The 1,153,433-nt window shown below is 38.7% G+C and overlaps 5 protein-coding genes, 1 long non-coding RNA gene and 4 pseudogenes across 24 annotated transcripts in view; 4 read left to right on the top strand and 6 right to left on the bottom strand.

Annotated features, from left to right (window-relative positions):
* BIRC6 (baculoviral IAP repeat containing 6) overlaps window positions 1-130,569 on the top strand; it is a 213,402-nt gene extending 82,833 nt beyond the window's left edge. The window contains 56 exon segments of the mRNA XM_079109988.1: window positions 4,114-4,248; window positions 6,193-6,380; window positions 7,107-7,430; window positions 7,660-7,759; window positions 9,610-9,824; window positions 10,178-10,386; window positions 10,717-11,063; window positions 11,814-12,033; window positions 13,062-13,195; window positions 13,916-14,026; window positions 15,619-15,746; window positions 19,663-19,794; window positions 20,859-21,074; window positions 22,046-22,229; window positions 22,857-23,012; window positions 23,929-24,062; window positions 24,666-24,819; window positions 27,060-27,176; window positions 29,343-29,497; window positions 29,959-30,085; window positions 32,749-32,859; window positions 33,627-33,760; window positions 36,393-36,520; window positions 39,926-40,488; window positions 41,341-41,516; window positions 42,501-42,597; window positions 42,746-42,940; window positions 43,827-44,027; window positions 45,839-46,118; window positions 47,080-47,336; window positions 47,604-47,712; window positions 48,724-48,945; window positions 50,154-50,934; window positions 53,460-53,603; window positions 54,009-54,138; window positions 58,380-58,511; window positions 59,218-59,385; window positions 60,433-60,606; window positions 64,632-64,828; window positions 71,840-72,140; window positions 74,216-74,433; window positions 78,738-78,902; window positions 79,839-80,007; window positions 91,873-92,083; window positions 108,602-108,747; window positions 109,588-109,698; window positions 114,006-114,223; window positions 116,020-116,031; window positions 116,033-116,092; window positions 116,094-116,127; window positions 116,130-116,168; window positions 116,171-116,181; window positions 119,271-119,348; window positions 121,225-121,413; window positions 125,100-125,234; window positions 129,380-130,569. Coding sequence (XP_078966114.1) covers window positions 4,114-4,248; window positions 6,193-6,380; window positions 7,107-7,430; window positions 7,660-7,759; window positions 9,610-9,824; window positions 10,178-10,386; window positions 10,717-11,063; window positions 11,814-12,033; window positions 13,062-13,195; window positions 13,916-14,026; window positions 15,619-15,746; window positions 19,663-19,794; window positions 20,859-21,074; window positions 22,046-22,229; window positions 22,857-23,012; window positions 23,929-24,062; window positions 24,666-24,819; window positions 27,060-27,176; window positions 29,343-29,497; window positions 29,959-30,085; window positions 32,749-32,859; window positions 33,627-33,760; window positions 36,393-36,520; window positions 39,926-40,488; window positions 41,341-41,516; window positions 42,501-42,597; window positions 42,746-42,940; window positions 43,827-44,027; window positions 45,839-46,118; window positions 47,080-47,336; window positions 47,604-47,712; window positions 48,724-48,945; window positions 50,154-50,934; window positions 53,460-53,603; window positions 54,009-54,138; window positions 58,380-58,511; window positions 59,218-59,385; window positions 60,433-60,606; window positions 64,632-64,828; window positions 71,840-72,140; window positions 74,216-74,433; window positions 78,738-78,902; window positions 79,839-80,007; window positions 91,873-92,083; window positions 108,602-108,747; window positions 109,588-109,698; window positions 114,006-114,223; window positions 116,020-116,031; window positions 116,033-116,092; window positions 116,094-116,127; window positions 116,130-116,168; window positions 116,171-116,181; window positions 119,271-119,348; window positions 121,225-121,413; window positions 125,100-125,234; window positions 129,380-129,559 — 9,962 coding nt within the window. The 3' untranslated portion in view covers window positions 129,560-130,569.
* An 18,227-nt stretch (window positions 130,570-148,796) lies between these two features.
* On the top strand, window positions 148,797-382,092 carry TTC27 (tetratricopeptide repeat domain 27). The gene is made up of 21 exons (XM_079109989.1): window positions 148,797-149,077; window positions 150,454-150,631; window positions 153,167-153,296; window positions 158,144-158,284; window positions 165,383-165,485; window positions 180,505-180,669; window positions 183,028-183,161; window positions 189,636-189,748; window positions 195,225-195,291; window positions 231,008-231,121; window positions 256,910-257,005; window positions 260,250-260,372; window positions 287,209-287,436; window positions 305,260-305,358; window positions 314,099-314,151; window positions 318,771-318,936; window positions 339,111-339,308; window positions 340,591-340,702; window positions 351,303-351,403; window positions 374,124-374,865; window positions 381,829-382,092. Exons 1-20 carry the CDS (start codon window positions 148,978-148,980, stop codon window positions 374,244-374,246), a joined length of 2,544 nt encoding a protein of 847 aa, XP_078966115.1. The 5' UTR covers window positions 148,797-148,977; the 3' UTR covers window positions 374,247-374,865; window positions 381,829-382,092.
* Window positions 263,467-267,544, bottom strand: LOC306643791 (melanoma inhibitory activity protein 2-like; annotated as a pseudogene). The gene has a single exon. The product of its transcript is annotated as a melanoma inhibitory activity protein 2-like (transcript).
* LOC306644551 (small ribosomal subunit protein RACK1-like) lies at window positions 275,738-276,785 on the bottom strand (annotated as a pseudogene). The gene has a single exon. The product of its transcript is annotated as a small ribosomal subunit protein RACK1-like (transcript).
* LOC306643832 (small ribosomal subunit protein eS6-like) lies at window positions 316,690-317,544 on the bottom strand (annotated as a pseudogene). Its single transcript has one exon. The product of its transcript is annotated as a small ribosomal subunit protein eS6-like (transcript).
* A 47,261-nt stretch (window positions 382,093-429,353) lies between the features above and the next one.
* On the top strand, window positions 429,354-922,277 carry LTBP1 (latent transforming growth factor beta binding protein 1). Of its 9 annotated transcripts, none has more exons than XM_079109942.1 (34): window positions 429,354-429,513; window positions 499,316-499,386; window positions 562,266-562,563; window positions 665,296-665,465; window positions 689,895-690,062; window positions 731,902-732,126; window positions 733,375-733,649; window positions 754,851-754,953; window positions 758,042-758,113; window positions 780,740-780,862; window positions 787,546-787,713; window positions 790,621-790,848; window positions 793,117-793,139; window positions 796,256-796,355; window positions 796,844-796,942; window positions 807,479-807,604; window positions 808,835-808,960; window positions 809,358-809,480; window positions 812,837-812,956; window positions 823,094-823,216; window positions 836,452-836,574; window positions 838,871-838,993; window positions 845,980-846,102; window positions 851,914-852,039; window positions 875,072-875,197; window positions 878,675-878,818; window positions 891,681-891,857; window positions 892,574-892,660; window positions 894,761-894,889; window positions 895,572-895,712; window positions 896,778-896,948; window positions 916,123-916,245; window positions 920,103-920,252; window positions 921,436-922,277. In XM_079109942.1, the coding sequence occupies exons 3-34, from the start codon at window positions 562,298-562,300 to the stop codon at window positions 921,615-921,617; spliced, it is 4,563 nt and encodes a 1,520-aa protein (XP_078966068.1). In that variant the 5' UTR covers window positions 429,354-429,513; window positions 499,316-499,386; window positions 562,266-562,297; the 3' UTR covers window positions 921,618-922,277. The 9 variants fall into 9 exon arrangements, with proteins under 9 accessions (XP_078966068.1, XP_078966066.1, XP_078966063.1 ...); XM_079109940.1 differs by lacking the exon at window positions 429,354-429,513 and adding an exon at window positions 497,187-498,350 and having other exon boundaries at window positions 790,780-790,848; XM_079109937.1 differs by lacking the exon at window positions 429,354-429,513 and adding an exon at window positions 497,187-498,350.
* On the bottom strand, window positions 466,569-467,902 carry LOC306643593 (proteasome subunit alpha type-7-like; annotated as a pseudogene). The gene is made up of 2 exons: window positions 467,645-467,902; window positions 466,569-467,534 (listed from the first exon to the last, which is right to left on the bottom strand). The product of its transcript is annotated as a proteasome subunit alpha type-7-like (transcript).
* Window positions 922,278-1,000,543: 78,266 nt separating the features above from the next.
* Window positions 1,000,544-1,110,916, top strand: RASGRP3 (RAS guanyl releasing protein 3). Of its 7 annotated transcripts, none has more exons than XM_079109958.1 (18): window positions 1,000,544-1,000,812; window positions 1,065,698-1,065,818; window positions 1,068,753-1,068,951; window positions 1,069,924-1,070,045; window positions 1,073,519-1,073,586; window positions 1,074,109-1,074,240; window positions 1,075,458-1,075,605; window positions 1,077,044-1,077,217; window positions 1,077,828-1,077,944; window positions 1,079,961-1,080,236; window positions 1,085,981-1,086,058; window positions 1,089,657-1,089,773; window positions 1,092,090-1,092,205; window positions 1,097,116-1,097,263; window positions 1,101,763-1,101,799; window positions 1,104,026-1,104,151; window positions 1,104,477-1,104,884; window positions 1,109,149-1,110,916. In XM_079109958.1, exons 3-18 carry the CDS (start codon window positions 1,068,882-1,068,884, stop codon window positions 1,109,166-1,109,168), a joined length of 2,157 nt encoding a protein of 718 aa, XP_078966084.1. In that variant the 5' UTR covers window positions 1,000,544-1,000,812; window positions 1,065,698-1,065,818; window positions 1,068,753-1,068,881; the 3' UTR covers window positions 1,109,169-1,110,916. The 7 variants fall into 7 exon arrangements, with proteins under 7 accessions (XP_078966084.1, XP_078966081.1, XP_078966080.1 ...); XM_079109954.1 differs by lacking the exon at window positions 1,073,519-1,073,586 and adding an exon at window positions 1,067,710-1,067,820 and having other exon boundaries at window positions 1,000,545-1,000,812; window positions 1,069,924-1,069,984; XM_079109955.1 differs by lacking the exon at window positions 1,073,519-1,073,586 and having other exon boundaries at window positions 1,069,924-1,069,984; window positions 1,089,660-1,089,773.
* Window positions 1,069,397-1,073,589, bottom strand: LOC306643724. The gene is made up of 2 exons (XR_013759033.1): window positions 1,073,516-1,073,589; window positions 1,069,397-1,070,018 (listed from the first exon to the last, which is right to left on the bottom strand). It is a non-coding gene; the product is annotated as an uncharacterized lncRNA (long non-coding RNA).
* Window positions 1,110,917-1,131,988: 21,072 nt separating the features above from the next.
* Window positions 1,131,989-1,145,642, bottom strand: FAM98A (family with sequence similarity 98 member A). The gene is made up of 8 exons (XM_079109969.1): window positions 1,145,485-1,145,642; window positions 1,142,372-1,142,520; window positions 1,139,863-1,139,997; window positions 1,136,205-1,136,389; window positions 1,135,013-1,135,093; window positions 1,134,348-1,134,464; window positions 1,133,893-1,134,060; window positions 1,131,989-1,133,806 (listed from the first exon to the last, which is right to left on the bottom strand). The coding sequence occupies exons 1-8, from the start codon at window positions 1,145,535-1,145,537 to the stop codon at window positions 1,133,141-1,133,143; spliced, it is 1,554 nt and encodes a 517-aa protein (XP_078966095.1). The 5' UTR covers window positions 1,145,538-1,145,642; the 3' UTR covers window positions 1,131,989-1,133,140.
* Between the last annotated feature and the right edge of the window lie 7,791 nt (window positions 1,145,643-1,153,433).

Raw genomic sequence — 1,153,433 nt, 5'->3', positions numbered from 1 at the left:
TATCTTCAACATTGAGACTGTTAGCAGGTCCTACCTATTTTTCGAGCAATGTGTATTTCGGTTCTCTTTACTGCCTTACCTATCATGATTGATAGGATTACAGTCCATAGTATATTCATCCTGAACCTGGACTGCAGTAATAGCTTTTGAACTGGTCTTCCTTCATGCATTTTGACTTACTTCAATACATTCTCTACATTGCAATGAGTGCAGTCTTTTCTGAATGCAAACCCAATTGCTTAATCTCTGTCCTTAAACTCTGAAGTTCATCTCTAATACAGCATATAAAAAAACTTATATAACTTGGCTTTCTTTCCCTTACATATAATTATTTGCCATTGGCCCCTTTAATCCTGAGAATATGTCCCATAGACCCCCTTAGGGTTCCTAACATCCTAAAAGGGGTTCTAGGGATTAGAATTATTTTCTGTAATAATAGTACAATGTTATTTGCCTTTTTACTATATAACATTTGTATTAATTGTGCAAATGCTTGTTTTCACTATACACTTGAAATAAAAATAAGCCACATTGATTTATGAATACACACAATAAATAAAATAACCTGTTAAGTTTTGAACTCATGATTATATTTTTTTAAAATATTTGCTGATGAAATGGGAAATATACACAAAGCACTTCTCTGTACCAAAGTACTAATTTGTGCAGTTGTTTGAGTTTTAAATTGAACCAATTGCTTATTTGCAAGCAAGGTTGATAGGCAAACCATGTTCATCCAGACTGGATTATTTGGTAGATATTTTATAAAAAATGATTGAAAGTAGCTTGTCACTTTGGGGAAAAATTATTTCTTGCCAATCTTATACATAGAACTTTTAAGGTAAAAATTAGGATTTTTGGAAAACATGTATCTTCCACAGTGAGCTAGATAGCAGTCAACACATAAAGTCTTTACTGATGGGATATAATGATGTTAGTATTACTTTCTAGTATTATAAAATAAATGTTAGCACTTCAAAGATTTGTATATAATCTTAAGTCATTATTTCCCAAATAATCCTTGCATGTGATATTTCATTATTGTATATAGGTAAAAGATTCCTTAAAGTATGCAGTATACCAGTTGAATTTTTTTTTTTTTTTTTTTTTGGGGGGGGGTAACAGGGTTTGAATCCAGGGGCTCCTAACCACTGAGCCATATCCTCAGCCCTTTATTATATTTTATTTTAGAGATAGGATCTTGCTTATGACTTTCACTAAGTTGCTGAGGCTGGCTTTGAACTTGTGATCCTCCTGCCTCATTTTCCTGAGCCCCTGGGATTATAGGCATGTACTACTGCACAGTTGATTTTAATGAAACAGTTTCAGAAGTTCATGGTTCAGGGGCTGGAGTTGGGACCCAGTTATAGAGCATTTGCCTAACGTGTGAGGTTCAGGGTTTGATTCTCAGCACCACATATAAATAAATAAAGATCCATTAACATTGAAAAAATATATGTATATTAAAAAACCAAGTAGTTCATGGTTAAGTGTTCAGATACCACATCATAACTAATTTTTAGGAAAACTGCTACCTCTCAGACATTTTCATATACAAGGCTATTAATATACTCCTTTTTCAGCTACAAATTTGTGTTGGACCAGATTTTTTCAGATTCTATCCAAATGACATACACCTTCACATTGAATAATGAAGCAGATGGGAGAATCCAACTAGTCTCCGATTAGCCAGATTATAAAGAGATTGACATTTAATTGTTTTAGAAAATGATCATTAAAAAAATGATTATTTTTAAAATCAAAACATTCTATTTCTTTTAAGAGTGTTGAATGGATTTATTATCAACTGAATTATAATTTCTTGATCTCAAAATTTCTAATGTAAATATTATATATTCAGCCAATATAAGTGAAAGTCATTTCGAGTTCTTAATAGTTTACAGATATGTAAAGAATCAGCATTGAGAATTGTTCCTCTGTATTTTTTTAGTTCCTCAGGGATTCCATGTTTCTTTGTATTGTAGGAATTTTCACTCATGATCCTTCTGCCTGGCCTCTTCTACTCTAAGGGAATAAATACATAGCGATCTATTATTTTTTTCCCCACAAATCTCATTAATTCATCAGGGAAACATTTTGTTACCTGTTAAATAAAATTGATCTCCCCTTGACTTAGTCATTTTAAGTTTTTTAAAAATTTTTCTTAAGGAAAACATTTAAACTTTTAAATGTATAGCTATTGGCTAAATACCTTGTAACCCCGAATATGGAATATAAGTTTCATGAAGAGCCATCTTATCCCTTTTTACTCATTGATCTGCTACATCTTATCTGAGGTTGTGTGCAGTAAACTTTTTTATTTATTTATTTATTTTTTTAATGGTATTGGGAATTAAACCCCAAGGCAATCTACCACTGAACTATATCCTTAGCCCTTTTTCTTGATAATAGCCATTCTAATTGGAGTTAGATGAAATCTTAGGGTGGTTTTAATTTGCATTTCTCTCATTAGTAGGCATGATGAGCACTTTTTCATATATTCGTTGATCACCTGTATATGTTCTGTGAAGTGTCTGCCCAGTTCCTTAGCCCCTTTACTTATTGGGTTCTTTGTATTTTTGGTGTGAAGTTTTTTAAGTTCTTTATAAACTTTGGAGATTAGTGCTCTGTTTGAAGTGTGTGTGGAAAAGATTTTCTCCCACTCTGTAGGCTCTCTTTTCACATTATTGGTTGTGCTGAGAAAAAACTTTCTAGTTTGAATCTATCCCATTTGTTGATTCTTGCTTTTATTTCTTGCACTATGGGGGTCTTGTTAAGGAAGTCTGGTTCTAAGCCAACATGATGGAGATTTGGGCCACTTTTTCTTGTTTGGTGAAGGGTCTTGGGCTTAATTCCTAGATCCTTGATCCATTTTGAGTTGAGTTTTGTACAGGGTGAGAGATAGGGGATTAATTTCATTTTACTGTATATGGATTTCCAGTTTTGCCAGCACCATTTGTTGAAGAGGCTATCTTTTCTCCATTGTAAGTTTTTGGCACTTTTGTCTAGTGTGAGACAAGTGTATTTATGTGGCTATATCTCCATGTCTTCTATCCTGTACCATTGGTCTACCTGTCTATTTTGGTGCCACCTAGCTCTTTGTAATTTTATTTTGAGACAGTCTCACAGAGTTGCTGAGGCTAGCCTCAGACTTCTGATCCTCCTGCCTCATCCTCTCCAGTTGCTGGGATTACAGGTGCACAATACCATGCTGAACTTGCAATAAATGTTTGTTTCTTGAATAATTCTGCTTTAAGGATTAGTAGTCTACAAAAATCATAAAGCAGTGAAAATAATACTTGCTCTCCTGAGCCATACATAGTCATTGTGAACTCTTTTGTATTCTTTCTCCTTTAGTCTTCTTGTTGTGGTTTCTTTGTTCATCTAGTTAGGACCACTATTTTTAATTTTAATTACGTATGTAAACTTTAAATATCTTTATGAATAGAAAGCAGTATACTTGGGCTGGGGATGTAGCTCAGTTGGTAGAGTTGCTTGCCTTACAAGCACAAGGCCCTGGGTTCAATCCCCAGCGCACCGCAAAAAAAAAAAAAAAAAAGCAGATGCCTCAAGATATGTGTTGTTCTTATTTTGAAATGTTTCTGTAATCTTTTTTTCACTTAGTTGACAACTTAGACTGTATTCTCATATGTTTAACATATTGTGTCATAACCAATTTCAGAAGCTGGTGTATTATTATTTTTCTGTAATTAACATGTAAATCACTTTTTGCTGAATATCCGTTTCAGTGCTGATAGAAAAATATCCCTAATGTTTCTTATTACTATGAATGGCTACTACATTGCTTTTATGCAACTCTGCTTTTGTGGCAAGCAATCTAGTATCTCCTTTTGTCAACTTTCTTAATACCACATTCATTGTGTGAGCTCTGTGTAAGGGTTTTTTTTTTTTTTTTTCCTTTTTTATTTATTTATTTATTTTTATTGTAAACAAATGGGATACATGTTGTTTCTCTGTTTGTACATGGTGTGTAAGGGTTTTATGTTTATATATGTTTTAATTTATATAAAGTTTGGAACTTTAATTACTCATTTGATTTGCCTTCTCAAGATTATCTTCGCATACTGTAAGACTTCTCTCTTTCTGTACTAGGAAATGGAAAGGTCAGTAGTTGCACAGCTGCTGAGGGTAGTTTCACATCTCTCACTGGACTTCTAGAAGTTGAACCCCTGCACTTTACTTGTGTGTCAACTAGTGATGGAACCAGAATAGAAAGGGATGATGCAAGTACGTTTACTGGTATATACCTTCTTTTTTTATATACTTTATGGAGTGATAAACAAAAAAATGATAGTAAGTATTTAAATATCTATGCGTAATACATGCAATTTTGCTATCATTGTAAGTAGAAACTTATGGAAGGGACATTTTAGGGAAAAATCGTAAGTAATTTCATAATCTTAGTTGATTTCTAGGTTTTTCCTCCCTACCAGTAGAGCACTGTCTTAAATCCTTTTGTTTTTATATGTGCATTTTTAGAAACTCTTTAATTTGGAAAATGTCACCCATAATGGAAATAAAATAGTAAAATAGCCATGTTTCCATTACCAAGCTTCGACAATCAATAAATGATGGCCAGTCTTGTTTTGTGTACACTGTGGCAGATAATGTTCTTTCTTTCATTTAAAGTTAATAATATATTTGGCGATGTCTTTGATGAACAAAAAGAGAGTACTGTTTTTCCAACTAGTTTAAAGTAACTCTGGATATTTGCAACACTATTTGAGTATGGGAAATACATGATGCTGTTGATGTTTTAAATAAATATCTTCACTTATAAATTAAAATTTTGACTATCAGTAGAAACTTCCTTCAGCCATAGTTTCATAACTTACAAAATGAGATTATAATAGTACCTAAACATATTATAATAGAAACTAATACTTTGTATAATTAATACCTATTTCTTAGCTGTTGCAGAGATTTAATTAGTTTATGTTAAGTTCTTTGCTCTTGACATTGGTTTTGGCTTCACATAGCCCTTGGTTCAGATCTCAGTTCTGCCACTTTCAGCTTTACAGGGTAACTTCCCCAATCCATTCTTCACTTAAACAGCTAAAAAATGAATCATGACATCTACCCCATTAGTTTGTTCATCTGTTGAATGTGGTAACTCATTGGAAGTGTGTCTTTTGGAAGTGTGTGTAATAAAATTTTCTTTTATTACAGTAGTTATCCTTACCCAATGTAACTTTCTAGTAAAGTCCTGTTATTGGGCTGGGGTTGGGACCTGGGGTTATGTCTAGGTGGCAGAGTGCTTCCCTAGCACATGTGAGGCACTGGGTTAAGTAAAGGTATTGTGTCCATCTAGAACTAAAAATCTTTTTATATAAGATCTGTTACAATGTAAGTATTACTAATATTATTAAACTTGACCTCTTCCTCTTGTTTTATGCTGACAAGTTGTGAAATTAAATTTTTATCTCAGCTTTTTTCAAACTATTCATAAATATTGAATGGAAAAAAGGTTCATTTGTAATGTGTTTTTGAATTCATATTGAGTATACATTTGAATACACATTGAAAAAGAAAGTCAAAGAAATTTCTTCACTTGTAAGATTTCCTAGAGTCTTTATTGATGATAAAGTTTACCGGTAAATAGTGTATACTAGGTTTGACAGTGTGTGGGACACTCTATTTGAGTGTTCTTGTGTAGCATATATTAGGAAACATTTATGTATTTTGTGCAAGCCTGTTCTCTTCTTAGACGGTGCTTTCAAATGAGGAAATTGTCATGTTTTTTTAAATAATGATCTTAAAATTGAAGGCTTTTGAGTTTTTTTTGGAAGTGGAAAGTTGTACATTGTTGTGAGAAAAGTTAATAAAGCAATTTTAAGTTTATCTCATGTTCAAGTTATATGACTTACTCTCATTTTTAATGGTCATTTTAATAAAATAAAGTTCTTCTATACCAAAGATATTTGTAAACTAAAACGTAATTTGTCTTCAGTTTTCTTTGCTTTGTGATCATTCCTGGGTCTACTTACTAGAATTTAAATACCAATATTATCAATACTGTACCTGTGCCATTAAGATTTTCTCATTTATGCTCCCTTTTTAAAAAATGAATACTTTTTAAAAAATTGACTATAGTTTAGTGTGACTGTTTCTCTGTGAAACTTTTCTTCATCCTGGTCTCTTTGTTTTTGTTTTCCCCTTGTCTTATGCCAGTGAGTTCCTTCGGGGTTACTCCTGCAGTAGGTGGACTATCATCTGGGACAGTTGGGGAAGCCTCGACAGCCCTGAGTTCGGCAGCCCAGGTAGCTTTGCAGTCTCTCTCTCATGCAATGGCTTCAGCCGAGCAACAGCTACAGGTGCTGCAAGAGAAACAGCAGCAGCTTTTGAAGCTTCAGCAACAGGTTGGAGACTATTTGGCTTTTGTTCATGCTGTCTCTAAACTTCAAAAGCCGAAAAGTACTTTAAAATTGACCATTATTTTCATAACGAAAAGTAGGTTGCCTGATCCTGATCTAATAATTTTCAACAAAAAAATTGAGGTAAATTTTTTGTAGCATTAAGTTTGTTAAAATTATATGAATGCCTTTTATTTAATACATATTTGAGGGAATATAATTGGTTTAAGTAAAATACGTTGTTTAAACACTCTCTATCAAACATTACAGTTATCAGTTACTCTGTAGAGAAGAGAACCTAAAACAACATTTTAAAGACCATTTAAATTAATATGACTTAAAATTTCAACAATAATGATGTTTGTGATCTAAATGCAGCCTGTGACAATTCCGTGTAACAAATTGTGTCAGATTCGTCCACATGAGAATCAGCCTCCTGTTAATGTTTTGAGCAGAACTTTCTTTCCTTAATTTACATTTAATTGTTCTGCTTGCTGTTCATGTTCACTTTGAGAAAGTTCTAGTTCTCAGATACACAGGAAATTTTATATTCAGTATTTTAAGAAATATACAAAGCAGTGTTCCATTTATGTAGACCAGTGTTGATTCATGTTTGTGTAACTAGGATCTACTTAATCATGTTTATGTTTATAAATTTATATCCATGTAGTAGTTCCGACAGTTTAGGTAGGCAGGATTAGTCTATATGTGTTGCTTTTACTTCTTTTACAGAAAGCAAAGCTGGAAGCCAAGTTACATCAGACAACAGCTGCAGCAGCTGCAGCAGCCTCAGCAGCCTCAGCAGTAGGTCCTGTTCACAACTCTGTGCCTTCCAACCCAGTGGCTGCCCCTGGATTCTTCATTCATCCATCTGATGTTATTCCACCCACTCCAAAAACAACACCTCTTTTTATGACTCCACCACTCACTCCACCCAATGAAGCAGTTTCCGTTGTGATTAATGCCGAACTTGCACAGCTTTTCCCAGGCTCAGTCATTGATCCCCCAACAGTCAATCTGGCTGCACATAACAAAAATTCCAACAAGTCCAGAATGGTAAATCATGTTTTAAATAGGTGTTGGCTTAGACATTTAAAAATATTTGGAAGTATACTTTTAACTTTAGAAGGCAAAACTTTATTATATGAACTCAATATATTAGATTATTTTCTTTAATAAAATATAACAATATACATCAGGAAATGAGACTTGTTAATATTATGGCTAATAGTTTTTATAGAGCTAGAGTAATGTCAATATAGAGTTATACTTTTTTCTCTTCTAGAATCCACTTGGTTCTGGTCTAGCCCTTGCAATTTCTCATGCTTCACATTTTCTTCAACCTCCACCTCACCAGTCCATTATTATAGAGCGAATGCATTCAGGTAATCTTTGACTTTCTTGAAGTATTTTTTCTGCCTACTCTGTTGGCCCTTTTGTTACTTACTGTTATCCATTTTGATTTTTCATTGCAAATAAATCACATTTGCTCTTGGTTAAGTACATTTGACCAATAATAACCACTATATAAAAGGTTCAAGCTGTGTGCTCACCAATGGAAGAGTGATGTTGAGTAGATCTGATAATTCTGTTTGCACAGTGAGTGTGATCTATACCAGACTCTTGCTTGTTGAAGTATGATTGACATAAATATCTGCCTCCATTGTAATTTTCAGTTACCATACTCTAGAAATTACGTTTCAAGGAATATTCCTAAAACTAGCATTCTTTAGCGAAACTGTCTTTTGAGAAGAGGTGACAGAACTGCTACTTACCATACTAAGTAAGGTTAATAAATACTTCATGGTCTCTGGATTGTTTAAATTTGATCTAAACTTGTCTTATGTTTGTATACTGGAGACTTATGGTAAGAACTGGATAGTTCTTTTAGATCATATTTCCGAATAAATAAGTAATTTTAACTTATAATCATACAATTTTTAGTTCTGCACTTCAGCAGAACTTAGCAAAATAGAGGGAAGACAGGGAGATAAGAGTGTTAACTGTAGCACTTTTCATTATATGAATAATTAAGCCATATTTGCTTTATTGCAACAGGTTTTTCCTCTTTGGATGCTGGAGTTTGAAGTCTCAAAATAAGTCTTATGGTGTTTTTTTCAAACTGATTGTTTTTGGTAGCATCATTAGTGTTGATAATGTTTAGAATGAAAGCTTTTTCTTCTTTAATCTTAGGAGATGTGAGGAGTTGCTTATACTTCAGTTTGGTTTTTTTATCCATTCAAGTGACCATAGCCCATAAGCCCCTTGAATAGGAGAACTGTATTCTTTGTTGTTTAATAATTTTTATGTTTGGGAAAGTATTGGTAATTGATCATTTTCTTTTAAAAGAGCTCCATTGAGAAAAACACCATTCCTAAATGTTTTAGTTCTTTCTTTTCCTTCATTGTAAAATGTAGCTGGTAAATCTATTTAGCTTTCCAAAAAAAAAATGAAAAAGAAAATGCATTATATTATTAAGGATCTGCCTTCCATTTCACTAATTAAACTTGTCCTTGTCTTATATGAGATGAGAAATGCAAATCTACTGTTTCTTCATCTACTTCAACTGGTATTGACTTGAAGGGACAGTGATGTCTGTATATTGGAGGAAAACATTGTTTGAAATGAACTGCCTGTTTTCCTTGGCAAGTCATCTTTTTAAGAGTTTGACTACATATAATTCCAGCTACACTTTCACTTTACATATTAAACTTAATAAAATATTCATCTCATAAGAAGTTGAACAAGGCTTAAGAAGACTAACGTTGCTTTGTACATCTTGGTATCTTTTTTTGTGAAATTAAAGGAAAAAAAACATCCATTGATTGAAAGGAAGGCAGAATGGAATGTTACAGTATTAACATATATAATACATTGCTGATTTAAATTTTTAAACTGTTTTATTGATTGATTAATTTACAGTAGTGGGGATAGAACCAAGGGTCTTGTGCTTGCTAGACTAGTTTCTACCGAAGAGCTGCAGCCTGAGGCCCAATTCCAGTGTTTTAAATCAAGGTTATATGTACAGTTGATTTCTTTCATAGTAAATCTTACTCTTATAATTTTGGGGGGGTTCAAAACTAAAATAGGGGCTTCAGAAAATTTTTTAATGAGACACAATGAAACTAATTTTACTTATTTTTGTTTGCTTTTGTTTGTTTATAGTTTTATTAAATTGATTTCATATGTTAAGATGAATGCTTCAGACTATTTGAGTGTTACTGTTCTTTCATAGGAGCCAGGAGATTTGTGACCTTGGATTTTGGAAGACCTATACTTTTGACAGATGTATTGATTCCTACTTGTGGAGACTTGGCCTCCTTATCAATTGACATTTGGACGTTAGGAGAAGAAGTGGATGGAAGGCGATTGGTAGTGGCAACTGATATAAGCACTCATTCACTAATTCTTCATGACCTAATACCACCTCCTGTGTGCAGATTCATGAAGGTAAAGATAGTAAATTTATGTTTTCCACTTTTCTAACAAATGCCAAGACATATAGTTAAAAAGTATAACTGTATCTTTTATTTATGTACATGTGTGTATGTTTATTTTTGTGATACGCTAGGCAATGACTTATCCACTGAGCTATGTCTCCAGCCATTTTTATTTTTATTTTTACTTTTGAGACAGGATTTTGCTAAGTTTCCCTGACTGGCCTTGAAACTGCAATCCTCCTACCTCTACCTGCTGAGTAGCTGGGATTATAGTCATTTGCCTGGTGTCTTTTAAAATATTTAGTCCCCCTCTCTTCAAACTGATTGATAAGTGCATGTATTTTTTATAATTTTTCATTTTAGATAACTGTCATTGGACGCTATGGAAGTACAAATGCCAGAGCCAAAATCCCTTTAGGATTTTACTATGGTCATACCTATATCTTGCCTTGGGAAAGTGAACTTAAGTTAATGCATGATCCTCTAAGGGGAGAGGGAGAATCTGCAAACCAGCCAGACATTGATCAACATTTAGCAATGATGGTTGCTTTACAAGAGGATATACAGTGCAGGTGAGGAGAACATAGCAAACATACTGTAATCTTATTCAAACTGCATATTTTATGTAATGTCTTGCTTGTATTTCTGCCAAAAAATGTCTTTTTATAGGTGTATAGAAAAGAACAAAAGGAAACAGGACATTAGCGTTTTGCAGAAATACTCAAATTAACCATGAAAATATTGTGATTAAATAATTGACTCCATTTCTTCATACTTACCAATGGAGTAGTTCTTAATAGTTGTGTTTTAACATATTTTTGAGGTTTAATTTTTACTGTGTACATGTATAAATCAAGAAAACATTCCAGGAATTATTTTGTTCATTTATTTTTTACTTATAGATATAACTTAGCTTGTCATCGTCTGGAAACTCTTTTGCAAAGTATCGATCTTCCTCCTCTCAACAGTGCTAACAATGCACAGTACTTTTTGCGAAAACCGGACAAGGCAGTCGAGGAAGATAGTAGAGTTTTTTCTGCTTATCAGGATTGTATTCAACTACAGCTTCAACTAAATTTGGCTCATAATGCAGTGCAGAGGCTCAAAGTAGCTATAGGTGCAAGTCGGAAGACATTGAATGAAACATCAAATCCAGAAGATTTAATTCAGATGTCTTCCACAGAACAGTTACGTACTATCATCAGATATTTATTGGACACTTTGCTCAGCCTTCTTCACTCTTCCAATGGTTTGTATTTGACTCATTTATTTTAAAGGCTGGGAATATTTTTGATGTAATTTTGTTGCATGTTTTAGGAAATATGTTTAATTTGAGTATTTATGAAATGTTTAGAATCACCCATTTGTTTTCTCCCTTTTAAAATTGCTTTTGCTTTGCAGTGCCGGGGATTGAACCTAAGGCCTTGCATATGCTGGGCAAGTGCTCTTCCACTGAGCTACATGCTCAACCCCACTTAATTTAATTTTTCTTATTTGAATTTTTGATGAGTTTTTTTGGTTTCTGTTGTTGTACATGCATTGAGTTACTGGCAAACTATTATTACTTAAAAATTCAATAGTGAAAAATTTTCATAAATTGCTAATCTAATATAGAACTGTTGTTTTCTAGCCAGGAACTATTTTTTTTTCTTTTTTGACATTATACACCACACACAAACACACACACACACACACACACACACACACACACTCACACTCTATCTCTCTCAACACCCCCCCCCCCCCCCGCCCCAGTGTAGCAGTCTGGTAAACCCAAATGCAAGCCTAGAAATATAATTGACTTAGGTGCTATTTGTTCTCCTCTCCAAATATTCAAGAATTAAAGTTCTACATATAAGGAGTAAATAAATAGCAAAGTAAATGGAATATAATTTTCTGCTGTTTGCTAGTAAAGAAGAAAGCATGTATAGGTATGCTGATTTTTATATTACACCATTTACTTAATTAGGGAATTGTGCTGTTTTCTCTCTTATAATAGGTCATTCTGTTCCTGCAGTTTTGCAGAGCACATTTCACGCCCAGGCCTGTGAAGAGCTCTTTAAACACTTGTGCATCAGTGGAACCCCAAAGATACGGTTACACACTGGTCTTCTGCTTGTTCAACTGTGTGGTGGTGAAAGATGGTGGGGTCAGTTTCTTTCCAATGTTCTTCAGGAATTGTACAATTCAGAACAACTTCTCATCTTTCCCCAGGATAGGTAGGTCAGAAAAGTTTGGTTTTATTTGTTCTTAGTGATTTGTAATTCTGACTTTCATTCGTCAGATTTTGAAAGCTTATTTATGTGGATACCAGGTGTATAGAGAAGGAAGCAGGTCTAGTCAGGATTTTGGGATTACCCAGTGAAAGATACTAGTAAGATAGTATAATGAAGATTATATGTGATATAACTAGACTACACTCTTGGTTTTTTTTTTTTTTTCCTCACTTGAACCTGTGGCATTTATAGATCTAAGTATTTCCTATCATCTTATGATACTTCGTAAAGTAGATAAAGTTAACTGGTTCTAAGTGTTTTATTTCTTATAAATAATGTTATAAAATATAACCAGTAACTAGGAAGAAAGCTCATTTTAACATATATATCCAGGTTTAAATTAGAAAGTTTTTGCTTGTTTTCTGCTTCATTGGAGATTGAACCAGAGGGCACTCTACCATTGAGCTATGTATTTTGTCCATTTTATTTTATTTATTTTTTTACCCTTTTTTTTTTTTTTTAATTTTGGGATAGAATCTCAGTAAGTTGTTGAGGCTGGCCTTGACCTTGGTGATTCTATTGCCTCAGCCTCTGAGGTCCTGAGATTACAGGCATGCACCATTGTGCCTGGCTGATGAAATAGGTTTTAAGAAACAAATGTTGTTAGTATTCTTTTAGATTTTACTGTAAATTATTTTTAAAATTGAACAATTAATTGCAAGTGCTGTCATTATTCTTTTTTTTTTGGTACCAGGAATTGAATGCAGGGTTGCATAGCCCTTGAACCACATCCCTAGCCATTTTTATATTTTATTTAGAGACGGGGTCTTCCTGAGTTGCTAAGTGCTTCCCTAATCTGCTGAGGCAGGCTCTTGATCCTCCTGCCTCAACCTTCCAAATTGCTGGGATTACAGGCATGGGCCACCATGCTGGCCTATCATTATTCCATTACATTGAAATGTGAATTATTTTTTAAATGGAACAATCATATTGGTTCTCACTGAGTATTCTCTTTGTTATCTCTTTTGTAGGGTTTTCATGCTACTTTCCTGTATTGGTCAAAGATCACTTAGTAATAGTGGAGTATTGGAAAGCTTACTTAATCTTTTGGATAATTTATTGTCACCTCTTCATCCAGAGTTACCCATGCATAGGAGGACAGAAGGTATTAAAATAAAGTATCTATCGTTATTAAAAATATAAGGTTCCTATAAATATGCTTTTTTAAAGGTATTTATTATGAAATATTTTAATATCCATTGCAGCACACTTTTAATATTTTTATAATGTAGACTTTCTGGAATGAGTCATCCTCTTGTGATTGACTACCAAATAATTATTACTTTAGAAATCTGTTACCTTTTCATTATTTGATCTTTGAACTTCAAAATGGTTAAAATGGTTGTAATTTTTTTTTTTTAATACTGTCATCACTAAAATCAAACTCTTATAAAAGTTTAAGCTTCACAAAGGTACAATTGTTCTTTTGGTTAATGATGAGTTTTTATAAATAAAAATTATTTTAGGGATAAAATTTTAGAACATAGTTTGGTATATTATATGAATTATAAATTGAGTCAAATGTTTTATTTCAGTTTCCTGTGTCCCTTATACTTTGTTATTCGACTTGATAAATTATTTGATTGGTGGATTCAGGTCAGACGTAACTTTCGTACCACGAAACACCTGTCCTTTATTAGATTTGATGTTCTATTTGATTTATGGCTACAGGTTTCTGACTTGGGGAACTATTATAAATATTAGTGTATTAGTAATGATATGATATGTTCTGCCTTTTAAAATGTTTTATTTCATTTATGTTATCTGACCTCATTAGGACTCTTATATTCACCTGAATTTTTACCCTCCCCCCATCTCTGTTTAGGAGTGCTAGATATTCCAATGATCAGTTGGGTTGTTATGCTGGTGTCCAGGTTGCTGGATTATGTGGCAACTGTTGAAGATGAAGCAGCAGCTGCAAAGAAACCTTTGAATGGTAAAGACAGGGAGAGGTTTCTGACAGGTATCAGAAGTTTATAATAATATGTTGGTGGGGATTTTGAGTGACTCTGCAGTTGTTCCAGAACTGGCTATTGAACTGGAAATACCAGATGTATGTAATTTATGTAACTCTATCAGGAACCTATTTAAAGACAGAATTTAAATTTGATGGAAAAGTTTCTTTGGGCATGACTTACTTTCTAATTATAACCATGTGTTTCACAAGGTTTTACCCCATGCTCCTTTAAACGTTTTATAATAACATACATAAAAGTGAGGCATGAAAGGAAAATTTGTCAAGAGATCTGACAGATTTTTTTAATAAATTTTATTTTAGTATAATATGTCATTTTGTTTACCATTATGGAGTTCTGTTAGTTAATTACAAATGACTTTTATGCTTAGATTCAGAAATTCCCATTATTTAAAAAAAGTATAATCTTTGTTTATAGGTTTGAGGTACAAAAATAATTTTAAAAATTCAAGAAAATCAAACTTTAAGAACAAATGTTTTCTTTCCTTTATTCTGGCTAAAAAAATTCTTATCAAGATTTTGAGATAATTAATATGTAAATTCAGACATTAAGGACCATAAATTTTGGACATCTCCATATTTTCAGTATATTAGAAAGTACCCTTAAGATTTTTTTTTGCAATGCTGGGGATTGAACCTGAGGCCTTGTGCTTGCTAGGCAAGCACTCTACCAACTGAGCTATAGCCCCAGCCCAAGATATTTTATATTTGAGTTAATTGTTTGTGATGCATATTATGTTTTTGCTTTATATTGATTTAAAAAAATAGTGTATTCTGTGGGCCAGTTTACTCATTGATGGACACAGAGATTAAAAGATACAATTTAAGTAAATATAACTACAATATAAAGTTGGAATATCATATAATATAGTATTGAAAGTCTTTGTGTTATTTATATTGTTAGAGGAAGTATATCTTAGGGTTAGAAGAATTTTAACTAATACTTGATTGGTGAATAGTAGAGAAGAATAAAACAGGTTTTTATGCTAAACAAACATAGTAAAGAATTAGAGATGGGTAAAGTGTGTTATTGGGACTGAATTGAGCCAATGAATGCCAGAGAATAGTCTGGACACATTGTAAAATGGAGGATGGATGTAGCAACACAGCCTGCTGGTTTGTTTTTTTTTTTTTTTTTTTTTAAACTGTCATTTTGGCAGTCATTAAGCAAATGTTGAGCACCCATTTTTAGTCTCTGTACAGAAGCGTATGTATTTTGAGTATTTATTGTTAGATCTTAGTGACATCATCAAAGCTGTGTTGTACAAATACCAACCTTAACCATTGTGGAGGAATGTGGCTGTTATTGTAAAGGAAAGCCCGAACCAGAACTTTGCTCTTGACATCGTTTCTGGTTTAGGTTAACATAGTGATAATCATTGAATCTTTTTTCAGATCATCTAAGGATGACTATAATGGTTTCCTTAATTTTTCTTAAAATTGCTTTGTCATCTTTATTCATTTGTAATTGTGTTTTGTGTTTTCTGGGTATGAAAGGTACTTTAAAACCACACTTAACAGAATTATTAATAGGCCTTTTCCTTCCCCTCTAGGTAACCAGTGGAGTTTTATTAACAATAATCTGCACACTCAGAGTTTAAGTAGGTCTTCCAAGGGCAGCAGTAGCCTTGATAGATTATATTCCAGAAAAATCAGAAAACAGCTTGTTCATCATAAACAGGTAACAGTCAATATGTTTTGTTATTTTAATGTTTGAGAGAATTATCATTTTGCAGGATGCATAAGGCAGATATGCCATCAAATTTTAGTTACGATATTTAACAAACTACATTACTTAGGGAGATTTAATATTCTGGAAACCTTATTTATAAAATGGCAACAGAGCATTGGTGATGTTCTTCAAACAGTTTACTTCTTTACTGTCTATTACTACCCTCTGAATGAGTTTACTGTTATGGTTTGTATATAAGGTGTCCCCTAAAAGCTCCTGTGTTAATGCAAGAATGTTCAGAGGTAAAGTGATTAAGTTGTGAGAGCTGTGACCTAATCACTCCATCTGGGTTTAAATGGCTGTGTGGTAACTTCAGGCCTGTGTGGTGTAGCATGCCCTGGAAGTGCATCTTCTATTCAGCACCTCTGCCCTTCTTTGCTGATGTGAGGGGAGCAGCTTCTCTCTGCCATACCCTTCCCCCATTATGTTCTGTCTAACTTCGGGCCACAGCAATGGAGTTAGCCATCTGTGGACTGAGACCTTTGATACTTACTGTGAACCCAAATAAACTTTTCCTCCCCTAAATTGTTCTTGTCTGGTATTTTGATCACACTGGTGCAAAACCTGACTGAAGTAGTTAGCATTATCTTTTTTGCCTAGTTAAAAGGTATCCTTCCATTTTTTTCCCCCCTTAGTCCTATCTATTTTCTGTGCTGCCAATAGAAAGTTATTTTCAGAAACAATCCTGAGCATATCATTCCTTCCTTAAATTCTTGGTGCAATGCATTTGACCTTTGGATGAAAGACAAGCTACTTCACATGGCTTTAGAGCAACTGCCTTCTGCTTCTCTCTTTCTTTTTTTAATGATGGTACTAGGGAATGAACCTAGGGTCCTCTACCATCGAGCTACATCCCCAAACCTCTTTTATTTTACAAATGTATCCATTTTCTTATTGATGAAATTTTAGTTTTTGGATTATTTTTTTCATGGGTTCTTTTTGAAATAAACACAAATAGGACATACATATTCTTTTTTCTGCTTCATGTATGCATGCACACATACACACTCTCTTGCTTTCATTCTCTTTCACAGAAAAATTGTTATTAGAATGAACTTTTATTTTAGGACACCCTGTGAATCATATATTTATATAAATGAGCTATGTTAATTACATAAACTTAGAAATAAAGTCTATTCATCATGAATTTCTATCATAGGACGTGGACTTGACAATTGATGTGTTTCCTTGGAGCCAATACAGTAGTATAAGTACTGTTATTTTTTTTGGGGGGGGGGGTGGTACTGAAAATTGAACCCAGGGTCTTATGCATGCTGAGCAAGACCTCTACACCTGCTATGTAGTCCTGATCTTTTATTTTGAAACAGGGTCTCTCTAAGTTGCCCAGGCTAACCTTGAACTTGCCATCCTTTTGCCTCAGCCTTCTGAGTAGCTGAGATTATAGTCATGCACCACCATGCGCAACTCATGTAATTACTTCTTTCCAAAAGACTTTTTTTTGGGAGGGATTCTGAGGTTGGAGTTCAGTGGTAGAGTATATCCTTACCATGTTCAAGAACCAGGGTTTGAGTCCTAGCAAAAAAAAAAATGGGAGGAAGGAGACTCTTAAAAATTTTGTCTAATTGAGTTGAGATTAGATGAGATTTTGAAATGAAAAGTCTTTGATCAGGCATGTTTGTAAAAGTTTTGGGCTCTTTTTAAAAAACTGAACTGGCACTAAGTAGTTCTCTTTTTTTCTTAAATGATTTTCATCTCTGAGCTACCTTGATCTTTTCCAAGAAATGAATCATTTTCCTCAACTCCTTTTTAAGACTCCTCCCCTTTTTTTCTTTCATTTTTGGGCAGTATTGGGGATTGAATTTAGGGCTTTGTGCAGGCTAGGCAAGTGCTCTCTCTCTGTACTGTGTCCCTGTTCCCTTTTCAAGACTGCTAACTAATTTGAAGTCCATCCAGAATCAACAAGTTTATTGGGCATTTTCTGTTGATGAATGCTTTGCTTAATTTAGGATATGAAATTGGAAAAACAAAACCTAGAATATAACCCAATTGGTCTACTTCTTGTGATTTTTTTTTCTTTTATTATGAAGTTTAATATTTGGTTGGCAAAATTAAACCAGGTCAATGAGAAGTAATTGTTGTTAGTGGAGTGTTATTTCTCTTGATTTTGATGGTTGTGTTGCAATTTGCCGAAGAATATTTTGTTTTTAGAAAGTAAACACTAAAAATTCAGGCAAGTTGGCGTCATTTGCCTACTTATTCTCAACTAGTTTTGAAAAAACAAGTGTTTATGTAATAATTAACAGCATGGTTGTTTAAAATAAATTTAAAATGATATTTTCTTGATTATAATTGTTGAATATGTTTGTAGAACTTTTGAAACTTCTGAATATACTAAATTGTAGTAATTCTTAGTTTAGTATTATTGAGTTGATTTTTAAAATTACATGTGCAAGCTAGTTTTAATTTAGGAATACTTTTCTTTATCTTGGGAGATAATAGCCAAGTGGATTTTTCCTTGTAATATAATATTAGTATCTTTTCCCTGACACCATAAAAACAGTGTCAATAGTAGAGATTTAGGAAGTGTTCTTGGAGGAAATAAAGTTATTAAGTTCTTGACTATGTTGTTAATTTATAATTGTGACTGTATCTTCCTACTGATCTTCTATTTAAAGTAATTGTGTATGTTATATGGGGAAGTCATTCAACAAATTGTAAGCTCTTAGTATCTAGAAAATTTTTTACTTGTCTTGTTTATTTCTTCATTGCTAAAGACTATTGAATTGCAGGGTTTAGTGATTGGGGAGATTGTGTAAAAGAGAGATGATAGTTTTGTTGTTGTTGTTGTTATAGATGAACACAGTACCTTTATTTTTACTTATTTACTTATACCTAGTGCTGAGGATCGAATCCAGTGCCTCACATGGCTAGGCAAGCACTCTACCACTGAACTACAACCTCAGTCAGAGATGGTAGAGTTCTAAAAGGACAATATTCCGAACCTGGTGTTTGGAACTATTCAGTATTGACTGCCATGATAGAAATAAGAATTGTACACACAGACACACAGAAATGAGCATAAGTGAAACTTAACAAAATATAAGTAAGATTGGTGAATTGTATCAATGTCAATACATGTTGTGATATTATGCTGTAGTGTTGTAGAATGTCTTCATTAAGGGAAATTGGTGAAATGTACTATTTCTTAAAGTGGGATATGAATCTACAATTATTTGAATTTTAAAAAGTTCTGAGCTCTCTTAGGCAATAAAATTATTTTCCCCATGTATTAAAAATATTTTTTCTGCCATTCAAAATATCTATCATTCAACTAAATTATATTAGTTGTCTTATATAAGAAAGTCTTCTAGTTGCTTCCCTTCTCCTAAGTGTAAGGATCTGATGATTTTAATTTTTACTTTTTTTTGTGGTACTGAGGATGGAACCCTGAGGTGCTCTACTATAGAGGAAAAACCATTTTTATTTTTTAGTTTGAGACTAAATTGCTGAAGTTAGCCTAAGATTGGCCATTCTCTTGCCCTCCTCAGTAGCTGGGATTATAAGCGTGTACTACCTATTTTCAGCATAACTAATGAGTTCTTAGTGAGAACTCTTGAAATCAGGATTTGGAAATGAACTTTTTTGTGGGGAGGGCTACATAGTAAAATTTTATTACTGCATCGTTCAAGGAATTACTTATTCCATTAGTTTGATGTATGAATTCTAAGAAGTACATAAATAATAACTGGCTTATTTTTAACTTTTTAATTGGCCCATTATAGTTGTACATAATGGTGCAATTTGTTGTTACATACTAGTACATACACACAATATAACAATAAAATTTGCCCAATATCCTTCCCCTAATGTTTTTAAGACTAAGTTGTGTACTTGTATTTTAAAGCAACTTAACCTACTGAAAGCAAAACAGAAAGCTTTGGTGGAACAGATGGAGAAAGAAAAAATACAAAGTAACAAGGGATCATCATATAAACTCCTTGTAGAACAAGCAAAATTAAAGCAGGCTACTTCAAAGGTATGAGCTGTATTTTTTGATTATCTTAGAAAAGCTGCTTTCTTTTTAGCATTTTAAATTATTAACTATCTTTGGGAATGATCACAAAATTTAAATATGTCATTCTGCTTATCAAAAAGTTGAGGCTACTCAACTTTTTTTTGTAAGGTAGCCTTTAGTCAAGGAAGTGTTTTGTAAATATTTCTAGTTATTACTTCATACTGGTTTGAAATTTAATAAACTAAAGAAATGAGTGGGATGTATAATTTTGCTCATGTGGCATTGATGTTGTTTTTTCCATACTGTAATACAAAAAATAATGGATGATTGCAAATACCATTTTGTTAACTTTAAAAATATCTAAAGGGAAAAATTTTGGCATCTCAGAAAGAGATTTTTGGTTATGTTATTGTAAGATTTTCATTTCTGGGTTTTGAATTGAAATTTCTTTTGGATCCAGTTGTGCATAAGGCTCAAATATAGCCTATATATGTCCTTTTTGTTATTGTTGTTGTTTTGGTGGTGGTAGTGGTAGTGGTGGTGATGCTGGGGAATTGAACCCAGGGCGTTGTGCACACGAAGCAAACACCCCACCAACTGAGCTACCAACCCCAGCCCTATATATGTCCTTTCAAAGTGAAAATGAAGTTTCAGTAATTTTTAAATAAATAAAACATACTCACCTGGAAGCATGTATACATGTGTGCGTATGTGTGTACATAACATGTAGCAGCTACATTTGTAGTTAATAAATATGAAATTATACTTATTCCACTTAATATTGAAATAACTTGAACCATCTAGCCTGTATACATCACACTTAGGATATTTTAGTGCTGTTAATTAAAGATGTTAGGTTTGGCATAATATATTTCTCTGGATTTTCTGTAGAATTTTTTCTGAAAGTCTCTTATATAGAGGTAAGGTATATTGATCAATATACTTTTGAATAATCTTTTTGAAGCTTATGGTTTATCTAAAATTTTATTTACTGCAAGTTGTGTGTTGAGTAAATATTTTCATAAATGTATACTGAATTTTTTTCATTAAATATTGACTTAACTACTGCAAATTTCTGTATACAGCACTTTAAGGATTTACTTCGTTTGCGTCGGACAGCAGAGTGGTCCCGTTCTAACCTAGACACAGAAGTTACTACAACAAAAGAAAGTCCAGAGATAGAACCACTTCCATTTACTCTTGCCCATGAACGTTGTATCTCAGTAGTCCAAAAACTTGTTTTGTTTCTCCTCTCCATGGATTTTACATGTCATGCAGATCTCTTATTATTTGTCTGTAAGGTAAGTAAACTGCTTCGCATAATTTATAAATCTAGACTTCAGAGGGTAAGAAAGAAAACTTCAGGGCTGGGGAGATAGTTCAGTCTGGTTCCATCACCAGCACCGCAAAAAAAAAACTTCAAAAGTATATAGTGAGGGGAAAAATAACAGAATGAATCAAACAGCATTACTGTATGTGGATTTATGATTACACAAATGGTATGCCTTTGCGCCATGTACAGAGAGGCAACATGTATCCCATTTGTTTACAATAAAAAAAAAAAAAAGTATATAGTGATTTTGATTAAGAAAAAATATTTCATCTTTTGGTTTTTAATTTTTGCAGTTATTTAGGTTTTTTAAAATTGTCTATTGAAGGATTTAAATTTGTTTTCATGTATTGCTTGAGAAACCTAATATAAATTTTAATCTATTTAAAAGTCAGACGTTTGAAATATGAATAATTTCAATGTCTTTCTTAAGTTAAATTAGAAAATATACAAATAAGTGTCATACGACATTAATGAAAGACTTTCAGTATCATGATTGTTTTCCTGTAGCATATTCACTGTTTATAGAAGTCATTCTTAACTGTTTCACCATATTTAAAACCAGATTTAATACTGCATTGATGAAATAACATTATGTTAGTTAGGTATTGTAGTGCATGCCTGTAATCCCAGCAACTTGGGAGGCTGAGGCAGGAGCCTCAGCAATTTAGAGAGACCCTGTCTCAAAATAAAATAAAAAATGGGACTGAAGATAACTCAGTGGTATAATGCTTGTGTAGCATGTGTTTGGGCCTGGGTTCATTCCCCAGCATTACAAAAAAGATTACATTCTTTTGCATTTCATCTCAAGTGATTACTTAGATACCAAAATCATACTTATTAGTGAAAATTATTAGTGTACTGCCAAAGTATTGGTAGATTTCTATTATTTTTGAAAAAAAAGTATAATTGTTATATATGATTTTATAAAATGTATTACAGGTTCTTGCACGCATTGCAAATGCCACAAGACCAACTATTCATTTGTGTGAGATTGTGAATGAACCGCAACTGGAAAGACTACTGTTACTTTTGGTTGGAACTGACTTCAATAGAGGAGATATATCTTGGGGTGGTGCTTGGGCTCAGTATTCCTTAACTTGTATGCTACAGGATATTTTGGCAGGTTTGTAAGGATTTACTTTTCCTTGGGTATGTCAAAATTGTTATTGCTTAACTAATTACTCTTTAAAGGAAACTATAACCTCTTAAAAGCATAAAATTCTCTTTAATGTTACAGTAGTAGCAACCACTTAAAATTACTTTTCTACTTAATTATGTTCACAGTTTTGATAAATATAAGTCTTTGGAGATTTCCTAAAGTGCATGAATATTAAAACTGGTCGACTTTGTTAATACCATTGATGTGCTTCTTACTAGTTACTTAAGTGACCTTGAGGAAATCACTATCTGAGTTTCTTCATTTGTAAAATAAGGATACTAAAAATACCTTCCTTACAATCTTGTTTTGATGACTAAGTTAATATATGTTGGTGATTATAATAACTACTTGTTCATATTGTGTATTGTGCGTTTTCCCCTACTACTTACTTGTTTTAGGCATTTGAAGGTAATGCAGTGAGTTTTGGTATTCTTCATGTAAGGTGAGAACTCATTTGCCTTATTTTCTTTTCTAGTCGGTAGACTATGTATGTTTTTCTGTAAACTGGAAGGAAAAAAGTAATGGTTCAATATTTTTTACAAGACCGTGCCTAAGTTATTAAAGTGGTTAGGTTTATCTCCTTAAATGCAGGAGAATTGTTGGCACCAGTAGCTGCAGAAGCCATGGAGGAAGGAGCAGTGGGTGATGATGTAGGTGCAACAGCTGGTGACTCTGATGACTCCCTTCAGCAGTCTTCAGTTCAGTTGTTGGAAACTATAGATGAACCTTTGACACACGATTTAACAGGTACATTTAAAAAAAATTAAATATGCCTTAATATTTTCTATTAATTGAGAATATGTTTCAAAGTAGAGTGCTATTGAAGCATAAAATGGATTTTTACATTTTCCTCTGAGTTTTTTTTAAAACATATTTATTTAGATGTAGTTGGGCATAATACCTTTATTTTTTTTATCTTTATGTGGTACTGAGGATCAAACCAGTGCCTCATGCATGCTATGCAAGTGGTCCACCCCTGAGCCACAACTCTCAGTCCTTCCTCTGAGGTTTTGACCTTATGAATAATGTCAAATATTTTTCCAGTAAATATATTTGCCTTGTTTCTGGGAGTGAGTGCTAATTACAACAAAATACTGTCATTTCATAATGTTCCAATTACTTTGATATAGTCTGATTTGTATATGTAGATGTTTATGAATACAATGTGGGGAACATTTAACAATTCTTTTTTGCAGGGGATGGTACTAAGGGTTGAACCCAGTGATGCTTAACCACTGAGCCACATCCTCAGCCCTTTTTATTTTTTTTATTTTGAGACAGGGTCTCTCTAAGTTGCTTAGAACCTCACTAATTTGTTGAGACTGATCTTGTTCTTGCAGTCCTCCTTCCTCAGCCTCCTGTGTTGCTGGGATTACAGGTGTTCTCCACCACACCTTGCTGTGACTATTTTTAATAGCCAAGTTGATGCAGCTAGAACTAATATTGTGGTATTTTCTGTAGGAAATCAAGTATCATAGTATTGCTGTTTTTATTTTGTTCTGCGAAATAATACCTTTGCATACTGATTAATTATTAAGTGTAAAGGTTTAGATTTTTAAACTTTTTAAATCTTTTGGCATGTATATGTGATATGTAAACAAAATATTTTTTTCTACAAGTGAAAGCAGTATGTTTGCTAAATTTCATGTTTGATTATTTGAAGGTACACCTCCTCTCTCTTCTTTGGAAAAAGATAAGGAAATTGACCTTGAGTTACTTCAAGATCTAATGGAAGTCGACATTGATCCTCTAGATATTGATTTAGAAAAGGATCCTCTTGCAGCCAAAGTTTTTAAGGTATGCTATGGTAGAATATTCCTTGTAATCAAAATACTTTCATACTTTTATTAGCTTAGCAATAAAATGTACGTAATTATTACCAAATGAATCCCTTTATTCAGCATGTTCAAAATTCGTTAAATTTCTCCAGTACTATAGGTGTTTTAAAAAAATACCCATAGAATAATATATAACCATTTTATTTATATAGCCATTAATAATTATAAATATCACTAATAAGCTTTCAGAAATTTAGTTAAGGATTACCAACCTTTCAGGCAGCCAAGAAACTTATTTAAATTCATCTGTGTTATCTTCTACTTTTTCTAAAGAAGATACACCTATAATCCTTTATAGTAGTACCTTTCTTCTGATGCAAAGATTGTGTTAAGAATTCTAGGTTACTTTCAGTTTCTAAGCAAATGAAGTATTTTTAGATTTTGGCAGAAAATGAAGATGTAATCTTTGAAACATTCTTGCAAATCATTAATATTCTAAATGGGCTGTGAAAATTTAAAGGGTGTGAAGAATGTTTATTGTGTAGTCCTGTTTGGGTTTAAATAATGTAAATATGTTTCCCTCAGTAGAAAAAAATAAACCACAACTTCTTTTTCTTTTAAGCCAATAAGCAGTACATGGTATGATTACTGGGGTGCTGATTATTGTACCTACAATTACAATCCTTACATTGGAGGTCTGGGAATTCCTGTAGCAAAGCCACCAGCAAACACAGAAAAGAATGGATCACAAACAGTCAGTGTTTCAGTATCTCAGGGTAAGTGTTTATGTGTGAATATTTCGAGGCATATACTATTTTTAAAGCAAGTACTAAATTTATATATATTTTGTCTCTTGAGAAAGTGAGCCTGAGTGTATGATAGGAATGTTTAGTATCACAGTTGTTCCATAGAGTATCATTCAGAGCTCCTTTTCTGTCATAAATTTTAGAGGAGCTTATATTCAGTGATGGTCCATCTGTTTGTTTCTCAAAATAGCACTAAGTAAAAGTTATTTGTGGGTTGTATAAGATTGACAGTGATTTTAATTGTGCTTTGTTTTGCTTTATTATTTTTAGTAATAAACTTTCATGTATTAAAAAAACCACATTGAATACTGCTTTTTCACTTTACTAGTCATGTAGAATGTAAAATTTAAATTTTTCAATAAAATATTTTAAAAAGGGCTGGGGATATAGCTCAGCTGGTAGAGTGCTTGCCTCTTAAGCACAAGGCCCTGAGTTTGATCCCCAGTATCGCAAGGGGGGAAAAAAAAAGATTTAAATTGAAACAAGCACAAATTTGAAAAAGTTTGAAACAAGTGAAATTCAGAGCATATTTATTTTCCTGAACCTTTTTTATGCTGCCAGTCCAATTCTTTGTTTTAAAAGCTAGGCATTCTTTAACATGAGTGCATCAAGAAGCATACTCCATCAGAACCAGGATATTATTATTACTAGTGCCTTACACTGAGAGGCCATTCAGATTTTAACAGTTGTCGGAATAATGCCCTTTATGTACAGTGACCCAGTGAAAATCATGCTTTGCATTTTAGTTATCAGGTCTTTTGTGTCTTGTTCAGTCTGCAAGGGTTTCTCAGTGTTGACCTTCATGACCTTGACCCTTTTGAAGATTACAGACTAGTTATTTATAGAATACCCTTCAATTTATGCTTGAATGCTATTTCCTCATAATTAGATTGAAGTCATGAGTCTTGGTAGGAATATCACAGCAATAATAGTCAATTTTGTTCTCTGTATCCTAGTATGTGACTCATGATTGTGATTTGTTTTACTTCTGATGGTGTTACATTTAATCACTTGATTAAGGAGGTGTCCACCAGGCTTCTTCATTATCAAGTTGCATTTTTCCCCTTTGTAAAATGTTAATTTTAGGTGGTTATAATTTCTTATAATAATTTGTTACTTTTTCGCTTTTATTGTGGCAAAATGTAAATAACAAAATTTATCATTTTTACCATTTTTAAAATATATTAGTTTAGGGGCTGGGGTTGTGGCTTAGTGGCAGAGCATTTGCCTTAGCATGTGTGAGGCACTGCGTTTGATCCTCAGCACCACATAAAAATAAATAAATAAAATATAATACATTCGTTTAAGGTTCATTAAGAATGTTCAGTGTTATCTTTATTTAATTTGATATGTGTTAAAAAAAAACCACAAGATATGGATGCTAGATGTACTTGTTATTTTTGTTGTCTGTTTCTGTGCTATCTTGGTGGACAGAGCTGAGGAATGTGTGTGTTTCTACACATGTTTTACGTGTGTATTGAATGTGGTGAGCTCACATTGGTATATCTGGTTGTAGGGTAGTTCTGTAGGATTCAGTTAAGTGTTCTCCCTTTCCATATATTTTTAAAAATTTTTTGGTTTTGTAGATGGACACAGTACCTTTATTTATTTATGTGACGCTGAAGGTTGAACCCAGGGCCTCATGCACACAAGGCAAGCGCTCTTTCACTGAGCTACAGCCCCAGCCCTCCCTTTCCATATTTGTGCCTCTTTTTTTTTTTCCCCCTGAATGAAAAACCTGACTCTGGTTATCCTTAACATACTTGCTTCTACTATTATTTATTTATTTAATTTGTCTCTTGGGTGTAGTTTTTGTTTTTGTTTTGTAGTATTTTGCATTGAACTTGGAGTGCTTGGCCACTCATCTCACCTCCATGCCCTTTTTTTTTTTTTTTTTTTTTTTTTTCTTTATTTTGAGATAGGATCTTGCTAAGTTGCCAAGTGTGGCCTCAAACTTGAGATCCTCTTTCCTCAGTTTCTTGAGTAGCTGGGATTCAGTCTTGTGCCACTATGCCCAGCACAGTCTCTTCTCTTTAACCATCTTTGTACAGGTAGTCTCCCTGCTTTGTTTTTGATACTACATGCCAGGCTGTTCTTGTTTAAGGGTATACACATCCTTTCACAAGTTGGATTTTGACATTTTATTGTAGGAGGTAGGACATGAATAATAATGGTGATCAATTAGGCTTCTTTTTAATTGCTTTTTGTAGCCCTGGATGCTCGCCTAGAAGTTGGACTTGAACAGCAAGCAGAACTTATGTTGAAAATGATGTCCACTCTGGAAGCAGATTCCATTTTACAAGCACTAACAAATACATCTCCTACATGTAAGTAAAATGACAATTCTTAGACAGTTATAAGACATGATTTGTCTTGATTATTTTCAGGCTCATTCTGCAAGAACAAATGTTAAAATTCCGTGTCTGTTGTGAATCTGAGAGACCCTGCCCCAAAGTTAAAAAACAAGAATGGATGGGCATGAAGTTCAGTGATAGACACCGCTGGGTTCAATCCCCAGTCCCACCAAAAAACAAATAAATAAAAAAGAGTATAGTTTTTAATAAAAACATCTTTATCATCTTCAAATACTAGGAAGAAATGTATAGATAGCATGACATCCAAATGGGCCTTATTACTGAACTTCATAATTCAGAATATTTAGTTATTAATTATTTGCAGAAAGAGAAGGCAAACTTTTTCATAAAGGACCAGTAGTAAATATTTTGGACTTTGCTTGCCGTGTGGTGTGTTGAAACTACTCAGCTCTGACGTGGTAGCAGGAAAGTAGCCATAGACAGTGAGCCTGGCTGCATAACAGAAACAGGCAGCCTGCCAGATTTGGCCAATACTGACTTTGATGTACAGTGGTAAGCTTGTGTAGATTTCTTCATGCCTGGAAAGTACAGTTGCAATAGCACCCTGTTTCTGAAAAACAAACGTTGAAGAGCAGTCCTGAGGAGAGGACAGTGGTTTTACTTGTCTTGGCTTCAAAATCATTTCACTTTCTCTGGAACTAGAGATAGTAGGTAGAACGCAGGAAAATGAACATCTGCTTGTCCTTTAAAGGAGTTTCCACAATCCATTTCAGTAGAGAACTTCAGATTTAGGTTCTTCCTTACATTAATTTGTATCCTTTCAGTTTGTACTCTCATTTGTTTCTTGCTTTCAGAGGTTCAAAATAAAGGAGAAAGACAGACAGGATGACTTAGCGTCCTACCATCTTCATATTGGTACCCTAATATTGTTGTATCTTATCTCCTATATAATGTGGGAATTCCCTTCATAGGGTCCAGCTTCTGCATGACCAGAGACAACTCAGTATTGTTCCAGACAAACCATTCTTATACATCGCTTGTTTGAAACAACTTACAAGATGTTTTTAAAATTGTTATCTGCTTCTCTTAAAATTGTTTTGATTATTATCCTGCATACAAGTGTGTATCTTTTTAATATATTAATATTCTAAATATATGAAAAAACTTCTCGGTGTCCCTGTATTTTTTTCTGATGCCCATGACTATATTCTCAATTTGTTTGACCTGCACATTTGAAATCCCAGCTGCGGGCTGGGGAGATAGCTCAGTCGGTAGAGTGCTTGCCTTGCAAGCACAAAGCCCTGGGTTCGATCCCCAGCACCGCAAAAAAAAAAAAAAAAAAAAGAGACATGAAATCCCAGCTGCTTGGGAGGCTGAGGTAGGAGGGTCACAAGTTTGAGACCAGCCTGAGCTACTTCACAAAAAGAAAAGGAAGGAAAGGTTATCAGTAATTCATTTGCATGTAGCTTGAGCATCAGAATTTTGAGTGTTGCCAGGTGATTGTAATAATCCTTTAGTGCCAAGAATCAAGCCCGGCACTGTGGTTCATGTCTATAATTTCATCTTCTGGGGAGCCTGAGGCAGGAGGATTATAAAATTGAGGCCAGCCTGGGTAATTTAGGCTAAATAAATCAAAATTAAAAAGAACAGGGGGTGTAGCTCTATGGTAGAGACACCCTAGGTTCAGTTCCTAGTACCACAATGGAAAGTAAAAACAAAAGAACCCACAGTGAACTGTTACCTAGATTATTTTAGAACTACTTTCTCAATGATCAGTCAAGATTCTTTCTTTTCCTTTCCCCCTTTATTCATTAGCAAAACTTTTTTTTTTTTTGGGTGCTGGGGATCAAACCCAGGGCCTTGTGCTTGCAAGGCAAGCACTCTACCAACTGAGCTATCTCCCCAGCCCCCATTAGCAAAACTTTTAAAGAATATGTTCTTACCCTTTGTTGCATGAGTCTGTGAATTTGGGAGCTTCTCTTGTTGGTGAATGTCTTTTTTACTTTCAAATGATGTTAAAAAATCAAGTTTTTCAAATACTAAAGTATAACTTCAAACTGTTCTACAGAAGCAATTTTTTTTTAAAAATAATTTTTACCTATGCATACATCTTAGTAAATCAGTTAATGTGTCTCCTGAAATTTTGTGTATAATATCATACTTTTATTTGATTTTCAGTATCACAGTCTCCCACTGGAACAGATGATTCTCTTCTAGGGGGTTTACAAGCAGCAAACCAAACCGGCCAGCTTATTATACAGTTATCATCTGTACCAATGTTAAATGTTTGTTTCAACAAACTTTTTTCCATGCTTCAAGTCCATCATGTTCAGGTATGACTTCAGGAGAAAAAGGTGTTTTGACATGTTATTGGGAGCCTCTGAAATGGTGAAACTAACTGGAAAGTTCATTCACAACCTGATGAATGTTATATCATTATTATACTTTGGAAAAATATTGGAAATACTTTAATTATCACAGTTCCTCAGCAGGGGACCATTTTTAATTTTCATGATTTTAAGCCTTAGTTTCTACCATGTATTGCATAATAACCAGCAATTTAATAACTTGAATCACCTCTTTTAACTTAGGAAAACATTTTTATGATGTAAATTGTAAATTTTAACCAAGTTAAATTTTGTTCAGGAATTTTAAGATATACTTCCTTGTGTAGTGAAGTAACTAGGGGGAAATATTAAATAGAGAAATTTCTTTATTCATGACAGTATTCTAAACAGTAGATTTTTGTTGAAATGTGTACATTTTTTTCCTGTCAATTTGCATTCTTTTTCAGTTGGAGTCACTTCTCCAATTGTGGCTCACATTGAGCCTGAATTCTAGCTCATCTGGAAATAAAGAGAATGGAGCAGACATTTTTTTATATAATGCTAATCGAATACCTATCATTTCATTGAATCAAGGTAAGATTTATTGGCAGAAAAAGCACTAATAGGACTAAATAAGCTAAATAGTAATAATTAGGTTAAAATGTACCTAATCTTTATTATTAGTTATAATGTTTTTTAATGCACTGACTTACTCATTAGCAGGAAAAAACAAAAATGTCTAACTTGTCTGTTATCTTATACTTGTGTATAAATAAAACATTCTCTTAATCTTTACATTGTATTTCCTTAAGTTTTGTCTTGTTCATAACCTGCTTTGTTTGTTTGTTAAATATGGGTTTGCTTCTGGGGGAATTGAAACTGGAGAAGGATGTCATTGTTCTATAGAAGTTGTGTCAATTTCTTTATTTTTCACATTCTTGTTTGGGTATGATCTGAGTGAAATAATACCATTCAACAGGAAAAGAATTAGCATTCAGCTCAGGTCACAGGATCCTACTTTAGTTATATTTTAAGAAAAGTAAAAATAATCATCTATTCCTGGTGCTTTCTCCTAAAGTGGCATATCCTGTATCTTGTTCAGCTGTTACCTTTTCTGTCTTCCAGCCTTAAAAAGTGACAGCCCCACTCATTGGCTATGGTTCCATTTTTATATATTCCTGCTTTAATTAATAGCTTTCTATATCTTCCACTGTGTTATTAATAAACATATAAATATTTATATTTTGTAATTTGCTTCCATCTCTTTTTGGTCATTATGGAAAATATTAAACATGTGAAAATAGTTATTCATTACCATCATATACCTGGTCAGTGCTGTAATTTACAATTGTTTCAAATGTTGTGAAACTTGTTTATTTGAAATAGAATCCATATCAGATCTACACATTTAAATTGTTTCTTATGTCCCTCTTAGTGTGTATGGGTTCTCAATTTTTTTTTTTAATCCCCTCTGCAAAGTCCCTGGCAGAGAAGTTTCTTGTCTTTCAGTGTTCTTAGGATCCAGATTTTTGTATGTGTGTTTATATTTCCACAGTGTCCTCTGTAAATTCATAGTTACACCTAGAGTTTAATCAGGTTTTTTGTTTCTTTCTCTCTCTCTCTCTCTCTCTCTCTCTCTCTCTCTCTCTCTCTCTCTCTCTCTCTCTCTTTTTGGTACAGGGGATTGAACTCAGGTGCACTTAACCACTGAGCCACATTCCCAGCCCTTTTTTGTATTGTATTTAGAGACAGGGTCTCCCTGAGTTAGCTGGTGCCTCTCTGAGTTGCTGAGGCTGGCTTTGTATGCAGATCCTCTTGGCTCAGCCTCCCAAGTTGCTGGGATTACAGGAGTGCAGCACTGTGCCTGGCTTCTTTGTTTTTCTTTTTTAAAGGCAGCTTCATGGGTTTTCTCTTTTTAATACGCGCCAAGGCATACTGCCTAAACCTATTAATTATTAGTTAGCGGTTTCAAAATAAAGATAGTCTAATTCTCATTCCTCTTTAATTTATTAGCTGAAATACTTCCATAATGAGAAACTTCATTCTGTATGCTGTAGTTACACTGTGGTATAGATTTTTTTCTGTGAGAGGCATGAGGAATGCTAGAACCTTTTTGTTTTTTAAAATTAGTTTTAAAATTGAGTTAGTTTACCAAAGGCCAAATGCTTTCTCTGATGAATGGATGCTGATACAAAATGGGGGTGGTAGGGTACAGGAAGAATGGAGGAACATTGGATTGGGCAGAGGCGAGAGAAGCGGGCAGTGGAATGGGAAAGATAGTGGAATGAGATGGACATCATTACCTTATGTACATGTATGATTGCACAAATGGTGTGACTCTACATGGTATACAACCAGAGAAATGAAAAGTGGTAGTCCATTTGTGTATAGTGACTTGCAATGCATTCTGCTGTCATGTAGAACTAAATAGAAGAAATTTAAAAATTAAAAAAAAAGAGAAAGTGAAAAACAAAAAAAGCAAGTTATTTTACAAGCATTCTAGAATCATGACCAATTAATTTCTATAATAAGATTTGTATAAGTTTTTGAATTTGGAAAAGGTTTCCTGTGGTTCTGTTGTAATTCTTAAACATGGTACTGAAATCGGACTTAATTACCAACAAGATGCTCCTTTTTCTGTAGTTTTTGTTCTTTAAAACGTTGAAATATGTTTTTGGGATGATAGTTTCCGGCTGTTGGTCTGGAATCAATCATTTCTAAAGGGTATTTAGCATAACCTGAGTACTTGATACTGTGCATGCTGTGCATTTTGAGTAACTTATTTGGCTTCTCCAGCTGCCAGTTTTTCCTACCTGGACCTTCCAAGTTACCCTGTTGCTTAAATTTGTGCTTTTGTTGTGAAGTCACATTGGTTTTGTTTGTTCTAATCTATCCCAGTTTTTCTAGTATGTCTTACTATTTTCACCTTTTGGTTTTGTAGAATGTGAGGAGTGTTAGTGACACACAGATTGTGTTGAGTAGAAATGCCTGTAGTTTAGAATGTACAACAAATTTGTAATGAGAACGTCATTTTTAAGGGTTTGGGACTGAGCTTTACCCTTGCCATGAAATGTTATTGATTCTCAAAGTTTTGGTTATATTTAATGGAGAAAAGTATTTGTGTTTTCTGTGGACAGTAGTTAATAAGCTAATTTTAAAAAGTAATCTTGTTTGTTAGTTCATTCTTTTGGTTTTTAGTTCTTAGTAAATATTCAGTGTTCTGAGTAAAATTTTTTCTTTTCCTGTTTTATATGTAGCCTCAATAACTAGCTTTCTCACAGTGCTAGCCTGGTATCCCAATACTTTGCTCCGGACATGGTGCCTTGTACTTCATAGCCTAACACTCATGACAAACATGCAACTTAATGGTAAGTTCAAAAACTTATTAACTTAATTTCTGACACACATTTTAATATGCTTATTATCAAATCCTTAACATACGTTTTTCCAAGAAATGATGTGGTTGTGTAAGTAATTAAAGTCGTTTCAATTACATTGTATTTAATCTGCAGGTTATAATAATAAGTGAATGGACTTCATCTCTATTTGTGAAAGACTTCATTAAGTTGAGAGTTTTGTCATATTGATAAAACTGTAATTTAAGTCATTATTTAACATCAAAGTGCTCTTCTGTTTTCTTGTTCAGCATATATTATCCAAAAATGGGATGAAAATATTACTATCTGATAAACAAAGGTGTTTTATTCTGCTCTAGAGAATCAGTGGGTTGCCTGTACATTAGTTAGTTATATATAAAATCTAAAGAGGAATAGTTTTTGCCTCAAGTGTATCTTAGAAAATTGAGTTAAAATTTATCTGAAAAGTAAATCTCTTTCTCTTTTCTGCTAAGGGGAAGTAGTTCCTAAAAATAAACCCACAAGGTAACATTAAGGCTTTAGTTGTTTTCCACTTGACTGTATTCACAGTCAGAAGAGATGAGGGAGGAGATGTGGTAGATAAAATTTAAAGAATGAAATCCAGGTCTATCCATAGTGTACAGTTAAACTATTTCAATAAACTTATAATTACTAGAAATAAGTAAGTTTTCTTGGAACTAAAAGATGTTTGTATATATTGCATCTTGTTGTTTTGTAGTCCATTTGATAAGGGCATATTTATCTATATTTTTTTATAGCTGGTTCCAGCAGTGCCATTGGAACTCAGGAGAGTACTGCTCATTTGTTGGTTTCAGATCCAAACCTCATTCATGTATTAGTGAAATTTCTTTCTGGCACCAGTCCACATGGAACAAATCAACACAGTCCACAGGTAATTGATGTGCACAGGCCATTCAATAAACAATATTTTTAAAGTAAAACTATAAAGTTTTCATTGTTAAAGCATTATATAATAGCCCTTATATGTCAGTGTAATAAATTGTTTTTTATTATTTATAAAGTAGCTATACTGAAACTGAACAATAGGTAGTAGGTTATCAAAGAATATTGAATGATTTTATTTTTATGTAGATTATATTTTTGGTGTTGATTTTGTATAATTTAAGATATGTTCTAATACTTATTGCAAAGTCAGGAAAACACTTAAAATTTTTGGAATGAAAATTTAAAAATTCATTTTTTGTGACTTTTTTTTTTTTTTTTTTTTTTTTTTTGGTGGTGCTGGGGATCGAACCCAGGGCCTTGTGCTTGCAAGGCATCTCCCCAGCCCTTTTTGTGACTTTTTAAAAGAATTTTTTTTTAGTTGTCAATGGACCTTTTTTTTTTTTTTTTATGTATAGTACTAAAAATCGAACCCAGTGCCTCACACATGCTAGGCAAGCACTTCACCACTGAGCTACAGCCCCAGCCCATGACTTCTAATATTAAAAGTGATAGCTCAGAGTTGGGCAGTGGTTCATGTCTGTAATCTCAGTAGCTCTGGAGGGTGTGACAGGAGGATTATGAGTTCAAAGCCAGCCTTTAGCGACTTAGGGAAGCCCTAGCTACTGAGCCAGACCCTGTCTCTAAATAAAATATTAAAAAGGACTGGGGTTGTGGTTCAGTGGTTAAGCACCTCTGGGTTCAATTCCTGTTAACCAGCTCCCCCTCCTGCTCCCATGTTCCCTCCCAAAAAGAGGATTGATAGCTCAATCATTTTTATTGAGCCTGGATAACAAAAAAAAAAAAAAAAAAAAATATATATATATATATATATATGTATATATATACATATATACATATAAATATAGAGAGAGAATTTAAGCATTTTCTGTTTAACTATAGATTTCCTTTATCAGCTCAATTTCTTCTTATATTATACTGTCTTTTTTTTTTTTTTTTTTTTTTTTGTGGTACTGGGGATTGAACCCAGGGCCTTGTGCATGTGAGGCAAGTACTTTACCATCTGAGCTATGTCACCCAGCTCTATTTTGCTTCTTTTTAATTAAATTTCTTGTATAAAATATATTTAGTATTCATAATTTTTTTTTTTTTTTTTTTTTTTTTTGTGGTGCTGGGGATTGAACCCAGGGCCTTGTGCTTGTGAGGCAGGCACTCTACCAACTGAGCTATATCCCCAGCCCCATAAATATTTTTAATGGAGGTTTTCTAAGTTTTCTTTTAGGTTTACCATTTTTAAAAAAATTTTTTTAGTTGTCATTAAACTTTAATTTATTTATTTGTAAATGGTGCTGAGAATTGAACCCCTTGCCTCACATATGCCAGGCAAACACTCTACCACTGGACCACAACCTTAGCCCCAAGTTTATCATTTTCGATTCTTTTAAAAATTCTTACTTGGTTTTGCCATTAAACAAGTTCTAATTTAATTGCATAGTCCATAATAGTCTCAGTCCTTCTGTTATTTCATTTTTTCAGTAAGTGTTCAGTAGGCTTCTCTGTACTAGGCCTAGGTACTGTTCTCTGTATCAGAGATGGAAGTATTTACCAAGACCGAGTCTCGCCTATGTTCATAGACTTTCAATTCTGGTGGATAGTTTTAGTGAATATTTTGATGTTGAATATAATTTAATTTTATAGATCATAATAAAGAGACAAATAAAAAGTAGGGAAGAAACTATTAATAGGTTGGGACAGAATTTTGGTGGGGCAGATAGATACATATTCCTGTGTGATAACTGTGTGTATAGATTAATTAATTTGAGATCTCTAATTCCAACTTCATTATATTTAATGTGAAAAAACATGCATCAGCTACACTGTCTCAAATTATACAGCTTGTTAGTAGTAGAGCTAGGTAGCAGGAACCAAGCTACTGTTGTCCCCCATCCCCCAATAAGGTAGAGTAAATTATTAAGGATAAACTTTCCTTTTGATATCTCAGTTTTATGTAGGAAGTTTGGTTAAGAGTATAATTTTTTAATTATACTCTTAATATAATTAAATATTATATTTTAATTAATATTTTAATAAATATTAATATTTTAATTAATATTTAAATAGTTGACTTGATTTAACTCTAAAGTAGTTTGGAGATTATATTGCATTGTGTTTTTCTAAAATTTCAGAGTTTTATGATTTGTTCACCAAACCTAATAAGTTGTTATGTATAACCATGATGAAAAAACTATTGTTAATCCCAACTGCTCAGCTGAGGGAGGAGGATTGCTAGTTCGAAGTCAGCCTCAGGAACTTAACACAGCTAAGCGACTCAGTGATACCCTGTCTCTAAATAAAACATGAAAAAAGTCCTGAGGATGTGGCTCAGTGGTAAAGAAAAGAAAATGCTGTTGTTAATCATTTCTATAATTTGCCATTTATAATAAATAAATGAAGACCTAAAAAGCCAGTCAGTTTCCTCTTACACTATTCATATTTTTGTTCTTCCTTAAATGTAAATTATAACAGTGTAACTCTTGACTTTACACCTGTTACTATTACAGTGAATGATTCTATAAATAATAATATTGAGCTGTTTTCAGTGGAAATATATTTCTCTTCAGGTTGGTCCAACAGCTACACAAGCTATGCAAGAATTTCTTACCCGGTTACAAGTGCATCTATCTTCAACATGTCCTCAGATATTCAGTGAATTTTTGCTCAAGCTGATTCATATACTTTCAACAGAAAGGTAAATTTAATTGTACTCTTGTGTCTCAATACAGAAGTCACATGTATTCCCCCAAATATACTTTATCTTAACATTTGTTAAGAATTCATCAGAGAATGAATTATCAGGACAGTAGGGATTTAGGGGTGGGAGGAGGGAGAGTTCAGTGATATGTTTCTAAATTGATTTCCATTTCATTTCATTAAGGCCCTATCATGTCCTTCAACTCTCTAATAAGGAAGGAGCACAGTGCCTCAGTTCATTGTCCACTTTTAATAGTTTCATAGATTAGTCATTATAAATCTTTGTTTTTTTATGTGGTGCTGAGGATTGAACCCAGTGCCTCACATGTGTTCACTTGTGCTAGGCAAGGGCCCTATTACTGAGCTACAGTCCCAACCCTCTCTGGTGAGTCTTAAACATGAAAATTGAGACCCCAGGGCTGTTTAACCACCTCCACAAATCCCAGCCACCTCCCCCCACCTTTTTTTTTTTTTTTTTTTTAATTTAGGGAGGATCTTGCTAAGTTACTTAGGGCCTCACTAAGTTACTGAAGCTGGCTTTGAACTCGACATTCTCCTTCCTCAGCTTCCTTAGCTGCTGGGATGATAGGTGTGTGCCACTGCGCTGGACTCTTTTGGCCTTTTCATGTAAAGTCTAGAATTAGCTTGTTGATTTCCAAAATAACCCCAAGAATCCTGCTGGATTTTGATTAATATTTATCTCTTTGGGAACAGTTTTAGCTTATTTGGTTTTTTTGTTGTTTTTTATACAACTATGCTGTCGGTGTCTTATCCCCCACCCCCTCTTTTCCTCCTAGGTATACTGTTGAATAGACATTGTAAAAGTTGCTTTTTCCTTTTTTCCTCAGTCTTTCAGAAGTAGATATGTTACCAGGTGTAGAATATTTTGTAGATGCCTGACAACAAGTTAAAGAGATTCTTACTTCTTTCCAATCTGCTAAGACTTGTTTTTTTAATTTTAATTTAATTTTATTTTTTTGGTTGTTGGTGGACACAGGACCTTTATTTTATATTTATGTGGTGCTGAGGATTGAACCCAGAGCCTCATGCATGTTGGGCAAGCGCTCTACCACTGAGTCACAACCCCAGCCACACACCCCTCCGCCTCTGCCTTTTAAATCATGAATGTCTCTTGGAATTTTGTCAGATACATTCTCTGCTTGTAGTAAAATGATCATATGTTATTTATACTTTCATCTGTTCACATAGTAGGACCTTTATTTGCTGTTTCTGAAATGGGGGTCTTAACAAATTGCTCAGGATGGGCTCAACAGATTTCACATCACCCTCTTGAGTAGGTGGGACTACAGGTGTACACCACTGCTCCTAGCTTGTGTTTTGTTTTGTTTATTTTTCAAATTAAAAAGATTTTTGTAAAGTGTCCATTAATTTGTGCATTCCCAGGAAAGACCCAGTTTTTGTGAAGTTTAATCCTTTTTATATGGGGCCGAATTTAAGTAGTTGATATTTTATTGAAGATTTTTGAATCTGTGTTTGGGCGGGGGTGGCATTTGTATTTTTTCCATGAAGTCTGGCTTTTGTATCAGTCATGCTGAACTCAAAATGAATGTTCCCTTTTTTAATTCTGTGGAAGAGGCTGTGTAAAATGTGTATTATTACTAAAATATTTGGTAGTAAAATCACTATTGAGGTATCCTGGACTTGGAGTTGGCTTTATATCAAAATTTATGTTATTTTATAGACACAGAATTATATTCAGAATGCCCCCCTTCTGGGAGTTGAAACCAGGATCTCACTCATGCCACTCATTGTTTTCCTTTTGAGTTAGCTATGGTAGTCTGTTTCTTGAAGAAAGTCATTTACTTCCTCCATTTACATTATTGAATTTATTATTTGTAATGTTTATTCTCCTAATGTTTATAGGGTCTTAAGTGAGATTTCTTTATTCCCTGTATTGGTCATTTTTATCTTTTGGATGTGGGGGTGTTATTCAGGCTAGAAGTTTATTAGTAGTAGTACTCCTATTTTCAAAGAACCAGATGATAGTTTTACTAGTATTCTGTTTTTTTTTTTTTTTCTTAAGTCAAGTTTTGTAGCTTTCTAATATATTATTTCCTTCTTTCTACTTCCTGTAAAACGTGTTTAAATTGACCTTCAAATTTAGCTTAGGTTATTGTTCTGAGATCTTTCTTTTCTAATGTAATATATTTAGACTACTTTTATTACATGTAATTATTATTTTATTATATTATAATTATTATTAAAATTAATCTTTTTGACAATTTTCTCCTTATTTCTTTTAAAATGTCTATTTCTTTTAAGATGTCTTTTTCTCCTGACTTTTGAAAAATTTTTTGATAGTTTCATTTCCACTATTTTTTATTAGTTATTACTAAAATTTAAAGTAGTGATTGTCCTCTTTATTTCATCAATCTTATTTTAAGCAATATTAATTTACTCTATCATGTCTGAACTTAAAACAGTATACTTCTTATTTCTTTCTGGTTTATTTTGAAAGATATAACTCAGAAGCAGGCAAATATAGATACACAGAGCATGGAGTACAGGGATGTGGGGTCAGGGAGGATGCCTGTGAGCAGGTGTGAACTCTGGTTCAATCACTCTAAGATACTTTCATCCTTTAGCATTTGGTTAAACTTTAGCTGAATTTCTTACCCATTTATACATCACCAGCATCTCTTTGCAAATTCTTCCATAGGCAAACCCAGTGCTTTTGTTCTGTCTCTTGTGCAGTGCCTTTATTTTCATGGATTTCAGCATTTTGGATTACTCTGTGACTTCAGCTCTCTGAGTTCAGAAAAACTTATGACTAGAGTTAATTTGACATTTTTTGTTGTTAGGTTAGGAGTAACACTTTTTCTTGCATTCTTCATTTATCTTGGGGATGAGCATAACTTGAGAGCATACTATTTTAGTACATAAAAATGATTTGATTGTGGGGCTGAGGTTGTGGCTCAGTGGTACAGCAGTTGCCTAGCATATGTGAGGCACTAGGTTCAATTCTCAGCGCCACATTAAAAACAATAAATAAAGGCGTTGTGTCCATCTACAACTAAAAATATTTTTTAAAATGATTTGATTGAATTTTAATTTTTGAGAATCAAAATCAGAATGTTCATAATAGGAACATTGAGGATATAATAGAGACCTCATTCCATTATAAAGACTGCCTTGTGATATTAAAATATTTTAGTCTGCAGCTTTAACATCACTTCTTTGATTACTTATCCTTCAGTTTTCTATTTGGATGGCAAGTCATTTTTGGTTTTATGTAAACTGGAGGCAAGAACAAGACAGATAGAAGTGTAACTATCAACAAAATGATAAATACCAAGAGTTTGTTTTTTTAACTTTGTTGTTTTGAAGTAGCCACTTCTTTCCAAACTGTTTAAAATGATTTTAACACTCTCTCTTTCTGCAGGGGTGCCTTTCAGACAGGACAAGGACCTCTCGATGCTCAAGTGAAGCTCTTAGAATTCACTCTGGAGCAGAATTTTGAAGTTGTTTCAGTTAGCATTATTTCTGCTGTGATAGAATCTGTCACCTTCTTGGTGCATCACTATATCACTTGCTCTGACAAAGTAATGTCAAGAAGTGGATCAGATAGCTCTGTGGGTGCTCGAGCATGCTTTGGGGGACTTTTTGCCAACCTCATCCGCCCAGGTGATGCAAAAGCAGTTTGTGGTGAAATGACAAGAGATCAACTCATGTTTGATTTGTTAAAACTTGTTAACATTTTAGTACAGCTGCCTCTTTCAGGCAATAGGGAATACAGCGCAAGAGTGTCTGTGACCAGCAATACAACCGATAGTGTTTCAGATGAAGAAAAAGTCTCAGGAGGCAAAGATGTCAATGGAAGCAGTACCAGTATGCCTGGATCTCCTGCATATGTTGCTGACTTAGTCTTAGCTAACCAACAGATCATGAGTCAGATTTTGTCAGCTCTAGGCTTGTGTAATAGCAGTGCCATGGCAATGATAATTGGTACGTATTAAGAATGTTAATTTTATACTTGTTTGTGGTACATCATTTTAACTTTATAATGTAAAACTACTTTATTGTAAGATTCTCTTCATGACTGATTTTTATTAATAAAGACATATAGAGTAACTTCACATAAATTAGGTACTGTAATGTACAGCTTTTCATAATGTTTTCAACCTAAAGAATATGAAACCAAATTGTGTATTAGAGACCAGTAAAATGTATTTATTCACATGTTCTTTGAAAGTGAAATACAAATTTTATTTAGAATGTAACAATTTCTGTGAAACACAAAGTTTATATCTTGTCTAATTTTTCTTCCTGCTGAAACTAACATTGCATCATTTTGTTAAAATAATTGAAATTCTATAAATTGTGACAAAATCCTTTCTTATCGTATTTTTGCCTGTGGTTATATATTGCTTTCTTTGTCACTGTGTCATCGTCTTTTTTTTGTTTGTTTGTTCATTTGGTGGTGCCGGGGCTTGAACCAGGGCCTTGTGCATGCGAGACCTACACTCTACCAATTGAGCTATATCCCCAGACCCTGTATCTTCTTTTTGATTACAAGTTATGATGCATAGTTGCATAGTAATATCACTTATTTTCTCTTTATTTTCTTTCTTCTTAAAGACTATCATTTATTTTTCTCTTTATTTTTTCAAGTAAGAGAATATCCCAAATCTTGCTTTTATAAATAGATACTGTAATCTCTAGGGGCGTGTGTGTATATGTGTGTGTAGTTTAACTGTACCTATCATCTTCAGTGGTTTTGGAAAAAATGACTTCTGATTTTTACTAGTTTTTAAGGATACACTTTTTAAAAAATATATAATCTTCTATTTAAACTAGGGGCAAGTGGATTACATCTCACCAAACATGAAAACTTTCATGGTGGGTTAGATGCCATATCAGTTGGGGATGGATTATTTACCATACTGACAACACTTAGTAAAAAAGCTTCTACAGTCCACATGATGCTGCAGCCAATTTTAACCTACATGGCCTGTGGGTATATGGGCAGACAAGTAAGTTCAATCCAGCAACAGCTACAGTAATTCAAATAAAATTTTTGATAATATGAGTAGAGAAATACATACATATATACATATATGTGTATGTTATAGAGATAGATCAAAATACTCATATCATATATTAGAAAATGAAAAGTATCTGTAGGTGAGGATTATAGACTTGTTAATAGAAGTTGGGGAGTAATTTCTCAAAGTGATATTTTCCAGTGACTACAGTGATACATAAATATAACATTTAGCATGTTTCTAAAATTCAGATTTCCTTTTATGAGCCAGGAAGTGGCCCTTTCCTTTTCCCTAAAAACAACATAGTTGAATACCAAGATGTTCTCTATAGATGATATATAAGAAAATTTAATTATATTTTTTCAAATTTGTGTTGTATATTTAGTTTATTTTCAGTTAAGAAAAATTAGGATAACTTCAAAAAGAAATATAGATTAGAATACTTGTGCTTTTCTGTATTGTTCTGTTAAAAATTATAGAAAACGGCTTGGTGGTTTTCTTTCTTTTCCTTTTTTACCATTTTGTCCATTTACCATTTTTCAGATGCAGATTTCGAAACATTTCTTACAAAGTTTTTGTATATATCAGTGTGTAATTATCATTTTTTTAAAACAGTTTTGAATGTATATTTATATTTCAGTTGAAAATGCAAAGAAATTTGAGAAGGTGCAGTCTTTTAAGGAAATTAGTGTCTAGTGGAAAACAATAAATGCACATTAAAGCAGAAAATGATAATTGTAGTTGAAGTTAGTTGTTTGCAAATTACTCTGAGTTCAGAGAGAAGTTGGTTATCTTCCTTTCTGATTTGGATAACCTTTCTAATGTACTTTGGCAGATAACTTATATTTAATGTAGTTAAGCCTGTCAAATTAAAAAATTAAACTATAAAGGAATATTGTATACACTTAGAAGTATAGTTGTCCTGGTTCATAGGAAATTATAAAATCCTAAGATACATATTTGTTTTTTTAGGGCTCTCTTGCTACTTGCCAATTATCTGAACCATTATTGTGGTTCATTTTGAGAGTATTGGATACTAGTGATGCCTTGAAAGCATTCCACGATATGGGTAAGATATGGTTTCAGAAGCTATCATTTAAATGTAATCCTTCTGATAGTACACTGTTTTTACTTTTGTAGTCTTCTATGAATGTTGACTCTTGATGTCAGATCATCTATTCTAAGATAATTTCATTTAGTATTCTTTGTCAATTTAGGTGGTGTTCAGCTCATTTGCAACAATATGGTTACAAGTACAAGGGCTATTGTGAACACTGCAAGAAGTATGGTATCAACTATTATGAAATTTCTTGATTGTGGTCCAAATAAAGCTGTTGACAGTACTTTGAAAACAAGAATACTAGCTTCTGAGCCTGACAATGCAGAAGGGATCCATAATTTTGCACCGCTGGGTAAGCAAAGTGTGATTACATATTATTATGAATTTATTTCATTTATTCACTGGTATGAAGGAAAATCAGTTATCAAAGCAAGTTGATGGAATTATAATATCACCATTTTAATTACAAAGAATTGACTTTAAAGGTAAATATCAAAACATTCTGAGTAGAAGCAAGGTTTAATAGTTTTTTAGCAACAAAATTTGCTTCTGTTTACAACTTAAAAGCACAATTAATGAAACTAAATAGAAATTGTTATGTCAGTATTCTTTTTAAACATTTGAAAATGTGTGTCCCTTCTTAAGTGGTGCTGCCTTTTAAACATTTTGAATTTAGATATTTATGCCTTCATCCAGTTCACATAGTTTCTTTTTATATTTTTATTTTAATATTTCTTATTCATGAACACTGATATCTTCAAAAAAATTTTTTTAGATGTTTACAGACCTTTATTTTACTCATTTATTTATATTTAGTGCTGAGAATTGAACCCAGTGCCTCAAACATGCTAAGCAAGCACTCTACCACTGAGCCACAACCCCAGCCCCACAATGACATCTTAAAGATGATTCTTTTCATGGTGAAGAGTTTAGTGAATATAGTTTTTTTATTTAAATCATTTGAAAATTATTGTGCTAGGTTTGTCATTGTTTATTTTTTCTTTGAGTAATGAACTTGTTATTTTGCCTGGTGACTTGATACCTTTTGTGAGTACTCTGACAATCAAGCATAGGGTGCTCAGTACAGTAACAGCATCAGATGTTCATGTTTTCAGCTAATTTTTATAGTTTAACTATTATTGTCATTTGAATAGTTCCTTTTTTATGTGAATTGTTCTTAATGTGTTACTGCACTTTTGTGGGGCAAGTTCTTATTTTATTTAAAATGTCTTATGTAGGTACGATCACATCTAGTAGTCCTACTGCCCAACCAGCTGAAGTGCTTTTGCAGGCAACACCACCCCATCGAAGAGCTCGCTCTGCTGCTTGGTCCTATATCTTCCTGCCTGAGGAGGCTTGGTGTGACCTTACCATTCACCTTCCTGCAGCAGTGCTGCTTAAAGAGATACACATTCAACCTCATCTTGCATCTCTTGCAAGTGAGTAATAGCTTATAAAGCATTATGAGAATGAATTTTAATTTAGAAACATTTGAAAATAAGAAAAATATTTAGCAAGCTTTGATGCACTTAGGCATGATTACCAGATTGTATTATTTTGGAGCAGTTTTTGGTAGACTATTCACCACTACCATCAAGTTATTTCCCACTTAATGAAATGGTAGAGTTGTTATCCTCAAACAAATAGAATTTAATGAAGTCCAGAGAAACATATTCCAGTTATATGTTATTCAGCCTTTCCTTTTCTACTAATTTATTAATATATAACATCAAAATGTGTTAGTTTACTCACATCTGTGTTGGTTAGCAGTCTTAGTTTGTCTAACCTGATCTTCATTACTAACCTGAAATGTAAAATGTAGATTTATTTGCATGTCTTCTCCTACCGCTGTTGGAAAATAATTACCTCTGCAAAGAGTTTTGTTATATTTCAAGAGTAGTATTTTGAATATTTGAGTGTGATTTCAAAATTTATAACATTTCATATTTATTATATAACTTTTTGTAATATTGTATTATTCATTTGATGATTGTTTCTTGAATGTATTTGATAGCTTTATAAGGTAAATAATTTTTAGAAAATAAGATATAGATTAAGCAGAGCAGAAACCAGAAGTACTCATAAACAGTGTAAAATACTATGTTGCTTTTTATGGGCCTCAAATTATTTTAGTATAATTTAATCTTCATTGGATTTTCCAATATTCATATATTGATTCTCATTACTATCAAATGTCACTACCAATAACTGAATGAAGACCTATGGGAAATTGGCAGGTTTCAGACATTTGAAAGAAAAAACATTTTCCTACTGATTTGAAAGTTTAGACTGTTATATCCAATTAGTAATGGAGTTCATATTACTGGATACAAACAGATACAGTGAATATAAAGTTAGAAGGAAAATAGATTAATGCAGAGAAGAAGTGTAATATGAACTCTGATACAAGAAAGCAAATGCTTTATGAGTTGGGTGCTTTCATTAAATTAAACAATTTGGTTTTACTGTTGAATTGAACATACGTGTGCTTCAGTAGAGATAATGTAGACTTCCAAATCAAACATGGACTTGAATATAAGCCGTGTCATTTGTTCTTCTGGGGATTTAAATTACCTAATTTCTTTCACTTTGTCTGCTCTATGAATACTTTCCTCAAAAGGTTTGAACTTTAGTTTTAGAAGTTGGCATGAGTTCTCTAATACTGTGTGTAAGCCTGGTATATTATTGACATGCAGTAAAATTTGTTCTTGATTTCACCATTGAAATTAAAATTAAAACCTAATTTCAAGATGGTTTTAGTTGGTAGATGCATTTAATTATATGGACTTCTGTGTCATGCTAGGGAGAAACAATTGTCCTGTGGTAGCTGCCATTTGTTAGCTTCATTGGGATTTTTGCATTTAAGCAAGCAACTCTACTATCATGCTACACCCCAGCCCTGTTCATGACAATTTTAAATTAAGTAGAAATGAAAAAATAAATGTCTATTTAGTTGTTTGGAAAGCACATCTTAAGTTACTGTGTTTGTTTTAGGCGAATGTTAAATGTTTGAATGTTATATTCCTCTTACGTTGAGGATCAAATATTTAATGTTGGGAAATAGCTTCAAAACTAATTGATGAATTTCATTGAGAAAGTGTGATTTGGTCTATTAATTTTTTATTTTATTTTATTTTTTTAGTTCATAGTGAATGTAACTGAAAGCTGCTCTTTTACCTGGGGTTTTTATTAGACTGTGAAATCTAGTTCACTTTTCTGTTTGTGGTTGTTCAATTTTCTCTTCCTATAGCCTGCCCATCCTCAGTGTCTGTTGAAGTAAGTGCAGATGGGGTAAATATGCTACCTTTGTCCACTCCTGTTGTTACCAGTGGTCTCACCTACATAAAAATTCAGCTTGTAAAAGCTGAGGTGGCTTCTGCTGTCTGCCTTAGACTACATCGTCCACGAGATGCCAGCACGTTGGGCCTTTCGCAAATTAAATTGTTGGGCCTCACCGCTTTTGGTACCACTTCTTCAGCAACAGTTAATAATCCCTTTCTTCCATCTGAAGATCAGGTATCTAAAACAAGGTATGTTTTTTTCCCCTTATTCTTTAAAAAGGTTTTTTTGTGCTTTTTCTGAAATTATTCATCCTTTAGTTGTTTTTTTTTCAGGTCTTAGGAAGTTCTTTGTTCCATGAATTATCTATATTATATCTTACTTTTTAATTAGGTGAAATACAATAATTTTGTGAAAACAGATTCCTAAGATTGATTGAAATTGAGATTTATGTGTATTTAATCTTTTTAGAGTTTGTGTGTGTGTGTATGTGTGGTTTTGTTTTTTTGTTTGTTTTTTTTTTTTTTTGGTGGGGGAGGATTGTGTTCTATTTAGGGATGCCCACATGCCAGTAAGTAGGTATATACCTGAATCATACAAGCTGACCATAGAAAGAGAGAACTAGTCATAAATGGTAATTCTGAAAAGTCAGTTATTAAAAGTATTATATCTGAATCAAACAAATTAGGACCTGAACATATACTGTAGTAAACATATTTTTTGGTTAAAACTTTTATAGAGGGGTTTTATTGAAAATTTTGCCTAATAGAAAATTCATATTTCTTTTTCTGTTTTCAAGTTTTACAACTCTGTGATCCTAATCAATTGCTATTTAGAAAAAGATAAAAAACTGAGTTAGTGGTTTTTTTTTTTTAAAGCAAACTTATAGTTCTTAATGGTATGAGCATTTAAGCACTTATAGGGCATACTTACTATTTATTTAATTCTTTATTGATTTTTCAGATTTCTACAACTTGTTCCTTTTTTTTGTTGTTGTTTTGGGGTTTTTTTTTTTTGGTAGTACCAGGAATTGAACCCAGGGCCTCAGGTATGCTAGGCAAGTGCTCTTATCACTGAGCTACATCTCCCAACCCTTAATTGGTCCTTTTTAAGAAACAAAATATACTGATATTTTAAGAGTTTTCTTTTATCTATTAAATAATTTGAGCTACTTATATTTATCATGTAAGTAATTTTGTGTTTATATTTCAGTATTGGATGGTTACGGCTATTACATCATTGCCTTACCCACATAAGTGACCTGGAAGGAATGATGGCAAGTGCCGCTGCACCTACTGCTAATCTTCTACAGACTTGTGCTGCCTTGTTGATGTCACCATACTGTGGAATGCATTCACCCAATATTGAGGTTGTGCTTGTAAAGATAGGACTGCAGTCTACTAGAATAGGCCTGAAGCTTATAGACATTCTCCTGAGAAATTGTGCCGCATCAGGCAGTGATCCTACAGGTGACAGTTAACTTCGATATTTTAATTTTTACATTATCTGAAAGCAATCACAATTGGCCTATTGCAATCTTTTTTATTATCCCTGTTTCTGAAATTAATTTGTCTTTAGCTTTGTTTTTTTTTTCAAGTTTGTTTTCTCTTGTTAGATTTTATATGATTTTATATATTTTGTATTTTATTATACATTTTTAATGACTAACTTAAAAATTAAGCACTTCTTCCTTTTCCAATTTATTTAGTAACTTTATTGTTCTTTTTTGTTGCAAGATTTGAATAGCCCTTTACTTTTTGGAAGACTGAATGGACTGTCTTCTGACTCCACCATAGATATTCTTTACCAGCTTGGTACAACTCAGGATCCTGGAACAAAAGACCGGTATATGATGATCCTATTTTTCATTGTACACAAATATGACTGTAGTGAATTTTACTTACCATACTTTGTCCTTACATGAGATCACATAAAAGTTAAGACAATATTGTTATTCTATGACTTTACATAATAAAACTTTTAGGGATTATCATGAATATTTAAACATAGGTTTTCATGTATTTGGACATAGAGTAAAGTCGAACTCAAATAGAGTTCATAGTCTCTCTTTTGGAGGCTGGAATGAAATAAAACATTTTTTAGTCAACCATTAAGCATTTCTTTTAAGCTAAAGCAATGAATTTTGAATTTTGTGGTCTACACTAAAAAACAAATATTAATCAGATACAAATGTAGTATTTTAAAAACTGGACCATAAATTATCACTTTTTAATATAAACTCTAAAGTATCGTTTGCTTTAAGTATTTTGTTCTTAGCCAGTGATTCATAGTTGGATATGTTTTAATGATCTGCAACCTTAGGGGAGTAGGAGTAGGTGACACTTGCCACAGTATATGTTTGAGGACATTCTGTTGTCAGAATGAGCAGAATGTGTGAGGGTGAGTGACTGCTACTAGTAATCCAGGTGTGCGAAACATGCTGGTTTTGATCAGATACTGCATCATAAAGAAGTGTCTCCAGATCACTGCTGTAGCTACTGTAAATTTGCTTTAAGGTGACAGAAAATTTATAGAAGTTTGTTGAAATGTATACTCCTAAATTCTAGACATTTAAACATGTTGTTATAGGTAAAGTAAGAAGTAATAAATACTTTATTTACTGAGCCATAGTGTGTTATCTCAAACCTGAGCAATTAAAATTGATAATGTTACTGGAAAACTGGAACAACTATATCCTTATTGCTTATACATGCCTTTTCCCTCCCATTTTAAATTAAAATGATTAAGAACAAGCAGTATATTTTTTATGCATACCTGCCTACATGCTAAAATGATATTTAATGAAAAGTTAGTTGTGGCATTATTAGTTACTGGAATTCATTTTTTTCTTTGAAGAATTCAGGCTTTGTTAAAATGGGTCAGTGATTCTGCAAGAGTGGCTGCTATGAAGAGAAGTGGCAGGATGAACTACTTATGTCCTAGCTCTTCAACAATAGAGTATGGTCTTCTTATGCCATCTCCTTCTCATTTGCACTGTGTAGCAGCAATTCTTTGGCATAGTTATGAACTGCTTGTAGAGTATGACTTACCAGCACTGCTGGACCGAGAGCTCTTTGAGTAAGTATGATGGTAAAAAGAAATCCCCCTTGCCAGTACTAGATCACTTGGGTTTTCAGTTATTAAACAAAGTGTTTTACATGTCTATTTGGATAAAAATACTTTGAAAGTAATAAACGTAACCAGTTTTAAATAAGATGTCACATAGGTTTAATTAGTGCGCACGTACATTGTGCATGTGTGTGTGCATTTTTTTTTTCACTGCTGGAGAATGGAATTGGGACCCTTGTGTATGCTTGACAAATATTCTACCACTGAGCTACACCCCCAGCTTTTCTTCTTGTTTTAAGAAAATATATTAGTAATGCTTCCTGCTTTTCTTGCCTGAAATCAGAATGCTTTGTGTAGGTCTTCCTAAAGTGTATTATGTTTGTTCTCCCTTGTATGTTTATCCATTAGGTTCTTTTACCTTTATTATTAATGTACCACTGTAGAGGAAAAGTATAGCTACAGATTTTTGAAAGACTACTTTCTTTATTTTTCTTTTGACAACTAGTTTTCATTTACCCACATTCCTTCATCATACTTTGGCTAAGGCTTTGCTGAACTTACTAATAGACAACTGTAAGTTGGTAGCAAAATATTGTATTTATTTCTGAATAGTTCCAGGACTTAGTGAAGGTAAGCCTTTGTTTTTTAATCTCTTATCTTCATATTCGACCCTGCCAATTGACATAATCCTTGCCTTATTAGTGAACTTCACTAAATTTTCTATTCATAAACATGAACTTATGCTATTTACATGTCATATGTAACCTAAACATCTTTTAAAATTTATTTTTAGTTGTAGATGGACACAGTACCTTTATTTATTTTTATGTGGTGCTGAGGATTGAACCCTGTACCCTGAACTTATGAGGCAAGGTACCGCTGAGCTATAACCCCAGTCCCCTAAACATTTCTTTAATATGATTTTTTGTTGTTTTTTTTTTCCATGAGTTTTTTCAAGGTTACATTGATGATATAACTGCTGAATATAAGTCGCTTCATTTTCTGAACTCATTTTACAAGGCTAACCTAAATCCAGTGTGTCTAAATTTAAAAATGTCTATATCATAAGCAGTCACACTGTAGTGTCATATTATTAAATGTCAGATAAGCTATATTTTTGTCAGTATATTTGATCTATTATAGAAATATTTAAAGAATGAATTCTTTCTTTATAAAGTAATTATATTATTAATGTATGTTATCTTTTATTTCCCTAGGTTACTTTTTAATTGGTCCATGTCTCTTCCCTGCAACATGGTTTTGAAGAAAGCTGTTGACAGTCTACTTTGCTCGATGTGTCACATACACCCAAATTATTTTTCCTTGCTTATGGGCTGGATGGGAATTACACCCCCTCCAGTACAGTGTCACCACAGTCTGTCTATGACAGATGATAGCAAAAAGCAGGACCTTAGTGCATCTTTAACAGATGACTCTAAAAATGCACAAGCACCTCTTGCACTAACTGAATCACATCTAGCAACCCTTGCTTCCTCTTCTCAGTCTCCAGAAGCTATCAAACAGTTACTAGACTCAGGTTTACCTTCTCTTCTTGTGAGGAGTCTGGCTAGTTTTTGCTTTAGCCACATTTCTTACTCAGAAAGCATTGCTCAGTCAATAGATATTTCCCAGGATAAACTCAGACGGCATCATGTTCCACAGCATTGTAACAAAATGCCTATCACAGCAGACCTGATTGCTCCTATTCTTAGGTTTTTGACAGAAGTTGGCAATAGCCATATTATGAAAGATTGGCTTGGTGGTTCTGAAGTCAATCCACTGTGGACAGCACTTCTTTTTTTATTGTGTCACTCTGGATCCACTTCTGGAGGACACAACTTAGGTGCACAACAGACCAATGCAAGATCAGCTTCTCTTTCCTCAGCTGCTACAACAGGATTGACAACTCAACAGCGTACTGCAATTGAGAATGCAACTGTTGCATTCTTTCTGCAGTGCATTTCATGTCATCCTAATAATCAAAAACTGATGGCACAGGTAAGAGAAGAACTTGAACTGTCTTAGGTTTTAGTTATGTGTTATTATGCTATCACATTGTACAAGTAGAATAAAATAGAGAGGGTTATGTATTAGGCCAGATGATGGTAATATTTGGGATAAGTGACATTTAAATATTTGAATTTAAACCATAATTAAAATGAAGTACCAATAACTCTTTTCCTTCCTCTCAAAATATGTGGTCTCAAAAATCATTTATTGGGCTGGGGATATAGCTCAGTTGATAGAGTGCTTGCCTTGCAAGCACAAGGCTTTGGGTTCAATCCCTAGCACCGCCCAAAAAAAAAAAAAAAAAAAAAAAAAAAATTATGATAAGGTGACTGAGAAATTATGGAGATTTTTTTTTTTTTTTTTTTTTATTTTTAGTTGTAGTTGGACACAGATACCTTTATTTTTTTATTTATGTGGTGCTGAGAATTAAACCCAGTGCCTCACGCATGCTGGGCAAGTGCTATACCACCAAGACACAACCCTAGCTGGAGATTCTAAAGAATCCCCTCCAAATCTCCCACTTGCAGAAACAAGGCCAAAAGTATAATATTTTAGCTGCTGGAATGAGATTAACATTTGACACAGTGATCATTGTTTATCACATCTGCATTCAGACATTATATTTTGGTGTAGCCAGATTGCTATAATTGTTAATTTGCTTCTAGTTACATAGACTTCAAAGTAGGTTTCATTTAAGAGACTCTGGATAAATCACATAAAAAAGATAGCCAGATATTGTAACTCAGGCCTATAATCCAATCAACTGTGCAGGCTGAGGCTGGAGGATTACAAGTTCAAGGCCAATTTCAGCAATTTAGGGGAGATCCTGTCTAGAATAAAAAATAAAAATGTGAGGGCTGGGGTTGTGGCTCAGTGGTGGAGCACTTGCCTAGCATGTGTGAGGCACTGGGTTCAATCTTCAGCACCACATTAAAAAAAAAAAAAAAAACAAAATACAGGTGGTTTGTTCATGTACAATTAAAAATTGTATTTAAAAAATAAATAAAAATAAAAATGTGAATGATGATTCATTGTATTAAGCGTATGGAACCTAAAATCTTGAAACCTAGAATTATTTCCAGTGGAATTCTAATTGGTGTTTGTCAAATTCTGCAGCTTTCTGACTTTTGTAACCTTGTACAAGTTGTTTAACATGCAAAATGGGGCTAGTAATACCTCTCTTAAGAATGTTTTGCCAGAATTAAATATTCTAAAACAAATATTTATACATACACACACACTAAATTTTTTAAAATATTTTTTTAGTTATCATCGGACCTTTATTTTATTTATTTACCTTTGGTGCTGAGGATTGAACCCAGGGCCTCACACATGCCAGGCAGGTGCTCTACCCACTGAGCCACAAACCCAGCTCCACACATTATGAATACCTGCCTTAAGGATGTTTTGCCAGGATTTACTATTCTAAAAAAAAATTAATACATACACACATATTATAAATACATACACATGTATGCATGTATATATATATATATATATATATAAAATAGAGTTTATACTAGAGCCTCTCTGACACAGAGAAAATACTAATAAAACTTTTTTCTCTCTAATACTGCTTATTCAGGTCAGATTTTGTTAGTAGATTAAGGGGTATCAGTGAAAATTTTTAAAAATTTGATTCAACTTAAAATTTTTTTAGTGTAGATGGACACAATATCTTTATTTATTTTTATATGATGCTGAGGATCAAACCCAGTGCCTGAAGCATGCTAGGCAAGTGCTCTACCTCTTGAGCCACATTACCAACCCGAATGATTCAACTTTATTAAGAGGAAGAGCAAGATACTTTATTGTCTATAATAATTTTAATGATTGGGGAAAATACCTTTCTGCTTACTGCAATTAAAGGGAAATTATTACATTACCAACTTTGACCAAGGACTTGGTTATAGATGTTTGAAAATTTGATACATCCCCTTGAGTACCCTGAACTGTTTCTGTTCCATTCATTTCTGGCCTAATGATCACCTCTGTTTCCTCTTAAGGCTTTATTTTATATTTTTAACATACTTTTAAAGTAATTTTTATTGTAACCACGTTGATATTGACACATTTATATTGATATTGACAAGGTCCTTGTGTGTGGGGTGAGATGGCATGTGGGTGCCAGGGATTGAATGCAGGGGCACTTAACCACTGAGCCTCATCTCCTGCCCTTTTTGTATTTTATTTAAAGATAGGACTTCACTAAGTTGCTGAGTTTGGCTTTGAGCTCACAATCCTCCTGCCTCAGCCTCTTGAGCCACTGGGATTATGGGCGTGCACCACTACACCCTGCTTTTAGTAGTAAATTCTCTTACCCACAGAAATGTTTCTTATGCTTTTTAACTTAACTATATTCGTGTATTTTAAGATAATTTTTTCTTTAGTTGCTGATTTGGGTGAATGTATTAGCTGTATACTTGTTAATCTACATTCTTAATTTCCTGTTTATTCTTCAAAATAAAAGCTATAAATAAATTTGCAATGAACTTGTTTGAATTTCTTCCCAGGTTCTCTGTGAACTATTTCAGACATCTCCCCAAAGAGGGAACCTTCCAACATCTGGGAATATTTCAGGGTTTATACGAAGACTGTTTTTACAGTTGATGCTGGAAGACGAGAAAGTGACAATGTTTCTTCAGTCTCCCTGTCCAGTGAGTATTTAACACTTAATTCTTAACAATTACCTGTGTGTAAATATATCTCATAGTCATCTATATACTCATCTAATTTCCAAAACAGCAAACCGAAACAAACTATACTTAATGACAAGACTTGAAATTCTCCTTAAGATAACCTACCACCATCTCAATAACATAATTTTGCTGTATTGTATAGTAAGTAGTTTGATTTGATTTTGGGGAAAAAGTGACAGAATATTAGGTACAGTGCTACTAATGCAAAAGTTAATAACAAATTATGGTAAACACATAATATTTAAAGAAATTTATCAGATAAACTTACGTTTTGTGTGCTTTATTGGCCTTGTATGTTTTTGTAATTGCCTCGTGATATATATTCTAAAAAGTGGACTTGTTGATTTATTTCTTTTTTTTCAGCTGTACAAAGGTAGAATTAATGCAACTAGCCATGTCATCCAGCATCCTATGTATGGAGCAGGCCACAAGTTTCGTACTCTTCATTTACCAGTCTCAACAACATTATCAGATGTTCTTGACAGAGTGTCAGGCACGTCAGATTTAAGTATTAATTTTTCTTTTACTTTTTTAAGATGCATGTGGAATTCTTTTAGTTTTATAACTTTATTTTACTGCTTCTGCTCACTTAGCAACCAAAGACCAGAAAAGGGTCAACATGTCTCTATAGTTTGAAGCATGACTAAAAAGCGTATTAGACAAAATGTATAATACATTCAGGCCTGAGTAGTCCTTTTGGTATTGTGTATGTTATGTGTAGTAATGGCAAAATGGGCAGTTAAAAATGCAGATCAGGCATTGGAAATTATTGATGGAATTTTCCTACAGTAAATTCTCTGGTCATTCTATAGTGGTGAATTTCAAGGCATTAGGTTAGATAACAGAAGTTTTATTAATAAATGTTTTCTAAATCTAGGGACAAAATAAGTGATAAAGAGATGAAAATGAAATAGGTAGAAATGTCTTGTCACCTTATCATGTATAGCTGTTAGTGAAGAAAGCAGAGAAAACATTTTCTGTAGGTATCATGCCTATAGTATACATGTGTTTTTAAACAACATAACAGGGTTGTTTTTTATTAAGGAGTTTTTAACAGCAGAATGCATATTATCAACATTAGAGAGTTCTAATTTCTCGCTTCTTAGAAATCCTAGTTAATGAAATCATTGCATATGTGCCATGTAAAGATACTTATTATGTAATACACTATAATTTATCCTGTGGATGTGAATGGAAGCAGGACACATTTTGTTCTCTGAACGTGTAATTATGAGTTTATGTGTGTTAGATTTAAAAATAAACTGGAAATGTCAGTGTGCGTATTATAGTATAAATGTTTCCAGCTGTGTACCTATGAGGGGGATGCTATCAACTGAAGGAAGTGTAGGAGTATCATAAAAAAGCTGGACATGTTCATTTACTAGATGAAAATACAAATCTAAAACTCATAATAAAAAAATTGGTTGAGTAGATTTGGGAGTTGTTACCATATACAGGTGCTAAGTAGGTGTGATCACTTTGAGCAAGGTAAAAATATTTTTTCCAAGTCAGACATTGTGGTGCAATGCCCATAAGTCCCACCTGGGGCAGGGGTTCAGTCCCAACCTGGACAACATAGTGAAAGTTCATCTCTGAAGAAGGAAAAAGAAGATAATTTTTTAGTTCACATTGTTTCTAACACAGGTGTATGCATAAATGTGAAATTCTTTCCTACTTTTTAAGAAGGTTTTTAGTGTAGTGTTAGAATACTACAAAACTTATTTTAAAAATCATGGTTTCTAACTGGAAAATGCTTCCCATGTCTATTACAGTAGAACTTTTCTGAAAATGTGATTTTAGAAACTTTTTTCTAACATAGCCTTGAAATTGTCCCTTCTGTGAGATAAATAAAATTGAAAAATAAAAATTAATTAATTAAATAGCTGAAGGGGAATAAAATACTCCTAAAGTTTTAATTATTGACATTTTGCACATTTAACTTGAAATGCAAAATTACATTCTACTGTAAAATAACTAAAATTTTAGCATCTTATTTATCTTTTTTTTAGAACACCATTGTAAAACATCATGTTCTATCATTTAGAATAGTGTACAAAATAATTCCCTTTAATTTTTAAACATAATTCCCTTTATTACATAAATATTAAATTAAGCTAATTGCTTTATAAATACCAGATCAAAACTTATGTGCTAGATTTAAACTATCTAGCAGTGCTTTCACCCTTTGAAGTGGGTTCATTACCTTTAGTCTTTTTCAGATATATGTTAAGTATATTTTTATTTCAATCTGTATAGAAATATAAATAATTCAGAAATATTTTATGAGTAATTTTATTCACTTCCTATAGCTTTTGACAACATTGTTTCAACTAAGAGAGTTTACATGTCACTATTTTTGCATTTATAAATCTCTATATCAAATATTTTGAAGTTTGATTTGGTTCTTTTTTTAAATGTCCTTATCCTTACTTGAAGTTTGCAAGCTTTCTTCTACTCTGTAACATATAGGGCAGTTTGTATTATTTTTCTTCCTCATATTGATAATACGTTCTTGTCTCTTTGTCTGAAATTTTTATTGGATACCAGAATGTTATGTGAATGCTGTTTTTTCAGGTTCTGAATTGTTTTTGTTTTCTAAGTTTTTTTTCCAGAAGCATCCTTATGTTACTTTAAATAGCTAATTGCTTTTAGGACCTGCTTTTAAGCTTTGTTAGGTAGGATATTAGGTTTTAATCTGAGGTGAAATTTACTGTGATGATAGAAATTTTTTATAAACCTATGTTGTCTAGTTTGGTAGACACTTACCAGCAAATGATATAATTTCATTCTCCTTTATGACTGTGTAAAATTTTTTTGTGTGTATATACCACATTTTCTTTATCTATTTGTCTATTGACAGGCACCTGGGCTGATTCCATAACTTAGCTATTGTGAATTGTACTGCTGTGAACATTGATATACATGTATCACTAAAGTATGCTGATTTTAGTTCTTTTGGATAAATACCAAGAAGTGGGATAACTGGTGGTTTCATATGGTAGTTTCAATCCTAGTCTTTTGAGGAAATCTCCATACTGTTTTCTAGGGTGTACTAATTTGCAGTCCCACCAACAGTGTATAAGTGTATCCTTTTCCCCATATCCTTTCCAGCATTTATTATTATTTGTATTGATGATTGCCATTCTAACTGGAGCGAGGTGAATTTTCAATGTAGTTTGATGTGCATTTCCTTTATTGTTAGGGATGTTGTATATTTTTTTTCATCCTTTTGTTGACCATTTGTATTAGTTCTTTTGCCCATTTATTGGTTTTTGTGTTTTGTTTTTTTGTTTGGTTTGGTTTGGTTTTTTTGGTGTTATGCCTTCTGAATTCTTTGTATGTTCTGGATATTACTCCCCTTTTGGAAGAGCAGGTACCAAAGATCCCATATTCTATAGGCGCTCTCTCTCTCTCTCTTTTGAACAATGTTTAATGAAGAACACTTCAGATTGGGATTTATAGATAGTCCAAAAATATTCTTTTGAGAATTGTGACTCCCTCTTTCATTTCAATAATCTTGAAGTCTTTGAAGTATAAAGTTCTTATTACATATAAATCTTCAATTTTTTTTTTTTTTTTTTTTTTGTAAACAAATGGGATACATGTTGTCTCTCTGTACATGGAGTCAAGGCATACCATTTGTGTAATCATAAATTTACATAGGGTAATGTTGTTTGATTCATTCTGTTATTTAAATCTTCAAATTCTTGATCAAATAAATAACAGATGATGTTCTCTAAGAAAAATAACCTTCAACTTTAGTTGTCCTCTGTATATTTAGAATAATTATCTTCCAAGATCCACATGTCTTTTCCCTTTATCTCCAAGAGTTAATTCCTTAATATGAATCTTTGTGGCTGGAATTTCATTTCCTTGATTTCCTCATCGTAGCAAAGTATCTTTCAGAAAAGGGTTCTTTGAATTAAGAGTTGGAGCGTGCTCATTTCAGACTCTTCAGGTTCCTCTGGAGTCACATTTTAACACCAACCATGCTAACAGCTCCTACATTCTCCAAATCAGAGACCTCACATTTGCCTCAATTTTGGCACTTCCTGTCTGCTTCACATTCTCAGAATTGGGCTCACAAAAGGTGCAATGGTGCTGGATTGATCCCAAGTAGGAAAACCTGGAGAAAAACAATCTGGTTACCTCTTCACAATGTTAATTGTTTCCTTTGCTATGCAGAAAGTTTTTATTTTAATGGCATCCCACTTACTCTTTCTTGGTTTATTTCTTGCACTTTAGGGCTCTTGTTTGAGCAAGTTAGTGCTGACATCAATATGTTGGAGTATTGAACCTTTGTTTTCTTCTAGCAATAGTAAAGTTTTTTTTATTTTTAATTTTTGTCCTATTTTTTTTGGTCCCTCTTTTAAGTTAATAGTCTTTTCTTGGTATTTATGCTTCAAAGACTGAATTGATGTAGGTATGGGTTATAATGAGCTCTGCTTAAACTAAAGCAAATTTTTGTTCTTAAGGTTTTTCACTTCCTCTAGAGGTAATATATTCCTCTATTATAGTAATAATACTTTCTAGAGATTGGAATTTAAATATCCTTCCTTACAAACAGTAACAGGTTCTGTCCATTTTTATAAGGAAGCTTTGAACATCACAGCATTTCTTCTAAATTCCCTTACTTTGCCTCAATCTAGGTATCCTGTATAGTCTTCCAAAATACTTATTGCTTCCCTTCATGTTTTGGAAAAACGGTGCATTTTAGACAATATTTTCTTACAGATACTCCAAGTATCACAGCTAAACTAATTAGTGAACAAAAAGATGACAAAGAAAAGAAAAACCACGAAGAGAAAGAAAAAGTTAAGGCAGAAAACGGATTTCAAGACAATTACAGTGTTGTTGTGGCCTCTGGTATGCTTTTTGTTTTTTAATAATCTTTATTTTATTTGGGTTTCTTTAAAATAAAGCTATTTATATTTACAGGAACTTCATGTAATAAATGTATTAGTGCAGAAGGCTGATTTACAGTCTTTTAATAGAACACAAAAATGTATTTATTAGTTTTCATTTATGATGTGTTCATCATACAAAATTAGAAAGTAAATGCAATTTAAAATTTGGTTGAGAAACAAGTTTTTATTATTGGGTTAAAGCATAACAAAAATCAGCAAGGATAACTCATAATTTTGGAAGGTTATGTTTTTAACATAAGTGAGATAGTTATAACAAATAAGCAGTCTCAACATAGATTACTCTTCAATTAGGAAACCTCTGTATTGGAATATCTACCCTATCTCAGAGAAAAATTAATGCAGAATTTCTTATACATATTTATACAAAATTGCATTCTACTGCATGGATGGTCATCTGTATCTCACAGATTATAACAGCAATTTTTTTACTTTCTTGGAAAACAGTTTTAGGTACAAAGAAAGCTAAGACTTCTTGATTATCATGAAGGACAAATAGAATTGGGAAATTTAAGGTTTTGTTTTAGAAGAAACATTTTTGTATTTTAGCTTAGCTAGGAGTGCATGTTTTATTAAAATATTTTAGAAACACATTTGTACTTGTAGTATGCTGTTTACATAGATTCTTACAGATTGTTTTCTTTTAGGGTTGAAGTCCCAATCTAAACGTGCTGTGTCCGCTACACCACCTCGCCCTCCATCCAGGAGGGGGAGGACAATACCTGATAAGATAGGAAGTGCTTCCTCAGGTGCAGAGGCTGCGAACAAAATAATTACTGTCCCAGTGTTTCATCTGTTCCACAAGCTCTTGGCAGGTAATACAAGCTCTTGGCAGGTAATATTCACATTACCTAAGCATCAATAAACATCAAAAGAAATTTTTTCTTTTGTTTTGTTTCTTTCCTTTTCTTTTTATTTTTTTTTTTTTTTCTTTTTTTTTTGGTACCAGGAATTGAACTTGGGCATTCAACCATTGAGCCACATCCCCAGCCCTGTTTTGTATTTTATTTAGAGACAGCGTCTCACTGAGTTGCTTAGTTCCTCGCTGTTGCTAAGGCTGTCTTTGAACTCTCCATCCTCTTGCTTCAGTCTCCTGTGACTGCAGATGAAAAAAAATGTTTAATGATCTTACAGCTATAAAAATCACATATGTAGTCATCAGAATTACTTCTGATTAGGTGTTTTTGATAAAATAAATAAATTAGTAATATCTTCTCCATACAGTTCCATTTAAGAGAAATAAGCAGAAAGGGAGTAATGTGTTTTAAGTCTTCTTTAACCCTGTCAGGTTATATCCTTGTACTGTAACTGGCTTCCTAACTTTTGCAGTTAGTATGCCATAAAAGAAGTTACATAGAAAGCAATGTGAGGCTAATTTTATAGAACTAGTTCTGGCAGTGGGCTCTCAGATATACCATTAATAGTGGACCACTAACTGCATTCTTCCCAATAAAAGTATTATTTGGCCAATAAACTTTCCATTGGTCAAGGTAATGCCCGTTTTATCATTTTTGTGCCATATCATTATAATCAAACTACCAACTAACTCTGGTTTTCTTTTTGTAGCTTTCCATTGTTGATTTGTAACAGAAGTCAACAATCTGTGGATGTCTGTTTTATTGTTTCTTTTTTGCCTTTGATGTTCTACTTTAATTAAAACAATTCACGTGGACATTATTGTTGACATGTCAGAAGTAAATTTTCGTAAACTTTATAATAGCTCACTTTAAATTGTTTTGAAATTGATGCCAGAATCAAACTCTTGCCTGTGATTTAGTAGAAATAATATATAATTGAGTAAATCAAGCCAAATAAATGTCTTCCTCTTGGATTCCAACTTACCTTAGTTATGTCATTTTTAGGCCAGCCGTTGCCAGCTGAAATGACACTTGCCCAGCTTTTAACTCTCCTTTATGACCGAAAACTTCCTCAAGGTTACCGTTCAATAGATCTGACTGTTAAGTTGGGATCAAGAGTTATCACAGACCCAAGTCTGTCAAAAACAGATTCTTTCAAAAGACTACACCCTGAAAAAGGTATGTGGATGATGCTACTTTAAAAATTATAGTCTTTAATACAGCAAAGATTTCTAGTTAATGGCTTAATTGTTTTCTTTCCTTTCCTTTTCTTTTTGGTACTGGGGATTTAACCCCAGGTGTGCTTTACCACTAAGCTACATCCCCAGCCATTTTTTTTTTTTTTTGGGCAGTGCTGGGAATTGAACTCAGGGCCTTGTGCTTGCAAGGCAAGCACTCTACCAACTGAGCTATATCCCCAGCCCCCTAGCCATTTTTATTTTTTGAGACAGGGTCTTGCTAACTTGCTTAGGATCTTCCTAAATTGCTGAGGCCGGTCTCGAACTTGAAATCCTCCTATCTCAACCTCCCCAGTCACTGGGATTACAGATGTGCACCACTGCACCCAACTGACTATTTTTATTGTATCTGCTTAACAATGTATTTTTCCTTTGACTTAGTTAATTTATAAACATTAAAAATTGCCATGATTTCATTTGAAAATTGTTATAATTCCTCATATCATCACTTATATATGTACATATGTGCTTTAATTTCTAACAGTACTGTGAGCACTATGTGAATTGTCATTTTATAGTCAATGCGAGAACTTTAGTGTATAGTTTACTGATACTTTAAATGTATTGAGTGGTTTTTCATGCATGTAAACATTTTTCCTCATAGAATTTGGATCATGCATTTTCTTTTTCTTACTCATGTAGTCCTTTGCAGATGTGCATTTTTATTGCCTATTTTATGGTATGAATATAACAAAATTTATGTGCTGTATTTATTTAAACATTTTGGTTGTTTCTGGGTTTTCACTACTATAAATACTTGTAAGTAGTGTTTCATAGTGTGAGTACCATCATATTTAAATGTTGAGTTTTCTCATGATTAAAGTTCAATTTTTAGTTACTGGCTATTTTCTTCATTAGGGCATATTTCCTTTCCCCAATTTTTTGGTGGTACTGTGTGTCCATTTTTAAATTTTTTAAATTATTTATTTAGTGTTTATAAGGCTTGAACATACTGACCTCTTGGTTTTCCAAGTAAGTATTTCAGAGTTAAACCAATATGGTAGAGTTTTTAGTTTTCAGTAAGAGAAATCTTTATCATTATTTTGCTTTTTCTAATTGATATTTTCTCCCTAGTACTTGAGATTGAACCCAGTGGTGCTTTACCACAGAGCCATATCCCTAGCTCTTTTTTCCCCCCCTTTTTATACTAGGTATTGTTGAGTTTCCTGGATTGACTTAAAACTTCCTGTACCCATGCCACAAACTCCCAAGTAGTTGGATTTCAAAGTGTGCACCACCATACCTGACCATAATTGGAACTTTAAATTGTAATGTTTGCATATTACTTGCTGAGAGTCTTTTTTGAGGACTTTTAAAAACATAGACTGTAACTTACAACTATGCCCAAGGGACAGTACTTCTCCGACTTTAGCATACTTAGAAATTACCTGCAGAACCATGTTAAAATGCAAATTTTTTTTTCAGTAGGTCTGGTATAGAACCTGAGATGGCACATTGCAAACAAGTTTTCAGTTGATGCCCATGGTGCTAGTCCATGGACTGTGCTTTGAATAACAAGACCATAGAAGGCAATATCAAAAGGATCTAAAGGTCATGTTGGCATTTAACCCTAATACAGCTACGCCTGAATAACTGATGGAATTTGTACTCTTGTTGAGTAGACAGGGCAACAATATATGCTTTTGTAAATGGGAGGATTATCATAAAAACAGATCTGCATCACATTTGAGTGACACATGTGCCATAGGAGAAAAGTGGAAGAAATGAAGCATTCTAGACCAGAATGATCCTACTTAGAAGAAACTTTCAGATATAACATGGTTACATGTGTGTAGTTTGTTGAACACTACTATGTACATAGTGGACAAACTTAAATCCTTATTTGAAACATCTAGTTTTTCTAGATGTTTAGAAGTATACAAAGTATGTTAAAAGTGGAGGCAGTAAAACATTTTGCAGTTATCTTTTTGTTAAAATTCATAATGAAATAACTGTGTTTTGGAAATGGAATGAGCAAAACACTTCTCTGAGCAGTACATACTATATTAATGCTGATTCAGGGAAGAAACAGAAAAAGAAAATGCGAAGAACTTTATACCAGTGTATTTTCTATGAAGCAAGATTGACCTTTGTAGCTGAGGTCTGTAAGTTTTGTTTTACTATGCTATGTAAATAGTGTATCTAAAGGACAAATGAACCCTAATTTACACCTTGTCTGGCTACATGTTAAAGAGATTGCCAGTGTATGACAAAAGTAGAGTTAGTAAACTAACACATTGAGTACACTGTGTGTTAAAATGCATAGGAAAGACTGTTCTTAAAATGATACAGGAAGTGAAATTGTTGGAGTCATCTCTAAGCATTATAGGTGCATATATCTGACCCCTGGGTTGATCAGAAATGAGAAGGGGAAGGCTTCTAAGCCAGACTCTTCCTGTTTGGAAGATAATTTCTATTTATTAAAAAAAAAATAAAAAAGTTTTTTTTCTTGTTTTGATTTCTTTTTTTTTTTTTTCTTTAAAGTCTAGTCTTTGTTAAATAAGTGTGTATTCAGTTTATTCAGTACTACAGTATGTATAGTTGGAAATGTAAATCCTTGTTGAAAACATCTTGTCTTTCTAGATGTTTAAAAGTGTACAACACATGGTAAAAGTAGAGGACTAAAGTAATGTCCTTTTAAGTATTTTTCATTACTACATAGAAATGATTGCCATTTAGGGGAATAGAACTGCTGAACTTGGAGAGTATGTTGAATGTTCACTGGATGGTGGGTGGGGGAAGTCGAAAGCATGTATAGAGAAGCAATCTGTGCCCCTACATAATTCAGATTGTTTAGCCATTATTATATGTGCATTTTAGTTGACATTGCAGGGTATTAAAGGATAAGTAAGTTCTAATGCCCAAAGTTTTAGAAGTAGCAAAAAAAAAAAAAAAAAAAAAAGCACTTAAGAAGAACTGTCTCCTGGGAATGACCTTTATTAATCCACCTCTCGGAGCTAGGGATAGTCCTGAATTTAGTCACTGGAATGGTGAAGAGAGAAAAGGGGAAGGGTGAGGGGAGTTGCTCTTTGCTAGTATCTCCATATCTGGAAGACAGTTTTAGATTATAACCATAGATCTACCTGTGCAGTTTTGGTAAAGTACTTGTGTTTATTTTGCACAAAGTTCATGCTTTATTCTACAACTTCTAAGCATCTAGATGTCATGAGGTGACAATGTACCATAAAAAGTAGAGCTAGTGAATTAGCCAACTTGTAAATATCTTTTTGTTATAATCAATAGAAAAGATGCCATCTTGGACATGGAATTGTTGACCTCTGGGCATTGTATATCAGGGCTTGTTCATTAGGCTGCAGGAGAGGGCAGAAAGAAGCACACAGGGAGAGATGGGAGCAAGTGTCCATTTGATGTGAGCCATTGATTCTTGTGCATCTTCTGACTATACTACGGAATACTTTAATTCACTAGGAACATTGCTTTCTTGATAATATTTTAGTAATGGAAATCTGAAAATGAACCCTCCCAGAAACATGCTTGGTGCATTTTGTTATTGTTTCATTTTAAATTGAGCATCAAGGGAATGCATTATTTTAGTTGTAATTCTGCCTATATATCTGTCTGGAGGCCTGTTGCCATTTCTGTCCCCAGTGAAATTTTTGTCCCCAAGAAAGGATTACAATTTTTTGTAACAGATTGAGTTGGTGTTGTGAATTCATGGTTTTCAAAAATACTCTTGTAGCTTTGGGATTTTGAATTGGTGAATATTCATGATGCGTGGAAAAGCACGATACACATTAAGCTCTCATTCACACAAAATGGGATGTTGTGTGTGTATATGCAAGACCTGGAGGGACATGTTCAACTAAGCTGCTTTTAACTGGATGACTTTGTTCTTTGCTTGTGTTTTTATTTTTCCTTCAATGTACATATTAACTTTTAAAAATAAAAGCTATTTTAAAAACCCAGATCTTCTCTTACCCATTCAGTTTTCTGTTTATTGTATAGATCATGGAGACTTACTTGGTAGCTGTCCAGAAGATGAGGCTCTCACTCCAAGTGATGAGTGCTTGGATGGGATATTGGATGAATCTTTACTTGAAACCTGTCCCATTCAGTCACCATTACAAGTTTTTGCAGGAATGGGTGGACTGGCTTTGATTGCAGAGCGACTGCCCATGCTATACCCAGAAGTAATTCAACAGGTAAGATGAGACCCTGCTGTGCGGTTTTTGTTTATTTTTTTGTTTTGTTTTGGTTTGGTTTGGTTTTTAACTTGCATTGACCTTTTGAAGTACTCTTTAATCTTTGATCATGATATAAATCTTTTAAAGGTTAGTTTGTACACAACTTTATGAAAATTAGTTGCTTCTAAAGAAGTGCTGTGGACAGACCACATTTGCCAAACTCTTCATGCTCTAGCATTTTTCTTGATTTTTATGACTGTCACATGAATGTTCTCATTTCTGTGCTTCTTTTATATCTGATATTAATTACGGTTCTTGGAAATGGAAAAATAAAATATTGTGTACTGCTATCCATATGTGTTAACTTATATTTCTGTTTTAAATGCCATTTCAAGTGTAGATATTACAAAAAGTATTAATTTAACCTTTTCACATGCTCTTTACCGTGCTGTCATTGATGTATATATTTCCCATGCTTTTTCTTTTATTAATAGTTGGGTGGGAGTGTAGGGCATGGAGAGTTGTAAATACAAAGCATGTTATGTTTGTTGAATGAGGTAGGGGAATTATTCACTCTCTCTCTCTCTCTGTACTTTGTGTGTATAAATTTCCCAGAACTATTAAAATAGCAATACAAACTGAGTGGCTTAAAAAAAATAGATATTCATCATTTATAGGAGGCTGTATGTCTGAAATGAAGGTGTCAGCAAGGCCATGCTCTCTCTGAAGGCTCTAGGGAAGAATCCTTTTTTGCCTCTTCATAGCTTCCGGTGATAGCTGTAAGGTTTTTACATCCATTGTCTTGTAGTTACTTTACTCCAATTTTCTGCCTATGTCTCATATGGCCACCTTCCCTGTGTCTCTAAATCTTCCTCTCCTTATAAGGACCCTAGTCATTGAATTGTTTTCTCATACCAGTTTTACCTCATTTTAACTTAGTTACATCTGCAGAGACTACTTCAAAATAAGGTTACCATCACAGATAGTAGGGTTAAGACTTGAACATATCTTTTTGGGAGATACAACTCAACAATGCACAACAATACCTATTCAGCAAATGGCTGTTGCTTATAGTAGATATTCTACTATCAAAAAGTTTAAGATATTTTGATTTTGAGGTCACATATCATAAGGTGATTGGCACAGAGGAATAAAAGTATTTCTTACTGGAAAAAAGGTCATTACATAATTAGTCAAAAATTTGAATCAGAAGACTCTGCAAAGTTTTCAAAATTATTATTACTCCATGGAAATGATTTTCCTAATTCAGTATTCAATGTGATTTACTGTATTGATTATTATTAGGAAGTGGAGTAGTGCTGTAACAATGTACTGCAAAAAGTGGAAATAACTTACGACCTGGGTATTTCACAAACTGAAAGAATTTTGAGTAGCGTAATTAACAGAAGTCCTAGATTCTTTTGAATTAATTATTGGTAGAAATGTGAATGGTAAAGCCTCTGCCACTAAAAGCTCAGAAGGATGTGAGGATTGTGATGAGGGAAAGCCTACCCTGCCCTTAAAGAATACCTATATTGTCATAAGCAAACTTGATTGAAATACTGCTGTTAAGAAATGCTGATTGTGACCAGGCTCAGTGGCCAGTAATCCCAGTGGCTCCAGTGGCTGAGGCTGAAGGATCAAGAGTTCAAAGCCAGCCTCAGCAAAAGTGAGGTGCTAAACAACTTAATGAGACACTGTCTCTAAATAAAATACAAAAAATAGGACTGGGCATGTGGGACAGTGCTCAAGTGCCCCTGAGTTCAGTTCCCCACCTCACCCCCCGTCCCCCCACCAAAAAAAGAAATGCTGATAGTGGGCTGGGGGAGTAGCTTAGTGGGAAGAACACCTGCCTAGCACACATAAGCACACACAAGAACCTGGGTTCATTCCCAGCACCTACGCTCCCCCAAAAGCTGGTAGGCTTAGAAGGAAATGAGAAACAGGTTACTAGAAATTAAAGGAAGGAAAAGAATTTTTGACAGATAATGTAGAAGCAGCACTTACTTGTAAGTGATAAGTAAGTGATGCAGTTGGTTATTTAACAGAGATTTCCAAGAAAAATTATAAAGTTACAGCCTGTTTTCTGCTTGTCATTTATAGTAAAATGTGAGAAGAAACAGATCAATTGAGAGAACTATAAGAATATAAGCAGCCAGTTTTAACAATATAGAAAATTCTCACCTATCCAGATGATAGAAGTTGCCAAAATCTGAGATTCACTGTTAGAAAAACTCAAGGGAGAAAACCAAGAGTGTAGCAGGATAGCCTTTTCCCAGTGTTTTAGAAAATTCTAAAGGTCCTAGTACCCATTCACATACAGAGCTCTTTGAAGAGATTATACCTGTTGTACATAGATCCCCTTAGTGGGTGGAATTCAAACATAGCTTCATTCTTATTGGCCAAAGTCTGATTCTTCCAGTCCAGCTGGAAGTTGAGGAAGGAATTTGAAAAGGAGGGAAGCACAGATAAAAAGCCCTGAATTCTGCATATAAATTTCTACACATCTTTAGTTAGCGCAGAATTTTGCATACATAGGATTTTTGAGGGCATTTCAAAACTTGAAGACTGAAAGGGCTATGCATATTTCAGCTGCTATCATAGAGAAGATAGAACTCGAGTTTTAGTCCTGTCAAGGACAATATATACAGAGTAAAGACAAACATCCTAGTAATAAAGGATTCACATTAGTAATAAGGGCAGAATCCTCCATAGTAAGGTCAGTCATCCACAAACTAATTACAAGAAGAAACTTAAGATGATTGCTACAATTTTTCACTTTAAGAAACTAGGGAAAAAAGGAGAAATTAACCCAAAATAAGAAGGAAGGAAGTATTGAAAGTAAAATCAGAATCAATTAAAAACAAAAAGGAAGAGACAGAAACAAGAAAACTAAACATTTTGTTAGTTCGAATTTTAATAAAATTCATAAATTCCTATCAAAACTTTAAGGAAAAAAAAACCCACAAACTGGCTGAATGATACAAATGAGAGCAAGCATATTATTATAGCTTATAATATTAAAGTAATATCATAATCAACTTTTTGCTACCAAGTGTTTGACAATTTTAGATGTAATGGATAAATTCCTTGAAAAATGCAGGTTACTGAAACCTACAAAAGAAGTGTATATTTATGCACACTCATAGAGAATTAAGTCAGATACACATATTTTGTAGTCCTTTAATCTTAGTTACCTTATCTCTGATTTTGAAATCACATTAATTCCATGTTTGTTGAATTCAAACTAAAGCCCGTTTGTCATTAAAATAGAAGATTTGACTACTTGAGAAAATGTCTTTTTAGTCATTAAAAAGTAGGAAGTTTGCTGTACAAATATATAAGTATCAGAATTTAAGAGGACATTATTAGATGGCTGGAATACCATAAGCCCTGCAGTTGTTTTCACATAAATCATCCTGTTCATTGAACTTAGAATAATTCATTTCTCTTTTCTGTTTCTAGACATTAATCGACATGAACTGGTTCTTAATAGTCTCTTTACGAAATTTATTTTTTATTTTTTTTAAATTACTTTTTTAGAGGTTGACAGACCTTTATTTTATTCATTTATTTATATGTGGTGCTGAGAATCCAACCCAGTGCCTCACACATGCTAGGCAAGTGCTCTACCACTGAGCCACAACCCAACCCCAGTTATTTTTAGTATACCAAACAAATAAAACATTGTTACTTAAGCAAAAGTATATATTTAAACAGTTTTCAATTTTGACTTTTTGAAGTGTATAATAACCAGTATTTATTTTTTATTTTATTTTATTTTAATTTTTTTTTTTGCGGTGCTGGGGATCGAACCCAGGGCCTTGTGCTTGCAAGGCAAGCACCCTACCGACTGAGCTATCTCCCCAGCCCATTAACCCGTATTTATAAGTAAATATATACTTTAAAAATAATCTGTCATAATACCTTAGAAATGTAGTGTGATAATACTTTTGCTATTTACATAAATACCATTTTATATTCTTCGAGTTTGCTTTTTTTCTGATCCTCTACTCTGAAATTAATGTTTGTTGATTCCTGAACCTGTAGTACTTTATTTGTATTGCCCTTATGTTGTATAGATATATATAGTAGTTACAGAATAGTAAGTATTCTTTAGTGCATTGATTATTTCCAATTATTTACCATAATGAAAAAAGTTGTTATGAAGAATTGAATACATATCTCTCTCTCTTTTTTTTTTTTTGGTACCAGGGATGCTTAATCACTGAGTCACATCCCCAACCCTTTTTTATATTTTATTAGAGACAGGGTCTCACTGAGTTGCCTTCACCTCTCTAAATTGCTGAAGATGGCTTTGAACTCTAGGTCCTTTGGCCTCAGCCTCCTGAGCCTCTGTGCCACTGTGTCTCTTGTCAGTGTGACAAGAGAATGGGAAGTGATTTATGATAGTGGTTTTATTTTTTTTATTATTATTATTATTTTGGGTACCAGGGATTCAACTCAGGGACACTTGACCATTGTGCCATATCCCCAGGCCTGTTTTGTATTTTATTTAGAAACAGGGTCTCACTGAGTTGCTTAGCACCTGGCTTTTGCTGAGGCTGGCTTTGAGATTCTCCTGCCTCAACCTCCTGAGCTGCTGGGATTACTGGCGTGCACCACTGTACCTGGCAGTTTTAATATTTAAAAAAAAAATTTTTGTTAATCGTAGATGGACACAGTGCCTTATTTTAAGGGGTTGCTGTGGATCAAACCCAGTGCCTCACACATGCTAGGCAAGTGCTTTACCACTGAGCTACAACCCCAGACCTTAATTTTGTTTTTGATTTTGCTAAGGTTGAAAATTCTTCACATTTCATCTTGTTAAAGAATATGAATGTAATAAACCAAGAGCATTTTGTTGTTGTTGTTTTCATCATTGAGAAATAATCCTAAAGGAAATTGAGTGATGACCAAGAGGTAAATCTTTGTAACAAAGTACCAATTCCTTATTATTGTAGAGGTACTTTAGTGGTAAACTATCTTTTAGTGCATATAAAAGCACTTAAAAAATTTAGCTGAAAAATGATGTTAGAGTAGATTGAACTCCTGAGTGAAAAAGCCTTGAACAGCTTCTTACAATTGGGGTACTTCACTTTCTGTCATCTTTGCCTAAACTTCCGTTGTCAGATCAAACTGCTGATATCAAAATTGCAACTGTTTTATAGGATGCAGGTACATTCAGTGTAGCTGTAAATTAGTTTAATAATTATATGCATATATACACACATTTCCTTCCTCTGTGGGACCATTTTAGATGAATGCTGTGAGAACTCTTAAGGTTTGCTTTTTATTCATTAATTTACATACTTAAGTGGGGAACTTCTAATTTGTATCCACTGAAATATTCATAGCCATACAAGAGAAATAGATGTTTAAACAAAATTAAAAGTTTCTATGGCAACTGTGGTTAGAATTTCCCTTAAAAATTAAAAAAAATATATATTAATGGGTTGGGGTTGTGGCTCAGTGGTAGAGCACTTGCCTGGCATGTGTGAGGCCCTGGGTTCAACTCTCAGTACCCACATATAAATAAATTAATTAGTTAATTAATTAAAGGTCCATTGACAACTAAAAAAAATTTTTTTAAGTTTTAAAAATCATTTTATAGACATGAAGCTTCTTTACTCCTAAGTGCAGAGACCTTCCTTAATATAATTACAGTGCAGTTTTTAAAATCAGGAAGTTTTTACTGATGTGTAGTACTTTATGCTGCAGATCTAATTCTGATTATGCTAGTTTTTCTAATAATGTTCTTTAGGACCAAAAGAAAATTCGTTTTTCTTTTGCATAGTTTGAGGGTAGTGAAGATCCAGGAGACAGTTCTGGATCATATATTACATTTTATTGTCTTGTTTCTATAATCTTCTTTAATCTGTAACATTCCCCTATCATTGTGTTTTAGCGGCCTTGATGTTTTTGAACAGTGCATACCAGAAATTTTGTCTGTATATGAACTCACACATGTACACATATATGTTTATAGATAGATTTCCTAGATCTGTTTTCTGATAGGTACTGGAAGCAGACTCCCCCTAACAGTGTCAGTTTTCACTAGAAGAAATCAGAATTCAGTGGGCGCAGTGGTACACACCTGTAATTGCAGCTGCTCAAAAGTCTGAGGCTGGAAAATTGAAGTGATTCAAGAGCTGCCTGGGCAACTTAGCAAGAGACCCTGTCTCAAATTTAAAATAGGACTATGGATATAGACCAGTGGTAGAATACTTGCCTATCATGTGGAAGGCTCTGGGTTCATTTCCAAGTACCACAGGAGAAAAGAAGCCAGGACTCCATGAACAAGTTTTAGTGAGCCTGGAGTTTCATGTTGTAGTAGAAAGCAAGGAAATGCTTGAAGAAGAATGGGAATGTGTTGAAAGGATATGGAAGCCTGCTTTAAGGGATTCTAGTGACAAATCTGATTCTACTTAGACATCAAAGTAACTAATAGTAATAGTAACCCGTGTAACCTATAGAGTTAGAATCCATGCTGATAAAAATACATACATACATGGAAAATAAATGAATGTTTTTCCTTATAGTTCAATAACTAATAAATATGGAAAGAATGATAGAATTAAGAAGTCACACTTTGTAGTTCCTGAGGTAGGTAGGGTTTCAGGAAAGAATTATAAAAATGCTAATATCAGCAAATCAGTTTGATGAGAAACAAGGTATTTATGTAATCTCAAAGATCATCTACAGATATTTAATTACAAAGCAGAAAATATAACTTTAATATAAAGATACTCGGGCTGGGGAGATAGCTCAGTTGGTAGAGTGCTTGTGTTGTAAGTACAAGTCCCTGAGTTCGATCCGCAGCACTGAAATAAATAAACAAACAAACAAACAAACAAACTAGTAGTGCCATACTCATGATTTCATGTACTTTCTGGTGTCTGGATGCTTGTCCCCTTTTTTATTCTTTCTAGTCCTATATTTTAAAGAGATCATTTGAAGTCTTTAATTTGAATCTGATGTTGAAAGATATAAACAGCCAAACACACTTTTTTTTTTTTTTTTTTAAAGGTGAGTGCTCCAGTAGTGACATCTACCACTCAGGAAAAACCAAAGGATAGCGATCAGTTTGAATGGGTGACCATTGAACAATCAGGGGAATTAGTTTATGAAGCTCCAGAAACCATTGCAGCTGAGCCCCCACCTATCAAGTCAGCAGTACAGACCATGTCTCCCATACCTGCCCATTCATTGGCTGCTTTTGGATTATTTCTTCGTCTTCCGGGCTATGCTGAAGTGCTTCTGAAAGAGAGAAAACATGCCCAGTGCCTTCTTCGATTGGTATTGGGAGTGACAGATGATGGAGAAGGAAGTAAGTGTTTAGTGTTATTAATTAAATTTATCAACATATACATAAGTAGATTGGGTAGAGTTATCAGATCATCACCTGTTATTCATCATTTATTTCTTTCATAGTTCAGCTATTAGATGATTTGTTGTTGATGGTAGCTCAGTTTGAAGATAAGATGTAATAAATTGTAAAGAACTTTCTGTTTTGTTCAAAAACATATTTACTGAGGGCTTGCAGAACTGCTAGACAGGGGCTGAGGATATAGCTCAGTTGGTAGAGTGCTTGTCTGGCATGCACAAGGCCCTGGGTTCAATCCCCAGCACCACCCAAAAAAAAAAAAACTGCTAGACATCTTTGGAGTGATTTAAACATTCAGTAGTGTTTAAGTAGTCTACCTTACCCTCAAGTAGCAAGTGTCTTCCAGCTATAGCAGTGACCAAGTACATGCAGATGAAACAAGTTATTAAAGGCCTTGAACATACTTAAGTGTAATATGGATACTCACAAGGGTGAGGTTATTTCTTTACTACCCAGCAATGGATGAATGAAACTGCATAGGAATTTTTTGCTGGGGCCTTAAAGGATAGGTGAGATTTCATTGGGAAGAGTTATTTCAGAAAGAAGGAATGGTTTGAGCAATACTTGGAGGCTTAGTGTATGAGAGAGGGGATAAGTTAGCTGATGAAATTTTGTACAAAAGACAGTACTGACAGCTTACTTTAAAAGCTGGTATTGGTAACATGAAAAGTCTTACTAAGAACCTGAAGTTTATTTTTTTAAATAAAAGTGAGGATTTATTAAAATATATTATGCAAATAACACTTAAAGTGAATGTGGTGGCAATATTTAGATTAAAGAGAACAGAATTTAAAAAATGGTTATATATAATATTATATAATAATAATGCAGAATAATCATAGAAAGTTCATGATTATTTCCACTGGCTTGGTGTTATTATTTAATAGAAAGGAAAAGAAGATTGGTTGACAGGGTGGTCTAGCAAAGTAGGTTTTTTTTCTGGAGGGAAGGGGTACTGGGGATTGAACTCAAGGGCACTTGACCACTGAGCCACATCCCCAGCTCTCCTTTGTATTTTATTTAGGCAGGGTCTCACTAAGTTGCTTAGCTCCTCGCATTTGCTGAGGCTGGCTTTGAACTCTCAATCTTCCTGCCTCACCCTCCTGAGCCGCTGGAATTACAGGCATGTGCTACAGCACCTGGCTAGGAAAGTAGATTTTTGCTTGGGTTCTTTCTTTATTCACTCAATGATCATTCTAGTAATATTAATAAAAATAAATATTTTCTTACATCATTTTTAAAACACATACTTTAGGTCGATTTCTTTCATATGTCATTTAGAAAGAATATTTTGTTAAACCCTACTCCACAACATACATTTAATCCAATAAAACTGTGAATTTATATACCTTAAAACTCTGAAGCTGTTATTCAAAGTACATTTTATTAGGTAGCTGAAGGGGTAAAGTCCATTGTATTTTAACATTACATTGCAAGACAGTAGACCTTAAAAAAGAGAACTTTTGTGCCATTTCACTAATTTTAGTGAATATATGATGACTATTTATTAAAAAGCATAATTATGGGGCTGGGGATGTAGCTCAGTGCTAGTAGGCTTGCCTGGCATGCCTGTGAATGAATAAATAAATAAATAAAAATTTTTAAAAGCATGATTATATCCTTTTCTATAATAGTCTCATTCACTATTCATGTAGCATTGCTTTCTTTGCATGTAACACTTCTGACTAAAATATAGTAGAAAACTGTATTGCTAAAAAGGAAGTGATTTCAGTCACTCACTATCTAATAATTTTGATACTATCTATAGCTATTGTATGCATATATTTCAACCGTTTTTGGAATTTATGTATACTGTGTCCTACAGAGCTTTTTTCCTGATATTGTTCGTGATTAAATGTGAAAATATTACTATTCTATCTATAGTATTTACAGTTTTATAATAAGTTAATTGATATAATTTTACATTGCATTGTCATTCAATTTTTGACCCTGTATGGTAGCTCCATATTGTGTTTTTAAATATTTTGAGTTTGAGTCCTCTTCTCTTTTCAATCTAGGTCATATTCTGCAATCTCCATCAGCCAACGTGCTTCCAACCCTTCCTTTCCATGTCCTTCGTAGCTTGTTTAGCACTACGCCTTTGACAACTGATGACGGTGTGCTTCTTAGGCGGATGGCATTGGAAATTGGTGCACTACATCTCATTCTTGTCTGTCTCTCTGCTCTGAGCCATCATGCCCCACGAGTTCCAAACTCTAGCCTCAATCAAACAGAGGTAGGTTTAATTATAATTGTTTATTAAAAACAAAATCGTGTACCCCATTTGTGTACAATGAATCAAAATGCAGTCGGTAAAAAATTAAAAGCTAAATTAAAAAAAAAATTTTTAAATAAAGCCTTTTCTGAAGTAGTATTTCAAAGGTTTGGGTATCCCTTTGTACACTTAAAATAAGGGTATTTAAAAGAGAAACTATAATTGTTTTGTATATTCGGCTTCTTCAGAAAATCACAAATTAACCCATCTACTTGAAAAACACAAAAAATTTCAGAATTTTAATAAACTTTCCCATTTGTCAAGATATTTTGAATTTATGCTGCGATCCATTTTCCTTTCCTTTAATGAACTTTAGGGAATCATACTATTGAATGGTAAGTTCTGTTCAATGTAGTAAGACAAGAAAGAACAAAAATAGATTGAGAGGGACCTCATTATTTCTAGATTTTTTGATTGTATTTTTAGGAAAACCTAAAAATAATCAATGGCTTAACTCGATTTTACTGAGGATGCAATTTATAGAGACAGTATATAAAAAGCAATTGTTTCATCAGTTGCAGTGGTGCATGCCTTAATACCTACAACTTGGGAGGTCAAGGGAGGAAGCTCACAAATTTGAGGCCCTAGGCAACGCAGAGAGACCCTGTCTCAAAATAAAAAATAAGAAGTATCGGGGATGTAGCCTAGTGGTAGAACACCCTTGAGTTTAGTCCCCAATACTGAAAAGAATGAATATATGGAAATAACTGATTATTTAACAATAACAGGCCAAAAAAAAAAAAAAAAAGTTTTCAAGAAATTTTTTAGAGTAGCATCTGAAATAGAAGATTCCTATGAATACATCTGAAAATTATGTACAAAATCTCTTCATAAAATACATGAATTTTTTCAGAAAAGCACTTGAAAGTAATGTTTTTGCCTATGTTTATCTCTAGAAACTACAACAGTACGATAATATTCTTTTCCAAGTTAATCTATAAGTTTGTTACAATCCAGATTTCCTTTTGGAGTAAGTTGACAAGTTGATTGTCCATGTAGTTTCAAAGAACAACATGTCTAGCCATCTCATACTGCCATAGATCAAAGTTTACTGTGAAACTGTAGTGCCATTACAAGGATAGATAGAAGCCTAGGAAAAAGTAGACTAAAGCCCATATATAAATGATTATCTGATATATGACATGTAACTGCAACTTAATGAATTAAGTATAGTCTTATCAATATATGGTAGTAGATGAGTTAATATCAGTATGGAACAAAAAAATCTTTAAGCTCTGCTGGATTCTGTAAGCAAAAAGTAATTTTAAGGGGTCAATAGATCTGAATGTTTACACTATATTAAAAATATATGCATCTGTAATCCCTGCAGCTTGGGAGACTGAGGCAGGAGGACCACAAGTTCAAAGCCTGCCTTGTCAACTTATCAAGACCCTAAGCAACTTAGCAAGACCCTGTCTCAAAATAAAAAATAAAAAGGGGTGGATGTGTGACTTGGTGGTTAAACACCTCTGGATTCAGTTCATGGTTCAAAAAAAAAAAAAAAGAGCGATACCTATTTTATTAATAAAACACAATTATGATGGATTAGACAAAATTTTTGTAGTAGGGTGCTAAAAAGGCATTAACTGCAAAGAAGGAAAAATGAAAAAAGACAATTATGTTAAAATTAGAAACTTAAAATTGATACATAGTCATATATTTTTGAATATAATATTTGGATGTATATATAGCTTATGTTATGATCAAATCATGGTAATTTGCATATCTACCACCTAAACCGGATCATTTCTTTTTGATAAAAACATTTAAAATTCTTACTTCTAGTTATTTTGAAATATGTTATTGTCAATTATAGTCACTCTACTATGCAGTAAGAACACTAGATCTCATTCCTCCTATCTAACTATAACATGACCAACCTGTCCCCATCCCCTACCTCACTTAAGGTTTGTTTTCTAACGTCATTAAAAACTGCTAAAATGAAAAGGTGAGCCACAGAATGATACATCGTGAGATAGGAAGGTGATTGATAGATCCGATAAAGAACATACATCCAGAATATGTAAAGATCTTCAAAAAGGCAAAGGGATACAACCCAGTTAAAAAAGGGTGAAAGTTTTAATGGCACTTCCCAAAAAACTATGTAAATATCCAAAAAATGTGAAAAGATGATTTTCTTTATTAGTTATCAAAAAAGTACAAATCAAAACTTAATAAGTGGCAAGTATATTTTAATAAAAATCAGGATTATGATTAACTTTGTGGAGAAAAGAGGGTGTGAGGGGAACATGGAATGAGGGGACTTTCTGGGGGACAGTGATCCAATTCTTGACCTGTAGTTAATAGCGTTTACACTGTAATAATCCATTAAGCTTTACGTGTTTGTTTTGTGTTCTGTTTTTTTGTTTTGTTTTGTTTTGTTTTGTACCAAAGTTTGAACTCAGGAGCATTCAACTACTGAGCCACATTCCCAGCCCTATTTTGTATTTTTAATTTAGAGACTGTCTCTAAACTCGTGATCCTCCTGCCTTAGACTCTTGAGCTGCCATGATTACAGGCACACACCACTGTGCCCAGCTCTTTCTGTGTGTATCTTAACTTCACTTGAGAGGTTTTCGTTTCAGTTTTGAGGTGTGATCTTGCTGTGTTCCCAGGCTGTTCTTGACCTCTTGAGCGCAAGTGATCTTCCTGCCTCACTCAGTCCCTTGAGTGTTGGGACAGGCACGTGTCACCTGCACAGCTTGATATGTTATTGTTTAGATTTTTTTATAAATAAATAGCTGAGTTGGGGTTGTAGCTCAGTGGTAGAGCATCTGCCTAGCATGTGTGAGGCACTGGGTTCATTTATCACACCACATCTAAATATATAAAATAATGGTCCATCAACAACTAAAAAAAATTTTTTTTAAATAAAAATAGCTGTTTTTAGTCAGTAGCATTGATTATTCTAGAAAATGTTTATCTGGTAATGGAATTTTATTCATTTAACAGTTTTTCTTATAAAGTAAAAGATGGAATTTCTCAGTCATATATTCACAGTACAAATATCAATTTGTAAAAATGGTATTTCTGTACTTGGTGCAGTGAGTTGTATCTGTAATCTTTGACTCAAAGAAAGCTGGGACAGGAGTATTAAGATTTCTAAACCATCCTTCACAACTTAGTGAGATTTTGTCTTAAAATAAAAAAAGGGCTGAGATATAGTTCACTCACTGGCAGAGCATGACTGGATTAAAGCCCCATTACCTTTGCACACCCCCCAAAAAAATTTTTCTGCATATGATTTTTTCCTTAGCCAGTATTTCCATGGAAACAAAAAAATATTGATACTACTTGTGAGTTTCTGTTGAAACTAACATTTAATTGCAAATGTTTTGAGGGTATGTGATATGTTGAATTTAATGGAAATTCTTTACAGAAAGATTCTTGTTCCAGAATTAATTATACAATTTCCATAAATAATAATAAAGAATTCACACATTTATGGCAGGAGGGGAGGGGTGAAGTTTATAATTCATCATTTTCTGTCTCCACACCATTCTTATTTTAAATATTTGAGATATTTCTATACTTGACATTCTGAACAAGAAAGAAATTAAGATTTAACTCCTATAAATAGTAATCTCAATTATTATGATTGGAAACATCATTGTGATAGTCTTTTTGCTGGATTCATTCTAAAAGAATCTGTCTTATCTCTATTTCCTTTTTCTGTTTTCTCTGTTTGTCTTGGAGTCATTGATTGATTCTTTGGACTCTCAAAGTGATTTGAGAAGATTTTTTTTTTTTAATTTATCATTTATTTTTTATATTTCCATTTTCCCCTTCTTTCCCTTTGAAAGTACAGTTTGCATTCTGTCACTGGGCATTTACGTATACTAGATATTTCATGTAAATGGAATTTTACAATATATTACATTTTCCATCTTCTTTCACTTAGCAAAGGTTTTTTTGAGGTTTATCCACATAGCGTGCATTAGTACTCCATTACTTTTTATGGCTAAATAATATTCCATTGTATTTACTTGTCTATTCATCCATTAGACATTTGGGTTCTTTCTGTTTTTTGACTATTATAAATAGTGCTGTTATGACCATGTGTATATATGTCTGTTTTAATACTGATTTTCTTTTCTTTGGGGTATATACATAGAAGTCATAATAATTCAATGTTTAATTTTTTTTTTTATAATTTTCTAACTATTTTTCCATAATGGCTGAACTGTTTTACATTGCCAGTAAGAAATATTTCTGAAAATAAATAAAACCCGTAGTAATAAATTTTTACTTCTTATTGCCATAAGCCACAGGTGTCAAGCTCTCATAACCCTACATCAACAGAAGAACAGCAGTTATATTGGGCCAAAGGAACTGGCTTTGGAACAGGTTCTACAGCTTCTGGGTGGGATGTGGAACAAGCCTTAACTAAACAAAGGCTGGAAGAGGAACATGTCACCTGTCTTCTACAGGTAAATTTGTGAAGACCATATTATAGTTACCATTATTTTTGTATTTGTACTAATGGACTCATCCAACTCATCTTCAGCTACTTTTATGCCCACTTGTTCTCTCTTCTCCCAGTACATTCTTAGATGTTATTGACAAAGATTGCTCTTCCCTGCTTATGATTCTAAATTTGTTCCTTCTCAGTTTCTTCACTGAAAGGAAGCCGACAAGGATGAAATTCTTCTATAACTGGAAAATGCACATATCACCCTCTTCTAGTCATCATCTCATTTTAACACGTTGTATCTAGACTCTTGTATTAAACGTTATCTGTTTATTTACTTTTTATTGTTAATAGACATTGAACTCTGGGCTTTGTGCATGCTTTACCAATGAGCTACATCCCTACCACCATTATACTTTTATTTTCAAATTGTCTGTGATGCTTCTAGGGTCAGGCAAGTTGAACTAGCATAAAAAGCCTTGATACCACAGAAGTGAGAGAGAGAGTTAAAGATTAGCGTTAGTTTCTGCATCAATTAATTGAAGTTTATAAAGTCTTTTTGAGTGTTGCTTTCTGCATTTCTAGAATGATACAGTCAGAGTAATATAGACGTCTTAAGATCCCAGCACTCTCAGACTGTTATCTGAACCTACTCAATAAAATACTGTGTATAATATGAGTTGCTACTAAGCTTTTAAGTTTGTGCCCTTAAATGAATCACTTCTCTGTGTGTAGTCAAATATGGTGCACCATGCTTTGTCAATAACACTCTCAGGCAAAATAGATATTTTCCTTTTGAAAATTTAAGCAGAAGGTATCTAATTTTCAAAACGTAAGATATTGAATAGAAAATATGCACTTTTGAATATTCAGATTGAATCTGTAACTTAATGTATACGCTTTTAAAGTATGCGAAGCTAAAATCCAATTTACTTTGAATAATTTAAATTTTCAGGTTCTTGCAAGTTACATAAATCCTGTTAGTGGTGCAGTAAATGGAGAAGCTCAGTCATCTCATGAGAGTAGAGGACAGAACAGTAATGCCCTGCCATCTGTACTTCTAGAGCTTCTCAGTCAGTCCTGCCTTATACCAGCCATGTCATCTTACCTACGAAATGATTCAGGTAAATCAGTTACAAAACTTTGTAATTGTTCCTTTGAAATATCTTTGTGGATGAATATTTTTGTTCGTTTATTTTATCATTATCAACTTAAATAATAATAAGGTTTAATTGGCATAGTCAGTGGATTTATTTCTTAATAATTTTTCTGAAAATAATTGATTCTAGTGCCCTTAATTCAATATTATGCCATCACCTGTTCTAGAACTTGGAATAAAAATTTTCATGATTCCTTTGTCTTCGCCTATGAGCATACGTTTCTTTCTTTTAATAACCAAAAATGATAGAACAAAGGCTAGAAACTTCATGACAGTATGTACTGGTTTCATGATCGAAATGTGCTTAATATGGTGGAACCTCTATGCATTTTATAGTTTTTTTAAAAATCCAACTATGAAATGATACACAGTAGGGTCTCCTCCTCAAGGGGATTGAACCCAGGAGCTCTTTTCCATTGAGCTACATCCCCAGACCTTTTTTATTTTGAGAGAGGGGCTTGCTAGATTGCTAAGGCTGGCCTCAAACCTGCGATCCTCTATCTGGACCTCTTGAGTTACTAGAATTACAGATACACACCACCGCACCATGTTAGACAATAGTAAGGTTTTGAAGAAAGATAAATCATTCAAGTGTATAAGTACTTAAAGGGATTCACTTTTAAATTCAATAAAAATATCATAGGTACTTATTTTGTCAGTATGCAGTTGATTGGTGTTAACTTATTATTTTTTTGTGGAATTATTGCTCAAGAATTGTGTTCTTTTCAGAACAGGCATAGAAAGTTATATGAGACTCAGAAACACAATATTGACAAGAAAAACAAGTAGTTCACTTCTTTGAATCAGGACCTTTACGTTTGATTTTTATTTTAACTGTTTTATTCTTACCCTTATCTCTTTTAGTTTATATTATTACTCATGACAGTAAACATTTATGCATTTTATTAGTTTGTTAGGAATATATAAGGAAAACAGTGGGACTGAATCTCAGAGTAGTCTGGTTTGTGGCAGCTAAGTTGCACAGTTGGGTGGAAGGAAAAGGTACTTGTATTTGAAAAAAAATTACTGCTTATATTCCCTACTATCATGGAAATTATTGTGCTTCAAAAGAACATCAGTGTGGCTTAAATTTCTTCATGAAGGTATTGAGGTGATTGTTATTAAGACTTTTTTTTTAGATTGACTTGTTTTATACATCAGATTTTTTTTTTAAGTAATGACACATGCAGAATGTTTTGTGATTAAATAAAATACTGAATATTATATAAAATTTAATACTGGATCACATAGAACAGTTGAATAGAATGAGAAAAGGTTTCTCTTCTCATTTTCTCTACCATTAAAATTTTATTTTATTAATCCCTTTAACTTTCAAGAAATATTGCCTACCAAAACAACTTAAATTTTTGTGTCTTAAAATTCACTCTTTGTATAACACTGAGCAAAATTTTATCTTTATGGTTTAGGATCAAAAAGGATATTATGCAAACTATATAATATTTAAAATAATCAGTTTATATAAAAGTGTGCTTTCTGATAAGATGTGTATCTTAATCCTGGTTGTGGTGGTACACATCTGTAATCCAGTCTAAGGGAAGAGGATCCTGAGTTGTAGGCCAACCTAGGCAAATGAGCCCAACCCTGTCTTAAAACAAAGAAAAAAGAAATGGTGTGGTAATAAGCAAGGTATAATATTTGGTAATCTTATGTGATAGATCAGAATTTGATTTTTCTTTTTCCAACTTAGTATTTTCCTACAATAGGAATTTCTTCATACTGAGTGTAGATGTGCGTAAATCTGGTATTTTGTCTAAGTAATGATATAATTTTAAGTCATACATTTGAACTTGAATGTGATACCAAAAATTTATTTTGAAATAATACTTTAAGCCCGCTTGGTAGTGCACATGTGTAATCTCAATGTCTCAGGAGGCTGAAGCAGGAGGATCACAAGTCCCAAAGTTAAAAGGGCTGGGGATGTGGTTTAGTGGTAGAGCACCCCTGGGTTCAATCCCTAGTACCCCCAAAATGATAATAATAATAATACTTTAAGATAAATTAGTATAAAATTGTTAACTTAGCTGTAGTAAATAGGTTAGATGGCATGCCTCTTAAATGATGTTTTCAGTAATTAGAGTATTATTCTTGAGTTTGGAATATTTTCTGTCTTTTAGTTTGTGAGAAGCAAGGTGGGTCAGGAAAATATGGCCTAATATTTTTTATGTGAAATAAGTAAGTGTAAGTTAATTATATAATTATCAAATTTAGCTAAAATATTAATAATTAACTTTTTTAAATGGCATTTTAAAATCTGAACAAGTTATCTCGCCAGAGTTTTCCTAAAACTTCATAAAATGCCTACTTTAGAAAATTAGTCTAAAAATCCATTTCTAAATTTTGTAATAATTCCATTTAATTTATTATTGGCAATGTTTTATAGGTTACAGTATTCAGCTCAGAATCTTTTGCTTTATTTAGTTATCATGACTCTATTGATTCAAAAAAATCTGAGTTTCCAACCTTTGTCTTTTTTTAAAATATTTTTTGTTGTCAGTGAATATTTTATTTATTTATATGTGGTACTGAGTAGTGAATCCAGGGCCTTACAGATGACAGGCAAGTGCTCTACCACTGAGCCACAACTCCAACCCAGCCTTTTTCTCTCTTGATATTAATATTTTTTATAGAATACAGGCCATTTATAGAAGATTCTCTAAGTTAGTTTTGGTTTTTGGTTTTTGGTTTGTGCAGTAAGGGGGTCAAATTCTGGGCTTTACACAGTGTTAGCTGAGCTATATCCACAACCCAACAGGTTGATTTTTAAGTGTGCAAACAATACTAATAATTTTGCTTGAGACCTTGGATTTAAGGGATGAGAATGTTTGCTTACAGTTGCTAGCATATTCAAAAACAGAAACCAAGGTAATATGTTCTTATAAGAGCTATAGGAAAATACTACATATTTCCATTCTGTTACATGTTTTAAATGATTGATGAGCAAGACAAGAAAATACAGAGGCCTGTAGTGTTGGTGCAGTCTTTTCAGATCAAAGACTAGTTTTCTGGTAACCTTTGATTACCTAATGTGGTTTCTTGCCTTTACCCTCTTCCCCTTTTGCCCTTTTCTCCTGGTGCTAAGTAGCTATTTTGCAGATATTTTAAACTTTTCTTCTTAATTACTGTTAAAGATCGATATGAGTACCAGTTTGTTCCTTATTTTAATAAAACCTTCCCAAGTTTTCAATGGAGAAAGCTCACAATGTAGCAGGTTACATAAGTCTATTCTATTTTGACAGAAATTTTAAAATTGGCCTAAATATTTTAAATAATAATACTATGCTGGCCAAAAGGATCAACAATAATTGCACATAAAGTTGATCTTCACTTGTAGCTCTGAACATCTTTGCATCAAAGTTGGAAAGAGAATATTGTCAGTTGCAAAATTATTACCAGAATAGAGGGAGTATACAAGTTCCTTGGGGAGAAGGACACCCTTTTTTTCAAAAATGACTTCTAACAATTCTGTAACTGAGACACTGATCCTATTCTCCAGAGGTAGGTAACTGATTATATTTAGCAATTTAGTCATTAAATGATTCTCTTAACAGTTATTTTATTTGTAGCATAATAATGACTATGCCATTGTTTTAACCAATTTGTTATTTTTAGACAGTTACTTTTATTTGTAAAATTTTAAAATTTGAGCATTTATGTATCCAGACCTTTAAACTGGTTTAGTATTGTTGGGATAAATTCTGAACATTTCATCTTTTGTGAATTCACTGTAGCAGGAATATTTAATAATGACATAATAGTAGTTTTCCTACTATAATCTTTTTTTTTTTTTTTTTTTTTTAATTTTCTGGGGACATTGGGGATTGAACCCAAGGGCATCTCTGTCACCAGCTACATCTCCAGTGCATCTGTGATTCTCCTTTCTCCTGCCTCAGCCTCCCAGGTGGTTGGGATTATAGGTGTACACCACCACGCCTAGCTGCTATAACCTTTTCATAAATTGGCTTCTTAGTATAGGCCTAAAAATGGGTGGAGAGGAATTCGAGACCTGTTATGTTTAAATGAATGGAAACCTTTTTTAAAGTGTTTGGTGCCATAGTAGTATGATTTTTCATATTTAGGCAAAATTACTCAGATTTAGCAAAGGTTTTGCAGCATGGTTTCAGTTATTTAAGATAGAAGAATGAATTTGACACTAGCCTAATAGTTCTTTTCATGATAGAAAGATGTTAGTATTCCTTCTTGGGGTTTGCACTTTTAATTAACAGCAAATCAATAACATAATTCTGTGTTGGCCATCTATATGTAACAAACTAGAAATTTAAAACATATAATAATTTGGACTTTTCTTCCAAGAGCCTAATTCAGTAAGATCAGTGAGACAGTTGGTCTGAAAAACAGTACAGAAAAAAATATAAATAAAACAATAGATTTGAAGCCACAGCTTCAAGGTCAAGGTAGGTGGTGAAACAAGTAAGTGTGTAAAAAATTTTAGGATAGTTTATCTCCAGTACCATTTTTCAAAGAATGGTAAATTCCAACAACATATAAGAGCTCCCTTTCTCCACACTCCCATCAACATGTTTTTACTTTTTGCCTTTTGATGGTAGTCATTGTAACTGGGATGACATTTTTGTGGTTTTGCTTTGTATTTCCCTGATTAATGATGTTTAATATTTCTTCACGTATTTGTTGGTCACTTTTATATCTTGTTTTGAGAAATGTCTATTCAAATCTTTGTCCATTTTTAAATTGAATAATTTTGTTGTTTTTCTTGCTGTTGAGTTCCTTTTATATTCTAGATATTAACCCCTTGTCAGATAGTCTGTAAAAATAGTCTCTGAAGGTTTTCTCTTGATTGTTTACTTTGCTGTGCAGCAGCTTCTTAGTTTCATACAATAGCATTTGTCTAATTAGTGCAACCACTAATTAGAGGTTCCTCAGCAAAATGAAAATATGATGCAGCAGTCCCTCTACTGTGCTTGTATGTGTATGCGCATGTGCACACTCATGTCCATAGCCAAAAGAAATGAAATCATTTTATCAGATTCTGTAAACCTATGTTTTCTGCAGCACTATTCATAGTAGTCAAGATATGGGGAAGGAATTGACCAAGATGTTCATTGACAAATAAATGGATTTTTAAAAGTGACATATTTGCCATTAAGAAGATGGAAATCCTGTCATTTATAGCAACATGGATGAAACTAGAGGATTTTACGTTAAGTGATATAAGCCAGGAACAAACCAAGTGTGGTGACACATGCTTAAAATCACAGCAATTCAAGAGGATGAGGCAGGAGGATTCCAAGTTGGAGGCCAGCCTCCTCTTTTCTTTTCTGGTTCCAGGAATTCAACGCAGGGATGCTTAACCACTGATTCACATCCCCAGCCCTATTTTGTATTTTATTTAGAGACAGGGTCTCACTGAGTTGCTTAGGGTCTCACTAAGTTGCTGAGGCTGGTTTTGAACTTGCCTCAGCCTCCCATGCCACTGAGCTTAGCCTCCTCAATTTAACAAGAACCTGAACAATTTAATAAGACCCTGTCTCAAACTAAAAAATAATAAGGATTGGGGAATATGACTCAGTAGTAAAGCTCCCCTGGATTCAATCCCCAGAAGGAAAAGAAAAAGAAAAAAATGATGGGAGAGAAGGACAAATACCACACATTCTCACTCATTTGAGAAAGTTTAAAAAAAAGTTGACAACATAGAAGTTGAGAATAGAGTCATTATCGAGAGAGAGGGGGGCTAGAGATTAGGTAGTGAGCCCCCAAACACAGTTGGATGGAGGGAAGTAGTCTTATTGTTATATGACCCAGTATGGCAACGATATATTTCAGAGTGACTGGAGACATTTGAAGGATTCCAACACAGAGAAATGATAATATTTGAGGAGATAGAAATGCTAATTACCTTGATTTGATCATTACATTGTAGTATGTGTATTGAATTATAATACTTTACCCAATAAATTTTGAAAAACATGTCAAACAACAAAAAGAAGAATGAGGGGGAGGAATGGGGGTTTGGGTTAGTGATTGCAATTGCTTAGCATGCATGAGGCCCTGGGTTCAATCCCAGCACATACACATACCACTCCCCCCTCCCCCCCCAAATAATAAAGAGTGATGAAAATGCCATAGAGAGAGAAAAGGCAGTTGTTTTCATGAGAGATTTCTTAGGTAGATGACAAAAATCTTCATATAAACCATGTGTTTTAATTTTTCTCTCAACTTTTGATTTCTACTTACTATAACCAGGTAATTCTGAAAACCGCATTTGTAGGTCATGATCCTTTTTCCTCTAGTCTCTATTGTAGCTAAATTTATACCATTTAGTAAGCCTGCAGTTGCCCCTCTGACCACTAGATGGAGATCCTGTTTCATTGTTAGAAATATTTGACCAAAGCAAGACAGAATATTACTTTAGAGAATCACTTTCACTTCATCTCACTCCAATTTTGAAAAATGATATTTTCCTTTGTTTTCAGAAAACAATACACTAGGTATTAGGGCACATTATATTATTTACTCTGTTTAAAAAACTATTTTTAGTTGTAGATGGACACACTATCTTTGTTTTGTTTACTTGGTTTTTTAAATGTGATACTGGGGATCTAATTCAGTGCCTCACATGTGCTAGGCAAGCTCTCTACCATTGAGCCATAATCCCAGCCCATATTTACTCTTAACCTAATGGGTTATGCTAACAAACCCTTAGTGTTAGGAAATCTTTACCTTTTTAGTGCCTCTTTCAAACTATGGAGATATCATTTCAGAGTTGAAAAGGAAATAAGCATTATCCTGAGAGATACTTGTGTTTCTGGTCAGAGGAATTAGGAAGGAAACCTCTCAGTTACAGAAACTGTGTGGGAGCGCTCATGAAGAAAGTTGGAGAGAGAATTTACAGAATTTCTGTAACTGAGGTCATGGATTTAGGGGAGAAAATGCTACAGAAATAAAAGTCCTATTCCCATCACATCACATGAGGATGCATATGATGAAATGTATTCATGATGATGTTCATTCATCCCGATCACTTGGTTAAGGTGCTATCTACCAGGTCTTTCTAATGTGAAAATTAGGAAACTCTTTTTTCCTTTCCAAACTCCATTCTTTATATGATTGTCACTAATTCCCACACACCAGTGGGAAGGGAATGAAGCACCATCTCTTGGAGAGGAATGTTTATTTAGATTTTGAAATGTCCATTTAGAATTTGGAATTCTTTTGAAAGAAAGGTTTGTCTCACCTCCATATTTGTGCAGTTATTATATCCCCATGGGTTTGTATTTTGTTTATATGTGTGTTTTGTTTCAGCATTAACATTTTCAACAGCCTTTGAGTATATAATTAGTACATTGTAAAGTTTATGTATTTAACATGTACAGTTCATTGTGTTTTAGTATTATTTGTGAAGATCTGTAACCATCACTGTAATCTTAATTTTAAAATACTTTCATCCACAAAGAAATCTTAAATTCATTAGTAGTCATTCCCCACTACCTGCACTATTTCCCCACCTGAGCTTATCACTTTACTGTTTTATTGTCCAAGTAGTTTTAGCTTTGGCCATTTTGGCTTTTTTTTTTTTTTTTTTTTTTTTTTTAAAGTTGACCAGTGTGGCTTAGTTGATTTTGATTTTTAGAGGACTTTTCTTACTTTCTGGTGCTACAAGATGATCTGTGCTGGTCTTGTATTTTCCCTGTCTAATCCTTAGACTCAGTAATTTATTTAAATAACCCTGACTCCTTATATAGAAGTAATTAGAAATTAAGAACTAGATGTTCATTGAGAATTTTACAACCCAATATTAAAAATGTCATGATATAATTCAAAATTATTATCCATGTAGAGAGTCAGGAAATGACCAACTTATAAGGCAACAGACATTCAAAAGGTTTCAGCCACAAAATGACCCAGACATTGGAATTATTTGATGAAGACCTAAGAGCACCTGTTATATAGTCCACAAGGTAATATGAGGTTTGGGTAACCACTTATAAAATTAGAAAAAGAAATGACTGGAAAGATGTTCTCGGGAAAGGAGAAAAGAAAGAAAGACACATGGAAAATGGAAATTTTACAATTGTAAAGTATTTGAAATTTCATATTCACCACTGGACTTTGTAGCACAATATAGAGGAAGTAGACATTAAACTTGATTAAACAGTCTGAAAAAGAAAAAAACTGAAGAGTCCTAGAGACCTGTGAATAACATCAAAGATCCAATACTCCTGTCATTGCAGTCCTGGAAGGAGTGAAGAAATAGATTAATGTAGGAGAAATGCTTCAAGAAATATTTGAAAACATGAAATTGCTGAAAGACATAAAGTTTGAGATTAAAGAAACTTTGTCAAATACCAGACAAGGTCAGAACACAGAAAACTGTACCTGGAAACATCACAATGAAACTAAAGATACCCAATCAATTTTAAGAGGATCCAGAGAAAATGATAGTATTATAAGAGAACAACTACTATTCAGGTGACTTCAGACTTCTCATAAGAAATCATAGAAGCCAAAGGACAGTGAAATGACATCTAACCTGCCTGAAAGAATTGTCAACATAGAATTCTATAACCAGAAATATATTCTTTTGGAAGGAACGTGAAATATATTCTCAGAAGAAACCAAACTAAGAATATTCATGACAAACTTTTAAGAGAAATGCTCAAGGAAATTCTTCAAACCAAATGGAAATTCCAAAGTGAAATGTGAACTTCAGAAATAAATAATAGTAGTTAATTTATGAATAAATGTAATAGACCGTTTTTCTCCTCCTCAATCTTGAAAATATGTAAGATTTTGACAGCAAAAACTCTTTAGGAGTTTGAGAACATGTTGATGTCACACATATAACAAATATAAGAATGGGGGCAGAAGGGAATACATGGTTGTAAGGCTTCTGTTTTACTTGAAGTGGTAAAATATTAAAAATCTAAGTAGATTAGAAAATTGAGGGAGTATGCTGCTATTTAACAGAGGCTATATGTGACTGGCTTCCAATAAAAACCATGTATTCCTGACTTTCTAAGTCAGCTTGTGGGCAGAAATGCTGCACACATATTGCAGTATTTTACTGCTGGAGGAGAATGCATTTTCTGTGTGAATCTTCCAGAAAAGGGAGAGAACATAGGGCGCCTACCTCTGGATTCTTCCAGATTCTACCTGATAATGTCTTTTCTTCTTGCCGATCACTGTAGTAAATGAACTATAGCCATGAATACAATTTCCTCTGAGCCCTCTAATCCTTTTAGCAATATGTTGAACAAATGGGTGGTCCTGGGACCTACCACATTTTAATTTTTATTTAAGACTTGTTTTAGTTACATTTAAAAACTGATAAAACTTGGAGAAGTATGGCTTTTTCAAGTACAGTATAATATTGTTTTTTAACTAAAAGCACCTTTGACCCACTTTGTACATGTGCACATGCATGCACTGAGGATTGAACCAGCAGGGCCTTGTGCATGCTAAGCACATGCTCTACCATTGAATTATGCTCCCAGCCTCATATATTTTTTAAAATTGTCACTTTTACTGTGTTGAACGTGTCTTATCTATGAACATATGTTGAAATTGTCACCAGCGTACTGAAGCATGGGGGTTTTTCATCATAAGGTTCTTGTATGTTTTTGGTTAGAGTTACTATTGTGTTAATATCTTTTTTATTTTTCCATTTGTTAATTTGTTATAAAAAATTAATAGCACTTGGGGCTGGGGTTGTGGCTCCGTGGTAGAGTACTAGCCTAGGATACGTGAGGCACCAAGTTTGATCCTCAGCACCACATAAAAATAAAATAAAGGTATTGTGTCCACCTACAACTAAAAATATATATATTTTATCACTCATACCTGTTAATTTTATGTTCACAAACTTTCCAAACTTTTGTATTAGTAGTAATTCTGGGATTCTCTGCTTCCCAAATAGAGGATCAATTTCTGAAAATAAATTTTCTTTTCCTCTTCCTCCCTTTCTTCCTCCTGTCAACCCCTATCCCACAAACTTTTCATGGCGTATTATATATACACACATATATATATAAATAGAATGTAAGGAATTTGACTCTTCAAGGTGGCAGTATCCAAGAAATCTTTTTTTTTAATTTTTATTTTTACAGACTGCATTTTGATTCATTGTACATAAATGGGGTACAACTTTTCCTTTCTATGATTGTACACAATGTAGATTGATACCATTTGTGTAATCACGCATGTTCATAGGGTAATGATGTCTAAGTTCACTGTTTTTCCTTCCCCCACCCCCTCTTGCCCCATTTTCCTCTACACAATCCAGAGTTCCTCCATTCTTCTCTTGCTCCCCCACCCCCAAGAGAACTTTTTGGTATGATGGAAGCATACTACTATGTTTATGTTTTCCAATACAGATTTGTGTGGTTATTGAGCATTTAGAATATAGCAAGTGCAGTTGGGGAACTGAAATGTTAGAGTTTTGTTTTTACTTTTAGTTGAGTTTAGATAGTCATATGTGACCAGTAGTTGCCATCCATACTGGACAATAAGGAAGAATCATGACATAGTGGAAAAAATTCTAAAGTTAGGTGTACCTAGATGTCAATGTTGGTCTTCCTGCTTTCATTGACAGTTTGTGCAGCTTGCTAAATCTTAGTTTCTGATGTTCACAATTGTGGCAGTACATCTGCTCAATAGAATAGTATACCCACAGAAATGTCATTGTACAGAAAGTGAATTAGATGTATATATGCTGTAGTGATGTACTTGATGAAGAGCAGGGAAAGAGAGAAATGATCAAAGGAGGCTATAGCCTCATCAGCAATGTTTTACTGTCAGGCTTATCCATTTGTATATACATATATAGTGAAACATACAATTAACTTTAGAAATTCACATTTTTCCTTAATGTAATTCTTATGTAGTTCCCTATAAAAATAAATAGTATTTGAGTTTTTGTAAATGTCATCTACATTTATATTTTTCAGTTTATGTCACTCAAATGTTGATGTGGAAGATAGATCTGTTTTATTCTTTTAAAATGTTACATGGAATAGAATCACTTGGATGTTATTGTTTGGGTATGATGTAAGATTCAGAGTACATACTACCTTCTGCAAAAAATGATATTTATTTGACCTTCACCTAGAATATAAGATGCATGAAAGTAGGAATTTTATTGTCTTCACTGCTGTGTTCGCATCCTGTCTAGCAACATGTTTTCAGGAAATGTTATGGGATGACTATTCAGTAACTGGTGTTGGAAAAAAGTTCTTAGTCTTTATCTCATATAAGAAATAAAAGTAAATTTCAGTGGAATACAGCCACAAAACCTAACATCTTATAAAAACCTTAGAAACAGTGTATATTAAAATAAGTAATTTGTTCTTAAATACATGTGATTTAAAAAAAATATCATTAGATCTGTTGCCAATAACTGAAAGCGAACATGACTTTTTTTTGCTAATAAGGTTGATTAGTTGAAGTAGATTTAATTTTTAAAAACCCACCAGACGTAAAAACCCATCATATAACATAGAATGTTGTTTCAATTTAATTTTAAATATATATTTCTACTTCATACTGTAATGCATTTATTGCCATACTGTATTTTCTACCCTGTATAATCATTTTTAGTGTAATATAACCAGATTAGTTACATATCTTGTTTTCCCTCCCAACTCTACACCTTTTTTTTTTTTTCCCACTTCCCCAAGTACCTCTTAGTATTCTTCGTACATTGGTGCCTAATAGCCATCTGTTGCATTTGTCTATTTACTAACTGACCAGTTAATCTGGTTAGAACTGCATTGCTGTGAACTTACTTGTATTACACGTTCTCATTTTGTGCTTTTCTGTGTCCTCCTCCTTTTAGTTTTGGATATGGCAAGACATGTGCCACTCTACCGGGCTCTGCTGGAATTGCTCCGGGCCATTGCCTCTTGTACTACCATGGTGCCGCTATTGTTACCTCTTTCTACAGAGAGTGGTGAAGAGGAAGAAGAACAATCAGAGTGTCAAACTTCTGTTGGTACATTATTGGCCAAAATGAAGACCTGTGTTGATACCTATACCAACCGTTTAAGGTACTATGTTTGTTCCTCTTGGCCTTGCCTCTTAACAGTATTTTTCACAAGTTCTGTAGGCGTTTTTGGTTTTTCTTTTTTCAGTGGTATTTACTGTTTAAACACACACACATACACACACACACACACACACACACACACACAAAATTCATAAATACCCAAAGAAGTATCTTCCAAATCCTATACTCAGAAACATCTATTCACTGTGGCTTATATTTCCTTTGTGATTTTATAGGTATAGATAATGGAGTTTTTCTCAAGTGCCATTATATTTTACCTATTACACAAATAGATACTAATTGCAACCAGTATTGCTGTCAAGACATCTTTTAGTCAATAAATACATATCACTGATATTATTATCAATACTTCTGTTTCTCCATTTTATATAAATGTTGTATTTTGCTTGACCATTTACTACTGGATATTTAGGTTATTTTCTGTTTATAGCAACTTTATGTATGTATTTCATGGGGCTTACAGAAATCTGTGCAGGGTATAATCTTAGAAGCAGAATTATTGGGTTTATGGATTGCTCCTATTTTAATTCATGTTGTAATTTATGGCATGACCCTCCTTAGAAGTCAGACGATTCAGTATTTGTCAGTTATAAAAATGTTGACTATTTATAGAAAAATTGAATTTTTAAGTTATTTTTTATTTAAGTTTATACCTTAGTTGATTGAGATGAGTTCTGTAATCCCAAACTTCTTGTTATTTTTGGCAGCTCTGGGGATTGAACCCAGGGCCTTGTGTATGCTAAGCAAGTGCTGTACCACATCCACATCCCTTTTTTGAGACAGGTTCTTGCTAAGTTTCCTAGTCTATTCTTGAGTCTATTCAAAATCCAGATCCTCCTGCCTTAGGTCTTCTGAGTAACTGGGATTACAGGCTAGTTCTGCCATGCCTAGTACACAGACTTTTCGAAATTACCTACAGTAATCTTTTCCTTTAGCAGAATTGGTTCAGTGGTTGTCAGTTTTCCTTAAAGATGGCCCAATTTTGTTTTTTTAAGCATTTATACTGCCAATAGTTTTTTTTTGTTTGTTTGTTTGTTTTTGATCAGTGGTCTTTTGAGTCAATTTATGTTCTTTCTCATCTTTACACTGTTTGCTTTGCCTACAACCCAAACAGTATAGATCTACCAAGGGCAGAGAATTGGTGACTAGATAAATAGTTGTTGTCACTTTACCTTTGAGGAAAACATCAGCTTATCAAATCATCCTCTTTATTGGCTACAGTGCTGTCACTATCACTTTAAAAACTAATGACTTGCTGCCAGGCAGTAAAAATTACAGGTTTGTCTGTGATGATTTGCACCTGTTATCTTAGCAACTTGGTAGGCTGTGGCAGAAGGATTGCTTGAGCCTAGGAGTACAAGGCCAACCTGGGCAACATGGTGAAACCACATCTCAAAAAATGGAAGTTGTAGGTTCATACTACTCTGATACTCAGAAAGGAATATATAAAGCTATACTTTCTTTCACAGTATATTTTTCCTGTTGTATATAAGAGAGTATTGTGATATTTGGTCCCATCTTCTGTTATGGCCTCCAAAACTCTTTCTGACTGGTAATCCAGGAAGCCAGTGTAGTTATATACAATAGTATGGTGCCATAATTGAACTCAGCATCCAGTTCTCTAGTTGAGCTAATGTCTCCTTGGAAAACATCTAATTGATCATCTTCTTCTCTACCCTAGCCATCAGTATCCCTTACTGTGGTACAATAAACATGTAGTTTTGACCAATTTGTGTGATTATATATCAAGCTTTGAAATTGCCCACATATCTTTAGGGGGAATCTTGCCTTATATTTCTGTCACTTATATTTCTGTGTTTTGAGACAACTCTTTTAGATTATAAGTAAACATTGAAAATTTGTTAAACCTTGAGTGTTTTTTACCCAAGGATTTTTTTATTTAGATGAAAAATTGCTTACTGACTCAGAATGTTGTTATAATTGTAGCCTTGGTCAAAAACAGTATTACCAGTTTTAGTGTTATATATGTGAAAATAAAACTGAACAAGAATTGTCTTTCTTTGAACTACGTATATTTTCACACTGTAATTTCGTGAATCCTAACAAAAATGAATGTATGTACTATACTGAATTTAAGATAATTATAGGATATACTTATTGGGGCTTCGTAGGTCAGTTTGCTTTTCTGAATGTATTTCCTGTTCACCTAACTTATGTTGTATGCTTTTTTTTTTTTTTTTAACTACTTGACTTCTGTACAGAACGTATTGAATTAATTCACTAGGAAAGTTTAATTTCAAATAGAGGATAATTGGCTTCATTTAAGCAGAGCTCTCTATTTTCTATTCAATGACCTGGGGGAAAACTACTCTTCAAAAATTATGTACAAATAAAGCATACATGTCAAGATCATAAAAACAACTTACAGTGCTTGTTTCATTAATATTATTGACTTGCTTGGGCTTCTTAGTTGAGATCCTTCACGGTCTCTGTTATTGTGTGCAATCTTTGTAAGAATAAGAAACCATAATTTCTACCTTACTTTCAAGGTTTGGCATGTTGAGAATTCAATTTCCACTTCACAGAGAGAGTTAAAATCTATTCTTTTCCAGACCATCAAAACTTTAGATATTGTCTGTCTTTTCCTACCAAGCAAACACAAATGGCATTATTTTTTCCCCTCTTCAAATAAAATTTTGTTGTATTTCACTTTTCAGTTGTTGTAGGTAAAGGAAAAGATAGATTCACTCTGAACTTTGCAGATTTCTACCTGATGATTATGGTTACACATAATGATTTTTATCGAAATTATTTGTGTATTTTATATTTAGAATTTTTATATTCCTTTTGGCAATGAGAAAAATTAAATTAAAAGAAAATATTTTGACTGGGTACAAAGAAGATGTTTACTATTACTGAGGGGAATAACCTAGTTGAGATTATCCTATTTTGATGCCAATCCCTGAACACTAATTTTGATCTGATAATTCAAAGGATGTAGGCAATTCTATAGGTTAGTGTCATTCCAAGCCTGAAACCTTTTATAAGAGATGGAAAAATTATTCAGAAGCTTGAAAGGCACATCTTTTACCTTACATTTGTCTAATTTGTACATTAGAAATTTGTGGTTACATTGAAATGGGTGAACTCTTCCCTTGTCACAGAGCATTACTGATTCACTCATTTAACAGATGTTTATTAAATGTTTGTGAGTGCTTAAGAAAATTTGGTCTTCTTTCTAAGGGACTGACATGTAATTTGGGAAAATAATAACCAGGCATTTTTAATAAAACACCATACGTGGCTGTTAGGAGAAGTATAAAAACAATACTAGAGAACCAGCCCAGGTTTGGACATCTAAAGAGCAAGTAGGAATTAGCTAAGTGAATAGTGGCAGGGTATTGTGTCTCTGGCTGTGGAAGAAATCATCACATTTTTAGAGGACCTAAGAAAGTTGGCTATGCCTTTGGGGCAGTATTGGTAGGAATTCAGGAACTAGAAGATGAAGAAAGATCACAGATTCACTTACCTTTAAAAGTGGTGATGAGCCACTGAACGATTTTTAGCAGAGATCTGTTCTGATTTGCATTATAGAAAGGTTTTGCATTATAATTGAATGGCTGAAATGACAGCTGGAACAAAATGGTACTGCCATGAAAGAGACTTTTACCTTTCCCATGTCTGGGGACTGAAAATTTGGTGTTCATTAGCAATTCTTTCTCTTATGTTCATTCCTTCATAGAAATATATTCTATGTTCCAGACATGAAACTTAAAAAGCAATCAGGTAACTCAGACTTTAAGTCAGTAGAGATCTCCTTCAATAGAGTACATGTGCCATAGCACAAATAGTCCTGGGAACACAAATTTCTTTGTTCATATATAAGAATCTAAAGTCTATAATCCCAGGGAGTTTTCCAAAACTAATCCTACTGTTTGGTTATTTGACTGACCTAGTAAGGGGGAAAGCTATCATCTCTTGGCTTGGTAGAGGCCCAGTATTTTTAGATACTCTTAAGATTTTAGTATTAAGGTTCTAGAATAACAAGGTGAGGCTGTGTACATGTTTGTGTTTTCTTCTGCTGTTCCCTTAAAGCTGTCATTCCAGCTGAAGTCATAGAAATAGAACACTTGTGGAATAGTCAGTGTTTTAAATATAAAAATTTTCTGGGTCCTTATACGTGTATTATTTATTTTGGAATATATCCAAATCTAAAAATGAGCCCATATAAGAGTGGGGTTTTTTTTTTTTTTTTTTTTTTTTTTTTCTGGTCTTCCCTCTATTTATTTATAGTCTTTTTAAACTGGTGCTTTATTGATGAAGAGTGGGGTTTTATTAAGATGATTAAGTAAAACAGATAATTTTTACAATTGAAAACTGAAGGTAAGTTTTCTTGGTAGAAATTCTTTGTCAGACTGCAGAGCATCAGCACTTGTGAGGAAAATCTGTTAGATCTTATGCGCTCTGCTGTAGATTACTGAAAAAATTTTTAGAAGCCTTGTGTGGTGGTACATGCCTGTAATCCCAGCAGCTTGGGAGGCTAAGGCAGGAAGATCATAAGTTTGAGTCCAGCATAAGCAATTTAGCAAAGCCTTGTCTCAAAATGAAAAAGGACTGGGGGTGTAGCTTGGTGGTAAAGCACACCTGAGTTCAATCTCCAGTATCCCTCTAATTTTTTTTTTCTTTAAATCAACTAACTTTAAAGATATAATTTTTTTTTAAAGAAGAAACTTCAAATTACTACCATTATCAGAAGAACCAGTACCATTTACCATAAATAGAAGATAAGTATTAAAAAAAAGAATGAACTACATACTATGAATAAAATAGTGTATACTTATTTGTCTTAGAAAATGTATTAATCCATGTGCTCAAAGGGGCATAATCAGTAATGATCATTCCCATTTTGTTTGTAAAATGAAAAATAAAATTAATTTCCATAAACCATAGAATATCACCATGTGTTATGTAGCAGGAAGGACATCTATATTTTTAGATGTAAATTTGTTGAATTTTAAAAAGGAAGTTGAAAAATTAGTATGGTATGATTTTTTAAAATAATTTCATTGGCTAAATTGCTAAGGCTGGCCTCAAACTTCAAATCCTCCTGCCTCAGCCTCTAAGACTCTGGAATTACAGGCATACCCTACTACACCTTGCCCAAAGGCTTACTAAGACCTTTCCTTTCAATGAGTTTTCTCCCTGTGTAATTCAGTTATTCAATATTATATTTCACTGCCACTTAACAGTCTGCCTATACTTTGGAGAACATTTATTAATAGGATATTTCTCTCCCATGAGAGCATTTTAAAAATACAAATATAATTTTATTCCTTTTCTCTATTTCCTCTCTGCTTAATTGAAAAAAATTAAAATTTTCAGACAGCCAAACTACCCTTGATTTAGTTTTTAAATGTGGCTATGATTTCAAATGGTGTTGTGCTTCTCATCATTACCAGGCCTGTTCTGCTATTCCAGAATTTTGCCTAGTCCTTCCTCAAGTGTGGAAATATGAATTGATACAACTTATATGGTGAAGGAAATGACCTCTTATCTTTCTAAGGGGCATTATTATTTTTTAAAATACTTTTTAGTTGTAGATGGACACAATACCTCTGTTTTATTTATATATTTTTATGTGATACTAAGGACCGAACTCAGTGCCTCACACATAGTAGGCAAGCACTCTACTGCTGAGCCAAAACTCCAACCCCTTATATTTTAATAAAAGATGAGCCAGTTAATTCTTGTCTGAAGGAGAGTATGGGAGGTAATTTAGTTATATTGTCTTCTATACCTTTCCCCATTTAGATGATGTGCCAAGGAGTAGAATAGGTGGAACTAATACTGTAGCTACATTTCTGAACATTCTACATAATGAATACAGAATAAATGCTCAGAGGAGGAACTTGAATTGGCACAGTGGCACAACACTATGGAGTTTCCTTTTATGCCCTGTAAATCTATAATCACAGTTTTCACTATTATATGTAATAATGCATAAGATAATTATATATGCATGTATATATTGATGAATGCAAACACATAAAAGTAGCCTCTGAATTTCCCTTTTTGAAATACACTTTTAAGGAGTGTTTTAGATTTCTCTCAATTATAATCACACTTTTTTTTAATTAAAAATCATAAATTTACATAGGGCAATATTGTTTGATTCATTCTGTTATTTTTCCCCTCCCCCCCACCCCTCCAACCCCTCTTTTCCCTCTATACAGTCCTTCCTTCCTCCATTCTTACCACCCTCCTTATCCCTAACCCTAAACCTAACCCTAACTCTAACGCTATCCCCTCCTACCCCCCCTTATATGTCCTCATCCGCTTATCAGCGAGATCATTCGTCCTTTAGTTTTTTGAGATTGGCTTATCTCACTTAGCATGATATCCTCCAATTTCATCCATTTGCCTGCAAATGCCATAATTTTATCATTCTTTATGGTGGAGCAATATTCCATTGTATATATATGCCACAGTTTCTTTATCCATTCATCAACTGAAGGGCATCTAGGTTGGTTCCACAATCTGGCTATAGTGAATTGAGCAGCAATGAACACTGATGTGGCTGTATCTCTGTAGTATGCTGATTTTAAGTCCTTTGGGTATAGGCCAAGGAGTGGGATAGCTGGGTCAAATGGTGGTTCCATTCCAAGCTTTCTGAGGATTCTCCATACTGCTTTCTAGAGTGGCTGCACTAATTTGCAACCCCACCAGCAATGTATGAGTGTACCTTTTTCCCCACATCCTCGCCAACACCTGTTGTTGCTTGTGTTCTTGATTATCGCCATTCTAATTGGGGTGAGATGAAATCTTAGTGTAGTTTTGATTTGCATTTCTCTTATTACTAGAGATGTTGAACATTTTTTTATGTATCTGTTGATTGCTTGTACATCTTCTGTGAAGTGTCTGTTCATTTCCTTAGCCCATTTGTTGATTGGATTATTTGTATTCTTGGTGTAGAGTTTTTGAGTTCTTTATAGATTCTGGAAATTAGCGGTCTGTCTGAAGTATGAGTGGCAAAGATATTCTCCCACTCTGTAGGCTCTCTCTTCACATTACTGATAGTTTCCTTTGCTGAGAGAAAGTTTTTAGTTTGAATCTATCCCAGTTATTGATTCTTACTTTTATTTCTTGTGCTATGGGAGTCCTGTTAAGGAAGTCTGATCCTAAGCCAACAAGTTGAAGATTTGTACCTACTTTTTCTTCTATAAGATGCAGGGTCTCTGGTCTGATTCCGAGGTTAATCACACCTTCTTTAATCACACCTTAGTAGTAAAATGATCATTTGATAGTTTGTGATTGCATTACTCTGATGTGGTTGGTGTTTGGTATGATCTAAAACCTTACTTGAATGATGTGTATTTTTAGTTCATTAATTTTATCTTTCCTGACTGCCAGGTGGCAGCTAAGAGTGATTTGTAGTGATTTTTAGTTTGTCTTTAAGAAATTTGATAGGGCTGGTGATATAGCTCAGTTGATAGAGCTTGCCTTGTAAGCATAAGGCCCTGGGTTCAATCCCCAGCACCTCAAAAAGAAAAAAAAAGAAAAGAAACTTGATAATTCCTTAGGCAGTTGTTGAATATTTACTATACAAATTGCATATGAGCTTCCTAAAGACAAAATAGCATTTTAATATCTTCTTATTATGTGTTTGTGCTGTAATACTCTCTCTCTCCTAACAAATCCTCTCAAAATTCACAATTTGTACTGACTGTTTAGTATTTAAGTGTAAAATTTTACATAGACAAACTGTTTAATTATTGAACTGTCAGCTATTATGAGTATCTAGATTAACACAGTTTAAGAATAGTATTTCTTCAGGAGGCACAAAACATTGGGCAAATATATACTTCTAAATAGAAAAATTACATTCAGTCCTTGCTGGTTTTCAGCTGAAAGAGAAGGGTAAAGGTAAGTAATTGTCAGGATTGTCTTCAGAAACTAAAATGCTTTTAGGAATATACATGACATTTTGTGTGTTAGCTTTATAGCATTTGGAAAATGTACTTTAGCTGTGCCTTTGTGGTTAAAGGTGATTTTCCACTTATGTTTTCTATCTTCACCTATCACTTAACCACCTAGGCAGTAAGAAGTGGAGCATTTCAGGATGCTATAGCAATTTAAACTAAAAATGGGAACATGCTTAATTAAACCATAAATATTGGTTCTGTTTAATTTCATTTGCCTGATTAATATCAAGTAGTTCTGCATTTAGGAGAAATTACCTTAGTAATCACTTCAATAAAAACATCAAAGGGACTTGCCATTAATAAAAAAATCATTGCTTTTATTGCTTACTCTCCTACTAGGCACTGATGTAGAACAAATAATTTTAAATTATAAGTGAAATTCACTCCCTTGTCTAGAGTTTGAAAACTTTCATTACCGTGTATTTTGGGTGCCCTTAGGGTGGCAACATTCAGTCTTTTGTGCTTGAAAACATTTTTCTTTTCTGCCTAATGCAGGAGGGGAAAGTACCAGTTTCTCATTTATTTTATTTAAAAAAAAAAAAAAAACCTAATTTGTATTTTACTTCTTTAGTTTCATAGTTTAATCATTTCTGCGTATGGTGCTTTGATGTTTAGGCCTAGTAGGCAATGAAAAAAAAATAGATCCCTAAGGAGGGAAGGAGGGAGAGAAAAAGATCAAAATAGTGACAGAGTGAGCAGTGTTATGCACATGCCAAAAAAACCTGTGATGAGATGTGAACCTAGTGCCACGTGTACTTAGTTTCATACCAATTATAAGGGATCAAAATCTGGTGAAAGTTGTCAGGCACGGTAGCACATTTCCTGTAATCCTAGTGGCTACTGCGGCTGAGACAGGAGGATCGCAAGTTCAAAGCCAGCCTCAGCAACAAGGAGGCATTAAGCAACTCAGTGAGACCCTGTCTCTAAATAAAATACAAAATAGGCCTGGGGATGTGGCTCAGATGAGTGCCCCTGAGTTCAATCCCTGGTACAAAAAAAAAGGTGAAAATGAAAATGAATTTCATAATTGTCCTTGGACATATAGGACACACTAGTCATACAGAGACTTAGACATATAGGAAACAAAAGTATTTCCTGCATTCCCTTTATTCTACTAATTTAATTCCACTAGAGTAATATTTCTGTTCCAGCCTCTGTGCTTTATTGATTGCCCCTCTAGTTTCTTGAGAATAAGCCAATCTGCCTTTCTGTGGGTGAGTTCTATAAATATGCAGTTGCAGGTAGTTATAAATATAAGAAGGTAATAATACACCTTGATTTTTTTGCATAGTATTTAATTTCAAATGCCTAGGTATATAGTCTTTTTTCTTGCTGCATGTAGTAAGCAAGAAAATGGTTTCTTGTTAACAGAGAAGGAAACTATTGCTTAGAATTTAAGATTTAAAACTTACTAATAAGCAGCAAAGCCAGAATTTAGCTCTTGATTCCTGTGATATACAGTATAGAAAGCAGTATTTATGAAGAAAGGTAAGTTTATTGACACATTTCAGATATTTTTGTTTTTATATGCTACTACTACCTCCTACCCAAATAGTTCATCGAACACTTTGGTTTCATAATTGTTTAATGGTAGACTTGAACTTTAGCTGGTTCCTGAAAAACACTTTGGTCCAATCTCAAAATATCTAGTTTATTCTGTTACTTAAGTGATTAAAAACTCCTAAAAAATTGACTTAGCGTTTCTACCTCAGTAGTATAACATTAATGTAAAATAATCATTTTACTCTATCAAATTGTTGTATGAGCACTCTCTCATTCATACATGTGTGTATACACACACATAAATATATATGTAGTAACATATATAATATAATAATGTAATATATATTCATCTATATATATTTCGATCTCACAATACAAGAGACTGAAGATTGAACCCAGGGACACTTGATGGCTGAGCTAAATCCCCAGCCATTTTTGTTTTTCATTTTGAGGCAGGGACTTGCTAAGTTGCTGATACTGGCCTCAAATTTGTGATCCTCCTGCCTCAGCCTCTGAATAACTAGGATTACAGAATGCCCCACCATATGCCTGTCTATGATCTTTTTATTACCTCAGACAAAATTTCAAACAGTTTTAATACTGAATTTGAAGTCCATTGCTAAGTAAAATTTAGTTTATAACACATACTTCTTGGCCTATCACAATTAGTAAATCGTCTGCATTATATATTTTTAGAGTTGTCAGGGACTCTTAAGTGTAAAGGTAGTTCGGATCTCTTTGAATAGATTATGATTCACTCTATATTTTCTAATGTTCCATGGCAGCTATGAGAATTCATATCTAATCCCATCAAAAATATCCAATAAATCTCCAAAGAACAATTAGGTACCTGATATTTGTGATTTTTTTTTTTTTTTGGGGGGGTGCTGGGGATCGAACCCACGGCCTTGTGCTTACAAGGCAAGCACTCTACTGATTGAGCTATTTCCCCAGCCCCTATAATTTTTTTTTTAATAGCAACAATGTGCGAAAGTATGTTTATGAAAAAAAATTGTTGATAAAATCTTTTAAAGTATGCATAATAATGTATTTCATATAATTTTTCTGATTTTTTTCTTTTACTCATATTTTCATACCCCTGAAGAATTTATTAGTTAGAATAATAGCAGCATATTCAAAAGCATCTTATTTCACTAGGTATTCTCTGAATTATAGTTATGCCTAATTAATAATTACTAGATTACCAAAGTAAACTATGCCTCATTCTGTTTTGTTGTCTGCTTAGTAACAGAGCGGCAACAACTATATTATTATCACTTAACTTAATCAATCAGAAAATAAAGTTAATTGACTAAGAATTAATTAAAACCATTTTTCTGAAAATATCTTAATTATTGATGTGTATTTTTTCTTCTACTGGCTTTTTTCCGGCTGATTTGGTTATCTATTTGCATGAATTAGGGCAGTGTTTTGTAAAATTGTTTCTCTGCTGTTCAAAATAACTCCCTCCAACACACACTTCTTCCATCTCCCAAATTGTATTGCTGTCTTTTTTGCCTTGTATTTCTAATGTCTTTAATCCCTTTATTGAGAAGACAATATTTAAAATGTTCAGAAAGCAATACTTGATATTTAAAGAAAAAAATAACTTCCTGTTTATTAAGAGTTGTTCAATATTTTGTTTTAGACTATTAAGAAAGGAGCTCTGTCCCATTAATAAAGGTATTTGTGGCATGAATAGCCTAATACCTTCCATTTACATGTTATTTTCACTCAATTTTTTTTTTTTTGCGCGGTACTGGGGATCGAACTCAGGGCCTTGTGCTTGTGAGGCAAGCAGTCTACCAGCCGAGCTATCTCCCCAGCCCCTTCACTCAAATTTAAATGATTGTCTAGTATGAAAATTCTTCCTGCTGCCCACAAAATAGTCACATTGTGAAGATTTGGACACTAATTTTGATGAACCTGCTGGGAACTGTAGCCTGTGTTGTTGCAGAATGAACTAAGCATGGCAACTTGAGTTTACTTTTGAGTAATTGGGACACCTCATAACTTCCTCAGAGGCAGAAATGAGGTGATTATTTTGTCTTCTATGCAAACATCCTGCTGTACTGCAGTAGCAAATATTCACATTTTAGAATATTGATTGTTTCACGGTTCTAACAAAAATTCTGGAGAAGGACTTGATGTTGATCAGAAACTCTCAGTTGCTCTCAGGCAAGAAACAAATGAGTGTTTGGTGTAAGGAGTTCTGGACATTACACTTCTCTTTCACAGCACTGAAACAAACATTCTTTGTTGCCATTTTTCTAACCTACCTCAAGGTTTCCTCTTAGAAGAAGTCTATTACATTTTAGAGTAACTGAATTGTTTTGTTTATATACCTAACTAGTAAAATATTATTAGACCCACTTCTTGAAACACATGTTTTCTCTCAGATTCTCTTATTTTAATCACCTTATGGTAGATCCTATAGGACTTGAGTCAAAGAATTGTAGTTTCTACTTCGATTTCTTCAAACTTTCCCTAATTTCTCCTCTTTTACCTCTGTCTCTCATACCCACAAAATTAAAAGGGCCTTATTTCTCAACCAAGAGGCATTTGACATGCCCACATGTTTCTTTAAAACTTCATTTCATCAGTGACTATAAATCGGTTCAGTTCTTCATCAACCTTTTACTTAATAGAGACAGTGATGCCAACATTTGTGTTAAGGTTCTCTTCCTTGGCTTAGTTTATTTGTCCCTAGGTAACTGGTAAAACATGTTGTTTGTGGCAACTCCATTCTTAAATATCAGATAGAACTTTCATTATGTCTGGTGATGTTTAATCTGGCCTAAAAGTTATTATAATCTAATATAGAAATCAAAGCACTGTATATGTGGTGCTGGGGACTGAACCCAGTGCTTTACACATTGCTAGGTAAGTGCTCCACAACTGAGCTGCATCCCTGTTCCTTTTTATTGATTAATTGAGTGAGGTGAGTGAGTGAGTGAGTGAGTGGAGTGAGTGAATGGGTGAGTGAGTCAAGGTCTTAGTAAATTGCCCAAACTGCCCTGTAACTAGCAATCCTCCTGCCTCAAGCTTCTTGGGTAGCTGGAATTACAGGTGTGAGCCACCGTGTCCAGCAAGACTTTTTAAAGCCTTCTTATACCTATAGTCTAAGTGTTTCCTTTTCTCATACTGCTCATTTAAAATGTTTCCCAAGACAAGGAAGTTGTTTTTTTTTTTTTTTTAATAGTTAAAAATTAACCAATAAACTTCCATTTAGAAAGCTTTTAAGAAAAAATAAGAAATTACAGAGTTAAAAACTAAGTTTTAAGCTAATCATGGAAAACATTTTACAGAGATCTTTACCTCATTTACTGGTGCATTTCACCAGTTATTTTTATGCTTTCTGAAGATATTAAAGCAAACAGTTCTCCATTTAATAATTTTTTTGAGTCTTTCATTTTACCTTTGATTGTAACTTGTTTTAAACTGTGATTCCTGGCAAAGAGCCTTAGAACTAAGACGTACAATGCAATGATTGTTTATAGGTAAATCATAGAAGTTTCATTCTCTTCAGTTTTTGAATAATCTTCTAAACTGCTAATTCTTAACTGTGAATCTGGACATTTTAGCATGTAGTTTCCAGATAACTTCTTTTAAGTGATTCTATTTTTCAAATGTTTATTTCAACTGTGTGATGCTTTTGACTTTAAAATTAGAAGTAGAGGGGTTCAAAGAGGTTTTTCCTAATGTTCAACCAGGAAAATAGCTTTATTAAGCTATTTAATTAATAATTTAATAAAATAGCTTTATTAAGCTATTTTCAGTTTATGGATTATAAAAGAACATACTTCTGATGTGGTGTATTTAGTCTTAATAATATCCAGCCTAACGTGGGTGGTAGTATTAGTAGAAACAGTTCAATATAACCAAATGTTGAGGCATGGGCCCCCCCCTTCTTTTGAGAAGAAAGATTCACCCATTTTGCTCACATCCTAGTTCAATATATTTCACAGAGCCAAAATTTGCTTAATTTATTAGCTATTTAGTTTAAATTCACAGCATAGTGAAAAATGTTTGCAGATAATTCTGTGCAATAGTAGAAACTTCAGTTGCTTCCTCGTATTTCTTCAGGGCAGTGATCACAACCAGATTCAACGTATGCACAAAGCAGCGGATACCATGGTAGCGGCCGTCGCTGATTGCTTTTACCATGTTGGATCCATTGTCAGTCTCAAAGACCTACTTCCAGCTAGGTGCCTTGAACTCAAATAGCTTTTCACACAGACTTCAGGATGTGAGCTAAGGTATGGCCTTTTTTCATGAGCTGGGCCTACATATGGGTTGACAGTAACCTGCAACTTTTAAAGAAAAGAGACAACTGGCTGTAGTTCAATGTCAGACAATGAATAGTTGCAATCACTGATAGGCAGGTAGTAGTATGTGTTCTTCATATATTTGAAATACTGTCACCTTTTGAAAAATTTCCCCCCATTTTTTTTTCCTGAATGCTTTTGTCAAAGACTGTCCAAGTAAAAATTCTCATTAAAACCTGTGTAAAGGTCTAAAATGTATCTGTTTTATGATTCAACCATTGTCTTCAATATGAGAGATACATGATTTTATTTTATGCATCTGATGTGCAAAACCTTTTCTATGCACTATTTTTAAACTTAATTTTGGTTAAAAACCACAAAATTTACCATCCTGCTTACACTATTTTATTTTTAAATTTATTTTTATTTTTATTTTTAGACAGGGTCTTGAAAAATTGCTTAGGGCCTTGCTAAATTACTGAGGCTGGTTTCAAACTTGCACTCCTCCTGCCTCAGACTCTTGAGTTGCTATGATTACAGACATTGCATCACTGTACCCAGCTGCTTACACTATTTTAATAACCTCTTACTAATCATTTTTTTAAAAACTGGAATTAGTATATTGGTATTCATGAATAGGGATTGACATTTAGAATCAGTGGTTTTCCCAGGTAACCTGTGTGTCAGGAATGTGAATATTGTAAAACCCTGAGTTGCATTGATACAGTTCATGCTCTATGCCAGAGGTTCTTGTTTCTTCAAGGAAAAAATACCCTTTCTGGAAAAAATGAGCTTTACTTTCATATCTTCCTTCTCTGCTTGGCAAGATATGTTTCTTTAAGTGCAGTCTTTATTGAGAAGACAGTAGGTCAGCTGGTTGATGATACACTTAGGAAGCCATTTATATTCGATGATAGCTGTAACATAACTTTTCTCAAACAAGTTACTGTTTTCTTCCAGTTGCCCTAGAAGCTTAGAATTTTTTAAGCTTGGTAATAGAAAAATACTTACAACTAGGGAGAGAAAAATCTTTGTAAATTCAAAGTGGGTACTATCAAGAGCTTTTGTACTTCTTTGATTCTCACTGTTTAATACTGGTTATTAATAGCTTTTGATAAATGCAGTTGAGAATTTGAGCTCTTCTGCCAGAATCATTTCTGTGTTAAGAAATGGTCTGGCTCATGACTTATAGACTTACTTTTATTTCATAGCTATAGAAGATACAATGTCTTGGTTGACTCTAGCAGTAAAAAATGAGATATTTCAGTTTTAAAACATTTACTCTACTCTGCTTACATGTACACACAAATACATCTATCTATTCATATACACATGCACACTGGTTGATGACTGAAATGTATAGTACAGCATATGCCGAGGGACTTCCTGTATGGCAAAGAAAAGTGGATGTGTTTTCACTGGGATTACTTATACCTCAGGGAAAATAAGGAGAGAACGTAGGAGAAAGGCATGATCCAGTGACAAGTTGTACCTCATCAGTTGTGTCATCCTGTCAGGTGAGACAGTATATACCTTAGTTAGAAATATCTGTGGATACTAGTGTTTTCACACACTGTAGGAACCAAATTTAAAACACATACATATATGTTATCCATTTTATCTTGTTAACCATGTGAGTGACTACTTAGTTTGCTTAGCTTATTATCTGCCTTTATTTAAGCATTGATTTTCTTCTGAGCAGATTTTTGTCTTTATGATGAAGGTTCATTTGTACATAGATAACATTATTTTGATAGGATTTCTTCAACATTTGGTTCTTTTTTTAGTTCTCTATGGCTCTATGCCACCTTGTGAAATACTGTTTTAATATAATGGCAAATTCCTTTTGTTGGTTTACAACTAAAAAATAAATCTGAATAGTTTAGCGCATACTTCAACATAAATATTTAAAACATCTTTATTTTCCTGTAATTTTAGTTTATTTAAAATTTTCTATTTAATTAATGAAGATATAGATTTTTAAAAGTCTAAGCAATAAAAATGTTATGTGAATAATATAGGCTGAGTTGGAAAAATAGAAAAGGAAATAATGTTTAATTATGACTTTTAGTGAATCTGATATTAAACTACTATATTCATCTAGAAAATTTAAAGAAATATTTTGATGTCCTATATACTGAAATCTTATAATATATCCTCTTACGATAAAAATTTCATATAAGGTTGGGTACACTTAGATCCTGCTAATAGAATATCTTTAAAATGATTATGTACTAAAGCTTAGTATTTGTTTAAAGGTCTAGCATATAGAAGCACATTGTGATGAGATACCCAGTTTTGAACATACATTTTATTCTAAAATGCTAAATTTCCTTTTTCTTTGAAATGAATGTACTCAGTGTAATACAAACAGTATTAAAATTAAGAAACTATATGTGTTTCTTTGACTTGGAAGTCTTAGAAGACAGAAAATAGCCATTCATCACTTTTAGTAATAGGAATGATTTCTATCTCTAGTTACGTTTAAGTATGCTTTTAAAGGATTGACTCTAAGGACATATGAAGTATCTGGATCTTTTATAGCCTGACACTTGTATAATATCTATCTTTTGTCCATTTTAATTAGAATAGAAAATCTATCCATAACTTTATTATCCTGTGGTTTTAAAAGCAGTAATAAATCTACTCAAACTACCCATGCCATGTATTATATATGACAAATTACGTTTATTTTTATTTTAACCACTATTATTGGCAATGTTTATTTTTAGTCCTAAAAACTTAATTTTTCTTGCATTTCTTTCTATATTTAAAAAAATTCAGATCTAAAAGGGAAAATGTTAAAACAGGAGTAAAACCAGATGCATCTGATCAAGAACCAGAAGGACTTACTCTTTTGGTACCAGACATCCAAAAAACTGCTGAGATAGTTTACACAGCTACTACCAGTTTGCGGCAAGCAAATCAAGGTATGATGCTACATCTCTTACGTTTCTTTTCATTTGATCCAGAGATGGTTTGTTTTACCTAGTTGATGCTACATTTACCTTTCTCTGCCCACTTTATGGTAATGATTTTCATGTAGCTTTGTTTTCTTAAAAGTTTGTTCTCTCTCAGGTTTCAATTATGAGTAGTTTCTAATTTTAAATATCTATATATAGTTGCTGTGACTAAATTTAGTAGGCTAAGAGCATCCCAAATTTTTCTTCTCACTGAAAGTCATGAAATTGAAAAAATGCCATTTTGTTAGGAACTAGTACATTAAGACTGTATGAGCTTAAATTGATATTCCATATATTGACCATAGAAAAATGATTTGTATCTGTTGTTTCACCTATGTGGGGTTTTTAAAGTTGATTACATTCCCCCTCTGGGGTGAGGGTATCTGTAATAATTTGAAATAGATATCCTTAAAAGAGTGAAATAGAGACTCTCAAAACAGTAAAATGGAGTAAAAAACAGTAAAATAGAGCTGTGTGTGGTAGCACATGCCTGTAATCCCAGTGGCTCAGGAGGCTGAGGCAGGAGGATCACAAATTCAAAGCCTACCTCAGCAATTTAGCAAGACCCTGTGTTAAATAAAAAGGGCTGGACATGTGGCTCAGTGGTTAGTGCCCTCTGGGTTAAATCCCTGGTACCAAAAAAAAAAAAAGTAAAATAGATAACTGAAGAGTTTGGCGCTTTTTTCCCTTTTTTTCTTTCTTCTCTTTGTTTTGTAAATACAACATTTAAACTGTAGAAGTGAATTGTTTTTAGTTTTAATCTTCAACAGCATACTCATGTTATCTATTTGAAATATTAAATAACAGAAAAAAAACTAGGGCGAATATTCAAAGAAGGTGGCTATGAACCCAAACCTTTGTCAGTATTAAAATCACTTGAAGAAAAATATGTGGCTGTTATGAAGAAACTACAGTTTGGTAAGTTGAAATTTTTCATTTGCTAAGATCTCATTTTCTTTACTTATGTATACATAGGAATTTTATCATCTAACTCTTGAATTTGTATCTGTGTGTATAGTTAGTTATACAATAATTGGAAATTGTGACATAGAAGACTGTAGGAGCCTATGAAAACAAAAACATAAATATCTACAAAGCAGACAAAGTATATTTTCGATTTTATTTTTAAGATTATTTTGAATTCATGCTTGCTAGAAGAGCACTCTACCACTGAACCCAGCCCCAGCCCCCAGACCCATTTCTATCTTTACCTCTCCTTTTGAGTTCATCTGGCCTGAAGGAAGCCAACCTGGAGCTCTGAATAAGTTGTTACTCTTCTTTTTCAGAGCTCCAGGTGATTGACCTTTCAAATATATAGTTAACATAGTTCAGTTCTAGCCTTCTGCATTCCACAACTCTTGACAAGAACTAATGATGAATAGCATAGCACCTCTAATAAGACTGGCTGTAACTAGAAACCAACACTTAAATTCCACATCTGCGTGACCATTATTGACTGTACTATTTGTGTGCTGCTTTTCCATCCTTAAGAACTACCCCAAGGACTTGGACTATATCAGAAAGAACATTGAGGTGTTGGGGATAGATCTCAGCCTTGCAAGCACAAGGCTCCTGAGTTCAATTCCAGCACCGCAAAACAGAAAAAGAAAAAGAAAGAAATGAAGCGGCTGGTGTTGGTGGCTTGGTGGTGGAGTGCTTGCCTAGTATCTGTGAAGCACAGGGTTTGATTTTGAGCACCTCATATAAGTAAGTGATAAATCAAGGTCATCAACATCTAAAAAATATTTTAGAAAGAATCTTTCTTTTTTTAAAAAAAAAAAAGAAGAAGAAGAAGAAGTAGTAAGCTGGGTGTGTGACATATGCCTGTAATCCCAGCAGCTTGGGAGGCTGAGGCAGGAGGATCTTGAGTTCAAAGCCAGCCTCAGCAAAAGCAAGGTGCTCAGCAACTCAGTGAGACCCTCTAAGTAAATACAAATAGGGCTGAGGTGGTCAAGTGCCCCTGATTTCAATCCCCAGTACCCCCCCCCAAAAAAAAAACATTGAAGTAGGCTTCAAAAAAATGGATTTTTGTCATACCGACTTCAGAACCTCAGCAGAAATTAGCTTTTGCTCTGTTTACCTCTCAGATTTTTCATAATGATCATAAGAAATAATTTAGAAGAAACTTATACTTTTTGTTTGGAGTTCATTTAACATGATGATACTACAGTTTTTTTGCCTACTCAGTCTAGTCTGTTTGTTTGTTTTTGTTTTGGTTTTGATTTTTTTTCCACTTAGATTGCTTTTTTTTTTTTAAAGTGGTCAACAGACCTTTATTTTTTTTTAATTTATGTATATGCAGTGCTGAGAATCGAACCCAGTGCCTCCACATGCTAGCAAGTGCTCTCCCACTGAGCCACAACCCCAGCTCCAGATTTACTTGTTTTTTAACACTACTTTCATTTATTTATTTTTATATTTTTAGTTGTAGGTGGACACAATACCTTTATTTTATTTAGGTTTATTTTTTAATGTGGTGCTGGGATTGAACCCAGTTCCTCACATGTGCTAGGCAAGGGCTCTCTACACTGAGCCCCAACCCCAGCCAACACTACTTTAAAAAATCTTTTGTTGAAAATTCTTTTTTGAAGTATGAAAACCAGATACTTGTTTAATGATTTGATTAAACATTGCCAAGGTCACTGATAGCTTATTTGGAATCATTAATTTCTATAACATTTTATCAAAGTTTATTATGTTATAAACAATTTATCTGCAAAACTTAGATACTTGCAAAAACTAATCTTCATTATTTTGCTGCTGTTTCCATGGATCAGAAATTCAGGAATGGTGATTGGCTCAGTGTTTGTCTCAGGATCTCATGAGGTTAGAGTCAAGAGTGTGGACTGGAACTTCAGTCATATTAAGAGTGTGCCTCTTGCCAGAAGGCCTCAGCTCCTTGCCATGTGGGCCTCTCCTTAGACTTTGTTGAGTGCCGGGCACATCAAAACTGGCAAATCCTCCCAGAGGAAAAAAATCGGAAGCCTAGTGCATTATGTGATCTAATCTTCAAGGTTTCACGCTGTCACTAGGTCTAGCCCACACTCAAGGAGAAGGAAATGAATTCTGTCTTTTAAAATAGAATGTTAAAGAAAGATTCCTAAAATGTATTTGGTGTGTATATGTGTTTATATTAAAAGCAAATCATTTTATTCACTTTAGATGTTGTTCCACTTACTGTATCATCAAAAGTATCTTACTACCGACCTTAAGAAACATATTTTAACATTCTTGTAGTTAGAAATATTTAGCCACATTTCCTCTCTATAATTTAAACTTGTGCTTTCAATCCAGAATGTTTTGTTTTGCCAGTAGGCTTGTGTTTTTGCATCCCTGAGTGTGAGGGATTCTGATTTACCTCTTAGAAATTTAGTCCTGTGTCCAGAATCCTTGAATAGTGTTAGCCAGACAGGACAGATCTCATAGTCCACATAAAATCACAGACTCTCCAGGTTGAATATAACTTTATCATAATCAAGTTTTGCATTCATTGAGCTTCAGAATAATTGAGAAAAATAAATACAATATTCTTTTGATTTTTAAGCTATCTTCTACCTTTTATCTCATTTTCCATTGACATGATTCTCCTATAACTTAATTTTTATTGTCTAATGGTCCATTATATGACAGACTCATTTGTTTGAACCCAAAATTGAACCTTTAGATTGTTTCCAGCTTTTCAGTAACAAGCAACATCTCAGAGACTGTCATTGCATCTAAATATTTGTGTGCATCTGAAATAACTGTTAGGATAAATTGACAGAAGAAAAATTGCTCAAGTCAAACTGGATATGCATTTTTAGCAGCCAGCCATTATCTTTGAATGAATATTTTAATAAAATTGTAAGATTAGTAGACCCTGTCTGTTCTCTTTATGAATGTATGATTCCAAAGTTTTCCTCTTGGTATGAGAATAGATCGATTTTTATATCTGATAGATTGCTATTTATGAAATTCAAAGGAAATTTATCACTGTAGTACATTATCAAGCAGGTAGTGTTGAGCAGATGAAATCAATTTATAGGTTTACCAATGGGATTAAGTCCAGTATAGTCTTGCTGAGACATAGTGTGTTTGGTTAGTAATGGTCAGATGTAGTGTGATAAAATAAGCTTGCGATAGTGCTTATTAAATACTGCTTGTATATAATGTGTAAATTTCTGCAAAAATTAACCAAAAAAAATTTTTTTTCTATTTGAAAGATTTGTCAAAGATTCTACCACTTCATTTTAAACTCTACTGCACATACCTAACAATGTTTATAGATCTTCCCATTATTCTACATTGTATACTCCTTGGAGGCTGATACAGTTTCTTCTGTATCATCTGACCCAAATCATCTAGCCCAGAATCTTACACTTAATAAACTCTTGGTAAAACTTACTGAAATTTTACTAATTGTATGGATTAATATTTTTTAATTAATATTAATATGGATTAATATTTTTCCATTTATTAAGAATTAAATTATCTTTAATAATACTGTTTGCCCTAACTCGTGGTTTTAATTCAGTATTTATAATTTATTCAGATACCTTTATTTAATACATTGGTGAAGGATGAAATTAATCTGAATTATAAAATTCAGGTATTTGTATACATATAAGTGAAGAGTAACTTTTAAGTTCTTTCAAGTCTGCCTAAATAAATGATTTAGAATTAGCTCATTGATTATATAATGTCATAGTACTTAGAGCATAGTTTTTTTCCTACTGAAGCCAGTTACCCAAATAATCTTTTCATTCTAGTAATGTAAGTTTTAGCCTGGCATTTCTATTCTAAAATTTCAGATCAATGCAAGTATTATAGATTCTGTTTTTATAAAAAATGAAATATAGTGAATGCGTTCTGTAATTTTGTATTTAAAATTATTTGGTAAAGTATTGCATACTAACCTTTTAGTAGATATTTACTACTTTACATTTCCATTTAACTACTTAGTATAATCTACAGTGTGTCCTGTACTGTAAAGTAAAATATAGTTTCTTTGCTTTTACTTCCATTGTACATCCATCCATCCATCAGTGTTATCTTGTATGTGGTAGATGCTATATAACATCTATGTGGTTTCTATTCCACATTACAGTTCTGTCCATTTGAGTGGAAGATGATAGTGATTTATTTGTGATGTCTTTATAACAACTATCTTCCATTCTGGTTCTCTTTGGTTGAGTGGGGTTTTTTTTGGTTTGTTTTTTGTTTTGTTTTGTTGTTTTCTGTTTTAGACACATTTGAGATGGTTTCTGAAGATGAAGATGGGAAGTTGGGTTTTAAAGTAAATTACCACTACATGTCTCAGGTGAAAAATGCAAACGATGCCAACAGTGCTGCGCGAGCCCGCCGCCTCGCCCAGGAAGCTGTGACTCTTTCAACCTCACTGCCTCTGTCATCATCCTCTAGTGTGTTTGTACGCTGCGATGAGGAGCGACTTGACATCATGAAGGTAGAAGAAACATTTTGTCCCTTATCTCCCTGGCTAATCTAATTACTCAAATATTCATACAGATCTATAGAAATAGATGAATTTTTGAAACATAATGAAAATTTTTGTGACCTCTTTGGACTGTAGTGAAAGGAGTCTGTTTCTAATGTTAGCTCAGGGTGTGCAGGTCAGACTGGTGATGAAAATCAAAACTTAGAGTAAGCTAAATTCAAAGTCACAGGTCCTATGTTTTGTCTCATATGCAGAAGCCAGAGAGGAAATAGGAGAGGAAAGGTGGGGTCTTGTGGAAATCAGAGGGAAATGAGTAGAAGAAAGGAACCAAGGGGAAAAGGAAAAGGGGAAGTACTAGGGAATGTATTGGCCAAATTACATTGTTACATTGTGTGCATGTACAGAGATGCCACAGTGAATTTCAACTGTCAAGTACAACTATGATATGCCAATGAAAAATATGGAAAGAAGAATAAAATAAAAATTTAGAGAAAAATATCAAAGAGCATCCTAACTTGTATATGACCTGGCATAATTTTTAAAAGACAGTATCTAAGGATTTAATGCTGATCAGTAGGAAAACAGTTACAGGATTTCTTCCTTGTTATCCAGGGAATGAATGTCATGTTTTATAGTATAACTTCGCTAGTTAGTAGTCTACTATTTTTTTTCTTTCCGGAAATTTATCTATTTACAAGTGTATATGCCATGAATAAAGAAGCAGCAGCACAGTAATTTATAATCTGTACCTTTTGTGTTTTAACACTCTGATGATCTAGCCTTAAATTATAAGACAGTGTTGCATTAAGAAAATCCTAAAATTTTAACACCTGGAAAAAAGTTCTTTGATTTAAATTCATGAGTTAAATATTCTATCTTCCTCAGATAGCTGAAAATGTTGACTCATTGAAGTTGGGGAGCTTTTGTTGCTTACTTTTTTTACTTTTTGGGGTAACTTTCTGTGGAAACCTCACAGACATTGCCTGTTGGGACACATCTTATTTCTTCTGACAGACAGTGGAACCCTTCATGTGATTGTTGCCTGGGAAATTAGTTTATCACTAAGTATTCCATATGAGCCACACTGGAAATTGGCTTCTGCTATACCTGAATGGTCCCAGCATAAAGCCTGTAGCATTTATCAGAGTTGTGCAGGAGAGCTAGTGCCACTTGCCCCCACGCACAGCTTAAAAGGTGTTGTCGCTCTCGTATAACATATTTTTGGATTGACTAGAAATTCATTAAATTATTATTGCACTCACAGTAGGGTCATGTGCTCTTTTTTTAAACTACCACCAACTCTTAGAGAAATACCTGCTGTTCTTTCCAACTTTTCTGTCATATAAGAATGTTTACTCCTATTATCTACTCGAAGAATATAAAAATGCTATTTACTAAAGTGAAAACTTACTTGAAGACTTAAAGCAGATATCTTCACACCTTGAGACATGGTAATGAATGTGTGTGGAATCTCAAATTGTGGGAAATACTGTTGAGAAACTCATGAAACAAAGCTCTCAAAGATAGAAAAAATGTAATTTACTGCTTTAAAAGATATTTGATATTAGGTAAACTTTCTTGTCTGCCAATAGGCATCTTTTTAATAACCCATTTCCACCAAAACCAAGGCACTTTAATTCTAATCCAAACCATTTTCTAGTCCTGTGTTTATTTTAACTTCCGATTCATTCTGGTAGAGATGTGCGGAGACTGTCAGGAGGCGTTTGTATTACGTATGTGGCTTTAATTTTCTAAATATCAGCAATTAGGAGTGACACAGGCCTCTCTGTTTTTGTCCATACCAGGTTCTGATAACTGGGGCCAGCAGACACCCCCTATGCAAATGGCTGCTTTGAGTTTGATGTGTATTTTCCTCAAAGATTATCCCAGTTCACCCCCTCTTGTGAATCTGGAGACACAGGTGGTCATAGTGTGCGATTCATCCAAAACCTTTACATGCTGGCAAGGTAATGTAATTGCAGTTTTTTGCTTCCAATGCCACTGTGATTGATCAAAAGGCTCTTTGTTATTGGAACAAAAATTTCGTTTTAGTTATATTTGTTCTGAGAAGACGTGGTTTCTTCATGCCTCACTTCGCTGTATGCACAGATTAGCCTGAAGGGTAAGAAAAGGCTCTGACAAAAGGGCAGAAACACTACAGTGTTGAAGAAGCACTTATGGGGGCTGTAGCTGTAGCTCAGTGGTAGAGCACTTGCCTAGCATGTGGGAGGCACTGGGTTCGATCCTCAGCACCACATAAAAATAAATAAATAAAATAAAGGCATTGTGTCCATTTATACTAAAAAATTTGTTAAATAAAAAAGGAAGCACTTATGGGTGTTAAGAAATTAACTGATGACTTAATTTACTCAACACCATTCTGCAGCCAACTGCTGAGAGCTGTCCCCACTCAGAATACAGCTGAGCCAGTGTCTGTCTTGATCTTTTAACTTCCTTATTTTCTATATCTCCATTCTAGACATCTTTTCACATATGCTTAAAAGTAGATAAATGACAAAGCATGAGACCATCAACTGTTTCTTTTTTGCAAATCGTGCCATTTTCCCCCCTGCCATCATAACTACCACATTTATTGGCTTTTTTTTTTTTTTTTTTTTTTTTTTTTTTTAAACTTTTAAATTTTTGTTGTTGCTGTGATGAACACAATTTATTTTGTTTATTTTTTTATGTGGTGCTGAGGATTAAACCCAGTGCTCACATGTGTGAGGCAAGCCCTCTGCCACTGAGCTATAACCCCACTCATTTTGGGCCTATTTTTAAAGTTTAATGTATGTGAAAATGTTTTCACATTTTCTGTACTAAAGAGGAAGATGCATTCCCAGTTTTTAAAAAACTGGCAGAAGGGTATAATAAGAATAATCTCATGACAGTAAATCTTTTAAAACTGGATTTTAAAAAAGCAGTCTTCATTTTTTCAAAATAATTTTGGGTAAATTCCATGCTAAATATTTAATGTTTAATGTTTAAAAATCAATACCAGGTGAGAAGAAATGTATAGATATCACAAGCAGATGCTTCTTTGATTAAGCAGTTCATATTCTCATCATCAATGTATTGTATCAAAGATGTTCCCAAGTTTCTACTGATTTCCCTTCTTAGATTGAAGGATCCCCATCCTCAGTTCTATGGTAGCCAAATTACCATTTCATCTTCATCATTAGATCAAATCATAAAACTGAAATTAGTTTTCTGGATGTGCTGCAGGAGATTTAACCAGGGGTATGCCTACTTTCTTTTCAAAAGCAAAGAGTAGGTTCTCTGAGAACAGACTAGGAAAATAGTAGTGTTGACTTGAGAGACAGTGGAACTGGAATAGAAGTTATGGGTAAAATAGTAAAATGTATTTAAGAAATTAATTAACTAAGTACAGTGACCTCATGCCTGTAATCCCAGTGACTTGGAAGGCTCAGGCAGAAGGATTTACCAGTTTGAGACCAATCTCAGAACTTAGCAAGACCCTGCTTCAAAAGGGGGAATTGGGGGGCTGGTGGTGTACCTTAGTTTTAGAGAACCCCTGGGTTCAGTCTGTAGAGCTGCACAAATGAAAGAAAAAAATAGAAAAGAAATTAATTCCATAGGGTTTAGTGGTAAGGGATAAGGGGTAAGGAGTTGAGAGTCCAGTGTGCCAAATTATATAGTCTTTTACCATCATTTCTGTGTGCTCCATGATCCACACAATTGTAAAGTTACTTTTATTTATTTACTGTTTTGGTGCTGGGGATCAAATCCAGGGCCTTGTGCATGCTAAGCACATGCTCTACCAGTAAGGTTCACTTCCAGCCTCTAAACTTAAGTTTACACACTAGTACTTTCCATGAGTCTGTGCCTGTTGCTCAGTGCTCAGTGGTAGAGTACTTGCCTGGCATGCTTGAAGCCCAGCATTCCATGCCCAACACTGCAAAACACACACACCACACACCCACACACACACACACACACTCACACACAACACCACACACAATATCACGGAAATTCTCTAATGATTCATAATGGGATGATATCCATGACAGTAATTTAGGTAATACACAAAGCTGTACATATACAATGTCAAATTATTAAGGAAGCTATATGATAAACACATCGCGGTGCATTACTACTTTCACACAATATCAAAAGAGAAGTATTTTCTCTGCTTTTTTAAGGACTATTTACTTTCTAAATTCATTATATATTATATGAAATTGCAAATTTATCATTAAAAAATCAAAATCTGAAGAATATTTTTAGGTTGATAGTCATATGCTAGGAAAAAAAAAATGTAGTATGCTGCTGGGTTTTTTTTTAAACCACAAGAGTAATTTGTAAATACAAATAAAATGTCTATTTTAAACCTCCTTTCAGCAGGTTGTTTGAGTTGAGTGTTGCCTGTCTAAGTGGACAGTATCTAATGTGTCTAAAGTGTGTTCTGAGAGCCCTGGAATCCTCAGGACCTTCATGGGGTCTGTAAGGTCCTTCCTTTTCCATCTTCATGTTTGTGGGAGGCCAGATTTGACCCACATACTTCAATCTAAACAATATATTCTAACAAATCGAATATAGGGGTTGATGTAAATCAAAATTCTCTTCTATTAAGCCATATCCCATTTTCAGAATTACCAAATCAGAAAGAGATTTGTAAAAATGCAAACTAGTACACTTTTTCTCACTAAAATTGTCTGGTTTTGGGGAAAGTGTTCATGAGAATATGTGTTATATGTGTGTAATAGTGATGGCTGGCTCTATTCTTCATTATGAAGAAACTAGTGCTACACAGATTGGAATCATATCTGAAAATATCAATTTGTTCTCACAGGCTGACCTTAGGAGTTTCTTTGGGGACATAAAACTAAGATAACTTGGGCTGGGGAGATAGCTCAGCTGTAGAGTGCTTGCCTTGCAAGCACAAGGCCCCGAGTTCAATCCCCAGTACCGCAAAAAAAAAAAAAAAAAAAAAACTAAGAATAACTTGACATGAGAGTCTTTTATTTTTACTTGTAGGTGTGAGTTTGCTTTTAAGTACTTTCAAGGTCTGTTTTCCATTTTTTCCCATCTTTAGGTTTGTTTAAGCATCTTAAATACATGGCATGGTAGACCAGAAGAGAAGTGGAATCCTCAGACCTCAAGCTTTTTGCAAGTAAACAAAACTTCTCTGACAGTTTCATTGACTAAATAAGTATATATGTTTGAAGTTTTATGGGTTGTTTTTTTTTCCACAACAAAGAGTAAACATAGTAAACCTAAACATGACAGAATGGTAGGAAATACTTATTAAATAGCTGATAGCGGAGCAGTTAGGATAGTGGAATCTCATCCAGAGCTTGAAGTCTCAAATTAGGGCGTAAGTAAAAGTTTAGTTTTGTCACATTGCTTTAAAAAAATCCCTGTGTTGCTCTTAATATACACTATGGTGCAGCAAGATGATACAGGTAGTTTCTCTCATCTCTCAGTTCATATTTTAGGGCTTCTTGTGAATCCAATGTAATACACTATGGTATTATGTATTTCTTCACATCTAATCTTGTTCTTAGTTAAAAATTTGATTCATCTAAGGCTCATCAGTGCTATCTTGAAATTCATAAAACTTGGGGTTTGTAGGTCTTATTTTGTAGAGCCTTTGACACGCAGATTTCACAGTCTTGAATTTTTTTAAATTTTCACAAGTCTCTTGAGCATGTATAATAGGTATTTTGCATAATATCCCATTTTGCTGCTCCTTTGTCCTAATTGTGCAGAATCCCAGTAAAGGGATAAATACATAAGCATATTGATATGAGTTAACTTTATTGCTTCTTCCTTTAGGAAGCAGAAACAGTCATTGTTGATAATATTTTAAATTCATAGTTACAGTTTAGCATTTCTTTTAAGAAAGTCAACTGAAATTATCCCCAGTTAAGCCTTCTTTCTAAAGTTGACCTACCCTGAAAGATTCCTACCTTCTTATTTTGCATTAGATGAAAGAAGTTATGAATAAAAATGCATTTATTTACTTATAAAAATGTTTAAAACATAAATAAAAGGCAGTGCCTTCTGTGTCACCTACTGGTACATCATAATTTTGTTTGAATTTATTTCCAGGAAATACTGATCTCTGTTAACCTTTCTTTGTTGTTATCAGATGCAATCTTTATAATTTATTGTGTTTCTTTTTCCCTTAGGAGACAGCAAATTATACCCCAATTAATTTCACAATGTAATTTTTTTTCCTGTTGCACAAAACATCCATTTTTTTATGTTTCCTTTAGTAAACTGCTGTTTTCATTCAAATAGACTATGAATCTGAAGTAAATTTTAACTTGTCTCAAAGGGCCATGAAGTTAAATAAATAGCACCCCCTTTTTTATATAGATTTGTGATACTTAATTAAAGATTTCTCTGCTTTTATAGAAAAATGAGTATTATATCCTATTTGTATGAATAGGAGAGGAAGATTATTTAAAAGGAACGGAGAGAGGGACTAATAACTATGTCCTGGAAGGCTATTTTAATAGAGTGAGATTTGATTTAGGAGAAAGTATATAAGTGAAAGAAAACCAGTTTGTTTCAGTGATATGTATAGTTACAGAAAATTTCAAAAATCTTATGATCTTTGTCTCACAATTGTACAGATTAAATTTTTTTCCCCTCTACTTGACCTTGGCCTAAATAAAACATCATGTCATGTTTAATCATATCTACTCCTAGGTCAGATATTTCAGGTTCAGATACTCATTTTTATCTGTTGATGTCTATGATGTTTTCATGACTTTTTTGGTTATCATGCCAGTTAAAATGCAATTGCTCATGATCCTTTTTCATTTATGAGCAGACAAGTGGTATCTGATGTTTCTCTGCCTTCAAAGATATTATTATTAACTAGGCATATAGCTATATTGCTAAAATATTATACTACTAGGAATTAGCTATGTGTCAGCAAGCTATCAGTTTACAGTTAGTGAAGATGTCCCATTATCTTCTTATTCTTCTATTAATATCATCGTCATCATCACTCCTCCTTATTCTTCATTCCTCAGGTACTGGTGTCTATCCAGTCCCTTATATTAGTAGCTGAGCCTTATTTTAATGAACCAGGATATGAACGATCTAGAGGCACTCCCAGTGGCACGCAGAGTTCTCGGGAATATGACGGAAACATTCGACAAGCAACAGTTAAATGGGCAATGCTAGAACAAATCAGAAACCCTTCGCCATGTTTTAAAGAGGTATGTTCAATAAAATAAATGAAATACTTTATCAAGGACCCTAGAGAATGTAGTTTGTTAGTATTACTTGCCCTTAAATGTGGAGTATCTGGTATACTCTTAGTTTTTAGTGTTAATCCTAAAATAACACTAATAAAGAATGGGCAGAGTTTAAAACCACATATGTCCTGCTGGGTGCAGTGATGCACGCTTGCACTTCCAGCTTCTCAGGAAACTAAAGCAGGAGACTCAACTTCATGGCTAGCTGCCCTGTCTCAAACAGGGCTGGGAGTGTAGCTCAGTGGTAAAGGACCCCTGGGTTCAATCCCTAGTATCTTAAAATAAAAATAAAACCACATGAAAGACATCAAGACTATATTTGGGGATAGTTTTCTTTTTTTCCTTTTTTTTGGGTGGCACTGAGGACGGAACCTACAACCTTGCACATGCTTGGCAAGTAGTCTACCATTGAGCAACATCCCCTTCCCTATTCTTAATTTTTTTTTAATAGTTTCTGTTCTGCTAGCAAACTTTCTACACGTCACTAAAATATTCCACACTAATGTGTATGTGTAAACATTAAGTAAAAGACATTTCTTTTAGAAAAATTAGATAGCACTGAGTTTCTAAAACCTGTGTTGATTCTCCCAAATGCTTTTATTTCACTATTTCCCAAGGCAGGAGTCTTTTCTTCTGACTAGTTGTCCCCATAGTCTGCCCTAATATGATTATGCTTTCAGAAACATCTCAGATCTTATTTTATGGTACTGGGGATTGAATCAGGAGTACTTTCCCACTGAGCTACATCCCCAGTTCCTTTTGTTTTCTTATTTTGAAACAGTCTTGCTAAGTTGCAAAGGCTCTCTCAATCTTTTTTTTTTTTTTTTTTTTTTTTTTTTTTTCCTTGCGGTATTGGGGATTGAACTCAGGGCCTTGTGCTTGCAAGGCAAGCACTTTACCAGCTGTGCTATCTCCCCAGCCTGGCTGTCTCAATCTTGAGAGTCTTCTGACTCAGTCTTCCAAGTCTGGGATTATAGGCATGTGCCACTGCACCTGGCACATCTTATTTTAATTGTGTCCCAAACAGTTTTCTTTCTTAAAATTGTTTCCCTTCATCATCAGTTTCTTCGACTGACTAGAAATTGAACAATATAGAGGGAAAATTGGCATATTTACCTGACAGAAAATCATTGTTAATGTGACTTAAGCTAAATTTGTATGAATTCTATGTAGCATCATAACTGAGGCCCTTCCTTTTGTCAGATAGGATTGATGAATATGCTCTAAGAATGTAAAAGACATTTCTTCTTTTTTTTTATCATGAAATGAATTTGCATGTCTGTGCCCTTTGAATAAGTTGGACATTTTATTTTTGCAGACTTGCCTTTTACCTTGAAAGACTGTGAGAAATTAGTTTTCCTAATATTGTAGGAAATAGAAAACATGGATTTTCTTTGTGCTCTTAGACATAATGTTATGTCCCTTCTTAAGCATAGGTTGCTTACATTAAGTAATTCATTTTGCAACCATAGCAAATTTTAGCTGTTATTAGTCTGTGCTAAGGTGCTAAAAAAATATTGAGACCTCTGGTAACTCCACTAATATGTATAATAGTCATCTCAACTGTATAATGTATAAGAACTATTTATTTATTTATTTATTTTGGGGGAGGCAGTGGTGGGGATCAAACCAAAAGCCTTGCATGTTGGGCAAGCACTCTACCACTGAGCCACCTCTCCATCCCAAACTTTACAGTGTATAAAACTGAATCTCGATTCTTCATTCCTTTCCTCTCTAAATGATTCCACTTATGTAAAGTTCAAGAATGAGCAAACTAACTTAGGCTTAAAGGTTAGTCAGGATAGGAGCTGGGGTATAACTGTGTGGTAGTGTACTAACAAGTATGAGACCCTGGATTTGGTCCTCCAGTCCTGCAGAAGAAATAAAAATAAAAAAGGTATGTCAGGACGGTGTATTGCTTTGGTTAAAGAATAGTGGTGAGAGGAAACCCATGGGTAGCTTCTGTCATGTGTAGTAATGTTCTGTTTATTATCTTTGGTTAGAGGTTACTTTGGTGTGTGCACTGCAATAAAATAAATTCAGCAGTACAGTGATTTCTGCGCTTTTTTTGTGTATTTTAAACTTCTATTTTTAAATATATTAAAAATGTTTAGTCAATTATATCTTAACTGGTTTTTACATAAAGTCTTTCTTCCCAAGAATAAACTTAGGAGACTCACTAGGAGAATGACTTATAAAAAAGCAAATAAGAGTTTGGGTTGTGGCTTAGTGGTAGAGCACTTGCCTAGCACGTGTGAGGCGCTGTGTTCAATCCTCAGCACCACATAAAAATAAATAAATAAAATAAAGGTCTATTTACAACTAAAAAATATTTTTTTTTTAAAAAGCAAATAAGTGTAATTTGAAACAATTACCCTTCTTATTCTCATTTTGAACCACTCTTTCATTAATGAACACTTTGCTGATTTTCCTAATAAAATGTAACTCACTTCTCTTTGCACTCCTTTGGGTTTTTTTTGTTGTTGTTGTTGTTGTTGTTGTTGTTTAATTGTTTTTGTTTGTGTCTTTTAAAGTATCCTTTTCTGGTGCCCTCCTCTCCTTTTTGGTTCCACGATTAGGGTTTCTCATATCAAGTTGTCTTAACTCAGTTTTGAGTCCCCATAACCATCAATATCAAAAACGGTTAAATATGATAAGATCTCCTTGGTGTTTTATGGCTGTACTAAGGTCTTCATAATGATTTTTCCTGTGTAGGTATTATCCCCTTTTCTTCAGGACAGAGAAACTCATTGGACAATGTAGGATCTCAACCAGAATAGGGAATAGTACTTCCAAATTGGTGTCTAGTTTTTAATTTGAATTTGTCAAGAATAGACCCTTACTACTTATAAAAAAATTTTTTTCAAAGTTGGGTTTGTTTGTTTTTAATTCCAAATGTAAGCCACAGTTACTATCAGAAAATTGAACTCAGAAAGTAAAATTGTGTCCATAAGCAACCAGAAGATAAAAGTCAAAAGATTTAAGAATTGTGCCATTTTAGGGCTTCATTCTGATTTCTGTATGAATTCCTTTGACATTTAGAATATCTTAAGTAGGTATTTTTTTTTTTCTTTCTTGGTACTTGAGATTGAATCCAGGGTCACTTTGTCACTGAGCTACATCCCTGGTTTTTTGTGTTTTGTTCTGTTTTGTTTTGTCTCACTAAATTGCCGAGGCTCACCTCAAACTTGTGATCCTTCTGCCTCAGCCTCCTGAGTTGCTGGAATTACAGGAGCATGTTACCACACCTGTTGTCTTTACTTAAATAGATGTTCTTTGAATTCTTCTTTAATGACACAAATTTTTCCATTGGCGTACTTTGGAAATCCTTTTCCCCTGCTTATTTACTTATATTCATCTTATGAGTATATTTCAAACATATATCTTGTGACTTCTGGATAGGATTGTTGGAGTGTCTGTGATATTGGACTTCTTTGGTAATATAGACCTGGGTATTTCAGCACATTTCATCTGATATTATGAGCCTGATTCTTCCCTGCTAATCATGCATAGTTCATGAAATTAAATTCTATGGACAAAAGAAAATTGCAATCTAAAGTGTCATTTTTTTATAATGTCTACATACTTCAACTTTTGAATTCTGATGGTAAATGCATTCTGTTCTGTTGCTTCCCTCCTCCACCAAGGTTATACACAAACATTTTTACTTGAAGAGAGTTGAGATCATGGCCCAGTGTGAAGAGTGGATTGCAGACATCCAGCAGTACAGCAGTGACAAGCGGGTGGGCAGGACCATGTCTCACCATGCAGCAGCTCTCAAGGTCAGTGCACTTGCCTAACATGAGCCGTGGCGATGGCTCAGAAAAAAGAGTTGTGTGTGCACTGACTGAGCAGTGCCCACCGGGAGGTAAAGGAAAGCGGGGCGCCAAAGACACAAAGTTTAGGTTGGGCTCTGTGGCATATGCCTATAATCCCAGAGGCTCAGGAGGCTGAGGCAGGAGGATTGCAAGTTCAAAGCCAGCCTCAGCAATTTAGCAAGACCCTAAGCAACTCAGTGAGACCCTCCTCTAAAATACAAAAAGGCTAGGGATGTGGCTCAGTGGTTAAGAACCCTTTGGTTCAATCCCTGGTACAAAAAGAAACAAAGTTTACTATTATTAAGTTCAGAACACTAGATTGCTACCAGAAGTCTATAGTAAAGATAATGTTCCTTTTCACAGTGGGTTGGCATTTCCTAAAATTAAAAATGGGTCCAGGGACTAAGGCAGGAGTTTAGTAGAGTTCTTACAAATGACGCCTACAAGTGGCTTTGTGTGAATGACTTCTTTTATTCCTGTAGCCTTTACCTCTGCATCTTACCTTCCAGAATTGTATTACTAGAATAATGAGGGAGAGGTGAGCTGCAGACCTCTAATGGCTCATTGGTGTCAGTGGCTATGATACAGACCTGTTTCAAGGAGGCAAACAGTTGTTTTCCCCTTGGGTGTTCACAGAATGGAATGTAAAATGGGTTTTGTAGCCTTTTTTTCCCCATGCATAGGAATCGTTCCTTTTAATAGCCACCTTGCCTGCTTCCAGATGTCCGTTTTTACTCACCTGAGCCTTTCATCCTCTGTCAGTTATCTCTTCTCTCTACCTTCAATTTTTTGACTTCTTCTAATTCTAAAGTATCTTCATTTAAAACAGTAAATGATAATAAGGATTTGTTAGTTTTTAGGTATAATTTTTAAAACTGATCCCTAACTTTTAAAACTTGCTTACAGAAATGTTTATGAATGACAACCACATTATGTCTGGGATTTGCTTCAAAATAAAATGAAAAGAAGGTGGTGGAATAAAGATGAAACAAGACTGGCCATGACCAGATAATCGAGGCCAGGTGGAGGGTGCATGGGAGTTTATTTTACTATTCTGTGCATTTTATATGTTTAAAATATTCCACTCTAATTAAGAGTTTTAGATTCTTACTGGCATCCCCCTAAGCTAGTTTTATTTTGCTCCTCTTATTGTAAGTTTATCTTCTTTCACTATCAAACAGGAGAATTCATGCTTCTTGCCATCAGTTTTTCCCTTAATTAGTGAGGTTACACCTCAGTAGTAGTCTTTTGCTATTTTTTCATTCTATCAAGATTACCTTCTTTCCAGTTCTCAAAGCTGTGATCCTACCAATGTGGGATTCTGTGTATGTATATGCAGGACCTGGAAGGACAGGTCCATCTAAGCTGTTGGTGAGACTGGGTGACTTTGTTCTTTGCTTGTGTTTTTCTGTTTCCTGTGATACACATATTAACTTTTTAAAAATAAAAACTATTTAAAAAAAAAAAAAAAAAAAAAAAAGCCAGTGACTCACTTCTCCTCCTTTGTCAGCTTGCCTGCTCTCTCTCCTCCAGGCTTTCCATTTCCCTCCACTTTCACTTGTTCTGCTGGCTCACGTCCATTCCCTTTTCAGCTTAAATTTCATGTTTTGGAACCAACCTTGATTAATAGACTATGAGATTATTTTCGTGTAATCGTTTATAATATGCTGTGCCTGCTTATTAATGTACTCATAACAATGGTCTAATGTTTGTCTTTTAAAAATTTTTTTGATGGTACTGGGAACTGAAGCCCAGGCCTAATGCATGCTAGGCAAGTGCGCTACCACTGAGCAACATCGCCAGCCCATGTTTGTCTTTTCTCCGGTGCTTTTCATCTGTAGACTTCTCTTTTGACCCTTAGAGCTCTTTTATTCTCTCTCCCCCTTTTTCTCTCATTATATCTAGACTCCCAACTTTGGCCATTGACTCTCTAAAAGCTGCTCTTCAAACTATTGTCTGCTCTTAGCGTCTGAAGTGCATTACTACTGACATTTTACTCAGATGCCCTCTAGTTACCTCAATCAGTATCTAAAAATTAGAATTTAATCTTTCTTCAGATCAGGTTTTTCTAGCCTTTCCATATTTACTCAGTTTTAAACCTTTTTGTCTTTTACAGTACTGAGATACTGATGACTCCTTCCTCCCACACACCTACTAATGCTAGTCCTGCTAGTGTTGCCCTCTTGAGGGGGCTGCTCCCATCCCCAGTCGCTCTCCAGCTCGCACCACCAGTCTGTCTAACCAGTTCTCTTGTACCAGGTTCTGCCTTCCAGTTCTGTGGTGCATAACCAGATTGATCTGACCCGAATATATGTTTAGATTTGTGTGTTTCTCTATACAAATCTTCAGTAGCTAAAGTTCTGCCTCTTTTAATTTAGTTATTTCAGTTAGTGTCTTGATGTATTTTTTTGTGTCACCCTGACCTAGAAATTTCCATCCCTGAATTAATGTAGATTATATCACTTTGACTATACCTTTGCTTCAGAGTTTAGTTGTTCAGCTTCAGCCTACAATAACGTCATAGTATTTTCCTATCTCAGTTGGACTTTCATAATTGGCAGATTTTTGTCTCCTTTCCTGTTTAATTTTTACCACAATGGAAGGGAAATTTGGGATAAGGAAAATTTTAATTACCAGTATATAAATACACTTTGAAACTTTAAGTGGCTGTAGGCATGTGGTTGTCTTATCCTGTTTACGTGTCTTGTACTTCCATTCAGAATTTAATCTCTCCAGGCTCAGAGATCATGTCTTATTGTGCTCATTCCCTGCCTGCCTGCCTTTCTCTTTCTCTCTCCTTCACCCTCTTTCTTCCTTTCTCTCTCTCTCTCTCTCTCTCTTAATTCATCCATCCATCAATCTGTGCTGGGGACTGAACCCAGGGACACTATACCACTGGGCTACCTTCCTAGTCCTTTTTATTTTTTAATAGGGTCTCACTAAGTTGCCCAGGCTGGCCTCAAATTTTTGATCCTCCCACCTCAGCCTCCTGGGTAGCTGGAATTACAGGTGTGCACCACTGTACCATTATATTGCCAGTGTTTAAAACACAGCATCTCATACATAAAAATTGTTCTTTATATATTGATTAATTTCAAAACCATTTATTGATACAACTAATTTTCAAAGTGCTTGGTATGATATATAAGGTCATTTCTCTCTCACTTTAGGTTTGTAGACAACTACCCACTCTCCTAATGTTTTATATCCTTCTGTAAATGACAGTATGGAGTAAATGGAGTAATGGTTATTTACTGTCTTAATGTTCTTTTTCATTTGTTCGACTTTTTTTAAAAGTCTAATGATAAAATTATTTCTTAGGTTTGTTCTGAGCATAGACAATTAATGTGAAACATTTTGCAAACATGTGCATGGAACTTAGTACTTCATGAATACTTATTTTCATTTTCTAAAATAGCAACAGGTTTATTTTATTTCATTTTTGCAATACTGGAGTTCAGATCCAGAGCTTCACACATGCTAGGCCAGTGCTCTACCACTGAGCTACATCCCCAGCCTTGGTGCATTTTAATTTATTGTTTTGTCTTTCTCTCAAAATACATTTAGGTAGAAACAGCATACGTGATAAGTCAAAGGTTTACCATCTTTAGCTTTTTTAAATGTATGTATCGAATTAATGATGTCCTATAAGTCATCAGTAATGTAGTAATGTGACAAGGTTTGGGGTATGGTAGTGCCTGTGGGTGTGTTACTGAGGCTTTTCAGCAACCATAGTTATTTGGAGTTCAGGGACTCTTACCAGTTTTGTTTATTGCCTGATGTATAAAGTGCCTGTTACAGTGGCTAGCACTAAGAGACGCTCAGCAAATAATTGTAAGCCAATGCTTTGAAGTTTTTTTAAACCCCGTTTCTCTGAATTCATCCATCCATCTATCGATCTGTGCTGGGGACTGAACCCAGGGACACTCTACCACTGGGCTACCTTCCTAGCCCTTTTTATTTTTTATTAGGGTCTCACTAAGTTGCCCAGGCTGGCCTCAAATTTTTGATCCTCCCACCTCAGCCTCCTGGGTAGCTGGAATTACAGATGTGCCCTTAGTGAATCCCAGAGTTTACTGTTCTAACATTAGCAATTTTCTCTCCTTTAGCGTCATACAGCTCAGCTTCGTGAAGAGCTGTTAAAACTTCCCTGCCCTGAAGGCTTAGACCCAGACATCGCCGATGCTTCTGAGGTGTGCAGGGCCACAGCAGGTGCCGAGGATGTGCTAACACATGACCAGGTCAAAGCCAGCAGCAGCAGAGACCTGTCCGGTGACTTCCAGTTATGAGCTGCATTGATGTGGATTTTATAGAAACAAAGGCTTCGAAGCACAAGCCAAATATGTCAATATTTGTATGTAAGAAACTAATTATGTAATAGGTAATGAAACTGAAACTATACTATGCCCTTAAGGAGATCCAGTTTAATTCAAGGTGATCTTTTATTTACCTGTACAAGAGTGTAAACTTTTTGTGCTTTTATTTTTCAATTGTGAGAACCACTGATTGGTATGTTCAACAAATTTGTGTATACAAAGAAATGGATAAATCACTGATATATAAGGGAAACTACCTTAGGAAAGAATGTTTACTGAATGTTTATTTTATTTTATTTTTTTTTTACTGTAGAGTGAGGGATTGTTAACAAAGAATATATATTGGTCATTCTTACAACTACTATTTAAAGTCAGCAACTTTTCACTGAATTTGATAGATTTTATGTTTGGCCATATCTTCATGCTCATATTTGATTTCTGAAGACCTACCTACCTACACTTCAATAAAAGTTAAATGGACATACTCCCTCTTTTTTGATTTACTGGTACATTTTTAAAATAATAAATCTGCCATAAAATGCATTATAGCTGGAGACTTGCACTTGTATGAATGAATTTATTACATTCAACATATTTAATTTTATGCCTTCTAATTCTAAGATGCAGAAAAAAAATAAATGAACATGATTTTATTCTATGCCAAGATTTGGGCCTCCGAATGTATCCATTATTTGAATTCAAGTATATGAAAAGAAATGGTCAATTTGAAAAGTCACTCTAATCTGATTTTTTTTTTTTTTTTTTTTTCCTAAAGGGCTCCTTTTTTTCCTGGACTATCTGGTTTTATTGCTAAAGTCACATGTATGTATTAACACCGAGGCTCTGTAGAGGAGAGAGGCTGTCCCTCTCTGGTGCTGTTACAGTACATTCTGTACCTGCCATATAGGCTCATTTTCATGCAAATTCTTCCTAGAGCCAAATAAATAAAGACTTAGGTGAATTAGTATGTCTTGTTTCTAAAATGGTTTGCCATGGTGTGGAATGCTATTTCTACAAAGAATTGGCCTTTTCAAGGCCTAAGCATTGGGGGGACGAAGGATGTTTTTCCAAGACCAGTTACCATAAAGGAAAGCTGATGTGACTCCTGACTGTGTGTATATAATATAAAGTGCTGTGTGGGAACCTGAATCTGCAGCCATCCAGAAGAAGGTATATTCAGAAGAGTGAACTGAAGAAAAAGGGGATTCAGGGGATTGAAACACTCTTGGGAACAGGATACAAAGGTCTTCATACACAGATAAAGGAGTCATAAACAAGGTGACCAGGAAATCAAAGGTTCTAAAACAAAATAGTGTTAAGGTCAGGTAGTAGTGTGGTACACCAAGAATGACAAACCGTGACAATTTATGACAAGGAAAATCTGTATGTAAACCACAGACATACTAGCTAAAATCTAAGCATAAAATTACCAGCAATAAGTGAAAGAACAGTCATCAGTCCAACATATTATCTTTCATTTTTTTGTGGTGCTGGGAATTAAAACCAGAACTTTGCACATGCTAAGCAAGCCCTCTACCTATTGAGCCACACTCCAGCCCCTCTCCATGTTTTGCTGTAGTTGTTTGGTTGGTTTTGTTCTGTCAGGGTCCCATTGGGCCTAAATGATAAAAGCTGACAAGTGTATCATTTGCCTCAAATTGTGGACCTTAAAACTTCATTCAAATTTGTGATTAGGTCAGTCTCTCTACCCATCATCATTAGACATTAGAAAGCTTTATAGAATGAAAGTAGCAATATCAATACTTTCAGATCTGATCCATGTTTTTTAAAAACCAATGCCAAAAAAAATCTAAATTTGAAATAATAACATTAAAATGGTTCCATCTGAGATTTAGACTTCATAATCAATGAACTTTTTTTTTTTCCTAATACTGGTGGTTGAACCCAATGGTGCTTAACCACTGAGCCACATCCCTAGTCCCTTTTTTAATATCTAATATCTTGTTTAGAGACAGGGTCTCACTAAGTTCCTTAGGACCTTGCTAAGTTGCTGAGGCTGGCCTCGAACTTGTGATCCTCCTGCCTCAGCCTCCCAAGCCACTGGGAATCAATAAACGTTTGAACACTCACTTTGTACCAAGTGTAGGTTCCTGCACTTGAATGATGAACAAACTGAAAACATATCTGTATAGTATGGCAAGTTCTCTTTCAGAGTTATTTGCAGGGTAACTTGGGAGCGTAGAGGAGGGCCATTTACCTTGGGAAAATTATTAATGGTCATCGAGGTGGTATGGTCAAGAAAAGCTTCCTAGAAGAAAATATCCTAAGTCTTGAAGGACGAGGATAAAGAAGTTATCCCAAACAGGATAACAAAAGGAGAGCTCAGGTTAGTGGCACCATGGATCAGGAGGGAATTGTCAAATGGGTTGGCAGGCTGTGATGTCAGGAAGATGGGAGACATTGGGCATCAAAGGCCTTGTCTGACATGTTATGGAGTTGTGGAAGGCTGTAGGAGTTGGAGAGCTCTTTGGGTAGTTTTAATGAGGGAAGCAGTCTGGTCAGACTATTCCAGAGAGATATGCCAACTGTTGGGAGGCAAGGAGATCCTTTAGCCCATTGTTGAGACCAGGTATAGGTCATAACTAGTGCAGTCAAAAGGATGAGTGGAGGGCTGGGGAGATAGCGCAGTCAGTAGAGTGCTCACAAGTACAAGCCCTGGGTTCAATCCCCAGCACCGCGAAAAAAAAAAAAAAAAAAAAAAAAAGATGAGTGGAAGAGACATTTGACAGTGTGGGGAAATTATATATTGGTTTGAGAGCAACTTCAGCATGTTCACAAGGTGAGAGGCTAGTGTGAGGTGAGCGTGAGCTCCCTGGAAGGAGCATAGCCTGGGTCCAAGAGCACATGCAGAGAACTTGATGAAATGTAGAAATCAGTAAAGCAAGTCCATCTGTTCACAAAACCTAACTGAAGTTCTCTGAAAGAGAGGATGTCGCCCCACGTCCCTCTGCAGTACTGAGGATTGAACCCAGGGTCTTGCCCTTGCTGGGTAAGTGCTGTACCACTGAGCTATATATACTCCCACCCCCCAAAGAGAAGTTTAAGTGCTGAAAAGGCTTTCCAGCATTAAGACCCAAAACACCAAAGCCAAACATACACAGAAAGTACTATGAACGTTTTTGTCTTTGATGTCTTCTAAGTTTGTTGATGGGAGGTAAGATGATGTGAGGTGAGATACTGTAGTTAGTATGCTTCATACTATCTGGTGAAGGGCTATAGTTTTTGGTTCATCTCCCCACTCCTGCTTCTATTAGAGACACACGCTTTATAAAACACAATAAAGCCATTGCTGCAATGTTACCTTACTCAGCAATCTGTAAACCATGATTTGAATAGCACAGTACTAACAGTTCAAATGTCAGGCATTACCAACTGGTCATTTATTATTTAAAGCTGATTATTGAGATAAATTTCTACCATTGCAGTGTTTCACCATACTATATACTTTGCCAAAATTGAAAGTTAGTACTCTGCTGCATACTTAAACATACAGGTGGTGTCAGAATACTATCAATGTGCTGAAACACAATCTTCAAACTTTAAGGTAATGAAATTGATTTATCCAAAAGACTCCAGGATGGAAAACAGACATGCCCACTGGATCAGCCTAGTCATGGAAACAGACCCAGTTGGGGGTGCTGAGTAGAGTTGGAGCTAGAAGACGAACAGTGCCCAGCCCAAACTACTGCATTGGTGCTTCAGTCATGGGGAGATGGTCAGAGCATGGCAGGGCCCTAGGTTCAGCTGGCTTCGATATTGAACTTTTCACTGTGGATAAGCTAATGTGTAACTCATGGAAATAGGGAGAATACTGAAAAATATAAAATGTGAAATTGTTCTCGGTATCTTCTAGTCTTTTTCTATACTTTTCTAAGTAATTGGTATATATATATTGTTGATTTTTAAAACTATATTATGCACATTTTTATCATAGAGAAATGAATGCATAATATGGATGTACTTAACCACTTATTGTTGGACATTTAGGTTGTTTGTTTTTCTAACTATAAATAATGCTATGATGAATGTTGTCTATATCTTTATTTTCTTTCAATAAATCCTATACATAGAACTGGTAGATAAAAAATTTTAATGTATAAGGACTAATTGCTTTGCAGGGAGTTCATAGTGATTTATGATTCCAATATCAATGTTATAGTACCTTGGCCAGCATTGGATATGATAATTTTTTACTTTTTTTTATTATCAAACATGTTATATAATATTTCAATATTGTTTGCTTTTTAGCCATTTGGATTTCTACTATCAATTATCACCTTATACCTTTTCCCTATTTTTTTAGAATTATTTTTTATTCTGAGAGAGGGTTTTGTTGAGTTGCTGAGGCTGCTTTTCTCACTAGTCTTAGGTTTTAATATATATGAGCTACTTGAATAGTAAAGTATTCGTTTTTGTCATGCTTGTATGTACTTTGCCTAGATGGCCTCAATTTTTGCTTAGTTCTCCTCATAGAAGTTTGAAACTAGCCGGGCTCAGTGGTGCATGCCTGTAATTCCAGTGACTCTGGAGGCTGAGGCAAGAGGATTATGAGTTCAAAGCCAGCCTCAGCAACTTAGTGAGGCCCTCAGCAGTTTAGCAAGATCCTGTCTCAAAATACAATAGAACAAAGGACTAGGGATGTAACTTAAGGTAGCTTAGTGGTTAAGCGCCCCGGGTTCAATATCCAGTATCAAAATGTTATGGGGCGCAACTTAAGAACAGACCGATCACCACTGAGAAGTACAAATTTGAGAGTCTTTATTAAGCCAGCCGGTTGACTGTCTCACACAATGCCCCAAAAAATGGCTACTGGGAGAACAGCCCTGACCACAGGGTTGTAGGGGTTCTTATACCAAAAATCACATCAATCATAAGTGTCTGTTGCTATGATTCAAAATTACAAACTAACATCATGAGATCATAAACAGAGGGAGAAGTGGGTCAAAATGACCTTTACCTAGGTACAAACTAAAGAATAGTTACTAATATCCACACAATCACTGTTCACATGGTACATTGTTTAGGAGCAATAGGAATCAAAAAGAAAGCAATTCTTACTACATAGGAGTTGCCATTGTATATTATTAAACATGTCCCACCAAGTAACTGATGATGGGCACAGAGGCGGGGTGTGCCCATGGGAGAAGCTTATTTCCTACATAACATGGAGTCTCAGAGCAAAGTGGAGTCTGTTTAGCCATTTCCGTTACAGTCTGGCCTATAACATTCTCATGGAGTCAGATCTGCCCATCACATTCCCCACTGGTTTTATGTACATGATCAAATCATTGATTCATTAGTAGTGTATAGGTGATTGTAGTGGTCCCACTACTGAGACCAGTTATATTGCTGAGGAGCCAGTTATATTTATTCCCACTAGGAGGGGAACTAAGACAGGGGCCGCTCATTTAGATATTAGCCCCATATGTTCCTTTTATTCCTCCCCATAATAATAGTATACAGAATTCACCCCATTTGGCAATCTCAAAAAGTTGAACAGTTAAGCATGGAGTTATTCCTGACATAGTCCAAGCAAGAGAAAAAAACATGATTAACATTTTTTCAGTCTTATCTTTAAATGGTGGTTGGGGTCTCTGAGGGCTGTCCATTTTTCTGTTGTCTTAACTCAGATGTGATGAGTCCATGTTGTGAGTAAGGTCCCTTCCATTTTAGCTGGGTGTTAGTCCTTTCTGGAACAATTTGATGTAGACAGTCTTCTGACTGAAATGAGTGTTGGAAATCAGTGGTCTCTTGGGACTGGTTCTCTCATAAGTTGAACCTGTTAGACTTAACAACAGGTTAGAACAGGAGCAGGTTCTTGGTAAGGGTGGAGGAAGGGCACTGGAAGCATTAATATTTTAATCTCTCAGAGGTCATTTGTTTCTAACTTTCTGGACTCAAACTGGCCCTTATTTTTGAGATATAACGCAATTTACCTGTCTATATTGACTGTCTTTTAATATTTTTATTTTATGAAAGAAACAAAAAACCATGAGTACAAAATAAATAGCATCTGGAACATGTCAATGAATATCATGAAGCTGATAGAAATTAATAATCTCTTACCAGGAGGTGGAGGAGCTGAGTCATTGTTATATAAAAAGGCCTAACAAAGTCTAACAAGGCTGGAGAGGATAAGGAGTTTTCAGGAATGTAATCTTAACACTGTCGGAGTTACTTAGGGCTAGGTAATCATACTCGCAAACATGATTAAGTCTACCTATATCAGAGGTTAGGATGATCTGCAGGCCTTAAACTGACTAAAAACTTATAACTCTGGCAGTTTCTCTTGATAGTTATCAGGCATTTTTGCCTAAGAATATTTTTTGCTACCTCTAGTTTTACTTAAAATGTCCAGGAAAGACTGTGTTTTAGTTTTAACTGTTTTTGCTAGGTGTTTAAGATCAAGCTTGTCAAATTGACCTTGTTCCTACCTGTTGTTAAGAGTCAGCTGAGTTCCACAGGGGTCACTCTTGGGGAACTTGAGAGCAGCTTCTTAGTTCCTTTAGTGACATTCACCTGGTAGGGTCTCCTTGATGAGGTGGCTTCCTTTGGAAGCATTAGGGATGTCTCCCTTTCCCAAGGACCCTCCTCTGCAGCAGGTACACTGATTGGCTTCTCATCCTCTTGTGGTCACATCAGTCTCCCTGATCGGAAGGTTGTGTGGCCCAGAGTTATAAAGCTCCTTAGAGAAGTTCTCTTGTTCCCTGGGTTTAGGCTGACTCTGAAGGCAAGAGCCAAATATCGATACTCTTGACCCCTTTATTTTAATCTTAATCTTTAGGTTTTGATCTTAAACATCCAGCAAGTCAGATTCACCAGTCATACAATAAGAGTTCTGGGTTTTAACTTTAATGTCTATGACTTTATTGTTATTTATTAACTTTTAATAAACTGGGGTCTACATTATCTGTCCTATAGGTGATGGCTTATTATCACAAATTAAATTAGGTTGTTCTTGAAGCTGTACCTCTGTAAAACATTAATCAGTCAAAAGTTACAGAGTTTACAAGGAAAATACAAAATGGAATTCAAAGAAAGCTGAGAAAGCTTTTAGCTTTTCTTTTGTAAAATGGCAAAATGTTTTCCTGTTTCATGATATTAACTTTTAAACAGATCAGACTCTCATTATCTTTTAGAAATACATTTACATTTTTATCCCAGTGCAGAAGGTAACATAATGTTCAGGTCTAGTTACAGAACACTAAATGATATAAATAAATCTCCAATAAAATTTCTTATTCTGATAAGTTTAAAATTACCATTACAACTTTAGGTTGGAGAACACCAGCTTGATAAATGTTCTTTTAAACCTTTAAAGACTTGTATACCTGTAAGATATGAACACATTTAATATATGAATAATAGAATCATAATTACATTGATGTTTTTATATTAACTATGTTTAACTTTTAAAGAAAATTTAGACTTTGTAATGTAGTACAACACTCTAACAGTTGCTGTTTAACCAGAGTTGTACAAACCCTGATTTTTAAGACTAGTTACTCTAGAGAATAAAACAACAGATACAATGTTAAGAGTAAATTAATGCTCTCAGAATTATTGGCCATTTTAGCATATAGACTGAAATTTGGTTTATATCAGTACATTAATATTTGACCTTAGGAAAAACCTTGAATAGTTTTAACTGTTGTGTTACTTACATATACAAGTAAACCTTTTAAAATTTACTCTTAATTAACATTTTTTAATCACTTAGACACTCTTGTTGCTTACTTAGATGTATTACAGCCTTATTTTATCATGTAAAGACTTTTTTATCTAGAAACATTTTTATTAAATATATTTTTATATCTAAAACCTTGTAATGTTTAATCTGTTGATCTCCTTTTTAAAGTTTATATTTTGAAACAACCCTTATGAATTTCTGAATTCAGATAAATTACTCCATTTTAACCCGAAGAAATACTTTGTAACTTATAGAACTCTATTTAAATACAGTTGAAATTTTTGGACCCTTTATATAGAATAAAACCTGTTAAGACTTTTAGTAATCATGTTTTTGGTGATAAAGTAAATTTAAACCCTTTTTTAATTTACCAATTTATGAAAACACCAAACATGTTTTAAGTATGTTACCCTGTGGAATTTAAGGAGTTAAGAGTGCTTGATATTATATTTAACAGTTAGCATTTTAACCTTTTAAACCAATCAGATGTCTCTGACAAACACATCCATGATCAACCCCATATATGTTAAATCTAATTTAGTTATTTTTTTAAAAAATCAAGATACCAGAGAATTGTATTGAGCTATATCCGTCATTTCTTTCCTGTTAAAGAAAAACCTAGAAAAGTGGATATTAGACATTTTATAAAATTAACATTTTATTTACTTTTTGATCACCTGGAAACAAAACTGTGTTAGTAACTTGAAAACCATATTTTTGTTTACCCAATTTAAAAACCTTTTAAATCATGTAAATCAAATGCATTTGGATCCATTTTTTTAAATTTTAATTTATGAGCTCATATGTCAATTTTGGAATCAAATATATGTAGACATGACAATACACCGGTGTACATATACATAAAATAAACAGAAGGACAAAGGCCTTATAGCTGATTTTTTAAACCCATTAGATTGAGAGTTAACTCTTGTAAACTGGCCTCTGAATGAAACAGAGCATTAAGAAAACTTTATATTTGGATAAAATATGTCTGATTAAAAATTAACCTAGATGCACCAGATCGAAATTATGAACTCAAAAACAATAGAATTTTAAAGTCTTTTTGGTCTCCATCCTGAAGGAATTTCCTGAAGAGACAGCAAGGGAGCTGCTCCACTGGTCTCCTTGGGAGAGCCCCCTCAGGTTGGGGTCTTGTTCTAAACCAGTTTTTCTGGTCTCTTGGATAGCAGCCATCAAAACGTTAGCCTGGCATTTTGGTGGACCAACTCCAATAGTTGGAAGTTCCTATTGGCAGCAGTTTACAGTTTAATGTAAGCTTCAGCGAACATGACTAAAAACACTTTTAACCATTTTTTTTTTTTTTTTTACCCAAATTTGACTATAAAACATTTGCCCACCCTTGATTCCAGAGATGGCTCCACCTCACCTCCTTCCTCCTGTGGGCTGCTGGGATTAATCACTACATCTTTTTCTTTATCTGTTCACAGATCTTTATCATTTGTGCTTCCTTTTACCTCCACTGAGGCAGCTCAAATTTTTTATTCAAACAATACTGTCCTCTGAAAGAATGGACATTTTTTTTAAGCTGTCTATTTTATCTCAACTCCCTAAGGTCTCCCTCCCAGTGACAGGAACAAAGCCCTTAAAGCTGTTCCAGGAAACAGCCCCAAACAGAGAGTAAAAGAGTAATTGGAGCAAGATAGTATTCAGGCAGTTAAGACACCAGAATCTACACCCTGTTGTAAAACATTGTGAAACATGTTGTATGTTATCAGCAAACCCAGACCCCCTTTGAAATTTCCCGGCAGCTTTTTTCCCCTTTTCCTTTTCATGTGCGACCCCTCCCGATGTGTGGTCTCTGCCTTTATAAACCTACAAGATTTTTTGCTCGGGACTCGACTCCTGAACTCCTGCGTGAGTCACGAGTTGGGTCCCAGCATGCTGGAATAAACACCTCTTGTGGTTTGCATCAAGTGACGCCTCCTGCGGTTGACTGGGGTTGCCGTCAATCCATGGGACAGAGTTGGGGTTTCCTTTTTGGGGGCCTTACACCTCCATTCTGCAAAAGGAGTTGGAGGTTGGTGAAGTAGGTAATGACCTAATACCAGGTCATGGAAAATAGGGAAGCCAGGAATGGCATGACACCAGGACCTACACAAATTTCCTTCTTTGCTAGCAATCCCAACAGTTCTGATACCCTTGTATAGTCACTGATGTTTAGAGATACATAGCTTAGGAGAAACCAGCGTATCTGTCTCTATTCCTCTACAGTTAAACAACATAGCAGCTTGGAACTTTTCCAAAAATGAATCTTAAACTACTGTGGTACTGTGGGCGCTGGGGGGAAGCACAAAATACTGAACCTTAAAGTCATCTAATCCAGTTCATCCCAAACCTGCTTGCACCAACTTGTTTTTTGAGAACATTCAGAAAACACAAAAACAACTCTTCTTAGCACAGCAGACAATCCTTAATAATTTACTTTTTTACATGGGTGCACGCGCTGATTATCTGATTATCCTTCTTTCCTCAAACAGAGCCTAGATTTGGCTGAAGTTTTAAGTTTGCATACTGAAATTTTATTTAGTCTTTTTCAAAGACCCCTCTAGAACTGGGCCTGGTGGCACATACCTGTAATCTTAGCAACTCAGGAGGCTGAGGCAGAAGTGTTCCAAGTTGGAGGCCAGCCTCAGTAACTTAGTGAGGCCCTAAGCAACTTAACGAGAACCTGTTTCAGAATGAAAAATAAAAAGGACTGGGGATGTGTCTCAGAAGGAAAGCACCCCTGGGTTCAATTCCTGGTATTGAAATAAAAGGAAAAACAAAAACAAACAAAAAACAACCCTCTGCCCAGCACTCATGAGTTCAATCTTACATAGGAAAATTATGTGAGCTATGCATTTCTCTGAACATTCATAGGCAAGGGAATCTGTCTTTTTCACTTGTTCTAAATTAACCTTCATAGCTGATTTCTACCAAATTGGGATAATAGATCACTTTCTATTTAATGGGAAGGTAGATAGAAAAAGTATCATAGAATAAAATTTCTAAAAACAGGAGTCTTTTTTTAATGACACTGACACCCTACTCATCTTCTGTGACAGTTTTGGTCAGATCCTGGTACAAACTGAACTGACATCATAATGACCTCATCCTTCATTTGCACACACACTAGGACATCAGCCACATTTGAAGAACTTGTGATGATGTTAATGGATTGCTTTGCACAAATGCCCAGAGGAATCAAAGACATGGAACTGCAGTGTCTTTTTTTGGCGGGGAGTTGGGGGGTGCCGGGGATTGAACTCAGGGGCACTAGACCACTGAGTCACATCCCCAACCCTATTCTGTATTTTATTTAGAGACAGGGTCTCACTTTTGCTGAGGCTGGCTTACGATCTCCTGTCTCAGACTCCCGAGCCACTGGGATTACAGGCATGCGCCACCATACCCAGCTTTCAGTGTCTTTGCCCAACTATTTAATAGGTCATGTGGAGGGGGACAAACCTGTCCAGGAGGAGATGTTTCTGCCAATTTTCTAAGCATATGGTAGACACATACTTCTCAAACTCCAGGTATGTGATGAACATTTAAGGAATTCATTAAAATGCAGATTTCTGGGCCCAGTGCACAAATAGTCTGATTTATAAGAACCAGAGAGGGCACCAGAATGTGCCTTTGGATGAGTGCCACAGGTAATGATTTTTTTGGGTTGGTGGTTATCTCTTTGTTGCCCAGTCTGGCTTAAAACTTCTTGGTTTAAGAAATTCTCCTTCAGTCTCCTGAATAGCTGACTACAGGCACTCACCACATGCATGGTTCATAATAATTCTGATTCTAGTGGTCTCTGGACTTAGAAGAACACTAAGCAGAACAAGGGTTTTGGTGTCTTACTGGCTTGTTTTATTTCTAGCTCTGTCATTTATTACCTTATTTACCAGAAGTCTTAATTTCTTGGCTTTCTAAATGAGATAATACTATGAGCAGCCTCAGAATTATAGTATTAAATAATGTGTCAGATGAAAAGACCTAACTCATTACTGATGTACTGTGACATTTTCAGGCCAAGTCAGCCACAGCTGGATCTTTTTTAAAAAAAGTTTTCTTTTTTTGTTGTTGGGTTTTTTTTTTTTTTTTTTAAGTTGAAGATGAACACAATACCTTTATTTTATTTATTTTTATGTGGTGTCGAGGATCAAACCCAGTGCCTCACACACACTAGGCCAGCGCTCTTCCACTGAGCCACAACCCCAGTCCCCAGCAGGATCTTATCACCTGGACTTTAGTTTTATCTTCTGTGTTGAAACCACTCAGCATCCTCTCGAACAATAGTCCCCTCTTCCGTTTGTGTCTGCTGTTAGAGTCTCTGGGAACAGAAGCATTCCTCTTCTTTGGGCTGCAAATTGGCCTGGAGCCTAGAATCTCACTCTCCTAAAACTCTTACATACCACAGTCCTTTTTGTGGGGCCTCATGAGTACATCAAACCCCGTGTCCACATAGTGCCAGTACAGAAGACTGACATGTCACAGAGTGCCTCATCACAGACGTCCAGCCTGATATGGTATGAGATATTATCCAAGAAAGATAGGACCCTATTCAATAGCTAAAAGAAAAAAAAAAAGATGAGTTTGTTGCTTACTGTAGGAAGGGAAAATTATGTAGGTCTGCATCAGTCTCTTCCTGTATAGGGAACACTAATCTTAGGAAAAGCTTTCAGAATTCAGGTACAGGTAGACTTACAGCATTTGGCATCACCTATAAAATGTGGTTATCCATGTGAGGCTGTTGTGGCTGAGCAAGTCTAGCCCTGATTTTCACAAAGACAGGGCCATGGTTGGTTGACTTGCAAAAATATGTTCACAACTGGCAAGTTTTTCAGTGATTGAACAGGTCTAAATCTAGTTCTAGTCACTGTTCATTACCATGGCTTCAGAACAATCTGTCTTTTCCCCAAGCTTATGGAAATTTTTCCGTATTAAGTCCCTGACATTGATCTTCAGTCACATCTGCAGGAAATACTGTCAAGGATTGCCCAGGCTTTAACTACTGCGGTGATGCTCTTACAATGAGCATTGACCGGTGAGAGCTGATTTTCAGTGTATGTGTTGACCAGCATGATTCGTCTTGGTTTTGTCTTGAGTCATTTGCTGAATCATCTGTCAGGACAGTTAACTGCAAAGAAGCAGTGGAGATTTGGACAGCAGCTATGGAACAAATGTGAACCAAATCCACTGGAGTTGTGAGGGACTAGAAGAACTGCCCATGATTTCCCAGGTTTAATCAAGGAAGTAAGATTAAGTGACTTGCTGCATCTACTTTAGATAAACGGTTTGCTTTTTCTTTTAGCTTAGATACAGTTTTAACTCACCTGTAGTATAAATTTAGGCACAGCTTGAAATGTTGACAATATCACAGTTGGCCAAAAGGAAATCTAAGGTAATTTATTGGTCATATGCTATCCGTTATGTCTGTTGTCCATAAATCCTTGTATCCCCAGGGCTTGGGCCGTTCTATTTACTACATCAGTCAAAGTGAAGACACAAAATTTTAATGACCATCTCGAATCATCTGTGTAGGGACATTATCCTCAGGGGTCTTTCCCCAGATATGGTTATACCTTTTGTAATCTTTTTAAGGAGACACAGCCCTCTGGGGGCTCATGCTGTTGAAATGACCTGAACAATAGCCTTGCAGAACGGTTAATTTTGGTTTGGAGCTTTATTTTTACCTAGGAGAAAAAATCTAGGAGTAGCCCAGGAGATGCGATTGGTCTCAATGGAGCTGTAGGTATATGGTCTCTGGTTCATTTTTTGGCAGACAGTTATATCCTGAGTATAGTTACATCCACTTTTCTGGCATAAGGGCTTTTTAAAACAAAAATATTGTTATGGTTTGGATCTAGAATGTTCCCCAAGGTCTCTTCTGTTCAGAGGTTGGGGTTGGGGGAAGTGATCATATCGTGAGGACTGATCTCATCAGTGAATGAATCCACTGAATGCTGAATGGACCACCAGGAGGTGGGACCTAGCTGAAGGACGCAGGTCGCTAAGTGCATGCCCGGGAGGGTTCGCCTTCTCTCAACCCCTTTCTCCTTCCTCTGCTTTGCATTTTTTCTTTCTTTCTCCTTCCTATATTCCAGGAACTGCCATGCCTTTCTCCAATTATGTTCTACCTTACCCCAGGCCCAAAGCAATGGAACCAAGCTGATCATGGCCAGAAACCTCTGTAACCATTCACCAAGATCAATTCTTCTTCCTGTAGGCTATTGTGCCAGGTATTCTGGTCATAACGATGAAAAGCTCCCACACACGGATTATTAATTATTTTGTGATGCAGGAAATGGAACTCAGGGCTTTCCCTTTGCTACACATGCCCGATGCCGCTGAGCGATGCTCCCTGGCCCCTATTAATTATTGTATGTAAAGATTATAATTTTTAAATTGTTTCTTCAAATTGTACTCTTCAGAAATTGAGAACTTAATTATAGAATTAGTATGATGATTGTCTCCAGGGAAGGCTGGATTTTGAGAAATTATGATTCTTTTCTAATGGGAACAGAATAGGATACATCAAAAGTCGTTAAGTTTGAATGAGTAGAAAAAAAATGTTTTATCAGCCAGGCATGGTGACGCCCACACATAATCCCAGCAAATCAGGAGGCTGAGGCAGGAGGCTCAGCCTGAGCAATTTATTGAGCCCCTCAGCAAATTAGGGAGACTGTATCAAAAAATTAAATAGATAAAAGGGATTGAGGCTAGGGATGTAGTTCAGTGGTAAAGTGGGCCTAAGTTCAATCCCCAGTTATCCCCCCCCCCAAAAAAAAGGAAAAGAAAAGAAAAAAAGTTTATCAAAATATAACGACATGTTAAATATAGAAGACTGTTTTCTTGATGGTGTAGTGAGAGTCACCTGTCCATCTGATCATCGACTTGTTTTGAAGCTTGTGGGTTAGCAGTCAACTTCTGTGAACCTGCTTCTGGAAACTCTTTGGAGATCTCCAATGGGCATAAGTTTCCAATCCTGTTAAAGTCCATTCCATTTTTCCAGAGGATTGGAGTAGTAAAGCCATAAAAGTTTTTGGATGAGGGATGAAACCTCACATAATTTAAATTCATGGACTGGGATGTGGTCCATGGTGAAGCATGTGTCCAGTATGTGCAAGATCCTGCAGGCATGAAAAACAGTAAATCATGAACAACTCCCAGTTAACCTCTCCTTTATTTCACGGGATTGTTAAATGGAATATCGTATGTAGGAAACAAAATCCAATGGTTGGAATTTTTTTTTTTCTGGCCATTGTGGGTGTTGTAGTTTTTCACTGAAGTCATATTTCAATCTATCAAAAAAATAAACATGTTCTAACTAGTACATATTCATAAACCATAGAAAGAAGGAGGTATAAAACCCATATGGAGGTGCTCAATGGATCCTTTAGGCACAGGTCCAGTCCATTCCCCATTCTTTATATTTGTTTTTGGTTTTTACAGGTTAGTAATGATGAGGCATATATTTGCCACATCTTCTATTAAGGTGGAAAAGATTCCAATGCATGTTAGTTATGATATTACTACCTAAGATGGTAGTAAATAAGTATTAGTATGATTGTCTAGTAAAGAAGTAGAGTTGATAAGACTGAGTGAAGTCTTGTGTTTGTCAAGAACAACTTAGAGGAGGATAAGTTTATTTGGGGCTTTATGGTTTCAGAGGTCCGTTTCATGGCTGGCCAAATCCATTACTTTAGGCCTGAGGTTAGGCAGAACATTATGGAGGAAGGGCGTGGTGAAGGAAAGCTGCTCAGCTCATGGAGTCAGGAAGCAAAGAGAGAGAGAGAGTGAGGATCCAGGGACCAACTATAATTCCCAAGGACATGCCCCTAGTGACCTACCTGCTCCACCCACACCCCACCTGCCTATAGTTACCACCCAGTAAAGTAGTTCTTTCCAATTATTGATCCAGCAAATGAACTAATCCACTGATTAGATCACTACTCTTATAATCTAGTGTAATCATTTTACCTCTCAACATCCCTGTATTGTCTACCATGAGTTTTTGGGGATACCTCTTATCCAAACCATAAGACCTCTATTGCCTATGGAGATTCTCTGAGTGGTCAGGTGGGGAGACTGGGAAGGAGAGTCCTCCTCTCTTGTTCCAGATGATGAATGGATCAAGTCACATGGAAGTTTGCCCACTACATTTGTAAGGCAAAAGGAAAAAGTACAGATGGACTTGCACATACATATGTCCAACTATTAGGCTATCAATTGAACTAACGAAGTATTAAGTAAAATATCATCCTACTAGACACTAGACAAACCCACATAAATACAGTTATCTCATACTAGCCAAAGGCACCATAAACACACATTGGAGAAAAGATAGTCTCTCAAAAATGGTGCTGGGAAAACTGGAAATCCATATGTAACAAAATGAAATTAGACCTCTATCTCTCACCCAGCACAAAATTCAACTCAAAGTAGATCAATGACATAGGCATGAGACCAGAGACCCTGAACCTACAGAAGAAAAAGTAGGCCCAAATCTCCATCACGTGGGCTTAGAAACCGAATTCTTCAACAGGATACCTAAAGTGTAAGAAGTAAAATCAGGATTCAGTAAATGGGATGGTATCAAACTAAAAGGCTTCTTCATAGCAAAGGAGACAACCAAGAACATGAAGAGAGAGCCTACAGAACGGGAGAAAATCTTTGCCACCTGCACCTCAGATAGAACACTAATCTCCAGGATATATAAAGAACTAAAAAAACTTAACACCCCAAAAAACAAATAACCCAATCAATAAATGGGCAAAGAACTGAACAGACACTTCACAGAAGAAGAAATACAAATGGTCAACAAATATATGAAAAAGTGTTCAATAACACTAGCAATTAGAGAAATGCAAATTAAAACTACACTGAGATTTCATCTCACTCAAGTCACAATGGCAATTATCAAGATACAAGCAACAATAAATGTTGACGAGGATGTGGGGGGGAGTTCACTCATACATTGCCGATGGGACTGCAAATTATTGCAAGCACTCTGGAAGGCAGTATGGAGATTCCTCAGAAAACTTGGAATAGAACCACAATTTGACCCAGTTATTCCATTCCAAAGGCCAAATGTTCTCTCTAACATGCAGATGCTAACTCACAATAGGCAGTGGGGTGGTGTGTGGAGGCAGAGAAGTAGAGGTTCACCAGACTGAACAGGGGGGATGGAAATGGGAAAGATAGTAGAATGAATCAGATATAATTTTCCTGTGTTCATATATGAATATATGACTGGTGTAACTCCACGTCATGTACAACCACAAAAATGGGAAGTTATATTCTGTGTATGTATGATATATCAAAGTACATTCTACTGTCAAGTATAATTAAAAAAGAACAAATAAAAAATTTAAAGGAAGAATACCATCCTACTTTCACAAATATATCTTTATAATAAAAATTAAAAAGTGTGTTAAACTGTCTTTTTCATATAGGAAATAGTAATAAAAATATTAGGTAATGTGGTAAGTTGGAGTATTCTGCTTATAGACCAGTGATGTTTTGATAAATAATAAAATTAAAAAATATGATTAATATTGCTATTATACATTTATTCCATAAAATTGCTGAGGCTGGTTTTGAACCTATGATCCTCTTGCCTCATCCTCCCAAACTGCTGGGATTTCAGGGTGTGTGCCACCATACCTGGCTCCAAAGTCATGCTTTTAGCAGAATATTTATAATGACTTTTGGTTTATAGTGAAAAATAAATACAATGATAATTCCTTTAGTTGGGAATATTGCATAACAGGCATAGAAATTTTGCATCACTCAAGAAGTCAGGAGGTTGACATAAATAATGGCCCTGAGGGAATCTCAGAGGGATGAAGGATGGGTGCCCAGATCTGTTTGGTAGCATTGACTAGAAGTGAGCCACTCTCTGAGGGAAAGTGGAGGTCATAGTCCATTGTTTTCAGTGTTTGGAAAAAGCAGAGGACCTCAAGAACCTGCAGTGGCATGAAAGAAAGAATTACTGTCAGGAGAAGGCTTTTGGAGAATCTTAGTCTAGGGGGACTCTAAGCCTCATACAACAATTTAAGACCAGCATTATCAAGGTATGATTGACACAGAATTAAGGGCACAATTTAAAAATTATATTTTTATATGTAGATGGACATGATATCTTTATTTTTTCATGTGGTGCTGAGACTCAAACCCAGTGCCCCACACGTGCTTGGCAAGTGCTCCACCACTGAGCCATGACCCAGCCCAAGGGCACATATTTTAACTGCACAGTTTGTTAAGTTTTGATATATGTACATACCCATGAAACCAGCGTCCCAATCAAGGTGATAAACATATCCATCTTTCCCTAGTGTCCTTGCTCCCCTTTGCAATGGATCCTCTGAACCTCCCCACACTCTCTACCACAAGCGAACACTGATTTGCTTTCCGTCTTTACAGAGTAGTTTGCGTTTTCTAGATTTACATAAATGGAGCATACAGTATGTACTGTTTTTTTCTGACATCGTTCACTCAGTATAATTATTTTAATATGCATAATATTATGTACAGCAATAGTTTAAGATAATTGAACAATATTCTATTGTATGGATATATCACAATTTATTCATTCATTCACCTGTGAATGGGCTGGATCGTTTCCAGTGTTTGGTTATTACAAACAGTGTTGGGGATATAGCTCAGTTGGCAGAGTGCTTGCCTCTCAAGCACAAGGACTTGGGTTCAATCCCCAGTACCGCGAAAAAACAACAACAAAAAACTGTCACAAACATTTGGAAACACTTTAACTGTTAATATTAAACATTAGCTCCCCCCTGCTTGATACTGGGGATTGAACTCAGGGCCTTGCACATGCTAAGCAAGCACTCTACCTTTGTATACATCCCAACCCTTCTTATTTTATTGAGCCAGGGTCTTATTAGTCAACCTTGACCTTGCCAGCATCAAGACCAGATACTTTTCTTACATTTTCATTTATTCATACTTATTGTATGTTGAGGGTGTTCTAGCTTGGGGCTCACTGACTGCACTTCGAAGGGTGTGTCCTTGAAAAGATGCCCACAAGTTGGGAATAGGGGCCTGAGTGCATTTGTCCCAAAAGACATGGTTTGCATCAGGTAGTCAAGAGGGTTCTCACGCAAAGGCTTTAAGAATCACAGCACCTGCCTCTCCTATGAAATCGCTGTTGGCCAAGACCTCTGTTGTGAGTTGGTTTTTATTTTTATTTTTGCCAGTAGTGGGGGATCGAACCCAACGCCTCAGGCATTGTAGGCAGGCGGAGAGCTGTTGTTTCAGATGAGTTCTTTCGGCAGGGAGAACACCCTCTTCGACTTCCTCCACTATGTTCACAGCTCCTCAAAAACCTCCCCGCTTAGGGGCGTGGCTGAACGCAACCCCGCCTCCAGCCCCGCCCCCGCCTCGGGGCGGGACGTCTCCACCGGGCATGCTCAGTACCCAGGCTCGGGTTGGTTTCCTAAGCGGAAGCTGTGTCAGCGAGCGTGTGTGTTTTTTTCCCAGGGTCCTCTGCGCTGCTGTCATGGCCGCCTCCTTGCGCCAACATCTACACATGGGGTTTCTAGCTCTGTGGGTATCATTACGGTAATTGTCACCACTTGACTTCAGAGACTTTGGATCCGCCTTCTTTCGTTATTTGTTCACTCCTGTGTGATCCTCGGAGAAACCCTTTTTGGCTGCAGCGATGTCCGGGCTGATATGGACCCCGGAGGTGGCAGTTCTTCGAGGCTTCCCCACCGAGGATGAGCGGCAGCAATGGAAACAGGAGGGAGTCTTCGGATCAGGTGAGAGGCTCACCTTCAGGGACTTAGGCCTCCATGGGACCTGTGAGGATGCGGAATGCTAGCGTTGGATTCTCATTCTTCCTTGTCCCCTCCAACCTCACACCAAAATCTAGGCTTATTGAGTCTTTGAGCCCTTGACGTGGTGAGCGGGTCCACAGGCTAGGTGCGTCTTAACCCCAAACCACTCGTCGCCCAGGCTCAGGAATAATAACGATGGCAACTTCCATTGCCTTTTTCTTTTACTGGGGCTTGAACCCAGGGGCGCTCTACTACTGAGTCCCATCCCTAGCCCTTTCATTATTTTTTATTTTGAGGCAGGGTCTCGCTAAGTTGCTGAGACTGGGCTCTTATTAACGTAGGATCCTCCTGCTTCAGCCTCCCAAGCCTCTGGGATATAGGTTTAAGCCATCTCGCACTGCTGTCTGCTGCTTTTCTAAGCCCTTAACATTTATTCACTTATTCCCTATTGTAGATATGAAAGGTAGATGCCATTTTAATACCATTTTGCAAGTGAAGACATCTGAATATAAATGGGTTATCCGTCCAAAGTCACACAACTAATAAGTAGAAAAACTGAAAGGGGTGGTGAAGATGTAATTCTTGTGAGCAATAAACAATTACCAGAGAGGTAAAGAGTTAAAAGGGACATTTACTAATGCGATATAGGCACATCTGGTTGTGGAATTTAGGCTAGATCCAGAAGAGAAAAATAACGAATGGTGTGTAAGTATTGTGTGTGTGTTTGTGTGTATATTGGAGGTGTCAGGAGGGAGGAAATCTAATGTTTGGTGGTCTGAAATATGGTGGCCTGGAAAAGTTTTATGGAATGTCAGACTTGAACTGATTTTTAGTTTATGACTGGAAAGTGTAGAAAAGTTCAGCACGGAAAACACAAATGCAAAAGTGTTGAGGCAGAAATCTGCCTGGGTATATTAGGAGAACAGTGAGTGAACCAGTATATTTGGAGTGCCTTCATGAGGGAGAAAAGAGGGTGAATAAATGAGCCAGAGTGTGAAAAATCCCAGGACCCTGGCTAACAAAACTTCTGTCCTCATTTGGAGTCTTTGTGAATTTCCAAGCAGGAGGTTAATAATACCCATTAATGAGGAATATTATTTCTTGGTATGACTGTTACCTTGCTGCTCACAATATAGGTGAGCTCTAAATTTAGGAGTGGTTATGTTTGCAGAATGACAGATATTTGCTCAGTGCTTTGTGATTCATGTACAGCAGGCATTTTTTTGTGTATATCTTTTTTATTTTATTTTTATTTTTTATTTTAAAATAGCATTTCCCTATTAGGGTCTCTTTACAAAAAAATCTCTTTATGAAAAAATTGTTCTTTTGGGTTACTGGACTAATTTTTTATATTGCAGAGAGTGGATCTTTCTTACAATTACTATTAGAAGGGAGCTATGAGGCCATGTTCTTACATTCAGTGACTGAAAATATTTTAAGTTCAACAATGATGGCTGAAGAAAAGATTGACAGCTACCTGGAGAAGCAGATAGTAACATTTCTGGATTGCTCCGCAGATTTGGACCAAACAGAAAGGTAGAATTTTATTTATAGAGAAACAGATTTTGAATATATGTTATAGCACCTTGACATTGTGGGGCAACTAATTTTAGCAGTTGTTGAGAAGCCAGGACTAAAGATGTACTGAGTTATCTTTGTAAGTGCTCCTGTCCAGAACACCATCCAGAATGAAAAGGTAAAGTGATGTAGTAAAGTTTTGAGACCAGCACATAATGGGGTGGTAATTGCTAACCCACTACCCACTGAACTTCCCTATGGTTAGGTTTGAACCATAAGAGAATCTTAGACCTTATCTCCTTTCAACAGGTAAACACTATTTTATTTCAAGATTACTGAGTGACACTTCTCACTACTTTTATTATGTTTTAGACTGTTATTTTGAAGACATCAGAAAACTTAATATTTTTATTATGAAATCTTTGGTTTACTTTCTTCCATTAAAGTTAATATAATTTTATAGTATAAAGTATAGTGCACAAGTTACATACTGTGAAACCCAACCTTTCAGTAGTTTCTATTTTACTGTTGGAGGTTTGTTAATATGCATTTTTCTTTTCTCAACTATCTGTGGCATCAACATCAAATTTTAATTATCTTGAAAATGTATGCTATTTTATTTTACCTGTTTATCTAGGGAATGGCTTTATTTATTCTTCAACAAATAAATCAACTACTGTGCTATGTTGTTGAGGCTGTAAATATATTACCCATATCTGAAAGTAGTTCACCAAAGAATGTTACTATAGGTTTTTTGTTTATTTTTAAAATTAGTATAATTCCTTTTCATTTTTTTCAGGTTTCTTGATGGTGTATGTTTCCTGCAATATCCAATCTTGATTCTTATTTTGCTTTCTTTCTTTCTTTCTTTTATTATTTACTTATTTATTTTTGTTTGTTCTAATTAGTTACACATGACAGTAGAATGCACTTTGACAATCATACATAAATGGAGTGTAACTTCTCCAATGGTTGTACCTGATGTAGAATCACACCAGTCATGTAGTCATATATGCACATAGGGTAATAATGTCTGATACATTCTACTATCCTTCCTACCCCCATACCTACTCCCCTCTGCCTAATCCAAAGTCACTCTATTCTTCCCTAGCCTCCCTCCCCACCATCATTGTGAATTAGCATCCCCATATCAGAGAAAACATTTGCTTTTGCTTTTTGGGATTGGCTTATTTTGCTTAACATGATATTCTCCAGCTCCATCCATTTTCTGGCAAATGCTGGTTCTTGTTTTGCTTTCTGATGTATGTGCACCATAGTAGCAGCTTGCTTTGTACCCATTAAAACACACACACACACTAATAGATTAGAATTCTAGCTTGATGAGAGAAACTTCATTTGACTTATTTTGGGGCATTGGAAAATTAAACTATTTTCAGTTCACCTTAAGGAGTTTTAGTTAGGACGGTTGTATTAAGGCTTTAACATCCTGCTATACGCCTGTTCTTTCTGTTTCCTCACTTCTACCTACAGACATGCTCTTTTGTAACCTATTTTCTTGAGTGCCACTTATTCTTTATTCTGTCGTCAGTTGCACAACCTCCAGAGCTTTATATTCTGGGCTCCTATAGGCTTGTAGGTTTGATTTTTTTTTTTTTTTTTTCTCCACTTAAAGAATTTTGCTTTTGAAAAAAGGCTTAGGGACTGTGGGAAGGAAAAGGTGACTGCTGTTCCTTTCTTTTCAGAATGAAACTCCAGTATTTCCAGGCTGTTATTTGTTGGAGTTGAATGTTTTAACCTAGGATTTGACAGATTATGTCAGCTGGGCCAAAAAACCAAATATGTATGATGTATAGGGTCTGAAATGTTTCATATCTCTCCTTTTGTAGAAAATGTCTATTCCTATCTTAAAGTAAAACAGCATTAAAAAATAGAGGTTTTAATCAGATTTCTAGAGGTCTTTTCATTCTAGCATTTGGTATGGGATTAGTAAAATGTTAGAAAAAACTTTTTTTTTTTTTTTGGGTGCTGGGGATTGAACCCAGGGCCTTGTGCTTACCAGGCAAGCACTCTACCGACTGAGCTATCTCCCCAGCCCCAGAAAAAAACTTTTTATGGTCAGTTTTCTTTTGTATAAAGTCAGTTTTTCTTACATCTTCTGGTAATGTCAGAGCTATTAAATAGAATGCAAGAAAAAGTTACAGGTGCCTGAGCAGGAATTAAATAAGCACTATTGGGAAGAATTTTCTGTGGTGCTAGGAATGTTTTCTATCTGCTCTGTCCAGTATGGTAGCCAGTAGTTATATTTGTTTGTTGAGCGCTTGAAAAATGAAAAGTGTGACTAAGACCCGTATTTTAAATATTATTTAATTTTAGTCAATTTAAATTTAAGAGAGCCATGTGTGGCTCATGGTTATAAAATTAGATAATATATATGTAAATTGTTTTGTTTCAGAATTGATTTTTAGTACTTTAGGATAGTCTTAATTGTTACTTGATATATTTTTCTTAATAAAACTGAAATGAAATAGTGTATTTGAGATTTTTATGGCGATAGTGGTTCATTTTGGTTTGTTTAATCATTCTTATATGCAGGCAGCAGCTGATATTCCTCCTTGGTGTGAGCAGTTTGCAGCTTTTTGTTCAGAGTAACTGGACGGGGCCGCCTATAGACTTGCACCCTCAGGATTTTTTACCATCTGTTTTGTTGCAGCAGTTCAGTGAGGTATGTTTCTTGAAAATGTCATATTTGTTATTGTTGTGTTATTTATTCATTACAGGCAGGTCTTTCTCAACTGGAGTTAATACTAGATAGGAAAGAAGTTTTGCGGTTTGCACAAAACTACTAAAAATTCTGTTCATTGATCAGATTTCAAATATTTTTGCAAATTCCAGTGACCGCCTCAAACTCTTCTTCAGATATCCTCATTTTATGGACCTCTGTTAGTTGCCCTTTTTATTAAAGCACACACAGCAACACCAGTCACTTGGTTATAATACCATAGTTGCAGAAAGATCTTTTCTGGAAAAGCAGCAAATCTGAAAGTCTGTTTAATTTGGTTGTAGGTAAATTTTGCTGCTGTGCCTAAAAATGGCTCCCAGGAGTGGTTTCCTTTCTATTACAAACATTTAAAGTTCCTGGCATAGAGGTGCTCTGTGGTAATAATTATCCATCTGTGACAAGAATATTGACCTTCACTGGTAGGTCATCAGTAGAGTCCTGAGGAGTTTTTGAGCAGTCATATCTAGGACTTGGTGAGTCCGAGATGATCAACAAAAGAAGTATGGTAACTTAGTTTATCCAGCCACCTTAATTATCTTGAACATACACAGCAGTTCTCAGACTGAAAATTGGGCCCTTTAGCATTTGAAGCTCATACAGCAAAAGGGACTTACCTGTTTACTGTTACTTGGTTTCTCAGAATTAGAAGTAGTGGAATGCAGTGATTAAAGATAGGTGTTAATGATTTGTTGGTAGAATGGAAAGAGAAGTACAAAAGCAGACAAGGTCTGAAAACCACAGTAGTGAGCTCTGTATACATCAGCTTAGTCACCATCTGTGTTGCAGTAGAATCATTGAAATTCATAATGCTGACTCTCAATCATTATTGAAAAGTTAAAGGGTGTTTTATAGCTATGTCTAAGAAGAGAATTTATAATTTTACACTTTATGAAGGTTTTCATCTAAAATGGGAGAAATAATAACCCTAAATATTTATGGTACTTAAAAAGGTATGTTTCAATTATCTAGAAATCTACTTACATGGAACATCTCATTCCTTCTCTTATTGTGTATGAAACAGTTTTGGTTTCTATGGCCTTATAATGTAGGTTTGAAATCTACCGAGTATTCATAATTAAAAATATTTGCTGAGTATTCATGTCTTTTTTTTTCCCCTACTGGTGTTGGGGATTGAGCCCAGAGCCTTTCGTGTGCTAGGCAAGCACTCTATCACTGAGCCACACCACAGCTCTGGCACTGTCCTTTACATGTATTTTGCCTTCACAAAGTTCAGGAAATGCAGCCTTAGGAGTCCCCTGTGTACGCTTCCTGATAACATCACCTGACCTGCTCTCATGAACCATTCTCATGAACTTTGTGTTCATTCGTTCCATGCTTTTTTTTCATGATTTTAGCACCTACATATGAATCCGTAGAAATCAGGTTTAGTATTGCCAGTTTTGATCTTTATGTAAATGAAAGTGTATAATTTTTTGACTTTTCTTGGTCAGTGGTGTACTTTGAAATTACACACTGTTATTCAGTTCTACTGTTGTATGGTATTCCAATTGTATGATTTATATATCTGCTATGATATCCTTTTTTTTTTTTTCGTGGTACTGGGGATTGAACGCAGGGCCTTGCACATGTGAGGCAAGAGTTTGAGCACTGAGCTGCATCCTCAGCCCTGTATATCTACTATGATTGTTATATAGGTGATTTCTATATTTTACTATTATAGTGCTATTAAGAGCACATCTTCAGGAAATCTTTTGCAAGACTTTCAAAGTACAGCATACTTTAAAAAATGATAGTGTTTGACATAGAGTGCTAAACAGTGGAGGAGGCTGTTTTTATTGTCCCCTAGACTATCCTTTGCCATCCTGAGGGCTGAGGGAATCAATATTTCAACACTGATGTATTTCAACATACTTACAAACTCTTTCTAGCACTGAGTTGGCAGTTCTGCTGTCATAGTCTGTTTGGGCTGCTATAGCACAATACCATAAACTGGTCAGTTCATCAACAATAGAAATTCATTTCTCACAGTTATGGAGGCTGGACAGTCCACAATCCCTCATGATATAATCACTTACCAAAGGCCCCACCTTGTATGGCCATCACCTTGTGGGTGAGTATTTCAACATGTATACTGGGGGACATAAACATTTCTGCTATAATGTCTGCCATGGTAAATGTATCTCTGAGTGGAGTTGCTCTGTCCTTAGGGTGTGCACATGTTGATCTTTTCTTGTTAGTGCTAGGTTTTTCAAAAAGTTTTTTACAGTTTATACTCTTCACCAGTGATCTGAAGATGTTTGTTTGGAAGGTAGAGGAAGTTGAAGTTTTAAAACTGGAGAGTAGTGTATCACTATTTTCTGTTATTTTCCTATACTGATTCATCTTCTTAGTTCTTGCAATATACAAATGTCTGTGAATATACTTTATGATCATGGAATATAATCACTAAAGCAAAATTCTTTTTCCCTGCTTCTAACTTATGACTGTTGGACTGTTTTCTGACTAGTGGTGCTAAATAGTCCTAGAGGAATAGTACAAAAAGTTCATGTGTGAGCAGTAGGTTAACTCTTACACATAAAGGTTGATCTCCTGGTGATGTTTTTCTCAGGCTTCCAGATGTTGAATTTTTTCTCACTGTAATGCTGATGAATATGTATTTTTATATGCCATCTGCCCTCTTGATTGAATAATTGTTCTTAAGAGAGTTGTTAACTTTTGCTTTGTCTGTTTTTATTGAAAATAAAAATAATCCTCTTTAAAATGGACCATCTCCCCAAATCTCAAAGCACATTTAGAACTCAGATGAAATGTCAGTGTTGTATCACAGGTGTAGGAGGATTTCCACAGAATTTAACCTTTCTATGATGATACAGGAGTAGCACTAGGAAGAAAACTTTGTTTATTCATTCATTCTCTCGTGTATTTATTATTTGTCTGACTTGTTCATACCATCTCTAGAGAGCTTTGGGTTGAACAGTAGGAGGTTTGGTAACCAGACTTTGGCTTTGAGTATCAGAGGTAATGATATCATGGACTGTCTAGTATAATTTGTATTTGTTGCCCTATTAAATTGCTTATTTGTTTTTTTTTATTTAGGGATTTTAGTTAGAAGACAGTGATCTAAAATTTGTGCTGGAATAGGTAGATATATTTAGATATATTTCTCATTGCAAAGTGAGATAAAGGTACTTTGTTTTTTCTTTCTTTTTTTTTTAAATTGTTTTTAGTTGTGAATAGGCACATTATCTTTTTATGTGTTTATTTTTTATGTGGTGCTGAGGATCGAACCCAGTACCTCATGAGTGTGAGGCAGGGTTCTACCACTGAGCTACAGCCCCAGCCCAGGATTCTTTTGCTGTGTGATACTGGGGATTAAACCTAGGGCTTTACACATGTAGGCAAGCCCAGCTAAATCCCCAATGCTTTTTATTTATTTTGAGATAGGGTCTCGCTAAGTTGCCCAGGCTGGTGTTGAACTTGGAATCTTTGTGCCTCAACCTCTTGAGTAGCTAGAATTACAGGCCTGCGCCACTATGTCTAACCCAGCTTAATTATCTTGGGTCTCTTTCCTCCCTTGTAAAATGAAGGTAGTTGTAATAATTTCAGAACAGTTTCTTAAAGTTTTTTTTCCCCCTTTTTAATTCCTTCTGTCTTTAGCAGAGACAACAGACAACATTTGCAGTCTGGTATGGTGATTCATGTTGTCTTTATTCTGCTCTTACAATTCTTAGTGGTGATGAAAGTAGGATGGAGGATTCACCTACAACTCTTTCTTTCTTACCTATTGACTCAACAATATTTAAAATATTCAATATTTACTATTCTAAATTTTGAATATTGAGTTAGGTACTGACCTTACTTAGACTAGTTTAATCTTTATAAGGATTTTATGAAATGTAGCTTCAGTTATTTTATCTTATAATTGATGAAACTGAGGCTTCAGTTAAAAATTTTACTTAAATACAAATAAGAAACAAAGGACACTGTCTTTTGTTTGTTTCATTAGAGCCCATTTCCTAATGGGTAAGCATTCTTGCTGTTTTGGTGCAGCTGTTAAAATTCTACCGTTCACCTTTTATGAACACGGGTGCTTTGTTCATCGTAAAAGATCTCTTTTCAACAGAGGAGTGGATTTTTCAAAGGCATCCTGTTTCTGGAGCCATCTATTCACTCTGGTCTGTGGTTGGGTGCCTACTCAGTATTTGATACGTAAGTCCTTGTTGATGGTTTGGTTCCATGAGCTTTGTGGAGTGGAGAAATATTGGTAATGAGGTTTACTAGCTAGTGAAGCATAAGCACAATGTAGTTGTTTAGTGTAAATCCATTTGAGATGGTGTTTGTTGTAAGTAAATCTATGAAGTCATCATACCTCTTTAGTACTAGGATTTTATTGAATTACTGGTTCCTCTTTTTAATTTAATTTAAAAAAGGTTTTTTGAAGTGAGGTCTTGCTATGTTGCCCTAGTTGGTCTTGAACTTGTGGGTTCACGTGATCCTTCTGCCTCAGCCTCCCGAGTAATTGGGTCTACTGGCATATGCCACTCCACAGGCTAATTCTTTTTTTTTTTTTTTTTTTTAACTTTTGGTTGAATTTCCTGTTCCCCGAAAGTTTGAGCACAAGGGCACTTATCTGTCAGGGCAGACTGGATTTATAGCTCTCTAAGAATATTTGTAGTATTATAATTCTGTCTGGTGCCCTTTGCTGTGTAATAGATTAATGTCCTTATTTCAAAGCAAAATTAACTGGAAAATGTACATGTCATTATAAGACATGTAAAGATGAATAAATTGTTAAATTATTTCACCTTAGCTTTTAAACTTTTTTTCAGGTTAAAGGACTGGATGCAGTTATTCTGAGCTTGCTCATTCTAGATGGTGAATCAATCTACAGCCTGACCTCCAAGCCTATACTGCTACTTATAGCACGCATTATCCTAGTGAATATTAGACATAAACTGATGGCAATTCAGGTAAGCCAAGGAAAGGATCTGTGAGCTTTGAACCCAGGTGTGACTTTTTTGTGCCTGTTAGCGTCAGACTGTAAGTGTGATGCTGACAATGTTTTGGTATATTTTGTTTTCTACATCTCAGAGGTATTGAATTTTGAAATAATAATGAAATAATGATAATAAGCAATAACTTTTCATCAGTTCATCTAGAATAAAATAAGATTATATTGAGCCTCTTTAGGAATGTGTGTGCTGTGTATGTGTATAAATGCTCATTCTCAGAATCTTAAGTCTAGGTTTAAAAATGTCATTAACAGGTTTTATAAATTCCATGTAAGAATCATGAGCAATAGCTAGAATGCAGCAGATCTTAATTATTAATTTTTGGCTCACATCCTACCTGGTTTCATTTTTTGGGTTTGATTTAGTAGAACATTTGTTAAATATCTATTATATGGTTTCTTTAGTTCATATGTAAACTAGAAGGAGAGAGCTGGGGATATAGCTCAGTTGGTAGAGTGCTTGCCTTGCATGCACAAGGCCCTGGGTTCAATCCCCAGCACCACAAAAACAAACAAATAAACAAACAAAAACTAGCAAGGAAAAACACTCATACTCACAAGGAAGCTGATGTGTAGTAGGAGAGACAAAAACCATAAGAGAGATGCAAAGTCTTTGGGGTTTATTGGAGGAGGTTAACAGTTGTGCAAGGTTCAGTCTTTGGCTACTACTCAGCTCTGCTGCATGGTAGTGTGAAAGCAGCAAGCAACAATATGTAAATGGGTGGGCAGAACTGTGTTCCAATCGAATTTTATTCATGGACATTCAAATTAAATTTCATATACTTAATTTGTTATGAAATATTATTCTTGAGTATTTTCTTTTTTTCCCTTTCTTTTCTTTCCTTTTATTTTTGGTATCAGGGATTGAACTCAGAAGTCATCTATCACTGAACCACATCCACAGCCCTTTTTATTTTATTTTGAATAAGGGTCTTGCTAAGTTGCCCAGGTTGGCCTCAAACTTGAGATTCCTTCTGTTTCAGCCTCTTGAGTTGCTGGGATTACAGGTGTGTACCACCATGCCTGGCTATTGTTAATTGTTTTCAATGATTTCAACATGTATAAACTATTTTCAGTTTCTTAGGTTGTACAAAAACAAGCAGGGAACCAAATTTGTCCCACAGGATATAACTTTGATGACCCTTGCTTTATTGATTGTTGCAACTTGGTTTGATGTAAACCCTGTATTGAATTTAATGTGAAATTTCCCAGTTTGTAAGTGTTGATTCAAAGTTTTTAAGAAACATGGTATTTTATTTAAAAAAATTTTAAAAAGTTTATGTATTTAAATATTCTTTAGTTATAATTGTAGATTTTTTTTAACATTATAATTTTATTTGTTTTACTGGTTGCAGTGGCATATGCCTATGTCCTGGCTACTTGGGAGACTGAGGCAGGAGAATTGCTTGAGTCAAGGAGTTCCAGAACTGCCTGAAAACAGAGTTGAGACCCTGTCTCAAAAAAAAAAAAGGCACCAGAACCACACTATTTCTATAGGCAAAAATGTAGATGTGGTCTGTACTATGTAGGGGCTTACTTTCTTAAGCAGTTAAGTTTAGATACTGACTTTGTTTTAAAGAAGAGTTAAGAACAGTAGAAAGAGGGCATCCCTGTCTTGTTCCAGTTTTTAGGGGGAATGCTTTCAGTTTTTCTCCATTTAGAATGTTGTTGTTGGTGGGCTTAGCATAGCTAGCCTTTACAATGTTAAGGAATGTTCCTACTATCCATAGTTTTTCTAGTGTTTTGAGCATGAAGGGGTGCTATATTTTATCAAATGCTTTCTCCACATCTATTGAAATGATCATATGGTTCTTAACTTTAAGTCTATTGATGTGATGAATTACATTTATTGATTTCTGGATGCTGAACCAACCTTGTATCTCTGGGTTGAACCCCACTTGATCATGGTGCACTACCTTTTTAATATGTTTTTGTATGCGATTTGCCAGAATTTTTTAAAGAATTTTTGCATCTGTGTTCATCAGGGATATTAGTCTGAAGTTTTCTTTCCTTGATGTGTCTTTGTCTGGTTTTGGTATCAGGGTGATACAAGCTTCATCAAATGAATTTGAAAGGGTTCCCTCCTTTTCTATTTCATGTAATTCTTTGAGGAGTATTGGAATTATTTCTTCTTTGAAGGTCTTGTAGTACTCAGCTGATAATCCATCTGGTCCCAGGCTTTTCTTTGGTGAGCTTTTGATAGCTTCTTCTATTTCATTGCTTGAAATTGATCTGTTTAATTTGTCCTCCTGATTCAGTTTGGGTGGATCATATGTCTCTAGAAATTTGTCGATGTCTTTGAGATTTCCTATTTTGTTGGAATATAGATTTTCTAAAATAACTTCTCATTTCTACCGACTGAGCTATCTCCCAAGCCCCCTAATTATGTTTTTTATTTCAGTAGTATCTGTCATGATATTCCTTTTTCATCACTAATTTTAGTAGTTTGAGTTTTCTTTCTCCTCTGTGTTAGTGTGGCTAAGGGTTTATCAATTTTGTTTAGTTTTTCAAAGAACCAACTTTTTGTTTTGTCATTTTTTTCAGTTGTTTCAGCTCTGATTTTAATTATTTCCTGTCTTCTACTATTTTTGGTGTTGATCTTTTCTTTTTCTAGGTCTTTGAGATGTAATGTTAGGTCATTTGTTGTTAACTTTTTATCCTTTTATCGAATGAGCTCCATGCAATGAATTTTTCTCTTAGTACTGCTTTAGTAGTGTCTCAGAGTTTTTGATACATTGTGTCAATGTTCTTGTTTACCTCTAAGAATATTTTTTATCTCTTCCCTGATGTCTTCTGCTATCCATGCATCATTCAGTAGTGTATTAGTTAGTCTTCAGGTGTTGGAGTAGTTTTTATTTCTTATTTTATCATTGATTTCTAATTTCATTCCATTAAGATCTGATAGAATGCAAGGTAGTATCTCTATCTTTTTGTATTTACTAAGAGTTGCTTTGTGGTATAACACATGGTCTGTTTTAGAGAAGGATCCGTGTGCTGCTGAGAAAAAAGTGTATTTGCTTGTTGATGGATGGAATACATATGTCTGTTAGGTCTAAATTATTGTTATATTATTGAGTTCTATGGTTTCTTTGTTCCATTTTTGTTTGGAAAATCTATCCAGTGGTGAGAGAGGTGTGTTAAAATTATCCAGTATTATTGTGTTGTGGTCTATTTGATTCCTGAAATTGACAAATGTTTGTCTGATGTACATAGATGCTCCATTGTTTGGGGCATAGATATTAATTATTGTTATGTCTTGTTGATTTATGGTTCCCTTAAGCAATATGAATTGTCCTTCCTTATCACTTCAGACTAACTTTGGCTTGAAGTCCACTTTATCTGATATGAGGATGGAAACCCCTGCTTTTTTATTGAGTCTGTGTGCGTGATGTTTTTTCCATTCTTCAACTTTCAGTCTGTGGATGTCTTTCCTATGAGATGAGTCTCTTAAAGGCAGCATATTGTTGGGTCTTTTTTAAAAATCCAGTCTGCTAGTCTGTGTCTTTTGATTAATGAGTTTAGGCCATTAACATTCAGGGTTATTATTGAGATATGATTTGTATTCCCAATCATTTTGGCTTATTTTTGGTTTTTAACTTGACTTGGTTTCTCCTTTGATTGGCTTTTTCTCTAGTGTAGTTCCTCCCTTTGCTGACTTTCATTGTTGTTTTTCGTTTCTTGCTCACAGAATATTTTTCTGAGAATGTTCTGTAGTGCTGGCTTTCTATTTGTAAATTCTTTTAACCTTTGTTCATCATGGAAGATTTTTATTTTGTTGTACTACATCTGTGTACGATCAATCAAAATACATTCTGCTGTCATGTATAACTGAATAGAACAAACAATAAAAAAAAAAAAAGAAGAGGTAACAGGAGAAACAATGCCTCTATCAGCAATTCTTGTGAAAATCAGAGTATTTGGAATCAGTTGTACTAGAAAGATGGATTTCAACATGTTTTATGAGGCCTATTTTTGATTTCTTATTGACAGTAACTTGAATAAACAATTTGCACCAAGTCGATCTAAATTAAATGGTTTTATAGACTATTACTTTGCTCCAAAAACTGCATCACCAAGGTATGAGGCTGCCAAATGGCATTATTTTCTTTCTAGTGAACATAATGGTCACTAATGAGTGAGTGAGACAGTTTTACATTTTGTTATTGGAAACTTTCATCATCAATATGTTAAGCATCATTTGAAAAATAATACACATATCATCAACAATTTAGACGAATTAGTAAATATGTGAACAACTGGGGGTGGATGTCATACTTTGTAGACTTGGAGAGGCAAGATACCATAATTTCTTGGCAGACGCTAAACAACTTTTAACTTTGGCTTCAAACCTTGCTTTATTGTCATACAACACTATGCAAATATCATTCTTTGCTGAAATCTTGCCTTTCAATTGAAACATTATTCTCTTATTGTTTTTTTCCTTTGGGTGTTTATATTCATTGTCTTTCTGTTTTGGTTGTTTTTTTTTTTTTTTTTTCTCCCCTGAGGTTCTAAGAATTGAACCTAGGGTGCTCTACTACTGAGCTACATTCCTGGCCCTTTTTATTTTTTATTGTGAGGCAGGTCTTGCAGAATTGTTTAGGCTGTCCTTCCACTTGTGATCCTCCTGCCTCAGCTTCCTGAGTAGTTGGAATTGCAGGTGTGTCTGACTTTATGTTAGTTAATTTCTGAATATCCATTTCCTTTTTTAGGAAACAGAATGAGTTTGCATACGTTTGTTGGGGTGCCTCTTGAATACACTACTGCCCCGGCCATCTGTGAGGTTCTTTACTAGTTTGACTTCTCAGTCAGGACTATGACTGACGAATTGTCTGAAGTAAGATTTCTAGTTTTATTTTTTATTAATGCCCCAATTTTTCTTTTCTTCTTTTTTTGTGATGCTGGGAATTGAACCCAGGTCCTTGTGCATGCGATGCAAACACTCTACCAACTGAGCTATATCCCTAGCTCCCCAGTTTTTCTATTAAGCTACTTTTGGCAAATAGAAAAGGGCAGTTATATTTTCTAGTAGAAAAATGGACGTGCTTTCTGTAGTTTGTCTCACATTCTCTTCCGCCTTATGAAGACTTTGGGTTAAGAGTTAATGTTTAAGAGTTCAGCATCTTAGGTCATATGTTTTCTTAAAAGGCCAGTCTTTTTGACTAGTTGCATCTAAATTCGCATAGCTAGAAAAGGAAAGACTTAGCTGCCAAAGATGACTCACTTGTTGCTAACAGCTGATAAGAGACAGATAATTGAAATGTAAACTGACTGCATTAGCCTTAGTGATAGGAAAAGAAGGAAAATGAGGCAACACCTTAGGGAACTTAATTAAAAATGATTTGAAACTATTTGTATTAGATAATTCCACCTTTCCTTAAATGGGCTGAATAAACAGCATAATTAGAATTTTATCATCTAGTCAAACTTCATTTGTGGTTACATGATTGTCATAGCAGTTGTGCTGTGTAAACCATTTAGGAGGGACCCCCCTTAATCAAGAAATTAAGTTCAAGTTAAAAAATAATTTTGGGTCCTGCATGGTGGCACATGCCTGTAATCCCAGCCACTCAGTTGGCTGGGGCGAGAGGATTGCAAGCTCGAGGCCAGCCTGGGCAACTTAGTGAGACCCTTTCTCAAAATAAAAAGGATTGGGGATCTAGTTCAGTGACAGAGTACCACTGGGTTCAATCAGTATTACCACAAAATAACACAACCTCCTTCCCCAAACCTATTGTAATTTTTCACATATATACACATACAGACACATAGAAGAAAGTCTAGAAGAATATAAACCTTCGTCATGGATTTTTCTAGGGAGAGTATGGCATTGGGCAGTGGAGGTGTATTTCTATATTGGCTTTGTTGGTTTTTGCTTTCTCTCTTTTTTTTTTTTTTCTAATAAGGATGTATTTCTTTTTCTTTCATTTTTTTTGGTGCTATAAATTGAACATAGGTCTTGTACATGCTAGGTAAGTGCTGTACCACTGAGCTACATTCCTAGTCCTTAATTAAGGATGAACTGACTTAGCAAGAACAAGCATGAAAGAATATAAGAAGAAACTGTGATGTGCTCATTCTGTGCATTAGTCAAGTCACTGTATACCATGCATTCGGTTCAGATACAAGTTATCTGCTTGAAAAACCAGTACTGTGCAATGTGGTGCCAACTTCTAGGACCAGCATAGAGGTTCAGAGAGGCAGGAAATCAGGAGAAGGAATGCTTCATGGAAGAGGTTTCACAAGGCTGTGGAAGAGATCTTCCCAGTTTTGGTGAATATCTGAATCCACAGCATTTCTTACTGTGCACAATACGTTACTTTAAGGAGAATGAGAAGGACTTGATTTGTCATCTTGTTGGATAGATGGTGAATGGTATTGAAACCTAAAGATGACTTACATAATGTAGTGGAATGTTTTTGCAAAGGGAAGGGCAAATAGTGTGCTGAAAGTTCCGGCTATGGAAAAATCACCCCTGCTGAGGGTTCTTGTGGGATGCATCCTGCAGTTAGTATGTCGGTTGTGGTGGTGGTAGAGTGCCACAGCAGAGCAGGATATTTACAACAGACATTTTTTCCTTAATTTTAATTTGTAATTTTTATTTTTTTGGTCCTGGGGATTGAACCCAGGGCCTCACACATGCTAAGCAAGTGCTCTACAACTGATCTATATTTTGAGACAGCATCTTGCTAAGTTGGTTAGACTGACCTTGATTTTGTGATCCTTCTGCTTCAGCCTCCTGCGTAGCTGGAATTACACCACACCTGGCTACAGCAGACATTTTAAAGCAGAAGAAGGTAATTATGAAATACCATCAGAAACCCAAGTAACTAGGAAAAAAATTACAACCTTTAAGAGAATGGAAATGAGGTGTTTTTCTTATGAAAGATTTTGGAAGTAGTTTTTGCTGTTATTGGAAACTTAGCAGTGAGTGGGTAAACTTACTGAAGAATAAATTTCATGCATGTAAAAAAAATTTAAAAAAAATTAGTCTTAATTAACGTGAAAGTTTTTTTCCTAAAGTGTCTTTTTATTTCGGCTTATCTGCTTTTTGTAGAGCTTGCCATGGTGGACTCTGAGATGTGTGAATATCCATCAGCAGTTGCTTGAGGAGCGTTCACCTCAACTTTTTGCTCTTGCTGAAAACTGTATTGATCAAGGTACGTAGCAGATTATTATTTGATATAGACAGGTAGCTCCATTCTAATTTCTTGGCAAGACATTCCTTCTTAGTTTTTTCTTTGACAGGTACGAATGAGTTTTTCTTTGAAGTTGTTTATTTTTCTTCATTTTTTCTGAATATGAAATATTGCAAATTATTAGGTGACATAATATAAAATTCCTTTGATCTTTTAAATTTTAAAAATAAGTCACTTTCATTTGTATTACCAATTTAGAAAGGTGATTTGCTCTATACAGGTCACTGTGATTACTTACAGGTAGTTTAATATTTTGTTTTTTAATTTAATAAACTTCATTGAAAGCAAATATAAACTTCCTTTACTTTTTTAAAAGCCTAACTAACTTGAGCTGGAGTAAACTGCTAAATTATCCAGTGTAGGAAATTATTTATCCTGTATCCTATTGAGAAGAAGAAGAAAGGCTTTATTTAAAAAAGTTTTTTGATAGAAAATACATTTTGTGAGAATAATAGTGGGCAGGAAGGCAGTTTTACATTTTTGTCTTACTATTTTTTTGGTAAAAATGATTTTAAATAGGAAAATGCCTAAAACACAAATGAAAAGTTTACCACATTACTGTAAACCAAACACATGTCAGTGTTGTAGATCTCTCTCATATTCCTTAGGGAAGCACTTTGAAAAAGAAGAGAATCTTGGGTTCCTTGACAACTGGGCTTTTATTTTATTTATTTATTTATTTATTTTTTATTGTAAACAAATGGGATACAGGTTGTTTCTGTTTGTACATGGAGTAACAGCATACCATTTGCATATTCATAAATTTACATAGAGTAATGATGTTTGATTCATTCCATTATTTTTTTCCTTCCCCCCCACCCCTCCCACCTCTCTTTTCCCTCTATACAGTCCCTCCTTCCTCCATTCTTGTCCCACTCCCACCCCCCATTAAGTGTCATCCGCTTATCAGTGAGATCATTCCTCTTTTGGATTTTTGAGATTGGGTTATCTCACTTAGCATGATATTCTCCAATTTCATCCATGCCTGCAAATGCCATAATTTTATTATTCTTTATAGCTGAGTAATATTCCATTGTATATATATACCACAGTTTCTTTATCCATTCATCAATTGAAGGGCATCTAGGTTGGTTCCATAGTCTGGCTATTGTGAATTGAGCCGCTATGAACATTGATGTGGCTGTATCTCTGTAGTATGCTGATTTTAAGTCCTTTGGGTATAGACCAAGGAGTGGGATAACTGGGTCAAATGGTAGGTCCATTCCAAGTTTTCTAAGGAATCTCCACACTGCTTTCCAGAGTGGCTGCACTAATTTGCAGTTCCACCAGCAATGTATGAGTGTACCTTTTTCCCCACATCCTCGCCAACACCTATTGTTGCTTGTGTTCTTGATAATCGCCATTCTAATTGGGATGAGATGGAATCTTAGTGTAGTTTTGATTTGCATTTCTCTTATTACTAGAGATGTTGAACATATTTTCATGTATCTGTTGATTGCTTGTACATCTTCTGTGAAGTGTCTGTTCATTTCCTTAGCCCATTGGTTGATTGGGTTATTTGTATTCTTGGTGTAGAGTTTTTGAGTTCTTTATATATTCTGGAAATTAGTGCTCTATCTGAAGTATGATTGGCAAAGATATTCTCCCACTCTGTAGGCTCTCTCTTCACATTGCTGATAGTTTCTTTCCTTGATGTGTGACAACTGGGCTTTTAGAGTGATATTTTTTGGCAAAAGTTGCCAAAAACAAGAACAAATTCTCCTATGTTGAAGCAGTATTTGAACATAAATTACCTTGGACTTGGTAATGAGTTACTGAGTACAGGGATGGGATTTGATTTTAGTTCTCTCTGATTCCAAACCCCATGCTCCTTTCCTATCCCAACAGGATAGAATGAATGGGTATTTGTGTGAGTTATGTCTGTATAAGCAGTGGGAAGTGGTGGTTAGTATCACTTCCACTACTTCTGTGGAGAAGTAGTGATTTTTACTTGATGGAGGTAGCATATTCATGAAGGCATATGTCACACATGCTTACATGTGTAATTGTGAGAAGCTCCTGGACCCTTCTGTGATCCATTTTCTTCAAGAGTAACCTGTATAGCAACAAAGTAGGCCAGATGCAGGGGAAGGACTATAGCTTGTACGGTAATATTGCTAAGCTATAGGTGATTGCTTTAAACTAGCTTCCCAAATTTTATTTTATTCTTGAACAAAAATAATTTAGCAGCAGGCGTAGCCTGTAATCCCAGTGGCTTGGGAGACTCAGGCAGAAGGATCCTGAGTTCAAAGCCAGCTTCAGCAAAAGCAAGGTGCTAAACAACTCAGTGAAACCCTGTCTCTAAATAAAATACAAAATAAGGCTGAGGATGTGGCTCAGTTGTCCGAGTGCCCCAGAGGTCAATCCCCGTTACCTGCCCCCCTGAATTAACATATGCTAATCTTAGATAAAATGAACATGTATACATAATTCAAAAAAGAGAAAGTAAGGATAATGTTGTTCAATCAGTATAATTGATTCATTGATATTGTTTATTGATATTCATTCTTAATGTTTATTGATATTGTTTCCCTGCCTCTTGATCCCCTTCCTCTTTTTTTTTTTCTTTGGTACTGGAGATTGAACCACAGGGGTGCTTTACTACTGAGCTACATCCTTAACTCTTTATATTTTAATTCGAGATAGGGTCTTGTTAAATTGCTCGGGCCTCTAACTTCTCATCCTTCTGCCTCAGCCTCCTGAGTAGCTGGGATTACAGGCATGCCACCATGCCCAGCTGTTATTGCTATTCTTGATTCATTCTAACTGGAATGAAATGAAATCTTAATGTAGTTTCGATTTGTATTGTCCTAATTGTTAAGGATGTTGAACATTTTTTGGTATATTTGTTGGCCATTTGTATCTTGAGAAAATATCTGTTTAGTTCATGTGTATATTTATTGATTGGATTATTTGTTTTTTTTTATTGTGTTCTTTTGAGTTCTTTATATATACTGGGTTAATGCCCTGTCAGAAGAATAGCAGGCAAAGATCCCTCATTCTGTAGGTTCTCTGTTAATACTCTTGTTTCCTTGGCTGTGCAGAAGCTTTTTGAATTTGATGCCATCCCACAAATTGATTTTTGGTTTTATTTCTTGGGCTTTAGAAGACTTAGGAAGAAAGTTGATGCCTGTGCTGTTACGATGGAGTGTTGACCCTGTATTTCTTCCAGTAGTTGTAAGTTTCTGATCTCATTTCTAGGAGTTTGATCTATTTTGAGTTGACTTTTGTGCAGGATGAGAGAGAGGGATCTAGTTTCATTCTCTTGCATATGAATTATCCAGTTTTCCCAGCATCATTTGTTAAAAAGGCTATCTTTCTCCAAGGCGTGTTTTGGCACCTTTGTAGAGTATCAAATGACTGTATCTGTGTGGGTTTGTCTCTGTGTTTGTATTTTGTTCTGTTGGTCTTCCTGTCTGTTTTTATGCCAGTATAATGCTGTTTTTGTTACTCTAGCTCTATAGTGTAATTTGAGATCAGGTATTATGGCGCCTCCAGCATTGCTCTTCTTGCTCATAATTGCTTTGATCATCAGGGTTTTTTATTCTTCCAAATGAATTTTAGAACTGGTTTTTCTACTTCTATGAAGAATGTCATTGGTTTTTTTTTTTTTTTTTTTTTTTTTTAAGGCAGTTCTTTTTAGTTATATATAAGGATTCATTATGACATAATTATAAAAGCATGGGATATAATGTGCTCTAATTCAGTTCCCAGTACTTTCTTTCCCCTTCTTCCTCCTCATGTTTCTTTCTTACTCTACTGAACTTTCTGCTTTTTGCTTATATAACTAATCATGGTTATTATTATTTTTGGGGGTACCGGGAATTGAACCACATGTCCTGCCCTATTTTGTATTTTAGAGACAGGGTGTTACTGAGTTGCTTAGTGCCTCTCTTTTGCTGAGGCTGGCTTTGAACTTGTGTCCTCCTGCCTCAGATTCCCAAGCTGCTGGTATTACAGGCGGGTGCAGTGGTGCGTGGCAGTCATTGTTATTTTGATGGGGACTGCATTGACTCTGTAGATCATTTTTGGTAAACATGGCCATTTTAATAATATTAATTCTGTCCATTCAAGAACATGGGAGGTCTTTCCATCTTCTAAAGTCTTCTTTGAAGACTTTATATTCTTTCAAGATTTTTAGGTATGACAAGGCCATGGAACAAACCTGGGAATGGTAGATCACTTAAACATTGTATTTAAAAATATTGTGTCTTAGGACTTACTGTTGTTTTATTATGTAAAAGGAGCTTAATATTTTTCAACGTGGTATTTCTTAAGTAACAACTGATCTTTTTCCTCCAGAAAGTCTTTGGCTTAACACTTTTGGATTATGAGTGATATTTATGAGCAACTTTAGCCTACTGAACTGCACATATATCTACTTAGGTTATAAGTCACTCTACGGTTGTGAGCTCTGTGAGGGCTGAAATTTTAAAAAAAATTTTCTTCTTAGCATGTTGCCTAGAAAAAAGTAAAGATTTACTACATATTTGTTGAATAATAACAGGTAATTATTGAGTCTGATGTGTAATTTTTAGGGAGAAGTTGGAGAATTTCCTCTAAAGACCAGTGTTGGTCCCTAGGAATATTTGTCCTCCATTTCAGTAGCAGTTTCTGTCTAACTTCTGAAGCTGGGATTTTCAAAAAATTAAATATTTTAGAAATTATGAGAAAATAGATCCTGTACAGATACTGTATGGAGCTGAATCTTGCTTAGGTGTGGCATTCTCTTCAAAATGAAAGATGAAGTGGTACTTGGAGAAAATTAGGATTGGATGTCCATTTTGCAGATGCATTGTTTTCCTCTTTTTAGCATAATGAAAACTGGGTGGACTGTTTTATTTCACATGTTTTTACATATAAACAAACTGAGTGCCAGGGGACAAACTTCTAGTTCAGGAAATTAGATGAAGTTTTTTGAAAGCCAAGGATGAATTTAATGTCAATAGTAGTAATGGGAAGCAAAGTAGATTTTTCAGAGGTTAAGAAAATCATTTGGAAGAATATGGCATCAGAGTTCAGTCCATTATTGATTTAATTAAATTAATTAATGTATTTATTTTATTAAAAATTTTTTTCCATACAGGTATATTGGTAATAATATCTGTCTCAATCTACTGTAGTTCCCATCCGCACCGCCCCACCCCTCTCTTCACTCCCCTCTGCACAATCCAAAGTTCCTTCATTCTTTCCTACCCACCCCCCACTATGGATCAGCATCCACTTATCAGAGAAAACATTCGGCTTTTGGCTTTTTGTGATTGGCACTCTAGTCAGAATGGCAGTTATCAAAAATACAAGCAATAATAAGTGTTGGTGAGGACGTGGGGAAAAAGGTACATTCATACGTTGTTGGTGGGACTGCAGATGGGTGCAGCCATTTTTTAAAGCAATATGGAGATTCCTAAGAAAACTTGGAATGGGACCACCATTTGACCCACTATCCCACTCCTTGGTTTATACCCAAAAGGACTTAAAATCAGCATACTACAGTGATGCAGCTACATCAGTGTTTATAGCAGCTCAGTTCACAATAGCAAAACTATGGAACCAACCTAGATGCCCTTCAACAGATGAATGGATAAAGAAAATATGATACATATACACAATGGAATATTACTTAGCCTTAAAGAAAAATGAAATTATGGCATTTGCAGGTAAATGAATGGAGTTAGAGAATATCATGGTAAGTGAAATAAGCCAATCCCAACAACCCAAAGGATGAATGTTTTCTCTGATAAGTGGATGCTGATCTATTATTTAATTTTATAAAGTGGTAGTTGTATTACACTGCATAAGATATTGTTTAATTATCTTTGCTTCATTGTACCTTTATGGAAAATTAGTTATTGAAGAAAAAGCAAGGTGTAACTGGGAGTTTTTTTTTTTTTAAAGCAAATTGAATATGGTGCAATTACAGTATATATAACATCACATTTCTTTCCACATTATGCCATGTTATATTTGCATGTATGACCATTACCCTTATTAAAAAGTAAAAGAAAAATTTTGTCTTTATGCATATTTCTTTTAATTTTTTTCTTTTTTTTTGCTACTGAGTTTTTTTGAACACAGGTGCTTTACCACTGAGTTACATTCCTAGCCCTTTTTATTTTTTATTTTGAGTAGTCTTGCTAAGTTGCTTGGGGCCTTGCTAAGTTGCTGAGGCTGGCCTCAAACTTGCTATCCTCCTGCCTCAGCCTCCCAAGTCTCAGGGATTACAGACTTGTGCCACCATACCTGGTATGTATTTTTTCTTTTTAAAAAAGGTAGAAACCAGATGCTATGTAATTTTATTTTGAGTTAAAATTAAGTTCTAAAACAGAAATAGTTAACCAAGATATCTGGAAAATATGACTCTATGTGACTCATTCCCCAAGTGGCCTCATTTCTTTTCTGCGGTGTATTTCAGCATATCATTTGCTTTGCCTTGTGACTAAGAATTTTTTTATGTTGCTGTTCTAGGCTAATCAGCAACATTTTTTATTTTATCTAGTCATAAATTGGTGACTAGACATAATTAGACATTTTGGCTATGTCTAACTAGGTCTGTAGATATTATTAAACTGTGATATTTCATAAACAATTTTCTTTTTAAAATGTTTTGTTCTGGGATTTGACCCAAATGTTGACCAAATAGTCATAACCGAAATATTGTTCAATGTCCATTATATTTGAAATGTTGCCCTTGAAGGATCATCAGAAAGTTGGCAGGATTGTTTTTCAGTGTATGAAACATATGCAAAACATTTTATAAACAACTGTAATCTTTATATTTTTGCCCAGAATTGTTATATCAGTGTAACAGTGAAATAGTGCCTATTAGATCGTCAGCATTTCTTTGCTGGTCTGGTCACAACTACGATAGAAGTAGGTTAGGGTCTTGAAAAATATTTTCCTCAGCACTGTCTAAGGCATTCTTTTGAATGTTACACTAAATGGAACCACAATTCTCTATAGACTACTTAAGGACCCATCACAATTTATTGTGGGATCTGATATTGAAAACGTGTTCCATATAGTACATGAAGGGAAATATTGCAACTTAGCTATTTGGAAATGAAGTCATGAAGTCACTAAGAGAAAACAGGTTAAAATGTTTTGTCATTGCATTCTGCTTTGACATCTCTAGGCAGCTGTGTGACTCTGGGGTTAGATTGTTTCCACATTCAGAGTTGTTCAAGAACTTAGTCTCTTGGTGACTGATGGATACATCAGCTTTTTTCATAAATTTGATACTTAGAAATGAATGTTATTAAATGTGCTACATATGATTATCTGTAATTATAATCATTCATAGGGATTTCATTTTAACATAGCATTAAATAATCTCATGAGAAGAGACTTTAATTCAGAAGGTCACAAATATTAGTTTCCATGGAGAATCTACAGATTTATTACAATAATAAATATATGTCTATTGGGTCAACATGCTCCTCTTTTTATTGAAACCTTGAGTCATCCAAAACTTAAAACTTTGTGTTCATAGTTGACTCATTGTTTTCCATCATTTCTGCATATCTAGCCAGTTCTTAAATCTTATTAGTTCTTCCCTAAGGGTTCCGTATCTATCCTTCTTTTTCATTCCTAAACTCTTATCCTGGTCTGAAATCTTTGCTTTGGAAAGGCCCTTTAGAGATCATCTTGTCTAGCTAACTCATCTGACAAAGAATCAAGACTAAGAGAAGTTGCCCAAGTGCCCGAATTATGTCCTAGAGTTTCTGACTCCAAGTCCTGATCACTCTTTCCATTACATTTCTAAGCTGATCAGCAGTGTAGTAACCAGTAATGATAATGCAGCTAACATTTTTAGGGCGTGTACAACTGTTCTAAATCTTTAACTAGTTTATTCCTCACAACAACTCTGTGAGGTAGAACTGAAGATGGTATAGTATGTGCATTTTATTTTATTTTATTTTTTTTGAGATGGGATCTCACTATTTTGCCCATACTGGCTTGGAATTCAAGATCTTCCTGCCTCAGCCTTCCAGGGAGCTGAGATTTCAGGTGTGCCCCACCTGGCCCAGCTTAGTATGCTGTATACATATACTTAGTTGTAGATGGACACAGTGCCTTTATTTTATTTATTTATTTTTATGTGGTGCTGAGGATTGAACCCAGCACCTCACAGGTGCCAGGCAAGTGCTCTGTCACTGAGCCCCAACCTCAACCCTTTAGGGTGCCTTTTTAAAACAGCATTTTTGAAATCTAATTAACTTGCAGTAAGACTCATATTTCAAGTGTACAGTTGATGACATTTTACATATGTGTGTGTGTGAGAGAAATCATCACAATCAAGATAATTAACAGGGCATCAAGTTTTAAAGTATGATTTTTAGTTCTATACTGTTACTATTCTCTGTGTGACCTCAAGCAACTCTTTGGATTTCCAAGCCAAGGTTTTCTTCCTTAAAATGATCTTTGAGTTCTTTCCAGGTGTAAAATAATGTTATTATTTTTGTAGTCCAACTTCTCATCCATCTTAATGCTGGAATCTATTGAAAGTTTGCGTTTTAAAAAGTTATCTCCTCTTTTCAAGGATACTTTCAGAGATTATTTTGAGTAGGAACTCATTATTGTTAGGATTCATAATTGCTGCAAAGTTTCTTTTATTAATTAAAAAATTCTTTTATTCTGTTTCTGCTTATTAAAGCTGTACTGTCCAGTATAGTAGCCACTAGCCAGGTACAGCTATTTAAATTTAAATGAAGTAAATGAAATGATATTAAAAATTCAGCTCCTCCCTGTAATCCTAGCCACTCAGGAGGCTGAAGGAGGAGGATTGTGAGTTCAAAGCCACCCTCAGCAAAAGTGAGGCACTAAGCAACTTACTGAGATCCTGTCTCTAAATAAAATACAAAAAAGGGTTGGGGATGTGGTTCAGTGGTCAAGTGCCCCTGAGTTCAATCCCTGGTGACCACTCTCTCCCCCACAATTTTTTTTCAATTCTTCAGTTTTACTCTTCATCGTTCAAATACTCACAAAGCCATATGGCCAATGGCTACCATTTAGACAGTACAGCTAAAGTATATTCAGTATCATCAGGGAAAGTTGTTTTGGACAGCACTGCTCTTGAACAGTAGAAAATGACAATAGGATGGGTGTCTCTTTCCTTGGCATGGCCAGCCCTTCAGTTACTTAAGGTCATTGTCATCATCACTTTGTGTCTGAAGGGTTGCACCTGACATGTAGTCTCTTTCTTGGCTTTTGTTCCTTCTATGCATAAGTCTGTTCTGGGTTGGTTTTACTGAATACCAATGTTATGATATTCCCCACCCACCTGGTACTGGGGTTTGAACCCAGGATCTCAAGCATGTAGGCAAAGATAAAGAAAATCTTTAATTGTTCTCAGTTTTATCTTTAACCTTCTATCTCCAGCCCGATTTGATATTTAATTAAAAAGGCATCTTTTTGAATGCTTTTGGTGTGTCAAACTCTGTGCTGGGTGCTGTGGATGTCAGTGAACTCAGTGAGATAAGGGCTAAATTATAGGTAGGAAAACAAGGGAGTAAAGAGTAGGAAATGTGATTAGACCAGAGAAGGCTTCTCAAAGTGGCTGATGTTTGAACTGAATCTTGATGAGGAGGAATTTATTAGGTAGGGAAGTTGGAAGGGGCATGTGTTATGAACAGCAAAGGGCACAGAGACTTGGAACTTCTTTATGTGTTTAGGAATTTCAGTAGTTTTGGAATAACTGGAGAAGAACATGAGGATGTATTTCCGGTGATGAGGTTGAACATGTAGGCAGGAGCTGGATTTCTAGGACGTTGGATTTCCATCCTGTTGATGATAGCTGTCAAGGGGTTTAAAAATATTTGTTCACTCCAAGGATGCTTTTTGAACACTAACAACACTTGTATGATAGGTGCTGGATGTACAGCAATGAATGAGACACACGGACCCCTCTTTGGTAACTTACAGTGTTGGGGTAAGGTTTTGCCAAATTCTGTACATCTTTCAAGGCACTACCCTTCTGACAAAGTTTGTCAACTATCCTAGCCCCATGGATTTCCCGTGTAGCACACAATTTGATTGCGTACTGAAGAATGATGATATATTTTCTCTTCTTAGCTTCCTTGTTCTTTCTTTACCCTGTTTTTAAGGGCCCAGAGGACTGAACCTTGCCACATGATCTAGCACAATTCTAAAAACATTTAATAATTTAATAGATGTAATTAAAGGTTATAGAGAAAGAGAGGGAGAGACAGGAAAGGTATAGAAAAATTAAAGGAATCAGCAGTAGATAATGAAGCTGGAGATGGATAGAGGTCAAAAGGAAAAGAATTTTAAAAAATATTTTTTAGTTGTAGATGGACACAATACCTTTATTTTATTTATTTACTTTTATGTGGTGCTGAGGATCAAACCCAGTACCTCACACATGCTAGGCAAGCGCTCTACCACTGAACCACAATCCCAGCCCAGGAAGAGGATTATTTTAGGGGATATAAAGTAGAGTTGGGTAATGCTTATTTGAAATAAGGGTTATTTCCATTTATTTTTGATTTTTAGGGAATACTTTTTTTGTTTTTATTTCCTTTAATTTTTGGATATGTAAAACAATCACACGATTCTAGAGTCAAAACTACATAATAAGGTGTATTTAGAGTCAAAAGTACATAATAAGGTGTATTTAGAGAAGTCTCCCTTCTATTTCTGTTTCCCTTCTAACCTGTTCTTTCTCTCCTTAGTTACCAGTCTTATTAGTTTCTGGTTTATTCAAGCTTTTTAAAAAAATTCTGAAATGGAGTCTTGCTATGTTGCCCAGGCTGTCCTTAAACTCCTGGGATCAAGTGATCCTGTTGCTTCAGTCTCCTGAGCAGCTGGGACTACTGGAATGAATTGCTGCATGTGGCTTATACAGTTCTTTACTTTTAATGGCTGTACAACATTCCAGTGTGTGAATGTTTTATAATTTATTCACCCAGTCCTCCATGGACCGACATGAGAGCTTTGGACTGCTTATAATCTTTTCCTGCCATGTTTAGTGAGGCAAACAGGGTCTGGTTCCCTTAAGTGGCAAAAGCTTTTATTCCTCATCTGATTTATACCCTTTCCTTTCCCTACAAAGCTTCATCTGTAGGGCTAATTCCACCCCAACATTCACATCTAGTTTTCCTGCTACTTGAGTACGGTAGATCCTAGTGACTTGGGAAGCTAAGGCAGAAGGATAGAAAGTTTGAAGCCAACTTAGCAAGATCCTCTCTCAGATTAAAAAATAAAAAGTTCTGGGGATGTAGCTGAATGGAAGAGCACCCCTGGGGTTAATCCTCAGTACCGAAAAAATAAAAAATAAAATAAAAAGTTTTCGTGGCTAAATGAAGTCAGGTGAGATTTAAAGAACTTTCAGTTTTCAGAACTTTTTGTATTGCATTATTGTTGATAGGGGTTTTGGACCTGTAGGAGAATCAGATAAGCATCATCTTGTATATGGATGACAGGATAGTTTTGATAGTGAGCTCACTTTGTACTTTTGATTCTAAAAAGAAGTGCCTGTGTGAACCATGAAGGCTCTGTGACCTGAGGGTGTCATTTGTCTGAAGGCCTAAGGGAAGGTCATTGTAGCTGGAGCAGAGAGAGAACTGTGGGAGATGGAAGTCCAGGACCGTAGGACAGGATGGGGCATGCTTGGGGATTTTGTCTTTTATCTTAATAGCAGTGAGAATTTAATGGTTTTTGCTAAGATGGACTTGATCAGTTTTATTGATGATTATGCCACAAACTTTGGTTGTTTCTGTTTTTATAGTAGTTGCTCAATAACCATGTATTGATTACAGAAATCATGTAATTCTTTACTTAAGATCACACTTTTGTTAGTTTATTTGTACTGGATCTTAAAGTGAGGTGTCTCTGTGACTCTAGTTGTAGTCTGATCAAGTTATCAGCTATCATGCCCCCTCACTTTGTGAGTTCGGATAAATTTTAGACTCTTTTTCATACCTACTGTTTTTTCTGACTCTTTTTTTTTTTTTTTTTTTTTGGGGTGCTGGGGATTGAACCCAGGGCCTTGTGCTTGCGAGGCAGGCACTCTACCAACTGAGCTATCTCCCCAGCCCTGACTCTGTCTTTATGGAGAGGAGAACATATCTGAAAACATTTCTTCGCTTTTGTTTATGCAGGTCTAGTTAATATCCATGAGGTCAGCTTCTTATGGGAATGTCAGTTGTATGACTATATTGCTTTTGGAGAAATAATGATTTTCTATCTTTTCATTGCTCTTTACTCTCCAGATTTTTGCATATCTTCATCAGTAGCTTAATTAACACTGGAAAATCTTTCTTCAGACTACTTGGGGGTTACTAAGGGTTGAACCCAGGAGTGGTTTACTACTGAGTCATGTTTCCATCCCTTTTTAATTTTTTACTTTGAAACAGGCTCTTTCTAAGTTGCTTAGGACCTTGCTAAGTTGTTGAGGCTTTCCTTGAACTTGCAATCTTCCTGCCTCAGCTTCCTGAGAGGCTGGGATTACAGGTGTTGCAACAGCATACCAGGCTTCAACTTCTATTCTAATCAGAAGCTTCAAAAATAGATAAATGCTTCAACACTTCCTTAAAACTTGTTTGTACAGTGACTCAGCTTTCTTACTTTATAAACTTGAAAGATGGACGGTTTTTTGAAGTTTGAAACTGCAATGTTAAGTTGCTATCTTTGGCTCTTTTTCCATCTGCCTGTGGGCATTGCTATTCTTTCCACTTAGGGGGAGGCAAAACTCAAAAGTTATGTTTTTGTGTACTAAAAGTCACGTAAAGCGATATAGCAGTTACTCCAATTGAACAAGTGCATCTTGGTGATAAACTGCGTTGTTTTGTTTGCTTGCTATTATTTCACCCTGCCTCTGGAATCATTGACTGAAAGTTCTAGGCAGCGCCTTAAACATATCATTTGTTTTCTCTTGGTTGCCTGAACCTGTATGCCTCCTGAGCACCTATGCAGAGGAAGCACAGGAGTACAGGTCCCAGCCAGTTACACTGATACATATGTATATGGCTGAGTTGGTAGGAATTTAGTTGGGTAGGTAGGAGGGAAGGTGGATACATAAGGTCAAGTTTATGCATTTATGTAACTTATTTTATGTGTTATTAGGACAGTTTGAATTTGATAGTCTTTCCTAGACCTGTGTGAGATAAATGCAGAAATGGCCTTTCTATGATATTTGGAAGAGAATTTTTAAAAACCTTGTCCAACCTTCACATCCCTTGAGTTTGTATACAGAACCTGTTGTGGGAGATTACTTTACTGTTATTGACAATGTAACAAAATTGTGTCACTTTCTAGTTGTGCTAAGGTCCTATAACATTATTTTATTTATGACAGTAATGTCTAGATACTCAGAAATAATGAGCAGAACGAGTCATGAAAATTAAAAGAAAAAGCAGCTCTTATAAGGAGCATTGAGTATTATTAGGTTCAGCTTTTTCTGAGTTTGACTTGCATGGATGAAATCTACAGAAGGGTTTTCACAGTGAGAAGTTCAAGTTTGAATGGTTATGTGCCTTTCCAGGTGAGACAAGTAGATCTCAACTTATTTTTTGAGTCCTGAGATTCTCTTTAAGGGACCAGGAGGAAATAGGAAAACACTGTTTTTGTTTTTCAGGCCCATTTTAATTTCAGTTCATGCAGGACAAAGGGGTATCTCATTCTTTGCTAAAAGTGTTTTGCTATAGCCAGATTGCTAGTTGATGAAGTAGACTAAGCTTTTGTAGCATCACCTCTTCACTTTATCCTCCTTCCAACTCCCTGAAGTGCATTTTCTATTCTTTCAACGCGCATTCACTCTTGTAGACTGCTTGGTGAAATGTCGACTATTTCAGTACTAAAAACACTGTGAAGGATAGCTTCTCAGGGATATTGTGGTAGGGAATTCTGGTTTGGGGATCAGTTGAATGAGTTGTTCTGTTAGACTTCTTTGTAACCATGGTGTGTGGTGTTGTACTACAGGAAGCCATCCATGAATGGTGTGAGAACCCAGCAGAAGTTTGAGGTATTAGACAGGGAAACCTGGTCTTAGGAACTCACGGTTGGATATCCACTGTTTGAGAATGCCTGATTCAAGTGGTACACTGTTCTAGCTCACTGCTCAAGGTTCAAGCATAAGCACCGAAAATGGGAGTGATCCCCTAGAGCCAAAGGGCCTGCTTTATCCCCACTGCTGTCCTGTTTTTCTTGAAGAAGCTTCTACTGATCCCTTTTGATCTGTACCATTATAAATAAAGCAAGTGCAGGCTCCCTCCTTTGTTAGAGCCAGACCTCTGGACAGCTCAACTGGTCACACCCCTGCTTTAAAAATATTGCCTTTTGTCTTCTTTTTCTAATATATAAGTTTCATAGCTTTTATTTTACAGCCAGCCCATCCCTCCAACAGGAACCCTTTCCCTCTCCCATGCAGGACCTGAGATTGTGCTATCTTTATTATTATATATAATTAATTTTGATAGTCCTTTTACTTCAGATACCTATGTTATTATTATCTCCCATTTTTTCATCGCAGGTATTTAGAGAAATAGATTAGAATTCTCTATTCGATGCTCATAATTATCTTAGATATATGTGGATGTATATATGATTCCTCTTTTCTTTTAAGGGAGATATAGTATATTCTCTAAGATACTAAGCTGATCTCCCCTTTGTGAGATTTTTGTGTTCCTTATAGATTTATTTGGTACTTTGTATTACCACTTTCTGTTGCCATATTTTTTGTAGTATGCTTAGGACAAGCACTCTTAGCTGAAGAGCAAGGTTATGATCTCCTAGGACTGTGTGGAATAAAGGAATAAAGGAAGCAGTGTGTATAATGTCCTTAGCTTCATGTTTGGAGCATGTAAGTTGCTCAGAGAATGCCAGCTATTACTGTATTTGTGTTGCTTACTTTGTACATATAAAATTCTTTAAGAGCAGAAACTATGTAGTATATTCTTTTTAATATTATAGACTCAACATTTTACTCATTATGCTTTTTAATATTTCATCTTTTGTCTTGCAGTGATGAAACTAGACAATCTATTTGTAGGTGATTCGGGTCGATATTTGGCTATTCAATTCCATCTGGAATGTGCATATATATTTTTATATTATTATGAGTATAAAAAAGCAAAAGATCAATTCGATATTGCTAAAGATATTGGCAAATTGCATATTGATTTGACAGGTAAGACTTTACCTTTTGTGAATAATTGATTTTGTTTTTATAAAAAAACCAATGTATACATTGTCAGTTTTATTGTATGCCATATTTGATTTTCTATAGCTTATTCTTTGCCTTACAAAAATAGATTTTAAGGATTTTATTTAAAAATTCATATTTTTAGGACAAATTTCTTTTTTTTTAAATTTATTAGTTGTCTATGGATCTTTTATTTTATTTATTTATTTATATGTGGTGCTGAGGATTGAACCCTGGGCCTCACACATGCTAGGTGATCACTCTACCACTGAGCCACAACTCCAGTCCCAAATTTATTTTCTTTATCCCCAGAGGTTCCCATTTATTGTTCTAATCTAGTTAGAACCTTTAGTAATAGATAGCAGCCAGGCAACTCACAAATGAACTTCAACCACTTGGTTCTGCGCATGGGCCTCCAAAGGCCTCTCCTGACTCCCAAGTTCAGTTTGGCCTGTCTGCATTGCTTTCTTATAAATGCCGTCCATTCTGCTTGTTTTTTCACTCCATTTTGTATTACTCTGTGTGTGTGTGTGTGTGTGTGTGTGTGTGGTGTGGATTGTACTGGGGATTGAACCACTCCTGGGCATTCTACCACTGAACTACATCCCCACCTTTTTTTTTTTTTAAAAAAACTCAGAGGTACCTTACCACTGAGTTCTATCCCCAATCCTTTTTATTTTTTATTTTGAGTTGGGGTCTTGCTGCTTGCTTAGGACTTTGCTAAGTAACTGAGGTTGGCCTTGAAATTGTGCTCCTCTTGCCTCATGCTTCCCAGTCACTGGGATTACTGGCATGTAATTTGATCTTGTATTCCTCATGAGCAGATGTGTTTTCAGTGCCTTAGAACACTGTATGGCATATACTAGGCATTCAATAAGTATGTGTTGAATAAATGAATTATAGAATTTCTCCTAAAACCTCTGGTTTCTTCTGAATGCCAAATAAGAAATAGCTTTCTTTTTTAATTGCTATATCCTTAATGTATGACAGTATGATTGGCATTCAGTGTTGAATAAATTAATGAAAGTCAGACACCATCAATCAGACACCATCAATCAGTCACTTCCTTTTTATTTGTTGAACCTTGGTTGAGCGTCCCAGGATGTGATTGCCTGTGTATGACTATTGAAATGATTGAACCTATTTGTCCTCCCGAGGCCAGGAACAAAGTCTAAGACTCAGTTTTAACCAGCAAATTTGGTGATTCTAATTGAGCTAGTGTATCCTTTAGACATGAGTTAAATATGTCTTTGTGGGCTGGTCTGGGATCTTAGCCACCTTTTATTACATTATTTGTGTGGGAAAAGTTATTTCATATCCAGCTTATAGCTTTTGGAACAATGCCATGTATAAGTTGGAATCTCATCTATATTTGAAAATTTAGTTACAAAGGCTATGAGGCTAGTTTTTAGAGATTGTTTTAAAATATTTTGGTCCTAAAGAGACTTTTTGGGGACTATATTAAGAGATTAATGACACTGTACTCTGTATATTCAGTGTTAACTATTGGAATATTTACTAGCTAGTTTTTCATATGTTCCTTTTCCAGGTTGGGATGCAGAACTTTAAAATACAAATGTGATGTTAACAAATACAAAATGAGAATCAGTCTATTATTTTTTTTTCCCCCACTTAGCTATAACCTATTATAAAACAGAAAAGTGTGTTAAAGCATTTTGGTGACTATCTTTGGCATAATATGTTTAAAAGGTTGATATATAACTTAGAGCCAGACTCTTCTCAGGATAAATTCCAGACTTCTTAGATTGGTCTTTGTAATCAAGGGTCTTTGTAATATGATATTTTCCAGAGAATGGATCTTGGAATTTTTGCTTCTCTTAAAGTAGTCTGAAACAGCTCTGCCTTACATCATTTCAGAGACATTAAAAAATTTTCTTTTGGTCTTATGCAAAGCCAGATAGAGTACTAGACTGAGATTTAGAAGTCAAAGATTCTAACTTTAAGCTCTAGTTCTGATATGGAGAGATCCTGTGATCTTAAACAAGTGAATATACCTCAAAATCTCCTTCTTTTCATCTGTTCTTAGAGATAATAATAGTTCATCTACCTGCAATACTTAATGAATTACCTTTTTTTGAGGAGGGAAGTAGTTTGATGTAGAAATGAGCGTGAGGAATCTAGTGGCAAAAATCCTGAGTCTGAGTCCTGGCACTGTAACTGACCTGCTGTTTAATCTTACATCAGTGAGCCTCAGGTTTCTCTTATGTGATATGGAGAAAGCGCCTTATAAACTCTGAAGCACCCTGAAAACATTATTCTTCATGATTGTATTATAGATCTCATTTACAAATCCATAGATATAATTTCATTTTGTGTTTTCAGGTGCTTTGGGAAAAAGGACACGATTCCAGGAAAATTATGTGGCACAATTGATTCTAGATGTAAGAAGGGAAGGGGATGCCCTTTCAGATTGTGAGTTCAGTCCATCACCTACTCCTCAGGGACATTTAACCAAGGTGAGCTGAATTATAAGTCATTAAATTCAGTTAACGTGAGTACCATGGAAACCCTGAATGGGTGTGAAGAGACTTCATTTTGTCCTTTTTTGAGCCTTTTCAAGGTAGTTGGGAGGACCCTATGTTGGAACTTTTATTTATTTATTTTGCCCTTAAGTAGAGATAAATGATATTTTTCTTTTAGAATTCAATAAACACGAGTTAATAATGCGGTCAGTTATGCGTCACTCCCTTGAAGAGGTACAAAAGGCAGACTAAGTAGAGACTTATTTTCTAACTGTTACCATATTTGTCTCTTTACTTTTGCCTTCTGTGGGTATTTTTTGAACATTCAGAGACTTGAAGTTTCGTTTGCTGCTTCTGCATATATAATCCGATTATTAGAATTCCTTTTCACCAGTTTTATGATCTACCTCTTGTTGCTCTGTCATTATTGGGTTGGTGCTGCCATAGTATATATTTTTTGACATGTATAGTGAATCTTTCTTTGTAGCTTGAATTTACAACTCTTGGTCAGTTGACCTACTTATAGACCTCTTCAACTGTTCCCTGGAAGCCATTTGTATTTATATTTTCTTATTCTACAGATACTGCACCTACATTTTTTTTTGCCCTTTAATTGATTTTTACTCTCTTTGAAGCCCATATTTTGCTTCTCTTTCTTACAGAGCCAGCAAGCAAATTTACCTTGAGTATAGTGGACGCTAAAATTCTACTCTGTGCTCAAAGTAATGCCAAAAGGAGAGGCTAGGGAGGAGTGAGAAAAGTGGCAGCAGTCGTTATTCCCAGGGATGGCCTTTGAGGAGCTCATGCTTGCTTTTGTGCTAACTTCAGTGAGGGATAGCTATTGATTCTAAGAAGAGAGTGAGTGAAGGAGGGGAGAACCGTGGGAACTCGGGAATCAGATTACACAGGTCATAGTGTTGTACCTGAAAGATGTAGAGCCATGACTGAGCAAGTATGTGTACTGCTGTTTGTTGATGTTGGTACAGAGAACGGTACTGATACCGGCTTCCACCCTTTATTTCTTCCTTAAATGTATAGAATTCTTGTCAAGCCCTCCCCAGAGCTTGGGTTAGATGTAGTAAGCCTGACTTTTAGGCCATAGAGAAGCATCTATGAAGGGAGATCTGATTCTTAAATCTAAGCATCTTATTCAGTAATGCCTTATTGTTTGTTGCTTTTTTCAGTGTGTTCTCCTATTGAAAATGGTCTACTGTGTTGATAAGTAGGATGTGATGACTATAATAAGGAATGTATAAACTACAGTGTGTAAGTTAATACAGAATTTATTTGATCTTTTCACACTTGAAATAAAATACATTCAGATAATCTTGTTATCTTGTTAATTACAAGTTAAAGGTAGAAAGTTGACTGATGTAGGGATGGATTAGATGGAAACATTTATTCTCATGAATGGAAGATAGAATTGTTCATTAAATTAGTTATGCATTTCCTTATGACACTATTCAGTTACAAAAACTGTGTATTTAATAACTATTATTCACAGGGAACAAAAAGAAGCACTACTATACCAAATATAGTGATTACAAAATTAGAAATTTAAAGTGTGAAAATATGTATCTGACAATTGGGAATATTAAGTAATTTTATTACCAGAAGGAACCCAATATTTTCTCTCTGGGTTTTCCTAGATTTGTAGTCTGTCATTAATGAAGAATTAACAAAAGACTAAAACTAGTGGTTATCAGGGTTCAATAAGCAAACAGTGTGAGCAACCCTGCTATGCAATCAAAGATGTAATCTCTGTTTTTTAGTGTTCACCTGTGGGATGGAGAATAAGGGAGAATAAAGTAAAAGTGTGTATTCACAAAAAATACATATATGCTCAGCTGCCACAGACAAGAAATACACATTAAATGCTGAATATGGTGTGTCCACATACTGGTGGTAGATTATGTGCTGATTTCTGACTCAATAGAATGTTTCAAGGATTGAATGGGACTAGAGCATAACAATAGTTAAATGCGGAGCCCTGTAGAACAGGTAAGTTGATACTACAGCAAACTCATTTTAATTTCAGAAAGAGCTAATTAGGAACATAGAGACTCTTGAATGAAGATTGAAACTATTTTGGTCATTTCTTTGTATCTGGCAAATACATCATCCTTGTTGCTAATACTGAGATGGCTCAGGTCTTCTGTGATAGAGGCAAGGAAATCTTTGGGAGGAAGAGACTGGGTTCCTCACAGGAAAGGCCTGGTGAGCCCCTGGGAAGGTTGCTATATTGTTTCATTTGTTTTTCCCATATTACACTTTTTAAAGGATTAGTTTAGATGTTTAAAGGTACTCTGTGAATGTGTTTTTGAAGCACTAGGTACAGAAAAGAGTTGATCCAACATTGTAAGGATATGAAAAGGTAAGAGTTGTGGGATACTCTAGCACTGCACTGTCCAGTATGCAGCCATCGGCCACCTGTGACAGTTTAATACTTGGGAGGTTGGCTGGTCCAAACTGAGATGTGCTGTAAAGTACATATCATTGCGACTGTGTGAAAAAAGAATCTATAGTATCTAATAATTTTATATTGGTATATTGGGTATATACCAATATAATATTTTTGATGTAATAGGTCATCTTTTTTTTAACATTTTATTATGATCAGAAGATTTCAAATTACATGTTACTACTCCATTTAAAAATTCTGAAAGGCCTCAGGTGAAATGAACAGCCACCAGCAGGGTGTGCTATGTACCTGCCAGCTTGCCTTTAAGGCTGCTCTTCAGGGAGGTCTGTTTGCATTGGGGACTGAGGAGTGGCCTCAAGTTTTGTGTTCCTCCAGGCCAGCAGCTGTTGGGGATTGCAGTGCTCTTAAAGCCTGGTAGATCAGAGTGACTCCTGCAGTTAGGGTGAGTCTGAGGGCAACAGGAAAATTGCTTGTTTGGCCTGTGATTCAGGTAGATGAAACACTTACCTTTTCCCCACTTCCAAAGCTTGTTTTCTTAGTCATAGATAATTTCTAGTCTTCTGAAACTGGATGTTTCTTCTTACCTCCATTTGGCTTCTAAAATCTTCCTTGTTTTAGCTTTACTTATGTTGAAATAGAAAAAAAATTAAATCAGCGTATTGAAATACTTAATATAAAATACACCTATTTTAAATATACAGTTTGAGTTTTGAAGAATACATAGAACCACGTAATCCTCCCCATAAAGAAAATGTAGAACCATTTTCATTACCCCCCAAACTCCCCTCACTCTGTTTTGCACCATTTTTTGACTTTCTCTCCCACTGATCTGGTTTTTGTCACAGATTTGCTTCTTCTAAATTTTGACGTCAGTATAATCATGTAGTATGTACTTTTTTGTATGTGGCTTCTTTCCTTTTTAAAAATTCTTTAATTCTTTTTTTTTTTTTTTTTTTTTGTGCTGGGGATTAAACCCAAGGGCATTTTCCCACTGAGCTATATCCCCATCCCTTTTTATTTTGCCTAGGGTCTCACGAAATTGCTGAGGCTGGCCTCACACTTGGATCCTCCAGCCTCAGCCTCTGAGTTCTGGGATTACAGGTGTGAACCACTATGCTTGGCTCTATCTGCCTTTTTTCATTTAGCTTGTTTTTGAGATTTATCCATGTTTAATAACAATGGTTAGCTCCACTTATTGCCGAGTGATTTTCATTGTATTGCTTAATGCCTTTATTTTTTCAGCTGTTGGTGAACATTGGAATTGTTTTTAGTAGCTCTTCTGAATAAAGCTGTTTGGAACATTTGTGTGTAGTCTTCGAACAAGTTTTTCGTTCTCTTGGGTAAATACTTAGGTATAGAAGGGCTGGGTTGTGTGTTAAGTGTATTTTTAACTTTGTGAATAGTCACCAAACTCTTTTTCGAAAGAAATTGTGCAGTTTTACATTCTGCCCGTCAAAGCTAGAGAGCACCAGTGGCTCTTTATGCTTGCTTATAGTTGGTGAGTCAGTCTATAGTTGGTGAGTTGGTGAGTCAGAACGTTTGCCATTCTAGTGAGTTAGTTTGTAGTGTTATCTCATTGTGGTTTTACTATTTTTTGGTGATTAATTTTTTAAAGAATCACTTTTATTAAGGTATATCTTATAGAAAAGTTGACCCATTTTAATTATGCACTTCAATATTTGGCAAATTAGTGTATATACCTCCATTACAGACAAGATATATTCCACTGCCTTTAAGCATTCTGCAGTATACCATTGCAGTCAGTCCCTCATTTCTCTGGCCCTGAGCAACCATTGTTTCGCTTTCTGTGACTACAGGTAGTTTACATTTTCTAGAATTTCATATGAATGTAATCAGACGGTCCGTACTCTTGTATCTGGCCTCTTTTTCAGCATTATGCTTTTGGGATTTATCTGTATGATTGCATGTGTCAGTAGTTCCTATTGCTGAATAAAGTTCTGTTGGTCGAATATTGCATAATTAAAAAATCTGTCTGTTGACAGACATTTGGGTTGTTTCCAATTTTGGACTATTACAAATAAAACTGCTCTGAACATTTATGTGTAGGTCTTTGTGTAGACATATGTTTTCATTTCTCTTGAGTAATTACTTAGTAAAATTGGTACCTCAAATGATAAAAGTATATGAACTGACAGAGTCTTTTCTTTTGTTCTATCATTTTGTATTTCTGTCAGCAATGTGTGAAAGTTCTAGTTGTTCCAGGTCCTTGTCTACATTTAGTATTGTCAACTTTTTAATTTTAGCCATTCTAATGTTTATGTACTACTAGTTTATACTGATTTAATTGGTATTTCTCTGTTGACTACTACAGTCAGGAATTTTGTGTGTGTGTGTGTGTGCTTATTGGTCATTTATATATTATCTTTTATGAACTGTCTATATAAATTTTATCCCATTTTTTTAACTGGGTGATTTTTCTTTCTCTTATTGAGTTCTAAGAGTTCTCCCTATCCTGATATGTGTCTCATTAGTACATTCTTTTAGCCTGTAACTTGGCTTTTCATTTTCTTAATATTGTTTTCAAAGATCAGAAGTTTTTAATTTGATGGTCTATTATAGAGTTTTTCTATAATTGCTTATATTTTTCTTAATTAAGGACTATCTACTTCATGACTTTCGTTTTTCTGTTGTGATTTCTTCTAGAAGTTTTTGTTTCCCCTTGTTTTAGCTTCTGTATTAAGGTCTGTGATCAACTTTGACTTAGTTTTTATGTGTGATATGGAGGGTCATTTTTTTTTCCCAAATGGATAACCAGTTGTTCCAAAATCATTTATTGAAAATATTTTACCTATCAATTACCTAGGTATCTGTATTGAAAATCAATTGACTATATATACCTGGGTCTAGAATTTCAGACTGCATTCTCTTCCATTCATTTATATGTCTAGCTTTGTGTCAGTACCACAGTGTCTTGGCTCTACAGTAACTCTTGAAATAAAGTACTCTTGTAGGTGGTGCTAGACAAGTGCTTTACCACTGAGCCACATCCAGCCCTCGCCTACTCTATTAAAGTCTTCAGATTTTTTTCCTTTTCAAATTGTTTTGGCTATTCTAGATTTTAGAGTCAGTTTGTCAGTTTAATATTTTTGTATTAACCCTATTATTTATAACATGGGTCATGGCTGCTCCTACTATTCTGTTGAGAAATGGAGTTAGGGAGTTGACGTTTTAGGTTAGATATTAGAGGCAAAGAGAAAGACCAGATTGTGAATTCTGATGCTGCCACATGCTTTGTGACCTTGGATCAGCTTCTTAAAGTTTCTCATCTATATATGGGAATAGAAATACATATTGCTTATTATTTTTGTAAAGATGAATAATCAAATGTTTGTAAAATGACCAGCAGAGAGACTTTTGAATAGTGGGCTTAGTCAAGGCTAGCTGCTATTCCCTATTGTTTTCTGTTTTGAGATGGGGGACTTACTGCATCACCCAGTCCAGTCTCCAGCATGTGGACTCAAGTGATCCTTTTGCCTCAGTCTCCCTAGTAACTGGCAGTGTAGGTGTGTACCCCTGTACCCTGCTATTCTCTATTGTATTGTCAGTACATTCTTTTCTTTAATCTTTATTTATTGATTTATTTTGATCAGTCGAGCTAGATAAAAATTTTTTTAAATTTTTATTTTTACAGACTGCATTTTGATACATTGTACACCAATGGGGTACAACTTTTCATTTCTATGGTTGTACACAGTGTAAATTCACACCATTTGTGTAATCGTACATGCACATAGGGTGATAATGTCTGACTCAGCCCACTCCATTTCCCCACCCCATTTCCCTCTGTGTCAGTGCATTCTTGAGGTGTAGGTGGTGCATCTTCCATTCTACAAGATAAGTTGTCCCCAAATATGTATTTTATAAGAAACATACATACAGTCTGTTGACTGTATGTAGGCATTATGTAGTCTTAAACAAAAAGGGAAGTTAACTTTATTCCTCCTAGCCTTCTGTGACATACCATTCTATTGATTGAATCAAATTTTACTTTCTTGGTCTAAATATTTTCTTTTGTATTTCACCAGAATCTTGAGCTCAATGATGACACTGTTCTGAATGAGATCAAGTTAGCAGACTGTGAGCAGTTTCAGATGCCTGACTTATGTGCCGAAGAGCTTGCTGTTATCCTTGGAGTCTGGTAAGTTGATGACTGGTTTGACTACCTCACATGTTTGTTCTCTTGGGTTTAGGGAAATTTTTATTCAAGAAGGTCCCAAGGTTTTGGATGAATAGGGAATCTGGTAAGTGCTCATGAAGATAGGGAATTCTTGGGCAGCCAATTAAAGAGTTAGAGATTAGGAATCTCCTGTGAGTTGTATCCTTATTCTGCTCTGTCCTTTATGAACAGAATTTTAATAGAATTACTTTTTAATATTATAGAACCTTGTATGCAATAGAGAGTTTTTCTTTTTTTGTATTTTGAAATAATTTTTAACTTAAAAAAATGTTGCAAGGGAAGGGCAGTGCAAAGAGCTTTCTAATATGATACTGTCATCCTTGACAAAATTTAGTATTTTTCCAACAAATATTAATATTTTGGTACATAGCCACAATACTGCTTTCAGAATCTCAAAAGTTAATCCAGGTGCTGTGGTGCACTCCTATGATCCTAGTGACTTGGGAAAATGAAGCAGGAGGATCACAAGTTCAAGCCCAGCCTTAGCAACTTAGTGAAACCCTGACTGAAAATAAAAAATTAAAAAAAAACTGGCCATATAACTCAGTGGTAAAGCACCCTGGATTCAATCCCTGGTAACAAAAAAAAATAAAATAAAATAAAACAAGAACAACTGAAAGTTTCTATTTATACTTTACAGTCTTTTAATTTTCAGACCCCATTCTGTTTTTGCCTTTTGTCTTCATAATCTTCTTTAGAACAGATGATGTAGTCTAGAACATACATGTTCCTTTAGTTTTTGTCAGTCTGTAATAGTTCCTCATATTTGCTTGACTTTTATGATTTTGACACTTGACATTTATAAGCCAGTTATTTTGAGTTTCCCTCAATTTGAGTTTGTCTGATTTTTAAAAATGATTACACCTTATACATTATTAGCAGGGATATCAGAGTTGTGAAATTTTGTGGTTCTTCTTGTATCCTAGGAACTGGAATACAACTTCCATTTGTCCCGCTGCTGGTAATATTCACTTTGATCACATGATTAAAGTGGTGCTTGCAGCAAGGCACAGTCCTCTACTCCCAGTGCCTCTGGAGGCTGAGGCAGGAGGATTTCAGGCTCAAAGCCAGTTTTAGCAATGTAGTGAGGCTGTAAGCAACTTAGTAAAACCTTGTCTCTAAATAAATAAAAAGGACTGGAGATTAATAAATAGGGTTGTGAGATGGTTCAGTGGTTAAGTACTCCCCCCAGTACCAAAAAAGAAAATAAGAGAAAAAAATAAAGTGCTTACTAGGCTTCTTCTACATGAAATTATTCCTTTTTTTTCCTACCAGAAATTGACCCCAGGGGTGCTTAACCACCAAGCCACCTCCCCAAATTTTTCTATATTTATTTTGGGATAGGGTCTCCCTAAGTATCTTAAGGCCTACTTAGTTGCTGAGGCTGGCTTTGAACTAGCGATCTTTCTGCCTTAGCCTCCCAAGCCACTGGGATTATGTATAGGCTTGTGCCACTGTGCCCAACTGAAGTTACTCTTGTTTTGAAGGGGAGGTGCTGGTGGTTGAACCCAGGGCTTCGTGCATGCTGGGCAAGCCTTCTGCCATTCAACTAGTTGGGCTGGGGAGCCCAACTTATTAATTTTTCCTTTGTAATCAATATTTTGTAAGAAGGTCCTTTTCACAGTATAAATATCACATTTGCCATTAAGAGATTTAGTAATGTTCAAAGTAGATATCACAAAAGTATAATACTGAGACCAGTTAAATTAGTAATAGAACATTCAGGAAAGGGAGCATTTGAAGAAAATTTGTTCTTTTAACTCAGTTGGATTCATCCTTTAGCATTTACCTCCTGGCCATTTTCTACCTATATACTAGCAGTAGGTCTGCATTTATGCAAAAGTTAAATTCATTTCTGCTGTCCCCTTTACTTGATTAAAAGGGACCACATATATAGAGAGTTGTTTCTAAGTCTGAGGCAACAGTCCAATTACATTATTTGATTCTGGTGACAATATATGTTTACTACAGAAAAGTTACTAAATTTATTATGATACTTAATATAACATGAGTAGCAGTGACTGATGAACAATACTGTGTGCTCGGCATTATAAACATGTACTTTCTCTTTATAACATTGTCTCTTACAAACATTCTAATAACCCTAGAGCTTGTTATTTTTTCCATTTTCCAGATGGGAAAAGAGGGTGTACATGCCTAAGTGACTTGCTCAAAATTACAAAGTGACAATTAGAATTTGAATCCAAGTCACCCCCTACCACCACTTTGGTATTGGTGATTGAACCCAGGGGAATTTTATTTTCACTGATCTACATCCCAAGCCCTTTTTAATTTTTACTTTGAGATAGTCTTGCTAAGTTGCTAAAATCGGTCTTGAAGTTGGGATCTTTTTGCCTCAGCCTCCTGATAGCTGGGTTTACAGGTGTGTACCACTGCTCTGACTGAATTCAAGTTTTAATGACCCAAAATTTGGAGTTTGTTTTTATGTTATTTAAAAAAAAAATTTTTTTTGGCAAATTTATAACTGTCAGCTCATTAGTATATTAAATCAAACCAAGTAAAGTTGCTCCCAAGCATTCTGTTAGTTGAACTTGAGCTATATTGAAAGAGTTGAAAGAGTTCTAAAAACCAGGAAAATGCTTTCCTCTAATACTATTTTTCTTCCTAAATAAGACATTGATGGAATCTCAATATATAAGACAGATAAAAATGCTGAGTGGATTTTATAGGCAGTTTAAATTTTCATTGTTTGATAGAAACTACTTGGTTATTTTCTGAATCTTAAAGCATTTGAGGCAGTTTATAAACTTTTGGGTTAGAACATCAATGAACTGATGATTTGCATGGATAGAGTTGCCGCAGGGATTTTATTTTTATTTTTTTCACGGTGCTGGGGATTGAACCCAGGTCCTTGTGCCTGCAAGGTAAGCACTCTACCAATTGAGCTATATCCCCAGCCCCTACCATGGGGATTTTAAACAGTGATTTTTGTTGCAGTGATCTGATTCCTGTGGCTACCAACCTTTATGGAGAGGTGACTTGGACATTGTGGTGGACTGGGTTGGTTTGGAAAAGAGACTTACAAGAAGGTGCATTTTTATACTGTAGATTAACTCGGCAGCAGGGATAGCTTCATGCTCCTTCCTTAGATTCTTGCCTTTCACTGGCCTCCTACCTGAAGACCAATTGCTGACACTTGTCCAATGTCTCTTATTCCTTGGGATACTTGAGTGCTTCTATGTAAAGTTTTTTTTTTTTACAATACAGCCATCCATGAATAATTCAGATGACTGAGGTAGGAAAGGGTAATTTGCTTTTAATCTAATAGTCTGATTTTCAGGTTTACGTTGTAATATAACATATTATGTTAAATAGTGATGACCTGACTTAGTGTCTTCCTTCTGTCCTTGGATGGAACCCAGGGCCTTGTGGGCTACCCTTTCCATCCCCCGTAATACTTATTTGTAATGAGCCTGTAACATTTCACTTTTATCTGTGTACTTTATGTAATGCATTATAGGATTGGAATATTTACATGAAAGATGAACATTGATCCGTTTTAGATAAGGTTCTTATCCTAGAATGACTTTTTGTTTATTCATTAGAATCATAGCGCCTTAGAATGGAAAGGACTTTAAAGGGTAATTGGATCATCTTGCTACCTGATGCTTTGTGCAGTCAAACTAGAAGTGTCTTAAGAGTATATTATGTGGGGCTGGGATTGTGGCTCAGTGAAAGAGCGCTCGCCTAGCACATGTGAGGCACTGGGTTCCATCCTCAACACTACATAAAAATAAATAAATAAAGGTATTGTGTCCATCTACAACTAAAAATGTTTTTTCAAAAGAGTGTATTATGTGTATATGTACATGTATGTTTGTTATTTGTTTTAAATTACTTCATAATTCATTCTTTCCCTATTTTTTTAACCAACAAAAGTGGATTCATTTAAAATTATTATACAAACATTTCATGCTCATTATGAAATCCTCAAACAATATTGGAAATTATAAGAAAGTGTTACTATTTTATAGGGTGATATTTTCTTTTCATTCTTAATATATATAATATTTACACAATATTCCCAGGCATTCCTAAAGTAGTTTACATAATATATAAATTTAAGTTATGTAGTATGATAATAAAGTGGATATTAGTAAGCCCAACACCCAGTTAATAAATAGAAGATTGCAGATACCACTGGTACAACCTGTGCATTTTCTGCATCCCATCCTTCTGCCTCTTCTCTAAAGAAAATGCTATTCTGGCTGGATGCAGTTTCACACATCTATAATCCCGGTGACTCTGGAGGCTGAAGCAGGAGGTTTGCAAGTTCAAGATCAGCTTCAGTAAATTTGTGAGCCTGTCTAAAAATAAAAATCTAAAAGGGCTCGGGGTTATAGCTCATTGGCAAAATGTCCCTGGGTTAGATTCCTGCTACCTCTTTAACAGCAAGAAAGAAAATGCTGTCCTGAATTTTGTTGTCATTTTTTTACCTTTAAAATATTTACACTTAGAGCTGGTTGCTGTGGCACATGCCTATAATCCTAGTGGCTCTGGAGGCTAAGACAGAAGGATTGGAAGTTCAAAGCTAGCCTCAGCAATTTAGCAAGGCCCTAAGCAATTTAGTGAGATCCTGTCTCAACATTAAAAACGTGGCGGGGCTGGGTGGCTGGGGATGTGGCTTGGTGTTTAAGCACTTTTAGGTCAATCCCTGGTACCCCCCCCCCAAAATATATAGGTGTGTGTGTGTGCGCGCGCGCGCGCGCATGTGTTTGTGTTTGTGTGTATGTGTTTGTGTATATATGTTTGTGTGTGTACATATGTATACATACATATACACATATTTAATCTCATGTTTTATATGCCTGTAAGTCAGTTGCTTCATTTTGCTAATTTTTCAGCTTTATAAATGGTGATATTTTGACAGGTAGTTCTGTGTGAAGTTCTTTCTTTTACTGTGTTTTTATGATTCATTTCATTATTTGTAGCTTCAGTTTAATTCGAAGTGTAGTGTTCCTTTGGATGGATACATCACAACTTGGCATTTTCTTTTTGGACATTTGGATTGATTCCATATTTTTCTTGTTACACAGTATTATGAAGGATATTTATGTATGTCATTTCCTGGACCACCCATTCATTATTTCTTTGGGTTTTCTATCCAGGACGGAATTACTGAGTTGAGGATATGTGAATGTTCACTTTATAAGATAGTGCCAAATTGTTTTCCAAAAATGATTCTACTAAGTATACTTTTATCAACAGGATTTTAGAATTCATATTGTTTTCCTTTTGTGACAACTTAATTTTTACTTATCTAGTAGTTATAATAATATTTTTTGTGCATAAATTGAGTAAATAGGAATGTGTTCAAATATATAAAACATAGCTGTTCATTTTGCTTTTAAAAATTGCATTTCGTTATCTGCAACATGCAATTTAGAATTCAAATGCATTTGTTTTTAATTCAAAGCACAAATTTTCAAAAGAATAACCCAGTACATAAGCTAACTGAAGAGGAGCTGCTGGCATTTACATCAGTGAGTAATGTCTTTTTCCTTCCATTTTGCTCATTTTCCTTGTAAGTTATTTTTCTCTGGTCTGCCATTACCTTAGATTGCTCATATTGAAACACTGCCACATAAGGAACTTAAGGAGAAGAAATCTGAGTCATTTTAGTTTCCAAGCCACATTTCTTGCTGCTGTCTTAAGCATAACCATTTTTCTTCGTAATTGCTTAGATTTGAAGGCCATGACCAAATATTGCTTGTTTGTGTTTTAATCTCAGGGCCTATTCCATTGTCTTGCATATAAAAGGTGCTCAATAAATATCTGTTGAATGAATTAATTAAGTAACGGGACCACAGCAACCCTTGCCTAAGACTGAGGGCCATGCCTGCATGGGTGTGGTGATAGAGCACAGCGCAGGGGGAGGGGAGCATGGTTGTAGAGACCAGAGAAGGAGGGAGTGTCAAGGCATGGGGTGCTCCTCAGCCTTCAGCAGCTGGAACAGTCAGGGAAGAAGTGCAGAGAGGCTGTGGGATTTGACAGGAGACCCTAGCTTACCACTACCATGGATAGTCATCTCATTAGAGAGAATTAGGGAGGAAATGAACTGTAAGAAAAGAAAGCTGCTAGATAAACATCGTAGTTGAAAATTGGCAGTGAACAGGGAGGATGGGGGAGTGGCTATTTGAGGATTCATGATCAAAGAAGTTTTCCAAAGAAAAGTGTGTCACAGAGAAAGGGGTTGGTCAGTGTCTTTTTTGACTTTATGGATTAAAAAAGGATACTTATTCTGTGTTTTTTCTTGTGTGTGGGGGGGTACTGGGGATTGAACACAGGGCCTCTTGCCAGAGAATACATATTCTTTAATGAAGGAAGATATGATGAATGAAGAATGATGTATTTTCTTTAGTGATACAAGTTGCTTAAGTTATATCACTTTTTCAAAGGTATTTTTTAAATTCATAAGTAATCAAGTTAGAATCCTGATTTTTTTGTTATTTTTCAGATAAGGCAAAAGAAAGAATTTTATCTAGAAGAAAGAAAAGCTAGCTTGTTTTGTATGTAATATAAATTTTGCAAATCACAGTTTTCTGTACACCTCTTAGAACTGGTTAGATGTTAGTTGTGTATGTCTTCTGGGTGCCCACTTTTTTTTTTTTTCCCACTTCAGTATTCTTGGTTATCTTATATAATGTGTTTTAGGTAACTACGTAGAAATGTCCCTATTTTATTCATTATGTATGCTATAAAGAATTTGTCAAGTAAAGTGATAAAATTGTTTTAAAAAAGCATATAAAAACTTATGTACCTTCCATTTATTTATTCAGCTAGTCTATTAAATAGTTAATATATACAAGCATCGTAATGGTCTTTGGGGTAGAGCATTTAACACAATCTTCCAGAGTTTACATCAGTTTACATTCTTGTGGGGAAAATACACAGTAGACAAAGAGAGAAGTAGATCTTTAATAGAAGGGCTAAGGAGGAATACAAAGCAAGGCAAAGACTAAGAGCAGGATTCATGTGGTTGTTCTAGACAAGGTCATCTTGGAAACATCTCAATGGGAAAGATGACATTGAACACAGATCTCTCTGAATTGGAGTATAGGGGAAGCATACAGAGGGTCTGTGATGGACATGGCCCGAGTCATCATAGACAAGTACAGAGCTGAAGGAAGACATGTCTAGATTACAAATGACCTGAGGCTTGTGTTTTCTTCTGATAGTAAATTTGGGTGTTGCATGTAACAGGAAACGTTCCTGCTGGTGTCCCCTAGGAGGGTGATTAGTAGTAACAGCCTCTTGAGATTGGTCACATAAACAGTTCTTTGTGGTGTGTGTGTTTTCCACCCCTGAAAAGACTCACTTTTTCAGCACTTTTTGCGAGTGAGGGTATTTCTCTTTTCTTTCTTTAAACCTTTTTCTTTTGCTAACCTGTTCTTGTTCCTCTGTATTGTGAGGTACTCCTGAAGTAATTAACTCTGATGACTTCCAATGGTAGGTAACTTATCACTCCTTGCTTGCAGTGAAGGTCATAAATTAAGTTTTCATTTCCCCTCAAGGGAGCTTTATGCTGCATAATTTTTCTGCTACGTCTTCTCCAGCCCTCTCCTCAGTCAGAACTGATCTGACCTCTTTTGGGGGAAAGTTTTTGGATTATAGAGACTCACAGTGCTAGGCCTAACTTTTCTAAAGAGATGAATTTGTTAATATCAAGTAAATCTTTGATTTCTGAGAAGCAGGGCCAGAAACTTAGATATGAAAAGTGCTTTTAGGTACCCCAGGGATACTCTGGGCTCTGCACTTGTTCCTTCCTTTTGTTTTTCTGTCCTAAAAGAAGCATACAAAATATTCAAGATAAACCCAAATCTGCCTTCATTAACTCTTCCTTTTATTTGTCGGTCCTTCCTTTCCTCTTCCCTGTTCTTTGTGCATGGTACTGAAATGGATAAGATAATAATTTAGAATTGGCTTCTGCTTTCAATGAAGAAAGAAACTTTATGTATACAGTTGACCCCCCTAGGTTCTGCATGCATGGATTCAACCTGTCATGGATTGAAAATATTTGAAAAAACAATTTTGTCTGTAGTGAACATATTCAGACTTTTTCCCCTTGTCACTACTCCCTAAATAATACACTATAACAACTATTTACATAGCACTTACATTATCTTAAATAATTACAGTGCATGGGGGTATATGTAGGTTATATGCAAAAAATGTGCCATTTTATTTAAGGGACTTGAGCAACTTTGGATTTTGGTATTTTCAGGGAGCCTTGGAACCAATCCCCCATCAGTCCCACCAGACAATTGTATCATATAGCTCAAGAGTGAGAAAAGAGGGATCACTTTTACATGCTTTCTCATTTCTATGCTCTTGAACTTTTTGTCTGTGCCTCTCTTTTGGCAAGGGTTGTATTTTGGCATGTTTTATAATAAATGGTGTATATGACTTTCCATTACCAGACTCCCAGCTTTGGTGACTGGACTCTTCTTTTCTGGATATTTTACATGGCCTGGTACAGTGCTTCAATGCTTTCCTCCTAGTTGATGCTCAAAAAATGTATGCAGAAAAAGAGAATGAATACAATATACTGTAACCTTTGAAAAGTGTTGATTTCTCTTCTGCAGCTGCGTTGCTCTGCTTAATTCCATCATTCAGGTAGCACTGCATGATGGTAAGGATGGCTACTTGTTTCACCTTTCTCTTCTATAAAATGAGGGAAGGGGTAATGTGCCCCTCCTCCAAAACTGAAAACTTGTTTTGAGGATCCAATTGTGCAGTGTAAACTAAAGTACTCTGGAGAAGGTCTTGCAGCATTTGGTGATGAGCCTGGCTGTCTGCATCCTGGTTTCTTGAACGCATTCCTATTTTCTAGCAGCCTGAGTGGGTAAAACCTGTTTGGAATTGGCTGTGGGTATGGAAGAGAAAAGAACAGGGAGAACAGGAACAGCATACTCTTTCTTGCTGTGCATCTCTTTGCCTGCTCTGACAGCAACATGGTGACTGGGACTGGGGTTGTGAACTACTGGAACCTTGAAATGCCTTCCTCTGTTGACAGAAAAGCAAGTACAACAGAAATTATACTATTCTTGTTGTTGCGGGGAGCGGTACCATGGGTATTTGGCATTTGGTAAATATTTATTGAATAAACAAATGATGGCTTATTGGTCCTGAATTTTGTTTAGTTTTAGTGAACTGTCCAAAAGTTTACTAAACTAATGGTGACTCTCCTTTTTGGAGATATTTTTGCCAGTGTTTTCATGTTGGTTGAACATGTTGAAAATATGTACGATATGTTGGGAAATGTTTTAATTCAATAAAGTCAGACGCTTGGCCTGAGAGGAGTGCTTTCCTTGTTTAAGGTTGTCATTATGTGGTGCTATTCCTGAGAAATTACTTCTACACATTTCAGGAAAACTGACTGAGTCATAGTAAAAATAACCCATATTGTTTTAGAGAACCATTCATGTTGTATCAGCTTGATAATTTAAAATGAACAGTGAGAGCTACGTTATTTCCTTTCAGATGAGCCAAGTCAGTGACATTCACTAATGTTTTTAATTTCCTTTCATTGTTGAAAATGGGAACAATTTAGTTAATTCATACAGGTGTTTTAGTTTTCATTGGCAAAATTTCTGTTTAAGTGTGAATTGATATTGGCAGCTTGCCTCTCACTGTCTGCCAGAAGCTCCAAGGTCGCTATAAATGAAAGAAGGAAAGAGTCCTTTGGAAGTTTCACATAATTTGATGTATTTTCTCTTTCTGCCATTGATCCCATCCCTTCCCTTTCTTTCCCTTCCCTTCCCCTTTTCTCTTTTCCCCCTTTTCCCCCTTTCCTGTCCGTTTCTTTATTTTTTGAGACAGAGTCTTGCATTGTTGCATAGGCAGGTGTTAAAACCTCTGTGCTCAAGCAGACCTCCCACCTTAGCCTCCCAAGTGCTGGGATACAGGCATGCACCACCCTTCCTAGCTCTGCTATTGATTTTAAATATATGAGTATATATTTAATATATACTCATCTATGAATGTAAAATAGTTGCTAACCATTTTTACAGATTAAAATGATCACCTTTTCCTCCTGGGAAATACTCAGTTTAAAATTTTAGTTTCTCTAAGATGGGCAGTATAAATTAGTGAGTTGGCAATGTTACTTATGATAGTTTGTGTGACTGGAGTCAGTTACTTTAGAGGAACCTCACAGCACCTACGAGCAAACACAGCAAGACCCGAGCAAGATAAAGAATCCATGGCTGTGCCCAGCAGAGTCAACCTAGAGAAAAGACAACGTGAAGAAAAATCCTCAATAACAAACAGAAAAATGCCAGTTTTAGTGAGGGAACAGCTTCATGCTGGGTGATCCTCTGCTCTGTCCTCACCTCTAGTTCTCTCCGATTCAGGACTGACCTGAGGACTGATCTTTTCTTCCCCTACAGTTAACTGAGTCTTAAAGTTAATGCTTTTTTACAAATTTCCTTTCCAGTCATGTTGGAATGACTGTTATTGGATTGAATTCCTATCGTGAATAAGAACAAACCTGGATAAAATATATGAAATAGCAGTGTATCACAAGACAAATGAGTCATGACTAAGTAGTGTTTATCTCAGGAATACAAAATTGGTTTAATGTAAAATAGTGCAATTCACTTTATTAGTATGCTGAAGGAGAAAAACCAAATGATATATCTAAAACCAAATGGTATATCTAAATTCAACTACATGAATGATGATACTAAGTGTTAATAGATAAACACTCCAAATAATGGGGAAAAATGCACGACACAGCTCTGTGCTCCCTAGGAAACATAAAGACTTAGGCTGAAAATAATTGGGTGGAAAATAACCCATAAAAACAGCAATATAAAAAGACTTGATTTCAACTTTAATATCAGATGAAATGGATTTTGTTTCAAAACATATTTCTAGAGACAAAGAGGACTATTTCATAACAACGGAAGATTTAACAGGAAAATAGAATGATCACAATGGGCTATGTGCCTAATAATAGCTGTACATACATGAAATAGGAATTAACAGAATTAGAGTGAGAAATAGATAATATCATAATGATAGTTGACACTTTTAACACTTCTTTGACCTCAATGGATGGATTAAATAACAAAAACAGTAAGTATATGTTGGGGGCTGTGCCATGTTGGCGGCGCCGGGATGGCGCCTGATCACATCGGCAGCGAGGAGGTTAATTGACATAAGCACACTCAGGTGATTTTCTAGTCCAGCACACAATGTATGCGCATGTGTTCTCCAGCACTAATTGCCTGCTCAGAGCGTCTCGCCTAATCTTTGCGTAAGAGGCGTGGCCCTGCTCTCCGCCTCCTGGAGGTGATATAAGCGTAGACGGAGCGAGGCAGACACAGCAGCCATTAGCAGAAAAGCAGTAGAAGAAGACACGCACGGAAGCAGCTAGGACACACGCGCGACAAGTATATAAGTAATTTGGACAACACTTATCAATCATCTTGACCTAACTGATGTTTATAAAACAGTACACTCAGAATACTTGCTCTTTTCAGGTGCACATGATGTGTTCAGCAAGACCATTATGCTGAGACATGAAACACATGTCTCAATGAGTGAGTAAATAAAAATGACACCATGTGGAGTATTATGTCTTTCCACAATGGAATTAAATGATATAAACAGCTAGTAGATATCCAAAAATCCTCAAATATTTGGTCCAGACAGTTAAACAACATACTTTTTCCATGACTCAAAAAGGAAATTTATGTGTAAAAGTCACTCATCAACCTAAATCATTGACCCCAATGTTAGAAAATTTTTCTCCTATATTTTTTCAAAGTAAAATTTATCCCAGTACGCTGGGGTAGTTTGCAGTTTTTAGCTAAGACACTAAGTATATGACCCATAAAAGGAAAAAAATGATAAGTTGGACTTCATTAGAGTTACAACCTTCTGTTCTTTGAAGGACAACATTAAGAAGATGGAAAGACAAACCACAGACTGGAAGAAAAAAATTCACAGTTCATGTACAAAGGTCTTACTTCCAGAATAAAGATCTCTTTCAACTTAGTAGTAAAGGATAAACCAACCAATTAAAATTGTATGAAGGATTTGAATAGACATTCCAACAAAGATACAGTTGTCTGTGTGTTCTGCATCCATGGATTCAACCAACCTAAAATAAAAAATAATTGGAAAAAATTTGCACATGTACTGAACATATATAGGCTTTTGTCTTATTATTTCCTAAACAACACAGCACAATTATTTACATTGTGTTAGGTGCTATACATAAGTTAGAGATAAAGTATACAGGATGATGTACATCGGTCTTATACTAGTACTACATCATTTTATATAAGGCACTTGAGCATCAGTAGATTTTGATATCCAAGGGTATCCTAGAACCAATTCCCGACAGGTACTGAGGGACAACTGTATATTAAAGGTCAATGAAAGCATCAGAGATGTGTGATATTATTAATCACTGGGGAAATACAAATTAAAGGCATAAGAACATACCACTGTATACCCTTAAAAAAGAACATGTAGAGATCTGGAACTCTCATACTTTGCTGGTGGCAATATAAAATGGTACAACCCACTTTGGGGAATTCAGTTTGGTATTTTCTCCTGAAGTTAATCATCAAGTACATCTCTGGATATTTGCCCACAAGAAATCAAAGTATATATTCCTACAAAGACTTAGACACAAATGTTCATGGCTGTTTTATCCATAATAGCTTAAAACTGGAAATAGCCCAAATGTCCATTAATAACTGGACATTATAATCAACTGAAGTATATCTATCTAATGAAATAATATTCAGCTATAGAAAAGAATGAAGTATTGATAAGTACAACATGATGGATCTCAGAAACAGTTTTTTATGGGGGTGGAGCAAGTACTGGAGATTGAACTCAGGGGTACTCACTGAGACACATCCCCAGCCCTATTTTGTATTTTATTTAGAGACAGGGTCTCACTGAGTTGCTTAGTACCTTGCTTTTTCTGAGGCTGACTTTGAACTCATGATCTTCCTGCCTCGGCCTCCTGAGCCACTGGGATTACAGGCATGTGCAACTGCACCCCGCTTAGAAACAGTATTTTGAATTAAAGAAACCAAACTGCCAGACTGTATAATGTAATTTTGGGATAGAGACTACCCAGTCATAATGACAGAAAATAGATTACAGATATGTTGCAAAGTGATGCCTGGGACTTTCTGTATTGATGGAAAATTTCTATAACTTGATTTGGTAGTGGTTATGTAGGTATGTACATTTGTCAAAAACAGATGGCAATCTACACTAAATGAGAGTTTATTTTATTCTATCAATCAAGTACTTCCCTAGAGGGAAGAATGTATGTGTGTTATTTAGAACTATAATATTTAAGATTAATCAGTTTATCAAAGTAGATTTTGTATTTCAGTATAGATTTTGTCTTTGTCATCAATTCCAGAAATACAATAAAAAATACTCAACCTACCTAATGCATTAGGTGAACAGAATGTAGAAAGAGAACAAATTCCCAATAGGAAATTGCTTGGTATTCTCATTTATGATAATGTTTATTATCTTACTAAGACAAAAATCTGGCTTGTTTTCCCCAAATATTTTGAGAAACTGCATTAGAAGAAAATCCCAAATTTAAGTGGAGGAATTTGCTGTTCAGAACTGCATTTGGGGATACATTTGACCCTTAGCATTTAACACAGATTGTTGATATTGAAAAAAATGTTAGTCAATTTGAATTTTCTCTCCCCTTGATTGATAATCAACAGAAACATGTGGAAAGATAGCTAGGATGAATGTAAGACCTTGGGAGTTATCAGGGAAGGAAGCTTTAATATAAAATAGCATAGGGAATTGACATCTACTAAAATAAAATGAGGTATTAACACATGATTTCAAGCAACTACTTGTTAATAAAGATTAAAAAGCTAATTAGTAGAATTATTTTCAATCTGTAAATGCCATCTGCAGTAGAATCTTTTTTTACCTAGAGATTAAATTATTGGTCGTTTGGCACAACATTAACATTTGTGGAATTTGGGTGAAAGATAAAAGAATTCCTAATACCATCTTGCAACTTTTCTGAAGGAGAAAATAAATCTGATAATATCTGAAATGAAAAAGTTTAAAGAAAAAACCCTGTTTTTAAAAACTACAGAAAATGAGCAAGGTCTGTCATTGTCTTATGGCTATGCAACCATTCTCGCTTTGGTTTGAAGATACAAGCAGGCTCTCTGGGATGTGCTTAGGTTGCCATTGAATTCTGTGATTCTTGTGCCTCTTCCTAAGTTTCAACCTTGTGTCTTGTGCCAGGACTTTGATACCTGCTGTGTCGTTTATTTCCAGGGACCTCTGCTTTGGGCTGGTACCTTTCTTTTGGGACTGTTTGCTATTGTCTTCAGTATTATAGGAAATAGGAAGGAGTTAAGAAAGAAACCTAAAGACAGATTAAGCAAAAGAAGGGGGACTAATAACCAGATTGGAGTCTCCCATTTCTGGTGATATGGCAGATGAGGGGCTCTGACAGCCCTACCTGCTGTAGTGCAAGCAGACCCTGGAAAGGACACACTCATCGAGATTGCTTGCACACAAGAGGTAGAAGAGGTGTCTAAAGATTCTTCTGACCTGACTTGAACACTCAAGTGTTCATGCACAGACACACAGAGTTAGGAGCTCAGGTCAGCCAGAGCGAGAGGCAGGGAACTGCAGCCTGGGTAGCCAGCAGCTGTGAGGGTTGGAGTGACCTGAGAGTAATAGAACTTTCTGAACTTGCCGCTGAGCCAAGGCCTTCGAACAAATCTAAGTTATCCTACATTCATGGTGCCACCTGGCTGCAGAAACCAGTCTCCTCTAGAGGAAAACAAGTCTAGTCCCCAATTAGTTGTGCAATAAGCTTACAATTAAAGATAGACAAACAGAAGGGAAGGGTGCTCTCATGATTGTCAACAGAAACAGCAAACAAGAGAGCTGGGGAGATAGCTCAGTCGGTAGAGTGCTTGCCTTGCAAGCACGAGGCCCTGGGTTCGATCCCCAGTACCGCAAAAAAAAAAAAAAAAAAAAAAAAAAAAAAAAAAAGCAAACAAGAAATACGGTTTTCATCACAAAAACAGCCAAACAATTTGTTAGTTGTTATACATTTATGATTTGTGTTAACTTGTAGAAGTAATTTGAAATTAAAAAGTATAATTTAAAAATTTTAATCCATGCTTATTTAGCTGCATCAGAGTGACAGTGTACTATCAAGAAGTCTTGCATCACAGTGTTCTAGAAATTCTACTCTTAGAAGTATATGTCCCTAAAAACTGGAACAAGGCAGGGATGCCCTCTTTCACCGCTTCTATTTAACATCATTCTTGAGACTCTAGCCAGAGCAATTAGACAAACCAAAGAAATTAAAGGGATACAAATTGGAAAAGAAGAACTCAAACTATCCCTGTTCGCTGATGACATGATTATATATTTAGAGGAACCTGGAAATTCCACCACAAAACTCTTAGAACTCATAAGTGAATTTAGTAAAGTAGCAGGTTACAAGATCAATGCTCATAAATCCAATGCATTTTTATACATAAGCGATGAATCTTCAGAAAGAGAAATTAGGAAAACTACCCCATTCACAATAGCCTTGAAAAAAATAAAATACTTGGGAATCAATCTCACAAAAGAGGTGAAAGACCTCTACAATGAGAACTATACAACACTAAAGAAAGAAATTAAAGAACACCTTAGAAGATGGAAAGATCTTCCACGTTCTTGGATAGGAAGAATTCATATTGTCAAAATGGCCATACTACCTAAAGTGCTGTACAAATTCAATGCAATTCCAATTAAAATCCCAATGACGTACCTTACAGAAATAGAGCAAGCAATTATGAAATTCATCTGGAAAAATAAGAAACCAAGAATAGCTAAAGCAATCCTTAGCAGGAAGAGTGAAACAGGGGATATTGCAATACCAGATCTTCAACTCTACTACAAAGCAATAGTAACAAAAACGGCATGGTATTGGTACCAAAATAGAAAGGTAGATCAATGGTACAGAATAGAGGACACGGACACAAACCCAAATAAATACAATTTTCTCATACTAGACAAAGGTGCCAAAAATATGCAATGGAGAAAAGATAGCCTCTTCAACAAATGGTGCTGGGAGAATTGGAAATCCATATGCAACAGAATGAAACTAAACCCATATCTCTCACCATGCACGAAACTAAACTCAAAATGGATTAAGGACCTCGGAATCAGACCAGAGACCCTGCAGATTATAGAAGAAAAAGTAGGTCCAAATCTTCACCTTGTTGGTCTAGGACCAGATTTCCTTAACAGGACTCCCATAGCACAAGAAATAAAAGCTAGAATCAACAACTGGGATAGATTCAAACTAAAAAGCTTTCTCTCAGCAAAGGAAACTATCAGCAATGTGAAGAAAGAGCCTACAGAGTGGGAGAATATCTTTGCCAATCATACTTCAGATAGAGCACTAATCTCCAGAATCTATAAAGAACTCAAAAAACTCTACTCCAAGAATTCAAATAGTCCAGTCAACAAATGGGCTAAGGAAATGAATAGACACTTCACAGAAGAAGATCTACAAGCAATCAACAAACATATGGAAAAATGTTCAACATCTCTAGTAATAAGAGAAATGCAAATCAAAACCACCCTAAGATTCCATCTCACCCCAATTAGAATGGCGATTATCAAGAATACGAGCAACAACAGGTATTGGTGAGGATGTGGGGAGAAAGGTACACTCATACACTGCTGGTGGGGCTGCAAATTAGTGCAGCCACTATGGAAAGCAGTGTGGAGATTCCTTAGAAAACTTGGAATGGAACCACCATTTGACCCAGCTATCCCACTCCTTGGCCTATACCCAAAGGACTTAAAATCTGCATACTACAGAGATACAGCCACATCAATGTTCATAGCTGCTCAATTCACAATAGCCAGACTGTGGAACCAACCTAGATGCCCTTCAATTGATGAGTGGATAAAGAAACTGTGATATATATATACAATGGAATATTACTCAGCCATAAAGAATGATAAAATTATGACATTTGCAGGCAAATGGATGAAATTGGAGAATATCATGCTAAGTGAGATAGGCCGATCTCAAAAAGCCAAAGGAGGAATGATATCGCTGATAAGTGGAGGATGACACATAATGCGGGGGAGGGAAGGGTTAGAGTTAGGGTTAGGGAGGGGGGCAAGTATGGAGGAAGGAACTACTGTATAGAGGGTAAAGAGGGGTGGGAGGGGTGGGGGGAAGGGAAAAAATAACAGAATGAATCAAACAACATTGCTCTATGTAAATTTATGATTACACAAATGGTATGCCTTTACGCCATGTACAGAGAAACAACATGTATCCCATTTGTTTACAATAAAAAAAAAATAAAATAAAAAATAAAATTTAAAAAAAAAAAAAATGGATTAAGGACCTCGGAATCAGACCAGACCAGAGACCCTGCAGATTATAGAAGAAAAAGTAGGTCCAGATCTTCAACATATCGGCTTAGGACCAGACTTCCTCAACAGGACTCCCATAGCACAAGAAATAAAAGCAAGAATCAACAACTGGGATAGATTCAAACTAAAAAGCTTTCTCTCAGCAAAGGAAACTATCAGCAATGTGAAGAAAGAGCCTACAGAGTGGGAGAATATCTTTGCCAATCATACTTCAGATAGAGCACTAATCTCCAGAATCTATAAAGAACTCAAAAAACTCTACTCCAAGAATTCAAATAGTCCAGTCAACAAATGGGCTAAGGAAATGAATAGACACTTCACAGAAGAAGATCTACAAGCAATCAACAAACATATGGAAAAATGTTCAACATCTCTAGTAATAAGAGAAATGCAAATCAAAACCACCCTAAGATTCCATCTCACCCCAATTAGAATGGCGATTATCAAGAATACGAGCAACAACAGGTATTGGTGAGGATGTGGGGAGAAAGGTACACTCATACACTGCTGGTGGGGCTGCAAATTAGTGCAGCCACTATGGAAAGCAGTGTGGAGATTCCTTAGAAAACTTGGAATGGAACCACCATTTGACCCAGCTATCCCACTCCTTGGCCTATACCCAAAGGACTTAAAATCTGCATACTACAGAGATACAGCCACATCAATGTTCATAGCTGCTCAATTCACAATAGCCAGACTGTGGAACCAACCTAGATGCCCTTCAATTGATGAGTGGATAAAGAAACTGTGATATATATATACAATGGAATATTACTCAGCCATAAAGAATGATAAAATTATGACATTTGCAGGCAAATGGATGAAATTGGAGAATATCATGCTAAGTGAGATAGGCCGATCTCAAAAAGCCAAAGGAGGAATGATATCGCTGATAAGTGGAGGATGACACATAATGCGGGGGAGGGAAGGGTTAGAGTTAGGGTTAGGGAGGGGGGCAAGTATGGAGGAAGGAACTACTGTATAGAGGGTAAAGAGGGGTGGGAGGGGTGGGGGGAAGGGAAAAAATAACAGAATGAATCAAACAACATTGCTCTATGTAAATTTATGATTACACAAATGGTATGCCTTTACGCCATGTACAGAGAAACAACATGTATCCCATTTGTTTACAATAAAAAAAAATAAAATAAAAAATAAAATTTAAAAAAAAAAAAAATGGATTAAGGACCTCGGAATCAGACCAGACCAGAGACCCTGCAGATTATAGAAGAAAAAGTAGGTCCAGATCTTCAACATATCGGCTTAGGACCAGACTTCCTCAACAGGACTCCCATAGCACAAGAAATAAAAGCAAGAATCAACAACTGGGATAGATTCAAACTAAAAAGCTTTCTCTCAGCAAAGGAAACTATCAGCAATGTGAAGAAAGAGCCTACAGAGTGGGAGAATATCTTTGCCAATCATACTTCAGATAGAGCACTAATCTCCAGAATCTATAAAGAACTCAAAAAACTCTACTCCAAGAATTCAAATAATCCAGTCGACAAATGGGCTAAGGAAATGAATAGACACTTCACAGAAGAAGATCTACAATAGCAATCAACAAACATATGGAAAAATGTTCAACATCTCTAGTAATAAGAGAAATGCAAATCAAAACTACCCTAAGATTCCATCTCACCCCAATTAGAATGGCGATTATCAAGAATACGAGCAACAATAGGTGTTGGTGAGGATGTGGGGAGAAAGGTACACTCATACATTGCTGGTGGGGCTGCAAATTAGTGCAGCCACTATGGAAAGCAGTGTGGAGATTCCTTCGAAAACTTGGAATGGACCCTCCATTTGACCCAGCTATCCCACTCCTTGGCCTATACCCAAAGGACTTAAAATCAGCATACTACAGAGATACAGCCACATCAATGTTCATAGCTGCTCAATTCACAATAGCCAGACTGTGGAACCAACCTTGATGCCCTTCAATTGATGAGTGGATAAAGAAACTGTGGTATATATATACACAATGGAATATTACTCAGCCATAAAGAATGATAAAATTATGGCATTTGCAGGCAAATGGATGAAATTGGAGAATATCATGCTAAGTGAGATAAGCCAATCTCAAAAAGCCAAAGGACGAATGATATCGCTAATAAGTGGATGATGACACATAATGGGGGGAGGGAAGGGTTAGTGTTAGGGTTAGAGTTATGGTTAGGGAGGGGGGCAAGTATGGAGGAAGGAAGTACTGTATAGAGGGAAAAGAGGGGTGGGAGGGGTGGGGGGAAGGGGAAAAAATAACAATGAATCAAACAACATTACCCTATGTAAATTTATGATTACACAAATGGTATGCCTTTACACCATGTACAAACAGAGAAACAACATGTATCCCATTTGTTTACAATTAAAAAAAAAAAAAAGAAGTATATGCCAGGGACTGGGACCGTAGCTCGGTGGTAGAGTGCTTGCCTTGCATGTGTGAGGCACTGGGTTTAATCCTCAGCACCACATAAAAAAATAAATGAAGATACTGTGTCCAACTACAACTAAAAAATATTTAAAAAAAAAGAAGTACATGTCAGTAAAATTCTTGGGTCTGCATTAGTAGATGTATATAAGAGTGTTTACCAATAGCACAATGTGTGATGGCAAAAAAAAATCTGGAAGCAACTTAAATATTTGTTGACAGGAGGATGGATAAATCAATTGTGACTTTATCACAATTATGAGACATTATACAACAGTAAAGTGAAAATATATCAGTTATAGCTAAAAGTAAAAATGTGGATGGATTTGTAAATGTAGCAAGTTAAAAAGCCAATCTTAGATTCACAGGTATTTATATTATACCTCATAACATATATTTAGTTATATTTTTACCTTCTGTATATATCAGGTAATAAAAAAAACTAAAAACCAATTTTGAGCAATACCAAGATCGTTTGAATGTTTTTCGATCTCTTAAACTGTTTTAAAGAATAGACAATGTTGACTTCATTGTGTACATTTCAATTTCAAAGTGGAAAAGTCCCTTAGTGGGGCTTGTGGTCCCCAGATATAGGACTTACAGCCCAAATGGCTAATGTATTTGATATTAAGGATTTTCCTTCAGGCTTGTGGCTTTGTGCTTCTGGTTTTGGCTTGCATTGAACCTAAAGCCCTTTTTCCTTTTTTATTTTTTATTGTTCTTATAACAATGTTATATATAACATTACGATTCATTTTGATATAATTAAAAAAGCATGAAATATAATTTGCTATAATCAGTTCCCAATACTTCCCCTTTCCTTTTCCTCCTCCCTCCTCCTGGTTCCCTTTCCACTACTGATCTTTCTGCTATTTGCTTGTAGTTTTTGTTGTTGTTGTTTTGTTTTAGTTAGCATCTTGTGGATAATGGTGAGATTCACTTTGACACTATGAATCAACACGGCGTTAAAGGATGAAGAATTCAGTCTGAAAAGAGCTCATAGGTTCTAAGAAGGCCTGCTTTTCATGGAAGTGTGAAAGGTGCATCTGGCAGTGGTGATAAATTAGCATCTCCAGAATGCAGGTCTTGTTTTTTGAGGCAGCCAAAAGACCCTGCAGATTGATCACTCTGTTGTCTTTGCTTTCTATGTGAAAATTGGTGTAGCAGAGAAAAGAACTTTAAAAGCATTGTCATATCAGAGAATCCAGCATCTAGGATATGTCAAGCCTGCATGGGTCTTGATAACGGGGAAGAAATAAAGATAGATGGGGTTTGGATCAGGGATGCAGCAGGAACAAAGGCAAGGGTTTGGGCAGAGTGTCAGCTCCACTAGGGTCTTTCAGCCAAGTTGGAAGGTGTGTGTGGGTCTAGTGAGACCGAGGGAAAAATAGGTTTGAGACAGATTTTAAATGGTCTACAGAGCAAGGCTAGGGAATTTGGACTGCTGTTCTGCTGGGAGTAATTAATGACTTTAACTTGGAATTTTAAACTTATTGTCATTTGGAACTGATTTAAAATGAGTGCTATTTTAAATAGATCACACAGAAAGGGGAATACGTTTACTTTTTATAGTATTTCTTTGTTCCTTGCTTTGCACGGTCAGCCTGACCTGGGTGGGCATCGTCCGTTTTGGTGTTGGTGTTGCCAGACAGTTATGCACCCACACGGAGGGCTCTGAGCTGCTTTGATTTTCATGTGGAAAAAGAACTTATCTGAAAGCTCCTTTGTGTTTAAAGGAGTAGACTGATTGTTGTATAAAGGCATCCTAGTGACCTCTGCAAGAAGATTATTTGAAACCTACCATGATAAGAATGAAGAGGAAATTTGTTTTTAGTAGAAACAACACTGCAGATCCTCTTTGATGGTATTACAGAATTTTCTTGCTACTTTTCTGGGCCTGAGGGGAATGTTGCAATTAGTAGAAAATGGTTAACTGAATAAAGTGTGTGCGCGCACGTGTGAGAGAGGATCATAATATGGAAATTTACTTTGTTATTGGCATGTTATATATAATAGTGTGGTTAATTTTTCCATATTCATGCATGTGTGTAATATAATTGCTCCATTTCAATTTCTAGTACTTCTCCTTACTTTCCTCTCTCCCCGCTCATCCCTTCCTCTGCTTTTCTTATCTTCCTTCTATTAATTTGCTGACTTTTTTTTTTTTTTTTGGTACTGGGGATTGAACTCAGGGGAATTTAACCACTGAGCTACATTCCCAGCCCTTTTTTGTATTTTATTTAGAGACAGGTCTCACTGAGTTGCTTAGGGCCTCACTAAGTTGCTGAGGCTGGTTTTGAACTTGCAGTCCTCCTACCTCAGCCTCCCACCATGCTCAGCTACTGTTTTTTACTGTTTTTGGTGCTTTGTAGATATACATAAAGGTAGAATTTACTGTAGGATGTTCATATGTGTATAAAGCATAATTTGGTCAGTTTCATTCCAGTTTGGTTTAATTCTTTCCCTTTCCTGTCTCCTCCCTCCCCTCGATCTCCTTCCTCTGTTTTCATGGGATTTCCACTCCCCCATATCCTTTTTAAATTCCTTCTTTCTCTCAAGCTTTAACATGTGAGAAAAAACATTTGACCTTTGACTTTCTTAGTCTGGCTTATTATACTTAGCATGATGTTCTTCAGTGCCATCCATTTACTGGCAGAAGACATAATTTCATTCTTCTTTATGACAGTAAAATTCCATTGTGCATATATAGCACATTTTCATTATCCAGTCATCTTTTGACAGGTATCAGGGCTGTTCCATAAGTTGGCTATCAATGTGGGTTAAAGTGGTGCTCATAGACTTTTTCATTTCAAGCAGTTGTTTGTTCATATGTTACTATTAGTTTGCATATCACCTCAGGTGGCATGTCTTAAAGGAATAAGTTCCCCCCCTAAGACATATAGAGAAGCATTCTGTCATCTTTAGTGAGTGACTATTCTGCTCTTTTAATACTCCTTATAACCAATTGCTGAAGTGGAGCTGGGGGTATGGTTCAGTGGTAGAGCACTTGGTTTGATGGGAACCCAGGGCTTGGTATGTGCTAGGAAAATGCTCTACTACTAAGCTACATGCTCAGATTGCTTCTTTAATGTATGAAAACTGTAATTATAAATAGGGATGGAGATGTAGCTCAGTAATAGAGCACTTACTTTATATGCTCTAAGGCCCAGAACTAAAAAAAACAAAACAAAAAACATTATATCTGTAAACAAAAGATACTATGAGAGTTTATGTCAGTATTCAAGATAATAAAAATATTAAGAGCATATGAAAGATTATATACTTGTTAAAGTTTCTGGTTCAGTGAATCTCTTTTATGATTTTGGTTAATGTGTTAGGAAGTGAGAAAACTGTAAAACAGCATGTCTATGTTACTCCCATATAAGTCTTTTCTGGGCTCTAGTCTATGAAAGTGGTGGAAATTCTGTCCCACATATAAGAACATGGCTGCAAATAGCATAGGGTTTTTAGTAGTTTCATCCTAATGCTGAAAGTAGGGTTGGTTGAACACAAAATTTCTTAACCTATTTTAACCCCTTTTGGATTTTAACCAATATTATAATTTAGTGAACTAATAATTTTATCAGGTCACTACAGTTAGTAGAGTCTAGGTTAAAAATAAATGGACTTTAAAAAGATAGCTCTTCCAACTGCATGAGTCCACTTACATGAGGTACCCCAATAGTCAAGTTCATGGAGACACAAAGTAGAATGGTGCTTTCCAGGGCCTGGGGTTGGTGGGAGGCAGGAAGGAAGTGGGAGCTGTTGTTTAATGATTATAGAGTTTCAGTTGCAAATGAAAAGAGTTCTGGAGATTGGTTACACAACAAAGGAATGTACTTAATATTACTGAATTGTAGGCTTAGAATTTGTTAAGATGGTGACTTTTATGTTCTGTGCATGTTTACACAATCTTAAAAATTTAAAAAAGCGTTTGTCTAGTGTCAGTAACCATCAAATTTCTAGGAATAAATCTATCAAAAGATTTAAAAGATTTTTATACTAAAATCTACAAAACATTATTAAAAGAAATTAATGAAGACCCAAATAAGTGGAAGGGGGAGGCATTGTTTATGGAGGCATTGTTTAATTTTATTTATTAATTTAATTTTGGTACCTGGGATTGAACCTAAGGCATTTAACCGCTGACCCACATCCCCAGCCCTGTTTTGTATTTTATTTAGAGATAGGCACCTCGCTTTTGCTCAGTCTGCCTTTGAACTTGCAGTCCTCCTGTCTCAGCCTCCTGAGCCTCTGGGATTACAGGCATGTGCCACTATGGCAGATAATTTTTCAATTTTGAGACAGGGTCCTGCTAAATTGCTTCAAGCCTTGCAAAGTTGCTCCGGCTGGTTTTGAACTTGTGATCCTCCTTACTCAGCCTCCCAAGCTGCTGGGATTACAGGCACGTGTCATCACTCTGGCTCACTATTTTAAAATTTCAGGTGTCTCCAGAGTAACCTACCTAATCAATGTTCTCTTTGAGAAAAATCCCAGAAGTTTGATTTTGTTGTTATTTCTGCTGTTGTTTTGTAGAGTAAAGTGACTTTAAAATTCATGTAGAAATGCAAAGGACCACGAACAGCTTAGGCAGTCTTGGGGAGGACAGAGCTGGAGGACATACATTGTCCGTTAGCAACATTTGTTATAACACTATACAACTGAGATAGTGTTTAACTCTTTGTGGTCCTGGATGGCAGAACCAACATCACCTGGGAACTTGTTAGAAATTGAACTTCTCTGGGTCTACCCCAAACCTACTGAATCACAACCTCCTGGGGATGAGGCAAAAGATTCTGGGTTTCAGTATACATGCTAGGTTATTATTATACAGTTTAAAGCTTGAGAAGCACTAAATTAAGATGTTTTGACATAAGGAAACCAACCATCGGAACACATAGTTCAGAAATAGATCCACAGTTCACTTGATTTAGGACAAAGATGGCATTGCACTGAGGGAGGATAGGAGGAATATAAACAATAGCTAAAAAGGACACTTAAGAAAGGACAAGGAAACTATAACTTTAATCAGAAAGACTTGTGCTGAAGAGAGTCACTTCTCTGTCTTAGGCCTGTCGCTCCCAAACTTTCTTAGAGTTATCACATATTCACTTATTTTTTTCAGGAATGCTTTTTTTTTTTTTTGGGTGCTGGGGATCGAACCCAGGGCCTTGTGCTTACAAGGCAAGCACTCTACCGACTGAGCTGTCTCCCCAGCCCCTCAGGAATGCTTTTTAAAAATATTAATTTACTTATAAAATTATCTTGTACACTGTTGATTAGCCTATGTATAAGTTGATTGAACAAAGAGAGATACAATATTTTAAGAAATCCATAATCTAGGGTGTCTACTAATGATGTCCACTGATCTGTCAGCTTAAAGATCCTGAGACTCGCCAGACCACTGTAAACTGTCTTGTGCACCAGATTGATGTCATCCCTACATAGTTTCCCATTCCCGCCCCTAAGTTTTCTTTAAAAAGAAGAAACAAAGAATCCCAAAAGTGTCACTTCCAAGATGGCCCATCTTCTCCCCTGAATGTATACTCTTTGCTTTTCTGACTAAATCTCTGCCTCTGACAGATGTTTAAATTCTTTTCTGCAACATTTGTCAAAAACCCCACTTGTCCTGAGTCGAATTCTCCTCTCCAGGAGCTCCTTGAACCTTCTCTGGTGGAGAGCACTATTGTGGGGAAAAGGAAGGCTTTTTAGTACATGGTACTAGATAAGATATTGTAATCCCTGTATATGCTACTGCAATTAAAAAAATCAGTTCCATATAGATCTAATATGTAAAAGTAAAACACAAAACCATAAAGCTTTTAGAGGAAAAATATAGTTGAATATCTTTGAAACCTCAGGCAAACAGGACAATGAAACTCTAAACATAAAATAAAAAATGATACACTGAACTGTATTAATACTAGACTTTTTTATTATAAGATAACATTAATATTTGTAAAGCACTTAGATTAGTGCCTGGCCAGCACATAATGTATGTCATGTAAGTGTGTGTTAAATAAGAATAAGAAAATGACATACCAGCCTCTGTATTGGTCCTTTTTTGGTATTCTCTGTAATGAAATACCAGAGACTTGTCACTTTGTGAAGAAAAGAGGTTAGTTTTGGCACATGTTTTGGTTCAGGTTCAAGGGGCTGCATCTGGTGGTGGCCTTCTTGCTGGCAGAGTCTCAAGGTGACAGAGGATTGCATGGTAAGACAATGCATGTGTGTGTGCATTTGTGTGTCTGTCTGGTCTGTCTTCCTCCTCTTAAAAAGCCATCGGGATTTAATCATGGGGATTCCACCTTTCATGCCCTTGTCTAATCCTAATCACTTCCCAGAGGCCCCATCTCTAAGCATCATCAGATTGAGTTTCCACTCTCTTAATACCCCACAATTGGGATTAAATGTCAACCCTGGAAACCTTGGGGGAACACAAACCATATCCAAACCATAGCACCTGCCTTAAAAACAAAAACAAAAAAACCAAGAACAGGAGTCTTGTTTCTAGAAAATATAAAGAATAACTACAGATTAATAAGTAAAAATCTGATCACTCAATTAAAAAAAGAAAAGGTTAAAGGACTTCAGTAAAGACTTAATATAGTAACATCAATGATCATTAAATACATTATTGTGATCATTATTAGGCCTGAGAGAAATGTAAATTAAAACCATAATGCTACTACACACTCATCAGAGTAGCTAAAAAGTATTAAAATAGACAATATCAAGTATTATAAGGGTGTGACACACCAAGAGCTCTTGATATTTCTGATAAGAGTATAGAGTGGAATAAGCATTTAGAAAACTGTCTGTGAAAGTTAAATGAATTCATAATCTATGTTTCAGCAACTTCATTCCTAAGTAAATACCCAATAAAATACTTGTACACATTTACCTAAAGAACATGCCCTAGATTGTTCATAGCAGTATGTTCTGAGAGCATATGCGGAATATTTATAGTTTTATTTGTAACAACCCTGCAGTCTGAACTACCTAACTACTCAATAGCAGAATAGTTAAATAAATTGTATATTTATGCAATGGAATATTATGCAGCAATAAAATAAACATTCTACAAATGTATACAACTGTTTGGGTGAAATTTCAAGCATAATATTGAGCAAAAGAAGCCCCAGTACACAAAAGAGTACTCTGTAATCATATTTGTATAAAATAGAAAAACATGCACACTGATTTATGGTGTTAGAAGACAGGAGAGTGATTACCCAGGGAAAAGGGAATGACCAAAACAGAGAAGAGAGGCTGCTGGGATTCTGGTAGTGTTCTCTTTATTGGTCTGAGTGTTGATTATAAAGGCTGTTGAGTTTTTGAAAATGCATCGTGCCGTTTTCTCTATAATGCCTTAATAAAGGGGAAAAAGGATTTCTTCACATCAAACCAAAAAGTACATGGAAAGAGTATTCACATTTCTTGTCAGATAAGTTGTAATGGTCAGTTCTTTCTGTGTTCTGAAAGAATAGTACTGTTAAGTAATGTTAATAAAGCTCTTTTTATTAGTACATTTTAATGAAACTAGAATTTCTGATATAAATTTAAATAGTCTCTGACTATTAACAAATTCATTCCAGTTTGTTTAAAGATTTATTAAGTTCATATATATAGTGTAGAAATCTATATACATGTATCAAACATATAGTTTGCGATACAGTCCACTATACTAGTAGAGCTAGGTTTGCAGATTTATCTAATGAGAAAAGTTCTTTCCTTCAAAAATTTTTGAGATCACATTTTATAATAAAATCGTCTGCCAAGTAGTGCACATTTTAACAATTAGTTTTATTTCCCCCCTGCCTCTCTGGTACTAGGGAGTGAACCCAGGGGTGCTCTGCCACTGAGCTACATCCCCTGACCTTTTTATATCTTTTTTTGAAATGGGGTCTCACTGACTTGTTGAGGCTGATCTTGCACTTGTGATCTTCCTGTTTCAGCCTCCTTAATAGCTGCGTTTACAGATGTGTACCACGGTGCCCTGCAAATAATGACTTGTCTTTTCTTTTTAATGCCTTCTACTTCATTATTCACATCTTTATAGTGCCATATACACCTATTTATTGCGGTAAATGCGTTCTTTTTGTAGGGTTAAGTTAATGAAGTCTAATGAAATAAGATTATACATTAATCTTGTAAACTGTATTTCAAGGAGATAAAAGTATTTCAATATTCAAAGTTAATTTAGAAGAATAAGATTATTTAATAAAATATTGTTTTAGTAATGTGAGTTTTATGAGGGCAGGGACCTTGTATTTATTGCTTGTTACTCTGGCCCTAAGCCCAATGCATGTTACCTTGTATACAGTAGGTGCTCAAGTGAATTCATGCATAAACTTTTGTAGGGCCCCATTCTTTTGATTTTCCTCTCTTATTTGCAGATTCTTTGCCTACTCTTCTGCTATCTCAAGATTCTTTCTTTTTTTTTTTTTTTTTTTCCCTTCCCCCCACCCCTCCCACCCCTCTTTACCCTCTATACAGTAGTTCCTTCCTCCATACTTGCCCCCCTCCCTAACCCTAACTCTAACCCTTCCCTCCCCCCCATTATGTGTCAACCTCCACTTATTAGCGATATCATTCGTCCTTTGGCTTTTTGAGATTGGCTTATCTCACTTAGGATGATATTCTCCAATTTCATCCATTTGCCTGCAAATGCCATAATTTTGTCATTCTTTATGGCTGAGTAATATTCCATTGTGTATATATACCACAGTTTCTTTATCCACTCGTCAATTGAAGGGCATCTAGGTTGGTTCCATAGTCTGGCTATTGTGAATTGAGCAGCTATGAACATTGATGTGGCTGTATCTCTGTAGTATGCTGATTTTAAGTCCTTTGGGTATAGGCCAAGGAGTGGGATAGCTGGGTCAAATGGAGGGTCCATTCCAAGTTTTCTAAGGAATCTCCACACTGCTTTCCAGAGTGGCTGCACTAATTTGCAGCCCCACCAGCAATGTATGAGTGTACCTTTCTCCCCACATCCTCGCCAACACCTGTTGCTTGTATTTTTGATAATCGCCATTCTAATTGGGGTGAGATGGAATCTTAGGGTGGTTTTGATTTGCATTTCTCTTATTACTAGAGATGTTGAACATTTTTTCATATGTTTATTGATTGCTTGTACATCTTCTTCTGTGAAGTGTCTGTTCATTTCCTTAGCCCATTTGTCAATTGGATTATTTGTATTCTTGATGTAGAGTTTTTTGAGTTCTTTATAGATTCTGGAGATTAGTGCTCTATCTGAAGTATGATTGGCAAAGATATTCTCCCACTCTGTAGGCTCTTTCTTCACATTGCTGATAGTTTCCTTTGCTGAGAGAAAGCTTTTTAGTTTGAATCTATCCCAGTTATTGATTCTTGCTTTTATTTCTTGTGCTATGGGAGTCCTGTTAAGGAAGTCTGGTCCTAGACCAACAAGGTGAAGATTTGGACCTACTTTTTCTTCTATAATCTGCAGGGTCTCTGGTCTGATTCCGAGGTCCTTAATCCATTTTGAGTTTAGTTTCGTGCATGGTGAGAGATATGGGTTTAGTTTCATTCTGTTGCATATGGATTTCCAATTCTCCCAGCACCATTTGTTGAAGAGGCTATCTTTTCTCCATTGCATATTTTTGGCCCCTTTGTCTAGTATGAGAAAATTGTATTTATTTGGGTTTGTGTCCGTGTCCTCTATTCTGTACCATTGATCTACCTTTCTATTTTGGTACCAATACCATGCCGTTTTTGTTACTATTGCTTTGTAGTAGAGTTGAAAATCTGGTATTGCAATACCCCCTGTTTCACTCTTCCTGCTAAGGATTGCTTTAGCTATTCTGGGTTTCTTATTCTTCCAGATGAATTTCATAATTGCCTGCTCTATTTCTGTAAGGTACGTCATTGGGATTTTAATTGGAATTGCATTGAATTTGTATAGCACTTTAGGTAGTATGGCCATTTTGACAATATTAATTCTTCCTATCCAAGAACATGGAAGATCTTTCCATCTTCTAAGGTGTTCTTTAATTTCTTTCTTTAGTGTTGTATAGTTCTCATTGTAGAGGTCTTTCACCTCTTTTGTGAGATTGATTCCCAAGTATTTTATTTTTTTCGAGGCTATTGTGAATGGGGTAGTTTTCCTAATTTCTCTTTCTGAAGATTCATCACTTATGTATAAAAATGCGTTGGATTTATGGGCATTGATCTTGTAACCTGCTACTTTACTGAAATCACTTATGAGTTCTAAGAGTTTTCTGGTGGAATTTCCAGGTTCCTCTAAATATATAATCATGTCATCAGCGAACAGGGATAGTTTGAGTTCTTCTTTTCCAATTCGTATCCCTTTAATTTCTTTGGTTTGTCTAATTGCTCTGGCCAGAGTCTCAAGAACGATGTTGAATAGAAGTGGTGAAAGAGGGCATCCCTGCCTTGTTCCAGTTTTTAGGGGGAATGCTTTCAGTTTTTCACCATTTAGAATGATATTAGCCATGGGCTTAGCATAAATGGCCTTTACAATATTAAGGAATGTTCCCACTATCCCTATTTTTTCTAGTGTTTTGAGCATGAAGGGGTGCTGTATTTTATCAAATGCTTTTTCTGCATCTATTGAAATAATCATATGATTCTTGACTTTAAGTCTATTAATATGGTGAATTACGTTTATTGATTTCCTGATGTTGAACCAACCTTGCATCCCTGGGATAAAACCCACTTGATCGTGGTGCACTATCTTTTTAATATGTTTTTGTATGCGATTTGCTAAAATTTTGTTGAGAATTTTTGCGTCGATGTTCATTAAGGATATTGGTCTGAAATTTTCTTTCCTTGATGAGTCTGTGTCTGGTTTAGGTATCAGTGTGATATTGGTTTCATAGAATGAGTTTGGGAGGGTACCCTCCTCTTCTATTTCATGGAATACTTTGAGAAGTATTGGAATGAGCTCTTCTTTAAAGATTTTGTAGAACTCAGCTGAGAACCCGTCTGGTCCTGGACTTTTCTTTGTTGGTAGGCTTTTGATGACCTCTTCTACTTCATTACTTGAAATTGATCTATTTAAATTTTGTATGTCCTCCTCGCTCAATTTAGGCAATTCATATGTCTCTAGAAACCTGTTGATGTCTTCGAAATTTTCTATTTGGTTAGAATATGGATTTTCAAAATAGCTTCTAATTATGTTTTGTATTTCAATCGTGTCTGTTGTGATATTTCCTTGTTCATTCCGAATTTTGGTGATTTGGGTTTTCTCTCGTCTTCTCTTTGTTAGAGTGGCTAAGGGTTTATCAATTTTGTTTATTTTTTCAAAGAACCAACTATTTATTTTGTCAATTTTTTGTATAGTTTCTTTTGTTTCAATTTCGTTGATTTCAGCTCTGAGTTTAACTATTTCCTGTCTTCTACTACTTTTGGTGTTGTTCTGTTCTTCTTTTTCTAGGGCTTTGAGCTGAAGTGTTAGGTTGTTTATTTGTTGATTTTTACTTCTTTTATTGAATGCGCTCCATGAAATAAATTTTCCTCTAAGTACTGCTTTCATAGTGTCCCAAAGATTTTGATATGATGTTTCTTTGTTCTCATTTACCTCTAGGAATTTTTTAATTTCCTTCCTAATATCTTCTGTTATCCATTCATCATGTAATAGCATATTGTTTAATCTCCAGGTGTTGGAGTAGCTTCTGTTTTTTACTCTTTCATTTATTTCTAACTTCAAACCATTATGATCTGATAGAATACAAGGTAGTGTCTCTATCTTCTTGTATTTGCGTACATTAGCTTTGTGGCATAATATATGGTCTATTTTAGAGAAGGATCCATGTGCTGCTGAGAAGAAAGTGTATTCGCTCTTGATTGGATGGTATATTCTATAAATGTCCGTTAAGTCTAAATTATTGATTGTGTTATTGAGATCTATGGTTTCTTTGTTCAATTTTTGTTTGGAAGATCTGTCCAGTGGTGAGAGAGGCGTGTTAAAATCACCTAGTATTATTGTGTTATGGTCTATTTGGTTTCTGAAATTGAGAAGGATTTGTTTGACATACCTGGATGAGCCACTGTTTGGGGCATAGATGTTTATGATTGTTATGTCTTGCTGATTTATGGTTCCCTTAAGCAGTATGTAATGTCCTTCTTTATCCCTTTTGACTAGTTTTGACTTGAAGTCCACCTTATCTGTAATGAGGATGGATACCCCAGCTTTTTTGCTGAGTCCATGTGCATGATATGTTTTCCCCCATCCTTTCACCTTTAGTCTATGTGTATCTCTTTCTACGAGGTGAGTCTCTTGCAGGCAACATATTGTTGGATCTTTCTTTTTGATCCAATCTGCCAGTCTATGTCTTTTGATTGATGAGTTCAGGCCATTAATATTCAGGGTTATTATTGAGATATGATTAGTATTCCCGGTCATTTGTTTCATTTTATTTATTTATTTATTTATTTATTTATTTATTTATTTATTTTGAGACGACTTGGTTCTTCCTTTATTTGACAATCCCTTTAGGATGGTTCCTCCCAATGCTGATTTGTTTCTTTGTTTTTCATCTCTTCCTCATGGAATATTTTGCTGAGAATGTTCTGTAATGCTGGCTTTCTTTTTGTAAATTCTTTTAGCTTTTGTTTATCATGGAAGGATTTTATTTCATCATCAAATTTGAAGGTAAGTTTTGCTGGGTATAAGATTCTTGGTTGGCATCCATTTTCTTTCAGGGCTTGAAAAATGTTGTTCCAGGCCCTTCTAGCTTTTAGGGTCTGGATTGAAAAATCTGCTGATATCCGTATTGGTTTCCCCCTGAATGTAATTTGATTCCTCTCTCTTGCGGCCTTTAAAATTCTGTCTTTATTTTGTATGTTGGGCATTTTCATTATAATGTGCCTTGGTGTGGGTCTGTTGTAATTTTGTATATTTGGAGTCCTATAAGCCTCTTGTACTTGATCTTCCATTTCATTCTTCAGATTTGGGAAATTTTCTGATAGTATTTCATTGAATAGATTGTTCATTCCTTTGGTCTGTTTCTCTAAGCCTTCCTCAATTCCAATAATTCTCAAATTTGGTCTCTTCATGATATCCCATAGTTCTTGGAGATTCTGTTCATGATTTCTTACCATCTTCTCTGTTTGTTCAACTTTGTTTTCAAGGTTAAATATTTTATCTTCAATGTCTGATGTTCTGTCTTCCAGGTGTTCTATTCTATTGGTTATGCTTTCTATGGAGTTCTTAATTTGGTTTATTGTTTCCTTCATTCAAGATTCTTTCTTGAGTCGTCTTGTATTACTCTACTTTCTAATTTTTCTGGGTAGTTATCTATTTTTGAAAGTTAATCATATCTTTTTTTTTTTTACCATTATTTTTTTTTATTGTAAACAAATGGGATACATGTTGTTTCTGTGTTTGTACATGGTGTAAAGGCATACCATTTGTGTAATCATAAATTTACATAGAACAATGTTGTTTGATTCATTCTGTTATTTTTTCCCTTCCCCCCACCCTTCCCACCCCTCTTTTCCCTCTATACAGTACTTCCTCCATACTTGCGCCCCTCCCTAATCCTAACTCTAACCCTAATACTCACCCTTCCCTCCCCCCCATTATGTGTCATCCTCCACTTATTAGCGATATCATTCGTCCTTTGGCTTTTTGAGATTGGCTTATCTCACTTAGCATGCTATTCTCCAATTTCATCCATTTGCCTGCAAATGCCATAATTTTATCATTCTTTATGGCTGAGTAATATTCCATTGTGTATATATACCACAGTTTCTTTATCCACTCATCAATTGAAGGGCATCTAGGTTGGTTCCACAGTCTGGCTATTGTGAATTGAGCAGCTATGAACATTGATGTGGCTGTATCTCTGTAGTATGCTGATTTTAAGTCCTTTGGGTATAGGCCAAGGAGTGGGATAGCTGGGTCAAATGGAGGGTCCATTCCAAGTTTTCTAAGGAATCTCCACACTGCTTTCCAGAGTGGCTGCACTAATTTGCAGCCCCATTAGCAATGTATGAGTGTACCTTTCTCCCCACATCCTCGCCAACACCTGTTGTTGCTCGTATTCTTGATAATTGCCATTCTAATTGGGGTGAGATGGAATCTTAGGGTGGTTTTGATTTGCATTTCTCTTATTACTAGAGATGTTGAACATTTTTCCATATGTTTGTTGATTGCTTGTAGATCTTCTTCTGTGAAGTGTCTATTCATTTCCTTAGCCCATTTGTCGACTGGATTATTTGAATTCTTGGAGTAGAGTTTTTTGAGTTCTTTATAGATTCTGGAGATTAGTGCTCTATCTGAAGTATGATTGGCAAAGATATTCTCCCACTCTGTAGGCTCTTTCTTCACATTGCTGATAGTTTCCTTTGCTGAGAGAAAGCTTTTTAGTTTGAATCTATCCCAGTTGTTGATTCTAGCTTTTATTTCTTGTGCTATGGGAGTCCTGTTAAGGAAGTCTGGTCCTAGGCCGACATGTTGAAGATCTGGACCTACTTTTTCTTCTATAATCTGCAGGGTCTCTGGTCTGATTCCGAGGTCCTTAATCCATTTTGAGTTTAGTTTCGTGCATGGTGAGAGATATGGGTTTAGTTTCATTCTGTTGCATATGGATTTCCAATTCTCCCAGCACCATTTGTTGAAGAGGCTATCTTTTCTCCATTGCATATTTTTGGCCCCTTTGTCTAGTATGAGAAAATTGTATTTATTTGGGTTTGTGTCCGTGTCCTCTATTCTGTACCATTGATCTACCTTTCTATTTTGGTACCAATACCATGCCGTTTTTGTTACTATTGCTTTGTAGTAGAGTTGAAGATCTGGTATTGCAATACCCCCTGTCTCACTCTTCCTGCTAAGGATTGCTTTAGCTATTCTTGGTTTCTTATTCTTCCAGATGAATTTCATAATTGCTTGCTCTATTTCTGTAAGGTACGTCATTGGGATTTTAATTGGAATTGCATTGAATTTGTACAGCACTTTAGGTAGTATGGCCATTTTGACAATATTAATTCTTCCTATCAAAGAATGTGGAAGATCTTTCCATCTTCTAAGGTGTTCTTTAATTTCTTTCTTTAGTGTTGTATAGTTCTCATTGTAGAGGTCTTTCACCTCTTTTGTGAGATTGATTCCCAAGTATTTTATTTTTTTCAAGGCTATTGTGAATGGGGTAGTTTTCCTAATTTCTCTTTCTGAAGGTTCATCACTTATGTATAAAAATGTGTTGGATTTATGGGCATTGATCTTGTAACCTGCTACTTTACTGAATTCACTTATGAGTTCTAAGAGTTTTCTGGTGGAATTTCCAGGTTCCTCTAAATATATAATCATGTCATCAGCGAACAGGGATAGTTTGAGTTCTTCTTTTCCTATTCGTATCCCTTTAATTTCTTTGGTTTGTCTAATTGCTCTGGCCAGAGTCTCACGAACGATGTTGAATAGAAGTGGTGAAAGAGGGCATCCCTACCTTGTTCCAGTTTTTAGGGAGAATGCTTTCAGTTTTTCACCATTTAGAATGATATTAGCCATGGGTTTAGCATAAATGGCCTTTACAATGTTAAGGAATGTTCCCACTATCCCTATTTTTTCTAGTGTTTTGAGCATGAAGGGGTGCTGTATTTTATCAAATGCTTTTTCTGCATCTATTGAAATAATCATGTGATTCTTGACTTTAAGTCTATTAATATGGTCAATTGCATTTATTGATTTCCGGATGTTGAACCAACCTTGCATCCCTGGGATGAAACCCACCTGATCATGGTGCACTATCTTTTTAATATGTTTTTGTATGCGATTTGCTAAAATTTTGTTGAGAATTTTTGCGTCGATGTTCATTAAGGATATTGGTCTGAAATTTTCTTTCCTTGATGAGTCTGTGTCTGGTTTAGGTATCAGTGTGATATTGGCTTCATAGAATGAGTTTGGGAGGGTTCCCTCCTCTTCTATTTTATGGAATACTTTGAGAAGTATTGGAATGAGCTCTTCTTTAAAGATTTTGTAGAACTCAGCTGAGAATCCATCTGGTCCCGGACTTTTCTTTGTTGGTAGGCTTTTGATGACTTCTTCTATTTCAGTACTTGAAATTGGTCTATTTAAATTGTTTATGTCCTCCTCGTTCAGTTTAGGCAATTCATGTCTCTAGAAACCTGTTGATGTCTTCGAAATTTTCTATTTTGTTGGAGTATAGATTTTCAAAATAGCTTCTAATTATGTTTTGTATTTCAATCCTGTCTGTTATGATATTTCCTTGTTCATTCCGAATTTTAGTGATCTGGGTTTTGTCTCGTCTTCTCTTTGTTAGTGTGGCTAAAGGTTTATCAATTTTGTTTATTTTTTCGAAGAACCAACTATTTATTTTGTCAATTTTTTGTATTGTTTCTTTTGTTTCAATTTCATTGATTTCAGCTCTGAGTTTAACTATTTCCTGTCTTCTACTACTTTTGATGCTGTTCTGTTCTTCTTTTTCTAGGGCTTTGAGCTGTAGTGTTAGGTCGTTTATTTGTTGAGTTTTACTTCTTTTATTAAATGCGCTCCATGAAATAAATTTTCCTCTAAGTTCTGCTTTCATAGTGTCCCAGAGATTTTGATATGATGTTTCTTTGTTCTCATTTACCTCTAAGAATTTTTTAATTTCTTTCCTAATATCTTCTGTTATCCATTCATCATATAATAGCATATTGTTTAATCTCCAGATGTTGGAATAGTTTCTGTGTTTTACTCTTTCATTTATTTCTAACTTCAATCCATTATGATCTGATAGAATACATGGTAGTGTCTCTATCTTCTTGTATTTGCTAACATTAGCTTTGTGGCATAATATATGGTCTATTTTAGAGAAGGATCCATGTGCTGCTGAGAAGAAAGTGTATTCGCTCTTGGTTGGATGGTATATTCTATAAATGTCCGTTAAGTCTAAATTATTGATTGTGTTATTGAGATCTATGGTTTCTTTGTTCAATTTTTGTCTGGAAGATCTGTCCAGTAGTGAGAGAGGCGTGTTAAAATCACCTAGTATTATTGTGTTATGGTCTATTTGGTTTCTGAAATTGAGAAAGATTTGTTTGACATACATGGAAGAGCCACTGTTTGCGGCATAGATGTTTATGATTGCTATATCTTGCTGATTTATGCTTCCCTTAAGCAGTATGAAATGATCTTCTTTATCCCTTCTGACTAACTTTGGCTTGATGTCCACATTATCGGAAATGAGGATGGATACTCCAGCTTTTTTGCTGAGTCCATGTGCATGGTATGTTTTTCCCCATCCTTTCACCTTTAGTCTATGGGTATCTTTTTCTATGAGGTGAGTCTCTTGCAGGCAACATATTGTTGGATCTTTCTTTTTAATCCAATCTGCCAATCTATGTCTTTTGATTGATGATTTCAGGCCATTAACATTCAGGGTTATTATAGAGATATGATTTGGTTTCCCGGTCATTTGGTTCATTTTTAAAATTTTGTTTATTTATTTGTTTGACACAACTTGTTTCCTCCTTTATTTGACAATTCCTTTAGGATAATTCCTCCCTTTGCTGATTTGCTTCTTTGTTTTTCATCTCTTCCTCATGGAATATTTTGCTGAGAATGTTCTGTAATGCTGGCTTTCTTTTTGTAAATTCTTTTAGCTTTTGTTTATCATGGAAGGATTTTATTTCATCGTCAAATTTGAAGGTAAGTTTTGCTGGGTATAAGATTCTTGGTTGGCATCCATTTTCTTTCAGGGCTTGAAAAATGTTGTTCCAGGCCCTTCTAGCTTTTAGGGTCTGGATTGAAAAATCTGCTGAAATCCGTATTGGTTTCCCCCTGAATGTAATTTGGTTCTTTTCCCTCGCGGCCTTTAAAATTCTGTCTTTATTTTGTATGTTAGGTATTTTCATTATAATGTGCCTTGGTGTGGATCTGTTGTAATTTTGTGTATTTGGAGTCCTATAAGCCTCTTGAACTTGATTTTCCATTTCATTCTTCAGATTTGGGAAATTTTCTGATATTATTTCATTGAATAAATTGTTCATTCCTTTGGCTTGTTTCTCTAGGCCTTCCTCAATCCCAATAATTCTTAAATTTGGCCTTTTCATGATATCCCATAGTTCTTGTAGATTCTGTTCATGATTTCTTACCATCTTCTCTGTTTGTTCAACTTTGTTTTCAAGGTTAAATATTTTGTCTTCAATGTCTGAGGTTCTGTCTTCCAGGTGTTCTATCCTACTGGATATGCTTTCTATGGAGTTCTTAATTTGGTTTATTGTTTCCTTCATGTCAAGGATTTCTGTTTGGTTTTTTTTCAATATCTCTAACTCCTTATTGAAATGATCTTTTGCTTCCTGTATTTGCTCTTTTAATTGTCGATTGGTGCGATCATTCAATGCCTGCATTTGCTCTTTTCATCTCATCATTCAGTGAGTGCATTTGCTCTTTCATCTCATCGTTTGCCTCTCTGATCATTTTAATTATGAGCATTCTGAACTCCTTTTCTGTCATTTCTTCTGCCATGCTGTCATTGGGTTTTATTGATGTAACATCTAGATTTGTTTGCAGCATTTTCTTTCCTTGTTTTCTCATATTGTTCAGGTATCAGTGGACCACTGAGATATTGCAGATTTCTTCTATTGACTTACAATGTCCCTGAAGATTTCTCCATATATCCTTCCTTAGCCTTCAGTAGGCTGAAGTCTTGGAGGAAGTTGATAATGCGGTGCTCCACAAGGAAGCTGCCTCTCTAGGAGTGGTGGCCTTCAGGTGGGGTATAATCCCTGCTAGTGGGCAGAGGTGCCTCTACTTGTTGACCAATGGTCATCCAAAGGGGACCTAGGCTGCGGGCTGAGGCAAGGCCTATTTGGGCCTGAGTCTCTGGTTTTACCGTCCTTGTGGGGAAACCTCACCCAGCAGGGAAGACTCACCCGGTGGGGAGGAGTCGCTGGTCAATTCCCTCCTAGAGGTTCCCCTCAATTTACAGCTACCGCCTGGGCTGGGCTGCCTTCCTCCGCAAAGTTCCCAGGGGCCCGGCCCTACCTCCTGGGCCTGGGAGCCTCACCCTTCGCAGATGAATCTCCTTAGGCTGCCCCTTCTCAGAGAATCTGCCCGCAGTCCTGGAACCTTCGCTCCGCCCCTAAGCCTGTCTCTGTGCAGCTGTTCCACCCAGAAGCCTCTTAGATCCTGGGACCCTGCTCTGGTTCTAATCGCCTGGCTATGGGGCCCCTCCTCTGAGCAGCCACCTGGGGTCCCGTACAATCGCTCTGAGACCCAGAGACCCGCCACATGCCAGACATGTATTCTGGTGCGGTCACTAGGAGTCCAAGAACCTCACTGCGTGCCTCCTCCTCCCACCAACCACCCGTAACCCTGGGCAATCAGTCACTCCGAGTCGAAGTGACCCTCCCCATTCCTCCTCCTTCTCCAGATAACCCCCCAGGTGTTCAGGAACGGTCTCTCTGAGTGGCTCTGAATCCACGTGACCTTCTGCACGCGTCCTCTGGGCAACCCCCCGGAGCTCTGGTGCGGCCACTCGAGACCAAGCGACCCACCACACTTCCCCTCCAGGCAGCCCCCCTGTGTTCAGGAGCTGTCACTTTAAGTCCAAACAACTCACCACTCGCCTTCTCCTCTGAGCAGCCGCCTGGAGCGCTAATGCAGTCACTGCGAGTCCAAACGACCCGCAGCGCTCCTCCTCCTCTGGGCAGGCCCCAGGGTTCAGAAGCGGTCGTTCAGAGTCCAAACAGCTCGCCGCGGAGCTTCTCCTCTGGCAACCGCCTGCAGCTCCGGTGCAGTCACTCCGAATCCAAGCGGCCACGCTCCTCCTCCTCCTCCTCCTGAGGGCAGGCCCCGGTGTCCTGAGTCCACAAAGCTCTCCTCGCCACTCCTCCCCTGGGCAGCTGCCGGAGCCCCAGTGGTTGCTCCGAGTCCCAGCGCTGTGCCGTAATCATATCTTAATTTGACCATTTAAGGTAGCAAAATTTCATTTGGAAAAAGTTATAAAATGATATAAAGATGTTCTGGGTCTCAGGAGACCAAGTGTTGGTACCAGTTTTCACTATTACTGAAGGTGTGATACTGAACAGATGCTATCATGTGTTGGTGCTTCATTTCCCTTTTAATTCAAGGGGATTGTTCTAGATTAGGGGTTAACAATTCAAATGGCTGGAGGGGACATGCAATTAGTACAAATAAGAGAACTGGGTAGGGTACAGGAAAGAGTTGTAGTGACTTTGATATAGTTTATGCTCCATTGAAGGACTTCTTGCTAGCCTTTAATGAAAATTTGCAATTATGAATGAATTTGACCAGAGACAAACACTTGTGTTGTTTTAGCCTAATAGTTCTTCAGGTTGGTTACATTTAAGAATTATCTGGGGAGCCAGGTGTGGTAGTGCTTGCCTGGATTCCCAGTCACTTGGAAGGCTGAAGTAGGAGGATGGAGAATTCGAGGCCAGCCTCAGCAACATATCTAGGCCCTGAGCAACTTAGGAGGGCCCTGCTTCTAAATAAAAATAAGGACTGGGGAGGTAGCTCAGTGGTAAACTGCCCTGGGTTCAGTCCCCAGTACACTCCCCTGTCCCCCACCCCAAAATGACCTAGGGAGAGTTTTTTCCCTCCCTCCTCAAAGCACTGGTGCTTAGATACTGCTTTCAGAGGTCTGATTTATTAAAAAAAAAAAAAAAAAAAAAAAAAAAAAAAAAAAAAAAAGCTAGAAGCTCCCCAGATGCTTCTTAATGGGCAGCTAGGTTTTGAATGATTAATTGGACTCTAAGTAGGTTGGTTTTCATATCTGGTTTTTGGAAACAAGCAAATGTTTGTTTAGAAACAGACAACAAGCAGTGACCAAGACGGTGTCAACATTCAGACAAATAAGTCTTTTTCTTTGCAGTGAACTTTAATCAAAGTTATTGTTGGGATTGTCTACCCAGGGACGATGTTGGATTCTAAATAACCATCAAAGAGAGCTTGAATTTTGGTCATTATGCCAGGTTTTCCTGTTTATCAGTTTGTTTCACCCAAACCATTCACTTTATTTCTCTCTACTTGTGGGCATATGTAATGGTTTCTGCCATTACAGCTTTTGTCTGGGGTTAAGTTTCATTATGTGCATATTCAAAGTTTTGTTATGGGCCAGTCTTGCTGAAGATGCCTCTTCTAGGAAAGCACTTTAATTAAAATTGGAGACTCCTGATTCTAACCAGGGCTAGAAAGCATTTCTGTATGTTTAAGCATGATTTTCTTTAATGCAAATTGAAAAAAAGGAGAACCTTTTGTCTGTGTTCGCTTAGATTGTCAAATCTGCATTTGGCTATATCCTGATATTTTTGGAAGAGTTATGTTTCTTTTATTCAGAGTATGATCTCTAGCTTACCCTTCTTTCTTCCTCTTCTATCAGTGTTTACTGTCACAACCAAAGTTCTGGGCCATTCAGACATCAGCCTTGATCCTGCGGACGAAACTTGAGCGAGGAAGTACACGTCGAGTGGAACGGGCCATGAGGCAGACGCAGGTAGGGATGAGTGTGTCAGGTTTGGATTCCTTCTCGCTCTTCTGCTGTGAGGCAGCATGCATGTATGTGATGAGTGGAAGAATGAGATGGCTTGTGAGTTACTCAAACACGTGGCTGTTTATTGGTTACAATGTGGGCTCTAAAGTTTGACTGCTTGGCCTCCACACTCAACTCTCAGTTTGTCGCTCTGTGGTCTTGGTAGTTAACCTCAGTAAGCCTCACTTTCTTCTTTATTCTTTCTTTTTTTTTTTTTAGACTTTTAAAAAATTATTTATTTTAGCTTTTCATTTTGAAATAATTATAGTTGCATAAGAAGTTACAAAGCTAGTACAAGAGTACTGTGAACCCTTCACTCCATTTGGGGTGCCATGGGAGACCAAGGTTACATTTTATATAATTATGATACAATATCAAAATAAGGAAATCTACAATGATCCAAAATGTATGCAGTTCTTGCCATTTTATCACATGTGGACTTATACAACCACAATCACAACCAAGACACAGAACCTTTTATCCATACAAAGAACTCCTTTGTGCTATCCCTTTATAATTATATTCATTCTCTCTCCCCTCTAGCAAACAATCTGATTTTCATCTATATCATTTTATTTCTAGAATGTTATATATATACAACCATGTACTATATGACCCATTGACCTTGACTTTTTTCACTCATCCTAATACCCATGAGATCTTTTTGTTGTATGTTTCAATAGTTCATTTTAGGCTGGATAGTATTCCATGGTGAGAATACTAAAAAATAGTTTTTATTATTTTATTAATTTTTTAGGAAACTTCCACTAAGTACTGACATTTGATTGAGAAAGTATGATTTGTCGGTGTTCTTTCAAGTAGACATGGTGTTCCATGAAAAAAAGTGGCTAGTTTAGCTCACATCTTTTTTTTTGTGTGTGTGTGTTGATCTTTTTTTTTTTTTTTTTACTATAAACAAATGGGATACATGATGTTTCTCTATTTGTACATGGAGTCAAGGCATACCATTTGTGTAATCATAAATTTACATAGGGTAATGTTTGATTCATTCTGTTATTTTTCCCCTCCCCCTCCCACCCCTCTTTTCCCTCTATACAGTCCTTCCTTCCTCCATTCTTACCACCCTCCTTAACCCTAATCCTAAACCTAACCCTAACGCTAACCCCTCCCACCCCCCATTATATGTCCTCATCCGCTTATCAGCGAGATCATTTGTCCTTTAGTTTCTTGAGATTGGCTTATCTCACTTAGCATGATATTCTCCAGTTTCATCCATTTGCCTGCAAATGCCATAATTTTATCATTCTTTATGGCTGAGTAATATTCCATTGTATATATATACCACAGTTTCTTTATCCATTCATCAATTGAAGGACATCTAGGTTGGTTCCACAATCTGGCTATTGTGAATTGAGCAGCAATGAACATTGATGTGGCTGTATCTCTGTAGTATGCTGATTTTAAGTCCTTTGGGTATAGGCCGAGGAGTGGGATAGTTGGGTCAAATGGTGGTTCCATTCCAAGCTTTCTGAAGTAAGCCTCATTTTCATTTTCTGTAAGAGGGTAATTATAATTGTACTGATAGGCTTATGGTGAACTTTAAGACAGATGATATAAGAGTCCCAAAAGTGTAGGTTGATTAAGGAAATAAATAAAATTTATACTAATACAAAAATCTGCACTGGAGGTAAATTAGACAAATGTAAAAATAATCCATATTCAGGCATCAATTCTCCATTTAATAACTGAAGTTTATTTCTGTACATTTCTTTCACACATTATCTGATAGACATGATACAAACTTATTACCAAAAAAATAAAAATAGAAAATCTCATAAAAGATGGAGGCTTTCATATAGTCAGTGCCTCAGTTCATTTGTCCTGTGATGCAAAAACCTGAGAATAGACAATATATAGAGAACAGAAATTTATTTTCTCCCAGTTCTGGAAGCTGAGAAGTTCAAGATCAAGGCACTGGCAGGCTCGTTGTCTGGTGAAGACCTGTTGTTCCTCATAGATGGTGATGTCTGTCTGTCCTCACATGGCAGAAGTGAAGACAGCAAGCCCATTCCCTCAAGTCCCATGTTTATATCCCTTTTTTAATGGTACAATATAATTATGCATAATAGTGGGTTTCATTGTGACATATTTGTGTATGCACAAACCTTCATGATTTAATCATCTCCTAAAGTCTCCACTGCTTAATACTTTGACACTGGCCATTAAGTTTCAACATACGAATTTTAGGGGACACATTCAGACCATAGCACACAATAAAAATGATATTATTTAAAATTTATTTTTATTTTGAAACAGTTTCAAACCTATGTGAATGTGGTAATAACAGTATAAAGACCTGTTCTGTAACCTTCACCATGAGACCCTTTCAAGTTTTATCAATGTCCTAATGATGTTCATCACAACAAAAGGATCCAGGCATAGCATTTAGCTGTATCCTTTCATTCTCCTTCAGTCAGGAAAGTTCCCTGTCCCTTTCTTGAAGATTACTGTCTAGTTACTTTGGAGACTCCCCTTCAGGTTGAGTTTGTCTGATGTGTCCTCATGATTTGATTCAGGTTTTATAGGCCGGACAGTGATCTTACAGAATGTGCTCTTCTTCCTCCTGTGGCATGTCATGTATCCTGTCATGGGTGCTGTTATTTGGTCACTTGAGTAAGCCGAGATTTGTGAGGTTTCTCCCAACGTTCAGTTATTCTTTTCCCATTGTAATTAATGCATATTTGGGGGGAGTACTGAAATACTATTCTATTTGTCATGCAACTTTTACCCACTAGTTGTAGCATTTATTGATGTTTCTTGCCCACAGAAGCTATTACCATGATGGTTGCCAAATGGTGATTTTCTAATTCCATAATTATTTAATGATGTCTTAGTTGGTATTCTACTGTTGAGAAGAATGTTCTTAATTATTCCTTCATATTCATATTTATTTGAGTGTGGATTCATGTACTCCTATTTTATTCAATAGTATATAATCTTATATACTACCATTATTTATTTATCTTATTTAAAATTTTTTTATCGTGACAGAATTTCAGCTCATTTGAATAAAATATGTTTACATATAGGCTGTATTTGTTGCTGTAATTAAAAGTAAGTCCTCAGGTAGAATGCTGTGGTAAAAACAAGGATTTGCTTTTGGAGAATGCCAATTTTAGTACCCTGTTAGACAGTCTCCCCTTTCTTTTAGTAATAGAACGTCCTAAATTTTATCCAGGCACATGATTGCCCATCCTCCTTTGCAGGTAGAAGAAGACATAATGGGATGAGGATGGAAGTGATGAGTACCACTTATGAGTCATGCCCTTAATAGGGAATGTGTGTGCTCACCTGACACTTTGTCTCCCCCTTTTTGCCTGGGAGATGAGAAGAACTGGGGCTGCCACCTATGGTCATAGATATTTTGAGGCAGAGCCTCTTTACCTTTTCTTTTCTCTTTTTTCTTTCTTCTTTCTTTCTCTCTCTCTCTCTCTCTCTCTCTCTCTCTCTCTCTTTCTCTCTTTCTCTTTCTCTCTTTCTCTTTCTCTCTTTCTTTTCTTTTCTTTCTTGGTGGGGATTGAACCCAGGGGCTCTTAACCACTGAGCCACATCTCCAGCCTATTTTTGTATTTTATTTAGAGGCAGGGTCTCACTTAGTTACTTAAGGACTCGCTAAGTTGCTGAGGCTGACTTTGAACTCACGATCCTCCTGCCTCAGCCTCCCTAGCCACTGGGATTACAAGCATACACCAGTGTGCCCGGCTTCTCTTTACCATTTCTGAAGCACTTACTATTTGATTTATAAATAAGAAACAAAATTCTTTCTTAGGCTTTTTTAAAAAATGAAAATAATTAGAAATCTTTTACTGATTTAAAAAATAGTAAATTTGTTTGCTTCTATCCTTCATTTGTTTAGTAAGAGAATATTTTTTTCTTTTTTCACATTTTTTTATTGATGTATTACAATTGTACATAATGATGGGATTTATTGTTATATATTATGCTTAGGCATTTTAAAACTTCTTCATTATAGTAACAGCCTATATCCGGATTAATATTCCCTTATTCCAAAGTTTAGAAAAAAATGAAGAGAATTTTATTTATTTTTAGGACTAAAAATAGTTTCTTACAGACACCTTACTAAGTTTAGAGCACTCTCCTCATGCTGTTGGAAACACAGAGATTGTTCCTTAGATTTTGTATGGGTCTAGAGGCTTTTGCATCTCAGTAGCATTGACAAGCATATCTAGTGTCAGGTCTTGGTACCTAAATATCATTCCTCAATAATTGGCACCAGAGCTCCATGGATAGTGCCCAAAAGTAAGGTAGTGCTGAGAGAGAGAGAGAGAGAAAGAGAGAGAGAGAGGGAGAGAGAGAAAGAGAGGGAGAGAGAGAAAGAGAGATAGAGAAAGAGAGAGAAAGGGAAGGAAAGCTAGCAAGCTTGTCCCAAGGTCACAGGAGCTAATCTGAAAGGAAACCTAATGGTCAAAGCTAGAACAATTTCAACAACAAAATAAATAACATAGTATTGGAGTTTAACTTGGAGTATAAAATAAATGTTCATGAGTTAATACTGCTATAAATTGATTAAATTAATGAGGGAGAAGCAAAGTTTCTATACAGAATTCCAAGTAATTCATGTAGACTGTCCCCTTTAGGAGGTGGAGCATAATACCCTCCCCCCCCTGTCCTTGAATGTGAGCTGGACTCAGGGGCTCGCTTCCAAAGTGGAGAGAGAGGAAAGAGGAAGGTGGTAATTTTGATAGTGGAAAAAACTGGCAAGTGCTTAGCCCAGTGGATCAGGGTTTAACATTGCTGGTGATGTCTGTGGGTACCATGTACCTCCTGATGGGGTACTATAAGAAGAGCGCTTCACCTCAGCAGTGTTCTTCCCCTAAATCCACGACCCCAGTCTAATTATGAGAAGACATTGGGGAGGGGAGCCCAATTGAGAGACATTCTACAAAAACAAAAAACAAAAAAACATGATAGGTACTCTTCAAAACGTGGAGGTCATTTGAAATGAGGACCGAGAAACTGTCACAGACCAGAGACACTAGGGAGATCTGATGATTAAAGGCAGCATAGTATCCTGCACTGGATCCCAAGGTAGGGGGGAAAAAAAAAAAAAAGACAAAAACTGATGAGATTCAGATAAATCCTGATTTAATTAAGAGTAACACCAATGTTGATTTCTTAGTTTTAAAAATATAACATGATTTAGATGCTAAGTTAACATTAGGAGAAACTGGGCAAAGAGCTATAGAAACTCTTTATCTTTTCTAAATTTCTGTAAATTGAATTATTCAGAAATTAAAAGTTGATCTTAAAAAAACTGAAAAGCAAACAAGTTTATACTTGGAGAGAAATGTTGCTCCTGCCCAGCATCTAAATAGAGAAGCCATGATCCAGTGCATCTTCTGGTCCCAGATGTTTGTTTTTCTTTTCTTTTTTTGCTGGGGGAAGTATTTGGGGATTGAACCCAAAGATGCCTTACCACTGAGCTACATTCCCAGCCCTTTTTATTTTTTATTTTGAGATAGGATCTTGCTAAATTGCGGAGGCTGGCCTCAAACTAGAAGTTCTTTGGCCTTAGCTTCCTGAGTCACTGGATTACAGGTGTGTGCCACAAAGCCTGACTCAGGTGTTTTGTTTTGTTTTGTTTTTCCCCCGAGATGTTTCTTATTTTGAGTCTTGAGTTAGATTTTTAATTCAGAACACTGGGAATAATAAGATCTAAAATAATACTGGGTGAAATATGTGCAGGTTTACCAAATAATCATGTTCAGCATAATGCGGCACTGTCAGTCCTGTCAGATGGTAGGAAAGAAGTGAGATGACTTAGCAAGGTAACATATAGTGAGTAGAGAGCCCTTCTGCTAGTTCATGTCCATTTGGTTCATGTTGACAAGCAGCTTGAGATAAGGTGGGAATGGCTGGTTCCTTCCTTTCTGAGGCCAACTTTATATAATGCAAAGGAATTTGGATTTTCTCTTCTCAGTTAAAAAAAACCTATGGGCAACATGATAAAAGTCATTATTTTGAAGATAGTCATGGGACATCATACAGTATGTACTGGTGACAGTGGAAGCAGAGACCTAGCTCAGGAGCCATTTTACTGGGAGAGGATGCACTGTAGATAAAAGACAAGACAAATTTAATGGATGTTTTAATTAGCTTATTGTTTTAATTTAGACAAATCACTTAATTTGAAGTTGAAATTAAAGTGAAAGGTAGTAAAGCTCAAAATCCTTTTTTTTATGACTGATTAAATTTAAGTGCTTTAAAAAAGCATTTCAAATAAGATTATTTTTCAGAGATGGATTGAAACCAGGAAACTAAACAACTTGAGCACTAAATAGTTGAAACATTTTGTTGGTCACAATTTTTGGCTGCCTATCAATGCCTATAGAATACATCCGCTTATTAATGAAGTATATATTGACCTAGAAATGATTTACTTTGAATTTACCTCTTCCATCAACTTTGGCATGTAAAATAACCAGGTCTTCATTCATTTTCTTTTGTAGTGGTGAATTAAACTAAAAAGTTTAAAAATAAATCTTTTATATGTTTAAAAATAAAATCTTTTATGTGTTTATAAGTATATAATATCTTTTCAGTTTGAAAGTTGCATCAGTATGAATTATGAAGTATATTTTTTGATATCAAATTATGAGAATGTGCTTTGAGTTGGAGCATGGATTTGAAAGGATCAAATCCCCACGTGCTCACATTTTGCCCTCCCCTTGGCCTCACTCCTTGTGGGATCTCCTCAACTTGCCAACTACCTGCTGCATAATGAAAAGAGTGGGATAGCTCTGTAGGACAGAATTAGGGAGTCATTATTTCTGCCTCTGCAAGGTGGAACCTCAGAAGAAATCTTTTCACTTCCCCAATCCATAAATTTTGGAAATTGGCCAAGTCATGTGACCGAATCAAAGCAAAATTGCATTTGTTTAATTTTCTGTCATTGTTGGGCCACTTAGCTCATAATCTTAACTTTTGCCATTTCCTCTGATTCAGAGTTTGATGTTTTTGAAGTTACAACATTGCTGAAGAATAAGCAAAATGATTTAAAATTATGCATATAAACATCACACATACATATATAAAAACAATTTTTTAAAACTTCCGTTTTAAGTTTCTGTGAAAATCTGTTACTTTCCAAGGCTATGTAAACTAGTAAAATGATGAACTATTATAACTAGAGGGAACAAAAAAGCTAGAAGGACCCTTAGGGAAAAGCTTAATCTTGTCCTGTTCATGTTGAAAAAAAATATAGGTTTGGTGAAATCAGGTGACTTGCCCAAATTTGTCTGGCCAGTTAATAACAGCCTGACCTATAATTTAGTTATAGGCAATTAGTTACATTGAAGGATCCAATATAAGGTCCTAAAATATGGCAGATTTGGAAAGAATTTCTAAGTGAGATATACCAAACTCATACACCTATAGGTAATTAAATGAAGAATATAAAATCCACAGAGGCTGGATGTAGTTGAGTATGCCTATAATCCTAGCTATTTGGGAGGAGGGGACAGAAGGATGCCAAATTTGAGGCCAACCTGGCCAATTTAGTGATACACTGTTTCACAATAAATGAAAAGACCGCTTGCATAGCATGCTTGAGACCCTGGGTTCAATCCTCAGTACCACACTCTGCCCCTCTAAAAATCCACACAGGAAGAAGGAACTCGAAGTTGAGGACCATCTATTAAAAAACACCCCATGGCATAAATTTTTTTTAGGCTTGAGTTCTTTAACACAATCATGTTCAAGGCTATGATTATGTTAGTGATAATGAAGAAAATAGTGTTTATGGAAACCCTGTTTATTATACTACTTATGATTTAGCAGCTGCACGGGTTAAAGCAAAGGCTGGGGACTGAACCAGAGCCTCGTACATGATAGGCAAGTGCTCTACTACTGAGCTGTGTCTGCAGCCTCTTTTTAATTTTTATTTGGAGGCAGGGTCTAGCTAAATTGCCAGACTATCCTTGATCTTGTGAGTCTCCTGCTTCAGCCTCTCAGATTGGTGGGATTATATATAATACCTTGCCTGGCAAAATTGTATTCTTCAGTAATCATTTATACCCTACTTCTTCTCCTCCCCTAGTGGAGTGTAAAGTAGTTTTCTCTGTTATCATTTAGCTTTCCCTTCCCCATCTGATCGTCTGTATGATCAACATTTTCTTTATCACAGAACCACCTTTTTCTTCTTTCTTTTACTATAGTGAAAATAGTATATTACACATGTAATGCAAATATGAAACAAATTAATTGAAACCACCTTAATTCAGAAAGACCATCTTATTCATGTCTAAACCAAAAAATTTGTGCAAACCAAATTTGTCATTGTTCTCTTTTTTTTCAATCTTATAAACTTTACTTAGAAACTGCTAAAGAAAAATAATACTGAAAAGAATGTACAAATTGCCACATGTTACTATATCAATAAAAGACCACTGAGAATTGGAGTTTTAATCCCAAAGCAGAAAAGTTTAATAAATTTAGCATCAGTTCTAGGTAAGGATGTAGTCTCTGGAGGGAGTAAGAACTAATGTGTACCCCAGGTCTGTCCTCTGTCCACAAAGTCTCAGTGGTTTGGGGCAGATCATCTAATTTCCTTTTTTTAATTATTTTTTATTTTTTATTTTTAATAGAGCCTGGACTTAGTAAGTGCTTTATTTTATTTTTTATTTTTACAGACTGCATTTTGATTCATTATACACAAACAGGGTACAACTTTTTGTTTCTATGGTTGTACATGATGTAGGTTCACACCATTAGCGTAATCGTACATGTACATAGGGTAATGATGTCTATCTCATTCCACCATCTTGTCATTGTTTTCTAACTTGCATATTAATTGCTTTAACCTAGTGTTAAGTAAAAACACAGTTCACTCTTTGAGGGTTAATGTTATGATTATTTTATGTTCATTATTAAAATAATCTGGCCAGCTGGGAGGGGTGGCATATGCCTGTACTCGCAGTGACTCCGGAGGCTAAGACAGGAGGATGCATGTTTGAGGCCTTGTCAATATCAAAATAGAAATAAAAAAGACTGAAATGTAGGTCAATGGTAAAGCACCCCTGGGTTCAGTCACCAGTACCACACAGACAGACAGACTGATCACACATGCAAACAGACAGACAGGCACCCTTGCCACATACATGTATAAAATAATGTGGCTAATGAACTTTAATTAGAGAGTGCTCTCTTAAACCTACTAATTTAAATTGTGAAGGTCTCCTTCTACCCAAATAATTGTGCCTCTAAAGATGATTGTGCAGCAGGAATGTTTTCTGCCTTGCTTGAATTTCTGGAAAGTTATTGCATTGAATTGAGAATTTGAGATTAGAGCAGTTTTCTGTCACTGGAAACTGTTCATGCTGCAATTTAACTGTCTTGAATGGGGTTTTTTTTTCCTTTCTTTTTACACACATGTGTATTGATACTGTAGTTGTACACACACATGGAGGAATAGTGGTTTTCTCCATGGTTGATTGTGGAGGGAGGACCTGGAACACCACAATTGTGGTATTCTTCACGGTAACTTTGTGGAGATTATTGCTTCTGTGTGGGATAAAACGTTTCTCTTAAAAGTTGGTAGTCCTTTTTTTGTATGACTGTTTAATTTCTAGTAATGATTAAGGGCACATCATTACAAAACCCTTGATTGGGGGAAAATTGGTTACAGTGATAGACTGTCAGGATTTGTACACTGAGCCTTGGACTTACATTTGAATAATCTGAGAAAGAGTTTTTTTCTGGTATTTTAAAAAGTATGGAGGGAATAACCACACTCCGCGGGCATTATATGAAACACCTAGATCAAAGCACCATGCATAGTAGAGGCAACATGTGCTTTGTTTTTTTAAACCATGTCACCATTCATAATTGTTTTCAATTATAGGAATAATACTTGTTCATTATAAAAAAATCAAAAACAGAAGTGTTTTGCTTGTTTGCCTTCCAGTCTTAACAATTTGTTGCCTTTTAGATTTCTTTCTATGCATAAACAAACATAAATATGCTTTAGCATAAATAGGCTCATACAATCTGTATTGCTTTATATCTTTTTTCCTCCGCATAACAGCTTGGTTAACTCTGCATGCCAATACCTTTGGACATAGCTCATTCCTTCTAATAGCCATATGTCTTTTGTTAAATAGAGGTTTTATAATTTATTTAACTAATCCCCTGTTTTTGAAGGTGCCCTTTAATTAATATATTTTGATTTTCAAACTGCATATTAAAACTTTTAGTACTGCACATAATAAAAAGATTTCACTCAGAAGGATTTTAAATGAAAGATATAAATTCTTTTTTAATTCCTAGTTCATTTTTAGCATTCTTCTTTTTTTTTTTTTTTTGGTTACCCTAGTGGTTTCCATTGTAACTTTACATATTTATACTTCCATTGGATGTCTTTAGATACTTTTTCCATTTCCTGATTTTTCAACTTTAGATAGAATCTGTTGCCCCCCCACTGTGATTGATGAAGAATCAGTGCACCTTTCAACCTCTCTTCCATGTTTATGTTATTTTTTTCAGTTGTCAGAGATTGTTACCCTGCTTTTTGTTGTGTAATTTTTGTCATCTGTTTTTGCTCTATATATTGATTTTTAAAACTTTAACCCAGCTTAGCAGCTTCATAATTATAACCATATTAGTTACAGAACTGAATGATGTGATTGAACCCGTAGAAAAAGAAATGCAGCAAGTGCTCCATCTCAACTTTAGCTACTTGAATGAAGTTCCTGGAGATTTTATGAAGAATATGGGCAGTAAAATTTGAGTCTCTGCAGTATGTATTTTTCTATCATAACTCAGTAGATTGGGCAGGGAATTCATGGCTGAAGGGTGTGGAAGAGGAAAGCAGTTCTGGACATGGCAACAGGAAGCAGAGAGTGATCTTTGCTCACCAGAGACAAAATATAAACCCAAAAGTCACACCGCCGGTGACCTACTTCTTCTAGCCGCACCCTACCTGCCTACAGTTACCACCCAGTTAATCCATATCAGTGGATTAATTCACTGTTTAGATTGCACATCTCATAATGTAATCATTTTACCTCTGAAAATTCTTGCATTGTCTTACACATGAGCTTTTAGTGAACATCTCATATCTAAACCATAGCACTCAGCAACTTAGCAAGAGCCTGTCTCAAAATAAAAAATAAAATGAGTATGTACCTCAGTGGTAAAGTGCCACTGGGTTCAATTCCCAGTACAAAAAAGAAGAACCCTTGGCAGAAGCATAGTAGTTTGAAGCAGAGGCCAGCTTATGAGAATCATTTCAACTTGAGAATAATTCTGTACCTGTGGTTCTCTTAAAAGGAGCAGATAAGACTGTAAATAAGAAGCTAATATATGCAAAACTCTTAAGATGTATTATTTAGTTATGCTAAGCTGGAGACAACACAATATGCTCTCAGGTGCAGGTCTGGACCCTCCAGTTCCCCAGAGCTTTCCAGGAAGATGTCCAGCTATGGAGGATTCCTTTCCATGGAGCAGTAGTGTCAGAGGGTTCTCTTGGCATTCTCACAGGGTCAAAGAATAATGTATGCCCTCCTGCCATCTCCTACCCCCCGGCCAGATTCTGATGCTGAGGGTCAGTTTCCCTTTAGCCCATCCACGTTTCTTCCTGTCTTGGTTCATTTGAAGCTATATGAGAGAGGGCTTCATGATGTTCAGTTTTTTGTTAGCCAGTGTGTGAATTATGTTGCTTTAGGTTTGTCATCATTTCTCAGGTCGAGACCTTTGCAATTCTGCTTACCCTTTCTTACCACTGACCAGTCTCTTCCCATTCAGATTGGCACCATACAAGTGTAGTTTATTTCTGGACTCTTGTTTTCATATCCATATTTCAGCCTTTACTAATTATATTACATTTTATTGGAAACCTTTCCTTCTTAGATCCTAAAAAATGAGTTTCTTGAAGCATCAGGTTTTATATTTTATGTAGTTTATATTCTCTGAGTATTTGTATTCACATTGGATATTTACTAAATGTTGAATTTGAAAAAAAATGAATATTGAATTTTATATGTTTTGGTAGGACTAAGAAAGAGGTACCTAAATTAAGAACTGTTTTTTTCTGGCACTTCAGTAATCTGAGAGCTTTAAGTACCAACCTTTCTGTGATTATTATAAGTCTGAATTTTCAGGACTTTTAACAGGCCCCAGTACCAAATCTAATGGGAACTGCATAGTCACCAAGCTCACAGTGAGGTTTTTGGAATTCCCAGAGGGTAGCAATTCAGTTCAACTGGAGATACACACACACACACACACAGATATATATACATATATACACATCCATATATAAAAATAAATAATATCTAAAACATATGAAATAAAAATGTATTTTTAAGTGAAAGGAAAAGAGATAAAGGCATGTCCATTTTTTCTTACTGAATTCATTTTTAAAAAATGATGAACTAATGTTTAGACACTACCCTTTAAGCTCCTGAAATGAATTAATAAGAAACTGCAGTTCATGGATTAACTCTTTAATTAACTGAATTTATGTTCATTCTATGTTTCTCAACATTCCAGAAAACAAAGCTTTCCTCTATATTACAAACTGATCATTAGTTCTGCCTTCAAGACTTTACAAAAAGTAGGTACCTCAGAATATTCATGACCTCTATTATATTTCCATATATCTTCACACAAGTACATCTGCTTACGTTTATACTTTTCTGATTTAGAATTGACCTTGATATGTAACTCTTTTTGATTGAAGAAAATACTGTTGCTAAGGAGCCACTGAAGGAGGGCAGGGAGGTAGAGCAGAGCACATGTTTTAGTAATTCAAATTGGCTTTGACTCTGTTTGACTTGCTTACTGAGTGAGTGTGGCTTCAAATTTTAAGAAATTTCATTTGATTTTCATACCTATTTTAAACATCCTTCTCCTAAATTAATGGTACTTATGATTTGGCAGATTAAAGTTTAGAGCTTTTCAAGACCTTTGGTATTTGTACATTAGTAAGAGTTAGGAAGGGGAATCTCATAGTTGTAAAGTAGAGAAACCCAATTAAAACTGGCTGTAAGAAAGGAAATGGATTATTATAACTGGGAAGCCTAGGGTATTCCAGTTTCCAAGATAGCTGAATTGAGGGGTTCAAACAAATAGATCTTTCTCATTGTTTTTCCTTACCTTCATTTTCATATCTGTTTTTCTCTGACTGCTTCAGCATCAGGTTTGTTGTCAGAATAGCACTAGAGTTTGTTATCCGTAGACTTTGTGCTCCAAAAGGAAGAGAAAGCATGTACCTGCTATGACTGAGGTGAAGCTCTAACCTCGCACGCTTCACTTATCTGTAGAGTGGGGATAGCAATATCAACATACCTATGCTGAGGGATAAAGTGTGTTCATATTGGCAAAATGCTTGGAGTAATACCAGGGGCATAGTAAATCCTCAGTAAATGTTGACTGCATGGACAAAAAGATCCTTACTTCACTGGAGGGGAAGTTAAGGTACAAGAAAAGTAAAACTGACCAATCCTTCATAACTGGTTAAAAGCAATGATTATGAACTGGGAAATCTGAAGACTAGTGAGATAATTATAGTGTTTCACGTATAGTATGCTTTTCAAAATATGAGACATGAAAATGTGTCTTCTAGCTTTGTATTTCACCTGCATTAATAACCATGTGTGTGTGCATTTGAAAGTTACTGAAAAGTGTATTAGGATTTGTTTGTATAATTGTAGCTGAGCTTTTAAATAAAAGAATAATTGGAATAATCATAGTCACCATTGTTTATGCAGACTGGCTATAGTTATTTCTGCTTATATAACTATATGTTGTTAATTTTATTTACTGAATAATCATGCTATGCTAAAACATCTTACTAAGTAGGCATTATCTATGTTTGTGTGGATGAAGAAACTGAAGCACAGAAAATGTGACTTAACTAAGGTTTTATAGCTAAACTAGGATTCTGACCAGCTCTCTTGATTTTCAAATATTGGGATAAGACTTTTCTGATGAGATATATGGTAATATTGCTGCATGTAGTTTTTTTGTATTGCATGAAATGTGATTTGGAGATTTACCTCATTTTCCAAATGACCAATGCATGATGTTACAAAATCAAGCATGGGTAAAAAGAGCCATTCAAAGTGCAAGTTAGAGCACTGAGTGCTTTTGGTTCAGTTTTTTGACTGATGGATTTTAATGTAGCAGAGTGTTTAATATAACAAAGAAAAGTTCATTGATAGGATTTCAAATTCCACATTGCAAGTAACCTTTAAGAAACCACCACGTATTGAATTTTATGTAGTATTAAAGAATCATGTCCACACAAAATCATGTCCACAATTAACCATAAAACCTACTAACATACTCCACTGTGTTCCAACTATATATCTGGGCAAAGCCAGATTTTCTTTGTAAACTTCAACCAAAATATATGCAAGAGATTGGCTATAGCAGCAGATCTGACACTCCAGTTGTCATCTGTTAAAGCTAGCAGTGAAGATATTTGCAAAATTATAAGGCACTGTCACTCTTTTCAAGACTTTTTTGTTTGTTTTGGGAAATTTAGTTCATTTTAATAAAGATGTTTATGGTAATGTAATTGATTTATTGTTTTATATTAAAATTTTTGTTTTAATTTTTTATATGATAAATAATGCTAGGTTAAAATACAGATAAAATTTCTTTTGAGCCTCTCAGTACTCTATAGGAATTTAAACGTTCCTGAAATTTAAAAAGTTTAAGAACCGCTGACCCCACATGTGCCGAGGGAAGGGAATGCTCTGCGAGGACCATCTGGGTTTCTTTGAGTTCTGCCTCTTTGTTCCACTTTTGGCTCTGGAATCTTGAAAAGCAGATTTGGTTCTCCCAGCTGGCAATAGTACACCCAGTTCCTACTATGACAGGAGCAATAGCTGAGCACGTTCGTGACAGGGCACATTCTGATTCCTGCATTATGGGATTTAGGTGGAGAAAAGATGGTTAAATGGAATTCTCAATATTTTTCTAGCATGAAGCCGTTTTTTATTTTCACAGATCTAATCATTGTGCATGTAATTACAAGGTCTTAACAAGAAACTGCTCAATCTTGTCCTGGAGTCAGCCAAGCTCACCAGTTCTATCAACTTTATGGCTTTGGACAAGTCCTGTTTTATATCTCAGGGCTGCCATTTCCTACTTGTGACGTACAAGTGGATTCACAATAGATTTAATAATGTTGATAGTAGGAGTGTCAATAGGTTTCTTGTTTCTTTTTATTTTGAGTCAGGGTGTTGCTAAGTTACCCAGGCTGGCCTTGACATTGTGACCCTCCTGCCTCAGCTTTCTCAGTTGCTGGGATTACAGATCTGTGTCACTGTGCCTGGGGGGTTTTAATTCTGATTCTCTTTGTTCCCATTGGAAATTTTCTTAGGCTTTGGGGTTTGAGGTGGCAATTAACTTCATCTCTCCATTTGTAAATTACAGCTGAATGACTCCAGGCTCTGTTAAAGAAAACTGTTGGACCCAACTATTAGATATATTTAATTAAGTACATATTTTTATAATAAATACCATTCTCCCACACACACACATGTACAAAGGTTGGACAACAAAGCAAGGATAAGGTGGTGTGGTATATGATCAGTCATACCTTTTAGATTATCAGCTAAATTCTATTTGGCCCTTCAGAAGTCCAATAAAATACTTGGATATCACACTGGTGAGAATGAATGACTCAGTGAAAGGATCAACCGTACTCTTTTTGAAGATATACGTGCTGTGCTTTTAGATATGAGCACATAAGTCAAGTCTAAATCATACCAGACTTTGTTGAGAATTGTCCTTATATAGTAAATCACTCTTCATATGCTAGTATTACAATGTAGTCTTTATCTTCTCTAGTTTTTCTGGGACATTCTTTCTGTACAGAAACAGCATCAAAAATAAGGGATGTATCATTGCTTTCTGGGCTTTTATTTTATCACTCATGCATAGAGATACTCCCTGACCTGTAATATTATGACTCCTGAGAATTTGAGAGTTGTTACTACATGGGGCTAGAAGCTCCATATGTTCAAATATTTATCCTCAAAAGACACTCAAAGTATAAATGCTTTTAGGTAGAGTTTGGGAGAAACTGACATTAAAAGAAAGTCTTGCTGGATGCAATGGCACATGCCTGTCTGAGTCCCAGAGACTCAGAAGTTAGAGACAGGAGGATTGTAAATTTGAGGCCAGCCTCAGCAACTTAGTGAGGCCCTAAGCAACTTAGTGAGATCCTGTCTCAGAATAAAAAAGAAAAAGGGTTAGAAATGTAGATCAGTGATAAAGTGTCCCTGTGTTCAATCCCTCATGCTCCTCCCACCAAAAAGAAAAAAAAAATGCTTTAAAACTTCAAAATAGTCTTATGTCACAGTAATCCTTGTACCATAAGTCTCTGATGTATCTAGCAGTTGTGGTTGACTCATGCTCCTCCCACCAAAAAGAAAAAAAAAATGCTTTAAAACTTCAAAATAGTCTTATGTCACAGTAATCCTTGTACCATAAGTCTCTGATGTATCTAGCAGTTGTGGTTGACTTTTCTGTGATTAGCTCCCCGACAGCTCTGATCTGTGCCCAGAGTGCTCTTCACTCTCTGCTCTTTATTTTTTCCACTTATCCACATCTCTCTCCTGGAGTAGACTGTCTTGCTTTCAATTCTTAAATTTGCTCAGGAACTTAAACCACTCTTTTTTTTTTTTTTTGGTATCAGGGATTGAACCCAGGGGCACTTAACCACAGAACCATATCCCCAGCCTTTTTCTGGTATTTTATTTAGAGATTTTGTATTTTATTTATCAACTCACTGGGTTACTTTAGGGCTTTCTAAGTTGCTGAGGCTGGCTTTGAACTACTTTGTGCTACTCTCAGAGCAAGCACATTGTTTATGTTCTTGTTATAAAACAAATATATATAATAGTAACTGAGCTCACTTTTGTTCAGGCCCCCTTTTTTATCACTTACGTTCTACCATTGTCTTCCAGGTTATTTGAGCACTTGGTACTTTTGTTTAACTAATGGGGCTGACAGTTAACCAAAAATCTCAAATGCTTGAAACAGAACAGAACAAAACACTCTTTTGATAAAGTCATACCCAGATTGTTTACAGTGCAAGGCTAATTTGCAAAATCATTTCAGAGACGTGTGCCACTGTGGTTAAATGGCTCACTCATTGGGGATAGACCTAAAACAGAATCTAAGAACTTCACTTGCCAGCACTGCTTTTCCCATTTATCACTTTTGTAAAGGACTCCAGTTCATTGGAATATAATGGAATTGTTTTAGAATAAGTTGCTTAAAATTATCCTGATCTGAAAAATCTGAAGACATATTGTAATAATGTCCTTGTATTTTTAGTAAATTAGCAACTAAAGAAGTATACTTTGAGTCCAGTGAAGGATATAAGAGTCCACTGTCCCCTCTGGCTATGAGGTGACAATGATGTATCCAGCAGTTGTGATAGACTTTTCTGTGAAAAACTATGTTTTTAGTTTTATGGGTAGGTGAATCTTATTTAGGTGGTAAGCATGCTTAAGGTAGAAAGAAGTACATTCTGTGTAAGAGTGAAATAGGTTTAGAGTTCTGTTTTTGATCTTTATTGTGCATATGATTGAACCAGATTCTTGGACAGGTTTATTCTTGGTATGAAGCTCCATGAGTGCTGATTTTCTCTCCTCTCTCCAGCAGTCTTTGCCATTTTGGAGAATATCTATGATATCTATGAGTATCATCTTTTTTTTTTAAATTTTTTATTTTGGGGGTGCTGGGGATCGAACCCACGGCCTTGTGCTTAAAAGGCAAGCACTCTACTGACTGAGCTATCTCCCCAGCCACTGATACTACCTTTAGATAACCTGAGATCATCCAAAAGTATCTGAGAGTATCTGATACATAATAATCTGTTTATTAATAATTTAGGAAGTATTTACTGAGTACTTAATATGTTATAACTAGTTAGTCATAGCAAACAGCATATTTTGTTGAAAAATAATTATTTTGCATATAATTAGGGCTTAGAAAAGAAAATCTTATGTTATTTTAAGTTTGTTATTAAATGAGCATTTTTTTTCTTTTAAAAAAAGTGGGTGAAAATTGTCCCCCCCCCCCTTTTTTTTCAGAATAACATTAGATGTAATTCAAAATTAACCCTGCAGAGGTTGACTAAGGTTTCTTTTCATTTAATTTGAGGTTTTAGTTGAGATTTAACATCTGATTTTTATTAGCTTAATAATCTGACGTATTTCTTTTTTTTTAACTTTATTTTTATTTTTTTACTGTAAACAAATGGGATACATGTTGTTTCTCTATTTGTACATGGAGTCAAGGCATACCACTTGTGTAATCATAAATTTACATAGGGTAACGTTGTTTGATTCATTCTGTTACTTTTTCCTTCCCCCCACCCCTCCCACCCCTCTTTTCCCTCTATACAGTCCTTCTTCCTCCATTCTTACCACCCTCCTTAACCCTAACCCTAAACCTAACCCTAACCCTAACGCTAACCCCTCCCACCCCCATTATATGTCCTCATCCGCTTATCAGCGAGATCATTTGTCCTTTAGTTTTTTGAGATTGGCTTATCTCACTTAGCATGATATTCTCCAATTTCATCCATTTGCCTGCAAATGCCATAATTTTATCATTCTTTATGGTGGAGTAATGTTCCATTGTATATATATGTCACAGTTTCTTTATTCATTCATCAATTGAAGGGCATCTAGGTTGGTTCCACAATCTAGCTATTGTGAATAGAGCAGCAATGAACATTGATGAGGCTGTACCTCTGTAGTATGCTGATTTTAAGTCCTTTGGGTATAGGCCGAGGAGTAGGATAGTTGGGTCAAATGGTGGGTCCGTTCCAAGCTTTCTGAGGAATCTCCATACTGCTTTCCAGAGTGGCTGCACTAATTTGCAACCCCACCAGCAATGTATGAGTGTACCTTTTTCCCCACATCCTCGCCAACGCCTATTGTTGCTTGTGTTCTTGATAATCGCCATTCTAATTGGGGTGAGATGGAATCTTAGGGTAGTTTTGATTTGCATTTCTCTTATTACTAGAGATGTTGAACATATTTTCATATATCTGTTGATTGCTTGTACATCTTCTTCTGTGAAGCATCTGTTCATTTCCTTAGCCCATTTGTTGATTGGATTATTTATATTCTTGGTAGAGTTTTTTGAGTTCTTTATAGATTCTGGAAATTAGTGCTCTATCTGAAGTATGAATGGCAAAGATATTCTCCCACTCTGTAGGCTCTCTCTTCACATTACTGATAGTTTCCTTTGCTGAGAGAAAGCTTTTTAGTTTGAATCTATCCCAGTTATTGATTCTTGCTTTTATTTTTTTGTGCTATGGGAGTCCTGTTAAGGAAGTCTGATCCTAAGCCAACAAGTTGAAGATTTGGACCTACTTTTTCTTCTATAAGATGCAGGGTCTCTGGTCTGATTCCGAGGTCCTTGATCCATTTTGAGTTGATTTTTGTGCAGGGTGAGAGACGGGTTTAAATTCTTTCTGTTGCATATGGACTTCCAGTTTTCCCAGCACCATTTGTTGAAGAGGCTATCTTTCCTGCATTGCATATTTTTGGCCCCTTTGTCTAGTATGAGAAAATTGTATTTATTTGGGTTTGTGTCCATGTCCTCTATTCTGTACCATTGATCTACCTTTCTATTTTGGTACCAATACCATGCCGTTTTTGTTACTATTGCTTTGTAATAGAGTTGAAGATCTGGTATTGCGATACCCCCGCTTCGCTCTTTCTACTGAGGATTGCTTTAGCTATTCTGGGTTTTTTATTCTTCCAGATGAATTTCATAATTGCTTGCTCTATTTCTGTTAGGTACATCATTGGGATTTTAATTGGAATTGCATTGAATCTGTATAGCACTTTAGGTAGTATGGCCATTTTGACAATATTAATTCTTCCTATCCAAGAACATGGGAGATCTTTCCATCTTCTAAGGTTTTCTTTAATTTCTTTCTTTAGTGTTCTGTAGTTCTCATTGTAGAGGTCTTTCACCTCTTTTGTGAGATTGATTCCCAAGTATTTTATTTTTTTCGATGCTATTGTGACTGGGGTAGTTTTCCTAATTTCTCTTTCTGAAGATTCATCACTTATGTATAAAAATGCATTGGATTTATGAGCATTGATCTTGTAACCTGCTACTTTACTGAATTCACTTATGAGTTCTAAAAGTTTTCTGGTGGAATTTCCAGGTTCCTCTAAATATATAATCATGTCATCAGCGAACAGAGATAGTTTGAGTTCTTCTTTTCCAATTCATATCCTTTTAATTTCTCTGGTTTGTCTAATTGCTCTGGCTAGAGTTTCAAGGACGATGTTGAATAGAAGTGGTGAAAGAGGGCATCCCTGCCTTGTTCCAGTTTTTAGGGGGAATGCTTTCAGTTTTTCACCATTTAGAATGATATTGGCCATGGGCTTAGCGTAGATGGCCTTTGCAATGTTAAGGAATATTCCCACTACCCCAATTTTTTCTAGTGTTTTGAGCATGAAGGGATGCTATATTTTATCGAATGCTTTTTCTGCATCTATTGAAATAATCATGTGATTCTTAACTTTTAGTCTGTTGATATGGTGAATGACATTTATTGATTTCCGGATGTTAAAACAACCTTGCATCCCTGGGATGAAACCCACTTGATCATGGTGCACTATCTTTTTAATATGTTTTTGTATGCGATTTGCTAAAATTTTGTTGAGAATTTTTGCGTCGATGTTCATTAAGGATATTGGTCTGAAATTTTCTTTCCTTGATGAGTCTCTGTCTGGTTTAGGTATCAGGGTGATATTGGCTTCATAGAATGAGTTTGGGAGGGTTCCCTCCTCTTCTATTTCATGGAATCCTTTAGGAGTCTTGGAATGAGCTCTTCTTTAAAGGTTTTGTAGAACTTGGCTGAGAACCCATCTGGTCCCGGACTTTTCTTTGTTGGTAGGCTTTTGATGACCTCCTCTATTTCATTGCTTGAAATTGATTTATTTAAATTGTGTATGTCCTCCTCGTTCAGTTTAGGTAATTCATATGTCTCTAGAAACTTGTTGATGTCTTCGAAATTTTCTATTTTGTTGGAGTATAGATTTTCAAAATAGCTTCTAATTATGTTTTGTATTTCACTCGTGTCTGTTGTGATATTTCCTTGTTCATTCCGAATTTTAGTAGTTTGAGTTTTCTCCCTCTTTCTCTTTGTTAGTGTGGCTAAGGGTTTATCAATTTTGTTTATTTTTTCAAAGAACCAACTCCTTATTTTGTTAATTTTTCGATTGTTTCTTTTGTTTCAATTTCGTTGATTTTGGCTCTGATTTTAACTATTTCCTTTCTTCTACTACTTTTGGTGTTGGTCTGCTCTTCTTTTTCTAGGGCTTTGAGCTGTAGTGTTAAGTTGTTTATTTGTTGATTTCTACTTCTTTTGTTGAATGCACCCCATGAAATAAATCTTCCTCTAAGTACTGCTTTCATGGTGTCCCAGAGATTTTGATATGATGTGTCTTTGTTCTCATTTACTTCTAAGAATTTTTTTATTTCCCTCCTGATGTCTTCTGTTACCCATTCATCATATAATAGCGTATTATTTAAGAAGTTTCTGTTTTTTATTCTGTCATTTATTTCTAATTTCAATCCATTATGATCTGATAGAATACAAGGTAGTATCTCTATCTTCTTGTATTTGCTAACAGTACCTTTGTGGCATAAAATATGGTTTATTTTAGAGAAGGATCCATGTGCTGCTGAGAAGAATATGTATTTGTTCTTTGTTGGATGGTATATTCTATATATGTCCGTTAAGTCTAAATTGTTGATTGTGTTATTGAGATCTATGGTTTCTTTATTCAATTTTTGTTTGGAGGATCTATCCAGCGGTGAGAGAGGCGTGTTAAAATTGCCTAGTATTATTGTGTTGTGGTCTATTTGATTTCTGAAATTAAGAAGGATTTGTTTGACGTACATGGATGCGCCAATGTTCGGGGCATAGATATTTATGATTGTTATGTCTTGCTGATTTATGCTTCCCTTAAACAGTATGTAATTTCCTTCTTTATCCCTTCTGACTAGTTTTGGCTTGAAGTCCACATTATCTGAAATGAGGATGGATACTCCAGCTTTTTTGCTGTGTCCGTGTGCATGGTATGTTTTTTCCCATCCTCACCTTTAGTCTCTGGGTATCTCTTTCTATGAGATGAGTCTCTTGCAGGCAGCATATTGTTGGGTTTTTCTTTTTAATCCAATCTGCCAGTCTGTGTCTTTTGATTGATGAGTTCAGGCCATTAACATTCAGGGTTAACATTGTGATATGATTTGTATTCCCAGTCATTTGACTCTTTTTGTTTTTTGACATGATTTGGTTTCTCTTTTATTTGGCTATTCCTTTAGGTTAGTTCCTCTCATTGCTGATTTGCATCGTTGTTTTTCATCTCTTCCTCATGGAATATTTCGCTGAGAATGTTCTGTAATGCTGGCTTTCTTTTTGTAAATTCCTTTAGCTTTTGTTTATCATGGAAGGATCTTATTTCATCGTCAAATCTGAAAGTAAGTTTTGCTGGGTATAAGATTCTTGGTTGGCATCCGTTTTCTTTCAGAGCTTGGTAAATGTTGTTCCAGGCCCTTCTAGCTTTTAGGGTCTGGATTGAAAAATCTGCTGATAATCTTATTGGTTTCCCCCCCTCAATGTAATTTGATTCTTTTCTCTCACGGCCTTTAAAATTCTGTCTTTATTTTGTGTGTTAGGTATTTTCCTAAGAATGTGCCTTGGTGTGGGTCTGTTGTGATTTTGTATATTTGGAGTTCTATAAGCCTCTTGTAATTGGTTTTCCATTTCATTCTTCCTATTTGGGAAATTTTCTGATATTATTTCATTGAATAGATTGTTCATTCCTTTGGTTTGTTTCTCTGTGCCTTCCTCACTCCCAATAATTCTTAAATTTATCCTTTTCATGATATCCCATAATTCTTGTAGATTCTGTTCATGATTTTTTACCATCTTCTCTGTTCAACTTTGTTTTCAAGATTAAATATTTTGTCTTCAATGTCTGAGGTTCTTCTTCCTGGTATTCTATCCTATTGGTTATGCTTTCTATGGAGTTTTTAACTTGGTTTATTGTTTCCTTCATTTCAAGGATTTCTGGTTTTTTTTTTTTTTTTTTTTTTTCAGTATCTCTAACTCTTTATTGAAATGATCTCTTGCTTCCCGTATTTGCTCTTTTAACTGTTGATTGGTGTGATCATTTAATGCCTGCATTTGCTCTTTCATCTCCTCGTTTGCTTCCCTGATTGTTTGAATTATGTACATTCTGAACTCCCTTTCTGACATTTCTTCTGCTGTGCTGTCATTGGGTTTTTTTGATATAGTATCTAGGTTTGTTTGGGACATTTTCTTCCCTTGGTTTTCATATTGGTCAGATGTCAGTGGGTCTCTGAGATATTGCAGATTTCCTCTATTGGCTTATAGTGTCCCTATAGATTTCCAGTATATCACCTCCCAGCCTTCAGTAGCCTGAAGTCTTGGAGGACCTTGATAATGCAGTGCTTCTGAAGAAAGCTGTCCCTTAGCCTGCTACTGGTTCCAGGGCTTGGAGCTGGCTTTGTGTGGAAAGGCTCTCACTGGGCGATCTGCTCCAAGAAGCTGGCTGTGAAAGGAGCCCACCGCCGAAGGGAGCAGGGCTGCTTGGGGAAGTCCCTGGCTGCCCTGTCCTGGTCCCTGAAGCTGCCTGTGGGCTGGAGCTGGCCACTGGCTCTGGGACTTGGAGCTGGTTCTGTGCAGAAAGGCTCTCACTGGGGGGCCTGCTCAGAGAAGCTGACCGAGAAGCTGGCCATGTGGGAGGAGCCCACCGCCGAAGGGAGCAGGGCTACCTGGGGAAGAGTCTAGCTGCCCTGCCCTGCTCTGAGGATCCGCCCCTATTTGGGTCTGCCGCCTGGGCCGAGCTTCACCTGGTGGGGGAGACTCACCCCGTGGCTCTATTTTAGTCTCTCAATGCCTCCCCTTCTTGAATCCTGGGTTCTGGAGTGACAGGAGATGCAGTCACCCTCTAGTCTGCCATCTTGGGTCACCCCATTGTTCCCCTTTTCATGAAGTAATTCTGTGATCTCTTTATGTGTTGTAAGCCCATGTATTCAGCCAGAAGTTACTCTTCTGTCTTCACTCCTACAGCTAGTCAGCATTGGGCAGAAGCAGGTAACTTTTAGCTATTAAGTTTCTATAAAGTAAGATCAGAAAACTTTGCCCAGCATGGTTAGGAGTCTGATTATGTCTCTCTTTTGATTTGATCGATTGGAATCTTGCATAGTCTGAGAAGTGATGATATGTATTGAGTGTTTTCTCACCCTTGAGCTCATTCTGCAAGGCGTTCTTAGAGTAGCAGTGTACCTCCCACACACTATAACACAGGGACCTCTGGTTTAGCAGCTGTCTTCCTGCTTAGAAACTGGTCTCCTTGTCTTGAACCATTATCAGGATATATTAGATCTTGTCTTTCCATCTGAGGAACTTTGTAGTTGCTATTTCTTAACTTTTTTTTTTCATTTTTAAAATTAATTTTGTGAAAATTTTGCAACAGTTTAAGAGAAGGTACAGTTATAGTACAACTGTCTTTTGTATCTTAACATACGGGAGAGTAAAATGCCACATGGTGCTTTATCATTTTCAAATGTAGCAAGGACATTCTCCTACCATAATCTGATATGTGTATTAAAATCAGAAAATTAATATTGACATGTTACTATCATCTAATCCTCAACAACAAGCCCCTGAAAACTGGCAGAAAAAGATAATTTGAGTAATGCATTATGGAAAAAATGTCATTATAATTCAGAATTAAGAAAATGTACAAATATAACATCAGAGAATTATGTGTACTCAGTATAAATGGAATAAGTGATAAAGAGGCAGGGGAGGGGGCTGGGGTTGTGGTTCAGTGGCAGAGCACTTGTCTAGCATGTGTGACGCACTGGGTTCAATTCTCAGTACCACATACAAATAAATAAATGAATAAAGGTTCATCAACAACTAATAAAATATTAAAAAAAAAAAAGAGGCAGGGGAGGATGATCATGATAATAAGGCTGCTGCCCACATGATACAGGAACTCCATGGTGTCTGTATCCACTTAGATACTGAGTTTGTGAAGTCTTTTGATGACTGATCACTTGCTGCTGGATAGTGCTAGCCTTTGACTTTTCAGTTGGCCCTGGACCCTTTTAGGAGTCAGCCTCCTTAGTTTTGTTGGTCTTCTTCTTAGTATAGGCTCCAGGAGTTCAGTTGTTCAGTACCAGGCTAGGAATTTCAGTACATTGCAATGTGTCTAGCTTGCAGCTTCCTACTGCACCGTACTGATGGTCTTGCAGGAATGAATGTCCAGCCTGATAGCTGCTGCTCAGGAGTGAAAGAACTCGCTCTCTAGGATCACACAGATATTCTTTTTATTTTTTTAAACTTTTTGGTTGTAGGTGGACACAATACCTTTATTTTATTTTAATGTGGTGCTGAGGTTTGAACCCAGGGCCCCATGCATGCTAGGCGAGCGCTGTACCGCTGAGCCACAACCCCAGCTCTACACAGATATACTTTATCCTTTCACTTCATTCCTGAGAAAACAATCCTAAATGAAGTTCTTTATATAATGTCTCCCTGATTGATATCAGAAAGTGATAATTGTCAGTGTCATTATGTTGTGAAACAGGTATGCTAAAGAATGGTTTTTCTTTAAAAAAGTAAAAATGACTTAACAATAATGGATTCTGCTTATTTTTTGTGTTCTTTAGGCTCTTGCAGACCAATTTGAAGATAAAACTACATCTGTACTGGAACGTCTAAAGGTTTTCTATTGCTGTCAAGTACCACCTTACTGGGCCATTCAGGTACTTTTGTTTGTCCTTGGGTATGGTAAATTCTTTGTATTAGAAAACGATAATTTTAACATGTTTGAATATTCAGACATTTGAGTGCAAATAATAGATGGGGATTGCTAACTACTTCAAGTTGTTTTGATTAAAGTGATATTAGATTTTTAAAACATTTTAAAAATAATTAAAAACTGTATTAGGTAAATGCTAGAAGTTAAATATAGAAGAACCATAAATGTTTTCATTTTCAAAGTAACTTTTTGTATTTAAAAACTCCTTTAAAGCTGGGTGAAGTGGTAATCTCAGTGACTCTGGAGGCTGAAGCAGGAAGACCAGAAGTTCAAGGCCAGCCTCAGCCATTTAGCAAGACCCTGTCTTAAAAAGGGGGAAAAGGGCTGAGGATGTTTCTCAGTGGTTTAGTACCCTGGGTTCAATCTTTAGTACCAAATACATACATACATACATACATACATAAAAATAAACACTCCTCTAAGGATTTTTTGCTGGAGAATGAACCTTAAGCCAGTGTGAAAATAGAAATGAAAGAAAGCATTTATATTTGGTACTTTATTTATTTATTTATTTGATACCAGGGATTGAACTCAGGGGTGTTCAATCACTGAGCCACATCCCCAGTCCATTTTTTATTTTTTATTTTGAGACAGGGTCTTGCTAAGTTGCTTAGGGCCTCCCCAACTTGCTGAGGCTGGCTTTGAACTTGTGATCCTCCTACCTCAGGCTTCTGAGCCATTGGGATTACAGGCATGTGCCACTGTGCCTGGCTGATATTTTCTACTGAGAATGACACCTAGCTGCTGTCTCTCTAAGGGTATGTGAATTCCTGGTGTAACTCTCAGAGCCCCATGTTGAGGTGGAGATTCTGGGTCCCTGTACTGTGGTTCTCTTATATTGTAGGTGTGTTTCCCTTATTTTGTGAAATTTTATCACTGAAGATTTTGTACCTAATTCAGTTTCTTAATTTAAGGAGAATATTGAGACCTGATGTGATTAACTCTCCAGGGTTGATCACTCAGCTGTACATGAACTTGATCTCTGATGTCCTGATGGTTAGTCTCATTTGCCTCCTTTTTAATTTCTTCTGATTATGCCTGCCAATAACAACCAACTTCTGCTGCATACTTGGAGTGGCGCATGCATTTTATTTTGCATTTTTTATATATTACCTTATTTCATTGCAACAATTTTATAATTATAAAATATTCCTGTTTTACCGATGGGGAAACTATAGCACAGAGAGATTGAGTCAGAAGGTGCCAGCCAGAGGTTTCTAGATGATTTGGCAACTATTGGCATTTTAATCAGCTTCCTGTGCGCTCTCTTGTGGATTATGTACACAGATAGTACTTTAGAATTGTAAATGCCACCTACTGTTTAATGATTCAGAATCCCCATTGTAAGATTTCTTAGAAAAGGTTATAGTCTTGAAGTAGACATGTATTACACTTTGGAATTCACTTTATGTATTGAAGGAGTCTCAGTTAAATACAGGTCATTGAAAAGTTTTTATGTATTTCTCAGAAGAAGTAGCTTCTTTTCATCAAGAAGGTGTTAACAGCTAGAATTTTTTGGAATGTTTTTGACTCTGATCTATACTGTGTTGTTGTGGTAGGTAAATATTTCCGACTCTGCATTGTTATGACTAAACATGTCTATTGAGGGTATAATTTTTTTTTATCGTTTCTAACAGAAACATTAGGAAACTTAAATACTGTTCAAGTAGATTAAATTTTTATCTCACCTGCGTGTAGATTTAAGAAGCTGTTGATTTTAGAATCCTTATGCAGTTAAAGATTTTTTTTCATTTAGAAGTTAAATCATTTTTTTTCTTGCATTAAAGGGAATAACCACATCTTTATGTATTGTTTTAAAGGTCAGGAGATACTAGCACAATTTATTATAAAAAGAGAATTGATTTTTCTTCTGCTACTAACTAACCATATCATCTTGGATGTCACCAACTTTCTTCATTTATTAAATGAACAAATTGAAGTACTTATGCATGAAGACCAAGATTTATTCTAACTCCCATATACTATGTACATACAGTTTTTGAAAAGGTTTCATGAAATGCTCCAAATTAGTCAAACTGTCCTCTATTTCATGGACTAAAAAAAATTTGAACCACCCCTTATTTTGAGAATATATTAGCTTATAGTTTTTTGGTGCATTTTATTCTACTTTTTTTTTTAATTGTTAGTTGTAGATGGACACAATGCCTTTATTTAATTAATTAATTAATTTTTTTATGTGGTGCTGAGGATTGAACCCAGTGCCTCACATGTGCTAGGCAAGTGCTGTACCACTGAGCTACAACCCTAGCTTCAGCTTCTTTACTCTTAATTGTGTGTCCAATTTCCTTTTTACCACTTTTTACATTTTTTTTTAATAGTTTGAGACAGGGTCTTACAAAATTTCTGAGGCTGGTCTCAAACTTATGATTCTCCTGCTTCAGCTTCCCAAGTCACTGGGATTACAGGTCTGCACCACAGTGCCAGCTCCAATTGTCAGAGTAGAAAAAGTGTATTTAAAAGAGAAAACAACTTAGCTCTCACTAATATGAAACTGTACCATATCTACTTTTTTTTCACCTTTCTAAATTTTTTTCCATTCCCACAGGATGGACTATTTAAAAACCATAATACATTTACTATTGAATACATCTCACCTTCATTGACCTTATCCTAATTTACTCCTTTTGATCTGCTGGGCATTGGGAAATTAGGTACTCAGATTATTAGAATTTACTTAAAATAAATCTAACAAAACCTGAGAGAAAAAGAACCAGAGATACCTTCATATAAAGAGTTTATGAGGACTGATGTATATAGATTTCATGTCATCTCCAGTACCTGCTCAGAGTTACAAAAATTTTTTTTAATCAGATTTTACTTTTATAAATCAGAGATTGTCATATATAGAATCTTTGGGTAGGAAGGAAAGACTGATTTTGATTTTGAAGTTCTTTTGAGTTCTTACAATAAAAATTGAGTATTTTGAACAGGTTTCTATATTGTATTTTAATTTTTCATCCCTTACAATGAAGTTTGCTGAAGTAAAGCTAAGTATTGGATCATTATAAATTCCTAATTAGAAGTTGAATTCCAGAAATCATTGCATTTATTACGATAAGCAGCCCTTAAAAAGTCAGGTTGGGTATACCTGCAAGTAAAACAGGAATCTCACTTTACATCAAGTATAATTATCAAGCAGTGTTAATTTTTCTAACTGGTTTTTCTAGCGCCAACTGGCAAGTTTGCTCTTTGAGTTGGGATGTACCAGTTCAGCTCTTCAGATCTTTGAGAAGCTTGAAATGTGGGAAGACGTGGTCATTTGCTATGAGAGGGCCGGGCAGCATGGGAAGGTACGTGGTGGTCAAGTCCTGTGTCCTGGTGAGATCTGTCTCCCTTTGAGCATCTTCTTCCTTGCTGTTTTTTAAACCCACTTTTGCCAAAATTCACTTATATTCCTCATTTCACTTTTTTTCAGAAAACTTAATGTTTTCTCTGATTTCTATTGGGGCAGATTATTTTAGGTGTCTACAAAAGAGAAAAGGAGCCTGATATTTATGTGATAGTTTATATTTAATTGAAAGCTTTGATGACACTGTGTATTTTGATCTCCATCCTTCATTGACTCTTCTCCTGTAGGACAACTTCAAAGTAAAAAACTAAGAATTATTTAAAATTTCACTGGGTTTCCTAATGTTGAGGCAGTGAACCTGAGGGGGTGACCCAGGCTGGTCAGTAGCTGGCTTGGTTTGTATAAGGAGATCCACAAGGTGCGGCAACCTCCTTTGGATCAGAAGTGTTGTCAAGTGTGGGATGCACATTTAATTCTACCCTCAAATTGGGTCAAGAGGGGAAATGTTGCAATATTTACATCTGTTAGTAATTTATTGTTTCCCCTCATACTTGAGTAGAATTTTAAAAAGACCAGAGGCTCTGCATTGTGAGTAGCCATATGTTAATTTTGAATTAAGCATTTAAATGAGTAAGACCCATAAATGGGCTTTCTTATATCTATGGACAACCTTTTGCCATCACCTTAAAGGTGGAAATTAGTGCTTCAAGCATATGTTTTTCTTAAATACCTTCCCAAGTATGTCTATTTTAGGTTTACATTTCTTTCAATAGTTTATGGCAGCGAAGGTCCTTAAACTGTTTTGGCTTAAGGAGAAACCAGCTTAGGGCTAAGGTTTTCCTGTAGAGGGTTATAAAATTATACCGTTGTGATGCTGGGAAAGGCCTCCATAATCATCCACTCCAGCTCCCTCCTTTTCTACGTGAGAGAAGTCACTTTTCTTAGGATTTGCCTCCGATCACGAAGCTGGTTACTGTTATTCACTGGAGAGGAAGTGTGGCAGAGTGGTTAAGAGTACAACCTCTGGTGCTAGGCTGCTTGGATTCAGATGCCAGCCTGGCCGTATGCTAATTTTGTGATGTTACCAATCCATCTTGCCTCGATTTCTTCATCTGGAAGCACATAATCTACTCACCTAGGTTTCTGTGACACAGTATGTGGACAGCATGTGGAATGGGGCTTACCTTATGCATGCTCTGGGAGTGTGTGCGGTCATACTGCTCTGATTCTAAGATGTGTATTTTTCCATACTTTTAGTATCTCATCAAAATCATTTCAGTTGAGTTGGCTTTAATTGCCTTTTAAAATATCTTCAAAAAGATTTAAATATGATTTAGCATTGAAATAAAAAGCTATTGAATACAGAGAAAATGACAGAACCTAAGAGAAATGTCAGTTTGTTATTAGTGAAACAAATGCCATTGGAGAAACACTAACTCCATCAACTTTTCCTTAAAATCAACAACCAAATGCTTTGTGAGAGCCAAGAAAGGAAGAAACCCAAAAGGAGATACTTTTTTTATACAGAGAGGTGTTAAAAAAAAAAAATAAAAGGTTGCCATTTAAAATGTCAAGTAATATATTGAAGGGAGGAAGAATCGCCAAACTTTCCTGAATAATTGGAAAAAAAATCAAAGCAATGAGAAACTGGTGTGATTCATTGAAAACATTAGATCATAATTAAAAGCATTTTTTTCCTTGTTAAGAGTTTGTCTTATGATTGATGGCATCTCAAATTTGATAAAATAGTGTTTTGTTTTTTCAGGTCCTTAATTTTTTTTTAGTGTCTGTTGTCCAGCACTAAAGTGGTACTCCAGTGTTAGTGTAATGAAGGAATGCACAGGTGAATGAATACACGGCTTCCAGTCTACTGTGGCTCCCTTTGCCTCACTCTCCACTTGTTAGGCAATTAATAAATAAATGACTGTGTGTGAGAATATGGTAGTTTTTGAAAAGGCAATTTTTGAGATAATTAAGCAGGTTGATGAATTGTGAATACTCAAAGCATGTTTTGAAATATCAATTTAATTATTTTTAGGAGATAGGTAAAGCTCAATTTGCAGGAAAAAGAACATAATGCATCCATTCCCTTCAGAGAAGGGGCTTGATTGTGTCTCCTTAAGCAGTTGTGATATTGTTTTCTAAGACTGGCACATAACCTGGTAAGAATTGTCCTATAGTTATGATAACTGCCTGTGTTTCTAAATTCTCTTGGAAATGTGCACATTTTAATTTTTAGGGATATATAATCATTTATTTTGTCTTAAGTCTTTTTGTGAATTCTGGCCAAGCAGCCCCCCAAAACCTTGATTTTAAAAGTCGATTTTACTATTTTGTTTGTCTCATGAAAGATCTCCCTTACCTGGTTTTTGTATGCTATATTTGTAGGTCAGTTTAGCCATATAATCTAAAAAGGGTTGCTTCAAGTTTGAAACAAATTTTTTATTTCTTAAACAGCTGAGAGTCTTTTAGTATTTGGACATGTGCCAGTAGTTTTCACCACATTGTGGTTTAACTAGAAGTTTATGAAATTTTAATCCTTGCATTTAATGCTTAGTGGCATAATTTATTTTTAAAAAAGGCAAATTCAGAGAATTGTCTAATTCTAATGATTGTGTTCTGGTGCTCTGAACATTCATGTTGCGTTGCTGTAGGGGCTCAGGCTTTCTAATTTAGAAATTACCTGCGGACATTCTTGTCATTTAATGGTCACTGGCAAAACATCTAAGATTCATTTTTCTTGACCTTGGGATCAAAACTGGTTGTCATCTGTTAGCATTTACAATTTTGGTTACCCGCTCCTGTAGCTGATGGTACATTCTTATTTTGTTGAGCAAATTGGCTTCCTAGTGAGCAACAAAGACAGCCCTGGCATAAGCTGCCTGAGGGGTGGCAGTGAGGGTGGCAGGTGAGGGGGGTGAGATACCTTTCTAGAAAGCAAGGCTTACCTGAGATTGTATAGCCATATATTTTATTGTGCTACATTTGCAGATTGTTGTAACTGTGGACTCTTAAAAAAAGTCTTCTTTTAAGGTGCAAGTAAATGTTTTATTTCTAAAACAGTTTCTTTTAAAGCAGTTGCTTTTGACTTTTTTGGGGGGCGGTTTGTTTTCTAAGATAGTTTCTTTGTATGATTTAAAAGATTTCCCATGCTAAAACCAAAGTAATCTTCCTAAAGACAAATCTGACCATGTCATTCCCACCCCCTCAGCAACTTCCTCTTTTCTCCAGGATTAAGTTGGAGCCCTTGAGAGCAAATGGTTCACAGACTTCGTATCTATCGCCAACTGTGTTTCACCGTACTCTTTTGTCTCTGCCTCATCCCCCTTCATACTCTCTCATCCAGGTTGTTCCTGAAGTTCCAGTGAGATAAACCATAATTTCCTGACTTTGCAGCACTGCCTCAGTCAGGGGCTTTGTACATGCTCCTTTTGTCTGTCTAGAGTGCTAGTCTTTCAGCTAACTTCTATTTATTCTTCAGGTTTCTCCTTGACTATTGCTATCTACAGAGAACCTTCTTGATACTTCCCAGATTTAGGGTTACTCTCCTGCTGTGGCTTCCTGTAGATCCAGGACTACTCTTGATATACACCCCCATCTGCTGACTTCTCTGACTTATTAATGTAAACTTTTAAGAACCAGACCTGTGTCTATATTATTTGTAGCTGTCTCCCAAGAATTTAGCATAGGCCTGGCACAGAGCAAATACTTGAAACTATTTGCTGAATAATTTACTGGTAAAGGTTTGCTGAATGATTACTGCATTAAAGCAAATCTTCATGTCCTTTACTCCTTATGGATAATTTACATGCGGCAGAAGATACCTCTCTAGTTGCTACCATACTGTTCTCTCTCTGAAGACAAATTGAGATTTTCCCCTTCCATTTGAACTTTTTTAGTAATAGAAATAGGAACCTTTAAGATTCTTTGATTCTTGTTCAATAATTGCTAAAGACACTGAGCATGTTGTCATGTAATTTTTTAGTCCCTTTCATGTACCACATTCTTTGTATAATTATTTTGTAACTACCATATACTGTTCATAACAACCTACAAAGTATGAATTATTCTTAGTAAGTGGCAGATTTTGGAGTCTGATTTCAGATTTCCTTTCCTCTAAAGCCTGTACTCTTTTCCCCACACCTGCCTGCCATCATGACTACTGTTAATCCCTTAAAAATTGGATATTAGATTTGTAGGTTAAAACTTGTGCTCACTTGAATGAGAAAAATAGGCAAAATAATTGAGAATACTCTGCAGCTTGGTAATGCAAATAGGAGATGATCAGCTAATTGGATAACTAGGGCCTGTTTTAAATTACTCTGTTTTATCTTGAACCTGGATATTTGTGTTGGCAAATACTCTGAAAAGTCAAGCCAGAGAGCAGAGTGTTGTCACGTATATAATATAAAAAGCAATTAGTGAATGGTTGACTCTGAGTGAGTGGATAGGAGTAAGCAGCTCCACAGACGTAGTCTAGGGTACTGTCTAGCTGAGATGGGGGAGTGCTGTGCACGTTTGACCTCCCAGTTGCTGCTCCCAGAACAAGGATATAGACAGGGAGGAAGAGGGTCCCTGCAAGAGGAGAAGGTGCTTTGGTGTTGTGTTGGCTCTGCCCCGTTCATCCTTCCTCCCTATGTCAAGAATGGTAGAGCACCTTCCCAGGGGTCAGTCTCCCTGTCTTTTTTTTTTTCCATATTGAAATCATCTTTATTTATACAATATTATCCTCGAAATTCTAATTTAATTAAGTTTCGGTTGGAGCAAAGATATAATAACTAAAAGCAGTTACTTAAACTGAAAATAAGAGATAAGTCATGTTTTGAAGAGAGATCAAAAATATTATCAGGATTCATGTTGTGGTTCTGGATGTTCAATAGCAGGCTCATTTGAAGGTGGAATCAACTCTGAAGTGATTCTACTTTCAGAATGTGGGGGTAGGGGGAAAAATTCAGCTCTTGGTGGAGGATAATGAGGAAAACGCCTCAGTGAATAGACATTTTGCATTGGATTGGAGGCGGTTCTCCTGGTTCTGATGGTCTACCATAATTAGAATAATATCCATGTTGCCTTTGTAGAAGAGAAGGTGGATCAGAATATGGTCGGCCTGGTGGAGGGATCATCCTCTTACCTTCTGGTTCCCATGGCGATGACAGTGACCCAGTGTCAGCAGGTGCTCTATGAGGATCAGTTACCGTATCATAGTTGATTCTCTTCTTTCATTGCTAATCTGATGGTCCAGAGGATCCTCTGGATGTAAAGGTGACAATCTGAGTGGACTTCCCCTGGATGTAAAGGTGACAATCTGAGTGGACCCTTCTTTTCCAAAGGAAAAGCTCTCATTTCACATGAAGGTCCACTCAGTGGTGAGGGACCATATGGGAACTGCCCTCTGGCAAATGCTGTATTCGAAACATCAAGTGCATAAGGATCTTCTTCTAAAAGCTTAAATTTTCCATTTCAGTTCATTTTCAGTTCATTTTTGTCTGTTGTAAGCATTTACTATCTTTAAATACTTGAGGTTTTTTTCAGTACTCCAAGCTGCCAAGGCATTATCACGTGCTTTTTTCTCATAGGAAAGACTCTGCCTCTGATAATAATGAACGGTTGCATCCAACTCTTCCTCAAGATCTTTGGCTCACTTTCTATAGGTCTCCAGCTCTTCAGCTACACTGCTGATCTTTTTATCAACTTCGGAAAATCTCTCCTCTTCCTCTAACCAGCACTTTTCCACTACTCTTAATTTGCTGTGGAGTTTCATTGCATTTTCTTGATATTGTTCCATCTTTACTTTAAATTTCTGTTGAAGCTTCTGATTCTCATTTTTAAACTGTGTATTTTCTGACTGCAAAGATTCTTGTTCAGTCTGGAGATTTTTAATATGTTTTATAAGATCTTCTTTTGTTTTATCTGCTTGAGATACTGAAGTACACATTTGACTTCTTTCTCCTTCTAAGGTTTCTAAAGAGGCATTTAACTCAGCAGCATAAACCAGTTCCTTCAAAGCTTCTTTTGGCTGATTATCTAAGTGAGCACCAATTTCTGATTCACTCTTCATCTCCAGCTCCAAGTTACCATCATCTGTTAGGTCTTCTCCAAGCACAGGAGCCTGATCTTTCATCTTAAGCAAGTGTTTGGTCAGAGACTTTATGTGATTTTCTTTATCATGCAGAACTTGTTCTGCCTGTACTTTAGAGTCGTCAAATGTTATTTTCTGTTTATTAAGGTCACTCACTTTTTCCTTCCATACTTCAGCTTCTTGTAAAAGGTGTTTTTGACTTTCCTGCAGTTGGGAATTTTCATTCATAGTCTCTTTTATTGCTACCTTAAGTCCTTCTTCATTCATTTGAAGAATTCTGAAGGTTGTTTTAGCTTCATATACTTGTGATTTGAGGGATTTTGATTCCTCTGCTAGGGACTTTACCCATTTTGCTATATCCGCCATTGATTCATCCTGTTCAGAACGTTTAGATTTCTCTTCTTTTAGCTCTTTTTCTAGAAAGAGTATTTTATCCTCAAGTTTAGATTTGGACCTATTCAGCATTTCATGTATTATCTCCAAATGTTGCACTTCTTTTGATGCCTTCTCACAATTGGCATCCTTTAAAGATAACTGTAAGCCTTCATTCTCTTTTCGAAGAAGGCTAACTTTATCAAGTAGTTTACGTTTTTCTTCAATTAGTTCAGAAAGTTTTAGAGCAAGCTTTTTTTCTCTTTTCACATAAAGCCTGCTTCTAACAGACTGAACACTTCTCCACAAAAACAAGAGAACAGTAAAAAATCCAATAGCTGCACATATTACCAGCTCCCAATGAAAGGTATCAGGATTAGGGCCTGGTCTTCCATCTTCAGGGCAATGCTGGCACAACCCTGAATATTTTTTCCAGACCCAGGTCCCAGTAAACTGAGGGGCGGCCCTTGGCCCCTCCATCGTGCCAAAACTACTTTGGCAACTACATCCTGTCCAGCCACGAAAACAGGCGGCGGACACCAGACTTTGGGTGGGAGCCCAAACCTGCACCGTGCAACCAAGCCGATCACTAGGAACAGAATGCCGGAGGCCGGTGGGGAGCCAGGGAAATCAGCCCCTTGCCCTCAGTTATGCCCCGCCCACCAGCTTTGTGACCTCACTGCCCTTGGCGACATTCCAGGCCCCTCCCCTTCTGCTATCCCCCCCCCCCCCCCCCCCCCCCGCCCACACCCCAAGCAGCACAGGTTCAAGCTGGTCTCACTGGAGCCTTCTTGTCACCGACCCCTCGGATTTCAACCAGGCCTACATAGTGCTTATTAAGCGCTCCTTATTCTGTGCCATCAAAATATCATCCAGTTGATATAAGTAAAATTCTAAAGCTTAGTAAACCTTTTTGTAAAAGCTTTAATGCCATATATATTTGTTGTTCCACATGCCCTCTGGTTTTAATGACTCAATCCTTTCTGTCCCCTCCCCTTTCTTTCCTTTTTTCTTTTCCCTTCCCTTCTTTTCCCTTCCATCTCTGTCCTTTTCTTGCAGTGTTGGGGGTTAAACTCCAAGGCCTTGTGCATGCTAGGCAAGCTCTCTTCCACTGAGCTTCATCCCCAGCCCTGTTGAAACTTTCTGTGGAAGTAATTTGAATTACTTCTATAGAAAAACTCTCCCGTTAGACTATTTGAAAAGTAACTTTAGAAGAGTTTCTAACATGGGCACAACTTAGTTATGACAAGTTATTTTTTTAAAGTACAACATATCTATATTTTTAAAAAGAAGGAGCTTAATGAGTTGTTTTTCACATCAGTTTTTCTGGACTACTATTTAAGAGACTTCAAGATCTTTTTTCAGATGTTCTTTTCTTTTGACTTCTCATAGGACTTAGAAACGTCTAAGTAACTTGGTGGTTATGAATATATAGCAAAGTTTAAGGTATGACACTTAAATGGTTTTAGCTCCTGAAGGTGAATTATGTTGTTCAGATAAGTAGTTCATTGCTTTATGTAAATAAAAGACATCCAAATAAATTTTTTATTCCTAGTTAATGCTGTAATTGTTGATGAGCCAGATCTAATATTTGAAGGAAAACATTCACTAGTAGTCATTGGTTTTCTAAATATCTCTAAATACATGACAAGTTCAAAAGCATTATGCCACCATGTATGATGACACCAATTATTATTTATACTTCTATGGTCAGAGATCAATCAGTGTAAACTGAAACACTTATCCTGTTCTGAATGGTATGAAACTTTAGGAACGTTTTAAGGAATGTAATTACATTCGTGAGGTAGTGGATATGTTAATTAGTTTCAGTGGCAGATATTTCACAATCTATATATGTGTATCAGAATCAAATTATCAGCTGGGCATAATATCACACACCTGTTATCCCAGTCACTGAGGAGACTGAGGCAGTAGGTTCACAAGTTCAAGGCCAACCTCAACAAACTTAGTGAGGCCCTGAGGAACTTAGTGAGACCCTGTCTCAAAATAAAAAATAAAAAAAGGGCTGGGAATGTAGCCTAGTGATTAAGTGTCCCTGGGTTCAATCCGTGCTATGAAAAAAAAAATATATATATATATATATATGTACATAAGTTATATATATGTATTAACCTTGTCCAACGCATGTACCTTCCATATAGAGATAAAATACAACTTTGGGTATTATAATTCAGTACCTGTTATCCTAAAGATGTTATTTTTACAGCTTATAGAAGTGTTTTCACATACATTATCTCGTTTATTCTTAAAACAATCCTGTGGTCTAGGGATGCACAAGAGGAGAGAGTTAATATTGTGAAAACAAAAGAAGAAAAAGAATAAGATGTCCAACAGCTACTTTTCTACTCTCTACAAATGTGACGGGCTGACAGATCTGGCTCCATTAGAATGTTCTAGGCCAGACTATGAGGGCAATGACTAAACAGACTCCACTTTGCTCTGAGACTCCATGTTATGTAGGAAATAAGCTTCTCCCTGCCTCTGTACCCATCATCAGTTAGTGTGACATGTTTAACGATACAGAATGATAATTCCTATGTAAAGAAATCTCTTTTGATTCCTATTGCTCCTAAACAGTGTACCATGTGAACAGTAATTGTGTGGATGTTAGTAACCATTCTTTAGTTTGTACCCAGATAAGGGTCATTTTGACCCACTTCCCTCTCTGTTAATGATCTCATGATGTTAGTTTGTAATTTCAAATCATAGCAACAGACACGATGATAGATGTGATTTTTGGTATAAGAACCCCTATTTTGCTATTCTCCCAATAACCATTTTTTGGGGCATTGTGTGAGATAGTCAGCTGGCTTAATAAAGACTCTCAAATTTGGACTTCTCAGTGGTGATCAGTCTGTTCTTAAGTTGCGCCCCATGATAGTTGGAGGCCCCAGCGAGATCCTCGCTGCCTGGTGGGTAACCTCCGCTCACCACTGACCTGGAAACTCCTGCGGAGGGGAGAGGCCACAGCATTGCTCCTAGGGGAAGGCCTCTGAGAGACGTTCCTCAGCCCCAGGCTGCATGGTCTGTGGAGCCCTACCCCAGGACTGAACTAAGTTCTCCGAGAGAGTCACCTGTTTCTGCACTCCTGGGGGACTGGTAAGTCTGTTTGTGAAGGATCCGTATCTGGGGACTCTGAGGAAGGCTGGATGCAGCATTACTTCCTGAGTCTGGGACTGGCAAGACGTTGCCCAGGCCCTCAGGTCAGGAATCAGGAGTGGCCACTTGTCATTGTCTTTGGTGTCTTGCCTGTTCTGTGTTTGTTCATCTTTTTCTGTTTTTTGTTGCCTTGAGTGTGGATGTGGGTCAGTCTCCCTCATGTTTGTCATATACACCCTTCAATGCATGTTAACTAATTTCCAGGAATTCCAGAAGAGAGCCAGTTACTACGGAACCCGCTATGATATCTTTTCTCTCTCTAAATTCTGTGAGAGAGAATGACCAACTTTCGAGGTCAGATGGCCTCCTTAGAGGACCACCAAATTGTCTTTGGGCAGCCTGAACAATCTGATCAAATGTTTTATAGTCACATTTGGGTTAAAAAAAAAAAAAAAAAGGTTAAAAAGTTTTTTGACCATGTTCACTAAAGCTATTAAAATGTAAACTGCTGCCAATAGAAACTTCCAACTATTGGAATTGGTCCACCAAAATGCCAGGCTAACATTTTGATGGCTGCTATCCAAGAGACCAGAAAAACTGATTTAGCCCCCCAACCTGAGGGGGCTCTCCCAAGGAGACCAATGGAAGCAGTTCCCTTGCTGTCTCTTCGGGAAATTCCTTCAGGGAGGAATTCTCTTAATTCATCTCTGATGAGAGGGACCACATCAGGATGGAGACCAAAAAGACTTTTAAAATTCTATCTTTTTGAGTTCATGATTTTGATCTGGTGCACCTAGGTTAATTTTTGATCAGACCTATTTTATTCAACTATGAGGTTTTCTTAATGCTGTTTCATTCAGAGGCCAATTTACAGGGGTTAGCTCTCTATCTAATGGTTTTAAAAAATAAGCTATAAGGCCTTTGTCCATCTATTTATTTTATGTATATGTACACTAGTGTATTATCATGTCTACATATATTTGGTACCAAAATTGACATGTGAGCTCATAAAATTAAAATTTAAAAAATGGATCTAAATGTCTTTGATTCACATGATTTAAAAGCTTTTAAATTGGGTAAAACATATGGCTTTCAAGTTACTAATACAGTTTTGTTTCTAGGTGGTCAAAAATAATAAAATGTCTAATATCCATTGTTTCTAGGTTTCTTCAACAGGAAAGAAATGACTGATATGGCCCAATATACTTCTCTGATTTCTTGGTTTTTAAAATATAACTAAATTAAATTTAACATATATGGAATTGATCATGGATGTGTTTGTTAGAGACATCTGATTGGTTTAGAAAGTTAAAATGCTAACTGTTAAATATAACATCAAGTACTCTTAACTCCTTAAATTCTACAGGGTAACATACTTAAAACATTTTTGGTGTTTTCATAAATTGGTAAATAAAAAGAGGATTTAAATTTACTTTATGTTATCACTGAACACATGGTTACTAAAGTCTTAACAGGTTTTATTCTATATAAAGTGTCCAAAAGTTTCAACTGTATTTATATAGAATTCTTTAAGTAACAAAGTATTTCATCGGATTAAAATGGAGTAATTTATCTAAATTCAGAAATTTATAAGGGTTGATTCAGAATATAAATTTTAAAAAGGGGATCAACAAATTAAATATTACAAGGTTTTAGATATGAAAATATATTTAGTAAAAAATATTTCTAGGTAAAAATGTCTTTATGTGATAAAATAAAGCTGTAATACAGCTAAGTAAACAAGAGGGTCTAATTAAGAGATTAAAAAATGTAAATTAAGGATAAATTTTAAGAGGTTTATATGTATGTATAAGTAACACAACACTTAAAACTATTCAAGGTTTTTTCTTAAGGTCAAATATTAATGTACTGATATAAACCAAAGTTCAGTCTATATGCTAAAATGACCAATAATTCTTAAAACATTAATTTACTCTTAACATTGTATCTGTTACATTTTATTCTCTAGAGCAACCAGTCTTAAAAATTAGGGGTTTGTACAATTCTGGTTAAACAGCAACTGTTATTTTAGAGTATTGTTCTACATTACAAAGTCTAAATTTTCTTTAAAAGTTAAACATGGTTAATTAAAAAACATCAATGCAATTATGATTCTGTTACTCTTCTTTATATATTAAATGTGTTCATATCTTCCAGGCATACAAATCTTTAGAAGGTTTAAAAGAACATTTTATCAAGCTGGTGTTCTCCAACCTAAAGTTGTAATGGTAATCTTAAACTTATCAGAATAAGAAATTTTATTGGGGATTTATTTATATCATTTAGTGTTCTGTAACTGGACCGGAACCTTATGTTACTTCTACACTGGGATAAAAATATAAATGTATTTCTAAAAGATAATTAAAGTCTGATCTATTTAAAGGTTAATATTATGAAACAGGAAAACATTTTGCCACTTTACTACACAAAAGGAAAGTTAAAAACTCAACTTTCTTTTATTCATGTTTTACATGTTTATTCATGTAATATCATATCATGTCAACTAACATTGATATAGACTTAAAAATAATATGTTAACTTTATTAAATGATATTTAATAAAGATAAAGATCAGCTTCAGAACTAGACCACTTTACCTAAGATTTATGAAGAGCCCTGCCTTACCTGAGATAAGGCTTTGCCTCCCACCTTACTACATGTTACAGTGACTCCAAAAGTAAGCCAGACTTCAGCTCACTTACATTTGAAAGATTGTTTTTTTGTTGTAAGATTACTGTGATCTCAAACAGGGGATATAATGTATAGCTCACCCAAAATATAAGACAGCTATTACACAACTAAATATGTTTTTACTGTTGTTAATTCCATTTTTTATTTTCCTTGTAAACTCTATAACTGTTGCCTAATTAGTGTTTTGCAGAGGTACTACTTCAAGAATGATCTAAATTAATTTGAGATAATAAGCCATCACATATAGGACAGATAATATAGACCCCTATTAAACAAGAGTAGGTAAATAACTGTACATTCACAGACATTAAAGTTAAAGCCCAGCACTCTTACTGTATGATTGGTGAAACTGACTTGCTGGATGTTTAAGATCAAAACCTAAAGATTAAGATTAAAATAAAGGGGCCAAGAGAATCAATATTTGACTCTTGCCCTCAGAGTCAGCCTGAACCCAGGGAACAGGAGAACTTCTCTAAGGAGTTTTACAACTCTTGTCCACATAACCTTCCAATCAGGGAGATTGATGAAACCACTAGAGGATTAAAAAAAAGTCAATCAGTGCACCTGCTGCAGAGGAGGGGAGGGTCCTTGGAAAAGGGAGATATCCCTAATGCTTCCGAAGGAAGCCACCTCATTAAGGAGACCCTACCTAGCGAATGGCACTAAAGGAGCTTAAACACTGCTCTCAAGTTCTCCATGAGTGACCCCTGTGTGAACTCAGCTGACTCTTAACAGCAGATAGGACCAAGGTCAATTTGACCAGCTTGGTCTTATATACCTAGCAAAAAAAACTAAAACACAGTCATTCCTGAACATTTTAAAAACTAAACAATAGTTATTTTAATGCAATTTGAGATGTACACTTGTGTTAACCCCCGCCCCCCAAAATAAGTAAAACCGAAGGTGACAAAAAAGATTCTTAGACAAAAATGCGTGATAATTATCAGAAGAAAGTGCCAGAGTTATAAGTTTTTAATCAGTTTAAGGCCTACAGATCTTTCTAACCTCTGATAAAGGTAGACTTAATCAATGTTTGCTAGTACAATTCTCTAGCCCTAAATAACAAAAATAAAGGGATCTCTACTAAACAAAGAGATCATGCCAATAAAAAGATATTTTACAAAAATTAGATATTAGGTAATTAAACTAAATGTTGTGTTTACATTCCTGATAACTCCAACAGTGCTAAAGATGTACAATTAAGGCCTTATCCTCTCCAACCTTGTTAGACTTTGCTAGGCCTTTTTATATCATCAACGTGTCAGCTCTTCCACCTCCTAGTAAGAGATTATTGATTTCTATCATCTTCATGATATTCATTGACATGTTCCAGATGCTGTTTATTTTGTACAGTCTCCCTATCTTTGAGAACCAGCCTCTGTAGTGAAAATCAGAGTCCACGTTTGCTCTCTGCTTCAGGGGAGAAGGGAATGTGACTGCTACACCCATGGCTGTGAGTTCTAGGTATACACACACATACTCGTGCTTCTTTTTTATTCCTAAAGCCATTGCCAGGAGACCAAATCTGACTAAGGGTGTGTTCTTAAATTCTTAGCCTGCCTTTTTCCATCTACTTGGAGCAAATCTCTAGTGTTTATGCCAAAGTCTGTCATATCTATAGTCCTCAAAGATACTCCTTATATTTGGTTCTATCTCTGAGTCTGGAGCTCATTTTTTCTCCTGCATTTTTTTGCCAGGAGGGCTTCCTGTGGTTGTTAGTTTGCCAGTTCCCTTCCCTATATATGTCCCAGACACAAAGATGAGGGGCACTCTTATTCCATGTTAGAATTTTAAGTCATCATGTTAATTTATAAAAATCAAGGCAAAAATCACAGCCACAAGGCCTTGTCCCTGGCAGAGTACTTTCTGGAATTTATTTTTTTCTTTTCATTTGTTGTGTGTGTGTGTGTGTGTGTGTGTGTGTGTGTTTTGCTAGGGATCAAATTCAGGACCTCACACATGCCAGGCAGTTACTACCATTGAGCCACTCATCAGTCCTGAAATCTTAATAGTTCTTAGGGTAATGTTTCCCTCCTTCAAATCTCAGGTTTCTCATATAACAGTTTACTGAAAAACAGACCGTGACAAATGCGAGTCCCAGGTGTGGCATGTTTTCCAGTACATTAATCCCTTTACTTGTATGTATCTCAAGTTCTCAGTTACCTTTTGACACTGGACCATTTTGATCAAAAGGTGCATCATCAATCCCATTATCATGTACAACCATATTGCACCAGTTAAAAGATGTGGGGGAAAAAAAGGTGCATCATCAGGGTGAGAAACCCCTTGGATACTTAGGATCTCCTTTCAGGTCACCTGTTTTGCTTTTCAGTGGTTTTAGTCCTAAGAAAAGTTGCTTCCTAGGTGTAGTCATTTGGTTAGGATAGCTTGTGACATTCAGATTCTGCTAGATGACTCTGTTCACTAGGATAAATATTTATGCATTATACTAATATACAATAGTGGGATTTGTTGTTACATATCATACATGTACACAATAAAACAATATAATTTTATTAATTTTGTTCCCCAGTCATATAGTGATATTTAAGCATTGATTTTAGCCAGAGCATGTCCCATAAAGAAATTGATCTCTATCCTAAATGGGAAGAACCTTTTATATTTTTCTTTGCAATCTGAAGACCTTTAGAAAACACTATAAGCTCTCTGTGGTTTTAGTACAAATGTCAGTTGAATTAACTCAACACTCAACTACTGCTGAGGCAGTAGTATTTCAAAGATAAGTAACAGAGTTTACATCCAAGCTGGTTGTGGTCTGATAGTACTGGTACATGTGAATAGAATATTTGAGTATGATGTGACAATTGCTAAGATAGACAAATATACAGATTTCAAAATCTTTTTGGCCCTTACGTTTTTTTCTCTCTTAACTATCCTTCTCTAAGCCTTAGTCTAGTCAGTTTGTATCTTTTTGTTTCTTTATTCATATTTGTTGTTGCTCTTTGTGGTGTTGAGGATTGAATCCAGGGGTGCTATTACTACCACTGAGCTATATTCCTGACCCATTTTATGTTTGTTTGTTTGTTTGCTTGTTTTTTTCTCCTTACATTTTTTTTTTAAATTTCTGAAGCCCTCATAAAATTTCTAGCAAATGCCAATGGTCAACTGCCATACTCACACCAGGTTGTCTGTGTAGCCAGCAAACAGAGTCTGGCCATCAGCAGACCAGGCCAGAGAGGTGCATTGGGGTGGTTCGGCCTTGCTGCTAGTACTGATAACTTCTTGTTTTGGTTCGTCTACGATGATCTTGCCCTCCAAGTCCCAGCTCTTGATACTGGGGCCTGTGGCAGCACAGAGCCAGTAGCGGTTGGGACTGAAGCACAGGGCACTAATGATGTCCCCACCATCTAGTGTATAAAGGTGCTTGCCTTCATTGAGATCCCATAGCATGGCCTGGCCATCCTTGCCTCCAGAAGCACAGAGGAATCCATCTGGAGAGACAGTCACGGTGTTCAGATAGCCAGTGTGGCCAATGTGGTTGGTCTTCAGCTTGCAGTTAGCCAAATTCCATCCCTTGACCAGCTTATCCCAGCCGCAGGAGACAATAATAGGGTAGCTGCTGTTGGGCGAGAAGCAAACACAAGACACCCACTCTGTGACTCTCATCCTGGACAGTGTATTTGCATACACCCAAAGTATTCCACAACTTTATGGTTTTGTCTCGGGATCCAGAGACAATCTGCCAGTTGTCAGAAGGAAAGGCCACACTCAGCACATCCTTAGTATGGCCTACAATTTGTCTTGTGGTCGGGCCCACTGTCAGATCCCAGAAGCACAGGGTTCCTTCCCAGGAACCTGAAAGGGCAAACTGGCCATCTGAGGAGATGACCACGTCACTGACAAAGTGGGAGTGACCCTGCAGAGCACGCCGTGGGATGCCATAGTCGGTCTCATCTCTGGTCAGCTTCCACAAACTGATGGTCTTATCTCAAGAGGTGGGCAGTATCATGTCTGGGAACTGTGGAGTGGTAGCCATCTGGGTTACCCAGCCATTGTGGCCCTTGAGGGTACCATGAAGGGTCATCTGTTCAGTCATGGCAGTAGCGGGTGCAGGTGTCGCTGCAGCGATGAGGATGGCACCAGATAGCTCAGAGAGATGAGCACCACGGCCACCACACTGCAGCCCTGCAGAGGAAGAAAGCTCCTCCTTACATTTTGAAGCAAGGTCTCACAGAGTTGCTGAGTCTGGCCTCAAACTTGCAATTCTCCTGCCTCAGCCTCCTGAGTGGCTAGGATTACAGGCATGCAGCACTGCACCCAGCCAGTTTGTATCTTGTACAGACTCCTTTCTCAGTTTTCTAGGACTTATCTTGTGGTCCTTCACACTCATACAAACCTGACGTTTGGTTGATATCAGGCTTAAGTGGGAAAATTTAGCTCTATTCATCTAGTTATTTTTCTCTCTGACCTCATTGTATTGGTTCCCGTTGGCTCAGTTAGTCACTGATGTGACTATTTGCAGAAAAATTTAATGTTCCTCAAAACTGTTTTAAGTTCTTTCTTCTTCCTAGTAGTGAAATCTTAAGCATCTTTCCAGTCTTTTCCAGTGGAGGGAAGGATGAACATTCATTTTTCCAGAAAGAAGATATGCATTCATTCAGGGCTTACCATATGCCTGCCAAAGGCTAGGTACATTTCACATCGAATTGTTTCAAACTGAGGTAAAGTACACATGGAGATCAGCCCCTCAACTGTTTTTCTGACTAAAAGCATCTACTTTCTCATGGATCTTCTTGTAGTTGAATGTCTGATGGATCATGCAACAGAGTTTTCTAGGGATATATTAGAACTCTTTTGGTTTTTAAAGAATCAGCACCCTCTAGCTTAGGGAAAAAGGGGAATTCATTTGTTCATGCAACTGAAAATTCTAGTAGACCTGGCTTGAGAGATATATCCAGGGGCTAAGGTGATGTCATCCTGACTTTGTTCAGACATGACGACCTCAGGAAACCCAAGTTTAGTAATTCACCTGGGAAACTATACTCAATTTCATATCTTTAACAGAAATGGTTTACAAAAAGCTGAAGGACCTGAATGATGTGCTTTCCCTCTGATAGGCTTCACCCGAACCCACATGAAATGGGTCTCTTCAGGGAAGAGGAATTTTGTTACCATAAGATCAGGGAAGAACTGGGCGTACTGGCTCACGCCTGTAATCCCAGCTACTCTGAGGCTGAGGCAGGAGGAGCACAAATTCAAGATCAGCCTTAGCAATTTATTGAGGTTCTAAGTAACTTAATGAGATCTAGTCTCAAAATAAAAAGGGCTGCAGTTGCAAACTGACAGCTTACATGTGTGTTCATTGCCACAAATGGTATTAAGGATAATTAGTTTGTGGAATTGAAAAATAAAATAGATCATTGGAACAACCTAATGTTTCATATATATATATACATATATATGTATGTATGTATGTGAGTGTGAGTGTGAGGGAATGACCTTTGGGGTTCTGACAAAATTCTTGCAAGCACTGCATGTTCATTGCAACTCTTTTGCCCCACCTAAATATCCTTTGCATTTGTGGGAATGTATTTAAATCTATGTTAAATAGACATTTAGGTGAAAAATTTCTAGTGTCCTATAAAAATGTACATCTGTTTTCCCATGGGGAGGTAGCAACCCATAGCTAGTAAATACCAAACTTTTGCATTCTGTGATGATTTCTGGCCACTCACATTTTAATTTTGCAAAAGCGATGTTACACAGACTGTGCACAGTGGCCTTGTGCATTATTTATATTCACTGGGCACAACTTTTGTAGTTCTTTATTTGGTAATAAATCATATCAATTTAGTGAATAAGAGGAGGAGAAAGAAAAACTAGAACATTTTAGAGAGAAGATGGCTGAAGAATGCATCGTGACTAGTTGAAGAAAGGAGATATATTGCCTTTAAGCACCACCCTTGGGAAGGATCATTCTTATAGCAGAAGGAAGAGGTATAAGATCTCAACAGGAAAGAATTAACTCATCTAACACAAAAATGTGGAATAGGAATTTGAGGAAAGTGGTTATTTCAGAGCAAGCAGGCTGACTGCTGTAGTATGTCCCCACCTTCTCTAGGAAGCTGCCCTTCCAGATCATTCTTCCAGTGTACAAAATGCCCAGAACTGATAGTGTTTCATAAGGAAGTTACATAACCCCCATTGTGTGCCTCATTCTTACAAGAGTTGCAGTAGGTAGGAGGAGGTAATTCCAAGGTGTATCTTTGACACCCTAGCATTTCCAAAGATTTCCCTGATTATCATTTAACCTTCCATTTTTATATTGCCATCTTTGCAAAGATTGAAAAACACTAGATCTTGGACTCTGGTGAATCTTTAGTTTATAATGCAGCAGAGTTAGAGGTAGAATAAATATTCATAGCAAGTGTTTTTGGTTAAACAGATGCTTTGAGAATATGATTTGACATTCTGAGCCTCAGAGCCTATCTTTAAAAAATTTTTTTAAATTGTAGATGGACACAATACCTTTATTTTATTTAATTATTTATTATGTGGTGCTGAGAATCAAACCCAGTGCCTCATGTGTGCTAGAAAAGTGCACTAGCACTGAGCCACAACCCCAGCTCTCAGATCCCATTTTGAATATAAGATACCTGTGGAGTGTGGTATTCCCTTATAATCATTTTTATTTCTGTAAGTTTGGTAACAGAATCTGTCCTTTCTTTTCTGATTTTAGTAATTTGAATCTTTAGGAACACTTTTTGATTTATTGATTTTCTTCGTTATTTTCCTCTTCTTTTATTTATGCTGTAGTCTGTATTATTTCCTTCTTTTTGCTCTTCTTGCTTCAGTTACTTATGGTAGAATCTTAGATTACAGATTAGAGATCTTTCTTCTTTTTAACATAGGCATCTATAGCTATAAATTTCTCTCTAAGCCTGACTTTTGCCATATCTCATACATTCTGGCATATTATGTTTCTGTTTTTATTTATCTCAATGTGTTTTTAGTTTTATTGTTCTTTTTTCTTTGACTCATTATTTATTTAGGAGTCTGCTGTTTAATTTTCACATATTTGCGATTCCTCAAATTTCCTGTTGTTTCTGGCTTCTAATTTAGTCCCATTGTGACTGAAAAACATACAGTATATGACTTCAGTCCTTTCAAATTTATTGAGACTTGTATTATGACCTAACGTACAGTACATCCTCGGGAACGTTTATATGCACTTGAAAAGAATGCATATTCAGTTGTTTTTGGATGGAACTAGGTCTAGTTGGTTTACAGCATTATTCAGGTCTTTTAGTTCTGTCTTCTGTATAGAGATATTCTATCCCTTATTGAAAGCTAAGTGTGAAATCTCCAGATATTACTAAATTGTCTATTTTTTCCTTCAGTCCTGTCAATTTCACTTATTATTTGGAGCTATCTCAGGTACATGTAACTCTTCTGTTTTCTTGATGGAGCGAACATTTATAAAAATATGTTTTCTGTCAACAATTTTTGTCTTAAGGCCTATTTAGTCCAACATTCGTATAACTACTCCAGCTCTCTTTGGTTACTTTTTACATAATGTTATCTTCTTTCCTCACATTTTTTCTTTTCTTTTTTTAACTTGCAACCTATTTATGTGTTTGAGTCAAAAGTATCTCTCTTACAGATAGCATTTAGTTGGATTCTGGTTTTTTTTTTTTTTTTTTATCTTGTTTTTTCTTTATCCTTTTTGCCAGTCTCTGACTTTGGAGTATTTAGTCCTTTCATAATTAATCACTGATAATGTAAGATTTATTCATGGTTAAATGGACACTTTCAAATGTGGCATTTCAATTCAGTTGTCTCTTATTTACCACCTCAGTTCTCTCTGATTGTTTTTGTCAAAGGCTTTTTACTGGGCAAGCTCAGAGTTAGGTCAAATAAAGACACCTTGTAAGTGGGCTCTTCCAGGGAATCACCAAACTGACTTTTAATGGGCATATATGTGGGCATGTAATGCTAATTTTCTGGAAATGAGGCTTTATAGGAGCTTCAAATCCATTCTAGTTTTTCACCTTGATTTTAGGGTATTGGTTTTCAAACCGACTATAGAGCTGGAGGAGAGGGGATAGAAATGGTACAAATGGAAATGCTACAAAGTTTGCCATTCTTACCAAGAGTTGGCCCTTCCTTTTGAATAACTGCTCCCTGTTTATTGTATGTCTTTGATAAATTTTCAGAGTTCCAGAAAAGTTGGTTTGGTTGGTTTTCTGGTTGCTTTTATGGTGGAGCATGTTCTTAACACCATTTTTGCTAGTGTCCACCTGTGGAATAGTGTTTTGCCTGGAATCAAGTTCTTGCTTTTCCACTTAGTGTCTTTTGGTTTGGGGCTGACCAGTTGACCAAGAAATCTTAAGTGCTTCTTTCTTTATCTCAAATGGGTACATTAATATATCTACTTCTTGGAATTATTGTAGGTGTTGACATAATGCATTTAACAATGATCTGGATAAAAGTTAACCTATAAATCAGCTGGGCACATTGTAATCCCAGCAGCTTGGGAGGATGAGACAGGAGGATCACAAGTTCAAAGCCAGCCACAGCAAAAAGTGAGGCCATAAGCTACTTAGTGAGACCCTGTCTCTAAATAAAATACAAAATAGAGCTGGGATGTGGCTCAGTGGTTGAGTGCCCCTGAGTTCAATACCTGGTACCAAAAAAAAAAAAAAAAAAAACATCAACAGCAACAACAAAAGTAACATATAAATCAAATGGAAGGATACACATGGAGTTTAAAAGGTAAAACTGAAAAATAAAGATTGTATCACTCAGGTTTGCTTTATTTAAGGAAGTACAGTCACTTCAGATATTTTTGGGAATATAGGGTTTACTGAAGGCATTAAATCTTATGCAAATATAGGAAGAACTGGGAAAATGAAGGTGTATAAGGAGTCAGAGGATCAGGGAAAGATCATTCACCAGTTCACTTGAAGTGTTGGGATAGGTGGATAAGTCAGAATTTACAGGGAAATGTGATAAGCCAAGCAGTTCCAGCTATTGAAGTCGGCCCGTGAAGGGGAAGCTTTGTGGTGAGGTCTGTGGAAAGCTTGGCATCTTAGTATGAAGCAGCACCCTGATCCCACATCAAAACTATGGAACCATAGGTGGCCTTCAAAAAAGATGAATGGATAAAGAAAATGTGACACACACACACACACACACACACACACACACACACACACACACAATGGAATATTACTCAGCCTTAAATGAAATTATGGCATTTGCAGGTAAATGTATAGAGCTGGAGAATATCATGTTAAGTGAAATAAGCCAATCCCAAAAAACCAAAGGCTGAATGTTTTCTCCGTGTAGATGCTAATTCACAATAAGGTGGTGGGGAGCTAGGGAATAGGTACTTTGGAGTAGACAGAGGGGAGCGAAGGGAGGGAGGGGATATGGGGGAAAGAAGGACAGTAGGATGAATCAGACATTAAGTGCATATGATTACATGACCAGTGTAAGTCTACATCATGTACAACCAGAAGAATGAGAAGTTATACTCCATTTATGTATGATGTGTCAAAATGCAGTCTACTGTCATATATAACTAAATAGAACAAATTTAAAAAAAAATTTTTTAACTGTAAAAAAAAAAAAAGAGAGAGTCTAACGGTGGCCTGGAGTTGCTCTTGATCAGCAGAGCCAGCAGATGGTAAGGCAAGGAAGACACAAAAAGCAAGGACAATCTGGAGACTGCGGACCCCTTGGCATCTTGTTTGACATCTGATTTAACCATGACAACTTTGCCATGTAAAGGTTGTTGCTTTACTTCTGCCCAAGTTTCCTTCTGGCCAACACTAATGTGAAGTTAGAGGGAAAAGGGATTTTAGATCCCCAAGTTCCCTTCTGGCCAACAGTAATGTGAATTTAGAGGGAAAAGGGATTTTTCAAAAGAGTTTTCACGTTAAGCTAGTTGACTTGGCATAATCCAGCCTGTGCAAGGTTTAGCTGTTTAACTCCAAAGTTTGCATATTTACAAAGTGGCAAACTATTAGCAGGCAGAGTGTTTTTGAAAATTGTGTTACATAGTTAATGTTTCTCAAAAGGGGTTTCTGCAGTGAGCTATCCTTACAACAATTAAGATTTAACTTTTCTTTTTTTTTTTAAACAATCCCCTGGTTTTACTTAATAGATGGGTTCCTTAGGGGTACTGTGTCAAATGAATTTTTATAAATTGAACATTTTCCTAATAATAACCATGGTGTCAAGCATATGATCTTTTCCATTTGGTTTTTGGCTGACATTGACACAATTGATTTTCTTGGTTTCTTGAATTTTATTACCATGGTGTCCTCAAAGTCGTTGGCGAATGAGGTCTGTCTAATGGGATAGTGAGATAATCAAAGCCCTTGCAAACTAAATTATAGCGTAAAGCCCGTGTAATTCTGATGCATGATGGGCCAAGGGTACTTTTCTTTGTGCTGGGGAAAGCCCACTGGATCAGGGGTTGTCTTGCTATGGGCAGACAAAGTATATTTACTGGATTGGTTCCTGCTTTCTAAGTATCCGCAGCGCCAGTAGAGAGAGATTTTGGATAGTAGCTATAATTAGAGGCACCTCTATATAAAGTTCATAATAATCCCTGGTGTTTCCCCAGAACCCATGTGTATTCTCAGTTTAGATGAGTAGTTCAAACTACTCAGACCTCCCCAACCCCTTCCTAGTCTCGAGTTTTTGATAGTGGCACAAATCTCTGTGGCTTATATAAATGTGCAGGACTGCTTTGGGTTTACTTTTTTTTTTTTAATGGGGAGGAAACACTTCAGGGACTTTCACTTGGCCCTGTCTGCTGCAGTAGCACTTATGAGGGCCTCTGCTGGCTGCTCACTTACTATGTCTAATTCACTGTGTACAGGGACTCAGGAAGTCACCTGAGTGGGCTTGGAGACGTACTGCAGTGGGATGATGCCTGCTGCACACCAGAGCGCTCTTCAGTCGTGTTCTGGGTCTCACAGATCAGCATCCGCTAACAGCTGACTCTAAAAGATGAGCTATTTCTTTCTCCCCAGGATACAGATACCTGATAAATAGTGAAATTTATTATTTTGGAGAAGACCAGCGAGAAGTCATCTGCATGCTTGTTACGCTGTTGCAGTACCCTTCTTAAGTAGTATTGCTTCTCCTTTACTTTTATTTAAGAGGCTCCAAGACTGTGAAGTGACCTAGGGATAGGAACTGGGTGGGAGACAGTGTCCTGGCATGGAGACTAGGTCATCTGCTCTCCAAACCTAGATTTTTTTTTTTTTTTTTAATGTTACATGAGCAGACCAAGTTTGAACTTAGTTGGCTGCCCATCTCTTTTGGCCCTAAAAAGTTTCATGATCTGCTACTACTTAAGATCCATGCTAATCCAACCATTCCGATCATTACTCTGGCCGTGCCTGTTGCTCTAGAGGTTCAGGGGTCATCTAACCCCTGTTGAAATCAACAGGAGACCCTCTGAACTTTTCCCCACTTCACACAGGACATTTACTTGGGTACTCTTCAAGTGTGCAGTGTTTCCCCAATGCAATGTATTTCTTCAAAGCCAAAGTGAAGGAAGTATTCCCTAGGCTCTGTAGGGGGACAGAGTCGGGCCGGGGAGCAGGTTGCAAATGATAAATTAACAACAGCCTTTGCCTTCTAAGTTGTTGGATTCTTTCCTCCACATTACACCAAGGAATTTCTGGTATCTCAACTTTGTTTAGTTTTGGCCACATTTGAGTCCATGTTTTAGTCAAGCAGTAGAGCAGATAATTTAGAACCATCCCCAGCTGCTTGAGTTTGTGTTGTGAATCAAAACTATTTGGTGAGTATCTAAATTCAGGCTGATTTAAATTATGACCCCATTTCTCTCTGGCTTAGCATTCTTAGAATCTCTTTCACCACTTGATCCCAAGGTTTTCCCTCTATAAATTAACAATATCTTGTAGTTCTTTTTGTAAGATTATTTGTGTCTGGAAGACAATGTGGAATGGAAACATGCAGTCATCGTAGTGTCTTAAGCAAGGTAGCTTTAATACTATCCGATAGGACAGGGATACCGCTGCTGGTATAGAATACTCAGTAGAATTTGCAGGGTTCTCTTAGCTAAATTATCCCAAATTTAAAGTCCCTATTTAAATTCTTGGATCTAGTTCCCTCATAATCAGTGTGCCACCTTTAGCTTCTGGTGATGATGAAGTACCTGGCACTAATATTCACTCTTGCATTAAACAACAGATGAAGTTCCTATTGCCATGTAACAAGCCTGCTGGAAATGTAGTGGCCTAAAACAGCAGTTATTGTTTCTCTCTCATGGTTTCTGTGATCAGGAATTCAGGAATGGCTTGATTGGACTATGGCTTGGGATCTCGTGCATTTGCAATCAGATGGTAGCTGGTGTGAGGACCACAGGGAATGGGACACCTGGGAACTGGCTGGGCAACTCTGTCTCCTCATCTGATCTCAAGGCCTTTCTCCAGGTGATTTCTCACGAAAAGTTTTTTAAAGTATGGCGACCTTGCATGAATCACCCAGCTAATTTAAAAGCCACACATTGTCACTTTAGTCATAGTCACAAGCCCACCCAGAACAATCACTCAATAATAATAAAATGGTGTATAGTTGAAAGCCAGTAGAAGAAATCAAACTGAAGTCTAAAACCATATTCAATTAACCCAATCAAATTTCTTTCACATAGAACTAATGAAACTGAATTCATCCTACATTATCCTTCAGCAATTCTGCAGGAGCAGTATCTACCTATGTTTGATTTTTGCTGTTGCCATCTTGTCAGCTACAAGGTAAAAATAAGTTCTTTGAGGTTATCATAGAAATTCCCTGCTTCTTTAACCTTGAGGAATTAAAACACTGAGGGACATTTTTTTTCTTTGAACTGTCCCGTGAACTTGAAAGCAGATGACCTGCCTCACAGTTGTATTCCCTCCTGGTGTCCCATCACTTGGTACAAAAAAATTTGTATTGGATGGGTGCCTTAAGATAATTCAAGGATTCTTTTGCGACTGGATACCAAGGATTTCTAGTGTTGTGCCCCTTCGTGTTCACTGCATACTTGCTGTGTTACAGCCCAGTTAGATCAGACACCACTCACAAATTTCCATTTTTCTCCAGGGGTACTTTGCCTACAGTCACTTCTATACCAAGTTACTATAATGTTCATTCTTTAATTGTAGACCGAAAGAAAAAAAAAATTTTTTGTAGACCATAGAAGCCACTATAACTGGCTAAAGTGGAAAGGAATGTGTTAAGTGAATTTGCCTTTAGAATTTTGGGGGTGGTGTGACTACCAAGTCTCAGTGCCGTGCCGTCCAGAGAAATGCCTTCAGCCACACTGTGAGACCATTTCTGTAGGAATTCTGTGGTTGCTACAATGTGTTGTATATAATTTTGGTTAAATACATCTGTTTATGGGTGACTGGAATTATGGATAGATATATTAACTATTGTATTATTTGTGGATAGAGGAATTCCATGTATCATATTCTAAAACCTCATGTTTGTTTTGTCTATTTGGGACTTAAAATTAGTTTCCCTTAGAACTATTTTGTAAGTTCTGACTCCACTTTCATACTGGGCATGGAAGCCTACATTATCCACATTGTGTCATAGATGCAGAAGAGCCAACATCCAAAGACATTTCAGAAGCACATCTCTCCTTTAAAAGATTTCTCAAAAATTAGGCAGCTCAAGAATTACGGCTCTGTCCAGCCTAGAGCAAATCTAATATGTTGGCTTTTAGATTATTTAGGGATGGTTTTCCTTGGTCTGCACCCCCTTGGCAGTCTTAGCATCTTTGGTGCTACCACTGCTGTTTGTGTGGTGGTATTATTTGTGTGTGACGATGTGTAGTCAGGTCACTCCCATGCTTCTTGCTGTCTGTTGAAATTTATCAGAAACAGCATGGCAGACATGGACAGGGGAAGTGGAGGATAGTGGTGACAAGCATAGAATGAGTGTGAGTGATGCGGTGGCTCTGCACTGGGGACAGATGGGAATGGTACTCCAGCCGCACAGTGTGCGGAGGGTGATTTCTAGTGTCTGAAGTGAGTGGCCTGTCTGACGTTAGAGAGCTCCTGTGCTGGCAAGTTTGTGAGGTGAGATGTGGTTTCAGAGGTCGGTTTTTAGCGATGCCCCTTTGTTGTATCCTCTGCCTTCTTTTATAAATGTCTCAGCCATCCCAGGCTTCCCAAGCATGACATTTTAAGAAAAGAAACACGCTTTTCAATGCTGTTGGATAGAGGTAAATTAAAGGCACTTTTCTAATAGATTGTTACAGTGGTGACAACTGTAGAAAGGGAAAGGGCTAATTAGGCTCACCTGATATCATGAAGCGAGCCACTCCTGGATGCCTTTCTGCGGGATTTCAGGTCAGGAAATCAGGACTCACCTCTTCCTTCTTGTTCCTCTTTTACCTGTACCATATTTATTTTCCACAGGGCCTCTCTTGTGCAGCCTGTGTCCTACCTAGATGCCTGGAATAAGCAAGTAATCTCAATTGTCAAAAATAAAATTTTGGATCATATGGAATAAAGGATGTATATATCCTAAAAATAGCAGTCACAATGAAGTATTTTCATTATTTCTGTTGTTTCTAGGCAGAAGAAATCCTCAGGCAAGAACTGGAGAAAAAAGAAACACCAGGTTTATATTGCTTGCTTGGAGATGTCCTTCGAGACCACGCCTGCTATGACAAGGCCTGGGAATTGTCCCGGCACCGCAGTGCTCGTGCCCAGCGCTCCAAAGCCCTCCTTCATCTTCGGAACAAGGAGTTTCAAGAATGTGTGGAGTGCTTTGAACGCTCAGTGAAGATTAACCCCCTGCAGGTGAGTACCTCCGCTGCAGCCAGGGACTGAGTACCCGTTTCCATCCTATGACTGGGGACCAAGAACTTAGGCTGTAATCTACTTTTTGCTTGTCACCGAGAGTGAACAGTGGGTTTTCTCTTCTTTCTGTTGCTTTAGCTTTTCTGTTGTTTTTTTCTTTCTCTTATCTGTCTTTAACTCTAATGCAGCTATTAAAATTACACCATTTTGAGTAATTCTGCAAGGAAGAAAATGAATGAGTCAAAACTGTCAGACTTCACAAGCTATTACTGAAGTCAGTAATGAAAGAAAGTATATAAATAGGCCTACATTTAGAATGAATTGTTGATAATTTAAGGGGAAAATGTGTGTATGTAGATAAATATGAATGCTTAAAATATTTTTAAGGCTTGAAAAACTAATACAAAAAGAGTCTGGATCTTTGAAGTAAGTGACATGATAAATTCATAGGAGAGGATCTGATTTTGAGGAGAATGAGATTAACCTTACTTTATACTTAATGATATTCGGTTAGTAAAAATGATTTTATTATCAGAAAGTCATTTTTTTTCTACCAAACTTTATTTGTAGCTGCTTTCTCACTTCACCAATTAAAGGTACATGAAACTGTCAATCATGGCTCCTGGCAAACATGCATACTAACTTGTTATAATTCTGGTTAAATTACAATTAGCTACTAAGTAGCTATGAAGTAGCTAATTCTGGTACAATTAGCTACTAACAACTACCGAGTACTTACTGTGAGCGATTACCTCTTTCAGCATTCTGCCTCTTTCAGCATTCTGCCGGTATTTAAAGCCAGATGATTTGACTTCAGCACTCACACTTTTCTTTGATTTTAGTAAAAATAGCATATAATTTACCATTTTAGTGACTTCTGGATTTACAATTCAGTGGTGTTAAGTACATTCATATTGTTGGACAACCAGTTTCCAGAACCTTTTTTTTAAAAAAATTGTTCTTTCTAGTTATACATGACAGTAGAATGTATTTTTAAAAATATATTATTTTTAGTTGATGGACCTTTATTTTCTTTTTTACTTTATATGCAGTGCTGAGAATCAAACCCAGTGCCTCACACATGGCAAGGCAAGCGCTCTACCACTAGAATGTATTTTGATATGTCATATGTACATGGAGTATAACTTCCCATTTTTGTGGTTGTACATGATGTGGAGTTATACTGGTCGTGTATCCATATATGGACATAGGAAAGTTATGCCCAATTCATTGTACTGTCTTTCTCCCCCTCACCAAATGTGGTGAACCTTCACACACACACCCCCATTGTAAGTCGGCATCTTCATGTCAGAGAAAACGTTCAGCCTTTGGTTTTTTGGGATTGACTTATTTCACTTAACATAGAAGTCTCCAGTTCAATCCATTTACCAGCAAATATCATAATTTCATTCTTCTTTATGTTTGAGTAATATTCCATTGTATATATATGCCACTTTTTTTTTTTTTTTTTTTTTTTTTTTTTTTGGTGCCGAGGATTGAACCCAGGGCCTTGTACTTGCAAGGCAAGGACTCTACCAACTGAGCTATATCCCCAGCCCATGCCACATTTTCTTTATCCATTCTTCTGTTGAAGGGCACCTGGGTTGAAGGGCAACTTATTGTGAATTGAACTGCTAAACTGCTAAAACATTGATGTGACTGTGTCACTATAGTTTGCTAATTTTAAGTACTTTGGGTATAGGCTGAGGAGTAGGATAACTGGGTCAAATGGTGGTTCCATTCCAAGTTTTCTGAGGAATCTCCATAGTGCTTTCCAGAGTGGTTGCACCAATTTGCAGTCCTACAAGTAATGTATAGTGTACCTTATTCCCCATGTCCTCTCCAACATATATTGTCGCTTGTGTTCTTGATAATTGCCATTCTCACTGGAGTGAAATGCAATCTCAGTGAAATGAAATGCATTTCTCTTAATTGCTAGTTATGTTGAATATTTTTTCATGTATTTGTTGATCAATTGTATTTCTTCTTCTGTGAAGCATCTATTCAGTTCCTTTGCCCATTTATTGGTTGGGTTGTTTTTTGAGTGTTAAGTTTTTTGAGTTCTTTATATCCCTCCAGAACCTTTTCATCTTTTAAAATTGAAACTCTATATCCTTTAAACAATAACTTCCCATTTTCTGTTCTCCAACCTGGGGAACCACCATTTACTTTGGTCCCATGAATTTAACTACTTTATATACCTCAGAAGAGCAGATTTGTCCCTCTGTGGCTGGTTTATTTAACTTAGCACAACGTCCTTGAGGCTTGTCCATGTTGTGGCATATGTCAGAGCCTCCTTCCTATTGTAATGCTTCAGACTCTTCCATTCTGTGTATGTACTGCATTTTGTTTATCCATTTACCTGGTGAACACGTGGCTTCTACTTTTTGATTCTTATAGTTCTGCTCTGAACATGGGTGTGCAGAAATGGTCACCTTTAAACAGGGTAGACTCAGGAAGTATCTTTTGCTTTGAAAAAAATCACAGGTCCTTTTTGTATGTGTGATGCTGGGGATTGAACCCAGGACCTTGTGCATGTGAGGCAAGCACTTTACCACTGAGCTATATCCCCAGCCCCAGCAGTGCATTTTTTATGGCAGATTGATGTAACTGCATACTTTCCTCACTTCAGGTAGCGAATATAATTAGAAACTTCCAAATCAGGCGGCTAGTAAAATAACAGAAGAGAGCATGATGGGTGTAAGTACCAGATAGCAGCAGCTGTTAGTGGTTGTTTTGGCAGCAGGGATGCTTAAAGCATACTTAGGAGCTAGTTTTTGTTGACAACTTGCTCTAACTCAGTGGTTCTCAATTGGGGATTATTTTGTTCTCCTCCCCTCCAAAGGCGTTTGACATTATCTGGGGACTCTTGGTATATGCTATTTACTGGCTTCTAGTAGGCAGAGACCAGGGATGCTGTTAAACATCCTGTGATGTACAGCACAGCCCCCCCACAGTAAAGAATTTTCTGGCCCATGTCAGTAGTGTCATGGTCGAGAAACTGCTCTAACTTGATTACCACACTGTGGTTGTTTTGTTTTGTTTTGGTTTGGTAGAGAATAGAACTAATAAATCAATATTAAAGTTTTATTTTTCCAGGGTTGGGGATGTGGCTTAGTGGTGGAGCGCTTTCCTAGCAGACCCAAGGCCTGGGTTTGATCCCCAGCACTGAAAATTTTTTTTTAAAACTTTTCCAGAAAACTCTCCTGCTTATCTTACTGGCCTCTGTCCAGCATTTCCCTAATCCCAGCTTCTGTGTGAGTAGGAAAATGAGAGCCCCCGCCCCCGCCCGGCCTGCCATAGTTTCACTTCCGTCAGTGGCAGGCACCTCACAGATGAATTGTTCTCTCGAGCTCTCATCTAGTCCCGTAGCTTTAAAGACCATCTGTAACTGACAACTCCCTGACAGCTCCCAGATTTTGTTTTCAGTCCCATCTTCTCCCCTGAACTCTAGAGTCCTATATCTGCTTCCTTAATCTCCCCACTCATTACTCTAACTTAGCATTTCCAGTATCTGAAATGTTTCCCACTTTCTAGAACCTGTTCCTCTCAAGCTTATTCCCATTGCTGTAAACAGCAGCCTCATTCGACCTTAAAGTAGTCCTTGATTCTTCTTTCCCTTGTGCCCCACATGCAATCCACCAGCAAATCCTAGCACATCTACCTTGAAAATATACCCAGACTACTTCTTAACACCCGCCCCTGCCCTGGTCCACATCGCCATGGCTCACCTGATTAATTACATAGCTGCCTTTGCTGGTCCTCCTGCCTCTTTCCTTGTCCTCATCTGTCTGTTTTTAGTGAGCTTCCAAGTTAATCCTTCAAACTCAGGTTGGTCGTGTCACCCCTGTGCTCTGTTGCCCTGGTGATAGAAGCCAAGTCCTTTAATCTCTCAAGGCTTTTCCCTGTAAAGCTCCTGTTCTTTTTCCTCCTCCTTTCCTCCTATTCCTTCCCTTCCTTTCCCCATAATTCCTCTTTATTCTTCTCTGAATAGACAGACATATTCCCACTCCGAGTCTTAGCACCTGCCCTCCCCCTGCCTAGGATGTTCTTCTTCCAGACATCCATACCTGGTTCCCTGACCTCCTGTAAGTCATTGCCCATGTCACTTTCTTAGGCCTTTGGTGCTCATTCTATTTAAAATCACACCCCTACCTTAGATTCCTGATTTTCCTTCCCCACTTTCATTTTCTCTGTGGCTTTCAATATCTTCCAATGTTATATATAGCTTACATTTTTTTAAATAAAAAAATATTGTTTTTCTTCAACTAGAATGTAAGTTCCACAAAGGGAAGGATTTTCACACGTGGTTCATTTCTGTTTTCCTGGTGCCTGTATCACTGCCTTGCACATATGTGTGTTAATAAACATTTGTTGAATGGGTGAGCAAATAACATCTTTAACTGCTTATTCAGTCAAATTTAAACTCATTGCTATGTGTATAGCACTGAACCAAAGAATGAAGAAGTAACAGCAGGTCACCATATAGTATAGTTTGTGCTCTCAGGTACAATCTAGTGAAATGAATAGAGACTGGACTAACACTATGACACATCAAAGAAATTACCCATTGGGTTAGTATAAAGCACTAATTCTTACATGAAGGCCCAAGAAAACATTTGTACCTTTCATAGACAGTGAAGTGAAAATGCTGAATTTGGCTTTGACAGACAAGTAGTACTCGAATGGGTAAAGGAAGGTCAGTGGTGAGGGCATGCAGACAGGGGAACCCTGCAATCAGAAGTGTGTGTGCACACATGCGTGTAAGGGAGCAGAGTTGTTAGTGAATGGGTGGGATTTTTAGAGTGAGGGAAATAGGTCAGTGACAGTGGGAATGCTAGACTGGATCCAGTTAACGGCAGGTCTTGAAGGTGAGGCTGAACTGTTTGCCCTTTCTTTGACAGGTAGGGAGCCACTGAAGGGTAGATTTGTTTGGGGCCTTGTTTTAAATGAAGGAATGGGGGATGCAAGGAGGTAATTCAGCATTGTCCCACAATGCTCACTGTGGGACGCAGTAGGTGTGGACAGAGTCGGGAGGCTATGTAATAGTCTAGTCTGGCTCTGACAGTTAACAGTGTGGCAGGGACATAAGAAAGGAAGGATGATGTGAGGGAAATTGCAAGGGAGGACTTGACAGGCCTTGATGGCTTCATTATGTAATTTAGGACTAATTACTTAGACAAAGAAATGACAATTACACAAAGCAGTCGCCGTACAAACAGATGTTACGTGAGGCTATTTTGCAGCCTGTCATATGGATCCAATTCAAGCAGACTGTAAGTCATGCCAAAATATGCAGGCATTTGATGCTGCAGTTGAAGAGAGCTACTAGAAGACACACACTCAGACACCGCAGACTGACTGTGCGATCCATTGGAACTGTCTCTGAAGAAGGAGCATTCCTCTATGCTACGTTGTCTCTGTTAAGCCCTACGATGAAGGGAGATAGAAAATGGAATTTAAGAAATTCCCTCTTCTTTTTTCAGACATATCCAAACAATTAGGTTTAATAACACAATTTAGGCAAACTGAGAGAGGTATTTGAATGCTTTGATATAAAAATGTTTAGTCTTAAAACAAGAACGGACTGCAGAGCTAAATGCATTGTCCGTGGTGCCTTTGTTAGAGGACTAGAAGACGCGTGCCATTCGCATCTGTACTTGGAGATTGCCAGATAGCACTGCATTACAACCACCTCTCTCATTTTCCCAAGCAACTTCTGAAACTTCTAAAATTCAACTTTAGACTTTGATTTTAGGGTGTTTGAAACTAAAAAAAAATGGGAGGGAATCCAATCAAATCTCTCAGGCAGGATTTCTTAGACACAGGACCATCATTAAAAAATAAATCCTACCCTTGAGTACTTATTATTCTGTTGCCCCTTACTCTTATGCAGATAGTAAAAATGGAGAAATTATGTAGTTATCAAACTAATACGTGTAGTATTGAAAAAGGAGAATGGTACTTCCTATGAATTTTTCCATCCCAACTCAATATACATGTTTTCCCTTTTCTTTTGTCAGTCCCTCTTTTCTTTTAAGACTTATTTTCTTTACTCCTCTATCCAATCAACTGGTCACTCATCTTTGTAAGGTCATATGATATTACTAGCAGTGTATTTGAGAGTTCACTAAACATCTGTCACTGTCCCAACATTTGTTTGTTACCCTGGTAGCCATTCATCTAGTTTAGTGTTTTTTTTTTTGTTTTTTTTGTTTTTTTTTTGTAGATGGACACAATACCTTTATTTTATTTATTTGATTTTTATGTGATGCTGAGGATTAAACACAGAGCCTCACACATGTGAGTCAGGTGGTTCACCACTGAGCTACAACCCCAGCCCCAGTTTAGGGTTTGTTCCAGATTTTCCTTTTTAAATGAAGTACTATTTTCAGTAGTTACATTGAAAGAAGATGGGATGGGTTTTCCTGGGCATCCATTTTCTTCTTCCATTTTCTGCCATAGTCTCATCTAACACTGTGCTTAATGAGTGTGCAGTGAGTGGAGCTCTCACTATAATGTGCTCAGATCTGAAGAATGAGAAATAATAGCCTGCTTTTCCCCTTTATTCTTTTCTGGATGCAACTTAACTAACATTTCCTTTCCAAGGACAGCATGCAGGATGCTTGCTGATAAAACCACCTCTATTTGCTTCAAGTGGTTCAGGATAGCCAGCTCCTTCAGGTCTTCAGTCATGGTGGGACAAATATTTGAGCCAATGACTCCATGAGCCCTTTAGTGTATACCAGGCTATAAATGTGATACTGCAGCCTGGGAGATACATGAAGTTGTCTGACTGCCATTTGGCAGGATTAGCAGGAAATTAGGAACTCAGGCTTGAAATAAGGGGACATGTTATGTTTTGGATCTGCAGTGTCCTCCAGAAGCTCATGCATTGAAGACTTGGTGCCCAGTGCAGCTGTGTCCAAAGATGGGGCTTTTGGGAAGTGATTGGATCACAATTGGATTTAGTAATTTGAATAGATACTAAGAGGAGGTGGAAACTGTAGGCAGGTAGGGCATGGCTGGGGGAAGCGGGTCACTGGAGGTGTGCTCCTGGGGACTGTAACTTGTCCCTGGCCCCTTCCTTTCTATCTCTGCTTCCCTGATGCCATGAGCTGAGCAGCTTTCTTCGCCACACCCTCTGCCTTGATGGTTCTGCTTAGGAGTCAGCTGATCACGGACTGAAATCATGAGTCAAAAATAAATCTTTTCTCCTCTAAATTGTTTCTGTCAGATATTTTGGTTACAATGATGAAAGTTGGCTAACACAGGAAGAGAGGTAGAGCAGTCTTGCTGTGGATAAAGCATATGAAGAATAGTCTGAATTCTGTTACTGAGTTTGGTTTCTTACTGTTATTTTATGTTGTGTTGTTTGGTAATTTCTTATAGTTTATAATAAATCCTTTTGATAGTAATCTCCAAAAACCAATCAAACAAAAAATGCACAATTTTAGAATAATTAAAAACTCAGGCATGGTGGCACACACCTGTAATCCCCCAACTACTCAGGAGACTAAAGCAGGAGGATCACAAGTTCAAGGCCAGCCTGGATAACTTAATGAGACCCTACCACAAAATAAAATAAAAAAGGCTGGGGATGTGACTCAGTAGTAGAGTACTTGACTAGCATGCATGAGGCCCTGGGTTCAATCCCCAGTACAAAGGGGGAAAGAACTCAATTTGTGTTTGTCAAAAGAGTTTAATGAGTGAGTGTAATTTCACACAGTATAGTTGACATTTACTCTCCACCTCAGGATTCGTGGTGACATGTGAAAATCAAAAGACCCATCCATCTGTGAAAGAAACAGTAACATTTTGTGTTAAATATTTGTATGATTTTTTTTGTTCATTTTTTAAGAAGGCCATGTCCAAAGTTGACAGTTTAACATGCAATAGTACAAGGTGAATTTTCATGTCATTCTTTAATGTTTGACCTTTTATGTAGTAAAAACAAAAATGAGAGAAATTAGTTTAGAAAATCAGTCAATACCAATTTTTTCTTGTGTGTACGAAATATGAGGTCATAACTGTTATTTGACTAGTTCTTTTAGCAAAAGTACTCTGTAAACAGTTGAATTTGCCAATTTTGTATAGGGACATCAGATGCTTCAAATAAAAAATCCATTTATTTCGTATAATGGTTTAATTTGTTTAACTCAGTGGATTCTAAATAACTTTGGGAAATTCAGTCTGTCATGGGGGAAACATCTGACATTACTCTGAATGCTATTATACATTCAGGTAAAAAATTAAACATTGAAGATAACATCATTTTAGTGATGATAAGGACACAAATTACAAAAAATAAGGTGAGGGCTGGGGATGTGGCTCAGTGGTGGAGTGCTTGCCGAACGGGTGAAGCACTGGGTTCCATTCTCAGCACCACATAAAAATGAATAAAATAGAGGTATTGTGTCCACCTACAACTAAAAAAATTAAAAGAAACTAAGGTGAAATTTTAATTTAATATATTTTTACTATTCAGCAGTGATTTTATTTTTGAAAATGACTTTTTATTAAACTGATCTTATAAGTGCTTTGATATTTTGCTAACCAACAATTGATTGGTCAATAAATAAGCTTTTAAAAAAAATCACTTAATTTAAATTGTGTTTTAGGGTTCAAATTCACTTTCAAAAATGTTGCAGTTTGAACAGTACATCATGTGGTTGCTGGAGAAAGCATTATCCAGTGCCTGTTTTGTTCCAGACATGAGTGTATGGCTGAAGGAGGCTGAATCAGCCTATCAGCAGACAGCAGAGAGTTTATGTTAGGAAATGATATGGATAAAACTAGTTTGCAGAGGGCCTTAAATACCCTGCTTCAGGGTTATCTAACTCTTTGGATGTGGGAGTCTATTGTAGTTTTGAACAAAAGAATGATGTGATTAAAGTGGTATTATAGGAAGTTTGGGGAATGAATGTCATAAAGGAGTATTGTAACTTTAGCAGGGGGTATGAAAAAGAGAACTGGTTGAAACCTTTTTATAAAAAAGAAATTTTTGGGTTTGACATTGGGCTGGCAGGATTGATGGAGATTTTGGAATCAGAAAGGATACCAGTTTTCTCAACTGCCTAATTAAAAAGGACAATGTCTTTTTTTGTGTTATGTGTGTGTGGTGCTGGGGATCAAATTTAAGGCTTGGGCATGCTAAAGCACATATTCTATCCCTGAGCTACATGCCCAGCAACAGAATATCTTTATGGATACCTATGAGAAATTTAGGAGGGAGGGAAATATGTTTTGAGGGAAGGCGATGTGACTTTGATTGGTAAATATGAGGAGGAGGTGTCATATGTAAGCAGAGATGGCTGGTAGCCCATTGGAAATAAAAGCTGCATGGAATGACACACCACGGTGAGGTTTGAGTGGAGCATGCAGTTGGGGCTTTCTGTGGAAGTGAGTTGAAACCATGAAAGTGACCAAGTTCCTCATAGAAAACTGTGTTGGAAGAAAACATCAGGCGGTATCCTGAACTTTGAACATCTCCATCTGTGGGAGGAAGGTTAAAAAAAAAAAAAATGTCATCAGTGAAATATGAATCAAACAGAATACAACAGAGTCTTGGTCAAGGAAGGGATTTGTGGAAACTAAAGGAAGAACACACATCAGTTAGTGATGTCACATGTAATGATAAAGTCTGGAGAAGGCCAAGAAAAGATCATTGGATTTGAGCTCACTGATGACCTTCAAAAACAGATTCTAGAGAGTAACAAGTGAGCAGTAGATTAGGAAACGGATGATAGACTGAAGCCTGTTGACTTAGGAGCACTGGGAGTGGGCCAAGAGATGGGAGCCAAAGGTAGAGTGTTGAACTCAGAGGGACCAAAGAATCAAGGAGAGCTTGTCCAGGTAGCAGAAACCTTTATTTGGTAGGAGAGAGAAATGGAAGACTTCAGTGGATAAAGAAGAGAATGAATCCATTGGAGACATTAAATGTTATAAAGAAAAAGGGTAAGAAAACTCTGGAGTATCTTTCTAGTAGAAAGTGGAAGGAGGAGAAGAGAAGGGATAAAGGTCTTAGCTCTAAAGCAAGAAATAATGTTTCAAATGAGACTTCCTCCAATTGAAGGAAGACGAGAGCCTTAATATTATAATAGGTATTTCTGTTTATTAAGCATCTAAATTCTAAGCTAGTATGTGTGAAGTTTTCGTAAGTCATTTTAAGATATTGAGGAACATAACAAAAGAACTATGTTAAGACATGAACTCTTACTGTCCTGTGGCTTATATGAATTAAATGGAGAAAGGAGATATGAACAGTGTGGGTAACCAAGGGTTAGAGTAAATAAACAACATGCTTAGGGCCTGGTCATGAAAGGAGAAAGTGAGAATTGATGTGGACCAGGAGGAATGGTTAGGATTGGGTAGGAGGGGATAAAAATGGGAACATGTGTTCCAGGAAAGGAGACAGGCAGATATAAATACCAACCATGTAGAGAGCAAAGTTTCTTGGTAACTAATGGATTTGACTGTTCATAATTTATTTAGTAATAACAATAATAGCTACTGATGTTGAGTATTTGCTGAGTTCCAGGTACTGTTCTGTAAGCATTTCGCATATATTTTTAATCCTCTGCACAACCATTGAGATACTTATGGTTTTTAACCTCATTTCACAGATGAGGAAATAGAGGGCTAAGAAATTTGTCCCAAATCCCACAGCATATGGGGGTGGGGCCTAGAGGTGGGATTTTAGCCTGGGTGTTCTAGTTCTTTTCTCTCAGCCTCTTTACTGCTTTACCTCTTGAAGATATCATGTTAGTAAGTAATGACATATTTTGTTGAGGCCAAGTTTGGAGAGCCCCAGAATACCAGTGTCAGGTTTGAACTTTTTTCTTTAATGAAGAGCCATCAGAAGCAAAGTGAAGATGTAAGATTGATGGTTTGGAACTATCTAGCACATGACAGTGAGTAAATCTTCTTGAGTCCAGGGAATTACAGATGAAACAAGGCCATCCTTCCTAGCCTGTTGATACACAGAAGACCAGATTTTTATGATACAGTCCTCCATGATTCTCATCATCCTGGAGAATGTGGGGGTAAACATTCTCTTTCATTTTAGTTTTGAAAGAAGACAATATTTTTATTTGAAATGGAGTTAGATAGTTTCTGTTGTGCATCTGTATTATTTGTGGTGGGAAGACTCAAGGATGTTGGGTTTCACATTCCAATGGGGAAGACAGGATGAACATATGTGAATAATATGTACAGAAAAAAGCATTTCCTTCCTTTTTGTTCCTCCTTTCTCATATTGGTAAGCAATGAAAAATGAAACTCCTGAGGACTAACTTGTATAACTGCCAAGAAATCTAAGCACTTTGATAACATCTGGGCTGTAGCTGTGACTAAAGTATGATGGGGAGGGAAAAGGTTTGCTGCCTTAGATCTGGTTCTGAATTCGAGGAACCCCAAGGAGAATAAGATAGGCAAATCTCTTCATCTTTCCGAGCTTTTGTAAAATGGGGATTACTAGGCCTATGTCAATTTACTATTGGAAAAAGAGAAACAATGTCTGTAAAGACTCTGTTATAGTTTAGATATGAGGTATTCCCCCCATGTGTGAGACAATACAAGAATGTTTGAGGTGAATTTATTGGGTTATAAGAGCCTTAACCCAATCAGTGCATTAATCCAGTTGAATGGATTAACTGGGTGGTAACGGTAGGCAGGTAGGGAGTGACTAGAGGAGGTAGGTCACTGGGGGTGTGCCTTTAGGGCTCTTATTTTGTCCCTGTTGAACCAAGCTCTCAGTTTGCTTCCTGATGACCATGCCCTGAGCTGCTTTCTTTAGCCACAATGTCTACCTCACCTCAGGTCCAGAGCAATGGAGTTGGCCGTCTGTGGACTGAGACCTCTGAAACTGTGAGCCCCAAGTAAGCCCTTCCTCCTTTAAAATTGTTCTTGTCAGGTATTTTGGTTGCAGTGACAGAAAAGCAGACTAAAACAAGCAAACGTTTGTTAGTCACCCTTTCGTTGCTTGTGACTGAAATACCTGGCAAGACAACTTAGAGGAGGAAAAGTTTATTTTGGCTTACAGTTACAGAGATTTAGTCTATGGTTGGCTGATGCCATTGCTCTGAATCTGAGGTGAGCAGATTATCATGGTGGAAGGACGAGACAGAGAGAAACTACTCTACTCTTACTGGCCAGGAAACAGAGAAGGGGGAAGAACAATTTCAGGGCACGCCCTAGGGGCCCACTCCTCCAGCAACGCCCTGCCTGCCTATAGTTACCCCAGCAGTCCATTCAAACTAGATGGGACTGATTAGGGTATAGCTGTCATAATCCAGTCATTTCACCTCCTAACATTTCTGCATTAACACAGGAGCTCATATTCAAACCATAACACCAGCCAATGTTAAGTTCTCAGTAATAGAGGTACTTTTCTTTTCTGGCTGTTGCACTGTAATAGTAATGGTGGTAGAAAATCATTGTTGCCCCATTATTTATAGCCTAATAGGAAGAGATATGTAACAGGAGAGTCATATATAGAGAGGACATGTGAACATGTTGTGAATGTTCTAGAAAGAATGGGCAAATATAAGAACCAATGGTAACCAAATCTAGACAAGAATAAGGGAAGGGCATTAAATAACTTACAGTTAAAGAAAAAATATTTATAAAATGTATTTTTACAAAACTAAATATAAATTAAATATAAATAAATAAGTAAAATAAATATAAAATATAAAAATATTTTTTATACATTTTATAAATATGGGATTGGGGCTGGGGCTGCTTGCCTCACACGTGTGAAGCACTGGGTTCAATCCTCAGCACTGCATAATAATAAATAAAATAAAGGTATTGTGTCCGTCTATAACTAAAAATATTTTTTAGTTTTAAGAAAAACACTAAATTATTTCTTTAGCAAGACAGAGAAACCGACAAGTTAAGATTTGTGCTTTTTCAGGGAGGACACTTTAGAATTTAGTAAAAGAAATTTGGTTCTGAGAGTTGGCAGTGCACATTTGTAAAAATATGAGAATCAAGTATCACTTTAGAAAAAGCTACTACCAAATAGCATTGACATCAGTCACTCTCGGATTTGACTTGTGTCATTCCTGTTTAGTGAAAACACATTCAACAGCTCATCCACATTTGCATCATGGGAGTGAGGCAGGAAAGAATCGAGAGCACAGTGTGGCTCTAGGATTCTGTTCTGTTAGTTGTTAGTATATGTGACAGAAAAAATTCAAAATGGTTGACTCTGTAAGGGAACTTAGTAAAAAGTGTGAACTGCTGATTATTCATTCTCCAGAAACCCAGAAGAGGAAGGAAATTTTAGTAGGCTTATCATTTAAGAAAGAAATTTGTGGTATGTATATCAGCAAGTGGTACCTATTACAGATATGCTTTAAATACTCTTATAAAATCAACTTTTTAATTGTAAAAGTAATCTGTGCTCATTATCTAGTGGTGGTTAGCCCTCAGAGTAACACACTATTTAATATCTATTTTAAATATTGAATTTTAATAAGTATTGTAGTCACTTTTCATCAAACATATTGCACACCAGGAACCAGGAACTCTTGTGTGGCTTCCAGCAAACTTATTTCCTCTGTAGGCCTTATTTTCCTCTTGGCTTCTTTTGAATGAATTCCTAAGACCTGTAATTGAATGGATTCCCTTCTAGCTCTTCAAACCTGCTGATTCTCACCCTAATCTATTTGTATTGTCAGTTGCCACTAGATGGCATGAGTGTACCTTTCAACCGTGTCACCTCTGGGTTTTCAGAATATGGGAAATCTGAAGAGCCTTGGAATTTTACCCTAGACCACCGCCCTCACTTAACACTTGGAGCACTGAGACTCCAGTTAAGTGATGTGGCCAAGGTTATACAGCTTCTCACAATCTCTTAATCTCTGTCGTCGTCTTTCCCCTCTTTTACTCTCTAGGTGGCTTTGAGGGAAAAATTCAGAGACCATTTTAACAGAATGTTACTTTATTTGTGATTTTAGAACTAATTTTAAATCATTTTAAAGTATAGATAATGTGGCTCCTTTTGTGTTTCTGTATTGGCTCCCTCAGAGATAAACAGGAGGCCGTTTCTACAAGTTGTTGCCACTTGTAGTGGGCTTGCCTTCTAGATTTGCCTTGAAAATAAGCTCTGCAGATATCTCAGCCACAGCCTTTCTGTCAAATGATTGTCTTGTTCCATTCTTGCCCAGTCCCTTTGATAAAAGATTTGCCTTTCATCTCTTCCCTCCAATTAACCATGTTTGTCCCTTCCTCTGCTATTTCTTTGTCCACCTTCGTCGCCAATGGAGAGAGCCTTTAGGGGAAGATGCTTCTGCTTCTTAAAGCATTGCTCTTTTGGGTGTGCCCAGCACATGTTAACTGCTCCTTTTCTTTCTATATCTGTGACAGGTGGTATTGCTGTGAGTCGTGGCTTCTATATGGTCAGAATGGTATAGTGAGATATGACCAAATGGAGGAGATGCTGGCTTTGGGTCATGCTAATGGGGTTGAAATCTCCTCCGTTCCTTTGATGTCACTTTAATGAGGGTAATATTAACTACCTTACAGAGTTTTTGTGAGGAACATATAAGGTAGTATATGGAAAGTTCATGGTGTCAGTGCTTGGCACACATGGTCTCATTAAGGGCTAATTATTTTGGTTGCTACTGTATACAAAGAAACTAGAGTAACTATAGTATATGAAAAGTAGGAGCTCCCAGGATGTATTCTAGGGGCTACAAGCCCATTTCAGAGAAGTAGCATAAACCTGTGCTGCCCCAATACAGCAGCCACCAGCAGTTTGAAATGCGTCTAGTCAAAACTGAGATATGGGGGCTGAGGAGATAGCTCAGTTGGTAGAGTGCTTGCCTTACAAGCACAAGGCCCTGGGTTCAATCCCCAGCACTGCAAAAAAAAAAAAAAGAATCCTTGGGAAAACTGAGATATGCTGTGTCAGATACTTGGTATGAAAAAGACAGATATAAAATATCTCAATAATTTTGTACATTAATAACACATTGAACTAATCTCATTTTGGATATACAGAGTTAGATATTATTCAAATAAATTTCACACTTCTTTTTACTTTTTAAAACTGTAACTAGTAGAAAATGTAATGTGGTGTAATGTGGCTAGCATTCTATTTCTATCTGTTAGCTCTGGGCTGGATAAGGGATTTTGGTACTCAATAACTCAGCTCCATTTTGAGGACTTGTATGAAGGTTTTGGAGGCTTCTTTTGATTTTTAAAAAAAATTTTAATTTTTTTTATATTGTTCTGTTCTTTTAAGAGTATGAACTTCCTCAGTCCAGAAGGCAGTCATTATTGATAATAATAGTTTAATAGTTTAAAATGAAAAAAAGAAAAAGACTAAAGAGGCACCGAGTATTCTCCTTTTCCCCAGGTTCTAAGGATCTCAGTTGAGAAGCAAGCCATAAGCGAGAAGATCCTAGAGTTTTAATAAGAAGGAAAAGGGTCTTGTACAATTTCAAAGAATAAGGCATATGTAGAGGTCCTCGCCCATCATAATTATATGCTGTCAGTAGATGAAATCTAGTAGTTGGTTGATTCTAGGATTTCCTTCAATGCAAATTATTTAAACAACTGCAAAAATAATCTAAAGTAAAAAGAGTACCCTTATGATACTTTATAAATCATATGTCTGTTTTTTAGTACATTTGTTTTGATTAAAAGATACTGGTTATAAAACATTACCTGATTTTTTAAAACCAAATCTTATTACCAGTACATTTTAGAGCTATGTAGTGATTGTTAATTTGGGATATTTGCAATCTTTGTAAATCTTTTCAGATGGATTGAAAAATAAAATTTTTTTATTTAGATCTTGATTTTACACTTGCTAGTTTAACAACTCATGGAAGAGAGGATTTGTCCTTTGGTGATGTAGAAAACAAGCAAGACACAGGCATTTAGAGAACCTTGAGGGTAGTTCTCACTCTTTTTAATCTAGTATCAGAAGGAGACAGCGCTCATTCCAAATAAACATAACTACCATGATTCATTGTTTCTAAGAGGCCATCAGTTATAAAGGGCACCCCATTAAGCACTGCTTCATATAGGGAAAAAAATTGCCAATAAAACTGATGAGATGCATCTCTTATTTCAGAGATGTTGAATTGTAAAAAAAAAAAAAAAAAAAAATTGTACCTTAGAATTGATGAAATATAGCCAATAGGTTTTTAAACTTTCAAACTCTGGCTTGTTTTTTATATTGTTTTTTAAGTTAATATCAGACTTTAGGTCCTATCAGAGTGTATCTTGTTCAGTGAGCATGGTTAGTGCAATGAAGCTGTTTTCATTTGGTTCTACAAATAACCAGATAAAAGCAAAGTTGTGAGCTCATTTTTAAGTTGCTGGAAGTCCCATAATTCATAAAAGTGAACTTGTAGTTCTAGTTTCAATCTAGTTTCTCTGTTTCTCCCTTCTCCCATCAGACACACCTCTGCCCTCTTTTCAGGCATCACCTACCCCTCTAACAAAATCTGTTCTCTATATCGTAATTATTTATAGCCTTTCGTGAATTCATTGCAAAATGTTAAATTGCCCAAGGATGTTTGCTTTCTAAACCTTAACTCTATTAGCTAAAAATCTTTATCTGCTTAAAGAACTTTCAAGCCTCAGCAGGCCATATGGAGCAAGTTTTGTGGGAATGACTAAGGGAGGAGGGAAGTGGAGGCAGCCTCCTCCTCTGCCTCTGAGGAAGGCTGGGGACAGATAATGGAGCACCTCATTTCCTTTCCCACTAAAGTGCCACTGCCTCTGTGCTGGCGCTCAGTAAGAAGGTAGACTTCCATCTGCTGCCGCCGTACAGTCTATATCTGAAAGGAAAACAAACTTAACTTGTAATGGCTGCTTTTCTGACGAATAGGATTGAATTTTTATCAGCTTTATCTCCCTCTTGATAGGGGCTATTGAATTTTAAGGAAACCCTGTGATGGAAAGAATTTTTTTGTAATTTGAAAATCTACTCCCTATTTTACCTGTTTTCCCAGCCTCGGTGTTTACAAATGTTATTGACTTGAGTCACTTTGCATTTGTTTGATAATCCAGATTCTGAGCCAGTGTGGTCCAGGTTATTTTCAGGGGCTGGCAATGCAGCCCAGTGGTAGAGTGCTTGCCTAGCATTTGTGAGGCCCTACTTTCTATCCATAGCACCACCCAAAACAGAAGAAGAAGAAAATCAGACATGCTTATGCTGATAGACATTAGGCTAGTTTGACTCTTGTTAAACTGCACAAGTTGTGAAGTAATTGAAGCTGAAAGCAGAAATCTGTCTTTATATGTTTGGGATTTATCTATCCGTTGCAAATTTGCCGTTTTAAAGAAAAAGTTGTATACCTTTTTTATATAGAAGATGCCCAGGAAAAATCTTTGATTAATCCCAAGTTTATAATATCAGGCTCTGATGTAAAGGCTTGTAAACAGTGCTTTCCATTGCATCTAAGGAATTTTGTTAGTGCATCTAAAGAATTTTATTAGCATCCAGTATGATCTTAACTCGGCAAAAGACGTGCAATGATGTTGCACATGCTTTCAGTTATATTAGCTTTGCAAATTATATAGAAAAATCCATCTCCATTCCTACTTGCATTTAAACTTAATGTAAAGTAGATGTTTATTATATAGCTCTGAATCCTTTTTTTTTTTGGGTGCTGGGGATCGAACCCAGGTCCTTGTGCTTACAAGGCAAGCACTCTACCGACTGAGCTATCTCCCCAGCCCCTAGCTCTGAATTCTTAATTGTAGTGTGTTGATGGTATCTTTAATAATTTTCAGATTATATCCTTTATATGTGTCTCTGTGCACTTGAATGACTGTGTCTTTTGGTCTTTGCAGCTAGGGGTGTGGTTTTCTCTAGGCTGTGCTTATTTGGCCCTGGAAGACTATGGAGGCTCAGCAAAGGCATTCCAGCGTTGTGTGACCCTAGAACCTGATGTAAGTTTGACTTTTTTAATTTCAGCCCCTTAATATTCTATTCTCTTAAGTTATCTGAATTGTACTGTATGATTCACAACAGCAATTCCCTTTGTGGTGGAAGAAAGTATACATTTCATGGAAGGTCATACCTCAAGGTATAGGATTTATAATTCTGGAAATAATATTTTTCTCATAAAAACTATGGTTTAATTTTGAAAATAATTTTTATAAAACAAATTTTAGTTAAAAATGTATGTTGCTGAATAATCCAGCTAAGTGTCATGTCTGTTTTGTCATTTGTTAACATATGTTGCCTATGTTAATTTCATTACTAGCAGTTTCTTTTATTGGGGAGTATTTTTCTATATAACATCTTTGTAGAGTTGATAATTCAAATACTGTTCACTTATTTAAAATGTGTAATGAATGGGTTTTCAGTAATTCAGAGTTGTGAATTTTACAACTTTTTTTTCTTTTTTCTTTCCCCCCCCTGCGGTGCTGGGGATTGAACCCAGGGCCTTGTGCTTGCGAGGCAAACATTCTACCAACTGAGCTATATCCCCAGCCCTACATTTTTATTGCCCTAAAAAGAAACCTTGGTACCCATCAGCAGTCACTCCCCATTTCTCTAAACCCTGACTGTCCCTCTCTAGCCCCAGGCAAATGCTAATGAACATTCTTTCTATAGATTTGCCTATTCCAGAGGTTTCATGTAAATGAAGTCATACACTATTTGGGTTTCTATGATCAACTTCGTTCACTTATATTAATGTTTTTAAGCTTCATTCATGTTACAGCATATGTCAGTACTTCATTCCTTTTTATTGACCAGTAATATTCTATGATGTGGGTGTATTCCATTTATCCACTTATCAGTTGATTAACATTTGAAGTTTCTACTGTTTGGATGTTATGAATAGTACTATGATTAATGTTGATTTACAAGTTTCTGGTGACACGTTTCCATTTCTTTGAGAATATACCTAATGGTAGAGTTGCTGGGTCATATGATAACTCTATATTCAAACTTCTGAGGAACTAGCAGACTGTTTCTGAAGTAGCATTTTATATTTCCACCCACAAAGAATGAGGTTTCCAATTTCTAAACATCTTGTCAGCACTTGTCTATTATCTACTTGTTTTGACTGTAGCCATTCCTGTGGGTGATGTATCTCATAGTTTTAATTTGCATTTCCTCAAGGAAATTAGCTCTCAGGGGTTAATTATGATGAACAACTTTCTATGTACTTATTGGCCATTTGTGTATTGTCTTTGGGGAAATGTCTATTCACATCATTTGCTCGTTAAAAAAATTCAGTTATTTGTCCTTTTATTGTATAATTTCAATTACAATAATGTTCTTTATATATCTTAGCTCTAAGTTCCTTATGACTTGGAAATATTTTTTCCCATTCTTCAAGTTGTATTTTGACTCTCTCATTAGTGTTCTTTGAAGCACAAAAGTTTTAAAATTTTGATAATATCTAACATTTTTTTTCCTCATACTTTTGTCCTCAAGTCTTAAGAATCCATTGCCAAATTCAAGGTCATAGAGATTTACTCCTACCTTTTCTTCTAAAAGTTTTATAGTATTAGCCCTTACATTTAGATATAGGGACCATTTTAAATTAATCTTGTGTTATGTTGTAAGAAAAGGAGTCCAATTTTATTCTTTTACATGTGGATATTCAGTTGTCCCAGAATCATTTGTTAAAAAGACTACTCTTTTCCCATTGAATGGTCTTATCACTCTGGTCAAAAAAAATCAATTGTAAGGATTTAATTATGGACCATCAATTATATTTGAAGCTTTGTAGTAAGTTCTGAAAATGTTAAGTATGGAGTATTCCAACTTTTTCTTCATATAGGATTTTGTCAATTTATACAAAAAATGCAGCTGGGATGTTGATAAGGATTGTATTGAACCTGTAGACTCAGATGGAGAGTATTGCCATCTTAATAATACTAAGTCTTCCATCCCATGAATATGGAATGTCTTTCCATTTATTTAGCTCTTCTTTAATTTCTTCCAATATTTTATAGTTTTCAGAGCATAACTTGTACACTTCTTTTGTTAAATTATTCCTTAATATTTTATTCTTTTTTGTGGTATTATAAATGGTATTATAAATGGAATTATTTTCACAACTTTAGTTTTAGATTCTTCATTTCTGTAGAAACACATTTTTTTATGTTAATCTCATATCCTGCAACCTCATGGGACTCGTTTTTTTTTTTAGTTCTAATTTTGTGTGTTTGGATTCCTTAAGATTTTCTGTATACCAGATCAGTGTTATCTGCAAATAGAAATAGGTTTACTTCTTTTTTTTTCCAATCCAGATGTCTTTTCTTCTTCTTGCCAATGCCCTGGTTAGCCCTTCCAGTATAGCGTTGCGTGTAAATTATGAAAGTAGGCATCTTTGTCTTGCTTCTGGTCTTTGCAGGAGGGCTTTCAGTTTTCACCATTAAGTAATCATACTTAATGTTAGCTGTGGATTTTTTCATAGGTGCCCTTTGTAGTCCTAGGAATAAATTTTCTATTCTTAGTTTGCTGAATGTTTTTTAGTTGTCGGTGACACAATACTTTTATTTTATTTAATGTGGTGCTGAGGATCGAACCCAGGACCTCAGGCTTCACAGGTGAGTGCTCTACCACTGAGCCATAACCCCAGCCCTGCTGAATGTTTTTTAATCATGAAAGGGTATTAGATTTTGTAAATGCTTTTGTTGTATCTGTTGAGAGAATTATGTGGTTTCCCTTCCTTATTCTAGTAGTATTATATATTACATTGATTGATTTTTGGATGTTGGGCCTGTCTTGCATTCTGGAGATAAATTTCAATTCATCATTGTATGTAATCCTTTTAAAATCTTTCTAGATATGGTTGGCTACCATTTTCATAAGATTCTGTATCAATATTTCATAAGAGGCATTGACCTGAAGTTTTTTTGTTTTTTATTTTTGTGTGTGCGCGCGCGCACGTGTGTGTGTGTGTGTGTGTGTGTGTGTGTGTGTGTGTGATGTCTTGGTCTAATTTTTGTATCTGAGTAATGCTGACTTTATAGATAATAGACGTTTTCCCTCCTACTTTTTGGAAGAGTTTGTTAAGGATTGGTGTTAATTATTCTTTGAACATTTTGTAAAATTCACCAACAAGACTGTCTGGTCCTGTGGTTTACTTTGTGAGAAGTTTTTTGATTCTTAATCTTTTTAATCTTTTTACTTATTGCAGATCTATTCAAAATATCTCTTTCTTAAAGAATCAGCTTTTGTAGTTTTTATCTTTCTAGGAATTTGTACATTTCATTTAGGTTATATAATTTAGTAGCATACAATTACTTGTATTCTTTTATAATCCTTTTTATTTCTGCTAGGTTGGTAGTAACATCCCCTTTTCATTCCCAATTTTAGTAATTAAAAATTTGTTTTCTACTCAGTCAAGTTAAAGATTTGTCAGTTTTGCTGATTATTTTAAAAAATCAACTTTTGGCTTCATTTTCTCTATTTAAAAATTCTCTATTTTGTCATTTTCTGTTCTAATCAGCCAACCAACCAACCAACCAACCAACCAACCAACCAACCAACCTTCCTTCCTTCTTCCTACCTTCCCTTTCCTTTCTCCTTACTCCTCCTTTTTCCCTTCCTCCCTCCCTTCATTCTTTTTTACTTTCTTTGAACTTAGACCATGTGCTCCGCAAGTATTTTAGTTAGCTTTTTTGTTGCTGTGACTAAGTGATCTGACCAGCACGATTATAGAGGAAGAGTGGTTTATTTGACGGCTCATGGTTTTAGAGGTCCTAGTCCATAGAAGGCCAGGCCCATTTCTCAAGGCTCGAGGTGAGGCTGAACATCATTGGAGGAGGAGTGTGGCTGACGGAAGCAACTCACATCATCAGGAATCAGAGAGAGAGACTCCACTCTTCAGTTACCAAATCTATACCCCATAGCCATACCTAATTCCCACCTCCTCCAGCCACACCCTAACACTTCAATTAATCCCATCAAGGATTAATTCACTGATTGGGTTAAGACTCTTAAAACCCAATCATTTCTCCCCTGATCCTTCCCTCTGCCACATTGTTTCACATGTGAGCTTTTGGGGGACACTTCACATCCAAGCCATAACAGCAAACATTCTGTGACTGACCTATACCTCCAGCTCTAGTCTTTATCATTTCATTTCTAAGTTTAGAGTGTTACTTTTTCACCAAAATTACTTCCATGGAAATTAGGAACAAAAAATAAAGGTTCTGATGGTAGGTCTTTGTTTAAGGTGTTAGAGAGCTTTCACTCTCCACTCCTTAACCATCACTTTTGGTCTTTTGGATGTGCATGTAAATTATTGCAGTTAGCCAGCCATTATAAATGTCTAGATTATAAAGTAGCTTATGTTTAAGGAAAAGGATGAAGACCACATTATTAATAGGCATTTACTTAACAGACTTGATTTTTGGAATCTAGCTTTTAGCTCAAACGCAGGTCAGATTGTCTGAATGTATGGAATGGAATCCCAATCACACCTACTTTTTTCCCATTTTTCACTCTTTAAGAGCAATATAGTTTTTTTGGTTGTTGTTTTGTTTTTTAAATATGAAGTCTCACCAGGTTGCCCAGGCTATTCTTGAACTCCTAGAGTCAAAAGGGATCCTCCTGCCTCAGTCTCCTGAGTGCTAGGACTAGAGGTGCATGCATGTCACTGTGTTTTGTGTAAGTGCAATATAATTTGAAGACTGCACACAAATCCTAAATGAACAGTTTGGTTGGTTCTGACAGATGCATACTGTTGTTATGTAATTTATGGCTCCTTTCTTTTTTTTTTTTTTTTTTAAAGGGTCTTATATTTTATGATGATCTCATTTCTCTGCAATGTCCAGAATAGGCAAAGGCATAAAGACAGAAAATGGACTGATTAGTAACTGCAAGGGACTAGGGGAGAGGAAAACAGGAAATGACTGAGTGCTAATGGGTACTGAATTTCCTTTTTTGAGAAAATGATAAAAATATTTTGGAACAAATAGTGATAGTTGTACAATATGGTGAATGCACTAAATGTCACTCATGGTAAATTTTGTTATGTGTATTTTGACACAATAAAGAGTTTTGAAATAGCCTATGGAGGCTAAATTCACATAACATAAAATTAATCATTTTAAAGTGAACAACTCAGTGGGCTAGACCCTCTCCAGTTACTCACTCCTCTCCAGTTACTTACGCTTCTGGGGAAAGGGGCGGGATGGTACGGCCTCCATTGTTCAGGATTAAGGGCGCCATAGGACATGACAGAGGCCAGGGTCGTGATGTGTGCTTTGGTTCCAGAGGAAGTCCAGGAGGAAGGTTCAGGCCCTTTGTGCCACATATCCCATTCGATTTCTATTTGGGCAAAATGGCCTTCCCTCGGGTCAAGCTAGCGCTTGTTAAAACTTCCTTTAGTGAAGCTTTGCTGAAGAGGAATCAGGACCTTGCTCCCAGTTCTGCTGAACAGGCCTCAAGCCTTTCTCACTTGCCTTCTCCTAGTCATTGCAAAAAGCTCCCTTGTGCCCTATTGCCCCTCACTCACTGTGCATTCTCTAACCCATGTCCCTTAGCAACCACTAATTTATTCTTAATTTTTCTCTGCATCTAAGATATAGGTAGATGCTGTTCTATATTTCCATATAAATAGAATGTTTTAGTCAGCTATTTTACTGCTGTGCCTGAAAGATCTGACCAGAATAACTGTAGAGGAGGAAAGGTTTATTTAGGGCTCACAGTTTCAGAGGTCTTAGTCCATACAATGTCCGCTCCATTCCTTGGGGCTCGAGGTAAGACTGAACATTGTGTTGGAAGAACATGGCAGAGGGAAGCAGCTCACGTGGTGGTCAGAAAGCAGAGAGAGATTCCACTTGCCAGATATAAATATATACCCAAAGCCACGCCCAATTCCCACCTCTCCAGCCACACCCAACCACTTCAATTACCACTCTCACAACCCAATCGTTTCTCCTCTGAACCTTCTTGAATTGTCTCACACGTGAGCTTTTGGGGGACACCTCACATTTAAACCATAACACAAACGTTATAGATAATGAACTTTTTTTCTGATCACTTTCACTTGACATATATTTCTGGTTTTTGTCTTACGTTGTTAGTTGTAATAGCAGTTCATTTTTACATTGCTGTATGGTATTGCATTATATGAGTATACACAATTTACTATGCCTCATTCTGTTGGATCCTGTTCCAGCCTGATGGATCATTGTGGGGGTTTTTGTTTGTTTGTTTTGTTTTGTTTTCCATTTGGCTTTTATGAACAAATCTGCTATGAACATTCTAGTGCAAATTTTTGTGTGGATATGGGTCTTCATATTTCTTAGATAAAAACCTGAAAATGAAATTGCTTAAACATGCTTTGATACTATTATAAATGTTACTTTTTAAAAATTTTTATTTTCTATTTGTATGCTTGTAGAACATAGAAAACCATTTGATTTTTTTATATTCAATTTGTATCCTTTGGTTACATTTTTTTCTTTCTGCTTTATATGATTTTATTCCGTCTGCTTTTAAATTGTCCCTTTTTAATCTTTGTTTTTTAGGAGTTTATGTATCTTGGTGTGGTTTTCTTTGTACTTTTCCCTCTTGGACAATAAGCACTTAAAGTTGACTTTAAGGGCTTAAAGTTTTATCAAATTTGGAAAAATTTGGCCGTTATTTCTCAGATGATTTTACTGCTTCATATTCCCTCCTTTTCTCTCTCTCTCTCTGAGATGCTGGGGATTGAACCCAGGTCTTGCACAAGCTAGGCAAGTGTTCTACCACTGAGCTACATCCCCAGCCTCTTCCTCCTTTCTTTCTGATTTTCCAATTTTAAGTATTTTATACTGTTTATATTGTCCAATAAGTCCCTGAAGCTCTGTTCATTTTCTTCCTTTCCTATGTTTTTTTAAAAAATAATTTTTGGTTGTCAATGGATTTTATTTATTTGTTTATTTGTTTGTTTGTTTGTTTATTTCTATGTGGTGCTGAGGATCAAACCGAGGGCCTCACACATGCCAGGCAAGTGCTCTACCACTGAGCCACAACCCCAGCACCCCCTCCTCCCTGCCCTTCCTATGGTTTGGATACATTCTATTGCTGTATCTTCAAGTTCAGAAATGTTCCTTCTACAACATTCAATATGCTTTAAACCTATCCATTAAACATATTTCAGATAATGACTTTTCATTCAGGATTTTCATTTGGTTCTTTGAACAGTTGTTGTGTCTCTAAGATTCCCTAGTTCTCTCACATATTCATGTTTTCTTTTAAATCTTTGAATGTGTTTATGACTACTATAAAATCATTGTATACTTATTCTAAAGTCTCTTTCATTTCTGGGTCTGTTTCTATTAACTGACTTTTCCCTTTGTTTATGGATAAAATCTTTATGCTTCTTTACATATTTATTTATTTCTCGTTTGTATCCTATGCATTCTGGATGCTATGTTGTTGATTTTCTGGATTTTTTTTTTTTTTGTCTTCTCTTAAGGAGACTTGAGTTTTATTTTAGCATTTGGTTAATTTGCTTGCAGATTAGCTTGATTTAAGTTTTGTTAGGATGGGTCTTGAATAGTCATTTTCTAGGGTGATAATAATCCCTCCCTTAAAATAAAAAAACTTTCTGGGATAGAATTAAATCATGGGTAATCAGTATGAATTTTCAATGTGGGTGGTTAGAACTTGAATGTTCAACTTCTGGCACTGTGTGATCTCCAAAATTCAGCACAGCTCTCTGGTAGCTGTTCTTTGTCAGGCCTCAAGAAGTTTTACCTTGCACATGTATAGCTTTCTCTTCAGCCAAGGACTCTGGGATGTCGATTGAGGTTTCTAGAGCATATTCTTGAAGCACAGATCTCTTTTCCATGGTCATTTTGTCGTGCAAATTCTAGCTACCTTTGAGCCCGGATCCCTTTTTCCTCATCTTGGTAAGACTTGCAGTGCTTTGTTTGGTTTCTGCCTCCTCATGCTGCATCGCCAGCACCAGCTCTGGACAGAAGGCTAGGCTGATTATCAAGACTCCTGAGCTTCCCCTTCTCTCCAGGCTCTCACTCCTCTGCTGCCTGTTGTCCAACTTCTCAGAAACACTTGTTTCCTACATTTTGTCCAATCTGTAGCTTTTTCTGGAAAGGGGGCTAGTCTGGTACTAACTTTACCATGTCTGCAAGGACGGTCCAGTGCCATTGATTTTTGAATCGCATACGTGGAACTTGAGAATTATATACTCTACACAAGGTGAAACAAAGAAAAATATGATTTATTATTCTTTTAGCAGCAGCATTTATATAAACTTTATTTTGTTGTTGTTTAGAGGAAGAGGTAGAGGAATGTTTGATGAAATACTTAACAGTAACACTGGCGAACACATTTTTACTCATTCTCCTATGTCATGAAGGACAATGGTAGATGGCAAAGCCTTTTAATAATGAAAAACAATATTCTGTATTGCCTTTTATATAAATTGTGTTATAAATTTTCTGACTCCTTTATAAATATAAATTTGAAGATAAAATCTTAAATTCTTTATCAGTGCCATAATTACATCATTGGTTTATTATTTTTGACTTTCAAAATAAATTATTAAAGTTTGTTTTAATTTTATATGTTTACCTTTAATTATATTTTATTGCAAATTGTGATTTTTAATAGCACATATCAGACTAGGAAAATGTACTATGTGTTTGGTTCCAGCAATTCTTTTACCTAAATTAAAATAGTCTTTATCATTCTCTATCGTTTTAGAATGCTGAGGCTTGGAACAATTTATCAACTTCCTATATCCGATTAAAACAAAAGTAAGTATATTAGACAAATCTGAAGAACTTTGCTTCCAAAATAAATGAGATTTTCTTCAATTGAATATTGAACCACTGTGTCCTATGCTTTCTTTTTTTTCTTCCCACCTTTATATGTGAGTTAGAATGACTTAATAGAAACCTTTGAATTCTAAATGTAGTTTGTTTATTAAAAATATTTAACATGGAATAATATAAGAAATAGTACCTGAAATCTTTCTTTAATGCTGAGATCTTGAATCCTAAATTTCATTATATAATAAAAGCAAGCATGCCTTTAGTTGGTCAACTTAATTAATAGTTTTTTTAATTAATTGCTTGCTGTATACTAGACATTTTTGAAATACATAAATACATCAGAATGAACCAGTGTCTTCAGGAAATATAAGTTTAAAAAATAAAATAGTCCATGTTATTTTAAAAAGAGATTAGCAGTATAAGCTGTATTCAGTAAATATCAGATGAGAATCCAAAGGGGACCATAATAATAATAGATGATATTTGTAGAGCACTTGTTTTGTGTCAGACACTCATTTAGTCTTGTGAGAATCTCAGAAGAGAGAAGGTATGTGATCCTGGGTCAGAAGTGCTTATATTAAACTCAAGCTAAATTTGAAAGATGGGTACAGGGCACAGAGGATAGCTTTTTAGGCAAGGGAAATAATGTGACCAAATGTAGATGACCGAAATGAATGAATTATTTTAGGAGATAGTTCAGCTGTAGAGTAATGCAAGACCTGCACTGACAGATAAGGTCAGAAAGGTAAGTTTGGGTCAAATTGCTGTGCATTCTAATTATCATATTCACGAGTTTGAGACTATCCTACAGGTAATAGGAAGTCAGAGATTTCAGTAGGGGCAATTTCATGAAGAAAGCATTTTAGGAAGATTTATCTGGGGGCAGTTTGTGACAGACTAGAGAGGAAACTGGAGGTTGGGAAGCCAGTTAGAAAACAGCTGTTGTAACAATCCAAGCATGAGATAACTAGAGTGAAAAAAGAAAGGGCAGATGCCAAACAGTTTATAAAGGGGACAGCCAACTGGGCTTATTGACTGACTATGAAAAGCAAAGGAAAGAGAAGGGATAAGAATTGCTATTGTGAGTTTTAATAAGTTAATTAAAGGTTGGATATATTTGCATTTTTATTTGGCCTTCTTTTCAAATGTAATTTAATTTTTCTTTGTGGAATCACAAGATAGTTGTGAAGATACTGTTAAGTCCATATTACATTGAGATTATGAAATGCTTCCTCTGCTCTTGGATGATAATCTACATAAAACATTTGTTTTGCCATTCTCTTCAGAAAATAATATTATGTTCTTGATTACAACTGATTGTATTAAACCCACTAGAGACCTCTTTTTGTTTAAAATAGCAGATGGGGGAAATCCCTGTCATAGTTGTAGCGTGATCTCATTGAGTTTTTTTAGTAACCCAGATAATTTGTATCTAGTGGGGGGTCTTGATATTTTACCTGTCTTCCAGCCCAATAATCTTAGGAATTATGTAGAGATAGATCTTTTAAATTGCTTCTCAACTTCTTTATAGTACTTTCTTGCCTTTCTGTGACTCTATTAATATGTTTTTTGTGTAAAAACAGGGGTGTAAGTTCAGAGGTAAATAATTTCTTTATTCTTGCTTCTTTACTCTTTCCTTTCTTAGCTACTTCTCCAGCCATAACTAGGTTTTGTTTTGTAAAGTTGTTACTTCAGAGATAAATTGTTATTTTTTTAATTTTAATTTTAAAAAATAGTTTTAGTTGTAGAAGTACACAATACTTTTATTTATTTTATATGGTGCTGAGAATCAAACCCAGTGCCTCACACAGGGTAGGCAAGTGTTCTACTACTGAGCCACAACCCCAGCCCCACAGGTAAATTATTACTGCTTCTGTCAAAGCAAACATTCTAAAGTAGCCTATTAAATTACATTTTTATTGCAGGATTCTTCACTAAAGTGTTCTTTGCACTTATTTTGTCTAATTTCCTATATCAGTCCCTTGGGAAAGTTCCCCATTTTTTTGTATAACTTTCATAATGCAATATCAATATTGTAATGGATTTTATAAGTGAATCCTGGAGTGAAGTTTCTTAAAAAGAAGGTATACTTACCAAAAAGAAAAAAAAAATTCATTGCAAAGATGTTGAGGCTGGTAGCTTATGATTAGAGTATGCAAAGACATGGAGGAAAAAGGATAATTCTGATGATGTGCATTGCACCTGGTTGAGTTCTTTCCACCCTCTGCAAATGAGAGAACTAAGGAGTCCCAATCCACAATAGTTGAAGGCAGTTACTATTACGTATTTGATGGTGGTGGAGTAGAGTAGGAAAAAAATGAAAGAAAAAAATCTCCTAGAAGAAATTTATATTTGATTTTGAAGAATTGCTTCTATTTTCCTTCCTTCCTTCCTTCCTTCCTTCCTTCCTTCCTTCCTTCCTTCCTTCCTTCCTTCCTTCCTTCCTTCCTTCCTTCCTTCCTTCCTTCCTTCCTTGTTTCTTTCTCTCTCTCTCTCTCTTTCTTTCGCCAGATCTTATTTATTACTCTTAAAAATTCTTATTTTTGACTGGACTCAGACTTAGAAGTAGAAGCTCTTAGAGAGGACAGCCTGCATCTCTTGGCAATCTGTTCCTGGCGTTTTTCTTTGGCTTCTTTCATTCTCTTGACCAAAAGTTTGGCATATTCTGCAACCTCTCCTTAGTTTTCTTTCTTCGTACACTGTTTCTTCAGAGCAATACGCTGGCACTTGTGTTGCAGGACACGTGGAGTAACAGGACGCTGAATCTTCGGTGCTTTGGTCCTAGGTTTTTTACCTTCCGTGTTTAAGGGTTTTCTGAGAACATATTGGTGGACAGCATCTTCCTTAGATAGATTGAAAAGTTTGTGGATTCTACTAGCTCTTTTGAGTCCCAGTCTACGAGGTACAGTAGTATCCGTAAGTCCAGGATTGTCCTTCTCTCCTTTTTTTTACAATAACCAAGTTAAGATCGCTCAGATTGGCATCCACAGTGCAACCTTGAACAGACTTGCGCTTTCTCTCTCCAGTTTGCCTTGGTCTGTAACAGGAGTGCCCTTACTCAGTAGGAGACGAACACGGCCATGGATCAAGACACCCTGCTTCAGGGGGAAACCTTGTTTGTCGTTCCCTCCACTGATTGGGACCACATAACCCTTCCATTCTTCACCCAGAGCGTCAGCAGCAACTTCTGTGGCCATACACTTCTCATAAAAAGTACGAAGTTTTGCGTTCATCGTCCACTTCAATGAATTTCTGGCAGCCAGGGGCTGGGAGAGATATTCAGCTTCATTTTGGAGCAGCTGATCTCCCACCTATTTTTTCTTTCTTAATTTCTTTTTGTTTTTACAGGAAAGGAACCTTTAATAGTTCTTTTAGTTAGGGTCACTAAGTAGTTCATCTTTATATGTCGAAAAATATTTGATTTTGCATTTGCTTGTGAGTGGCAAGTTGAGTTGGCTAAAAATTTTATGCTGATAATTATTTTTACTCAGCACTTTAAAAGAAATATTCTATTGTTTTGTTACTGTAGACATATCTGCTGACCTTCAATTGTTATTCCTTTGTTAGGAATATCTTTATGTTCTACAGTTTCACAAAATACATATGTGTTGATTTAGCTACTCTGTAGGTATGCTATATTTACCAAAGTGTCTGTAATGCTTAGTATGCAAAATATACTTTCAATCATGTAGTTTAGATCTTTGTTCAGTTCTGGAAAATTCTTAGCTATATTTCTGGATATATAGCTTCATACTATTTTCTGCCTTCACTTACTCTGGAATATCTTTCAGGTATATGTTGGAGCCTTACCTCTGTTCATTGTTCTTTCATCTTTTAATCTGAATTTATTATCTTGTAGTTGACCAGTTTCCTCTTTGGCAATATGCAGTCTAATTTTAGTTACCTGTTGAGTTTTGTTTGTTTGCTTTAATGTTTCTTTTAATTCTAAAGTTTCATTTTTTTTTTTTTGCCTTGTTTCATTTCTACCTGTTTTTGGTTCACAATCTCCTGTTCCCTTTAAATGTTTATCTCTTCCAGTATTCTAAACAAATTTGTTTAAAATTTTGATAGATTATTTCTTAAAATTAATTTTATCTTTAGCAAATTTGTGTCCTCTGGTTAATTTTGTTGATTGTCTTTCCTAGTGTAGATTGTTTTTTCCCCTCTGGTTGGGAAATTTTGGTTTCATTTAGAATATGAGGAGCTTTTTGGTTTTTTTTAGCCTCCTTACCTCCAGTGTCTTCCCTACTGCTTTGCTTCCTACTTTTTGTCTTGAAGGTTTGCTTGACCACTGTGAGGCCATGTCTGGAACTTGAGTGGGCCTTCTCCCGGAAGACAGTGAGATTAACATCTAGTTATAAAATAATGTCCTCGTTACTAATAAATAGATTAGGGAGGGAGTAACTCTGTAGGTATGCTATATTTACCAAAGTGTTTGTCATTGAACTTTATAGTGAAGTTTGAGGTGGTTTGGGCTCTACTTCTATTTATTAACATGAAACTTGAAGGACGTTCACATTAATGTTCTATACATTTAACTTATGATTGATTTTAATAAAAAGAGTTCATTATTATTCTCTTTAAAATTTGACTTTCAATAGAGTAAAAGCTTTTAGAACATTACAAGAAGCTCTCAAGTGTAACTATGAACATTGGCAAATCTGGGAAAACTACATCCTCACCAGCACTGATGTTGGGGAATTTTCAGAAGCCATTAAAGCTTATCACCGGCTTTTGGACTTACGAGACAAATATAAAGATGTTCAGGTAGGATATTCATATTGTGTTGTTTCAGTTGGTATATTACATTAATCCTTGATTATGTGATATAAATTATTCCACTGAATATTGCATGTGTTTTGTTGAACACATGTAATAAATAGAGGTTTTTTTTTTTCCTTCAGAATTCTTAGTTATGTACTGATTCTGGTATACCAATGTTAAATGTGTCTGTGCAATCATAAACTGAATATTACTGTAACTCACATGTGAAAATCTGACATGTTTATATATATAGTATATATATATACTGTATATATACATATACTGTGTATATATACAGTATATATACTGTGTATGTATACATATACATGTATATACTATGTGTGTATATATATGTATATATAGCATATATATATTACTGTTAGTTTGCAGAAACTCAATAGAATGCTGTTTATTTACTACTTACTTCTTTGAGCATCTCAATGTATACTGTGTTTCGTAGAGCTGGAGTAAATCCTATACTCAATTTAATCATTTAACAAGCATTTACTACATACTTTCAGTGGGTATGAACAGTATAGAACTGATAGGTAACCTTTTCTTTGCAATGTTCAGTGAGATAGTCCTCTTTTTGGTGAAATGAAGTTACTTTTTCAGAAAGGATAGGAGATTTGACCGCTGTGTTTATTATTAATAGAATTAAATAAACAAGACCTTTCAGGAAAAATGTGGTTGTAGCTAATGTACAAAGATAGGGTATGCAGAAGCTTATAGAATACGAAGTCAGAGCTAGGAAATGCAACAATTTATACCTTAACACTTGTAATAATCATTATATGCTATTTAGAATGATAAATTTCAGAACCAGGGATATAACTCAATGATAGAGTGCTTGCCTAGCATGTGTGAGGCCCTGGGTTCGATCTCCAGGTCACATGTACACAAAGATGAATGAAAAATCTTGAAAAAGCAGACATAACAAAAAATACATGATAATACCTCAGTAGTCTTAGGACATATTATCTGTACCCCAGTTGTTCTAAAATGTAACTTATCAGGTCCCTGTCCTAGAGCCCCAGCCCATGGCTTGTATACCTGGTCTTGGAAGCACAGCTATTTAATTGACCAAGTTTTCTTTAGGCTCCAGTTCGTGCAATTCACTTAAAATAAAACCACATATCTCCTTGGAGGAACTGTATTGACCCCTTCAATTACTTTTCTTTCTTCTATTTTTTTCCCTTGTACTTTCTAAATATTTTACATTGAGCATCCATCACAGAAAGAAGGGACTTTAATTTTACATGTAAAGGTGGCTTAGAACGTGAAGAGAAGCACAGCAGAGTTTAGCAAATGAGTTTGCACAGTCCCCAGCAGTCTAGCACTTGTCCTGTCTACTTGCTGAAGTTCTCCATGGAGACATTCATTCTCCTTCACACCTCACCCACGGCACAGGGCACTGATAAGGCCCAGAGCAAATCAGAGAACTGAGGATGCTACTAATCTTTTGTATACTTATGTGGTTTTCAAAAATATCTTTCTTTGGTAAGAATGGTTTCTGAATTCTGTTCCTAAGATAACACAGTGAACTTGAAATTAATTCTGTTTTCTCTCACATATAAAAAATATTTATAAAACACAACATTTCTCATTTAGAAGTTGCTGCTGGCCCAGTTCCAGCATTCTTTAAAACCACAAACTGTCAGAGCAAGAGAGGACCTTGGTGCTGCCCTCCAGGGCTGGGCTGAGCTAACCTGCACACACCAGGAGGACATGTGGCAAGTGTGCCGCTCGCAGTTCTTGATGCCATCAACTCACTCTTCTTTCCCATTGGTGTTGGTGCTGTTGCTTGGCTGTGTCAGCGCCTCCTTCACTGCCTGGTTGGTCCATCTTCTGTCGGGTGCCTCCAGTGTCTCTGCTTCTCTCTCTGATGCGAGTGGGATTTTCCCTCTAAGTCTGTACGTTAGCCCACAGTAATCCGTCAGATCTGCTAAGGATTAGTAACCATTGGCTCACCAGATTGGCGTTTAGGATCCCGGGAAAATCCTGATCATCCCTTCATGCTTGGCACAAATAGAAGTTAGTTTTATATAAAGAACCAAATGGCTAGGTCTGTGCCCTCACCCTGAGAAGAGATGGACTGTGTTTGTTCTGGTATGTAAGCATCACAGGAAAGGGCTTTTCTATTTTCTCTGCCACTTTTCTTCCCTGCTTCCTAAGGCACATAAAGCGTCAAAGTGGGACATGATAAAGTAATAATAACTAACATTTACTGAGAGCTCACTGCCTGTCAGACACTATTCTAAGCCCTTGTCTTGTATTAGCTCATTTAATTCTCACCACAGCTGCGTGGGATAGATTCGTACTGTCGTGAGCTGTATCTGACTCTGGAATGCACGTGCTCCCTGCCCCCATTAGTTTCCATATTTTAAGGGAACTAATGATACCAGGCAGAAAAACTGTTCAAAGATTTTTTTTTTTTGAGAGTTATATATTCACCAAGGTAATGCTTTGTAGTGGACTGGTGTATCAAGTATACTAAATTTTGCTAACTCATATCTGAGAGTCCTATATGTGTATTTCAAACAAAGGCACAAAAATATGAAACAATTGCTTTATTGAAGATGATTTAGAATCAAATAGATGCCTCCTGGATCATGCCAGTCCCTTGCAATTGTAAGAACTGAAAAGGTATTAGAGGATTTTATTTAAATTTCCTTTTTCCTACTCCCCACAGCTTAGGAGTCTCCATCTCTCTCGGGATGAAAAATTTTCTTATGAATACTTAGATAATACTTCTGCATTTGAGTATCTGTAAATGTACAGGAGAAGTAATGCTTAGAATAATCTTATTGGTAGTCATAATAGTAGATACCCATGGAGACAATGCTGGCAAAACAACCTGAGAATAGTTGATTCTGAAACTTTCAGTTGTTGATTTGGCTTGGTATATACCAAGTCCAGTTCATTGTAACCTGCTTAGAAATCTCTCAGAAACTCTACCTAAGGGAAAACAAACCGACCCAAAGTTCATGGAGATGTATTCAAGTATTTTTCAGAAAAGAAAAACAAAACAAAACAAAGCACCAAATTTTCCTCAGTATGAATTGAGATGGTTTGACTTTTGTCTGAACTGAATTTTTCGACATATATTGCTGATCATATTCATAGCTTCTCACACCTCTAATCATAGGGAACTTTTAACTCTAGCAAAATATGTCCTGATTCTCATTTAAATTTTTTCTAATCTTATACCTGTCTTCGTACAATAGTAATCTTATATCACTCTAAACCTAGGTGAAAATTTAGTTGTTTTGTAAATAAAATTATTAGGGTTTAGTTTAAATTCATGGCCAGGTAATATTTTAATTTCTTTTTTTCCTCTAATTCTTCCTTTGTTCCTCACTTTTAGAATATGAAACAAACTTTCTTTTGTGCAGTACTATTTAATCTGAGCATTAATATTTTGGTGAGCTTGAAGTTAGTTTCTATCAAAGTTAAGTACTTTTGGAAACAATCAAGGGCAGCCTTTGAATTCTTGAGACTTCCCTCCTGCAGCCCCGTGCCACGCACAGGGACCAGGAGCTGTTCCTGTTCTGGGAAATGTCGCACATAAACAAAGCATTTTGAGAAGCATAACATGCTGTAAAGTTTGTGTCAGATGTTATGGCTTTGAGCGTAATTTCACATTTGGATTTATTGGGGAAATGTTACTGAGAGCATAACCAGGCACTGACTCAGGTCAAACTCTCATCTTCAGCACTTCCAGGAAACTTTCAGGTATTCAGATGGGAGACGGCCATGCTTCCATTTGTCTGTTTATGTTGTGTGCTAGCCTGGCCTGTTGCTCCCTTTAGTATTTTTGTTTGTTTGGTAGTAGGGATTGAACCCAGGGATGTTTAACCACTGAGCCACATCCCCCAGCCCACTTCAAAAAATTTTTTAAATTTCGAGACAGGGTATTACAGAGATGCTTAGTGCCTCACTAAGTTGCTGAGGCTCGCCTCAAACTTGAGATCCTCCTGTCTTAGCCTCCCAAGTCACTGGAATTATAGACATGCACCCCTACACCTGGTTCAGTAGCTCCCTTTAAAAGCAGCATAGAATTCTGCTGTCACTGTGCTGTGTCTGGCAGGTGTGGGTGGAATCACTCTACAGTTGTTAGGTCATCATTGATAGAAAGTCAAAATGGTTAGTGATAGGCATATCCAGTTTTGTGGCATATTCTTTCAACTCCTCTTATACTCTGACAGCTAGTCTCATTGTTCAAGAGACAGTTGATAGATTGCCTGGAATATTTTTATCTCGGGTAAAAAATTGTCCTTAGTTTGACTCTATGTGTTTGGCAACAGTTGTCTTTCAAAAAATCTCTGATATTTTCATGTTTGACACTACCTGACCCCATTCTATTTTAATTTGGTTTAAAATTCTTTTTATCTATTCTTTTTCTACTTCTTTATTGATATGGATTATAGTGATGTTCATTCTTTTTTATTGTAAGTGTAGGAGAATATGTAAATTCATACCCATTTTAATACAGACACAGAGTAAATTAGCTACAGATCATTCTGGAATTTTTCCCCCTCCAGTGTTTGTAATAAAGGAATGAGTGGGTATGCTACCTGTGCCGTTTTTGTTTCCTCCGTTTCCTTCCTTCCTTCCTTCCTTCCTTCCTTCCTTCCTTCCTTCCTTCCTCCCTCCCTCCCTCCCTCCCTCCCTCCCTCTCTCTCTTTCTTTCTTTCTTATTTCTCTTAAAGAAAGAAAAGGGACTTAGAGAAGGAGGGGAATACCTTCAATACACTTCTGATTTTTTTTGAACTTTTTATTTCTTATAGGTTCTTTTCAGTGATATGTAACAATAGGATTCATTTTGACATAATTGAAATTGAAAAAGGCAGGGAATGTAATCTGCTCTGATTCAGTCCCGGTACTTCCCCGTTCCCTTCCCTCCGCCCTCCTGTGTCCCATCCCCTCTATTCTTCTGTGTCCTAAGTTTGACTAAGGAACAGATTGGTACAATCAGGAATGCTTTTCTATGATGACACTTTAAAAATATTCATTTCTAGATTATACATATGTTTAATTATCCTAAATCTGATTTTCATTTTCATGCATTAATCCTTGTTCAGTTTTCCAGGAATATCCTTGTAGACAAATCCTTGTGTATGTTCGTGCTTCCTTTCTCTAGATAAACTCAAATGTTTATTTATTTAGTTTTTTCCTTTTTTCTTTTCTTCTTGATAAGTTGGTAATCATTTTAGAAAATTTAAGTATTATATTCTTGACAACTAATTTGCTATTTATATATGGAAACTAACATGTATTGAGTACTTACTATTGTTCTTTCACTTAACATGGATTATCTTTTATACATCATAGTATTCGATGTGGATACAGAATATTTCTCAATTTGTAGTTGGTTAATGTGAGACCCAGAGAGCTTATATAACTGGATGAGTTACATAGGTAGTAGGAACTAAAGATAGAAATCACGTGTAGACATGCCTAATATTTGTCTTTGTGTCAAACTTCAAGTTTGTGGGATTATTTATGTTAAAATACATTTCTGCATATTAAAGTACATGTGAACTGTTTATAACAAAGGTTTTTTTAATTGAGGTGTAATTTATGTATAATAAAACACATATTTTAAATGTCAGCTTTATGTCATTTAACTATTATATATCCTTATATACCCATCATTTCCATTTTCACCACCACAGAAAAATTTTTTATGCTCCTTTCCACACAAATGAACCCTGACTCCTTTCCCCATTAGGCAGCTACTTTCTGATTTCTGTCACACAATTCATTTTTGCTTTTTCTTGGATATCATATAAATAGAATCATACATTATATTTCTTACATTTGTTAGTGTTCCTTTGTGTGGATTTTTTCTTCTTCTTTTTTTTTTTTTTTTTTGGTGCCCAGGGTAGGTACCAGGGATTCAGTTCAGGGGCACTCAACCACTGAGCCACATCCCCAGCCCTATTTTGCATTTTATTTAGAGACAGGGTCTCACTGAGTTACTTAGCACCTCACTTTTGCCGACACTGGCTTTGAACTCTCTATCCTCCTGCTTCAGTCCCCCAAGCCGTTAGGATTACAGGCATGCACCACCATGCCCAGCCTTTGTATGGATTTCTATTTGATATTTTCATGGGGACAAGACAAGGTGGTATTGACGTGCAGTGGCAGGTTGTCAGTCAAATTAAAGTGGAACCAATGATGACTATTACCTGAAAGAAGAGGGAAGGGAACAGATATATTTTTTACAAATTATAGCTTTGGGAAATAAGTATTATTTTCATTTTACTGCTGGGGTATCTGAGGCTCAGCAAGATGAACTAATAAGGTTCCTTTTGCTATCTTATGGCTAACAGACAGTAACACCAAACCAAGACTTGAAGTCTGGCCTGTTTAACCGAAAGCCATTTCCACTCTTCAGTTGTTTTTTTGTTTGTTTTGTTTTGTTTAGCTGAGATTTGGGCTAGCCAAGGGTTAGGGTTATCAGCCCAGGAAACAGAGCAACTTACTTAGCTCCAAGTGGAGCAGAGAATTAGCCAAGCAGGAGAGATGGGAAATTGCTTCATTCCTGGCCTGGAGCCCTTCTGGAAGTTTTTGTAACAGGACCTAATGCAATCTTATTCCTTCCTGCTATGAGGACCTCCAGGATTCAAAGGGCTAACACTTTGTGCATTAGGCCAACATTCTGATGAAACTTGGCTATGATTAGTGTTGGGGAAGGGGACAGTTAGACATTTCCCTCTGTGGAGATTTTCCAGCATTTGTATTGGAATTGCAACCCCCCGCCTTTGGTGGGGGGAGCAGTACTGGAGATCAAACTCTCTCTAGCCCTTTTTAGTTTTATTTTGAGATAGATTCTCACTGAGTTGCTGAGACTGGCCTTAAACTCTTGATCCTCCTCCCTCAGCCACCTCAATAACTGAGATCATAGGTGTATACAACTACACTTGGTCACTCTTCTGTATGAGAAACCTTCAGGTCTCTTCAGGGCTCAGTGTTGGTTCCTCACAGTCATTCTCTGCTTGCTATATTCCCTAAGCATTGTCTGTGATGGCTGTGAAAAATAGGTTTAGGCTAGAGAATGAAACAAAAGCTCTGTATCATCTAAATGAATTTGAAATGTGGGTGAGGGATTTATAAGCCATTAAATGGACTCATTGGCATAGTATTTGGGGGTAGGATATGAGGGAGTCCAGGACAGATTTTTCAACAGTAAACTTTGGAGACCAGAAAGCAGTGGGCCGGTATACTGCAAGTGTACACACACACACACACACACACACACACACACAACTTGTCAACCAAGAATTCTGTGTCTGGCAAAACTTTCCTTCAAAAGTGAGGGAGAAATTAGGACATTCCCAGATAAACAAAATCCTAGAGAGTTCATTGGCACTAAACCTGTTCTGCAAAAAAATGTTCAAGAGAGGCCTGTGCATTGGGTGAAATGAAAGAACACTAGACAGTAAAGAAATATGGATCAGAATAAAGGTAAATACATGAGCATTTATAAAAGCTGGTATTATTATAGCAATAGTTTATAACTCTACTCCTTGGCTTAAAGGCTAATGTATTTACAATACAGTTACGAATTTAAAAGTTAGTATCATTGTAACTTTTAATTTGTAACTCCACAGTTTGTTTTCTACATAATTTAAGAAACTAATGCTTAAAATATTTAGTTTATGTTTTAGGGCATGCAGTGTCTAAAGATGTAACTTTGTGATAACTAATAGGGATTAATATAGAGGTGTTAAGGGAGCAGAGGCTTGGTATGTTATTGAATTTTATAATAGACATATCTAGAACACTCTACCCAACACTAACATACATATTGTCTTTAAGTACATATGGGGCATTTTCTAGGACAGACTGTTAGTGTTTAGGCCTCAGATTGTGCCAACAGATTTAAAAGGTAGACATCATACAAATTATCTTCTGTGACCACCCCAGGATGACGTTGGAAATCAGTAGCAGAAGCAAAACTAGAAAATTAACAAAATTGTACAAATTAAGCAATGTGTTCCTAAATAATCAATGAATTAAAGAAGAAATCACAAAAACAAATAGAACATACTTAGAAATAAACAAAAAGGAATACAACATACCAAAATGTGGGACACAGCAAAAGCATTTCTAAGGGGAGAGTTTATACCTCTACATAATTATTAAAGCAAAGGAAAGATTTCAAGTCAACAACATAACTCTACAACTTAAACTAGAAAAAGAAGAACAAACTAAACCCAAAGCTAGCAGAAGGAAGGTAATAGTAAGATTAGATGAGAGATAAATGAAATAGAGAATAGAAAAGCAATAGAGAAAAATGTATGAAACTAAAGATGGTTCTTTGAAAAGATAACAAAATGGACAAACCTTTATGTAGATGAATTAAGTAAATGGAAGATTCAGATAACCGAAGTCAAATGAAAACAGAGACATTATCACTGTACAGAAACAAAAAGGATTACAAGAGCATTATGAGCAATTTTTTGCCAGCAAATGGGAAAACCTAGACGAAACGGACAAATTCCTAGAAACACAAAAACTACCAAGGCAAAAATCACAAATAAATAGGAAAAATTTGAATAGATGTATAGCCAGTGAAGATATTGAATCAGTAATCAAAAATATCCCAACAAAGAGAAGTCCTGGACTTGATGGCTTCATTGGTAAATTTTATCAAAACTTAAAGAACTTTTCCAAAAAACTGAAGAGAAAGGAGCACTGCCTAACTCTGCCTGATACCAGAGCCAGACAAAGACACTACAAGGAAAGAAAATCACAGACCAAAATCTCTTGAGAACATTAATATAAAAATCCTCACAAAATATTAGAAAATTGATATTAAAATAATAAAAGTATTATATGCCATGTCCAGGTGGAATTTATTCCCATAATGTGGGGATGGTTCAAATATGAGTCAACCAGTATAATAAAACACCATATTAACAGAATAAAGGGGAAAACCACATGTGATCATATCAATGCAGAAAAAGCCTTTGACACAATTCAGCTTCCTTTCCTACTACAAATATCCAATAAGCTAGAAATAGAAGGAAAATACCTCAACATAGTAAAAGCACCTGAGAGGAAACTATAGTGACCATCATATTCTGTGGTGAAAGACTAAAATCTTTTCCTCTAAGATCAAGGATGCTTGTTTTCACTAATTCAACACTATATTGGAGTTTTAGCCAGAGCAATTAAACAAGAAAAGCAAACAAAAGTCAGATTAGAAAAGAAGAAATAAAATGATCTCTGTTTATATATAATATGATCTTATATGCAGATAAAGATTCCACACAAAAAAATGTTAGAACTAATAAAATTACTTCAGCAAAGTAAAAAGTCAATAACGAAAATCAGTGGTATTTCTGTACACTAACAAAAACCACTCTAAAAAGGAAATTATAAAAACAATTCCATTTATAATAGCATCAGAAAGAATAAAATAAGTTAATCAAGGAAGGGAAAGACTTGTACAGTGAAAATGACAAGACATTGCTGAAAGAAATTAAAGTTGATACAAATAAATGGAAACATATCCCCTGTTGATGGACTGGAAAACATAATATTAAGATGTCAATATTACCCAATCGATCTGCAGATTTCAGTGCCATCTCTTTCAAAACCCCAATAAAGCTTTGGCAGAAAAAGAAAAACCTATCCAAAAATTTATGTGTAATCTCAAAGGATTCCAAATAGCTAAAACTATCTTGAAAAAGAACTAAGCTGGAGTACTTGTGTGTCTTGATTTCAAAGCTTTCCACAAAGCTATAGTTATTAAAACAGTGTGATACTGGCATAAAGACAGACATGTAGACCAATGGAATTGAGCAGAAAGCCCTGAAATAAGCCCTTGCGTCCATGAGGAAATGATTTTTGACAAGGATTCCAGGACCATTCATTGGGGATAGGGTATTCTTTTCAACAAATGATTCTGAGAAATTTGAATATCCACATGCAAAAAATGAAGTTGGACCCTTATGAACATCATATACTAAAATTAACTCAAACTGGATCAAAGACCTAAATGTAAGAGCTAAAACTAAAGCTTTTATAAGGAAACATAGGGCAAAAGTTTTTATGATGTTGAATTTGGCAATGATTTCTTAAATCTGACACCAGGGGGCCAGGCAACAGAAGAAACAGACAAATTGGACTTTATAAAAATTAAAAACCTTTGTGCATCAAAAGATACTGTCAACAGAGCAAAAGGGCAAATTACAGAATGGGGAAAAATACTTGTAGGTCATATATTTAATAAGGGATTAATATCCAGAGTATATAGAAGACGCCTAAAATTCAACACCAACAACTCAAACAACCCAGTTCACAGATGGGCAAAAGACTTGAATAGACATTTCTCCAAAGAAAATCAACAAGTCAACAATAAAATAAGCACATGAAAAGATTCTCATCACTAACCATTAGGAAAATGTAACTCAAAATACTGTGAGATACCATATCACACCTATGAGGATGACTGCTATTAAAGAAACAAACCAATAAAACCCCCAGAAAATAGCAGGTGTTGGCAAGAATGCAGAGAACCCTGTATGGTGTCAGTGGGAATGGAAAGAGGTACAGCCACTGTGGGAAACAGGATGGCGGTTCCTCAAATAAACTAAAAATAGAATTGCTCTGTGGGTTAGCAGTCCCACATACAGGTAGATATAAATGCAATAGAATTTAAACAGGGTCTCAAATAGATATTTGTACACCCTTGTTCATAGAAGCATTATTCAGCATTATTCACAGAAACTGAAACATGGAAACAACCCAAGTATCCATTGGCCCACTGGTGGATGAATAGAGAAGCAAAACATGGTATATACATATAATGGAATATTCAAGCCTTAAGTGTTGGAAGGAGATTCTGACATATGCTACAACATGGATGAACCTGAGTACATTGTGCTAAGTGAGATAAACTAGACACAAAAAGACAAGTACTATATGATTCTACTTATTTGAGGCACTAAATGAGTAAAAATCAGAGACCCAGAAAGTAAAATGATGGTTGGGAATGAGGAGAGAAGGAATAGGGAGTTTTTATTTAACAGGGCAGTGTTTCAATTTTACAAGATAAAAAGAGTTATGCAGGTGAATGATGGTGATGATTGGATGTAGTTAATACCACTGTCAACTTAAAAATGGTTAAAATGGTAAATTATATATTATATATATTTTGCTACAATAAAAAAAATTGGAAAAAGAAATCTGTAAGATCCAGGCCAAAAAAAAAATTATTTAGACTATTTTATGATACACCAAATGAACTCCAAATGGACTAAATATATGCCAAATTTTTTTTTAATCTCATAGAAAAATTAGGAATAGAAGTGGATACTTACCAAAGTTCTTGAACTCTGAAGCAGTAGAAGAAAACTGGAAGGAATTTTTATGACCACATTAAAAAAATATGTGACAAAATATTTGTAACAAATAAGAAAGGCAAAAAGCTAATAATATCCTTATTATATAGAGTTAACATCTGCTACAGGAATGAAATGGAATTGTATCTGGAATTCAGGAACAGATTCAAGTAGTACATGATAATGATGGCATTTTAAATCTGTGCATAAAAATAGAATATTCAATATGTTTTAGAGTAGTTGGCCTAACATTTGAGACAAAAAGCTAAAACTCTGCCTTACTCCTTAAACTTCAATAAATTCAGATTGATAAAATATTTAAATTGGAGTTCCTTGAGAAGCTGAATTGTTTTGTTGGTAAGAGCAGACTCTTGAGCCAGATAATCTAGCCTGGGCCTGCATCCCATTTTTGTCAGTCACTGTGTGACTTTGGGTGAGTTACTTAACCTCTTGGTGCCTCCGTTTCATGAAATGGGGATAATAGTGCCTACTTCACAGAATTGTTGAGAAGATCAGATGAGTTGGTACATGGGAGGACTTGGTAGAGTGCCTGCACTCACAAGTGCTATTTAAATGTCGCTGCTGTTATCATCATCATCACAGAAAAAGTGAAACCATAAAAACACTAAGGAAAGTATGCTAAATATTTTTGTCAGCTTTGGAATAAAGGAAATACGTTGAATCAGGACACAAAATCCATACTTCAATAATGGAGGGAATCAAGAAGTTTGATATTTAAAACTTGTACACATGGAGAGATAATGACTTATAATAATGACCATGAGTGAGGTACTGGGTTCACCAGCCATAGAAGAGATGGGCTGTGACAGTGACATTCATTTTATTGATTCCTGACCTGAAACCAAAAGATGATTACTAGAAACAAGATGAGTGTCTTGGGAAAACTTAGTTTCGATGTTTTAAGTGTTTTCTTGGTCCTTTTACTCAAAACTGCTGTTGTAGGTTTCAATTGTCACAAACTTGGTGTCTCAAAACAGCAAAAGTTTATTCTCTGCATTCAGTTCTGAAGGCCAGGAATGCAGATCACAGTGCGGACTTGCCACGTTCCTCTGAAGACTCTGGGGAAGAATCCCTTCTTGCCTTTTCCAGCTTCGAGTGATTCCTGGCATTGCCTGACTTGTGGCAGCCCAGCTCCCATCTCTGCCTCCATCTTTACCTCTTTGTGTGTCTCCGAGTTTTCTCTGCTCTTCTTATGAGAAAGAAATCACTGGAATGACCTACAGCCCTGATCATTGGATTTAAGGCCTGTCCTAGTTCATCTTAATGGACCTCATCTTAATTATATCTACAGAGACCCTATTTTCAAATAAAGTCACTTTCTGAGTAGACATGAATTTGGGGGGACACTCCTCACCCCACCACAACTTTCATGCTACCTTTCAGGGAGAAAAGATGGCTTAGAGGAGAGTGGGTTGATAAAGGTAGGAAAGTGGATCCAGCACCTCCCTAGGAGCTACCAGTGGCCGCAGAGGTGCCCCCAGGTACGGCCAGAGACCTCAAATAATCATGCTAAGGTCTTGCCTTTAGCAAAGGATGTCAGCAGTTGAGACATCTGAGGGTGACAAAAGAGATATTAAGAGCAGGGAAGGAGCTGATGGAAAGCTAATGAAGCTTTTCCCAGACATGTACTTATTCACATGTAGTATTCATTGAGAGATGAGGCTGGAATCCCAGACCGTGGTGGGCAAATTAGGATATGAAGGCCCTGTTGGTAGGTTTAGAAGATTATGAATTACTCGAAAGACCATGAAAAAAAATTGTATATGTAGATAGATAAAAAGGCAAGTGGGCTTTTCCATACGTTTACCATGGATTAAAATTTACTTCTATAACTTGCTACAGTACAATTGGGGAAAATATCACTGATTGAATTTATCTGTTGTACTAACCTTTGGAAGTTATCAGTGTTTTCAAACTGTGTATAAATAATTTAGCCACAAAACCCTCACTCCTCTGCCTGCCAGTGACCACCCTGTCTGCTTGCCATGCAATCTCCGTCTCCTCTCCTTGCATGCTCTTTGGAGGCTTTACTGCCACCAGTCTACTGCAAATGCAGTCCTCATGGCCTGCGTTGCCACACCCAGGGCACAGTTGTTGGTCCTCGGGTTACTCAGTCTGTCAACCTAATGCAGCACCCCTGGTCTCTCCTTCCTTCGTGAACACTGTCCCACTTGGCTTGCAGAATTTCTCACTTCCTGCCCCACCACCTGCTCTTCCTAACCTCCGTTTCAGCTCTTCTCGTCTGCTCTCATCTTGAGAGTGATGAGCTTAATCCTCAGACTCTTCCTCCCCCTGAATGAGGCAGCCCAGGGGATCTCACTATTCCTTTGGCTTCGGTTCATCCTTCCTGAGGATATGTGTTATGAAAACAAGTTATGAGTCTTCTGCACCTGACCCTTTCTTTCTGTTCCACATAGGCTATTTAATTTGTCTCTTTTGTGATGGTACCCCTTTTGGGCATTTTAATTTTTTCCCTCTTGGCTCATACTTCCCTTGGGATATTGGCAGTTTAACTGGTAATGTGTACTTGGTGGAAGGGGCTGAGGCCTAGGAGTTAACTCAGGCTCTTCCTGGTGAGTTCGGCCATAGGGGCTGTTCACCCCTTGAATACACTTCCCCACCACCATGAGATGGCCTGGATCCTCAGGAAGCCTCCCTAGCCTCTGCCAAACACTGCTCTTGCCTACACCCATCTTCCCAAGTAGGCTGCCTGAACCTTTGCTTCTTCCTCCCCACCCCAGCCAGGTCCTTACCTTGGTGACTCACATGGTCACTGACTTGCACGGGGCTGACGCTGCTCTGTCTCTCCATGCTAATGACACCCAGAGAGTAGCGAAACAGTAGAGCAGTTTGTGGGAGAACAGAGGGCACATCCCAGGCATTTCTCTCCCCACATCTGTGAACTTTGGCACCTAGCGCTTTCCGTCCTGGCTGCTTCTCCATCACACCAGGACCCTGGCAGCTTCTGTCTCTCCAGAGGTTCCCATGTGTTACTGTCACTATCTCAGATCCATCAACTTTCTTTTTTCGAGCAATGTGTGCAGTTAGGATTCAGACGAAGGAACTAGCAATGTGTGTTACTTTATAATGAAAAGTAAAACTTTTCATATTGGGGAAAAATAAGTGCAGTTCATGCTAAGAAATTTCTTGAAAAGGAAATATATTTAGTACACAAAAATGTTTAAGGAAATGGAAGATTTAACTTCAATAATAATAGAGCTATAATTCAGAATAATAGTTGCAAATATTTTTTTATTTTATTGTCATCAGTGCTTGAACCCAGGAGTGCTGAAACATCAAGCCACATCCCCAGCTCAGAAAAGTCTTGCTGAGTTGCTTAGGACCTCACTAAGTTGCTAAAGCTGGCTTTGAACTCATGATTCTCCTGCTTCAGCCTCCTGAGTTGCTGGGATGCATATACTTTTTGTAGAACAAAATTTCAAATATTAAACAAAAAAATACCTGTGGTGCTGGTAATATGCAATAAAATGGGGCATTTGCATACACCAATGATGGGCATCTAATTTGACTTAGGCCTTATAGAAAGTATCTAAGGTATTTCCAGGGTCTTACTAAAATGTTTATTCCTTGATTCCATATTTCTGTTTCTGAACTTCTAACCTAAGGCAGACTTCAGCATGAGAAAAATCTTCAGGCACAAAGATACGCACTGAAGTGTTCACACACTACTACTACCAGTGATGGCGCATGGAAACAGCCTCGCTGTAACTGCAGAGGAATAGTTCAGTAGGCTGGGCTCTGTGAACCCAGAGGATTTTTTGTATCTATTAAAGCGATGTATTTAAAGAGTATATGAAAATGCTGTGACATAATGTTAAGTGAAAAAGGTATAATAAAACAATTTACAGACAATGTGTTATGAAACTTATACATGGTAAAAAATTAGGAAGAAGTTCAGTCTAACGTCAGACTAGTATTTAGCTGATGGGCCAATAGAAATGTTATTTTCTTCTTTTGCTTTGTATTAGCTCTAAAGACTTGGGGAAATTTTCAATTAAAAAGCCCTACAAAACAAAAACCTATCTGGTTTTGATTGATTCAAGATTTCGCACAGATAATGAAATGATAAAAGTTATTAGCACACATATTTCATAAAATAGAAATATTTCTAATATAAAAGAACTTACTAGAAAGTAAGAAATAACAGGGAAGTAGGGGGCTATGCTTTGTAAATTAATATAGCAAATTTTTGAGAGAGCAGGGTCTAGGACTTGGACCTTGAGTTCAGATCCAAATCTTCTTTCCCTAGGTAAGTGCCCTTGTCTCAGCATGCCTATGCTCCAGTTCCTTCATCCTGCAGATGCACATCATAATAGCACTTTCCTTGTAGGATTGCTGGGTGGATTAAGTGTGCCCTCGAGTGCCTGGCACACAGGAGGGACTGTATACATAATAAGTACTGTCTGCAATCCTTATCTTCATCTCATCATCCTCTTTGAGGCCCAGGACTCATTTTAAAAAATTTAAATTTTTTTTTTATTTGTTCTATTTAGTTATAAATGAGAGTAGAATGTTCTTTGACATATCATAAATAAATAGAGCATAACTTCTCATTCTTCTGGTGTACATGAGTAGAGCTACATCCATCAGTAATCATATATGCACATAGGTTAAGGTCCGATTCAATTTATTATCCTCCTCCCCTCCCTTCACTTCCCTCTCTCTAATTCAAAGTAACTCTATTCTTCCCTAGCCGCCCCCCCCCCCACTTTATTGTGAATTAGCATCTCCATATCAGAAAAAACATTCAGCCTTTGGTTCTTTGGGTTTGGCTTATTTCGCTTAGCATGATCTTCTCCAGCTTCATCCATTTAGCTACAAATGCCATAATTTCATTCTTCTTTAAAGCTGAGTAATATTCCATTGTGTATATACCATAACTTCTTTATCCATTCATCTGTTGAAGAGCACCAAGGTTGGTTCCATAGTTTAGCTATTGTGAGTTGAGCTGCTAAATACATCGATGTGGCTGCAAAATCAGTATGCTGATTTTAAGTCTTTTGGGTATAAACTGAGCATTGAGATAGCTGGGTCAAATGATTAAGCACCCATGGGTTCATTTTCTGGTTACCACCCCCCCCATTACATATTTGTTTCTTTTGTTAATGTTTTTTAAAACTTTTTTTTTCAGTTCATGGAGTGTTCTTAGTTGCAGAGGATAATTTTAAATTAACTTTTTATTGAAATATAATGTACAAACAGAACTGTATATAGATCTTAAACATATAACTTTTCATGAAGAAGACGTACCTGTGTATCCAGCACCAGAGCATGACTTAAAACATCACCAGCACTCCCTAAATGCTCACCCAGTCCCCTTGTCACCACCTGCACACACCAAGGGTGGCCCCCACTAGGGGCATAATTTTTGGGTTAGTGTAAGAAGTGGATATCCACATATGCCATTATGTTTTGCTTCATCTTTGCCAATTCTTGAATGTGCTCATTTTCTGTATTTTTAAATTAAAATATTATTTTATTGAAGCAACATGGGCATTTAGTTTCACAAGTAAATAGTAATAAAAGGCTTATTACAAAATATATTACTCCTTACAGTCCTTCTCCCCAGAGAATATCCCCTTCTCCCCTTGAATATCATGTCTCATTTGCACATTTCTGTATTCCACATTAATAATGATACACGGCTTGTTTTTATTAACCAAAAAGTCAGTTTTTATTAAGCAAATCATTATCTGTCGACTTTCCATTACAGTAAATGAGAACTTAATTCTCTTATACCAGCACTTCCACTGTTTTTCTTTCTTCTCTTCTCTATATATTTACACTAAAATTTTTAGTTAAATGAGCATTCTCTGTTAGCATGATATGTTTGTACAAAGGATAGTCAAAGTGAGTATTATAGCCAGACACAGTAATCCCAGCGACTTGGGAGGCTGAGGCAGGAGGATGGCAAGTTCAAAGCCAGCCTCTGCAAAAAAGCGAGGTGCTAAGCAACCCGGTGAGACTCTGTCTCTAAATCAAATACAAAATAGGGCTGGGGAATGTGGCTCAGTGGTTGAGTGCCCCTGAGTTCAATCCCCAATTAAAAAAAAAAAAAATGAGTATTATAGGATAACTGTGATTATGGGGAGGTACCTGAGTGTGTTTTGTTTTATTTTGTCTTTTTTTTTTTTTTTTCTTATTCTTTCATTGTTTTTCATGGTCATTGTCTTGGTTTTCATTTCTTTGTAAGTCTCTTGTCTAAAATCATGATCTCACCTGCCCTCCTCTTTCTGGATATAGTTACTATCCCTTATTATTGCCAAGTCTCATGGAATCTTCTTGTGATCTTTTGTAGATAAACTTTCCTTGTGACTGTCTCCTTCCTAGTTTCCATGACATCTCCTTCTCCCACCTTTCTGGCCACCCCTTTATAGTCCCTTGGTGGGTTTTGTTTATTTGCCCTCCTCCTAGATGTTGTGTTCCTTAAAATTCCACCCTCAGCCTTATTCTTACCCAGCACAGTCTCTAGGTATAAACTCCATGGTCACGAGTGATCTCTTGTCCAGATATAGAACTGGCTCTTAAACATGCAGATGGACAGTGTGAAAACAAATTGGTCATCCCCTCCCTCCCCTCCCCTCCCCTCCAGCAGACTTTACCTCTCCACAGTTCCTTGTACACACTCACATTCCCAAACACCGCCACCACCACCACCAACAACAACAACAACTTTTTCCCTCTCAAATGCCAGCACTGCAGTTTTCCATTTTCACTGTCAGGAAAGCAAAAGCTCTCTCTCTACCATCGTCTCCTGAAGTAGGAGAAAGTAAGGGGATGGGTATTGGATCAACTGTGAGATCCCAGAAGTAGCGAAGTAGTTCACTAATTCAGTGCACTTCATTTGTACATATAGCTATTTTGATAGTTCATCCTTTTTAAAGCATCTTAGTCCATGAAATGCTTGTGAAAGAGGGCTGCGGATGTAGCTCAGTTGGAGAGTGCCTGCCTAGCAGGTGCAAGGCCCCTGTGTTCAAACCTCAGCACTGGAAAAAAAGAAAAAAAAGAATGATTACTTGAAACAAGTAGTACACATTCATATTGTTTCTTCTGCACAAATGGGCTTATCATGAATTTCATTACTTTTAGACTTAAAACTACACATGTGGAATTGCAATGTGAATTTACAGGTAGAGATGATGTACTTTGTTCAAACAAGAAAAAAAAGCACAACTGAATGTTCTTCTGTCCACTTTTATTGCTGTATGTAACAAGGACCATGAGTCTTAGCTTATATTCCTAAAAGCAATTACGTTTATACTAGAGGAGCCTCAATCCCTCGTCCACATGTCATGCATGGATCAGAATGTTCTCTGAGGAGACAGAGCAGGACGTCTGATTGCATTTCTCTTAGTGACACTTTCTGAAAGAGATGTATTCCTCAGCCTTTCAGGTGCAAGTATTTATTCAGTGTTTTGTGCCAGGCACTATGGTAGACATTGGTGATAAAAGATAAGGAAATATAGTCCTCTCCCTGAAGTTCAGGGTAAGAAGGAAGATGTAGGCAACTATCTCTTGGGACTTTGCTCCTCCAAGTGTGGTCTGCAGGCCGTCAGCATCAGCATCATCTGGGAACTTGTTAGAAGTATAGGATCTTGGTCCTGGATGGGTAGCATCTTCCCCTAGAATTCTGAATCTCTGACAAGCTCCCAGGTGATACCAGTGCTGGCAGTTCATGGAGGGCACCGAGCAGAGTACTCTCCTCACACTCACTCTTTAGATGGGTCCGGGTGTCTTCGCTGTCCCCCATCAGAGTGAAAGATTAAAGATGCACTTTCTATGCCCCATGGAGGCTGCCCTGAGATCCACAGCCTGATGTAAACATGACAGCTGTGCCTTCTCATAACACCATAATCTGCGTGAGGCTCAGCCCATCCGTCAGCATTCAGAACACTGGGATCAAAAGTGTAAAGACTAACCAAGAGCACGATAGCCAAGAGGCTGCTAAATGGTGAGTTGGCATGGGGTGGTTAACAGGAAAACAGATATTTTCTGAGCACCTAATGCAAACACAGTAGCAATTTATCATTCAATAATGAGGAAGAACCAGGATCCCTTTATTATTTTTAAAAATATTTTTATTTGTAGATGGACACAATGCCTTTATTTTATTTTTTATGTGGTACTGAGAACCAAACCCAATGCCTCACACATGCTAGGCAAGCACTCTACCACTGAGCCACAACGCCAGCCCCAGGACACCTTTAAATAGAGTTAGAATGTTGTCATAGTAGTCCAGGGGGAAATTAAAGAGACCTAAACTAAGGAGAGTTTAGGAGTCGTAGGGAATGTTGAATCAAATCAGTTAGATGTGGCAAAATGGAGAAAAGAGAATCTAAGTTGATGCTGCAGGTTCCTGACTCTGGAAACTATTGATACAAGCTTGAAGAGTCTAGAGGAGGGACAGGGCTGCGAGATGTCAACAGACCTGCCCAGTAGGCACTGAGGTGACAGCCATGGAGCTCTGGAGAGGAGCCTGGCTGAAGCTGCAGGGACACAGTCAGAGCAGAATCGATAACACAGGTATGAAAAGAGATAAGAACCCACCAAAGAGCCTGAGAAGGGACAGCCAGAGAGGAAGTCAGGATGGGATGCTGGAGAGTGGTTCAGGATGGCTTGACTTTATGTTTAAAAAATGTACCAGTGATATCCTAGGTGGCTTCATGTAGTTATTCACTGCCATTGTCTTTGATGATGGGTGATGGTAGCTCTTCATATTTTTGTTGCTGTTTTATGGTTTCTCGCTCACCAGTTTCTTCTGTGCATTTTTTTAAGGTCCTTAAAATTCTGGTCAGGGCAGTGGTTGATGGGATGACCGATCGCAGTGGAGGTGTCGCCACCAGCCTCAAAGGGAAGCTGCAGGAGTTGTTTGGCAGAGTAACTTCAAGAGTTACCAATGATGGAGAAATCTGGAGGCTGTATGCCCAAGTGTGCGGAAACGGGCAGAGTGACAGGCCTGACGAGAATGAAAAGGTGAGGCCTCCTTGGTCCTCCTGGCCCCAGCCTTCTGTTCAGCATGCATGCAGCAGACCTGCTTTTTTGAGGGGTGGAAGAAGAGTTTCATAATCTTAAAGATAAGATTAATATGCTCAGATTCAGTCTTTCACATAAGCACTTTGAATTGTGGGCAGGTTAGGACTTGGAACATTCATCTTTTGACTTTTCATGAAGTTTTCTGATATAATTGCTTTCTGTTTCCTGTTAAAAGGGTCTCTAACCTGCTGCCCCTGCTGGATCTGCAGAAAACAGCTGGCTCTTGTTCCTTGCTCTGCACTCGCTTTTACAGGCTCATTGCTAAAGACTAAGGCAGACTGGAAAGGAGGACAGAAAGACTTGAGATCTGAGGCAGGGACTACAAAGGGAAAAAGAAAAAGGCACTAGATAAGTAGATTGAAGAAGAACTTTTAAAGTCTGAACATACAATGCTTTGCAAAGGTTGTCCTGCCCCCTTCTCACAAGGGCAGTAGAATGCCAGTTATTCTGCCGTTGTGCTGTTAGTTTCTTATCTCTGAACCTAAAGGAGCTCCCAGTTTCCAAGGTTGGAATATTTGTTTTGTGTTTCTTTTCAAAACATCCACAACAAATCAAACATACTCCTTGCGTGGGTTTGGAATCAGCCATAGTACAGCTAATCTACGGGATTCTTAGCCATTCTCTCCTCCCTCAGTCCACACAGCTGGCGTATACCATCCCTTGTCAGCCCAGAGAAAACATCGCATGCTGCACGCACACACTCCTACTTCTGTCCTTCCATTTCTTCTTGAATTATGTACTCTCTTGGAAATATGGAAGTAAGGATATTCTGAATCCTCTGATCTATGACTTCTGCCTTGAGTTGGCAAGAAAATGAAAGAGAGTGTCTTAAGCTTATATGAGATCACATACCTACCAGCAGCTCCATAGTTTTCACCAAGTTCACTCCTCATTCTCTTAACGGGTCTCTTAAGCTGATAGCTGCAAATGATGAAGCAATCTGTATACTGCTTATAGATTTCCAGGTATGATCTTTATACTTTTTGGTTACAGGGAATCAAAAAACATAGACATCTAGACACAGCCATTGATTTCTTGTAATTGCTTATTGCTGTTGGGTGTGTATCGCTGCCCCTTCTTTGATGAGAATAAGAGAGGCTGTTCTATATAGTACAGACGCTGGCTTTTCAAGTTTGGAATTAGATCCATATGACTTCCAGGAAACAGTTTGAAGTGTGAATTCTACTTATTAGTCTAAATATTGTTCTTTCTTTTTCCTTAGGCATTCCAGTATCTCTCGAAGGCATACAAGTGTGACACACAGTCCAGTTGTTGGGAGAAAGATATTACATCATTTAAGGAAGTTGTTCAAAGAGCCTTAGGACTTGCACATGGTATTTGATTTCCACGGCCTATATTAATGTATTTTTTACTGATAAAAAAGGATGGTAGTTAAAAGCAAAGTCCCATTATAAATAATCTTAGATTACTTCATTATATTAATATTAGTTTTTAATTCAACAGACGGACCAACTACTATGAAGTATGTACTTTGGAGCAATTAGAAGAAACAGGATAGAGGCTTAAGCACAAAATACTGTTTGAATAAATGACAGGAATTAGAAACTTTTGTAGAGATGCAAAATATCTTTACAGCTATAAATAACCTTCACTCCACATAGTCTGTATTGATCATGTAGTACTAAGGAAATCTATTAACTTTTTCTTGACTCATATTCTTCCTTTAGAAATAAAAATATGTATTCATAAAAATATGTAGATCTCTGGAGTACTCAGCAATGTACAAAAAGCTATTGTGTAAAAAAAGAAATACAAAATACAATCCAGTTCCTATCTTTGGGAATTTAGAGAGTATAATATGAAGGTGGGTGGCCTCACTTATAAAAGTGTTTGCCTATTGAGTAAATATAGTCCAGTTAAAGACCACTTTTAATTATTTGCATTAATGGAAAAATACCAGGGGAATGTAGTAATTCACTTTTTTTTTTTCATTTTTATTGTAAACAAATGGGATACATGTTGTTTCTGTTGGTACATGGAGTAACAGCATACCATTTGTGTAATCATGCATTTACATAGAGTAATGAGGTTTGATTCATTCTGTTATTTTTTCCTTCCCCCCCTTCCCACCCCTCTTTTCCCTCTATACAGTCCCTCCTTCCTCCAGTCTTGCCCCCCTCCCATCCCCCATTATGTGTCATTATCTGCTTATCAGCAAGATCATTCATCCTTTGGTTTTTTGAGATTGGCTTATCTCACTTAGCATGATATTCTCCAATTTCATCCATTTGCCTGCAAATGCCATAATTTTATTATTCTTTATAGCTGAGTAATATTCCATCATATATATTTATATACCATGGTTTCTTTATCCATTCATCAATTGAAGGGCATCTAGGTTGGTTCCACAATCTGGCTATTGTGAATTGAGCAGCAATGAACATTGATGTGGCTGTATCTCTGTAGTATGCTGATTTTAAGTCCTTTGGGTATAGGCCGAGGAGTGGGATAGCTGGGTCAAATGGTAGATCCATTCCACGTTTTCTAAGGAATCTCCACACTGCTTTCCAGAGTGGCTGCACTAATTTGCAGCCCCACCAGCAATGAATAAGTGTACCTTTTTCCCCACATCCTCTCCAACACCTATTGTTGCTTGTATTTTTGATAATCGCCATTCTAATTGGGGTGAGATGGAATCTTAGTGTAGTTTTGATTTGCATTTCTCTTATTACTAAAGATGTTGAACATTTTTTCATAAATCTGTTGATTGCTTGTAGATCTTCTTCTGTGAAGTGTCTGTTCATATCCTTAGCTCATTTGTTGATTGGGTTATTTGTATTCTTGGTGTAGAGTTTTTTGAGTTCTTTATATATTCTGGAAATTAGTGCTCCATCTGAGGTATGAGTGGCAAAGATATTCTCCCACTCTGTAGGCTCTCTCTTCGCATTGCTGATAGTTTCCTTTGCTGAGAGAAAGCTATTTAGTTTGAATCTATCCCAGTTATTGATTCTTGCTTTTATTTCTTGTGCTATGGGAGTCCTATTGAGGAAGTCTGGTCCTAAGCTGGCATGTTGAAGATATGGACCTACTTTTTCTTCTATAAGATGCAGGGTCTCTGGTCTGATTTCAAGGTCCTTGATCCATTGTGAGTTGATTTTCGTGCAAGGTGAGAGATAGGGGTTTAAATTCCTTCTGTTGCATATGGATTTCCAGTTTTCCCAGCACCATTTGTTGAAGAGGTTGTCTTTTCTCCATTGCATATTTTTGGCACCTTTGTGTAGTATGAGAAAATTGTATTTATTTGGGTTTGTGTCCATGTCCTCTATTCTGTACCATTGATCTACCTGTCTATTTTGGTGCCAATACCATGCCATTTTTGTTACTATTGCTTTGTAGTATAGTTTAAGTTCTGGTATTGCGATACTCCCTGTTTCATTCTTCCTGCTAAGGACTGCTTTAGCTATTCTGGGTTTCTTATTCTTCCAGATGAATTTCATGATTGCTTGCTCTATTTCTGTAAGGTACATCATTGGAATTTTAATTGGAATTGCAGTGAATCTGTATAGCACTTTTGGTAGCATGGCCATTTTGACAATATTAATTCTGCCTATCCAGGAACATGGGAGATCTTTCCATCTTCTAAGGTCTCCCTCAGTTTCTTTCTTCAGTGTTTTGCAGTTTTCATTGTAGAGATCTTTTATCTCTTTGGTTAGATTGATTCCCAAGTTTTTTTTTTTTTTTTTTTTTTTTTGAGGCTATTGGAAATGGAGTCGTTTTCCTCACTTCCCTTTCAGATGTTTCATCACTTGCGTATAAAAATGCTTTAGATTTATGCATGTTGATTTTATAGCCTGCTATTTTGCTGAATTCGTTGATGAGGTCTAGAAGTTTTCTGGAGGAGTTTTTTGGATCCTCTAAATATAGAATCATGTTATCAGCAAATAGTGACAGCTTAAGTTCCTCTTTTCCTATTCGTATCCCTTTAATTTCTTTAGTCTGCTTAATTGCTCTGGCTAGAGTTTCGAGGACAGTGTTGAATAGAAGTAGTGAAAAAGGGCATCCCTGTCTTGTTCCCATTTTTAAAGGGAATGGTTTCAGTTTTTCTCCATTAAGAATGATGTTGGCCATGGGCTTAGGATAAATAGCCTTTACAATGTTCAGGTATGTTCCTACTATCCCTATTTTTTCTAGTGTTTTGAGCATGAAGGGGTGTTGTATTTTGTCGAACGCTTTTTCTGCATCAATTGAAATAACCATATGATTCTTATACTTAAGTCTATTGACATGATGGATTACGTTTATTGACTTACAGATGTTAAACCATCCTTGCATTCCAGGGATGAACCCCACTTGATTGTGATGCACGATTTTCTTAATATGTTTATGGATAAGGTTTGCCAATATTTTGTTAAGGATCTTCGCATCTATATTCATCAAGGATATTGGTCTAAAATTTTCTTTCCTTGATGTGTCTTTTCCTGGTTTAGTATGAGGGTGATATTAGCTTCATAGAATGAGTTTGGTAGGGTACCCTCCTTTTCTATTTCCTGGAATACTTTGAAGAAGTATTGGAATCAGTTCTTCTTTGAAGGTCTTGTAGAACTCAGCTGAGAATCCATCTGGTCCTGGGCTTTTCTTGGATGGTAGGTTTTTAATGGCTTCTTCTGTTTCATTGCTTGATATTGATCTGTTTAAATTGTGTATGTCCTCCTGGTTCAGTTTGGGAGGGGCATATGTCTCTAGAAATTTGTCAGTGTCTTTCGTAGTTTCTATTTTGTTGGAATACAGATTTTTGAAGTAGCGTCTCATTATGTTATGTATCTCAGTGGTGTCTGTCATGATATTTCCTTTATCATCACAAATTTAGTAATTTGAGTTTTCTCTCTCGTTCTCTTTGTTAGTGTGGCTAAGAGTTTGTCTATTTTGTTTACTTTCTCAAAGAACCAACTTTTTGTTTTGTCAATTTTTTGAATTATTTTGTTTCAATTTCATTGATTTCAGCTCTGATTTTAATTATTTCCTGTCTTCTACTATTTTTGCTGTTATTCTGTTCTTTTTCTAGGGCTTTGAGCTGTATGTTAGGTCATTGAGTTGTTGACTTTTCATTCTTTTCTGGAATGCACTCCATGCATTGAATTTTCCTCTTAGTACCGCTTTCATAGTGTCCCAGAGATCTTAATATGTTGTATTGTCATTCTCATTGACCTCTAAGAATTTTTTATCTCCTCCCTGATGTTTTCTGTTATCCATGTTTCATTCAATAGCATATTATTTAGTCTCCAGGTGTTGGAGTAATTTCTGTTTTTTATTTTGTCATTGATTTCTACTCTCAGTCCATTATGATCTAATAGAACACAAGGCAGTATCTCTATTTTTTTGCATTTACAAAGGGCTGCTTTGTGGCATAACACATGGTCTATTTTCGAGAAGGTTCCATGTGCTGCTGAGAAGAAAGTGTATCTGCTTGTTGATGGATGGAATATTCTATATAAGTCTATTAAGTCTAGGTTATTGATTGTGTTATTGAGTTCTATGGTTTCTTTGGTTGGTTTTTGTTTGGAAGATCTATCTAGTGGTGACAGCAATGCATTGAAGTCACCCAGAATTATTATGTTGTGGTCTATGTGATTCCTGAAATTGAGAAGGATTTGTTTGATGTACAGGGATGCACCATTGTTTGGGGCATAAATATTTACTATCGTTATGTCTTCCTGATTTATGGTTCCCTTAAGCAGTATGAAATGTCCTTCTTTATCCCTTCTGACTAACTTTGGCTTGAAGTCCACTTTATCTGATATAGGGATGGAAACCCCCCGCTTTTTTACTGAGTCCAGGTGCGTGGTAGGTTTTTTCCCATCCTTTCACCTTTAGTCTGTGGATGTCCTTATATATGAGATAAATCTCTTGCAGGCAGCATATTGTTGGGTCTTTCTTTTTAATCCATTCTGCCAGTCTATGTCTTTGATTGATGAGTGTAGGCCATTAATGTTCGGGGTTATTATTGAGATATGATTTGTATTCCCATCCTTTGGGCTTGTTTTTGGTTTTTAATTTGGCTTGGTTTCTCCTTTGAGTGGTTTTTCTCTAAGGTAGTTCCTCCCTTTGCTGATCTACATTGTTGTTTTTCATTTCCTCCTCATGGAATATTTTGTTGAGAACATTCTGTAGCGCAGGCTTTCTGTCTGTAAATTCTTTTAACTTTTGTTTATCTTGGAAGTATTTTATTTCATCTTCAAATCTGAAAGTTAGTTTTGCTGGGTATATGATTCTTGGTTGGCAACCATGTTCTTTCAGAGCTTGAAATATGTTGTTCCAGGCCCTTTTAGCTTTTAGAGTCTGGGTTGAGAAGTCTGCTGCTATCCATATTGGTTTCCCCCCATATATGTAATCTGATGCTTTTCCCTCGCGGCCTTCAAAATCCTATCTTTATTTGAATGTTAGGCATTTTCATTATAATGTGCCTTGGTGTGGATCTGTTGTGATTTTGTGCATTTGGTGTTCTGTAGGCCTCTTGTATTTGATTTTCCATTTCATTCTTCAGGTTGGAGAAATTTTCTGATATTATTCATTGAATAGGTTGTTCATTCCTTTGGTTTGTATCTCTGTGCCTTCCTCAATCCCAATAATTCCTAAATTTGGTCTTTTCATGATGTCCCATAGCTCTTGGAGATTCCGTTCATGATTTCTTACCATCTTCTGCTTGGGCAACTTTATTTTCAATTAAATATTAAAATATTAAATATTTTGTCTTCATTATCTGAGGTTCTGTCTTCCAAGTGGTCTAGTCTTTTGGTGATGCTTTCCATTGAGTTTTTTATTTGGTTTATTGTTTCCTTCATTTCAAGGATTTCCGTTTGATTTTTTTGAGAATCTCCATCTTTTTGTTGAAATGATCATTTGCTTCCTGCAGGTGCTCTTTCAGCTTATTGGTATTATCATTCATTGCCTGCATTTGCTCTCTTATCTCATCCTTTGCTTTGCGAATCATCTTAATCATGTATAATCTGAAGTCCTTTTCTGATATTTCTTCTACCATACTGTCATTGGATTCTATTAATATAGAATCTAGATTTGTTTGGATCATTTCCTTCCCTTGTTTTTTCATGTTGTTCATGTATCTTCCCCTCTAGCAGTGCAGATCTGGAGTATTGCAGATTTCCCCCTATAGGCTTATAGTAGCCCTGTAGGTTTCCAAAACCTTTTCTTTAAGGGGAGATCAATATTAGCAGTGCCCAATTCAGACACTATGCAATCCTAGACCAAATAGCCCCAGGACAATAACAATATTGTCATAATAAACAGAATGAGTTCAAATATTATCTTCAGTAAAACAAACAGATTTGCAATAAGGTCTGCAGTTTCTAATGGAGGACAAAGAGGATGCAGAGGGATGTAGAATGCAGCTGTTAATGGGATAAGAAAAGAATGTATAGAAGTTCTAGATAATTGAAAGGATGAGAGTGTAATCCAAAGAAATTGGATGTTAACATGCAAAAAAGGGAGAAAGAGACTCTGAGGGAACAGGTAAACAAAAGGAAAAGAGCAAGAAAAGTAAAGAAATAAAACTTAAACTTTTTCAATAAGGAGAAAAAAGAAAATCTACAGTGTAACAGTCATATAGTAATGAAACCTCCCAGTTTTCAGTAGCCTGATGCATGAGAGGTACCTGACAATGAGCTTCAAGTCTCCAGCAGGCGTCTCAGGATGGGATTTGCCCCACCTAAAAATGGGAGCTACAGCTTCCAGGATTATCCAAGATGGCCGCTCTGTCTTCCAAATGTGTTGGCAAATGGGGAGCTGCAGCTCAGGGTGTGGACGTGGTCAGCTGGAGGTCCTGGAGACGGGGTGCAGTTGGTCAGGCAGGGGTCTTGGAGATCGGGTGTGGTTTGGTGTGGTTGCGGGATCCTGGAGGCCTGGTACAATCAGTTGGTCTGGGGTCCCAGTGATAGGGCGCAGTCAGTCGGTCTGGGGTTCCTGGCGGCACGGAGCAGTCTGTCAATGTGAGGGCCCCAGAGGCAGGGAGTGATCTGCTGGGCTGAGGGATCCTGGAGATGGGCTCAGTCAGTCTGTCCAGGGGTCCTATGGGGCCTGGCTGTTGTTTCAAAATGGCGGCAGCCACGTGTAACCAAACCTGCAGGTACTGTAACAGTGAACTTCCAGGCAACCGCAAGCAGCTGGCGCTCCACTGGCGGTCAGCAATCAGTTTGCTGACTGTTGTCAGACGATCGGGAGGTGAACCTCGTGTGTTGGGTGATGGATAGGTGTAAGGTAGGCGATGGAGAGGCGAGAAGCAGGCAAATGGCAGATGATAGGCACCTGACAGTGAACAATCTGCACTCAAAAAAGGCGTTGATATGCTGGCAGACTGCAGGTGATCACAGCAGACAAATGGGGTAGACAGCAGGGGATTGATAAGCAGCGAAACCTGCCTCACCAAGAAACAGATATCCTCTGCTTGAAACTGGAGTTACGGAGCAACAAGGAATGCAGTCTCCCTCTAGTCCACCATCTTGGATCTCCCCAGTAATTCACTTTTTAAAATATTTTTTTTAGTTGTTGATGGACCTTTATTAAATTTTTATTTTATTTATATGTGGTGCTGAGGATTGAACCCAGTGCCTCACACATGCTAGGCAAGTGCTCTACTACTGCGCCACAACCCCAGCCCCATAATTCATTTTTATATTACATTTGAATATAGGTGTGTGATGCCCTGGTTCCAATGAAATAGCAAAGTACCATTGTTATGAACTGAATGAGGTACTGAGAACCTATTCTAAAGTCTTCCTACTTCTCTGCTTAACTTCTTCCTGTTGCTAATAATGACAGCAAATAGGGAGCCACAAAGGCACAGTGAAAAGGGCAGAGCTTCACAATCTGGTGACTAAAGCTCCAGGGCCACTCTGCTGTGTGCTTGCTAGTCATTGATTTCAGGTCAATGACTTAACTTTTCTAAACCTTAGTTTCGTTGTAGGTAAAGTCGGGGGTAATACCTCTCCGTGGTTGTTAGGAAGAATAAATACAATCATTTCCACACTTAGCATTATTTTACACATGGTTCAAATGTTAATCTCTCACCCTCCCACCCCACCCTGTTTCTTCTGAAGTGGAGGATGTGGTTACATGATAAGGGGCTCAAAACTAAAAAAAGAAAAATGAAGAACAAGGATAAGTTTAACTTGCCTATAAAAAGTCCCAGAACATCTCAAACAGTTTAGAAATGGGCTTGGTAGTTAATAATTCTACTATGGCCTCTGGTTATCTTGACCAAAAGGATATAAATTCCAATTTCCTGAACCACTAAGTATTGACAGATAAGGTAAAAGTCTTGAACTCTGTACAGCTGAAATTGTGTATAGAGAATTTGAAGCAATTGCCAGATCATTGGAAGGACACTTTAGGGGTTGCTGGCTTTATGGTGGCTGGGCTCAGAGTATTCATGCCTTTTGCCTTTGGCATTTGTGGATACAGTGTTCTATTTGGGGAAACCCACTCTAAAGTGTATTATGCACATAATTAGTAGGGTGGGATTTACTCGGAAGAATTTATCTTATCTACCTAAACTTGCCAAGTCTAAACATTTCTGTGAACTACTGGTTCTGTAAAGGTCAAAGCCAAGATTGTCTGTAATCACCAAGTGCTGGTATTAAACCTGTCAATTATAAATATGCAAGTGAAAGCAATATGCAGGGAAAATCTTCATTTTGCAGCTAATGTTGGTTTTGAACTTATGGCCACCATTTTTCCATCAGGACAGACTTGTGAGAAAAACAAGTGTCTATTCTCCGAAGTTCTCCTGGACTTAATGGATTTATGGGTGGTGCTCCTGCATTTTAAGCATATTGAGTGGAGCCCCCTTTTGTTCTAATATACTTTAGATTATAAAGATAAATCTTAACCTGTGTTTGTTGCATTTGTGCACCAGTGCTTAAAGAATGAGATGGATTTCTGTTCTCTTTTTTGTCTTTCTCCCCAATACTGTTCTCCACCCCCACCAATTTTGAAAAGGAAATACAGCATTTTTTAAATCTTTGCTCCCTGTGAGTTGCTGTTATTCAGTCACTGTGTGCGTAATACTGGCGGGTCCCACCGTGGCACTGGAGACCCATCTGTAACAGTGCTGTCATTGTGTGCCCGTTTGCATTGTCTGGGGATATTCATTTACAGTTTCTGGGATGTTTCTGGGAAAGGGTGGGCAAAAACTCCTTTGTTCTTTGTCATCATGGAACTTTAAAACATAAATAATAGTTATGCTATTTTTGGGGGGTGTGAGGGCTGTGTTTATGCTTTTAACTGCAGTCTTCAGGCATGAGGTACTTCTGTCTTGGATTTTCTGATGCTTTGAAACAGCAGGTTATTTTTTCCTTCTCCTTCTCCCTTACCCTAGCTCTTTCTCTATCTTTAATGCCTTTGGAAATAGGATTGAAGAGGGAACTAATGGAGTATGTGTTTGTCTTTTGCTCTTTCTTTCTCTTAATGAAATTAAGAATTAAAGAAATACAGTTGTGTCTGATATAAGCTACTGAGTATTAAACAGCCCAAAACCTCTACCATGGTAGTTACAACTTTCTCTATTAAAAGAAACAGATATAATTCCTAACTATCTCTGGGACAACCGATCCCTCAGAAGATGCTAATTGCCATGCATCCTTTCAACCATTAGCTGAGAAATGTCAAGGTCCAATCATTCTTCTGAAATAGGAACGTCAAACCTAGCTCTTACTGACTGACCCATGGAAGATACTATTGATTGGTGACAAAACATTTCGCAGGTACAGGCAGCTTCTACCCAATTGATTAGAGTTTGCAATGAAAAGGAAATCTATTTTTCAACCATGCTCTGTGATCTAGAGTTATAAGGAGACTTTAAATCCTTGCATATATGGTGTAGTTTTAAAATAGGATCTGGTTATTGGTCTATTTGAGTTTAGTCAAGGAACAAAAGCAAGAACATATCAGTGGAGAGATAAGAGGCATTATATTTGTACAGAGCTCTTCATTTGTACTTTTAAAGCATAGTTGGGCCTTCTGCCAGGGAGCGTATGCCCCCTTCATAAATCCAGCTTCTAGGAAAATGGGTTCCCCAGAATGCTGGAGGCAGAGTCATCTGGATGAGTAATTTCTCTTTCCTGCCGACTGCCAAGTATGGCTCAGGAACCCAAGAGCCTGGTAGTGGACAAATTTCCTAAATGCAAGACACATAAGGTTGTTGGTGTCAGTTCCTCCAGATGGGTGGTATTAACTTCTGAGTATGAAAGTGCAGTAAGCTTTGAGCTCTGCATCCCTGCATGTCACTTGAGGTAGTGTCATCCAGCACCTGTGAGTCCCCATTAGGGACTTGACACCATGGACAGCTACACTGAAATATGTTCCCATCTGTTTTAACCTCTGGGGATACCTTGTTTTTAATAAGATTTTGTCTTCTTGCCCAACTTCATTAGTCTGTACGCGCACACACACACACCACACACACACACACACACACGTATTTATGAACTTAGGATCTCTTCCTGGTGATCTGTAACTCAACAAAAAACCCACTTATTTTCTTCAAAGTTCTTAGCAATAAACTTCTTTCATAAAGGAGGGGGACAGGAGGTTATAGATCAGTGAGGCTAGGTCTAAATTTGTTCCCCAGCACTGCAAAAAAAGAAAGAGGAGTGGGGGAGGAAGAGTTAGGGAAGTGCACATCATTATTACTTTTGGGCTGGGGTTGTGGTTCCAGTGGTAGAGCACTTGCCTAACACGTGTTGAGGCACTGGGTTTGATCCTCAGCACTACATAAAAATTAATAAATAAAATAAAGTATTCTGTCCATCTACAACTAAAAAATGTTTTAAATAAAAATTTTCCAGGTAGAAATATTTCTAAAGACAGGTTTTAATAAATTCTAACTAAATAATTGGTTTTTTGTAGCTATAAATTATCATTGCGCCAATCTTAATGGGTACTTTTCCCATCTTTATCTTACAGTGGCTATAAAATGCAGTAAAAACAAATCCAGTCCCCAAGAAGCTGTCCAAGTTCTTTCTTCAGTCCGACTCAACTTACGGGGCTTATTATCTAAAGCAAAGGTGAGCGTGACGTGAATTAATTAGAACTGTCAAATGGTAAAAGGTCATTAATCTCAGCTAACTATTCTTAAGTCTTCCTTTACATCAGGGATAATTTTTAGCCCACATTATATTTTAGATAACAGTCTCCAGGTGTTTGGTTGTGTTGATGAGAATATTATTGGTCCCATGGCCAGATCACACCATATGTAATTTCTCTTTCGTGCCTCCCTGCCGAGGCCTAGTATGTCTCAGGAACCCAAGAGCCTGCTTGTGGACAAATTCTCTAAATGTAAGACACATAAGATTGTTGGTTGGAACTTAGGAGTCTTTGAAATTAATGTTTATAATTAAACATTGCTCTTCTATTTATTATCACTTTTCCCAAACATATGCCTCTGGTACCACTTGGGAAAACTTCTGATTTAAACATATATTTATTTCAGGGCATATTAGAAAAGCATTACTGGCACATCAAACCTACAATTCTATGAATATCATTATTCCTTTTTCATTATAATAGTGATAAAATGTTTCCTTTTAAACAGATTTTATGCATATAAAAATTGATTTAGATAATACTTTAAGTTTATAGTACATGGATTTGACAAAAACACACACACACATTGTTACGATAGATGGTGGGTTGACAACTGAAATATGCTATTAGCTTACAAATTCCACCTCGTGGGCCAGTGCTGGGGTGGAGATGCCTAGGAATCACCCAGGGGGCTCTTTGGAAGATGATTCTTAGACTTTGTGACAGCTACAGATTCAGGTCTGGGATGGAGCCTGGAAATCCTTTAGATTTCCTAGGTGATTCTACTGTGCAGTCAGCCTTCGATCATACCTCTGGAAGCAAAATTTAAAGAAATATAACTTCAAATAGAATTCAGTTACTCTCTTTTCTAATCTTAACTCGCTTTCACCCTTTAGTTTCAGGTTGCAAACTAATTTGATTTACTTGTGAGGAAAGGTCTGTGGCACATGGAAGCACTTCTGGACACCTTTTTAATTCTGTAAAACTTTTGCGGAGTTTCATCTTTGTTAATCGTTTGATCTTTCTATATTAAAGCCCGATTTTTTCCTCAGTAGTTAGTACTCACTTTACCATCACTATTTAGCTGAGCTATATTTCCTCCCAGCTTGGCAGCACAACTTCAAAATTTATATCTTAGAAATCTGCAAGAGCTCTTTAAAGGCAAGGAAGCAAGTTATTCTGGGTTATTCTGGTGACTTCCCAGATCAGAAGCTGAGTTTCCTGCTTTTGATTAGATCACTAACTCATCCATAACTTTCTCTCTGCAGGATGTTCCCTTATCTCTCTGCAAAGCCTTTTTTTTTTTTTTTTTTAAATCAGTTGTTATGTTTACATAAATTTGTACCTGCTTGACTTAAATAATATTATCTGTACAGGTACTATACAGCCTTCATATTGTTGTAAATTTCCAGCTACTGAAAATGAGACCTCAAAACATTATCTGTGACTAGCTTTGGTGGAACATGCTGGTAATCCAGGCAACTGGGAAGGCTTGAGACAGGAGGATTACAAGTTTGAGGCCAACCTCAGCAACTCCGTGAGGTCATAAGCAACTTAGTGAGACCCTGTCTCAAAAAAGAGGGTGGTGGGTACAGGACTGGGGTTGGTGGCTCAGTGGTAGAGCACTTGTCTCCATGTGAGGCACTGGGTTCGATTCTCAGCACCACATTAATAAATAATAAATAAATAAAGGTCTATCAACATCTTTTAAAAATAAAAAATAAAAATAGGGGGTGGAGGAGAGCTGGGGATATGGTAAGTTCCCTGGGGTCAATCCCCAGCACCCCCACCAACACCAAAATCATCAGTGTAGATTTTGTTATTATTAGAAAATTATTCCTGGGAGAAAAATTCCTCCTAAGCCTCCTTTGAAGCACTTTCTTGCATATAAAATAAATGGGAATTGATCATGTGCCTAATTGATCATAATGCTAAACTGAGTTGCATATAAAACACTTTAAAAGTGAAATTGCATTGAAAATAACTGTTAAATAGCCTTGCAGTCGGTTTAGTTTACACAAATCTCTGACCTTTTCTTGCCAGACCAGAGGCTTCATGGAAATGAACTCCTAGAACTTTTTTCCCCTGTTTAACACAAAGATCACTTATTAATACAAACAGACACAACCTGTTAAGCTCTAAGAAATTTAAATAGACTCATCTAACAAGTGATTCAGTTCACACTCCCCAGGACAGAGTGGACCCTCTACCCCTGTCATTGCCACAGGGTTGCTGCAAGAGTTGCATGAGGGCTGTCGGTTGGAGACCAGGGAGCCTGGGGATGGAAACCTGAGGGAAAGAGCAGATTTGGACCTCGTACAACGTGGCAGATATTTATTGTTTCTAAGCTTCAGTTTGTCTCCACTTCCTCCTTACTTCATAGAGAAGTGAGGCAGATTCATAGGATTGCAAGCTCTGTGATTCTTAGCTGAAAAACACACAAGATGAACTCAGGTTGTTTACTAACAGGTGTTTTCTCCAGTGGTCGTGCTGTGGCAGTTCTTATGTCATTCTGTTATGAAAAGCTGTACAGATCATCCAGTCAAGTCTGATAAAAAAAGATATATGGCAAGCTAAATAAATTATCCTTCCGATTAAAACACAGACACATGCAAACATGTATGTTCGCACACAACGGCCATAAAATCCTAAAGCTGATTTTTCTGGGTGCCTATATTGGCTCAGCAGGCAGTTCCTAGAGAAGCATTCCAAGAGGGTTTTTGGCTATAACAGTGTTATTGAAGTATGTTGCAATAAACCTCCCAAGGTGATTCCTTTTTCCAGTAGGGTCCACAGTTTTTTATTTTGTTGGACTTTTTTGCTTTTACTAAATTTTAATAATCTTTGTTATCTCTGATGCTACATGAAACTTAATTTTCAAATAAGTAGCATAAAGGTATGATTTATATGAATTTGAATATAAAATATTGTTTTACTTGCATGCACAGATTTTTGTTTGAATGAACGATGTTTGTTCATTGAAAAACCATTGAATTACTTTGAAACGAATGACCAGTATTTAAAGTAATTGAAGAGCAGAGCTCATTTGAGTTTTTAAGTTCAGGCCTGTTATTTGGACTCGTTTTTATTACCGCTTGTGTATTTCTAGGATGGTGAAACAAAATGCTGCCTTTGGTCTTTGGGTTTGGCTTATTTCGCTTAGCATGATCTTCTCCAGCTTCATCCATTTAGCTACAAATGCCATAATTTCATTCTTCTTTAAAGCTGAGTAATATTCCATTGTGTATATACCATAACTTCTTTATCCATTCATCTGTTGAAGAGCACCAAGGTTGGTTCCATAGTTTAGCTATTGTGAGTTGAGCTGCTAAATACATCGATGTGGCTGCAAAATCAGTATGCTGATTTTAAGTCTTTTGGGTATAAACTGAGCATTGAGATAGCTGGGTCAAATGATTAAGCACCCATGGGTTCATTTTCTGGTTACCACCCCCCCCATTACATATTTGTTTCTTTTGTTAATGTTTTTTAAAACTTTTTTTTCAGTTCATGGAGTGTTCTTAGTTGCAGAGGATAATTTTAAATTAACTTTTTATTGAAATATAATGTACAAACAGAACTGTATATAGATCTTAAACATATAACTTTTCATGAAGAAGACGTACCTGTGTATCCAGCACCAGAGCATGACTTAAACATCACCAGCACTCCCTAAATGCTCACCCAGTCCCCTTGTCACCACCTGCACACACCAAGGGTGGCCCCCACTAGGGGCATAATTTTTGGGTTAGTGTAAGAAGTGGATATCCACATATGCCATTATGTTTGCTTCATCTTTGCCAATCTTGAATGTGCTCATTTTCTGTTTTTAAATTAAAATATTATTTTATTGAAGCAACATGGGCATTTAGTTTCACAAGTAAATAGTAATAAAAGGCTTATTACAAAATATATTACTCCTTACAGTCCTTCTCCCCAGAGAATATCCCCTTCTCCCCTTGAATATCATGTCTCATTTGCACATTTCTGTATTCCACATTAATAATGATACACGGCTTGTTTTATTAACCAAAAAGTCAGTTTTTATTAAGCAAATCATTATCTGTCGACTTTACAGTAAATGAGAACTTAATTCTCTTATACCAGCACTTCCACTGTTTTTCTTTCTTCTCTTCTCTATATATTTACACTAAAATTTTTAGTTAAATGAGCATTCTCTGTTAGCATGATATGTTTGTACAAAGGATAGTCAAAGTGAGTATTATAGCCAGACACAGTAATCCCAGCGACTTGGGAGGCTGAGGCAGGAGGATGGCAAGTTCAAAGCCAGCCTCTGCAAAAAGCGAGGTGCTAAGCAACCCGGTGAGACTCTGTCTCTAAATCAAATACAAAATAGGGCTGGGGAATGTGGCTCAGTGGTTGAGTGCCCCTGAGTTCAATCCCCAATTAAAAAAAAAAAATGAGTATTATAGGATAACTGTGATTATGGGGAGGTACCTGAGTGTGTTTGTTTTATTTTGTCTTTTTTTTTTTTTTTTCTTATTCTTTCATTGTTTTTCATGGTCATTGTCTTGGTTTCATTTCTTTGTAAGTCTCTTGTCTAAAATCATGATCTCACCTGCCCTCCTCTTTCTGGATATAGTTACTATCCCTTATTATTGCCAAGTCTCATGGAATCTTCTTGTGATCTTTTGTAGATAAACTTTCCTTGTGACTGTCTCCTTCCTGGTTTCCATGACATCTCCTTCTCCCACCTTTCTGGCCACCCCTTTATAGTCCCTTGGTGGGTTTTGTTTATTTGCCCTCCTCCTAATGTTGTGTTCCTTAAATTCCACCCTCAGCCTTATTCTTACCCAGCACAGTCTCTAGGTATAAACTCCATGGTCACGAGTGATCTCTTGTCCAGATATAGAACTGGCTCTTAAACATGCAGATGGACAGTGTGAAAACAAATTGGTCATCCCTCCCTCCCCTCCCCTCCCCTCCAGCAGACTTTACCTCTCCACAGTTCCTTGTACACACTCACATTCCCAACACCGCCACCACCACCACCAACAACAACAACAACTTTTTCCCTCTCAAATGCCAGCACTGCAGTTTTCCATTTTCACTGTCAGGAAAGCAAAAGCTCTCTCTCTACCATCGTCTCCTGAAGTAGGAGAAAGTAAGGGGATGGGTATTGGATCAACTGTGAGATCCCAGAAGTAGCGAAGTAGTTCACTAATTCAGTGCACTTCATTTGTACATATAGCTATTTTGATAGTTCATCCTTTTTAAAGCATCTTAGTCCATGAAATGCTTGTGAAAGAGGGCTGCGGATGTAGCTCAGTTGGAGAGTGCCTGCCTAGCAGGTGCAAGGCCCCTGTGTTCAAACCTCAGCACTGGAAAAAAAGAAAAAAAAGAATGATTACTTGAAACAAGTAGTACACATTCATATTGTTTCTTCTGCACAAATGGGCTTATCATGAATTTCATTACTTTTAGACTTAAAACTACACATGTGGAATTGCAATTTGAATTTACAGGTAGAGATGATGTACTTTGTTCAAACAAGAAAAAAAAGCACAACTGAATGTTCTTCTGTCCACTTTTATTGCTGTATGTAACGAGGACCATGAGTCTTAGCTTATATTCCTAAAAGCAATTACGTTTATACTAGAGGAGCCTCAATCCCTCGTCCACATGTCATGCATGGATCAGAATGTTCTCTGAGGAGACAGAGCAGGACGTCTGATTGCATTTCTCTTAGTGACACTTTCTGAAAGAGATGTATTCCTCAGCCTTTCAGGTGCAAGTATTTATTCAGTGTTTTGTGCCAGGCACTATGGTAGACATTGGTGATAAAAGATAAGGAAATATAGTCCTCTCCCTGAAGTTCAGGGTAAGAAGGAAGATGTAGGCAACTATCTCTTGGGACTTTGCTCCTCCAAGTGTGGTCTGCAGGCCGTCAGCATCAGCATCATCTGGGAACTTGTTAGAAGTATAGGATCTTGGTCCTGGATGGGTAGCATCTTCCCCTAGAATTCTGAATCTCTGACAAGCTCCCAGGTGATACCAGTGCTGGCAGTTCATGGAGGGCACCGAGCAGAGTACTCTCCTCACACTCACTCTTTAGATGGGTCCGGGTGTCTTCGCTGTCCCCCATCAGAGTGAAAGATTAAAGATGCACTTTCTATGCCCCATGGAGGCTGCCCTGAGATCCACAGCCTGATGTAAACATGACAGCTGTGCCTTCTCATAACACCATAATCTGCGTGAGGCTCAGCCCATCCATCAGCATTCAGAACACTGGGATCAAAAGTGTAAAGACTAACCAAGAGCACGATAGCCAAGAGGCTGCTAAATGGTGAGTTGGCATGGGGTGGTTAACAGGAAAACAGATATTTTCTGAGCACCTAATGCAAACAGTAGCAATTTATCATTCAATAATGAGGAAGAACCAGGATCCCTTTATTATTTTTAAAATATTTTTATTTGTAGATGGACACAATGCCTTTATTTTATTTTTTATGTGGTACTGAGAACCAAACCCAATGCCTCACACATGCTAGGCAAGCACTCTACCACTGAGCCACAACGCCAGCCCCAGGACACTTTAAATAGAGTTAGAATGTTGTCATAGTAGTCCAGGGGGAAATTAAAGAGACCTAAACTAAGGAGAGTTTAGGAGTCGTAGGGAATGTTGAATCAAATCAGTTAGATGTGGCAAAATGGAGAAAAGAGAATCTAAGTTGATGCTGCAGGTTCCTGACTCTGAAAACTATTGATACAAGCTTGAAGATCTAGAGGAGGGACAGGGCTGCGAGATGTCAACAGACCTGCCCAGTAGGCACTGAGGTGACAGCCATGGAGCTCTGGAGAGGAGCCTGGCTGAAGCTGCAGGGACACAGTCAGAGCAGAATCGATAACACAGGTATGAAAAGAGATAAGAACCCACCAAAGAGCCTGAGAAGGGACAGCCAGAGAGGAAGTCAGGATGGGATGCTGGAGAGTGGTTCAGGATGGCTTGACTTTTATGTTTAAAAAATGTACCAGTGATATCCTAGGTGGCTTCATGTAGTTATTCACTGCCATTGTCTTTGATGATGGGTGATGGTAGCTCTTCATATTTTTGTTGCTGTTTTATGGTTTCTCGCTCACCAGTTTCTTCTGTGCATTTTTTTAAGGTCCTTAAAATTCTGGTCAGGGCAGTGGTTGATGGGATGACCGATCGCAGTGGAGGTGTCGCCACCAGCCTCAAAGGGAAGCTGCAGGAGTTGTTTGGCAGAGTAACTTCAAGAGTTACCAATGATGGAGAAATCTGGAGGCTGTATGCCCAAGTGTGCGGAAACGGGCAGAGTGACAGGCCTGACGAGAATGAAAAGGTGAGGCCTCCTTGGTCCTCCTGGCCCCAGCCTTCTGTTCAGCATGCATGCAGCAGACCTGCTTTTTTGAGGGGTGGAAGAAGAGTTTCATAATCTTAAAGATAAGATTAATATGCTCAGATTCAGTCTTTCACATAAGCACTTTGAATTGTGGGCAGGTTAGGACTTGGAACATTCATCTTTTGACTTTTCATGAAGTTTTCTGATATAATTGCTTTCTGTTTCCTGTTAAAAGGGTCTCTAACCTGCTGCCCCTGCTGGATCTGCAGAAAACAGCTGGCTCTTGTTCCTTGCTCTGCACCGCTTTTACAGGCTCATTGCTAAAGACTAAGGCAGACTGGAAGGAGGACAGAAAGACTTGAGATCTGAGGCAGGGACTACAAAGGGAAAAGAAAAGGCACTAGATAAGTAGATGAAGAGAACTTTTAAAGTCTGAACATACAATGCTTTGCAAGGTTGTCCTGCCCCCTTCTCACAAGGGCAGTAGAATGCCAGTTATTCTGCCGTTGTGCTGTTAGTTTCTTATCTCTGAACCTAAAGGAGCTCCCAGTTTCCAAGGTTGGAATATTGTTTTGTGTTTCTTTTCAAAACATCCACAACAAATCAAACATACTCCTTGCGCGGGTTTGGAATCAGCCATAGTACAGCTAATCTACGGGATTCTTAGCCATTCTCTCCTCCCTCAGTCCACACAGCTGGCGTATACCATCCCTTGTCAGGCCAGAGGAAAACATCGCATGCTGCACGCACACACTCCTACTCTGTCCTTCCATTTCTTCTTGAATTATGTACTCTCTTGGAAATATGGAGTAAGGATATTCTGAATCCTCTGATCTATGACTTCTGCCTTGAGTTGGCAAGAAAATGAAAGAGAGTGTCTTAAGCTTATATGAGATCACATACCTACCAGCAGCTCCATAGTTTTCACCAAGTTCACTCCTCATTCTCTTAACTGGGTCTCTTAAGCTGATAGCTGCAAATGATGAAGCAATCTGTATACTGCTTATAGATTTCCAGGTATGATCTTTATACTTTTTGGTTACAGGGAATCAAAAACATAGACATCTAGACACAGCCATTGATTTCTTGTAATTGCTTATTGCTGTTTGGGTGTGTATCGCTGCCCCTTCTTTGATGAGAATAAGAGAGGCTGTTCTATATAGTACAGGACGCTGGCTTTTCAAGTTTGGAATTAGATCCATATGACTTCCAGGAAACAGTTTGAAGTGTGAATTCTACTTATTAGTCTAAATATTGTTCTTTCTTTTTCCTTAGGCATTCCAGTATCTCTCGAAGGCCATACAAGTGTGACACACAGTCCAGTTGGTTGGGAGAAAGATATTACATCATTTAAGGAAGTTGTTCAAAGAGCCTTAGGACTTGCACATGGTATTTGATTTCCACGGCCTATATTAATGTATTTTTTAACTGGATAAAAAAGGATGGTAGTTAAAAGCAAAGTCCCATTATAAATAATCTTAGATTACTTCATTATATTAATATTAGTTTTTAATTCAACAGACGGACCAACTACTATGAAGTATGTACTTTGGAGCAATTAGAAGAAACAGGATAGAGGCTTAAGCACAAAATACTGTTTGAATAAATGACAGGAATTAGAAACTTTTGTAGAGATGCAAAATATCTTTACAGCTAGTAAATAACCTTCACTCCACATAGTCTGTATTGATCATGTAGTACTAAGGAAATCTATTAACTTTTTCTTGACTCATATTCTTCCTTTAGAAATAAAAATATGTATTCATAAAAATATGTAGATCTCTGGAGTACTCAGCAATGTACAAAAGCTATTGTGTAAAAAAAGAAATACAAAATACAATCCAGTTCCTATCTTTGGGAATTTAGAGAGTATAATATGAAGGTGGGTGGCCTCACTTATAAAAGTGTTTGCCTATTGAGTAAATATAGTCCAGTTAAAGACCACTTTTAATTATTTGCATTAATGGAAAAATACCAGGGGAATGTAGTAATTCACTTTTTTTTTTCATTTTTATTGTAAACAAATGGGATACATGTTGTTTCTGTTGGTACATGGAGTAACAGCATACCATTTGTGTAATCATGCATTTACATAGAGTAATGAGGTTTGATTCATTCTGTTATTTTTTCCTTCCCCCCCTTCCCCACCCCTCTTTTCCCTCTATACAGTCCCTCCTTCCTCCAGTCTTGCCCCCCTCCCATCCCCCATTATGTGTCATTATCTGCTTATCAGCAAGATCATTCATCCTTGGTTTTTTGAGATTGGCTTATCTCACTTAGCATGATATTCTCCAATTTCATCCATTTGCCTGCAAATGCCATAATTTTATTATTCTTTATAGCTGAGTAATATTCCATCATATATATTTATATACCATGGTTTCTTTATCCATTTCATCAATTGAAGGGCATCTAGGTTGGTTCCACAATCTGGCTATTGTGAATTGAGCAGCAATGAACATTGATGTGGCTGTATCTCTGTAGTATGCTGATTTTAAGTCCTTTGGGTATAGGCCGAGGAGTGGGATAGCTGGGTCAAATGGTAGATCCATTCCACGTTTTCTAAGGAATCTCCACACTGCTTTCCAGAGTGGCTGCACTAATTTGCAGCCCCACCAGCAATGAATAAGTGTACCTTTTTCCCCACATCCTCTCCAACACCTATTGTTGCTTGTATTTTTGATAATCGCCATTCTAATTGGGGTGAGATGGAATCTTAGTGTAGTTTTGATTTGCATTTCTCTTATTACTAAAGATGTTGAACATTTTTTCATAAATCTGTTGATTGCTTGTAGATCTTCTTCTGTGAAGTGTCTGTTCATATCCTTAGCTCATTTGTTGATTGGGTTATTTGTATTCTTGGTGTAGAGTTTTTTTGAGTTCTTATATATTCTGGAAATTAGTGCTCCATCTGAGGTATGAGTGGCAAAGATATTCTCCCACTCTGTAGGCTCTCTCTTCGCATTGCTGATAGTTTCCTTTGCTGAGAGAAAGCTATTTAGTTTGAATCTATCCCAGTTATTGATTCTTGCTTTTATTTCTTGTGCTATGGGAGTCCTATTGAGGAAGTCTGGTCCTAAGCTGGCATGTTGAAGATATGGACCTACTTTTTCTTCTATAAGATGCAGGGTCTCTGGTCTGATTTCAAGGTCCTGATCCATTGTGAGTTGATTTTCGTGCAAGGTGAGAGATAGGGGTTTAAATTCCTTCTGTTGCATATGGATTTCCAGTTTTCCCCAGCACCATTTGTTGAAGAGGTTGTCTTTTCTCCATTGCATATTTTTGGCACCTTTGTGTAGTATGAGAAAATTGTATTTATTTGGGTTTGTGTCCATGTCCTCTATTCTGTACCATTGATCTACCTGTCTATTTTGGTGCCAATACCATGCCATTTTTGTTACTATTGCTTTGTAGTATAGTTTAAGTTCTGGTATTGCGATACTCCCTGTTTCATTCTTCCTGCTAAGGACTGCTTTAGCTATTCTGGGTTTCTTATTCTTCCAGATGAATTTCATGATTGCTTGCTCTATTTCTGTAAGGTACATCATTGGAATTTAATTGGAATTGCAGTGAATCTGTATAGCACTTTTGGTAGCATGGCCATTTTGACAATATTAATTCTGCCTATCCAGGAACATGGGAGATCTTTCCATCTTCTAAGGTCTCCCTCAGTTTCTTTCTTCAGTGTTTTGCAGTTTTCATTGTAGAGATCTTTTATCTCTTTGGTTAGATTGATTCCCAAGTTTTTTTTTTTTTTTTTTTTTTTTTTGAGGCTATTGGAAATGGAGTCGTTTTCCTCACTTCCCTTTCAGATGTTTCATCACTTGCGTATAAAAATGCTTTAGATTTATGCATGTTGATTTTATAGCCTGCTATTTTGCTGAATTCGTTGATGAGGTCTAGAAGTTTTCTGGAGGAGTTTTTTGGATCCTCTAAATATAGAATCATGTTATCAGCAAATAGTGACAGCTTAAGTTCCTCTTTTCCTATTCGTATCCCTTTAATTTCTTTAGTCTGCTTAATTGCTCTGGCTAGAGTTTCGAGGACAGTGTTGAATAGAAGTAGTGAAAAAGGGCATCCCTGTCTTGTTCCCATTTTTAAAGGGAATGGTTTCAGTTTTTCTCCATTAAGAATGATGTTGGCCATGGGCTTATCATAAATAGCTTTTACAATGTTCAGGTATGTTCCTACTATCCCTATTTTTTCTAGTGTTTTGAGCATGAAAGTGTGTTGTATTTTGTCAAACGCTTTTTCTGCATCAATTTAAATAACCATATGATTCTTATACTTCAGTTTATTGACATGATGGATAACGTTTATTGACTTACAAATGTTGAACCATCCTTGCATTCCAAGGATGAACCCCACTTGATCATGGTGCACAATTTTCTAAATATGTTTATGGATAAGGTTTGCCAATATTTTGTTAAGGATCTTCGCATCTATATTCATCAAGGATATTGGTCTAAAATTTTCTTTCCCTTGATGTGTCTTTTCCTGGTTTAGTATGAGGGTGATATTAGCTTCATAGAATGAGTTTGGTAGGGTACCCTCCTTTTCTATTTCCTGGAATACTTTGAAGAAGTATTGGAATCAGTTCTTCTTTGAAGGTCTTGTAGAACTCAGCTGAGAATCCATCTGGTCCTGGGCTTTTCTTGGATGGTAGGTTTTTAATGGCTTCTTCTGTTTCATTGCTTGATATTGATCTGTTTAAATTGTGTATGTCCTCCTGGTTCAGTTTGGGAGGGGCATATGTCTCTAGAAATTTGTCAGTGTCTTTCGTAGTTTCTATTTTGTTGGAATACAGATTTTTGAAGTAGCGTCTCATTATGTTATGTATCTCAGTGGTGTCTGTCATGATATTTCCTTTATCATCACAAATTTTAGTAATTTGAGTTTTCTCTCTCGTTCTCTTTGTTAGTGTGGCTAAGAGTTTGTCTATTTTGTTTACTTTCTCAAAGAACCAACTTTTTGTTTTGTCAATTTTTTGAATTATTTTTGTTTCAATTTCATTGATTTCAGCTCTGATTTTAATTATTTCCTGTCTTCTACTATTTTTGCTGTTATTCTGTTCTTTTTCTAGGGCTTTGAGCTGTATGTTAGGTCATTGAGTTGTTGACTTTTCATTCTTTTCTGGAATGCACTCCATGCATTGAATTTTCCTCTTAGTACCGCTTTCATAGTGTCCCAGAGATCTTAATATGTTGTATTGTCATTCTCATTGACCTCTAAGAATTTTTTATCTCCTCCCTGATGTTTTCTGTTATCCATGTTTCATTCAATAGCATATTATTTAGTCTCCAGGTGTTGGAGTAATTTCTGTTTTTTATTTTGTCATTGATTTCTACTCTCAGTCCATTATGATCTAATAGAACACAAGGCAGTATCTCTATTTTTTTGCATTTACAAAGGGCTGCTTTGTGGCATAACACATGGTCTATTTTCGAGAAGGTTCCATGTGCTGCTGAGAAGAAAGTGTATCTGCTTGTTGATGGATGGAATATTCTATATAAGTCTATTAAGTCTAGGTTATTGATTGTGTTATTGAGTTCTATGGTTTCTTTGGTTGGTTTTTGTTTGGAAGATCTATCTAGTGGTGACAGCAATGCATTGAAGTCACCCAGAATTATTATGTTGTGGTCTATGTGATTCCTGAAATTGAGAAGGATTTGTTTGATGTACAGGGATGCACCATTGTTTGGGGCATAAATATTTACTATCGTTATGTCTTCCTGATTTATGGTTCCCTTAAGCAGTATGAAATGTCCTTCTTTATCCCTTCTGACTAACTTTGGCTTGAAGTCCACTTTATCTGATATAGGGATGGAAACCCCCCGCTTTTTTACTGAGTCCAGGTGCGTGGTAGGTTTTTTCCCATCCTTTCACCTTTAGTCTGTGGATGTCCTTATATATGAGATAAATCTCTTGCAGGCAGCATATTGTTGGGTCTTTCTTTTTAATCCATTCTGCCAGTCTATGTCTTTTGATTGATGAGTGTAGGCCATTAATGTTCGGGGTTATTATTGAGATATGATTTGTATTCCCCATCCTTTGGGCTTGTTTTTGGTTTTTAATTTGGCTTGGTTTCTCCTTTGAGTGGTTTTTCTCTAAGGTAGTTCCTCCCTTTGCTGATCTACATTGTTGTTTTTCATTTCCTCCTCATGGAATATTTTGTTGAGAACATTCTGTAGCGCAGGCTTTCTGTCTGTAAATTCTTTTAACTTTTGTTTATCATGGAAGGATTTTATTTCATCTTCAAATCTGAAGGTTAGTTTTGCTGGGTATATGATTCTTGGTTGGCAACCATGTTCTTTCAGAGCTTGAAATATGTTGTTCCAGGCCCTTTTAGCTTTTAGAGTCTGGGTTGAGAAGTCTGCTGCTATCCATATTGGTTTCCCCCCATATATGTAATCTGATGCTTTTCCCTCGCGGCCTTCAAAATCCTATCTTTATTTTGAATGTTAGGCATTTTCATTATAATGTGCCTTGGTGTGGATCTGTTGTGATTTTGTGCATTTGGTGTTCTGTAGGCCTCTTGTATTTGATTTTCCATTTCATTCTTCAGGTTGGAGAAATTTTCTGATATTATTTCATTGAATAGGTTGTTCATTCCTTTGGTTTGTATCTCTGTGCCTTCCTCAATCCCAATAATTCCTAAATTTGGTCTTTTCATGATGTCCCATAGCTCTTGGAGATTCCGTTCATGATTTCTTACCATCTTCTGCTTGGGCAACTTTATTTTCAATTAAATATTAAAATATTAAATATTTTGTCTTCATTATCTGAGGTTCTGTCTTCCAAGTGGTCTAGTCTTTTGGTGATGCTTTCCATTGAGTTTTTTATTTGGTTTATTGTTTCCTTCATTTCAAGGATTTCCGTTTGATTTTTTTTGAGAATCTCCATCTTTTTGTTGAAATGATCATTTGCTTCCTGCAGGTGCTCTTTCAGCTTATTGGTATTATCATTCATTGCCTGCATTTGCTCTCTTATCTCATCCTTTGCTTTGCGAATCATCTTAATCATGTATAATCTGAAGTCCTTTTCTGATATTTCTTCTACCATACTGTCATTGGATTCTATTAATATAGAATCTAGATTTGTTTGGATCATTTCCTTCCCTTGTTTTTTCATGTTGTTCATGTATCTTCCCCTCTAGCAGTGCAGATCTGGAGTATTGCAGATTTCCCCCTATAGGCTTATAGTAGCCCTGTAGGTTTCCAAAACCTTTTCTTTAAGGGGAGATCAATATTAGCAGTGCCCAATTCAGACACTATGCAATCCTAGACCAAATAGCCCCAGGACAATAACAATATTGTCATAATAAACAGAATGAGTTCAAATATTATCTTCAGTAAAACAAACAGATTTGCAATAAGGTCTGCAGTTTCTAATGGAGGACAAAGAGGATGCAGAGGGATGTAGAATGCAGCTGTTAATGGGATAAGAAAAGAATGTATAGAAGTTCTAGATAATTGAAAGGATGAGAGTGTAATCCAAGAAATTGGATGTTAACATGCAAAAAAGGGAGAAAGAGACTCTGAGGGAACAGGTAAACAAAAGGAAAAGAGCAAGAAAAGTAAAGAAATAAAAACTTAAACTTTTTCAATAAGGAGAAAAAAGAAAATCTACAGTGTAACAGTCATATAGTAATGAAACCTCCCAGTTTTCAGTAGCCTGATGCATGAGAGGTACCTGACAATGAGCTTCAAGTCTCCAGCAGGCGTCTCAGGATGGGATTTGCCCCACCTAAAAATGGGAGCTACAGCTTCCAGGATTATCCAAGATGGCCGCTCTGTCTTCCAAATGTGTTGGCAAATGGGGAGCTGCAGCTCAGGGTGTGGACGTGGTCAGCTGGAGGTCCTGGAGACGGGGTGCAGTTGGTCAGGCAGGGGTCTTGGAGATCGGGTGTGTTTGGTGTGGTTGCGGGATCCTGGAGGCCTGGTACAATCAGTTGGTCTGGGGTCCCAGTGATAGGGCGCAGTCAGTCGGTCTGGGGTTCCTGGCGGCACGGAGCAGTCTGTCAATGTGAGGGCCCCAGAGGCAGGGAGTGATCTGCTGGGCTGAGGGATCCTGGAGATGGGGCTCAGTCAGTCTGTCCAGGGGTCCTATGGGGCCTGGCTGTTGTTTCAAAATGGCGGCAGCCACGTGTAACCAAACCTGCAGGTACTGTAACAGTGAACTTCCAGGCAACCGCAAGCAGCTGGCGCTCCACTGGCGGTCAGCAATCAGTTTGCTGACTGTTGTCAGACGATCGGGAGGTGAACCTCGTGTGTTGGGTGATGGATAGGTGTAAGGTAGGCGATGGAGAGGCGAGAAGCAGGCAAATGGCAGATGATAGGCACCTGACAGTGAACAATCTGCACTCAAAAAAGGCGTTGATATGCTGGCAGACTGCAGGTGATCACAGCAGACAAATGGGGTAGACAGCAGGGGATTGATAAGCAGCGAAACCTGCCTCACCAAGAAACAGATATCCTCTGCTTGAAACTGGAGTTACGGAGCAACAAGGAATGCAGTCTCCCTCTAGTCCACCATCTTGGATCTCCCCAGTAATTCACTTTTTAAAATATTTTTTTTAGTTGTTGATGGACCTTTATTAAATTTTTATTTTATTTATATGTGGTGCTGAGGATTGAACCCAGTGCCTCACACATGCTAGGCAAGTGCTCTACTACTGCGCCACAACCCCAGCCCCATAATTCATTTTTATATTTACATTTGAATATAGGTGTGTGATGCCCTGGTTCCAATGAAATAGCAAAGTACCATTGTTATGAACTGAATGAGGTACTGAGAACCTATTCTAAAGTCTTCCTACTTCTCTGCTTAACTTCTTCCTGTTGCTAATAATGACAGCAAATAGGGAGCCACAAAGGCACAGTGAAAAGGGCAGAGCTTCACAATCTGGTGACTAAAGCTCCAGGGCCACTCTGCTGTGTGCTTGCTAGTCATTGATTTCAGGTCAATGACTTAACTTTTCTAAACCTTAGTTTCGTTGTAGGTAAAGTCGGGGGTAATACCTCTCCGTGGTTGTTAGGAAGAATAAATACAATCATTTCAACACTTAGCATTATTTTACACATGGTTCAAATGTTAATCTCTCACCCTCCCACCCCCACCCTGTTTCTTCTGAAGTGGAGGATGTGGTTTACATGATAAGGGGCTCAAAACTAAAAAAAGAAAAATGAAGAACAAGGATAAAGTTTAACTTGCCTATAAAAAAGTCCCAGAACATTCAAACAGTTTAGAAATGGGCTTGGTAGTTAATAATTCTACTATGGCCTCTGGTATCTTTGACCAAAAGGATATAAATTCCAATTTCCTGAACCACTAAGTATTGACAGATAAGGTAAAAGTCTTGAACTCTGTACAGCTGAAATTGTGTATAGAGAATTTGGAAGCAATTGCCAGATCATTGGAAGGACACTTTAGGGGTTGCTGGCTTTATGGTGGCTGGGCTCAGAGTATTCATGCCTTTTGCCTTTGGCATTTGTGGATACAGTGTTCTATTTGGGGAAACCCACTCTAAAGTGTATTATGCACATAATTAGTAGGGTGGGATTTACTCGGAAGAATTTATCTTATCTACCTAAACTTGCCAAGTCTAAACATTTCTGTGAACTACTGGTTCTGTAAAGGTCAAAGCCAAGATTGTCTGTAATCACCAAGTGCTGGTATTAAACCTGTCAACTTATAAATATGCAAGTGAAAGCAATACTGCAGGGAAAATCTTCATTTTGCAGCTTAATGTTGGTTTTGAACTTATGGCACCATTTTTCCATCAGGACAGACTTGGAGAAAAACAAGTGTCTATTCTCCGAAGTTCTCCTTGGACTTTAATGGATTTATGGGTTGGTGCTCCTGCATTTTAAGCATATTTGAGTGGAAGCCCACCTTTGTTTCTAATATACTTTAGATTATAAAGATAAATCTTAACCTGTGTTTGTTGCATTTGTGCACCAGTGCTTAAAGAATGAGCTGGATTTCTGTTCTCTTTTTTGTCTTTCTCCCCAATACTGTTCTCCACCCCACCCAATTTTGAAAAGGAAATACAGCATTTTTTAAATCTTTGCTCCCTGTGAGTTGCTGTTATTCAGTCACTGTGTGCGTCATACTGCGGTCCCACCGTGGCACTGGAGACCCATCTGTAACAGTGCTGTCATTGTGTGCCCGTTTGCATTGTCTGGGGATATTCATTTACAGTTTCTGGGATGTTTTCTGGGAAAGGGTGGGCAAAAACTCCTTTGTTCTTTGTCATCATGGAACTTTTAAAACAATAAATAATAGTTATGCTATTTTTGGGGGGTGTGAGGGCTGTGTTTATGCTTTTTAACTGCAGTCTTCAGGCATGAGGTACTTCTGTCTTGGATTTTCTGATGCTTTGAAACAGCAGGTTATTTTTTCCTTCTCCTTCTCCCTTACCCTAGCTCTTTCTCTATCTTTAATGCCTTTTGGAAATAGGATTGAAGAGGGAACTAATGGAGTATGTGTTTGTCTTTTGCTCTTTCTTTCTCTTAATGAAAATTAAGAATTAAAGAAATACAGTTGTGTCTGATATAAGCTACTGAGTATTAAACAGCCCAAAAACCTCTACCATGGTAGTTACAACTTTCTCTATTAAAAGAAACAGATATAATTCCTAACTATCTCTGGGACAACCGATCCCTCAGAAGATGCTAATTGCCATGCATCCTTTCAACCATTAGCTGAGAAATGTCAAGGTCCAATCATTCTTCTGAAATAGGAACGTCAAACCTAGCTCTTACTGACTGACCATGGAAGATACTATTGATTGGTGACAAAACATTTCGCCAGGTACAGGCAGCTTCTACCAATTGATTAGAGTTTGCAATGAAAAGGAAATCTATTTTTCAACCATGCTCTGTGATCTAGAGTTATAAGGAGACTTTAAATCCTTGCACTATATGGTGTAGTTTTAAAATAGGATCTGGTTATTGGTCTATTTGAGTTTAGTCAAGGAACAAAAGCAAGAACATATCAGTGGAGAGATAAGAGGCATTATATTTGTACAGAGCTCTTCATTTGTACTTTTAAAGCATAGTTGGGCCTTCTGCCAGGGAGCCGTATGCCCCCTTCATAAATCCAGCTTCTAGGAAAATGGGTTCCCCAGAATGCTGGAGGCAGAGTCATCTGGGATGAGTAATTTCTCTTTCCTGCCGATGCCAAGTATGGCTCAGGAACCCAAGAGCCTGGTAGTGGACAAATTTCCTAAATGCAAGACACATAAGGTTGTTGGTGTCAGTTCCTCCAGATGGGTGGTATTAACTTCTGAGTATGAAAGTGCAGTAAGCTTTGAGCTCTGCATCCCTGGCATGTCACTTGAGGTAGTGTCATCAGCACCTGTGAGTCCCCATTAGGGACTTGACACCATGGACAGCTACACTGAAATATGTTCCATCTGTTTTAACCTCTGGGGATACCTTGTTTTTAATAAGATTTTGTCTTCTTGCCCAACTTCATTAGTCTGTACGCGCACACACACACACACACACACACACACACACACGTATTTATGAACTTAGGATCTCTTCCTGGTGATCTGTAACTCAACAAAAAACCCACTTATTTTCTTCAAAGTTCTTAGCAATAAACTTCTTTCATAAAGGAGGGGGACAGGAGGTTATAGATCAGTGAGGCTAGGTCTAAATTTGTTCCCCAGCACTGCAAAAAAAGAAAGAGGAGTGGGGGAAGAGTTAGGGAAGTGCACATCATTATTACTTTTGGGCTGGGGTTGTGGTTCAGTGGTAGAGCACTTGCCTAACACGTGTGAGGCACTGGGTTTGATCCTCAGCACTACATAAAAATTAATAAATAAAATAAAGTTATTATGTCCATCTACAACTAAAAAATGTTTTAAATAAAAATTTTCCAGGTAGAAATATTTCTAAAGACAGTTTTAATAAATTCTAACTAAATAATTGGTTTTTGTAGCTATAAATTATCATTGCCAATTCTTAATGGGTACTTTTCCCATCTTTATCTTACAGTGGCTATAAAATGCAGTAAAAACAAATCCAGTCCCCAAGAAGCTGTCCAAGTTCTTTCTTCAGTCCGACTCAACTTACGGGGCTTATTATCTAAAGCAAAGGTGAGCGTGACGTGAATTAATTAGAACTGTCAAATGGTAAAAGGTCATTAATCTCAGCTAACTATTCTTAAGTCTTCCTTTACATCAGGGATAATTTTAGCCCACATTATATTTTAGATAACAGTCTCCAGGTGTTTGGTTGTGTTGATGAGAATATTATTGGTCCCATGGCCAGATCACACCATATGTAATTTCTCTTTCGTGCCTCCCTGCCGAGGCCTAGTATGTCTCAGGAACCCAAGAGCCTGCTTGTGGACAAATTCTCTAAATGTAAGACACATAAGATTGTTGGTTGGAACTTAGGAGTCTTTGAAATTAATGTTTATAATTAAACATTGCTCTTCTATTTATTATCACTTTTCCCAAACATATGCCTCTGGTACCACTTGGGCAAACTTCTGATTTAAACATATATTTATTTCAGGGCATATTAGAAAAAGCATTACTGGCACATCAAACCTACAATTCTATGAATATCATTATTCCTTTTTCATTTATAATAGTGATAAAATGTTTCCTTTTAAACAGGATTTTATGCATATAAAAATTGATTTAGATAATACTTTTAAGTTTATAGTACATGGATTTGACAAAAACACACACACACATTGTTACGATAGATGGTGGGTTTGACAACTGAAATATGCTATTAGCTTACAAATTCCACCTCGTGGGCCAGTGCTGGGGTGGAGATGCCTAGGAATCACCCAGGGGGCTCTTTGGAAGATGATTCTTAGACTTTGTGACAGCTACAGATTCAGGTCTGGGATGGAGCCTGGAAATCCTTTAGATTTCCTAGGTGATTCTACTGTGCAGTCAGCCTTCGATCATACCTCTGGAAGCAAAATTTAAAGAAATATAACTTCAAATAGAATTCAGTACTCTCTTTTCTAATCTTAACTCGCTTTCACCCTTTAGTTTCAGGTTGCAAACTAATTTGATTTACTTGTGAGGAAAGGTCTGTGGCACATGGAAGCCACTTCTGGACACTTTTTAATTCTGTAAAACTTTTGCGGAGTTCATCTTTGTTAATCGTTTGATCTTTTTATATTAAAGCCCGATTTTTTCCTCAGTAGTTAGTAACTCACTTTACCATCACTATTTAGCTGAGCTATATTTCCTCCCAGCTTGGCAGCACAACTTCAAAATTATATATCTTAGAAATCTGCAAGAGCTCTCTTAAAAGGCAAGGAAGCAAGGTTATTCTGGGTTATTCTGTGACTTCCCAGATCAGAAGCTGAGTTTCCTGCTTTTGATTAGATCACTAACTCATCCATAACTTTCTCTCTGCAGGATGTTCCCTTATCTCTCTGCAAAGCCTTTTTTTTTTTTTTTTTTAAATCAGTTGTTATGTTTACATAAATTTGTACCTGCTTGACTTAAATAATATTATCTGTACAGGTACTATACAGCCTTCATATTGTTGTAAATTTCCAGCTACTGAAAATGAGACCTCAAAACATTATCTGTGACTAGCTTTGGTGGAACATGCTGGTAATCCAGGCAACTGGGAAGGCTGAGACAGGAGGATTACAAGTTTGAGGCCAACCTCAGCAACTCCGTGAGGTCCTAAGCAACTTAGTGAGACCCTGTCTCAAAAAAAGAGGGTGGTGGGTACAGGACTGGGGTTGTGGCTCAGTGGTAGAGCACTTGTCTCCATGTGAGGCACTGGGTTCGATTCTCAGCACCACATATAAATAAATAAATAAAATAAAGGTCTATCAACATCTTTAAAAAATAAAAAATAAAAATAGGGGGTGGAGGAGAGCTGGGGATATGGTAAGTTCCCTGGGTTCAATCCCCAGCACCCCACCAACACCAAAATCATCCGTGTTAGATTTTGTTCTTATTAGAAAAATTATTCCTGGGAGAAAAATTTCCTCCTAAGCCTCCTTTGAAGCACTTTCTTGCATATAAAATAAATGGGAATCTGATCATGTGCCTAATTGATCATAATGCTAAACTGAGTTGCATTAAAAACACTTTAAAAAGTGAAATTGCATTGAAATAACTGTTAAATAGCTTGCAGTCGGTTTAGTTTACACAAATCTCTGACCTTTTCTTGCCAGACCAGAGGCTTCATGGAAATGAACTCCTAGAACTTTTTTCCCCTGTTAAACAAAGAATCACTTTATTAATACAAACAGACACAACCTGTTAAGCTCTAAGAAATTTAAATAGACTCATCTAACAAGTGATTCAGTTCACACTCCCCAGGACAGAGTGACTCCTCTACCCTGTCATTGCACAGGGTTGCTGCCAAGAGTTGCATGAGGGCTGTCGGTTGGAGACCAGGGAGCCTGGGGATGGAAACCCTGAGGGAAGAGCAGATTTGACCTCGTACACGTGGCAGATTATTTATTGTTTCTAAGCTTCAGTTTGTCTCCACTTCCTCCTTACTTCATAGAGAAGTGAGGCAGATTCATTAGGATTTGCAAGCTCTGTGATTCTTAGCTGAAAAACACACAAGATGAACTCAGGTTGTTTTCCTAACAGGTGTTTTCTCCAGTGGTCGTGCTGTGGCAGTTCTTATGTCATTCTGTTATGAAAAGCTGTACAGATCATCCAGTCAAGTCTGATAAAAAAAGATATATGGCAAGCTAAATAAATTATCCTTCCGATTAAAACACAGACACATGCAAACATGTATGTTCGCACACAACGGCCATAAAATCCTAAAGCTGATTTTTCTGGGTGCCTATATTGGCTCAGCAGGCAGTTCCTAGAGAAGCATTCCAGAGGGTTTTTGGCTATAACAGTGTTATTGAAGTATGTTGCAATAAACCTCCCAAGGTGATTCCTTTTCCAGTAGGGTCACACAGTTATTTTTATTTTGTTGGACTTTTTTGCTTTTACTAAATTTTAATAATCTTTGTTATCTCTGATGCATACATGAAACTTAATTTTCAAATAAGTAGCATAAAGGTATGATTTATATGAATTTGAATATAAAATATTTGTTTTACTTGCATGCACAGATTTTTGTTTGAATGAACGATGTTTGTTCATTGAAAAACCATTGAATTACTTTGAAACGAATGACCAGTATTTAAAGTAATTGAAGAGCAGAGCTCATTTGAGTTTTTAAGTTCAGGCCTGTTATTTGGACTCGTTTTTATTACCGCTTGTGTATTTCTAGGATGGTGAACAAATGCTATGTTATAGTATTATTATTCAAAGAATACTTTAATTCTATATTCTGTATCCATTTTATTTAAAAGAAATTTTCATTGTTTTGATGGTTATGCTTTGTTTTTTATGTTGTAGCAACTTTTTACAGAAGTGGCAACAGGAGAGATTTCTGGGGATTTAGCAGATGAAATAGCAGCTATGGATGCCTTGGTCACAGAGCTCCAAGACCTAAGCAACCAGTTTCGAAATCAGTATTGACTGTGCTGGGAGCATTCTGGAAAAGGTGCCTTCACCTTTTAGAGTTTCTCTTATATCTGTTTATCTGAAACTGATTTTTAAAATAAATTTGTTTTATGGCTAACATTTTTGTTTTTGTGATATTCTCAAATGTTTGCACTTTCTAAGGAATATAAAAAGACCCTTATTTCTTTAGGCCTTCAGTTTGATTAATTTCATGATTTATATTATTCTCGAAGTATTTCAGCACAAAGAGAAAATAGTTTCCTTTTTAGCATAGGATTTAATTCTGTTTCAACCTAACATGAATTGGATCATTCTTTGGAAAAACAGTCTAAACAGGGGGGAAAAAATCATATACTACAAGTTTGTGGAATCATTAAATTGGCTGCTTTATTGTCCAAGGGTGATAAAAAAGTGGATTTGGTGATGGAAACATTTACACTTCTTGAGATTTTATGTTTGTGTCAGAAAGATACAGGCTTGGAAGGGTGAGCATGGTCTAACTTTGAAATCAAGAAAATGCAAGAGAACAAAATGACATACCCAAACTACAATTCAGTCATTAGCCGCTAGTAACCAGGCTGTTACCCGCTCCTCGTGGTGTACACCGCCAGCCCTGAAGATTGTGTTTAATAAGGTTATTATGCAAGAGAGGTTTTCAAGATGGCGGCCTAGAGGGTGGCTGCATTACGTGTTGCTCCAGAACTCAGGATTCAAGAGAGGAGATATTGAGACGCTTGGGACCAACTCAAAGTAGCCGGGTGACTCTCACCCCCTGGGGGGGCATCCCGGATGGGACGGGGGTCCCGGAACGCAGGAAACTTTGTGAAGTAGAACTGCCGGCGAGACGCCCCTCCCCCCGCTGGAGCGCCATAGAGGAGGCCGGTCGGCACAGCGCTGGGACTCGGAGCAGCCACTGGGGCTCCGGCGGCTGCCCGGGGGAGGAGAGGCGGGGAGAACTGTGTGGACTCAGGACACCAGGGCCTGCCCTGAGGAGGAGGAGAGGAGCGTGGCCACTTGGATTCGGAGAGACTGCGCCAGAGCTGCAGGCGGTTGCCAGAGGAGAAGCCGCGCGGCGAGCTGTTTGGAATCAGAACGACGCTTCTGAACCCCGGGGCCTGCCCTGAGGACGAGGAGGAAGAGGAGCAGCCGCTTGGATTCGGGCGACTATACGGGAACTACAGGCGGTTGCCAGAGAAGGGGCTGCGTGGCGAGCTGTTTGGACTCTGACCACTTCTGAACCCCGGGGCCTGCCCGGAGGAGTAGGAGAAGGAGGAGAAGGAGCGCGGCGGGTCCTTTGGACTCCCAGTGACTGCATTAGCGCTCCAGGCGGCGGCTCAGAGGAGAAGGCGAGTGGTGAGTTATTTGGTCTTAAAGTGACAGCTCCTGAACACAGGGGGGCTGCCTGGAGGAGAAGCGTGGTGGGACGCTTGGTCTTGAGGGACCACACCAGAGCTCCGGGCGGTGGCCCAGAGGACCCGTGCAGCGGGTCACGTGGATTCAGAGCCACTCAGAGGGACTGCTCCTGAACACCCGGGGGGTTATCTGGAGAAGGAGGAGGAACGGGCAGGGTCACTTCGACTCGGAGTGATTGATTGCCCCGGGCTACGGGTGGTTGGTGGGAGGAGGAGGCACGAAGTGAGTTTCTTGGACTCCTAGTGACCGCACCGGCATACTGGGCAGCTGTCTGGAGGAAGAGGCCTGTGGCGGGTCTCTGGGACTCAGAGCGATTGTTCGGGGCCACAGGTGGCTGCTCAGAGGAGGGGCCACGCAGCCAGGCGATTAGGTGCAGAACAGGGTCCCAGGATCTAGGAGGCTTCTGGGTGGAAGAGCCGCACAGAGACAGGCTTAGGGCGGAGCGAAGGTTCCAGGCCTATGGGCAAATTCTCTGAGGAGGGGCAGCCTAAGGAGATTCATCTGCGAAGGGTGAGGCTCCCAGGCCCAGGAGGTAGGGCCGGGCCCCTGGAAACTTTGCAGAGGAAGGCAGCCCAGCCCAGGCAGTAGATGTAAATTGAGGGGAACCTCTAGGAGGAAACTGACCAGCGAGACCTCCCCACCGGGTGAGTCTTCCCTGCTGGGTGAGGTTTCCCACAAGGACGGTAAAACCAGAGGCTCAGGCCCAAACAGGCCTTGCCTCAGCCCACAGCCTAGGTCCCCTTTGGATGACCATTGGTCAACAAGTGGAGGCACCTCTGCCCACTAGCAGGGAATATACCCCACCTGAAGGCCACCACTCCTAGAGAGGCAGCTTCCTTGTGGAGCACCGCATTATCAACCTCCTCCAAGACTTCAGCCTACTGAAGGCTAAGAGGGGATATATATAGAAATCTTCAGGGTCATTGTAAATCAACAGAGGAAATCTGCAATATCTCAGCGGTCCACTGATATCTGAACAACATGAGAAAACAAGGAAAGAAAATGCTGCAAACAAATCTAGATGTTACATCAATAAAACCCAATGACAGCATGGCAGAAGAAATGACAGAAAAGGAGTTCAGAATGTACATAATTAAAATGATCAGAGAAGCAAACGAGGAGATGAAAGAGCAAATGCAAGCATTGAATGATGAGATGAAAGAGCAAATGCAAGCATTGATTGATCGCACCAATCGACAGTTAAAAGAGCAAATACAGGAAGCAAAAGATCATTTCAATAAAGAGTTAGAGATATTGAAAAAAAACCAAACAGAAATCCTTGACATGAAGGAAACAATAAACCAAATTAAGAACTCCATAGAAAGCATATCCAATAGGATAGAACACCTGGAAGACAGAACCTCAGACATTGAAGACAAAATATTTAACCTTGAAAACAAAGCTGAACAAACAGAGAAGATGGTAAGAAATCATGAACAGAATCTACAAGAACTATGGGATATCATGAAAAGGCCAAATTTAAGAATTATTGGGATTGAGGAAGGCCTAGAGAAACAAGCCAAAGGAATGAACAACCTATTCAATGAAATAATATCAGAAAATTTCCCAAATCTGAAGAATGAAATGGAAAATCAAGTTCAAGAGGCTTACAGGACTCCAAATACACAAAATTACAACAGACCCACACCAAGGCACATTATAATGAAAATATCTAACATACAAAATAAAGACAGAATTTTAAAGGCTGTGAGAGAAAAGAACCAAATTACATTCAGGGGGAAACCAATACGCATATCAGCAGATTTTTCAATCCAGACCCTAAAAGCTAGAAGGGCCTGGAACAACATTTTTCAAGCCCTGAAAGAAAATGGATGCCAACCAAGAATCTTATACCCAGCAAAACTTACCTTCAAATTTGACGATGAAATAAAATCCTTCCATGATAAACAAAAGCTAAAAGAATTTACAAAAAGAAAGCCAGCATTACAGAACATTCTCAACAAAATATTCCATGAGGAAGAGATGAAAAACAAAGAAGCAAATCAGCAAAGGGAGGAATTATCCTAAAGGAATTGTCAAATAAAGGAGGAAACAAGTTGTGTCAAACAAATAAATAAACAAAATTTTAAAAATGAACCAAATGACCGGGAAACCAAATCATTTCTCTATAATAACCCTGAACGTTAATGGCCTGAATTCATCAATCAAAAGACATAGACTGGCAGACTGGATTAAAAAGAAAGATCCAACAATATGTTGCCTGCAAGAGACTCACCTCATAGAAAAAGATACCCATAGATTAAAGGTGAAAGGATGGGGAAAAACATACCATGCACATGGACTCAGCAAAAAAGCTGGAGTATCCATCCTCATTTCCGATAATGTGGACTTCAAGCCAAAGTTAGTCAGAAGGGATAAAGAAGGTCATTTCATACTGCTTAAGGGAAGCATAAATCAGCAAGATATAACAATCATAAACATCTATGCCCCAAACAGTGGCTCATCTATGTATGTCAAACAAATCCTTCTCAATTTCAGAAACCAAATAGACCACAACACAATAATACTAGGTGATTTTAACACGCCGCTCCACCACTGGACAGATCTTCCAGACAAAAATTGAGCAAAGAAACCATAGATCTCAACAACACAATCAATAATTTAGACTTAACGGACATTTATAGAATATTCCATCCAACCAAGAGTGAATACACTTTCTTCTCAGCAGCACATGGATCCTTCTCTAAAATAGACCATATATTATGCCACAAAGCTAATGTTAGCAAATACAAGAAGATAGAGACACTAGCATGTATTCTATCAGATCATAATGGATTGAAGTTAGAAATAAATGAAAGAGTAAAACACAGAAACTATTCCAACATCTGGAGATTAAACAATATGCTATTATATGATGAATGGATAACAGAAGATATTAGGAAGGAAATTAAAAAATTCTTAGAGGTAAATGAGAACAAAGAAACATCATATCAAAACCTCTGGGACACTATGAAAGCAGTACTTAGAGGGAAATTTATTTCATGGAGCGCATTTAATAAAAGAAGTAAAACTCAACAAATAAACAACCTAACACTACAGCTCAAAGCCTTAGAAAAAGAAGAACAGAACAGCACCAAAAGTAGTAGAAGACAGGAAATTGTTAAACTCAGAGCTGAAATCAATGAAATTGAAACAAAACAAACAATACAAAAAATTGACAAAATAAATAGTTGGTTCTTCGAAAAAATAAACAAAATTGATAAACCTTTAGCCACACTAACAAAGAGAAGACGAGAGAAAACCCAAATCACTAAAATTCGGAATGAACAAGGAAATATCACAACAGACAGGATGGAAATACAAAACATAATTAGAAGCTATTTTGAAAATCTATACTCCAACAAAATAGAAAATTTCGAAGACATCAACAGGTTTCTAGAGACATATGAATTGCCTAAACTGAATGAGGAGGACATAAACAATTTAAATAGACCAATTTCAAGTACTGAAATAGAAGAAGTCATCAAAAGCCTACCAACAAAGAAAAGTCCGGGACCAGATGGGTTCTCAGCCGAGTTCTACAAAACCTTTAAGGAAGAGCTCATTCCAATACTTCTCAAAGTATTCCATAAAATAGAAGAGGAGGGAACCCTCCCAAACTCATTCTATGAAGCCAATATCACACTGATACCTAAACCAGACAGAGACTCATCAAGGAAAGAAAATTTCAGACCAATATCCTTAATGAACATCGACGCAAAAATTCTCAACAAAATTTTAGCAAATCGCATACAAAAACATATTAAAAAGATAGTGCACCATGATCAAGTGGGTTTCATCCCAGGGATGCAAGGTTGGTTCAACATCAGGAAATCAATAAACGTAATTCACCATATTAATAGACTTAAAGTCAAGAATCACATGATTATTTCAATAGATGCAGAAAAAGCATTTGATAAAATACAGCACCCCTTCATGATCAAAACGCTAGAAAAAATAGGGATAGTGGGAACATTCCTTAATATTGTAAAGGCCATTTATGCTAAGCCCATGGCTAATATCATTCTAAATGGTGAAAAACTGAAAGCATTTCCCCTAAAAACTGGAACAAGGCAGGGATGCCCTCTTTCACCACTTCTATTCAACATCGTTCTTGAGACTCTGGCCAGAGCAATTAGACAAACCAAAGAAATTAAAGGGATACGAATTGGAAAAGAAGAACTCAAACTATCCCTGTTCGCTGATGACATGATTATATATTTAGAGGAACCTGGAAATTCCACCAGAAAACTCTTAGAACTTATAAGTGATTTCAGTAAAGTAGCAGGTTACAAGATCAATGCCCATAAATCCAACGCATTTTTATACATAAGTGATGAATCTTCAGAAAGAGAAATTAGGAAAACTACCCCATTCACAATAGCCTCGAAAAAAATAAAATACTTGGGAATCAATCTCACAAAAGAGGTGAAAGACCTCTACAATGAGAACTATACAACACTAAAGAAAGAAATTAAAGAACACCTTAGAAGATGGAAAGATCTTCCATGTTCTTGGATAGGAAGAATTAATATTGTCAAAATGGCCATACTACCTAAAGTGCTATACAAATTCAATGCAATTCCAATTAAAATCCCAATGACGTACCTTACAGAAATAGAGCAGGCAATTATGAAATTCATCTGGAAGAATAAGAAACCCAGAATAGCTAAAGCAATCCTTAGCAGGAAGAGTGAAACAGGGGGTATTGCAATACCAGATCTTCAACTCTACTACAAAGCAATAGTAACAAAAACGGCATGGTATTGGTACCAAAATAGAAAGGTAGATCAATGGTACAGAATAGAGGACACGGACACAAACCCAAATAAATACAATTTTCTCATACTAGACAAAGGGGCCAAAAATATGCAATGGAGAAAAGATAGCCTCTTCAACAAATGGTGCTGGGAGAATTGGAAATCCATATGCAACAGAATGAAACTAAACCCATATCTCTCACCATGCACGAAACTAAACTCAAAATGGATTAAGGACCTCGGAATCAGACCAGAGACCCTGCAGATTATAGAAGAAAAAGTAGGTCCAAATCTTCATCTTGTTGGTCTAGGACCAGACTTCCTTAACAGGACTCCCATAGCACAAGAAATAAAAGCTAGAATCAACCACTGGGATAGATTCAAACTAAAAAGCTTTCTCTCAGCAAAGGAAACTATCAGCAATGCGAAGAAAGAGCCTACAGAGTGGGAGAATATCTTTGCCAATCATACTTCAGATAGAGCACTAATCTCCAGAATCTATAAAGAACTCAAAAAACTCTACTCCAAGAATTCAAACAGTCCAGTCAACAAATGGGCTAAGGAAATGAATAGACACTTCACAGAAGAAGATCTACAAGCAATCAACAAACATATGGAAAAATGTTCAACATCTCTAGTAATAAGAGAAATGCAAATCAAAACCACCCTAAGGTTCCATCTCACCCCAATTAGAATGGCGATTATCAAGAATACGAGCAACAACAGGTGTTGGCGAGGATGTGGGGAGAAAGGTACACTCATACACTGCTGGTGGGGCTGCAAATTAGTGCAGCCGCTATGGAAAGCAGTGTGGAGATTCCTTAGAAAACTTGGAATGGAACCACCATTTGACCCAGCTATCCCACTCCTTGGCCTATACCCAAAGGACTTAAAATCTGCATACTACAGAAATACAGCCACATCAATGTTCATAGCTGCTCAATTCACAATAGCCAGACTGTGGAACCAACCTAGATGCCCTTCAATTGATGAGTGGATAAAGAAACTGTGGTATATATATACTATGGAATATTACTCAGCCATAAAGAATGATAAAATTATGACATTTGCAGGCAAATGGATGAAATTGGAGAATATCATGCTAAGTGAGATAAGCCAATCTCAAAAAGCCAAAGGACGAATGATATCGCTAATAAGTGGAGGTTGACACATAATGGGGGGGAGGGAAGGGTTAGAGTTAGGGTTAGGGAGGGGGGCAAGTATGGAGGAAGGAACTACTGTATAGAGGGTAAAGAGGGGTGGGAGGGGTGGGGGGAAGGGAAAAAAAATAACAGAATGAATCAAACAACATTGCTCTATGTAAATTTATGATTACACAAATGGTATGCCTTTACGCCATGTACAATCAGAGAAACAACATGTATCCCATTTGTTTACAATAAAAAAAAAAAAAAAAAAATAAGGTTATTATGGGTGAAGACAGCTATAAATGGTGCCATATTACAAAAATGCCTAAGTAAAATGCTTTCTCAGTAATGTCTATGGGAACAAATATTGAAGGCAGCAGCTGAGGTTAATAATCTTAGTACAAGAGTCACAGCGAGGAATTCTTGGGTTCCTGGCTTGGCTTGCTGAATTTTGGGTCCTATGCATAAATCACTTGACCTTGTTTTTTTCCATGTTCTTATTTATAAGATGTGAACAATTTCTACTCCTAGCTGCTTTACTAGTTTCAACTGCCTTTGGAAATTTAACATTTTATAAACTATAAATGTAAAATCTTCTGAACATTAAAAAGTCTTTAAAAAATTCTCTCATTAGTGAATTTTGCTTATGAATGCTCACCTGTGCTTAATGTTCTTTCCTTAATCACCTGCTTCTCTTTGTGTTATCATACTAGCCTTAAAAATAAAAGTTTATTTATGCCTCAAATTAGGTCCTCTTAAAGAAGAGACAGTACTTATGAGAAAGATCCAACAAAATGATGTAGCACCAGAGAGTGACATTTAGGGTCCATTTAAATCTCTATGGAAGTCATTGAGGAACAGGTGAACAAATAGATGATGGGCAGATGGATAGGTAGATGGTTGACTGGGTGGGTGGAGCAAGGTTTTAAAGTTAAATCCCTATCAGTAGTGAGCTATGAACCCCAGTAGAAAATGGGCAGGAAAGAACTGGAAAGGACAAGGATTTCAGCAATCAAGTGGAAGATTGAGGTAGAACTTCAAAGTTTTGGAAATTTTTAGTTGTGTTTGGTATCCTTGGGATTCAGATGGAAAGACATCAGTGTTTGGAGTAGTCAGAAACCATGTTACCAAAGGGTTGTCTCCTTTCAGATCTGTTCTGCCCTGCTGTGCTGGTTCGAAGTCTGCAGGAGCTGTCCTGGACCCTCTTAATCATGGGATGAGCTTTTGGTATCTTCTTATAAAGGCCATAGAATTCTGGGCATGGTAGTGCTCACCTGGGATGGCTAAGGCAGGAGGATTGCAAGTTCAAGGTCAGCCTGGGCAACTTAGCAAGACCCTGTCTCAAAATAAAAAGACCTGGATTGTAGCTCAGTGGTAAAGTGTCCCCTGGGTTTCATTCCCTGGTACACACACACACACACACACACACACACACACACACACACACACTACCCACGAACACAAAACACTCAGCTATTTGGCTTCCTCATCTGTAAAATGGGTGTTGATAATAGTACCTTCCATCAAGTTTTTTCTTATCTTTCATAGCACTCGGTCTCAGTCAGTGATGCATTTATGTGGGGTTTTTTTCTTTAGTTGTCAATGGATTTATTTATTTGTTTATTTATTTATTTATGGTGCTGAGTATTGAACCTAGGACCTCACACATGCCAGGCAAGCTCTCTACCACTGAGCCACATCTCCAACCCCCATAAGTGGGTTTTGTTTTTTGTTTGTTTGTTTGGTTTTTGGTACTGGGGATTAAACCCAGGAGCATTTTACCACTGAGCTGTACTCCCTGTCCTTTTTATTGTTTGTTTGTTTGTTTGTTGTTTGAGACAAAGTCTCACTAAGTTGCTGAGGCTGACCTTGAATTGGCAAGCCTTCTGCCTCAGCCTCCCAGATCACTGGGATTACAGGCATGTGCCCTGTGCCTAGCATGATGCATACATGTTTAAAAACAGGTCTGTACCATGTACTATAGAGTCTTAGTGCTTTGTATCCATCTGTTATAGCTAAATACCTATGTTTCCAAATGCCTTATCTTTTATAAGTTTCAGGGTTTGTTTTTCTGGTAGTACTTTTGTTTTCAGAGTTATTCTTTTGATTTTTCAATTAGAAAAATAGGATGAGATCCTCTAACTTTATTGAATAAATAATAATGAATAATAATAATAATACCTGTAATTTACCAAGTTCTCATTATGTGCCAAGCATTATATGTAGTGTCATCTTTCACCCTCAAAAGAGTTCTGGTAAGCCATGAATCAGACACATTCCTATACATCAGTGATGAATCTGAAAAGAGAAATTAGGAAAAATACCCCATTCATAATAACCTCAAAAAAATAAAATACTTGAGAATCAATCTAACAAAAGAGGTGAAAGACTTCTATAATGAAAACTGTTCACTAAAGAAAGAAATTGAAGAAGACCCTAAAAGATGGAAAGATCTCCCATGCTCCTGGATAGGCAGAATTAATATTGTCAAAATGGCCACACTACCAACAGTGTTGTACGCATTTAATGTAATTCAGTTAAAATCCCAATGACATCTTTCATAGAACTAGCAAAAGCAATCATGAAATTCATTTGGAAAAACAAAAAACTCCGAATAGCCAAAGCAATCCTTCACAAGAAAAGTGAAGCAGGAGGCATCACAATACCAGACCTTAAACTAAACTACAGGGCCATAGTAACAAAAATGACTTGGTATTGGCATCAAAATAGATATATAGACCAATGGTACAAAATAGAAGTCATGGAGACAAACCCACATAAGTATAGTTACCTTGTGCTAGACAAAGACACCAAAAACATTCACTGGAGAAAAGGTATCCTCTTCAACAAACGGTGCTGGGAAAACTGGAAATCTATTTGTAACAAAATGAAATTAAACCCATATCTCTCACCCTGCACAAAACTCAAAGTGGATCAGAGGCAGGCACTAGAGCAGAGACCCTGTGCCTAATAGAAGAAAAAGATTCAAATCGCCGTCATGTCAGCTTAGGACCCAACGCCCTTAACAGGACTCCTAAAGTGCAAGATAAAATAAAGAATCAATAAATGGGATGAATTCAAACTAAAAAGTTTCTTCTCAGCAAAGGAAACAATCAGTACCATGAAGAGAGAGCCTATGGAATGGGAGAAAATCTTTACCACGTGCACCTCAAATGGAGCATTAATCTCCAGGATTATTGCTTAAAAAGAACTCAAAAAGCTAACAACAACAAAAAAAATCCCACTCAATAAATGAGCTAAGATACTGAACACACACTTCACAGAAGAAATACAATCAGTAAACAAATATATGAAAAAATGTTCAACACTAGCAGTTAGAGAAATGCAAATCAAAACTCCAAAATTTCATCTCACTCCAGTCAGAATGGCAGTTATCAAGAATACAAGCAACAGGGGCTGGGATTATGGCTCAGCGTTAGAGCGCTAGCCTAGCATGCTTGAGACCCTGGGTTCGATCCTCAGCACTACATAAAAATATTGTGTCCACCTACAACTAAAACAAAGTATTTTTTTAAAAAAATGCAAACAACAATAAATGCTGATGAGGATATAGGAAAAAAGTCACACCCAAACATTGCTGGTGGGACTGCAAATTGGTGCAAGCAATGGAGATTCCTAAGAAAACATGGAATGGAGCCACAATTTGACCCAGCTATCCCACTCCTCGGTTTATACCCAAAGGACTTAAAATCAGCATACTACAGTGACATAGCCATATCAATGTTTACAGCAGCTCAACTTATAATAGCTGAACTATGAAACCAACCTTGGTGTCCTTCAACAGATGAATGGATAAAGAAGTTGTGGTATATATACACAATGGACTACTACTCAGCCTTGAAGAAGAATGAAATTATGGCATTTTTAGTTAAATGGATGGAGCTGGAGAATATCATGCTAAGTGAAATAAGCCAATCCCAAAAAACCGAAGGCCAAATGTTTTTTTTTTTGATATGCAGATGCTAATTCACAATAAAGGGGGAAGGGCTAGGGAAGAATAGAGTTACTTGGGATTGAACTGAATCCAAATTGAGGTTGAAGGGAGTGAAAGTAGGGGAGGGAGCATGGGGGGAAAGGATAGTAGAATGAATTGGACATTATTACCCTGTGTGCATATGTGACTACACGATCAGTGTGAGTCTACATCATGTACAACCAGAAGAATGAGAAGTTATACTCCATTTATGTATGAAGTGTCAAATTGCTTCCTACTGTCATGTATAACTATAGAACAACAACAGCAAAAAGAGCCCTGCTGGGTTGGGTTTTGATATCACTAGGAAACTGAGGGTCACAAACTGTAGAAATAGTCAGAATCCAAAGATTTCTAAAACCTGCATTTTTTTCTCCTTGCTATGTTGAAGCTTCCCATAGCCAGTTGATTTCAGTCTTCTCTTTCTAACCATGGGATACCTGGGCAGTGTGCCTGTCCTCATTCATAAAGTTCCTGAACAGAAATTCTGTGAGGTCTCAGTTGAGAATAATCTGTGATTTATTATGATTATTTACTCTTTTTAAAAAAATTATTCTTAATAAATTCCTTGTCAGCATTTTTCCAAAGAAGTAACATAGTAAATGGGTCCGTGAGTGCAGAGGAATGAAAATAAGCTCCAGTGGAATAAGAGAGCCCTTCTCAACACCCAAAAGCAAACCACAGGAAGCTTGGAGACTCTGCTGCCAAGTCTGGGAAGCAGAGCAGCGGTGTGTGTTAAGGAGTGGGAGGGAAAGGTAGGGCGCAACTCCAGAACCCTGAAATGGCCTGAGGGACCCCTATTCAGGAGTGGCCAGCTTGGCCTTCACGCAAATGACACCTCAGTCTGGTAGCGAGGACCCAAACGTGGAAAGCATCACTCCTTTAATTGTGCACTGAGACTATTCTTTCCATGCCCACTTGCTTCTGTCAGGCGTGCTGTTGGTGCGCCATTCATAGGCAGAAATGGAAAACAGAATTGGTAAGGAGTATTTGTAGTAAGTCTACCTACTTTCCAGATTTCATTCAAAGATATGACATAAAGGTCTAGCTAACTGGCACTGTTTGGGACCATGTATCTAAGTTATACTATATCTACTAGTTTAAAACCCTGGGTGAGTCTGATAAAAAGTGTTTCTTTTTTTTCATTCTGTTTTTATAACATCCACGTCAGTCTAAATTGCTGTTTAGATAAGGTTACTCCACTTTACTGGCCAAGAGTGAGGAATAAAATCAGCTAAGTGGATACAACACACTTCCTTTCTGCCCATTCATTCAACAGGCCCTATAGAGAAATGGCAAAGAGCCTTTATTCAAATCCTGGGTGCCATGCTGTGGAAAATACAGATGGATTTTTCACAACATGCTAAAGTGCTTATAAATAGATAGGTTTCAATCAACAAGTAGCTTATTCAGGCATGTGCGCAAATATAGTGGCTGCATTCATTAGACAGACATTTCCACTAATCCCACGACTATACTAATAAAAGAGTAATCCCTTATGGGCTGAAGGTAATGCTGGTTTGCTTTTAACTCTTAGAGTCCTTCACAGTTCAGGTCCTAATAATAATTGTAGCTGCATTTGGTTTTCACCAAAGTAACTTAAAAGCTGAGCTTATCTTAAATTTTTTTAGATTGCACTAGCTTGGTAAACAAAGAGGTACTTTTTACTCTGGATTTGTAGCCGGTAGCAAAGCCAATTTAAAAACCAATTGTGTGTGTATTTGTGTGTGTGTCCTCATTACTTCATGATGAAGCACTTTCTCTTTCATATGGTTAATGGAAAGTGTGTGCTTGAGCAGATTCTGGTTTTTTCTTTGACCTTAGAATAAATAATAGTAATGGCCCATTTTGAGAGTATCTGTAAGCTGTTAGTATAGTTTGACTTGATTTGTTGACTTGTTTTTCCTTGGGCTTGGTTTTGTCCAACAAGCTCTTTGGTCAGACCTAGCTGTAATATTATTCAGAGCTAGCTGTAGTTAGCTCTTTTAGCCCAACACCAGAAATTTTTCCCTTGCCAGTGATGTCAGATCTGCCTTCCTTTTTATTATTCTGACTTCTTATAAACTGCAGTGACCCGTGAGTCAACCTCACCATCTCTTGGCCCTGCGCCAACATTGTGATCTGTGAAAAAGGAATCCTGCCAAGGGCTACAAGGAGGAAAACTGATATCATTAAAGTGGTCTGCTGAACGGTAAGTATCAGCCGATTTCTAATCTTTTGCGATATTATTGCCAGAAAGGGGTGGGGGCAGGGGTTGTTCATGTTAATGCTGTTAAAGAGCTAGCCACGCATTGCTAACTTTTTCCAGACTGAGGGCTCAAATGAACATCAGTATCTGTAGACATATAGAATTATTACACAATGCTGCTCATATAGAGAGACATGCTTCTTCAAGACGGTATTATTGTGGGACTCCAAGATGTCTCATAACCTCTCTGGGCCTCGGTTTCCTTAAATGTCACCGGTTAGTGATTGACGTAGCACAGCAGTGTTAATTGAGATGATGCATATGAAGCATTTTGAAAGTGAAAACGTTTAATAGCTATTCAATGTGAGTAAAAGTGTCTTGGAAACCATTTGATGATAGAAAGGGGCACAGTCTTTCCTGTTCCCCCTCGGGAGCCTTATGACATTGAGTGCTGCTCGCCGTGATGCCAGGGTTGTGAGCCTTAGCGGTTTCATTCTATAGCAACCTTTCCCCGTTTCTGGGCTGAAAGTGGGGATAAGGAAAGGGATAAAGGAAAACAATTGATAGGTTTTTATGAAGTGAGGGAGAAAGAGAACCAAGTTCCTATCATCAGGAATTTGGAAAAGGAAAGAAAAATGATGATAGGAAAGAATAAGCAAAAAGAAAAATGGGAAAGAAAAGAAATGAAATGGGGAGTTTCCTTACCAGGATGAACTCGGGGGGTCAGAAGACCTGGTCTGAAGTCCCACCTCACCGCTCCCTAGCGGTGACCACACCTGAGCCTCTGAAACTCTCTGCGCCTCAATTTCCTCTGCTATAAAATGCAAACCCGTCCCTGCAAACCGGACAGAACTTATCCGATGATGTATGTGAAGTATTTTGTGACCAACTGTGCACAATTAGTTCTTGTTATGATTGAGAGAAAGGCGCATTGTGGCTGGTCTATAGTTCCCAGGCGCTGCTGAAGTGCTGGGGTGAGGGCAGCCAGCAACTTGGCTCCAGTTTCCCTAATCCCATGGGGTCGCAGCCCTGCGAGTTGAGAAACGATGCTGCAGAGTATCTTTCCGTCTTCTCTGTGCCCTTCAACACTACTTACTGAAGTCGGTTGGGCCTTTAGTGTGTCTGGTGCCAAGACCGATAAAAGCTATCTTGGTATTTTTGCAGTGGTCTGGCTGGAAGACCTGCTTGTGCCTCAATAGTGCTCTCTCTCTCTCTCTCTCTCTCTCTCTCTCACACACACACACACACACACACACACACACACACACACAAAGGTAACAGCCATGAAACTAGAGTGCACTTCACATACTGAGCTGGTTAAGGTCAGGGTGACCGTAATCAGTAGGACATAGGTTATTTATTTATTTTTGGTGATGGGGGGCATAGGTGTACCCTCATTAGTGTCCACTTTCTCTTTTTAATAAATTACACAAGTGTTCCAAATTTTTAAAAATTAGAAAATACAAATAAGAAGGAAAATTGTCCAAAATCCTACTTAACTCTTAACATTTTTCTAGATACCCTTCTGAACTATTTCTTCTATAAGTAAATATAGAGATAGGCCCCAACTTAATGATTTTTTTTTTTTTCATTTTACAGTGGTGCAAAAAGAAATATGCATTCAGTAGAAAGAGTACTTCAAATTTTGAATTTTGATCTTTTCCCATTGTAGCAGCATAATACCCTGGGAGCTCACAGTCAGCTATAGGATCAGGAGGTGAGCGGTCTCGACTCCACAATAGAGTGTGGGGCACATCGTGATGTTAGGGAGGTCAGATGTATTAAGTGCCTTTTTAATTTACAGTATTTTCAACTGAGGATGGGTTTATTGGAATGTAACCCATAATTAGTCAGGGAGAAATTTTACACATATCAGAAAGAGAGATTGACTTTTTTTTCTCTTTTTCAACATAATTAAACTTTTCAATAAAGTGCGCGGAAGCAGACCTTTCTTTTTTATTTTGTCATTGTGCAGTACTAGGGATTGAACCCAGGGCCTCATACATGCTCTACCACTGAGCTATACCCCCAGCCCTTTTTATTTTATTTTGTGAAATAAGTTGCTTAGGCTGGTCTTGAACTTGGGATCCTCCTGCTGCAGCCTTCTTCCTTTAACATTGGTGGAACTGAGGACCAGAAGACAATTAGAGGCCCATGTACCATATATTTAAATATTTCAAAGTTATAAATTAATCTGAGATACTTAGTAAAACTTGTTCTATGCTTTGATCTTAATAAATATTCCTTTATAATGACTTAGAAGTCATATTTTAACTTAGAGTTCTCAAACACCTCAGAATTGGCAGACCAGAAGTGGGGAGTGCATGAAGCTTTGGCCCTCTCTCAACTCCTTCCTGCTCTGAGGGCCTCTGTGCACTCAGACCTATCCCAGCTGCGGGTCTTAGGGGTGCCCATACCACCCACAAGTGGCTCTCTGTGGCTGCCCACCAGACCTAGGAGCGCATGGACCAGAGGCCACTCCACACTCAGAACACGGGCCCAGGGGAGAGGCACAAACGGCCTGTGGATGCAGTCTTTGGAGCGTTCAGCAGGAACTCTGGGGTCCCAGGTATCTGAGCATGGTCTAGAAGATGGGGCTAGTACAGGGATGGGACATCTAGGTTGGGATGTCCCCTTGATCCTTCCAGTAATGTCAGAGAAGAACTTTTCAGTGAAAGGCCTGGGGCATAGGCACCTCTTGCCTTGATTTAAGGGAGTGCTGATGGGAAAATGGTGTCAGATAAAAGTGTTCTTGGGAGGAACACCCATGCCCTGCTCCTGATGAATCCTCCTTAGAGAAAATTTCTCTTCCATGTGCTAGCTGGAAAAGAACAAGAGGAACAGTTCAGCCTCCCTCCACTCCATGTTTATTCCATAGGAAGAGTGACAAGGAATTAGACAAACCCTTCTCCCTTGGCACTGCTGTGCACTCCCTTCTCTTTCTCCACTAAACCAGGGCTTCTCAACTTTGACACTACTGATGTTTGGGTTGGATGGTTCCCTGTCATGGGAGCTGCCTTGTGCATTGTAGTATGTTTTATCAGCATCTCTGACCTCTACTCACGAGACATCAGTAGCATACCTCTTTCACTTAAGAAAAAAAGTTTCCTCATGTTGCAAAATATCTCTTGTAGGGGGCAGTCGAAATCCCCTCTTTTGAGAACCATTGGGTCAACAGATTAGACAAAGCTGATGAGAGAGTTAGTGAAGGGAAGGCTAGCTCTGAAGACATAGCACATTCCATGTCAGAAAGAGAAAAATAAGAGAATTTCGGTAACAGAGGATAGATTTCCAGAATGATATGTCTAATCAAAATTTTGGAAGGATATTAAGGAGAATGGAGAAGAGGTATTTGGAGAATTAACATTGGAAATTTGTAATGAATCGAAAATTATTGATTCTCAAGTTCAGAATTTTCTTACAGATTTTAAAAATCAGTTTTTGGTTTATACTTACATTTAGGCTATAAGTATTTTAGAAAGGAAAAATAGTGATATCATTTATAATAACACAAAAATTTAATTACTCAGGAGTCAGTCTAAAGACTGATAAAGGCAAATACCTCAACAAAAAACAAACATTTTCAGAGAAATTAAAGAAGTCCTAAAGAGGGGTTAAGGTTATAGCTTAGTGGTAGAGCGCTTGCCTAGCACATGTGAGGCTCTGGATTTGATCCTCAGCACCACATAATAAATAAATAAGTAAATAAATAAACAAATAGGTAAATAAAACTAAGGTTAAAAAAAAGAAGTCCTAAAGAAATAAATGGTGGGAAATACTATGCTTATAATTTGGAAAAACCAATATAATAAAAATGTTCCTCCCCAAATTGATCTTTAAATTCAATTTAGTCTTAATCACAATTCCAGTAGTTAAGAATCATTTTATGACTCCAAAATGTATGTGAAAGTGCAAGAGTTGAGAGTAGTCAATACAGTCTTGAGGAGCAAAGCTAAGACACAACTAGATATCAAGACTCATTTAAGTGACAGTAAGTGTGATATTCCTATGAGGACAGATTGACCAATGGAACAGTATAGAATATTTATATACAGATGCGTGATTTACTACAAAGCTGACACTCCTGAACTGTAGAGAAAGGACGATCTTTTCAATAAGTGATACTAAGTCATTTATATACCCATGCTAGAAAAAAAGCAAATCTTACTACCATAGTATCATACTATAGTATCAATTCTAAGTGAATTGTGAACCTAGATATGAAACTGTAAAGCATCTAGAAGATACTATGGGAGAATACCTTCATGATATTGGGAGAGAGAAAGGTGTCTTGAAAGCCGTACAGAAAGTACTAACCCCGTAGGAAAAACTTTTTAAAATATTGGACTGAATTAAAGCTAGAAGCTTCTCTTTTATCAAAAGATGTAATAAGGAGATTGAAAAGGCAAGCTAAAGAGATGGGTGAAGGTATTTTCAATGCATATAACCTAACAAGGACATGGATTTAGAATGTTTTTTAAAATCTGTAAATAAAAAAGAAAATACAACCCAGCTAACAAACTGCACATTACACAAAAGGGGATAACCAAATAAAAATATGCTCAGACTGCATCAACAGAGAGAGAAATACAGTTCAAAGAAGTATTACCACATGCTCAACAGAATGGCTAATATTGAAAGGACTGTGCATAACAAGTGTTGGTGAAGATGTGGAGTAATAGCAACTCTTAAACGTGGCCTGGAGAGTAACATGATACCAATACTCTGGAAAACAGTTGGGCGAGATCTACTAACAATGAAGCTATTCATGCTCTGTGACCCAACATTTCATTCCTAGGCATGCACACAGGCACAAGCCCAAACACATGCATGCATGCACCAAAACTCACATACAAGAATGTTTATAGCAGCTAATTATCCATCAAAGCCCCCGAGTGGAAACAACCCAAATGTCTAACAGGAGAATGGATCCATAAATGCCAGCCAAGCACTGGAGCAGTCTGCATCAGTGAAAATGACTTGTCTGCAGCTACACCACAGCAATCCCACGAGTGGATCTCAAACACGTTGAGCAAAGAAGCCAGATGTGAAAAGAATGCCCACTGCATGTTTCCATGCACACGACACCAAAGTTCAAAGAGCAGATGAAGTTATACTCTCACTTTTAGTGATGCATGCTTGGTGTTAAAGCTGAAAAGGAAAGTGAGGAAGTGATTCCTACTGGACAGGACGGTGGTCACTCTGGTGGGTACAAGAGGGTGATGGCGGGGAGGTGTGTAAATGGCTTTGGAGGAGCAGCAATATCATCTTGTTAACTTGGGTCATGGTTACCATGGTTCTTTTGCCATGGGTCATTGAGCTGAATAATTTGTGCATTTTCCCAAATCTGGGTTTATATTTTATAGTAAAAAGCTTTAAAGTACTAGGTATAATAAAGTCACTTATTGTGAACCCCAGGTGTCTGCTTTATCTCTCTGGATTTTTGTACTTTTCCACCTCCTTATCCTTTCCTTCTTTTTTAGTTGTAGATGGACACAATACCTTATTTTATTTATTCATTTCATGTGGTGCTGAGAATCGAACCCAGTGCTTCAAACGTGCGAGGCAAGTGCTCTACCACTGAGCCACAATCCCAGCCCCCTTTCTTTTTGAGGAGATCTGAGCCTCTTCTCAAGTAATTTTTCTTGCAAGTTATAAAGTTGACTTTTAAGAAATTATTCTGCTTTTCGAGGTGAAATTTGGCAATAGAAACTCAAATTTTACCCTGAATAACTTTGACTCCCCAGCCATCCCACTACCTACCACCCCCTTAAACAAAATATAACATTTAAAACTAAGGTGATTTTATGCTAAGGCAAAAATGTGGATTATTTGACATTATACTATAAATTCTTCATTTCTTTAGTCTAAAAAAAGCTAAGATCCTGTGCCTTTCCCATTACTGCCTGGACAGATAGTGGGATATGAACCTAAAGAAGCCGGGCCAGCCTTAGTCATTGATTGAGTGTGGTCATCTGGGTGACCAAAGCCAGCTTCTCACATTCTTCTTGAAAAGCATGGTGTTGACATGTTTAATATCCTGTGGCATTTCCTCCAAGCTCTGTAACCTGATGGAAAAAGTCCCTGTTAATGTCTGAAGGCCAAGTTGAATAGCAAGACCTTGAGACCCTCCACTTCACGGCTCTGGCTGTGTGGTGATTTCTGAGTTGTAATAGAAGTACTGATAGTCATTTCCTGGCAGGATCCACACACCACCAGTTAGAGGGAGTGTGCCTGGATGGTTTTTGAACAAATAAAGGTGAAATCTCACCCACAACTTCATAGGGAATGATAAATCAAAATCCAGTATGCTACAAAAAAGAAAAGATAACCCTAAGGTTTGAAGCTTTTCTGGAAGAATTCCAAAAAATGTATATTTCAAGGGAATGTCTCAGGGCAACCTTAAATAAACTGGTGACCTACAGATCAAAGACACTATTTTATGAGCCGTCTCCTGACCTGGCATCCTACTGGCCTTCTCAAACTTGCACACATCCAGTTAGGCCCTCCTCTGTCTGTCTTTACTTTCTTCCTCCAAGAATCACAAATCAGCCCTGACAACATTTGGTTTTCTCATCTTCAGGAATGTAGCTGGTACATTCTTTATATGAAGGAGGCAATCCCAGGAAGGCATATGAACAGACAGAATGAAGAGTATCCTATTTCATCTGTGCAGAACAAAAGAACGTCTCTCCTCTTCAGCGTGAGTGTATGTCTGAGGGCTTGAATGAAAGACCGGCTGAGCTCAGTCCTGAGGACAGATATGTGGCTGGCAGGCAGAGGGGTTCACTGTGGTAAAGAGGGTCCACTTTCCTTCCTCCATGATTGCTCCTATAATAGTCCCATCTGGCTAAGGGAGCAGTGACTGACATGGGGTTATTTATCCTTCACTGTAACACTCCACCAAATAGACTTCTTCCCTGCACTGATCCCAAGTCCTGAAGGTTTATTTGGGGCACAATTATCTTTAAATGTTAAGAGTTTCTCATCCATTTACTCTGTCCTAGGAACTTTGTGAAATATAAATGCAACAGGCAATCTCCAAGATGGTGCCCAGTAATCCCTGCCTCCTGTATTAACAACCTTGGCAAAACCTCCTCCTTGAGCACTTTGTTTCTACATAAAATATTAGTGACATTGAAAGGATGTTACTTCCACTGTGAAGGATAGTGATTTTGATCTTACAGACTCTCCCTGTCTGCCTTTGATAAAGCAAGTCACCATGTTGGAGAGGCTCATGTGGTTAGGAACTGAGGGTGGACTCAGGCCCACAGCCTTCAGAGTCTTAAAGGAAGCAAGGAACTGAAGAAATCCCTTGGTTCATCAGCCCTCAAGGAGTTGAAACCTGCCAACCAGCAAGAGCTGGGAAATAAATCCTTCCCAGTTAAGCCTTCCAGTGAGACCCTACCCCTGGCGACACTGATTGCAGCTTTGTGAGAGACCCTGAAATAAAGACTAATTCACCTATACCTGGACTCCTGTCCCTCAAAAACTGAGATAATAAATGTGTGGTTTTAAGTTGCTAAGTTTGTCCTAGCAATGTGTTATACAGCAATAGATAACTAACAGTAGATTCCATCTGTCACCTTTCTCTCTGTAATGAACATCTAACAGTCAATAACAATTACAAATATATCTTCTTTGGATATGTTTTGGCCATATTTTATATTTCAGAAGTGGTAGTCTGATGTTCAAATTAAACTCAGTATGTTTTCATTGTATATCATATTGCATGAAAATTTCTCTCCTGAGAGTTGTGAACTGATAGCATTAAGATACAGCTCTAGTTATGTCACTCCTGTGCTTAAAGATCTTCCAGAGTCTTCCATGAAGTACATACTTTGGTGTACATTCACAGTGTGACCACACCACGTCATACCGTCCTAAAGCTTTCTCCCCATTATATGACTCAGTTGGTACCTCATGCTTCAGCCAGAGGGACAGTGCCTAGCCACCTCCCCTTGTAGCAGCCTGTCCCTTTCCATGTCTGTTTTCTCTCCTGCTGCCTGTCAAAGTTATCAGAATCAAAATGGAGTTCTTTGTGCCAATCTTAATCAAAAATAAAACTAGGAAGTTATGAAGGAAGGGTTCTTCTGCATGATTGCCTGATAGGAACTGTCACAACAGTCTGCCAGAACCACAAGCTCACAGGGCCACTGCAACCTCATACAAAAGGACATCTGCCCAGCAACTGCCTGTTCGACCTTGGACTTGCACCACTCTTGTTATTAATCACTGTGGCCAAGGATTCTTGTTTCAGAATAGCTGATGTAATCTTCATTTTTGTCCATTAAAACATCTCCTTCCCTCGCCCTCTGTCTCTGTCCATAGTTTGCTGTCGCACCTGTATTCCCGATGCAGTGCTCTGCTATTTTCAAATCAACATCACTGTTCTTTGGAGAATCTCTCCGTCTGTTTTTTAGACTGGTGCTCTCCTCTCCTTTCGCCATCTCCTGTCTGCAGAGCAAAGTCCACCCATCCAGCTGGTTTCTCCCGACTCCACATCCACCTGGAGGCCAGACGCCCTGTCTCCCTTCTTTAACCACCCCGACACCATTTTGGCCTTGTGTAGGTTACTTGTCCTCTTCTGGCCTTCATCCTGAGTTGCTCTCTGCCCCTACATTAATTCTGCCTCTGAGCTCCCAAGTAAGACTGAAAGATCCCCAAGGACAGGACCGTTCCTCACTCTGAGGCCCTTTCTACACCTAGACGGTCATCCTGGGCATAGGGAGGAGGTGGTCACCTGGAGCTTATGGAGTTGAGTTTAGTGCAGGGCAGGTCATGCTGTGGTGCAGCATTGTCCAGATGGTGTCAATGGGTGTTCTGCTGAAGAGGGACTCTATGGCCGAAGAGGTATGGAGGACAGAGCGCTCCGTCCTTCATCAAAGTGACTGCAGCTCTGCGAAGCCCAGCAGTGAAGAAGCCAGTGCAGCCCAGCTTCCAGCTCTGGCTCTCCAGAACCTGTGATTGGGGCAGGAGGTTGGAACAGCTAGTCGTGGTCCCATTGTGGCCCACCTCAGAGTAGACAGCATGCTGGGTTTTGGGTTTGGGGTTTTCTCAGTAAGGCTGTGAGATCCTCATGCTAAATATTCATTAGCATGAATACTCATATTCATGCCCCTTGTTTAGTCACAGGTGATTCTGGAATGATTTCAACCAATGATGTTTTAAATGGATACCGAACCCCTGGAAGTACACAAATCTTACTGTTAGGAGCTAAGCGACCTATCTTGCATTGAAAACCATGTTTGATAACTAGTTTGACATGACACCCCGTCCTCATGGAACTTTCTGCTCGAGGTTACAGAGGCTGTGTTTAAAGGGTTGAGTATCAGGTACTCACTTCTCCACCAAGATTTACAGCGTCATTTCTGTTTAGTTGTTTAGTAAGCACTTCCTACATATCACCTGTGCTAGGGCATAAAACTCCATGGTAATGTATTCCTGTAGTGTACAGATCCATGAGTGCTAAAACCCTGTTATTCCTTATCCCTAAATAAGGGATCTGCGAGGCACCAGTTGAGACACAGCCTAGAGAGGGGAAGGCTAGGAACAGAGTTCGTACTAAGATGCAGAAAAGTTACCCTGGGAATTAAGGTGGAAAACGAAATCTACTTCTACATTTGTTTTTTTTACTGCTCTCTTTCTGCCAGCAGCTCTGTCTGCTGGGTCCTAAGGGCTCCAAGATGAATGAGCACACTCCCGGCCTTCCAGGACTTCAGCTGGGGTGGAGGCAGGGGGCCACGGAGGTCAGGTGAGGCTCATAGGAACTGATTAATGGAGTAGAGAATCCAAGGCCTGTGTGGCGAATTCCAAGTATAGGTCATACTTTCAATCTTAAATAATCATTTCTTGCCTCCAAGTCTTTTTATTTCTTTTTTCTTTTTTAAGAGTTAGCATCATTCCTCTGGGTGTCTTAAGCCTGTAGCCCTAATAGCTGTGAACTTCAGAACAATGTGGTCACTGGTCACTCCCTCCCTGCCATAAACACTGCCCTCCCTTCTCTCTCATGCCTTGCTTCCACGAAGGAGGTCATTAGAAGAAAGGGAAAGAGCTTGCCTCTTGTGATCTCAAAGACTGTGCTGCTAGAATTTCTTTTGGAGGACCTTCTGTAAAGCAAAGGCAGTGGCTACAGCTGGAATCTATGTCCCCAGCGGAAAGCACTCCCGGATCTGCAAGTCAGGGGGGCCTTATCCTTATATTCTCATTTTTTGTGAGTGCCCCTTGGCACCTTTGATGAGGCTCTGAGCAGGTTTGTACCTCACCTCTAAGATGGGCTAATAAAGATTTCATTCCCGGGACTGCATGCAGATTAGTGCTTATAAGTGCTGAGCGTCTGTCTGAACAAGGCTATTTTAGGTACTCAGTGAATGCCAATCCCCCTCCCTATTTTACTCTAAATCGGGGAAGCCACACTCGATCCGAGTATATAAGAAGAACATTTCATTTCCAGCTCAGGCATTCAGCCATCAGGACCATTTATCGTAGCTTGGAAAGCCAGCTTTTCTACGATATCCTGGCTGCACAGACGCTGTTCCCTTCTCCCTCTAAATGCAATGCCCAGTAGTTGAGAAGATTTGGTCATTATATTTGTACCTAAAACAGATGCTCTGGAAATTTTTGTTCCATTCTTGGAGAAGTTCATCCTTTCATTTTCTCCAGGTTACCTTGAAAAAGACAAGGGGTTTGGTATTTACATTGGCACGCAGGATTGGAAGAGACCATAAAAATGGGTGGGACGAACATTCGATGATGGATGGACGTGAGCATTTTTGGCTTAAAAATCAATTTTCCTTTGCTATTATACTCGAGCCAAGGAAGTCCCAATTACTTCAGGTCTTTCCTGGTATAATTAATTCACCTGGAATGCCTTCCTCTCCTCCCTTCCTGTGGCCTTGTCCCAGTAACTTGTTTTTCTTTATTCAAGAAACGTCTCCCTAAAGGCCAAGGGGCAAGTTTGCCAGACAAGATGGCAGGGACTGAAGGGAACGGGGAGACTCACACATGTGCCCTTGCACCCCCTGTCATAGACAGGGTGTATCTGTCGTAGACAGCTCTTTGGGGCACCCGCAGAGGCAGGAAGAAGGGAAAGGAGAAAAAAAGAAGGCCCTGGGCCCTGAGGGTTCGGAGGGGAGTGAGTGGGCATAAGCCCCACAGGACGGAATGGTGGCAAGAAGCAGCAGGGATCGCTGTGGGGACACTGGGTGGCATTTACAGAAGTAACCCAAGTCAGCAGAGCTGACATGGGGAAGTTGGAGAGAGCCCCGGTGTAGGTGGCAGTCAGCACGGGCCCTCCCTCCTCATCTCAGGTTCTCACCCCTTTCTGGATCATTTTATTTCTAGAGAAGGATAAGGAGTTTCCATTGCTTCATTGAGAAAAGTGACAGCAGAGTCCAGCCCTGTTCTGAGACCCAGGTTGCACCACTAACAGGCTCTGTCGCTGCCCCTATGTTGCAACCTGGTGCTGTGGTTCCTAACCAGGGTTGTGTACCCGCCCCGCCCCAGAAGCTTTTAAAATGAGCACCACTCGGAGATTCTGATTTGGCAGAATTGGGCAGAGCTGCCGTTTCCCCACTGGAGAACATCTGGCTTGTGAAAATACAATGAGAGACAAGAGGTCAGCGCCTGCTTTTCAGGCACTGTGCTAAGTGCTTTAGAGAAGAGAAGGTGAAATACAGGAACAGGCTCAGATCAGCCCATAAGAGTCAATTGTGCATTTCTTCTCAACTTGACGTTCAGTGATGTCATACTGGAACTTTGAAGTCAGTCATGGTGGGAATATTTATATGATGGAAATTGACAAATACTAAAAATCAAGGCAGTTCCACCTCTAGGAAACAGTTGTTAAGCATTTACCAGAACGCCACTGTATATGTGTTTAATCTTCATAATAAGCCTAGATTTTATCTATGGAATAATACTTGACAGCTTTTGAATCATTTTCAAATATTACTCTCAAATACCACATGAGAATGGACAGGGCAGAGGTCATTGCCTTCCATTTTAGAGGAACATTGGTTCCAAGAGGCTACACTGCCAGGAAGGGGCAGACCTGACATTGAGCCCAAGTGTGACTCCTCTCTCTACTCTTCCTACTATGGTGGACACTGCTCTAGAGCTCAGATTTCTGGTTCTGAGCCAGTGCCCCAGTCACAAGGGCTGGAGAGACCAGCCCTGACCCCATTCTTGGATGCCTGATAACGGGAAGTTTCCCCCAATATGGGGAGGCTTCACTTAATAAATGACCTTCCTGCTCTGCTTATTTTTGTACATTGAGTATTCTCAGGCTAAGTCCAGGGCCTAAATAGGCAAGCTTTCAGAGGCTTCCAATCCAGGAGATTTATTTTTTGAGGGGGGGGTAGTGTGGTGTTGTGCCAGGGAAATGTGCCCTTGGCTGGCATGGAAAGAAGGGAATCAGAACTTTTTAAAACCTACCCCATTAAGGTCTGGCCAAGGCCATGGGAATTTCCAATATTCACTTGGTTCTAATTGAGGTAGCAGTGAGTATACTTTGCTATATGAGGCCCAGAGATTTATGTCACCATGGAAATCCCCAGCAGTGAGGGTGCTGGTTCTAAAATGATGAGAACAGTAGCGAACCCCAGCCAGCACACACAGATACTGCCTTGCGTGGAAACAGTGTGTCCTGAGGACAAAAGGAAAAAGAAATTGCCGGTGTCCCAGGGTGTTCTCTCCATACTTCTGATTTTGTCAGGACCTACCTGGTAATCTGTTGGGATAAAACAACTGAGTTGAAGAACTGGTCACATCATGGAAAACTCTCCGTGAAACATCTTTTGAGATAGACTTTTCCTTTATGTCTGGGGTTTGGGTAACTGGGACCATTCCACTTACATGAACAAATACTGCTATGATTCAATGTGTCCCCCAGACTTCATGTGTTGAACACTTAATCTCCAGTCTCCAATGCAGCAGTGTTGGGAGGTGGGACTTTTTAAGGGTTGATTAGGTTGTAAGGGGTCTGTCCTCACGAATGGGTCATTGCCATTTTCTTTGGAGTGGGTTAGTCATTGAGAGTGGGTTCCTGATAAAAGGATGAATTCATATCCCTTCCCTCTCTTGCCCTTCTGCTTTTTGTCATAAGCTGATGCATCAGAAGCCCCTCTCTAGAAACTAGCCCCTCAATCTTGGACTTCTTGGCTGCGGAACTATGAGAAACAAATCTCTGTTCTTTACCAATTACCCAGTTTGTGGTATCCTGTTATAGCAACACAAAATGAACTGAGAGAAGCGCCCACATCAGGTTATTAGTTCGTCTCTCACATTCACTGACTCCTACTTGGAAATTTCCACAGAGGATGTCAAATGTAACCTCCTTTACTATCTGAAGAATGGCCTGTGTTTTAGTTCAGTTTTTGGTGCTATAATGAAATACCTGAGGCAGCCGACTTATGAAGAAAAAAGAGATTTATTTAGGTCACAGCTTTGGAGGCTGAAAATCCAAAGAGCATAGAGCCAGTTCTGGTGAGGGGCCCATGGTAGATAGTGGAGCACATAGAAAAAGATCACATCTTGAAACAGGAAGCCAGAGAGAGGCTGGAGTCCCACAATCCCTTGTGAGGACATGCCCCCAGCTGATGTAAGGACCTCCCAGTAGGCCCACCTCTTAAAGGTCCTACCACCTCCCCTAACAGTGCCCTGGGGATCAAGCTCCCAGCACAAGAACCTCTGGGGGGACAGATGACATCCAAACCATAGCACCCTGTTGATGTTTCCAGATGGCACCAGTGGAAAACTGGGAGAGCAGTGTTTATACTGCCATGGGCATGACAGAGCTGGCAACAGGGCTGCAGAAGCTTGGGAATAGAAGGACTCAACGTCCCCAGGGCCTGTTGGTGGGAGGTAAATGGTCTCTCACCAAACTGTGCCCCTCACCCTTCCATGTACCCCTGCCCCCCAGTGCATGACTCTGGAGTGAGCATTTCTTTTCATCTGAATCCTAATCACAAGTGCTCTGCTGAAGTGTTTTGCATGATTCAGGATCAGTCACAACCCTAGCTGTCTGTGCAGAATCCCACAGCATTGAGACTGTTGACTGGGACCTTTGTGACTGAGCACCCCCTGGTAAGTGAGTTCCAGTTGGGCTCACCTGCTCTCCGGTTGGGGAAGCCACCTTGGGAGAAGTTCTAATGTTGAAGTGAGCCTTGTGGGTGGACTGAGAATTTCAGAGCCAGGGCATGAGGGGAGGGCGGGAGATCACAGGCAACTTGTGTAAACAGAAGAGGTGGCAACATGGAGGCGCGGGAGAAAGTAAGCACATGGCCAGAGTGCTCAAAAGCCAGCAGCATCAACACCACTTGGGGTCTTGTTAGAATGCATTCTTGAGCCCCATTCTGATGTTATGACTCCAAGTCTGCATGTCAGCAGGGGTCCTTTCAGAGAAAAGTTGCTCTGAACGATGCCCTATTTTGCCAGCTCTTCTGCATCTCTATGTAGTAAGGTCAAGGGCACCTCCACGGGCTGGACTATCACACATGACCAAAAGACACTTACAAAATAGAGTGAAGGGGGAGTGTGGATCTCTCTCTTTCTCTTACACACACACACACACACACACACACAAATGCACACATTCTATCACAAAGGATCTGGACTCACCAGAGATTTAAGTCTCCAACCTGGCATTATCAATGGATGCTGTAGGGTCTCAACCAGGTCACTGGCTTCTCTACTGTTCTAATAAGGAGATAGCAGACCACACTACAGAGCTGAGCTCTCACAGGTAGGGAGCACTAAGTGCTTTTCACGTTCGCTCACTTAATCCTTCTGACTGCCATGTGATGCTGGTGCTGTTATTGCTCCCACCGACAGGCGAGGACCCTGAGGCCCACATGTTAACCGAGCTGCTGGAGATGCCTCACGTGTGCATGGCAGAGTAGGGCTGGGAACCCGGGTGGTCTTCTGAGCCCACACCCCCCACACCCACACTGGGACATGGTAGGAGCAATGAAGAGAGTGGTCGTGTGATCATGAGGAATGACGGATACAAACCATCGGCCCTGCTCCTGATCTGAGCTGGCTCCTCAGTAAGCTGTTACTTCCATTATTAGACATGCAGAGAGGACAGTTGGGAGATGTATTCCTTAAGAGGTGTCCATAGTGATTTTCTCTAAGATGACAGAATTCTAGGAGCTTTTGCTTTACTTACCTGTGCTTTCTTGAAATTAATATGTTCTCCTTTTCTCATGGAACATCAAATAAGAAAAAAACAAACTGTGGTTTACAAAAATCCCTCTTAACTTGCTTATCAGACTTGCTCATAGGACTTGCTCATTTTCAGCACAAGAGAGGGGAGGAAAGAAGCCTGAGCCCCACTCCTAACTGTAGAAGCACTTTTGCTCCATCTCTGAAGAAGCAGCCCATCCCCCTCTACCCAGTCCTCTCAAAGCTTCCGCAAGTGACCTGAAAAGGGCAGAGCTTGCCACTCACAGCAGGGACCAGGACCTCAGGAGGGTTTTTCTGTGTCTCCCTGCTTCTTCCAGAATGGACGTTCTTTCTAAGTGTAAAGAAAGGGCTCAGGAAAAATATGTATGAACTCGAGACTTGGGGATAATGACTTTTTAAGTGTGGAAAATTTTTCCCAAAAGTGCTTCCAAATATAGAAAAACTCACATAATGAAGGACAGGGGCTCACAGACCTTGGCGGCTGCAGTAGCAGGGGTCAGAATGAGGAAGGAGAAGGAATTCCCAGTCCCCAGGGCCCGTCCCACACTGTCTTCTGGGCCTCTGTGCTAGCAGCACTTTTATATCTGTGCCTCCCCAGAGGCTCTTTAGATACAAAGAGGGATTGAAGTGGGAAGTAAAATGTATCGCTTGTTGTAAAGGTCACTGACAAAGCCCCTGGAATTGATTGCATTTCTCTGGTTCTTCTTCTGGACCAGGCTGTTCTGGAATGTGCCATTCCCATGTTGTTTTCTCGCGTGTCTCTAAGGAGGTTTTTTTGTCTCGGGTTTGTTGGTGGTTGTCAATTACATGCCTTGGGCACTTAAACTCCTTGTTATTGGACCAAACAAACAAACTAAACCCTCCCTGATCACTGTGACTACGGTTACCAAGATCAAGGCCTATAATTGTCAGGTTGCTGACAGCCAAAGGCCACTCCTCCCTCCCTGGTGCACCATCTTTAGTGTCTTGACAGCTGTCAACTCCTCGTCCCTGTGAGTGGAGGAAATCAGCCGTGGTGCCCTAGATGGGAAGGCTGTGTCTTTTTAATTCTCCTTAAACCTTGGTTCTGACGTTGGCCCAGAAAGGATACTCAAAGGCACATCAAGAATGCCTAGAGAGATGGCAGTTATGGCCATAGGATCATGGCTGCCAAACAGGTAAACTGATACTCTGGCTAGACCTGAAGCATAGGGACCCCTCAGAGAGCCCCAACGTATTTCCTCAGAAATCCTCAAAGAGGTCCCAGAGGAATCCTGGGCCTTAATTGGGACGCCAGAGCAATGACTAGATTTTCCAGCCTGGACAAATCCCTTGTCATCAGAGATGTGAAGACTGCCTCTTTGCACATGGCTAGTGACTGTGATGACCTGGGGTTTTTCTTTGCTACCTGCTCCCTCTCATTTTATGAACACAGTAGGTAGCATTCATCGCCCAAGACTTCCTGGGAGCCTGGGCGCATGTTTTGACTTGGAAAGTCCTAGAAGAGTAGAGGGAAAGGTCACCATGTTATTTTAAACTCACATTTGATACTTGGGTGTAGTAATGACCTGGTATGCAAGAGAATAACTCCCCACCCCGCTTTCCATGGCTCAAGTCCTCACCCACATGTCCCTGTTGGTGTGGGCTCTACATTTTGAGAAAGTTTAAAGTATGATACCAAAGAGATCCCAAGAAGAAGGGAAAATGATCCAAAGAGAAAGGATGGAAATTGGGCCTAGGTAGAGTGCTTAAATGCATTGATTCCTAAGTTTTAGGTAAAAAAAAAAAAAAAAAAATGGCTCTAACAGATTGCTGCTCTGTTTTCTCTTGTCAGCAATTGACTGTTGCTTATGTCCCCTGAGGATCTGTCTTGAGCAGTACAGGCATTGAATAAGAACATCTTCTAAGGGGAGACCTTGAGAATTCAGTTCTGGGGAGGGAACTTGAGGAACAGATTCAACCCCATGGCCCAGGCAAACAAGGGCCTGTCAGGTGTCAGTGGTATATCCTGAGCCTAATTGGTGACCTCAGGTCATGGGGAGTCAGGGTTCCACTTTAGAGAGGAAACTTGGGAAGACATGATGATTGAGAAAAAATTAAGGAAAATGCCTCATCTTCAGGTCAGTTAGCTATTGAATAAAGGCTACAAAAGAAATGTGCCCCTCTTAAGACTCTTAAGAACAATAGCCACGTTCCTGGTTTAAGGATCCTCTTGCCCGGAGAGAGAGGGCTGTGCCAGATGTCTTCTAAAAGGTCCACCTGTTTTCATGTGTCTTAGTGTATTAGAATCTGAGGATCGAAATCCCACTGTGGCTAGCTTAGGCAAAGACAGATGTTCAGTGTTTCCGTAGCCAATCCAAAAGGGATAAGCGTGTGGTTGGTCTGGGGACACCCGGAACCAGGGAGCGACCTGCCACCAGCACTTTATCTACCTCTCTCTGCATGTTGGCTTCAGATTTTGTTTTTATTTTCTCACAACAGAGAACAAAGCCACTGAGAAGTCTAGCTTTACATCTCACTCTCCCACTATTAAAGAGGATCTGCTTCTTTCCTTAGTTCCAAGCCAAAACATTCCAGAGAAGGGCTAGGTCAAGTGTGTTCCCTCCAGGGGAGGCGGCCAGGGGCCTCACTGGAACCATGTGCCTGGAGCAGAGGGAGAAACAGATCCCATGAAGAAGAACTAAGCAGACACAGTCATGGATGTCCAGCATGGGATGGCACAAGGTGTGTGAGGTGGGTCAAAGAGCCGGGGAACAAAGAGGAAGAAATAGAAAGAAGGTGGGAGCGGCGTGGGGCAGGGCTTGGGAAGGGTGGGGTTGGTCATTCCGTAGCATAAGCAAGCTGATTGAAAGGACATTCAGTTCTACTCTTGAACAAAGATGCCTTGGGCCATATACATTTCTTGCCAATTTCCTTTCAACCTTAACTAATAACTTTTCCTCTTTAAATTCTGTCTGAGCCAGTTTGGCAAAGTGTAATAACACTTTCTGTTTATTTGTGCTTGGTATAGCTGGAAAGATTCCTATAAAGGTTTTTTGCTCATCATTTTGTCTATAAATTTATACCCAACATGAACCCTCTCTTAATAGGCTATCTGAGAGGTCAGGAGCAACCACATCTTTTTATTTAGTGAAATGTGTCTTCCAACTGTGAACTCTAGCTGCGGGTTGGATGGAAGCATATCTGCCATTAAAAGTGGACAGGATAACAGGGGTTTAGTTTTCCCAGAATGGATCATGAGCCTGTCAAGGTGGTAACAAGGACATGCAGTGGAGAGGAGCAGGACTTTGGAGCTAGAAAGACTAGGATTTGAACCTCAGGTGTAAAGTGAGTAAGGAAGGTAACAGAGGCTGTGACGCACTATCCAGACCTCCCCTCCCCTTTGGCATTCATTCCCTCAGGTGTCGAGGACACTGACCGCCCATGGCCCATAGTTGAGTTCCTTCTGGGGCATTGCCAAGGCTGAGGGACTACCTCACCCAAGATTGCACTTTTTTTTTTCGGTACTGGGGATTGAACCCAGGGCCTTGTGCACGCAAGCAAGCACTCTACCAACTGAGCTATCTCCCCAGCCCCAAGATTGCACTTTTACCTAGAGTGGACTCGGCTGATTCTGGGGTTCAGAAGCCCAGCAATAGCTCTTCAGTCGAGGACAATTCTGAAGGCTCCCCAACTCAGGGCTCCTGTGGATCTGCCATGGCCTGTGTTATAATTGCCCCAGTGCACAACCTCTCCCTCTGCCCCATCCTGTTTTCTTGCTCTCTAAAAGGAATTTCAGAGAGCACTCCCAATAAACCCTTACATGCAAATTATGATCTCAGCATTTAAGAGAGACACCTATATTGTAGGAGTTTTTCCATTGGGATTAAAGCCAACACATGTATTGAGAAGGTGCTCAGTAGATTATTGTAATGCTCTGAAAGCCACAATCCACATAGTCCAATTCCAGAGTTAAGCCATAGTTAAATAAAATGCAGTATATTTAACCAGAATAATTTCAAAATTATTCAAGCCTTTTATTTATTCTATTAGAAGCAAAACTCTTAGTTGCAAGGTACAGAAAAGCGTATCTACATAAACATATGGTTGGTAGGGAAGGTTCATGAATCTATGAAGTCCAGGGATAGACTTTTATGTAGATCTGGATCCAGGGTCTATCAGCTCCAGCCAGAGTCCTCTGAAGACTCCTCAGGGACAATAACATCCCTGATTCTTTATTCCTCTCCACGCAAGGGTTTCTTCCCCTTGTGGTTTAGTGCTATAGCTCTTGTATGGTAACTCAGGACTCCTAAAAGTGCAGTTGACGGGGCTAGGGTTGTGGCTCAGTGGTAGAGTGCTTGTCTGGCATGTGTGAGCAATTGGGTTCAATTCTCAGTACTGCATATAAATAAATGAATAAAATAAAGGTTTCATCAACAATTTTAAAAAAATAATAAAAATTTTAAAAAAAAGTGCAGTAGTCACTGCCATGTATTGACATGAAACTTCCTGCGGTGTGCTTATAAATCCCAGAATGTCATTTCTAATACCTTCTGTAATTATGGTTCTTCAAACAAACAGGGCCAACAGATATTATGGAGGCTGAGAAGTCCAAGATCTGCTGTTAGTGAGCTGGAGACCCAGAGAAGACAAAGCTGTAGTTTCTGTCTAGGACTAAAGTCTGATAAAAAGGAAAGCCAATTGTATAAGTTCCAGTTCAAAACCTACCAGGCTTGAGAACGGAAAAGAGCTGATATTTAAATCCAAGTTCCCAGGCAGGAAAAAACTAATATCCCAGCTCAAGTACTCAGGCAAAAGGAGTTCCTTCCTTACTTAATCTTTTATTCTATTCCAGATTTTCAAATCTTCCATTGATTAAATCAAATCACGGGCCACAATAACAAGACAGAAATCCACTGTGGAACTAGAAGACTTGAAGTACAATATGAACATATTTGGTTTAACAATATATCTATAGAACACTCTGTTTAACAATAGCAGAATACATTTTCTAATGTACCCATGGAACATTCTTCAGGATAAATCATATGCTAGGCCATAAAACAAGCCCCAATAAGCTTAAAAGAATTTAAATTATACAAAATGTTCTCCAATCACAATGGAATGAATTTAGAAACCAGTTAGAGAAAGAAATTGGAAAATTCACAAATATGTGAAACTTGAACACACACTTCTAAATACCAATGAGTCTGAAAGAAATCACAAAGAAAATTAGATAATACTTTGAGATAAGTAAAAAAATGAAGATACAGCAAAGCAAAACTTAAGGAATGCAGCTAAAGCAGTATCTGGAGGGAAATGTGTAATCATAAATTCCTGCATTAAAAAACATTTTAAATCTAATGTTTTACCTTAAGACACTGCAAAAAGAAAAGAGAGCTAGCGAAACCTAAAGTACGCCAAATTAAAAAATAGTGAATGTTAGAATGGAAATTAATGCAATGTAGGCTAGAAAAGCAATAAAGAAAATCAGCAAAACCTGAAGTTGGTTCTTTGAAAAGATCAATGCAATGAATAAACTGACCAAGAAAAAGAAAACTAAAATTAGTAAAACCAGGAATGAAACAAAATATTACTATCAACTTTACATAAACAAAAAGGATTATAAGAAAATCTTTGAGAGCAACTATAAGCCAACAAATTATATAGATGAGATATAATTCCTAGATGAGATGGACAAATTCCCAGAAAGACCCAAACCACTAAAACTGACTCAAGTAGAAACAAAATCTAAATAGACCTATAATTAGTAAAGAGATCGAGTTAGTGATCATTATTTCTTCTCAAGGCTAAATGCCTTCACTGGGGAATCTATGGAACATTTAAAGAGTAATTAATACCTGTTCACAGACTCTGTCAAAGCACAGGCCAGCCCTGTGAAACTGTACAACAGTAAGGATACCAGGTATTTACTGGGGATCATCTTTGGAGGTCAGTTCCCAAAGTCCACCCGCTGCAAGATCTCTTCACAGACAATCAGTATAATTTTGGCATGTATCTGGCTACTTCCTGATAGTCCCTTGGCTGGAGGTTTTCAATCTTCAGGCTTTGAATCTTGGTAAACATAGAGTGCTTTGAAGAAATAACACTAAAACTTGAATCAGTCAGAGATTCCAAGAAAACATGGAATGGAGCCACAATTTGACCCAGCTATCCCACTCCTCGGTTTATACCCAAAGGACTTAAAATCAGCATACTACAGTGACATAGCCATATCAATGTTTACAGCAGCTCAACTTATAATAGCTGAACTATGAAACCAACCTTGGTGTCCTTCAACAGATGAATGGATAAAGAAGTTGTGGTATATATACACAATGGACTACTACTCAGCCTTGAAGAAGAATGAAATTATGGCATTTTTAGTTAAATGGATGGAGCTGGAGAATATCATGCTAAGTGAAATAAGCCAATCCCAAAAAACCGAAGGCCAAATGTTTTTTTTTTTGATATGCAGATGCTAATTCACAATAAAGGGGGAAGGGCTAGGGAAGAATAGAGTTACTTGGGATTGAACTGAATCCAAATTGAGGTTGAAGGGAGTGAAAGTAGGGGAGGGAGCATGGGGGGAAAGGATAGTAGAATGAATTGGACATTATTACCCTGTGTGCATATGTGACTACACGATCAGTGTGAGTCTACATCATGTACAACCAGAAGAATGAGAAGTTATACTCCATTTATGTATGAAGTGTCAAATTGCTTCCTACTGTCATGTATAACTATAGAACAACAACAGCAAAAAGAGCCCTGCTGGGTTGGGTTTTGATATCACTAGGAAACTGAGGGTCACAAACTGTAGAAATAGTCAGAATCCAAAGATTTCTAAAACCTGCATTTTTTTCTCCTTGCTATGTTGAAGCTTCCCATAGCCAGTTGATTTCAGTCTTCTCTTTCTAACCATGGGATACCTGGGCAGTGTGCCTGTCCTCATTCATAAAGTTCCTGAACAGAAATTCTGTGAGGTCTCAGTTGAGAATAATCTGTGATTTATTATGATTATTTACTCTTTTTAAAAAATTATTCTTAATAAATTCCTTGTCAGCATTTTTCCAAAGAAGTAACATAGTAAATGGGTCCGTGAGTGCAGAGGAATGAAAATAAGCTCCAGTGGAATAAGAGAGCCCTTCTCAACACCCAAAAGCAAACCACAGGAAGCTTGGAGACTCTGCTGCCAAGTCTGGGAAGCAGAGCAGCGGTGTGTGTTAAGGAGTGGGAGGGAAAGGTAGGGCGCAACTCCAGAACCCTGAAATGGCCTGAGGGACCCCTATTCAGGAGTGGCCAGCTTGGCCTTCACGCAAATGACACCTCAGTCTGGTAGCGAGGACCCAAACGTGGAAAGCATCACTCCTTTAATTGTGCACTGAGACTATTCTTTCCATGCCCACTTGCTTCTGTCAGGCGTGCTGTTGGTGCGCCATTCATAGGCAGAAATGGAAAACAGAATTGGTAAGGAGTATTTGTAGTAAGTCTACCTACTTTCCAGATTTCATTCAAAGATATGACATAAAGGTCTAGCTAACTGGCACTGTTTGGGACCATGTATCTAAGTTATACTATATCTACTAGTTTAAAACCCTGGGTGAGTCTGATAAAAAGTGTTTCTTTTTTTTCATTCTGTTTTTATAACATCCACGTCAGTCTAAATTGCTGTTTAGATAAGGTTACTCCACTTTACTGGCCAAGAGTGAGGAATAAAATCAGCTAAGTGGATACAACACACTTCCTTTCTGCCCATTCATTCAACAGGCCCTATAGAGAAATGGCAAAGAGCCTTTATTCAAATCCTGGGTGCCATGCTGTGGAAAATACAGATGGATTTTTCACAACATGCTAAAGTGCTTATAAATAGATAGGTTTCAATCAACAAGTAGCTTATTCAGGCATGTGCGCAAATATAGTGGCTGCATTCATTAGACAGACATTTCCACTAATCCCACGACTATACTAATAAAAGAGTAATCCCTTATGGGCTGAAGGTAATGCTGGTTTGCTTTTAACTCTTAGAGTCCTTCACAGTTCAGGTCCTAATAATAATTGTAGCTGCATTTGGTTTTCACCAAAGTAACTTAAAAGCTGAGCTTATCTTAAATTTTTTTAGATTGCACTAGCTTGGTAAACAAAGAGGTACTTTTTACTCTGGATTTGTAGCCGGTAGCAAAGCCAATTTAAAAACCAATTGTGTGTGTATTTGTGTGTGTGTCCTCATTACTTCATGATGAAGCACTTTCTCTTTCATATGGTTAATGGAAAGTGTGTGCTTGAGCAGATTCTGGTTTTTTCTTTGACCTTAGAATAAATAATAGTAATGGCCCATTTTGAGAGTATCTGTAAGCTGTTAGTATAGTTTGACTTGATTTGTTGACTTGTTTTTCCTTGGGCTTGGTTTTGTCCAACAAGCTCTTTGGTCAGACCTAGCTGTAATATTATTCAGAGCTAGCTGTAGTTAGCTCTTTTAGCCCAACACCAGAAATTTTTCCCTTGCCAGTGATGTCAGATCTGCCTTCCTTTTTATTATTCTGACTTCTTATAAACTGCAGTGACCCGTGAGTCAACCTCACCATCTCTTGGCCCTGCGCCAACATTGTGATCTGTGAAAAAGGAATCCTGCCAAGGGCTACAAGGAGGAAAACTGATATCATTAAAGTGGTCTGCTGAACGGTAAGTATCAGCCGATTTCTAATCTTTTGCGATATTATTGCCAGAAAGGGGTGGGGGCAGGGGTTGTTCATGTTAATGCTGTTAAAGAGCTAGCCACGCATTGCTAACTTTTTCCAGACTGAGGGCTCAAATGAACATCAGTATCTGTAGACATATAGAATTATTACACAATGCTGCTCATATAGAGAGACATGCTTCTTCAAGACGGTATTATTGTGGGACTCCAAGATGTCTCATAACCTCTCTGGGCCTCGGTTTCCTTAAATGTCACCGGTTAGTGATTGACGTAGCACAGCAGTGTTAATTGAGATGATGCATATGAAGCATTTTGAAAGTGAAAACGTTTAATAGCTATTCAATGTGAGTAAAAGTGTCTTGGAAACCATTTGATGATAGAAAGGGGCACAGTCTTTCCTGTTCCCCTCGGGAGCCTTATGACATTGAGTGCTGCTCGCCGTGATGCCAGGGTTGTGAGCCTTAGCGGTTTCATTCTATAGCAACCTTTCCCCGTTTCTGGGCTGAAAGTGGGGATAAGGAAAGGGATAAAGGAAAACAATTGATAGGTTTTTATGAAGTGAGGGAGAAAGAGAACCAAGTTCCTATCATCAGGAATTTGGAAAAGGAAAGAAAAATGATGATAGGAAAGAATAAGCAAAAAGAAAAATGGGAAAGAAAAGAAATGAAATGGGGAGTTTCCTTACCAGGATGAACTCGGGGGGTCAGAAGACCTGGTCTGAAGTCCCACCTCACCGCTCCCTAGCGGTGACCACACCTGAGCCTCTGAAACTCTCTGCGCCTCAATTTCCTCTGCTATAAAATGCAAACCCGTCCCTGCAAACCGGACAGAACTTATCCGATGATGTATGTGAAGTATTTTGTGACCAACTGTGCACAATTAGTTCTTGTTATGATTGAGAGAAAGGCGCATTGTGGCTGGTCTATAGTTCCCAGGCGCTGCTGAAGTGCTGGGGTGAGGGCAGCCAGCAACTTGGCTCCAGTTTCCCTAATCCCATGGGGTCGCAGCCCTGCGAGTTGAGAAACGATGCTGCAGAGTATCTTTCCGTCTTCTCTGTGCCCTTCAACACTACTTACTGAAGTCGGTTGGGCCTTTAGTGTGTCTGGTGCCAAGACCGATAAAAGCTATCTTGGTATTTTTGCAGTGGTCTGGCTGGAAGACCTGCTTGTGCCTCAATAGTGCTCTCTCTCTCTCTCTCTCTCTCTCTCTCTCACACACACACACACACACACACACACACACACAAAGGTAACAGCCATGAAACTAGAGTGCACTTCACATACTGAGCTGGTTAAGGTCAGGGTGACCGTAATCAGTAGGACATAGGTTATTTATTTATTTTTGGTGATGGGGGGCATAGGTGTACCCTCATTAGTGTCCACTTTCTCTTTTAATAAAATTACACAAGTGTTCCAAATTTTTAAAAATTAGAAAATACAAATAAGAAGGAAAATTGTCCAAAATCCTACTTAACTCTTAACATTTTTCTAGATACCCTTCTGAACTATTTCTTCTATAAGTAAATATAGAGATAGGCCCCAACTTAATGATTTTTTTTTTTTCATTTTACAGTGGTGCAAAAAGAAATATGCATTCAGTAGAAAGAGTACTTCAAATTTTGAATTTTGATCTTTTCCCATTGTAGCAGCATAATACCCTGGGAGCTCACAGTCAGCTATAGGATCAGGAGGTGAGCGGTCTCGACTCCACAATAGAGTGTGGGGCACATCGTGATGTTAGGGAGGTCAGATGTATTAAGTGCCTTTTTAATTTACAGTATTTTCAACTGAGGATGGGTTTATTGGAATGTAACCCATAATTAGTCAGGGAGAAATTTTACACATATCAGAAAGAGAGATTGACTTTTTTTTCTCTTTTTCAACATAATTAAACTTTTCAATAAAGTGCGCGGAAGCAGACCTTTCTTTTTTATTTTGTCATTGTGCAGTACTAGGGATTGAACCCAGGGCCTCATACATGCTCTACCACTGAGCTATACCCCCAGCCCTTTTTATTTTATTTTGTGAAATAAGTTGCTTAGGCTGGTCTTGAACTTGGGATCCTCCTGCTGCAGCCTTCTTCCTTTAACATTGGTGGAACTGAGGACCAGAAGACAATTAGAGGCCCATGTACCATATATTTAAATATTTCAAAGTTATAAATTAATCTGAGATACTTAGTAAAACTTGTTCTATGCTTTGATCTTAATAAATATTCCTTTATAATGACTTAGAAGTCATATTTTAACTTAGAGTTCTCAAACACCTCAGAATTGGCAGACCAGAAGTGGGGAGTGCATGAAGCTTTGGCCCTCTCTCAACTCCTTCCTGCTCTGAGGGCCTCTGTGCACTCAGACCTATCCCAGCTGCGGGTCTTAGGGGTGCCCATACCACCCACAAGTGGCTCTCTGTGGCTGCCCACCAGACCTAGGAGCGCATGGACCAGAGGCCACTCCACACTCAGAACACGGGCCCAGGGGAGAGGCACAAACGGCCTGTGGATGCAGTCTTTGGAGCGTTCAGCAGGAACTCTGGGGTCCCAGGTATCTGAGCATGGTCTAGAAGATGGGGCTAGTACAGGGATGGGACATCTAGGTTGGGATGTCCCCTTGATCCTTCCAGTAATGTCAGAGAAGAACTTTTCAGTGAAAGGCCTGGGGCATAGGCACCTCTTGCCTTGATTTAAGGGAGTGCTGATGGGAAAATGGTGTCAGATAAAAGTGTTCTTGGGAGGAACACCCATGCCCTGCTCCTGATGAATCCTCCTTAGAGAAAATTTCTCTTCCATGTGCTAGCTGGAAAAGAACAAGAGGAACAGTTCAGCCTCCCTCCACTCCATGTTTATTCCATAGGAAGAGTGACAAGGAATTAGACAAACCCTTCTCCCTTGGCACTGCTGTGCACTCCCTTCTCTTTCTCCACTAAACCAGGGCTTCTCAACTTTGACACTACTGATGTTTGGGTTGGATGGTTCCCTGTCATGGGAGCTGCCTTGTGCATTGTAGTATGTTTTATCAGCATCTCTGACCTCTACTCACGAGACATCAGTAGCATACCTCTTTCACTTAAGAAAAAAAGTTTCCTCATGTTGCAAAATATCTCTTGTAGGGGGCAGTCGAAATCCCCTCTTTGAGAACCATTGGGTCAACAGATTAGACAAAGCTGATGAGAGAGTTAGTGAAGGGAAGGCTAGCTCTGAAGACATAGCACATTCCATGTCAGAAAGAGAAAAATAAGAGAATTTCGGTAACAGAGGATAGATTTCCAGAATGATATGTCTAATCAAAATTTTGGAAGGATATTAAGGAGAATGGAGAAGAGGTATTTGGAGAATTAACATTGGAAATTTGTAATGAATCGAAAATTATTGATTCTCAAGTTCAGAATTTTCTTACAGATTTTAAAAATCAGTTTTTGGTTTATACTTACATTTAGGCTATAAGTATTTTAGAAAGGAAAATAGTGATCTCATTTATAATAACACAAAAAATTTAATTACTCAGGAGTCAGTCTAAAGACTGATAAAGGCAAATACCTCAACAAAAAACAAACATTTCAGAGAAATTAAAGAAGTCCTAAAGAGGGGTTAAGGTTATAGCTTAGTGGTAGGAGCGCTTGCCTAGCACATGTGAGGCTCTGGATTTGATCCTCAGCACCACATAATAAATAAATAAGTAAATAAATAAACAAATAGGTAATATAAACTAAGGTTAAAAAAAAGAAAGTCCTAAAGAAATAAATGGTGGGAAAATACTATGCTTATAATTTGGAAAACCAATATAATAAAAATGTTCCTCCCCAAATTGATCTTTAAATTCAATTTAGTCTTAATCACAATTCCAGTAGTTAAGAATCATTTTATGACTCCAAAATGTATGTGAAAGTGCAAGAGTTGAGAGTAGTCAATACAGTCTTGAGGAGCCAAGCTAAGACACAACTAGATATCAAGACTCATTTAAGTGACAGTAAGTGTGATATTCCTATGAGGACAGATTTGACCAATGGAACAGTATAGAATATTTATATACAGATGCGTGATTTACTACAAGCTGACACTCCCTGAACTGTAGAGAAAGGACGATCTTTTCAATAAGTGATACTAAGTCATTTATATACCCATGCTAGAAAAAAAGCACATCTTACTACCATAGTATCATACTATAGTATCAATTCTAAGTGAATTGTGAACCTAGATATGAAACTGTAAAGCATCTAGAAGATACTATGGGAGAATACCTTCATGATATTGGGAGAGAGGAAAGGTGTCTTGAAGCCGTACAGAAAGTACTAACCCCGTAGGAAAACTTTTTAAAATATTGGACTGAATTAAAGCTAGAAGCTTCTCTTTTATCAAAAGATGTAATAAGGAGATTGAAAAGGCAAGCTAAAGAGATGGGTGAAGGTATTTTCAATGCATATAACCTAACAAGGACATGGATTTAGAATGTTTTTTAAAATCTGTAAATAAAAAAGAAAATACAACCCAGCTAACAAACTGCACATTACACAAAAGGGGATAACCAAATAAAAATATGCTCAGACTGCATCAACAGAGAGAGAAATACAGTTCAAAGAAGTATTACCACATGCTCAACAGAATGGCTAATATTGAAAGGACTGTGCATAACAAGTGTTGGTGAAGATGTGGAGTAATAGCAACTCTTAAACGTGGCCTGGAGAGTAACATGATACCAATACTCTGGAAAACAGTTGGGCGAGATCTACTAACAATGAAGCTATTCATGCTCTGTGACCCAACATTTCATTCCTAGGCATGCACACAGGCACAAGCCCAAACACATGCATGCATGCACCAAAACTCACATACAAGAATGTTTATAGCAGCTAATTATCCATCAAAGCCCCCGAGTGGAAACAACCCAAATGTCTAACAGGAGAATGGATCCATAAATGCCAGCCAAGCACTGGAGCAGTCTGCATCAGTGAAAATGACTTGTCTGCAGCTACACCACAGCAATCCCACGAGTGGATCTCAAACACGTTGAGCAAAGAAGCCAGATGTGAAAAGAATGCCCACTGCATGTTTCCATGCACACGACACCAAAGTTCAAAGAGCAGATGAAGTTATACTCTCACTTTTAGTGATGCATGCTTGGTGTTAAAGCTGAAAAGGAAAGTGAGGAAGTGATTCCTACTGGACAGGACGGTGGTCACTCTGGTGGGTACAAGAGGGTGATGGCGGGGAGGTGTGTAAATGGCTTTGGAGGAGCAGCAATATCATCTTGTTAACTTGGGTCATGGTTACCATGGTTCTTTTGCCATGGGTCATTGAGCTGAATAATTTTGTGCATTTTCCCAAATCTGGGTTTATATTTTATAGTAAAAAGCTTTAAAGTACTAGGTATAATAAAGTCACTTATTGTGAACCCCAGGTGTCTGCTTTTATCTCTCTGGATTTTTGTACTTTTCCACCTCCTTATCCTTTCCTTCTTTTTTAGTTGTAGATGGACACAATACCTTATTTTATTTATTCATTTCATGTGGTGCTGAGAATCGAACCCAGTGCTTCAAACGTGCGAGGCAAGTGCTCTACCACTGAGCCACAATCCCAGCCCCCTTTCTTTTTGAGGAGATCTGAGCCCTCTTCTCAAGTAATTTTTCTTGCAAGTTATAAAGTTGACTTTTAAGAAATTATTCTGCTTTTCGAGGTGAAATTTGGCAATAGAAACTCAAATTTTTACCCTGAATAACTTTGACTCCCCAGCCATCCCACTACCTACCACCCCCTTAAACAAAATATAACATTTAAAACTAAGGTGATTTTATGCTAAGGCAAAAATGTGGATTATTTGACATTATACTATAAATTCTTCATTTCTTTAGTCTAAAAAAAGCTAAGATCCTGTGCCTTTCCCATTACTGCCTGGACAGATAGTGGGATATGAACCTAAAGAAGCCGGGCCAGCCTTTAGTCATTGATTGAGTGTGGTCATCTGGGTGACCAAAGCCAGCTTCTCACATTTCTTCTTGAAAAGCATGGTGTTGACATGTTTAATATCCTGTGGCATTTCCTCCAAGCTCTGTAACCTGATGGAAAAAGTCCCTGTTAATGTCTGAAGGCCAAGTTGAATAGCAAGACCTTGAGACCCTCCACTTCACGGCTCTGGCTGTGTGGTGATTTCTGAGTTGTAATAGAAGTACTGATAGTCATTTCCTGGCAGGATCCACACACCACCAGTTAGAGGGAGTGTGCCTGGATGGTTTTTGAACAAATAAAGGTGAAATCTCACCCACAACTTCATAGGGAATGATAAATCAAAATCCAGTATGCTACAAAAAAGAAAAAGATAACCCTAAGGTTTGAAGCTTTTCTGGAAGAATTCCAAAAATGTATATTTCAAGGGAATGTCTCAGGGCAACCTTAAATAAACTGGTGACCTACAGATCAAAGACACTATTTTATGAGCCGTCTCCTGACCTGGCCATCCTACTGGCCTTCTCAAACTTGCACACATCCAGTTAGGCCCTCCTCTGTCTGTCTTTACTTTCTTCCTCCAAGAATCACAAATCAGCCCTGACAACATTTGGTTTCTCATCTTCAGGAATGTAGCTGGTACATTCTTTATATGAAGGAGGCAATCCCAGGAAGGCATATGAACAGACAGAATGAAGAGTATCCTATTTCATCTGTGCAGAACAAAAGAACGTCTCTCCTCTTCAGCGTGAGTGTATGTCTGAGGGCTTGAATGAAAGACCGGCTGAGCTCAGTCCTGAGGACAGATATGTGGCTGGCAGGCAGAGGGGTTCACTGTGGTAAAGAGGGTCACTTTCCTTCCTCCATGATTGCTCCTATAATAGTCCCATCTGGCTAAGGGAGCAGTGACTGACATGGGGTTATTTATCCTTCACTGTAACACTCCACCAAATAGACTTCTTCCCTGCACTGATCCCAAGTCCTGAAGGTTTATTTGGGGCACAATTATCTTTAAATGTTAAGAGTTTCTCATCCATTTACTCTGTCCTAGGAACTTTGTGAAATATAAATGCAACAGGCAATCTCCAAGATGGTGCCCAGTAATCCCTGCCTCCTGTATTAACAACCTTGCAAAACCTCCTCCTTGAGCACTTTGTTTCTACAATAAAATATTAGTGACATTGAAAGGATGTTACTTCCACTGTGAAGGATAGTGATTTTGATCTTACAGACTCTCCCTGTCTGCCTTTGATAAAGCAAGTCACCATGTTGGAGAGGCTCATGTGGTTAGGAACTGAGGGTGGACTCAGGCCCACAGCCTTCAGAGTCTTAAAGGAAGCAAGGAACTGAAGAAATCCCTTGGTTCATCAGCCCTCAAGGAGTTGAAACCTGCCAACCAGCAAGAGCTGGGAAATAAATCCTTCCCAGTTAAGCCTTCCAGTGAGACCCTACCCCTGGCGACACTGATTGCAGCTTTGTGAGAGACCCTGAAATAAAGACTAATTCACCTATACCTGGACTCCTGTCCCTCAAAAACTGAGATAATAAATGTGTGGTTTTAAGTTGCTAAGTTTGTCTTAGCAATGTGTTATACAGCAATAGATAACTAACAGTAGATTCCATCTGTCACCTTTCTCTCTGTAATGAACATCTAACAGTCAATAACAATTACAAAATATATCTTCTTTGGATATGTTTTGGCCATATTTTATATTTCAGAAGTGGTAGTCTGATGTTCAAATTAAACTCAGTATGTTTTCATTGTATATCATATTGCATGAAAATTTCTCTCCTGAGAGTTGTGAACTGATAGCATTAAGATACAGCTCTAGTTATGTCACTCCTGTGCTTAAAGATCTTCCAGAGTCTTCCATGAAGTACATACTTTGGTGTACATTCACAGTGTGACCACACACGTCATACCGTCCTAAAGCTTTCTCCCCATTATATGACTCAGTTGGTACCTCATGCTTCAGCCAGAGGGACAGTGCCTAGCCACCCTCCCCTTGTAGCAGCCTGTCCCTTTCCATGTCTGTTTTCTCTCCTGCTGCCTGTCAAAGTTATCAGAATCAAAATGGAGTTCTTTGTGCCAATCTTAATCAAAAATAAAACTAGGAAGTTATGAAGGGAAGGGTTCTTCTGCATGATTGCCTGATAGGAACTGTCACAACAGTCTGCCAGAACCACAAGCTCACAGGGCCACTGCAACCTCATACAAAAGGACATCTGCCCAGCAACTGCCTGTTCGACCTTGGACTTGCACCACTCTTGTTATTAATCACTGTGGCCAAGGATTCTTGTTTCAGAATAGCTGATGTAATCTTCATTTTTGTCCATTAAAACATCTCCTTCCCTCGCCCTCTGTCTCTGTCCATAGTTTGCTGTCGCACCTGTATTCCCGATGCAGTGCTCTGCTATTTTCAAATCAACATCACTGTTCTTTGGAGAATCTCTCCGTCTGTTTTTTAGACTGGTGCTCTCCTCTCCTTTCGCCATCTCCTGTCTGCAGAGCAAAGTCCACCCATCCAGCTGGTTTCTCCCAGACTCCACATCCACCTGGAGGCCAGACGCCCTGTCTCCCTTCTTTAACCACCCCGACACCATTTTGGCCTTGTGTAGGTTACTTGTCCTCTTCTGGCCTTCATCCTGAGTTGCTCTCTGCCCCTACATTAATTCTGCCTCTGAGCTCCCAAGTAAGACTGAAAGATCCCCAAGGACAGGACCGTTCCTCACTCTGAGGCCCTTTCTACACCTAGACGGTCATCCTGGGCATAGGGAGGAGGTGGTCACCTGGAGCTTATGGAGTTGAGTTTAGTGCAGGGCAGGTCATGCTGTGGTGCAGCATTGTCCAGATGGTGTCAATGGGTGTTCTGCTGAAGAGGGGACTCTATGGCCGAAGAGGTATGGAGGACAGAGCGCTCCGTCCTTCATCAAAGTGACTGCAGCTCTGCGAAGCCCAGCAGTGAAGAAGCCAGTGCAGCCCAGCTTCCAGCTCTGGCTCTCCAGAACCTGTGATTGGGGCAGGAGGTTTGGAACAGCTAGTCGTGGTCCCATTGTGGCCCACCTCAGAGTAGACAGCATGCTGGGTTTTGGGTTTGGGGTTTTCTCAGTAAGGCTGTGAGATCCTCATGCTAAATATTCATTAGCATGAATACTCATATTCATGCCCCTTGTTTAGTCACAGGTGATTCTGGAATGATTTCAACCAATGATGTTTTTAAATGGATACCGAACCCCCTGGAAGTACACAAATCTTACTGTTAGGAGCTAAGCGACCTATCTTGCATTGAAAACCATGTTTGATAACTAGTTTGACATGACACCCCGGTCCTCATGGAACTTTCTGCTCGAGGTTACAGAGGCTGTGTTTAAAGGGTTGAGTATCAGGTACTCACTTCTCCACCAAGATTTACAGCGTCATTTCTGTTTAGTTGTTTAGTAAGCACTTCCTACATATCACCTGTGCTAGGGCATAAAACTCCATGGTAATGTATTCCTGTAGTGTACAGATCCATGAGTGCTAAAACCCTGTTATTCCTTATCCCTAAATAAGGGATCTGCGAGGCACCAGTTGAGACACAGCCTAGAGAGGGGAAGGCTAGGAACAGAGTTCGTACTAAGATGCAGAAAAGTTACCCTGGGAATTAAGGTGGAAACGAAATCTACTTCTACATTTGTTTTTTTTACTGCTCTCTTTCTGCCAGCAGCTCTGTCTGCTGGGTCCTAAGGGCTCCAAGATGAATGAGCACACTCCCGGCCTTCCAGGACTTCAGCTGGGGTGGAGGCAGGGGGCCACGGAGGTCAGGTGAGGCTCATAGGAACTGATTAATGGAGTAGAGAATCCAAGGCCTGTGTGGCGAATTCCAAGTATAGGTCATACTTTCAATCTTAAATAATCATTTCTTGCCTCCAAGTCTTTTTATTTCTTTTTTCTTTTTTAAGAGTTAGCATCATTCCTCTGGGTGTCTTAAGCCTGTAGCCCTAATAGCTGTGAACTTCAGAACAATGTGGTCACTGGTCCACTCCCCTCCCTGCCATAAACACTGCCCTCCCTTCTCTCTCATGCCTTGCTTCCACGAAGGAGGTCATTAGAAGAAAGGGAAAGAGCTTGCCTCTTGTGATCTCAAAGACTGTGCTGCTAGAATTTCTTTTGGAGGACCTTCTGTAAAGCAAAGGCAGTGGCTACAGCTGGAATCTATGTCCCCAGCGGAAAGCACTCCCGGATCTGCAGTCAGGGGGCCTTATCCTTATATTCTCATTTTTTGTGAGTGCCCCTTGGCACCTTTGATGAGGCTCTGAGCAGGTTTGTACCTCACCTCTAAGATGGGCTAATAAAGATTTCATTCCCGGGACTGCATGCAGATTAGTGCTTATAAGTGCTGAGCGTCTGTCTGAACAAGGCTATTTTAGGTACTCAGTGAATGCCAATCCCCCTCCCTATTTTACTCTAAATCGGGGAAGCCACACTCGATCCGAGTATATAAGAAGAACATTTCATTTCCAGCTCAGGCATTCAGCCATCAGGACCATTTATCGTAGCTTGGAAAGCCAGCTTTTTCTACGATATCCTGGCTGCACAGACGCTGTTCCCTTCTCCCTCTAAATGCAATGCCCAGTAGTTGAGAAGATTTGGTCATTATATTTGTACCTAAAACAGATGCTCTGGAAATTTTTGTTCCATTCTTGGAGAAGTTCATCCTTTCATTTTCTCCAGGTTACCTTGAAAAAGACAAGGGGTTTGGTATTTACATTGGCACGCAGGATTGGAAGAGACCATAAAAATGGGTGGGACGAACATTCGATGATGGATGGACGTGAGCATTTTTGCTTAAAAATCAATTTTCCTTTGCTATTATACTCGAGCCAAGGAAGTCCCCAATTACTTCAGGTCTTTCCTGGTATAATTAATTCACTGGAATGCCTTCCTCTCCTCCCTTCCTGTGGCCTTGTCCCAGTAACTTGTTTTTTCTTTATTCAAGAAACGTCTCCCTAAGGCCAAGGGGCAAGTTTGCCAGACAAGATGGCAGGGACTGAAGGGAACGGGGAGACTCACACATGTGCCCCTTGCACCCCCTGTCATAGACAGGGTGTATCTGTCGTAGACAGCTCTTTGGGGCACCCGCAGAGGCAGGAAGAAGGGAAAGGAGACAAAAAGAAGGCCCTGGGCCCTGAGGGTCGGAGGGGATGTGAGTGGGCATAAGCCCCACAGGACGGAATGGTGGCAAGAAGCAGCAGGGATCGCTGTGGGGGACACTGGGTGGCATTTACAGAAGTAACCCAAGTCAGCAGAGCTGACATGGGAAGTTGGAGAGAGCCCCGGTGTAGGTGGCAGTCAGCACGGGCCCTCCCTCCTCATCTCAGGTTCTCACCCCTTTCTGGATCATTTTATTTCTAGAGAAGGATAAGGAGTTTCCATTGCTTCATTGAGAAAAGTGACAGCAGAGTCCAGCCCTGTTCTGAGACCCAGGTTGCACCACTAACAGGCTCTGTCGCTGCCCCTATGTTGCAACCTGGTGCTGTGGTTCCTAACCAGGGTTGTGTACCCGCCCCGCCCCAGAAGCTTTTAAAATGAGCACCACTCGGAGATTCTGATTTGGCAGAATTGGGCAGAGCTGCCGTTTCCCCACTGGAGAACATCTGGCTTGTGAAAATACAATGAGAGACAAGAGGTCAGCGCCTGCTTTTCAGGCACTGTGCTAAGTGCTTTAGAGAAGAGAAGGTGAAATACAGGAACAGGCTCAGATCAGCCCATAAGAGTCAATTGTGCATTTCTTCTCAACTTGACGTTCAGTGATGTCATACTGGAACTTTGAAGTCAGTCATGGTGGGAATATTTATATGATGGAAATTGACAAATACTAAAAATCAAGGCAGTTCCACCTCTAGGAAACAGTTGTTAAGCATTTACCAGAACGCCACTGTATATGTGTTTAATCTTCATAATAAGCCTAGATTTTATCTATGGAATAATACTTGACAGCTTTTGAATCATTTTCAAATATATTACTCTCAAATACCACATGAGAATGGACAGGGCAGAGGTCATTGCCTTCCATTTTAGAGGAACATTGGTTCCAAGAGGCTACACTGCCAGGAAGGGGCAGACCTGACATTGAGCCCAAGTGTGACTCCTCTCTCTACTCTTCCTACTATGGTGGACACTGCTCTAGAGCTCAGATTTCTGGTTCTGAGCCAGTGCCCCAGTCACAAGGGCTGGAGAGACCAGCCCTGACCCCATTCTTGGATGCCTGATAACGGGAAGTTTCCCCCAATATGGGGAGGCTTCACTTAATAAATGACCTTCCTGCTCTGCTTATTTTTGTACATTGAGTATTCTCAGGCTAAGTCCAGGGCCTAAATAGGCAAGCTTTCAGAGGCTTCCAATCCAGGAGATTTATTTTTTGAGGGGGGGTAGTGTGGTGTTGTGCCAGGGAAATGTGCCCTTGGCTGGCATGGAAAGAAGGGAATCAGAACTTTTTAAAACCTACCCCATTAAGGTCTTGGCCAAGGCCATGGGAATTTCCAAATATTTCACTTGTTCTAATTGAGGTAGCAGTGAGTATACTTTGCTATATGAGGCCCAGAGATTTATGTCACCATGGAAAATCCCCAGCAGTGAGGGTGCTGGTTCTAAAATGATGAGAACAGTAGCGAACCCAGCCAGCACACACAGATACTGCCTGCCGTGGAAACAGTGTGTCCTGAGGACAAAAGGAAAAAGAAATGCCGGTGTCCCAGGGTGTTTCTCTCCATACTTCTGATTTTGTCAGGACCTACCTGGTATCTGTTGGGATAAACAACTGAGTGAAGAACTGGTCACATCATGGAAAACTCTCCGTGAAACATCTTTTTGAGATAGACTTTTCCTTTATGTCTGGGGTTTGGGTAACTGGGACCATTCCACTTACATGAACAAATACTGCTATGATTCAATGTGTCCCCCAGACTTCATGTGTTGAACACTTAATCTCCAGTCTCCAATGCAGCAGTGTTGGGAGGTGGGACTTTTTAAGGGTTGATTAGGTTGTAAGGGGTCTGTCCTCACGAATGGGTCATTGCCATTTTCTTTGGAGTGGTTAGTCATTGAGAGTGGGTTCCTGATAAAAGGATGAATTCATATCCCTTCCCTCTCTTGCCCTTCTGCTTTTTGTCATAAGCTGATGCATCAGAAGCCCCTCTCTAGAAACTAGCCCCTCAATCTTGGACTTCTTGGCTGCGGAACTATGAGAAACAAATCTCTGTTCTTTACCAATTACCCAGTTTGTGGTATCCTGTTATAGCAACACAAAATGAACTGAGAGAAGCGCCCACATCAGGTTATTAGTTCGTCTCTCACATTCACTGACTCCTACTTGGAAATTTCCACAGAGGATGTCAAATGTAACCTCCTTTACTATCTGAAGAATGGCCTGTGTTTTAGTTCAGTTTTTGGTGCTATAATGAAATACCTGAGGCAGCCGACTTATGAAGAAAAAAGAGATTTATTTAGGTCACAGCTTTGGAGGCTGAAAATCCAAAGAGCATAGAGCCAGTTCTGGTGAGGGGCCCATGGTAGATAGTGGAGCACATAGAAAAAGATCACATCTTGAAACAGGAAGCCAGAGAGAGGCTGGAGTCCCACAATCCCTTGTGAGGACATGCCCCCAGCTGATGTAAGGACCTCCCAGTAGGCCCCACCTCTTAAAGGTCCTACCACCATCCCCCTAACAGTGCCCTGGGGATCAAGCTCCCAGCACAAGAACCTCTGGGGGGACAGATGACATCCAAACCATAGCACCCTGTTGATGTTTCCAGATGGCACCAGTGGAAAACTGGGAGAGCAGTGTTTATACTGCCATGGGCATGACAGAGCTGGCAACAGGGCTGCAGAAGCTTGGGAATAGAAGGACTCAACGTCCCCAGGGCCTGTTGGTGGGAGGTAAATGGTCTCTCACCAAACTGTGCCCCTCACCCTTCCATGTACCCCTGCCCCCCAGTGCATGACTCTGGAGTGAGCATTTCTTTTCATCTGAATCCTAATCACAAGTGCTCTGCTGAAGTGTTTTGCATGATTCAGGATCAGTCACAACCCTAGCTGTCTGTGCAGAATCCCACAGCATTGAGACTGTTGACTGGGACCTTTGTGACTGAGCACCCCCTGGTAAGTGAGTTCCAGTTGGGCTCACCTGCTCTCCGGTTGGGGAAGCCACCTTGGGAGAAGTTCTAATGTTGAAGTGAGCCTTGTGGGTGGACTGAGAATTTCAGAGCCAGGGCATGAGGGGAGGGCGGGAGATCACAGGCAACTTGTGTAAACAGAAGAGGTGGCAACATGGAGGCGCGGGAGAAAGTAAGCACATGGCCAGAGTGCTCAAAAGCCAGCAGCATCAACACCACTTGGGGTCTTGTTAGAATGCATTCTTGAGCCCCATTCTGATGTTATGACTCCAAGTCTGCATGTCAGCAGGGGTCCTTTCAGAGAAAAGTTGCTCTGAACGATGCCCCTATTTTGCCAGCTCTTCTGCATCTCTATGTAGTAAGGTCAAGGGCACCTCCACGGGCTGGACTATCACACATGACCAAAAGACACTTACAAAATAGAGTGAAGGGGGAGTGTGGATCTCTCTCTTTCTCTTACACACACACACACACACACACACACACAAATGCACACATTCTATCACAAAGGATCTGGACTCACCAGAGATTTAAGTCTCCAACCTGGCATTATCAATGGATGCTGTAGGGTCTCAACCAGGTCACTGGCTTCTCTACTGTTCTAATAAGGAGATAGCAGACCACACTACAGAGCTGAGCTCTCACAGGTAGGGAGCACTAAGTGCTTTTCACGTTCGCTCACTTAATCCTTCTGACTGCCATGTGATGCTGGTGCTGTTATTGCTCCCACCGACAGGCGAGGACCCTGAGGCCCACATGTTAACCGAGCTGCTGGAGATGCCTCACGTGTGCATGGCAGAGTAGGGCTGGGAACCCGGGTGGTCTTCTGAGCCCACACCCCCCACACCCACACTGGGACATGGTAGGAGCAATGAAGAGAGTGGTCGTGTGATCATGAGGAATGACGGATACAAACCATCGGCCCTGCTCCTGATCTGAGCTGGCTCCTCAGTAAGCTGTTACTTCCATTATTAGACATGCAGAGAGGACAGTTGGGAGATGTATTCCTTAAGAGGTGTCCATAGTGATTTTCTCTAAGATGACAGAATTCTAGGAGCTTTTGCTTTACTTACCTGTGCTTTCTTGAAATTAATATGTTCTCCTTTTCTCATGGAACATCAAATAAGAAAAAAAAACAAACTGTGGTTTACAAAAATCCCTCTTAACTTGCTTATCAGACTTGCTCATAGGACTTGCTCATTTTCAGCACAAGAGAGGGGAGGAAAGAAGCCTGAGCCCCACTCCTAACTGTAGAAGCACTTTTGCTCCATCTCTGAAGAAGCAGCCCATCCCCCTCTACCCAGTCCTCTCAAAGCTTCCGCAAGTGACCTGAAAAGGGCAGAGCTTGCCACTCACAGCAGGGACCAGGACCTCAGGAGGGTTTTTCTGTGTCTCCCTGCTTCTTCCAGAATGGACGTTCTTTCTAAGTGTAAAGAAAGGGCTCAGGAAAAATATGTATGAACTCGAGACTTGGGGATAATGACTTTTTAAGTGTGGAAAATTTTTCCCAAAAGTGCTTCCAAATATAGAAAAACTCACATAATGAAGGACAGGGGCTCACAGACCTTGGCGGCTGCAGTAGCAGGGGTCAGAATGAGGAAGGAGAAGGAATTCCCAGTCCCCAGGGCCCGTCCCACACTGTCTTCTGGGCCTCTGTGCTAGCAGCACTTTTATATCTGTGCCTCCCCAGAGGCTCTTTAGATACAAAGAGGGATTGAAGTGGGAAGTAAAATGTATCGCTTGTTGTAAAGGTCACTGACAAAGCCCCTGGAATTGATTGCATTTCTCTGGTTCTTCTTCTGGACCAGGCTGTTCTGGAATGTGCCATTCCCATGTTGTTTTCTCGCGTGTCTCTAAGGAGGTTTTTTTGTCTCGGGTTTGTTGGTGGTTGTCAATTACATGCCTTGGGCACTTAAACTCCTTGTTATTGGACCAAACAAACAAACTAAACCCTCCCTGATCACTGTGACTACGGTTACCAAGATCAAGGCCTATAATTGTCAGGTTGCTGACAGCCAAAGGCCACTCCTCCCTCCCTGGTGCACCATCTTTAGTGTCTTGACAGCTGTCAACTCCTCGTCCCTGTGAGTGGAGGAAATCAGCCGTGGTGCCCTAGATGGGAAGGCTGTGTCTTTTTAATTCTCCTTAAACCTTGGTTCTGACGTTGGCCCAGAAAGGATACTCAAAGGCACATCAAGAATGCCTAGAGAGATGGCAGTTATGGCCATAGGATCATGGCTGCCAAACAGGTAAACTGATACTCTGGCTAGACCTGAAGCATAGGGACCCCTCAGAGAGCCCCAACGTATTTCCTCAGAAATCCTCAAAGAGGTCCCAGAGGAATCCTGGGCCTTAATTGGGACGCCAGAGCAATGACTAGATTTTCCAGCCTGGACAAATCCCTTGTCATCAGAGATGTGAAGACTGCCTCTTTGCACATGGCTAGTGACTGTGATGACCTGGGGTTTTTCTTTGCTACCTGCTCCCTCTCATTTTATGAACACAGTAGGTAGCATTCATCGCCCAAGACTTCCTGGGAGCCTGGGCGCATGTTTTGACTTGGAAAGTCCTAGAAGAGTAGAGGGAAAGGTCACCATGTTATTTTAAACTCACATTTGATACTTGGGTGTAGTAATGACCTGGTATGCAAGAGAATAACTCCCCACCCCGCTTTCCATGGCTCAAGTCCTCACCCACATGTCCCTGTTGGTGTGGGCTCTACATTTTGAGAAAGTTTAAAGTATGATACCAAAGAGATCCCAAGAAGAAGGGAAAATGATCCAAAGAGAAAGGATGGAAATTGGGCCTAGGTAGAGTGCTTAAATGCATTGATTCCTAAGTTTTAGGTAAAAAAAAAAAAAAAAAAAATGGCTCTAACAGATTGCTGCTCTGTTTTCTCTTGTCAGCAATTGACTGTTGCTTATGTCCCCTGAGGATCTGTCTTGAGCAGTACAGGCATTGAATAAGAACATCTTCTAAGGGGAGACCTTGAGAATTCAGTTCTGGGGAGGGAACTTGAGGAACAGATTCAACCCCATGGCCCAGGCAAACAAGGGCCTGTCAGGTGTCAGTGGTATATCCTGAGCCTAATTGGTGACCTCAGGTCATGGGGAGTCAGGGTTCCACTTTAGAGAGGAAACTTGGGAAGACATGATGATTGAGAAAAAATTAAGGAAAATGCCTCATCTTCAGGTCAGTTAGCTATTGAATAAAGGCTACAAAAGAAATGTGCCCCTCTTAAGAGTCTTAAGAACAATAGCCACGTTCCTGGTTTAAGGATCCTCTTGCCCGGAGAGAGAGGGCTGTGCCAGATGTCTTCTAAAAGGTCCACCTGTTTTCATGTGTCTTAGTGTATTAGAATCTGAGGATCGAAATCCCACTGTGGCTAGCTTAGGCAAAGACAGATGTTCAGTGTTTCCGTAGCCAATCCAAAAGGGATAAGCGTGTGGTTGGTCTGGGGACACCCGGAACCAGGGAGCGACCTGCCACCAGCACTTTATCTACCTCTCTCTGCATGTTGGCTTCAGATTTGTTTTTATTTTCTCACAACAGAGAACAAAGCCACTGAGAAGTCTAGCTTTACATCTCACTCTCCCACTATTAAAGAGGATCTGCTTCTTTCCTTAGTTCCAAGCCAAAACATTCCAGAGAAGGGCTAGGTCAAGTGTGTTCCCTCCAGGGGAGGCGGCCAGGGGCCTCACTGGAACCATGTGCCTGGAGCAGAGGGAGAAACAGATCCCATGAAGAAGAACTAAGCAGACACAGTCATGGATGTCCAGCATGGGATGGCACAAGGTGTGTGAGGTGGGTCAAAGAGCCGGGGAACAAAGAGGAAGAAATAGAAAGAAGGTGGGAGCGGCGTGGGGCAGGGCTTGGGAAGGGTGGGGTTGGTCATTCCGTAGCATAAGCAAGCTGATTGAAAGGACATTCAGTTCTACTCTTGAACAAAGATGCCTTGGGCCATATACATTTCTTGCCAATTTCCTTTCAACCTTAACTAATAACTTTTCCTCTTTAAATTCTGTCTGAGCCAGTTTGGCAAAGTGTAATAACACTTTCTGTTTATTTGTGCTTGGTATAGCTGGAAAGATTCCTATAAAGGTTTTTTGCTCTCATCATTTTGTCTATAAATTTATACCCAACATGAACCCTCTCTTAATAGGCTATCTGAGAGGTCAGGAGCAACCACATCTTTTTATTTAGTGAAATGTGTCTTCCAACTGTGAACTCTAGCTGCGGGTTGGATGGAAGCATATCTGCCATTAAAAGTGGACAGGATAACAGGGGTTTAGTTTTCCCAGAATGGATCATGAGCCTGTCAAGGTGGTAACAAGGACATGCAGTGGAGAGGAGCAGGACTTTGGAGCTAGAAAGACTAGGATTTGAACCTCAGGTGTAAAGTGAGTAAGGAAGGTAACAGAGGCTGTGACGCACTATCCAGACCTCCCCTCCCCTTTGGCATTCATTCCCTCAGGTGTCGAGGACACTGACCGCCCATGGCCCATAGTTGAGTTCCTTCTGGGGCATTGCCAAGGCTGAGGGACTACCTCACCCAAGATTGCACTTTTTTTTTTCGGTACTGGGGATTGAACCCAGGGCCTTGTGCACGCAAGGCAAGCACTCTACCAACTGAGCTATCTCCCCAGCCCCAAGATTGCACTTTTACCTAGAGTGGACTCGGCTGATTCTGGGGTTCAGAAGCCCAGCAATAGCTCTTCAGTCGAGGACAATTCTGAAGGCTCCCCAACTCAGGGCTCCTGTGGATCTGCCATGGCCTGTGTTATAATTGCCCCAGTGCACAACCTCTCCCTCTGCCCCATCCTGTTTTCTTGCTCTCTAAAAGGAATTTCAGAGAGCACTCCCAATAAACCCTTACATGCAAATTATGATCTCAGCATTTAAGAGAGACACCTATATTGTAGGAGTTTTTCCATTGGGATTAAAGCCAACACATGTATTGAGAAGGTGCTCAGTAGATTATTGTAATGCTCTGAAAGCCACAATCCACATAGTCCAATTCCAGAGTTAAGCCATAGTTAAATAAAATGCAGTATATTTAACCAGAATAATTTCAAAATTATTCAAGCCTTTTATTTATTCTATTAGAAGCAAAACTCTTAGTTGCAAGGTACAGAAAAGCGTATCTACATAAACATATGGTTGGTAGGGAAGGTTCATGAATCTATGAAGTCCAGGGATAGACTTTTATGTAGATCTGGATCCAGGGTCTATCAGCTCCAGCCAGAGTCCTCTGAAGACTCCTCAGGGACAATAACATCCCTGATTCTTTATTCCTCTCCACGCAAGGGTTTCTTCCCCTTGTGGTTTAGTGCTATAGCTTCTTGTATGGTAACTCAGGACTCCTAAAAGTGCAGTTGACGGGGCTAGGGTTGTGGCTCAGTGGTAGAGTGCTTGTCTGGCATGTGTGAGCAATTGGGTTCAATTCTCAGTACTGCATATAAATAAATGAATAAAATAAAGGTTTCATCAACAATTTTAAAAAAATAATAAAAATTTTAAAAAAAAGTGCAGTAGTCACTGCCATGTATTGACATGAAACTTCCTGCGGTGTGCTTATAAATCCCAGAATGTCATTTCTAATACCTTCTGTAATTATGGTTCTTCAAACAAACAGGGCCAACAGATATTATGGAGGCTGAGAAGTCCAAGATCTGCTGTTAGTGAGCTGGAGACCCAGAGAAGACAAAGCTGTAGTTTCTGTCTAGGACTAAAGTCTGATAAAAAGGAAAGCCAATTGTATAAGTTCCAGTTCAAAACCTACCAGGCTTGAGAACGGAAAAGAGCTGATATTTAAATCCAAGTTCCCAGGCAGGAAAAAACTAATGTCCCAGCTCAAGTACTCAGGCAAAAGGAGTTCCTTCCTTACTTAATCTTTTATTCTATTCCAGATTTTCAAATCTTCCATTGATTAAATCAAATCACGGGCCACAATAACAAGACAGAAATCCACTGTGGAACTAGAAGACTTGAAGTACAATATGAACATATTTGGTTTAACAATATATCTATAGAACACTCTGTTTAACAATAGCAGAATACATTTTCTAATGTACCCATGGAACATTCTTCAGGATAAATCATATGCTAGGCCATAAAACAAGCCCCAATAAGCTTAAAAGAATTTAAATTATACAAAATGTTCTCCAATCACAATGGAATGAATTTAGAAACCAGTTAGAGAAAGAAATTGGAAAATTCACAAATATGTGAAACTTGAACAACACACTTCTAAATACCAATGAGTCTGAAAGAAATCACAAAGAAAATTAGATAATACTTTGAGATAAGTAAAAAAATGAAGATACAGCAAAGCAAAACTTAAGGAATGCAGCTAAAGCAGTATCTGGAGGGAAATGTGTAATCATAAATTCCTGCATTAAAAAACATTTTAAATCTAATGTTTTACCTTAAGACACTGCAAAAAGAAAAGAGAGCTAGCGAAACCTAAAGTACGCCAAATTAAAAAATAGTGAATGTTAGAATGGAAATTAATGCAATGTAGGCTAGAAAAGCAATAAAGAAAATCAGCAAAACCTGAAGTTGGTTCTTTGAAAAGATCAATGCAATGAATAAACTGACCAAGAAAAAGAAAACTAAAATTAGTAAAACCAGGAATGAAACAAAATATTACTATCAACTTTACATAAACAAAAAGGATTATAAGAAAATCTTTGAGCAACTATAAGCCAACAAATTATATAGATGAGATATAATTCCTAGATGAGATGGACAAATTCCCAGAAAGACCCAAACCACTAAAACTGACTCAAGTAGAAACAAAATCTAAATAGACCTATAATTAGTAAAGAGATCGAGTTAGTGATCATCATTATCTTCTTCTCAAGGCTAAATGCCTTCACTGGGGAATCTATGGAACATTTAAAGAGTAATTAATACCTGTTCACAGACTCTGTCAAAGCACAGGCCAGCCCTGTGAAACTGTACAACAGTAAGGATACCAGGTATTTACTGGGGATCATCTTTGGAGGTCAGTTCCCAAAGTCCACCCGCTGCAAGATCTCTTCACAGACAATCAGTATAATTTTGGCATGTATCTGGCTACTTCCTGATAGTCCCTTGGCTGGAGGTTTTCAATCTTCAGGCTTTGAATCTTGGTAAACATAGAGTGCTTTGAAGAAATAACACTAAAACTTGAATCAGTCACTTATATCTTTATAAAACCAAGGTCCTGAAAAATGTGATATTTAATGATGTGATAAAAGAATGAGATATTTCAAAGCCTTGATGAGTAGGAGAAGAGCAGATTCAGAAACTTATCCACATTTTAAGATTCCATAATGCCAGGCTTGCTAAGTCCCTCATAGATAAAAGTAGCCCAACGTCTCTCCTTAAGGGGGTCTATGATAGGAATTTAGTGCCCAGTCCAAAGCCATGAAGCTATAATAGCCCAATTTTGGACAGATACCAGCAGGAAGAGAATGGTTTTGTTGGTCTGGAGTCTTCCTAGTGCCCCCAGTCACAGATTAATTCTGCAGTATGGTCTGCGAACAACCTCCTAATGTACTCTCAGACCACACTTATTAGAACAAAGATTCTATCCTATTCCCTAAAGATCATGCTTCTCTTAGAGATTGGAGGACATGAGTCTTTGAAATGTGCTCTACAAATATTGACATCATAGTTATGTTGACCTCAGTAACCCAAAGCTACCAGCAATGGCAGAGGAGCCAAAGGGTTCAATGTAGTTGGCCAGTCTGTTGGTTGTTCTGTTTGATTTCAGAAGGCAAATGATTCCCTAAGTGCTTTGGGAATGCAAACCCTAAACCAAAAAAACAACACTGCTTTCCTCTTATGTGGAGGCCTCTCATTTACACCCCGTATTTGGTCTTACCTGTACCTAGCACAGCCTTTGGCAAGAAATGTCTCACTGAATCAATTAATGCTTTAAAGTGACTTGCTTAACTCCAGTTTTCTGCACACATTTAGTTAGTTAATTCTATTAGCAAAGGCTGTTGATGGCTTAGGAGAAATTGCAGGAGTTCATCTCTGGCAAAGATTCCTCTTTTGTGATGTTGGTGGTTACTGCGCCCAGGGTTTCCAACTTAATTGGAAACGGTGGCATGTAATTTCGTTGTGGTGGTGTCTGTAGCTGTTAATTTAGCTGATTTAAATTCCATTAAGGTTTTAATGGAAACAATTCCATACTAATTAGCCAGCACCTCCACTTGCTAGGAGTTGAACTTCACTGGGCTTCTTAAATGGCACCCACCCCAGCTCTGGTTGCGTTTGACAACTAGAAACAGATCTTCAAAACTGCTAGTGTTTATAATCAAAACCAGAGTCTAGCCAGTGACTGAACACTAAAATTGCTTGAATTTTGTTTTTCTAGCTGCATTTCCAATGACAAAATATTGAAGGCGTTTTGTTTATTGGCTCTTCCCTAGAGATCTGCTAAGATAAGATGAAAGCTTTACAATGTTGTTTCAAAAGAGAAGTTAGCATCTTAAGAGTCTTCTTTTAAGAAAACAATAAAGCAAATGTTTTCCACTTCATTATTTTATTAAGACTTCAGTGATTCTGAAAATATGATATTTTTGTCCGCTTATTCTTGCAGACTGTGGTTTTTCTAAGTTTTCCATAGGTCTGTTCAAGCTGATCAAATAGTCCCATATTCTGAAATATTTACAAGGCACAGATAATGATCCAGCACAGTCATTTCCAAAATATGAAGCTGGGCTCAGCCCAGTTCTGAGGGAATAGACCTGAGACCCACTGTCCCTGCCTTGGACAGTTCTGGTAACTCCCTTCTCTCTTGCACAGTTAACTTTATGCCACACAGCCCCCAAACAAAAGCTTCCTCTATGAGGTCATGGTCAAAGGGAGCTAACTGTAAGCTGCAAATCTGGCAAATTTAGTCAAGGTGAGAGAACTCTGTGATCACATTTGAATTATGTATTCCAAGTTTGGGATTTGGCTATTTGATCACTTGGATTGTGTGTTAAAGTCTTCCCTGGGAGCAGTCATGAACAAGCTGTGATTCTGCTTGCTATGTGTTCATTGCAGCAGGAGGTGATACACCAGTAACTTTTTGTGTGTGGGTGGGGGGCTGGAATTGAAGCCAGGGTCTCGTGCATGCTAGGCAACCCTCTACCACTGCACTGCCCCTCACCAGCCCACCAATAATCCTAATAAAAGGTGGTAAGGAATGAGGAAGAAGACACTGAGCCATTCAGAGAGATTATCTTGAGCTGGAAAGACCACCTAGAGGAAGCACTTTATCCAGTGCTGAAGGTCACAGAATTTTTGCAATAGTAGAGGCATGTGATTGGGTGTTGAAAGCAGGCAAACCGTGAGCAAAAACTCACAAGGAGTGGTAATGGAGTTCAGGTCATGCGGAGGTGGGGGAGCACAGTGAGACAGAAGAGGGACTGACGATTATTAGCCAATACCCCCGGACCAGGGAGACCGGCCACCATGCAGTCGCAGTGTGGGAAGGAAGGCAGGGAACTGGGAAGGCCTATGGGGACTTCCGTGGTGTGCAGTGAATGGTCAGGCCCCTGTGAAGGAGGCAGAGCATTTGTGGTCCCAATAGGGGAAAGGGGTATCTGGCATCTGATAAAGTCTGTGCCATTGGTTTGCTTTTGTGTTTGTGGTGCTGGGGACTGAACCCAGGCTTCATGCACACTAGGCGAGCGCTCCACCACTGATCTAAAGCCTCAGCCCTGATGTCATCGGTTTGGAAAAATCCTCTGACCTGGGAAAAGAGACTCTGGGTTAGTGCTTCTCAAATTTTAATGTGTGCACGAACCACTTGGCATTTTGTGAAAACAGGATTCTGCATTTCTAACAAGTTCCCAGATGAGGGTCATGCCGCTGGTCTGGGGACCACTCTCTGAGTGACAAGGAGCTGGAGCTACTCAAATTAGCTGATTTAGGCAGAGATCTCTAACAGCTCAAGAATCTGTGAGATAGTGACCCAATTGTTTCTAAGTGTTTTTGTTTCTTTAAATCTCATTCTAAATGCAGCGGGAAGCGGTATTTGTATTTTAGGTTCTAACTTGACCCCTGGGAACTGTGGCCCTCTCCTCAGGTGTGTCCACAGGCTTTCTGGGTGTAGACCTTGTAAGCAACCACTCAAGACAAGCTACGGTCCTCAGTGTCGTGGGAGGCAGTGGGGTGCTCTGTCATTCTCGGAGCCCCTCTTCTGAGTTTGGGGGATAAGGGAGCAGCTTTGGAACTGCAGACATCAAAGATGAAAGGGTGCTCATCAGAGGAGGTAGATCCTCAGGCCACCCTGCCAGTGTCTAGAATCAGTTTGCAGCTTGGGAGGGACTGGGGTTGCCTCGAGGTGGTGTAGGCCTAGGTTGACCACGAAAATGGCAGCAGGAATCAGGCAAGGCCATATTTGGGGTGGGCCTCGCAGGCTGGCAGCCCCCAGCTTTGGAGCTGCTCTTCATGGCTTAAGTCACAGACAAGGCCATATTTTATTTCTGTCCAAGATTAAATCAGTAGGACCTGACCTGCCATCCACAAACGTGGATCATTTGGGGTTGTCCTTCTTTCTTCTCTGGGGACAACCATGTCAGGCTGTTTATTTGCATAATTTGGCCCTGGCCTTGCCTAGCCTTACCTCTGAAGTCAGAGTTGCAGGTGGACCTGATGATCCTGAAAAGGACTGGACACCACCCCTCCACGGTGGGGCTTGAGGTCCCGTGCACGGCCCATGCCAGTGTTGTCCGGCCTAAGCGTTGTGTGGGTTTCCAGAACCTGCAGGTTCAGGAGCTGGAGGTTCAGCCTCACTGTCACGTGGAATTTTTGCCCAAAGCTCATGGCTTTGCAGAGTGAGGCTGAGAGGCCCTGATGGACAGAGCAGCTTCTTGGGGGTGAGGATGGACAGGGTGTTTCCCTCCCATAGCCCAGGCCGCACCACTGCTTCAGTCATTTGCTTTTCACCCACATGGGTCGATAGTGCCTGAGCCACGCAGCTCAGAGCCCACACCGCACGGTCTCCATCACGGTTCATCCTAGACAATGGAGTGGACTGGCATTAGAACTGAGGTCAGTGGGCTGGGGTGTGGCTCAGTGGCAGAGCGCTTGCCTAGCACGTGTGAGGCACTGGGTTCAATCCTCAGCACCACATTAAAAAATAAATAAACAAAGTCAAGGTATTTAAAAAAAAAAAAGAAAGAAAGAACTGAAGTCAGGGACACCTGTCTGGCCCCCCCTCCTTGTAATGAGTCCCTTCCGGTTGGGAAGTTCCTTGGGATCATTTTCATGCATTGATCAGGAGTTAAGCCCAAGCTATCATCAGATAGTCTAATAATTAGAAAGCAGATGTAACATGTAGAAGTTCCAGACTTGAACAACAGGGGCTCGAATCCTGGTTCCTCCTTAATGTTCATGTGGCCTGCTGATCAGGGCGTACATTCTGAGGCCAGGCTGACTGTGATCCACATTCCACATCCTTGGCGTCTCCTTGTGGGGCCTTGGGTAAGTCATGCAATCACTTGAACCTGGGTTCCCTGGCCATAAAGCAGAGCTGATGAGATTCCCCCACAGGCTGCAGAAAGAAGCAAGCACACACCTCACACCGCGTGTGGCACACGGGAGGCACCCAATAAATATTAGCTATCACCATGCAATGATACTTATGGAATAAGTAAGGAGTTGTGGGTTTTATTGGAAACAAAATAAGTCCGTCTGCTTCTTAGTAGCCCTGTCCCTCTGGGAAGCCAAACCACGAGCTCGTAAATGCTGAGCACAGCATCCACCTGGTGGCCGCATCCCCAAATCTCTCATCAAAAACCTGGAGGAAATGAAAAGGCTTGTAATTTATAAACCCAGGCTCCTCTGGGGCCGACGGAGGGGCGGGCAGGCGAGCACACACTCTGGGGTCTCGGTGGGGGCTGCACAGGCGGCTCAGAAACAAAGCCGCACTTTGTCCTGTGACTTGGCTTTGCTTTTTGTCATAATATTGAATTAATTTTAAAATTTCAAATAACACTAAAGTAAGATATTTACATCTAGTAAAGAAGTGAGAGTGGGTTAAAAGGGTTGAGAAAGCATCTATAACCTGTAAAAGGCAGGGACGCTCACAGGAATGCGACAGGCACGTGGGCAAAGGCCCACACTCTCCGCTCACCCCGCCAAGCACCCACCCATCCCTAAGGTGGCAGTGGGTGGGTGGAGCCCAAGCAGCCCGCGAAGTCTGCCTAATTGGAAAAGGCTGGCACACGCACAGGGCGCTTCTGTGCCCGGGACCCTTCCTTTTGCTTTATGATGCTAATGAGGGAAACGTGAGCAAATGTTCATTAAAACGTGTGAACCGCTCTGAATCATCCCGGGCTTCCATTTCTATTCCAGGTGTCCCTTTGGATGTGGAGCTTAAATCCTTTATGCATTCTGAGGAGTCTGTCTGCCACCCTGGTTAAATAAAACTCCTTGGTGAATCTTTTTTTTCTTTCTACTTTTAATTTTTTTTTAAAATGACAGACTTAATAAAAATTTTAAAGTTAATAAAAGTGAAAAATATACTTGTAGAAAAGTGCTCACGTGTATGGCTTCCTGAATTGTTACCAAGTGCCTTTGACCACTTAGGCCCAGAGTATTACCCCTGCCCCCACCCTGTCCTCCCTCCTGGTTGTTAATGACCCCCAGGAGGGGGAGCACAGTCCTGGCTTCTCAGGGCACCAGATCCATTTGCTTGGTTTTGAACTTCATGTAAGTGGCCTCATTCAGGATGTACTACGTCATACGGGATGTTTTTATGTCAGGGAGACTCTTATCTGTGTTGGGTGATGTTGTGGATCCTTCATTCATTCCCCTTGATGTAGAGCACCCGCTGTGTGGTTCTTCATGATTGGAGGCTTCTCTGGTGGAGGTGGGCTTGTGTCCCCTGATGGGATTGGTTCTAGGAATGAGCAAGTGACTTAGGTCACCCAATTGGGATTTCCCAATAGGAAAGCCAATGGCATCGCTCTCCCTCATGAGAGCAGTGTATCACAGTAGATTTTGGAGCCTTGCTGTCTGTCTGGTCCAGTGTGCCTTACTTAAATTCTGTCTCCCATCTTAGTGACTTCATCTGTAAAAGGAGATAATAATAATAGCATCTCCTCCATAGAGATATTGCAAACATTAAACTAGTGCTTAGAGCATACCAGCCGCAGATGAAATGCTCATGGATTTCTGTTCCTGGGTTGTAAGCTACGAAGGAGTGGGGCTGGGCTCTGGTGGCCACTGGGCTGCCTGCAGTGTGAACACTGAGTCTCCTGAGGGTCTGTGCACGCGGTGTCTATCTTGCTTCTGACCCTTGGCATGGGTTGTTCCCCCATCTCGTCTGTCAGCTTCCCTGTTGTTCGCACAGAAAACTTCCATCCCTCTTTTGTGTCTCAACCCAGAGGGATGGACTAATGTCCTATGGGTGGCCGTCCCACTCTCACTCAAGCAAATAGCGTCCCTATCCCTCCTGCTGTACCCCAGCAGTTCTCAAGGTGTGTTCTGCAGACCCCCGGGGGTGCCTCCAAGATGCCATTTACCTTGTTCACCAGGTCAGCGTTTGCACTGAAGGTACAAAGCTTTTCTCTGTGAGTGAACTTATAGCTGCTTAATGTGAATGGAGACGTGACATCAAATTATGAGGTTAAATATCCTTTATCCAAAATGCTTGGGATCTGCAGTGTTTAAGATTGCTGAGATTTTTTAGTTTTGAATTTTCAGATGAGGAATGCCCAACCTGTACTACTAGCTACTGATTCTTCATCACAGGATACTCAGTGGAGACAGGAAGAAAGGAGGGAGGGAGGGAAGAAAGGAATGCCTTTGATGAAGCAGTAACAATTGTTGATTTTTGACACTTGAGGTCATGTTCATGCAATGTCAAATATTATGTGATGAGATGGAATCATGCATGAAGCACGTCTGCCTACTGAACACTAGCGTTTGCATCTGGAACATCCCCCAAAGGTCCCTGCAGAAAAGGCTGGACCCCCAGCCATGGTGCTATTGGAAGTGGTAGAACTTTCAGGGGTCTAGTGGGAAGTCTCAGGTCATTGGGAAATGCCCTGGAAGGGAACAGTGGAATGCTAGCCCTTTCCTCTTCTCTTTTTTTTTTTTATGCTCCAGGCATGAGGTGAACAGATATGTTTTGCCATAATGTGTCCCCCACCCCTCAGAGGCTTAAATGCAATGTTTCTACCTAATCCTGGATGGAAACTCCAAAACTATGAGCCAAAATAAATCTTTTCTGTTTGTAAGTTGATTTATCTCAGGTGTTTGTTATAGTAATGAAAGCTGATTAACACACTGAAGTAGGATGGCTTTCTCAAGGAGAACCCCCTGTGTGAATAAATTACAAGCTGAATTAGCTACTTTTTTCCCATGGAATGCCATTTATACTTCATGGAACAAGTGACAGGCCATGACTATTCAGGCTTGGGAAATTTTCTGATATTATTTCATTGAATAGGTTGTTCATTCCTTTGGTTTGTATCTCTGTGCCTTCCTCAATCCCAATAATTCTTAAATTTGGTCTTTTCATGATGTCCCATAGTTCTTGGAGATTCTGTTCATGATTTCTTACCATCTTCTCTGTTTGGGCAACTTTATTTTCAAGATTAAATATTTTGTCTTCATTATCTGAGGTTCTGTCTTCCAAGTGGTCTAGTCTTTTGGTGATGCTTTCCATTGAGTTTTTTATTTGGTTTATTGTTTCCTTCATTTCAAGGATTTCTGGTTTTTTTGTTTTTTTGTTTTTTTGTTTTTGGAGAATCTTTATCTCTTTGTTGAAATGATCTTTTGCTTCCTGCAGTTGCTCTTTCAACTGCTTATTGGTATTATCACTCATTGGCTGCATTTGCTCTCTTATCTCATCCTTTGCTTTGCGAATCATCTTAATCATGTATAATCTGAAGTCCTTTTCTGACATTTCTTCTAACATACTGTCATTGGATTCTATTAATACAGAATCTAGATTTGTTTGGATCATTTTATTCCCTTGTTTTTTCATGTTGTTTATGTATCTTCCCCTCTAGCAGTGCAGATCTGGGGTATTGCAGATTTCCCCCTATAGGCTTATAGTGGCCCTATAGGTTTCCTAAACCTTTTCTTTAAGGGGGAGATCAATATTAGCAGTGCCCAATTCAGACAGTATACAATCCTAGACCAAATAGCTCCTATGAGGACAATAACAATATTGTCATAATAAACAGAATGAGTTCAATTATTATCTTCAGTATAATAAACAGATTTGCAATAAGGTCTGCAGTTTCTAATGGAGGACAAAGAGGATGCAGAGGGATGTAGGATGTAGCCAACTATGAGCTTCAAGTCTCCAGAAGGCGTCGCAGGATGGGATTTGCCCCACCTAAAGATCAGAAATACGGCTTCCAGGATTATCCAAGATGGCTGCTCTGGCTTCCAAATGTGCTGGCAAATGGGGAGCTGCAGCTCAGGGTGTGGACGTGGTCGGCTGGAGGTCCTGGTGGTAGAGTGCGGTTGGTCAGGCAGGGGTCCTGGAGGTCGGGTGTGTTTGGTGTGGTTGTGGGATCCTGGAGGCCGGGTGCAATCAGACAGTCTGAGGGTCCCGGTGCTAGGGCGCAGTCAGTTGGTCTGGGGGTCCTGGCGGCAGAGAGCAATCAGCGATGTGAGGGTCCCCGAGGCAGGGAGTGATCAGTCAGGCTGAGGGATCCTGGAGACGGGGCTCAGTCAGTCCAGCCAGGGGTCCTACGGGGCCTGGCTGTTGTCTCAAAGTGGTGGCAGCCACGTGTAATCAAACCTGCAGGTACTGTGACAGTGAACTTCCAGGCAGCAGCAGGCAGCTGGCGCTCCACTGGCGGTTGGCGATCAGTTTGCTGACTGTTGTTGGACGACTGGGAGGTGAACTTCCGGCGGTGGGTGATGGATAGGAGTAAGGCAGGTGATGGACAGGCGAGAGGCAGGCAAAATCGACTCTTCAGACTTGGGTATTAGGCATTTTCTTGAAAATGAAGAGAGTCACATCAAGGAAAATAATTGTCAGTAGTTGCTGCCAAAAATAAAATTTAAACTTTTTTTGGTGTGATGTAGGGGATCAAACCCCAGGGCCTCACACATACTAGGCACATGCTCTACCACTGAGCTACCTGCATAAAATTTAAACTTTCAAATAAAGTTTTGAATTTTAAAAAACATGTAAATGTCACCATGAGCTGAACATAACCCCACCCCTTAATGACTTTTCTGGTGAGGTAGGTGGAGATGTTAATGACTGTGATTGAGCCAGAATCTTATGTCAGTCTTTAATTAATTAATTAGACTAGTAATGATACATACTTATGTGATTGTTATGGTTTGGATGTGAGGTATCCCCCAAAATCTCACATATGAGACAATGCAAGAAGGTTCAGAGGAGAAATGATTGGGTTGTGAGAGTCTTAACCAATCAGTGATTTCATCCCCTGATAGGGGTTAACTGAGTGGTAACTGAAGTTGTAGGGTGTGGCTAGAGGAGGTGGGAATTGGGCGTGGCTCTGGGGTATATATTTTGTACCTGGAGAGTGGAGTCTCTCTCTGCTTTCTGATCACAATGTGAGCTATTTCCCTCTTCCACTCTTCCACCATGATGTTCAGCCTCACCTCAAACCCCCAAGGAGTGGAGCCGGCCTTCTATGAACCAGGATCTCTGAAACCGTGAGCCCTCAAATAAACTTTTCCTCCCCTACAATTGTTCTGGTTAGATGTTTTAGTCACAGCAGGAAAATAGCTGACTAAAACAGTGATATAATGGAATATTTTGATATATGCATACATTGTAGAAAAATTCAAATTAATTAATATCTCCATGATATTACCTATGTTTTTTGTAGTGAGAAAGCTGAGAGTTGTCTTAGTAGTTTTGAAATAACCAATATATTATTTTATTGTCACCCATGCTGTGTAATAGATCATGAAAACTTGTTCCTTCTGTCTAAGACTTGAGACCCTGTGACTAACATCTCCCCTTTCCCTTCCCCACCTCAGCCCCTTGCCTTTAATGACCACTATCTACTCTTTGTTTCTATGAGTTATTTTTAAAATTCCATATATAGATGAGATCATAGAGTATTTGTCTTTCTGTGCCTGTCTTAGTTCACTGTATTGGGTCCTCCAGATTGACCCATGTTGTCACAAATGACAGACTTTAATAGTGTTTCCATGTATGTATACACCACATTATCCTCCATTGATGGACAGATAGGTTGTTTCCCATATCCATCATGTGGATAGTACTGAAATAAACATGAAAACATGAACAGGTATCTCTTCTTTGTACCAATTTCAATTGTATCAATTTGTACCAATTTCTTTGTATCAATTTATTTTGGATGTACACCCAGTAGTGAGATAGCTGGATCATATAGTAATTCTATTTTTATTTTTTTGAAGAATCACCATACTGTTTTCCAAAATGACTGCACTCCTTTACATTCCCACTGACAGTGGACTGGGTTCCCTTTTCTCCACATCCCCACTAGCATGTCGTCTTTCTGATGACAGCCATTCTAACAGGTCCGAGGTGATACTGTGGGTTTAATTTGCATTTCCCTGATGATTAGAGATGTTGAACATTTTTTTCATACATCTGCTTGCCATTCATATGTTTTCTTTTGAGGAATGTCTTAAAGTTCTTTGTTCATTTTAAAAATCAGGTTGGTTGTTTTCTTGGTATTGAGCTGTTTGAGTCCTGATATATTTTGATTATTAGCCCCTTATTAGATGTATGGTTTGCAAATATTTTCTCCAAATCTGTGGGTTGTCTTTTTACTCTGTTGTTTCCTTTTCTTTGAAGGGGTCTTTTAGTCTGTTGTAATCCTACTTGTCTAATTTTTGCTCTTGTTGAGTGTGCTTTTGGGGTTCTGTCCAAGAAATCACTGCCCAGTTGTGTCCCAGTCTCCACACACACCTTCCCCTCTCCCGGTTGTGGCAATTCTGCTCCCAATACCAATGCCTTTCCACCCCTCATCTTCCTCTGCTCCAGTTACTGTCCTGCACGTCATCCCCAGACTCACCCGCCATTACTGATTGACAGATGAATCAACCCTGGGGGAGAAGGAGCTGGGCTAACTTCCAGGACAGCTGCCTCTGGCCCACAGCCTGGGAAGATAACACCTGCTAGCTGGTTGATCCCTTTGCTTAGGGGTCCAGGAGGGATTTGGATGCTAATGGTGGGAGGCTGAAACCAATCCAAGAGGGGGAGGCTGGGGCCTTGGGGAAAATGGTGGGACAGGTCCACATCACAAGGCCCCTGCTCTCACTTCCTCACCTCTGCCTGGAATTCCATGTTGGGAAGCAGCTGTGAAAGGAAGAGAGGCAACAGCAATGTTTGCTTCCATGTTGTGTTGGGGCAGGGTTATTGTCTCCAGCATGATGTGATTGCTTCCAGTTACAGTGCTTCTACCTTGGGGCCAACATAATCTCACATCTTTAGTTTGCAGGAGAAGGGGCTTGCTTAACATTCAATAAGGCATAGAAAAGTATTTATATTAAGTTCTTTCTTTCTTTCTTTTTTGCAGTGCTGGGGATTGAACCCAGGGCCTTGTGCTTGCAAGGCAAGCACTCTACCAACTGAGCTATCTTCCCAGCCCTTTATTAAGTTCTTATTGATCATTGTCTAATATTTTTCTTTAGCAATTATTATAAAATACCTTTTCCATTCCCTTTTGAAGAGTGTTTTTTAAGACATTGGAATTTCTTATATCTCTTTTTTTCCTTTAAAATGTTAAATGTATTATTTTGAAATATAACTTTAGACTCAAAGAAGGTACAAAAATAGTAAGTGGGTAAATGCTTCTGTACCTGTCGCCCAGCTTCACTCGATTCTAATGTCTCATGTAGGCAGAGCACATTATCAAAACCAGGAAATGAATGTTAGTACAATATCATTAACAAAACTCCAGACCTTATTTTATTTTATTGCAAAAAAGAAGCTCCCTTGTGCCATCTCTTTATAGTTGCACTCCATTTATCTTTAAAATACAACTTTTGTTTTAATGTAAGTTGCACTTCATAAAAATATCTAGGATTTGAGTCTCTGGTACCTATCATGAAATAAATTGTGTGGGATTTAATGCCAAGGAGCTATAGAATCCTTTGTGTAGATGTTGACTTGGAAGCTCACTTGCTGTGTGGTCTTAGGCCAAGAACATGACCTCTCTGAGTGTGGTTCAGTCATCTGTAAAATGCAGTTAATAATACCCGCTGTATAGAAAGGCTGCAGGGATTACATACAAAGCATATGAAGTTTTTAGTATATCACTGGGCACTGTCCATGGTCAATGTCTTCGGTCAGGTGGCCTAGGAAACACACTCAGAGATAGAGATCTGCGTGCAGCTAGTTTTCTGGGGACTGCTCATGGGATTCACACTGTGTCCGGGAGGGACACAGGACTGGGCAGAGGGAGAGGAGTTAGGATGCAGCTGCATGTGGCCTCGGCTCATCCTACGGGGAGCTTGGATGGTTCTTCGGAGTTGGTCCAGCCTTTGTCCCCCTGCACTGACCAACCAGTGTGTGGGCCGCTGTCAGGGAGGGGCTCACCCTGGGCAAGGCTGGCTCCCCTCACCTAGGGGACTCCGGAGGACAGACTCTGCCACGAGTCTTAGCAGTTAGCACATCGGCAGCTGCAGGCCCCCAGCACAAGGGATCTGAGGAGTGTGTCCCGGCAGCCACCAACCTCACTATTATGGTGATGGCTTTCAGGAAGGGGGACATCAAAACGGGAGGCAATTAATCACCAGCGTTTCATCTTCCCCACGCTGGCCGCTTAAGCCCAGGCACATGTGGATGGCTTGATGTTCCCGAAGCAGCTACTTCCTTTTCTGTTTTAGGGCAGTGAAGAGGATCTTTTTACGTGCTCCAGAAGAGCTAATTTGGGGGTGAGAGAAAAGAAGCAACAGATCCTTTTTTCTGTATAGCTGCTAAAGGGAATTTCCTAAAATTCTCATTGCCAGTTCCACTAAAGAACCCCAGCTTGTACAATCCTGCCCTGTAGGATGATTGCCTCAAAGTGAGCTGTGGAATCAGACATTTAATGCCTTTTCAAGAAATTTCTTCTCAGGCTGCCAAGGATGAGTTAGTATCAGTATTATAAAGAGCTTGTGTTTGTTTAGTAACAGTTGGAAGTCTCCTAGAAGTCTCTGAGCCAAGGCCTATGGGCAAAACCAAAGAATGGTGCCAGGTCTCTAACCAGAAAGATTTCTTCATCCCTCCTCTCTCTGCACAGCCACTGGGAAAGACTTGAGAGTGGGCAAGTACCATAATATGGCTATGAGGACCTAGTGAAGCTCCCATAAATACCTGCAGACTCAGGCTCTAATGGCTGCCGGGCAAGGTGGTGCACACCTGTGATCCCAGTGTCTTGAGAGGCTGAGGCAGGAGGATTGTGAGTTCAAGGCCAGTCTGGGTGACTTAAAGAGACCCTGTCTCAAAATAAAATAAAATAGCTCAGTGGGACAGTGCTTGGCTAACATAGGCAAGACCGGGGTTCAATCCCCAGCACCATGAACGAAAAAAAAAAAAAAAAAGAAAAAAAAAAAACTCTGTGTAAGTTTGATTTAATATAGTTTGGTTTATAAGCATTGTGATGTCACATGTCCTTTTACAAGGGGAAGACATTAAGGTGCATGAGTTTTCCTGATGTGTCAGTCTCTTTGCAGCAAACTTCTTTGGCCAGTTATCCAAGCAACTGAATGCCTTTATTTCTTTGTAAATAGAGATGCAGCCCATAGCACACAATAGTGAAATAACAACATCAAGAATTTTTATAAATCGAGGGGATTTTTCTGCCAGAAAGCCTGATAAATACTTTCTGTCTTTCTACAACCATCTGGGTGTTTGGGGGGGACACTCCTTAGAGCTGAGGCTTATCCAGCCTACTGGTTGCTGTTGATGCCTCTCCTTCTCCCCTTCTCTTTCTCTGTCTTCCTCTCTGACCAAGGGAGGGGAAAGTCCATCACCCCAAGGGAACATAAGTGGCACATATCACCTGTGTCTTCTTGCTTATAGGAAAGTCTGGGGCGCAAAAGGCAGGTCTGATTTCCCTTTGTACCCCCCCAAGACCTTGAACAGATCATTGGAATCCAGTCATGGTTCGAGACTGGATAGATTTTTCTGTTACTCCTTATTAACAGTGTCAGAAAGTGAATATGTGAGCTAATCAGCAGTGACAAACTACAAATTAGTCATGTTTGGAGGCAGCAGGTTTTTGACCGTTACATCAGCAATCTGGGTTCATTCCTAGAAGCATTACTGAGCAATTTTGCTTTTTAAATCAGAATCTTTGATGAACTCATCTGTTGGACCAGTTAAAATACACTGGTCTTGGAGGCAAAGGAAACCTGGGTTCACAGCCAGGTGACCTTAGAGTTGTGGCCAAACCACCTAAAGGCACAGTGTCTCCGTCAGTTAAGTTGGTCGATACTAACATTTCCTCTTCCGTAGGCTTGTTTTATGGGTCAGATGAACTAATGCTTACAGTGCTGGCTTCACAGCAAGTGCTTAGTACAGACGCTTCTTGACTTAGGGACAGATGATGCCCCATAAACCCACTGTAAGTTGGAAATACTGTAAGGTGAAAGTGCATTGAGTACCTAGCTCACCGAACATCCTAGCAACCAGTCTCCCTGAGTGTTGGTTGATGGCTGACTGCTTCCCAGGTTGACTGGAGCTGAGGGAGAATTGGGCCACATATCACAAGCCCAGGGGAGACCCAAACTCAAAATTCAGAGAATGGCTTCTGCTGAACATGTATTGCTTTTGCACCATTGTAAAGGTGAACCATTGTAAGTAGGGGACCATCTGTAAGTGGTAGCTAGGGTCATCCTGAGGGTAACCACATAATGTGGTACCAAATCAAGACATTTGGACAGTAAAGAAGAGCATAAAAATAATTAATATGGCAACTTTCCTGAAGAGTTTACTTATTAACCTGAGAATTCATTTCTTAGATCGGTGGACTTACAAAGTGGTTCTATTCAGAAGCTATATTTAAATATAAAGTTCTGGCACCCCTTCATGCTCAAAACACTGGAAAAAATAGGGGTAATAGGAACATACCTCAACATCGTAAAAACTATCTATGCTAAGCCCAAGGCCAACATCATTCTAAATGGAACAAAACTGAAAGCATTTCCTCTAAAAACTGGAATAAGACAGGGGTGCCCTCTTTCACCACTTCTATTCAACACAGTCCTTGAAACACTAGCCAGAGCAAGTAGACAGACCAAAGAAATTAAAAGGATACAAATAGGAAAAGAAGAACTCAAACTATCACTATTTGCCAGTGATGTGATTCTGTATTTAAAGGATTCAAAAAATTCCACCAGAAAACTTCCATTCATCAAAGTAACAGAATATAAGATCAACACCCATAAATCTAATGCATTTCTATACATCAGTGATGAATCCTCTGAAAGAGAAATTAGGAAAAATACCCCATTCACAATAAACTCAAAAAAATAAAATACTTGGGAACCAATCTAACAAAAGAGGTGAAAGATCTCTACAATGAGAACTAGAGAACACTAAAGAAAGAAATTGAAGAAAACCTTAGAAGATGGAAAGATCTCCTGTACTCCTGAATAGGCAGAATTAATATTGTCGAAATGACCATACTACCAAAGGTGTTATACAGATTCAATGCAATTCCAATCAAAATTCCAACATCTTTCCTCATGGAAATAGAGAAGGCAATTATGAAATTCATTTGGAAAAATAAGAGACCCAGAATAGTCAAAGCAATCCTTAGTGAGAAGAGTGAAGCAGGAGGCATCATAATACCAGACCTTAAATTATACTACAGAGCTATAGTAATAAAAACAGCATGGTATTAGCACCAAATAGTTAGGTAGACCAGTGGTACAGAATAGAAGACACAGAGACGAACCCACATAAATGCAGTTATCGCATACTAGTCAAAGGTGCCAAAAACATACACTGGAGAAAAGATAGCCTCTTCAACAAATGGTGCCGGGAAACTGGAAGTCCATGTGTAGCAAAATGAAATTAAATTCCTATCTCTGACCTGCACAAAACACAACTCAAAGTGGATCAAGGACCTCGGAATTAGACAGAGTCCCTGCATCTAATAGAAGGAAAAGCAGGCCCAAATCTTTATCATGCTGGCTTAGGACCTGACTTCCTTAACAGGACTCCTAAAGTGCAAGAAGTAAAATCAAGAATTAATAAATGGATGGATTCAAACTAAAAACCTTTTCAGCAAAGGAAACAATAACATGAAGAGAGAACCTACAGAGTGGGAGAAAATCTTTACCACACACATATCAGATAGAGCATTAATCTCCAGGATATATAAAGAATTCAAAAAATACCAGAAAACCCACAAATAACCTGTCAATAAGTGGGCTAAGGAACTGAGCAAACACTTCACAGAAGATATACTATTGATCTGCAAATATATGAAAACATCTCTAGTAATTAGAGAAATGCAAATCAAAACTAAGATATCATCTCACTCTAGTCAGAATGGCAATGATCAAGAATACAAGTAACAATGAGTGTTGGCGAGCATGTGGGGGAAAAAGTACACTAACATTGCTGGTGGGACTTCAAATTAGTGCAACCACTCTGGAAAGCAGTATGGAGATTCCTTAGAAAACGTGGAATGGAACCACCAGTTGACCCAGATTTCCCACTCCTTCGTCTATACCCAAAATACTTAAAATCTTCATACTACAGTGATGCGGCCCCATCAATGTTTATAGCAGCTCAATTCACAATAGCTTAGCTATGGAACCAACCTAGATGCCCTTCAATAGATAAATTAATCAAGAAATTATAGTATATATACACAATGGAATATTACTCAGCCTTAAAGGAGAATAAAATTATGATATTTGCAAGTAAATGTATGGAGTTGGAGGATATCATTCTAAACAAATTAAGCCAATCCCAGAAAACCAAAGGCCAAATGTTTTCTCTGATGTATGGATGCTGATCCATAACGGTGGGGGTTGAGGAGGGTGAATGGAGGAACTTTGGGCACAGGAGAGTGATGGGGGGAGGGGGCAGGGGTTGGGAAAGATGGTGGCTTGAGATTGACATCATTAACCTAAGTAGTTGTATGATCACGTGAATGATATGACACTACATTATGTACAACCAGAGAAATGAATGGTTGTGCTCCATTCTTGTATAATGAATCAAAGTGCATTCTGCTGTCATGTGTAACTAATTAGAACAAATAAAAATTTAAAAAATAAAATAATAAAATAAATAAAATAAAATACGGCCAGGTCCAGGTGTGGTGGTGCACTCCTTAAAAAAAAAAAAAAAATCACGTTCTGTGTACATTCAAGCAAATTTGAAAATTTTTGTGTTCATTATCATAATATTAAAAAATTTAGACAGAATAATTATTGTTGATATATATTTGTATACTTTGAACAGTTTCTTGGTTTGTCATGGTATTTTTTAAGAATGTATTTTTCACTAGTTTTACTTTTTTTTTCTCCCTAAAATTGTTGCAATTTGGGATTGATAAATTTGGAATTGTTGATAATTCAATTGACTCCTCCCTGCAGATGCTAATATATTTAGAGGACAGTCTCTACAGGTATGTAAGGGCCTTGTAAGCTGAGAACAATTCTGCAAAATAAAGGCTATTCTCAATTCTTATTTTTTCTACTTGAAATGTGTAAATAATTCAACCTGCATATTTTCTCAGGTAATTTTGGCTTCTATGCAGAGTGCCTTTCTTCGATAAAAATGTCTGTGATACGACTTGCCAATATGTTGTCTCTATTTATAATTCTTTTGAATGGCTCACCAAATTTAGATGATTCATAATTTTAGGCCTTCTCAATTACACTCTATTCTGGGACAGAATTTAAATTTTCCAAATAAAAATAGTACCATCAAAATATTCTTCTCACAGGTTGAGATAGTTCAGGACACAGTTATAGGATTTCAAAATTAAACATTGGGCTTCATTACCTCCCCTCCCCCCTTCCCCCTTGGTTTTATTTATTTGTTTGTTTGTTTGTTTGTTACTGTGGTACTAGAGAATGAACCTAGGGGTGCTCTACCACTGAGTTCCATCCTAGCCCTTTAAAAAAAAAAATCAAAAACATTTTTTGACAGAGTCTTGCTAAATTGCCCAGGCTGTCCTTGAACTTGTGATCTTCCTGCCTTAGCCTCCAGTGTAGCTGGGATTAAATGTGCTACCACACCTGGCCAGCCAGTGATATCTTAATGATAACCCCATAGTCAGTGCTAGATGTCAACAAAAATTTTTTGCAAGTCACACACTTTTCATTTTGATATTTTAAATTTTTGCTAAACATGTCTTTTGACCTTTTCAAGTTGATTGCTGCCAAAAGGATTGATTGCAAAAGAAAAATGTTGCCAAACAATGCAATAAATAATAGATGTTGGTAAACTACCTGGATGAAGTAAATGACAAAAGCCACTGTAAGCAAGAACATCCAGACCATAGCGTGCGTGTGCTCTCTGATGGCCGGTCAGCCCTTGTTTCCTGCACATATATCACTTAACCTCTGCTTCCTCACATTTTCCATTGATCCTGCTGATGTGTGGCCAGGCAGCTTCATGGGCCTCCCAGGCTACCAGGGACCAGTGAGAGGCGGCAGGCAGCGGGTGAATCCATCTCCCTCTACCACTGTGTTCCTAGGAACTCAGGGTCAGGCACAGTGCGCTTATCATGCCAGTGTCCGTTGTGCCATCTCAGAGGGTGCTTGGGGAAATAGGCAGTGGTGCTGCTGGTCACCTGTTATTAGCTTCCACCAGGAGTTAAAGTGAGAACTCAGTTTACTGAATGTGAGCCTCATCACTAGTCAAGACTGGTAAAGGCTGAGAAAGTCAAGCAGAGATCAACAAGCCCTAGTCTAGTTACTAAGAATTTTTTTTTTTTTAATAAAATATCTGTGCTAACTTCCTGGGACTGTCCTGAGACACCTGGATGTACAGTTACTCCCGTTACTATCCATTGCTTTGGCTCTCTAGGCCTTCCTGGTGAAACTTACTATTGTACTGATTTTATGAACAACTTTGACATAATAAAATGACCCTGTATTTAAATGTAAAGGAAAGAATGAAGTTGGTGCCATCCAGAATGTGACCATGTAAAGCTAAAAGATGATCTGCCCAAATTATACTGTTATATCATGTGCATGTACTAACGTGTAACAACAAATCCCAGCACTACGTACAACCGTGATGCACCCATAGAAACAAGTGGAGAAGAAACAGATAAAAGGCAACCCAATGGACTCATTCAGATATCCCAACTCATCTCTCCTGGAAGCCAAAACTCAGGGACAAATTCAGATCATTTTCTTACTGGTCTGGAGCCATTTTAAGTTAGAGCAGGCTGAATTCTTATGGGTGAGGGGTAAAGGAGTAATTTATCTTGCTCTTGCTTTGTAAGTCCAGGGCCTACATTTAAGTCTGGGCCTACAGTACCAAGGTCCCCTTTTAATTGTGCCCCAAGTGAAGTTTCAGGAAAACACTTTCTTTGGGGGGAGCGGGGAGGGATGTTAGATATCCAAAGTTGTACTGGCAACCAGACGTATACAAGTTGTGTAAACTTTATTGTCTGAGGGCTTCATCACCTGTAAAATGGCCCTCCCAGCATGGGCTGCCAACACATCTGGGTCAGAACAGCTGGGAACAATTTTTAGTTGGAAAAATAACTTATGTGAAAAAGGAGCATAAACTTTCATCATATACTGGCTGGTTGTAAACTAAGGCATGTCAGGGAGGAATTCTAATGGCTTGTGTTTCTATTCGGTTGTAGGCTTTTCTGGGGCACATTTTCCAGGTGACAGGTCCCCACAATAAAATCAACTGGATCACCGTATTAGCTTTCTTGCGTCCTTTACTGGTGAATTTGGGAAACAGATGCTAAATATTTAACAAAACTTATGAACGGTCTTGTCAGGGCTTTCCCACAGGAACCCCAGCTATACAATGTGGCAGTAGGAAAAGAATGTCAAAGTCAACAAGTGTGACCTAATGCAGACTAAAATCACCTTCCTGACTGTCCCTTAGTGCCATGTGTCTTGTGTGACTAGAGGACTGTGACTGGAGATGTCTAGATAGGAACAGACAGCAGAAAGGGCACTGTCCAGAAGCAGAGTAAAACCATATTTTAAATTTGGAATCGCTTATAGTTTTAATCATCAGATATCCTGCTCTTTCTCTGGTTGAGAAAGCAGAAAAGCATGAGTGGGCCTCCATCCACAGAATGTTTGAGAAATAGAACTAAATGTGGTTCTTGTAAACTTGATCTTGTCCACTCTGCATGTGCTTTCTCTTGGCCCAAAAGTCATGATGAAAGGTTGGTTTTTAAATTTTTCATTTGACCTATTATTCAACTATTCTTTAAATATTTTTTATTTCTAATTTAAAACTTTTTATTGCAGTGAATGGTTCATAACATGAAACTTATCATTTTATCCATTTCTAAGTATACAATTCCATTTCATCAAGTATCTTTACAATGTTGTATAACCATTCTTCTTTATTTCCAGAACTTAATTTTTCAAATTTCTCCAAGATACTATACTTAAACATTATCAGGGAAAAAGTATATGATTTTGCTATGATCAAGCAATTGTTTGTTTTCTTCCTGCTGAGGAATGTAGACTAGTCCTGACATTAGCTTTTGTCAGGTTTGGCTGTATCTGTCCACAAATTGTGCTTTACCCTTTTCTAAACTTTGCTTTTATTCTAGGATGGTTATAAACCCAGGAAAAATTACAAAAATCTATAGATGCTCTAAAGAGAAATTTCAGCAGGGATTATGTGACTGACATGGGAACTATGAAAAACTATGATATTCATATTTTGAAAAAAATTGTTCAAGCCCCGCAATGACTAGATAGGACTGGGTAGGTTCATTAAATATGGGAATGGAGAGGAGTTTAGTTTCTCAACTTCTTCAGTTCAAATTACATATGATATTATGTAAAGTAAAGATCCTTGTAGATCAAAATCTTAGAATATGCATGATTAAAGAAAATCGACAAAACACAGACCTGAAGTGTGTGACATTCCAATCCGGTCACTTTGATGTTTACAGAATGTTTCTCTCCTAAATGTCCCAAAGGAACCCACACAGACTCTCTCACCAGCACAACCCAGCTGCAGGTAGCAGTGAAGTCTTATTGAAGTCCCATTTAGTGAACTCAGGGTCTTTCCTTGGTCCCAACTCTTGCACAGTTGCAAAAGGCACAGAATTGAAAGGTTTAGTTATAAATGACCCCTAGAGAAAAAAACGAAGATGGGACTGTTGGTCAAACTTAACAATTTATTTTATGAGTCAAATAGAGATATCATATGGGGCAAGTTTGGCAAAATGTTAGCATTTATTAAATCATTGTGTCTATACTATATGGTTTTGTTCTCTGTACTTTTTGGGAGTTAACAGGGTTCCCTGATCCCAAGCAGTTGTATCTGCACATCTTTTGAAAAGAGAAAAAAACTTGATTCTTGCTTACAGTCCCCAGCAGGGTCTCATAACATTGCTCCGGGGGCTCTACAGCTCCCAGGGAAAGAACATTTTAAGCAAGGCCTCAAGCTTGTCCCCATGCTGTCTGGTTCAGAAACTATAGTGAGTGAATTCAGAATATAAATTGTTCTGATTCTTTAGAGCTTTGAGGCTTTGAACAAAATAATGAATATCCCTTAGTAATTAACATGCCTTGTTTGTTTTTAGCTCTTTTGAGTGTGATCAGGGAAAGGAATGGAAGGGAAAGAAGCGCTCAGGAGGCCCCAGAAGCACTTTGGCACTCACCAATGCCGCCGGACGATGAATAACTGCAGTGGGGGAGGTGGCTAAGTGGGCCCTATTTGTGTTATTCAATAACACCGGGAAACAGCTTTAGCTCAAAGCACTGTTTCCCTTCAAGTGCGCCAGTCAGCATCATATAGCGTTACTGAATTCTTTTGGAAATGCTAGATCCATTTCAATGTACCAGTGTACCAATGGAGCAGTTGTCTGAGGGGATAAAGCTAAGGAAAGGAAGAGGGCAGACAGAGGGCATCTGACCACAAAGACCGAGGATTTCATTGGTTTGTGAAGGAATTTCTTGGCTAGTATACCTCTGGGAAGTGGTGTGGTTTAGAGCTGATTCCCAGGCATAGATGTCCTTAATGACAAAGAGGCCTTTGGGCTGCTGTATCAGGGAGGATGCTTTGAGCTGCAAGTAACCACAGACGTGGCTAAGGACAGCTTGAGCCTCAGGTGACCTGTTGTCTGGCGTAATAAACCCTCGGGGAGCCTGCTCCACTCAGGGTCCACCGGGTGGGCCCCCTTGTCTGTGGTTTTTGGGTTCTTCTCCGTTTTGGCTTCATCTTGCAACAGCCCCAAGCGTCACATTTATTCACAATGGTGTCCGTCAGTCTGCTTGGCCCCAGCGTTACCCGATGAGTGACGATCCGGCACTAGCTCTGCTGCTTACTGCCCGTGGAACCCTTCCTGTCATAGACACCGCTTCCTCAGGTGGTTGTGAGAGTTAAGTGAATTAATAGTTCTAAAGTGCTTAGAATAGTGTCAGGTTAGTGTCAGGTCCGTGGTGAGCCCCCAGGAAGTGCTCTTCCTTATCACTACAACCACTTACTACACTCTTAACTTCTCAGTTTCCTCATTTGTGAAATGGGGACCCCGAAAGCTCTACTTACCATTTTGAGGATTAAATAGTGTTGCTTCCATTCTCACAATGTCAGGTAAAAGAGTTAGGAGCTTGGGTCAAAGGTCACTATAATTTTTATCTATTTCAGGGCTTTTTATTTGACAAAGTTATTTTTATTCCCATAATATATTTGATTCCCACAATAAGCTAGTGAGAGAGGAGGCCAAATATTGTGCCCCTTTTATAGAAGAGAAGCTGAAGCATGAAGCAACTAAGTGTGCTTGCTAAGACTCACTTCATAGGCAAATGGTAGAGCCAGAAGTCAGCACAGCTGTTTCTGATGATCCCCAATTGCAGATCATCCACATTTCAAGCATTTAGACAAAGACTTCATGGCTGGAAGGGGGCTTCATTGAGCAAAAGTACAATGTTCACTCAGGAATGCAGTTCTTATAAAGACTGAGGTGGAACATTTCTAAGTGGGATGGTTTAGGGGAACAAGGGAGGAAATGGCCAGGAGAGGAAATAACACTTTCAAAGAAGTGCTCTTAAGGAGAGAATGATCTGGGTGGTTCTGGGTTTGGTTGGAGACTCTCATGTCCAGCTTAGCACGCCCACAGATGCCTACATGCAGAAGTATTTGAGGGTGTGTGTAAAGACATGGGTAGTGTACCACACACATTTCCTTGCTCTGTCAACTGAGAGGGGCTAGAAGCAACAGTACCCCAGAAGCAAGGCGCTCACCCAGCACCCAGATCTTGGTTTTTAATGCCATTCTCTATTTGAGGAACCAGAGCTCCTTGGAGAAATGGCGGGTTCTAGGGTCAGGCAGATAACAAACGAGAGGAGCCTGTAGTGCTAGAAATCAAAACAGCACGTAAACAAAAGATGGGAATTTGTCAAAAGAATACAGAGGTCAGGCCAAAAGACTCCCCGTGGTCAAAGCTGGAACAATTTGAGCAATAAATAAAGTAGTACTAAATTAAAACAAGATATAAAATAAACATGTCTATACAAATATAAATAAATGATTGAATCAATAAACAAATGAGAGAAAAGAAGACAAATCTCCCTGCAGAAGAATTCCAAATGATTTTTGCAGAGGTGTTCCTCACAGAGGTGGAATGGAACTCCTCCCGACTCTAAGTGTGGGCGGCGTGTAATGACTTCCTTCCCAAGCCCAGGGTGGGAAGAAGGGGAAGAGAGCAGCATTACAGTGAGAAGCCTGGCAGGCACTTTCTCAGCCAGATTACCGTGTAGCATCAACACTGAGAAGCCAGTGATGAGCCATCGGGACGGTGTGTACCCCTCATGGGATGCCACGAGAATGGCACTTCTCCATGACCTTCCTTCCAAAACCCCATAGACCCAGTCCAACCAGGAGAAACACAACCAACAAACACAAATTGAAGAACATTCTATAAAATCACCGGCGAATATTCCTCAAAACCATCAAGGTCATCAAAAACAAGGAGATTCTGAGAAGCTGTCATGGCCAAGAGGAGCCCAAAGAAACATGGCAACTAAGTGTAAAATGGACCACAGAAGAATTCCAAAAATTATCTGTGCAATGGCAGCCTCATTAATATAAGACTATGGTCTCCCAAGGGTGCTATGTTGAATGGCAAAACTCACTTGAATATGTTGCTTTCTTTTATATTTTTTAATAAATAGTTATTTTGCATTAGAAACTCATGATTACATAGCATTGTTACCATGCCTTGGGTCTGAATGTAGATCATAAGTGGATCCTGGAGTAATCTCTAAGAACTTCAGTGATGAAAACAAGATCACCCAGAGGAACTAGCAGCCTCTAAGCCCTAATAGAGAGGGAATCAGAGCTTTGTAATGCTTACCAATAATACATCAATCTACAAGCCACCAACTGTTGGTGGCTCCAGAATTTTGAAATACAGATTTAATACACAGGTGAAAATCCTGCCAATTCATAAGTGACTTCTGTGGTTAGGGAAAGGCAAAAGTATTGGAAGGAAAGCAGCCATGTCTTTGGAAGGAGCTGCTTTTGGCATTGGAATCCTGGCTAGGTGAATGGGATGTTGATGCGGTTCTAATCCTGAGCCATTGTGTGAGCTGTAGTATCTCTTTCAGACTGGGTTGTGAGGGGCCCTACCCTTTGCCTGAAGTTTTAAAGGGCCATATTTTAGCCTTTTTCTCTCCATGAGGATAGTAATCCATAGGGCCAAAGGGATGTGCCCAACTTAAGCCCATTGTAGTAGGAGAAATTCTAAGATGGTATCCTCCCCAGCTCCTGCATCTTGTTCTGCATCTTCTTAAGTATGGGTAAGACTCATGAATACAGTGGATGTCGCTTCCAAGCCTAGGTTATGAAATAACATAACAAAGGGATTTTTCATGTGTTATTACAACTCCTAATCAATTGACTATAAGTTAATAAAACAGATTTTCCTGGATGGATCTAACTTAATCAGGTGAAATACCTTAAAGGAAGACTGATCCCTTCCTGAAGAGAAAGATGCTCTTGGGCTGGAGTTGTAACTCCGTAACAGAGCACCTGTCTAGCATGTGTGAGGATGGGGTTTGATTCTCAGTACTGCATATAAATAAATAAAATAAAGATCCATGGACAACTGAAAAAAATTTTTTAAAAGTTAAAAAAAAATAGTAAAGATGCTCCTGCTGGCCTTGAGGAAGTAAGTAATGGATTCTGCCAACAATCAATGAACTTGGAAGAGGATCCTGAACCTCAGAGACTGCAGCCCTGGCTGACACCTTGTAGTCTGGTGAGGACCCTGCATGGAGTCTGGTGAGCAGATGATCCAAATAAGCCATGTGTGGATTCTTGACCTTGGAAACCATGACACAAAGAATATATGTTGCTGTAAGCCACTGGATTTGTGGTGACTTGAGTTGCATCAGAACATTAATTCACCCATGTTTCATCTTCTAGTCCTGGTTCACAAAGTATGGTCTGTTTATGATGAGCTAAGTATAGAAAGTGAGAGCGAGTGTCCAGTTCTTTCTGAGGCAACATTTTAATTATGTTTTACAGATGTAGGGGTCCACGGAGGAGTGGGCTCTTTTTTTTTTTTTTTTTTTTTTGTGGTGCTGGGGATCAAACCCAGATCTGCTGCATGCGAGGCAAGCACTCTACCAGCTGAGCTATAGCTTTGGTCTGCCTGTGCGAAAGCAGATAAAGCTGCCCTGGGTCTGAGTATAGCTGAGGGGCAGGTCTCTATATGCGGTGAGTATGGAGTATAGGATGATGGCTTGAGCGTACCCTCACAGTGCTTGGTAGAAAGGTCGGAAGAGAAGAGGGACTAGCCAGGGCCCAGTGGTTGTGGATAGATGTCCACATATTATCTGTTTCCTACCAAGACATCCAGAAGTCCCCAAATTCTAAATCTAAACATGGTTTGGGGGTCATTGTGAAGGTCTGTTGATCCAAGTAGGAGAGAGAACATTTTATCTAATATTTGGTTAACTTGACTTTTATGTTTTTGAACATTCTAGACCTGTGCTAAGTTGGCCTCCATTTTTATTCTTGCTCTGGCCTTGCAAATGTTAGGAGTGAGCCTAGAGTAGGGTCTTTGCTTGTGGGACACTCCCAATTTCTTTTTCTAGTGACAGCAAACCTAGAATCCTGAGCTGCTTAAATGTAAAATGTAAGGTTTCACATGTGTGTTGATTTTGTTTTTAGTGATACTGTGCTACACTATAATTAACACAGAAGGATTTTCTGCACTGATCATGCTTGTTTTTTTTTTTTACCCTATTTTTCTCCATTGCCTGATAGTGAATGCTATGGCTCGAATGTGCCCCCAACAGGCAGGTGTTGGAAACGGAATGACAGAGCAACAGCTTAGGGAGGTGAGGCCCAGTGACAGGAGGTTGTTGGACCATGTGGGTGAAGCGAATGGATGCATGCCATTGTTGGGTGCAGGTTCACTATCAAAGGACAAATTTGGCTGGTCGCCTCTTGTTCTCTCTCTCTCTCTCTCTCTCTCTCTCTCTCTCTCTCTCTCTCTCTCTCTCTTTCTCTCTCTCTCTCACCCTTCTACCTCCACCATGAGATGAGGAAGCAAAATACCCTCAGCAGAGGCCAGTCTCTCCATCTCAGACTTTCCAGACTATAGACCTATGAGACCCAATAGGGTTTTGCTCTTTATAAATCACCCCATCTTGGGTATTCTGTTATCACAAATAGACTAAGACAATGGGTTTTCCTGGATCCATAATAGGGCAGCAGGAGCCCAGGCATGCAGTACCGTGCACATCCATGGTTAGTTTTCTATACACTATTCTAGAGGCCAGGTATCATGGAATAGGCCATATAAGTGAGGATGAGGAAGGGAATATCATAGACCAAAAGGGCATGCTTTGAAAGCCACATGGGAAGTTGGGTCCCAGCTAATACAATAGACCCAAAGGGTGTTCCTCGAAATAATTGTGAAGAAATTCTGAAAGAAACACACGTTAGGCATTATTCCCACGACTGACATTTATGATGTATCGGTCCTTGTTCACAGACCTACTGACAATCAAAGGATGGGGCAGGGCCCATAAACAGTCCCCAGCACACTTGGAGCATGGTTTAGGGTGGGTTTTGGAGACTAGATTTGAATCAAAAGTTGAAACTGAGCAAAGGAAATCTAGGGGAGAAGTTTAGGGCACACGTGTTCCCGATCCCTATGTCAGGGCCTGGAGCAAACTGTCAGATGCTGGGAAGTGGTGCGAAGCCCGGTGTGTGAATTACTGGGACGTGCCTGCTGGAGTCATGGGGGGTTGGCGGTGGTGGAGGGAGTCTTCCCCACTTCTCATTTCATTGTTCTTCAGGGAAGCCTGGGATTGCCACAAAGCCTGTGGGTGCTGGGGAGGCCCCACGAGTGGCCAGCAGTGGGAGAGAGGCTGTCCTTTCCTGGGGTGCAGGGGGGCTCGGGCCATGTGAACACAGCTGCCATGCTTTGTCCAGATGGCCTTTCTTTGCTCCTGTCAACTCCGAGCCCTTGAACTCATTCATTCTGTTTTTCTATTTACGCAGGTGTATGTTTAAGCCCAGACTGGAAAAGTCCCGCTGAAAGAGACCGGGTAGGGTCTGAGCGTCCGTCATGGGCTCGCTGCTGCTTGCTTTCTTCTCTTCTTGACAGATGGGCGGTTTTTGTTGTTGTTGTTGTTTCTGAATCAGACCTTTCAACCGCAGTGCTGTTCAAACAACTGCCAACCCGACTTGCTTCACTAGTCTAACTTCGGATCTGTTTTACATCAGAATGATAACTGTCAAGAAGAGAGCGTCCTACCCCAAAGGCCCACCTCTGCTACCTGCACCCAAGGTTAGTGTTCGCTGGTTATGCCTAACAGTGCTCTCCGTGGAGAGAAGCAGCCCTTCCTAAACAAGTGCCATATCTGTTTCTTTGGGTGTTAAATACCTTCCACTGGAGGCATTGCTATTTGTGCTTCTCTTCTTTGGTGACAAAGGAACCCTTCTGAGGAAGGGAACATGTCTCTTGCTTCTCTGGACCCCATGCCCCTTTGGCTCTCCACCAACACCAACTGCCTTAAGCGAGCACTTAATAATCAACCCACATCCACGCCAACATCTATTATTGTTTGTGTTCTTGATAGTAGCCATTCTAATTGGAGTAAGATGAAATCTTAGAGTTGTTTTAATTTGCATTTCTCTAATTACTAGAGATGTTGAACACTTTTTCATATATTTATTAGTTGCCTGTGTGTCTCCTTCTGAAAAGTGTCTGTCCAGGTCCTTGGCCCATTTATTGATTGGGTTCTTTGTATTTTTGTTGTATCATGCTAAGTGAAATAAGCCAAGCCCAAAAAACCAAAGGCCGAATGTTTTCCCTGATAAGTGGAGGATGATATATAATAGGGGTGGGGGTGGGGAATGATAGAAGAATGGGGGAACTTTAGAAAATGTAGAAGAAAATGAGAGGGAGGGGAGTATGAAAAATGGTGGAATGAGACAGACATCATTACCCTATGTAACTTGTATGATTACACGAATGGTATGAATCTACATTGTGTACAACCATAGAAAGGAAATGATGTACTCCATTTGTGTACAATGAATCAAAATGCAGTCTGTAAAAAATTAAAAGCTAAATAAAAAAAAAATCAACCCAGTGAGTGAATAGAAGCTTTCAAATATGAGTCATGCAATAAATTGGTAACAAAAGTATCTTGAATATTTTCAGCACCTAACCATTGAATATGTTTCTGAATCTAATGCCTCATTTTGCCTCCACAATATCCCTCAGTATTACCAGTAGTATTAGTTTCATTAGAAAATTGGAAGCTGAGAAAGCTGTGACTTAGAAAAAGGTCCCATTGCAACTTACTGGCAGAGTTCACATTTGAAACTGTTCCCTACCCTGCTGTCCTTGTCACCACACCATGGCACGTGACTCTATCTGGTTGACCTATGGTAAGCTATGCTTTTTGCAAGTGGGGAGACTGGGACTGCAGGCATCTGGGTTTCAACCTGACTATGGCATGGAAGGAAGGCTGGCTTCTCCACTGCATGAGCCTAAAGTGTCTTTGGAATGGACCTGAGAATAGTGCAGCCTGGGGAGACCTGAGGAGAATTCCAGGGACAAGAAGGGGATGCCAAGGCACAAATGTCCCTGACCCATATGCTGGAGTCTGGAGTAAGTGTTTGGCTTACTCTACTCAGTTCTCTACCAGGCGGTAGCCAAGAGAGATTGAGGAGCTGCTTTAGGCATTCACAAAATGAAGTGTAAGGAGTTCCAGAAATTTCCTCAGGGTGAGAAGTTCATGCACTTGCTGTTAGTATATGGAAATTATGAAAATAAGCTGAAGCCTCAAGTGATGTTAGATGTTCTAAGTCAGTGGTTCTCAACTGGAGTAATTTTACCCTCTAGAGAGCATTTGGAAATGTCTGGAGACATTTTTGTCCCAACCAGAGTGGAGTGATACTGATATCAAGTAGAGATCAGAGATTCTACTGATTGTCTATAACATACAGGAGAGTCCCCTATAACAAAGAATTATCTAGCTCAAAATGTTAGGAGTGTTGAGATTGAGAAACTATATTCAATTTAAATAAATTCTAACACCTTTCAAAGAAATAGCATATTTTTTCACTCCACTGGGAATTCCTAGGTTGCAGGCAGAAACCTCTGATTCTAACTTACTTCCAACTTTACTTCACACCTTCTGGAATCTTTTGGGCAGTGGGACATAGGCTGCTATTTCCAGTTCCATGGGGATGGACATGAATGCGGATAATGGGCCTACCCTTGCTCTTGAGACCTGGCCAAGACCACAGGCATCTACCTCAGCAGCCTCCAGCTCAAAAGCATGAACTCCTGCCCAGGACAATGGTAAGGGCAGCATTCCTGGAGTGGAACATCCATGTCCGATTGAGAGTCACTGGTTATTCTGTAGGATATGGTTGCGCCTGTTCAAATATGAAGAACTTTTTGAGTATCACACTACATCAGGGCTGCAGCATATAGTGGTGCAGGTGAGGCCCTGGGGGGATGGTTCAGGGCTGAAATCCCTGGTATCATCTGAGTTATGCAAAGGCACCAGCGAGCTGAGACCCATCACTTCACCAAGTGAAGTGTAACTCTTAGATTCTTTTGACTGAGCAAACGTATCATAACCCTTTAACTATCTTCAATTCAGTAACATGTTAAACTTTTATTCACTAATCATGGTGGTAGCTACACTTTTGAAAAGCTGTAGTCTGAGTATAAGCTGGAGGTTATTTATTTAGCCTGTAGACCATGCTTGGCCAACTGGATTTATGGACCTTGTGAAGTAATTTAGAGTCATCCCAAGAGTCTGGAACTGTAGGCCAGACAATCCTGCCCTCACCCGCTGTGTTGCAAAAAGCTTTCTATTTCTTAGGTTAAGAATTTATTTTAGGGGCAGAGGCCAGGTGACAATATGTGAAAATCATATTTTAAACTTTATCATTATACAATTTAGAAATTCAAACTTCAAACATTTTCCATTATCCTGGGTAATGAAGCCCTTTGATAAAAATGAAAGACATAAGGGTGTCTGTAACTCTTGAGTCCAGTCTCTCAGCTGGCCACCACAGATTTGCTGTTCCTCCAGTTGAAGACCTTTGTTGTCCCACAGACAGGCACCATCCAAAAGAATTACAACACATGCCACATTGAAATTAAAATTTTCTGGTAGGTGCATGAAGATAGTTTAAAAAAGTGAAATTAGTTTAAATAATATGTTTTACTTAGAACACTATGTACAAAATATTGTCATTTCCACATGTATTCAATATTTTAAAAATTATTAGTGAATGCTGGAAGTACTGCATGTGCCAACATGTGCACTATAATGCTGATGTCTCATGTGAAACAAAAGTCAAGCGCAGTCCTTCTACAACAGTAAAGTGTATCTAACAGAAAAATAATTCATACCGTTCCCATTGTTAATTTAAATTTAAGTTGATATTAAATAAAATTTTAAATTCAATTCCTCATTCACACTGGCCACATTTCCAAGTGACGACAACCAAATGTGGTTAGTGACTATGGTATAGAACTATATAGCTGTGGACCTTCCTTGTGTTTTTTGAAAAACTTTTAACCTTAAAATACCACAACCATAGTTTGCATTGTTAACCTTAAAATCCTTCTGTTTTAACAGAACAGTTTCTAAACCTCATAAGCTCTATCACCATATGTCAGTAGTTGGAAGAAGGTTCTAGAATCTTCTCTGGGTAACAGCAAATCCACAGTGGTTGTTAGGACTCTCTTGGTTTATGTTCAGCTCGTTTCAGGCTGGTGGTCCCCTGTGGGGATGAAGAATGATGTGCTTTTTTGGACCCTCTAGTGATTGACATTCACATTTGAAGGTCACTCCCAAGCAGACTGTTTGTGACGGGGTCATGCTCCTCTGACCTTTCCTCCAGGAGTGTGATTTTCAAAAGGAGGAAAAAGGCCAACTCCTGAGGAAGGATTTCATGCGTGAAGCTCAGGTTGAAGCCAAGCAGGGCAGAAGAGTGAAGGATGGAGGGGCTGCCTTCTCTGAGGGAGACCCACTCTGGTGCTTCAAGGAGGCATCAAAGATGATTAAAGCTGGGAGGAAGAAAGGGGGTCCTTAAAAAAAAAAAAAAAAAAAACAGGCAGAAAAGTTTAAAGGAACATGGAGAAGTAAATCTAGGACTTCCACAGCTACAATGAAATAATATGTGGTCAGTACCCCTATTGACCTCTCTTTGGTATTCCAGAATATTTTCATATTGAGACACACCCACAACGTGTTTAGTATCACACCACCTGCCGTTTCCTCATGGCCAGCATTATCTGTCATCAAGTCCGATCCCAGCGTTTGCCATCTTGTTGGACATCTTATGAAACAAAATCTAAAAATATACCTTTTTATTCTCTAAATCAGTCTTAACCTTACAACTGAGGCTGCAACCATAACCTAGTTTTGCCTATTTGGTTTCACTTCCAGGGATTAGGTAACAATATTAAATTCCCCATCTCATGTTAGTCTCTATTTGAACTTGGCTTGGTATTTAAAGAACATATTTATGAATTAAAGCTGTGCTACTTTTTATCTCATGCAAAGTGGCTATGGTGTTAAAGATGTGTGGAACCTCACAAGGTTTTCTGTCTCAGACTGAGCGCATTCACACGTTCAGTCTATCTAAACCAAGGTTTCTCAGCTGGGGTTATTTTCATCTCAGCATTTTTTCTTTATTTAGTTGTCAACGGACCTTTGACTTTATTTTTATGTGGTGCTGAGACTCGAAACCAGTGCCTCACACATGCTAGGCAAGCGCTGTACCACTGAGCCACCACCCCAGCCCTCGGCAGGTCTTGAGAGCTGTTTCTGTTATGGAGGATAAAAGGAAGAGAAGATCCACAGCTGCCCAGAGTCAGGGCCTCTAGCAACACAGGTGCCACCCCCTGGGACTTCATTTCTTCCTTCCAGGCAGGGAAGCTCTGTAGTCAGCAAGTGCAGGATTTAGGCCGCGGTGGAAGTAGCAGCCTTGCCTGGGCTTGTGCTGGACTCTTGTGTGGCTCCTGTTGTAAGGACTTTCAGGCACGTTCTAAGAAAGCCAGGTGAAGCTGAAGAGTATGGCCCCCAATAAGCCTGTTAAACTTGTAACATTCAGAGAGCAGCTCTGGGCTTCCTGTGCTCCCCTAGTAGCAGATCCTTCACGGGGCCTTTTGTGTTTCTGTAACGTTCTTGAAAACCCTTGTTATATTTATTTTGGGGAAACGTATTATTTATTAGGAGTAAAAAGGGCTGACACACACATTTCTATATTTTTTTCATATTCTGCAAAGCACATAATTACATCTGATTATTCTCAAGGTCCAGGACCACACATTTGATCTATGAAGGATACATAGTTTACTTTATTTCTGTTTGATTTCAACTTTTTTTTAAAAAAAAAGACACAACCAATTTATTTTCAGAAATGGAAATCACCTCTGATTCAAAATTTTCTGCACCTGATTTTCTTCTTGCCTTTACCTTGTTACAGCCACGTGCTGTTTCACTTTGTTCTTTAGAAAGAGTTAAAATTCTTGTAATCATTAACCCCAAATGCAAATAATTGGCCAAAGGCCTAAACTTGTTACTTATGAGAAATACAAGGCTCTGAGGCATTCTGGCCTTTTTTAGAGTCATCACAGGATTTGCTCAGGAAGCATGACATTGGCAGAAAGGGAACATAGATGCCTTTTAGCATATTTATATGGACATGGATTCTGGGTTTTACAAATAGAGGAATATTGCACAGGTCTGTGGGGATAGGGATGTGACATGGAAAGAGGCGGTGTTGGCGGGGAGCTTGTTTTACTGCAAGATCAAGTAGTACAGCCAAGTCAGAGAAGTGTGAGTACCAAAGCAAAGGTCTACAATAGGCTGGGGACATCGCTCAATGGCACAGCATTGCATGCCAAGGACATGCAAAGCCCTGGGTTTCATTCCCAGCAACCAAAAAAAGTCTTATGACATTGTATTCTTCTTTATGGGACATCTCGGAGAAAAAACTCAATTTCACAAAATGATTGGAGAGTACTAAATGTTTTAAATTCAGAATAGCTGAAACTATCTTAAAAAAGGAAAACAAAGTTGGAGGTTCATACTTCCCAATCTCAAAAAGCAACAGTCATCAGCACAGCCTAGTGGCATGGGATAGGCATACGGACCACTGAAACGGAACTGAGGCTCCAGAAGTAAACCTGTCCCTCTGAGGAGAATTATGCTAAGATCATTCAGTGGGGTAAGAGTTTTTTTTTTTTTTTTTTTTTCCAGTATTCTATTCAATTTATTGTGGAAGAGCCAGCTCTTTAACTGAGAGTGAACAGTCAAACTTCACCCAAATCAGTCATTTCTTAAAATTAGAATTTTTTTCTTAATTAAATCTGCTTATCTAAAGAAAACCTACACATCAGACAAGTTATCGTATATAGTCAGGCTTATGTGGAATTACGACTGCTTTCAACAATTACTGGAATCTGCTTTCAAAGAAAACCTTCACATCAATCTATGTAACAGACTAAACACAGCCACACATTTGGCATTCTCAAAGTAGCCCAGATGAGTACTAAAGGTAATGCAGCAAACTAATTTATTTCTTTTAATTCTTCATTAAGTAATTCCAAGCGGTACAGCACAACATTAAAAGCTGCCAGTGCTCATCCTAAGAATCAGGCATTCTTCTTTGATTTTTATCTTCTTGGCTTCTTCCTTTTCCTTTCCTATTTCAGTTACCTGTAACTCAATTTCTTTAGCACTAGACATCTTCAAAGGTTGATTTCTTCTTCTGATAGCCAGTTCAATGTTTTTTCCACCTGACTGGACAACTTCTAGCAAAGTTTTTATTGCTAATTTGATAGCTTCATTGTCATTTGCTGTAGCATCTTCTGTGTAATTCTTTTCTAGAAATTCTCAGACAGTTTTAGCACTTCTGCCGATTGCATTTGCTTTCCATGCATGGTAAGCCAGAGGGATCTGTCTGATATAATCTTGGGATACCATCATCATCAAAACCTATGATTAAAGCAGAGATACCAAAAGGTCTTCGTCCATTACTCTGGGTATATTTCTGCTTTAAAGTTGCTATGAAGCGAGTTATATATTCTACAATGACTGGGTAGACTGTAGCTTATGGCTCTGACACTTCACCCGGGCTCTGTTTATTACTCTAGCATCAGCAGTCAATCCTGCAAAAGCCGAGCAGTCGTGATCATCAAGGGCACGAATTTTCCTCTTTCATCTTGAAGCACATTGTATTCTTCTTTATGGGACATCTCAGAGAAAAAACACAATTTCACAAAATGATTGGAAAGTATTAAATGTTTTAAATTCAGAATAGCCGAAACTATCTTAAAAAAGGAAAACAAAGTTTTCCTCCAAGCACAACTATATTGGTGCCTCGAATTCCACCACAGTGGATCCTTCTTCATTGCTTCCTGGGCCTATTCCACTTGGAAAAGGTGTCCGTTTGGGGAGAAAACCATGATTGCCTGGTCGTAGAGAGGTACCATCGCATAGGACTAAGATTCTGGTGGAGCCTAACACACTACCCAAGAATTTTTTTTTAACCAAACGGTGCTGGTACAACCATTTGCCCTCATGCAAACCAATGAACCTGGAACCCCACCTCACACCATATGCAAAATTTAAGATAGATAAAAAACGTAAAAGCCTAAAAGATAAAACTCTTAGAAGAAAATACAGATGTAAATCATTGGAACTTTGGATGTAGCAACATTTTCTCAGATACGACATTGAAATTGTAAAACCAAAGAAAAAGGTAAATTGGACTTCATCAAAATTAAATGTTTTCTTCATTAAAAAACTCTACAGAGTATGTTCCTCCCTACAGAACAGGAAAAATATTTATAAATCCTATCTATATCTGATAAAGGCCTAGTATTCAAAATATGTAAAAGATGCTTATATTTCAATAGTAGACAACCCAATTTAAAGGTTGTGAATTGGTACTTTTCAACATATGAATGGTCAGTAAGCACACGAAAAGATATTCTGTATTATAAATTGTCAAGGAAATGCAAATCAAAGCCAGATTAATGCCTATAATCCCGGCTACTCTGAAGGCTGAAGCAGAAGGATCATGAGTTCCAGCTCAACCTGGGCAACATAGTGAGACCATGTATCAAAAGACAAACAAGAGGGCTGGGATTGAGGCTCAGTGGTAGAGTGGTTGCCTGGCATGTGTGATGCCTTGGGTTCCATCCTCAGCACCACATATAGATAAATAAATTAATTAATCAATTAATAAAATAAAGGTCCATTGACAACTAAAAGAAAATATTTTTAAAAAAACACAAACAGGGACACCATTTCATACCCACTAATGTTAAAATCAAAATTATTTAAACAGAAAATAAGTGCAGACATGGATGAGGAAAATGGAACATTTCTGATGGGAATAAAAGATGATGCAGTCATTTTGGAAAACAATTTGGCAGTTTCTCAAAAAGTTAAACATGAAGTTACTGTATGACCCAGCAATTCTACTCCTAGGTATATACCCAGGAGAACTGAAGACATATTCATACCACACCATGTGCATGAATGTTCATAGCAGCATAATAATAACCCCAAAGTGGAAAATTTCCAAATGTTCATCAACTGATGAAAACCCATAATGTGGCATATCCATAGCAGACAAAAGAAAACTCCTTCGCATTAGCAGTGGCTCCCCAACCCGCTTCCTATAGCCATTCACAACCCTTACCTACGTTATAGAGTTGCCTATTCTGAATATTCATATAGATGGAATGATACGCCGTGTGTCTGGCTTTTTTCACTTAGCTCACTGTTTGTAAGGTTTGTCCATGTGGTCAGCACGTGTCAGAACTCCATTCCTTTGTATTGCCAAAGACTATTACATTGTAGAGATGGACCACATTTTGTTTACCAGTTCATCCATGGATGGATGTTTGGGTTATTTCTACTTTTTTTGACTCTTATGAAGAATGCTTTATACAAATTTATGTACAAATTTTTGTGGTCATATGTTTTCATTTTTCTTTGTTTCTTTTTTTGGGGGGGTATATGTACAGTTTAAAGACTGTAAAAAGTTTTCTGATTTAGAGAATCATAATTTCTTCATTGACGTGTAAAACTTTCTCATCAAAAGACAGATAATGGACTCCATTTTCTATCACAACATCACATTTTTAGACTATTTAGAGCTTGAAGCAACCTACGGTGAGACCCTGATTCATTGACAAGGCCTAGGGAGGGAAGGAGACCACTCCAAGTCAGCCAGCCATGGGTGACTAAGATGTAGAGCTGTGTTCTCCCACATCCATTTCCCATCTAGACACCCTTCGTGAATTCGTTAGCCCAGAGTGAGCCGTCAGTGCTGCCAGAGCTGTAGAGGGGAAGGCTCCACGGAGAAAATGACTTCCCAGAACGGGACCTAAGTGGGTGGCCAGCCTCCTTTACCACCCCCCAGACTTCTCCTCCATACAGACCGCATTGCTTCCACCAGCAGCCAATCTCCTATTTAATGCAGGTCCCCCAAATGGATGGTTTATGGGGACCTGTGAGTAAGGAAAGAGGATAAATCGGGCAGGCTGGAAAGCTGGAAAGCACATGCCCCCATGAGAGAGCTTAGGACAGAAGCTGCAGGAACCGTGTGCATGAAAGACCCTGGAGACCTGGGGTTGAGCAAGTGGCTTCTGGGTGCCGGGTGCCTGTGGACCATGCTAGCCTAGCTTCTCTGATCTGGCCTTCTGAGGGCTGGAGAGGCCCCTTCGGAGGAAAGCCAGGCATTGCAGGGCAAAGCTCACAAAGTGGGCATCAGTACCTCACAGTGGCTTGGGACTGAAGTTAGAAGAAGGGTTGGGCCTTTCCTGAGTACCATGAGATGCCACTACCCTGGCACCCCTTTGTTAGCTGGGGAGAACCTTTGAGGAGGTGGCTACTGTCCCACGTAGGGGCTAAGAGCCATATAATTTGGACCATAGTACTGCACACAAGGGCCAGAAGTCTGGAGAATTTAGAATCAATTTCTAAAACAACATTCTCTGTTTAGCAGCACGTCGGCTATTTTATAATCCAAATGGGGTGTTCACCTCTTGGCATGCATTAGTGAGATGCTATTATCTCAGTGAGCATAAATCTCCTGGGATAGCTTTGAATGCAGCACACAACTCATGGGGGCCTCCGATTGCTGGGGCTGGCCTCGCTAGGAGCCTTGCTAAGAGCAAGCGAATGCACAGATGACAAGAACAGATGTCAGAGCCCCCAGAAGATCAAAGTGCTGGCGCTGCCTTAGAAAATCTGCCTATGCCACATAGTTCTCTAAATCTGCAGGAAGGCTGTAGTAAATACTCAATACATATTTGTTCAATTGAATGAACTCTAAAGCAAGCATATTCTTCACCAGTTCTGTGGAAGACAAAAGCTGGTGTCCAGGCAGCCAGGACTCAAAACAGGAGAAGTCTGTTGGGGTACTGCCTCCCCTTCCTGTAGCATCTATTTCCCTAATATCTTAATTAATTTGCTGCAAAGAAAATTTTCTCTCCTTTGTACCATAACTGCCCTAAGATTGTTTTCATGGCTGTGTATTTTTTTTTTTTTTCAATGAAAATAAGAACACACTGTTTCTAGCACTGTGGACAGTGATTCCAGACAAGGGAAAACCAATGGGTTTTATGACTCAGGAAGAGCAGTCCCCAGGGGCCCAGGCTGTTTTTTTCTTGCATCCTCCCCCGTTACCATTCTCTGAATCTCTTCTTGATTATTTTAAAAAAGTTTTGCAACTTGCGCCTCCACATCTCTCACTTTCCTTTTGTGGTCCCTTCTCTGATCTCCCCCTGGTCTTTTCTCTATCCTCTGTGGCTTCTCCACATTGGCTGGCCCAGATTTTTGCCTGGGTTTCTCACATAAACTCAGACGCTCATAATTATTTTTTTTTTCTGCTGGGTAAAAATGAGCAGAATACCAGTAATGTGATGTTTTAAAAAGAGAAACTTCCCAAGTGCCCACTCTTCACTGAGTGGAGCTTGTGGTAGGAAAGCTTGCTTGATTGACAGGGCATTGTGTGCAATCTTTCCTTTGGTCGCTGACTTCATCAGCCTTTAAATTGTGCCCTTTTCTATGGAGACGTCTCACCAGCACAGCTGGATAGAATAAATTTTGAATGGGAAAAAATCTTAAGTAGATAAATTTCTAAGACCCATCCTAACATCATTAGGGTTATCACTGCCAAAATCGGCATCTGGTAGTAAAATCTTTCTTTTTCAAACATTGCTTTCTCCAAAGAACTATCCAAAAGTTGCTACTGTGTGAAAGCTCTTTGGCCATTTGTATTGTGGTTTTTAACAAGCACGTCTTCAAGCAGATTGACTGGCCAAAGCCATGGCCCATTACTCAATGGGCACAAAATTCTGATGAGTTCATGACATTTGGTCTAAGAAATTACCTGTGGCCAAGGATTGTAATTGACATGACCAGAACATTTTACCATATGGTATGTGCTATCTCTGTCCCCCCAATATACGGTTCTTAAGGTGTGACAAATTGTTTGTGGGACAACACACATTATGGGCCAGACAGCCAGACAAAACACCCCTTTGGAGTTGAAACCACAGTCTACGGCCCTGAATAAGAAATATGCAAAATCACACCTGTTAGCCAACATTGCTACTTGTGTTTTCCTCTTCTTCTTTTTTCCCCCCAACTTTCTCACAAGGAAAATTAAATGTAATATGAACTTAATGTTGAGAAAAGGACCTAGGATGAGGTTTCCACATCAACTTAATTTGGACATTGATATTTTGTGTGGCCTAGCTATTGATAGCTAGAGTGGCGTTCCTCAGTTTAAGCTGTTTGTGATTTGGTTTAATTGTCACCAGAGACTGACACAGCAGACAATGGCTGGCAGCACAGCAGATGTAATCGAAAGAGTTATCTGTGGTTTGCATCTGGTGGTCTTTCAATCAATATATTCTAACAAAAAAAAATTCTTGCTGCAGTTAAGTTCTTATGCATTCTGCTGTTAGTACCCAGTATTTATGACCCTGGAAGGTAGGAATTTTTCCATAGGTGGAAGACGAGATTACTGGGAGTAGAATAGGGATGGAGGGGGCTTATTTTTGGAATTCATTCTGACATGAAAAAGTCTTAAGGTTATTAGATTTCAAAACCATTTTTCCCCCAAAGGATAGTTTTTCCTGATGATGTAGCAAGATGGGAATGTTATTACGCTGACTTTAGTAAAATTTGTGGTATTTGTGTCTGTCGGGTATTAACATGTGTTATGTGCTTTGGCAGCATGGGTGCTTCCTACATTCTAAACTCTAAGAAAACATCTACAATTTTATAGGCTAGAGGTATATATACTTTATGTAAATATATATGGATAACAAGGGATATTTGTGACGTTAATTTTTCTGTTGTTTTCACTGGGAGCACAGGAAGTTTCTATAGAAAGGATTTATTGGTGCCTGTGACAGGGTTTACACCTGCTTACAGTTTAAGAATTGTACCAACCCAAAGCCTGTCTTCTGGAGTTTCTGGTAGACCTGCAGCATGGACTAGGTGCTTGACACATGCTTTTAGGAGCTCTGTCATCCTCACTGAATCAAATGCAGCTGTAGTCCTTCCAGTCCGGCCAGTCAGCTCCGTCCCAGGTTCTGCTTTGCAGCCTCAGGCAGCCATTCAGTGCCTTTCAGCCAAGTCCATTTTTGGATCAGTCTAATCATTTTTCTTTCTATCCTTGAGCTTCATAGTCAATCCATCAGTCAATTATGTCTCTGTTCCCTCGAAAGCGTTTTGAATGGACTTCTCTCCAAATCAAATCTGGGCCCTTGGGTGGCACTACCCCCGTCTCTCCTTTAGAGACAATGATAGCCTCTTACAGAACCACCATTTGACCCAGCTATCCCACTCCTCAATCTATACCCAAAGGACTTAGAATCAATGTACGACAGTGATGAGCCACATCCATGTTTATAGCACCTCAATTCACAATAGCTAAGCTATGGAACCAACTTACATGCTCTTCAACAGATAAGTGGATAAAGAAAGTGTGTATATATACATAATGGAGTATTACTCAGCCATAATAAGGAATGACTTTATGACTTTTGCCAGTAATGGATGGATCTGAAGACTATTATGCTAAGTGAAATAAGCCAATCCCAGAAAACCCAAGACTGGGCATTCTCTCCAATATGTGGATACTAGCACACAGTGGGGGTGGCGGGGTGAAGAATAGAAGTTCACTGGATAAGACAAAGGGGAATGAAGGGAAGGGAGATGGGATGGGAATGGAAAAGGAAAGAACTTTCCCATAACTTTCCTATGGTCACATATGAATCCACAACCAGTGAAACTCCACATCATGTACAACCTCTAGAATGGAATCCTAATTCGTATAAGTCACACTCCATGTGTGTATAATATGTCAAAATACACTCTACTGTCATGTATATCTAAAAAGAACAAATAAAAAAAGTTAAAAATAGCCTCCTAAATACTGTACTTCCTCTCTGTCCCCTCACCAATCCATTGATTGCAGAGCAGCTGAAGTGATCATCAAAGTATCATCAGGTCGTATGACTTTCTGGTGCAAAACCATGGTTTCCACATCTCTTAGAATACATTCAAAGTTCCTTATGATGGTGACATCTTAGTCCCTGATTCCTGTCTCTCTCGTTCACCTTATGATCTCACATTCTTCTTTCTTCCTCATCAAATATATCGTCCTGGTTCCTTTCCGTTCCTAGAACAAATCAAGCTGTTTCTAGTCTCAGGTCTTTGCTCTTGCTGTTCTCTCTGCCCCAAAGGGTTCACGTAAGTCAACCACTGTTGACATATAAGTCTCAACTCAAACGTGACCTCCTCAGAGAAGTTTCCCCTCACCATTTTAAAAATGGACACTTTCTGTTATTCTCTGTTGGTCCCCTGTTCTTTCCTTTCTAACTCTTGCTATGATCTGTAATTATGTTACTTGTTTACTTGTTTGTAGTTTTCCCCGTAACATCATAAATCTCATGACAGTTGGAACCGTGTCTATCACGTATCCTCAGTGCTTAGAATAGGATTTGTCACAAAGCAAATGCTCAACACATGTTTGTTGAATGACTGCATGAACAGATCCTCACATTAAGGGGAAATCTGCCTACTTAACAGTTTCTACTCTTTATTCTGACTGTTTTCTAAAGCAACGTAAGATGGCTCTACAACTTTGCATACAAGGTTGTATTTCAGTTCTTTGGCACCCTCGTCAGGGCACTGCATTTCTGTGCTGTGCCCACCTCACGACTCCCCTTGTATGGACACTTCCAACTCTCTCATCCTGGAAATCATTCTTTTGAAAGATTCCAGTTTGACAACGACCCTCATAAAAAAATCAGATGTGTCTAAGCCCTGCAGGGCCCAGGAGGACTGGGCCTCTAGATCTGTAATTTGCAAGGTCTATTTTTCCCCCCAACATATTGCAAAATAGAACATTTCCCAAGGTTCTGAGCAGCTTTCCCATTGTCCGTGATTTCTCAAACTTAACTGCCAGTGACTCTGAAATTACATCTGCAAATTTCTTTTGTAATTTGTCTGGAACTGGGGGCTCGGAATAATTTATTATGCTTAGATTTTTTTTCTTGTCCCCTAGCTTATGGTGGGCCCCATCTTCTTTTCATTGTCTCCTCTGCTGCCCATTTAGAATGCAGATTCTGTTGTCCTTGCTCCAGAGGATGGAATTTGAGGGTTGGGGACTTTGGACATTTTCACCTGCTGACATTACACCCTCTTCTTGGATCGATTCTGCTCTTCTACCTCTTCCTTCTCCTTTGCTTCTCTCATTTTTCTTCTTTTGTTCTCTCCTCTGTCCCTCCCTCCTTCGCTCCCTTCTGACCCTCCTCCTCTTGTACCCTCTTCTTTCTCTTTAACTGAACTTACCACAAATCACCTTCTTAATCTTCCTCATTTCTTGGATTTTCCATTAGCTGTGGCTTTAACCTTCCAGAAAACCTTCATTTAAAAAAAAAAATCGGTCCTTCATTATAGATCGTGAACATGTCCTTTGAAAACCATGAGTTCATGAGAAAGTTTTCTGCGTGGTCACACTGGCTAATGAGTTTACTTATCCTTTTCCTTTTTACTGGGATTGTTCATTATTACATTGCCTTGGAATTTTTGTAATGCTGCCTTTCCTTGCTATTATGGACTCCCAAAAGACCTGGTCACATTCTCCCAAGGTCCCTATAATTTCTATACTAAAACCAGTTCTTTCTCATTGGTTAAAATTATATCCAGAATACCAGCTTCTCCTTTTATCTGAGAGCTGATATTGTTAGCTAGGAATGTTAAAATTCTTTTTATAAGCTACTCTATCTGTTTTTATAAGCTAAACTATCGGTTGGAGGTTAGCAAACTGATAACTGAAGTCCCTATCCCTGTGCTGCCTGCTGGGAGTTATGTGGTCTGCATTTAGGAACATTGTCCATTCCTGGACGTCTTTGACAAACCCTCACCCTGGAAGGACTCCTGTTTATGTAGCACCTGTCTCTAGCTGCGTCCACCTCCATGGAGTGGCTCTCTGCACAGGAGCCTGTGAACTTTGGCATCCCACCCCCTTGTATTTTTCACATACAAGCCTGCTTCTTCCTGTTTCTTTTTCTGCAGGAGTCCCTTCTCCACTCTCTGAGAGTGCCTCACTTCTTACGTTAACATCCCAACTTCTTTCCTGGCATCTCTTTCTTTGTGAATCAGTGTCAGATGTTTTTTTGGGGGGTGCTGGAGAATAACCAGGGAGGAACCCAGCTTAACCACTGAACCACAACTCCAGCCTTTTTTTTTTTTTTTTTTTTTTTTTGGGACAGTGTCTTGCTAAGTGCTTAGGGCCTCGCTAAGTTGCTGAGGCTGGCTTTGAACTTGTGATCCTCCTACCTCAGCCTCCCAAGCTGCTGGGATTACAGGTGTGTGCCACAGTGCTCAGCTAGTGTCAGGTTTTTTAGTGCATAAGGGGTTTTCCCTGATGAGTTTCTCTCAGTATCACCTAAGAACCACATATGAGCTAGCCCTTATACTCACTAGTCCAGAGATTTCTCCAGGTTCTCATTCTTCCCACATTTAATTATCATGTGTCCTTATCCCTCGACGAGACTGATTTCTTAGTGTTTCATCCTCTTAAACATTTTTATTTATTTTGCTAATAATCTTGTGTATGGAAAGGGCTTCATCTGCCAGCTAACAACCCAAGTAACTGGTGATCACCCCAGGGACAAATATAATGCTTCCAGCTCAAGTTGGCAGGGAAAAGATTTGCAGATCTTAATTTAGCTGATAGTGTGATTTTGATAAAAACCATGTGACACGTACAGATACAGGAAATCAACTGTAGTAATAGCCCCAGGTAGATTGTAATTGGCCCCCTTTGCAGTATAAAGGAAGCTTCTGCTTTGTCCTTGGAGTAGAGGAAGTGGCTGCAAATAAGCAAGGAGCAGGTCCTAGGGAGGAAGTGGGATTGGAAGAGGAATGGCGGGCTGTGGAGAGAGCAGAGTCCTGCAGGTTCCCCTCCACCATCCTTGCCATCAGACGAACGTCATTGTTCCCTGGCTCCCACGGGGCCAGGAGGGAAGTCCTCTGCAGATGCTCTGACACGCCTGCCCTCTTCCTGCAAGGGTTGTGTCCCACCCATACGCATCCCATTTTCTGGTTACCCATCTTGGTGGCCGTCCCAGGGATGAAACTGCTTCCTCTGCAGTTGCCCAGGCCTCGCCCTCCTCCCTGCCACTCCCACCCCAGTCTCCTTTGCGCCTCAGGATCTCTCTGGAAGCCATGCTTTTCCCTCCTTGCTTCATCACCTACACCCGAGGAGGCACACCTGCAAGGTGGCAGGTGCTTTTTGAGGTTCATTAAAGGCCCATTTGAAGATAGCGTGGTGTGGGCAGTGACAACTGGAGACCAACTGGGTTTCTGATCCAAAATTTTCCACTTTTTAGTCCTTTAATCATTCTGAGTCTCAGGGTCCCTGTGTGTAAAGTATGAATAAGAAGCCTAACTGTGCATACAGATAGTGCACACGCACACACACACGCACACACGCACACACACGCACACACACACACACACACGCACACACATCCTGACATTTAATGTATGCTCAACAGGTATATCAGTTTTCTCATCTATAAAAGGGATTAAATGGCATCTACTCTTTGCATTTATTTTGAGGGAAGATCGATGGGATAAATGAATATAATAAATTGTGTTCAGACTTAACTGCTGTTGTGGGGGGAGACGTGTGGGCTGCGGTTAGGATGATTCACTTTGGAATCAGATTAAGTTTGAGAGGGGTTCTGTCACTAACGAGTTGTGTGATATGGGGCAAGACACTTTACCTTTCTAAGCCTCCTTTTCCTATAGTGTGGGTTTGTCACCATCAAACCAGTTGACCTGTGCCAAGTGTCCCATCCCCCTTTGGTGCTCAGCAAGGGCGTCAGGGTTGTTGTTGTTGTTTTTATTGTTATTAGTTGTGTTGGTCTGTTCTTCTTGCTGCTGTCCCCAGCCCTGGATCAGGAAAGACTATTTGCCTGGTGGGGCAGGGAGGAGGGCAGGGAGCAGAAGAATCCAGGAGGCGTGAGAGGGAAGGGCAGAAAAGTCCAGGTGGGAGAGGAAGTGGCTTAGTCAGGAGGAGCACCTGGCTGATTCTTGTCTTGCGGCTTTTGCGTCTCGGTCATGGGCTGCAGATGCTGGCTGCAGGGCTGTTCCACCTGGATCCTATTGAGATCATGTACCTTTGCCTCCACTCAATGTTTTCCTGTCCCAGTGACTATATAAATGTTCCATTTGTGATGTCATTGTTCTGTTTCAGATTTTCTTTCCTAAACGAAGAACTTGAGTTATCCAAAACAGTCGAGACAATGGCTTGACTGTAACGCTGTGTGATGAACTTTCAATTCCCTATGGTTTACATTTCTTTTTCCTATTTAGTCGTCTACTCTCTGGATCTAGGTGGAGGCTCCAAAGGGCAGCCGTTGCCTTGTGAAGAGGATGGAAAGATGCACAGCATTACTTTTGTAAAATTTTCCACTTTCTGAAGAGAATGGGGAAGCATAAGCTAAACAGAGGCAATTTTTACTTGTTTGGAAATATAATCATGATCCTTATTTTGGTCACTTAAAATTTCTACAGAAAACAACCAGGTTCTGCCAAAATCACTTTTGGAAAAAAAAAAAAAAAAAAATCTTTGGCCTTAGCTGCTTATGGCAGGGACATCTCCGGGAAGCCAATGAGTTTACCGCCTATTTCTTGACTCTGCTGAATAACTGCTTGTGGGGAGGAAGGAGGAATCAGGAGGGGGCCAGAGTTTAATTTGGGCATTTTCAAAGAGAAAATGGACCATATCTTGTTCAATGGGGAGATGAGGTAGAGAATTAAATTATTTAGCGTGGTGGAGTGTTTTCAAAGCCCAGAGTGTGGGGTCAAGGCCCATTTCTCCTACTCACTTATTTTTACGAGGTGTAAATCTCAGTGTTCTTGACCATAAAACAAGAAGATAATGCCTAGATAGTAGGGGTGGCTGAGGCTTGGTAGAAACTAGCTGTGAGTACAAGTGACTCTTCTCTTGAGTTATTGGCATATGTGTGACAAAATATATGAGAATTTACCTTTTCTGGCTGAAAGAAAAAGGAGACTTTCTGGCTGTCCTGGAACTAGGGGGCCAGGAGGTGACAGGAGGACAGTATATGGCATCTGTGTCCATGTCTTTGTCCACCATCCTCAGCAGAAGTTTCTGTGCTCCTGGCCCTTCCTCCCCAGTCTAGTAAAGTGGGGTTTGGAGTAGAACACAGCCTTCAGGCCCAGGTGACAAAGTCCCACCCAAAGATGGTGCAGAACCACTATTCCCCATTTCACCACAACCCTGAGACACCCCAAGGGCTCACAGCAAACACCTGCAGAAAGTGCTGCTGTCCAGTGGCTTGTGGACCACAGATGTACGGTGACCAGGACAGGAGAGCAGAGGACCACCTGTGGATTTGTTCTTGTCTAATCAGAGACAGCTCCGAGGACACCCAGAAGGCCCTGGAGAGATATTAGGTAATGGGTGGGGGTGGGGAATCAAGGCCTTTGAGGGCGTGGAGTCCTACAGATGAAGCCTGATTGTCATGGGACCTCGAGAGTTGGTGAGGCCTGTGGACATTTGAGATACCTGACCCTTATGGATATGGGTTAAAAAAGGGAAAGCACTTCACACATATTCAAGTGTGATAGAAAGTGAGGGACTGGTATAATGGATAGGATTCTCTGGAACCCATGGAGACTGCTGGGGGTATCCCTGGTGGCTCTGCCAAGTTAGATACAGGTTAAAGGCAGTAGGTCATGGGGACACAGAAATGCCCCTGAAGGAAAGCCTTTCGATTTTATTTAATTTTATTTAAGTGCATAGTGAGCAAGCAAGAGGCCCCAGGCATGTGTGGGCAGATCCAAAGAGGAAACAATTGCTGTCAGGAGCTCACAGCTTGCTGCAGGGGTTAGTAAACTATGGCTTGTGGGTCCAATTTGGCTTACCACCTATTTTTGTAAATAATGCTTTATTGGAATCCAGACAGACCCATTTGTTTACATGTTGCTTATGGTCGCTTTGCATTCACTCTAAGGGTAAACTTGAATAGTTGAGACCCTGTGGCCCACAAAATTTAAAATATTGACTCTACAGAAAAAGTTTGTCAACCCTTGGTCTGTGGATAGCACAGTCATGCCTCGTTAAATTTAACTGTTGTCTGGACATTTTGAACAGGATCCACTGGTGTCAGTGGTGGGGGGAGGATGGCAGGTGGCCACACAGAAGCAATGATAATGAGGGGCAGACCAGCCCTCGACCTCGTAGGTCCAGAAACTGGACTGTAAACTCACCTGGACACGACAACAGAGATCATCATGAGCCGACACAATGATCACAATGACGTACAACCTAGAAAGGCACCCGCTGTGGGCGGCCCTTGCAGGGACTGGCATGATTTCTATGGGGCTTCCCATTGCACATCCATGGCATGTGCCCAAGTGTGGTTAGTTCTCTCGAGGTTTTGTGATAAGCACACCAGACAAGGAGCCTTCAGGATAGTTAGTTCAGACCAAGGTGAGAGCAGAGGAGGAACGGCCCGGGTCCTTGCTGGATGACGCTGCTTATTGCCTCCAGAATAAAGCTCAAGCGCAGGGGCTGCTGACATTCCCACCTACTTTCCTCACCCTCATCTTACTCTGCTCTCCTCCGTCCCTCTCTGTCTCTAAGGGCCCCACCAGGCTTCTGGCTGGTCAGCACTCCCCTTCATGCTGCCCAGGAGGGCTCATGACCCCAGCAGCACCTTCCTCTCTTGGAAGAGAGGGACACGCTGTTACCTGCTTCTATGGATCCCAACCCCTCTGACAGCCCATACTTCTGCTAAAGCAGCTTTTCTGAAGTCACATCCACGTCGTCTGCTAGGTCTACAGCTGGTACTGGTAAAGGCCTTGTTCCATGAGCCTCGCAGGTGCCTGTCCTTTTCCATTAAGCATTGTTTTTATGGTTCTTTCCAGGAGGGAAACGTTGCCTCCCTTGGGCTCAGATTCCTAGAGGCACCTCGCTATCTCCCTCTGTCCACCCACCTGCACCTGCTAGCCGTGGGCTGTGTGCTAATGGAGGCATGGTCAAGATGCTATCAGACCACAGAGGAGAGCGCCATTCATCCTGGCTGAAGGTTTGGGGAAAGGGTTCTCACAAGAGGCAACACCTGATGTGCTCTGCAGGGGAGAAACCTGAGCAGTCACTGGGCAGCATGGTGGGAGCGTTGGCCCACCAGCCAGAAACCTGGTGGGGCCTTTAGAAACAGGCTCCAAAGGTAGCAGAATGGGACTCTGGGGAAGGGAGGCGAAGTGGAAAGATCAGACTTCTAGGAGCCTGGTGCGCTTGGGCTTCATCCTGAAGGCAAGGGAAAGGTGGGAAGATGTGGAGTTCCATGGCTTAGAAAATAAATCCAGCAAAGGGAAGTGCAGATTCGCACAAGGAAATCCCCCAGGGTTTGGCAGTGATCATGGCAAGAAGCAGAACAGGTGAGCCATGGGAATGGCATAGAAAGGAGGGATGTGGTTCCAGGCAACACCGGGTAGACAGCTGTGGGGGTAAAGTGCCCTCTGAGCTCGTGTCCAGAACGTTGAGGGGGTGGTGATGGTTTAACTGAGCTGGAGCTCTTAGGAAGAATGATCGGGAAGAATATGAGGAGTTTGTTTTTGGACAAGTTGACTGTGAAGTACCTGCGGGTCCAACTGAAAAGCAGTTTGGAGGTACAGATGAGAAAAAAAGATGAGGGAGTTGAAAAGTTGGACTCATTTTCAAGTGAATGTTAGCTAAAGCAAAGGAAAAAAGGCCATCCAGGGAAGAAGTCCAGAATGAAAAGAACAAGTAACTGAACATAGAATCTTGGAGAATGTTCTCATTTAAGGGTGAGCAGAAGAAGAGGAACCCACAAAGGAGACCGAGGAACTGTTTTCATTTGTTCATTCATTCATTCAAAAAACGTTTAGTGGGCACCTCATTTGGACAGGTTCTGGCACCAAGGGTGTGGTGGAAAAGTTCTAGTCCTGCCTTCCAGAACCTATGGTGCAGACTGGAGGCAGACCTGGAAGAGAGGGGGGTTGGAAGAACAGAATCTTGGTGTTGACAGCAGGGGAGGCTTAGAAGCCAGGAGGAAGCTGGGAAGGGGGAGGGCTGGGGGCGACAGGAGAGACAAATGGAGAGAGGGCTAGGGGACAGAGGCACAAAGGGCTCATGTGTCTGATTCAGCCCTGAGTTCTGTCTGCTCCTCTCCCCAGAAAGCGAAGTGAATGCCCACCTAGTCAAGTTTACCTCCATCGCCATAGCAACCTCTGAGTGTTGCTTTGTTGCACATTTTTGAAATTTTAAGTGAGGAAGTGACTTTATATCAAATTACCTGCTAATTAGCCTGGTGATTTTCCTGTCTCTTAGAACATTCTCTTAAAGGTTTGCTGTTTTCTTTTTCCAGAATTTATTTTTTACATATTTCTTCACTTACTGGGATTCTGGACCAAAATTCATATAAATACAGTACTAAAGACTGAAAATGTAATTATTCTGTTATCTGATTATATAAGTGCTCATTGTTTAAAAAAAAAAAAAAAGTAGAAAATACAAATCACTGCCTCCCCCATCACTGTTAGTGTTCTGGTATTTTCCTTCCCAATCTCCTTGGTAGACACATTTGCTACATTAAATATATTTATTACTGCATATTTATAAATTTTTTTACATTATTTTGTTTGCTGATTATATCATGGGCATTTATTTACCTATGTTGTTAAAATAGTTATAAAACCAGGGCCGGGGTTGTAGCTCAGTGGTACAGCGCTCACTTAGCATGTATGAGGCCCTGGGTTTGAGCCTAAGCACCACGTAAATATAAAGGAATTGCGTCCCCCTACAACTAAAAAATGTATATTAAAAATAGTTATAAAACCATTTCATGATATATATGCTTCACATATTTTAATGCAATTATTTCACTTCTATGCATAATTTTTTGTCCCTGAATCTTAAAAATAGATCCATTCACACTTCAAAATATTTTTGTATTTACTTTTCCTAGAATCCTTGTGTTTAATTTAACAATGTCTCATACATTTCAAAGAGACATGTTAATATGATTAAAAGCATCCCATTGTTCATCTCCCAATGAAAGTTATTTTGAATTATTATCTGATTATCTTATAAACTCCATTATTAATAAATTTGACTCAAACTTAAGTAGTGAGCCTTAGTGCTTCCTTAAATTCCATACCTACAATGTGGATGGAACCCTTTTTTTCTGAGTTTCAGATTTGTCTGACATTATGAATTCCAACTAGTTCTTTTCTCATTTCTCTCTTCACACTGAATTCTTTTCCTAGTTTTATTATAATATGTCAATTTTTATGAAGATTCAGTGGTTAACACCAGAAAGCAATCAGGAAGTTATTTTATTTTATTATTATTATTTTTTGCTTTTTGGAAAAATTCATTTGCCTTATGTAGCTTTTTCCATTGTTTGATTCTCTAACATTTGGTGTACTTCTGTTTAAAGCATGTTTCTTGTAAGAAAAATATGGTTCAAATAAAAAAAATCATATTTTAACTGGTAAGATTAACTCATTTGTTATAACTTATGTACTGCATTTACTTATTTTTGATACTTCTTATATATATATATTTAAGGTGTACAAAGCAATACTTTGATATAAAAATACATTGTGAAATGAGTTAATCAAGCTAGTTAACATATGTATCACATAATAGTGACTTTTTTAGTGGTAAGAGCACGTAAGATCTATTCTCTTAGCATATTTCAAGTGTACAGTGCAATATTCTTCAGTTACCTTGCAAGATTTTTCCAGCTACCATGTCATACTGTAGGTCTCCAGAAATTGATGTTACAATAGGAAGTTTGTCCCCTTTGAACAATGTCTTCCCGTTCTCCCCACCCCCTGGCTCCTAGTAACCACCCTTCTACTCTATGAGTACAACATTTTAATTTCTCTGTGTTTGGCTGCCAGCTTTTTAATGTTAAGTTATTCCCTTTCTCCAAAACTTAGTGTTTTAACTCTTGTATATTACAGGATATATAGTGTCCTGTGTTTTATTTCTATTAAAAGTGTTCTGTGATATGACATATTCAGAAGGGCATGCAATATGCAAGCGTCCACCAGAATGTGACCTCTACTTTACAAGCCCGGGTACTCCACCTCTGATTTATAGAACTTCACAAATAAGATACTATTATTAGTGTTACTGTTCATTTAATTTATCCACAAGGTTACTACCATTCTCTCTCTGTCTCTCTCTCTCTCTTTTCTTTTTCTTTTTTTGTTGGAGGGGTACCGGATATGAACTCAGGGGCACTCAAACACTGAGTCACATCCCCAGCCCTATTTTGTATTTTATTTAGAGACAGAGTCTCGCTGAGTTGCTCAGTGCTTCGTTTATGTACCATTGTCTTTGATCACATGGTTAGTATCTCTTTCTTGCATCTGATATCTCCCTTCTGGAGTTCTTTTTTAAAAATTTGGAGGTATATATTCCTAAGGTGTTCCTTCACTGAGGATCTATTGATAATAAATTTTCTTGGCTTTTGTTCATCTGAACATATTCTGTTTCATCTTCATTCTTAAAAGGTAACTTTTGCTGACTATGCAATTGTAATGACCAATTTCTGTCTCATTATTTTGAAGACATTACCTTACAACCTTTTGATAGATTTTTGATAAGAAGGCAGATATCAAGCAGGAAGCTGTCTTCTTCTCTAATTTAAACCATACCTTTAGTACTTTATATTGTGTAGTTTCATCTGGAGATTAGATGTGAATATTTTCTAGAATTTTTAAGGATCAATAGAAACTACTGAATGTTCTCTCTATCTAATTCTCTCTAGTCACTCTTCTGGAACTATGAAATTTGATGAATCTTAGAAACTCAACCATCTCTGTAGCTCTCTTTCATGATTTCCTCCTCTCTCTAGCTTATTCTAAGAGTTTTGTTATACACAACTTTATTAATTACATTTTTCAGTTCTAATCTGTTCATTAACTCAGATTATTGAATTTTAAAATTTCTATGAAAAGCTGGGCATGGTGGTGTACACCTGCAATTCTAGCAACTTGGGAGGCTGAGGCAGGAGGATCACAAGTTTGATGCCAACCTGTGCAACTTAGTGAGACCCTATCTCAAAATAAAAAATTAAAAGAATATATGTCAAAATAAACATTTAAAAAAAAATATAACATATACATGTAGGGCCTGGGGACTTAGATCAGTGGTAAAGTGTTCCAGGGGCTCTTTCCCCAGTGCAAAAAAGAAAAAAAATTCACCATATATTTCATTTCCAGAAGTTAGTACTCTTCTTTGATATTTATGACAGTGTTTTTTTTTTATTTCTTTTTTATTTTTGTTTCATTGTACATATGACAGTGTTTTGTTCCTTGATTTTGTTTTAAATTATTTAAATATTGGAAGCATACTTTATATACTATAGCCTGCTGGTCAAATCTGGTACACTCCCTCTTTTTGTAAATACGGTTTACTGGGAACACGGGCAAGACCATTCCTTGTCATACTGCCCAAGGCTGCTTTCACACTAGCACAGCCAAGTGGATCTTCTTGACAGAGACTATAGCTTGCAAAGCCCCAAATATATACATCTGGCCCTTGAAAGAAGTTTGCCAAGCCCTGCTCTGAGTGATAATTCCCAGATCCAAAGCCTGTGTGTCTGATTCCCTGCTTGATGTTTCTGCTAACTTGTTTGATGATGTCTTACTCCATGAGTGGTCTTGTGAGTTTTTATTATGAGCTCATTTTTTGGTTGGTGTATTTGTGTGAGAATTTTATGAAGCTTGAATTAAAAGAATATTCTTCTATTTGTGTTTACTTTTGCCAAGCACCTGACCATTTTAAATTAATTTGTGGGGGAGGAACTTGGAATGTTTTCAGAATGGTGCATAAAGTGACCTGGAATCCAGGCTGGAGGGCTGATTTGTGGTTATTTATTACCTCTGGTAGTGGGTAGGGACTTTTATTTTTTCTTCCAACTAAAACCAAGGTTGAGACACATTTTTTTATTTTTTCCTATTTTCTTTCTTTCTTTTTCTTTCTTTTTTTTTTTTGCTAGTTCCCTTTGCACAGCAAATATTTTCTAGTTTGCTCTTTTACTGGGAATGTGGGCCTTTGGAGGCTCATTCCAAAATTTCCCTGCTGACACTGCACTGCCTTGTCCCCACACCCCAGGCCTTATTAAAACAGAAAGCTCCAATTTACAAAACACCAGAAAATGCCCTTAGGGTCCCGAGTCTGCTTGAGCATTCCATACTTATTTTCGGATCCTGGCTTCTACCTCTTTTTTAGCCCCTGGGGACTAAGATACCTTAATTTCTTACCAAGTCAACTACTCGTTTTATCCAGCATTTTAGAGGTGCTTTTTATGGGAGGATTTTCAGGAGAGAAATCTGTCATATTGCTGGGAATAACATCAGGAAAATTTTAAGTTAAAAAAAAATAATACCGGGGCTGGGGTTGTGTCTCAGTGGCAGAATGCTTGCCTAGCATGTGCAGGGCACTGGGTTCAATTCTCAGCATCGTATATAAATAGATAAAATAAAGGCCCATTGCCAACTAAAAAAATATACAGTTAAGGTTGGGGATATAGCTTAATGGTAGAGTGATTGCCTAGCATGCATAAGATCTTGGGTTTGATTCCCAGCCCCACAAAGAAAAAAGGAAAAAGAAAGTACAGGTACAATCAGGGAAATTAAAATAGAAAAGTTTCTTAACACTCTTCTGAGTTATGAGTGTTATCTTTGGAGACAGATAACCTGGTTTGGAACCAGACTCTGCCACTAAACTGTAGCTGGGGATATCAATAGACAAATGTTTTCTTTTTAAAAATTTATTTTATATGAGACAGGGTCTTGCTAACTTACCCAGGCTGGCCTTGAACTTGCGATCCTCCTGCCTCAGCCTCTCAGAGTTGCTGGGATTATAGGCATGCACTACAGAGCTGATTGACTAGGCAACCCTTTCCTGTAAAGGGCCAAATGGTGAGTATTTGCAGGCCACAGCAGCTACTCAACCCTGCCACTGTATCAGGCGGGTAGCCACGATTACACAATGTGTAATGGATGTCTCCGTGTTTCAATAAAACTTCATTTACAGAGGCAGGCAGTGAGCTGGGTTTGGGTTTGAGTTTGTATATCCCTGGCCTTGTGCAAGTTAATGAACCTCTTTCCACATCATTTTTCTCATCTCTAAAATGAGGACAATGATAATATCTGTGTCATGCATAGATTATTGTGAGCATTAAGTTAGTGAATTCATATAAATGCTAGTGTCAGCTTTGATGCTACTGTTGGAATTGATGATGGTAGTTTCAAACAGTTCCTGACTTCCTAAGATTATAAAGGTGTCTTCAGGACATTTGAGTATGTTCAATGCAGTGTCCTCTGCTGCAACCAACGTCTCATAATAGAAAGTTAACGTTCATTGATAGAAACAAACCACCCCAATCTCAGTGGTTTGAATAACATAGATTTAAGTCTGTATCCATCACAGGTTGATGGGAAGCTCTAATCACTGTGATCCCTCTAGAACCCTCACGGAACAGCCACCATCTTGAAATTGCTGGCCACTACAATTAAGTACTTACTTGGTCTGCAAGTTATGCGTGTTATTTCTGTGCACAATTCATGGTTGGGATTGGTCACATTCCTCTCCCACCAGTTTGTGCTGCATGTGCTATTGCAGAAGCCTTTGTTGATCATCCCATCCAAGAATGCTGGAACTATGCAAATACCTCACCTGAGACCATGCACATCCAGGGCTGCTCCAGGTGCAAGTATAAGAGTCCAGACATTTCAACCCAGTGGGGCACAATTCTGGTGGCCGTTTGAGCGCCAGATATCTCTGTGGATTTGACTCAACCTGGTGAGCAACTCAACATCTTCCTCTTTATAATCCTTCTTCCTTTTATTTTTTCCACATGGGTGGTTCTCAAGTACACTCCTTAATAAACATCCTGTACCCTCCACTCCATTTCAGGGTTCTTTTTAGATAATCCTACCTGTGACACTCACCACAGGCCTGAGAAAGGGAGAGCTGGAAATGTCTCCTGAGAGGTGCTGAGAGCTATCTTACTGAAGGGAACAAAAGTTGAAGCTACGGAGGAGAAAGTCTAAAGTCAGAATAATGATAATAGCTAATTAATTGAGCATTTACTTACTACATACCATATTAAAATGTGTTGTTTGAATTATCTCATTGGTTTTGAAGTCAAAACTTCTACAAAGTGGCTTCTTCTGTGGTAGCAGGTGCTGAACCCCCCTGCCCCATACCTGGCCATTTATGGGTCTTTGAAAGTACCTATGATCCCCCTTTGTTAAAGTGGGGCCTCCTCTTTCATCTCTGCTCTTAATCCCTTCACAGTGTGGTTCTGCCCCCCGACAGCTGAGGGTATTTTGCAGTTGCACCTCTGTGACCTCTCCATGAAGTGAAGAACGTGAGAGACTGTCCAATTTGATATCTTTGAGTATAAAACTCCCAGAGGAAGCTCCCTTTTCCCAGAAATCACGTTCTTTTACTGGAAGAGCTAGGGCAGTACATTTGTAGGGGCTGAGCTGGCTAACCAGGAAACCCTTCATGATCACTAAGAAATTATTCTGTGTGCTGAACCATAAAGTGATAAAATAAAATGGTAGCCTTGACAGATCCCTTAGAATCTAAGGCTGAGATCTTCTATTTCTAACTACTCTGAGCTGAGAAGTGGTTCCCAGAAGACCTCTGAGTAACTTAAAAACATTCCCTCATAAAAGTGATTGTTCAAGCGTGACTCAAAAGTTTCATTCCTAAACGCCCATCCAGCTGCTTCCTAGATTCACCCACAACATGATGCTCTCGATACTCTCGAGTTCACTTCCATACTTAAGGACCCAGCTGGGAACTGAGCCCAAGTTGTCTGACCCAAGAGTTGGATCTTAACCCAGCATTCTACTTCTTCCTGGTACACAGATATCCAGGGTTGCATGTTTACATTCTACAGATGCTGTTGTACGTGCTCATGTCAATTTTCTGGCAGTGATTCTCTGGCCATTAGCTGTAAGAAGACTGTAGAAAGAAATTCCACTTCTCCATCTCTTTCTCCTGAGCCTTTGAAAGATAATTTTCCATAGTTTCAGAAAGAATCCTTGAATCTAGTCAGGAATATTAGACCCCTAAGCAAAAATGTCTAAAATTCTTTCCTTATGTTGGGGAGATGGAAGGGGGAGGAGAGATATTGGGGACTGAATTAGAACAAGATATATTCCATGCTTGCGTAATTATGTCGAAATGGATTCCACTGTCACGTATAACTAAAAAGAACCAATTAAAAACACACTTGAAGACCACTGGTCTCCATCCCTGACCGGCTGAAAGAAAAGAAAAAATCAGTTGGCTCTAAAAAATGGCTAGCAAATGTGTGCGTGAATGAACAAGTCAATAGTCGGAAGGAAGGAAGGAAGGAAGGAAGGAAGGGAGGGAGGGAGGGAGGGAGGGAGCGAGGAAGGAAGGAAGGAAGGAAGGGAGGGAGGGAGGGAGGGAGGGAGCGAGGAAGGAAGGAAGGAAGGGAGGAAGGAAGGGAGGGAGGGAGCGAGGAAGGAAGGAAGGAAGGAAGGAAGGAAGGAAGGAAGGAAGGAAGGAAGGAAGGACGAATTCCATCTCCAGACTCTTGAGAACTTCAGGCTCTTGGGGCAAGGTTTGTGTTCACAATGAAAAAAAGGTAGTTGGTGGTTTCTTATTGCTTGACTCCTACTGCAATTAGGGGCCCAGAGGGACAGAATTGTTCCTTTAACACGCGCTGAGAGTGTACTATGAATTGCACCCTATGTTGCTCTGGGGATTTGACCCAACAGGTCTCTATACAGACCTCCAGAGATGTAGTTAAGACGTGGAAATCAGTGTAGGCACCTGGACCGTAGCTGGTTCCTTGTATTTATAGCAGAAAACATGGGGAAATCTAAAGATGGAAGATGCCCTTTTTGGAAATGGAAACGAGGTGCCCTATGGAGGTGGAGGATTGGAAAGGGTTAAGTGTAAGGTTCCTGGCAGCTGGCAGTTGTAACCTGACCCCTCTCAGCAGTAGCTTTTTAAACCTGGGCTTTAAAACCCGGAAACCTGGTGGAATCCCAGACGCTGGGCTGGTTTTACTGGTCTGCCTCTCTGTTTAGAAAGTCAGGTCTTTTTTTTTCTTGAGCTGGTATTTCTTTGGTGGTGTGAGTTTCCTCTGTGTATTGCTCAGTTTCATCCACATTATGTTGAGTTTTACTGGGTGCGTTCGTAGTATGTCCAGGTCTCCAATAATAGGGTAAATTGAGAAGACAACAAAAGATGTTATAAAGCAGTGACTATTTTAATGAGATAATTCTGTCAATCTAGAGTGGTTTTTCTTCTTCTTCTTCTATTTTTTTTGTGGTGTGGGGATTGAACCCCGGGCCTTGTGCTTGACAGGCAAGCACTCTACAAACTGAGCTATATCCCCAGCCCAATCTTAGAGTGTTTTTATACAAATGTAACAAAATTCTTTCTGCAGAACTTTTCAAATCATTAATTCAGGGATAGAAAACTTTTTCCCATCCTGCAGAGAGACACTGCTTGATTTAGTTGAAGCATTTTAATTTAGGTAGAGGGAAAATCTGGGCGAACCCTCTCAGCAGAGTCCTGAATGCAAATAGCTAAAGACAGTCAGAATGTCCAGACCAAACCTCAGCAGTTATTAACCAGGACTTGCCTCCATTCTGACTTACAAGGACGATGAATGGAAATCAAGTCTTTTCCCACAAGAAGTGTGCGGTCTGTCACAGAGTATGTGCCACAAGTCCAGTCCCTCAGAGGGTTCAGAAGAGAGAGGGTAATAGGGGTTTAAGGTCATCGAAAGAGCTTCATGGAAGTAAAGGCTCTTCAATTCTATTTGGAGGAGGAGGACCGGGTCCAGGAGATAAGAGTATCTGAGAATGAATGAGCAGAGGTTTTTCCAAAAACACCAAGACACCAAGAGTAGATGTCTCGTTGATACTGTATTTTCTTCTTTCAAAGAAAAAGAAGAAAACAAAAATAGGAGGATGAATGGAGTTGGAACAGAAGGTTTGCTTGGGGAGTAGTCCAAGGTAAAAAAAAGGGAGAGGCACCCCAGGAAGAGCCTTGGGTCTCTGAAAAGCAGGCAAGGCTGGGAGTTGATATGAGGAGGTGGAGTAGTGCCCTCACTCCTTATTTGCTTCTTTTTTTCTAGATATATTTATTCTCCATATAGTGTTTTCATCAATCTGATGGGAGGCAGTGTATATTCGGGGGGAAAATTAATATCAATTGTTAACTCAGGCAGCACTGTGTTCTTAGTGCCATTGGGTGAAGATTTCAATGTAGATACAAGAAATACTATTAATGATTCTCATTACTCATGTCCTGAAACTCAAGGAAGCAATTTCAGCAACTCCACAGCCTGGACAGCATTGAAGCTGAAGCAAAGCAGGAGGTTTCTTTAAAAATTGGATCACGATTTATAAGTAGCTGTATCTGAGTAGAGAGAACATTATTGCCCATCTGGCGCTCAACCAATCTTGCAGGTGTCTGGACATCTTTGAACTTAAGCAGGGAAACTGGGAAAAGTTCCATCGACTGAATGAAAGAAATATTTAAAACTGAGATACCAAAGTGAAATGAAAGTAATTTGGGGGACTTCTATGATAAAAAACCCAGTGTTTCATAGATTTCTTTATTGAAGTGCATCTCGGTTCCATGCATCCAAGTGTTTTCCAAGATACAAACTCTTTGACAGCAGGATCCAATTTTCTAGATACCTCCTTGGGCCAGTGAGGTTTGGAGGGTGTGAATGTCAAGTGTAAATCAAGTTGCATGAACAGTTATTTAATTGTTATGTAGTTTCATGTCAATGTTCAAAAGTTCTGAATAAATGGACATGAAAAAAATCTCAGTGAAAGATGAATCATTTAGCAGATTTTGGCTGGCTACAGAATCATTTGGTTGTCTTCAGAGGCTCCTTGGTGTGCTACTTATTCTTGATTGTGCAGAAGGTAAGTGAGACAGGGAACAGAATAATCAGGGAGGGAAAGCAGCATACTGCAAACTTTATTCTTAGTGAGGCCCTTTTTGTTGATTGACTCCTTTAAACTTGCAGAAAGGCAGAATGTGCTTCTGACCCTTTTTCCACTTATAGGTCTCATTTCCCACCCCACAGCCCTTTCTCAATACTTGCCATGCAGGTCTTATTTGTTCAAGGTCTGTCTGCTCCATTAGACTGTGTGCTCCATGTGGACAGTCTGTATTGCTATGGCCAGGCAATCAGGATGCTCAGAGTCAGCTATGGGCTTCAATCCAACAAATTCTACACTGAAAATGCAAGTCTGTTTTGAACTTGCTGCAAGGTTTCACACGGTCTAACTGGTGTCCCTTTTGCTATTCAACAACCAAAGATGCTGTAAAGGAAGGGAAGCACTGGGTTAATCCTCAGTTCAATTGGTTCCCCTGTCCTGGGGTGCACCTCATGTCTTTTTGCAAGGCAGACCTACAGCCTGGCAGACAGACCCTGGCATCTTCATTGGATGAGTCTCTGCTTTAATTCTTCATCTCTGAAGCTTCATTTTATTTCTCATGGGAGCTGAGTCAGACAGGAGGAAGTCACACACTTCCAATCTCTGTCATCCCTACCTTTTGATGAAATAGTCAAAAATGCAAGAGAGAGCACTCTGAAAGTGAATGGAGTATCTATCTCAAGCTGCAGATTCCCTCTTTGGCCACTGATTATAGAGGAGAGTGTGGGATTTCCAGTCTCTGACACTTTGACTGAGATGTGGGCAGCCAACCTTACGGTGAAGGCACAGGTTTCATTCTGGCCCAAATGTGAACACGCTGATGTCTAGGCCAAAACTAGCTGATGTTCAAAAAAATCTTCCAGAATCCTAGTGAGTAGCCTGAGAAAATATAGACCCAGGTTCTGTTTTTAATTCTTCTCTTCCTGTTTCCTATTCCCCTTTCCTCTTTTCCCTGTTTGCTCCTGTCTCATTGATTCCTCTTTCCTTTCCCCAATTCATTCCTTTTCCTTCTTTACCTCTACTTTTTGCTCCTCCTTTCCCTGCATACCTGTTGATTGACTCCTTTAAACTTGCAGAAAGGCAGAATGTGCTTCTGACCCACCCTTTTTCCACTTATAGGTCTCATTTCATGAGAAAGCCATCTCTCCTGCTTTCTACCTTGTATTAGTCAACTTTTTGTCACTATAATGAAATACCTGAGACAATCAGCTTCTAAGAGAAAAGGTTTATTTAACTCATGCTTTTGGAGATTCCAGTCCATGATAGAGTGGCCCAGTTTCTTTGAGTCTCTGGTAAGGCAGCACATCATGGCCGGAGTGTGTGGTAGAGGAAACCACTCTTCTCATGAGCCAGAAAGAAAAAGAACAGCAGGAAGAGACCAGAGCCTTCCTGGAAGTTCCCTTTGAGGGCAAGCCTCCAATGACCTAAGGACTTTCTCCTAAAGATTCCACCACCCCAGGCACCACCCTGAGGACCAGACCTTTAACAGTGGGCTTTGGGGAGTACTCATCCATACCACATCACCCCCTGAGCTCACTTCTCCATCCCTCAACCTCTCTTTTTCTCTCATGCTCCTTCCTTTCTTCTTTTGTATGCAACCTCTTAAGTTCCTGCTGCTTTTCCTTCTCCCCTCCCTTTCTCTCTCTAAGAATTTCTTGATAAAACTAGAAAGAACTAAAAGGGTCTCCTTGAAATCCTTGGTTGGAAGAAAACATGGGTAGAAGCAGTTCTGATCATAGGCAGCCACTAAATTTGATTTGTAGCTGATCTTAAACGTAGGAAAAGATTTTCAATTACAAAACTCATAAAGTGTAAAGATGAGGGAACCTGGCTGCATTTTGAGTTTGACTAATGGTCTCAAAGTGCTTTAAAATGTTTGGCATTTGCCAGCCTTTCTTTCTTCCCCTAATCCTCAAACCCATGAGTTTTTTATGGGAAACATAATCCTCTTTTCTGATTCATTTACACTTAGCTCATCTGAGTATTGTTTTGTGAAAACCATCTGAAGTCCAAGAAGTTTTATGAGATCTTTAAAGACTTGGTTTTTGAACCAGGAAGTTGTGTACTGCCAATATAAATGGACCCTGAACCCTAGAGGGGTTTGGGTCCGGGATCCATGGCATTAAACTGGGTCTAGACTTGGCAAAGGCTGATCCCTGTGCCTGACAGAAACTGGGCTTTCACTTTCAAAATTATAGCAAGTTCAGTGTTTTAGATGAGCGACCGTCTCATTTGATAGTATGTGGGGAGTAGAACACATTTTTCAAGGATTATCTTGCTAGTTTTGTAAATGGTAAGAGGCTTATTTGGAAAACTGTGACTTTGCTGGAGTCTCCCAGCTAGAGTGGGCTGCTAACTCATATGCATGTTTCCACATTAATGGCTGTGCACTCACATGGGTATGGTCTTTTAGGGATGGGGTTAACATTCACACTATAGGTTTTTCCTGTTGTTATGTTTTGGGTATGATCAACTGTGACAGGCAAAAGTCTGCCATAAAGAGAGTTATAATGGATTGACCATGGTTTAGAAAGATCTACCTCTGCACTGCTATGGGTCAAGAGAAAGGAAGATTGCACTGTAATTTTTTTTTTTTTTTTTTTTTGCTGTTCCAGGGATTGAACTCAGGGGTTCTTAACTACTGAATCACATCCCCAGTCCTTTTTATTTTTATTTTATTTTTTTAAATTTTAAGACAAGGTCTTTCTAAGTTGTATAGGGCCTCACTAAGTTGCTGAGGCTAGCTTTGAACTTGCAATCCTCCTGCCTCAGCCTTCTGAGTTGCTGGGATTACAGGTATGCACCACTGTGCCAGGTTTGCACTATATATTTTTAATGGTATAAGACATTATCCTCTACCCTGGCACGGTGGCACATGCCTATAATCCCAGTGGCTCAGGAGGCTGAGGCAGGAGGATGAGAAGTTCAAAGCCAGCCTCAGCGAAAGCAAAGTGCTAAGCTACTCAGTGAGACCCTGTCTCTAAATAAAATACAAAATAGGGCTGGGAATATGGCTCAGTGGTTGAGCCCCTGAGTTCAATCCCTGGTACCCCTCCCAAACAAACAAACAAAAACCCAAAACATTTTGCTTCAAAGAGATAGAGTATGGTAAAAGTCATTTCCCCCACAAATATAAGGATCCCAGGCAGTTTCCTGGGCACTCTGGAAACTGAAGCTCAGAGAGAAAAGGATTTGCTCAAGTCCCCCCCGCCCCCCGCCCCGGAAGTAAAGCAGCAGTGCCAGAGCCTAGCATCCCAGACTCCATGTCCAGGCTGTGCCCTCTACAGACAGCTGCCTCTGCTTTGACGTATGCCATCGTCCATCAGTGTCCTGGAAGCCATCCACCAGAAAAGCCCACCCACCACCAAAGACTTGTGAAGTCCCTGCCTGCTGGTGATACTGTCCTTTACATTGCCAGAACTTTCGCCTGACATCTCTCTTCTCCTCTCCTGTCTCTTCATTATGTTGTTAGCTCTGCTAGACTCCCCTCTCACCACTAGCGCCTACTTAAACTGCTGTTATCTAATCCCTACTTGAGAGGGAAAATCTTTGTGGACTGATCTGAGTTGCAGGTAGGAAATGTTTTCTCTGCATGCTGTGAACAGTCCACAAGCTGTTCTGTGATATAGGACCACAGAAATCAGGTCCTGCCTTGTAAGAGTTCTAGTATTTTCCCAAAGTGTTACTTAATTCAGTTTTTGTTTCTGTTTTTAAACCAGATAGGAAGTTTCTCAAAAACAAAGGCATTTTGCCTTAGCATACTTTGTATCTCTGAGGTTCTACTTCTGTGTCTTCTTCAGAGCAGGTGCTTAGTGGATATTTATTAGCTTGTCTTGTGTTTTTCATACAGAACCAGGTGTCTTTCTGATCCTCCTCCTCCCTCAATTTTCTCAGCTGGTTCACTTTGGCCTGGCTCAGACACTGACCTAGAATGATCCTGTCCAGAGGGACCCTGGATGTTTTCAGAGCTGCAGACTGTTAGGGCTAGAAGATAATTTTATTTTTATTTGTTGTTTTATTTTTTTTCCATATTTTTATTGGAGCACTAAAATTATACCTAATGGTGGGATTTATTGTTACATATTTGCACATGACATGATATAAAATACAACGATATAATTTGGCTAATATTATTCCCCAGTATTTCCCCTTACCTTCTCCTCCTTCCTCTGCCTGGTCCCTTTCTTTTCCTGATCTCCCTTTGATTTTCATTAGATTCCCCCCCACCTTTCTTTTCCTTTTTCTTCTCTAAAGACACCAGGAGGGAGCTGATGTTCAGTGAGGGGAGGTGAAGTGCCTGAGGTCTTCCAGCTAATTAGCAGCAGCAGTCTTAGATTGGAACCGAAGTCTTGTCCCTCTACTGCCTGTTATTTATTCGATGACAGTGGCTCACAGAACAGTGTTCTCACAGGAAACTGATGCTTAGGCAGTTGTCCTGGAGTCCTCTCCTGCCAAATCAAATACTGGAGTTCTTCCTACAATGAAAAAAAAAATATGGAAGAAGGGATTGCTTTTATCAATTTTAAAGGTCCTTTCCATTAATATTGCTTAAATGATTCTCACCTGCTACCAATTGTCTACTGGCCAATGCAGGCAGACAAGAAAGCAAAAGGAAAGCCACACATAAACATGAACAAGAACCGAAGACTTGGACAGGCACCATACTTGGAACAAAGGCAAAAAAATAAACAACAACCCCACCTCCAATAGCCCCCAAACAAAACAAAACATTGCTAAGATCATGCCTTTTATATTGCATTCATATAGTAAAATCATGCATTCTGCTGGTGACATCATTTTTAATTCAAGTATGAGAAGTAAAGATGCTATTATTTCCTGGTTTTCCCCAAAGAGCAATGCCCCCTGGAACATTCTGCCTTCTCCCTTACTGTGATCTTGGGTCACCTCCAGACTGAGTGTGATTCTTTTGGGATCGGAGTCCTGGGGAATTGATCTGACTTAAAAAAATCAAACCAAAACACTAATAGTGGCTTAGAGGTTGTCAGGGATCCTGAACTATATTCCCATCCTGCAGGACCAAGGGCAGGGCTGCCTGCGGTTGATTTCTGTTGCGGTTTTCCCCATCGGCGCGGGCGCCCCCTGCTGACCACCCTGCACTATTGTACCTGCCGAGCGAGTAGTAGGGTACCAGACGGAAGTTGCTGACCAAAAAGTCAGTCACCGGGAATTTACAGTCCCAGAGAGGAGCATCTAAATGTTTTCCGATGGAGAGCTCGGCGCACCCCGGACAAGTTGTTTTGGGGCTCGATTTGGCATTTTAATTCAATCCCCGCAGCAAGTATCTGAGGAAACACGGATAAGAAAGTGCCTGGACTTCTAAACACTGTCAAACGAATACTAAAGAGCTTCCAGAAGGAACGGACAGTTCAGTAACTTGGCTGAGACCCTCGTCCTGTCCCGGGTGGGCTCTGCCTTTCCGATCCACGGTCACGATCTCTGTGGATGTGCAGGGTGGCGGCGTGTGCTCGGGCTCATCTCACGCTCTCCCCAATTAGGATTTACTGCCTGACGTCACGTCTGCCGGAGATTGGCTGTTCAGATCTGACACTCGGTTCCACCGGAGAGGAACTTTTTAAAGACTTTGCAGCGGGGCTGCCTCCGAGCGTCCCGCGCGCTCTCGCTCGCCCTCGCCCACTCTTGCCGGGTCCCAGGCGCAGCGCCCGCTGCACCCTCCGCGGGGCGGGCGGACCCTCACCTTGCACAGCCTGCTCCCCTCGCCCCTCCCCTCCCCGGCTCCGCGCTCCCCACCCCCACGCCCGCCCCCTCCTCCCAGCCACTTTCGGCCGGGGTCTGGGGCTGCTCAGCCGTCCGCAGCACTTCCTCTCTTGCAACCGAGTTGGCCTTCTCCCCACCTTTCCCGGGCTCTCGGCAGCTCCCGGGGGAGCCGGAGCGCGCCGGGAAGGGCGAGGGCTGCCGCACCGGGCGAGCCACACGGCCGGGGGCGGGGGCCCAGACGCGATCGGCGGGTCGCGCGGGCAGGGGCCCGCGATGGCGGGGGCCTGGCTCAGGTGGGGGCTCCTGCTCTGGGCAGGGCTCCTCGCGTCGTCAGCGCACGGCCGGGTCCGAAGGATCACGTACGTGGTGCGCCCGGGCCCCGGCCTGGCGGCGGGCTCCTTGCCCCTGGGCGGGCCCCCGCGCCCGCGGACCTTCAACGTCGCGCTCAACGCCAGGTACAGCCGCAGCTCGGCTGGCGCCGGCGTCTCGGTCGGGGCTCCCTCGGAGCGGACCCGGCGCACGAGCAAGCCCAGCGGCGCGGCCCTGCAAGGGCTCCGGCCGCCTCCGCCACCGCCGGAGCCGGCGCGTCCCGGGGGCCCCAGCGGGCAGCTCTACCCCAAGCCCGGCGGTCATCCGGCGGCGGCCCCCTTCACCAAACAAGGCAGGCAAGTCGTGCGCTCTAAAGTGCCGCAGGAGACCCAGAGCGGCGCGGGCTCGAGGCTGCAGGTTCACCAGAAGCAGCAGCTGCAGGGGTAAGCCCACACCCCCACCGCCCGCCCGCCGAGCGCGCCGGGCCACTCGGAGCGGGTCGGGGCCACTCGGAGCCCTGCGGTGGCTGAGGGCGTCGAGAGCGGTGGCTCGACTTTCTCTTTCCCGCCTGGAGATCTCAGAGAAGAGCGGGGTGTGGGGAAGCCCAAGCACTTTTACTGACGTTAAACTCGGAGTGCATTGTTACTGAGCTGCGGGCAAACACAAAAGGCATGGCTGCCCGGGGCGTAACCTCCCGTGCGCAACCCGAGCTACTCCTAGATGGGCGTAAGCATGAAGTCACTACAGCTTAATCCCACAGCATCAATTAAACGTTTCTGCGACTCAGTTTCAATTTTGGTCTAGTTAATGAAAATAAACGTTTTGAGGGAGGACTGGCTGTAAAGATCCAGCTCCTGTTCTGTGGCCTAGAACTTCTTGGCACGTCAGAAATTGTGAGCTTGGGCTTCCCTGCACCTGTGGGGTCTGATCTGCTGGGGGTCAGGGTGGAGTCTTAGCATCCACAGAATTTTGGATTGGAAATTTCTGTTACTGGGAGCTGGGAAGTATCTGCCCTGCTCTGCTGTCTTCCCCATTAATCACAGTTTGGGATGTGGGGAAAACTTTTTGCATAGTTGACTTTTTTCCTTCAGGGATGATCCCAGGTGGTGTGACCTCACTCTTTTTGACACTTCTTTCTGAAACTGTTTCAAATTGGGCCCAGATAATATGCAGTGTTTGGCTTTACTTTAATTGGGGGGTTAACACAACCAGTTCTTTGGACCTTGTCTTCTCAAATTTACCGAGCTCAAATTTACCTAGCTCAAATTTACCTAGCTCAAATTTACATAGCTCAAATTTACCGAGTCTGGTAGGAGGAGGCCGGCCTTTTAGGAACCTTTTTGAAAACTTGGGTTCTTGGGAAGGGAACATTGCTGCTGCTGGTCTCAAGGATCTTGTTTTGTTGCAGGGTCAATGTCTGTGGAGGGCAGTGCTGCCATGGCTGGAGTAAGGCCCCTGGTTCCCAGAGGTGCACCAAACGTAAGTTGCAGTGTTCACAGCAGCCCTGCACAAAGTGGGTCAAAGTTGGGCTGTCCACAGAGAGGGTGGGTCTCACAGGGGTCACTTGGAGGGACTGATGCTACCCTGGGGAAGTCTGAAATACAGTCTGCCTCTTACCTGTAGCCTTCATTGGCATTTGGGAAGGGCTGACTCAATAACCACAGTGTCAATGTCAGCGTGTGGTACAGAACCATTCTGTGTATCCAAGACGCCCCTGTACTCAGCCGAGGTGGCGATTACTTGGTCACACCTGTGTATCGAGAACTGGGGGAAAAAATTCCCATTTGAGGTATCCCATATGATAGAACCTATACTGTTAATTCACACATGATACCAACAAATATAAACATTCTTTGAAATGATGGCAAAAGAGGAATGGGAGATAGGAGTTCTATTCTGGAATATGACTTTCTTTCTTTCTTTTTTCTTTTCTTTTCTTTTCTTTTCTTTTTTTTGTGGTTCTGGGGATCAAACCCAGGATCTCAGGCATGCTAGGCAAGCATTCTGCCACTGAGCCACATCCCAGTCCTACATTAATAGTTTTCAATAAAACTTTCTGAAAGTAACAACCAGAATTCTTCATCCTTGAGGCCTGATTGTTTTCTAGATGCTATGAGTGGGGGGCTTCTGTCTTGCTTTTCCAGTTAATATGCAGGCTTAGAAGTGTTTTAGAAAACGTATTAATGATGCATATAGGTTTGAGAACATTGGAAAGTATTTCCGCTATGCATTGTGAAGTTAAGGATTAAATTAAATCTGACCTTCTTGACAGGTGGATGCTAAGTCTGATGCTAACTGGAAATAGTTTTACTTCTCCTTCCAAAATTTAAGCCCTCCTAGATGTTCTCCACACAAAGCTAGAACCATTACCATATGAATTGGAATCATCCAAAATTTCAGCTGCTTCCCATTATTCAGCATAACAAGTAAAATGTTGTATGTTGTTTGAATTTTTAAGTACTGGTGGAAAAATAAAAAGAATTTCAGATACTGTCATTTGAGTGACCTTATTTCTTGAAAAACACCTTCAGTCGTTGAAGGAAACAGGGGCTTTGGCATAGAGACTTTACTTTTGTAAAAAGGAATGTCCACATGTTTTATGCTTTGGCTATGATCAAGGAGTAATAGCTGATATAAACCATGAGATCAGAAATACTCAGGGTTGTAGCATTTTAGATTAAATCACCATTTTTTCAATTCTTAACTTCTTAGATTATACTTGACAGAAATGTGCCAGCATTTTCCTGAGTTTAATTGCTCAAGTCAAATGGCACTCCCTCCCTTCTCCCCAGTAACTCCATCTGCTCAAAACCTGATGTGATGTGGTTTGCCTGTAACACAGAGGTGGCCCATCTGTGACAGACCATTGCAGTGGGATATTGCTGGGTAAAGGTTAAATATACAGGGCTGGGTTTTACAGACGGGCAATGATCCTTGATGCCTATTGGAGAGAGTGCTCTAAGGTTTAACAAGTTTGCTTGGCAAAGGATATAACTGAGTGGCCTCTCTGAAATGAAGATTGTTTAGTCTCTGGTTTTCTGAGGATTTGGGGATCCAAGCTGTTCTAGAAGATCCAAAGATGCTCTAGAAGTGAACATCCAGATTCTGGGCATTCACCTCTTGGGTTCCTGCTTCTCCAGGCAAGGGAGGCAAAGACAAAGACACGTGTGTGCCTGTGTTTGCCCCCTGGTGATCCAGACAGAGAAAAGCCACAGAAGACTTTTGGTCAGAGAGTTAAGGTTGCATGCTTACCCAAGTGACAGAGGAGGTTGTGATATTGAATTATCTTGAAATACCTACAAACGCTTGTAACTTTTGGTTTGAAATTTCCTTCTAGCTCCTAGGAGGTAGTACATGTACAGGATTGGTATCTAAGCAAAGCAATATCACTGTTCTTTTCTGTGAGTTTCAGCATTCAAAAGATTGACAAATGAATTCAGGCCCAAATGCTGGAAACTAAAATCACAACTCCCTTCAGGAATTATTGTATTTTAAAAAGGGATGCTGGGGTAGGTCACTGCTCAACTCAAACTAATACATCTATAAAAGTGGATATTTTTAATGGGGGCTTGTTTCATATGTATCTGGTAGATCCAGAAAGATGTGGGGGACTTCCTCCTTCAGACAGGACCACTGATACTATAAAGCTTATATCCCTGGTTGAGTAATGTGATGCCAGGAAGGGCTGCTGGCCTGAGGTTCGGAAGACCTGATTTCAAACGCTGAAGCGCTCACTAAGTGCATAGCTTTGGAGAATTCACTTGACCTCTCTGGTCCCCTTCTATCCAGAAATGACTGTGCCAAAACCTTGCCTCCTCTGTAGGATTGTTGTAGGTATCAAGGTAAAAAAGAATGGGTGTAAGCCTTGATGAAACCAGAAAGATTCTTAGAGTTTGTTTTGGTTCAAGCCAAGTAAACCCTATCTCATTTATATATTACTTGGTTTTATTCTTTCCCTATGTATGTATTTCTTCTTTCCCTATTGGTCTTTTTTCCCCCTCTTAAAAATGTAGATGTGGGTAACTTTTTATATTACAGGTTGAAGATCCCTTATCCTAAATGCATGGGACCAGAGTGTTTTGGATATTGACATTTCTGAATTTTGGAATATGTGTCATTACATAATGAGATAACTGGAGGATGAAACCCAAGTTCAAATATGAGATTCATTTATATTTCATATATACCTAATACACATAACTCAGAAGTAATTTTTATGTAATATTTTTAGCATGCCTCTGCTTTGACTATGACCCACCACATGAGGTCAGGTGTTGAATTTTCCTCTTGGAGTGGCTTGTTGAAACTCAAACACTTTTGGACTTTGTAGCATTTTGGATTTTGGTTTTTTTAGATTAGGAATGCACACTCTGTATAGCTTTGAAGTTGTATGGATTGTTTTATACTCTCGAATGACTGATTTTAAAAGAATTTCAAGAGAGACTAATTATATGTCTCTGTTCTCTTTGTGTTAAAGTTTACCACTTGGACAAAACATACTCCCCAGAGTATCCATAAACTGAATGAAAAAAAAAATCTCATCACCAGTTTGTGTCACTGTAATTATTTCAGTAATTAGTAGTTATATTTAGATGACAAAATGAATTGATGTTATCTCCTTCCTCTCTCTTGTCCTTAATATGTCAAGATTGAGTAGTCATCCTTGGGCATGATTTATTACATGTGAGAATATAAAAATCTGTGATATGTCAACATGAAGTTCCTCCTTCATAAAATGTGCATGCAGATTTCAGTGTGTGACCTGGAACATTTAATAACTGTCATTATATCTTAAGGATAATTTAAAGGGTTTGGCTGAGGAATTTCAGTTTGTATAGCTTGTCCAATTGTTGCAAACAATATTTCTGAATAAGAGATTGGAATGTTCATGTTGTTCAGTGCTTGATTAAATCCAATGAAGAAAATAACATGTCTCTTAGAGCCAGCTTGGATGGTTTATAAGTTGATTGAAACTTAATTTACATGTGCCATGGGCAAATGCTTCTGAAGACTGAAGATTTAATGAACCTTAAATTGCGAATCAGAGATGTGAAATGAGCAGGCAGCAGACCCACTCAGGGGCAAAGAATGTCTACGAGCATCTACCAAGGTGGTCTCCGGGCCCCAGCCGCCCAGTCCCTATGTAGAGATGCCCAATTGCATATTAATGTTGCTTTTCCAGGCACCCTTTGTGTGTGGATCTCTGGGAGTTGAAATCATAAAGGGTTATGTTTTTCTAGTTATTCATATTGGCTGACTATTGATGTCAATACCTGTTTTGGGCAAAAGAGAAGGAACCCAGGGCCTTGTGCATGCAAGGCAAGCACCCTACCAACTGAGCTATATCTCCAGCCCCCACATCTGTTCTCTTTCCAAAGACTTAACATTTGTCATAGGGTTTGTGGTTTAGGGATTGTGTCTTTTGAGTGGGGCATTAAACCCCTGATGTGTATTACACCTTTCCCTCCCCATTTTTTTCTCTGTTCATTCTGACTGCCCACCCTGCCCCTGCCTTTGGCTCTTCCAGTCTTTTTGTCCTTCTTTCGGGTAAGTGCAGGTTAGAAGAGAGAGATATTGCCAGTGGGCTCAACTTTAAAGAGGAGATTGGACTTGGGAACAGAAAACACAAAAGACTAAAGGAGAGAAGAGAGGGAGGCCAGGCTGGCAGGGTGAGGTGGAGGGAAGATGGCAGATGTGAATCCAAAGTGGGTGCCTGGCATGTCGCAAGCCTGCATAAATGCATGCATGGTTCTTTCATTTATTTAACGGATATCTGTTTAGCTTTTACCATGTGCCAGGTTCTATGAATAGAGGAGTAACTCAGCCAGCTGTGGGGAGTACAGGATCTGTTTTTACTCACGTAACTCATGGCACATCAAATGACTTGTTCTCTCCTTAGGAAGGAACAGAAAATCGATATTCCATTGCTTTTCCATTGGCATGCAGCCCACACTGCTTTGGAAAAAAAATAAAAGCCAACCCTAGAAATATTCCTAGAGTTATATGCAAAGGAGACATGGTCTTTTGTACCTTTGGTGAGAGTAGGTGGCATCATCCAGGAGGGTATAACCCGACTGGAGTTCAGTTGACTGAGAGGACCCTTTTGGGCTGACTTCCAGCCCTTTTGGCTGGGCATTGTACTGGCCAAGCTTGGGCAAGGTCCAGGATGAGTACACATTTTTTTCTCTGCCTGCTATTGCCATTGACAGCAGATTTGCCAATGCTCTGCAGTCAAGCTTAGCATGGCAGCTGCTGGGAGGGCTGCCCCGACCCTGGCCCTGGCCCCACTGCTGGAAGCAGGGGTGGGAGGGACGGCTGGAAAATCTTGTCATACAGCACAGACAGCTTGGGGAAGGGAGAGGGACCCAGAGGTCAAGTTCACACTGGGTCGAATATGTGTTCTCAACACTAGTTAAAACAAACATTTAGGAACCATAAATTCTGCATTGCGATGATACTTAAACCTTCACAGTGGAGCCCTCCCCCAGCCTGCGGGCCAGACTGAACACACTGCTTGTCCTGGCCTAGTCTGCTTTGTCAAGTTTTTGCTGCCCAATGAACCCTTGGCTCTTAGGAAGCCTGACTTGTCCAAAAGAGCTTCTGCCATACAGAAGAGCCTGTTGTTTGCTATTGTGGATGTTCCATACATACTCAGATGAGCTTGGGAGTTCAAATTAAATTGTCCTAGAATGAAGATTTTACTTCTAAGTACTTCCTAGCAAAAGTGGGAGCGACCCAGTCTGAGGGCTGCGTCACCCTTGTCACCTGACCCACCTCAGATCATACCGGAAGGAGCTGCCGGTGGGTGAGTGCAGTGGTTGTGGGGCTTTAGAGCATATGGAGAGCAGGTCTTGAGCTTCACAGCCTACGAGGGTAATTGAGGCAGGCAGGATTTGCCATCCTTTTCCCAAGTGGGGGTCATTGCTCAGACCCCAGTGCAAAGTGGTGACTTTTCTGTGGCCTTGAGCTGCCTGGATATGTAGGCTGTGACATTTTCTCTCAAGGTTTTGGTCTTTTCTCTCCTGACAGTCCTAGCTCACCTGGATTGCTTTCACTAATTTCACTTGGAAATTTTCCAAGCTATATTAATATATTAGGGCTGCCTTAACAACAATAAGAACAACAACGACAATAACAACAAGAAGTGTACCACAAACTTGGTGGCTAAGAAAACAGAAATTTCTTGTCTCACAGTTCTGGAGGCCAGAAGCCCAAAATCACCATGAGGGTTGGTTCTTCCCAGGGCTGTGAGAGAAGGTCTGTCCCGGCCTCTCTCCTTGCCACCTAGGTGACCCTCTTCCCCCTGCCCCTCTTCACACTGCTTTCATTCTATATGCATCTGCCTCTGAGTCCAAATTTCCCTTTTGTGATGGGGCACCAGTCATTGGCTTAAGGCCCACCCACTTGAACTTGATGACCTCTGTAAAGACCCTGTCTCCAAATAAGATCACATTCTGAGGTACTTGGGACTTAGAATTCCTGCAGTTCTTTTATGGGGGCGTGTGGCACAATTAAACCCATAGTACGAGCCCAGGGGAACCATGCACATGTGTGGAGAGGTGGGCTACTCAGAGCTGGCTCCTCCCAGGGACACTTGGGATTCCCCAGATTCCTGGGGGCTTGATTGGTTTCCCACCACAGTCTGTGGCTGGATCTAGCTCGGCTTCTCTCCTATTGCAAGAGCTCTGGCTGCTCCAGGGAGTGTTGGAGCACTCTGGCTATTTTTATTTGCCCTGTTTTTAAAGAGGTCCGAAATGGATAATTCTTCAACATGAATATCTAGCAGAAATTCTGTTAAGGCACTTTAAGCATTTTACTGAGTCGGAATTCAGAATTTCTGGGATTTACACTAGACCTCTCTCCTCCCTGCCCCCACTGTTACACTGATGTAGATGTAGATGATCCACATTTTGACAACATGGATCCAGAAGGAACCCAGTCCTGGGCAATATTTATGACACTTTTTGTGGAAAAATCAAGACCCATTTTTGAGAAACTTCTAAGGTGGGAACAACCCTAAACATTGGATTCATTCATTTTTGACTAGTACATAGAGTTAAAGGTAGCTGCATGTGGAGTATTTCTATCCAGTTTTTCTTTACATAATTGAGTGTTTGCTACATACGTATAGTTTTGCAAGAATTTGAAATTTGCAAAAATTTTAATGATACATAGATGGTTAAATACTTTTTTAAAAGATTTAAACATTTTGGAATATTTGGGTGTTTTTTTCCACTAAATATTCTATTTTTAATTATGACAATTTTAAATATATAATACGTAACAAATAAAATATCTAACAGTTACCCTTCAGGGTTATGTTTTTGAGAGCTCTCTGTGATAATGAAACACAATGATTTATATATAAGGGACAAACTATGTCTTATCTTGCTCTAAATACATGTTTTACTAATGATGGTTCCTACCTTTTCAGTATAGAGAAAATAATACATAATTTGTTGGTGTGTCACAAATTGGTTGTTTTGGTACACGTGGAAAAATACATCAGAGTTATGTTTATATGGATATGCTTCTTTGTGCCTCTTAATTTGCCCTGGTTCTTATGGATTGAACATTTCACGTAGACATAGTTGGTTGGGTATGGTTATGAGAAGGCAATGCTCCTGGTTGCTTTTGCCTCCTCCTGGTACTGGACCTGCCTTCGAGACCTTCCTCCTCTTCCTCCCCTTGCTGGGTCTCAGTCCGACTTTCCCTGCACTAGAGGGTGCGTGGCTCAGTTAAGTCTTTGGAGTTAGCATACGGGGCTTTTCTCTTGACCTTAATATTTCCTCATGCCATGACTTGAGTAGACAACTGGGAGACCCCAAGTAAGGCTAAGTTAACATTATTCACAAAATAGCCTTTGTGGCCATCTGGACCGTCATTCCCTTGGGGTAATGCATGAGGTAATATGTGAAAGGTGCTTAGAGAGCAAGGCCCCTGTAGAACCAAACTGGATAAAAATGGCTCTTGGGGCTCCTGTTTGGTCAGGACTGCCCCCTCCTGGGCTCCACTGCCTTACACACCCTCCTCAGAGCCCTGGTGAAAATGGGTTCTTTTTGCTGCTCCCAAAGCAGTCTTATTTTACCCTTTCTTGGTGTGGGTGTGGCTTGGGCCAGGTGGAAGAGGCATCTGTCTCCTCATGAGTGTTGGGCTCTGGGGTGCAGAATTTTCTTTGCGTTGTTTTAAGTGCCTGGCTCCTGGGTCACTCATGCTAACTGAGTTGGAACAGAATTGAATAGAGTCGGCAACTCTGATTTTGCTGTATGGTAAATGCTGTCCTCTGAATGCTAGATAAAGAACATGGCCTTCTCCTTTCTTTCTTCTCTGTCAGCTGTTGGCAGCAATCTCCATTTGTTTCTGGTTGCCACAGTTTCTCCTGTGCTTCTCCCAGCCCACAAGATAACTGCTGCTTACCCAGCTTTTCAACGGTGCACACCTGACTCTGTTTTCTTCTGCCTTCTTTCAGTGAGGCAGCCCTGGCATGGCCCAAACTTTAAGATGACTTTTCCTTTCTCCCGGCCAATTTTAGAATCTTTCTGCTCAACATCATCTGATAGAGATTTGGGACTAAGTAAAATGAATGTTATATGATTTTCCCTGTAATTTTAGATCCCCAAATACTGCTCTTGGCCAACTACACTATTCCCTGTGGCTTTTTTACTCCACCGCATTTGAGTAATATTGTTGGCATGGACATAAGTAAACAGTTTGCGAAATGTCATGTTTTGTAAATGAGAAGATGGATGGGCTGGTTTTTTAATACATGCTCTTGGTTCTCCTGGGCCAGAGAAAAGATGAGCCTGGACAGTGGATGGGAAAATGGGGTGAGAGGGGGGAGAGTCGATGAGGTCGGCCTTCCTGCACTGACGGGATCTGTTATTTAGAGGTGAGAACCGCGTGACTGGAGGGGACCTTGAGAGGGATTTTGGTAATGAATTAAAGGGGAATCCTCACAGAGGAGATGATGTATCCAATCAAACGTCACAGAGGAAAATATGATAAAAAAAGGCAAGGAAAATGGAATGATAAGGATCATTTGCCTTTGTAGATGTAGATATGTTTTATTCCTCAGAGGATTAACCAATAATTTCAATGTGACTTTCGACCCTGCGTGGACCTGTTTTATTATTGTTTTTAATTAAAAGGTAAATCTCTGTGGCTTCCTCCATATGCCAGAGATACATTATTTTAACCCTGTGTCAAATGGATAGTTAGAAGTTGGCATCTTCCAAACTGCCTCAAAATCTGTTTAAGTTGTCCAGGACTTATCATCTCACCTTGATAAATCATTTGTTCTATTGATTCAACAGTAGTGAGACTTTATTGGCTGTGAAACTTAAAGCAGATCAGTTCACGCCTCTGATATTTTTCCCAACCTTCCCATGGGGACAATACCATCCGTTACCCACCCTCATTCACGTCACTGTTGTGAATATCAGGTGTACAGATCTTCTTTTTTCTTAACACTTTTTACATGGTATCACAGTCATTTGTGAGTTTGTCTCCCCAACTTGAATGTGAATTCTGTGATGCTAGGGATCTCCCATAGCTGTCTTTCTGTCCTTAGTACCTGTAAATGCACAGACCTTTATGGTATAAATGAATGAATGAATGGATTCATTTGTGGTACTTTTCTGAGCTTCTATATATTAGGTCCTGGTACATAGAAGCTGTTAAGCACTCTGAAGAAAGTAAAACAGGGTAATAGACTAGAGTGACAGGGCTGGAGGTGGGGGTAGGGGACATCAGGGAAGGTATCTATAAGCAAGTGACATGTGAGACCTGTGTGATAGGAGAGGGGCTGGGAGAGGAGCATTTTAAGCCAATAGAATAGCTCACATGATGTGGGGCTGGGGAGATAGCTCAGTTGGTAGAGTGCTTGCCTCACAAGCACAAGGCCCTGGGTTCAATCCCCAGCACCGCCAAAAAAAAGGAAAAGGGATGGCTCACATGAATGTCCCAGGGTGGGGCGAGACCTGACCTGTGCAGGGTTGCAAGGTAGTACAGGAGGGTGTCAGCAAGGGCTACAGCAGTAGGTCACAAATAAAGCTATTTAGGTCTGAGGTCGTGCCTCAGCGCTAGAGTGCTTGCCTAGCACATATGAGACACTGGGTTCTACTCTCAGCACCACATATAAATGAATAAAATAAAATTACAACAACTAAAAATTAAAAAAAACTAATTGTGGGGGTGGTCCTTACATGGTACTAAGTAAACGGCAAATCTTTCGAAAACTAATGGTAAAAAAAAAAATCTAACTTTGATGATCATAGACAATTCTCAGGCAGCGTATAGGACGTGTAAAGGTGACAGTTACACAGTTTTTGAATGTATTGAGTGCTGTTCTGAAGCTGCTTCATCCCCTGCAACACATAATTTACAAGCAGGGTTGGCTGTTGGCTGCACCTCCCGTCTTGTGGTAAAGACCGCATAATGAGATTCATGAAAGTGTTTACAAAAGAGCCATATAAACATAAGGTGATATTAATAATAAGGTTTTTGTGGCTGTTCTGCGAGCATTTTTTTTTTTTTTTACATTGTCTTATGTATTTTTTGTCTTGAAAAACAGAATGCATAAAACCACCGAAGGCCAGTGGGTTTTTGATGATTAAAGAGATCGTGTCTCACTCAGGCCTTCATACTGATCGTTAAGTTTACCAGTGGTGTGTCTGGACACCTCCTGGAAGTTGGTGTGAAAATAAGCAAAAATACCTACGTGGCCGCTCTAATCCTCCACCCCTGGAAACTTGCTTTATTCCCTGAAAGTAGAGTGCTGGCAAAGACAAGAATCCTTTCTAGAGAGTCCTGTTCCTTTCTTTGTTTTTGATAGTGAAAAGATTAAATTAGTCCAGAATTTCTTAGTAATTGGAAGTGAAATAATACAGACAGTAAGTGAGTGAACGGCAGGGACTGTGCTTTTGTTTTACCCTTTTATCCATGAGGAGGTTGGCCTACCCAGAGTTCTGTGTATACAATGGGCCCTCAGTAAGGCTTCTTGATTAATCAGCCCTACAAGTCACATTTGTTTCTGAGTGGAAAGCCAGCTGAAATTCATTTAAATCAACGGATACCGAGATTATGTCATTAAACAGTTCTTTTTGTTACAAGGGAACGTATGTTACAGCAGACTTCCCCATGCAGCAGTTTGAAATGCCTTGTTTTAATGGCAACATTTCTTCATGCCTTCCTTTATTTTTTTCCCCACATTTTTTATTGGTGCATTGTGGTCGTACATAATGACAGGATTGTCGTTACATATTTGTACGTGCACACAGGATAACAATATAATTTGACCAATATCACTCCCCACTCCATCTCTACCTCCCTGCCCTTGGTCCCTTTCCTTTACCGATCTCCCTTTGGTTTTCAGGAGATCTGTCCCACCTTTCTTTCCCTTTTTCTGCTCTAGCTTCTGCATATGAGAGCAGACATATATGACCCTTGACCTCCTGAGTTTGACTTATTTCCTATAACATGATGATCTCTAGTTCAGTCCATTTTCTTGAAAATGACATAATTCCATTTCTCTTTATGGCTGAATAAAACTCCATTGTGTATATGCGCCCCATTTTCTTTATCCGTTCATCCGTTGATGGTCATCTGGACGGGTTCCACACTTTGGCTGTTATAAGTTGTGCTGCTATAAACATGGGTGTGCATGCATCACTGTCATATGCTGACTTTAATTCTTCAGGATAAGTATTGAGGAGTGTTATAGCTGGGTCATGTGGTGGTTCCATGCCTAGATTTTGAGGAACCTCCATACTGATTTCCATAGTGAGTGTATTAATTTACAATCCTGCCAACAGTATAAAAGTGTTCCTTTTTCTTCACTTCCTCCAGCATGTATTGTTGGTATTCTTGATGACTGCCATTCTGACTGGTGTGAGATGAAATCTCAGTGTAGTTTGGATTTACATTTTCCTAATTGCTAATGATGTTGAACAGTTTTTCATATACTTGTTGTCTTCATGCTTTCACTTAATATAGACTGCGTACACTTCACAGGCCTTAGGCCTGGTGGTTCTTAGAGTGTAGACCATGGGCTAGCAGGATCATTGTTGCCTAGGGACTTGTTAGAGATGCAGACTCGTGGGAGTTGGGATTGTAGCTCAGTAATAGAGCCCATGCTTAGTGTGCACCATGTCTTGGGTTCCATCCCAAACACCTGCCCCTGAAGAAGAAATGCAGCTCCTGTAGTTCTCCCCAGGCCTTGTGGGGATGCACCAGCCAGTGTTGTAAGCAGCTCTCTAGGGGGTCCTGATACAGCCCCATTCCAGGGGACCCCTCTCTTCCTCCTCCTCCACATCTCCCCTTCCTACCATGATCCTCTGGTGGAGGGGGGTGGGGACAGGGAAACTGGCTCCTTTGGGCTGCAGGTCTTGGAGTTTAGAGGCTGGTTTCCTCCTCCTTCCCTGCATTTCTGCTTAAGGACGAGTTTGAATGGTATACAACCCAACAAGATGGATTCATTTTTCCCAGTGGCAGATGGGATCTTTGGAGTCTGAGCAGGTGTAGCCATGACCGCAATACACCTTTTATATTGTGTCCTCACTGATGTATTTCTCATCCTGCAAATGCCCCTATGAATGGGAGCTTCACGTGGTTAGGTCTTCCTACTTCTGTTCTTTAACATGAAAGATGCTTAAAGCACACTTCTTTATATTCTTAAAAACTGTTTTTATCAAGATCTGGTACCCAGGCTCCATGCATCAAAACTCACTATGGAATGTGTACAAAATGTAGTTTGTGGGGTCTGTTTTAGTCAACTTTTTCACTGCTGTGACTAAATGATCTGACCAGCACAATTATAGAGAAGGAAAGGTTTATTTGAGGGCTCACAGTTTCAGAGGTCTTGGTTCATAGTAGGCTAGCTCCATTCCTTGGGGCTTGAGGTGAGGCAGAACATCATGGTTGAAGAGTGTGGCAGAGGGAAGCAGCTTGCATCATCAAGAAGCAGAGAGAGAGAGAGAGAGAGAGAGAGAGAGAGAGAGAGAGAGAGAGACTCCACTTTCCAGATGCAAAATATATACCCCAAAGCCATGCTCCAATTCCAATTTCCTGGCTACACCCTACTAACCTTCAGTTACCACTCAGTTAATCCCTATCAGGGGATTAAATCACTGATTGGGTTAAGACTCTTACAACCCAATCATGTCTCCTCTGAACCTTCTTGCATTGTCTCACATGTGAGCTTTTGGGGGATACTTCCTATCCTCACCATAACTGGGTCCTACCACAAATCTACCTAAACAGAACTCCCACGGGTAGATCCCATGACCCTGTTTTCACAAGCACTCGGCTGACTGGTCCACACTGAAGCTTGGCTTTAAAGTGCACATGCTGGAATAAAAGATGTTAAGGACAAGGAATGATGAGAGAGATGTCAGGCAATTAATAAAAGTAACAAAGGAGTGAGTGGACATTTTATTTTAGTGTCACTCTTTTCTAAAATAGTTTAAAAGTGAAACGAAGAGCAAGCTCCTGCCCTTAGCATGCCGTCACCATTAGCAGGGACAGTGCGTCCCTGTGTCAATTTCAGGAAGTTCCAGCAGAGGAGAGGTGAAGAGTGGTTGCTGCTTGGCTGTTCCTAGTTCAATCCTGGAAGTCGCCAGAGGAAGGTGTTAGATGTTTGAAAAGAACCCAGTTAAGAGTTTCAGTGAGGACACACTTTTATTAGATGTATTTTTAGGAAAGGAATTGCCTATTATAAGACCAGGATTCTTTGAAGAAAGAATGAAGAAGGTGCTGGGTTGCTTCTCCCGTGAAATGGGGACTATTTTCCTCCTTATATATATATATATATATATATTTTTTTTTTCCCTTTCTTCAAAATAAACGAATGCAGAGATATTATGCCTGAGTCCTGAAAAAAAAATAGGTCTTTAAAAAATGTCTGTTCCTCTCTAAGTAGAAAGGTACTGCTTTGGAGAAGGCTTATTTCAATCATTAGTTATAGTAATGGCTACATCTCATTAAAGGTATTTTAATGCTAATGTCATATAGCTATTTCCAAACATCTGTATATTTTTTTAAAAAAAATTTAGTTGCCAATGGATCTTGATTTTATTTGTTTGTCTACATGTGGCACTGAGACTTGAACCCAGTGCCTCACACATGCTAGGCAAGTGCTTTGCCACTGGGCCACAACCCCAGCCCTAGTATGTTTCTTTTCATGGGTATCCAAATGTTTACATATCATATAAAGGCCACGGTGCTAGAAAAATTTTGAAAAGACTCCAAGATGTGAGGAATTACTTAAAAATATGGGTTTAAAAATCGGGCATGGTGGTGCACGCCTGTAATCCCAGTGGCTCAAGAGGCTGAGGCAGGAGGATCATGAGTACAAAGGCAGCCCCAGCAACTTAGTAAGGCCCTCAGCAATTCAGTGAGACCCTGTCTCTAAATAAAATATAAAAAAAGGGGCTGGGGATGTTGTTCAGTGGTTAGAGCCCCTTGGTTTAATACCTGGTATCAATCAATCAATCCATAAATTAAAAAATGTGGGTTTAAAAAATTTAGTTTCACTGTCAGTCTCAGTATGGGAAACTAGAATATATAACAGCAAAATTATAGATTAAATCAGTAAGCAAGTGGCAAAAGTAGACTATGTTAAAATTTCTTTTAATATCCTTTCAAAAATATGCCTTGTTTTAAAGCAGTTTTAGGTTAAGAGCAAAATTGAGCAGAAAGTAGAGGTCCCATAGACCCTCTGTCCCCACACACGCAGCCTTCCCACCATCAAAATGCCACACCACAGTGGTAATTTTGTTACAGTTGATGAGCCTACAATGACATGTTGTCATCCAAAGTCCGTCGCTGACATTAGGGGTCACTCTTGGTGGTGGATAATTGTGTAATGACGGGTCTCCTCCATTGCAGTATCATACAGAGCAGTCTCACTGCCTGTTTTCATCAGCCTTTTCACCACTGTGACCAAAAGACCTGAAAAGATCAATTTTAGAGGAAGAAAGATTTATTTGGGGCCCACCATTTCAGAAGTCTCAGTCCACAGACAGCCGACTCCATTGCTCTCTGCCAGAGCTGAGACAGGACATGAGGGCAGAAGGGCATGACAGGGGAAGAAGGCTCAGGATGTGACAATCAGGAAGCAGAGAGAGAGAGAGCTCAGGGTGCCAGGGACAAAGTATAAACCCCAAAGACACATTCCCAGTGACTCACATTCTCCAGTCACGCCCTACCTGCCTAGAGTTATCACCCAGTTAATTCCTATCAGGGAATTAATGCACCGACTAGGTTAAGACTCTCGGAACCCAGTCATTTCACCTCTAAAATCTCTTACGTTGTCTTACATATGAGCTTTTGGGGGACACCTCACATCTAAACCATAACATAAAAATCCTCTCTGCTCCGCCTGTTCATCTTTCCTCCCTGCCCAATCCCTGACAATCAGTGTTGCTTCTACTGCCTCACTAGCTTTGCCTTTCCAGAATGTCACATAGTTCAGATCATACAGTATGTAGTCTTTTCAGATTGACTACTTTCACTTAGAAGCATGCATGTTAGGTTCCTGTGTCTTTCCATGCCTCGATGGCTCATGTATTGTTTAGTACTGAGTACTATTCCACTGTCTGAATGTACCACAGTTTATCCATTTACCAACTGGTGGATGTCTGGGCTGCTTCTTGGTTTTGACAATTATGAACCAAGCTGTTGCAACAATTTTTGTTTAGGTGTGGACCTAAGTTTTCAGTCATTTAGGTAAATGCCAATGAGTGTGATTTCTAGATCATATGGTGAGAGTATGATTAAGAAACTGAAACTCTTTTCCAAAGTGGCAGTACAATTTTGCAATCCCACCAGCAATATATTAGAGTTCCTGCTGTTCCACATCCTTGCCAGTGTTTGGTGGTAATGGTGTTTTAGATTTTGACCATTCAAATAGGTATGTAGTGTTAGCTCATTGCTTTAATTTGTAACTGCCTTATGAAATATGATGTTGAACATCTTTTTTTAAGCTCATTTTCCATCTGTATATCTTCTGTGGTATTGTTTTATTTCTTCTGTTTATTTTGGAATTAATTTCCTCTTTTTCTGATTTGTTAAGGTGGAGGCTTAGATTTTTAGATCATTCTTCTTTTTTAAATATATGCAGTTAGTAATACAAATTTCCCTCTAAACTCTGCTTTAACTTCATCCCACAAAATTTAATGAATTGTGTTTTATTTTATTTTTTTGGTTCTGGGTATTGAGCCCAGAGGCCCTTTTCCATTGTGGTACACCCCCCACCCCTTTTATTTTATTTTGAGACAGGGTGTTGCTGAGGCTGGCCTACAACTCATAATCCTTCTGCCTCAGCCTCTTGAATTTGCTGGGATTATAGGCATGCACTACCATGCCCAGCTATGAGTTGTATTTTAATTTTCACTTAGATCAAACATCTTTTAAAATTTTTCTTGAGATTTCTTCTTTGAATCATGCTTTACTTAGAAGTATTTTGCTTTAATCTCTTAGAGTATTTTGGAATTTTTTTTCCAGCTGTCCTTCTGCTATTGATTTCCAGCTTACTTCATTTATGGTCTGAAAGCAGATAAAGTATTATTTGTAGTCTTTTAAATTTGTTAAGGTATGTTTTATGGCCTAGAAGGTGGTCGATTTCGGTGAGGGTTCTTTGTAAACTAGAGAAGCATGTGTATTCTGCTGTTGTTGGATAAGTTAGTAGACAGATGTCAGTTATATCTAGTTTAACTGATGGGGATGTTGAATTCCAGCTGTGTCCTTACTAATTTTCCTGATGGAGGGTGTTGAAGACTCCACATGCAGTGATGGATTTATGTTTCTTCTTGCAGTTCTGCCTTTTTTGGCCTCACATATTTTGATGCTCTGTAAGTAGGTGCATGCAAATTAAGGACTGCGATGTCTTCTTAGAGAGTTGTCCCCTTTATCATTATTATTATCAGTTATCACTGATAACTTTACTTGTTTTGAAGTCAACTCTGGGTGAAATGAATATAGCTATTTCTGCTTTTTAAAAATTAGCTTTAGAATTACATCTCTTTCTTCTTTCCTATCTTTATATTGAATTTCTTTTTCTTTGTAGACAGTATATAGTGGGGTGTTGTTTTTGCCACACTCTGACAATCTCTGTCTTTTAATAGGGTGTATTTAGACTATTGATGTTTAAGGTGATTATTGACATACTTGGGTTAATGTCTACCACGTTTGTTTTTGTATCTAGTCATTGCCCTTGTTCTTTGTTCCCATTTTTGGCTTCTATCTTTTTTTTCCCCTGTTTTTGTGGTTTTGATTGAGCATTTTACATAATTCTATTTTCTCTCAGTAGCTATGCTTTTCTTTTTAATTACTTTTTTTAGCAGTTGCAGTATATATTTACTACTAATCCAAATCCACTGTCAAATAACACCATATCATTTCATTGGTAGTGTAACTTACAACAAAATAATCCTAATTCTTGTCCCTGTTTCACTGGGACATTTTATTTATATATATGCATATGTAGGCATGTACATATACACACGTGCATACATAATTGAATACATTGTTTCTATTATTATTTTGGGCATACTCTTTTCTTGTAGATAAATTAGGAGTGAGAAAAACAAAGCCAGGTACAGTGGCACACCTCTAATCCCCAGGAGTTCTGGAAACCGAAACAGGAGGATCATGAGTTCAAAGCCAGCCTCTGCAATGGCGAGGTGCTAAGCAACTCAGTGAGACCCTGTCTCTCAATAAAATAGAAAATAGGACTGGGGATGTGGCTCAGTGGTGAGTGCCCCTGAGTTCAATCCCTGGTACCAAAAAAAGAGAAAACTGAAAGTTTTTATTTTACCTTCAATTATTCCTTCTCCAGAGCTCTTCTTTTCTTTATTGAGATCTGAGTTTCAGACCTCTGAAGACCTTTTTTTTTTTTTTTTTTTTCTAAACATTCTTGCATGGAAGGGTTATCAGCAAGAAAGTCCCCCAATTTTTGTTTTTCTGACAAAGTATTTCTCTTTCACTTCTGAAGGATAATTATTTTGCAGGGCACAGAATTATGAGTTGCTTTTTCTTTCTCAACTAACACTGTAACTCTGTCCCTTCACTGTCTTCTTGCTGCATGGTTTCTGAGGAGAAATCAGATGTAATTCTTATCCTTGTTCCTCAGTAGGTAAGGTGGCCTTCTGGCCTCCTTCAAGTACTTTCCCTTCATTTCTTATTCTCTGTAGTTTAAATATGATATGCCTTGGTGTAGCTTTTTTGACATTTATCCTTCGTTGTCTCTGAGCTTTCTGGATGTGTGGTTTGGTGGCAGATGTTAATTAGGGAAATTTCGGTCATTTTCCTTCAAATATTTCTTCTCTTCCTTTCTCTCTTCTCCTTCTAGAATTCCTGTAACATTGGTTACTTCTTTTGTAGTTTTAAGTCTTTTTTTCTCCTTGCTTTTCTTTTCTGAAAGTATCTGTTGACATGTCTTCAAGTTCAGTGATTCTTACCCCCGTCATGTCCAGTCTGTTAATGAGCCCATCTGTCATATTCTGCATTTTGTTATAGTGGGTTTTTTGTTTTGTTTTGTTTGTTATAGTGTTTTTGATACCTAGCATTTCTTTTAGATCGTTAGGATTTCTGTCTTTGCTTACATTGCTCATCTGTTCTTGCATGCCATCTGCTTTATCCATATATCGCTTAGCATATTAATCATAGTTAAGGTCCTGGTCTGATAATTCCAACATCCCTGCCCTATTTGAGGCTGGTTGTGCTGCTTCCTTGGTCTCTACCATGCCTTTTGGTTTTTCTTGATAGCTAAACATTATATAGCCGATGCTGATTTCATTGGAGGTTTCTGCTCTGGTAAATTATTTTTCTTGACAGTTGCCCACCAGTCTGTCCATTTTGGGGGGCAGCGTTATGCTCTGTGAGCTCACTGAGCAGACTTAGGAAGATTGTTGGATTTTTTGGGTTTTGTTCAGCTTGCTACTTGTTAGGATGGAAGGATGCCTCCTAGGCTCCTTGCTTGCTGGACTGGAGATGGGAAGTTGAACTTTTATTTTAAGGATAAATGACAAGTTGTAAGACTTCTAAAGCATCCCCTGATAATCCTTCCCTATTATTCAACTCCTAAGTTTGACCTTTGGATCACAAAGCCAGATTGTCAAAATAGTCCTAAATATTTTTCTTCTACATTGTTTTATGGCATATTTTTTCTATGGAGAGGAATTTGGGATTATGAAGACATTTTGTATATTTGTGATGCTTTTAACTTTTCAGGGTAGTCAAAGGAGGTCCCCCCAAGGACCTTCTTCAAGAATACCATACTCGGAACCACCTACCTAATAATGAAATGGTGTCAGTGACTGAGTGGCTTCACACACAGCTCACGCTCTGTAGACAGACGCACTGGAGTGCATACTTTGCCAGATGTACCTGGACAAGCCCCCGGCTGTTTCTGCTGTGTTCCTTCTCATTCTGCTGCTGCTACTACAAGTGGTTTTGGCTACATCTCTTTTTTCAGATCTGAATAAATTTCAGGTTCATCTTTCATCTTTCTGACGTTTCTCATCACTCGCTCCATGGTAAAAAGCATGCCTTTGAAAGGCCCTCTGATCTTGTGAAATCTCCCTGCCTGATGTTTTTCCAGAACAGGAGAGCATTCGGTCTGGCATGTTTGAGCTCAGCTGTACTTGTAGCAGTGGGCTTGACCTGTGGGCCTGTGGGGTCAGCATAAGAGACTTGAGAGAGTCTTTTGGAGTCACATCTTCATGTTTTCTAAGTCTCTCATTCTATAGAGGAGGAGAATAAGTACCCAAAGAAGAAATGTGACATTCCAGGTTTTGTGGATTCTGATGCTCTCTCTCTCTAGATTCTAAAAAATTCTGCCTATCATTTTCCTGGGGTTTGAAAATAACACATAAGACACATTTTTAAATTGACTTGAAAGAAAAGTGCTATGTAAATGTTGATTGTATTTAGCCTTATATTTTGGATAAGTTATCTTTTCATTTTGTAAAAAGAGCATGGATGTAACTATTTTTAATACAAATATAGAAAGGCAGATTCAAACTAAATAGCTTTCTTTCAGCAAAGGAAACTATCAGCAATGCGAAGAGAAAACCTACAGAGTGGGAGAAAATCTTTGCCACTCATACTTCAGATAGAGCACTAATTTCCAGAATATATAAAGAACTCAAAAAAACTCTACACCAAGAATACAAAAAACCCAATCAACAAACGGGCTAAGGAAATGAACAGACACTTCGCAGAAGAAGATCTATAAGCAATCAACAGATATATAAAAAAATGTTCAACATCTTTAGTAATAAGAGAAATGCAAATCAAAACTACACTAAGATTCCATCTCACCCCAATTAGAATGGCGATTATCAAGAATATTAGCAACAATAGATTTTGGAGAGGATGTGGGGAAAAAGGTACACTCATACATTGCTGGTGGGGCTGCAAATTAGTGCAGCCACTCTGGAAAGCAGTGTGGAGATTCCTTAGAAAACTTGGAATGGACCCACCATTTGACCCAGCTATCCCACTTCTTGGCCTATACCCAAAGGACTTAAAATCAGCATACTACAGAGATACAGCCACATCAATGTTCATTGCTGCTCAATTCACAATAGCCAGATTGTGGAACCAATCTAGATGCCCTTCAATTGATGAATGGATAAAGAAACTGTGGTATATATATACAATGGAATATTACTCAGCCATAAAGAATAATAAAATTATGGCATTTGCAGGCAAATGGATGAAATTGGAGAATATCATGCTAAGTAAGATAAGCCAATCTCAAAAAACAAAAGGACAAATGATCTCGCTGATAAGCGGATGATGGGGGTAGGGTGGGAGGGGAGCAAGAATGGAGGAAGGAGAGACTGTATAGAGGGAGAAGAGGGATGGCGGTGGGGGGGAAGAAAAAAATAACAGAATGAATCAAAAACTATTACCCTAGGTAAATGTATGATTACAAAACAGTATGCCTCTACTTCATATACAAACAGAGAAACAAGATGTTAAAAAAATATATATATAGAAAGGCAAAACTGTTATCATCTGGAAGGCAGGAGGACCCCTGCTGGAGAACAAGTGGGTCCCTGCAGGGTCTCCATCAGCTGGCGGTTGGTGGTCTGGGTTTGTGTTCCTTTTACAAGAGACATTGCCATATACTGAGCCTTCTTTGGGTCAGGCCCTATGCTAGCTGCTGCACATGGATTACTTCAAACAGTGCCCATAGTAAGCCCATGACCAGCTACCTTTTTTGTGGGGGGTGGGTACTGGGGATTGAACTTAGGGACACTCAACCACCGAGCCACATCCCCAGCCCTTTTTTGTATTTTATTTAGAAACAGGGTCTCACTGAGTTGGTTAGGGCCTCGCTGTTGCTGAGGCTGGTTTTGAACTCAAGATTCTCCTGCCTCAGCCTCCCCAGCTGCTGGGATTACAGGTGTGTGCCACCACACCCAGCATTAACCTCCATTTTATAGATGAGCACACTAAGGTGTGCAAGGGATGAACTCATAGCAGGATTCTTACCCAGAACTGACCCATCTTCATCTCTGTATTCCATTTACCTTGTAGGGGATTAGTCCAAAGGTCATAGGTGGTGTATGCCCTAGTTTAGGACCCAGCCGCCATGCCTGGAGATGTTGCTATGGGAAAAAAGTGAGCTTTATGTCCTCATTTGAGATTCCATTTGGAAGGGTTATATGTCCTCCCACCCTCTTGGGATTGAGCACAATACTCATTTGGTTAATCAAACATGTGCAGTTGTCCCCACAAAGATCCAGGCATTCTTGAAGGACATTAAATGCCCAGAGGACCCCTCTTTCTCTCAAGGTTAGAGGCCCCTGGTAAGGTGGGTCTGGACATGCTGAAGGGTGGGAATTGGGACTCTCAGGTATGGGTGGGTTTCTGCGTGACCCTCCAGGACACTTCCTGATTTTGCATTTGCTCCTGTATATAACCTCTTTGGTTCTTCTGGAACCCTAGTGTTCTTTTTTCCACCCTTTCCATCTCTGACTTTTGATTGGCTTCTTTTCCTTCTTCTCACACTTCTAAGCTTCTCAGCCTGTGTGATTTTGAATGAAAGACCTAAATACTGAAAAGCAAAAAGGTTTCTTTTCTCTCTCCTGGCCTGGTACATGGTAGGTACTCAGTAAATGTTTTTCGAGTGAATACATGAATCTCTCATGTCTCCTGACCTTGTTGAGTCAATTAGGTGAGTCTTGGAAACATACAGGTGGTTGAATTAGAGTTATCTGTGTTCTCCAGGAAATCCAGACTCTCCACTTCTAGGGCAGAGGAAGCGAGGGCTTTTAGGAAGACATTGGTGAGGAAATGAACTGGCTGAAGGCTACTGTAGAGGCGGCCAAGGCTGAGTGGGTGTCTGCAGGGTGTGGATGGTCTTGGAGGTGGTGATAGGTGAACCTATTGATTACGAGTGGATGATCGAAGTAGCCTGGCTTTAGGAAAAAAGCTATTCGACCGATAGCTAGGAGTTCCGGGGTTTATGCTGGCTTAGGACCCCATGGATATAGAAGTTCCAATGGTGACATAAGGGTTAGAACCAGTTACTTTATTTGCAGGGACCAGTGAAAATTAAGGAAGCCTGGTAGAAATATTTTAAATTTCAAGACAGTGATTGCAGAGCATTTGATTAAGCACAAGGCCCCTCTAAACCCAGCACCCTGCATGACTGCACAGATCGTGGAAGCTGGCCCTGATCAGAATCCTGCCTCCCTCAACGAGTCTCAGCCCTGCCAACCTGTAATTGCTTTCCTTTTCAGACAGATTTTTTCCATGTAACATCAAAATGATAGCAACAACATATAACTGGCATTGTCCTTAGGCCTAATGATCTCAGAGGAAGACAAAATACTGTCCCTGTCCGTAGTTCTCTGCTGTTTAAGTCCCAGAGAAAATTCTGATGGGTGATTGGACAAGCTTGGGTCATGTCTCCATCCATGAATCAATAGCATGGCCAAAGGCTCAGAGTGCTCTGATTGGCTAGGGTTGTAGTGATGGGCATGAGATGGGGAAGCAGGGCCAGCCCCACTTAGCTCTTAGGGATGAGATGGAAGCATTTAGGAATAGGAGGGGAAGGTCCCTCAAAGAAGAGATACTAGATGAACAGAAAATTAGGTCAGCTACAGTTGGAGACAGATGAGTAGCCCCCACCTGTGATTGGAGTGTTGGGGTACACGTAAGGACAGGGCATGTAAATTGGGGAAGGTGTGTTTCCTCGTGAAAGGTGGGTGGAAAGATTATAGGAAAATGGGAAGGGAGAAGGGAATGAAGTCCTAGGATGGGGCAGAGAGGAAGGAAGGGGAGTCCCTCAGGACCTCTGTCCTACAGCTCAGGATGGCTGTTCTTGGCTGCTGTTTCCATGAGGGAGTCACATCAGTTGGGGCCAAGATGTTGTCACCTTGGGTCATGTTTTAGGAATTCTTATTGCTATCGGGAATGAGGAACCAGCAGCGTCCCCTCGGTTTTCTTCCTCTGGGACATGAAATGGGCTCTGGAATAATTTCTCTGCCACTTATTTTGTGATCTTGGACTAATTATATTTTCTAAAATTAAGCCTTCATTTTTGTCATCTATCAAATGGGAATCTTGTTAGTTCCCATTATAACAGCAGCAAACTATGAAGGTGCTTGGTTTAATCATGAAGTAGGAACTTAGGAAATACTGTTGTTATTGCTCATACTTGTTTTAGGATGTGAACGTCACTGCTATGTCACATCCATCATTACAAACTCCTCTGGAATGGCTATCAAGTGGAGAACTTGATAGTCCTTTTGTGCTAGACAAAATGGTCCCCTCAATAATCCCTGCAATTTGTGGATGATAAGGACTTTGCAGGTCTGTTTAAGTTAAGGATCTTGAGATGGGAGATTTTCCTGGACTATTCCGGTGGGCCTAAGATGCCATCACAGGTGTTCTTACAAGAGAGACAGAGGAGGATTTGATGTGCACAAGACAATGTGGAGAGAGAGTCAGAGATGGAGTGTTGCAGCCACAGGCCAAAGATTGGTGGCAGCCACCTGTGCCTGGAAGAAGCAAGAAGCAAATTCTCCCTAAGAGCCTTTGGAGATATTGCAGCTCTGATGATGCCTGGGCTTTACCTAAGTGATAAGGCTATCAGGCTATAAGCCTTGGTAACTGTGAAAACATAAATTTCTGTTCTTTTAAGCCAGGCAGTTTGTGATAATTCATTAAAACAGCCCCAAGAGCACCTGCTGAAGTTGTCTTGTTTAAACTGAGTTGTCCATTTCAAGATGGCAGGGGCCCAGGTCATTTCTACCATACTGGGTCCCTGGGAGCTGCTGGAACCTCAGGATCCAGGTTACGTAGAGGCAGCTCTTTGCCTCTGAGATAGTGGACCCAACAGTGCAGTGACTACCTGAGACGATGCTCTTATTGTGGAGGCTCAAGATTGAGTGAGGGACAGATGCTATCTAAGTTTTAGAAGAGCAGTGACCTCTTCTTACCGTTCAAGTTTAGTAGACATTATTGGTTGAACATGAGTAAGGGCATGAGCTTATTGTTTCCTGATTCCCCAATATTCAGACGTATGAGCACCTTTCAAGATCTCCTCTCCCACCTCCCGCAGACTGCAGCATCCACTCAGCCGTGGTACACACCCACTCTGTAGCAGCTGCGGTGATGGTGTTGTTTATTCTGCCCTTCTTATCAGGAATGGGTTATCTGTGCTGGGTTAAGAGTGAAAAAAATGACACTTGAGTCATTATGTCTCCTCTTTGTTTGGGGGTAATATGGCATGATTTCTCCCAAATGCTTAGAGGATGACTTTGATTTCCCTTTCCCTTCCTCCTCCTCCTCAATCACCATCACCACCATCACTACCATCACCATCACCATCACCATCACCATCACCACCACCATCACCACCATTACCACCACCACCACCACCACCACCACCACCACCACCACCATCACCATCACCATCACCACCATCACCACCACCACCACCACCACCACCACCACCACCACCACCATCACCACCATCACCACCACCACCATCATCACCACCATCACCACCACCACCATCACCACCACCACCACCACCACCATCACCACCACCACCATCACCACCACCACCACCATCACCACCATCACCACCACCACCATCACCACCATCACCACCACCAACACCACCATCATCGCCACCACCATCACCATCACCACCACCACCATCACCATCATCATCACCATCACCATCACCACTTCCTTCTCCTCCCCCTCCCATCTCCTTCTCCTTCATCCTTATTATCTTATCTCTTTTTGATTTTTTTCAGGACACAATTTAACACCTTTGTGCCACCATCAAACTTCGTATTCTAAAATAACAGCATCATTTTGACCTGAGATTCTGATAGTAAGACCATTTGAGAACGACATTGTTTGAAATTGGATGACAGTAGGTAGCAGAACTTTGCTCTTGTTCCTTATTGAACTCTAGGTTGATTCCCTTCTCAGAAATCAATGTTAAAAATTAATTTTTTTAAAAGAGGGTATAAATCATGGCTTTTACATATAGAAAATGAACATGAGTCAGATTTTATTTAGTGTAAGTGATTGTGGGGTGAGATGTTACAGTTGGTTCAAAGGAATGCCAAAATTAATTTATAAATAGATGCAAATGAGGTAAGCCACAGGGAATAATCAACTGAATTTCAAAGACACCTTTGATATGCATTTTTATGGTCATGAACATTTGTGGCAATATTGGTTTTCTACAACTTATGGAGTGTGAATTGCTTAAAGGCAGTGAGAGAAAGAGGTTACCTGAAAAGAGGGTGGCGGTGTACTTCCAAAGTCTTTCATAGGCTTTTCTAACAGGTGATATGCTTTTTTGGGGGGTGGGTGGGTACCCGGAATTGAACTCAGGGGCGCTCAACCACTGGACCACATCCCCAACCCTATTTTATTTAGAGACAGGCTCTCACTGAGTTGCTTAGCACCTTGCTGTTGCTGAGGCTGGCTTTGAACTCACCATCCTCCTGCCTCAGCCTCCCAAGCCACTGGTATTACAGGCATGTGCCACCACACTTGGCATTTGATATGCTCTTTTCTCTGATCTTTGGACCAAATTGTACCTGGAACAGTACCACAGTAATGTGGATGAGGGGAAGCCCAAGTACAAAGTGTACCAGCCAGAGGTGTCCAGGAAGGGAGTGTGTCCCTTTTTCTTCTCTCCTGGGACTTGCCAGGTACATAGGTTCTGAGGAACCAATAACAGTGTAGTCCTGCCATCAGCCAAAGTGTGCTTCCAAATCGTGTTTCGACCAAGGGGCAAACTTGGGTCCACACTCTGATTCTGTGCTCACTGGCTAAATGACCCCTCTGTGCCTTTGTTTCTGCACTGCTATAATGAGGGAAGTAATGGCGTCTACCTCACAGGGTGGTAGGTAACTAAATATTCATATATTTATAGGTGACTGAACAAGTTGGTATCTGTAAGGCGATTGATAGAACCTGGCACGTGCCTCGCACTGGTATTTGTTGACTATTATTAATTTTCAAGCAAGAACAATGGCCAAGTGTAAGTTCAGCATTTTCCCATCTTGGAAACTGCTTTATTGATCCAGTGCTAATTGTGCCCCACCCATATTCTGTGCATAAGCAATAGACATTGGTCTCTGATAAGCTCACAAGTCCTCTTGTCTGCTGGGTGTTCTGTGGGACCAGAGTACAGTTGGCTCTCCATATCCATGACTTCTGCATCCCCAAATTCAGCCAGCTTCTGTAGTAGAGCACTTAACCAGCATGTGTAAACCCTGGGTTTGATACCCAGCACTACCAAAACAAAACAAAACCCAGCCGTGTCTTTACTGAACATATCATTTTTTCTTGTCATTAACAAGAAAAAGCTTTAACAACTATTCACACAGCATTTGCTCCCCAGAACTGCAAAAAAAAAAAAAAAAAAAAAAGAATGCACAGCATTTGCTTTGTGTTGTAAACAACCTAGTCATAATTTATAGTATACAGAAGGACGTACATAAGCTAACATGCAAATACTGTGCCTTTTTATACATGGAACTTGAGCATCTGAGGATTTGCTTATCTACAAGGATCCTGGAACCAATCCCTGTACGTACCAAGTGATTACTGTACCTCTAGAGCTTACATTTAATTTTCAAACTCCAATAGAGTAATGAATGTTTATATCAAATCGTACGGAGACAGAGAGGAGGGTATTTAAAGAATTTTTTAAAATTAATTTTTGTTTGTTCTAATTAGTTGTACATGACAGTAGAATGCATTTATACATTTTGATAGATCATACATAAATGGAGTGAATTTCTCATTTTTCTGAATGTACGTATTGTAGGATCACATCCCTCATGCAGTCATGTATGTACATGAGGTGATATTGTCTTTTAAAGACATTTTTTGAAGCTGGAGGCAGTGCTTCTGTCCTATAGTCTCAGCTACTTGGGAACCTGAGACAGTAGGATTGTTTGAACCCAGGAGTTCAGGGCTGGCCTGGACAACCTAGTCACCATATCTTAAAAATATTATGATTGGGGCTGGGGTTGTGGCTCAGTGGTAGAGCACTTGACTAGTATGTGTGAGGCACTGGGTTTGATCCTCAGCACCACATAAAAATAAATAAACATACTGTGTCCATCTACAACTAAAAAAATATTTAAACATCTACAACTTCAAAAAATATTATGGTTAATTTAAAAAATTTAAAAAAATTTTTAGTGTGCTGTTTCTGTGACTTTTCTGTAAAGCACTAATGGAGTTCCATTAACAAATTAGCCTAGACTTGCCCTGAGCGGGTTTCCCAAGGCCTTAGGTGATTGGGCTAGAGTCCTGTTATTCTTACTATATCTACTGAGGTTGTTTTCCTGAAAACTGACTTCAGGGAATGCCTGTATCTGGGTGCTTAGCCACATTTTCATACATTTAGATGTTTTTCTTATATGTTTCTCAAAGGTCCTTCTTGATGACTGTTTTAGAAACTTGAAAGGATTATGTGTATGTGTGAGTGATCTTCAAATTACCTTGAATGGTTCACAGCACAGCATTGCACCGAAGCTATGTGGAGAAAAGTTACCTATTTCGTTAATAATTTTTATGACTCAGCATGGTATTAGGAGCCACCTGTGTGCAGTTTTCATCTGGGTGGGAGGTGATTTAAATGATTTGTGGGTCACACATAAAGGTGGATATAGAAGTTTTCCATGAAGAACTCAGAGCTTTACCTGTTCAGGCTGTGGCTGAACATGGAGAAGCATGTGGCATTTGTTCATAAGCAGTTTACTTTTAAAGATCAAACTAGCAACTACCCGTCGTCCAAAGGAGGAATGCGCAGTTAGTAAAGATAGCCATAGCAAATTTTTGATAGCGTAATGACAAAATTTTAATCTGAAAAAAAAAAAGCTTATTTTCTTTTGTTTGAATTTGTTACTCGTTTTTTATCTCATATCCTAGACCTTGTTGCAAAAAGTTACAAAACGGAACTATGATGTCATATAGCTTTATATTTCTCTATTAATATTTGCCCACAAAAATACCTGTAACTACAGAGGTTTTGAACCAATACACCTTGGTAATGGACCTTAGGTGTCCTGAATGGGATTCATCATACTTTTGGGTTCATTGTACAAAATCATTATTACTTAGGATTCTAGTGATTCTAATTTTTTTCTTGAATTATAGTTGTATAACTTGACTTTTCACTAAATTTTGCAAAATAATTGCCCCTCATACTATCTAAATATTAAGATAGCTTATTGCAGTTTTGGAAAATGTTTTAAAATCACACTGACTTTCATGATAAAAATAAGGGTTTGTGTTCAGAGGATGAAGTCATTTTCTTGTTTGACTTTTGCCTGTTGCATAATCTCAGGGTGAAGTGATACATTGATGCTTGGTTAAGTGATGTGGGGTAAGGTTTCAGTAAACTGCTCTCAGTTGTTAGAACATGACAGGACTTGCTAGTCATCTTCGGTGAGTGTCCTCACAACAGGAAAGGGGAGCTTTAGGTCTGATTTGGAAATAACTTAGAAAGTCTGTCGTCTACTCTAGCAACCTCATCTCTGCTCCAGCCCAGGAATCCTCTGGGCGTCTCTGCCACAGCGCACTCAATCTGGATTTGAATCCTTCCAGGGACAAGAAACTCACTCCCTCGAGACCAGCCCCCATTCTCCATCCCCCCACCCCTGTCGGGGACAATTTTATGAAAAAAGAAAATGGATTTTCTTGAGCTTGCATGTGCTTTCTTAAAACTTGCACTCTTAAAACTTGTTGGTATCTACTTGGAGGTGACAAGAGTCCTCATACTCAACAAATTCTTTAAAAATCAGTCGAGGTAGGACGATTGCATGTAACTTCAGACTCCTGCGTTTTCTCAGTGTGCTTCTCCTTGGTAGGTCTCACAGTGTGTGCTCAAGGCGTCGCCTTCTGTGGACGGAGAGTCAGTCACTTGAAAGATGCTGTCCTTAGCCGTCCAGCAGCGTGCTGCTGTGGGAAATGTGTCAGAAAAGCACACAGGGATGCAAGAAGGAGACCAAGTGCCATTGGGCTTCAATGGAGAGAGACCGATACCAAACTCAGTTGTGTTCCAAACATTTCAAGATCAGGAGTCCATAGGCAGGCAGGATTTTTTTTTTTTTTTTTTTTTTTTTCTAGATTGCACTGGGAAAAGATCATTTCAGGCAGAGACCAGTGTGGACAAGAGCCTGGGGCCCATTGAATCGTGTCCTTGTTGTGTGGGTGGAAGTGTCCCATTATTTTCAGCTTCTAGGAGATGTGTAGAGAAAGGGAAGGGGAAGAGCCAAGAACTTGGGCAGGCTGGATTCTCCACCTCAGTCATATTTCCAGCAGTGCCATGATTCTGCTGAAAGAGCACAGACCTGGAATTCAATGGCAGCGTTGACACAGAGCCTCAGTTACTAATCTGGAAATGGAGATTTGTGTCCACTCTAAAGATTACAGGACATGTAAGTGAAGAACCTAGCACCCTGCTTGGCTCGCAGCAGAGGCTTGATGATTGGCAGTTGTTATTACTGAATCTGATAGGCTCAGAGAAGGAGGGTGGCCATAGGAGCAGCTTCTACAGGGGGGCGAAGGGTAACATGTAGGGGAAGACTGGCAGAGGCAGCTCCTCTTGGGAAGAAGGGAGGATGTGGGTGACATCCCTGGGGGATGGAGAAGACTGAGGTTGAGTTGGCAGAACTGGAAGCAGATTTAGTGTCTGGAGGAGGAAGAGAAGACAGATCATCTCAGGTTTTTGAGGGGAAAGGAGGGCTGGGTCAGATGGGGGGTTTGGTGTTGGGGTGGAGGTGCTGGTGGGTCGTGCAGGTAGAGAGGTCAGGGAGGCCTCACATGGGGGCTGGCCTTAGGGGTGTGCTGAGGATTGCTGGACCCAGGCAGCGAGCTAGGAACATGGGCCAGAGCAAGCCAGGGTTGAGTGGAGGAGGAGCCACAAAACGAGGCTCATTTGGAAGCAGAGAAAGGAATGAATTCAGACACAGTTGAAGGAAAACTGGAGGAGACACCCTGACAAAAGGTTCCCGGAATCTCAGAGTTCTCAGGAAAGAGGAACGAAAAAAAACCCTTCACTTTTGTGTGTGTATATACACACTCACACTCACATATACAGGGTCAATCAAAACACCCTCTATTATTTAGGCCTGTTAGTTTCCTCAGAAAAACCCTTCAGGAAATCCTCTGTGCTCCCAGGGAGTGTGGCTATATTTAGAAGATCTTGAGAGAAAGCCTATTGTTAAATTTTCATTTACTGGGTAACCACCAGGCAGCCATGGAAATGTAATGGGCTTTTTGTTCTGTTGAAGACCATGAGGTGAAAACATGACTCTGCCCTTGGTGGGGCCGCTGCTGCTGCTGCTTCTTCTTTTTAAAATATATTTTTTAGAGGTTGATGGACCTTCATTTTACTCACTTATTTATATGTGGTGCTGAGGATTGAACCCAGGGCCTCACACGTGCTAGGCAAGCGCTCTATCACTGAGCCACAACCCCAGCCCCTGGTGGGGCTTCTTCCTGGCACCACGGGAACCTGAGAAGGGAGGCACTGAAAAGGGACCACATGACCTGCCAGGCCTGACCTTTTGTGTAATGGATGAGGAAACTGAGGACAGAGCAGTCGGACTGGGTTGAACCATCACACTGGGTGGAGGTGACCCGCTCATTCATGGCCAGGGCCTCTGGGCTTATGCCCAGAGGAGACTCGTGTGTGTGTGTGTGTGTGTGTGTGTGTGTGTGTGTGTGTGTGTGTGTGTGTGTGTAAGAGCAGTGGGACCTGACTGATTATTGCAATACCCTTGTTACTTGTTAGAAGTCCTTTCTAACAACCATCCTACAGAGGAAAGTGCTAAGACATGAAGGATGAAAAACTTGCCATTAGAAATCTTTGTGTAGAATCTAAACATCCACCCCTTCAAATTAACAGTAGTTAACCTCACTGAGGACTGCCGGCCGGCCTGGTGCTAGTGTGTCTTCTATGGATTTTGTCTCATTTTATCCTGTTAGTATCTTTAGGAGATAGGCACTATTATTATACCAGTCTGACAGATAAGGAAACTGAGGCACCAAGAGGTTAAGTAACCTGCCCCAGGTGACACAATAGGAAGTGTAGACCAGGATTATACCCATTCGCGGGGCTCCACACCTGCATGCTTGTTTTACACTAGTGGTTCAACCTTGTTGAATGTTAGATCTCTTGGGAGGATTTGAAAAAAATCCCAGTTCTCGAGCTGCACCCCAAACCAGTTGAATCAGCCTCCCTGAGGGTAGAATGTTGCATTAGTGTTGTTTCAAAGCTCTTCAGAGGACCCCAGCTCCCAGCAACACTGAGAGCTACTGATGTCTACCACAGCTGGTAGAGATGTGTTGGGACAGCGGACTGCAAACAGATGTGCACAGGAGTCTCCTGGGGGTCATGCTGAAGTGCAGATTCTGAGTGGGAAGATCTGGGTGGACTGGAGATTCTGTTTCTCTTAAGCACGAGGTGAGTGGCGCTACTGGCTTTTGGGTTTCCTATCCTGGTTGAGGGCTAATTCTCAAGGTCAATTCCAAATGCAAGATTTTGTAGCTCTACTGATACTTGGAAGAACCGTCATGTACCTGTGATTGTACTGTCTGTCAGCCTTCTGCTAAGAATGCTGCAGACTGCAGACGTATCTCCTGTCCCCTTACGGCCTCTAGAAGAGGCTTCATTGCCCCCATTTGTAGATGAGGAAATTGCAGCTTCCTGAGTTCAGCCAGGTTCCTCACCTGAGGCCTCTGTGGGATCCACTGCCCTGCTACAGTGCTTTCCTCCACACACACAGGTCTTGTCACCAGGAAAACCTTCTGTGGCCTTGTGTTTTCAACCTGCGGATTAGATTTGGAACCCATTTTAGTCCATGCACACTGCATAACAAAATATAAGCAGAGTGGCTTCTAAATAGCACAGATTTATTTCTTATAGTTCTGAAGGCAGGGAAGTCCAAAATCAAGCCACCAGAGGTGAGGGCCCACTTCCTATATGGCTGTGTTCTCGTTACCTTCCACTGTACAAGGGACAAAGAATTTTTTGGTGTCTTCTTTTATAAGGGCATCAGTTCCGTTCCTGAGAACTCTCCCAGGACCTCCCAAAGGTCTTACCTCCTAAGACCTAGGGGGTTAGGATTTCCACATAAGAACTGGGTGGGGCACATAAGTTTGGACCATAGCAGAAACCCTAGGTCGCTTGTCCCAGGAAACCTAGCAGTTATTTGGTACTCTTCTGGCTCCAGCTATCCTCATTCTCTCCCACTTAATGTTGGAGCTGGTAGTGGCCCATGAGAACATTTAGGATTGCAGTGGTGGCACCTAATTAGGAACATTTATGAAGTTCAGACCGTTTCCAGTAAAGTTGGCTAGCAGTACCAGAACGTCTTATTGCATTTACAGAATACAAATTCTAGGTTTGAGTGTGGTCCTTAGATTAGTGAACCACACTAGTCCCTTGAGATGCTCATGAGTTATAATTCTCGGGCTTCTTCCCAGACCAGACAATCATATGGATTAGGCCTGGTGACCTCTGTTTTTGAAAGCTCCCCAGGCTATGTAAATGTGCACGAATATTTAAGAACCATGGTTGTTATAGGCTGGATGAGTGTGTCCCTCCAAAACACATTCGTTGAAATCTGATTCCTCTGTGTGGTGGAGAATTGGGAGGTGGGATTTTTGGGGGTGATTAGGTTTAGGTGAAATCCCAAGAATGGAGCTCTCATGAACGGGGTTAGCGGAGGATCATAAGAGAGCTTGCTCCCCGCTCTGCTTTCAGCTGTGTGAGAATACAGAGAGATGTAGGCAGTCTGCAGCCCAGAAGAGGACCTTCACCAGAACCTGACTGTGCTAAGGTCCTAATTTTAGTCTTCTAGCCTGTAGATCTGTGTAAAATGTCTGTTGTTTATACGCCACCCAGTTTATGGTATTTTGTTAGAGCAGCCTGAACTTAGTGATCTGTACCCAAGGTTCTGAAATGTAGTCCTAGGACCCTCAACCTCACCTGAGAACTTGTGAAAGATGCGAACTGTGGGGCCCCAACCCAGGCATTGATTTAGAAACGGTAGGGATGAGCCCAGTGTTCTGTTCTAACAAGCCCTCAAGTGATTCTGATAGAGCTAACCTCTGCCAACAACTAGACCCTCTATACTCCAAATGTGATCCTTGGACCAGCACTGTGTGCACCATCTGGGGGCGTGTTGGCAGTACAGCCCCTCGGGCCCACCTCTGCCTGCTGAATCAGAGTTCGCGCGCTAATGAGACCCGTGCACAGACCCGGGGGAGAAGCTGCATTGGAAGTGCATTTGAACCTGAGATACCTTCAAAAAGTACCAATGCCCTGCCTTATTAAGGCAGTTAAGGCAGAATCAGTGAGGTTCAGCTGGACCAGGCATCTAGTTTTTAAAGTTTCTTAGTGATTCGAATTGAGCAGTCTGGTGTAAGAGTTGGTGCTTGGTTGTCAAGACTCTCCTCTGATGCTTAGGGGGCAAAGCTGTGAAAGCAGTCAGGGCCCCTGAAAAGAGCCAAGATGGTGTTCTCCTTCTTGCTCCTCCACCAGTTCAGGATGTGACCCCAAGAAATCAGGAGGGGGAGTTCTCTTTGTAGCAGAGAAGGAGCTGGAGGGAAGCAGTCCATCATTTGGCCTCAGGCTGCAGTGTTTCACCTGTGTGTGTGATGACGTGTGTAGGACGTCAGCAAAGCAGATTCCTGAGCCCTTATCTGTAGGACTTGAGAAGAAACCCTTATCTGTAGGACTTGAGAAGGAATCTGCATTGTTAAGAAGCTCCCTGACGTGGTTCAGATGTGAAAGTCCAGGATTCTATTCTGCATTGCTCATAGGCTGTGATCTGGCTGATTATTAGAATTACCTGGAGAAACTAAAAAGAAATACAGGTTTTCGGGCCCTGATTCCAGGTCTTCTAATTTAGCAGGCCCAGGAATCAGCATGTTTAGTAAGTAACCCAGGCTTTCCCAACTGTGTCCTCAGAAACCCTCAGGATTCCACCGAAGTACACCGGGGGCTTCCAAGGGTGGAGGGGGCTCCAACCCTCACTTCAGCTTTGTCTGCATCTCTTTTTAAACATTTATTTTTAGTTGTTGATGGACCTCTATTTTATTTACTCATTTATTTATTTGCAGTGCTGAGAATTGAACCCAGTGTCTCACACGTGCTAGGCAAGTGCTCTCCACTGAGACGCAACCCCAGCCCTTATCAGCATCTTATATAAAGCTTTGGTGTAAAATTCCATTTACACCTTTCTAGAAAAATTTTGCAATTTTGAATCCCAGTTGTCTATTGATGCAGGCCCTCTTTGAAGTTGGCATTGTTCTCTATTTTGAGCATAGTTTTGAGGACAAGTTCTCTACTTTGTGATCTCTATCCCACTATCCCCTTATCCCCTGAGCTGCCTGGCATCCTACCCGTGATGCTAACCATCCTGAATGACCTGACCCCACCCACATTATGGGGTTGCCTGACTCTGCCTTTTTCCATATGACTTTGCAGCTAACAGAAGGCTGGTCACCCCAGGGACTGTCCTGGCACAACTCATGGTACCTTAAGATAGTGACCCGTAGACATAGCTGTGGCTTTCCACATTTTCGTGTGCCAGAGTCATCTGGGTCACTTGATAAAGTGCAGATGGCTGGGCCTTGACCCCAGTTTCTGTTTCCTGGTAGGGCTTGAGAATTTCACTTTTAGTAGAATCCCAGCTGAGGCCGCGGGTCCAGGGACCACACACAGAACCAGAGCCGTAAGACGACATAATGTCGGACACATCTGGGGCCTGATCTCCTGCTAGATATATTTTCTTGCTGGGAAGTCCTTCCTTTGGTGATAAAATATAGGAAGAGAGAAAATGGTTTTCCTCAAAAGTAAACAGTAAGTGGAAGGAAGAGTCAGTGTAAATCAGGACGGCTCTGTCCCTTATGCTGTGCACACGTTAGCTTTGGCGGGGCTCACCTGCCAGGCCAGTGATGTCTGATTTATTTCCGTGTGGTATGTTTCTCTAGCTGCTAATCACATATGTCCAAGTTTGACAGCAATGAGAATCTGGTCATGGCTTCGTATATTGCCCAGGTCAGGATGTGACAAACCATCGCTGAGTACTGGATATCAGAAAGACAAATATTTTCTCCTCCCTGAGAGAAATAGTAAAAGGATGAAAGTGTCCTTTATTAAATGTTCTTTTATAGACTTTACAGTCACATGCTCTTGCTTAAAGCTGGGCACAGTGGTGGGACAAACACAGGCACCTGGTTGCCACTGCCAGAGGCAGAGGGCTTTGGTCAGGTACTGTCCAGTTACAGGGTGGAAATGCCCCTGGACTCGTCCCTTCAGTTGTTGAATGTTTTAACTAGGTAAGTGACTAAGTTATTGTTACATTAAAAAAAAAAAATAGCCCCCTGTAGTAATTCAGCTCTGTACTAGTGTGCGTATGTATATGTACATATAGTTTTTTTGCAGGGGAGTACCAGGGATTGAACTCAGGGACACTCTATCACTGAGCCACATCCTCAGCCCTATTTTGTATTTTATTTAGAAACAGGGTCTCACCGAGTTGCTTAGTGCCTCACTTTTGCTGAGGCTGGCTTTGAACTCAAGATCCTCCTGTCTTAGCCTCTGGAGCCGCTGGGATTACAGGTGTGCACTACCGCCTCTGGCGTGTGCTGGTGTATATTTAACTTCAGTTTTCAGCAGTACACCTGGGCAACTCTACTAACTGTCCTTGAACCAATGCAGATGTTTTGGTAATCAGGTAATTATATTTGTGCAGGTGATGGGGCAGGCATCTGTGGATGGTGAAAAGAAAATGTGTGCATTTAACGTTCTGTGGGATGGGGTCAGGCAAGCCCACGTTCTCCTTCTCTGCCTGTGAGGCTGGGTCTCAAGCTGTCTGAGAATTAGGCTAAGTACAGCCAGGTGAGTGTGCACATGGCCACTGACAGCCACCGTTTGGGAGTACCCTGGAAGGTTGGGCCCAGGTCTGTTTCCCACAGTGCTCTGGTGTAGATTTTCTAGCCCTCTTTATCCTGTCTGCAGAAGGGAGTTGCAGATAATAAAAAATATAAAATATCTTGAGTGTGATATCTTTTTAAAAAATATTTTTAGTTGTAGACAGACATAATACCTTTATTTTTAAATTTTTATGCGGTGCTGAGGATTGAACCCAGTGCTCTACTACTGAGCCACAAACCAGCCCCAGTATGATATCTTAAATGTGCTGTTCCTGACATTGTCCCACTTGTTGCTAGAAATTGTGGTGGGTCTCCTGGGCTCCAGTCCCTGGGCTAGTTGCTTAACGTTGAAGTGGGTTCTGTTATAATGGAGTCATATCAGCTGTGTTGAATGAGCTTGAATTACTACATGTGCTTGGCAGAGGGAAAGAAATTGTATTTTAACAAGGAAACAGTGATGTGTTCATACGTAGAAGGATGTTTGGAGAGCCAGTATGTTGGTCATCCTAAATAGAACTCATTTTGACTACTAGCGATTTTCATCTGAGGCAGTGACTCTCTCGCCCCTGCTTTGCTCCTTCCTGCAAATGAGACTTCTTTCCACTAACTGCAATTTACAGATGTGGCAGTTCAGGCTGAAAAGGGCTCAGTAACTTGCCAAAGGTCACATGGCTGGTTAGCGATGGAACTTGGCTTTACACCTACACATTCTGACTCCCCAGCTCATGCTCCTCAGCCTGCCGGGCCACATAGAAGTCCCTGAGAGCAGCATGGTACAGTGTCATCCTTAGAAGCAGCATCCTGGGAGGAACAGCTGCAGGAGTGGCTGTACTGAGTCAGACGAATAGAAGTTGCAGGCAGGTGGAAGAGCTCTCTGCACCTGGTATGGGAAGGGAGGCAGTGAATGGAAACCCCAGGGGGACAGATTTCAGCTTGATAAAGGGGAATGTCTTTTTTTTTTTTTTTTAAATGAAAGAGCTGTCCCAAGATGACCCGGGCTGTTTGAGGGGTGAGACCCTTATTAGAGGAGCTTGCTTAGGCAGAGAAACTGTAGGGCACGTTAAAAATCCTTGGAAGAGGCCTTGATCATCCTGAGAGCCTGTGACTTAAATTTTGGCCAGGGCTGGGCCAATTTGTTAGCCTCTGCCCCCATAGACTTCCTTAAGTTTCACAATAAGATGTTTGATGAAATCATCATACGTGGGCATGATGATTTTTTTTAAAAACAACTTTTTGCGATAGGGTTCACATTACCATGCAATTCACCAGTTTAAAATGTAGGTTTTTTTGTATATTATCTAAAAATTGTGGCAATCTTTGTAGAACAGTACTCAGCAGTGGCTAGTAGTATCAAAGATGAGTATTTTTGTGTACTTATTCGGTCAGGAAATCATTAGAAAGCTGTCTTTATGTTGGATCATATGCAGTGATTAAAAATGCAGAATACGGAGGCCTGTGCTAGGTCTTCTCTGTGCTTTATAGGATTCCTGAGGCTGTTGACCACATCTATGGCAGTTTTTATTTTAAAGACTTGCTCACAGAACCACAGTGTGTGAGTGCAGAAGGCTCAGCATGGTGGAATCAGCAGAAGCCCAGGAGGGAAGGATGGTGACTTCAGGAAGGCTGGGTTATCTATTCCTGCAGGACAGACCACCCTGATACTTAAAATGATATTAAACAAATACAATCATATTTGCTCCTGATTTGCCAATTTGGACAGAACTCAGTGGGGATGACTTGTCTCTGCTCCATGTGACATCAGCCTGGGTGATGTGACTGAGGCTGGAGGATTTATTTCCAAGATATTGCACTCATGTGGTTGGCCAGATAGTGCTGGCTGTTGGTTGGGAGCTCCGTTGGGGCTTTTGGCTGGGGGCCTCAGTTCTCTTCCATGTGGAACTGTCCATGTGTTTGGTTGGGCTTCTTCATTCGATGGCAGCTAGGTTCCAAGAAGGATGAAGTGTTTCTGCCTAACCTTAATGCCTGGGCTTGCAAGTCTCAGGATGGTACTGCATTGATTGGAACCATCTTCAGCTCAGCGCAGATTCAAGAGTGAGAGAACATATACTCCACTCTGCCTTTGGATGGAAGGCGCAACCTAACTGATGGGGGGTGGGGTGGAATTATTCGAGGTCATCTTTAGAGTCTAGTTTCCACAAAGAAACATAGTAGTCCTTTTTTCTTTTATTTTCACTTTCATTCCATAGAAGCTGCGCCCTAATTATGATGTGAGCTAGTGGTGACAACAATGGGAAGAAAGCTAAGAGAAAAAAATTGGGTACTAGGAATACATGGCCTTTAGGGGTTGGTGGCTTGAGAGTAAATCACTACATGGTCAGTCTGTTAGAAGTTGTGAGATTTGTGATTATTGGTGTATTTTTCTTGGCTTTATTAAAATCCTTACTCACAAAATTGTGTAGCATTTCCTCTTCTTCTTTCTCTTAATTATATTTTTAGTATTGATTAGGTATAATTTAGCAGTACTACTTTGTAAGAAAATATAGACAAATAAAAACACTGTTAAAATAAGTCAGTTAATCATGACTTATTTTGAATAATAAAAAGAATTATTTAGATTAAGTCTTTAAAAACTCCGACCACTTATTTTCTTGGATAATATAAAAACATAAAGAATTTGGAAATAGTAACATCCAATTATCATCATCATCCATTATTTAACAAGTTCGGCCTAGTTTCAGAAGGAAGTAGCTCATTTATTTTAATGTTGGCAATTTCTAACAGATATGATTTTTGTTCTACTAGTTATTTAAATTTCTGTTCGTATGCAGATGACATATCATGTCTCTGACATGACCAGAGATTATAGAAGGAGGGGTCATAGAGATCAATTAATTTAAATATTTAAATGTATATGAAGTTTGGCTCATAAGGAAAAAAAGAGCATTTTATTTATTTGGTGCTTGGAATTGAATCGAGGGCCCCTCATGAGCTTTACCACTGAGCTCTGCTCTCAGCCTCAAAAGGAAAATTTTAAACTCATAGTATTTACTAGGATAATTTTCCATTCAGAAGGTTGTCAGAAATGAGAAAACCTATATAAAATTTCAAATTGTACATATTATTGTTTTGAAAACAGAGCTTTGTTCCTTTCAACTCTCCCCTAGTGGGCCCTTAAAGACCACAGTTGTATTTCAACTTAATTTCCAAAAATGGTTGTATCACATTTTCCCAGCAAGCAAGCTAGTGGCCCCAGGATTAATTGTTTGCAAATGCATCATCTGCTATACAGATTCCTTGTGATTAGAGGAGTGGCCTCGTATTTCACAGGGATACTTCAGCTTTGGGGTATAAAAGTCTAATAATCCCAGCCTTTGTTCTGTGTTTGCATTCGGTGGTGGCATGTGAGCATCGGGGACATTGGAGATTCTTGGCATGACTCGGGTGGCATTTCTTTCAGAGTTCTCCATCCTTAGTCACATGATATTGTTAATTTGCATTAAGGAATGCTGTCAAAATAAATGGTTATTTTAAAAGGCTCTGTTTCACTTAGTTATTATTCCTCATTCAGTTACAAAAATTAGTTTGGAAATATGAATCTTGATGATGAGAATAATCACATAGGCTTAGCTTAGGGATGTCCTCTCTCCTTTTGCTGCAGTCTGCATTTTACTCTGAATGTTTAAGCATGGAAAGAAAGTGGTAGCTTTTGTTTGATTCAATGAGAAAGGCTCTTGTAGGTTAGTGCAAAATCCCATTGGTAGAAATAAATTTCTGTCCCAGATATAAATGTGACCTGCTTCTTCAGTGCTTCCTCAGAGGCTATTTTGGTGTATGTGTGGGATGGATTTGGTACATGGGATAATATTTGACACCTGTCTGGCCCTACTCTGAACTAGGAACTGTCTTAAGTGCTTTGCATATAATTAATCTGCATAAAAGTCCTCTTTTTAATCATTCCCATTTTATAGATGGGGAAAATGAGTCACAGAAAGGAAATAGAAAGGTATGCAAGGCCACACAGCTCGTCAGTGGCTTGGTTCTTTTGCTGCCGGCTTCTGTGGACTCTGGCTTTGAACCACTGTATAACACTCTCTAATCAAAAGTAAGTTGTGTTTTCTGTCTTTGCCTTTTTTCTCCTTCATCTTAAACCAAGTTTCAGATACTTGATTCTCAAGTTGGCAGTCACTCTGGTCTAATAAAACTTATTTTTTATTGCTCTGATTTTCAAAAATTCTTTTCTTATTTAACATTTTTGATTGATGAAAATAAAAGAAGCCAGCTTTTCAACCAGATTCAACATGTTGATGATAGTGCTAAATATATTAACCCATCACACTAAGTTAAGAGTAAGTTTCAAAGGAAAAATGCTAAAAGTTCCAATGGAGCATAGTTACCATAAAGTCTAGTGGACAGTACTCTGTCTCATGTATTGTTTATGTTGTAGAAATTCTAACCTTTAAAAATTTAAATTCATGTTGAAACTAGCCTTTTGAAAGAGTTAACATGTCTTTTCAAAAAGCTATTGTTGATTTTTGCCATATTATAAAAGTAATAACAGAATATTTTAGAAAATCTTGAAAGTATAATGTAGTCTAAACAGTAATTAATTTCACCACTGTAGGTAAATCATTCATGTTGGCATTCAAATAAATTTTCCTTCCCGGCTTCAGTCATAACATTCACTGCTACAGCAATTACTTCTTATCTTCTAGGAGCCAAGTATTCTAGGCCCAGTGGCAAAAACAGCCGTTGTCTCTCCCTGTGGGGCTTATATCCTCAATGGAGAGGCAGACAGGGACTGGATAAACAGGTGACATAAGGTCAGGGAGGAAAAGTGCCTCAGAGGAATAGAGGCAGAGAAAGAGAATAGAGTAGCAGAATCTGATCTTTTGGAGGGGACAGTCCCAGAAAAGACTGAGTGAGGTGAGCAAGATGACTATCTGGCCAAAGGAAACAGCCAGTGCAAAGGTCCTGTGGTGGAAGAATGTTGGGCATATCCAAGGATTAGCAAGGAAACCAGTGTGACAGGGGTGTGGGGCTCAAAGGGAGTACTAGGCACTGACATGGGGGAAGTCGCAGAGATGTGCAGACAGTAAAGATGAGGGTTTTGCATTTCACTGAAGGGTTTGGAGCAGAGGAATGGTATCTTCTAACTTTGGTTCTAAATAGGATCCTTCTGGCTGCCCTGGTGAGAATAGACTCTACAGGACAAGGTAGTTAGGAAAAGGGTTTGGGGGGATGTGGTAAGAAAAATGGTCAGATTCAATATGTATTTAAAATAGAGCCAAATGAATTTGGAGATGAATTGGGTGTATGGGGTGAGAAAAAGGGAAGATTCAAGTATGATGAGCCCTTGGGACTTACTATGTGTTGACATATGACTCGCTCTTCCTGTGTTGGAGTCCTAACCTCGCCCCCCGCCCCACCGAACCTCACAGCCTGCCTGTTTGGACATAGGGTCACTGTAGGAGCGATTACTTGGAGGTGTGAGGATAAGGTCGTGTGTGTGTGGTGTGCTGATCCAGTAAGCCCCACGTCCTTGCGAAGCTGGGCTCGGAGTCACAGGCGCACGCGGAGGCAGGGCTGGTGAGGACAGGAGTGACAAACGGAGCTGAGGAGTGCCCCCGGCTGGGGCTCCAGGGTGGGAATGGAACAGATGCGCTGGCAGTGCTCGGAAGAAGCACCATCCCTTGGTCTCCCTCCTCTGGCCTCCAGAACTGTGAGACGAAGCAATTCTGATGTTTAAGCCATGCCCGGTGTGGCCCAGTGATGGCAGCCCAGCCAACGGATGCACTTGGTGAACGGCCCGGCCATCAGGGGGAGGCCACTGGGCGCGGTCTTGGAGTTTGGGGTGGCAGGGGTTTGCTGAGTTTGAGACCCTGTTAGATATCCTCAGGGAGACAGCTGGACACGGAAATCTGAACTTCAGATAAGAGGACAAGGCCAGACATCTCAATTTGGTCATCATCTTTTGTTTTGGATCGAACCCAGGGGACTTAACCCCAGTCCTTTTTATTTTTTATTTTGAGACAGGGTCTCGCTAAGTTGCTTAGGGCCTTACTCAAAAGTTACTGAGATTGGCCTTGAACTTGCAATCCTCCTGCCTCAGCCTCCCGAGTTGCTGGGATCACAGTTGCGGTGCCTGGCTTGGCCACAGTCTTGATGGAAATCAAAGCCATGCACTGAATGAGATCACCAGGCAAGGTGTCCACAGAGCACGCCAGCCTGGGAAGTCTCTGTGTTCAGAGGTCTGGACGGGAGAGAAGAGACGGAAGCAGTTAGTGGTACGGTAGGAAAGAGGATGGCAGTGGGTGACCTCAGTGGCTGGGGAAGCAAGTGGTGAGGAAAGAGGGACAGACAGAGACCCACTGCGGCCAGGAGAGGACTGAGAACCCCCTCTGTATGGCCAGTCTCATGGTCACTGACGACCTTGGTGATGTCAGATTCAGTGGAAAGGTGGGTGGTCATCGCTGATTGGAGTGAGTTCAAGAGAAGTAGGAAACTTTTTTTTTTTTTAACTTGGCATTGCATCATAAGCTTTATTTTATGTCATTAAAAGTCTTTTTAAACATTGATTTTACTGTCACGTTCTATGATTTTTATCTCTTCCCTATTGGTTTTATGGGCAGGATGTTTCAAACTTTTACCTCTAATTGTGATACTGCAGTGGTCATAAAAGTTTTGCATTAGGAATGAGAAGACACAACAGGATGTCTGTTTTTAGGGTTTAATCCTAAAAGATGGCCCATTGTTCTTCAGAAAATCTGTGCCAGTGCCCACCCCCTGCCACACGACAGGAGTGAGATTGTCTCACTGCACATTTCTCATCCACATATCACCTCGAATTGACCGGAACATCCCGAACAATGTGAAGTTACAATAGTGATGGATGATGTTAGGGGTAGAATTAAGTTGCCCCCAAATCTGTACGTTGAAGTCCGTGTTAGTCCATTTTCTGTTACTGTAACAGAAAACTGAGCCTCACTAAGGTGTAAGGAGGTTTCTTTGGCTCACAGTTTTGAAGGCTGAAAGTCTAAGATTGGGTGGCTCCATTTGCTTGGTCTCTGGCAAAAGGCCTCATGGTGGGAACAAGTATGAGAGGGTCAGAGTAGGGAGGAGCTCTTGTGGGAACTGATGAGGGTTCTAAGAGAACTACTTGGTCCCTTCTGAGGGGCGATGCCCCAGCGACTTAATGACCTCCTTCCAGGCTCCACCCCTTAAAGGTTCTGCTGCGTCTCAACATTGCCACCTTGAGGACCAAGTTTCAGACCTGTTGGACCTCTGGGAGACACTCGAACCATGTCCCAACCACAGCAAAGTCCTAGTCCCCAGGACCTCAGGATGTGACTGTTTGGAACGGGGTCTTTAGAGAGGCAGTGGAGATAAAGTGAGCTCATTGGAGTGGCCTTGGCTTTATACGACCAGAGACTTTATAAGAAGAAATTTGCACAAGACAGACACAGAGGAACAAACCAAGGGAAGACAGGGAGAAGATGGCCACATACAAGCCAAGGAGTGAGGCCTCAGAAGAGACCAACCCTGCCAGCACCTTGGGTGTCTGGCTTCAAGAATTGTGAAAAACAACTCTGTCATTTGAGTCACTCAGTCCGTAGTGTTTTGTTATGGCAGCCCTCACACACATACAGTGGGGATCAACGTTTGCTTCCATTTTACAGAATCATGTTCTGTCGGTCGTACTAAATCATGTTGTACCAGATTACTAGACATAATTTTCCCTATTTAGATCTTACTTATATCATGTTTAGAGGCATCCAAACCTAATTTATACCTACACACATATTTTTAAGAACATAATTCTGCCCCCCGAACCTCTTATGAAGCATAAATCCTTAATCAGTAGATTGCATTTTCATTCTGTGGCAGGATTTTTTTCTTTTGTCCTGGGGACAAAACCCACAGCCTTGCTCATGCTAAGCAAGTGCTCTACCCTTGAGCTACATCCTCAGCCCTTTAAAAATTAATTTTTTTTTTTTTTTTTTTGCAACGGGTTGTTACTAAGTTGCCCAGACTGGCCTTGAATGGGTGATCCTCCTGCCTCAGCCTCCTGAGATGCTGGGGTTATAGGTGCACGTCCCCCAGCCCTCCACCCTGCTGCTTTGTGGTGGTTTTTACCACTAACTTTCGGCCTCAAGTGCTGAGGCCAGGTCTGTATGGTATTTCTCTCATCTTATGGGGCTCGTTGTTAAGTTTGGAGTCTTAGGTCTTCTCTAACTCCCTAGGCCCCACGGTGCCCATTGCACATTGTTCTCTTTTGGAAAGCCTTGATGTAGCTGTGGTCACTTCCTGGTTGGTCTGCTAGGCTGGGCTGTGAGCATCACAGGACAGAGAGGATGTTTTCCTGTCCCCTGTTCTACCCGCAGGGCATATGACGCCCGAGTGCAAAACTGTCCCTCAGTGTTTAGTTGATGGGTGACTAAGGTACAAGTCAAACTTGGCAGTTTGCCCCAGGGCACAGAGCTGGGGCTGGGGAGTGAGGTTGGCATTGGCTCAGATCTGTGCTCCCCAGGGCCCAGTGCTGTCTCACCCCTGTCTGTTCCTGCAGAGGAGTGTGGGCAAGGTGGTGGGTAGTCACAGTTTCAGAGTTTCTATCTTCAACTAGGTAGTAGCTCCTCAAGGAAGCGTCGACTATTTCTAATAATTCTTTGTATTCTTTTTGATTTCTTGAATATAATCACTAACAAATATTGGTCATTTGTCTATTTAGGGCCCCTCCTTTCTCCTTCCTTCTAAACCTTCATTATTGCAACAGATTTTCTTCCCCATAACATTTTTTTTTTCTCTTTTCCTTTTTGTCTTCCCCATTGGACTCTGATCTTCTTCAGCACAGGAACTTTGCCTCCATTTTTTTTTTTTTTATCCTCAGTTATTGGCACAATGCTAGTGTTTGAGTAGTGCCTCAGTGTGTATAATGAATGAAGATAATATGGATGGTACTAAAGCAAATTTAAAGATGAATTATTTGGAAATATATTGTCTTCCAATGAACTCTAAAGATATCAGATATAACGTGACTGTGCACAATAGTTGTAAAACCTAAGATTTGACGAACACTTGTGTTCCTCATCCACCCGTGTATGTACTAACGTGAATGCACAAAGTGAAATTATACTGCTGTTAGTGTTAAAAGCAGAAAACTTAGATGAATTCAACTTAACTGTGCAAGGAATAATTTGCAAATCAGGCAGCGCTCAGAACCAGAACAACTTCTAAGAACTGTCTGCAACATGGGCAGGCAGCCTTTATGGGCAGAAAGCAGAAGTGAGGTTCAGAGACAGCTTAATTGGTCCAGCTTGACATTTTTCCTCATTTGAATCAGTCGCCTGTGACTGAAGCCCAGCTGCTGTCATTGACTGAGACTCGGCTATTTGCTCCAAGAGTGACCTCCAAAATCAGGCTTTTAAGTTTATGGAGAAGTTGAGTATCCCTTTTCCAAAACGTTTGGGACCAAAAATGTTTTGGATTTTGGAATTTTTCAGATCTTGGAATGTGTGCATATACATAATGAAATGTCCTGGGAACCAAATGCAATTCTAAACATGACATTAATTTCTGTCTCACATGTGCCTTATACACATAGCCAGAAGTAATTTGATATAATGTCTTTAGTGCACCTGCATTTTGAATGATCTGACACTTAAAGTCAGGTGTAGAATTTTCCTATTGTGGCATCATTAAAAACGCTTCAGATTTGGAGATTATGGATTTTGGATTTTTGTATTAAAAGATGTTCAACATCAGACACCACTGTGACCACCCAGAGGTCTTTTCTCTGGGTGTGGCTGCCACAAGTGGGGCTGCCGACAACCCGCCACCTGCTGCTGCTGACCTGCTGCTGCCACTACCCAGAGGTCCACTACTGGAGTGCCTGCAGGTTTGGTTGCATGTGGCCACCTCCATCTTGGAATGCTGACCAGTTCCTGGAGGGCCAGAGTGCCAACCGGTTTGCTGCCACCGCCATCTGGGGGCACAGCTGCCCCTGTTTTTAGACGCTGGCTGGGACCTGGAGGTCCAGTGTCAGAGTGCCTGCAGGATTTGGCTGTGCCTGGAGTCTTCCTGTTGGGAGTGCTGGTGACTCCAATCTTGCAGCTTCTTTTTAGAGTCGCCACTCCATGTGAGCACATCCCTAGTGATCTCTCTGCAAATTGGAACAGCATTGAGATCTTGGGACTGCATGGTGGCCAAGCCCGGGGTACCCAGATGGAGGGATAGGGACAGGGTCTACATGGGCTGGTCTGGGCCATGAAGAATCACAGACAGGACTGAAAAACTTTGAAGCAAACAGCTGTTTAGTTTTCCATTCAGTTTTTGTTTTGTTACTGTTTTTCTTTTCAGATATTTTTTTTCCCTCTTCTTTAGCATCTCTACTATTTTGGGACCTGGTATTTTTCATGCATCAGTTTGTTGAGGACTGTGGTGTATGGATGGTATTTTGCAGTTTTGTTTTGTATTCTTATATTTTTGATTTTTTGTTGTTTATATTTTTCCTCTCGCTTGTCTGTTTTCCTGGATTCAATGTCTTTTCTCCTGCTGATGGTCAGTCTCTGTCAATTCCTCTTCCACTCTCACTATAGATTTTTTGCTTCTGGCTTTTCTCCTTCTCCTTCATGAACATTACGTCCCACACTACTTCTGTTCTCTCCTTGTCCAACAGTTGGAATTGTGAACCCTTTTAGCAAATTTGCTGTATATAGTGTGAATAGAAATTGAATTTGTAGTTTCTGTTTGTTATGAGAAAACTGGAAATCTTGATAAGATCTAATGGATTTGGGGCTGTGTGTTGTTCACATTGGGTGCTGTTGATGTTGGTCTCCCCACTTGAAGGTGAGGTGCTGGAAACCTTCAGGAACACTATAGGTCTGCAGGGTAGAATCTGTGCTGCCTTAGATCCATACTGTTAGATGGGAAAATACAAACATGAAAAAAATGAAGGAATAAAGCACCCCAAACAAACAAAGATGCTCCAATGACAGAATCCACTGACAGCACAGTAGAAGAAATGTCAGAGAAGGAGTTTAGAATGTACATAGTTAAACTGATCTGCAAAGTAAAGGATGGTACATGGAGTGAAATCAAAGAAAAAACACAGGAAGTGAAAGATCACTTCAATAAAGAGTTAGAGATTGTGAAAAAAAAATAAAAGCAGAAATCCTCGAAATGAAGGAATCAATAAACCAAATTATAAATTCAATAAAAAGCATCACCAACAGGCTAGACCACTTGGAAGACAGAACCTCAGGCAATGAAGATAAATATATATAATCTTGAAAATAGAGTTGACCATGCAGAGAAGATGATAAGAATACATGAACAGAACATCCAGGGATTATGGGATAACATGAAAAGACAAAATTTAAGTCATTGGGATAGATGAAGGAACGAAGATACAAACCAAAGGAATGTGCATTCTTTTCAATGATATAAGAAAATTTCCCAAACCTAAAGAATGAAACAGAAAATTAAATACAAGAGGCTTACAGAACTCCAAATATACAAAATTACAGCAGACCCACACCAAGGCACATTATAATGAGAATGACTAACACACAGAATAAAGATAAAATCTTAAAGGCCATGAGAGAAAAAAAAATCAAATTACATATACGGGGAAACCAATTCTGATCTCAACTGATTTCTCAACCCAGAACCTTAAAGCTAGGAGGTTCTGGAATAAAATATTTCAAGCTCTGAAAGAAAATGAATGCCAACCAAGAATTTTATATCCAGCATAATTAAGTTTCAGATTTGAAGATGAATTTTATACCTTCCACGAGAAACAAAAGTTAAAAGAATTCACAACTAGAAAGCCTGCACTATAGAACATTCTCAACAAAATATTCCATAAGGATGAAGTGAGAAAAAAAAAAAAAATGAAAACCGGCAAAGAGAGGACCATTTTGAAGGAATAGTCAAGCAAAGGAGAAACTAAGACAAATTAAAAACCAGAAATAAACCAAAATGACCAGGAACACAAATTCATACCTCAATAATAACCTTGCATGTTAATGGCCTGAACTCATCAATCAAAAGACACAGACTGGCAGATTGGATTAAAACAAGACCCAACAATATGCTGCCTCCAAGAGACTCATCTCATAGGCAAAGATTGAAGGTGAAAAGATGGGAAAAAACATATTACTCATATGGATTGTGCACACAGGCAGGGATTTTTATCCTCATATCAGATAAAGTAGACTTCAAACCAAAGTTAATCAGAAGGGACAAAGAAGGACATTTCATACTGCTTAAGGCAATTATACATCAACAAGACATAACAATCATAAATCTTTATGCTCCAAACAATGGAGCATCTATGTATATCAAACAAATCCTTCTCAAATTCATGAATCAAATGGACAACAACACAGTAATACTGGGTGTCTTTAACACACCTCTTTCACTACTGGATAGATCTTCTAAATAAAAACTAAACAAAGAAACTCTAGATCTAAATAATACAACCAATAATTTAGACTTTATAGACATATATAGAATATTTCATTCATCAAGGAGTGAATACACTTTCTTCTCAGCAGCACACAGATCCTTCTCTAAAATAGACCATATGTTATACCAACAAAGCAACTCTTAGCAAGTACAAAACAAAACAAAACAAACAAAAAAGAGATAATATCCTGCATCCTATCAGATCATAATGGAATAAAATTAGAAATCAATGATAGAATAAAAAATAGAGGTACTGTAAAACCTGGAGACTAAATAATATGCTATTAAATGATGAATGAATAACAGAAGAAATCCTTAGTGATAAATGAGAATAGTGATACAACATATCAAAATCTCTGGGACACCATGAAGGCAGTACTAAGAGGAAGGTTCATTGCATTGAGCTCATTCATTAAAAGAATAAAAAGTCAAGAAATAAATGGCCTAACATTACAACTCAAAGCCCTGGAAAAAGAACAAATCAACACCAAAAACAGAAGAGTGGAAATAATTAAAATCAGAGCTAAAATCAATGAAATTGAAACAAAAGAAACAATTCAAAAAATTGACAGAACAAAAAGTTGATTCTTTGAAGAAATATACAAAATTGATAAACCCCTAGACACATTAATGAGGCGAAAAAGAGAGAAACTCAAATTACTAAAATATGTGCTGAAAAAGAAAATATCACAAAGGGCACGACTAAAATACAGAAGATAATTAGAAACTGTTGAAAATCTAGACTCCAATAAAACAGAAAACTTTGAAGACACTGACAAATTTCTAGAGACATATGACCTAACCAAACTGAGTCAGGAGGACATACATGATTTAAACTGATCAATTATAAGTAATGAAATATAAAATGCCATTAAAGGCCTACCAATTAAGAAAAGCCTAGGACCAGACAGATTCTCAGCCGAGTTCTACAAGACCTCCAAAGAAAAATTATCACCAATACTCCTCAAAGAATTCCATGAAATAGAAAAGGAGGGAACACTTCCAAACTCATTTATGAGGCTAATATCACCCTGATACCAAAACCAGACAAAGACGCATCAAGGGAAGAAAACTTCAAACCAATATCCCTGATGAACATAGATGCAAAAATTCTCAACAAAATTCTGGCAAATTGCATAAAAAACATATTAAAAAGATAGTTTTGATATATAGTATAGGTGTTCTCATTTACCTCTAGAATTTTTTTAATTTCCTCCCTGATGTCTTCTATTATTCATGCTGCATTCAACAGCGTATTTTTAGTGGCCAGGTGTTGGAGTGGTTTCTATTCTTTATCATCAATTTCTAATTTCATTCCATTACAATCTGATAGAATACAAGGTAGTATCTTAATTTTTTGTGTTTGCTAACATTTGTGGTGTAACCTATGGTCTATTTTAAAGAATCCATGTGCTTCTAGAAAAAGTGTATTCACTTGTTGATGGATGGAATAGTCTCTATATTCCATTAAGTCTAAATTATTGATTATATTATTGAGTTCTGTGATTTCTTTGTTCAGTTTTTATTTATTTCTTTTTTTTATTTTTACAAACTGCATTTTGATTTATTGTTCACAAATGGGGTACATCATTTCATTTCTATGGTTGTGCACGATGTAGATTCATACCATTTGTGTAATCATACATGTACATAGTTTTGTTTGGAAGATCTATCCAGTGGTGAGAGAAGTCACTCAGTATTATTGTGTTGTGGTCTATTTGATTCCTGAAATTGAGAAGGGTTTGTTTGATGTACTAGAGAAATAAAAAGTTGTACTCCATTTGTGTATAATGAATCAAAATGCATTCTGCTGTCATGTATAACTAAATAGAACAAAAAAAAAATAATAAAAAAGATAGTATACCTTTATCAAAAGGGGTTCATCCCAGGGATGCAAAGTTGGTTCAACATATGGAAATCAATAAATGTAATTCATTACAGCAGTAGACTTAAAAACCAGAATCATATGATCATCTCAAGAGATGCAGAAAAAGCATTTGATAAAATACAGCACCCCTTTGTCGCTGGCTCTTTGTGGTTCCAAAATCCGTGGATATTTGTCACCGCTTGCAGCAACAACTTGCACGGGTCTTATGGGTGGTGGAGTGGAAACTGAGGCACTTCTATCTTTCTCTTTAGTGCACTGCTTTCTTGCTTGTTTGTTTATAGAGGATAGAGGAAATGAGGTTTACTTGCTTTGAGAGGAGAGAGAGAGAGACTTTGCTTATCAGAGAGAAAGAGATTGCTTAAGAGAGACTTTGAGAGAAGGACAGGCTTTGCTTAGAGCTTAGAGGAAGAGAGACTTGCTATGCCTGCTAGCTGCCGCCGCGTTTCCTAGCTGCTTTTTTGTGTCTTCTTCTCTCTGGCTGCTGCCCCGGGTGTGTCTTCTTCTACTGCTTTTCTGCTAATGGCTGCTGCTGTCTGTCTCACTCCGCCTACGCTTATATCACCTCCAGGAGGCGGAGAGCAGGGCCACACCTCTTACGCAAAGATTAGGCGAGACGCTCAGAGCAGGCAATTAGTGCTCGAGAACACATGCACATACATTGTGTGCGTGGACGAGAAAATCACCTGAGTGTGCTTATGTCAATTAACCTCCTCGCTGCCGATGTGATCAACATGGCACAGCCCCCAACACCCCTTCATGTTCAAAACACTAGAAAAACTAGGGATAGTAGGAGCATACATCAACATTGTAAATGCTATCTATGCTAAACCCAAGGCCGACATCATTCTAAATAGAGAAAAATTGAAGCATATTCCCTTTAAAAAATGGAACAAGACAAGGATGCCCTCTTTTACCACTTCTATTTAACAAACATCCTTGAAACTCTAGCCAGAGCAATTAAACAGGAGAAGGAAATTAAAGGGATATGAATAGGAAAAGAAGAACTCAAACTATCACTATTCACTGATGACACGATTCTATATTTAGAAGAGCCAAAGTATTCCATCAGAAAACTTCTAAAACTCATAGATTCAGCTAACCTAGATTTTAGGTTATAAAATCTAGTTTTTATATAAATCTAGTTTTTCTAGTGTTTTGAACATGAAGGGGTGCTGTATTTTGTCAAATGCTTTTTCTGTGTCTATTGAAATGATCATATGATTCTTGTTTTTAAGTCTATTGATGTGATGAATTACATTTATTGATTTCCTATACATCAGTGACAAATCTACTGAAAGAGAAATTAGAGAAACTACCCCATTCACAATAACTCAACAAAACAAACAAAGCAAAAACAAAACAACTTGGGAATCAATCTAACAAAAGAGGTAAAAGACCTCTACAGTGAAAACTACAGAACACTCCAGAAAGAAATTGAAGAAGACCTTAGAAGATGGAAAGACCTCCCATGCTCCTGGATAGGCAGAATTAATGTTGTCAAAATGGTCATACTACTACAAGTGTTATACAGATTTAATGCATTTCCAATTCAAATCCCAATGACATTCTTCATGGAACTAGAAAAGTCAGTCATGAAATTCATTTGGAAAAATAAAAAACCCAGAATAGCCAAAGCAATCCTTAACAAGAAAAGTGAAGCAGGAGGCATCACAATACCAGACCTCAAACTATACTACAGAGCATTGGTAACAAAAATGACATGGTATTGGCACCAAAACAGACATGTAGACGAATGGTACAAAATAGAAAACACAGAGACAAACCCACCTAAATACAGTTATCCCATAGGAGACAAGGACACCAAAAATATTCACTGAAGAAAAGATAGCATATTCAATAAATAGTGCTGGGAAAATTGGAAAGCTCTTTGTAACAAAATGAAATTAAACCCCTGTCTCTCACTCTGCATGAAACTCAACTCAAAGTGGATGAAAGACTTAGGCACTAGAACAGAGACCTAAAAGAAGAAAAAGTAGGCCCATATCTTCACCATGTTGGCTTCGGACCAGACTTCCTTAACAAGACTGCAAATGCGCAAGAAGTAAAATCAAGAATCAATAAATGGAACAGATTCAAACTGAAAAGCTTCTTCTCAGCAAAGAAAACAATAATGTGAAGAGGAGAACATACAGAATGGGAGAAAATCTTTACCACATGCACTTCAGATAGAGCATTATATTATATATCTCCAGGATAAATAAAGAACTCAAATTTAACATGCACAAAACAAAACAAAAAACCAAAAAGCCCAACAATAAATAACCCAGTCAATAAATGGGCTAAGGAACTGAACAGACACTTCTCAGAAGAAGAAATAGAATTTATCATCAAATGTAAGAAAAATGTTCGACATCTTTAGCAATTAGAGAAATGCAAATCAAAACTACTCTAAGATTTCATCTCACCCCAGTCAGAATGGCAATTTTCAAGAATATAAGCAACAATAAACGTTGGCGAGAATGTGGGAAAAAGGTACACTCATATATTGCTGGTGGGAATGCTGAGTGGTGCAGCCATTATGGAAAGTGGTATGGAGATTCCTCAGAAAACTTGGAACGGAACCACCATTTGACCCAGTTATCCCACTTCTCAGTTTATACCCGAAGGGCTTAAAATCAGCATATTACAGTGATGTAGTCACATTAATGTTTATAGCAGTTCAATTCACAATAGCTAGCATTGGAACCAACCTAGGTGCCCTTCAACAGATGAATAAATTTTAAAAAATGTGATATTTATATGATGGAATATTACTCAGCCTTAAAGAAGAATGAAATTATGGCATTTACCAATAAATGGATGGAGCTAGAGACTATCATGCTAAATGAAATAAGCCAATACCCCAAAACCAAAAGCTGAATGTTTTCTCTGATATTTGGATGCTGATCCACAGTGGGGGTGGGTAGGGAAGAATAGAGTTACTTTAGATTAGGTGGAAGGGATTGAAGGGAGGGGAGGGAGTATGAGGATAGAAAGTATAGTAGAATAAATCAGACATTATTACTATATGTGCATATATAAGACCTGTGGGATTATATATTGTGTATAGCCAGAAGAATGAGAAGTTATACTCCATTATATATGATGTATAAAGTGCATTCTACTGTCATGTATAACTAGTTAAAACAAATTAAAAAATTAAAAAAAAGATGTTCAACTTGTAGTACGATAAGGTACAGGTTGTTAAGTAAGGACTCAAGTGCAGAGGCATCCTCTGGCCAAATTAATTAACCTAAGAGGAGGTGCTGAATGAGTGAATGAACGAATGCATGGTGAGACAGCAAGTGTTTTCATTCACAGTGTATTAGTTTGTAATTTTAATTTTGAATGGCTATAAAACACCATATTTTGCTCTATGTGATTCTTTATAATATATTTATATATATTATTATTATTATTATTATTTTTTTTTTGGTACAAATAACACTGCTGCGAAGACCTGGACCTATGTGTGTACTTAGTTGTTTCCTTTTTAATTACTGGGATGCATTTCTAGAAATTAGGCTGCTGAAATATCAGGAGCATATTGTTAAACTGCTTTCATTTTACTCCCACCTTTGTAGCAATTGGTATTAATATTTTTACATGTTTTCTTAAAACATTAAGTAGTCATAATGTATCTTCTTGCTTTAGATTGTATTTCTTTTGATGGTTTCATTAATGTGGACATTACTCCACTTATTTATTTACCAGTTGAGATTTCCTCTATTTTAATTCCCTTTTTTGTCCATTTTTCTTTTTTGATTTTGATCTTTTTTTGTTAAGACAACTTTTATTAATTTTCTTCTATGGAAGAGCACTTTGTGAAAAATTCTTTTTCTGGTTTTTTTTTTTCCCTTCTTAGTTTTGCTATTTTTCAATTAAAATTCAATGTTTATGTAGTCTTAACTGTAGATCTTTAACTTTTTTTTTTTTTTTTCTTCACTGAGCTTCTGTGACATAAAAAAAAAGGAAACTTTGTAAAATGGTAGTAATAAGACCAGAAACAGAATCCAGAAATATTGCTGGTTGTTTTTCATTACATAACATGATTTAATTACGTTATATTCTGTGAGTGATTTTACAGTTGTTGATGGCATCTTGTTTGGTCCCAGCTGACTGCCTATTTTAAATTAAATCACATGGTAAAATCCTGCTGAGCTCAGGCCAAGAGAACCTCAGTCTTCCAGAACACAGATCTTGGGGCATTAGGCATATGGGGCTGAGCACTTGACACAAAGGCTCCATCTGAATAGAGCCGGGGAGTTCCTGCATATGACCTTTGTGATGTGTATTCTACCTAATTCATGCTGTGCTCAACCCTTTGCTTGGTGAAGTCGTTACTGTAGATTAGAAAAGCAAAAGGTAGAGGAAAAAGTGGCAGCAAGTCTGATTTAGAGGAAGAGAACAACGAAAGCAAATACCCCGCAACACCCCCCATGCCCCTACAGTATTTCAAATGGCTTTTCATAAGGATCGAAAACCCCATAAAGGTTATTCAGTGCATCGGTGCTTGATGGGCATCGTTAGCCTATCTAGAAAATCCAGAAATGTGGAATTCTTCGTTATTCCAGAAGACTGGATGGAAAAGGCATTGTGATATTTTGGTAGTATTGTTTTTCTCCATAGGGGTTTTGGAGGAAGCTGACCCAGAGACATTTACAGCACAAGTACAGCATTTATTTGGATTTGCTACCAGGAGCGGACAGTTAAGGGTAGATGCAATTGTGTGACCTCATGCTCTGTCTCCTGTGATCTGATATCACTTTCTTGTTATTGAGTAACTTCAAAGGGCAGCTGGGCATTTCTGTGAAGACACCCGCAGCAGAGCTGTTTCTCACCTGCTGTCTCTGATCATGGAAGACACAGCTCGACTCACATTTCGCCCCGGGACGCATGTGGCAGACATGCTGCAACTTGTTTGGAGAAAGGCGAGGGGCAGAGAGTCACTCTGTTTGCTCTGTGTGGGCTGGAATGAGTTTTAAATATAACCGGGTGTTACGTTTTTAGAATTAGGAGCGATGGAGGCTGAGCTTCGCAGGGCATGGGTTGCTTCCTAAAAATACAGTCGCTGAACGTTTAAACAACTTTAAGATCAACTTGTCAAACTGGAGTAGATTCAAATGGGGAAGAAATCTGAGACTGTTTACCACTTGGGGCAAAAAATAAAGAATTTACTCAATTTTGACTTTCAAATGATGAAAGAATGTTTTCCTAAGACCAGCCAGCAAATCAGGATGGAGTAGGATTTTGCTGAACCTGCTCACCCAGGTCTTGATGTCTGTGTTTTTCTGCAAGCCCTGTGGATGCATTGTCTTGGTGGCACTTTCACCTGACCCCATTGCATCATCTCACCTTCACCCTGTGATCAGGGGACAGAGTTTAACTCTCTTCCCTTTCCAGTTAGCTTTTTATTTGATTACTTAAAAAAAAAAAAAAATTTATTTTGAAAATTTGGAAAGTACAAAAGATATCATAGAAGACATATTAACCAACTGTTAATATGTCTTCTTATCTGCTACCGATTTTTTTTAAAGAAACAAATATTCTTATAAAGTTTCATCTTTTCTTCTGTCGCATCACTTTGCTACCTTCCCAGAGATGATGACTGACATAAACTTAGCAACTTCAGTACATATATTTTATTCTTTTGTTGATTTCATATATATTTGTAAAAACACAGGGTATTGTTTTAAAATGGGTGAGGGCAGTTATTATCATATAAAGAATAGTATTATAAAGTAGCATGCTGTAATTTTCTTTCCTCAGGCAGCATTATTGTCAGGATCCATCCATGTTGCTTGGTACAGATCTGGATCACGATTTTAACTACTGTGGGAATGTACGACGGTTCGTTCATGTTTTCACTGACCAGTGCCCATATTCATCATTGTATCCAGGTGAACATTTCTGGGTTATGTCTTCTTGAGCACACGTCAGTGGAGAATTGAAATTGACAGTTTCACATGATAGTTACTAGATTCTGTCACCTTGCTTTTCACAGAGGTGGATATAGTAGCACATAAATGTTCCCATTTCCCTACATCTTTGCTAACACACGATGGTAACAGACTTTTTGCCAGTCTCTTCAAGGTGGGATTTTGTCTCAGTGTTGTTTGATTTGCGGTTCTCTGATGACTGAAGTTGAGCATCTCTTCATGTTTATTTGACGCTCAGATTGCATCACGTGTGCCTGGCTATTTCACGCTCTGCGTCTGTTTTTCCAGTGTTTACTGTTTTCCTGTTGACTCATAGGAATTCTTGACATATCTGGTTACATGAAATTCTTCCTTATCTCAAATCATGAGGATATTCTCTCATATTTTCTTTCCAAAGCCTGGTATGTGTATGCTTGTGTGAGATATAAGGTAGTGATCTAATTTTAAATCTTTTCAATGCATTCTTTTCATTTGTTATTAATTCTTTTAGGTTAATGACTCTTTCTTTTCCAATACCATTTCCCTTTTCCTATAATTTCCCTTGCTATTATCTCCTCTATCATTTCCCAAGACTTCATATGTATTTGAGTGTATTTCTAAGATCTTTATTAAATTTCATTATTTTAACTTCACAATAGATCTTAATATTTGGTAGGGCAGATTTCCCCCTGGTCCTTTTTTTAGTATTTTTTTTTTTTTTTTTTAGTATTGTTTTGATCATCTTTGGCCTGTCAGTGTGCTATTATTAATTTTATGATTGGCTTGTCAATTTTTCTGAGAAAGTTATTAAGATTTTAATTGGGACAACATCAAATTTATAGAAAGATTTGGAAAGACTTGCGTCTATCAGAATTAAATCTTATAATGTATGTATACTATATTTTGGTATTTATTCAGTGTTTTTGGTCCTTAAATGTTTTGTAATTTCTTTCAAAAGTCTTGTATATCTTTTGTTAGATTTATATTAGCTACCTTTAATTAGTGTTGTCCTTCGAAATGGTGTCTTTTTCCCCACTACATTTATTTAATTGCATATTCTTTGTTGTGGGAATAATATTAATTTTTCTAGGCTAATCTAGTAGATGGGAACCTTTCTGACACCCCCCCCCCCTTTTTTTTTTAACTCCGCTATTATTGTTTGTAGAATCTTATTGTAAGATCTATGCAGAAAATTTGGAGATCTACGCCTAAGGGTATATTTGTCTCTTCCTTAGTACTTAGAGCTTTTATTTTCCTTGTCCCATTGCCTGGGACCTAAAATGCCACCTAGACTGTTAGAGGTTATTATGAGTATTTCGATTTGTTTCCAACTTTGACAGGGATTCTTCTCCACTTTATAATATTTGCTGTGGGTTTTGGTTTGCTGTTTGTTGTGGGGTTTGCTGTAGATACTGTTTACCAGAGTAAGGAAATCCCTTTGTATGCATAGTTGACTCATAGTCCTTATTTGTTGTCATGAATAAGTGATGAATTTTTTGGAAGCTTTTTCTGCATTCCTTGAGTTGAATTCTCACTGCTTTTTTTTTTTTTTTTTTTTTTTTTAATATTTTTAGTTGTAGATGGACACGATACCTTTATTTTATTTGTTTATTTTTATGTGGTGCTGAGGCTCCAATCCAATGCCTCACATGTGCTAGGCAAGTGCTCTGCCACTGAGCCACAACCCCAGCCCCTCATCTGCTTGGGGAATTTCACTGCTCTGTTTGCTAAGGTTAGAGCCAGATTTGTATTTCTGGAACTAATTCTGCTTGCTTTTCTGTTTCTTAGATATCAATACATCTGATTTACTAATATTTTATGTAGATATTTTACCCCTGTATTCATAATTATAATTTTGCCTGTTCATTTTCTTGCTGATTTTGAAATAATTGCTTTGGAAAGGAGTTTAATTCTGGGGCCTCTCCTAAATGTCATGACCCCAGCTGCTTAGGCCCGGCTCTGTGCCCTGGAGTAGCTCTGGGAATTTGCAGCTATAGGTCCTGGGTCGTAGTTGCTGGACCTCACCTGGTACCTGTGCAGCTTGGAATCAGGCAGACTCATGGAGATCCTTGGCAGGTGTCCGGCTGCCTCTGCCTCTGTGTGCAGGTCTCTTCTCCCCAGCAGTCAGCCCTGCAATTCCAGCTGCTCAGCCTCCAGAGGCAGGTCTTTGTCTCCTCAGCTGAGTGAAGCCGTTTAGGGCTCCACCTGGTTCTGTGGTCCACAGAGTGCTCTCCTACATCTGGTGGATTCTTTTCTCTTAGGACTCAGTCTTGCGCGGCTGGGTGTCCAGAGTTACAAACAGTTGTTTTACATCTTCCATCCAGCTGTCTTGTTGTTTATGACAAGAAGACTTGTTTGGCGACAGTTATTCCATCATGACCAGGAGAAGAAATGATCTTTTTTAACGTAAAAATATCATTTTACGATTGCTTTGTGTTTGGAAGAGAGGAGGGGAGCGGGAGGATAAATTCACTGATTTCTCGAGCAGATGTCCTGGCCTAGGATTGTCCCCTACGTCAATTGTTGGACTTTCCCCTTCCTTTCTTGTTCGTGTCCACAAACTGAGCATCTCTCAAAGCTCTTTCTTTCCTTTTCCTGCGCTGAACTTCTCAGGCTGACTCCCTCAAGGCGCTTCTGTACTGAAGTGTGGTAACCTGTCGCAGCTCCTACCAGCCAGTTAGGATGCTCTTTTTTCTTTGTCCTTGACCAGTTTGTGCCCCACTTCAGAGTTCTTCTAGAACACATTGGAAATGGGCTTTTGAAACTGTTTTTATAACGAGTAACTATCATATTACTGTTAAATTTCACTACAGACCTTGTATATTTTCAGAGTATATTTGAATATTAATTTTGTTGGAAAAACATGTGCTTTGGATTGGAGACTGTTCCATTAGAGTACCATCCAAACTAAGTCTTGGAGGTGTAGACATTATTATATAATGGAATAAAAGCTGTCAACTGTCATTCGCTTGGCCATGCCTTGAAATCCTGGCATTGTTTGGAATTAGTCAACCATTATGAATTTCAGCATCCTATCCTAGGTACAGAACGTCCTGCCATTTACTTGACCTCCACTTAATAATCTAGTTGGTAAATAAGAGATAACTGTATTAAAAAATGATTAATAATGTGCAATGGCACATGGGAAATGAATGATAAAAATGGGCCAGGAACTCAGATGGTGCCAAGATCCTGGTAGGAGTGGGCAGGTGTTTGGGAAGAGCAGAGAAGAAAAGGGGACTGGAATTGAGGGGTCTGTGTTCCTGAGCAGGCCACCTGTCTGCAGAGACAAGGAGCTGAGAATTCTAGAGGACTGGGGAGCTTCCATAGGGGTGAACCAGTAGAAGTGAGGGTGGAAAGGGGTTTTGGGTCCAGATATAGGACCTTAAAATTATCCCATGGTTAGTAAAAATGGGTTAAAAGTTTTTGAATGAAGGTGAAAGAAATGATTAAAAGAGCAGCATTTTAGGAAGACCTATCAACAGGTTTGGGTTAGGATTTTGTTCCCTAACCTACTGCTTCTCAGACTCATCTACACATTGCAATCATCTGAGAGTTTAAAAAGTGTCTATTGCCCTCCCCTCTCCCCCTCCCCGAGATTCTGATTTAATCAGTCTGGTGTTAGACCTGGTTTGGGGAGTTTTAAAAATGTCCCAGGTGATGCTAAGATGTGTATGAGCCTGAGAACTGGTGCCCAGCCCTACAATAAGACCTTGATGTAGCTTCTGCTGATTGTATAGAAGCACAGCTGGCCAGGCGTATGCAGAAACAACTAACAGGGAAAAACCCCATTTTAAAAGTACTTCTGTAATATCATTTATAATAGTCTTTAGAGTTCAACACCTTAGTTATAATAAATTTTCTCCTAAATACCTACAAATTTTTGCATTGGCCATGAAGTAAATGGTGACAGCTGTATAGACGTTTGGAAGGGACCCGTAGAGATCCCAGGAATTTGGTCAGTGGGGAAGTGTTTCCTCTTTTGTATTAAAAATAAAAGAGTACGATAAAACAAGAATTTAATAAAATAAGAGCAATTCTAGTGGGAAAACACTAAATTTGCAATTATAAAAGTATAAATCCTTAAAAGCATGCTGGAGAAAGACCATCAAGTTTCCAAGTATTGTAGTCAGTGGTTCTCAAACGGAAAGGTGCATCCAAACCACCTGGAGGGGACTCACAGATTGCTGGGATCCAGGTTCAGATTTAGACGGTCCTTGGGCAGTCAGGAATGTGTATTTCCAGAGTGTTCCCACTGTGCTGCTGCTGTTGGTCTGGGAACTGACTTTGAGAACCACCGATCTTCCTGCCCTGTGAGTAGCACTCGTGTGGGGGCCAAATACTGCAGGAAAGTAGTGAGATTGGAGGACCTGAGTTTTGCTCTTTCATGTCAAATGAGGGGCTTGTCTTGGCAGTTAGGGCATCTGTCACCTGTGTCCCAGTTCAAGTCACACCCTGCTCATCTACATGTTCCGGGGGCATCCTGCCTGAGCCTGGGTGTCATCAGTGGAAGAGAAAATTGTCTTCTTGTTCTTCTTTGAAACTTTCCTGCAGGGGGATGGTATAGTCTTTCAGTTATAGAACATGTTCTTTTTCTTCAGTAGCTAATAGTGAATTTGGGGTATTTTTTGTTTCCTTTTATTACTCTCCTTCCTACCCCACTACTACAGGCAGAACTTGAATAATTAAAAAAAAAAAAAGGCTCCCCCTTACATCTCTAATCCATTTATATCCCCCTAAAGACAGGTCCTCGGCTCATCGAGTGGCATGTTGGATGATTTTAGTCCTTGGCGTCCACCTACTTAGGTACCAGCCTCTGCAAGCTGCTCCGTGCAGATTTCTTGGTAGATTAGTAGACATTTGCCGTACACCTTGGGAGGGAGGAGAACCGGAAATCGTTCTCAGATGTTAAACTGAAACATGTTTCTAATTGAAAGCATGAAGGGAATGTATATAGGAAAGTGCCCAGGGGGTGATCTCTGGCAGAAGCACCGTGTTGAAAGCCTGGCCCAGTCCTTGCTCCTGGTCGCTTCTGTTTGCTTGGGTGGAGCTCATTCCCATTCCTGTGACATTTCTGTAAATAATAATGACTGAGCAGGGACCCCAGCACAGCTTCTCAGATCCTGCAATGAAGTTGGCTTGGTCAGTTAGAAAAATACCAATCAGTTAGCATCCTGAATTCTAGAAGCACATCGTTTGAATTCAGAAAGTCTAACTAATATGGAGACCATTATAGAGCAAGCAGCTACTGTCTTTATGATGCCCCCAAACACACACAGTGCAGGGGCCAAGGTTAACTGACTTACTCCAAGGTCAACTAGAGAGCTGGCTACAGTTAAAACCTTGTTTTTGAATCCTTCCCAACATATTGAAAATTTGTCACACTGGTCTTCTGACACTTGAGGGCCATTTCTTATTGTTTGTTATAACTAATTGGAATCATACTACAGTAAGATGAAAAAGTGTCTTCTCTTTTATAGAAAATTTCAGGGTTATGTTTTGGTGATTTGGCTCTTAATAACCTCTAAGCTCCCAAGGGATCTTGCCTATGATCAAATCCACTAACCTTGCCCATGACCCGTGGCCCTGCTAACTTTATAACTGCTTGGCCACAAGTCTGGTGATTCAAAGTTCAGGCATCTTAGCAAACAGGAGATGAAGAAGTTGTTTCTTTTTGACTGCCTTCTGTTATAAAATTAGGGATAGTGTACAGTCTACTGGATTATTACATAAACTAGTAGGTACATATTAGGTGATTCTCAATCTTTCTGCACTTGGTTTTCTCATATGTCAAAAGAGTGTGTTGAAAGTTCTGATAGCCTGTGCAAGACTGTAGGTGAGCACTACTGGGGGTTGGGGATTTATTTATTTATTTATTTATTTTTGCCAAGTCTTGGCAAAATAATCTCCTCCTCCTCCTCCTCCTCCTCCTCTTCCTCCTCCTCCTCCTCCTCCTCCTTTTTTTTTGGTACTGGGGATTGAAACTCAGGGACACTCAACCACTGAGCTACCTCTCCAGCCCTTTTTTGTATTTCATTTAGCGACAGGGTCTCACTGAGTTGCTTAGTGTCTTGCTGTGGCTGAGGCTGCTTTGAACTCTCCATCCTCCTGCCTCAGTCTCCGAAGCCACTGGGATTACAGGTGTGCACCACTGTGCTCAGCTTGGCTAAAGAATTTAAACTTAAAAATTTAAAAATGAATTTAAAACTTAAGCCACAGAACACAACTTAATAATGGCAGAGCGTTTTCTAAAACTTTTCTTGTGTTTTTGGGAAGCTGTTATAGTAAGATGGTTAATCAAAATGACTTTGGAGCCAGCTCACTTGGGTTTGAATCCCAGCTCTTCTATTTACTAACAATCATGTGATCTTTGGCAAAATACTGAACCTTTATGTCTGTTTCTTCATCTGTAAAATGGGCAACGTAGATATTTTCTAAAAACAAATTTGTTGATATATGTTAGAGCAGCCCTGGGCACGTAGGCCGCCATTAATAGATATTAACTGTCTTCATCTTCATCACCACCACCATCGTCACCATGAGTGCCTAAGGGTGGCTTTGTTTTATTGAAGAACATTGGGATGCTACTGTTAACCCTTGAGAAGAATCAGTGACGTCTACTGTGCTTTTCTTCAAAGCTGTGTCTCCTGTTATCTTTTTTGCAGCGAGCTGTGTTCCACCATGCCAGAATGGAGGGATGTGTCTCCGGCCTCAACTCTGTGTGTGTAAACCGGGGACCAAGGGCAAAGCCTGTGAGACGACAGTTGCCCAGGACACCTCGTCACCAGTCTTTGGAGGGCAGAATCCTGGGGCTGCCTCCTCTTGGGTTCCTCCTGAGCAAGCAGTAAAGCACACTGCATCTAAGAAGGCAGACCCTCTACCAAGAGTCAGTCCTGTGGCCCAGATGACCTTGACCCTCAAGCCAAAGCCTTCAGTAGGAGTCTCCCAGCAGATTCATTCTCAGTGAGTGTTTTGTTCTTGCCTCTGGATGAGGGACACCTTAATCACACTCTTTCTCCTGCACAGTTTGCAGAGGTCACTTGGGTAATAATGTCTGTCTTTCCTTTCTTCAAGGGTTTACACATCAGGCTTATATCTCAAGTCTCTTAAAACATATTTGATATGTGCATTTAGCTTCTGCAGGGCAAATTTACCGTAAGTATAAACCATAGCAATAACCAGGATAAACAGTGTTGGAAGAGAATAATAAAGATACCTGATTGTGGCAGAGTTGTGAGTTTGATTTTTTTTTTTTTTTTTTTCTTAAGGGTAGGGGGTTATGCTGTAATGTTTTGAAATAATAATTTAAAAAAGAGAAACTGCTTTTTTAAAGCTAATGGGAAAGATAGGAACTCAGTTTTGCTCAGAGAATGTATTCAGATAAGTGTGAGTCCTTGGAAGGAGACAGTTCTTCAACCTCAGGAGCAGGTCCAGTGTATCTTCGTTAACACTGTGCTTACCTCCCAGTTGCCATGCAGGTCCATTTTTGGTGAATGAGCTTGCTTTCTATTTATGGAACGTGGTTTTTTCTTAGGGTTAGGGAGTAAGCACTTTGCTGAATAAAATGGGAACTCGGAAAGAAAGGTCATCCCTGCCCTTCGCTGAGCAGCCGGAGAAGCAGCCCTTCAGACGCATGGGGTCCTTCTACAAATTGTCTCCTCCTGACAGGCAGCTCTATGTGGATAATAAGATGCAGATTTTACTGCAACTATCACTTGTCCTTTGTCTAGGAATGTAAAATACAGGAAGTCCCCTACTTAAAAATGGACTTGACCCAGCAGTTCATTTGTAAGTCACTTGCTTGGAATTTCAAATGCTCTTCCCCACATAGAGACGATTTTCACATGGTGTTTAGTGTTCAGTGAGCCCACAGAGGTTATTTTATCTGTTACTATAGATGAAATTATCCTAATTGATACTTCCCCTTCGAACTGGCCACCTACTGCTCCTGCTGAGTGTGGTTCTTATAATTTTTTCCCTTCTCCTTTTATTCCCCTGTAATTCTCTTTTTTTCTGTTTTTCTTCATTTTTCTCTCATTTCGTCTTTTCTCATAGTACTTCAGTTCTACTATTATAAATGAATTTGGGGACCAGATTGAGGTCTGACCACTTTGTTGGCATTTTAGTCGGAAAACCCATTCTGGAGCTCTTAAGGAGAAGGATTGGTAGGTCTAACTGAAACTTAGTAAGAACATACTCTATGAAGGGGACTGTTTTAAATACCCTACATGTATTATGAATTTACAGTTTACAATAACCCTGTGAGGTGGGTACTGTTATTAATCCTACTTTACAGATGAGAAAAAACTGACGTTCAGAGTAGTTAAGGGGTTTGCTTAAAGTCACATAGGTAACTGATAAGTGACAGTGTTAGGATTTAAAGATAGGTAGTTTGTCCCAGCATCTAGACCCTATTGGAAAGAGTTGGCAAACATTTTCTGCAAAGAACTAGATAGCAAATATTTCCAGCTTTGTGGGACACGTGGTTTCTGTTGGAACTACCCAGCTCTGCCATTGTAGCAGAAAAGCAGCCTAGACAGGGCTCGTGAAGGACGTCGTTTATGGTGTTCCAAAAAAAACTTCACTTATGGTCAGTGAAATTTGAATTTCATATCACGGAATACTATTCTTCTTTTGATGTTTGTTTTTTTTTTTTTTTATCATGTAAAAATCATTCTTATGGGCCATGCAAAAACAAGCTGTGGGCTGGATTTGGCTCATGAACTGCAGTTGCTCACCCTTTCTTTAAAGGATAATGGTGCTTTTTTTGGTGCCAGAAAATGAACATAACTGTGTGTCCTTGGAATGACATAAAGCTTTGATTATATCATAGCCAGACATCTCCCTTCCAGCATTGTTCTGATCTTAAAAACAAAGAACAATTCTATGTTGAACTATGCTTCAGCAATCAAGAGAGTCAGATTACTGTGTGTTGTATTTTTTCTACCATTATTACATAAACTGTGAAGTAAATTAGAGCAACATTATCAAATCTCAAATATCACCATCTACTCTTTGAATCTGACCCTCTACAATGTGTGCATGCATGATGCATGTGTGTGTGTGTGTGTGTGTGTGTGTGTGTAGATTGTTGGTTAGAACCATTTCTTAGATACAGGAGCAAACTTTCTTCTCTGCCTCCTCTTGCTTTTCTTCCTTTTCCTCCTCTTCTTCCTCTTCCTCTTCCTCTTCCTGCTCTTCTTTCTTCTTTTCCTCTTCCTCCTTTTTCCCCTCCTCCTCCTCTTCCTTTTCCTTTTCCTCCTCCTTTTCCCTTCTCCTCCTTGTTCTAGCAACGTTGTAGTTTAGACAAGAATGTTGTGAGTCAAAGAGGCTAAGGTTTCAGCTCTGACTCGGCTTTGGTAAAATAAAAGTCATTAGGTAATTTGCTCTGGAGACTTCATCTGCTGGATCAAGATGCTTTTAATGGTAGCTGGGCTGTAGGCATGAGTACATGGGCGTGCCTGCTGTGTGCTTTTGGGTAAGAAGAGATGCCTAAGATGCTATCAATTCTGATTTACTTAGTATGCTTTTATAGATCACAGGTCTTTATCTGGTCCCTGCAGGGAGGATTAAAACATACAAGATTCAATCCTGTTCTTAAGGAGATTTGAAATAAGTGGTCTATAACCTTAGAGGAGCTCAAAGGGACTGACACTGTTGGCCCATTCATCAAATTAGGTAATGACATAATCATTTCAAATCATATTTAATCAAACTGCCAAGGAGTCCATAGGACAGGCCCGTTTGGACTACTTTTCCTTCCAATGTTTTTAAAAAACATTGCCTATTTTAGAGTGTTTCAAGGTGTCGTTTATTTCAACAAGGGGAAGATCGATTAGTCCTCTTTAAAATAAAGTTGCTTAAAATGTCAGAATGCCAGTGCTAACATTCATCATGTGGCATGAGAAGTGCTTTGGTCTTGACCATTGGTTCAGCAAGTTTTTGTCACATATGTTCCACGTAGAGGTGCTGTTCTAGGGCAGGGAACCACTGAGGAGCCAAACCCAGTGCCTGCTTTCCTGCAGCACACAGTCCGCAGAGGGTCAGACCACTGACAAGTGATGTCATTAAATTCCCATCTGGCTGTGTTATGTGCTGCGGCAGTGGAGGCTGGGGAGTGTCGGAGGGTGTGTTGGAGAGGGGCACAGTGGCGTATCAGACAGGCGGTGAGGAATGACACTGATGACTAGTGACATTAAGCAAAAGCCTGAAGGAGGGAGGGCAGGAGCAGCTTCGTTTGGTAAAGCTGGATTGTCAGAATGACACATTTTAGGTATTTGGGTATTAGAGGGATTGGTGTAACCACTGACTGATTTGGCTGTAGGAGCTTGACTTGAAACAACACTAACAAAGTTCTTTAGGACTCAAAGGAAGAGGTGGCTGTTTCTGGATTTTGGAGTGTTCAGGAAGTGGGGTTCAGGGAGACCCCTCTGGAGGTGGTTTGTGAACTTGAAAAGTCAGTTGAATTTAGACACAGAACTGAGCGGTGCCTTTCTGGAGGAGGGAATGATGTGAGATCAGAGGGTGTGGTGTATTAATTATCTACTGTATAACGAACAGTTCAAAACTTAGCAGGCAACTTTCACTGATTGACAGTCCGTGTGTCAGGAATCCAGAAGGCACTTGGTTGGGAGTCCTGGCTCAGAGTCTCTCGTCAGGTTGCAGTCAAGCCATCAGCAGGACAGCTGTCCTCTGGAGCTCTACTGGGCTGGGGATCCACCACCAGGATGGCTCGCACCTTGGACTCTCAGAGAAGGCCTCAGCTCCAAGACTGGCTGTTGGCATGAAGCTTCCCCTCCTCTCTATGTGGACCTCTTCGAATGGCTGTTAGAGTATCTACATGACATAGCTGCTGGGCCCTCCCCAAGTCAATGATTCCAGCCTAGCAGTGCCAGGGAAAAGCCACAGTGCCTCTGTAATCTGTGGTCCTCTGCTCATTCGTCATTAAGTCTAGTCCACACTCAGAAGGACTAGCATGCAGGGAGGAATTTTAAGAAATTTGTCGACCTATAGCTGTGTTAGGATAGGATTCAATGGGAGCTTGATACAAATGAAGACTAGTGGTAATACAGGCATTAAAGGTTGTTTGAAAACCAGGCTAATGACAAAGATTTCAACCAAGCAGTGACCAAAAAGACACAACAAAATAGAAAATAAAAGTAATGGACGGAGAACTTGTAGTTTTAAAAAAGTTTAAGAAACTCATTAACCAATCCCAATAGTTTGGTGAAAATGTTAACATTGGTCAAGAACTTGATGGTCTGAGAGAATGAAGGTTGGTTCTGGGGGGCCATGACGGCCACACTGCGGTTGTTTGGAAGGAGAGGTATTTACAGTTGAAAGTATGTGATGTCCCACGTTTGATTCACAATAGTGTGCAGTGGGTTGAGGTGCAGGGTAATGAGATCATCTGTGAGGTGATCGTTACTGAAGCTGGATAAGGGGGATTTCTTAGAAAACACTCCCTTTTTCTACTTTTGAAATTTTCTGTAATAAAGAGTAACAAAAGGAAGTTTCAAGTAGGAGAATCCTGCAATTTCACTTGTGCTTTGAAAGATCAGTCTCACTGTGGATCTAAAATGGTCTTAGAGGATGGCTCTGAATCAGGTACAGTAGTCCTAATGATGCAGAGGACAGAAATGACCTCGAGTCAGAGTCATGAAAAACCTTGGCACCTAACTGAACTTGCAAAGCAAAGGAGAAGAGCATCGGGTGCGGCCCTGGCTTGGGGCTATGGGAGAAAGGGAGGACGGGGAGGCCTTTCCATCTTGCTGGTTTTTGAGATTGCCTTAGTAAGATCATGGATCTCCAGGGTCTTTGAAGGTGTTTGATATTTGACGAATGGGGCAGTCTCCGACAGAGCTTTATGGTGGAGTAGTTGAGGTCACCCTCTGTACCCAACTAGGGACTAAAGCAGTTGCGTATCAGCAGTACAAAGCTGGTTCCTTGGTCAGGTATTGGTTTGGAAGGACTTTGATCAGTGAATTCTGGCAGTAAGTCATTAAACAGTTGGTAATTTCATTCATGCTTTTCATGGATGTTTATTATTGTGGTGCTACTTTTCCTAGTCTCCTGAGTCACATCATGGGTACACCATGAACTGCAGAAGAGACCAAATATACTTCATCTTCCTCTACTCAAACATCTGCAGACACGTCTCTGATTCTGTAAACTTTTATTCTACTTTATACTATTGGAATGCTTCTAAAGCCCAGGTTAACTTCAGGTTGCTGCCTTGCTTGCCTCCTACCAAGCATAGCGGTCAAGGTGGTCATTCATGTCAGATCGCAAGTGCATCCCAGGGGCTGTCTTTGTTTTTATATGTAAAAAGATGTTAAAGGGCAAAATTCAAATATTTTCAGCTTTCTGGAGCTTTTTCGTTCTGTCACTGTCATTATTCACATATGCATTGGAGTGCTCCCTGAGAGTTTGTTCAACTCTCAGTGCTGCTGAATGAGGCCATCTGGACTTGCATAAAGTGCTCCTTTTTAACCGAGTTCATCACAATGGGCGTTACAGACACTTGACCATGGAAGCACAAGGTGAAGGTCAGAAGGGACATTCTTTAGCTGCTACGGTCTCCTGGTTGTTTAGGGAATGTAGGTACAGTGATCACTGCTCTGCCAAATGGGGAGCTGTTATCTGTACTGTGTGTGTGTAAGGAGGAAGCACTTTGGAAGGAGAAAATGTGCCCGGTCTCTTCTCTTTGAGCGCGAGCAGGAAGTCTGGTTTTACTCAGGATGTGGCTGTCAGACCTATCTGGAGAGCTCACATGTAGCCAGTCTTTCTTCCCAGGATGGCCATTTTCGTCATCTAATGGTGTCCTGATGTGGCAAAGGAGGCCCTTAGTTCCTCTGGAAAACTAGGTCCCCCCCCCCCCCCCCCCCCCCCCCCCGCAATCCATTTGAGGGAGCTGAATTTACCTAATGGCATTGATTATTTCTCTTCCTATCATCTTCACAGGGATACGGTGAAGATAAAAGAAGCACATTAGAAAGTGTTCTTTGAAAAAGCAGGAATGATTCAAATATATTCTGTATTTATCAAATGACTTTATAGTGTGCCACATAATTTTCTAAATATAGACAAGGCCCTTTGAAAGCCACACAGAGGCAATGGGGTCAACTTTCAGAGTTCTTGAGAATCAAGTCCTGAGACATTTATTCTGGGTCACTTGACGGGAGGTGATGAGTGATGTCCACCATGATGGGAAGAGGGTGTGGCCCTGCGATTTTTCCCTGCCTGGTTCCTGTCGTGTGGTTGTGAATCTTTAAGAAAGACGACGTGCTGTGCTACCTACAAGAATGGAAGACCCTGTGGAACGTTCCTGGAGATAGTCTGTCCTGGTTAACAACAACACAACTTAAGCCCCTTCCCTTTATTTGGACTTTCTCCTACCTTGCTTTTTTTCATAAGAAGAAGAAGAAAAAAAAAAAAGTCCATCATAAAGCAAAATCAACAGTTAAAACCTCAGGGAGTTTTCAGTTTTTTTTTTGCAGTGCTAATCATTGACATTGGGACCTTCAGGGAACTTGTTAAAGCAGCCAGAGAGCTCTGTGTGGTGGCACATGCCTGTCATCCCAGTGACTCAGGAGGCTGAGGCAGGAGGAACACAAGTTTGAGGCCTGCCTCAGCAACTTAGCAAGACCCTACCCCAAAACAACAACAACAACAATGAAAAATGGGTTGTAGCTCAGTGAGAAAACTCCCCTGGGTTCAATCCCCAGTACCTCCCCACCCCCAAGTTAATTTAAAAAAGCAACCAGTGAATTGGTCATCCCTCAAACAGATGATTTCCTTAAATGATCTCTTTCAGACACAGGGAGACTCCATTCAACTCGACCCACCTCACCTCGATCCACGGACATTCCTCCAGGTTTCTCCTCTGTGCTTCCCTCTATTACTCTGAACACTTTCTACATAGTCTCTTTTTTCCTTGTCCACAGAGTTACACAAAAGGGCTTCAATAAATGTTTCCTTAAATTTTTTTTTTTTTTTTAAGTTTTGACAGTGTCTAAATCCCTGTCTTCAGGAGTGACCTTTTCCCCTTGGAATAATGCCATTGCCTTTGTAAAGCCTAGAACATTTTGCAGATGACTTTGCATTCCTTATTATATATGATCTGTCCAACAAACCTATGAGGTGGATGAAGATCTGATCTCTGTGAGGTAGGAGTGGGAGGAGACAGACTTAGAGAGTTGAAGAGAAGGAACTCAATCCAAGGCCTTCATCTCTCATTTCATGATACCTTGGTGATGGGGTAAGAACTGAAATTCTGAACTAAGGATTGATTTCATCATTATAAACAAGTTTTTAAAAAACTTTTTAAAACTAGAAATTAAATGAAAATTACAAACAGAAAAGTATAAAAATCAGAAGTGCATGCAGCCAATGATTTTCCCAAAGTGACACCAAACTCAGGGAGGTGCCATCCATGTTACAGAACGGATCGTTAACCACACCACAGGGTCCTATTCTAGACCTCCCTCTCCCCTCCCCCAGAGGAGCTGCTCTCTTGACTTCTAGCACCAGAGATAGGTTCTGCCTGCCTTTGAACTGCATGTAAGTGACACCGCATGTATTTTTCTGCTCAGCATTATGCCTGGGATTCATCTGTGTAGTTCTGTCTGTAGCTTGTCCTTTCATTGCCAAAGATTATTTCATCATGCGAATACACCACAATTTCTTATTTATTCTGCTCCTGATAGCTGTTTGGATTTTTTCCAATTTTTGACTTCTTTTTTTTTTAAACTTCCAGCTATATTGAGGAATAATTGACAAAAAGTGTCTATAATTACAGTGTGAAATGTGATGTTTTGATATATGTATACTTTGCGAAATGAGCACCATAATGAAACTAATTAACATCATCTCGCATAATTACCATCTCTAGTTGTTTGTGGTAGAAGAATTGAAGACCTACTCTTTTAGTAAATTTTGGATATACAATAGTATTAGTAATTATTGTCACCGTGCTGGCTGTTAGATCTCCATAACTTATTCACTCGCGTAATTGAAATTCTGTATCTTTTGGCCAATTTCTGGCTCTTGTGAGTACTCCTGTGCAGATATGTACATGTGAGAATTTCAGAAGAGCTTTTTTTAAAAATTTTTTTTATTTAGCTTTTAATTTTTTGCAGACTGCATTTTGATTCATTGTACACAAATGGGGTACATCATTTTGTTTCTATGGTTGTATACAATGTAGATTCACACCGTTTGTGTAATCATACATGTACATAAGGTAATGATGTCTGTCTCACTCCACCATTTTTCATAACCCCCCATTTCCTTCTACCTATTCTAAAGTTCCCCCATTCTTCTCTCACTCCCCCACCCCATTATATATAATTATCTACTTATCAGGGAAAACATTCGGCCTTTGGTTTTTTGGGATTGACTTATTTCACTTAGCACGATATTTTCCAATTCCATTCATTCATTGCAAATGCCATAATATTATTCTTCTTTATGGCCAAATAAGATTCCATTGTGTATATATACCACAGTTTCTTTATCCGTTCATCTGTTGAAGGGCATCTAGGTTGGTTCCACAATCTAGCTATTGTGAACTGAGCTCCTATAAACATTGATGTGGCTGTGTTACTGTAGTATGCTGATTTTAAGTCCTTTGAGTATAAACTGAGGAGTGGGATAACTGGGTCAAAAGGTAGGTCCATTCCAGGTTTTCTGAGGATTCTCCATACTGCTTTCCAGAGATCTTTTAATGCATTAGCAAACCAACCTTTTTGCATACAGCAATGTCAATGCTTGAGAAACCCACGTAAAGTTTGATCATATCACTAGCTGTTCATTAGTGATATTTTGTTTGAGAAAGACAGACAGGTGGGGAAAATAATGAGAGGAGATAACTTTTTGAGGAACTGAAAACAAAGTTCTCTTGTTTTTTCCTTCTTAGACTTAAAGGGAAGTGTAGACCGTGGAATGAGAGTGGGAAAGACAGGTTCTGAAGGTTGAATATGTGTTTTACCTACTTCTCTGTTCCTCAAAGGTGTTAGAGATGATCTGGCAGAGATCAGATCTCATGGTCCCAAAGGCAAGAACGCCGAAGCAGGAAGGATGTCTACCTCTGTATTATGGAGAAAAGGATCCCTAGATTTACTAATCCAGGAAAAAAGTCTGTCTTTATTCAGGATTGCTATTTTTGGATAGAATGTTTATGTGTATATGTGCAATAGCAAGAGGAACCAGAAAGATCAGGTGGAATTAAGTAGTGGATTGGAGAACCTTCCTGAGCCCTTTGGAGTGAGGTGAACTTTCCTTAGTAGGGTGGAGGGCTCTGCTGTCTCCTGGGTGCCCCAAGCCTGGGACTTCATGCAGTATTAGAGGACTAAATCCAAACCAGTGCCCATAGCTAGAGAGACCCTCTCAAAATGTTAGTCTTCTCTTGCCCCCCCTTCCATAAGGGCCTGTACTGCTTCTCAGCCAGTGAGAAGGAAGGCGGAAGTTCTCCACCCTTGTGGGATCTGATTTCACGGTCTCACCTTGTATTCTGACCCTGGTTGTCACCACAGTCACAGGCAGCTCCTTGACCTGCCCAGCTCTTAGATCTCTGCTCATGCCTCCCTCTGTCATCCACCCTGCTCTGAGGAACATCCCTGTACTCTACTGATCTCAGTTTCCCCCAACACCTCACTTACTCTCTGAAAGATCCTTTCACAGTGTCACATGCTTTCCCTCCTTCCTTCACAGCTTTCGTTCCATTCCTATGAGTCTGGGATTTGCTCTGCCTGGCACAGTACTTACTTGGTGAGTGAATAAATGAGGATGATCTTACATGGCTGCTGGGAGTCTAAAAGTCAGACCAAATCTTCTAGGTGCCTCAGTTTCCCCAAGGTGATGAGAAGAGACCAGTCCATGGAGCCACTGAGAGGAGTAGGCAGAGTTTACTCAGTCAGCCCTGTCACTGTCCTAACAAGTAAGGAGTTCAGCCATGGCATCCTGTTCTGTTGTGGTATTCTAGCTGACAGGGGGACCCATTTCTTGTGCCTGGGTGTTGTAAGGGCTTTGCATTGATCAGACTATATTTTGTCTCTTATGTTCTTGACATTGCAGAGCGGAATCTTCTTCTTCCTACACTTCCTAGGACTCTTCTGATGGATGTAAGGCATTTAAGCATTTAACAAGCCAAAGGGTGACAGCAAAGCCCAGGCAGTTCTTGGACAAGTTATGACACTGATACTATAAATCCATTTTATGAGCTTGAAACTTCCTAGTACTCAAACATATCAAGTTAAATATTGATTTGAACCTTAACACGTTTGACTCAAGTGCCCGTGGAAGCAAACAGGGATGTTCAGGCAAACTTTTTTTTTTTTTTTTCACTCAGAGTTCATATAATTCCAGAGTTAGGTGACTTAATGGAGACACAGGAGAGGGAGGGTTTATCAATATTAGTACCTTTGAATAGACTTAATCCTGGGTACTTGTTTCTTTGAAAGTTATTATTTGAGCATAATGCAAAATAGAACAAGAATTAGGAACATCTTTTTTCTGTGGTACTGGGGATAGAGCCCAGGGGTGCTTTACTACTGAGCTACATCCTCAACCCTCTTTTTAAAGAATTTTTGAGGCAGGGTCTGGTCTTGGACTTCTCATCTTCCTGCCTCAGCCTCCTGGGTCACTGGAATCACAGTTGTGTGCCACCATGCTTGGGAATTCTCCAGAATTTTCTACTGACATAAGCCCTAAAGTTTTATAACTCCAAGAGTCTGAATGCCGGCCCAAGGTTACTCTGAAGGTAACAGCTCTGACATGAACCAGGCTCCCTGACCCCTTCCTTTATGTTCTCCTGGCGTCTTTCAGTCGCCATTGTCAGACTTCTACCAAAAGAATGAGAAACGAAGTACTTTGGACAGCATTCTTGAAGTCCAAAATACAACTAGGAAGTGTAGATGAGTGAAAAACTGTAGTTGTTCCATGAATCTCAACTCACTTGACAAAAAGTCATTTTCAAAACAGTTCAAGATTCACTTTCTTCTGTGACGAAAACGTGCAACCTCTTTGTTACAGTAAGTTGCCAATGCAGAGAGCCGCTTCCCAGTCTTTAAAAATTAGCAGAACTGTCTGTCACAGTTACAGCATGTAGTTTTGAAAAGAATTCTTCTTTTAGGACTTTCTTGGACACAGGTATCACTTTTGTGGCTTTCATAGTGCTGCCTCGTATTTCTTTGTCTGATGTTGGCGTTTTGCCAAGTGCTGGTATTTGGAGATTTGATGGACAGAATCTAAAGTGAGACATCATTCTTAATTTGTTCAAAGCCTCTTTCTGCAGCAGCTAATCCTTCCTAATTATATTTCTGGGAAGGATGTTCTTAACTCGAACAGGAAGATGACTTAGACATTTTGAGAAGATTAGGACACACTCTACTCCCAGAAAAGAAATTCAGAAGGAAGTGTTCTCCTATCCCTATCTCTCACTTCCTGTGCACAACCAACCATGCCCCCTTCCCCTACCCTGAAGCCCTTTTCTCTTTTCATTCCTTTCATTCCTGTTTATCTGTTGTCTCTTAACTAAGCTATTTTAAAGGGTCCTAAAAAACCTATTTCCATGTAATAAGGCAGATATTTCACAATTCAATTGCCTTACTATTTTGAAAGGTGACCCATGAATCTACATAAGTGGAAAATTTAGTGTGCATCTTAGAAATACTTTATATATAGTTGAAACACTTTGCAGCCCACTTGATTAATTTGTTACTATATAGCTTTATATCAACTGATTGTAGTGTTTTTTTTTATGTGAATGGAAGCATATTAGCCAGTGACATACGTATGTTAGATTATTTCAGATCTGTAATATTTTAAAAAGAGTAAATATGGTTACTGTTAATTGTTTAACAGTAAAGCCTTGTGACTTTGATAAATCAATAAATGGCAGTCTGTGAAGTCTTAATGGTTTTGAATATTCTTGTGAGATGTGACCTTACTGCCTGGCTCACAGAATACTTATAGTAGTGTTTCTTAGATTTTTTTTTTTTAGTGAGGTTGAACATTTTTCATATTTTAGAAGACCTTTTAATTGTTGTTATGTAGCCTATTAACATTGTTCACACTATATTGTTACATGTTGTAAAAAAGGGTTTTTTTATTTATAAGGGCTCTTTGCATATTAAAGATCCTTTTTATCAAACATTTCAAGAAGCCCCAAGGGAGGGCTTGTGTGCAAAGAACGTTATTAGTATTATTGAAAATTATTATCTCCAAATTTGGAAGAAACTTCTTAAATTGGATTTTTGAAAATTCCTACTTGCCTTTATGGACTTGAATACAGTCTCTCAGTGCATTTCTAATTGGTTGCCTTATTTCTGGTTTATCATAATGAAGATAGACCCGTAATCCTCATCTCCACAATTCAGAATTTCAATTTATAATAGTTGATTGATTCATTCTACCAGGAAATATTTATTGAGTGCCAACTACATGTCAGATACTAATCTAGGTCCTCCCATTGAAGGGATCAAAATAACATGTCTGAAAAATAGAGACTCATATAGGACAGCACCCGATTAACTGCTAAATTTTATGGTACCTATTATAGATTCTGCTAGAGAATAAGGAAGGGGAAGACCAGGTGGGTCTCAGGACTGAAGTAAGAGAACCTTTGCTAAGCTCTGCAGGACTTGGAGAAGTGAAGGAGAGGCTGGCCTTGTAAACAACAGGATGGAAGATGTGTGTCCTGTTTCCATAGGACTGTGGGGAGGTTGATCTCTTTAGGGGTGATTGAAGAATAGTAGGAAATGAGATTGGGTGGGGAGGTCCAGATTATGAAAGTCCTTGACATTCGGGCACTGGGTCTTTGACAGGGACTGAGGGAAATAGAAAGAAGATTCCAGCAGCCACTGATGGAATGTGAGACTGCCCTGAGTGGAGCCGGGCCAATCTGTGGAAATGTGGGGGAAGAGGGCCCTGGTGGTCAGTGGGCAGACCAGAGACGGGGCCTGAAGGAGCTGCCTCGAGCCCCATGCCTCTCACAGTAGCTTCTTGAGGGGAGAGGAAATCCAACTTCCTATAAAACAGAAAGGATTCAGATGACCAGTTAAGAGAACAGTTCTTCTGGATCCAGGTTAAGGAATTAAGTGTAGCCTGATGTCCACTGTCCCTCCAGATAAGTTAAATGGGTCCGAGAAGCAGGGGCTGTCTTTGAATGCCTCCTTTCCCTCCTTCCACTCTATCCCTGGATTCAGATTCATCCGTCTGAAATCTACACCAGATTCTGTTTCCTTCTGTGTCTGTCAGCTAACCATTTTCAAAACATATTTGGCAGCAATTCATCATGCTCTATAGAAAAATCAAGGTCTTTCCTCCCCACCCCCTTTTCAGATGTTCATCAGATTTTGATTTTCTACCCTTCTTGATCTTTGCTGGCTGTACTTCTTTTGCCATCATTTCATCATGTTATTTTGGCCCCTTTCAATTTAAATCTGTGCCTGTGTCCTGAGCCAGGACCGCTCCACTCACCATGTTCCCCTCCTTTAGGTGACAAACCATCTCCCATGGTGTCTTTTCTGGTGAACTGAGAATGAGCCCTGGGGTCATCATACACGTTTCCATTCTCTAAATCTCTTTGTAGTGGGACTGACTTCTCTTTATTATTATTTCAAATAATTTAACATAAATGCTACAGTAATTAAAGACTGAAACATAAATTGCATATTTATTATGTGGTACTAAATTTTAATAAACAGTGCAATTTTTGTTTCAGACTTTACATGTGTTCAGGTTAGCTTTTAAGGTCTCAAGATTGCTGGGAAAGTTTTTATAATTTGCTTTGTGACGTACTCAGTGCAGTGATAGGCTACGTGATAGAAATATTAGTATTGCCTTTCACAAAATCAATATCGTTTTCCAAACTAGTGAGGAAATGCTGTGCGTCTTTTAAAAACCTTACACATATCATCTTTATGTTTAAATTAATGTAGGATGTTCATAAAAAGTAATAATGTGATCAAGCTCCATTAGGAGATCTTCGAGGAGAAACCAAAAATGATTACGTGGGACTTTGAGTCTCACATACGTGTATTAACTGTGTGTCAGGAACGGTGCTAGCAGCTAATGTAAATATTCTTTAGTTTCAATGAATAAACCATCCCTGAAATATGTTTTTCCTTCTCTATTATTTTTAGAACAAGTAGCTACAATTTTGTAGGACAAAATATATGTAATATTATTCTCTCTATTGACATTAAGTCAAATATTTGACGGGCTCAGTCACAAAGCCCGGCTTGGTCCTGGAATCAGTGGATTAAATGAGTACCTGATGACATCATTCCTGTGCTTCAGGCTGAACTCTGAGTTGTGGACACAGCACTTGGGAAGATCTCTCTACACTCTAGTCTTACACACTCCGAACACTTCCAGATGTTCTTGGTTTGGGCAATCAGGTGAGAAAAGGAAAGATTTTTGCCTGATCAGAAATAGCTCAGTAGCTCCTGTGGAGTTTTTGGAGAAAGGGTTAAACCAACTACAGTTAAAAAAAAAAAAAAAAAAAAAAGGACTTAAAAAGAAGTGTGTGATATTTCCCAGGAATAGCAATATCCCATTCCTGACTGCAGCAGGATGGGCTTGCTTTTTGTAGGGAGACGCTGCCTCTAGTGTTTAGGAAAAATGCACACTAGAAAATAGAGCAACATGACAGTGCCATCTGTCTTGAAAATGAATTATTTTTTATCGTCTGTTTTATAGTAGTTCCCAGACGACAGAAAAATCTCAACTAGCTTTGGTGCTGTTTTGCATATGGGCAAGTTCAGCAAGCAGAAGCCTTTAAAGTTGTGTTTCAAAGGCCTCAGGAGTTATCAATTTGATGTGATGCGATTGCTTCCCATGAGACTCTTAAGGAGCCCCTGCCCTCCGTAACCTCCAGAGCTCCCTGGGGGACAGGAGAAGATATGGAGTTGTCCTGGTACCATTGGCTCTAATGATCAGGTTTGTGACCTATTTTCAGGGCTTCTTTTTCTCAGGTGGCATCTCTTCCTCATCAACATTCTGAATTGCTTTTGAGGGAATAACTGGATGGAGGCATCAATCTGCAGTGTTAGAAGAGCGAGAGCATTTTTATAAGAGGCTAAATAATATGCATTTACTTCTCAGATTTTATTAGAATACATTAAAATGAAAATGGATTCTGGATATGTTGAAAACCTATGAAAACACTTGACAATATTAATGTAATTAAGATATTTTCAACATTGTAATGTTTGAGGCTAACAGTTAACACAATGGTCAACTCATTGAGATTTTTTTTTTTTTTCCATTTTGGTTAGTGAACTTCTACGTAAAGTTTTGTAATTGAATGCATATAAACTAATAAACTAGCATAATACAGTTAAGCTATTAATGTTTGGATTTGAATCTGCATGGATCCACAAATGGATTTACTATTCTGTATCATCTTAGAATGATGACAGACCATGGAAACGTGGGACAATGCTGGCACATTTTCAAAGGAATTCCTCCCTGGTCTGGATACCATAATAAACACAAGTGCAGTTTGGTCGATTTATTATGTACACAATATGCATAACAGTTGGGAAGTGCTTTTTTTTGATAGAAGCATACTGGTTATAGCTGATTATGTATGGGGTTTGAAATGGCATCTGGTTAAAAACTTTGGGTTTGACATTTTCTCTGAAAAGAAAGAATACTAATGAATAAATATACAATATATAAACATCCATGCCAATCAAAGTTGTGAAAGAACCGAAGTCGAAAAACGTGGATACAATTTGAACATTTACGATTATGCCACTGGGCAGCAGGTGGCAAGCTTTGCTTTTCAATGTTCTTTGGTTTTATTTTTATACCACGGGATGCCAAAATTTGAAGAGGGTGGTTTGAGTCCACTGGAATATGTCATTTCTTGGCAGTGTAGCCTTGAACCACCTCCTTTGCTCATGGTGTGTAATTGCCTTTCTTTGGATGCTGCAGCCGATCCTCGTCTCCTCTTGCTTGCAGATGGACAGGAATTAATCCATATGAGCAATGCTTTATTCTCTTGTGATTTTAGCAACATGTTCCTAATGGAGAAAATAAATTAGAAACAAATGAGTTTCTTAAGGCCGTCCCCATGTGACTTATAGAGGTTTTGTTGTGTGGTTTCCCTTACTACTAAATAATATGTACATTGTTTGCTTAGTAATCCCCACCCCGAGATATCACCTCTAACTGGCTAAATACCTTGATATGGAATTGAGAAATAAACAAAACTGGACGGAGTTCCATGAACATGTTCGAAAACTTAGAGAAATAAAAACCACTTAGAGAACTGAAAACCACTATCTTCCCTCAGGCTATACAGTGTTTTTATCTCGGCTTTGGATATTTTTTGCTGTGCTGAAGATGGAGCCCAGGGCCTTGCACATGCTAGGCAGGTGCCCTATAGCAGAGCTACACCCCCAGCCCTAGGATTTGAATGTTAAGTCAGGAAAAGAGACTAAGCTTAAAGAGGTGAGGTGGGCACCAATTATTTTATGGGCTTTTGTTCATACTTTCTATATAAAAATCTCTTTTTGGATTGTTACTTTATGCAAGCTGAAATATTAAAAGAATGGAGAAGAATGAGAAACCACATAACCGTAAATATTTAAAAGTCTACAAAATTCGCACCTGCTGTGTACTCAGCTTTTTCTCCTAGGCCTCTTGTTAGAGATGAGTTCACGTGAGGTGTGTTTTGAGGTCATGATTCTGTGTATGGTTCTCAACTTTTTTTCTATTTTAACTCTGCATTTTTTCTTACTTAAAAATATAAAAGATATAATTTATTACACATATGTAGTTTAAAGGATAATAAAAATCCAAACTCTGTACCCACCACCTAACTAGGGACATAAAATGCTGTCATGATCTTAGAGGCTTTCTTCTGTTCCTGTTATCCTCTTTCTCTCTCTCCCTCAAAGTAATTTGTATTAACTGTTTCCTGCTTTTCTTTATAGCTTTGCCACATTGTTAGATATTTCAGAACACTGTGCTTCAGTATTTTGTTAATAAGTTTTTAAATCAAATGTAATCATATTTGCATTTAAAAACATTTTTATGGGTGCATTATTATTATATAACACTGGGGACTTTTTCCATTTTCATATATACAGACATGACAAAATAATTTGGCCAGTACTGCCCCTTTCTTGCCCTCATATTGGTATTATTCTGACATTCAGCCATGGCAGTGGCTCTCAAACTTAAGCTTATTTAGAATCACTTGGGACACTTGCTGAACTTGACTTGAGTTTCTGAGTCATAGCCTGGGTAGGGACTGAGTCTGTGTGGCTAACAGAATTGCAGGTGATACTCATGCTTCTGATCTTGGGACCGTCCTTTGAAAACCACTGATCATCCCAATGCGTGTAGCTGGGATTCATGTATTTTTTACTTGCTGTAATATTATTATATCAATGTGACATAATTTATTATTTCTGAAGATGAGCATTTGGGTTGTTTCTAGAGTTTTGCTATTAGAACAGTGTTGTGATGAACATTTCTGTGTAAGTCTTCTGTTGCTCGTTTTTACAAGTTTTTATAAAATGGAATAGAAAATGTAAAAATGTTAGTTGTGTTTCTTGAAACTTGTGTTTTAGAAACACGAAACTCTACCATGTAAAATGCCTTTCTTTATAGTGAGCTCTCCTCAACAAATCTGAAAATCTCCTTGTCTAGGGTAGTTAAATTGAACATGTTTTCTTTATAATTACATTGTTTAAGAAATCTTTCCCTATCTTATTGCTATAAGTTATTTTTTCTATGATTTCTTCTAAAATCTTTTCCTTTTACATTTGCTTTAATGCACCTGGAATTCATTTTGAGTATGATGTGACTTTTCCGTATGGGTAACTTTCTGTGTTAGTAGTATTTATTGAATAATCTGCTTCTGCCAAAACAAATAAACAAAAACCCTTATGACATATTTGTGCATTCACATTTCTAAGTCTACTTGTCTGTTTCTGGTTTTTATCCTGTTGTGTTGGTCTTTCTCTATCCTTGAGTCAAATCATACTTTAACCTTAAATTCTATAATTCTGTAGTAAGTTTTGGTAGAAAAATTCTTCCTCCCTGTTCTTCTATGATTCTTTATAATTATAAAATCAACTTGTCAGGTTTTTTTTTAATGTTTTAAGAAAACCTAGTTGGAATTTTGCAATTACATTGAATCAATATATAGTATTGAGTCAAATAAGTATACTTTTTATATTGACTCTTCCTATCCTTACATGTAATGTTCCTCCATTTATTTAGATCATCTTCAGTTTCTTTTCTTTCTTTCTTCCTTTCCTTTCCTTTCCTTTCCTTTCCTTTCCTTTCCTTTCCTTTCCTTTCCTTTCCTGTACTGAGGATTGAACCCAGGAGTGCTTAACTACTGATCCCCATCCCCAGACTTTTCTTTATATATCTATTTTTAGAGACAGAGTCTCATGGTCTCACTGAGGACCTCACTAAGTTACTGAAGCTGGCTTTGAACTCATGATCCTCCTGCCTCAGCCTCCCAAGCCTCTGGGATTACAGGCATGGGCCATTGTGCCCAGCATTTCTTCATTGTCTTTCAATATATTCTAACAATTTATTCAATAAGATCTTGCACATCTCATGAGATTTATTGACCTAATATTCCTGGTTACAATTGTAAAGGAATCTTTTCTAAAATTTAATTTTCAAACATGCTTTCTTAAGAAATGAGGTTGCATGTTTATCATACACAGTGACTGTGCTAAACTCACAAATTCTAGTTCCTTGCATATTCTTTTGGGTTTTTTCACAGAGAATTATGTCATATATGATGATAAGAGATTTCTTTTTCTTTTTCTTTTTTTTTTTTTACTTCATAATGTCATATTTGTGTCTTATTGCATTGGTTGGGGCTGCTATCTAGTTCAGAATGAAATAGAAGTAACCATAGTGGTGTGATTCCTTATTTTAAATGGAGTTCTTATAGGTTTTTATCATTGAGTATCACATTTGCTGTAGTCCTTTGGCAGATTATTCTTTATTAAGTGAAGGAGACCACTTTGTATTGTTAGATTGCTAAGAATATCTTTTACAGATGTATTTGACAATTTGATCTGTTGGTTTGATCATATGGTTTCCTTTTATCTTTAATGTGGTGAATTATATTAAAAGATTTGCTAATGTTGGAACAGTTGTCTATTTCTATAATAAAATTCACTTGGTCTTGATGTCTCTTTTATCTTTTCAGTGGATTCAGTCTGCTCTGTATTGTGATTGGGACTGGTGTATGATTTTGCTTTCTCATAATGTTTTGATATAATTTTGGTATTGAGGTTCTATTATCCTCGCAGAAGTACTCCTTCTCATTTACTTCTTTAGACTGTTTTGTTTAATATTGAATATTTGGCAGAACTTGCTTATAAAGCTCTCTGGATATTTTCTTTGTAATTTTTATTGTTATCTTGTATTTTTGTTTAAATTTTTCTTGGTTCTCCTTATAGATTTTTTTCCCCTCTCCTCATTCTCTTTCAGTCTCTTAGTGTTTATCCTAGGAATTTAACATTTATTTAAATTAACAAGGGCAAAAGTATTCAGTGTTTTTATCTTCTGACCCAATGATATAAGGACTTAGGACATTTGAACTTGAATCACACCCTCAGAAGTCTGTGGTATTATTTTCAACACTTTAATTTAAAAATTTAATCTTATAAAATAGTTATGATATCACTCCCTTATACAGTCAGTGCTTATTTAGATTTCGCACATGTTTACCATTTTCTTTGTCCCCATTCCCACTTGCATTTTAAATATTTTCTCTGAGGCAGTTGGTCTTAAAGTGCTGGTTTAAGAAATTCCTGTGGCAAGGGTCTTTAATCGTCTTTATTTCATTTTGAGTTTTTCTGGGTGTGCAACTGTAGCTTGATAGTTAGTTTTTTCAAAATAGTTGGAAGTCACTAGTCTCCTGCCTTTTAGCTTCCCTTATTCTTTAATTGATAAATCAGCTTGTTTTCCTTGGATGATAAATGGTCTTATTCTTGTTCCCTTAAGGTGATCTCTTTTGCTGTCTGGTTTCTAAAAATGTATTCTGCTTGGAATTTATTGGAATTCTGATGTGAGGATTCATGTTTTATGCTTTTGGAAGATTCTCAGCCATTCTTTTCCTGGAGTATGGATTCTTCCCAATTTTTTCCTTTTTAGGAGTATGATTAGGTTAACTATTATACCTTCTCATTCTATTCTTTCTATCTTCTAATTGCTCGTATTTCTTCTTCCTTGCCCCTGTCTGGTTCAGGCCAATTTCTTCTTGCTTGCTAATTCTCTAGTTAGCTCAGTTATAGCTGCTATTATCCTTTGGACCTCTCTTTTCAGTATGGTATTTTCTTTTGATATTCTTTTGGTTCTTTTTTCAGCTCTTTCTAGTCTATATCAATAGTTTCATTACTAGTCGTACTTTCAATATCTACTTTATGAATACATGTTACATATACTTATGTAGGTTACAGTTGCAGTCAAATAATCTGTAGTTGTTGCCGGACTGATTCTGCAGTTTGCTTCCCCCCGACCCCACCCCCTTCTAGTTTTGGCTAGTTTTCTTGTTTGTTTTGTGATTTCTGGTTGTGAGTAAGTAACCATGGGAATTTCATTTCTGAAATTCCCTAAGATATAGTTTTAAGGTAGCTTCCTCCAGAGGGCATTTGTGTCTGCTGTTAGCAAGCTCCTGGGCAGAGTGGTACTTAGTCTTCCAGGTCCACTTTTAATTAAGTGGTGGGGTTGTTAATTATTTTGGTCACTCAGGCATTTTTAGCTTAATGCCAAATGTCTACAAGGTGGACTTGTAGACAAGAAGTCTCACTTGAGAGTTTTGTTGTTGCAGGTTTTCATGTTTGTCCACAACCCAAACAGCTAGGAGGTCAGCTCTTCATCTCTCTCACTGTGGGGTGATTTTTTTTTTTTTTTTTTTTTCTATTTTGTTTTTGGTTCACTTACTGAAAATCCTATGTGGGGTTTTTGATCCTATCATTTATGTCTCATGGTCCTGAGACTTTGTTCCAGTGCCCCATGCAGCACACTGAAATCTGTAGTCTAGGCCTCCAGAGATGGTAGATGCCCCTCCAGGGAAAATTCTGCTGCTGCCGCCAACTCATTTGCCTGGATTCATGCTCTCTGCTGGTTCCTGGCCTCTGAAGGTTTCTCTTACTCTTCTGCCAACTTAGCCATATTCTTACATTTTGTCCAGCACTTTTAGTTGTTTTATCCAGGCAAATTTTCCCCGGACATCTAATCCTCTGTTTTGTCAGAAAGTAGAGATCCTAGTTAATTTATTTTAAAGAGGTTTATTTCTGAGAAATAGAAAACATTTGGAAGATAGACCATAAAGTTCCTTGTGCTTCAAGGAATTCATATTGCAGTTGAGTAACTATTCTCTGGGTCTTTGGAGAGACTCAGGCATTCTTTTCCTTGTCACTCATGACATGAGAAGTCTGATGAAAACTTGCTTTTGTGGGAGCTCATCTGACAAAGTGGCCAGTGAGCCTTGGAGATTCCAGGATTCTCTGGGGCAGTGTCTCCCACATGTGCCTTCTGGGGACACCTTTGCTCTGGGCTGTGCTTCTGTTTCCTGCCCTTTGCCTTTTTGTTCCCAGCCTAGTTGTTAACCCCTGTCTCCTGATTCTTCATTTTGCTGAGTGGTCCCATTTGGGCAGTCTCCTGCTCTCATAAGCAAATATTTTTAGAGTACTGATTAGTGTGCTCAGAGGCTAAATTGACCTCTGTGTGTCATGATCCCACTCTTCTCTTTGAGGGTTTGATGAGAGAAAATTGAAGTTCTGTTCATTATTACTTTGGGAGGAGGAGGATAGTCATTTGGGGGTAGAAAAAGGAAAAACACATACTTGTCACTTGGTCTCTAGTGGCATCCGATGGGAAAAAAACACAGTTACTCTCATAAGGGAGAGTGGATGGAGAGAAAAAGCCCCATATCATTTTAAAAAACCATGGAGACTTCTGAATTTATGTCAGGGCAGTTGTACAGCTATACATGGAACTATTATGATATCTTTGGGGGTGATTCTTATCTCTCTTAATTTATAATCTTCAGCGTTCTGCCGTAGACTGAGTCCTTGTGAGCCTACCTGTAATTTGGCAGCCTGCAGCGAGTTGCCAGGCATATCAAGACACCAAGCAAAAATCTTTCTAACCAAAACTGAAATCAAGTATATTTTTGGCTGACCAATTCTAATCCCAGACTTGTGTAAATCATTGAGAAATTACATGTTATGTTTGTGAGGGGTTGTGATAATATAACCATAGGCAATTAAATTAAATTGAGGGAGTGAGTGAAGTTAAATATTTTCTGAGCCCATCTTTTTCTTTTTTTAGGAGTCTGAGTTGGAATTGGACAGCCATCATTTTATTATATCAGGACAATCCTGGGATGATAATGGGTTTGAGAAGGCAGGTCCTGGGCAAGGGAAAGGTGATAGTAGTTGCTTAAAGAGGTTTTAGATGAGCAGAGCTTGGTTTTGTGTGTGACTTAGATTGGGACAAGATGAGGGAGGAGAGCAGGTGTAGAATTCTTGTAGGGAGGCAGGGAATCAAGGAGAGGTTGAGCAAGAGAGATCTAGTGGGATGGGTTTTGGAGTCTGGGAGTAGTTGGCAAAGGCCAGATAGACATCCATCTTTTGGCATGGAAGAAAAATGAGCAAAGTTATCTAAAGGATAAGCATTGGGTCTGAGACCTTGGTACTGATTATAGGAGGCAACAGTCAGTAGTTAGTGAGGGCCTGCAGGCAGGTGGCTGCCCAGTTAGAGGTGTCATAGGGATCTAAGATGGGTGTGGACCCAGATGTTTAGAGGAGCGGGTATCAGGTACTCCAGTGGCAGAGACATCTGGTTGCCAACATATGATGGTTAGAGTCCCTTCCTTGCTGTTAGGAGCTCACAGTTCAGTGGGAGGTATATGTACGTACATAGAATAATATTTTATTGTGATAAAGGTAATGAGAGAAGCTTTGCAGCAGGCAATCTGAGAGTTTTAAGAAGAGTGTGTACCATTTCCTGCTCCATTAAACCTAAACTTGGTCAGACATGATGGCACATGCCTGTAATCCCAGGGACTTGGGAAGCTATGGCAGGAGGATTGCAAGTTTGAGACCAGCCTCAGCAACTTACTGAGACCCTGCCTCAAAATAACACCTGGGATGTGACTCAGTGGTAAAGTACCCCTGAATCCATTCAGTCCCCATTATCACTCCCCCAAAAATCCAAACCCAAAGCAACAAACTCCCCAATGCCCCCCAAACCCAAAAGAGAGTCTCCCCTGAACTCTTCATAGTAGCTAGCATTTACTGAGGACAGTGTTTATATGTCAGGCATTTTGCACATGTGATCTTGTAATGCATCAGGCATTTTGCATCCAAGGTCTTGTAAATGGTGATGTTCAAATCTGTGCACCGGCAGAAGAGAGGTGGCTACAGTGCTGGACTGCCTGCTTTCTTGGAGGTGATTCTTCTAGTGCTGATGATGAATTTTAGGGAGATCTGGGGTGATAGTAGCACATGGGGAACTCAGACCAGCATCTCTTTGCCATCTCCTATGGAAGAAGTCTGACAGCTTTATAATGGTGATCCTGCTGACACCCGCCAACGGACTGCCAGGCTGCCTCAAGACCATCTCATCAGAAATGCTTTCTTTTTACAGATCAAGAAATTAGTTTTTGAAAGTTCACATAACCTGCCAATGTGGCAGCTAGTTAGTAAGGATCAGACCTTGAACCTAAACCTGTCTTTTCCCAAAGAACAGTCGAGAGCTCTTGACCACCATACCACATCACATGGTAAGAAGTTACCCTTGAGTCTTGTGTTGCTCACTGTTTACTTTGGGTCAAGCTTGTTTTCTCTAGCTCAGTGATCCACTAAAGAGACAGACCATGTGTTTCCTCTATTCCCAGGGCCTAATTTGGAGTGGAGAACCCGATAAATATCATCCATTCTTTTATTCTGTAGGTTATTAGTGAATACCTGCTGTGTGTCAAGTTTTGTAATGGGAAATAAACAATGAGGGCAGGAAGGGGACTCTTAAGAGTTTACTCGAGTCTCAGTCTCCCCTCCCTTTTTCACTTATGCAGATAATTATAAGGTGACATGATGAGCATAGTGATAAAAATCTGTAGCAGGTGCATCTATTTGAGGAGGTCTGCTGACACCAGGTCACATGGATGCATGTTTAACTTTGTAAGAGAACTGCCAACGTGTTTTCCCTGCTGCCTGTGTCATTTATGTTCTCAACTGCAGTGTAGGAGAGTTCCACTGCTTCTTGTCCTCACCAGCACTTAGCATTTTTTGTTTCAAATTCGTGCCTTGCTAAGAGGTGTGTGGTGGGAGCTCCTTGTGGTTGTCCATGTGAGTTTCTCTAAGGACTCTTCAGATGCTTGCTTGCCATCCATACATCTTCTTTGGTGAGCCATCTGTTTGGCTATTTTGCCCATGTGTTTAATTGGGACATTTACTTTCTTATTTGTTGATACAACTGACTTCTAACAGGACTTCCTTTTCAGGAATTTGTTAATTAGATTTTCAGTGCATTTGATATAAACAGTTTATGAAGTGATTTGAAGAAGATGCTCTAGGAGTGGTTACCCAGGAGACCTACATGGGGCTTTGAAAACCGTCTGTGACGGAGGTCTATCTAAGGCTAAAAGACTTCCTTCCTTCCTGTCACCTGACTTGTAGGCCCTGTGCCATTGGGAAAAAATAACCAGACTCCTTATATGGTTTAAGTCCTCTTGGCATCTGACCCCTGGCACTGTCTGCAGTTTTTCTGTTTATGGGTATCTTTTTTTTTTTTTTTTTTTTTTTTAACTTTTGGAGAATAGTTACAGAGCTCTCCTCAGCCTCAAAGAGGCCCGTAATCCCCAAGTGGCCGTGAAACACTATTCTAGAGGGTGTGCTTGGCAAAGTCACCGCAGTGATGGCACAAGAAGCATTCCATGTCCCAGCTTGAAAGCATTATGGCAGGAACTCCTGCGTCAGATAAAGTTAGGTATACATTAAAAGTGGCAGGATTGAGCCCAGAGGCTCTTCAGCTCTTGTCTAAGCAACTTTGATTCTCTTCCCAACTTGTAGCAATTGGCCAAGAGTAAAAGGTTTTTCATTTGTTAGAAGGATTACCCAGGTAATAATACATGTCCCTGATTATGTTCGTAAAATTATAAAACCTGTATTGTGTTTAATAAACAATCAACTTATAGTGTAGGTCTACTATATGCAACGTGCTTTGCTCTACGGGGTAACGTACTATCAGGCTGGAAGACAAGAGCCGTCTGGAAGGAGCAGGAAGCCCAGAGGAGAATGGGGAGGGAGAAAGCATTTCAGGAGGGACTGGTGGGCTCCAGCTGTGGATGGATGGGTAGCACTTGGTTCCCATTTTAGTTGGGAGGAAGTAGAAGGGGAGATTGGGCTGAACATGCTGTGTGTGGGGGGATCCTGGTCGGGGAACAGACTGAGTGAGGTTGAGAATGCTACGTAGGTAACTAATCTGGTGGTGAAGGACCAGATGTGTGTGATGGAAGGAAACAGATTAGAATGAAAGATGGCATTTGAATGGTTAATGTAGTCAGGTAGCCAGGGAGGAGAAAGGACTTGAGAATGAAGGAGAAAGGAAAGGCTGGGACAGCCCTTGTAGACCTGCAGGAGGCGATTGGGCCTTGTGGAAATAGGGAGGCAGCAGGTCAGTTATGGACATAGAGACTCCATGTCCACAATATAGATTTATGTCCCCCTCCTAAAAATAAGATTTAAAAAAATGTTCAAAAGGAAAACAGCTGGACTTTCTGTTGCCAAGACATACTTTTAATTTTTTTTAAAGTCACAAGGGATGAACCCTGAATAAGCTAAGAGCCACAGGGCCTTTGCAGGGGCTGCGTTGTTACATGACATCACTCTGGAGTAGTGGATTCAGAGACCTGTGATAAAGCGCAAAGGGCCATCAGCAATCCAGACACCACCGAAGATTTCAGGTTGTGAGTATTCTTGGTAGAAAGAGTGTAAGAGCACTTCTTTAGTGCAAGGAGGCGTGTGGCTGTAATCGAATCCTTTCCTGAAAGTGTCAGCCACATATCAGCAGGAAAGAACCAGAACCATCAGAGGATTCTGGGAGTACAGTGAAAGTCCATCAATGCTGTTGTCTCCTAATAGTGGAAGAAAGCATCGCCAGTGCAGAAGAGGCGACCAGAGTTAAACATGGAACAGCCTTGTTGGCAATGAAGTGTCTGAGGTAAGCTGCTCACGCCCAGAGGAGTGTAAAAAATAGCCTTCGCTGGGTGCAGTGGTGCAGCCTGTAATCTCAGCGACTTGGGAGTCTGAGCCAGGAGGATTGCGAGTTCAAAGCCAGCTTCAGCAAAAGTAAGGCACTAAGCAACTCAGTGAGACCCTATCTTAAATAAAATACAAAATAGGGCTGGGCATGTGGCTCTGTGATTGAGTGCCCCTGAGTTCAAGTCCAGGTACCAAAAAAAAAAAAAAAAAAAAAAAAAAAAAAATTAGTGGGCCTTGTATTCATATTTACTTCTGTCTGTACTTAGAACTTAAACTTTACCAATAGTCAGTGAATGGACTGACCATGGTGCCTTTGTGTGGTCCAAATGCCAGAAGCTGCTGCCCAGGCTAATAGGTCAACTCTTGGCAGGTTTATCTCCACCTGATTAGGTAGACTTACCAATGACAGGGTCTCAAGTAGCCAACAAATCTTTTAGTGCTTTAGTTATGAGGTAGAGAGTGAGCCTAAAAATTTTTTTTTAACTCTAGATGCTAACTAGAGTGAATTTTGTAAAGAAGTTGCTGACATGAGTTCAGAATTTTTTCCTGCAAAAGATAGACACTTCAAAACTGCTGACCTTTTGTGTTATATGATACATGGCTATAAGAAGTTTTCTTGCCCTGCAGATATTTAAAAAACAAACACATATAATGTATCCTTTCAAAATAGAGTAAAGAGTAAGAGAATATCCTTCTTCCCTCCTCCCGGGCAAAAACACCTTCAGTTACAGGGAAAACATTTGTAAAATAAATATATGAAAACAACTTCCATTGTGTGTGATTTCTGTTTTGAAAACTAATACTGTGTTATATGTAAAAATGCCTATATGCATACTTAAAAATCTTGGAAACAGACTAACTCTTTCAAAGAATTTTAAACCCAATGAAATGTTTGTCAAATGGAACATTTTTCAATTAATTTAGAAGACCAACTGGGTGACATAAGGGAAAATGGAGAGTTACTAACTTTAGCAAAAATGTCTTAAGTAATTAGTGAATAAGATTGAAACCGGAATGACCTTGATTTTGTAAGTATATTTCTTTCATTTACCTGTATGCATTTTCATCAGATTTTTTTTTTTAGCTAGCTCTGATATTAAATATCAACACACACACTCAATTTGGAAATCAAACTTAAATTTGTGTATCATAAAGTGTCAACCTAAATTTTTAAAAAGTAAGGAAAACATTTAATCATGCTGCAGTCAATGAGGTATATATTTTTAGCAAGAACAGAAAGGATTAATGAAGCAAAATTATTTTAAAAATTAATTTCAACTTTATCTTAGTCTTCCAAGTCTGTCTTTGAATATATTTTGTATTGCATGGTATAGTATTATGTTTTGTTATATACAAAAATATTATATATTATCAATAAATATATGTATATTTATTTATTTTGGTACTGGGGATTGAACCCAGAGGTGCTTACCTACCAAGCCACATCCCCAGTTCTTTTTATTTTTATTTTTTATTTTGAGTCAGGGCCATGCTAAGTTGCTGAGGCTGTTCTCAAACCTGCAATCCTCCTGCCTTAGCCTTCCAAGTTGCTGGGATTATAGGTATGCACCCCTGTGCCCAGTTTGTAATATATTAATGCAGTAGAACATGCATATAGATAATGAATATATGTTGGGGGTTAAGTTTTTATTTTTTTGCAAATATAGCACAGGATCAAAATAGGTAGGAGGACTTTGGTCTACAGAAATTAACCTGCTGGTTTTTTTTTTTTTTTTTAAACAAAATTATCTTGGTCTCTGTTTTAGTCAGCTTTTTTGTCATTGTGACCAAAAGCTTTGACGAGAACAATTTTAGAGAAGGAAAACTTATTTGAGGCTCATGATTTCAGAGGTCTCAGTTCATTGATGGCTGACTCCATTGTTCTGGGCCCAAGTTGAGGCAGAACATCATGGAGGAAGAGTGTGGAGGACAGCAACTCAGGACATGGCAGTCAGGAAGCAGAGAGCTCTGCTTACCAGGGAGAAAATACACAGCCCAAAGACATGGCCCCAGGGACCCACATGCCTCCAGCCACACCCTACTTTCCTATTGGTAACTGGGTGGTAACCCAGGTAATCCCTATTGGTAGATTAATGGAACACTTAGGTTAAGGCTGTCACAACCCAATCATTTCACCTCTAAACTTTTTTGCATTGTTTTACACAGGAGCTTTTGGGGAACACCTACTATATAAACCAGTAGAGTCTCTGAGGGGTTGAAGGGTTTTTCCATATTTTCTATTTTGTAATGATGGCAGTAGTGATGGAGGAAGAGGAAGAGGTAGCAGCAGAGCTGGTAAATGAGGTGAGGACTCTGCTCATCTGAGTGTTTGGGGGGCACTTCCCAGGACTGGGCCAGGACGGGAACTTTTACTGAAGGAGGCAGGACTGTGCCTGCCTGGGGGGAGGGAGGAAGTACTCGAAGAGGTCCTACTCAGCCTGTATGGTTTCAAACTCAGTTAGCAATGTGTTTTTTTGTTTTTGTTTTTGCGGTGTTGGGGATCGAACCCAGGGCCTTGTGCTTGCAAGGCAAGCACTCTACCAACTGAGCCATATCCCCAGCCCTCAGTTAGCAATGGTTTTGATCGTGGATTTTGTCTTTAGAGTAGCACTATTCAGTAGAAGTATTATGTGAACCACATGGGTGATTTGAGAATTTTTAGTGGCCATGTTAAAAAAAAAGAAAAGTGAAAAGAAACAGGTGAAATTGTTTAATATCTTAATGAATACCAGACACCCAAAATATTATCATTTCATCATGTAATCAATGTAAAATATTAATGAAATACTTAATATATTCTTTTGTTCCCCTTGGTAAATCTTCAAAACCGGTATATAGTTCACACCTACAGTACGTGTCTGTTTGGACTAGCCCCATTCCCAGTGTACATTAACTACTTGGGTCTGGTGGCTACTGTGTTGACAGGGTAGCTTTAGAACACACACTCAATCAGAAGTATTACAGCAAAGTCAGAAGGGACCTAGAGATCATGTAATCAACGGACTGTCATAGCTAGTTGGATGGAGCCCCCACAGGGACCCTAGGTTGGGGACAGAAGAGGAAGAGCTAGCTGGCTTTCAGGCACACCTGTCAGGCACATTCTGCCAAAGCCACTTTGTATTACCTGCTTTATAAGTTTACATTTTGCCTAAGATGTGGCTTTAAGAAATGATTCTGAGCAATTTTAACACTTAAAAGCTATTCCAGTTCCTTCATTTTACAAATGAAGAAATAGAAGGCCAGAGATGTTATATCACTTAGCTAAGGGCACCTTCATCAACGAGAAGCAGTCCTACCTTTAATTTAGAGTGGAGTCCTATGTATACTAAGACTACAGAAGAGTAAACTCACTTGAGCACTTTGTCGGTGAGATGTGTACCAGTTCTTGGAATCTCTGAATTTTCTCCATGAAGAGGAAGATTGAGATACTACTGTCCAGTTTTTGACATCCACCTACAAACAAGAAGTTCCTCTGCAGGTGTGGTCACAGGATGCCTGTGGAACCTACATGGCAACCTGAATGTGCTACACATGACGTGTAAGAGCTCTGATCTAGGGGAAAGCCCGGGATGTGGGGTCAGAACACTGTGTTCAGGTTTCTTCTTTGCTGCCTCCTGGCTTTATTATCTTTGTAAATCAATGAACCTCTCCTTTAGGTTTGATCACATAGAGGATGAGCATGGTCCTTTGTTATAGTATGATTGTGAAGCTCAGTGAGTTAGGGCAGAGGGGAGAGAGAGCTGTAGAAACTGAAGCCTCTGCAGCCTCACTGAGGGAGGGTCCCCTGAGTTGAGAGGCAGTTAGGCCACCAGGTCCATTCTGACAGTGGTGGTGTGCCCTAAGATTGCAAATTCTCTAGGTGTAAATGGTAAATATTTGCCTTGCCAAGCACCATTCAGACCTAGATTTTTGTTTCTGATGATCAGTTGCCTTCCAGGCTATTCTCAAATTCCCAAAGCTTATGTATCCAAGTTGTGTAATATGTGCAAAACTGCTGTGATGTGTGCCAAACTGGCCTCCCGTGCGGTATGCAGAGGGCCCTGAGATGCTGGTGACTCATTAGCAAAAGCCACTTTATTTCTGCTCCTATGTCTTACTCAGTCCATTAGGCTTACAACCATCTAAATTCTTGAAGGCCTATAAACTCTCCCCAAGAAATGTAGAACCCAAAGACATAGGCACACATTTTCATTTCTATTTTAGAGGGATACAACCTCTTTAAAAGTTTCATTTGAATACAGATCCACGGTTCGCATGAGCTGGTTGAATTTTAACTAGATGTACGTGCAATGCTGGGAGTCGGCTTTATGTGTCTTAGTCTATTTTTATAGTTACTGGATAAAGCCTGGTCTCAGAACTGTACCTTGGGTGAAAAACTGGTGAGGGTTTCCTTGTGCTTTGTCTGTCCAGAGCAAGACACTTCAGGTAGGAGGAAGGCAGATTTCTGGGTGTAATATAATATGGAGGGCCATGTCATATGACTATTGCTATCAAAAACATCCACGAGCTCTCGTGTTACAAAGTTTAATAATTACCAATACATGGGTGAATGTATTTGAAAACTTTAAGTGAAATGAATATTCAGTGATGTGTTGATCCCCTGAAAGAAGTGTCTTCCAATGTTCACTTGTCTTAATTGTGAACCAATTTTAATGTTCATAACTAAGATTAATTAGATTACATAAACATATTTAAACATTAGCTATGAGAGAGTGAATGGGAAAATTTTAGATAAAACAACCAAAACCATTAGTTTTTAAAAATTAAAAATTTTTTAGTTGTTGATGGACCTTTATTTTATTTATCAATTGATTGATTGATTTATATGTGGTGCTGAGAATTGAACCTAGTGCCTCACACATGCGAGGCAAGCACTTTATCACTGAGCCACAACTCCAGTCCCCAAAACCATTATTATTGAAAGCTAGGAGAAAATGGTTTTTAAAAATTGCACGTAGTGTCTAGTATTAATGCATGAGTGAGTCTTGGGACTTGATTATTTGGCAACCATTTTCTTTTTTGGCAATGAACTTATATTGTCTTGAAGAACCATGTAGACCCACAATACAGTGCAAAGTGAAGAGAATTGTGATGTGAAGGGAAATTGGTTTATTGAGGAGATATTGAAGAAGTGGTTTTGTTTATTCTAATCACCATTTTGTAATTGTGCTATGTTAATTATATCTTGTTCTATCTTATATGTTATATGTTATCTTATATGTTATATCTTGTTCAAATTCCATGATTTTTAGGCCATTTTCAGTTTTGAAACTCGTCTCACATTGGATGAAAAACTTCCCTCTTTCTTACTCTAACTGTTGAGAGTTGGAATTTGAGGGAATGGAGAGAAGGAGTGGTACATAGTCTACTCTTTAAGTCTTTTGAGGATGGGGCAGGGAGGAGAGATGTTTAAGAAACAATTATCCATTGGTGTGTCTATGGGCAACAACATAGCTGCTTTAAGTGGTATGGGTGGCACCTGTAGGACACAGCAAGAAAGCTCAAGCTGTCTTAATATTAACTGGGATGGACTCAACTATGCTGTGATAACAAATCAAATTCAATGGCTTTACACATTGATTCACAGTCGAGTGTGGCATAGGTTGCCCACCCTGGGGGCTTTCCTCCAACAGTGAACCAAAGGCCCCAGTTGCTTCATAATGTAGTTTCTCATCTTCTAGTTCATCACTGTGAATTTGGGAGAAATAGAGCTTGGAGGCTCACACCCACTCTTTTATTTGACAACAGTTTTAGCAATTAGCATGCCACACGTCCTTCAACTTAAAGTGTACAGTTGATTGATTTCCAGTGTGTTCTGAGTTGTCTCCTATCATGCTTGCTTCCACTCACCATTCCTATTGGGAAGAATGGGGCTGGGGTTGTGGCTCAGTGGTAGAGCACTTACCTTGCATGTGTGAGGCACTGGGTTCAATTCTCAGCACCATGTATAAATAAAAAAATAAAACATAAAAATAAAAGCCCATTGGGAAGAATGAAGTTATTGATCCTAACCTAACTTCAGGAAAGCTGGGAAATGGAGTCCTCCTGTGTGCCCAGGAAGGAAAACAAAAACAAAATCCCACTAGGATGAACACTTGCCATTGTCACTGCCCCACCCATTTTCCTCTTGACTCATGGGAAGGTCACTCTTCTTGGCCCTATAGTTGGTGGCAGTGTAGGCTTTGTCTCCTACTGCTCCCATATCTGTTCTGCCATGTTATCCTACTTTTCTCCTCTGATGCTTAGATAGGTGTTGGGTAGTCCTACTGCTAAAGTGCTCATCTGATTGGGGAACAAATGCTGAGCTCTCCTGGTCATGGGAATCCCAGATTCTTCAACGGGGGTCTCTGTGACTGTCTTCGCTAACTTCTTTCACAGGAGGACACAGCTCTCCACGAGATCACTGATGCAAGACTCATTTGCTTTCTTACCCTATCCTCTATCATTTGGGCCTGAGGTTATAGAGGGTGGGGGTCCAAGTATAGGATAGATATTGCATCGGGGAAAGTTGACTTTTTATGGAATATGGGAGCATTTTCTTATTTTATAATTCCATAAAATAATGGATTACTATGAAACAGTGGTTTAAAATTATGAATGTAACATTTATAATCATTTTTCTATTGGGAATATCCATACGGTTCTAAAATGTTTGTTTTATTGAACATACATAAAAATTTCTTGGGTTACTGGCACATGATTTATTTGAGTGAGTTAATACTGAGTCTGAGTCATATAAGAACTTACTCTAAATGTTTCAAGCATTTTGATTAATATTACTATATTAATAACTTTATTTTGGAATAACTTTAGATTTATAGAAAAGTCAATGAAGATAATACAGGAAGTTCCAGTACACCTATCATCCAGTTTCTCCTTATGTTAACATCTTGTATTACCGTGCACCTTTGTCAAAACTAAGAAGTTAAACTTAGTTTTGTGTTACCTTGGTGTAGCCTTTCTAACTAATTGTAAATTTTATTCCGATTTCACAAGTTTTTCTTCTGATGGCCTTCCTCTGTTCCAGGATCCAATCTAGGATACCACTGTACATTTGGTTATGTCCCCTATATTCTGTGACAGTTTCTCAGTCTTCACTTGTTTTAGGACCTTGACCTTTTGAAAGTGTTTTTTGAATGTAACTCATTTGAGTCTTTTTTTAATTGATGCTTGGTCATGATGAGACTGACCTCTGGATTCTGGTGAAGGGCAAAGGTGAAGTGCCATCCTCAAAGTTCTGCCTGGGAGTACGTGATACCAATATAATTTATCACTAGTGATATTAACCTTGACCGTTTGTTAAGGTAGGCTTGCCAGCTTTTTCCACTGCAAAATTATCATTTTCTACACGCTTTTCTTTGGAAGAAGTCACAAAGCATACACTCAAGGAGAGGGAAATTAAGCTCTGCATCTGAGGGGGGAATGTATTTTCATGTATTAATAGGAATCTCAGGAAACTATGTCCCTTCTCCCCCATTTATTTATTAAATTTTTTACATTTTACTTTCATTTATTCTTTGGGTTATATTATCATTTATTTTGTTGCTCTAATTGCCCCACCTTTGGCCTTTGGGAGCTCTTTTAGGTTGACTCCTGAGTCAAAACATTGTGTGTGTGTGTGTGTGTGTGTATGTGTGTGTGTGTGTGTACTTTTAAGACCTTAATTTTTTAAAAATTTATTTTTATTGTAAACAAATGGGATACATGTTGATTCTCTGTTTGTACATGGAGTAAAGGCATACCATTTGTGTAATCATACATTTACATAGGGTAATGTTGTTTGATTCAGATCTTAATTTTTTAAAGCAGTTTTAAATTAACAGCAAAATAGAGAGAAATGCACAGAGATTTTTCATACTCCCTTCCCCCATGGGGGTATGGTATCCACCATTAACAACATTCCCCACCAGCTGGTATATTGGTTGGATTTGGTGACCCTACATTGAAATGTCATAGTCATGCCAAGTCCATTGTTTACAGTAGGGTTGGTGTAACATTCTATGGTGGCACACATTCTATGCATTTGCATACATCTATAACAATGGGGTCCCACCATGGTAGTATCATGTAGACTGTTCACTGCTCTGAAAATCCTGTGTGCTCCCCCTGTTCATAAAAAGTTAGAAAACCAGGAAGGTTTCTATGCTTGGTTTCCAATTACTTTAGCCTGAGATAAACTGGGACTTTTCCATGTTCTCCAAGTGATGGTAACTGCTAAATAAAAAACATTATGATCTTTCTAAAGCTCTATTAGACCAGTAGTAACTATAAGAAATATAGATAATTTGACAAATATTTATAAAATTAAGCATTTAGTAATGGAATATCTATATCATTAAATTCAATGATTTATAATTAAATCATTACATTATTATTTTAAAGAGACTAATTTTTGCAAAGACATTGAAGGAAATGAAAAAGTCAGACTAAAGCTTCTCATCTATAAAACAGTGACCTGCCCAAGCAAAGTTAGGCCAAACTCATCTAACGTCTTCCAAACATAGTACTTCACACACATGAAGCAGCCAAGTTAGCCTTGCTGTTGTTCTTTTTCTCTTTCTTTTATACAAATGAATATTCTGAAATATTTTCCAGGTATGGCGTCATAATTGATACATAGTGAAGATTCTGCAGGAAGATCAATGACATCTTCCTTCTTACATTGTGGTTTGATAGTTTGTATTAGTAGTGCATCAAAGAGTTTATTGAATTTCACATTTTGATATGTTTTTTGGCACAGAAAAGCAATTCTCTCAGGCTTTTTTGGGTTATGCTTTTGATTCTAGGGATTCTGTTTAAGTCATACTCATTCAGTTGCTTTTATTTTTGAAAAGGGCATCTTAAAATACTAGTAGCAGGAGAAAAAGGATTGCCTATTAAGCTCAAAAAGTGCAGAATACGATATGCGTGCAGCGAAATGATAATTACCACAAGAGGAAGATGGGAAATAGGTGGTGCTAACTTGTTAATTTAACTGGGGTTTATACAAATGTGGGCATTTGTCTTATTCTTTCACAGTTCCACACTCAGTGCCACTGGGAGTTATCCCTATCCTTATAAGTGATCATCATTAAGTGTGTCTTTCAGGAGCAGGAGGGAAAAAACAATGTGGATTTTACCTTTAAAAGGCAACATTAGGTTGTGCTACATTGAAGACGTGTGTTTTGCCTATGCCCATAAAAAGCTATACCATTATGTTGATGGATTTGCTATGTTGTGTCCTATTAAGTATAGAATGTGACTATATATTTTGGATTCCAGGGTCTTTTCTGGTTTGTTGAGCACACTGGGACTTAAGTTGATGATTTAAATGAGTTTTAATGTACTTGGGTAATCAAGCGTACAGTGCTTTGAAGCCATTAACCCAGAAAAAAGAAGAGAGCTATTTCAGCCTTCCGTAGTAATGAGACCCATAAATCAAAGAATGAACATGGAACTTCAAGTGAGCTTTGGGATCTAATTTCAAACACCTTAAAGGGACTCCTTTTTTGGTTCAGGCTTGCTATGACCGTGCTGCCCAGAGTAAGGGCTAAACTGAAAAATTCAGATATGAAACAGAGACCCTTTATAGGACTAAAACAACTGAGTCAACACTCTCTCAGCCTTCAGATGTGAGAACTTGCAGTTGGGAAGTCTGAGTCTTCAGAGGTGGAAATAAATGTACGAGGTGTATTCACATAAAAGTATAACATATTCAAATGCCAAATACTTGTTATCTAAGGCAATTGTAGGGTGGATATGCAAGAGGAAGAATGCTTTCCGTTCAGCACACAAAGGACTTTTCAAATGAACTCTGGTGCAATAGACTTTAAGCATGAAAGTTTTTCAGCTGACAAAAGAAAATGGCATGAATTTCTAAGAAGAAATCAGACTCATCTCTAAACGGAGAAATGCGGTCTAGACTTCAGGTAGATGCATAGTGAATAGGAAGACAAACTGTTTCTAGAACTTTGGCAGGCAGTCTAGACTTTCAGTTTGTGAAAGGAAAGGAAGAAAATTGGCAAAAAGAAGTCTGGACTCCCAGATCAAGTTCTTCTAGATGCCGTTGGTTCAGACAGCGTAGGAATTCTCAGCGCCTCTCTTGCAGGCGACTTTGGACTGCGTGCATGGTCCTATTTTTAAACTGCAGACTCCATTTCACTCCCACATATTTTACCCTTCTACTGCTCAAGTGCTAAAACCAGGGATTATTTTAAGTTAGTTTACACTCTGTTGCAGGCTGGGATGAGAGTCTGGGATGCTGAAATTGTGTGTGAAGTGGGTTGAGAAGAAATAAATGTGGAGAGGATGAATGACAATGGTGATTTGGGTCTTTCTCCTTTTAATTTTCCCTCTTTTCTTTAAGACTCATTAGACTCCCACCAAATGCAAAGGGATTTGACTATATCTGTAGGAATATTTGCATGCAGGGTAGTTTATTTTGATGTTAGTATAGTGTTGTTTTTGATTACTTGTGGGGATACTTCAACCAAGGGGCACAACTATTTTGCCATTCAGGGTTGTGCTGACATCATTTGGGGGTTGGGTGTGAGGTGGCAGTGGGTACGGGCCCAGAGAGGGAGGGAACTTGAAAGTTCTGTCGGCTGTACATTCAATTTAAAATTCATATTTTTTTTTGTGTGTGGAAAGAAATGGAAGAGAAAGAAAGAATGAATTATTTTCTTATTCAAAAGAAAATGAGAGGGTCAGAAAGGCTGCTGGTTTTTAGATCCAAAAAGCACAATACGTATCTTTTTTAAAACTGATTTTATAGTCATTGGAATTTTCTTGTTCAGCAGCCTTTAAAAAAATTCTATTTTCATAAAATCTGGTCTGAAATGGTTCTGATAGCTAATGAACAAATCAAAAACTGAAGCTGATTGTAGCCATGTACTCAATTGTACCAGGTCAGGTTGTAGAACAGTAGTAAAGGTCCAAACACTGGTCATTTTCTATCCTGGCACCTCTTTCAGCATAATTTTCTTAGGTGGTAAACTTTGATAGCTAACCCGTATCAGTAGCAGCTTTCTGGAATTCTCAATTATTATTATTTTTGCAGTGCTGAGGATTGAACCTGGGCCTTTGTGCATGCTAGACAAACACTCTACCACTGAGCCACATCCTTAACCATCAAGAAAACGGGGAACAGAGTATATGAACACTGCTACCATTGGTTAATTTTAGATAATCGATATCTCAATATTCGTTCTTTTAATCCATGAACATCATACATCTCTATATTCGTTTATGTCCCATAGTTCTCAGTATAGAGATTTTGAACATCTTTTGTTGAATGTGTTCGTAAATATTATATACTTTTTGATGCTGTGTAAATAGAACAAATTTCAATTGAATCTTAAAATTGTTTGCCACTATATTGAAATACTTATACTTGATTTATGTTCGATGACCTCGTAGCCTGTAAATTGACTTAATTTACACGTCTGTCTGATAGTTGTCAAGAATTTCACAGTGAATTGAGATTTTTGTCTTGCTTACAAGCTAACATGTTAGCCACCTACAGTTCCATGTATGCTGACAGAAGATGGAAGAGTCCTGTGTCAGACACAATGGAATTGGTTTCTGATGGCATAGTTTGGCCAAATTAGGAGTTCAATAAATATCAGTTTCCTTCCTAGTTTCTTCTTTTTAGTCTCCAACTTTTATAACAGTATGTGGAATTGAAATTCCTGGGTTTAGGGCTGAATAAGGTGCCCCTTATTCTTACCAATGTTCCAAGTGTTCCAAGACAAAAGGTATGTGATTTTCTTATCATCAAAGGAAGTTCCCAAACACCATCTAAGATAGACAAAGATGGCACTTGGCTCAACTCTCCTGAAGATTTCAATGACAAAGCAGGAGCTTTGTTTATATAGATTCCCAGTGGTCCTTAAGTCCCCTGGGGAAATGCAGAGTAGCCCAGGTAGATGCTACTCACTCAGGGGATTTGTGTCCCAGCTGAGAAACCCTTGCCTTCTTTAAAAAGGGCTGGTAACATCAGGGAAATGCAAATCAAAACTACAATAAGATTTCATCTCACTCCAGTCAGAATGGCAGTGATTATGAATATAGAAGATAAGGGGCGGAGGTTGTGGCTCAGTGGCAGAAAGCTCACCTAGCACAGGAGAGGCCCTGGTTCGATCCCTAGCACCATATTAAAAAAAAAAAAAAAAAAAAGGTATTGTGTTCACCTACAACTAATATATATATATATATATATATTATATATATATATATAATATATATATATTCTAAACAAAGAACACAAACAATAATAGATGCTGGTGATGATGTCGGAGAAAGGCACTTATACATTGTTGGTGGGACTGTAGTCTAATACGACCACTCTGGAAAGCAGTATGGACAGTCCTCAAAAAACTGGGTGGAACCACCATATGACCCACCTATCCTACTCTTTGATATTTTTCCAAAAGGGCTAAAATCAGCATACTGTAGCCATAAAGCCACCTAAATGTTTATAACAGCACAAGTCACAATCGCTAAATTATGAAATCAACTCTGATGCCTGCCTGTAGATTTATGGATTAAGAAGTTGTGGTCTGTATACACAGTGGAGTTTTACCCGGCCACAAAGAAGAATGAAATTATGGCATTTGCTGGTAAATGGATGGAAATGGAGAACTCGTACCAAGTGAAATAAACCAGACTCATAAACTCAAAGGTTGACTGTTTTATCTCAGGTGGAAGCTAGAGTCAAATAAGGGAAAGGCGGAGGGAAGGATAGGATATTGTAAAGATACAGGGAAGATCAGTAGCGCAGAAGGAGATCTAGAAGCAGAGTGGAGGAAGGGGCAAGGGGAGGCAATGTGGAATGAATCCTTTAAAAAAAATCACGTTATGTTTTACTTTATTTCCAACACATACCTCCCTTTTGTTTTGCCATATTATACATTGTAGGAGCTCTACTACAGTTGAAATAGAAGCAGTTAGAATGATCATCTTTGCCTGTTTTTTTTTTTCTTGTTATGTGGCCAAATAATTGTTACTTTGACCCTATCGATATGATATTTAAATTATAGGTTTCTTTTAGAAGAGACAATTTTAAAAATATTCCTTTTAATCATGAATGCTTTTTTCTACATGTAATGTGATCATATTTTAATTATTTTATTAATATGGTTAATCACATTGACATTGCATTCCTAGGATAACTCACCCTTAGGTAGAGTGTTATAGATTATGAATTTGATTAACTGATACTTTGTAAAGGATTTTTTCCATTGATGTCCATCTTGGATACTGGTTGCTTAGGTTTTGGTATCAGTTATACTGATTTCATGAGACAATTTAGGGGTATGTTTTCTTCCTTTATATTTTGAGGGTATTTTTATAAGACTGGTTTTATTTCTGAAAGGTTTGATAGAATTAATTAGTGAGTCACTTGGGTCTGGACTTAAATTTGTGGAAAACTTTTTGATAAGTTCCTTGTCTTTACTAGCTATAGAACTATTTATATTTTCATTTTTAACCTTGCATCATTATATTGAATTTTTTTTTTTTTTGTCTGACACCTGAAAATAGTGTCTATGTTTTAAATAGCAGTTTGGATAAATATTCATAATATGTTGGCTGTCTGATTTTATAATCTAATAAGTTCATTTCTGAACATTCCTGCATTTACACAGAAGCTTTGGAAGAATACCTCATATCCAAGTTATAACATATGATAAAAGACATGCTTCCTTGACCTCATTTACTGTTTTCTGGAGCTCACTTCTGAGATGGCCCGTGCCTTGAACTTCATAGGATAGGGTTAAGGATTCAGACATACATGGGTTGGAATTCCTGCTCTGCTCTTCCCTGCAAGTAAGACCATAGGAAAATAATGTAACCTATTGATACCGCTGTTTACTGGTGACAAGTTCTGCTTCCTCTAATGTTGAAGTAGAGAAGCACTAGAGAAGCACGCCAAGGCAAGCATATTAAGTAGGTTTTATTCAAAAGTACTAATAATATAGACTTCTCCCAGGAGGGAGAAGGGGGCCATGGCTGATGTTCTAGAATCCCAAGAAGTGAGCATGCCCTACATCTTTTATAGGTTAAGGTCTCTTTTGTTCTTCAGTTCTCTCCCTGCTTATCTCTCCTTCCTGCCTATGTGACATGGCCAGATAAGATGCAAAAAGTGAGCAGTAGATGGCAGGGGGAGGGCCAAAATGATTCAGCCAGGTAAGGGCCCAGGGGGCATTAATTAGCAGCTCCTAGTCGGGGACAAGCACTGGTAAATTTGGTGATCAATGGGCTCCGGAGATCCTTGGCATTCCATTCTCCCAGGGGCAGTCTCCAAGTTCCAGAGGCAGGTGGCTTTCCTGGCCTCCATTTCCTCCATTCGACCTGATTCCCTATTTCTACACTAACTGCCGGTGCCCAATTCTGGCTTCTCTATCAGAACTTGTTTTCTCACCAGGGGATAAGAATGCCGATATCCATAATGTTACAGAGAGGATTAAATTTAGAGCTCAAAGGAAATTAACTTGGACAGTAGCAGTCATTTAATAAATGGTGGTAGTTATAATAATAACCAGACCTGCAATTAGGTGTCAGGGAATTTGTCATTTGTGATTTCACTGACAGTAAACAAGCTGGACTTAGGCAAAACTATAATGGGCAAGGTTGATCTGTGACATCTCGGATACCTCTCTGTGATGTTTCCTTTCTATCTTCATGCAACCAGTGCTGGTCTGCTTTCTTTCTACCCCCCTTCCACAAATGAAAAGGGTTGGAGTCTGATATGATGACATAGTCATGCTGCATTTAGATTGGGGTCAGTAAGCACTGCCAACTCCCCATTTTTATATGGCCCATAAACTAATAATTAAAATAAAATTTTAAACATTTTTAAGCGAAATATATCAAAAGAATATTTTGGGATATATAAGGTGAAAATAACATGAAATTCAAATTTCAGTGCCTTAAGTAAAGTGTTATTAGTATACAGTATGCTCTTTTGTTTACATGTTGTCCATGTCAGGGCAGAATTGAGGTTGAGACAGAGGCAGAATATAGCTCTTTCATCACTTTGCACTGCTCCTTGGCACTCTAGAAGTCAGTAGTGCATTTATAACCTGATAGTGTTTTGAATGCTGTGTATCATCATCTTAAAATGACCTGAACTTATTTTTTATTATTGGTGCATGTTCTTTTTTTAATACTAGGGATTGAACTCAGGGGTTGCTTTACCTTGAGCTATATCCCTTACATTCCTTGTCCTTTTTATTTTTTATTTTGAGGCAGGGTCTTGCTGAATTGCTTGGGGCCTTGCTAAGTTGCTGTGGTTGGCCTTGAACTTGTGGTCCTCCTGCCTCAGCCTTCTGAGTCACTAGGAGGTGTACACCACTGCGCCGGGCTGATGCATGGTCTTGATTTCAAAACAAGAAAAGAGAAAAGCAGTTTTCAAATGTCCTACTTTACAGGTGTGGTGGGGTTTGGGTTATTTTGTTTTTGAATGAGGTTGCAAAGCATTGTTCTTATTACATAATGAGACTATAACTGTGCTAAAAGAAATATGCATCATCAAACTAACATCACAATGTTCTGGGAAACCAATGGTGAAAAATTAGAAAACTTACAACTGAATATCTTATTATAGAAGAATTTCTTTACAAAGATAAAAAGTGAAAGTAATGCAATTAATATAAGTCCCCCCCACCCAAACCAAAGGCTGAATGTTTTCTCTGATAAGCAGCAGATATTGATCCATAGTTGGGGGTGGGTAGGGAAGAATGAAGGAACTTTGAATTATGCAGAGGGGAGTGAGGGGCAGGGTAGGGGGGTGGGGATGGGAAGGATGGTAGAATGAGACAGATATTACCCTATATACATGTATGATTATACTACTGGTGTGACTCAGCACTATGTACAGTCAGAGGAATGAGAAGTTATGCTCCATTTGTGTACGATGTGTCAAAATGCATTCTGCTGTCATGTATAACCACAAATAATAATAATAAAAAAAAATAGCAAGCTTCTGAGTGACTCCTTTGTTAGCCAAGCCGGGAAAACCATTTATTGATGGCGAGCTGATTAAATCATGTTTGATGGCAGCAGCTGGAGAAATGTATTCAGAAACACAACATTGTTTAAGACTATTAACCCTTAGTAGGGAACAGTTGCTGGAGTTGTTGAAGATGTTAGGCCCAATGTCATTAGTCAGTTAAGGTAAATTGAATGAATTTCCATGGTTGTTGATTAGTCAGTAAATATTACCGATATTGCTAGATTATTGTTTTCCTTCTCTCTTTTTGGTGCTGGGAATCAAACCCAAGGCCTTACACATGCCAGGCAAGTGCTCTACCACTGAGATCCACCCCAGCCTCAGTTGTAGAGCTTTTAAGTGTCTGGAAAGTTAGGTTTCATGAATAGTAGAATAGTAGTAAGTAAGGATGTTTTCAAAGAAATCACAATAACAAGAATTTAATATAATTTGAAGTAGAATCTACTAAGGTGGTTTACAACTGATGATCAAAACATGGGGGATAGAAAAGGCTTGTTGAATAGGTTTACAAAGCTTGTGAAAATGTAAGGTATTTAGAAGATAACGCAGATTTTTTTTTTGTTTTATCACCAGGTACTTAGATATATTATATTATATATAATTAATTATATTATATATTAATTATACACTATAATATATAATCTATATTATATAATATAATATATTATCTATATTAATTATATAATATAATATATCTATTATATTAGATATAATAGATATATTATATCTAATATATTTATATTTATTATAAATGTAATATATTATAATATTATATTATATTTAGATCAGGGCCAAGATTAAAATTTTTGATCATATAAACTACCTTTAGTCTCTGTTATTAAATATTAAATAGCTCTGGAAATTAGATTTTGCTGCATACTTGATAATGAATTCAACATAAAACTATAAGACAAAACAGTGCTTAACTTAATATTGATGTAATTTATATTATATTTTGAGTAACATTGTTTGAATCACTAGTAATGTCAAACTTGACTAGTAATATCAAACTTCTTTATATACTTCCCATGCCATCAAAAATTTTGAGGTCTGTTCCCAAACCAATTTGTTGTAAATAGATCTTCTAAACTTAAGCTAAGTACTAGCAGTGCTTTTTGGAACTCAATACAAGTACAAAGGAAAATTCACATTTCAGAATCCCTTCAACTGTGCAGTTGAAGAAGTTTCTACCTTACTTTAATTGCAAGGGAAAAATTTGAAGCGTAACATGCTAAAAGGAAAATATCAAGAGAAGAATCTAATAGGAATTCTTCAGTGTCATCCAAGAGATGTATGTACTTAATTAAAATCATGTGCTCATGGATATCATCTTTGGTAGTAACTATTTGTGCGCAAAGACATCTTCAAAGATCAAATATGTAAAATCTCACCACAGATCAACATTAACAGAAGAACATTTGCAATTCTATTCTTTTTTAATGTTTTTATGTCTCTGGAATAAATGCCCATGACTTGGAGTGGAATTGCTAGGTCATAAATTGCTAGGTCATATGGTAGTTGCATGCTTAATTTTTTTTTTTTTTTTTTAGATCAGTTTTAGGTTCACAGCCAGATTGAGGCAGGGGTAAGAGATATCCAGTATGCTTTCTACTCTGACATATGCAAAGTTTTCCCATTATCTACATTCCCCTACTAAAGTGGTGCATTTGCTACAGTTGGTGAGCCTACATTGACATATCATGATCATGCAAAGATCATAGTTTGTATTAGGGTTGATTCTTGATACTGTACATCTTATGGGTTTGGAAAAATTATAATGACATATATCCACATACCATACAGCGTATTTTCACTGTCCTAAAAAAATCATCTGTGTTCCACCATCCATCCTTCTCTCTTCTTTCATCCCTGGTAAACACTGATATATTCACTATTTTTTTGTTTACAGTTGATTTTGATGAAAGTAGTATTAATTTCGAGCTCCAAATAAGCAAATTCTTATTATGCCAAAATATCATTCTTCATGTTAGGCTAGTATTACAAATAATTGTACTCTGACAAAATTAAAAAAAATACTAATAACAATGACAAATTCATGGGAAATTATTTCTTTCATTATTTAAGTACCTATTTAATATCATCAATATTGCCTCTTAGTTTACACTTCAAATATGTACTCTATGAACCTTTATTGAAAAGGTTTATTAACCTCTGATTTACATCCATGTTTAACTATCCTTATCCAAGGAATGTATGCTTTCATGTCTTGACAAAGGTCTCTTTCAAAAACCAAGAGTAGAGAGGGAAATTTTGTTTGAAGCCTTGGTTATTTTACCCTGAAAATTATTCTCATTTGAAGTCTATTCTTGGGCTGGGGGTGTAGCACAGTGGTAGAGCACTTGCCTAGCATGTGTGAGTGAGCCCCTGGGTTCAACCCCCAACACTGCAAGCCAAACAAACCACACCAAACCCAAGAAACCCTCTCTTAATATTGTGTTATCTGAGAGGAGGTTGAGTTTTTTCCTCTCTGTGAACTCATTAGTTAATCTGGAACCCTGGGAGGACAGACCCTTTTGAGGCCTCTTTTCTGAGAACTTGGACTAAGGAGGAGGACGTCCACAGCTCTGACTCCCTCTCTCCCCCTCTGTTGTTATTCCCATCCCTCTTATATGCTCCTCTTCCTCCGACTCTGGGGAATATCTGTAGTTCCTCAGTTCCCAAACCTTCCCACATCAAGGGCCCATTCTTCTCATTCTCTTCGGGTCTGGGAGGTGGTGCTATCTTCTAAGGAGACAGTGGGAAGTCCTACTGCCTGCCCCTGAGTGTCTCCTCTTTCCTCAGGTGTGTCTGAGCACCGAGGAGTAAGGTAGCAGTGACTGCTGAACCTGAAACTCCTGGTTGGGTGTGTACGTGTGCGTGCACAGCCTGACCTTCTAGGTTGGGCTTGTTCTCAGGCCTCATAGGTTTAGGTTGGTAGCCCAGATATCTGCATATAAACCAGTTTTCTGCTCACAAAATGAAACAGAACAGTGAAACTTCAGTTTCGGCCCCTCAGTTCCTCCTCTCTCCCCTTTTCTCACCCACCAATCACACCGTCTTTACTATTTCATGAAATCTTGATTTCTCTGGGTTATTTATGGACGGTGTGTGGGCACAATGCTTCTCACTTTCTCAGAGCGCGGGACACTGTTCAGAGAGCTCTCAACAGCTCACAGTCCGAAGGAAGCTCTGAGTACTTGGTCTGTTGATCATGTTGAAAGGTGAGCTTCGCCTGCGGGGAAGAAAATGACTCATGGATGTGACTTCACCATTACCTTTCTTTTAAACTTCTTACAGTGAAAGCATAACCCAGTTCTGACAAAGATTTCCAGCCAGGGCTGGGCCTGCCTTTGACTCAGTGATGTGTCACATTCTCTCTGCCGGAAACTCACATTCTTAACACCAGTCATCATGGTCCTGGCGAGAGACCTTTTGGAGAGGTGTTGGTATTTGGTGGATTTATTTTTTTTTTCCAGCTGCCCACGAAAAACAAACTCAGAAATATCTATGGTTTTTTTTTTTTTTTTTCTTTGAAAAGTTGGTTGGAATAGTTTTGCATTTCTCCATCTGGAGTTGTTTGTTGTTGCTCTGCCAAGGGAGTTTGCTTAGGGCCATGGCAAGGTGACTGTGGCCCTGAATGAGGGGTAAGATAAACTGGGGCAGCATGCCTGTGTGGGACTGTGGAACCTCTGAGCTGGTGTTAGGCAGTGGGTGGCTAGCCACGACTGGTGGCCACAGGTCCTCACTTCCAAGTGTGGCTTGGATTGGCTTAAAGAAGGCCTTTGAGTTCTTTAAGTGATGCCTGCCCAGTTATTCACCCAACTGGGTAACTCTTTATGGTTCTGTGGTTTTGTGCCAAGAGAATGCCTGGGCTTGCCAGCCCACACTGGGGCCTTCCCAGAAGCCCAAGGGCCACACCTCATTTGCAGGAACTGGAGTCCCTATTCCATTCTTCAGTTTATTCTTATAATTTCTGAGAGAGGCATGTTCTAACGGGCTCCTTTACTTCCAGTTCATGGATCTGGTGCAAGTGACTTCTTGAAGGCAGGGCTGTGCCTTTCTCAAGTGCTTCCCCATAGTGTTCAGACAGAGGAAGCCCCAGCAGAGAAGGCGGAGTTGGAGCACGGGAGTAAGACTGTCTAGCAGTCAGGGGTCTAGATCGAGACTCCCAGGTTGATACTAGCTGTAAGATCTTGGCTCTGATAGTTCAATTCTCTGGGAATCTCCTTATAAAACTATAAACTCCTTATATATATAAACTTACTAGTTTGAGTGAGAGATTCTCCAAAACAGTGGTTTTTACTCTTGCTATGCTTCAGACTAAAACATGGGCTTCAAACACATATGATTGGGCCATATCCTCAAGGTGGGGTTCAGCAGGTCTGGGAGGGCTGAAGAATAGACATTTTTTCCAAATTTTGTTATAGCCAAGTTTGAGGACTACTATTCACAAACCTTCATGTCCTTTATGAATAAATATAACAACTGACCAGATAAATATAACAACTCTTCTGTAAAGACTAATGAGTTAAGTCCATTTCCTAGCCTACTCCCTCATGTGGTTTTGGGTAGGTTGTGGTTCCTTTCTGGCTGTTTGCCAAAGACCTCATTCATACCTTATTACCTGGATCTCTCCATTGGGTAGCTGTGAAGCTAACTGGCTTCCCCAAGAATGAGCTGGAACATGAACAGAGTGGAAACCATAACCTTTTGTAACTTAATCTCAAAGGTTATGTCCCATCATTTCCCCCATATTCTACTCATTGGAAATGAATCAGTTGGTCTGCCTTATACTCAAGGGTGTGTGATAATACAAGAGCCTTGAACACAAGGAGTTGGGGACTACTGGGAGCCATCGCAGAGGATGTCCAGCAGTGTATAAGAGATGGACTGAAGAATGGGTTCTGGAGGAGGGGCAGGAAGGCTAGTGAAAAATCAAAAGGTCATGGAGGGACTGGGCTGTAGCTCAGTGGTAGAGGGCTTGCCTAGCATGCTCAAGGCCTTGAGTTCAATCCCCAGCACTGCAAGGAAAACAAAACTGAAAAAGGTAACGGAAGTAGGATAGAATTCAGGTATAAGGGTAGGTACTGATGTAGTAACAAACAACTCATAACCCGAGGGGCTTAGAGTAACAAGATTTATTTATTCTTCATGCAAATATTCATTATAGGTAGCTTTGGGCTCTGTGCCATATAAGAATCTCTGGACACATCCACTGTAGGTCACTTGGGGATTCTTCTTCATGTCATTTTCACTGTGGGACCTAGTAATCATGATCTGAAACATTGGTTGCCATGGCAAAGGGAAAAAGTTATGGAGAATCACGTTGTAACTCTTAAAACTTCAAACTTCAGCCCATGTTGTTTTCTTTCGCATTTCATTGTTCAAGCTATGTCAAAGTGGCCTGTTCCCACTTTGTAGGGGGTGAGGTTATGTATTTACACCATGCGTCCCAAGAGTGGAAATCCAGAGATACTTGTTTGGCATTAATGACAACCTTGAGGGGAGTAGTCAGTGTGTCATCTTATGCACAGGGGACTAGCATGGCTACTGAACATGGTATTTGGATTGGCAATGACTTGAGGTCATTGTTAATCTTCATGTTGATCAAGGCAGTGGTTGTGGGGAGATGACACACATCCTGATTTCTGCAGATTGAGGTGAATGGGAGATGAGAAGGTAGAGGGAGCTGGGAGGGAAAACTGTAGACATTTCTTTACCAGGCAGGAGAGGAACTTGAATCACCAGTCTTTCCTCATTCTTTTTTATTTAATCATTGACATTGAACAGTGTCATGGTAGGTTATTTGGGTTTATTTATTGTGTATCAGATACCTGCCAGCAGATTCTTCCTTAACTCTAAAGTACTATCCATACTTATGCTCTGATAAGAATCTCAGAAATGACCAGTAGGAAGGAGTTGATTTGATTTTGTGTGTTTTTTGATATTGCATTAAGCAAGAAATTACTGTGTTTACACTTTTTCCTCTTATGCTCAAATAAGGAAATTACGAGAACTACAAAGCTTTTTGAAGAAACCTACTATGCATCTGTTGTTCTTTTTGTTGTTTTTATTAACTCTTTCTGGAAGTTTGGAAATGATTAAATCTGATTCTGTTTCTGAAACATCAGTTTTCCATTTTTACTGAGTTCAGTTTTTTAAGCAGGATGTGTGAGAGTACTTGGTAAATTATACACATTGATTGCAAATACAAGTTTTGTTGTTGTTGTTGCCGCTTTTCCCATTAACTTTGAGTGGTCAAGTAGTAATGTGCATGTTTTATTTGTGAGCTAATGTCTGAAGTCAAGGTGCAGATGATCCAAAACTGGATGATGGAGACATCGATTATATTTGACTTCAGAGAATTTTAAAAAGTAGATTTAGCATATTATGAGTTGTCTTGAACTACATATTTAAATAATTGGCACTTCATTAGCATTCAAGAATCAGTAGAAGATTATTATAGCTGGAACTCAGGGTTGACTTGCTTATGGGCAGCAATGGTGGTTTTTGCCACCACTTTCTTCTACCATTGGCATGGCCTTTTCTACTTCCTCCTCCAGTGCTTGCAGGTGATCCAGTTACCTCCCCTTGCCCCTGCACCAAGAAGAGGGACAGAAGTCAAGTCCACACTACCTATATTCAAAGAGGCTCAGAAAAAGAATGATGTAGTGGCAGTAGAATTTCAGATAACAGAAAGGGGCCAGGGAAAACTGATTTCTGAGCATCTCTCAAGTTTCTCTTAGACACATGCAATTCTGTTCTCTCTGGAAGCTAACCTTACACAGAATGGCTTAACATGTCAAGGAAAAATTCACTTTGAATCAAATCTTTTGAATTATCCCCACATTGCAGGGATTTGATGACCTGGGGATAATGAAGATTTGGTATATGAATGATTAAAAAATATCTGGGGGAGGGTGTGAAATTTTCTAAAAAGTGAATACTGAGAATATATTTTGATTGACTGTTAAGTTGGTATTGCAGTATTTAAGGTTCAGAATTTAAAATTCATAAAGTTATTAGCATTATGATCTAAAAATAATGATCTTGAGATCCCTGCAACAAACATTTACTGGATGGTCCTATCAAAGGCAGTGACATTATTTAGCTATGAGAGTTATGCTGGAATTATGCTTATGAAAAATTCCTTTCTACTTTCTTGGCAAGATGCAAAAATGATAGGTTGTAAAACCAAACCTTTTAAAATGGCTTCATGTGTATTTGAACCAACATCTGACTTTGAAGTTACCCAACAACATGTTACCAATTTACCTGTTTTACTGGGTGTTATTTTTTTTCCAGTGGGGGTTATTAAATCGAATACTCAAAGCTAGTGATATAATCCATGCTTCTTAGAACATGAGGGTATTCTGACAAAAAGTCACTTCCAGGTGTTTCTGAGTGAAATGCTTTAGCAGACAAATCCTTCTAATTTTTTATTCTAAAGGATACAAACATGCTTATTTTTCCAGGCATTGGATCCTTTTTTTGAATTGTTTTGTATGTTGTTCAGCTACTGAATTCTTTGCACATGGAAGCAGGGAACTAGTGTTCTCTGAGTTCCTAGCATGAAACCTCTTTGAGTGTTGAAATTATTACTGCCCATGTACAATAGTGAAAAAAAAAAAAAAAAGAATCAAGAATATGTTCGGGATTGTCTGTTTTTGGTTATGAGAGGTGGGAGAGGTGAGTCTGTCTCTCCTCTGTCAGTGGAGATGCCCACCCCTAGGGCTAGGGAGGTGGTATTGGTCTCTGTTTCATAGGGAAGATAAGCTCTGAATTCTAAAGAACATGATCAGCCATGAGAGTATAAGATGACCATGTGGCTAAGATAGATTTCATATAAACTACCCAAACCCAGGACACTGGAAAAGTGGTTGCATTGCTAGATTAAATTCTTTTCTTAAGGCTAGCTATAGCCTGGACTCTAAACAATTACTCAGGGTGATACAAAACTTCCTCCATTGCCTAATTTGCTTCTGGAGAAGCATTATTCCCTAGTTTTATTTTAAAATAGGACAACTTTGAAGTGTTATATTTTAAAAGAAAAGTCCCATTGAGATGGTCATATAGGTAATACAGATAAATCGTGTTCCCATTGAACTAGATTACTTTAGCATCCTTTGGGTGGATTACTTCAGACAAGAGGTGGGTAACTTGGGTATCAGTTCACTGAAACAGGGAAGCCAGCAGGAAGTGAAGCTGAGGAATTCAGTGTTGTGGATTTTATGGTTGAGTGACTGCAGGATGTTCATTCAGGTGGAGATGCAGTTGCAAATCCACAAAGCTTGGAGGGAGGTTCTATCTAGATGTATAAATTTTGGAGGCATTTGTAACTGAAGCCTTGGAGATGGGTAAGATGGCTCATTAATCATGAAATGTAATAACCACTGTGGTAACAGCATGAACTTTGTGTTAATCACTCCCAAAACAATATTTTTAAAGTGATATTAAGTGGTGGGAAAACAACCAACATTTTCTCTCAAGGAAATGAGAAGGCTAGATCTTTGACCTCACAAATAAATATGGTGGAGGGTAGAGTGAACACAGTTTGAGTGAAGCAGCCATGCAATTAGCACAGGCCTACAGATTTGAATTTTGAAGCAATTAGACCTTGCCTAAAATTAACATGCTATTAGCAGAGTGAACAAGAATAATGTGACTGGAGTGACTGATGTTAAAGCCAAGCACGTTTTGATGACATGGATCTTTATGTCAGAGGAATAATTGTGGAATAATTGTCAGAAAAAAAATTGGAGGAACAATAAACATCCTTTATTGGCATGATTATTTTTAATTGAAAGCAAAATTACATAATAGTGTTTTAAATCAAATCTGATTTATAGTCGCAATTTAACCAAAGGTAAGCTTGAGTTTATTTTAATGAAATTCTATAATACGTACTTACGTTTTAAAGTAGATATTGAAGAGTAGTGTGTCACTGAGCTGGAGTCGATATAGTCAATGCAGCAAGGTGATTATTTTTGCCCTCCTGTGGGATGGAGATAGAGCAATTATTTTTGCATTTTATACCCTTTTGTTTTTGTTGTTTTTGCTGTTATTTTCCAATTGATGTTCTAAACACTGGTCAACATTAATTGAGCACTTACTTTGCATCAGGAACAGGACATACAAAGGCAGGTACATGAGGGTGTCACTCCTCCTGGATCAAACATTCTGTGGAGGAGGCAGATGAATAAACCAGAGTCACAGAAAGGGACAGTAAGAGCTTTGGTGGAGGTCATCACAGAGGAACGGGAGCCACAGACGCAGGGGTCAAGGAAGGTTTCTGGATGTTTCCAGCTGTATTGAACTAAAACTTTGTATTGGGGATATAACAATTCATTTATTATAACAATTCATTTATTCAAACTGATCATAGATCTTAAAATATTAGGCAAATCAGAGAATTTGAAGAATTAATGAAAAACTACTATCACATTTGGAAACCAGGTGTTAGAAGAAAGGATGCCTGTCAGATGAGGGTTGATTATTCAGGCATTTCCATTCTTTTTTTTTTTTTTTATTGTAAACAAATGGGATACATGTTGTTTCTCTGTTTGTACATGGCGTAGAGGCATTCCATTTGTGTAATCATAAATTTACATAGAGTAATGTTGTTTGATTCATTCTGTTATCTTTTCCCTTCCCCCCACCCCTCCCACCCCTCTTTACCCTCTATACAGTCCTTCTTTCCTCCATTCTTGCCCCCCTCCCTAACCCTAACTCTAACCCTAACACTAACCCTTCCCTCCCCCCCATTATGTGTCATCCTCCACTTATTAGCGATATCATTTGTACTTTGGCTTTTTGAGATTGGCTTATCTCACTTAGCATGATATTCTCCAATTTCATCCATTTGCCTGCAAATGCCATAATTTTATCATTCTTTACGGCTGAGTAATATTCCATTGTATATATATACCACAGTTTCTTTATCCACTCATCAATTGAAGGGCATCTAGGTTGGTTCCACAGTCTGGCTATTGTGAATTGAGCAGCTATGAACATTGATGTGGCTGTATCTCTGTAGTATGCTGATTTTAAGTCCTTTGGGTATAGGCCAAGGAGTGGGATGGCTGGGTCAAATGGAGGGTCCATTCCAAGTTTTCTAAGGAATCTCCACACTGCTTTCCAGAGTGGCTGCACTAATTTGTAGCCCCACCAGCAATGTATGAGTGTACCTTTCTCCCCACATCCTCTCCAACACCTGTTGTTGCTCGTATTCTTGATAATCGCCATTCTAATTGGGGTGAGATGGAATCTTAGGGTGGTTTTGATTTGCATTTCTCTTATTACTAGAGATGTTGAACATTTTTCCATATGTTTGTTGATTGCTTGTAGATCTTCTTCTGTGAAGTGTCTATTCATTTCCTTAGCCCATTTGTCGACTGGATTATTTGAATTCTTGGAGTAGAGTTTTTTGAGTTCTTTATAGATTCTGGAGATTAGTGCTCTATCTGAAGTATGATTGGCAAAGATATTCTCCCACTCTGTAGGCTCTTTCTTTGCATTGCTGATAGTTTCCTTTGCTGAGAGAAAGCTTTTTAGTTTGAATCTATCCCAGTTGTTGATTCTAGCTTTTATTTCTTGTGCTATGGGAGTCCTGTTAAGGAAGTCTGATCCTAGACCAACAAGGTGAAGATTTGGACCTACTTTTTCTTCTATAATCTGCAGGGTCTCTGGTCTGATTCCGAGGTCCTTAATCCATTTTGAGTTTAGTTTCGTGCATGGTGAGTGATATGGGTTTAGTTTCATTCTGTTGCATATGGATTTCCAATTCTCCCAGCACCATTTGTTGAAGAGGCTATCTTTTCTCCATTGCATATTTTTGGCCCCTTTGTCTAGTATGAGAAAACTGTATTTATTTGGGTTTGTGTCCGTGTCCTCTATTCTGTACCATTGATCTACCTTTCCATTTTGGTACCGTTTTTGTTACTATTGCTTTGTAGTAGAGTTGAAGATCTTGTATTGCAATACCCCCTGTTTCACTCTTCCTGCTAAGGATTGCTTTAGCTATTCTGGGTTTCTTATTCTTCCAGATGAATTTCATAATTGCTTGCTCTATTTCTGTAAGGTGTGTCATTGGGATTTTAATTGGAATTGCATTGAATTTGTATAGCACTTTAGGTAGTATGGCCATTTTGACAATATTAATTCTTCCTATCCAAGAACATGGAAGATCTTTCCATCTTCTAAGGTGCTCTTTAATTTCTTTCTTTAGTGTTGTATAGTTCTCATTGTAGAGGTCTTTCACCTCTTTTGTGAGATTGATTCCCAAGTATTTTATTTTTTTCGAGGCTATTGTGAATGGGGTAGTTTTCCTAACTTCTCTTTCTGAAGATTCATCACTTATGTATAAAAATGCGTTGGATTTATGGGCATTGATCTTGTAACCTACTACTTTACTGAATTCACTTATGAGTTCTAAGAGTTTTCTGGTGGAATTTCCAGGTTCCTCTAAATATATAATCATGTCATCAGCGAACAGGGATAGTTTGAGTTCTTCTTTTCCAATTCGTATCCCTTTAATTTCTTTGGTTTGTCTAATTGCTCTGGCCAGAGTCTCAAGAACGATGTTGAATAGAAGTGGTGAAAGAGGGCATCCCTGCCTTGTTCCAGTTTTTAGGGGGAATGCTTTCAGTTTTTCACCATTTAGAATTATATTAGCCATGGGCTTAGCATAAATGGCCTTTACAATGTTAAGGAATGTTCCCACTATCCCTATTTTTTCTAGTGTTTTGAGCAGGAAGGGGTGCTGTATTTTATCAAATGCTTTTTCTGCGTCTATTGAAATAATCATGTGATTCTTGACTTTAAGTCTATTAATATGGTGAATTACGTTTATTGATTTCCTGATGTTGAACCAACCTTGCATCCCTGGGATAAAACCCACTTGGTCATGGTGCACTATCTTTTTAATATGTTTTTGTATGCGATTTGCTAAAATTTTGTTGAGAATTTTTGCATCGATGTTCATTAAGGATATTGGTCTGAAATTTTCTTTCCTTGATGAGTCTCTGTCTGGTTTAGGTATCAGTGTGATATTGGCTTCATAGAATGAGTTTGGGAGGGTTCCCTCCTCTTCTATTTTATGGAATACTTTGAGAAGTATTGGAATGAGCTCTTCTTTAAAGGTTTTGTAGAACTCGGCTGAGAACCCATCTGGTCCCGGACTTTTCTTTGTTGGTAGGCTTTTGATGACTTCTTCTATTTCAGTACTTGAAATTTGTCTATTTAAATTGTTTATGTCCTCCTCGTTCAGTTTAGGCAATTCATATGTCTCTAGAAATCTGTTGATGTCTTCGAAATTTTCTATTTTGTTGGAGTATAGATTTTCAAAATAGCTTCTAATTATGTTTTGTATTCCAATCCTGTCTGTTGTGATATTTCCTTGTTCATTCCGAATTTTGGTGATTTGGGTTTTCTCTCGTCTTCTCTTTGTTAGTGTGGCTAAAGGTTTAACAATTTTGTTTATTTTTTCGAAGAATCAACTCTTTATTTTGTCAATTTTTTGTATTGTTTCTTTTGTTTCAATTTCATTGATTTCAGCTCTGAGTTTAACTATTTCCTGTCTTCTACTACTTTTGGTGCTGTTCTGTTCTTCTTTTTCTAGGGCTTTGAGCTGTAGTGTTAGGTCGCTTATTTGTTGAGTTTTACTTCTTTTATTAAATGCGCTCCATGAAATAAATTTCCCTCTAAGTACTGCTTTCATAGTGTCCCAGAGATTTTGATATGATGTTTCTTTGTTCTCATTTACCTCTAAGAATTTTTTAATTTCCTTCCTAATATCTTCTGTTATCCATTCATCATATAATAGCATATTGTTTAATCTCCAGATGTTGGAATAGTTTCTGTGTTTTACTCTTTCATTTATTTCTAACTTCAATCCATTATGATCTGATAGAATACATGCTAGTGTCTCTATCTTCTTGTATTTGCTAACATTAGCTTTGTGGCATAATATATGGTCTATTTTAGAGAAGGATCCATGTGCTGCTGAGAAGAAAGTGTGTTCGCTCTTGGTTGGATGGTATATTCTATAAATGTCCATTAAGTCTAAATTATTGATTGTGTTATTGAGATCTATGGTTTCTTTGTTCAATTTTTGTCTGGAAGATCTGTCCAGTGGTGAGAGAGGCGTGTTAAAATCACCTAGTATTATTGTGTTATGGTCTATTTGGTTTCTGAAATTGAGAAGGATTTGTTTGACATACATGAATGAGCCACTGTTTGGGGCATAGATGTTTATGATTGTTATATCTTGCTGATTTATGCTTCCCTTAAGCAGTATGAAATGACCTTCTTTATCCCTTCTGACTAACTTTGGCTTGAAGTCCACATTATCGGAAATGAGGATGGATACTCCAGCTTTTTTGCTGAGTCCATGTGCATGGTATGTTTTTCCCCATCCTTTCACCTTTAGTCTATGGATATCTTTTTCTATGAGGTGAGTCTCTTGCAGGCAACATATTGTTGGATCTTTCTTTTTAATCCAATCTGCCAGTCTATGTCTTTTGATTGATGAATTCAGGCCATTAACATTCAGGGTTATTATAGAGATATGATTTGGTTTCCCGGTCATTTGGTTCATTTTTTAAATTTTATTTATTTATTTGTTTGACACAACTTGTTTCCTCCTTTATTTGACAATTCCTTTAGGATAATTCCTCCCTTTGCTGATTTGCTTCTTTGTTTTTCATCTCTTCCTCATGGAATATTTTGCTGAGAATGTTCTGTAATGCTGGCTTTCTTTTTGTAAATTCTTTTAGCTTTTGTTTATCATGGAAGGATTTTATTTCATCGTCAAATTTGAAGGTAAGTTTTGCTGGGTATAAGATTCTTGGTTGGCATCCATTTTCTTTCAGGGCTTGAAAAATGTTGTTCCAGGCCCTTCTAGCTTTTAGGGTCTGGATTGAAAAATCTGCTGATATCCGTATTGGTTTCCCCCTGAATGTAATTTGGTTCTTTTCTCTCACAGCCTTTAAAATTCTCTCTTTATTTTGTATGTTAGGTATGTTCATTTTAATGTGCCTTGGTGTGGGTGTGTTGTAATTTTGTGTATTTGGAGTCCTATAAGCCTCTTGAACTTGATTTTCCACTTCATTCTTCAGATTTGGGAAATTTTCTGATAATATTTCATTGAATAAATTGTTCATTCCTTTGGCTTGTTTCTCTAGGCCTTCCTCAATTCCAATAATTCTTAAATTTGGCCTTTTCATGATATCCCATAGTTCTTGTAGATTCTGTTCATGATTTCTTACCATCTTCTCTGTTTGTTCAACTTTGTTTTCAAGGTTAAATATTTTGTCTTCAATGTCTGAGGTTCTGTCTTCCAGGTGTTCTATCCTACTGGATATGCTTTCTATGGAGTTCTTAATTTGGTTTATTGTTTCCTTCATGTCAAGGATTTCTGTTTGTTTTTTTTTTAATATCTCTAACTCTTTATTGAAATGATCTTTTGCTTCCTGTATCTGCTCTTTTAACTGTCGATTGGTGCGATCATTCAATGCTTGCATTTGCTCTTTCATCTCATCATTCAGTGCATGCATTTGCTCTTTCATCTCATTGTTTGCTTCTCTGATCGTTTTAATTATGTACATTCTGAACTTCTTTTCTGTCATTTCTTCTGCCATGCTGTCATTGGGTTTTATTGATGTAACATCTAGATTTGTTTGCAGCATTTTCTTTCCTTGTTTTCTCATATTGTTCAGGTTTTAGTGGACCGCTGAGAAATTGCAGATTTCCTGTATTGACTAACAATGTCCCTGAAGATTTCTATATATATCCCCCCTTAGCCTTCAGTAGGCTGAAGTCTTAGAGAAAGTTGATAATGTGGTGCAACACAAGGAAGCTGCCTCTCTAGGAGTGGTGGCCTTCAGGTGGGGTATAATTCCTGCTAGTGGGCAGAGGTACCTCCACTTGTTGACCAATGGTCATCCAAAGGGGACCTAGGCTGCGGGCTGAGGCAAGGCCTATTTGGGCCTGAGTCTCTGGTTTTACCGTCCTTGTGGGGAAACCTCACCTGGCAGGGAAGACTCACCCGGTGGGGAGGTCTTGCTGGTCAGTTCCTTCCTAGAGGTTCCCCTCAATTTACAGCTACCATCTGGGCTGGGCTGCCTTCCTCTGCAAAGTTCCCACGGGCCCGGCCCTACCTCCTGGGCCTGGGAGCCTCACCCTTTGCAGATGAATCTCCTTAGGCTGCCCCTCCTCAGAGAATCTGCCCGCAGGTGGAACCTTCGCTCCGCCCTAAGCCTGTCTCTGTGCGGCTCTTCCACCAAGAAGTCTCCTAGATCCTGGGACCCTGCTCTGCACCTATTCGCCTGGCTATGCGGCCCCTCCTCTGAGCAGCCACCTGGGGCCCCGTACAATCACTCTGAGTCCCAGAGACCTGCCACACACCTCTTCCTCCAGACAGCCGTCCAGTATTCCAGTGCGGTCACTAGGAGTCCAAGAAACTCACTGCGTGCCTCCTCCTCCCACCAACCACCCGTAGCCCTGGGCAATCAATCACTCCGAGTCGATGTGACCCTCCCCGTTCCTCCTCCACCTCCAGATAACCCCCTGGGTGTTCAGGAGCGGTTGCTCTGAGTGGCTCTGAATCCACGTGACCCGCTGCACGGGTCCTCTGGGCAACTGCCCGGAGCTCTGGTGCGGCCACTCAAGACCAAGCGACCCACCACGCTTCTCCTCCAGGCAGCCCCCCTGTGTTCAGGAGCTGTCACTTTAAGTCCAAACAACTCACCACTCACCTTCTTCTCTGAGCAGCCGCCTGGAGCGCTAATGCAGTCACTGCGAGTCCAAACGACCTGCCGCGCTCCTCCTCCTCCTCCTCCTAGTCCTCCGGGCAGGCCCCGGGGTTCAGAAGTGGTCTGAGTCCAAACAGCTCGCCACGCAGCCCCTCCTCTGGCAACCGCCTGTAGCTCTGGTGCAGTCACTCCGAATCCAAGCGGCCACGCTCCTCCTCCTCCTCCTCGTCCTCAGGGCAGGCCCCGGTGTTCAGAAGCAGTCGTTCTGAGTCGAAACAGCTCGCCGCGGAGCTTCTCCTCTGGCAACCGCCTGTAGCTCTGGTGCAGTCACTCCGAACCCAAGCGGCCACGCTCCTCCTCCTCCTCCTCAGGGCAGGCCCCGGTGTTCTGAGTCCACACAGCTCTCCTCGCCACTCCTCCCCTGGGCAGGTGCCGGAGCCCCAGTGGTGGCTCCGAGTCCCAGCGCTGTGCCGAGCAGCCTCCTTTATGGCGCTCCCAGTTGTCCGAGTTCACTGCTCCAGCGGGGGGAGGGGCGTCTCGCCAGCAGCTCTACCTCACAAAGTTTCCTGCATTCCGGGACCACCGTCTCATCCGGGACGCCTTCCCAACGGGTGAGAGTCACCCGGCTGCTTTGAGTTGGTCCCAAGTGTCTCAATATCTCCTCTTTTGAATCCTGAGTCCTGGAGCAACATGAAATGCAGCCACCCTCTAGGCTGCCATCTTGAAACCTCTCTTCCATTCTTACTGTTGATAAAATTTGGCCCTTTTGAGTGAAAGAGATGAAGGGTGGCCCTGTTAAGATGACTATGAAGGAGATATATATATATATATATTTTTTTTTTTGGGGGGGGGGGTAACCAGGCATTGAACCCAAGGTGCTTTACCACTGAGCCACACCCCCAGCCCTTTTTATTTTGAGACTGGGTCTCACTAAGTTTCTTAGGTGCTTGCTGAGTTGCTCAGACCGGCCTTGAATTTGCAGTCCTCCTGCCTCAAGTTCCCTGGTCACTGGGATTACAGGTGTGTGCCACCATGCCCGGCTGAAGAATTTTTGAAATACTTTTATTAAAATGAATTGCACTAGTGTTCTGTGGCACCGCGGACTTCCCCTCCCAGTCCTTTCCAAAGGCTGTCCTTGGCACCACCTGGTATCTGTCACAGGTGCCATACATTCCCTGTCACCCTGTCACCATTCTTTCTTGCTCCTTTGTTTTCCTTTGGTTTAACCACTTTCAGTGCAGTGAATTCCCTGGCAGGCTGCTTTTTAAAAATTTTTTTCATGTTCTTCTTAATCCATATACCCTTTTCCTTTGCTCTTTCTTTTTTTGACTTGTTCTTCTTTCCTTTTCTGTGTTCAGAGTAGACTAAGTAACTCCTAATCATGACCAGCAACACTAAAACTAATATAAATGATATTGCTATTAAAAATAAGAAGGTGGACTGCATGTTTTGAATCAATACCCCCATTGGCTTATGCCAGGAGGCTGAAGTTCTATTTAAAATATGGGGATTGAACTCAGGGGCACTTGACCACTGAGCCACATCCCCAACCCTATTTTGTATTTTATTTAGAGACAGGGTCTCACTGAATTACTTAGTGCCGAGCTTTTGCTAAGGCTGCCTTTGAACTCAAGATTCTCCTGCCTAAGCTTCTGAAGCTGCTGGGATTACAGGTGTGGGCCACTATGCCTGGCTAATATTCTTTTTATAATATCTGTGTCCAAGATAAAAATAATCTAATATTCATTTCCCTCTTTTTTTAATAAAGTCTTTTAAAAACTATACATTTTGCATGATCACCTATTGGGTGTTTTATATATAAAACACCCTTTCTACAAAAGACTGTATTCTAACTTAAATAATTGATTTAGAAATTAATCCTTGAAAGAAATGAGTTCTATTCAGTAATTCGTTTATTTTCTTTTTTCTTTCATTTATTCACTAGGTAATTATCGAGTACCATATGCTAAGATCTCAGCTGAAAAAGTTATGCTGCATGCCCTTAATGATTCTGTCTTGGACAAGGGGTGTGGCTCAGTGATACGGCATGTGCGTTTGATCCCCAGCACAGGAAAAAGAAAAAAGAAAATAGTCCCAGGGTAAAGCTTGCACACACAAATATGCATTAGCCTCTTCATGTGCTTTCTGTAAACACACATATAAATGTTTATTATTTCTTACCTATACACATATGCCCACATGTGTAATTGCATGTGTGCATATACCTTCGTCTGTCTCCGTGCCACTCCTAATAAAGTGGTATTTGAATTAGGAGTTGAGGGTTGATAATAGTAAATAGGTGAAACTATGGGAAGGGCATTTGCTGGAGGGACTACCATGCTCACATGCACTAAGGTAGGGGATCTCAGGGTCTGGACTGTCGGAAGGACTTGGATTTATTCACACATTTGGTTCTAAATTATCGATTAGCAAGAGAGGCAGTTGGAAAGATGGGGAGCTGGGAAGGAGCCTCAGTCTAGAAAGTTGACAATGGCAGAAAGTATGACTGATTTTTAAATTTAATTTAATTTATGTTTCAAGATGTTTTCTGACCATGCTGTGGGGAACACCTTCGTATTCCTTGTGGAGGTCCTGTGTCCTCAGTCTTGTTCTGTGGTTTTGGAAGTGTACATCTGCCAAGTCACTGGGTGGGCATCTGGTTGGCTCATGTAAGTCACTCTTGAGACTTAAAACATCCCTGTCCTTCATCCCCCTGGGTCTCGGCTGTGTGAGAGGCTCTGGCTGCTGGCTGCTGAGAAGAAGAAAGCTCTTCTTTCCTTGGTCTTATCCCCTTCCCGGCAGCTCTCCTTCTGAACTCAGAACCACCTCCCTGTCTCTCCTTCCTGCCTGCTGTGGTCTCTTCTAATTTTGGTCGACCTTGGCAGTTCTGGCTGGGTGACTTGCTCTACACATGAGAACCATCTCCCATCTGTGGTCTGGCTTCTGGAAGTCAGTTGGAAACATTTGTAGGCTAGTTCTACTGCTTCCCAGCCACATCCCTCTCCACGACCGTAAACATAAGGACCTATTCCTAGCTCAAATTAGGAGGAAAGATGGGGGATGTGCCAGGAGAAAGGAAAAAACAAACAAACAAACAAACCTGGTTTATATCTCAAAAATCCTATGTATTCGCCTCCTCTCCTATGGTATGGTCTCAGATGAGAAGTCTCACATACTACATGTAAAAGTCTGTTCTTCACTGGGGAGATCCCAGGCAGTCTTGAGTCACTGGGAGTTGGGAAGCAACACATGATAGGGCTTGCGCTTTGGAAAGATTCACAAATATTTCCCGACAGTGAGAAACATAGAGGAGAAGGAGGAGTCTGGAATCAGGCAGCCCCCCAAGAGGCTCCCACTGTGGTCCTCACGGGGGGGCTCATCTTTAATTTCCCTTGCTCCAGAGGTGCCTTAACACAGCACAGTGGTAAGCCCAGTTCATGCCCTGTAGGCCTCACCCAAGGGTGTAACTGACTTTTATCCGAGTGCTACCTTAAGACAGAGCTGTCCTTATTGCAGACTGCCACCATTCGAATGGGAAGCTTCAGAGGTCAAGAAACAGTCACTGAAGAGGAAATTACAGAAGGTCATTTGCAGAGGGAACATTCTTTGCTTTGGTGACCGCCTGATGCACTGTCACACAGAGGAAGCTGAGATGCCTAATGGGTTTCTTGACCTGAAAGGACATTGGATACTCCAAAAAAGGAAGCTGCTCTAATAAGGCTGGGGGCTCCCCTGATAGGTAATAGTTCATTAACTTGGGGAGACCTTGCCGAGTGTTAATTAAGTTTGCATTACAGGTGGAGGAATCTGAGGTCTGGAAATACTTTCTCATTTCACTCAAAGGGTGAGCTGTGGACCTCCAGGCCTCTCTTTATGCCTCTTACGAAAATAGCAGACAAAGAAGGCTTTTGTAGAATAAAGAAACATGGAAAATTTCTGGGTGAAACTTGATGATCCCACATTTGCAGCACATTCATGTATCAGATGTTGGTGTGTGCGCTCAGATAGGCATTTATGCTTTTAAAAATTTCAGCCGAGTCTGATTACCTAATTAGTTCAGATTGGCCTCTTCGGGGGGGACAGGCAGGAGAGAGGCTTTGAAGTGGTGAAGGGGACCATGAAGCAGGCAAGCCTCAGGCTGGGAAGGGACTCCAGCGGGAGGTGTCTGGGAGCCTCTGTCTTTATCCTCAGTCTCCTGTAGCTTTCACGCAGGGGACCTCTTGTGATCCCAGGCAACAGCAATAATGTGGCTTTAGGGAACTCTCTTGAACAGCCTGCAGACAAGCTGTTGAGAAGGGTGCAGCATGGAGAGTAAGGGTCTCCATCTCTGACAGCCTCCCTCCTAACAGCATTTGGCTCTCCTTTCCCATAGCTCGGTCCAGTTCAGCTCATTCCATACTGTAGAGTAGTCCACTGTGGTCCAGTTTGTTTAATCAAGTTCCTGTCATAAACAACTTGACTGTTTCTGGTTTCCAGTTGCTAGTGGCTTGAATGGTGCTCACTACCCCCCCAAATAAAAAGATGTATCCATGTCCAAATTCCAGAACCCCGTGAATGGGACCTTGCTGGAAAATTACTTATCAGGGTCCAAAGAGAGATCATCCTAGTTTGGATGGTGCTAGATCCAGTGACAGGTATCTTCATGTGAAATGAAGAGAAGACAGAGGTAGATGGAGGCAGAAATTGGAGGCAAGGAGTACCTGAAGTCCCTGGAAGTTGGAAGAGACAGGAAGGATTCTCTTAGAATCTGGCGGGGGAGCTCTGTTGACACCTGGATTTTGGGCTTTTGGTCTCCATAACTATGAGGGAATACCTTTCTGTTGTTTTCAAGCTATCCAGTTTGTTGTCATTTGTTACAACAGCCCCAGAAAACGAGCACATGGCCCCAGCTCTCATCAGTGAGCTGCTCTGTTGTTACGAGAGAAAATGAGCATCTTCTCCCCACACAGCATATCTGCTGAAGTTCATTGTCATGATAGATTTTGAGAAGGGGAATTCTGGTTCCAAGTCCTGATGACATTTTCCCCCTCTGGTGTATTATATGCATCCTTGCCTTGGGACTAACAATGCAAGTAACAACAGCAGTGGGCTCACGTCACATGCTTTCGTGTGCCAAGCATTGTGCCTGCACTATTTTACTTAATCCTTAAAATATCCCCGTTACACATCATTCTCGTCCTCTTTTTTTGCGGAAGGAGAACTAAGGTTCTGATTATTGTCGTTAGGCACAGAGGACTCTGGGACTGGATTCACACCAACCTCTAACCCCAAATTCTGTGTTCATAGCCATGATGCCAGGTGAGAAGATGAGCTATATTTTAGATCTTTTTTGGCTCTGTGTTGTCTGGATGTGGACTAATAGGTGCTGGCCACTGGGAGATGGGTTCTTGAAGGAGACAGACTCACTCACTGTAATATGAGGGAGAAAAGTGGTTTGTCAGGCAGAATGTGGGACCCATAGCACACCAGGAGTTTGGTGGAAGAGCACCAGGCAGATGCTGCTTTTGGACTAACAGGAACCTGATAGGTAGATAGAAAACCCAGGAGTGACAGCATCAGTATTAACCACAACAAGCCTTAGGGTATTATAGCTCTTATTGTTCTAAGTGTCTTATGTGCATCCGCCTATTGTGAAGCAGGTACTATGGTAGCACCTAAGGGGATTACCGGTAAGCAGGGGTCTGTGACTGCCTGGCATTCAGGTGCAGTTAAGGTCCTGAGTCAGGAGACCATAAGAAGAAGTCAGAACTTTAACTTCCAGGAACAAAGGCATCGGAAAGAGACATCAGCTCAGGCTATCACGTGGGTACCTAGTGCACAGGACTACAGGATGGAAATCTCATCTCGAGAGAGGCCGAAGTGGGGCCTGTAGCCAGAGGTGAGTGTGCAACAGGAATGACTTATACCAGGCCCAGAGGTTAGCTGGCACCTGCTCTGAGGAGCGTAGCAGCACCAGCCAACGTTGGGGAATAGGTGGAGCTTGACCTTGGGTTCACCTGGTTATGACCTGGTAGCTCTGGTGACATTAGTTGAATAAGTGTGTGTTCTGTTTTCCTTTGTCTTTTCTCTGCAGCTAACGAAGAGAGGGTTCTGCACTGCAAGTCGTGGGAAGCACTGGACAGCATATCCTCCCTAAACTTAGTGGTGTAAATCTTGTGGTTAATTTTTTATCTATAACAAAATTATTACCTCTACTGGCTTTATTGATACCTTTTAATTCATTAGTGGCATTCAGAAGACATGTTTCAGGTTGGGATGCAACTCAGCAGTAGAGGGCTCGCTTAGCATGTGCGAGGCCCTGGGTTTGATTCTCAGCACTGTGCAAAAAACAAAAATGCAGACCAGTTTCTGTTGGTTCAGCACCCAAAATTTTTTCTATTTCCTTGTCTCGTTGGGCCTTGTGCCATCTCTTGTTAACTTCTGGAGTAGCGTATTGTCTTTTTTTTCCTGGTGGGAGAATGTCCCCATCTTGTGGCTATTTGCATGGTGTTTTACATTCTTCAGATGTAAATAGAAAATTGCTTGGTTTGAATGTTCTTTGGCCTCCAGTTTTGCTCCCAGGCTGGATTCTAAACAAACAGGCCCCGGGCATCTCACGTATCTATTTACTTTGATCCCCAAAGTGCATTTTAGAATTTTCAAAGTTCTTTGAAAATAAGTTTCCTTAGCTCTTCTAACTAGTCTTAAGGAATATCTTATACATTGTACTCAAAGATGAAGAAATTAATTTTAAGATGAGAGAATTTAATCATTATTTGACCTCAGGCCAGAAATCTCTGATTCTCTTGCCTCCTTATCCCTGCCTGGCCCCTAACTTCAAGTGAAGGACCTCCAAAAAGGAGACCCCGACTCTATCCCTCGGACCGACGGCAACCCCAATCAACCACAGGAGGCGTCACTTGATGCAAACCGCAAGAGGTGTTTATTCCAGCGCGCTGGGACCCGACTCGTGACTCACGCAGGAGTGCAAGGGTCGAGTCCCTAGCAGAAAATCTTACAAGCTTATAAAGGCAGAAAACCACACATTGGGAGGGGTCGCACATGAAAGGGAGAAAAGGGAAAAGAAAAGAAAAAAATGGGGGAACAAAGCTGCCGGGAAATTCCAAAGGGGGTCTAAGTTGTCTGATAACATACAACATGTTTTACAATGTTTTACAACAGGGCGTAATATTCTGGTCAATAGTTTCTGGTAATCCTACTGTTTGAGCACTATTTAGTCATCTAGCCCAATTTACTCTTTTACCCTCTGTTTGGGGCTATTTCCTGGAACAGCTTTTAGGGGCTTTTGCTCCCATCACTGGGAGGGTGACCTCAGGGAGTTAAGATAACTGGGAGAGTGACCTCAGGGAGTTAAGATAACCAGGAGGGTGACATCAGAGAGTTAAGACAATGGGCAGGAGACCTTAGGGAGTTAAGATAAAAAAATGTTCATTCTTTAGAACAGCTTACAGCTTAGAAATGTTCACTCTTTAAAACAGCTTAAAAAAATGTTCATTCTTTCACAAGTAGGGGAGAGAACAGAATAGAAATGATAGCAGGGTCCCAAACCATCTTCCAGAAAGCTGGCCTAAGTCATTTTGTTTATAAAATACCAATGGAGTTCATCAAAACAGAATGTGCTTTTCTTTAATTATTTGTGAAGTGCATCCTCCGATTTGTACAGATTGAACTGCGTTTACTTTTTAAGCTATACCATAATGTTCTGATTATTATTTTGAGAAATTAGAACTCCAAATACAGTACATGACTTGAGGGTAGAGTGTGTGCCATAGGAGTACAGATTGGGAGTGGGACTGACTGTATTTGGTGCACAAGAAAAAATGCCATTAAATATAGTTTGAGTTTTTAGAATTTGCTAAAATAGTAAAGTTCAGTGTTAAGGAATCCATTTTGGTAGAGTTTATGGATAGTACTAGGCATATGAAGTGATATTTAAAAAGTTTTTACATAGAAAAATCTAAAGACTCTACCCAAAAAACCCTAGTAGAACTGATAAACAAGTTTAGTATAGTGACGAGATAAAAAAACCAACATGCAAAAATTGATGGCTTTTCTATACATCAATACTGAGCTCGCTGAGAAAGAAATTAGGAAGGGTAATCCCACTCACAATAACTACACACACACCCACACCAATACACACATACACAAATGGAACAGAATAAAGGACTCAAATAAATCCGTGCATCTTTGGCCAACTGATTTTCAACACAGGTGTCAAAAATACACCCACTTTGAAGAAAGGACAGGCTTTTTAACAAATGGTGCTGGGAAACCTGGGTATCAACATGCAGAAGATTGAAACTTGATTGCTACTTCTTATTCTGTACTGAAATCACCTCCAAAGGGATCAAAGACCTGAAGGCAAGACCTGAAACTCTGAAACTACTAGAGGAAAGCATTGGAGAAACACTTCGAGATTATCACAGGCAATGATCTGCAGAGGACTCCAAAAGCAAGAATTAGCAAATAGGGGTCTATCAAATGTAAAAGCTTCTGCACAGCAAAGGAAATTAAACAAAGTGAAGAGACAACCTTTAGAACGGGAGAACATCTTTATGAGTTATTCATCTGACAGGGGATTAATATCCAAAATATAAAGAACCCAAAAAATACAACAATGAAAAAAAAGCCATCCAATTAAAAAATGGGCCAATGATCTGAAAAGATACTTCTCAAGAAACTCAAATGGCCAACAGATGTGTGATAAAATGCTCACTATCTCTAGTCATCAAGGAAATGTAAATTCAAGCTACAATATTCTATCTCACCCCACTTAATAAGGTCATTACCAAAAAGGAAAAAAAAAAAAAAAAAGAAGATGCTGGCAAGGATTTGGAGAAAAAGAAAGCTTTATACAACATTAGTAGAATGTAATATAAATTAATACAATCATTAATGGAAAACAGTATGGAAATTCCTCAAGAAACTAAAAATAGAACTACCATATGATCCACCTGTCTCACTCCTGGGTCTATCTTTGAAGGAAATGAAGTTGGCATACAAGAGAGATTTTGCATACCCATGTTTATCATGGAACTATTCACATTAGCCAAGGTTTGGAATCAGTCTTGTTGCCCGTCAACAGATGAATGGAAAAATATAGTATATATGCATCATGGAGTATTACTCAGCCATAAAGAAGAAAGAAATCCTGTCAGTTACCGGAAAATGGATGGAAGTGGAAAGCATAATATTAAGTAAAATAAACCAGACACAGAGAGACAAGTATCACATGTTCTCTTTCATATTTTAAAATTTTGAAATTTTAAAATATGAAATTTTAAAACAGTTGATTTAAAAAAAATTGTGTTTTAGTTGTAGGTGGACACAATACTTTTATTTTATTTTTATGTGGTGCTGAGAATCCAGCCCAGGACCTCACGCATGCTAGGTGAGCGCTCTACCAGTGAGCCATGACCCTAGCCAAAAACAGTTGATTTTAAAGTCGGAGACTAAATGGTACTAGGAAGGGGGTCGGGAAAGGGTAATGGGGCAGGGGTGAGAGGCTGGAAGTATGTTGGATGGATGTGATCAATACATGATGTATGCGTGTATGGAAAGATCACAGTGAATCCCATTAATTTCTACAATAAATGTGTTAATGAAAATTTTAAATTAAAAGTAGGGGATATGAAGTGCTTACCTGCACTGCATAGAATAATGCAAAAGAAGTCTCTTGGTAAATATAGACCCTGCCTCAGACACTTTACAGAAGAATACAGGTGATTAATAAATACATGAAAAAGTGTTCAACATCTCTAGTAATTAGAGAAATGCAAGTTAAAACAACTCTAAGATTTCATCTTACTTCAATTAGAATTAGTTTGTGTTCTACTATCAAGAACACAAACAATAATAGATGTTGGTGTGGATGTGGGGAAAAAGGCACACTTTTACATTGCTGATGGAGTTGCAAATTGGTGCCGCCCCTCTGGAAAGCAGTGTGGAGAATCCTCAGAAAACTAGAGACAGTGTCTTGAAACGGAAAGTGCTAGAGTGGATTCTTGATTTGTATGTGCTGACACCTCTAGGTTTTGCATCTTTTGGGAAATACCTTATTAGACTGTAAGTTGCATGAGGCCAAGGACTTTGGCAGTCTTGTTCTTTGCTGGACTCCTTAGCCTGGAACAGTTTAAAGTATTGACTTAGAATCTGTTTGTGGAGTAAATTAATGAATAGGTGCATAAAGGTGGCAAGAAATGAAGGCAGGTGTTCATTAGTGACAAATAAGTGACACTTAAGATTCAAGGTTTAGGGACTTATGTTATTTGATGTCTACCAAGTAAGACTACATCATTTAAAATATATCATTTAAAAGTATTGTACATAGGAATTCATGACAAGGTGGGTAAAGCTTGAGGTTTGCACTAAAAAGACTGCTCTGACACCAGATTTTTTTAATAATGGGAATAAACATGGTTATGAGATTGGAGATGATGTGTGCAGAACTCCTAGCGGAGTCTCTGGCATGTGATAGCACAGAACAGTTATTTCCTGTTCTCTTTAAGTGTTTTTCAGATTAAACAGAGAAACAGTCATATGTCATTTTTTCTCCATCGGGGTGATTTTGCCCTCTAGGTGACATGTGGCGATGTCTGAAGACATTGTGATGGTGGTGACTTGTGGGAGGGGGCGGCTACCGATGACGTGCAGGAGGCCAGCAATACTGCAGAGTGTCCTACAGCACACAAGGCAGTCCCCAGGACGAAGAGTTATCTGATAAATGTATCAGTAGTGCTGAGGTTGAGAAACCTTGTTCTGGTCACTTCTGAAGGTATAATGTTAAAATATTGAGGGACCAGGGTGTGGCTGAATGGTAGAGTGTGTGCTTAACATGCATGAAGCCTAGAGTTCAATATCCAGCATCACAAGAGAGAGAGAGAGGGAGAGAGAGAAAGTGTGTATTATTGTATGTATCTTTTTTGTTTTGTTTTGTTTTGTTTTGGTACCGGGAATTGAATCCAGGGATGCTTAACCACTGAGCCACATCCCCAACCTTGTTTATATTTTATTTTGAGACAGGGTCTTGCTAAATTGCTTAGGACCTTCCTAAGTTGCTGAGGCTGGCTTTGAACTGGAAATCCTCCCGCCTCAGCTTCACCAGTTGCTGGGATTATAGGCATGTACCACTGCACCTGACCTCACTGTGTATATCTTATGTTAAACCAGTTTTTGCTTACTAATTAAAGTCTGCAAATATAGTAAATAATTGAGTTTTTTTTTTCCCCCTTAGGACTTTGGTTCCCAACGTACATGAGGTTTTGTTTTTTATGGATACTTTCTATCAATGTCAGGGATTCTTTTAATCAATATATGCTTTAAAAATTATTTGCTTTTAAACAGTGAAGTAAGCATATACCTAATTAATCTTCACTGAACTCAGCACACAATGTAGTTTGATATAGTTGCAACAGCCACACAAGAATGGAGGTCAGTTGCCAATAGTTTGATCAAAATACTCTTGGCCAGTGTACTGACGTTTATTAAAATGATAACTTAGTTGACATTATCTGTCTCATATGCCCTTAACCTGAATTCTAGATCTGGTAGTTTTTGAAATAATAATAATAATAATAATAATGATGATGATGATGATAATAGTAGTAGAAAGATTTCTATTTCCTGTAGAAGAGTGTTGTGAATTTCCGTGGCAGAAGAGAACTGGAAAATTAGGGTAATTCCATTGTTTCATTTACTTTCTCATTTGGACATTGTGAAATGTGTCATCTTTGAATAATTGTACAGAGTGGAAAAGACTTTGAAGATATTCTTTGTGTTTGTTATCCTTGGCTTGAACGCTGACCCTTTTTCCTGGACATCTTATGACACATCAGTAACTCGCTTGGTGGGATCATCAATGTTGCTTTTGGAGGATGGAAGCTTCTCACTCTGAGGATCAGAGAGACTCTTTTCAGCTTGTGGCAATCCTTCTCCACTCCTGGGCTCTCGCTCAGTACAGGTTCTTGTGGTGAAAGTTGAGGGCATTTACTGACTGCATAGTGGGTATCAGGAGCTGTACTCTTGGTGAACCACCCATTTTATCCTTATCACAATCTCATGAGGTAGCTACAATTACACTTTTCATTTTAGAGATAGGAACCCAAGACTTGGAAAGGCTTAGGTGACTCGTCCCTAAGGCGTTAGGGAGGCCAGACCAGGTCCTTACCCTGCTGTCTTCACAGGAGGGGTTGAGGCAGAGGGGGTAACTTGGAGTGGGCTGGAACACGGAAATTGGACCTTAGCTCTAAATTCCAGCAGCACCACTTCTGTGCAAGGGGAGGGTAGATGCTTGCTTGGAGAAGAGGGGGCGTTTAAAGGGATGTTTAAAGGGATGTTTGTCATTTTTCCCTCCCCTTTGGGCTGAATGTGGAAATATGGACTTGCAGTAACACACATGACCTGAGGAGAAGCTGCCTGAGTCCGGTTTGGCTTCTAGTCTCAGCAGACCTCTCCATGCCAGGCGCTGCTCTAGTCGTGCCTGAAAGCCACTGAGGATTGTACCTCTGGGTAGCAGCACTTTTGTGGAGGCTCCAAGTCCGTGTCCAGGAAGCCCTATGAAGGGAGGTGTGTTCTGTCCTTTGGATGTCTGTACACATTTGCACCCCCGCCGTGGGCAGTGAGGGCAGGGTGTGCCCTCTTCCCTTGTGCAGCAGGTGTGTCCCTCATGGCGTATTCCTACTGGGACTGTAACTAGTCAGTTATTCCTCGTCCTCTCAGGTCTGTGAGCACTACAAGAACAGATGCCGTGTGTGCCCGTCAGATTTCCATCACTGTGACAAAATACCTGAGATAATCAACTGAAAAGGAGGTAAGGTTTATGTTGGCTCATGGCTTCAGGGATTTGTCTGTGGTTGCTTGGTCCTGTTGCTTTGGGCTTGTGGTGTCACGGTGTACCATGGCAGGTGTGTGTGTTGGAGGAGTCTGCTCACGTCATGGCAGCTGGAAGCGAAGCGAGACAGGAGGGTCATGGGTCCCAATATCCCCTTCAAGGGCATCACCTACCTTCCTTCCCCTTGCCCTCACCTCAAAAAGGTTCTACCACCTCCCAGTGGCAGCTCAGACTGGTGGCCACGCTTTTAACACATTGGCCTTCGAGGGAACTCCTGATTCCAAACCATTGCGTGGTGTTAATACCAGTAGCAAGAGACTCTTTGTGCTCTATTCTTTCTCTGTTTTACTGATGAGACAATTGAGCCACAGAGGGTAAATAATCCTGAGAGTACTTAGCCAGTGAGCAGAGAGCTGGAGTTCACCCACAGGATGGGCTGACATCGGCACCTGCCCCTCTTCAGTATCCTCTGCTTTCACCTGGCATCTCTGGCACCTGGTAATTAATCAGTAAATGCTGGTTGAATGAATGACCACTTCTAGGTGGGAGCAAAGCATTACTTTTACCTTTGTGTAATGCAGAGTTTTAAGAGATTCAATGATAGTGTTAAGAATCTCTAACTTGGCACTTTGCTGGTGGCCAGAAGGAAGCCCTCTGTTCTCAGGGACTCTGCCCCATTTGTGTCTCTTGAATCTGGATTTCCCAGTCTCTAGTCCAGTTGCACAATCCACCTGCTGAGCCCTTCCAGGAAATCTTTCTGAACTTGCCTTGATGCTGTTGATTTTTCACTTTCAGTATGAGAATTCTTTCTGACAGTCCCTGAAATCATTTATTCCCTGTTGCAAGGGAAGGAAGGCCCTTACCCCACCCAGCTCCAAGTGACAGTACTGGCCAGGTGTGACCACTTCTAGCTGTGTGACTGTGGAGTGTGTTTGGTCTTTTTGCATTTTTAGTTTCTTATCTACACTGTGAGGGGCTTGAAGCAATAGACAATCTAGTTCTCTAGTTCTTTGCCAGTTTTTCCATAAAGAAACGTGAACTCCCTATAGGAATCTGCTAAAAACACATTTTGCGCGCACACCCCCACACATAAACACACACATACACAATTTGTCACACAATTCCAAGGGATTCAGAGACATGTCCTGTCCCATAAAGCCTATCCATCTGCTAGTTACCCCATATGATATGAAGGATCTATTCTTTATTGGGTTTTATCTATCTTTGACAGGCTATGGCATGTCATGATAAATTCTTTTTTTAACTGCTAAATTTATTGAAAAGATAGCTTTGCGTTAGAAATTGTAAATTCCCAAACTTTTAAACTTGGATTTGAAGCAGAAAATGGAGATTTAGAATTATGGTATAGATTTTCATCAAGACAATGACCACTCCAGACAGTACGACTTCTGGATTACTCGTCACTCCCTGACCTCTGTTTATACCACGCTCCTGTCATCTGCATTCCCTACAAACAGTAGGATGAATTTCTTTTTTTCTTGGAGGAATAAATAGTGGAGGGATGTTTTGTAGGTGGAGTTTTACCCTCAGAAGGAACACTGGCAATTTATCTTGTTTTACTTTAAATAGAGTCAGTGGAAAAAGTATTTGAGGAACTCCTTAGTCCCACAGAAATCCTTGCCATCCTCTTTCCCCATTGCTTTTGAACTGCATGGAAATGTTCCCATTTCCAAGACCCTAAACTCTCCCAGAGTCTTCCCATCGCCTCTCAATCCCACCCTCCCAGCCTACCTGGACCAGTTTTTGCCAATATATTTTGTTCTTTTGCATTTTTCTGCTGGGGATGGAACCCAGGGCCTTGCATATACTAGGCAAGTGCCCTACCACTGAGCCGCACTGCAAGCTCCAGTATTTTATTCTTTATTGTACAAATTCCACCCACCCCTAAGGGGCTGTTTCACAGACCTAGGCTCCTCCATTTTAGGGGGAGAGTTTCAGGTTTCAGTCTCATAATTTCATGTTTCTTTTATTCCCGTCCCAGGTAGGGGGCAGGAAACCCAGGGGGGGTAAGAGAAGGAGACCACCCCAAAGGGCGTGCCAGTGCAGAGGGGCATGTGGTCCCCAAACCAACGCTAGCAGATATTTTCTGAAGTGGAACGTAGCTTTCAACAAACTAGCGTTTTGTTCATGACATTCTAACCAATCCCGGGTATATTTGAATCAAGTCTTTGTTTCGTGTACATATATTTTCAAAGGGAAATAAGTGAGCAAAATCAAATATTTGATTTACAGCAGTTACGATGGTTCAATGCCAGCGTTTCAGACTTGCCCCTCTTCCCCCTCCGTATTCTTTACCCCTGCCCTGCTCCCCATTCAGGGAGATAGCCTGTTGCTCAGGGACTCCGATGGGATTTTATTTACTGCCTGGTGGAAATAGTTGAAAAAATTACAGAGTTAGAACAATCCAAGCATTTTGAAACATTTTCTTGGCAGTTTTGTCCCCTTATTGGCAGCTGGGATATGCCTGCTCAAAACATCTTTTATGTTTTACCTCCCTTGTCTCTGCATCTGCCAGTGTAAATGTTCCCAAATTGTTCTCTTGATTTCATTCTTAAGATCCTATGCAATGAGTATTTTATGTGTTTGTGTATATACTATACGTATATGTACATGTCATATGTGTAAATAGGAATTACTCTTATTTCTTTGGTTTAAAAGGTGATTATTTCCTTCAAGGAGGGGAAAAAAATAATTGTGATGCTTCTATGCTGGCTGGTGGAATTCCATGTAGGGGAACTATTGTAATAATATCGGGTGATGATGATGGTGCTGTTAATGATCTCACAGGACTTGCTTTGGCATTTATAGAAAAAATCTCATAATCGCAATACCTCTTAGAGATGAGGAAATTGTTAATTCTTTCTAGTCTCTTTTCAACATTTCAACAGACAGATTGGGAATTAGAACTTAGTACCTCCTAGGTCCCATACGGATATAGTAATATGGAATTGAAAGATGTGAAAAGAGATTTTAACAGGATACATGGGTTCTGGCAATATATGGGAGTAGGGAATTAATGTTTATCTTTTCAGCAGAGCTTTTATAGTTTTTCATATTTGCAAACAATTTCCAATTATTTTTATTGATCATTCGGCAGAATGAGTGTTTGGGAATAAGTTTATTTTGCTTTCTCTCTTCCCTAATGACATAAGAAAGTTAAATGCTCATCATGCCAAACAAAGAATTTGGGGGGTTTTGTGTGAGGTTTTTTTTTTCCCCCTTAAGACTTTTGTGTCTGTAACTTAAATATTTTTTTCCCTTTTTGTTGTATGTAGGAGAGCTACTTTAAGATATGGCAGCAAGCAGTTGGCTCTAGACTTGTTTCTGCCATCATTGACAATTCTTTAATTTTTTGATGTTGAAAAAAATTGCTTCATTTCTCTGACCCTCAGTTTCTTCATCCGTAGAAGAGGCGATTGGACTAGATGATATCTTGAGTCCCCTTTAGCTGTCTGAACACTGCTTTTCATCAATGAAATTACAATTGGACTCTTTGAAGGATGTAGAATACCAAACCATTATCACATGAATTACAGATTAAGCTTGGGGAAGAGCGTGAAGCCATTTACTGTAATTGGCTTACAGTGCCTACTCTGTGAGTACCATGTAATGATGTTGTTTTATTGTTCAATGAGTTAGAGCTTACAGATTCCCCACTTGCCAGAATTGTGATGAATCCCGTTGGCCTTGGCAAACAGACTGCTTTCACGAGTTGCATTGCACATGGTTAAAACCCTGTGGATTTCTGAGCTAATATGTGAGGTAATGCCATCTTCCAAATGAAAAAAATTATGTTTCCTTGTTCCTCTGAAGAGAACATATTTTCCCCACTTTAAAAGTAATTCCATTACCAAATGTAAACATGCATAATAAGATGATATCATTTCCAAATTTATACCCTATATTTTTGTTCTAGTGCAAGGAAATAGTTGCTATGAAACTGAAAACTAACAGATCTTTATGATTCCTTTTTCCTTAGGTAATCTAATTACTTCAGAATTAACAAGGAATATTTCTATTCTATGTTCCTTCAAAAAAATGTAAAAATTGATGTAAAATAATAGTAATCTTGAGTGATAAAATATAAAAATATATATGAGGAAAGTTTTTATTATCAGACTAATTTTACTAGCGATAACAATTACACATTCTGTATAAGATATAAAATCAACTCTTAGGAGGCATTGGAGGACAACCAAGAACAGACAGAAATTGGAGGGGGTTTACTCTGAAAGAAGGAGACCCCAAACATCTCTATATAAACTCTGTCCAAATTATTAGCTGCTTCCTCAGGAGATCCCAGAGTTTCCACTGAAAAGCAACCATTGGAAAGCTGAAAGAACCAAACCGTTCCAGCTGTAGCATACTATAGGGTAACAGAATTTAAAGTCTGAGTCCAGCTAAGTAACTAACTGCTGAGTGCAACAGAACAATCCACACTCTTTTAAAAGAAGATCCATCTGTGGTGACTACAATAATAATGTCCTACACATGGTAACAATCATGAGAAAGAAGATATGACTCATAGTCAAAGAGATAAAGTAGTCAATAGAAAAGAACCCCAAGATGACGGAGATGTTTGAATTACTGTACAAGGACTTTAACTTGAGCTCTTATAAATGTGCTTAAGGATTTAAAATGTGGTCTTAATGAAACAAGTGGAGAATTTAATAGGAAAATTGAAAACAAAGAGGAAGTAGGAAAAGATAAATGAACTTGAAGATAGATGAATAGAAGTTATCTAATCAAGAAAACAAAAATTATTTAAGAAAAATGGAAAATGTCTCAATGCTCTTGGGATAAATCAAGTAATTTAACGTAGATGTATGTAGTCTCAGAGGCAAGAAGAGAATATGATAGGGAAACAGAAGGAATAATGGTGACAGTTACCCAGATAAGGTGTACAGACCTCAGAAGTTCAGCAAACCTTAAGCAAAATGAATGAAAATGACACTACACCTCGCCATTGCACGGTAAAATAGCTGAATATCAAAAATAAGGGAAAATCCTGAAAGAGGTATATGTACTTATAAGGGGAACAGTACTATCAATGATAAGTCACTTCTCATGAGGAGCAAAGGAGGTTATTAAATTGTGGCATGGCATTTTGAAGGTGCGCAAGAAATGAGCTATCTTCAGAATTCAGTAGCTAAAGAAAAATCCTTCAAAAACGAAGCTTTAACTAGAAAGGTGTTTTTCATAAAAGTGAAAATGGAGGCAATTTTTTTTGTAGCAGATTTATACAACAGGAAATTCTGAAGGAAGTCCTTTTGGCTTAAGGAAAATGACAACAGATGGGAAGTCATTATAACAGACTAGTGTGGCATTTGTGACACTTGCATATGTAATGCATAAAGAAATGTAAGGATTTCAAGATCTCAAGGATGGTGGGATCTGGCCGTCTGTTACTATTCTTAGAAGAATGCTAGTAGGGTCACTGGTAGAAATTTTATGGTGCTTTGTAGTTTTTAGAGAGTTTTAAAAAATGTATACTAGTTCATTTTGAGAATCATTCTCACAAGATTATTCGGGAGGATGTAGATGTGAAAATCAGATTGTAAGAGAATGAAGAGAAAGCGATGGTGATAGGTATACACTGATCACGTATTGGAGGGACAGGAAGTAATAGCAGGAGCAAATGTAAAAAAAAATTGAGAGGTCTTGCTGTGATAACTTGGTGACTCTGATAGGGTAAAGGGATGGGATGGAAGGGAGAGGAAGATAATGGTAATCCAATCCAGGTGGAATCAATGGCCTAGTAAAAGCAAAGCCATTGTTGACCGTTGTTTCTATGGAATCATATATGCCTATAGATTTTATAGAAGCATATTTCTATGGAATCTTGTAGTCAAGTAGGCGATCAAAACTTCCTGAAAGAATCTTGCTGTTTAAAAGTATCCTGCTTGGATATATCCAGCATGGTCTCTAAACTTCAGTAATGGGTGAGTATCAGGTATGTGCTGCATATATGTAGCACATGAACTATTGAGGTAATATATTATCAGTGTTATAAAACATGCTAAAAAGAAGATAAAAGTGAATGAAATAAAACAAATACAAATAAACATAAAATAGATACATAGAGTTCCAGTATTTTATTTTTGAATGTCAGCATTATATTTTGTACTCTTTGGATATTTGGTCCTAGTTTGAAGACCACTGCAATGAAAATCAGTGGGGTGGCTGGAATTATTATTTTGTTTCTGATCATCTCTTTATGCATCTATTTATGCAGTACATATATAAATTTTACATAATTGAAATGTCACAAACTTTTTTTTTTTTAAATATTTTTGTGGGATCAAAACTAGGGGCTCTTTACCACTGAGCTACATCCTCAGTCCTTTTTTATTTGTGTTTTGAAATAGGGTATTGCTAAGTTGCTGAGAGTCTTGCTAAGTTCTGGAAGCTGGCCTCAAACTGTGATCCTCTTGCCTCAACCTCCCAAATTACTGGGATCAAGAGCACGCACCACCATGCTAGCTAGCTATTGTAGGCCTTAAAAAAAATCATAGACATCTTAGAATACTTTTGCAAGCTACTCTTCTAACAGAAAATTAATATCTAGAGGATATAAAGTACTAAAACAATACCAAGAAAACAACCCAATAAATAAGTGGGCAAATCAATTAAATTGACACTTCTCAAAAGAAGAAATAAAATTGTCAAATATATGAAAGAAATGTTCACCTAATATTAGCAATTAGGGAAATGCAAATCAAACTACACTGAGGTTTCCTCTCACAGCAGTCAGAATGGCAGCCATCAAGGATACAAATGGTGACGGATGCTGGAGAGGATGTGGAGGAAAAGGAACACTTGTACCCTGTTGGTGAGATTGTAAATTAGGACAGCCACTTTGGAAATCTGTATGGAGGTTCCTCAGAACACTGGGCATATGACCCAGCTATACCACTCCTTAGTATTTATCAAAAAAAAATTAAAATCATCACACTATACCAGTACGTGCATTCCCATATTTATAGCAGCACAATTCACAGCAGCCTAACTATGGAACCAGCCTAGGTGTCCACCAATGGATGAATGGATGAAGAAAATGCAGTATATATGTACCATGGAATTTTATTCAGCCTCAAAGAAGAATGGAATTATGCTATTTGCAGGAAAATGGATGAAACTTGAGTGCATTCTGTTAAGCAAAATATGCCAAACTCAGGTCAAGGGTCATGTGTTTTCTCTCATAAGTGGAAGCTAGAGAGGAAAAAGGAAAAGAAGGGTTGTTGGGAGATCTCATGAAAATCAAAGCGAGATCGGTAGAATAGAAGGAGGAGGGAAGGGAGGGAGAAGGTGTTGGGGAGAGATATTGGCCAAATTATATTGTTATATACCGTGCACGTTCAAATATGTAAAAAGAAATCCCATGATTATGTAAAACTGTAATATACCAATAAAAATGTGGAAAGAGAAAAATTCCATAGACATCTTTAAATTTCAAATTTATGTCTTTAGCGTCTCTTCCCCACTTTAACTGTACCATCTCCCTTCACAAATAATTAATATTAATAATCTGGTGGATAACCTCTTTTTCTCTCCAGTTTCTCTATAATCATCCCCTTGATCCTTGGGCAGTATGTTCTAAGAACGATAGTGAATGCCTAGAGCTATGGATCATGCTGAATCCTATCTATATCATGTTTTTTCTTATATATATATATTCTTGTGATACATTTAATTTGTAAATTAGGTACTGTAAGGAATCCAAAGCAGTAATTAAGAGGGTAGAACAATGATGCCAACATACTGTAAGAAAAGTCATCTGAAACTTAAAAATTATTTCTGGAATTTTCTGTGTATTATTTTCAGACCGTGGTTGAAAGGTAACTGAAATGGAGGAAGGTGAAACTGGGGAGAGAAAGGGACACTGTTGTCATCTTAAACTTCTTAAATTGCATAAGAAGTGATAGGGAACGTTGTATATATGTGTGTACATCTTGATTTTTCTCAAAGTAGGGCATAAAAATCCCTCCACAATATTCATTTTTAGTGGTTACATGAAATTTCATTTTGTAAATGTGCTGATTTTTTAAAATTTATCTTTTAATTTTTTACAGACTGCATTTTGGTTCATTGTATACAAATGGGGTACATCATTTTGTTTCTGTGGTTGTACATGATGTAGATTGATACCATTCGTGTAATCGTACATGTACATAGGGTAATGATGTCTGTCTCACTCCACCACTTTTCATACCCCCTCCCTCTCATTTCCTTCTGCATAATCTAAAGTTCCCCCATTCTTCTCTCCCTCCCCATTCCCATTATATATCATTCTCCACTTATCAGGGAAAACATTCGGCCTTTGGTTTTTTTGGATTGGCTTATTTCACTTAGCATGATATTCTCCAATTCCATCCATTTATTTGCAAATGCCATAATATTATTATTCTTTATGGTTGAATAATATTCCATTGTGTATATAAGCCGCAGTTTCTTTATCCATTCATCTGTTGAAGGGCATGTAGGTTGGTTCCACAATCTAGCTATTGTGAAGTGAGCTGCTGTAAACATTGATGTGGCTGTGTTACTGTAGTATGCTAATTTTAAGTCCTTTGGGTATAAACTGAGGAGTGGGATAACTGGGTCAAAAGGTGGGTCCATTCCAAGTTTTCTGAGGATTCTCCACACTGCTTTCCAGAGTGGCTGCACCAATTTGGAACTCCACCAGCAATGTAAAAGTGTGCCTTTTTCCCCACATCCATGCCAACATCTATTATTGTTTGTGTTCTTGATAATAGCCATTCTAATTGGAGTAAGATGAACTCTTAGAGTTGTTTTAATTTGCATTTCTCTAATTACCAGAGATGTTGAACACTTTTTCATGTATTTATTAATGGCCTGTATGTCTTCTTCTGTAAAGTGTCTGTCCAGTTCCTTGGCCCATTTATTGATTGGGTTCTTTGTATTTTTGGTGTAAAGTTTTGTAAGTTCTTTATAAATTTTGGAGATAAGTGCTCTATCTGAAGTGCGTGTGGAAGAGATTTTCTCCCACTCTGTTGGCTCTCTCTTCACATTCTTGATTGTATCCTTTGCTGAGAAAAAGCTTTTTAGTTTGATTCCATCCCATTTATTGATTCTTGCTTTCATTTCTTGTGCTTTAGGAGTCTTATTGAGGAAGTCTGATCCTAAACTAACATGATGAAGATTTGGGCCTACTTTGTCTTCTATTAGGTGCAGGGTCTCTGGTCTAATTCCTATGTCCTTCATCCATTTTGAATTGAGTTTTGTGCAGGGTGAGAGATAGAGGTTTTATTTCATTTTACTGCATATAGATTTCTAGTTTCCCCAGCACCATTTGTTGAACAGGCTATCTTTTCTCCATTGTATGTTTTTGACTCCTTTGTCCAGTATGAAGTGAATGTACTTATGTGGTTTTGTCTCTGTGTCTTCTATTCTGTACCATTGGTCTGCCTGTCTATTTTGGTGCCAATACCATGCTGTTTTTGTTACTATTGCTCTGTAATATAGTTTAATGTCTGGTATTGTGATACCTCCTGTTTCACTTTTTTTTTTTTTTTTTTTCCTGAGACGGAGTCTGAATCTTTATTGTTCATAGAATTTTTTTGTATGATTTTTCCTTGGTATTGATTACATCATTTCATGGTTAATACAAGGCAATGTTAAGTAAAAAAATCTTCAAGAGTATAATTAATGATCTTATTCAAGAAACATGTTTACTGTATGAGAGCTTAAAAAGAAAAACAGTTCCCAGCAAGGCAGAGGGTACCGTGCTCCACTTAGTTTTAATTTCCCTGAAAGAATATGACATTAAGTTTCTGTAGAAGTTACCCCTTCCAAGAACTCTAATGTTAGTTATATTTTAATTCATTTTTATTGTAAACAAATGGGATACATCTTCCTTCTCTGTTGTACATGAAGTAGAGGCGTACCATTTGTGTAATCATACATTTACCTAGGGTAATCTGTTTCACTTTTTCTACTCAGGATTGTTTTGACTACTCAAGATCTCTTGTTCTTCCAGATGAAGTTCATGATTGCTTTCTATATTTCTATGAGGAATGTCATTAGGATTTTAATTGGAATTGCATTGAATCTGTATAGCACTTTAGGTAGTATGGCCATTTTGACAATGTTAATTCTGCCTATCCAAGAACATGGGAGACCTTTCCATCTTTGAAGGTTGTCTTCAATTTCTTTCTTTAATGTTCTGTAGTTTTCATTGTTGAGGTCTTTTACCTCTTTTGTTAGATTAATTCCCAAGTATTTTATTTTATTTTTTTTTGAGGCTACTGTGAATGGAGTGGTTTTCCTAATTTCTCTTTCAGAGGATTCATCACTTATGAAATGCATTAGATTTACACATATTAATTTTATATCCTGCTACTTTACTGAATTCATTTATTAGTTCTTGAAGTTTTCTAGTGGAGTTTTTTGGATCTTCTAAATATAGGATCATGTCATCATCAAATAGTGACAACTTTAGTTCTTCTTTTCCTATTCGTGTCCCTTTAATTTCTTTGGTCTGTCTAATTGCTCTGGCAAGTGTTTCAAGGACGATGTTGAATAGAAGTGGTGAAAGAGGGCATCCTGCCTTGTTCCAGTTTTTAGGGGGAATGCTTTCAGTTTTTCTCCATTAAGAATGATGTTGACTGTGGGCTTAGCATAGATAGCATTTACAATGTTGAGGTATGTTCCTACTATCCCTATTTTTTCTAGTGTTTTAAGCATGAAGGGGTGCTATATTTTATCCAATGCTTTCTCAGCATCTATTGAAATAATCATGTAATTCTTTTTTTTTCAGTGTAAACAAATGGGATACATGTTGTTTCTCTGTTTGTACATGGCGTAAAGGCATACCATTTGTGTAATCATAAATTTACATAGGGTAATGTTGTTTGATTCATTCTGTTATTGTTCCCCTTCCCCCCGAACCACCCACCCCTCTTTTCCCTCAATACAGTCCTTCCTTCCTCCATTCTTGCCCCCCTCCCTAACCCTAACTCTAACCCTAACACTAACCCCTCCCTCCCCCCATTATGTGTCATCATCCACTTATTAGCGATATCATTCGTCCTTTGGTTTTTTGAGATTGGCTTATCTCACTTAGCATGATATTCTCCAATTTCATCCATTTGCCTGCAAATGCCATAATTTTATCATTCTTTATGGCTGAGTAATATTCCATTGTATATATATACCACAGTTTCTTTATCCATTCATCAATTGAAGGGCATCTAGGTTGGTTCCACAATCTGGCTATTGTGAATCGAGCAGCCATGAACATCGATGTGGCTATATCTCTGTAGTATGCTGATTTTAAGTCTTTTGGGTATAGGCCAAGGAGTGGGATAGCTGGGTCAAATGGTGGGTCCATTCCAAGTTTTCTAGGGAATCTCCACACTGCTTTCCAGAGTGGCTGCACTAATTTGTAGCCCCACCAGCAATGTATGAGTGTACCTTTCTCCCCATATCCTCGCCAACACCTGTTGTTGCTTGTATTCTTGATAATTGCCATTCTAATTGGGGTGAGATGGAATTTTAGGGTGGTTTTGATTTGCATTTCTCTTATTACTAGAGATGTTGAACATTTTTCCATATGTTTGTTGATTGCTTGTAGATCTTCTTCTGTGAAGTGTCTATTCATTTCCTTAGCCCATTTGTCGACTGGATTATTTGAATTCTTGGAGTAGAGTTTTTTGAGTTCTTTATAGATTCTGGAGATTAGTGCTCTATCTGAAGTATGATTGGCAAAGATTTTCTCCCACTCTGTAGGCTCTTTCTTCGCATTGCTGATAGTTTCCTTTGCTGAGAGAAAGCTTTTTAGTTTGAATCTATCCCAGTTATTGATTCTTGCTTTTATTTCTTGTGCTATGGGAGTCCTGTTGAGGAAATCTGGTCCTAAGCCGGCATGTTGAAGATCTGGACCTACTTTTTCTTCTATAAAATGCAGGGTCTCTGGTCTGATTCTGAGGTCTTTAATCCATTTTGAGTTTAGTTTCGTGCATGGTGAGAGATATGGATTTAGTTTCATTCTGTTGCATATGGATTTCCAATTCTCCCAGCACCATTTGTTGAAGAGGCTATCTTTTCTCCATTGCATATTTTTGGCCCCTTTGTGTAGTATGAGAAAATTGTATTTATTTGGGTTTGTGTCCATGTCCTGTATTCTGTACCATTGTTCTACCTTTCTATTTTGGTACCAATACCATGCCGTTTTTGTTACTATTGCTTTGTAGTAGAGTTGAAGATCTGGTATTGCGATACCCCCTGTTTCACTCTTCCTCCTAAGGATTGCTTTAGCTATTCTGGGTTTCTTATTCTTCCAGATGAATTTCATAATTGCTTGCTCTATTTCTGTAAGGTACGTCATTGGGATTTTAATTGGAATTGCATTGAATCTGTATAGCACTTTAGGTAGTATGGCCATTTTGACAATATTAATTCTTCCTATCCAAGAACATGGGAGATCTTTCCATCTTCTAAGGTGTTCTTTAATTTCTTTCTTTAGTGTTCTGTAGTTCTCATTGTAGAGGTCTTTCACCTCTTTTGTGAGATTGATTCCCAAGTATTTTATTTTTTTCAAGGCTATTGTGAATGGGATAGTTTTCCTAATTATTCTTTCCAAAGATTCATCACTTATGTATAAAAATGCGTTGGATTTATGGGCATTGATCTTATATCCCACTACTTTACTGAATTCACTTATGAGTTCTAAAAGTTTTCTGGTGGAATTTCCTGGTTCCTCTAAGTATATAATCATATCAGCAAATAGGGATAGTTTGAGTTCTTCTTTTCCTATTCGTATCCCTTTAATTTCTTTGGTCTGTCTAATTGCTCTGGCTAGAGTTTCAAGGACGATATTGAATAGAAGTGGTGAAAGAGGGCATCCCTGCCTTGTTTCAGTTTTTAGGGGGAATGCTTTCAGTTTTGCACCATTTATAATGATATTAGCCATGGGCTTAGCATAGATGGCCTTTACAATGTTAAGGAATCATCCCACTATCCCTATTTTTTCTAGTGTTTTGAGCATGAAGGGGTGCTGTATTTTATCAAATGCTTTTTCTGCATCTATTGAAATAATCATGTGATTCTTGACTTTAAGTCTATTGATATGGTGAATTACATTTATTGATTTCCTGATGTTGAACCAACCTTGCATCCCTGGGATGAAACCCACTTGATCATGGTGCACTATCTTTTTAATATATTTTTGTATGTGATTTGACAGTATTTTGTTAAGGATTTTTGCATCTATGTTCATTGTGGATATTGGTCTAAAGTTTTCTTTCCTTGATGAGTTTTTGTCTGGTTTTGGTATCAGAGTGACACTAGTCTCATAGAATGAATTTGGAAGGGTTCTCTCCTTGTCTATTTCCTGGAATACTTTGAGGAGTATTGGTATCAGTTCTTCTTTAAAGGCCTTGTAGAATTCGGCTGAGAATTCATCTGGTCCTGGGCTTTTCTTGGTTGGTAGGCTTTTGATGGCTTCTTCTATTTTGGTGCTTGAAATTGATCTGTTCAGATTGTATATGTCTTCCTGATTCAGTTTGGGAGGATCATATGTCTCTAAAAATTTGTCAATGTCTTCAATATTTTCTATTTTGTTGGAGTATCGATTTTCAAAGTAGCTTCTAATTATATTATGTATTTCAATGGTGTCTGTCATGATCTTTCCTTTTTCATCATGAATTCTAGTAATTTGAGCTTTCTGTCTGCTTCTCTTCGTTAGTGTAGCTAAGGGTTTATCAATTTTACTTTTTCAAAAACCAACTTTTTGTTTTGTCAAATTTTTGAATTGTTTCTCTTGTTTCGATTTCATTGATTTCAGCTCTGATTTTAATTATTTCCAGTCTTCTACTATTTTTGGTGTTGATCTGTTTCTTCTTTTTCTAGGGCTTTGAGGTGTAATGTTAGGTCATTTTAGTTGTTGACTTTTTATTTTTTTAATGTATGAGCTCAATGCAATGAACTTTCCTCTTAGTACTGCTTTCATAGTGTTCCAGAGATTTTGATATGTTGTGTCATTGTTCTCATTTACCTCAAAGAATTTTTTAAATTTCTTCCCTGATTTCTTCTGTTATCATTACATCATTCAACAGCATATTATTTACTCTCCAGGTGTATGAGTAGTTTTTGTTTGTTATTTTATCATTCATTTCTAATGGCATTCCATTATGGTCTGATAGGATAGGGTGGGATCTCTATTTTTTTGTATTTACTAATGGCTTTTTTGTGGCATAGCATATGGTCTATTTTGGAGAAGGATCCATGAGCTGCTGAGAAGTATATTCCCTCGCTGATGGATGAAATACTCTGTAAATATCCATTAAGTCTATATCATTGATTGTATTATTTCGTTCTATAGTTTCTTTGTTTAGTTTTTGTTTGGAGGATTTATCCAGTGGTGAGAGCAGTGTGTTAAAGTCCCCCACTATTTATGTGTTTTGGTCCATTTGGTTCTTAAAATTGAGAAGGGTTTGTTTGATATACATAGATACTCCATTGTTTGGGGCATAAATATTTAAAATTGTTATATCTTGCTGTTTTATGCTTCCCTTAAGCAGTATGAAATGTCCTCCTTTATCCCTTCTGACTAACTTAGGTTTGAAGTCCACTTTATCTGATATGAGGATGGAGGGAGACCCTTGCTTTTTTACTGGGTCCATGTGCATGGTATGTTTTTCCCCATCCTTTCACCTTTAGTTTGTGGATGTCTTTTTCTATGAGATGAGTCTCTTGAAGGCAGCATATTGTTGGGTCCTTCTTTTTAATCCAATCTGCCAGTCTGTGTCTTTTGATTATTGAGTTTAGGCCATTGACATTCAGTATTATTATTGTGATATGATTAGTATTCCTAGTCATTTTGGCTTACTTTTGGTTTTTAACTTGACTTGGTTCCTCCTTTGATTGACTTTTCCTTTAGGGTATTTCCTCCCTTTGCTGACTTGTATTGTTGCTTTTCACTTCCTCCTCATGAAAAATTTTGCCAAGAATGTTCTGTAGGACAGGCTTTCTATTTGTAAATTCTTTTAACTTTTGTTTATCATGGAAAGATTTTATTTCATTCTCAAATCTGAAGGTTAGTTTTGCTGGGTATAAGATTCTTGGTTGGCATCTGTGTTCTTTCAGAGCTTGAAATATATTATTCCAGGCCCCTCTTGCTTTTCGAGTGTGGGATGAGAAATTTGCTGATATCCGTATTGTTTCCCCTTGTATGTAATCTGACGCTTTTCTCTCACAGCCTTTAAAATCCTATCTTTATTTTGGAAGTGAGGTATTTTCATTATAATGTGTCTTGGTGTGGATCTGTTGTAATTTTGTGCACCTGGTGTTCTGTAAGCCTCTTGTATTTGATTTCCCATTTAATTTTTCAGGTTTGGGAAATTTTCTGATATTATTTCATTGAACAGGTTGTTCATGCCTTTGGTTTGTATCTCTGTGCCTTCCTCAATCCTAATAATTTTTAAATTTGTTTTTTTCATGATATCCCATAATTCTTGGAGGTTCCATTCGTGACTTCTTAACATCTTCTCAGTTTGTTCAACTTCATTTTCAAGATTAAGTATTTTGTCTTCATTGTCTGAGATTCTGTCTTCCATGAGATCTAGTCTGTTGGTGATGCTTTCTATTGAGTTTTTAATTTGGTTTATCGTTTCTTTCATTTCAAGTATTTTTTTTTTTTTCAGAATCTCTATGTCTTTATTGAAGTGTTCTTTTGCTTCCTGCATTTTCTCTTTTAACTATTTACTGGAATGGTCATGCATTGCCTGCATTTGCTCCCTTATCTTGTCTTTTGCTTCACAGATCATTTTAAGTATGCAGATTCTAAACTCTTTTTCTGTCATTTCTACTGCCATTTTGACATTGGATTCTATCACAATAGCATCTTAGTTGTTAGGGACACTTTCTTCTCCTGTTTTTTCATATTGTTTCTATCTATTCCCCTCTAGCAGTGAAGATCAGGGATACTTAAGTTCCCCTCTTGCAGACTTATTATGACCCTGCAGTTTTCTACTACCTCTCCTTTGAAGGGGAGATCAATACCAGTAGCACCCAACACAGAGAAAATGCAGCCCTGGATCAGATACCCCCTATAAAGACTTTAACATTATTGTAATGAACAGGATCAGTTCAATTACTATTTACAGTATTCCTAGTTGTGAACAAGAGGGTGGGGAAGGGTGTGGGATGTAAGTGAGTAAATAGAGGTACCTGTCAAAGGGCCTCCAATCTCCTGGAGGTGTCTCAGGAAGGGAGCTGCCCTTCCAGTGATGATGGCCACACACTCAAGAATTATTCAAAATGCCTGCACCAGCCTCCAAAGAAGCCGGCAAGCCCCAGTGAGGGTGCACTGAGTCAGCACAGAGGCAGGCACAGTGTCCCTGAGCAGTAGGGGGCAGGCGGGCAGGCTCAGAACAGGGATCCGACCTTGGTGTGTGGAGGGGCGGGCTCAGGGACGTGTTCCAAATGTCCTGATTTATTGAATTATTCTTCTAATGGACATTCAGCTTATTTCCAGTAATTTAAAAATTTTATTATAAATAACAATTCAATAAATTAAAAAAAATGTGTCTTACATGCAGGACTTTTATTTTATTAAAGTAAATGTTAGGAAGTGTGGTTAGTAGGTCCATAGATACGTATATATTGAATTTAAGTTTTTGAGTTTGGTTTCCAAAGTCAGTCCTAGTATGTATTTCTACCAGGAATCCCTAAGAGTATACTTCTACTTCACAGTCCTGTAAGCAAAGTCTTTCTCTCTCTCTCTCTCTCTCTTTCTTTCTTTCTTTCTTTCTTTCTTTCTTTCTTTCTTTCTTTCTTTCTTTCTTTCTTTCTTTTTTCCCTTCAAACTTTAGCAAAGTGGGTATAAGGTAAGAATGTCAAGTTTATATTTTCTGGAGTACTGATGTGGTTGGGCATCTTTTCACGTATCAGGATTTTTCGCATTTATTCTTCAGTGAGTGGCATATTTGTGTCCTTGGCCCATCTCCCTGTGTCCCCTTCTGGTTACCCATTTGTTTTCTTATCAATTTATAAGAAACTTCTACCTTTTATTTTTCATGTGTATTTTTCATGGGCATTGTAGATATTTTCTCCTTATCTGTCATTTAGCTCTTAACTTCATAGTGTGGTTTTTATACACCAACCCTTTTTATTTTACTGATCCAAAGTCAAATTTGAATGATTCGCTTAGCAATTGCAATGCAGAGAAGGGCAATGCGAGTCAGAACAAGCTTTGCTAGTGTGAATGGAAACTGAAGGAGCTGCCTTCACCAGGCTCTGAACAGACCTACTAAGTAAGCTCAGGCTTCAGTCCTACATATCTAATCAAAGAGGAGCCCTGTTGTGTTGGTATGGGAACATCCAGTGTGGGAAAATTTTCTTGTTGGATTTCTCTGCTGCTCATATAGTTTCCTACTCACTGCAAGACATACTGAAATAAGCCATATTTTTTTCAGCAACTATATTGGCTTTAGGAAAAAACTGTAACATTCCCAGCAGCGTTACAGGATCTTGCAGGTCCTGTAGGGTAGTGGGTATTTTGTTTCAGCTGGATCAAACCCTGAGAGAGGATTGGAACAGATGTTTGAATTTGGTTAAATGCTTTCAATATTTATTACTTAGGTGACCTAGTTTAGCTGCAATTGTAATAGAAAAAAAACAAGGCCATTTGGGAAAAACAGAGTTTATTGCATTCACCTTCAAAAATTGAAGGAATTTTTCCCTTTTTATTTAGTTTATTCTATTTAGCTTGATTGTGGGAAAATACAACCCCAAGGGATCCTCTTCCTATTTTGAACAGAGAGCTTCATGTATATTACACTTAAAAACACTTTCCCATATGAAATATTTTTTAGCGCGACTGGAGAACAGTTTTGAAGCAGGAATTCTTGATGTGCTTGTTGAACTTTGAAAACGGGGGGACTTTGGAGGTCATGTCCCAGAGCCTGCCACTTTATAAAGTAGGAAACTGAAACCTGAAGGGATTTGGTAATGTTTGGATCAGGGCTCCCAGAGATTCAGTGGCACAGGCAGAAATATGATTTGAATTTCCTAGATCCTGCTTTGAACTGTTCACCTTCATCTTGAGCACTGTGCTGCTGGATTTACCCTGTCCTGGAGATGTGGGTCCTTCATAGGAGATCTCGGAATTCACTGTTGACTCTTTGGGTGCTTATAATAGTGCTTAGTGCAAGGAAGATGCTGGCTAGTAAGGGGGAAATTGCAAAAGAATAACTTTTATGATACGTTTGCTCTATCTTTTTCATTCTTCCAGTTCATTTGGAGTGAGAGGGAATGTAGAGTTAGCATCCAAAACCCAGATCTATGCCTGTCTCTCCCTGCCTCCCTCAGGGTGTGTGATGGAGAGTTTATTAACCCATTCATGTAATGTGGTAGCTACAGCGGTGGGAGAAAATTTTGGAGAGTGAGTGAAGCTGGGTATTGAAGGCCTCCCAGGCCAGTGGATACAGGTTAGCTTACACACCTGGCAGACAGGATGTTAGGTCCTCAGCAGTGCTGGGCGGGGGGTGTGTGTGGGGGTCACATTGACATAATGTATTTTGGGTACAGAGGCTGAAATCTCATAATGTGGTTCAGGGAGCAGCTGACCAAGTGAAGAGCTTTAGGACGCAGGACGAATAAAGATCCAAGCGGTAACGAAGGAGATAGGACCACATACTGGCTACTGCTCCATAACTGGCATCTCACACCAACGAGGGGGCCACGGGTGGCAAAACGCATGAAGTTTGTGGAAATGAACCAGTCTTACACTGTACCATCCAGAAGTACTGAAGGATGGAGGAGGGAGGTGAGAAGACTGCCCTCCTTCTCTTTCGTTTACTGTGGTACTGTTTCTTTTGTTTAAAAAAAAAAAAAAACTAACTTCTTAACTTACATATGAAGATCATACATATTTATGGGATGCCATGTGATGTTTCAATACATGTATACATGGTATAATATTCAAATCAGGGTAAGCACATCTATCTTTTCAAACATTATATCATTTCGTTATGGTGAAACATTCAAAATTCTTTCTTCGATATATATGTATATTTTTTTTTGTCTTATAAGAAATTTGGGTCTACCAGCTATCCCACTTCTTGGCCTATACCCAAAGGACTTAAAGTCATCATACTACACTGATGCAGCCACGTCAATGTTCATAGCTGCTCAATTCAGAATAGCTCGATTATGGAGCCAACTGAGATGCCCTTCAATTGATGAATGGATAAAGAAACTGTGGTATATATACACAGTGGAATATTACTCAAACACAAAGAAGAATAAAATTATGGCATTAGCAGGTAAATGGATGGAGCTGGAGAATATCATGCTAAGCAAGATAAGTCAATCCCCCCAAAACCAAAGACCAAATGTTTTCTCTGATAAGTGGATGATACATAACAGGGGTCAGGGGTGGGATGGTAAGGGAAGAATGGAGGAACTTTGGATTGTGCAGAGGGCAATGAGGGGAGGGGAGGAATCAGGGATGGAAAAGATGGTGGAATGAGACAGGCATATTACCCTTTGTACACGTATGATTGCATGAATTGTGTGACTACGTTGTGTACAACCAGAAAAATGAAAAGTTGTGCTTCATTTGTGTACAATAACTCAAAATGCATTCTGCTGTCATTTATAACTAAATAGAACAAACAGTAAAAAAAAAGAAATTTTGTTCTAAATTTTTAAATGTTTTTAAAAAATTGTGGCAAAATGTTTATAACAAAATTTGTGATTTTTTAACTACTTTAAATGTATAGTTCACTGACATTAATTGATTACATTAATTAATTAGTTACTGTTGTGAAATCAACACCACTGTTTCCAAAATTTTTCTATCCCCCCAAGCCCCTCTGTTTCTTAAATAATAAGGTCCTCTCCCTCAGCCTGCAATAACCTGTGTTGTTTTCTGCCTATAAATTCATATGTTCTAGAGGGACATATCTTCATATCTTCCTGTGAGTGGAATCATACACTCATCTTCAGTTTTCGTCTGTCTGTTTTCAGGGTTCCTGCATGTTGTGGCATGTATTGGTGTTTTGCTCTTTTTTGAGGTTGAATGCTGTTCCAGTCTATGTGCACATCACTTTGTATTTATCCATTATCCATTTATTTGTCCAGGAGTATTTGGGTTGTTCTCAGCTCTTGACTGATAGAAATAATACAGTGAACACGAGTACAAGTATGTTGGGGCCTTACTTTCAGTGCTTTGGGTGTATGTCTCAGAGTGGAATCAGGGAAGCATATGATAATTCTCTTTAGCTTTTGTGGAGCTGTGTGAAGATTTCCCACAGTGCCTGTGGTGCTGGGTTTTTGACTTGCAAACTTGTAGTGGGAATGACTGGTCCTAGGGCTGCTTACTGAGTCTGTGCATAGTTTGAACTCCTTGTTTATAAAATGCAATCAAAAAATTTCAAGTTTTGATGAATAAAACTTTAAAAAAATAAGCTTTGCTTTTAACTGTACAAGTTTAGGCAGTCTTTGAGTATGAACTCTAATATTATCAAAGAGGGAGAATTCTGTTTTTGTGTTGTTCTTATGGGAAAAGGGCATGAGAGTAACACCCTTGTGTATCAGGATTTTTGCTAGGTGTTTGTACAACTTTTCCAAAATAACCACGTCTTGAGACTGTTCCCACATTAACATGGTGACATAGTTATCCGTATGTTGCAAGGAAATTAAGGCAATTCTCTGCTTCCTCCCCATGATAAGTGGTTGAGCTAAGATTCCATTCAAAAGCTTTGTAATTGGCATTTCCCCAGTAGGCCAGGGCCCTTAATCATGTGTTACACTTTCCACATTTTTTATTTATTTATTTTTTAGTAGTAGGTTTCTTTTGGACCCTCTGAATTAGATAAATAGGAGACGGCTGCAATTTCTTTTCCTTTTGAGTTCAGGGAAGCTGACCCAAGTAACCAAATGTAGCAGCTCATGTTTGATAAAAGCAGGACATTAGTTATGAACAAATTTCCTTCAATGGTTACTTGTTAAATAACAATTTGGTTCAAGAATTTGATGATTTCAGTCTTCTGTGTTTTTCGGAACTTTTGAAAACAAGTTACCTCATCCTGTGCAGATAGGATGTGTTTCATTAACATGTGGCTTTGATAATTAAAACAGGGAGAGAAAAGGGTGGCATCCCTGGAATTTCCTTGCTTTTTCTTCTTCTTTTTCCCTCTTTTGTTGTTTATCTGCTTTCTTTTTTCTGTGTGTAATATTGCTACCTCACATATATGTAATGTTTTCTACTTTTCAAAGTACTTTTAAAAGTACGTCTTGGACTGGGCATCTAGCTCTGTTGGTAGAGTGCTTGCCTTTCAAGCATAAGGCCCTGGGTTCAATCCCCAGTACTGCAAAGAAGAAGAAGAAGAAAAAAAAAAAGTACATCTCATTTGATACAGGTTTGAAAAATGGCAAAAGGCAATGACATGATTATATTTTGTGAGCTGTTATAGAATAGTGTAAATATGTAAGTGTAAAGAAATGTAAGCTATAAATATAAAAATGTAAAGAAATATAAAAAAGCAACAAAAATAGTAGAAAGAAACTGCAAATAAGCATCTTACATCTTACATAATCATCAAGGCACAGCTAGTTGTATTTCTTATATATTCTCATCGACTTCTCTCAAGATTATCTTGAAGCCCGTCTGTAAATCTTTCAACATATATCTATAAAAGATAAGAACTCTTAATAACTTCAAGGCCATTATCCTGCCTAAGATAACAACAATTACTCAGTATTGTTAAAAATCGAAGGATTCAAATTTCCCTTAAGGAGTTTTTGCAGCTTTTTGGTTTAAATCAGGATCAAAATAATGTTTACCCACTAAGATAGGTTGATGTCTCGTAAGTCTCTGTTAGTCCCCGAGTTTCCCCACTCTCTTTTCCCCTGACATTTCTTCATTGAACAATCTCTGGATTTTTCTGGTGGCATGCCTGTAACACATACTCTACCCTCTGAATTTCCTGTACATATGTTATAGTTAGAGGGGTTTGGTCAGACTCAGGTTTGATTTCTGGTTAGACTACTTCATAAGTATTGCTGTGTTCTTCTGTTAAGTGTGCACAGTGTCTTGTCTGGCTTTTTGTGATGTTGGTAGCCATTGATGATCATTGTCTGGATCTTCTATGAGTTGCCGTGAGTCCCAGGCTTCCTGCTTACGCAGATCAAGCCCAAAAGCAGTCTACTGGAGAACTCTCTTGTGCAGTGAGGTTGCTCTTCCTTCCCTTCTCTCCCTTCCCCTCCTTCCTTCATATTTAGGCTTTCATCTAATTGGATGAGGCTCACCACATTTATGGAGGGCAATCCGGTTTATGCACAAAAATTTAAATGCTGATCTTATCCAGAAACACCCTCTTATGGGAAAAGGGCATGAGAGTAACACCCTTGTGTATCAGGATTTTTGCTAGGTGTTTGTACAACTTTTCCAAAATAACCACGTCTTGAGACTGTTCCCACATTAACATGGTGACATAGTTATCCGTATGTTGCAAGGAAATTAAGGCAATTCTCTGCTTCCTCCCCATGGTAAGTGGTTGAGCTAAGATTGACATGCAAATTTAAACATCACAGTGGTGGATAATATGCTTATTTCCTTTTATTCATCAGTTTTTAAAATCAATAAATTATTTAATATATCCCAGAGATACTAGTGATGTTTTTGAAGAATTGGATGGATTTAAATGTATTAGAAAACCTTTAATGCAGTTCTTCTCACTGATGCTAAAGTTGTTCCATCTTTGGCCACTGGGGGTGTCTTCAGATTGGTCCATTAGACCCTTTAACCCTCTGTCTCCAGAGATATCACCTTCCTTATTCTGATTTTTTTTTTTTTTAATATTGTTATGGGGCGCAACTTAAGAACAGACTGATCACCACTGAGAAGTCTAAATTTGAGAGTCTTTATTAGCCGACTGGCTGACTGTCTCACACAATGCCCCAAAAATGGCTATTGGGAGGACAGCCCTGACTTTAGGGTTGTAGTGGTTTTTATACCAAAAGTCAGTACATAAATCATGTGTCTGTTGCTATGATTTAAAATTACAAACTAACATCATGAGATCTAAAATCATTAGCAGAAGGGGGAAGTGGGTCAAAATGACCTTAGATACAAATTAAAGAATGATTACTAACATCTAGACAATCACTGTTGATATTACTGTTGACATGGTACTTTGTTAAGAAAAATCAAGAATCAAAAAGAGAACAATTTTTCATTATATAAAAATTGCCATTTTGTGTTGCCAAGCATGTCATGCTAAGCAACTGATGATGGGTACAGAGGCGGGGTGTTCCCACGGGAGAAGCATTTCCTACATAACATGGAATCTCAAGGTAAAATGGAGTCTGTTTAGTCATTGCCCATATAGCCTGGCCTTTAACATTTCCATGGAGTCAAATATGTCAACCCATCACAATATCAGTTTAGCTGGAGATTTATCAGTTATACTGATTTTAAAGAAATATTCTTTGGTGTTATAGTTTTTTCCTGAATTGTTTTTGTTATTTTCTTGATCTCTACTTTGTTCTTTATTATTATGATTATCTTTGTGCTTACATTGGGTTTCACTTTTACTTTTTCCGCCCTCGTTTCAAATGGAAGCTGATGTCATTGATTTGAGATCTTTCTTCTTTTTTAATAATATTGGTATTCAGTGCTGCAGATTTGTATCTTGGTATTGATTCAGTGGCATACATTTTGATATGTTGTGTTTTAGTTTTCATCCAATTCAGAATAATTTCTAATTCCCAATATGATTTCTTCTCTGATGTATTGAATATTTATAGTATTTATAGTTTTCAAATATTTGGGGATTTTCCAGAGATCTTTGTTATAGATTTCTAGCTTAATTCTATTATGACATGAAAATACACTTTGTCTCAATCTTTTACAATTTATTGAGACTTGTTATATGTCCCAGAATGTGGGCTGTCTTGGTAAATACTCTGTATGCACTTGAAAAAAAGTATATTTTGCTGTTGTTAGGTAGAGTGTTCTATAAATGCCAATGAGGTGAAGTTGGTTGTTAGTGTTATTCAAACCTTCTTTATCCTTATTGACTTTCTACTTGTTCTCTCAATTATTTTAGGAAGGATGTTTAAACTATAGCTATAATTATATTTTTTTGTATTTCTTAAGGACTAATTTTTTTTACAGCTTTTGTTTCACATATTTTGATGTACAGTTCAATGAGGTGTTCAAGACATTGTTATGTCTTCTTGATGAATTGACTCATCCTTATGAAGTGGTCTTTTTTATCCTTGCTAATATTCTTTGCTTTAAAATATACTCCTGCTTTCAACATAACCATTATAGCTTTTCTGATTCTCATTAACATATCCCGGCTTTTTCTATCCTTTTACCCTGTTCGTCCTTAAATCTATAGTGTGATCTTTGCATTTTGTAATTTGGTCTTGCTTTCTATCTAATCTGAACCCCTTTGACTTTTAATTGAATTGGTCAGACTATTCATGTTTTTCAAGCTCTTGTAAAAAAAAAAAAAAGTGGGAAGAAATGATCTCTTCAGAGGTGTTACTCATTTTATTAATGATCCAGAGAACAGGACTTGTTCTCTGTGCTCCTTGTAGTGACCTCTCCATTACAGGTTTAAATTAAAAAAAAATCAGTTGTGGTAAATGCATTTCATGCGAAATTTACCATCTTGACCATTTTTGAAATATACAGTTCAGTAGTGTTAAGTACATTTACATTGTCATGCAATCCATCTTTAGAACTCCTTTTACCTTTTAAAAATGGAAGCTTGATATCCATTAGCAAAAACTCCCCTTCCCCTTCCTGGCAATCGCTATTCTGCTTTCTGCTTCTGTGAATTTGACTGCTCTCAATACATGCAAATAGAATCACTTGTCCTTTATGACTGGCTTATTTCACTTAGCATAACATGTATCTGTATTGTGGCCTGTGCCAGTATTTTCTTTCCTTTTTAAGACTGAACAATACTTTGTATGTATATCACCATGTATTTATTCTGAAGGAATAAGCAAAGCTGTATAGTTGATTGGACCCACCTTCCTTAGAAAGCAGTCCAGGGACTGACCATCTGTTGTTTTTCTACCACGCCTTCAGGGATGGCACACCTCCATCCCAGGGCTACGCAGTTTAATAAAGATTCCTTCCAACCATATATTGTAGTGTTACTGTGAGCAAGTCTGTTACATATGGTTCCCAAGCCCTGCGCATCCCATTGTTTTGGTACGTCCTAGCTCTCCTGGCAGATGGTTACCCGACAACTCCCACACAAGTTCTGCCTCTCTGGCCTAATGGTGTTTCCACAAGACACGCTGGGAAGTGGTGCAGGTTTGCTCTCTTTTGAGTCTAACTTCTTGTCTGCCTGGCCCCATCATTTCTGTAGACCTCTTGGAGGTTATTGCCTCTTTACTCTTGTATCTATTAAAACTGTTTGGTTATAGGAACCCATGTTTAGAGTAGGGTTTCGCAACCCTGGTGCCATTGACATTGGGGGCCAGATATTTCCTTCTTATAGAGTGTCCTGTGCCTTACAGGATATTTAGTAGTGTCTCTGATTCTCCCCACTAGTTGCCCATTTGTCTTCTCTAAGTCTTGACACTTAGGCATGTCTCCAGACATGGCCGGATGTCCCCAGGGAACATGTTAAGAGCCACCAATAAAGGAAAACTGGTTCCAAAGCTACTTGGTTGTGTTGACACGTTTTTCAGTGACCGGTACTAAAGCCCCCTTATTTCTCGTACCGTCCCCTCCAGCTGGCTCCCTTCTTTACTTGTAATCTCTCGGTCTGTTTTTGTCTCTCTCATCTCATTTGGAGTCTGAGACAGGACTTTTTACAGTTTCTCCTCCGCTTGTGTTTTCAGTGTGATCTTTCCTGCTGTCCTCATGACCTTGTGTGTGCTTGTCTCGTTGTTCTTTTGCTGGGTGGAGTCTGGCGCGCTGTCTTCTCCCCGCTTCTGTTACTGGCAGTCGGTCTGTGCTGCCCTTGGGTCTCTTCACCAGCAGCCTCTTACTGCCTGCCTCTCCTTGTTCTCGCGGGTCATTCTGCACAAATGGGGCCACATCTCCCGTTGCACGTACGCACGTGTGGCCTGGCCACGTGGCTCCCGCCCAGTGCTTTGCTCTGTCCTCCATGTTGTTGGGGTTTTCTCAAAGCGTCGCTGACATTTTTCTTTAGTGCCCAGCTTCTCCTTGAGTACCAGGCACCCACTCTTCCCGACACCTTGACGGCAGTGGGGTCCCCATGATGACTTCAGTTTTACAGAGAGCAACTGGCCCTGGGGGACTTGCGGTACCTCCCCTGTGCCCTCTTCCTCCATCACTCGTTCCTCTTTTGCTCTCTCTCACTCCTGATCGTAAGCCTGAGGACACTCCACATGGGGGAGAGGACAGGGTGTGTCAGACCTGTTGTCTGTGGGAAATGTTTCGTACGCCTGTGGGGGGGTTCCCTTCCATGAGGTCCAAAGCCCTTGTCTGAAGTGGAAAGGGACATGTATTTTGCCAGATCCTCCCACCCTCTCGGAGGTCAAATAATGGATTTAGTAGGAATATGGAAAAGTTTAGTTCATCTGTGCGCCAGAACTTGCCACTCAGAAGGCAGCAGTGTAAACAGCGAGTGACTAATCCTTTCTTCCAAGGAAGGCAGTTTTGTGCAATTGTTTCCCTTCTGTTTACAAGATACAGAGGGTTTCCATAGATTCAGAGCTCCGGGAGGCCAGCCTAGTCCCGACCTCTGCCCTGTTTCTCTGCATCCTTCTTTTCTGTGGTCACCTGTATCTCTTGTCATCAAGTCTTCCACTAGGCGAAGTCACGCTTTGACCCTGACCACTACTGACCCCACACTGTTCGCGTTGCCAGTGACCCACGACCAAACCCTGTGGCCTTTTCTGATTTTGCATGTCCTTGCTGTTCTGGTGGCAGTTTGCGGAGATCCCCTCTCCCTTCCTCCTGGAGACTTTCTTCCATCCGGACCTACGTTATCCTCGCTTTTCTCCTCTTCTGATCTCTCCATCCCCCCACCATTCTCTTTATCCTCATCATTAAGTGCGAGTACCTTCCAGGACTTTGTGCTTCCAAGGTTTTTTTTAAAAATTATTATTTAAAAAATAATTTTGCCTTTGAAGACGTTCCCCCGCTTAGAATGGCCCTGTGCCTAAGGTTGGAGGCTTTCCCTAACTGTTCTCTGGAGATCCACCCCCGTTTCCATCTCTACAACCAACGTCCTCGTCTTTGCTGCTCACTGATCTTTTCATCTGACAGCTGGGATTGGGCACACCTCTTTATCTTACATTTCCCCTTGACCTTGAACCCAAACTACCCTTCCAGTCACTCAGACTGGAAAGCTTCAGGTCTTGTTAGAACTTTTCCCCTTTAGTTCCCACCCTTGCTTATTTAACCTTTAAGACCTGTAGTTGTCCTGGTAGTTGTCTCCATAGGGCTGCTTCTTGATTTGTTTATCATGAATATTGTCTCAAAACTTCTTGTCGCAGTAGGGGAAGATTTAGCTTATTTACCTGAGCCCGTGCCCCCCAGTCTTTGTCCCCATGTCATTATTTGGTATGCATCATTTCCCAGCTTTGCAAATGCAGACGGCACTTTTAAACCTCAGTTTGTTCTCTGTCAACATCTTCTGTCCAGGTCAAGAATGTTATCCCCTGACCTTCCATGTGGAAAGATGAGGGTAGTGGTTCTGTCTGTCTCTCCTTCACTTCTTTTCCTCTTTCAGACTTTCCAAGCTCCTCCGGCTAACTCTGTGATTTGAACTATCAGAGGTGGTAACTTGGGTTGCTTCGAACAGTTACAGCCTTGGTACTATTTTGTCTGTAAAGGGACAACTCAGTGCAAAGCCAAATAGGTTGCTTGGGTTTCTTCTTCTCACTGTGCCCATTGCCAGCATCCCTGGACCTCCTGAAGGAGAGTGTCCCTAGCATCACATTTGAGTGGATTCTTCCTTTCTCAACTCCAACAGTTACATTTATTACCATATGGTCAAGAGTGTCCAAAATCTCAGCCGTATTTTGCATTCTAATGATTCCCCTCTCTTCCCTCCTTTCCCTTCTAAGTTACCCTCTGTAGTTCCCTGTCTTCCTGGTCACATGCTGACTTCCTTTTAGGGGAACACAGATAAAACCAATTGAAATGCTTGGGGGTCTCAAAATGCCAGAACAAGAAGGCATTTCTCCAGAGGAGTAACTTTTGTGGTTCACCCCAGATAATTTCATTCTTTTAGAGAAAACAACTCATTTTTTTTTTTTTTCTTGCGGAGAGGGATAGAAATCTGACTTCGGAACCTTCTTCCTGCTGGAGTTGGGGGAACAGTTGTCTTCATATACAGATGTTCCGTATGGACACCAGTGTTCAGCTGTATTTCTTGACGTCACCCTCTGCCTTACGTGAGTCCAGTATCAGAACTGCTCTGTGGTCCCTGGGATGAACATCTCTTCTGTGCACTCAGAGGGATCCCCCAGCAGTGCCCTCGAGCCACTGGTTGTAACCCACTAGGGAGTGACGAAGTCAGGGCATAAATGTAGAACAGCTTGAAATGGTTAAAAAATAGAGGAGACCATATCAAGGTGTCCTGCACACAGTTAAGGTAACTATTTTGTGAAACGTGGTTTGTTTATATAAAAACACACATTGTGGACATGTAGCAGATCTTCATGTACAATGTACTTTTTACTATGGCTTGTGGCACAAGAAGTTAGAAAAATTTTGTGGGAAGGGAGGCTATGGCTTCTTCCACCCTGCTTCAACAGTCAGTGTTTCTCAGCGCACCTTGAATCTCTTACAGGTTTGTTGAAGGACCTCTCGTTGTTTAATAATAGTTGATCCAAAACCTACTTAGCAATCTGTATGGGACAGGACCTGGCCAATCAGAATGAATGCCGGAGCAGAAACCCGGAGGTCTCTAGCTCTGCCAAATGAACTCTTTATGTACAAGACTGATGGGCTGTCTCAGGGGAGGGCAGTGGATAGGAGATCCCACTGGGGGGACATCAAGGGGCTTGACAGTTGCTCTTCCCAAGTACAGAGTATTTAACATTTTAAACCACAGGTGTGGCTGTACTGTGGTGTAGAGTCAAATATCAACTCTGGATTTATATATGTTTTTCTTTACCTGTACTTTTAAGGGCTTCTTTGGGGAAAAGGAAATATGTGGGTATCCCCAAATATTTTGAACCAGTGGTTTTAACTTTTAATCTAATTTTTTCTTAATAAGATCAGCCCCTTCTAAATTTACTGTTACATTGCTGTGATGACTCTGACATTCACTAGTGATAATTAAACATTTTTTTTCATGGAAGGAGAAGGAAATGCCACTTAAGTACAGAGAGAGAGAGATGGAGGGGAGGGAGGGAGAATTTTTGTTTTTGTTTTTTTAATAGTTGGGTAAAAGAGAAATAAAGGAGAAGACTTAAAGAGGAGATATATTTGTAAGGTGGGGGTGATCCAAAGTAGAAATAACTGCAAGCCATAAGATTGGAGGAAAAGGTGGGCGCCAACCAGGAAGGAGGAAGGGCAAAGCTTCATCAGTGTGTGTGCGATGAGTGACAGGCACCGTCCTTCCTGCTCCAGGGGCGTCTGCTCATGGCTTTGCTTCTTTCTTGGTGGGACTGTGAGGCAGATGGCCAGGGTCTGTTGACAGGCAGGCTGTGTGCTTGTGCCCTGACACCAGGGGAAAGGGGAAGAAGTTGGGGAAACAGGGCAGTGGTGTATAGCTCCGTGTTTGTAAAGTGTCACTCGGGGGATATTTCCATAGTAATAGGACTTGATTCCTGATTTCCTTCCCTTAGTTCTGGCTGAGGGTTCTCAAGTCCTGGACCTCTAGAGCTTGATCTTAGGCATTTGTTGATCTCCTTTCTATTATGTTTAGGGAAAAGGAGCCCAAGCATACAGGTGCTTTCAGCTCATTTGTTGCTGCCTGCTACTTCTGCCAATTCAGAAGGAGGAGGAGGGAGGCGCTCACCTGGGGGCAGACTGACAGGCTCCCCTCTCTGGCCTGGGTTAGATAGGATTGAGTTGTGTCCGTCCAGGGCTCCTGGAGTGCTGGGCTCTCCTGTTAGGAACAGGAGCTGGTCCTTATGCCTCTCAGTGGGTCACAGCAGCATAGTGACAGAGTGACAGCATGGCTGCAGAGCAAGTTGCTTCTGAGATGTGGGGGAGTTTCTGCTTTTCTGCGAGGCTGACAGCACAGACTTGTGACCGCCAGATGTATCCAGCTGTTTCACTGTCTCTTCCATCCCAAGAAAACATACTTAAAGTTCAAAACAACACTTACATCATCAAAACAGAAGTGTTTACAGTGTTAAGCTCGAGGCTTTTAGTAATTTAGTTGTTAGTCTGGTGACAAAGGGAGTGCCCTTGGATAAAGTCCAGGCTCAAGGTGAAGCTTTCAGGCCTTCTGAGACTAGAGGGTTTAAAGCCACAGAGCTAGCTCCTTGGTTCAGAGGGAAGCACCTGATCCTAGCCTCTTCTTTTCCTTTCTCTGTCATGAATGCCTTGTCCCTTGACATAGGTCTTTTTCTTAGCCCAAGGAGGATAACCAAATAGTCAGTTTATTCAAGGTTCTTTTACTGCTTGATGAGACACTGTATGGTGGTGTCTTAGGCGGCTTGACAGTTGATCCTTTGCGCCAAGCGGTCGTGGTGTCAGTTACATCTCTCTTCAGTGAGTCCCTCCTTAAGGCCAGTCTTTTGGGTCACATGCTAGAGAGCTGGTTTTCTCCCACAGGCTCAGTTTGCTGCTAAAACGCACTTTCCTAACAATTTCATTAGCAATTCTGCATATTCTAGAAGGAGTTGTGGTATCTTTATATTTTTCATTACTTTTTAGCTTTACTTTGATGATAATTTCCTTTCTGTCTCTCAGGGAGTGACTGAATCTGGGCAAAATACTTATTATTTTGAAATACATATTAGGTGCAGTAGAAGAACTGCAGGTGAACTGCCAGAGAAATTAAATGGCTGGGCCAGGAGGGTGAAAGCAGAGCAGTCATGTTCAAAGGCCCCACAGGTCTTCTCTTGTGTGATTGAAAAGATAACATGGCCACAATTAGTTATTCTTAGCAATTAGTGAACATAAATCATTTAACCCGATGACTACAGTTTACATCATTATAAAATTCAGCATAAAAATTAAAAATTAAATGTTCCCCTAAGGTACCATCATCATTTCTCTTTCGAAAGGGAATTCAAATTATTTGATTCTTTCTTTTTTTTTTTCCTCCAGTTTACATGCGTTCCCATTTTTATAAGCATTTTCTTCCCCTCAGTCCTGTGTGGCAGAGATCCTGTGCAACAGGTTAGGAAACTGAGGTTCCAAGAGGCCCACCAACTCACCTGCCAGATTAGGCAGATTTGGAAGGCCCACTGGCCCACACTGGCTCTGTTTTGATTTTGCTGAACTGACCAAGCTTGGAATTTGCATAATCTCCTTCCTCTACTCTTTCTTTTTGTTTTTACCCCTTCCTGTTCCCCATGCTACCCACTTATTTATATTCATTCCACCTAGTCTGCATCCTGACCTTTTCGTCTAGGAAAATGCTGTGTGTTTTGCAGAAAGGCTCATGGTAGCTATGCCCTGAACTCTGATGAAATCCATCTGTGGGGACCTGTTTATCATTGAGCTTCTTGACCAGACAGGCAGTCCCTTTTATGTCAGAGGCTTCCAAGGGGAAGCAGTTAGTCCTTCCTTCTATGCCATGGATGATCAGCTACAGTATTTGAAGGAGCAAGAGAGCCTTGCATGGAATTTGTGCTGCTTTCTGAGTGTAACTAATTTCTCATTCTTTCCTTCTCAGTTGACAAAAGGTCTATTATTTATTTTCTTATCCTCACTTTGTTTCTCCCCAGAGTGACACCCCTTTCCTCACAGAATGTGATGATTCATCATGGCCAGTCTCAGGAATATGTGCTCAAGCCCAAGTACTTTCCAGCCCAGAAGGTGATTTCGGGAGAGCAGTCCACGGATGCTTCATTCCCCCTAAGATATGGGCAGGACCAAGTTGCAGCACCTTTTCAGTGTGAGTATTTGGCTGGTCAGCCCTTTACCTAAGTTATAGTATCACAGTTTGGAAACATTTTCTTGTGTTTGGATGGCTTTAATGTGTCACAGTAGATAAAATTCAAGTCATTAAAAAAACCCACATTGGTTCCTAAAACAACCAGACAACAGCTATTTAGCATGACTTCCTCATTCAGAGGAAAGACAGTTTCCTTGGATTTTGGAAATAAGTCTGAAGTGGCCTGCCTGTGATTCTGTTTCTGCAAGATGTCTCCATTTCAGAGACATATTTGCTCTAATTTTGGGTACAGTTGTACATCTGACATGTTTACATTGATGAATGTTTTCTTTAGTGAGCTAGCCAAGATTCATTCCTGGCAAAATGTCTGAAGTGTCCTGCTTTACTGTCTGAGGTTTGCCTGCAGTGGATATTTTTATGTTATAAGGTTCACTTCCTTTTTGGTATATCAAGCAGATGGCATGGCAGATTTTACCCTGAATTTGTAAAGGACTATTGTATCAGTGGCCAGCTTGGTCAATATCTGTGCTATGTGGGAAGCTCAAGGACACAGGCCCTGGCTCAAAGGATGGGGAATGTGATGATTTGTGGTTTAGGTATTACAGAGTGTCTGCTGGCAGCATCTGTAGAAAACGTTCTGGAGCGAGGCGCAGACCATCCGAAGGCAAGAGAGCTAGACACATGCTCTTTCCAGCGGCTTCCTGCCCCGTCGCGTGTTGACTGATTGCCTGCACCCTAAGTAATGAAAGGCAATGCCAGTCGTGAGTTGGAAAAGGACTGGCTTTCACCACCAGGAATAGGATGAACAGCTGAGATAGAGTTTTGCTGCTGTTCGACACTTTAGAAATTCCTATCTGCTGGGGATTTGATTCCCTCTGCTGTCCCCACCTCTCAGTTTCTGTACTGAGCCGAAAGTGATTGACACTTCCCTCAGAATTGGTCATTTATCAGAAAGCATATCTAACAGGTCTGTACGTCTACTTTTCATCTTTTGAGAAAGTTCTGTGCAGTGACTGGTGGCTACACCCCAGAGCAATAGTCTGTGTTATTTATTGGGATGATGATAAAAGGAAACTCAAGGATACAGAAATCATTTAGATCATCTCCTTGCCTTTAGGCAAGGTCACTTCCGAGTCATTTGCTAAAGAATAGATGTATCGTGTTAGCTTTAAAGATCCTTTGGTTTAAGTACATTTTGCCTGCTCCTTACATGTGAGTATCCCTTGATGTGATGTTTTTCTACTCTTAATTTTAAAAATACAAAGAGGTACTTCTTATTTTCTTGCGGCCTTACACAGACTTTTTTTTCCTTAGAAACTTTCTGAAATTAGAATATGTCAGGATGTCAGGAAGATAATTTTTTAAAGCTTATGATCATACTGTCATAGAGAATTTCATGCTACATAGAAGTGTCAAGATGGTTTGAGGATCATTGGTATTAAGAATAGAGATTGTGGGTTTAGTGTGTTATCAATAATTTGTTACTAGAATGAAATTTCTGGTGTGTGTGTGTGTGTGTGTGTGTGTGTCTGTCTGTGTGTGTTTGTGTGTGAATGTGTGTTGTGTTTTAAACTCAAGCCTCGGTTGACCTGGAAGTTGGAATGATATTCTAGAAGAATGCGAAGAGAAGTTTCCTATCTGTAATGTCTTTAACTTTTCCACTCATCTTATTCAAATGAGTTACAGACTAACATATTGTCACAATAATGGAGTTGTTTGCTCCAACCTTCCCAAAGATGGCTCTTGTTCAAAAAGAGCCTCAGGAATTGACTGACACAATCAGGCATATGGGAAGGACAGGAAGGGAGATGTGGCTCTTTTTGCTGAGGCCAGAGCTCTTCTGGAGCTGGAGGTCTAATTGGAAAGTTTTAAAAAGGGATAATTTGGCAGGACTATTAAGATGTTGAAATAGAAAAACCGAGTAAGAAGGACAACAGGAAGATTAAAACTAGTAAGAAGGACCTAAAGCGTGCACTTCCCCCCCACTACTCTACAGCAGGTAAGAGAGTCCCCATGGTGTACTTGGAACTGAAAGGAAGGAAAAGTCAATGACAGAAATCCGAGGAAGAGCAGATGCTGCTTTTCATTTTCATTGAAGAGATAAAATGCAAACAGATTAACTTCTCATTGTGCTGAAAGATTGGAAGGTCAACAGAGGCAGATGATGTTTGAGTCTGTGGAAAAATAGAAGAGATTATGATCATTTGGGCATGTTGTATTTTGGGATGAAATTGAGGAATCGATGTGTGTCTTCCCAGTCCACAGTTAATACTTTTGAGAAGCTAGTGGGGCTGGAAAAAAGACTTAGGTTGACAAAGAATAAATAAGAATAATTAAAATAAGTTGATCTACCATAACTGATTACCCATTAGTAGGTTTAAGTTTGATGTCTTGCAAGGAGCAATCATGATATGTACGCAGAGTTGTGTGACTTAATTAGTGCATAATAGGAGTAAACAGAGATTCTACAAGCCCGAGTGGGAAGAGGAAAGAGCATTGGTCAAAATAAGCAGGAAAGAGATGTGGCTGGGGGTGGTGGATTCAGTAAAGTCAAATAGGTTAATGTATCAAGTGTGGCGTTCTTCAGGGAAAACAAACTGGGTCGGGAGGCAAACCACCAAGTTACCAGGGAGGTGCTGTCTTTGGGGAAGAATAAATATTTTTTTTGTAATTTTCCCAAGTTTCAGTAAGATACCTCATCATGTCCAGTGTGCACACATGACTTTTTCCTATTTTGATTATGTTTACCAGTTTTCTGAGTCAACTCCTAGGTACTTGATATACTAGGTTGCATGGTTTCTGATAAAGGATATCTCTAGTGATAGATTCATAAATTGGCACTCTGCTTGATTCATTGAGCTTTAATATGTATGAGTATCATCTAGAGGAGGGGTCAGCAAATTTTTTCTTGAAGGACTGGTAGTAAATATTTTAGGCTTTGTGAGCTAGGAAGAAAATTGAGGACGTTATAAAAGTACTTCTACCAGCTGTGTAGTTGGTCCAAATCATTCTCATTTCACAGATTAAACAAACAAACAAACAAACAAATGGAGTGGGCGGCTAAATCTGAATGGGCTTTAGTTCACCAATTCTAGGTCTATAGACTCAGTCTCTCAATCTACTAAATAGGTTTAGATTTTGGACTTAATTGACTGATGCCTGGGTTATGGTAGTCAAACCCAAAGCTGCCCAAGATCCCTGCCTGTAACCAACTGTCCTTCATCGTTAGTGTCTCCATCCATGCATCCTCCACACCTTGACAATTCTCAGATACATCTCCACTTAGTTTGGAGGCAGCCAGAAAAGTCATAAACTACAGGAAACCACTTGTGTCAGATAATACTAATTTTTTAAAATGTTGGAATGACCAGCCATAGGGTATTTGGTAAAATAATGGAGGTTATCCTGGTTGTTTACAGAAAGCCTTTTGATGTTGGTGAAAATAACATTTTCTTTGGATGAGCTGGTAATGGTTGTGTGGCTTAACTGCATATTAAGATACCACCTGAATTCTTCAGCAATGTTAAATATGGAGTTTCTGGGTACCTAGCAATTCCAGCTTTTAGGTGTATACCCCAAATAATTGACAACGTATTTCACACAAAGATTTGCACATATATGTTCAACACAGCATTATTCATAATAACCCAGTGAGAACAAAAAAAAAATGTTCATTAACTGGTGAATGAACAAAAATGAGATATTTAATATTAGCCATAGAAAAGAATGATATGCTAGTACTTGCTACTACCTTGAAAACATGCTGAGTGAAAGAATCCAGACACAAAAGAATCCAGACCACATATTGTATGATTCCATTTATATGAAATGTCCAGAATAGGTAAATCCACTAAGACAAAAAGTAGATTAGTGGTTGCCAGAGGCCAGCGAGAGGCAGAGTAGACAGAAACTATTTATAGGTGAGAGGTTTCTTTTGGAGTGATGAAAATGTTCTGGAATTAGACAATCATATAGCTGTACAACTTTGTGAATATGCTAAAAAGCACTGAATTATACCCTTAAAAAGACTGAATTCTATGCCATGCAAATTTTATCTTAGTTTAAAAGAAAAGCATTTACAAAGATGATTGCCAAATAGGTAGTTCTAAAAGGCTCAGAATCAGCTCCAAGGAATGGAGTTGCCATTCTCCAGAGTCCCCCCGGACAGTGCAGCTTAGAGGAATGGACTCCTTTATCCAGCATCTCCTGTGGTAACTGGTAGGAAAACATTCATTATGTAAACCAAATTCTCTTATGCTTTGTTTAGTAGTGTTTTTAACAATTACAATACATTTGAAAGATAATATTATAAATATGGGTCAGTTGAGATTATTAGAAAAGCATATGCTTAGGAGCAAATTACACATGAAGCAACCAGTTTGGCACAACCTGCTAGAAAAAGACTTTGAGAGCAGTAAGTGTCCATATCATACTTTCTTCTCCACAAAAATACCATGGGATGGTTGATAATATCAAATCCAGAAAATCTGTAATATCTCTATTATAGACTATGGTAGGACTTCTTTGCCATTAGGGTTATAAAACCCTAGAGAAATTACTAGGGTAGACTATAGAGTTATAAGGAGAGCCTCAGTTATAAGGATGAGCAGAAAGCACACCGAACTAAAATAGTTCTGTAGATCACAGGTGTCTAGACTTTGTAAAAGGGAGTCTCAGAACTAAAGGATTAGGGACTCTCCAATTTAAATATTCACCTGCTTAGTTCTTGTTTCTAACCTCTTTTTAATATTTGGGAGATTTAGAAGTTTGAACTTCTTGTAGTTGAATTGCTCATTGCTAATTCCAGTGGTTTTCCCATGAAGATGGGTCTACTTACATTTTGCAGCATCATCTACTAAAATTTTAGTTCTTTAAATTGAACCAAACAGGCAATTTCAGAAGAAGGCAGATATCCTGTTTTACATATTAAAGTCCGAAAGGTCTTTATACAGATAGGACTCAGACATAAGAATTATCGATTTCTCTTTTGATGTGAGAGATGGGGGTGGAAAGGACGGGAGGGAGAGACATAACAGGCACTGGAAACACACAGTACTGTTAAGTTGGAAAAAAAAAAGAAGAAGAGGGAGTGAGTAGTCCGTTTTTTACTTAAACACAACCTTTTTTTGTTTAGATAAGCAGTCATAGGGGTGAAAAAGCTTGAATGTAGCCTCCATTAGGCCACTTCTGACAGAAAAAAACACCAAGAAACAAAACCCAAAAAAACCCTGGCACCACAGGAGACATCTAAGCCCTGGAGTCTCTGGCTCGGGCAGGCCTTTCCCAGTGTTTGCAGCAGGCCAGGCAGCCCTGGGGCAGTCAGTCACAGGCTCACTGGGATTTCCCTGCTCCTCCATTTGAGGGTAGACCAGCCCCCCAGGTCTCTTGAGCTTGGTCTGAGAGGAATGTGGAGTCTTGTTCTCATGGCAGTGGCTTTGCCCCTTGAGCTTGCATCCCAACTGTGACCTGATCAAAGCCCATAGTCCCAAACTGTGAGGAGTGTGGACACTTTGGGCACACGGAACCTCTTCTTTACATTTTTAGCGATGCTATGGTGGGACGAGTGTCTGGTAGCATTGGCCTGCAGGCTTGTGTTCAGACTGACCTCCAGAACCACGAGACATGAAAACATTGTGGGATGTGATGATAGGTAGTTATGTCTCCCTTAGAAAAAAGGAAGTTCAAGGACATGGAGAGAAGACATGCTGTGGTTGCAGACTGGTTCAGCAAAGACATTACCGGTGGCATGGTCTGAGTCTTCCTGATTGCTCCAACTGAGAAGAGAGTGGTTCTGCAGAGGGTTAAAGGAGACAGCCAATGATTTTTGCTCTGACAAACAAATCTGAACATTAGGAAGGAGTCTGCATTTGTCCTGGATAAATTTGCTGCTGTCAGCCTCTTGGAAGAGGTGGCCACTTGAAGACACTGCGTAAAGGCTCTGGATGCCTTGTGCCAGTTATAGGATGCTCACAGGGTGGACGTCCATGGTGTAGCGAAGGGCATCCATGGTGGGAGAGAAGGTGGAGCTTCAGAGTATGGAAGACCAAGTTCGTCCTGTACTTAACTGACCCTTTGCACAAGAGAGAAGAACTCCTGGGGTGGCAACGAGATAAAGGCAAAGATAGGAACAGTTTGCACAGAGAGGAGAATTGGAGCTAGATTCTCATCTAGGATGAATGGTAATTTTGAGATCTTCAGGGGAGGAGCATTTGAAAATGCTAGTGAGGAAGAGTCTGGCCCTGAGAAGTGAGTTTGGATGTTGAAGTTTAGGGTGTGGGTGGTATTACATGTCATGTGACCAGGGGAAGCCAGCAAAAGGAGAAACCTGGTCCGCTGGCAGCTCCACTCTCTGAGACTGGCAATTACTGACAGACTGTTTGGGAGCCTTTCAGGCAGGACTTTGCAGATGGATCAAGTGAGCACTTAGAAGGAGAGGCGACTTCCAAGAGAAACGCATTTTGTAGCACTGGAAGCCTCCCCTGCCTGGAGACAACCTGTAACTTGTGTGCAGATAAATGTGTCTTTGGGATTGGCCCCGCACCAACTCAGGGGGTACTAAATGGCAGAATTGGTACCCGCCAGAAATGATCTTACAAGGAGCTGTTGAAAACTGACAAAAAATGAATAAGCATTTCAGAGGAATACTAGGTGTGAAAGCAGACTGCTTTAGAAAGCATGATGGTGAACCTTGCTCTTTTTTTCCCTTGCAAAAATCAAATTCCTGAAGATCCTTGGTGAACTTAGCACAGCTTCGTGTGGGAATTAGAAACCTTGAGCCGGTTTTTCAGCCGTGTAGCATTATGGGTATTAGCACTTAAGATGGCTAGAAGAAAATCACCTAGTCTTAGATGGTTTCTGGCCAACTCTTTGGTTTGAAAGTTTAGACAGTCATACTTAATTCTGTGTTCAGACTGACTCTTGAGAAAGTGTGCTGGTTATTGTGGATGAACAGGGTATTGCTGAGCTGTTATCCTTGGAAATCTAGATTTCATTGAGGATAGGGTATAACCTACTACAGAGATGGTCTTGCCAGGAACATTACACCTCAGTGGATGCAGGAGAAAGATAAGTTTTATCAGAGTTGTTTGATTGCATCCTTGTCCAGGAAGGTATGTGAACATGAGTGTTCTCTGTCTCTTGATTTAGTTACACAAAGATTAAGATAGCTGGGAAATGGCAGACATGGATTGATTATCAACACTTCCAAGAAGCTTATCCAGCATCTTGAAAACAGAGGTGGACTGAAGGATTATGTAGTTTAAATTCCTCTACAGGCAGTCTTTAGTGCCAGAGAAAAGTTTGCATTCTGAGAACCTAAGATTTCATAACAAACATGCAAATTCAAGAACATTTCTGGGCATTGGGACTGACTTGAAGATATTATTGAAAAATCAATACTTATGCCTCCAGAATATTCTAGAATCCACTTGATTTTTCTTTCCTCCATTGGGAAAACATAGCAAAAATGAATTTATGGTTTGCATGGGGGGAAACTACAAAGCAGTATTTTGGGAGGAGAGAGACTGCATTTGGAACAAAACAAAACAAAACAACTGAGAAGGTGACGACTCAGCATTCCGATTTCTTTGCTAGAAACCAAGGGCTTTGCTTGATTTTACATCAGAAGGGGAAATAGTTTCTAGGGAATCAATTCATATCAGAGTTGAAATGATAGTTTTGATTCAAAATAAACAAGACTGTACAACAATACTGCTCATGAGGTGTTCTCAAGGCAATTAAAGTAGATGCTTTGTCTTCTTAGGAGTTAGTCCCTTAATAGAAGAGTCCCCTCAATGCTGAAAATGACTGCCTTGTGGTGAGTCTGTCCCCACTTTGAGGTAAGGATCAGTCCTTTTCTTAGGTGTTTTTACATGACATTTCTTAGGCTTTGGTTATGGTTTTTCTATCTTTTGCATTGTCTATTTTTTTCCCCTCCCTGACAGGCAATGTTATATTTGATTAATTCTCCTGACAGGCAAACCTTAAGCCAAGAAATATGTTTATATATGTGTGATGGATATTTACATGTACTCACATACATGTCATGTACATATGTGTGTGTGTGTGTATTTTAAGTAGTTATCTTTTGAGCTTCTTACATTATCCATAAAGGAAGTATCGAGTTTTTGAAAAATTACCCTGACTGTTGTACAAGTTTGCTTTTCAAGGTTCTAGATTCCCCCCACCACCCTGATATTGAGGATTGAACCCAGGGATCTTTTCCTACTAAGCCATATCCCCAGACCTTTGTATTTTTTATTTTGAGACAGGGTCTCACAAAGTTACCCGGGCTGGGCTTGAACTTGTGAGCTTCCTACCTCAGCCTCCTGAGGCCACTGTGCCTGGCTAAGGTTTTAGTTTATTTAACTAAATGAAAACATTCTAAATAGGCAGGGGTTATTTTTGTGAAGAGCATCATAATTCTTTGAAGATCCTTGTATCCCCCAAACAAATTTCAAAAGCTTTGGTGAAAGGAAGGGCATTGGTCCAGTAGGTGAGAGGGTTGGGCCCTGACTCTAGGCGTCTTGTGTGGGATTGAGTGCTCTCCCCTAAAGAGGCTGGAAACACACGCACTCAGCAGCTGTGCTCCTCGCCCCTCTATGGCTACAGGTGCATGGCAGGATCGTAGCCGCCCAACTCAGATCTAGCAGAAGCCAGGGAGCTTCCTCCCACGCTTCCAGCCTGCATTCCACAGAGTAGCCAGCAAAGCAGGCATCTGCTTTATTTTAGAGGGTTATGGAATAATTCTCCCCTAAAACAAAATCTTTTTGGTTTATATTTTTTTCTTTATTGATCAATCAAAAATATTATACTCACTTTTTGTGATTTAGTTAGGTCGTTAATTTGTGGTCCAAAGGTTGCTTTTTCTCTTGGCAATTGCAGATATTTAATGAAAATGAAGAAGTATTTAAGTGTGTTTTAGTTTGTTTTCCTAGGGAGAGGAAGAGGTGGATGTATTTTTGTTAAGAATGATTCTCTGACCTATTTAACTTTTTTCCTACATTTTATTCATCCCAGAATAAATAAGAGAAGTGGTAGGTTGTATTGTTTATGCATAATTCTTTGGTCTCTTTCCTCTCTTGCTGTGGCTTTCTTGTGGGTATAGTGGCCTTTACCCCTGCTCCTACCCTTGACTTTGGACTTGGCCACATGTCTCACTTAACCAGTAGAGGGAAGGGGTAGAATGAGCAGCAGTTCTGAGTGCAGGCCGTGAGAGCCCTTGATGTTTTCTTCCATCACAGAATAGTCCTACATCTGGTCAGCTGATGTGCCAGCTCTCTGGAAATCTGTTATTTTTCTTAGATTACCATTTCAGCAGGGCAGAAGATCGTTTAGAGCAGTTTGGACAAATCAATTGATGAGTTAATTTCAGTAGAACAAATGATACTGTTGTAATCAGGCAGGATACATCTAGGTAGAAAAATGCCATTGTGGGTGACCTCACCTTCTGGCCACAGTGGACTGGAAAATGAATAGGCACTTGACCCAAGAAAAACCAATCTGAGGCTGGCTGACTGCCTATATGGTGGCCTGGCAGACAAACTTTCCCCACCAGGGATGATGCTGACTAAATTATATTAATCAGACTCTCTCTTAAGGAATTTGTAAGTTAGAGTTGAACACTGAGTAACTGGAACACAAGTAGAATACCGAAAGGAAGCAGAAGCAGCCAGACAGAAGCCTTCTGCCACATTGACGTTGGGCACAAGAATGAAGTTCAACAGCATTTCTGAAAGGGGGCGGGGATGGGCAATGTATAATGGGTTTCTAAAAGTACTGTGGTTTCTTAATATCTTTGCAGTTACTGAAATAAGTCACTGGAATAATAAGTCCCCGTCTCTGTGAGGTCTGGCTTATGGGGCTGGTTTTTCCTGGGTTCTCTTGAGACTTCCACCTCCCGTATTGCTGCACCCAGCCTTACTAGAACATCCTATGACTTGGGATAATGTGCACTCTGCTGATTGTTTTGTAGACAAAAGACCTCAGCTAACATGTGTTCTATTTCTGCCCTGCTCTCTAACAGCTGCATGCCCTGTTTACGAGAGATTGCCTTCTAGAGAGGGAAAACCCAGCTGTTTGACTTCTTTTCTTCACTCTCTTTATAGCTCTTACTTCTATCCAACCTCCTCACTTCTAAGAAAACTTGGGATGGGTTGGCAGATGGAGAAAGGAGTGGGTGGGTTGGTTCCATCAGTTCCCTGAGATCCCTGGAACACTTGGACAACTGTTTCTGCCTGGCTTGGGGGTCAGTAGGGTTCCATGTATTTCCATATCCATGTCTGAGGACCCACTTGGATTTTCTCAGTTGGGGCTCAGGAATTCTTGCTCACACGGAATGAAGAATGTGCAGTTTCAGTTCCTTAGTGAAGATGGTTTGGGGAACCTTTTAAATAAGACTTCTGAAATCCCATTGTCCTCCTACTCATTCATCTTTATTAGTATGGATTTTCTGGCAACCACAATGTGGTATATGTGTAAATACCCATCAGGCATGCTCTGCCATGACTTGAACTAGAAATATAGCAAAATTAGATGCCTCTTTGAAGGACATTTTCAAAGACTGTTAATGGAGAAAGTGATTCATAATGTTTCTTGTCAGAGATCCCAGTTTCCAAACCACACCTTAATATACCTTGAGTAAAACCCAAAAACCTGTTGCAGTTGTCATACATTGTAATCTTGGATCACTGAAGATTAGGTAGCTAGGAAATTTGGACAGAGTCTCTTATCTGTTTAACTCTTTCTGTGTGCCAACCACGGTATTAAGTACTTTGTATGCATTAATTCAAAATGTCATCATAATACTCTCCTGCATCACTTAATGGCAGGAATATGTTCTGAGGAATGCATTCTTGGGTGATCTCATCACTGGGCAAACATCATGGAGTTCACAAACCTAGATGGTAAGTGTCAGTCACTTGACATGACCTCTCAATGCAGCTAAGAAATATGGGAAACCCAAGAGGCGTGTGGCTGCTGCAGGTGGAACACAGTATACTGTTTTACAACAAACTTCTTTTTTGTAAGTAGGAATGCACTAAAGTAACAATAAGGGTAGTAAATACATAAATCAGTAACATTGTCACTTATCCCATTATCGAGTATTAGGTACTGAGTATGATCACATTTGCTATGCTTTTATATCACTTTCATGTGACACACAGGCGTGTGTACACTAGCTTCATCACAAATAGGCAAGCAGTGCATCAAATCGTGACATTACACAGCTCCATTATAATGAGACCACCATCAAATATATGACTCATTGTTGACTGAAATATCATTATGGGGCACATGACTGTATTATGGTATTATCTGACTATTTAAAGTGTGCCCTACATATTATTCATATCAGTTTAAGTCAGGAACCAAACATCAGAGTTAAAAATGGCCAAAGCAAGTTTTACTCATTGAAAAGCACCAGTTTAGGTCTTTGTGTAAATTATTTTTGGATGAGCACAAAGTCAATATTTTCTATTTTTAAAATTCATCAATTTTATTATATGTAAGACTTTCAAGACAATAACGTGTTTTTAAAAGTATCTGCATATAGAGCTACTGACAAGATTTGTAGAGCTTAACGAAAATTATTCGAATGTAAAATAAACCTTTCTAATCAGTAGATTCCTGCTACTGCTCAAAATCCATTTTAAATAAAGTTAAGCAATGTAGCTATATGTAGAAATTATGTAGCAACCAAATTCCTCAGTAGAACCATGCTTAATTCTATAGTCTTTAATAATAGTTTTGATCATGGAAGCAAACATCTTGAGATGAAATTTTTTCTATGTTTAGAAGTATTTGTAAGTTTTGCTTTATAATATATCAGGGGTGAGCGTCGTTGCTGGTTTAAGCTTTTCCTTCAGTTGCTGCATTAAGAGCTGACCACATGTAATGATACCCTTTTGCATTTGCAAAGTAGATTTCAGTTTACAAATTATGTCCATACAAATTATTTCATTTGGTTCCTGCCGCAGTCTTGTGAGGTAGGTGGCTTGGCTGGCATTATTCTGCATGTATCTTTTTTCCACTCATGATTTCAAGATCTTGCAGGGTGGAATGTATGAGTTATTTTACTGTATCCTATCCCTTAACTCATGATTATCAGTTTCTTTGTCTAATAAAATTTTTTTTAAAATTGGTACATTATAATTATAAAAATAGTGAAATTCCTTGGACATATTCATACATGCACATAGCATAATTTGGTCAATTTCACTGCCAGTTTTACCACTTATTCCATGAGTCCATTGTGAGGATGCAGGGAGATGAAGGATAAAAGCTATTTAGAATACTGCCACACAGATGACCTAGAAGGTTCTCAATCTATGTTTGCTTCCCCTCCTCACTCAATCTCCCCAAATGCTTAGTGTCATATAATTTCCATAGAAATGTAGGACAAGCATTGCTGCAGTGAGGGAAAAAACAAGGCATTGCATTAAAATGCAAGCTCTACCATTTCCTAACAAAATGACTTTGGCCAAACTTCTGATGAACATCTCTGTCTGAAAAAGCAAGGAAGTTGTAGCTGACATGATCCTGGTGTATGTTTAAGCTCTGTAGCTCAAGTAGGCACCCAGTTCATGTATGCTTCATGCAGACAGTTCTATCATCATGCAAACAGTGCTCTCTGTGTTTAGACAAGTCCATGATTTCAGCATCTCTGTTCTCAAAATCTTGGCAAAAACAAAAGTAGAAAAGAAGAGGAGCCCACATGTATGTATTCATGTTATCTATTGTTAGGTAACAAACTCCTCCAAACCTTAATGGTTTAAAGCAGCAGGCATTATCTCCATTTCTGCGGGTCAGGAATTCTGAGTTACCTTGAGGTACCTTAACTGGTTGGTCCTGGCTCAGGTTCTTTCATGAAGTTTCAGTTAGAACATCAGTAGGACCTGATGAAGGCTTGACTAGGGCTGGAAGATGACTTTCAAGAGGTCACCCTCACATGGCCATGGACAGGAGTCCTCAGAGCATGGGAGGTGACTTCCCTTAGAGTGATGCATCGGAAAGAGACCAAGACAGCAGCTTGCAGCTTCTCTTTTGATCTCTGAAACTGCAACCATCACTTCTATTTTATTGTATTCTTTAGACTTCACCTCTTGAAGAAAAAAAAAAAAAAAAAAAAAAAGAAACATCAAGGAATTTGTGGACATATTTCAAAATCCTCACAGTATTCAACAGGGGAGGCATTATCTTGGTGAGAGTCAAAAAAGAAAGGAAGTTGAAAATGAGTAACCTAAAAAGAATTAGCTGACAGCTGGAGAACTTACAATGTGTAATTACACATCAGTAATTCATTTTTTATTGGCAACTAAAAATTTAAAATTTTATCTATCACATGATACTGGAGCATAGCTAGATATAATATGATGACTTGGAGAAAAGGGAAATCTTTCCTAATGATGAGATCTATTGAATTTGGCAGTAATCCCCTGAGGGGAGTAGTTGGGGCCATTTGATGGAGTCATTTAAAAGCTGAGGCAGAGAGAACAGTTTCTACTGGGTTGGGGGTGGAAGCAAATGACAGAATTGGTTTTCTGTAAGCTTAGATTCCCTGATGCTATAGTTCTAAATTCAGAGATTTTAAAATGCCAATCTTCTATGTAACTAATTGCTTCAACAGATTTTTCTCTCAGCCGAATTCATCAAACAAGAGTTGTTTTGGCAGTTGCAATAATGTTCAAATCTTTAACTTCCTCATTGTTTCTTAAAATAAAATGCATTCAAATGATAGCTTCATTTCTGTTTGCTTTGAATTTCTGTTGCCTGCACGGAAGAGTTGGATTCCCTGAGAGGCACACCAAGGCTTCTACTTCTGACCTGACAACTCCAGTGACTCAGAATGCCTGTTCAGACCCAAGAGGTTTTCCTTTCCTTCTCTGTCCTGTCTTTTTACTTTTTTTTTTCCTTTTAAGTAGAATTTCAATTTTGTAAAGTAAAGCAAGTCATGTCTTTCCTTGTTTCTGCCTTTGGAGTCAAGGGGACATTTCCAAGCCTGTTTCATGAAGGCAAGAGAAGCCTGAGGGTGGTGAACTTCTTTAAAGTTGTGTGGCTTCTAGTCATTAGTTGTCGTAGTTAGAAATCATTCTCTGCCCTTTTCTTAGTCGGTCTTCCCATCTCTTCTAACCTGGCTTTCTCTCACTTTTGATCACTAATCATCATTTTCAGCCCCTTCATTTTCTTCCCGTGTGACACTCCTCTTCCCATGTGACTCTTTTCCATTCCCCAAGAGGGAAAAATCACCAGATGGGATGTTTGTTAGAGATAGAAAAGGGAGATAAGAATACAAACTATTTTCTTTGGCTTGCGCGATACTAAAGGAAGGTGGGGAAAGTAGAGAAACACACATAGATAGAAGTATGTGCAGAGTCAAGAGAAAAGGGAGGGTGTAACTGTTGGCAGTGCCCAGGGTGGTGGAGGTCGAGGTGGGAGGGAGCAGTTTAGTTTAGTCAAAAGGATGGACAGTGAGGAAATGGGGCTGGGGGGAGTTTTAGAGGGTGGGTGGGAACTGCTTGTGAAGGAAAGAGGTGTGTGAGTGAGGACCATTGGACACTTTAGCCTGGCTAATGTCCTGAGTACATGTGGATGTGGCCAGAGATGAGGCCAGGTTGGGGCTAGATAAGACCATATAGACTATATAGAATCCTGATTCTCTATGATGGGAATGATCTGGGATTGTTGGGATGAATGGCCTCTAAAGCTTGTGAATAAGCCATGAAATTTGTTCCTTGGTAACCAGCCCAGTGGCTGTCCATTTAGTCAAACTTGCCCCCCTAACAAACAACCCAGATGCTATTTATGGAAATGGTGAGTGATAGACTGATAGCACATGCCTCCATTGACTTGCTCTTTGAATAACAACAAATGTGGGGATAAATAAAACCTAATTCCATTCCAAAATTAAGGGGCAGAGAATGTGAGTCACGTGAAGCATATCTAACCCGCTATTTCTGTAGCGAGCCCCGGCAGAACAGCCAGAGTTTGTGAGTGATAGGGACGGAAGACAGGTGAGTGGCGACTGCTCCACCCCTCTTTCTGCTTCTGGACAGCAGAGAGGTCCTCTGGTCAATTACACGCACACCTCCTCCACCCTCTAGGACACTGTGTTGCTGCAAGGACTGCCACAGGGTCTTGAAGGGGGGTAGAAATTTTTTTTTTGCGTATGAAATGAAATATCTTTTCCATGGCTTTCCCCCTTGGCAGAAAAGCTTTTAGAAAGAGTAACATCTTCAACCATGAGGGTCTTGCCTCCCTCCAGAAATTCCTGGGCAGACTCATCTAACTCTCCCCACAGGTGGTTCCCAAGTGCATCAGGATTCTAGGTCAAGGCTGTGGGTTACATTCCCAATCCAGAATTGAGAAGATGGGGGCATGGAACTCCCTGCCTCTCCTCTCCTTCTTTGTATGAACTGAATAAAGACCTCTCTTTTTGGAGAATGTGTTTCATCGAGTCTTGAATCACAGAATTTAAATACTGTTGACTGTTCTGGGTGGGACACACTGATAGGAGCCCTGCTTTTCGGGATTGGGAGCAGAGGAGGGATTTTCAGGTATATTCTAGACAGGTGAGTTTTAAAGGTTGTGTTGAAAGGACACCACGGAACAGGCTTGTGAAGTCACAGGAACACCAGGGCCAAGGTGTGTGTCTCATCTCTTCCTTTGGTTACTGGAGGACAGGGCGAAGATTAGCGAGCAAGTGCCGTCACCTCTGTCCCTGGACAATAGTCCAGAACCTGTCCTGAACGCTGGGTGTTCCTTGTCCTGAAAGTTCGCAAGTCTGCCTGGACCAGTGAATCCCTTCAGGGTCTATGAGGTTAAAGAAAAATATTTTACAAAAAAGGTCAGAGAATGGAAATGTCAAAAAGTCATTAGGTTTGTTTTGCTAGTTCTCTACTTTATGACCAACTGTATTTTCTTTTCCCAAACACTGGGTCAGATCCTGCTGGGTGAGCAAACTATTTGTTGGGTAAAAGAGTCTTTTGACTGTAAAATGCATTGTGCCTTCAGAAATATTGGATTTCATTCCAGGGATTAAAAATAGGACCTTTTCATATATTTATAGAGAAGAGATTGGTATTTAGACTCCAAGGAGAAAAAGGAAAGATGAAAAACAATGCCAGAGTCTCAAGATGCACTTTCTAAAGTCCAGCTGGGGGCAGTTGACTCTGGCTTGGCAGGAGAGGATTGATGGGGAGAAAATTCTAGGTGAAAACCATGGTCTTTAACTCTTGAGTCAAGGTAAAACAAAGAATGATTCAAATTGGAAATTAGCCCTGACTCCTGAGATAAGTGGAAATGTGGATGGAATCTGCCATCTTTATTGCTGCGCCTCTAGTTTGCGTCCCTTGTTTCCCTGAACTGTGAACTAAAGTGTGTTTCTCTTTTGGGGTGAATTTTATAGCTTAGTGACAATTTCATGAAGAGTTTCTGTATCTGGGCAATGGTGTGCTAAATTTTGTAGTTGTTCTTTATCTAACAAAGGGAATGAATACTTAGCAAATCAGAGATGTGCTGAGAATTGAGCACCTTAAATATTAGCATGGATTTTATCTATAAATTAAAGGAAATTTCCATCATGTGTCAGTATGAATTTTGCATAATATGTTGTGAAAGTTTGGTAGCAAATAATTGTTTTTCTTTTGAAAAATGCTTGAGAAATTGCTATTTCCTGTTGCTTATTCTGTTATTCTCTTTGGCTTATTTAATTTAAAAATTGTTTTACTTTGTAAAAGCACCATTGGCTATTTTTTTGGTAATTTTTTAATGATTCAGGGAAAAAATATGTTTTGTAATGATGGAGAGGTTTCCAAGTTATAATGCTTTGTGCTTTTCCTTGATCTGAGATATTAGTGATTTAAATATTTTTGTTTCTCTTAGACAAATAACACACATACACACACACACACACACACACACAATTTCTTTTTTTTTTGTACTGGGGATTGAACCCAAGGGTGCTTTACCACTGAGCTACACCCCCAGTCCTTTTTATTATGAGACAGAGTCTGAGTCACTGAGAATCTCACTAAGTTACTGAAGCTGGCCTCAAAGTTGCAATCCCCCTGCCTTAGGCTCCTGAATGACTTGGATTACAGACTTGTGCCGCCGTGCCTGGCACAAATGTGTTTTGGAGCTAAAGATTTCATAGGAGAGTCCTTTTCTTTTAACCATATTACCAGTTACCCCATAGATAGATATTAGTATCTATTTAGTTTCCTGTCAGTGAAGTATATTCATTCTTTTCATTATTATTTTTTGAGGACTTACAATGAGATGCCTGTCCTCATCAAGTTTATGATTTTATGGTAATAATAAAAGATACTTAAACAGGAAACATAGAACAGGGTAAGGGTAGGGACCGTGGGAGGTGTTCCAGTTTCATCTTGGTTGGCAAGGAAAGGCTTCCCTAGTAATGTGACATTTCCGAGAACTTTGAAGGAGGCCAGGGAGGAAGCTTTGTGTATTTGTAGAAGAATGTTCTAGCAGAGGGAACAAGTGCAAAGGCTTGAGACAGGAGTGTGCTTGTGTTTCAAGAATAGCAGGGTAGCCAGAGTGGAGGGCTGGGGAAGGCTGTATGAGGTCTTAGAGGTCAGAGGAGCCAGTTGGTGAGAAGCCCCAAAGATCATCATGAGGCCTTTGGATTCTATCTTGGCTGAGGTGCAAGGCCATGGGAAGGAGGAGGGCAATGATCTGACTGACATACGTGAGTGCTGTATGGAGAAGAAGCTAGAGGAGGGTAAGGTGGAGGCAGGTAGTCCAACCAGAAGACCATATGAAATAATCCAGATAAAAGAAGATGGTGCATTGTACCAAGGCATTTGCTGTAGAGCTAGTAAGAAGTTGTCCATCTTCTGGGAAAGAGCCAGTGGAATTTGCTGTTGTACTGACTGCCAGATAATGAAAAAAGGTGTGTGGGAAGGTGGGGTGGGCAAGAAATGACTTGGGGAAGACTCGAAGAGGAACACATTTGAACGTGGTTACAGGGCGGAATCAGAGCTTCATTTGCATGTCTTGTTTGAGATGTCCATTAGATACCTACCTCACAAAGCCCCATAAGCAGTTGTATTGTTGCATGTACGTGTGTGTATGTATATATAGTATACATGTGTATGCATGTGCCTATATGTATGTGCAGACATAATTATAGATTCTCCAGCACATATATGGACAGACATATAAAGGGAGAGGTGGTCCAGACTGGAGTTCTACGTTTACTATAGAGATGTCTACTAGTGGTATTGGAGTCATGAGATGGGACAGGATGATATCATCGAGAAAGTCAGTTTAGAAAAGAGAAGTTCTAGGCCCTCCTTCAGATTGGACAGAGGAAGAGAGGCCAAGTAGGTGGGAAAGAGCCACAAGAGAGCAGGGTAACCTAGAGGCTGGGAGAAGACTATGCCACACAAAACAGAGTGTTCTGCAATGACAGATATGTTGAAAGCTTGAATAAGAGAGAATCAGAGAGTTTGCCATTGGATTTGGAGCCATGGAGACCATGCTGACTTTCCTAAGGGTGGCTCTAGTTAAGTGGGGCAGAGAAACCCTACTGCAGCTAGTTCAGGAGAGACTGGGAGGGGTGCTAGAGGAGCCAGCTAGGGTAGACAGCTTCTTTGAGGAGTTTTGCTGTGAAGAGAACTAAGAAGTAGAGCGTTCTGTGCAGTAGACTGGAACGGGCATTCTTTAAAGATGGAAGCTGTCCAACATGTCTGCTTGCTAATAGCAAGGCCTGGGAGGACGTTTCTGAGCAGGCACAGTAGAAGGAGCATGTTGCCTCGTAGAGGGGTGGACTGCAGCAGGCCCAGGTCCTTCATCAGGAGGAAGGCAGGCCACTGCAGGACAGATCAACGGATAGGTGTGTGTCCGGTAGCTTCTGTTTTCTCAGTAAAGCAACAGGTGAGGTTGTGCTTGAGAGTGTGAGATTAGGTAGTGGCCACACATCTCAGAGATATTGGGGGGCTATAGTTACATTTTAAAGCATGGTGTACATATGATAACTGCTTTTGGTAAGTGATATACATATAAATCTATAGTTCTATATAATTAGAATATATCCAGAAATATATTCTTAAATTGTACTTAATATATTCTTATCTTTGCCTATCTGTGAGACTATCTCCTCAAACGTGTACAAATGGAAGGAAATTGTATATGTATGTGTGAGAGAGAGACCAGTAGCTGACATTAAGTTCCCTCTAGTGACTGGTACAGGAGAGAAAGCCAAGCTATCTTTCCCCTGGATTTATATCGCCTGTGTGGCGACCTGAATAACAGAGGAGGCACAGCTGGAAGGAGGGACTGCCGGCAGCAGTCCTGGAAATCTCATCTGAAATTCCCTCTGGGAGGGTTTTCCAGGCTGAGGTGGCTCATCGAAGGCATAGATTGGATATTCATTTTTATTTACATACTACTTTTCCTGAGGAGCACAGAGGACTCTGTGAGCATTATTTTGAGAGTCCCAAAGGAGTTAAGCAAGGCTTGAGAGCTGAACAATAAAGTCTTGTTATTCTAAGCATTATTTAATACTGTTATGATTTGTCCCTCAAAGAATTCTTGGCCTTCGGGCAAGCGATGGACTACAAGTGGGAGCATGAGCTATTAGCTCAGTTTCCCTCACATCCAGAACGTGTGACCTGTGCTGATTCAACCTGAAGGTCCCTTTAAGCTGGCCTCTGCTAATGAGCAGGGTGATGGCTCTTCACAGTGAGGCTGCCTCTTCCCAGAGGACATTGCCTGTGTCAGTTGGTCCCTGCTGTTTAGGTTGGATGAATGCTAACGTGCTGTTGCGGCACTCTGGAGGAGACTGTATTTGTTCATGACATCTGATGTGAGTCTTGAACTTATTATATTTATGTCTTTGGCCGCCTTTGCTCTGGTCACATCTTGGTCTAATGACTGAGAGATGGCAACTGTACACTCTTCTAAACTGAAGTCTATTTGTCAAGAACAATTTTCACATTTTTGAATTTTTCTTTCATTAACGATTGTGCAGCAGAAATGAAGCTTAAAAAAAAAAAAAAATCTTGGGAAGGTATTGACTTCACTGCTGTCCCGTTCGCCAGTCACTCTGAATATCTGTGGTTTGTTTAAAGCCATGTGCCAGTGCCTCTTCTTGGAGGTATAAATTCACACAGGGCCTGGCAGAAGCTGCAGACAGGATGTTGACTCTTGAGTGTCTCTGACTGACTGACTGGGAGGCTCTGTGGAGGTGCTACATGCCTCCAGGCAATCTATGTTTCTAGCCAACGTCTCTAAAACCCAAGCTTTTAAAGTGCTTGCTTAAGATTTCTGGGGCTGATTTACCTACAAGAATCTAAAAATTACATTTTTTTTGTTCAGAGAGACCATGCACAAAAGCTGCTCAATGGTTTTCCCTGTTAGCTCCTGGCTGGTCTAACTTTCACTTCTCAGATTTGTCATTTCTGATCAGCCAGGTGGTGTCCCTAGCAATGGCCTCCTACTACTAGTTACTCCTGGGCCTGTCTCCTCACTAGTGAAGTAGGGCCTTAGACTAGAATGACCTCTAGCATCCTGTGAGTTCCTGACTCCATGGGGTTTGGCAGTCGCCCTTGACCCATGGACACTCATTTATTCCACGTTTACTGGCTACAGTATGCAAGACACCAGACGTCCTTGAGTATTTGCTTATTCAAGGCATTCAAGGAATATCCTCTTCCTCTTTCTTCAATGGCTTCTGGAGGAGAGTGCATGTCCACTGTTAGTGAATTCCTATTAGACTCTTAAAAGGCGACTGGTACTGTCTTCAGCTTGTCATGTGAGACACTGTGCCCTAGTTAGGAGGAAATGATTTTAAGGAAGTGGGAATGGGCCTGGCACAGTGGCACAGGCCTGTAATCCCAGTGACTTCGGAGGCTGAGGCAGGGGGATTGCAAGTTCAAAGCCAGCCTCAGCAACTCGGTGAGGTGCTAAGCAACTCAGTGAGACCTGTCTCTAAATAAAATACAAAATTAAGGCTGGGGATATGACTCAGTGGTTGAGTGCCCCTGAGTTCAATCCTCTATCACAACAACAACAACAACAACAAAAAAGTGGGAATGGAAGAATGTATTTTCTTTTTTTAAATATATTTTTTTAAGTTATAGACACAATACCTTTATTTTATTTTTATTTTTATGTGGTGTTAAGAATAGAATCCAGTGCCTCACACATACTAGGCAAACACTCTACCACTGAGCTACAACCCCAGCCCCCAAATTGTGTTTTCTAATCTATTCAATACGTACAGAGATCCAGTTAGAGATCTAAATGACAATTTAGTATTAATTTAATCGTCCTTCACTACTGATTTTGAAAAGCTTGCTGTGAGAACCTAAAGCTAATTATGAAGAATTAAATACTTCATGAAGAGACAAGAGGACCTGCTGTAAATACAGGGGTCTGTTTTAGAATTAGATGACTTTATAGCAGAATGCTTATAAAACACAAGGAAAAATATAAAATAAAATGTATTCTGCTTCCAAGAAGATGTTAAGATTGTAAAAATCAGAATTAAGTCATATGAAACTGTCTCTACTTTTTGAAAATGCAGACAATTCCTTGCCAAAATAATTTTCTTTTGGCAAAGAGATACAAGTTTTTAAAAACAATGGCCCAAAGAATCTCAAGTGCCTGTAAAATGACTACTGTAACTCAGAGGTGAAATTGGAATCATGGTTCAGAGCCTGCTTTCTTTGGATGTCTCAGTTTCCCCAAGTGGGCATAATTTAGGTGACAGGGCATCTGTATGGCAGCTGCTTGTGCTATGAGTTAATGCCAGAGAAGACAAAATAGTTGGCATACGACTTCTAATTTCATTATTGTGCCAAGGCCAGAAGAAATAGAAGTTTATATTCTTTTGAAGTTTATATTCTTTTGTATTCCCTTGAGAACACACTTGTACACACAGAGTATCCTCAAGAAATTTATTAATCATGGTCTGACAACACAGAGCCTAAGCTGATTTGTTTGTGCTACTGTAAAAAAAAACCAAATTGAACTAGTAAATTTTGCCCAGTTGTGGGAACAATATTTTATTGCATTAAAAAAAATTCTAAGGTAATAATTATAGATAATTTGAAATGTCATATAAGCATTGAAAGCAGTGGGCAGCAAACTGTGTTTCTTTAAAGGTTTATTGGAACTCAGCCGTACCCATTCATTTGCATATTGCCTTTAACAGGCTGCTTTGCAGTTACCAAAGCCGAGTTGAATCGTTGTAACAGTGTCCTTTTGGCCTGAAATGCTAAAATGTTTACTATTTGGCCCTTTCTAGAAAAGGTTTGCTAACCTGTGAGTTAAAGCCTTGATAGATATTCCTGTTGGGGGCCATTTTGCAAGGTACAGAAAGTCCTGTTTGGTCACTAGAATATCTGTTTCCCTACTTCAGACAACGTGTCTTGATCCCCAGAGTTAAAACCACTGGGGAAGGAGAAACTTTCTTAGGAAATTAGCAGAAAAAAAATGGAGGGAGTTTTTCCTCTGAAGGAGTCATAGTGCCAACCTAGCCAGTGGCTTCAACTCCCTCTGACTTGAGCCCTCTTTGATTATGTGGCAGTTGCCTGTGAGTATTTGAAAGGCTGTCATGTGGAAGAGGTGTTAGATTGTGAGACAGTGAGCAACTGCATTAGAATGAATGGGTGCAGGTTACTGAGAGAGTGTCTTTCAGCTCAAGGAAGAATATGCTTGCTAGGAGCCCCTGTACCTAGAATGGGTTTGGTGGGTCATGAACTTGTCACGAGGGATATTTAAATAAAGGCTGGGTGACTACTTAGTACACAGAAATCATGCAGTGAATACAAGATGGTTGTGCAGGAAAAGTTCCGAGGCCCCACTCCAACCCTGAAATTCTAACGGCTTCTTTGGTTCAAGTTTTGTTGCCAGGCTCCGATTGTAACCACAGTTTAATTTATTGTGGGTCTCTAGAGGCATCCTGGATGATTTTCTGAAAATGTAATACTGGTCAAACCAGAGAAGTATACAGAGCAAGAAATTTTTCTGGTGGACAGAGAGGGAAGTAGAAAGACTGGCCTGGAACCAGTCTCCTCTTGAGGCACTATAGTGCCAGAGTGGCCTCAGGAAGGGTACTACTTGTCACCAGACCTAAAGCCTCATGCCAACACGTCTTTGCTTTCTGCTTAAGCTCCAGGAAGGAGGAAGGTCTGGACTGGGAAGTCGAAACATGGCTTCGGTATTGCCATCTTCCAGGGTTTAGATTGGGACCTGACTGTGAGGGGCAGGTCTGGGTGAGGTCATACAGTCTCTGTGCAACACGGCTGTGTTGTTGTAGTATAAAAGCAGCTGTAGACAGAAATGAATGAGTGTGACTGTGTTCCAATAAAACTTTATTTACAAATATAGGCAGTGAACTCAGTTTGTCCCCTGGACTATAACTTGCCTAGTTCTGATAGACTTTGAACATTAGAACTGGCTAGAAAATATCAACTCTAATTAATTCCTTCATGTTTTGGAGGAAAGTGAAATGACATGTCTAAAGTCACACCAGGGTTGAGCCAAGATGACAAGCCAGAATGTATTTTTAGTTTAGTGCCCATTTTGTGATGCTATGCTACCAAATGCATAGTATTTGGTCAGGTTATAGCATTTGGTGTTTAAGAGAGGACCTTAAGAAAGACAGCAATACCTGCTTCAGGTACTCTGTGAATAGCAGTTGCAAGAACTGAAGGTTACCAGAGGCAACCTTCCATCCCTCGGACCTGTCCTAACTTCTTCTTAGATGGGCTCTGTTCACAGTAAAACAAAATATATGTTGCATAAATTCACACGGAGAAATAACACCCCAAAGTTGTGAAAAAGCGATGGGCTCCCGCAGCTGCGTCACAGGATTTGATCACTTCAGCTGAGAGTGCCAGGAGATTTGAGACAGATGTTTTCAGACATGCCGCATGCCTAAAACATTTCCAGGGGTCGGACTGCAAATAGTGACTTAATAAGTGGAGAAACAGGGAAAGTATGCAAGTTGAGGATACAAGAGTTTATTCACCACTAGGTGCGTGGCCAACCTCTTTGCATTACATCTGCCTGTCAGGGTTGGCTCTTTAATCTCTCGTGCCCTCGGTATTGCTCTTTGTCTGCCCGTGAATAAAGTGCAGCATTGTGGTTAGTAATCCCACTCCAGTGACTCGACTTCAAATGTGGTTTTGGAGTGCATCCCAGAGTTCTGTTTGCTAAGCTTCCTACTCCTGTTTCAGAGACACCACTGGATACAGAGCAGCGAGCACTGAAGGCTTCCCTCTTCCTTAAACCTGTCGGGTTGTGGGCTCTCTTTCCCCTCTTGCTGCTCCGTTCTTTTCTTTCCTTTTTTTTTTTCTTTCCCCCTCATTTTTTTTTTTTTTAAAGCCTTCCAAGGCAAGTTCATGGATACTAAGCTGATGTGTTTGTTGTTCTTTTTCTCCCTGCCTCCACTCCTAGTGAGTAACCACACTGGCCGCATCAAGGTGGTCTTTACTCCGAGCATCTGTAAAGTGACCTGCACCAAGGGCAGCTGTCAGAACAGCTGCGAGAAGGGGAACACCACCACTCTCATTAGTGAGAATGGCCATGCTGCCGACACCCTGACGGCCACGAACTTCCGAGTGGGTGAGTTCCTGCACGGTCCCTGACTGTCCTTCCCGAACAGAGTTTTATGAGATCGTAGCACTTAGACACCCTTCCAATCACACTGCCTGCCCGAACGCGTTTCTGTCTATGAGTACGAATACGCTTCTTTCACTCAGCCTGCTGAATTACTTTTGGAATAATTTCTAACCTGATTTTTGGCTTCTTAGAGAGATGGCAACTTGGATCTTTCCTCTTACTGCTTAGCTTTTCCCCAGCCATGTGGTGATGGGAATCTATATAGGAGAACAGACGAGAGTGTCAGCTTTAGACCATGACCCTAATGCATGACTTGCACTGCTCGGCTTCGAATTTTATCAGCTCCTTGCTAAGTAGAATTTGCATTAAATTTGACTAAGGTACAGTTTGGACGGTGGTGATGAAATTTAGAATTCCACTTTATAAGTAACCAACCTCTTTTAAAAAACTATGAAAATCATCGAAGACCTGTACTATGGTTGTAGAAAAGGATACAGACTAGTATCCTTTGCTACGTTTCTGCTTTGTATCATGAGACTGAATTATAAATTGATAAATGATGGATCTGGAGGAAGAGATGCTAGTGGATTATTGTCAGCACTCAGATTGTAAATTGATTTAAACATGAACTGGTAGTGACTGATTGCAGCAGAAGCGTTTCGTTTTCCTTCTTGTTAAATTTTTGTCTTTTACTTTCCTGTAAGTGGAGAAGGTACTGCGGTCTACTGAAAGCTGTCATAGTGCCATGTTGTCATGCAATACAGTATTTTTGTCACAGGAAAAATGTCTTTTATTATTTTTTGACCAATTATGGTTTGCCATGTGTACTCAAATAATCGCAGACACCCACGTTACTTTATGAGTTACTCACAAGAATAACCCAAATGTCAGACAGATAATAACACTGGCTAGATCGGGTCTTTTTATGGAATATTGCTGTTTAGTCTTGGGAGTGTTTGTCTTGGGGGGGAATGAAGAAAAGGGGGTGTCTGTTTCAAACTGATTTCCATCAAGACAAAATACAAAGGGCAGCTCCAAGACCTTATGAGTTCTTTGATTATTCTTCTGCCGTATTGTGAATCCTAATCCTTATGAGGCGGAAGCAATATTCTCGATCGTCTGTACTTGGAAAAAGCATGTGCCCCTGGATAGGATTTAAGAAGGGTGTTGTGACTTTTCTGGCTACAATAGGCATACTTTGGGCATATTTGAAGAAGTTAGCCGTTAGATGCCAAACGGCACATTATGCTTAGCGGGGCAAGGAGCCGAGTCTAATGGGAAGTGTTGAACTGATGATCGGGAAATGGGACTCTGGTCCTGGTCCTGCTGCTCACAGCTCACCCACAGGGCATGCCACTTAATATTTCTGGGCCTTGGCTTTTCTCATCCATAAAACAAATGGGCCTATTTAGTGATCCCTGAAATTCAGGCTGCTTCTGAAAGCTATGGCCTTGTATCAGCAATAAGTAATAGTAAGTAATAATGCTCCCCTCCCCCACTTTTTTGGAGGGCTATGGAGTGGGAGAGGAAGGGATAGGTAATTCCCAATAGGTTATTCCCGGTTGCCTTCCTCACTCACGGCTTCCCCTCGTCCACCACCCACCACCGTGTCTGCTTTCCCTTCTTGCCTTTACGGTGTGTCTTTACAGTAGCAGTGGCAGAGCAGTGCAATGGGTGGTAATTTTTTGGCTTACAGTGTATTCATTCTGAAACTAAATATTTGAAGGCTTTGAGAAACAGAGGAAGTCTGCTTGTTAAAACATGCTGCACACTTTCCTTTCTGGCATCTAACCAGATGTTTAGGAGCAGAATACACACTGCTTATTCAAAACACAAAGCGGACTAAATTATTCACAAAAGCACTTCAGAATCAGAACTCAGCCTTCCACAAAAGGATCGACGGAGCGGTTTAGTTTTTTTTTTTAAAAAAACGTTTTATTGCAACTTTGAAAGTTAATTTAAATAAACCCGATTTACAATATGTAGTTTCACAATGGAAATCGTGGGAAATATTTCATGCATATCCTGAACTATTTCCCTCTCCTGTTTATATTTTTGTTCAAATATTAGATAGTTTGAGGGACAAGTTTTATGATTTTTATTTACTGTAGAATGATAATTTTGTAGAACTTACAGATTGTGATCATTCAAAGATACAGAAAAACTTAAAAATTCATTTGTATGCTCATTTTTGGATTAGCTTAGTATGAGTTTCTATTTACTCATTTTTCCTCCTTTTATATTTGTTTACAATACATTGAATCTTTTTATAAATAGGATACCTGCAAAGAAGTATAATTGGAGGCAAATTCAAATTGTTATAACTTGTTAGCCACTCTCTTTTTGATGTTTAAAGGTACTAAGAGGTTGCAGCTGCCAAACTTTTTCTGCACAGGGCCAGTCAGAATACTTTTTCGACTTCGAGGGTCCTGCAGACTCCATTGTAACTGCTCACCCTGCCACGGTAGGGAGAAAGCAGCCAGGGACAATAAGTGCAAGAATGGGCGTGGCTGTGTGGCCAGAACACTTGGTAGCCTCCTTGGCTGAGTTCTGTCCTTTGCTGACCCCTGCTCCAAGGAGTCAAAATAATACAAGGAAAAATCACACAGACTCCATAGTTAAGGCACCTTAGTTAAGTAGTCCATTTTGATAATCAGAACAACAGAAATAATTTTGAACATTTGCAGAGTGATTTACTTTTTTTTTTTTTTTTTTTGAGGAAGGTGAAATGAATCTTATCATCACCCATTTTTTCAGTATGGAAACTAAGGCACAGAGGGTTAAATGAACTGGCCTTAGTTACACAGAGGCACTTAGCTAAGCCTAGAACTTAGGTCTTATGTCATCTCTATTTTCCTCCCTGGAGTCTAACCACAATGTGTGGGGGGGACATGGTGAAGGGGCTTGTGGAAAGGCTGCCATTCAGTAAGAGAGAGAAAGCAACTGCATCCCATGGTTGTGGGTTCAAATCCTGAGTTCAGGATGACCTTTGGGTAAGCTCTGGTCCTGTTCTGGGCCAAGGTCCATGCAGTGCAGGGACTAACAGATGTGCAGAGGGCCGTTCTTACAAGAAAGAGCCCTCCTTCTCCCATGCTGCTTCCGTGGTGTCTTCTCCCCTGTGGTGACTTGAGTCTGGATGTCCTGATGTGAGAGGCAGCAGGTTCTTCTCTCATGACCCTGGAGTCTAAAGGTCTCTGTTCCTGACTATTCAGTGGGAGAAACAATAAACAGAATCTCCACTTAATGAGACTAAAAGTGAGGCCTCCGTGAAGGTGTTTTCCAAGGGAAATACTCTTCTAGAATAACTTTTTTTATGAAAGGTGATATTGAGATATTGATATTATGTACAGAGTATTTATGTTGCATGATATTTCCAAAGAAAGCAGATTTCTATTTATGATTTTTTTTTTTTTTTTTTTTTTTTGCAGCAGTCTGAACTTGTCTCCCCACTCCCCTCCCTCCTGAATTATTAAGAAATGGAAACATTTCCCTAGTTGGGTGGGCCAGCAGGTTCACCACTGTTGTTTTAATGGATTCTTAACATTTCATAGGGATATAATGAAGATGACCTTCTGGGATTTTTAAGTTGTTGATGAAGGTCTAAGTTTCCTCTCACAAGAAGAACGTAAGAATTTATGTTGTCACAACTAGAGTATTTTAAAGATAATCACCCTGTCACTTGGCGTAACTTCTTTTCATAGAAACATTGAAAAAACAGTCATGACTGCTGAAATAACACATTTGGTTCCTACGATGCTACTTTTTCTGAGGAGTTACAAAGGACTCATGTTCCAGGAGCACCAATTGAATAATGATAAGAATGTATTTGATAGTTTAAAATTTATGTTCCTGTGTGTTATTTCATTTGATGAGAGAGGTCAGTGGTAGGGTCCATAATTTGCAAATATGAGAACCGAGGCCTTTGTGGCTTGAATAAGGTAACTTTTGGGCTGAGAATGTAGCTCAGTGGTAAAATGCTTGCCTAGCATGCATAAGGCCTTGGGTTCAATCCCCAGTACTGTTTAAGATAACTTTAAATCAGTTTTCTTGTTCTAATGTCCCGGTGTCTTTGGCTGTCCCACGTTACTTCTGCGACCATATATTAGGTGATTATATATAAAATATGTTCAATATTTTCCATGGTAACCAAATCATAAATCTGCCCCCAACGAGCTTATGTTTTGAGGAGGAGATGAAGAGTCTATGTAAATAGCCCTAAATCAAGGTAGAAAGCTCCTAGCAGGAGCCTGGTGGGGAGGTATCAGTTCCTCCTGGGGGAGGACGCTTTGGGAGGAGATGAAAGAGATGGCATGCGGTGCTTCTGTTTAGTCTGCCATGCTGTCCCACCTCCTGAGCACGTCATGGTGAGTGAATGCACGTGGACCTACCACCAACCATCCCCTGCCCCCAGTGGAACTGGAAATATTAGAAAGCCTGAAATAAAGGTGGATGGGGCAGAAGAGGCGAAGTTATCCTGGGAAGGAAGAATTGATTCTTTAGAACCTGGCGTGGAGACAAGAAGGTGCAGATGGTTTTGGGGAACTGGAAGTAGTCACACCTCGTAGTAGAGGGACAGGTCTGGGAGGGTACCTGGAATTTCAAACTTAGAGATATGGACTCCACTCTTTTAGAACTTACTAATTAAGTTCCCTAAAAAGGAGACATCAATATGGGTCATTTTGAAAAAGAGTGTGAGGTGCTTTCTTGGTGTTTTAGGTGGGGAACCAAGGTTTCCAGACACTGTTTCTGAGTGAATGCTCTAGCCCCCTAGCTGTCCTGAGGTTCATCTGATGCCCTGCACTGGGACCCTCCTCAGCTACCTTACAGAACCAATTTGCCACCACAGTGCTTGAGGAGTAGAAGCAGTTCATGTTGTTGAACTCATTCTGTAGGTTATCTTCGTAAGGAGGGAAGAAAATTTCCTCTCGGCGAGGCCTTAGATAAACTGATGTGACAGCTGGAGGTGGGGAAGCATTTAGATTTTTTTCTGGCAACTTAGTTCAAATACCAGGTCATGCACCTTTGCCTATTGTCATGGTTTGAGCTCTTGGTGTTTATCCAACATAGAAATCAATGAAAATGCTGATGGGCCACTCCAATTAACTGGTGACTATATTTTACCCTCAATGAATCTCACAGCTAGATCTTATGTATTTTAGAGCTAATTCAATAGAATACTAAAAGTAAGTTATTTTAATACTATATTGCATTAGAGCAATTTAGAATGCCTAAAATTTGTCAAAGAAACTACTCCCAAGGATAGTCAGTCTTATCAAATTGTTTTCTAACACCAAGTAAATGTCATAATACAGAACATTTAGAGCACGTATAAGGGCTACTAGAACATTCATTTAACATATTTATTAAGCACACAGTATGTGCCAGGTATTGGTTTAGGAATGAGAGATATAGCCATGAGCCAAATAGACAAAGTCCTTGCCATCCATTAAACATGTTTAAAAAATATATTTATTCACACACACACACACGGCTGTGACATGGATGAACCTTGAGGATGTTATGCTAAGTGAAGTGAGTGAGTCACAAAAAGACAAATCCTGTGTGATTGCATCCTTTGAGGCACCTAGAGTAGTCAGAGTCATGGAGACACAAAGTAGGATGGTGGTTGCTGGGGTGGGGTTATAGGGAGGGTGAAATGGGAGTTGTATAATGAATGTAGAGTTTCAGTTTTTTAAGATGAAAAATTTCTGGAGATTGGATTGATGCACAGCAATGTGAATGTGCTTACTGCTAATGAACTGTGCACTTAAACATGGTGAAAATAGTCCATTCATGTTGCATGCATTTTAATCACAATCAAATAAAAAAATAGAAATAAGCATGTATGCTACTATCCAATGTATGGTACCAAAAGTATACTGTAAGAAACATAGGAAATCATATCAGGTAAACACTGTGGAGATGATATCAAGAAAGGGGCTAGAAAGTGGGGGTGTCGGTGGGAGACACAGATTGCTATTTTGACAACTCAGGGGAAGCTACTCTGTGAGATGACATTTGAGCAGAGATCTGAATGAAGTGAGGACAGAGCCCTGGGAGAAGGGAACATCACAAACGTGGTCCTGAACTGTGTGACTGAGCTTTTATTTTGTCTAAACTACAGAGTGTGTCTAAAAGGCGGGTGTTAGGGGCATTCATTCAGACTTTTCCAGCGTGTCATCCTGGGTTGGAATTTATCAACCTGTCTCATGTCAGGGAAGCTAATTGATAATACCCATGGATGAGAGCCATATCCACAGAGGATGGAGGCAAGCAATTTTTGTCCTTGGGGTGAAAGAAAGAAATCATCCTGGAATTATTGTGGAAGTCTTGGTGATTTGTAATAAAAAGTTAAGATTTTTGAGATGAAAACAAGTCACCAAACTGTCACCTCTTTCTCCGACATTCTTTTTCCATGAGACAGATAATAAAACTTGGGCACATGAAGCTTCTTTTAATGCAGGGAAATAAAATCATCCTGCTTGAGTGCAGGTGTGTGTGTGTGTGTGTGTGTGTGTGTGTGTGTGTGTGTGTGTTTGTGTGTTTGTGTGTGTGTTTGTGTGTGTGTGTGTTTGTGTGTTTGTGTGTGTGTGTGTTTGTGTGTGTGTGTTTGTGTGTGTGTGTGTTTGTGTGTGTGTGTGTTTGTGTGTTTGTGTGTGTGTGTTTGTGTGTGTGTGTGTTTGTGTGTGTGTGTGTGTTTGTGTGTGTGTGTGTGTGTGTGTGTGTGTGATGGCGGCGTACTGGGTGGAGGAGAGGTATGTGGAAAAATGTTCCAGGGGTTGGGAAGGACAGGGCAGGACAATCGGTTGACTTTAAGAGTGTAAGTCTGGAGAAAACAAGATCCAATTTGGTTGAAGGGAAGGGGTGTCTGGGTGGTAGGCTATGAAAGTACTGTAACCGGGACAGTTTATTTATTTATTTTAAAATTAGGTTAAAAAAGGTTCAGCCACTGGCTAAGTCTGTGAGAAAGCCACATGTGCTAGATTGCTCGTTAAGCCATGCCTGGCCTACCTCCTGGGAATGGATGGATGGGGCTCCTTCAGGGTTGTCTAGGCTGGACTGGAATAAATAACCTTTAAAATTTCCTTGGAGTCTGTAACAGAGTCACAAAGTGTGTACTCTTTCCTGTCTGTCAGCTTGGCCGCATGAAATGCTCTTTGGAAAAGGCCAAGCTGGTTGGTGTTAGCATCCAGGCCCCTCCAGGATCAGCCGCTCCCTGGCTCCCAGCCTTTACTTTGGCTGTGCCCCTTTATCCACCTGATGCTGTCCTTCTGCCAAGCTAAGCCTCAGGGATACCAAAGGTCCCCAGTGCTCCAGGCCCTCTATGCCTCTATTCACACGGCTTCCTCTGCCTAGAGGGCACCTTTACCCACCCACTCTGCCTGGACTGTCATCCACTTCCCTTGCAACTCAGTCAAGAGGTGCTCATGCTACAAAGCCTCATGACCCTTATCTGCCACCGTACTGTCTCATCAGTGTACTGTACCCTGCTTGAGAACCAGGGGCCTGTCTACTCCATCTTGGCATCTACTGAGCCAGCAGTGCCTCACTTTGGAGATGCTTAATGTGGATTTTCTTGACACCATATTGTACACGCTGGTGCCCACAACATGTAGCCATGCGTAGACCTCTCCTGCAACGGTTCATCCTCAATTCTCAGGCAAGAAAAATCGTCATTATTCTCAGAAGTAAAATAATCTATTGAGAAGTCTCAGTAGAATTTGGGGACACAGTGACCACAAGATGCATGAAAAGAGGCTCCTCATAACACTTCACCCAGAGAAGAGTTTTTAACACTGATCACAATTGGGCAAAGTCCAATTAGATTTCCATGCCTGTGTCCAGCTGCTCCTCCAACATGAAATTCCAGGTCCCCATTCCTGCAGCTATTGAAATCCTGGTAGTCTTCTAAGGAAGAACCTAAGTTCTGTTTCAAATAGTGCCATGTGCTGTTCTTTTCCTGTTACATTTTGAGTCTTTGCCATGTCATTTGACACTTGATGATCTAACTCGAGTGTGCTCCGGACGGGCTCTAGGACCCTGGGCTGCAGTTTCACCTCTAATTTTCAACTTCTGTGCTGATAAAATGAATAGCATAAGGGCTGACCTTCCTTAGAGAGCTGTCTGAGGCTCACAAGAGGGAGCAGGCTGTGGGCTCCTTGGATGGATTTGAAGACCTTTGTCTTTTCCTGCAGATGGTAGAACCTTTTAATTTGCAAGCTGTAACTCCTGTGGAGTGGAGGCCTGGAGGGGTGGAGGCTTGTGCTTGTGGCTCCTGGGGCTTGGATAGGGTATGCTCCTGTGTACCCCAGAGACAGAGGTTCCTTTGTTTACTGACCCCGAGAGCACAGCAGAGTTAAGAAAGACAGAAGAAAGTTTCTGTCACTCCTTCACTTTGGCATCTGGTACATGGGCATGGAAGGTTCTGTACTCGTTTACACCCAGGCTTGCTCCAGGGAGGTGAGACTTCGCCCAGAATACTGTCAGGTGTCATTACCATGTGGCCACAACAGTGTTGTAGCCCATGTCCTCTGCCGTGCTTCATGTTCCTCCTTGAGGAGTTCACTTGTGTACACAGGAAGCTCTGTACCTTGCCAAATCTGCTGGCCAGAGTGGAAGTACTTAAACAGTATGTTACATTTTGGAACCCAAAGCTGTGGTCAGGAGGAAAAATAATCAACCTGAATAGATGGGGACATCTCCAGTGATGTGTGATTGTGACATTTAATCCTACTTTGTCCTCTTTACTTTGCCATTCGGTTGTGTATTTACTCTGGGCTTTGAGGTTAAGGTAAATTTTAAGGAAGCTGGACACATAAAATAGCTATTGTAATCGCATTTATGTGATGCATCATATACCTACAGCACTTACTGGCACACAAGTTGGGTTCAATTTTGCATCTAGCGGATATGTCAGATATTTGTCCCGACTTTTAACTCTCAAGGTACATATAGATTTTTTTTCCAAGTGGAGAGGGAATAATGAATTTGTGTGTTGTTGGAAAAACCTCTTGGAACTAACATCACAGATGATGTGAAAATGTTTTTGAGGGCAGCCACACAATCATCTTTATGCTAAGCAGTCCAGGAAAATAAAATAACTACCAAATGGGGAAGAATAACATTAGGAAGTTTGAGATTCATTCTCCCAAGTTATATCTCAAATTAAAGAAAATAGAAGAGCCAGATGCCCCTCCATTGCCAATTTAATGCAATGCTGTCATTGATACACTTATTAAAACTCGATTTTTCAATTTGGTTGAAGGGTCTGGGCTTAAGGAATGGTTTACTGCTCAACTTTATTATCTTGAACATAGACACATGCAATCATGGCTGAGAAACTGGCCTGACTGCAGCATTGGCTTCTCCTAAGATTCAGTGGGAAGACGCGACAACAACAACGACAACTTTGTGCACTAATGAGATGTTTCTTCACTCTGAGACCCAACTTCAAATGCCCGTCAGATTCAATGAGAATTTGTTCTGGATTATGGAGACTTTCTAAGTTTTTCTAAACTCGGTTTAATTTTCATCAGATTTTTTCCTGGAAGAGGTAAAAGGGAAACAACATTAAAGTCTCTGGCAGTGAGGAAAGCAGACCACTGCCCTTTTCCTGGCAAATTAGGAAGTGCACTAGAACACTCTTAGTTAAAACCTTATTTAGCAAGATTAAAATGTGTCACTTTTTGCCACTGCTTTGTCCCTTTCTGAAGAAAGGGTGATTTATGAGCCCTCTGGATCTTCTTGTGGTATTAATAACATCTTGAGCCCGCTGTTTTATTGGGTGTACACAGAGGGTAATTAGAAACATCTGAGAATTCCATAATGTGCCCAGAAAATCATGCCATTGTATGGAAAAGACAAAAAAAAAAAAAAAAAAAAAAAAAAAAAAAAAATCATGTCCAAGTTGTGTACTTAATAAATAGATGAATCCATATTAAACAACATTTACTTTGTTCTATACCATTTTCCAAAAAGAAGCTAAATCTTCAGAATGAAAATGTCCTTTTATTGAAATATACTCACTTCAAAAATCATAGCCTTATTTGGTAAAAGACTTCTGATTTGGCTGTTCTTACAGTAATTACTGTTTCCCTTCTGTCAAACTTCATCACGTTATAGATGGTTTTCTGCCAGAAGAAGAGTTTCTTACTTTTACCTGGCAGGTTCTTGAAAATCTTCGAATTCTGAGGGATCTCATTTAAGGAAACTAACTCTTAAAAATATACTGCACCAGGGACTCTTCATGTCCATTTTGGCTAGTAGTTGATCTTAGGAGCCGGGGAGGGACATGGAACCTTAGGTTGCACATTTGCTGGTTTTTTGAAATTTGATCATCTCCGATGGTGGTTGCATTGGAAGTATTTGGGTCTGCAGCAACAACGGCAGCTGAGTCAGGGCCTGATTTCAATCAGCCACTGTGCTTCCCTCCCTCAAGACAACATTGAGACAAGAAAACCTAATAATCTGGTGGCGGCTGGTGAATGGTTTGCTTTTATCTTCATTTACTAACAAGTTCTTCTGCAAAGTCAGCACGCTGAGTCCAGATGATGCACCCCAGGAGACTCGGCCAGGGTTCAAGTTGGAGGCCTCCAGTATCTTTCAGCCTGCTTCCCTTTGCACATCCTCCCTGGGCGGGCCGTTGTGGTCCTCTCTGATCAGTTTGAGTGGGATTCCTCATTGATCATGGCGAAAGAGTTATAGCCACCTGTATTTTGCTAGAGGTTATGGGTGACTTAAGGAAGCCTCTGGAAGGTGGAGGAGTAGGTTCACTTGTGTAAAAAATAAGTTTGCAGGATAGGGCAGTGATTAGTAGCTCTGGTTGAAATCTGGCTTCAAATGCCTGCCTTCTTCAATCCCTGAATCAGAGGCTCCAACTCCTGGTCTACTGTAGAATCTAGAATTGCTTAAAAGGTACAGATGCCCCGCCTGCACCCCAGGCCCCATGAATCAGAATTTCTGGGTATCCTTTGAATATATATGCATGCTTTGGAAAACAAATGATGTAAATGATTGTTAAACATAACTCTAATGGAAAATCTGTAGCCTCAGTCGGTGCTCATCACCATTTACTACTCATAGGAATCATTGTGGATCTTGTTAAAATGCAGATTCTTATTCAGTAGGTCTGGGTGTGGCCTAAGATCCTTCATTTCTCACAATCTTCCAGGGTCTGCCATAACGCTTGCCTGCAGATTGCCCTTTGAGTGACAAAGGTCTAAAATATTAATCATGATAAATAATGGTTTCAAAAAGATATATGATTTATCATGAATTGGTGATTACTTATTGAATTCTCTGTATGAACCTAACACTATTAGGAAATGATTTAACAGCAGCTAGATGAAACTCAATCACATAATCGAAATATATCAACTTTTTGCAAAGTTCCTGTTTCTGTTCCTGTCCCTCTTATAGCTGAGGCCTGTGGTGGCCTTGTGTGACTTTATCACACAAAATGCTGACCGTGCCGGCTACCCTGTCCCTTCACCTGACTATTCCAGCTTGCTTTAGGATGCCTCCGGTCTTCAGAATTTTCCCTGAGACAGTCAAAAAGTCTCTTTGGTCACCTTGAATTCCAACAGATATGTGTCACATTCTCCAAAGAATTTTTCACCTGCTCTGTTCTCATATCAGCAGAACTAGCTGATATGGCACGGCCAGCATCCTAGGAAGTGAAGTGAGGATGACAGCTGTTTGTCCTCAGCTCTGGGATGTAGCTCAGAGAGTTCCCTTGTCTTTACAACATCCAATGAAACATCACTGCCTGTGCACCTGCTCTGACTTGGAAGGATGATACTCTTGGTTTACTAGTAGCAGGACAGATATTTGAGTTTTTTCCAGGAGATGCAGAAGGGGACATAGTGTTTACATATTCCCATCCTTATTTGTATTTAAGTTTTACTTAGGGTGAATATTAAGATTTCAACAATATATGAAGATACAGTCTTTAATTTGAGATAAGGGCTTCTTGGGCAACACCAGTTCATCCAAATCTGTCATGCAGTCATGGTCTTTTCTGATATAAAATCTCTATGCTGAACTTGCCTACTTGAAGTGTCCAGATTTCAACTATGGACTTGAGATTTGAGAGTACCTTGAACCCAGAGCAGGTGAATTAATGGAAGATGAGTTCATGAACCAGTATAGCAGAGCTGAGTCTTCTTCCTTGTGCCAACCAAGCCCCAAGTGATTTTCTTCACCTCACTCTGACTGCTTCCTCTTTCCCACATGGGCTTTTGATAACTCGATTCTGTCTCTTATTCCTGACTCTGATTCCCTTTTATCTCACCTGGGTCCACCCGTATTTCTAGGGTTGGGTGCTGGCTCCCTCTGTTACTCTGAAATATTCAGGTCACACCCATGATGCCTATGGGAAGGAGAAGGACTGTTCATAGAATAATGGTTCTCAATCTGGGGCAGTTTTGTACCCTCACCCCCAGGAGAAACATTCTGCGACTCCAAGGCACATTTTTGGTTGTCCAAACTGGAGTGGGTTGGAAGGTGCTCCTGGCATCTAGGGAGTAGTAGAGGCCAGGGATCTAAACATCTTAACAATGCACGGACATTCCTTACAGCAAAAAATTATTTTGGTCCAGCTTGCCTTTTAGCCATCCTTGTACCTGGGTGACCTCACAAACTGACTTGTGGCTCCTGGAGGCTTGACTCACATTTGACAACCTACAACTCATGAGTTTCCAAGGGTGCTAGGCGGAGATGGTTTGTGACTTAGGGTCACCCAAGAAGCTGACTTGACTGGCCTTTGCTACAGGGTTTCTCTGGACATTGAAGCAAGAAATAGCATAGGAGGCATCTTTGAGATATTGTAGCAGTGCTTGTGTAATAGAAACCACCCTTCAACACTTAGCATTGCTACTGTGGACTCCCCAGTGCAACAGCTATGAGCTACGGTCACTGTGATAGGAAAGAATGCTGAGTGTGTTTATTTGAACGATAGCATCATTGCATGTTTAAATAAACCTAGCACCTTGGGAGGGTACAGTTTTGTTATTTCTAACCCAAACATCTTCACACATGTCGTTTGAAGGATCATTTTGCCAAGTTTAAAAGGGAAAAAAACTATCCACGCTTTAGAAGTCTGACTTTTAGCTTGTTGAAAAACAAAATCTTATTTGAGGCCAAAACTCTCTAGGTGAGCTGGACAATGATGTATATCATGTTCTTAAAGCATTCATTTTTGGACTGAGAATCAGCCCTGGAGAGCAAGGAAAAGACATTGCCCCCACCTGCTCACAGCCTCATGGAGCAAATTCCCCTTATGTTTTGGTCATCTTGCCCAGGGAACTTGGAATTGTCGCAGTTGCGTCTTTTGTGCCTTTTCCTTGAATGAAATGCCTGTTGTTAATTCCGTCAATAGGGGAAGGTTATATTTTATTGCTTACCGTCATAATTCACAGAGCCTTCCCCCACCCCAATTATCTTTTTTTGGAAGTTGTGGTAAAGTATACATGATATGAAATTCATCATTTTAAAAGTACACTTCTCAGTGGATGTGAGTACATTTACAGGGTTGCACTGCTAGCGTCACTACCGATTTGCAGGACTTTGGTCATCTGACATAGAATCCACACCAAGTCCCCCTTCCCCTCTCATTCCAAGTCCTGGTAGCCTCTCTTCTACTTCCTGTCTCCTGTGAATTGGAGTATTCTGAGTGCTTCACCCAAGTAGAGTCACACAGCATTTATCTCTTCATAGCTACCTTATGTGACTTAGCAGAATGATTTCAAGGTCCATTCATACTGTAGCCTGTTCCAGATTCATTTTCCTTTTTAGGGCTGAATAATCCTTTCTGTGAATATACTACCTTTTTATCCATTCATTTGCTGATGGACATTTGGGTTGTTTCCACCTTTCGGCTACTATAAATAATACTACTATGAATGTTGGTGCACAAGTATCAGTTTGAGTCTCTGTTTTGAATTCTTTTGGGCTTAACCTGAAAATCTGAAATCTGAAATGGTCCCAAATCTAAGACGTTTTGTGTACCAACACAATATGCAAAAACTTGTGGACTTTGGAGTGTATCCGATTTTCAGGTTAGGGATTCTCAAGCAGTAAAGTCTATGCTAATATGAAAAAAAAAAAAGCCTCTGGAATCTGAAATACTTCCCAAGCATTTTGGATTTTTGGATAAGAGCTATTCAACCTGTAGCTAGGAGTGGCATTTCTGACTCACAAGGTAATTCTGTGTGCATCCTTTTGAGGAACTGTCAAACTGTTTCCACGGAAGCAGTGCCAGTTTACATTCCCATCATCAGCCTTACCCCAGGACTCATTTTTTTTTTTTTCCTTAAGGAATAGCCATCCTAGTGGGTATGAAATGGTATCTCATCCTAGTGGGTATGAAATGGTATCTCATGGCTGCAGTTCTGATTTGCATTTTTCTAATGATCAACAGCGTTGGGCCCTTTGTATAGATATGTTCTTTGGAGAAATGTCTATTCAGATCCTTGGCTCAGGATGGGTTTGTTGTAGCTGATTTTTTTTAAGACTGGAATTTCCATTTAGTGAGCTATTAATAATAGCATTACCTATAGCTGATCTTGATTGTGAATCTCTTGGGAGATTTGAGTTCTGGTCCAGTTACTTGGATAGGACTCATTTTTAAGTCTTAATTTCTTCATCTATACAAGGAAGAGTTCAGGGACTAGAGGTCCGAGATCCCTGAAAGTCCTAAAATTCCGTTATCTTGCTAATATCAAACCCATCTAGGAGGAGCACAGCAGAGTGTACGTGGGATTAGACTCTCCTCAGTGTGTTTTACTCTGCAAACACTGTGATTTCCAAGTATGTACAGTGTGTTCCCTTTTGTACTTTTTTTGGCTCCGCTTGCACTTCGAATCAAAGGATGGTTTTATACAACTCCAGTGATATACGGCGTGGTGATGTGTTGTCGGCCTGACAAGTTTGATCCGAAAACTAGAGACCTTGAAACATTTGACAAGCGTACAAATGACTCTCTATTTTTCTTGCTTCGTTTTAAAAATCCAAGTTCTCAGAAGAGTTTGGCCAGAAACAGAATGGCTCCATGGTGGCCTGAGGAAGCACAGCGTGTTTGGAGCGGGATGAAAGGGCTGGAGCTGGGCTGGGCCCTCGAGGTTGGAAAGCACCGAGTTGTTTTGTTTTTTTTAAAGAAAACTGAAATGAGAACCTGCATGCCGTAGAATGTGCCGGGGTCCTGTTACAAACTACCTCACATGGATGGTTCACGATCGAAAATCTGAGCCCTAGCAATTTAAATGACCTCACTGGGGGAAAAAGTCAAAAGCCAATTTTAAACTTAAGGGAAATAGTTTTTATAGTAATTGAAGAGGTCGTTTTTCTGATACATATTTGAGTTCGTTTATCTGTGGCCAGTTCCCAGGGTCGTCTTTATTTATTTGGATTTTTTTATTTCCTTGCATTTTTTTCCCTTTGTGTAGAATTAAGGGAGAGACTTCCAGGTGAGCTTCCTCTGCAGCCCCCTGCAGCGCTTACCAGAGCCACCTTGTCTGTCCCTGGAGGGGAGGGGCTCCCTTTTCCCATAGGACCCTGGAGGCTGGCAGAGAGAGAGAGGTTGGATTTCCACTCCCGTTCATGCCTGCAGTGTGGCTGAGTTCTTTGTGCCCTTCCCCCAAGGTCACAGCTGCTGTCAGGGATGCTCTCCCTGCCAGCTCTCTGCCTCTGCCCAGGGTTCTTACCCTGGCTTTCCCAGAACTCTGCCCCTGTGTTCTTCAAGAGCCTCTGTATTAAACATCTTGCATTTCCCCCCATCTAAATGTGCCTGTTTCCTGGCTGACCCTCATCTCATATTGAAATTATAGTTACCTACACCTGAAGGTAGCTTTCTTCTAAAAGTTGATTTGTATGTCATAGTAAAAAGAAAAATGACTTTTTTAAAAAATACACCATACATGGCACAAATTTAAATGGGAAGAAAGATTCTACTATAAAGTGAAAAGTAAAATTTCCTCCTGTTTCTATCCTCTAAATACCTTATCTTTCCTAGAGGCAGTCTTTCCAATTTCTGCATCTTCTCCAGGACTCTGAATGTGCTGGTGTGTGTGCGTGTGTGCACGTGAGCATGCACATGTATATGTGTATCACATCCTGGAAACTGCTAGAATATTTTATTTATTGCACTGTGCTTTGTTCACTTAACAACCCACATCAATGCAAAAAAAAAAAAAAAAAAAAAAACAAAAAACTGCCTTTTCTTTTAAAGGCTGCATAATATTCCATTTAGGTATGTATTACAAACTGTTTACCAGAGTGTTGGACATTTGCCTTTTCAATTTTTGCTGTCATCCACACTGCTGTGAATAGTAAATGTTTTAGTAAATAGTTGTTAATATCTAAAGATTTATTCATAGAAATAAATTGCTGCACCAAAGGGTAGCAGCACACATATATATGTATAACAGATATTTGTCACATTATCTACATGAAGATATTTACCAGTTTTTCTATACACAAATTGAACTAGTTTACATGCCCAACACTACATGAGATTGTCTCTATCACTATAATCTTTCCATACAGATTATTAGACATTTTGATCCCTGCCTCTCTAATAGGTTGGAGAGTGAATTTGCATTTTGCCTGTGGATGAGATTGTCTTTTGATACGTCTTATACAGGGTTTCTCAGTCTGGGCACTGTGCACACCGGGTGGGTCATTCTTTGTTTCCATGCTGTCCTGGGTGTCCTAGGAGGTGTGATACATCTCAGGATGATACCCATTGGACTGAAGTTGCTTCCCCACTTCCCAGCTATGATAACTAAAGCTGTCTCCAGTCATTGCTACATGCCCCTGGGGGAGATACTGCCCTGGTTGAGTACTTATCCTGGTCACTTATCCAAAAGATTTTCCCCTTTGCCTATTTTTCTTTTCTCCTGGATTGTAGGTGATTTAACCATGCTCATGGTGGTTTTGTTGTTTATTTATTTTTTTTAAGGCCATGCAAACATTTTTGGATTATTTGTGTGATCAGATTTATCTATCTGCTTGTTTTCACTTGCATACAGTTGATAAATAAATTGATTTTTGATAGAATTATAATCAAATACAGGTACCACATCCTTCTTCCTTTAGTTAGCTATTTTATCTCTTCAATCTTAGAGAACAAACTCCTAGTGGGAAACCAGGCTAAGCCCTAAATTTTGGTGAATAGAATATAGATATATTGGCAAGGATCAGAAACACTTGTAACAACCAACACTCTACTGAATGCCTTATATATTCCCAGCACTGTGTTCAGTATCTTATATGTGTTCTATCTTAGCCTTCCAGCACTTCCCTGAATGGTCAGGCATTTACTTTAAAGATTATGGAACTGAGGACCAGAGAATTCAATAACTTACACAAGATACAGAGCACACAAGTAGCACAGCTAGGTCCCAAACTCAGATCTCTCAGAATCCCAGGGTCGTGCTCTGCCCTCCTGGTGTTGTCTTACATTCACCTCTCTGTGCTGAGGTTGGCATGACGCTCTCATAGAATTCTCAGGGAAAAGATCTCGTATTGATAGGCCTGCAAGATCCATCATCTTCTGCTTGACTTGGACAGACCCACAAAGAGTACCTTCTTCCATGGACTCTGACTCCAGCTGCTTCTAGAATCTTGGAACCTGTTCTGAGCTCTGTCACCTACATGAGTGAACTGTCAACTCATCTTTAGAATGAGAAGGACGCTACCCACTTCATGGAATTATTGTGAGACCTAAATTGAAAGCCTAGTTTGCAAGAATGCTTTTTGATGAGCAGAGCAGTGTCCATATATTAGTGTCCATTAATTGCTTGGTTATCATAATATATTAGAGTACATCCAAATGCAAATTTATTGAACTAAGACAGTGACTATATTTTAACATATTGTAAGATATAGGAGGTTGGTAGTTTCAGTATATCTTTATTTTCTTGTGTACATTAAGTTAGATGTATGAAATATTGTAAACTGGCAACATTGTCTAGTATGTTAATATTCTTATTTCCTCTAGCTACAATATCAAGCCTGACACAAAGAAATTATCTTTTGTTATATTTAGTTTAATAGATTTAAAAGTATCTGGAGAACTTTGATTTCATTTCATTTACTGCTTGGAGTTTTCACCAGAAATTTAAAAACTTTGACATTTATGAAAATGACAGATTCTATACAGTTGGTAACCCTTTTCTTGGTGTCTGGAAAAGGCATGCAGCCCCCACCACCCCCAGACTTCTTGGCCTTGGGAATTTAATCTGTAATTTAATCTAAAGATTAGAGATACTAAAACATGTATAAGTCAAACATCAAAGATTTTTAGATCCTGGAGACTCCCGCTCATCTGTGATGGTTAAGAAGTTGTTAATGCAGATGGAATTGACAGGCACCTGGTGTACGTGTGTGAACGAAGAGCCACGCAGGGAGGGAAACAGCCTTTCAGTGGCTCCTTTCCTGTCATTGGTGTGTTTCCAGTCAAAAGCTGAGGCTCCTCCCATCACACTGAAGGATCCTGTGTGAGGAGTCCATGTTCTGTGGAGATCCACGGAGGATTGTTTTGAGAGGTGAATGGGAGACCTGTAGAGCCGAGAGCAGTTTAGAGAGGTTCTAACTCATCCTTTTCAGAGGCCAGAGGGAAGTGTCTGTCTCAAGGTCACAATGGGTAGCAAAGCTCAGATGCAGACCCAGCCTTCGGACTCCTATTGCACTGCCGAGTGAGACTGTTTTTGTAAGGCTTTTATAGCTGGAGAGTTTTAAGAGTGGCTTCTGTGGGACGATACTACTGCAAGGTTTCTAGAGCAGTTTGCGGGTGTACAAGTGAGGGAGTCTGGCTCAGCTGCGGAAGTCCAAATATCATTTTCCTCATTTCCACCCAAATAAGGAGAAGGCAAGAGTCACAGGGTAATTTGGAGAAACTGGGATGTCCATACGCAAGGAAAAAAAAAAAAATATATATATATATATATGTGTGTGTGTGTGTGTGTGTGTGTGTGAGAATAGTTCTCAGTCACTGTATTTACCTTCATTCAACAAAAGAATGAGTAGATTTTGTTGTGTGAACTTCAGATAGCGATTGATGTATAGAATATCAAACCCAGATATCCAGGGAAAAGAATTTAAAATGTAAGTATTCCTGCAGAAGTAATGTCCCAGGGTACTGGCAGGCAGATCCCACTGTCCCAGCTACAAAAGGCTGCTTACTGCCAAAAGGAGCTTCGATAGGACCTGGGAAAGGTGGGCACCAAGTCCTGTGCCATTTCTGGTGTTAACCCAGAGGAAGGATTGAAGCAGGACATCTCATCCCTGAGACTTCCTTTCCCCTGACTACTTCTTAGAGGGGGTCCTGAATGAGGTTTTCTTAGATCATTGAAAGAAAGTGGAATAAGAAAGTACCTATGACTCATGGACACTGTGGTTATTGAAGGAGTCACCTTCTGGCCAGAAAATGGAAGATTTCTTTCCAGCGACTCACATGTATTACCCAGAACACTTTGACTTCATAGAATTTAAAATATCAACTCAGGACTCTTGGCATTAACAGTGCACATCAATGAACCTTCCTCTCTTGTCTCCTCCTCCCTGCTCCCCTCTAACTCTGATCCCCGACAAAGGATTGCAGGGTTAGGCAGCGGTGATGACAAAAAACTACTGGTTCTCAAAATGGTAAAAACATAGCAGGTGCCTTTTTTCTTCCCTGCAATCCTGATGACACGTTCCCTGTCTAACACATTGTGTAATGAAACAGGAAACACTTTTCCTTCGAGAGCTCAGCGAAGGTGAGATGGAAATATCTTTTGTGTCTGTCTCATGGCCAGACAGAATGCAATGAGATGGGAATGTAGGGGCCTTCAGGTCTGCCTGATCCCAGCCCTACGCCTGAGGGCCCGGAGGAGCCGAGCAGGAGCCTGATGAGCTGTGGCCATGACAGCTGCATGCAGCTCGTCTCCTCGACCCTGAGCGCGGCTCGTCTTCACAGAACCCAGCAGTCTGCTTGCTGATGTCGCCCTCTAGTTCGAGGACATTCTACCACAGATTATGAAAAGTGTGGGTCCTTCCAGGCAGCAACTGAGGTAATAACAGTACCCCCCCTTGGAAACTTGGGTGCTTGCTGTGACCTCAAGGTCCAGGTGGTCCACCAGCCACGTAACCAAGCTGTCGGGTTCGAGTTAACGGAAGTCCATCATTTCTTACAACTCTTGTCTAGCAGCTTTGACAGGTAATATCCCAGAGAAAGAATTTTCCTTCCTCCTTTCTTATTCTTTACTCAGATTCTAGTTGCTCAGGTCATATTAATAAATCATATTTTTATATAGTAGAAAGACTAGAAGTCTGGTGGTTATGCTTCTATTTCATGACCCCCCCCCCCCCCAATGACCCACTGATGTCACTTCCTTATTCTGCCTCTGGGATCTCTGCGTTAGTTCTTAGTTCAGTTTAGCTTCTTTATTTTCCTGTGTCATAATCTGTGGGATTATTGGAGAAGAAACATCACAGAATAAATCTGGTTCAGAGTTAGGAGGGGAAAACTGAGGTTTATTGAGCACCTTCTGTGTACCCCGCCTAATTTCAGGCACTTTCACTGCTGTTTCTCTTCATCCTGAATGTGACAGACACGCCATTTTCATTTACTGATTAGAAAACTGAGGCCTACCCAATTGAAGTGGAAGACTCGATCCAGAGAAAGAATCCAACTGTAAAACTAAACTATTGTGGACAATTTCCATTTCTGTAGCCACATAGAGAAAATTTATTAGGGTCTCGAGGAGACTTATCCTTTTAATTGTTGGGAGATGAATAGCAAAACTTGAGTTTAATAGAATCCAAGTGCCTTGGAAGGATTTTGAGCCGGTCATTCATGTGGTTAGGGCAGTGCTGCTTCCAAAGGAATATTTTGATTGATTGTGTCAGCGTCCTTGGGTGGCCCTCCTGAGAGCCTGTGTTAGCTTGGTTTCCTCTAGCTGGTTTCTAAGCTTTTACAGATGAGACATCACATCTCTTTATTTTGTTCCTATAATAATTGTTGGTGTAATAAGTTCAACAGAATGGGAATTCATCACAGTTTGGGTGACTTACTACAGAAATATAGTACTATTCAGCACTATTGACAGTAACTAGATATGATAGATAAAAATACTGCCAACTAGGTATTTGGCCCTGGTGATTAGGAGCAGTTATTTATGCCTCATTAATATTTATTGGTCATTGCAGTGCTTAACTGAGGGATGCAAGTTGATTTTATTTTATGCGCTGATTTTATTTTATGCACCAATTCTATCTGTGGCTGACCAGCGCTGCTGTTTCGAAGGATTCGGAGTCTATATCTAAGTCCAGCAAGAGCCGTAAGAGGCAAGCAGTTTTTATTATGGAAGAGGAGAGTGCAGTACTTGCCCCCTTGGCCTTGTCCCGTAGTCCCCTGGTCATCTTAATGAAGATCGACCCTTTCTGTCCCCTCTTGGACTCTCCAGGAGTTAGTAGGTCAATGTGCACACTTTGGAGATAGCATGGCAGACTTTGAGTGTTGAGTTTGCCATGTATTTATGGTACACTTTGAGAAGAATACTAAATGTCTCAGAATCTCAGTTCTCTTCTGAATCTTGGAGTAAAATGACATCGTGCAGAGGATTGCAGAGGGAATGGATGAGATAGTGAATATAGTAGCCTGAAACAAGGAGAAGCCTGACTGTTGTTATACCTTTCCCTAACACAGAGGTCAGATAGGCAGCTTGCTCCCTGTGTTTGTCAGCTTCTTGCCGCTGTGACCAAAATACCTAATGTGAACAACTTAAAGGAGAAAGGATTTTTTTTGCTCATGGTTTCAGTTTATGATTTTTGGCTCTAAAGCAGAAACATCATGGTGGAAGGGCCTGGTGGTGGGAAGCTGCTCAGTTTGTAGCAGGGACGAAGCGGAGAGAAGGAGCAAGGAATGAGCCAGAGAGAAGATATGAGAGAAGATATGCCCCAAGGGCACACCCCCAGCGACCTGCAACCATGCCCCACCTGCCTATAATTTCTACTTCCTCTTAGTAGTCCATTCATAGTATTAATCCATCAAATGAATTAATCCATTGATGAGGTTAGAGCCTTCATGATCCAGTCACTTCCCCAAAGCCCTACTTCTGGGTATTTCCACACTGGGGACCAAGTCATCAACAATGAGCTTTTGGGGAACATTCCAGATCCAAACCATGACACTTACTGGAATTTTGTTACCTGCTGCAAGCAAGATTTCATATTGATGAGTGAATAATCTTAATATTGGCATTAAAGCATTTTAAAGTAAATATGTTATTTCCAACACGTTTATATACTAAATGTATCAGCTACAAGGGGTTAATGTATTTTGTTTTATTAAGAAAGAAAGAAAGGGGAAACTTTCCAATATGTTTATATTGGGCATGGTAAAGACACTGCATTTTAGACTAAACATTCAGATGATCGCTTTTACTGATGATCAGTCTTAGAAATTATGAATCATTTGGTTAGTGACTAAGTAATCCCTTCTGTACTTTTAGACAGTTCTCACTCAACTCTTTATTTATCCCCCATGGCGTTTGAATTGCTTCTTTCAGATGAGAGTGGAGTGACTTGCCAAAGTGGACTTGCTTGCAGGCACTCATTGACAGCTTCATAGGCGCCTGAGGAACACATGCTGAAGATACTTGATAAACTCATCATTTTTAGGATAGAATGACAGCCATGGAAAAATCGTTTTTGTTTTGTCTATCTTAGAAGAGCAAACTTGGAGTCGGTAATAGTGTCCTATCTACCTTTTGTAGCTGAAGTGTTGAATTTAAGATATCATAATGAAGGATAAGTCTATCAATTCTTCATGTTTCTTTAATAGATTTGCTTTTGTTTATGTGTGTGTCAGCAGATTTACACACCATAAGTGAGCGTAAAGATGGTCATCAAACAGTATCTGAAAAATCAAAATTAGTTTATCCTTAATGATTTTTTTCTTACTTGCTTTAGGAATTCTGGATGGATGCCTTGACTGCAAATATTAATAAATACTTGAAAAATTCTATCAATTTCTGGCTTTTCCTTTTTCCATGGGGTGTTGGGCCATGAAAACCAGAATTTTCCATTTTAATCATAAGAACTCTGAATAGTTTTATGCTAATGGTGAAAGCAGAAATTTTGTTCATGTCTCCAGTCAAGTTTAAGTCTTCCTAATCTAGACCATATTGATTACATATACTTAACAAGTGAGATTAACAATCCTTTATCTTTTTGGCTGTTGATCACCTTGCTAGCAGATGGAATATCTAATCATAAATCACTCATGAAGATCATGAGTAAGCTGTAAGTTTAGCCACATGTATAGCCTTTTCCTCCAGCGATAATAGAAACTCCATATTCCAGAAGAAATTATGACATAATTTATTTGCTTCCTCTATTTTTAAAAAATGGGAATGAATAATTTAAGTGAGCAATTAGTTGAATTTTGTTGGAAGGGTTCAGCAAAGACCTGCCGGTTAGACGGGAACCATTGTCTTTAGATCCAGGGCCAACAGAAGTGACATAAGTCTGTGTTAGACGTAAAGGCAAAGGTCTTTGATGGAGAAGACTTGGAGAGTGTTCCTTTTACATATCAGAAACAGGAAACTTTTTAAGAGACTTTAAATCATCGCTTGATGTTGGAAATCTTTCAGTATTCTAAAAATGATGGAACCAATACAAAATATGGCTTCAAAAGTACTCTGGATATAATGTTAGATGTGTAAACACACTATGAGGCTTATGGCTAAGGTTACAGAACTGTTAAATCTTTCGAAGACTGCTACTATCTTATGATGGGAAAAGCATTTTAAGACACTATTGAGCATTAGCTGAAGTTATGCTTCAGGGAAAGCATTACTAATACTCTTATTTTGATGTTGGTTGGGATTTTAAAAAGGTATAAAAATTTGTGGGGAAAAATATTCTTGATTGGTCCATGTAGAGAGTATTGACCGGGTTTTCTAGCCTCTGTCAGAAGACTGAAGAGTTGGCACTGCTGATGCTCATTCAGAACACTGACATTTATTTGGCACCTACCCTCCATGTTCCAACCAGTTTTCTAAATGTTGATGAGAAGATACACACTCTTGAAGTTTGCATGTAGACAGTTTCTGTATAAATGTCTGTTTAAGTAGATTGGGATGGAGAAGCAGGTAGGCTCAGCCTCCAGGGAATCAAAGGCCTTGCCTAAGGGAAGGACATGGGGTAGTAGTGAGGCCCAAAAACTGAGGATGGAAGAGAGAAAAGAGGAATTCTTTCAGAACCCAACCAGGAGGATGGCATGTGGATTGGGATGGATACAAGACAGAGTGTGGTATGTCCCAGGAACCACAAGTAATTCACTTTCCTAGTCTCAAATGTCCAGAGCAGGATGTGGGAGGGAGAAGCCCGGCCGGAGGATAAAATGGCAGCACCCAGTATTTAATCACCATGATGGTGAACCAAGCCTTCAGTTCTCACCAGGAACCCTGAGGCAGAGGCCATTAGCCCAATTCTATTGAGAACACAGGACTTGTATTTTTCAGGCATTGGAGAGCCCTAGAAAAATTGTGTGGGGAAATGAACTGATGTGCGAAAGTTCTTTCTCAAAGTGGTATTTAGAGGACCTGCAGGAGGGAGGTCAGAAATTGCTGGGGAGACTGTGGAGGAGGCTTTGCCATCGTCTGGGAAGAATAAGATCCTGAGCCTGGATGAGGCCTTGGGAAGTGGAGAGAGGGAAACCAGGCACTGAGGAGGGAGCAGCAGAGCTTGGTCACAGTGACATTGGGTAAGGGGCAGGGAAGAACCTAGGCACCATCATTATGGTACATAAGGAGTATTCTTTAAAATTTAATAGAATATTGAACCACAAAAACTTAGCTTGAGAAGGAAAGATACATGAGTGAGCTCTATCCTTGTACCCATCAGAAGATCAAATCCCGGAGAGCTGACCTGAGTTGAGTAAGGTCATTCAGCTGCGTGATGTGGCCCTGTGTCTGGAGCTGAGATCTCTTAGCTCCCAGCACAGGGATCTTCTGCCACGCTGGACTTTAAACTTGTACAGTAAAATATCCCTGTAGTAAAGGTGATTTGATTAAATCCAGGAGTCATTTATGGTTTTTTTTTTTTTAATTATTATTTTAGCAGGCTGGTCTCTTTCTTGATAAAAGTAATGGACTAGAAAAATATGAATTATGGTAGAGTTTGTTTATTTCCAAATAGTTTCATGAAAAAAGTAATAGAATTTAAAAGTGAACTAGCAGAAATGCTTTGCTCCAAATGACTTGTGAAATTATGTATTTAAAAACGTTGATGGTATTGAGCCTATGAGTAAGTGTAAAATGTCTCCTTTATTCCCATTAGCTTCTTTCAAGATACTAGGTCAGTTTTGGAAATTTCCTGTTCTATAATAGCCTGACTCTGAAAGTAGACTCACATCCCTCTTTGAGGAATGTATGAATTTTCTTCCTTATTGTTTCGATCAGATCTGCTACAAATTATGCAATTTTGTGTCAAAATCAATTTAGTAAGTTTTTATTTTGTATAAATTAAAGAAATGATTGTAGTTTGTAAAAATATTTTATTTTATATTAGTAAAAAATCATTGCATGTGCATTTTAATTCTAAATCAAAACATCCTATAGAATTGCCTTAACTTCAGTGCCTAACCATAAAAGGAAAGGAGAAAGAGAAACAGCAATCCTTAGGAACTAAGTTTCTGAAATTTTTCTTTGTATATCCAAGTAGTTCCTCTGATGATTTTTGGTTTATTTGGGAGTGTTGCCAGAAGGATTTGGAAATTTTTCTAGTCCTGATTAATGATAGTAGTTTTAATTTACTTTTCTTCCATGTCTCTGATTCTTATCCTGTGCAGAATCTAGACTTCTGATTGTTTTATTGCAGTAACTGAGAATTAGCGTATACACTAGGATGTTTCAAAAGTCAGCTTAGTCTAAGTCTGAGCTACATTGTAAGAGAGTTAATTAGAAACATACTCACTGGCCAATACTGAGGATTAGAAGGAATTAGCTTCAGGAAGTCAGTTTTGATACATATTGTCTTGATTTAATGGAATGTTCCAGATTCAGGAAGTATATATGGAGCCCCGAGGAATGAATAGGGATATTTTAATAACCTGAACTTGACATATCAAGTTATTTAAGTTAAATGGAAGGAGACATCTTGGCTCATCTCATCAGTCAGTAACGAATCACATGGCTTTGAATAGCTTTTCCATTTGACTCTGGAAAGTTCTGTGTGACTTCAAGCAGTGTGTAGTAGCAGCTTTAAAATTACCTCCATGTAACTGATTTTACAGAATAACCCACACCTTCAGTCCCTCTCTTAAATACACCAATTGATGTCCAGGGCATCCTGGACATCCTGGATACTAGTTGGATACTTCTGGGTTCATTTCATGTATCACACCTCCCAAGTCCGTGCTGTGTTCTCATCAGAGTCAGTTCTTCTTTCTCCTGATCTGAAGTTGCACTATTTAATTAAATGTCACATAAACTGATGAAAAATGAGAAGCGTTTTTTATGAAAATTTAGGTGAATAATTTGGAAAGACTCAATAAAAATGAATCACTAATATAATATCGACTGCTGATTTAGGGCCAGATATGACAGGGCTAAGGCATTAGAAAGCAAAATATAAAAATCTAGGATTTGGCATTCTAGATGGCTTTCCAAGATTTTTAAAAAGTGTTTAGTTAAAAAGCTTATTTATGAGGGGGGAAGGGAGCCGGGGTAGGAAAGATGGTGGACTGAGACAGACACTATTACCCTATGTATGATTACATGAATGGTATGAATCTACATCACATACAACCAGAGAAATGAAAAGTTGTACCCCATTTGTGTACAATGAATCAAAATGCAGACCACAACAATAAAAACAAATAAAATTAAAAAAAGAAAGGAAGAATTCTAATTAATAGGAAAAATGGGATTTTTAACTTAAGAAGATTGTTTTCCCCAAGCAATTGTATATCCACATGTAAAAATCTAAGCAAATAGTCACAGAAATAATTAAAATAACCCCACCTACTTTTGATCACACCAAAAATATCTGGTTCCCATATCTGATTTCTTAAAGTTTTATGTTTATGTTTTGATTTATGCTTTTCTCCCCATGAGATTTAAACCACTATATTTATAATGGTATTTTATCATTGGTATTTAGTCTACAAAATCTTTAATTTACTGAATAAACAAGCAAATTGAATGTTAAAAAAAAAAAAAAAGCACTCATTTATCCATTCAAAAAATATTTATAAGGTACCTACCACGGAACAAGCATTTTGCTAAATTCCAGGGATGGGCAGCTGAAAAAGTCGAGGTCCCAAAGACAGGGCTCCCTTCTTCCTGGAACCGTGAACTTTTGGAAGAGTTAGACATGAACCTAGACAATTACAGTTTGACTCTGTGATACGCATGCCCTGTTGCTCTGCATGTGTGTGGCAGGGATGGGAGCTACCAAGCTTTGCCCCGGCATCGTTCGGAAAGGCCTTAGTGAGGAGGATGGGTCTGTGTGGACCCACACAGGCGGCCGGTGCTCAGAAGAAACCAAATGTTGGGTGCGACTGGAACTGAAGAGAACCTGTGGCAACAGCAGGAGGCAAGGCGGGACAGGGAGCAAGAACTAGATCAGAAGGAGCTCTTCTTCCATGATTTGGTTCAAATTTCTTACATTGGTGATACAGAGACTCTGAAATAAACAGGAAATTGATGTGTTTGACTTTTAGCTCAGTGAATCTATATCTCAGAAGGAATGATTTAGTTAGAAACCATTTGGGGATCACTGTGCTGTCCTGTGAGTTGATGGAGTTGATGATAGTATCTGTAAGTCACCTTCTACTTCCTGTTAGCCATTTTTTTTTCTTGTTTCTGTCCTGCCCCCCACACCCGGGGTACTGGAGACTGAACCCAGGGGTGCTTTTCCTCAGTCCTGTTTTTTTTTTTTTTTTTTTAATGTTTTTTAATGTGACACAGTCTCACTAAGTGGCTGGGGCTGACCTTGAACATACGATCCTCCTGCCTACACCTGCGCAGTCATTGGGATCACAGAAATGCACCACTGTGCTTGGCTGTTTCATCACACAGTATTTTCGTCAGTTTCTGTGCATAGTTACAAGAACAGATAAGCAATCTGGATTACAATGTTTTTAAATCTAACAAGTTATGAAAATGAAACTTGTGATGCAATCTTAATAAATTTGTAATAATATTTGTAAAGAGTTGTTCTTTCACCTCTGACTTTAATATCTTTCACTGAGGCTTATAAGTCGGAAGGCAAACAAATAGAAAAATAATTTATTTCCTTATTAACTGAAGTAGAAACCAGTATCTAAATCATGAAAACAATTCTCCATTGATTATTCAATCCATTTTGATTCTGAGCAGTTTAGGCAAACTATAGCCTGTATGTAAAACTTCAAAACCTATCTGAATTTGGAATAGCCTACCTACCAGTCTAGAGAGGCTAAAACCAATTTTCCCTGGGCATTTACGTGGAGATTTTAAGACTACTATCAACCTTGGACTTTTTAGCATATAAAAAAGGCATTAGGAGCCTGGTTTCCTCCTGAGGATTTTCCATTTCAGGTATCCAGAAAGACCTGAGGCTGAACTCAAATGTAAGTCCCTCCAGCAGGTTCACGAGCTACTCCGCTCCCTTTGGATGCTCCTTCTCTAATCATGGAGAGTCTGGGACCTTGAACTTCATCTCGGCCTCACCTACCTATATGCTTGTCAATGCAACTAACCATTGAGAAGAGAGGATTGAGGGTACTCTGCCTTTCAAAAGAAAGAAAAGACTCGGGCAGAGAAAAATGCCTCTACTGTGGTAGTGCAGTTAGGTGGGAGTCATGGGAAAGTAATGATCCATGGAGGGTGGGTATAAAAAGAAGCTGTAGCTGGGCCATGCTGATTCTTGTTTATAGTAGTCGTTTCCAAACATTGTCCACCCAGAATTTATTCCTTTTGGCATCTGGCTGAATTTTACAGACCCCATTTCATTTTATTACTAGTGTTTCTTCTTTCATGTCCCACAGGGAATGTTTCTCTGCTTTTGTGTTCGTCCTTGGTCCCGCTGTAATTTTTTATCCTGCATTCTTCCTCTCCTCTCCCATTCCTAACTCCACCCTAATCTGCCAAACTTTATTTCTCTTTTCTACCACATTATGTCTCCATCTGCCTTTTGAAGATTTCTGTGCACAATAACTGCTTACGTTTAAAAAAAAATGGGGAAGGAAGTTTTATTTAATAACTAGTATTAAGATATTTAGATAACAATTTGAAGTCAAAGTAATAATAATTCATATTTATGCAGTGGGCAAAATCTCCAGATGGAATGAGTTAAATAATTAAGCAAGAAAGAGAAGAAAATAATCTCATGGCGGCATGAAATGGATTAGTTATCATATATTTGGAGGAGGAGTAGCTTTTTAAGGATCAAAACAATAGGACATATTATAGGATAAGAACTTCAAAACATAATTATATAAAAATAATAAATAGAGTAAATTTGTGTATCAAAGGAATTAAAACGAACAGGAAATAAATTGATAAAGATCAATTATTTGATCAATAGAACAAATAAGGTCTTAAAAAACTATTATTCATTATTGGAGAATATCATGCTAAGTGAAATAAGCTAGTCCCCCAAAAATCCAAAGGCCAAATGTTTTCACTGATAAGTGGATGCTGATACCTAAGGGGAGAGATAGGGGAGTAAGAGAAGAATGGAGGAACTTTGGATTGTGTAGAGGGAAACAAGAGGGGGAGGGCGCGGGGAAAGGAAAGATAGTGGAATGAGACAGACATCATTACCCCATGATTACACGAATGGTGTGAATCTACATTGTGTACAACCATAGAAATGAAAAGTTGTACCCCATTTGTGTGCAATGAATCAAAATGCAGTTAGTAAAAAGAAAAATAAATAAAAATAAAAAAAAATAATATAAAGGTCCATTGACAACAACAGAAAACTATTTTTCATAAAAACCATCATGAAATGATTTAAAATATCATTACGACTCTAAGAGATAGGCAAAATATCTGAATAAAAAGGATAGGGAAACAAGGAGATATCAAAGCAGTAAATGGATATGTGGGGAAATCTTCAAAATTTTTAATAAGGACAGTTCACATCAACATTGTAATAACATCAGATTGTGGGTGAAATATTTAGAGCTCAAAAGTTATCATTTTAAAGCTAGTAAATTAGTAGAAATAAAATCCAACTTTGACAAACTGGATGCAAATTTGATATGTTAATATACTTCTCTTGATATTATTAATTGGCATATTATTTTATTTATCTAATACATTTTCTGATTTTGGTGCTGGGGAATTGACCCTGGGACCTTTACCTGCTAGGCAAGTGCACTACCACTAAATCACATCCATAGCCCCTTAACTGACATGTTCTGTTTGGAAGATAACAGCCTCACACTCATCCCAAGAAGGGTAGTGGACGAAGGAGTGTTCAGTCTGTCGCACGAGGTCGTAGGATATGAGCTGGTCGTAGGATCCTGAGCTGTAGGATATGCGTGCCGCTCCCTTCCAGTGTGCAGGTTTGGCTTCCCCTTGCACCCTGCCATGATATTGATGATGACGATTGAGGATTGCAGAGTGCTTACTACATGCTGCATAAGTTCTAAGTGTTTTGAATATATGAACTCATTCAAGGCACATGACAATCACGAGACGTGGGCGTGATTCGTATCCTCATTTTACAGATGAGGAAATAGGGCAGAAAAATGTTAAATACCTTGCCTAAGTTCCAATGAATAAATGATCAAGATGGCATTCGAACTCCTGGAGGTCTCGTCCTGAGCTCTTGATTTCGTGTCGCTACTCTGTCCTCCCCTTGATGAGAGGGTTACATGAGACTAATGAACTCCCACATGTTTTTCTTGCTCACTCTATCTTCTAGGATATTGCCTAGTGCATACTAAGCAATCAATAAATATTAGTTGAATGCCTGAGGAAATAATTACTAGGAAGGATCCAACTGTATGCTTGAGGATATTGCCTGCAGCTTTATGGGTGATAGTTAAAAGAGAAATGCAGATAATCTAAACAAACAATAGAGGAATGGTGATGAAATCAACCATCTATCAAATGTTTTATAGCTACTAACAATCTCAGTTAGTAAAGCTTTATAGCAGTATAGAACACCTAACAGTATGAAGGATATGTAGTTATAAAAGAGCACATAGGTAAATGGTGGTAATCATAATTAGCTTGAACATCCCTTTAGGCTTTGCTAGTTTGTGGCTATAGATATGTAATAATGACCAAGCTGAATTATGCCCAAACTCTTGTTTGCTTACCTACAACCCCTACACATAGTTCTGAGAATCCTCAAGAAGTGCTGCCCAGTCCTTACCCCATGCTGGTGAATTACCACCTGGTATCACCCAGGGCTTTCGTCCAGATCCTCTGAGATCAGCTGCAGAGAAAGTCCCAGGGGAGCCCTACCACTGGCTCTGTGGAAGGTTCCAGAACACTGAGACATGCCCTACCCAATATCTCCTCATGCTGCCTCAAGGTGCCCAAAGGGTGCGTGGTAACCCACAGAACAGATAGAGTAGCTCTTTCTCCAACCCTGTCCTGCCCTTTGACTCCTGAACCCCAAAGTTGTGCTCCCTGTGTGATCAACATCATGAGGTGACAAGGCAGTGCCAGGAGGGCAGGGACTTTTTCTATTTTGTTTGCCAATGTTTGCCAACCATTAGAACCATGTGTGGCCCATACTAGGTGGATATTCACCAAATGAGAGGACCCACTGTTGGAGCGATTATCCTTCTCACCTCTCTGGAGCTCAGAGAGACAGGTGATGGGCCAACACGGTGTAGTAGAACCTTCTTTAGTGGCAGAAATGCTGTCTGCACTCTCCAACAGATGTTTCCTTTCTCATTTCATTATTCTTGACTTTACTCCTACTCTTCCTCCAATGCCTGTGCCCCAGAAAATTCCTTTGTTCTTCTGTTAATAAACAAAAAGTTCTAACATGAACCAACGCATGTATTTAGATTCCTGGAAAAGATCCTGAGTCTACCTGATCTGAAACTAGCTAAACCCCAGATTTCAGTTAAGACTATTTCCATACCTTGTTGCTGGTTATGAAGAACATGTAGGTACCTGGTAAAAAACACCGAAAAGGGCTTGACATGGACCAGATGAGGAGGTTTGAGAGCTGCTAGGAGCCCCTGCTGTCATGAAAGATATGTGGGAGAGAGAACTGAAACAGAGTTGAGGAGACCTGGGTTCTTAACTTACTTCTGTCCCTACCTAGGGTGCTATATCCTAAGTGAAACAACCTTGATGTCTCACCCTCTATCTGCAGAATGAGGCAGTTGAATTAGATGATTTAGGGTCATTTTAAACACCTCTGTAGGAATCTCAGCAATTTATGGACATAGTTTGAAAACTACTGCCCTAGGGTATATAATGTCTTAATCCATTTCTATTGCTGTAACTGAATGCCACAGGCTGGGTAATTTATAAAGAAGAGAAGTTTATTTAGCTCATGGTTCTGGAAGTCCAAAAGCATGTCACTGGCTTCTACTCAGCATCTCGTGAGAGCCTTCATGCTTATAGGGATTTTCTGTAGTCCTGTATCACATGGCAAGACAAAGCATGCTTGGCAACTTGGGTTTCTCTTCCTCTTCTTAGAAAGCCACTAATGCAATCATGGGGCTCCACCCTTATGACTTCATCTAATCCTAATTACCTCCCAAAGGACCCACCTCCAAACACCATTAATTTATGACTTCAGGGATTAAGTTTCAGCATAAGTTTTCGATTGGACAAACATTCATTCAGAGCATAGCAGCTAAAATTATACTTTGTCAGACAAAAAAAAAGTGTTAAAAAGTATTGAAAGAGATGCAGACACACTTTTTTTTTTTTCCCCCCAACCTGGAATCTTTACAGAATTAGTAAAGTGTCAATAATTTTTTTTCTTGAGCTCCTGTCTATAAAATACCATACTATGAAGTGTGGAGGATTCATAGATGAAAACATCATGGCCTCTTTCCTACGTATTCAAAATACAATAGGAGAAAAGGGAACAGAATACTTAGAATACAGGGCTGATTGTTAAATGGTACAGAAATGATGTTAGACTCCCCCACCCAAGTTTTGGCTGTCTTTAGGATTCCTTCTTGTCTTCTTATTCAGCAGTCCTTTTTCTTCTTTGAAAGAAAGTTTCTATTTTGGAGTCCATATTTGGGCCAGACTTTAACAGCTACAAGAATTTGGCTGGCTATGATGTCAGAGGGTTTTATTGCAGTTTTTTACACTTAAGTTAGATATGTGTGTTGAGGTTTTGACTTTGCAAATATTTAAAAATTCTAAATTTAGGTTCATCTTAAGTCCTTTTCTGAGACTCAGGAATAAATAAATACCAACCAGATATTAATGAACTTGGAGTATGAACTTAGTCTCTGGAGGCGATACAGCAGAGTTTGCAAGTCATAGTGGTGAAATGAGCTTAAAAAGACTTTTATGGTTATTTTTAATATTAGTATATGTAGCTGAGGCTTAAGTAGGGTTACTTTATTTTTGAGAGAGCATTTTTTGCAAGGATATTAAGGAAAATGCCAAGTGGCAATAACTGAAGTGACAGGGTGTCTCTTCAGATAGTTGCACAATACCACCTAAAAAGCAGTCCCGTAGGAGTGAAGCATGTCACTGTTTTTATGAAATTGATTTCACTACCCATTATTGTGTAGCATTATCATTTCTCCAACATGACAGGTTTATATACTTCCCCAAAGTCAAGTCAACTTTCTTAAGCCCACAACATTCTTTAACTACTTTGTCAATAAGTATGAAACTTATATGTGAATCAGTGTCTGATTATGCATTAAAAATAAAAATAAAACACACCCCTCAACAGATTAACTCCAATCCTTTCAGGACAGGCTGCCAGAGGCAGGATATACATATGTTTCTATTTTAAAATTTAAATCCTGCCAATCGCATTAGATGAGATGAGGAAATCTGAATTTCACTGTATTTACTAACCTGGTTAGAGTTTTGAGAACCACAGTTTCAGGGATGAAAAAGAGTCTATGTACTGTCCCATTCACTTCATTTTGTGGATGGGGGTGCTAAAATCTACAAAGCAAGGTCATTTGCCCCAGTTTTCAAAGAAGGCCCCAAACTCAAGATGTCTGGGATTCGCATGCTCACTATCCTGTACAGATTGTGAGTGTTGCTATACTTTTCCTCAAGGAAAAGAGACTGAGATTTGGGTACTACAGGAGAGAGCAGCCATGACAGCTTCTGGGGTGGGGAAGGTGAAGTGGAATTTGGTGATGGGCTCCACACACTGAGTTCTTAAGTTATGCACAGTGTAAAACTAGATTGAATTAAATACTCAGAGCTGGGCGGAGGTCAGTGATAAATGAGCAGAAAACTGTAAACAAAACTGAGATGATGCAGGGCTCCATCCCAAGCTGGAAGCTTTGGTGGGTCTGATAGGGCTTCCTATCTCCTGGATTATAAACAGAATGTGGCACTGGAGAATGTCCTAATGCCCACCAGTATTAAGATTAGTGGCATTCCTGGCATTTTTGTTTTTATTCAGGGTGATATTTTGCACTTGTTCAAATCTGCTTTTACCTTAATGTAAGCATAGTATCCTTAGTGTTTGATAAGTGACAGTGGAATGAAAGGGTCATCTTAATGTTTAAATCTCGTAAAACAAAGATATGCCCTGCTGGATCAGGCCAACTAAACCGGTGATTAAAAATAACCCTCAGAGGACTGATGTGTATCTCACCACCATGTTGTTCTGTGAAGATAATGGTCTTGTCAGGCCAGGGTGCTGCTATGAAGGACTTCCTTATGATGATTCTTTATGTGATACTCCAAGGTCTTTGCAGGTGTCACGACATCACCACACCCTCCTGAGTACTTTTTTTTTTCTTTTTTAAGTTCCCTCTCCATCTGGAGTTTAAATCTAACTTGTAACTACAAATATTTGTGAATTCCCTTTGTCCTTGTAAAGTATGAAATTGAAAACACTTTAAGCAGGTTGTGGCAGCACACACATATAATCCCAGTGATTTTGGAGGCTGAGGCAGGAGGATATCAAGTTTGAGGCTACCTTCAACTACTTAGTGAGACTGTGTCTCAAGTGAATGAATGAATGAATAAATAAAAAAAGTAAAATAAAAATTAAAAAAAAAAAAAAAGACTGAAGATGTAGCTCACTGGTAGCATACCCCTGGGTTCAATCCCCAGTGCTGCAAAAAAACAAAAACAAAAACCACTCATTACAATGCAGTGTAACCATAATGTGTGTGTTATCACATTGGATGTCTAATAAATGCAAGTATCTCTAAAAAAAAAAAAAAAATCAAAGATGCTTCCTGACTAGGGGAATGTGGTGGGTGCATGTTCAACTGTCTAGTTGAAGCCTTGTGCTTTTGTTCCCAGATCTCTTTCAAACTGTTCTTTTGCATGTGCTAGGAATACTAGACTCTTCTCTTGTGTGTTAAAAAAATTTTATCTTCAGAATGGTTATACATTGAATGAGTTTTATATTACAACCTCCAGAAATTTAACTTGGATCGAAGTAGTCATTTAAATATGGAAAATAAGGCCCCAGGAACGCAAAGCCAAATTTAGAGTGCACATTTAGCATATATCCAGTGGAGGGTCCCGCGGCTTACCTTGACCTTGTTCTTTTTTCCTGGTTCTGTCTCTCCTGTGATTCATTTTGCCTTGCCCCTCAGTTTTGACTTATTATTTATTTGTTTATTTTCTGGAAAGATATAAGGCAGCCCCGTGTCTGGTCCTCGTCTTTCTCTTCAACACACTTTGTCTCCCTTTCTTCTCACCTTCTCTTCTCCAACCACACTGGTCTCCTTTCAGAAAGGTTCTGGGCCTTTCCAAACTGTCTCACCTAAGGGTTTAGCTCATGTTATTTGTTCTTTGGCAAACACTCCATTGCCAACTTTTCACATCACTGGATTCTTCTCCCTTTAGGTGAATAAATATTGAATAAATAAATATTAATGATAAGCATTCAAATACCTATCTCATATGGCATCTCGAGTGAGTCCCTAAGTCAGTATGAGTTGGCAGCTAATACGGAATTGATGACAGGCAATTTTAGAGCATGACAGTTGTAGATATTTATATTCCATGGGGAAAAAAACAACACGCATACTTCTTCCTGGGCTCATGGATAGCACTTATCCTTCTCAGTTCTTCCATTCCAGATTCAGAAGCAGGTAACTAGTCCTTGGCTTTCAGCTCCATTTTTTTTTTTTTTTTTTTTTTTTTTTTTTTTTGCGGTGCTGGGGATGGAACCCAGGGCACTGTACAAACTGAGCTATCTCCCCAGCCCCTCCATTGGTTCTTTTTTGGAGGAGTCCACATACTGAATTAAAAGTCAAGCATACCCTTGTTTCGTTTAGGTTCCGAAAGCTAGTTTGCCGTAGTGTTTTTGCTTAGCTGTGCTGGGGATTGAACCCAGAACCTCATGCATGCTAGGTAAGCTCTCTTCTGCTGAGCTACATCTCTATCTCAGTGTTTAATCATTACATAACTATTTGTTATGCCCAAGCTTTGTATAGCTACAGTATTCACCCACTTTCCTACTAAATAGTGGGAGAAATAAAGGGATAACTCTTACTTCCTAAAAAAATTACTGTTGTTCCCTCCCCCCTCACACTCTTAAGGGATTTCAACAAGAATGCTGAAGCTTGAAGGGGACATTATTATTCTAATTAGAAACAAACAGGCAAGTCGAAGTAGCTCTTCAAATCAAAATTATCTGTTCTGTGACAGCCACAGCCACAATAAATAAAACTTCGGTCTGCTGGCACAGAGAGCCATGGGTGGGATAAGTAGCCAGGGTCTACAGCACAAGAGAATGTTCTCAGAGCACCTTTTGGGATCAAGTAGCTGAAGTATTTTTATCATCAGCTAAGATGACAAGAAAAAGAGAGGTACTAGGTACTGTTTTATAATTGAGATTGTTAGAAAATTCATGTGCTTAAATTAGAATGCAGTCATTAATATTTGCTCATTTAAACAAGGTTCTGATTTGCAGCCTAGAATGCTTCATTCAGTTGGCCCAATTTCTCGAGTACCCACAAGTGTTTTGCAGACCAAGGCGAATGGTGGAATGCAACTGAATCACTTGGCATATTTGAAACCTCCAACCTGTTCTTCCAGTCTGAATCTTTTTGCTCGTTCGATCTTTTATAGTAGTATCATGAGTTACTTTGAGAGTTTGTCATGAAATTGCACTTTCTGGACTAGCAGGCTGAAAGCCCACATACTTCTTGCCATTTGCAATCGTTCCCGGATGACCACATGATGCAATGCAGTGAGTTCCTGTGACGGCCAGCAAAATGTCACCATGACAAGGTTGTGGAATTTCTCAGCCCTCGTTCTGTGTTACATTTCCAGTTAGATTTTTAAAAAATATATGTGCCATAGCCAGATTTACAGCCAACATCCCTCAAGCTTCTCAAATCAACCTGAAAGATAACTTATTCTTTTTCCTCTTTATGTTCTGAGGAGGTTTTATAGAACATTGGCAACATAGACAGTACATCATTCGGCAGTGTTTTGAGAGTGGCATGAACTTTTGAAACAGAAAGAAACTATTCATACCTAAATCCTAACATTCGTAGGTTGGTTTTAGATTTGTTTTCCTTGATACAAAAGACTATTTAGGTGTAAAAAGATTACCTGCCACAAAGGACTCAACGTGTAGTTATTGAACTGAGGCAAAGAGCTTTTTATTATGATTTAGATTTTAGAAAATGCTGGAACAAGAGAATGGATATTTTATTTCTCATTCATGAGTGGTTATGAATAGTGGCCATTTATTGGTTGAAATAAGTCAAGCAGAAACTGTTTCCTTTATGACGGAGGAGACACAGTTATTGGAGTTCAGGAATTATTGCTGTACCCACAAGCTAGTCAGTCCTTGAAACAATTGTAGAGAAGCCCTCTCAGGGTTTAAAGGAAGATTTAAACAAGTCTAATTAAGTTTATGCTAGATTTTAGAGTCTACTATGATACTAGAAATATCTAGTAAAAGTCAATTGGTTCATGTTTCTTTGTAAAAAGTATGGTTCCACATATGACGTTATTCTAGTATAGAATGTCAGGAAGTCCTCACTGTGCATCTTAAATCATCGATGGAAAAATTCAGTTTCCATGGCCTTTAAATATTTTTCTCAAAAATTAAAAATTTTATAGTGTAAGCTGTCAATAAACAGAAATGAGGAAAACAGGAAAGTTAATTTTTATTTTGTAGTCTGTAATTTAAAATGTTACAAACATTGAAAATAAGTATTTTATTTCTTGGAGTAAAACTAATCAAGAATAATTTGAACTCGTTTGTCTTCTTGTCATTGTACGACATGAAATGGACCAGCTCTCCTTCCCTTGAGGGAACTGTCATCTTCCTTTTTCAGTTTGGGCAAGTTTTTGGAAGCTGATCTGAAGTTGGGAAGTATCTGATACAACCACTTTTAAATTTTACTTCTAGCGTTACCACTTTTCATTTCTTTGCCCTACTTTCTGCATCGTTGGCCCCTATTGTCTTTCGATTATCTGCTTTTATGAAATATCCTGTGATTTCCTCACTCTATTGTCAGTGCCTGAAGTGAGGAACAGGTGTGTACAGTGACCAATCACCAACAGACTTGGAAAGAAGCAGCATGATTGATCAGTGGTCATGGTGCATGTCTGTTATTCACCAAGCGCTCTGTGGACCAAAGAGCTAGCAGCGAAATTTGTATTTGATGCAATTACTCAGCTAATATACTGTGATAGTGGAAGTTTGACCCAGGTTGTTGGGGGACTGGTATTTAAACCGTGGCCCGCAAAGTAAGGGCTGCCTGTATTCCGGTTAGAATTTGTAGGATGCTGAAGTCTTGGCCTGGCTCCCTTGATTTTGCCTAGTACACATTGAGCCCATCCGATGTAGCCAAGCTGTGATTTAGAAAATCAGTTCAGAATTGAACTGTTGAGTCATTGACTCATCCCTGGAGTCTGCTTTGACTTCTTTTCTTACTCAAGACCTCACAGAGTAGATTAGACTGTATCAAGAAGTATTTTCCAGACCCCATCCATCATGGATAGTTTTGACTTGGTCTGCAACTTAGGCCCCAAACACAGTCCTGGGTAAATTACCAAGGGGACTTGGTAGTTTTTCCAACAATCTCCTTCCTCCTCCACATTCTCCCCGCTTCCCTGGCCGACCCTTTTCCTTCTACTGCCTGTCTCTGTAAGTTCTACTGATCTTCTGCCTCTCCCCAGCATTAGATGACTTCATGCTTCTTTCAGTGGTGCCTCTGGCCATCACCCTAATCCACATGTGTATGTGTGTTTTTAACTTGCATTTCAGTTATTATCATAGTTTCCTAACTGCCTTTCCCTGTGTTGTCACTCTCCTTTCCAGCTAATCCCATATGCCATCACCAGAGTAATCCTCCTGGAACACGCTTTCAACCTTGCTTCATCCTCTGCATCCTTTAAAGCCTCAAAGTAATAGAATAAAATCCAAACCCCTCATCAGCCCTTTAGTAACTTCCATTGTCTGACTCAAGCTGCCTTCTTCCAGTTTATCACCTGCTCCCTTCCCTTCGCTCACGGACTGGGGTTTCCACCAGACAGGTAGACTCAGTGTCTCCCCCATGTGGTTGCCTGCCTTCCATGTCTTCCTAGAATGCTCTCTTCTGTGTTCTACATCTTGTCCCATTTCAAAGACTTATTCTAAGTGATCCCTGCTGTGATATCCTTTTTGACTTTCTAGAAATGGCTGTTTTCCTCTCTGAAGCTCCAAATGATTTGTATTTTATATTTTCTAATTATCATTTATTTGCTACTTGTTAGTTACGGTACCTTGTCTCTTCAGTTAGCATTTAAGTTCTTGAAGGGCAGGGATGGAATCTTCTACGTTACATATGATGGCGTTTGACCAAATAGTAGGCACAAATCTGTTCGTTTCTTCATTTGGTGTTTGTTCAAGACTTGAGCATTTTTTTATCTAGACTCTGATCTACATTGCTAGGGGTAAAACATAACAAGATAATTCCTTGACCTTACAGAACTCCAACTGAGTAAGACATACAGAGAAGTGGTCAGACCTTTGTTACATAATATGGTGCGTAGTGACTGAGCTTCTGTGGAAGCAGAGATGAGAGGCAATAGGGAATGTTAGAAGCAAGGGTTAAGTGGAATCTAAGAGAGAGGTAGGAAGTCAGGTAATTGAAAGGGGGAAGATGGGAAGAATGTTCCAGGCAGAGGACACAGCATGGAAAAAGTTCTAGACTGGTGAGAGGACACTGAATAAAATTGAGTATAGCTGTATTACGGAGAATTAGGTGAGATTCATAAGTGATGAGGTTATGGAAGGAACAAAGGCATGGTGATGGAAAAAGGACTGGATGTTTTTGATGAATATTCAGAAGGGAGGAATTCCAGGACTGGATGTTTGAACAGGTGAAGTGAGGGAGGGGACACCCAGGTTTTAGTAAGCACCACTCTGGGTAGAGGTATTTCAAAGAAGACAGTGAATTCAATTTCAGACATCTTGAGTTTGAGGTGCTTGTGGAATGTCTGCCTGGAAATATATAGTAGTAGACAGTTTGAAGCTCAGCAGAAATCTTTGGCCAGGAAATATAAATTTGAGTGACTTCAGCATATGACAGGATGAAATCATAGTAGAGTGTGTAGAGTTAGCAATGAAGATTTCAAGACCAAGCCATAAAACATTCAAAAAAGAAGTCAAGAAAGCAGTCTGCAAAGAATATTAAGATAAAATACTCAAGGAGGAAGGAGCAAAATAGACAAGTGAGATGTCGTGGAAACCAATAGAAATGGAATTCTGCCCATTGGATTTAGCAACATGGAGACCATTAGGGAAACTTAATGAGAGTAGTTTCTGTGTAGGAGAGGGTGGGGCAAGAGAGGACTTATTCTGGTCCAAGACAGACTGCAGTGCATTGAGAAGTGAACAGACAGTTCTGGGAAGTGGGGTCACAGAGGAAAGGCTTTAGAGAGGGTTAAGGCTGGAAGAGTTGAGGGGCTATTTGTTTTATTTTTTAATTGGTGATGATGAGGTTGACCATAAACTGAGTTTTGCCAGAGTCTAAAATTCCTTTTAAAATTCATCACCCAATGTGTCCTCTTATGTTTTGATATTCTGAATAAGTTAATACCAAACCAATAATCCCTCTGCTACTTCAGATATCACCTGGGTCTTGCTTCTCCAAATGAGATTGCAAATTCCCATGAAGTACGTTTGAAGCTGTCCTGGTTTTGGTTACAGGTAGCAATTAGTTCAGTATCTTACACAGAATGAAATTCCAAGTTATATTATTTTTATCATTCTCATTTATTCCTTTCTCCAGTCTGTGAGCAAGTATTTATTTAATATCCACATAGGTCAGGCATTGTTCTAGGTACTGGAAATCTCTCTTGTCCTCAAGGAGTTTACAATCTAGGAAGACAAGAAAGTAGTAACTAAATAGGGAAGCAAAGTAATTACAGATTGCAAGGGGTACTTAAAATGTCTCTGTGACGGACAGTGATTCTGTGTGGCTTCCTTATATTCTTTTCCTATGGATTCTTCTTTCTGTCCTTGGGAGAGAAACATCACAAAGCCTTACAGAGTTAAATGACTTAAGATGGAAAGAAAAAGGTAATAAATAATATAGGCTCTCTTTGGAATAGTGGTTATTCCCTAGTTTACATTTATAAAATTAACAGGAAGAAAATGCCACATTAGGCTGTGTGTTTTGGGTGTTTCTTGGTTGATCGTTACTCAACTATTGAGAGACTAACCAACAGTCCACATTTTCTCTGTTCCTTTTCAGTGATTTGCCATCTTCCATGCATGAATGGTGGCCAGTGTAGTTCAAGGGACAAATGCCAGTGCCCTCCAAATTTCACAGGAAAGCTTTGTCAGATCCCAGTCCATGGTGCCAGTGTGCCTAAACTTTATCAGCATTCCCAGCAACCAGGAAAAGCCTTGGGGACCCATGTCATCCATTCTACACATACCTTGCCTCTGACCATGACTAGCCAGCAAGGAGTCAAAGGTGAGTTTTACAGTCTTCCTTTTGCCTGTTTGCAGACCTCTGTCAACCTGTCAAACCCATATAGAAGCCAGTTCTCAGCAGATGACCAGGGCTAGTATTAACACAGAAAGGAGTGTGCGATCTGTGGCTGAGGAATGGCAGTGGAAATAGGAAGTGGGACTCAGCATGCAGCTGCAGGACTTTCTAGGCCATACACAATTGGTATCTAGGAAAGAAGAAAATAGAAAGGAGTCCATGGCGCCCTAGGGACTCCTTCCACCGAGAACTGATTAATGTGATTATCATTGTCCTTGCCAGCCCTGGGGAGTGGAAAGATGAACAAGACAGTGCTCTGCCCTCACAGCATTAACAAACGACTGGACCACTCGGTAGCTACTGCTAAATTTCATAGTTGAAGAGTGTTTGGTTTTAGTTCTAAACAATCATTTAACCTCACTGGGCTTTGATTTGTTCATCTGTAGAGGAAGATAAACTAGGTCACTTGGAGCTCAAAAATTCTATGACTAATTCATTCTTTTAAATCTGGCATTTTTATAAACGCACAGTTTTAAAAAGGGGGTCAGAGAAGTGTTCCTGGCTTTTATTCTTTAAAACCTGAATCTTTGCATCCAAAGATGAGATTTTGTTTTAAAGGGGAAAAAAATAAATCTTGTTACAGACATAAAATAACACACTTTGGTATTGTGTGTGTATATGCATGCCACAAGAAGCACAAAATGTGTGTGTGTGTGTGTGTGTGTGTGTGTGTGTGTGTGTAATAACATTTAAGGGTAAGTGAATTGTGCTTTGTGAACTTGGCTTCCCACTTTTAGTGGAAAAATGTAAATCCTAAATTTCTACAATAGAAAATTCGTGAGAGATTCAGAAGTAATCCAACTCTGGAGTCTTTCTTATTATCATTTGATAAGATGTATCTATGACACACCAATTTCATAGTTTTATGACTCCACTGAATATTTTTGTCTCATGAATATGTTACCATTAGCATTTTAATGCTTTATACAACTGTAGTTTTATTTTTTAAGTATGTAAGTTCAGGTTTAATTTTCATTTTGAGTATGCCCTTTGATTCTCATGAATTTTGATGTCTATGCAGCAAAAGGATATATATTTTATATGGGTAATTTATCCTACATATAATATATATGCATATAAATGTGTTTATATTATTTATTTTCAGGTTTAAAAAATCCTGACTTGCCTGCCAATTGTTCATGACTAACAAGTTTTTCTCCCAATCTGTTTTAGTGAAATTTCCTCCCAACATAGTTAATATCCATGTGAAACATCCTCCTGAGGCTTCTGTCCAGATCCATCAGGTTTCGAGAATTGATGGCCCAACAGGCCAGAAGGTAAAAGAAGTTCACCAGGGCCAGTCCCAAGTCTCTCACCAAGGGCTTCCCGTCCAGAAGACCCAGACTGTGCATTCCACATACTCCCACCAGCAGGTCATTCCACATGTCTACCCTGTGGCTGCTAAAACACAGCTTGGCCGTTGCTTCCAGGAAACCATTGGGTCACAGGTAAGCAGCATTGCCCAGGCTGTCTTAGTAATGCATTCTAGTCATTCTAATAAAGAAGCTAGACTTGGTAAAAATTATTTTCTGTAGAAGAGGTTCATAAACTGTGACCCATGGCCGGTTTTTATAAATAAAGTTTTATTGGAACATAGCCACACTCATTTATTTATGTATTTTCTATGTCAGCTTTCATGCCACAATGGTAGAATTCAGGTGTAACAAGAGCCTATGATCTGCAAAACCTGAAATATTTATTGTGTGGCCCTTTACAGAAAAATAGTACTGATTTCTGATGTATCAAATATTTTTACATAGTGAACTTCCAGAAATGTTGTTGGAAGTCCATAATTGCTTGCTTATATTTTTTCAGTCAGGATAATCAATATATAAAACATGTCAGTCATGAGATATGGTTAAAGAATACATATTATGAAAAGATGTTTGAAAAGATTTATGCCTTGTACAGTAATTTACAGGTTAGTAGGTATAGTTACATTTTGAATCCCATATGCAAGAAATTCATGTCTTTTTTCTCTTATGAAAATTCATACCTAAAATATCTGCATAAGTTGTTTGAAGTAGATTTTAAATATCATTGGATTTACTTGTAATTTTAGGCCTATATTTCTATCATAAAGTAAGAGAAAGCCTACATGTTCTTTAAAACTTATCATTTACCTGGGCCTGGTGGTGTATCCCCACAGGCCTGCCTACTCAGGAGGCTGAGGCAGGAAGATCACTTGAGCCCAGGAGTTCAAGGTCAGCTCAGGCAATGAGCTGAGACTGCATTACAAACAAGACAAGAACAAGACTTACTGTTGAATGTGCATAGGGAAGGTGACCTGAGAGTTTTGGTTTCTATGTCCCAACCCCTTGGTGTTGCTCTACTTTAGGATGATGTGATCATGATGTAGGCTTTGTCCTGTGGTGGTTCTTCTGTCCTTCAGTTATGGCTTAAACAAACATCCCAGCAAAGGAATAGGTGAAGTGAATTTATTATTCTTTTGTTCTTTCCTGAATAATGTAAAAACTGTGTGTGTGTGTTTGTGTGTGTGTGTGTGTGTGTGTGAGAGAGAGAGAGAGAGAGAGAGAGGGATATTTGGGTTAGTAGAATCAATTGCTACTGCTTTAGAAATCTGGAAGACACTTTTAAGTATTAAGTCAATGTAGGATTATTACCTTCCTTTTAGAAGAGGGGTAGACTGGTAGACCTGAATGGGGGAAGCCCATGGGAATGGAAGGAGCATCCTTAGAGAGTTAAGAGACCTTGGTTAGCACCCTGAGCCCAGATCTTAATGATGGGGAATTGGTTTCCTTATCTGCAAAGCAGAAGCAAGAATATGGTGCTGATGGATTTTAAGACTAAACAAGATAATTAATGTGATTCTTGCTTTGCAAATGTCACAGAATTATGTAACTGTTAGCCTGGAGGATACTGATAAATTCAAACTTTAAAATAGTTAAAGTAGGTGGTTGTTTATGTCATGTACCTCCAGTAAGACAGGAAAACCCTCAATGTTCTAAAACACAACATTTATCTGGATCCTGAAATGCTAACTACAGGGCACCTGACATAGCTTTTCATTCCTCCACTGAAGCCCAGTATTAACAAATGCTATTGGGAGAAGGACACATCATTATTTTAGTCAACTTTTTCACTGCTGCGACCAGCAAACCTGACAAGATCAACACAGAAGAGGAGTAGTTTATTTGGGGTTCACGGTTTCAGAGGTCTTAGTCCACAGAAAGCCAACTCCACTGCTCTGGGCCTAGGTGAGACAGAACATCATGGTGGAAGGGTGTGGTGGAGGAAGGCAGCTCAGGAACAATTGACCACCAGGAAGCAGGTACAAAATACCTATCTCAAAGGCATGCCCCCAGTGACCTGGCTCTTCCAGCCACACCCTATCTGCCTACAGATTACCACCCAGTTAATCCCTGTCAGTGGATTAATGCACTGATTAGATTTAGGCTCTCATAACCCAATCATTTCACTTCCGAACTTCCTTGCCTTGTCTCACACAGGACCTTTTGGGGGACGCCTCATATTTAAACCATAGCAATCATCAATTTAAATTTAGCTTAGAAGTAGAGACTGAACTTTGTGCTAAGGGCAGGTTTTCGTAGGAACTGTGGGGCTGAAGATAAACTTTACACACTTCATAGTTTCACCCCAGATGAGCCTTGGAGAGCAGAGCTGAATTTGGTCCATTTGCATTGTTTAGTCATTCCAGCTTAGGTTGGTCATGGAGAAAGGAAAAAGCAGATCCTTTTAAAACTGTGTGCCCAGTGCCTTTCTCCCTAGTTTCCAAGTTGGAATGCAGATGATAAAAAGCAAGAAAATAAGGCATAACAGACTTGTTATTCTTTCGTAATAATTAGGCGGATGACTGCTAATGAGAAAAGATGAAAACAAATCATATACTTGAAAGTCTAAACTGGACTATGCAGTGGAGATTAATAGGATAATGGGTGGAGTTACCCAAATAATTCGGATTCAGTGGAACACTTTTTCCTTATCTGAATACTTCTATGACTTTGGATCTGAATGATCCAGACAGTGATCTCAAGTCTTAATTCATTTTTCATGTGTAGTCACCATCACACAACTTCAAAATAACACCTGTTTTCAGAAAATGGTCTCAGCATTTTCTTTTCTGTTCATGAGAAATGTTCCTGGATGCTCGTGATTGCCAATTCATTTGTGCAAGTAGGATAACCCAAGAATTTAAAAAATGTGTTACTGGCAAATAATCAATAGTATATAGATGTGTCCTCCAAAGATGTTTGAAAACACTTGTAGTTTCTTACTGTGACTGGTTTGCAAACATAGACACAACCAGAAGGTACAGGTAGATTTTAAATGAATGAATGGGAAAGAAAAAAAATCTGCATGTTAGTACTCTTATTACTTCTAGATTTCAGCTATTGAGATTTATAATGCAGTAGTTATCAATAAGCACCTATTTTATATGTTGATATGAGAGGTCCTATACAAAATAAATTTGACAGAAATAGTCCTTGTTTCTGTGGCACATTATAATATTTAGGCCATTAATTTGGGATTGAAAACCCAAGGTGAATGTGACCAATGCACTTATCTTCAGGGAAGCTTCATGGAATAAGATTTTATTTGGATGGTGGAGGGAAATGGATGCTTGGCGAAGAGACCTAACTCACAGAGCAAAATCAGAGAAAAATTAAACAGAGGAAAGAGAGAGTTGTAGGAAATGAATAGGGAAGAGGTGTTGGAAGAGATCAGAGAAGCAAGGTAGCTTGGAGTTGACAGGTTTTCATACAGATATTAAACCTCTTAAATTGAGGGCAATGCTGTATAAATAACTTGGTGACAAGGGCAAAGTATCATGAAGCCCCCTTGGCTCAGGAATCAGGCTAGTAATCATTTAGATGAGGCAGCCTGACATCAAGGGCCTATAGATGGGTACAGTATGGTGTTCACAGCACCACCCTTGAGGTGTTCCTGTCAAAAATGTCTAACCTGAACTAATCAAGACTTCACCTGACCCTCCAGCCAACAGGGCATACTGAGGGTAAAGAAAGAAGCTAAGAATATCACATATGGGTGTAAAAAATAGATACACAGTATAGGGCATTATTGCCTGGATTCTTCAGAAAATCAAACTATGTAAACAAAAGTGGGATGATGTCTAGAAAGAGAATACAGACACACAACAATAAAGGTAATGTGTGGACCTTAATTAAATTTTAATTTTACAAAAAGGTCAGTTCTAAAAGATACTTTGGGAACAATTGAAGAAATCTGACTATGAACTATTTATATGTTATTTAGAATTATTATTTTCTTAGATTCTATGATAATAGTATGGGGATTATGTAGAAGGATGTCTTTTTAAGAGTTGAAACCTGAAAAAGTTTCAAGATGGAAGTTTTAGTGCTATAAAGTCTACAATTTATTTTCAAATGTATTGTACGCACAAATATGGCAAGAAGGTTATAGTTGTTGGCTTTGCGGGGACTGCATGCAGATGAGCCATTGTGTTTGTCTTTGAATGTCTCAGCATATTTGAAAATTTCTTATGAGAAGAAGGGGGAAATATTAAAATTCCTTGGACTTATAAATAGAAAAATGAATTTTAAAGCTGGACTTAAAAGCTTTATGTAAGGTTAATACATTTAACGAATTTTTAGGAAACAATTTTAACAGTTTTAACTTTCAGTTGGGTTGGGCTTTGGGAAGGGTGTGGGGTTGGTGAAATGAGGGGCCAGGAAAGAGAAGTTGGCCTTTAGTTCAAGTGTGAGATGACCCGGTTTCCATATAAGCAGTACAGATGAAAATGAAAGAGATGAATGTAGGATATTTGTGAAGATCAGGTCTTAGGATTTGATTATAGGCAGGTGTAAAGAGAAAGATCATAATAAATTATATCCTGTTAACTTTCTTGCAGATATCAGATAAATGTTCATGGTGACTGACTTGACTGATCCACAGAGCAGAATCATGGGGAGATGATGAGTGGTGTCATGGTTTGGATGTGAGGGGACCCCAAAGGCTCACATGTGAGACGGTGCAGAGGACAAGGTTCAGAGGAGAAAGGGTTGGGTTGTAAGAGTCTTAACCCAATCAGTGAATTAATCCCTGATGGAATTAATTGAAGTGGTAGGGTGTGGTTTAGGAGGTGGGAATTGGGATGTGAATTTGGGGTATATATTTTGCATCTGGAGAGTGGAGTCTCTTTCTGCTTCCTGATGATGCGAGCTGCTTCCCTCTGCCACACTCTTCCACCATGATGTCCTGCCTCACCTCAAGCCCCAAGAAATGGAGCTGGCCTTTTATAGACTAAGACCTCTGAAACTGTGAGCCCTCAAGTAAACCTTTCCTCCTCTATAATTGTGCTGGTCAGATCATTTAATCACAGCAGTGAAAAAGCTAACTAAAACAAGCGGTTACATCTTTGCTATGAGTAGCCCCATCCCTGGTGGATGTTAACAATAGTGTATTCTTGAAAATCAGTCAGAGAATCCAATGCTATTTTACAGGTGGAATGATAGAGAGTCAATGGAGAAAATTCAGCATCAATAAATAGATCTACTGGTGATATTTAAGTTCATGGCAACAGAGAATATTTCTTTGGGTGACATTATAAAGAGAAAAGAACAAGAATAATGGGATTAGAAATTTTGTTTTTCACCTTGACAGAGAGTGCTAAGAAATAGGGGGAAAAAATCATTCCTACTGTTTTACTATTGTAGAAAGTAACGGTTGATCTTTCAGGGTTCAAAAAATACTTTCGTATTTTAGGTCATATAAAGTATTGATTTCTATGTGCATTAGGATGGCTGTAGATAACACTAAATTAATGTTATTTAAAGAATGGAAATTATTTGAATAGATAGTATGGCTAAGAGGAATGGGTTTTGTGAATATAAATCAAGTCTGAAGTAATGGGCAAGTCATAACTGTGTCAGGATTAGGTTTCTTTGCTACTTGAAATAAATTGTGGTACTCTGCTGTAAAAGTAGTGGTAACCTCCAGTACTAATACACTCTGTATGTATTTGACAGCATTTGCTATAGTTTGTTCACTGATCAGATTAGAATTATAACTACAGTGATTATAATGACCAAGTCCTTTCAGGGCCTCCTCGTGTTTTCATGAGACTAAAACTTGAACATTTCCATGATAGCTTTCATCTCTGAGGAAAGGCCAAATTTCAGAAACCATCTCTCATATCTATTATTTCATTATAGGGACATTAAATATTACACCTTTCTCCCCCATGTAGGGTGTCCGTTGTCTTAAATTGGTTTTCTTAACCATGACCTAAATTTGAAACTTACTTGGCAATCTGAATTTTTGGTTGTTTTAAAAACGTTTTATTTATGGCCTAATTGCTGGAAACAAACATTTTACAGTGACCTGATGATGCCAGATTGCATGAAAAGGCCTTCTATGTAAAGTGTTTAGAGTCACAAAATAGAGTTCAGGGTCCAGTTTCCATGTGGGTCTGCCATTGCCTGGTTGCACAACCATGGTCTTTCGAACACGGAAACATGCCCTATAATTAGACACAGGCATTGCAGAGGAGATGAATAAATTCAAGTGCTCCAAGACCTTCCTATTGCAAATGCTGAGATAATAGACAAGTTCACATATAAACACCAGCATTAACTAGGAAGCACAGAAATATCAGACAACCTGGAATCATTGTAAACAGGAGAGAATATGCATTTTGTATAGCACTCGAGCACAGATAAAGATGATCAAATAACTCGAGCACAGATAAAGATGATCAAATAACACAAAAACCCACTTTCATAGTTTGCAACTATGAAAGACTCTCATGAAGTTTAAATAAAAAAAACCATAAGAAATAAACTCTTAAGATAGCTTAAGATCTCTCTTAAGAATATAACTCTGATATATATTCTAGGAAAGAAAATAAACTTTGTGTAGATGAGGTAGAAAAGAAAGGAATAGAACTTGAGACAAATCATTTTTTTTCTTTCCTTTAATTATTCCTCATATAAATAATAAGATGTGGGGGCAAGATTGGGTTAAAGTGACACAAGAACTGTTTGGAAGTATCTTAGATATGCCAGAAGTTGTTTCAGTGATTCTCTTTGGGCAGGAAAAAAAATGGAGACAGGTCTCTTTTGGCAAACATGTTCAATAACATCCTCAGGATTGAAGGCTTAGCATGTGAACAGACACCCCCCTCCCCATTCTGAAGGGACAAATAGATGCACTTTAGCTTTTGTTTAAAGAAATAGGCATCGTTGAGAGATTAATGGGAAAGCATGAGCTCATCGAAGTGGAAAGTATCCTAATTATATGAGTAAAAGTACTTTTAAAGAAGTCTTGGTACATCTGTCACAGGACTTAGAATGAAGAAAAAATATTTCTTGGTTTCCATTGCGCAGAAGCCAGAGAGAAACTGGGGAAATAGCTGTGATGCCTGCTAGTTCCAGATGGCAGGAAGAAGAGGGATGGATGAATGGATGGATGGATGGATGGATGGATGTAGATGTGGATGAGACACTGCAGACTTTCAAAATCTTTTCTCAGTGATGGGAAATGAATTTATTGCTTATTTAAGAAGCTGGGACATTAAGATATGCTTAAAAACCTGCTCTTTAATTTCCACAAACTCTTCCATCCTGAGGACATGAGTATTACTGGGGTGAGACCTTAAATTTTAATGGAAAACTAGTTTTATCCTGACAGAGACACTGGAATTATCTCAACACTTTTCACCCTGGTTATGTCCCTAAATTGAGTTCATAAACTACATAAGTAGATGAAAAGTCTGAAGAAAAATGCTAATAAAACATAGAACTAAGGACTCTTGGCCTTTCACTTACGCAACATCCCTCCTGTGGAAAGGAGAATCCAGTCAGCCAGGCTGGGTTGGCACAGGGTGGAGGTGATTTTGTGGGCCTGTCCCTCATCCTGTCACCTGAGGCTACATTGCCCTTAGCACCAGAGCCCTCCCAGGTGAGGTGAACTAGGTCCAGGGCAGTGGCTTCATCTTTTGGAGGTACTGTTGGGCAATGATTACGGTCCCTCAGACATCCGCCTTCTCCATGAGCAGAGAGCTCGGTCAGGGTGTGCTGATTGCATTTGCTGAAGCTTGGCCTCGTTCAGGTGGAATAAGTCATTAACACCAGGCACTTCCTATGCCATCTGGGTTTTTCTTCAGTGTCCCTCTCAAGCACTCCTTTGACATAATCTAAGAAGCATTTAATTGTTAGTGAGTCTGCTTGTCTCTAGTGGCTCTAACATGGCTATTCCTTGTAACCATCCTTGCCAAACCTTACCTGTGTCAACAGAGGAAGGTATCATTGGACGTGTTGTGCACATCTCAGGTGCTGGAGATCTTAAGTGTTTGCTGGTCTTGCTCCAGCAACCTCTGCCAGAATGACTTCGTGCGAGGGCCGTCTTGCCTGGAGTCAAGAAAGATCGGTGAAGACGGGGATAAGATCCAAAGAGGAAAAATGCTGCATGTGGAAGGGAACACGTCTGCCTGTCACTGGGCTTCTGCCAGGGAAGGGGAGAACGGCTCGTTGTACTTGGATTAGGAATGTGGGGCTGATACATTAGGATATCAAATTATAGATTCTTAGAACTGGCATAGGACACTTCAGGAAAAGGGTGAGACCCAGGCATTTCCCTTCCCATAACCTAGCATCCAGTCTTCACCCAGGCAGATGTCTTCTGGGAACCAAAGTGTCTGTCAGGGTTTGCTCTCCCTGGTCCGTTCAGTGGAGAAGCAAGCCTGGGCTTTTTCATTGGTTTTTCTGACCTCCTTCCCTCAGATGTTTTCCCATTGTATTGTCAATGAAAATGCCTTTATCATGACATAGACTATTAAATTTCCATATTTTATACTTCTAGGACACACCAAAATATTATGCCTATTAATTATTAGGCTCCTATTTTTACATAGGCATTGAAAATAATTATGGACCAACTCAGAGTCGGGGCAAGGGAAGCCACTTCTGATATGGGTAAAGTGGCAAGATTGTGTGGTCATTGTATTTGAAGATAACAGTTCTGAGCATGTTGCAAGTTGTTTTCAGAGACCATGACTTGAAACAAAGATTGATTTAGGCTCTTTATATTACAAAACAAATGTCTAAAGAGTCACAGCTGGTATTTCGGAGAGCTGATGTTGTTTCTTGGCTCTATACAATCTTGGAATTGAGATTTGCTGAAGTGAAGTGGAATTGTCTGGATTACTAGCAAACCAATCCTCTGGGATCTGCCCCACACAGTCGTAGTAAGAAGCGGTATTGCCCTATGCTGAGACGATTTAACTATCCCCTCCTTTCTGCCCCTCCCTTGCCCAACGGAATGATGGTACTATTTTTTCTTTCTTGTTCTTCCATTTTCCCCCCTTTTGTTTCTTTCCTTGTATGATAAAATAATTTACATATAAAATTGAGTATTCTGTTTCAGTGAGGTCACTTCATGAGACTCTGCATTTGATCTGGTGATGCCACCATTGTGCAAGGTTAAGTGAAGTCAGCTTCAACATGTCTGGTTTGAAGGAATTGTGTCAGAGCCAAGAAAATTCATTTTGCTGGTCTTCAGCTCATTCATTTGCTTTACTTTTAAAGAAAATTAGTTTTGGCTGGTCTTCAGCTTATTTGTTTATTTTTAATGAATCTGAAGGCTTCCGATGGTCAAGTCAACTCCATCGAGCAAGGATTTGCCACCACTGAGGAAAATCAAAACTCATTTTAGTTCTGAAGAGAATTCTAAGATTTGAACGGAGGAATTCCAAATATTTTGAACAAAGACGGCAATTCCTCCAAGATGACGACTTTGCACAGGACTGGTTTAGAATGGGCAAGCTTTGTGAACTTAAGAATACGGTCTTAGCATTCTGTGGCTTTTGGGGCAAGCCTTTTAGTAAAAACAGTGTATTTTTGTAAAATTGATAGATGATAGAGACTTTTGCAAGTATGACCATATTTGACCTTCAAAACAATATGAAAGGCAGGAAAAGTAGATATTCTTGTCTCCCATCTCCATAGCTCTCATTCCAGTTTAGCAAACTCACCACATCTCTGGCTCCCAGTTTTCTTCATTTTTCCAATAACTGGATTGGCTTAGAAGACTAACAAGGCATTTTTGAGCCCTGCATTACTCTAACTGTGATGATTTCGACATCTTTCCTCTTTTCTACAATCTGAAACAACACCGATACTAATATCGGGATGTGTGAATAGAGCAATCCATAAAAACATAAAATGTAGTGAATACCTATTCCAGTTTCTCAAAGCCAAAATGACTTCAAGAGACTCCTCTCAAGTGTCAGTTGCTCCAGAAAACTTTCTAGTACTTCTCGAACTCACAGCGTGCGCTCTTTCCTGAATTCTTACTGCATTAGAGTCTAATCAGACTCTTTTCAATTTAATTATCTTGAAGTTATTGTTTTTGTACCTCTTTGCCTTTCTGCACAAGCTGTGCTTTTAATAAAGGCAGGGTGACTTATGAATTGAGCTCAGCACAGGGCAGAAATCAATCATTGGTAAATATATTCTTATTAGGTTAGGCTAGGTTGTGCTTCAACAACAAATAAACATAACAAAAGTTTACATTTTGTATGCATTAGACAGCTGACAGGCAGGCAAAGTGTCCTGCTCAGGAACTTGGGCTCAGGGTAGTTTTACCATGTTACTTCTGTGATATTCAGAATAATTGATCTCTTTAATTCTATAGCAAGGAAAGAGAGGTGCTTCCAGGGACACTCTTTCCATTTCCCGGTCTATTGTTGAGAACAGGTCAACATCCTTGCCTGCTAGTGCTGTGGACTGAACTGTGTTCCTAAAACCCATATTTTGAAGCCTTATCCCCCAGGGTAACTGTCTTTGGTAATAGTAACTAAAAGGAGATAATTAAATAAAGTCATAAGGGTGGGGCCCTGACATGATAGGATTAGTGTTCTTAGAGGAAAGGACACCAGAGAGTTTGTCCTCTCTGTCTCTTCCTGCACATTCACAGAGGTGAGGTCATGAAAGCACACAGCCAGATAACTACTCCCTACCGGCCAAGAATTGACTGTATTTATACCTTGCTCTTGGACTTCCAGCTTCCAGAAGTGTGAGGAAATAAATGTCTGTTGTTGAAACACCTAGTTTATGGCCTTTTGTTACAGCAGCCCAGCTGAGACAGTCAAGTTACTGAGAAACACAGTGATACGAGTGGCTGTTGGGTGAGCATGATTGTTCTTGCCACGGTGTCAGGGCAGTTGACTAGACAGACTTGGTTCCCAGCTCCTGGGGATATAAATGAACCTGTTACTTTTATTTGTGGCTTTCAGTTTTTCTACATGACTTGCAACCAAACCACAGTAGTTTTGAGTTCTGTGTAGTTGAAATAAAAACTGAAAGCTTAACCAAATGAGAGACATGTGTTATAGTTTCACATAGTGCTATGAGGCCTAAAATATTTTTAAATTCATCTCATTATCTCTATATAGTCAAAAAGGATCTGGCAAGCAATGAAGGTTAACAGAAAATTTCTTCCAATGCAATCATAGAAATAAGCACTGGGGGAAACAGGGCTCTGTGCTCATCATTTTGGAGGTCATCTGGTTGCCATAGTAATAATAACCATGCCTATCTGCCTATCTTCATTTCTTCTCTCAACATAGGTCTTTCTTTTTAGATGTGTTCCTGGCCATGAAACTCAAAATATGTTTGATCTACTCACCATCTAGTTCTAAGATTGATGGTATGACTTGTGTTATTTTGTCTCACAAGAAAGGCTACTGGGAATTTTAATGTCAGAATAGAATCATGACAATACTTAATTATTCTTTTTGCAACTTAGGAAGAGCAAAGTCACAAGTATCACGTCCTGACTGACTTGACCATTGAAGTGTTTAAATTACTGTAGAGGTGGAGAAAACCGGCAGCCCAAATGTGATATATATATATATTTTTTCCCTTTAGAAAAGATGTCAGGTAGAGTCGTAAAGTTTCACGTTTAAGAATTTTTCTCCTCTGTATGTTAACTTTAAAAACCATTTTTGCTTTAGAGTAACTTACAAAATACCATTTCATAAACTGAAGTAGTTGCCTGGAATTCCTTGAAGCCCATAGTTTGGCTTCAGTAGGCTTAAAACAAATACCCCGTCAGAAATCAATGTGGATACATTTCCAGCAGTTAATGCCCTAGTCACAGTAGATACTTTATAAAATCAATACCCAGAAATATAGAGGATTATGGTTGTATCAGATACCCCAAATGCCTAACATTGTTTTAATTACTCTAATAAAAGAAAGCTGGGTGGACTTTAAAAAAAAAAAAAAAAAACTTTGCTTATAAAGAATGTTCTGCTCAAGCCAAAGCAAATTTTTTTTACAAGTTCTTTTAGAAAATCTGGAAGTATTTAAGCATTTTCCTCTTCTTTTTATGAGACAATGCCTGTTCTTCTGCCAGTGCTCCATCCTACAGAATTCTCCTTTATGACAATGGACCTGCAGAACAAGTTGACTATGTTGCTCTTGTGGCATTAGTGACAGGGTTCAGAGATTTGGAACTCTCTCTTGTTGGCACAGAGAAATAAATATATTCATAGGGACACTGAAGGCCTCTTATGAGGCTTTCCAGTTTAATTTGAAGCCATAGTTGATCCAGAGGCTGGAAGAATGTCATTTTGCAAAGAAGGTTTTCCAAATGGAGATGTGTTTCTAGTGAAGAGATCTGAACATAGGAGCAAAGAGGCCGTAATAGAAGTTTTGATTAACCCAATCCCTGATGTAAAGTTGGTGCTTTCACCTTAAAGGGCCTCATGCTGGCTTTTATGAAAGAAGTCTAATATTTCCAAAAATGGGACTCACATTCCTCAACTACATTCTTAATATTGAAAGTGTAGTTTTTGTTCACCAGAATACCTCAAGATTGTGGGAGCAACGTGCTTCTGAATACGAATGGAGGTGAGGGCAGCATTGCATGGGTGGATAATCTCTAGGACATACCTGTGCAGTGTACACCGATGGACCACCATGGGACTTCCATATGCATGCTTTAGACATACAAAATCTTCATCTCACTGACCATCTCGAATAATTCCCGAGAACTTGCCTATTGATAATAACATAGCTCATTTTAATTATTTATTCTAATCTAGAAAGGACCCATTTAAGAGCCATACCTATTTTCAGATAGGTAGATTTTGCCTTTTCAAGTGTACAGGTTAACAGGAAAGGGCTGGCATGGAGTAGGTCAATACAAGGAGGTCCATTACTGCTCTCACTGATGAAGTTTGTCCGGGTCAGAGTGGAAGAATCAGGCTAAGCAACATGTGGCATCGTCGTATCTGGAGTGGCAACCTGAAGGCGGGGAACATCTCAGGAACACTGCTTCACAGAGTGGCGCTGACACAGGAAACCTGTCCACCACTCCTTCCTGGCTGCCCTCAGCCCTGAAGCCTTCAGAAAATCACAGAATGGGGGCACATAAACGAATACTAATGAGTGGTCTGTCCTAACGACCTTCTTGATGAGGAGACTAACGTCTAGAGAGTCAAGTTACTTTGCTAAATGTCCTCTATTAAGTTTGTGACTGGTAGGGACCAAAACTGAGGCTTTCTGGCTCCTGCTCCAGTGTTCTTTTTCCTATTCTACCCTGGATTTTAGGTTGTCTCTGCTGAGGATGGAGGACTCACAAGAAACCACTACTGTCTTACCCTGTAAGGACAGATGTATTCTCTGGGACCTGTCTTGGCTAGGCAGTCATGGTCAGTGGGGCTTGTTGATCAGATCATGGATGCTTGAGCTGAGGTGATGTCTCTGGCACCAAAACATGGCACTATAACAAGGAGGATCTTGATGTTCCCAAAGTGAGATCATCTGCTGCTTGAACACTGCTTTTAACAGTGGAGTCATGATTTAGTGATATCATGTACTTTTTGAGCATTATTAAAATGAAGTCCATGTGATTATTAACCTTCCACATCATTTATTCACTGAGCATTTGTTTTTCACTAGACAGAGCACTTTTAAGAAAACCTCAGTATTCTCAGCTTGCTGAGAAAGAATATCTTCCTTTTCTTCTATTTCTATAGATAATTGAAATATTTATTTTATGCATTTCTTCTCTGTAAGTTGAATTTGTGATGTTATCAATTCAGTAACTATTGGGTTACTTGTTCTTTTTAAATAAATCCAGAATTGTAAAGAAGGATCCTGGAAAAGAAGTCTAATATTGATCAGGCCATGTGGCTTTCTCATGGAGAGTTGTCTCACACGTATGTCTCAGTCCTCTCAAGAACTCTTTGAAAGTGGACATTTTTACTTCATTTCATAGGGGAGGAAGTTGGGGGTTGAAAGTTTTACCCACAGTCCTGTAGGTGGTAATTGGTAAAATGAGGATTTGTGAACCATGATTTTCTCTTTGGAAAAGCTGTTTGCCAGGACTCAGTTATGGGCCAGTTTTGCATTACTTTCCACTGGGCCCACACGGAATGCAATTGTGTAGAAAGATCAATTTCCCCTTCATAACCCACCAATGCTGGCATACAGGTAGATGTCTGGAAATTCTCTCGATGCCTCTTTACTGCTGCTGGATAGCATTTGTTGGAGAAGGAGTTCATATGTGCTGAGCTTAAAGAACTCCCCTCTGCTGTCTGTTTGAAGAGAAGTATAGTCAATGGATCTTTAGCCCAGTTTCATTTTTTTCTTGCCCTCTGATTATTCCTGGTCATATTTATCTTAAATATAATTTTTCCCCATGAATGATATACTCAATCCTGATTAATTCTTTTTTTTTTTTTTTTTTTTACATATAAGGGAAAACATCAGACATGGAAAACTATAACTTTATAAGAACAATCTTTTTCTTCTCCTTTTATTCATCAATATTTTTCCTTTTTTGAAAAAAAGACAGTTATTTAGTCAGAAGCCATCCTAAAGTTTGTTTCTTTGGGAAGAGGAGCTATGAAACTTCCTTTTCCCTGTCTTCTGGTTGATTTTAATGTCCAACTAGAAATTGTATCCCAAATATAGAAAACTCTCCGTGGTTTAGCTCTACCTCATTCCTGACTTCCCACACCCGATTTCTTCGTTCCTTCTCATTCAGCTTGCCTTTCTCTGCCCCTGCTCCCCCCGCCCACTGACACATACACATTTGGGGTCCTCCCCTCAGTTGATGTGGTCTTGTGCTTAGCTCAAGCTGCCTCCATCTCTCTGGAATCTCCCCAGTAGCACCATTGAGTCACTCTTTGTTCCAACTCTTGCCTAAACACAGTCCTGCTTACCCTTGCAAGAGACAGTGAATCAGACTTCTATTTTGTTTTGTGATTTTGCTCAGTGCCAACTCCAAGAATATTTTTTAAAAGTTGTATTACTTTAACATTTTTAGTTATGTTTATTTACTCCTTTGGCTCAGTGCCTTTTTCTGATTTGAGAAAATGTTCTTTATTCAAGCTCGAAGTATTTTATACTTCATTATATAATGGTTCCTGACAAGAAAATAAAATGAGTTATATATATATGTGGTAAGGGTAATTTATAAGAGTATTTCATTATTATCATTTTTAAATGACTTTACAAGTAAGACTAAAGTCATTTTTAAAAGACTTTACAAGTAAGACATTGCAGATGACTTCATGAAGTGGTTCTTTTTTGTTAAGCATCTGAATACTTTTAACAAACGCCTCATGGGACCCTATCCTGTGACCAGCATGTTAATGCTGGTGACAGATTTTACCCATGCAGGACACCAGCAGGGGAGAGTGAATGGACCCTGGAATCGAGGCCACACTCTGCTCACCAAACCCAATATCTTGGATGCATTCCAAAGAATTGATTGCCTTTTTCTAGTCCTACACCTGCTTGGACCTGTATCCCTCATTCTCACAATTCTTTGAGGTCAAGATTCTTGTCCCATTGTCTCATTACTGGCCTGGGGAGGCAGGATGATCTGCTGGACATCTCACTGCTGGTGAGAGAGTTGGTGATAGAGCTGGGATTTCTTTTTTTTTTTTTTTTCCCCTAGTGCTGGGGATTGAACCCAGGGCCTTGTGCTTGCAAGGTAAACACTCTACCAACTGAGCTACATTCCCAGCCTGAGAGCTGAGATTTCAATCCAGGTCTTATGACTTTAGTCCAGCACTCTTTCTTTCTTCTGCTGTGTCTTCCTTCTCCAGTGCTCTGTACAGGGAGCAAACACTCCTGGGATGGTGCTGTTATAAGTACCAGCCATTTAAGCCATGAAAATTAAGCCCAATGAAAGCACACTTCAGTATCTACCACAACATTTCCAAGTCACTGTTCATTTCTGAAGCAACTCCAATTGCTCAACAAAAATTATGAGCACTGGTTACTAAATGATAAGTCTTGAACTGTCACCCCCCTTATATATTCATTAGGAGGTCTAAAAGCAGCTATCATCACAGCTAAACTTTGAGAATCAGGAAAGTGCTACTGTGCTACCTCAAAATTGAAGTTAAAGTCTGAAGATCCATATTTTTAATCAGACTGAGGTGTTGAAAATCTTCTCACGGTAATTTAAAAATGTTTAACAACTTCATTAAAAGTTTTCAAAATTAAGTTTTCACATCACTGCTTGTGAATATTTTGTGTTACCCAGGTGATAACATGGATATTTGTGGAATAATTGTAATGATTCTTGAATGGCCTAACCTTAGGAAGCTTAGTGCTAGCAGAGAGATGAAGATAGAAAGGGTCAATGACTTATTTTCATACACTCAGTTTTCCAGTTGTCATAGCCAGAGTGATTCAGGGCCAGGAGTAGCTCCAGTTAGTTTTTCTTTCCATTTTGTTTGCATGAAGCTAGTAGGTAGAGGCTCAGATGGGGTGAGCACCTCTGGAGATGTGGAAATGAGGGATGAGGAGATGTGGCAAAAAGGAGGTGGTTAGCAGTGCATCTGTCAGACCCAGTCCTGTTACAGACTGAGAACAGCACAGGTGTGTGAATTCGGCTCCAATGTGTAGTAATCTATTTCCTAAATAGAATGATGTAACCTATCAGGACATATTGACCATAGGGTTTTAATTCATGGCAGAAACCTTGGAGGTCATTTGTTCATGTCCTGGGCATCACTGAGAGGTGATCCACCAGGCTCAGCCCCCAGTGAAGATATCAGCAGCTTCCATTATTGAGGACATCAACTGTTGACAAGATCTTCTACTTCAGGAGTTGAATCTTCTCTGCCTGTGATTTGTTGCCTTTAGTCCTGCTAGTTCCTTTGACATACAGCGAGCTTCGTCCTGTTAATGGATCTCAACATTGCCACCATATCTACCTAGTCTTCTTAGCTCTACTTTTTTCAGTTGATTCTCACAGGGCCTGGTTGCCAGAACCTTCATTGTTCTGCTTTCCCTATCCTGACTGGGTCATGCATTTGCAGGAACTTGGCAAAGGAGATGACTGTATCCCTTAACTGAAGCCCAAGTTTTGTAAGTTTGAGGAGTTATAGCATGTTGCTTGTTTGACGGGGTAAGTTTTTGTTTCTGACTTGACAGCTAGTATTAACACAGTTCTCCTGGATTGTGTATACGTAGGATATATCCTGAAACGTAGACAGACTTAATCTGAAAATGTGATGGATGAGTCACGTGGGAGAAATTCCATTTTTGTTTTTAACTTGTAAAAGTCATCTCGGTCTGTGCATATGAACGTAGTTAGAGTGAGTCTGTAACCACATGACTGTGTCTCATGAGAAGCAGAATCTACCAGTCTCAGAGAAGGACATTCTCTAAGGACATTCTACTCCATGTCATTCTCCCTGGTGTGCTATTTTGATGTGGGAGAGAGAAGGTCCTTGTCCCCCTTTTCCTCTAGGTCCAACTGAGACCTAGTAGTGTTCTCTGACCTCTTGGTTGGGAACCCTGAGTATGGCTACAGAGATCTCTCTTTGGCAGGTGGCAGTTCTGGCTGAACATGGAAGCCTTTTCATATTTAAATAAGCAAAGGGACTTATGTAAAACCTTCTGCCTTGTAATCATGACTTCATCCCTTGTCGCCCATGCTTACGCTGTGCAGACCCAGTTTTGAGATGCATACACAGGGTTGTGGTACCACCTACACTGCCATTTATTTCATCGATTTGGATGGCTTGTGCTGCTCTTGGCTGTGGACCCGCAAAAACAAAGCCATGGGATAAAGCAGCCTGAATCATGTAATGAAAACCTTGTACCTTATTGGAGGCCCAGTGGAGAGAAATGATTTATTTTTATCCAACCAAATAAAACATTCTAGGAATCCAAGGTGAAAATTGGATTTTAACTGCTACTAACATTTTGAGCATATAAAATCAGCAAGTGTTGAGTGTTTTGCTTGATTAAGAGAAGAGCACAAGGAGTCTGGTACGGGAACAATCTGCATATGATGTGGCCTGGTGTCTTTTGTAAACCTGATTTAACAAAACAGAAATAAACATTAAGCACATTTTGGCAGCCAGATTGTAACAGTGGAGATCTGTTTTTATTTTGTTCCCAGTCTTACACCCGGATCGTTGTCCCCCCTTCCTCTTCCATTCTTCCTGCTTCAGTCTTAAGCCTCCTGTGATTCAGCTCAAGGAGTCTGGGAACTACCTGGAATCAGTTTGTTCTCATGTTGATTCTCTCTTGCTTCTGTGTGTGTGTGTGTGTGTGTGTGTGTGTGTGTGTGTGTGTGTGTTTCTGTCTGTCTAACTCTGTCTCTCTGTCATCCTGCCTACCACTTCAGGATGTAGTTCTGGCCAGTCTTCCTGTCATGTCTGAGACTGTTCACCTGTGGCCCTGGTGCTCCTCCAGCCCCAGGGGCTTTGCAGCACAGCTGGCAGTGCCCACACCTTGCTGAGAGCTCTGCTCAGGCTTCCTGAGTCAGTGAGCTGGTGTCTGGCTCACAACAGGCGATGGTCACTCAGTAAATGTTTGTCTAACTGGATTGTTTTGCCAACAACGAGATCCCTTATCTGTCTAAGGAGAGCATTCTGTGTCTCTGCAGGAGTGACAGCCCAGCTTCATGCGTCTTGTGATCCTTGGGCCTTGCTCACTTCCACTGGGGTTCTTATTAGTACCTTGTCCAGAGTCCTATGTCCTTTCAGGTTCATCTCAAAACGTTTGCCTAATTTAAAAGGTCTTTTACACTAATTCTTATTTCAGGGAAGTTCATTTTGTCCTGTAGAGCCATTTCCTGTAGAGTCTGGTATTTTAAAGTGGGTACTTCCAACACCAGCCTGTTGGATGGGGCACTCACAGTTCACCCACCCTTGTGTCCTATTCCCTGGGGAATCTGACAGATAGGAGAACATCAGAATAGGGAACTTTTATCAAGAGCAATAATAACTGATAATGGCATAATAACTGTGTCAGGCATAATGCTTGAAACATACATTTTCCTTTTTGCTTTCCATGATTCCATGAGAAAGATACTATTATTCACTGTATGTTATGGATAAGAAATTAATGTAAGATAATGTACATGTGGAGTCCTACTGCCCAGATTAATACCAGGCCTCTATAACTCCTGAATTACATTCCTTTTTTGGGGGGGGAGGGGGATGCCAGTGATTGAACCCAGGGCTTTGTGCAAGTGCTTTACCACTGAGCCACACCCCCAGACCATGAGTCACATTTTTAACTGCTACGTACTGTTTTTGGAGAGCACACAGCATGCTGTCAATCATTAAATATCATAAAACTCTAAGGACATCAAAGCTATAATTGAACTAAAACTTTATGAACTGAGTTGGGCCTTCTCTGGTTTGATTTTATGATTTGGATATGTAGTCATTTAGAGCCTCAGTCAGAATGCTGCATGCCCGGACCTGGTAGGAAGGAAACGCTGCCCGGGAGGACTGCCGGCTGAGTCCTGTCTACCTGCTGCCCTTCCTAGGGTCACCACTTGCCTGGACTTCCATCACCCTGAGCTGCTCCCTAGCCTGGGGCGTGTATGCTCCCTTCTGTTGGTGTGTCACATAGCTGTTGCCTGTTTGATGGACTGAACTGGTTTGTCCAGTAGTTCTTTAGGTTTTCCCTTCCTTCAGTGTTTATTGAGCATTAGGAATGTGTATTGGGATGTAAAGATAGACAGTATATAAATGCATTTAACTAAAATGCCCAGGAGAGCAGTGGAACTGTATAAAAAGAACTGTGGAGTCAAGAGGAGGTGGGAATCACTGGATCTGAGTTGAGAGGAGTCTCTTCAGAGCCAGCTTTTGTGGGATGAGTACAGTTTGGGGAAAGAATAAAGCAGGGAGCATCCCAGGGTAAGGAAACTGCTATTAAAAAGACATGGCTGATTCAGACAAGGAAGAGTCCTGTGATATACCTGAGGGGTAGCAGAGATTGCCGAAGGTGGAGTGCAGAGGACCTTCTAAATCGTGCTGGGGTGTGCAGTTTTCAGACAGGGAAGAGCCACTGGAAGTTTTTAGTCAGCAGAGTAATGTGATTAGATTTGTCTTTGAAAGGAGGACTCTGGAAACTGCTGAGAGGATTTTGGAGGGGTTGAGGTGGAGTGAGGCAGGGTACTTCCTTTGGTGCTCTGCATTCATGCACAGGACAGGACGGGCTGGGCTGTGGGCTTATCCTGCACAGTTGGGGTAGAGTCAGGTAGGCCTCCCTGCCCACCTGGACTTTGGATTGGTTTGCAGAGCAGGGTCTGTTTTCTTAGGCCCTTCTTCACCCCAGTGAGTAGGTCTGCCTTCAGGCCGCTGCCACTCAGCTGACCTCCTGTGGTTGACTAAGAGTCTCACCTGGTGTTAACATTTGACAGTAGTGTTGTTCCAATAACCCCAAGCCTGGCTTTTCTGCCTCAGGCTTATCTTGCTTGAACCTGCCAGCACCTTCCTAGCTCAGCTGATCTCTCTGGGTTAGACTGCTTGGCTGTCTGGAACCTTTGTCCCTGCCAGGGCTCTTCTAGCTCAGCCAACAATCATTTCTTGTACTGTCCTCTCCTGTCTTATCCTTGCTTGGGCTTCAGGGTTACAGGAAGACCAGAAACCTCTTATAGGTGGACTTACTGCGCATTCTCAAGTATTATACACGCACTACACCCTCATAGCTCTGTTCTCTGATGATCTGCGAGGAGACTTAAACAGGCAGTAGAAACTAAAATTCAGAAAGCTTATGTTAAGGACTGGGGGGCCAGGTGCTGTGGCGTATGCCTGAAATCCCAGTAACTCTGGAGGCTGAAGCAGGAGGATCACAAATTTGAGGCTCTAAACAACTTAGTGACTTGGCAAGACCCTGTCTCAAAATAAAAAATAAATTGAAAAGGGCTGTGGCTGTGGCTAAGTGGTTAAGCACCACTGGGTTCGATCCTCAGTATATTAAAAATAGACTGGGAATTGCTCAATGGTGGAGCACTTGGCTGCACACCCTGGGTTCAATCCCCAGCACTACAAAAATAAATAAATAAACAAATAAAAAAGGTTTATATTGACTTTTTCAATTACAAGTTTCTTCTTATGAATAAAAAGGCATTGGAAACTGAAGTTTTATAAAGTACTCTGAGCAGTGACAGATTTTCATAAAACTTTAAAAATGCCAAGGAGTTCCTTTTTGGAAATGTGCTCATTCACTTTCGTGTTGCATTGGTTCTGTCCTGGTATTTTGTTTCAGTTTTATAGTTCTTTTCCTCCCTAATTGTGTTGATAACAAGGGAACCATTTTATGATGTGACTGTGAAGCACAGCAGTGCTCCTGAGCTGAGCATCCTGCTCTCAATTAACCTTCATATTTCACACCTCATCATTGCAGTGTGGCAAAGCTCTCCCCGGCCTTTCAAAGCAAGAGGACTGCTGTGGAACCGTGGGTACCTCCTGGGGCTTTAACAAATGCCAGAAATGCCCCAAGAAGCCATGTGAGTGACGTTTCATCATTCCTTTGCAGATGAAGGGCGCATACCTGTTTTCTTGTGACTGCTCATTTAATGATGAGGCAACATTAGAGGTTCAGAGAACTCTTGCTGTATTCTGGAACAGAGTCCTGGGCTATGCACTCCCAGAAGCCTGGCAAATCTGTTGAGTTCTCAAAATAGTTCTGTTTCTTAATGAGCGCAGTTATCAGTTGCTTCCTCCTGTTGGATTCTGATGGGGGAGAAATGTCTTCTAAGAGGTGATAAGCTAACATGGGCTCCCTTGCCTCAGGGGAGGAGAACAAGATGCCTTTTGGTATGGACAATGAATGCAGTTATTATCTCTGAGATTAAATTCCTCGAATGAAACTTTAATTACTATTCACAACTCATGCTATAGGTTCTGTGATAGAATTTCAATTTTCTTTAAAAGAAAGACCAAAATGAGGAAACGATTCATTGCTGATTGGTTTCTCAAAAAGGAAAAGAAAGTTTTAATTGCTGAAACACAGTATTTTCCCTTTTTTTAATAGTGCGACCTTTATACTGCCACAGTCCTTAGTGGCAGCAATTTATATCAACACCTTCATGTTTTGAGTCATCTTTAAAGTGCTTTGCAGAAACTATTGATGTGAATAAACTCAGGCTTATACCTTCTCCTCGCTTTCTTCTCAACAGTAGTTCATATTTTTAGTTTTGGAATGAGGTGTTAACTCCGGATCACTGATTTCTAAGGAATACCTCTTGGGCAGGTAACTTGTTTCAAGTTGAGCTTTCTTACACTTCCTCTTTATGTTTTTGCTAAGAGAGTGGGTCACATTTTTCTGTCATCTCCCTTTGCCTCATGTAGCAGAAGATTTTTATAATTGCTTTTTATTCTTCATGCTTCAAGGAATTTCTCATTTGCTTCAAATGGAAAATTTTTACTTCTTAATTATCTGTTAATTGGATTGATATTCTCAACTGTTTTTTAAATCTCCTCTCAAGGCTGCCATCTTGGAATTATCCCTACATATCTCGATATACTATTTGTTCCTCCTGCATGCTAATTTGTTTGGAATAATTGTCTCTTACTTGGATTTCCTTACCTCTCAAGCTTACAGGTCCTCTAAATGCCTAAAACTAATTTAACTTATTTTCCGGATATTGCTGTCAACTTCCTGTAGAGGACTAACTTGTGGAAATGCCTGTTATAGCCCCTGAAACTTAATGTGTTCATCATTTAGGGAGATATCACATGAATGAAACTATTCCACAGTGAGAGAATCTCCCAAGTAGACTTTTCACATTGACTGGGTAATGATTCAGAGAGTGGATTTTTAGGAGATATTTGGGTGGTGATGGTCTCTCCTCCATTTGCCTAGAATTATTTTGACAGTCTGACCAAAGAGATTTCTAGGATTCATCTGGAAGAATTTAAAAAGCATGGTGCTTAGAGCTAGAATGACCTGAATTTAACTCTTAGCTCTGTCATTTGCTATTGATTCTTAGGGGGCATTCAGTAGTAATCTATATCTAAAATGTCAAAAAAGCATCATCACCTACCCTTTCATTTACCATGTGTGTTGTAGCAATATTGCAGAAGGTGATGTGTTTCCCACTGGCAAGTCTAAGGACTGAGGATGAGACAAGTTGGGTTCTTCTAACTTTAGGGAGTGGTGGTTAAGTTTGCATTATTTAGTACTTTCTCCATCTTCTCTCTTATTTTTCTTTTTCATTTATTCCTGTCTTTGAATATTTCTTGCTTATCTGCTTCTCTTTCCCTGCTTTTCTAAATACCAAAGCAACAGAAAGTGGCAGGCATTAGGGGTAAAGCCTTTTTTTCTTTTTGTTCTTTAACTTCCACTCCTGACCTTTTGTCTTAGTATCTAGAATTGCATCATCTAGGAGTGAATTTACCACTTTATATGGTTTTGTTAACGCTCATTCTTTATCTTGGTAATGATTTGAGTTGTGTGTGAAATTATGAGGTTTCTGTTACTTTTAATGTTGATAAAAATAAATTCATATGTTGGGTCATTTAGTGTGTAAAATTGAAGAGATTGATTTCAGCAGGAAGGGTAGTGTGGATTATGAATGAAGTAAATTATTAGCATCTTGACATTTATTCTGTTTGCACCATCTTAAGTGACTCACTCCCAAGAAATACACTCAGGGTCACATTCTTCCTGTGTCATTTAAAAAACTTTCCTTCCCCTGGTTGGTACTACTCTCTAAATCATATTTATTTTGCCTTTAGATGCTACAGTTTTGCGTTCTGTGCCATTTTTTTTTCAGTCAAAGTTCAAAATTCAGTTTTCAAGTGGCTTTTATTTAATACTTGAAGTTTTTGTTTAGCCACATACAGAAAGATCTTTCATTGTTGATCTTTTTTTTTTTTTTTTTTTTTCTGTGAAAACAATTTTAAATCTGTAAACCATTTCATTAACTAGTCTATAGTCTATTAGAAATGTGCTTAATGTGAACAAATCACTTGTCCTTTAAACACTTTTAGAAGAAAATTAATATAGAATCCTAGACTGAGGAGCATTTTTAGAGATTATCTGGTCTGGCTCTCTGCCTTAAAGTAGATGGCTGTTGAAACTTCTAAAGCAAGTTATTTTCTCTTTTGTCTTTGAAGAATTTACAGGCCAGAGATCCCAGCCTGTAGGCAGCCTGTTCCAATATCTTCATTATATGGGACCAGATGAGGCATAATAAGGTCAAGGGGCTGGATGTGGTGATTTCCACATGCCAGTGTCTCCCCTCTTGTAAGCCCCGGCTCCCTGAAGTTAAGCACTGGGGAGGGATAGATTCCTTGTGATAGAAATGTTCAGTTACCTATTGGAAGGAAATAGAAAATACTCATGTGATTCCTTCACTTAACATAATCAGTTACTGACAACTATACCTATTGAAAATATGAACTAAACTGAAAAACACGCATCATGTGAGTGAAAGAAATCGTGGAACTCTATGTTGGTATTGGTATCTTACCAATGAATAAGTAAGGCCGCTACTGCCTTGAGTTACCTTGATTACCACCTCCAGGAGTTTGGTTGGGATCATAAGAATTGAAACTAAGCATGTAACAGAATTATTTTTTCCCTTACAGCCTACCATGGATATAATCAAATGATGGAATGCCTACAAGGTTATAAACGGGTTAACAACACCTTCTGTCAAGGTAAGCTAGTTCAGTTCATTGGTATGGACTCAACCGTTGTTTTGACGTTTTAGAAACTTGAGTTATTTTGTCACCTGTTGCTTTGGAGCTTACCGTGTGAAGATCACACAGTGAATCACTTCTTGTTCATCTATTTAGGGAAATATAGACATTTAATGTATGGTTGCTGCAATGGCTTCACTATCATTGAATCTTCATAAACTTTTTTTTTTTTTTTTTAGCAATGGGGATTCTACCACTGACCTATGTCCCCATCCTCCCTTTTTTATTGTTGTATGATAATTATACCTAATAGGTTAAATTGTGACATATTTATACATGCATGAAACTCTTTTACCTTCTATTAAATTGTGATAAAAAACATAGTCATTCAAGAGCATCCTGTGGTCTCTGTGCTGGTGATTAATATGGATGCATGGCTGCATGCAGGTATATAGGCATGAATGCGTACCTAGCAGTGTGACTTCTGTGCTGGCTGGCACGTGGTTGGGCAACAAGAGTTGTCTTTCTTCCTTCCATCAGAATATTGCTGGCCATCCCAAAATATTTAGATAGTAAATATTAGAGCAAACACTTTCCCTAGGCAATGGGAAAAGCTATAGAGTTAAATGGGAAATGCCCTAAATACTTTTGTTTAATTTATTTTGAGCAGACAGAGTTATACAAATGGAGGTACCTCAGAGTTCCTCTGATTTTGTGTCTATACTCCATAAATGAGGAAAGTGAAACTCAGAGAGGTTAAGTGACTTTCTGTGGCTGCAAAGAGCTAAGATTGTGACTCGAGTTCACCAGTGCCTAGCTTAGTATCCATATTATGAAATTTAGTTTTAATTGTTTTGTGGGATATCCAGTTACTGCTTCTAATTTCCCTTTACACAGCTAGGGCAAGGGTATTATTAGTAACTTGGATATATATGAACACTGAAATAAATAGAGTGTCCCAGACTCCACCCAAAAACCTTGTGAAGAGTACAGCATGTGTGTCATGATTTGTAACCTGGGACTCTTACCCTTGCCCATCCTGTATCTATAGGAGAGAGCTGATGAAAATCATGTTACAGAAAGTAGTTTTATGTCCTATTAAAATGGTGTGTGTCAAAGGAATATCTTAATCTCCCAAGGATGTTCTCAAGTAAATTGTTGAGTCCACAATGCATGTATGTAACTCTTAGAGTAGGTAGGGCCTTTGTTGACTTCTAGAATTTTCTTTTGAAATGCTCACATGTATTCCATGCCTTCAAAGGGTTTGCCTCATCATATGTGATAGAATGGGGAGGATTAAGTGTCATGGGCACTGGCACTATAACACTTATTGAGAGACATCTACAAACTTTAGTAACATAGGAATAAGGGAAGAATGCACATCATCTTAGAATCAGTAGAATTTATGAAATTGTTGAATTAAGTTAAATGACTGGAACAAGGAATGGCTATGCTAAATGAATGGATGATTAAATGTATGTTCTAGAGTATAATTCAAGTTATTGTTTCATAGATTTAGGTAAAAATCTGTCCAAAGAGCCTTAGTATATTGTAGGATGCATTCATAGATACAGAATGGTCAGGGCAATGGGAGTAACACAGTTGTACTCTGTGTCAATCAGATGGCATTTGTGGTTTGGGTGTTTGGTGTTGTCTTTTGGTTGATAACATTGACTGAGACCGTGAGGTACCTGGACCTATGCGTGCATTTAGCTTGGAGAAGTGCAGACTGAAGAGAAAGTCAGTAGCCAAAGCCTTGTAAACTTGCCTTTAAGTGTTTGTAAGCATGCCTTGACACATAGCAACTGTCCTACAGAACAAGAAGTTTTGAGTTATTTCAAAAACTAAAGTCAATGAGATAGAGTTATAAGGAGGTACATTTATACCCACTACAAGCAAGCCTTTTCTGTGGAAGAGCTGCCCAATGCTGAATGAACTGTACTGAGCTTCCTGCCTATAGAGATGATCCAACAGAGACTCAGCAAGTCTTGGCCAGAGACACTGTAGCATATTTCTATTCCATGCAGTACACAGGATAGAGGACCCTATGGGGACTTTCCATTCCTGTGATGCTTTCTTTATAATCTCTCCCTGGGACAGAGGCTGTGCATGAGAAGAAATTACTTCCCAGATGTCATATGAGTTTTAGGCCCCGGCACTGAGTCTCCTGATGTGTCCCTCTCCTTACGTGAATCTGTTTGCTCCAGTAGACTGCAGGACTGTGGAGGGCCCTTTCTTATCCTTCCCTGTTCTACTTGGACATGGCTAGTTGTTACACTGTGTCTTCAGATTGACAGGTGCTCCAGACTTCTCCAAAGGTCACATGGTGGGGAATATGTATGCATGTTCTCTCAGGTTGGTGTTTTTGTGTCTATTTGTTTGTAATTTGTTACCATTTATAGATCTTTTAAGACAGAAAACCTACCTTCTCTTTGGGTGTCTTATGGTGTTCTTTCTTTCTTTCTTATTTGGAATAATTCACCAAAGAAGAGACTCGGTTTTGAAGTTTGTTTGTAGAAAGTGTTTTAAATATGAATTGAATTTCTTTAATAATCATAGTATTTTAAAGATTTTTCATTACTTCTTTGTATCAGTATCTATTTTTTTTTTGCTTTAGAAACTGTTCATCTCATCCAAAGTTTCAAATTTGTTCATTTGAAGTTTATTTGTAATATGCTCTTATTATCCGTTTAATATCTTTAGTTATATAGAAACTCCCATGTTAGTTATGGTACTATCAGGTTTTTTGTGCCGTATTCTTTTTTCTTGATTAGTCTTGCCCACAGGTTATCAATGTTATTTATGTTTTTAAAATGAGAATTCAATTTTTTTTATACATTTATTTATTTTTTTTACATGTGATGCTGAGGGGTGAACCCAGGGCCTCACATGTGCTAGGCAAGCACTCTACCACTGAGCTACAACCCCAGCCCCTATTATCTATTTTTTAAAAAAGAATCCCTTTCTGTTTTGTTGACAACACTTGTCACTGTTTCACTGTTTCCTGCTCTTGGCTTCCGCTTCCCTCCTCCTTTCTCTTTGGTTTGTAGCTGCTTCCTGATTTCTTCAGGATTTCTTTTGGATGGTCGGTATCAGTCATTCTTCCTTCCTAGTACATACATTTAAGGCATAAATTCATATCATCCTGGCTTCCAACACTGATGGTATCCCTCAAGCCTGTGTCATATTCATATTTTGTTTAAGTCAAGCTAAAATGTATTTTGACTTCTTTTTTGGCCCATAGGTTATTTATAGATATATACTAAAATATCTAAATCTTTGTCCAATTTTTCTTATTAGTGGTTGAGAAAGTGTTAGAATCTATCATTGTGGAATGCATTTCCCCCCCTACATATCCAGAAAGTTTCAACTTACATTTTTCCATGTATAATAGTTCTCTTGTGGACATTGTATACTCAGGTCTACCCTTTTAAATACATTCTGATATTTGTCTTCTTAATTGAGGTGTTTATTGCATGAAAATATAGTGTTAAGTATTCATACAGTTGGACTTAGGCCTGCCTAAAATCTCTGTCTCATCAGGACCTTTGTCGTTCCCATTTCCATCATCTTGCCTTCTTTTGCGTTATTTGAATTTTTTTTTAGAATTTCATTTAAATTTATCTACAGGCTTTTAAAATCTTTTAGCATTATTTTTAATTGATTGATTGCTCTAGAAATTGCAATACACAACTTCAACTTTTCAATTAACAGTGTACCACTTCACAAAAGACATAAACCTCTGCTTCCAAGGAGATCCTGTTCTTGGCTTGGGGTTTGCCCTCTGACTTACACTCTGTGCCCTGTCTTTATGGATAACCACCATGCAAGTCAGTTCCCAAGCAGCATCAGGATCTCCTCCCACTTTATTTTTTGAAATGTTTTATCTTAAATTCTGAGTAAGACCCAAAGAGGCTAAGTAGCTTGTGTAGATATAGGTAATAAGTACTAGGTTTAGGGATCTAAGGTAGACTGAAACCAGAGCAGAAGCTAGCCACTGTCTTTTTCTATCATAGGGAAAGGGAGCTGATGTTTACCATGTGTTTGTTCATATGCTTATGTAGTTCATTTAATCTTCCAGAATGATCCTGTGGTACTAGGGCATTCTCAACCCTAATTGGAAACCGAGTCAGAGGAAGAGTAAATAAGGGTCACACAGATAATTAGGATTACACTCTCAAGTCACCTGTTTCTATGCCCCACACAGCCACCTTGATCCATTTTATAGATGTTTGTAAGATATTTACTAAGGTAGATAGTAGCCAATTAGAACAGAAGATGGAACATCTGTTGTGAGAGCAAATAGAAGTCAAAGCAGTTAATGTTAATTTGGTTTTAATTTTTTAAAAAGATGATTATTCAATATGTTTCTCCAACTGTCCATTTCAAAGTTCACTAATTTATAAACATACCACTTAGAAGTAGAAATGAAAATTTGTAAGTACTCACTTCTTATTTCAATTAAAAAAATTTAAAAAATACTTCTTTTAAAGTACTGGAGATTTTTGTGTTTTCCTCTGTTGGTATAGCCTAGTGACCTTTAGCAAGTATGCTCATGCTGAACATATCAGATGGTTTTGCCTTGGTCAATTCCACTGATAGTTGGTAACATCAAAGTGTGGCTAATCTGGTCTCTGGAGGATGTTTGCAAAGCAGGGTTACACTTTTTGGCAAGGATTCTGAAGTGAAGTATCACAGAAAATTCTATTACACGGGCCTTAAGAAGGTACCGCTAAATTAAACTACAGAGAAGTTTGACTCATAAAAATAATATGATTTCATTCAGCATAATCTATTAAAATTGCTTTTGTGAGAAGGACTTAATTTCACACCCCATGTGATATTATTGGTTGATAAAATGAAATAGAACTTTCTCACATTACGTAGTACCCCTTCATTTCCCTAGAGCCTTGAAGCTATTTGATTTTGTTATCCCTAACAAAATTTTCAAAAGGAACCTATTAAGCATCCAATTACTTGTGAGTTCTACTCGGTGCTTACAGTCTAGTGTCTTCTCAGTTTACAAAGCACATTTAAAATGAAAGTGATTAATAACTAGAATTATATTGTTTCCTTCAACAAAGTGAGCCAATGCCCTAATGTGTGCACTGTAACAAAGGACCAACTGTGTACAAGTTAATTGAGGAGCTTTCAAATAATTGCCCTCAAAGTTGTTTTTTTTCCCTCCTTTCTCATGGTACAGCAATTATCTTTTCAGAGGAATGATTTATTACGTGTCCACACATGGAGCTCCTAAACCCTGCCTCTCCACCTTCAACATTATGAAATTGTTATAATTTGTTTCATTTATCATAACAAATAATACAGTAATATTTCCTGATACATCTAGAGTAGCATTTGTCATTTGATTATTTTGCTCATGGTCTGATTTAAAATTGGAGAAATGAAATATTGCCTCGTGGAAATGGAAGAACTGGTCACTTGCTCTTTTACACTAAAGCCCAGGGGTTGACTGGGGTTGGCATCTGAGTATTTCTCTCTTGCCCATAACTTTGCCTTGGGATGAGTGCATTCTTAAAAAGTCAGATGTAAATCTAGGTTTTAAAAATAGAATTTGTTTCTGAAAGGACATGGAGATTAGTATAGTTAGTGAAATAGTTTATCCGTGGCAAATGTCTCTTGACATACTAAAATCACTTACCAGTTTTACAAGTTTACAGATAGAAGATCAACTTAGTATTTTCTACATGTTTAGCATGTGCTGAGGGGATTTAGGCAATGTCAAAATGTGACTGGAAGACATCTACACTTTTCTAATCTGCATATGTTAGCTTTTTATGGATAGTCTTGCAAACTTCATTGTTCAGTATTCTACAAACATGAACTGATGGGGTACTCCAGGCGACAGACTGAATATATAATGAATTGTGAGGCGACATGGTTCTTATCCTTAGAATTTAAAGCAATTTGACCTGTACTTTATTTATTTATTTATATGTGGAGCTGAGAATTGAACCCAGTGCCTTACACATGCCAGGCAAGTGCTCTACCACTGAGCCACAACCCCAGTCTCTCATTTTATAAACTTTTACATGACACATAGACAAGGCCTAGACAGATATAGTTTTCAGATGTATACATATACCTAATCACATATATTTTGGGTGTCAATTATATTGTTATAACCCAAATAAGAGCTGTTTGTTTAACCAGTTACAAAGTAATCATTTAAAACCTTAAAACAGGTACAAACCCTAATTTCTTTGAAGGTCCATCAACATCTAAAAAAATTTTTTTAAAACAGTTTATAAAATAAAAGCTTATGTAAGTTTACTGACAAGATAATCAATAAGTGCTCTCTTTTGTACATGGCCATAGAAGGGCCACACTGTCATTTAAAGATCTGTCTTATATCTGTTTACTTTGACTAGGTCAATTTCTGATCATTAACACTATTTCCTAAATGTATAACAGTTGGTGTTCTCCAAACTAAAATTATCTGTAACAAAAGTCTCAGATTTGTATAAAAATAACAAATTTGGTTGGTATTTACTCATGTCACTTGATGTTTTATAGCTGGATAAAGTAACCTGTTGTTGATTTAAAAAAAAGCAATTTGATGCTGGGGAGATAGCTCAGTCGGTAGAGTGCTTGCCTTGTAAGCACAAGGCCCTGGGTTCGATCCCCAGCACTGCAAAAAAAAAAGAAAAAAAAAAAAAAAAGCAATTTGAATCAGCAGGATATAATTTGCTTTATTCACTTTTCTCAATTGGCTGAACTTTAGCGGAGTCCAGATGAGACTTTTGAAGGAAATATGAAAGAGCTGTTTAAAATCTTACTTTTGGCATCAGTTTATTATACTGGTTGTTTTGCCTTAGTAAAATTAATTTGCAAAACTGATAGATCAGGGCACAATCATACTTACTATCAAAACATTCACTGAAGGGCATCCTTTAGAAATCAAGTTTTATTTGGACAAAGAAAAGAGAATGCACATTTCCTGGGACGTATCTGTTATTAAATGGGACTCTTCGGTCTTGATCAATATTCTACATAAGTAAACAGAACACAGGCCCTTATGGTTGGGAAGAGCTTGCTTGCATTTCAGATCTCTTAATAATTACAAAAGGTTGAGTGTGGACTTCAGTGTGATGAGTAGGTAGAAGAAGGCTGGTCTTCAAGTTTTTTGAGAAAAATGGATAAATGAGAACTAGAAAGTGCAGGTGAGACCCTCAAACCCTCCGTGTCTGGAGGAAAGAATATGTATGACCTATAGCAAAATGCTGGATTCAAACAGGTAGGGTGAGATGACATGATGAAGAATTTTAAGGCAAGCCTCTTATAATTAATTGCATGCACCATTTGCATTAATTATTGGCAATTAATTATGCACTTTGTGGTGCATGCTAGGGAAACAATTGTTAGATTTATGCTTATTTTAACGTGGTGTTAAAGAAAAACTACTGTTTATAACATCTGTTAAATAACAGTAAAGCAGTGCTTACTTCAATAGCACACATACAAAAATTGGAATGATACAGAGATTATCATGGCCCCTGTGTAAGACTGACATGCAAATTCATGAAGTGCTTCATATTTTTGAAACATCACATGGTATTCCATAAACGTCTGTAATTTTTAATACACATTAAAATACACATGGTTAAAAAAATAAAAAGTAATAAATGTCTGAGATAATAAAATAAACTCAAAGGTAGAGTGCTTGCCTAGTTTGTATAGGCCATGAATTCAATTCCCACCCCTGCAAAATTAAAATAATAATATAATTCATATAAAAAAGAGCAGGAAGACTGACTTTATTCAGAGGGACTATTGCAATAGGTGCTATGGGGATTTGCAGCGGGAAGAGAGATTAGGTTTAACTCAGAATACAACAAGAAGGGTGAGGGTTGGGTGTCAGTGGATGGGAAATTACTAAGAAGAAACAGTTTTGCCAAAGGGGGATTCTGACTAAACTGACCTGGAGATGCTTTTGCTGAAGGATGTGCTCAGATATCACCGGGGAGATGGTGGAAGATGCAGAACCCATTCAGATATTGAGACTGGAGGGTTCTGGCTAAACTGACTCAACAGGGTTTTTGCTAAAATTGGACAATGCACAGAAGCCCAAAGTCAGGTTCTAGTTGAGAGCAGAGGAAGGTCTGACTAGAGTTTGGTTCAGTAGAGAGTCTTTGTCAATGGAACTCCCCAAAGGCCATTATGAAAGAAAGTGGGTCTGTGGCCTAGACATGAATCCTCATCTTCAGAGGTGTAGTAAATGGAAATATAGAAAGTTTTTATTTCTACACATATAATAGTTACATGTATTCATAGACTTTTTAAAATCAATTTTGGCAGTCAGCATTATTTCTTATATCTTGTGCTTACTTCCTGCATTCACATATTATTTGGAGGAGGATTTGCCAGATGAAACAGAGGATCCACTTCTGAATTTGAGATAAACAACAAATAATTGCAGACTTATACAAAAAAGTATTCATTCTTTTAATCTGAAATTCAAGTTTAACTGGTCAATCTGTATTTTTATTTGTCAAATCTGTACTTTGAGATGATATCCTTTAGCACTCATTTTATAAAATGAGGGTCACTGGGAAGTATATACTTTAAATGTCTGAAAATAGCTTTATTTTTGCACTCATTCTGTTAGAAGACTGGTCATATACAATTCTGGATTAATAGTTCTTTTCCAAAAATACTTCAATTACATTATACCAATATCTTCTGACTTCTAGTACTTTTTTCATTGTACATAATCTATCTTTTGAAATCCTCTCTTAATTCATGTTCTGTAGTTATATCATTACATATCCATCTTTGGATTTATCTTAATTTTATTTAGTAGAGTAGAATATCAGTCTGAGAACTTGCCTTTTTTCAAACTTGAGAAATGGTCACCTATTATTTTCTATCATGCCTTTTTGCTGAAATTCCTATGAGACAAATGTTAGATCCTCTCTATTTTTCATGACTTAAGAGACATGTGCCTTTGTTCCTCTCTCTCTCTTTCCCTACTACATTTTGAATGCAGTTTCATCTTCTAGTTTTCTAATTCCTGTTTAATTATGTTTACCTAGGCTTTGTCCCATCTGTTGTACTTTTAATTTTAAGACTGTTTTTATTTCCACTGTTCCTAATAAATTATTTTTTCATAGTACCTGTTCTCCTTTTGTATTTTTAAGTAGTCATTCATTTAACTTCTTAAGCATGCTAAAAAATCTTTAAATATTAAAAAAAATCTTTGTGAGATTATTTTTAAAATTATTCTCATCTGGAGAATATTCCTATTCATATCATTGATTATTTTCTTTCTTTTTGTCTCGGTATCCTCAATCCAATTTATTAATGAAGGAAGGGCTACAACCACACCTGTCACTGCAGACCCTTTCCCATCTTGATAGTTTCTGCTCTCTTCTGTTTCTTCTGCTCTGTCTTGGTTTCCCCACAGAGAAGGGGAGTCTTCTGCTGTCCTCTGTGCCCTAAAACTAATACCTAAGAGGAATCTAGAAATCCTCAGACAGTTTCCCAGCTGTCCCAAGAAACAGCTAGGGATAGAGTGGTCATAAGATCAGGCCAAGCAGGGCAAACTGGAGCAGAGGGTAGAACAGACCAAAGTCCTTCACCACAAGAAGAGGACCAAACTGTGGAGGGGAAGTAAATAGAGGAGCCTGGGACAGCAGAGCCCAGGCTCTCTGGGTTGCAGTGACTGTAGGAGCAATGTGTGACTGTGTGGCCCCACCCACTGGCTGCAGGTCCCCTTCCACCTCAGCCACCAAGGAAGAGATGTTTGTAAGCCATTCATCTGCTCCAAGAAGATGAAGGTGAGGACAGCGTGGGACCCAGGTGGTCTTAGTATGGTGTGAAGTCCTTCCAGAGGCTGGAGAAGCCCGGACAACCTTCATCAGCACATTCAGCCCATTCTTGTATTCTGGCTTCTCATCAATCACTCCCATGTTTTGCATCTGGTCTTGATGAGGTCCATAGGCATAGAGGTGTCTGTCGTGAGGAGGCTGATGATCACATTGGCATAAATGTGGCACAGGATTTTGTCAGAGAAGTAGGATGAGTTCAGTAAGAACTGCTTGAATTGGAAATAGAAAGCAAGCAGGCAGCATTTGATGATCATTAACCATGGTAGGGAAACAGCACGGTTACAGTGTGGGAACTCCCTCTTCTGGGGCAGGTGGATTCAGGGCATTAAACATGTTTTTGTAGCATGGTGCTCATCAGCTGGAAGCCAACCATCCAGCAGTCATACTGAGAAGAGTTTCCCTGGCTGGTGTTTCTACAAAGGCACCAGTTGCACCTGTGGTCATGCCAATCAGGACCTTCCTGAAGCAGAAAGCCAGGGGTGTATCACATTAGCTCTGGTCAGGCACTCAGACAGCAGGGTGTGAATGCCAAGGCAAGGAGTGATGTAGGTGACCTACAAAAACTGTAGCTTCCATCCTGGGGAAGGCAGGAGTGGAATCAAGGGTCAAGTGTTCCAGATGTACTTTTGTCTACAGGAGTCCTGCCAGGCCCACAAACAGGGACTTGATGGACTTAGGAAAGGTACAGGTTTCCCATCCATCCCACCTACACTGGGACTCACTGTTGCTGCCTTTGCCACTCAGTGATCCTTGTCTCCAGATCCTGTACACCTGCGCAGCCCTCCTTACACCCAATGTGACGCCAAAGGTGCATGCACACCCCTCCTGTTCTCAGGTCCAGCACCAGCACCAGCTCTGATTGCTTTCTTCAAGCATTAGAACTTTTTTGTGTGTGGCTGTTGGTGGGAATGTAAATTAATACAACCACTATGGAAATCAGTATGGAGGTTCCTTAAAAGACTTGGAATGAAACCACCATATGATCCAGCTATATCACTCCTCAGTATTCACCCTAATGTAAAGTCAGTTTACTATATTGATACATGCATACCCATGAGTATAGCAGCACAAGTCACAGTAGCCAAACTATGGAACCAGCCTAAGTGTCTGTCCATCAACAGATGAATGAATGAGGAGGAAAAATGTACACACACAAACACAAGGGAGTTTTATTCAGTCATGAAGAAAAATGAATTTATGTTTTTTGTAGGAAAATGGATGGAATTTGAGACTATTATGTTAAGCAGACTAAGTCAAACTCAGAAGGTCAAAGGTTGTATGTCATTTCTCATATATGGAAGCTTGAGAGGAAAAAGGAATCAGTGAGATCAGTAGAAAGGAGGAAGGAGAGCAGGGGATGTGAGGAGGGAGGCAGGAGAAGGGCTGGAAAGGGATTTCAGCCAAATTATAGTGTTGTATTGTGTGCATGTACTAGTATGTAACAACAACTCCACCATTATGTACAACTATAAAGCACCATTAAAAAAATGTGAAGGGGAAAAAGAACTCTGTGTGTGTGTGTGTGTGTGTGTGTGTGTGTGTGTGAGTGTGTGTGTGTGTGTGTGTGTGTGTGTGTGTGTGGTTGTGTGGGTGTGCACGCACATGCACTTGTGTGCTACAGATTGAATCCAGGTCCTGTGTATCTTGGGCAAGCACTCTACCACTGAGCCACACCCCCAATCACACAGATATTAGAACTCTTAACTGAGTTTGTAAGTTCGCTTTGAATTGGAAGTTTGCTTTCACAATAGTAGTTTGTAGTCTGGAAATTTCATGGAAATCTCTACTTGGCCTCCAGAGTCCTCCAAGCCGGAGTCATGATATAAAGTTGGCTCTCGGTTCTTGACTAGTGGTGCTTTTCTTTTTATGGTATTATTTGCATAATGCTGACTTGATGACTCTCCCTTTTCTAGTATTAGTAAGTTACTTATTGCTTATTATTCCTAAACATCACTTTTATCTACTACTTATATATTTCGATAGCTTTGGGCACAAGTAGTTTCATTTGTTTGTTTGTTTTTTAACTAGTAAACTGAGCTCTGTAGTAAAAAACAGTTTAAGTAACAGAAGATCACAGTTGGAAAGTGGCTAACTCTACCTCTGAAGACGAGTTCCTCTTTTGGTTACTAACATTTGTATGTCAGTTTAGGAAAGTACTTTTAACATGCATTTTTATCTCATTAATTTCTCACAACACCCCACCTCCTTTTTACAGGTGGGGAAGCCATAACTTAAACACCAGCACTAGGAGAATATAGGATGCTATCTGGTACTTCTGCTATCTTGAGTTAACTCTAACCTATTTCAGTACTTTGCTTTGAGTCTTAGAATTCTCTAAACTTCCTGGTTTATTTGTATAGCAGATTTGCTTGTCTTAGATTGTCTGTTTTATAGTTAGAATAAGTTTTCTCTCTATGAACAATCCACTTACCTCCTTAGTTTCATCTTGAAATCTTTAACGAGTAGAATATTTATAGTCCTAGAAGTTTCTGTCTTTTTAAGTTTGACTCCTTTGATTTCTGAGGTATGCTGTCCTTATACCACGTGGTCCTGTTGGTCAACAGTGTCTTTAATAAGGCAACCACAAATTAACTCTCATTCTTCCAGGGAACAACTGGGATGATTTTGCTGAGCTGGGCCAGGCATGGTTGATTTTGACTAGGCTCAGTCATGCATCTGATGGTTTAGCTGATGGATGCCAGGGGCTGAATGGTCCAGGATGGCCTCTGCTGGGATGACTTGGCTCTCTTCCACGTGATCTCTCATCCTCCAGGCAACTAGCTTGTGTTGCTCATATAGTGGTGGCAAGGTTCCAAGAGAAATAAAGTGGAAGCACACAGTGCTTTTCAGTTCTAGATTTGGAATTGACATAGCCACTTCTGCTGTACTCTAGTGACAAGAAGAAATCACAAAGCTAGCCAGAGTCAGAGGGTGGGGAAATAGACTCTACCTTTACATGGGAGGTGCAAAGTCATGGCAGAGGGCCTGGATACAGGGAGAGTTAGAGAAGTGAGACATTTAAAAGATCCATCCACTACCCTTAGATGGTTTATACGTGGATTTTGCTTGTGAAAAAAAGATTGAGTATTCTTATTTGTACTGCTGTGAGGTCACTTTACATTTAAATGTAATAGCCATATCGCAAAAGTATTGGTGAAAAAAACATAATTGTGGTGATTATGTTTATTTTAAAATATAGTTATTTTAAAATAAATATTTAATGAAGGTTTAACCTATATATAGAAAAATGAACAAATTATTACAGGGATATAGAGCTCAGTGAGTTATCACAAAGTGAACACAATGGGGTAGTTTTCTCCTGGGTCAAGAACTAGAGTATGACCTGTATCCCAGAATTCTCCCCTTTTGCCCTTTCCCAACCTTTACTTTTTCCGCCTTTTCCAGAAGTTGCCAATACCCTAACTCTTCCAATCACAGATCAGGTGTTTCTCTTTATGAATTTTCAAATCCAGTGCTAGTTCTCTTTTGTCACTCAAATCTGTGTGACCAATGCAATGTTAACGTTTGGAATTCTGATAAGTGAAGTGATAATATCCATTGAGGGTTTTATTCAAAATCCCTATAATGCTTTTCCCCCCTTCCTCCACCATGCTTTCCCCTGATCTCTTTATTTATGCAGCATTGCTACTCATTTATAGCATTGTCTCTAAATTTCCCTTCAGCTCTATGATCATAAGGGAATTCTTCTGTAAAATTATTTCTGGAAAAAAGAATGGGAAACACATATGAGAGTAACGTAGATGCAAATACGAAACTTAGAATCCATCGTTCTTGCTATGTGTTTTGGGGTGAACTAGTAAAGAATCTATAGCTATGAACCAAGACTAGCATCACCCAGATTTGATGTTCCATACTTTAAAAATGTAATATTATTTTTGTTCCTTCCACCAGAGTTTCATCATAATGTCCTGCAATATGGAGTGATTTAATCTGAGAAAACATGGAGCACTTAATATGATTCTCCAAAAAAATTTTAAAATTTTTATTAATGCATTATAGTTATATATAATAGTGGGGTTCCTTCTGAGATAATCCTACATGTATGGAATTTAATTTGTTCCCCTTCTCCCTCTCCCTTTTCCTCTTCCTCTGCTCTGCTGGGTCTTCCTTCTATTTATTCATTTTTTGAAAATTGGTGATTTATCAATATACATAAAGGCGATATTTACCATGGTATATTTATACATGCACATGGCATAATTTTGTCAAATTCATTTCACATTCCTCCCTTTTCCCCTCCTTCCTTCCTTCCCCTCAATCTCCTTCTGCTGCACTGATCTTCCCTCTATTTTTGTGAAATCCAAGCCCCTTCTTTTCCCCTTACTTTGCTCTAGCTTCCACATACCAGAGGAAACTTTCAACCCATGACTTTCTTCCTGTGATTCCGAATCATATTTTCCAATAGTCAATGGCAGCGGGAGAACTGACAGGTATTTTAGTGATTTGAAGTTGCTATTTTACTGTCCAAAGCATACTCTTAGGGCTACCCATGCAGTTTCTAGTGTAAGTCAGTTCAGTATTTTTAGTAAAAACTTTAACAGTTTTGATCTGAATTTGTAAACCAGTTTGGGACCCATTTCTATGCATTTCGAATCAGATTTCTGGTTCATCCTCTTGCTGTGCTTATATCACTGGGATTGAATTCAAAAAGGAAATGTCTGTTTATTTTATTCACACTTCCTCAGGAAAGACAGTGGTGAAGTGAGTCATTAGCACGTTGTATTTTCCAAAAGCTCTTTGACCTTAATCTCTGAGGCTATAAAATCAATGGGAAGATGCCTGCTGTCTATAAGTGATGAGGAGGACCCCCACGATGGATTCATATTTCTGTGAATGTTTCAAGGAGAAATTAGTGTAGAGTCTGTAGACTACAGTCAGAAGTCCAAGACCAACAGAGAGTGTGTATGTTTTAGCAGCATAGTACATGTGAGGCACATATGTATCAAGAAATAAATACAAGCTGTTCTCTGGGCTCTGACAATTCTTTTATCATGTTACCCTGAAGACAGACAGATTGGAAGGAAAGGGAGATGCTCCCACAGTGATTTGACTCCTTTCAGTGAGTCTTGTGATTGAATTCATCCTGTGGTAGGCTGTCATTTATAGTGGTGAGACAGTCAGGAGGGGAGGTGTTGGCAAGCAGGCAGGCCTAGATGGGGCAAATATAACCACATCTTTGTAACCCATACAATAATTTTGGGGGCCAGCCTCAAAGAGCAACATTTCGCAAAATGTACTCTACAGACCACCAATTCAGAGGGATGTTAATAGATTGTGTGTGAAAAAAGGTTCCACAGCCAAATCTGTGGAAAACACCAAGTTAGACAAAGAAAAACAGGAGTTCTTGCCAAAGGACTTCTTGAGTCTTTGTTGTGCTATGTATGTAGAATATGCAGTTTTCCCAAACGTATTTGGCCACGGAGCCCCTCCTCTAGGCCCCACAAAACTTGTGTTTTGTAAAAAAAACTCACTTGGGTAAGATTGCTCTAGAATGTTTTTTATCATTCATCTCCTAAAATAATTTTGGAAAAACTCACACATATTTATGTCAACATCTGCATTTTAACAATAAATCGAATGGGTACGATAGATTCATTTTTGGCATATTTCTATTATACATATAAGGCAAAGCTGGGCCTCCCTGTGAAATAGTTTCAATTTCTCACTTTTCCTGTGGCTATCCCTCAGGAAGGATATATTTCAAAATAACTTATTTGGTGCCTTATGAGAATTTTGCCATGTGGGACAGTATACCCAGGTAGCCTAGAAAGGTTCTGGATGGGCAAGAGGTTGTCTTGACTTGGGAAAGAAGTGGGTGCCAAGGAAAGGGGGAGAGAGATAAGGAAGAGTGGCAGATGTATTCTTAAGGAATCACTTTAAAAAAAAATAACTTCAACAGGAAACATTTGAAGACTTACAATCTAGAAATTGAGTCCCTTAAAAGGATTGGAGCTCGTGTGTCCCTGTGGGATTTCCTGAGGTTCCTTCAGGGGGCTGTGCACTCAGTGTCAACCTGCTACTTTGGAAGTTGAAGACATACCTATGTCCTCTTGGTGAGTGGTTTCCTTCTCTACCGAAGTAAGTGATCCTTCTTAAATAGCCAAATAGTTTGTCTGGCTGGGGAAAGTATTTTATCTCCAGAGTTTTTTTTTTTTTTTCCTGCTTTCAAGTGGAAGTCATATTGCTAATGGAATTCCATAATGGAATTTCTGTCCATCAGCAAAGCTGAACATACACAGCTGAACCTCCAGAAAGCCTCATAGCTTTACACAGCATAAAGATCTGCACACACTGTTCTCACCTTGTACCTAATTCCTGTTAGTTACTAGACATGCCTCATTTCCTGTATAAACTTGCGTCACTGAAAAGGCTGTAAATTATGACTTTGTTAAACATACATACTTTCTATAGGAGAATAGGTGCATAAAAGTCTATTTATTTCCCATAAGGGCACTTATGCTATGTGTAATATATCATGAATTAAATGTCATCCTTTATTTATTCCTTGGCATTTTTGACCCTGGCAACTGGCAGATTGTTTCAAATTCAAAGAATATTTAAGCTACAAGTAACCACGGGGATTATTTGCTTTAGCCCCTTTGACTTACAGGAAAGGAAACTGAGGTCAGGAGAAATTAAGTGAATTGCTCTGGGTAACAGAAGTGAGGTCTTAGTGGGATATTGCTTCTATTGGGTTCCCTGCCTCTTAATCCTTTTGAAAAAATAGGATTTTTGGCAAAATTATCTTTATAAAATGGTAATAGCTGTTGTTGTGTTGCTTACCATCCAGAACTGTTAGGAAGTTCCAGGGAGATCAGGTGTGCTTTACTAATATAAAGGAAGAGGAGGAAGACCTGGGCTTTGCTGTGCTACCTTACCAGATCATTTCCCCCTGGGACCCAAACCTTAGGTTGTCTAAAGAGTTTCTTGTTTTGCTTATTTCTTGACCATTCTTTATTTTTTGTGCTCTTTAGTTAATAAAAGTCCAGCTATCTTATTTCTGTTGTGTAAGGTTGAACCATATAACGTGGCTTAAATATAATATTCAACTATTTTAGACTTAGAAGAAGAGTAGTTTTGTATTCTGGAACTTGATATGTGGTCTGAGGCATGTCATAGTGCCTATAGGTGGAGACACCTGTAAATGTTTTCATTAGGTGGAGAAGGGTATAAATCTGCATGTCCCTTTAGCTCCACCGGCTTTGACTAATTTAGAGGAGTGTGGGGACCATATGAACCTCTTTCCATGTTTTTGCTTCTGTAAACTCCTAGATTGCTCTTACCCAGCAGCTCAGATGCAGAGGAAGCAGGTGACTGGCTCGAGGAGGGTGCAGCCCTTTTATTTTGGCCTTTGTTCTTTAACCCAGTAAGTGGAGTTGCATGCAGTGGTTAATACCATTCCTGTCAAGGATGGAATTCCAGAGAAATTCAGCGGTCTACAGAGGGAGAGCAATAGATAAATTCATTTTTTAAAAACTGAGTACTAAAATACTTTTTATTTCATCAGAATACATTAAGGAATGTTGGTTGGTCCTGTAAAATATGAGACTTCCGAAATTCTATTTGGTTACTATAAATTACTTGTAAAATGATAAATATTATAATAAAGTTAGGAGCTTTTCTTTTTCTTCCTGATGGATGTGGGTGTGTGCACATGTGCACACATGGTTCTGGGAGAAACTTTACTTAAAGAAAATAGATTTAGGAATGAAGTCTAAGTAGAATTGTAATTCAGTTTGCCAATCACATTTCGTACCATACAGCTTGGCCTGACATTGCCTTCTCTGGGAGTGTTCCTTAAACTTCTCATATCCAGATATAACAAGTTCAGTTTGGTCCCATGTTTTTTTCTTAATGTATTTTTGAATCTTTCTTTTGTTCCATTTATCTGGAAAGGTCTTAGTGAGCTTGCCTCAGAAACCCTTTTCAACAGTCATTCATGTTTCTTATTTCTGAGGTTCCAAATTAAAATCACGAGGGATAAGCTTTTTGTTTTTTTATTTTCTTTTAATACAAAAAATATAGACGATCTAGCCACCCACAAACCTCTCAGGAACAAAGCAGGGTACGGCAGAATTAAGTGGCAAAAATTCAGAATCCCTATGTAATTTTGAGATGTAAAAATTTACCTTTGGGTGCTGTTAACAATTTATGAGTAGAACTCTTTTCAGAGTTTAATTTGTGAGTTGTTGAAACTTGGAACAATGATTTGTCAACAGAAATAATTCAGATCAGTGGTTTTCCACTCCTTAACCATTGCTGTCTTATAGAGCTCAGTCTTCAAGCAGAAGGAAGGAGACTGCTTTGCTTTAAGCAGCTGTCCTGGGGTGTTTAGGATCCAGAGACAGGTCTGCAGGGTGCTCTTAGGTCTCATGAATCCTGTTAAGGTCCTGGTGTGACAGGGTAGCACTAGGACTGTCTCTCTGGTCACAAATCATCAAGCTCTGAACCCAGCAACTTGGTGAACCTGGGCTCTGTTTTGCTTCTAGGAGAGCCTCTCATTTATCTTGAGGCTGAAGCACAGTCCAGAGACCAGGGAAGTGTCCAAAGGTAAAAGATATGACAAAGTCAAGTAAACCAAACCCTTCTAGTCTTTTATAGAGCCAGCTCCCACCTCCATCCCACCTTGTTCCTCAGAGACAGCCTCGTTGTTTTCTCCCCATCACGTGTGTGTTTCTCAGTGGGGACCTCATTGACATTTTGGGTAGGACAATTCGTTGTCAAGGGGCTATTCACACTTTCATAACGTTTGACATCCCTAGTGTCCATTCAATATATTTCCCAGGACTTAATGATAGCCCCAGATGTTTCCTAGGTAAGAATACTGTATGCCCTTATAGAATCACCAACTGCTTCTCCCTGAGCTGAGAAGGAAACAATCTTATTAACCTTTGTCATTCCTGTATACATTTACATTTTAGAAGAGGAAGTTTTTATATCTAAATAGTTAATAAATATATGAAAATGTTCATTGTCATTACTTATCAGAGACATGCAAATTAAAAGTACAATGAGATAACGTTACCCTCTGCCAGAAGGACTAAATTTAGTAAAAAGACTAGTAACTAGGTTAACAAGGATGTAACAACTGCTACTGGGAATGGAATTTGGCATAACTGCTGTGGACAACTATTTGACAATTTATTAAAATGAATGAAGACCTTCTCTAACAATCCAGAAATTCTACCCCTAGATATATACCAAATAGTAATATATATAAGATATATACCAAGACCTTCCAAATACATACAAATATGTAAGAATACTCACAGGTCATTGTTAATAATAGCCCCTGATGGGAAAGAACTCAAATATCCATCAATAGAATGAATAAACTAATTTTGGAATCTTTATGCAAGCAAATATAATATAGCAATAAAAATAAACTGCGTGCAACAACATCAATGAATTGCATAACCATAATAGTGTGTAAAAGAAGTCAGACAAAAGAATATATACAGTTTCCTTTATGGATGTTCAAGGGCAGGCAAGACTAATGAAAGATAGGTGCCAGAATGATAGTTAGCTGTGGGTGCAGAGATGTCAGCTGGGAAGGGGCTTGAAGAAATGTTCTTAATTATGACCTTGGTGATGCCACAGTGTGTGCACATACATGCACACTTACAAATGTATATGTAAATTAGCTATATACTAAAGATTAATATACATTGGTGTATATAAATCAATAGAGGATACATGGAAATTTAATGAATCTCTAATTTGTGGTATTTCAGAAAGTATGATTAAAGAAATCAAGACAACTGAAGGAAACAAGCTATCTTTCTAGAAACTGTGAGCCTATATTGGGGAGGAAAATCCATCCTCCTAGGTTCCTAGGACCAATTGGGGCGGTGGCTGTGCTAGCTGGTGCTGCACAAGTCTCACTGTGATGAGGATGTTAGTAGAGGACTCTTTGGTGATTCCACTTTCCCGTGAATTTTTTGGTTTCTTCCTCTCCAGATCCACAGGCTTTCATGGTCCTTACCGTTTTTGTTTGTTTGTTTTTGTTTGTTTTTTTAATGTGTTCATTCTCGTTTCCCATCGCCGGGGCAGGGCTGTGAGCAACGTTGAGGGGACTCTGAGGAGAGGAATTGGAAGAGGGCACAGAGTAGTGGTCATGAATTGGGCATTTCTGTAGTGGGGACACCTTCACCTTCATCAGGTAGCCAGCAGTGGGGCTGGGATGGTGCTGCCATATAAAGTTCCTAGTGCTGAGTGTGGTGGCGCATGCCAGAAACCCCAGCTACCCAGGATGCTGAGGCAGGAAGATTGCAGGTTCGAGGCTAGCCTCAGCCACTTACTGAGACACAAAATAAACAAAACAAAATAAAATCATGACAGGGGAGATGGGGATTTACCTCAGTGATAGAGTGCCCTAACAAGGTCCTGGGTTCAATCCCCAAGAGGGGGGGCGGGGAGAAAAGAAAAGAAAAAGCAACAAGCAAGCAGGAAGTAAAGGAACCTCTTAACGCAAAATTCTGGGTCCCAAGAATGTGATCATGGAATGTGCAGTGGCACAACCAGTGCATTAGGGGTACAGGCCATTTAGAAGAAGAAAGCTGATAATTATACCCTAGTGGGGACTTGAGGGGAAGCAGGAGAGGAGAAATTTGGTCCAGCCTTTTTGACCACAACTGGCTGGTTACCCAAACTTGAGGTTTTGCTTGGGACATATGATAGGGGCTTCACTTGTACCTCGTAAGCTCCAGCTGCACTTGGCACTCTTCCTGGTCCTTCATGGTGGTTTTCCTAAGAAGAATGAGTTATGGGGGAATGTTTTCAATTACATGTTGCGTGTAAATGTGCATTACAGCACAACACGCAGCCTGGTAAAGACCGCGATCAGGTGCTGGGCCAGGTGTGATCTAGCTGTCCCCATTTCCAACTTCGTTCAAGTTGGAGTGACAAATATGTATTAACTAGTTATTTGAATATCATGAAAATGTTATATTTATCACTGATATTAACTTAAAAACTGCCTGGTTTGGATAAAATATGTGCATATAGATAGCTCTGACTTCTTAGAATGTGAAATATGCTTAAATTGCTCGAACAATGATTTATTGAGAACTGTATTTGCATTTTGTGATAATTCTGCTAGTATTATTTTGCTATTAATGTGTCCAGTTTTAATTTAGTGAATTAATAGGCTTAATAAAAGTTCATAGAAGAGTTAATGATGGGAAGATATGAATATTATCTGAAATGGAAGAGCTAACAGCCAAAATCTATTAAGCCTCAAGGGTCACACTGGATAAAATATGAATAATGACTAATTTTTCATTTTTAATTTATCACATTCCTTTTTAATTTGCAATTACTTACCTTTGCAAGTGACTAAAAAAAGTCTCTTTTAAAACTCACATTTTCATCTTTTCTTTCACATCATTTTAATTTTTCATGGATTGACATGTGCAGATGATCCTATGTCTATTGACAGCCATGTTTTCCTCTTTTACTTTTTTCCAGAATCTTCCACTAGTGCTGCTGGATATTTCTATTTGGGTATCCCAATATGACCTGAACTCTAAAATTGAATTTTTATCTTCTGGCCTTCTTTGTATCTCAGAACTCCTTCCATCAAACCAACAGTGTTTCCTTGCTCTTTTCTCAGATAAGAAACTTCCCAGATGCCACTGAGTCCTTTCTCTTACTTTCCAGAGTTGTGGTGCCCAGTCAAGCATTGCCAATTCTTTTTTTTTTGGGGGGGTGCTGGGGATCGAACCCAGGGCCTTGTGCTTACAAGGCAAGCACTCTACCGACGGAGCTATCTCCCCAGCCCCTGTCAGTTCTTAATAAAAAAAGAAAAAGAATTAGTCACTCCTTATCTCCCTGATTACTCTCACTGTCACCAACCTGGCTTGTCACCAGCCTCCTACCTGCTGTATTCTTTTAGTGATCAGACTTGCAATGTCTTTTCACCAAGCCATGTGCTGGCCAGGTGAATTTTTTTCTAGAGCCTGCTCTTGATTACATCCTTTTGCTCAGAATCCTTTCGTTTAGCTCCTTGTTCTCAATAAAATTGAATCCAAACTTGGTCTGGCTTTTACCAGCTCTGTCTCTAACTATTTACCTTCCTGAAATTTCTTTTCCAGCCAACTGTTTGACTCACCATTTCCTGAGCCCCTTCCCCTGTCCACCCACACAAATGTTCCTTCCTTTCTTTCCATCCTGCCCCCCGCCCCAAGACTTTAACACCCTGGCGAAGTCTCACTTCTTCTCGGGCTGCCCCTAACTTCCTTTAGTGACTCTTACTGTCTATATAGGCAATTTCATAATTGAATGTCTTCAAGTTATGGTTGTTCTTCTAATCATGGTAACTTGTATGACTTTTCACTTTTTTAGTTTTTCACACATTTGTATGCACAGCTAGGCTGTTGATGCCTCCAGGATAAAAAAAAAAAAAAAAAAAAAAAAAAAATCTCTTCCTTACCTATATGCTCTTTAATACCTGATGTACACTAAAACCAACATGTAAGTTCTGCAAAGTCTGGAAATTTTTTGTTGTGGTGGTCAGTTTTGTTCACTAGAAAATTCCTCGCACCTAAAACAGAACCTGGTAGATATGGAGGTGCCTAAGAAATATTTGTTATGTAAATTAAAAGAATAATTCTTTAGCAACTTGCTTTTAGGTCATTAGTACCAGTTAAACACCCCTGCCCCCTTTTTTTTACTCTAAGAGATTATAGTGAAAAAGAAAGTGAATACAATTTATAGCTAGACTCTTGCTAGGCTCTACTGGCTTTATCTAAAAGACTTGGTTTTCCTGCAGATATTAATGAATGCCAGCTACAAGGTGTATGTCCTAATGGTGAGTGTTTGAATACCATGGGCAGCTACAGATGCACCTGCAAAATGGGATTTGGGCCAGACCCTACCTTTTCAAGTTGCATTCGTAAGTACCAATCACTTTTTGTTCCTATTTTGGATCAGTTGCCTTTGGAGTTTATCCAAAAGAAGGGAAATACTCAGTGATCAAGCGAATATTGTAAATATGTAGGAAAACCTCATTAATTAAATTGGCCAGAGGGAAGGTGCCAGCTTGATAAACTGTATCTGTCTGATAGAACCTTCTCCAAAATGCATTTTCATTGCATTCAGAAAAACACAATAACTAAAACTCAGAGAATAAGCACACTGAGGAAATAGACTTTGGTGAAAAGAGTTAGTTAAAATGATCATATCAACCATTCCTGGTACCTGAGAGATGAAAACAGGTTTTCCCCCTCATAAATATTTAAGCATTCTTCAGGCTGAATTAAATTTTGTCTCAGCTTCTGCCTTTAATTATTCCAAATTCTGAGTCACTGGAGTCTGATTTTATGAGGTTTCACTGTACTTTCTCAGTTGGATAAGTATGGAAAATAGTTACCAAGGCCCTGCATTTCAGATTTTCTATTTCAGTTCTAATTTCAAATATTCTACCCTATAGTCCTCCCAAACCGCCAAAATGCCTCTGAAGTTAGGCTATTTTATTTTATAAACGTCTCTGAGATTTTCTTTCATACATATTAAGGATAAAAACCCTCCACCAAACTACATGTTCTAATATTGGTTCTGAAAATACAATGGAATCACTACCTCTCATATGCCAATTAGTGGTGGATACGTTTTAGGAAAAAGCCCTCAAATGCAGAATTCTTCAAGTTTACCTTATTTTTAATGTAACCATGGCCATTATTATGGAAGTAGGTAAAAGCTGCAGATTTTTAAAAGATACACATAGTTAAAGTTTAACAGTCTTAAGCTCAGACATGGCATAAGACTGTCGGGTGGCTCTAAGAGAAATTCTGTATTTGTTTCTGTTCTAGTTTATTTAAAAAAATATTTTAATGTGATTTAAAAACGATGCTGAGCTGCATCATTCTTGCTCCTAGTTTTAAACTTGCAGACATTCTTTATGAGGATACAGTTACTTGTTTTCATCCAAGCTTTTCTTTCTAACTCTGTCCCCTAAACTGCAATGCAGAGTTGAAGAAATAAATGTAGGGAAATAAAAATGACAGTCACGTTTATTTTTTTTAAGATGGGTTTGTTGAGTCTTTTGAAACATTATTACTAATCATTACTGTTTTCCTTTAAAAACTGTCAAATGCAGATTAGGAACTTTTGCACGTAAGTCCTTTTTTCTGTGTTTTTTGTTTTGTTTTGTTTTGTTTTGGTTTGGTACTAGAGATTGAACCCAGGGGCATTTGACCACTGAGCCACATCCTCGACCCTATTTTGTACATTATTTAGAGACAGGGTCTCTCTGAGTTGTTTAATGCCTCACTGTTGCTGAGGCTGGCTTTGAACTCTTGATCCTCCTGCCTCAGCCTCCCAAGCCTCTGGGATATAGGCGTGCACCAACCCGGCTTCTGTGTTCTTTTGCAGATGGTTCTGATCCTGAAGCAGGCAGACATCAAATTATAGGATTTTTCTTAGGAGGTGGTTAAAATGGGCTGTAAAATTAAGTTTGCATTCAAGGTGCATTTGAAAATTGATGTAAGGACTTGGAAACCTCAGGTCAAAAATTACGGTGTTGACAATATCCAGATAATTTAGGGATGATTTTCAGCTGATTTGAATTCCATAAATAAGAATTCTAAATAGTTTTCTAATTTAAGTGTAAGACATTGTAAAAAGTTTTGAATATAAAATTTGTTGTACATGTCTTTTTTTCCTCCCTCTTACATGATTTGACTTGTAGTATGGTTAAAATTCTTACATTACAGATTGCAGATTAGGTAAACTTGGAGAACTGGTCACTGAGTGTTTTATGAAACTTTGACTAGATCTGATGTCTAGCGTTAAGGGCATCCATCCAGATTTTAATGAGATTGTAGGAACCTGCCAATGAGAATTTTGAAACACTCACACATTTCCTTAGTATTTATTTTCCCTGTCATTACCCCAATAATTCTGAACTTATTAAACAATCATCTATTCTTATTTGAAAGGTAAATAATTCAATTTTACGGTTCAATTCCAACAGCTGAAATGCTAAGTACTAAGAGATGTTTGTTGCTAGTTAAATGTTCCAGTTTAGAATTGAAGGTCAAACGTGGACTCTTTTGCCGAGTTGAGTAGGCAGGTCTCTCCCTTTTTCCTCCAAATTTATGATGTGTGATAACACACAGATATGTGGAGTTCCTTCAGGGTTTGTGATTTGGACAAATCTAGCCTGATTTGTGGTAAACTCTGAAAAAGTTGCTGGGGGAGTCTGAAGACAGTTGGGAAGGATCAGGGAGGGAGGTGATGGTATCCTTCTGAGCCATGCGTGGTAGCAGGAGGCAATGAGGCATGACGGAGGTGTTATTTAACATTTGGAATATATGTTCTCAAGGGGTATAAAACCAGCTAGAGACAGAGCTTGCAAGCAGATGGTGGAGCCTAGCAACATTTGTTCAGGCAGCATGAATTTAGGGCATATTCAGGCCATAAAAGGTGTGGCCGACTCTGTGAACTCCAAGAAATGCACTTGGCAATGACTGAGGAGCCATGGGAAGCTCTCCCTGTTCTTGACTGCACTGAGGTGAACACCCTCAGAATTCCTTGACTCCAGCCAAAGGCTGCAACCATTTCACTCTCTCTCCTTGCCCACTCTCTGTCCTGGACTTGGCCAAGCCAAAAGGAAGAGAGTAGGAGGAGGATGCTGGCATGTGTTGTCCCTGACCTCTGCATCTGTAGCTTAGGGTGTAAGCAGTGTTCAAACCTGCCTCTCTTCTACCTATTTTGTAGGGAAAGGTGAAAATTTTAGGACTTACTGGGGCAAATTCAAGAGAAGTAGAATAACCTTTGTGAGTGGAACATGAAGGCTTTTTGCCTTCTGAGCTGTCACTAATTATTTTCAGGAATTGAAGAGTTCTAAGGTGAGTGTTGCTGAGGTGTGTCCAGTTAGAGTGCCCGGATAAAAGCATCTGAGCCTGGGCTTTTACAAAGTCTTCTCAACTCATGGACTTGGAGCTGATGGGCAGCAATAGAGGCTTAGAGAGATGTGCTCAGAAACTTCTGCTGCAGTGCTAGAAGTCACAGAGTGAAGGGCAGAGCCCTTCTAAACACCAGTCACATTTATGTGCATGATTTCTTTTTAATTTTCCTAGCTTCTTTACGAGATGTATTGTTATGCCTTCCTTGCACATTGGAAAAATTGAAGCCAGGTGAATTTAAGAAACTTCTCGAAATCACACAGCTAATAACTGATAGTTGAGATTTAAAACCAGGATTTCTGCCTCCAAATTTAGGGTTCTAGATCAGAGTTTGGAGAGTGTAGCCCGTGGGCTGAATCTGCTTGCTGTTTTTGGTAAATGAAGTTCTAGTGGATATGGCCATCCATCATTTTTTGTCTAAGGCTACTTTTGTGCTACAGTGGCAGAGTTGAGATGTTGAAACAGAGACCATATTGCCCACAGAGTCCCAAATATTTATCATCTGACCCTTTTCGGAAAAAGCTCGTTGACCCTTAAGTTCACCAATGCTGTTCAGTGGCATTTTCCATGACAGTGGGAATGTTCTCTGTCACTAGCTATGTGTGGCTAATATGACTGAGGATTTGAATGTTTGGTTTTATTTAATTTAAATTTCATTCCAAGTAACAACACAATGCTAGTTCCTAATGTATTGCCCTGAGTACTTCTAGGCTATTTTTTAAATAAAGCAAATGGGCAAATCACTATCATTTTTCCTGCTTTCCCCTTAAAGTGTGCTGGCTTTCCTGGCTTAGTGTGTTTTGCCCATGATGACATTATTCTCTCAGGCACTGAGGTGGGGAGCCGATCAGCTTGGACTCTGTCATCTCCTTTCATTTCCAAGGAAACGATTAAACCTTCGTAAATTGTCTTTATGCCTTTCCTTTACTTCCCACCTCAGCGGAGACCCCCGAGTTCCCTGACCTGGAAGTTAGATAGCTCGGTGCACAGTTTGCTCCCAGATAATAACAGTAACCACAAAACCATGACAATAGTAGTCTTATTATACACATAATAGTGCCTGGCACTGTGATAAGCACATATAAAATTTATAAGATCTTTCTGAGATTTATACTAATGTTCTTCCTATTTTAGATGTGAAAGGACTGAGGTACAGAGAGGTTAGGCTTCTTTCCAAAAGTTACAGATCCTATAAATTATGCACCCAAAATGTGAAACTGAATTTGTTTGATACCACAGGCTGGACCTTTAATCAGGAAGAGGGAAATGGTCTAAATTCATGATACTATATCATTTTATTTAAGGAGAGCTGCTATTTAGTTTCACATGACACACTGAAGAAGGGATAGTCTAATCTTGCAATGGCTCTAGGCTGTTTCTTTAATTTTGATTCTCCCAGACTTTATTTTTAGAAATCTGTTTTCCATAAAGAATTCCCTGTACTTCTTACTCCCTGGGAAGTCACCTCTTAGACTCAACAGAACAGCTTTGCCTGCTCCCCACACCTGCACTCAACGCTCATCCTCGTAGAAACTTTTAAGATTTAAAGGGGAGAAACTGTAATGTGGAATTTTATCCAAGAAGTAAATGAAGATATTCGATGTGTGGATGATAGTGACAGCTGACTTGTAGGGATGGCTAGACTCTGTGTCCTTTTTGGTTTTCAACTTCTTATAATTACCAGATTGATTTGCATCTGCCTAGTGGTATTTATCATTCACATTTTAGTACATCAGAGTAGCATGTCTTTGAAAGTATAATGAGAATTTATTGTATAGCCCTGGATTAGGACTATCATTTAACTATTAGCTTCTTTCTTTCTATTTTTGTTTGTTTGTTTGACTGAACCCAGGACCTCATGCTTGCTGGGAACCTGTGTCCTCTATCACTGAACTACAAACCCAGCCCTAAGAATAAGTCTTTTAATATACCAGTGAGGAACCCAAATAATAGAGCTACAGCATTTTACCTTTTGGCTCTGATTTGTAATTGAATTGCCACCAGCATTGGATGTGTGGTTACATTTAGTGCTGGACTTGGATACAGAGCTATATATGTGTTTATTACCATTTTGAAGAATTGTCTCTAGCCAAGAGTAAAGAATTATCCTCCTGACAGATGTGGTATTTCCAGTAGGTTTTATACCTCCACAATGTTTTTCCATTTAGAGTATCTGACTCTTTTCATCCTAATTTTAGTCAGACATCCTGCAAAAATCATAATCTGACCAAGCACTGTTTCAGTGTACCTTCATATAAGAACCTACACATATAATATTACCCTGTGTACATGTATGATGACACAGTGTGACTCTACTTTGTGTACAACCAGAGAAATGAAAAGTTGTACCCAATTTGTGTACAATGAATGAAAAAAATTTTCAAAAAGAAAAAAAAAAAAAAAAGAACCTATACATACCTTTTGCTGTTGCCCCTCAGTCCTGCTCTGCCCAGCCCCATTCCCACCTATTCTTTAGAAATCTTTGGCAATTCTGACTCTTTTGTATAGTATAAAACCTTAAGACTTAATAGAAATGTGCACCATATTTCACATAATGTAGTAGACAAATGAATTCTCCTTTACAACCAACTTTCCAATCTGAGGTCACAGACTCTTAGACACTGTGAAGACCATCTTGCATTTTCTGGGCAGTATGTCATTCCTGGGTTTATGTGTCATGTTGATTAGAATGTGATGGTGGTTAATAAAACAAATGGAATTGCCATGCAAGTCATTTGAAATGATAAAATAATAATAAATAATTTAGGTATTAAAGTAGAAGCAGTTTAAAAATGTATGTGTAAAATAGGCTCTTGTCAGATGACCTGACATGATTTCTATGGAAATATGATGTGTAAGTTATGGTCAATTGGGGAGAAAATTTTGGAGCAAAATCTTTTGTGAGCTATCTAAGAACTATGTGTTTGTTCTAAAGATTATCTAACCTACGATCACACAGAGAGGAGAGACCCAGACTTCTCTATACTCCCATTTTTTTTTAGGAGCTATGACAGAGCTGGCTTCCTAGGCATAGTGTGAGGTTTTGTTTTGTGTTGTTTTTCAGTGCTGGGAGTTGAAGCCAGGGCCTCAGGCAGGCTAGGCAAGTGCTTTATAATCCCATGTCAGAGTTTTGAAGCTTCAGGAAGATTTCTTTTTCCCGGTTTATCTATAGCATCTACCTTTGACTTTTCTGCACACTTTTTCTACCTTTGACTTTTCTTCACCAGAATTTCTGGTGAAATTCTGCATTAAGCATTGATCAAGTTGGGTACAAATGTGCTTAAGAAAATGGAGACATCTGGTTTTATTTTCTGTATCTCAGTATTTATGTTTAATATGGGTGGCTGAGGTGTATTTTTTGTCTACTATGAACCAAGGGTTTTGTTGAAATTGTTTATTTTCACTTATGCATAGATACTGATTTAATGCTTTCTAAAAAGGAAAAGTGTCCAGACAGGGACAAGGGACCATCACTGTCACAACCTTTGGTGCTCTAACTCTAAAACTCATTTGATAAATAAATTCTTAATCAAGGAAAGTAAAACCCTAAAGCTAGATGGGTTGATTCTGAAGTATGGTTTCCGATCCATACTGGAATGGTCCACTTTTCTTTTGCTTGAAAAGTCAGTTTGGTTATCTTGCATGACATCAGACTTTGTCTCTGCTTCAGCGGATCCCCCTGTGATCTCGGAAGAGAAGGGGCCCTGTTACCGGCTTGTCAGTTCCGGAAGGCAGTGTATGCACCCTCTGTCTGTTCACCTCACCAAGCAGCTCTGCTGTTGTAGTGTGGGCAAGGCCTGGGGCCCACACTGTGAGAAATGTCCCCTTCCAGGCACAGGTAAGACATGCCTACTGAGCACTCATGAGCATTCCCAGCTACAGGAGTAGCCAGGATGACTTTGGTACCTTGGGTCATTTTTGATATCTGACTTCAAATTTAATAGTACAATGTGTTTTTATGACTTTTCGTAGAATCCGTAGACATACAAGTTTGAATCAATGGAAAAAAAATACATGCGAAGAGATTTTTATCATTTTTATGGGTATCATTAAACTTCCTTTTGAATATTAAGAAAAGTCATAACATTTTATCCACAGCTTCGAGGACTTTTAAGTTTGATGTTTAAGTATAAAGACCAGAAAGTTCCATAGGGCCATGTGCTATCCTAAGGATTGGTCATTCATCATTTTATAGTAACTAAAGCTTGAGCAGATTGACTTATTCCACTACTTATTGAACACTGCACTTAATTTCTTTAATCGAAACTGGAGGGAATTATATTTATAATTGAATTCATGATTGAATTTGTGCTATGAAGATTAATAATTCCAGAGCAGATTTTGCAGAACCCCTATGAACTATTAGGAAGTTGATACTTTATCCTTTGATTTGATACATAATTGCCCAGTGTCCTGAAAGGGTAAATTTCTCCAAGTACTTCTTCTACCAATGGGTCACTAGCTTCTCAAGTGGGGTGAAGTAGAGTGAAATGGACAAGAAAAACAGAACCCGAACACATTGGGCATGATGTGATCAAGGAAGTAGGGGCCTCTGTTTCACTGGCTCAGGGTGAGCATAAAGCGAGTCCATGGCATTGCTTAGTTGACAGGATGCTTATCACCTGGGGAGGTGCACTAAATCTCACATGTAATTTGCATGATAACAGACAGGGTTTAGTTATAAATGTAAGTATCATTTATATTACGTTGGTGGTTAGAATCAGGAAGAGCAGTTAAGGTGAAAGATAATACAATGTGACATTTAATTGGTAGACTGGATAATTTTAGACACCTCTGAAAGGTCCTTGTACCCTCCTGTGCCATAACTCATTATTAAAAAATGGCAAAGGCGTGGTGGTGCCTGCATGCAATCCCAGTGTCTCTGGAGGTTGAGGCAGGAGGATTGCAAGTTCAAAGCCAGCCTCAATAACTAACTTATCAAGGCCCTAAGCAACTCAGGGAGACCCTATCACTAAATAGAAAAAAAAAAATTAAAAAGGGCTGGGGATGTGGATCAGTGGTTAAGCGCCCCTGGATTCAATCTCTGGTCCCCCATCCCCACCTCCAAAAAAAAAAAAAAGAAAAAAAATGCGAGTAAAAATATCTTTATATTGATAGACACATTTCTCTTTAATTAAGTTCAGTTTTTGAGAGTCTTGCAATCCCTACATGATGAATGTAACTCGGGGCCACCCCCTCCTCCATTGTATAACAATTCAATTTGAAAACAATGCTAGTGTTTTTGCACTTAATTTTGGGTTATATGGTGATTTTCATAAAATATTTAGTTTATGAATAATTCAGAATTTGGTAAAAAAAATGTGTTCTTCTGGAAACATCTATTTTCAAGTAAGAATTCTGATTCCTAGTTAAACATAAGAACAAGGCTCCAGCATTTAGCATGTGATCCTTAGAAAAACAATATTTTAACATGCTTTAAAGGAGTATTTTAGAGTTTCCTTTTTATTGAGAACTAATTTTAGGTTCAGAACATTCAATAGAAGATCTCTTGTTCAGTGGAAGTGAGAAATGACTTATTTTACTTTCAATTTTAAAAGTAGAAATAAAAAAGGGACCATAAGCTCCTCAGTGTCTGCATTTAGTAATTTGTCTCCAACACCAACAGCAAAGGGATTAGGTGGATTTTTCCTCCCAGGCCACACACCACCCGCCACCCTTCTCTTTCCCCTTCACTATTCTTGGGGATTATGCAGTGGAGGTTAGCAAATCACACATGTCGAGTCTACTTTTTTTTTTTTTCTTTTCTTTTTTTAAAAGAATACAGACCACTTTTTCTCTGGCAAGGACAGTGATTCCAGGGCACAGAATATCCCCTTGTCCTCTGGGTAATTAAAGTGGCTGGTTCTGGCTAGGCTTTGCCCAGTCGCCAGCCCTTTGCTGAAAAATGCAGACTGGGTGGGTTTTTCCTCTCTGCCTTGACCTCTGTCTACCATCTCTTACAGCTGGTCTCACTTCCTGGGAGAAACACTCCCCCTTTCAGACCTTAGCCAGCAGACACACACTCCATGTGGGTTGTGCCCTTGTGTTCTTCAACTGGGAAAAATTCATGAGGATTTTAGCATCTCGTTTCCCTGAGTCATGATCTTTGCTTTTCTCATTTTCTTCTTTCCTTCTCCCTCCTCTTTCTTTCTTTCTTTCTTTCTTTCTCTCTCTTTCTTTCTTTCTCTTCTTGCTCATCCTGTAACTTGAGAGATGTCACCAAGCTCTTTGTTAATAACTAATGAAATTTTATCAGCAGGAGGAAGAGAAGAAAGTCTGATTCTTGCTGATTTTACACATATTCACAAAATGAGATTATGTAACACATATAATGTCTTCTATACATAAAATGTCTCCTAATATATTACATATATTTTATATGTAACATATTACATATAAAAATGGTGGGCGTAGTACCTCCTAGTTGGTTTCTTCTATGTTTATACATATATATAATATATATAAAATACATGCTATATATATTATTTTTAAATATCCTGATTATGTAGGATAAGAAATTAACAGGTGGATAAATGTTAAAGAAAAGATTGGATTTTTTTTTCTTTGAATATGCAAGTTTGTCTGAAATTAAAGCAATTTGCTTACATTTTGCATCTGTTTTTAAAGTCTTAAATGTACCTATGTTAGTGATGATTTATTAAGAGATATTCATCATGATATTTTCCTCTGTATAAGTTTGCACTGTTAGATTTTTAAAAGGAATATTTTCCCATCCCAAATCTAGCTGCTTTTAAGGAAATCTGTCCTGGTGGAATGGGTTATACGGTTTCTGGCGTTCATAGACGCAGGCCAATCCATCACCATGTAGGTAAAGGACCTGTATTTGTCAAGCCAAAGAACACTCAACCTGTTGCTAAAAGTACTCATCCTCCACCTCTCCCAGCCAAGGAAGAGCCAGTGGAGGCCCTGACCTTCTCCCGGGAACACGGGCCAGGAGTGGCGGAGCCGGAAGGTAAGAGTGGAACTGGGTTGTGGACTCTAGTCATCTGTCTGTGTTCTGTACTTCGTTTTTCCTGTTTATTCCCCTCTAGCACAGAGTTTCTCTGCCTTAGCACTGTTGACATTTTAAGTTGGATGTTCTTGGACAAGTGGGGAGGTGCCCTGGGTATTATAGGATGTTTAGCAACATAGGTGACCTTTGAAGACTAAATGCTAGTAAAACCCCCCAACCCTGCAGTTTTTAAAACCAAAAAAGATGTTTGAACATTGCAGATGTCCCTGGGTGAGGGGCACAAAGTTATACCTGATTAAGAATCACTGCCCTTGAATAACATGTACAGAGCAGGTAACAATATTCCGTGTTACGAAATTGACCAAGTTATGATGTTATATTGTGTGCATGAACAACAATGTAACAAGTCCTACTATTATGTCTAATTATAATAACCAGTAAAATGCATATAAATATAAAAATAAACAATATTCCATGATAATTTCAGAAACTTTGGGTCCTGCTTTTGCTTGATTCTTTCTGGAGAAGGATTTAGACCCTTGAGAAAACAGTCCTGATTCATTTCTGTGTCTAGAAAGCCATTTAGTAAATCCTTGTTTGTAAAGTGGAAACCACAGGCTTAAAATCGTGAACACATCAACTGAGCTTCCATGAAACAGTGTAATGGGCAGTCAGGGATAATGGGGGCAAAGTGCCAGCAGGTGGGAGATATCTGGGAAGATCTGGGAGATCATCTGGTACAGTCCTTTAATTCTCATTCTGAGAACCTGACACCTAGAGAGGGACCCAACAGCCACATGTCACACAAAGACTATGTAATGGGACTCGCAACCAACAGTGTATTTCTCCAAGGAAATAGTTAAGGCCTTATATTTGAGAGAAAGAGTCTAGAGGCAGTTGATCTTGACAGCCTCTCACATTGAGGAAGAGGGATTATCTCTATATCTTTATACAAACCAGCATTGCCAAGATTTTGAATATCTTGATTACCATGAACATTTTTCATTCCAAAGAAAAGGAATACTAATTTTAGTTCTGTATGAAATAGATGTATTTACTCTAAAAAAGGCTCCTATTGACTTTTCACAGCAGATTCTTAGGATAGAATTTAGGGTGTCCATACTCTATCTTGAGAGGATATAGGCTACCCAGGTTGGTAAAGAGTGGGGTGGTTGGCACAGCCTCCTTCCTGGAGGCAGGACTTTTCTGGACTTTGGTGCATTCTGGCCTATTTATTCCACTATTTTCACTCCCTGCACTTCTCCCTCAGTTTGGCAGAGCAGGTAGGGTCTCCCCTGGACTTGCCGCTATACACTTATGGTACATTTGTCATGGCCCAGGGTTTGCAATGGGTTTTGCTCTGATTCTGCCTCCAGACTTTCTTGATACTGGGTTTGGCAGAATAGAAGGTTAGTTGACTTTTTCCAACCGCAAGAATACTGCTGCAGTGATATGAATATATTGGGTACCCTTCTTGCTTTAAGGAATTAATGCACCCACCCAGCCTGTTTGCTGATGATTATGGAGACATTGACACAAGAGAAAAATCTTAGTGGGTGTTGGCCCAAGGCTTGAGAACTAATACTGAAGACTGAAGAGTGAAAAGCAAGTCTTTCAAAGTACAGAGACCCAAGAACATTCATGATTGTGTAGTATATAATTTGCTCAGTATATTAATGTTAATGTCCAATTCAGCTCTTACTGATTGAATTCTTCTCCCCCATAATTTAGTTAGCATCTCTTCCTCAAAGTGCTATGGGGGTTCATTAAAGAATAGACTACATTGAGATTGTAGCATCTGTTCTTAATTCTCTTATTGAAAAAGTAGCATTCTTTTTTAACATTGACACCAGGAAGCATTTCAAATGTTATTTATGAGTTTAAGGATAAGTGTTTGACCCATTAATAAACGTTGGTTTTCTAAGACATGGGAAGTTTTATAAAATTGAGATTAGGCATAAAATAATGTGCCCAAAGTATTGCCTACTTTAACTTTTTAGTTTATTTGCCTTAATCTTGAATGAGAGATTTTGAAAGGCTTTTTTCTCATTTGCTCTCTGAATTCCTAAAGTTGAATGAAATACCATAGAAATTTTTCTCTTGGTCATGTGTAACATTCTTTAAAGTGGCAGATGACTGTAATTCTTCATTTTATTTAGTTTTATTCTTAATGTTTTTGCAGAGATTTTGCTAAAATTTTATTGCTTTTTAAAAATTGAAATATGATGAATGGATTGTCCTAATGCCCTTTTTCTTTTTTGATTTTAGTGGCAACTGCACCCCCTGAGGAGGTAATTTATTCATTGTTTGCAAGTCTTCCTATTTTTGATCTTCAAAATTTTCCTTCTAGAATATATGTGGGTTTTTAAAGTTTAAAGCACAGTAAGATGTACTTTCAGCATCATTTAGTTTAAGGAATTATAGTATCCATTCATTCAAGACATATTTACTGAGTACCTGAAATGCCTGACACTATTTTCAATACTCAGAAAATAAAGAGAACAAATCAGACAAAACTCCCTATTCTTACGGGACTTAAAGTAAGAAGAAAGTGGTGAGAACTTATGGGAATCAGGGACATAAACAGAATTCAAAGAGTTGACAGATTACCTGACCCACCCAGGGAAAGAAAGGACCTAACATGTTCTTGTAATTGTGTATTCTTAGACTGCATGTAAAAGAAGTCAGGTACTTCCTAATTCAACTAAAGTTTAACATGCATGCTTGAGTTGGATTAGAATTAAACCTTGAAAGCTGCAACAAATATTTGAACATTGTTTCTTAGAAATATTAGAGAAATGTTTATCAATCTGGTTCAGGGACATAAAATGGGACTATGAACTATGAGGCTGGATTTGCTGGATTGAAGTCCTATTTATGTAATATTGTACTTTCTTTGAATTTTGCCTTGATTCCTTATTAATAATGTGAAAATTAGGTAACTATTGAATGTTGGTACATTAAAGCATTCATTCAGTTTATAAGAATGCATCAAGTATTAGGATTTAGATGGAGTGATACATAATCTATTATAAATAGTTTTAAAAATTGTTGGCTTATAAATATGGGGTAAAGTAACATTAATGTCATCATATATGTGCTAAAAGAATCCAGATAAAGGAAATTATGATTTTGGTAGCACTCATCAAGAAAGAAGTTATGGTATATTGAACCTGAAAGAAATACAGTAGATGTGCATATTATACATGGACATCTGCAGCTCCTTGCTAGCATCTCTTAAGATTAGTGGTGCACAGTAATTTGTAAAGTTGTTGATTTTGAATTGAGTTCTTCTGAGGAAGAACCATTTAGCTTAGAAGCAGGCCTGTCAACTTCCTGAGCCTCATGGTAACTCAGCTTTGTTCTTCTGTTTGCGATTGAGTTTATGGTAACTGTCATATTCTTTTAATTACATTTTATTTTCAGAGGAGGTAGTGGGAACAATGCAATCATATTTTTGTGGTCTTGTTGCTCTACCAAAGTTTCAAGATGTTGAAGATGGGTGAAGAGAAAGGAGCATGACCCAGGGGTGGGAAATCTATATGTGCAAAGGTGTGGACGAAGGATGACAAGGGTCATGAATGACTTGGTTAGAGAGAGAATTCAAGGCTGCTTCTGGAAGGCTTGGCATACCAGATACAGTTACAATCAGCAGGGAACTATGTGGCTCCTCAACTGGACCCTTCTTGTCAGGTGGAGAAGTGACATTGGTTGGGAAGGCTGCTGCCTCAGGCTGATGGATGAAATCTGTAAACTTCAGGAGTGGGATGCCACTTGATCATGATCTGCTCTTCGTTGGCCTTGGTCATGGGCTACAGGGAACAGGGTGCAAATGAGACTGATTGAGGTCATCTCTGATAGGTACTAGGAAGCCAGTCTAATTTTCTTAAGGAAAGAGGGATGTATGGGAAAATGTAATAAATGCTCAGCGTTTCTGGAAGAGGAATTATGACAGGCTTAACTTAGTTAAGGGGAGAAAGCGTGGGAGGACAATTAGATGATTATGATAAACCGAACTTGAGAGACGAAGTCCAGACGGGGATGATGGGGACCACGGGTATGGAAAAGAGAGAGCAGCTATAAGGAATCATGCAAATGGGCAGGGGTTGGAATGAAGAATGAAAGGGGGAGAACTAAAAAGTGACTTCAAATCTAGATCCGTGACTGGCATTGACGGAAATGTGTGTTTCGGGGAGTGGGTTTGAGAAATCGTGGAATACTGATACGAAGTTACCCTTCAAGCACTGGCGCTTACAAAACTGGGTCTTTGATGAAATGTTCAGTCAGACTGTCTATTTTAGAAACAGAAAAGAACTGATAATTGAAGCCAGCAGAGAGGATAAGAGGGAAACAGAGGCTAGGGAAGTGAGCTTTCTGGAAGACGGCAGTAGTTAAAGCCAGAGCGGGGGAATACATGGGGTAACAGTGAGGATGTAACTTGATGAGTACTTCTGATGAAGTGTTGTTGCTGTGAGCTCCCTGTCCCCTCACTGTGTGGGCGAAGGCACAGATCCTTAACTAGGCTTAATTGTTCAATTGGCATGAGCCCCACAGAGCTGTAACTGGGAGCTGAGCTATGGCGATTGATGGTTTCTTTGCCTGAGGTCCAGGGGACAAGAGCTGGCAATGGAATATGTTTGGAAGCTCCAAGTCCTCCTCCAAGATCGCAGCTCCTGTTGCTGTGGCTGCCTACCACTGTTCAGAGAGATGGAGTTGTCAGGTTGTTAGCTGTCAGTTAAGAGACCATGATGACTGACTGGTTTAAAATATGGTAGCTTAGCATGTGTTTTTGTTTTGACTCCACTGCTGTATCCACTGTGTAATCTTCAGAGTGTGGTTGGCCATGTTAGTGGGCAGAGCCTCAGGTGAATGAGACCAAGGTTTAGGCCTCATTCGAGGTTGGTGCTGCTCTTTTGGAGACCAAATATTGACCCCTGGGTCAAGGCCATTGCTTTAAAGGTTTGACTTTGAGCCCGAGGAGGTAACTGAGTGTATGTGTAGATCAGCACTGCTTGTCAAACTCCAGGGCTTACAGCACAATGGTTTTTTTGTACCAGGGATTGAACTCAGGGCACTTGACCACTGAGCCACATCCCCAGCCCTATTTTGTATTTTATTTAGAGGGTCTCACTCAGTTGCTTAGCACCTTGCTTTTGCTGAGACTGGGTTTGAACTTGTGATCCTCCTGCCTCAGCCTCCCCAGCTGTTGGGATTATAGGCTTCAGCCACCATGCCTGGCTCACATTTTTTTTTTTTAATGCCACACGATTATACAGGTTTTTATCTATGATAGCTCTTTGATTTTCTAAGGATATAACTAATTAAACAAAAATGATCCTATGTGTGAACCTGAAAATAATTCCTATGTTCAATTTTCCTCTCTTCCCCCACCAACACAACTACCCAGGAAATACCATCTTTGGATCAAGAGAAAACCAAACTTGAGCCTGGTCAACCCCAGCTCTCCCCAGGCATTTCAACTATTCATTTGCATCCACAGTTTCCAGGTAACTTAATGTTGATCTCTGCCGTTTCTAAGAGTATTCTGAATAAAATCAGAAGATAGGAGTTTCTGTGTGTCTTTGATTTTGTTTAATCAATAATTGGAGTTCATAATTGAATTTAAATGTAAAAAATACACAGTAAAGTGCATATGCTTACATATGTTAGCATAAGCAGAGTACTATAAATATAATGGAAAAGATAAGCTTTTACTCTTTTTGTTACCAGAAGTAGTATTTATTATTCAAACATTATTGAAAGTCATTGAATGGTCATTGTTCTTGACTCCTCAGTTGCTCTCAGATTTTCTTGCTAAATTTTGAAACCAGAGCTGTGAATTAATACCATGAGCTCTCAGAATCTATGACAGTTCTTGATATACAGGAGCTATTGCAATATATTATTAGACTAAGCTGTGCTTGCATTTTGAAATGGTATCTCCATGCACAGAACAGGCTTTAATTTCCTTCTGATCCTCCACTTCCTCATGCAGTAGTGATTGAGAAAACATCGCCTCCTGTGCCTGTAGAAGTAGCTCCTGAGGCTTCTACATCAAGTGCAAGCCAAGTGATCGCACCTACTCAAGTGACAGGTCAGTACAGTATTCGCCATGTTATGTATCCTGCGGAGACATGTGTTTGAACCTCATTTAAAAAATGTTGTATCAAATTATAAGCTTGCTCATGGTAGGGTTAGTCATAAAAACAAATATTTGGAAATAATATGAATTTACTAAAAGATGAATAAATAAATTATAGTATAGTATATGCAATAGAATATGACATAGTTATTAATGTTTTAAAGGAATATTTAATCTGAAGAAATGCTTATGGCATGTTTATTAAGAAATGTAGAATATGATGTAAGATTTTAATTGTTTATTTTTTAAATGTCCATAAACACAGGAGACAAAAAGGAAATGTATTGAAGTGTTCAACTATTACCACTCAATAGGATCATGAATAATATTTATGTTCTTCATTATATTTTTAGGTATTTCCTAAATTCTTTAAAATAAACATTTTAATTATTAGTTTAAAAATCATAAAAAAAGTGTCATTTTTGAAACAAATGCAAAAACTTAAACAGTAATATCCTTTTTAAAATTTTTTTATTTTATTGTAAACAAATGGGATACATGCTGTTTCTCTGTTTGTACATGGCATAAAGGCATACCATTTGTGTAATCATAAATTTACATAGAGTAATGTTGTTTGATTCATTCTGTTATTTTTCCCTTCCCCCCACCCCTCCAACCCCTCTTTTCCCTCTATACAGTGCTTCCTTCCTCCATACTTGCCCCCCTCCCTAACAATAACTCTAACCCTAACACTAACCCTTCCCTCCCCCCATTATGTGTCATCATCCACTTATTAGTGATATCATTTGTCCTTTGGCTTTTTGAGATTGGCTTATCTCACTTAGCATGATATTCTCCAATTTCATCCATTTGCCTGCAAATGCCATAATTTTATCATTCTTTGTGGCTGAGTAATATTCCATTGTATATATATATACCACAGTTTCTTTATCCACTCATCAATTGAAGGGCATCTAGGTTGGTTCCACAGTCTGGCTATTGTGAATTGAGCAGCTATGAACATTGATGTGGCTGTATCTCTGTAGTATGCTGATTTTAAATCCTTTGGGTATAGGCCAAGGAGTGGGATAGCTGGGTCAAATGGTGGATCCATTCCAGGTTTTCTAAGGAATCTCCACACTGCTTTCCAGAGTGGCTGCACTAATTTGCAGCCCCACCAGCAATGTATGAGTGTACCTTTCTCCCCACATCCTCGCAGTAATATCCTTAATGTATAATGAGCTCTTATCGTTTGGCCAGGCACAGTTGTGCTTGCCAGTAATCCCAGCGACTCAAGAGGCTGAGTCAGTAAAATTGCAAGTTCGAGGACAATCAAGGCAACTTAGTGAGAGCCTAGGTACAATCCCCAGCGCTGAAAAAAAAATGTTGAAATGAGCTCTTATAAATCAACAAGAAAAATACTAATGAGAAATGGGGAAAATAATGTAGTCAGATAATTCATAGAAAAATAAATAGTACCAAGGAGCATATACTAGGAAATTTTATATAGTAGAAAATTACTAGTTTCTTTGTCCATTCATCTGTTGAAGGACATCTAGGTTGGTTCCTTCAATAGGTGAATGGGTAAAGAAACTCTGGTATATATACACAATGGAATACTATTTTGTCATAAAGAAGGATAATATTATGGCATTTGCAAATAAATGGATGGAATTGGAGAATATCATGGTAAGTGAAATAAGCCAAGCCCAAAAAGCAAAAAGCTGAATGTTTTCCCTGATTAGTAGAGGATGATACATAATGGGGGTGAGGTGGGGAATGAGAGAATAATGGGGGAAATTTAGAATATGTAGAAGAAAATGAGAGGGAGGGGGGTATGAAAAATGGTGGAATGAGACAGACATCATTACCCTATGTATATGTACGATTACACGAATGGTATGAATCTACATTGTGTACAACCATAGAAACAAAATGATGTACCCCATTTGTGTACAATGAATCAAAATGCAGTGTGTAAAAAATTAAAAGCTAAACAAAAATAATAACTAAAAAAGAAAATTACTAGTAATCCAAGACATGTAAATTTAGATGGGATGATACTTTATTCTTATCAGATTAGTGGCTGAGACTGCCTTTCCACTTTGGTTCAGAGAGCTGGAGTTGTTATCAGCTCTGCAGTTAAAGGAGACTGTGGTGGCCTCCAATGGAACTGTTTTTATTAGAGTGAAATTGAGTCTCTCCCCCATTGCCGAAGGGTTTGCCAGAGAAGCAGAACCAAAAGGATGTATCGAGAGACATATAGAAAGAGCTTTATTATGAGGGGTTGTTTCACAAGTCCCTCAATCTGCCATCTGCTGGCTGGGGGCCTAGGAAAGCTAGGGATATGGTTCCAGTCCAGATCTGGGGGCCTGAGAAGCAAGGGAGCCAGAACCCAAGTCCCAGACTGAGTTGGAAGGCCTGAGAACCAGAAACATTGGCATCCAAGGGCAGAAGAAGTGACGTTCCAGCTCTAGCAGGGAGCAGGTTTGTTCTTCTATGCCTTATGTTCTATTTGGGCCCAGCCCTCAGTGGGTGGATGATATCCTCCTGTTTTGGTGAGAACAATCCTTTTTACTCAGTCTACCAATGCAAGTGTTAATTTCTTCTGAAAACCCTCATGCACAAACACCTGAAAAAAACTGGTTTACCAGCCATCTGTACATCCATTAGCCATTCAAGTTGACTTATAAAATTAGCCGTCACAGTGTAACTTGATTCAACTTCTTTTGGAAAACAGACCTGCAAAAGAACTATATAAGCATTTAGGACTTTTGACTCAGTAATCGTATTTTAAGATATCTTAATCCAGGGAATAATGTCCCCAAAGTCAGTGACGTTTTAAGTAAGATAAACATTCAACTATAGGGAAATAGATAATTGTGTTTTATCTGTATTTTGGAACATTATGCTGCTACCAAATATAGTTCTCTTGAGGAATTTTTATTGAAAAGTAGAAGGGCATGGTCACAAAATATGGGAAATTTAGACAATGGATACAACAAATGAAAAATACAGAGTATTATACTGATTATATAAAAAAAGACATATATACCTTGAGGAAATGTTGGGAGAAACTGTAGCAGATATTAGTAGTTATTATTTCTTATAGTGAGACCTAAGAGGCTTACATGTTGATTTGTTTTTAGAAATTTTTTTATTTCCAACTTTTTGTAAAGTTAACACATTTTTAGAGTCAGGAAAGAATGCCACTAAAGTATTCAGTTAGAGAGGAGGAATAAATTTAAGAGATGGGTTGTTCAACATAGTATAGTTAATAACAGTGTATTGTATTCTTGAAAAATGTTGAGAGCAGATTTAAATTTTCTTACTAAAAAAAAGGTAACTGATGTAGTCATGTAGTTAAACTTAGTCATTCCTATCTATCACCCATACATCATTTTATATGCAATAAATACATAAAATCTGTCGATTCAGAAAAATAAAGTAAAAATTTTAAAAGATCACCAAGTAGCAGCATGTGAATATATTCTAACTACACTCATGATACCATTGCGGGACAAGATTGGTAATATATAGCTAGAATAACTAATAGAAGAGTGTTCATTCTCCCTTAAAATATTCCCTCCTCAGAAACATAAGCAGCATATGCTACATTTCAAATGTTATGTGTTTAACTTTAAACCATTTTCTCAAAAACGTGAATGCACCTCTCTTAGAGACAGCAGATTGGAAAGGGCTTTTAAAAAGCACCTCTGTCTTGAGGTGAAATGCCAAGTGACTAAGAAGAGTGGAGGCATGTAGTGGTCTCCTCCTGCATTTCCAACTAGTCCAACAATCGAATCAAGGCACATCTGCTGCAGGGGCCTGGCCCTCCCCAAATTGCATGGCAAACGTCTTTGATTTTACTATTAATACTGAGGGAAATGCTACAGAAATGTTAGTAATTCCAAGTATTTTCAGAATCATACAATGAAATGATATTGATTTTTTAAAAAAGGTATCACTAAAATTGTCATTGTCTATTTTGAGGTCATGTGTGTGTATACTCACTTTATTAAACACATGTATGAGACTGTTTTTTGAAAGATGTCTAAGTTGGTAGTACACTATCTTGGTGAGCAAGGATCTTCTAATTATTTATCTCAATGGTAAAAAAAAAATTGAAGTGTGACAGTCTAATTCACTAGTTTTTTCTAAATAAATACTGTATTACCATTTTCCAATTTGAAGATGAATTTAGTTTTCAATGCATTTGGCTGACTTCAATGGGCAAACTTCTTGCAAACTAGCTTTGTAGAGGCTAATTAAATTTGGCTAGATGAATGCAGTTTCATCCTTTAAAGGCAGCTGTGTGAGAAATAACAAATGCAAGTTCCTTGACTTCAACAGAACTGTGGAACTGATTGAAAAACATGAAAGCGACACTGCAATATGAAGTTGTCATAAGACTGTGTAATTTGAGTCTGGCAGATATACAGGGCTAACATCTGCTGTCACATGTTGAGGCACAAATATTTATTCCAGGAAACAAGTGATGCTGAATTTTTTCTCATATAGTAGTTATAGATACTTCAATTTCCTATAGTAAAAAAAAATATTAATGAAAGAATCAATGGGGAGAAGTTATACAGTCCAAATTGAAATGGTTGCAATTTCAAAGCTACATTGTAAGCAGTAATATGCATTAACATAAGACTATCATTTGTAGTAAATGTAATTTAAATCAAAATGTAGATGGTCCCATTGGTTGGATATGGGACCAAATACAGATTTTAGGAGCAAACTGATCAGTGCTCTCAGGAATAAATATATTGAGGCAGTAAATTATTGTTTCTGTTAATTTCTCCCATATTTGAAGAAAGGGACTGAATAATTAGAGTCTAAAATGAATAAGATGAGCTCTACATTTCATAATGATGATATCTTTATAACGGTGAGATTGGAAGTAGGCTTTATAGATTTTTAGCCAAACACACTTTGACATGCAGTAATTATAAAGTGGGCTGCATATTTGCAGGAAATAAGTATGATAGTTTCCACTCTTAACAGCTGACTTGGTGGCTTGCAACACTATTGGTGTATGGTTTCCAAATAAATTATATGTTTCAGCATATAAATTCTTGATTTAGCATAGTGTCTTAATAGCTGAAGGATAGGTTGGAAAATCAAACCTTTATTTCTCTGGCAAATATTTACAAAGTGGAAACATCTGTTTCAATTGTTGTGGGACAATTTATGCTCATTGTGGGGGCAGTTAGAAAGCCAGGGCATTTTTGTAAACCTTTCCATGAGTTCACATTTGTTGCCTTGCTCCTGCTCTTCCCGAACTTTCTCCATGGCCCTTGTGGACCAACCAGAAATTGTTCTTTGTCTTCTTGACTGCCTTACAGAAACCTCTGTAATTATGATGGCCCAAGTATTTTTAAAGCTATTTGCTCATCCAGTTTTTCCAGAACTCAGAATTGACCCCTTCAAAAATGTTTGTCCCTGAAGCATATTCCGAATGTCATTACAGTCTCAAGAAACTATGTATGCTGATGGAAAATGAACTCTTAAAAAAAAAAAGTAGAATAATCTTGCTTCAGTGTTTCCAGACGCCATTTTTTAAGGCATTGATTCATTTGCTCATTCATTCATTCAAGTCATCACATGGTGAATGACCTGGAGGTCAGTACACTCATTTTCACATTTTGCCAAAAGTTTTCTTTTTCATTTAATTTTAGAAAATAAAGATATACTGCTACATCCACCATTGGCCTTGTTGCTGGGATGAATAGAGCATTTGGTTTTTCCATTGGCTTTTGGTCATGGTTCTTTTTCCAAATTCTCAGTGCACTGCAGCCAAAGAAACAGAGAAAGGTTCTTGAACTGGTGAAGGTAAAGTTGTTTTAGGGGCACATATCGAAAGAAAGGGTAGGACTGCCCATGAACCAGGAGGCATATAGGTATTATGAAGCATACATGAAAAAGTCCAGTGGGGACACTTGCTTGGCCATCTCTCTGGAAAGCCAACAATGGTGAAAAAGAGAAGACATTCCCAGACACCAGTGTAGTGCTGGGTCAGCCATCTGTGCTGTCTGTGGGAGACTCTGCCTCAATGGTTTCCAAAGCTTATGTTGACTATTCACTCTGAGTATCTGTTTCTCCATGAACTGGCCCATTCTGAGGATAGGTTCACATGCCTATGTGTGAGTGACCTCCTGCAAAAATATAAAGCAAAGTGTCTTTGCCCTAAAAAGTAGAAAAAGCAGAAAACTCATCCTGTTCTTCAGGACAGCACCCCAGGACTTGTCTTTCTGTGTACCATCTGTGCACTTGAGAATGAAGACCTAACAGGGGAGAGGGGAAAGCTCAGGGACAAATGAGGAGACATGCTTTAAAAGTTTAAAATGTGGGTAAGATGCAGACTAATTCTTGAATGACCAGTGAGTCGAAAGCAGACTGAATGTCTTGAGGGTGTTGTGGCTCTTCCTGTCTACCTGGAAGAGTAAGCTCATGCCTGGCATGTGCCTGAAAGGGATCTCTGAGGTCAAAATGTTGAATGTTAGTTAGTCACTTGTGTAAAAGGACATAATCAATATAGGAGTCAATTGTGTTTCATCAGTGTCCCTTCCCTACCTGGACGTGTCTCCTAGTACCCTCTAGTGGCATCAGCTTAACATTTTCATGCATATGTTCATGTCCTGCCAGCAAGGATCACCATTTTCAAATGCTGTCTCTATATACTGAACTGTGAGAGAATTGACTAAACTCCCTCAACGTTGCTTACCAACATAATTTCAATCTCTTAGCTTCTATATAAGATGCTGGAGTAGAAGGAAAGGACATTGTTATTCATTTCATTTCCTACAACAAGAACTTTATAATACTTGTTATTATAGAATATACAATGTAAGAAACAATAAAAATATGTTGGCAAATCGTTATGGGAACATATTACATTTGAATTAAGCATCCATATTTTTGAAGACTTTTTTGTCCATATGTGTTAAAAACTCCATTCTAAAGCTATGCCTGCAAAATGAGAAATAAGTATTTGGTAATCGAAAAATTGGTGTGTGTGGGAGTGGGGCAGTAACTACAGATCAAGCCTTTCATGTAAACTTCAGAATTATAAGCCTTTCATTTTTGGCCTGGATCCTTGCCCCTTGTACATTAATTCATCATCCAAAGATTTCACTTTCTTTTTGCAAATATGGCAAATATGTCTTTTCTGTTTTTAGAAAATGGCAGAAAAGAATACAAAGGAAGGTCAGTAATTACATAGAAAACTAAGAAATCTAAATATGAATCATTTTCATAGGAGACATCTACCAATAATATAGAATAGGTGTTTAGAGATGTATTCCTCAAACTATTTGACTAAAAATTCCTACAAAGAAGAGAATTCTTAAATACCTGAGTATCTACGAATATCACCTGGTGAAGACTACTTTTACCTTCAGATTTTTGTGGCACATAGAAATGGTACTCTTGAGGGAAGACTTTTCTGATTATGAAAGTACTAATATATGCTTGTTGTAGAAAACTTTTTAAGATACAGAAAAATATAAATAAGAAAATACCAATCCCATAAACTTGGATATATTTTCTTCTAGTCTTTTTTTTTTCCTATGTGTATCATAATTTGAGATCATAGTCTATATTGTTTTTTTACCTAACTATATTTTTTAACAAATAAGCATTCTTCCTCCTATTAACAATTGTATAACCTCTATTTATATGTATCAAAATTCATTGTTGTATTATTGCCAGTTACTTAAGTTGAAGTATTTATGTTATTTACTCAATGTTTTTATTCTTTTGAATTATTTTAGATTTTCTAGAATTGGGCAATTTACCAACTCTAAGTAAGTTTATATTTCTGATAGTTAATTAGCACAAGTGGACTCATAAAAGGTGTCTAAGTTGCAGATCATGGTTTTTTGCATATCTTCCTCGTATATCCAGGTGATATTGTTTTTTTTTTTTTTTTTTTTTTTTTTGCATTTCTACATAGTTCTTTTGTTTGGATTTTTTTTTAATTTTTTTTTCTTTTTTTTATTGTAAACAAATGGGATACGTGTTGTTTGTCTGTTTGTACATGGGTTAAAGGCATACCATTTGTATAATCATAATTTTACATATGGTAATGTTGTTTGATTCATTCTATTATTTTTTCCCTTCCCCCCCACCCTTCTTTCCCCTCTAAACAGTCCTTTCTTCCTCCATTCTTGTCCCCCTCCCTAACTCTAACCCTAACCCTAACCCTAACACTAACTCCCCCCACCCTCCCCCTTATGTGTCATCATCCACTTATCAGCGAGATCATTCGTCCTTTAATTTTTTGAGATTGGCTTATCTCACTTAGCATGATGGTCTCCAATTTCATCCATTTGCCTGCAAATGCCATAATTTTATCGTTCTTTATGGCTGAGTAATATTCCATTGTATATATATACCACAGTTTCTTTATCTACTCATCAGTTGAAGGACATCTAGGTTGGTTCCACAATCTGGCTATTGTGAATTGAGCAGCTATGAACATTGATGTGGCTGTATCTCTGTAGTATGCTGATTTTAAGTCCTTTGGGTATAGACCAAGGAGTGGGATAGCTGGGTCAAATGGTGGTTCCATTCCAAGTTTTCTAAGGAATCTCCACACTGCTTTCCAGAGTGGCTGCACTAATTTGCAGCCCACCAGCAATGTATGAGTGTACCTTTCTCCCCACATCCTTGCCAACACCTGTTGCTTGTATTTTTGATAATCGCCATTCTAATTGGGGTGAGATGGAATCTTAGTGTGGTTTTGATTTGCATTTCTCTTATTACTAGAGATGTTGAACATTTTTTCATATGTTTGTTAATTGCTTGTACATCTTCTTCTGTGAAGTGTCTGTTCATTTCCTTAGCCCATTTGTCGATTGGATTATTTGTATTCTTGGTGTAGAGTTTTTTAAATACTGATGTTCCTGCGCTCCCCTTTCATAGGACTTGCTGCGCAGTCTTAAAATTACAGCAATATGAATACTTTTATGAAAAAAGAAGGCTGTGCCTGGGGTTTTGGAGAGCAACCTTAACCCCAGTGTAGGTCATTTCCATGGTGAAGCTTTGTTAAAGCATGATTTTCATACCCTTGTTCTTCAGGGTGCATATTGGGTCATTAGTGACAGTAACCCACTTGTCTTTCTTTGTGTTCAAACCACAGTCTCCTCTTACAAAACTGTGCTGTTGATTTGTTACCCTCAGAGGCATCAGTCTGCTTCTTTTTGGGGGTTCCTCAGTCTCATTCATGCATCTCTTTTGAGCCTTGTTTGCTATGTGATAAGACTGAGATAATCGTAGTTCCAAGGTAGTATTGGTATAAATGTGCCACTTCTTTGTTATATTATTCTTAAATGACTTCAATATGAACAACAATAATAATGATAATAATAACTAATTTTTATTGAATATGTTTAATTTACCAGACTTTAGGCTACATGCATTTAGGTTTTCTTTTCTCAGTCTAAAACTCTGGAGTTGGAACTCTGACTAGTTCCATTTTACACTTACTGAAAAGTGAGTCTTAGAATGGTTAAGTAACTTGCCCCAGACTAGAGAGCTTTAAAGGGTGACAGAATTGGTACCTGAGCTGATTTCAAGCCAGGCCATCCCTCCAGCAGCTGTACTGCCTCCTCTGTCATTGTACCTCCCAGCAGAGGTCATTGAAAATAGAAAATCTTAGGGAGTAATTTACCTCAGAAGGCCACTTTGGAGTCCTGTGTTCTTTCAGTAATTAAGCTCATTTAGATGGACTGCTTTGAACATGCCTCCACCACAGTGAGTGTCTGAGTGGAGTGAGGACTTGAGTAGGTTAACTGCACAGGCTGCCTGGAAGATGCAGGTCTCCCAAAGGCAAGAGAGCAAGGGAGGAATTTAACAGGGAAGATTTGGAAGACGATGCTCTACCAGTATAAATAAAATATGCTCACATTGAAACTGGCAAATTAAGAGCTAGATATACTTGGAAGTTTTGCTTTCATTAGGAGTAAGAACTCTTTCTTGGGAATTAATGAGGAATTTTGGAGGAGTTTGGATTTAGTTGTTGGAACTGAAATTTGACCTGCTAATGAATGGAAAATTACCATTTATTTCTAATCAGGAGAAATAACAAGATGATTCAAACTCTGTCATCTATGATCAAACGGAGTGGATAGAAATGCATGCATAGGCCATGTTAGAAGTTGTTTTATTAAGAATAGATTTTCTTAGAACATCCAACATTGACTCTTTCTGAGTTTCTACCCACTTACAGGGTTGTTGTTAGTAACTATTGATGATCCTGAATGGGACTGATCAATATAGTGATCATAGGAACTTTTATTTGATTTCAGAGGTTGGCTTAGTCTTCTAAGTGCATGCTTGTCAACATTATTTATTTAACGAGCCAAGAAACACAAAGTAATTTTAGTACATATAATTTCTAAAATGGATTTCTAAATCAAAGACCTATCTGTGCCCTGGCAGGCACAGAAGCTATTCATGAATTTATAAGTAAGTAGTGAAACTTCTATGTTTATTTCTGTGTTTGTTTTTTTCACATTGTTTTCTTTTCTCTTAAAGAAATTAATGAATGTACTGTGAACCCTGACATCTGTGGAGCAGGACACTGCATTAACTTACCAGTGAGGTACACCTGTATCTGCTACGAGGGCTACAGGTTCAGCGAGCAACAGAGAAAGTGTGTTGGTAAGAGGCCTTTAGGACAGACAGTTATTAAATAGAAGATATTTGTACATGTGAAACATTTTTCTTAAACAAGTCAATTTAAACATTTTGAGAAAATGTTACTGTGTTTAGTTTTTGAAGATGTTTACTCTTTCGCTAAGAGAGCTCAAAAAAAGATTTGCAGGGCTGGGGATATATAGCTCAGTTGGTAGAGTGCTTGCCTCACATGCACAAGACCCTGGGTCCCTGGGTTCAATACCCAGCACCACCACCAAAAAAAAAAAAAAAAAAGATTTGCCCTACTCCTGGGATTCTCTTCTTTATTCAGTGATATCTACCTTGCCAAATTTAATACATTTACCTAAATGTGGAATAATTTACAAAAGTGTTTCAGATAAAGTAAATAAAAGCTCTAGAAATAGCTACCAATAACTTATATTTAGCACAAGCAAGTTAATATTAATGTCTGCTATAATAAAGAATTAATTTTAGTACATATAATTTCTAAAATGGATTTCTAAATCAAAGACCTATCTGTGCCCTGGCAGGAAGCTATTCAGAATTTATAAGTAAGGAATTTCATATATGTGATTTGGAATAAAAGAGATCCCAGAAAGAGGTTTAATAAAGTTAAATCAATCATTTAAATGTATTAAATCTAAATTTAATTTCTCTTTCTAAAAAAAGGAAAATTCAGCACTAAGTTCCAAGGCATCGTCAAAATAAAGCAACAAAGGCACAGGTCTAATACTACTTTAATATGTGTGAATTTTGTGCATTATGTAGGGCAGGGAGGAAGGGATGAAGGGGTATCCACCTGCTTCTTGTTTCCCTTTCATTTGCATACATTGTATATTCACTTTAGAACCCAAAATATTAAGCAGAAGAGGCAGTAGAGATGTCATATTCCAGCTCCACCCGTGTGCACATGGAAGTCTCTGACGCTCTTGCTGATGGCACATTCCAGTGCTTGATGACCCCAGTTCTCCACAGAGTACTGTGCTGACCTTTGAAATACCGATGTTGTGGTGTTTAGTTTTAACCTTTGAGGCAATACTCAGTAAGTGATTTCCTCTTCCCACTAACTGTCCTTCAAGGATCTTGGCAAGAAAGATCCTGTCTCCTTTTACATGTTCTCTTCAGTTATAACGGTTTGTGTCCACAGGGAATGTCATGCTGGTGTTTTACAGAGCAGGGAGACTGAGTTCTTGCTACGCAGCACTTATCTTTTTCTTTGCATTTCATTAACAGATATTGATGAATGCACCCAGGTCCAACACCTCTGTTCCCAGGGACGCTGTGAAAACACCGAGGGAAGTTTCTTGTGTATTTGCCCGGCGGGATTTATGGCCAGTGAGGAGGGTACTAACTGCATAGGTAATGGCAGTGTTCTTCCTCATGTATAAATTCTAAGATCTGGGGTTTTAGGTGCCCCAGAACCCCGTCAGTTCAGCGCTTATTCAGACAATCCAGAATTTTTAAAATAAACATCTTTTAGGCCATGGCAATCTGCTAGGCACCAGGAAATAAAAGTGATTTTTTTTCTTTCCAACGCTTCTGAGGGAGGAATGTCAAAGATGTACAGATATGGTGCATTACGTGTCACTTCTGGACCCCTGTGAATCAAAACGATGTGATTTTTGAAGCCTTTTGAACAATCCAAGGGATGAGAGTAGATTTCAGTTATCTCATGGTGATGTTTGAACTAAGCTGGGAGAGGTGTGAAATGATATTTTGGAAATTAAACCTTGACAGTGTTTTCTGCTTCCTGTAGATGTGGACGAGTGCCTGAGGTCTGATGTCTGTGGGGAGGGACACTGCGTCAACACCGTGGGGGCCTTCCGGTGTGAATACTGTGATAGTGGGTACCGCATGACCCAGAGAGGCCGATGCGAGGGTGAGTCTGCTGAGAGAATCAGCATCCTGGCACCTGCATGTGCTGAGCACAGGTGTCCGTGAAAGGCAGCGCTGGGCCTGGACTCTAGGACTGTAGCGCTGCCTGGTTCCTGTTCTCCTCCTGGACTCTGCAGGACACCAGCATATCCAGGCTCCCCTGCTTTCTGGATTCACAGCCTCTTTGCCTCATTTCAGTGGCTCTGTCTGGATTATTTTCCATCTCCGTGTTCTCATTATTTTTCACCTTGGTATCTGCCTTGCCTGGTATTTGGAGTGAGATCACTTTAGGACAACTAATTGCTGAGTATCCTAGTACAAACCCGGACTTAATTAGGACGTCTGGTTCATTCATCTGGAAACATAGTGCAGGTGGAACCAGTGTTGATTTTTCGTTTTCAACCTTTTCAACTTGTTGCATTCCTTTGTCTCAGCTGCCTTCATTTACTTGAGTTCTGGGACTTTCTTGCAGACTTCGTGCAGAAGCACTCGGTCAGATTCCGCTGGTGCTAGATAAAATTCCTTTCTTGCTGACCACAGCCGTGGGTTTGCCCTCCTCAGGGGGGATGTAGCCCAGTGGTAAAGCACTTGCCTAAACATGCATGTCCTAGGTTCAGTCCCTAGTACCGAAAAAAAGAAAAGAAGTATAGCCAAAATTACTTTCCAGTTAATAGTTCTGTCCACGTAGATGTCGGGTTGTGCAGGTACTTTTTGAAACTGCTGCAGTACTTTTCTGTACTTCTGTTCCTGAAGAAATACATTAGCTTCTGCTGAACTTCTGCCCTGAAGACATGAGGATGAAGGCACAGGGGTCTTGGGCTTGCATGTGAGTGTGATGGCTGGTGCTGGGGTTTCCTGCTTGGCTGCCTGGTCGATCTTTTGTTGTGCTTCTAAAGTTAGGGAGTGACAGACCAGGTGGGCCAGTCTGATGTCAGCTGTCTCCCGGCTTCTGCCTGTTGATTTTCTTCACCGCTCCAATGACCCAAGCCTGGAGTGAGAGCTAATTAGACATTGTTTTTGGCAGCTCACACCTGCCTCTCCTGTTGGCCTCCTTCCTTGGCCCCTTGTGCTCTAATCTAGAGCAGTGGGAGCATTTTATGTCACTGGATCTCTAATCAGTTCATAGCAGAACAGAGCCATGAACCCTCCCTCATGGCCCAGGGGCCAGGGGACAAGTGCCAAAGTGACCCAGCTCTCTTCTTCCAAGGGAGCTCCCTCTGCTGAAGAAAGGCAGCAGGGGAACAGCAAAGAGTGAGGGCTGTAGTCACTGCCCAACCTGAGCCAGCGACTTATCACCCGTGGAACTCAGTTCCTCACCTGTAAACTGGGAGCCCCGAGAAGGTGAAGTTAGAGCGCAGGATCGTTGTGAGTGTGCGGCAGTGTCTTGTTTGATGTCACCTGTTAGTCCTCATTTTCATTTCTTTAAGCCCTTCCCTCCCCTGACTCCTTCTGTTTTTGTATAAATCTTCTCATCTTTCCCTCTAAAATTGTGGGGAGGGCTTCGGCAAAGAGGGGTGAGTTTATGTAGGGAACGTTATTACTTAGCTGAAATATTACCAGGGTTCCCTGAATAAGTAATATATCATTCCATCCCCCATGAAAACACTTGGAAAGAAGGAGCCAAACAGTGCGGCTGTTTTCTGCTTTCGGCATGGACCAGAACCAAAGGTCCTTGAGCTCCTGGCTCACAGAAGATTTTCTCAGCTGTCACTAACGAAGCTGCTTTCAAATAGCACCAGTCTCCAAGGAGCCTATTGTAGTTTACAGACATTATCTCATTCATCCTTGCTTTATTCCGTTAAACCAGGGCAGGTAGTCCCTCATTTGTAGATGAGGGAACAAGTAAGAGCAGCAGGAAATTCAGGGATGTTATCTTGAATTGCTCATCATTGCACTGCTTATTGGACCAGCCTGGCTCAGTGACATTTCTCTGATTAGCAGTTGTATTTCTAATTTTTTTTTTTAAACTCCCATCCAGAGGAGATTGTAATGCTGTTTGGAAATTGAAACTGGCAAGCATCATCTTTTTTTTTTTTTTTAGAACAAGAAGTTCCAGAACATCTGACCTAAAAAAAAGAAAAAAACGAAAAAAACAAAACAAAAGAAACACTGTGTGTCATTGTCTATTACCAAGAATTTTTCACTAATAGAAAAAAAAAATTACAGTGCTGACCTGGTGCTTATTTTTTAATATCATTGTCATTTTTTGTAATTTTAAGCATCCCCCCCTCAAACATGTAGTGGAATGTAGTGGGAGGTAAGTTTTAAGAATTTACCAGAATGAAGACATGAAATACCTATGGGTATCTATTTAGTGAACCAGTTATGTATATTTTTCACATTCACTTTTCAGCATATATCCTGAAAATCTGTGCATATGCTAACTATGTGTAGCAGTCTATATATACTGTTCATTTTATATGGGAACACTTAGATACAAATGGAAAATCCACCTCCAAAGAAAGCACTTCTTTCAAATGGGGCTAATACCCAAATCATTGCAACTCATTTTCATCCATTGAACTCCTTCCTGTTGTATCTTACTTTCCTCCATATTCTTGTTTTTACCATTCTTTAAAATTAACTAATGCTATTGTTGTAGCTATCTCTATCACAGCTCCAACCAAATTTAAGGTGATTTTTTTTCTCCCAGTATTACAAGAATGATTAATAATTTAAGTTAGCAGCCGATGAGAAAAGAAAGGTATATTATCAGAAAATAGTCACATGAATTTAGATTTAATGTCTAAAGGCCCCAATATAAAACGTACAATACATGGGACCTCTAAACACCCCGTGTTTTTTTGGAAAATCTTGAAAATATGTATGAGTTCACTCTCTCCTAATGTTCTTTTCCAACTCCAAGGAGTTTCTACCATATGAAAGGTTTTAAATTACTCAAACCCAGGATGCTCTTGGTCCATAAAGCCAAAGTGAGGATTCCCTAGAGCGTTCAGTATCTGCAGAGAAAACTCTGGCCAGGTAGATATATGGCTTCCTCACTCTCGCTCCCAATTCCTTGTATTTCTTTCTGGCAAGCTGTAGTATTACTTGAAAGATGTCCAGAAAGTGGCCCCAGAAGACTACCAACTCCCAGAGTGGAGAGGCCAGGCCCTGCCAGTTGAAGAATTGGGGCCAAGTTCTTCCTTGGAATGTGTTGTAAATATTTTGATCCAGGTATACTTCACCATGCATTATTGCCATATGTTTAAGTCTAGACCCAAGGTCTCACCCAGTTATTATTTTCTCCACTGCAATGCAGATCCAACATGTCTTTTCCCTTCTCCCTCATAAAAGTAAGGTTTTACTTTGGTATTCTGATAAAATTTTAGCTCATCACCTCGTTCTTTGGCTTTTCAGATATCGATGAATGTTTGACTCCAAGTACTTGTCCAGATGAGCAGTGTGTGAATTCTCCTGGGTCTTACCAGTGTGTCCCCTGCACAGAAGGATTCAGAGGCTGGAATGGACAGTGCCTTGGTAGGTATTATAGTATGCTTACAAAAATTTTTTTTTCCTTCTGCACATTACATTTTCTGGTAGAGTGTTGCGATGACAGTTAAATCCTCTTTCAAAATGAAAAGCAATGAAATGTAATAGATTTATATCATTCTTGGAAAAGTCCTAAGTAATTTTTAACCATGGAAAAATAAGAAAATGGGTTCCTATGAAAGATGTGAGATTCTAGATGGAGCAAATATTTCTAATTGAAATGAATTGTTATCCCTTAATCTGATAAATAAAACCAAATAAAATAATAAGTACTACATGGAAGAGAGAGATGGAGAACAAAGAGAAGTGAGCATGGACCAAGAGAATAGGAAAGATGGACTGGAACTTGCAATAGAAGTAGTGGATGTTGTAGTTTAGGCCTAGGGGAAGATAAGGTTACCAATGCACTGTGGTTCTTTTTCCTGTGTGTATCTGTCTAACATATGATCTTTTTCTTAAAAGTTGAATTCTTTTCCATTCACTGCCAGGACACTGAATAAGTGGACTAAATGTGTCATTTGTTCATTCTTTTCTTGCCCCAATGCTTAAGAATTTACTACTATAGCCAATATTGTACTAAGTTCTGGAAGGGCAAGAAAAGGGTCAAAAAGAAGAATGGTGAGCTGCTTCCTTGTGACTCTTACATTTCTGGTGGGGAAGACTAGCATGCACCCAAATATCTCACAAGTAAAGCTTATCAGTGCTAGGAAGGAAGGGTCAATATTATTAATGAGAATTCTTTAGAGAAGGAGTGGCCCTTAGAAAAATTCTAAAGTTGAGATTAAACTGGGGAACGAGGACATTTATTTTAGAGGGGTCAGGGATAAGTAGGTGGCAGAGGCACTTTTAATATCAAAGCTTTACTCTCCTCACCAGGCAGCTGCTCAGCCACTGTGGCTGGTGTAGGTGGCCCTTGAGCCCCCGTTCCCATCCCCAAGAGTGTCTCCTAACAGAATTATGAGATGCAGATCTTAAAGGAGCAGAAGAAAAAATATATTCATTAGTCGTTTATTGGATAAGCAGTTGTTTATATAATTGGTGCTAGTCAGAAAGTGCATTTGGTTTTAATTTTCTCATTTGGCACAAATTTCCTAGTTACCTATCAAAGTTCTGTTTGTGCTCTCATTTTCATACCCTGATGCATGATCCAGGAACAGTGCCTGAAGTCTACCTTCAATACTACAATTTGCAGTAGTGTAAACACAACCCTGATTCACGAATTTGCTAATGGAACATGGCTGACCACATTGGCAAGAGATTGTTCTTCAATATAAATAATACTAAATGAGTTCTCGTGTGTGTGTGTTTGTGTGTGTGTGTGTGTGTGTGTGTATGTACATACACATATATACACACATTTTGTTCTAAATTAATGAAAGATACACAGAACCTTATTTAAAAATAATTTTACTTTTGCCAACCAGATGAGTAGAATCATAACCAGAAATATTAGGTCACTATGTTGCTCAATTCAACCAAAGTCACATATTTAGCCTTCTGTTCCAAGCAATAGCTTTTGTTTCTGCACTGCTGAGGTCATGTATTTCCTGTTATTAAGAGCAGGAATGTGTTTTTTTCCTTCTGCTTTGAGTAAAATTTTAGACTGTATGTAATCTACACATCAAACCACTCTTCCATGATATAATTGCTATTCCATCCATTGTTTATATTGAGATTGCAATTCTTTTAAATTTCTGAGGGATTTTGCAAATTATACTGATAGAGATTTTCCATCTTAATTTTTTATGGAAATAGAGCTTTCAAGTGTTGAAAAGCTGAGTGACACCAAAGGCAGATTTTGCAACAGTCCTTTCTTCTTGTATTAAGCCAATGAGAGAATTGAGTGTTTCTGCTAATTGTTCTTCATGCTAATGAACATTCAGCCCTGTCTTCTTAAGTCTTTATAGGTCTTAGTTTCTCACCTTTATACTTTCACACTCCAAAATGCTTTTTAGAAGGTACATCTTAAGCCTATCTTTGAGGTGAACTAATTGATAACACCACTTGACATGTTTATTTGTTATTTAACAAGTACACAGAGCACCTCTTGCATGCCAGGTATTTTACTGAGACAGTAGGGGTTGAGAATGAGCAAAGTCCCTCATTGCACTTATATTCTAGTGCTTACAGCTTAACAGGTGAGCATGAAATGCAGGATTCCAATAGAAAAAATGAACCAGCCTCACTCAGAGAGATAGAGGCTTTCTAGTTATTTTCATCTCTAAAACTTATCTATGACCAGTTTGGTTCTTTTATATATCCTTTTCATCCAGATAATTTAGGATACATTGGTGAGATTTGTATCCCAATTTTTAATTGAAAATCAGATATAAGGACGTTAAAGATCTGACTATTTTCCTATAGTCACACCTGTTGGACAAAATCCTACATTTGGCATTTGTTAGTTGTCATCTGTAGAGATGACAGTCTTTACCTCACAAGGCTGTTGGGTTCCAGATATCTTAGTTTTCTTTGCCTGCAACTTTCCTCCCGGGCCGTGTATGTCTGCGTTGTTGTAATCGAATGAGTTCAAGTGTGTGTGTGTTGTACACATACTATTACTTAATTTGGCATTATGTTTATTTTTTTTTTCTTTAAGCTTGTCTGTCTTCACATCAGTTTGATTCTCTTTTCTTTTAAAAGATTCATTAAGAATTGCTACTTTGACCCCAGTGTTCTGCAGGGATTTGATACCAGTTACACTTTGTTTCTTTCATCGACTGAATGATGAACTTGCCAAAATCATTAATGCTCTCATGTCATGGAAGCTGGGTCTTACTGACAGATACGTCTCCTTGATTTATGAATTAGAACAGAAATTGTTTGTGTAGGAACAGGTAAAATGTTTGCAGGTGTTATCGGAGGGTGACATTTTTCCTGGTGTTTAGTTCAGGGCCTACAGTCTTTCACTCTGGGTTGTTTGTTGTCCACTTCAAATCTCCTTTTCCGACTCTTCCTAACACATCATTCCTCAGTGCTTTCTGGCAATTCTTGCTGGCTCTTCTGTCAGTGTAGCTGCTGCTTGTGAGTTGTGGATTTCTGTCACCTCTTGAGCTCCCTTTCATCGTTCAACACGGTACTCCTTGGGCCAGATGTTCAGCAGGGACCCAGTGTCCACTTGATCCCCACCTTTAATGGCTATTTCACCACCTTGGGTTCTGGCCAGTTCCAGCTGGCTACTTTGACCAGGACATCTTTGAAGGGAAGCCAGCCTGTCAGGTACTCACTTGACAAGTTTCTCTTAACTCATGGGGAGCTGGCCTCCTTCAAACCTGATAAGAGCCATCCCTGAGAAAATTGCTCTAATATTTAATTATTTAAAGGTATATTTGCCATCTCTGATATAGATGTCTTGGTTTCCTGAGGTTAGACATATTTTGGGCTATGCAACCTCTCTGAAGCTTAGTTTCATTATCTGTAAAATGCCAAAAAAGAATTGAAATACCTTCTTTGGTAGGATTTATTGCCAGAATTAAGTAAGTGATAGGAAGCACCTCATGTGGTATCTGACACAGGGTCAGACCCAATAAATGTTGTAACTCTTCTTCCTCTAATCATGTTACCCTCCTCTTTAATGCCCTTGTCCTAAAATACTAAAAAAGAAAAAAATACCTGTTCAACTGTTCCATGTCTCTATACAAGTATATTCTCTTTGACTTTCTTTAAACTCCCATCATATAGTTTTTAACTCTCTCTGTGTCACAGGAACTTTCTTTAATGGATTTAAGTGATTTTATGGGTTTTCTTTAACTTCTTAGCATTTTCATTTAGCTGGAATACACTTCTTGGGAACCATGATACTTCTCGGTAAAGTCGTTAATAATTCCTGACAAGTGACGAGGCTTCTATAACGATGCTGATGTTTCTGCTCTTTTGGAGAATATCATTTCCCTTGCTAACCTTCACAAGGCAGATTATCTGTTCCCACTGCAAACACATGGCATGGGTTTATGTAGTCAAGCAGCTTGCCCTTTCTAGGTTTACTCTGTTGTCTTGCTTTGTAGTTAAGTCTGTGACAGTCTCTGTGACCTGGGAATCTAACCTTCTCAGGTTTTACCAGAGTGTCTCTTCTCCATTAACCTCTAAATGGAGACTGTTTTTTTAACTTCCATGTAAACTTCTTCTAAATGTGATAGGTCCTAGGCATTCGATGACCTTAGTATCATTCAATCCATGTGACCACTGGTTAGCCACAGTCTGAACCACAGCCAGGCACCAAGAACTTGCAGATTGAATATGGAGAGCTCATTGCTCTAGAAGTTCTCTTCACATTAAGATTTATTTTCAGATTTTCAATATTCATTTGAACTTTTACAGAATATATGAACATTCATAGATTCATCTGAAGTTGAAGGTTTTGTGCTACATTTTCTATATAAGATGACAGCTGAGCACAATGCAATCCTTTTGCAAATTTCCTAAAATCTTCACTTATCAGCCTTACCCCTAAACTGTTACATGCTAAAGGAGTCCTCTAATCAGTCACTAAACTTTTTATTGAGCCATAGACATGTGTCTACTAGATGCCAGAAATGCTAGATGTCTGCTAGATGCTAGATGTAGAAAAAAACAGCAAAAAGCCACTTTAAAGGCAGGGACCATGCAAGAAATTTTTTTTTTAATAAAAACTTCTCATTATGTAGTTTACAAAGTACTTTGACTTGATTATTTCTTTTGATCCTCATAGCAATCATCCCTGTAGGACAGATATAAAAATTGATTCTCAAAACAGGTTAGTGATCTTACTCAAGGTCACAAGTAATAAGTGGCAGAACTTGGCAGCACCCCAGGTCTTTTATCTACAAATCCAGTTTTTTCTTTTGTCAGTTGTAACCCTCACATACACATGAGAAAATTTGAAAACAAAGCTATATAAAGAAGTCAATAAGGAAAATATATGTTTGTAGAAGGGAGAAATCCATATGGGCTGGAATCATCTTTTATAAGAACTGGTGATAAGGGCCCAGGGAGTCTAGAGTTTGAGATGACTTGTCTGCACCACAGTGATTGCAGTTAAATTTTTCTGGAAAGCAAAAACTTCCTTTGGAAAGGTGAGGTATGAAGCCAGTAATTTGGTGGGATTAGTGGATTGGTTTTGTGACATCATCCTTGGCTTTATGTAGTATGTATACAGCCTTGGCGCTTCTCCACTTTCTGAAAAGCAGTGATGATTTTTTTGTGGATTGTATAACAAATTTTTGTCAGCATCTCTGCTACTATGTATTTTAACTTCATCAGAATTGACAGAGAGAGCTGAAGATCCTTTAATTTACAGTACTTCCAGTGCAGTTGAGGATGTTTCTTCACACTGGCTTGATCAGCAGTCTCTCTCCTGTTTTGCCATGTTTGCTTTTCCATCAAATATATTCTCCCAGCATCTTTAGTTGAAAAAAAAAAAAAAAGTATGTGTGTAGAATAATCAAGGAATCATCGAAGTAACGGCACACTTGTGGTGAGTGATACTTCTGTATTCCCATGTAGTACTAGTATAAGATACTTTCTTCCTAGTTCAAATAGTACTCATGGTTGTGACTCAGGACTTAGTTATGGTTGGATTCCCTCAGAGGAATGATTGATTCACATTGTTGACAGATTCATCGTCTTGAAAGGACAAAAAGTAATGTGTGTATATTATTTTCCTGAGACAAATTCTGGCCAACTCCAAGGAGCTGATAGGTAAAGTGTAAGGGGGCACAGTCTAGGGAGAATGTGACTGGGTAAAGTTAACCTCTGACCCTCTGTAGCTGTTAGGTCATGCCCACCAGGGGGGAGCTTGAGTCAGTCTTGTGTGTTCCCAAGACATTAGGAAGGGAAATGTCAAAAAGATTCTTAACCCAGATGAATTGTACCCTAAGGCAGTGAGAGAGCTGGCAAGGGGGCATTGCTCACCAGCTGGGAGACACTGTTGTGAAATTGTGGAGAATGGAAAGTTGTCAGGGAAGCTGGAAGGAGGTTAATTTTCTCATTTTCTTTGAAAAAGGAAAGAAAGTGGAGTCAGGGAATTATTGACCTCTGATCTTTGTGTTGACCTTGACAAAGAATCATAGCATGCATGATTCAAATGATGAAGTGAAATGCTTTCAAGAGGAAGGAATGATCATCATCTAGGGTTCAGTAAGAACAAGTTTGCCAGACTGTCCTGATTGGCTTTTCTTATGGGGTTGTTAGACGGGTAGCCTAGGAAATCCTGTGTGGGTGGCATGTCACTGCAACAAGGCATTTTTTAGTCCCTTAGGGCATTGTAGAAGAGAAGGATCCATTTGGACTGGGTGATAACATAGCAAGATGGAAGTAAAAACTTTTGAATAGTCATATCCACAAATTCTGACCTTGTAAACCACTGACCACTTTGTAACCTTGGGAGGTTCAATTAAATCATCGAATGGTAAATGCTGAATTATTGTGCCCTAATAGCTTATTGGTAAATTGGAGCATTTTTCTATGAACACAGCAATGTTTCATAAGTTTCCCACTTGAGATAAAACACCAAGGCCTTTGAACTCATTATGTAAATGCACTGGAAGAATTTGAGTGATGTGTATGTTCTATTGAACGTATCTTAAAGTAAGATGAACTTTGAGCTACAGTGTGGAAAGCCAAAGACATAATCATCTCCCTTTATTGTGCAGGTCGGGTGACCTTAGTGGGGTAGATGTGTGATGGGTAGGTACCACCTTGCTTCCATGGTATTGATGAGGGATCTTATCAATGACTAGAAATAAGAACTACAGGTGCTAGATCTTCTGCTTCTGTTACCACCAGGGTCCCACAAGTTTTTGTCCTCACCTATGTTGAAGAACACCAGAAAACCTTTGAAGTTTATTAAAGTAGATAAGTAGATAAGGTGTGTATTTTAGCGTTACTCTTGCTGCAAGCTAGATAAATGGATGAGAGATGGCAAAGCAGAAAAAACAAAAGATGGTGGCAGTTCTCAGGCGAGAGGAAGCGGAAGTAGTAGGAATGAAATGAAGCCAGTATATTTGAGAGATATTTGGAAAGTAGATTGATATGACTTGGCAATAAATGGTAGGGAAAAGAGGGATGGCGAGGCATCTGAAAGGGTGACTCTCAAGCTTCGACGTGGGCATTTGAGTGGATAGTGGTGCTATGTATTGATTTGGGAAGCAACATGTCATAGGCAGGGGAGGGAGGCAAGGGTCAGTTTTGGCTGTGAAGACTCAGAGGAGCCTGTGGGACATTAAGGGGATTTCCCACAGACTGACAGCTAGATGCTTGAATGTGCAGTGTAGGAGAGAATTCTGGAGTAAAGATACTGTGCCAAGTTTATTTCACTCCATTTGTACCATCAATTGTTTTTATATGAGGCCAATCTTAGACATCTTTCTTCTTTGCAGAAATTCTTCAGTGATATTTTTCTACATAGTTATTTCCTCCAGAGCATAATCTCCATTTAGGCCACATCTTCCTTCAACTCAAACTGTATTTTCTGCATATAAATGATTGGCTTGACAGGATTCTGGTTCCATGCAATTTTGTCTTACCATAAATATAGGAAAGAATAAACATATCAAGCTACCCTGGACACTTTACTCCATTCTGCTTCATCATTAATCATGATAGTAGCCTTAAAAAGAGAAGTTTTATAAGCATCTCATGAATGGTAATCTGTATTGTCTGTTAATTTACTTTAGGAAAAATATGGTCTTAGAAATTGATTTTGCTGTTATTCTTTAGCCTATAAATCACTTTCTCTGGTCATGAATAATTAAAGAGAATAATCCATACATTTCTGAACTTGTTAACATTTTTGAAACCAAACCAGATACTAGACATGACATTTTCCCCTTTCTGTCTGGAATTTCCATGCCTAGTGTCTAGGCTCATTCTGTTCCATTATTTACTTTGGCTTCAGTGCTCGGCTTCTTCTTTCAAGTTGTTTGCTTCCAGTGTTTACAAAAGTGGATTCCCACAAACGAAGGAAGAGCGGATAATGAGTCAGTCTGGAAGTGCTATTTTTGTTGTCATGGACTAGCATCCTTTCACCATAATTAGTGACATTTTGTGAGAGCAACACAGAACACCTAGGCAGTGTCTGTTCTTGCCTCTTCTCCGTAGGCACGCGGAAGGCACAAATGTGTACATGCATAGGCACCCTTTACCACATTTTAGTGTCATTCTCTGAATTCTATTGTAAGACAGAGAGAATTCAGTCTTAATAAAATGCAATGCGATCTGAACCACAGATTGCCAAATGAAGACTATATTGCCTATGAGCTATGATTCTCTATCTCAGGAGGAGAGAAATCTTTATTGCTTTTGTGGTGAGCACTAAAAAATGAAATGCATGCTTTCAAGAGCCTTTTCCTTCATACCGTTTATCAACTTTATGATTAAGGTATTCTGATTAAATTATAGACTGGTGTAAGACAACCTGAATCACAACATTGTGTGTATAGTTTTAGCACTTTATGATTTCAGTTTTTCCTCTTAAAGTTTTTGGTTATTGATACTACACTAGTGTCTGTATAGTGTACCCACCCAGGGGCATTCAAATGGGATGTAAAATTCAAAATCTTCTTTCTTTTTGAATGACCATATTCCAGTAGGAACTTAATGAATGCTGATTAAATGAAATCAGTGAAAACATAAATTATTATTTTCAATATAAACACTGTGTTAGAAAATAAAAAAGTAAACAAACTCATTCATTCTCTTTTTATGTAGCTCTTTCTACCCGTAGTCTTTGCTTATGATAGAGACTTATTGCCAGGATAAATGAATGACCTTTGAATTCAAATCTCAGAACCACCATTTTCTAAACTTGTGGTCTTGGACAAGTTATTGAACTTCTCTAAGTCTCATTTCCCTCCGTAAAATGACTAACCAATGTAAATTTTTTAAATGTATTTTTTAGTTGTCATGGACCTTTATTTTTTATTTATTTATATGAGGTGCTGAGAATTGAACCCAGTGCCTCACAGATGACAGGTAAGTGCTCTATCACTGAGCTACAACCACAGCCCAAGCCCATATAAATTTTGTTAGAATTAAGTGAGATAATGTATGCCAAGCCTTTAGTGTCTATGTGAAGTAAGCATATGATAAAGATTAGCTGCTATGATTATTATTGTTGTTACATTGTTTCCTAAACCTACACTCTACCTTCAAATTGTCCAAAAGGCATGCTTCATCCCTTAGGTTTCTGTCATACAGATTCACTGCTGTCTCCAGATGTTTCATTAGAATCCTTGCTTCTTTTTTGTTAAAGCTTGCTCTCATGGCTCATGAGGCACAGCCTTTGCTGTGAGGACCCCTTGTTGAACTCATCAATTTCCTAAATCTTTTTTTATCATTTGTTCTATTTATACATGACAGCAGAGTGCATTTTGACTCATTGTATACAAATGGAGTACCACTGTTCATTTCTCTGGTTGTACATGATGTAGAGTCACATCATTTGTGTAATCCTACGTGTACATAGGGTAATGATGTTTGTCTCATTCCACCATCTTTTCTTCCCCCTTCCTCCACACCTTCCTTCATTTCCCTCTTCATGATCCAGAGTTCCTCCATTCTTCCCTTACCCCCCCGCCCTGCCCTGCCACTATGTATCAGCATCCACTTATCAGGGAAAATATTTGGCCTTTGGTTTTTTGGAATTGGCTTATCTTGCTTAGCATGATATTCTCCAACTCCATTCATTTACCTGCAAATGCCATAATTTTATTCTTCTTGATGACTAATATTCCATTGTGTATATATACCATAGTTTCTTTATCCGTTCATCCTTTGAAGGGCATCTAGCCAACCCAATCTTTGATACTTTGGAAAGATTACTTTCCAGGGAACTTTGCTCTAAATCTACCTTTCCTCCCTGCTCCCTTTACAACAAGCCTTCCATGCTGCCTGAATTTGTCCATGCAGCATACCTGGTCTGTTTTGGGTCACTCTGGGAAAGTGAGCTAAGGCACAGAATCATAGGACTGGCCGCTCACAGCAGGGCTGCTTGTCTTCCTCAGCGCCAACTTGAGGGTTATCTTTAAGAATCTGCCTTGTCTTCTGAAAGTCCACTATTTCCATTTCTAACCACATTTAACTTGATTCATGTTTTATTTTTATATCTTCTTCTCTTTTTTTCCTTTCTCTTATGCAACATCCCACAAGATGTGGACGAGTGCCTGGAGCCAAATGTCTGCACAAATGGTTCTTGTTCCAACCTCGAGGGCTCCTACATGTGCTCCTGCCACAAGGGCTACAGCCCCACGCCAGACCACAGACACTGTCAAGGTAAATGCCGCAGCCGTGCCCCCCTTTGTATTTGAACTTCATACAAGGGCAGATTAGAACGAGGGGCTTCACAAAAAGGAATCCATGCTACCTGCATTTGTTTTGACTGAGCACTTGGAACACATTTTAGTTGGGGTCCTTAGAATGTATGCCTCATGGTGGTTAAAAACAGAGCAGATCTATTTACATAAAGTCAAAGGATATGTTTTTAGAGAATATCTATAAATTGCAGCTCTATTAATTCAAACTTTTCTGATTATAAAGGCAATACATACAAGGGCACAACTCTGAATATATTAAAAACCATTGAACTGTGCCCTTTAAGTAGGAGAATTATATCTCAGTAAAATTGTTATTCAGAAGCTAATTTTAAAAACTGTATGTAAATAGCACAAAGATCAGTAGAGGACAGAAAAGGGGGAAAGGAGGGTGAGCGGAAGTTCTGTGGACTGAATTAAAATAAATCATATTCCACGCTTTTATAATTATGTCAAAACGAATCTTAAGGTTGTGTGTAACTAAAAAGAACCAATAAAAAAATCCCCCAAAATAAAGAAAAGAAACCAACATTTGCTGATCGTATAAAATCTAGCAAATGCAGAAAGGTGAAAAAGCAATCTCTCATTATCTTATTTAAAAAAATCATATCTCATGGATATTGTGTAGAGAGGTGTACAGTTTTCATCTCCTGCTTTCTGTTAGTTTTATAAGCATTTTATATTAAGACTGCATAATGTTTCAGTGTGTTACAGTGTTCCACTTTTCTTGCTGTTCTTTAAGTGTTGAACAAATGCATTTCTTCTAACTTCTTGTTATATGAAAAAGGTTGTAATAGGCCCCTTTTCTTTTATGAACCTTTGTCTGAATTGTAGAATTAATTTATTCATAAAAGTACAATTATTGGGTTAAATGGTCTGAATAGTTTTTACTATTTTAATAGAATATTAATTTCTAATCTTCAAATATGTATTTCTTTCAATTTTAAAAGGTTTAATTTCTATTTAAAATACTCATTTCCTTTAATAATTCCTCACTTACAATTATTAAACATTAATTTAATATATTTATTAACAATTTATGTTTCTCCTTTTGTAAATTTCTGTTAATCTTTTCCTATTTGTAAACTCTTTCATTTTTTATATTGATATATATGATCTCTTTATTTATATACAGTACATATATAAACCTTTAGCTTGTTTTGTGGTACATTGTTGTAATTTATCCAAGATCTCCCTAGGTTTTCTTTCTATAATTCTTTTTTTTTTTTTTTTTTTTTTTGGTACCAGGGATTGAACCCAGGCGCGCCTAACCACTGAGCAACATCCCTAACCCTTTTTATTTTTTATTTTGAGATAGGGTCTCACTAGACTGCTTATAGTCTCTAAATCGTTGAGATTGACTTTGAACCTGCAATCCTCCTGCCTCAACCTCCTGAGCTGCTGGGATCATAGGCATGTGCCACCATGCCCAGCTCTTCTTATAATTCTTTTTTTTATTTTATTTTATTTTATTTTATTTTATTTTATTGTAAACAAATGGGATACATGTTGTCTCTCTCTTTGTACATGGCGCAAAGGCATACCATTTGTGTAATCATAAATCCACATACAATAATGTTGTTTGATTCATTCTGTTATTTTTTCCCCTTCCCCCCACCCCTCCCATCCCTCTTTACCCTCTATACAGTACTTTCTTCCTCCATACTTGCCCCCCTCCCTAACCCTAACTCTAACCCTAACACTAACCCTTCCCTCCCCCCCATTATGTGTCATCCTCCACTTATTAGCGATATCATTCGTCCCTTGTCTTTTTGAGATTGGCTTATCTCACTTAGCATGATATTCTCCAATTTCATCCATTTGCCTGCAAATGCCATAATTTTGTCATTCTTTATGGCTGAGTAATATTCCATTGTGTATATATACCACAGTTTCTTTATCCACTCGTCAATTGAAGGGCATCTAGGTTGGTTCCATAGTCTGGCTATTGTGAATTGAGCAGCTATGAACATTGATGTGGCTGTATCTCTGTAGTATGCTGATTTTAGATCCTTTGGGTATAGGCCAAGGAGTGGGATAGCTGGGTCAAATGGAGGGTCCATTCCAAGTTTTCTAAGGAATCTCCACACTGCTTTCCAGAGTGGCTGCACTAATTTGCAGCCCCACCAGCAATGTATGAGTGTACCTTTCTCCCCACATCCTCGCCAACACCTGTTGCTTGTATTTTTGATAATCGCCATTCTAATTGGGGTGAGATGGAATCTTAGGGTGGTTTTGATTTGCATTTCTTATTACTAGAGATGTTGAACATTTTTTCATATGTTTATTGATTGCTTGTACATCTTCTTCTGTGAAGTGTCTGTTCATTTCCTTAGCCCATTTGTCGATTGGATTATTTGTATTCTTGATGTAGAGTTTTTTGAGTTCTTTATAGATTCTGGAGATTAGTGCTCTATCTGAAGTATGATTGGCAAAGATATTCTCCCACTCTGTAGGCTCTTTCTTCACATTACTGATAGTTTCCTTTGCTGAGAGAAAGCTTTTTAGTTTGAATCTATCCCAGTTATTGATTCTTGCTTTTATTTCTTGTGCTATGGGAGTCCTGTTGAGGAAGTCTGGTCCTAGCCCGACATGTTGAAGATCGGGACCTACTTTTTCTTCTATAATCTGCAGAGTCTCTGGTCTGATTCCAAGGTCCTTAATCCATTTTGAGTTGAGTTTTGTGCAGGGTGAGAGATATGGGTTTAGTTTCATTCTGTTGCATATGGATTTCCAATTCTCCCAGCACCATTTGTTGAAGAGGCTATCTTTTCTCCATTGCATATTTTTGGCACCTTTGTCTAGTATTAGAAAGTTGTATTTATTTGGGTTTGTGTCCGTGTCCTCTATTCTGTACCATTGATCTACCTGTCTATTTTGGTACCAGTACCATGCCGTCTTTGTTACTATTGCTTTGTAATAAAGTTGAAGTTCGGGTATTGCGATACCCCCTGCTTCATTTTTCCTGCGAAGGATTGCTTTAGCTATTCTGGGTTTCTTATTCTTCCAGATGAATTTCATGATTGCTTGCTCTATTTCTGTAAGGTACGTTATTGGAATTTTAATTGGGATTGCATTGAATCTGTATAGCACTTTTGGAAGTATGGCCATTTTGACAATATTAATTCGGCCTATCCAAGAACATGGGAGATCTTTCCATCTTCTAAGGTTTTCTTCGATTTCTTTCTTTAGTGTTCTGTAGTTCTCATTGTAGAGGTCTTTTACTTCTTTTGTGAGATTGATTCCCAAGTATTTTATTTTTTTCGATGCTATGGTGAATGGGGTGGTTTTCATAATTTCTCTTTCTGAGGATTCCTCACTTATGTATAAAAATGCATTGGATTTATGAGCATTGATCTTGTAACCTGCCACTTTACTGAATTCACTTATGAGTTCTAACAGTTTTCTGGTGGAATTTCCTGGTTCCTCTAAGTATATAATCATATCATCCGCAAATAGGGATAGTTTGAGTTCTTCTTTTCCTATTCGTATTCCTTTAATTTCCTTGGTCTGTCTAATTGCTCTGGCTAGAGTCTCAAGAACGATATTGAATAGGAGTGGTGAAAGAGGGCATCCCTGTCTTGTTCCAGTTTTTAGGGGGAATGCTTTCAGTTTTTCACCGTTTAGAATGATATTAGCCATGGGCTTAGCATAGATGGCCTTTACAATGTTAAGGAATGTTCCCACTATCCCTGTTTTTTCTAGTGTTTTGAGCATGAAGGGGTGTTGTATTTTATCAAATGCTTTTTCTGCATCTATTGAAATAATCATGTGGTTCTTGACTTTAAGTCTATTGATATGGTGAATTACATTTATTGATTTCCGGATGTTGAACCAACCTTGCATCCCTGGGATAAAACCCACTTGATCGTGGTGCACTATCTTTTTAATATATTTTTGTATGCGATTTGCTAAAATTTTATTGAGAATTTTTGCGTCAATGTTCATTAATGATATTGGTCTGAAATTTTCTTTCCTCGATTTATCTCTGTCTGGCTTGGGTATCAAGGTAATATTGGTTTCATAGAATGAGTTTGGGAGGGTACCCTCCTCTTCTATTTCATGGAATACTTTGAGAAGTATTGGAATGAGCTCTTCTTTAAAGATTTTGTAGAACTCAGCTGAGAACCCGTCTGGTCCTGGACTTTTCTTTGTTGGTAGGCTTTTGATGACCTCTTCTACTTCATTACTTGAAATTGATCTATTTAAATTTTGTATGTCCTCCTCGCTCAATTTAGGCAATTCATATGTCTCTAGAAACCTGTTGATGTCTTCGAAATTTTCTATTTGGTTAGAATATAGATTTTCAAAATAGCTTCTAATTATGTTTTGTATTTCAATCGTGTCTGTTGTGATATTTCCTTGTTCATTCCGAATTTTGGTGATTTGGGTTTTCTCTCGTCTTCTCTTTGTTAGAGTGGCTAAGGGTTTATCAATTTTGTTTATTTTTTCAAAGAACCAACTATTTATTTTGTCAATTTTTTGTATAGTTTCTTTTGTTTCAATTTCGTTGATTTCAGCTCTGAGTTTAACTATTTCCTGTCTTCTACTACTTTTGGTGTTGGTCTGTTCTTCTTTTTCTAGGGCTTTGAGCTGAAGTGTTAGGTTGTTTATTTGTTGATTTTTACTTCTTTTATTGAATGCGCTCCATGAAATAAATTTTCCTCTAAGTACTGCTTTCATAGTGTCCCAAAGGTTTTGATATGATGTTTCTTTGTTCTCATTTACCTCTAGGAATTTTTTAATTTCCTTCCTAATATCTTCTGTTATCCATTCATCATGTAATAGCATATTGTTTAATCTCCAGGTGTTGGAGTAGCTTCTGTTTTTTACTCTTTCATTTATTTCTAACTTCAAACCATTATGATCTGATAGAATACAAGGTAGTGTCTCTATCTTCTTGTATTTGCTTACATTAGCTTTGTGGCATAATATATGGTCTATTTTAGAGAAGGATCCATGTGCTGCTGAGAAGAAAGTGTATTCGCTCTTGGTTGGATGGTATATTCTATAAATGTCTGTTAAGTCTAAATTATTGATTGTGTTATTGAGATCTATGGTTTCTTTGTTCAATTTTTGTTTGGAAGATCTGTCCAGTGGTGAGAGAGGCGTGTTAAAATCACCTAGTATTATTGTGTTATGGTCTATTTGGTTTCTGAAATTGAGAAGGATTTGTTTGACATACATGGATGAGCCACTGTTTGGGGCATAGATGTTTATGATTGTTGTGTCTTGCTGATTTATGGTTCCCTTAAGCAGTATGTAATGTCCTTCTTTATCCCTTTTGACTAGTTTTGACTTGAAGTCCACCTTATCTGTAATGAGGATGGATACCCCAGCTTTTTTGCTGAGTCCATGTGCATGATATGTTTTCCCCCATCCTTTCACCTTTAGTCTATGTGTATCTCTTTCTACGAGGTGAGTCTCTTGCAGGCAACATATTGTTGGATCTTTCTTTTTGATCCAATCTGCCAGTCTATGTCTTTTGATTGATGAGTTCAGGCCATTAATATTCAGGGTTATTATTGAGATATGATTAGTATTCCCGGTCATTTGGTTCATTTTATTTATTTATTTATTTATTTATTTATTTATTTATTTTGAGACGACTTGGTTCTTCCTTTATTTGACAATTCCTTTAGGATGGTTCCTCCCATTGCTGATTTGTTTCTTTGTTTTTCATCTCTTCCTCATGGAATATTTTGCTGAGAATGTTCTGTAATGCTGGCTTTCTTTTTGTAAATTCTTTTAGCTTTTGTTTATCATGGAAGGATTTTATTTCATCATCAAATTTGAAGGTAAGTTTTGCTGGGTATAAGATTCTTGGTTGGCATCCATTTTCTTTCAGGGCTTGAAAAATGTTGTTCCAGGCCCTTCTAGCTTTTAGGGTCTGGATTGAAAAATCTGCTGATATCCGTATTGGTTTCCCCCTGAATGTAATTTGATTCCTCTCTCTTGCGGCCTTTAAAATTCTGTCTTTATTTTGTATGTTGGGCATTTTCATTATAATGTGCCTTGGTGTGGGTCTGTTGTAATTTTGTATATTTGGAGTCCTATAAGCCTCTTGTACTTGATCTTCCATTTCATTCTTCAGATTTGGGAAATTTTCTGATAGTATTTCATTGAATAGATTGTTCATTCCTTTGGTCTGTTTCTCTAAGCCTTCCTCAATTCCAATAATTCTCAAATTTGGTCTCTTCATGATATCCCATAGTTCTTGGAGATTCTGTTCATGATTTCTTACCATCTTCTCTGTTTGTTCAACTTTGTTTTCAAGGTTAAATATTTTATCTTCAATGTCTGATGTTCTGTCTTCCAGGTGTTCTATTCTATTGGTTATGCTTTCTATGGAGTTCTTAATTTGGTTTATTGTTTCCTTCATTTCAAGGATTTCTGTTTGGTTTTTTTTCAATATCTCTAACTCTTTATTGAAGTGATCTTTTGCTTCCTGTATTTGCTCTTTTAACTGTCGATTGGTGCGATCATTCAGTGCCTGCATTTGCTCTTGCATCTCGTCATTTGCTTCCCTGAGCATTTTAATTATGTACATTCTGAACTCCCTTTCTGTCATTTCTTCTGCCATGCTGTCGTTGGGTTTCATTGATGTAACATCTAGATTTGTTTGCAGCATTTTCTTTCCTTGTTTTCTCATATTGTTCAGGTATCAGTTGACCGCTGTGATATTGCAGATTTCCTCTATTGTCTTATAATATCCCTGAAGATTTCTATTATATCCCCTCTTAGTCTTCAGTAGCCTGAAATCTTGGAGGAAGTTGATAATGCAGTGCTCCACAAGGGAGCTGACTCCCTAGGGGTGGTGGCCTTCTGGTGGGGTATATTCCCTGCTAGTGGGCAGAGGTACCTTCACTTGCTGATGAATGGTCATCCAGAAGGGAAGTAGGTTGTGGGCTGATGCAAGACCAGTTTGGGCCTGTGTCTCTGATTTTACGGTCCTTTTGGGAGAACCTCACCCAACAGGGAGGAGTCACCTGGTGGGGAGGTCTCGCTGGTCGGTTTTCCTCCCAGAGGTTCCGTTCAATTCACAACTACCGCCTGGGCTGGGCAGCCTTCTTCTGCAATGATCCCAGGGACCCGGACCTACCTCCTGGGCCTGGAAGCCTCACCCTTCACAAACGAATCTCCTTCGGCTGCCTCTCCTCAGAGAAGCTGCCTGCAGTCCTGGAGCCTTCGCTCCGCCCCTCAGTTTGTCTGTGGGGCCCTTCCACCAAGAAGCCGTCTAGGACCCTGCTCTGCACTTTTCACCTGGCTATGCGGCCCCTCCTCTGAGCAGCCACCTGGAGCCCCTTACAATCGCTCCGAGTCCCAGTGACCCGCCACACGCCTTTTCCTCCGGCAGCCACCTGTTGTTCCGTGCCGTCGCTCTAAGACCAAGTGACCCACCACGCACCACTTTCTCCACCAGGCAGTTACCCAGAGATCTGGTGCGTCACGAGTCCCAAGAACTCACTGTGCACCTTCTTGTCCCGATTGCCTCCCGTAGCCCTGGTGCAGTCACTTCGAGCCCAAGCACCCCGCCGCGCTCCTCCTCCTTCTCCAGACAACCCCCCTATGTTCAGGAGCGGATGCTCTGGGACCAAACCACTCACCACGCTGTTCCACCGGATAGCCGCCCAGAGCCCTGGCGCAGCTGTTCCAATTCCAAGTGACGTGCCGAGCCCGTATTTCTCCTTCTCCTCTGGGCAGCCCCCTGTGTTCAGGGGTGGTCACGTTCAGTCCAAACAGCTCACCAAGCACCTTCTCCTTTGGGCAGCCTCCCAGAGCGCGGGTGGGTTGCGCCGAGTCCAAGCGCTGTGGTGAACAGCCACCTCTTCAATGCTCCCAGCTGTCTGCGGTCACTGCTCCGGCGGGGGGAGGGGCGCCTCGCCGGCAGTTCTACTTTGCAATGATCCCTGCTTTCGGGGTTACCGCCCTGTCCGGGGGCTACCGCCCCATCCGCCTGCCCAGTGGGAAACACTCACCCAGCTTCTTTGAGTTGGTCCCAAGTCTCTCAGTATCTCTTTTTCTTGAGTCCTGAACCCACGCTGCTCCTCCGGATAGCCGCCCGGAGCCCTCTCTTCTTATAATTCTTAACACTTTTAATTTCTTTCTGTGGTCAAAATATAGGCTGTAATCTTTCTTTCTTCCACTTCTTTTGTACCTGAAGACATGTTCTTTCAAAGGTGAAAAAGGAAGTAAGTAAACTTTTTCTTCTTTCCTAAGTGAATGTCTCAAGCTAAGTGCTAAAGCTAGAATGATAATTAATTTGTCACTGTGAGTATCCCAGTTCCCCCTTAAGAATTGATGCATCTTCAGTGAAATAAGCCAATCCCAAAAAAACAAAGGCCAGATGTTCTCTCTGATATGTGAATGCTAACATACAGTAAGTGGGGGTGGAGGGAGAAGAGTAGAAGTAGTTTGGATTAGACAAAAGGGAAGGAAGGGAAGGGAGGGAAGATGGGAATAGGAAAGACAGTAGAATAAATTGGACATAATTTTCCTATGTTCATGTATGAGTTCATGAGGGTTTTAACTCCACATCATATACAGCCACAAGAATGGGAAGTTATACTCCATGTATTTATGATATGTCAAAATACATTCTACTGTCATGTATAACTAAAGAGAACAAATTAAAAATTAAAAAAAAATAATTGAAGCATCTTCTGCTAGCAGTAGGTGATTAAAAGACATCTGAATTTGCTGCCTTTCTCCTCCATGCACTGGAACACCAGCCATGCCAGGGAGCATCTGAAGTAGGCACATCTTTGTTGTCTGCTTGTCCTTTTTCTTGAGACTCACATCCACAGCTTTCCGGCTAGTTCCTTAAGCCATGAGTCTCCAAATGAACCATGGGAATTATCTAAGAGGTATTATTTCTTCCCCCACGTAACCAGGTTAGTGGTGGGTGAAGATCTCAAGCCCCAGAAGTCATCATTGATCTTTAAATGTCGTATCTAATTTATAGTCTTAGTCCACCAATTTATCTTCTTTTTCCCCAATCTGCCTGATTATTTTAATTTGCTTGTTGATGAAAACTCTTGTGATCTGTCCCCATCCTCTGTATTCCAGAATTTCTTTGTCACTATTGCCTTGATCAGCTTGTGTTCTCTGATCCAGTCAAGCTGCTGCCACAGCTGCCCTGTGAAGATTCTGTGTTTGTTTGGACACGGGCCTTTACTCAGGAGCATCTCACCTTTCAGACCCATTTTTTTCTCACCATTTCCCTGAATCATGGCTCTTCCTGTGGTTCACTGTGTAACTTTCAGTATATAATCTCAGATTTCCAGACTTCATGTCGTTCCTAAAATTAGAGGACTAGACTCTCTAAAGGGATAATGCTCAGAGTAGGCAAATCTCGAGTGAATGACTCATTGCCTCTGCCTTGCTCTTGGCCATTGCCAAGCCAGTTGAGCCTGCTGCTTTCTGATGGGCCTCCTGGAGCCCAGGAATTCATACCATCACCAGTCATGGGTGGCACTCTTGGGGGTTGTTGCAGAGGCTGTTCTTCCTCTCACTGTGCATCAGGGAGCCAGCATACAGCAGGCACAATGCACAACTCATGTGCTACGGAGAGTTTGCAATCCCTCCAAGAATATTAACTCATCAGAAGAGATGCAAAATCTGCCACAGACAATTAGAGATAATAAAACATATTCAAAGGCAGCATAAACAGCCACCTTAGCCAAGTGATGAAAGTCAGCATCATCACTGATATCACGTGAATCTCACGTGCACCTAACATGGGGTGTCTAGAGCACTTGACCTTGGTGCTCTTCTTTCCCAGAGCCTGTGATCATGAAAACAACATCAGAAAAATACAGATTTGGGACATGTATAGGATTCCGGCTTCTACTCCTTAAGACAGCTAAGGTCATGAAAAAGAGAGGAGACTGACTTGGGGAAAAAAAACAACTAAATATAATGTAGAGTCCTGGATTGGATCCTGGAACACAAAGAAGACATGACTGGAAAAACTCATGAAATTCCAATAACTCCAGAGTTTTAGTAAAAAGACAAAACTAAACTAAACTAAAAAACAAAGACTAAGGTAGAGCTCATTTATACATTGATACATTTGTAAATGAGCAGTGTGTTAAAGCTGAAATGCACGTGACTAGTTCTGCTTGTGTGCTTCCAGGAAAACTTCACAGAGGTCTTGCTACTTGAATTGGGTCTTAAAGGGTTGAATACAAAGGGAAAAAAGCTTAGCAGCAAAAGAAACGGCATGTGCCAAGGTTGAGAGGTAGAAAGGGGCTGCTGACTCCTCCTGATGGTCAGCCTAGCTCTCCACTCTGGCTCTGAGATTTCATCTGGGACAGGACTGGGCAAGACCCTGTCTTCTGCTTTGGACACCCACATGACCACTACTTATTCCACTTCTTTGCCCACCAAAGCCTTTCCTTTCTAAGTAATAGCATCTTTAATTTTCTCATAATCTTTTTCCCAAACTACAGCAGCTCATGATAGTCAAATTTTACCCAGCTTACAAATCTGCCTCTTTTCCAATGTCCTGCCAACTCTGACCAATTTCACCTTGTTGATAGTCCTTAATATTGACTTTGTCTTCACCTCATTAAATGTACTGACAATTTTTTTTCAGATTTTATATATGTTACCTAATATATTAATTCATTACTTATTTCTCTTGATGTTCTTGTAGCATTGTCTATCCTCCATCTGTATGTAAAACCTAGAGATAGTCTCTATCTTAACTCTGCACTGGCTCATCACAGTAATATGTGTAAAATTTCCTTAAAGAAATACTTTTCAATCAGGGATGTTTTCTATTCGTCTCTTGGCACAAAATGAAGACATTTGTTCAGCATGCCTATTTTATTAGAAAGCTTTCTTTTGTCTCAGGAATTCTGACTCTCCTCAGAAAATAAAAATGGTTTTTATCTCTACAATTCAGCTGCCTCTGTTCCCCTTGGTCATTTTAAAGACCTGAAGATCACCTTGCTCAAGATAAGTGTTGCCTCAAGTTATTCCAAGCATATGTGCCATTACTTACAACCAATTGCTTCTGACAATCTTCCCAACATAAATGAGTAACTTATGTGAGATGTCTGGCATAGCTTGACAGTACTTGGAATAGAGGGTATGCCCTTACTGCAGACATCTTCACGTGGGAATACTTAATTTGTCGTCTTCTATAAGAAAGTCAAAAAGAGTCCAAAGTACTAAAAAATGTTGTCAGACACCATGTGAGATCCGACCAGCTATAAGAGCTGTTGTGGGTCTTAACTTTGTGAACCGACGCCTCAAGTGTTTTTGTAGTGTGCGCTGAAAAAAAACATAGTGATCCTTGCTGCCATGCACTCCTGAAACTAATAGACAAGAACATCAGAAAGGGGTAAAATCGTTCTTACGGTGAAATTTGGGCTGGGCATGGTGGCATATGCCTGTAATCCCAGGAGCTCAGGAGGCCGAGGCAGGAAGATTGTGAGTTCAAAGCCAGCCTCAGCAACTCAGTGAGACCCTGTCTCTAAGTAAAACATAAAAAAAGTCTGGGGATATGGCTTAGTGGTTAACTGCCCCTGGGTTCAATCCCTGGTACCAATAAATAAATAAATAAATAAATAAATAAATAAAAAGATGAAATTTGGCTTAATTATTAAATTTCTCTACCTACAGTTAATAGTTGGAAATCCGGAATTATTTATAAATAAAAGGGACCAATAATAAAATCAGTGAAACAAGTAAGTTTCGAGTCAACTAAAGTAAGGACTGTGAAAAATTAAATAAAATAAGAAGCAGATTCTGAACTCCAATTAATAATTGTGCAATCTGTTTCTGGCAACATGGAATAACACTTTGTGTGCCTCTGGATAATATTAACCCATCAGTAGAGGTTAAGAGAGAAATGCAACTTTTCTCAGGAAACAGTTCATTGTCAATAATACTGGAGGGAAAAAACTGTGTAGCTAATGAGTTTTCCTGGCAAAAACTTTAAAATGCATCTTAAATAAACCACTTTTAGAAGAAAACAACAGTCATGCATTGATATTTTAGGACATAGTTTCTTTAAAACACAAGGTGCTTATTTTATTATTCAGTTTAGATGAGGGCCCTTTTGTCTCCTCTGAGGACAGGGGTATTGTAGTTTTGTATCTATTCCTTCCTCTGATCCTCACAAAAAGCCCCGTGGTATTGGTGGTAAAGAACAATCCTACCATGTTTTAATAATCACAAACTTAAAATTGACTTGCTATTTTGAAGAACGTGTTGAGGCTGTATCTGCACAGGCCAAGCAAGATAGAATTCTCTAACTCAGGCAGACCAACGTAATAGCCAAACAAGCATTTGAAAAACCAACTTTGCTTCTACCAGAGTGTTCAAGTTATTAATGAAGCCATTCTTTTCCTTCGGTTGTATAACTTCATGGACACCACATTTCCAAGGACACTTAATATTTTTTATTTGTAGTTGTAGATGGACAGAATGCCTTTATTTTATTTGTTCATTTTTATTTGGTGCCAAGGATCGAACCCAGTACCTCACATATGTTAGGCAAGCGCTCTGCCACTGAGCTACAACCCTGGCCCCTAGAACACTTATTAAGAAATATGTTCTTTCTCAGTCAATGGCTTTATCTTCAGTTAAGGCATTTTTCTTATCACTTTCTCCTTTGGTACTGCCACCAACCATCTTGGCAATACCATTTCTCCTGGTTTTCCTTTTTTACCTTGAAAATAAGCTCAGAGTTCTTTCATGCAACCCTTTGACTTCAGAGTTTAACTTCTAAATAAAGTAGAAACAACTTTCATTCTAGCACTGCCTACATTTTGATTTGTTTTTAAAAAATTCTTGGTAGTCTTATTTTTGCCTCCTTTCCTGTAACTCAACGGATCTACAAACTGTCTTATATCTATTTTGTGTTTCAGGTTCTATCTTCTGTTTTCAACTCTAAATTATTTTATATATTATATTTCTGTTGTATGCAAAGTATGAGAGGTGGTCAGGAGCTTGATGTTGTGTTTTAAGTACCTTTTTCTCATTAGTTTATTGTCTATTTGTAATCATTTCTGTAGTTCAGCATGCTGTGGTTGAGACAAGGAACATTGGTGATCTGAAGTTTATAGTGCCTCATATAAGAAGTCTGATTTTTGTGACAGTCACCCCGAGCACATTGCAGAGGGCACTGATTCTCCTAGGTGGACTCTTTCTCAAAACAGCTGTCATTGTTTGTGTTACCAGATATTGATGAGTGTCAGCAAGGGAATCTGTGCATCAACGGGCAGTGCAAAAACACTGAGGGCTCCTTCCGGTGTACCTGCGGCCAGGGGTACCAGCTGTCGGCCACTAAAGACCAGTGTGAAGGTAGGAGTCTGGAAGCTGAGACTTTGGCATAAGGCACCTGTCTGAAAAACTGTACATTCAGAGACATGAATATGACTTTTAGACATGACTTAGATGATTGCATTGTAGTACCAGAAAGCCCAGGACTTAGACACAAGTCAGACAGGTTGATAAAATGAGAGTTACATCTGAAAAACATGGCGTAGGTGCCAATGGCTAAATATTAATATTAGGAAGAAATAGTATTGCTCTCTCTGTAATTCTTTACTATAAAAAGTCATTTCCACTTAAACCATTAAATTCACTGAAGGTCTCACATATTGGGATTTCAGTAGTTAGGTCATTATATTGGCCTGGTATTATGCTGGAATGTTAATGATCTTAGTTTTTGTGTATATTTAGCTTTAAAAATTTTTTGCCTTTCTTTTTAAATAATTCTAAAGAAGACTTGTTAGTAAGATTGAAATTATGTCCCCCTTATTCTCAGAGATAAAGATAAACTTTTTCTGAAGTATGTGTTGTTCCTAAAGATAAGTATGAGTAATCTAGATCTGCTGGGGTTGGCTTTTTTTTTTTTTTTTTTTTTGCCGTGCTGGGGATTGAACCCAGGGCCTTGTGCTTGCAAGGCAAGCACTCTACCGACTGAGCTATCTCCCCAGCCCTGGGGTTGACTTTTTAAAGAAGCATTTTATTAAATTTCAGACAGAAATATTTCACTTTCCCAGTACATTTAGGGTTCCTGAGTTTTGAGGATATTATGATACCACTTGTGATGAGCAGTAGTATTCAGAGTTCTTGAAAATAGATGCCATTTCTTATTTGAGAACAGAGCCTGCACTATATATGACCTGTTGTTTTATTATAAAAAACAAATCATATCCATATATTTATACAAGCTTTGAATATTTAATGAGCAAAAGAGTCTCCTGAAATAGTGTTATAAAAGTGAGAGTATGTGGTGGTAATTACAAAGGTATCTACCAATATTATCATCACCTCCCACACCATTTCTCTCTAGGACATAGAATGTCATTCCGGAACCTAATCAGGAAGTGGAGAGTGATAGAACACTCATGGCACATGCACATATGCAGATAGACTAAGCAACTCGTTCTGGATCTTATGAGTCCCTCTCAAAGCTTTTATCTATACTTTATGCATTCTGACCCCATTTATCTCAGCATTTAGTGAGTACCTATAACTAATGTATAGAAAACTACAAATGAATGGATGAGAGATCTCCACATGGTATAAGGCTGCTCTCTTCATAGTCTTTTCTTTTGAAAAGGCTGTGATTTACCATCAATGATAAGTCAGATGTAGAAAGAATCACCTACCGGATTATCCACAGCACAAAATTGGTTTAGGTGCCAAATACTGTGATGATATGACAGTGTGACCAGAGTCAGGGAGAGCTGTGATCCAGGGTTCCCCGGGTGAACTGATGTGTAGCTGAATCCCGTGCAAATGCTCTCAAATTTCATAAATGAAGTCCTTCAAGGAACAACATGAATTGAGTGCTTGTTCACTGTAAAATGTTAGGATATCTAGGAAGAAATAAAGGATGTGGTTCCTGCCTTTGGGAAATCTATTATTATAATCTAATAACAAAGGTAAAATATTTGAATACATGGAATTTGTTTTGTGTCATCTATGTGTGGGTAGGACCCATGCATATGTATGGGCCTAAACTTGGGACGTGGAAACAGAAAACAATAAATGATCCCTAATCTGAGAATGTGTGTATGATTCAGGAAGAGTGCTTCAGTGGCATTGTGGGTATCAGATGGGCCAAGAGAAGGGAAGGGTCACTAGATTTGGCCAGAGGATCCCTGTGATAGAAAGCAGGACAGGCAGAGGTAAATAGAGGATATGAGAATGGGTGAATGGATGAGTGGGGATGGAGTCCAGTTGCCAGGGGCCCAAAGAATGAGCTAGTGAAAAGACCTGTAGGGCTGTGCTGTGACACTGTAGATCAAGGACTGGCAAACTTTTTCTGTAAAGGGCCAGACAGTAAGTGAATATGTAATAGAAACCCAAGAAGCCTGAGTGAGGTTCACAGATTACAGTGAAGTATTTACTACCCAGTGATGACAGTGGGGTAAATAAATAGATTCGTAGGTCCTTAGTCAAATTTTTAAAGATTTTCCCTACTGGGGAGTGACTGATCATTTATTAGAGATCATTTTAAGTCACAGAATGAAAATTCTAGTTGCACTTAATTATAAAGCAGGTAGTTTATAGGCTTCCTGTCCATGAACGATTGGAAAGATGTTGGAGCACCACTTCTCCTGCTGCCTTGCTCTCCTGCTTGCAGATATTGATGAGTGTCAACACCATCACCTTTGCACTCACGGGCAGTGCAGGAACACAGAGGGCTCCTTCCGGTGCGTGTGTGACCAGGGCTACAGAGCATCTGCACTTGGAGACCACTGTGAAGGTGAGGATCGCTTCTGACTGCAGAGTCATGAAATGCCAGAGTCGGAGGGCCATCTGCACATCATCTCAGCCTCTGTCCGTGAGCTCGACCTTTGACTTCACGGCTGAGAACCTTAGGCCCCTGCAACGTGTTTTCCCCAGGGTTCACACAAATAGTGTGAAGGAAGTCGAGGCTAGGTGTTCTTTGCTTTGCTTGAGCCAGCTAAAGGAGTAGAGAATCGGTTTAGAGTAGTTCTGAACTATAAATCCCTTGTATGCAAGACTGATTTCCAAATGTTCCAAATAAGTAAGCACAACTTAATTTTTCAGATAATGGGAAGGTTTTTTAAGAGCTGAGCTTTTCACATAAAACATTCATACGAGATATCCCATGCAGGCAGTGTTGGGCAGTCGTTCACCACTTGCTCTGTGCCAAGTTCGGCCCAGCATGTGGAGAGGGCACATCTTCTCCTGGCCTGCTCTTCTCCCCTTGACTGCCAGCCTGTCACCTGTGAATGTTCATTGTGTTCCATGTCCACCCAACAAGCAGGTTTTTTTTTCCATCTCACCTGTTGCTTTGCAGCACTTCCAACCCATTACTTGTGAAACCAGAAATGTGAGTGTGATGGGTGTGCCCCACACAAGAGTTAAGAGTTTTTAAGTGAGGTCTGGACTCCACCTAGAAGTCAATGAGTTTTTTGGAGAATGGTTTTGTGAGATGCATTTGAAAGCCCCAGATTCTTTTTTACCCGCAGCCCCATTGGGTGGGAAGATCCATTGCAGTGTAGAACATGCTGGTTTTTTTTTTTTCTTCATTGTTCAATATATATTGTAAACAAATGGGGTACAACTTGTTTCTCTGGTTGTACATAAAGTAGAGGCATGCCATTTGTGTAATCATACATTTACATAGGGTAATGGTGTTTGATTCATTCTGTTATTTTTCCCTTCCCCCCACCCCTCCCACCCCTCTTTTCCCTCTGTACAGTTCCTCCTTCCTCCATTCTCGCCTTCCTCCCACTCCCCATTATGTGTCATCATCTGCTTATCAGCGAGATCATTTGCCCTTTGGTTTTTTGAGATTGGCTTATCTCACTTAGCATGATACTCTCCAATTTCATCCATTTGCCTGAAAAAGCCATAATTTTATTAGCTCAGTTGATAGAGTGCTTGACTTACCAACACTAAGGCCCTGAGTTCAATCCCCAGCACCGCAAAGAAAAAAAAGCCCATGCTGTGTTTTTGATTGAAGAACTTACCATACCCTTGCATGGCTGCTGCGTGTGGGAAGTGACTCAGCCCTTCTGGAGGGCAATTTCAGCAGAATTTCAGAGACCTTAGACTATATTCTCTGTGAACCACTAAGTCAGGTTCTAGGATTTTATCCTAAAATGATAATTGTTTTAGTCAGCTTTTTCACTGCTGTGACAAAAATGACCTGGCCAACACACCTGTAGAGAAGGAAGAGTTGATTTGAGGGCTCATGGTTTCAGAGGTCTCAATCCATACACTTCATTCCTCGGGGCTGAAGGTGAGGCAGGCCATAATGGTGGAAGAGTGTGGCAGAAGGTAACAGCTCACATCATCGGGAAGCAGAGAGAGAGAAGAGAGTCTCCACTCTCCAGATACAAAATATATACCCCAAAGCCATGCCCCAATTCCAATCTCCTCCAACCACTTCAGTTACCACCTAGTTAATCTCCGTCAGGGGATTAAATCACTGATTGAGTTAAGACTCTTTTAATTGAATCATTTCTCCTCTGAACCTTCTTGTATTGTCTCACCTGTGAACTTTTGGGAGATGCCTCATATCCAAACCATAACAATAATGTTCTCCAAAGATTAATAACACCATTGGAAAGTTGTAATCAATCTACCTATTGAAAAATAGGCAAATAGTCAAATAAGTGATAGCATGTCTGAAATATGGTATTTGAAGAACTCTCTAACATGTGGATAGATGTTAATGATTCAGGGCATATTGGCTTCTAAGGCAGAAGGGTTGGTTGTGTTGTAGATTCAGAACCAGGTGTGGAAGCATTTATTGTAGAGGAAGATAGGTAATAAGGAATGTGTGAAGGCCCTGAACCTAATCTGACCATCAGTGTCTCTTCTGCCCTGATTCTTGGTCAAGCTAAGAGGGTAACCATGCTACTAAATCATGGATAATAGATCGGAGGACCTGTTCCTCTATTTGGCCTTAGCCATCTCATAAGAAGTCCAAGGTTTTTTTCTGAAATCATCCATAACATGAAAAATCAAGCAAAAACCTTTTGGCCAACTCATTCTTCATTTTTAATATATATGTTTGTAAGATACAATTATGCTCATAAGAAAGCTTCTTTTGGACTATATGTGTATAATAAGGCTCTTTTCTCTTAAAGTCAGGACGAATTTCTCTTTTGGTTATAAAAAGGATTGGAGTTTCTCCAGCTAATTCAGAGCTCTCTTTGAAACTGTATTAGCACTCTGGCCTGCTAATTCCCACCTAGTCCTGTTTCCGCCCCTCCCCAGTGGTATTTAGCCATAATTAACTGAGCTATGACGGTTCACATGCCTCTCACAGCTGTGGGAGGAAGAGACATCTTTCTTGTTGGCTTTCATGTTTACATGGGTGATTTTCCTCTAATTACTTTGGCTGAGACCTCTTTTTCTTACTGTTATTATCAAGGGGTGCTCGGTTCATTGTCTCCATTCAGCAAAGAATTGAAGAACAGGATACAGATAGCAAGCAAGAAGTACGTTTATTGCAAAAATGACAGAGATGGACTTCTCCAGAGAGAAGGGGCCCCAGAACTGGGAATCCAGTGGGGGAATTTTGGTCTATTCTTTTTATGGTCTCTGGAATTTCCTCCTTCCCTTATCTCCTCTCCTGTCCACTCTGTCCTCACTATTATTGATTGGTGCCCCCTCTGTCCACGCAACTGTTTTAGTTTTTCTATCGGGTCCCCTGCTTAGGAGCACAAGGATGAGTGTCTGCCTGATTGGGTCCCCTGCTCGTGTCCATGAGCACTTTTGTCAAACAGGAAGTTGACCTCATCAGAAGACCCTATCCACCCTTTGTTCTGGCCCTGCCCCCACCTCCTCACTTGCCATCCTGTCCTGGATGCTGTCCCTCATTACAGCATTATCCTACAATCCTGCTGGCCTCCTCTTAGAGTCAGAACCCCATATTATGCTACTTGCTGAGTGCTTCTTATGCCAGCACATTCAGTTTGAAATGATGGCCTCTGTTGTCTCAGTTATCCGGCCTCTGACTCCTTGCCCTTCCAGGCAGGTCTTGAAGCCCACGTCTACCTCTGCCCTTCCATAGCACCTCACCGAACTTGCTCCCTGCAGGTCCCTTGCTAAGTCTGAGAAGATAACTCATGACTTACTTTGTCTTCCTCTGTCCCTTCAGCTACTCATTTCTATGCGGGCAAAATCAAACACAGAAGTCCTAGGATTTCCTTCCAAGTGAGAATCATTCATTTATTCATGAGTGGATTTATATACATATTTATATACAAATATGTGCCAGGTTCTTGTTCTAAGTCCAGGGCATGAATGAAGCAGAAAGAAATTCCTGCCCCCATGGAACTTACATTCTAGTGAGGAATATAGCCATAAACATAATAAACAAGTAAACTATAAAGTTTATTAAATGACAATAAGTGTTTTGGAGGAATATTAAGAGGGATATATGGACAGTGTTGAAAGAGGGTGGTGATTTTGAATAAAGAAGCAACTAGATGCTTCCCTGAGTCCATGGCATTTGATTATTAATAGGAAGCAAAGAGTAGCAGGTGCAAAGGCCCCAACGAGCACGCTTTGTGGAAGAGATTAGGAGCTCCACACGAGCACTTTTAGTTTTCAATGCCTAAAATGAGTCTTCAAATGAAGATATCTAAAGCAATGATATTCAGCAATGGGATTCAGGGCTGAGAGTCCCCAGCACATAGACTATATTTAAAGACATGAGATTGGACAGGTTGACAACTCTTAGAAGTGAAGAAATAGGTATCAACTAGCCAAGGGGACTGAGGAAGAAGTAACAAATGAAGAAGGAAAATCCAGCATCCAAGAGGAGAAGGAGTTTCAAGAAGGGGAGACAGTGATGCTAGGTAAGATGAAGACCAAAAGTTGACCATAATAGTTAGCAAGGTGGAGGTGACTGGTCCCTTGAGGAACTCAGTAGCGGTGACCAGGATTCGCTGTTGCCTTCTGTAAGACCCATCCCTCCGTTCTAGGAGGTTCACACAAGGCGATGGTGCAGAACAGTTCCACATTGGTTTCTCTTCTCTGTTTTTGTTTTGAAGGTAGATAAAGATTATTTTAGACTAAACCTGACTCTAATACTCTTAATAGAACACATTGAGTTTAAGAATCTATACAATACTTTGGCTGGGCACAGTGGCACACACCAGTAATCCCAGTGGCTCTGGAGGTTGAGATAAGAGGATTGGAGGTTCAAAGCCAGCCTCAGCAACTTAGCAAGGCTATAAGCAACCTAGTGAGACCTGGTTTCAAGATCAAAAATAAAAAGGGCTGGGGAAGTGGCTTAGGGGTTAAGCACCCTGGGTTCAATCCCCAGTACCACACACACACACACACACACACACACACACACACACACACACAAAATCTATACAATAACATATAAACACTTAAAATAATGTTGCTTTTTCCTTCTCATTCATTATTTCTCTTAGCTTTTGGGAAATGAATGTAAATCAAATTAAAGTAGCATGCGCAGAGCTGATCTGCTTCTGTTATGCTGCAGCAAATATCTAGGTTATGCAACATTTCTCTTGTTCCTGAAGTTCATATTCTTAGGGTTCTCTGTGATCTTTTTTTAATTGAGATTTTTTTAATATATAATGCCAATATTCAAATGTGCCTCTTCTCACTTTATCTTCATTTTCTAAGGAGCAAAGAAAGAAGGTTCATCTAAAAGCTGATCACTTGTTACATTCCCACTAGAAATATAGAATTAATGTAGCACAATCATGGGTCTCGTACACAGCCATGGATGTAAGATGATATAGTCTCCTTAGAAAGCTGGTTTTTCAAAAACTGAATATAAACCTACCATATGAGCCAGCCATTCTACTTCTAGATATTTACTCATGGAAAATGAAAATGTATGTTCTCACAAAGACATGCACAAGTGTTTATAGAAGTTTTATTCATAGTGGCCAAAATGGGCACAACCCAATGTTCGTCGTCAGGCAAAGGGATGAACAAATTGTGGTATATTCTTACAATGAAAAATTACTCAGCAATGAAGAGGAGAGAACTGTCAATACTCTCATCAGCTTAGATAACTCTCAGAAATGTTATGTTGAACTGAAGACAACAAATGCAGAAGGGACAAGAGGGACCCTGCTAGGTTGGTGGACATGCCTATACCTTGGCTTCAGTGAAGTTGTCCAGTCGTGTGTACAATTGTTAAAATTCATTGAACTGAACTCTTAAAATAAATGAACTTATCATATGGAAATTACACTTCAGTGAGATTTTTAAAAACAACATTAAACAAAAAACAATAACTTTAGTCGAGACAGTCATGTCAACTCTGTATTATGTTTTAGGAGCAGTATTCTGAACATTTTAAATCTGTGAGAACACTCAGTGTAATAACTTGTTTTTATTTTGACTGAATGAAATGATAAGGCACTTTCTTTTATGCCCAGTAAATGATACAGAAGCCAGTTCATTGGCAGAGAGGAAACTTTAATTTTTTTGTCCCCATACTTGAACAAGACAGCAGGGAGACTAAATCAGCCTCCATATTTACTCCTCCCTAGAGTGGCTCTTGGATGTTAGCAGTCATCATAATTATTTGCAAGAAATGCCATAAAGTGAAAAATTCTGAGAAAACAAAGGAAGTTTTGTTCCTTAGCTTTCTTCAAGGTTAATTGTTTAAATCCTACACAGACACCACAAGGGGCACTCATGGAGTGTGTTAGGAGTAATGAGCTCTGACCAGGAGTAAATATGGTAATAAAGAGCCCTGGAGAAAGGGCCTGATCTGAGGGGCCTGATCTCCCATGTGCCCAGTCAGAGCTCAGTGCTTACACAAACCACTCTTAATTGCACCTGTGCTGTGAGAATATATACCAAAAAGAAATCTAAGCAACCCTGAGCCTATTTGTAATAGCCCAGAGTGACAAATAGGTTTTGATCTTGGTGTTTCTCTTTCTCCAACAGTCTCTCTTCTTCCCTCTTCCACATTCTGCCTACCTGTCAAGATGCCAAAAAATTCCCTGTTACAAAGAGCCTTTTTTAAAAAAACCATCATGATATCTTTTCTCTAAATTTATATGACCCCTAAAATTATTAGGATTGTCAAATAATTATAGTTTATGACAGTTCTTAGAATGGTAAGTTGTTTTGGACTTACAAAGCAATTTAAGATTTTTTGTGTTCATTTTTATTAATATAATACAATTTGGGTTTTTTTTTTTTTTTGAGCAAATATTTGTAGGTAGGGACCTTGCCAAATACTTTAACATTTTTTTTTTTATTGTGCATAACACAGGATCTTACATAAATAGAAATAGATCAAGTAGGTTAAGTATGCTCAAGATGTAACTTAGCAATATGTGTTTTAAAAATATTTTGATTCTCCACCATCACCAAGAACATTACCAAATAAATTGTGGAAGAATTTTGACTTTTTTCTTCTTTCAGTTAGTTGCATTATCCCCCCCACCCTTGTGGGCTAGGATTGAGCCCACAGCCCTGTGCATCCCAGCCCTGTGCTGAGCCCCATCTGCAACCCAGTTGATCACATCTGATGTTTAAAACTTCAGTGTATCATTCAATGCCAAAGTCCTTTCAAGATGTTTCATTTTAAAAGTTAAACTCCAAAAGTTAAAAACCTACTATTCACTTAAAATCACGTGCCCTATAAGTAATATAAAATAATGCATATTAGTATGATTTGGGTGTGTAAAGTTAAGAAAAATGTCTGTTTCTTATATTCAGTTCATCTTGTCTTTATACTTTTCAATGGGTTTATAGATATCAATGAATGCCTGGAGGACAACAGGGTGTGTCAAGGAGGAGACTGCATTAACACCCAAGGGTCCTATGACTGTGCTTGTCCAGAGGGATTCCACCTAAATGACAATAAAGGATGTCAAGGTACCCCGTTTCTTTTCTTTTGTCATGATTTTCCTAGTTCTCTGGCAGTGCTTCCTGATGATAGTCTGGTTATAACACTTCTTTTATATATATATTGATCTATGCCAATTTGTATTGTTAAGGTGTATTTCTTCGTTCTTATCAAGTACTGTAAGGTCTGACTTTTTACTGTACCATGTTGACCAGCATGTCAGAACCACACCCTGGCTTTGCATGGTCCTGAGATCACCTGTACCTTGCTGTTCCTTCTGTGGACCAACATTGGTACTTGATTCTTGACTGTTTTTCTAGCTTTTTTTTTTTTATATCTTTTATGGACAAATTTCATTTTGTCTCAGAGAGGTAATATCTGTCTGTCCTTTTCCTGTTCTCTGTTTCTCTCTGGTATTCACCTTTGTTTTACTAATAATTTGGATGAAATTATGAAGGACAGGATTTTATATTTTCTCAAAATGCTGTCAACATTTACTCTCCCAATCAAAACTACAGTAAGATTTCATCTCACTACAGTCAGAATGGCAGTGATCAATAATATGAACAACAATAAATGCTGGGGAGGTTGTCGGGGGGAAAGGTACACTTGTACATTGTTGATGGGACTGCAGACTAGTGTAGCCACTCTGGAAAGCAGTTTGGAGGTTCTTCAAAAACCTAGGGATGGAACCACCCTGTGACCCAGCTATCCCACTCCTTGGTATTTTCCCAAAAGATCTAAAATCAGCATATTTTAATGAAACAGTCACATCAGTGTTTATAGCAGCACAATTCACAATAGCTAAATTTTAGATGCCTGACGATAGATATGAACTAAAAAAGATATAAAAAGATGATAAAAAGAATGAAATTATGGTGATATAAAAAGAATGAAATTATTCATATATGGTGATATAAAAAGAATGAAAGAATTATGGCATTTGCTGATAAATGGATAGAAATGGAAAATATCATAGTAAGTGAAATTAGCCAAACTCAGAAATTCAAAGGTGGAATGTTTTCTTTCCTATGCAGAAGCTAGAGTAAAATAAAGGAAAGGGGGAGGGAAGGATAGGATAACATAAAGAACTGATCAAGTATAAATTAATAGACAAGTGAAAGGAAGTCTAGTAGAGCAGAGGAAGAAGAATGGGAGAGAGGAGGGAAGACTGGAGGGAAAGGGGGGAATAGAAGCAGGGATCATGAATTGAAATCAATTTTCATGCATGCATAAACCCAACTACTATGTAAATTTTTTAAAGTATATTGCTAAAATTAGAGAGAAATATTTACTCTTCCAAACAACAGTATAGTAGGCAGAGGGAACAAATAAGAACACAACAGCACAATATAGATACTGATATGAACAATCAAACTGAGCACCTACTGTGTGCTAAGTATCATGGGTATCTCTTAAACTTATGGCAACTTTCTTTTTTTTTTTTTAACTTTTGAAAAACTACCTTTATATGGGTCCAACCCAGGTCTACCTTTCTAAATATGATTTGCAATGGATTTTGAGCATCTTCTTATTCTTAAAATCTAGCTTACAGCAACTTTCAAGGAAACTTTTCTTAAAACATTTTGTGCATGAGTGAATAAGGCTCAGAGAAGTTAATCAGCATGCTTTTCCCTAATAAGGGGTAGAGTAGAGACTTGAACCCTCCAAGTCTTTTCCCACAAAGATGACAGTGATGTTAAGCTAAAAAACAAAACAAAACAAAAAAACACACACAAGGAAAAGAGGAGAAAAAGACAGTAATTTTTCTATGGGATAACACATTGAATCTTGCAGCTAAAAGATCAGATTGTCTAGATCCTGAATCCAACACTGCCCCACAAGATTTCCTATATGTATTGGTCTTAATAAATCCTTGCCTGTCTTTCCATTGAAAGCTCACACTATATTTACCTTTACATCTATTCATTTCTATATTTGATGATTGCTTTTTCTTAATGTCCCTCTTCCTTTGTGGACTTGTGCATCCTGAAGTACTGATAAATAAAAGGTTGCTGGAGGTATTCTTTACTACTGCTAGACTTTTAAAATTCTAGATTGCCGTACTTATTTGTCCTCTTATGTCAGTTATGTCCCAAATAACTGTTCTTACAGGAGAAGGTGGTGCCCACTCTGTAGGATGGGGTGCTGAAGTAGTCTGTGTCTCCATCTGCATCCTGCTGTGTGTCATAGAAACATGAGGAATGTGGACTTGGACCCCCAGGTCTTTTAGAATCCCTTGGTGATCCCTAGCCCTTAGTGATCCCTAGCTTTAAATACACTGCTGTGTACCTCGTTTGATATGATGTATTTATTCGCTACCACAATGCAGTAAGTGAATTAAAGTGTTTTAGTATTTCCAGTGTAGAAATTAAATGTTCTTGGATTTGATGAAGGAATATTTGAGTTATATATTTATGTGAGCATACTCCCATTTCAGGACTTTAAACAAAATGAATCTTGACTTATATAAAAATGCCCAGAGATGTTAAAAAAAAAAAAAAAAAAAAAAAACAAGAAACTTGAATCCTAACTTTTATTACAAACTTTTTGGCTTTAAAGCAATATTTTCCTTTCCAGTTTCTTCAGTCAAAGAGGCAAAACCAAATCGTAGTATAAATGAACAAAAAATTTATATTGCAAATTTTATCATTTAACTTCTAGATTTAAATTACCCAGAACTAACTTAGTCATCTGTTTCATTGATTGCCCTATATTCTCTCAGTACATTAAATTTGTGTCTGTGGTTTGATATCAAATCTCAACTATGTGACTGCTCCAAATACAGGGTTTTATTGACTACCAATCATTACTAAATTGACTTAGTTCTCTGTCACATTTATTTCTGTTTTCCAGAATAAATTGTTTTGTCTGTTTGAGAAGTTTAAATCTGAATAAATGATAGGCATTTCTGAAACAGGTCTTAATGCTGTTTAAAGAATTATGTGTATAATTCTGTCATCCTGAAGTCTCTGAATGATCTCTTTTGGCTCTGTTACTGGAGGTGACAGTTGATTTTTCACTCTGCCTGAAGTTAGTAGCTTGCTTTACTGTAATCCCATGATCATGTTAGCATTCTGTAGATAGGTACTGATTTCCAAGTTTGTTTTAATCCCCAAAACATAATTAACGGTGATGCTATAACCATGGAACATACCTTGTTTTTGCAGTGCTGGGGTGGAACCCAGGGCCTCATTACCATTCAGCTACCTCCCCGTCCTCAGTCATGGGACATCTTGGAGTAACCACATTTGATAGACATAAACTTAAACTTCCCTAATATTCTGAAGATAGTTCTGTATTCAGTGAGACACTTTCAGTTGGAAGTGTGTTTAAGATTCTCTTCGCCTCAGAAAACTAATGATGATATGCAGACATATGGAAATTCCTTGTTAATAGGCTCTTTAGGAATGTGGCAGGATACATTTGAGATTCAGAACACGCTTCAGTTTCACGTTTTGACTCATACATGCCAAATTGTGAATTTCTGTGGAATCTCGGACCCATGAAAGCAAACCAACTTAAATATCGTCTGGCTTTCAGCTTGGAGTTACTAGCAGCATAGTTTAGAAATGCCTCAATAAGTACAATCCAAATTGAATGCATATGTTTCTCTAGTTCCAGATATTCATGTTGTTCTTTCTTAGCAGTTTCCTGGAAAAAAGTCTGGGAATTCATCTTCAGTTCCTGTCATCAAACTTTTTAGACAGTTATTTGTTAATCAGTGACTTCTTTTAAAGGAAGAACTTTGTACACAATATTCCCCATGCAAAGTTTTAAAGTGGGTAGCTTTTGAAGGACTATATTGAGACTTGATAAAATAAGAAGGAAGGCTTGGGAAGTTGCCAGGGTTCCCCAAGGTGGACATGGATATGAGTTGATTCTCAGGCCACTAGCACTTTCTGACACCTTCCTGCTCAGATTGAGGTAACACTAGGCAGCAAGTTGGAGAGAGAGGAACTGAACCTACAAGAAGGTTCAGATTGTGAATCTAACTTCTTATCTGTAGGTAGAGAACAAACATAGAAATATCAGAGATTTTATAAAAGAGTTTCACAGGGTGAACTTGCATTGAGAAATAATTAAGTAGAAAATGATTCATTGCTCTTCCTTGAAATATCTGAAAATTATTGACAATAACAAAAATGGAGAACTGTTAAGAAAATATGATTAATTCATGCCTTGTTTCTTATTAATAGGCCAAATAGTCTGAGTTACGTGGCAGATGAAAGGGCGAAGAGGTTACAATTACCAGAGGGGGCATAAATCAATCACTGCCAGTTTCTGTTGTACAGTGAAATCAGTAGGGTAACAAGAGTGAGCTCAGGGGATCCTGAATGAACAGAAGGGGTGTCCATTGAGGGAGAGAACCACAAGGCTGGTGGCTCAGCATGTTCGAAAAGTCACTAGGAAGAACTTTGTACCTTTTCCCTGTACTCAGGAAGGTTGAAGTGTTACAAGGACCTCCCCTGTTCTGTTGTGATCTTCCTAATGGGCAGTAGCCCCTTCCTACTCCTCCTGCTCATATGAAGCACTAAGAGCATATTTTAATTGAATTAAAGATGGACTTCTGAGACGATATATTGAGGACTTCTTTAAGAAGTGAGTAAAGGACCTGGAGACTTCAGGAAGACAGGAAGATGAACTTAGTGGATCTACGGACTGAATGACGATGACTTGTGACCTCAGTCAACTTAAGAGAAACTTAACCAATCATTGTTCAGTTCATAGACCATGAACGTAACTGAGAAATTTTGTGGTGGACAGACATTCATAAGATACTATCAAGGTACAGCACCAAGGATTAAGACATCCTAATCCTTGAGCTAAGATATGCAGACCTTCTCAGGGAGAGTCTGGAATAACGCGGGATACAGACCAGTAAACCAGGAATCTAAGCAGAGTGCAACTAGGCGGTTGCACACGTGAGTACCGTTAAGAATAGACGAGCCACCTTCTGGGGTCCCTGTGCTGTCATGATGGGTACTATTCGTCACTATAAGTAGCGGTGCCGTGAAAGAACATTTCACTTGCGGAACCCCCCTGTGTTATCAGTGTTAGTAGTGCCTCACGACCTGGACACTGAAGACGACCAGAACATAAGTTGGCCACACAGGTTTCCCTACTGCACAATCTGGTCATGAGTCTTCATGATAATTGCTACCACTTTGGGGCCTTTAGTAATATGTTTAGCACTATGTTGAAAAACATCACGCACTAGTTTTATTGTCACAGACTCATGCAAATAATAACTTCTCTGGCCCAAAAGGCCTTCTTTTTTTTTTTTTTATTTTATTTGTTATCCATTTTAAATGAAATACAGATTAGATTCTATTTCATTTGTACATTCAGTGGATATTTGTGAAGGAATAGTTATAAGCCAAATCCTATATGTAAGACACAGCACCCTTGCCCTTAAGAAGTCCACATCCTAGGCATGGAGAGGCATGGTGTGACAGACTATCACAGAGCTGTGCGCAGGCAGAGGAGAGAGAGCACAACATTCTGCTGATGAAAATATTTCTCAACATTGTTTATTCTATTGAGAATTCCTTGCACCTCCAAGATGCCTGAACAAGGGTAGCCTGGGGTCGAACCTTTGTCTTTGCTGTTTTTGTAGGTTGTAGGTTGAACACTGGCTACTCCACATGGTTCATCCTAAATAGTTTCTCTCTCCTGACAATCCAGCTTGCCCTGTGGTCTCTTCAGTGGACAATTGGTACAATTGGGCTCCAAAATAAATGTTGGACCATTTAATGGTAGCATTTCCTTATTGTGTATCTGATATGAAAACCAAACAGCTTTCTTTCAAGCATTTGAAATTCTCTTTTAAATTCCAGATATTAATGAGTGTGAGCAGCCAGGACTCTGTGGGCCTCATGGGGAGTGTCTAAACACAGATGGTTCCTTCCACTGTGCCTGTGAGCAGGGCTTCTCCATTTCTGCCAATGGTCGCACATGTGAAGGTAAGATGGACCATAGGAAATCATATTGCTGCCGTGTGATAAAGCAGAGAGACCATTTTCCATTTAAACAGGCCAAGACTGAGACTCTAAGAGGTACTCATAATTCAAGGCCTCGAAGCTTATAGGTAGCAAGGTGACTCATGCTGGAAAACACAACTCAAAAGTTGCTGGGATTCACACACCTGATAACCGAAGGTGATGATGCTGAAGATACTCACAGGTGGTTCCAGTAGTGGTACTGAATTAATGAGTTGAAATGTGCAGAGCTGATGCTTTTCTGTACATGTTAGAAACTTAAAAGTACGCGGTGGTATCTTCCCTATCATCCCCTTAGACCCTGCCTGTTTTAATTGCACTTCATTTGGATCATCTTGATCATTCTGTTTATTTAAGTAATGTCTTGTTTGATTTCTCTGTACCATTTGAGCAGAGATTTTCTACAATTATTCCTCTAATATCCTTACCTCCAAGCTAGTATAGTCTTTTTACCTGTAAGTATTTATGATCACTAAAAGCACAATAAGTTGAAAGATGTTAAGCTAACACTGTTACTTCCTGTTTGCAGGGACACAGCACTGACCTTAAGAGTTGTGTTCTTGATGACTTACTACAGTTTGATAAATTGAGGAGTAATTTATCTGAATCTTTTTAAAAGTAAACTGAGGTTATTCCCACAATCATAACTTCAGTCCATCTTTTGAGAATCTAGGGGATTGAAATCCAATTATATTTTAAAGAAGTACGTTGCAAAAGTTCTGTTCCAGGCCTACAATAGTACCCAGAGTCTTTGCTTTCAAAAAATACTGCAACAGGATGTGTCTGCTTTCCTTGCTAGTACCACAGTGGAACCAAGCCGAGGACCAGTGACCAGGTTCAGCTGAAAACAATTATTATATTGGGAGGAATAAACTGATCTTATAAAAGCAGGAGATTGTTGAAATTGCTCTCCTGCTGAGCAGACAAAACATGGAGGCCAGATTTGGCTTCAAGTGGAAGAGAGATAGTGGAGGGAGGGGTTAGAGCAAACAGATTGAGGGATTTGGAAGGAATCAGAAGTTGGGAAATGGAGGGAAGCATCATAATAATGTGGGTGATGAGAGATTTACAAGGAATCCATGCTTCAGTGGTGCACGTTTTATGTTGTTTATATTTAGTGCTCTGAGAGTAGAGCTTTTAGAAAAGACCCACATGAATGCACACGTGCTTCTGAAGAGCACGTTGTTCCCTGGCTGAGGAGGATCCTAGCCCATCTGAGTGACCAATGAAACAGATCTGCAGGGTCCCCACATTCCTGAGAGGCTGCTTTGCTTCTTCACTTAGCTCTCAATGGTGGGTGGTAAAGTCTTCTATCTCTGAGAAGTGATCCAAAATACAATGACTGGTTCTTGTGCCATGAAAAACTATATTCAGAAAAAACATAAGTCACTTCCAGTGCTCACTAATCAAAGCTATTGTTCTAGATGAATACGCCAAATATAAATATATCCATATTTATTTTGTCTTTTGTACTCACTAATTTTTCTTCTGTAACTTTTTAAACACTGATTTCTGCAACCCAAGAGTTACATAATCTCTCTAATTTAGCTGCAATTCTAATTTTGTTGGTCATGTACTTGGCAAAGACTTGAATTTAAAAATGTGTCTTTAGAAACCTTCTAGTGTGTTGTAAATTACTTTACTCATTGAGCATTCTCTCTTTGATACTTGGCCTGTACTTTCTTATTCCAAAAACTGGACAACATTATGAGTAATAAAATAGGTAATTTAGAATATTATGCTAATGTGTGGTAGTATAACTAGAAATCTTCCTAATTATTAAGTATGCTATTCACTTTCTTGAAGAAGTTCTGCAAGGATTTCATTTTTTATGGGCTTAGTCTAATGTACTAAATTGGTCCCAATTTTCTTTTGTTGGACTTAGTCTGAAGCTTATGGCAGTAGTACTCTGTCCTGATTCTACCCCTGGCTGTGGTGTAGGACAAAGCCAACTCATGTGATCAGCATTTAGCAATGAAGCTGATGTGCACCGTACTTGAATTAACACTGACAAGGGGCTGGCACCCTTATCACATGCCCATTTGCCAGCTTCCCCCCAAGCCTCTGGTGAGATTGGCTGAAACTCTGTTGATGCGAGGGCTGGCAGAGCCTGCTCCAACAGGGTGAGGAACCTGACATAGCTGAAAGAAGAGGGATCCCTCCCTGATTCCCCATGGCTTGGACAGTTGTCAGTATCTGGTCGTGGTTACTGAACCATGATGAAGGGGCAAACTGTCATCCTGAACACTATGAAGTAGTATGGCAAGTTCTATAGAGAGAGAGAAGGGGCACCTTAGGGTCCTCCTTTTCCCTTGCCCCTGCAAACAGTACATGGGGTGAGAAGGAGAAACACCTTGGTTCTCCCATGTGAGATGAAGAACAGTGGCATTGGTGTTGTAGTGGTGTGGGAAGAAGTAGGTGGGTGGGCTCTTGTTATCATATATGCATTCACTGAAATATTGGCTAAGCGTGTGTCTGGGACCAGGCACAGTTCTTAGGGCAGAACACACACAGTTCTTGTCCATATGGAGTCTGCATTCCAGGAGAGGAATCAGGGACCCATAAATAAATAGTACATGTAAGATATATTATGTGTTTAAATCTAAAGAATATGACACTGTTGCACTTTAAGGATACTAATAAGTGTAGAATATGGCACGCCATATATAATAAAATGCTAAGTTATCTTTCTCAAATCCCAGAGTTGGATGCCAGAAAACCACGTGGCAACAGGAGGCTTTGGATCAAGATCCTCCTCTGTGCTCATGGGTCAGCTCTCAGTTGTAGTTCATCTCCTCCTGCCACCTTCTTTTCACCCTCTGGCCAGAGCTTTTATATTGTGGATAAAAAGGAAGTTTTTCACTTCTCACTCCTTTCACCACCTTGACCCCGTCTTACCACACCCACTTGTTAAAAAAACTTCAGTTCTTCTGTTCTTTACTCTTTCCTGTTATCATGGAATTTTAATTCACAGGAAAGATTTTTGTCATCATGTTCATAAGCTGAGTCTGGGTGTGGTTTTGTCATTATCAGCAGAATGTGTTTGAGTCGGGGAGAGGAGCTTTTGGATTCCCAAGGGTCACCATGTCTGGCCCCCGGTCTCTGATTTTGTGTCACTTCTGTCACATGCCCCCTTCTACTTTGCACTTGGCTGGAGGTGACTGTGCCCTCCCTTTTTTTGTGTGCAGTTGAGTGAGATTTCGTGTGACCACAATAGAATTGGGGACATATCTGTCTCTGAGCTGTAGAGCGCCCTCTAACCTGTTCATGTGATACAGTGGCCATGTTGGCCTCACTGGTCCCAGGGGAGCCCAGCCAGGTGATGGGGAACTGTAGCTTGCACAAGTTGGGCATCTTCTCCTCTGCCGTTTGCCATGCTTGGCCATCATGGTAAGCTGGGCTTCCAGACTTTACCAAAATCACTTCCTAAGTCCTCTCCTTTGGAAGACATTCTCATTTATTCATTTCTTCCACAAATATTTATTGTTTATGATGTGCCAGCCACTGTCCTAAGTACTAGGGCTATGTCACTGAACAGCAACAACACAAAAGAGGTCCCTACTTTCTCGGAGGCAATAAACTAATAGATGAGTAAATGAAATAAGATGTTAAAAAGTAATAAATTATGAAAAAAGGAAAATGTAGAATTAAGTAAGGAGGAATTTGAGAGTAGGACAAGAAGGGATGCTGGTGTGATACTAAGTAGGGAAGCCAGAACTGATGATTCTGCCTCTGTAAGTAGGTTTATGAACAAAATTATAATCTTATTTCTGAGTAAACATGATGGTATAATAAGTGCCCTCTCATTTTCAAGCTAGTCTTCCTCTAGCTAAGTAGTAAAGGCCCATCAATTAATTGACAAGGGGGCATGTGGTGGTGGCAGCTGAGGGCCTTTTCCCCACTGCCAGTATAAACTCTGTTGTCCAGATAAAGGAATAAAAAGCAAGAGTACATCACCAAGAATGACCCTGTTATAGAACATGGACTCTGGTTGGTAATGATGAACCAGTCTAAGTTCATCAGTGGTCCCACTCTGTGTGGGATATTGGTGGTCAGAAAGGCTGTGTGCTATGGTTTATGTATGAGGTGTCCCCAAAACTCATGTGTGAGACAATGCCAGAAGGTTCGGAGATGAAATGATTGGGCTCTGAGAACCTTGACCTAATCAGTACCTGATTAAGTGGTTGGTAACTGAGGGTAGATGGGGTGTGGCTGGAGGATGTGGGTCACTGGGGCCCTGCCTTTGGGTTCCTGGTGAGCAGAGCTCTCTCTCTCTCTCTGCCTTCTGATGCCATCTTCTGAGCTGCTTCCCTCTGTCATTTCTTCCACCATGATATTCTGCCTGACCTCTGTCCCAGAACTATAGAGTTGGCTGACCATGGACTGAACCTCTGAAACTGTGAGCACCAAATAAACTTTTCCTCCTCTAAAATTGTTCTTTGGTCACAGTAACAAAAAAATTTCACTAAAACACTGAGAGACAGCAGTGGGGGAGAAGAGGGTCTATGGAAACTCTAATTTTGCTAGGAATCTAAAAAGCTCTTTAAAATAGTCTGTTTAAAAAATCAGACATAATTCTGGCATTACCCAATTTTTATTGGGAAGGAAAAATTAAAGTCTTTCATTTTTATTTTGTATTTCTCTCCCCTGGATGATGATGATATTATTGTTTCTCATTTTCAAATAAATACCCTGGACTGAGTATGTGATAAACAGTGTCTGCTTGTAGTTTTTAAAACAATTTTAATGTTGATTGAGAATTTGAGAAGGACAAGTTTGAGAGAGGACTTCTTGTAACATCTAGCCAGAATTCTGGCTTGTACAGCATTTTACCCAAAATATGCACAGAATTAGGTCCTGTTGTTAAAGAGTTATAGAGGCTTTAATCCCATAACCTTTTAAGGCATTTTCTATGAAATCACTCCTTGTTAATGTATTTATCAAAAAGGGAAAACATAACTAAGACACTTGGTAAAGATGGCTGGCTTCTTGAACCTTACAGAGAGCAGTGGTGTCCATATGACTTAAGAAAGGAGGCTCCAAACTCCCAGGCTAATTTTTTTTTTTTTTTTTTTTTTTAGTTGTAAATGGACACAACACCTTTCTTTTATTTATTTATGTGGTGCTGAGGTTCAAACCCAGTGCCACACGTTCTACCATTGAGCTACAACCCCAGCCCTCTCAGGCTAATTTTGTGTTCTTTGAGAACCAGAAAATACAGTAAGGGCAACTTCACCACATCAAAGAAATAATGAATCGGGAGTAAGTGTGGTTTGTGTTCTGATCTTCAGGTACATTTTCTATGAACAGTGTACAGTGCACATCTAAAACCCTTCTTGACCGTGCTCCAAAGCAATTGGTGGTTTTGTGGCATGAAGATAGAACTTCATATCCATCACCAAAGTGAAAATATTTTTGAAAATGATTTAGCCAAGTAGGACACCAAAGTATTCTGACACAATAATATATTACATCTGGCTGCTTGGCCCAAAGATTTTTGGGTTTTTTAGTAATTTTAGGGTCTGAAACTGAAATATCTGAGAATACAAACTGAGTGCCTTTTACCTTTCTAAAGGAAGGGAGTTTGACAATAGAATCCACTGCTTCTCACATGTAAAAAAAGAAAGGATCAGTCGACATTCCAGGTAAAGGAAGGGGCTCTCAGGACTCCTGTTCACACTCTCTTCCTGTGAATGTACTTCTGCAGAAGTGAGTGGAAATGGATGTTTAAATCATTAGGGAGAGAGCTGAGGAAATTTTGCTGGAATAAGCTGTTTTTGGACCTGGAATACAGATTTTCCATGCATTACTTGTCTTCTGTATATCAACATTGGTATGAAGAAATTCATAACAGAAGCAAAACACTCAAGAGCTCTCCCTAAGCCTTTTCATCACTGCTGACCTTTTGTGACCCCAGAGCTATGGAAAATCAGCTCTTCATGGAAGAAGTAAACACTTTTCTTGCAGCCAAAAAAAAGTAGATGTGAAATTGCCAAAAAGTGAAGCCTGTGAACAGGAGAACTGACCCTGTGCACCTCAGACTCACCTGCCCTGCCCTAGGCACTGGGCTTCCTACAGCTTGTTGGTGAGTGTATGTCATTAACGACCAAATTTGTTAATAACAACTGGAGGTCATAGAAGGTCATTGGGAGTAGTATTTTAATGTTTTAGAGCTAAACTGTAATGCTTCATATGTCCATTCCAGAAATAGTTGCTCATTAGGCATCTTACTGATAGGATATTAGGCCATTCTCTTTTACTCCCTGTGTGAGTGGACTAGGGATAGTTTGTGTATCTGATTTCATGACTTCATTAAAATAATAGCAATAATAAAATAATTATAGCTAGCATTTATTTAGTTGTTGTTCTGAGTCTGGCACTATGATAAACGCATTATACCTGTTTTCCCATTTAATTTTCACAACAAACCAAAAGATGAAGTATTAATTGGTATGCTTTTGGCTGCAATAAACAGCTTGGAATGAGGAAATTTATTATGCTAATAAGAAGTACAGGAGATTGCCACCTCTCGCCTTCTATGCGTCTTTATTCAAATGCAGCTTTCTCAATGAGCCCTGTTCTTACCTCCTCTTCTCAGACTGACTCCCCTCTTAATGAATGCATTCACTTTCTATTTCTCTTTTTTGCTTTTTGTATTGATTGCTACTTTATTCTATTCCTTTTTGGGTTTATCATTCCTCGTCAGTCTCTACAGCTAGATTCTAAAGCCAGTGAGACAGGAATCATTTTCTGTATTGTTCAGATCTCTGCACGCCATCGAGAGTACTTAAGTTAGGAGTATTTGTGAATGGATGAATGAAGAGTGATCTATAGTTCATCTTGGACTATTAGGAAAGATCTGTAATAAGATCACACAGTGAGTATGTTGTACACTTTTACAAAGCCTTCTCTATTTTCTGAAGACCTAATTCTGTAAAGCACACCCTGAGTGACTGTTGGGTATAGTGGGAGTTAGGAAGTTTGGTTGTAGAGTTTGAGTTCATGAATTTGAACTCTTGCTCCAGCATCCCTAAGCTGTGTGAGTTTGGGTAAGTTTCTAAAGCCCAGGTGTCTCTATTCCCTTCTTACAGAATGAAGTTAACAGTGGCCCCTCCAGAGGGGTTGATGTGTACTGGCACACGTCTACCTGGAGTGAAGTCTGGCCAGAGAACCTCAGTAATCATATTTTTTTTTCACTACTTTAGGGCTGGGGATGTGGCTCAGTGGTAGAGTGCTTGCCTAGCATGTGTGAGGCCCTGGTTTCGATCTCCAGCACCACAATAAAACAAAAATAAAATAGTTACTATTACTTCTTGTACTGGTACCTCAGTTGCTGTCATTTGCTTCTTTAGTATGTGGGCATCTAAAAGGAGGGAGCATTTAACACCTATTTATTTTTGCATTTGCAGTACTTATAAAATAGACAACACAAATTTAGGTTAAGTAAACATTTATGAATGAAATTGTCTGGTAGTTACAAGTCCAGATATCAACGCAGTACCATTTTTTTAAACCCAGAACTTATTTAAAAGTCATAGAATAGAGAATAGAGTGTATAATTTTCTATAACTGTTCATTCTTTGTTTCCCTTTGAGTTCCACATGGCTGATTTTCTCCATTTGCCCACCAAGTGTTTCAAGTTGTAGATGATTGTTTCATGTGTCAGTTGCTGGTAAATTGACAGCCAATGTGATGTTGTTTGCGTTTGAACTTTGGAGCTGTTATTTCTAGAGGTACACTGTCTACATTCTGTGGTTTCATAACCAATCTTTCTTGGCCTCCTATTTGAATATAGAAAGAGAAAAATTAGAATAGTGAAAAAATGACAATTTTTTTGGCAGATTTTTTATTGCCTCTGGGGCCTATGTGTCAAAAAGATAAATCTGGGGTTTGGTATGTTTGGCCTATACTGAAGGCTTTCTCCCAGTCCTCATTGGCAGCACCTCTTAGCACAAGAAAGACTATATGAAAAGAAAATGCACAGCACAGCTCTAAATTTAGAATATTTTTTTTTAAATCTCAGGTATAAAATTGTAAAGCTTAAATTAATGCAGAGACTTTTTAAATGGTTATAAATATGTTAAGACCAAGGAATGGTGCATTTTAAAAACCTATAATAGTATAAAAACAAAATGTATATGTCACATATATTGTCTTTTGTGATAGAAGAAATATGCAGTTGAAGCTCAGGGTGTTTTCCATTAGTGTCTCAAGAACTTTTTCTGAATGGCATGGAATTTATTTATAATGGAGCTAACACACTCTACTTTTTTTGTGACAGTTCATTATATAATAAGAAACTATAATTCTCTACCTGTAGGAGTATAAAATGATTTTTTTAAACAATTTTAAGGTGTGCTTATGTTTTTCCATTAAAATTTTTAGAAGTACCTCATTTCTGTAGTAAATTTAAATCTTTTTCATGCTCTTCCAGTTTTCATCTAATATTCTCTCAGCCTTGGTGGGAAGAAACTGGAAGAAAATACGCATTTTTTAAAAATTCATGAATATGCTCTGATAGTCATTTTCTCTAAAAAAGCAGAGATGACTGTGTTAATAGGTTTTGCTTTTGTGAAAAGAAAAACTGTTTTGTGTTTCATTAAAGATATACTACTTTTCTCGGTTGGGGGAAAGAAAAATAACAGAATGAGACAAATATCATTACCCTGTGTACATGTATGATTACACAAATGGTGCGACTCTACTTCGTGTACCACCAGAGAAACAACAGTTGTACCCCATTTGTGTACAATGAATCAAAATTTCAAAAAAAAAAAAAAATATATATATATATATATAATACTTTTCTCAACCTAACTCAGGATTTTTTCTTTAACCATCCCAGATGCTCAGTTTGGGAATTGTAGTGTGTAGTGTCAGGCTCTGTTGTAATTACAAGAACCCCTGGCACATAGGTCCAGTGGCTTCCCCATGCAACACCCTCAGCTGTACCCCATGTCTGTTCCCTGGAAGGGACAATCCCAGCACAGCCGTTGCTTTTGAAGCTGCTTAATGACACCAGTGACCTTTCCAGATATAAAACCTGAGCTCTGTGAGCTCCCTCAATCAGGACAAGTGTTTGGGTCAGATCATTTTTCCCAGTGTCTTGGTCATTCACAGAATGAGCTTGTCAGTACAGTATAAAGTGTAAAACTTGACATGCTCATTTTGGATTTTATTTTAAAGCTGTTAATGGGGCATGACTTCTTTCATGAAGACTTTTATTCTTGACCTTAGTTTGCATGAGACAGAATCTTCTGTACATTCATCCTACTTCTAAAGCCTATTATGAATGAGAACTAGGAGTATAATTTGCATAAATTGCATAAACCAATTTTAGGATGCTTGTGAGTGATCAAAAAAAAAACCACAAAGTTAAAAAAAAAATCACTGATTTATATTTAATCCTTATGTAAAAGAGCATATGACTAACTGTGTTTATTTTCAAGCATATGAATGTATACACGGGGTGGGAAAGGAACCAGGACTGGGAGCCCCTTTCAGGGGCTCGGTGGGTTGTGGGAGTGGGCGGGGAGGTGAGCTCCCCGGGGAGAAGGGCTGATCCAGCTTTTGAAGGTTAAGTGTGTCTAACTCTACTTTCTCTGTTTAAATTGTCATAATCCCAAAGCCCCACATACTAGAATATTAGGTTTCAGCCTATTCTGAATCTATAACGGTACCATGATAATTCTAAAACAGTGATAACATCATTACATCATAGTTCTCCATCACCTTCTACAAGACTCAGAAACATTAGAATACCGGACAGAGAATTCAAATGATGTCTTTCCCTTGCAATGGATCGTGTAGAAATGTAGGTGAATTTTTAAGAAAATATCTTCTGAGTTACATGTTCTCTTATTTTTGGCTTTATCCTTGAAAAAAAAAAAGTAGCTTAACTTCATTTTGCAGTTAGAGAAAAATAAGTTTTGGAATGGCTTTAAAATAAGCAGCTAGGAAGTGGTGATCAGGATTATTATTCAGAGTTCCCTACTATTTAAATCTAGTATGTGTTCCACAGTACATCTTAACCATGGGAAATAGAGAAACAAAGTGAGCTTTTTTGAAATGGTAAGATTTGCTTTAACCAGGAAATGTAATAGTGTAAACTAGCTTTTTAAAAAATTGTTGTTTGAAATGCACATAGAAAAGTACATAAATCATAAGGGTACCACTTGATAAACTTTTACGGATGAAGTCCCTGCGACCTGACCCATCCCTCAAGCTGCCTCATTCCCAGTTTTCATGTGCCCCTTTAACTACTATTCTGATTTGATCACTGTGGGTTCGTTTTGTCTGGCTTTGAACATTACATAAATGGAATCATGTAACATGTTCTCCTTGACTCTGACTTTTTTCATTCAGTATTATAATTGTCAGCTTCATCTATCTTGTTTGCTGTGTCAGTTCATTTATTTTCATTGCTATTTGGTCATTCATTTGGTGACTATGCTGTAGTTATGCATCTATTCTACTGCTGATGGTCATTTGAGTTGCTTCCGGCCTGGAGCTGTTGTGATTGAAGCTCCTATAGATATTCTTGATTGTGTCTTTTGAGGGATGTAACCCCTGATTTCTGTGGATATCACCCAGAAGTGATATTTCTGTATAATTACTGGGTTCTAGATACAGCCAGGTTTTCAGAGTAGCAGTTCATGTCTTCATCAGCGAGGAGTGAGAGTTCCAGATTCACATTCTTGTCAGTAATTGGTATGCCATTCCTTTTAAAGCTGAGCCATGCTGAGCAAAGTTATCTTCTTATAGTGCCAGATTGCATTTCCTTGATGAAGACTGATGTTTAACCACTTTTTAAACCTTTATTGGGTATTTTTTCAGCTGTGGAAGTCTACCTAACAAACCTCATCAAAACAAAGTGCACAAAACAACTCTCTCAATGATAACTTTGAATAAACCCAAGTTCTTAATTTTAGTGAAATCCAACGTTTTAATTATTTTATTTTAGATCAGTATTTTGCATGTCCAAAATCTTTGCAAACCCTAAAGTCATTAAGGTACTCTTTTATGTTGTCTTCTGAAAGTTTTTTTGCTTTATATTTTACATTCAGATCTGTAATCCACCTGAAATTGATTTTTGCTTTTGTTATAAAATTGAGTTCATGATTTTCTTTTTTTCCTAGATGAATATCCTATTGAGTCATCAGTATTTATTGAAAATAGTACCCTTTTGCCACCAGTCTGCAACTGTGTCATGACCCATGTGGTCAAATATCTATGAGACTATTTCTGGTGACTCTATAGGTTTATTTATCTATTCTTGACCAATACCACATTGTCTTAATTATAATTGCTTAATAATGGATTTCATTATTTGGTGCTATAAATGCTAAATTCTTCAGTTTTGTTTTTGAGATTGTCATGACTATTCTTGACTTTTTGCATTACTACATAGATTTGATTATCAGATTAACAGTTTTCACACACAGAAAAAAAAATTATCCTGGGGTTTTGATTTCAATTGCATCAAATCAGTGGATCCATTTATAGCAATTTGGCTTTTTTACAATACTATCTTTCACTCCATAAATAAAACACTTCCCTCTATTAGAGTTTTTTCCTTTCTCCTGGTGTTTTGTATCAGTTTTTTGTGTAATGTCTGCAAACTTTCTTAAAGATTTATTCCTAAACATTCAGTATTTTTATGTTGTGAATAGTATTTGAATTTTTTATCCTTGTAATTGTTTGTTACTAGTATATAGAGCCAACTGATTTTTTTGCACATTGACCTTGTATCCATGATCTTGTTAAATTCACTTAATAATTCTGTTATCTGTGATTCTTTTGGATTTCCTGCATATACCATCATGTTATACAAGTCATGCTAGTTTATTTCTTCTCTTCTGATAATGATACTTTCTGCCCTTTCTTGTCTTACAGTACTACCTGCGATGTCTACTACAATGCTTACTAGTGACAGCTAGTTTTCTCATCTCACTTCTGATCTCAGCAGGAAAAGTGCTCAATAGTGCTCAGTAGCCATATTCCTTATTGAAAGTAAAAAATACCCTTGCATTGTTAAAATAAACCCAACAGTCATGGTATGGTGTCTTCTTATATATCATTAGGGTAAAATTACTAACATTTTGTTTAGAATATTTATATCTGTGTTCATGAGGAAATTTCATTTGATTTTCCTTCCTTCTGATGTTCTTATAATTTGTGGAGTCAAGCTTGTTCTAGTCTCATAAAATGACTTTGGAAGAGTCCCCTCTTTCTGGTTTATGGAAAATGTTGTGTAAGATTGGTGTTACATCTTCCTCAAATTTCTTCAAGAATTCACCAGTGAGGTAATGTGTGTCTGGAGTTTTTGTTTGTTGTGGGTATGTGTTGCAAATTACTTTTACTTGTAGTTAATATTTCTTTAATAGAAAATATTTAGACTTTTCGTCAGTTTTGGTAAGTTGTTTTTCAAGGAGTTTGTCCATTTTAGGTAAAATGTCAAGTGCATTGGCACAAAGCTGTTTATAATACCTTCTTATCTTCTCTGTAGAATGTGTAGTAATGTTTTTCACTTTATTATTTTAGCAATTTTTATGCCTTTTCTGCTTTGATCTTTACCTAGGAGTATTAACCTTGGCAAAGAAACAGGTTTTATTGATTTCTTTTCTCTATCTTTTTTTACTTTGTTATTTTCTGCTTTTTTATTTATTATTTTTCTATCTACTTTCTTTAGGTTGAATTTGTCTTTATGTCTAAATTCTTAAAATAGATCCTTAAATCATTAGATTTTCAACCATTTTTTTCCTAATATGTTTGCTTATGGTTATATAATTCCTTCCAGGAATCCAGGAATGACTTTCTGTATCTAGAAGTTTTGATATATTGTATTTTGCTTTTCATATACAAATTTTTTTTCAAGTTCATTGTCAAGTCCTTTGGCCAATGAATTATTTAGAAATATTTTGCTTGTTTTTCAAACAGTGGGGGATTTTTCTAGTTACTTTTTTTGTCATCAACTTCAGCTTTAACACCACTGTGTTCAGAGAACATACCCTAAACAATCTCAATCCTTGAAATTTGTTGTGGCTTGAAACTTAAAGTCGATACCTATTTAAAGTATACAGTACTGTGATTTTTAGTTTGTTCACAGAGTTGTGCAGTCATTACCACAATCAAGTTTAGAGCACTTACTTCACCCACACAAGAAACTCCATAATCATTAATAGTCATTCCGCATTTCTCTCCCTAGGCTTAGTCAGTCACTTACCACTTTTTATCACACTCTATCTGCCTATGTGATACATTTGTTGTTGTTTTTTGGTACATTTGTTTCTGTAATCCCCCTGTCTAAATGTAATTACAGATCTTTTGACTAACATCTCTCCATCCCCTTACCAATCATCTCAGCCTCTGGTATCCACCATTCCACTCTTGACTTCTATGAAATTAACTTTTTCAGTTCCACATGGGTGAGATTATCTGGTACTTTTCTTTCTGTGCCTGGCTTAATTCACTGAACAAAGTGTTCTCCAGGTTTGTCCATATGATTTATATTTTTAAAGCATATATCATGCAGGTTGCTGTTTAGAAATGGAATTAGAGGGTCAAGAGAAAAGTCAGGCGTTTCTCGGGATATTGTCTTCACAGTTCCTCCCAGACACGTTAGTCAAGTAGACTTCAGGAGTGGCCCTCCTGATACCACTAATCAATAGAAAGAAATGAAGTCCTGAAGAAGTGTTTTGGAAATAGAAAATGATATTGGTTTAGAACCTAATGTTGGATTGAGTGCCTGGCATGAAGGAGAAAGAGTATGGATAGCCCATAGGTTCTGCTTTAGCAAGTATATATTTGGTGTCACTATTTGCTGGCCTATTGCAAAGTGAAGTAATTTTGTTTCAAGTTAAGAGTATGACTTGAGGATATTAAATTACAGTTATCTATAAAATATTCATGTGAGTGTGTCAGGTGCCAATTGAATCACTGTAGGGCTAGTGTTAAGTCTGGGCTGGAAGTATAAACTGGAAATCATCAGATGTAGATGATAACTGAAACCATTAGAATGGATGAGTCCACCAAAATAAATCATAGAATGAAAACAAAAGAGGGTTTAAGACTAAGCCCTGAGAAACTTCAGCATGTGTGTGTCAAGTAATTAAAATTGTCGAGGGGTGGCCCAAAGATTAAGGGGAAACCTAGGAGCACATCGGAAACCCAAGGGGAAGAGATGCTTCAGAAAGGAGAGTGGAGCCAACTGCCCCAAATACTACTGAGAATTCTGAGGTGACAACCAAGAAGAATCCTTTGGGTGATCTCATGAAGAGTCATTTCAGTGAAGTTTTATATTTAGGAGCTATCCAAGGGGGGATGAGGACTGAAGGAGCGGATACAACATGTGCGGAAGAGTCAAGCACCGTGGCTTTGTAAAGGAGGGGGATGAGAAATATGGATTATGGTGCAAGGAGGCTGTTCGTTACTTTTTAAAACGAGAAACAGCAGGAAAAGTTTGATCCTGATGAAATGATCCAATAGAGAGGGAAAGAAGGAGAAAGTTGAAGATGCAGGGAGAAGGGGGCCAGCTGGAAAGGCAAATAACTCGAGGGCACAAGCATAAACACGCTTTGTGGGCATGTGACCAGAGCCCTTATACTGTTATCTATGGAGAGACACTGAAAAGGTTTAAGCAGAGTTATTTAATTGGACTATTTTAATAGGTAAATCTTTCTGTCATTATGGATGATGAATTTGGGGTCCTGATAAGTGGCTGAAAGCACCCAGTTGGGAGGCCATTGCAGGAATCTGTGTGAGACATAGTGAGGCCCTAAATTAGGTTGGAGCACAGGGGAGATGAGGGGTATAGCCAAGGGATAAATCAAAGGAATGCAGTGATTGGATACTTCCCACATTTTTAGATAAAGTGTAGATTTCTAGGTTGATTTTCAATAGAATGTCTTTCGGAATGAAGAATACTTGTTAGCAACTTAATGGTCAATAAAAATAAGAGGAAAGTTGCTTAGTTTCTTTGATGCTTATAATTGCTTGCTGAAATCAAATGAAAGACTTGTCTCTACAATTTTTAAAGAATAACTTTAAGTAAATCTCTTTGAAGGTAGTACATCTTAAGACTGGGGGAGAAAATTCTCTCATTGGTGGCTTTGTCTTCTAGAATTTATGCACTAGAAAGTTGGACTTGAAATAATTTTCTACCTCTGTCATTTCTTATTGATCATCTCAGGTTGCTGGCTTTTAAAACAGACTTGTAACATCTTCATGTTTTTTTCCTGCACTTTTCTATCGGGCGATGGCCTGGTGGTCAGACCCTGCACAATGACATCTTTTCTACTGTTTTCTGACTGGTCCCTCTTTCTCAGAACTAAGTTATTTTCTGTAACACATAAGAACCATATTCTCCAGACTTCTTGATGTTGCCAGACCTCAGTGGACCTTTTTAAAAAGGTTCCACAATATCCTATTGTATTGTCTGGACTATCTCCAAATCCAGTTTTTAATTTCCTATTGGCTAAATTTTATTTTAGTTTTTCTTTTAGGCCTTGTGCTCATCTTCTGCTTAATGCTGGCTTCCCTCCTATGCTGTGAGAGAGACCTTAATCTCTTTTGGGCCAGCAGCCATGCCATTTAAAAATTCCTTTGGGCAGCTCTTCAGCTGGTTTTGCATCTCTCGGCCCCATTTCTTGGCTGGGCTGTATTTTCTCCTTCTTGGCCTCTTTTCCTTTCAGCAAGGAGTCTGAGGGCGGCATTTTCCCTAAGCAGGAACCCTACATCCTTTCCAATGTAAGGCCCTTTTTTGTATCTGTTTTCCTAAGATTCTGGCATCAAATATTTAACCAATTGCAGTTGGTCAGGAAGCTCTTGGCTGAAACAGTGGGTCATTTCCTTTTAATAAAGAGACTGAAGAGCACCAGTGCTGGATGTGGTCCTGGTCTTCCCGAGGCTGGCACACCATTGCTACCTGCTGTGCTGTCTTCTCAGGGTCTTTAGAAGGACATTTTCTTTGGGGTCAATTTTCTTTGGTGTTTTTATTTCGAGTACGATGATGCTTCTTGGTTTAAGGACAAAGATGCAGAGAAAAGGAGGTCCTTGACTAAACTTCAAGTCCATAAATGATGAGTCAGTGAGCAGCAGACAGTATGTTCTGACTCCCCTCTTCCTAGTGAACAGACGCCAATATGCTTGTTGGGCTCACAGTGTGGTCAGTTCTACCCGCCATGTAGGAGGGACCTGTTCCAGCAATCACTATGGTAAGAGCTGGTGGACGTGTTAGAGCCTCCAACTTTGATTCAGAAGATTGTTCCTTGATAAGACTCCAATCCTCTGCCAGCTCTACTTCAAACTCTTGATGTGAGTCACTTTCCCTCTTTAGGCCTCAATTTTCTGACTCTGAAAATAAAGAGGCTGAACTGGACAATCCCCAATTTCCTTTTAAGTCAAAATGGACCATGTGATTCATCTAAATATGTTCTAACAACAGGAAGCCATTTCTTCCCAGCTGAACAGTCACTATGGAAATTTTCTTGTGAACATCACTGAAAAAACTGTCCCATCCCCACCCCCCAGCTCCAGAGAGTATCCTGGCAGCAGAAGGGGGGTTCATGAGTGAGCTCTTCCCCAATAAGAAGGCATGATCTGTCAAAACTGGGAAGAAGGAAATCAGCAAAGCATAGATGTTGAGAAACTGAAAATTAAAATAAAATGCTAATGAACGTGCCTTAATAAAGTTACCACTTTGCTAACAAAATGGACACAAATATATCTTGCTCATGATCCTCATAGATTTTTTTTTCCAAACCTATTTTAGGAAATATTATACAGTTGGTGGAATCATTGATGTTTGTTAGGAAGTCCTTTGTCAGGGTCTTTGAGCAGCAGTTTTAGTTTCTTGGCCAGTAAACCAGGTTTCCTGGACTCAGCCCCTTACAAAAATCATGCTCTTTTTTATACTTTTTTCTAATTTCATAGTTCACCTTACCAAGTGTTCAACCTTAATGTTACTCAAGATTTGGGGGTGCATGGTTGGAGTTCTGTTCTAATATGTTGGATACCTGATAATAATCAGTCTGTTTTGAAAAGTGTACTGTTATTCAGAAAGCGATTTAAGTAAAAAACATATGGAGTAGCAAAATCAATCTATGAAATAGGTCAGCACTTGAGATCCTCAAAAGTATGAACCTTTGAGTCATTGACAGCATTGTTACTGTTTTCCCTGCAGTCCAATTATACATAATGGAATTTATTGTTACATATGCGTACATGGATTCAATATAATATAATTTAGCCAAAAGCCCTCCTCCCCCTCACTCCTATCTGCTGGTCTCTTTCCTCTATTCCACTGATCTCCCTTTGATTTTCATGTGATTATACTCCACCTTTCCTTTTTCCTCTCTAATTTCCACTTTAAAGAGAAAATATACAACCCTCGACCTTCTGAGTTTGGCATATTTCTCTTAGTGTAATAGTCTCAAATTCCATCCATTTTCCTGCAAATGACTTAATTACATTTTTCCTTATGGCTGAATAAAACTCCATCATGTAGATATGCCGCATTTTCTTTATCCATTCGCCTGGAACCGAAGCTGGTGCCATAGTTTGGCTATTGTGAATTGTGCTGCTGTAAACATTGTTATGCATGTATCACTATAGTATGACACTGACTTTAATTCTTAGGATAAATACCAAGGAGTGGTATAGCTGGATCATATGGTGGTTCCGTGCCTAGTATTTTCAGGAACCACCATACTGATTTCCATAGTTGGTGTATTAATTTATAGTCTCTCCAATAGCATAAAAGTGTTCCTTTTGTTGGCATCCTTTCCTGCATCTGTTATCGTCTGTATTCTTGATAGTTGTCATTCTGACTAGTGTGAGAGGATTTGCATTTCCCTAATTACTAATCAAGTTGAACATATTTTCATATATTTGTTGGCCATTTGTATTTCATTTTTTGAGCTGCATCTGTTTTATTCATTTGCCCATTTATTAATTGGATTATTTGGGATTTGGTGTTGTGTTTTGAGTTCTTTATATATATAGTCTAGATAATAATCCTCTGTCAGCAGAGTAGACATTGCTACTTTTAAAATGAACTACTGGTAATTCCAGTTACCTGAAACTGTGTTCTACTTCTACAAATTTAGGTAATTTGTAATTGGGGATTCACATCAGTAGTCCACTGTCCTTGCTTAGTGTATTCTTTCTTGACTTCACTTCCATTGAGTTTTGAATATTTGCATCTATGCTTTCCGGTGACATATAAAAAACAAACACTTGCATGAGAAATCTGAAATTCCTATGATAGTATACCTAATTTGTCTGCATTGACAACTGAAAGAATTGCTAGAAATCACTCTAACAGGTCACTAATCTGTTGGATAGTATTACTATGATAATCTCATTCATGACTGTTGCAGATACCTAGCAAAATTGCTCTACTAGTCTTAACACTAAGCAAAAAGAAAACATGACATTGAATGATCCAAAATTTAGTTTCATGTTCCATGTTCAGCTTCAGCAGGACAGCTTTCATTTGTTCAGACTAACAGTGGAAAAATGTTTCAGGGAACTCCTATCATCAAAGAAAATTCTAATGAAATAATGTATTTTTTTATATAGGTCATCAGAGAAGTGAAAAAAAGTGTTGTCCTCTTCTTAAGCTATTACCTCACCTCATTGTTGAAAATATGAAACTTCAGAGAGTTACATTATATCATTTTTATAAAATATTAGTTGTTGAAGAGCTAGAATCCAGCAAGCATGTCACGTTATTTTTTCCTATTCACTCAAATCCAAAGTATTTCTCATCTAAACTTTCTCATATAATCACTGTTATAGTAAGTCTGAGTCTGCAAGATGCCCAGTAATTCATAACCAGCTTGGGACTTGTTCATCTTCAGGTCAATTACTCACTTCCTGTGCTAATGATCAGTTATAAGAAATCTTCATCTGCTGCAATTGTGTAGAATTATTATAAAGAAAGCAAGATATTTTACTTTAAAAAAAATCTGGACCAAAAAGCTAGCTGGTTTCTAGTGGCTGCTTTTCTTCTCTCCTCCCAGAAATAGATTGCTGGTGAGGGTTAGTCAAAGATTTCCCACCTCAAAAAACAAAACAAAAAAAAAGTAGCCCCAATAAACATAGCAATAGCACAAAATGCTCTGGGAGCAGAGAGGAGGGACTCTAAAATCTGCCCATGGAGTAGCTAAGGAAAGTACCATGGAAAGAGATGTCTCTTGGGCTGACTGCATGTTTCTGAGCAAAGCCAGGGCTGAGCAGGGAATGGAGACTGCACCAAGTCAGTAAGAAATCAGAGATGCTAGGTTTCCAAAGAACTCTAGCACCCTGCTAGGGCTGGTGTGCACATTGGGGAGGAGGTTATCTGCACACTGTGACCAGACACATGCACAGGAGTCAGACAACAAAGGAGGCTTGATGCTTTCCTAAGGAGGTCGGTGGGGTGGTCTCTAGCCAAGTGGAGATCCTGAACATTCTGAGCAAGGGGAAGGTACAGACAGGTTCATGTTTTGGAAAGAGCACATTTGGCTGCAATTAGGTGGAGAATGGATCAAAAGGAGAGGTGAGACTAGAGACAGAAAGCCAATGAGGAGTACACAGACAATTGGCAAAGATGAGGGCAGGATAGGAAGGGATGAGGAGGTGGAGGGAGGGAAAGATGACATCAAGAATTCTGATTGAGTGACTGGTTGAATTCACTAATGAGAGGAACACAGGGAGAAGTGGAGGCAAGCTGAGGAAGGGAGCCGTAGTAAGTTCATTTATCATGGACAGGTGCATAGGTCTTAGATAAAGGATTCTAAAGGACAGGGGTCAAGGCTTGGGAGAGACTGGGACATCATCAGTATGTAAGTACTAACTGAAGTTGTCAGCCTTAAATCCTATGGTTCAAAAAATAACATAGTCCCTTTGACAAATGCCCATTTCAGGAAGTCTAAAATTAGCAGTGACCTATGCTAAGTGGTTGGACTACACCATATAGTTCCTCCTCACCACCATAATCCAGTTGTAAACCCAGTCTTAGACTGCATTCAAAGTCATCCAGATCAGATTCATTGAGTATCTTCTTTGTATTAGATGCTGTGAGAGAGAGTCTTGTGTTTAGATGCTTAAAATGATTTCACTGAGTTGTCAGTTTACTTTAGGGAGGTGAGTTAGGGCAAGAGGGGAAGAATTGGGAGTGGGAGCAATTTCTCACGAAGGGCAGAAAATGAGTTTTAGAAAGACAAGAGTGAACTCAGCTTCGGGCTTGATAAAGTTCAACATGACAAGAGAAGATCAAACAGAAATAATTAAGACTAAGAAATATACTTGGGAGAGGATCCTGGCTGAGGGTAAAGATTCGGGATTTATCCCAAGGATTGTGGTCACTGAAGTTGAAAGAGCCTGGGAAGAGTAGAGGGGGGAGCACTGAGCTTGTGGCAAATCCCAGGGGCCTGAGCTTGGCAGACATCCTCCTCAGGCTGTGAAAGGGAAGTGGCAAGCCAAAGTGACTAAAAATTAATATTAATATTAATATTTTGTTATTGAACGTGGGGAAGAAAGTGTTCAAGAACTGGGTGTTCACCAGACTTAGAGGTCAAGGGTGAGGGGCTGGAAAATAATCATTGGGTTTAACGAGCCTGTCATGGGTATCTTTTCTCAGAGGAGTTTCAGTGGGATAGAGAGAGATGGAGTGAGAGTGTAGGTCACTGAGGAGGGAGAGGAAGAGGAGCAGTAAGGGTAATAGTAGTTGACACATATTGGATGTCTTCTACATTGTATGCATCTAAGCACTTTGTACCTCTTTTGTTTAATCCTCACAGTAATTGTAAGAGTACACCAATATTATTAATATTATGCATCTGGTGACTAATACTTCTGTATTACAGAGAAGTTACATAGTTAGCCCTTCATAACCAATAATTCTTCATCTGTGGATCAAAAATTTTGAAAAAAAATTGCATCTACGCTGAACATGTACAGATTTTTAAAAATTGTCATCATTTCCTAAAGAATAGATTATAACAACTTTATATAGAAGTTATACTGAATTGTGTATTCTAAGTAATCTAGGGATGATTGATCATGTGTAGACATGATCAAGGTTGTCTACATGGGAGGGGCTTGGGTGTAACCCAGGGTAGAACACTTGCCTAGCATATTCGAGGTCCTGATTGCAAAAGTGCATGGCAGGTTGGGCATAGGTTTTGTACAAATACTGTACCATTTTATGTAAGAGAATTGCAAGTCCTTGGATCTTGGAACCAATCCCCCCATAGATACACAGGAATGACTGCATTGGGAAATAAAGTGATGAGTGTGGTTGGTTGTTTTGAGACATTTTGCATTGATGGAGCAGAAAAGCACAGTGGATAAAAAGATGATCAAGTGAACAATTTTCAAGTCAACAGTTTTGAAGACAAGGGAACGTCCCAGAGTTGAATAGTTGAAGGTAGTGGAGAAGAGCACACAGGTGAACTAGGGACCAGAGACCAGGCAAGATGGGAGAAAGGCAAAAAGAACAGTTTTCTTCAAATTGAGAAAATTTAAGAAAACTTTGATGTAGTTACTCATATTTTGCAATTCAAAAATGTGATAATGTGAATTTATGTTGGTAACATCAGTGTTGGAAAATTAGGAAGTCAGGCAGCTTCTGAAAAATCATTAGCCTATCTTCATTTTCTTCTAGAAAATTTCTTCAACTTAACTTTAAACACTTTTTAAAAGAGAGAAGCTTGATTTTAAGAACATTAAATTCTGTCATGTGAAATTTAACTTGTCATTTCCTTGATCATTTGTTATCAGGTGATTTTGTTATTTAAACATAAAAGTAAAATCTTCTTCACATATATTTGCATTTTCTTAACTGTTTCTCTAGAAACCTGTATTTTGGGGACTAAATGCGGAGATGTGGCAATGTGTACGATGTGATTGTAGACTAGGACAAAGGGAAGGAAAGAAGTAGGAAGAAAATTAGTAACTCTAAGGATCAAGAAGAGTCCCATCTAAACATTGACTGTAACTTTATAATTGAGATTTCCCTTTTGTGAGAGCATTTTTATTAATGGAAAAAAACCCAAAGGACGAATGATCTCGCTGATAAGCGGATGATGACATATAATGGGGGGTGGGAGGGGTTAGTGTTAGGGTTAGGGTTAGGTTTAGGGTTAGGGTTAAGGAGGGGGGCAAGAATGGAGGAAGGAAGGACTGTATAGAGGGAAAAGAGGGGTGGGAGGGGTGGGGGGGAAGGAAAAAAATAACAGAATGAATCAACATTACCCTATGTAAATTTATGATTACACAAGTGGTATGCCTTGACTCCACATACAAACAGAGAAACAACATGTATCCCATTTGTTTACAATAAAAAAAAAAAAAAAACTTTATTCAGAAAAAAAAAAGAAAGAAAAAAAAGGCACAGGGTCATTGTCTGTCATCAAGTTGATAGAGAACAAAATGAGCTCATAAACCAGCCGGTCACTTCAACAGCACTGATATTTTGGATCTCAAGTGGCTGTAACTTGGGCACAGGAAATCTTTTCTCATGAGTAACTGTGACTGGCTGGCTATTCTGCTGAATTCACCAGATCCTCTCTTGACTTCATGGGAATGCGGTGTAGACATGGTTAACGCTGTCTACAGGGTTGAGTAACCATTGCTTCTTGCTACCCACCACTCTGCACACAGAACAGTTTTGACCTTTTCCCCCGTAGGCTATAAATTCCCTTGGAAATTAAGAGTTGAAAACATTTGGGAAATACTGACCACGGCACTTGCAGCAGTCATTTCAATTTGAAAACATTTCCTGAGGAAAAGCAAATGTTTTCTCATAGACCCCAACATTTTGCCTATTAAACCATTTTCATCGTCAAAACATTTTATTAATATGTAAAATGTTTTCAGAGTTCTTTCTGTGTAAACATGATCATTTCATACTAATCAGGTGTGTGGAGTGCCTCTGTTTATCCATTAATATCTGGTGTTTGTCAGCCTGTGTTTGTTTTGTGCCTGATGTTAAATGTCTTTCTTACAGATATTGATGAATGTGTAAACAACACTGTTTGTGACAGTCACGGGTTTTGTGACAATACAGCTGGCTCCTTCCGCTGCCTCTGTTATCAGGGCTTTCAAGCCCCACAGGATGGGCAAGGGTGTGTGGGTGAGTTTTTAGAATTTTTTTCCCAACATGTTTCATGTGTCCCATTCAAAAAGAAATCAAAGTTATCAACAAGAAGAAATTTTAAACAGCAAACTTGGGCAGAATTTGCTTTTATCATATAATTTGAGATTGTGCAAATAATGTGTCCTATGGCTTCTGAAATGGTTAGGAGCATTGATAATTACAGAAGGACAACTTTAAATTGAAATATGTTTTTAAAGGACATGTGTTTAAACCCTTAGCTGAACATGCAGCACTCTGTAGTCCCCGTGGCCCAGAAAATAGTCTGCGGCATGGTATAAAGTTGTCCATCTTGGAAATCCAGCTCCTCAGGCAGTGCATTTAAGGAAGAGAGTTGGAAAGAGCTTCGGTTTCCAGGAATGACACCAGTAAACTGATGCTCTAGATTGTGCAACTCTATTCTTCATTCTGTTCTGGGTTTGATGGTGCTGGAAAGAATCTTGAATGTCATGAGATGTCCCTAGAATATCATCCAACACATGCTCCTAGAGAAGAGATTTTGTGTTTCATTTTCTGATCAACTGATTTCTGCAAGTCAATGTCATTATGAAACATGCTTGCAATTAGAGCAATTTCATGAGAAAGAGAAGAAAGGTAATAAAATCTGAAACTTCATAGATTAACAAGGCTTCCTTATTCTTCTTAATAGAGAAAAAGAGCTCTGTTTACTACAGGGCAAATGGCACTTGAGGTGAAGTCAATAACTTGTGGATTTGAAAATTTGCAAGGAAAACATAAGTCATTTGCCATCCAGATAATACTAGGAAAACAAAGTCTTCTCAGAGGTTTGATGATACCACTTGAATAGAAACTACCTCTCTGGGATTAATTGTGAAATGTAGTTATTCCCAATCACATTAGTTAATTCCCAACTGCATTAAAAAGTAGTCATGTAGTTTTGAGCTTAAACACCAGCTAATCAAGGACACATATAATTATTCAAGAATTAGCCACAGGAAGACATGGCTATCTAATAATACAGCCAAGACTATTCTAATCTCTGGTACCAACTCCTGCTTCACCAAAACTCCTCTTCCCACCAAAACCCAAGTGATAAAAACTACCAGGTGTTTGCTTATATTGTGACTACATGGTTTATGATTTGACTGAAGTTAGGTGTCATCTCCCAGACACTGTCCCTGCTCCTTCCCTTGCTCTCAAGCTGAGCTTTGACCCTCTTCCTGCTTCCAGAACACCTGCAGCAAATTCTGTCATAGCACTTGCCACTTTCTGGGAATCATTTAGTCCTGTATCTCCTGCCTGCCGCCCTCTTCTCCAAGTCCACAACCTCCGTGTGATTGGGAGCTCTCTGTCTCCCTCCCCTGGACTGGGTACCATGGTTGACCTACTTGGTAAATTTTGTTTAACTATTAACTGTTGAAATGTAGGGTCGTTGACTCCATATGGTCCCTGAACCCCTGCTTAATATTCATTTCCAACCAGCCAGATGAGCATACCAACCCTTGTTGACATTTTAGTATGGCACACAAGACACAGTCTTAGAGGGGAGTTTTTGTTGTCATTTTGGTGAACCCAACAAATGCCATTTTGTCTTAACAGAACTGGGGATGCAGCTCAGTGGTAGAGTACTTGCCTACCATGTATGAGGCCCTGAGTTCAATCCCCAGCAGCCCCCCACCAGACCTAGCCATCCATATCTATCTATATCCGTAGACACACACACACACACACACACACACACACACACACACACACAAACCGAGCACCTATTATATGCTCTTCACCACACTGGATGTTGTGCAGCATTGCAGAGATGAGACAGGCGTGAGGCCAGTCTTTGGCTGTGCTATTCCCTCTGCTTGGAGCCTGCACACCCACCCCACTCATTATCACCTACTCATCCTTCAGATCTGGGCTCCAGTGTTGCTTCTCCAAACCACTCTTGCATGAAAGAACCACTGTTCCATAGTTCACAGAACTCTGTACTTTTCAATCCTGCTGCTAATGAAGCCTGTGAGATTTTCTTACTGATTTCCCTGAGGGTAGGAGTTGGGCCTGCCTGACTCAACATTGCTCTCCCACATGTGGGTCGTGAGGGCCTGGCCCATAAAAGTAACTGGGAAGTATTTCTTGATTAAATGAACATGTCTGGTGGGAGAGATCTCAATAGCCATGTAAATAATAAGAGTTGGAAAGTAGAAAGTTTCATATGACATTTACCTAAAATTGATAAATGTGAACTGGCAAATTCCTCAAGTCAATTTTTCTGGTCTAAATAATAACTGTCTATATTGATTAAATATTCCAATTCTGCTTTATACTTTGTTATAATATCTTTTTTGTAAATGAAATACAGCTCAATGGGTTTATATTTGTTTACAAACAAAGTGAAATGGGAAGCTGAGGTTAATCATCTAAATAAGTCAAAACCCATAAACCTTTTGTCCAATAAACTGGATGTAGCAGGAGAAATAAGATTTTTTTTCCCTGAATGGTTTGGAAAATTGCTCACATTTTTAACACTGTATAAACCATTTCAGAGTATGCTCATGAATCTGATGTTTATACTTGTTTAATGCATAAGACCCTTGAGCATTTCAGATGTCAAGTGAGGTACTTTGTTGAACAAGACAGTCATTAATAAAACTTTTTGGAGAAGCAAAGGTAAAATGTACTATGAAATGATTAACTTTTCTTTAGGGTGTAATGAACAATGTTTAATAAATCATGGTCATCAGTGATGATATGCGAATAACCTTTCTTTAGGGTATATTGTACAACCTTTAAGAAATCATGCTAATCAATGAGATGAGTTGATTATATTTTAATTACATGTATTTAATCACAGAAGAAAAAACATTTGGCAAAATAGAAATTACACTGTGGACATCAACAGAATTTGAAAAGGTATAGTGAAGTCAGTGATTAGTTATTAGATCAATTGGGTTCAAATGGATGATTAATGCACCCTGATAAATATTTATAGCTCTTACAACCCAAATTCTAATGTTAATTTATGGACCTTTGGGCTGCTGGAAAACTATTTTCAGACATTTAAGTAGGTTTTTAATGTTTTTAAATGAATTTAAAATTTCTATGACTGCTGAAGTACCTGTGCTTCTGATTTTTTCTGAATTTAAAAACTGAGAGTAGAGCGTTGGACCATTTATGACTTTGGTAAGTTGGAAAGGCAGGGAAGACAAAACTAGGTGACCAACGGGCACATGCTGTTGTGTCCAGTGCAATTCCAGGGTGTCCCTTAAACTTGAATTGGAATGTAAACCATTATTGTGCATGTTCCCAGTCCTTTCATACAGACAGCTGCATGAACTCTGCCTGTAGGAGCCCATTCCCTAAAAGAGCGGACGGGGTTTGCTAGCTCCCTGGAGAGCACCTTGTTTCCAGAAGGCACTACTGGCCTCGGCACTGCTGGCAGAATGAAGAGCTGTCAGGACTGATGCACGTGTCTCACTTGCTCTTTGCTCCCTTTCCCAGATGTGAACGAATGTGAGCTGCTCAGTGGCGTGTGTGGCGAAGCCTTCTGTGAAAACGTGGAGGGGTCCTTCCTGTGTGTGTGTGCTGACGAGAACCAGGAGTACAGCCCCATGACTGGGCAGTGCCGCCCCCGGGCATCTGCAGGTAAGTCCCAGGGGCACCGTGCAAGGCATAGAGGGCTCTGCTCAGAACCTGGACCTAAAGGGCTTGGGTCAAACACTCCAGGAGTGAGGGGAGGAATAGCGACATGTCCTGGTGCAGTTCTGGTACTGGAAGCTTCTGTGTCCATCCCATCCCTGCTTCATTAGTGGAAATGGGATGTGGGTAATGACTGGGCTAGATGTCTTCTAACAAGATTTCCAACTCCAGACTCACGAGTAAAGGATCCAAAACAATGAGAACATTTGCTGGGGACTGCCTGAGACTCAGAGAGCTATCATCTCAGGTTTATTATGGCATTGTCTCATTAAGTTGCATAATCCCCTTTTCTTGGTCCTTGGAGAAATGTATCTTGACACTTCTCTAAATGAAAATCAATGTACAGGCCTCTCAGGATCCACAAAGACTTCCACTTGGAATTCTGAAGGTGTTTCTCCAGCATTTGGCCTAAAGAGTTGCCATGTTTGCATTCATTTAAAATTTGATTTAGACTTCATCATCACCATACAAATTGAAGTGGAGAGCTGACAGCTTTCCAGATAAATTAATCAACTTGCAGATCATAGATCACCCTTTTAGTTTGTGCCATGTAGTTATAACTTGGTTGTATTTTAAGAAAAGCAAAAGACCAAATGGTCCTTTGAGAGCCAAATAAAATGAAACTTATACCATTTTAATTTATTCCTAAATATCCGTCAATTTTACCCATGCTTGTATAATAGCTTTTACTGTTCCTCTATAGGGGACATTTATCCTGTGTAAAATAACTATTTTCACAAGTCAGGGGGGAATAAAAAATAAAAATATTCATCCATACATTTTATTACTGAATTATTAAGTGTAAACCGGCAAGGGGATACAGAATTAAATGAGCAGACAATTCAAATACATTGTCCGTGGAGGGGAAGAGGAGGATTATTACTGAGTAGGGTTGCTGTTCATTCAAGTGTCCACCACTGTGGTACACATGCTATGAAGAAAAGACTTTTAATCTTAGATGTACCAGTAGTAGCAAAAGATGAAAATCTGGTTGGCCTAAGTAACTACCTTTTTCTTATTTGTCCTTGGTTCCATACAGTGGCACTTCACCCACAGTATTATTTTGAATGAATAAATTAATGTATCATAACATCATATAGTCACTAAGTGACCTATAGGAAGATAGGTAGTCATGATAAATGCATATGATACATTGTGAAGTGAAAAAAGCAAGCTATTCCAGTGATCATATTCTGCAGAGGGAAGGAGGGTGATAATACAGAAAAAGATAATTGTAGGTCTTCATGGAACTTTCAGTTTTTTCCTTTATTTTTCAAACTTTCTGTAAGACTTTAGGTGGGAAACCCAGTGTCCTGGTCCATCATCTTTTTCTAACTGTGTAAATTTGAGCATCTCAACATCTATGAGATTTGGTTTCTTGTCTTTAGAATGGAAAAGTTTACTGACTTCATGGAGTTTTATACATTTTATTTATTTTACCCATAGTTATTTTTTAAATTAATTTCTTGTAGATGTACACAATGGTGAGATTCACTGTGGTATACTCATATATGTAAGCCAGAAAGTTATGTCAGATCATTCCACTGTCTTTCCTTATTCCACCCCTCCTCTCTTCCCTTCATTCCCCTTTGTCTACTCCACTGATATTTCTTCTATTCTCTTTTTAATCCTTGCTCCCTTTATTGTGGATTAGCTTCCACATTCAACCTTTTGGCTTTTGGGGACTGGCTTATTTCACTTAGTCTCCAGATCTGTCCATTTACCAGCAAATAGCACAAAGTCATTCTTGTTTATGACCAATACTCCATTGTTTACACATTTTTAATGAATTCACATGTGGAAAGTCACTCGTTAATGACCAAATACAAAACAAAGTCTCACACTAAGCCAGCCACATCCCAGACACAGAAGGGCTGTTTCTCATTCTTTCATGGTCTCTTCTGAAGTAGTTGAGCTTTTGACTACAATTATTTTTGATCCAGGTCATATAGCTTCCTTAAGGTACATATCTTGAATCCTGAAGTTTGCTCATTTCTGTTTTTCAGAGATTAATAATGCCTTAATAGGATCGTGAGGCAATCTGAACCATTTTTACTGAATTGGACGAGCTGACTGTAAACTGTGCTGTTACTTATTTAAAGTTTATGGCAGCTCTTCTCATAAGTCTTGCTCCTCATCTCTACTTTTTAAGTTCCTAACACCTGTTCTGCCTTTTTTCTCTCTTAGTCTGGTTGCTCTTTAATTTACTGTGTCTCTTTCTGGAATGTTCTTTCAGTCAGAATTCACTAAGTGCTGTCCTTCTGCTTTCTCAAAGAACATAATTTTCGTCTTTTCTCATGCTTTCTCTGTCCTACTCACTTTCTTTCTCTCTCCTCCTTGCTTTTCACACTCTCTCTTGCGTGCACGCTCTCTCTTTTCCTCTCATTTTTTTCTCTTATCCTGCAGGGAGACACTCTGTTTGCTTAATAAACCCTCTTATGAAAAAAAAAAAAAAAAAAAAAAAAAAAACACATAATTTTAAATACCTTACTTTAGAATGCTGGTTTGACAGTAAATACATAGTTATTCCTTCCTCTTAATTCACCTAATCATTTCTGGATTTTTGCACATTTTTACCATAGTTCTCTGACTTCTGCTAAACACCATACCTAGCCAATTTTTTATTGGTTCATGTATGTATGATACACAATCAAAAACTGGTTGAGCTTACTAAGCTGTATAGTTCTTGGCGATTTTGACTTCTACCATATCTCAGTTTGTGTAGTTTTGGGTGAAGATCAGTTATGAGGAGTCTTAAGACTATCTTACTACCATCTTTATTTTAAGCAATTTCCTATTGAAACTGGTTTTGAAAGTCAGAATCAGGTCCTCATTCCCTGGGTATTGAAGATTGAACATCAAAGAAATACTGAGGCAAGATCAAAAAGTTTTTTGGTAAAGGGTAGAATGAACGGAGAGAGAGAGAGAGACTCCTCTGGAGAGGAGGGTGTCCAGAGCTGTTGCCACAGGGAGTGTGGATGTCCTGCCCCTTTTATAGATTTTAGATTTCCTTTCTTCTCATGTTCCCTCCTCCTGTTATCTTGCCTATGTGACCAAAAGGGCAGAAAGAGAGCTGATCAGGGGGTGATTGCTTGTGTTAGAAAATGTGATCCTTCTCCTCCCCCGCAGGTTATCAGCAACCAGATGAAGGGAGTGCTATCTACCCATTTCCTTTTCTTTCATAATTGCTCTGGTTTGTTAGTAATCTGGAGAGACAGAGTTTAGCCCTGAACTGCAACAAGAACCTTCTAACTCACTTCATTGAGTCAATACTTGATCAGTTATTTGAAAAGGGTGATTAAATCTAGAAATTATATAAAGATAATATATCTTTTAATATTTGATTTCTAGCATAAAAATGTACATTTATTCACAAGTCTTTGAAGATAGACCAAGGTCTATTTTGAGCAAAGGCCACTATTGGAGTCTGGAATAAACTCCATCTCTTATGCATCTTCTATACTGCCTACTTTAAAGAAGTGAGAATTTAAAGACCTTTACAAAGCAAATGAGGACAAATCCCTCTAGAGCTTTAGTTTTCAAATGTTTCATGGTTGTTTCATCCACCCCTAACTTGGTCGCATTCTTTTTACTAAATCTTTATCTAGTCTTTCTAAAGCACTTGCTCAAGAAACAAATCTTATATTCACATTCATATTTCACTGATTTACATACTGCTTAATTAGGTAAATATAGTAATCAATACACTGGTACCAAATGTTTGCGAATAAACATAACTGAGTCTTGATTGGCATATTCCTCAAACTGCAGAAGCAGAAGTATGTGGGCCTCTAAGGATAGCCAACTGGTGGTGAGCATTGCAGTGTGTGCCCAGAGGGACATCATTTAACCCCCCAATATGGGTTTATGGAAATTAGCTTAAAGTGTTTGTACCATACCTCAGTCAAAGAATCTTCTGTTACATAACATTTTGTACCAAAGTTTTTATTTAGGATTCCAATTAATTTTATTATAGATATAATAACAGCTCAGATCTCAACCTTCTTGAAATGTAATTAGGAAATAAAAATTTGCAGTGTAGCCAGCAATAGTTTTATTCAACTATACAGTTTCCCCAGGATAATCCGCATTCCCATAATGAGCAGAAAAAAAAAAAAAAATCTGATGTCTTATGGTACTGAAGACAGAACTGGGGTTAAGGGATGGGATGCCAAGAAGGCAGATTTCAAATTAGTACCCAAAAGAACTTTCCAGTAACTAAGCAGAGCTAGTCAGCACACAACTGTCTCATACAGGGTATTTCCCCTGGAGGTATCGGAAAACAGGTGTGGGTACTCACTGGCAGAAGAGTACCTACTTCCAGCACCAGTTGGTCCCTAGTAGTCTTTAAGGTAGTTTTGAACTCCTAATACCCTAGGATTTTTATTTCTAAATGACTTCTTGGCTCCCACGAAATATTTTTTAGGTCTAGTCTAATGTTTTTCACTGCTTGGGCCTTTGGCCATTAATTTACATTGCTGTTCATTGCCTAAAATAATCTGAAACAGAAATAACTAAAAAATGTCCATACCAGACCATTCATCACATTTAAGAGGATATGGATATGAAATATAGTCTGATGCCTTTATTTCCTTAGTGCCTGTGATAATTGCTCAATAAAAACTTTATGTCTTTGGGCACTCTGAAGGAAGCAGTAAATATTTAGTCTTGGCAACTACAGCCTTCAAACCTTACCCACAAAATGCTGTTCTCTTCCTTGATTGGTGAGTAGAGGATATTCTGTGGTAGGAATAGAGTCTTACTCTTAAAACAGAAGGTATAATGAAAAGAACACAATGAAAAAGATGTATATGATAATCAATATGTGTGTTCACCACTTTAAGAAAAACAAATAAAATGAGAAATTATAAAGCATTATAAACTGGGGTGGTTATTTGTATTAAAAAGTAATTTTTGCTTTGCACATCAGTTTATTATAGGGTTTCTTTAAATGCCACTTTTCTCAAATTTACTTGCGAGTTTTTTCTTATATCACAAGCTTGATCCTGGCTTCTACATTTAGAATCTACCTTAGTGGTTTTCCAGCCCAGCTTCTTTATTTATAGGTAAAGAGACTCTGGCCCAGACTGAAGCTTTAAATTTTATTCTTAGGGTCATACAGCTAATGTATGACAGAATTGGTACAGGAATCCAACTTGGGGAATTTCCCACTTCATTATTTTACTTCTCAGGTCTAAGTACCCCAAGACACCAAATTCTTCTAAAAATTGACTTCCTTTTCATTTTTCCCCATTATTAAAATAATACACATTTATCATAGAACTTGGCAAATGCAAAAATATATCTAAATGAAAATTCCCTGTATATCATCACCCAGAGATGATCTCAGTCACCATGTTGACCTTCTGACTCTTTGACATGACACCCACGCACCCCCCCGTTACAATAGGACCCTCTGCCATTTACTCCTCAACACATTGACAAAAGACTCTCTGACTCCTCTTCTACATTGAAGACCCTTAGGTCTTCAATGAGCTTTGTATACCAAAGCCATCGCCTTATCGGAGATTTCAGTTGGACAGTGGTTTCTCCCCTTCTCCCTCTTCTTTTCCCTGTGATTGGTTTCAGGACATTACTCATTACTCTTCCTCTTGCCCTTGTACCTTGGACTGGTCTTTTCCTGTCTCTTCTGAGGCTGTTCTCTTGCCCATCCCTTACATAATGATGTCCCAGGGACTTGCATGCTCAGCCCTCCTGTTTGCTCCGTGTTCTTCTCCTGGGACATTTTACCTGTTTCTGAGTCAACTACTACTTTTGTGGTGTTGCCTGCTCAAGTAAGAATCTTCTGCCCCACCTGTTTGTTGAGTGCTACATTCCAATTTCCAGCAGTCTTTAGACATTTCTCCCGGGGTGTCTTGTAAGCATCTCTGGCTGCTGATTACCCAAACGCAAATTAATTACCATTACTCCTCCTGTGTTTACTTAATAATTGACATCAGTACTGGAAATCTCCAAGTGATACTTTGGTTTTTGTCCCCATCTAGCCAAGCTGTCCATTCATGACATTGTACATCCGGTCAGTACCATCCTTAGAGAGTCCTCCATAGCCCTCCCGAGTCCTGTTACTCTTGCCTGAGCCAGTCCTTCAGCATCACTTCCCTGGACCACTGCGGTGGTCTCCTGACTTCTCTTCCTGCCTGTCTCATCAATTCCTACTCCACATATTGCCAGAGTTTGTGTTTGTAAAACAGATCTGGTTTTAAATCCTTCTTCAATCTATATCAGCTTCTTACCACTGTCTACAGCATGAAGTCCAGTTCCACTAGCAAGTAACAAAGCCCTTTATAATGTAATGAACCTTTATTGTACCAGAGATTGAACCCAAGGGCCCTTAACCACTGAGCCACATGCCCAGTCCTGTTTTTTAAAAAAATTAGTTTTAATTGTGAGACAGAATCTCACTTGGTTACTCACAGACTCACTAAGTTGCTGAGACTGGCTTTGAACCTGCAATGCTCCTACCTCAGCCTCCCAAGCCGCTGGGATTACAGGCATGTGCCACTGCACCCAGCTCTCGTACCTACTTTTGAGCCCAAGCCTCCACCCACTGTTACCCAAAGAGTCATGCTTTCCCAAGACTGTGCCTTTGGCCCTGCGGATACTTCTGTCTGCTGTACCTTCCCTTGTAAACTTGATACCTTGAAATCTTACTCAAGTCTTTTCCCCAAATTGTTGAGCTTTTCCCAGATGACCCCAGGTGGAATCACTAGATTCCTATTGTCTTTCGCGACACTTTCTTCATCGTGGCCGACAGTCTCTGTGTTGCATTCCTGGTGACCCGGCTCACTGCCCAGCACCATGCCTGACACATGGGAGACCCTCTGTGACCCCCAAATAAAATTGAATCTCTGCACTGGAGCCCTTGCATACCCCTCCATCCTTCCTCAGCTAGTTCTAGAGAACATGGCAAGTTTTTCATTTTATGGAAGATTTAACAGGGTGCACCTAAGAGATGAAGTGTCTGTTCACATTTCCATGTAGCAAATAGTTTTTCTGCTTGCTTTAGTTTAATTACAAGAAGAGCCAAAGAAGAAAAAGAGTATTCCCCTGCCATCAGCAGACACATTGTGCAACCCATCCTCACAGTCCCACAGTGAAACTCAAACAGTAGAGGTGTACTTTGGCTTTTGTGTACATACATATATTTTTTAAGACAGGAAGCCACATATAACATCAGTCAGGAGTCAGGTATAATGTGTATTTAGTTAACCTGTAAAATAAACTAATATTGAAACTGTTTTTAGAAAAAATAATTTGATTGGAAAAAAGACCTCTGGTAGGAAAAAAAATGGAAGATGGTGAGACCACAGTATTTAGAACACAAACATTGTAAAATGCCATAAAACGCTGGAGGTCTCATTGTGTATTTGTAGTGGATCATATGCACCATAAATGTAGGTAGGATAGAAGAAAATATGCTCACTTTATTTTATTTAAAAAAAACAATGAGGGTCAAGTTGTTCCCACATTCGATGATGATGGAAGAACTTACCAATTACAAAACTGCTTTCATTTTCATAAAATTTCCTGCTTGTTATATAGAGAATCTAAAATAATATCTGAGCTTTGAATGAAACCTCGTCAATATTTTAATGAGCTGACTGACTCCATCTGTGTGCATGCACCCAAACTGTGGATGAGACGTGTATATGGGTCTTAGCATGTCCTGTCTGTTAGGCCTGAAGAGCAATGGCTTGTGCATTTCCTTTGAGACATTCCAGTCATTGCGTCTGTCACTCCACATGCAGTTACCCTTACAGGCCTCGTGGTGACGTCCCTGGGGCCGCAGGCGCGGCTGGTGTTGCCGTGAAGACTGTTGGTCCAGCTCCACGCATGCATCCTGTTCTTGCTCATCCCTGCTCTCTTCTCCATTTTTCTTCCTCTGTACTTCATTTTGCTTTCAAGAGTTCCATCACTCACCTATTTTACCCATTTTTCTTCTCCCAACTCTTCCAGTCTAGGAATATCAGATCCCAGCCATCTCTTTTCACCTTGTCCTCAGCCTCTGCCTATCCTAGGCTCACTTCTCTTCTAAGGCTTTCACCAGGAAAAAATTAATAATAATAATAATAAAATAAAACCAAAAACCAAAACCAAACTGCTTACCACTGCCTACAGCATGAAGTCCAAATCCACAAGCAGGGCAGCAAGGCCCTCCAAGTTGTGATCGACCATTTTAGTGTTCGTCCCCTCCCCATTCTCTTCAAGTGCCTTCACTAGAAAAACAACAACAACAACAAACAAACAAAAATAACTCCATGTATTCTAACAAGTATTTATTTTGTACGTTCAGGTGCAAGATCCCAAGGCAGCCCCCTCTTTGCACAGAAAGCAGCACTGCCTTTCTGTCCCCATCCTGAATCAGAGACACCTGCAGCTGCCACATCCCATGCCACTCGTTCTGGCTTCCTCAGCACTTGCTGTCATATTCCCTGGAATTACTGACCAGCCTCCTCACTGGTGGCCCCGTGTCCTAGTTTACGACTCCCTCTATGGACCACCTCTGTCCTCACCTTGCTCTGCCACAGAGACTTAAGTTCAGTTGTACTCTGCTTCTCCTCATTCCTCTGGCACTTTGCTTGTTGATTTTTTTTTTTTTTTTTTCCTTTTCTTAATTTATCTTTCAACACTTGGCTCAGATGTCACCTCTGCCAGGCAGCCTTCCCTGACAGCCCCGGGTACCCCAGTCCACCACACTGTTTCTTAGTTGTGTGCGTCCAGGAGTGGACTCTCCAGCCAGCCCATGGCCCGACCCTCTACCCACTTTACCTCTTTAAAAACAGGAACTGTGTGGGGATAGCTTCTTCAAAAGTGTGTTAATTCCTGTGCTCTGCTTTTTAAACTTAGTTTTTGATCACCTTTCTTTCATCTTCATATGGCATCCCTTCATATCCAACCCATTTCTATTGTCAGTACTTTCTGGAACTTACTGAGGGCTTTCTCCTCAATCCTGCTTTAAATAATAGATAGCACATGTCCCCCCCTTGTGCAAGTTCTTGAAGGTGAGAGCTTGAAAAAAAAATATGAATGAATTTCTAAGTTCTTTTTTACTCCCTCTTGAAATATTACCTGAGAATTCCCTTCTTTGTAAAAGCATGAGATGATATAAATTCTGAGTGCCTCTTGCAATTTTTAAATTTGAGAAAAGAATGCAGCTTCCTGGGTGCTTCTGTGGAAATAATTTCCTGAACATTACCACTCTCACAGACTCCATGAACCGACCTCTTGTCCACTGTGGCTGGTGTTTCACTGGGGCACTCTTTACTCACACCATTCACCTTGCTACTCCTGAGTTAGTTTGGGGTAAAGGACATAGAGAGGATTGACTCTGAAGACATACACTGCAAATGCAATGAGAAAGCAAAAACAAAGGCCTATTTTAAAAGCTCATGTCCACTTTAACCAAAAAGAAAAAGCTTCTGGATTTCTCACCCAACAGCAGTCCCTGCAGTTGCACATATTTAGAGAGAGACTCTGCTGTTTGACAGGCCAAGGGAAGGCGCTCCCAGGAAGGGCTCTTTCTGGTGCCTGTGGCTCCAAGCTCCTCGTCCTGTTCAGAGCAAGGGGACATGCTCACATGAACAGGGATCATCTGCTGTCCTCTCCTCATTTATCTCAAACAAAGCAGAATAAACAAAGCTACTTGAAATTCATAGGATGCTGTGCCCCAAAGAAGGGTTCTGGACAAAGACAGCCATGGACGCAGGCCACTTGAAACAAATCTCAGTTTTCTCCTCCAAAACAGGAGGATGCTGTTACCTACCCCCTCTGTCAACATTTAGTTACTGTTTTTCATGTGAAAAGACCTGGGTACATTTCCTTCTGGAAAGGACCACACGGACAGGGGATGTAGCTTGGTGGTAAAGCCCTTGCCTAGCCTGCACCAGGCTCTGGGTTCAATCCCCAGCACCAAAATCAGTCAAACAAATTGCTATGACAAAAAAGAACTGCATATAAAATGTCTAAAAAGTCACTTTCTTGTTATCACCAGCCATACCCCTAGGATTAAAATGCACAGATTGATGTTTATACACAGATGTTCAGCCAGCCTCTTAATACAAATGGGAAAACAAAATCTGAAAATACTGGAGGAGAAATAATATGTTTCTTAGTAGTCTCTGGCATGAGATGCGTAGTATGGCTACTCTTATTTATAAACTCTTTAAGAAAAAGAAAACTCATTCTTTTTCATGCTTAGCACTTCTCATAACTGATAGAAAACCGCCATCTCAGAAACGATGACTTAAACTCAGAAATTCTGCAAAGAAATTATATTATGTATACTTACAGATCAGAATTTTACCCTAATGGAAAAATGCTCAAGGAAGTTAATTATTTAAAGGTTAGGAAGATAGGGAAATTATAGTTTTTCCCAGAATGACCTTTGTGGACCAGTTTTTGAAAAAGAATTTGCATCTCTTTCCAAACGCAGATGAGGGCCTGCCTAACCCTCCATTTCAGCTGTGTAAACATTGAACTTTCAAATAGCTGGGAAAGAAAATAAGAGCAAAATTTGTAAAAACTAATGTAAAACCTGAATAATACAATAATATTATTGATTATCTCCCTTATGAACTAATCTGAGTTTCTTTCCAAAGAAAAGGCAAAAAAAAAAAAAAAAAAAAGTAATTTTGTTTTTTATTTTCCATTAGTGCAACATCATAGAAAACTCAGTACTCTGCATGTGAAATATATGTGTGTGTATGTGTATATCATTTTGACATGCATGGCTTTGGAAAGAAGCCTGTGGTTTTTGATTACATAGCAGTCTTCATTGAGACCCTACTACATAGTATTACATTTTATAATAAATGCCAGACATACTTGGAACTATTTGTACACAAGGAAAAAGTGGTTGATTCTACTTTTAGCACAATTTGTAAACTAAACCCATTTTCTAAAATTCTGTTGCTTTCTTGATTTATATTTCTGAACACATTCATTATAGTTAGCTGCATTTTTGGGCCAGTGGCATAAAATATTTGAAGAAAAGTTTTAGTAGTAACAAACTGGAAATTTATTCACAATGCTGAGGGAAAGTTTGCAAAATTTTCTATAGGGTTTTGTGTAAATGGTTTAATAATAATTTAAAATACACACTCTGAGTTTCCAAAAAAAAAAATTCCATGTCTACATGACTAGGGAGGTGGTGTGTTTTATCCAATTTCACACACAAGGGAATGATTAAGAACTGCTACATGGAAATAAGTATTTCAAGTTTTTTCCTATACACTTGTTCTGGGTTTGAATTTATCATCAGATAGTCATACTAAGAGTCAAAGCCACAATCTATCAAAGAATAACCAGAGAGTGACAAGAGTGAGGTGTGGAAGGGATCTTTGATGTTTTCATTAATACTCTGTGCTCCTAGAGTTTGTACTTGAGAGGTTTATTTATGGCTTTGCCTGATTTTTAATACCACAATAGGACATTAGTTTTAGGAGAGGGCAGTAATGTTTTCTTTTGTTTTGTTTTGGTGCTGGCCTCAAATCTAAATCCTTGTGTATGCTAGACAAGTGCTTTATCACCCAGCTACATCCGCAGCCCTCTGGTTGAATTTTAAGAACTTTTATTTTTTTAAATGCTTTTATTATTTAATATTAATTGCATTTCCACAATCAACTTGGCCCTGCCAAAATAAATATATAGGAAAGTATTGTAAAATAACTCGTTAAATTTTTCCTAACACAATGAGCTACCAACTTTGAAAGAAGGGTCAGTAGGGGTTGACTTTCAAGTCTTAGACTCATCTTCCGTGGCAGATGTTTTTCCCCTTGGTCGCTGTAGTTTCTTTGGGTCTAAGAATCTGGAAACAATCGAGCTCTAATAAAAACATCTCATTAGAATTAATCTAAGTAATTGTGATGACAGTGGTCAACTTTTTATTTGATACAACATCAAATGAAAACAAGTAAGACATTCTAATTGGATCAAAGGCAGTTATTTGGACTCTATGGCATTTGGTAGAAAAGGGATTAGACTACTTTCAAATCCAGTCACAGAATATGGATCAAAGTCTTGTTCAGGGGTGTCTAGTCTGATAGAATTCAGTCATTTGTATTATCTGAAAGTAGGTGGATTTTGTTCTCATCGTTTGTTTTCTTTCCTATCATTTTGTGTTTATCACAAAGAGACTGAATCCGTTAGAGGGCATTTTCCTCTAGGACACACACATGAGGTGGGACTAGAACCCAGGCTTGGAATTCTATGCTGAGGCTTAGCTGGCACTCATTAATTCATTCAAAGTCATATATTTGCAGCAATTTAAGTGGCTAGGTTTTCAGTGATGAAAGATGATTTTATGGGCTCCAGGTTACAGCAGTATTTTCCCACTTCTTCCGCTGTATACGGCTCAGAAAAGATTGGGGGCATGGTTGATTCAAATAACCACCAAAGGCTTCCATATTATGTGTGGCCCCAGATCTCTGGTCAAGTGTTGGGGAACGTTTTCATTGATTTAAGTAGGTGTTACAGCTCCATAAAGAATGGCCCTGTGTTTGGCAAGAAAGTAGAGATGGAAACTGTACTCACAGCCAAATTTACAAGAATAAAGTAATTGGTTAACGTCAAAGGAAATGGCTTCGACAGATTTACACTCTGGGGGTGTGTTAGAAATGCACCGAAATTCGGGTTGAAGTGCGTTTTTCTCTTGAAGTGGAAGAGCCATTGAGGAAAGACTGCGGACACACCCCGTCACCCCCTCCCATGGCAGTTTCTGCTCTGTTGTGTCGTAGGTAAATCTGAGGTGTCCTGCCAACGGTCCTCTTACTTTCTCTCCTCTGTTTAGCTTTAGATGTAGACCAGCCTAGAGAAGAAAAGAAGGAATGCTACTATAACCTCAACGACGCCAGTCTCTGTGATAATGTGCTGGCCCCCAACGTCACCAAACAAGAATGCTGCTGCACATCAGGGGCCGGGTGGGGAGACAACTGTGAGATCTTCCCCTGCCCCGTCCTGGGGACTGGTAAGAAGCAGCCCAGTGTGACGTTTGCACTTGTGTTTGGTCATGTGGTGCCCCTGGGCCTGGGGAGGACCTCATTTTGCTTCTTACTTTGAGGCCCTGGGACGATGCTGTTCACTGCCAGGGTCATGTGGAGGGGAAGCTACCTTATGGTGACTGTCATTCAGGATTGGAGTCATCACCCTCTTCCCACCTCAGTATGAATTCTTTAACTTCCGTCCCTCACGTCTCTCACAGGGTGTGCTGAGACACTCAGGTGTTATAAGATGCTTTGGCAAAAAGATTGTTTCATTCCTTTTTAAAATTAAGATCAACCTCTTTAGCCAATAATGACACAGCATTATCCATAAATAGAGCTTGGATATTTAAGCTAAAATTGTACCTTAAGGGCTTTTACTGATCCTTTAAAATACTAGACACCATAGTAGTGCAAAGATAATAGTCATAACATCCAGTTAAACATGGGTAAATAAAACATGGGTGAATTGAGAGGTTTTAAAAAAATATGTAAGTAAATTTATGAAGTCATTAGATTTATTCGTACCTAATCCAAAACTTCAGGAGATTGTGCTGAATTTATTTGTTTGAATTGCTTAAAATTACTGCATCTGGGAAAGCAAAACTGATTTTAAACTTTGCATTCAGAGAAGACGCTGATTCTTTGTTTTTATTTTTTCAACTTATTTGCTTTTTGGTTTTCTTGTGTCTCTTCATTTCAGCTGAATTCACGGAAATGTGTCCCAGAGGGAAAGGTTTTGTCCCCGCTGGAGAATCTTCTTACGACATTGGTGGTGACAACTACAAAGGTCAGAGTCAAGTGGCAGTGAATTTGCAACACGTGTCAGAAGTTCTAGTTAGAAGCATGGCTTGGGTTACGCAGAATTAGGGTCATTTGGGGCTGTGGAAACTGATTACAAAGCCCTTCATTCTGCCACTGGAGAAGGTCTCTGGTCTTTGATTAAAGCTGAACTTGGGAGTCAGAACATTTACGGCTATGTGACTGTGGGAGGTCATGTCACCTTCTGAGACAGAAATGATGTTCAAAGGCTATAATGATTAAGTGAGATAATGTGTGTAAAACCACCACAAAATTCTGTATTGGGTACGTACTTAAATTTGTCCTTTTATCCTTGGGTTGTATTAGAAGTCATGTAAGTTAAGATCGTGTGAGTTGGACCATCGGCATGTGTGTTTCTGTGGTCACCAACAGAGTCAAGGTTTGTGCCTTTTTAGAACTAACCCTACTATTTCTAGGACTTTATGCTAATGACCACAGATTCATAATGAGGAATGGAAAGGAAGAAAATAAAAAGTAGATGTTTCAGGGCTGGGGATGTAGTTCAGTAATAGAGAACTTGCCTGACTTGAGGAAGGCCCTGGGTTCAATCCCAGTACTGCTAAAAACAAAACCAAACAAAAAAGGAAGCTTTGCATACTTAATGCTGCTATCGTATAACTCTAAAATAAATGTGCAGCTTCTTAATTTTGGTGGATATTTAAATGTACGAATATTTTCTCATTAACTACTTTTGAAATTTTTATGGTAGATAGATTATGATCTTTTATATACAAAGTGATTATTTTCCATTGTAGTTCAATATTAAAAACTGCTAACTGAGTGGAAAAGAGACTAATAATATTTTTATTGTCCGTCCATTTGTGGAAAACGAATGTTTTAATATGGAATAATTCAGTAGCTGGATAAGAAATTCCATTTGTGATTTTAAAATACATTTATGATTTCATCCAATTGAATGACAAGACTTGGTCTGTAATATGTGTCAAATGGTTTTCAAGTTCACAATTATCACATACTATATTTTTACAAGAATGTAGTTAAATTTCACTCCATGTTATGGAACAGAACCCTCATTTCACCATAAAGTCATCCTCTCTCATAAAAATATATTCCTCCTCACCCAGCCTGAATAGTGCTGGAAGTGGTTGGAAGAAGAAGATTGGATTCATATCCAGCCAGTCCTTAGTTTTCTACACTTGGCTTTGCCATTTTCCATCTGTGTAAATTTGAGCAAGTCATCTATGGAGTCTCCGATTTTTGAAATGAGTGCTAGCTGATATTAGCTCTGTAATGCTAGCACTGATGCTAACAAAAGCAATAGATAACTTTTGAGCATCTGACCATGCCAGAGTGTGTACTGAGTTTGGCATATGATTATCTCATTAAATCCTTTCAATCTTTTTTTTTTTTTTAATATTTTTAGCTGTAGATGTACACAATATCTTTATTTATTTATTTATTTTTTACTGTGGTACTAAGAATCAAACCTAGGGCTTCTCATATGCTAGGCGAGTGCTCTACCACTGAGCCACAACCCCAGCCCAATCCTTTCAATCTTAACCAAGGCAGTGCACCATTATTTCCAATTTATCACTGCATAAACAGTGATGGCCACGAGACCTTAGTTCTGTGGGGGAATGGATCCGCCAACCCCCTTAGCAATGCGTACTTTTGTTACCTTATCTTTATGATCATGAAAGACTTTGATCAGGTTCCATCAAACTGTTGTTGACAGCTCTGTACATTTCAACTAGTGAATGGGCCAGAATATACATTCACAGAAGGGCATATTTCTTAAAAGGTAAAATACCCTTGTGACACTATGGAATCCATAGACTATTTCATCAAATTTAAAGTAGCATCTCAGATACTGTGCTAAAAATATACCTCTTCTGATAATGTTTGGGTCATTGTTCCACAGACAGACCACACCTATTTACGTTTCTGTATCTATCAATTATGCCTAATTTTAAGAATTTGTATATTGTGGGTCTGTAAGATTCTTAGGAATGGAAATACTATCTAACTTGAAGCCCAATACTAGTTTCTTTGTGTGGGAAGATCAAAACTATCTCTTTTTTGGTGTTTCTCAATTTTTCCCCCATAGATGCTGATGAATGCCTACTTTTTGGACAGGAGATCTGTAAAAATGGTTTCTGTTTGAACACTCAGCCTGGTTATGAATGCTACTGTAAACAAGGGACATACTACGATCCTGTCAAATTGCAGTGCTTTGGTAAGCTTTAAGAGGATATCATATGGTACGCTGTGAAAATATACAGATGGAAAAAATAAGTAATGCTATGTAGTAAAAACAATTTCTTTGAATGTAAATCATGTGTTAAAACAACGTGTAAATGTTCCATGGATCTCTTTCTTGAGCAAGATTTATGAAATTTAAAAAAAACTCCTATCCTTCTATTTGAATGGATTTCAAATAGTTAATATTCAACGTGGAATTTTAATTCTGGTCATTGGTATAACTGAAGTGTTCTTTGGTCTGTGGAGCCTCCTGTTTCATCACTCATACCATGCGAGTGAAAGTCACTTTAAAATGCTGACACAGACTTTAATGCTTAAGCAGAAAACCATATACACTAGGCAGAAAAGCATAGAAAAGGAAATAACTTTAAAAGTATCATAAAAAGGCATTTTATCTTAAATTTCAAAACATATCCTGTTCATAGATGTTTTCTTTCCATATTTAATATCGGCAGCGGTGGCAACGTTGTTTTTGTAGTCAGTACAATTTAACATTTTTAGAGTAATAGCTGTTCTCTTTTGGATGATGATGTGTAGTTAATCAAACTTGTGGCAGCCCCTGGAATCTGGTCTAAATTTAGCTGTATTAACTTGAGTAAGTATATGAGGTATACAACTGATTGCTGATTTTCTTTAGTAATTTTTTTTCTTTTAAGATATGGATGAATGTCAAGATCCCAACAGTTGTATTGATGGCCAGTGTGTTAACACTGAAGGCTCTTATAACTGCTTCTGTACCCATCCAATGGTCCTGGATGCTTCAGAAAAAAGATGTGTCCGACCAACGGAATCAAATGGTATGTTTGGATGCAAGATACAAACCTATGTTTAGAGAAATACCATAAAGTTTGTGTTTTGACTAAAGTATGAACTACTGAAAAATAGAAAATTTGACTTCTTGAATATTTTGAAATAATTAAAGTGAGGTTCTAAGAGAAACACTAAGATGCATATGACTGACATGTAGGAGATTTAATATCTTGAACATACTCACCAAGTGGGAAATAGAATGCAGAGTGGCAGAGAGTAGAAGGCAGAGCTGTTCCAAGCCTGAGGTCATCACACTTGACCTTCAGAGGCAGCTGAAGAAGGTGTAAGCTCGGGGAAGGTTAATCAGGTGCTTGACTAGAGTGCAGGACACAGATGAGTCTGGGCAGAGCCTGAGGGTGGAGTTCTACAAAGTGGTAAGAGCCCTGAAATCCACTAGTAGGAATCTCTGTTCATCTCTGGTGAGGTGATAATGCCATTAATAATAAACATAAGGGTTGGGGATATAGCTCAATGGGTAGAGTGCTTGCCTTGCAAGCACAAGGCCCTGGGTTCAATCCCCAGCACTGCAAAAAAAAAAGAAAATAGTAATAATAAACATAATCAGTCAATCACCACATTCAGGAGATTGCGTTGGGTGAAGTCAGTTGAAAGGTAGAAAGGCTAGAACTGAGAACTGTTCTAGTTCAGGGTGCTGGCAGATGAAATGGGTGAGAAAGCATGAATCAAAAAAAAAAAAAAAAAAAATTTAGAAAGAAATGGTCTGACCCAACAAAGGAGTAAATGTGAAAAAGTGAGGACTGGAGGAAATCTCTCAAGGTCAGGCGAGATAGTGGGTCACTTTATATGACAATGCAGGCTGCAGAAGGAAGGATTTAGTTGGAACATGATGGGCAGGTTGAATTTCAGCTGATGGAATGACACGCAATTGGAGATGACAGAGGTTTAATTGTGGAAAGACCAAGCTAGATTCAGACTTTTATTTGGAAGTCACTCTTAGAAGTAGGAATGGAAACTTTGACACTCGCTGGCTTCCACCACAGTGTTGATGAAGTAACAGTGCAATTGTCATGGAACCATCTCTTCCCTTTTAGAACAAATAGAAGAAACCGATGTCTACCAGGATCTGTGCTGGGAACATCTGAGCGACGAGTATGTGTGTAGCCGTCCTCTTGTGGGAAAGCAGACAACCTACACGGAGTGCTGCTGTCTATATGGAGAAGCCTGGGGTATGCAGTGTGCGCTGTGCCCCATGAAGGATTCAGGTGAGCCCATGTCCACTTTCTTCTGCAGGAAGTCTGCAGCTGGTTCTTCTCCCCTCCTCTGCAGCCTGACGTTTCTCTTTTATGTCTTCACTCCTTATGTGTCATTTCATCTCAGGTGTGTATTTATGTAGGGAGGTGGAGACCAGGATTGTATAAGCTTATGGCTCCTGGTTACCTCCCAGAACCTGTCATGAATTTTTGAAACCATCATTCTGTTTCCCAAAAGAATGACAAATGACCTGAAGGAACAAAACTTAGCCACTGGTAGTATATGTCTTTATATTTTCTAATACTTCATTTTTTTTCCCTACAATCCTCATTCCTAGTAGCTTCCATGTAGAGAAAAATATATTAGACACTGTAGTGAATCATTGTAGGTCAAAGTCCAAAATTTTTTATCAGTCTCTATTGAGAGAAACCTAACCTGAAAATCCAAAATCCAAAATGCTCCAAAAAGTTCAGGTGTAGGAACATTTCAGATTTTAGAATTAGGACTACTCAACTGGTAAAGTCTCTTCAAATATCCCCAAATCTGAAAAACTCTAAAATCTGAAACACTTTTAATCCCAAGCATTTTGGATAAGGGATACTCAACCTGTGTTAAAAAGGGATTAGAACAAAAAGGAAAGGAAGTAGAAAGTAAATGAAAAATTATTTAAATAAATCTGCTTTCAAGTTTTAGATCTGCATTAAATCTTTGGTCAAATGGAAAAAATGAGACAGGCTAAGGGCCCAGCTTTATCTCACCTCCTAAGTGTTGGAAGACGGCTAGAAGTGCTGGTGCCAGGTTTCATGGCTGGGCTGGTGGTGTCTATTGGGTTGTCCACCATGCATTCCTCTCTTTACCACATAGCTGTTTCTCAATTTAAAGAAAGGTAGTTGAACACGTTTGGTGTATCATTTTGTAAAATTGACTTGTTAAAGTTAGAAAAACAGTGTGTGGCTGTAAAATGAAGGGTTTTGTAATGAATATATTCTTAGGATAGTTAAAAGGGGAAGAATTTCTTGAAGAAAGGAAATGCATTAACTTTCAGTTAATTCAATTAGAATTTTTCTTTCAAGCTATTTATTAATTAACTTTCCGGCTTAGAAATAACTTGAAACCAATGCAGCATGAAAAAGAAAATAATTTGAAATGCCACAAAAAGAAAATGAATTGCAGAGGACAAAAAGTAAATACATAAAGCCATAGTTGGCAGCCAACTATTGGCTCTGGGGCCAGATGGGCCCAACCTGAAATCTGCCACAGCTGCTGCGTGCTGAGGGGGAAATAGCCTCACCCTGTATAGCTCATTTGCAAAGCAGGGCCACCTCCTTCTCCCTTGCTGGGTTTGTAAAGGCTGGGAGAACAGGGAGTGGTTGGTACTGGTGCTTCTGTTGTCTTGGCCCTGGAGGCAGATGCCAGGGGAGACGAAAGTGAAATTAGTAGCATGAGCACCTTAAGTTTAAATGGTTTTCTCACAGTGCTCTAAAACCTCAACTTTTAATTTATGCAACGTTTTGCATTTCAAAAATAATGCTTGCTTCTTCTAAAGAATAAATAATCAAAGATATTATGTTCCCTTCCACCTGCCCCTTCACAATCGAACTCCCTACCTTCAAGATTCTCACCCTTGACAGTTGGGTTTTTATCCCCTTAGATTTTCCTACACATTGTTGTATATTTATATTAGTCATTGTTATTTTATATATATATATACACATATATACACACACACATATATATACACACATATATAAAACAGAATACTTAAACCCGAAATCAATGTCATTGATCTATGTTTCACTTTGTTTTTTGTTTTGCACTATCAGATCATCGATGGCACTGAAAATGGCCACGGCCATCCTGTTTCACATTAACATCTGGTAGATGGGAGTACATTTATAATCTGGGCTACCTTAAAGTGAATGAAAGATGGTCACTCAAGTGACTGCATAGAATCTGCTCTACAGAGGCACTGTGGTTTATTTAGCCACTTCTGCTAGCCATTTGCACAGTTCTTCCCCAGCCTTTCCCCACCCCAGGCCTGATTTGCTGTTACAATGTTGCAGTGAACTCCACATATGCACCTGCAAGAGTGCCTCAGTAGGAAAATCCCTACAAAGAAAGACACTGGGTTGAGAAGTGTGTGTGCTTTAAATTTATTTCCTGAAAATATTGTAAAAGTTTACTCTTACATTGGCAGTATTCAGAAATGCCTCCTTCTTCCTTTGCTTCTATCACTATCTTTTTTTTTAAATTTTAGTAATTATTTATTTTTATGCGGTGCTAAGGATCGAACCCAGTGCCTCACACAGGCTAGGCAAGCCCTCTACCACTGAGCCCCAGCCCCAGCTCCTGTCTTTATGTTTTTGTTGTTGTTCATACTGGGGACTCAACCCAGGGCCTCATGCTTGCTAAGCACAAAACTTATCACTGTGCTATACCCCCAACCCCTTTAAAATGGTTTCCATCAGATGGGTACTAAGGTAGTTTGTATGCATTGCCCTTGTTTCTAGGAAATTTGAACAACTTTTTTTCATGTTTATAGGTGATTTGGGTTTCTTAGTGACATATTTTCATATTCTTTGTCTTTTATTTGTTGAATTCTATGTCTTTTAAAAATATATTTATAGGTACTTTGTATATATTCTATTTAGACCACTGACATTTGGGTGACTGTGCTTTTGGTTATGGGAACGCCTTCATGAAAAGGTTTGCATATATTTACATTTATCCTGTCTCTAACCTGGTCCTATGATATAAATATTTAAATATTAAAATTGTAGTGCCTGTGTCTCTGATTAGTCAGTTCCTTTGATAATCAAATTTAATTGACTGGGTTTTTAAAAACTATTCAAGGAGGTATCTCTGATCAAATGCATTTTTAAATGTAATTAAAATCTAAGGATATTACAAAATACAGTTTCCTTATAGCATCAGACTGTAACTAGAGGATCAAGAAATGAATTTCAGAATAAATACCAATATTCTAAATATGAATTCTATTTTAAATATGAAATCTCTTCTAAGATGGGCTTTAGAATGTTGCATCAATTATTTGCAGTGGGGGTTTTAAGAAACACATTTTTAATTGCAAATTTGAATGAATACATGTGTATACTGTATCATATTTTAGGTTCCAGGGAACACATTTTAAACCACTATTCTACATGTGTCAGTTGGAGCATAGGAATTTGTTCCACAGCCCAGGAGGAGCATTCCTTTTATAATAACAGAATTACAGTACTAGAACTAAAGTCAGGAAGAGCGTACAGAGAGAAGTCCATGCTGAAATGGAACAATTTCTGGAGGTCTCATGACCAGTTGACATTCCCCTGGTTAAACCTGATCTTCCAATCACAGCTACACTAAATGCCCTCTGTTGGGCACATTTCTCTGCAATATAGCTGAGAGGAATCAGGTTGCCTGGCCCTGAATCCTGGCTTGGCAATTTCTTACCGGCATGACCTTGCTATCTCGTCTCTCTGTGCCTCAGTTTCCTCATGTGAAAATAACATCACCTGCCTCGCAGTGTTGTTTTGAGAATTAAATACTATGATAGTAAAGTAGTAAAATAAACGTGCAGTAGTGCTCAATACATAAGCCTTCAGGAAATATTAACAGCTATTTTTACTACTGCTAGGTGTCTCTGATCAAATGCATTTTCAAATGTAACTGAAATCTAAGGATCTTATAAAATATCTAATTACCCTGTATATGAACTAAGGATTGACAAATGCAGAAATAATTGTTCTCAGGATAAGTTTCTCTTCTAGACCACTGATTCATAAACATTAATGGGTATGTCAGTTATCTAGGGAACACATCAAAAATCAGATTCCAGTTCCTGGATTGTAGGGACAAGGGTGCAGGATTCTGCATTTCTAACAAGTTCCAAGGATCAAGCTGCTGCTGATCCTTAGACTACACTTGAAAGGTTTTAAAGACATCGAACAGCATCTGACTCTCTGTTAAAGCCTATTTTAATGCTGGTGGTTATTACATTTTGAGAGGAAGCAGAGAATGTGAGAATCTTAAAATCTCCTGTGTACTCATGATTCCTGTCTTTGAGTCTTTTAAACATGCTGTTTCTAGGTATCTTGATAGTCGTGATGGACCACATTATCTGTTTGTTAACCTTAACACTGGATGAATCCCACCCTGCCAGACGCCAGTTCTTCCACTTTCCTAGGAAGCAGTGCTGCTTTGGGGAACAATTAGTTACTGATGGAAACAGTGCTGGAGGAATTTGAAGAATAAATCGTACCACTTGTCATCAGCTTTGAGCATTAAAGTGCGGTGTAAAGTAAAGCTTTGGCTCTGGAGCAGGCTTTCACACTTCAGGACCAATAGGTCACGGGCATTAATTCTTGCTAAAGCAGCAACCATATCCGAGAATACTGGTAGGTGGAGGAGGCAGGGGCGGCTCCCTCAGTGGCGTTCTCTAAAGTTAGATGGCGTCTCGTGGGTTGGTACCACTTGCAGGGGAAATGAGTGAAGGGTGATGGATTGTGTCCGGGCAACTTTAACCTGAGGAGAACTGCATAATTGTATCATTTAGTACACTTCTGGGGTTGCCTAGGATCTCATTTCAGTTCTTAACTAAAGTCACCAAGGTCAAACAGCAGGCTATAATTGGAGAAAGGTCCAGGTTATTTGTGGTGGTCAACAGTTTTGCACAGTGGTTATGAACTGGCCGCCTCCCCTCTCCATTCTAGAACTCTGGAAACTTCCCTTGTCCGAGTCCTGCCCCTGTCTCCACTTCCCCTCCTCCACTCTGATCCTTCCCGCTGTTAAAATGATTTTGGTAACTGAACTGCATTGGGAGGATCCTCAAATTTGATCTATCATAATGTCATGTGAGTCTCTTTAAAAAAAAAAAATCTGTTAGGAAAACAAACTCAAGAAAAACAAGCCACTTACTCATATCCTAAATGAGAGAGGGTGGGAATTGTTCGATCTTTCTGGGAAGTTTTAGTACCATGCCAGGAAGAAATCATACCATTATCAGAATGTTGAGATCTTTGGTGGATATGGAATTGATTGGAGTATGAATTTCCTGTAGCTTGGGTTTTCTGAGTTGCAACTATAATAAAAAATAGCATACATATAGTACTGTGCAAGGTGCCATTTAAAATGCTTTCCACCTATTGAGATATTTAATTCTTCAAACCATCTACATATACATTTATCTCCTTTTCCTGGAAGAGGATCTGAGTCACAGAAAGATTAGGTTACCTGCTACAAATATCATTAAGTGACAGTCAAATCCAGGCATCCTGGATTTAGAATCTGTGTTCTTGTCATTTCAGTGTTATCTGAATCCCTTTTGCTCCAAGGCCTCAAGACACATCTTAAATAAATAGTATACTTTAGAATATGAAGGTAACAGTGAAGAAATAAAGTGGAGATTTAAAATTTTCCTCATGTTGTGTGGAAAAAAACCACAATGGGGCTGGGGAGGTAGCTCTGCTGGTAGAGTGCTTGCCTCGCAAGCACAAGGCCCTGAGTTCGATCCCCAGTACTACAAAAAAAAAAAAAAAAAAAAAAAAAAAAACAATGAGCACAGCAAAACCAGAGTCAATGTGTCATCAAGTTGGTGGGCATAATTAAGAATATGTATTCACCTAATGAATTAAAACAAGTGGGTAATTCTTGATAAATCAAGATGATGGTGATGCTTACCACTTTTAAATGAATTTTTAATATTTTTTATTGCACACTTAAGGGTATAAACTTAGAATTTCTGGAAAACATACCTGTGAATTACAAGATACATAAGATATCTCACAGAAATAAAAACCTTTTGATGGACAAATGAAAGAAAATTAGGTGCATAAACTTTCTTGATAGGACAGCTACTGTGTTAAGAGAGTGCCACCTGTTGGTAGTATGATGTACTACAGTACAAGTGTCCACCTCTGAAGCACTTTGTGTTCCTAGGAATTGAACCCAGGTCCTGCACATGCTAGGCAAGCTTGCTGCCACTGAGCTCCATCCCCAGTCCTTCTGAAGTGCTCTTGGTGAAAGAATTCAGGTATAGAAAGGTGATATTGGTTTTAAAAAAAATGTCCAAAGGAAACAAAACAAATGGCACAGAAGAAATAGAAAACTCTTACAAATTTTAAAGAAATACTAATGCTGACCAAAATATACAGAGGTATGGGTCCTTTGTGTTGAAGGGAGAACAGTCTGAAGATATGTATAGATGCCTCTAGTTCAAAATTCTAGTACTGGGAATCCATCCTATAGATGTACTTGAATGACAGGAAGGAAAGTATACTTACAGCTTAATAAGGAAAAATTGGAATCAGTTCTGTCAGTTGGGAATTGGTGGATAAGTTAGGGTGCATCTATCCAGTGGAAAAACTGTACATTTTTTAAATGAGGCATATCTATAGAACCTAACGTAGAATGATACCTAATCCATATTTTTAAAGGCATAAAACAAATGCTTAGTAAACTATCACTTGCATTAAAAAAATGGAAGGGAAGAACATACTTAGCTAGGTCAAATTGATGAATTTGATCCTTTTTTACTATTTGAATTCGTTTTTGCAATGTGCGTATTTATGCAATTCAAAATTTCTTAAATGCTAAGTGGCAGCTATGGGTACTAAAATGGAGGAGGAAAAGGGTCACAAGCTCCGGGTAAGATGTTGAAGGACATGGTGACCCTAATGTGCTACTTGGAATAAAGGGCTCCCTGCACCTTGTTTGCCTCATCATGTAAATTAAGAGAAAGTTCTAACTAGGATTTGAACCCTGAGAGCAGGGATTAGGTGTAGTTTGTTCATCGCTACATCACCATGTAAACGTTGAATGGGTGATTTTTAAAAATGAATTTTGTTTAGTACCCGTTGCTATAGATGTGCACTTAGTGGAAATCTGTTAAAGAACTCTCTGTCAGAATTCCTAACTTCCTTCTGTTTAGGTCTATATTCAATAGGGGAATGAAAGATATTTGTAAGAATTATTCCTACTCCTCTTTTTGCTAAGAAAATTATTACTGCATGTAAGTTATGTACATCTTGCATTTTACAAGAAGAGAAATTATCAGAATTGAACTCTCAGTTATTATAATTTACCTGTTTTTGGTTTAAAAATATATATTCTTTCATCTTATTTACCGAACACCTACTATATAGTAGGCAAAAAAGTTGGGAACATATGTACGTATCTAGTGGAATTGAAAACGAAGTTGAGATTTAGGATATTTTAATTCCTAAATACTATGTCACTTAAATGTGCAAATAACACCCTTCTTTAATAAATTTACCATTTGCTATGACAAAATTTTTTAATATGTTCTAATAGCTAATAATTCTAATAGCTATTATCCATATAGTTTTGCAAAAACTAAAAGAATTTGGAATCTGCATTAAAACAATTGGGGTAGTGATTTACTTCATATTCATGCATGGCTCTTACACATTTCTGAAGATCTAAATGTAAGAAGTTTCATAATACCCTGAGAGGTGTGAAGGAAGACAGGGATCTGACTCACAGACTGAACTTGAAAAAAATGTTATAACTGAGAAATAGTTGCAAAAGACCTCTCAGCAGTCACAGTTTAAAGGCTTTTCCAAGAAATATGTTTCCAAAGAATGTCACTAACTTTGGAACATTCTGCATGTGAGACATAGCAAATGGTCACTGCCTCTGGGTCAGGCAATCCAAGGATCTTGTGCTTCTGGGCATGGGTCTGCCCGTTGCACTGGACAAGATACTTCAGTCTCCTTTATCCAAAATTAAGACCTTTTTATGAGGTTATGATAATTAATACTTAGTATGAAAGTATTTATTTTGATCAGAGATTATGATTTGAAAAACAGTAGCTATGAATCAATTATAATGGAAAATTAAACTAGAAGGATATAGAAGTCCTCCTGAAAGGAGTGACTGTGTCTGCAGAGAGAATGTATACCCTGTGTGCCCACTGGGTGTACCCTCAGCAGGCAAGTAGTCCAGCTCTTGGATGCCATATGGAATGGTCAGTAAGCAATTTATATTGTTCCTCATTTTAAAAGATTATTGATTTAGAAAGCTTCCTATTGCCCATACCAACAAAAGTGAAAAAACTTTTTCTTCTATAAAGGGATTGTTGCAAAATCCAATTCAGTTGTGACTTATGCACAGACAACTCTTTGCTGTAATGTGATGATTGTTAGCTCTCCTTTGTAAAATGGCGGTATCAACACCTGCCGTGGGGGGGGGGGGGGTCCTTGAGGGTTAATTGTGATAATGCATGGGAGAGGCTGGCGCGTGGTAAATACTTCATAGGTGTTAGTGATCATGAGCAAATCCTGTTCCCAGAAATAAGTTGCACAGTTGCTTATTTCACAGGGCTACCTGGTTATGCAGTGCTAGAAGTCTTTTTGAAAGGAAACAAGAAATAAAAATGATGCAGGATGCGAGGGGTTCAGGACTTGTGCAGACTAAAGCAACACTGCAGACTTTCCAGAAAGCTCCATGTGTGTCCTGCAGGCTCCTGAACTAGTGTGACTGTAATGTTGAGGGAGGCTTATGCAACCATTTACTGTTGGGTTTTGAAAGAACATTTGACACATTCAATTTATACATGTTAAAACCCAGATTTTAATAGATTAATATGCACATTTTTATCATCCCAAAGTCCACTTTCTATGAAATAGATTTTTATGTTTTCATTATTTCTCAAAGAGGAGATGTTCTTTTAGACATGACTTCTGACAATTTCACAAAGACTTTGGTCTTCACTTAAGTTTTATGCATTTGATCTTTTCTCAAGTACTTTATATAGCTGAAAGGGCAGCCGATAATCTTAGTAAGCATTTTCTTCATAAATATTTAAGCAGCTCTTAGAAATCCAGTAAATCAAACAATTGCAACAAATTGAATTACCTAATAAATTTAAATACTGTTTACCCATCTAATCAAATTATCTTAATTCTTATTCAACTCAAATCCGAATTCTAAAATCAATTGTATTTCAAAGTGAAGTCACAAAGCCTGTCGGGTTCTTGCCTACAATTCTCTTAAACACAATAGATATCCATTATAACAAGGAAAAAAATCCAATGACCTTGCTGTTAAACTTTTAACAGAAAAGTGTCAGTATTGTCAGCTTAATTTACTCCATTATTTTTGTAGCAAAATTACCATGTTAGGCCAGCTGAGGTTACCGGGTGGAGAAATTCAAAATTGACTGAGTCAGTCAAGAGAGAATTAAAACCAGGATGTGGGACCTCCAGACTCACAGTATGAGTCTACCCAGTCATATGTGAGACACAATGTGTTCTTATCGTTCCCATGGTAACGGGACCCCAGGTTGTTTTCATGTTTTTTTTATAATCAGCATCTTCCACTGCAGGAATTTTTGTTATGGTTTGGATCTGGAACATCTCTCAAAGGCTCCTGCGTTGAAGGCTGGGTCCCCAATGCAGTCATGTTCAGAGGTGGGGCTTTGGGGAAGTAACTGGATCAGGAGGGCCCTGACCTCATCAGGGGATTAACTCATTGAGGGATTCATATTGGATGGCATTATTGAAAGGTAGTGGGAACTGTAGGCAGTGGGACCTAGGGGGAGGAAGCAGGTCACCGGGGGCTTGCCTGGGAGGGTTTATCCTGCCCCTCCCCACACGCACCCCCAACCCCTGTTCCTGGGTGCTTTAAGCTGGGTAACTTTCCTCTGCCTTACCTCGGGTCCAAAGCAGTGGAGCTGATTGTGGACTGAAACACCTGAAACTGAGCCAAAATAAATCTTTCTTCCTTTAAGTTGGTCATGTCAGGTATTTTGGTCAAATCAACAAAAAGCTGACGAACACAATACTCAAGGTAATAAAAGATGAGAAAAAAATAAATACAACCTTTTATCCAATTCCCTCAAGAATCAGATCTACTCTCTTAAAAGGAGGTGCTCACCCCAGGGAACCTCCCTACCACACTGAAGGCTCCCAGCCGGACAGGGATTAGGTGGCTCATCAGGGCCCGTTACTACACTAGGAAAAAGATACTGGACTTGTGAAAGGGGCGAGGCAAACAGGGACGGACGACAGAGAAGGCAGGTACAGAACTGAAAAGTACAAGAAATAAAGCTAAAAATGTGGATTTTTTTTTTTTTTTAAACCTGTGTTTTGGCAGGGGCATTAGAGGAAAAGAAAGCAACGGACCAGGAAAGAAGTCTTGTTCCGATTGTGAGCATATTGTAGTCGTTGATTAAAGGCATATTAGGAGAAAAATAAACACGGTTTGCCTCAGAGTAAGGAGAGTCCAAAAAACCCTGGTAAACAGAAAATGTACTCCTCACTTCTTGCTAAACTGTTGAGGACAAAACTCTGGACAAATGTCATGGAGCGAGATGCAGGTCCCAAACCCAGGTTCCATGGAGTACTGGAGGGTCAGTGAGGGAGGACCTCACTGAGCAGTACACTGTGGGTCTTGCTGGGCGGCAGGCTACAGCATGAATCCCATGTTCAAAAGTGGTTGAAGCCATTGCCCCAGCGTCCTCAACAACAGTCACAGAGCAGGCCAATGTGAGGGGAGTTGGATGAACACATTGTACTTGGTGACACGAGCACTTCTGAAATTTGTACAGCTTGGACTTGAAGTGTCCCTTTGATACATATTTATTTTCCAAGAGCCATGGTACATGGAAGTGCTGGGAAAGTATTTGGCCACACTATGATATAAAATATTCTGATTAGAAAACAAATTTCAGTGTGATTACAGTCTCACTGGCAGCATATTAGAATCTAATTTTGAGCCAAAGTAGAGAAATTAATGTATGCATGTAAAATAGTGATCACAAAAACCACTTTTAATTAATAAGCCATCTGATTTATCTCAAAAGTAATAGTAGTTTCAACTTTCTCCTTTGAAATCAGGGATTATGAATAGGCGGTTGGTTTTTTAGACACGCCCTTTCCTTATCATCTTGTACTAAACGATTTGTTCTTTAGTGAATTTTATTTTTGCATGTTTTAAATACAATTTGTTTGGGTTTTTTCCTCTTTGATACTAGGGATAGTTGAAGCATACCCTATGATGAACTGCGATGGTTGGAATAGGAGAGAATATCTCTGCACATGCTTGTTTATTAAAGTCTGTTCCCTGTTTGAGGTTTCGAATTCAAATAATGTGTATTGATTTTGACTTCTTTTTGACCGTTTGTAAGACAACTATGGCCAGAGCAAAGCTGTTGGCTACTGGCTTTTAAATGCTGACCTCAGGGCAAACCTGGTAGAATTGGGGTGAGGGAAAGTTTACTCTCTCTTTGGATGGATTATGTCCTGGACAATTGAGAGAAAAACATGTACAAAGTGCTTAGAAAGCAACCAGGTCCTTGAATTTGCACAAATTTTCAGGGAGCAGAGGCTAGGAAGGTAATCATTAGCATCAGTAGCCAATTCCTTAAGAAGCAAATTACCAAAAGATTAGCTCTTTGGGAGGATTCCTGACAAGAAGCCTTCTTTTGTACTTCTTTCTGAGCTTCAAATCTCAGTGATAGGCAGAGCTATCGTGCACATTTGTGCTGGTTGCACACTGCTCAACCCTACAAGATACCATTCATGGTAACCTCTGAGCCCCTACCTAGAATAGACAAAGAAATCACTGCCTGAAGTAGGAGCTACTAGGACTGTACCTGTAAACAGATCCAGAGGGGAAGAGGAGAGTCATCTCAGGTTAAGGTAAGTAGCAATGTATTAAAAAAAAAAAAATCATAAAAGAAAATCAGAACTCTTAAAATAGTTCTAGTTTTCTGCTTAGCAGCAATATCTTATTTCTTATAAATGAATGAAAAACATGTTCATGAATAATCATATGAACTGTTTAGGGTTATTTTAATATTACCTAAAACTTCCTATTCCAGTAATGGTTATAGATGCAAAGAAATATCTTTATTCTTTCAAAACTTTGAAATCTATATTTAATATTAATTGGGAGAATTTTGAGCAAGTAGAATAGTTTTCTCTGTTATGAAACTTTGAAAAATAAGCAGTGTTAAAATACACTTCAAAACATAATTTTCTTTATCCTCATATTTTAATAATTTATTAGTTTTAGTTAAAGAACACTGGAAATTTACTGTGCCTTGACCTTTGGAATGCCTTAAGTATCGCTAAACTCGGTTTCCTTGGAGCGGAGGGGGAGCCATGAGGTTAGCCTGTCCCTGTGTACTCCAAAAACTTCCAAATGGGCAGCACTTGGAGGTAACAGTGCCATCTAGTGGTGATTATCTCGTATTGCAGCCACAAGTTTCAAGGACAAATTACCTTCCCAGGGTTTTCTCAGCCTAATGGGAAGAGTGTTTTCTGTTTAGAATCATAGAATGTGCAAGTTTAGAAGGCCCCTCTGGATCTTCTAGTCTTGTTTCCTCATTTAAAGGCAGGTTAGATGAATTTCAGGCTTATATATAAAAAACACCTTTTCCCCTGTATTTTTTATTTTTCTAGATTTATTATTTTAATGGAGGAAAAACCCATAACCTAAAGCATACTAAAGTGAACCATTCCATGGCATTGTTTTATTTTAAGCACATGCCCAGTTTCTGTTTTTAAGTAATTCTTAATGAAGAAAAAATGAAATAGATTCCTAATGGATAATACTTATTGTTGACTTCTTAGATTGTCACTTCAAAGAACGGGAAAGGGGCAAAATGGTTTACCTGTCCTGACAGTTGATGAAAGAGGAAGTAGGTCGGTTTAGAAAACAGATACTTTGAACTTTCCTTGTTTCCTTCTGTTTGTTATATCGTTCAGTCTTATCTTTATCAAATATTAGTGGTAGCTGCATTCCTAATTTCCTTGGATAGTGCCTGAACATGAGACTTAAGGACACATGTCCAGGGTCCTAGATACTGAGAAATGGAGAAAACCTCCCTTGTGGTCTTTAATAAGAATGTTATCAACCATTATTTTAAGGTTTTCCTGTGTGGCATAGTTTAATACTATTACACGAATATAAGTTTTTAAATCCAGGTTTTAGAACACAAAAGGAGCCTCCTTTTTGGGATTTGTGCCCGATAAATCTCCGTGTTAGCCTGGCTCGCTACACAGCCATCTTTTGGAGGAAGCAGGGAGAGGTCGGACTCAGAGGGTAACATTAGGCGGAGGCTGTGGGTGAGCAGGACTTGGTTGGTGCATGGCCATGAGTTTCCTTCGAGCATTAGCATTTCAGGAGTCCTACAGAATATAAACCCTGCCAAAAACTGTAGACTTCATTACTTCCCTGTCCTCGACAAGTACAATTTAATTGAACATTAAGCAATTTGATCTCTTTCACCTAATAAATCGAGCAAATTCAATAAACATAAATCCTGCTAATGATAGAGCTGACCCTGGTGGAGCTGAGCTCATCAGCATTCATGGTTATGACTCTCCCTGGAATTTTACTCACAAATGCTTATTGCTGAGTGAAGTACTTACCTGATGTTTAGGGCCTAGGGAGCGCATTTAATAATTTTCCTAGGGTGTCGGCAGTGCAGCCGTGGAATAGGAAGAACATGGCTTGGCAGAGAGACCACCTGAGGTTCAAATTCTCCACCTGACCTTGGGTAAGCGATGTTATAAACCTTGGTTTTCTTATGGGAAACAAAAGGAGCTAATTACAGTTATTTCTTGGGTTGTTCTGAGATGTAAATGAAACCACATACAGAAGTGTACTGTGCCCGGCACAGAGGAGCTTAACAGCGCATGTTAGCTAGCTTTCCTTGGTTCAGTTGTTCAGGGACTTGCAGGAGCCTGTGTTGCCTGGTACTTCAGTTTCCCTGATGCTCTCCTAAATGTTATACACACACACACACACACACACACACACATGTTATATAACATGTTATATGTTATACATACACACACACACACACACACACACACACACACACACACACACACACACACACATTCTCTCTCTCTTACCTTTTCTCTTCTTCATCTGGCACTCACCTCTTAGGTGATTCCCCCAGCTCTTCCAGGCTGACTTCAATCATTACTTCTGTGGTCCAGACCAATTGCTGCCCGGGCCTTAATCTGTCCCCTCTCCCAAACCTTATCCTGTTCATACTCTTCTCAGCCTCTAGTTGTATGAATGAATGAATGAACCTGCCCATCAGCCCTTGACTGAAGCAGTGAGTAATCACCTTTAATAGAACTGAAGCAGATTACCATAATCCTGCCTAGGAGACAGAGGGCCTAAATAGGCTCAAAGAAACAAGAAAATAGGAAGTAGAGAATCTGAGACTTGCACCCAAATCTTTTGATCCCAGGTCTTTTCTTTTTTCAGAGTATACGTTCCTTGGTTGTAACTCCACACTTTTTAATTTAGGGGAAACGAGATCTCTTCCTATTCTTTGAGGACCATGGATAAGAGTTAATCCTCTGAAAAAAAAAAAAAAAAGCAGAGGAACACCCAGGCAGAAGTTCAATTCCACAGTGTCATTTTAGTACCAGCAGACACCTCTGTGTCACCTTCCTTGACTATACCAGATGAAATATTCTTTAAGTGGTCAACTTTTAAAAATTTTGTAGTTTTTGCTAATTTCAGTTGGAGAATAGAACCTATAGATAAGGCTGGCTCATTAGGTAGTGGTGGTCTCATTCGCCCATCTCCCTTTTCCATTTCCTAATTGTGTCTGTGTTTTATAAATACCATCAATTAATAATCCATGTTTGAACTTGTGGGAAACACCCCTGGTGTAGAAATGTGAGTGAAATATGACCTGTGTTTATTAATAAATAAAAACAGGCCCTCATTTCTCCTGTATAAACCGTTCAGACCTCAGGATACTGAATTTTTAGTTCTGGTGCGTAGAGGCTGAGATGTAGCCTCTGCTTCATTTCTGAAAGCAGCTGAATTTAATCTGCCTCAGATGGAACTAAAACTTCACCTCCCGCTTTCCTCACATGCCAGAGTGGCACTGTGACATGTGACTGTCCAGACCAGCCCTGCAGATGTGTCTGTCACCAAGAATGGAGACTTCTTGCCAGGATACAGTAATGTGCTTCCCATGGCTGCTGACAGCAGGGGCCCCAGACCCACTCCCTCCAGGGGGTAGTTTAAAAAAAAATTTATTTCAATTTAAAGTAAAAATCAAAGCAGCACCATCTGTCATATGAATCTGCTATGCCAGAGAAATTAGCGTGATCAGTGGCCTGGATCTTGTTCAGAGCACTTAGGGATGGTGTTCCATACCACCCCACGTGTCTCTTTCATAGCTTTGATCGAGAGCTGAGCGTTTGTGCTTGGGGAGGTGGGGAATGCTATGGTTGGGGAGGGACTGTGAGGTGTGAATATTTCCCTTTCCTGTTCATTTCACATTTGTGTTTGGGGAGGTCCCAGATGGACACAGTGTATGGCTCTCAGAAATAGCGGTGCCTCACCAAGAACACCTCCCAGAACAGGTCCTGCTACAAAATTGCTCCTCTGCACCAAGTCCCTGACAGCTAGGTGATTAATTATTGCTGATGTGTATAAATAAAGAGTGTTTTGGAGAAGGAAAAAGTCTCCGAGGACAGAAAATATGTGTGCATGTCCACAGGCGGGGCTGGAGGATGCGGCAGCCAGGAGATTCCCACGATTCTCCTGGGAAGCTGTGGAAATAGTTCAGAGATCTGCCCTTCTTGGGCTCCGTACCTGCAGCCAGTCACAATTCACTGCCATACCCCCAGCTGGACTCTGGAATAATGACCCATCCCTAGGCCTATGAGGCCCAGAAAATGCTAGAAAGTTGCCTATTTCAAGATTCTGAAGAAGACACCTTGCCCAAGACTCATCCGAATGTTCTGTGCTATCCCAGTTGCTCCCCTGAAAGATAAATGATACTCTCACCTGTAAACCTGCTCCCCACTCAAGACCTTTCCAGTCTGTTCAAGCATATGCCAAGAATTATTGAACATCATCTATTCTCAATAATTTGAGTTCCTTCAGCTAATGTTAAAATGTGCTGCTGTTATTCTTTATCACAGTCCAACCATGTTAAATTTGCCAACAGCAATCAACAGTTTTGTACCTTGTTGTTAGACATGAGGTTCACAAGGACTTTTTTCTTTATTTACTGAGCTAGAGTTTTCCTTAATCTATGTAAAAACTCCAAATGATCTTGAAACAAAGTTTTAGAAAAAAAAAAAAAAAAACAAAAAACCTGGATTTGGGAAACTTGCTCTTAATTTACTGTACTTTTCTTTGCAAATTGACAACTTTGAGTCAACGTTAAAATTTGTATTGGTCACCTATTCTACTACTATCTCTGAAAAATCTCTGTTTCCAAATGTTTAGTGGGGACAGTGATTTCACTTACAAGAAAAAATTAAAACCTCTATTTTCTTGGTACTTCAAAATTTATGAATAGTTCAATAACATTATCTCATTTTTCATGTCACTAACACAGAGGTAGACAAGTAAGAATTGTTATCCCTGTGTAACAGATGTGGAAACTGAGGCTTGGCCAGAATTGCTAAGCTGGAAAGTAAGTACTACAATCAGGACTCGAGCCCTAGCTCCTGCCTACAAAGCCCACATTCTTTCCATTACCCCATGCTCACTTCACCCTTGACCCTGGCCAAGAATCAGAGCAGATGTGCGCCAAAAAGAGGCAGCATGGATGGATTAGCATAGACCCATCCTGCTCCCAGAAAAATAATTCAAACTCCATGTCCTAGTGATGATGGGATGCAGCACATCTTCAAACAGAAGAGAGAGTGTATGTAATGCAGAAATGATGTTTTGGTAACTGACCAAAACTGTCTTGAAGTTTGGCCACTTCATGTATTTGAGAAAGTGAAGCTGTGAAGGTCAATAATTTCTAGAATTTTAAGAATAAAGATGCATGGTGGTGGGGGAGAGGGCGGGAAGGGAGGAGAAAGAAGGTACAATGAGTCCCAGAGGTACTACCCCACTCTTTCTCTCTGCTACCCCCTCACTAGCCTGAGTCAAGTCAGAAGCCTTCTTTAGGAACCACTGGGTAGTTTCCAGACTCAACTTAGTTTCCTTTCTTGATGCCTTTGGGTAAGTGCTTTAAAATTAATCCAAAATACCTTTCCCCTTCATGTAACTCCTGTTCATCTCCATAGTTGAAATTGGGAGCAACCTTCCAGGAAGCTATTCCTGAACATTGCACAGGAATAGGCGCCTACTCCTCCTCCTCACTTTTATAGTGGATCCCTTTCTTTGTCATTGCTAGATGGCGAGAGCTTGGAACATGGAGGTTTTGTTTATTTGGTGGAGGAGGCACAGGACCAACAACTAGGCAGCCCTGGCCAGGCCCTTTCTGTGACGGTCATCATCCCTGAGACCTCAAGTCTCAGCCAGGCTTCCCTGACGACTGACAGATATCCTGGAGGAGGATCCTTAGCCATCTCTGGATTTAGTTTTACAAACTAAGTACATAAATTAATTCATTTTTAAAATCCACTCTTGATCAGACTGTGGCTTGGATATAATATATTGAACAAGTCTTCCTTTCAAATGTACAACAAATAAATGTATATAAAAAGTCATCAGAGAAGATGACCTCAGCTCTTGAGACTTGTAAACATTTGCGTCATCTCCCTCTGGAAGGGAAAGTCCCCAAAAGAATTCCAAACTTTAAGCAGAACTGACCACCATTTGTACTCTCTGAGTTATAAAAATATATTTTTTGAGACAAAGATCTTCTTACAGGTTCAGCCATCTTCTTAATAAAATGAACATTTCTTACTGAATGGGTTCATGTGAAAGAGCTGGGAATGTCTGGGGTCTGGATGTTTTTCCTGTGATTTTTCTACGTAAGGAAAACTTTAGGCAGGGGCAACCACTATTCAGGAGTTCAAGGTCTTTTCTGGCCTTACCCTTCCTTTGTGCAATTCTGAGAATGGTATGTATGTGTGCGCATGTGTGAATACAAAGACACACACCTTTGACTCCTTACCCTCATTCCTCAGGTAATTTAAGCCCAGGGATAAAGAAAGCCTTCAGAGCTCACACTGGTACTTTATGAAGTGTTGGTCTTAGTATGGGATGTTACAAAAGAAAGGAAAACTCCGGGCAGGTGTGCCCTGAGATTGTCTGTCCTGGGGTCTGCTGCCCTGCCTGCCCCTCACGGTGCCGGCAGAGCCATTGACCTGCGGGAGCCCCAGAACTTTGACCTACTGCTTGATGTATCCTTGGACAGTGCATTTCCTTCGAAATACACATTCAGCACAGGAAGCTCACCTTTCCTCAGCCACCCTCTTTAGACTTTCTGAACAACTGCTCTTAACTGTAGGGAAGAACCTGAGACCATGACATGATTTAAAGCTAGAAACTCCAGGTAAGCTGCCACGGGCTGGGTGGGTTCTGTGAGGAGGACTAACAGGGAACTTAGGAGTCTGACAGCTGGGGGGCCATGGAGTGGAACTATGGCCTTAGGAAGTGGTACCTGCAGGTGAACCTAGCTGGGGTGCAGAGAGGCTAAGGACAGAGTTCCAGAGGAACCGAGATCGTTGCAGGAGAGACAGAATGTTCCAAGTGAGCGCTCCAGAGCTTCGTTTCTGACTTCAGAATTGGCACTGCCCTGTACCAGCTGTGAGTTCACCTCTCTGTGCCTTTATTTCCACATTGGTAAAATGCAGGAGGATAGAACCTCTTCCTAGGGGGTATTTTAGTGGACTTGTGTGTTAAATGCTTAGAATAATACCCGACACCCAGCAAGCACTACACAGCTGTTAACTGCTACTACGCTTATCCTCACTAATGTGACGGCTGTAATTCTGTTCATAGGCTCTGCAGAGTTATAGTGTGCTGTAATAAAGTTATAATAGTGGCTACTCCATTCAAGCATCCCGACTTGGACTATGTTGTGTTTGGACACAAGTGATACACCCTTCCTATTTCTGGTGAATGAAGAAGTAACTGTCCTTAAGTTACTTATCTCTTAAAGGTGTTTTCATTTTGATGATAACATCTGATAGGTTTAGATAAAGTCATTCTTCCAACAGGCCTACAGCCTCTCTCTGATGGCTCATTTTTTCACTTCCTTACTATTCTGGGGTGTGTTCTACCAGTTGTTCAGCAACTACTAATTATGCTCCACTGCATTCATATAGAGATGCTGTAGCAATGTATTCAGGCATTCCAGGTGCAGCAGAGCGTGAGAGGTGGAGGCGCTGCAGACCCTGCTGCTCTGAGCATGAGGGGTGTGTCCAGCTGTGATCCAGCACCAACAGGGACTCATGCAACTGCCTGTCCTTTTCCTCCTAGATGACTACGCCCAGCTGTGCAACATCCCTGTGACGGGCCGTCGACGGCCGTATGGACGGGATGCTTTGGTCGACTTTAGTGAACAGTACGCTCCAGAAGCCGATCCCTACTTCATCCAGGACCGTAAGCAAAACTCTTCAGTTACTCTGAAACTTAATTGTGACTAAAGATTACTCAGTGGTTCTCAAAATGTGATCCTTGGGAACTTGTTTGGAATGGAGATTTACTGGGCCCAGGAGGCTGGTTATCCTGAGCCTCCTGAGTGACCCGTCCCCCCACTTGAGGCTGAGAACCGTGGAGTTCAGGATTAGTCTTGCTAGGGGGCACTTCAGTGTTCACCTTCTTTTTGGTAACAAAAATGATCTTATTGTTAAAATCGTTACAGCAAAATCAATTCTTTTCATGGTAAGAGGTAGCTTTGTTCCAGGGTTTCCTTGACAGCCTGGTTGTATTATAGCCTTTGTTTTATACAAGGAAATGACAAATGTTAACTGAACCAAGTTGATCTTTACAAGTGTTTGAGTGGGAGGTCAAAAAAAGAAAAACAGCTCTCATGGTCCGAAATGAATTTTGAGAATACACTTGTGAGGGGATTTATTAAGTAAGAAATGATGTGTGCCAGCTTTTTCTGGATTCATGAGCTGAGCTCTGCTGGGGGAGGTGCGAGTGTGTATGTGCCAATAGCGTTCCCCTCTGGGAAGGAAATGTCCTGGAGTGCATGACGGGGGGGGGGGGGGGGGGGGGGGGGGGGGAGGGGGGGGGGGCGGGGTGCGCCTAGCTGATGAGCCTCACCCACAGGCTTTCCGTGGGGAATATCAGAGCTTTCAAGTAGAGAATAAGGTCTTCGAGTCTGAAAAATGAGCAGTTCACAATGGAACACTGATAGATAATAAGTTGTCTCACTACAAAAACAGCAATGGGGAGGTGGGAATGCTAATTCAGGAGCCCGTCCTCATCTTATGGGGGTGGGCTCCCAGGTGTAGCTTTGCCACATTCTCAGGCAGGGAGTCCCTGTGGACTTTGGAGCTAGGACTTTAGGGATGCTGCTGAATCACAAAATACAATGAAGCCTTTCTTCTTCTGGGCCCTGTTGCTGGGACAGAAAAGCAATCAGCCTGGACTGGCCTGTGAGTAACTCCAGGAGCTGGGTAGTTGCATTTGGAGACTCTTTCCACTCTGAGTCAAAAGAGCTTTTTCTTTTTCCCTTCTCCTGGTCTTTCCCCGCTTCCTCCTGCCCTTTGGTTCTTGAAGTTATAGAGGAGGGAGGTCCCCACTACCCCGCTTAGTTCCTATGTGGTCTCTTTGGCTAGATCTAAGAATCCAGGTAATACGAGTGTAGATGAACATGAGAGAAGCATAAACATTTTGTTAAATTGACATGTACCTGGGGGTCTTTCCAAGAGACCAGTAAGAAGAATCAATTATATATATATATATTTTTTTTTTTAGAAAAAGAACAGTAGATTTGTGAAGGAGTAATGAGACAAAAAGGATATCTGGACTAGTATAGAAAGTTCTAGGGATGCTACTAAGGATTGTCTGGGAGGGTATAGAGGCTAGTGGAAGACAACAGTTATTTCAGAATTTGTTCATCCAGTTTCTCTGCAGCCCCAGTCACCAATTTGGCTTATTTTGAGATGGCACAACCTACACTCTTTCAAAGGACGCTGTGTATTGATCACCCAGCAGGATTGAGAATGCTTTAGAAGGAACATGGAAATAGTATTCCACTAATCCAGCTAGGTCGATTAGCACACACCTGTGTAACTCCCAGCCAGGTCCAGAATAGTGCCAGTATCAGGAAGGGCCTGGTGCCCTTTCCCACCACTACTGAGGGTAACCACCATCCTGCCTTTAAATGCCATCGGTTAGCGACACATGACCCTGCACCGCCTCTGAAATGGCACTGAAGGCACTCACAGCTGGGAGACCGTGCACCTGTAGTTTATACACGTCACTGTTTGAGGTCAGTAAACATTTACATTTTTTTTAAAAAGAAATAAAGTTGAAAGAAAGCCCAGTTTGCTCCATAAATCCAGAAATAGCAGGTTCAGTCCATTTGCAACTCTGACCTAAACCATGGCGTGTATGTGCGTAGCCTCCTTCACATTGTAGAGCTGATTCCAGGAATTCCAGGGATTTTTAAAATGTTCTGGTTTACGTACCTTCTTTCTAAAGCTGACATTGTACTAAAGCTCTTTTTTTTTTTTTTTTTTTAAATTCACTACAAATGATAATAAACATTTTGGTGTCATATCAAGTTCCTATTTAGCAATATAGGAAGTTGACATGTAGTTCCAGCGTGGAGTCCATAATGGCCTTTAAATGTCTTACAAATTGCAAAGAAGAAATCTCTCCCCAGCCAGTTCTCTGATCAATAGCAAGGGCTTTCAGGCCCTACTGCAGACAGGAGCATATTGAATGGATAGTAACAGAGAGAGGAAGCTGTGGGAGGTTCCTTATCACCTTGTGGCCACCAAATCTGTTACCTTTAGCTGCAACTGTTTTCCACAATGAATTTATTAGAGCAGAGATAACCATATTTTTAAAATAAAGAGCCATATAGTCCCATTTTTAGAATGCACAGTGCATATGGTGGTCTCTGTGGTACTTACTCAACTCTGCTCTAATATCACAAAAGCAGCCATAGGCAGCTATGTCAGCAAATGGGCGTGGCAGTGTTTAAAAAAATAGGTACCAGGTCTGATTTGGACACTAGTTTGCTTACTTGTTTTAGGGTCCTAAAGAAGTATTTTGGGGAATTTCCTCGATGTCTATGGGAGTTTCAATTTTTACTTCATGTTTTAATTTCTGTAAGAAAAAAGTAATTTTACTAACTATAAGGTAAATTTTTTGTGTGTGTTACATGAAATTTTGAAGTATTTTCATACTTGGAGAATTTTGAGACTTTTCTTAAGTCAGAATTTCTCAGACTGGATTTGGGTATCTGCTGTCGTATTCTTGATAGCCTTTAATATTTCTTTTCCCTTTAAATTTTTGGAAAGGGCCCATCATGCATGTGTTACTTTATTTTTAAAAGCACCAACTTAGACCTTCTGGCCCTCTTTCCATGCCAATATTTTGCTGCCCCCTACAGTTCCATTGGAGAATTACTTCAAAGGCCTAATCATTCTGGCTGTATTTGCATTTTTTCTGAAGGAAATTTGTGGTGGGGAGCAGAGACACATAGTAGTGTTCTTGGGTCATTGTGAATTTATATTTACAACTTTCCTTTCTAGAAAGAGGGCTAACTACTTTCAATGCCTAGTTAAATTATTTTTATATTACTACAACTCTAGATGTCCTCAAACTGATTCAGAGCTAGTTTCTAAACAATAAAAAGAACCAAACAAGAGTTTCTTTGTTTCCTTTTTAAAAGCCTTTTGGTTTTCTAAACACAAGTATGATGTACTTTCCCATTTATCAGGATGTTTTGAATCCTTTTTACTGCCTTCAGCCTTTGATCCCTTGTATAAGGTCCATTCCAAAGCCAGAGCAAACAGACTTCACAGGGCAAGACCAGTCTGGCTTTTCTATGGTCTTGCAAACCCCAATTGAAAAAGCACACCCTCACACTCTGGTGGAGCTTCTTAGCAAACGCCTGCTGAGCTCCAATTGTGAATTCCATTGATTCCGTCCTAAAAGATTGACATTTGCCATACTGACAACTCAGGAATTTTAAATGAAAACTTTTCATAATTAAAAGCAAAACCCAAAACCATACTTGTTTTCTCATTTTGTGTGATTTTAATATAAAACTTCAAAATTCAAGATGTGGGACTAATCTGTGCAACATATACAAAATTTTAAATATTTATATGCTTAGTATTTGGTACAGCTATATTTAGCATTGACTTAAATTCTAATACTAGCTTTAAGGTATCCTAAATATACAATGAACCTTAACCCTAATATAATATAGTTAAATAGTATAGGAGGGCTGAAAATTTCTAACCTGGCTCCTGTTGTTTCCTTTCTAGGTTTTTTAAATAGCTTCGAGGAATTACAGGCTGAGGAATGTGGCATCCTCAATGGATGTGAAAATGGCCGCTGTGTGAGGGTCCAGGAAGGTTACACGTGTGATTGCTTTGATGGGTACCACCTGGATATGGCCAAGATGACCTGTGTTGGTAAGAATGAGTGGATGGACCCCAGTCAGTTGAGTGCATTGAAGATATATTTGTAGTTTACATTTGGGAGGATGAGAAAAGTCCTGGAGATTACATTAAGTACTATTGTACTTAATGCCTCTGCACAGCACACTTAAAAATGGTTAAAATGGTCACTTTTATGTTCTGTATTTTGTACAATTAAAATAAAATTGTTACATCATTTAAGAATATATATAGTGGGGTTAAAGGTATAGCTCAGGGTTCTAGCCTAGTAGCCCTGGCTCAATCTCATGCTCTGCACATGAAAGAAAAAAAAAAAAAAAAAAAAATCCAGGTGGTAAATATGAAGGAAAAGCCAGAATATCCTAGGTAATTACTCAGACTCCTAAATTTAGCTTTTGATGTGCTGCAGGAAATGACCTTACTGAATTCTTGATACAAACAGAAAGGAGTGTAGACATTTCAAAAACATGTAGTAGCTTCCATAATCATTTTGGATGAAACTCTTCCTGAAACCATCTTTCGTATTGCCTTCCTCCACTTTGAGATGAATAGGAAACATGCATTTGGCATCTCCCTTGTAACTCTAATACGTTTTAGACCCTGTTTACCTCTTTGATAAAAGACCGGACTTGCATTTCTGCTATTTTTCTTCTATTTTTGTCTATTTTTCTTTCTTCAAAGTCAGTTTGCACCAATTTTGCCAGCTTTGGTTTTGTGATTTTTAATTTGTGATGGGTCTGGAAAACAGGTAGCCTGGGTTCTTACAGGTGTTTTGGGCACTTGGCAGCCTAAACAAAACTTGTGTGGAAAGATATCTAAGAGTGTCATAACAAGGCTCTGGAGAGGCTGCCCTGAGAGCTCTTGGCTTGCTCTTTTGATTCCCCTCCATAAATCTGTCATTCCTAAAATTTGAGAAGGAATTTTGTAGTGATATGTTTCCTCCAATTTTCTTGACATTTGGTTATTAAACTGTCAAGATGACAAAATGTTCATTTTGTATTAAATATTAGTGAAAGAAATTCTAGAACTTCCCTGATAATGGACCTTAAGATTACACTTTAAACACAGTAACAGAAGGGACCATACAGCGTATGGGTGATGGGGAGGTGGGTCCCTGGATGCCTCCCTTGAATAGGGTTGGGTTTCTCTATGGATCGATACTAAAGATTGTTCACCTGCACGGTTTGGCTCATTGCAGATGTAAACGAATGTGATGAGTTGAACAACAGGATGTCCCTCTGCAAGAATGCCAAGTGCATTAACACAGAAGGTTCCTACAAATGTTTGTGTCTGCCAGGCTACGTACCTTCTGACAAGCCCAACTACTGCACTCCATTGAATACCGCCTTGAATTTGGAAAAAGACAGTGACCTGGAGTAAGAGAGAATCTACTTAACCTAAGCCCATATACTCTGCACTGTGTAAAGGAAAAGGGAGAAATGTATTATACTTGAGACATTGCACCTAACCCAGAATGTTGGAAATACGGAAACAACAGAGTTGCGCATCCTCCAAAGACAATGAGAGGATTTGGTATGAGCCTGACTGGTGTGACAGACCAAAAGGACATTTCTCTGAAAAACCAGTATATATAGTCTGTTCATATGTAAAATTCAGTGGAAAAGAGGCAGAACAGTGCTGTTATTTTAAACAGAAGTTTGTATTATGATTTTGTTTGTTTTGTTTTTTGTTTTTTACTATTACTTAAATTTGGCATTTAAATAGTGGTGAAAATGTTTTATATAATTTTCATTTTGGGGTTGTGCAGTTCCTTGGCTACTGTTTTTCCTTTTCAGATTCTTAAGAAATCTCGACTGCAAAAGTTTGATGAAATATTGTTAAGCTGTATTATAAGTATTGTGACACAGGGTTCTGCTATTCCTGGTCTGGAGCATTTTTAAAATTAAAATTGTCTGTCCTGTGGAGCAGGCAGTGATCTTGTTTCAAATCTTTTATATGCATTTGGAGAAAAAAAAAAAAAAACTATATTTTCATTGTGTTGTAGAATCTTCATGTTCATTCTTAGCCAAGCTGCTAGCAGGTGTCAATTGGATCCCTTTCCTACATTGAGATGGAAGAATTTATGAGCTTACATTAGTATTATAATATGTAAAGTAAGTCCAGCAAATTTTCAAAACTTGATGATCTCCAGTATATTTACCATTGTATGTTAAAGCAAAATAAATCACCATTTTTGTAGAAAAAATTCTCAGAGTGATTGTCAGTGAGTGCATTTGAACAACTTGTATCCCACCAAGCTTCCCCCCAACCTTTGCTTTTTTAAAAAAGATCTTCTAATTATGTAGTTTTTACAAGTTAATCACAAGTCAATTGTTCGATGCTGTTCTAGGCTGCATTGTTTCCCCCTAAAATGTATTTGTTGAAGTTCTAACGCTAAATACTTGAGAATATGACTATCTCTCAAGACAGGATCTTTAAAGAGGAAATTAAAGTTAAATGAAGTCAATGGGGTGAGCCATAATCCAGTATGACTGGTATCCTTACAAAGAGTTCTTAAGACATAGACACACGCAGAGGAAAGGACATGGGAAAGCACAGAGAGAAGGGGACCACCTATAAATGAAGGAAAGAGACCTCAGGGGAAAAAAGAAGGAAATCACCTCTGCTAAAATCCTGATCTTGAAACTTTAGCTTCCAAAATTGTAAGAAAATAAATTTGTTAAAACCACCCAGTCTGTGGTGCTTTGTTATGGCAGCTCTGGCAAACTAAGACATATATCGCAAGAGTAATGAACAATACTTTCAAAGTTCCTCTCTTTGTTTACTTAATACACATCAATAGTATTGCAGTTTTTTCCTAACTTAAACTGAAATTCAGAATCCATTTTCATTCAACTAAATCATCTATGTTTTAAAAAACAAACGCTTTACAGGCATATACCATGCAGAAAATTCCCCCAATTTAACATTTCCTTTAGGGCCTAGCCTTTTCGTATCTATAGTAGGCAAAATAATGGCACCTCAGAGACGTCAGAAGAACTCCTGGGATCATGTTGTAGCACAGGAGAAGTAAAGTTTCAGTTAAGGTGGCTAATTAACTGGCCTTAAACTGGGGAGATTATCCTGGATTATCTGGATGAGTCCAAAGTGATCATAAAGGTCTTTACAAGAAAGAGGACCTTAAAAGTAAAAGAAGGTGGCAGAAGAAACCAAGAGGAAGTTGTGAATATGGAGACATCAGATGCAACAGGAGAAAGACCACTGAGAGCTTTAAAAATGGAGGAAGCAGGAAGGAAGCCGGAGCCTAGGAATGTGGGCCACTGGCAACTGGAAAAAAAGACTTTTCCTAGAACCTCCAGAAAGGAATGAGCCTGGTCAGCACCTTGAAACCTTTAAGTTCAGTGAGACCTGTGTCAACCTCTAACCCATGGAACTGTGATAAATGTGTGTTTTTGAAGCCGCTAAATCTGCACCAGTTCAAAGCTAATACAGTATGGAAGTTCCTAGAAGATTATTATCTTATCTCAATGTTTTTCAGCTGATATTTATGTAGAAGAAATAGGTAACCTGTTTCCATCCCCAGAAGAAACGTCTAGAGCACCTACATTCTAACATGATGATTGGATGGCATTTCAGTTGTATTTTTAGGAAATTGAGGGATGCGTGTTGAAGGGCATCAAATTTGGTTAGCATTTTCACACAGAGTGTTTATCGTTAGAAATTACTGACATTAGACAGGAGATACCTGTCCATGTAATAAAAATAATTAGCTTTTAATTGGCTTTTTGGAAAGCTTTTTTGGGCAAAATTATTTCACAGTCCTAGGAAAAAAGTGTTGAGTCTGTCATATAAGTTTCTTCTAGCTCCTTTCAGAAGTTACTGAAATTTTACTTATGTCTAGCTGTCCTCACACAAAATTTGAGATTCTGTGTCAGCAACCCCCAATTTGTTGACCAGAAAGAGACAGGCACATATTAAAATGCTTTCTAGGCATTTATTGGATTTATTTTGTAGCAGCTTTTAAGCACCTCATAGTCAAGTAAACTCCAGGTCTCTTCCTTTGTCCACCCATGAGACTGGTCTCTGTACCTTAAATACAGATAACCAATAACGTTTTATTCTTTGTCATAAAACAAAAACTTTTCTCAAAAAAAAAAAATCTGGATTCAGACCTCTAAAGTCATACTCTTAAAATCTGCTATGTTAGTAGAGATGAGCACTAAGTACAAATCCAGCAAACTAAACCCTTAAATCTGTTCAAGTTCTTTCGTACCACTTCATCATAGTTCCCTAAAAATACTCATATGACATTAGGATGTTATAATTTAGTTTTAGTGTTTTTGCACACAGAAAGACTAACTTCTGACTCCAAAATGTACTTTAATTTTGTTCAATCATATCAGCAGAAATGCATATTGGCAGAAATTCTCATTTGCATAAGAATGAAGTTCGTGTACATTTCATTTGAGTCACCAGTGCACTACCTTGTAACTCACTGTTACATGCACTACCTTGTGGAGACAAGATGTACAAGAACAGAATACACCACTGTAAATATGCCTCATTGGGATCTCCAAGGTGGTAGAATCGAGTTACCCAGAACTCATCTCCTTCACAAAGAAGAACCATAGTAACAAATGCATAGCTGCATGTTGAGGTAAGTGACCACAGAAGAACACTGAAAATCAGCAAGAGAGGGACTGGAACCTTGGAAGATTCGGAGACCTTGCATGCATGACAGCATAGAAAGAGAAACAACATAACCCAGCATTAGCCACCCTGGCATAGTGAGTTTCCCCTTTGCAAGGGTAAGGGTGAAAGGGTCCCATCAAATTCTATCAATATAGATTCTGACAATTCTAGATACTGATAAGTTTCAAGACTCTCACAGGCCTTAAGCCCACTTAGAAAAGTAAAATGACATCTGCACAATAGCTTTGCTCTGGACGTGGATCTCAGATCACTTCTCAGTGAACACCCAGAATGCTGTAGTCAGGGGACATCTTGAGAACTGTGCTACTGTCTGAGTTTGGACTTATCTGGGGGTCAGAAATCCTTCCATTGTCCCATCTCTGGAACTCCACAGACATTCCACAAAACTGGTGTGGGGGTAGCTGTTTTGTGAACCCACCTAGGCCAAACAAAGTGACAGCAACCGAACCCCCACTGGGTGCCCTGCACTGTAGGGGACAGGTATAGCAATGTGAAGAGGAACAGAGGGTACCATCATTGAGAACCAGGGTAGGAGGCACCTGCTATCTAAGAAGAAGGGTTCATCCAGTCAAGTAAGGACTCCATCAGTGCCAGGACTGAAGGCAGGCACCAGGTGGTTTCCAGTCCCACCCCCCGGCCCCTGTACCATGCTCAAGTGCCTGTTATAGACAGGGCAGGGAGGGACCACTGATCACTCTGCTTCCCTTCCCTCAAGGCTGGGCTGAGGGGCTGTTATGGATATGAGATCCCCCCAGACTCTTGTGTTTGTGCAAGAATGTTTGGAGGTAAAATGGTTAGATTATGAGGATTGTTACTTAATCAGTTCATCCGAGTTTGAATGGTCTGGCTGCGTGGTAACTGTGGGCAGGTGGAGCATGGCTGGAGGAGGTAGGTCACTGGATGTGTACCCTGGAAGGGTGCATCTTCCCTGTGGCCCCCTATCCCTCACTTTCTCTGCTTCCTGACCACCCCATGAACTGAGCGGTTTTTGTTCACTGGGCCCTTCTGCCATGATGTGCTGTCTCATCCTGTACCCAGAGCAATGGAGTTAGCCACCTATGGATTGAGACCTCTGAAACTGAGCCCCATATTGACTTCTGCTCCTCTAAGTTGTTCTTATCAGGTATTTTGATTACAGCAATGAAAAGTGACTAAAACAGGGGCTTTGAGCAACTCTGTGACTCCATCTGTCACCTTGTCTGTGGGCACATGCTACAGCTAAAGAAATGGGATAAGCCCTAGCTCCAACCATCACCCCACCTCCAAGTGCCCACAGCCAAGGAGGGTACAAGGAACTTTTCCCACAGTCCTGTCTAGATATACACTGCCACCAGTAGAGAGCGACACCATGGTTCCTGCGTCATCCCTCCTATGTGGTTCCCACCACTGCCCCACCTCTGAGTGTAAATGCCACAGAAGGGCAGATGTGGTTCCTGCCACTGTTTTCTCCCTTGTAGCATCTCGTCCCATACCACTGAATGATTAGTGCTCAAGTGCTTCAGGCCCCCACCACTACTGGGGATGCCAATGCCAGAGGCCCCTTCTAGTAACAGAGCTAGAATCAACACTGCTTAAGGAAACCCCATCACCTTATAGGGGCCACCACTATCATCCCTCCGTTGTGTAAACAGACACAGAGTGAGCTCCCCACACCTATTGCTTTCTGTACCACACCTGCCCGAACTGCTAGAATACCCACACTCTTGCATGGTCCACAGAGACAGTGGGTCTCTCTGACTTCACTGTTGTACACAAAGTACCCAAAGTCACTAATCACAGCCAAAGAAGTTAGAGGGAAAATACGCTACAAGGTCCAGCTGGAAATAAAGTCAACATTGCATAACAAACTGACACTATTGCATAACAAAAGGACATATCTTCAGGAGAAAGCTAAGGACACCCCATGAAAGTGGTAGAGATACCTGGTCCAGCACATGTGCAAATCTCACTGTAGAAGTACAGGAATAGGAGAACACAAGGTAATATGAGGACCCCAAAAGAACAAGTCTCTAGCAAAAGGACCTAAAGCTATTAAAATGAATAAAGTGCTAGGATGGCATGGGAAGTTGACCTCTTCTCTTTCATACTTAACCTTGTTCATCTTCCAACTGATTCTTTCTGAGTAGTAAACATAAATGCCTTTCTTAAATTGAGATTTGTTATTGAACAACCACAAAGAAATTTAGTTCTGAGATTCAAGACAGCAGAATACAAAAGGACAACATTTCAGGTGCTCCATAGTTGAGATTTAAGCAGTGGGGGTACCATTTCTCAGCAAGGTTCTGGGAATCCATGGGGACTGTACATGTTCACAGGGTAGAGATTCTCATGCTGAGCTAAATGCAGCCAATAGACTGCACAAGCTGTTTCACACACCACTTAACCAGGCTCAAACTTTAATAATACTTTAATGCAAAGAATAGAAGGGAAAAAACCTCCAAAATAACAACCAGGCCCCAAGTTGGAACAACTTGGGAAAGGGTGGGTCACAGATTCCACTAATGGACATCCAATTTCAAGAAAAAAATAGAATTAACCCATAGGCTATGGGCACCATACATACAAGGGGTCTCAATCTAGATCACACAAGAACATTTTGGCAAGAGAAGGTTATATCCAAAGAAGTCCCTCACATAAGAGTGGAATACTTAAGAGTAATCTATCCCAACAAATGCATAAAAATCAACACAGGAATGTAAGAAACATGAGAAAACAAGGTAATAAGATGCCTTCTAAAACTCAGAATTCACCAGCAACTGACTCCAAAGATACTGAAGTGAATGAAATGTCAGATAAAGTATACAAAAGAATGATTATATAAAAAGGTCAGTGAATTTCAAGAGAACACTAAAAAACAACTGAACAAATTAAGGAATTTAATGGGATAATAAATTCAATGGAATAGAACTATTGAAAAAGAACCAAGCAGAATTCTTAACAATGAAAGACATAACAAATCAAATAAAATGTTCATTTGAAAGTCTCTTTATAGAGTAGACCATACTGAAAACAAAATCTCAGAGCTAGAAGACAAAGTGGCCAGACGTAAACATTCAAATGGTTTTAAAGGAAAGAAAATAAGTAACCATAACCAACATATGCAAGAACTCTGGGATAACATTAAAAGACTAATCATTTAAGAAACACTGGAATCAAACAGGGTTATGAGATGCAGGCTAATGGTAAATACCAAGAGAAAAATTTCCAAACCTTGAGAATGAGGTAGACATCTAGATATGGTGCATTCAGAACCCCAAGAGGACAAAATCAAAAAGCCTCTCTGGCACATTATAATTAAGATGTCTAAAATACAGAACAAGGATAGAAATGTAAAAGTCTAAAGACAAAATGTCAGGTCACATTTAGAGTCAAGTCAATTAGAATTACTTTTGATTTCTCAGCACAAACTCTAAAATTCAGGAGGGCTTGGAATGATGTGTTCCAAGACCTGAAAAAACAAAAACAAAAACAAACAAACAAACAAACAAAAAAAAAAACCTGTCAACCAAGATGGCTATATCTAGCAAAATTACTAATCAAAATCAAGGGAGAAATAAAAATCTTCCAACATGAGCAGAAACTAAAAGAATATTACTACAGAGCCTGTACTACAGAAAATACTTAAGGATATATTAAACACAGAAAAATAAAAAACAAATCTCAGAGCTCACAAATGGACAAATCATTTGAAGAGTAGTTAAGCAAATGAGAAAGAGGAACAAATTAAACACTAGAAATAAATAAAAATGGCAGGAATTATTAAACTTATCTCTATAATAACATTGATTGCAAATTTCTACTTTCCAATTAAAAGAAATCAGCTGGCAGAATGGGTTAAATAAAAACAAGACCCAACTATGTTCCAGGAAGAGATGGCCACAGGCTAAAAGTGAAAGGATGGAAATTGATAAGAAATGCAAATGGAGCCTGAAAACAAGTAGAAGTAGCTACTATCCTATCTAACAAAGCAGACATCAAGCAAAAATTAATCAGAGATAAAGAAGGTTTCTTCATACTGGTAAAGGAAACAATGAAACAAGAAGATACAATAACAGTAAATACTTATGCTCCAGATGTTGGTACACCTAATTATATAAAACAGATACTATTTGGATTAAAACCTCAGATAGACCCCCGTACAATAATATTGGGTGACTTCAACATACTCCTTTTACCAATAAATATGTCATCTAAACATAAACTAGGTAAAGACTTCAGACATAAAATTATTATTAATCAGATGGACTTAAAAGACATTTATAGACTATTTTGTCCAAAAACAGCCAGACTCACTTTCTTTAGCTGCTCATGGAACCTTCTCCAAAATAGACACATCAGACCACAAAGCAGCTCATAGCTTAAAAAAAAAAAAAATAATAATAATAATACAATTCCTTACATCTTATCTGATCATAATAGAATGAAATTAGAAATCAACACTCCCCCCGCAAAAAAAAAAACCCTACACAAAATATATAAACACATGGAGTTTGAAAAAAACACTTTGAATGATGAATGGGTAAATAGGAGAAATCAGGGAGAAATTTTAAAAATTCTTAAAATCAAATGAGAATAGCGATATAAAATGCCAGAACCTCTGGGACATTGTGAAGGTGTTTCTAAGAAGAAAGTTTACAGCTATGAGTGCCCATATTAAAAAAATTTAAAAGATTCCAAGTAAACAACTTAATAATGTATCTCAAGGTCCATGAAAAACAAGAACAAATCAATTCCAAAACTAATAGAAGGAAGTAAATAATTAAGATTAGAGACAAAAAAAAAAATCAATGAAATAGAGAATAAACAATACAAAGGATCAGTGAAACAAAGAACTGGTTCTTTGAAAGAATAGACAAGATTGAAAGACCCTTCACCAAACTAATGAAAAGAAAAAGAGAGAAAACAAAAATTAGAGATGAAAACAGGAGAAAACACCACAGACATCACAGAAATCCAGAGGAAAATTGGGAACTATTCTGGACACTTACTAAGTTTTCCAACTTATTAAAGTTTTAAATGAATAGAAAAAAAGAAAATGAATAGACCCATATGACCTGCCAAAATTGAATCAAGAAGAAATAGAAAACCTAAACAACTAGTAACTGTAGGGAACATTCCTCAAGCTTATCTGACAGCAGTTGCTGACACCATGGTCTAAGTAAGTAAAACAGTCTGGACAGAGAAGCTGAGGTAATGGTAAAGACTCGCCATGGAATGAAGGTCTTTGCAGTTGCTGAGGCTGAGTTAACGAGCTGGGGGCAGGCCTTGCTTATCAAGCATCCCAGCAAGCTGTGATGTGAGCTCACCTGCGCTGCCTTGCCTCATGCCGTGTGCAGGACCTTACCATCCCCCCAGTCCTTTGTCTCAGACTTATTGCTGGGCAGAATTACTTAGGCTTACTTGGTTTGTTTACATTATCTCGATGTATAGTTCACCCATAGGCTGATTCTATTACGCTTTAACAAGCGTGTTAACCTGATTGGATAATGTGCCTATATATGTCTTGTACAATCCTAAGTAAAATTAGATCTGTGCCTTCAGAACCCAGTCTTTGATGTCTGAATGAACTGGGTAGACATTGTTGTCCTCACCCTCAGCGGCACATCGACAAGTAACTAGTGATGAGACACAAGCAATAATAAAATCTTTCTGACAAAGAATAGCCCAGGACCATATGGATTCTCAGCTGAATTCTACCAGATCTTTAAAGAACTGATGTGAATGCTCCTCAAATTATTCCACGAAGTAGAATGGGATGGAATACTTCAAAATTTATTCTCTGAAGTCAGTATCACTCTCATATGAAAACCAAATCAAGACATATTGAAGAAAGAAAACTACAGACCAATATCCCTGATGAACTTTGATATAAAAATCATAATGAAATATTAGCATATCATATTCAACAACATATTAAGATGATTGTACATCATGATCAAATTGGTTTTATCTCAGGGTTGCAAGGGTGATCTAATATACCCAGATTAATAAATGTAATTCATCACATAAATAAAATGAAAAACAAAAATCACAGTCATTAAGAGATGCAGAGAAAGCCTGTGACAAAATTCAGCACCTATTCATGATTAAAAAAAAAAAAAAAGACTGAAGAAACTACAGACAGAAGAAACTTACCTCAACAGTATGAATGCTATATGTGATAAACCCAAAACCAACATCTTGGTAAATGGGGAAAAACTGAAAGCATTTCCTTTGAAATCCAGAACAAGATGTCCCCTCTAACCACTCCTATTCAGTATAATTCTTGAAACTCTATCCTGAGCAATCAGGCAAGAGAAGGAAACTAGAGTGATACAAATAGGAAAAGAAGACGCCAAATTATCTCTGCTGATTACATGATCCTGTATCTAGAACACCCCCAACACTCCACCAAATGACTTCTAGAGCTGATAAACAAATACAGCAAAGTATCAGGTTACAAAATCAACACACAAAAAAATCAATATCTTTCCCATAAACCAATAATGAATCTGCTGTGAAGGAGCTCAGGAAAACAATTCCATTCACAAGAGCCTCAATTGCACATGAACGAACACACATGAACACACACACACACACACACACACACACACACCTAGGAACAAAACTAACCAAGGAGCTAAAAGACTTCTATAATGAAAAACTGTAGAACACTGAAGAAAGAAATTGAAGAAGACAGAAGATGAAAAAAGCTCTCATTTTCATGAATAGGCAGAACTAGTAAAAGGGTCATACTAAATACCAAAAGCAGGATGTAAATTCAGTGCAATCCCTATCAAAGTCCCAATGACAGTCTTCATAGAACTAGAAAAATGTCCTAAAACTCATATGGAAGAACAGAAGACCCTGAATAGCCAAGGCAATCTTGAGCAAAAAGATCAAAGCCGGAGGTATCATAATTTTGGATTTTGAGACATACTACAGAGCCATGGTAACCAAAACAGCATGGCATTTATGTAAAAAAGAGATGGAAACAATTAATAGAATAGAGGTAAAAAAATAAACCCCTTGATTTATAGTGAACTCATTCTCAACATAGACACCCTACTTTTGAAAAAGGATAGCTTCTTCAATAGATGGTGCTGAGAAAACCATATACCCACAAGCAGAAGATTGGAACTTGGCCCCTATCTCTCACCCTGTATAAAAGTCAACTAAAAATGGATCAAAGTCCAAAATATAAAAAGCTCTGAAACAATCAGAATAAAACAGGGGAAATTCTTCAAGATATGGGTTTAGGAAATGATTAGGATCCCAAAAGCAGTGGAAACAAAAGCAAAAATAGACAAGTGGGATTACCTCAAACTAAAAAGCTTCTGCACAGCCAAGGAAACAAGAAACAGAGTGCAGAAGCTACCTACAGAAGGGGAGAAAATATTTGCAAATTGTATGTCTGACAAGGGGTTGATATATAAAACTCAGGAAGCACCAAATAACCCGATTTAAAAATGGGGACTAATTTAATTCTTCTTTAAGATCGAGTAATATTCCATCATATGTACACACACACACACACACACACACACACATATACATATATATATCACATTTTTTAATCCATTAATCTGTTGAAGGGCACCTAAGTTGGCTCCATAGTTTAGTTATTGTGAATTGTGTACTACTATAAACATTGATGTGACTGTATCACTGTAATATGCTGATTTTAAGTCCTTTGGGTATAAACTGAGACATGGAATAGCTGGGTTAAATGGTGGTTTCATTCCAAGTTTTCTGAGAAATCTCCATACCGCTTTCCATAATGGTTGCACCAATTTATGGAGCTAGAGAATATCATGCGAAGCAAAATAAACTAATACCAAAAAACCAAAAGCCAAATGTTTTCTCTGATATGCGAATGCTAATCTACAATGTGGGGGGCTAGGGAAAAATAAAGTTACTTTAGATTAGGTAGAGGCGATTGAAGGAGGTGGGTATGTGGATAGGAAGGATAGTAGAATGAACCAGATGCTATTACCCTGTGTACACATACAACTATATGACTGATGGGACTCTCCATCATGTATAACCAGAAGAATGAGAAATTATACTCCATTATATATGATGTGTTAAAGTGCATTCTACTGTCATGTATAACTAATTAAAACAAATAAAAATTTAAAGATAAAAGAAAATGCAGCCAAGGTCCTGAATAGACAATGTATAGATGGCTAAATACAAATGACTAATAAATACTACATATAAAACTCTGTTCAACCCCTTTAATAAAGATGCAAATTGAGGGGCTGGGGAGATAGCTCAGTCGGTAGAGTGCTTGCCTTGTAAGCACAAGGCCCTGGGTTTGATCCCCAGCACCCCCCCAAAAAAGATGCAAATTGATATCACGAAAAATGGGGACTAAATCTAAACAGACATTTCTCAAAAGAAGGCAAATGAATGGCCAACAGGTATGTGAAAAAATGCTCAACATTAATCATTAGGGAATTGCAAATTAAAACCACGAGGTATCGCCTACCTCAATAAGGATGGCTGTTATCACAAGGACTAAAGTAAACAATTGCTGACAAGGACATGGAGAAAAGGGAACCCTTGTTTGCAGTCGTAGGAATGTGAAATAGCACAGCCATTATGGAACAACAGTACAGAGGGACCTTAAATAACTAAAAATAGATCAACCACAAGATCCAGGAAGCCCATTCCTGGATATAGACCCAAAGGAAATGAAATCAGAATGTCCAAGACACATCTGGACTGCAGCGTTCACTGCAGCACTAGTCGCAATAGCCAAGCAATGGAAACAACCTGAGTGTCCATCAACAGATGACCAGATTTTTTTTTCCCCAATTACACAAGGGAATGAACCTCACTATAAAGAAGAAGGAAATCCTATCATTTGCAGCAACATGGATAGAACAGCAGATCATTATGTTAGGTGCCACAGCCAGTCACTGAAAGACAAGGACCAGGTGATCTCACTCCTGTGGAATCTGAAAAAGCTGACCTCATGGAAGTTGACAGCAGAAGGGTGGGTACCAGAGGCGGGGGCGGTGGGGGGAGAGAGAAAGGCCGACTAATGGGTCCTGAGCTGTAGGTGGACAGGAGGGAGGAGTTCTAGAGTGTGCAGCAGGGTGACTAGATGATAGTAATGAACCATATGTTTCCAACAGCTGGAAGAGGGATTTTGAAAGTGTGCACCATATGATGAAAAATGGTGGAGTGAGACAGACATCTTACCCTATGTACACGTATGATTACACCAATGGTATGAATCTACATCGTGCACAACCATAGAAAAGAAATGATGTACCCCATTTGTGTACAATGAATCAAAATGCAGCCTGTAAAAAAATTTTAAAAATTAATTAAAAAAAAGAGAAAGTGGTCACTATAAAGAAATGACAAATGTTTGAGGAGACAGTTTTAACATCATTTAAACATAATACATATGTTTGATACATATATCAAAAAGTTATAGGTACCCCAATAATGTGTGTAATTTTTATGTTTTTAAGTATCAGTTAAAAAACAAATTATAAAAAATAAAAATTTTGAATCAAAAAAAAAAAAAAGAAACAAGAATGTGTTCTTCGAAAAGATAAACAAAAACAAACCTTTAATTAGGATAAGACAGACAGAAGACCAGAGTAAATTAGGCATAGAAAAAGGAGATGTTACAACCAATACGGCAGAAACACAAAGGATCATTAGGAATTATTAGGAAAACAATATGAAAGCAAATTGAAAACCCTGGAAGAAATGGACACATTCTGGGCACAAGACCTACAAAAATTAAACCGGGGCTGGGTTGTGGCTCAGTGGTAGAGAGCTTGCCTAGCACGTGTGAGGCACTGGGCTCTATTCTCAGCACCACATACAAATAAATGAATTTAAAAAATAAAGGTCCACCAACAACTAAAAAAAATTTTAAAAAATTAAACCATAAAAAAATCTAATAGACCGATAACAAGTGATGAGATTGAATTAGTAATAGTTTCGCAACACAGAAATGCCCAGGACTTACCAGCTTCACTGCTGTATTTATCAAAATTTTAAAGAAAAATTAACATCAATTCTCAAATTCAAACTATTCTGTAGAATTGAGAGGGAGGGTACCCTTTCAAACTCATTCTATGAGGCCAGCAGTACCCTGTTAATGACACCAGACAAGGACACAACAACAAAATAAATAAATAAAACTAAAGACAAATGTCCCTAATGAACAGATTCAAAATTTCTCAACAGAATACTAGCAACATATGCAAATGAATGAACATAATGCATCACATTAACAGAATAAAGGATTAAATCATGCAATCCTCTCAGTTGATGCACAGAAAGCATTTGATAAAATGCAACATCTTCATGATAAAAGCCCAAAACAAATTAGGTATAGAAGGATTATGCCTTCACATAATAAAAGCTATATATAAGAAACACACAGTCAAAATTATACCAAATGGAAAAAAGCTGAAAGCATTTCTTGTAAGTTCTTGTAAGATCAGGAACAAGGCCAGGGTGCCCACTCTTTATTCAATATAAAAACAGAAGTTTTAGCCAGAACAATTAGGCAAAAGAAAGAAATAAAAGTCATACAAATAGGGAGGAAGTCAAATTATCCCTGTTTGCAGATAATATGATTCTATAAATATAGAATAACCTCGAGACTCCATCAAAAGACTATTAGGGCTGGTAAAGGAATTCAATAAGGCAAGAGCATTAAAAAAACCAGCATATAAAATCAACAGCTTTTGTATACACCAACAATGAATTTACTGAGAAAGACATGAAAGCAATCCCATTTACAATAGCTATCAAAAACTAAAATGACTAGGGATAAAATTAACCAAGGAAGTAAAAGACCTTTACAATGAAAATTACAAAACATCGAAGAAAGAAATTGAAACAAACAAAAAAAATGGAAAGTCATCCCCTGTTCATGGATTAGAAGAATCAATATTCTTAAAATACCCAATATTGTTAAGTTACCCAGAGCATCTACAAATGCCATACAATCCCCATCAAAAGGCCAGTGATATAATTCACAGAACTAGAAAATACCATCCTAAGTGCACATGGAAGCACAGAAGACCTCAAACAGCCACAGCAAAGCTGAGCAGAAAGACCAAACCTGGATGCATCACATTCCTGATCTCAAGACATCACAGAGCCAAAACAGCACGGTGCATAAAAACAGGCACAGACCAGTGGAGCTTCCTTTGGACTCACTTTAGTCTCCTGCTTCCGTTGTCCGCCTGTGGCCTCTCTCCACTCCTCACCCCAGAAGCTTTCCTCAAAGCCAACCCGGCCAGCAGAGGAACCCCATTTTAGGCTCTGTGCTGTCACCATCCTCATCCCTTCTGCAAGCTGACTCACCCCCATCCTCTTAGGCTCTTCTCTCTGGTCTCCACCTTCCTTGCAGGCTTGCTTCCCTGGCATGTTTACAGTAAATGCTGGGTTTATAAGTGTACCTTCTGCAGATCTGCTCTCATTTTATAGATGAAGTCTCTTCCCACTTAAAAGGAAAATTCTTTAGACCAACCTTGGTAGATTTTAGTGGAGCAAAACACAATTTGTAAATGGAGGAGCTCCCAGAACCAGAGTTGGGAATTCCAACCAAAAACACAGCATTTATAGGAAAAAAGAAACAAGGCAGAGAAAACAACTCAACTGACTGCAGCCTAGTTCGAGAGTCAATTAGTTCCACCTTACCTAGTTAATTGTTTACAGCCCAGTTAGTTTATTGGCTACAGAGTCTTCTACAGCCAGTCAATGCTCAGTTACTATGATTAAACTTTATTGGTTTGGTCTGTCGTGTCCAGTGAAGGTGCTCAGTCCAAATCCATGGTTGCCTAGACTATTTATTTAATATCACTCACTCAGGTTGTGGTCCCACAGCACTGGGACTAGTGATGCTGTGGCTCCAGTCCTAGGCAGGGAGCATCCTACCTGCATCTACCATGCCTTTCCATGATCTCCCTTCCCAAACATCAAAGCTGTATTTACTGATTGCTAGTTCTGTGCCCAGTCTACCCATTAGCTTCCATGATGAAGCATAATTCTTCCCTTGTTAAGAATGAGGAAACTGTGACTTGAAGAGGTTAGGGATCTTGCTGAGGGTCCCACAACTAATAATAATAACATGAGTCCCCAGCCCATATGTATACCCATTACACATACAGACTGATTTTCTCGTAGTCTTTCTTGGGAAGAAAACACACACTTCTCAAGTTACAACAGAAAATAAAAATTCACCATGACCCAAGATCAAATTTCTTTTGCCAGAGAAGTTTCTTTGGCAGAGTCCCTCAGGGAAAGCCCTTCTTCAGGCTCCTAGGCAGTTAGCATGAGTAAGTCCCAGGTCACAAAGTCTAAGCAGGATGTCAGACTGAGGGCATGCATCCTATCCCATCCATCCATTCATCCATCCATCCATTCATCCATCCATCCTTCCATTCATCCATTCATCCATCCACCCACACATCCATCCATCCATCCTTCCATCCATTCTTCCATCCATCCATCCATCCATCCATCCATCCATCCATCCATCCATCCCTTCCATCCATCCTTTCAATAAAAGGTTATGTGCTGGTTGGTATGCAGATGCTGGAACCCAGTCAATGGTGATCTAGAAAAAAAATCACCCTGTCCTCATGGAGCTGCAATCCTAGTAGGAGAATAATAGCAAATATAAAATCTGGTAGTAAAAACTTCTGAAGATAGAGGATGACAGAGGGATGTTATTTTATGTGAGATTGAGAAAGTCATCTAATGACATTCTATTTCAACAAAGGCCTCGGTGAAGTAAAGCATAAAAAGCCTGTGGACATCTTGAGGAAGGAGTCTCTCTCTGTTTAAGGAGGTATAAAGGACCTGAGGTGAGAACATCAGGGGAATTTTAGAACCAGAAAAGTCAGTGTGCCTTCAGTGGAAAAAGAGAACCCCCAGAAAGTGGCAGGTGATGTGATGAGAGGAAAATGGAAGCCCCATCATGTGAGCTTTATGGACCAGGTAGTCATCTTTGTTACCAAGGTGTCTTAAAAGTTCCCCTTCAACCTTTAGGCATTTCATCTTTTTTTTTTTTCAGTGCTGGGGATTGAACCCAGGGCCTTGTGCTTGCGAGGCAAGCACTCTACCAACTGGGCTATATCCCCAGCCCACAGTGTTTCATCTTTTTAAACCCATTTCCAGCATTTCCAGACTTAAATCTCTTTGAGTGGTGAATAGTTTTTCTGCTATCCATAAGCAAACTTCTCTCTTCCTCTCCATAGAGATTGTTTCCCCTGGTTCCTTCCCTTGTGGCTTTGATAGTTCTCTGCCATTATACTAAGCTATAAAAATCCCAGACCCTTCTAAGACACATACAGAACAGGATATCATGCTGCTCCTGAGCCCCAAATGGAATGTCCTGCTTTTGGAAGAGAAAATAGCCTTTTCCTCTCACTATTCACAAAGGCTCAATGAGCAAAGTTAAAAAGGATAATGAAACCCTCCTAAGGAAATAGCAAGGGGGCAGCTGTTGGGGGCCATGCCCAGCTGGATCACTTGCCGCCCCTTCCCTTTAAGTCAAAGAATTCCTAGCAGGTGGGATCCTGGGGGTGTTTTGTGATAACTGAGGTACAAAAATTCACAGGGTGGGAGGAACAGAGTAGAAAGTGATTGAAAGAGGAAAGTGGTTTGTTCAGAACTTTTCTATTGAGGAGAACTTGATAGGCATTAATTAGCCTTTGCTAAGATTTTAATGGTGAAGGAGTTGCCATTATGCATTTAATCAGTTCCATAAACAATTGTTAAACATTTTTTGTACTAGGCATTGTGCTAGGCTCTGGGGATATGGACCCCATACTTATCTCAGAAGACAGATGGGAGCCCAACTAACCATAAGTTACCAGGGATAATAATCTCATGGAAGTTAGAATTAAGTGTTAACAAAAAAAAGAAGCATCTTATTCTGCTTGGGGTTGGTGTGAGAAGTCCTAAAAAGAAGATAATGCAATTGAAATTGTATGGAGCTTGAATTTCACTAGGAAAAAGAAAAGAATGTAGCCAATTATCTACCTACCCCTTCCTTTATGTCCCTGAATATGCTCTTAGTCTTAACAGTGGATTTGGCATATTAGAGCACCTACCTGGGTCTTAACTTTTGCCTCTTCCACAGATAGCCATCAGATCTTGAGCAAGTCTCTATCTCTTGTAATTTATTTGTCATCAGCAATGAATCTGATATTCTATCCATGTCAAAAATTGTCTAATTCTTTAATTTTTCTTTCATCAATTGTCTTCTCTTTCCCAACCTGATGCCTTAATCCCTTTTGACTGTGATTACATAATTGATTCACTACCTTACAATAGTTTAATAAGGCCTATGGCATCACGAATTTTTGTTTGAAAAGCTGGGGCTTTAAATGGACATCCAATAGATACATAGAACAGGGGTGATGGCTGGAGCAGTGCACCAGTGCTCTATCTTTTCATTCTCTTAAACCCTTTGCTTTTATATATACTGTGTTGGTCAGCTTTCCTTGCTATAACAAATACCTGAGGTAAGTCAACTTAAAAAGAAGAAAGGATTATTTTGGCTCATGGTTTCAGAGGTTTCAACTTATGGTCATTTGACCCTTGTTGCTTTAGGCTACTCACTTTCTGGCAATAGGGAAGCAAAAAATGAGAAACAGGAAGGGTCAAGGGTTTCAATATTGCCTTCAAGGGCCCAACCCCAATGACATAACATCCACTAGTGCCTATCTCTTAATGGTTCAATCACCTCCCAGCAGTGCCACAGCTGACGACCAAAGCTTTAACTCATGGGCCTTTGGAGGACACTTCCAAACCACAGCATATACATTTTAGAATCAGTCTGTCATTTCAAAAATAAAACCAAAAGCACACCCTGTTGGAATTTTGATTAGAATAGCATCGATTGTGCAGGTCAGTTTAGTTTATGGAGAAATAACATCTTCACAATAATGAGCTTTCTGATCCATGGCATTTATTTAGCTTTCTTTAATGTCTGTTAATAAGTTTTATAGGGGTTTCAAGATGGTGGACTATAGGGTGACTGCATTTCATGTCGCTCCAGGACTCAGGATTCAAGAAGAGGAGGTATTGAGAGACTCGGGACCAACTCAGAGCTGCCAGGTGAGTCTCTCCCACTGGGCGAGGTGCCTCCACCTGGGTGGTAGGTCCAGGTCACGGGAAGCTTCTTGGAGGAGGGGTGCCCAGCGAGAGACTTCCTCACAGGGCGAGGTTCCTGGGCCCAGGTGGTAGCTCTGGACTGAAGGGAACTTCTTGGAGGAGAGCTGCCCAGTGAGTCTTCCCCACCGGGTGAGTCATCCCCACCGGTGAGGCTTTCCCACAGGTGAGGCTTTCCCACTGGGGCAGAAGAACCAGTGACCCAGACCCAGACCAGCTGTGCCCCAGACTACAGTCTAGTCCCCCTTTGGTTGACCATCAGTCAACAAGTGGAGGCACCTCTGCCCACTAGCAGAGAATGTATCCCACGTGAAGGCCACCACCCCTAGAGGGGCAGCTTCATTGTGGATCACTGCATTATCAAGTTCCTCCAAGACTTCAGGTTACTGAAGGATAGGAGGTGAGTTATTGAAAATCTACAGGGATACTGTAAGTCAATAGAGGAAATCTGCAATATCTCAGAGTTTCACTACATAGAGGGGAAGATACCTGAGCAATATAAGAAAACAAGGGAAGAAAATGTCCCAAACAAACCTAGATGCTACATCAATAAAATCCAAAGACAGCATGGCAGAAGAAATGACAGAAAAGGAGTTCAGAATGTATATAATTAAAATGATCAGAGAAGCAAACAATGAGATGAAAGAGCAAATGCAGGCATTGAATTATCACACCAATCAACAGTTAAAAGAGCAAATGTGGGAAGCAAAAGATCATTTCAATAAAGAGTTAGAAATACTGAAAAAAAACCAAACAGAAATCCTAGAAATGAAGGAAACAATAAATCAAATTAAAAACTCCGTAGAAAGCATAACCAATAGGATAGAACACCTGGAAGACAGAATCTCAGACATTGAAGACAAAATATTTAATCTTGAAAACAAAGTTGACCAAACAGAGAAGATGGTAAGAAATCATGAACAGAATTGACAAGAATTATGGGATATCATGAAAAGGCCAAATTTAAGAATTACTGGGATTGAGGAAGGCTTAGAGAAACAAACCAAAAGAATGAACAATCTATTCAATGAAATAATATCAGAAAATATCCCAAACCTGAAGAACAAAATGAAAATCAATTACAGGAGGCTTATAGGACTCCAAACATACAAAATTACAACAGACCCACACCAAGGCACATTATAATGAAAATACCTAACATACAAAACAAAGACAGAATTTTGAAGGCTGTGAAAGAAAAAATCGAATTACATTCAGGGGGAAACCAATACAGATATCAGCAGATTTTTCAACCCAGACCTAAATCTAGAAGGGCCTGGAACAACATTTTTCAAGCTCTGAAAAAAAAATGGATGCCAACCAAGAATCTTATACCCAGCAAAACTTACCTTCAGATTTGACGATGAAATAAAATCCTTCCATGATAAACAAAAACTAAAAGAATTTACAAAAAGAAAGCCAGTGCTACAGAACATTCTCAGCAAAATATTCCATGAGGAAGAGCGATCTTCTCAGCAGCATATGGATCCTTCTCTAAAATAGACCATATATTATGCCACAAAGCTACTGTTAGCAAATACAAGAAGATAGAGATACTACCTTGTATTCTATCAGATCATAATGGATTGAAATTAGATGTAAATGAGAATAAAAAACAGAAACTACTCCAGTACCTGGAGATTAAGTAATAGCTATTGAATGATGAATGGTTAACAGAAGACATCAAGGGGGAAATAAAAAAAATTCTTAGAAGTAAACGAGAACAAAGATACATCATATCAACATCTCTGGGACACTATGAAAGCAGTACTTAGGGAAAATTTATTTCATGGAGCTCTTTCAATAAAAGAAGAAAAAAAATCAACAAATAAACGACCTAACACTACAGCTCAAAGTCCTAGAAAAAGAAGAACAGAGGAACACCGAAAGTAGTAGAAGACAGGAAATAGTTAAAATCAGAGCTGAAATCAATGAAATTGAAACAAAAGAAACAATCAAAAAGATTGACAAAATAAAAAGTTGGTTCTTTGAAAAAATAAACAAAATTGATAAACCCTTAGCCACACTAACAAAGAGGAGAGAGAAAACTCAAATTACTAAAATTTGGAATGAACAAGGAAATATCATGACAGACATGATTGAAATACAAAACATAATCAGCAGCTATTTTGAAAATCTGTACTCTAACAAAATAGAAAATCTTGTAGACATCAACAGGTTTCTAGAGACATATGAATTACCTAAACTGAACCAAGAGGACATACACAATTTAAATAGATCAATTTCAAGTAATGAAATAGAAGAAGTCATCAAAAGTCTACCAACAAAGAAAAGTCTGGGACCAGATGGGTTCTCAGCCAAGTTCTACAAAACCTTTAAAGAAGAGCTCATTCCAATACTTCTCAAAGTATTTCATGAAATAGAAGAGGAGGGAACCCTCCCAAACTCATTCTATGAAGCTAATATCGCCCTGATACCTAAGCCAGACAGAGACACATCAAGGAAAGAAAATTTCAGACCAAGATCCTTAATGAACATTGATGCAAAAATTCTCAACAGAATTTTAGCAAATTGCATACAAAAATATATTTAAAAGATAGTGCACCATGATCAAGTGGGCTTTATCCCAGGGATGCAAGGTTGGTTCAACATCTGGAAATCAATAAATGTAACTCACCATATCAACAGACTTAAAGTCAAGAATCACATGATTATTTTGATAGATGCAGAAAAAGCATGCTCAAAACACTAGAAAAAATAGGGATAGTGGGAACATTCCTTAACATTGTAAAAGCTATCTATGCTAAACCCATGGCCAATATCATTCTAAATGGTGAAAAACTGAAAGCATTCCCCCTAAAAACTGGAACAAGGCAGGGATGCCCTCTTTCACCACTTCTATTCAACATCGTTCTTGAGACTCTGGCCAGAGCAATTAGACAAACCAAAGAAATTAAAGGGATACAAATTGGAAAAGAAGAAGTCAAACTATCCCTGTTCGCTGATGACATGATTATATATTTAGAGGAATTGGGAAATTCCACCAGAAAACTTTTAGAACTCATAAGTGAATTCAGTAAAGTAGCAGGATATAAGATCAATGCTCATAAATCTAATGCATTTTTATACATAAGTGATGAATCCTCAGAAAGAGAAGTTAGGAAAACTACCCCATTCAAGTAGCCTTGAAAAAAAGAAAATACTCGGGACTCAATCTAACAAAAGAGGTGAAAGACCTCTACAAAGAGAAGTACAGAACACTAAAGAAAGAAATTAAAGAAAACCTTAGAAGACAGAAAGATCTCCCATGTTCTTGGATAGGCACAATTAATATTGTCAAAATGGCCATAATACCAAAAGTGCTATGCAGATTCGATGCAATTCCAATTAAAATCCCAATGACGTACCTCACAGAAATAGAGCAAGCAATCTTGAAATTCATCTGGAAGAATAAGAAACCCAGAATAGCTAAAGCAATCCTTAGCAGGAAGAGTGAAGCAGGGGATATCGCAATACCAGAACTTCAACTATACTACAAAGCAATAGTAACAAAAACAGCATGGTATTGGCACCAAAATAGGTAGATCAGTGGTACAGAATAGAGGACACAGACACAAACCCAAATAAATACAGTTTTATCATACTAGACAAAGTTGCCAAAAATATGCAATGGAGAAAAGACAGCCTGTTTAACAAATGGTGCTGGGAAAACTGGAAATCCATATGCAATGGAATGAAACTAAACCCCTATCTCTCACCCTGCGCAGAAATCAACTCAAAATGGATCAAGGACCTTGGAATCAGACCAGTGACCCTTCATCTTATAGAAGAAAAAGTAGGTCCATACCTTCAACTTTTTGGCTTAGGATCAGACTTCCTTAACAGGACTCCATAGCACAAGAAATAAAAGCAAGAATCAATAACTGGGATAGATTCAAACTAAAAAGCTTTCTCTCAGCAAAAGAAACTATCAGCAATGTGAAGAGAGGGCCTATAGAATGGGAGAAAATCTTTGCCACTCATACTTCAGATAGAGCACTAATTTCCAGAATATATAAAGAACTCAAAGAACTTTACCCCAAGAATACAAATAACCCAATCAATAAATGGGCTAAGGAAATGAACAGACACTTCACTGAAGAAGATCTACAAGCAATCAATAGATATATGAAAAAATGTTCAACATCTACAGTAATAAGAGGAATGCAAATCAAAACTACCCTAAGATTCCATCTCACCCCAATTAGAATGGTGATTATTAATATTACAAGCAATAATAGATGTTGGCGAGGATGTGGGGGAAAAAGGTACACTCATACACTCCTGGTGGGTTTGTGCAGCCTAGAAAGCACCCTCTAGAAAGCAGTGTGGAGATTCCTTAGAAAATCTGGAATGGAACCACCATTTGACCCAGCCATCCCACTCCTTGGCCTATACGCAAATGACTTAAAATCAGCATACTACAGTGATGCAGCCACATCAATGTTCATAGCTGCTTAATTCACAATAGCCAGATTGTGGAACCAACCTAGATGCCCTTCAATTGATGAATGGATAATGAAACTGTGGTATATATATACAATGGAATATTACTCAGCCATAAAGAATGATAAAATTATGGCATTTGCAGGCAAATGGATGAAATTGGAGAATATCATGCGAAGTGAGATAAGCCAATCTCAAAAAACCAAAGGACGAATGATCTTGCTGATAAGTGGATGATGATACATAATGGGGGTAAGAATGGAGGAAGGAGTGACTGTATAGAGGGAAAAGAGGGGTGGGAGGGGTGGGAAGGGGGGAAGGAAAAATAACAGAATGAATCAAACACCATTATCCTATGTAAATGTATGATTACACAAATGGCACGCCTCTACTTCATGTACAACCAGAGAAACACGTTGTACCCCATTTGTTTACAATTAAAAAAAAAAGAAAAAAAGTAAGTTTTAAAATTTTCTTCAGAAAGTTTTTATAAATATTTTAGTTGATTTATGTCAATTATCTGTTTTTGGTTGCTATTGGAGATTCTCTTTAAAGAGAAACATCTGTTTAATAGTGTGCTTCTGATGTATTGACTCATGTCAGTCACAGTCTTATTAAACTCTCTTCTCAATTAAATGACTTAAGTTGTTTGAAGATTTTATTGTACCTTCTATGAATAGTAATAGTTTTGTTTCTTCCTTTTCAGTCTGCATAGTTTTAATTTTCTTGTCTATTGAACTAGTTAAAACTTCCAAGACAACACTGAATTATATAGTGGTGATAGCAGGCTTCCTCAGTTTAAAGAAAATCCTTTTACTGTTGTGCTATTAAATATATGCTTGAATGTTTTTATGTATACCTTTTATAATATAAAGAATGTTTCTTCCTGGGAGCTTGGGAGGCGGAGGCAGGAGGATAGTGAGTTCAAAGCCAACCTCAGAAATTTAGCAAGGTCCTAAGCAAGTCAGAGAGATCCGGTCTCAAAATAAAAATAATTTTAAAAAAAGGACTGGGGATGTGGCTCAGAAGTTAAGTACCCCTGGGTTCAATTCAAATACCAAAAAAAAAAAAAAAAAAAAAAAAGAATGTTTCTTTTTATTCCCAATTTGACACATAGCTTAATAGGAATATAAATGATAATTTATTAGTTTTTTTTTTTCCCTCTTAGCTAAAAAAGAAATTCCTTTTGGCTTTGTCACCAATAGACATCTTATGTAACCCAGGAATAAACCTCTTAGTCTGAAACATGCCTGAACTGACCTCTGCTTGAGAGGACATCCCAGACACAAAGGCCACCTAAGATTATTTTTAAAAATGTCATTGTTTGAGACAATAAAATCTTTTGTTATTTCCCTCTTTAACCAGGCCTTAACCAATACCTAGCAATTATAACTTGACTTCTCTCAAATAACACATAATTCCAAATATATACCATGGTGCAAAGTGAAAACTATGAATTAAACATATTTCCAGAGGGGTTTGTCTAGAAAACATTCAGCTCAGAGGCACTGAATAGTTGAATGTGGTTTCCCCCAATCTAGGAAGACCAGTTATTTTATGCACTGTGACATCATGTGTCCTCCCCCCCTCCCCCATTCCAATGCACTCTAAAGATGAAAGACCCAGCAGTGCAGGGAGGGGGTAAGAGAGGAGCAGAAAATATTGGCAGAGCCTAGCAACATTAAGCATCAGGAAAAAGCGGATGTCTCTCACCTATGGGCCAACAGAGGAGATGCTATCAAGGTAGCATCCAGGTGTCTTGCCTAGTGTTTTACATTAAGTTTTCACTAACCTCCTTGGCTTCATGTGCTTTGTCTACTGTTAGGAAATTACTCATATGCATTCTGGATGATTTGTATTAGGTTTTATAAAAATTTCTTAGGATTTAATATAGTGAGTCATTTTTGGTTTACAGTATTCATTGAAAGTTTCTTTTGCTATCAATATTCCATGTAGGATATTGGATTTCGTTTACAGTAAATTTGCTTTTTTTTTTTTTTGTAGCCTTCTCAGTACCAAAAATCACAGATATTAATATAGTGCTGTTTAATCATGTGATTCTGTATTCTTTCAGGGTTAGTAGGGTATTGCTGCATAACTGAAACTAGTAGCTTTCATTTGAATTCCTGTGAATAGCATACTGCAGAACCACTTAAAAATCTCTTCAGAACAATCAGGATGGAAATGATTTCAATCCCTATCCCCAAATTTCCTTATGAAACTCTTATGCTGTATATGCCAGTAAATACAATACATATTACCCTGGCATTAGATACCAGCTGTGTGCTTTGGTTTTCATACCCTTGTGAATTTTACAGGTAGACTATGAAATTTTTGTTGTGTTTCTGTTTGGGTTTTGGTCTGGGTCTGTCCCTGGGAACAAACTGCTCAAGACCAACGGGTACAAGTGAAGCCCTGATCTCTGAGTCTTTGCTCATAGGCACCCCTTCAACGGACTGCAGACCTTAGAAGAAAAGAAACAGAGATCAGGATGGTGTTTGTTTTCGGAGTCAAGAATGACATTACTGCCCGAGATGATGACTATGAACCAGCTGGTGGGTGGCCTTGATCTTACAGTACAAAAAGTTCAACCTTTGGCTAACAAGTCAAATCATGAGCACACAGCATACACAGCATTTTGAAAGAAGGAAACATTAACGCTTTTTATGAACTTCATATGCCTTGGATGATGTTTGTCAATGCCAAAAAGTGTACTTTATGAAACTTAGCGACATGCGCTGGCTGATTAATTTTCTTTTATTCTAAAATCGTGTAGTAATTATTATTTTTTTTTCTCCAGTGAGATGGACAAGGATCTTGCTTAAAATCAGTGACCACCCCCACCCCCACCTCTTTTTGGTTTTGTTTCCATGGGTTGGCTGTAAGTAGACGGTTCATTTGGAAGTCCAGTTATCGAAGAACAGATTAAAAAAAAAAAATGGCTTGGTAATGCCCAGTAGAGCTGGTTCACACTCCACAAGGGTGCAGACATGGGGCGGGCTAGGGAGAACAGGATGTGGGTGTGAAGTCAAGACAGGGCTGAAATGAGCCAGACTCTGCCTACTTTAAATCACACTCGACACTGCCTGCCAATGGAAGCCTGTGTATGATCTTTGGGAGTACAAGAAGACCGAAGAAGGTTATGCCTTTCACAATTTGGGAAAAACATAACACAAAATTTCATGGCAAGTTAGCAGTTTACGTTTGTCACTGAGCTTGGGTGAATAGCATTTGGAACTTCACCTTGAAACACCTAGAGATGGACCATAAACTTTGTGCCAAGGTTGTTGGAAAGCACCACCACTGGATGGCAGTAAAAATCCTTGGATTTCCCTCTGTTCTTTCTTTTTTAAAAAACTCATTGGCTAACCCTTCTTACCCAGTTAAAAACGCCATGCTTTAAGAGTTGATTTTTACCAGAACACCCTACTGTAGTGTGTTTACGCTACATTAGACTCGACTGCAAAAGTGAAAAATAGGGAAAAACACAATTATGTGTATTGTGGTCAAAACACGATGAAGATAATCTGAATAACCACCAGAGTCAGGTCGTTTCCCCGTCAGTTAAAATCATCAGTACTCAGTCACTAAGCCATTTAAACATCAAATTAGGTCCAAAGGGATAATTACACAAGGTCTCATGGGGACTTCAAACTTCTAAATACTGGGGGAAATAATAGCCTCAAGTTAAGGATATAGGAGCTATCTTTTCACTGGTTACCTTCAGAATTGAATGAAAATTACACAATCTCTATAGTAGGTTTTTAAAAGAGCACTCATGGGCACTCAAAATTCTCCATATCCAAAAGTGAATTTTCAAGCTTACTCATTCACTCACTCATTCATTCATTTATTCAGCAAACATTCATTGAAACCTATAGACCAGGACTGAGTGTAATGGAGTTCGATGGTCCCTGCCTTATTGTTTGTCAAATCAGAATCGGAAAACTGCTCTTCCCTCCTCCCACCCCATCTCTCACAGCCAGTCAACAGCAGGCACGATCAATTCTACATTCTAAAGATCTCTGGATCCCATCCAGGTCTCTTTCCCATTTCCATCCTGTCTCACTGGTCTTCCTTCCCCTTTTCTCGTCTCCCTCTGATCCACTTTCCATCGGTAGCCAGGGTGGTATTTCAAACACGTAAGCCTGATCAAATTTACTCCTCTGCTTAAAACCATCCTGTGACCTTCCATTGTCTTTCAGATGAATGTCTGTGTGTCTCTTGCTTTTCTTCTCCATCTCACCACATGCCATGTGTCCTCTTGCCCTCTGCACTCCAGGAACTGGTCACATGGAACTTTGAATTCCATGATGGTAACCCACTCTTTGGGACATTCCTTACACCTGTTCTACCGTGCTTGGAATTCTCCCTTTCTTCTTTCTGCCAAGACTCCTTGGTCTGAGCAAGTGCTGCTTCAGTGTCAGCCTAACTGTCACTTCTTGAAGGATGCCTTGCTTGACCCAGTGAAGGTTAGGTCATTTTTTATGTTTCCCCATAGTACTCTAAATTCCCCCTCTTATCATCACATTTTATTGAAATTACTTGTTTAATGTTGACCTTTATCATGATACTGGTGGTTCTCAATCCCAAGGGGTTAATAAAAAAATATTGATGTTGGTACTCTGCCAATGGAATTACAATCGATGGGAATGAGATGAGGTCTGGTCGTTTTAGTTTTGGAATTTTCTATTTTGATGTAAACTAAAATTTATAGGAAAGTTGCAAGAAGAGCATAAATAACTCCCCTACACCTTTGACTCAGATTCATTGTTATTTACATCTTCCTATTTTAATTTTTTTCCTTTTCTTTCTTCAACTCTCCTTGTACATTTTTTAATGAAGTTTTTGCAATTAAGCTGATATTATCATGTGTCTTTACCCCCATTTACTTCAGTGTGTGCTTCCTAAGAAAAAGGACTCTCTCATATATAAACACCAAATAATGGTTAAACATCAGGAAATTTCACACAGATACAATCCTGTTACCTAATCAAGAATACACATTCGGATTTTATCAGGTGTCCCATTAACATTCTTGTTGAAGGATGGGTTCCCAGGATACATACTCTAGGTTGGAGATTAGTGTGAAGGAATCTTTTTTATGTGCTTTATCTTTTTAATTTAAATTTTTTTCATACATGTATATAGGGTAATAATGTCTATCTCATTCTACCATCCTTCCCATCCCTACCGCCCCACCCCTCCCCTCACTACCCTCTGCATAATCAAAGTTCGTAAAGGAATTCTTTTAGGATTGATCTTGGAATAAACACTAGGGAAGGGAAGGGAGCACTGACTACTGGACAGAGGAAGAGGATGGTCTGTGATGCAGTCTTGACAAAGGCTGGACCCTCCCTTTGGGCTCCCTGGAAACCGTATGGCCCCTTAATGTTGTTCTGAAATAAGGTGATGGGCCTGGCCTTTTATATTTTCACTGACCACCTCCTGGCTCTTGGTTGCCCCCAGGGAAAGAGGCATGACATTGTGCAAGGCAAAACTCTCCAGTCCAGGATAATTTCTAGAGGGCTGGTAGCACAGAACGATTGATAGCAAAGCTTTCAGTCTTAAAGATATCGGAGTAGCACATCTCAGCTTCTACCATGATCTATCACTTGTACTACTCAGATCTACTTCTTCATATAATTCCAGGGAAGTGCTCTTTTAAGAACCTATTGGGCTTTTCTTCCTGGGGGAAACGTGTAAGAAGACTGCTGGTATAGATAGATGACAGTTCTGGCCACTGCAGTTGGAGCCACACACTGCTACTCATTTTAGATCACCTCATTCTCAGCCACCATCTTTGCCCAGGAGTTGGTCTACCTGTTCGCATGATCCAGATCCTTGTTCCTGAGACCTCTGAGCTCCTGCCCTTCTTAAGCATGACTGCTGTGCTGATCCTTTCACTCTCAAAATACACAAGGGAATGTCAATAGGTGCCCCCCAGTGGATCACCAGGACACCAACCACATTCTCCTCTGTTCCATTGTGTGGTTTCGGCTCTCCGCTTCTTGCTGCTAGCCAGTGGGTGGGTGGCAGATTCAGAATCCCATATCAGCATGGGCTTTCTTGGACCACTCTTGTCATAGCTGTAAGTTAGTATTCCTGGAAATCAAACTCAGCTGGAGATCAGCATCCAGGAATTGAATAAAGGAGTGTTCTTAGGAACGATGCCCCTCCCTAAAGGGAGAAGGGAAGGAATCAATATTGGATAGAAGGACATGATACAGTTTCAAGGTTCTCCATCCCATTTCAGTCCATAAAGTCCTGCAGCTTTAAAGGTTTTGTTAAAACCAACCACATCAGTGGCTTCTGTGTGTGTACCCCAGCATCAATTTCTATAGTGTATTAGCTATCAATTTCTATAGAAGTATTAGCTTCCCCATCAATGAAACACTGGATACATGCCATGGAGATTAACGTCTCTGTCAAGTTTTCCAAAAATCTTCCCCTTTATTCCTCTGCAGGAATACCTTTTATTCTTCCCAGTATAGCAGTTATACTTCAACATTTTTCCCATAAAACATTTCTTTTATTTATGAAATGATTTATTATTGGGGTATTCTTCAATACAATTTTTCTTTCAAGTGCCTCACTTGGAAGTTCTTCAGGAAAGTTAACTGTTATAGAATAGAACAAGTACCATAAGTAGAGACATGTTAGAAACACTTGTACTTTCACCCAAATGCATGGCCAATACTGAGTGATTTGTTCTGATGTTTGTTTTTTCACATCTCCAGCTCTGTTTTCTATGTGACTTCCCCAAAACCGTGCTGACAAAGGAATATGTTTTAGTTTGTTGATCTCTTGGTTTAAAATTATTTCAAGCACTTTTTACTGTGGCAGGACAAACTGGAGAACTGGTGGTTCCTGGCTTCCTTTGCTTCATTGTAAAGTTAAAAATCCTAAAAAGAGAGTCTAAGTAATTATTGGTGAAACTGGTGGACAATTCGGTTTGTTCTCCATAATTGTAAATGTCTGAAAAACTGCTGAAGTTTTTCTTCCTGTTCTGAATATTTGGCTTTTAGATATCTTGCTAACCACAATGACTTCATATTATCACCATGATATCATGAGACATAATATCATGAGACATAATACACCAGCCAGCTAGGGAGAACACTATCATTAATGGCAGTGAATATAAATCTGTATTTCAGATGACTTTCTTGATAACTTTAGACTAACAGGGACTACTTCTTGCTGGTCTAATTATTTCATATTATATATATATATATATGTTTGATAATATAGGATAAAACTATATATATATGCATATATTTATAAGTGTGTCATTTTTTTCATTTTTTTAACCTCATGTGGCTGATAAAGTTTGTACTCTGAGCAGAAGGATTTGCTCTGCATTTTATTTAGGTCTATTTTGTTATCCTTTTACCAATTTGTGTTTGTTTTTGCCATGCTGGGGACTGAACGCAGGTCTTCCCGAATGCTAGGCAAGCACTCTGTACTAAGTTATATCCCCTGTTGTTATTTTTCTTTCACCTTTTCTTTCCCCAGAAATCTTTCTTTTTTTTTTTTTTTTGAGGAAATAGACAAGTTTATCCTGATTTCCCCAGAAATCTTTCAAAGTCATTTTTCTAATATGAAGGTTAACTTAATTCCAATTAGAATTTTATTATCTAAAAGTCCCCTTACTAGGCATATGTTAATGGAAATACCTTAAGACTTGCTAGAAGCAATCAATGAAGCCAGCACTGTCATCTCTGCCACTCTTTCCTCCACAGGACATCTTAAAGTCACTGAGGCTTGGGAGCTGTAATTAGAGCAGGTTATTAGCATAACCTGATTGATATGTCATCAATAACAAGATGGAAAAGTATGGGTTTCTGTTCAGTCAGATCTCCCCAGTCTTGACTTCTAAAAGTGGTGTTCTGGACCTCAATGCAGAATTTTACCTTCGCCCCTATTAATTTCATTTTCTTTCATTTGTCCCTTTACTTTAGCCTGTCGTGATACTTTGGGATTCTGATTCTGTTTTCCAGTGCAAGTGTTCACTCCCTCAAGTTTGTATTCCCTCTTTATCTTTCTTTAAGACATTTATGTAAACGTTAAGGAGTATATCTCTTTAAGGCAGGAAAAAGAAGCAATAAAAAAAAAAAAAAAAAAAAAAGCAACTTCCTTTGTTCAAGTTGCTGGGCTCCTTGTGGAACTGACAATGGCAGGATGGTTTAGTCTGTCGTCTCCTTGGGGTTTCCTGCCTGGGGACTTCAGGATCTCAGGATTGGGCAACATGAGTCAAATAGCTCTTGGAGCACTTTGTTCTCAACCCCCCCTTGCAAATCAGACCTCGAGATCTGATTGGAACCCTATCAGGTTCCAACTCACCTGTCCTGCCACTTGATTCCCCCAATTTCTCATGACCCCCTTCCAAAAGGGACGGAAGAGTCTTTCTCAGATTTCCCTGTTGCCAATTTTCCCCCCCAACTCAGTAACAATACTTCCTTTTATTCACTGATACGTTGCTGATTATTCAGTTTGAAACCAGTAGAATCAAAAAGGGAAGATTCTAGGGCTCCAGGTAGCTCTTTGTGATGGCTACACTGAAGGAATCTAGCACTTCCCGCTTACTCTCTATGGGAAAAACTGAGTGGAAATGAGCTTGAATCCAGTCTTAAGCATGGTGAATTTGAAGCACTCAAGAACATCCACATGGAGATGTTGAGAGACCATGGAATGAACCAGTCTGGAGTTGAGAAGGCTTACCCTGGGCTTAGTGCTCTGTGATGTTCTGAGGGTACATCTGAGCATAAACTGAATAAGTGCTGTCACTACTTCAGTCTCAAGGCAATCGCGGTCCTCAGAAAGACTTGGATGGCCAGAAAGAGCCACAGGGGAGAAAAGGCCCTTTTCCATGTCTCTCTGATCCTGTAATTGTGGACAACACGTGTTAAGAATCATGTAAAAGGTCGCTCTTAGAACTCAGCAACCCCAATCTAGACAACCCATGTTGACTTTGCCCTGGGATTATTTAACTAGCCTTGCTCACCCACTAATTTTCCCCAGAACAATCATCCTTGAAGAAGCTAGTAGCATCTGTATGCTTTCTCTGATTTCACTTGGGAACATGTACCTACTATGCCACATTCTGTCCATCAAGGCAGCACAAAAGTTCAACCAAGTTCAAGAGCAAGAGATATAACTCTATCTTTCCATGGGAAGAGTGCCAAAGAATTTTGCAAACATTTTTAAAAAATCACAACAGACACTTATGGTTTGGGGCTTGCAGAACACTCTGAACTGTTGTTTTTCTCATCTCTAGAATTATACCACGTGGCATGCTACATCGCCTGTATGTGGACATGCCAAAGAACAGAAGGGAGGGACATTTAACCAGGACACTTGAGGCCCTATGCTGGTGCAAGATCAGAAATGGAATCATCGGTGGGTCCTGTTTGGTTCTAAGAAGGCCTCTGAGTGTTGCTGCTTGAAAAGTTAATTGAAGAAGCTAGTAGCATCTGTATGCTTTCTCTGATTTCACTTGGGAACATGTACCCACTATGCCACATTCTGTCCATCAAGAGCCTACAAAGCACCGGGGCAGACTGCAGTGAAACTAATTACAGTCACCACTCTCTCCTGGCACCTCCAGGTAGGCACACAGCTGTCCATGTATTGTGCTGGGGCATGTCCCATCATACATGGGACCTAACCTGAGATGAACATACCCACTTCTGGAAAACTGAGGCTGCTCAGGCTCCCAATGGAAGGAAATCAAAGCAATTTCCAGGTTTGAAACCATGATGGAATTAGAGGTGTGATTAGAATGAGAGGCACCAGTAATAGGACCAGAGTTTCTGTACATGACTTGGGTGTAACAACTGGGTTGGGAAGGGGAACCTAGGAATTTGTCTTGAACATACTTTTTGTATAGCCAGAATCCTACTTTTACTTAAATTGTATGTTTATTTGGGATGGCTTCGGGGGTGAAGTCTAAAGAATGTCATGAGGGCTAAAGACCCACATGAATCATCCATTTGTGTTGTGACTTGAACTATCACATTGTTTTGAAAGCAGGGACGTGGTTTAGGAAGCCCAGTTACCTATTAGGCAAAGTTACAGACTGAGGCTTCCATGTATCTCCATGTTTTCCCTGCTTCTTCTCAGTCTTTACCACATCTAATTCTTACTAGGATGCTTTCATCATCAGGAGGAGAGATGGTGGCTCTGTGCTCTGGCATCTTCACAAAGTTAAATGGCCCATAGGCTCCATGTTCCCAACAAGAGGAGGCGCTTGATTTCTGAGCCTGAGACTTCCATAACTCCATTGACACAGCTAGTGTTGATAGTTCATGGGACCCTCCTCCTCCCTAGTGGCTGAACCAATGCTCTTTATAATGAAGAAGGTTCCCAACTTTTCCCAGCTGACTGTGTCCTACAGGGATCTCCTCTACATGTCTATATTCATTGTCTGATCCCTGATGCCAAAACCTACTGTTTAACACTGGATCTCCATGAAATTTTATCTTTAGAAGAGAGGGAACATGGTGAGGATGTTGAAATGAGCTATGGACTGCATGTTTGTGTCCCTCTGAGATTCATATGTTGAAGCCCAATTACCAAAGTGATGGTACTAGAAGGTGGAGACTTCAAGACGTGATTAGGTGATGGTACTAGAAGGTGGAGACTTCAAGACGTGATTAGGTCATGAGTGTAACGTGCTCATAAATGGGATTAGTGCCCTTGTAAAAGAAGCTCCAGAGAGCTGCCTCCCCTTCCCTTCTGCCAGATGAGGACTCAGGGGGAAGGCAACATATATAAGAAAGCGAGTCTTCAGCAGACCCTGAATCAGCAGTTTTCCTGTTCTTGTAAGAAATAAATTTCTGTTGTTTATAGGCTACCTAGTTTATGGTATTTTGTTATAGCAGATTGAACAGACTAAGACAGAAGGCCACACATGTAAAGACCACTTTAGGTGTGCTCCTGTGTCTGATAATGGCCACGACCTTTGCATTGACCTGGTCACTCTCTGAATGCCAAAATGTGGAACTCTAAGAACTCAGATCTATGTGACACTGTGTTTTCAAAGAAGTAATTACTGGAGCTTCCAAACACTTTTCACATGCTTGTACACCTAAATATAAAACATGGATGATCCACTGTGGTAAACAGAAGACTTTTCTCTACTGGAAGAGAATTGACCTAAAACCCTACTCTGCTTTTGTAGCGACCTATAAGCCCTTGGTCTACTTCTTAGAAAATGTGGCAGGGCCAAAGGTATGGTCATTAAACAAATGATCACAAACTGGGAGACTTAAAGCAACACAAATTTATTCTAACCATCTTTGAGGCTAGAAGTCTAAAAAGGTGTTGGCAGGGCCATGCTCCCTCGAGGCTTAGGGGGAAAGCCCTGCTTGCCTCTCCCTAGCTTCTGGTGGTTCTAGGAATTCCTGTTGTTCCTTGAATTGTGGCTACATCACTCTAATCTCTGCTTGTGTCTTCATGTGACCTTCTCCTGTGGTCTGTGTATCCTCTCCCCTACAAGAGCAGCAGGATGATTTCACCTTGAGATCCTCCACAAATTTATCTGTAAGGATCCTATTTTCAAATGAGGTCACATTCTGAGTTTCATGAACAAACATGAATTTGGGGACATACTAGTCACTCCCCTACAAACATACAACTTAAAAATCCTCCTTTGTGGCTTCTCAGTGTTCAACAATTCCTTCGTATTATGTCACCTTAATATCCAAACATTTTTGGACTCTCTGTACTTCTAACTCCTTTCAAGTACAAGTCAAAACAGAATTTTAATTTATATGCAAACAATACAGTGAAATAAATATGCTTAAACTTAATAATATTAATTTAATGTGATGGATGACATTTTCTAAGATTAAGTTGTTCTTTACACATATGAGGTATACTGATTGTTCTTGCTTGCTAATATGACCATTATTTCTTCCATCATTTTTATCTCTTCTAACTTTAATGAATTTGGGCTCATACTTAGTCTGGGTACAAATGTGTCCTCTACTTATTTACTTACACAAATTCATTCTTTTAAATCACGTGGCAAAATGTCGCTGCCCGCAGCAATAACCCCGCGAGTCTGAAAATCAGAGGCAGATTGGGAACGAGCAGTATCTTTATTTAACCCGAAGTTACTTCCTCCCTTGCACCAGGAAAGGAGCGTCTTATATACAATCGAACAGCCAATCATCTTAGAATAGCCCGCGCATGATCAGTGCAGGGCACAGGCACTGTATAAGAAAGAATAGGGAGCATGAGTCGTCCACAGTGCGGAAGGAAACCTGACCAATCAGAGTAGAGATTACGTAAAAGCATGCCCTACTAAGGCCACACATGCACCACCTCTTTGTTCTTTGGCAGCCCCGATCTTAAAACTACTCCTCATATGACTATATAGAATATGTAATACGTCTCTCAGCAAAATTTAGTTAAAGGATGATGGTCAATATTTATGTTAATTCTTTAAAGATTACATCATTTAAATGACCCAAAATAAAATTTTTTTTTTCCTTCCGAATGTAGACATCTACATGTGGACCGCATTTTGAGAAAACTGATGTCTGGCCCTAAATCATGAGAGTTCCTGTTGTGAGTGCTCTCCATACAAATTGTAATAGCATCTTCTCAGAATGCTATTAAGAAAAACCCTTTAGAAAACGAGAAATGGAGGACCTGAGCTAATTTTTCCAGCTTGAGATTCCAGTCTTGGTATCAACAGTTCTGGAATAGAAGTTTCCTAATCATGTCATCAGCTAATTCCTGGGTTTTTTAGATTCAGAATTTTAGCCTGAGATTTTTCCATTCTTTATGTCCTGCTAACCAACACAAGAAACAGAGCTGTCTTTGCTTGGATACCAGCCACCAGACCAGAATTCTGAGAACTGCAAATTCTTTATCTTCATTTTGGCTTATCTTGATCTAGGCTTTCCTCTAATCTTTGAAACCAATGTCTTTGGTGTTCAGGTGGGAATGAGAAGCATGTTCTGGTCTCCGTTGTTTTGTCTGTCCAGTCCCCTTCCCATCTTCCTCTCCAGCAGAATCAGTCTCTTTGACTCTGGTGATGGTCATGAGATTCAGGCAGGGCCAGTTATATTACCTTAATCCTGGTCACAGCGATTATTATAAGAAGTGGCCAAGCCAATCTGAGTCCTGACACAGGAGTTTCTCACCGAAGGAGGAAGGAAGGAGCCCTTTTCCTCTCTGTTTCTGTGAGAAGATGTGAGTCCAGAAGAGAGATATTTCTAATCTCATGGAGAATACAATTTGAGAGTTGGAAATTGCCATGAAACCTGAAGGAAAAGGCTCATGATAGTGTTCCAGCGTGGGATCCAGATATCTTAATGCCCCTCCCTCTTGACTCTTCCAAAGTTCATAAAATTCCCCTTTTATATGTAAACTAGTTAATTTGGGATCTTTCCCCTTGTAACAATCAATTGTGAATGATTCCTTTATTCATTAAAAAAAAGAAAACCTTACAGCTGAGATCTGAACCTCTACTTCTAAAATAAGCTGTTATCTCTACTCATGTTAGCTATCTTGAATCACTTTAGGATCTCTGTTAGAATCTACCAGAAGTGGGAAGTGGTTCTGGAGGCTTGGGTACCTAGGAATAAAGATTTCACTAAATTTGACAGTAATTCCTTTTGTTCTGAGAAACTGTGATGGGTTGTGGGGGTACATAAAACATAAGATGATATTTCCTATTGTTTTTTAGGCTAAACTGTCTAAAGGGGCACCTTAAATATGCAAAAGTTACAGTAGCAGAAGTAGCAAGGAATTGGGTGGTTGCTGATTTGAGCTATGTAAGGAATTCACTCTTCTCTTATTGTCAGTCTCTGCCCTGACACCTGACATCTTCTCTACTCTTGACTCCAGGAGCTCATGAAGCACACAGCCCAGCCCAAGTCAAACAGGATCATTCTTCCTATCATTAGGGGTGGTTCAGTGATGTGTACTTGATCTAGTCAAAGCCAGTGAGACTTTGGATGGCACTTCTGGAAAAGCAGTGTTTTCTTTTCAACACTAGGTTTAAATGTGAGAGGATGTAAGACGGGTATTACCATGACCCCTCTCTTGACTGTGAACAGTCTGCTCAAGAATGGAGCCAACTTGGAGGAAGTGGGCCCAAACGAAGATGAGAAAGAAGCAGCCAGATCTTACTAAGGATATTGGACCCACCGCCTGGCGCCACACCTGAAGTTTGGTTGGTTTTGTTGTCGTTTACAAGCAAGAGAACATAGAATAATTATAAAATAGGATTAATGAAATTTAATAATACTTAAAAACACGTTCAAAGTATGAATAAGTCACCCCAAAGCACCAGACTCTGGTACTAGTAAAGAATCTAATGACTTGGATCTGTGTCATTTAAAACAAAGCAGAGGTGAACCTGCTAGCTGCCTTCCTTCCTTCCCCTTCTGCCCTGCATCTTTGAATTCCACATACATTATGAACTAGACATTGAAAATATCTGCACTTTGGAATATCAGAGGGTAGCAGAGACTACTTTGTAGGCTGTTCTGAGCTGGAGACAAATTGTCTTGATCATAGTAACCACTGCAATCACTTATTGACTAGTGTAGGCTAGGAATTGCACTAGTATTTCATTACTTACCCTTAATTCTAAAACAGATATTGTTCTAATTTGGAGTGTAGATGAGAAAGTAGATATTCAGACAGTTAAAGGTCACCCATATGTAAAAGGCAACAAATTTTGAAGTCAGGTTTGTCTGACTCCAAAACCTACGCTCTTTCTACTTTTTCCATGCTTCCTTCCAGCATACACAGCAGAAGAGGCGTTGGTCCTTCATACTGGTCAGTTCAATGCCTTGGGGACAACTTCACCTAAGTTGTTGACCTCTCTCAGTCTATCTTCCGAATGCTATTAGGTCATTATGGACATTACCAGCATTAGCTGTGGCCTTCTAGAATTTCTGATGGCTCTGCATTTGGCATGGTGCCCTTGGTACATAATGCTTATGGTTTCCGTGCCCAGATTGCAATACCCCAAGGACCTACTCAACCATTCCAAGCCTGGTGAGTTCTCACAGTGGGTTTTGCCACAGATCCATCCACTTCTCAAGGCTGCAACAAATGCTGATAGTAGCAGGGACTCTTTGTAATCCTGCCTTCACCCTCTGACCTACCTTCCATTACTTTAATCATAGTCATTTGTAAGTCATTTACAAGTCACCACTGATAGAGAGAAGTCTTATCTGATATCTGATAGTGACCTATAGTTCATATTCTGCTTTAGTGAGCACACCTTGCAGGCACTCGCTACCCACAGCCAGATCACCAAACTCTAGCCACCCAGAGTTTCTGAAAACCACCTCTGCCTCTACGTCCATTGCTTTATTCCTTCTTCCTGCTTGATGATTAAATTCCTTAAATTGAAACTCTGATTATGATGTTTGGGCTGTGCTTTCCTTGTTCTTTTTTCTCAGCCCTGACTATCATGGCCTCTTCATCATAGAAAGGGAAAGTAGAATTGTGGTTTTTGGGGTTGCAGAGAGAAGGCAAGGTGGGGTTGTTGTTTAAAGAACATAGAGTTTCTGTTTTGCCAGAAATATTCTGAAGATCTATCTGCATCACAAAAGTGTGAATACACTTAACACTATAAACTATACACCAAAAAATGGTTTAGGGTAAATCCTATGTTAGATGTTTTTTGCTACAATTTTTAAAATGCCAAAAATAAAAAATTGTTGGCACCCAGAAAAAACAATGATCCCTCCATCCAAACCTTTTCTAAAAGACTTAAACTGAATTTGCTACCAATGGGCACAAATTAGAACTAACATTAAAGGAAGTTTACATCAGAACATGCTCCAGGGTGGAACTGGATGTTGGCTATAGCTATAATCAAAATTCACAGCATAGCCTGCTCCCTTGAGTCACTTTTTTATATTAGCTAAGGACGTTTTTTTGACCTCTGGATCACCCCCCCTGTCACCAGATGGTTGATTTTCAGACTTCAAAGTGCAATAGCAATCACAGGCTTATTATAAAAATATATTCCTAAATTTACCCTAGACATACTAAAGTAGAAATCCTCTAGAGCTGAGTCTCAGAAATTTGAATGTCCAATATACTGTCCATATTATTTTGATGTAGGCTGTCATTGGACCATGACTTGAGAAATTTGGTTTTAAAAGGTACTGTCCTCTTGGGGAAAGGACAAAATGTCTAAGTTATTTTTTTCCTCTCATGGCTCAAGCTCAAAGTTTTGTACTTAGAGGGCCTGATATGTAGCCAAGCAAATAAACAAAAACAGGAAGAAAAGTATTTTGTCAGAATTATCATCAAAACACAATTTATAGCATATGGTTTCCTTTAGAATTAGTTTTACATTAACATTCAATAGTTGGATAAGCCGTATCGTAAGGAGCTATGCCGTGATGCTAGCTCCAGAAATGTGGCTTTGGTGTTCAGTGTTTTGAAATCCAGACTCTCAGATGCTCTGATCTCATACAGCCCTTCTTATCTCTCTTTAGCCTCTATATGGAATGAAGAATTTCTAGTTTCAGTTTCAATCCAATTCACAACTTTTAATACCTATTCTTTTTTTTTTTTTATTGTAAACAAATGGGATACATGTTGTTTCTCTGTTTGTACATGGCATAAAGGCATACCATTTGTGTAATCATAAATTTACATAGAGCAATGTTGTTTGATTCATTCTGTTATTTTTTCCCTTCCCCCCACCCCTCCCACCCCACCTATTCTTAAAGCAGTGTTAAAGAGCATTTATAATGTATTTTGTAGTATAGTCTATCCACGCAAAAATAACTGTGAATACAAAAATTAAAATTTCTTATACTTTAGAATCTAATTTCTGCCTGAGGAAAAAGAAAAGTTGATCTAGAGAGCAAGCAGTTTGGAGTTGCCTCGTTTGGATTAAATTCATGATTTTATTTTTAGAGGAGCACATTCATGACATCACAAGGGTGAACAATGACAGTCTACTGATTTTTTACTTAGAAATGAATGAGATAATTTGTTCATGTTCTGGAAGATAGTTGCCTATCAGATCAGTGGTTAAATAGATGACTGAGAATGTCCTCTCTTACCCTGAGAGTGTGAGTTTACATTGCCTAAGTAATGTCTTGATGCACTCAGTATTACTTGGCGGTACTGTGAAATGTAATTTGTTTCTCACAAATAACATAGGTTTTAGCCAAAGTTTGCCTGTATGAAGTGAGGTTCATAATGGCTTTATCTCTGTGTATTTTTAAAATGACATCATGCATTAGAAATATAAACATTCAAATGAAAAACCAAAAATTGGATCATCTAGTAAAACCCAGTAGATTTGGCTCTTAACTTTTCAAAGGGACTTATCTATCATGTATTTTCTTTCTCTCCTGTATTATTGTATTAAGATGTCAATAGTAACATAGTGATTGCCAGAATGCTTTCTTTGGATGCAGCCAGGATTTGTAGCATTCCGAAATGTCTTGAGAGGCTTGCAAGTGCAGGTTCCAGGTCACAGGGTTAGAACTGAAATGACCTCAGAGATGGAGCATGAGGACATCTAGGTTACTGAGTTGCTCAAGAGTACATAATGGCAGAGCTGTCTTCATTCTCTTTCTCTCTCTTTTTAAATTTTTTAGATTTTTATTATTTATTTATTTTTATTCTTTACAGTTGCATTTTGATTCATTGTACACAAATGGGGTACATCATTTCTTTTCTATGGTTGCGTACGATGTAGATTCATACCATTCATGTAAACATACATGTACTGATAATGTACATGTAATGATGTCTGTCTCATTCCACCATTTTTCATACCACCCCTCCCTCTCATTTCCCTCTTCTATTCTTCTCTCATCCCCACCCCCGCCCATCATCCACTTATCAGGGAAAAATATTCTCTCTTAAGACAATGCATTTCCCACCAGTTTGAAGGAGAAAAGATTAATTTATTTTGTTTACTCTCCTCTTCTCAATGTCTTTTGCAATCTACCTGGTATTATGTGTACTTGTTTTTTCCAAGTTGATTACCCACCGTGGCAGACAGATGCCAGAGTGGTCCCTGTGACTTCACTGTTGGTATTCCCACCCTTCAATCCCTCTCCTTGAGTATGGGAAGGACTATGACTTGCATTCCACTTAACTGGATGCAAAAAAGGTGACTGGACATACATGATCACATGAACATGACTGCCTTACACAGGACAGGATGCCATCTTAACAGGATATCCTCTCCCATAGCCTGCTTGGTCAGACATGGATGAGCTGGGTCCACCTCTTTATAATCTTAAAAGGCTGCCATCAAAATATTGATTGGACTTTGGTCTCATCTAAAGCCCAAGTGGGGTTGTATTTGCTCCTAAGCATGAGGTTGTTGGTAGCACCCAGTTCCTGGCAGGCTGTCAAATTAAGGATTTTAGTTTCTTGCTGGCCGTTCTGAGAAGCTAGCTATATGGCCCCATGCAGTTCACAATATGGCAGCAACTTCTTCAAAGCCAACAAGGAAGAGGGAGAATCTCTTGGCCATACTGGGCACAATGAGAAGACTCCTCTATTTTAACTTGCTGCATCTAGTTAGGGTGAATTTGTACTCATAATTTATGCTAGAATTCTAAAGCTTATGGTTGTGTTTACCTGGTCACTATCAATATAAACTCAGTTTAAGGTTTTTTCATTAATTGCATCATTATATGGTTCAGGGAATCATACAGTATATTGACCTTAACATGCATTCAAACCCAATCTGTTGCTTAAGTAAGGAACCTGTATAAACTATTAAATCAGTAACCATCCTACCATATGCTGGACTAGAAAGACTGCCAAAATAATAAATTCTAATTATCAAGGGGTAAACCAATTTCACTGCCACATTCTCTCCTACTACCTTTCCTCCCTCCTTCCAAAGATTGCACAAGATAAGGTAATATGGAGGCACCGGTGCTCTTGAAGCCTGTAGCCGTCTCCCTTTGCTTTCAGATGTGTGCCATGCATAGTTCCTACAGCGTTTTGTCTTCTTGACTGTGCATTTTATTCCCAGGGATGGTTTTGCTTCTTCCTGCTGCCAACAGTGATTAGCTTCACAAACAACCTTGTGGTTGAGTCCAAAGGCTTTTCCCAAAGGAGCATACAATTGGCAGAAACAGCAAAAGAAGTGTCCATGTTTCAGAATTAATAGAAACATGTTTACCACGGTACCAATTAGAATTTCCTTTAGTTATTACAACATCAGATTTTAGCTTTGACAAAACTCAAGGCATTTATCATTAAAGAGTCTCAAGATCTTTTTGTTGTTACACGGAAACTAGTGCTGTTTTATTTTAGGTGCGTGGCAAAGTGACAGAATAGCAAGGGAGGCCAAAGCCAAGTGCAGCGAAGGCAGTCTGGTTTAGATTTTCCCACTGAATATGGGCCTCTCCTGGGAGATGTCATGAACGCTTGCATTTGGGCCAGAGTTTTTGTAATCTTGCAAGGTAACTTTAACATGTTTACTGAGAATTGAGTTAAATAGAAATAAACTACTGATGAAGTACAAATTGATTTTAATTAAGTTAATGGGAAAGTTTCATTTCTATTCCATTAAGTCTTTTTGTCCCTTCGGTTCCTTTTATATTTCATTTTAGAATATAGAATCCCTCCTGACTTTCAACCACCTTTCAACGTGGCTTCTAAAATATAAAGGCCCCTTTTAACCTGTGTCCTTTTTCAATAGTCATTTCAGCAATTCATGTTCATTGTCATTCTTATGCTACACCAATCAAATCAAAGCAACATAGTTCATATCCCACAATTTAGTAGAGCTTCTGACCTCTGTGGACAAAGATAGGCTACTATTAAAATACCTACTGGCTCAGCGACATACAGTGCATTCAGCTCATTTGAACAATAAAAGCAGACTTTTTCTTTGAGGGTGTTAGCTTAGGTTTCCCCTATATGGCATATGTTGAAATTCTTTTTAGATGACTAAAGTAAAAAATGCATTTCCCTCCACTAACAGAACCCAAATAATTGAAGAGCATCACACATTCCTTTACCTGACAAGGCCTTTGGCTTTTCCCCTATGCCTGTTGAGAGTCTGCCATGACTTTTAGATTAAGAACACAGAGCTTTTCTGTGCCCATAAATGTTTTAATGCTTCATTTCTAGAGATGGGCTATATGGGGAGATCTAGGAGGTTGTTCTTTTTGAGATGTAAAATATTTTCCCGCGAGAAGGAACATTTCCAAAGGACAATGACAGTCTGGTAAATGTACTTGAGTTTCTTAAAAGCATTCATTCTTTTCACATGGAAGCATGGTTTGCCCCCCAAAGCATATTACCCCGTCGCCAGGCCTTTCGTGCCAAAGTCAACTCACGTGCCTTTCAACCTCTGCACTCCGCTGCAGCTGTTACAGCCTGACCACTGTCATGCGCTCTCTTCTTCCTTTCTGCTAAAACAAGGAAGTCATTCACACTTTTCTCTCCTTCTCCCTCTCTTTCTTTCCCTCCCTCCCAACCTGTACCTGGGATATGGAAACTCTAACTTTCCCCTCACTAACTTGGTTGATCCCATAATTCAACCTATGGTTTCTCTCATAAGGACCTTGCATTAGGCTAAGAATGGATGAGAAATGGCTGGGTTAGGAAGCAGTAATCAAATTGCTGAGCACAAATAGGGGATGGGACATTTTGTTTCCAGGAGAGACTTCTAATTTCTTTGTCGTTTGCCCTTTGGTTTTGTCTCATTTCAGGTAACTCATAATTTTCAAATGTATGTATCTGTGGGAAGCCGTCCTTATTTAGCAGAATCAGACTAGGTTGAGACATGGGACGCAGAGGCCTGGCTTCTAGGAACTGCCGGGAAGCATGTGGTGCTGTGTGGGAGTGGTTCCCTGTCTCCTTCTGGAATATTCCCCCTTAAGAGAATGGTTCCCCTAACTCCACCCTATCCTGTCCATTGCAGAAGAAGCTCCTCCTGGTCCTGGCCCCCTTTACCTGTTTATTATAAATAAAAGAGAGTTGGGCGACTTCTTGTTGTAAGAGGCCAGAGCTGGTATGGCCATCCCCGTCATGCCCTCTCTCATTTAAAAAGAGTATTGGCTCTTGTGTGTTTATTGAATAGATAAGTTTTTTGGGTAATAGATAGAATTACTGCCAACATCATTCTCCAGCAGTTAACCCTTTTCTCATCCATGCTGGGCGTGGCAGAGAGGACTCCCACACATATCAGTAAAGTTTGCTTTGAATTATCATGACTGCTCATATGTGTGAATAATATCAGCTATTCTTTCCACAGCTTTTACCTTAAAATAGCATATGCATTTTAATAATTAAGAGTACAAAATACGTATGTTATAACGGAACTGCCCTCCCAGGTTACACATACATTCCCACTTTGCAGAAACAATCACACTTAAGTATCTTGGTAAAGTATAGGCATCAAACATTTTGAAAGAAGTTGAGAATTTCCCTGCAAATACTATACTCCAGTTTACTTTCACTTAATCCCGCATAAATGCTTTTTTCTCCATATTTCAACAGTATCAGAAAGCTTTAAACTTTTTGCCTATCAATCCGATATGAGAAAATCAATTTCTAACTTTTATTTTAGCTTGTGCTGTCTATAATTATGAGACTTTAACAACTTTGAGTAGTAAGACTATGTACAATTTATTAACAGTGCAGATAAATGGATGACTAATTTAAAAACTTTGTGCTTATGGCCTTTTTTAAAAAGTACCTGCTCTTCTTATTCTCCTGACATTCAGATGATAGCTGCCTTTTCTTGAAACTTGCTTGAAAATGTGCTTCACTTCTTTTTGAATGAAAAGCAATGACTAGAATCTTCCAATTGTTCACCCCCAACTATTTCCCCTGGGAAATTCATTTTCTATGGCACTCCGATGGGAAATTAAGGGTGCAATGTAGTTTGGTTTGTGATATTTTGTACAGAAAACGATACATCTCCAAACCCAAGCTTTGCCTATAGGAAACGACAACTTCTAGTCAAGCAGAGACTATAGAAAATTAAAGAAAAATTCAACCATTTTGCACATATCAATGCTGAATTATTCGAGGTCAAATTTTCTGTAGCTTGTTTACTGGTATTCACTTGAAAAGAAACATACACACACACACACACCTAAGACTGCTTTTTGAAATCAAATACATTTCCTGCCTTCTTCATTCCTCGGTATTCTTATGACCAGTCTATTTATAGCCCAGGAAAGGAAAAAGCTCCACTGGAGGCAGGAAAACTAAGTTCGGAAAGAATAGGAGGAAGTGTGCCTGCCATTTAGCCAAACAACCTTTAATTCATTGAGCTCAAAGCTCAGCAGCTTCACTGGGGTGGTTAGGCATAAACAGCTTGCTAATTTCCATTTTTTTTCCTCTTTGCTTTTGAACTGGATTTGGGCAATGGGGATGATGAGAACATTTTAGAAAAGAGACTAGGAATCTCTAGGTGTATGGGCACATTGAAAAGAAACTTGCAAGAAGATGAGACCGAAGGGAAAAGATGATTCGATAGTGGGATGAACTTTAAATGACTGCATGCCTGCAAATTAAGGTGAGTGTATTTTTAAGTCTGTCAGTTGGTGTGCCTTAATGCAGTTTGAGAATTATATATATTAACCACAGACATTATTTATAATTTGAGGGCAAATCCTCATGTAACTTTTCAATGAGCTTTGCTTATCGCGCTGAAGAAATGTAGAAATTAGCCTCAGTTACATCTTCAGTTTCTAACAATAAATGTTTTAGAATAGTTGTTTAAGAGACCTTTATTGTCACTATCTTTCTTCAATTTCAATATGTTTAGGGGGATTATATAGTATAATTTCACTGATGATCACTTGAAAAAATATTTTCTTGATATTTGTGCTTTTTAAAGTGCTGATCAACAATCCATCTGCCATTCTTTTCCTCAATATTGGTTAAGAATGCATTTAATAAATAGGTTTCTGTGCAAAAACAGACAAGGAGAGAAAAGTTGTTGAATTAAAATTTAAAATTTGTATAAAATTAAGTGAAGGTAGACTTTTTTTTCAAGTACAAAGATTCTTTTCCTGGTCACTCATTTTTAGACAAAAGACAACCTTCCAGAAGCACAAAAACCTAGCACTGAACAGCTTCCAGGCACAGAAACTGTCCACAGTAATTATTGACATTTAAATTACTATTTCAAAACATTCCTTCAGCATATATTTTCTGAGTGCCTTGAAAAATGTCACTGGGTTTGGAAGTGGAAAGGTTGAAAGGAAGTGGATCAAATCCAAGAATAGTTGATGCTGCCCACAGAAACTTGGAAAGCTCCTAGGGACATTCCAAATTCTTTTAGGGTTCCTTGCCATCAGAGGATTGTTTAAATGATGCACCGCACTCGCATCCAGTGCCCATGATGTCCACATTTGTGTTTGAGTGGCTTGATTAATGTTTTCACAAAACTAATGAAGGAAAAGGGTCCTGGTGGCTTATTGGAAGGGAAATGAGCTGCTGTTCTTTATGGCCCCTTCCTGATTGAGACTGGTATGTTTAGAATCTGTGGAAGAAGATAGAAAAGTTGGAAAGCAGAAGCGCTGAGCCAGCCAGAACCAGCCAAGGGGGCCAGGCCTTGGTTCTGGCTCTGGTGGATCTCATTGGCTACTTTCTTTGCTGGGAGAATTTAAGGTTTTTTTTTTTTTTTCTTTTTTCTTTTTTTTCTTTTTCTGATTAGAAATCTGTAATTCATTCCATGGAAACTGTAGGAAGGCACACTATTTTTGAGTCGAAAGAGCATGATTTCTTAGTTGCTCTTATGTTGTAAGAAAATAGGAGGAAGCAAACTTAATCTGAATAAATAGATCTTAAGAAACAAACTCAACACTAAAAAATATTTTTAGAAAACTAGTGCTTCGAAAGTCACTTCTGAGCCCTTTGTTACTTCTACAGAGTGAAATCAAAGGGAACTTCATCAGTGGCCCCTCCTACCCTATATTACAATTCCATAAGCAGTGGCACACCACCGCAGTGTATTGACTGCATTGTAGTATAATACAATCTCTACTCTTGATAAACTCTAACATTAAGTTGGAGGAAGGGAATTACATAGGACACAAGACATCCTATATATGGAACCAAATTAATGACATAGATCATGACTACCTACCAGATAACAAAGAGTTGATCCAGGTAGGCTTTGTGGAGGTGTAGGGCTGAGGTGGGCCATGGAGGGCAGGAGATCTGAACTATACCGTCAGAAGTAAGAGCTTCTAAGATAGAACTGGAGCTGTGAGCACAGACAGAGATTGGAATGTACATGGTGCACCCAAGGAATCAGCATGCCAGATGAAATACAGTATGTCTAGTGATATGTGAATTTCAGATAAACAGCAAATACATTTTAGTACAAGTGTGTCCTATTGCTTGGTGGGATAAGGTCTATTGCCTTTGACATACTTGTACAAAAGTATCATTTGTTGTTTATTCGAAATTCACTTTTCACTGGGTGTTTTGCTCCTTTATTTCTTATAACTGACATTCCTATCAGGGAACTGAGTCTACCACCTTGACAAGAGCTGAGGAAGATGTACACGGAGCCAGTGAGAAATTTCGGGAGGAGGTTGGGGTCTAACTATGGTGTGACTGTAATGCCACATTAAAGAGTTTAGAATCTAACTTAAAGATGCCATGGAATCACCAAGAGTTTTGAAAAAGGAAATGGCATGATAAGATCTGCCCACTGAGGCAGAACTCATTGGGGTAAGGAGAACAGTGAGGCCCTGTACTGACCAAAACAGAAAGGAAGAAACCAGATGGACACCATTAGGGAACAAATTGACCTGCTTTGAAAACTAATTGGAAGCTCAGCCTGGCGGCATATTGCCTGTAATCCCAGGTACTCCGGAGGCTGCTGCAGAAATCACAAGTTCAAGTTCAAGGCCAGCCTCAGCAACTTAGCAAGACCCTGTTTCAAAAGAGAGAGGGGGGCGGGGAGGGAAAGAGAGATGGAAATGAGAACTAGTTGTGTATGGCTATAGGAGGAGGGGGCATCTAAACAGGGTGGCATGTTTTATGGTCCATCCAAAGCAATAGCCAATCAAAGAACCAGTTGCCAGTCAGGGAGTTAGTAAAGGAGATGAGGAATTTGATCACAGACATAGTAAACTTAAGGCAATGAAGGAATAGTCAAGTAGAAATAGTAGACTGACAGCTGGAAATGGGAAATGGCTTAGGAGGGAGGTAAGGAAATAGTAACAGCCAACCTATGTCAAGGTCTTTGTCTTCATTACCTTATTTAATACTCACAGTCACCTATGAGAACACTCACCACAGTTTTATAGGTGAGAACTATGAAGTTCAGGGAGTATAAGTAATTCGTCTATGATTTGGGATTTCATAGCTAGTGAGAGATAACAGAAGATGGAACCTGGATGTATATGCAGCTGAAAATCATGCATCTGCTAATTCCCATACAAATGTTCAGTATCTTGTTCTGGATTAACTTTCTCCACCAGAAAATTTCCAAGGGTATTGATTGTTCATGCGATAACCCAATTTTTAACTAGTTCTTGTCTATTATTGATCCTATTTTTGGTAGCTCTCATAAAACTACCTTTTGGTTAAGCTCTCTGAGGAAATGGGAATAGTTTGTACACCAAGGTTTTATTTCTTTATTTATTTATTACCTAGATTCTTTTTCTCTCACTGTCTCATTATCCACTTTCCCTTGGTTATCTGCTGAAATAAATACTGAAAAGATTGTTCATCGCCTCTCCCTGTCGGTGGCTGCCCCCTAGTGGCAGCACTAGCTAACAATGTTCAGCCCAGGCCAGAGACAACAGGACCAGGCAGGCACTAAAAAACTGGCTCCTTGGGAATCTCTAAATAGAATAAGAGTTCACAGAATTTCAGTGAAATCAGCTGTGGGCTCTCAGATGGTTCGGAGATTACTTCCGCTAGGAGAATCTGGAAAAAGATTTTGTGGAATTGCACATACCCTTGCAGCTGCCTACCTGAGGGCGTTTTGAATAGGCCAGATTTAGATTTATCTTAAACTTTCTAATTATTTAAAGTATTTCACTTTTTTACCCTTGGACATGGAGGGGAATGTAGCTCAGTGATAGAGCTTTTGACTAGCAGGAGTAAGGCCTTGAGTTCCATCCTTGGCATGGCCAAAACAAACAAACAAGCAGAAAACCGGGTGTATGTATTATGCTTGGTTATTCAACTTTTAATGTAAATATGACACTTACCTACCATGGACAAAGTCCTGGGTTCAGCCACCAGGACTACACACACAAAGAATTCCTGGATATTTTATTCTATATATTGACTTCAATATTATCTCTATATATTTTTAATTAAAAAGTAAAAATTCTATCTATTCTAAGTAAAGAATCATAGATTCAGAAAAAAAGTGTGTAAAAGAATCTTTATCTATTTGTAATACATTTTGTAAATAACCTGAATATATACAAATTAAGGAATTGTTAAATAATATTCCAATATATGGAAATTTATACAGCTATTAAATTACATTAAAGCATTTAATGGTGCTGGGAAGAGTTCATAGGTAACGTTCAGTGAAAAAGGGAAAACTGCACAGTTATATCCACAGTGTGCTCCCATTTGCTTATGTAAGTTAAGAGCTAAAATTCATTTAACAAAAGGCTAACAATAGCAATTTATGGTTGGTGGGCTCATGGTAACTTTTATTTTCCACTTTGTCTCTAGGATCAATAAATATCTACCACTTTATAATCAGGAACAAAAAACAGCATGTTTTTAAAAAGTGGAGATTGAAGTCTCTGTTCTGGTTTCTTGCTGTCGTGGCTATAATATGTTTGTGCTAATTCAGTGTCATTCATGGCCTCCTTGTCCAGTAAAGAGCTATATCCTGTTTGTGACAGCATAATTTATTGTCATGGAAAAGATCATGATGCACTGGCCTCATCTGTGACTTCACTGCATTCATTGGCAACAGGAAACAAAGACACACACACTTTTTTTTTTTCATAATTGTTTCAGTAATAATTGACAATTGGAGGAAATGAATGGCAGAAAACAATTATGGGCAGTCAAGCTGGTCAGCAAATCACACTGGGAAATGCAATGGAGCCAGACTCAGCTTTATTCATGCAATGATTTTGGAACATTACAAAGATATTATTGTTTTGTTCTCAATCTACTCCTGAAATCACTATTGTTTTTACCAGCAGTTACACAATTCTTTGCTGGCAGCAATGACCTCCAATATGTTTTTAATTCAGTAATCCGGTAATCCCACATCAGGGATTTGGTGCTGAATTTTTTATGTCTATTACTATCTAGGGTCAGCGTGAACTCCTCCCTGTGCACATGTCCAGTAAGGAGGTCCAGTAAGGATGTTCAGGGATTTTGCTGTAATTTTCCTGCCTTGGACTAGCTACCCTGTTGCCGGGACCTCAATTCTTAAAAGTTTTATTTTTTATTAAACTTTAAACAATCAAATTCAGGTTTGCATTTCTATGAATTGATCCCTAGTCTTCATTTTAGCAGCAATAAACGGGGGGGGGGGGGGGGGGGAGAAATAAACATTCTAAACAAATGAATTTAGGATTTGCTATTTTTCTCATGCTATGAAAGGGGCATAATTAATAACTTCTTAGATGAAAATAAAGAATATGCAATCAAATAGGAAAGAGCTAAGTAAGGTAGATATTAGCTTGTATCCCAATCTTGTGGCCATTTATCTCTGTTGCAGTACCTTTTATCTCTCCTGTGGCTTGTGTTTATAGTTATTATTGGGTACTTATTAAAATTCTGTGGATAGGGAAACCAAACATGCATGACTGTTTTAATTTATTCCAAGTCATACTTGCCTCTGATTGACCTGATTTGGAGTAAAATTCTATAGCGGTTCTGACTTCAAATCTCAAAGGCTACTTGCTGGTCATGCTATTTATTGTGGAGACCCTAGAACAGGACTGTCCAATAGAAATATAAAGTGGGTCACAGATGTGAGCCACATGGTTCATTCTACATTGTTTAGTGACCCTGTTCAAAAACAAAACAAAACAAAAAAAAAAAAAACAAGGTAAAATGAATTTTTAAAATGTAGTGATAAGTTTGATCCCCAGCACCATGAAAAAAAAAATGTAGTGATAATATAGTTTACTTAACCAAATATATTCTTAGCATTAGTATTTTAACATGGAATCAGTATAAAAATTATTGAGCTATTTTACATTCCCTTTTGGTACCAGATCTTTGAAATCCCATGATGCTTATTACACGTCTCAATTCAGACTAGCCTCATTTCAAGTGCTCAGCGGCCTCAGGTGCCTTGTGGCCACTATACTGGCCAGTGGAACTCTAACCAGAAGAGCCAAGCTGCTACCCACAGTTGTGTGCATACTTATCAGTTGGAATGGGGCTGTGAGGTCCACTATTCAGGAGTCACAGACTTCTCTGTTCTGCTACGTTCAGCTGGCATCTCTTTTAGGTATCAACTAAAACTGAATAGTCGAAAAAGAAGCAAAGGCCTGGCAGTTTTTGAAGCTTAGTTTATTAGAACAATCCAATTATTCTGCAGGCAACTAGATTCCACAAGTGAAAATAAGAGCAATAGAGACTTTTTTAAAAATCCTCAAATTTTGAAATCTGAACTACATGTTTGTAAGAGACTTTAGTTTATTATCATATTTCCAAGTACAAATTCACTTATAGGAATAGATTCCATTACATAGCCTAAAACAAACTTCCAGAAAGCATAATAGATGCTATGCTTTTAATACTGCATAAAACTTAGTGCAAAGAAAGCTCTTTAGCAACTGAATCTCTCTCTCTCTCTCTCTCTCTGTCTCTCGGCGTGGCTACTTGCTGATGTCCCTTCTGCATTTTGCATGGTTTTACTTAAAGGGTAGGAAACATGCTTCAATAATCTTGTGTAACTGCTGTGCTCTGGGGACTCTCATGCCAGTCAGCTGGGGTGATCAAGAAAGCACTGTGTGCTAAATATGGAGACACAAAAATAGAACTGGTGGAAGTGGATAAAACCAGAAGATGCTCTCGGTTCTTGTGGCTCCGGCCAGTGGCAGGGACCTGGAAATGCAGGCCTCCACAGTCCTGGCAAGGAGTTGCAGCCAACTGGAACAATGGAGTTTTGGGTTCACTTCTTACTCCATGAGGGTTTGATTATGAAGCTAGATTTAAAGCAGTCAGAAAGGGGCTCAAATCAAAATAAAACTTAAAGACTTTTAAAATATAAATAATGACCATTCACTGCACGATTTACGAATTGGTAATGCTCCAAAAACTTGAGAAATTTCTTGGCACTCTGAGTTCACTTTCCATTTTTCCCACAGGAATGAAGTTATAAATAGTGATTGGGTATGTGCACCTAAAATGCCATATGTCTACAATAAAATTATTATAATGTATAATTTATTAAGTTCTTGCTTAATAAGTTATAAATATGAACTAATTATTGAATCATTATAATACATTTAAAATTAAATAGCATGATTAAGGTATTATTTCTACAGTAAACCATACATTAATAATGTTAATAACGATATTAACTAGTATGTTAACAATACATTAACAATTAACACAGAAGAAGAATAAACTGTATTTCAACTCACAATCACCTTGAATCAAAAGCAACAAGTGCTATTAGAGAATCCAGGAATTCCCAGGTGCTGTACTATATTGGGAACAAGCATAAGGGATAAACTGTATTTATTTTGTCTGTTCAGAAAGCAAATCCCCTAAAGAAGAATGAGAAATTAGATGGAATAGAAGATAGCCTCTTTTTTTAGACTTTTATATCTAATGTTACTTTTACACTTGAGATTTGTTTTTTCTTTAAGGACCTACCTCTTGCATCTCTTAATGTGTAGCCACACTTAGGACCTTTTCAATTTTCACATAGGGCAATATTTTCCTGAACTAACACTTAGCTAAGGGGTAAAAGAGAACAAGATGGAATGAAAGACTTGGAATAGTGGTGCATGCTTGTAATCCAAGCAACTTGGGAGGCCGAGACAGGAGGATTGGAAGTTTGAGGCCAGCTTCAACAATTTAAGTAACTTAGCGAGGCCCTATCTCAAAAAATAAGAAGGGTTGGTGATGTGACTCAGTGGTAAAGAACCCCCAGGTTCAATTCCTAGTTCCCCACCCACCAAAGATACATATATGGAAAGGTTAGAATTAAATATCTAGGCATATAGGAAAGAGAATTGTGTGAACTTGCTCTGAATCCTGGAGAGAGGGCAGGGAAGACTTAGGAACTGGATTTTAAGAAGTGATCCTCTGCAGTCTCTGAGGTGGGGAAAAAGAAGGGGAGGAAGGTGTTTACAACCAACCTTCATGTGTGGAATATGCTTCCCAAGTCAGTTTTTAAAAATGTCTTAGTGTATTAGGTTTTCATTGCTGTAACAAAATACCTGAGATAAACAACTTAAAGGAGGAAAGGTTTGTTCTGGCTTATGGTTTCAGAGGTTTCAGTCTATGGTTACCTGGTTCCATTGCTTCTGGTCCTGTGGTGAGGCAGGACATCAAAGCAGAGAGCATGTGGTACAGCAAAGTAGCTCATCTCATGGGGCACAGGAGGTGGCAGGGGGATAGGATCCTAAAATTTTCAAGGACATATCACCAGTGACCTACTTCCTCCAAATAAGCCCCACCTCCTAAGTTTCTACCACCTCCCGACAGTGCCACCAGCTAGTTTCCAAGCCTTCAGGGGGCATTCCAGATACAAACTACAGCAGTGAGTGACCTCAACTGTGGGATCCTGCAGATACTGCCAATGTTTTTCCTAATCATCTGTGAATGAGGAAGGAGTGACCAAGTCACACATTAACTGACCTTCAGTTAAGGTGAAGGCATTTGGATCGAATGGTATCATTGGCTGGATTCAAAAACAAACATGAGAATCCAGGGCCCCAGGAGTGAGTTGGATTAAGAACGTAGCCCTGGAAACAGGAATCTAGGCGAGGGGAACAATAACACCTTCCTGTAATTCTGCGCTGGACCCAGGCCTGCTTCTTTGGTGTTGGGGGGCCCACTGGCAAAGAGAGAGAGGTGCGGCCCATGGTGGAGTGTGTGCATCTGTGTTTTACGTCTGCAGTCATCCACGTCCCTCCTGAGCAGTTAACTTGTTCTTCTTCAGTATTTTCTCTCTCAATATCTTTGACTTTTATTTAGGACATTTCCTTTAAAATATCCACATTTCTTCTTGGCCATGAAAATCACCATCCAACCTGCTGCCCCCTCCACTAACCGTGTGGAGTCAGAGAATCCACAGCTGGAAGCCTCAGTGTGCACTTGATCACATGCTGCCTAGATTTTCCTTCTTCTCTTTCAAGATTTTAAACACAGAAAATCTGATGTCTTTCCTCCACCCCACTGAAACTATAATGTCAAACAGTTTCTAAATGATAAAGCGGACAACTTAGCCTTTACTCCTCTGGATCCCCGAACCGTTTAGGATCCTAAAATTTTCCTCCATTGGATTCTGAGACACTGTATTGTCCTTGTGTTCTTTCAGTTTCCACAATATTTTTTTTTCCCCTCTGCCCACAGAAGTAACCACTTACCCAGGGTCATTTTTCTCCATTTCTCTCTAAATCCTTTCTCCCTAAGAGAACTTATTCTTGGCGTCCATGTGTAACCAACCCTGAACTGGTGACCTACCTCTGAGAGAACTGTGGTCTCTGCAGCATGTCACTCCATCCTCTCCAACCTCCTATGTCCAAGATGGGAATCCTGCCCACTTCCTGTACCTGCCCTGCCCAGTTGTTTCCTGGGATGGCGACATGACCCATGCAGTTGGAGCGGTCTCTCCTCCTCGGCGTCCTTCACCTCCCACTAACCTGGTGGATCATTCTTCCTGTGAAGTGTGCCTCACATCCACTCTGACTTTCCCAACATGGCTGCTTCCCTTCTGGTTCCCGCTTCTCTTATTCATGGATGTCCTCAGCTGCTTTCCTTCCCTCGGGAGATTCTCCTTTCCACACACTCCACTTTCTGCACCCCTGAGAGAACAGTCTGACTGAGAAGAGCTACAGACTGCCTGGAGTCTTCACTAAGTTGCAAGGAACAGAAATGTCTTCAACGTGGCTGGACTTGTTATAAGAAAAGGTTTTCCTCATGGGAGTGTGAGACCCGAGGTGGAGACAAGGCAAGGCCAGAAACCAGCAGCCGAGGGGCCTGAGGCTGTGCCTGCTGGAACCTAGTGATTGCTCCCTCCACCCCCCAGAAGACTCTGCTCTCTCTTCCAGCTTTCCTTTACCTTGTCAGGACACCTGCCCAAGAAGTAGGAGGATGTCTATCAGCTTCCAGTCCAAGTGTCTCTCACAGAAGTGGATAAAGCTCTTGATCCCAATTTCAAACTCTCTTGAAAAAAAACTCATTATCAAAAGGCCTAACCTTGCCTCAGGCATCAGTTCCTTGTCCAGTCGTTTGGGCCTTTGCGGATAGACTAACTGTACTAACCCTGAGGATGGGGCAGATTTTAGCAAAGTGAGGGTTGAGTTGGAACCTTGAAAGTATTATGCTTGGAACTTAGTGTAATAGACCTCCTGCTCTCTCCCTCCCCCTCTCTCGTTGTTGTAGTCAGTATTTTCACTACTGTGACCAAAAGACCCAACAAGAACAGTTTTAGAGGAGAAAAAGTTCATTTTGGCTTACAGTTTCAGGAACATCACGACAGAGGAAAACTGCTCAGGATGTGGCACAAGGAAGCAGAGAGACAGCTCTCTTCACCAGGGTGGAGTATAAACCAAAGGCCTGTCCCCAGTGAGCCACTTCCTCCAGCCACACCCTACCTGCCTACGGTGACCACCAAGTTCATCCTGATCAGGGGATTAACACACTGATCAGGTCAAGACCCTCAAACCCAATAACTTCACCTCTAAGTTTTCTTGCATTGTCTCACACATGAGATTTTGGGGGACACCTCGTATCTAAAGCACAAAACTGGTCCTAGCCAACATGTCTCCGAACTTTCCCTGAACATGTCTTATAACTTCCCTCTCTGTAGATTCCCTATGCTGTCCCTGTGCTGATCTGGCCAGGGAGGGGTTTGCTGCTTCTCCTCCTCCATCCCAACCCCAATCCAACTGAGTCTTCCAGACTGAACTCACATTAGTCTTCTATGACGAAGCCATCAGGCTTGGATGAGATTACGCTCTTCACCAGTGCCATTGCATTTACGCGTTAGAATACTATGTAAATACTGCCTAATGTGTTTAATCATGCCTGGGGATGCTTATTTAACTTGTTCCACTATTATTTCCCTTCATAGTTTTCTGGACATTTTTCTTCTCTTCAATGTAACTAAAATTCCTTGAAGTATAAGCCATATTTGAGCTTTAAAAAAATCTTCATATTTATACCAATGCTCATAGTAGCATTATCCACAATAGCCAAAAGGCAGAAACAACCAAGTGTCCATCCATAGATGACTGGATGAACAAAATGTGGCATATCCACACAATAGAATATTTTTCAGCCATGAAAAGAAATGATGTTCTGATATATGCTACAACATGGATATACCTTGAAAATATCCTGAGATAAATTCAGATATAAAAGAACAAATATTATATGATTCCACTTATGTGACCTATCTACACACCAGGTAGATTAGAGATAACCGTGGGCTGGGGAAGGGGATAAAGAAGGCTATTCCTTAATGATTATTTATGATTATTTATCTTTGGAGTGATGAAAGAATTTTGCAAACAGCAGTGATGATTGTACAACATTGTGAATGTAATTATTCCACTGAATTGTACCCTTAAAATGATTAAAGTAGCAAATTTCATGTTACATTTATTTTGCCACAATTAAAAACAAAAACAAAAACAAAAACTATGCAGCATACCAAAAAACAAGAACTGTTTAATGAATTATGCCTCAGTAAGCTATTTTTAAAAAATCCCTCTGGAACCAGATATAGCTTTATGTATAAATGCTTAAGTAATATTTATTGATCGTTTTTTTCATTAGGACACAAATTTGTAGGTAGTAGAGATCAAATACATTTTTCAAGTTATATACACCAGATAAAAACCATTTGCTGTCTATCTGGGGCTTAGGTGAGTATTCAGACTCAAGCTGAGATATGTCCATGTGTGACTAGAAAACCTAAACCATTTTAGTCTCTTTTGTCTCTGCTGGAGTACCTGACATAAGGTATTATACAGAGGCACTTCCAAATCCTACGTTAGTGGATGAATGAATACAAGGCAGACAAGGTATGCAGGACATCCACTCAGACATAGGCATAGATATTTGTGCCCAGCTAACTTTTCATCATTGGTTTTGTTCTTTAGGACGGAAACATTATTTTTTTTTTCAAATATCTGCCTCTAAGGCATAGTGTGCATTATGTTATATAGGTATGATAGAATTTTGTGCAGCCAGCTAGGGAAAAAAAATCATGTTTGGGGAAGATGACTTGATGACAGTGGGAGAATTAAGAATATGTGGGGGCATTGCAAATGTATACAATATATGATAAATACGAAAGGCAGGCTAAAAATCTGTGGGCCCCTTACTTGTTTTAGAAAAGACAGAAAGGTATTTTATTAGTTACCTATTTCTGTGTCACAATGAATCATCCCCAAACGAATTAGCTTTAAAAACAGTAGCCATTTATTACTTCTTGTGCTTTCTGTGGGTCAGAAATTCAGAAGTTCAGACTCCAGAGCATTTCATGGGAGGCTGCTGTCAGATGTCACTGGGGCCTGTCATCTGAAGACTGGAAACTCTGTTTTAATCCCCCTCCCCTGACATGTTAAGATACAACTGTCAAACAAAAACTGTACTTATTTACAGCATAAAGCCAGATGTTGTACTGTACAGTTACAGTATGGAATGACTAAATCAGACTATTTAACGTATTCGTTGCAAACTTATTTTTTTTAAATAATGAAGTCATTTAAGATCCACTGTCTTAGCCACAGTCGACTATACTGTACGTTTTCGTTAATTGCAGTCATTGTGCTGTACAATAGCTCTCAGAAGTCACGCATCCTATATAACTGAAACTTTGTACCCCTTGACCAAGAGCACCCTGCACCCCACCTGCCCCCAGCCTCTGACAACCACGGTTCTACCAATTCTGAGAGAGCTAACATGAGACTTTCTTTGGTGGGATATATTTGGATCTTTATTTTTATTCATTTAGCCACTCTGTGTGTTTTGACAGGAAAATTCAATTCACTTGCATTTTAAGTAATTGTTGGTAGGTTTAATGACTTACTGTTGCTATTTTGTTAATTGTTTTCTACTGTTTTATAGTTCTTTTGTTCCATCCTTCCTCTCTTGGTGACTTCCTTTGTGATTTGATTTTTTTTTTGTAATGTTATGCTTTGATTTTTTTACTTTTTAGCTTTTCAGGATGTATAATAGTTTTTGCTTTATAGTTACCATGAGACTTATATAATACAGTGGTGATGATATAAAATACAACAGTCTATTTAAAGCTCAAATCAACTTAACTTTGCATATAAAACTGTACTTTACCTTCTCCCTCAGTATCTTCTTACTGATGTCACAATTTACACTTTTATATTGTGTATCCATTAACAAATTCATGCAGCTATAGTTATTTTTAATTTTTTGGTATTTAATTTTATACTAGAGCTAACAATTATGCACCACCAATACAGTATCAGAATGCAAATGGCCCTGAACTTACTATGGTTTGACTTATGACTTCTTTATTTTATGATGTTGCCAAAGTGATACCATTCAGTTTAAACCATACTTTTTTGAATTAAATTTTTCCTAGGTGAGTTATATGTAATATATTATGGTGATGCTGGGCAGAGGCAGTGAGCAGCTCCCAGCCGGCCACATGATCACAACTGATACTCTACAGTGCACTGTGTGGCTGAGCTGTGACAATCAGTAGGTGAGGTGAATAAGTGCATTTTTGACTTATGGTATTATTTTCAGTTTATGGTCAGTTTATTGGGCCCTAACTCCACTACAGGTTGAAGGGCATCTGTATTCTTAATTTGACTACATATTTATCTTTACAACTGGGTTTTATACTTTCATATGTTTTCATGTTGCTAGTTAGCATCCTTTCATTTCAACTTAAGGAACTCCCTTTAACATTTAAGGTGAGTCTATTGGTGATAAACTCCCTCAGTTTTTTTGGGGGGAAATCCTTACATCTCCTTCATTTCTAAAAGAGAGCCTTGCTAAGTTTAACATTCTTGACTGGCTGATTTTTTTCTTTGAACACTTTGTAGCTATCATTCTGCTCTCTCCTGGCTTACAAAGCGTCTGCTGAGAAATATTCTGATGAAAGTTTCAAATATTCTTTTGAAAGTTTTCTTATATACTTTCTTGTTGCTTTCAAAATTCTCTTTGTTGAAAATTTAATTTTAATGTGACTATGTGAAGATGCCTTTACATATAATCTAATTGGAATTCTTTGGGCTTCATGGATCTGAATGTTCATTTTCCTCTGCAGATTTCAGAAGTTTTGTGTCATCTTTTTTAAAATAAGTTTTCTTCCCTCTTTTCTTTCTCATTGACTTCTATAAATCCCATAATATGCCTTTGGATTATTTACTGCTACCACCTAACTTTTATAAGCTTTATTCACTTTTTAATTTTTGTTCCTCTGACACGGTATTTCAAATGACCCATCTTTTGTTGTTGTTGTTCTTGTTGTTGTTTTTAATTTTTCTTTTCTCTTTTAAAAATTTATTTATTTTGATTCATTGTATAATGAATCAAATGGGGTACAAATGGGGTACAACTGTTGTTTCTCTGATTGTACACAAAGTAGAGTCGCACCATTTGTATAATCATACATGTACACAGGGTAATGATGTTTGTCTCATTCTGTTATTTTTCCTTCCCCCCACCCCTCCCACCCCTCTTTTCCCTCTATACAATTCATCCTTCCTCCAATCTTGCCTCCCTCCCACCTCCCATTATGTATCATCATTCGCTTATCAGAGAGATCATTTGGCCTTTGGTTTTTGGGGACTGGCTTATCTTACTTAGCATGATATTCTCTAACTGCATCCATTACCTGCAAATGCCATAATTTTATTCTTCTTTATGGCTGAATAATATTCCATTGTGTTTTATATACCACAGTTTCTTTATCCATTCCTCAATTGAAGGGCATCTAGGTTGGTTCCACAATCTAGCTATTGTGAATTGAGCAGCTATGAACATTGATGTGGCTACATCACTGTAGTATGCTGATTTTAAGTCCTTTGGGTATAGGCCGAGGAGTGGGATAGCTGGGTCAAATGGTGGTTCCATTCCAAGTTTTCTAAGGAATCTCCACACGGCTTTTCAGATTGGCTGCACTAATTTGCAGCCCCACCAGCAATGTGTACCTTTTCCCCCCACATCCTCGCCAACACCTATTGCTGCTTGAATTCTTGATAATCGCCATTCTAATTGAGGGGAGATGGAATCTTAGGGTAGTTTTGATTTGGATTTCTCTTATTACTAGAGATGCTGAACTTCAAATAACCCATCTTTGAACTTGCTAATTCTTCAGTTTGATCAAAGTCTCTCAATGATACTTTCTATGACATTTTTCAGTTCAGTCATTGTGTACTTTACCTGGAAGATTTCTGGGTTTTAAAAATGGTTTCTATATCTTCTTAGACCTCTCATTTTATTTGTGTATTATCCTCCTGATTTCATTCAGTTATCTATCTGTTCTCTTGTAGCTCACTGAGCATCTTTAAGATGACCATTATGAATTCTTTGTCAGGCATTCCATTTCTTTAGGGTCAGTTACTGGCCTTTGTTTTGTTATTTGGTATATGGTGTTTCCCTGATCTTGTGGCCCATATGTCGGTGCGTGCACATTCAAAAAAGTACATAATCCCTCTTCACTTTTTACATACTGTCTTTGGCAGGTTGTTTTGTCAGCTTTTTCATCACTATGACCGAAAGACCTTAGAAGAACAATTAGAGGAGATGAAGTTTATTTGGTGGAGGGCTTCAGAGTTTCAGAGATCTCAGTTCGTGGTTGACTGACTCCATAGCTTTGGGCCCAAGGTGAAACAACATCATGGCAGCAGGCCATGGAGGAGGATAGCAGCTCATGACATGGTAATTTGGAGCAGGCAGGGTGAGGGTACTATCACCAAAGACAAAATATAACCCCTAAGGCATGCGCCCAGCGACCTATCTCCTCTAGCCACATCCTACCTGCCTACAGTTACCACCCAATTAAATCCTGTTTTGGGGACTAATACACTGATTAGGTTAAAGCTCTCATAACCCAATCATTTCACCTCTTTCTTATCTCACACATGAACTTTTGAGTGGCACCTCCAAAAGGGAAATCCTTTCACTAGCCAGCTCAGTCAGTGTCTGATGGGGCCCTGAGGGAAAGCTTGCCTGCTGGAATTCTTGGAAAATCTGAACCTGAATCTGGGTCAGTGGGTGAGCAGGCCCAGAGCTTGTATTTGCCTGAGGTGAGCCTGGATCCTGGGTCCATAGCTTCTAGACTAAAATCATATTACATAGGGGCTTGCACAGGTAAACTTAAGCCTGAGTCATTGGTGGCCCACCTGGCACTGAGATGGAACTGGCAACTGTGTCTGTAGGGAAAAAAAACAGAAAACTGAGTCTGCAAGGGCTAGCGAGGTAAGAATCTTATAAAGAAATGATGAGTCCTTTGCAACAACTAAAGGACAGATTAACACATGCATATTTACCTATTTGCATTTCCAGCTAAATAAAGGTTTAAACACCCATATTTACCTACTTTTGCTTCCTTCTAAAATCCCATTAAAATTAGATTAAAGGTTTTTGCACACAAAGAAAACTACACCCCCCCCCCCCCACTATAGCAGAAGGACTAGAAGTTTATCCTTTCAAGAAGATAAAATATGGGGTATTTAGACTGGAAGGTCCTGATCTCTGAAGGCCAAGGTGAAAGCAGTGTATTTAAATAGGAAAAGTAAATGCATTTGAGACCCAGCCCTCTTCTCTTTCTTGGCTTTTAGAATGCTATAGGCAAGGCAGAAAATGTAACTGCTACTAGGTCCTAGGTTTTTTTTTTTATCCTATAACTTGCTCACAGAAGAAAGGATGATCTGGTTCCATGTTTAAAAAAAACATATGGAGAAAGAACTCATTAGGTTAGGAAATCATCCACATGAGTCTGGTGCTTTGGAACACTCAAATGTGGCCAATGCAGGACAGCGACCCTGATTTGGCTCAGTTTGGGTTACATGCCTTCTCTGGGTCAAGGAAGGAGGGGCAGATGGGGCTGTGGTTGAAGGTGATGATAGAGGAGCTTGGGAATGTCAGGCAGACCGTGTCATTTACTTCAACTTTAACTTCTCAGTTTCTTCTGTAGCAGATGATGTTATGAGGAAAAGGCCCCATGAAGTTATCTTAAAAAATTCATACACTTCACAATGCAGTTTTTTCAAAGTACTTTTTCTATATTATTTTCTCTCTTCTTGAAAAAAAAAAGAAATCTCTGAGACAAAGATTGCCATTCTCGTTGATCATTAAGGTGAACTCATATAGGTAATGTAGTAGACACTCACCATGAACCAGGTGGATTAAGGCCGGGATGGGGTGAGAAGTGTCTTTTGGTTCTCAGTCCTGTGCTGTTTTCTATTTTAGCATTGCCATGATTAAGACAGGATCGCAAATTCCTAGATCACTGGGAGGAGCGATGTAGGGCATTTGCAGCAAGCATCAAGTGCTCATAATTTCCTAGTGTCTCGCCCACAGTTCTTTGCACATCAGCCCTAACACATGGAAAACCAATGTAAAAGTGCTGCCAAACCTAGACAGCCCGAGGAGTCGCACAGCCTCCTTTTGGAATAAGACTAAAGAATTAACTTCTGGAAAGAATTTTCCATCTGTTTTCCTGATAAGACTGATTAGAAATCATCTACCCCAGTTTGCAGATTCTGTGAAAGAACAGATGAACTGCACCATCTGACCTGGTTAAGTTTAGCTCAGATTTTCCTCGAGGATTTCTGGCTCTGTCATGGCAGGAAAGGACTTCACCTTCAGGTGTCCTAAGGAGAAGAGGAGCTTCGAGGTGCTAGACATTACCCTACCCTGCACCGAGTGCCTCACTTAAGTATGAAATGCTACATCATTTTCAAAGCACAGCAGGGCATGTGGTAGACGTCTACACAAGCACTTCATTTACTATTTTTGCTGAAATTATACCACAGAAACATTTTTTATTGCCAATTCTCTGTCTCCATACCACTTCTCCCACCCTCTTCTTCCCCCCATCAACTCCGTTTCCTTTGTTGTTTTTGGTACGGGAACTTTCCTTCAATTCATTTCCGAGGTCTCAGAAAAGCAGTTAAAAGGACTGAACTGGGGAGGGTCAACCAGCCTTGTTATCTACACATGCAGCCCTATACCTGCAGAGCTAACTGGCTGTGGATTCATCTTTTATTTGTTTAAAGGTAGTGTTCACATTTCAATCCTGAGTTTAGAGAGTTTATGCTGTGGTTATGGAGGTATTAATGCTTATTTTGACTTTTGATTTCTTCATTTTATTTCCTTTTCTACCTACTTTTAGAACAATTTTTCAAATTTTCTTTATTTTGGTTTTTCCCCTTTCATGGTTGGAAAGTTATGTAATCTAATTTCTTTTGTTTTTAGTGGTTATACTTAAAATACATACTTGATAAGTCTAATTTTAACTTCTTCAGTCTTCTTCCAAATAAATGCCTTAAAAACCTTGAATTCTGATCTCATTCTCCTACCTTTAATATTACTACTGTTAAACATTTCAGTTCCACTTGTTTAAAGGCAGTTTATCAAAGTTATAATTGACATATAAGTTGTACATATTTAAAGTATACAGTTGATGTCTTAACATATGTATACATTCATGAATCTAGTACCACAATAAAAAATTTACAACACATTAATTTTCTTAAAACATTTATCTAGTTCACTCACAAACATAACTGGTTGCATGTTACAGGGTCTGCTACTTGTCTCCAAATTTGTTTTCCTTAGAGTTCTGTAGCTTCTACACAGAGGTAACTGTGATATCATTATTCATGAAAGTCTACTAGGCATTGTGCTAAATGCTTGTGTTAGCTCGTTTTCTTTACTATGACAAATACTCGAGATAATCAACTTATAAGAGAAAAGGTTTATTTGGGCTGGCAGTTTTAGAGAATTCGATCCATGATCCAGCCAGGGCCCCATTGCTTTGACACATTATGATGGGAATGCATGGTGCAGGAAACTGTTAAACTCACGACCAGGAGGTAAAACAGAGAGAGGAAGCCAGGTGTTTGGTGGTGGCATGTTGTAATCTCAGGGAGTTGAGAGGCTGAGGCAGGAGAATTGCAAGTTTGAGGCCAACCTTGCAACTAACAACTTAGAACTTGTCTCAACATAAAAAATAAAAAAAAAGAAAAATAAATAGGGCTGGGGATGTGGCTTAGTGGTAAAGCACCCTGGGTTCAATCCCTGGTACCAAAAAATAAATAAATACATAAATGGAAGAGGAAGGGCGGAATCTTGAGATCTTGCAATCACTTGAAAGACACACCCCACAAAGGCCTAAACATCTTCTACTAGGCTCCCCTTCTTAAAAATTCTATCACCTCCATTAATGCACAGGCTGGAGCTAGCCTTAACATGTGGACCTTTGGGGGACATTTGTAGCAGCCTTTTTCTTTACTATCCTTAATTTTTAATCATAGAAGCAATACAGGTTTGTTATGAAAGAACGTATTCAATATAAAATGAATCACATAGAAAAGGAAAGAACTGGAATCTCTGTTCTTAAAAGTGAATATATGTTATCACCTGCTGTTTCTTCAAATATTTTCTGTGCCTTGAAAGCAATGTGGTATTGGTGCTAAAAATGGGACTAAAGGCATGGTGTTTTTTTCAGCTCATTATTTCACTTCGCATATCAAGACCATCTTCGCGCTTCATCCTTTTTCTGCCTGTGTGGTGTATATAGCACAGAATGCGAGCATCGTGATGTTTTGGTCACTCTCATCGTTAACTGTTTTCTTTTTTTAGCGTGCCACATGTCCTGTTTAACATGTCTTTCATCTATCTTTGTGCATGTACTGAATATTTTTTGGGGAAAAGTCTGAGGTCGAGTGCACTATTTTCCCACATAAGACCTTTGTAGGAAACCTCTATAGCTGCACTTTGAGTTGGGTATTATCATTTCCTTTTCACAAATGGGGAATTTTATCCTTAAAGGCGTAAGTCACTTATATGACCTGCAAGTCACTGAGTGGGGAATAAGAACCCTGGTTTCCTGTCCTGTGGTCATTAGGCTTCTCACCACTCACCACGCTGCCTCTCCCACTAGTTTAGAGAATGATTAAAAGAGAAAAAGTTTATTTATGGTGGAATTGTAATGAGGATTTCCTGGGAATTTTCAGCTTAGAGTACCCTATGGAATTGGAATTCAGGGGACATATTTCAAGCAATTTATACTTTCACCTGGTCTTTGGGCTAAGAACACTAATGTGAGTACTGAGGGCCTATTTATAGCAGGTTTCTTTTGAGCTCTGGGGATGTTGTGAAATAGCTGTGTATCACAGGCAGCTAGGGATTGCTAGCCCACTTTTTGTTCTGAAGGAAAGGAGACAGACCATCTGGGCCAGTAAGTTGGGTCCAAAATTGGACTTACGTTTATTTTACTTAATAAATGTGCTCTTGAGTAGTATGAGTTGAATTTTGGTTGGTCGAGTGCCATTTTTAATGTGCCAGGGGTACACACATTTCTTCTAATCCTTTAACAAGTGGCTTTATAAAACAGAGAATGCTTTGGTAATGTGAACAAATTTCCCTTAATTTACGTAGAATATAAGGTAGTTTTTCTTAAAGCCGGGAACCCAACACTGGGTTGTCTGTGTCTTAGGGTATGTTGGCTAGTGCAGCTGTATCAGTTAACTGTAATGTGGAATACATTATTAAAAATACAGGCAAATATGTTCCAATGTCTTCCTCCAAACTCCTAAGTCAAACTGTATGGTGAAATCTTTCAGAAGAGGTGGTTTTAGATAAAATTCTGTGGCTGGAGGAGTAGAACTGGACAGTGGTGTTCCTCATCCCTGTGTTTATACTGTGGGCCCTGTTGCTGCCTCAGATGGCGTGCAAGGAGCTGCCTCTTCCATTATAAGGCTGCAGTCCAACAAATGGGATAGAAACTGGTGAGAGAATCACTCCTTCTTTCCTCACCAGCACCACTGCCTGTTAGAAAAGGGCAGTAACATGTTTTCAGTCCAATCTTAATATTTTTGTTCTTAGTAGCATATCAGTTCACATTTGCTCATGAAAACACTTTTTTAAACCAATGAGCGATTGATTCTATGACTTGGAATGAAATTTAGAATTCATAGACATTTTGGCGTGCATAGATAATAATGCTAACATTGCAGAGGGTAAATAGACTCCAGTTTTTAACTTTGTCCAATGAGTTTAAGATACTTCAAAAAAAAATCATTATTCTTTAAGAAGAATAAGCTAACATCTTCAACTTAAGTGTTTCGATGATCGTAGCTGGTGAGAGGTAATTCTGAAAAGAAGTTTTAGTAAGTCTTCCATTAATTTTGATACTCAAAATGAACATTTCTCAGATAATTTTAAAGCCCGTGATTCTTGCATTGCTGTTAGTTCAGTTTGGGAAAGTAAATGAGAAAGTCTGGTGGCAAGTCGACCCTAGTTAAAGTGATAAGGTCAGTAACAACTTTAATCAGTAACACCTATTGCAATAGGGAAAAACATGCAGCATGAACAGAACTCAAATTTGATTTGTTCACAAGTAACCAGGCATTTTTAAGGGAGAAGAGGGAGTAGGGAGAGGGCAAATGGGAGTCAGCAGAGTCAGGAAAATGAGAGACTACAAAGGGTTGGTCAGCAAAAGTGAGATTAGGCCAGCTGTGTCTGTTAGTTGGCCTTTATCATTTATCAAAGTTAGCATTCTTTCTCCCACAGAGACTAGAAGACAGAGGCCCTCTCAGGTGTTGGCTGGAAGGAACAGAAAATTGTTTAGGCAACCTGGAGTTTTCTCAGGCAGACACTTTAAGGGGAATTAGAGTCATCTTATGGATGTGGCCTTGAACTGCCAGAAATTATCTTAGGATTTTTTCCAAGTCTTCATGGCCCGGGTTGAGAAGAGAGCTCAGAGGAACATGGCTAGTTAGCATTTGGTCAAGAAGAGGATCTTGGTCAATAGCAAATGAATAATTCTGTGACTTCAGTAATCCCAATTTGGGAAATGTATGCTATGGAAACAAAAGCACCAGCAACTGAAAATATACGTTTCAAAGATGTTTAGTATGACACTGTTTATGGAGGCAAAACCTGGGAACATTTAAATATTCCTCAACAGTGAATAAACTATAAAATAGCTGTACTGTAGGTTAGAATACAGCTATTAAGAATAATTAATTAAATCTATATTGCTGATTTTGGAGCCAATATACATGACCCTGATGTATTTTTAAAGAAAAAAAAAAATTAAGACTAATGGGGCTTTAGAAAATGGAAAAGTAGAAAAAAATATGTATAAAACTTTTTCTAGCCCATAATACATTTTGATATAGGATAAAAATGTGTTTTATCTCAGTGAGATAGAATAGGTGGGGAAAGGGAGTTATCAAATTAAAATTTTTCTGTATAAATATATCTGTATTATTCAACTTGCTACAATGTATTGCTTTTTAAATTCAAGCATCTCATAAAATAACACACACGCACACACACACACACACACACACACACACACAAACAAGCAGGACTCCTGCTTTTCTTGTGATGTGAAACAAGGCTATTCTTCAAGGCAATAATGTGTCTGCGTTCTGGCCACTGGAAGACAGATCTAAAATGAATTTATGTGCATTCACATTCCGCTCAAAACTTCAGGACGTAGGTTGGTATTTTTCAACTGTAGCCCATGTTCCTCTGCATTGAATTCTCACTAGCATGTGTTTGTTTCCACCAGCTGAGACACTCACTGAATTTTTTTTTTTAACTTCCTATGGTCTATATTAAGGAAACAACCCCAGTCCTCGGTTCTGATCCCTCAATTTGAGAAGTTTTACTCCAGCATAAATAGATCTACTACTTTTCACTAATAAGAGTGGCAATCACAAAGATAAGCTGCTTTTTCAATTAAAACATTAGGCAAAACTGAACATTTCTACTTTTTAATGTGCTGCTAGATGTGCTTTCTTGGCTTACCCCCTATGATCTACAAATAAGAAAATCCTGTTGCAATAATATTAGATCTTCATTCCTTAGCAGTTTCCTATGCCACTTATGGTTGACTTTATGTTCTCCCAGGAAGTGCAAAGAACAGCATCTTGTCCAAAGATTTTCCTAGCACAAAGATATAAGTAATACTGAGACTGCTGCCAAAAGTTCAAGCTTATGCAGTGTCAGTAAGTTGTGACACTGCTTAATGAAATGTGTCATCAAGGGAGGGATGTTTTAGAAAAGGGTAGGGAAAGGAGGTCAAAAGCCCAGGCTGAACAGATTTGTAACCTAGAGGCTGTGATGGTTGGATTAAAACTTAAGCAAGTGGTTTGGCACTCAGGCTGGAAAATGGGACTTGTAGCTAGCTAGCTGGGTTTGGATAATCTGGTAATTAAAGTGAAGAGCAAAAGCGATTAACTGGAACATTAACATTGTTAAGAATTATGCACAATTTTGAGCAGAGGGATTTGTTATCAAATTAATATGGCTACTTTATAATTATGGCTATAATGTAAAACTCCATTCGTTCATTAAGTGGAGACTGAGCATTATCCTCCAGGCAAGGTCAAGGGCCCCTGATGTGAAGCCAGAGCAGCTTAGTGGATTCAGAAGAAGGCTCTTGTGTCAGTTAAGTGAGGCTGGTGAGGGAAGCAGTGAGGCAGAGCAAGCCTAGAGGTCACCTCTGAAAACAAGGAAATTTCTAATTTCTAGAAGATTCCGTTTTTTTTTTTTTTTTTTTTTTTTTTTTTGGTGTGTGTGTGTGTGTTTTTGCAGAGCTGGGGATTGAACCCAGGCCCTTGTGCATGCTAGGCAAGGGCTTTAACACTGAGTCACACCCTCAGGCCTGTCTATGATTCTTAGGAAGCTGCACATGCACATCTCCTGCCTTTAGCTACCACACATTTAGAGAAAAATATATTTAAATACTTATTTTCCCCTCATTTATCCCAAACCAGCTTTGCATTTTTGCTTTGGAAAAGCAACTATGCTGCTGCTTAAACAGAACAGAAATCGTAAATCTGAAAACGACCTTGATATTACTCTCTACGTACTAAATGATTCTTAGAAAACGCGGTTGGCCTCTGGATTTTTGCTGTGTACTAAGCAATTCTTTTCAAGAATTGAAAGAATTTCAGAAATATCAGTGACATTTTAAAATATACAGATTCAGATTAATTTTACCACTAATCTGTGGTTCATGGGGGTAAGTAAGATCCTCAAAGATTAATGAGAATTGCTGTCAAATCTGGGTTTTGAAATAAAACTCTTAGGGGGGAAAGTGATAGTATAAGTAATTATGCCAGGCAAGTTGCTTTGTGGCACAAATGCTAAATTTTCCTTTTCACATTTTATTGAGTCCAGTTTCAACCCAGCCTCATTTAAGAAGCTAATTAGATGGAGGAGGATTTTTAAGAGGGGGGGAAAAATTACCATTTACCATAAAGGTACATTTAAATGAATTAAATTAAATAAGAGCAATTTTGCCAAGTGTATATGTTTTTTAAAAAGTGAATGTAATGTACCAAAACGAAGAGAACTAAAAGACAGGAAAAAGAGAACTGAAAGGGAAAATCTGCAAATTTGGGAGTTTCTCCAGGAAAGGGAGGCACAGAGGCCAGGGTGCAAAGTAGCCTTCTGCAGAGGCCTCCTCTGGTGGAGACTGTCCTTGTTCTTGTAATTTTTATACAGTTTATTTCCAATTCATGTATGGATTGTGTTCCAAAGGTTCATATGTAAATGATTGTTCGAAACGCAGAGCACGTAGAATGCATTTATCCATAGAAAGAATGCTACAAATGGCCTTCAAAAACTGGACCACTCCGTAACTGCTTACCTGATATCGCTGGCTGAAATGTCACACATTTGCAATGGTTCATATTAGCAAGGTACTGTTGAAATGCCAATAACTAGACCTAAAAATGCAATCCAGTTGATTTGGCCTGTTGTGCTTGGGGGTAAGCAGGATTAGTCAGAAGAGAATGAGCAAGTCCATGGAAACTTTTATGGTTACTAAATCACTTGGGCTGGGGGGTTGGTAAATACTCAGGGTTTGGAAACAGAGAGACATGGGTTAGCAACTTTCTCTGTGTGCGGCTTATTAGTTGTGGGCAGGCTAGTTAATCTCACTAAAGGTCATCTTGGGGTAATAATAGCATCTCCTTAGAGCATTACTATGAGAATTAAAGGGCATTTTGCACAGATGTTACTTGTTACATTATTAATATTAACCATATATTACATATAAAGTCCTATCACTATTACATGAAATAATCATTAGCACTTATTTATGACTTTCTACATGTTCCTTATTTCTCTCAGAGACATTTTAGCTTCAAGAATAGAGATCTTCTGCACACTTTCGTGACTCTTTAAATGCAATGTACGCTGCACACAGGCACTATATTTCTTCATTTATTGACATGGATTGGCTATGTTCAAAAGCATTATCAATTAGTAATGCCACTCTGATTCTTTTAAAAAGTTTCTTTTTTATTTGTTACAGGCACTTAGCTAGCACAACTCTTATCATTAACTGACTGTGACTGAGTATTTATTTTGATTCCGCATAGTTCAAAGAGAAGAAAGAGGGAAGAGCAGGAGTGACAGGGCAAATTCCCTGTGATACTTAGACAAATATTGGAACTAAAAAAGGGAAACAGAGAAGGTATCAGAAAATGTATGTATCTGAGAGATTGTACAAGGCAGAATTTACTGAGCTGGAGGAGAAAGAATGTAATGTTTCATACTAAGTCCCTGCAAGGGAAAATGCCAAGGTGCATTAAGACGTGTGTGTTAGTGCCTGGAGCTGACCAGCAGGTGGTGTGTCATCAACTTGGAGTCTGGAGTTGGGCACAAGGCAGATGGATCTGCAGCTTCAGGAGGATGCAGTTACCCTTGTGGGATGGGTACCATTTGGTAGTTTCTACTTAAGGGGGTGCCTCAGATAGGTCCAAAAGCCCAAGAGGATGTCTCTGAGAAACTGAATCAAGGTGCTTGGGCAAGATCACCCTTTTCTTCTCTTCCTGCGTCCTTTGAACCTGGTATTTGAGCCACTTGCAGTAATTTGCTGTCAAACACTGGGCCTATGCTAGTAAATTAGAGAAGCGGACTTAGGAGGAAGTGTCCCACTTTGTTAATGAATGAGGAGGCTTTTTTTTTTTTTTTTTTTTAAGCTCTTAGTTCTTTTTCTTGATCCCTTTTCTTGCCACAGGTTTTTCTTCTTCGTGTAGGTGATTAAAATACTCCAGTGTCCATGTAGGTCTTATTTCCCTTTTCTTATTTTAAAAAGATCTCATTTGAAAAGGAACAACTAATACATATTTATCATAAAAATTTATTATATAAATGTTGGTAGACATAAAGAAGGGGAAATATATGAATCCAGGGCCCCCAAATAATCATTATTTTAAAAATTTGATAAATGATGTTTTAGAGTTTGTCATAGGCTCACATATATTTTCTTAGGAAAAATGAATTGCTCTGAATAAACTTTTCTAGCTTAAAAAAATCTTAATCTATGTTGAATATTTTCTCTGCTAATAATATACATCAACAACATTATTTTGCAATGATTGCATAGTGTTAAGCTTATGAATGTTTCGAAATTTGTTCAACCACTTATGGCACATAGATTGTTTATAATTTCTTACTAGTATAAACAATGCTTTAAGAAACATCCAGATACTTAGGCAATCCATATTTTTTCTTGGAATATATTTCCAGAACAGGAACTGATGAATTAAAGGAAACCCTCATTTTAAAAACTTTTTGCCATATATTATAAAATTATCTTCACATGTTGTACCAATTTATATTTTTGCCAGCAGAGTGTGAGGGTGCCATTTTCAAAACCTCCCACCAGCATTGGAAATAATCATTTTTTCATCTCCATCAAGTTTATAGATAATAAGTGGTACATTTTATTTAGGGAATCTGATTTTCATGTGTAGATTGGTTATTTATATGTTTTTTTTGTAAACTATTCATTAATAACATTTGCTCAGTCATTACTTGTGCATGCTATTTACATATTAAGGCTATTTATCCTTTGCCATATGTTTTTTACTTTTAAATTTCATTTTGTCACTTTTGATTTAATTTTGGTTATGATGAGGTTATATTTTATATACTGAAATTTTATATTTTATTATTTTAATTTCTTCATGATTTTTTGCTTTTATGATTTTGATTAAAATATTTTATGATAAAATGATTTACTCATGACTAAAATAATTTTAAGATTGTGAAAACAATCATGTGATTTTCTACATGTTTCCATGTGATTTTGTTTTTACATTTAAATCTTCAGTCTACCAGGCATTACTATGTCTGCCATGAAGTAATGATTGCATCTTTATTTTTCCTCTTAGCTAAATATTCAACCTCTTACCAAAGAATCAATTTCCTTCTCACTGGATTTAACTAGTATATTTTTCAAATGAACATTTTAACATAGTACTTTAATGTGTATTTGTAGGCTTTCCATGGCTCATCCTATTGACAATACCAAACTTCACATTTTTAAAATATTTTTGACCCTTTTAATACCTTGAATCCTTCTTATTCTTTTTTCACAATTTTTCTTTATTGTTCACAGTATTTTATTCTTTTAAATAAAATTCAGGATTTCTTTTTTGAACTGTTTGAACAAATCTTTTTGAGATGTTTAGCCACAATTCATTTTACATGTATATAATTTATAATATGGATATAATAAATTAATTTGGGGAGAAGTAACATCTTTATAACATTGAGTCTTCCAGTTCAGAAAAATTGTATATTATTTTCTCAGTAAAGTGTTAAAGTTTCATAAATTTTTTGTTTAGGTTATTCATTTTGTCATTTGTAGAAGTTTTGTTTAACTGTTGCTATTATGAATGAGGACCTCTTTCCATTGTATTTCTAATAGTTCTTGAACATTAATAAAAAATTTCATAAAATTTGTGTTTTAATTTCATAACTATTCTCTCATTTCTCTATTTAAAGCTTCTTAAAGTTGATTCTATTAAGTAAATTATTATAACATCTTCAAGTTCAGTAATTTTGTCTCCCGTGCTTGCATTCTTAGTCTTCTATTTCTTTTTCTTGCCTGGTTGCATTGGGTGGCTGTCCAGAGCATGCCAAGTGGTGGTGGTGATAATGAGTATCCTTCTGTTTTGTCTGATTTTAATGCTAATATCATTGGTCACTATCAATATAATGCTTATGTGTGTTTTGAGAGAGAATCTCTATTGTGTTAGGAATTCTTCTATTTTATGAATTAAAAAATTGATATTTAAGTCTATCAAATGATTTTTCAAGATCATCTCTTGTAATCCAAAAGTTTTATGATTTATTCATACTAGTGAATTCTGTAATATTGACATATTTCTACGTCTTTAGGATAAGTTTTGTTCAAACATGAGGTTAGTCGATGATTTCTTGTATTACGCTTTATCATTTTTTTAGGTCAGGGGTATTATGTAGCTTCTTGTTTCTTCAATTTGTCTGAACATTTTAAATGGCCGGGGAGTTACCTGGGGCTCGAAGCTCGGTGAGAACTTGATTGTGTAAGCAACCCTGACTAGAGCTGTTTCTTGGAAACAATTTCTTAATAACCTGTACATTTTTCTGTGATTATTGATCTGTTTTTTAAACTTCTGAGCTTAGTTTGCCTCTAATTATTGCTTTGGCTATGGCCCACAAATCTCATTATTAAAAACTTAACGAGCATTCTGTAGTTGCCTTTCTGATTTCTTCTCCAATTAGTGGTTTTTGTTGTTGTTGTTGTTGTTGTTGTTTTTTTTTTTTTTTTTTTAAAGAAGAAAAGCTATTAAGTTTTTCTAAGACTTTGGCTTGGTTTTAATATACAATTTATCATTAATTTATAGTTTTATTATAGTGTGGCCATAGAGCATGGCCAGAATAATTTCTTTTTGGGGGAAAATACTCAAGAGTTTTTGGTGGTCTAATATAGACTAAGTTTTTCAAACTTTCCTTACATCTTTTTTTAAAATAAATGGACTGTCCTCTTGAATCATAGTTATTCATTGAGCCTTGTTTCAGTCACCTGTCTCCTATGTCAGGCATCGTATTAGGCATTGCTTGGTATAAATTAAATAAGTTATAAGATTTCCATGAGATTGACAAAGGTTAGATGGAACATAGACACGTGAAGACCTAATTATAACAGAGTAAGAAGTGAAGCAAGGGCAGAATGCTCAGAAGAGGTGGGCAGCAAAGCCTGAGAGTCCAGTTTCTCCTAGGTTCTGAGAACCTGCCTAAGAAACCACCAAGGCCCCAAGAGAGAGGTATTCAGTTCTAAAATGTAAGAGATGAATTGAGGGTAAGATTCAGGGTTTTTTGAGTGAAGACGAATAATTAGGTAACCACTATTGTCATTTAGTCACCAATTAGAACATAGGAAAGATGTTAGAGAACAGAAAGAGAAGAGGGGGCTTTCACATTTAAGTGGAAGAAGAGGAGTCCACAGAGGAGGCCCAAGGGGGAGAAGTAAAATTTGAAAGAAGTTACTGGAGAGCATGGCAGCAGTCCTTGATCAGTTGGGCCAAATGTAGCCAAAAGGTCAAGAAAAATAAAAGAGTGTCCATTGCCCTTGGTCTTTGGTAAGTTGGAGAGAGCCTTAACTGGGATGTGGGATGGGGGAAGACAAGTATTTCTCCAGAAACTTAGCTGTGAAATGAGGGATAGGGTAGTAACAGAGCAAGAAAGAGGCTTGTTAAAAAAGCAAAAGGAGGGTCCAGAACCGGTGGGAGACACAGGTGAGACCCAAAGCCCAGGTGAGTGGGTGGCTTCCCTAGAAAGTTGGGCTTGCCTTTCTTTGCCTGACTGGAAAGGTGTCACTGTAGAACCTTCAGTCACATTCCTGGACCCCAACTAGAAGAGCCCAAGTTCTGGTCCTTCTCTTTGTCAACAGTTTGCTACATTAAGTGCATTCAGGATCCATCCTCCCTAGTTGATAGAATTTGACATCCACTTATTTAATCTGTATACTGTTTCCTCTGTTGGTCATTGAGGAATTTCCAAAAGACACTTTTCGTTTAACTTTGTGGGATGCCATGGATTGATAGAAAAAGTTACCCTGTCAGTTGCAAATAAAAAGATTGATAGATATCATCAGGTGACTGTTACTATAAATACAAACATAAATAAATCAAACAGCATTCCAAATGATCAATAGTCTTCCGTTTCTGTTTCTGATTGAAGATGGTCACATCAACACATGAGCAAAATGTCTATAAACTTGACATGTATTTTAGGGGCCTCATGTTTTGACATCTAAAGTTTATTTCTATTACTAACTTTAAACTTTTAGGAAGTAATTTGTTTGGACACTGCAAAATTTTCCCATTTACGCTTAAGACTCTCACAAATTGGTAACAAATTAGTCCTCCTGAAGTATGGCAAGACTGAGGTTATTTTCTTCTTTTTCTATTATTCTAGAAACACTATTCTCTGTATGGGGGAAAACTTCTAGTTGAATTATAACTGTAAATAATTATGAGACAAAGCCCAGTATGAACTACTGCCCACACGTGCTCCTATATTGAGTAAGATTTCACTTTTAAAACTCAAGTAGACAGTTGAACAAGCTAATTATGGTTCAAAGATCCCCTGTGGGACTTGAACCACCTTTTCTGGATGTTCACATTTTGTCTTATAAGCTGATCCTCAGATCCCTACCCTGGAGGGCAGATCAGACACTGATTTGGGGAAGTGTCACTTTTACTATACCAAGAAATCGGATATTCAAATTGAGACGCCATCCACAGTTAGATTAATAGAAACATGTTTACCACGGTACCAATTAGAATTTCCTTTAGTTATTACAACATCAGATTTTAGCTTTGACAAAACTCAAGGCATTTATCATTAAAGAGTCTCAAGATCTTTTTGTTGTTACACGGAAACTAGTGCTGTTTTATTTTAGGTGCGTGGCAAAGTGACAGAATAGCAAGGGAGGCCAAAGCCAAGTGCAGCGAAGGCAGTCTGGTTTAGATTTTCCCACTGAATATGGGCCTCTCCTGGGAGATGTCATGAACGCTTGCATTTGGGCCAGAGTTTTTGTAATCTTGCAAGGTAACTTTAACATGTTTACTGAGAATTGAGTTAAATAGAAATAAACTACTGATGAAGTACAAATTGATTTTAATTAAGTTAATGGGAAAGTTTCATTTCTATTCCATTAAGTCTTTTTGTCCCTTCGGTTCCTTTTATATTTCATTTTAGAATATAGAATCCCTCCTGACTTTCAACCACCTTTCAACGTGGCTTCTAAAATATAAAGGCCCCTTTTAACCTGTGTCCTTTTTCAATAGTCATTTCAGCAATTCATGTTCATTGTCATTCTTATGCTACACCAATCAAATCAAAGCAACATAGTTCATATCCCACAATTTAGTAGAGCTTCTGACCTCTGTGGACAAAGATAGGCTACTATTAAAATACCTACTGGCTCAGCGACATACAGTGCATTCAGCTCATTTGAACAATAAAAGCAGACTTTTTCTTTGAGGGTGTTAGCTTAGGTTTCCCCTATATGGCATATGTTGAAATTCTTTTTAGATGACTAAAGTAAAAAATGCATTTCCCTCCACTAACAGAACCCAAATAATTGAAGAGCATCACACATTCCTTTACCTGACAAGGCCTTTGGCTTTTCCCCTATGCCTGTTGAGAGTCTGCCATGACTTTTAGATTAAGAACACAGAGCTTTTCTGTGCCCATAAATGTTTTAATGCTTCATTTCTAGAGATGGGCTATATGGGGAGATCTAGGAGGTTGTTCTTTTTGAGATGTAAAATATTTTCCCGCGAGAAGGAACATTTCCAAAGGACAATGACAGTCTGGTAAATGTACTTGAGTTTCTTAAAAGCATTCATTCTTTTCACATGGAAGCATGGTTTGCCCCCCAAAGCATATTACCCCGTCGCCAGGCCTTTCGTGCCAAAGTCAACTCACGTGCCTTTCAACCTCTGCACTCCGCTGCAGCTGTTACAGCCTGACACTGTCATGCGCTCTCTTCTTCCTTTCTGCCTAAAACAAGGAAGAGTCATTCACCCTTTTCTCTCCTTCTCCCTCTCTTTCTTTCCCTCCCTCCCAACCTGTACCTGGGATATGGAAACTCTAACTTTCCCCTCACTAACTGGTTGATCCCATAATTCAACCTATGGTTTCTCTCATAAGGACCCTTGCATTAGGCTAAGAATTGGATGAGAAATGGCTGGGTTAGGAAGCAGTAATCAAATTGGCTGAGCACAAATAGGGGATGGGACATTTTGTTTCCAGGAGAGACTTCTAATTTCTTGTCGTTTGCCCTTTGGTTTTGTCTCATTTCAGGTAACTCATAATTTTCAAAATGTAATGTATCTGTGGGAAGCCGTCCTTATTTAGCAGAATCAGACTAGGTTGAGACATGGGACGCAGAGGCCTGGCTTCTAGGAACTGCCGGGAAGCATGTGGGTGCTGTGTGGGAGTGGTTCCCTGTCTCCTTCTGGAATATTCCCCCTTAAGAGAATGGTTCCCCCTAACTCCACCCTATCCTGTCCATTGCAGAAGAAGCTCCTCCTGGTCCTGGCCCCCTTTACCTGTTTATTATAAATAAAAGAGAGTTGGGCGACTTCTTGTTGTAAGAGGCCAGAGCTGGTTATGGCCATCCCCGTCATGCCCTCTCTCATTTAAAAAGAGTATTGGCTCTTGTGTGTTTATTGAATAGATAAGTTTTTTGGGTAATAGATAGAATTACTGCCAACATCATTCTCCAGCAGTTAACCCTTTTCTCATCCATGCTGGGCGTGGCAGAGAGGACTCCCACACATATCAGTAAAGTTTGCTTTGAATTATCATGACTGCTCATATGTGTTGAATAATATCAGCTATTCTTTCCACAGCTTTTACCTTAAAATAGCATATGCATTTTAATAATTAAGAGTACAAAATACGTATGTTATAACGGAACTGCCCTCCCAGGTTACACATACATTCCCACTTTGCAGAAACAATCACACTTAAGTATCTTGGTAAAGTATAGGCATCAAACATTTTGAAAGAAGTTGAGAATTTCCCTGCAAATACTATACTCCAGTTTACTTTCACTTAATCCCGCATAAATGCTTTTTTCTCCATATTTCAACAGTATCAGAAAGCTTTAAACTTTTTGCCTATCAATCCGATATGAGAAAATCAATTTCTAACTTTTATTTTAGCTTGTGCTGTCTATATTATGAGACTTTAACAACTTTGAGTAGTAAGACTATGTACAATTTATTAACAGTGCAGATAAATGGATGACTAATTTAAAAACTTTGTGCTTATGGCCTTTTTTTAAAAAGTACCTGCTCTTCTTATTCTCCTGACATTCAGATGATAGCTGCCTTTTCTTGAAACTTGCTTGAAAATGTGCTTCACTTCTTTTTGAATGAAAAGCAATGACTAGAATCTTCCAATTGTTCACCCCCAACTATTTCCCCTGGGAATTCATTTTCTATGGCACTCCCGATGGGAAATTAAGGTGCAATGTAGTTTGGTTTGTGATATTTTGTACAGAAAACGATACATCTCCAAACCCAAGCTTTGCCTATAGGAAACGACAACTTCTAGTCAAGCAGAGACTATAGAAAATTAAAGAAAAATTCAACCATTTTTGCACATATCAATGCTGAATTATTCGAGGTCAAATTTTCTGTAGCTTGTTACTGGTATTCACTTGAAAAGAAACATACACACACACACACACCTAAGACTGCTTTTTGAAATCAAATACATTTCCTGCCTTCTTCATTCCTCGGTATTCTTATGACCAGTCTATTTATAGCCCAGGAAAGGAAAAAGCTCCACTGGAGGCAGGAAAACTAAGTTCGGAAAGAATAGGAGGAAGTGTGCCTGCCATTTAGCCAAACAACCTTTAATTCATTGAGCTCAAAGCTCAGCAGCTTCACTGGGGTGGTTAGGCATAAACAGCTTGCTAATTTCCATTTTTTTTCCTCTTTGCTTTTGAACTGGATTTGGGCAATGGGGATGATGAGAACATTTTAGAAAAGAGACTAGGAATCTCTAGGTGTATGGGCACATTGAAAAGAAACTTGCAAGAAGATGAGACCGAAGGGAAAAGATGATTCGATAGTGGGATGAACTTTAAATGACTGCATGCCTGCAAATTAAGGTGAGTGTATTTTTAAGTCTGTCAGTTGGTGTGCCTTAATGCAGTTTGAGAATTATATATATTAACCACAGACACTATTTATAATTTGAGGGCAAATCCTCATGTAACTTTTCAATGAGCTTTGCTTATCGCGCTGAAGAAATGTAGAAATTAGCCTCAGTTACATCTTCAGTTTCTAACAATAAATGTTTTAGAATAGTTGTTTAAGAGACCTTTATTGTCACTATCTTTCTTCAATTTCAATATGTTTAGGGGGATTATATAGTATAATTTCACTGATGATCACTTGAAAAAATATTTTCTTGATATTTGTGCTTTTTAAAGTGCTGATCAACAATCCATCTGCCATTCTTTTCCTCAATATTGGTTAAGAATGCATTTAATAAATAGGTTTCTGTGCAAAAACAGACAAGGAGAGAAAAGTTGTTGAATTATTAAATTTAAAATTTGTATAAAATTAAGTGAAGGTAGACTTTTTTTTCAAGTACAAGATTCTTTTCCTGGTCACTCATTTTTAGACAAAAGACAACCTTCCAGAAGCACAAAAACCTAGCACTGAACAGCTTCCAGGCACAGAAACTGTCCACAGTAATTATTGACATTTAAATTACTATTTCAAAACATTCCTTCAGCATATATTTTCTGAGTGCCTTGAAAAATGTCACTGGGTTTGGAAGTGGAAAGGTTGAAAGGAAGTGGATCAAATCCAAGAATAGTTGATGCTGCCCACAGAAACTTGGAAAGCTCCTAGGGACATTCCAAATTCTTTTAGGGTTCCTTGCCATCAGAGGATTGTTTAAATGATGCCCGCACTCGCATCCAGTGCCCATGATGTCCACATTTGTGTTTGAGTGGCTTGATTAATGTTTTCACAAAACTAATGAAGGAAAAGGGTCCTGGTGGCTTATTGGAAGGGAAATGAGCTGCTGTTCTTTATGGCCCCTTCCTGATTGAGACTGGTATGTTTAGAATCTGTGGAAGAAGATAGAAAAGTTGGAAAGCAGAAGCGCTGAGCCAGCCAGAACCAGCCAAGGGGGCCAGGCCTTGGTTCTGGCTCTGGTGGATCTCATTGGCTACTTTCTTTGCTGGGAGAATTTAAGGTTTTTTTTTTTTTTTTTTTTTCTTTTTTTTTTCTTTTTCTGATTAGAAATCTGTAATTCATTCCATGGAAACTGTAGGAAGGCACACTATTTTTTAGTCGAAAGAGCATGATTTCTTAGTTGCTCTTATGTTGTAAGAAAATAGGAGGAAGCAAACTTAATCTGATAAATAGATCTTAAGAAACAAACTCAACACTAAAAAATATTTTTAGAAAACTAGTGCTTCGAAAGTCACTTCTGAGCCCTTTGTTACTTCTACAGAGTGAAATCAAGGGAACTTCATCAGTGGCCCCTCCTACCCTATATTACAATTCCATAAGCAGTGGCACACCACCGCAGTGTATTGACTGCATTGTAGTATAATACAATCTCTACTCTTGATAAACTCTAACATTAAGTTGGAGGAAGGGAATTACATAGGACACAAGACATCCTATATATGGAACCAAATTAATGACATAGATCATGACTACCTACCAGATAACAAAGAGTTGATCCAGGTAGGCTTGTGGAGGTGTAGGGCTGAGGTGGGCCATGGAGGGCAGGAGATCTGAACTATACCGTCAGAAGTAAGAGCTTCTAAGATAGAACTGGAGCTGTGAGCACAGACAGAGATTGGAATGTACATGGTGCACCCAAGGAATCAGCATGCCAGATGAAATACAGTATGTCTAGTGATATGTGAATTTCAGATAAACAGCAAATACATTTTAGTACAAGTGTGTCCTATTGCTTGGTGGGATAAGGTCTATTGCCTTTGACATACTTGTACAAAAGTATCATTTGTTGTTTATTCGAAATTCACTTTTCACTGGGTGTTTTTGCTCCTTTATTTCTTATAACTGACATTCCTATCAGGGAACTGAGTCTACCACCTTGACAAGAGCTGAGGAAGATGTACACGGAGCCAGTGAGAAATTTCGGGAGGAGGTTGGGGTCTAACTATGGTGTGACTGTAATGCCACATTAAAGAGTTTAGAATCTAACTTAAAGATGCCATGGAATCACCAAGAGTTTTGAAAAAGGAAATGGCATGATAAGATCTGCCCACTGAGGCAGAACTCATTGGGGTAAGGAGAACAGTGAGGCCCTGTACTGACCAAAACAGAAAGGAAGAAACCAGATGGACACCATTAGGGAACAAATTGACCTGCTTTGAAAACTAATTGGAAGCTCAGCCTGGCGGCATATTGCCTGTAATCCCAGGTACTCCGGAGGCTGCTGCAGAAATCACAAGTTCAAGTTCAAGGCCAGCCTCAGCAACTTAGCAAGACCCTGTTTCAAAAGAGAGAGGGGGGCGGGGAGGGAAAGAGAGATGGAAATGAGAACTAGTTGTGTATGGCTATAGGAGGAGGGGGCATCTAAACAGGGTGGCATGTTTTATGGTCCATCCAAAGCAATAGCCAATCAAAGAACCAGTTGCCAGTCAGGGAGTTAGTAAAGGAGATGAGGAATTTGATCACAGACATAGTAAACTTAAGGCAATGAAGGAATAGTCAAGTAGAAATAGTAGACTGACAGCTGGAAATGGGAAATGGCTTAGGAGGGAGGTAAGGAAATAGTAACAGCCAACCTATGTCAAGGTCTTTGTCTTCATTACCTTATTTAATACTCACAGTCACCTATGAGAACACTCACCACAGTTTTATAGGTGAGAACTATGAAGTTCAGGGAGTATAAGTAATTCGTCTATGATTTGGGATTTCATAGCTAGTGAGAGATAACAGAAGATGGAACCTGGATGTATATGCAGCTGAAAATCATGCATCTGCTAATTCCCATACAAATGTTCAGTATCTTGTTCTGGATTAACTTTCTCCACCAGAAAATTTCCAAGGGTATTGATTGTTCATGCGATAACCCAATTTTTAACTAGTTCTTGTCTATTATTGATCCTATTTTTGGTAGCTCTCATAAAACTACCTTTTGGTTAAGCTCTCTGAGGAAATGGGAATAGTTTGTACACCAAGGTTTTATTTCTTTATTTATTTATTACCTAGATTCTTTTTCTCTCACTGTCTCATTATCCACTTTCCCTTGGTTATCTGCTGAAATAAATACTGAAAAGATTGTTCATCGCCTCTCCCTGTCGGTGGCTGCCCCCTAGTGGCAGCACTAGCTAACAATGTTCAGCCCAGGCCAGAGACAACAGGACCAGGCAGGCACTAAAAAACTGGCTCCTTGGGAATCTCTAAATAGAATAAGAGTTCACAGAATTTCAGTGAAATCAGCTGTGGGCTCTCAGATGGTTCGGAGATTACTTCCGCTAGGAGAATCTGGAAAAAGATTTTGTGGAATTGCACATACCCTTGCAGCTGCCTACCTGAGGGCGTTTTGAATAGGCCAGATTTAGATTTATCTTAAACTTTCTAATTATTTAAAGTATTTCACTTTTTACCCTTGGACATGGAGGGGAATGTAGCTCAGTGATAGAGCTTTTGACTAGCAGGAGTAAGGCCTTGAGTTCCATCCTTGGCATGGCCAAAACAAACAAACAAGCAGAAAACCGGGTGTATGTATTATGCTTGGTTATTCAACTTTTAATGTAAATATGACACTTACCTACCATGGACAAAGTCCTGGGTTCAGCCACCAGGACTACACACACAAAGAATTCCTGGATATTTTATTCTATATATTGACTTCAATATTATCTCTATATATTTTTAATTAAAAAGTAAAAATTCTATCTATTCTAAGTAAAGAATCATAGATTCAGAAAAAAAGTGTGTAAAAGAATCTTTATCTATTTGTAATACATTTTGTAAATAACCTGAATATATACAAATTAAGGAATTGTTAAATAATATTCCAATATATGGAAATTTATACAGCTATTAAATTACATTAAAGCATTTAATGGTGCTGGGAAGAGTTCATAGGTAACGTTCAGTGAAAAAGGGAAAACTGCACAGTTATATCCACAGTGTGCTCCCATTTGCTTATGTAAGTTAAGAGCTAAAATTCATTTAACAAAAGGCTAACAATAGCAATTTATGGTTGGTGGGCTCATGGTAACTTTTATTTTCCACTTTGTCTCTAGGATCAATAAATATCTACCACTTTATAATCAGGAACAAAAAACAGCATGTTTTTAAAAAGTGGAGATTGAAGTCTCTGTTCTGGTTTCTTGCTGTCGTGGCTATAATATGTTTGTGCTAATTCAGTGTCATTCATGGCCTCCTTGTCCAGTAAAGAGCTATATCCTGTTTGTGACAGCATAATTTATTGTCATGGAAAAGATCATGATGCACTGGCCTCATCTGTGACTTCACTGCATTCATTGGCAACAGGAAACAAAGACACACACACTTTTTTTTTTTCATAATTGTTTCAGTAATAATTGACAATTGGAGGAAATGAATGGCAGAAAACAATTATGGGCAGTCAAGCTGGTCAGCAAATCACACTGGGAAATGCAATGGAGCCAGACTCAGCTTTATTCATGCAATGATTTTGGAACATTACAAAGATATTATTGTTTTGTTCTCAATCTACTCCTGAAATCACTATTGTTTTTACCAGCAGTTACACAATTCTTTGCTGGCAGCAATGACCTCCAATATGTTTTTAATTCAGTAATCCGGTAATCCCACATCAGGGATTTGGTGCTGAATTTTTTATGTCTATTACTATCTAGGGTCAGCGTGAACTCCTCCCTGTGCACATGTCCAGTAAGGAGGTCCAGTAAGGATGTTCAGGGATTTTGCTGTAATTTTCCTGCCTTGGACTAGCTACCCTGTTGCCGGGACCTCAATTCTTTAAAGTTTTATTTTTATTAAACTTTAAACAATCAAATTCAGGTTTGCATTTCTATGAATTGATCCCTAGTCTTCATTTTAGCAGCAATAAACGGGGGGGGGGGGGGGGGGGGGGGAGAAATAAACATTCTAAACAAATGAATTTAGGATTTGCTATTTTTCTCATGCTATGAAAGGGGCATAATTAATAACTTCTTAGATGAAAATAAAGAATATGCAATCAAATAGGAAAGAGCTAAGTAAGGTAGATATTAGCTTGTATCCCAATCTTGTGGCCATTTATCTCTGTTGCAGTACCTTTTATCTCTCCTGTGGCTTGTGTTTATAGTTATTATTGGGTACTTATTAAAATTCTGTGGATAGGGAAACCAAACATGCATGACTGTTTTAATTTATTCCAAGTCATACTTGCCTCTGATTGACCTGATTTGGAGTAAAATTCTATAGCGGTTCTGACTTCAAATCTCAAAGGCTACTTGCTGGTCATGCTATTTATTGTGGAGACCCTAGAACAGGACTGTCCAATAGAAATATAAAGTGGGTCACAGATGTGAGCCACATGGTTCATTCTACATTGTTTAGTGACCCTGTTCAAAAACAAAACAAAACAAAAAAAAAAAAAACAAGGTAAAATGAATTTTTAAAATGTAGTGATAAGTTTGATCCCCAGCACCATGAAAAAAAAAATGTAGTGATAATATAGTTTACTTAACCAAATATATTCTTAGCATTAGTATTTTAACATGGAATCAGTATAAAAATTATTGAGCTATTTTACATTCCCTTTTGGTACCAGATCTTTGAAATCCCATGATGCTTATTACACGTCTCAATTCAGACTAGGCCTCATTTCAAGTGCTCAGCGGCCTCAGGTGCCTGTGGCCACTATACTGGCCAGTGGAACTCTAACCAGAAGAGCCAAGCTGCTACCCACAGTTGTGTGCATACTTATCAGTTGGAATGGGGCTGTGAGGTCCACTATTCAGGAGTCACAGACTTCTCTTGTTCTGCTACGTTCAGCTGGCATCTCTTTTAGGTATCAACTAAACTGAATAGTCGAAAAAGAAGCAAAGGCCTGGCAGTTTTGAAGCTTAGTTTATTAGAACAATCCAATTATTCTGCAGGGCAACTAGATTCCACAAGTGAAAATAGGGCAATCTAGAGACTTTTTTAAAAATCCTCAAATTTTGAAATCTGAACTACATGTTTGTAAGAGACTTTAGTTTATTATCCTATTTCCAAGTACAAATTCACTTATAGGAATAGATTCCATTACATAGCCCTAAAACAAACTTCCAGAAAGCATAATAGATGCTATGCTTTTAATACTGCATAAAACTTAGTGCAAAGAAAGCTCTTTAGCAACTGAATCTCTCTCTCTCTCCTCTCTCTCTGTCTCTCGGCGTGGCTACTTGCTGATGTCCCTTCTGCATTTTGCATGGTTTTACTTAAAGGGTAGGAAACATGCTTCAATAATCTTGTGTAACTGCTGTGCTCTGGGGACTCTCATGCCAGTCAGCTGGGGTGATCAAGAAAGCACTGTGTGCTAAATATGGAGACCACAAAAATAGAACTGGTGGAAGTGGATAAAACCAGAAGATGCTCTCGGTTCTTGTGGCTCCGGCCAGTGGCAGGGACCTGGAAATGCAGGCCTCCACAGTTCCTGGCAAGGAGTTGCAGCCAACTGGAACAATGGAGTTTTGGGTTCACTTCTTACTCCATGAGGTTTGATTATGAAGCTAGATTTAAAGCAGTCAGAAAGGGGCTCAAATCAAAATAAAACTTAAAGACTTTTAAAATATAAATAATGACCATTCACTGCAACGATTTACGAATTGGTAATGCTCCAAAACTTGAGAAATTTCTTGGCACTCTGAGTTCACTTTCCATTTTTCCCACAGGAATGAAGTTATAAATAGTGATTGGGTATGTGCACCTAAAATGCCAATATGTCTACAATAAAATTATTATAATGTATAATTTATTAAGTTCTTGCTTAATAAGTTATAAATATGAACTAATTATTGAATCATTATAATACATTTAAATTAAATAGCATGATTAAGGTATTATTTCTACAGTAAACCATACATTAATAATGTTAATAACGATATTAACTAGTATGTTAACAATACATTAACAATTAACACAGAAGAAGAATAAACTGTATTTCAACTCACAATCACCTTGAATCAAAAGCAACAAGTGCTATTAGAGAATCCAGGAATTCCCAGGTGCTGTACTATATTGGGAACAAGCATAAGGGATAAACTGTATTTATTTTGTCTGTTCAGAAAGCAAATCCCCTAAAGAAGAATGAGAAATTAGATGGAATAGAAGATAGCCTCTTTTTTTAGACTTTTATATCTAATGTTACTTTTACACTTGAGATTTGTTTTTTCTTTAAGGACCTACCTCTTGCATCTCTTAATGTGTAGCCACACTTAGGACCTTTTCAATTTTCACATAGGGCAATATTTTCCTGAACTAACACTTAGCTAAGGGGTAAAAGAGAACAAGATGGAATGAAAGACTTGGAATAGTGGTGCATGCTTGTAATCCAAGCAACTTGGGAGGCCGAGACAGGAGGATTGGAAGTTTGAGGCCAGCTTCAAACAATTTAAGTAACTTAGCGAGGCCCTATCTCAAAAAATAAGAAGGGTTGGTGATGTGACTCAGTGGTAAAGAACCCCCAGGTTCAATTCCTAGTTCCCCACCCACCAAAGATACATATGGAAAGGTTAGAATTAAATATCTAGGCATATAGGCAAGAGAATTGTGTGAACTTGCTCTGAATCCTGGAGAGAGGGCAGGGAAGACTTAGGAACTGGATTTTAAGAAGTGATCCTCTGCAGTCTCTGAGGTGGGAAAAAGAAGGGGAGGAAGGTGTTTACAACCAACCTTCATGTGTGGAATATGCTTCCCAAGTCAGTTTTAAAAATGTCTTAGTGTATTAGGTTTCATTGCTGTAACAAAATACCTGAGATAAACAACTAAAGGAGGAAAGGTTTGTTCTGGCTTATGGTTTCAGAGGTTTCAGTCTATGGTTACCTGGTTCCATTGCTTCTGGTCCTGTGGTGAGGCAGGACATCAAAGCAGAGAGCATGTGGTACAGCAAAGTAGCTCATCTCATGGGCACAGGAGGTGGCAGGGGATAGGATCCTAAAATTTTCAAGGACATATCACCAGTGACCTACTTCCTCCAAATAAGGCCCCACCTCCTAAGTTTCTACCACCTCCCGACAGTGCCACCAGCTAGTTTCCAAGCCTTCAGGGGGCATTCCAGATACAAATACAGCAGTGAGTGACCTCAACTGTGGGATCCTGCAGATACTGCCAATGTTTTTCCTAATCATCTGTGAATGAGGAAGGAGTGACCAAGTCACACATTAACTGACCTTCAGTTAAGGTGAAGGCATTTGGATCGAATGGTATCATTGGCTGGATTCAAAAACAAACATGAGAATCCAGGGCCCCAGGAGTGAGTTGGATTAAGAACGTAGCCCTGGAAACAGGAATCTAGGCGAGGGGAACAATAACACCTTCCTGTATTCTGCGCTGGACCCAGGCCTGCTTCTTTGGTGTTGGGGGGCCCACTGGCAAAGAGAGAGAGGTGCGGCCCATGGTGGAGTGTGTGCATCTGTGTTTTACGTCTGCAGTCATCCACGTCCCTCCTGAGCAGTTAACTTGTTCTTCTTCAGTATTTTCTCTCTCAATATCTTTGACTTTTATTTAGGACATTTCCTTTAAAATATCCACATTTCTTCTTGGCCATGAAAATCACCATCCAACCTGCTGCCCCCTCCACTAACCGTGTGGAGTCAGAGAATCCACAGCTGGAAGCCTCAGTGTGCACTTGATCACATGCTGCCTAGATTTTCCTTCTTCTCTTTCAAGATTTTAAACACAGAAAATCTGATGTCTTTCCTCCACCCCACTGAAACTATAATGTCAAACAGTTTCTAAATGATAAAGCGGACAACTTAGCCTTTACTCCTCTGGATCCCCGAACCGTTTAGGATCCTAAAATTTTCCTCCATTGGATTCTGAGACACTGTATTGTCCTTGTGTTCTTTCAGTTTCCACAATATTTTTTTTTCCCCTCTGCCCACAGAAGTAACCACTTACCCAGGGTCATTTTTCTCCATTTCTCTCTAAATCCTTTCTCCTAAGAGAACTTATTCTTGGCGTCCATGTGTAACCAACCCTGAACTGGTGACCTACCTCTGAGAGAACTGTGGTCTCTGCAGCATGTCACTCCATCCTCTCCAACCTCCTATGTCCAAGATGGGAATCCTGCCCACTTCCTGTACCTGCCCTGCCCAGTTGTTTCCTGGATGGCGACATGACCCATGCAGTTGGAGCGGTCCTCTCCTCCTCGGCGTCCTTCACCTCCCACTAACCTGGTGGATCATTCTTCCTGTGAAGTGTGCCTCACATCCACTCTGACTTTCCCAACATGGCTGCTTCCCTTCTGGTTCCCGCTTCTCTTATTCATGGATGTCCTCAGCTGCTTTCCTTCCCTCGGGAGATTCTCCTTTCCACACACTCCACTTTCTGCACCCCTGAGAGAACAGTCTGACTGAGAAGAGCTACAGACTGCCTGGAGTCTTCACTAAGTTGCAAGGAACAGAAATGTCTTCAACGTGGCTGGACTTGTTATAAGAAAAGGTTTTCCTCATGGGAGTGTGAGACCCGAGGTGGAGACAAGGCAAGGCCAGAAACCAGCAGCCGAGGGGCCTGAGGCTGTGCCTGCTGGAACCTAGTGATTGCTCCCTCCACCCCCCAGAAGACTCTGCTCTCTCTTCCAGCTTTCCTTTACCTTGTCAGGACACCTGCCCAAGAAGTAGGAGGATGTCTATCAGCTTCCAGTCCAAGTGTCTCTCACAGAAGTGGATAAAGCTCTTGATCCCAATTTCAAACTCTCTTGAAAAAAAACTCATTATCAAAAGGCCTAACCTTGCCTCAGGCATCAGTTCCTTGTCCAGTCGTTTGGGCCTTTGCGGATAGACTAACTGTACTAACCCTGAGGATGGGGCAGATTTTAGCAAAGTGAGGGTTGAGTTGGAACCTTGAAAGTATTATGCTTGGAACTTAGTGTAATAGACCTCCTGCTCTCTCCCTCCCCCTCTCTCGTTGTTGTAGTCAGTATTTTCACTACTGTGACCAAAAGACCCAACAAGAACAGTTTTAGAGGAGAAAAAGTTCATTTTGGCTTACAGTTTCAGGAACATCACGACAGAGGAAAACTGCTCAGGATGTGGCACAAGGAAGCAGAGAGACAGCTCTCTTCACCAGGGTGGAGTATAAACCAAAGGCCTGTCCCCAGTGAGCCACTTCCTCCAGCCACACCCTACCTGCCTACGGTGACCACCAAGTTCATCCTGATCAGGGGATTAACACACTGATCAGGTCAAGACCCTCAAACCCAATAACTTCACCTCTAAGTTTTCTTGCATTGTCTCACACATGAGATTTTGGGGGACACCTCGTATCTAAAGCACAAAACTGGTCCTAGCCAACATGTCTCCGAACTTTCCCTGAACATGTCTTATAACTTCCCTCTCTGTAGATTCCCTATGCTGTCCCTGTGCTGATCTGGCCAGGGAGGGGTTTGCTGCTTCTCCTCCTCCATCCCAACCCCAATCCAACTGAGTCTTCCAGACTGAACTCACATTAGTCTTCTATGACGAAGCCATCAGGCTTGGATGAGATTACGCTCTTCACCAGTGCCATTGCATTTACGCGTTAGAATACTATGTAAATACTGCCTAATGTGTTTAATCATGCCTGGGGATGCTTATTTAACTTGTTCCACTATTATTTCCCTTCATAGTTTTCTGGACATTTTTCTTCTCTTCAATGTAACTAAAATTCCTTGAAGTATAAGCCATATTTTGAGCTTTAAAAAAATCTTCATATTTATACCAATGCTCATAGTAGCATTATCCACAATAGCCAAAAGGCAGAAACAACCAAGTGTCCATCCATAGATGACTGGATGAACAAAATGTGGCATATCCACACAATAGAATATTTTTCAGCCATGAAAAGAAATGATGTTCTGATATATGCTACAACATGGATATACCTTGAAAATATCCTGAGATAAATTCAGATATAAAAGAACAAATATTATATGATTCCACTTATGTGACCTATCTACACACCAGGTAGATTAGAGATAACCGTGGGCTGGGGAAGGGGATAAAGAAGGCTATTCCTTAATGATTATTTATGATTATTTATCTTTGGAGTGATGAAAGAATTTTGCAAACAGCAGTGATGATTGTACAACATTGTGAATGTAATTATTCCACTGAATTGTACCCTTAAAATGATTAAAGTAGCAAATTTCATGTTACATTTATTTTGCCACAATTAAAAACAAAAACAAAAACAAAAACTATGCAGCATACCAAAAAACAAGAACTGTTTAATGAATTATGCCTCAGTAAGCTATTTTTTAAAAAATCCCTCTGGAACCAGATATAGCTTTATGTATAAATGCTTAAGTAATATTTATTGATCGTTTTTTCATTAGGACACAAATTTGTAGGTAGTAGAGATCAAATACATTTTTCAAGTTATATACACCAGATAAAAACCATTTGCTGTCTATCTGGGGCTTAGGTGAGTATTCAGACTCAAGCTGAGATATGTCCATGTGTGACTAGAAAACCTAAACCATTTTAGTCTCTTTTGTCTCTGCTGGAGTACCTGACATAAGGTATTATACAGAGGCACTTCCAAATCCTACGTTAGTGGATGAATGAATACAAGGCAGACAAGGTATGCAGGACATCCACTCAGACATAGGCATAGATATTTGTGCCCAGCTAACTTTTCATCATTGGTTTTGTTCTTTAGGACGGAAACATTATTTTTTTTTTCAAATATCTGCCTCTAAGGCATAGTGTGCATTATGTTATATAGGTATGATAGAATTTTGTGCAGCCAGCTAGGGAAAAAAATCATGTTTGGGGAAGATGACTTGATGACAGTGGGAGAATTAAGAATATGTGGGGGCATTGCAAATGTATACAATATATGATAAATACGAAAGGCAGGCTAAAAATCTGTGGGCCCCTTACTTGTTTTAGAAAAGACAGAAAGGTATTTTATTAGTTACCTATTTCTGTGTCACAATGAATCATCCCCAAACGAATTAGCTTTAAAAACAGTAGCCATTTATTACTTCTTGTGCTTTCTGTGGGTCAGAAATTCAGAAGTTCAGACTCCAGAGCATTTCATGGGAGGCTGCTGTCAGATGTCACTGGGGCCTGTCATCTGAAGACTGGAAACTCTGTTTTAATCCCCCTCCCCTGACATGTTAAGATACAACTGTCAAACAAAAACTGTACTTATTTACAGCATAAAGCCAGATGTTGTACTGTACAGTTACAGTATGGAATGACTAAATCAGACTATTTAACGTATTCGTTGCAAACTTATTTTTTTTAAATAATGAAGTCATTTAAGATCCACTGTCTTAGCCACAGTCGACTATACTGTACGTTTTCGTTAATTGCAGTCATTGTGCTGTACAATAGCTCTCAGAAGTCACGCATCCTATATAACTGAAACTTTGTACCCCTTGACCAAGAGCACCCTGCACCCCCACCTGCCCCCAGCCTCTGACAACCACGGTTCTACCAATTCTGAGAGAGCTAACATGAGACTTTCTTTGGTGGGATATATTTGGATCTTTATTTTTATTCATTTAGCCACTCTGTGTGTTTTGACAGGAAAATTCAATTCACTTGCATTTTAAGTAATTGTTGGTAGGTTTAATGACTTACTGTTGCTATTTTGTTAATTGTTTTCTACTGTTTTATAGTTCTTTTGTTCCATCCTTCCTCTCTTGGTGACTTCCTTTGTGATTTGATTTTTTTTTTGTAATGTTATGCTTTGATTTTTTTACTTTTTAGCTTTTCAGGATGTATAATAGTTTTTGCTTTATAGTTACCATGAGACTTATATAATACAGTGGTGATGATATAAAATACAACAGTCTATTTAAAGCTCAAATCAACTTAACTTTGCATATAAAACTGTACTTTACCTTCTCCCTCAGTATCTTCTTACTGATGTCACAATTTACACTTTTATATTGTGTATCCATTAACAAATTCATGCAGCTATAGTTATTTTAATTTTTTGGTATTTAATTTTATACTAGAGCTAACAATTATGCACCACCAATACAGTATCAGAATGCAAATGGCCCTGAACTTACTATGGTTTGACTTATGACTTCTTTATTTTATGATGTTGCCAAAGTGATACCATTCAGTTTAAACCATACTTTTTTGAATTAAATTTTTCCTAGGTGAGTTATATGTAATATATTATGGTGATGCTGGGCAGAGGCAGTGAGCAGCTCCCAGCCGGCCACATGATCACAACTGATACTCTACAGTGCACTGTGTGGCTGAGCTGTGACAATCAGTAGGTGAGGTGAATAAGTGCATTTTTGACTTATGGTATTATTTTCAGTTTATGGTCAGTTTATTGGGCCCTAACTCCACTACAGGTTGAAGGGCATCTGTATTCTTAATTTGACTACATATTTATCTTTACAACTGGGTTTTATACTTTCATATGTTTTCATGTTGCTAGTTAGCATCCTTTCATTTCAACTTAAGGAACTCCCTTTAACATTTAAGGTGAGTCTATTGGTGATAAACTCCCTCAGTTTTTTTGGGGGGAAATCCTTACATCTCCTTCATTTCTAAAAGAGAGCCTTGCTAAGTTTAACATTCTTGACTGGCTGATTTTTTTCTTTGAACACTTTGTAGCTATCATTCTGCTCTCTCCTGGCTTACAAAGCGTCTGCTGAGAAATATTCTGATGAAAGTTTCAAATATTCTTTTGAAAGTTTTCTTATATACTTTCTTGTTGCTTTCAAAATTCTCTTTGTTGAAAATTTAATTTTAATGTGACTATGTGAAGATGCCTTTACATATAATCTAATTGGAATTCTTTGGGCTTCATGGATCTGAATGTTCATTTTCCTCTGCAGATTTCAGAAGTTTTGTGTCATCTTTTTTAAAATAAGTTTTCTTCCCTCTTTTCTTTCTCATTGACTTCTATAAATCCCATAATATGCCTTTGGATTATTTACTGCTACCACCTAACTTTTATAAGCTTTATTCACTTTTTAATTTTTGTTCCTCTGACACGGTATTTCAAATGACCCATCTTTTGTTGTTGTTGTTCTTGTTGTTGTTTTTAATTTTTCTTTTCTCTTTTTAAAAATTTATTTATTTTGATTCATTGTATAATGAATCAAATGGGGTACAAATGGGGTACAACTGTTGTTTCTCTGATTGTACACAAAGTAGAGTCGCACCATTTGTATAATCATACATGTACACAGGGTAATGATGTTTGTCTCATTCTGTTATTTTTCCTTCCCCCCACCCCTCCCACCCCTCTTTTCCCTCTATACAATTCATCCTTCCTCCAATCTTGCCTCCCTCCCACCTCCCATTATGTATCATCATTCGCTTATCAGAGAGATCATTTGGCCTTTGGTTTTTGGGGACTGGCTTATCTTACTTAGCATGATATTCTCTAACTGCATCCATTTACCTGCAAATGCCATAATTTTATTCTTCTTTATGGCTGAATAATATTCCATTGTGTTTATATACCACAGTTTCTTTATCCATTCCTCAATTGAAGGGCATCTAGGTTGGTTCCACAATCTAGCTATTGTGAATTGAGCAGCTATGAACATTGATGTGGCTACATCACTGTAGTATGCTGATTTTAAGTCCTTTGGGTATAGGCCGAGGAGTGGGATAGCTGGGTCAAATGGTGGTTCCATTCCAAGTTTTCTAAGGAATCTCCACACGGCTTTTCAGATTGGCTGCACTAATTTGCAGCCCCACCAGCAATGTGTACCTTTTCCCCCACATCCTCGCCAACACCTATTGCTGCTTGAATTCTTGATAATCGCCATTCTAATTGAGGGGAGATGGAATCTTAGGGTAGTTTTGATTTGGATTTCTCTTATTACTAGAGATGCTGAACTTCAAATAACCCATCTTTGAACTTGCTAATTCTTCAGTTTGATCAAAGTCTCTCAATGATACTTTCTATGACATTTTTCAGTTCAGTCATTGTGTACTTTACCTGGAAGATTTCTGGGTTTTAAAAATGGTTTCTATATCTTCTTAGACCTCTCATTTTATTTGTGTATTATCCTCCTGATTTCATTCAGTTATCTATCTGTTCTCTTGTAGCTCACTGAGCATCTTTAAGATGACCATTATGAATTCTTTGTCAGGCATTCCATTTCTTTAGGGTCAGTTACTGGCCTTTGTTTTGTTATTTGGTATATGGTGTTTCCCTGATCTTGTGGCCATATGTCGGTGCGTGCACATTCAAAAAAGTACATAATCCCTCTTCACTTTTTACATACTGTCTTTGGCAGGTGTTTTGTCAGCTTTTTCATCACTATGACCGAAAGACCTTAGAAGAACAATTAGAGGAGATGAAGTTTATTTGGTGGAGGGCTTCAGAGTTTCAGAGATCTCAGTTCGTGGTTGACTGACTCCATAGCTTTGGGCCCAAGGTGAAACAACATCATGGCAGCAGGCCATGGAGGAGGATAGCAGCTCATGACATGGTAATTTGGAGCAGGCAGGGTGAGGGTACTATCACCAAAGACAAAATATAAACCCCTAAGGCATGCGCCCAGCGACCTATCTCCTCTAGCCACATCCTACCTGCCTACAGTTACCACCCAATTAAATCCTGTTTGGGGACTAATACACTGATTAGGTTAAAGCTCTCATAACCCAATCATTTCACCTCTTTCTTATCTCACACATGAACTTTTGAGTGGCACCTCCAAAAGGGAAATCCTTTCACTAGCCAGCTCAGTCAGTGTCTGATGGGGCCTGAGGGAAAGCTTGCTGCTGGAATTCTTGGAAAATCTGACCTGAATCTGGGTCAGTGGGTGAGCAGGCCCAGAGCTTGTATTTGCTGAGGTGAGCCTGGATCCTGGGTCCATAGCTTCTAGACTAAAATCATATTACATAGGGGCTTGCACAGGTAAACTTAAGCCTGAGTCATTGGTGGCCCACCTGGCACTGAGATGGAACTGGCAACTGTGTCTGTAGGGAAAAAAACAGAAAACTGAGTCTGCAAGGGCTAGCGAGGTTAAGAATCTTATAAAGAATGATGAGTCCTTTGCAACAACTAAAGACAGATTAACACATGCATATTTACCTATTTTGCATTTCCAGCTAAATAAAGGTTTAACACCCATATTTACCTACTTTTGCTTCCTTCTAAAATCCCATTAAAATTAGATTAAAGGGTTTTTGCACACAAAGAAAACTACCCCCCCCCCCACTATAGCAGAAGACTAGAAGTTTATCCTTTCAAGAAGATAAAATATGGGGTATTTAGACTGGAAGGTCCTGATCTCTGAAGGCCAAGGTGAAAGCAGTTGTATTTAATATAGGAAAAGTAAATGCAATTTGAGACCCAGCCCTCTTCTCTTTCTTGGCTTTTAGAATGCTATAGGCAAGGCAGAAAATGTAACTGCTACTAGGTCCTAGGTTTTTTTTTTTATCCTATAACTTGCTCACAGAAGAAAGGATGATCTGGTTCCATGTTTAAAAAAACATATGGAGAAAGAACTCATTAGGTTAGGAAATCATCCACATGAGTCTGGTGCTTTGGAACACTCAAATGTGGCCAATGCAGGACAGCGACCCTGATTTGGCTCAGTTTGGGTTACATGCCTATCTCTGGGTCAAGGAAGGAGGGGCAGATGGGGCTGTGGTTGAAGGTGATGATAGAGGAGCTTGGGAATGTCAGGCAGACCGTGTCATTTACTTCAACTTTAACTTCTCAGTTTCTTCTGTAGCAGATGATGTTATGGAGGAAAAGGCCCCATGAAGTTATCTTAAAAAATTCATACACTTCACAATGCAGTTTTTTCAAAGTACTTTTTCTATATTATTTTCTCTCTTCTTGAAAAAAAAAGAAATCTCTGAGACAAAGATTGCCATTCTCGTTGATCATTAAGGTGAACTCATATAGGTAATGTAGTAGACACTCACCATGAACCAGGTGGATTAAGGCCGGGATGGGGTGAGAAGTGTCTTTTGGTTCTCAGTCCTGTGCTGTTTTCTATTTTAGCATTGCCATGATTAAGACAGGATCGCAAATTCCTAGATCACTGGGAGGAGCGATGTAGGGCATTTGCAGCAGCATCAATGCTCATAATTTCCTAGTGTCTCGCCCACAGTTCTTTGCACATCAGCCCTAACACATGGAAAACCAATGTAAAAGTGCTGCCAAACCTAGACAGCCCGAGGAGTCGCACAGCCTCCTTTTGGAATAAGACTAAAGAATTAACTTCTGGAAAGAATTTTCCATCTGTTTTCCTGATAAGACTGATTAGAATCATCTACCCAGTTTTGCAGATTCTGTGAAAGAACAGATGAACTGCACCATCTGACCTGGTTAAGTTTAGCTCAGATTTCCTCGAGGATTTCTGGCTCTGTCATGCAGGAAAGGACTTCACCTTCAGGTGTCCTAAGGAGAAGAGGAGCTTCGAGGTGCTAGACATTACCCTACCCTGCACCGAGTGCCTCACTTTAAGTATGAAATGCTACATCATTTTCAAAGCACAGCAGGGCATGTGGTAGACGTCTACACAAGCACTTCATTTACTATTTTGCTGAAATTATACCACAGAAACATTTTTTATTGCCAATTCTCTGTCTCCCTACCACTTCTCCCACCCTCTTCTCCCCCCATCAACTCCGTTTCCTTTGTTGTTTTTGGTACGGGAACTTTCCTTCAATTCATTTCGAGGTCTCAGAAAAGCAGTTAAAAGGACTGAACTGGGGAGGGTCAACCAGCCTTGTTATCTACACATGCAGCCCTATACCTGCAGAGCTAACTGGCTGTGGATTCATCTTTTTATTTGTTTAAAGGTAGTGTTCACATTTCAATCCTGAGTTTAGAGAGTTTATGCTGTGGTTATGGAGGTATTAATGCTATTTTGACTTTTGATTTCTTCATTTTATTTCCTTTTCTACCTACTTTTAGAACAATTTTTCAAATTTTCTTTATTTTGGTTTTTCCCCTTTCATGGTTGGAAAGTTATGTAATCTAAATTTCTTTTGTTTTAGTGGTTATACTTAAAATACATACTTGATAAGTCTAATTTTAACTTCTTCAGTCTTCTTCCAAATAAAGGCCTTAAAAACCTTGAATTCTGATCTCATTCTCCTACCTTTAATATTACTACTGTTAAACATTTCAGTTCCACTTGTTTAAAAGGCAGTTTATCAAAGTTATAATTGACATATAAGTTGTACATATTTAAAGTATACAGTTTGATGTCTTAACATATGTATACATTCATGAATCTAGTACCACAATAAAAAATTTACAAACATTAATTTTTCTTAAAACATTTATCTAGTTCACTCACAAACATAACTGGTTGCATGTTACAGGGTCTGCTACTTTTCTCCAAATTTGTTTTCCTTAGAGTTCTGTAGCTTCTACACAGAGGTAACTGTGATATCATTATTCATGAAAGTCTACTAGGCATTGTGCTAAATGCTTGTGTTAGCTAGTTTTCTTTACTATGACAAATACTCGAGATAATCAACTTATAAGAGAAAAGGTTTATTTGGGCTGGCAGTTTTAGAGAATTCGATCCATGATCACAGGGCCCCATTGCTTTGACACATTATGATGGGAATGCATGGTGCAGGAAAACTGTTTAACTCACGACCAGGAGGTAAAACAGAGAGAGGAAGCCAGGTGTTGGTGGTGCATGTTTGTAATCTCAGGGAGTTGAGAGGCTGAGGCAGGAGAATTGCAAGTTTGAGGCCAACCTTAGCAACTAAACAACTTAGAACTTGTCTCAAAATAAAAAATAAAAAAAAAGAAAAATAAATAGGGCTGGGGATGTGGCTTAGTGGTAAAGCACCCTGGGTTCAATCCCTGGTACCAAAAAAATAAATAAATACATAAATGGAAGAGGAAGGGCGGAAATCTTGAGATCTTGCAATCACTTGAAAGACACACCCCACAAAGGCCTAAACATCTTCTACTAGGCTCCACTTCTTAAAAATTCTATCACCTCCCATTAATGCCACAGGCTGGAGCTGAGCCTCTAACATGTGGACCTTTGGGGGACATTTGTAGCAGTCCTTTTTCTTTACTATCCTTAATTTTTAATCATAGAAGCAATACAGGTTTGTTATGAAAGAACGTATTCAATATAAAATGAATCACATAGAAAAGGAAAGAACTGGAATACTCTTGTTTCTTAAAAGTGAATATATGTTTATCACTTGCTGTTTCTTCAAATATTTTCTGTGCATTTGAAAGCATGTGGTATTGTGCTAAAAATGGGACTAAAGGCATGGTGTTTTTTCAGCTCATTTCTTTCACTTCGCATATCAAGACCATCTTCTCGCTTCATCCTTTTTCTGCCTGTGTGGTGTATATAGCACAGAATGCGAGCATCGTGATTGTTTTGGTCACTCTCATCGTTAACTTGTTTCTTTTTTTAGCGTGCCACATGTCCTGTTTAACATGTCTTTCATCTATCTTTGTGCATGTACTGAATATTTTTTGGGGAAAAGTCTGAGGTCGAGTGCACTATTTCCCACATAAGACCTTTGTAGGAAACCTCTATAGCTGCACTTTGAGTTGGGTATTATCATTTCCTTTTCACAAATGGGGAATTTTATCCTTAAAGGCGTAAGTCACTTATATGACCTGCAAGTCACTGAGTGGGGAATAAGAACCCTGGTTTCCTGTCCTGTGGTCATTAGGCTTCTCACCACTCACCACGCTGCCTCTCCCACTAGTTTAGAGAATGATTAAAAGAGAAAAAGTTTATTTATGGTGGAATTGTAATGAGGATTTCCTGGGAATTTTCAGCTTAGAGTACCCTATGGAATTGGAATTCAGGGGACATATTTCAAGCAATTTATACTTTCACCTGGTCTTTGGGCTAAGAACACTAATGTGAGTACTGAGGGCCTATTTATAGCAGGTTTCTTTTGAGCTCTGGGGATGTTGTGAAATAGCTGTGTATCACAGGCAGCTAGGGATTGCTAGCCCACTTTTTGTTCTGAAGGAAAGGAGACAGACCATCTGGGCCAGTAAGTTGGGTCCAAAATTGGACTTACGTTTATTTTACTTAATAAATGTGCTCTTGAGTAGTATGAGTTGAATTTTGGTTGGTCGAGTGCCATTTTTAATGTGCCAGGGGTACACACATTTCTTCTAATCCTTTAACAAGTGGCTTTATAAAACAGAGAATGCTTTGGTAATGTGAACAAATTTCCCTTAATTTACGTAGAATATAAGGTAGTTTTTCTTAAAGCCGGGAACCCAACACTGGGTTGTCTGTGTCTTAGGGTATGTTGGCTAGTGCAGCTGTATCAGTTAACTGTAATGTGGAATACATTATTAAAAATACAGGCAAATATGTTCCAATGTCTTCCTCCAAACTCCTAAGTCAAACTGTATGGTGAAATCTTTCAGAAGAGGTGGTTTTAGATAAAATTCTGTGGCTGGAGGAGTAGAACTGGACAGTGGTGTTCCTCATCCCTGTGTTTATACTGTGGGCCCTGTTGCTGCCTCAGATGGCGTGCAAGGAGCTGCCTCTTCCATTATAAGGCTGCAGTCCAACAAATGGGATAGAAACTGGTGAGAGAATCACTCCTTCTTTCCTCACCAGCACCACTGCCTGTTAGAAAAGGGCAGTAACATGTTTTCAGTCCAATCTTAATATTTTTGTTCTTAGTAGCATATCAGTTCACATTTGCTCATGAAAACACTTTTTTAAACCAATGAGCGATTGATTCTATGACTTGGAATGAAATTTAGAATTCATAGACATTTTGGCGTGCATAGATAATAATGCTAACATTGCAGAGGGTAAATAGACTCCAGTTTTTAACTTTGTCCAATGAGTTTAAGATACTTCAAAAAAAAATCATTATTCTTTAAGAAGAATAAGCTAACATCTTCAACTTAAGTGTTTCGATGATCGTAGCTGGTGAGAGGTAATTCTGAAAAGAAGTTTTAGTAAGTCTTCCATTAATTTTGATACTCAAAATGAACATTTCTCAGATAATTTTAAAGCCCGTGATTCTTGCATTGCTGTTAGTTCAGTTTGGGAAAGTAAATGAGAAAGTCTGGTGGCAAGTCGACCCTAGTTAAAGTGATAAGGTCAGTAACAACTTTAATCAGTAACACCTATTGCAATAGGGAAAAACATGCAGCATGAACAGAACTCAAATTTGATTTGTTCACAAGTAACCAGGCATTTTTAAGGGAGAAGAGGGAGTAGGGAGAGGGCAAATGGGAGTCAGCAGAGTCAGGAAAATGAGAGACTACAAAGGGTTGGTCAGCAAAAGTGAGATTAGGCCAGCTGTGTCTGTTAGTTGGCCTTTATCATTTATCAAAGTTAGCATTCTTTCTCCCACAGAGACTAGAAGACAGAGGCCCTCTCAGGTGTTGGCTGGAAGGAACAGAAAATTGTTTAGGCAACCTGGAGTTTTCTCAGGCAGACACTTTAAGGGGAATTAGAGTCATCTTATGGATGTGGCCTTGAACTGCCAGAAATTATCTTAGGATTTTTTCCAAGTCTTCATGGCCCGGGTTGAGAAGAGAGCTCAGAGGAACATGGCTAGTTAGCATTTGGTCAAGAAGAGGATCTTGGTCAATAGCAAATGAATAATTCTGTGACTTCAGTAATCCCAATTTGGGAAATGTATGCTATGGAAACAAAAGCACCAGCAACTGAAAATATACGTTTCAAAGATGTTTAGTATGACACTGTTTATGGAGGCAAAACCTGGGAACATTTAAATATTCCTCAACAGTGAATAAACTATAAAATAGCTGTACTGTAGGTTAGAATACAGCTATTAAGAATAATTAATTAAATCTATATTGCTGATTTTGGAGCCAATATACATGACCCTGATGTATTTTTAAAGAAAAAAAAAAATTAAGACTAATGGGGCTTTAGAAAATGGAAAAGTAGAAAAAAATATGTATAAAACATTTTTCTAGCCCATAATACATTTTGATATAGGATAAAAATGTGTTTTATCTCAGTGAGATAGAATAGGTGGGGAAAGGGAGTTATCAAATTATTAAATTTTTCTGTATAAATATATCTGTATTATTCAACTTGCTACAATGTATTGCTTTTTAAATTCAAGCATCTCATAAAATAACACACACGCACACACACACACACACACACACACACACACACACAAACAAGCAGGACTCCTGCTTTTCTTGTGATGTGAAACAAGGCTATTCTTCAAGGCAATAATGTGTCTGCGTTCTGGCCACTGGAAGACAGATCTAAAATGAATTTATGTGCATTCACATTCCGCTCAAAACTTCAGGACGTAGGTTGGTATTTTTCAACTGTAGCCCATGTTCCTCTGCATTGAATTCTCACTAGCATGTGTTTGTTTCCACCAGCTGAGACACTCACTGAATTTTTTTTTTTAACTTCCTATGGTCTATATTAAGGAAACAACCCCAGTCCTCGGTTCTGATCCCTCAATTTGAGAAGTTTTACTCCAGCATAAATAGATCTACTACTTTTCACTAATAAGAGTGGCAATCACAAAGATAAGCTGCTTTTTCAATTAAAACATTAGGCAAAACTGAACATTTCTACTTTTTAATGTGCTGCTAGATGTGCTTTCTTGGCTTACCCCCTATGATCTACAAATAAGAAAATCCTGTTGCAATAATATTAGATCTTCATTCCTTAGCAGTTTCCTATGCCACTTATGGTTGACTTTATGTTCTCCCAGGAAGTGCAAAGAACAGCATCTTGTCCAAAGATTTTCCTAGCACAAAGATATAAGTAATACTGAGACTGCTGCCAAAAGTTCAAGCTTATGCAGTGTCAGTAAGTTGTGACACTGCTTAATGAAATGTGTCATCAAGGGAGGGATGTTTTAGAAAAGGGTAGGGAAAGGAGGTCAAAAGCCCAGGCTGAACAGATTTGTAACCTAGAGGCTGTGATGGTTGGATTAAAACTTAAGCAAGTGGTTTGGCACTCAGGCTGGAAAATGGGACTTGTAGCTAGCTAGCTGGGTTTGGATAATCTGGTAATTAAAGTGAAGAGCAAAAGCGATTAACTGGAACATTAACATTGTTAAGAATTATGCACAATTTTGAGCAGAGGGATTTGTTATCAAATTAATATGGCTACTTTATAATTATGGCTATAATGTAAAACTCCATTCGTTCATTAAGTGGAGACTGAGCATTATCCTCCAGGCAAGGTCAAGGGCCCCTGATGTGAAGCCAGAGCAGCTTAGTGGATTCAGAAGAAGGCTCTTGTGTCAGTTAAGTGAGGCTGGTGAGGGAAGCAGTGAGGCAGAGCAAGCCTAGAGTTCACCTCTGAAAACAAGGAAATTTCTAATTTCTAGAAGATTCCGTTTTTTTTTTTTTTTTTTTTTTTTTTTTTTGGTGTGTGTGTGTGTGTTTTTGCAGAGCTGGGGATTGAACCCAGGCCCTTGTGCATGCTAGGCAAGGGCTTTAACACTGAGTCACACCCTCAGGCCTGTCTATGATTCTTAGGAAGCTGCACATGCACTCCCATCTCCTGCCTTTAGCTACCACACATTTAGAGAAAAATATATTTAAATACTTATTTTCCCTCATTTATCCCAAACCAGCTTTGCATTTTCTGCTTTGGAAAAGCAACTATGCTGCTGCTTAAACAGAACAGAAATCGTAAATCTGAAAACGACCTTGATATTACTCTCTACGTACTAAATGATTCTTAGAAAACTGCGGTTGGCCTCTGGATTTTTGCTTGTGTACTATAAGCAATTCTTTTCAAGAATTGAAAGAATTTCAGAAATATCAGTGACATTTTAAAATATACAGATTCAGATTAATTTTACCACTAATCTGTGGTTCATGGGGGTAAGTAAGATCCTCAAAGATTAATGAGAATTGCTGTCAAATCTGGGTTTTGAAATAAAACTCTTAGGGGGGAAAGTGATAGTATAAGTAATTATGCCAGGCAAGTTGCTTTGTGGCACAAATGCTAAATTTTCCTTTTCACATTTTATTGAGTCCAGTTTCAACCCAGCCTCATTTAAGAAGCTAATTAGATGGAGGAGGATTTTTAAGAGGGGGGGAAAAATTACCATTTACCATAAAGGTACATTTAAATGAATTAAATTAAATAAGAGCAATTTTGCCAAGTGTATATGTTTTTTAAAAAGTGAATGTAATGTACCAAAACGAAGAGAACTAAAAGACAGGAAAAAGAGAACTGAAAGGGAAAATCTGCAAATTTGGGAGTTTCTCCAGGAAAGGGAGGCACAGAGGCCAGGGTGCAAAGTAGCCTTCTGCAGAGGCCTCCTCTGGTGGAGACTGTCCTTGTTCTTGTAATTTTTATACAGTTTATTTCCAATTCATGTATGGATTGTGTTCCAAAGGTTCATATGTAAATGATTGTTCGAAACGCAGAGCACGTAGAATGCATTTATCCATAGAAAGAATGCTACAAATGGCCTTCAAAAACTGGACCACTCCGTAACTGCTTACCTGATATCGCTGGCTGAAATGTCACACATTTGCAATGGTTCATATTAGCAAGGTACTGTTGAAATGCCAATAACTAGACCTAAAAATGCAATCCAGTTGATTTGGCCTGTTGTGCTTGGGGGTAAGCAGGATTAGTCAGAAGAGAATGAGCAAGTCCATGGAAACTTTTATGGTTACTAAATCACTTGGGCTGGGGGGTTGGTAAATACTCAGGGTTTGGAAACAGAGAGACATGGGTTAGCAACTTTCTCTGTGTGCGGCTTATTAGTTGTGGGCAGGCTAGTTAATCTCACTAAAGGTCATCTTGGGGTAATAATAGCATCTCCTTAGAGCATTACTATGAGAATTAAAGGGCATTTTGCACAGATGTTACTTGTTACATTATTAATATTAACCATATATTACATATAAAGTCCTATCACTATTACATGAAATAATCATTAGCACTTATTTATGACTTTCTACATGTTCCTTATTTCTCTCAGAGACATTTTAGCTTCAAGAATAGAGATCTTCTGCACACTTTCGTGACTCTTTAAATGCAATGTACGCTGCACACAGGCACTATATTTCTTCATTTATTGACATGGATTGGCTATGTTCAAAAGCATTATCAATTAGTAATGCCACTCTGATTCTTTTAAAAAGTTTCTTTTTTATTTGTTACAGGCACTTAGCTAGCACAACTCTTATCATTAACTGACTGTGACTGAGTATTTATTTTGATTCCGCATAGTTCAAAGAGAAGAAAGAGGGAAGAGCAGGAGTGACAGGGCAAATTCCCTGTGATACTTAGACAAATATTGGAACTAAAAAAGGGAAACAGAGAAGGTATCAGAAAATGTATGTATCTGAGAGATTGTACAAGGCAGAATTTACTGAGCTGGAGGAGAAAGAATGTAATGTTTCATACTAAGTCCCTGCAAGGGAAAATGCCAAGGTGCATTAAGACGTGTGTGTTAGTGCCTGGAGCTGACCAGCAGGTGGTGTGTCATCAACTTGGAGTCTGGAGTTGGGCACAAGGCAGATGGATCTGCAGCTTCAGGAGGATGCAGTTACCCTTGTGTGGGATGGGTACCATTTGGTAGTTTCTACTTAAGGGGGTGCCTCAGATAGGTCCAAAAGCCCAAGAGGATGTCTCTGAGAAACTGAATCAAGGTGCTTGGGCAAGATCACCCTTTTCTTCTCTTCCTGCGTCCTTTGAACCTGGTATTTGAGCCACTTGCAGTAATTTGCTGTCAAACACTGGGCCTATGCTAGTAAATTAGAGAAGCGGACTTAGGAGGAAGTGTCCCACTTTGTTAATGAATGAGGAGGCTTTTTTTTTTTTTTTTTTTTTTAAGCTCTTAGTTCTTTTTTCTTGATCCCTTTTCTTGCCACAGGTTTTTCTTCTTCGTGTAGGTGATTAAAATACTCCAGTGTCCATGTAGGTCTTATTTCCCTTTTCTTATTTTAAAAAGATCTCATTTGAAAAGGAACAACTAATACATATTTATCATAAAAATTTATTATATAAATGTTGGTAGACATAAAGAAGGGGAAATATATGAATCCAGGGCCCCCAAATAATCATTATTTTAAAAATTTGATAAATGATGTTTTAGAGTTTGTCATAGGCTCACATATATTTTCTTAGGAAAAATGAATTGCTCTGAATAAACTTTTCTAGCTTAAAAAAATCTTAATCTATGTTGAATATTTTCTCTGCTAATAATATACATCAACAACATTATTTTGCAATGATTGCATAGTGTTAAGCTTATGAATGTTTCGAAATTTGTTCAACCACTTATGGCACATAGATTGTTTATAATTTCTTACTAGTATAAACAATGCTTTAAGAAACATCCAGATACTTAGGCAATCCATATTTTTTCTTGGAATATATTTCCAGAACAGGAACTGATGAATTAAAGGAAACCCTCATTTTAAAAACTTTTTGCCATATATTATAAAATTATCTTCACATGTTGTACCAATTTATATTTTTGCCAGCAGAGTGTGAGGGTGCCATTTTCAAAACCTCCCACCAGCATTGGAAATAATCATTTTTTCATCTCCATCAAGTTTATAGATAATAAGTGGTACATTTTATTTAGGGAATCTGATTTTCATGTGTAGATTGGTTATTTATATGTCTTTTTTTGTAAACTATTCATTAATAACATTTGCTCAGTCATTACTTGTGCATGCTATTTACATATTAAGGCTATTTATCCTTTGCCATATGTTTTTTACTTTTAAATTTCATTTTGTCACTTTTGATTTAATTTTGGTTATGATGAGGTTATATTTTATATACTGAAATTTTATATTTTATTATTTTAATTTCTTCATGATTTTTTGCTTTTATGATTTTGATTAAAATATTTTATGATAAAATGATTTACTCATGACTAAAATAATTTTAAGATTGTGAAAACAATCATGTGATTTTCTACATGTTTCCATGTGATTTTGTTTTTACATTTAAATCTTCAGTCTACCAGGCATTACTATGTCTGCCATGAAGTAATGATTGCATCTTTATTTTTCCTCTTAGCTAAATATTCAACCTCTTACCAAAGAATCAATTTCCTTCTCACTGGATTTAACTAGTATATTTTTCAAATGAACATTTTAACATAGTACTTTAATGTGTATTTGTAGGCTTTCCATGGCTCATCCTATTGACAATACCAAACTTCACATTTTTAAAATATTTTTGACCCTTTTAATACCTTGAATCCTTCTTATTCTTTTTTCACAATTTTTCTTTATTGTTCACAGTATTTTATTCTTTTAAATAAAATTCAGGATTTCTTTTTTGAACTGTTTGAACAAATCTTTTTGAGATGTTTAGCCACAATTCATTTTACATGTATATAATTTATAATATGGATATAATAAATTAATTTGGGGAGAAGTAACATCTTTATAACATTGAGTCTTCCAGTTCAGAAAAATTGTATATTATTTTCTCAGTAAAGTGTTAAAGTTTCATAAATTTTTTGTTTAGGTTATTCATTTTGTCATTTGTAGAAGTTTTGTTTAACTGTTGCTATTATGAATGAGGACCTCTTTCCATTGTATTTCTAATAGTTCTTGAACATTATATAAAAAATTTCATAAAATTTGTGTTTTAATTTCATAACTATTCTCTCATTTCTCTATTTAAAGCTTCTTAAAGTTGATTCTATTAAGTAAATTATTATAACATCTTCAAGTTCAGTAATTTTGTCTCCCGTGCTTGCATTCTTAGTCTTCTATTTCTTTTTCTTGCCTGGTTGCATTGGGTGGCTGTCCAGAGCATGCCAAGTGGTGGTGGTGATAATGAGTATCCTTCTGTTTTGTCTGATTTTAATGCTAATATCATTGGTCACTATCAATATAATGCTTATGTGTGTTTTGAGAGAGAATCTCTATTGTGTTAGGAATTCTTCTATTTTATGAATTAAAAAATTGATATTTAAGTCTATCAAATGATTTTTCAAGATCATCTCTTGTAATCCAAAAGTTTTATGATTTATTCATACTAGTGAATTCTGTAATATTGACATATTTCTACGTCTTTAGGATAAGTTTTGTTCAAACATGAGGTTAGTCGATGATTTCTTGTATTACGCTTTATCATTTTTTTAGGTCAGGGGTATTATGTAGCTTCTTGTTTCTTCAATTTGTCTGAACATTTTAAATGGCCGGGGAGTTACCTGGGGCTCGAAGCTCGGTGAGAACTTGATTGTGTAAGCAACCCTGACTAGAGCTGTTTCTTGGAAACAATTTCTTAATAACCTGTACATTTTTCTGTGATTATTGATCTGTTTTTTAAACTTCTGAGCTTAGTTTGCCTCTAATTATTGCTTTGGCTATGGCCCACAAATCTCATTATTAAAAACTTAACGAGCATTCTGTAGTTGCCTTTCTGATTTCTTCTCCAATTAGTGGTTTTTGTTGTTGTTGTTGTTGTTGTTGTTTTTTTTTTTTTTTTTTTTAAAGAAGAAAAGCTATTAAGTTTTTCTAAGACTTTGGCTTGGTTTTAATATACAATTTATCATTAATTTATAGTTTTATTATAGTGTGGCCATAGAGCATGGCCAGAATAATTTCTTTTTGGGGGAAAATACTCAAGAGTTTTTGGTGGTCTAATATAGACTAAGTTTTTCAAACTTTCCTTACATCTTTTTTTAAAATAAATGGACTGTCCTCTTGAATCATAGTTATTCATTGAGCCTTGTTTCAGTCACCTGTCTCCTATGTCAGGCATCGTATTAGGCATTGCTTGGTATAAATTAAATAAGTTATAAGATTTCCATGAGATTGACAAAGGTTAGATGGAACATAGACACGTGAAGACCTAATTATAACAGAGTAAGAAGTGAAGCAAGGGCAGAATGCTCAGAAGAGGTGGGCAGCAAAGCCTGAGAGTCCAGTTTCTCCTAGGTTCTGAGAACCTGCCTAAGAAACCACCAAGGCCCCAAGAGAGAGGTATTCAGTTCTAAAATGTAAGAGATGAATTGAGGGTAAGATTCAGGGTTTTTTGAGTGAAGACGAATAATTAGGTAACCACTATTGTCATTTAGTCACCAATTAGAACATAGGAAAGATGTTAGAGAACAGAAAGAGAAGAGGGGGCTTTCACATTTAAGTGGAAGAAGAGGAGTCCACAGAGGAGGCCCAAGGAGGGAGAAGTAAAATTTGAAAGAAGTTACTGGAGAGCATGGCAAGCAGTCCTTGATCAGTTGGGCCAAATGTAGCCAAAAGGTCAAGAAAAATAAAAGAGTGTCCATTGCCCTTGGTCTTTGGTAAGTTGGAGAGAGCCTTAACTGGGATGTGGGATGGGGGAAGACAAGTATTTCTCCAGAAACTTAGCTGTGAAATGAGGGATAGGGTAGTAACAGAGCAAGAAAGAGGCTTGTTAAAAAAGCAAAAGGAGGGTCCAGAACCGGTGGGAGACACAGGTGAGACCCAAAGCCCAGGTGAGTGGGTGGCTTCCCTAGAAAGTTGGGCTTGCCTTTCTTTGCCTGACTGGAAAGGTGTCACTGTAGAACCTTCAGTCACATTCCTGGACCCCAACTAGAAGAGCCCAAGTTCTGGTCTCTTCTCTTTGTCAACAGTTTGCTACATTAAGTGCATTCAGGATCCATCCTCCCTAGTTGATAGAATTTGACATCCACTTATTTAATCTGTATACTGTTTCCTCTGTTGGTCATTGAGGAATTTCCAAAAGACACTTTTTCTTTAACTTTGTGGGATGCCATGGATTGATAGAAAAAGTAACCCTGTCAGTTGCAAATAAAAAGATTGATAGATATCATCAGGTGACTGTTACTATAAATACAAAACATAAATAAATCAAAACAGCATTTCCAAATGATCAATAGTCTTCCTTTTCTGTTTCTGATTGAAGATGGTCACATCAACACATGAGCAAAAATGTCTATAAACTTGACATGTATTTTAGGGCCTCATGTTTTGACATCTAAAGTTTATTTCTATTACTAACTTTAAACTTTTAGGAAGTAATTTGTTTGGACACTTGCAAAATTTTCCCATTTACGCTTAAGACTCTCACAAATTGGTAACAAATTAGTCCTCCTGAAAGTATGGCAAGACTGAGGTTATTTTCTTCTTTTTCTATTATTCTAGAAAACACTATTCTCTGTATGGGGGAAAACTTCTAGTTGAATTATAACTGTAAATAATTATGAGACAAAGCCCAGTATGAACTACTGCCCACACGTGCTCCTATATTGAGTAAGATTTCACTTTTTAAAACTCAAAGTAGACAGTTGAACAAGCTAATTATGGTTCAAAGATCCCCTGTGGGACTTGAACCACCTTTTCTGGATGTTCACTTTTGTCTTATAAGCTGATCCTCAGATCCCTACCCTGGAGGGCAAGATCAGACACTGATTTGGGGAAGTGTCACTTTTACTATACCAAGAAATCGGATATTCAAATTGAGACGCCATCCACAGTTAGATACACCAAGGGCTTTCCTTGGAGAGGAGAATGAAAAGGGAATGGTTGGAAAATCAGCTCTGGCAAGAAGTGTGAACCTAATAAAACACCCAGGATGGCTTGCCACCTGTGAGCAGTATGGAAAACTGCCAAAGGGGGCAGCAGCACCTCTGTGGAGGGCTTTGTAAGCTCAGTGATTCTTTGTCCCTGATGCCACCCACCCACACCCTCCACTCCCAGGTCCTCACAACAGCTCTGCTGTGCCTGAAAATGTTGGCACAATGCAGCAGACCCCTGTGTGGAAGTGTGGTCTCCAGCTACCTGAAGCCTTCCACTGGCTCTTTGGATAAAGCTCCATTTGCTCTACTTCCTTCGCCTTCATCTTTTTGCCCCTCAGTGTCTCTGAACACAGCAGCCCTGGCCTCTAAGAGCAAACCTCAGCCTTCTGAGATGATGAGTTAGGGTCCGCCTTCCTCAGGACAGTCCGCTTCGTCCTGTGGCTCTTCCAACAAACCAGAGCCGGGGGTCCTGAGAAAAATGAAACCCGGCACATCCACGTGTTTCAGGGGCACTGACACCCAGGACAGCTCCCATCCGCTGCGTTTCCTCTCCTTGCGGTGGCGGGGTCCCGTGAAAACCTGGCCGAGATGCGACTGTCGGGCTCCCCCCGCACCCGCCCCCCACAAACACGATCAACTTTCCACTTGCAGTGACCTGCCCTCCCGTGTGGCTTATCAGCTGTTGGGCGTTTGTCACGAAAAGAAAACAAATTGTGGAATGCACTGCTCTGCTCTGCATGCTAATGAGAGGGCCGAGCCAACCAGGGGTTCTGAGGAGGTTTCCGAAGGAGGAGAATAATGATCTTCAGTTTCTGACCTCCTGGCACCGCGCGGTATTTATCAGGAGGCGCATGTGACTGGTTAAGACACAGAGCCCAGGCTTCAAGGAAACAGCTGCTGGCGGCGTGCTCCGTACTTGGCAGCTGGAGAGGCAGGGTGCTGATGTGAGGAAGGCAGCGAGAAACCACCCAGTAAGTAACGAGAGAGAGAGAGAGAGAGAGAGAGTTTTGCAAGCCACCAACTTCTATTTGATTTTGATTTTGATTTCCCTTTGATGCTACAGGAAGAGATCATTTTATTTGTACTTGCTAGTAGCCATTTGCGTTTTTGCTGACTTTTTAAGAACCTGCTAGTTTAGCAACATCATCTTCTAACTTTGAGGATGAATGGCTGTATTGCTTGATTCCTGTCTTGTCTGTGAAAGCTGATTTCCAGGTGTCCAGGATTTTCATGGTCTGTAATATTTAGGTTCATAGCCAAGATTCAGGCTAGAAGTGAGTGACTGACTAGATTTGATTTAAATCAATTTTACAGTTGATACTGGAAGACACAGTTCAAAATAACTTGTGAGCCAGGTGTGGTGGTGTGTGCCCACAGTCCCAGCACTTGGGACGCCGAGGCAGGAGGATCCCTGGAGTTCAGGAGTTGAGACCAACTTGGGCAACATAGTGAGACCCTAGTCAAAAAAGGTAAATAAATAAAATAACTTGTGAATTTATTGGGTGACTAACTTGACATTTCTAGTCAATACTGAAGAATATTTATTTAACAATGTTTTAGAGTCTGTAGTATAGAGAATTGACAAAATGATATGTAGAGTTAGATTAGAAATCATACTCAGATTCCATGCATTCTTTCCAACTCACTAAAGCTATATTTTATAGCTCTTTTCTCTAATAAGCTAATTCACCTCCATAAAACTTGAACTTTACAGCTCAAGTTTTCAGTTGCCCTGGACTTCCTTACTTCAGTGTTTTGATATTTTTATGATGCTCGGCTCTTTCTTTCTATCTTTTGACGTGGATTGTAGAAGAGCTGCCTGAATCTGATTATCACCTCGGGGAGGAGGGGCCTGGCATGCAAAGACCTGAGAGGACCTCCTTTCCCAGGTTTATTCGGCTGTAATGGAGCTTGCTTTTGAGAGAACTGAAAAGTGGCACTGTACTGGAACCCAGCTACTGTTCAGGGATGTTTGTCCTCTTCCAATCGCCAGACAGATGCTTAAGAGAAAAGAAAAAAAGGGGAAAAGAGAAAGGGCCAAACCCGGAACAGATAGATGATGTAACTTCTGGAAATGGCAGGCCTCTGAATCAGAGGCTGCAGGGAGATAGCCAAGCTGGTTATCTCTGGATTGCCTGGATAACATGGAGGGGGAGCATTGAATGGTCGTTTTCATTTGAAGTCTTGCTAGACGTGTTTTGCCTGGATGAGCCCAGGACACTGAAGTGTGTGCAGTCTCCCCGCTGACTGGTAAAGTGTCAGATGGACTCAAGTTGTACTGTGTGCTCGCAACTTCTGCTCTCTCTTCATCCTGGCCACCCCTTGTAGTGTGGAGATTGGATTGGAAATTGGTCCTACTGCAGAGTTTCCTCCACATAGTTTGTCTTATCAGCTTATAATTTTAATTGTTTTATATTTATATTTTTATATATATTATATTATATATATATTTATATTTTATATTTATTATTATTTACCTTATCAGCTAAAGCTCTTTGATGCAGGCAGCATCAGGTACCCTATTGTGGTGAAAAAAAAATGGTTCTGGCTGACATTAAGAAGTTCTTCCCCTTCTATTCCCTAAAATTCAGGAGAATCCACAGAATCTAGACTGCCCAATGATTAAAAAAAAAAAAAAAAAATAGTTCTAACTCCTTTGTTCCTCTTTATGCCATTTGTGTGAGGTCCTTGGGTCGGCCAGGGTCCACGTGGCCTGTGACTTCCCTTCTTTCTGACTGTGGGGGACCTGTGACTTCCCTGTCTAGCTGCGGGGGCCTGCTGCCCTGCTGGGCCATTCTTTAGGTGGAGTTTTGTTTCTGGAGTGATTTCACACGTTGATAGTGGAAAAGAATTCTCCAGTGAAATCATTTCTTTCAAATAGAGCCTCCCACAATAGAATGCAATGTCCACTGAGGTGTAAACTCCCTAATTATCCCAAAAAATTTATAACAATTCACAAGACTGAGGGTATAGCTCTTATCTAGTGTATGTGAGGCCCTGGGTTTGATCCTCAGCACTAAAACAAACAACAAAAATCCTGTGATGTGGAACATCTAAATGGCAATCAGTGTCCTTTGAATCATCCAACTGATAAATTTTTGAAAACTCACAGATTTTGAGAAGCCCAATGATACCCGACTTTTCAAAACACCAATATTATTCAAAAATTAAAAAAATAACTAGCTTACATGACACAGTACCTCCAAACAAAGAATTGTGGATAGGAATTATAGAATGTTTAGTTTAACACCTCTGTTTTGCAGATGAGAACATTGTAGTAACTATGTCTGGGTCACAGTGCTGAGTGAGAAGAGAGACCCAAGGTTCTGCTACTGTTGTAGGATAATGTCAATGCTGATGATTATGACAGGTTTATCGTGCAACTTGCTGCGCCAACTGATGTTCGCAAGTGTATTTACTTTCATAGAATCCTCACAATAACTCCTCTATGTGCTGTGTAGATGGTTCCTGACTTTTTTGGTAGTTCAACTTAATGATTTTTCAGCTTCACAATGGTGTGAAAGTGAAAACCGCATTTTGAATTTTGATATGGATCTCTGAGTTAGCAATGTGTTGTAGGTTCTTCTCCTGAGATGCAGGGCAGCAGCAGTGAACCCCAGCTAGAGGTCAACCACAGGATCAGTAGGCAAATAGCCAGTACCCTGCAAGATACCATGTTGTTCAAATCATGATATTTTCAACTTTTGATGGATTTATTGGCCGATAGCCCCATTTTAAGTTGAGGACCTTTTATATTTTATTCTTCCAGCTTTATTATATGGGGAAAGTAAGAATCGGGGACCCCTTTAGGTACACGAAAGTGACATCTAGCTCTGACTTCAGAACCCACACATGTCAAAAAAAAAAAAAAAAATCAAAGTGGAATGCACATGGGAATCCCATACATTTAAATGTAAAACCCCATGAAAATGCAAACAAGAGTATTTCCAGCACAATAAGATTAGATACACAATGTGTTTTATGGCCCTTCCAAACTTCATGGCAGGAAGGGCTAGGTTCCCCCCCCCCCCCCCCCCCCCCCGGACAGTCCAAGCCTGGGGACAGTCCAGGCTACCCAGGAGCTCGGGCTGGCAGTGTGTTTTTCTCTTTGAAAACAGTTTGCAATGATGGCTCTGGCATTGGTGAGGCCAGCAACTGAGAACCTTGTTATTAACCGGGAACAAACAGCTGTCTCTGCCCCTTCTGGTCTGTCCCTCCGTTTTTCCTGTCAGTTTTTCCTTTTCCTTTGGAGGACAGACACTCCACCCAGGCCCCACCCCAAAGAGCTGGCTTAGTGTTGATGAAACTGTGATATGAACTGTTCACTGTGGCTCAACCTGGAAGGGTGGTTGTCCAAATGAGTTGTTTGTGAATAGAAACAACCCAGTCCTCTGTGCTCCCAGCTGTGTGTGTGTGTGTGTGTGTGTGTGTGTGTGTGTGCACGTGTGCACTGGCCTGGGTCCCTGAGCCTGGGACTGGCTGGGAGTGAAGAGGGAGGAGACCTGGCTTTTCTCTGTGGCCTGCCCCTCCCTGAGAAGTGTGCCCTGAGTCACAATTTCCCCCTCACCTGTTCCATATCCCAGTGCTGCCCATGGACCTGTGGCTTCTCTGGGTCACCAGATAGACACAGCCCTTTAGAGAAACCTGCTTCTCGAACCTTTGTGAAATTTCCATTTGGCTCCCCACATTCTTCTACGTGGTTAGATGTCAAAATTCTAAAGAGCACTGAGCAGCGCGTGAGCAGCAGCCGGGCTGGGGAAGGCCTTGGCCGGGAGGCCATGCTTGGATGTCTTTGAGAAAATTATCAAGGTTATTTAAGGTCGTTATGACAAGATGACACATTTTGGAGATCAAGTTATGTATAAGAAAAGGAAAATTTCAATCTTGAATTTCATCCTTCTAATGCCTTTAAAATTAAGCCCAACACAATGGTAGTCATCAATGGTAGTCATCTGGGGTCTATCAAACCAGAGCCACCAGGAATTAACTCCAGTGGCAATTGTAGTTGTCCCTTAGTATCTTTGGGTGGGGGGGGGGGGGGTCAGTTCCAGGACCCCAGAAATACCACAATCTAAGGGTGCTCAAGTCCTTTACATAGAGTGGTGTAAGATGTGTGTGAAACTTTCCCATGTACTTCATCATCCATAGATTACATATAACATGCCACATGAATGCTAGTAACTAACTGCCATAGTGTATTATTTTAAGGAATAATGATAAAGAAAAAAGTCCTGAGTGTTCAGTACAGATGCATTGTTCTTAAAAATGTTTTGATTCCTAGTTGGTTGAGTCCACAAATGTGGAGCCCAAGGATAAGAAGGGCCCACTGTACCTTTGATCATTGCTGGGAACTGCTTATTTCCATGGAAATTGGCATAACCCAGGGGGTGTTATAGGGAGACGTGTGAAATGGACTCAGTTTCCACAGAGTCCACAAATCGTCCTCCAGAGCTGCTCTGAAGCCAAATTAAATGTTTAATTTCTTGGGTCCTCTTACAATAAGAAAATTCTGTGCTGCTGAACTTGCTTTTGTTTCTTCATTTTTGCCAGACTGAGCACTCATTTCCAAAGAGTTAACTCCCTCCAAGCCCCCTTTCCCTTTGCACAGATAGCTCATTTACAGTCCTTGGAGTTCACTGTTGGAGTCATGTTCTTATTGCCTTAAGGAATTTGGAGTCTTCTGGGGCTTTTACTGTTTCAATTGGTCATTATACTTCCAGAGTCCATGGTGGGCAGAGTCTCTGTGCTTTGGTCTTTTTTTTTTTTTTTTTCTTAGTTGCAGATGGACATAATACCTTTGTTTTACTTATTTTTATATGGTGCTTAGGTCTTTGATCCCATCTCCTGTATTGAGAAGATAAACTCCTGTGTGTTTATACGGGCATTTACCAGCATAAGGCACTTTCTTGAACTTTGCCACAGTCCCTTGAAAGAGGGAGACCGTCATTACCATTGTTTACAGAGAGGAAACAGGAGAGCCAGTGACTTGTCTGTGATCTCGGAACAAGTAACTGACAGAGCTCTGCTCGATCTGCAGAGTACTGACTCCAGATTCCCCACTTCTCTTCAGGTGTACCATCATTCCGAGAAAGACCAATTTCAACTATTTCCACACCATGCACTTACATGTAAGCTGTGGAATTGTCCTATGTGATGAAAAGTGTTGTAACTTGGCTTATCACTTCCTGGTAGGCCAAAGGTATAATATGAGCCCTGTGTGGTAGTGCACCCTGTAATCCCAGTGACTCTGGAGGCTGAAGCAGGAGGATCTCAAGTTTGAGGCCAGTCTCAGCAACTTAGCAAGACCCTGACTCAAAAATTTTAAAAATAAAATAAATAAAGTAGGCTGGGGATGTAGTTAAATGGTAAAGCACCTCTGGGTTCAATCCCCAGTACCTTCTCCTCAAAAAAAAGGTATGGTGTATAGAATGTGAAGTAATGTAAATCTTGACACTCCTATTGTGAGGAATTTCACTCAATATATACATGATTTATGTAGCTGAAGATATTCCAACATATTTTAAATTTCTATTTAATCAGATTGGTAATTTTATTACTTGTCAGATACTGACAAATAATAAATATATAAAATATAAATAAATAAAATATAATTTTTTCATATTCTTCAGATACTATCCAATCTTTTCACTTAATTTAGTGTTGGTTTAGGTGAACCTGTCCCTACCCACAAGATGTTCTAAGACCCTTGCATAGATCATTATGCCATTGATTTGTTTTAGTATTATGAACACATTCGGAGTTTAAACTTTGAACACATACCTGGAACAATCTCGGACAGAGAACGAGTAAAGGGGTGAAAGTAACATGTGAGAAAATTAAACTCATATCTAATCTCTGAAATTCATTTTAGTCATTGCTTCTCTGTTGCTGAATTGTTTCAAAAGTCACAGGCAAGTAACTGCATTTGAGTGTGTAAGTGATTTGAAGGGCTTCTGTTTTCCCTGTCTGTAGTGCCTGAGACCCAGGCAACTAAGTACTTAGAGACCTAAGCAACTAATGGACTGGACAAAAAGAAGAGATAGTCTAGAGTAGAGAGTTCAGGCGATCTATGATGGAATCAGACTCTAGGTTTTGGGGTATTTTTTTTTTTAAAGTGACTTTTCACTCCTTTGTTTTGTTTTGGGAAAGTAAAAAATTTCACTCCACCTAACAATTTAAAATGGGGCAAATCAAATTTTCTTGGGGTCTTCATACATACGTTAACTTTAGGCAGACACCATGAGGGAATCCCTCTGAGGAATTTCCACACGAAGGTCAGTTTTTTGCAGAACACTTTAAACCTGGAATCAAGGAGTTAGAAGAGCTATTGGTGTTGAAGTTCCCTGAGGCAGAGGCTTTCCCTCACTGTAACAGCTTGCCCGGTGACTCTCAGATGAATCTTCTTAAATCTCAAGTTAATATAGATTTCTGGAGTTCATAAACTACTTGAGAATTTTGAGCAGCTTTAAATTGAAGAACTGAGTATTATCTCCATATTTGGTTCTGGAAAACCCACACTGTGAGTTCAATTCGACTGAACATTGGAATTTGCTCAGCTTTCAGTTCTTTTTTTTCAAAATAGAAAGTATTTCATTTATGCTTGGAATGCCTGCTGTTCAGAATCATATGAGTTGACAGGATGTTTCAGGGATCATTACTTTTTTATGGCAAGGACATAAAAAATCAGAAGGGTGATGCTAGAGATTTCTCTGCAGCCGGTTTCTGGCCCCGGTCCCTCTCGACTCAGAGTAATCTGCCTCTTTCTGTTTTTGTTCTGTAGTAGGCATTTGAACTATTTTGCTATTGGGGGAGGGAATGAAATAACATTTATTTTGCCCTCACACAAATGTGGACGTTATAGTGGGCATTCTTAGAGGAGAGAAAAATTTCAAAGGGGTCAAGTAAATTGCACCTTGAAAAGTCGTGAGCTAATGAACAGGATTCTAGTCCTAGTCTTCCTGGAAACAAATATGCATTTTCTGTTTAACCAGGCTGTCTCTCACTATGTCTATGCTAAAAAAAAAAATTAATGCTTTCAATGAAAAGGACAGCCTTTCTGTAGAATTGGGAATAGGCTGGTCTTGTCATGTAACGACATTGTGTCATGCCCAGTACATGTGTCCTTTCCATAAGAAGGAGGCTGCAGGACAAAGAAAATTCCTGAGACTCTGGACTCTATGTACTCTGGAGTGTCTTTTTAGCTCTTACCCAGAACACATTCATCCTGTTCTCATTCTTCAAGAGTTCTCTGGACTGTGGTGCTCTGCACCTTGTGGTCCTGCAAAGCTGAGCCTCTGGCAACATTCAAAATCATCATACTATGGCAGACAATGGCAGGTATAAAAAGGATTGTGACTGTAGGCCTAGCTGATTAACCAGCAATGATAGTTTGCTTTAAATTAAATTTGGTTTTTATAAGAAGTGATGTAATATTGACAACAAGAGGGGCAAATCATATTCACTCCCATAAATGGTTTTTGGGACCATGATTACAGATAGCTAAAAGGGCCAAGCAGAGCTTGAAGCAGGATCAGTACAACATATCTCATGTTATCTTGATTTTTTATGTTTTAGAAGATTTACTGCTTTCAACCTCTCTTTGGAAGTGGCAGGTACTTTGATAGAGGCTGGTGATGTGGTATTCGAACATAAGAATTAAGAAATTGTCTTGTTCAGCTATAAGGATTACAGATATGTTATGCTTAAAATTCTACAACTTATCTGTGGAATAGAGACTAGCATGTTTGGAAAATTATATTAGTTCCCAGATTTGGAAATCTAACTGAATAAAAAAAAAAAACATTTAAATCCTCAATAAGTACAGTCTAGTTTGTGGGCCCCCTATGTAGAAGCCAGGATTTACATTTAGATAACAAAAGTAATTTAAAAATCTAAAATATGGTTTCATACAAGATGGCTCATTTAGTATTTTAAACACATTTTTGCACTGTATGTTGCACAAACGTGAAAAAATTATGTAGACTACCCAATTAAGCAGATTGATATTTTTAAAAATATTACAACAATCATCTTACAATATACAAATAAGTGTTCTATGAAAGAATCCTATAAAAAAAATCTATGGTAATCCAAGGAAAGGAGATAGCTATATCAGGATGAGTCAGAGAAGATTCCCTAGAGCTGGTGACATTCAAGCTGGGCACAAAATGATAAGTAGTCATTGTTCAAGAAGGAAAAACATTGATACTTTGAGATAGTCTATTCTAGGAATATTCTAGGAATAACATGTAACTTGGTGGAACTGAATCATAGGGTACATATTAGAAGAAAGAGTAGAGAAAGGGCTCAAAGACAAGGTGGTTCTACTGGCTGGGCATGGTGGTCCATGCCTGTAATCCCAGCAATTTAGGAGGCTGAGTTAGGTGGTTTACAAGTTCAAGGCCAGCCTCAGCAATTTAAGTGAGGTCTTAAGCAACTTAGCAAGATACTTAGTTGGATGTGGCTCAGTGGTTAAGCTCCCTGGGTTCAATCCCCCCAGTACCACACACACACACACACACACACACACACACACACACACACAGACAACCTTTTTATCATGGAAAATTTCAAATATATGCAAAACAGAGAAAATCCCCATGTATTCGTTACTCAACTTCAACAGTTTTCAATTTCCTGGTTGATCTTGGTTCATTTATATCCTACCAGCGTTCTTTTCTTTCCATATTAGTTTTGAAGCAAATCTCAGGTATTTCAGTATTCCATCTGTAAATATTTTAGTATGGATTTTTAGAAGATAAATTATTTTTTAAAAAATTCCACATTATCATCAATATATCTAAAATAATTGCTAATTAATTCTAATTATTGTAGTTTTTCAAGTAGAGGAATGATGTGAACACATTTACATTCTGGAAAGAAAACTCTGAAGACAGGTTAGAGAGGAAGAAAAAATACCAAAGACCAACAGAAGACTCGAGAGAGAGGTCTGAACCAACGCAGTGGAACTCAAGAAGATGGAAGACGTTTCAGAATATTTAAAAAGTAAAAATGACAGTTCCTGAGGTCAATTGTACATAAGGGTGTGAGAGAGGAGGGGATTGAGGAAGATTCTGAGGTTCTAATTTGGGTAATTAGCCTATGAATGCACCATTAGCTGCAATAGTGTAGAAATTCCTGGAAAAGCAATTTAGCATTGTACAGAGACTATTAGAAACAAATCCAAAAATAACTTCCTATTACCCTGAAACAAAACTTTGAGAGTTAGAGCACTTGGAGTAATTGCAATTGCTCTACCTTAAGAAAGCCATTAACGAAATTTGGAAAACATGCAAAGAATAACATCTAAAGGGCTCAAGGGAATAGAGGAACCTCTTGGACAGACTGAAAACTGAGATCTCAGTTTACATATGATTAATAGTTATAAATGTCATAAAGGCTAACGAACGTGACTTTTCACCAAACCCCAAACCACTAGAGCCTTGAAAGAGGTGAATTTAAAATAACAAAAGGAATTTCCCTCCTATTTTATGGTGAAAATGTTCAAACAAACAAAAAAGTTGGAAGAATTGGACAGTGAATACCCACCCACTGCCAATTCAATTCTACAATGAACAGTTTAGCTTATTTTTCTTTTAAACACCTCTGTACATTTATCCATTCCTCCTTGTAGCAATTGGTCTTTTTTTCTTCTCAAAATAAATTGCAGACAGCAGTACACTTTATTCCTAAACAACCCAACATGCCTATGGCTAACAGGAGTTTGATTTTTGTTTATGAAGAACTTTTATTTTACACAGGAGAGATTAAATTTTTGCTACATTTATTTTCTCAAATGGAAGAATTAACACAATTTATGGCTGCTTCTTACTGGGTTATTAAGAAAATGAGAAGCCAAGAACCTCTTGATCTTCAAAAAGTGCCACACAGAGCAGCCACACCCTACTACAAAATAGCCTTTGAGGCACTATCAAGTTTTGGCTTGGCCAAGCCATGTTCATCTCACTAGATATTAATTGAATTTGAATTTGAAGAAACTAAGGCACCCAGAAATGGGAACTTCATGCCTGACAGACTGGGTACAGCCTCTAAGAGTTTCCCATTGAGCATCACTCCCTGCCTTCTGACAACTCTGCAGAGTAAGAATGCAACGTAGGAGATGGTTTAGAATAAAGAGGCAATGATTCCACTCTGTACAGAATCATCATGAGATTGCTCAGTGGGAGTGGTTGAGCAACAGGGAGAGAAGATAAAATGTTCTCAGAAAAAAGAACTTGTTCTTCACATACAGAAAAAAAAAATGGCTCTGTTCATATGTATCCCCTGACTTCCTGAGAAATGGATTAAAACAGCTTGTGATAAACAGCAAAAATAAGATAAAATAAAATTAAAGATAGGAATAAAACAAGTGCCAAACTATGCCAGTGAGGAGAGTGGGGAACAAGTCTGGACTTGAAGAACTTTTTAAAATGTTCTCAACTCTGTCAATTTTTGACACATTAAATCCTGCTGATCGGTTTGAGAGTTACAGGGCCAGATGTGTGGTGTGGCTCAGTGGTGGAGTATCGGCTTGGCATGCACAGGGCCCCAGTTCAATTCCTGGCACACATACACACAAATCAGGCTGAGGGGCTGGGGATATAGCTCAGTTGGTAGAGTGCTTGGCTCGCATGCATAAGGCCCTGGGTTCAATCCCTGGCACCACATTAAAAAGAAAAAACAAAAAATTCAGACTGAGAGGGTGTTCAGAAGATGTGTTCATCCAATGTTTGTTGTTGATGAAGATATCTAGTATTCATTTGAAAACTGAAAAACTCAGTCAAATAGCCAGTCATTTGCCTGTATGAAAAGCAGACATTCTGATACTAGAAAATATTTTAGGTGTTTTATGGTCTTTTCAGTTTCTGTTTTGATATCATGTCAGTCTGTATTAGTGGTTCTTGACTGGTAGTGATTTGCCCTCCAAGGGACAGTCGGCAATATCTGAAGTAATATTTGGCTGTCCCCACTGGGGGTGTAGGGGCGAGGATGCTGCTCCACATCTCACAAGGCACAGGGCTGCCTCCACAACAAAGAATTATCCAGCCCCAAATGTTGATGGTACCCAGGCTGAGAAACCCTGGACTACACCAGTCAATTAAAAACTCTCACCGCAATACGCCTTCCAACACCTCAGAGGGGTCATCCCAGCATTTTCTCTTGAAACCACAATCAGCAGCGACAACCTCTTCCACTTAGTGAATCATTGTTGCTTCTGCACCGCATGAAGATGAGATGTAAGATGCCCAGTCCATCAGAATAAGGTCCGTGAAAGACAGAGCAGAGCTGACAGGTTGCCAGGACTCCCCCGTGCCCCAAAGATCCAGTGTTGGCAAGCAAAAGATACTGATCCTTAGTTGGCAGAAAAATATTCAAAGCAATAAGGGCCACATTGTTGATCAGAGCAAAGGATCATTAGGTCCAAAGTCATAGGACAGTTCATCCGGGGACTGGGGAGCTCATTTTTCTGCTTGTCTCTTTCCTCTTCTTCAAAAACTCAGGAAGGAGAAAGGAGGGGAAATGGATTGAAACAGCTTGTGATAAACAGCAAAAATAAGAAAATAAAATTAAAGAGAGGAATAAAACAAGGCCAATGTCATATACTCTTGCTGCCACACTGATATCTCACTGACTGTATATCTCTAATTTATGATACTCTTCAATTCTTGTTGTTAATTAAATCACTTCTGTATTTGTAACCTGGTTCTCCTTCATTCATATCACAACTTCACCCATCCCTTACCTTTGATGATCACCTCTTCTTTCTGAGTTCTACCTTCTTCCTCTCTGTTAGAGCATCCCCATCAGTGCAGAGGGCTGCTTCACTAAGTCTCATCTTTTATATCATCTTTTGCCCCCCATATCCTCTGTCAATTTCTCTTCACTCCAATCCCAGACCAACCTGTTAAGCTTGTATTCTATACACACTGTCGTTATTTCTTTGCTTCCCATTTATTCTTCAAATAGCATCAACCTCGCTTCTGCCCAAAACTCCAATTAAGGTTCTCCTGTTAACATCACCAGTGACTTGCTGGTAGCAAAATTTTGAAGAACAGATAGTTTTCCATTCTTATTTTTCTCAATAGCGTTCAACACAGTTGACTGTTTGAACTTCTATGACATTTTTCGGGTGGCCTGGTGGCATGCTTTTAAGTTTTTTAAGTTTTTAAGGATACTTCACTCATCCTTTCTCTGACTTTTTTGTGTTAGAAAGCCCAAGGCTTATAGGTGGGACTTCATGTCCTCTCTTTATACTTTCTTCCCATGTGATCAGAACTATGCCTGTGTTATTCAGCTTTCTCTCACTGAGACAAAATACCTAAGAAAATCAACTCAGAGGAGGAAGATTTATTGGCTCACAGTTTCAGAGTTTTCAGTCCATGGTTGCTTTTCCCCTTTGCTAAAGGCCCTTGGTGAGGGAGAATATCATGGTGGGGAGCATGTGGTAGAGCAGAGTAGGTTATTTTATGGTAGCTGGGAAGTAAAAAGATGAAGACAGAGATTGAGAAAGGGACTGAGACCAGTTTTGTTCTTCAAGGGCATGCCCCTGGTGACCTTGCTCCAACTAGGTCCCTCCTCCTTAAGTTCCACCCCCATCAATAATGCCGTTAGCTTTGAACCCATCACTGGATGAATCTAGTGATGAGGTCTGAGCCCTCATGATCCAATCACATTCCTAAATCCCTGCGAACATTGCTGCACCGTGTAACAAGCCTTCGGCACTGAGACTTTGGGGGATAGTCTAAATACAAACCATCACAGTGCCTGTAACTTCAGATAACTCCCAATTCTTAAGTTCCAAGATCTTTCCCTACGTGTGTAAATAACTGCCAGAGCCCCACCCACGGGAGTTTCACAGGCACCTCAGCTTTAACACAACTTAGATTTCTTCCTATGTTCCTATTCCTTCCATCCTACAGATGTCTCCAGTTCCCAGTAAATGGAATTATGGTCCAGCTGGTTTTTCAGGCTTTTTGTTCCCTTACATCCTAAACTGAATCAGTCTCCACATTTCAGCTCCTGACTTCAGTCTCGCCTCTTCAAAGAGATGTTTCCTGATCTCTCAGCTAACATGCTCCCTTTTGCCTCTCTCTGGCTTACACCCCACCTGGGTTTTCCTTCCCAGCTCTCATTACTGTTGTAATTATTTACCATTTTGTCCATCTGCACGTTGGATGCTGGTTTCCCTCATTAAACAATACATGCCGTTGGTGAGGGACCTGGTCCATTCTGTTCAACACTGGATCCCCAGCCCTGGCATAGTGTCTGGAAGGTAGAGGCATTTCTGTTGAGTTAGTAAAGGACTCTTTGGATACTGAGCCCAAGACAGACACTATTTTTCTTTTGTCCTACTAGAGTCACACTTTTAATTAGACTAACAGAAAACATTTAAGACATCACCCAGAAAAGAAAACCAATATAATATTTAACAATTGGCTGTTGGTTGATTGATGAACCAATTAGAAATTGACTTAATTCCTTTCTATTCCAATTTATTTGTTTATAATGCAAAAAATAATACCATTAACTCTTTGTTTGAATTATTTTATAAGACAAAGTGAGAGAAAGACATTAAATACATTCAAAGTCACGCTTGATATGGAGGAAAGGGTACGTGTACTATTGATTTCTTTAGTCTAAGGACCATAGTACACCAATGCCCGACTTCTGTAATTTTTATGTCAATAAAATGCCATTGGTCTTCGTTGTTATAAGTCATATTTGAAAAGGGTGTAAGTCGACTTTCTGTTACTATAACAGATATCTGAGATAATCAACTTATAAAGAGAAAAGGTTCACAATTTTGGAGGTTTCAGACCCATGATCAGGTAGCACCAATGCTTTGGGCCTGTGGCAGCACATCATGGCAGGACCATGTGACAGAGCAAAATCTGCTAACCTCTTGGCCAGAAAGTAAAGAAAAGAGAAAGCCAGGGTCCCATAATTCCCTTCAACAGCATGCCCGCAATGACTACAAAACTTCCCACCAGGCTCCACCACTTGCAGTTGCCACCAGCTCCCAGTAGTCTGGGACTTTAATACAGGACCTTTGAATGACATTCCAGATCCAAACACTAGCAAAAAAGACGGTCATTGGAGAGTGCTTTAATGAAGCGATTGGAACGATGTGATTGTCTAGGCAGCCTTGGAGCCACAACTTGGCTGGTCTGCCCTGTGGGAGGTGCCCCATGAGATTGATGGACAGTACAGCCCAGTGCTGACTAGTGTGACTGTTTTGAGGCAGAACCGAAATAAAGGCCTTTAAGGTTAAAGGAAGTTGTAAGGTTGGGGCTCTGATCTGCTAGGGCTGTTATCCTCATAAGAGTAAGAGACAGCAGCATTCTCTCCCTCTCTTGCTCTCTCCTGTTCTCCCTCTCTGTCTTGTGAGAATGCAGAGAAGGTGACCATCTGCAAGACAAGAAGAGGACCCTCACCAGGAACCAAATGGGCCAGCACCTTATCTCCTACTTTTCAGTCTCCAGAATTGTGAGAAATAAATTATGTTGTTTAAGCCATCCAATCTATGACATTTTGCTATAGCAATCTAAACTAAGACCAACCCCTACCCTAAAAACTGCTTTGGCCTCTAAAGCAGTTGCACTCAGGTTACTGATCCATGGAGGGAGGGAGCAGGGGAGGGAGCAGGGAGACTCTAGTGAGTGCATGTTCTGGGGGGTGCATGGGGGCCCGGCTCTCTCTGCCTCAGGCTTCCTGAGTCCACAGTGGCCCAGTAAGTATGTCGACCACACAGAAGCCTGCTGTGCCCTTGTTCTGGACATCATCTGTAGGTGTTCATTTCACAAGGCAGCTTGTCTATCTGCACCTAGGAACCTTTCCTATTTTTCTTTCAGGTGTTTGGTCAGAGGTAGGTATCCTCCTAGTCAGAATAGTTCCATTTTGTAACATAGGGAAGTTTCTTTCCACAATTAGGATCGAAACTACTCAAACTCTAAGTGAACCTCTGGGAAACTGGGCAGTATCTACTCCTGAAAAATCCATGTACCCTACCCTTATGCCTGTTGATAAAGCTGCTGCTTTCTGATGTGGTTGGACTTTGGCGACAAGGACAAAAGGAACTTCGAGTTTTAGACTAGCGAATCCAAATTCTGCTGGAGAAGGGGCAGAGTCCTGAAGCCTAGTGGTGCTGTTGAAGTGAGTTTGGACTGTGGAAGGGGAATGCACGAAGGGCTTTGTGCCAAGACCATTTTGAGTTTTAAGAACACCTTCTCAACTCACCTCCATCAGCTCCCCTCTACCCAACTCACAGATACCCAGAATTGCTTCAGACGCCCAGCATCCACCTACCAGAGATTGTAGATTTCTTCTAAAATTCCCACTATCATTATAGATCCCTGAATAGAAAATGTTATTTTGACAATGTGAGAAAATGAGGTTGGAATAATCTTTGTAAAATCAAAGAGCTAAATTCCCTTACAATCAGACCTGTGAGCAGAAATCCCACAACCAACAGCATATAGTTAGCTGCATCATTTCTCCATATTTAAATGGCAAAAGTGTGGATTCAGGTCAGAAAGTTGACTTTTTCAAGCAAGTGCTTTACTTGAAGACCAGTCTTCTGCCGTGTGTACTTTTTATGTCCAAGAGAGCCCACAGGACTCTAGATTCTATGGAAGCTCACTGCAATGGAACATTTTCCTTTCATCCACTAGCTCACTGTTTAAACTTGGGCAAGTCGTGTTATCCTTTTGACCTTGAGGCTCTCCTTTTAGAATGAAGTATTAATATGTTAACTAAAAAAAAAAAAAAAAGTCACCTCGAAAAGTGGAGATGTTCTCTGTATCTCCTAACTACCACAACCTCCTTCTTTAGTAGCACAACAGAGTTTCTTCTGAGCAAACCAAAAACATCATCAGGAGGCTTGAATGAGCAAGAGGATGAAACCAGTCCTGCAGCTGTGCTGACCAGTAAATAACCCTTCTCAGGTTTCTGGTTTCTCTTTTTTTAAAGTAATAAATAATAACAAAGGAGTAATACCAGCCCGACGTGCATAGTCACCGATCATGCATGTGACTCCTTTTGTCTAAGCTGGAAATTATCCACAGGAAATTATCTTGAACAGTCCACCGGGATGAATAGCTGTGATTTACATGGTCTGACTTGGAGAAGTAAGCTGTTGAACTTGTTGTAGTCAAATGCAGAAGAGTTTAGGGAGGAAGTGAGAGAGAGTGAAACTATACAACTCTAGTGTATAGAATCTGAAAATTCTTCCCTCTAAGCATGAGTAGGTACATATTTTTTTAAGTAGCTTATGCACATTTTATTTTCCCTTAATCTTTCAAATCTACAAAATAAAGTATTGAGGGGGCTTTGACACCAAGTCCCAGGCTCTTTGGGAATCATTAATGAGCACCCGTTTTGTGGATGACAAGAACTTTTCTACAAAAGAAAATCAGAGATCTGAGGAAACTGCAAAATCTAGACATTTTAAGGATATTATAAATGGAAATAAATCACAATTTGTTAGCCTAAACAAGTTTGACAAGTGCTGTAGAAAGCCTCAAACATACCTCCTTGCTCAGGCAAGAGGTGAAATTTTCCCTTTGAATCTAACTTACTTTTATTTTTGGTAGTGGGGATTGAACCCAAAGTGCTTAACCACTGAACCGCATCCCCAGCCATTTTTATATTTTATTTAGAGACAGGGTCTCGCTAAGTTGCTGAGGCTGATTTTCAAACTCAGGATGCTCCTGCGTTAGCCTCTGAGTCGCTGGGATTATAGACGTGCGCCACTGTGTCTATGAACCACTGACATATGTTCATTCAACATGAACACAAGCCAAAAGGCTTAAATAAGCACAATGACTGTCTTTTTATTCTCCCTTATCCACTGTACAAATAGTAACATTCTGAGGATTTCACATTGAGGGATCCTCCTGAGCTTTTGCACCTGTGATGTCAGCGGCTACCCAGTAGTAGGAACTTATAAACTCAAATGTCTACAAGACAAGAAGATACATAATAACATAATGAGTAAAGTGGATTGGAGATAAGAAAAATTCTGTTTGGGACAAGTGATCATTCACTTTTCTCTTAAACTTGGTAATGGAGAAAATATATATAATGGGATGATAAATGGTAACAGTTCTTGGTCTCAGTTTGGGGAGACAACAGAGGACAGTGGGGACTTTTGGGAACTGGGAGGTCACTCCTCAAATCCAACCAAATGTTGCCTTATGGTATGCAGTGCTAGAACTGGCAGATCAGAGTTTTCTACAAGGATTTAGACAACTGGATTTTTTTTTTAATGGGGAAGTTTTGATTTGTGCATTTTTGTAACTAATTTAAAAAATTTAAGCTTCGTTAAAGCAAACAACAACAAAATAATGGCTATGGGCTATATTCTAGCCAATTCTATAATCTGTGGAAGCTGGGGGAGTTAGAATTTATTAGTTTACACCTTGTTCAATTTGAAGAAGAAAATAAGAATGTGGTTTATTATTTGTTAGTAATGAAATAGGCTTTGTCAGGTAAGGAGACAAATGTAAAAAGAAAAAGACATTTGAGAGCACTATTTATAATGTCTTAATAGGCACAGTGCTCATATTTAATTTCAGTAGCATCAGAGTCTGAGTTTTGGGGTTATTGTGGAAAGCATGATGTGTTTTAGGGTCCACAGGCACACCTGTGTGAGATACCGCTGATGATATTTGTACCATTATCTTGCTGTGAATATAGTCTTTGATTAAAAAAAAAATACTCATTGAAATAATTCAGATAGGACCCATATTGCATCAGATATATCTAGATGATGTAAGATATTTTCTAGATTAAAAAAAATAGAGATGTTTGGCATTCATAGACAGCATATTATTGAAGTAAAGACTGCCTTAACCAAAAGCAAATTTAGATTTTGAGTAACTATACCTGACAGAAACAATGCTTAAAAACTATGTCAACAATGACAATACCCTCTTACAAAACCTGTACTTCTTACACAGTGATTTAAATGCATGAAGGTAGCAGCCTTTGGGTCATGAGCACTTCTGAATTTTTCATGTGTAGATACAGCTTTAGAGATTTTAGTATTTTTTACTAGTTTTTGATTTTTTTCATGGTGACTTTTTGTCTTCTGCTCCCCAAAAATATATTCAGTAACAAGTTAATGAGAGGTTTAAATATTTTCCTTTGCATCTTTCTTTTCTGACAATATAAATATAAGTGATTTGTATTGTGTTTAGTTGTGAGGAAGCGTCTTTTGACATAAATGCTTTGTGAATACTTTAAGGTTTTGTGTGATTAATACTTAGAGACTATGAAGATGATTCAATAAAAATATGCTCTGTTTCCTGGGCAAGAAGTTAGAAGCAAATATTGAAAAGAAGCCACTGGAAATGAGATATTGTGGTGAGATACAGGGTCTAAAATTGTGGAAACCTGCAGGCTTGTAAAATCCCCACAGATTACCCCAGAAGCTGTGCGGTTCTCCTTCTAATTTTAGTACCCAGCTTGGTTTCACTTACTATTTCAATTCTTCAACAGCCTTATTGTGACTAGTAAATCCATTAGCAAAACTTTTATGGAAATGTCTTTATGTAATATTCACTCCCCAATGTGGTTTTATTTCCATCACAGAAGATCTGCCATGTTGAGCCTTGGATCCCATTCAAGACTCACTGGTGCACGTGAGATATTACTGACATTTCTTTCAGTATCTACTGAACTCTCTTGATCTGTAACCTCTTCAGAGTCCGATATGTGTCTTTGCATTCCTTTATAACTTGTCTTATATGTTTACGAAAACGCTGAACATTAGATTGTAACTCATCAATAAAATACAGTTGAATGGGTTGGGTTGTGTATCTAAAGACAGCTAGATTTAACCTGCCAAAGTAATGAGTACTTCAGAGTGAGATGCAGATTATAGATTTTTATTTCAGAAATGTGGAACTAAAGTTACAATAAAAATGGAATTTACACTAGTTCTCAGTTTGTGACTCAAATTTCTAGCCTATGCTATATTCCACCCCGCTTCTACCTTCCTTCTCTCCCTTTCTTTGTAAAATGTACACGTGTACATAAAATATGTGTGGCTTATGAATTTGAAAGAACTGACATAAATAGGAAATACTTTATCCCTTGGGTAGGGGTCATTTGGTCATTTTCTAGGAAAATATTAATTCATCGAAAATGTACTGCTGGGCATGGTGGCAAGTACCTGTAATCCCAGCGGCTCTTGAGGCTGAGGCAGGAGTATCCCAAGTTCAAAGCCAGTCTCAGCAACTTATTGAGGAACTAAGCAACTTAGTGAGACCCTGTCTCAAAATATAAAAAGGGTACAAACAGAGAAACAACATGTATTCCATTTGTTTACAATAAAAAATATGTATATATAAAGGGATGTGGCTCAGTGATTAAATGCCTCTGGGTTTAATTCCTGGTACCAATAATAATAATGGTAATAATAATAATAATAAAATTAAATTTAAATAAAGGACTATGTGACAGTTAATAAGCACTTTACCTGTTATTAATTTATTTAATTCTCATAACACCACTACCACATAGATACTGTTACTACCCTATTATTTAGATAAATAAGAGTTTAGAGACACTACAGATTGAATAACTTGCCCAAAGCCACAAGCCAGAAAGAATTAGTCCCAATGGTCTAGCTCTAGAGTCCATGCTCTTAACCATTGGGCTTTACTCAGAAAAGAACGCGTTATGGAATGTGGGAGATGTAAAGCCTTCACAGACCCACAGAGAAGGGCTCCACTGGATTCTATCACATGGACTTCCACAGGTTTGTTCTGATGCTGAGAAAATTGTAGTCCTTCTCTCTACCCCAAAATGTTTTTGCTCAGAAAAATTAACAAATATATACTTTACTCCTGGCTTTAAGACTTCACTAACCTCTGAGTATTCCTGCTCCTCCATGCCTCTCTCTTTTTCAGAGTCATTTTTTCTCTGTGTGTACTACTTTTCTTCTTGTCTGTGCTCCGTGCAACTCATGCTTCAAGTCACAGCTCAGTCCTGTGAGTCTCCTGACTCTTTCATAATGGATCACAACTTCTGTTCATGTGTGTCCCCCTCTCTAGATCCTAAGTCCTCTTGGATCACAATCTGTACCTGATACATACTTAGATTTCCACTGTGGTGTTAATCACAGTGTCTGGCACAGAAATAAGTTGTATTAAATGTGAGAAAATGGAAGAAGAAGTCAGTGTATTTTTATTCCATGTAACACTAAAAATTTGGAAGCGTGTCTTGAAATTCCATTATGGGCATGTTACTATGAAAAGACTAAATTAACTCAATAAGCAAAAGTAAAAGTTCAAGACAAGAATAAGATTAGAAAAGAGAATTAGAGAAGACACCAATTTAAAGTTTAAAGACCATGCTGGAAGAATAAGATGGCAGAGAATGGTAACCGCATTAAGATCTAAGAGATGCTTCTGAGTTGTGAGCTCAAAAAACACAGTATTGTTCTTAAGAAACCACTGGGGAGACAGAATCATTCAGTGACATAAATCATGCAAAGAATGAAGTAAGTCAGAACACTGGAAGATCTGTCCAGTGGTGAGAGCGGCGTGTTAAAATCACCTAGTATTATTGTGTTGTGGTCTATTTGGTTTCTGAAATTGAGAAGGATTTGTTTGACATACATAGATGAGCCACTGTTTGGGGCATAGATGTTTATGATTGTTATATCTTGCTGATTTATGCTTCCCTTAAGCAGTATGAAATGACCTTCTTTATCCCTTCTGACTAACTTTGGCTTGAAGTCCACATTATCGGAAATGAGGATGGATACTCCAGCTTTTTTGCTGAGTCCATGTGCATGGTATGTTTTTCCCCATCCTTTCACCTTTAATCTATGGGTATCTTTTTCTATGAGGTGAGTCTCTTGCAGGCAACATATTGTTGGATCTTTCTTTTTAATCCAGTCTGCCAGTCTATGTCTTTTGATTGATGAATTCAGGCCATTAACATTCAGGGTTATTATAGAGAAATGATTTGGTTTCCCGGTCATTTGGTTCATTTTTAAAATTTTGTTTATTTATTTGTTTGACACAACTTGTTTCCTCCTTTATTTGACAATTCCTTTAGGATAATTCCTCCCTTTGCTGATTTGCTTCTTTGTTTTTCATCTCTTCCTCATGGAATATTTTGTTGAGAATGTTCTGTAATGCTGGCTTTCTTTTTGTAAATTCTTTTAGCTTTTGTTTATCATGGAAGGATTTTATTTCATCGTCAAATTTGAAGGTAAGTTTTGCTGGGTATAAGATTCTTGGTTGGCATCCATTTTCTTTCAGGGCTTGAAAAATGTTGTTCCAGGACCTTCTAGCTTTTAGGGTCTGGATTGAAAAATCTGCTGATATGCGTATTGGTTTCCCCCTGAATGTAATTTGGTTCTTTTCTCTTACAGCCTTTAAAATTCTGTCTTTATTTTGTATGTTAGGTATTTTCATTATAATGTGCCTTGGTGTGGGTCTGTTGTAATTTTGTGTATTTGGAGTCCTGTAAGCCTCTTGAACTTGATTTTCCATTTCATTCTTCAGATTTGGGAAATTTTCTGATATTATTTCATTGAATAGGTTGTTCATTCCTTTGGCTTGTTTCTCTAGGCCTTCCTCAATCCCAATAATTCTTAAATTTGGCCTTTTCATGATATCCCATAGTTCTTGTAGATTCTGTTCATGATTTCTTACCATCTTCTCTGTTTGTTCAGCTTTGTTTTCAAGGTTAAATATTTTGTCTTCAATGTCTGAGGTTCTGTCTTCCAGGTGTTCTATCCTATTGGATATGCTTTCTATGGAGTTCTTAATTTGGTTTATTGTTTCCTTCATGTCAAGGATTTCTGTTTGGTTTTTTTTCAATATCTCTAACTCTTTATTGAAATGATCTTTTGCTTCCTGTATTTGCTCTTTTAACTGTCGATTGGTGCGATCAATCAATGCTTGCATTTGCTCTTTCATCTCATCATTCAATGCTTGCATTTGCTCTTTCATCTCATCGTTTGCTTCTCTGATCATTTTAATTATGTACATTCTGAACTCCTTTTCTGTCATTTCTTCTGCCATGCTGTCATTGGGTTTTATTGATGTAACATCTAGATTTGTTTGCAGCATTTTCTTTCCTTGTTTTCTCATGTTGTTCAGATATCAGTGGACCGCTGAGATATTGCAGATTTCCTCTGTTGATTTACAATGTCCCTGAAGATTTCTATATATATCCCCTCTTAGCCTTCAGTAGGCTGAAGTCTTGGAGGAAGTTGATAATGCGGTGCTCCACAAGGAAGCTGCCTCTCTGTGAGTGGTGGCCTTCAGGTGGGGTATATTCCCTGCTAGTGGGCAGAGGTGCCTCCACTTGTTGACCAATGGTCATCCAAAGGGGACCTAGGCTGTGGGCTGAGGCAAGGCCTGTTTGGGCCTGTGTCTCTGGTTTTACCGTCCTTGTGGGGAAACCTCACCAGGCAGGGAAGACTCACCCAGTGGGGAGGTCTCGCTGGTCAGTTTCCTCCTAGAGGTTCCCCTCAATTTACAGCTACTGCCTGGGCTGGGCTGCCTTCCTCTGCAAAGTTTCCAGGGGCCCGGCCCTACCTCCTGGGCCTGGGAGCCTCACCCTTCGAAGATGAATCTCCTTAGGCTGCCCCTCCTCAGAGAATTTGCCCATAGGCCTGGAACCTTCGCTCCGCCCTAAGCCTGTCTCTGTGCGGCTCTTCCACCCAGAAGCCTCCTAGATCCTGGGACCCTGTTCTGCACCTAATCGCCTGGCTGCGTGGCCCCTCCTCTGAGCAGCCACCTGTGGCCCCGAACAATCGCTCTGAGTCCCAGAGACCCGCCACAGACCTCTTCCTCCAGACAGCCGCCCAGTATGCCGGTGCGGTCACTAGGAGTCCAAGAAACTCACTTCGTGCCTCCTCCTCCCACCAACCACCCGTAGCCCGGGGCAATCAATCACTCCGAGTCGAAGTGACCCTCCCCGTTCCTCCTCCTTCTCCAGATAACCCCCCGGGTGTTCAGGAGCAGTCCCTCTGAGTGGCTCTGAATCCACGTGACCCGCTGCACGGGTCCTCTGGGCACCGCCCGGAGCTCTGGTGCGGCCCCTCAAGACCAAGCGTCCCACCACGCTTCTCCTCCAGGCAGCCCCCCTGTGTTCAGGAGCTGTCACTTTAAGACCAAACAACTCACCACTCGCCTTCTCCTCTGAGCAGCCGCCTGGAGCGCTAATGCAGTCACTGCCAGTCCAAAGGACCCGCCGCGCTCCTTCTCCTCCTTCTCCTACTCCTCCGGGCAGGCCCCGGGGTTCAGAAGTGGTCAGAGTCCAAACAGCTCGCCACGCAGCCCCTTCTCTGGCAACCGCCTGTAGCTCCCGTGTAGTCACCCGAATCCAAGCGGCCGCTCCTCTTCCTCCTCGTCCTCAGGGCAGGCCCCGGGGTTCAGAAGCGTCGTTCTGATTCCAAACAGCTCGCTGCGCGGCTTCTCCTCTGGCAACCGCCTGCAGCTCTGGTGCAGTCTCTCCGAATCCAAGTGGCCACGCTCCTCTCCTCCTCCTCAGGGCAGGCCCCGGTGTCCTGAGTCCACACAGTTCTCCCCGCCACTCCTCCCCTGGGCAGCCGCCGGAGCCCCAGTGGCTGCTCCGAGTCCCAGCGCTGTGCCGAGCGGCCTCCTCTATGGCGCTCCAGCGGGGGGAGGGGCGTCTCGCCGGCAGTTCTACTTCACAAAGTTTCCTGCGTTCCGGGACCCCCGTCCCATCCGGGATGCCCCCCCAGGGGGTGAGAGTCACCCGGCTACTTTGAGTTGGTCCCAAGCGTCTCAATATCTCCTCTCTTGAATCCTGAGTTCTGGAGCAACACGTAATGCAGCCACCCTCTAGTCCGCCAACTTGAAAAACCAGTAAGTCAGAACACTGATAGAAAGTCTGGGGAAGAGTTCAGGAGGGAGAATTCTTAAAAGTGAGGATGTGTCACCAGGCAGAAATGTTGGCGGTGGCGATTAAGAAAAAGGACAATGTATACAAAGCAAGAGGACTGTGGACAAGAAGTTCCTTTTCACAGCAATATAAAATGTGGTGGAGTAAAAAGGATGAGGTCTGGGTAGACAAGGAGTGAGCCGCCATTGATGAAAGACTTCGTGTGCCATAGAAGACAGAGATTTATAGAAGACAGGAGAACTGTGCCAGAATTTTGAAGAGGGAAGTTTGGTGATCGATCTGACAAGGTGGAAAGATTGATTTGGCTTCAGTGAGTAGGAGAGAGTCCATCTAGAGGCCTGATGAGCCCGCCATTGTGGCAGCCAGGAGAGAGGCAAGGCCTGCTGCTTTTGTCTCCCTCTGCTCACACTTTAGTAAATTAGAACTCATTGATTCTTCCATTTCTTTTATAACCTACACACAAAAATCCTTATTCCCACTTCTTGGTTACTTCTAACTCTTTGACAGCTGGTCCATGAAAAGCCATCTTCCTCTCCTTTTCTCCCTTTCTCCTTCTCTGTCTAAATCAAAAACACCCACCAGATTCTAGCCTATAGGAGTGGCACAATTTCCGATGGCTATTTTGGCATGCCAAGGAACCAGTGTTGCAAGCCTCTGAAATTCTTAAGAATGCCCAAAGTTCTTTGCAGCATGTTGGTGGATCTCTACTGACCTCCTTGTTCCCCACATGTGAATATGCTATTAATACTTTGATAATATTGCTTTAATGGGGAAATATGCTCTAAATTCCAAAGAGCTACTTTACACATTTGGTTTGGAACATTTCACAATTTTAGGACTTCCTTTTTCTCTTCTCATTATGATAGATGCTCTTTAAACTTTTTTCAAATGAATTCTTTAGTTCCAATGAGGAGGGAAAGTTACGATTTATCTCATGTTAGAAATGATAACAGTGAGCCTGCTAGAAATTAAATGGGATTAGACACAGGGAAATGAAGGGAAGGGAGGAGGACAGGAAATAGGAAAGACAGTGGACTGAATCTGACTTAACTTTCCTGTATACACATGAAAATATACCACATCATGTACAACCACAAGAACTGAGATCCTAATTAGAATAAGATGTACTCCATGTTTGTATAAATATGTCAAAATATACTCTACTCTCATGTATAACTAAGAAGAACAAATTTTTTTAAAGTCCTAAAAATAAATAAATAAATAAAAAGAAGTTAAATTGGACTGAGACACTACAGAATGTTCTAGTCACCTCTTCTTTTTTTGTAGGTATGTACTGTGATTTCTTTTCAGGAAGTTAATGTCTTAGATGCGAGGGTGAGAGATGTCACTGCCTTACTGGATCAAGGAAGAAACGTTTGCTGTATAAGAAACATCTGGAATAAAAAAGAATGACAAAGTCATTAAGTAGAGCCTTCTAATTATGGGCTTCAGGCTGTGTAAATTTAATTGGGAGCACAGAAATAATCTTAAAAACACATTTTTGGGTTCCTATACTTTACTTTTAATTGGTTCCAATAAAAAGTCTAGCTCCAAATCCCTGATTCAGAAGTAATTTTAAACTGAGACTTTACCATTCCATAAAAGGGTAGTATAAACACATGGAATTCTAAATAGGAATAAAGCGTTTTCACTTAGATGATAACAGAGTACAGTTTCAGTTAGAAGAGAAATTCATATTACATCTTCTGGTGGGTGTATTTCTATGAGTACAAAGTTAGTGTCAAAGTAATGCAAGAAGTTTCTCTTTATTGGGCTTGGTGGTACATGATTTTAATCCCAGCCACTGGGGAGGTTGTGGCAGGAGGATGGCAAGGTTGAGGTAACTGAGACCCTGTCTCAAAATAAGAAATAAAAAGGGCTGAGGATGTAACTCAGTGGTTAAGCATCCCTGGGTTCAATCCCCAGCACCCCCCTCTACCACCCCAACCCCCACCACACACACAAAAGAAGAGAAAGAAGGAAAGAAATTTACCTTTTAAACTTAATCACTGTCAACTGTGAAACAATTGACAATAAAATTAGTAATAATAATAATAATAATAATAAGGCACTGTGCATCCCTATGTTTTTGTAATCCTTTCATTTGTGCCTTGTTTTAAATTCAAAAACAGTTCAGAACTCACTGCATCCCTCCCTGACCCCAGTTATTTTACTCTCTCATCAGCTTTTGTTATAAATATGATTGTCTTATGTATGATTGTCTTATATGTGTTTTTATTCCTTTTTTTATATGATGATAATTTGGGGGGGGGCAGGGGTTGAATCCAGGGGGCACTTCATGACTGGGCCACATCTCCAGCCTTTTTAAAAGTTTTTATTTTTTTATTTTTTTTATTTTGAGACAGGTCTTGCTAAGTTGCTTAGGGACTCATTAAGTTAATGAGACTGGATTTGAACTTGCCATCCTCCTGCCTCAGCTTCCCAAGCCTCTAGGATTACAGGTGTGTACCTCTGCACCTGGCTTATGATAAATTTCTTAATAGCAGGTTGCTCATATCTATTTATGTCCAATTCTGAAATCATGCTCAGATATTTCCAACTACCTTGCTGCCTGATTCCACTGGACTTGGCCTGTATTTTCTATCTTAGTTTCATGACCCATAAAACAATGCACTGGAAGTCTTCCTAGCTCTCTAGCTTGAATTTGCTCCCATTTCTGGCTCCCATGGCACCTTGAGCATCTGTCTCTATCACTGGTCTTCTGGGCTCATTGGTTTATGAGAGCTGGTTTATACTCTTTCTCCTGCTCAAGGCTGTGGGCTCCTGAGAATGGGCTCTTTACATCTCCAGTCATAGTGCAGTGCTTAATGGTTAATTAAGAAATGTTGACTTTTTGTTAATCAAACTGATATCTTTCTGTGAAAAGAGGGCTATCTTTCATTATGTTATTGCCTCTTACTGCGTTACTGGGTAGCAATTTAGAACTCAGATTTTAAAATGCTTTCCTGGTGTTTTCAGAGACAGGCAGCTATACCCCAACATGGGATGATGGCAGGTTAGACAGAAATTTTGTGCTGTTCTTTCTGTCCGTGTCTTTCAGCTTTTTAGAGACTTTCTATGTGATGTCTTTATGCCCTTGAGGCCTCCTCCATGTGAATTTGATCCTCAGATATGGTCATCCAGCTCCAGTGGGAGGATTCCTAAGCATTTTACATAGGCATGCATGTATTGAAAATGTCTTCTTGTTCATGGTGGGTACCAGTCCAAATACTGAGTGGAAGTCGATAACCAAGGCAAAACTCATATCCAAAATCATCCTTGTGGGCTGGGGAGATAGCTCACTCGATAGAGTGCTTTCCTTTCAAGCACAAGGCCCTGGGTTCGATCCCCAGCACTGCAAGAAAAAAAAAGAAAAAGAAAAAGTTCTCCTTGCACATTTTAGTAACAATTAAGTACCAAGATTTTGCTGTATTTTGTTTGTTACTTGGTTGATGGGGAAGGGCATGGCCTCCCCCACATGCTTTGGGTAAAAAACTCAACACCGTGACTGGCACAGAAATCACTGAATAAAACTCTAGCAGCCACCTCCTCCTCCTCCATCATCATCATCATCATCATCATCATCATCATCATCATCAAATTCACTCTGAAGTAAATACATCAAGGGAATAAGGGAATGTGACTTGATTTCTGGGGACTTGAAACCAGGTTCTTCCAGAGCATCGGGCCATAGGCAATATTCTTATGAATACAATATTGGCATCTTCAGAAAAGGAAAACATGGATTTTTAAGAAATTTATTTTCCCGGAGTCTAAAATCTTAATTTCCTGGGCAGGGGCGGGGTGCGGGGGAGCCTAGTTCTTGGTCTTCTTGGAGGACATTATTTGCGATTTGAACGTTGAGTTGTCATAGCAAGTTGTAATCCTTCAGTGTGATTGAATGTGTCCATCTGGAAGACATCTGACTGCAAGTGTCTAGAATGTGTATATATTGCTTCTCTCCCATGCTCAGTTCCAGCCAAATGCTGGGAAAGTACTCCTGTGACTGGACTCCAGAATTTCACAGTACTTATTGCTAGAGCTTCTTTAAGACTCTCATTTCTCGTTCAACTTATGTCAGGTGGCTGTAAATAAGTTGGTCTGTTTGCCAATGTTAAATGCCAGTAACCAAGAAAAAATAAAGTACAGCTAAATCTTGTTATTTGATTGTTACCAACATGCAAAGAAGCCTTGTGGAATGGGCTCTGAGCTGCTTACTGACTCCTAGCGACCCCCTGAATTGCAAAGTTTGCTGTGATAATGGAGGTTATTCATTTTCAGACAATAGGGCCAGTAATCGAATGCTTAGGAACTATGTGCAGGGAATAGCAAACATGTATTCTAGACAATGCCTAGGAATTGATCTAATAGACGTGCTTTTACAACAGCTAAAATTGATGTGGGTAGCAGAAAAAATATAAATTTTTGGAGTCAGAGCTGGCTTTGCAACTTAACTAGAAACATGGTATTAGACAAGTAATTTAACCTCTGTAGGTCTCAATATGTCTTATCTGTGAAATGAGGACAACAATACTTAGCTTTCAGGGCATTGTAGGATTAAACATTGTGTCTTTCACACTGCATTGCCAACAACACATGATATTTGCATATGTTGGTATTACTTGATTTTCTAAAGCCCAGGACAGAATTGATCATTAGTACCCCATTAATTCAGTAAAAGCTCTTTGCAGAGAAAAACAAGTGAACAAATAACAAAAATTTAGGAGCCAGGAAAATCTCATTATCACATTAAATAAGCCCATCAGAAGCAAGAATGGGGGGTAAAAGTACTTTTAGAGTTGAAAAATTCAGCATTGTCCACACTTGCTCCCTATTGTCATTGTTCAATAACCTTTGGAGATATTGCTCTATTATCCATAAACGGGGATAAAAATGTGTACTCTACACTTTGTGTCATTCGTCCTGTCCCATTTACAATAATTTAACCTTGCCGTAAGCACTGGCCCATTTTCTGTGTCCATACTACTCTACTAGGTTTGTGACAGAAACAGCTTTGACAGCAATGTGAACAAATCTTTGATGGAACCCACTGGGAAAAGCCATTGATCAGAGGAAACAGTAAAAATGGAAATTCGAAGAACCAAGGAGTGAAGTTGAAACAACTGACAATGAAAGTTAAACAAAGACAAGAGCAGGCTGGGCGCAGTGGCACAAGCTTGTGGTCCCAGCAGCTCAGGAGGCTGAAGCAGGAGGATCATGAGTTCAAAGCCAGCCTCAGCAACAGCAAGGCACTAAGCAATGCAGTTAGGCTCTGTCTCTAAATAAAATACAAAATAGGGCTGGGGATGTGGCTGAGTTCAATCCCGGTACAAAAAAAATAAGAAAGATGAGACCAACGCAGAAATAACCCAAGACTACCAAATGTGAAGAGTGAACTGGGAAAAAACAGTAATGATATCATTTATCTTATGAATTTTTATATGTAACATAATGAGGGCATTGGAGGATGTGAATGGCAGGGCAGAGATACAGAAAGCATGGTTGGGAAAGAGATGGTGGTGGGCAAGGAAGCTACCTATGGTTAGCGTTGCCAGAGTGAGACCCTGTCTCTAAATAAAATACAAAATAGGGCTGGGGGTGTAGCTCAGTGGTCAAGTGCCCCTGAGTTCAATCCCTGGTAACTCCTCTCCTACCCAAAAAAAGAAAAAAGAAACACCCTGCGTCAAATCAAATTATAGAGAGAATAACTTCCCTGTTTTTTCATTTCCAATAGTGTCTTAGCTTTCTCTTCACCATGTCAGGCAAAGGTAGGTTCAGTATGTTACATTGTGTTAGCTGAGATCTACTGGAGACGCCATCTAGCAAATGCCAGGCCTGCTTTGGTTCTAAGGCTCACTTGCAGAGCGCGTGACCAAGACCATAGCAACAGGAACCCAGAAGAGACCTGCCATACAAGTTATTCCAGAAGAGTTATCCAACATAATTTTAGAAACATGACACAAGTGGGTGATATAATAGCCCGAAGAATAAGGAACACTGAACTTCCTCTCAAAATAAACTCCAGAAGAGAAACATCAGCCTTTGGCTCTTGATGGAAATAATCTCAGTACTTCTGTTTTCCTCTTCTGTCCTTCACAATGTCTCTTGCAAATTTTCTCCTGTTGATAAACCTCAGTCTTGTATCTACCCTATTTTCCAATAGAGGACCTTAGTCTTCTTTAGGGTAAGTAGAAGTCATCACACAATCTTCCTTAACTTTTTTTTTTTTTTGTGGTGCTGGGGATTGAACCCAGGGCCTTGTGCTTACAAGGCAAGCGCTCTACCAACTGAGCTATCTCCCCAGCCCCTTCCTTAACTTCTTGTCACCAGAATGATGAGTCTACCGATGCTCAATTTCCCCCCTTTCTGCTATTGTATTCAAAGAGGTGGCTTCTACTTTAGCCAAGTGCCTGAGTCCATCACTCCTTTCCTTCCAGGAACAATGCTATATGAATTAACTTCTCACTGTCTTGTCCTTGCAGTTGGCCTTTCTGTTAACTCTTAGCACTTTAACATGCTGAAGGCTCAACTCCGAAATCTCGAGCAGGTACCCAGAAGTTAACTCAGAATGCTCCCCTAGATATCATGGACAATCTCTAACTCAACAAGGCACCTCCCATGAACTTGCTTCTCCGCCCCTCTTCTCAGTTTCTCAGTCTTGAGGGAATGGTACCATAATCCAACCAAATATCTAGCTAGAAATTTTGGAAATCTTCATTCTGCCCATTTTCTATAGCCAATCAATCGGCAAATCTCATTGGATCTATCTTCAAAGTACTTTCTGTAACTACCTACTTTCCCTGTCTTCATTGCTACGTGATGATTTAGACAAGCATCATTTCTTGCTTGGATGGTTGTAATTGACTAGTTCCACATCTTCAGTGTAGGAATTTACTACAATCTCTTCTCCGAACTTTAGTTGAAGGAATCCTTAAAAACAAACAAAAATTCCAGAATGGATCATGCCCCTTTCCTAAGGAAGTCACCTCTAAAGCAAAGGTTTCCCATTGCCCCTCAGGTAAAGCCAGTCCTCCTTCATAGCCTATCCTGCCGTTCTAAAATACTCTTTCTTCTTGTGTCACATCCAATGCTTCAGTCAAATGTCTTTCAAGTTGTCTTCATTGCCATCTTTGCCTAAGACTCCTCTGGATCCTTGCTCTGTGTTTCATAGGATATTTTATTCTAGTTATTTCTCTAATTCTTTGCTATAGTGTAAAAGCAATAATTGTGTCTGTCTTGGTCAACTACCTAGCCTCTCTTTCACCTGCCCCACAACACCTTCTAGCAGCCAATCTTGTACCTCCTGAGCATCTAGTGTCTAATACATCCTCAATAAATATTTGTTAGATAAACTGATTATAATTCAAAATTAATTATTGCCATGGCACACACCTGTAATCTCAGTGACTCAGGAGGCTGAGGTAGGAGAATCATGAGTTCAAAGCCAGCCTCAGAAAAATGAGGCATTAAGCAACTCAGTGAGACTAAAATAAAGCTGGGGATGTGGCTCAGTGGTAGAGCGCCTCTGAGTTCAATCCCTGGTACCAAAAAAAAAAAAAAAAAAAAAAAAAAAAAAAATTAATCATCATTCAAAGTTTAAATATCTTTCCCATTACTGAATTTAATACTTAAAGGTTTATACTAATTACCACTTGTTTTCACAAAGGATTTAGACATTTAGAGTAACTTCTTTGTCTCCATATGAAGGTCACATGAAATGTGACATAAATGTAGTTGTTTATACATAAAGATGATATCTGCTAAGGGGAGAAAAGCATCTTCAAGGTTTTCTTTTTCTTTTTTAAAATATTTTTAGGGGTTGGGGAGATAGCTCACTCGGTAGAGTGCTCGCCTTGCAAGCACAAGGCCCTGGGTTCGATCCCCAGCACCACACACAAAAAATTTTTTTTTAGTTATAGATGGATGCAATACCTTTATTTATTTATTTTTATGTGGTGCTGAGGTTTGAACCTACTGCCTTATATGTGCTAGGCAAGCGCTCTACCTCTGAACTACAACCCCAGCCCAAGGGTTTCTATTTTTTTTTTTTTTTTTCTTTCTGGGAATAAAGATAATACTAGAGACAAGACCGTCCTAAATCCTAATATGGCCAACATCATTTTGAAATTTCTTGATACTTACCAGATACAATATTTTACCCTATAAATTTACCCTTCAGTCCCAGAACTAGGAGAAGTCTTCCTTGTTATGTTGGCCTAGTTTCTAGGCACCCTCTGAAAAGTTAGTCTGCACCCTCTTTTACAGTATTTACCTAAAGTGGGCTTTAGAACTTTCAGGAACGGGAGTCCCTTGTTGATGATAATGCCACCTGCCCACTACAAAGTGCTCTGGTGCCACGGTTTCTTTCTTCTTCAATTTCCTTTCCCATCTTTAAATGAACATCTCTCTTCCTGTCACTTCTTTAATTGGTTCTGTACTTCAACTTGAAAGTCCTCAACTTGAAAGGCTTTAACTATTTGAAGGGAGGATGGAGGACAGTCAAAGGGAGACATCTTCCAGGACCACCTAATATTTTGCAGGTCCCGTGGCCGGTGCCCTTTATGTTACTTTACTAACACTTTAAACAGTCTCATTAAGCAAGTTGCATTGATGGCAGTTCACTCGATTTGAGTAAAACTTTCTCCTCGTGGTTATCTCCTCGTTGTTTTTTGTCTTTTTAATTTAAAAGTTCCGAGTCAACTTGTAAGCACAAGGCCGGGGGTTCGATCCTCAGCAACCACCCCCCCCCAAAAAAAAAGTTCCGAGTCAAGAATCTGGGTGCTAATTTATATCTGTTAATGAATAGGCACATGGAATTGGCTCCCTTTTATTATTTCAGAAATTGGGAGCATGGTTCTCATTGTCCTGGGCAACTTTAGAAGATTTTATTTTTTTGGTGATAGAGAATTCACAAGTCATATTAATGAAAGTCTTTTTGCTACATGAACATTATTATGGTCTTTGAATAATAGACAGCAAAGTCCTATAGCCCCTTTAAAATGAGAACTTTTCCCTTAGAAATAATTCAAACTATCCACACTATAGCAAGTCCTAAACCATTGGGAGACTATAAACAACCTGAACTAAAATAGTATTGACATTTATGTTGAGATGATCAGGAGTGATTTAGGGTCAGAATATGATGATTCTTACAACAAACTGCTCTAAGGATTTGCTAACATTCCAAAGTCAATGTTTGGAAATTCTTAATTGAGTAATCCACTCAGATAAGTATATTTGAACTAAAATAATACTTTATACTATATACACAAAACAGTTTTGCCATATTTGTGGGTTTTTAAAGTCTGAATTTAAAAAAGGGAATTGATTTTAAAAATCCCATTGTCATATAACTTTTGAATATTTTCTGTTTTATTGATTTTTATGGGTGAAGTTGAGAAAAAAAATCTTCATTAGTACATATATCTTAAGGAGTACCTTGGGGAATGTTTTAACACATGAAGATTCTTTTGAGTTTATTTTATTCTGTTTTCTTCTTCTTTTTTCTTTTTTTCAGGTTTTCACAAGTTCTTACGATTCAAGTTGAACAAACTGCTTCCTCAATGCACTTCCCAACCATGAGAGCTGTCCTTAAATATCCTTTCAGACCTGAAAATCTACCTCTGTGAAAACAACAGGTCAGTAATTAAAAAAAAAAAAAAAAAAAAAAAAACAAAACTATTTTATTTATTTTTATTTCTATTTTTTTATTGTAAACAAATGGGATACATATTGTTTCTCTGTACATGGAGTAAAGGCATACCATTTGTGTAATCATAAATTTACATAGGGTACTGTTGTTTGATTCATTCTGTTAAAAAAAACTATTTTAGATTACATAAGAAATACACCTAATAAATAAATGAATATGCCTAGAAAAAAAAATGTGCCATACTGTTAATGAGAATTATTTTTGGATGATGAGATTATAGGTAAATTTCTCCTTTCCTTTTTCCTCATTGTCCTATTTTAAATAATAAATGCACACTGCTTGATAGTAAAGAATCTTTATCCCTGAAAAGGCAGTTGTAGACACAATAATGTCCACACATAAGAAATGTGATCTCAGGTAAATGCGCAGAAGACAGAATGCTGAGCAGAGACACACATGCTCCTGCTGATGCCAGAGGCAGATTGTAACTGGAGAGCCAAGTCCACCTGACTCTTCATGCACACCAGGTTCTTTGTAGATCACAAATAGAACTCCAGAGTGACAGGTCTGTGATAGCAGGTTCTCTTGTGGCTAGGTTAACACCTTCCCAAACAGCTCTGAGGAATCATTTTAGTTTTGACCCTAAAAACCAGTGTGGTTAATCCAGGCTATTTGGTTTCAAATAATACATTTACTGTTCAGTGCATAAAAGGATTTAAAAAAGTGTCTGTACTTGTGAGCTAATCAAACTTGTTAATTGTTCAGTCTTGACTTTTAAGCATATTGATGGAGCTTCTGTTAGGGAAATCAGGGAACTGCTGTCCAAAATGTCCTGGAAGAGGTATTAGGTTCTTATTATGACTATAGACAGATCCTGGTAAGTCTAGGAAGCTGGCAGAAATTTCTGTCCTGATATTTACTTAAAACTGATTTAAATAGGTGAATTAAACTAAAATTGATGGCATTTCTAGTACTCACGCAAATAAACTCATACTGAAAGATAAGCTTTGGGAAATTTTATTTTATGCATTTCTTTATCCACAAATTCACTCATTCATTAATTTAGCAAATACTTCTTGGGAACCATGTATGTGAGAGACACAGACTTAGGCATTCAGGAGAGCAATAGAGGACAAACACAGTAATCTCTGTGGTCACAGAGCTTATATTCATAGTGCTAGGAGGTAAAAAAAAACAAACAAGTAAAATATATAGCATGCCAGATAATGATAAGTATTATGAAGAAAAATAAATCCAGGAAGGAAGGTAGGGCATGCCAACTGGGAGGTGGGCATGGTGAGAGAGGTGGTGGTGTTCAAACAGGGTAGTCAGGAAAGGCTTTACTGATAAGGCAACTTTGTCAAAGGAGGTAAAAAGCATTCATCTCAAATGACTTCAATAAACCCCTTTTACAAATCATTTGACCAGCAAAAGTAGGAGAGGATTGATTTAATAGTCTGTTGTTTTTATTGCACCCTTGAAATAACCCCCTCTTTTACCCACTATGAGTGATACCTTCTGCACAAAAATGTGGTTCTTAACAGAATGAACTGAAGGAAAACATTTTTACTCCAGGGTTCTGTGCCTGGTGAACAGACTCACTCAAGTATCACTGTTTGGTGGTCCAGCTGAACCAGTACACTCATGCACATGGACATTGCTTCCCCCGGTCATTCATGTGTTTGCTTTTTGAAGCTGACTCTGACCCATTGAAGATGAACAACAACTTGTTCATCTTGGTTGTCTCAATGCCTACCTAATCCAATGCCTGGTATACAACAGGTGATATATGAAAATAAAGTACTGAAAAAACAAAGTTTGAGAATACAGTAGACATTGACTTCAAACAATTCCCATTTATGTACTAAATTGTCCAGAGTAGATACATGCCTTCCAGCATGATGCCTCTCTGTGTTCCCAAGTCCTGTGTGGATCTGGCATCAAGGACTTGCTCAATAAAACGAACCAAGCACTGGGATACTTGCCAGGTAAGCAACTCTGAGATGTTGTTTCCAGTCCCATTTTCCCCATGACACTGCTGTACAACAGGAAAGCTGTTGCCCCTGCTTTTCCTTTCAACCTCTGTGACAGATAATCTGGATTATGTCCTCTTTCTGAGATGGTGTGGAAGAATGGTAATCTTCACACTAGATTGGGGGCAAAACTGTCACAGTTCATGATACCCACCCTGGGGGAACTCCTTATATGGAGAAAGGCAACCCAGAAGTTTTATTTTATAATGGAATCTTGCTTCTAGGCCATAATGATTATGTGGTTTTGGGCGAATTTCCAAATCTTTGTGAATCTCACAAACTCATCTTTAAACTGGGAATAATAATTACTACCTTGGAGCACTGAAGGTCAAATTTAATAATATATCCAAAACATTTGTGATAGTACCTAATGCCAAATGTGGTAGTTCGATAAACTATTGCTAATAATTTTGCTATTACTATTAATACTGTTACTATTACTAAATTTAGGAAAATAGAATTTTTGTGTATAGATGTCGAAAATTTATGTAATCACTGAGGGTAATGCTTATGAATATATTTGCATTTAAAATTATCTCCCTATATATGCTAGTAATTTTAAAATTTTAAACCGAGTAACATAATATTCCTGAATGTTGTGTTACTTAAGAATAGGAAGAAAGTGTAGGGTATTGTTTCAAAAACATTTTAGCTGTGAAATAGAATGGTCTTTGACAGGGAACACCTATGGTCTCAAAGCACTGCACAAACTAAGGGACAGTTTATCAGGCATTTTGCCCTCCAGGTGGTTGGCATAATCTCAGTCACTTTGATACCTTTTGTGAAAAATACAGTTGATAGAAGTCATATTTTTTTCATGTGGGAAAAATAGTGCTTTCGTGGGGTTCAAACTCTAGTCCAGTAATTTTTTCTTCTTGTTTATTTAGAGTTTTCTTGAAGTACAACTAAGAACGGAGGCCACCACTGGGCACTGAGATCACTGACTGGCATGATTATGGACATGGTCCATCTTGTGCTGGAAATGTCTCCCAGTTTTTGACAAGAGCTAAATAACCATGGGGTCCAGCGGTCTTGGGAAAGCAGCAACGTTGGATGAGCTGCTGAGCACCTGCATAGAGATGTTTGGTGAGAGCCTCTTATCCTCTGGGTCCCTTTTGTAGCTTGACCCTGTCACTTCCCTCAATTCAGATGCAAACTCTGCAGAACAGAATTCAATCTCTGTACCTTGGTATGTAGGGCCTTTGGGAATCCACTCCAGTCTGTCTCTCCAGTTTCACTACCCTATGCATTTCTTTCTCTTTACTTTTATATGCAAAGCTCATATTTAACCAAATGTTCACTTAATGCTTCTGGAACATTCCTTGCACCCTTTTCTATTTCTGTGCCTTTATTCTACAACTTTCATTGAAATTCTGCTTCAAAGTTCATCTCAGTTGTCATTGAGATGTCCATGATGCCATTTCTGACCACTGTAAGAAGTGCCACCTGCTTCTTCCACTCTCCCATGTCCAGGGTAACTTTCTTATGGACATGTGGTAGTCTGCCGTGATCTTTGCTTGGTGTAGGTAGCACTCATCTTACATCTCTTACTAAATAATACACTTTAAAACTGTATGCTTTTTATCTTATTTATGTATCTGCCCCAGCATTGGATTATAAATAAATGGACAAACCAAGTCACCCAAGAGTTGTTTATTTAATGGGTTACAACATAGGAATTGGAGTTAATCTAGAGCAGGGTTGCCAAAGTACAGGATGATCAGTTAAATTTGAATCTGGATAGACAACATTTTTAGCATTATGTCCTAAATCATGCCTGGGACATACTTATGCTGAAAAAAATTAATCTTTGTTTACCTTAAATTCAAATTTACCTGGGTGGCCTGTGTTTTTATTTATTAAATCTGTCAACTGTAAATCAGAGGAAGTATGAGACCCAGCGACCTTAACTTGCAAGGAAATACCAGCAAAAGTAAGTAGTAAAATACAATTTTGTCGATGGGAAATTTTGACACTATTGTTTCTCTAGTGATATTAGAAAAAGAGAAGAGTAGCACTGTTATTTCCTCACCCCTTATTTTATTTTATTTTTAACAGATGACAATGGAGAGCTGAATAATAGTTATTTGCCAAGAATAGTTCTACTGATGCACCGATGGTATTTATCTTCCACTGAATTGGCAGAAAAACTTCTCTGCATATATCTTTTCAACTACTGTGTAATTTTTACAATCATAAATCAGGTTCTGTATTTAGATAAAGTGTCTATCCAAAGTCTGTAAATGAAAGTGAATAAACAGTTCAGTTATCCAGCTGTTTTGAAAGAATATATAGATGTCTAGACAAAACATCTGGATGATGAACCAAATAGTGGACCATCCATCTGGATGTTTTGGCTCTACTTGAAATAATCACTAAGATGTGAAATGAAGCAGAAGCTGTCTTAAACATGTTGACTGTTAGTGTAATGGAAGGATATTCAGCAGTGATTCAAGACCTAATTTATTCTTTCTACAATGGCAAAATGGTGGGCATAGAGGACATAGCTGAGACATACAGAGATGCCAGCCGAAATATTGTGCTCTGGCTCAGGCACAAATGACAACTTGGTTTTCATTTCTTCCCCTGCTGTCAAGACACAATGAACATTCTAGCAGCTTCCTTGTAATTTGTTGATTGATGCTAATTTTAGATCTTTTTCACATAAAAATAAAAATATCCAAATAGGGCTGGTGTTGAGCTCAGTGGTAGAGCGCTTGCCTTAGCATGCTCAGAGCCCTGGGTTTGATCCACAGCATTGAAAAACCAAAAAGTCCACACAGTTGGAAGTCCCATTCTAATGAGAGCTGTTAGCAGCCCACCACTTCTGTAGGTAATGCAGTCCTGAAATGTGATTGAAAGCCAAATGATTGATAATGCAGAGTCTCACATTGATGAGGAGGTTTTGTTCCCTGAGATCTAAAGCTTATTACACAGTCTATAATGCTGGTTCCTGCTGGCTCTGCCTTTTTCAAGCCCAGGAAGACCTTACAGGGCATGGGTAGTTTGATGGGGAGAGGTCCTCTGAGTGTTACTAGGGGTTGCCAAGGTTGCCAGGGCCTAGTGGGGTGCCAGCTGCTCAGCTCAAGCCCCTCTACCTTCTTTTCATTCTCTACATCCTCTCCACAACCTCAGAGCAGGAGGGGATGCTGGAGAGGGTAAGGAGACTTCACCCTGAACCAAGGTCCTTGGAAGTGAGCAAGATCCTAATCTCCAGTGGTCCAAGAGTTCCATGGGGCCCACTGTTGAAGAGTAGGGCACAGGGAAGGACGGAGGGAATTAACTTCATCCGGGCCCATCCGCCTCATGAAGCAAATATTGACCAAAGATTGTGCTCACACATAGCATTCCTATCCTTAGTATGACCACTGATGTATGACACCCAAATCAAACCCAAATCAGGGGACTGAGGCAGGAGGATCACAAATTCGAGGCCAGCCTGGGCTACTTAGTGAGACCTTATCTCAAAATAAAAAAATGAAAAGGGTTGGGGATGTAACTCAGTGGAAGAGCACCCCTGGGTTCAATCCCCAGGACCAGAGAAAGAAGAAGGAGAAAGAGAAAAAGAAGAAAGATATTTTGGCATACCAGAGTCTAATATGGGGAAATTCACACTGAATAAAAATTGAACACTGCCCATGAGTCTATATTTCTTTAAAATTTTTTCCATTAGATTCCTTGCTCACTCCATATTTATCATGCCTGTCATACAATAGGAGCTTAATAAATATTTTTTTAAAGGGTTAAGCCTGGAATAGTATACATGCTGTAACCCAGTGACTTGAGAGACCACAGCAGGAAGATCACAAGTTTGAGGCCAGTCTCAGCAGTTTAGCAAGACCCTGCCTCAAAATAAAAATTAAAAAAGGGCTGGGGGTGCAGCTTGGTGGTAGAGTGCCCCTGGATTCAATCCCTAGTACTAGAAAAAAGAAAAGAGTATCAATAAACAGACTTAAGAATGAATAGCCCAATTTGCATACTAACATACCTGAAAATGACACTGTCAATATTAAAGAGAGTGCTTATGTAAGGCACTGATACTAAATCTGAACATGTTTTTGTAAAGATAATCTATGTATTATCAATTTTTTAATTTATCTTTTAATTTTTTACAGACTGCATTTTGATTCATTGTATACAAATGGGGTACATCATTTCATTTCTATGGTTGTACATGGTGTAGATTCATACCATGCTTGTAATCATACACGTACATAGGGTAATGATGTCTGTCTCACTCCACCATTTTTTATACCCTCTCCCTCTCATTTCCCTCTACATAATCCAAAGTTCTCCCATTCTTCTCTCACTCCCCACCCCCCTACCCCCACTATATATCATTCTCCACTTCTCAGGGAAAACATTTGGCCTTTGGTTTTTTGGGATTGGCTTATTAGCACAATATTCTCCAATTCCATCCATTTATTTGCAAATGCCATAATATTATTCTTTATGGCCAAATAATATTCCATTGTGTATATATACCACAGTTTCTTTATCCATTCATCTGTTGAAGGGCATCTAGGTTGGTTCCACAATGTAGCTATTGTGAACAGAGCTACTTTAAACATTGATGTGGCTGTGTTGCTGCAGTATGCTGATTTTAAGTCCTTTGGGTATAAACTGAGGAGTGGGATAACTGGGTCAAAAGGTGGGTCCATTCCAAGTTTTCTGAGGAATCTCCACACTGCTTTCCAGAGTGGCTGCACCAGTTTGCAACTCCACCAGCAATGTAAAAGTGTGCCTTTTTCCCCATATCCACGCCAACATCTATTATTGTTTGTGTTCTTGATATGTATTATCAATTTTAATTATGTATATATGGCAGTGTATTTGTAATGATAGTTGGCAGTTTTTGATTGGTAAATCCTTAGGCAGGTAAAAGTAATTTTGTATGTGATTTCACCTCCAGACCAAAAAATGTACTCCAGAGCACTAAACAAATCAAGTTTTAAATACTCAGTGTTGAAGTGGTCAAAGCATCTGTTTCTTTCCTCATCTGAATAGTCTACATACAGGTTTAGTATCATTTATCTAAAATGCTTAGGGCCAAAATGCTTCATATTTTGGATTTTTACAGTATTTGCATACACATAATGAGATGTCTTAAGGACAGGACCCAAGTTTAAACTCAAATTCCATTTATGCTTCATATACTCCTTATGCACATAACCTGAAGATAATTTTATGTGATGTTTTTAAAGGAGCCTGCATTTCGACTGTGACCTATCACATGAGGCAAGGAAGTGTGGAATTTTATACTTGTAGCATTGTCAGTGCTCAAAAAGTTTCAGAATTTGTAACATTTTGGATTTCAAACTTTTGGATTAGGGACGCTCAACCTTTACCCAAATGTCCCCCTTCTTATGTGCATTTGGGGGAGATTGGTACCAGGGATTGACCCAGGGGTGCTAAATCCCTGAGTCACATTCCCAGTTCTTTTTTATATTTTATTTTGAGACAGGGTCTCTCTTAGTTACTTAGGGCCTCGCTAAGTTGGTGAGGTTGGCTTTGAACTTGATTTCCTCCTGCTTCAGTCTCCCAAGCTACTGGGATTACAGGCATGCACCACTGTGCCCAGCTCCCCTTCTTGTGATGGATTCATATCAATTGATGCAACAGCTGCAGGTGCAAGGACTTTTTCTTTAACTAGCTTACGTATCGACAAGCCAGTGGAGAAAGCTGTGACGAGTTTCGGTTAAAGATCTGCTACTTTATGAGGTAAAGACACTTACAAATTTAATTTCTTGTAATTGTTGACAATTTCCTTTTCTCCAAGCAGCAGATTCAGTTTGACAATAGAATGCACTCAGATCCCTTGGACTGACATTGTTAGAATTGGCCCTTCTCTGCTCTGTGAGTAGATTTGACCTTGTGGACTAGGGCTCAGGTAATAGTAAATGTAATTAGAGAATGAAAGCAGCTCTTGGAGTGAATCCAATTCTTTCTACTCCCTCAGCACACCTACTTCATTCCCACCTGCTTGCTGTGAGGGCGGGGGGAGGGTTTCCCCTCAATTGTGGTCCCATAGTCAGAAAAAGGCTCAAGGTTAGAGTGGTGGACCTTGGTTCTTGATTGAAGGAAGGCAGAGAGAGATTCAACCTGATTGGGGATAGAAGATGGCAAAGTGGGAGTATGGTCCCGCATTCAGTGTGAAACATAGTCAGAAAAGTGGTACAATAATTTCCTTAGAGGTCCAACTTGAAATCTTCCAGCTGGAAAAAGAATTTTTATGCCTTTCAGGTACTGGATTCTGAAGTTTCCTGCAGAGTTTAATTTGGATCTTGGTTTGATTCGTATGACTGAAGAGTTCCGAGAAGTAGCAAGTCAACTAGGATATGAAAAACACGTCAGCCTTATCGACATATCCAGCATGTAAGAATGGCTGAGTGTCTTTCACCCTTGCTGAGTTCACTGCTTTGGGGAGGGAGTAGTGACGAGCCCAGTTGACCTGAATCCATATCATCCCAGAATTAAGGTTTGCTTCGGTGAGGACAGCCTTACTGCAGCGAACACAGCCGTACTGGACGCAACTCATTGCTCTAAGCTGAAATTTATTTGTAAAGTGGGGTAGTGTCTATCTTGTGGGATTATTATAAGCATCCAAAATGTAGGTGAGATAGCCTGAGAAAACAGTTGGCACAAAATAGATGTTCAGTACTTAATGAATCTGAATCTAGTAAATGCCTTTTATGCCCTGGCTATTCGAAGTGCACCCTTTGGATAAGGGTGCACTGGGACCTCATTAGAAACAATCTTGGGCCCCATCCTAAACTTACTGAATTGGAATCTGCCAAGATCCCCAATGACTCATATGCACATTCAAGTTGGAGAAGCCCTATACCATGGTGATTCTGGGGTTGGTCTGAGAGTTATATAAGTGTCAATCATAGTTGAGCCTTGAACTGCTTAGGTCAGTTATTAGAAACTTGATGCTAACTAGGCTCATTTCATATCGACTGCTAACTTTGTACAGAGAAAACTAGTTGATGATCCTAAGTATCTTGCAAATGCATGCTATTGTACCTTAGGCATTCAGATTATATTCTCCTTACCTAGAAGACTTCTTAAAGAGAGATCAACTGTGAATGATACAGGAATATTTGCTTAAAACACATAATATTCAGGCTCATTCCTAGCAAATCAGAATCTCTGGCAGTGAGGTTCAGGCCTCTATCTTTGTAACAGGTTTTTCAGATAATTTATATTATACCAAAGTGTGCAAACCATAACTTCTGGTGGTTTCCATGTGCCTTGAATCACCATCTATCTATATGCTGATAAACTTCCAAATGTAAACTTCCAAATGTATATACCTCTCCTTTATGATTCAGATCTTGCTTGGTCACAAGGAAAACTGAGTAAGAAATTCTGGATGGATCAGTGCAAACTTATGCTGTCTGGAAAAACAACTCAACGTTTATGTTCTATTGGCAAGGGGTCAGTGGTTTTCTCTTTAAAGATGAGGGACAGGGCGTATATTTTGCACAAGCTCCTGGAAGCAGGCCAAGAGTTACAGTCAGTAGGTTAATAAACTCCATTGAGTGAAACGGGTTTTCAGCACATTGACCAGGCTCACTCTTCTTTTATAGTCCTTCCTATGACTGGATGAGAAGAGTCACACAGAGGAAAAAAGTATCCAAGAAGGGGAAAGCCTGTCTGCTGTTTGACCATCTGGAGCCCATTGAATTGGCTGAGCACCTCACTTTTCTGGAGCATAAATCTTTTAGAAGGATCTCAGTAAGGAACTTGACATTTATTCTTCCAAGGATAATAACCACCATGCCAACTTTCCCAAGAGCTGAATTTTCGTATTCTAAAGTGTTGGCAGCTTCTGTCACTGTGCTCTGCTGGAAAAGTGCCCTTAATTCACAGGAACAATCCCTTTTAACCAAAGATAAATATTATCCTGTCTTTATTTTATGGCTCAGGAGCTGTATTTCTGTCGCTATGTTCAATGTCTCCTTTCACAGGTTTAAAGTGTGATTTTTCTAAATATTGTGGAGATTTAACCATTTGAGGTCTATTTAGCTCCACAGACTTCTCCCAAGTCATTGCATTTTGTTAATCCTGTCCTTTTCCAGGGGGAAAATATTTAGGTTGGAATTTATATGAATGCCTAATTAGGGGTATAGGGTGAAAATAGGATTTGTAGACTTTGAAGAGAATCTCAGTATCAGTCTGCTTCCTTCCCAGAGTTGGAGATCCTTAATTAAACTTTTCTTTCCTTATGCATCTTATTAGGGCTTCATTTCCCCTCTTTTCTTTCTCCTTTCTTCCTGTGGTCTCTTCTTAGCTGCCTCCTCCACATTATCCACTTATTATGATAATATTTCCACATTGGTTTATAATCAGCAGGTGCTTTGCTTATGTCTCAGGTTCTGGGGAAGCCATCTCTCCTCCTTTTTCAAGGACCCAGGGAGTGAAGAAGACCATCTTGATTATAAGCACCAATTTCCAAAAGACTGATTTTTTTCACCAAGTAATCCAGCTTGGAGAGAAATGTAATGAATCCAGTTCCTTGCACTGTTTAGATGGTAGAAGGCTCAAACATATTTGATAATATCCATGCTAACATTCTGAAAATATATCTGTTTTGCTAAATAGCTGTGCTTTTTTTGATAGATATGTTTTCTCTTTCTTGAAACAACTTTACAAATGATTCTGTTTTGAAATCTTTCTATATATAGCTGTTTCCTGTTCTTTTCTATATACCATTTTATCTCAAATGTTTTTGATCCTTGGAGTCACTAGAAGTGTGTTTAAAAAAGGAAGATTCTTTATTTCTTCTTCTAGAAATACTGATCCTTTATGTCCTGGGTGTTCCTAGGAACCAGTCTATTGGCAAATGATCCAATTTAGATCTTATGATTCAGTAAATAGGGACTTTCTGGAATATGACTTTGAGGTTTGCCCCTTTCTTTGCCCTACCCCACGACCCTGTGATACATAGTAATATGGTTGTGTGTGTATGAGAGTGAGGTTTGAAATGAAGCAAAATAACCTGTTAAAGGTACAGATAAATTTAAACTTATAGGATGCCATTCCAAATGTGAAGTGAAAGAAATCAGTATATTGTTATGAAAGAATATCTTAAATCTTTGATGTAACATTCTAATTTTCAATTTTGCAAAAGCTTCATTATAATTCAAAATCTCCAAATCTTCCTTTATTATAGTTCACTGATTATCAAAGTTATGTCATCCATGGCTGCCTGGAGAATAATCCAACCTTGGAGAGATCTATTGCTTTATTTAATGGAATATCTAAGTGGGTCCAATTGATGGTTCTTAGCAAACCAACCCCCCAGCAAAGGGCAGAAGTCATCACAAAGTTTATCAATGTTGCAAAGGTATGTCTGATAATCCTTCTGGGGTACTTAGATTTTAGATGTTTGTTCACTCTATTGAGAAAAGTCATTGAGGAAATTTGGGCATTGAACAATTAAGCTACTCAGAGAAATCTAATGAAAAAACATACTTCTCTCATGTAAGAAGATTGCTTTTAAAAAGCAATACTGGTTGGGCACAGTGGCATGTACCTACAATCCCACTCAGGAGACTAAGGCAAAAGCATCAAAAGTTTGAAGCTAGCCTGGGCAATTTAGCAAGAACCCATATCAAAATGAAAATTAAAAGGGACTGGGTATATAGTCAGGGGTAGAGCACCCCTGGGTTCAATCCCCAGTATGACAGAAACAAAAACAAAACAAAAAGCAATACTTACAAGCATTTATGTGAGCTGGATTTGTGTGTGTGTGTGTGTGTGTGTGTGTGTGTGTGTGTGAAATAATTGACATGTTTTTCTAAAGGATTCTGTTTGTGCTTCGTTTTAAATAAATGTTATTATTTCCTAGGTTTTTATAATTAAAATTGTGCACGTACTCACCAGTTGTTCAGAAAGTTTGGAATAATTTAAAAATCCTTACAAAGTATTGATGGTTCATTTTTTTTTAATTGCAGAAACTCCTTCAGCTCAAAAACTTTAACACCCTGATGGCGGTGGTGGGAGGTCTTAGTCATAGTTCCATTTCACGCCTCAAAGAGACTCATTCTCATCTCTCTTCAGAAGTTACGAAGGTAGGGTGAATTCTGATCCTAATTACAAGTGAAATATATAAGTTGTTTAGGTTTAGTATACTCCTATCAAATACCACTCAGAATGGAAAATCTTCCTCTTAAACCAATCGTAGGTTCCACATAGGGGGCCAAGTGGAAGGGCAGAGCCACACCTGCTGAGTCGACCTGGAAAAACAGGTTGGAGGTGATAGTGTTATAATAAGAATTCTCTGATATGCCATTAACATATCGTAGTTGTAAATATTCAACCAATATTTATTTGGTGCTTTCTCTGTGATAAACACTGTGATACACACAGTGGATATCAGATGAATGAGACAGAAATAGTTACTATCCTGCCATCCTGAAATAAAGTCACTGAATACCTGCTCTATTCATAATCCTGTGTTCAGCACATTGGAAGAGAAAAAGAAATGGGAAGAAAAATGCCTGGTACAGAAGTACTCAGATTTATAGCTGAGTTGTTAGGAACAAAATATACTCTTGAAAGAAACATTTCTCAAACTGAACTTTGCTGCCATGTTTATTTCTAGACCATATTCATAACTTTTTTTTTTTTTCCTTATCGGGCAAAAAGAAACATTTTATCCTTAGAAGAAGATTCCCTTGTAAGAGTGCACATTGCTTTATCAATAAGGACACTTACTGTTGTAAATTTAAAAAGAAAAAGGAAAAATCTACATTGCTTAAAAAATAAGACAAACACAATATTGTCCAGCATACCTGGAAGTCTAGGGGTAGAGCAGACTTTAGGAACAGTCTGATCAGAGGCCTGGCTTAGTTGCTCTGCCTTCCTCTGAGTATCAGGGTTTTGTGAGTTTTAAAAAATGTTTTGATTGCCTCATTAAATTGACTTCCCTCCTGAATGGGCTGTACAGAGCAGCAGGAAAATTATACTCACTTGTTCATCAAAGTCAGGGATAGACAAGGCTTCTCTCTTCAACTCTGCCCTCAAGCGATTCAAAGACCTCCTTTTTGACAGATTGGGCCATCTCAAATCATATGTCTACAGTGGATCAATAACAGTCATCAGAGAAATACAGTGTACTGATTGGCTTAACCCTATGTTCTCCAACCAGGCATAAACCAGAGGGTTGAAATTACTAGGATGGTAAATCAGAACCCATTCTTGGTCCTGGGGGTAGAAACAGCTATTGTGAAGTACATGAGCTGTTTTGGGAAAGAGAAGTCTGATCAAAATTGGGATCTATTTGGAAGATCTGGTTGCCGTTAAGCAACTGACAATGAGTTATTCATATAAACGAGAGGAAGCAAGCCACAGAAGTGCCACTGTTTGATCTCAAACTCTGCACTTATGCCAAGCATAATGGAACTAATTATACGTTTTATTTTCTTTTAGCTTTGTACTAAATTTTGGATAAAAAGCAAAAGAAATTTTAAATGTTCTAAAGAATAAGAATTTGATAGAGACTCATAGAAGCTTGAAATTACCAGATTGCCCTTGAAGTTATTTATTTGAACTCCTTTTCCTTATAGAAAAGGAAACTAAGACATCTCCCCACAAAAAGTGAAGTGACTTGTTCAAGTTCACCCTCCTAGTTAGTGTAGAGTTTGAAACCACAGCTATCTTCATCTTAGTGTGGCTTTTCCTGACCCATTCTGTTCCAGATTAACCTTCAAGTTGCCTGGAATGTCACTTTCTTGGAACAATTAGGAAATTTAATATGCTGCAAGCTTGAATATGCAGACTGTAATATTGTCACAAATCACAAAATACTAAGTATATTTGATGCCATTTAACAACCCACCATCCCAGTAGACAGAGATGCAAGTTATTTCCATCCTGCAGCAGAATGGAACAGTTTGTCCAGCTCATGGCCAGGCTTAGGACATTTTTCTAACTTTCTTTTTCCTAGTTAGTATTTCCGTGCATCAAGGTTGATGCAAGTGAAACTTCTTTCTTAGTTGAGGAATTTCCTAGCCACACATTGCAGGACCTGGAGGTGAGCAGAAGAAGAGGATGCTTGACAATTCTGCTTTTCCATCTGTTTCCAGAACTGGAATGAAATGACAGAGTTGGTCTCCTCCAACGGCAATTATTGCAATTACCGCAAGGCCTTTGCTGACTGCGATGGTTTCAAAATCCCCATCCTTGGAGTACACTTGAAAGACTTGATAGCGGTCCACGTCATTTTCCCAGACTGGATGGAGGAGAACAAAGTGAATATTGTGAAAATGCACCAGCTGTCCGTTACCCTGAGTGAACTGGTCTCCCTGCAGAACGCCTCTCACCACTTAGAACCCAACATGGATTTGATCAACCTCCTCACCGTGAGTTCCCGGTTGGGAGGTGGTTGAGTTTGTGCTAACTAACCCTTTTGCCCCTCACTTTCCAAGGCACATAGGGAGATGTTTGCTAGCAATTCATTTTGGGGAAAAATTGATTTGGGGGCCAATATATGAGAAATCTCAAAGAATGAGGAAAAAAGGAACCCCATACCCACAACTAGCATGACTTGAGTGTACAATCTTGGGGCACATAACTTCCCTCTGTTGGGAGGGGTTCGTCTCTTCCCATACAGAGACTGGAGTTCCTAGAGCGCTTCCTCCAGAAGTGTCTCAGACTTTCGCTGTCCTTCAGCACCCTTGTCCAATCAATCACTTCCATCTGGACGCCTCACATCCTCTGCTTCTCTTGAGAGCTTGTTTGGAGGTCCTAGCAGGGGAGCGCACTACTCATATACCCTTGACCGAAGAACGGTCCTCCTCTATTGGGGAAGGTCGTCCTCTTCGACCGAGCGCGCAGCTTCGGGAGGGACGCATACGGAGCGGTGAGGGAGGAAGGGGACACCCGCCTAGCCAGCCAGATCAGCTGAATCAACCCTGGCGATCAATGGGGTGACAGATGTCGCAGCCAGATCGCCCTCACATCTTCCTCTGCTTCTCTTTACCCTCGCCGCACTGCTTAGTTGGAGCCTGAGGTGATGCAAGGCCTCTTTGTGATCCCAGGCCTTCCCTTATTCCCCTCCCCAAACCACCAGGATGTAGTCCCCAGTCTGGCATCGGAGGCCCTTCAGGGCTGTCTGACCATCAGTGAATCCTGTGCATCCTCACCTTCTCCCACATCACACCAGCCTTTGAGAAACATTGAACTTGGACTGTCCATCATGAAATGCTGCCTTCTGCTTCCTGGCCTTTGTGCATTCTTGGGAAATCTTTTCCCTCTCCAGCCCCATGACTAGTTCAAATTCAAAACCTCCATCTTTCTAGATTATTTTCTGCTCCCCTCCAAAGCAGTAAGGCCTCCGTCACTTGTGCTGCTCTTGACTTTTTACATTCTCCTTATCAAGGGGAGGTATCACTTTGCATTAGATTTTTTTTCTGTTTACGTGTCTTGTCATATCCCCAGCACCTTTCATAGTACCTGGAGCATTTAGGAACTCAATCCATGAAGTGAATGCCACATTTAGTGGTTACAAGAATCAGACAAAAGAAGTTCATCTACCACTCATGTTTTTTGGCAGTTGTGACATGCTCGTTTAGCTGGTCCCAGGTCCTAGAACTTTTGGATACAGCAGATATAGAGAAGAGAACATTTTCCGTTGGCTCTTCTTTGTGAGGAAGAGAAGCATAAACAAATTCTCTTACTCTTGCTTAAACAAGTGGAGGTGCCACTTCCCTGTTTGGGCTTATAACACTAGAGCATTTAAAATTTAACTGCAATACTGAATTGAATGTATTCCTTTTATGGCTGTGGAAAATGAAACCAATAACTCCTCTTATGCTTTGACAACCTAAATCCCCTAGTTCTGCTGCATCAAAAAGGAGTGTGGTGCCTACACTTCCTGAAAAGTGTTCCTAAAGCATGTAAGTTTACAAAGAACAGACTCCTAAGTGTGTGTGATCATGCTAGCTGCACCCTTAGCAGAAGTGGCCAGCACAGAGAAACACCAATCTATTGGGGCTGAATTTGTGTGATAAATAATAAACATGTGGTCATTATCTACTGGGTGGGGGGGACCCAACTCACAATAATCCAAGCACCTGCATTTATTAATAATTTGCCATGTAAATCTGTTTCCATGACTGACTGACCAGAGTTGCAGCCCCAAGCAAACTGCAAACCCACAGGCACAGATGATGTCTGACTAGTTCCAGTGCGTGGCTTCGGTTTTAAGTGTGTGTTCAACTTGTATCCTTGACGTCAAGAACTTCATAGGGCAGGTGCCTGCGCTGGAGCCATGTCACATCCAAATCAAAGACAATAGGAGAGGAGGGCAACTCATTGTGAGTTTTAAAGACATCAAACAACCAAATGAAAAAAGCAGACATTTAGAGAAATATTGAAGACACTTGAGTGAAATTTCAATGGCAAAAATTGGAAAAACTGAACTCCAGAAATGAAAACTACAAAGTAATTCCTTTTGGCTGGAAAGAACAGCAGAAAGAAAAAGGATTCCAGAGCCTCACCCCGCACCCTTAGGGGTGCTGAAGGAAAATTTAGAAGCTACCAAGCACCACAATTATTAAGTGCAGTGTCGCATAGCATATGTGCTGGCAAAATCCCAGATGTGAGGTCTTGCTTTCAGCCCTGCCTCTGCAGTTACTTAGTTTTAGCTCATTGCTAAGCTGCCCTGACTTTGGCCTTTTCATAAGGGTTTTATGCTCATTTGTAAGGTCTCTTCAGGTTCTGAATTTCTGGATATAAGCAACAGTGGAGCCCTGAAAACAAGGAGCCCTTTCTGCAGTACTGGCCCAGGATAGCACAGTCCTGCATAACAAGTCATAGAGCATCAAGCCATTTTCTACTTAAAGCCAGATCCTTCTCTTCTCCTCTGAGCCAACTAGAAAGTTCCACACACAGGAATAGTCTTTCTCACCACTGGGAAGTCAAGTTCCTTAAGATATTTCCACCGTGTATTCCCTAGAGTCTGGTGACCATATCCATATTAAAGCTATTTCAGATTAGAGCCAATCACTGCAGCTGGTAAAGTGCATGTAAGCGTGTCCCTAACACAACGTGTAAAGGGGTGATGAATGTTCCCCCAAGACCGCAAGTCAAGTTTTTACCTGAAGTGTTTTATATAAATATGACCCCAAATGAGGGAACCAATATATGATTGAAAACCCTGGAGGATAGAAAATGAGAACTCTTAGGTTAATCAGCAATTAATTTTTAAATGCCTACTCTGTACAGTAGGCTATGCATCAATGCTTGGACTTCCTATAATAATTGATTTCCACATATATTTCCATGGATAAATTCTTAGAAGCACCCTGTCATGCTGACCAACAGGGTAGTAGGTGTACCACCAATCACCGCCCTTTCTTATCAATGAAGAATCAGATTCCTAAAGGATAAAAGACTTACAAATGGCAAGCTTCTGCATCCTAGCTTTGCCTCAGGTGGACTTGCTCTCTAATGTGGGCATCCTGCAACATCTAATTTTCTTTATTTCATATCTGTAAAGAAGCACATAGTACCTTTCTTTGTCCTGCTTCATGAATGTATAATGAAAGAGTTGGAGAAAACGTATGAGGGAAGGAACTGCATCATTTTCGTTGTTGAGCTACATCATTGTTTCTGTGGCCCCTTGAACAACATGGGGCATGCGAAGAAGAACCACACCACTGAACCATTGGGATTTGGAGATTTCCTGCTCTCAGGGAAGGTCTGGAGAAGATGTTTCCCCTTGGGATCCTGACTCATGTAATCAAGAGCTTTAAAAACCAATGCTTGTTTCGGGATATATGAAACAGTCTAATTCTTTTCATAGTATTTTTAACCATATCAGTTACTTTTACCCTTCTGAGTACATGCAAATAACTGGAAAGCCCCTGCGTTTTTACAGTCTCGTTTGGAAAAAAAAAAAAAAGAGAGAGAGAGTTGTAAAAATAATGAGTGGAGGTAGTTTGATGACCGAGTGTGTTCTGTTATACAATAAACATTCAAGCCAGTCTAGATCTTAACATGACACTAAATCTGCAACCGTCTTTGATGAAAGGATTGACTGAAAGGCAATGGATCAGAACATTTGTCAGAAACGAGTAGACTCACACCATTAGACAAAAGCAAATATTCTTGAGACCCCATTGACAAACTTCCCTCACTATTAAAAGGTGTATAGGAGTTGGGATGTAGATCAGTGGTAGAAAACTTGACTAATGTGCATGAGGCCCTGGCTTCCATCCCCAGCATAGCAGCACATAAATAAACAGGTGTGTAGAAAGTAGAATAGACCATTCTTTGAGCAGGTCCTTAAAGCCCAGAGGAGATCTGAAAGAGGAAGTAGAACTGTCACTGGGAAAGCAGAAATGGCGGCAGTGGTCCCAAGGGCAGCTTTACATTCACAGATAAGCACCATGGCATTTGGCTGCTGCATGAACTGGAAGCTGAACTGCATTTGTGACCTTGTAAAGCAAACCCACCCAGACACATTCGTTCATTTAATCTTTACCACAGAGCTGAGAGGGAGCTATTATTAGTGATTTCCATTTTAGAGATCAGAAGACCAAAACTCAAGAAGGTTAATTACTTGCCCAAGTTCACACCACTAATAAGTAGAAAGCAAACATTGGAGAAGACCAAAGCGTTTCCACCCCTGGGTATTATCTGTCCCTGTGACATAGGAAAACACCCAAGGAGGTTCTGTTTCTTCTGCAAGAGCATCACCCCAACTTAGGGCGTGGCTTACTTGGATTTCTGGTTGGATATGCTGGTGATGCTGTCATCTCATCAGCAGATGCTGGTGCCAATCATCCCAGGACTCGGAGGGGAAGTGGGGAAGAAAGGAACATGCTTGTCACAGTCAAGATTAACTCCTGATAGCAAGGAATGCAGAAGGAAGGCATCACTTGGTTTTCTGTCTTTATTTATGGAAATTTCACAGTGTGAGCTTGCAAGCTGGGACTGAGGGTACAGAGGGGGACAAGACAGAGGTGTACCCACTTTCATGAGGCTTGGGGCCCAGCAGAGTTGTCTGTTGGGGAATTTGCCAGATGTGTTTTATTTGACTTATGGAATTATAAAAATTATTTGTCGTTAGTGGTTGCTTATGTTTTAACTATTTCATATATTTTTTACTTCTCTTGGCAAATTGGAAGATCTGGCAGCCGATATTGAATTTCAAGATGACATTTGTCACAGCTGAATAGTAGCTGTCCCCTGATGTCCCCACAACACCACTCCCTCCACATCCCTAATAGAGACCTCATTATCATATGTATATATATATATATATATTTATTTTTTTACTTTTTCTCTTCCTTTTTTTTTTTTTTTACTGTGAAGCTAAGAGGAAAGATCCTTGAGTTAATTGCCTCTACACAGACACTTTGTTCCAATTAAGACACCACTGTGGTACCAACGTCTCTATCAAAATGTTCCCTTCTGTGCATCACACCTCTCTCTGCTATATCATGGGCTGGCTTCTAATGCCAGTGTTTGGACCCAGGCCTGCCTTACTAAAATCCTCTTGGACATTTACTGGGTTGCCACTGAGACTCCTGCAGCACTTAGGAACCACTTATTTCACATTTAGCATGCACTGATATGAGCATGTCTTTTTGCTTTCAAGTCCTATAAACTCTCAGGCCTTTGAAGGAAAGAGATGATTTTATCCCATTCTGTATCACCCGGACTTCACACAGAGCTCTAAAATAATAGAGGCCTGGTTAATTTTTCCTTTATTTCCATGTTTCTTTAATCAAAGCTCTAAGGCAGTATTTATTACATCTCCAGGTCTCATTCTATGCACCTGTCCCTGCCACTAGCCTGTAAACCTCAAGTATCTCCCAACTAAGTACTAAGCCCAGTACTTAGTACTTAGGAGTTGCTCAGTAAATATTGTGGTAGTATTTGGTCAATGGTTTTGGTTGGTGCTAATGACCACACCAGGACTAACTTCTTTTTTAAAATTTTGTTGTCCACCTCTGCATGCCATCTTTTTATTGTTCTACGTTAATTCAAATTATTGGACATTGGACTTAAACATTCAATTTGAAAAATATTTCAGCAATGTAAATAAAGAAATGTGACCCAATGTAACTAATTTCCCTTTGTAATTCTCTCATAGCTCTCTCTGGACCTCTATCATACAGAAGACGATATTTACAAACTGTCACTGGTGCTGGAGCCTAGAAATTCGAAATCGGTAGGTATTGTCTCCTCTCAGGATATGTGCTAAACACCACTGTTTGTCATTTACGGTAACAGACGGTTACAATGGTGTTTTGTGTTCTAAAGAGTGAAGAACTTAGGGCTGGGGTTGCAGCTCAGTGGTAGAGTGCTTGCCTAGCATGTGCGAGGCCCTGGGTTCGATGCTCAGTACCCACATAATGATAAATAAATGAAATAAAGATATTGTGTCCATCTATATTTACGTATTTTTTAAAAGATTGAAGAACTTAGAAATTCCTTATTATTCCCCTTTTGCCAGTAGGATGGCTTAACCCTGGCAGTTTGAGAATTATTTCTTAATATCAGAGACTAATAAAAGGAAAGAACATTATCCCACCATTCTGTTTTATTATTATCTTCTACCTCTTGTATCCCTTCTGAGAAATCACCTACAAAAAGGACAAAAAATAAAAAGAACTCATCTTAATGTTAACAATCACTCCTGCCTTTCCAGACATACCAAAAACTCCATTCAACAATAAATTAGATTTAATACATTTTAAATGTTCTGATCATAATTCACAAATTTCTCTACTATAATTGACTCAAGTTAGAGTTTCAGCTTAGAGACTGAATAGTGCCTAATTTAACTAATATCTTACTCCTTATAAATAAACATTTTATAAGGAGATTGAGGAAATTGCTTTACTGAATGTATAGTGCACTATTTTAGATGTTTTTCACTAACAAAAATGTCTGGATGGGCTGATGGTGTGGCTCAGTGGTAGAGCACTTGTCTAGCATGAGTTCAATACCCAGCTGCAAGGAAGAAAGAAAGAAAGGAAGGAAGAAAGGAAGGAAGGAAGAAATCAATCAATCAATCAATCAACCAATCTAGGATGAATTTAAAACAATGAGGATATGAGGTTTACTTGTTGAAGGAAAGAATGTCGGTGTTTGCTTCTTATGCTCATATCTCAAGTTCTGTTTTGTTATAAAGATCTCACAACTGCCTCTTTACTGTGAAGTTCTGCAGCATATGAGCAGCCTAGCCCTTATGTCTATTAATACCTTCTGTGATTCTGAACCGTCCGACTGAAAGGGACAGAATGACTGTGAGAGCTGTTGTCTAGGCCCAGCAGAGCAGGCCCTTGAGGCTGTCGGTTGACCTAGCAGCACCTGCTCTGAACAGTGTGGGGGCTGTTTCCTTTAGCGCGTTCTTCCTCTGGCCGTTCCTGGAGACTATCACCTGGGAGGAGACAGCTCAGGCAAAGGGAGGAGTGGGGAGCTGGACTCTGAGACAGCTAGAAAGAAAAGGAAAGCTATCCCCCCAAAAAGGAATTTGCAAGCTCCTGTCTCATTCTGCAGATTTGGTGTGACTGCTGTGAGTTGGACCACTTATACCTGCACACACAAATTTTCTACCTCCCAACCCTTCCTTTACCCTTACCAGGTACCATATGTTATCGGGTGCCGGATTCCTGGCAGGTATCACGCTATCTGTTAAGGAAACCAGGCCTGATGAACATCGGTGTCCCACTTAGGTCACCCAGTCAGTGAGTTGGTAAACAGGGATTAGGTCCCAGGCCTGTCTGCCTTCAATGTCTGTGCTTTTTCTACCAACCCTCCTGTCAGGATCAGGGTAGGAAGGGCCATTTTGGCACACTTGTCTCCTTTTGTTCCTTTAGATTTACTTTAGTTTATTTTCAGGGTGAAATCTGGTCAATTTTAGGAGATATTTCCATCAAACACAGAAGTGTCGTTTCATTTGTCGTAGGGAATTAAAAGCTTTCCAAGTCCCTTTCAAGTGCTGAAATCCTATGGGTCTGTGAAACATGTTTCCCAATCTCTTTCTGTCTCTTCTGTAAGTGGAGCTTCATCCTATTTGACACATGGTGATAACTAGGGACTACTCTCCAGACGGGAGTTTTCTGTGGCTAGAATTCTGTAAGTTGACTGTGCTTGCAGTTGGTGCTGGCGGAGCTAACCTAAACAGTCAGTCTTAGAAGTTCTCCATCTTTTTCTGTTCATGTGTCTCTCCAGTCATCTACATTTTACTTAGCATCTCAGCAAGAGTTTCAAGGCATTCGAGATCAAAAGAATTGCCTAACAGTTCCACTCATAGAGTTGTTAGTTCCAAACAACTCAATAAGTATTTCTGTTCCAACAACTTAATGCCAAGTTGGAAAACAATTAATGCACTTACATTGAAAGACAACTAGCATTTTTATTTCATTCTTAAATAACCACAGTTACTTAACTAATAGATGTCTGTGTCTATTGGACACTGCACACTTTTTTTTTTTTTTTGCAGTACTGGGGATCGAACTCAGGGCCTTGTTCTTGCACGGCAAGCACTCTACCAGCTGAGCTATCTCCCCAGCCCTGCACACTTTCTTGAATCTTGGACTCAGACTGCATGCTTCCACCCTTATTTCTTGCTCCACATTGATTTTTTTTCTTCACTAAGATACCATGTCACTGAAAGATGTTTAGTATGATCTCATGGGTAAGCCGTGTGCTACTTCAAGGTGGTAGTTCTTATACTGTCTGACAAATATTGAGAATAGCTAGCTGCATTTCACTTGGAAGTTTCAAATATCTTTTGAGACCCTCTGAATTTGTCACAGTGCTCTGGGACACTTTGCCATACAATTGGGGAACTCAGGTATATTCTTTACCAGATCGATAAGATGAAAATATGAATTTAAAAAAAAGAACCATAGTGTATATATCCAGGAGTGTGTATGTTGTGTGTATGTGTGTGTGTGTGTGTGCAAGTGTGTGTAGGGGTGAACATCCGTAGATGACTTTTGGTTTTGTGGGTAGCTCACAGGATACCAGTAACATCCAGGGTTTGAAGTAGTAACTCCTTAATGTTTGCAAAAGTGTTTATTCCCAGTTCATTATCATGTAACGGACCTGCTAATACAGAGTTGCATCTGTGTGCCAGCAAATGCATTGACCCTGAGGAGGTTGCAAGGAGAGGACCCAAACTGCACAGCAGTCTTAAGTGGTCTCCTGATGGGAAGGTGTGCCAAGCTTGGGTTATGCATAATTGCCACCACCTTTGCTACACTGTGAAGTGAAAGTGTCTTGCAAGACGACAGACCCGATGAGAAAGCCCTGTGTAGAATGCAGTGTGCCAGGCACGGGCAGAGAGACCTAATGGTTCACAAAACGGTTAGAAGTGATTGAGTCCTCAAAGGACGTGGACTTGGCCATGCACTGGTGCCCGTTTACTACATGCACCTGTTAATGCAAATTTATCACTAAGACCCAGTATTAAAGAACTAGATACCTGGTTTTTACAGATCTTGTATCCTATGAAAATCCATGATAAATTATTACATGGGTCTTTAAGTATGATTTAGTGATACTTGGAGAACTCAGGTGGGATGAATTGGGAGTACACCATTTTTCCCCCATTTGAAAAATAATACAATTTGGGCTGCTAGTTAGGTCAGTGCACTTTCCAAACATGATTCTACTAGCAAAGATTTTTATAAACATGCCACATGAACGTCAAGGTTTTACTGGCAGTATTATATAACATTGTCTTTCTCAATGTCCCTGGTCCTTGCTGCTCAAGGTCCAGTTAAAGTCGAATAATGTGCCTGTTTTCCTTTCAGCAGCCTGCCTCCCCCACAACACCCACCAAGCCTGTGGTGCCCCTGGAGTGGGCATCCGGGGTGATGCCAAAGCCAGACCCCACAGTGATCAACAAGCACATAAGGAAATTAGTTGAGGTAAGTGGTTGAGGACAAATTTGGAAAGCACTGGGAACCCCCTCATTTTCTTTCTGGAATATTCTGTGACTGCATTGCAATCAGATAGCATCCATGAAAGCAATACTTCAGGTGGGAACAATTTAGCAGACACTTAGCTCTGCCTGGCATCGGTCTCTGGAGAGAATCAATCAGAAAGGTCCTCTTCCCCCTTTTGACGGTGTCTTCTCACCCAAACACTCTCAGTCACCTCTGATTCCTCTCTTTCTTAGACAGTTGATTCCTCTGCCATCACCACCACTTTGAGGGTCCTTTGGGGGATTAAAGTCACTCATGGAAAATCCACCTGGGTCACGATGCCAGCTCAGTTAGTGACTCAAGGGCAGGAAAATATCTTGCATGTTGGATTGGTTCACGGCTGTTCAGTTTGGGGGTTCTGTGACACAGCAGCACAAAGCCACTGAGGTCAGAGAATTGACCTGAGGTGGGACTAAGCTCTGTCAGAGTTTTTCATACAGAAAGTAGAGTAGCAGTGCCAAGGTCGGGGAGATGGAAACATTTCAGGCACAGGAAATGGTGACCCCTGACTAAAGCTCTCCTTCAGTGGGTGGGTGCTTCCTCTTACAATAGGACTGAGTCTGTGGCATATAATGTGCTTTTTGCTGGGAAAGGAAGTTTAAAGAAAAAAGAAAGAATGTTCTACATTTTGGATAACCCGGGGAACTGTGAGGCACTGAAAGAAAAGTTGTGTGGAGTGAGGCAGGAAGAAAAAGATTAGAAAGGGTGGTGCAGAAGGGTTTTTGCTGAGGAAAAGTGCTGAGATGGTGCTAAGGTCCGGTGGAGGCCTTAAGATGGGGTGGAAACAGACCAAACTCGCCACTGGGGAAAGCGCAGAAAGGCTCCAGGGGTCTCGGGCAGCACATGGATGTAGATACAGCTCAGGAAAGTGAACCAGGAATGGAAGGCCGGTCCATTCCCACTTTCTTCTGTAGGCTGCTTCCTCTGTTCTCTTGGGGAGTCAAGCTTCTTTCTCTCTCTCCCCACCCTCTCCCTTTTACCTCCTTTTTCTGTGTCCATCTCTCCAATTCTAATTTCATGGGGAAGTCTGGCCTAGTGCAGGCAAAATTGCCTACTGTTTCTTTAATCAAATGAAAGACTGGATTTCCTTGTGAATTTTCATACTAAATTTTATTCCACAAAAAAAATCTTCTATTTTCACTCTAAATAAATATGGTGTTAAGACTACAACTGACAGGCACTCCCAAATATTAGCTGTTCTGATTATGGATTAAGTATTGATATATGCACTTGCAAAAACTGTTATGTGATTTTGCACAATTTAATTATCTACAGATAACCTTTCCATGGGTGCTAAATGCCCTTTTTAGTCATATTTTAAATTAATTCATTAATATATGCCTTCCCTACTTCCCAAAATACTCAAAAAGTGGGTTTCAAAGTAGGACAGTATAAATAAGAAGAATAGAAAAAAGAATGGAAAAAAGAAAAAAATATTACATATGACTGAAATCCAGGTTAAATGTGTATGTTTGTGTACATGCTGTTTTAGTCAGCTTTTACACTGCTGTGATCAAAAGACCCAATAAGAACAAGTAGAAGGAGAAAAATGTATTCAGGGGCTCACAGTTTCAGAGGTCTCAGTACATAATCAGCATATTAGAGAGAACATATGGCCTTTGGATTTTTGGGAGTGGGTTATTTCACTTAGCATGATTACCTCCAGTTCCATCCATTTACTGGTAAATCCATCATGTCAATCTTCTTTATGGCTGAGTAATATTCCATTGTGTATATGTACCACTTTTTTTTTTTTTAATCCATTCATATATTGAAGGGTTCCATAGTTCAGCTATTGTGAATTGAGCTGCTATGAACATTGATGTGGCCGCATCACTATAGTATGCTGATTTTAAGTCCTTTGGGTATATGCTGAGGAGTGGGATAACTGGGTCAAATGGTGGTTCCATTCCAAGTTTTCTGAGTAATCTCCATACTGCTAAAGCTTCGTTTTCTCTTGTCATGGTGTTTCAATTCACCCAGCCTAACTCTTATTCAACCCTGGGTTCTCAGTGTACACTTTGCTTTCTTTAGAAAATCTTTCTTAATCTATACCCCCACCCTCATATGGCTCTGTTCTTATCCCCTGCAAAACCACGTATCTTTTTATCCTATAAAGTCTTCTTGATTGAGTCATCTTCGTCTAGATGCTAAGCTCTTTGATAGAAAGGATAATGTGCTATCATGGCTTTCACAATAAAAGTTGAGAATCTGATGCATAAATCACCTTTTGGTAAACAACTTGTCTTTCCTTGGCAGTCTGTGTTTAGAAACTATGACCATGACCATGATGGATACATCTCACAAGAGGACTTTGAAAGTATAGCTGCCAATTTTCCCTTCTTGGATTCCTTCTGTGTGCTGGACAAAGATCAGTAAGCTTTAATTTTATTATACTTTCATACAAATTTTAAAGCACAAAGCTTTAAAGCATAAAATTTATTTTAAAGCATAAAATTATCAGAGGGGAACAGGGAAACCTAGTTTCCATCTCGACAAGCTTCAACCTTAGTGCTTTGATAAGTCTCACTTTTCACTGGTATTTTTTCTTGGTGTCTGTAAACATGAACAGTTGGGTGGAGTAACAGGGCAGACCACATCAGAAGTGCCTGTTTGCAAATTAGCCAGGCTCTCCATTGCTTTCATTACTTCTACTGCTTAGCTATCAACTTCAAAAAACCTCCATTAAAACAGTAGAGGAGAAATATAATTAGATCTAGTTTGGGGAAGTCCTCAGGTTCAGTGAACTTTTGGGTAATCATAAAACTCATTGAATAAGATTTTTTTAAGATTACTTATCTTCGTGAAAGCAGATGGTGCCTGTAGATAGTCAAGAAGCATCCCTAATTTTGTTTTTTTCTTTGATTGTTCAAAAGTTGCTTTGAGATACAAAGAAAAAAAATGTATTTCCTTAACTTCAAAGGATTGCTGAGGAAGTTAATGGCGTTTTTTTTTTTTTTTTTGCGGTACTGGGGATTGAACCCAGGGCTTTGTGCTTACGAGGCAAGCACTCTACCAACTGAACTATATCCCCAGCCCCAGTTAATGGCTTTAAATGCTAAAAACCAACTCATTAAAAAATGCCGAGAAAGCCTGACATTAATAATTTGATGAATTTTTAACTGTGTGAGATTAGTTCCTAATTTAAAAATCATCTGTAGTAAAATGCCGGGTTTTAGATCAATGAAATGTTGAAATTAAGTCACATTAGAATCCTTTAATATTTTTGTTGGTTTGAGAATTTAAAAAAATGAAATCTGTAAATCATACCAATGAAAGCCTTGATACTTGAATACAAACACTATAAAATTTTAAATTCATCTTCATTATATTCCTTAAACAAAAAATGCTTTTAAACAAGTTACATTATTAGAAACATAAACTTCCTTTGCAAAGTGAAAACTACCTGCTAACTTTCTTTCCTTTCCCCCTTAGTTTGTTATTATCGGTGACATGTAAATAAGACATGGACTTAAAATCTCTCTCCAGTCTTCATCTATTTTCTCTGCTGGTTCTATAGACATAACAGACTGTCCCAGATCTCTATCTCATCTGTTTCTATATATCAACACCTCTAGATAGCTATAGAAATGTTTTCCCCCTAAGAATGAAGATTTGAACTATTCCAAGCTTATATGACTTTTATCAGAAGATGTGAAACTTAAGCTAATACCTTAAACTTTACCATGAAGTTTGAGTGATCAATACTGGGAAGTCTCAAAAGGAACATGTTTTTTTAAGGTACTGTTTTCCAAACTATGTTACACAGAAGTAACTATTAGGACTTTTTTTTTTTTTTTTTCCCGTGGTGCTGGGGATTGAACCCAGGACCTTGTGCATGCGAGGCAAGCACTTACCAACTAAGCTATATCCCCAGCCCCCTATTAGCATTTTTTAAAAAAAGCATCAACTAGTCAAGTGTAAGAAACACAGGGTTAAATCTAATTAAATAGATTTTTTCAACACACAACTTCCCCAAACTTTTAGTGGGCTAACGTGCGTTGTACTGTGACTCTCTTCCAGGGTGATGTCTGGCACACTGTTTTACAAATGGATTTGTATAAATATGTTTGTTTATTCATCAAATAAACCTCCCTGCAGCTCCTATTACCATTTCAAGCATCTGTTTATCCACAGAAGACTCTTTGGAAACTGTTATCTTAAGAAATGTTTAACTTTATTCTGCTTCCCATGGAAGATTACATGGGAAGAAGTCATAGATTTTAGGCCATACTGGGAGTTTTCTGAGACCAACAAAACATCATTCATTCGGATGGAAATCCTTTTAGAACTTCCCTTTGAGTCTAGGGACAGTCTTTCTCTTTGATTTCAAGGTGGAGCCAGGATGTATATGAGCACAGTGGATTCACTGAGTCCATGCGGGAACCAGCTCTGACTGCCTGGTACTCACAGAAACTAGCCTCGCTATTTTGAGAACTCATGGCCCATTGATAACATGAAAATTGCCACCACAGGCCTAGGAAGAATGGATCACTCTATGAAGAAGTGCGTGGATATTTCCATGAGATTCCACTGGCTTCTGTAGTAGATAAACTACAAACTTTCAACAGCTTGACATACTTAAGTTTTATTTTCTCACTCATGTGTGCCCAGTGTACCTGGTGGCAGATCAGTGTTACCTTTCCTGGTAATTCATGGACCAGGATCTTTCCATTCTTGTGAGTTTGTGGCTCACTAGGTTCCTGGAGTCCCCTGCATTCTATAGCTGACAGAGGAGAAAACAGAAGATGAAGAAGCACATATCACATATCATATCCGTTCAAATTGATTTGGCGAGTAATTGTCACATGACCCCCCACCTAGATTGAAGAAGGGCTGGGAAATGTAACTCCTAGCTAGGCAGCTACATTTTAAACAACTGATCTAGGTGATGAAAGATGGTACACGTGCTAAACAAGCATTGCTCCTTGTTTTAGTCAGATTTTTTTGCCACTGTGATTGAAAGACCTGACAAGAACAGTTCTAGAGAAGGAAGTCTATTTGGCTTATGGTTTCAGAGGCCTCAGTCCATAGATGGTCGGCTCCATTGCTCTGCAACAGAGGTGAAGCCAAACATCATGGCGGAAGCATGTGGCAGAGGAAAGCAGCTCAGAACATGGCAAACAGGAAGCTGAGAGAGACCACTGCACCCACCAGAGACAAAATATACACCTCAAAGTCACATACCCAGTGATCTACCTCCTGTACTTGCCTGTGGTTACCACCCAGTAAATCCATTCAACTGGATTAATGTACTGGTTATGTCAAGGTTCTTATAACCAAATCATCTCACCTCTAAACTTTCTTGCATTGTCTCACACATGAGTTTTTGGGAGACAACTTATATCTAAACTATAACACTCCTTCTTTTGCTATTAAGCCATGGAAGGGCCTGAGCCAGGTTGCTGCCTGGTGATTTTGCTCCTGGGGATCACTTCACTTTGTATTCTAGTAAGTAGTGCCACTGGGTTGTATGACTCAGTGATTCTATCTGTACCTGTAGCTCTATCTATTTCTATATCTATAATCATCTATAACCTCCTGGTATATATATCTTCTTCCCCAAGAATGTACTCCAACAAGAAATCAGGCTCCTTATGTGTGTTTGCAATTAATTTAGAGATCATAGGATAATAAACTCTTCATGGGATGGGCAAGACACCAGATGACTCTAATTTTTATAAATTTTGTTAGTAAAATTTATTAATAGGTTAAATAAAACTAATAAATTTTAGTAAATATTATTCAAGTTATTTTGAATATAGATGAAGGAGGGAATCTCAAATTCTCAAGTCTGGGGAAAAATTATGGTATTGCTCATACCAACAGGGTAACCTGGGGCATGGTGTTTTGGAAAGAAAAATGTGGAGTTGGGCTTAGATATGTTGATTCTGAGAGGAGAGTGGACCATGCAGGAAGAGATGTCTACCAAGTGTTGAAGATATGGTACAAAATTCAGGAGAAGAGTTAGGGCTAGAGATGCAGATTAAGTATTGCACCAGCCACATTAGCTGAATCTGGAGTGTGCAAATTCTGATGGGAAACTTAGGGGGAGGTGAGAAATGAACCTGCAGGGGCTTCCTTCTCCACTTGGAGAAGCTGAAAACAGTAGGTGTATCCTATAGGAGAGCCAGATAAGGAGGAACAGGAGAGGAAGAAAACCAGAGCCCACAGAGGGGAGAATGTCAAAAAGCAAACTTGTCCCACGTTTCATGCTGCTAAGAGGTCAGCGATTTCAATTTCAGAAAAGGCCACTGAGGATGTCTTTGGTGGACAGTTCTAATAGAATGTTAGGGTTAGAAACCTGATTGCAGGGAGTAAACAGTAATCAAAGTAACTGGGGAAAGAGTTCAGTGGACGCTGGCTCTGAAAACTTCTGGAGCAAGAGAAGAAAGTGAGAAAAGACAAGTGTTGGAGATGGCGGCAGGATTGAGGAAAGAGAATTTTTTTAAAGAAGGGAACATTCTAAGCATATTTGTAAAGAGAGGAAGAAACTGGCGAAGAGATTGAGCCGAGCCTGGAAGGAGCAGAGTTGCATGGAAGCTGGAGAATGGGGGGCGCGAAAGCATCCCTTCCCATGTTGTAGGAGGACCCAAGAGAGGACAGAGGAGCTATGAAGGAATTCTGATCTGGCAAGGAAGGGTGTGACCCCCCCCCCCCCACATGCCTGTGTGGAGAGAAGGCAGTATGCAACTCAACCTAGGTCAAGTCCAGTTGACCTTTTTTGATAAACACGAAGTCAGGGTATGTGGTGAGTTGGGGGTGGAGGTGGAACTGGAGGCTTGCTCTGTGTGGAGAAATTCTGGAAGAATTGCTGTTGTGAAGGGGCTGTAAGCCAGTGAGATATAAAAGAGGCGATCACGGAGGAAGCACCCTGGATGGCATCAGGTGGAAACTCTGAGAATGATGGGCCCTGTTAGTACAGTTTCCTGCCTTGCCTCAGCAGCCTAATTCCTGCAGCCAACTGCTGAGCAAGAGCTAGAAAGAATCCTTCTGGAAGCTTCTATTCAATAGTGAAGGAGACTTTCTGAGCCCTACACAGCCCACATGTGTTCACACACGTGGTCCTTCCTATACACACATATGCACACACTGCCTTCTGCTTACTGAAAAAGACCTTGAACTCTTGATGTGACCTTTGAAGTCCTCCCCTCCTTTCTGACATAACAGAGGAGAGACCATTCCTCCTTGGCCACAAAGGATTGACAGGTGAGTGCTGTGAGGATGACAACTACTTAAAGGGATGGTTTTCAAAGTTCCCTCCCTTCTCTGATTTTCCCAACAGGGATGGCCTAATTAGTAAAGACGAAATGATGGCTTACTTCCTGAGAGCTAAATCCCAGCTACACTGTAAAATGGGACCAGGATTTGTCCATAACTTTCAAGAGATGACCTATCTCAAGCCAACTTTCTGTGAACACTGTGCAGGATTTGTAAGTCTGTTTTCCATTGTTTTCTCTTATATGTAGCTATTTTTGCAGCATTCTGAAAAGACAGGAAAACAATACACTAACAAGAGGGCTTTGGATCAGGAGTTAACCGAGATGACTCCCTGAAAGATGAAATAAAAGCAAAAGCAATATCTATGTGTTTAGCTCTATTCTAGGAACGCAGGGCTGGCAAAGTCAGGGAGAGTTGGTGAGGCCTGTTCACTCAAGAGAGTGGTTTGTCTACTAACCTCTGCCAGGAAAAGGTGTTAGCCCAATGAACCTGGCATGCCTCACTAATATTCAGAAGTGGTTGCAATTAAGGGGAGTATATATCTTAGCCAGATCCTTCCAGTGCTCATTTAATGAGGCATTAATCACTAGAAACCCATCAAGGCATAGCTCAATAATTTCCAACTCAAAAAGAAAAAAAAATCTTTTGGAGAGAAGACAGGTGTAATAATAAATAATATCTAATTAGCAATTGACAGTAACGAAAGTACTTCGTTGGACATTTAATGCAATGAATCTTTGCAACAAACACTCAAGGTAGGCATTTTATTCTCCCCATTTTGCCTATGAACATAAAGAGAGGCAGAGAGGCTAAACCCGTTTCCTCAGGATTGTGGTTAATCATTATCAGATTTCGGACTTAAACCCAGGTGTTCTGACTCTGAGTCCTGTGCTCCACTTACACCACACATGAAGATCTTGCCCCATACTTGATAATTCACTGGGAAGCAAGGTCAGTTTCTGGTCCTGACCTTAACAGAGACTGTTTTTCTCTGAATGTCTTCTGGTCGGTACCCATATTAAGTGGAAATGGGGGTGTTACAGGTGAAAACGACCCAGTACCCAGGTACTAAGATGAAGATGGCTGCTTATTTTTCCAGGTGCCAGAGCTCAACTTTAGCTTTTTTCAGCAGTCATGTTCCAGTGTTAACCATTGAATGTGTTGCTGATGTGTTGTATCATCACCAAATTACATTTTTCCCATTCCAAGCTTAAAGAACTAGCTCTGGGGAGCCCAAGGGCAGGAGTTTGTGTAAACTACCCTCTGAGAATAGGAAGAAGCTGTTACATCAGAGATGGCCCTTGGTGGTCACTGAAGCTTATGTGGTCAAGGAGAAAGGCCAACCTAACCAGCTCTCTTTACCTCGTCCAGGGAACAAGAATTCCTCTTCTGTTAGTATCTGTACTGGGAGCGCATCGCCAGACCACTCTATTATAAAACAGATGCCTCTGGTTTCTCTATTCCAATGAGAATTTTTGGAAGTCTCTTGATTTGAAAATGCTGAAGTGAGTCAGGGTCCCCTGTGATACTATCCTGTGAAGTGGGACCCAGGGAACAAAAGGTCAGGCTATTAGATTGTGGCATGACTCAGTCAAAGGTCAGGATGAGTCAGGCATGGTGACACATGCCTGTAATCCCAGCAGATTGGGAGGCTGACATAGGAGGATTGCAAGTTCAAGATCAGCCTGGGCAACTTAGGGAGACCTTATCTCAAAATAAAAAATAAAAAGGGCTGAGGATACATAGCTCAGTGGTAGAGCACCAGTGGGTTCAATTACTGGTATTAAAAAAAAAAAAATCAGGAATGATTCATCTGTCCTCTGGTGGTGTGGGAGGGTCAGAAGGCTCTTATTAAGGTCTTAGCTCTGCTGTCCAGGCCTGTCCTGTTTCTCTCTTCCTCTGAGGCACTGGTTCTGTAGAAGCAGGAAGACGGTCTTGGAAGCACCACTCACCTCCCCCTAACTCCCCAGAGCAGAGGTGCTGGTGCTACATTCCTGGAGCACCTGTGATTGTATAGAAAGCACACTAGCGGACACACACTCACCCAGGTCCTTTGATTTTCTAAGGAATTTGCAAATATAACTCTAAAGATCTGTCATTGAACAGAATTGTAAAGAAATGCCAGTAACTATTTTCTGGTGGCTGGACTCTCTGCTTTTGACATAAATTCCATTTTAATGGTGAGGAAGACAAATAGTCACTACTTGCCCTGCAGTACATTTATTTCAGAATTAGGATTCCAGAACTGAAAGAGTATTGGTAATCCCCATATTTTATAGATAAAGAAAGTGAGATCTGAAGTTAAGTGACTTCCCTAAGGTCACATGGATCACTAGCAGCAACACCACGAATCATAGCCGGGTCTCTTGACTCTCAACCAGGGCTCCTTATACCACACAGAATTACTCCACATATTCCAGCCGCCCAAGTGCTCAGGTCAGAATGCTGTGGGAAATACTCCTGCATATCCATCTACATGAGGTCACCTTCTCCTGGGTGTGGATGCCAGTTTGACCCAGTGCCTCTTCTTGGCTATTTTTTTTCTCCTGGTTTTAAGTAAGCATTAGCAAACCGTGTCCTGACTTCCCCTCCTGATAGCAGAGGGATTTATTTTTAAATAAAAATTATTTAATTTCCTTGATCTTTATCTTGTATAATATAAAAACAAGTTAGGTAACGTTAAACCTGATAGTTCAGTCTCCTCGTCTATAAAAATGAGGCGACTACTATTATCTATCCCATAAGGATTTCATGAGCATTAAGTGGGTTATCCATATAAAGAACTTAAAGCCTGGCCTTTCACATACTAAGGGTTCAATAAATGTTAATTATCATCATTATCATTATTATTATTAAAAAGAACTCCATGAAGAATTTATCACTACACAGTTTTCCAAGTTGTGGGGCCTTAAAAATTATTTAATTTCCTCCATCTTTATCTTTTATAATGTAGAAACAAGTTAGGTTATCGTAAAGGTCTTCATAAACTCTTGATGGAATGTGATGATTCTGAATACCCACTTCCCTTTTCTGTCCCCATCTCTCTCTCAGTCATCCTCGGCCCCTGAGCCTGGCTGCTAATTAGTTGGCAAATAATCCTCCTGTCCCCAAGGCAGAATGTTGGCCTGTCCCAGGAGGCATTTGCATCTTCATACTGTGTCTCTTTGAGCTTCTGCTGTGGAAACCCCTGGTCCAGAAGAGGACAGGGAACCTGTTGACCCTGGAGTCACTTCACATTGGCAGCTACTGGCTGTTCTTATAGTGCCCATACTCAGGGCCGTTGTTTGCCTGTAACATATTGTGAATGGCATTCCTGCTGGCCCCCAAGTCCACTGGCCCTGCTTCATTTTTTATTAAGCAAACAACAGCCACCTAACCTAAGCACTGAAAGTCTGGGAATTGAGATTTTCAACTGCAGTTAAGCTGTTGAATTGAGCCAAGTCCACCTGGATGTGTTTGGTGCCCCTGCTACCCATGTGCGAGAATTGTGGGGAGGCACAAAAAAGGACATGGCCAAGGAATCTGTCAGGAGGGCAACGACACCACCAGCAGTCTGCCCTGGACTGCCTGGACAAACGCTCCTCCTTGAGCCCCAGCCCCCCAGACTTCTCCTGAGGCATCTGTCACGTCAAAGGACAAGAGTACAACCTTTTCACTTAAATAAAGCCCCAAGTGGTTTTATTTTTTTCTAGCACCAGGCAACACTGCATGCCATAAAATAGACAAATGTTCCGATCAGCCCAGCCTCTAGAGGGGGGTAGTCTTACTGACAGAGAAGAACTGAAGAAAGCAAGAACAAAGAACAAAAACCGACTGATCCTTTCACAGCTACTTTCCTCATGAGGCAGGAACAGAGACAGGTGTAGGAAAATGACTGGTTAACATCAGTGCTTTCGAGTTACCTTCATTTGGTATTAGGGTTCATGCAGAGAAATCTCATTATCATGCCAATTAAAACTGGCCTGACTGGGAAATGTGGCTCTCTCTCATTTCTCCTGGTTTCTAGGAAGGTCAGATGAACAGTTTAGTTTCAGCTTGGTGATATAAAACTTTACCATGGGTAACTCCATTTGGGTTTGTAGTCTGGTCCATTGGGGCCCAGTGTAGGAGCATAGCCCAATAACACTTATTTAACACTCACTTCCTACTTATTAACCACTCAGAAGTCGCTAATTCCTTGTGTGACAGAATCTGAGCTATATCTCCCACAATCCTAACACAGGCCAAACATAGAGCAAATGTGGAAAACGAATAAGTGAATAAATTAGCCTGTTTCCTCTTTCCTCTTCTGTATTCTTCAGGGTACAAATACAACTCAGAAAATAGCCTGGCAGAGTTCCGATTGGCAAACACACTTCTTAATTGCTTTTTGTCCTGTAGGGGGCGCCAAGAGCAGCCAGTGCCATTAAAAAGAAGGCAAAAGGGGCTAGGAGCTTCCAAAGGTCAAATGGTTTGCTGAGTGACCATTATCCAACAAATGCACCAACTTCAGTTTCCCATCCCAGCTTCCATTTGGCTTTGAGGAAGAAAAGGGAAGTAAAACTTGTGTTATCACCGCAGCTGGAACAGGCTGGGAGAGGGTTCTCTCTGACAGGAAGGGTGTTAGAGCAGCTACATCCTGTTTGTGCTGCATCAACCATGAAACTTACCAGGATTTCCTTCTCCAGATTTCTCTGTAGATTCCCTGACATTTCTTTGTCTTCTGTTACAGCTCTGGGGCATAATCAAGCAAGGATACAAATGCAAAGGTAAATAAATGTCATTTAGTTAAAAACATTTAAAAAAATTTTTTTTGACATTGGGGATAGGAATCAAATTTGTCTAGTCAAACCACAAGTGCTCTTGGCATTATTGAGAACTTGGGTTCTCTTGGGCCAATGGCAACTGAAGAGTTAACATGTCCAGGAAAGAGTTAATGGAGACTGGGAGAAGCAAAATTAGAATTTTACAGCTTGTTAGAAGAGGATGGCAAACTACCTTTAATCAACCAACACTGCATAAATCTAGCCCTTCATCTCTTCAGTTCTCATGTAAATCATAAACATCCAGTTTATGGTGGGAAATGGGAGAATTTTGACGTGAGACAGACCTGACTAAAATATTGAATATAAGAACTTTTTTCTTCAAGAGAAAAAACTCACACACTCGATTTTGTAATACATGGACATTTCTTCCCACTCTTGCATAGCATAGCTATTTCTTTCTTTACTAAACCACATAGATGTTGATTAAAAAAAAAAAAAGGAGGACAAACCTTAAAACTTATTTTGTCCTTTTCAATGAATTCATTCTTATATTCATCTCACATCATGAAATCTATAAATGTCTGAATAAATACATACTTGACGAATGCAGCATGCATGCTTAATAAGCACTTAGGAATGTGTTGCTATTTGTTTAAGAAGTTGCTAAATCCTTTATACAAACAGTTTATATACTGGTTCTTTTAAGAATCTGATAATGCTCTTGAAAACATAACAAAATTAGCCAGGCTTGGTGGCACACATCCGTAGTCCCAGCCACTTGGGAGGCTGAGGTGGGAGGATCACTTAAGCCCAGAAGTTGAAGGTCAGCCTGGGCAACATAGTGAGACCCCATCTCAAAAAACAAACAAGCAACCTCCATAAACCTAGCAAACAAACAAAAAACCAGCACCAGCAACAAAAACTAAAGGAAACAATGCAGTCACAGATGGATGCTTAATTCAGATGAATGTTCTCTGTGGTGCCTTTTTCTGAAGCCATCTGTCAGCATTTGGTCCTCATTTTGTATAAACAGAAAAGCTTTCCTGAACTTCCCTGGGAGCCCTGTTGAGTGCTTGGAAGGACTGTCCCTCCAAGGGCTTCCCTCTGGTGCCTTGGTTTAACTTAGATCTTTACTTCAAACAGCAAAGATCCTGCAATATCTTATTTCCCAGCAGTAGTCATTAGTTTTCTTCTGTTTTGTATCCTCCATCCCCTAAAAGACAGACAGACTCACACACACACACACACACACACACACACACACACACACACACCATGCAACTGATTTTTATGAAGATGAAAATCAATTAAACCCTTGGATTGTATTTGTACACAGCATTTTTTTTTTTCCTTAGTTGCACATAGAATGAAACAACCTATTAAAAGAGAGTGAACGTGTCATTAAGACTATTTGACCCAAGACCTTTGGGGGGAAATAAATATTGAAAATAGAAAGGTCCTTTTTGATGATAAGAGAGAAATGGACTCTTTGAAATGATCATATCTGTTCATTTCTACTTTTAAATAAAGTACAGGGTCCTCCTCCTGTGAAACAATTGTGAACTATCTTCCAGAATGGCCAAATTTTTCTACCCCAAGTAGTAATTAATATTCTACTTCCATACCCAAAGCATCCTATGGGAAACTTTACACCATTTCAAAGCTGTAGTCAAACATGGAACATGCCAAAATGTCCACCTTGTATTTATTTCCATACCAAGGAAAGAAGAAGAAAATACAATCACTTGCCCTGGAAAAGGTTTTGGGAAACAAAGAATAGCAATTTAGTGGAATGGAGGACATCTCACCTGAAATGATCAGAGGCAGCCCCTGGCCCCCGGAGACACTAGAAGCTGAAACTTCTCACCATTATTCTGGCCATGAGCCTCTTTGCAGGGATTCCATCTCTGCTGGACAAAGAACCCCAGCCCCACATGATTTGCATTTAGTTTTGGGCAAAAACAACTAACCTCTTGAGCTAGACTTTGCTTGTTTGCCTGGTAGGCATGTCAATGACTTGTGTAGAGGGACAAATTGAGTAAATATATCAGCATTTAGGAGCCTCAGTAATCAAGAGCCCAATGCCCTTTCCCAGTCCCTGCCTACCCTCTGTGGGCCTGAGGTTCAATCTAGAAACGGGGGGGGGGGGGGGGGGGGGGGCTGGCAGTGCAGTGGCACCAGAAACGCAGCTTCATGTTCATCCTTTGTCACACATTTGGGATTTTTCAGACTGCGGAGCCAATTGTCACAAACAGTGCAAAGACCTCCTAGTTCTGGCCTGCAGGAGATTTGCCCGGGCACCCTCCTTGGGCAGTAGTCATGGGTCACTTCCTGGAAGCCCCTCGCTGCCCCCAGGTAATGCCCTCTGCTTTCTTCCCTGCCACTGTGTCTTGCCACTCACTTCCCAACCTCTGCATCTGGTTTGGGTTCTGAGTCTAAACCCAGTTGGTGTCAGTATAAACATAGAGTCCTTTCTTAGGGCCATCCACAGTGCCTAATCCCCTTGGCTTCTGCTTTCTGGTCTCACTAACATGCCACTTGGCTGCAGCTCATTTAGTTCTGTCTCTTGTCTGTTCCTCTAGAGCCTTGTGTGTCAGATTCTTGCTATTTGGACTCACTTTGATAGTTTGCTGTCCTGCAGACACAAGTCAAAAAATCATCATCCTCTTTCTCCTTCCAGTACAGGATGAAGTGTTTGATTTTCCTGGAGTCACTGCTGGACACCGGGACCTGGACAGCAGAGCCATCACCCTGGTTACAGGCTCTTCTCGCAAGATCTCTGTGAGGTTACAGCGGGCCACCACCAGCCAGGCCACCCAGACTGAACCTGTCTGGTCAGAGGCTGGCTGGGGAGATTCAGGATCCCACACCTTCCCCAAAATGAAATCCAAGTTCCATGACAAAGCAGCAAAGGACAAAGGCTTTGCCAAGTGGGAAAATGAGAAGCCCAGGGTCCAAGCTGGCGTGGATGTTGTAGACCGAGGCACTGAGTTCGAACCTGACCAGGATGAAGGTCAGGGTGAGACCAGACAGGATGGTGAGGTCAGTGCTGGGTTAAACCACAAATACAGCCAGAAGAAGGCTGAAGGTGCAGAGATGAGTATTCTTGTGGGTCTGGAAGACAGCCTGGTAATTTTGAAAGCAGTTGGGTTGGGAATGAAGACATCGTAGTTAGTGTTGCTGTTGGCTTGTTATATGACCCTGGAAAAATTATTTTTTCTCTTTGGACCTCAGTATCTTCATATATAAAACTGCACTGGATTGAGTTCTGAAGCTTAGCAAAGATTGTCATGTGTGTGTACTGATTTGCTACCCCAGAGACCCATGACTCTTGCATGTATCCAAAAGGTCAGGGTACTATTCAGATCAGCTTTGTTTTTCAAACAAAGCCAAGGCCCAAACTCAGGGGATACAATGAAAACAAAAGCCTTGTCTTTGGGCTGGTGTTGTGACTCAGTGGTAGAGCACTTGCCTAGCATGTGGGAGGCACTGGGTTTGAATCTCATCACTACATATAAATAAATAAATAAATGTCCATTGAAAACTCAAGGTTCTATCGAACAGGCTGTGCCTCTACACAAGAATTATGTTCAGATTATCCAAAATAAATTGGGATGCATATGAAATTTGTTAGAACATGCTGAAAATATAAATTGATTCAAGATGGAGTTAAATAAGTTCATTAGTCAACAGTCCGTAGTGTATTAAAAAAAGAATTTCAGGGAAATTGGTGTCATACTCCTAACCTTTAAAGAAATGTCATGGAGGGCAGCCCATCATCTCCCTGTTGAATCATTCTCATAAGCAGAGTATTGGATTAGGCAGAGATTCTATCGAATCAGCTCAGTGCTCTTTATTTCTTATGGGTGGTCCTCCACATTCCACTCCTCAGGAGACCTAAGCACACAGTCTCTATAGTTTCCCACAATGAGGAATACCCCAATGGCCTTGAACCAAAATCCCTCTAGCGCCCTCCTCGTTGATGACAATCAGGAGGCCACATAGTATCTCCAGTCATGCCAAGTTGATCAGAAGTTCTTGCTGAGCTATTTTTCCTTTCTTATATAACTGTGTTAGACAGCTTTCTGTCAGTATAACAAATACCTGAAGTAATCAACTAATAGTGAAATAAGGTTTATGTTGGCTCATGGTTTTGGAGGTTTCAGTCCCTGGCTGGATAAGCCCATTGCGTTGTGATGAGGCGACACATCATGGAGGGCGGCAGGGTGGAGGAAGCTGTTCACCTCATGACTGGGATGCAAAAAGAGAAAGAAAGAGACTGGCATCCTACAGTTCTTCGGCGGGCATGCCTGAAATCTCTCACTAGGCCCTACCTATTAAAGGTTTCTACAACCTTCTAATACAGCCAAGCTGAGGACCAAGCATTTAACACATGGGTTTAGTGGGGACATTTATTCAAACCACAGCAATTTTTTTTTTTTTTTTTTTTTTTTTTTTTTTTTTTTTTACAGTGCTAGGGATAGAACAAGGCTCTCATGTATGCTAGGCAAGTGTTCTACCACTGAGCTACATGCCTAGCCCTATAGCACTAAATTTAAAAACCTCCTTATTGGAACTGGGGGTTTAGTTCAGTGGTAGAACATGTGTTTAGCCTGAACAAGGTCCTGGGTTCAATCCTCAGCACCAAAAATAAATAAAACAAATAGCAAAAGAAAATAAAAACCTCCTTATTGGAATATAATTCACCTACAATGAAATTCACTGATTTAAAGTACACGATTCAGTAGTTTTTAGTATATTCACAGAGTTGTGCAGCTATCATTGCAATCTAATTAAAAACATTTCCATTATTCCAAAAAGACACCTTGAACCCTTTAGTTGTCACTCTTCCACCTTGCCTTGACCCTAAGAAACCAGCTAATTTACTTTCTGTCTCTGTAGATTTGCAACACTGGCTTAACATTTCCCCTGCTGATCATCTTGGCAAATGTATCAGTCCTAGCCTTCCATTTCTACTGGCCTTGTATAGCTCAAATTGGTAATATAAAGGTGAATAAGAAAAAGTTCGTGATTTGGTGCTAGAGAAATATCCTAGGACAAGTGCTCTTAATCTGTGGTCTAAAAATATCAGCTTTAGGAGAGTTCATGAAAGTGTTTTTATTTTATATGAAATTATCATGGATATGCTTATTTATGGGCAAAGAAGGAGTCCATAGCATTGAATATATTCAAGGGTATCTGTGAATTTAAAAAAAATAGCAGAGAATCATTGTGCAAGGTTTTCTGGATGCTGCCTGACATTGTTAGTCATCCCAGGCACTAACAGCCTGCAGAGGTTGCTTCTACAAGCACCACAGTGGCGCCGAAATCTCAGAAAAAGTTTCTTTGGGTGGAGTTGTAGGACCCCCACTATAGCAGAGGATGGTGTAGACTTTGTGGACATCTCTGAATCCAGGGCAGTACCTGCTTTTTAACAACAGTGAAATTGCTCATGAGCTCACTTCTACTAACCTATCATAGTCCAAGAGACTTAAACCATGCTCCTGATAAGAGAAATTCAGTCTGTTAGGTATAGAACTGTATAGGTATAGTCTGTCAGGTTAGGTAAATTTTCCTGATCAATAATCACTATTAGGGCTGGCAGAATGGCCCACACCTGTAATCCCAGCAGCTTGGGAGGCTGAAGCAGGAGGATTGCTAGTTCAAAGCCAGTCTCAGCAACTTAGCAAGCCCCTAAGCAACTCAGTGAGACCCTGTCTCTAAGTAAAATATAAAAAAGGGCTGGGGATGTGGCTCAGTGGTTAAGTGCCCCTGAGTTCAATCCCCGGTATAAATAAATAAATAAAACAAAACAAAACAAAAATAAAACATTATCACTATTAGGAAATACAGAAAAAAATCCTAGTTTTTGAAAGTTTAATTTTGTTCTTTAGAAACTGAATCTTTATATTCAAATGCACTCTTAGGCCTTTAATTTTCTCCTCTCATAGGGTTAATCATAGGGTTGGTTCACTGACCACTAGTATTTGATTTCATTTGAGGAATTTCCAAATTCAAGAATTTTTCTGCCAGGCAAGATCAATGAATAGCATGAGGAGAAATGATCTGTGCATTAAATCTGAAATATCAGATGATAGTTACCAGTCCTATAATTAAAATGATAAAGACAAATACATCAGTCCATTTTCTGATGCTGTAACTGATTATCATAGACTGGGTAATTTACAAAGAATAATCGTTTATTAACTCACAGTTCTGGAGGCTGGGAAGTCTAATATCAAGTTGCTGGCAGCTGGTAAAAGTTGTACTACTGCATCACAACAAGGCAGAGGTTAGCATCACTTGGTGAGACAGAACAAGCAGGCTAGCACAGGTCTTTCTTCTTATCCTAAAGCCACTAATGCCATCATGGGCTCCAGCCTCATGACCTCCTCCAATTCTAATCACCTCCCAGAACCACCCCTCCTTCAAATACTATTGACATATGAATCAGGGAACAATTTCTCAACACATGAGCTTTGCAGGGGACAAATTCAAACTATAGCAATAGAAAAAGTAGTTGTGTTTTCTGTGTATTGCCTTCAATGGAGTTCCAGAATTTATACTCATTTTAAAGTATAAAGGTATAGGTATAAAAGCATTCTACTGTCATGTACAACTAATTAGAACAAAAAAAATTTTAAATAAAGTATAAAGGTATAAACGATTTCTATAGCAGTGGATATCATTGCACAGTGACTACTAAGCCCCCAAATTAAAGGGTAGGTCAAGATTACTCTCTTGGCAGAACTAATATATGTATTTCCTTTATAATTCTCCTTTTTGTTTTCCTTATCTTTGCCAAATTAAATCTAGCCAACAGGGCTGGTGGGTTAGCTCAGTGGCATGAGTGCCTGCCTAGCATGTAAAAGGCTCTGGGTTTGATTCTCAGCATTTCAAAAAATAACCAATCTAGCAAACAAATATTTATCAAAGAAGAACTGGGAAATACTGGAATAAGCAAAATTCAATGTCTATTAATTATATATGACATATACATACAGTCATACATACCTACATGTAGATGTATATTTACATCTGTAAATTTTTTTCTTACAAATTTTCTTGGTGTCTTATATACAAATTTATATTGTGGATTTCTAAGTGAGACACCTTTAACAAGGCACCCTCTGAAAGACTGTTTTCTGGAGTACCTTTAGGAAACATGACTGGACTCTACATGGAGTTTTTGAAATGCTATATGCTGGGTGGGCTACATGGTCTTTGAAGTCCTTCTAAATCCTGAGTTAACAAGGTACTGATCATTTGAGATGTTCCCTAAAGTTCATTTAAAAAGCTGCCTGTTTTGTGAAATGAGACCCAGTACTAACAGGTTCCGATTTATTTTGTAGGATGGCTGATTTCAGGCTGAAGAAAATGGTGGCAATCAAGTTGACTTTGGGAAGGAGCAAGATAAGAAACTCTGAAGAGCTCTCCAATCTCAGGGAGTTATCTGGAAGAACCTCTGGGTGTTTACTGACTCCTGAGGTCATTGGATCACCATGAGCGGCTGTGGGACAGAGGATTTGCCCTCACTATGAACTATTTATTCTCTCCTCCTCTGTCCCTAGCTAGGTGCCACAAACTCTATGTAGTCAAGTAGTTTTCTCATGCATCTTTCTTTAGAGCCACTTACATACGGGTTAAATGGAAACTTCTATGCATGTACTTGATACTCATTTTCTAAACTCAGACTTTGCTGTTTTCGTGAGAATATTATTTCAGTATTTTTATAGACTGTGTGTGTGTGTGTGTGTGTGTGTGTGTGTGTGATGAGGAGTTATTTAGAGTGCTTTTTGGATGGGACCAAGTCTTATCCTTTCCTGAGGGATGAGGAAGCTCTTCAGATCCTGGAGTGCAGCAACTTTTCTATGATCAGCTGAAAGGCGAAGCTGTTTACATTGCTCCCTCACACGTGTGGCTGCTGTGATGTGTTACAAGTTACATGTGTATATCACCAAAGTCTTAACCAATTCTGCATCACTAGGGGCCATGACAGAGCCAGGAAAGCTCTCCTAATATTCAAGTAGCCATGGGGGAAAATTAACTCTCCCTGTCCCATCTGACTGAGCTCACCCATCTTTCTTAAGACTCCTGAAATAAGACTACTAATTAAGAAATCAATTCAAGGTTTGGGCAACAAAATTTAGCATTGAACAAGCCACCAGTGGAAATGCAAAACAACCACCAGTTTTTAAAAGCCCAAAGTAATTTTAAGAATCCTGTTTGCTTTTAAAGAAAACTTAGGTTCCAAAAGATAACTCTATATTCTTCCTAATAAATTATCATCCATAATTAAAGCATATTCATAGAAGGAAAATTATAATTAATTACCTTTGATATTTTATTTGAACTTTTAAAATAATAATAGTTTAAATATCTTCCTGTGACCCAAAATAACTAGATGTGGGTCTATTTCTTAAATGATTAGAAAATAGAGACCCTAATTCAAGTTCAAAGTCCGGATGGGATTGAGCCTGAGGGTGGAGGGAAGGATCTGTGTCCCCAGCCAGAACGTGTGTTCCACCACTGGTCCACTTGGAGGCTGAAGTGTATATAGTGTGTGTGAAGCTGACGTTGCGTCTGTGTGGAGCAGTCACTTCAGCAAAGGCTTTGTTCTCTTTTCTTCAGTGAGGAGAGTTGAGGACAGTTTTGTGAGCAAACATGTTGAGCCCCTGTTCTGGGCAGGGCCTGTGCTAGGCGCCCAGAGACAAGCCGGACTTGGTCTCAGCCCTGGGGAACTGACAGTCTGTGGACGTGAAGGCAAAGCGGTTCCAGCAATTTAAAAGATGGTTCCATATTTACTAGAATTGACTTGTGCCAGATAGGTTCAGAGACTGGAAATACTGCAAAATAAATAAAATTATTAGTTGAGGGAGTTGTGATTAAGTTAGAAAATAAGAGAACTGAAACCTCAGGGGGCAGCCTCAGCCATCTCCAGGTGTTGGTTCCATGTAAATATGCTATCTCCTCCTATTCATAAACGCAGCGAAAGACATGTTCACAATAACAGAAAATGACAACTTAAGTATGGGAAACATTTCTTGTGTTTAAAAACAATTCAAGAAAATTCGGGAAAAAACTTGTTAATAAATGTTGGACTGTTCTTTTTCTTCTTAAAGGCATTATTTAACTCGATACTTTCAGTTGGGATATTTATGAGTTTCGTATATAGGAAAAGTTTTATATTGTCAGCCTTCCTATAACAAAGATACTAAATGTACCTTGCGTAAAAAATAAAGACAAAAACGAAAACAAATGTTTCAGTGTATATAAGCTATGTGTGCATATTATGTGTAGACACACACACATAACTATCATTAGTTTGCTAAGGAGGAATTTGAGTCATAATGAAGATGCTTTATAATTTTGATTGTGTAATGTGATCATTAGCAATGGTGACTCTGCTTCCAATCTATCAACTTGCCATAATGAGTGAAATAGACAAAATAGGCAAAGCCATGATGGGCCAAAAAGAGTGGTTACGATTTTTCCTCCAGACTTTTGTAAGTTTGATGATCACTGTCACCTTAAAAGTGAAAACCAAAACCAAAACCAAACTCTTACCAGGGAATATTAGGTACTGGGGCAGGATTTACTAGATGCTTCCACTGAATTTTCATTGAAGGTTGTACAGATGAGACTGATGCTTTTATAAATCTGCCCAAACTGGAGCAGCTGTCACTGGCATTTGAACCCTCTGTGTTGAGTGGCTGCCTCCTGGATGACACTGTCCTCAGATTTCCTGGTCGCAGCTTCTCCAATTGTCTGAGGGGTTTGCTGTTTAAAAATGAAGGCAGGGGACTGGAAATATGGCATAGTGGTAGAGGGCTTGCCTAGTATGCATGAGGTCCTGGGTTCAATACCCAGCAGCACCACCAAAAAAACAAAAACAAAAACGATTAAAAACAAAAAATGAAAGCAGGCCTCAGAAGTGGGCACCAAACTATTATTGATGGCAGGAAGCTTAAGTATCCCTAGGATAAACACATTACTTCTGCCAAAATTAATGACTACAAGACTCTAGAATGACTGAGGAAGTAAATTCAAACAAATCCTATTACTAAGTGTACCTTTGGCATGCAACTCATGATGAGATTTAAATCCCATATCCACTGCTTACAATCACAGGATTCTGGGCCAGCCTGGCACGTCTATTTGAAAGAGAGACATTTCACTGCCGTCCTCATCTAGCCCAGAGAGTCCTTGAAAGAGCAGGCCAGAAAATAAATGTAGAAGTACTTTGCAAAGACCTTATATGTTAATATTATCTTATAATTAATTGGGGTTCTCTTCCAAAAATTGTCTCAAGATCCCGGACTTTCTTTGTATTATATGGCTATATATTTTGGAGGCTCTGAACCCAACATTTAACTAAAGTTTCTTTCAAAAATTATTTAAACAAGGAAATACAAATGAAAATATAGCTTTTTTTAGTCCAGGCACTATGCATGTCAAGGGTTAGTTCTAGTTTGTTTTGTAACTCTGGTTATTCTTGTTCTGTTTGGAAATAGGTAGGAAAAATTAAGGAACCAAATGAATAAAATATAAATGAGTTTAGAAAAAAAAAAAAATCCACATATTGTGTCCATGTAAATAGACCAAAGCATACATGTATGTAAAACATCAGCTGACGGGACTGAGCACAGTGGTGTGTGTCTGTGGTCCCAGCTACAGGAGAGGCAGGAGGATCACTTAAGCCTCAGATTTGGAGGCTGGTCTGTGCAACATGATGAGATGCCAACTCAAAAACCCAAGCAAACAAAAACTAGCTGAGAGAACTTAGTTCACTACAGGCAAACAGGAGGAAAAATATTGACTTTAAAAAATAAGAAGTATATCATTTATTTGATGATTGATTATACATTAAGACTACTGATGGTGGGTAAATATAGGAAACTAATTGGCATTTAAGGGTTTATCAGGAAATAACTTCCTCCTGATTGAATCCAAATTCTGCTGCCAAATTCTGGAGAGCACCAGATCTCAAAACAAACAAACAAAAAACAGGAAAGGAAAAAAAAATCCACAAAAATCCCCACTCACTTGATCTTATCTTTTAAAAGTGTTACTAGCAGTCCTGTTGGAATTTGCATTCATTCAGAATCTAAGTTTATCTGTTGAAGCATAAGGAAAGCTTCCTTTACTGTGTTCTACATGACAATTGTCGCCAGCACTTTAAAAACAAAATGTTCTGAAAAAACAGAAAATGAAGAGCAGGGGAAGTTCTGGCTCAAAAGAGATTTAATGACACCATGACAACCAAATGTGATGTTATGAACCCCGGTTGGATTCTGGTTTAAAAATTACATGAAGTAGGCCAGGCGAGGTGGTGCACACCTGTAATCCCAGTGGCTCTGGAGGCTGAGGCAGGAGGATGGTGAGTTCAAGGTCAGCCTCAGCAACAGTGAGGCACTAAGCAATTCAGTGAGACCCTGTTTAATAAAATACAAAATAGGGCTGGGGATGTGGCTCCGTGGCCGAGTGCCCCTGAGTTCAATCCCCCGGAACTCCCCCCCGCCCCCCGTGGGCCGCAAAAAATTAAATGAAGTAGGCATTTTAGGGACAACCAGGGAAATCTGAACATGGACTCTATACTAAATGATGTATGGAATGAATTCTAATTCACTTTGATGTGGCAATGATTTTATAGTTATTTAGGAGAATATCTATTTTTAGGAGATGCCTGAAGTAGTTAAGGATGAAATATCAATATCTGCCATATATTTTCAAATACTTAAGTAAAAAAAATTTCAATTTGTCTACAGAGATAAAACAATAGGACAGAATATTAAGATATCAACTCCAGGTAAAGGGTTCATAGGATGTTCACTGTACCATTTTAAAAGCTTTTCTGGAGGCTTCTGGTTTAAAAAAAAGAAAAAAGTTTCAGGAAAAAGATGCATTCTCTTACCATAAATCATTTACTCAGCAGCAATGAGAATAAAACAAAAAACAAAAAACCAGGAAAACACAGAAACCAGGAAAGATTCAAAATCCTAGGCTCAATAGAGGAAAGATGACCAACAGCATCAGAGGCTGATCAGAAGGGCCTGAAGGAGGACAGGGACAAAAGCTACTGTGGTAGAGAGGGACTCAACAGGCCTGATACCTAACAAACCAATCAGCACCAACAACAAACCAGGCAGCAACAAAGACCCATCTCAGAGAAGGGGCACCCTCTGACCTGTAATAGAAAGAACAGGGATACACATCGGCTGGTGCCTCAAGTTTTCTGGGCCTGGTTTGGTTCTGAGAAGAAGGCTGTGGGCACACCAGGCAAATAATATGACCAGAAACTCTATGACAGTTGAGTGCTAGTCTTGAAGATTAAAAAAAAAAAAAAAAAAAAAAAAAAATCCCACAGTTACAAGTCCCTACAAAGTTTATTGAACTCACTCAAAAGCCAGGATCATGGGCTGGGGATATAGCTCTGTTGGCAAGTGCCTGCCTTGGGTGTCCAACACTCTGGGTTCAATCCCCAGCACCATGAGGAAAAAGAAAAAGCTGGAATCATAAAAAAAAATTTCACCTGCTATCCCGGCTCCTTTCCCTCTCATACATTTTGAAAATATATGGCAGATATTGATATTTCATCCTTAACTACTTCAGGCATCTCCTAAAAATAGATATTCTCCTAAATAACTATAAAATCATTGCCACATCAAAGTGAATGTATGAACCTCTCATACATTTTGACATAGTATATATACATGAAGTATAACTTACTCTAATTAGGATCCCATTCTTATGGTTGTACATGTTGTTCTCACACCTTTTGAATATAGGCTGAAAATTAAAACAGGGTTAAAATAAACCCAAACATCAATGTTTACAAGAGGAGGAAAACAGATAGATGATCAATGTCCAAAGACTCCTCACTAGAAAACAAAACTACTACAGAGCATGTGAAAGTTGTTTCTACAAGAAGTTGCCCAAGAACTGAAGTTACTTAAGGAATTCCTAATCCACAGAAACCATAATAATAAATGTTTATTGTTATTTTAAGCTACAAAGTTTTAGAGTATTTTGCTACAACGTAAGACAATGAATACAATTTTCTACAGAATATAATTTCCTGAAGGGCAATTAAAGTATAACCTTTGGAATTATTTTCTTCACTATACAGAAATAATATGCATCTCTACCAGATAAAAATCATTCATATGTTATCAGTTTTCTTTAAGTTAGCACCTGGGTCCTACTCTATAGTTAATAGTTGCATTAGTCAGTTTTTTGTTGCTGTGAGCAAAGTACCTGACAAAAACAACTTAAAGGATGAAAGGTTTATTTGGGACTCATGGTCTCAGAGGTCTCAGATCACGCTCAGCCAGCTTCGTTGCTCTGGCTCAAGGTGAGGCAGAACATCATGATGTAAGGGTATCACAGAGGAAAGCTGTTCTTTTCGCAGCCAGGAAGCAGAGAGAATGATTAGCCAGGGACAAGATAGAGTTCTAGGGCATGCCCCCAAGGACCTATTTCCTCCAGCTCTGTCCCACCAAGTAGTTTTTTCAAATTATGAATCCAACAAATGGATTAAATCACAGATGAGGTTACAGCCCTCATGTTCTAAACATTGCTTAAAAGCCCCACCTCTGAACCTTCCTGTATCTAGGACCATGCTTTAAAACACAAACTTTTGGGAGTTCTTTACAGGTTCAAATCATAACAGTAGTAAATTTTAAAAAATCATATTCCCCTAGAGAAATGTTTCTCAACTTCTGTATTACTGACCTTGGAGCCAGATAATTCTGTATTGAGAAGGTGTGTGGGGGTGGGGTGCTAACTTGTGCACTGCAGGGTATTTATCAGTAACCCTGGCTTCTGCTCAGTAGATACCAGTACACTCCCTCTTCATAATTATTTATTTATGTTGTGATAACCAAAAATGTCTCCAGACCTTCCCAGATGTCCTTGGATGACAAGATTGTCCTTAGCTGAGAGCCACTGACCAATCAGTTACCTGGAGGTCTTTTCTTATACAGATGGCTGGGTCCCATTCACAGAGCTTCGGATTCTTTGGTCTGGGGTGGGACCTGAGAGGTTGAACTTCTTTGTTCTCCTAAGTAATGGTGGCACTGAAGCTGCTAGTTTGGTATCCTTTCTGAGGATCACTGTTTAGGTAGGCTTGTTAGATACTGCTCCTGAATGATACCCAAAGGATAAGCAGATATCTTTTACCTTGGTTTTACATTTTGAATCATTTTTCTTAGTAATTCTTTCTAAAGAAATATAAGGTGAAGGCAATACTATGTAGCTGTTGTAAAAGTAAATAGTACAGCAAAACTCTAAATCTTCCCACCATCAGAATAAATAAAAAAACCAAAGCACAGAGACCCAATATGAATGACTTAAATTAAAAAACAGAAAACAGAACTGAAAATAATAGAACTAAATTCAAATACATCTGTCATATAAATATAAATGGACCAAACACACCTAAGTTTTTTTTTTTTTTTTTAAAGGCAAATTGGCTGTAGTACTTGGGAGCCTGAGACAAGAGAATCACTTTAGATCAGAAAATAGAGAGCAACATAGCAAGATATCATCTCAAAAAAAAAAAAAAAAAAAAAAAAAAAAAATTAAAGTTATGACTCTACAAAGAAAATTCAATTCTGTGCAGGCAAGAGACAAGAAATCTGCCACAAAATGATTCAATGGGCTAAAAATTTTAAGATATGGCCAAAGATATGCCAGTCAAATGTAAGCAAAGAGAAAACATTAGTCATAAATATACTATGACATAATATTAAATTCAAGGTAATAAGAGACAAAGCCATGCCCTTTTAATGCTAAAGATTACAGTTTGCAGTGAAAATAAAATAACTGTGTATGTTTTGGTTTCAAATTAATAGTATCACTATTAATAGAACAAAAAGCAGAAGAGATTAAAAGATAAATACCCAGAAATATATTGATGGCAGAAGACATTCATTTTCACCTCACGCAGTTCATAATGTAGCCCAGCACCAATTACACACAAAATAAGGCACTGGACCTGTGCCATCCACCCAGCAGGGTAGCCACTAGCTACATGTGGCCACTAAACACTTGAAATGTGGCTTGTCCAAATTGCTGTAAGTGCTACAAGTAGAAAACATACCAGAGCTCAAAGAATTAGTACAAAATCAAAAAGATAAACATGTCATTGATAATTTTTGTTTTGATTACTGTAAGCTCAGGGGGCACGGTTAGCGGCCAAATAAATGGAACAGAAAGTGGCCGACAAGCTTCATTGGAATTTGGTTCTCAGGTGAAATTCCCAGACCCCCGGGATACAGCTCAAGTAGGGACCCGGGAGAAAATTGCCCATGGCCCTGGCTGCCCAGGGTTTTTATAGGCCGGAATGGGAGGGGGTCCTGCTGAGTGACAGGTAGATGTTAGGTGTCAGTGGAATTTTCTAGCCCACTTGATCGGTCACCATTTGGTGGGTTGGCCTTTGCCTCAGCTGCTCTGCTCTGGGCCCCTACAGTCACCTAAATTCTGACCTAACAATTACATGTTGTAAGGTTAACATTTTTTATTCAATACGTTAAAAAAAATTTCACTTTAATACGTTTTTAACATGGATACTTTAAACAAAAATTGCATATCTAGCTAGTATTATATTTTAATTGAAAAGTGGTATTACTCTAGAACTAAATAATGAAAAAAGAGAGAACTAAATAATCACAACAGCTAACACATATAATGTATTCATTTCATTTCAGATGCTGTTCTAAATGTTTTGCACTTCCTCATCCACTTAATCCTTGAAACAATCTTAAAAGGTGGATGCTATTGTTATAGACAGTTTACAGATGAGGAAACTGAGGCACAGAGAAATAAGTACTTTGCATAAAATTACAGTAGTGAATCTGGGATTCCCATTAGTCTGACTCCAGAGTCTGTACTACAAACCACGATGCTACAGTGGATAAATAAGCATACCAAGCTCTGTCCTTTGAAACAGAGATACATCTTCTGTTCCATCTCCAGGGAAACAGCCACAAAGATTAACCATATATTAGGCCTCAAAGAAAAAAAATCACTAAATTTCAAAGACTGGAAATAATACAGTTAAGTTCATATCATAATGTTATAAAATTGAACTTAACAACGAATCTAGAAAAATCAAGTATCTAAAATTCAGAACTTAAAATGAAACTCACCTTTTCCAGAATTTTCAAACAACTCTTGAATCATGAAAAGTGAAAACGAAGAATGTATACAGCAAGTGATCAAGAAAACACTGCATATGCTAACCATAGAATTCAGCATAAACACTACTCAAAAGGATAAGTAAGTCTTAAATACATGAACAAACAAACAAAAGTACTTTATAAGTGCCTACTTTGCTCAAATCTACACAAAGAAAGAAAGAAAAAGAATGTCTAGTTAAAATGTATAACTGTCTAGGAAAATATAATCTATAAAACTGACCTAAATACAAAGCATTGTTTGAAGAGTTTCTATCCAAATGAGGCTCAGATGATTCCACTGAAAAGTTTTATCAAAGTAGAGGTAATGTCAGTATAATTGTTCTGGATCACGAAGAAAAAACTTCTAGACTCTTTCCAATGAAGAAAACAATATTGATACTGATACCAAAACCCATTAAGAATTATTCAAAATAAGAGAACTCCAACACTTCCATTTTTTTAAAAATATCAGAGCAATCTGAAATGTAAATGCAATAAAAATATAAAAGCTCATACTAGGAATTCAAGAATGGCTCCGTATTCACATATTTATGAATGTAATTGTGCTAATATCTAAAGAATGTAATTATATGATCATTTTAATAAATGCTGAATAAATATTTGACAAACTTAAATATATATTTTGTTTTTTCAGTTCCCAGAAGTGCTGGGTGTGGTGATGCATGTTTCTAATTTCAGCAACTTGGGAGGACAAGGCAGGAGGATAGCAAGTTCAAGGTCAGCCTCAACAATTTAGTGAGGCCCTAAACAACTCAGTGAGATTCTGTATCAAAATAAAAAAGAGCTGGGAATATGGCTCAATGGTAAACTATCCTTGGGTTAAATCCTTAGAACAACAACAACAACAACAACAAAAACCAAAAATAAGAATAAGTGAAACTTTCTAGGTATGTTTAAAATATACATATCTATTTCAATCCCCAAACCAGCATAATCCTTAAAAAGAAACAAGGCAAGCATTTAAACAGATGTCTTGTCTACAAAGTTCTAACATCACAATTTTATCTAAGATTGCCTTTGAAATAATTTTATACAAACAGATTAAAAAATAAAATACAGGTTTTAAAGTACATCATATTATTACCATGATATGATCCTATATTTAGAAACCCAAGAAAACCACCTAAAAACTTACTGCAAATAGTAAAAAACAATCAACAAGGTAGGCAGGTCTTAAATTAATAATTTTTCATAAATCCTCACAGCAATCAGAAGACAAGATAAAAGACTCCACGTGTCAGTGACAAGAATTGGTAAAATGTCTAGGAATAAACTTAACAAGAAACTAGCGAAAGAAACGAAGATAACTTTAAAATTCTCTGGAGAAACACGAAGGAAAGCCAAAATCGAGAGGGAGGCACCAAGTACTTGGATGTAAAGAAAACATGAAAATTTCAGTTCTCCTTAAGTTTACCTTTAATCATAATCTTGTGATTCCCCCAAACAGGAGTTTTCTTTGTCTACTAGCAAATTAAAGTTTATGGTGGGTCGGGGGACAAACATGAATAGTTCAGAAATACCTGAAAAAGAGTAATGAGTGAGTTGTAATTAGCCCTGTCAGATATTCAGTAAGTAAGTAAAGGGTGTACCTCAATAAGTAAAGGGTGTATTACAAATGCATGCATAGATATGTGCGGGGGCGCCTAGCACATAAAACTCATGCCAGGGAAGTGTGCCTGGTGCATAAAGACCCATGCCAGAGGTTGGTAATCTTCCTCTGGAGGATGATAGCAAGGACTCGTCATAAGTTGGGTGCTGCCAAGGCCTTCCCTGGAAGACGATAGCAAGGACTCGTCGTAAGTTGAGTAAAGCTGGAGCCCCTTCCTCAGAGTGTTAATCTCTCTTCCTTTTTTGTTTTTCACCAGAACTCACAATATTACGCGGATTAATCATGTTTAATAAAGTTCTTCGGTTGAAGGATGATGGGAACACAAACAGTTCATATGAGTTAACTCAATTCCAGTAAAATAAAGTTCATTTGTTTACACAAAGCACTAATATTCCTATAGGGAATGGTGGACATTCTGAAGCAATATGTCTTGTGATGTTTTTGTTAACTTTTACAAGACTCCCAGACATCTAGTTGCATATAAGTGATTCTCTTAGCTTCAGTGATCAACATATTTATTACATCTGGTTTCTTCTGCAAAGTAATGAGCCTCCCACAGAAATACATTATATTTAGTTCAAAAGAAAAGTTTTAGTTCTTTTAGATGAAGATTTTTTACTCTGAAGATAATAACTTGGTTCTTAATAGTATGATATGATTTAACATAGCATAGACATGTAATTATAGTCATAAAAAATTAATAACAAATTACTAGAAGTTATAATTAATCTTAGCAGTAAGAAATCAAATAAAAGTTAAACTTCAAGGAAAAACAAGTAGTATACAACAACTTGCTTTTGTAAGTTTCGAGTCAAGGATACTTCATTGTGGGAAAATGTCAAGTAAGATAAGATATTACCAGATGGCGCCTGTTGGCTAAATGCCCAAATCCTTCTTCTGTTATCTATGCCCTTGAAACTCCCTCCTTTATTCTTAGTAAGTTTGTAAAGGGTATAAAAATTGCTGGTAAATTCAATAAACTTGTCAGCAACCTAACACTGACCTGAGTCTGTGTGGTTGCTGTCCATCGCCGACGCTGCGCCGCCTAATCTCTCGGGGCTTTTACATTTCAGGCCATCAAGGACCCCTGGACTCTGCTGCTTGGGCTGGTCCCCGGCAGATATGAACTAGATTAGTGGGTCCACAGACAGAAGAAATATGGCACTTAAGTATATGATAAAGTAGGCATCTTATATCATTTAAAAATATTATTCATTAACTGATTCGAGGTAACTGATTAATGATCATAAAATAAATTTGGATTTATACTTCAAAACTTACACCATGATAATTTCCCAACAAATGAAAAATTTAAATGGAAGGGAATAAAACCATAAAAAAAACTACAGGGAAATTAATATCATAGAAAGGGAAGCATTTCTAAGTGTGACACAGTACCTACAAGCCATAAAACAGAATAATTTTTTTAAATCAGCTATGTAAAAACATATAAATAATAGGTTTGTCTGGCTTATCCCACCAAGAGCTAAATGAAATGATAGATAAAAACATTTGAGAATATTTGCAAATCCTATTCTTAATGCAGAGCTAATTTACTTAATAAAAGGAGCACTATGATTTTATAAGGAATTCAGCATCCTGGTTTGAAATAAAATGAGAAAAAAAAAAGAAAATTGACCAGACAACACACACCAAAAGAAATCCATTGGACTCATGAAACCATGTTACTCCTTCATTAAGAGAAATGCAGGGCCTGCGGATCAAACTCGGTGGAAGAACACTTGCTACCACACAAGGCCCTCAGTTCGATCCCTAGCATCTCTTTCACACACACACCCCAACTTAAAACTACACTGTGATAGCAGTGTCACATGAGACTCAAAAAAACTGAATAATCTCTTGGCACAAGTGTGGGAAACTGACATTCTATACATATATCACTTTCAGGAATATAAATTTGCATAACTTTAATGAAGATGATTTTGGCAATACTCATTAAAATTACAGATATACTTTTTTTTAACCTACTAATTCCATATCTGAAAATTTATCTTAAAGATAATGAGGATGCAGTCATACTAGAAGACCAGCAGTAACTGCTAGTTCCAGTGTTTGCTATGGTGAGGTACTGTTCTAAGGAATTGATAGGGTAGTTCACTGAGCAGTTAAGTCACCAGCTCACAGTCTAAGCCGTGAAGCCAAGGGTTAACCTCCAGGATCTGTGTCCAGAATCCTTGCTCTTTCTTGTGAACTCTCAAGGTATATTTGGACATAAAAGAAGTAAAACTGAACAAAGTTTTTTTCACAAGTGTTGTTTGGGAAAGAAGAGGATCAGAAATAACCCCAAATTTATCAATAAAACCCTAGTTAAATAAATGGTTATATCCATACAATGTAGTACCATTCAGTTTGTTGTGGGGCCCAACTTAAGAACAGACCAGATCACCACTGAGAAGTCTAAATTTGAGACTCTTTATTAGCTGGCTGGCTGGCTGTCTCACACAACACAACAAAAATGGCTATCGGGAGAACAGACCATAGGGTTGTAGTGGTTTTTATACCATAAGTCAGTACAACAATCATAAGCGTCTGTTGCTATGATTTAAAATTACAAACTAACATCATGAGATCTGAAATCATTAGCAGAGAGGCAAGTGGGTCAAAATGACCTTACTTAGGTACAAATTAAAGAATGGTTACTAACATCCAGACAATCACTATTGACATCACTGTTGACATGGTACATTGTTTAGGAAAATAGGAATCAAAAAGAGAACAATTTTTCATTATACAAGAATTGCCATTTTGTGTTGCCAAACATATCATGCTAAGCAACTGTTGATGGGTACAGAGGTGGGGTGTTCCCATGAGAGAAGCATTTCCTACATAACATGGGAGTCTCAAGGTAAAATGGAGTCGATTTAGTCATTGCCCATATAACCTGACCTGTAACATTTCCATGGAGCCAGATATGTCGAACTGTCACACAGATATTTTTTTTAAAAAGAGGAAATTCTGTATGAACTAATATGAAAATGTTTCCAAGATAATATTATTTATTTTTTTCTTTTTGCAGTGCTGGGGATTGGGCCCAAGGCCTCACACATACTAGGCAAGTGCTCTACCAGAGCTACAACCCCAGCCCAAAGATAAATTTTAAATATAAATCATGGTGCAAAGTATGCTGTATGTCAACATACAGAATAAATGAAAATGAGAAAAGAGTGAACATATTCTCATTGCACGTTTAAAGCACCTCTAAAGGAAGACAAAAACACACACCTAATAGACATCTATGAGATGGAAATGTAGCTCAGTGGCAAAGGCTGGGGAGACCTCACTGGGTAACTTTTTTTTTTTTCATTTTGAATTTCAACTCCGGATGACCTATTCAAAATTAAATAATAATAACAGCAATGGAATAAGATGGATCCTCCCTGTTAGATCTATGTCACAAAGGGACAAATGCAGGGGAAGTACCAAGGGAGACATACATCAGGATGGATTCCAGAAGAATGCATACTCTTTCACTAATCAATTAATGAAACAAAAATCACAGAGCTAGTTATTTACAGAACTGAGGCACAAACTTGATTTTCAAAAACTCCTATCATTCTTGTTTTTCCTGTGTCCAAAATGACGTCCAAAGTGGGTTTCAGCATGAGAACCAAAATATACTAAAGGTTTTTAAAATATCGAAAAGGGGACTTAGTTCAAGCCCCTGATCTTAGCTTATCTAAGGAACAAGATTTAACCTGTTTGTCACTGAGAGAAAAGTAACTCTAAAAATATTCACCCAAAACTACTGGATAGACGGCCATGGACAAATCAGGTCAATAGGCCAATGGCATATCTCAGTAAGGAGCTTAGCATAGTAGCTTCATTCTCAAAAGTAATAGAAAATAAGGTCTCATAATTTTCTTTGACATCCAAACCTGTCCTAAAAATAAGAAATGGTTAAAATGCCCTTGGCATCAAGTTTTTGCTGGAACCAATAATCTTTCTTTTAATTCCTTATAGATCTCATTGAAGGCTTACATTGAAATGTAAATGGAGAAGCCTGCTGGCTCACTCAGACCCAAGGGGTAAAAAAAATGAAAAAAGGGAAAGAAAAAATTTTCTGAAGTTGATAAAAGATGTTCCAAATGTGCTTTTGGGTGGATTAATCTTTTGCTTTTTAGGGATGATTTTAAAGGTGAATAACAATCATCAGGACAAAAGCTGGCAACCCTAAATATTTTGAAGTTTTTCTTTTTATATCTTAAATTCTTAGATAAATTAAATCAATGTTTAATGCATGTTTGTTAATTGCTGTGGAGCTTCGCTTACAATAAATTATAAAAATTTCCTTTTTTGGACTGATCTATAAATGTGTGCATACAATGACTACCTTTATATGATTTCAAAATTTACTTACAATTCAAGGAGCACGCCCACATTTTAAAATTTAAATAAAAATGGATCCATATAACTGTAATTCACGTGGATTAATGAGCTTTAATTTATATTGGGTAAACAACTAAAAATAAAAAAGTTTTCTTTATACTTATTAACTCATATTTTTCCAGGTAAAAAGGCTTCTTAATTAAGTCACATTTTCCAGGTGGTCAAATAAATAATAAAATTGCTAAATTCTATAATATTTAAGATCTACATCCCTTGTTTCTAATGGTTCCTTTTTATATACTAGAAAGAAATTATTAATATTATTATTTACATTTGTTTGATATCTTGACTTTTGTAATTAAGAATAAATAAATTTAATTTGAGGTAAAGTAATTATCTAAGCTTTTATTACAGGAGATACTTAATATCTCCTGTAATATAAAGTATTTAGGATGGGATGCTAAAAGATAGTCAATTGGAACATTGTCTACTAAATATGAAAACATCGGATACTCAACTAAAATATATTTAAACATTAAAAATGTTTGTAATTTGGTTACAATCATTTTGATTTTTGAAACTCCATGTAATTGGGACTATTCTCCATTATTTGGATATTACTTTGCACTACTGGTAACCATATAATAAAGCCAAATTAGAATCTAACAAACTGATAGATATTACACTAGAAAGATGAATAACTCACACTTATATTTTAACAGTTATTTCTTTGATGATAATTTGGTTCCTATATATTTTAATGTATTCTTCTAGGTTTCAATCTGTTCCCACATTCATTATATCTAGGAGCATAATTCTTTCTTTTAAGATGCTATGGCCCCTGAAAGTTAAGTATTAATAGAATGCTTGAGATTAAATTAAATGCTTTAACAGCTACTATTACAAATATCAGTAATGAGCCTTTTGGTCTCAAATTTAAACAAAGGTTTAAATGCCATAATGATTGTAAGCCTGTATATTGTTACAACTGAATATCACACTTCCCAATGAGACTAAGAGATAATTAAGAATCATCTAATGAACATTTGATATAGCAGTAATAATAGCCTGGATTTTGTAAAGTCACATCACTACCTCCAGGCTATTCAAAAGATAGAATTGATCTCGTGGACTCTGCATTCCTGGTTGATTGGATATTTCCTAAATTGAATGGTATTGGAATAATATGTTTGCTACTAATTCTTTTTGTATCGTGATAATAGGTTACCACACCCTCTGAACCAAGAACCAAGAGCCGGGACCTCAGAGCAGTTCTCAGAATCAAGATCCGGGGCCTCAACATAACCGCTCATCATTTTCATTTTAAAGTGTTAAAAAGGGAAGATGTGGGAAGCCGTCCTTATTTAGCAGAATCAGACTAGGTTGAGCCATGGGACGCAGAGGCCTGGCTTCTAGGAACTGCTAGGAAGTATGTGGTGCTGCATGGGAGTGGTTCCCTGTCTCCTTCTGGAATTTTCCCCCTAAGAGAATGGCTTGGAGATTAGTGCTGTATCTGAGGTGCTTGTGGTAAAGATTTTCTCCCTTCTGCAGACTCTCTCTTCATGTTATTGTTTCCTTTGTTGAGAAGCTTTTTAGTTTGAGTCTATCCCATTTATCGATTCTTGATTTTATTTCTTACACTTTAGGAGTCTGGTTAAGGAAGTCAGTTCCTAAGCCCACACGGTGGAGATTTGGTCCTATTTTTTCTTCTGTTAGTCACAGTGTCTCTTCTAGTGCCTAAGTCTTTAATCCACTTTGAGTTGATTTTTGTGCAGAATTTTTGTGAGAGATAGAGGTTTAATTTCATTTTGCTACATATGGATTTCCAGTTTTCCTAGCACCATTTGTCAAATAGGCTGTTTTCTCCAACGTATGTTTTTGGCATCTTTGTCTAATATGAGATAACTGTATTTATGTGGGTTCATTTCAGTGTCTTCTATTCTGTACCTTTGGTTTACATGTCTATTTTGGTGCCAATACCATGCCATTTTTGTTAATATTGCTTGGTTAGTAGAGTTTGAGGTCTGGTATTGTGATACCTCCTGCTTCACTCTTCTTGCTAAGGATTGCTGTCGCTATTCTGGGTCTCATTTTTCCAAATGAATTTTATGATTACCTTTTCTAGTTCTATGAAGAATGTCATTGGGATTTCAATAGCAATTGCATTAAATCTGTATAACAGTTTTGGTATTATGGCCATTTTGACAATATTAATAAACACACTGTTTTGATTGCTTTGAACTCAGAATATTCCTAGACAGGACAAGGGAAATAGGGATAAAAGGATTTAAAAAGGTTTGATTCTTGGAAGAGATGTTGAGAGGCTCCCCTAAACCAATTATTTTGATTTTGATTGTCTTCTTGGTACCTGGATGGTCTTACGCTTTGGGGCACAATTCACAAGAGGAAGATAAGGGATGCATCTGGGCCTTTTGTAAAAGGGGAAAAAGTTGTTTTCTCAGCTAGTTTTTGGAAAGGGTACCTGTGGAAGACAAGGATCTAGAAACTGATTCCATTGCTTTGTGTTATCCATTCAGGCAGCACATTCCTTGCCATGACTTTTCAGAAGCAACAATGCTAAATTATTGGCATAGTTCTACCTTCTTCCTGTGTTTTTTTTTTGTTTTGTTTTGTTTTGTTTTTTTTTTTTCCAGTGCTGGCGATGGAACCTAGGGTCTTGCAGGTGTTAGCCAAGCACTGTCCCACTGATTTACTCCTTAGCCCTATTGTGTATCAGATAACAACAACAACAACAACAACAAAAACCAAAGGTGCCCAACTAGAGGGAATGTTCTAAAGAGATAAACATCTGTAATTTGGGTCAGTAAGCAATGAGTTCCTCAATCTTCAACTCACTCCCTTTGTTCTTGACAATGCAGCTACAAAACTACTTATTCTACAAAGTTACATACCAAATACTATGGGAAAAGGTGATTTGAAAACATCTCAAGAGAGCCTAAAGATGCATAAGGTATTGTCCACCATACATTCTGTGTGGGGGCTCTGGAGATACTTTGGGCTGTTCTGACATGGCAGGAAGGGGAACTGAGTACTATGCAGGTTATACTATTTGTTCCAAACTTGAACCAGGAGAGGTAATGAGGTACTCTCCCTAAGACTCTGTCTAGGGAATTCCTGAGTATTAATACCTTTGTACTGATAATTGCTCAACAGTGAGCGCATATTACGCTATGCTCGGTGGAAGGGATTTTACATCAATTATCACACTTAATTCTCAAATCTCTTCTAAGAATTTTACAGATTGGAATATCTGGTTCAGCTAGATTAAACAGCACGCTCAAGGTCACATAGCTAGTGTACCAGAGTTCTGGATTCGTCACATAGCTAGTGTACCAGAGTTCTGGATTCAGATAAATTGCCTCTGAGTGCATTGACTGAATGGTTAGACAAATATTTGATGCATCTATGCACTGTTCTCAAAGTTTACTAGGGATACACATTTCATTGTCCTAGTTTGTTAGAGTAAGTGCCAGTAGAAGAAACATGCATTCTATTATTCTCCTTTCCACAGTAAGCACTTAAAAAACCCAGTAATCAGTTAATTGTCAGAGAGAAGCACCACAAAACTTAAAACTATTATATTTCACCATCACTGTAAAAGTAAATTACAAGATAGCCCTCACTCATCCTTTTAAGTTGGAATTTACCTGCTGCTTGTTTCATTAAAATTTTTCACTAATTTCTGGTAATTGAGAATTAGAATGAACCAAGTGTCTCTGTAGTATAGTGTAGTTTTGTGACCAGTCATCTGCTATACACCACATGAACTCGTGTGTAGTAAGAAACAATTCTGAAGCGGAAAAACCTGAGACATTAGAGATGATGTTGGCTAAGGACTTGATAAGTACCAGAAACTATGTGTAACTGAGAATAAACCTATTATGTTCTGAGTAGTATCTTTCATCCATTTCTCAAAGAAAATCTGACTTCAACCTTTTTGTAAATGCCCCATAAAGAATAGCTGGAGACCATAATTTTGAGTGAAATGAGTCAGACTCAGAGTAAAGTGTCATAGGGATACTTACGTGTGGAAGCTAGATGGGGAAAAAGGCAAGGGAAGGACACCATGAAAATAGAAGGGAGACAATTAGGAAAGAGGAAAGAAATCCACCTAAGGGAGGAGGGGGAGGTGTGGAGGTGTTGGGAATGAAGTTGTTCTTAAGTATGTACACATATGCCACAATTGAAACCCCCACCATTCTGTACCTTTAATATGTAAATTTTAAAAAGCAGACACAATGAATGCTAAGCACATTTCCTTAATATTCTGCAATGAACACTTTTGGGTTCTTAAAGATCGTCAATTACATTTCCTTGAAAACTTCCCTGGTGTTTTGTGATCTTTCCAAGTATATCATGTCATTCCATTAAATTTTACACTGTTATTTTACTGTCTTTCCCATTTTGGTGAAGCTCTGATCTAGTCTCAATCCACTCTCTCCTTTCTCATTCTTTCTCTAGTTTCCTGTCCTGTTTTTGTTCTGAAACTGCCCGTGAAAAAGTCACAGAATGTGATGGCTACCTTTCAGGTCTAGCTTGTTGAACTTCCAGGTAGCACCTGGAACTGTTCATTGAGTTCTGGAGTAAGATGGCACTAGGTTTGAATCTGACGACTCTGCTTAAAAGCTATACGGATGTGGACTGGTCAACTCAACTGTCCTGGCTGTGTCATCTTTACATGTGAAATGGACGGAAGAGTACTGCACATGCTGCTCTTTAAAAGAAAAGCAGACTACTTAAATCTAAGTTTACTTCAACGAGGTTTCTAGAACCAGGCACCCCTCCCCCCTTCACAGGTACCCATTACATCTACAGCTAGGTAAGTGGCAAAAAGGAAGAACTCCATTGGCTCTAGAGGACACTTGCTTTATTCGGGCCTGGTCTGATCAGTTGGTAGCCCATGATTGGTTGACAATCACTTGATTACAAGGGTATACTTAGGTTGCAATTTGTTTATACATCAGCCAGGGTGCATTCACTATATTGAGGGGGCTGCTTTGGGCCAAACTTTATCACCCAAGTACAGAGACTGGTTTAGGTCAAATTCCATAACTACAACATTCTCTTCGTTTTACTCTTACTCTGACTCTCCTTCATCTGTCCCTTAAATGATTGTTTCCCAAGACTCCATCCTTGATCCTCTGCTTTTCTCCACACTTGGGTGATTTAATAAGGAATGTTCCAATGCAAAATCCTTGAATTCTTGTTTGGGTAAGTCCTGAACCTCTATGTCCGGGCATTTTATGGCGTTTTCAAACTGATTCCTCCCCACCTCACCCCTTTCTCCCTTCTAATTGATTAAAATTAATGGTGTTCTCCAATTACAAAACAAAAAAATCAGGGATCCTATTAAATTTCTTGTTCTTGCTTTAATGAATTGCAAAATTTCCCCTCCAGTTTGACAAATCTCCCTTTTCTTCATCCCTATTACTTCATTAGTTTAAGCTCCATTACTTTTTATTCCAATTTTGGGCCTCCCCACCAATAAAATTTATTCTGCACTCTAGCCTATAATGTACATGAACTCCAAATCTGAACATGGTATCCTTTTTGTTGTTGGTGGTGTATGCCACTGTACATAAAATAAACCCAAGTACTTAGGAAGGCATGTGGAGCCCTCCATTACTGGATGAAACTTTTGTCAATTTCTACTCCAAATGAGCAGTCTTAAACACTATTCTATCCTAATACTCTGGTCTCTTACGGTTCATTATGCTGCAATTATCTGTTTTTGCCTTTGTCACTAGACATATCCCAAGGTAGGAACTTTCTAACTTATCTTTGTATCTCAGCCTAACAAAGTGCTGGTGTATGGCAGGCACTCAAATTGTTTTTTGATTTTTAACTTTCTGCAGCGCTGGAAATGGAACCCAGGGCCTCATGCGTACTAAGCAGGTGTTTTACCATTTAGTGACATCCTCAACCCAGCACTCACATTTTATTGAACCAAACTGCGGGCCTTTTTTTCCTTTTTGAAGAAATTATAATCTAACAAATATTGATCATTTTAATATTTCCTTTATCCAAGATTTTCCCCCAAATTCCTAGGAAATGTTAAATTTTTTTCCCTGATTTTCCCTGCCAAACCTCCTCATTTACATTTGGTGGGCAGTCAATGATTAACTATGGAAGTTCTCATGCCAGCAGTTATGTTTAATTCAACCTCTTTATCAAGAACAAATGTGCAGATGACGGAAAATGTGCAAGGTGAAAAGAAGTTCAAACCCTGACCTGTACACCTGCTTCAATCAGTGATTTGCACTCTAGGTACACTAAATGTATACAAATGTGCAAATGCAGTGCTGAACAACAGAAAGAACATTTCTAGTTATAATCATGCAAGTGAGCAATGAAAGAAATAAAAGCAGGAAAAAAGAAGTCTCATCCGTTACTGGATACTCAATGGTGGATGTATTTTTCTGTTTAGGTGAAGTTAATGGCCCTGTTTAAAAAAACAAACAATGAATCAAGTATCATAAATACCATCCAAATTACTTAAGGTGGGGGATGACTAATAAAACCTATTTTTAAAAAAGATGTAACACAAGTAGACAAATTATCCAGAAATACAGAACGGGAACAACCTAAAACAATTTTAAGAGTATAGGAGATTTGGACACTAATAAACAGTGAAGTGTATACAGAAATGATTTCAAGTGCTTTCTTGCAGCAATAATTTATTTAATTCTATTCTGTGTATGGCATAGTTGGACACTAGCTTAGTTTGGATCAATAGCAAGGAATGAAAATGATAAGTAGCACAACTGTAATAATTCTCATAGAGAATACTAACAATATGTTCTGGTTCCTAGAGCAGGAGGAAAGAAAAGCATTAACAAAAAGTATTATTTAAGAGATATTCTAAGATTTTGTGTAAAATATTCCCTCCTAAGTTTTTTCTCAATTCTCCAAGAAATTCCCACATGCCCTAGTCCAGTAAATCACTATTTACTACAAGAATATAAGATTAAAGACACCTTCCATACGAAATCTAAGAACTTTACTAAAATTGGTCTAACTGATGGTATAAAACATCCTGTTTCTACAGAAGTTAAATCTATGTTGAAAAGGAGAAACTCAATTCTTGTACAATTTTATAATGCAGAGAAAAATGTCATTTGAAGTAGAAAATGATGATGTAAATTTCAGAGCCATCATGGAGAAATCTAGCATGTTTTTATATAAGCTCATATTTGAAAAAGCAAACTAGTAATTATAAAAATAAATCAAAATTACATTTGTCAAAAGAATGAGTTCAATGTGTATATTGTGGAATCAGGCTATCAAACTTATTAAAGCAAATGCCAACCTACATGTGAATAGATTCTAAAGTATAATTTCAAGATATGAAACCAGTCAATTTTATTTCTAATAGGAAATTCCTATATACACAAAACATTTATTTAACATCAGAAGATCAACTCTTACAACGTTTAAGACAGAACTTAAAACTTTAATTAACTTTAATGATGAAACATTTTGAACATTTTAGAATGGCAAATGCTAGCTGAAAAATAAGCAGGTAAAATTAACAGAAGAATCAATGAGGTCTTTCAAAGATGGTTTTAGTTATTAGAACGTTCTTAGCAGTTAAGTAGAACATTTTCAATGGCAAGACATGATTTTTCTAAAAGTTGTTTTTTTATTTAATGAACATATTTTCAATTCACTTCCTTTTAAGAAAAAGCGCCCCCCACCTTTTTAGGAAGAATGGAGAAACAAAACAAAACCCCTAAGATTAGAGACATTAATTTATCTTACATGTAGCAACAGCTACACCCAGTGGCTCAAGTTGAGTAATGCATCTTTCTAACTCTTGCTATAAAAGATAAATTTGTAAATGACCATTTTGCCATTTATTGAGGGTTTTAGGATAAGTGTGACCTTTTACTTAACTACGTTTTAAGGAAATACTCAAGGATCTTTGGGAACAAAAGCCATAGCTTATAAGCTTGACACAAGTATCCAGAATTTTTAGTTTCCAAAAGTAGCCAAAATAAAACTCAAACCAAAGAGAGAACATACAGATACTTTATTGCTCACCTTTCACACAAAGCACACCTCCAGCCATTTTCTTTCACAGCTTGACAATGTTTATGTATACAAAAACCCAGCAAGAAGCATCATGGCATGTAGATTTCAGTAAAGGAGAATGTAAAACATCAACTCAGCCAGGCTTTTGTTTTCTGCAGCAATAATAAAGGGCCTCCTGCACTAAGCAAAATCTATCTTACTTTGTAGTGCATTTCTTCCATTACAAAAAAGTCTCCTGCCTGAAGCAAACTAACTTGTATTTGCTGAGCCAGTGGTATTAACTCGTGCATAAAACAAATTTTGGTTTGCTATTTTTTCTAGCAGACTTCAAGTAAAAACAAGGTTGAACGAGGAACTTGTTTTGGATGGATGCAGGTCAGTTTGAGTTGCTATACTTAACTAAATGCCTAAATGTACTATAGGTTCACAACTTAGTTTGCTTTTATAGTCTTTATGGAATTTGGCCGTGTTCAAGGTTTTCAGAGTTGAGCATATGGTACAGTATTCCATCAAATGAATAAGGCTACTGAATGTGCTGTCTGCAGAAGAGCTCATTTAATAGGAACTGACCTAACGGGTCTATCGTGAAGCAAATGTGGCACAACTTCTCTGAATAAAATGCCAGTTGGGGCAGAATTGTGCTCGGAAAATAGGCATTACAATATTTTACACAAAACACATATAAATGGTTGTTAATATGAGGAAGGTTTCCTAGTAGTAAATCTAAAAAAGTCTAGGTGAATCCTCATTTTTTTCAAAACTGCATATTGAAAACTACTTTATTCAAGTAATTTCTTCAAAAAAGTATGCATGTTCTGACTGTGGAATTAGTCTACTGGTCAATTAAAGGCAATTTTAATTACCTTTTAAAAACTTTTTTCATAGAAAGGAGAGATGTTGCATGTGTTTCTCAAATGAACAGCATTATGTAAGTCCATTAAACAACAACAACAACAACAACAACAACAAAAAAAACCAGAATCAAAGGAAGACCTACAATGTTTATGCCAAGCAGGAATCTGCCTGCTGCCACCTGTGGTCTCACGTTAAATCAAAACAGATACTGGATTCAGGATTCTGAAACTATGTTTCTATTATTTGAGCTCTAGCAAAATATAAGGTTCTGTAGCCTCAACTAGTATAATGTCTTCCCTGTCCAAATCCAGAATGATTATACTGATAGCCTCCATGCTGGAAGTGCTGTTCAAACTGACCCCCCTGGTGGTAAGTCTGGCTCCCCCTTCCTCCCCACCCGCCTCCCTGGCCTCCACGACCACCACGGCCTCCGCGACCGCCTCTCCCACCACGACCACCACCTCGATCACTGTGGTGCCCGCCATCTTGGTATCTATTGTCCTGCTGGTATCCACCACCCTGGTATCCACTTCCTGTGTATGAAGATGTTTGGAAGCCACTATAACCACCTCCTTGATAGCCACTACTGTGGCCACCATGATAGCCACCTGGCTGGAAACCTGAATCTCGATAACCACCATCTTGGTAGCCACCTCCTCCTCCACTCCCACCATCTGTCCAGCCTCCTTGATGCTTATTTCCTCTTCCTCCCCCTCGGCCACCATGGTCATAGCCACCACGTCCACCTCTCCCTCCTCCTTGTTCATGACTTCCGCGTCCACCATAAGAGGAATGTTCATAACCACCTCTCCCTCCTCCTCCTCGGCCTCCTGCTTGCTGCTGGGGGCCATCTTGCCTTTTCTGCCATGGTGGCATCTCTGGGGGTGGAGGTTCAATTTCATTGGGTCTACCACCTCTGTCAGGCACTCTGCCCATCAACACCTATGGAATAAGAAAGATATTTTAAAGTATCTCACTTCATCAAGAGATAAATGTATCTGAAAGAAAATTAAAGGTACTCTAATCACCTTATTGATGGCACAGGCAGTCTTTTCTCTAATGGAACCACTGCTTGTCCTTAAAATCTTTGACAAGTCTTGCCTTGCAGCCAAAAGATGAGCAACAGAAATAGTGCTTTTAGGAGACAAGACTGAACGTTTTGGCTGGTAAACCTTGGCTAATTTTTCGGTCTGACTCTGTTGAAAGAAAAGTGTTCAAAGACAAATATCAATTTTCAGAACAACATAACAAACTACTCATATTAAGTAAGTCAAAGATCTGATATTTACTAGATTCCAGGTGGTAGGAAAAGTTACATACTCACCACTGCTCCTACCTAGTCAAGACTTACCTTGTACAAATATAGCTGTCAGACTTGCTGATACAGTAGGAGTGAAGGTGAAGTCAAGGGTGGGGTAGGGTCCGTCCCTTTAGGGATCATGTCTATAAATACTATGCTGTTTTAAATTATTTAATTGTGTACCTTAGCTCTGTCAGACCAGCCAAAGGACTGAACAGTGACATCCAAACGTTTTATTAGCAGCTTTCTCCGAACTTCATATTCATTAGCTATGGCTTGGTTAATTGCTTCTATCTTTTCCTGAAGTAAAATTAAAAAGATCAGTTAGAACTTAAATCCACTTGACCATGTGTTCCTAAAACAGACACTGTACTGTATCTGTCTCCCTTGTACTGGAATCTCCAGTAGTTAACACACATAGTCCTTTCTACCTGGTAATACATTAATAGTTACTGAAATAACTGGCAAAAAGTTGCTAAGTCTTAAAATATAATGAAGATTATGTAAAGTACAAAATTCTTGTTTAGCTTTCTCATAATTCATTGTGTGAAACTCTGCCCAATGAAGTTTTTGGCTTGAATCCATTTGGTGATTAGAAGTATACATCATACTGAAATTCAATTTATTTTACTCAGCTTGTGAAATATTTACAAATTATCAGATAAGTACTACCAATCTTACATAGAATTATTTTGCATAAATATTGAGATTCACAAAAATGATTCTAAGGATGTCCATCTAGAAAACCATGTATTAGGAAACAACTTAGAAAGCACAAAATATAAGTGCTCACACAAAAGTCGTGGAACAGATGGTTCCTTACAGTTTACCCAAGGATCCCTACTTACCCAGTGGGCTGGTCCCATTGGCTTCTTCAATAAAGGCTTTCCCACATGATTAGGTGGAACTTTTGCTAATGTTTCCTTTAACTGACAAAAACATAAATAAATAAATAAATCTAAAAGTAAAACATATCTTCCCAATTCCCATCATATCTTGTCATCAAAAGAAGATTCCTGACAGAGGCAAAGATGGAGGATGTTTTGAAACGCAAATGTAAAGACCCATGAGAAACACTCACTTGTCCCATTCCTCACGAGTCTACAGAAGCATGAATCCTTCACTGGACCTAGAACAGTGCCTGACAACAGTGGGCCCTCAATGAGCATTTGCTGAATGAATGAATGAACACAGAAAAATATGGACTAGATACACTACTGCACCCCTGTAGCATTCAGTCAAATCTGTGCATCATGGTGTCGATTTACTCCACTCTGCAAATGTACCAATTCTCAGAGTCCAGCAGATATGCATATAAGGAAAAACTCTGCTACCACAGATAACATTCTCTTTTACTCATTAATTTTTTGTTAAAATTGCTTGTTCCTAATCAATTACATAAAATAATGTATGTAACTGGTGGTATGAAAACAATTCCAACTTATTTCACATACTAGACTGTCAGCAGTCAATAAATCTAGTTTGCTAATTATATTGCCTGTGACTGTCTCCTGCTGTAACAGTAGCACTGCATCGTTTTCAGAGACATTGCACGGGTTGCAAAGCCAGAAATATCTACTACCTGGCCCTTAAAGAAAAAGTTTGCCGACCCAAATATATAAGACCCAAAGTGACTGGATTAAACAAATACTAACATCCTTTTCAGTCCAGTCAATGAGGTAGGGTGGCATCATTTAATAATAAGGATCTTAAAAATTAATCGTGTAAAAGTTCAATGACAAAATTTTATAAAGAACTTATATCTTAATTCTTTTTACATTACACTAGCTTATTTCAGCTCATAAACCAAGGAGTCAAGTTTCCTTTTTGAAAAAGAAACATGCTAATGTTTTTTAAAATGTTAAAATACTAATTTCTCTTTAAGGCATCTAGGATTTAAAACCCAAAACTCATTTAGTAACAATTACTTAAGAATATGCACATTAGGTTCCCATTAAGAGAAATAAACTTAATGTTTCATTTCAAACAAATGTAGGACTATGCCTTTAATACACTACAATCTGGTACTAAAGGTCTTACTTTTTTTTCAATCCCGCTGAAGAATTGGAACATAGTTATATTGGCTGGAGGTTTGGACATTCCTAGAGCAATACATATGCCTTTCAACTCTTGAAAGACCTCACTACCGCCTCCTTCTTGAGCTTTTTTTGGAGGAGCATTCACACAGAGCATTCTGGCAGCTTCTAGTTCTGAGATGAGGTATGCTGAAGTAAACAAAATAAGATTTCAAATGAGATACAGCTATAGTTAATAGTCATAAGTCTGGAGTCACAACTCTATAGACCTAATGATATGTAACTTTTAAAGCTGCAAGAATGGATAAAAATAAGAAAGGAAAACCATTTTTACCTGCAAATGACATAACATAGAAACTGGTTATGTAATTCAGGTATTTCACCAATATATAATGCTTAAAAATCAATTCAAAAGTAAGCAATTCTTTTTTGAAACCAAAGGATCAAGAGAGATCACATCTAGAGATTTGGATTCTTGCATTCTACTGTTATGGAACCTCCAGAACAGGGGTTGGCATCCGTTAAACAATTTGTCAAAAGCGATTGGTGGCCAATTTTTAGTGTTAAGAAAAAAAAAATATATACACACACACACACACACACAAATATACATATATGTAATGTGTGTGTATGTGTATGTACTTTAACTTTTCCCCACTTGTGAACACCAGTGATATAACTACCTCACTCTCCTGTCTCCCAATAGTGACAAGTCTAGAACAGTTAACTGTTTAACGTGTGGGAGAAGTAGGAAAGCACCAACTCCCCAGAGTTCCTTTCCTTGGGTGTCCTCATGCTACCTCTGGCTGCTGAAGAAAGCCCTCCTCCATCTCTGCCCTCCTCAGGGTGCTCTTTCCCTTATGTTTCTCACCTTGCTACTCCCAAACAACAAAACTTCAAATCATTTTTTGGCAGAATTCCCTTTGTGTCAATATCCCCTTGAGTGTTGGTTTTAGCCAGGTACAATGAGGGCCACAGTCTGTTTCAGGCAATTCAACTGAAGGTACAAATATTAAATTCCATTCCCTTAAACTTCCCAAGGACATTTCAATTTTTATAAAAGACATTAAAAATCATTTGACTCTTAGACTTTCAGGTTATGTGGCAAAGTGAGATCCTTCTAAGAGAGTAGTTTTAGATAAAGACATTTTCTAGGCCCTAAGACCTATGGGAAGTACGAAACACTGTTCAGTTTGAATATCTCATTTACTACCCTCGAGGTGTAAGGTTAGGAGCATAAGGGGACCATAATTTGGCAAATCATTTCTGAAAAGCTGCCAACTCCTGTTTTAAAACAATAAACACAGCTAAGTTTCTGCAAAGGTCATTCTAAATAGGTTTGATAAAAATCTTAATGTGTTTCATATAGCAATCTGTACTTATGTGTTAAAACATCCAAACAGTAAAACCCAGAATTATGAAAATAAACACTGCTGTTGTTACGGGTTTTACTAGCACATTGGTACACTCATTATATTGTCTGTGGCTGCTTTCCTGCTGCAACAGCAGAGCTGCATAGTTTTCACAGAGGCAGCGCACTGGTTGCACAAATATTTACTACCTGGCCCTTTAAGAAAAAGTTTGCCAACCCTTGTTCTAGAAAATCACATACTATATGATTTTAAAAAAAGGTTCTCTTAATTTGGGACTACAAAGTTCACATATTCACAAAATTAGTTCACCAATATATTTACCATGAAAAAATTTTAACTGTGACTGATGTGTTCAAAAGGAAAGGCATTAGAGATATTACAAAAAAAAAAACAAACCAGAGATTATCTCTTCTAATGATCTAGTTAAGAATAAAGACATACTCTCGCAAAATATGACTGACTCTTCATCTATGAGAAACTATGATCTGACTTAACTTACCTATGGGAAACAATCTGAGGACCACAAAAGGTCAAGGAATAGCCAAAACTGAGTCCTTATCCTGACACATGAGTTTTTCTACCTCTCAAAGCCTATTCTATTTCACTAACAGTTCTCATGATGTTCACTTGTTCTTCCCCCAAAATATAATATGATAAAGGATTCAATTTGGGAGGCAAGGGTGCTGGAAGTAGGATTATAGCATCAAGATATGACAGCTGATGCTTGCAAAGATGAGAAATAGTTACACAGAGCAGCCATGAGTATGTGTACAAAAAGGTGGAATGAAAGAGTTTACAAACCAAGAACATTTTAGAAAGGGGAAACAGCAGAGGCAAAGACAGAGGGAAATAGTGTGCCATGTATGAAACTTTAAAAAGTGAATAACCTTTGGCTGATTTAGTCATTTAGTTGAGAAGCAAACAGCTGGATAGTCTTGAAAAGCTTTTGAGGTGATAGCACATTAAAAATAAAGTCTATAATTATGACCCTGAGTCCAAAATAATTTCGTTGCAATCTGCTTAAAAAATGGGAAAGAGAGAAAAACAGTTTATAAAGATTTACATTCAAAATGGGTTCCATAAGCATCAGTGCTAAAAAGTTAAACCCTGAGATTTTTGGAAGAATGAGCAATTCAGGGTCATTACTAGGTATTCCACATAGTTGTTACCTTCCTGCATAGATTAATATATTCTGTCAAATACTATTGATAAGAATAAATGATGTACAGAGGGAGTTAGCTGAATACACAGCTGTTGAGCCAATTATGGAATTATACAACTTGAAGGATACTAAATGAAAGTGTAAGAGACATATGCAGCAACATCATTACCTAAAGCAATACCTACCCTCATGTGCATACTCCCCAAATAATAATCACTAGACCAAGGGGAAGTTAAGAAAGGGATTCTGGAATAATTTAGTGCCCAAATATAATGGTTATGAGCAACTTTTTAAAAAATTTAATCTTCAAAAGTGCAGTTTTATAATATTTCAAAGACCATAGTAAAATTACAAACACTTCAAAAAATCCTCTGAATAGTGTTTGTCATAATGAGAACTTAATAATCAATTAACCAAAGCTTGTTTAAATGTGTTTTAGAATCATATAAAAATTCTAAGTTAAAATTATTGGTTTGTTTATTGCAAAGTCTACACAAGGCAATAAAATTTGTAAGTCTCTTTACTATTCTTCATGGTGAAAAGACAAACAATTGTTAGTATAGTTAAAAAAAAAAAGATGGAAGGAAAGAACTTTTCATAAAATTTTTCTTCCCAGAATAAGTACAGGAACCATCTAAGTGTTATTCCATAATCATTACAAATAAAATCAACCCCCCCCCAATAATTGCCAAACCACAAAGACACATCAATAAGATAAATTATTTTAAATAATTATATTAACTCTATCTAGTAAATGCTTACTCGTCTCAAAGAATTAAAAAGAAAAACTATTTCCACACTATCTCCCCAGTCTACTTAAAAATGTATACAATGCAAAAATTTAATGACCACACACTTGAACATTCCAGCATACCACTGATCACATCAGATGAAACAAAACAGTTTAAGAACCACCAACGGTGAAATAATAAAAAAGCATCAGTTATAAAATCACAATGCTACCAATGCACATGCACACCATTAGATCCTAAATTGGAAATTTAAGGACACTGTTTAAAATAAATAGTATTAGAATTATATTCATAACAAAATAAAAGAACCAGTTTATTAGTCATGAAAAACAGAAATAGAAAAAAATAACTACATTCTAATAGCCATGAACTTACTGAGCAAAAGGAGGCAGTTTTTCTGTATGAGAAGGCGCTTGGTCACATCCCCAGAGGTCAGTGAAAGATATGGGCAGTTCATCTCCCCTAGTAGCCCACTCACCTCAAGCTGGAATTCTTCAGCCTCACTTGGACCTTTTCAAGAATTAAAATAATCTTATTTAATAATACTGATTGTTTTTCCATTAGCATAACAATTGCATATAAAAAACTGAAATTTTAATAGGCTTTTCCAAACAAGCTCCTTTCCCTTCTACTTTATTCTTTCTTATACTACTGAAAATTTCTTACATATAGCTATTAGGTTATTCCCTTATTTGACAATCTTTAATGGCTTCTAATTTATACCTCATCTAATCTAATTTTTTTAGATTGCCTTTAATGAATCTTCACAGCTATTTATCTTTGCCTTTCCCAGATCATTTGATTATCATCCTCTACTTACCACTTCCTCAAATAATCCCTCTATTTGTGCCAGGTCATCTCCTCACTATCCCAGGGAAGGTCAGTCTCATGTGCCTGTTTAAGCCCTCATTTATTTCCTGTCACTGATATGCCTGCTACTCTCTTCTCCTCCAGCAAATTCCACTTAGCCAAAAGCCCAGTGGTCTTGCTCCTTGACAAAACTTTCTCTAAGTACTGTTGCTCTCCCTGTAAAACACATAGGGAAGCATTTAATTACTGTACTATCTCCAGTTTTTTCATTTGTACCTAATATTTCTAGTTAGACTAAATTTGAAGGCAGCAAGCATAACTTATAGTTCATATTTCTATAATGTGTAAAAAGGTAAATAGTAAAAAGGTTTTGGGTAAGCCAAAGGGTGGGGGGACTTTCTTCTGTATTATTTTGATGGGTCTCCATTCAGTAACAAAGATGAGTAGAAATTAAACTTTGAGTTATTTGACCCTAGTTCATTTTCTCATCTATACAACAAGGATTGTATTATCAATGTTTTGCAAACTGTGATTTGCAAATGTTAGGGTTCCACGATGCTCTTTTAGAGGCATCTGGGGAGATTAGGTGGTAACACAGGAAGACTGCATTATCAGTGTTTTGTCAGCTGTGATCTATGAAGCCTAGAGTTCCAAAGAGGTCCTTCACAGTCAACTAGCAAGGATCCGGAGAAAGAGTTATGCTAAAAGTACCCCCTCTCCATGTCAAGCAGAACAGCTATACTTTTTCACCTGTTCTATGTGTTAGTTTCTATATAATGTACCACTTAAACAAAGGGGCTGCAAGTTTAAAAATAGTTGTCTGGTACTGGTGTTTTCAAAGGTTCTTAAAATCTCTCGACATGTTAGGTCAAGAGGTAGAACAGTACTGTAGCTAAGAACAAGGGTCTCTGAACTTGACTTTGCTGAGGGTGAGTCCTGGTTTTGCCTCTCACAGGTTGTGTGACATTTAAACAATGTATTTAACTTCTTTGAGCTTTTGTGTTGAAATGTATGAGTAATCAAACCTGCCCCACCGGGCAGCCCTGAGGTTTAATTGAGTTAACATATGTCAAGTGCTTAGAACACAGTTGAGTACAAAGAACCCAAGCTCTGCTATTGTCACATAAGACTTTCCTTAATCATTAGAATTGGTCAGACTCCCTGGGGGTATAGTTCAGTGGTAAACTCCCTGCTTACCAAACCCACAGCCCTGTGCTCCATCCCCAGAAAACACATATTCACAAATGAGAAGTGGATGCAACTAACATGTCTACATTAAACACTAACATGCAAGTGAGTAAACTCTTCAAAATGGGATTATGTGGGGCAAAAGGGATTGTGGGAATTGTTTTTCCTAAGGGCAGATTAACAGGTGGGCATTTTTGTTTGTTTACTTATTATAGGTTTACCTATGGCAAGAAGGAACCAGATGGTGGAGTGTCAGGTTCCAAGTTTTTGTCTCTTCTGCAGAGTTGACACACTAGTGCTCAAGAGATGACAAAACTGACAAATATAAAATAGCTCTCAGCCCTATAAATCTAGTGGTGTTGGATCTGTTTTTGATGTATCTAATGATACATTCCTATGATAAAGTTTCTTGACTAAGCAGTTTCCTTCCTCACTAGCACAGCAGAATTACAATGCATTTATTTTACATGATATAATGTGCTTCCGGAATCTAGTAGTCCAAAAGGAAAAAAAAAAAAAAAAAAATCCCAATTTCTAGTTCAAGTAAACAATTCAGGATCTCACAATTCACATTTTGCAAAAAATGGAAAGATCATATATTCCACACTTGTGTTCTCCATTTCTCTGTACTACAGTAACAGGGTCTTTTTCAGTCTCCACCATTTTTTTTTTTTAAACTATATGATTACATTCTGTTTTTTAAGCTTTTGAATCATCTTATCTCTAAAAATTATGGAAAGAAGAAAAAAGTATATTGGCTCTGTAACAAAAATTTTCTTTACAGTTACAAAAAAACCTGAAATTTAGGCTTTAGTATTAATAATGTTCAATTGACAATAGCAATTTTATGTTTATACTTTACACTGCTATGTAAATGTTTACTTACTATTAGTTGCTTGCACATTTTCCTCTAGTTTACAGAGCACTCTTAATTCAGATACCAGCCAAGCACAGAGTTTGGTAAACTCGGGGGAACTGGCTCCAGCAGAGACTGCTTGAGATAGTGCGCCATCATCCAACAATGGGCCCTTGTAACTGATGAATAAGAAATTATACTTCAGAAGAATCCCCCAATAGATTATAGGTAAAATAATATATGTATTATTTATATAATTAATAATAATTTAAAAAGGTAAATTACGATGACCAATTTCTAAACTTCCAAATATAAACAAAACAGAACTGTACTGAAACATAAAAATAAGCCGAAGGGTAACTGCATTTCAATCCTTGAAAATATATGTGAATTTTTAACAGAACCACATCTACTACTAAATTATGTCAACTTTTGTACATTTACTGAAAGCTCTAATTTTAGAAAGGTTTACTTTCTTACTGTTAAAAAATATTAAAACCAATTAACCAATTAAAACCAATTAACAATATTAAAGCTCTAATTTTAGAAAGGTTTATTTTCTTACTGTTAAGAAATATTAAAACTACTTAAACCAGAAATACTTTAGAAATAAAGCTTAAGTTATCTATGCTAGAATTTTTTTCTGGAAATCAATTAGGTTAAATTTTTAGTGACTTCCTTCAAAAACTTTTAAATTAATCTCCCCCAAAAAAACTTTCTAATTAATCAATTAAACGTTTATTTTCTTTTTCTGTACTTAATGATGGCTAAAGTTAGTAAGACAGCCAGGCATGGTGGCAAGTGCCTATAATCCCAGCTACTTGGAATCTAAGGCAGGAAGATTCCAAGTTCGACACCAGCCTCAGGAACTTAGTGAGATGCTGTCTTAAAAAATAAAAAGGGCTGGGGATGTATCTTAGTGGTAGAGCACCCCTAGGTTCAATCCCTATTACCACAAAAATAAATAAATAAATAAGATTAGTAAAACAGCTAGGCATGGTGGCACATGCTTGTAATCCCAGATATTGGAGGGCTCAGGCAGGAGGATCACAAGTTCAAGATCGGCAACAGCAACTCAGGGGGACTCTGTTTCAAAATAAAAATTTTAAAAGAGGGCTAGGGGTACAGCTGAAGGGTAGAGTGCTCTTGCATTCAATTCCCAGTACCATTTAAAAAAAAAAAATGAGATGCCAGGAGTGGTGGCATGTGCCTATAATCCCATTGACTCAGAAGGCTGAGGCAGGATTCCAAGTTCAAAGTCAGTTTCAATAATTTTAGTAAGACCTGTCTCAAAAAAGCAGGGGGGGTGGGGCTCAGGATGTAGATTAGTGATATGCCCCTGGGTTCAATCCTTAGTGCAAAAAAAAAAAAAAAAAAAAAGAAAGAAAGAAAAAGGATTATTGAAATTATACATAATCTGGCATGTAGAATGAAAAATCACTCATTAGTAGATACTTGATGAAGAGACTGGGCCTAGAAATTTCTTGTGTGTCACATTTAGACTTTATTAACTTATTCAACAAGTAGTTACTGAATTCCTACTATGTGCCAAATTAGAGATAAAAAGAGAGTCATTCAACTCAACACTTTTCACTAAATTAAAAGGACATGTCAATCAATTAAGGGTAAATTTTAACATGTGAATCACCAAATTAAGTTAAAACTTATAACAGTTCTCAGAAAAAATCCCATGGTTTGCATTACAACCTAATTATTTACTTGACTACATTTATTACAGTAATAATTACTTTTATAGTACCCAAGAGGAAAAAATAAAACATACTTAAAAACATAGGTAAAAGAACAATGTGAAGAAATTGCATCCAAAGCCAACTCTGACCTGAGCTTTATTCATATGGAACAATTACACTTAAAGAAGGCCTGCCTGCCTCCTCTCAGTCCATTCCTTCAACACTTAACCTCAAGCATCACTTATGCCCTAGTGAAAGAAATAAGCCCTTCAAGTCTGGAACATTCACGAACATTTAGATCAAGTGTCAAAGAAAAGAACAATGGTAATTCTCTTTGGCAAAGACAGATAAATACCACCGCTACTTTTCCAAAAGATTTCTACTAAAACAGCAAATTATTTAAATGGGCAGACTTTGAAAACACTCAAGGTGTGTTTTCCTAAAGAAAGGTTTCTCTTAAAGGTTTCTATGTCATGGAAAAGCCAAAAGGAATGTTTTGACATGTTTACCTATAAACATAACTACCTAAATTTGTACTTTTTTCTTTTTCTTTTCTTTCTTTCTTTTTTTTTTTTTTTTTTTTTTTTTTGACACAGTACCTGTAAGCAAATACTGAATCACACAATTTGTTTCTGCAACCATATTTAGCCCCAGAGGTTCCAAGTTCTCAAATTTAATAGAGTAAATTGATCTGGGTGACCCAGTGAGATAAGAAGCCCTATTTCCAAGCTTCTAGATATGATGAATTATGACTGGGTAACTGTTAAGAGGAGGAGAGAGAAAATGCAAACAAATATGCCGGTTCTTGGTGGCTGAAGATGAGCCCTAAAGAGGCTCAAGGAGGCAGGGTCGGAGTCAGAGGAAACTGCCAGTCGTTCCAAACCTGGTGATAGGTTTGGTGCACAGCTGAGCAGGCTGGAGGAACGCAAGCAGAGCCCAACATGTGCCTTAGCGAAGCCTAGGTGCACGCAGAGAATGACTGGGCAAAGGAGATTTTTTTTTTTTTTTTTTTTTTTTTTGAGAGAAGTGGGGTGGGGTAGAAGCAGGCCCAAAGCAGGAGCGGGAAATCTGGAGGGCAAGTAGGAAAACTGAATCAACTTTGGCAACCTTTAGAGTGGGGGCAGTGCAGAAGGATGGGAGCAAGCAGAGAAGCTCGGGGAGTGGGGGTGGCGAGAACCAAAGCCCAGACAATGACACGCATGACTGACAAACGCTGCGGGCAACTCGGCTATAGGGAGCACCCGGCAAGCCTAGGGGCGTCGGGGCTGGCGGGCCCGAGCCGGCGGGGAAGGCAGTGGACGTGGCTTTGGGGGTCCTGGGGCCCCAGGGAAGCTACAGCAGGAGCCACGGGGTGCGGCGTGGAGAGGCAGGTGTCTCAGACTGGGGCGCAGAAGGAGTTCCCGGGGGGTCAGCAGTGTGGGGTTTGGGAGACCCGTGCCCTGGCAGTCTTACCCTAGATCTTCCAACGACTCCAAGATGTCAGTCTCCATGAGGTCACACTCCATGCTACTGTGGTATTCAAATTTCCGAGTCGTCAGGCTCCCCTCTTCGCCGGCAACGCGTACACTCGCGCATGCGCTCTCTCCCCGGAACTTCCAAATCGACAGCTGGCGCCTCAGCCTCTGCACTGCGCATGTCCCGAGCGTGCGCAAGCCGCTGGGACCCGCCTGCCGCCCCGCCCCCACCGGCTAAAGGCTTGCCGGGCTGCAGAGGTCTGCACATGCGTACTACTGAATGGCGAAGTCGGCCGCCCCAAGAAGGGCAGGAGAGACTGGCTGCGTGGCAGCTGGGCCTGGGACGCGGCGATGGGGAGCGCTCTAAACCCTCCTTGTACGCATGTACACATCTTGGGCGAGGCGGGAGGGGGCGGGGCTCGAAGGTGGGGCTTGTCGGGGGTGGGGCTTGTCGGGGGTGGTTCTTATGATTAGGTTGGGTGTTGGCGGTGGATCCCAATCGGCAAACCAGGGAGTAAAACCCAGTGAAACTCTGCAGCTTGCGGGCGTGTTCCAGTTTTAACTGTGGGTGGTGGAGAAAGGGGAAATTTGTGCATTCTGGACCTATTGCCCAGGACAGGGGTAACCGGGCCAAGCACCGACGTGGACGGATTACATGCTGTTTGATTTCCTTGTCTAGAGTAGGTGAATTCCAGACTTAGAGAGGAACCGGCTTTCCTTTCACAAGATTGTAATCAGAGAGTTGTCATATCCTCCTTCTTGAGCCTCTTCCAGACGTTAAGCATCATATTCTAAGGGGAAAAAAGGGATTAGCTCCACATTAAATACAATAAAATATATTAAACTACATGCAGTTTAGACAGTGAATAAACTTTAGCTGCAATGTCATTGCTTTTGACATTATTTTGCCTGAGTGTAACCTTTGGTTCACGATGGGGTTTTTTGACAATTGAGTGTATACCTAGAAGTTATTGGAAAATGAGAGAAAAAAAAAAGTTTCTACATATGTCTAGTAGAAAGTTACATTCAATTATAAGTTGGCATAACATTGTATTATGTAGCCATTTAAAGTTTTCAAATTGCTTACCAGATTTTATTTTGTAGTCCTCAAAATATTTTCACATCTAATGTATAAAGTTCCCTATCTTCAGCAATATATATTTTTGTTCCTTTATTTTGCATCATCTGAAGTGGGGGAAAGTTATGTACTGACTGTGTGCTTACCTTGGTGTTACCACCTTGACCCACACGATGCAGTCCTCACAGGCTGTTGTAACAATTAACTTGCATTTTATAAATGAGACTTCTAAAGCTCAGTGGTCTGTCAAAATCTTAAGGCCTTTAAGTAGGAACTGGATTTTGAGACTAAGATATATCTGAATCCTTACTTTTTCTTACTTGACTATTAAAAAAAAGGATTATACTGGGAATGAAGCTGAAGTGGTAGAGTGCTTACCTAGCGTGTACAGGATCTTGGATTCAATCACCAGACCCTCAAAAAACAAAAACAAACATAATAATAAAATCAAATAAAGATTTATAAGCAAGATGTAGAAAGATAGGAAAATTTAGATGAGTTTAAGCTTGTATATATTGTATATATATATTATTTACAATAACAATAAAAATGGAAATAGAATTTCCATAAAATGAAAATTTTTATTGTAGAGTGTTAAAAATACTAAACAAAAAATAGACCTTAATAGAAAATCAATTTTGAGAAAAAAAAGTTTAAGTCTTGACTCTATTTTTTTAGACAAGAGTTCTTGCTATGCTGCCCACAGTGACCTCAAACTCACAATCGTCCTGTCTCAGTCTCCCAGGTAGCTGATAGTACAGTTGAGCCGCTGTGCTTGGCTTAACTTAAAAAGAAAAAAAACATTATTTTTCAGTATTGGGGATGGAACCCAGGGGCCCTATACCACTGAGCAACATCTCCAGCCCTTTAATTTTGAGAAGGGGGTCTTGCTAAATTACTGAAGCTGGTCTCAAACTTGCAGTCCTCTTGCTTCAGCCTCCCAAGTTACTGGAATTGCAGATTTGAGCCACCGCACCAGACTATTGACTCACTTTTTGGTGTAAGCTGTAACACAATATTAATGAAGGAACAACTGATGACTTCCTTCAATTTTTTTAGTCTTCTTTTTCTAATTCAAACTGTAAGCTTAAATAGAGTTGCTGATATGAGATTTTTATAGATATTATTTAAATAATTCTTTTTTTCTTTATGTCAATTATTTCCAACTGTGCTGTCCAAGAATTCAGATTTGTATGTCACTCTCCCTGTTCGGAAACTTTAAAAAATTTTTTTAAAATTCGTTCTAATTAGTTATATATGACAGTGGAATGCATTTATGCATTTTGATAAATAATACATAAATGGAGTATAATTTCTCATTTTTCCGATTGTACATGTTATAGGATCACATCAGTCACGCAGTCATATATGTACATAAGGTAATAAGTCTGTTCATTCTACTATACTTCCTATCCCCATATTATTTAAGTAATTCTATAAAGACCTTTTCTGCAATAAAAAATAATGCCTTTAAATACTACTTTTTCAAAATTGTCATCATTTCCATGGAACTACTAGGACTCTTTCGCATTTTATTGAAATTTGATTGAACAGACATCTAAGATTTAAAAATTTCCTTTCTTAAAGAATAGTCACTTCTTTCTGAAGAATAGTCACTTCCATTTTTAGTGAATTTGCCTTTAGAATGACCCTCCAACATGGAGAAAATAAGACCATAGAATAATAAACACTTCAAACTTGATTGAGTTCTTGTTCTCCTAGCAAAGCAGCCTAGTTTTTATGTTCTGCCAACCCATGAATCAGGCACAAAGCAAACCAAATAGACACTGGTTTAATTTGCAGGTAATAAAAATGTATTACACTTTAGTCCAAATATAGACTAGTATTCACACCAGACCAAGAGTTGTATTTCATTTGGTCTAATAATGTAAATAATTTTGAGTCAACCTTTGAAAGTTTGGAGATTTTTTTTTCTAAAAAAAATCTTGATTTCCGGCTTTTTAAAAAACACACATATGTATTTTTATTGCCAATAGATCTTTTATTTTACTTACTTAATATATGTTGCTGAGTATCAAACCCAGGGCCTCACACATTCCAGGCAAGTGCTCTACCACTGAGTCACAACTCCAGACCCTTCAGGCTTTTTTGAAAAAAAAAAAAGAAAGGAAAAAAAAAAAAAAACAAAAACTTTTTAGCTGGCTTGGTACCACTAGGTCCTTGCTGCCATAATAGCACTGATTGGCTTGTGTTATACTATTAGGCTGACCCTTCCAGACTGAGCATGAATCTACCAGTTCCTTTTGGCTTCTAGATCCTACCACTTACAATATATCATATGCATGTACACCCAATGATATACTTCACCTTCTATGCACTTGAGATCTCCAGTCCCTTCTCATCTTTTACTTAAGTATGCTGATCACTTCTACCTTGTCTCCCACAGGCATCTCCTCCATTCTCCTCTGCCCTATCTGGTCACATTTGATTAGCCCACCAATACACCTTGCCCTTTCATGCCTATGTATTCCCCCATTTAAAATAATTAATTTTACACCTACTATACCACATAGCATGTTTAAACACTGACATGTAACTACCTAATAAAATAAAGCAAAGACAAAATTATCTTATTAGAAACAAGATACACAAACATTACTTTACTTTAATAATTTGAAAAAGTATTCATGAAACAATTTGTAGTGTAATTTTAATAGACAGATAAAACCTTTACCCAGACATAACTATCCTAAATTGTTTATTAGGTATGCATTTTACAAACATTATGTTAATGGTAACGAAGATGCTTGAGACTATCAAATCTTTTCCAAACTGCACAGCAAGAACTGTTAAGGTGCAAAGACCTGCCGTGAAACTGAGGCTGCATTGGAGATCCGCTCTTCAAATCTTGATTCTTAGAGTTATGCCAGAAAGAGTTCAGACCATATTGGTCAAGGTGCCAGGCATGAGTTTATTAGGAGAGATAAGAAAGGGAGAAAGGGAACACTCTCAAAGGAAAAGATTGGATCCTCTTGGAGAGGAGTCAGACGCTATGCCCTGTCTGCCCTCCAGTTTTACTGGGGGTCTCAGGGAACTTTCTAGAGAGTCCCATCCAAGTCCACCTCTCGACTCTGGACTGAAAGCAGGATGACATCAAACTTTCAAGTCCCCACTGTGCATGAGAACTCTAGGTTACTTTGGTCCATGCTAACAGGTTCTCATTGGAACCTGTTTTTACAGGTTTTATGGTTAGGGGGAAATATCCTTATCTCCCTGAGTTTTGGGATCTGGTCTGTGTAAGGGTCGCAGAAATTTCCCCCCTTTAGGGTAATTCGTGTTCTTTTTTTCTCAGCATTTTGGGTCTCCTTTTCTCCCTCAGGTAACAGATTGTTTGCTGAGGAATGTAACACATCCTATCAACTTAAGCCAGGCAGGGCTACAGGTAAATCACTTTTTTAAAAAAGAAAGTATGTGGGGTTCACAGTGGCCCCATAGCTTCATGTTCCCCCTGCTCACATCTGTCTGTTTTCTATCAGAATCACCAGTGTTTTGCAGATGTTAGCCTACACATCCGTTTGTGCTTGTGGAATGCTTTGGGATCCTCTGGGTATCAGGGTTTCTGATAGCTCTATGGAATGGATCAATGAGGATAACCGTAGAGAATTCATACCTGAAATCTTCACAAACCCCATAAGAATTTAGAAATTTAAGAGGCCCAGAGTGGCATCCAGCTCATTCCTTGGCAGCAGACTGAAGGCTTCAAGCAAATTTAAGCCAGTTAACACCATGATTATCAGGCTTGGTATAGGTTGCTCCCTTAGGAACTCGGTGTTTGCCGCTGGCAGATTGCACGCAGACCCTATTTATGACAGAATTACATGACCTTGTATCTCAGTCTGTATGATTTGTTGAGCCAGGCAGAGTGGGGAACATTCCCTGCCCAACTCCAGGCACAGAAAGCTGGTGATCTGCCAGCAGCAGACCCTCAGAAGAAAGCACCCAGCATAGACTGCTTCTTCCTCCACAGATCCTGGATGTGCTTGTGTGTACCCATCTTGGCTTACCTGATGTCTGCTGCCAGACCTCCTCCGTAATTCTCTACAAATTGTTTTCTCTGCCTGGAATCCCCTTTCTTGCATTCTCTGCGTGGCAGATTCCTTTGCTCAATCTTTAGACTTCAGTTTGGAAGAAACCTCCTCTGATTGACTTGAGCCCTCATCTTATACCTCTCAAAGCCTCCTTGACACTTTGGCACAGGCAGCTCTAGTGTGTAGCCCCACCCTTTGCTCTCTGTGCTGCTTTGCTCACCTGCCACTCTGTCCCCAAGGCCCAGCTCAGATGCACAGATTAAAATTAAATCTCTCTTCTGGATTTCTAAGGTAGTGGTGCCCAAACTCAACTGCTTATTATAGTCATCTGGTGGACTTAACACAGATTCATGGGTCCTGACACTGATAAGCCTATTGGCATTTCTGGGGTTGGATTTAAGAATCTCTATTTTTTAAAACTACTTCACATGATTTCACAATTTGTCCATCATCATTTTCCACTTAGCGCTTTATTTAATGTCGCTTATGTCATATATTCTGATCTCCTCTCTAGTTGTAAAAACATGCCCATCCTACATATTGCCCACTACATTGATGTGTACACAATAGGCATGAAAATGTTGATTAGTTGATTGACAAGAAAATATTCCCTTTCTCCTGAATTTTGCTTTCTTCTGAAAGAATGAAGTGATTCTTTGTAGAGAATAAATAAGGATACAATAATGAATTATGCTCAGAGCCCTTGGATCATCCTGGAACTCAGTCAATGTCTATTTAAAACTGACTATTCTTGTAGAATGAGATGTTCTTTGCCAACTTAGATTGTTATTGGCAACTTTGTCTCTCATACTAGTGAAGTTTATTGCATGTGTGGAGTGTGGGAGTTAGAGTCCTCAAGGAGAATTTTTGAGCTCTCCACCCTCATGAGAATCACAGCATTGTGGAAAGCTCTCTCCTCATCCCCGGCGCAATTTAATAAGAAGGACATGGTTTTGAGAAGAAGGAAAAAAAGTTTATTGCTTGGCAGAAAAGGAGAAGCACAGGGGACTCCTGTCCTAGTGGCTGTGATTCTGCCCCTGCAGGAGAACAGAAGGTTTTAAAGAAGCTCTTCAAAGGCTGCATTCCAGGTGAGCCCTGATGGTGTGTTGAAATTCACTTGTTAATTTGGGAGATAGTCATTTCCTAGATCTTCTGGTGGCATCTCCTTCCCATGGTGGGTGTGTGCTCGAGGACAGAAAACAGCTTAGGATGGGAAAAGGTGATCTTGTGCCATGCCCTCAGGTTGGAGAGGAGGAGCAGGAGAAGGGGAAAAGAAAAAGTCTCTTAAAATAAGCAACAGAGCTGCATGGGCTATATTCAAAAGGTGCAGTGGCCACTTTTACAATGGGAGATGTTACTCGTTAGTAGTGTGCTGTGAACAAAAAAGGGTTAAAGCTGAATAAAGGCTGTGAATTGCTGTCTTACTGGATAGTTTGTGAATATGACCGTGATGATTAGATAAATTAACTAATGGCTAATTCTGAATACTCTCAGCAAATCTTAGCTTCCAGTTCTTAGTAACAATTATAGACTTAATTTTTCTTCATTATCATAATAGGATCATTGTTTGCAAACACAATAGAGGTAAGAAGAAAAAATATTTTTAAGCAGGAATAATTATATTCAAATTTCTGTTGTTAGGCTGATTGTGTTTCAAAAAAACTTGAATAAAGTCACCAATATTTATCTCTGAAGAGATCATTCTAGGCCAGTCCTTCTTTTCAACTTCTGAGACAGAATTAAGCCCCTGGCCCTTTGTACATAATAATGAACCATTCTTTCCTCTGCCATTTAGAAGGCCAGCTGTCTTCTTGGAAGAAATAGCAAGAGTCTCTGATCTTTTTCTGCAGGGTTCAAGTCTCTGTCATGATTGAGAAAGGCTAAATTATCTAGAGTCCAGTGGTTTTCAAACTTTGCATCTGAATTACCTGGAGGTTTCAAAAACAGAGGGCTGGGGAAATAGCTCAGTTGGTAATGCTTGCCTCACAAGCACAAGGCCTGGGGTTCAATCCCCAGCACGACAAAAACAACAACAACAACAACAACAAAAAAAAAAAAACCAGAGTGTCAGCTCTATCCCCAAGAGGTTCTGATTCAGTAGGTGGTATAAGGGCAAGAATCTGCATTTCTCATAAGTCCCAGGTTTTGCTAATGAACAGCTCCTCTCCCTGGTCTAGGAACTATAATTTGAGAGCCACTAATCTAGACCAACTCTTATATTGTTTTAGAAAACTTGTGTCAATCGGTAAGAAATCTGTTTTCTTTCCATCTTGACTCAGTATATTTGGGCACACAGAATTACACACCTGCACACACAAACAACTGAAACAGTTTCATGAATCAACACATGCCCCTTGCTATGTGCTGTTCACTATGATTTTTTTCTACTCTCTCCCATTTATTAAAAATGTTGATTGATTGCCTAGCATGTGTAAGATCTTGGGTTCAGTCTCCAGAACCACCAAAAAAAGAAAAAAAAAAAAAAAAGGAAGAAAGTTTGTTATGATCAATTAAATCAGCTCCTAGGTAACTAATAAGTTGTGAGCAGCAGTATGAAAAACTTCACAAGGCAGTCTCAAAATCTTTTTCAGCTTTAGCCTTTCACCCTATAATGTAACCAGTTGTCTTAACAGATGATATACAAGAGGACCCCCAGCAGAAGAGCCAGAGATGACCTCCCTCAAAGGATTCAGACACATCTGGGGAGGCTAGTGGGAAGGTGTTTGGAACCAAATGAAGAAAACCTGGAACTGAAGAATTGCTTCAGCTTCTTTCAGCAGTGAAAGAGCAATGGCCAGGCATTTAACCAGATTCAGTAGA

This window comes from Sciurus vulgaris, assembly GCF_902686455.1.
Source record: "Sciurus vulgaris genome assembly, chromosome: 14".
Classification (NCBI taxonomy): domain Eukaryota; kingdom Metazoa; phylum Chordata; class Mammalia; order Rodentia; family Sciuridae; genus Sciurus; species Sciurus vulgaris.
Note: the sequence above shows the minus strand (reverse complement) of the source record. Positions and strands in the feature narration are given on the sequence as shown.

Bases quoted from the DNA above. Each gene is read 5' to 3' on its own strand.
- TTC27 (XM_079109989.1), top strand. From the start codon at position 148,978: ATGTCCGGGCTGATATGGACCCCGGAGGTGGCAGTTCTTCGAGGCTTC. The intron at 158,285-165,382 runs GTAAGCCAAGGA...TGCTTTTTGTAG, and splicing joins ATAAACTGATGGCAATTCAG to AGCTTGCCATGGTGGACTCT. The intron at 183,162-189,635 runs GTGAGCTGAATT...GTATTTCACCAG, and splicing joins CTCAGGGACATTTAACCAAG to AATCTTGAGCTCAATGATGA.
- LTBP1 (XM_079109937.1), top strand. From the start codon at position 497,326: ATGTGCAGGGTGGCGGCGTGTGCTCGGGCTCATCTCACGCTCTCCCCA. The intron at 787,714-790,620 runs GTAAGACATGCC...TCCCAAATCTAG, and splicing joins ATGTCCCCTTCCAGGCACAG to CTGCTTTTAAGGAAATCTGT. The intron at 809,481-812,836 runs GTGAGTCTGCTG...TTGGCTTTTCAG, and splicing joins CCAGAGAGGCCGATGCGAGG to ATATCGATGAATGTTTGACT.
- RASGRP3 (XM_079109958.1), top strand. From the start codon at position 1,068,882: ATGGGGTCCAGCGGTCTTGGGAAAGCAGCAACGTTGGATGAGCTGCTG. The intron at 1,070,046-1,073,518 runs GTAATTTTTACA...TTCTTTAACTAG, and splicing joins TATATCTTTTCAACTACTGT to CTTACGTATCGACAAGCCAG. The intron at 1,077,218-1,077,827 runs GTATGTCTGATA...TTTTAATTGCAG, and splicing joins AGTTTATCAATGTTGCAAAG to AAACTCCTTCAGCTCAAAAA.
- FAM98A (XM_079109969.1), bottom strand. From the start codon at position 1,145,537: ATGGAGTGTGACCTCATGGAGACTGACATCTTGGAGTCGTTGGAAGAT. The intron at 1,136,390-1,139,862 runs GTAAGTTCATGG...TGTTTACTTCAG, and splicing joins AAACTGCCTCCTTTTGCTCA to CATACCTCATCTCAGAACTA. The intron at 1,135,094-1,136,204 runs GTAAGACCTTTA...TGTTTTTGTCAG, and splicing joins TCAGCGGGATTGAAAAAAAA to TTAAAGGAAACATTAGCAAA.